A 1,093,008-nucleotide genomic window follows, 5' to 3' on the forward strand; every position below is an offset into this window, starting at 1 on the left:
TCCCTAAATCACCAGGCGGTTGGCCTTTGCAGTACCAAGCAGTTTTGACACTGCACAAGTGTCATCTTTCTACGCTAAAAACATTTGCCACAGGAAAGTTGATCAACACTGCCTTTTATATCACTTTGCATTGTTTTCTGTCACATAAAAACACACACTACTTAATAGTACAATTGGCCTCATTCTGGTGTAAAAAAAAAAGATACTGTGTGTATGTTATCCCTCTTTAATTTTAAACCGATATGTACCTCGTTGAACCAGCCATCTCATTAAAATCACCAAACTCTCAATTAATTAATGAAGGTAGGTGTAGGACAGGTCTCAGCAGGATATTTGTGGCACCACTGTATGAAGTGTAAACCATAATATTCTGCACCAATTACGGAGGAAATGCTTTAAGGGTGAGATCCACTCTAAGGGCCTGATTACGATGACTGTGGGAAGTGTCCCTCCATTGTGTTTTCGGCAGTCTAACTACTGCCTCCTCAGCGGTCTGATCACCCAATTACAATCTAAGCGGTGGCACGGCCTCATGACCTCCGCCACCACTTACAGTTCTGTTGCTGCGGCAGCAATAGCAGAGGTGGCCCATAGAGGGGGACCAACCTTTCCACCAGTCAGCGGAAAGGCAAGAAATAATCTAAATAAATAGATTGAAGGCAATTGTGCTCAAGTGTAATGTAGCTGGTGCTCATGCAGTGCCCTCCAATGCCTTCTGGTCGGGTGTGCGCAATGTTTCACTTGCACAACAGAATGCAAGGAAACAGTGCGCCCAGCTGGCTGGAGGCACCGTAGCATGGCCGGCATTGGCTTCCTGCTCATTTCCAGAGCCAAAGCGTGCTGCGGCCATGACTTCGCCACTCACACTCCGCCAGCCCCATGGGAAACTCATAATATGGTGGTCAGAACGCTGCTGGCTTGGTGACATTTTCTAGATCGCCATCGTAGCGGACTGGCAGTAAAACCGCCAAAGTCATAATCAAGCCCTATGTCTGTGAACCACGTTTTCCAAACATATGCCATCTTTTCCAATGTTTTATCTATGCTGTATAGTACCTGGTGCATTGTCACAGATACGTTTGTATGAGTGTCTGCTGGTTCTTCACCAGCCTTTGATGGGGCATTCGGACTTTGGCAGACCAGGCCAGGCCCTCTTCTAATAGCACACTGGTTGCCATTAACTCGGCTCTGACAGCAACCTTTTACATTGAGCGCATGGAGGCAGTTGACTCTGTTAGGTGTTTGGACAAAATATAGAATTTTAAATATTGAGATACAGAAATATCAGAAAAAAGTGTTACAAAAATATTGAGTTGCAGAAATATTGTTGACAAGAATATTGATTTTTTTAGGTAAGGAATATCGTTTTTAAGAATATATGTGTTGTTAATATCATTATCTATAATAATACAGTTGTAAAATATATTGGGCCTCATTTACAAGAATCTGAGTAATCAGCCCCGATGAATCAGATTTCTTGTGCTGCACCGCGATTCCCTAATGATGCCATGAATGCGCTGTATTTATTATACCGAGCTTCATGGCACATGTTTTTACAGATGCAGACAGAAATTCTGACACATATGTGGCACTGAACTGATGCATTGCTGGACTAGTCTAAAAAAATAATATGTTACTCCAGCAATGCGGGGAAGGCTCCCATAGAGAAAAAATCCCTGTGTCAGTTTAACACCTGCTCGGAGCAGGCGTTAAAATTCTGATGCAGTGAAGCCGCAGAACAACACAGTGAAATGTTGTAAATTTCACTGCGTCAGTCAGTCAGTTTTATAAATGATATATATTTTTTGTATAATTGTTGACAACATTTTTAAATATAGTTAGGCATTGTGTAAACTATTTATGCAACACACACACACACACACACAGCAACAGAATGAAAACATCACCGAAAGACTCCACACGGGTTTAGAAAAATAGAGAATATCTGAGTAAAATGGGACCACAACAACAAAAATCCAAGCAGTAGAAATCAAGATATTAACTTTTAAAGAGCAAACCAAAAGAGGTGCTAGTTCTGAAAGGTTACTTGAGGTTGCACTAGACCGGGGTGAATCCAAAGTTCAGGCCGAGAGCGACAGAGGGCAGGCTGGCTACAGGAATCATGCAGAACCTGATGAAAAAGTACCTTGGATGGAGCAAGAGGAAATGTCGAGGAACAATGCATAGGCGATGCTTTGGTTCCGATCCACGCAGATGGGTGTATGCGTAGGTGTCGTGCCTCACAGTTGGATACATCCCACATCAGCCTCAAACTCCACTGAGAGGTATACAATGCATCATCTTCGAGACGTGCAGGGATGTCCTTGGATCAGTGCTGCATCATCGCAGAACCTCGCAGTCGGGGCCCACGTCGTTGCAATGTGTCAACGTAGGAGGGCACTGCATTGTTTAAGAGTGGCACAACTGCTCAGGTGCATTGATTCTTGCAGAAAAACAGTTGAAAACCCTGCTTTTCAGACCCAGGACTGGATTGACACCTCCTCCCAGGGTAGGACTCACAAATGACAGAGTCCAGCAGCAGGGTCAGAGTTGCAGGCAGTCTTTGATGTCCTTGAGACTTCAGTAGAACAGGGGGCAAGCCACGAAGCTCTCAGAGTCACTCTGGGGAAGATGAGAGGGTCTAGTCATTCATCAACAGGGCAAAGATCCACAAAGTGGCTCTTCAAGGCAGAGAGCAGTCTTTCTCGAAAAGCAGACCAGCAGTGTGGCACTCCTTGTATCACAGCAGTCCTAACTCCTGACATAGTTCTTCCCAGGTCCGGAAGTGTACTGATTTGGTGAGGACAGAGACCCAGTTCCTATTCCCAAATTTGCCTCTAAAGTGAGGATGATTTGAAAGAAGACTCTTTGAAGTGGACAGATGTCCTTTCTTCCCAGCCCTGGCTCCATACTACCAGTAACGGGTAATCAGCTCTTTGTGTAGGGACAGGCACTACCTATTCAAGTGTAAGTGTCAACTCTCCTCCACCATTCCTGTCCACGAAGAGCCATTAGAATGCAGATAAATGCAGATGTGTGCTCAGACACACCTAACCTTCCTGTGTTTGTGGCTGTCTACAGGGAATGCACAAAGTGTAGCTGGCACCCTCCATAGACATGTATTGGAGACAGACTGCAAGGCCCACAGAGCAGTAACACACACTTTCTAAAAGTGGCATTTCTAAAAATAGTAATGTTAAATCGATTTTACCAGTGAAGAAAATTTATCATTACCATTGCAATTATATGAAACATGATGTAGCTACTCATTTCTAATCAGATTCACCTTTGAGAGGATTAGGCCTCACAGTAATGAAACATGACTTGGGGAGTGTTTCACTACCAGGACATGTAAAACATAAAAGTACATTCCCTGCCTTTTACTTACATGGCACCCTGCCCTATGGGCTACCTAGGACCTATGTTAGGGATGAAATAGGTAATAAAAGTGGAGTTTAAGGATTGGCAAGAGGTTTTAAATGCCAAGTCAAAGTAGAAGTGAAACTGAACACACAGGCTCTGCAATGGCAGGCCTGAGACAAGTTTGAAAGGCTACTTGTGTGGGTGGCATAATCAGTAGTGCAGGCCTAGTAGTAGTATTCAATGTACAGGCTCTGGGTATATGATATGTCACTCTACAAGGGACATACAAGTAACTTAAATATGCCAATTGTGTACGTTACTATTTATAGGGGAGACACACATGCATTTTAGCACTGTTCAGTGATGGTAAAATACTCACAGTCCTAAAGACAATAAACATATACCTCAAACATGTGAGGCAAACAAGCAAAAGGTTTGAGGAAAGATCAATCTAAGGCTGATAGGTTTAACACATGTCTCCCCAGCTGAAAGTCTAGAGAGCTACCCAACCTCTTGGGAGTCCTCTTCGCTGAGGATGAAAACCTGAAAGACCATCAGCACTGACGTTTTCTATCCCTGGTCTATGCTCTACCCTGAGGTCCATACCCTGTAGGTCGATGGACCACCTCAACAGTTTGGGATTTTCACCCTCATTTGTATGAGCCACACTGAGGGGTCTGTGGCCAGTCTGTATCAGAAAGTGAGTGCCAAACAGGTATGGCCTCAACTTCTTCAGGGCCCAAACCACAGCAAAAGCTTCTCTTTATACAGCACTTCACCTCTGTTCCTGGGGAAGTAACCTCCATGAGATGAAGGCTACAGGTTACTCCAATCCTTCTTCACGCTCTGTGGCATCTGTCTGAATGATAAACTCCTTTGAAAAGCCAGGGGCCTTCAGCACAGGGGCTGTGCACATGACTTTTCCAGGAAGTCAAATGCTTTGACATGCCTCTGTCCAAACCACATTTCTGGGCTGCTTCTTCAAAGTCAACTCTGTCAAGGGGGCAATAATGATGCCATATCCCTTGCAAAGCTCATGGAGTACCTAATGAAGTCCAAGAATACTCTGACCTCAGCCTGGGTTTTGGGGGATCCCAGGCCATGAAAGTCTCTGTCTTGGCCTGAAAGGGCTGCACCTTATCCCTGCCCACCAGGTGTCCAAGTGCACCACAGACACCTGCCCTATGTGGCACCTACTTGCCTTGATATTCAGGCCTGCCTGTTTCAGAGCCTGAAGCTCTTCCTGGAGGTGAAAAAGTTGGCCCATCCAGCTTCTATTGAAGACAGCTATGTCATCTGGATAGGCAGCTGAGAAGGCCTCAATACCATCAAGTACTTGGTTCACCAACCTCTGGAAGGTGGCAGGGGCATTTTTTAGTCCAAAAAGCATCCCATGAAAGAGGTAATGGCCCTCTGGAGTGGAGAAGGCTGACCTCTCTTTGGAACCGTGTGTTAGGGCGGTCTGCCAGTACCCTGATGTTAGATCAGAGGTACTTAAGCACTGGCAGCCCCTAACTGGTCAATCATCCCACAAGCCCGAGGATTGGATAAGCATCAGTCTTAGGGCCTGATTTAGAACTTGTTGGATGAGTTACTTGATCACTATGGTGACAGATATCCCGTCTGTTGAAATCCAAATCTCATTGGATATAATGGGATTTAAATTTCGGTGGACGGGGCATCCATCATCGCTGTAACAGAGTAATCTGTCTGCCAAGTTCTAAATTAGGCCCTTAGTCACAGAAATGAGCATTCTATAATCCACACAGAACCTCAATTCAGGTGTGGTGCCCGGTAGGGCAGCCATTGGTACCAGAAACACAGGACTGGACCAGGGGCTATTGAAGTGTTCTATCACCCCCAACTCCAGCATTTTAGAACTTCACTCTTAATGCTGGCCCTCAACTTATCCAACAACCTGTAAGACTTTTTTTTTACAGGGAGGTTGGCCGGTGTCCTCAATATGGGTAGACAGGTGGGTAATCCCAGGAGTAAGGGAGAACAGAGAGGCAAACTGTTCTAACACTTGGTGGCAGTTGCTCTGTTGTCCACGAGTTGGAGTAGGGTAAAGGATTACACCTTCCACAGACCCAGCTTTCTCCTTGGAGTCTAAGAGGTCAGGGAGAGGGTAACCCTCTGTCTCCTCTTTTTCAAGGCCCTTTAATGGTGAGCTCAGACCTCTCAAAGTGGAGTTTGAGGCTCTTGATATGGAACACTCGTTGGGGTTGCCTGGAGGTTTTAAGGTCTATCGAGTATGTGTCCTTATCCTTCCTCTCAATCACCTCATAGGGCCTAGTCCAATGGTCCTGGAGGGCCTCAGATTCCACAGGTTCCATAACCCGCATTTTCTGGCGAGGTTGGAATTCCACAGTGATAGACGTTTGGTCATGCCACTCTTTTGTTACAGACTGACTGGCTTCCAAGTTGTCAGAAGCTTGCTTCCACGACTTAGGGCCTGATTTAGAAGTTGGTAGAGGGGAATACTCTGTCACAAACATGACGGCTATCTTGTCCTCCGTATTACGATCCCATTATATCCTATGTGGATCGTAATACAGCGGACGGGATATCTGTCACGTTTGTGATGGAGTATTCCATCCGCCAAGTTCTAAATGAGGCCCTTAGTCATTTGGCTCCTAAAGGCCAGCATGTAGCTCACTACATTCTGGGTAATCATCCAGGGAGCTTGCTCCCATCCTTCCTTGACCAAACTCAAAGGTCCTCTGACAGGGTGCCCATACAGAAGCCCTCTCCCTTTTGTGGTACCTCTCTGTAGGCAAACAACAGGCATGGCAAGAGGATATCCCACTTTTCCTTCAAGGCCTCAGTAAGGCCCCTGATCATTCCTTTGCGGGTCTTGTTGAATCTCTCTACAAGCCCATTGGTTTGAGGGTGATAAAGATTGGAGAACTTGTAAGTTACCGCACACTCCTTCCAAATTGACTGCATGTACACAGACATGAAATTTGTTCCCCTGTCACTTGGGTAAAACTCCCATTCATGGCCTTTACCTGTGCAGGTGCAGTCGTGGTCCTCAGAGGGATCACCTCTGGGTACCTAGTGGCATGATCCACCTACACCAGGCTAAACCTGTGACCTGAGGTAGTCTGGGGATCTGTTTGCCCAACAATGTTGATGCCCACCCGCTCAACGGGTGTGCCAATGACAGACAAGGAAATAAGAGGGTACTTCAACCTCTTCCCTGTCTTACCACTGGCCTGACAGGTAAAAAACGTCCTTCAGAATGTATCGGAGGAAGTTCTGATTTTGGGCTCTATTAGACCTGGCATCCTTTACATAGTTTCCCCTAACTTTTGCTTTCTGACCAACTGTTTTTCTGACTCATTTTTGCTCGCTTTGATGATTCTGCACACTCTGCCACTGCTGCCCAGTGCTAAAGTGCAGGTGCTCTGTACTCTAAAACATGTTAACATGGCTTATCCACATTTAGCAGATTTAATTTACTTGTAAGCCTTTAGTTACATGGACTGTTTGTGCCCAGGGACTATAAATTAAATGCTACTGCTGGGCCATCAACAATGATTGCGCCAACCCAATACAGTAGCCCTTCAAATATGTTTGTGGCCTGCCATTGCAGAACCTGTGTGGGTAGTTGTAAACTGCCATTTTGACCTAGCAAGTACACTCACTTGCCAGGCTCAAACCTTCCTTTTTATTATTAGATATAGGTCACCCCTAAGGTAGGCCCTGGTTAGCCCAAAGGGCATGGTGCAGTGTATTTAAAAAGTTGGATACGTACTTTTAAGTTTAACATGTCCAGGTAGTGAAAAACTGCTATTTGTTTTTCATTACTGCAATGCTTATCTGTCCTATAGGTTAACACGGGAATTGCCTTAAAACACCCTTTAAGTGTAATTTCTTATTGGGGCAGATAGAAAATTGGAGTTGGGTGACTTTGGACTCAAATTTTAAAAACACATATTTTAGTAAAGTTGGTTTCTAAATTGCAGGTCTGAAAATGCCACTTTTAGAAAGTTGGCATTTTCTTACTTTAACCATCCTGTGCCTCTGCCTGTCTCTACATGGCTGGGGTGGATGGCAGCTGGGCTTTGTTCATTCCCTCTAGACAGTCACACACAAAGGAAGCTGGAGTGTGACATCTACATCCTGATGGCCCATCACCAGGCTGGTGGTACAGAGGAGCTGACACACCGGAATAGGACTGTGCCTCTCCTCACACAAAAGGCTGCATACCCCTTGTAAAGTGTCTGGCACCAGGGGAGAAAGGGCAGGGATCTTGTGATCTTCAAAGGCCTCTTTGAAGTCTTCTCCGCTTCAAAGGTGAATTTGGGTATAAGAACTAGACCCCAAACTCCACCAATTCAGTTTACTTTGGGATCCTGAGGAGGCTCTGCCAAGAAGGGGAGCGGTTCTTCCAGGAGGGACTGCCACTTTGCTATTTGCTTTGCTGTGTTGGCCTGCTGATTGCCATGCTGCCAGGAGAGACTGCCACTTTGCAACCTATTCTGCTGTGCTGCCCTGCTGCCTGCTGCCCCTGGTAGTGAGAAAGACTGAAACCTACTCTATAACCTTTGAAATCCCCACTAACTCCAAGGGCTTGTTGGCTTGCCCCTGTTCTTAAAAGTCTCAGGGCCATCAAAGACCTTGTGCCTTCTTTTTATTACTCTGCTGCAGGAGCTGTGCTCGAACACCAGCACTTCCCCAGTGCTCCACTGTGCATAAGGAAGGACTTTGCTGCAAGGATCAAGCACTGCACTTTCAGTGGGGCACCCACTATTTTTTGGTGGAGGTGGGTTGCAATAAAGATCAGCGACACTCGCTGAATAAAATCACTGACTTTGGCCCGAGCTGATGCCACCGAATTGAGGAAAGTCTCCCAGCAGGTCCCTAGCAGTGTCATACCAACCAGGCTTCCCTTGTGATGATCCCTCAGCAGAAGCCCCACTGCATGCCATCGAGGAGACCAGCGTGACTTTGTCGAGCCTAGCTCGACCGCCCAACGATATCCCTGCACAGCCCAAGACCCCACTGCTTGCACCAGGAGAACTGCTCCTGCACCGAGAGGTACTGTGTTCAGGGACAGGAACCTCGCGATCCTCTGTGTTCATCCCACATCCACACAGCGGGCAAGTAATTTTCACCTATATGTTCAGGGGCACCTGTGGCTCTTTTCTCATTTTGGTGCACCCGTAAGCTTGCTCAGTACCGCACACATACCTGTCGATCCCCTGAGGGATTCCTGTCAATCACCCAGGTCTAGCTAGACCAGAACAAATCACCAGTTGTGAGTACTCTTTTAGGACTCTCAGCTGAACACTAAATATATCTGAATAGGACTGAAGGTATTTCTTTCAGCACTGTGATAGTACATGCATACTTGAAAATGCTATAACTTGCAAAGTACTAATTGGATCTTTCTCTTCTTGGTCTCATTATAATCAGATAAATATTTTGTATTTTCTGAACAGGTGTGGAGTCTTTTTTGTGGTGTCTTTCACTGTGTTACTGTGCTTAAGTGTTGCACAAATACTTTGCACATTGCCTCTTAAGTTAAATCTGACTGCTCTGTGCCAAGCTACCAGAGGGTGGACACAGGTTAATTCATGGTGTGTATCTGACTTATCCTGACTAGGATGGTGGTCCCTAATTAGACAGGGTGCATGCCTCTGCCAACTAGAGACCCAATTCCTTACAGGCCAATAAAAGTGGGGTGGCAAGGGTCTTATCTTTGCCCAAGTGTCCTGCCAGGAGAATCTCATGAGCCAGCTCCAGTAGGAAGGCCCTGTAGCATTGGGGGACCATCAGTACCCTTGTTGTCCTATGCTAAGGAGCCTTAGGCTCATTGTAAAGGAGGCTATCCTCCGAGTAGATGTGAAAGCTCCCAGAGACAACACTTGCTGCTTGGCTTCAGCCTGGTGCCACAGCTAGACACTCCCTTTGTGTCCTACACAATTCCTCCTTGGTGGGGTCTCCCTCTACATGCCATCCAGCAAGTGCAGGCAGATCTCCTCAGGTGACTCTGGGGCAGCCACTGCAGGTGCCCCATCTATCTCACTGGGGGTACATTCAGGGGCTGATTTCCCACCTCCCTGTCTTTCTCATTTTTAGCAATGGCTGTGCCATTTTTCCAGGCTCCAGGCTCCAAGCCTTTCTGACTCCCCTCCCGGGCAGCGATGGACCTTTTGATAGCACAGATCCAATCAGGTAACCCCAACATCTCTACTTGGGCCTCCAGCACCACCTCCTTCCAGATAGTGTGCTCAAGATCATTACCCAAAAAACAGTCCACGAGCATGGCAGGGCTCACAGCAACCTTCAGAAGCCCTGAACCCCCCCCCCACTCGAATGGATCAAGGACCACAGGATATTGACCCTCTCTGTTGTCAGGCACCATAACGTGGTGGAATGCACTGGGAATCACCTGCTCTGGGGACACTAGATGACTCCTTACCATAGTCATTTTGGCGCCTGTGTCCCTCAGAGCATCAACACCATGCCCATTGATGGTGACCCATTGTCTTTACTTGGTAATATTTGATGGCACATGGATCTTAGGAACCATCTCACTGTCACACAGGGTACTAGGGTAACCCCATTAAACTCCCCCCATTAATGTGATAGCCCATTAACTGGGACAAACGTAACCCCCTGGGATTTCCCTGCAATGGGAGATAGTGCTCTTTTTGGACACTTGGGATCCCCTTTGTAGTGTCCATACTCATAGCACTTGGGTGTTTTGGGCTGCAGACCTCTGTCAGGGTAGTTTTTCTTCTTGTGCCAAGATTGGGAATGAGAACCAGACCATTTCCCTAGTGACTTGTTTTGGGAGCCTTTAGAGAACTTATTTTTTTATCTTCCCCCTCTTTCTTCTGGTGGGAACCATGACCACCCTTTTGGGAGTCCCACCAGTTGCCTTTTTGGACATTCTGGTGCTGACCGAGATGTCCGCCTCCATTGCAAGCTTTCTGGAGTCAGAAAGCTTACTATCGCCCAGGTGTTGGCGCAGCTCTGTAATACAAAGATAAAGAATGTGCTCCTTCGAAATCAAGTTGTACAGCCCTTCATATCTTCTACTTTGCTGCCTTTCACCCAGCCCTTCAGTGCCTTGCTAGAATAGTTCAAGCAGTCCACTCATCTCTGTGATGCAATCTTGTGAACAGCCCTGAACATTTGTCAGGTGTCAGCCCAAACTTGGTGACTGGTATGGCCTTCATAGCAGTGTAGTGTGTCTGATCCCCCATCTCTAATGTTAGAAGTGTATCCCTTCATGCTGTGGCCATGTACCTCCACAAACTACCACCCCGGAGCTCTTCTGAGACCTTGTGCACTCTCAGAGGCACTTCATAGGCTGCAAAGCTTTTGTTTATATCATCCTCCATCACATAACAGGGCACCATGTCCTTGGGTATCCTAACTCTTGACTCACCAGTGGACACAGCAGTTATGCTGCCACCATTTACATTGCTGGATCCGACTTGCAAGGCTCTTATGTCCATCTCTATCAAACTAGGCTCAAGGGCCAATTTATTTTCCTCAAGAGTCAGTTTCATCATTGTAAGCTCCACTTTAAATGTTCTTTCCTTCCTCCTGTCTGCCAGCTCATCTGGGAACAGGTTCCTGGAGGAGACACTGCTCTCTGGCCTGGGAGCACTCCTGCTCCTGGCAATCTGTTGGCCCTTTTCAAAGGCAGTTCCAGAGCCACCTCAGGCTCCAGATTCAGGTCCTTTTCCTCCTCTAGAATTTCCTGCTCTTCCTCTGGGATTGCATCCCCTGCAACCTGGGCCTCCGCCTAGGTCATCAAAGCCTTCTATAGTTCACCTTCCTGGTGAAAACCCTTGTAACACTTGAAAGTCCTTGCAGAAATCCTTCAGCTGTTGTACAGTGTAAGACTCTAATCGGGACAGCTCAAACCCAATTCCTGCAGGTGTGGGTGCTGCTTCTCCAGAGTGACACATAATTTAGCAGAAAAATCAAAAGCCATTCAGGGAGAATTGAAAACAATTCAAAATGTTCTTAATGTAGATTTTTAGTGATCACTGAGTTACTGGATGGTACTATAGAAACACAAGTCCTAGCCTAACCACTGATCACCAGTGTTAGAACTGGGGTTTCTGGTTGTAAGAGTATGTACCCTGTACACGCAGGAACTACAACTTCTAGTCAGGGTAAGCTTCATACACACTTTAAGGTAACCTGTGCTCACCCTCTGGCAGCTTGGCACAGAGCAGTCAGGCAGAGGCAATGTGTAAAGTATTTGTGCAACACACACACAGACATTAACACAATGTAAACACCGCAAAAATACTCCGCACAGAAATAGAAAAAAAGAGAATACTTATCTGGGTAAAATGGGGCAAAAACAACAAAAAAACAATCAGTAGAATTCGAGATATGAATTTTTAAAGATTAAACCAAAAATAGTGCTTAGAAGTCAATAGTGCTAAAAGGTTGCTTTAGGTCACGCTAGGCCAGGGTAAATCTAAATTTCAGGAAGATCACAATGGAGGGCAGGCCAGCTGCAGGACTCATGTAGAGCCTGCTGAGAAAGTACCCTGGATGGAGCACGCATCAACTTTGAGGAACAATGTGATGGTGTTGTGTTGGTAGATGCATTGATAAGGAGCCTTGTAGCCGGGTCCAGTGTCAGCGTCAAACTGAGATGTATGCAATGTGTTGTCATCAAGCCACGCAGCAAGGTCCTCAGTTTGGCGCTGCATCATCGTCAAACCTCACAGTCTGGTCAGCATTGTCATCGAGTTCGGCAATGTGTCGGAGTCAGAGGGCACTGCATCAGTTCCGAGAGGTGCAACAGTTTGGATGCGTTAATTCTTGCAGAAAAACAGCTGCAAACTTCATGTTCAAGGCCCAGAACTGGATTGACACCTCAGGCAAGGGTAGGACTCATAGATGGCAGAGTCCAGCAGCTGGAACAGGGTTGCAGGCATTCTTTGAAGTCCCGCAGACTGCAGGACAACAGGGATCAAACTAGCAAGCCCTTGGAGTCACTCTGGGTCAGATGAGAGGGTCCAGCCCTTCCTTACCAGGGCAAAGATCAGCAGGCAACAGAGTGTCTCATCAAGGCAGAGAGCAGTCCTTCTTGTAAAGCAGTCCAGCAGCATGGCACTCCTTGTAGCACAGCAGTCCTTAATTCTGTCAGAGTTCTTCCCATGTCCAACTGTGTATTGATTTGGTGTGGTCAGAGACCCATTTCTGACAGCCAAATGTGCCTTTGAAGTGGGGGTGACTGCCTTCAAAGAAGGGTGTTTGAGATGCACAGTTGGTACTTTCTTCTTAGTCGTAAGTCCATACTACCTGCAGGGAGTAATCAGCTCTTTGTGTGGGGACATGCACTCCCTATTCAACTGTAAGTGGCAGCTCCCCTCTAACCTTCCTGCCCAGAAAGAGCCATCAGAATGCAGATGAATGCAGATGAGTGCTCAGACACACCTAACCTTCCTATGTTTGTGGCTGTCTAGAGGCAATGTACAAAGTGTAGCTGTCACTCTCAAAAGACGTGTATCAGAGACAAGTTGCAAGACACAGAGCAGTAAGAGCAGTGAATGCCCACTTTCTATAAGTGGCATTTTAAAAATAGTAATGTTAAATCCAACTTTACCAGTAAGGAGGATTTTTCATTACCATTCCATAAAATGAAACATGATGTAACTAATCTTTTCTGATCAGGAATTACAGCCTAAACGTATATTCAGGAATTCCCAATGCTGGCCTTTGAGAGGAGTAGGCCTCACAGTAGTGAAAAATGACTTTGGGAGTTTTTCACTACCAGGACATGCAAAACTTTAAAGTACATGTCCTGTCATTCCCTTACATAGTACATTGCACTATGGGCTACCCTAGCCCTACTTTAGTGGTGATGTATATGTAATAAAGGGGGGGGTACGGAATGGCAAGTGGTTTTAAATGCCAAGTCAAAGTTGCATGAAACTGCACACACAGGCTCTGCAATGGAAGCCCCGAGACAGGTTTGAAAGGGTACTTTTGTGGGTGGCACAATCAGTGCTGCAGGCCCACTAATAGCATTCAATTTACAGGTCCTGGGTATGCGTATACCACTTTACAAGATACTTACAAGTAAATTAAACATATCAATTGAGTGTACAACACTTTTACCATGTTTAGGTGAGAAACACATGCACTTTAGTACTGGTCACCAGTGATAAAGTGCTCAGAGTCCTAAAGCCAAAAAAAATACATCAAAAATATGAGGCAAATAGACAAAATTATGTAAATTGTGTATTTTTTAAGTTGTATATTAGGTCCAGGTTTTTGGGTTTGTAGGGGTATATGGTGGGTAGTTAATTAATTAATAAATAATTATTAATTAATGAATGCATTAATATTGATTATTTTATTGATTGTTATCCACCTGGCCACCTTGTCTCCTCTGTTGCGTGTTCCTGGTATCTATTTCCCGTGTCTGTATCTGTTGTTTTTTCTTTTCGTATCACTGTATTTGCACTCTGTTCCCCATTGCCCGTGTCTTTATCTGTTGTTTTGTCTGTTCGTATCACTGTATTTGCACTCTGTTCCTTATTTTCAGCATTTTGCTTATAACTGTATTTGTTACTTGTCCATATCTGTATCTATTACTTTTTGCAATTACCTGTATGTTGTTCCTCATTTGGCTCATAGCAGATTCAAGTCTGCATTTTTGTCTGCTGCCTCCCCACTCCCACCTTGCTCTCTCGTCTCCCTGCTAGCCCCTCTCAGGGCTACTTATGGAGGCTGCTGCATGGCTACATGCAGTGGGGGCACTTCTGGTGCACCAAAGGCAAGCCCGTTTACACCTGGACCGCACCCAGCACCAGGAACCCTGGCTCACCATCCATCTGCCAATACTTCAGAGCAGAACTCATCTCACTCAACAACCGACCACCCAACAGGATTTGCTGCTTCACCACGTACCACACCCAGCCTTTTCAGCTGCTGTCAGTGCCAGTTCTCCTGCTCCACCAATCTAACAGTGCACCCCACCAAACAACCACCTCCGTTTACGACGTTCTCTCAACAACTTCACTGCATACTACTGAACACCCACTCCCTTGGCAGACACACCATCAAGATGTGGGACACCATCACCATCCTTGCACGTGACCTCATCTTCCTCCCAAAAACCTGGCTTAGCACCACCTCAGCCTCCAACATCACTGCAGTCTTACCTGATGTCTACAAGATCGTCCACCGCGACCACACCAACAAGCTCGGAGGCGGCATCATCATAATCCATAAAGAATCAATCCACTGCTCAACAACGGAAATGACGCACACGCCAATCATGTAGCACATCAACTTGCAACATCAACATTACTACCACCATCAAAGACTCTCTCACCTTCAGACCCCCGACCTTGCATTGGCTTTTGCAACACCATCCCCAAAATCATCACCCCAAAAGCCGTCTACACAGAACAAAACATCTTCCTCAGAGAACTAAAGCAGGGTGCTACTCACTGAAGCTGCTCTCCACCCAAACTTGGAAACTAATTACCTAGAGTTCTCTCTTCTGTTTTGCATATATATATATTCCCTTAAAAAAAACAAAGGTTACAGGGACATTATAGTTAGGCTCACATGTTACACATACGTAACCATAGAAATTCAACAGTTATAGTTATAGTTCTTTCAAGTAACTATAACTCGTGCCCTAAGGTAGATATAACTCACCCCCTCGCCATGCACAGTTTTTTCAACAAAGATTTTACTGCAAATATGACATTGATGTTACCAATGATGTTATGAAAGATGGCATGAGAGCCGTAATGTGTGGGGTAATTAGTAGTGCAATGCAAGGGCACGAGTTATAGCTACATTTGGGCATGAGTTATAGTTACTTCAGGTAACTCTAACTATAACTGATGAATTTCTATGGTTTTGTATGTTTAAAATGTGAGCCTAACTATAACGTCCCGGTAACCTTTGTGGTTTTTTTCATTGAATTTCTATGTTTTTTTAAAATTCTATTTCCTAACTATAAAGATCCTGTAACCTTTATTTTTTTCAGTGAATTTCTATGTTTTTTTAAACATATAGGGGGTCATTCTGACCCCGGCGGGCGGCGGGAGCCGCCCGCCTGGAGGGAACTGCCGAATGACCGCACCACGGTCAAAAGACCGTGGCAGCCATTCTGGCTTTCCCGCTGGGCCGGCGGGCGACCGCCAGAAGGCCGCCCGCCGGCCCAGCGGGAAACCCCCCTCAACAATGAAGCCGGCTCCGAATGGAGCCGGCGGAGTTGTAGGGGTGTGACGGGTGCAGTGGCACCCGTCGCGATTTTCAGTGTCTGCAAAGCAGACACTGAAAATCTTTATGGGGCCCTGTTAGGGGGCCCCTGCACTGCCCATGCCAGTGGCATGGGCAGTGCAGGGGCCCCCAGGGGCCCCACGACACCCGTTCCCGCCATCCTGTTCCTGGCAATAAAAACCGCCAGGAACAGGATGGCGGGAAGGGGGTCGGAATCCCCATGGCGGCGCTGCAGGCAGCGCCGCCATGGAGGATTCCCTGGGCCAGGGGTTAACCGTCGGGAAACCGCCGGTTGCCCTTTCTGACCGCAGCTTTACCGCCGCGGTCAGAATGGCCCAGGAAGCACCGCCAGCCTGTTGGCGGTGCTTCTGCGGTCCCATGACCGCCAGGGTCGGAATGACCCCCATAGTAATTTTTATTTTTATACGTCAATCCAACCATTGCCACAGTCAGCTAGCCTCTGGCCAGGCCCAGAGACTATCCTTCTACGAGCACCCAAGCTTGCACCTTTCATGGCCTTCACCCGTGCGCAGTGGAGGTAGCCCTCAGGACCTGGCCTGCAGCCAGACCCTCCGGCCAACACCCCCTAACCACCAAAACCCAAGATGTGCACAGCCCTTTGGCTGTGCATGACAGGAGTTGGCTGCAGCTTCTCTTGGTGTGAGAATAGGTGTGAGAGGGTGTATCTGGGGGTGAAAGTGGCTGTCAGAGTGTCTGTCTTGGTGTGAGATTTCATACATCAGAGTGTGAAAGTGAACGTAATGTTGCGATGAATTCGCGAATAAGAAAAGCATTTTTTTAAAACATTCACTGATTCATTCATACACTAATTCATTCTGTCATAGATGCACTCAGAGACTCATGTGCTCACTAACACACCCACTCAGATACTCATGCACCCACTCAGACCCACGTATAGACTCATACACCCACTTTCAGATGGACTCAGACACTCAAGCACCCGCTCAGAGATCCACTCACAGAGAGAGGCCCTGTGGCCAACACCTGCCGTGCACGGCCGAAGGCCATGCACAGTGTGGGTTTGGGTGGTTATGAGGATTGGCTGTAGGCCCTACAGGCAAACCTAGCCATGCACGGCCACAGCTGGTGTGCAGCAGTGGTTGGATTAATGTATAATAGGTAAAATTACTTTACGTTAAACATAGAAATTCACTGGAAAAACAAAGATTACAGGGACATTATAGTTAAGAAGTAGAATTTAAAAACATAGAAATTCACTGAAAAAAACAAACGTTACAGGGACGTTATATTTAAGTTCTGAATTTATTCGTACAAAACCATAGAAATTTACCAGTTATAGTTAAAGTTATTTCAAGTAACTATAACTCGCGCCCTCGCCATGTACAGCTTTCCTATCAATAATTTTATAGCAAATATTGTAGTGATAATATCAATGATGCCATAGACGTGTCATCAATAGTTTAGTATGTAGAGTAATTATCTGTGAATGTCTAAGGCGCAAGTTATAGTTACCTTAGAGCGTCAGTTATAGTTACTTGAAATAACTTTAAGAATAACTGCTGAATTTCTGTGGTTTAGTATGAGTAAATTCAGAATCTAACTACAACATCTCTGTAACCTATGTTTTTTTGCAGTGAATTTCTATGTTTTTTTAATTCCATTTCCTAACTATAATGTCCCTGTAACCTTTGCTTTTTTCCTGAGAAATTCTATGTTTTTTTTAATGTAAAGTAATTTTACTTACTGTACGTTAATCCAGCCACCACCGAGCATGGCCTTCGGTAGTGCACGGCTAGGGTTGGCAGCAGAACCTGGCCTGTGGTCAGGCCCTGTAGCCAATCCTTATAACTACCCAACTCCACACTGTGCATGGCCTTTGGCCTTGCACGGCAGGAGTTGCCCACAAGGCCTGGCCTTCAGCCAGGCTCTGCAGCCAAGCCTTTATAACCACCCAACCCCGTGCCACACCTTCAGGCATGTGCAGCTGGGGTTGGCCACAGGTCTTGCAGCCAAGCCATATAGCCACCCAACCCTGCCCTGTGCACGGCCTTTGCCCATGTGTGGTAGGGGTTGGCCACATGGCCTGCAACCATCCCCTATAAACACCCAACCTCGTGCCAGGCACGCCCTTTGGTTATGCACAGCAGGTGTTGGCCACAGGCCCTGTCTCGGTGAGTGGATCTGTGAGTGGGTTTATGAGTGTCCGAGTGGGTCTTAATGTGGGTGCATGAGTGTCTGAGTGGGGGCGTGAGTGGGCTCATGAGTCTCTGAGTGCATCTGTGACTGAATGAATTAGTGTATAAATGAGTCTGTGAATTTTTTTTTCTATGTTTTGGCTTATTTGCAAATTTGTTGCGACTGATATTTGCGTACCTGCTGCGACCACTATTTGTGAATCGTCAGGACTGTACACGGGGACCATGCTGAGTGTCGCTACACCTTTGCGTCTAAGAAGTGTTGTATAAAAATGTTTTAAACCCATATTTGACCCTCAAACACTGCTATATCACACTCCTGGGGTCAGGGTACCTCAACCCTGACCCCTTTTGCCACTTTTCATTTAGTTTTGCGGCCCTGGGGACTGTTTCCCGGGACCTTACAATGACTGCCACAACTTTCTGGTCAGGTTGCGGCTAGACAATTGCAGCATTTCTGAAGGACGTGCATTTGTGAATATGCCGTGATCCTTGCAAAATCATCACAAAGGCTCTGCAGCCCTAGATATACAAATTTATTATCACTTTAATATCTCAAAAACTTTGAAGGAATTTACACCAAATAACGAAAAGAGTAATCTGCGTACCGAAAGCTACCTTTATGCCAAATTTAGTGTAATTCCGTTCAGCAGTTTGAGCTGTAGTTTTATTCAAAACCCCTAAAGGAATTACATTGGAAAAAGGCATGTTTTTTTACCCCCACTTTTCTCGGCCCCCACCTTACGGATCACCCCAAAACTTCCCTTGCGCAATGAAAATCACAACACACTTTTTAAAAAAATTTAGTGAAAATTCGTCAAACAACGCCAAAAATATAGGCAAGTCAAAAAACGCCTTTTCTGTGGAAACATGGTCGTAACTATAACTACCTACTGGCAACCACCAGTACAATATGGTTTCCATGCAGGAATAGGCACGGTGGAGCAGGGCCTGAACTTAAGTATCATAATCGGAAAGTACACAAGGACTAGAGAGAGTAATTTGTATTTGGCCTTTATAGACTTATCCTCAGCATTTGATTGCGTACTACACGAGAAGCTATGGGATATCTTAAGCAGAATGGGGGTAGAATCATCAATAACTCAGTTCATACGGGATCTGTACACAGGATGTAAAGCAAGAGTAAGGTATGGGATAAAAGGGGAATGCACTAGGCCTTTTAGTATATATAGATGAGTTCGCCAAGGCTGCATACTTGCCCCGCTTTTGTTCGCACTATACATAAACAATTTAGAATCTGAACTGACAAGTAGATGCAAAGATCTCCCCCAAATAGGCAACTGTGCTGTCCCGGTGCTACTCTACGCAGATGATGCAGTTCTTATGGCTAGGACACCACTAGCCCTCCAAAAACTTTTAACTACCTGCATAACTTTTATGACAGACTTGGGTCTTACCGTTAATTGTTCCGAAACTTTCATAATGAACTGTGGTAGAAAACAGGTTAAGATTAAAAACATCATTATTAACGGGGGAAGGTCGACACAGCTCGAACATTTTCATATCTGGGCATAATGTTTGATAAAAAGGGTTCCTGGGCACATTGTATGAAAACGAAAAAAGATCAGATCACCAAGACAACTGCGGCTCTGAAAATCTTCTCAAAAAAGTTAGGGGGGATTACCCCACTGAACATGGTAAAAATCTACAGAGCCAAGTGCACCCCGGCCGCTTTGTATGGATCATGTATTTGGGGTTACATTAATTGTAAATCGATCCAGACGGTGGAAAATTATTTCCTCAGACATCTGCTAATGGTACCAAATGGCACATCATCGTACATAACCCACGCGGAGCTAGGGGTCTCATTTTTATCTGATCTGATAAAAATACAACCATTGTTATTATGGCACAAAGTGTGGTCCTGGGAGTATACTGGATTAAACAAAACAATTTAACTGATTGCATTGCCTCAACATACTCGTTAAAAGTTCCTTGGCTGAGATATATTCTGACCTTTTTCGAAGACATGGGCAGTAAAGAATATTATACAAACACGGAATCACTGGAAAAAATAACAAGGAAAGAACTAAAGGCATTAACACTGAAGCATCTAGAAGAACGTCGCTGGGAAGTAGAATAAAAAAAGCCCAGTGTAATGTCTAACCAATTAATTCGGTCTGTGGAGGGCATGCAGCCCGATCTGGCAAATGTGGTAAACTCTCGGAACCGTTTTGTTCTTACAAGATTAAGGTTAGACACCTTCCGCCGTTTAGTAACTTTGCCGACCATAAATGACTGGAGCACAACCTTAAGGGCATGCCCCTGTGACGCAATGGCATCCCAAACTACGATTCACGTGGTTTTATTTTGCAAATTTTATACAAAACAGAGAAAGCGTTTTTTAGTTCCTCTCTTAAGATCGCTTAACTTGCGTCAGTGACGTAGTGCGTATATTAGCATACAGGTCTTACCCTCTATTTAAATGTGTGGAATCTTGGCAAATTTTTTATGTTCTGTATTAATTGCAAGAAGGTCTATGGGGGCATTGGTGCAAATTTAATAAGGTCATTTATCCATCCGTGAACAGACAATTGATTGTATGCATTTTATTTCTACTATTTATATTTTATTATATTTATATTATTTTATCTATTTACTGTGTTATTACATGTAGATGTGTTTTTTTATGACACTTTTATGACTTGCTGAAAGTCGAATAAAGTTTTTTGTACTGTACTGTACTGTATATATATACATATATATATTTAAAGATAAAGTGAGGGAGAGATATACGGTAAAATATATATTTTAATAGTAGTGGTGTAATGTATGTATGTATATGTAAATTTACACACACATATGCATTTATGTGTCTATGTTTATATAGGTATATATTTCTATTTAGTATTAAATATGACTTAAATGCATTCAATATATATATTTTAATACTTTTATATATTAAAATATTTAAGATGTTCTATTTTAAACTCTACATATTGAAAATTATATTTATGTATTTTTAAGGATATTAGTGTGAAACAATATTTTTTAAATAGTTTTATACTTACCCTTTTAAGTTTAGGGAAGCAATATTTGTGTCATCAATAGTTTTGACACCATATTTGTGAGTCACAATAGTATTGTAATCAACATTATGTCAGTGATCCCTGTGTTGCTTGCCATAACTGATGAATGTCGATTGCTGTTGGGTTAGTAGCAATGACATATTGTTTTTTGGAGCTACACTGAAGGAGCACAATAGAGCCCTCACAGAAGTATGTGAATTACTCAGCGATGCAGGCTGTACTTTAAACAAGTGTGAGTTCAATAAAACAAAATTGAAATTCTTTGGCCATATATTTTCTGATGGGGGCAAGATGCCTGAACCTGCAAAAGTACAAGCTTCAACCAATCCCACAAGATGTTTCAATGGTACTTTTCTTGGAACGGCCAGGTACTGTTCATGATACATAAAGGACTTTACCAATGTCAATGCTCCACTACGAGTGTTAATCAAGAAAAATATTTATTTTAAGTGGTCAAGAGAATGTGAAAAAAGTTTCAAGAGAAACAAACATGCAATAGAAAATGATACAGAAATGGTATACTTCGGTTCAAAGCTCCATACCAAGATTGTAGTTGATGCAAGTCATACTGCGCTAGGCACTATTGCCCATATTTATACCTTTTGCCGCAAAACTGCATTTGCACAAAAAGTATGGAGCCGGCGCTCAGGTTGGGCTGGAGTCAGAAAAAATTACGTCAGCCAGGTGGAGGTGGAGGTGGAAGTGGAGGTGGTGGTACGGGTAAAGGAGATTTTGCCTAAAAAATGACACTAGGCTGGTTAGAGGCAAAAAAAATGCTGTTAACCAACCTAGCGTAATTTCCTGATGCAAAACCATCCATACCTTAGCAAAGACAGGAGTCATGCCTCCCTGCCCAATGGCCATGCCCAGGGGACCTCTGTTCTGACCCAGTTGTTAAAAAGCGGAGCAACTCCTGCTGGGCACCATCTTTTAAGGCCCGCCTTCTCCTGTGCGTCATTTTGACGCCAGAGGATAAATAAGGCGAACATGCCTTAGAGTCATTTTTTGCATGGGAACGCCTACCTTGCATGTCATTAGCGCAAGGTAGGTTTTCACGTCCAAAAAATGACTCAAACTCCATAACTTTGGCGCTTTAAAACAAGAAATTACGCAAATCCAGTGCAAACAGAGTATAAATATGGGCCTTAATTTGTTTTTTAAATACTTCCCTATACTTACCCTACTTACCTGGGATGGTGTCCCCATTCTCTGGTTTCCCTCTAGTGTGGGTGGGGGTGTTCCTGAGGCTTGGGGTGGGCACCTGTGAATTATTACATGCTGTTTCACCATGGAAATAGGTTCACAAGTCCCCTAATGCCTGGTCTGACCCAGGCATTAAATAATGATGCAAAGCAAACTTTGCACCATTATTGAGCCCCTTCTCCCTCCCGTGTGTCATTTTAGCATGGGGGATAAATATGGGGCTATGGGATTAGCATAATTTTTTAGCTGGGAACGCCTACCTTGCATCTCATTGACGCAAGGAAGGTGCACGCATCCAAAAATTGATGCTAACTCCAATATTTCTATGCTAGACATGTCTAGCATCAAAATATAAATATGGAGTTAAGTTTGCGCTGAATTTACATAAAAAAATGACACAAATTCAGCACAAATATAGTATAAATATGCCCTTACATTTGCGCAGAATAGTAGAAGCCCAAATGCAAGAGAACATATTGTGGCATATGCTAGTAGAAGTTAACTCGAACAGAACATGCTTACTCACAGCCTGAAAAGGAAAATGTAGCTGTATTATGGGCTTATGAATATTTTTATGTATTCCTGTATGGAAAGCATTTTACACTGGCAATCCTCGCTGACTGTCTTCAGGAATCCAAAAGGCCAAGATACCTCCTTGATTTGAACAATGGGGGCTCTGATTGCAAGCGTATCATTAAACAATCATGCATCAACTAAGAAAAGTTCAAAATCCTGCTGACTACTTTTCAAGAGCGCTCATTCAAGATTATGGCACTCCACCTAACATGGCTGGGTCTTTCATCAATTTTATTGTCAAGTGAAGTACACCAGCTGCTGTGTAATTAGCCCAGATTGTCACTGCTACGAGTCATGATAGTGACCTGCTAAAGTTAAAAGACATAATTACACATCAGTCATGGAACAAACATGATCAACCTCTCATTAATAATGGCAAACATCAAAAGTACAAGAATGTCAAGAATAAGTTATCCATAACTCAGGAAGGAGTTATTCTGTGAGGATCAACGATCCTGAATCCATAGTGTCGATGACAAAAGGTGGTAGACGTGGCTCACAAAGGATATTGTGGTATTGTTGTCAAAGAGAGCTCTTCAAGACTGAGTTTGATTTCCATACCTAGATGAAAGAGTTGAAAAAAAACTTAAGGCCTGTCACATATGCAATTGCTTGCCAACCAAAGTCACTTAACATAAGCTAAACATGTCAGAACTCTCCAAGCATGCCTGAGAGAAAGTAGCCATCCATTTCTTAGGCCCACTTGACAATGGACAACATTTAATGGTGATAATAAATGAACATTGACATATTCCATTGGTCAACAATCTCTCATTCACAGCAAATGAACTAGTAATCAAACAACTTGATGGTATATTTGCAACATGGGATTTGCCAGCCATTGTGAAGTCTGACATTGGGCCACCCTTTAATAGCAAATGTCAGCATCATGGCAGTGCGCGCTCTACGGGCGACTAGAATGCAAAAACCTAGTCATTTCAAGCTAACATAATTTATGCATTGTGCTGATATGATGTTGTTTAACCTTTTGCATTGCAGAGTTTAATCTTGAAGACTTATGTTCAACATTCATATAAATACTGTTCTCATGTAATGTACTGCTGCAGGCTTTCAGACTGTGTCAGGGTGTGGTCCCTTTCCAGAGCCTTCTAGAAGTTTTCCATGCAGCATGCCTGGGTGTGGTTTGTGGGCTGGGCCAGGACTCTATATAAGGGAGCCAGCCCAGCTCCACGTGCTCACTATTCAGAGGTCCCGGATCAGAGCAGCAGCAACTTCCTGAGCTCCTGTTCCGGGGGCCTACTTTGATCTTCCAGGCCTCGCTCTTTTTTCACTTCATTTGGTGATCCTAGATCAGGGCAGTAAGACGGAGGTCGGGCTGGGCCCCCGACTCCGTTATCGAAGACGCTCGAGTTCTTGGGCCTAATCTTTGCATGATTAATGATTTGAGTCTTGTGCATGTACGCTTGGACGTTTAATGGCATTTGCATGTGGATACTCGAATCGGCAAGACGCGCAATTCTTTTCTCTGTCTTAATTCATGTTATTCATTGTGCGCTACCATTCCTTGGCAGTTTCATGGTGGCATTTGAATCGGCAAGACGCGCGATTCTTTTCTCGTGCTTAATTCATGTTATTCATTGTGCGCTACCATTCCTTGGCAGTTTCATGGTGGCATTCAAATCGGCAAGACGCGCGATTTTTTTCTCATGCTTAATTCATGTTATTCATTGTGCGCTACCATTCCTTGGCAGTTTCATGGTGGCATACGAATCGTCAAGACGCGCGATTCGTTTTCGTGTACTTTAACCCTTGAAATTCATTGTGCGCTACCATTCCTTGGCAATTACATGGTGGCATTCGAATCGGCAAGACGCGCAATTCTTTTCTAGTGCTTAATTCATGTTATTCATTGTGCGCTACCATTCCTTGGCAGTTACATGGTGGCCTACGAATCGGCAAGACGCACGATTCGTTTTCTTGTAATTTAACCCTTGATATTCATTGTGCTCTACCATTCCTAGGCAGTTACATGGTGGCATTCGAATCGACAAGACGCGCGATTCTTTCCTCGTGCTTAATTCATGTTATTCATTGTGCGTTACCATTCCTTGGCACTTATATGGTGGTACTTGAATCGGCAAGAAGCGCAATTCTTTCCCTGTGTGTAATTCATGTTATTCATTGTGCGCTATCATTTCCTGACATTCGTTTGGTAAACTTCGAATCAGCAAGCCACGCGATTCCTTTTCTGTGTTAAAAAAAAAATCACGGTGTTTATTATGTGCTACCATTTTTAAGGCATTTACTTGGTGGCTTTCGAGTTGGCAAGTCGTGTGATTTATTTCCCAAGTCTAATTTGTGTTATTCATGGTGCACAAATCATTCAATGGTATTTTCTCCCTATGTGAAAATCTGCAATGTGCGCAATTCATGTTCCGGCAATTTGAGGGAACAAAAAGCCAGAGTTTCAAGTTGTAATGTGTGTTCCTAACATGTCTCTCAAAACCTGATTCATATGATGCTTTAGAAATCATTCAGATTGTTTCCTGTTCCTCAGGCAAAGAATGGTACTTGAATTTGAAAGTTGCATTTAACTTTTCTTGATTCCCTCACAGGTAGCCAGTCATCTTGAAGCCTAGTCATTTTAATTCTATGCTTAGGTTGTCCATGCTGTTAGTATGACAATGTTTAGAGTTATAGTCTAGTATTGGTTTATATGATAGAATCGTGTATTGTTGTGCTTTAACCTTTTTGCTTCCTACAGGTCTCCTTCCCAGCTGTTCCCTTCCTAATCCCCTTTTCCCCACTTGGACTCTCTTAGACTCTGTGACAATTCTAATCAGAGTATTGGAGCTGTCTTGTGGTGGAAGTGTTGGTAACGTGCAGAGATCCCGAGGATCTGGTGACTCTGACATCAAAGAATTTAAGAATTTCTGGAGCATCTGAACGTGAAAAAGAGCAAAAGGTCACACTCTCAGAGACCAATAGACTTGTTGACCATTTTATGGGTACGCTAAAGGAAGTAGTGCAGTGTGAAACTCTCAAGAAGCTCAGTTTAAAAACAGTGCTGAACTCTACTCTACAAGCTTATTGTTCGGCACCCCACTCAACCACAGGTGAAAGTCCTGCAATTTTGATATTCAGGAAGCAAGGCAACCAAGATACCCCAGTGGACCACAGAAAGAGATACTTAAGAAAACTTGATTTGTACAAGGGACTTACTTCTACAATACGAAATGAAAATGTATGCAGACAAGAGACAATGGCGGTCATTCCAACTTTGGCGGGCGGCAGGCGCTAACCAAGTTAGCGCCCGCCGGCCCAGCGGGAATGAGGCCGCAACACAGAAGCCGGCTCCGAATGGAGCCGGCGGTGTTGCGGCCGTGCGACGGGTGTAGTTGCACCCATCGTAGTTGCACCCATCGTGCTTTTCACTGTCTGCTGGGCAGACAGTGAAAAGCTGGCCGGGGCCCTGTTAGGGGACCCCTGCACTGCACATGCCAGAAAAACCGCCTGCATGAAAACCGCCAGAAACAGGCTGGCGCTAAGGGGGTCAGAATCCCCAGGGCAGCGCTGCTTGCAGCGTTGCCCTGGCGGATTCGCCCAGCCGGGGCAAAAACGGCGGGAAACCGCTGGCCCCGGTTTTCCAACCGCGGCTTTACCGCCGCTGTCAGAATGGGCTTGGAAGCACCGCCAGCCTGTTGGCGGTGCTTCCGTCACTCTGCGCCAGAATGACCCCCAATATATGAAAGATCTCTCATTCCGAAAAGGAGATTTGGTGATCGCTCAACAACTACGGAAACTAAAATCTGATGGTCCTTATGATGCTGAACCTTTTCAAGTAGCGTCTACCGAAGAACACATGCTGACTGCCTGCTGACTAGGAAAGTCCCTTACCGGAGGCTTTTCTCACTTCAGGCCTGTGTTTCATCGGTCTTCAACTCAAGATGGTGAAAGAAAGACTGATTGTAAAACTCAATGACTGTTGTTGATTTTTATGTCAAGACAGGAGGCTAGCATTATGCATAACCTTTTATTTACTTCTTCTGAGCAGCAAACCATTAAAAGTATCCAATAGAACATTAACAACATCACAATGAAAAAACAGAATGTTCCAATCCATATGAACTGTGTGTCCTCCATTTTCTTCCTCTTTTGTTTGCTGCTTCTCAGCAAATAAGTATATGCGCATTGAGGTTATATTTGTTTATGTTAGTGTTACAGTATGTGATAACTTTTTTTTGTTATTACCCAGTTTATGTGTAGATCTGTTTTAGGAGGTATTTATATTTTTAATAATTTAGTTTAAAAAAAAGAAGCAAAATTTGATGTTTTGGTTAGGTTGTTTTGACGTTTAGACTTTGTTAGAAACTAATTTTATTCAGCACTGTAGCGCTACAGTGTGAGGCAGGTATTGCTGTTTAAAAGATCGACCGCTTAGAGGAATGAACTTTCTTGTTTGTTTCCTCGGTTGTGGTCGAATATAGGTCAGAGCATTTCATTTCCTGTTTAAACAAAGTGAAGCTCTGTCAGATTAGCACATTATTATGTCTGTAGACGCGTTGTCACTTCAACGCGTCTATTTTGGTTTAGGCGCGCTTTCATGTCAGCATGCCTGTTTGGAAATGAACGCGCTGTTGTGCAGTGAGTCCGTTGTAATTGAGACGCGCTGACAGATCAGCGCGGACATGTTGTGTTGAACGCGCGAGCAGGGCAGCGCGTCAATTTGTTTTGAAAGGCAGGTTTTTCCCTTGTGTTTAAAGGGAGTTGGGCATGCTAGTAAGCAATTCAGCTTATTTCTAAGGCTGATTGCAGTTGTTTAGGCATTTCCATGGTAACGAATCACCGTTGGTGCTTCATTTTGACGGAAATGTTGTTTTTGGCTGGGTTTGTTTAAATTTGATCAGGAAATATTGTACTATTAAAAGAATTAGTATATAGATTTATATATTTTTTGGAACTATGTCTGAGGTTAATATGGACAAGAAAGGTTCACAAGAGGATTTGATTCGAAAGATTGTTTCTGAGGAAGTTAAAGCAGTGGTCCAGGAGTCTGTGAAGCAAGCCTTGGGCAGGAGGAAAGGTTTTGATGATTTATTCCTTATCGGTGGATGGGGACCATTTTAGAGGCCCGGGAGGTAAATGTTTAAGTAAAAGAAGGCATTTAATGGAAGTTCATGATAATCTTGGAGTCCAGAGCGGCTCAAAAAAGAAAGGTACCCTAAGCGGTGCAATGGAGAGTCAGCTTGACGCTGAAAAATAATATTTTAGTGGAGAATTAGAAAATTAAGATGATGACGAATATGATTTAGATCTGGAGTATAAGAATGAACTTGAGGATGAATTGGGAAATAATTTTAGAACAAGGAATAGTGAGGATTTATTAGATCCATTAGGGGAAATGTTGTTTGAGCCTAAGGATATTAGGCATCCTCGAGGAAAAGAGTGGTGGCCGATGGAACATGTTACAAGTTACATAAAAAATAGGCTTCAGAAACCTCTAGAGAAGGATGAGAGGAATGTAATGAGGGCTGAGTGTTCTAGGCCCGTGACTGATGAAAAGGTCTGTTTGACTCCTAATTTGGATCCAGAAATGATAACTTATTTATTTAAGTTAGGTAGAGATCCAAGAAAGGGTTTGGAGAAGTCCTTGAAACAGGTTCAGGACAAATTACTTGATGTTTTGGGCTCTTTTGGTAGGATTTCTGACACAGTGGAGGATGCTTACTTAAAAGGAAAGAAATTGGATGTGCACCTGCTATGGTGCTGGTGTCAAAGAGCAATTTGTTTTCTTGGAAATGCAAATGCAGGGCTTTTGACGGTGAGAAGGAAAACACTTTTGACATGTATAAACCCCAAATTATGTGATTTAGCTAGCAAGGAATCTTCTGAGGAGGCTCATGGTCTTTTATTTGGGGACGGCATGGTGAAAGCTTTGTCAAAATATGTATGCACATTTACTAGTCTTGATAAAGCTAATTTTTCAATGAAGAGAGTTTTCTCAAATAATAATTTATATGGGAGGGCTGGTAGGAGAGGGCAGCTACCAGCCGAGCAAATTTTAGAGCCAAATATCATGGATCAGGTTTCTTCAGAGGGAACCTTGGAGGTTCGCAATTTTACCCCCAGAAAGGGAGGGGACGTGTACGATCTTCAAGAGCGAGAAGTGGAAACATGTGCAAAATCAGGGTGACTATGAAGACTATTTCTACTTCTATCCCTATTGGGGTAGGAGGAAGGTTGAAGTATTTCAAAGAAAATTGTGAATTAATGACTCAGGATATGTGGGTATTGCAGACGTTTCAGGGCTGTGTAATAGAGTTCGATCAAGACCTGGTGCAGGAGATAGAGCCAATAGAAGTAATGTTTCAGAAGGATTTGAAGAGATAGTTCATAAGGAGATAAGTCAGATAAGTCAGATGTTGGCAAAGAATGTGATTGTGAAATTGAAAGAACAAGAGAAGGGATTCATAAGCACTTTGTTTTTGGTGGAAAAGAAAGACAAGGGTTGGAGACCGGTGATCAACCTGAGGAAATTGAATCAGTTTGTGACTTACAATCATTTCAAGATGGAGGGAATTCATCTTTTACGAGACCTTTTACAAGAGCAGGATTGGATGGTGAAATTGGATCTCAAGGATGCGTACTTTACAGTTCTGATAGCACAATGCAGTCAGTGGTTTTTGCAGTTCAGGTGGGAGTTATATCAGTTTCAAAGCTTACCTTTTGGTCTAGCTTCGGCGCCTTGGTGTTTCAGGAAAGTATTGAGACCAGTGGTTGGCTTTCTCAGAGAAGGAAGTGTGAGAAGGATAATTTATTTGGACGATATCTTGATTTTGAATCAGGAAATAGGGCTCTTGAAGGAGCATTTCTGTCTAGTAAAGGATTTATTGGAAAATCTAGTTTTGTTTTTTATAAACCTGGAGAAATCTGTGTTGATCCCTATGAGAAGAATATAATTTTGGGGGTTCAGAGTGAATACAGATTTATGTCACCTAGAGTTGCCGCCAGTAAGGAAGGTGAAGAAAATAAAACAATAATTTCAGTCTTTGGTGAGGAAGCAAGAATTGAGAGATTTAGCTTGTGTGATTGGGCTTCTGTCTTCATCCATTAAGGCGATTTTTCCAGGACCATTACATTACAGGGCTTTGCAGTGCTTAAAGATGTTAGGTTTAAGGAAAGGTTTGTGGTATGGAGATCGGGTACCTGTCTCTCAAGAGGCAAGAGAGGAGTTGATTTGGAGGAAAGAAGATTTGGACACATGGAATGGTTGAGCGATTTTTGGCATAAAACCAGATTTTGGATTAGAAACAGATGCGAGCAAGTTTGCTTGAGGCACTCATTGTCTGGGATTGGAAACAGGTGGAATGTGGACTCTTTTGGAAAAAGAGAAACATATAAATTGTTTGGAGTTACAGGCAGGAGTGTTTGCTTTGCAAAGTTTCAGGAACGTCCTGAAAGGAAAAACTGTACTTTTGAAGATGGACAATGTTACTGCGGTGACATACATAAACAAATTGGGAGGAGCACATTCGAGAAATCTGGCAGAGCTGGCGTAGGAATTGTGGGGTTTTTGTCCAGAGCACAAAGTAAGTTTAAAAGTGGAGTTTTGGCCAGGTGTTCAAAATGTGATAGCAGATTGGAATTCACTTCAGATGAGGGACTTCAGCTATTGGAAATTAAAAGTGGATTTATTCAAGGAAATAAATCTTGTTATGGGTCTTTTGGAGGTAGATCTTTTTGCTTCCAGGATAACCTTCCAGTTGCAAAGATATGTCAGTTGAAGACAAAACCCGGGTGCCATGGCAGTGGATGCGTTTATGCAGGATTGTAGCAGGATGAAGGGTTATGCTTTTTCTCCTTTTTCAATGATACAGAGGAATTTGTTGCAGGTGAGGCATCAGCGATGTCGGTTAGTCCTAGTAACTCCTTTTTGGACAACGCAGCTTTGGTTCCCAATGGTAATGGAAATGGGCGTAGATTATCCAATCTTACTAAGGTGTTGCAAGGGTCTCTTGTCAGGGGCAGATGGCGGAGACCATCCTCTAGTGGTGCCAGGTTCTCTGAACCTTCTAGTTTGGAGGATTTCAGGGATTCAGGAGTATTCACAAGCCTTTCGGAATCAGCTGCAGGATTATTGGATGAGTCATGGGCTCCAGGAACAAAAAAGAGATATAGAAGTATTTGGAAAGTCTGGTCTCGTTGGTGCTGACAAAGGAATTTGGATCCCGTGGAGGCGGATGAAGTTCAAGTAGCAAATTATTTAGCAGATCTATTTGACAAGGGTATATCTTACAGAACAGTTAATTGTTACAGATCTGCTATTGCTGCAGGTCATGTTCTTATTCAGAGAGTTTCCATTGGTAGGAGTTCATTGATTTGCAGTTATGAATGGAATTCGACTGAAACGTCCACCTACTTCAAAATATCATGTACTTTAGAATGTCAGCTTGGTCCTTGATTTATTCCAAAGGTGGCCAACAAATCAATATTTGGGAGACAGAGAACTTTCTTGGAAGATGGCAACTTTACGTTGTCTAATATCTTTTACAAGGGTTTCAGATGTAAGGGCTTTGGAAGTTACTCATAGATTTTATCAACCAACTGGAGTGTTGTTTGAAGTGTGTAAATGTACGAAGACAATGTCTGGTACGATATTTTATCAATTTTTTGATGAATATCCAAACATTTGTGTAGCCAGTTGTTTGAAAGAGTATAAATCAAGAATGTTGGAAAGAAGAGGAGCAAGAATTGAGCAACTCTTAATTTCTTATGTAAGAGCTTTTAAAGACGTGTCTAACACTACTATTGCAAGATGGGTGAAAGGTGCAATGGAGGAGGCTGGTGTGGATATTTCAAAATTCACAGCACATTCAGCAAGAGTAGCTATGGCAAGTAAGGTTTGTATGTTGGGAGGAAATCTGGATCTTATCTTGAAGGCTGCAGATTGGTCTTCAACTGAAACATTTAGGAAATTCTATTTCAAAAATATAGTTCATGTTTCAAAATGTGTGGTGCTTAACTTTAAACAGGCATAATGCTAGCCTCCTGTCTTGACATAAAATGGCGATTCTTAGAGGTTTACTGTTCAAAGAATCAAGCTTTTATTAAAGACAAGGAGGCTAGCATTATCCCACCCTCCCTTCCTGAGGAGTGGTGAAAGGGTGAATTTCGGTGTATTTTATGTTGTTTACTTAAAAAACAAAACAAAAGGAGATACGGAAAGGAGAGGAGAGAAAGAGAGGATTATTTAGAAGAAATGTATGAATTTATTTGTTCGTGTATTGTTTTTGCAGACTCATAAGACAGGATCATTTCAATTGAGGAAGATTCTGGAGGTGAAGAAGATTTCAAACAAAAGAGGAAGAAAATGGAGGACACAGTTTATATGGATCTGAACATTCTGTTTTTTCATTGTGATGTTGTTAAGGTTCTAGTGGATACTTTTAATGGTTTGCTGCTCAGAGGAAGTAAATAAAAAGTTATGCATAATGCTAGCCTCCTTGTCTTTAATAAAATCACGATTCTTTGAACAGTAATCCTCTAAGAATTGCCATTCCTTACCACCATTGGCAGTTTCTGATGTTGAAGACAAATGTTTACAGTTTACAGTAACCAGATCAGGTGGCTAGATCAAAGAGCCAAGAATATTAATTGAAGAGACATAGTTGTACATGTTTCTGTATATATAGATTTCGTGTCTGTCTAATGATTTTCTAAAAGTTTGCCATTTTCCATTTAACAGATGGGGAGATGTAGTATCTTCCATGACTTAGAACTGCAACTTTATGGCTCCTAAAGACTCTTTATCAACCATGTGACCTAATCATTAGAATAAAATGCATGAGCGCTTACTTTCAAATGGTGGCATTCACAGGTACATGCAGAGGAATAAAGACTGTGATTTACAGCTCCGTGTGTGGCCTATTCATTCAGCAGCTACCAGGCTGGGGAAGACACTACAGAACATTTTATACTTTTTTCACCATTGTTTGTCTCATTTCAGCTGTTCTGTTAACAGTGTATGAAACAACTTGACATCTTTGCCTTGCAAAGATCTATTTTTCACAGTTTCCCAAAGTCTTGAATGGATATAACTTGACAGTTCCCAGTAATTTAAATGGAGTTTAAAAGGCTTTGCTTGGTTTATGTAGCATTCTGAGCAACTATGGGCTGAGGCTGTTGGATGCCAGAGGGCTTCTACTTTTTTGCAAAGTTTATTCTTTTTTATATATATACATATTATGCAAATTCAACCAGATAGAACAGGAGCTCTTTACACGAGCACCAGTAACATTAACAAGGACCTTTTTTGTTTTCTTGGCACAAAGATATTAAGTGGCCTGTGAGAATCACAGGTTGTTGAGCTCATGCCAGGGTGCCATGTTGCCACATCTGAAGCTCTGGTCATCACACCGTATCCTTTCCCTATCTGTCTACTCCTTGCACATCAGCTACCTTCTGCAGCACTCCCAGGCTAGTTGCTTCGGGCAGGTTGGACAAAATGAGGAAGGAGTGGTTCTTGTTTAAAAATGTTTGCAAGTACTGCTTCTGGTTCCCAGTTACAAGCCTAAACTGTGTGCACCAGGCGAGTTGCCATCAAAGCGGGAAGATCCTAGGCACGGCTATAAGTGCTTGTTTTTTCCAGGATGTTGTGCTTAAGTTTAGTTGAATTGCATCCAAGTGTTTATGACGGGGCACAATTGAGTTGTGGCTGAAGGCAGTGCAGGTGTCTCTCAGTGCCTGTCAGTGGGGCAAAAAGGTGCTTACAATTTGTGGTCATTGAATCCTTGGTCTCTCTGCAAAGCACACATAGCAATAGTCATGTATGCCATTTGCAGTTGTGATTCTATTCAAATGTGTGGGTAGGGAGGCACTCTTTGGGAATTTTAGTGTATATGTTTAAGCTATGCCCTTAATTACATAGTCCACACCCTTTTCTGGGAACCACACTTGTTTCATCCCACTTGAAACCCTGCCTTCAGGCTTGAAAGCAAGGTGCACCCATTGTTGTGGTGACATCACCTGTGTAACATTGCCTCATTCACATCTGAAACCAATATAAAACGCATTTTGAGATTGTTTTTCGATTGCCCTAAAGCAGGGGAGTCCAGCATAAGCTCCTGTTGTGCAGAGAAAGGCCAAGATGGGCAGCTTCGCTCTGGGGTACTGGGCCCCATACCTCAGTGCAATAAACCACACCCACACTTTGTGATAGTGTGGGTGAAAGACCAGGTGCGGTCACCACCCATTTATTTTATAGCCTCTGGCCATGCCTGGCCAGAGGATGTACATGTTGAATAGACAGGGTATCTCTCTATCGCAGGTGGTCCCTGGTGGCTCACTAGATTCCTTCCCTACTCAGTGTCAAAGTTCATCCTTCAACATGGCATGCAAAGTCTTTGAGCCGTTGGCTTGGTAGGTGATCTGGACGGAGGTCATACTGCTGATGACGTGAGCAGTCTCTATGTTTTGGGTGTCTTGGGTGATGTTGTTTGTCTCCTCTTGGGTAGTTCGTTCTGGTGTGAGGTTGGCTAGAGATTACTTGCAGGTTATTCTTCCATTGTGGGAGGTGTCGACGGCAGTATTCAATCCTTCCGTGTCGAGCTCTGGTGATTCAGGAAAATTGATGTTCCAGAACCATGAGTTATTCCTGGTTGCTTGTTCACTTCCCTTTTGGGTGGTGACCATGGTGCCCATCTCACTGAGCACTGTCCATGGCCCTGGCTCAAAAGGTGTCAGAAATTTCCACCCATGTCTCGGGTTCTTGGTGATCACTTTGGGTCAGATTTTTTACAAAAATGTACGCTAGTTCTGAGCTTTGCAGGGTTAGAATCAAAAATGTTGATGCTAATCCTGCAAAGCCCATTGAGGCCCATTATGAATAATGGTGTGCCTTCTTTTAATGCCTGCTCTGACCGAAAATGACGCAAAGAAATCTCTTAGATTTGTTTATGCAATTTTTACAACCCCCCAATGAGGGAACGCCCCCTTTGCATACAATGATGTAGCGCAAAGTGTTATAAAGTGGCGCAAGGCATGCATTGCATCACTTTGAAAATCATGAGCAGAGTTTTTGGCCATCTAATGACACATTAGTGTATAAGAAATTACGCTAGTGTTCCATTAGATCCCGCAAGGGGCTCCTAAATCTGCCCCTTTGTCTCCTGGATTGACATGCTGTGTTGTTGTTCACCTTTTCAGGCTTACGTATGCATTGTTTTGTGCAGGTCAGGCTTGGGTGCCATCAAGATAAGAAGGTGCTGGTGACCAGCCTGGTTGGACCGGGATTATGTCTCTTCTGGGTCTGTTTAGCAGCAGCGACCAGGGCAGGCACTGTGTGGTGCAGTGGGGTGTTCCTCGGTAATCCCATAGGAATTGTTGGAGCCTGGTTTCGGGATCGGACTTCTCTACTGTGGTGATCCAGAGTGCTTTGTTAGGGGTACACATGAAGGGCTCCACTACTCTGTTCACCTACAGCCACTGGGGTGTGATGCAGCGGTGTCATATCCCTAGATGTTTCAGTAGGTGTCTGAATTTCGATCCCTGGAAGGGTTGTCCATTATCTGTCTTGATTTCCTCTGGGAGGTCAAAGAGTGTGAAAACTTTCTCCAGTATCAGTACTACATTGGCAAAAACTGTGGAGTCTACCACTTCAACATTCTGGCACTTTGAGTAGCCGTCTACTAGGACAACTGTGGTCCTTCCATCTGGAAAGCTCCCAAAAGTCTAGGCTTACTTTCTACCAGGGTGTGATGCAGGGCTCCTCCATTATGATGGATGCCAGGACTTCGTGGAAGCTGGTGAGTTGGCACGCAGGGCATTGTAGTACTAGTTCATCCACTTTGGCTTCAAGGTGTGGAAACCACACTTTCTCCCTGAGATGTTCCTTCATTTTGGCTTGTGCCCTGACGCCCTCCATCAGCTGTAATGTGGTCACTTGATGCTGGACACTTTCAGGGATTACCAGCCTGTTTCCTCGCAGTATGCAGCCTTCTTGTGTAGCACTGAGTTTGTCACATACTCTCCAGAGTTTGGTAAGTCTCTCTTTGTTGTGTCCCAGCCAGTCATTTGCATTATTTAGGAAACCCTGCCATGAGCTGTTTTGTATGGTATCTTTTATAATCACTGTGTCTTCATTAGTGGTCTCCTTGATTTCGCACAGGTTGCGTGCTGTTTGGCAGCCTCCTTTTGTCACTATTTGGACACATTCTTCTGTAGCTTCAATATTGTCTGTGTTTCTCTCTTCTGATTGGAGTGATGGCATGATAGAAAATCAGTCTGGTTCTGGGGCTGGGACAGTAGTCTACTTCCATGCACTAGTGCTGTACGTGGATGGCCCAGCATTTGATGTGTGGTAGGGGGTGAGGTGCAGTGCCTCAAAATAAGGGGTTGAGTCATTGGTGATCAATAAATACTCCCAGAAAGTTAAAGTTGAAAATGCACACATGCCCTTTTGATGGTGAGGGCCTCTCTCTTGATTTGGGCATGTAGGCCCTCATTACAACCCTGGTGGTCGGTGATAAAGCGGCGGTAATACCGCCAACAAGCCGGGAGTAAAAAAAATGGAATTATGACCATGGCTGAAACCGCCAACACAACCAGCCACTTTAACACACCGACCACCAAGGCGGCAGCAACAAGCACCGCAGCGGTAACCGCCAACAGCCAGGCGGAAGACAAGGTTCCGCCCACTGTATTACAAGAGGCCTATCTGCCACCTTTTTCGGGCGGTACCAATGACAACAAAAGCACAGTGGAAACAGAACACAGAAGTCAAAGGACTCACCTCTGGAGACTCAGGGAACAACCATGACGCCAGGGAGCCAGAACTGCAGATCTTCTTCATGCTGATCTACCTCCTCCTACACCAGGAATACCAACAGCGGCGACACCACCACAGTGAGTACTGCTGCCTCGCACACAGGTGACGGGGAGGAGAAAGAGACTGACACACACGCAACATGCAACACCCCCACCCACACCCCCAACACCATACACACAAACAGATGCAGTAACATTACATATTCACTCCCTACCCCTCAGTAATAATGCAAGAACAAAAGGAAGTGATTTAAATGAGTGTAATAAAATGCAAATCCAGAAAAACGTCCTCTAAATTCAAAACAGTTTTAACAGATATACAAATGGAGGGACACTGCCCAGTCCATAATGTCCGTGGGCCACAGGGCCTCATCACATTGACCAAGGACCCATCTTACTCCTGCATCAACACGGAGAGAACACTGCTTGGGCATCAGGTCGAAAATACACAGGCACCTCAGGGGGACGGGGAATGAGGGGGCACCTCCGCTGGAAGATGGTACAACACCACTTGTCCTGGAGAGGGCAACAGGCCCACTGCTTAGTCCTGGGGAGTACAAGGCCACAGTCCCTCTAGTGGGTGGTTTGCCCACTGCTTGGTCCTGGGGAGTGCAAAGCCACAGTCTCTCTAGTGAGTGGTTTGCCCACTGCTTGGTCCTGGGGAGTGCAAAGCCACAGTCTCTCTAGTGGGTCGTTTGCCCACTGGTTCTGGAGGGGGACTTGTGCTCAGTGTGCTTCATCCTAGCAAGGATGCGGGGAGTGGATGCCTTCTTCCACTGGGTCTGGAGGGGGCCTTGTGCCTAGTGTGCTTCATCATGGCAAGGATGGGGTAAGTGGATGTCTTCTTCCACTGGTTCTGGAGGGGGCCTTGTGCCGTGTGATGCAGAACTTTGGGAGTGTAAGGTCACAGTCTCTCTCCTGAGTGTCACACCCACAGGATTTGCAGGTGCCAGGACGCACTCCAGTCCATGGAGGCAGGACTACATACTGCCCGTCAGCGGTGACGGCTGCTCAGTGGTGGCAGTGGTGGGGCTGATGTCGGGGATGCCAGTGGTGGGGGGAGGCTCCTGCCTGTCCCCTGCAGCCTCAGATGGCTGCCCACTGGGGCTGCTGGCGGTGCTAGCAGTGGTGGGGGGAGGCTCCTGCCCGTCCCTTGCAGCCTCAGACGGCTGCCCACTGGGGCTGCTGCTGCTGGCAGTGGTGCTGGTGGCAGTGCAGGTGGCGGTGCTGATGGTGGTGCAGGTGGTGGTGCTGATGGCAGTGCAGGTGGCAGTGCTGGCAGTGGTGCTGGTGTCGTTGCTGCCAGTGGTGGGGGGAGGTTCTAGCCCTTCCAAAAAAAGTCTCCGACAGATGAAGCGCCATGGTTGGTTTTGTGGGCTCTGATTCTGTCACAGCATCAGGCCCCCTGTCCCTCCTGCCTGCAGGGGCAGGCCCTTTGCCCTTGCCCTTGCTGTGTGGTGGTGCCTCCTTGCCCTTGCTCTTGCCATGTGGTGGTGCTTCCTTGCCCTTGTCGTGTGGTGGTGCCTCCTTGCCCTTGACGTCTTGTGGTACCTCCTTGCCCTTGCTGACTGGTGGTGCCTCTTTGACCTTCCTCTTGGCGGCTGGTGCAGGCACACTGCCAGTGCTGATGGGTGTCTCCTTGGAGCCTCTCACACCTGCAGTAGCTGCCGAAACTACAGTGGCCGTGGACTGGGGGGCTGAGGTGCTAGCCTGGGTTCTGCCCACCCTGGCCCGATGTGAAGGACGGGTGGGGGAGGGGGAGGGAAGAGGCCAACGGTGGAGAGGAAAAGCTTCTTAGGTACACTGGGGCGAGAAGAGGGCAAAGGTTTGGGAGTGGAGGAAGAGGGAGTGGTTGTGGAGGTGTCTGGCTGCTTTGTTTGGGTGAAGGTGCATGGGCTGGATGCTGTTGTGAGGTGGATGGCTGTTGGGTGTCTGAGTGCTTGGGTTTGTGTACTTTGGGAGGAGGGGGTACAGACACAGTGGGAGAGGACACAGGGGACGTGTGCATGGATGTGGGGGTGGTGCATGGATGGGTGGGTGTAGTGATAGGTGTGATGGTGATGGAGCCAGTGGTGTGGATGTGGTGCATACAGGTGTGAGTGGAGACGCTACTGGGAGGGAGGTGGACGATTAGGAGGAGGGGGACAAAGTGGAGGCAGTGGATGTTGTTATGTCAGCATCTGGATGGTGTTTGTGTGAGTGCCTGTGGGATGATGTGTGGTGCTTGTGTTTGCCTGAGCCACTCCTGTATGTTGTCTTGGGTGCATGCTGGTCTGAATGTGTGTTTGGGATAGGTTGGGGTTCAGGGGCATGGGACTGGGCAGAGGAAGTTGAAGGGGGAAGGCTAGAGACAGGAACAATGGCTGCCATCAGGGAGGAGGCCAGAGTCTGGAATGATCTCTGTTGGGCCGTCACACCAGAGTGAATGGCCTCCAGTAATGCATTTGTATGTTGTAAATGCCCTGCCAGGCCCTGGATGGCATTCACTATGGTTGACTGCTCAACAGAGATGGGTCGCAGGAGGTCAATAGCAAGGCAGCAGGGCTAACTGGAGCAGGGCCTGAGGTGCCTGGGGCGAAGGAGATGCCCACCCTCCTGGGTGAGCGGGCACAGGAAACTCACTGAGGAGCTGCTGGGAGGGCAGTGCTGATACAGTGGGCGGCGGCTGTACCTGTAGTTGGGGTGGCCACAGAGCTGTCTGGCTCCACTAGGGAGCTTCCATTGGAGGAGGTATCACTTTCAGAACTGTCCCCTCCTTTCTCCGCAGTGGTGCTCCCCTCTCCCTCCGTCCCACTGGTGGCCTCACCGTCGGTGGATTAGGCCTTGTGGGCCCTGTGGGATGCAGCTCCCTCTGTCACCGGTGCCTCTGCTCCTCGGCCAGATGATGCTAATGCACAGACGGACAGGGTGACAAAATAAAAAAAGGGAGGAAGAGACAGAGGATACACTTGGTCAATGGCAGCAACAACACCACCGTTGGCGTACACAACACACAGGGGACAGCCCTACGCACTAGGCATGCACTACCAGTCACAATGCTAGTCACCAAGCCATGGACAGTAATACCTAACGCCAGTTGCAGCATACCTGAGACCCACAGAGCCCTTCCCAGTAGTGGATGCCCACTAGCTTGTTTGGAGGTGGAGTTCATCAGCCCCTGCCCAACATGGAACCTACCCTGCAAATCCGGCATGGCCTAGGGGCACCAACAGGCACACATCCCACACCCAGAGACCACCCCACCACGTGCAAGTAGTATATTGGGAAAAGTACTCAACGCTTGTAGCTGCTATGATGCCCTCAAGCGTCCATCCAGCTTCGGGTAGGCCAAATCCAGTATGCAGAACATCAGGGGGAGTCAAGGTTTGACGGGCACCCCTTCCTCGTTGGGAAGCCATCCCCATCTGGGCCTCTGCCGTCTTCCTTGCCCAGTGTCTCAGGTCCTCCCACCGTTTGCGACAGTGGGTGCTCCGCCTGCCGTAGACCCCCAGGGTCCGCACGTCCTTGGCGATGGCATGCCATATACCCTTTTTCTGATGGGCGCTTACCTGCAGAGAAATAAACACAGAAAAAGGTATCAGTTATACCGTCCGGCCTGTTACACTTATGTCCCACCATAGCCCTCCCATCCCCTTACGCACAGACAGACATTGCCCACCATACATGCAGCACGCCTAAACCACCCCCCCTTACACAAGGCCCTCACATATAGCACTCCATGCATTCATGCCCCATGCATTGTGCTCACAGTGTACTCACCTGTTGGTCTAGAGGCCCATACAGCATTCAGTATTGGGGTAGGACCCCATCCCTAGTCTCTCCAACTCTGCAGCAGTGAAGGCAGGGGCCCTTTCCCCAGTGACACGAGCCATGGTCAGTTCCAGACACAGGTCACAGCAGCACTTGCAGGGTAGGTCCTCACCTATTGAAGGTCAGGTAGCAACTGAGTGAACAGATACAAAATGGCAGTCACGTCTGCGGAGGTGCTTACCGTCACCGCCGGCGTACATCACCATTGGCTACTGTAACCCATATGGCCCAATGTTAACCAATGAGGAGTTGCATGGCGGTTCTCGACTGCCTCCCACAACGGCGCACAACGGCAGCGGCATTTCCTCATTCCCACCTGTCCATTCATACAGGACAGGCGGCTACCATTTCAGGGGGGGGCAGGCCATGGCACCTAACTGCGTCACAGCACATATAGGCACATTTTGGGGCTACACATCAACATACTGTTTCTGTCACAACGTGCAATGCACTGTACATTTAGGAAATGTTGAAAACTGATGCTCATCATTTTGCCCCCTAGATTACAACAAATGCAGATGAATAGGAGATGGAGGCATCCCCCCGTGTACAGGCCCCTGGTGGACTTGGAAACAATGGAGGACAGGCACATTATCCTCACCTAAAGACTTGATAGGGCCACAATCCAAGAGCTGTGTGCCCAATTGGAGCCAGACCTGATCTCAGCTATCCGTCACCCCACTGGGATTCCCCCTCTTGTGCAAGCCATGCGCAGCTACATCGTTTTCCCCCAGGTGGAGGATTTGGTCACAGTGAAAGCTGATTTCTATGCAATGGGACATATCCCCAACATAATTGGGGCAATAGATGGTACACAGATTGTCTTTGTCCTCCCCTCCCGCAGAAATGAACAGGTTTTCAGAAATCAAAAGAGCTTTCACTCTATGAATGCTCAGATAGTGTGCCTGGCGGACCAGTACATCTCCCATGTGAATGCAAACTATCCTGGATCTGTGCATTATGCCTTTATCCTGAGGAATAGCAGCATCCCATATGTGATGGCTCAACTCCAGAGGCACCGGGTGTGGCTAATAGGTGAGCTCATGGTCCCCACCCAGTGGATGTTGGTATATTGGTGTGGGGTTGGCCCTAAGGGTTAGTGTTTGTCTAACTGATATCCTTCGATATTTGCAGGTGATTCTGGTTACCCCAACCTCTCATGGCCACTGAGCCCAGTGAGGAATGCCAGGACAAGGACAGAGGAATGTTACAATGAGGCACATGGGGGAACAAGAAGAATTATTTAGCAAACCGTTGGCCTCCTGAAGGCCAGGTTTCGGTGCCTCCATCTAACAGGTGGTTCCCTGTGCTACTCACCCAAGAAGGTGTGCCAGATCATCGTGGCATGCTGTATGTTGCATAACCTTGCCTTGAGAAGCCGGGTGCCTTTTCTGCAGGAGGATGAGGCTGATCCCCAGGTATTGTCCCTCCTGCAGCTGCTGGGTCTCCTGCAACTTGGACAGTATCTGGCCCATCGTCTCCTAGGAATGGTGGTATGCTCCCAGGATGTTGGTGAGTGCCACATGGAGAGTCGGTTCCCTGGGCCTGTCCTCTCAGCTTCCCTGTTGTCCTGTGCCTCTGTACCCTGAACCGTGTGCCTACTGCCACTGACCCCAGGTCCCTGAGCGACCTGTGTTTGTGGGGTTGCACGGGGTCCCTGTAGTGGTGGACACACTGCTGATTCATGTGTCCTGGGGACAGAGGTATCGGCCTGCTGGGTGGGTGCTGTGCTGGTTTTTCCTGAGGGAGGAGGCTCTGTGGTGGTATGGGACTGTGCCTGGGTAACCGACTATCCGGAGGTCCCTGATGGGCCAGGTAGTTCATGCAGATCCAGACGAGCAGAGCTGCTGTGATCACTGTGGGCCTCTTCTGTGGGGGGACTGGATGTTGCTGGCACCTCGTCTCCGGTGACGTTGGGTGTGGGACCTGTGGAGATGTAAATGCAGTGATATTGTTTCTGCGTGTGACATGTTGTGCATGGGTGTGTTGCCCTCTATGGTTGTGATTGCCCCGTCAGCTTTGCCTTGTGTGAGTGGTTATTTTGTGGGCTAGGTGATTCGTTCTAATGTGCATGCTTTAGGAAGGGTGTCCATGCAGGGCTGTGAGTGATGTCCATGCATTGGTGGTGCATACAGGGCTTGGTATTGGAATGGGTGTGGTGTGATGGTGGGGTGTATGTGAGGTGGTGGGGTTATAGGAGTGAGGGTAGGGGTGGGGGTTTGTGATGGCATGCAGGTAGGGGGGTGATAGTAACAGAGATTTGACTTACCAGAGTCCAGTCCTCCTGCTACTCCTGCTCAGGATGCATGATTGTAGGAAAGTACCATCTTGCCTGGCATGTTACCCCCATTTTTACTTGTGTGTCAGTTTATTTTTGCCTGTCTCACTGGGATCCTGCTAGCCAGGACCCCAGTGCTCATAGTTTGCGGCCTGAATATGTTCCCTGTGTGGTGCCTAACTGTGTCACTGAGGCTCTGCAAATCAGAACCTCAGTGCTTATGCTCTCTCCACCTTTAAAATTGTCACTGCAGGCTAGTGACCATTTTCTCCAATTCTAATTGGCACACTGGAACACCCTTATAATTCCCTACTATATTGTACCTTGGTACCCAGGGTATTGGGATCCAGGAGATCTCTATGGGCTGCAGCATTTCTTTTGCCACCCAAAGGGAGCATAGACAATTCTTACACAGGACTGCCACTGCAGCCTGAGGGAAATAATGTCCACGTTATTTCACAGCCATTTTACACTGCACTTAAGTAACTTATAAGTCACCTATATGTCTAACCCTCACTTAGTGAAGGTTAGGTGCAAAGTTACTAAGTGTGAGGGCACCCTGGCACTAGCCAAGGTGCCCCCACATAGTTCAGGGCAATTTTCCCGGACTTTGTGAGTGCGGGGACACCATTACACGCCTGCACTACATATAGGTCAATACCTCTATGTAGCTCCACAATGGTAACTCCGAATATGGCCATGTAACATATCTAAGATCATGAAATTGTCCCCCCAGCCAAATATGGTATTGGGGTGCCAATCCCATGCATCCCTGGGGCTCCAGCATGGACCCCGGGTACTGCCAAACCAGCTCTCTGGGGTTTTCACTGCAGCTACCCCTGCTGCCAACCACAGACAGGCTTCTGCCCTCCTGGGATCGGGCCAGCACAGTCCCAGGAAGGCAGAACAAAGAATTTCCTCTGAGAGAGGGGGTTACACCCTCTCCCTTTGGAAATAGGTGTTAAGGCTGGGGAGGAGTAGCCTCCCCCAGCCTCTGGAAATGCTTTGAAGGGCACAGATTGTGCCCTCCTTGCATAAGTCAGTCTACACCCGTTCAGGCATCCCCCGGCCCCTGCTCTGGCGTGCAACTGGACAAAGGAAAGGGGAGTGACCACTCCCCTGTCAATCACCGCCCTAGGGGTGGTGCCCAGAGCTCCTCCAGTGTGTCCCAGACCTCTGCCATCTTGAATGCAGAGGTGTGAGGGCACAATGGAGGCCTCTGGGTGGCCAGTGCCAGCAGGTGACATCAGAGACCCCTCCTGATAGATGCTTACCTGACTAGGTGGCCAATCCTCCTCTGAGTGCTATTTAGGGTCTCTCCTGTGGACTTCTCATCAGATAACGAATGCAAGAGCTCACCAGAGTTCCTCTGCATCTCCCTCTTCAACTTCTGCCAAGGATCGACCGCTGACTGCTCCAGGACGCCTGCAAAACTGCAACAAAGTAGCAAGAAGACTACCAGCGACATTGTAGCGCCTAATCCTGCAAACTTTCCCAACTGTCTCCTGGTGGTGCATGCTCTGGGGGCTGTCTGCCTTCACCCTACACTGGAAGCCGAGAAGAAATCTCCTGTGGGTCGACGGAATCTTCCCCCTGCTAACGCAGGCACCAAACTTCTGCTTCACCGCTCCTCGGGGTCCCCTCTCATCTTGAGGAGCGTGGTCTCTGGAACACAGGATCTGGATCCAAGTGACCCCGACAGTCCAGTGGTCCATCTGTCCAAATTTGGTGGAGGTAAGTCCTTGCCTCCCACGCTAGACAATAATCACGTGTACTGCGTGAACTGCAGCTGCTAGGGCTTCTGTGCACTTTTGCAAGGAATCCTTTGTGCACAGCACAGCCCAGGTCCCCAGCACTCTGTCCTGCATTGCTCAACTCGCTGAGTTGACCACCGACTTCGTGGGACCCTCCTTTGTAGTGTTGAGACGACTGCTGTGCTCATTTTTCTCGAACCCATGTTCAAGTGCTTCTGCAGGTGCTGCCTGCTTCTGCATGGGCTGTCTGTGTTGCTGAGCGCCCCCTCTGTCTCCTCCTCCAAGGGGCGACCTCCTGGTCCTTCCTGGGCCCAGGCAGCACACATTTTCTTCAACCATGACCTTTGCAGCTAGCAAGGTTTGTTTGCAATCTTTCTGCATGCAAGCACTCTGTATCCTCCAGCAAAGGAGAAGTTCCTAGCATCTTCCGTTGTTGCTGAATCTTCAGCTTCTTCCACCCGGAGGCAGCCATTTTGCACCTTCATCCGGGGTTTAGTGGGCTCCTGCCCCACCGGACACTTTCATGAGTCTTGGACTTGGCCCCCTTCCTTTGCAGGTCCTCAGGTCCAGGAACCCATCTTCAGTGCATTGCAGTCTGTTGTGGCCTTTGCAGAATCTCCTATCACGATTTGAGTGTGTTTCTGGGGAAGTGGGGTAACTTTACTCCTACTTTTCAGGGTCTTGGGGTGGGGTATTTTGGACACACTTTGTGTTTTCCTACACTCCCAGCGACCCTCTACACACTACACTAGGCCTGGGGACCCTAAGTGGTTCGCATTCCACTTTCTTAGTATATGGTTTGTGTTGCCCCTAGGGCTATTGCATCCTATTGTATTCTACAGTGTTTGTACTACTTTTCTAACTGTTTACTTACCTGATTTTGGTTTATGTACATATTTTGTGTATTTTACTTCCCTCCTAAGGGAGTATATCCTCTGATATATTTTTGGCACATTGTCATTAAAATAAAGTACCTTTATTTTTAGTAACTCTGAGTATTGCGATTCTTATGATATAGTGCTATATGATATAAGTGTTATAGTAGGAGCTTTGGATGTCTCTTGGTTCAGCCTAAGTTGCTCTGCTATAGCTACCTCTATCAGCCTAAGCTGCTAGAACACTACTAATCTACTAATAAGGGATAACTGGACCTGGCACAAGGTGTAAGTACCACAAGGTACCCACTATAAGCCAGGCCAGACTCCTACAATGATTACCAAGACTTGTTCCTACCATGTTGTTAGTTGTGGGGGAGGAGGTGGGGGTCCACCGCCAGTCCTCTGTACTGCTATCTGGTGTCTTGCTGCAATGGAACGCACCTTCCCCCGTAGGTCGTTCCACCTCTTCCTGATGTCATCCCTTGTTCTTGGGTGCTGTCCCACGGCATTGACCCTGTCCACGATTCTCCCCATAGCTCCATCTTCCTAGCGACCTTTGGGCTGGCAGACTTGTGTGTGTGTCTGTATAGTGACGGATTGCTATGTGTGGGTCATAATATGGGTAGCGGTATACCACCATGGACGCGGTATGTTGGCAGCAGTCGGCATAGCGGTAAGCTGGACTTACCGGCAATGTCATAATGAGGGCCATAGTGTTTTGGTTTGCGCAAGTCCTTTTCTGGCGAAGGCCAGTGGTACCCACCTTTTGTGTTCTACTTATTGGGTGAATACGGTTCCAAGGCCTACATAGCTTGCATCCACTAGTAAGTGTGTGTTTTTCTTTAGATCGAATTAGACTATCGTTTGGCTGAACAGAGCTGTCTTTACCACTTCAAAAGCTTCCTCTTCCTTCTGGCCCCATGACCAGTGGGCGCTGACTTTGGTGAGGGCTCTTCGAGGCTCGGCAATTGTTGCGAGGTTGAGTATAAATCTGCTGAAGTATGTGGCCATCCTCAGGAAACTTTGTAACTTGGATGCCGTGGTTGGTGCTTGAGCTTGTTTACTTGCAGGGGTCAACTTGTACTCCTTCTTGGTTGAAGACGTATCCAAAGAACTGAACTGATGTTTGGAAACATTAGCATTTTTCTTTGTGAAGGGTAACGTCATGTTCCCACAGTCACTTGAGGATGGCTTGGAGAAGTTTGTGGTGGTCTTTGACATTTGAAGACTAGATTAGAATGTAATCACTCACATTCCTAACTCCCTAGAGCCCAGACACAGTCTCTCGTATGGCATCTTAAAATATTTCCACTGCTGAAGAAATGCCAAAGTTTAGCCTTTTGTATCTACGCAGCCTAAGGTGCATGGAGAATGTTGAGCTATATCTGCTCCCTTGGGTGAGGAACAGCTGGTAGTATCCGGTGTTCAGGTCTAATTCTGAGAACCATCTTGACCCATTTAGATCTGCAATAATGTTGTCCAATGTGGGCATGATGTGCCTCTCTCATTTTATCACCTGATTCAGAAGGTGCATGTTGATACATAGCCATATCCTTCTGGGCAGTTTTGGCTTCTCTGTGATTGCCATGAGGGATACCCATGGAGTTGGTCCGGATAGTTTTTCTATCACTTATTGGCTCTTGAGTTTGCCAAGTTCCTACTCTACTAGTGGCCATAGGTGGAATGGTACACACAGATGGAGTAGGGGGATGGGCTTCACTGATTTGTCAGCTTGATCAGGGGAGTTTATAGGCACCCTAATGTGCTGAACAGTTCAGAGAATTGGTTTAGCATTTCATCAACCTGAAACACCTTCGCATTCTTTGTGAACAACACCATCCCTAGGTTTTCTGCAGAGTGACTTCCTTGGAGTGTGTCAGCCTCTTTCAGTGGCAGTGGGGATAAGCTTCCATACATGAAGAGATTGGTGGTAGATGGCACTCACACTGATCTGGGATGGAGGCACTGGTACTGTTGGATGCCAATTACGTTGGTTGATGCACCAGTGTCTATGAGGGCCTTGATTTCTGACCACATGCATGTGGGTTGGGGTCATTTATGCCGTTTGAGGTCATTGGTGAATGAGATAAGAAACACTTCTTCGTCTTCTGGTGATGAGTCCTCTGAGCGGTATCTGTGTCCTTGCTGGTGCCTGGCAGGTCTTTGTGGCTCTGATTCATCTGGAGACAGTTGTTTATGGCTCTGGTGGGGGTTTGTCCTCCTCCGGCCCCTCTACCTCTGAATCTTCCTCGGCATAGCGTAGCAAAGTGCTTCAACTTGCTGCAGTTGGAGCAGGTGCATACTTGGGCAAGGCAGTCATTTGGAGCATATTCTTCTCAGCTGCAGTAGTTGCAGGAGGGTCCCCTTTGTGTGGGGGCTGGCGTTCTGGGCTTCCCTTCTTTCCCTCCTGTGTGTATTGCTTAAGCTCATTCCATTTTTATGATTGGTGCCTTTTCGGGGTTCTGCATAATTGCAATGTCCATTTCGGTAGCTCTTGCAGCTGAGAGGTCATGGGACCAAGCCGTAATGAGTATGTCATCCAGGCTGATATTTGATTGTCTCGGGATGAGGCCTCTGAGTGTTTTGTTGCAGCACCCCGGGGTCATCTGGGCTCTTATTTCCTTTGGTTGGTCATCAACAATGCATGTACTGGTTAATTATCGCAGTCGTGCATAGACCATGCTATGGATTCTCCCTCTCGCTGGCAGGCTTGTCAGAATTTAAAACACTCAAAATCCAGGTTTAACTGTGGGTCAAAGTGTATATTAAGCGCCCTTACGGCTGCATCATAGTCGTCTGCCGTGCCAGTATTGTGTGGATGTTCAAACAGTTAGAGGATTACATATCCTGCATAGTGGAGTAACAGCGAGCGTTTTACCACTCCATCATTTTAACTTTTTCACAGGTGGCTATGAAATAATTGTTCAGTCTCCCTACCCATGTCTACCAACGAGGCGATGCTGTTGCAGGATCCATTAGCCTGCTGAATGTCTGCAGTACACCCACTAGTGCATGTTGCAGTGGAAATTGTCTTTGTGGCTGTGCCTGTGGTAAGGCTGTGTTTGCACCATCAGCCTTGACTGGGCATGGAGTGGGGTCTGTGAGGTATCTTGTGTCCACTTCACAGTGTAAACTCTCTGTGACTTTGAGGCAGTTCTGGTGGGTGAGGGCTCACTTGCCCTCCCCTCTTGGCTTGATTCACAAGCAAAGTCTTATTTTAATATTCTGTGGTTGTTTTGTCATTGAAGGATGCAGACATTGGGCAGAACATCTGTGGCAGAGCATGCTGTCCCCTCAATGAGGATTTGTGACTTTCTCCTCTCTTTTGTTCTTTTTTGTATTAGGGCCACTGTGAAAAGGGGGGCTGAGCAGATATAGCCTCAGACGTTCCGGGAGCCAGGTGCACTGGAAGGCTCACCCTGAGGCTGGTAGCCAGGCAGTAGGTGGGGCACGTCATCAATCCACAGAGGCATCTGTGTTCAGCAGGCAGGAGTGCAGCGAACCACTCCGAGCAGGACAGCATGCTGGTCGCAGGCCGGGGTGAGTAGTGCCAGTACTAGAGCAAAACGCTTGATGCAGGTGCAGCAGCTAGTATGAGGCCGCAGGGCCAAGAGGCAGCATAGTGACAGGGGAGGGTCTTCTGGGTGAGCAGGTCATCACTGCCCCAATGGGGGCTTGTTGGAACAGACAAGGCATTGCAGCTGGTACAGACAAGCTTGCGGAAGGGAATCCCCATCGCCAGTGTTGTGCAGAGAAAGGCTAAGATGGGGGCTTTGTTCTGTGGTACTAGGCCTCGCACCTGAGTGCAGTAAACCACACACACACACACACACATTGTACTGGTGTGGGTGAAATACCATGTGGGGTCTCTTCCCATTTATTATATAGCCTCTGGCCACGCCTGGCCAGAGGATGTACATGTTGCGCACAAGCACGGGTGGTCCCAGCTGACTCACTACAGGTCTGGCCCAACTGAAATTTGGACATCCTCCTAGAAGACTTAAGAATACATTAACTCTAAATGGAACTCAGTTTTGTAGTCTGTACTGAACCTGACAATAAGCTATGGATCTGGCCTGCTTGTGTGTACACAACACACGACTGAACTAAAGAGATACTGATGACCAAGTATTGGATATGGCCCTTCTTAGCAGATGTTTCTAAAACTTATTGCTTTTTTCCTCCTGGTTTTTTGCTGAGTCTTTGCTTGAGCTTAGGGCTCTGGGCACTTCCTCCCTGTACTGCAGTGAGAAAGTGCATGCGCCCTTCCTACACATGCCAGGAGGGGGCACTTACGTGATTGGTTTAGGTGCTGTACCTAAGAGTGCCCTGTAAAAAGGTACACCACATACCCGGGGGTACAGATCTCGCTAGTGGTGGGGTGCAACACAGAGTGTGCCCACCACCAGAATAGGCTGTCAAACATGAATTAGGCCCACCACTGCAGGCCTGTACTTAGGTTGGCATTACTCACTCCTTAGCCAACCATGAGTGGGCCTTCCACTAACCCTCCAGTGCCCCCTGAAGGGTGAAGGTGGTAGATGGAAGTCTGGGCAGGTACACATGGGTGTTCCATTCCCTGGTAGTGAATAAACTCCACATGGGTTTTCTCTACCTAGGTGATCAGCTTTTCTGGTAGGTTTGTCTGATTCTCTTTTAGTGGCCTTAGGGCTCTGGGCACTTTCCCACTGTAATTACAGTGTGAAAGTGTGTGTGCCCCTCCTACACATGTTAGGAAGTGGCACTTACCTCTGTGTGCACATTGGCACCAAGGGTGTTTCTAAACATGTGCTAAGCCTCCCATTGCAAGCCTGGGTGTGCACGTTTGCACCATGGTGTTTTAAACATGTCCAGCCTGCCATTGCAGGCCTGTGTGAGCGCCATTGCACATTTGCTCAGGTAAGGCTTTCTAAATTCCCAGCCAACCTTGAGGAGATCTTCCACTGTCAACAGGGCACCCCTAGGCTAAGTCCTTAAGGAGTGAATTGAGTGGTAGGTGAAAGGCAGGACAGGTACACAGTGTTCACTGACCACGTAGTAAAGAATACCCATGAGTGTTTTCCCTAACTGTCAAGGTTGCTCTTCCCATGAGGCTAACATGGGGGACTGATTAAAATCATCCAAACTGCAAAAGTGGATTGCATTGGTGCAGCCTCATAATGGTTCTTATCATTGAATTTGCAATGACAGACTCCTTCTTATGGTAAAGGTAGTTTTTGTCATTACAGTCTTAAACATACGACTTCTGGAAAGTGGGCATTTCTCTGCTATAAAATGAATTGTGCGCCTTTCTACTTGGCTCTGATCCACACTGGAGGCTGGAGAGGCACATCTGTGCATTCCCCAGCCAAGAGCCATAAACACTGGGCATGCAACTGGAACGACAGACCTCAGCCATTTGAGTGCTTGGTTGGATAAATTGGAGGGGGAGGTTTTGACAATTGGCCTCTGGAAGCCAGATCTTGGCCCCACTAAAGACTAATGCGGTCATTCTGACTGCGGCGGGCGGCAGTCGCCGCCCGCCATGCAGTTACCACCGAATGACCGCCCCGCGGCCCAGCGGGAAAGCCCCTGCAACGAGGAAGCCGGCTCCGAATGGAGCCGGCGGAGTTGCAGGGGTGCAACGGGTGCAGTGGCACCCGTTGCGATTTTCACTGTCTGCAAAGCAGACAGTGAAAATCTGTATGGGGCCCTGTTAGGGGGCCCCTGCACTGCCCATGCCAGTGGCATGGGCAGTGCAGGGGCCCCCAGGGGCCCCACGACACCCGTTCCCGCCATCCTGGTTCTGGCGGTGAAAACCGCCAGAAACAGGCTGGCGGGAAGGGGGTCGGAATCCCCATGGCGGCGCTGCAAGCAGCGCCGCCATGGAGGATTCCCTGGGCCAGGGGAAAACCGGCGGGAAACCGCCGGTTCCCCTTTTCTGACCGCGGCTATACCGCCGCGGTCAGAATGGCCCAGGAAGCACCGCCAGCCTGTTGGCGGTGCTTCCGTCATCCGCGACCCTGGCGGTTTTGTACCGCCAGGGTCGGAATGACCCCCTAAGATCTGCATTCCAATGCCCCATGGCAGACAGGACTGAAATTAAAGGGAGGCATCTGTGGTTCAAAGGGAGGACCTCTGAACCACCCCCAGCTTCAAAGGCACACTACAGTATGCCTACTGGTGCTATACTGCAGCAGGGCAGAGATACACTTGTGGGGACGTGGGACGGGAGAACCTGGTCCACACAGTGCACACTTGCCAGAGGAATCTGTTGTGCACAAGAAGGATTACTGCCACTGGAAGGGATCACACACACTTCCTGAATAGTGGCTGGCCTGGGCGACTACCTGTTGCTGTTTGGCACCCTGAAGTGTCCTTGTTGGCTTGCCCCCTGTTCTCTTGTGGAGGTCTCAGGGCCATCAAAGACCTTCCGCGTGGGACCCTCACTGACTACTTGTGACACCTGGAGAGCAGTGCCCTCATAAGTGCCCACATTATCTGCTAAATCCCAACTCGTAGCGCGATGTAAGCATGGAACTAAGAAATGTGCCTGGAGACCGGATTGCCTGGTGCAGAGCCCCAAGAGCATGGCCCGCATTTAAGGAGTGTGATCCCGCATCATGGAGCCTCAAAATGCATTAGCATCTTGTTTATGGTAAGTGGATTCACCGGCTGTGGGACCCCACGTGACATGCTTCGTTGAGTGTGCTGCATCTCTCTCATGTAACACGCTGACTGCATGCTCAATGCGTGAGGTGTCCAGTTCACAGGATGCGACCCTAGGAGGTAAGGATGTACCTGTAGTAGTGCCTCATTCTACCTTGTGCGGCCCATATCAACCTGCACAGGCGGTTGTGCCTCAATTCCAGGGAGGCACGGAATTTATAACTCTTCATTGTGTGTGACTGGAACTGTCTTGTGCGACCCGGATCAACGAGCACCAGGCGTTGTGCTGGATTGCCTGGGTGCAACTCTGATCAACGTGTACCTGACGGGATGCCTCTCTCTTCCAAGAGACTTCCCTGCTACATTCCTCTTCATTATTAGTTCCTTTTGCGCCCACCTTGCAATGAACTATCTGCCCTCTCCTCACCTGGGCTCAACAACATAGTGTTGTCAGGTAGTATTGTCCAGACAACACCTGTGTGGTGAGATTAATTGACTGGGCTGAAGGAATGCTTTCCATGCAAATTAAAGCGGGTCTAGAGACTGCACAACATCCTCCCCTGTACTTTGCAGAACTGGGCTGATGCCAAAAGGCATGTTACAGAATCTTTGGGTTGAACAAACTATTACCCTCAGCTGTTCTGCTCCACCTCCTGGAGTGGACATTTCAAGAGTTGGCCAAACCCCCCATTTTACAACTGCCTCCTAATCAATCCTGCTACCTACCCATCACCTTCTCCCCTGGGATCCTGACTAAGTGTGACTCCAGCTGTGATCGGCCTAGTAAAAGGGGGAGGGTGATTTCTCTCCAATCAATGGATGTGGGGTAGTCGGGGTGGTTGGAGGGTGGAGGAGGGCTTGGGCCATGGGTTCTTCTTTGTGCTATCAATTGACCTGCTGGATATCAGTTGTACCGCATTACGGTGCTGCGTGCATGTGTGTACAAGTGTGTTCCATACGAGCGTACCTGATATTCGAAGCACTGCATACCGGTGCTGAATGAGTGCGTGTGTGTGGGAGTGACTGCCTGAGGACTGCCTGTTAGTGATTACTTCAGACGGCGGTGTTTCTTTAAACATAGATTTTTGCCAACAGAATACTACGTTTGACATTGGTTTTACCCATGCAGCCTTGGCCCACGGTGCTACTTAAAAGTGTTGTCATTATCTGTGTGTACACATTTTCAATATCGGTGTGATCTGGGGTGCACCCTAAACTGTGCAGTATTGTATTACAATAATTGCCAGAGAAGGCCTAGATTTACACACTGCTTAAGGGTGCTAGAGGGGTAACGTAGGATCTCTCCCCATTGTACATAATACTGATGTCATTTTAAACCGGTTTTGGGTGTAGTACTGCTAGTAATATTTCTGAGTGTGATATCTGCCCAGAAGTTCATGATGTGCATACTGTGTTAGTTAATGTGTGTGTTGAATAAAATCTTTATTTACATGCCACACATGTGAAGTCTCTTTTGTGATGCACATTTTATTTATTTTCGGAGTGCTGTGCCAATGCTTTACACATTGCCTCTGTGATAAGAGTAAATGCTCAATGCCAAGCTACTCAAGGGTGAGTGCAGGTTATGCAGTGAGTGTAATCACCCACCCCTGACGAAAGTGGTAGGGTCTGCCTTGCTGAGGCACCGCCACAGCCACCCAGAACGGGCTGCTTCCAACACCAAGTGATGTAAACAAGAAGCACATGTTAACCACAAACCCCGATGGAGGATCATTCACCAACAGCCAATCCATCAAGGGATTCCATCGAACTAGCGTTTACCCTCCACACACCATGCCCCCTGTGATTATCCCCTAGGAAGTACCCTCACTTCAGCTGCATGTTTCTTTGTAGATGTTTGGCTTGTCCACTTTAAAGTTTCATAGAAAAAGTGCAACAAATTATTTACAAAGGACTGCATCATGTAGCAAGCCGCACCTATCACTGTTGGAAAATGAAATACAAATAATGGTGCAGGGGACCAAAGGGTCAGTCGTTTTCACCCCCTGATTAGAGTATAAAATCTCTCTCACACTTATAATCAAGTAAATGCCCAAGCACCCGTTCCAAAGAAAAAATGTTCACACTCAAAATTCAAATTATTCACAGAACGAACCCGTGAGTCATCAATGTTATCTCAATTTTCCATGTTAGAAAAAAAAGTCCAAATTTCACTGCAAAGAAAACAATGTCTTCAAAGAAATCTTTCACTTTTTAGGAAAATTCTTTATTCCTTGTTTTTGTTTTCCTTGTAAAACTCAGATTCTTCAACTGGTAGCCAACGTGTTTTGTCCCTATAAAAGACTTTCAGAGCTTCTCGGAAATGACTCCTTGATGCGATACAGTCTCAGCATCAGTGTCCTGTGAGCTATATTACAAACTGGAATTCAGCTCCCCAGTGTATCGTTTGTGAACCTTCTATTTCATGCATCATCCTTCAGTAAGGGTCTGAAACAAGTAATAACGATTTTTCATAAAAAGTGAAAGCTTCCTTTGAGGACATTGTTTACTTTGCAGTGTAATTTGAACTGTTTTTTCTAACATGTAAAATTGAGATAACATTGATGTCCCACGGGTTCCTTCTGTGAATAATTTGAATTCTGAGTGTGAACGTTTTTTCTCTGCAAAGGGGGCTTGGGCATTTACTTGATTAGCATAGGAAAAGCGACCTGCTAGTTGTTCACTGGTCTGCAACATTTTAATTGCCATGAAATTATAATATTCTGTGATTTTTTTTAGGGTCGAGCACATGCAAGCGCTCTGGCCCCTTTTTTAATCTCTCTCTGTGGGCTTTTAACCACGCCCACTGCACACGAATGAGTTTGGTTGGTTTGCGGCCTTGCCTTTTAAAATTCACTTAATTTCATTAGTGGAAGGCATGTATACGTCATGCCTTTTCCGGTGTTTAGCCCTCCTCAAGTGCACCAACCAACTACTGAAAACATACGAGACTCAGGGCCTGATTCCGACCCTGGCGGTAAAAACCGCCAGGGCCGTGGTCCGCGGGAGCACCCTCAACAGGCTGGCGGTGCTCCTTTGGGCATTCTGACCGCGGCGGTACAGCCGCGGCCAGAAACGGAAAGTCGGCGGTGTACCGCCGACTTTCCGCTGCCCAGGGGAATCCTCCATGGCGGCGCAGCTTGCTGCGCCGCCATGGGGATTCTGACCCCCATACCGCCATCCTGTTCCTGGCGGTTTCGGCCGCCACGAACAGGATGGTGGTATGGGGTGTCGTGGGGCACCTGGGGGCCCCTGCAGTGCCCATGCCAATGGTATGGGCACTGCAGGGGCCCCCGTAAGAGAGCCCCACTTTGAATTTCAGTGTCTGCTTAGCAGACACTGAAATTCGCGACGGGTGCTACTGCACCCGTCGCACCCCTTCCACTCCGCCGGCTCCATTCGGAGCCGGCTTCCTCGTGGAAGGGTGTTTCCCGCTGGGCTGGCGGGCGGCCTTTTGGCGGTCACCCGCCAGCCCAGCGGGAAACCCAGAATAACCGCGGCGGTCTTTTGACTGCACAGCGGTATTCTGGCGGTTCCTGTTTGGCTGGCGGCGCCCGCCGCCAGCCAAACTCGGAATCACACCCTTATTTCGTAGGCAGCAAGATCTCGGGCAGTTTTCGAGCGCTTTGAATGACATCGACCCTGTTATATGGATATTTGCATTTTTGACGATAGTACGTTTGACTGCGAGCAAACTTCTGTTTTACTTTTTATTTTCAATTTATGTGGCAAGAAATGTCCAGTTAGAAATATATAGCGCAAACTGCTCTTACTCGAGCAAACGCAAGACCCATTGCATTGCAAATGCTTGTTTTTCATGCATTTGATGACTGCCTTGCTGATTTACCTTTTCATGCCTTTTGCATTTGTAATTTGTATTCCCTATTGTGCAAACGTTTCTTTTGTCCCACTATTTTCCAATTCTGTGCATGAAAGGCTATACCACAGGAAGTGTTTATGAAAGACAAAAAAAATGCTGTGTTCCAAGGTTCCACTGCTTTTTTAAATGGCATTTTTTAGCTGCCAGTTCATTTTTGAAAATAGGAGGAGAACACCGCTTATGCAAGAAAAAGAGCTTTAGATGTGCTAAATCATTAAAAAAATATCCATAATCTTTCGCATCTGGGAAATGTCTCAGCATCAGAGGTGACGGTTTGAATGGCAATGCAGTCCTGTAAGATGTAATGCCACTTAGGTCATATATCGTGCATTTGTATTTCAGCTGCATTACCGTGATACCGCAGCAGAATCCATATCCGTGCCTTCACATACATCACTAAGGTAAGTCATTCTCATGGCAAACTATGCTCAGTGGGATTCGAAATATATTTCCAATTCAAATGTAAACGGTGTCATTTTATCTGGAAACTGCAATTTGCTCACCCTATTACTGCTATTTCATTTCACTGCTTTTTTGCAGCATGGAATATGTGCCACACGAGATGTTCTCTTATGCTATGGCAAAGGTTTCTAAACTTTTTTGGGATATCGTTTGAAAATAAATTAAAAATATAGGCAACAGGTAGCCATTACCAGCCATGTATTTGTATATTTCCTGAAAGAACAGTTGTCAGCAAGGACAAGAAACGAAATAAGCTATTTTAACAAAAAGAAATTCTCTTAAAGGTTCAGGGAACAATTATTACTCAATGCATCCCGATCATAAACATTTGCTATGCTTTCAATGAGAAATTACATCATACTCTCATTCACTTATTACATTTCCTCATTCCGAACATATTAAAATATAGGCCAAAATTTTCGGAACTGCAAAGAATTAATGTTTGTTGGGGTTGCTGTCTCTTACCACCTTTATAAATGAATGAGTGAATGAATGAATGAGTGAAGATTTGTGAAGCTCAAACGGATGCCCAAAGACTTCATTGCACTATGAATTTCAAGAAACTAACAATAGCAAACTAAGAGCTTAATTTTAAGGTTAATGGATCATTCTCCATCCATCAAGTTTAGAAATGGCCGCCAGACCAGTGGTTATCTCTGTACCTAGACAGGAACGCAGCCACGATGGTACACTTCAAGCTGCAAAACGTCTGGTGGGTGGCAACCGTTGGGTTTGATGGCTCCCCGCCAAACCTTTAACATTTTTTTATATTTCAAAATCGAACACGGTATGTGGGAGTTTATTTGTTTGAAAAATAAAAAATCTAGGGCCGTATTTATACTTTTTGACGCTAAACTGCGCTAACGCAGTTTAGCGTCAAAAAGTTTAGCGCCGGCTAACGCCATTCTGAAGCGCCGTATTTATTGAATGGCGTTAGCCGGCGCTAGCAGACCGGCGCTGCCTGGTGTGCGTGGAAAAAAACCACGTACACCAGGCAGCGCCGGCGTTGGGGAAAATGGCGTTAGGGCGTCTTAAAAATGGTGCAAGTCAGGTTGACGCTAAAAAATCGCCTCCACCCGATTTGCGCCATTTTTAACGACGCCCAGACGCCATTTACATGACTCCTGTCTTAGTAAAGACAGGAGTCATGCCCCCTTGCCCAATGGCCATGCCCAGGGGACTTATGTCCCCTGGGCATGGTCATTGGGCATTGTGGCATGTAGGGGGGCACAAATCAGGCCCCCCTATGCCAAAAAAAAAATATAAAAAAAAAACAAATTTATACTTACCTGAACTTACCTGAATGTCCCTGGGGTGGGTCCCTCCATCCTTGGGTGTCCTCCTGGGGTGGGCAAGGGTGGCAGGGGGGTCCCTGGGGGCATGGGAGGGCAGCTGTGGGCTCATTTTGAGCCCACAGGTCCCTTAACGCCTGCCCTGACCCAGGCGTTAAAAAGAGGCGCAAATGCGGGTTTTTTTGACCCGACCACTCCTGGGCGTGATTTTTGCCCGGGAGTATAAATACGACGCATTTGCGTCGCAGTCATTTTTTTGGACGGGAACGCCTACCTTGCATCTCATTAACGCAAGGAAGGCGTTCACGCAAAAAAATGACGCTCTTTACTCATACTTTGGCGCTAGACGCGTCTAACGCCAAAGTATAAATATGGCGTTAGTTTTGCGCCGAATTTGCGTCGAAAAAAACAACGCAAATTTGGCGCAAACAGAGTATAAATATGCCCCCTAATGATCCCAACAACTTGAGTGTTTCGTTCTAGTGTGTGGAGATCATTATTGGGTTTATTCTTTCGCTCAGTGCCGTATTTCTCCTGGCAGTGATAGACAAAAGCAGAAGAACACAACACCGTCCACCCTATATAGAGCAGCCAGCATGATGCCCTTCCTTTGACAGCCCCTACTTAAACAGGACATTGAAGGAAGCTTTATGTTCATGGAACCCGCCAAGGCAGACTGAGAGTTTGGTGGACAGGAAAAGTATGTTCTGTGCCAAAACTCAAAATTAGGGGTATACATACACTTGATGGATTGAATATTTGAATTCATCTCAGCCACTGGTAAATACTCAGGCTGCATCCCAGTCTATCGCATTTTTGCATTTCACCTGAGTTTGGATACAGCCATATGCAAATCAGTCTTGACAATGCTCCAATTGGAACAGTCCAGCCCAAACTTCTGGCAATGTCCTCCCTGAAGTAGAACACAAGCATCCTAAGACCATTGCACTCTTATTAGAGCTCATCAGTTGGGAGTAGCTTAGTTCCAGTAGCACAGACTGCACAACATGCAGTTCTGGGCATGCCCATCCCACTCAGGGCATTGCGCCAAAGAATACAAAAAAGTGATGGATGAAATGCTCAAATTAATCTCAGCCACAGGAAATTACTTGGGTTGCCTCCCAGGTCACCATTATTTTGCACATCAGACTATTTTAGCTTTTATCTAGCTGTATGGAAATTAGTTTTGACTATGCTCCAGAATGAATATTTTAGACCAAATTGCCAGGCCAGGTCCTCCATGACTAGAACACAAGCAACCCAAGATTGTTTTCACCCTTACTAAGTTTCGTCAGTCGGGTATAATATAGTTCCAGTGGCACAGTGTGCACAGGATTCACGCCTGGGCATATCCTTCCCAATTAGTGTTGCACTGAAGTATACAAAAAAGTGATGAAAAGAATGCTTGAAATAATCTCAGCCAGTGGTAGTGATGTGCGCACATCTCAGTCCATTGTTAGTTTGCACAACGTGCTGCCTCAGTTTAGATACATCCATAAGCAAATCATTCTTGGCCTTGCTCTAATTGTAATAGTCCAATTTGAGACCTTTGAGGTGTAGAAAATTTAGAAGTGCAGTTTGAGAATGGAAATGGTCTTGATCCTTTGTGGGTGAGTGCTTGTATTAGTATGTCTTTCCCTAAACCCCTACTTACCCCCCCATTTGTAGTTAGTATTTCCAATTTTTCAGCCTCTCCCCGATTCCTCCCCCATTTACTACTTAGTAGTAATCTTATATAGGTGGAGATATCCCTACAGCAAAGATAGGAGAACTAGGGGTGGAGATTGCCACCCATAAGTTTGATAAAGCATATTATATTACTACTTCACATGCTTCAAAATGCAGTCTGTCAACTGGGCCCTCTGGGTTACTTTGAATAAGGCCTCTCAATGAAGCAAGGAACAGCGCAAATGTCAGAAATGGTGAAGTCATGCATTGCCAGCATTAGTTGTCTCTCTGATGAACCTCATGATAAAATCCTGGTAAGAGCAGGGGTGTTTTGAAGGCACTTTCCAAATGAATTGATTCAAAGATTCCCATATGCAGAACAGAAAGACTCCGGGGGTGTTAAATCACACACACAAAAAAAGCCATCTTCAGTTACAAGAGACATGAGCAAGATGCACTAAGCCCAATCAGGGTGCACTAGATACCAATAAAATCCAGGATTGAATGCAAACGATGTGCCTGGTTTATCGCACTGTCTGGGGTTCAAGGACAGATTGTTGAGACAAAAGTAAAACATAAATACATTTGATTGGATGAGGGAGCTTTTTGTCCTGTCCATTTCAGGTCTGCAAAATTCTGAGTGTTGATTCTGCTGAGGAGACTTAACGGAGGCAGCAGTATGTTTGCGTGGATCCGTGTTCATTCATGAGACAGCAAGTGTCTGTTCCTCAAGCTCAGCACAGAAAGTGATGCCTTCTCCTACGCCATTCTCTCTCTATTGTCCTCTACTCGGTCATGGCCAAACTGCATCTGCTCCATGGACCAAAAGGAGCACTAGCCTGGGAGGGCAGTGAGTGCAATGCAGGTGCATGGACATTGTTAGACCTGTCAACCTTAGGGTGTTCTTCCCCCAAACTTTTCCCCTCTCCTCCTCCATTTTGATGAACTTATTTACACCCAATTGACATATTTAATTCACTTGTAAGTGCTCTGTAGAATGGTAAACCATATACCCAGGGCCTGTAAATTAAATGTTACCAGTTGACCTGCAAAAATTATTGTGCCACCCACTTAAGTAGAACAATAAAACGTGTTCCAGGTCTGACGCTCCAGTCTGAATGTAGTTCTAAACTGCCATGTCGACTTGGTATTTAAAACCCTTGCCATGTCTTAAACTCCATTTTTGTTTAAAATAAGTCACTCCTAAGGTAGGCCTTACGTAGCCCATAGGGCAGGATGCTGTGTAATTAAAAGGTTGGGCATGTACATTAAGGTTTTACTTGTCCTGGTAGTGGAAAACTTCTAAATTATTTTTTCACTACTGTGAGGCCTACCCCTTCCAGACTACTGTGCTGCTGAAAGGACTGCCAATCTGCTGGACTGCTGACTTGCTGCTACATTGCTAAATTGATGCCTTTCTGCCCTGCTGCCCTCTTGCCTGGGGAAGAAAGACTGGACTTGCAACTTGACCCCAGGACCACCAGAGTTATTTCAAAGGGCTATTTTGATGGCCTCCTGATCTGAGCCTCATGGACACAAAAGGTGCAATTTACCTTAGACCCACACCTGCATCCAGCCTGAGTGAGTCCTGACCCTCCAAGTGGTGTCTCACCAGTCCTGGACCCTTGGAAGTGGTGCTGAAGGTGACCAAATAACCAAAACCCCAAAATGGCGACTTGAAAATGTTTTGGCTAAAAACTGTTCAGTAAACCAGCAGGAAGCCTGGTCCATGCTTCTCACCTATCCACCCAAGGAGCATTGCCAGTCGGATTGACTTCATGGCTTCTCCTATTATGTTCTTCTCCACAGCAGCTAATCCGTTTCAGCTGTACTTCACCAAAGAGGCATCTGGTATCATGGAACTGGCTTTGGCTACAGCCCTCTGCCTCATCCCGCTGCAGATTTCGAAAGACGAAAACACCTCTTGTGATTGTTTTTGTGCAGGAAGGTCTGCCTTCCTGCACAAAAAACAATCATCCCCACAGCACAGGCATCCTTGCACCATGGTGCAAGGGTGCCTGCATTGGCGCTAGGCAGCAATTCGTCCACCAGCACGGGGGAGAGGACAAAAATGCGCCATATCCTGTAGATACAGTGCATTTCTGGCCTTTCCCGGTGGCGCAGGGAGGTGCAGCAAGGCCCTCACTGCACCGCCCTGTGCCACGGGCCTCGTACATGAGGGTCTAAGTCCGAATGTAGAAATGTTTACTGAGGCTTTTAACCTATGGCTATTCAACAATGATGCTCCATGCTCAGACATTTCCTTCAGCCTTGCTCCGCTGAACTTTATTTTCTCAGAACATTTTTCTCAGAAGTTTTTCTCAATCCAAAGATAAGCACTGATTGGGCTCAATCCACTTCGTGTATCCGAACCAAGCTCCATCACGGTCAGCCATATTTTTCAACTGTGGCCTGGTCTGGCAAAACTAGATGTCCACAGTCGGAGCTTTCATCTTGTAGCCTCTAGTTTTTTACTATACACTTTTAAAATTTATTGCTCAGTTTCTACTTATTTGAGTTAGTAATTTTGATGTCAAATAATTTATTACAATTTACTCTGTTTTTCTAAATTGTTTTCAGATTTTTCATGTGTCCTGTTTTCATTTCTTTACTGTTTGTGTGCTGCACAAATACTTTACACATTGCCTCTAGGTTAGCCTGACTGCTTTTTCTGCCAAGCTACCCACATTTAAACACATGTCAGTTTAGTGGCTTTTTGTGATTCAACCTGTAAGTGATTGTGGCTGCTGCTTGACCACAGTTCACACTCCAGTCAACCAACAACCCAATTTTTCACAGACATGTCAAAGGATGTCAAACAATTGATTTGCCTTGTGGTTAAGTATGACATTCTCCAGAAGAAGAAAGTTTGGTTAGCAGTTAATGTGCCCTTCCGAGATAGTCATCTTTAGTGTTTGTTGTCTGAAATTCCAAATCCAAGGTGGTGCCAATGTCTTTTCCTGTGATGTAATGTCTGTCTAAACCATATATAAAGAAACCTTGCCTTGAGATGGATGCATCACAAAACATTAGTTCCGCTATCTTGCATTGCATTCTTTGTCCATTTTGAATTCTTATGCCCCTGGGTTTTTCTCTGCTTTTCTGCTTCTGTATTCCTTATTGTGGTGGCTTGTTCTCAAGATCTTATGCCATGCTCTTTCTTCAGTCTGAATTAGGGTTGTGTTGTTGCCTTACTTTTCATCCCTTGAATCTACTATTATCTGCAATCAAAAATCACCACTATTGCCAAGAGGTTTGTTTGCCATTGTCATTCTTTCTTCCTAACTGAGACTCTCTGTAGGAGACACTTGTCAGCTTTCACATATATAGTAAGTGCAGGGTAGCACTGAGGTTACTGTGAGATGGCGCCCTGGTACATTTACCTTGTCTTGACTGAACCTGTGAATTTTGCATAGTCAAGAACAACAGTGGCAAAGTCTCCACCATTAAGCACCCAAACTGTGCACACTGCTGACCTCTGCAAAGCAACACCCTGGCACTTAAGAAGTTCAGAGAAGTGTGCCTCAGTACTATTGTATCATATACAGGTAGGCCAAGCTATGGATCGTGATACTCATGCTTTAGAACCCCTTCGTAGTCCACAGTCTCAATATCAAGTTCAAGGTATATGGGCTTCATTTTAGGTGTGCCGTGCCCATAGTCTCTGTTAGACCTGGCATCCTTGGCGTGGTCTCCCCTGACTTTTTTCCCTTTTGACTTCCTGTTTGCTGACTTCTTTTTGGCTGGCTTTATGATGCTGGGCACTTTATCCATGTTAACCAGTTCTAAAGTGCATGTGCCTCTGCTTAAAACATGGTAACATTGGCTTATCCACAATTGGCATATTTAATTTACTTATAAATCCCTAGTAAAGTGCACTACTTGTGCCCAGGACCCATAAATTAAATGCTACTATTTGGCCAGTAGAACTAATTGTGCCACCCACTCCAGTAGCCCTTTAAATATGACTCAGGCCTGCCACTACAGAGGCTGTGTTTGCAGTTTTAAACTGCCAGGTCGAACTGGAAAGTTAACCCACTTCCCAGGTCCAAACCTTACTTTTTAATACATATAAATCACACCTAAAGTAGGAATTGACAACCCCAAAGGCAGGGTGCAGTGTATTCAAATATTGGACACATACTTTTTAGTTTTACATGTTCAGGTAGTAAACAACTCTCACCTTTGTTTTTCTCTACTGCAAGACTGATCTCTCCCATAGATTGACATTGGGATTCCCTTGTTACCTTTTATATTCAAACAATTCCAATTGGGAAGAGATGGGACTCCCAAGTTTGCTGTCTTTTGAATCACAGTTTAAAGTCAAAACCTTTGGTGAAGTCGGATTTCACATTGTAATTCTGAAAAACCCAATTTTAGAAAGTTTCATTTTCTCATTTTAACCATCTAGTGCCTGTTTCTGAATACATGTCTGGGTGGGTGACAGCTGGACCCTCCAGACAGCAACACATAAAAGTAGCTGACATGTGATTGAGTGGCCAGCTGCATGTTGATGGGCCATCTTGGGCAGGATGGGAGGGAGGAGCTAACACTTACACCTGAATGAGCTGTGTCCTGATCCCACACACATGGCTGCATAACCCCTTGTGGTGAATATGGAACAGGACATGAAGGGCAGAGACTCAGTGCACTTCAGCCTATTTTTTAAGCCCCCCCCCCACTTCAAAGGCACCACTGAACTGGACTACCGACCCCACCAAATAAGTACACTTCTGGGCTTGAGAAAGAAGGACTGTTGTGCTGCTGAGGGGAATGTCACTCTACTGAGCTTTGCTGGACTTTTCAGAACTGCTGCTCTGCTGTGTCTGCCCTGATGCCTGCTGCCCTTTCTGCCTGGGAGTGAGAATCTCTGCATCCAAAAAGTGATTCCCAGGGCTGGCCTCCTGTTTTGAATTCTCAGGGACATCTTGCACTTCATCCTGCAACAGCAGCTGGACTTTGCTTGCTACAAGCCTTGCCCTGCCAAGTGGTGCCAACCCAACCCTGGGCGCTTGCAAGTATGTCCAAAAGGACTGCAACTGTGAAATCCACGCATCGCTGTCAATGTGCCGATTGCACCTGGTGCATCTACATTTTAAATTGGTGCATCGCTGCTGCAGCTGAGGTCAAAGATATCACATCTCTGGCTGTGCGGCTCATCAACGGCTCATCACCTACATCACTAAGAAACCATCAATGACACATCTTGGATTGCGTGGCTCGGAACTATTGCATTGGCTACATCCAGCTGGATCGACAGCAACGCATTGCCTCCCTGGGGGGCTTCTGGGGGTAGCAGTGCCCCTTCCCATTCCCTACCGGGCGACCTCCTTGCCAGACAAGGTAAGTCAGGTGTCTGACAGGGGAGGGAAAGTGTTGTGTGTGTGTTTCTGAGTGTGTGAGTGCATGTGTGAATGCGTCTGTGTGCGTTGTGATGTTTGCATTGTATGCGTGTGAGTGAATGCGTGTACGAATGGTGAAGTGAGTGCGTGTCTGCATGTCAGCGTGAAAGAATGTGTGTGAGCATGTCTGTAAGTATGTGTGTATGAATGCATGTATGGCAGTGTTATTGAATGGGTATATGCATGGTGCATGTGGGTGTCTGTGTGCGTGTATGTGAGGAGGTGGGTGAGGGGCACTGTGACTGTAGTGGAAATGGAGGGAGGTGGGTGATATGTGCATGTTTAGCTGTGGGGGACGGGGGCAGTTGTGTGGTGTGTGAGTGTCCACAGGTGTGTGCGTGTATGGGGGTGGGGGGTGAGTGGGCCAGAGGGGGTGGGGGTGTTAGTTTGTGTATCGGGTGGGAGGGGTGTGTGTGTAACAGAGGGGATGGTGGGGTGAATTTGAATGTCAGGGGGTGGGGGGTTAGTCTCTGTACGGGGATGGAGGGGAGTTTGGATTGAGGAGGGTGGCGAATGTCAGGTGAGTGTTTAGTGGGTGGGGGAGCCAGCTACCGGTGATAGGGAAGGAGTCACCAGCTATCACCAATAGGGCCTACTGCCATGGTTTTTGGGGCATTACTACGGAAACCATGGCGGTAGGCTGGCACATAATACCAGGGGCGGTACTCTGTGGGCTGCTGGGCTGAAGGTAGACTTCTCCGGCCCGGTGGCTCATATCGCCATGGTAGTATGAGTGGTAAATTGGCAGGTTGGCTGCAGCCAACCCGCCAATCTTATAATGTGGTGGTATGCATTGCCAGCCTGTTGGCAGTAATACCACCACATTACCCTGGCGGTCAAAAGACCCCCAGGGACATAATGAGTGCCTTAATGTTTTTCTTTTAAGTTGTTGGAGGTCTGCTGCACTCCCTGCTGCACCAGCACAACATTAACAAAATGCTTGATTATGCCTCTGCCACTTTTATGGGCACACCAAGGATTTTAAAAAAAAATAACTAAAAAGCCCCCACTGGGCATTATGGGGTGCTCCATTCAGGAGCAGCTCATTTATAATTCTTTTTTTTTAACTATTCTTATTTTGTGAGTGTCTGGTGTCCAGCGTACATCCACATCTGTAATTTTCATTGGGCATAGTGGGGGGGAGTCCCAGGGACCCTGCAGCTCAGCTGGCTCCCTGCAAGCGGCCCCATAGGCTGTGCATGAGCTGGCAAAATAATCAGCAACATCAACATTAATTTTAGCTCAGGCTGTCTTGCTGCCCACCTGGGGCACCCAGCTGCATTTTATTTCTTTTTAGACTGTGTTTAGAGCCCCAGGGTTCCCACATCCCTGCTGGCTTTCTGCAAATGCAGGAGTTGTTTAATCATTTTTTTTTTTTTTAAATAGTGGGTTGCTCCTTTGTCCGCCCAGGGCAACCCACAACACATCACAGGTTGAGGGTTGTTGGGGGGAGGTCCTTGGCCCTTGAAGCCCTGCCGGCTCCACTGCCTGCACCAAAGCCAGCATTGCTTCCAATCTAGAAAGCAGAGACATGGAAGTCTGAGCACATAAACCTTCCCGGCTCTCACTGGCAGGGAAACCACAGTGTCCAAGGGTTTAGGGTCACCAGGTACCATACAAGCACCAACTCTGGGGGGCCATACAGTAGCTCAGGGAGGGGGGTGTGCATGCCCCTCTCCCCCTTTAAGTTTAAGATGCGGCCTCAAGACTTAAAGTAATATGAAACTAGCATACGTGAATCCAACCACCACCGTGCACAGCCTTTGGCCTTCCACGGTGAGGGTTGACCGCAGGGTCTGGCCTGCAGCCAGGCCAAGTGGTAAGCCCCCTGCATGCAGCCAATCACACGCAGAACACAGTCTTTGGCCATGGCACTACAGGGATTTGGTGTGTGAGTGGGTGTATTTTTTTTTCATTGTGCTTCGGATCTGTAGATCCATTTCACAGTTACACTAGGCGCAACAGTGGATCCACAAATCCTTGTGTAGGCCAAAAAAGAATTTAGGGAGAATTTCTTGCCCAGGATCCCTCCATCTGTTCTAAGGGGTTAGGGTACCTGTATCCTGACACAGTTTACCAGGCACACATCCAACCAGTAAATCATTTAGTTAACTCTACAGTCCAGATATTTAATTAATCAACAGTATTTCCACCTCTTTTCGAATACTTTATTAGTCCATATGCATCTTCACTTGGCAATTGCTGCATCCACTGATATTCCATTCAAGTTCCAATGAAATGTGTTACATAGTTCAGCAGATAAATCCAGTGTAACTGTTTGAATAATTTCTCAGATCAAGCCAGCCAACGCGTGTTTCGTCAGGGATATTGTCCCTATGACTTTATCAGGGCTGTAGTAGTGTATGACACATAAATTAGATGAGTTCAGTTCAATACCATTGTTAAAACAACTATATATAAATGGGTGATCATTTCATAACAATTCAGTCGAACTACCTTATATTAGTGAAACAATTCTATTCCCAATAATGTGCATAAAGTGACCAAGTGCTCAAAGAAAAAAGGGGACTAAAGATATCCATGCAAGTCCTATTGGTCCCAACTGAGTGCTAGCACGTGCACAAACCACTGTGTTCAACACTAATAATAGCATTATCACTGACCGTAATAGTAGAAATATCCTTTCAAATGTAATCTCTATAATTGATGTTAATGTAATAATTACAATACATCATTTCCACAGTCCATGATAATGTGTTACAGTTCATCTGTCCAAATATCAGAACAACATCATGAAAGTACAACCTGTGAAGACATGCCCTTGTCTTCTCTGAGCCCCACACCACAATCACTAGTTGCATAAACGTTAAAATATATAACCTCCCAACCAAAGTTATAGAGACATAATCGCTCCTTCCATAAGTTAGACTATCGATATGGTCACGTAAATAGACACTATAATGGTTCTCTCACTGAGGATTAGTTTGCCTTAACAAGTGACTCGTGCTTTAAGAGACACGGTAAATCCATTAACATACTCAAAATCGTTTCTCAACCAGCGCACACCCTTTTGTACCTGTATCCTGACCCCTTATGTTATTTTTCAGTTTTGTCCCCCCCCTCACTCCAGGCATACCGAGAAACAAAATGGTGGCCGTAACTTTTCTGTCAGTTTGCAGCTAGCCACTTTGGCACTCATTATGACATTGGCAGTAAATCTCACTTATCACCATGCCGACTGCCGCCAACGTAACACCGCTGCGGCAGTTAACCGCCTAGCATATTATGACACACACATGCCAATCCGTCACCATACAGCCACAACACACAAGTCCGCCAGCACAAAGGTCAGTGATAAACTGGCGGTAAACAAACCCACACCGTTACGCCAACAGAACTACGCCCACATCATTATGACCCACGAATCACTGAGGTGGACATTCAATGGCTGTAGACCATTGGTGGTACATACCGTTGTGCTCAAAATACACACACTCAAACAAAACTACACCACATTGGACAATTCAAACTTTACACACCTGACACCCATACACACGCCACACTCACACACCCACACCACTATAAACCACACACCCACAATACCAACATCCCTTTACAACTAGAGAGAATAACCACCAGAGAGACATACAGCAAGAGCACCCACACAACCAGAGCCACATAACATTATCACCTATACACCATCCACGCACCTTACATCACACACCTCAACACATCACCCCACACAGCCTCACCCACACCACTCACACCCATGGCACCACAACGACACCCCAGGTTCTCAGAGGAGGAGCTAAGGGTCATAGTAAAGGATATCATCTGGGTAGAGCCACAGCTATTTGGATCACAGGTGCAGCAGACATCCTTTGATAGGAAGATGGAGCTATGGCAGAGAATCGTGGACAGGGTCAATGCCAAGGGACAGCACCCCAGAGCAAGGGATGCCATCAGAAAGAGGTGGAACGACCTATGGGGGAAGGTGCATTCCGTGGCAGCAAGACACCAACTAGCTGTACAGAGGACTGGCAGTGGACCCCCACCTCCTCCCCCACAACTAACAACATGGGAGGAGCAAGTCTTGGCAATCATGCATCCTGAGGGCCTGGCAGGATTAGGGGGAGGACTGGACTCTGCTAAGTCAAATCTCTATTACTATCACCCCCCTTACCTGCATGCCATCACAAACCCCCACCCTCACTCCCATCACTTCACCACCTCCCACATACCCCACCATCACAACCCACTCATCCCAATACCAAGCCCTGCATGCAACACTAATGCATAGACACCCCTCACAGACCTGCATGGACACCTATCACCACTGCATGCACACTGGAGAGAATCACCTAGCCCACCAAATAGCAACTCACACAAAGGCAAATCAGCCCAGGGCAACAACAACCATAGAGGGCAACACACCCATGCGCAATATGTTACATGCAGAAACTATAACAATGCATTCACATCCCCACAGGTATCCCAGCCAATGTCACCGTAGAAGAGGTGCCAGCAACATCCAGTCTCCTACCAGAAGAGGCCCACAGTGATTACAGCAGCTCTGCTCGCCTGGATCTGGATGACCAACCTGGCCCATCTGGGATCCCCTGACAGTCACACACCACCACAGAGCCTCCCCCCTCAGGAAACACCACCACAGCACCCACCCAGCGGGCCCATACCTCTGTCCCCAGGACACGTGAATCAGCAGTGTTTCAACCTCTACAGGGACCCCAGGCCACCCCACAAACACAGGACGATCAGGGACCTGGGGTCAGGGTCAGTGGCAGTGGGCACACGGTTCAGGTGACAGAGGCACAGGACAACAGGAAAGCTGGGAGGACTGCTGTGCGACAGAGGGAGGACAGGCCCAGTGAACCGACTCTCCAGGAGGCACTCACCGTGATCCTGGGAGCATACCAACATTCCCAGGATGCGCTGGGCCAGATACTGGACAAGTTGCAGGAGAACATGCGGCTGCAGGATGGACAATACCTGGGGATCAGGGAGGACTTGAAGGACATCAGCACCACCCTGGTTTCCATTGCAGGGGTGGTGGTAGACATGGCCAACAGTAGGAGGGAGGCAGTGGCACACCACTGGGCCCCTGACAAAAGCCAAACCAATGAACAGCCCTCCACCTCCGCTACAGCTAGTGGACAGGAGGCCCCGCCACAGGACCAACAGGCCACCAGCAACTCTCCCCCTGCAGAAGGAGAACCACCCCGCATATGTTCCCTGCAATCCAGGCAGAAGCCAGAGACTATTGCCAAGACCCCCGCCAGGCAATAAGACTCTCCTGATTGTCACCCTTGTGTCCCACTCTGTCACCCTGTCCACCTTGAACTGCCATTGCTCCCCTTCCTATGCCCCCTTGGACAATGCACCTGTGATACAAATAGACAGGACTCTATCCTGGACTTTCCTCCATCATCAGCCCAGCCCATTCCACTACCCCCTCTACTAGCACTTAAATAAACACCATTTGAAAAAATACAAGTATGGAGTATGTCAAATGATTTAAGTATGTATTCGCTTAACAAGGTTTAAACATTGCAATTCAACTGTACAGTAATGTATACATAAGAAAGACCTGTAGTTGGCTGCAGTCAACTCACCAGAAGCGATAGTGGGGCACAAATATCTGCAAATAGAGATGCCAAAGGGTACAGTGAGTGGCAATAGAAGTGGGAAAAACAGCCTGCCAGTGACAATGTGAAAAACAAAACTGTCAGTTAAATGTGAATTTACACTGTCTTACCTGTGTGACATTGGAAGTATTGACTAATTATTGCACTTCTGTTGTCCTCATCCTCATCCTCTGCTTCCTCATCTTCACTGTCCACAGGGTCCACTGCTGCCACACGGCCATCTCCAGCCTCCTCCTCCTGCAAAAAAGGCACCTGGTGATGCACGGCACGGTTGTGCAACATAAAGCATGCCACGACGATCTGGCAGACCTTCTTGGGTGAGTAGCACAGGGATCCACCTGTTAGATGGAGGCAACAAAACCTGGCCTTCAGGAGGCCAAAGGTCCTCTCTATAATTCTTCTTGTAAGCCCATGTGACTCATTGTAACGTTCCTCTGCCCTTGTCCTAGGATTCCTCACAGGGGTCAGTAGCCATGAGAGGTTGGGGTAACCAGAGTCACCTGCAAATATTGAGGGACAACTGTTAGCCACACACTATCCTATATGGCCCACACCATACCCATATACTAACATTCACTGGGTGGGAACCAGGGCTCACCTATTAGCCACTCCCTGTGCCTCTGGAGTTGAGCAATCACATTTGGGATGCTGCTACTCCTCAGGATAAATACATCATGCACAGATCCAGGATATTTTGCATTGACGTGGAGATGTACTGGTCCACCAGGCACACCATCTGCACATTCATGGAGTGAATACTCCTTCGATTTATGAACACCTGGCCATTTCGCCGGGGGGGACAAATGCAATATGAGTTCCATCAATAGCCCCAATAATGTTGGGGATATGTCCCATTGCATAGAAATCAGCTTTCACTGTGGCCAAATCCTCCACTTCGGGGAACACGATGTAGCTGCACATGTGTTTAATCAGGGACAGACAACACTCTGGTCAGCACTATTGAGAACAGTGGCTGAGACATTCCTGCTGCCAAGCCCACTGTCACTTGGAAGGAGCCAGTTGCCAGGAAATGGAGCACTGATAGCACTTTCACAAGAGGTGAGATCCCGGTGGGGTGACGGATAGAAGAGATTAGGTCAGGCTCCAAGTGGGCACACAGCTCTGTGATTGTGGCCCTGTCCAGTCTACAAATGAGGATAATGTGCCTGTCCTCCATTATTGCCAAGTCCACCAGGGGTTTGTACACGGGGAGATGTCTCTATCTGCTATTGATCCGCAACAGTTGCAATCTAGGGGGTAAAATGTTGAGCAGCTAGTCATTATCTCTTAATTCCAACCACTACAGTTCAATGCATGTTGTGATTGTAACGTTATTTTGTTGGAGATGTCCAAATAGTGCATTTGTGTACTGTGACACAGTTAGGATCCATGGTCTGCCCCCTCCTGAAATGGCGTCTGCCTGTCCTGTATGGAGGTACAGGTGACTATGAGGTAATTCCGCTGACGTTGTGCGCTGTTGTGGGAGGCGGTCAAAAACCGATGTGCAATTGCTCATTGGTTAACATTGGAACCTATGGGGTAAAGTGGCCAATGGTGATGTACGCCATGGACGTCACCGCCATTTTCTATCTGTTCACTCACTTGCTACCTGACCTTCAACAGTAGAGTACATACACTGCATGTGCTGCTGTGACCTGTGTCTGGAGCTCCCCTCGTCCTCCGTCTCGCTGGTGCCCTCACCATTGGTAGATTTGGCATCCTGGGTCCTGTGAGATGCAGCTCCCTCCATCGCCGGTGCCTCTGCTCCTCCGCCAGATGATGCTAATTCACATAAGGACAGGGTGATAAAACAAAAAGGGAGGGGGGACACAAAGGATACACTTGGTCAATGGAGGCAACAACACCGCCGTTGACGTACACAACACACTCACACACAGGGAACAGCCCTACGCACTAGGAAATGCACTACCAGTCACAATACTAGTCACCAGGCCATGGATAGGGACACCTAACACCAATTGTAGCATACCTGAGACCCATAGACCCCTGCCCAGTAGTGGATGCCTACTAGCTTGGTTGAAGTTCTTCACATCAGAACCCTTCCCAACATGGGACCAACCCTGCTATACCAGGCCTGGCCTAAGGGCACCCACAGGGCCCACACACCCCACCTGGATCCCACCCCACCATGCAAAAGTTGTATATTGGGGTATTGTACTCACCCCCTGGGGTTGGTTCGACGGGCACCCCTTCCTCATTGAGAGGCCCTCCCCAGCTGGTCCTCCACGGTCTTCTGTGCCCAGCGTCTCAGGTCCTCCCACCGTTTCCAACAGTAGGTGCTCCATCTGCCATAGACACCCAGGGTCTGCACGTCCTTGGCAATGGCTCGCCAAATACCCTTCTTTTGATGGGTGCTGAGCTGCAGGGAAATGGACACAGGGAAAGGTATTAGTCCGACCATCCTGCCTGTTACACTCATGGCCCACCATGCCCCTTCCCATTTCCAGTAGCACAGACATGGCCCACCATACATGCTGCATGCTGCCCAGAGCCCATCCACCACCCACCCCCTACATGAGGCTTTCACACACAGCACTCCATGCATCGTGTCCACAGTGTACTCACCTGTTGGTCTGGAGACCCATACAGCATTCGGTACTGGGGTAGGACCCCATCCACCAGTCGCTCCAACCCCACCAAGTTGAAGGCAGGAGCCCTTTCCCCAGTCACAGCAGACACCTCTGTGCCCACCCCATCTACAGATACAGCTGCCACCCCATACCATTACCACCCTCCCAGCTGCCCCTCAGCGTGTTTCCCGCAGGAGGATGGGCATCTCCTTCGTCCCAGGCACCTCAGGCCCTGCACCAGTTAGCCCTGTTGTCTTCAGTGAGGAGTCTATTGACCTCCTGCGATCCATCTCTGTTGCGCAGCCAACCATTGTGACTGCCATCCAGGGGCTGGCAGCCCAAATGCTACAGACAAATGCATTCCTGGAGGGCATTCACACTGGCATGGAGGCCAACATAGATCATTCCAGGCTCTGGTCTCCTCTCTGATGGCAGCCATTTTCACTGTTTCTAGCCTCCCCCTTCCAACTTCCTCTACCCAGTCCCATTCCCCTCAACCCTAACCTATCCCAAGCACACAATCAGATGAGCATGCACCCAGGACAACACACAAGAGTGGACATGGCAAACACAAGCACTACACTTGATCCCACAGGCACTTACACAAACACCATCCAGAATCAGACATACCAAAATCCACTGCCTCCACTGCGGCCCCCTCAATCTCCTTGTCCATCTCCCTCCCAGTTGCGTCTCCACTCACACCTGCATGCACTACATCCTCATCCCTACCCCCATCACCAGCACACCTAACAGCACACACCCCTCACTGGCAGTCACCACCCCTGTGTCCTCTCCCACTGTGTCTGTGCCCCCTCCTCTGAAAGTACACAAACGCAAGCACTCAGACACCCAACAGCCATCCACCTCACAACAGCATCCAGCCCATGCACCGGCACCCAAACACAGCAGACAGACACCTCCTACCACCTCTCTCGCTTCCTCCACTCCCAAACCATCTCCCTCTTCCCACCCCAATGTCCCTAAGAAGCTTTTCCTCTCCACCATTGACCTCTTCCCTACCCCTCCCCCGCCCCCTCACGTCAGGCCAGGGCGGTCAAAATCCTGGCAAGCACCTCAGCCACCCAGTCCACGGACACAGTTGTATCCACAGCTACTCCAGGTGGGAGAGGATCCCGGGCACCAGCCAGCCACCTTGAAAGGGTGCCTGCACCAAGTGCTGCAAGGAAGGGCAAGGAGGCACCACCAGCTGCTGCAAGGAAGGGCAAGGAGGCACCACCAGCTGCTGAAAGGAAGGGCAAGGAGGCACCCCCAGCTGCTAAACAGAAGGGCAAGGAGGCACCCCAGCCGCTAAACGGAAGGGCAAAGAGGCACCCCTCAGCTGCTGAACGGAAGGGCAAGGAGCAATCCCCAGCTGCTGAAGGTAAGGGCAAGGGGCCTGCACCAGCAGGCAGAAAGGACAAGAGGCCTGGTACTAGTACTCCGTCGGAGCCCCCACCACCAACCATGGTGGTTTAGCTGTCCAAGGCTGCATGGGGAGGGCTGGAGCCTCCCCCCACCACTGCCAGCACTGCCACCAGCACGCCACCTGCACCGCCGCCAGCAGCAGCAGTCCCAGTGGGCAGCCGTCCGAGGCTGCAGGAGAAGGGCTGGAGCCTCCCACCACCACTGCCAGCACCGCTACCAGCACCGCCACCTGCACCAGCAGCAGCAGCCCCAGTGGGCAGCCGTCTGAGGCTGGAGGGGAAGAGCTGGAGCCTCCCCCCACCAATGCCATCACCAGCACCGCCACCTGCACCACTACCAGCAGCGCCAGCCCCACTTGGCAGCCGTCCGAGGCTGCAGGGGAAGGGCTGGAGCTTTCCCCTACCACTGCCAGCACCAGCAGCAGCAGCCCCAGTGGGCAGCTGTCCGAGGCTGCGGAGAAGGGCTGGAGCCTCCCCCAATACGGCCAGCACCACCACCACCAGCCCCAGTGAGCAGCCGTCCAAGGCTGCCGGGGAAGGGCTGGAGCCTCCCCCACCACTGCCAGCTCCACCATTAGCAGAACCACTGCCATCACTGAGCAGCTGTCACCACCGGCAGACAGTGTGTAGTCCTGTGGCCATGGGCTGTTGTGCGGCCTGGCCCCAGCACATCCTGTGGGTCTGACACCGAGGTGAGAGACTGTGACCTTGCACTCACCCCATCCTCCACAGGATGAAGCTCACTGGGCACAATGCCCCCTCCAGAACCAGTGGGCAAATCACCCACTTGGGAGACTGTGGCCTTGCACTCCCCAGGACCAAGCAGTGGGCAAATCACCCACTTGAGAGACTGTGGCCTTGCACTCCCCAGGACCAGGCAGTGGGCAAATCACCCACTTGAGAGGCTGTGGCCTTGCACTCCCCAGGACAGAGTGATGGGTATGTTTCCCCCTCCAGGACCAGTGGCATTGTACCATCTTCCGGCTGAGGTGCCCCCCCATTCTCCACCCCCCTGAGGTGCCTGTCTATTTTTGACCTGATGCCCCAGCAGTGTTCTCTCTGTGTTGTTGCAGGAGTAAGGTGCGGCCTTGGACTTTGTAATGTGGCCCTGTGGCCCACGGACATTGAGAACTGGGTAGTGTCCCTACATTTGTAAATATGTATATACTCTTTGATTTAGATGCACGTATTTATACTATTTTATCTTATTACACTCACTTTAATCAATTCCTTTTGTTCTTGCATTATTCCTGAGAGGTACCGGGTGAATATGTAATGTTAGTGCATCTGCTTGTGTGTATGGTGTTGGGGGTGGGGGTGTTGCGTGTTGCGTGTTGCATGTGTGTGTCACTCTCTTTTTCCTCCCCACCTCCCCTATGTGCTAGGCGGCAGTACTCACTGTGGTTGTCTTCGCCGGCGTTGGTGTTCGTGATGGAGCAGAAGGTAGAAGATCATGGGGAACACATGCGACTCGGGCTCCATGGCAGCGTGGTTCTTCCCTGAGTCTCCACAGGTGAGTCCTTTGACTTCTGAGATCTGTTTCCGCCAGGCTTTTGATGTCATTGGTACCACCCCGGAAAAGGTGGCGGATTGGTGTCTCATAATTCAGTGGGCGACACATTGTCTTCCATCTGGCTGTGGGCGGTTACCGCTGTGGTGCCTGTTGATTTCGCCCTGGTGGTCAGTGTGTTAAAGTGGCTGTCTGTCTGAGCGGTTTCCTACGTGGTCATAATTTCATATTTATTGCCGCCGGCGTGTTGGCGGTATTATCGCCGTTTTATCACCAACGCAAGGGTCGTAATGAGGGCCTAAGTGTCTTGCTTTTGGCTTCAGATCCACGGATTCCCCGAAGATGGGTTTGCATAGGATTCACAGCCCTACACATACAATTTTCTTTTTCCTTCGATAACTCTGAAACTACTGAACAGATTTACACAAAATTACAAAAAGCACTCTTTCTGGACAAAGTACTAGGTTTCTGCCTAATTTGGTGTAAGTCTGTTCAGGTGTTCAGGTTGTAGTCGTGTTCAAAATCCGCAGGGTAAATTGCAAAGGGAAAAAAAAAATGTAACCCCCCTTTTTCTTGGCCCCCTCTTGATGAATCACACTGAAACATTCAAGACAGCTGCTGAAGTTTTGAAAATTTTGTGAAGATCTGTCAAACGGTGCCAAAGTTATTAGCAAAACAAAATATACATTTATATACATATATATTCACAGAAAAAACAAAGGTTATAGAGACCTCATAGCTAGGTTCAGATTTTACACACACAAACCCACAGAAATTCTGCATATATAGTAATCTCCAATAACCATAACTCATGCCTTAAGGTAACTATAACTCGCACCCTGCCATGCACATTTTTACAATAATTTCACTGCAAATGTTCCAGTGATATTAATAATGATGTCATAGAAGATGTCATGAGTGATGTAAAATGTAATTAGCATTGCATGGCAAAGGTGTGAGTTATAGTTATCTCGGGACACAAGTTATAGCTACTTGCGATAACTATAACTGCTGAATTTCTATGGTTTTGTGTGTATAAAACTTGAACCTATCTATAACGTCACTGTAACATTTGTTTTTTTTCAGTGAATTTCTAAGTTTTTTTTTATTTGTTTGATAACTATAAAATCCCTTTAAGCTTTGTTTTTTTCAGTGAATTTGATTGTTTTCTAATGCTATTTTCATAATTATGACGTCCCTGTAGCCGGGTGTGTGAGTGGTTGTGTGCAGGTGTAAGTGTGTGTGTGAGTGTGTGGTGTGAGTGTGAGCACATGTGTGACTGGCTGTGTGGGTCTGTGCTGTGAGTAGGTGTGTGAGTGGCTGTGTGGATGTGAGGGTGGTTTTCGGGGTCTGTGAATGGGTTTGTGAGTGCCTGTATGGGTGAGTCAGGGAATGTGTGTGAGTGGTTGTCTGGGTGTGTGAGTGGGCCTGTGAGTGGGTGTGCAAGTGGATTTGTGGTTCTGTGAGTGGTTGTGTTAGTGTATTTATTGGTGTGTGAATGGGTGTGTGGGTGTGTAACTTGTTGTGTGAGTGAGTGTGTAGGTTTGTGAGTACTGTGTGGGTGGGTGAGTAGGTGTGTGAATGGCTTTGTGAGTGGTTTGGTGGGTCTGTGATTGGGTGTGTGAGTGGCTGTATGGGTGTGTGAATGGGTGTGTGAGTAGTAGGTGTGTGGGCCTGTGAGTGGATGTTAGACCTGACAGCCTTAGGGTGGCCACCCTTAACTTTGTGCTTTCCTCCGTCCACTTTTTGACACTGTTGTTGCTGTGTGGTGGTGTGGCTCATATCCCGTTGGCTTATTTAAGTTACTTATAAGTCTATAGTAAAAGTGCACTACATGTGCCCAGGGCTTGTAGATTAAATACTACTAGTGGGCCTGCAGCTCTGATTGTGACCCCCACATAAGTAGCCCCTAACCATGTCTTAGGCCTGCCATTGCAAAGCATGTTTGTGTGTGCAGTTACACTGCCAATTCGACTTGGCATTTAAAAGTACTTGCCAAGCTTTAAACTCCCCTTTTTCGACATATACGTCACCCGTAAGGTAGGCCCTAGGTAACCCATAGGCCACGGTGCCATGTAGGGAAAAGACAGGACATGTGCCTGTGTAGTTTACATGGCCTGGTAGTGTAAAACTCCTCAATTCATTTTACACTGCTGTGAGGCCTGCTCCTTTCATAGGCAAACATTAGGGCCACCCTCATATACTGTTTGAGTGGTAGACTCTGATCTGAAAGGAGTGACAGGGTCATGTTTAGTATGGCCAGAATGGTAATACAAAATCCTGCTGACTGGTGAAGTTGGATTTAATATTACTATTTTAGAAATGCCACTTTTAGAAAGTGAGCACTTTTCTGCACTTAAATCCTTCTGTGCCTTACAATCCACATCTGGCTAAGTTATTTAACAGCTCGCTTGTTAATTTCACTCAGACAACCCCAAACACAGGATGCTCAGTCACACCTGCACACATCTGCATACTGAATGGGTCTTCCTGGGCTGGGAGGGTAGAGGGCCTGACACTTACATTTGAAAGGACAGTGGCCTGTCCTCACACAATGGACAGCCAAACTCCCTACTGGGACCATGGCAGACAGGATGGGACTGAACAGGGACCTTGTGCACTTCTAAACCACTCTTTGAAGTCTTCCCCACTTCAAAGGCACATTTGGGTATTTAAACAGGGCCTTTGACCCTACCAACTCAGACACTTCTGGACCTGAACCTGCAAACTGTCAAGAGGAACTGCCTGGCTGCCCAAAGGACTCACCTGACTGCTTTTCTGCAAAGGATGGCTGCCCTGCTGTTGCCCTGCTGCCTTGCTGCCCTCTGGCTCTGCTGATAAGTGCTCTCCAAGGGCTTGGATTGAGCTTGCCTCCTGTTTTCTGAAGTCTCAGGGCCAAAAAGACTTGATCTCCTTGTGGGGTGAAATTTCGACACACAGCCTGCCAGAAATGACGCACAGCCTGCATGGTGGTGAGAAAATCACTGCATGCTGAACCGGAACGATGCAGCCTGGCTCCCTGAATGGAGATCGATGCAACGCCAGCATTGTGACTAGAACTTCGGCGCACAGCCCACTGGATCCACGCATAGCTGAGCCAGAATGACACAGCCTGACTTTCTGCAAGAAGAATCGACGCAGCGCCTGCCAGGTGACAGAAATTTCCTCACATCGCCCACCAGATCGATGCAGCTCCTGTGACTTCATCATGCATGCCCAGGAGTTCTCCGCATCATCCCTGGGGCATCCAAATACCCCGCAACCCAAAGAGGATCGAAGTCCGCACGTTTGAAATCGACGCAAGGCCCTGGCTGCGTGAAAAATATCAATGCATCGTCTGTGTGCGCCTGGAGAAACTGACCTCCCCATTTTCCACACATCTCCTCCTCTGCAATCCCTTGCGTAAAATTTAGATGGAAACCAGATACTTTGTTCTTGCAAGAGACACTTGTTGCTTTTAAAAACGTAAGACTCCTTTTCACATTTTCTAAAGTGATATTTCAATGTGTACTCAAATCTTGATCGTTTAGACCTTATTTTATCCAGATAAGTATTCTATATTTTACTAAACCTGTGTGGTGTATTTTTGTGGTGCTTATACTGTGTTTTTGCATGATTTATTGCACAAATACTTTACACATTGCCTTCTAAGTTAAGCCTGATTGCTCAGTGCCAAGATACCAGAGGGTGGGCACAGGATAATTTGGAATGTGTGTGACTTACCCTGACTAGCGGGAGGGTCCTTGCTTGCTTGGACAGGAAGTAACCTGACTGCCAACCAAAGACCCCATTTCTAATAGTGGGTGTATGTGTTGTTTTATTAATTGGGATCTGGATCTGCAGATCCACCCAAATTCATCAGGTTCCGGGAGGATCTAGGTTGATCTGAAGATGCTAACGTAATAAAAAAAAAAAAAATTATACAATTTCTTGACCATGAGTGATCCCAATCGTAGACCCCTCCATCAGTCCCATGGGGTCAGAGTACCTCTACCTTTACCGCTTCTAACCAAGTCCCAATGAACAAAATGGCAGCCACAACTTTCCTCTCAGATTGTAGCCTGTCAATCACGGCATTGCTGTTGGCAAGTGAGTTCACATCCGCACATAAATCTTTTTAAATTAATAACTCCAAAACTACTGATCAGATTTACATTTAATTACAAAAAGCACTTTTTCTAGACCAAGATCTAGCTTCCTACCAAATTTGGTTTAATTCCGTTCAGTGGTTTGAACTGTAGTTGTGTCTAAAATCTCTATGGAAAGTTGCATGGGTAAAATGCCTTTGAGACCCCCTTTTTCATGGCCTTCACTTGGCAGATCACCCTGAAACTTTACAGACAGCAGCTGAAGTGACTGACACACTAATTTTGAAATGTTGATGATGATTCGTCTAACAGTGCCAGAGTTATTGCCAGAACAAAAAACTAGTTCCTAACTCTAACTACCTACTGGTGACTGCCAGTAGGTAATGTATGTGCATATATATATATATATATATATAAATATATATATATATACATATAAATATATATATATATTCACTGAAAAAAACTAAGGTTCTGAATTTACTCATACAAAACCATAGAAATTAAGCAGTTATAGTTACCTGACTTAACTAAAACTTACGCTCCCGTAATGCACTGCTTATGACCTCACATATTACATTACTCATGACATGGTCAGTGATATCACTAATGCGTCAGTGTGTGTGTGGGTCTGAGAGAGGAGGCATGAGGGTGTCAGTGGGTCTGTGAGTGGGTGTGTGACAGTCTGAGTGGATGCATGAGTGGGTGTATAACTATCTGAGTGGGTCTGAGTGGGTGTGTGAGAGTCTGACTGGGGCTCTGAGTGAGTGTGTGAGGGTCTGAGTAGGTCTGTGAGTGGGTGCATGAGTGTTTAAGTGGGTCTGTGAGTGGGTGTGTAAGTGTCTGAGTGATCTGTGAGTGGGTGCGTAAGTGTATTGAGTGGATGTGTGAGTGGGAGAATTGATTGAAAGAGAAAGAGAGAGAGAAAGAAAGTGAGAGAGAGAGAGTTTTTTAGGCTTTGATCTCTGATATACTTAGAGTGAGATAGTTCTATCCAATTTAATATAAAAAATGTATATATTTTTTTTTTATGTAATTTTTTTTATTTAAAAAAAATGGTAATGAGTCCAGCTGGACTCAAACCCCCAAAGCTCAGTGTGAAGGTCTGAGACCTTCACACTGAGCTACAGGGGCTTTGTTTTCTGTTATTTTTTTAAATTTAGCCCTTTACTGGAATGCCCTCAAGGGCTTCCCCGCGTCCCTAAATATATATATATGTTTTTTTATTTTTTTATTTTTTTATTTATGAGAAAATGGCCTTACGAGCTACCTGGCACTACAAGGGAAGCCCTAAAGCTTTCCCTGCATTTCCATTGCTTCAGCAAGCCTGGAGCTGACATGACAGTGCTTGCTGAATCATTTAATCTCTGTCCCCTGCATGTGTGGTGCCACTGTCAAACAGCAGAGTGTTTGCTGTTGCTAGGCTGCAGCAAACAGCTATGTCCCAGGGGTTGGCACTCCTGGGACATAGCTGGAGCCAGTCCTGGGGGATGGCGGTCCTCAGGGCCATCCGTGACTCCAAAAGGAAGGCCACCAATGATGACGTGGCCACGTGGGTGGTGATCCCTGGGGTTTGGTGTCTTCATAGAGACCCCCTTTCTTTTTTAGAAGATTTGACCTGGAGATGGTGGTCCCTGGAGCAGCTGAGGCCGTGTGCCCCCGAAAATAAATTGTTTTTTGCCCCCATGCGGTCCCCAGGGCACGGGGTGGCCCCACTCCAAATAAAGTGTAGCTCTGGGAGGCAGTGGTCCCTGGGGTGCGGGCAACCACATGCCACCCTGCATTAATTGAGTTGACAGCCCCAGGGAGGTGGTGGTCTCCAGGGCTATGGGGGAGGCCATTGGGCCTTCCCAACTTACTAAAAAACATTTTTGCCCTGGGGGTGGTGGTCCCCAGGATGCGGGGGCCATGGCCCCTCACTCTTATTCAGACATTGGCCCCAGGGAGTTGGTGGTCCCCAGTGCTTATTAAAGACCAAGGGCCAAGCGAGGGCCCATGCACCCCCCTCCTCTGTGATGCCATTTGGATCTGGCCCACCCGGGGGCAATTAAAAAAGTACCGGAGACCACTGTTGTTTTTTTAAAAAAATCTCAGAAAAATCCGCTGATCCAACTGTTTATTTTTCAGATGTTTTAAAAAAAAAAAAGCTTTTTAGCCCTGGTGGAGTCCCTCAGGGACACCAGCACCCAGGCTAAGGGTGATTCTACCCTGGCCCCTTTTCTTTTTTTTTGTCTCTTTTTCTGGGATTAGGTTGAAGCCAAGTCCCAAGATGGCTGCCAACCACTTCCTTGCTGAAGTGTTGGCAGCCAATCAGATATCAGCAAGGGGACAGTTGGATCCGCGGAGGATGCGCCTCCCTATATATCTATATTTTTTTGCCTTACATTTCTACAAAACCACTGAAAGGATTCCCACCAAATCACAAAAAGTGTGATTTGCGTAACAGAATCTAGCTTCATGCCAAATTTGGTGTAATTCCGTTCAGTGCCCCACCATTCAATGCTTATGACCTCACATATGACATCGCTCATGACATGCTCCATGACATCATGTATATAATAGCAGATGACATCTCAAATGACACAATTGATGCCATCACCCCTGGGCGCCTGCTGTTATTTTTAGGGGGGGTGGCACGTAGACCCTTTTATCGGGCCAATTTCGGCCCTGGGGTCCTGAGGGCCTGATGTCAATTTTAGGGGCAGAGGTATGCAGCCCACTCCTCATGCTGATTTTGGACCCAGGGGCCCCACCCCAGGGGCCTGGCGCATATTGGAGGGAGAGTAGGGCCACAGGCCCCCTCCCCAGCCCAATCTCTGCCCTGGGGACCCAATCCCCAGGCTCTCACGCAGATTGCAGGGAGTGCGGGGCATGCAGTCCTCCGTCCCAGGACGATGTCACCTCAGGGACCCATCCCCGACAATCATTTTGGACCTTGACAGTAACCACCTTGACAGGACTTCCTTTGTAGATACCAAGATCTAAATCTCACAGATATAGTAGATTAGAATGGCAGACGTAATGTCTTCCACCATCTTCATGGACAGGGTACTATCTGTCAAAGTCTAAATCTGGCCCACAATTCTTTCCCAAGGTACCTAACAGATGTTTCAGTTTGAGCCTAAGACTAATGCCATGGTCCTTACACGATTATAGGAAAGGATATTTTCTAACTGATTTTATGATGGCTGCCATTTCATGGGTAGCAGGAATGTTTAAACAAATCTCAGCCACATACTGACAAGGTGGACACAGCTCCTGCAATCTTGCAAGATCATATTATTGCACCATCCTTAGAGGTCAGTAAGTTAGAGAGACGTAGTGGTGCATCTCCATGAGACCCTTCTAGGATGCAAAAGGACATTAGACTGGACAGGAAGACACTGCCATAGCCAGACACATTGACTTAGCAAATAACTTTTTAATTTATTGGGAAATAGCCCATGGCTTCTCTTCCTTTAAGCTGACCTTTTCCTCTTGCCTTTTAATATAAGGCCAGATATATCAATGTTTTTTGCATTCGCAAACGGCGCGAATCGCAAAATTCAGCCGTTTGCGACTGCAAAAATGCCTTTCACAATGTATGAAAGGCATTTGCAGTGCAAATATAAGGAATTGCTAAAATAGAGATTCATTGCAACTGCGACATGAATTTGCGTGTCGCAATATGCATATCGCAAATAGCGACATGATTTGGTGAATCGCTATCTACGTAATGCAAATTGCGACCTAGATTTGCAAATTGCAGATAGCGATCCGCAAATTCATGTCGCTATTTACGATACGCAGATAGCGACACGCAAATTCCGTCTCGCAATGCTATGCATCAAAAAATCGCAAATTACGAATATTCCCAGAATGGCCTTTTGCACATGCAATTTACCACAAATTGAAATCAGGTGGTAACCAGGTGCAACCTATATAAAGAGGCCCAGAATGACTCAGACTCTTTTCCACAATGGCTGCACTCTACGTGATGGCGAGGAGGATGAGGATCCTGGCAGGTTTGAGGAGAGGGAGGAGGAGACAGGAGCGCAGTTTTCGAGTGCATAACCCTTTTTGACCAGACAGAGGAGGAGATATATGAGAAGTACATGTTAAGCTCATCCATGACCTAATAGCTGATCCACAACCCATATTGCAGCGTACCACACACAGGACCAATAGTATACCCACCCATGTGCAGGCATTATGCCCCCTGCACCTATTAGCCTCAGGGAGCTATCAAGGGGTTATGGCATCAGCAGGAGGAGTCTCACAGAGTGCCCTCTCACGAATTTTCAATGCATTTCTCAATGCCATGCTGAGCAAAATTCAACAGCACATAAGATTCCCCTACACCCACAGGAATAACAACAGACAAAAATCGATTTCTACCAGATTGCCCAATTCCCACATTCACATTCCATGAACATACAAGTAATTAGCAATGCCTCCAACACCATAACCAATCTCGTGGCCAGATATCCAAGGAGCACACATGACTCCTACATCTTTTGCCACAGTGGAATTTACACAAGACTACTAGCTGTTGAGTTTGGCGAAGGATATCTACTGGGTAATGTAACAGTTGACAATGCTGCATTGATGTAAGCGTGACGTAAGATATAAATAGTACTCATGTGACTCTCATTTAATTCCAGGAGACAGTGCCTATGCAGTGCGGTCCTTTATACTGATGACCTACCTGAGTCCTGCAACGCCACCTGGGAGGAGGTACAATGCTGCTCACAGGACAACCCGCAGTGTTGTGGAGAGGACCTTCGGACTGCTGAAGAGCCGCTCCAGGTGCATCCACAAGAGTGGTGGTGCACTACAATACAGCCCTGAAACAACCTGCAAAATCGTGGCTTCATCTGCTATGTTGCACAACATTGCAACAAGAAGGGGCATACCTGTGGAACCGTTCGAGCCGGACTCAGATGAGGATGGTGATCCATTACCACCCCTTCACCCAGTAGACATGAGCAGTGCAGCAGATGGCAGACAAAAACGTGCTGACATCACGTGCAACCATTTCCAATGTAAGTAATGACAATATCACGTCTATTTTATGCATTGCTGTAGGTAGCATCTTTATTTCTTTGAATTCAAGTAACATGTGTGAATAGGACATAGCTATGCACTATAGACAAACAGGTGCGAGTAACATTGTCACACTATTAGCATCATAGTATAACTGTATTGCTACATGTTAAGCTAGTCCCTTGTACCCCTCAACATTACTTCCTACGTCCACGCACTCCACTTGAGTGCTCAGTGGCCTCACTGGCACCTCCTGTAGCAGGTTCAAAGACAGTACTGTGTCTGGTACTGCAACACCTAGGATCCATCACAGGGCTGTGAGACTGCTGAGGCTAGAGAGCTCCTCACTATCCCCACCACCCAGTTCGCTGTTTGTAGCACTCTGTTCTGTCTGCATTGCATCCAGAACACTGGTGCTTTGCACCAAGAACTGTGCAACGTCCTGACTGCCATGTGCCACCTCCACCTGTTTGCCCACAGCACATCGTGATATCAAGGCCGTTGAGCTAGTGAGCCGATTGACCGATCTGCAGAAGCCATCTAACCTGCCCATAAATTGGTGATAGCGCCTATGGTGGCTGACACACTCCTGCTGAATCTCAGTGCAGAGTTCCCTCATGGCGTTTGTCATCTCCTTTGTGTTTGCTGCTGCTGTTTGCTGCCCCTCATGCATCTTGCACATGTTTTCATTCAGAGACTCCAACTGCTTGTGCATTGATCCCATGTTTTCATTGAGTGCATCCAACTGCTTGTGCAGTACTCCCATATTGTCATTGTGAGACAACTGCCTGTGCATTGGCCTCATGTGTTTGTATTGCAGGCCCTGCACTTTCAGCATGGAAGCTTCTAGGCCGCCAAAGAGTGTTGGGCCCTCTCCTTCATCAGTGCACTGTCTGCCTGCATTGTGACTCCTCCTGAGGGGAGTGGACTGACGCTGGGGCAGGGACTGCTGTCTTCCTGTGAATCTAGCCACTGGGGGTTGTGTGGGTACTTCATCCGGCATTTCATCTGAGTCCAGGTGATACTCTGGGAGAGGTAACACTCTTGCCCTGCGTCTAGTTGATGCAAAAATGAAGGACACACTAGTGTTTGAGTCGGACTGTGGCTGTGTTTCGCTATCCCGCACATTTCCACCTTCTGCTGCGGCAGGGCCCGGGACATCTAAAAGGACAATGTGCAGCATGTCATTTTTGAATATTTCACAAAATGTTGCATAATAGTTATAAATGTACACTAACATCGCATCACTGTAAGTCGTTTGTGTTGTTGCTCTATGTAGCTGAACACTAACTTGCTATTTATGTGGTATTTGCACTTTAAGGGTGTGGACTACCACTCCCATAAGGCATTGTTGTGTTGTATGTAAGATGTGCCATGGACTACTTATCACACTGCATTGAGATAATAGCTATTTCCTAGGGTGCATTTGTACATGCACATATGGGGATACACATCATTACTGCCCTTACCTTTGCTGGTGCTGGGTGTCCCTGAGGTGTCAATGTCAGTGACAACACTGACAGCTTCAGGAAGCAGTGTGGACTCCACCATGTCTTCCATTGGTGTAGACGGTGTCTGGGTGGGTGGTCCTCCTCCGGTGTGCCTTGCCTCCTTTAGCCTGCTGGCTACCCTTTCTTTGGCACAGGAACGCAAGTCGTACCATTGCTTGCGTATCTCCTCAACAGAGAGCTGGGCAAAACCCACTGCATATATTTTGGTCAGGAGAGCACTGGTAAAACACTAGGTGAGCCTAAAAGCCCCAATGGTCACCAGATAGCTAAGAGATGTAGCTGAGTGGCAGAAGGAGTCAGAATGAAATTTATGAGAGAGGCCACCATCATAGTACTCCTAGAACGGGGGAAGGGCTCTCATGACTGGAGGTTCTACAGACCATTATCTACACCTAATACAAATATTAAAATGCTTAGAAAGATACTAGCAACGAGATTGAACTGTGTAATCAATAGGCTAGTTCATGATGACTAAAACAGTTTCATACCAGGCAGTTAAACAACCTTGAACAACTGGTGCCTTGATAGTGTGGTGAAGGAAATGGCAGATGAAGGACAAGAGATGACTCTGGTGTCACTAAATACAGAAAAACCATTCAACACCATGGAATGGCATTACCTGTTTGCTACCCTTAGGGAAATTCATTTTGAGTGCACTACATAAAAATGGCTGAACAACTATAGAATAAGCTGCTGGCAAGAGGCCACATGAATGATATGGTATGCAGCAAGGGTGCCCATTGTCACCCCTGCTGTCTGCAATCACAACAAGGTCCAAGATACTAGAGGTCCTGAATTTATGGTGTACATTAACTAGGGCTCAAAGATTTCCCCAGGTTGAGTGTCCAATTGTGAGGAGATGCAAAACAGGAACATGGATAGAGGCACATGAACATGGATAGATTACAGGGGCCCTGACATGTATGCTGCTCATATAACACCCCTGTCCCTTCTCATCAGACTAAGCAGTATAAGTATTGTAATCATCACTGGACTTCCAGGGAAATGTTTTTGGTTATTGTTATGTATTTTCCCTTTATTCTGATACCAAAGCGAGAAAGAAGGAAATGTGAAATGGATGTAAATTTAATGTATATGCAAGCATTAATACCCTGTGAAATTAAACAGTTTGTATGTATAATAGTAAAAACTTTTAATAAAAAAGGGAAGTAAAATTGAGTCTAATACATAGGCCTATATAACACTGGATTTTCTGTCTACAGAATTTTAAAATTGTCTCAATGAAGGAATGGACTGAAAGAGAATGATATTATTCTGATAGGACTTAATTAAATATTTTACCACATTACATCATTAAGTGTGCACTTTATCGAGAGAATGCAATATATTCCAACAGACCCCAGGACGCAAACTGTTAACATGCAAACTTACTGCCATATTCATGCCCCCGAAGGCAATGGCACCAATACACATGACACACTGAGATACATCTGATAGGGTTTGTGGTGTATTTCTGACTCCATATATAAACTTTAGGGATATGCATTTAACATTAATCTTTGACTACAAAGATAATAGTCCTTGTTAACACATGCAGGAACACACCACTAACTGGGCATACAATCATCAATACTAATGTGAGTGTCCCCAAGTCATAGTTCTTGAGCTAAAAGGTACCAATGGTTGCCTTTTGTAGCTAGAAAACAATTTATACACACAATAAACAAATAACTTTATTGGACTCATTGTTTCACAAGGCCATCCCTTTCATCTAGGAAATATCAACTGTAACCTGGCCCTACTTTAAATTTGGTGACACTCTCTGTGGTTTGGTTCTTAGCACCAGATGCTTATCTGATGTTCAGGTCCTGCTATTGTCATCATGTCTTCCTGTTGCACCTTGGAATGCTTGTTTGCTGATCCTAGCCCACTGATCATAATTTCAAGGTCACTGCACACACTGAAGGACAATGAAAGTGCCTCCATCCAGTGCAAGATATGCCTACTCTCAGAAATCCTGATAATGTTGCATGAGCATTTGGCGAGATCTTGTGGGATGTCAATGAGCTGGCCACCTTTGGTGATGCACTATTTAGACCATTTCTAGGCTGTAGCTAACTAATTGGGTTCTTGACTGCCATTAGAAGAGGAAATTCCCGCTGGAGCTCCTGTTGCCATCTCTTGTTTTTGGCCACAGGGTAATGAACCCTTTTGTTACCATGAGGTTTAGACGTGAATGCAACACCCTGGACTCAAGTGACTTAGGGCCATTTGTACAAACACATTTTCCATGGACACAGAATGGGTAAAGCACTAAGATACATCTGGCCCTTAGTCCCTTTCTGTGAATATCTTGTTGTATGCATTCTACTGGATTATTCAATTTTTATGTAAAAGATTAGTGCACTAATGAAAATACGAAACGGGCATGCAATTAAGAACAAAACTATGAGTACTTCCATGGTGTTGCTGCAATTAAGTCTGTGAAGAATGGCAAGAATCTATTGTTAGTCAGTTTATTGACTCATTTCAAGAAAGTAGACTTCCACCTGGAACAATCGAAAAAAGGCATGCTAAGTTGTGGCTCTAGCAATATTTTTGTGGCCAATTACGGTGTTTTGGATGTTGGTGGTAAGAAAAACAGAACTCTATTATTACTGTTCTCGACTTGGGTTAATCTGTAGTCTGACACATTATTGTGCGCTTATCAACACTGCATATTGTATTCTATTGTGCTATACTCTTGAGTTAGCAAGTGTTTACATTTTAAGGAGGCTTATAAGTATCCACCTACCAATCCGATAATCACATCACAGACATTCTGACATTCAGGATTCATGTGCAGAGTAGAAGACATTAAACATTCTCTCCCTCTCTTCCAGTTACACTTCTCCCTGCTTCATCTTTTGTGTTGGTCGCATCCATTTTCGCCCGGCAGCAGTGGTGGGGCAAGGGGCTAGTGTCTCAGAATCAGATCAGTGACTTTGACAATTCTAAGAATAGTGATTAATACCAGTATTTCCCCATTTGAAAACAGGATACATTTTCTTTTACTTCAAGAGAAAAGATTAGATCAAGACTAGTATATTTATTGATAATGATGTGCCCTGTTGACAATAGCCCTTAATTAAACATTGGCAGAAGTAGGCAGAAACCTTAGCCTACCAGGGCTCTACCCTCTCCCTCCCGGACATAGTTACATGGCCAATCCCCTGGCTGCATTCCTTACCTCTCTCCCATTAGGTGCTTGTCAGTAGCCTGTCTTCACGCTGGCTCAGGGAATTCTCATGATCCTTGCAGGAATGTATGTCGGAACAACGCATGCTGGAACAACGCATGCCTCAACAACAAGGTCGGAACAACGACCGCGTTGTTACCACTAATGCCTTTACCACAAATGCCTTAACAATGATTTTTCGTTGTAAAGGTATTCCTGGTAAAGGCATTAGTGATAGGCATGCATGGTTCCAGCATGCGTCCCCCCTTGCCCCCCAACCCTAAAAATTACCGCAACCCCCCACCCCCACCCCTAAAACCACGCCAACCCCCCACCCTTGCCCCTAAAATTACCCCAACCCCCCACCTCGTCCCTAAAATTACTGCGACCCCCGCCCTGCCCCTAAAACAACCCCAACCCCCACCCCATCCCTGAAACCTAAAGTACCCCAACCCCCACCCCTTAAACCTAAAACCACCCGCCCCCAAAAGCTACCCTGAGCCCCCCACTCCACTCCTAAAACCTAAACCCCCCCAACTCCCCACCCCGCCCTTAAAATTACCTGACCCCCCAACCCACCCCTAAAACCTAAAACCACCCCAACCCCCACCCCTAAAACCCGACCCCCACTCCATCCCTAAAACCTAAACTACCCAACTCCCATCCCTAAAACCTAAAACCACCCCAACACCCCGCCCCTAAAACTACCCCGTGCCCCCCACCCTGCCCCTAAAACCTAAAACCCCCCAACTCCCCCACCCTGCCCCTAAAAGTACCTGACCCCCAACCCACCCCTAAAACCTAAAACCACCCCAACCCCCACCCCTAAAATTACCACAACTCCTCACCCCGCCCCCTAAAACCTAAAACCACCCCAATCCCCACCCCTAAAACCTAAACCACCCCAATCCCCCACCCCACCCCTAAAAACCTAAACCACCCCGACCCCCTACCCCTAAAACTAAAAATACCCCTTCCCTCCCTCCCCCACCCCTAAACCTAAACCACCCCGACACCCCCTCCCCTAAAGCTAAAAAGCCCGACCCCCCCACCCCTGCCCCTAAAACTAAAAATAGCCTGACCCCCGCCCCTAAAACTAAAAACCCCCACCCAACCCCTAAAACTAAAAATACCCCAACCCCCACCCCTGCCCCTAAAACTAAAACCCCAACCCCACACCCACTCCTAAAACTAAAAATACCCTGACCCCCCACCCCACCCCTAAAACTAAAACCCCACCCTCACCCCACTTACCTGACTCATTGCGTCGTCCCCCTCAGCCGACTCTCGTGTTCTGTGCCTTAACCACGCATGTGCGTTGCTCAGCACCTGCGTGGTTACGGCACAAAACAACAAAGTCATGGCTAACGAAATCGTTGTTCCGCTTTCGTTGTCCACGACTTCGTTGTTACGGAGTCGGCGTTCAGAGCGTTTCCTCCTTCCAGGGATATATGGGTGGCTACTGCCAATCCTAAGCAGGCAGCCCCATGACGACCCCATTCTCACACTCCCTCCAAGCCATGTGACAATTGAGCACCATGTACCACACCTAATTCTTACATGCTGGTGTTTGGCATGCTGATGGCAGATATATAGGCGGTAACACTGTCATTGTAATTGCCAGCTGGAAGCCAACAGTCGGAAACTTTATGGGCGGGGCCATTCACTTCCACTGCCATGGTTAAATGGTTAAGAAATATAATGACAGCAATATCTACCTAGTCCATCCACAGGGCACAAGTGCAAGTAAACCTCTTTATGCAAATTGATGCTTTGAGTTGTCAGATAGTCTTCGAACCATAAACACAGTTTTGAGGAACTTCGATTTCTGTTCTACGGTATTTGCAAGGAAGTTCATGATCACTAAAGACATACTCTAGGATCTGTAATTAGTAGATACACAGTGAGTATTTACTTAAAAAGAAAATACACCTTTCAATTTTGACTCACCGTGGCCTGATTTTTTCAGTAGCACAGGTGTGTACAACTTAAACTTTTTCCAAGTAACAGGAACATGAAAGAGTGAAGGGCCAGTAAACTAGAAAAAATATAAAAATAGTCTCATCGATACCAATGCAATTTCATGATGTGTAAGGCCCCTCGCTTCCATTAGGAAAACAAAATGCATGATTCACCACGGTTAACCCCCTGTCCTTTTTACACCTGCCGAGTACAATGTACTTGTGTGTTTCATCAGAGTGCCGAAAGCCCTATGAATAATTAGAATTCATGTATGTAATTTAGGTTATGCGTGAAAATTGAAATAGTAATTGGATTTCCTGTTTTTCTTCCACACGTACATATTTTAACCCAATAAAGCTACTGCATTAATTTAACAAGCATTTACAATGCAACGGGACTCGCGTTTGCTCATGTTAGAGCTGATAGCGTTGTAAGCTCCTAACCCGACTTTTCACCTATCGGCAAAAGTGCATTTAAGTACGTAACCCAAAAAAGTGCAATCAACTATGTAAAGCGCTCGACTTCTGCCAAGCGAAATCGCGCTAGTAAATTAGAGAAAAAGTAGTCCACGAGCCGGACAGAAAACAGCGAGCCTTGCATGTTTTCTGTACTTGGTCGATGCGCTCGAGGAGGGCTAGCCACCGGAAAAGGCTTGACGTATGCATGCCTTCGACTAATGAAAGCAAGCAGATTTTAATAGGTAAGCCCACGAACCAATGAAAAACACAGACGTAAGGTCAACAGGGCTCTGAGCCCTTTTCTAAACCCTAAAGCGTCTTGCTGCGATACGCATGCGCAAGTGCATGCAACGCAGGCTCCACCCTAAAAAGAGTACATTTAAACACCTTACAGTTTATTATACCTTCTTGTCCTGTTGAATGCTTTTAAAATGACTAGTAGTCATGGAGCAGTACACACATCTTAAATTGATGACGTGTTTTTTAGTTCTAATAAGGGGAAGGACATACCAAGGCAATATGACATATTTTTAATTTAGCTGAAGCACATTCGCTCTGTTTAGCTCGGGTCCAAACCTTGCACTTAGCATTTACCTGGGACTTGTTCAGACATTGTTTATTCTGCACTTCCATCACATAGGCACTTTGACATGCTGTACATTTCGTTCATGTTTCAGTAGACAGATAGCATCACTGCTCCCCTTTCCTAACCAGCTGAACTTGATATATAAACACAACCAAGTAGAGTGTAGATGCCCCCATTAGCTTCCCAGTTCACTGGCACCCACAATTAGAAAATTGAGGTCGTGAGTGACAAAAGGAGATGCAACACATTTCTGAAAAAATTGAGACACCCCTCCCACCCCCACCGGACCATTGGAATTGTCACAGGGGGTGGTGTGCAATTTATTCCACCAGATAGAATCCAATATTCCAGGAACCAGAATTCATTGGGTGCAGTAAATACAACCTATTATAAATGTTCCTCCCTTACTATTGCGAATTACATCCAGGCATTGGTAGTTTTTAGACCAAAATGCGCAAGTCTCTCTATTAACTAGCCCTTTAGCACCAATTATATTTTGGGAAGTTTGGCCTGCTAAAATTTAGTGGGGTGAAGCTCCAGGTGTGCAGGCTTTTTTCACACCGTAATAGTTTGGCATGGTAAACTCTGAATCTATTCTAATTGTGCTCCCCACAGAAACAGTGGTTGGTGCAGGGATCACTAAATAGCGAGGCCCTCACAGTTGAGGTCCCAAATACCAGACAAAACTACGTTAACTTCTTCACCAAAATGTGAAAGACCTACAAGGTGTATTCCCCCAACATTAGATTTCATAATAAAAGCAGATGAAAAAATCCTTCTGATATGATTAGTTCCTTTCTGCCTAGAAGGGATTGCCTTCACAAAACGGCTTGGAGAGTGATGTGCTGATTTTTGCGGACAAGTACACTGTAGTGAAGTGGAATCCAACCAAGTCAATCCTCAGGTTTCATTGCTTTTGAACATCTGTTTTTGACATTCTGTGGTTTGACACTGCCAAATGGAGCCTCACTCACTGTAAAGCTACATGTAAATTGTGTTTAAGCTACAACCTGCAGTCTCCACATTTTAATATAAGGGCAGTGGCCTGTGGAAAGCTTGGGCAAGGAGCTCTGAGTGGGCTATACATAACACACATGAACATACGTGGCCACTTGTAGGGTAAGCAAGGAAAACATGTCTCGTTCATCCTCTCATCCGTGCGGAGGTAGCTCTGTGGTAGATGATGCGCAGTCTAAATTGTGTGTGGTCTGAAGCAAATTGATCCTAGGGCCTTATAATTAATTCAGACACAGACAGGCAATTCAGCCTTCTTTTATTTGAAACGGTATTAAATTAGATCAGTGTTACTTAAAGTACACCCAGGCGCATGCAGCCCTCCTGACCTTTTCATGCGGCCCCTGGACAACAACTGCTGTATGCTGGACTCAGCAACATTAGAAAGATGCTAAATGAACAGGCAAACATTTATTTAAAGGTCAATTATCGTTAAAAAAGCATGTAACTTAAGTGACCTGCATTGCCTAACTTTAGAAACATCTCCATTTTTAAAGACCTTTTGGAGCAAAAGTGTAAAAGTATAATAAGTCTCTTAAAAAATTCAAAAAGTGTATTTTATTGACATGTATAACTGTTTCACCTTAGTACACCAGATAATTTCAGAGTATGGAGAAGTATTTTTTAAAAGTGATAAACATGAATTTAGAAACATTCATTCTCTCCACCCCACCCCACCCTGACAACGATGCCAATAGTGAACTAATAGTAAAGTTAATTGTCTTGTGCACTCTTTGGGTGGCCCGGGTTCCTATTATGCCTGACGACATTAAAGTTTATGAAATCAAAAACAGGAAAATATTTTTTCCCAGCCCACATCCTGAAGTTGGGTATTTTGATGTCCTCCTATGTGTGATAATAGAGAAAAAGAAGGGACAGTGAAATAAAACAATTGCCTAGGATCACACATTTTGGTTCAGTGGAGATGCTGGGATTCATAAAATGTTTTCTGGTATTACATTGTGCAGTTCAACCACTAGATGTACTTGCTCTGTTTCCCTTAAACACACTAAATCTATACTACCAAGCACGACTGTCACCCTGCTGGCATCAATGTGGCCCCTGGTCACATCAGAGGCCAAACTTTTGTTTGGCCCATGATAAAATGTTTATGAGTACCCATGAATTACATCCACTGTTATAAAGACAAAGAGCTAGTATAGAAGACAAACATAAGGCCTTGTGTATATATACTGGTAAAAGTGCAGCTTGTCAAATCTCAGAGAAGACTACATGCTACAGGTTAGACGACCAGCAAATTGCTGGCATGAATCAGTAAAGAAGACACATTGGTTTCTGAAATTGGAGATGATGAAGGGACATAACCAAGGGTAACAGAGACATTGCAAGCTGGTTTCCACCTAATGCAATACATAGGGTGCCTTATAATTGGATACAGATTCAAACGTTTGAATGTTCTACCACTTCAGCGCATTATGTCACACCTTGGCAGTGGTCCAGAATCAATTGTGTAAAGGGGCAGTGGAACAGTAATACTTAGTGGTTGGCGCTCTCTGTATATTTACTCAAGGAGCCATATTATTTGGGATTTGGGGGGATGTGGAGATTTCTAAGAATAAAGAGACACACAAAACATAACACAGCTGTAAATCCACAAGTGTATCCTGCTTTTAATGCAGAAATAGCAAACATGACTGCAAATAATCAATCGAGAACGGTTATTGCAAATGACCAGAGTTCATGCAAGAAAGGGGTCTGATAGTGCCTAATGCTAAAATACATAAACAATTAGAACAGTTCATATATGGTTTCTCTCAATAAAATAATACAGAACCTAATCACATGACAGAAACTTGCTAACAAAAAGTGAAATAATCTTCCTCTGGAGGTAGAGCAAAGCATCCTTGGGGAGAATATAGCACTCATAAATGCAATACTGAGCTCATTACTCTCTCATTTGCTGCTTCCAGTTACCAACGCTTGAAACAAGGATAGGCTTTGCAGAAATGTGCATGGGTACTACTCAGTATAAACTGGTTTCTGAGCATACTAGTGCTATGAAGTCCAGTAAGCAAAATTGAGGCTAAAGGGCACTTCAGTAAGAAATGGCATCCATATTTTATTATAAAATATATTGTTACAAACTGTGACATGCAGATCTATATGAAACAATATCGCTGTAGTACATTGGAAACAAATATGTTTTAACAGTTATGTAGCCTTGGTGGTTGCCAGAGGATACGTGCAAAAATAGAGAAGCGCCTCGAGGCCATCGATTCAAGGCTAGAAGAGAAATGTAGATTAACACATTGAAGCAGAAAGACTTTCTTACGAAAGTTGAGGGTGTTCCAAGAATTTCAGAAATGTATGGCATTCAGGGTATTGAAATGCTGATCTGTCTTAAAACTGCACTGTGTTTAATATGATTTATTTAATAAGGCCTGCACCTTCTCCAGGCACCAATAATGTTTCTGCATTATGATGCTCTTGGTTAAGGGATGTGTTAACATGATTTACACTTCAGGAGATGGTGACAATGTTTGACCGTATAGTTGGGTTTTTTGATATGGGTTTAAACACACAACATCTAATGAAACAAATTATTACAAAATATTCAATTATAGCTTTTGATTGACTCATAGCAAAAGGATGATGGACTCTGCCTGAAATGAATCATACACCAATGTGTGCTTCATGTTTTTCTAATTCTCTCTCTGACGATATCACACTTTGAGCTATCTGGCTAAGTACGTTTAATTACTGTGTCCACCAGTTGGCGAGTCAATGGTCCCATTGAGCATATTTCAAGGAATATTACATTCCGCTTCTGGAAAAAGGAGGGTAGGGTTAAGATTTCCAAGGGCTGTAGTATGATAGGGCAAGACATGCCCCAAGTTTAGATAGGGGGAGTGGGCAGACTTATTTCTCCATTTCCAGTAGAAGCCTCCTTTGAAGTCTGGAGAGAGAAGGAAATAGCTGCCTGAGTGCAGACAGACAGCTGAGGTGCTCTTTTTTGGAAGATTCACCATCTTAAACCAAATGCTGAAAGGCAGGCATTGTGGCTTCTGAAGGATCATTGAAATAAGGATCAGCTCTGCTGTTGACCCATGTTGGGAGCATTTCGGGGTGCACCCACTACTGAATTCTATTCCTGGACTCTCATGAACTCTTACCTACAGGGTGAGTGAAGCCACCTCATTCTCCTCAGAGCTACAGGGGAGTGGGCCTGCTGTATTGTCCCGATGTAAGGGACACTGGGGACTCTTCTTGTGAATGAACCTTTAGTAGGGCCTTGTATTAATGGGCCCTGGATGTTGTGCACAGTAACCAAGCAGGGTCTGAAGGACTGGGTGAAGGGTATACAGGCACTGAGTTTGGTTGGCAGTGGAAGGGCTGTGGGGTGCTGCTGTAGAGCTGATAGGCCCTGGGAGAGGCGTTCAACAGGGCTGTGCACGGCGGCAGGCACAGAGCATTTACAGTGACGTTGCTGCTGCCGAAAGGAGGAAGAGGTGCTGCAGAGGTTGTGGATGAAAAAAATCCTCTAAAGTGTGGCACTGGGGGGGGGGGGTAGGAGCAGTGCTTGCCCACACCGTGGCAAGTTGTCTTTCTTTCTGACGCAAGCACAAGGCTCCTGATTACTATTTCTGGTGGCTCATGGATATATTCCAGAGCATAATGCTCCAAACCCCAACAAAATCCGCCCACACCCATCAAGGGATCACATTACTGCTTCATGAAACAACTACTTATACAAAGGTTTGTAAGCCCTCCACTGTGTGCCTTGAGGCAAGAAAGGGTCCATAGAAAGCCATTACAACTTTGTGAATTAGGCCTTGGAAGTAAAAAATCCCCCAAACTTCCAAGTGCAATACACCATTTCAAAATTCTGGCCTTTAGAAGAGGGCTGCCATCTGAAAATTGTCAGCATGACAACTTGCTTCTGACTTCTCCATGGAAGAGGGCTGTCTTTACATGAATTTCAGTGCAGCGTCTTGCTCAGAAGGGTACTGCCTGGACAAAGGCGTCCACGAGAGGCACTGACACCTTGTCTTACCCTTATACCCAACTTTGTGCTTTTGGGCAGCTGTCAGGAGAACTCAGAGTCAACCACGTGCTCACTCGTCCTAGCAAGGAGGGAGCCGGGGTCATGTGGGTCTGTGTAGTAGAAGGAGACAGCTTTGAAAGGCCGACAGTGCTGCTTGTCCCAGTAAGGAGAGAACAGCTGCGCAGCACTGAATGAAGTGTGCTGAGTGGGAAATAGAGTTGAGTGTCCTTAGAGTTGCAGAAGCACTCCTCGAGAGCTAAAACCCTGCACCAGGGCTGCTTTGTTGGTTCTTAAAGGAAAGAGAGTAAACTATAGCATTTCCCCTTCAATTGCTAGGCAACTGTATAAAAGACTTGCATCATGAGCTGGAGCTCACATGATGTACCATATTAATATTAAGGAGAATTTTTGTATGACAGGGGTTGCATCGCTCTTGCACAATGCAACGTGGTGCATGCATGATGTAAGCCAAAAATGTGATTTATCAACCCACACAAGGTCACCTTGTGTGGCTCTGAGTGGCTTGATAAATCTGGAGTAATGCAACACAGCGCAAATTGCTGAATTGCGTTACTATGCCACAGGGAGGTGTTCCCACGCAGCACCCATGGATTATGAAGCATTCCCAGATTTACCAGAAGTGGTAGACCTGGGAATACCCCAAAATACTGCACCTTCCCAGGTGTGGCGTAACGAGGAGGAATATCTTTATTTCTCCTCATTATTGCCTCCTTCTATGTGTGCATTCTGCAGCACACATATAGGGAAATGCCTCGGGGGATTGTTTTTGTGCAGGACAGTGCCTCTTCCTTCACAAAAATAAGCCTCCCTACAATGCACGTACCCTTGCATCGTGGTGCAAGGGTGTCTGCATTGGTGATAGGCAGACAAAATGATGCCAGCGCAGGGACAGAGGCAGGAATGTGCCATATTCTTTTAAATATGGTGCATTCCTGTACCTTCCTGTCACGCAGCACAGCAAGGTGACTTTCTTTGCTGCATTGTGCTGCATGGCATGACTTTGCCATAAATATGGCCCTTAGTTTGACCAAATTTTATTTGGTCCCCCTATCGAGAGACATTATGGGGGTCATTCTGAGCTTGCGGGAACCGCCAGAATACCGCTGCGCGGTCAAAAGACCGCCGCGGTTATTCTGAGTTTCCCGCTGGGCTGGCGGGCGACCGCCAGAAGGCCGCCCGCCAGCCCAGCGGGAAACCCCCTTCCATGAGGATGCCGGCTCCGAATGGAGCCGGCGGAGTGGAAGGGGTGCGACGGGTGCAGTTGCACCAGTCGCGATTTTCAGTGTCTGCTTGGCAGACACTGAAAATCTTGGTGGGGCCCTGTTAGGGGGCCCCTGCAGTGCCAGGGGCCTCGCGACACCCGTTACCGCCAGCCAGGTTCTGGCGGTCGAAACCGCCAGAGCCAGGCTGGCGGTAAGGGGGTCGGAATCCCCATGGCGGCGCTGCTTGCGCCATGGAGGATTCCCTTGGGCAGCGGGAAACCGGCAGGACACCGCCGGTTTCCCGTATCTGACCGCGGCTGTACCGCCGCGGTCAGAATGCCCATGGGAGCACCGCCAGCCTGTTGGCAGTGCTCCCGCGGTCGTTGGCCCTGGCAGTCCATGACCGCCAGGGTCAGAATGACCCTCTATGTTATATATATATATATTTTTAATTCTGAATCATTAGATGTTTGGGTTAGTTGAGGAAGACTGACTGGATGGAGATTTACCTCTCTAGACAGAGCATTCCTGATCTTGGTGTAAAAGCAAGGGGATTTAATGGTAATGTTTATGAATTGCTGCTGGATAGTTATAGTTAGGATTACTTTTCCATAAAGTAGGTGTTTTTGGTTTTCTAATAACTTTCGCGCCAATTGACAAAACTTCATGAAACTTTACAAAAATAGAGCAATTTAACTTTAGCTGCTTCCTTGAAATTTTTAGGGTGATCTGTCAAGCGAGGGAAGAGAAAAAAATAGGGGTCCCAAGACCCAAAATCCGAATGCATTTTTCCTGCATTTTCTGTAGACTTTCTTTAGGCAGGACCACACCAAAAAATGAATGGAATTACCCCAAATTTGGCAGGAAGCTAGAGCTTGTTCCGCAGATTGTTGTTTTTGTGATTTGGTGTAAATCTGTTCAGCAGTTTTTGAGAAATTAAGGTTTAACAATATTTCTATATCTGGAATGTTGGGTCCACAAGAGGCTCGAAGCAGCACCAATTTAAAAATAGAACATTTTGATTGACCCACAGAGGTTTTTTCCCTTGGGCCAATTTGTACCTGCAGGAGTCAGACTCCAGAGGGAGCGAGTGCATTGATTTGCTGCCAATCCCCTATCCTGAAGTTACATAAAAAATGATACAAGGAAACAGGGTAGGGATACACTGCTTCTCATAGGCCCTGTGATGGATGACCAAGAGCAATCCACCCCTGAACCAAAATGGGGAAAAAACAGCAATTTTCCCACAATGCCACAGGACTCCAGCGGTAAATTGCGGCTTGTGGCTACATTCTTTAATAAAGGAGAGGGGGTGCCCTCCCTTTCCGAGATGTTTTAGCACCAGGGACCCAATACCCCTGGGCCCAATTTACTTATTTAGAGAAGGGGGAGCAGGCCCCGCTCCTTGAGCCATATTCTTCATGGGGACCCCATCCCCCGGGGCTCAGTGTATTTATAAGGGGAGGGGGACGCGCACCCTTTCCTGAGCCATATTCAGCCACCAGGCCGCATCCCCCGAGCTAAAAGTATTTTTTAAGGGGAGGGACCAGAACCTTTTAAAGGCTCTGGGGACCATGTCTCCACAGCTGTGACTTTATAAAAAAAGAGAGGAGGCTGTGTGGCCTTCCTCTCTGAGTCTTCATTGGCCCCGGGGACCCTATTCCCGGGGTTGACTTACTTGCTGTGCCCTAGGTAGCCCACCCCTGGGACACAGTAGTTTCCCTGCCTGCACCGGTATTGGCAGGGAAACGTGTTTGCTTCCATTTGGCAAGAGCATTTTTAAACTTCCTGCCAAATGGGAGCAAACACAAATTCTGTTCCCAGCAGGTGGGACATATAAAAATGCTACTGCTAGCTGAGAGCAGACTTGTATTCTGTTTCCCTGCTCACACTGATGCTGGAAGGGAAAAAGAACAGCAGATGGCCCCCTTCCCTTTAAAGAAATACGATCCTGGGGGGTGGGTTCCAAAGGGCTTGATGAGACTCGGGGAGGGGACCCTACAGTCCCCCTCCCTTTTAAAAAAAACGCCCAGTGAATGGAATCCCTGGGCCTAATGACGTTTGAGATGGCTCTGGGTAGTGGGGGCCAAGGGCCTGAGAAGGAAATGCACAATGAGGGTCACCTCTTGTGAAAAAGAGAATTTAAATAGACAATTCACATGGAAAAATAATTTCATATATCAGTCCATATCACACCAAAATGGTCCTAGAGTCAACCAATAGAGTCAATCGATGAGTCCAAAGTTTATTCAGAATGTGATTTCACATTAGACAGTCTGAAATCCAAAGAAATTTGTACTTCCAGCCAACACGTGTTTCGTCTTGGGAAATGTTTACATCCCTTGCGACTTCTTCAGGGCTAGAAATCATAAACAAAAATGAACGAGTTAAGACCAATATGCTCAACCGTCAAATTCATAATAAGTGTGTGTCAAAGCCCAAAGGGAGGTGAAATTTAAATAATAAAACCACCTAAACTAGGTGAGAGGAAAGTAAGTTAAAGCCCACACCTACTAAAAGATATTCAATAAAACACCCGTAACCAATAAGTAAACAAAAGCCTACAGCATGCTCTACATGAGTGATAAACCATCCTCAGTAAAAGCCTAACAAATAATCACATGCAACCCATAGTGCATCAAAGTATCCAAAATCTAAATATTTTTATATAAAAATACCTTATTTGTCCACCACTATTCATAAACAACCGGTAATGAAAGTTTACCCGAATCCAAATGTGCTTCACAACGTATATAATATCCCAATGGAAATTCCGATCTACTGTCAAGAAAATAGAGAATAAATACATCTCAAAGAGCTAACATTTTACAAATATATAAATAGTAAGTGGGCATATATATGCCCTACCAGGCATGAACAATAACCCATAAAAGATTTTAAGAGATTCTAATACTGCAACTATAAAGTGATTCGTTTTACTCCAACACCAGCAGTATAGGTTACAACCTATGTCACGCAGAATATCGACTTAGTGTAGTCTAACAATAACATAATAGTCAAAACCCAAACAAAATCCTTCAATCAAACTCACCCCGATATTCAAGGTCCTCACATCAATATTATAGAAAGCGGTGTCTCCGAGTAAGGACGCCTAGCGAGTGCGCTGATCGCGCGCACATGAACCCGGAAGTAAATATACTTCCGGGTTCCCTGATCACGTCCAAGGGCATCAACATAAAGAACGGACAGCAAATGAGCCCAGAACTGTAATGAACCGGGTATCACATAGTTAGCCCGTTACTACAATAAGAAATATACGCTCTGTGGATGAAACGTATACCATTCAAAAGCAAAATGTAACCAAGGAAATATTAATAAGCTCATCCTAGTAAATCTACATAATACACTGCTGCAAATGAAATAAGATAAATGAAATTACCACTCCTATAACAAGCCATTAGACGTTATAAAGAGAACACAATAACCCCTCAGATTATCAAAGTTTTATGGGTGAAACACCTGATTCAGTACAAAATCAGGAAACAATCTATAACTGCAATAGCGCTATAAATACTAATAGGTGAATCTAAGCTAATATCAACCCAAGATCCCAATATGCGTAACATAAAGGGATATTAACCAAGATGAATAAACATGAATACAAATGAAGCCCCCATGTTTAATTAAAAACTATGACGTTTGAGAATTTTGGCTGTTAACTCGTGAGTGCAAATGTATCATAACACATTAAACAGTAATAAACTAAAACACAACGTTTTCATACACATATGCAATTATAACAGTATCAGTGTAAACATGCTATACACCACAGAGAGCCATAACTTAGTCCCCCCCAAAAAATTCCAAATCTCTATCGGAATTCAATCCTGACTCCACGGCTCTTAATCTCCAGATCCATAATGCTTCTTGTCTGCGTAAACGTAGTTCCCTATTACCCCCTCTAGGGTCCCGGGGGACATGCTCAAGCCCAAAGAATTCAAAACTTGTCTGGGTTGGTTGTGCATCGCAAGATACCATATGTGCCACTAAGGGATATCTCATATCAACATTCTTGAGTACCCGAACATGTTCTCCTATTCTAATTCTGAGTGGTCGTATAGTACTTCCAACATAAATTCTAGTACATTTGCAGCGTATTATATATACAACAAAATTAGAATTACAATCCCTAGTGGAACAGATTACAAATGATTTACCATCATGAGAGAATTCCTGCATCTTATGACATGCCCAGCGACAGACTCCACAGAAACCACATTTGAAAAAACCCGCCCCTCTTTGAGATAACCAAGTTTTGTTGGGGGAGATGGTGGTGAAGCTCGGACTCAATATATTTCTAAGAGTTCTGCCTTTACGAAATGATGTGACTACTCCTCCAGCCACCACATCCTTTAATGATTCTTCCTGCATTAGTAAATTCCAGTGTTTGTTCATGTATTTCTTCAAGATCAAGGAAGCATCATTGTAATCTGTTATAAACCTTACCAAGTTAGATGCCTCCTTGGTCTCTTTATGCACTTTGAGTTTCAAAGTTTCATTTCTATCCAAATGCTTAGCTTTGTATCGTGCTTTTAAAAAAATCTTATTAGAGTAACCACGTGCTGAAAACCTCCTTTCCATGTCATTCATTTGGGCACCAAATTAATCATCTATGCTACAATTACGTCGTGCCCTCATAAATTCTCCAAAGGGAATTGATGCCACCTGATGTCTGGGGTGAGCACTTTTGGCATGCAGAATAGAATTGCAGGCAGTCGCCTTACGAAAAAGTCTACTATGAATTTTATCCTCAGAAATAAAAAGTTCTACATCCAAAAATTCAATCTTGACAGCACTAAATTGATAGGTGAATCTGATATTCATATAGTTAGAGTTTATAAAACTACAAAATTCAATAAGTTTCTCCTCACCTCCTGTCCAAATCATTAAACAGTCGTCTATATAGCGAACCCAAAACAATATATATGTTTGCCATGCAACGGCACCAGGGCCCCAAATCCATGTGTGTTCAAACCATCCCATGAACAAGTTCGCATAGGATGGAGAGAATTTGGAGCCCATTGCTACACCTTGTTTTTGTCGAAACCACATATTGTTGAACATAAAGAAGTTATTAGTAGTAATCATATTGATCATATCCAATAGCATCTTAGTATGATCCCACAGGTTTGCTGATCTTTTATTTAGAAAATATTTTAAGGCTTCTAAGCCTAGGTCATGATTGATACAAGTGTACAGAGATACCACGTCTAAAGTTACCAAAAGCATGTTACTATCCCACTCCACATCACTCAAAATGCTAAGAATATGCGTGGTGTCTCTAATAAAGGAAGGAAGATTATGAACTAGTGGTTGCAAGAAACAGTCCACAAATTCTGAAAGCCTTTCAGTGGGACCAAGTATACCCGAAACAATGGGTCTCCCCGGTGGTAAAGGCAAACCTTTATGTATTTTAGGTAAGGTATATAAACATGGATGTCGAGGATGGTGCACCTTCAAATACAAATATTCCTCTTTGTTAAGTAACCCCTGTTGTTGCCACACCACTAATTTATTATTGATCATAAGTGCAAGGTTTGAGATGGGATTGTGTGAAATCTTCTCATAACAAGACAAATCATTTAGTTGTGACAAAATCTCATTGTCATAGTCCACCCTATCCATGATAACCACATTTCCACCCTTATCTGCTTGTCTGATAATAATGTCTTTATTAAGTTTAAGTTCTTGTAATGCAGCTAGTTCCTCTGTATTCAAATTAGTTGAAGATTGTCGATATTTGTTCTTAGCTAAATAGTTGTCATAATCTTTACATACCAAGTCAAAAAACTTGTCTAAAGAGTTGGAGCCTAGAGATCTCGGAGTCTACCTAGATTTCCTTTTTAAACCACTAGATACACTTCTGTTCGAGATCACATCTAGATCATTTAAAATTCTAGCAGTAATGTCAGGATCTTCGTCTCATTCAGCTAGAGATAATAAGATTGCTGTGTCATGAACATCCTCAATAGATAAAGTGCTCAAGGAAGAACCAGTAGCCTCAGAAATCGTACCATTGAAGGAATTAGGTTGAAAATATTTTTTGAGTTTGAGTTTGAGTTTGCGTACAAACTTAAACAAATCAATTTTAGATCTGAAGGGATCACCAAAGTTGCTAGGACAGTAACTGAGACCTTTAGATAAAAGACTTTTCATTCCTTTCGTTAAAACCATACTTGACAAATTCACTATATTGATTGATGATACATCCTCAGAGTTCACACTTTCCTGTCTCGAGATCTCGTTTTGACTCCCTCCACCTCTTTTGTTGCATTTACCCGTTCCTCTCCCGCCCCTCCTAGTTTTTTTGTATATGCCATCCCTCTGTTTTGAGCATTTCTGCCCCGTCTCATCCTCATTAGTTCTAATAAAAAATGGTTGCCTCTTGAGGTCTCTTGAGCAGAAGTGCTAGCTCCATCTTCCACTTCACTGTCACTCGTTAACGAGGTACTGACGGATGTTGAGTCAGAAAATTTCAAAAGCCCTGAACCACTGGGGAGACCACCAGTAAGAAAAAGGTGATCATATTTATTAGAAAAAGTAAAAATTCTACCAGTCAAGTAATCTTTCTCGTCCCGCTTAAGTTTACGTGCTTTCCTCTGCATAATTTCCTCTTGATATTTAAGTAATACTTCCTCCAAGATTTTGTAATTCTTCTCAGTGGCTTCTCTAAGGTTTAAACTTTCAATTTCCTTTTCTAAAATACCAATCTCAGTTTGTAATTGGCTAACTTTTCTCTCAGAATTAATGATCAAAATGTCCATAAGTTTCATAGAACTAACAGTTAGCTCCTTGTCCCATAGTGCTAGTAGATCATCATCCAAGTCGTCGTAAGTAGGAAAGATCTGAGATCTCAAGCCTCGGGGATACGGTTACGTTTTTTATATTGTTTTAACGTTGTCCCATCCCACCATTTAGATAATTCATTTTTCTTCATCCTCTCAAGTCTTATAAATTTATTCCTCAGGCCTTCCTTTTGTAAGTTACCACCAGAAATACTGTGAAAGGTACCTCCCTTTGCTAAACTATCAAATAATTCTTCTGCTATTTTGCTCCTATCCATAGTAAGGTAATAAAATTATTCTAGGGTCGCACCCAACCAGCCTCCTCACAATAAACAAAAATAATAGAGCGGGGTGTAAAATGAGGAGATGTGGCGCTCAGGATGCCAAACTACCCTATGTATATGACGGGGAACCTCACAAGGGAAACACCCTACCCTTAGAGGTGAAACAACCTCAAAACTAAGAAAATGCACAATGAGGGTCCCCTCTTGTGAAAAAGAGAATTTAAATAGACAATTCACATGGAAAAATAATTTCATATATCAGTCCATATCACACCAAACTGGTCCTAGAGTCAACCAATAGAGTCAATCGATGAGTCCAAAGTTTATTCAGAATGTGATTTCACATTAGACAGTCTGAAATCCAAAGAAATTTGTACTTCCAGCCAACACGTGTTTCGTCTTGGGAAATGTTTACATCCCTTGCGACTTCTTCAGGGCTAGAAATCATAAACAAAAATGAACGAGTTAAGACCAATATGCTCAACCGTCAAATTCGTAATAAGTGTGTGTCAAAGCCCAAAGGGAGGTGAAATTTAAATAATAAAACCACCTAAACTAGGTGAGAGGAAAGTAAGTTAAAGCCCACACCTACTAAAAGATATTCAATAAAACACCCATAACCAATAAGTAAACAAAAGCCTACAGCATGCTCTACATGAGTGATAAACCATCCTCAGTAAAAGCCTAACAAATAATCACATGCAACCCATAGTGCATCAAAGTATCCAAAATCCAAATATTTTTATATAAAAATACCTTATTTGTCCACCACTATTCAGAAACAACCGGTAATGAAAGTTTACCCAAATCCAAATGTGCTTCACAACGTATATAATATCCCAATGGAAATTCCGATCTACTGTCAAGAAAATAGAGAATAAATACATCTCAAAGAGCTAACATTTTACAAATATATAAATAGTAAGTGGGCATATATATGCCCTACCAGGCATGAACAATAACCCATAAAAGATTTTAAGAGATTCTAATACTGCAACTATAAAGTGATTCGTTTTACTCCAACACAGGTATAGGTTACAACCTATGGGGGGCTCTGGGTAGTGGGGGCCAAGGGCCTGAGAAGGCTTGGGAATGGAGCCTGTGCAGCCCACTCCCCTTTACAATAAGGTACGGTCCAGGGAGGGGGGCTTTGTGGCCCCCTCCCCTTTTTAATTATATTTGGGACCAGGGGATGAGGCACCCAGGGCCTTCTAGAGTTCGGGGAGGAAGGCCATGTGCCCCCCACCACATTTTTTAAATTGTATTTAGCCCCAGTGGATGGGTCCCCTGGGCCTACTGGGGTTCAGGGGGAGGGGCTGCAAGCCCCTGTCCCCTTTGATTTTGGCCCCAGGGGTTATACCACAGGGCCCAAGAAGGCTCAGGGAGCCCTACTCCCCGTTTTTATAGTATTTCGCCCCAGTGAATAGGTCCCCTATTAAGGTTCCGGGAGGGTGACTGCATGCCCTCCTCCCCTTTTCAATTGTTTAATTGTATTTGGCCCCAGTGGATAGGGTGCCCGGAGCCCTTTAAGGCTTGGGCAGGGAGCCACATGGCCCTTTCTCCTTCTTATTGGAACTGACCCTGGGGATGGGGTCCCTTAGGCCAAAGACGGGTTGGGGCAGGGACTGCATGCCCCTCCTCAGTATATATATGTTTTGCCCCAAGGGATGGGGTCCCCGGGGCCCCAAGGCCAACCCTATGCTGCAGACGCCAAAGGTTATGTAGAGTGTGGGGTTAGCAGCCTACTGGGATTTTGCCCATTGGGCCTGGTGGCAGGCCAAGCCATGTGGCCAACACCCCACTGCACACACCCAAAGGTTGCGCACAGCATGGGGTTGGCTGCCTCCGGGGAGTTGGAAGCAGGGTATGACTGAAAGGCAGACCCTGTGGCTAACCCCACGTTTCACAGTACCAAAGGCAGTATGTGGAATGGGATTTGCTGCTTCCAGGTGGCTGCATGCAGGGAGTTGGATGCAGGGCTTGGCTGCAAGCCAGGCCCTGCAGCTAACCCCCTTCAGCATGCGATGAAAGGCCATGCATAGCATAGTTATAACTACCTGTGGTGGGGTTGGCTGACTCCAAATGGGTTGGCCACGGCCAGTCTCTGTTTCAGACCATCCCCTACCAGGATTGGCTTTACATATGGTAATAAAATATTACTTTAGTCAACAGTCCTGCAATGTAAATGAAAAAAACATAAGGGGGCAGGGTAGGGTTACCCTGTTCCCCCAGCACTGGTGAGGGGGTACAAAAGGGAACCTTCCTGAGCCCAAAAATGTTTTAGAAAAGCAGGGTCCTAGTGAAAAAAAAGAAATTGGACAGCCACCATTGTATATAAACTAATTGGGGCTGGAGTTGTGAGTGTGGCACCACTCCCTGAGATTGTTTGTGCCCCGGGGACTCCACCCCTAGAGCTGTGGTCTCCCTCCCTGACTCCGCTACATAATGAGGAGGAGGGTACTTGGCCCCTCCCAGCACCTTAAATGGCTGTGGTACTCCATTCCCTGGGGCTGAACTAAACTTTATAGGAAGGCCCCCAGGCCCCCGTCCCTAAGCTTGATATGGCCCTGGGTACCTCATCCACAGGACCATCTCACAGACTGCATCCCAGGGAGCCCACACTCGGGGCACAGAAGTTTGCCTCATACAGGACTGCAGGCAGGGAAATATATGTTTGCTTTCTCCTGAATGGAACATTTTTAAATCTCCCACCGGATGGAAGGAAACATGCTTTCCCTGCCCACCAGGTGGGAGCCAATGTCTGCTTCCCTGCTCACAGTCCTGCGGGCAGGAAAACACAGATTACTTCCACCTGGTGGGAGAAAGCAGAAAGAGCTTCTTCTACTGGTGAAAGCAATGCTAGCTATTGCAATATAGGGGGAGCTGGCTGGGGCCATGGAGGCACTGGGACTTCCCCATAATCCCCAACTTGCTTCTTGGTGGAGCCTCAGGGGGGCACAGGGGCACTCACCTACAAACAACACAGGCCTTAGGGAATGGGCTCCCCAGGGCAGCAATAGGCTATGAGAGTGACTGTTGCACTGCCCCTAAAACTAAAAAACGGCCTTGGGAGATTGTATTCCTGGGACAACTAGTGGCTTGGGGAGGAGGGCCACATGCACCCTGCCCGAAAATAAATGTTTTTGGCCCCACAAATTGTGTCCCAGGGGCCCCTTATGGCTTGATGGGGGTGGCACTGGCCCCTTCCTCATAATTACTGTATGGCCCAGGGAATCTGGCCCCTGAAGCTCATCGGGTCTCTGGGAGAGGGGCCATGCACACCTCACCTTATAACAGATTTTTTGGCACCTGGGGATGGGCACCTAGGGATGGGCCAATAGTGGCTTGGGGAGGGGACCATGTGATTGTGATGCTACTTTACCTTTGGGTGTTTCAGTGAATTTCTAGGATTTTTTTTAACGTAAAGTAGTATTTTGTTACCAAACATGAAGCCAACCCCGTGCAGCCTTTGCCTACCCAGAGGCAGCCTACCTCACGCTGCTTATTGCCATTAGCCAACCCACCCAGAGGTAGTCAACTCCACGGATTTGGTTGTTCACGGAATGGGGTTGGCTGCAAAGCCTGCCTTGCAGCCAGGCCCTATGTCCAACCCCTGTAGGAAGCCAACATTGCATCACACATTGCCTTTGCCCTGTGCAGAGTAACATTGGCTTTCAAGCTGCATGGGCCCCACTCCCAGGGGCCTTTAAGGGCAGGAGTGCACACGCCCCCCTCCCTGAATCAATAGTGGCCCCGGGGACCGGGCCACACAGCCCCCTCCCCAAGTCAATATTGGACCTGGGGAACCAATCCCCCAGGTCCAAAACATATATATAAAGGGGAGGGGGTGCATAGCCCTTCCTCAAGCCTTAATCGGCCCCAAGGACCCCATCCCCCAGGGCTAAATTCCAATAAAAAAGGTAAGGAAGGCCACATGACCCCCCCGCCTCCATAAGTCTAATTTTAACCCAGGGACCCCATCCACAAGGCCTCTTTAAATTAGAGGTGTGTGCCCTGGCACCCACCTGGAGCGCCTACCAAGCACCATGTTGGGGACTGCGGGGGGAGCCTCAGTGCCCCCTCAGCCCCAGCTGGCTTCCCACATAGCGCGGGAGCTGGCATTGCTCCAGCGTGGAGGAAGCAGCTGTTTTTTGCATGTTTCCTCTAGACAGAAGCAATATCTGTTCAGTTTCCTTGTCCGTAGAAAACTGTTCCTACCCGGCAAGCGCATTTTTAAATCTCCCAAATGAGTGGGCGCAGACCTGCTTTTCCTGCCTGCACTGCTGAAGGTAGGGAAGGCATGTTTGCTCTTGTCTGATGGGAGATTTTCAAAAGCTCCTCCCAGGCGGGAGTAAACGTACGTTTCCCAGCCCACCCATTTTGAATTTGATATTTTTGCTTTAAGAAATATTGCTAAATGCAGAATTACTCTTCTCATTTAATTATGCTTAATCTGGTAGAATTTAAGGTAGCTACATTCCACTTAATTATTTCAGTTACACCCACTCTAATTATAGGTATATAAACATTTCTAGTTAAAATATCATCATTTGATTCAGAGTTTAATGGTTGACACCCTAAATTTGAAGCAGCTTATACATATTTTTCACATATGGCATGGGAGTACTCTCAGAAAGTCACATTTTAAGGTATGCTAGAGGTTAGTTAGGATGAATGCAAAATAAAGCAGTTAACCAGTTTATTACGACTATTGTAGAAAGGATATAATAAATTATTAATACAGGGCAGATGTCTCACAGTGGACTTTGGGGGATATTTAGAAATTGGCATATTTAGAGTGAATGCATGACATAAAATCAATTAGAATGGACTCAGTGGTTAGAGTTTGGCAGATGTCCTGAATCCACAAAGTTCCAAATAACCACTAAACTTAGGGCCTGATTTCTGGTGGGTTACTCCATTACAACAAGGACAAATATTGCATCTACCGAAATCTAAATCCCCAAAGGACATAATGGGATATCAGTTTTGGTGGACGGGATATTCCAGTTCGAGTTACCAGTCTGCCAATTTCTAAACCAGAGCCTTAGTTACCAAATAAACAACTAAATTGGATTATGAACAGGCCTCCTTCATGTATTTGTTTTGCACACAATCAAATTTTTGGCACATACAATATCCGCTAACAATATAGGCTGACATTCAGCATTGCCATGTTGAACCCTTGAGCATTAAACAATGATGATGCATTCTTAGAAATGGTTGGCATAATCTATTGTCCATAATTTATTTTTTAATAGCAAAAGAGTCTTTTTTTAATAGATTACTTCTGAAGTTCTAGTGACAATTTGATTAACGGGATATTTTAATGATTCTATAGAGAGTTTTTTGTACATTTCTCCAAACGGTACAGTATGTTTTTTTGTGCATATTCAAATAAAGTGTAACAAAAAGAACTGGAAGCTGGTGGATTGTGTCAGTCATTTTAATGCCATACAGTCAAAAAATAACGCTGAAAGCAGAAACAACTGGAACTGAAAATAATTTCCATGTGCCATATCAAAATGTACAAAATCCTTTTAAAAATAAAAATACATTTTCATGTATAATATACATTAGAAATACACATGAATCAAGGTATAAAAATAAATATTCAATAATATAACTACAGTGCAATTTACATAATTATTTTAAAAATTCATGCTATAAACTTTTATCATTTAGATTCTTTTTGTGGGGTAGTGATCCTCAGACTTCTGAAAGTGTTCTTAATCTTTGGCTTTTTGGATCCTACAAAATAAAAAATCAGTTTGTGAATGGCATTGTTCTATGAAAAACATGCTCAGCAACCATATAAAAAAATCCGCTTGTGAAATCGTTAATGTTTCAAAATACCAATTATAATGTACACTTAAACTAGAATTCAATATGTTTATAGAAGTATGTCACATCAATAGTCCACTTCAAAATTTCATAAACAGAAACAGTCTGACTAAATTTATGAGAAAATTTCACAGAACTGCTAATACTTTTACTGGAATTGTCCTGCTTTCAATTGAAACTTCATGTAGAGTAGTAGTTTCTCATTGGAAGCATCTTTTCCAAGACTAATAGGTAGTTGCACTTACCATGGTTATAGAATTGTTTGTCGTAATGCAAAAGTCACAAAGTTTTAAGAGTTGTCTACCATCTTGAGTCATTAAGGATAATTTTGGGATATTGATACTACAAAATATGCCTGCTTGGATACCAAGCTTATTAAACTACAGGGCCGCTTTACAGGATTTCCCACCCACACCTCTGAAATCACTAAGTGAGGCACAGAGATTGTAGTGATTTAGGGCATCTGTAAACAAAATTAGTTGCTGTTAAGGAATTTAGCGAGGGCCCCCACATCTCCTGAAACGTATGCCACATTTGTAGTAGCCCCTAAGACAGTTTTTCCATTGCAAACAGTGTCCATAGTCTCCCTGCCCATTCTGACATGGAGGGTATCTAGTTAGTATTCCACTTCAGGGCAAACAATTGTTAGAACACTAGAGACATATTCATTATTAAACACCAGTCGTTCAGTGACAAGCTTTTGACTTCAGGCGGTCTTACACTGAGAATCAGCGTTACCAAGTCAAGGTGGAATGGGTATCCAACCACCTCCCTGATGTGGCTATGAATGTCTTAACAGAAGAACTGGAGTCTTGGGCATGCCCATCACATTGGAGTCTTGGGCATGCCCATCACACTGGAGTCTTTGGCATGCCCGTCTAGCTGCACACTCTCCAACATAGTTCATCTTGCTGTGCCATACATATGTTGCAGCTTCACAGGTATCACATACCAGCCCATCATTATTTTGTACATGGTTTCACGGTTCTGGGCACTTCTACACAGCAAGATAATATCTCCCCATAGCTTCTCCCACTGGAACATCGAGATCTAACTCACCAGGACCATTTGCCAATGTGTCATGTACGGCTACTCTCTGACACGACCCACCCTCAATAATATAGCATAAACATTGAAGATAAGACCATTTGATCCGCTATATGCGGCAAACAGCTTCTCTCATGCCACAAGACACCTAAGAACCACTGCTTTGGTGGTGGGGTGGAAAGCCCAGTGCCTCAACTGAAAATAGTGGATCCAGTCAGTTTCCTGAAGGTGGTTCTCCTGTTTGCACTGGAGGAAAGGCTTGATATCCCCCCTTAAAAAAGTCCCTAGGCATCCTACAACCTCCGTCTTCCCAATGGATAAAATCACTTTTGTTGAGACCCACGATGAAGTCCCAGTTGCCCAGCAGGGGAGCATGATGGGGAGGGGAATGTTGTAAGGGTCACAGCCCTCATGAGTTAGTCCCACATCCACACTACTGACTTCAGGAGCTCAGAGTAGTAGCAGAATGGTGGCCTTGCATATTTGTTTAGCCATGGTATGCACCACGGTGCCCGGTTCATCACTGCCGCATCCTTGTAGATCCAGTGATGTTCCGTCTCACATAGGGACCGTTCAAAGAATAATCGTAGATGGGCTGCCTGATAATATTTAGTGGTATCCAGCAGCCATACCGGGCTCCTGAGAAGCATCTATTGCTGGACCCTACTTTAGACCTGCACCAGTTTCCCAATCCATATGAAAGCATCTATTTCTGTTTGAAGGCCCCACATGGTATCTGCTGGATCACCACCGATAGAGCCTGAAAAATATACAGTAAGCATGTTGGATGTTTTGCTTGACAACCGCTACTCTACCCAGCTGTGAGAGGAGGGTCCCCTTCCATTTACGCAGATCGCATGAAATCGCATGTATAAGTCTAAGGTAATTTGCTATAAAGGCTAGGAGGTGTGAAGATGCAATGTAGATTCCTAGGTATTTAACTTTCTTCTCTGCCCAGCATAGAGGTATGGCCTTCAGAATCACCAATTTGGAGGCTGCAGGGATTCCTATACTAAGCATTTCTAACTGATTAACCTTGAAGCCAGACACAGCTTCCAGGGCCTCCACTGCCTAGGGAATGGATTGTTCGGGGTCCGTAAAGGTCAACAGGGCATTGTCTGCAAACAAGTGAATCTTATGGTGGTCGGCCCCCAAAGGGCACATCCCTGATATCCCAGTGTCGGTGTATCATAGCAGCTAGGATCTCCATGGAGAGAGCAAAAAGTATAGTTAAAAGGGGGAGCCCTGTCATGTGCCCCTCTTCAGGGAAAGCATGGCAGTACACAAGTCATTCACATGGATAGATGCATTGGGGTCCTTGTAATAAGCTGCTATCCAGGGTTGCATGTTCACCCCTAGTCCAAGCGCTTAGTGCACCTGGAAGAGGTACACCCAGTTGTCCCTGTCAAAGGCCTTTTCTGTGTCCAACGACTGGATCGCAATAGGATTTTTTAGATTATTGGCCTTTTCAATCAGGTGCAGTACCTGTTGGCAGCCTTTCTCTGGGAAACAAATTGCAACTTGTCTGGATGAACCAGGAACAGGAGATGCAGCCGTAGCCTATTTGCTAAGACCCTCGTAAACATTTTCAGATCAGTTCAAGAGTGCTATGGGTCTGTAGGATTCGCACTTGAGTGTAAATTTACCCTCCTTGTAGATTGAGGTGATCTGCGTCTGCTGCATCGAGGGCGTAACAATCCCTGTTTGAAGAAAGGAACTGAGGAGTGTTGTCAATCTCTGGGTCACCTCTGATGAAAAATATTTATAAAAATGATTTGTGAGTTGGTATAGCCCCAGAGTTTCATCACAATGTAGATCTTATATCACTTTCAGGACCTCTTTGGGTGAGACTAATTTTTCCAAGTCTTCTGAGTTGCCCAGCATCAATCTAGGAAAGAAGGCGTCTTGCAGTAACACCTGCACTTTCTCCAAGTGCTGAGGCTCTTTAGTATTTGGAAAAAGGCTCTACATCTCCCAGCCCTGTCCTCTCAAGTTAGCCCCCAATCTCCTCACATGGCGTAATAACACCCGCCAATCAGCAGTGTCATGGATGCCTTGCCAGCAGGGCTCCCGTCCTATTGACTCATTCATAAATGACTGCCTCAGGTAAATGAAAGAACATTTCTACTGACTAATTGGAGTGAAAACGCAGATCCTGATGTGAGAGAGTAACAGCATGGCAAGCTTCATTTCCAGCTGGTTCAGACGCAGCAAACTCCCACACTTTGAGTCACTTTACACAGTGCAAGAAACTTGGTATTCAATCAGACTATTCTGTAAGATGGATGCTTAACTAATGTACATGGGCTCTGAAAAGAGAGGTTACTGACAAACTACAATCTCTACAAAATCAGTCTACCAGACAGAGCCTACAGTCAATCCTGAAAGCACTCCACTCGGTCCCACCCTACTAAATAATCATATTTCAACTTGCTGCACCACCCTCGAACACTGGCTTCTAATTGAAATCCAGCTTCCCATTATACTGTGAGGCAGGTATGTTCACCCATCTTACCTCATCCATCAAAAAATCTTAGAGCAACAGAAACTAACAGACTGATCACTGAAAGTCCTTTGTCCCACACTGTGGAATTCTTTGGGCCCTAACATGAGAGCAGATCTAAACCACTTGTGTTTCAGAAACCTGTAGAAGACTGAACCCTTCAGGCTGTAATTCAACTGAAATGTGAAAAGACAAGAGCAAAGGCTGAAAAATGCTAAGTAGACACAAATTTACCATCTATTTGGATCATTAGTAAACTTTTCATCATCTCTCCTACAGCTTGGCGTGAGCCTTAGTGCTCTGTAAATATCACAAGGCAACATGTGGCTCTCTAAAAACAACTAAAATAAATAAGTTCTTTATATTTGTGTTACATCCCATCTACTGAAAAAGAGGTGACTTGCTAAATGCATCAATATCTTCACAGCAAAATAAGACACAGTATTGTTTTTATCTGGTTTCTGGCCTGGCCTGGCCAAGTCCTATAAACTCCTTTCACTTGCCAACGGAATAACTGCTGGGCCGCTCCCGATTCTTGGACAGATTTAATTAAGAAATACTCTTGCTTAGAAGTGATAACCTACTACGAAGGAAGTGCATATAACATTTAATACCACCCTTTTGCTACTGATCCTTCTGTCTAGTTTCCCGGATCATCAAAGCAGTCACCCTCTCCCTTTTATTGTGCAATGTTTACTCTCATCCATGTACATGAAAGTTATTTTCACGCATTTAACAGTCATGTTTACAACACACATATCTACTTGTATTTAGACCATTGAGCTGGGAATCATTCAAACTTTTCTGTATATTAGTGGCTGACACTCAAGCCATTTGGAAGTGGCTGTCTCTATAACTGAACGATACGTCTCATGTCATAATTGAAGCATACAATAAAAGGAGAGAGAGAAATGGTTCCATAAGTTTTAGCTGCCAAGAGTGTGTTGGTGTACTACCCTCGTCTACTATGTTAGAATCTTTAATTTTCTTTCCGATGGGTACCTGCCTTTTAAGTCCGATTCTTATCAAGCATCAAAAACGCACCGTTTTTAAACTAATAGCAAAATTATATAACCCTTAATTTGAAGGTATTAGAATGATAACCCAGAGCTATATAATTTTGTTAAGTAGTCTGAAAATGTAGGATGTGTGAAATAAAAAGGAACCACCCACCATAGCAGGGGAAAGCAATAGGGTAATTAGCAACTACATCAACATACACTATCTCGTCCTAAACAAGTACTGGCTGCTCAAGACCCAGACTGCTGTGGTGGGAGAAGCGGCCAGCAACTATAAATTCTCGGACAATCCGGAAAAGCTCAAACTACACATCCCCTCAAGAAACATCATACCTGAAACCCAAACCAAAGTGGATACCATCCCGGAAAGAATAACACAGGAGGATTCTAATTCCAAGCAAGAGTTCTGAGAGTTTCGAAAATGCTACTACTAGTTCTCAATGCTAGACCGAACTACACCCAACAGAGAAAAACAATACAAATCTAAAATTAATAATAGAACGAAAATTATGGCATAAGCAAGTACCAACGTAACCAAAGTTGTAAGCATGCACATTCAAATACGAGTAACTGGGATTAATGAACTCCACTTCCTCATTTTCCCGAACTATTGGCATGTTACAAAGTAGGTAGAACCTGTCCGTGCAAGAGAACCGTGAGTGTAATAGCCTACCCGTGAATGCAATACCCTACCCGTGAATGCAATAGCCTACCCGTGAATGCAATAGCCTACCTGTGAATGCAATAGCCTACCTGTGAACGCAATAGCCTACCTGTGAGTGCAATAGCCTACCTGTGAGTGCAATAGCCTACCTGTGAGTGCAATAGCCTACCTGTGAGCGCAATAGCCTACCTGTGAGTGCAATAGCCTACCTGTGAGTGCCATAGCCTACCTGTGAGTGCCATAGCCTACCTGTGAGTGCAATAGCCTACCTGTGAGCGCAATAGCCTACCTGTGAGTGCAATAGCCTACCTGTGAGTGCCATGGCCTACCTGTGAACGCAATAGCCTACCTGTGAACGCAATAGCCTACCTGTGAGTGCAATAACCTACCTGTGAGTGCCATGGCCTACCTGTGTGTGCAATAGCCTACCTGTGAATGCATTAGCCTGCCTGTGAACACAATAGCCTACCTGTGAGTGCCATGGCCTACCAGTGAGTGCCATGGCCTACCAGTGAGTGCCATGGCCTACCTGTGAGTGCCATGGCCTACCTGTGAGTGCAATAGCCTACCTGTGAGTGCCATAGCCTACCTGTGAGTGCCATAGCCTACCTGTGAGTGCCATAGCCTACCTGTGAGTGCCATAGCCTACCTGCGAGTGCAATAGCCTACCTGAAGAAGTTCATCGGAAAATACGTTCGTGCTTTCCAGAAAAATTAACTCTAGGCTACTAAAAATATATATATATATCTTACACTATCTATTCATTCCTTGATACCTTGCTTTACTTTTGGTTCCTAACCACTCTCTAACTGCCTTGCAGCAAACTGCGCTGGGTAGGATCTATTAGTAATCAAAGTAAATACATGAACTATATCAAAATCCTTGAAGAACTGATTGCCTGAAGGGGAGTAGATCTGGGAAGATGCTGGCCTCAACAATTTACTTCAATGACCAAAAAAACTGCCCAAATGAAACTGTTTCCAAAGACTGGAACTAGAATGTGTGCAAAATAGGGCGCCAGAGAATGAAGCCTGTGCCAGAATGATTTTATTTCCCGTTTATGGAAAGTGCTTAAAGATGAAAGTTAAAAATTGTAAGTCTGCCCAGTGTGCGTAAAGGTTGCCAGCCGCGCTCTTTTGAAATCCGGTTTAAGATTGCCTCATTTCCCAAACCCACAGTGGAGTGAGTTAGTCCATTTAATATTGTCGGTGAAGGACTAATTGAACCCCTGGGTGCAGTGGCATACAGCCAGCTTCCACAGTCCTGTCTTTGAAAGTTACAGCAGTTGACTCACAAAAAGTAAGTACCGAGAGAACTGGGAATCTTTGAGGTTTTTATGCTTGAAAATTAGATCAGGAAGTTCAGACAGCTGTTAAAACAATACCCCTAGAGCTACTAACAGCACAAATAGATAGTATAACTCTTTTATAATAAAGTTAGGAGTTTTTTACAGTTAATAAGGCATCAAATGGAACGGAGAGCTTAAAATTTAGAGAATCACATCTGTCAGTATGGACTTAGTTTAGGGAATGAATGCTATAAAACACACGGCCTTGCAAATTACGTAATGTATTAAATAACTGACAAATATGAAGTATACATTAGCTTCACTCCGTACGTAAGGCCCATGCCCAGAGCAGGAAGTCCTTTCAAAACGTTGCCATTTAGTGATATTAGCCTATGGGGCTTCCGTGCTTAATTTGAAAAAAACAATTTAAGTACCAGGGACATTCTCAGAAGGCCACTGCAGCTTATACCACCCTTTGCCCCTGCCAACTCTGCCAATGCCAGTACCAATACAGCCATCACGCTCCTGTAAGAGTGACAATTCAGGTATTATAAATGTTTAATTAATAAGGAATTTTTCAACTCTCTGTTGTTGTACTCATCTCACAATTAGACAAACAGTGCCACCATGTGGTGGACTGTCATGAGTGTCGGTGGTAAGAATAAGTGGCAGCACCACGCACGGCCAACCACCGGCTCAAATTAAGTATAGTGCGGCTTCTTATCCCTTGCTACTTTACTGAGGTAGGTGAAGAAACTAAAGCTTCCTCCCGATCAGTTCTTTTCTTCAAGAAATGAGCGGAGAGTAAGCATATTCTTAACTGTGTATATTTAGCTACTGAACTGCTTTAACAAAAGACTGTTTGTGTTCTCTCTTCTCTGTTCCAGAGAACTACTCAAAATGAACTACAGTGGAAAGCCCATAGAGCAGCGGTTCCCAACCTATGGTCCGCAGCACCCCAGGTGTTTGGGACACATTCCCAGGGGTTCCACAGGCCTGGGCTAGCAGGAAGGCACTTCTCCAGCTGGGGCCTCTGGACAGAAACTTGCATGTTTTTATATTTATTACTTCCTTACTACCACAGTTTTAAAAGCATTGCAGAGTTCTTTGTGTTTTAAGAAGCTTTCAGTCAAAAATAAAAGCCTCAGAATAACTCTGGTGATTAATGTACATCCTGGAGAGAGAAGGGAGTTCTGTCTAGTGGGAGATTTGACTCATCTAAGGTAGCGCAGACGGTTAATATGCCTCCTGCAAAGAACATGTATCATGCAAAGAACAGTATTTTATGTGAATAGCACAGTGCGTTACTGCTTTTGTTACTGTGCAGTTCATAAGTTACAATCATAACCTAGCACAGCGAGCTATGTACTGCCATCAAAGAGCTGCATGCAAACTGCAGGGTACAAATTAGAAAGTCATTTTATTCCCAGTCTTTCATTTTCCTTATGTTGCTAAAAAATGGTTTACTTGCGTAGAAGTACAGTCTTATTATTAAAGTCAATGCTAACCACTGTGTTATGTTCTGAATCCTGAGTTTGCCCTTCTCCAGACCAAGCACTCTTAGAAAGTGCCTACCAGTGTGGATGACATGAATTCTACTACACCTTGTGGTCTCCAGTAAAGTGCTCACTCTACACCTGTATGAGAGGTGCTAGAAAACAAACGAATTACATGTGACAGAGAGGCTTGGGAGGGATGAGAGGCCCTTATGGTTTTACTTCCTTTCCCCACCACATATTTAGGTGAAAAGCTTTCTCAGATCTTATGTACCTAAAAAATAAAAACAGAAATCACTTGGGAAATGGAGAACCTGACCTGAGGATTTAGCTTTCCTAAATAAAACCAAACATTGAAAAGTTAGTCACCGGGATGCAGCACCAACCTTCCCAATAATATTTTTCGTTTTTTGCAGATGTTTTCAATATAAAATAATTATATCTTTAGTATTCGAGTAATTGTTTGGTGTGTACTTGTTTGTGCATTTTTTGCGAATTACTGTTCTGTTTGAAATTTAAATCATACAAATTGTTTTGGGATCCCTGGCTTTGCAGTAGTGATTCAGTGGTGGTCCTCAGGAGTCAAAAGGTTGGGAAACATTGACATAGAGAGTGCTTTTTCCAATCAGCAACTTCAGTCAGGAGACAGAGGACAGTGTGCACTCACACCTTGCCCTAATATCTACGAAGTGTTCAAAGGAAAGGTGCTGTAGCAGTTTAATTGGAAAAAACAGCAAGTGTAGGGGCAGGGCGTGGCTATCAATATTTCAGCAGGTGCAGTGGCACCCAGGCTCAGGGATGTGAAGGATCCTGTGCACCACAATTTTGGATATCTTTCAGTTCCCTAACTGGGCCTAGGGGCCTATTTTCTGTGCTTGAATTAGGGTCGATAGCACCATTGGTACTACACTGAAATGCAATCAATACATGTAAAATACATTTATGAACCTTTATTACAAACAGATTAGTACTTTCTGCCATATTTCTTTCACATAAAACACTTTTACTACAATTCATTGACCTGCTCTGAATGGGCTCTTGTGTAGTTATGGCTAAACCAGAACTCCTTTCTTGCCAATATTAGCTCTTACACAACGATTACATTTAGGAGAGCGTGATAATATAGAAAGGGATTTGGCAAAGAAGAAGCCGAAAGAGGAAAAAATACTGTAAGAAACAGTTCCAAAATATGATGGAATATGTTGTGCGAACAGTTTTGCTTTTCAAATATTTAAACTTAAAGCATGGTTTTCAAACAGTCGTGTAGACATTCCACATTTTGCCAAATGTTTATCTACATTGTGAGAATGTGGCCCTCGACAATTTTTTTAAAGCAAACACTTTGACTCTAAAACAGTTTTATTTTTAAATATTTTATATTGTTCGCCTCACTTCTATTTGTCACATGACTAATTTGTGCCCCTTTCCGCCAGTCAGAGTGTGATCTTTAGTTACAAAGATGTTCAATATAGAAGCTTACCTTTTGTACACACTCTGTTACAATCTTTCAAAGAAACAAAGTTATTAGAATTTCCTCCACATCCTGTGTAAACAAACTCTTCACAGGCTTTACTTTCTGAGTTGTAGTGAAACCGAGTAATTGAGGCGGAGCAAGATCCCTCCTCCTTTGGGCTGTGGCAAAAGGAGGGAGAATCTGAAAAAGAAATAGTACCTGCGTAAACTAAAGGCACCATTGGTTAAGATAAATGAATGAATGTCAATGAAGCGCTGCACGGTTAAAGGTTATGCTTGGCGTTGAACTCCTTTGCTGTGCTTTCAGATGCTTTGAGGCACACTTGTAGCATTGCACATGATCATTCATTCACTCTACCGCTCCCGGCTCACCCCGAATCTCAGTTTACTACTATGATCTCCCAAACAACCCTACTATATTCTCCCTCACTTATCTCACCTTTAACTCATCCAAAACCCCTTCTGCTACTATGATCTCCACAACCCCTTTCTACAGACTATTCCTGCCTCCATCTCTCCTTTACTCATCCCAACCTTCATCCTGTTACTATAAACTCCCAATTCACACTTCTGGTTTCTTCTCCCCTCTATCCCTCCATTATTCTATTCAAACCTAACTAACAAACATATCTTTCTGTTCAAAACAACTCATAGCAATACTGCTATTGTACTCATATTTCCCTATACTAATCCACCACTAATCCTTTTGGGTTCTGGAGTAGCATGCTACTCGAAAAGCACTTAGACACCTTGTTAGGGGTAGTATGCACTATATAAATACAATTACAAATCTGTGCCCTGATGCAGGTAGAGGCTTTGTGCAATGCAATGAATTGTGCTGCAAGCAGCCTCAAGATTTCTACAATAGATGAGGCGCACAAAGGGCAGCGTGCCGTGAAATGCACTCTGCTCCAATTATTATTAATGAGGCAGGCATAAAGTGCTCAGCGATTCCAGGGAAGGTCACCTGCACATGCGCACAGCTGTGAGCACTGCAGAGAGCGCAAAATACACCCTTATGCCCACCCTGCCCTTGAAATGTGCACTGTTAATTGCAATGACAATCGTGAATTTGCGTTTTACATTCACAATGTGAGCTATGCTGATTTAAAGAATGCAAAGTGCTTTCATGAATGTGGCACTCTTATCTGGTTCGTTTCCTGGGTGAGTAAGCAACGCAAGAACTGTGCAAGTATACCATTTGTCAAAGAGGAAAGCATGCGTCTTCCTCCAAAAGTCTCTCTAGGGCATATTCTTAAGTCGTGGAGCAGTGCCTTCGGCTATTCATTAATTTATACGTTCGTTCTCTAAGAGAAACCCCATAAAAAAAGAAAGGTTTTGTAATTTGTGTGTCAAGATTCTTGCAAACCCCTCCTCCTTCCCAAGTTACCATTTCTAGATTTTTTTTAGGGTGTGGCCATGAAAAGTAGTATGGCTAAAAGTTTCAACCATGACAAGTAATATGAAGCATGTCATATGTGAGCAAGCACACCACACTCTATTAAAAATCACTTGGCAAGAGCCTCTTCAGTACCCGCAAACACCGTTTACATTGCTTCATTAATCTTTCTATTGTGTTCCCGAATGAGTTATGCTGTTATGCACGAATAGCTGTTATTTTCTTCAAGGCTGAAATGTCATGAAGACATAGGCAAGGGCATGTTGTACTTACTTCCTTTTATTCACAAGTGTATATTATTTCTGGTTCCCATTGTTTGCCCTTCCTTGTAAGCAACTGCAAAACTCATTACATTTTCCATGACCGATATAACTGGCGTATGGGAAAACAAATATAACATTAGGATATCTTAGTGAACTCCCACCCAAGTATAAAAACAAAAGAGTGCGCCTTGGCCTCCACCCTTTGCTGAGTGCCCGCTGCCAGGCCTTTCTTCCGTACTTTTTATGGCTGGGAAAAGATACTCATTCTTAGAAGTCAGCAGTAGTTCGACACTGTGTTGAGCCCTCGACGACATCTTCCAGTGGGCTACAATATTGGGAAAGAACAACACAGGTTGCCCTCCAACTATGTAGACGATACAATCTGTCCAACATGATGGAACCTGGTGCCACACATGGATCATTCACTGCCCTGGTTAGTGTCTCTCTGAAATGGGTTTTGTGTCAGCCTCTCAAAAAGTTAAAAATTTTACCTACTCCAGATAACTTACCAAGGCTAGGCCACAAGCTAATAGAAAATTATGCACCAATCACAAACCTCTCATTGATACCCAAAGAGAAGATATGAGACTTTTAATAGAAAAGGGACAACACTTTCAAATTCTGTGACTTTAAGTCTAGGCACCCATACATAGGTGAGCAGATGTGTCTTTGATAGATAGATAGATAGATAGATAGATAGATAGATAGATAGATAGATAGATAGATAGATAGATAGATATGTGATGCGTCAATGTTCGTAAAATGTTTGTACAGTCTTTAAAGAAGGCATCTGATAGAAGAATGGTTCAAAAAAGTAACTTCTAGTACTTTGACCCTGACAAAAAATCTGTGTGTCGTTTTAAACAAGCACCGCACTTTGGAAAAACAGGTCGATGTGTTTGCAAAGTCATGCAACATCTAATCCGCAGCCCTGAAAATCATTCCTTAGCTTAGTTTCATAGAAAAGTAGGAGTTTTAGAAGTAGGGGCACTATTCAATAGCCAGCAAGACAACTCTAACTCAGTACAGGTCACTGACATTTTAGAAAGACATGCTATCTGCTCCCACAAAGCCTTCACAATCTCACACTGGAGGACCACAGCAACTTCAAGGTGATAGCCCACATTAATTACGTGTGTTTGCATTTATGTACTTGCTGTGAGCATCTTCACAAAAATTATGCACAACTCTTACAAAAGGTGGTGCATGCAAGAGAAAGGATGGAGGTTGCAAAAGCCTTAATGTTGGGAAGTAGGAGTTCTAAGACTCGCTGGTCTCCCACTCAAAACCAAGACACTGTTGAGAAATAAACTGTTGAATACAGTATAAGAATTTATGTCAGTTAGGCATGACATTGGTTTATTCTTGGGAAGGGCTTGGACTGTGGAACGGCAAACCCATGTGTGTATATTGCAGGGGAACCCGGAGTAGTAAAGGATGATGAGTTAAAGATGTGAGGCTGCAACAGTGCCTAGAGGATGAAAGATTTGCTGAAGTGGGAGAGAGGCGAGGCAGTGAAAACATTCTGTGAACCATCATGAACAAATGCCCATATATCAATGTTTTAGGCAGAATTAGCTAATAAACTAAATAAAAAATAGGTTAATGCTCATAGAGCTTGGCAGAGGCGCCTAAAGGCGATCCTATTTTTGGGTAGAGATACATTTTTTTGTAGGGCCAAACCATTGCTTCAGAACTCACTAGCACTAGAATTTAGATCTCAAACAAATATGTGTGTGTTGCCAAACTCAAACTCCATAGGTTCAAATCCCACCTCACCTTTTAATAGTCTCATAAGCAAGCCAGCAAAGCACTGAGAGGTAGTGTCATCTGCAATACTGTTTTAAATCCTAACCCAATAAATAGTACAAGCTAATTTCCTGAGTTTTTTAGAGAAATTCAAGAGTGTGGAAAATGCCCGGGTGGCGTCCTTGCACTAAAGGAAGGGGAAAGGACGCTAAACAGACCTCAGGAACCGGCGCCCTTTGGACAAACAGGAAGGTTTTAGGGTTTTTCCATAATACAGAATGACCAGATATGGGTTACAAGGAAGAGGGAGAAAATGTCAGCGCTTGGAAGCAAAGTGGAAGAAAGAGAGACCACAAAGGCAACCCCAGTCTACACCGCTCCTTTTATTACACATAAAGTGGGAAAAAAACAAAATTTCCTTTCAAAAGCAAGCTAGAATGAATGTTTGGGGGATGGGTGTGCATGCTTACCTTCAACAAAGAGGTTCACAGGCTGGAAAGGAAGCAGTGCAGTGTGACGGAGCTGGATCCTGATAATTTTAGGAGAATTGTCAGTCTATCGCTTGCCTCTGGTTTGGAGAGGCCAGAGGTAGATCACCACTGAATGTTCTGTGGTGGATAGGAAGAGGATGAAGCTATATTTTATATGTGAGCAATCTTTCTAAATGACATCCTGGGGGGGCACCCTATAGCGATTTCCGCAAGCTCCCTTATGACAGTAATACTCAAAGTATGGCCTGGCTGCAGCATGCAGCCCTCCTGACCTTCACATGCTGCCCCTTGCAGAACGACTGCACTAGGCTGCTCGATCGAGCAGTAACATGCAGAAGTATGTTAAATAAATGGCAAACATTTATTTAAACTAAATGAATTACAAGTGAAGAAACAAATAAGGTGTTCTGCACCACTTAACTTCAGGAACGCAATCATGTTTTTTAAGACATTTTATAACAAACATGGAAAAATAACATAAAGCCACTTCAAAATTTAAAAAGTGCATTTCATTAACATGCATATGTTTCACCTAAGTATAGCAGATGATATTGGTGCATTCAGAAGTACTTTTAAAAATAATCGTTTTGAAAAAATTATTTTAGAAACATCCATGCCCTCACCCATCCAGACAGCAATGCTAATAGTGAAGTAAGAGGCAAGTCAGTTGTCACATAGAACCTTATGGGTGATCTGGGTCGGTATTATACATGTTCAGCAATATAATTTATTAAATCAAACACAAGAGAAGGTTTTGCACAGACATACATATCCTGAACTCATGTATTTCAATGCGCTCTTATATGTCGTAATGTACAACAGGTAGCAAAGCGAAATTAGAAAATTGTCTAAGATCGCACAATTTGGTGAAGTGGTGAAGCCAGGATTGATCCTAGGTTTTTTCATTTCACATTGTGCAATTCTATTTCATTCCAATTAAATAATTGTTACTTATTTTTTACACTTAATTCTCTCAAGCTAGCGATAGCGCTAACCTAAATCCCACCCCTCAAAAAGCCCTACTCCCACCATCCTGACATCCATGCTGTCCTCGGGCATACCACAGACCACCCTTTGTGGCTCCTGAGAAAAATGTTGTCTAGTAGCCCATAGGACAACATTTGTAGAAAACACCTTATATGTGTGCAATTGGGATTCACTCCATTCTAGGGCTATCCATTCAGACATGTGATTCTTCTTTGACTGTAGTGTTCGGCACATCAGTCATTCCTCTCAGTTTAGCTCAGTCTGCTTTCATATGAGGGGCATGTCATCATTGCACAAGGCCCTACTCTATTCATAGGACAGTGTGCCATGGGCATATGGATCAACCTCAAACACAGAAATCATCAAGTACAGTAAGTATCGCAGCCTCAGCACTCCAGGGGTACATTCACATATTGGTCACCTTTTACACCCCTTATGTGCGTTGCTGAGGTGTGCAATAAAAGACCACGACAAGTTGTCTTCCTCTAGTCCAAGATCTCTCTCCTGGTCAAGCAGCCTAACAAAATCAGTTTCCTTCTGTATGAAAGACTGTGAACAAGGCCTAACCTGTTTAGGGGCACTTTCTATGGAAACAGGGATTGGATATGATCAGCTGGGACAAGAAAGAGCCTGTTCTGGAGGCGAACTGAGTCAGAAAGAGGATGTTGCTCATGCCTTATTGTCTCTCCTCCAAAAAGCAAAGAGAAAACTCCTCCTACTTTCTAACCTGCGTCATGTGTAACCTGCACAAACAAACACACACCCAGACACACATTTATGCCTATCTAACCTGAGGCACTCTGAAACAGCAAAAAGCTAGAACTGCCCAGTGATGTTGGGAAATCTTACAAACAGGTGGCAATAGTAGGAAAGTTGGGAGAGCATTCTGCATGATGCCTTGAAACAGGAGTACTGCTGCTTAAATGTCAAAGTTTTAGTTTTATTTTAACCGACCCCATTGTTACAGAGTATACGTGAGATTTCGAAACTCCCTGTCTTTTAAGGTTACAACCACGGTTTGAATCGAAATATGGAATGGCTTTGCAATTAGACTGCTCGATCTAGTGGAAACACGTGCACTCTGATCTGGTACTAAGGAAGGCTCACTTCCGGTGCAGTCCTGTCTTCTGAACCCAAGACACTTTCCGTGTGAAATAGTCTCAGTTCTCATTTGTGTACCTCATTATTGCTACTGGAATGGCCCCGAAGGGCAGCTCCCTAAACGTCAAAGACATGCAGGTTCGTGCACATGTGGACGTGAAGAATTCTGTGTGCAGGAGTACGTTTCCGAGGTGCTCCCTAGTAACACAGCAGACAGTCACAGCATTCTACATTTACGTTAATGGTAAACACAGAAAACCCTCACTGAAATCCTTACTTCTTTTAGGAGCACAGTAGTCCATGCAGGAGGCCTCATCATTGAAGTTGTTGTCGTTTCCATAACATCCACCGTACACGAATCCCTCACATTTCTGTGATTTGAGGTTATAGAAAAATCGTTTGAAATAGCCTCGGCAAGGGCCTTCGTCAGCTTCCAACCGGCAAATTTTTGGAACTTCTACAGAGAACAAAACATATAAAATATATTAAATGGCCCAGGTAGGTGTTCATATAAAAAGGGCTGATTCTTCTTAAAAAAAACACTTTCAAATACTTTTAAAATTGTATATTTCTTTAGCATAGACGCTTAAATACCTGCGAATTAACAATATTGTTAATGATATAATTGAATAATTCTCAACATCTGAAAAAAACCTTGAAAGGTGGTAAAGGACTGCAGCCAAAGTTACATTGTGAACTTGTGTTTGGGTTCCAGACTACTGCAGTTCAGCCGTGGGTGTATGGACTCGATGAGGATCCTACAGGAACACATATTTTTGTTTTTAAAAGTTCCCCATAGAATAGGATGCTAAAAAGAATTTGATTGCTTTGAACTGAGCATTATTGTCTTAGCGCGTGAACAATATGTTCCACAAGCTGCCACGGTCTTGCCCTGTCGCAAGATACATTGTCCCCATTTCTTCCACACTCCTCGATTGCAGCGGACTTTACTGACTTTGTTCCCTCCTGGCGCTTCCATCTCAATTTATATTTCATCTTTCTTTGCCTCTCTTCTTCAATCTGCCTCTCTCCTTCCCTCGTTTATCTCTCTACTGCCTGGACACACATACATCCTGCGCCTTACTCTGCATCTCTCTTCTGGCAGGCTCCTCCGCTTCCAGATTCGAGGTAAGACACAACATCTTCTGCAACCGTTTGGGAGACAGCCAGTTGGCCTTGGTTGCTGTTTCTTTCTGTCCTTCCTGAGCTAACCAATTTCCTACAGAAATGTTAATATGCAATATGGCTGCAAGATTCCACAAACATTGGTGCTCAACTCAGACAAGCGATCTGCTATAAAAACAATGCAACATTATGTACAGCAAAAATTCACACGGAGACATGGATTTTAAGGACAGTAAGTAGGAACTGTAGATCCATGTTTGAAACATTTTTGTCTAACAAAACTTAGAATTCGCTAACTCAGCAGCTTCCTGATCAGTAGAATGCAAGTCGCAAAGAAATAAAAATGAACAGCAAATGGGAAAAGTCTTTACAATTCATGAGTGACACTTGACAACTCATTAAAATGTAAAAGGTGCAGAGGGCATTAAAAGGATGCAAATCACCTACTTCCAAGTTGTAATGCGGTATATCAAAACCTTGCAACCGTAATTTCAAGCAATGCTGGTATCCATTCGAATAGTGTAATGTACAAGATAGCTTCCACCCCGTGAATGTGAGTTGATGTCCTTTGTATGAGTTTGGGGGGTGGCAGAGTCGGGTGGAGGGGGCCTGGGGTTTCAGAGTTTCAAGTCAGGGGACTGCTGCATTCTCTCTTTATTGCATTGCCATAATTCCTATTTTATGTAGGGTTTTTTTATTTACAACTGCAGCCCTTCTCCCATTAATGGAAAGGGCCTGCTACTATATTCTGCAAATGCAAGGATGTCGATCTATAGTTTATCACATCATTCCATCCCAGAGTTCGCTTACGTTAAAAAAAGAGTAGTAAACGAAATCCTTGCCTAATTTATAATAATGGGTCCAGAATTCTGAGAATCCCACTATATGCCATTTTTGCACTATAAAGAATTTGTACATCAGTCACAGCATAAAACTAATCTGGGGTCACGTTGCAGATGTTTCGCACAAATTGCACTTGTGAAGTCACCCGAGATGCCACTCGGGCCTGAACATCTTTGATCATACCAAGAAACTCTACAACACTACATGAATTTATTGATGGACAAAATGTGCCCTCCAAATGGTTATGCCAGTGTTTCTCAAACTGGGGGTCGGTCACAAGTGGATTTCTGGTGGGTCACCAAACTCCAGGCCATAAAGAAAGATGCCTTTAAATTCTGTATTTATTGTGTCACATTAACCACACTTCAAAGACATAGGTCAAATATCAGGCTAGGCTTCTGCTGCTTTTTTTTAACATAGTAGCTGGTGTTCGTGAACTCTTGCAGACACAGGGAAAAAATAAAGTGAGTTATGTGATAATCCTGCTGGGGTACATGAAGTTTAAAAGGAAAGCTGCAGGGTGTCACTTTTCCTGATACACAACAAAACGTAGATACCTGTAAATGAGCTGTAATATTCAGCAGTTAGGAAAACAAAATGAAGCATATTTTTCTGTAATTCTGAAGTCTGATGGAAATAAAGATTACAGCAAGATCAGACCAAATCAAGATCATCAAATCAAATCAAATCATTAACATTTATAAAGCGCGCTACTCACCCGTGCGGGTCTCAAGGCGCTAGGGGGGAAAGGGGGGGTTATCGCTGCTCGAACAGCCAAGTCTTTAGGAGTCTCCGGAAAGCGGAGTGGTCCTGGGTGGTCCTGAGGCTGGTGGGGAGGGAGTTCCAGGTCTTGGCCGCCAGGAAGGAGAAAGATCTCCCACCCGCCGTGGAGCGGCGGGTGCGAGGGACGGCAGCAAGTGCGAGGCCAGCGGAGCGGAGGGGGCGGGTGGGGACGTAGAAGCTGAGGCGTCTGTTGAGGTATTCCGGTCCCTTGTTGTGGAGGGCTTTGTGTGCGTGGGTGAGAAGACGGAAGGTGATCCTTTTGCTGACTGGGAGCCAATGCAGGTGTCTCAGGTGTGCAGAGATGTGGCTGTTGCGGGGTACGTCGAGGATGAGGCGGGCCGAGGCGTTTTGGATGCGTTGCAGGCGGTTTTGGAGTTTGGCTGTGGTCCCGGCGTAGAGGGTGTTGCCGTAGTCCAGGCGGCTCGTGACGAGGGCGTGGGTCACGGTTTTTCTGGTGTCGGCGGGGATCCAGCGGAAGATCTTACGGAGCATGCGGAGAGTGAGGAAGCAGGCGGAGGACACGGCGTTGACTTGCTTGGTCATGGTGAGAAGAGGGTCCAAGATGAAGCCGAGGTTGCGGGCGTGGTCTGCGGGGGTCGGTGCGGTGCCGAGGGCCGTGGGCCACCAGGAGTCGTCCCAGGCGGACGGGGTGTTGCCGAGGATGAGGACTTCCGTTTTTTCAGAGTTCAGCTTTAGGCGGCTGAGCCTCATCCAATCTGCGACGTCCTTCATACCCTCTTGTAGGTTGGTCTTGGCGCTGGCGGGGTCCTTGGTGAGGGAGAGTACAAGTTGGGTGTCGTCGGCGTAGGAGGTGATGATGATGTCGTGCTTGCGTACGATGTCGGCGAGGGGGCTCATGTAGACATTGAAGAGTGTCGGGCTGAGCGATGAGCCTTGAGGTACGCCGCAGATGATCTTGGTGGGTTCTGAGCGAAACGGAGGGAGGTAAACTCTTTGGGAGCGGTTAGCGAGGAAGGAGGCGATCCAGTCCAGGGCCTGGCCTTGGATCCCGGTGGAGCGTAGGCGGGTGATTAGGGTGCGGTGACAGACGGTGTCAAAGGCAGCCGAGAGGTCGAGGAGAATGAGGGCGACTGTTTCACCGTTGTCCATCAGGGTTCTGATGTCGTCTGTGACTGAGATGAGGGCGGTTTCCGTGCTGTGGTTGGTTCGGAATCCGGTTTGTGAAGGGTCGAGCAGGTTGTTGTCTTCCAGGAAGGTGGTCAGCTGTTTGTTGACGGTCTTTTCTATTACCTTGGCTGGGAAAGATAGAAGAGAGATGGGGCGGAAGTTTTTCAGGTCGCTTGGGTCAGCCGTAGGTTTCTTTAGTAGGGCGTTGACTTCAGCGTGCTTCCAGCATTCGGGGAAGGTAGCAGAAGAAAAAGAAGAGTTGATGACGGTCTGGAGGCGCGGGGCGATGATGTCGTCGGCTTTGTTAAAGATGAAGTGCGGGCAGGGGTCCGAAGGGGCGCCGGAGTGGATAGAGTTCATGATGGATATGGTTTCTTCCGTGTTGATGTGGGTCCAGTTGTTGAGGGTGATGTCCGGGGAAGCGGGTTCAGTGGTGTATGGTTGGGTCTGGTGTCCGAAGCTGTCGTGGAGGTCGCTGATCTTGCGATGGAAGAAAGTGGCGAGGGATTCGCACAAATCCTGTGAGGGCGTGACGGCGTTGGCGCTGGCGCTGGGGTTGGAGAACTCTTTGACGATGCTGAAGAGTTCTCTGCTGTTGTGGCTGTTTTTGTCTAGTCTGTCGGTGAAAAAGTTCCTTTTGGCAGTGCGGATCAGGTGGTGGTGTTCGCGTGTAGCGTTCTTGAGGGCGGTCATGTTGTCAGCGGTGTGGTCCTTGCGCCAGGCCTTCTCAAGGGCACGACAAGTTTTCTTTGATTCTTTGAGGGTGTCAGAGAACCAGAGAGGTTTTTTGGTGTTGGTCTGTCGATGCGTGCGTTTGAGGGGAGCAAGGTTGTCAGCGCAGTTGGAGATCCAGTTTGTGAGGTTGAGAGCTGCGTCGTTGGGGTCGGTGGTGAGGGTGGGTTGGTTGGCGGCGAGAGCGGAGAAGAGTTGCTCTTCAGGGATCTTGTTCCACTGTCGATGAGGGATGGGTTGAGTGCGGTGGTGGGAGGTCTCGCGTCGGAATGTGAAGTGGACGCAGCTGTGGTCGGTCCAGTGTAGGGCAGAGGTGTGGCTGAAGAAGACGTGTTTGCTGGCGGAGAAGATAGGGTCGAGCGTGTGTCCGGCGATGTGGGTGGCGGTGTTCACCAGTTGTTTGAGGCCGAGGTGGTCGAGCAGGGTGGTGGTGTTGGGGTCGTTGTTTTGTTCCAGATGGAAGTTGAGGTCGCCTAGGAGGATGTAGTCCGGTTAGGCGAGGGCGTGCGGGGAGATGAAGTCGGCGATGGCGTCGCTGAAAGAGGCGCGAGGTCCGGGAGGACGGTAGACGAGGGATCCTCTGAGGGTGGTCCTTGGGTCGGTGCGAATCTGAAAATGCAGGTGTTCAGCGGCGAGGGGGGGGTCTTCGGTGGAGGTGGTGACGCTGATGGAGTCTTTGAAGATGATGGCGACACCTCCTCCTACTTGGTTGGTGCGGTCTTTTCTGGAGATCTTGTAGCCTTCGGGGATGGCGGTAGCGATGTCTGGAGCAGAGGAGGCGTTCATCCATGTCTCCGTGATGAAGGCGACGTCCGGGGCTGTGGAGTCCAGGAGGTCCCAAAGTTCAACGGCGTGCTTGTGGACGGAACGAGCGTTGATCAGGATGCACTTGAGGTGGTTGATGGCGCGTGGGCTTGTGGTCGTGGTAGTTGCGTGGTGGAAGATGCGTTTGCAGGAGTTGCAGGCGAAGGGTCCATGGGTGCGTTTGGGGTGAGCTAGGAAGCAGGTTTTGGAGCGCCCTGGGTTGAGGGCGTGGAGGGTGGTGGGGTCGTAGCGGATCAGCGGGGCTTGGGGGAGCTGGGGACCAGGGGTCGTGGCGCTGGGCGCGGGCCAGGCGCGGACGGGCGCAGACGGGCTTGCCTCTGGCGCGCCTCCGGCGCGCCAGCGGCGTGCCCGCTGTGCGCGCCCGCTGCGCTATCGCGCAGCGGCCGCCATAAGAGGTAGGAGGGGGGGGAGGGGTCAGCTGGGGGCGAATGGGAGCTGGGGGGCGGGGGCGTGCAGGAGGTCGCGGCGGGAAAGCGCGAGGGAGGGGGGGGGACAGGTAGAGTGAGAGGAGCTGGGGGAGGGGGTTTAGGGTGGAGGAGGGTGAGTGTTAGGAAGTTTGGAGATTAGGGAGAGAGATAGGAGTAGGGTTGTGAAGATAGGGGAGGGGGGGTTGTAGAGGTGGGTGAGGGAGAGAGGTAGAGTGAGAGGATAGGGAGATAGGTAGTAGAGGGGGTGGCGGGAGGGGGGGAGAGATAGAGAAATAGATAGAGAAAATAGATAGAGAAGTCGATAGATAGGGAAATAGATAGATAGACAGATAGGTAGGTAGGAGGAGGTGGAGAGTGGGGGAGTTAGATAGTGAGATAGGGAGCTAGAGAGATAGGAAGATAGGAGGAGTGAGGGAGGTAGATAGCGAACGGGTTAGCTAGGGGTGAGAGAGGGGGAGGCGAGTGAGGGAGGGGGATGAGGAAGGAGCAGGAGGGCAGGCTCGGGGGAAGAAGACGGAGGAGGTAGAAGAGCCGAAGACAGGAGAATAGAAGACAGAAGAACAGAAGACAGAAGAACAGAAGACCGGAAGAGCAGAAGACAGAAGAACAGAAGAACAGAAGATCGGAAGAGCAGAAGAACAGAGAAGAACAGAGAAGAACAGAGAAGAACACAGAAGAACCGAGAAGAAGAACACAGAAGCACCGAGAAGAACAGAGAAGAAGAACACAGAAGACCGGAAGAACACAGAAGAACAGAAGAGAAGAACAGAAGAACACAGAAGAAGATTGCAGAGGGGGAGCGAGGAGGAAGAGACAGAGAGGAGGAAAAGAAGCAGGAGCAGGAGAGAAGGTGAGTGGCGCGGGGCAGGGCGAGGGGCTGGGAGGAGGGGGGTACTTACAGTTAGGTGGGTCTCAGGAACACAGGAACTCGGGAACTTGGAGGAGCTGCAGCGGCAGGGGGAGCGACCTACCCTTGGGTCAAGGGTCGCTACCACTGTCGCGCAGCGGCCGCCATAAGAGGTAGGAGGGGGGGGGAGGGGTCAGCTGGGGGCGAATGGGAGCTGGGGGGCGGGGGCGTGCAGGAGGTCGCGGCGGGAAAGCGCGAGGGAGGGGGGGGGACAGGTAGAGTGAGAGGAGCTGGGGGAGGGGGTTTAGGGTGGAGGAGGGTGAGTGTTAGGAGGTTTGGAGATTAGGGAGAGAGATAGGAGTAGGGTTGTGAAGATAGGGGAGGGGGGGTTGTAGAGGTGGGTGAGGGAGAGAGGTAGAGTGAGAGGATAGGGAGATAGGTAGTAGAGGGGGTGGCGGGAGGGGGGAGAGATAGAGAAATAGATAGAGAAAATAGATAGAGAAGTCGATAGATAGGGAAATAGATAGATAGACAGATAGGTAGGTAGGAGGAGGTGGAGAGTGGGGGAGTTAGATAGTGAGATAGGGAGCTAGAGAGGTAGGAAGATAGGAGGAGTGAGGGAGGTAGATAGCGAACGGGTTAGCTAGGGGTGAGAGAGGGGGAGGCGAGTGAGGGAGGGGGATGAGGAAGGAGCAGGAGGGCAGGCTCGGGGGAAGAAGACGGAGGAGGTAGAAGAGCCGAAGACAGGAGAATAGAAGACAGAAGAACAGAAGACAGAAGAACAGAAGACCGGAAGAGCAGAAGACAGAAGAACAGAAGAACAGAAGATCGGAAGAGCAGAAGAACAGAGAAGAACAGAGAAGAACACAGAAGAACACAGAAGAACCGAGAAGAAGAACACAGAAGCACCGAGAAGAACAGAGAAGAAGAACACAGAAGACCGGAAGAACACAGAAGAACAGAAGGGAAGAACAGAAGAACACAGAAGAAGATTGCAGAGGGGGAGCGAGGAGGAAGAGACAGAGAGGAGGAAAAGAAGCAGGAGCAGGAGAGAAGGTGAGTGGCGCGGGGCAGGGCGAGGGGCTGGGAGGAGGGGGGTACTTACAGTTAGGTGGGTCTCAGGAACACAGGAACTCGGGAACTTGGAGGAGCTGCAGCGGCAGGGGGAGCGACCTACCCTTGGGTCAAGGGTCGCTACCACTGTCGCGCAGCGGCCGCCATAAGAGGTAGGAGGGGGGGGGAGGGGTCAGCTGGGGGCGAATGGGAGCTGGGGGGCGGGGGCGTGCAGGAGGTCGCGGCGGGAAAGCGCGAGGGAGGGGGGGGGACAGGTAGAGTGAGAGGAGCTGGGGGAGGGGGTTTAGGGTGGAGGAGGGTGAGTGTTAGGAGGTTTGGAGATTAGGGAGAGAGATAGGAGTAGGGTTGTGAAGATAGGGGAGGGGGGGTTGTAGAGGTGGGTGAGGGAGAGAGGTAGAGTGAGAGGATAGGGAGATAGGTAGTAGAGGGGGTGGCGGGAGGGGGGGAGAGATAGAGAAATAGATAGAGAAAATAGATAGAGAAGTCGATAGATAGGGAAATAGATAGATAGACAGATAGGTAGGTAGGAGGAGGTGGAGAGTGGGGGAGTTAGGTAGTGAGATAGGGAGCTAGAGAGATAGGAAGATAGGAGGAGTGAGGGAGGTAGATAGCGAACGGGTTAGCTAGGGGTGAGAGAGGGGGAGGCGAGTGAGGGAGGGGGATGAGGAAGGAGCAGGAGGGCAGGCTCGGGGGAAGAAGACGGAGGAGGTAGAAGAGCCGAAGACAGGAGAATAGAAGACAGAAGAACAGAAGACAGAAGAACAGAAGACCGGAAGAGCAGAAGACAGAAGAACAGAAGATCGGAAGAGCAGAAGAACAGAGAAGAACAGAGAAGAACACAGAAGAACACAGAAGAACCGAGAAGAAGAACACAGAAGCACCGAGAAGAACAGAGAAGAAGAACACAGAAGACCGGAAGAACACAGAAGAACAGAAGGGAAGAACAGAAGAACAGAAGAGAAGAACACAGAAGAAGATTGCAGAGGGGGAGCGAGGAGGAAGAGACAGAGAGGAGGAAAAGAAGCAGGAGCAGGAGAGAAGGTGAGTGACGCGGGGCAGGGCGAGGGGCTGGGAGGAGGGGGGTACTTACAGTTAGGTGGGTCTCAGGAACACAGGAACTTGGAGGAGCTGCAGCGGCAGGGGGAGCGACCTACCCTTTACACTTTACTTGGTGATGTACAATTAATAAATATCCACTGCAACCTGATTTCCACACAATATCATTTGTGTGCAACATAGTTTATCTATAAAAGTGTATACCTGTACAAATTTAGTGACCATTCCAATGAAAAATGTGGTCAGCAAATGTGTTACCACACAATGCTTTACTACATTAAAAATCGCCACCTCACTCATGTCCATAAAAGCTAGGTGGTTCGCTAAAGTTTGTGGTACTAAAAGTGGATCTGGTTCTAAATAATTTTGGAACTACTGGTTCATGACATAAGCAAAGTATAAATTGTGTGCACACAAAGAATACTATAGATAAGTAAAAAGGCACGTCAACACAGTTCAAGCAAAGTGTACCTGTGTGTGGTGGTTCGAAAACCTCTACAGGGCTCTAGCCACCTCAGTTATTCAGTTAGGCATAATATTTGCTGGTACATTGTAGCTTTTAGAGTAAATATTACCCATGTGGTGTACATGTGCACATCAGCACATTTCATCTCGCTCGCTTAGTCTCCTGATTCAAACCCATAACAATGTTATGTCCTTCTGCAAGTCAAAGGTGCCACCCAGTTTAGGGGAAAAATACTTCTCTTTACCCAATTTACACATTCTTGCATCACTAACAGTGACCAACAACAGTCATCTAGAATGGTGTTTTGTAGGACAATGTCAAGTTGGGTTTTGAGCTTTTTTGTGACATCATTCACTGGATGATTCATTCAAAGCATGGGTTACAAAAAAAGAACTACCCATGGATTAGAGAAATGCATTTTCAGTTTTTTAACCTGCTTAAGGGTCTCCTAACAGGACCGAGAATCACTTTTCTGATTCCCTAAATAAGTATTTAATTCCAACTTCATAAATTAAGGAAGAAAATCTTACTTCAACAGCCTGTATGGAACCCTGGCATTAAGTTAATTTTGCGGAATGTAAACAATATCCATGATAAGATGTGTTTTCATTGCAGTGAACTAGAGGAAATTCGTCTTCATCATCATCAGCAATGAACTTCTCCAATTTGAATGAAAATGCCTTTCTGCTACCTGATGCATGCACATTCTAGGCGCTGTGCCCCTCCGCACAGCATTTAACACCACAGGCCTTTTAGAGAATAAATGTATTTACTCGGTGGAGACTTGCAGTAGATCACAACTTAATGGCATTCAGTGTTAGTTATTACCCTTTTAGCCATTACTGCAATTCTGGCAGCAGCCTGCATTTACTAATAAAAACAAGCACGTGCTTCCCCGGTAATCTACCAGTGGTCCACTCCGAACTCCTCACAGAATACGGACTTTGCTTCCTAATAATTTTGTCTCAGATAATCGGACTGCGGTTGTGTTTCAAAATTAGGGCAAGCAAAGACTCATGCACCGACAGGCTATATATAGTTCCTGTTAATGGGTATTAGCATAGCGCAACGTAGGACATTTACTAGGCCTCTTGGCACTTTATTAATGGAGGATGTGAGGCCTCTTTCCCATACTTCAACAGCACAAAGTGCAGAGAGCTGGGTGGTTCCCAGGAGCACGGGCACGCCCAGTTGGGCGTGACGTACACAGCGTGAGCAACCGCCGATGAGGAGGATGAGTCAGAGGGCATCTCTGTGCCAGAGTGGTTACTTTCCTCAATGGCAAATCGACTGCACTTAGTGCCACGATGGATTATGCTTAATCTGTGTGCAGAGGTCAATTTAATGTTCTATTTGCAGTGCAATTTCATGTCCCTTGGTCACAGGGAAAGGCAAGTGTCCATTGTCTATAGCTTTAAAAGCATTGCTTCCAAACGTACATTTTTCAGAGAGAATTCGACGAATTAGTCAATGCTTACTTAAAAACCTCTAAATTACTTGATTAGAAAGGCTACGACCAATATAAAAAGTATGGGTACAGTTCACAAACCCATTTTCAGGCATAAAAATTACATCTGAAAAAGTTTACATTTAGGCTTTCAGTAAATGAGAGAATGATTCTGGGCATGGCATATATGTTTTTACTACTGCGGAATTTTACTCTCATAACTGCATACCCTCTCCTGGCCCCTTGTGGATCCGAATTGGGTACACCAAAGTGTGTTTTGACTTGAAAATGTGCAAATGAACACAAACCTGTAAGTTTGTAGGCACTAATTATCTCCAGTCTGAGCCGTTCCTACCCTAAAACTGGTCAGTGTTTTACACCAGCCAACGGGCTGGAGTAACTCCCTCACAAAGAATGAATGAGAAAAGAATCACCCCTGATTGTCCAGAGGATGTACATGAAAGAGTTTCCCCAGGCGGATTTTGCATCAGCCAAACTGGCAGGAGCTCTTTGAAGCTCCCCACCGAACTGCCCTGGACAGCTGGGTGGGGACAAACCACAGGCCTCCAGGGCCTGAAAGAGCCTCTAGCCAGACCGTTTCATCCAATCCCGGAGCTGCTCTCATGCTGGTTAACAGCATGAGAGCAGTGTCTGGATTGCTTAAGGAAGTTATCTCTTCCACTCATGCCGGTCGGAGCCACAGACTGTGAAGGACACAGAGGTCGCAGCTCGGGTAAGTGCATTTATTTTATTTTTAATGTTAATATAATGCAAGCAAGCATTTCTATTTTGCATGCTTGCTTTATGTATGTGTTTTGGGATTCTGTGGGGCACTTCGCTCGCTCCACCACTTTCACATTTTACCAGCCACCACTGCTTTTATGGCCACCTTTCTTTTCTTCACATCACTCTACAAATTAAGTTTCTATGAAGAAGCTTTGTTCCATTTACCATCCCTTTCCTGACTCCTTTTATAAACTACAGCATTCAAACTATGGAAGGACATTTCCCCAAGCCAGTTGTTAAATGCCTACAACTTGTGTATTATGTATCTTTTCCTCTCTAGATTCCTTCTATACCTTTAACTTAATTGTGTAAAGCACTCTGCTTACCTAGTGGTTCCATCTAGGCTGGGAAGTAATTTTAATTATGCTAGAGTAATCAGAGTAATTTTCATAATTCTGTGTTACTCTTTGACACATATTTATTGATTACGTGATTACGCCTGCTTACGTAATTAGGAGTAACTTGGGGAAAAAACCCTACCGCAAGAGCACATTCAGCAAGTGAGAGCGGCTACTCGGGCTGCTGTATATCTTCTGTAGCATTTTGTGATAAAAAAGTAGTGCTAAATTCCATGGGTATGTAAGGGTAAAATCGTACCCCAGCCCACAAAGAGCGAAGCTTTTACTTGCGCTCATTATTCATTTTCATTTGGATTTAGAGCTATTTCTTAGAACAAAAACCATCATCACGTCGATTTTGGATGCGAGGGGGCATTTTTGTTCTAAGAATATAATGCTAAATGCAGAATTACTATTCTTGTGTAGTTTCACTTAATTTATCTGATTTGATTCATGTAATTCCACATGATGATGCTACACAGAATTTCTCGTTACATCCACCCCTAGTTCTGGCTTGTGCTATATAAGATTGCAAATAAATACATTCTGCATTCAGGAAATGGGAGTAGTTAGGATATGTCAAATGGCATTCCACGCAGTAGGTTGAAAAGCCGCACTTGGCATACTGATTTCTGCGTTTACTGCTGAAAATGCTTATGAAACAGAGAAGCAACACTGCATCTATTTGTAAGAGTTCAACTATGGGTGCAGATTTACTATTTTTCGTTGTGAATCAGGGCCTTTCGGCCACAGGATAAAGTGATTCCTATTGAGGCCTTGTTCAGCCTAACTTCAGAGTCTGGTTCTCTTCTAGTTCTATGATGGTCCTCAGTGGCCTTTGTATAGATAGCCACAAAGCAACCAAGGCATAGATGGTTCCTAACAACTCTGGGGGAAAAAAGCAAAAGATGCAATAAAAAAAAAGGTACAGATATCATTGTTTTGTGCCTCTGCACTCTTCTGATGTAGTCTGTTTCCCCTCTCTTTGAGGTATCTTCTCAATTCAAAAGAACAAAATTGTGCCAATATAAATAATGTGTAAGTCAAGAGAACCGATATCCAGAAAAAGGGATGTTACATTATTCAGTGCCAAGGGGTTGGGAATCACACACATTTTTCTATGCTTCTCCGAAAAGGCTTATTTTCAGCAGATGTCATCTAAATTTGAATTGATATCTCTGAGAAAACATCCTCGTACTCTTCCAGATTAAGACCTGCGTTGGAAACTAGTAAAGCGCTTCCTGGCCTCAGTGACGTTCTAGTGCTATATAAGGTTACAAGAAAATTGTAACTTACTCTTGATCATCCAGCAAGACTTTTCGCAGTCCTCAAGCGTCTCAAAATTGTTCTCATTCCCATCGCAACCGCCGAAGGTGAACTCTTCACAGCTCTGAGTGTGTCTATTATAAAAGTAGTGAGGAAGTAGCGCTCTGCAGGGCCCCTCGTCCGGCGGTAGGAGGCACGTCGCTCTGTTGTCTGGAAATAAAGTCATATGTCAGAGGTCTCGAAGAGTGGATGTTACAATCAGTGACAGTGAGACATTCTGAAGGTGGTCAAACCTCTCTCAACAACGGACCTATCGTCCGGATGCAGAACCCAAATCTCGACTAAACAAATATATCTGAAATTGGACACAAGCGTTAGCGACGAGGGATGTCCGTTAAGCTGGTTAAAATAACATACCTTTGTGGGTTTCTATAATGTAACGTTAAATTCTATTTGAAAGCTAGTCCAAAACTGGGGGACACCTCAGGCAGCTGAGAGGTTGCTATTGTCAAAAGTGGTAATCTGCTGAGGACACTCGTCCTCTTATTCTTCTGAGGTCAATAAATATTTACAGCGCTTAGAAGCCGCAAATGTGAGGCAGGAAAAGTTAATTAGCACGATGATGACGATTGTACATTTTTTTAAATATAAGCCCGGCACGGAGTTTTATCTTCACTCCCGGAGGTTCCCATAGTCTCTCTGACAAAAAAAAAGTCATAAGGGTGTGCTTTCTTACGCTGAGATTCGTAGAAACGACAGTGTTTTAGAACACATCGTAGTAACATTTCTAGTATCAAACGTGTGAACTACAATGCAGCAGCCTTAGTCAATTACTGGACCATGCATAACTCAAAAAGAAACTTCAGTGTGTTATAAAAAAAGATCTGAAGTTGCCTCAAAGAAAGCAGGGATATTACTTAGTACTAATTGTTACGTGATCTTTTGTTTCCCAAAAAGTGCATTTTTCAGTCCGGTAAAAACTCCGTTCTACCAAGCAGGACTAAGGGCGTACACGGGGGTCCTGTGTGAGTACAGCACTGGGAGGGAATATCAGGGCACGAATAACTCACTACTATGTCCCTCAAGGGCCACTGGCTGAAGCTTGGCAATAGTAACTCGAAAATAACAGTTGTCAGCTCTCCGTCCTTAATGGAAGTCTCCCCTTGTTTTTCAGGCCAGTTATTATTCACCCAGATTTGTCTGACATAGACAAGCTCACTCACAGCAGGCCAAGAAGCTAGTAAGACATCTCTCTGCTCAGTGAGGCTAGCCACAAAAACTGACTTCAGATATCGTCAAAATTGCACATATTTAGATTGTATTTTAGTTTAATTGTATTTATAATTTGAATTATATTTGGCGCTTAAAAGGCTTCGATGCGTATTTTGTTTGTATATGTTGTATATCTGCACATATCATAGGCAGATTGGTTTGTAATGCGCTGTGCTCATCGTTCTAAAACCATTGAGCTTGTGAACCAGCATACAATTATTTATTAGTACTCTTTTGCCACTACGCCATGCTTTGCTCCGAACTCTGAAGCGAGCCAATGAGAGTCTCTTAAAGTTTTGCATCTTACCCTTCACCGGTGTCCCGGACGCAGACAGCCAGAGGAGCAGGAGGCTGATGCCCACAGGAGCCCATGTCGCGCACATCTTCGAGCCGTCAGGGGGTGCTGGCTGTGGTAGGCTTGGGGTCCGCACACAAACCTCTCGGTCTGCCCGCTCCCGTGTCCCGCTCTTTTATCAAGGGAAAGGGTCAGGGAGAGCCCCGGCCGCGCCTTCCATTGCTGCGCCGCGGCCCGCCCAGTGTACGCAATGTGTGGGAGGGCGGCCCGTGACTCACTCTCACTTCTTGGCACTGCTGGCTCCCACTGAGTGAGCTGGAGGAATTTCTGCAGAAATTAACAGCAAGGGGGTACTACGTGAGCACGTTCCTCTCCCAAACAGGCCACGCCTGCAAAGAGCCCACAGTGCCCGTGCTGGGCACTGGTCGCTCCGTGACGCCTGGTTATTAGCGTTGTGATACACCTGGGGTAAGTCGGGAAGTACCCGAGAAGGGGAATGGTACGACCGGGCACGGGGCTGCTGGAAAAGCATAACAAAGTGATGGAAAAACCTGCGCGATACAAGTTAGCAAACCATCAGAAAATCCTGAAAACACCGGATTTCTAAATGTTCCATTACCTCCTCATCTGTCTTCCTCGTCCCAGTATTTACTAATGACTTACTCACTAGGGGTGTGAAGGCATCTTTGGTGCAGCAGGGACAGTGGCACTGTGGCCGAGGGGTTAGAGGGGTTTACTATACCCAGTTATGACAGTCTAAATTTAGGCAGAAGGCGATTTGAAGACCCTCTTCCTTGCTTGATCAGGCCTCGTAACAACTCACTACTTCACTGTCACACAGTGGCGTAACGAAAATGGAGGGGGCCGGGTGCTGCCAAGAACATGGAAAAGGGCACCCTCCGGACTCACTCAGGCCAGGTGCTGTGCTGGATTCGGGGACTCCCGCCCCGCGGGTGCTGAGGGGGCCTTTGTTACGCCACTGCTGTCACATTAACTACTGAGCTAACTAAATTCTCTTCCCTTATTTCACATTGATAGTTTTTCGAAGGCATGTACTGAAGGGTAAAATATATCTGAATTGCTTTCTATCAAGCTGTTCGTTTTCTCCATAGTCACAGGGACCCCCAAGATCTACTGTAGGTTTCCGCCACATACCTTTGAAAGGTCACCTAAGGGGTTTCATTTGGTTGACTAGACAGCTACTACTTGATGTGCATGGCTGGTAAAGTGTGCGTTTGTGTAGTGGTCTGTATAGGACACAGTTTAGTATACAGAATGAAGATCGGAGAGATGTGCCAGACATGTTTTAATGGACTACTTACTGTTTTTACCTATGGCATAAAAGGTAAACATCTATCAAAGAGGGCAGTATTTGTGTATACTTAACATCTTCAAGTAATAAGCCTTGATAAAACAATTTAATTCTTCATGGAAGAAGGATAGTCGCTGTAGTCACACATTCGTCAAGGGTATTAACTAATTTGTGCACCTAATGAGATAGTTCTATCAACAGCCAGTTGGTATAACAGAGTGTGCTGGTGTGTGTGTGAAGCTAGATTTGAGAGGGCAAAAAATGAGCAGGGGTGGCTGGTAGCCTTAAAAAGTGGTGGGGTGAGCAAAATGCCCTATTGCTTCCTATAAACCTACATTAAACAACTCCTCCCTCCAAAAGTCAAAAACAACCATCCCCTACCTCCAAAATCCCAAATAAAAACAACTACCAACGTAATCACTACACTTACATGCATTACACATTCCTAATAAATAAAATAAAATTGAACTTTTCAACGAGCTCCACATACTCCTTGGTGTTCCTCTGCAGTCTGATGCACTAAGGATGATCCCTTAATTAATCTAGACACTGCTGTCATGCTGCTAACCAGCATGAGAGAATCACCTGGATTGGATGGAGCGGGTTGGCTGAGTGCTTCTTCAGGCCCTAGAGGCCTCTACTTGTTCTCCAACGAGCTGTCTAAGACAGGTGGGTGGAGAGCTTCAAAGTGCTCATGTCACTTTGGTCAGCGCAAGACAACCAGCCAAAGTGATATGCGCAATTTGGAGCGTACAGTCAAGCCACTGCTCAGTCCTCTGCTGCAGATGAGGGCACATCCCCATTTCTCCTTGTTCAGGAGCAAGCTAGCAGCTGCAGTGCTTCATGGTGAAAAAAATGGCAATGAAATAATTTCATTGCCATTTTATTTTTCATGGTTAATGTGGCTCACAGTGGGCAGTGAGATGATGCTCCCCTGCCCTAATAGAGTAATCACAGCTGAAAATGAAGGTTGGGGAAGTGAGTGCAACCAGTGCGTAATTCAGGGGGCCTTAAACTAGTTTCTGGAAGCAAGAGGGCTGCTGAATAAGGGTGGAGGCTCTGGTGAAGAGGGGCACTAAAAAAACAATCTGGCAGCTTGGTTCTGTATGCATTGCTACAGATGCAGCTGATTTTTGCCATGACCAAGGTAAAGTTGGTTGCCGTAATCCAACCTAGATACGATGAGGGCAGTAACAACTGCCTGGTATCCTTCCTGATAAAGAAGTGGGGTAGTTTTTCATAACTTACGTAGATGACAATTGCAGTTAGATGACAATACAGACAAATAAGAAGATATACTCAATTTAATGTCTAATTTGACAACCAAGCTTTTCACCATGGAAGAAGTGACAGCAACTGAAATGAGTTGTGTGGTCCATAAAATGGAGTTAAGAGAGATGAGTGTCACCTAACACCAAAATGTCCTTCTTTTCAGAGTTCAGTTTCAGCCACTTTTGGAACATCTTATCTTAATGAGACAGTTTTGAAGTTCACAAACAGCTTGAGGGGCCATTTAGATGAAACAGCAGCTGCCCAACTTCAGCCCAAAAGATCGAATCAGGGAAGCCAGTGCTTGGACATAAACAGTGAACAAGGCAGGGGAAAGGGCAGAGTCCTGTGGGACCCTGTATTAAATAGTGTATACTTTGAAAGCGCAGTTGCCAAAAACAATCTTTTTGTACAGTAAACCAGGAAAGCACTTGCATACTTTTGGCAGTGACTATATGTTTTTTATAGGGTTGTATGGTCAACAGTGTCAGTTGCCACTGATAGAGCAAGCAGCATCAGGGTGTTGAAACAGCCGAAATCTGCCCTTCTTGTGGGATTGCTGCAACAACTACAACGCTAGCTCTGTTCCGTGACCAGGGCAGAACCCTGATTGAGCATCACCACAAAAGCATGCCCGGCCCTTGCGTACACGCATGGAAGGAGTAATAAGAAATACTACTCCGTTGGACAGACTGTTTGCTACTATACTTTAGGATAATCAGCAGCGGTTTCTATGCCGTTTTGGATTTAAGGTCTCTTAATTGATTTGGAGTATTAGATTTTGGTACTTGTTGTTAAAGCCCTGATGAAGTCATTTGCAATAATTTTCGCATGACGAAACACATGTTGGCTGTTGATTCTTGGATATTTTTGTGTACCTCACCTTTAAATAAACAAGAAGAAGACTCTATTCAAGCTGTTAGCTGTGGACTTTTGTGCATTGGGAAGTTCTTGTGATAAGAAGACGATTGGATCTACTACTATTGAACATTTACATATTGATTTGCATGAGTGCCTCGGATACTTTAAACATCACCACAAAAGCAGTTACCTTCCACTTAGTGTGGCTACTTGGTGCTATGGAATTTCATCTAAAACTAGAATTATTGTAATGGGTCTATGGTTGCACAAGAATCTAGTAAAGATTTTACTAGGACCTCTTTCTGATCTGTTGGAACTAGAGCAGTAGATACAGAGATGTTATTGAGAGTGGTAAGGGGAATATTTACTGCAAGGACAAGCACATGGAGGGCCTTAAGATGCATACGATCAAGGGGGGACTCAGAACTATAGCGTGTAATGGCCATTAGAAATTTGGTCAGAGGACACAGGATCCAACTGCTTCCAGTTTGTGATAACAGATATGGGAGGTGTCAGGACTTCCTTCATAGAAACCAAGTGAATGCGATATTGTTCCAGATGCTCTACATTTTTTTGGTGTAGGAAATGGGATAGTTGTTCACAGAACTCTTGGGAGGGACTAACAGATATTGAGGGAAGAAGTGTCAATTGGTTCCTCAGTAATTTTATGGACCTTCTTTTGTTTGCTATTAGACTGTTGGATTCTGTTGAAGTGAAATGAGGTGTGATCTTTTTTTATGCAAATTAAGCTGTATTTTAAATTGAATGCATAGCTCCAGATCATAGTTTTGATTCCATGCTTGCTAGGCCACTTCCCGTTTAAGGCAGTTTCATGGTTTGGAGTGTGGGAAAGTAGTGCCTTTCTGATATAGTACCCTCACTTTTTGCATGGTCTTAATAGTTTAGACTGTGGCACACTGGGATCCTGCTAACCAGGGCCCCAGTGTCAGTGTTTTCTCCCCTAAATTTAGTTGGTAAGAAACTTTTGCACCCCACAATTGACATACTGGTGCACCCATGTAAGACCCAAATCAAGTATATGGTATTTAGGTATCCAGGGCATTGGTACACCAGGGGTCCCCCGTGGGCTGCAACATGTTTTGTGCCACCCATGGGGTACCGTGCAAACTGTGAATACAGGACTGCCATTGCAGCCTGTGTGAAATGGTGCATGCACCTTTTCACCCCAGATATAAGGTTTGCCTTATATCATGGTCACTGTACTCTGACCCTAAAAGTCACCCCTATGGTAGGCCCTTCATCCCAGGGGCAGGCTGCTTGGTTCTCAATGTTAAGGCACCCCTACATGAGCTGAGGTGCCCCTACAAACCACAGACTCCATTTTCTGGGCTTTGTAAGTGCGGTGCAGCCATCTTAATGTATGTAGTGGACACTGGTCAATATGAGATGTCCAACTACATAATGGCTTCACTGAACCTAGGCATGTTTGGTATCAAACATGTTGGAATCAAGCAACTACACTGATTCCAGTGCAAGTTGCATGATACCATGTACTCTTGGGTTCCATAGGGGATCTCCCATGTGTGCCTGTACTGCGTTGCAGGGTCTGCATGCCAGCCCGTGCTGCTGCCGACCCCAGACACTGTTCTGCCCTCCTGCTGCTGAGCCTAACTCGGGCAGGGGAAAGCAGAACAAAGGATTTCCTGTAGCGGAGAGGTGTGACCAACTCTCCCTTAGAAATAGGCGTCACTGGGCTGGGGCCTCTGAGCACCACCAGAATGCTTTGAAGGGCACATTTGGTGACCTCCATGCATAAACTGGCTTACTCCAGTGCAAAACCCCCCAGCTTCTGACCTGGAGCAAAACCACACAAAGGACAGGGTAGTGACCACCCCTCTATCCAGCTCCTCGCCTAGGGAGGTGCACAGAGCTCTGACAGGTGGCCAGTTGATTCTGCCATCTTGAAAATAAGATGAGCAGAGGCCCCTGGGAGCCTGACTGGTTAGTCAAGCTGGGGGACATCCCTGACCCCCATCTGCCCGATAGGTGGGTCACTGCAGAAAGTGTCCAACCCCCTTCCTGGGTTACTTAAGGGCTCCCCTAAGGGTTGGACCGTAGATTCATCTGCAATACTTCAAGAGCCATCTGCAAGTCTCCTCTGCAAGACACTTCTGCACCCAAGACATCGGAACCTCTGCTGAACTTCACTGGGACTGAGAGCAAGACTGGAGCCAGTAGGAGGCTCCTACTGCAACTTTGTTTCCAAGTTCTGCAAGACTTCTGCAAACTCCAGGGTCACAAGGACTCTGCCTGCACCGAGGACAGCAAGAAGGAATCTCCCTTGGAGGGAAGGTGTCAATCCCCTGCATCCTCAGGAACCTCAGCGTAGACGACTAGTTTGTGGATCCTGCCGTCCCACGGACTCTTCAAGGCTCTACAACACAGGTGGTGGTTCTGTGGCTCTCCAGAGGTCTGACCTGTCTTCTTTGCAATTGAGAAGACTGCGGTCGTTCACTGAAACTGCTTGGCTGGAACCCCTAGGCACTAAGGCCCTCATTCTGACCTTGGCGGGCGGCGGAGGCCGCCCGCCAAAGTCCCGCCGTCAGGTTACCGTTCCGCGGTCGAAAGACCGCGGCGGTAATTCTGACTTTCCCGCTGGGCTGGCGGGCGGTCGCCTTCAGACCGCCAGCCAGCCCAGCGGGAAAGAGGCTTCCACGATGAAGCCGGCTCGGAATCGAGCCGGCGGAGTGGAAGCTGTGCGACGGGTGCAGTTGCACCCGTCGCGTATTTCACTGTCTGCGCAGCAGACAGTGAAATACATGTAGGGGCCCTCTTACGGGGGCCCCTGCAATGCCCATGCCAGTGGCATGGGCACTGCAGGGGCCCCCAGGGGCTCCGCGACCCCCCCTACCGCCATCCGGATCTCGGCGGTCCGACCGCCGGGATCTGGATGGCGGTAGGGGGGGTCGGAATCCCCGCGGCGGTGCAGCAAGCTGCGCCGCCGCGGAGGATTCAATGGGGCCGCGGTACACTGGCGGGACCCCGCCAGTGGTGCCGGTCCGACCGCGGCTTTACCGCCGCGGTCGGAATCCCCATTGGAGCACCGCCGGCCTGTCGGCGGTGCTCCCGCGGTCCTCCACCCTGGCGGTCAAAGACCGCCAGGGTCAGAATGACCACCTATGTCTGTTTGTCATTGCCAAGGCTTGCTGGCTCTTCAATCCAAACACCTCATACCTCCAGCACTCTCCAGTTCCAAGAACAATGTCCTCTCTGCAACTCCTATGATGTGGGCATTCCTTTTTGCTCTGCTGCCAAGTCCACTCTGCGACTCCTTGTGCCTGCTGGCTTTTCTGCTTGCTGAATGCTGGCCTTGACCTACCTGCAAGGGTTGGGTCACCTGGACCTTGCAGGTTATCACAAATCCTGCAATCTTCGTGCATCGCTTCCCTTCATTTGCCAAGACTTGTTGGTGGTCCTGCTGATCCCTCTGCAATCCGACAACCGACATGAGACAGTTTGTAGATGACTCCTGGGGTCTTACTGCATTACCTGGACTCTACAGCTGCAATTCTTTGTCCACGGTCTAACAGGAAAGCATCTTCTGGAATGGTGGGCATTGCCCTCCTGTACCACCTGGGCACCTCTGGGTGGTCTGAGCTCTGTCCCCTCTTTCCTTAGGTCTGCTTCTTCAGGAATCCATGCCTGGGTGCCACCAAGCTGGTCCACGGGGCACAACAGCAACTGGACAACCAAGGTCAATAGACTTTAACAGGAGGTTCTGACACAACTTCACCCCTATGCACCTGAGGTCCCTTTTGTAGGTACTCCAATGTTCTGGGTATCCACGTGCGGGGGCCATATCCAACCTCCCTTGTCCCAGTTGGTATCCTCAGGGTCCTCTGAGAAGGGTCCTAAATCCTCAAAACTCCAACTATGACTTTCCTACGTTAGCCTATGGACACCTAACCCGGAGTTACACCTCTGCACACGGGCATCAGGGAATCCTATTTACTTACCTTGGGTGTTCCTATGCTTCCCCAGTCCTAAGGGTGCTTGTTTGGTAGTTTTGGTTGGGAGTAATTCTCGTATTCCATTTACTTAGTATATGGTTTGCCCCCCATAGTTGCTCATGTTGTTATATGCCTGTACCTATCTTTTCTAAGTATATTTTTGGAAGATCCTATCCTAGGAGATATACCAAAGTTAGTTCTAGTGTGTGTTACAATAAATATAGATTATTTTTCTAACACTGGTGTGCTTCTTTACCATGCGAACATCACTGACTGACCTACGTGGTATTTGCAACAGCTTTACACCCTCCTGGATAAGCTAGACCTTAGCTGCTTTCCACAGCTACCCCTTTAGAGCTCTGGTTATCTAGAGTGTCTTACACTATCACTAAATGTTGCTTGGACTCAGTACAGGGTGCCTCACCTATAGGTATACACCATATACTGAGCCAGCCTCCTACACAGAGCACCAGATGCAATGTGAGATTTTGTCACAATCCCTTTCAGTGTTTTAAGGGTGATGTTGTCTAGCATGAAGGCAATCCAGTTGCAGAAGGCGGTGAATCATTCACAACACCAGAAGCTGAAATTACGTTCGCTAGAAATGAGGACTTGTGACCTTTTTTCTATTATGGACAACATTTTTGTTACTTAGGAAGTTGTGGGTAAAATTAGTGAAGATGAGGCAGTAAATGTAATCAGGGTGTGGAAATGCTGCGTGACTGCGATAATTTGACCTAATCTCTAGGGGCAAAAAGTAGGTTAGGGTGTAACCTGCTCTATGTACAGGTTCATGAATCAAGTGAGAAAAGCTGTAATTGGACAAGTAATCTACCCGGTCTGAGAATGTTTTGTTTTTTTGATTGTTAAGACAGAAGTTAAAATCTGCAGTTTTATGGGTAATTTATCCATTGTAGTGAAATCTGTTCTTAAATTCTTCAGTAAATTGTGATTTGCATTCATGGGGGAAATAAGCAAGAATAAAGCTAGCAAGGATGTTATTGATGTACAAAGGGAGATAGTAATGATCTCTGTACAACTGATAATGTGTTTTTTAGTGTTGTTAAATGTGACGTGCTACACGACTATAATTTCAACTACTCTTCCATGCTCTTGGTCCAGGTGCTCACCCAGCAGCAATCATGTGGGATCGCATCAATAATAACAGTGTGTGACCATTCTTTTAGCCAGGTCTTGGTTAGATACGGAATGTCTAAATTGTGCTCAGAGATTAAAGGCCAGATGTAGCAAGGCTTTTGCGCCTCGCAAACAGCAAAAATCGCTGTTTGCAAGGCACAAAAGCCACATCGTGATGCCTATTCCCATTTTGCGAGTCGGTAACCTGGTTACCGACTCACAAAATGGGAATGCGAGTCGCAAATAGGAAGGGGATTTCCCCTTCCTATTTGCGAGTCGCATCGCAATGCAGAATTGCTTTGTGACCGCGAACGCAGTCGCAAAGCAATTCGCAGTTACCACCAGTGTCACATTGGTGGTAACCCATTCGCAAAAGGGAAGGGGTCCCCAGGGGACCCCTTCCCCTTTGTGAATGGCCCTGAAAAAATGAAACTGAAACGTTTCATTTTTTCGTTAGTAATGCATCTCGTTTTCCTTTAAGGAAAACGGGCTGCATTACAAAAAAAAAAAAAAACAGCTTTATTTAAAAGCAGTCACAGACATGGTGGTCTGCTGTCTCCAGCAGGCCACCATCCCTGTGAGTGCTGCGACTAGCAAGGGGGTCGCAAATTGCGACCCACCTCATCTTGCGACTCGCAGATGGTGTCAGGGACACCATCCTGCATCCAGCTTTGCGACTCGCAATTTGCGAGTCGCAAAACCGGAATTTTCTAAATCTGGCCCTTTGTCCTGTATCTCAATAGACTGCCTCAACAGGGAGAAAGAATTAATCAGCCCCTAAGGTGGAGGCAGTGAGCAATGTTACCATGTTAAGAGTGTGGTTGGTATGAGGTTGATACATCTTTAAACCTTTTATTATGCCTACCATGGGGTTTGAAGCTGAGCATGCAGCATGCTCAAAGTACAGAGACATTCAAAAGAACATTTGCAGTCAATGGGGCTTTTGTATATAGATTTGTGGTGTAGGCACCAGGATTCCAATCTCCTGGTCAGATGGACTCAGATTAGCTTTCTTTCAGCGCAGATGCTCATTAGATCAAGTTACATAGCCATAAAAGAAGGCTTACATACATCTGGCAGCATGGTTTGGCAGGGAAGAGACAGTCTTTGCTACCACTTACATAGCTGAGATGAAAACGATAAAACCTGGGGAAGGAGCAGAAGGAAATTAACAACAAGTTAGAATGTAAATGGAATAAAAGAGCTTGCAAATGCTTGTCAAGTTGGAAGCCAGGCAGCTCCTGCAGTAGAAAAAAATAAAGGAGCTACATGAGAGATAAGAAAATTATCATAATAGTGTCAAAAAAATAAATATATACAAAGTTGTGATTCAGACAACGTTGATTCTACTGACATTGTCCTGCCTGATTTCATTCCCCATAGTGAATGTGGGTGATTACAATAGGATGCAGGACTGGGGAAATGTGAGCTTGTGACGTTATAGCCTGTAAGGATCAGTGCTATCAGTCCTAAAGTTCCTTTCCTTGGTAGACGTTTTTAAGGCCTTCAGGTTATCAAACAATGTAGTGAGGATGTCAAGTCTAATAGGCAAGAATTGAATTATGCTCCTCTTGTTTTCAAAACAGGGTGATGTATAGCTCACATTCATAGTTATGTTAACCAATGACAGTAATTGTCATTATTGATTCAGTTGTTTGAGGCTAAGAAGAAAAAGTAGAATGTAATTAGTCCAAAATATGTTTTAGTGCACACACACACAGACAGCAAGGGGGTGGCACAAGGGTGGTGAGGTTACCAAAGGGAACTACTTAAATCCTGATATGGCCAACCACAATGTGCCAGAGTTTTAAGCAAAGTCCACACAGGCAATGGCAGTTTGTAAAAAATGCCAACAGTAAATGGACAAAAAGCCTACTCTAATGTATGCATATGAGTGTTAGTAACATTAGGTCTCTGGCACACAGCTATAGCTTTTAGTAGGTTTTAGAAATGGGGTCTTTGGTTGTCAGTCAGGTTTGCCCTGTCCAAGCAAGGACCCTCACTCTAGTCAGGGCAAAGGAAAAACACACCTGGTTAACTCCCACTCACCCCATTGGTAGCTTGGCACGAGCAGGCAGGCTTAACTCAGAAGCAATGTGTAAAGTATTTGTACCAACACACACAGTAATACAGTGATAACACTACAAAATGGACACCACACCAGTTTAGAAAAATAGGCAATATTTATCTAAATCGAACAAGACCAAAATGACAAAAATCCAACATCCACAAGTTAAAATATGAATTTTCAAAAGAATAAGAGTCTTACTCCATAGAAAACAATGGAAACATTGATTTTTCACAACGTATCTGGTTAGCATAAAAAATAAAGCCGCAAGGGTGAGCGTGCATCAGATAAGGCAGAGATGCATCAATTTCTTCCTCGCAAGGGAGGCCGTGCGTTGTTTCTGCTTCGGTCGGGTAGGCAATGCCTTGTTTTTCTCCCTCACAAGAGAGTGATGCGTCGATTTTCAAATGGGGCCCCTCAGATCTGCGCAGAGTCAGGTTGACTTTGATGCCCAGGGATGATGCATGGAAAATTCTGTTTCACGGTGTTAGAAAAACACGCTGCGTGGCGTTTGCTTCGTTATCAGCAGCCGCAAGCGGGTGTTGCACATCGTTTCTCCAGCCACAATGCGTCGATCTCCAAGCTGCGATGCAGGTGGAGTGTCAATTTTAGCAGCGAAGCCAGCGGCGTGTCATTTATCAGCTGCGTTTGCGGATGGTGCATCAACAATGTTCCCGCACGGTGTTCTGTGCGTGGCTTTTCAACTCTTGTCTGTCAACTTCCCCTTTCAAGTGCCTAGGGACTGGATAGGGCACCACTTGGCAGGGCAGGAGTCTCAGCACAGAGTCCAGGTGCTGTCAGAGGAAGTCCTGCCAAAACAAGAGGCAAGTTCAATTCAAGCCCTTGGAGATTTTTCACAAGCAGGAATATACCACAAAGTCTAGTCCCCTTCCACAGTCAGAAGCAGCAACTGCAGGATAGCCCAACAAAGCACAGTCACAAGCAGGGGCAGCATTCCTCCTCAGCTCCTCATTTCTTCTCTTTGTCAGAGGTTCCTCTTGGTTGCAGAAGGGATCTAATTTTCAGGGGTTTTGGGTCCAATACTTATACTCCTTTCTGCCTTTGAAGTAGCCCCACTTCAAAGAAAAGTCTCTGTTGTTCGCAAGATCCTGCCTTGCCCAGGTCAGGCCCTAAACAAACACCAGGGGGTTGGAGACTGCATTGTGAGAGGGCAGGCACAGCCCATTCAGGTGTAAGTGACTACTCCTCCCTCCACTCTAGCACAGATGGCATATCAGGATATGCAGGCTACACCCCATCATCTTTTGTCTCACTGTCTAGAGGGGATTCACAAACAGCTCAACTGTCAAACTCCCACAGACAGGGAATCCACAAACAGGCAGAGTCACAGAATGCTAAAAGAAAGAAAATGTCTAATTCCTAAAAGTAGCATTTTCAAACTAATAATCTTAAAACCAACTTCACTAAAAGATGTATTTTTAAATTGTGGGTTCAGAGACCCCAAAGTCCATATTTCTATCTGCCCTCGAAGGGAATCTGCACATTAATAATAATATTTAAAGGCAGCCCACATGGTAACCTATGAGAGAGATAGGCCTTGCAACAGTGAAGAGTGAAATTAGCAGTATTTCACTGTAAGGACATGTAACACACATCAGTACATGTCCCTCCTTTAACATACACTACACCCTGCCCATGGGGCTACCTAGTGCCTAGCTTAGGGGTGCCTTACGTGTATAAAAGGGAAGGTTTAGGCCTAGCAAGTGGGTACACTTGCCAAGTCAAATTGGCAGTTTAAAACTTCACACACAGACACTGCAGTGGCAGGTCTGAGCCATGGTTACAGGGCTACTAAGGTGGGTGGCACAACCAGTGCTGCAGGCCCACTAGTAGCATTTGATTTACAGGTCCTGGGCACCTCTAGTGCACTTTACTAGGGACTTACTAGGAAATCAGATATGCCAATTACAAATACATTTTACATAGGGGCAGTTGCATTTTAGCACTGATTAGCAGTGGTAAAGTGCCCATAGTATCAAAAACAGCAAAGACAAAGTCCAGCACACATGGACAACCTAGGAAGCAGAGGCAAAAAGTTAGGGGAGACCACGCCAAGGATGCCAAGCCTAACAGTAGGTGAAACCTAAAAAGAACAGGTCAGCTTCAATGGCACCCAGTCTGAGATTATGGTGTCTGTCACTGCTTAAAGTTTCATGGCTCAGTGTTTATAGTATTTGAGCTTCCCTTTGGCTTAGTAAGGTGGAAATAGAATCTCTGAGATGTTGTTACATGCACTTGTGGTATAAAACACAATTTTCTTCAGGTTTAATGTCCATAAAACGTTTAAATGAAAAATATGTGCACCTGCTTTGTCCAATATACAGCCCAGAAGGGGCAATGTGGCCTCTATTTGCATTTTAAGTGGTTCATCTTTGGAGAAGGTTTATTTTTTTTAAAATACATAAGCAATTAGCCTAAGAAAGTCAATCTCTGCAACTTGCTAACACTTGCTTCCAAAGCTTTGGTTGGGGCTCTAAAAGGAGAGCAAACGAAATGGGGAAGTGCCTCGACACACCAGGGCATGACCTGGGGCCCCTGAGGGTTGGGCCACCCCCTGCTTGCAACTAAATGGCCTGCAGGGTAAGGGGGGGAGGATGCGACGAATACCAGGATGTCCGTCAAGAACATTAGGCCAACGTCTTTGCTGGCAGTGCGCCTAGATGATGTCATCTCTGCTCCCGCCGCCACAACAATCGTAACTATTTAGTCTGCAACTGTCTTTGCTGCCTCCTTTATTTGTGTGGCTTCATGATGGCAGGAGCGCTGACTCTGGCAAAACTTCAGCGGTGCAGCAGAGTTGGTTTCTTTCAGTGTTCCTTGTCATTCTTTCCAGTGGCTTGGTGGCCAACAAGCAGCTCTGCGGGTCGGCACCTGTGCCTCTCACTGCAATATCTAGGAGTCTGGCGGCACAGCACTCTCCAGCACGGAGGCTCTGGGGGTTGATTTCCTTTGAGCCCATTTCACTTACTGTCCCCATAATCATTGAAGCCTCGTTCTTACTCCCTCCTTGACTTCTAATTTAAAGTGGCCTTTTTTCTTTATCGTGCACCGCATCTGCACGGTTATTGCCCCACAGCCAGGGACAGTGATCTGGATTAACTCCCCAGGTGTGGTGGTGTGCACATTACAGGGTCATCTTATGTTAATGTTCTATTTCCTAGTGAACTCAGTAGAGATTAGCCCAAATTTCTTTTCAACCCTCGGGTTGCATTGTTAATGAGTTACAAAATCGGTCCAGTGGTTAACCTCTCAGACTTGGACCCTGGTGGGTGATCTGGTGTTGGAGGTGCGGCCCTCCTGGGGAGCAGACAAGGTTACAAGGAGTGGGGACCATCCCTCAAGGATGCAGGTGGGAGTCACCTGTGTGGTTCTCCAAGGGATAAGGTTGACTGGACCTTAGTGCTGGAAGACTGATTAGGGGGAGATCTACTAAGTTCCACACTTTTTTATGTAACCTCAATGAGCTAACTTACTGTGCTTCTTTATTATGCCTGAATTTCTGCACATCATTTAAAATGTCTTGTCATGTTGATATTCTGAAAAGCGAATTTGGATGACCTTATTTTGAACTGAGTTATGAATGTAACTGTAAACATCTCATTTAAAAAAAATCTTTAGTGTCTGTAATAAACATGGCCCTCTTACCTAAAGACAAATACATTTTCTGTCATTGACTCATTGAGTGTGGGGAGGGGGCACGGCCTGCAGTGGGGAGCTCAGAGTCGTATGGGGAAGCTCCCCAACTTACCAGAGGTGACATTAGGGCCTTGGGCCCGAGGGTCAGAACCCCGTTCCCCGCTCGCAACTCACTGGCCTGGGGGATGGGAGGTGGGAAGGATGTGATGAATACCAGGATGTCTGGCAAGAACGGAAGGCTGACGTCTTTGCTGACAGTGCACGTAAATGACATAATTTCCGCTCCTGTACCGCAATAGTCCCAATTATTTAGTCTATGACCAGCTTTGCTGCCTCTTTTTTTTGTGAGACTTCGCAAAGGAGGGAGCAGAAACTCCGGCAACAGCCATCAACCCATTCCCCCTTTCTTTGTACTATATTTCGTCTCCTGGGTATGTTGTGAAGCACGGAAGTGAACTCCAAGGATCACCCTATACCAGCAAGAAGAGTCTTTCAGCTAGTTTCCTAGACCAGCACTGTGGGGGCAGTGATCTGAATCCCGAGGAGTAATGTCTACACTGGCTGGGGGGGAAGGTTACACAGATGATTGTGGGCATGCCCCTGGTATCACTCTAGGACCCCTTGGGGAAGTCTGATGTTGGAGGGCGGCCCCCTGGGCTGCCGACAAGGTTACCAGGATTGGGGACTGTCCCTCAAGGATCCAAGTGGAAGTCACCTGTGTGTTTTTCCAAGGGTGAAGGTTGACTGGACCTTAGTGCTGGAAGGCTGATTAAGGGGACATCTACTATGTCCCACCCCATTTTATATAACCTCAATGAACTGCCTTACTGTGCTTGGGTTAAAGATGTCTTCTTTGTTATGTCAGAATTTCCGTACATTGTTTAAAATGTCTTGTCATGTTGATATTTTGAAAAGCGAATTCGGATGACCTTCTTTGATCTGAGTTATGAATGTAAAGAAAAAAATGTAATTTTCTGACATTTTTAGGTCTGTTATTAACATGACCCTCAAGAACCCTAAGACAAATCTGTTGTCCTTGACTCATTAGGTGTGGGCAGTGCCCATCAGTAGAGGACTCCGGGTCCTATTTAGAATCACCCAGCACAGTTGGTAATTGAAGCCCGATTAGGTGTTTAAGGCATTCACTATAGCCCACTTCACCACTTAGCATACCCTATGGAGAAACACAGACTCCCCCCAACGAGAGACCCCCAACTCATTCCCGATGCTCTCTTCAGTCTGCAATTTCATCTTTTCAGTCTGCCTTGTCTGGATAAAATGTTAGGAAAATGATAGTGTGTGCCTAGGGAAAAGGCCAATGACACTGCATTAAAAAAAGTGAATTTCTAAGTGTAAAAACTGTGCTACTGGAAGAAATGACAGGCAGCAACATGGATTTGATTCAGGGCACTGTGTCTCTTGGCATTTAATAACAGTTAAGTTAATGGTATTTATCTATGCAATAGTTAAGGAATAAAACCCTGCAAATTTTCAAACCTATTCCACACAGAGTTGGCATGCAGTTGTTTGCAGCATGAGTATAACCTATTAAACTGTTTTCAGGATCAGAATTTGTGACTAGTTAGTTGCACAATAGCCTCCACAATAGTTGCATGAACTAACTGAGCTGTCTCACTAGAATCTGAACCTGTGCCCAGTAGGTTACAGACATTACTAACTAGCAGGCACATTAACATTTCTTGTAACCTTCATGACTGTGATAAAAAATTGCATGTAAAAAATACAAATGCACTAGCATTCATTAACAAGCCAATGCAGGTGCCTGGAGGCTCAGTGGGCTAGGTCACAGATGGAAGGCTCGTAGGAAGACACACTCACTCTGAGTCTCAGGACATTTCGGTGACACACTGGTGACACACTGGTGCCTGGAAGTGGAGATATAGCCAACTTCTTACATAGCACTTTTGTTCTTTATTGCAGTGTCCTTTCTGAAATACCCCTAAAGAAAACGTATGCCTTTTTGAACATTTACAGACATGTGCAGATGATAAATGCTCTATTTGGCTTTATTATTTAAAGACGATTTCTAGCCTATAACCCCTCAATTCCCCCTAGGGCAAGTTGTGCTCCCTTGGATCTCCCACATGGTAACAAAACCTCAGCCATCATGATCCCTACTTAAACATATTAAACAAACCTACTGTAGGCTATTGATGTTGGCAAGCAGATTCAATATTGGATAGCCACATTATCCAGCAATAAAGTATACCTCAGTACAGAGAGAACATGCAAGAGTAAGATGTCATATTAGGTGGTATTACATGTTGAATACAAAATCAACTTTGGTGCAAAATCAGCAGGAATGTGGAAACATGTGAAAGAGCACCAATCACATTTATTAGGAAAACACATCTAGAGACAAAATCAAACTTATGTGCAAAATCATCCTTCCTGCTGCATCAGCAGGACCATGAAAACACGCTTAGGAGCAAACATGTATTCAGGCACAAAATCACAAGAGGAAAACCACTTTTAATTAAAAGTCAGTAGGAGTGTAGAATCATAATGGGATGCAACAACACTAACGGCCTGAATACAAAGGTACACTTACACATTTGTGAAAGTTTACACTTTTTCAATATTCACAAAACTGCATTTTAATAGTAAGTTTACTAGTGCAGAGACTCCACAATCAGGACGGAAATCTCTGCACATAACAAGATAGGCCTGTCTTGGAATTAGAGTTAGAATTGTAATTTTAACCCTCTCACCTGCAAATATCTGGACTTTACCCAACATATGTTGAATAGAATAGCAAATCTGACTCCACCAATAGATACACTTTTTTCAGTGTTTTTGGCATTGGAGATAGAATAGAAAAATTGACCACCAAAATATATCCACTTTCCCAATTGTATAAAAGGGCCTCTTTTTGACATGGTGAACCCCACTTTTTGCCTAGTACATGATGCAGTTTTGACTGAAAGTGCACTGAGTTCCTGCTAATGAGGTCCCCAGTGCCAGATCACTTTCCTTAATACTGTACAATTGTTCACCAATAAGCAATACCTTTGCCCCCGTAATGCCCTAGTAAATGGTACCCCTGGTACCTAGGGCATAGGTACCAAGGAGGGTCCCCAAGTGCTGCAGCACATATTGTGCCAACCTCAGGGACCCCTCACCTAGCACATGCAGACTGCCATTGTAGGTTGCGTGTTTTGGTGCAACTAAAAGTGAAAGCACGACCTGGCAAACAGCCTGTGTGTCATGTCCCCTAACACTACATGAAATATATGTAAGTCACCCCTACAGCAAGCCTTACAGCCCTATGTCAAGGTGCATTATATTACTTGTGAGGGCATATGTGCAAGAGCAGATATGCCTCTGCTATGTTTTAGTCGATTCTTAGACATAGTGAGGGAACAGGGAAGCCATTTTGAATAAATGTTCTGGACACTGGTCAATATGATGGCCTTACTGAAAATAGGGATGCTTGTTATCAAACATTTCATATTAATAGACCCTCACTGATGCCAGTGATAGATTTATTAATACATTCACCTAGTGTGCAGACTGTCTGGTTTTAGCCAGCCTGCCACCACCAAACAAGAGTCTGCCCCCTAAGGTGAGAGCATTTGCTCTTGGGCAGTCAGCAACAAAGCCTGCTCTGGGAGTGGTTTTACACCCCCCCCCCCACCCAACAGGATGACCTCCACATCTGCATTTCAAAGAAGCCCACCTTCCTTGATATGCAGATCTGGCTTCCTTCACAGGAGAGATGCTGACCCTCCTGCTCCAGGGCCCAGTTGGCACCTGACAGGTGGGAAATTCAGTATTCATGGAGGTGTGTCCACCCCTCAGGTCAGTCCCACCCCTAAGGTGAGCTGCCTGATGTGGACACCACATTTTAGAATCTGGCATGTTATTGTTGGCAGATCTAGGAACTCTGGGACAGAGGTATGCCCACTTCCCACAGGAAGTGGCCATATAGGAGGTGTAGTGACATCTGTGGTAAGTAGCTTATTGGCTACTACCCTACATTTTCTGGAAAACCCTAAATTCAGTATTTAGGGGAGCCATGGCACCAGGAAATCAGATACTTGCCAACCTAAGAAGAAGAAGGACACCCCAGAACTGCAAAAGCAGAAGAAGCACCTAACCTGGACCCAGCCCTGATGGCCTGTCTCCTGCTCTTGTCTATCTGCACCTAAGACGTCTTGTCCTGCAGCTGTTGTGCCTCAAAGAGCCTGGAGGACTTTCTGCCTTCAATAAAGACCCAGAGACCCCTGTGGAGTCTTTGTTTTTCCTCCATAGAATAACATTGCAGCATCCAAAAATTGCACTGTTGACTTTTCAAAACTGTAAAGAATTTTCTTGCAAAAAGTACTTACCTGATCGTATTGATTCTGGTACCTAAACTTATATAAAGATACTTGTCGTTTTTGTAACTTGGTGTGGATCTCCTTCTTGAGTCGTGTGTCTCATTTATTTGCAGATGTCTAACACTCCTCTCTGATGAGCCTAAGGCTGCTCGACCATACTACAATCTAGAAGAGCACCTTGGGATTGCTAGAGGAAGCCCCTGCCCATCAGTAAGGGAACCCCTGGATCTCATTTTGATATATCATATAAAGAGCCAGCTTCTACACCAATGTTTGTTGGATTTAAGAATATTAAATCTGACTTCTCCCAATGTATGCACTTTGCTCTGAGTGTGTGCAAGATTGGATTGGAGTTATAATAGCAAATATGACCCATTCAATATATCTACTTTTCTCAATGTTTGATGGATTGAAGTTAGAATAGTAAATCTGCACACCTTCAATATGTGTTCCATCCCCAATGTTTGCGATACTGGAGTTTGATTGATAAGTAAAATCCAGCATCTCCCAATGTATACCCTTTCCCTAATGTTTGTGGGTCTTTAATTAGTATAATGAATGTGACTTCTACCCCCTAGAAAAAGTAAATTTCACAAATGTCTTTTGGATTGGAAATAATATATTAACTTAGCAGCCTTTATTTTTTTATACTTTTTATGTTTTTGTTCTATTTAAAATTATTAAATTACTATATACATGTTTCTTATTTTCCAAAATAGATGTACAGTATATTTATATTAGAAGAAATAAAATATATAATAATTTGTAATGGTTTAATAGATTATTAATATTTTTTGTATTCATGAATTTAAATTTTAAATAGGTGCATTTATTTTGAAATAAAATATTTTTGCATTATGTTAATTGCTTTGGAAACATTAAAATGTAGCTGTATGTATGTTTTGTTTACAAATGAGTATTTCATCTTAACAAATGTGCAAAGCTACTGACAAATGTAATATTAATTCTATTGTACTTAAATGTAAAATGTATTTGAAAATATGTCAAAAATATGTAAATTTATGTTTTAATTATTAATTTTTAAAATATAGGTTTATTTGAATTGGTATAGATTGCTCACTTAGAAAATGAAATATTTGTTAGTAAATATGAAGTATGTTTATAAAAAAATAAACCAGGACATTAACTTGATATTTTATTACATGTGATTTCTAGTTCCATTTTTTCAATATTTTTGTCAGTTTATTTTTGTAATGAATATTATGTTTAGAGCTTTTGTATTTTAGATGTACTATTAGTACTCTATGTTTTTTGTACTCAATATTGTTGTATTTACCATATTTTTGCTGTCAATATTTTTGGACTTGGTATTTTTGTTTTATATCTTGTAAGCATTTTATAATGATATATTCTTCATTGATATTTTTGACAAAATATTTTTGTGTCTCAATTTTGGAGTAGATATTCTGACATACATCCCTTTCAAACATGAGTCTTAAAATCAACTAGATACATTTGTCCTTTACTATTATTTTGGGGAAACATTTCATACTGAACACGTCCAAAAGGAAATCATTTGCTGACCCTGTGGTCGCACTCTCTACACATTTTTCTTCAGGCCATTTAAAATTAAAGTGGTTGGGCGTGGCCTGACAAAACATGACCCAAGTCCTTCCTACGGCCATTAACTACCACTGGGGAATCTCCCCCGCCTACCTGGCAACCCATAGACCCCTGGAAGGTGGCAGAGACTGTGGGTAAAAGCAGCTGGGTGATGCAGGTGTGCCACAGGCCATGTTGTTGCTGGAGGATTGGTCGGAGATCCTGTCACCACCGCAACAGTGCTTGCATTGGCGCAACACCACCACAATCCTGTGCCAATTCAAGGCTGTGACGCTGCTGCTCTCTGTGAGATGCCGAATCTCTGCAGGGGTCTGGGGCCTGAAGTTGATGGAGCCCCACTCGCGAGCCTGTCTGTGGCTGAAGGCCTCCGATGGGGCCCATGCTTTGTCATGGTAGCACCCGTGTCGCGACCAGACTATGCCTGCTGCAGAGAGCCCCTGGAGGGGCTCGACATCTCCCTTGGACAGCCAGAGGGGTCAGCTGGCTCCTTGGAGGAGGTTCAGTGAGTGGATCAGCTTCGCATGTGCCACCCCTCCCCCCTGCTTCCATAGAGGACTCTGCGTCATGGACTAGCACCTGGAGCCAGCGCTGAGGACTGCCTTCTGAGGGGGTCTGCGGGGACTGCCTAGGGAGGTGGACTGGCCCCTCCCCACAGCAGCCTAACTGCATTTTCCTTCCCCCCTTCCCGGACCCTCCGACAGGGCTGGCCGGGCTGGTGGGGCCCTGCTGCTGCATTTGCAACCTACCTGTCAACAGACATTACACTAACATAAAGACCTCACTTACAGGAGGAGTGGGCTGGGGTAAACCCCTGCTTGCACTCAGGAGGCCCCCTGGGGACTTGTGACCCACATCCGGAGTTAGCAGGCGGTTGCTGGAGCCGCACTGACCTTGTCATCATAACCGGGAGCCGAGTTGGTGATCCTCCCCATGTGGTGTGGTGTGGTGTGGTGTGGCGTGAGGGTGGCCCAACTGCAGGTGGCATGAGACAGTGAATTTGGCCTGCATTGGACAGTCCTAGCTTGCTGAGGTGAATGAGTTAGGGAAGTTAGTTCTACTGAGTCCTACACTCCACTTATCGACCCTGTGACAATCACCTGCTGATCAGAACTTTTTTGCTACAACCCCAGGCCCCAGGCCTTTTGCCGCCTTGGAAAGACACGACCTGCATATCTGCAGCTGGCCTAAGGGACCTCCATTCTGCTAACGGGCGCTCTGATATGCCTCGGGGCAAATCTGCCAGCGTGACGCCTAGCACTGTGACTAAAGATATCCCCTTCACTTCCCTGTGGCAGAAGCCGTAGAAACCAACCATGGACTCTTTAACTGAAACAACGGCAGTGCCTCCGGCGCCTTCTTCTTCAGCCCCCATCATGGAGGCTTGCATGGACACGTACCTCAGCGAACTATGAGCTGAGATTGGCTCCCTTGAATCTGACTTCAAATCCTGCATCCATGAGGGTCAATATTATGAAGCAGACCTTGGACTCGCGGCTGGAGTACCTGGATGCCCTTGGTCGCAGGTTCTCCACCTTGGAAGACCAGCAAATCAATCTCCAATCGAAACACGAAAATATAGAAAACCGAAGTCGGAGGAACAATACCCGTATCCAGGGCATTCCCAAGGGACTGGAAGGTCCAGATATCGTATCTTTCATAGATGACTTATTGCATGCTATCCGGGGTGATCCTGATACCTCGCCTCCCATGTTAGACAGGGCCCACTGAGTTGCAGGCAAGTTGGGGTGCCCAGACTTTCCGCCAGACATCCTCACAGGAGTACACTTTTACACTGAAAAAGAGCCCATTCTGCAGGCCTCACAAAAGAAGGCAGACCTAGTATATCAGGGTCACACAGTTCAGCTGTTCCAGGACCTGGCACCCTCCACCCTGTGCTTAGCAGGGACATCCGTCCAGTTACAGACTCCTCAAACTCATCATTTAATACCAATGGGGGCCACCCAATTGCCCTTATCTTCATGTGGGAGGGCAAGCAAAAAATCCTTCAATCGCTGCAAGAATCCTAATACTTCCTGAACATTCAGCCTGCTTCTGGGGAGGATGTCCTTCCCCACCTGGTACTCCGGGCCTGGTCTACTGTGCCCTTCGAACACTTCCAGGCGGGACAGGGATCACCAGACACATGAAGCCAAGAAAGATATTATTCAGCATTTACAGAACCTGGACACCTCTCCAACACCCTCAACTTTGATGGCGGATCCTTGATGAACCAGTACGCCTTGCCACATGGTTGAGCAGATGTTCGCCACAGTCGGCACCTCACTCATCACTGGTACTTACCACAGACATTTGCACATGGACATCCACAACTACAGCCCAACATTTCATGCCCGCCTTCTGCACCACTTGAATCCTGAATGGACGAGGGCAACGTCTGGACCCTTGGGCTGCCCCTCAACTGTTGAGAGTATGAACACAGACATTGCCAGCTTGAACTTGTGCTCTTCCTCAGACCTCAGCCATTCAGGACCTTGGGGGTCCGAAGAGCTCCAAACTCACAACTGCTGTTAGCCTGCTGTTCAAATCCAGATCTATGGGGAGTGACTTCCCCTGAATGGCTGGCACTGGTATGCACCATCCCCATACACTCCTGGATTTACTGTTTAGACCCAGTTGGCATAATGTTACTGTTTTACTCACTGTCACGTAGGTCACAGTCAATTCCACTTAGGCCACAGATCACCCAGATCATACTTCCCCTCCCTCCTCCCAGCGGCCAATCTGACTTACCCAGGCACTCCCTTTGACTCATGTTCGGGTCTTGGCCCACACATGTTGCGCAGCGTTGCCTCCCCCTTTTTCCCTTACCCACGATAGGTGTCTCACTTCCATGGGTCACCACACTTCAATCTTTGACTTCCCCCCATGACTGCTACGACTGGGGTTAAATACCTCACACTCAACATGCGAGGGCTCAACCACCCAACAAACATAAGCAGATCTGGCAGAATCTCTTCCAGCAAGATGCAGATGCAATTTGTGTACAGGTGACACACCTCCTTCTGCAAGACACCCCATGAATAGTGCACCCTAAGTACCCCATTCAGCTCTGGGCCTCTGCAACCTCCAAAACAGCAAGAGTTGCGATCTTCCGCAAAGCCTCCTTCTGCACCAAACCCACAAGGGGGGTGCGTGATGAAGAAGGATGCTTCATCAAACTTATGATTCAACGTGGGTCCGACCACTCACACTTCTCAATGCATATGCTCCCAACCAGGCACAAGACACCTTTCTGCGATCCTTGCTAAGGGAGCAACTGTCTAAAGAGGAGGGAGACATAATCTTGGGAGAGGAATTCAATCCAATCTGGAACCCATCACTGGATCGGAGCGTGGCCACCTATCAGGGAACGGGTGGCGTGTCGGCAGCCCTCAATAGGGACATAACAGACCTGGGTTTATTAGATGCATGGCCCAGTGATGAGAGACTTTTGATTCTTTTGCTACGTTCATCAATCATATTCACACATAGACTACTTCTTTCTCACACACTCGCTATTACACACGCTGGACTCTGCTCTCATTTCAGATATCTTGATCTCTGACCATGCCCAAGTGGAATTAACCTGGAATACTTGGGTGCGTGGGTCGACTCCCCTCCTACTTTGGCGCATGCACTTGTCCCAGCTTAGGGATCCAGTTGATGTTGAGGTGATTCGCACTGCAACCTACAACCTACTTTGACCTTAATATATACACAGAAATCTCAGCACACATACTCTGGGATGGGTTCAAGGTTACCATCAAAGGTGAGATCACCTCCATCTCTATTGCCAGGATGAGAGAGGTCAGGCTGGTCAAGACGGGCCTCACCGTGAGATCAAAGACCTAGAACGCCAGGACCACACTACTGCATTCCGGTGTACTAAACATGAACCAGCCCTCCTGTGGGCCCAATTGCACTTGCCCTACACTAACAAAGTGAAATATGCTCACCTCACGCTCAAATAGAGGTATCACAGGAGAAGTAATAAAGTAGGGTCTCTCCTGGTGCCCAAGCTTCGGAAAAAGCGGGCCATAGCTCACATCCCAGTGATCTAGACAACCCCCGGAACTAGGGCTTCCATGGATACAGCTAAATAGCAGGCCTTCCACGATTTCTACCAGGCCCTATTCATGAGTGAGGATGCCCCCTCAGATGCTCTTAATTCCTATTTGAGGAAGCTCCACTGGGACACACTTGAAGCTTCCCATATTGCCTTGTTGAAAGCTCCCATATCCTTGGATGAGCTCCAGAAGACCCTGAATAGCTTCCCCCTGGGTAAGACCGGCAGGCTAGATGGCCTGTTGGTAACCTTCTATCGCAGGTTTTCCCCACAATTACAAGACCAGCTACTGGCCTTTTTTAATCCTTCCACAGCTGCCTCAGGACTCACTCCCACTATATCCGAGGCATAGATCTCATTAATCCCGAAACCGGGCTAGGACCCATCACTTTACCGCCCTATAGCTCTTTTGAATATCAATGCAAAATAATATACTAAAATACTAGCTATTAGGCTAGAGCCCTTCCTCTTGAGCCTTATTGATGCAGACCAGGTTGGCTTCATCCTCAATAGACAGGGCACGGACAATATTCGCCAACTGGCCCACCTAATAGGGAAAGCCAATCACCACACCATCCCAGCCTGCCTTTTCTCGCTTGATGAGGAGAAGATGTTTGATAGGGTTAGTTGGCCCGTCTTAAAGGCCGCACTTCAGAAGATTGGATTGGGGCCAGTGATGAATGACAGGATCATGGCCTCCTATACCACATCAAGCAATAAAAATCCATGTTAATGGAGAACTGTCTCAAGGCAATCAGCTACAGAGGGGTAAGAGATAGGGTTGCCCTCTCTTATTCGCCTTGGCAGTGGAGCCCCTGGAGATCAAAATTCGGCACACAGAGGATATAGTGGGGATACCCTTCGGTGGATGTGCTCACAAGGTCACTCTATTTGCTGACAACCTTATGCTAATGGCTCAGCCAGAGACTTCCCTTTCAGCACATGTTTTTGCACTCCAATACTTCAAAACAATCTTTGGCTTCAGGATCAACCTGGCAAAATCACACGCCTATCCCCCAAGCAGACTTTCATACTGTTCAGTCCCTTTTCAATGGGACCCCAGATCTAACCAGTATCTAGGCCTCTACCTCACTTCAACCTTAAACATTTGGACGATGGCTAACTGACCCGAATACTGTAGGTCCACCTTGGAGGACCTGCATCGATGGAAACCTCTAAAGGTTTCCTGTTTGTGGCGCTTAATCATAGTCAAGATGTCCCTCTTGCCAAAACTACTATATCTCTTTCAATGCCTACCTATGCCAATCCTCCATGATGAGATCCTACATCGCCAATGAGACATTTGCACCTTCATATGGGATGGAAAGTTTCCTCGCTTCTTCATTATGGCGTAGATGCACCCTTGAGATCATGAAGGGTTGGGCAGGCCAACCTCCTCAAATATTACTGGGCGGCACACCTTTATTTTATTTCAGAATGGGTTGTGCGTGAAAGTGATAAACACTGCTACACATGGACCGCAGGTGGCTTGTCATCCCATTTGGGACTTAGCGTGGCTCCCAGACATGCGAGACCCTGAAGCTCCTACCTCACCATCCCCACACAATTCTTCCTAGAAATCTTGGAGAAAGTTGCGGTAAAACGAGGGCTTACCTCCTTTCCTTCACCCAACACCCTGTTAGCACTCAATCCATATTTTCCTCTGACGCTGCAGCCCCACTCTGTTAGCCACTGGAGAGAGGGGGAATGCTGTACCATCCAGGATGTTTTTGAGGGGGAATCCTTTAAGACATACAAACAATGTCACCAGGAGTTCTGCCTCCCTGAGTCCACCAGACTACAATATTATTAACGTCACTATTGGACTCTCTCTCCCTCTAATGTGCAAGAAGCAACCCGCACACTGATTGTCTTTGAAACCTTGATAAGATCATTCAAGGGGCCCCACATACTCATATTATGTACATATTAGGTCCTCCAACATTCCCCTCCTATCCAAATACACCCCTCCCAATCCCAATGACAAACTGATATCAGAGTCGAACTGCCCCGAAACAATGGGAGCACTTTTAGTACGATATAATGCGGATCATGAAAAGGATACCCCAATGGGAATTAGCATACAAGGTTATGACACAATGGTACCTCACGTCTACCCGACTACACACAATTTTTCCATCAAGTTCCCCTTTATGTTGGCGTTGTTTTTCAGCAGCTGGAGACATTTTGCCAGGCATCACCACCTTCTGGAAAGAAAGTCTTAGCCCTATTAAGGGGACGATAGGTTATCTGATTCCAGGATCCTACGAAGCCATGCTACTTGGTATTCAACCCCATTCCTTGCAGGCTATGACTCATGCAGAGTGACACTTGATCTCACATATGTTGGGAGCGGCCAAACAGCTCATTGCACTACACTGGAAACAACCAATGCTCCCTCCCCCCATTACCACATTGTTCACACGTATGTGGCAAGTCCTTGCTATGAAATTCTTGACTTGCAAAATAACTTGTACAAAGGGGAAGTTTTCCTGTATTTGACAACATCTTATACAATATTTTTCCTGTTTACAATTTATTTGCTTCACACCATCAAGACTTAAAGCCCTCCAGCTTTTTGACTGACCCTTGCCTCCTGGTTGAGGCCCTTGTCAGCCAACCCTCCCCTTACTCACCCAATCTCCTTTTCCCCATCTCTTTGAAACGTGAGATCCCAATGGATAAATATCTCTTGCTTACTATGACTTCCTCACTCATGGTGCACGTTTTCTTAATTCTTTAGTTATGTTCCTTCCTCCTAAGGTACTGTTGCTGGGAGGGTACATTATTACTGATATTTTGATACTCTTGTTCAAAGCCAAGGCTACCTGGTCTCCATATTGTAAAATGTAATATGCATCCCCATTTCAATGGCTGTGGAAATTCCTATCCAAATACTATACTACACCACTGTAGCGTTGTCATCTGTACGGCATTAAGGCGATTGTTGTCTTTTCTCTTCAAAATGTAATAAAGAGTAGGTTTGCAAAAAAAAAAACATAGGCCCTCATTACAACCTCGGCGGTCTTCTCAGAAGACCGCCGAGGCAGCGGGCACCAGAATACCGCCAGTGCTGGTGGTATTTCTGGCTCCCTATTTCGACTTTTCTGCTAGGCCATTGGACGGTAACAGTGTTGGCTGGCCCAGCGGAAAAGTCACATCAACATTGCTGCCGGCTCATAATAGAGCCGGCGGCAATGCTGATATGCAGCGGGTGAAGTAGCACCTGTCGCGTATTTCACTGCCCAAAATTCGGGCAGTGAAATGCGCAAAGGGGCTATGCCTGGGGGCCCCTACACTGCCCATGTCAAGTGCATGGGCAGTGCAGGGGCCCCTAGGGGCACCCCAAGAGCCCCTTACCGCCAGCTTTTCCATGGCAGTCTTTACCAGGCTGGCGGTCGGGGGCTTGCACCGCTGCCCTGAGGATTATAGTGGAGGGGCCGGCAGTATGGCCGTGGCTATTATGCCACGGTCATAATAGCTGGTGGAACATCGCCAGCCTGTTGGCGGTGTTACCGCCAGCTTACCGCCGGTCGCCAGGGTCGTAATACGGCCCATAGTGATTGAGGACTAAAGTCAAATGCCATTGTGTTGGGGAATTACTGAATGGACCAGCAATGTTGAACAACAGTTTCTCCCATGCATATTGTGGCCACTGTACACAACGTACTTGCAAGGACCTGTCTCTCAGGCTCCTGTAACTTGAGAAACAAATATCACATGGTCTAACCTAATTATCACCTTGCCAATCTATCCCTGGTCACTACAAAAATTTGGCAAAAGTTTCATAACAGCTGACATGCCCATATGCCCTTGGTGCTCACGTTTGAGAATGAATTAATGCCATCTAGAGGGTACAAATTTGTCATGTGTAATTTGTCTCACTAAGAGGTTGCTCACTCCAATGGAATCGTGATAGAAACGGTGAAAGGATTACAGATAGCCCTCTAACCTCCACCCTAAATGACATAAGTAAGTAAGCTCATCAAACATCTTGATGAACATACCGTAGTACTCTTCAATGTCCAGCAAATTATGACAGCTTGTTTTTAGGTTAACACTCATGATCATTTTTTGTGGCATCCATAAGCAAGTCTATTAGAACAATGTCCTTTTCAGAAATTATGTGACCTAAATGCTCTACTTTGGATTGAAATAGCATGTACTTCACAGCAGTGAGAAAACAACAAATCACTGAGCAAACCCCTGTATAAAGTTAACTATAGTTGGTGCCCACATACTTTGCAAAAAGGAAAATGTAATCTGAAATATTAAACCCTTCAAATCTTGAAATATGTGGAACACTGACCTTTGGAATAGTGAGACAGCATAAGCAAGCTTATAAATTACAGGGGAAAACGTGAAAAGGAGTGATTAAAGCTGTCAAGGATCTGGATTTTGGAGTTAGCTCAATTTGGTTTTAAGCTATTTCAGGTCAACGGATGAGAATATTATAGTCACCACCAGCTTTGAAATCTGAATAGTGAAGGTCTACAACTGAATTTATTTTCTCTCCCACAGCCTCTCCTCACTCAGTCTTCCAACCTTCATTCTCTTTTTCTCTCCTCCTCTCTTCCTTTCCTCCTCTGCCTGTAACCTGGACATCATCTTGAATTCTAGTTTTTTGTTTTCTATGTACAATTCTACTGTTCCTTGTCCTCCGACCATCAACTTTACAACTTTCATAGGATTAGCCTTTTCTTTACATATCAAGCCAGCAAAAACGTATTCTTTAATTCTGATCTTTCAGCATACTACGTGAAAATCAATCTTGTACTCTGCCTTTCAACCCCTTTTCAAGCTTTCTTCTACTATTCATATTTCTCTAAGATCTCTTTGGGTACTATTCTCTTACCACCTAGGCTCCACGTTCTGTGTGTTTACATGTGTTCATGGTCTATATCCGTCCTATCACTCTTCCAATGTCTAAAACTAATCCCCTCTCTCATTCTCGGTGAAAACTTTGGCAACCATTAGTTCTTGTGTTTTTATTGTTTTTACTGCTGTTTCTGCACTTTACTTAACAAGTGTGATTCATCAGGAACTAACCCTGTGGTTTATCTTTGACATTATAATGTACATTTTAAATGATATATATTCCTTTTAAAGCCTGTTTATAATTGTTGCCATTTCCTTTATAGTTTTTTTTTTTTATTGATGAATGCTATTACTCAGTGATGGAAATGTTGGGTCATATTCAAATTTAAATCTTTCCAAAATACTAGCTTTTTTCAAGCCTCTTTTGTGAGTTGACATTGTTCGACTACCCAAGTTGTTGGGTGACAGGGTTTGGTCCATATTTTTCTCTCAGTGACCTAACAATATCAAGTTGCTTATAACAGAATGTTGTACTTACTTTGCACAGCTTTTGCATGATCTCTTTCATGGAAGAAACATTGATGATTTCTGAAAGTATAAGAGATTAGTGTATGGGCCTGTCTTCGTGGTTTTAATAGGTTGTTTAGTAGTTTCTCAGTCATTCATTTTCTTAGAGATGGCTCTAGCAAATCAAATCTCCAATGGTCGTTTAATGGTGGTACTAGATGGAATCAAAACATTTCAAAATAGTGACAGTCAAATCTTAAAGAAGACTTTCGGCCTCTTGAGCTCAAAGATCATTCAGGCTCTAAGGCTAGAGCCTGGAACCTATTCTTGGGACTATCTTTCAACAAGAGGCACAAATAACCTTTTGCTTAATACCTTCAAACCATTTAGGTCTAAACTTTCCAGTATTATTTTTAGCAACCTGGAGTCTTATTAAAGTACATTTTTTAAAGATCTTGGAGTTAGGGTCTAAAATATTCTTTGGTTTGTCTATTTCACCATTTAGACACGAGTAGAAAAAAAATATGTGTAGAGCAAATCATCTATGGATCATTCCTGGGCCTTCTGTGGGTCACCTGATAGTGTTCCATATTTGTCACAATTTTCACATCCCACGTTTTGTGATGCAGTTTTAAGGTTCACAATTGAGACAATTATATGTTGGCTTCTGAAAATATTTATGGAATACATTAGACTGACTGATGGTAGCAATCCTTCACCTTACATTCATCTTTATAGCAAGTCATTAGATTGGTTCAAGTTAAAGATACGTCATGAATACCTTTATCCATTTTTTTAAATGTGCGTTTACCTCCCAGGTACAAATTGTAGTAGTGTTAAGCCAAACTGCAAATTTGGATGTGGAATTGCTTTTACTAAATTGGTAGGTAATTTATAAAATTACAAGTGAGTTAAATTTAGGACTATATGCAATGTGCTGTTTGAAACAGTTTTTATGGCTTCACTGGTGAATCTACACATAAATAAATAATTATGCAGTACTCATATTACACTGAGCAGCAAGAGGGTGATGAGTAATAAAATCTGTACCTGCAGGGGAGTGGAGCCTATGCCAGGATGAAGATTAGGGATGGGAAGGTCATGATGTTAGCGTAGGAAGCATTGGTTCTACTATCGCTTGTCAGTACTGTAAAGATGAAAGCCGACAATCCGGCGGCATGAGGATGTTTAGTCATAGGCATGAAATTCACCTCTCAGGGCTGGCATCATACTAAGAAGTGCTACAACGACCACAAACTGAATTTCTTGATCTCCAATTTTTGATCAGTCAGCATTAAGGTTGTTCTTCCCCAAACATTTTGCTTTCACCACTCCTATTATTGCTGAATTGTCTTTATGTTAGCTCAGGACTCTGTGCACTTTAACACTGCTAAGCAGTGCTAAAGTGCTTCTGCTCCCTACTTTAAGTATGGTAAAATTGTGTTACACCTGGGGCCCTACTACAGATAGGGTGCACTTTTCCAGTTTGTGCAACTGTACACCTTTAAGTAGGTGCGCCAGGTGCAAATCGTGAAAGTGCGCCCAAACATGTAGAATGCACTGCCCTCAGAGCAGCTATTAACTTGCACTTTCTCTAGGGCAGTACATTCAAGAGAAACACTAAACAGCTGTTTAAAAGCTGCTCTGTGTTTCTCTGTGCAGGCGGCAACCCGTCTGCACTTTTAGGAGGGATTAGAGATCCCCTTGCAGACGGGTGCAGTGACTGACTGCACTTGCCTGCAAGAGGATGCCCTGGAGGGGTCCATGGGACAACCTTTCATCCCTCCAGAGGGCTGCCTTTAGGAGGTGCACTGAAAGTGCCCCACCTTTTTACGGGGCATTTTCAGTGTGCCTCCTAAAGGCATGTCCGCCTTTGCGCCTACATTGGTAATATGGCATGGGGACAAAGGCAAAATAATTCCCTCATTTGCATTGGGACACACCCCATGCAAACTAGAGAACACCCTCTAATGATAGTGTTGTCACTACATGTGCACAATGGCTATCTGTTTTACACAAGTGGCAGCCCAAGCGTTTGCAGCTCCTTCAGTAATACCGAAGTGCCCCGAGTGCGCACAAAGCAGACTCAAACACCTGTTGTGCTCGCAGGGCACTTCTGTAATATGGCCCCAGATTGGCACATTCAATTGACTTTATGCGTCTCTGGTAGAGTGGTATTGCACATACCCTGGGCCTGCAAATTAAATGCTACTAGTGGACCTGCAGCACTTATTTTGACACCCACTTAAGTAGCCCCTTAAAACATGTTTCAGGCCTGCTATTATAACTTGAATGCACTTTCAACCTGCATATTCAACTTGGCAGTATAGCCCCTTGCCAAGCCTTAAACTGCCCCGTTATTGCATATACGTCACCCCTAAGGTAGGCCCTATATATCTCACAGAGCACGGTGCATTGTAACTCAAAGACTGGACATGTATTTTTAAGTTTTACATGTCCTGGTAGTGAAAAAACTCTTGAATTCATTTTTCAATACTGTGAGACCTACCTCTCCCATAGGATAACATTGCATTGCCTTTTTTCATTTAATCAATAAGTGCTAACTTTTGATTGGAAGCAGAAAAGCATTTTCGGTGTCCGAGAAATTCTAATTAAAAATCCTATGTAATGGCAAAGATGCATTTTAATTTACAAGTTTGGAAATACCACTTTTAGAAAGTTGCATTTTCCTGCCCTAAGCTACTTGGTGCCTGCAGCCTATCCTGGGCCACATGACTGGATGTAGTTGGCAAATTAACTTTGTTTATTCCTCCTAGACGGCCATAGAATAGAGAGATTAGGTGCGCCTGGATGGTTTACCAGCTGGCAGGTTTGGGAGCAGAGCTGGGCTCTGCCTTCACACAAAGGACTTGTTACCCCTTTGGTTGTTGGGTGAAGAGGGGCTGACCCCTTTTCAAGCAACAACCACAATCCCTGTCAGGGTGAAACACAAATTTACTAAGTTAACCTGTGTTCCCCCTCTGATAGCTTAGGACAGAACATTTAGGCTTAACTTAAAAAGCAATATGTAAAGTATTTGTGTAACACTTAAAACAGTGAAAAGGATTGGAGCGTTGTGGAGCAGCTAAGATGGCCGCTCGATAGGAACGCTCCCGAGCTGCCGAGGACGTTTTTATATTGGAGGGAGACGTTTTTGACAGCTAGCTGCTTTTTTCCCCCAGAATTGGATGTTGGAACAAGCAGGGAGCAGTATGGTGAGTTTTTTCTCTCTTAAAACTTTGGTGTTTTACAGAGTTTAATCTTTTTAACCTACTGCTCCCTTTCTGACAGGAATGCGGCCGCCATTTTGAAAGGATTTTTTTTTTTTATTCCTAAAAAATATTTTCTTTTTTTGTCTTTTGGCTACTTGAATTAATGTGGAGATCTTAATACTTTTTGGACACTCTTGGATGCCACTCTTGAAGCTGTTATAGTCATTTTATTCTGGATTTTCTTCTAAAATGTTTAACATTTGTCCTCTGGGGTGACTTAATTGGAGTTACAGGAACATTAACTAAACTATTGTACTAAATATATACTGTGTGGCTGAAATGGAAGCCCCTCATACTTCCAAATTATCTGTATCCTCTGTCTCTAACTATAATGGTCGTAAAGACTCCGGGGGCCACAAAAGAGTTAAAAAAGACCCATCCTCTCCAACTAAGTCTCCATTGCCCCTCACATTGGATGACATTATGGATGAGCTCAAGCTAATAAAGCCTTTTGTTATGGAGACGAATATTGCGCTACAGCGAATTGAGGAGAAATGGTCACGTCTGGATTCTAGACTTTCTGAGGTGGAACAGAGGATTAGTGACATACAAGATACTACTACTAAAGTCGATACCTTTACTAAGGAAGTCGCACTACTTAAAAAACAGACAGAAGATTTGGAAAATCGCAATCAGCGGAATAATCTTCGCATTTATGGCATTCCGCAAGGTTCAGAAGGCCAAGATTTGATAACATTCTTGCAAACTCATATTCCAAAGATTATTGGTCCCTCTTTTCCATCAAAACCGAGATGAATTATCGCTTACTTCCTACAGTACTCAGATTTAATGACTATTTTGACTGCCGCCAAACAACGTAAACAACTGTTGTGGTCGGGCCAAAAGATTTTCTTTAGCCAGGATGTGGCCACGGCGACCGCCAAGCGAAGGAAGGAATTTCTGGATCTCTGACCAGCCTTAAGATCTATGAATGCTAGATTTGGCCTAATTCACCCTTGCTTTTTTAGGGTCACCTTCAAGGACAGAACAACTACTTTTGAAAATCCCTATGATCTTAAACAGTTTATATATACTCACAAAGGGGAGGCAACGGAACTCAGCAAGACTTGATCGGTTAATGCGAAATTCTTCAATTATTTATTTCTTCTTTACAGATATTGGAACCATTGAAATCTCAGGTTGAGAAAGTCTCCTTTCCGATTGTGTCTTATTCCTGTATATCTCGACATCATAGTGTTCTTTCCCTTGTTGGTAAGTCACGTCGTCAGTTGTTCATATTGTAATGTATTTATTTTGTTTTCTTGTCTCTCCTCTCTCTTGTTATACAATCATTGTAGTTCCTCAGGGTACTGTTGCTGATTGGCCTCTATTTCTTTTCTTGCTCCTCCCTTTCTCCCATGCAAAGTATTTTTTTTTCTCTTTAAGACAATTATGACTGAAGTTTCTTGGCTTCTTGTCATCTTTTCTTTCTTTTATCAATGGGGTGCTTTTGCTATCCTTTTCTTTTTCTCTCTTTCTGTTTTTTTCTCTTTCTACTTTTCTTTCTACTTTTATTATTTCCTACATCCTACAATGCAAGATTGGCATCAACACGCAGTCTTATTTAGATATATGTTCATATGTTTCCTTTCCACCTTCTTCTATGATTCACATGTTGTTTGTCTCTTAGGTTTCGGTAAGGCTTTGTTGTCTAAATGTCTTCTACTAGTTAAATGACCAGTCTTCGAATCATCTTATGGAATGTTAAAGGTTTACGTAATCCGGTTAAGAAACAAAGAGTGCTCCAGCATCTCTCTAAATTGAATTGTCAAGTTGCTCTTGTACAAGAGACCCATCTTAAAGAGCAGGATTTTAAAAGTTTGAATAGAAATTGGGTTGGACATGTTTTTGGCTCCTCTGCAGCTCATAATAAGAATGGGGTAATAATACTGTTTCATAGATCTTTACAAGTACAAGTTGTAGAGGAGACTAAAGATGATATAGGAAGATGGATTTTATTGACAGTTAAGATTTATGGTTTGCTGTTTTCCATTTGCAATGTTTATGGTGCAACTGGAGTAGAGCCTCAATTTTGGGTGAATTTTTCTTCTTTATTATTATCTTGCAACTCTGAAAATCTTGTGGGAGGAGGTGATTGCAATCAACTTATGGATCCTTTTATAGATCGTCGCTCCCAAACTCGTTATATCCCTAATAAAATGCAAAAAACATTTTATCAAGCTATCTCCTCCAGAGGTCTACGTGATGTATGGAGAATTGCTCACCCAGATGTACTAGAATTCACGTTTTATTCTCCAGTACATCACTCATATTCTAGAATAGATTATATATGTGCTACACAAAATGTTATACAAACAATTTCACATGCTAATATTGGGTCTATTCTCTTATCAGATCACACCTCAGTAATAATTGATATGAGCCTTCCAGGAAATTCCTCCTTTTCTAATCGCTGGAGGTTTAATAACACCCTATTGCAAGATCATTTATTTATTGAACAATTTACAATGTTTTCAAAATAATTTTTTATGCACAATTTACCTTCAGAAACTCAGATGAATTTTATATGGGATGCATTTAAAGCTACTGCTCGAGGCTTTATTATAGATTATGTTGCCATTAAAAAGAAAGAAAAATCTAAAGTTTCCTCTCAACTGCTCACACAAATAAAATGTCTTGAGCATGAATATTTCTGATCTAACAAACCAGACACCTTATCCAGGTTAATTGATGCTAAACTACAATACAATAAGCATTCCTTGGAAAGTGCATGTGGAACTCTACTCAAAATAAATTCCAAATTTTACGGGGGGAAAAATAAAGCGGGTAAACTATTGGCAAATTATTTAAAGATCAAAATACAAAAGTCTAAAATTACTGTTATCACAGACACATTTGGAAATAGACACACTAAAGATTCAGAAATCCTAGAATGCTTTACTGAATACTATGCCACATTATATACTCCCGAAAATACTCCTAATATGACTGAAGTGGATGCCTTCTTCCACTCTATTCCTTCGAAATAAAAAGTAGATTTGTCACCATTAGACTCTGACCTATCTGAAGCAGAAATTAAAAATGCCATTACCAAGCTTCCTAAAGATAAGACTCCTGGCCCAGATGGCTTTTCAACAGAATTTTAGTCAACCTTTGCATCTATTTTAGTTCCTAAGCTATTAACACCTATACAATATTTCATATCAAAAGATCAAGCAAAGGGCACCTTTTCTGAAGCTATGTTGTGTTTGATTCCTAAAAAAGATAAGGATTTATCCAAATGTGGTAATTACAGACCTATATCCCTTATTAATGTTGATTGTAAAATCTTTGCAAAAGTCCTAGCCTTACGGATTAATCATTTTATCCCAGACCTAATAGACATTCATCAGTCAGGTTTTGTTAAGGGGCGATACATATCAGATAATTCTAGAACTTTTCTCAATATTATCCATCTTGCCTCTAAGTCCAGGGATCCTATAGCTGCCATAACTCTAGATGCTGAAAAAGCCTTTGATCGAGTTTGTTGGGATTTTATGTTTGGAGCATTAAAATGGCATGGTTTTAGTCCTCATATTATTAAAATAAAATTATTAGACTTTTATACTCTTCACCCTCTACATCAATTTTAGTCAATGGTAAACAATCTCATTACTTCCCTCTACACAGAGGTACTGGACAAGATTATCCTCTATCACCTCTGTTATTTATATTAGCCCTTGAGCCCCTTCTAGAGAAAATACGTAGATCATCTGATTTTTATGGTTTTAAGCACAAAGATACTGAGATTAAATTCACATTTTATGCTGATATTTTACTTTTTATCTCTAATCCTCACAAGACAATTTCGGAATTTTTTAAATTATTACAAGAATACTCAAGTGTCTCAGGTTATAAGCTTAATGTAGATAAATCAGAGGTTTTGCCATTAAATGCTTACTGTCTACTAGACATGTTTAAAGATACTGGATTTAAGTGTAACTCTAAGCATATCAAATGCCTGGGCATATCCTATTCCAACTCTCTTAAAGACACTATTCAAACTAATCTCAAAGAGGTAGAGTCAAGGATTGTGAAATTACTTGATAGATGGTATCCTCTTTATTTAACTTGGTGGGGACGACTGGCCACGAATAAAATGATGTTGTTGCCCATTTAAATTTTTTATTTATCTATGCTTCCCGTTAAACTTCCTTCTAGTTTTTTAAAAATTATAAATGCATTATTTATGAAATTTATATGGAACAAACGTAAATCTCGTATATCTCTAGTCAAATTGCAGGAACCTAGAGACAATGGAGGTGTACATTTTCCATGCCTTAGAAGATAACACTCTGCATTTGTTTTAAAGTTTTAAAACAAATATGGTTGTCCCTCTCTCCCACTTTTCATAAAGGGACCTCTCTATGGAGTCAATTGGAACACTCACACATTACACCATTTACATTTAGAGATGCAGTTCGGCTTTCAAAACCCCCTAAATCTCTTTTCTCTATGATAATAACTCAGTCTATTTCTATTGCCAGGCCATTACTTCTTTCCTCTCACTCTTCATATGAGAACCTTATGCAAACTCCTATATGGCACAATAATGATATTAAATTTCATAATAGAACTTTGGTATGGAAAGGGTGGATGCACAAAGGCATTATAACTTTAGATCAGTTAATTCTAGATAATGCTGTACTTGAATTTCAAGATATTCAACGGATATGTCATATCTCCACTTATTACTCTGTGAAATATCAAACTCTCTATGCTATCCTCTATAACTTATTGTCTCAATCTTTGGAGGCTCCCTCTTCTACACAGCCTAATTCCCAACCTTATAATTTTTCCTCACAAGTCCTGGCGTCTTTTATATACAGAACCCTTACACATACCACTCTTGTGAGACCAAAATCTAAAATAGAATTAGCATGGGAGCAGGATTTCAATCAAAGCATTCCTATATCTACATGGAAAATAATATGGTCAAAACTCCATACAACATCCCGTTCAGCATCTGCAACCCAAACATTATTTTATTTTTACAATAGGTTGTACTATTCTCCTGTAGACCTTTCTAAATTTAAACCTACTACAGATAGCAAGTGTTGGTCGTGTTCTAAAGAAAACAGTCATTATATGCACATGTTTTTTGAGTGCCCTGCAGTTCATACTTTTTGGGAACAAGTTTGGGATAAAGTTAATCAGATTTTCTCCATCAATGTACCTTTCAATGTATTACATGTTTTTTGGGGTAGTACTTCATCTATTTGGTATTCCCAACCACTGCTTGGTAAATTGGCTGATTTGCTCATTGCTGGTGCACTGCAAATTAAAACTTCTAATTGGAAAGATACTACAAAAATATCTGTGGTAACTTGGTGGAATCTGATCTGTTATAATCACAGAATGTATCGAGCAAATGCTAATACTACTCAACTGTTAATTAAAAGGGACATGCTTTGGTTTCCTCTCACCTCTTTCCTTTCGCAACACAAGACTTTACATACTACTGTTAATACTTAATGGTTGCTTTATTGTAACGATGTGATTTTTAACTTGCATTGCTTTACTTTTTCTTTCTTTCCTTTTTCTCTTCTCTTTCTTTCTTTACTAAAACATAACAAAAAATGCTATTATTCTACGGTACAATATTACAGTCTGGTTGTGTATACAAATTGTTTCTTATAGATATAATTATCTTTATGATTATGATTAATCCTTTTTTTTTTATTGTTTTTTCTTCTGGTTGCAAATATATTTATTCTACTGTACAAGTGTATGCTAACGTATTCAATAAAGCATTATTAAACTAAAAAAAACAGTGAAAAAACCACACACATATAATCCACATCAAGTGAAAAAATAGACATTCATGTATTGAACAAAACAAGACTGAAAGAACAAAAATCCAATCAGTAGAAGTTGAGATATGAATTTTCAAAAAGTATCTGCAATTGTAGTGCTTAGAAACTGAAAGTACCCACCGGGGTGATCTGATCGCGCTAGACCAGGGTAAATCCAAAGTTCAGGCTGACCGCAATGGAGCGTGGGCTGGCTACAGGGACCAGCCGTGTCCCACTAAAACAGTATCTTATGTGGAGGGTTATGTGACGTTACGGTTCAAATGCGAGGAGCAGAGGAGACGATGCGAAGAAGATGCATCGATTCTGATCCATGCCGTCAGGGGCGGTATCATCATCGAGCTGCACAGTCACTGATTCTCTAGCAGTGGTGCGGCGTCAAACTCCCATTGCGAAGGTAATGCATCATCGTTGAGCTGCAGAGCCAGGCAATGAGAAGGTAAGGAGCTGAGGCCGGAGGCAATACTCCGGTTCTGAGTCATGCAGTTGAAATTGTGAAGCCTTTATCCTCAGCAGCAACCATGATGTGCCGGGAGGTGACACAGCATTTTCGATGATCACAATGGTGGTCATGCATTGATGTTGAGAGTTGCAACACAGGAAAACCCACTTCCAAGGGCCCAGGACAGGATTGGCACCACTTGGCAGAGCAGGATTCACAGGTGGCAGAGCCCAGGAGCTGTTAAAGATGCAGGCAGCCTTTGATGCTCCTGAGACTGCAGAACAAGAGGCAAGCCCTTGGAGTCAATTGGTTCTGGGGATGTTGAGAATCAGGTCCAGCCCTTTTCACTCCCAGGCAAAGAGGCAGCAGGGCAGGCACAGCAAAGCAGGAGTCTAGCAGAGTCCAACAGAGTTCCAGCAGAGAGTAAGTCCCTTCAGCACAGCAGTCCTTCCTCCTGGCAGAGTATCCTCAGGTCCAGAGGTGTACTTATTTCATAGGGTCAGACGGATACTTCTTATACCCAGTAGTGCCTTTGAAGTGGGGGTGGCTTCAGAGAGGGGCTTTGAAGTGCACACAAGTCCTCTCTTTTCTGCCCTGGCTCCAGACATACTACAGGGTCTTTTTGTGGGGACATACATGAGGTCTTTTTGTGGGGACATACACATCCCTATTCAGATGCAAGTATCAGATCCTCCCTCCCATCTATCTCAGGAAGACCAATCAGCCTGGTGATGGGCCATCAAAATGTAAATAGCACACCTCAGCTTCCTTTGTGTGTGACTGTCTAGAGGGAATGCACAAATTCCTGCTGTCACCCAACCCAGATGTGTATTGGAGGCAGGCAGCAGGCACACAGGGCTTAAGAGCAGAAAAATGCAAACTTTCTAAAAGTGGCATTTTTAAAGTTAAAGTTGACATCATAAATCCAAAGTTACCATTGAAGCGGATTTACTATTACAACTTCATAGGTTCCAAACATGACTGCCTTACTCCTTCTCAATCGGGAATTATACTTAATAAATGTATTAAGGAATCCCCAGTGCCATCCTATGAGAGGGGTAGGCCTCACAATAGTGAGAAACAAATTTGGGAGTTTTTCATTACCACAACATGTAAAACAAAACAGTATGGTGGTCATTCTGACCCTGGCGGTCTTTGACCGCCAGGGCGGAGGACCGCGGGAGCACCGCCGACAGGCCGGCGGTGCTCCAATGGGGATTCCGACCGCGGCGGTAAAGCCGCGGTCGGACCGGCACCACTGGCGGGGTCCCGCCAGTGTACCGCCGCCCCATTGAATCCTCCGCGGCGGCGCAGCTTGCTGCACCGCCGCGGGGATTCCGACCCCCCCTACCGCCATCCAGATCCCGGCGGTCGGACCGCCGAGATCCGGATGGCGGTAGGGGGGGTCGCGGGGCCCCTGGGGGCCCCTGCAGTGCCCATGCCACTGGCATGGGCATTGCAGGGGCCCCCGTAAGAGGGCCCCTACATGTATTTCACTGTCTGCTGCGCAGACAGTGAAATACGCGACGGGTGCAACTGCACCCGTCGCACAGCTTCCACTCCGCCGGCTCGATTCCGAGCCGGCTTCATCGTGGAAGCCTCTTTCCCGCTGGGCTGGCTGGCGGTCTGAAGGCGACCGCCCGCCAGCCCAGCGGGAAAGTCAGAATTACCGCCGCGGTCTTTCGACCGCGGAACGGTAACCTGACGGTGGGACTTTGGCGGGCGGCCTCCGCCGCCCGCCAAGGTCAGAATGAGGGCCTATATGTCCTGCCTTTTACTTACACTGCAACATGCCCTATGGGCTACTTAGGTCCTAACTTAGGGGTACCTTATGTGTAGTAAAAGGGGAGTTTAAGGCTTGGCAAGGGGTTTTAAATGCCAAGTCAACATTGCAGTAGAATTGCACATGCAGGCTCTGCAGTGGCAAGCCTGAGACATGTTTAAAGGGCTACTTAAGTAGGTGGCACAATCAGTGCTGCAGGCCCAGTAGTGGCATTTAATTTACAGGCGGTGGATGCATATAGTACACTTTACTAGGGAAATGTAAGTAAATTAAATATGTCAATTGTGAATATAGAAATGTTTCCATATTTTAGGGGAGTGAGCACATGCACTTCAGTGCTGGTTAGCTGTTGCAAAGTACCCAGAGTCCCATGTCCAACACAAACAGATCAGCAAAAGTGAGGCAAGGTATGAAAAATTTGGGGGGGAGACAGCCCTAAGGCTGTCAGGTTTAACTTTGCCCAAAGCCCACATGCCTTTCTAATACTTCCAAGTCTAGGCAGTCTGTCACCATCAAATAGACAAAGAGTGGAGGCTCTGAGGGACACATGATCCGGTATGACTATTGTCAGGTATCATCTGGTATCCTTAGATCAAGTGACATCCAATACATTCCACATGGTTGTAGTAGCAGACAACCGGTAGAGCCACTACCATGTGGTTCTGATTCCATTTGATTGGAGGGAGGATCTCAGTTTTTTCAAAAGTAGCCGAGAGCCCTACCATGCCTGTGAACTGTTTGATAAGGAAAGACCTGGAACACAATGCCTGGAAGGAAATGGAGCTGAGGTTCCACCTGGAAAACTGAGTTGGTCTGTGCAACCACCAGGTTCCTGGCTGCCCTGGCGGGTAGTCAAATAGGTGTGGATCCTGGAGGAATGGCCCAACCAGCTGCCAAGAAAGGAAGGACAAGGGGCATCACAAGACATCCCCTGAATGTCCCACAGTACAGGTGAAGGGGGTGCCTGAGGAGCTGCCCCAGAGCCTACTGGGGAAGACATTGTCTCCCTTAGTGACTTGCTTGAGTTTGCTGGATGGCAAACAGAAGGTGGGCCCACCGGGGAGGAATTCTATAAGGCACAGCTAGAGTGCCCAACCCTTGAGTGCATGAGGTGTCATGCTGAACCCCAGTTACTAAGTTACACCTCTAGAAATCACCTCATATATTAGGAGAATGTCTTCTTGCATAGTAAGCCTAAGGCACCTGTGCATGAGGCAACACATGTATTGGTGGTCCCCTAATGCTACAGAGCCCTCCAACTGGGCCTGGCCCATCAAAGTGCCATGGCAGGACATCTGGTGCAGGACAACACCTTTGCCAGGCTTGTCTCCCACTTTTATTGGCCCTGGATGAGAATATCCTCAGATACTTTCTGTAGGACCTGTCTCACCTGCCAGGCTAGTGGGAAAACAGGGAAAAAGCTGAAGACTCAGTTTAATCTCTTACCTGCTATTGGCACCCTCTTTAAAGTGGTATGCATTGACAATGTAGGACACTTGGACCACAAAACAGTCTTAGGTAACAGGTTTCTCCTGGTCGTAGTGGATAATGCCACTAGGTACCCAGAGGCCATCCCTCTGAAGACTGTGACTGCACCTGCAGTGGCTAGGGCCCTCATGGGGATTTTAAATCGAGTGTGGTTCCCCAAGAAAATGGTGTCTGACATGTGTATCAACTTCATGCCTGCATACATTAAGTCAGCGTGGAAGGAGCATGGGCTAACCTACATGTTGTCCACAATCTACCATCCACAAACCAATGGGCTCATTGAAAGGTTCAACAAGAGCCTAAAAGGTATGATTATGGGTCTATCTGAGTCCATAAGGCAGAAGTGGGACAACTTTTTGCTATGCCTACATTTTGTTTACAGGGAAGTGCTACAGAAGGGAGTTTGGTTTATCTCATTTGAACTTCTGTATGGTCACCCCGTTAAGGGACCTCTCAGTCTGGTCAAAGAAGGGTGGGAAAAGGTGCACAATAAACCACCCCAGGGTTTGGTTAGCTACATGCTGACCCTCAGAAATCAGGTGACCGAGTTCTGGAAGAAGGGTTCTGAGAACTTGGAGGCAAGCCAAGAGGTAATAAAACAGTGGTATGACCAGACAGCCTCTCTGGTCAAATTTCGGCCTGGTCAGAAGGTGTGGGTAGTAGAGTCAGTGGAGCTCAGGGCCCTCAAAGACTGTCGGACTGGGCCCTATGAGGTGATTGTGAGGAAGGGGGAGGTCACTACCTGGTGGACTGCAAGATCCACTGAAACCCCTTAAGGCTACCCCATATCAATCACCTCAAATTCCACTATGAAAGGTCTGAAGTCACCATGTTGTGGTGACAGATGTTGGAGAGGAAGGGGACAGTAAACCTCTCCCTAAACTTCTGTCATCCAAAGAGAAAGATGGGTCAGTGGAAGGTGTCAAAACACTTCCCTACTCTGACCACAGAACAGCAGAGGGACTGTCACCAGCTATTGAGACAGTCTGCTTCATTGTTTTCTAACACTTCTGGGCTTACATTTGTGTACCCATGAAACTGAGGACAGCCTGTCCAAAACAACATATACAGCCTGTCAGGAAAAGTGTTGGATAGCTTCAAAGAAGTCTCTAAGATGCTAACTAACTGAGGGAGCTAAAAGGTCAGCTTTCTCTACCCCAGAGTGCCACTTTCAGTATAAAGAAATGCCCTTTGGATTGAAGAATGCCCCTGCCACCTTCCAGAGGCTGGTGAACAAGGTCTTGGCTGGGATGGAGGCCTTTAATGCTGCTTACCTGGATGACATAGCTATCTTCATGAGCAGCTGGTAGGACCACTTAGTTCACCTACAAGACATGCTTCAGGCCTGCATCAGGCAAGCTTGCAATCAAGGCCAACAAGTGCCAGATAGGGCAGGGGGCTGTGGTGTACTTGGGAAAACTTGTGGGTGGGATAAGGTGCAGCCCCTACAGGCCAAAACAGAGACCATCCTGGACAAGGAGCCCCCTCAAAACCCAGACAGAAATGAGGTCCTTTCTTGGTCTCACTAGTTACTACAGGAGGTTTGTCAAGGGATATGGCACCATTGCTGTCCCCTTGAATGAGCTGACTTCCAAGAAGCAGTTCAAGAAAGTGATCTGGTTAGAGGCCTGTGAGAAAGCCTTTGACACCCTCAAACAGGCCATGTGTACAGCACCTGTGCTCAAGGCCCCTGGCTCTTCCCAGGAATTCATTGTACAAAAATATGCCTGGTAGCACGACATAGGAGCAGTCCTATCACTGTTAAATGGCGAGGGGCTACTAGACCAACCTGCACCTTTATCTCTAACAGGCTACTTCACTCTGAACTAAGGTAGAGTGCTATTGAAAGGGAAGCCTTTGATGTGGTCTGGGCACTGACAAAGCTGAGACCATACCTGTTTGTGTCTCATTTCAGAGTTCAGACAGCCTGAAGGCCATTCAGATGGTTCATGCAGATGAGGGGTGAGAATCCAAAATTGTTGAGGTGGTCCATCTCCCTGCAGGGAACAAACTTCATGGTGGAACACTGTCCTGGCTCAGACCACTCCAGTGATGATGGTCTGTCCAGGTTCTTTAATCTTAGTGATGAGAACTCCCATGAGGTGGGTAGTTCACCTCACTATCAGCTGGGGGACATATGTTAGACCTGTCAGCCTTAGGGTGGTCATTCCCCAAACTTTTTGTCCATCACCCCTCCTAGTCTTACTAAGTTTGTTTTTATTAGCCATAGGACTCTGTGCACTTTATCACTGCAACCAGTGCTAAAGGGCTTGTGTTCTCTCCTTTAAACATGGAAAAACTGGCTTACACCTGATTGCATGTTTAATTTACTGATGGGTCCCTTGTAGAGTGGTATACCATGTACCCAGGGCCTGTAAATTAGGTGCTTTTAGTGGGTCTGTAGCAGGTATTGTGCCACCCACTTAAGTAGCTCCTGAAAAAAGGTATCAGGCCTAACACCGTAGCCTAGATGCAGTTTTAATCTGAGAATTTGACTTGGCAATATAACCCCTTAAGGCAGGCCCTGAGTAGCCCATAGGGCAGGGTGCACTGTAATTCAAAGGTTGGACATGTATTTTTAAGTTTTACATGTCCTGGTAGTGAACAATTCCTAAATTTGTTTTCCCTATCCTGAGGCCTACCTGTCACATAGGAAAACATTGGGTTGCCTTATTACATTTAATACATGCCAACTTTTTATTAGGAACAAGTAAGCATTTCATGTTCAATATCTGAGAAATTGTAATTAAATATCCTCTTTATTGGTAAAGTCAAGATTTTAAGTTACAATTTTTAAAATGCCACATTTGGAAAGTTGGCATTTTCTTGCTGAAACTATTTGGTGCCTGCAGCCTATCTGACTGAGTGTGGTTGGCAGTTAGCTTTGTTTATTCGTCCCAGACAGCCACACAGTAGAGTGATTAGGTGTGCCTGGAATAGGCATCAACTGGCAGGATGGGGGGACAAAGCTGGGCACAGTGCCACTTGTAACTGAATAGGCTATGCTCTGCCTAAACACAACGCACTTGTCACCCCTGCATTGTTTACGCAACCAGCTTGGAGCCAGGGCAGGGGGGCAGAAAACCTAGAGCACCTCAAAAGGGATTCTCTAGAAACAGCTCCTACTTCTAAGAAGGCACCATGTATAAAAAGGGGCCTCTCAGATCCACTCTTGTGTGCATTTTTTAAACCTGTGGAAGTACTCTCAGGGTTGCCTGCTATTGTGGCCTCCTATGTATGCCACAAGACCTCTTTGCTGCACTTGGAAGGACTACTACTTGGCTGCCCTTAGCCTTCCTGGGACTCTCAGAGGCTTACCTTGCTGCTTCAATGCTGTTTCATCAACTGCACCCAGGGCTACTAGAGTGACACTTGGGCTAGTTTGCTGGCCTCCTGCCGAGAGCCTCACAGACAGAAAAGGTTCCTTTCATCTTGAACCCACACTTGGATCTAGCCTGAGTGAGTCCTGACCCCCCAGGTGGTACCCCTCCAGTTGTGGACCCTTGGTGGTGGTGCTATATATGCCCAGTTGGCAAAAACCCAAATTTTGGCAAAAAACTGCTCCTAGAACCGAGGGAAGATCAGGACCAACCTGCTCATCTATCTGCCTATGGTGCATTACTAGTCGGCCTGCTTCACGGCAGCTCCTGCTACGTTCTTCTCTGCAGCTGCAAACCCTGTTCTGCGCTCCTTCCCCAAAGGGATATTCGGCCTTCTGGAACTCTAATCAGCTCCAGCTTCATCTGACTGGAGATTTTCGACTTTCAAAAAATTGTTGAAGTCCGAACTTAGATATCCACATAGCTACTTTGTCCAGCAGCTTTTTGATGATGACGCTTCCTCCTCAGACACTGCCTGCAGCCTCGCCGCCCTGAACTCTAGCTTGTCATCAAATTCTTTACAGAATTTCTTCTAAGTCCAAAGATGAGTGCTGAAGGGTCCCAATCCACTTTTATGTCTGACCCGTGCTCCATCAGGGTTAGCCATATTCCTAGCTTTGACCCGGTCTCATCCGACTAAATGTTTACAGTTGGCACATCGATCTTTTAGGGGCTAGTTTTTAACCTTAATCTTTAAAAAATCATAGAACATGTACTAATGATTGCATTTATGTAGTTTTTGTGTCAATTTATAAAAATTTACTCTAGTTTTCTAACTTGGTTGAGATTTTTCTTATGTTGTTATTTCTTTATTTCTGTTTGTGTGCTGCATAAATACTTTACACATTGCCCCTAAGTTATGCCTGACTGCTTTTGTGCCAAGCTTCCTGAGGTTTGAGCACAGGTTAATTTAGTGAATGTTTTGGTTCACCCTGACATGAATCGCAGCTGTTGTTTGAATGGGTGTCACCCTCAACCAACAACCGAATTTCTCAATCCCAACATTCAAACATTCTAAGTATGCTAACCTTCCTAAATTACAACATTTGTAATGCAACACTAGAGAGTGGAAAAGAAGGAAGAAGAGGAAGGCGAAAGGAACAACCAAGGAAGAGGAGGCAAACAGTAAATGAATCAGAAAGACTTAGGGCTGCTAGATGTGTCCAATATATTTACGTCTGTGAAAACTAAATGATCACTATCACCGGAACATTATTGTCACACTGGCTCTCATTTTCAATTTAGGGGTTACTGAGTTTGAATCCACAACATGTGACAACTGTCGGCCTAATCAGTTTCTGGACAGCTAGTAGCTTCTCACCTATGCCCAAGAGCAGGGGTGAACTGTGGCAGCCGGGCACATGACATTGTGACCTCTCAGGGAAATTGAGGTTGATCAGATCTTATCGCTTTCTCCCAGATACATTTGTCTCACACACAAACAGAAGCAGAAAATGGTTAAATAAGTTTTATTGAATCAACTGTGTTCTAGATAAAAAGACATGGACTGCAATAACTAGGATGATAAAATATAGTAAAAACAGAATTGTGACAAGACAAGTGAAACACAAGACAAGTCCTACCATACTGTCACTATGTGAGATGTATGATGCCTACCTATGCCACTAATGTTCTATGCAAGAGTACAGCAGGATAAGTCCAAAACCGCCCTTCAGGACCCCCTGGGAAGACATCCTCCCCCATATCTGAGTATGGCAGTAGTGAAGAAGCCTATTGTCTGTTGAGACACCTTCCCCATATAGGCCAGGGAACCAACAGTCTCAGCAAGCCGCTGTGGCAAAGTCAAACAGCATGCAGTCATCTGACTGTAACCTCCCTCATACAGTGAGGCAGAGAGATGTTCTAAAATAAAACAGCTGGTGTTCTGAGAAAAGCGTCCCCATGTAAAAATACGCATGTTTCTGTGAAATGCTGGAGATGTGATGTACCACTTTGTGCCGGCAACCCTATCTTGTTGCAGCCTTGAACAAAGCACAGAGTGAAAGAATTTTGTGCTAAGAAATGTAAATGCATTCCTAGGTGATACAACAGCAAGATACAGGAAATTAAAACATCACCACAAATGTGATGGTTTGTAAAAGAACAAAATTAAATGTAGCTAGGTTAAAGGGCACAAGCAGCATGACTAGTTGCTAAACTAACATGCCCAGAAACACAACTAAAATGACTTGACTACATTATCAAAAACTAAAACGCAAAAGCAATACAGTGCAATTGCTGTAAATGACTGTGGGGGTCATTCTGACCCTGGCGGTAGACTACCACCAGGCCAACGACCGCGGATGCACCGCCAACAGGCTGGCGGTGCATCCATGGGCATTCTGACTGCGGCGGTAACGGAAAACCGGCGGTGTCCCGCCGGTTTCCCGCTGCCCTGTGGAATCCTCCATGGCGGCGCTGCAGGCAGCGCCGCCATGGGGATTCCGACCCCCGTACCGCCAGCCTGGCTCTGGCGGTTCTGACCGCCAGAATCTGGATGGCGGTAACGGGTGTCGCGGGGCCCCTGGTGGCCCCTGCAGTGCCACTGGCATGGGCACTGCAGGGGCCCCCTAACAGGGCCCCACCAAGATTTTCAGTGTCTGCCAAGCAGACACTGAAAATCGCAACGGGTGCAACTGCACCCGTCGCACCCCTTCCACTCCGCCGGCTCCATTCGGAGCCGGCATCCTCATGGAAGGGGGTTTCCCGCTGGGCTGGCGGGCGGCCTTCTGGCGGTCGCCCGCCAGCCCAGCGGGAAAATCAGAATTACCGCGGCGGTCTTTTGACCGCGCAGCGGTATTCTGATGGCGGTACTTGGCCGCCCGCCAAAGTCAGAATGACCCCCTGTGTCTCATACAATGTTTGCAAACACGTAACATTTGAAAATGGAGGAGTGCAATCCTCCAGTAAAAACTTGGTTACTTTGTCACAACTTGGCAAATCTTAAAGCTTATGTCCTACTGATAGCAGATGCCAAAAACTGGCTGAAAAACATACCGTAATAGAGTGCTAAAATGACAATACTATCCGGGATCACTGCCTACACTTAGCCCCTCGGGTGCCTCAGACATAACGGTTACATCCTGGGCAACACCACTCGGGTGCCCAGGATATAACCATAACGTCCAAGTAGGGGCCCTTGGGGGATGCGCTAGGCTGGGCTTCCCCTTCCACTCCTCCTACCCCCTGTGGCGCCTCATGACATCAGGGCGCAATCGCGTACTGACCTCATAAGAAGCCTACCCCTCAGCGCTGGAAGCTCAGCTTTCAGCGTGGATTAGAGGAGAAATGCAAAAGCATTTCTCCTCCGATCACGTGGAGGGGCTGAGAGAGGCATCAAAGGAAAGCCCTTTCCTTTCCTTTGATGTCTCTCTCTGCATTTCTGCTGCTCGATCGCAATGCGATCAGGCACCAGAAATGCCATTAGACACCAGGGAATTTTTTTAATGTTTTTTATTAGTGCATAGGGGGATCGGCCCCTTGGGCAAGGGCTGCTCCCCAGAGGGGAGCAATTAACTTTTACGCCATTTCTGTCGGCCTATTATAATTAGGCTGATCTGCCCCCAGGGGGGCAGAAACCCCTAGACACCAGGCATATATATATATATTTTTTTACTTTCTTTTTTTTATATATGGGGAGCGACCCCTTAGGCAAGGGTCGCTCCCCTGGGGGGCAAATTGTATTTAGGCCATTTGGGTGCAGATCGGCCTATTTTTATTAGGCCATACCCCCACCCCAAATAAATGGGGCCAAAGTTGTTCTGCCCACCAGTGGGCAGATGGGCCAACTACCCCCAATCCACACCTGGGGGGGCAGAAAGTCTACTAGATGCCAGGGAATTGGAGAAAAAAAATGGGGAGGTGGTGGCTATCAACCAGTATGGGCCTGGTTATGCCCCCACCCCAACTGAAGGGGGTAACAGTCTTTCAGCTCTCCCCACACACACTAAAACATCTTATCCCACAGCAAGCAAGAGGACATTTGATTATTTTGGGTTTGGGCCATGAGAGCTTGGCTCACTCAAAATCGTCCCACTTGGAATGGTGAAGGCTGCACTTTTTGGACTTTGGTATGGTGCCATGTAGAAAAATCCACAAGACCAAGACACATCTGAAAACTAAACATCTGGGTGATTCCAGGGTGGTGTGCTTCACATGCACCCCACACCATTTTCTTACCCACAATGCCCTGCAAACCTCCAACTTTGCTGGAAATCACACATTTTTCCCACATTTTTGTGATGGAACCTTCCAGAATCTGCAGCAATCCACAAAATTCCTACCACTCAGCATTGTCTCATCTATACCGATAAAAATTCTGCCCCACTTGTCAGCCTAAAAATGTTTTTTTGAATCTTCCCTTTTGGACCCGCTTTAGTTCCCCCTCAATTTCGACATGTTTTTGGCTCTTCCCTGTCACAGGCACTCGGCCCACCTACACAAGTGAGGTATAATTTTTACCGGGAGACTGAGGGGAACATTGGGTGGTAGGAAATTTGTCCCGGTTCTGTGATCCCACACAGAAATGTGGGAAAATGTGATTTTTTAGCTACATTTGAGGTTTGCTGAGGATTCTAGGTAAGAAAACATTGGGGGATCCACACAAGTCACACCTCCCTGGATTCCCTTGGGTGTCTAGTTTTCAGAAACGTTTGAGTTTGGTAGTTTTCCCTATATGGCTGCTGAGCCCAGGACCAAAAATGCAGGTCCCCGCAAAAACAGGTAGTTTATTATTTGATCATTTTGATGTGTCCACATAGGGCCTCATTACAACCTCTGCGGTCTTACTAAAAGACCGCCGAGGCTGCGGGAGCCAGAATACCGCCATTGCCGGCGGTATTCCTGGCTCCCTATTATGACTTCTCCGCTGGGCCAGCAGACGGTAACAGTGTTACCGTCCGCTGGCCCAGCGGAAAAGTCACATCAACATTGCTGCCGGCTCGTAATAGAGCCGGCGGCAATGCTGATGTGCAGCGGGTGCAATAGCACCCGTCGCGCATTTCACTGCCCAAAATTCGGGCAGTGAAATGCGCGATGGGGCTATGCCTGGGGGCCCCTGCACTGCCCATGCCAAGTGCACCCCAAGTCCCCTTACCGCCAGCCTTTCCATGGCGGTGTTTACCGCCACGGACAGGCTGGCGGTCGGGGACTCATAATCCCCAGGGCAGCGGTGTTTGCACCGCTGCCCTGGGGATTATGACTGCCAGGCGGAAGCCTGGCGGGATGTTGGAGGGGCCGGCGGTATGTCCGTGGCTATTGCGCCATGGTCATAATAGCTGGCGGAACACCGCCAGCCTGTTGGCGGTGTTACCGCCAGCTTACCGCCGGCCGCCAGGGTCGTAATGACCCTCATAGTCTTTTGGGGCATTTCCTTTCACTGGAACTAGGCCTACCCACACAAGTGAGGTACCATTTTTGGGTGGAAGGAAATTTGTGGCTCCTCTCAAATTCCAAAACTTTCTGTCACCGAAATGTGAGGCAAAAGTGTTTTGGGGCCAAATCTTGAGGTTTGCAAAGGATTCTGGGTAACAGAACCTGGTGAGAGCCCCACAAGTCACCCCTTCTTGGATTCCCCTAGGTGTCTAGTTTTAAAAAATGCACGGGTTTGGTAGGTTTTACTAGGTGCCGGCTGAGCTAGAAGCCAAAATCCACAGATAAGCACTTTCCAAAAAAACACGTCAGTTTTTTGGAGGAAAGTGTGATGTGTCCATGTTGCGTTTCCTGTCATGGGCATTAGGCCTACCCATGCAAGTGAGGTACCATTTTTATCGGGAGACTTGGGAGAACACAGAATAGTAGAATAAGTGTTATTGCCCCTTGTGTTTCTCTACATTTTGTCCTTCTAAATGTAAGAGAGTGTGTAAAAAAGACGTCTATTTGAGAAATGCCCCGTAATTCACCTGCTAGTATGGGGACCCCAGAATTCAGAGATGTGCAAATAACCACTGCTTCTCAACACCTTATCTTGTGCCCATTTTAGAAATATAAAGGTTTTCTTGCTACCTATTTTTTACTCTTTATATTTCACCAAATGAATTACTGTATACCCGGTATAGAATGAAAACCCATTGCAAGGTGCAGCTCATTTATTGGCTCTGGGTACCTTGAGTTCTTGATGAACCTACAGGCCCTATATATCCCCACAACCAGAAGAGTCCAGCAGATGTAATGGTATATTGCTTTGAAAAATCTGACATCGGAGTAAAAAGTTACAGGGTAAAACGTGAAGAAAATGGTTGTTTTTTTACCTGAATTTCAATATTTTTTTTATTCAGCTGTTATTTCCTGTAGGAAAACCTTGCAGGATCTACACAAATAACCCCTTGTTGAATTCAGAATTTTGTCTACTTTTCAGAAACGTTTAGCTTTCTGGGATCCAGTATTGGTTTCACACCCATTTCTGTCACTAACTGGAAAGAGGCTAAAAGCACACAAAAATAGTAAAAATAGTGTATGTCTCAGTAAAATGCCAAAATTGTATTGAAAAATGTGGTTTTATGATTTAAGTCTGCATGTTCCTGAAAGCTGGGAAGCTGTTGACTTTAGCACTGCAAACCCTTTGTTGATGCTGTTTTCAGGGAAAAAAACACAAGCTTTCTTCTGCAGCCCTTTTTTCCAATTAAAAAAAACAACAACATTTTTGCTGTATTTTGGCTAATTTCTTGGTCTCCTTCAGTGGAACCCACAAACTCTGGGTACCTCTAGAATTCCTAGGATGTTGGAAAAAAAGGACGCAAATTTGGCGTGGGTAGCTTATGTGAACAAAAAGTTATGAGGACTTAAGCGCGAACTGCCCCAAATAGCCAAAAAAGGTTTGGCTCCTGAGGGGGAAAAGGCCTGGAAGCGAAGGGGTTAAAACTGATTTTTGTCAACATTCACAAAGGGGAAAAGGTCCCTTTGTGAGTGGTTTACCACTATCTTTCAGTAGTCTGTAAAATTGTATTTTTGCGAACTGATTTCAGTTGCAAAACATGAATAGGTTCTATTGTGAATCGCATGTGGAAGGGATGCCCAAGCATGCCCCTTCCAAATATCAATTTGGTATATAGTCGCAAACCAGAATTGCTTTTTAGTAACAATTTAATGAATCGCAAATTGGAATTGGTACATACAAAAAGACCATTATGCAGTTGCAAATTGTCCTATTTTGTGAATCTGACCCTTTGCGTATGGAAAAATACTTAGTACATCTCTTAACACGTTCTTGTACGGAAGCCTCTCCTTGCAATAACTATTGGATGCTTACTACCTACCTATTATTGAGAGCAATGCCAATCCCGTACGGAATGTATATGTATATCTAACTCTGACTTGTTTAGTGACAATACTGTGTATTTTACGCATCCTATTGTTTACTACCTTCACCGGTGTAAACCACTCTGTCACCCTGTGGTTTTGTCCGCACTATACGAAACCAATAAATAAATAAATCTGTAGGTGTTTATCTTTACAGGCCTCGCGTAATTCTACTTTTACAAAAGGAACAGACCTGTACATAGCTCTAGTGAATCTGACATTGTCTTGTTGTAAACTCGTTGGTCCATTTCGTTGTTTTTCATCCAGCTTCGCCTGCTTTCTTCTTCATCTTCCTAGCCCATTTTACGAGATGTCGGTTGCAATGTTTTTTGTGTTAATGCTGGTCTTTAATTGTGTTTTTAACTTTTGTGTTTTGAAGCTGCCCTCGTTCGATTGACTCCAGTAAGTATATAACAAATTATCCCATATATTCCGATACGCCCCATACAATCTGTGACAACTGAGTTTTTTAAACACGACCTTTCACAGAAGCCCCACGTTATGCTTAAATCCCTTAAATTAAGTAATATATTGTGTATGGATGCAGGTAGCAAAACTACTAACGCATGTGAAATATTATCCCACAAAGGCATTATTTATTTTCTAATGCCATTAAATATATTTGTATAATAATACCAGATAGAAGCAAGCGCACGTCTCTGTTTCCTTCACGAACAGTTGTTCAAGCCTACTACAGATACTGCAACTATTTAGCGTCGTAGGGTGTTTTTGTTTGCACTCAGCTCTTATTTGTATGGGACAATTAAGAACTTAAAATCAAGGACATCACATACATGCGTCTCTTCAGTGTTAAAACCAGATTAGCTATGTCTGATATTAATTGGATGAATCGTCAAAATGCTTTGACCTCAATTACACTGGCATCAATTGGAGCATCAGGTGTCACAGAAAGCTGAAAGTATAGATGCAGAAAAATAGTTTCACCAAAAGTGCAAACTGTAATGCATATGCCACTTTATGGTTTTGTTTCTGTAGATAAAATAGAAATACATTTTGTAAAGCAGGATCCTTGAGTAGTGGATCTAATCAGATTAGGCCAGATTAGAAGGATTACTTTAAAACACAGTGAGCGGCTATTGTTAGAGGAGCTTTGGGAGGTAGGCGAGGCTGCTCTTGGTGAAGAAGTTTGCCACTTCAGGGAATCCGGACTCCGGGCCACTCAACCGACAGTAAGTCCATGTCCTTGGAGAAGTTAATGGAGGGTCTCTTCATATTTTATCTAAGGCATGTCCGGTATCCGCAAAACTTCATCGGCATACGGTGTCCCTTTTTTTCCCCACCAGAGAATGCCGGTGATCAACATAGATGATCTTACAGACAAGGATAAACTAAAAATGGAGGTGGAGCAGCTCAAGAAGGAGGTGAAGTTGGAGAGAGAGTTGGTAAGTGGCTCCCAGTAAGGCGAAAGATTTTAGGGAGCATTTCTAGGGGCGATAAGCTCTATCACATGTTGCACCAGTTTTCCCGCGATGCATGACGGCAGGTGCAGTTCAGTCCACTCACAATTCAGTAACCTACAATTCATTTTTAAGTTGAGGCAGTAAACCTAAATATTGTCATTTTCACAAACTGTTTTTAGTTTACAGCCATTAACGAAATAAATATGCTTGTGCAGAAAACTGATTATGAGTTTTGGTTAAAGGGTAGGGGAATCAGTCAATACACCAAATGTAGAAATAGGAGGAATAATGCTACACGTTTTACCAGAAAAAGTGTTTGCCTTTCCTAAAGACGGTGCTGTGAATGCAGGCGTTTGGAAATGCAAGTCTGGGGTGGAGGACGTTTGAGAATTGGCTCTGAACAGAAGGATGTCTTATGTGAAGAAGTGACTAGAGGAAAGCTGGGCTATGCAGCCGTTTTTGTCTTTAGTTAGTGCCTCTCCTCCCCGCCTAAACAAATAATTGTAGGACAGATGCTAATATGGTCAGCGTTACGAGAAGCACTTTTTCATCAGACATTGTATCCTGGATTGTAATTATAGATCTGTATCTGTGATGAATACTCTCTCTTCGTTGCAATGCTGGTCTTTCAAATTTCACGGTGATCTGCAGACTGTGTCACGGACTTTGAATACCAGAGTATCTGCAAGCCCGGGTGTGGGGAAAAATAGGAAGCTATTTACACAGCTTCCTCACTCAATACAACTATTATCATATAATATCTACCGCAGAGCACGTTTGAAACAGCGGCTTGGCAAACTGAAAAACGAGGTTTTAATGGGAAGCAGGCTTTCTCAATGAACCCATCCTACTCTGGAGGAATGGGCTTTAAAGCGAGAAGTGTTGTTGAAAAAACATATTTGTAAATAAAGTGGCACCTCTCTGAAACTCTGAAGACCACATTATAGCGTCTACCAGCACACAGACACAACTATTTTATTATAGATTAGTATTGATGTAGCACGAATTTAGCTAGAAAGCAACAGAACACTTTATATTACATGGGGTTAGAAAACAATCTACAAGATCGTGTACATGAAGTGAGGAATACATAAACACATTTCACACATTACATTTCTCACTTTTAGGCACAATGAGATTAAGTGATGTGCCCTAAATCACACAATGCGAGCAAAGCCAAGGCCGGGATTCAAACCTAGTGCCCCAGGTTCTCAGGTCAGCAGCTGTAACCTTTTGAGGACTGATTCACAGAGGTAAACTTTGACTTTTGTGTGTTTACTATTTTTGTGGTAGTCACAAACAACAAAAAGTATTTTTATGACTGTAGTGTCTCAAAGTCAGGGTGGAGAACTCCACACATAAAGAGACAGGACAGGCCTACCTTTCTATGTACAAAGGGACATATTTAAGGGGATTTGGCATAGGGCAGTGCAGCAAGTTATCCTATGCCAAGGTGAAAGGGCAGGAATGCACCGTATTTATGCAATACAGTGCATTCCTGTCCTTTCCCCTTGCACTGGCCCAGTTTCGACAGCCGGACACCAATGCAGGCAGGCACACTTGCACCATGGTGTAAGGGTGCCTTCATTGCATGCAGGATTTTTTTTGAGCAGGAAGGGACGCCTTCTTGCACATAAACAATCCTGAGAGGCATTTTCCTCTTTCCGTGTGTGCTGCATACTGCACCACACACGGAAAGAGGGAAAAACTAGGAGAAATAAAAATATTTCTCCTCGTTACGCCTCACCTCGGGAGGCGTACAATTTTGGCTCCTCCCCAGGTTTACATGATTTTGTAAATCTGGGACAGCATCAAAATCAATGGGTGTTGCATGGGAAAACCTGCTGCAACGTCCATGGAACGCTTCCCTGGCACAGAGCAATGCAACTCAACAACTTGTGCCGCCTTGCTTTAATCCATATCTATGAAGCCATGCAAAGCCACGCAAAGTAGCTTTGTGTTGCCTCATAAATATGATTAGGAAGTCTGCACTACCAGAGCAACAAAAAAAGTGGCACTCTAACAACGTATGGGACTCATAAATATGCCCCAGAGTCTCCGCAACAAGTGCAGTGTCTCTGCAGCCGTAAAATTACTATTATTAAAATTTAACTTGCAGTTTGTGAATACCAAAAAATTGTAAACTTTACAAAAATGTAAATTTACCTTTGTGAATCAGGTGCTAAATCTACTACATGTTTCTATTAAGTTATTACAATTTGAGAAACAGTGAAATAACTGGATATGCCCAGAATCACAGAGTGCGGAGCCAAGTGCTGAATCTAGGATGAGTTAGCTACCACTAGAATACATCTCCTAGTCGAAAGTTCTACTTATTTAGTACCCTAAGGCTCCTATACTTCCATCCAGTGAGCACCATGTTTACATTTCATCAGTACGCTTCAATAGGATGTGCTGCTGATCAATGCCTTTCAAACAGTTTCCAAATTCTAAAAGCAAAAAGGGACTTTAAGTCTAGATGCAACCCAAAAGACTTCTTTAAAAATCTTTCCTAAGTGCTGTGGTGTTGCATTACTGGTACATTTGAAAGTCCTATTTACTTCTAAACAAATAATTAATTATAATTGCAACTTGTTAAGAGCGGTGAGTACATTTGGACTAAATGAACAAACGAGAGTGGATGCTGTTCTAAAGCTCCCAAGACTTAATGAGCTACATCTAGGCACTTTTCCAGCTCCCTCACAAAGAAAGTGGACATCATGTATCCTGTTTCTTAGAAATGAGCTAAACAGCTGTTTTGTTTGCTATGTGCGTGCAAATGAAAACAAGCATTTGCAATGCAATAGTTCCCGCATTTGTGAGAGTTAGAGGTATTCTGTTGTGATTGACAATGTTTTTTACCTATATGTTTTGGTTTGGAGTGTAGTGGATGTATGCCACAGCAACCCTCCCAGGCCTGTCACTGCAGGAAAGAGGACACAACAAGGCCACTGTGTTTTTGCCTCATTCTTACAGACTGGCTGTGATGCCATAGACATGCAACCCTTTTTTGTGTGGTTACCTAAACCTTTATAGCACCAAACAAGCCACAAAGAGGCACCTTTGTGGCAAGTAACCCAGAGAATGAGGGGGTCAAAAGAGTTTGGAGCAAAGAAAAGAGGGCAGTCATATATTTCTGTGTGTTAAGCATTTAAATGAATTTGTCTTCAACATTTGCAATACCAGCCTAACTTTTAAAAATATTGACTGTATACAAAGAGAATAACAGAAGAGGCAGCTTAACTGCAAATTAATTATAGCGATTTCTTAAGAATGTCACCTGTTTTCCAGAGCTATGAAATGGCACACCTGTATTTCCAAGCACTATATCAATAAAATGAGTTATTCCCAGACTTCCCCAACACACACCAGACAAAGAACCCTAGAGGAAAGGGTGTGGCGTAAGGGCCAGAGCTGCCGACTGTGGAGCTGGGGAACACTTTTTGAGCCTCGACGCCAGCTCAGCATCCTGTGAAAATCACCTAATCTCTCCTTGCTATCAAATGTGTTCTTGTGTAATGTAACCAGTGCTCATTCAAGGTGCTGTAATACCTTTGTATTGAGTTTGCCCTAACTGAACTCTGTTTGAAGAGGCCCAATTAACATCCAAATGCTAGATGTTCTTTGCTATCAAGCTTGATGCCGTGAAGTGCTTGGGCCTGGTCTCATGGCTCCTTTTCCACCATTTTGTAGACAACACCTTTCGCCATCTTCTTGCCTAGAACTAACCCAAGTGCTTGGTTGGTGACCCTTCGAAGGTTATCAAGAGCATGTGCTATCGCCTAGTGTTAAACTCTACTCAAGTCAGCTGGTTAATGCACCCACTCCAGAGGTTGATGGAAATTAATTATAGCAATTTTGTTAAGCATGGCACCGGCTTTGTAGTGCTATGTAATGGCAGAACCTGTATTACCAAGCTCTATAAAAATATAGTTATTCCCAGACTGCCCTAACATGCATCAGACAAAGAGCCCTAAGGGAGAGGATGTGGCGTAAGGACCAGAGCTGCCGAACTTGGTGCTGGAGAACACGGTTTGAGTCTCAGCGCTGGCTCAACATCCTGTGACTCTGGGCAAATCACCAAATCTCCCCTTGCTACCAAAAATGACTGTGTTTTTGTTTAATGTAACTGGTGCTCATGTAAAGCACTGCAATATCTTTGTATCGAGTTCATGATAAGTGAACTCTATTTGAATAGGCCCAATTTACATTCAAAGGTTAAATGTTTTTTATATCAGGCTTGATGCTGTGAAGTGCTTGGGTCTGGAGCCATGACTTTTCCACCATTTTGTAGACAACACCTTTCGCCATCTTCTTGCCTAGAACTAACCTATGTGCTTGGTTGGTGACCCTCCGAAGGTTATCAAGACCATGTGCTATCGCCTAGTGTTAAACTCTACTCAAGACAGCTGGTTAATGCACCCACTCCAGAGGTCTTGACAGAACGAGAATGTCACTGATTACAATCCAAACATAGCTTTTCCACCTCTTCATCTCTGCATGGTTAAAGCAAATGAATTATAGCGATTTTGTTAAGAATGACACCAGCTTTGCAGTGCTTTGAAATGGCAGAACCTGTATTACCAAGCTCTATATAAAAAATGAGTTATTCCCAGACTTCCCCAACATGCATCAGAGAAAGAAGCCTAAGGGAGAGGATGAGGGTAAGGGCCAGAGCTGGCTATTTTGGAAATGGAGAACACGGTTTGAGTCTCAGCGCTGCCTCAACACCTTGTGATTCTGTGCAAATCACCTAATCTCCCTTTGTGTTCTTGTGCAATGTAACCGGTGCTCATGTAAAGCATGCTAATAGCTTTGTATCGAGTTTGTGCTAACTGAACTCTATTTAAAGAGGCCCAATTTAGAACCAAAGGCTAGATGTTTTTGCTATCAAACTTGAGGCTGTGAGGTGCTTGGGCCTGGAGCCATGACTCCTTTTCCACCGTTTTGTAGACAAAACCTCTCGCCATCTTCTTGCCTAGAGCTAACCTATGTGCTTGGTTGGGGACCCTCCAGAGGTTATCAAGATCATGTGATATTGCCAAATGTTAAGCCCTACTCAAAGCAGTTGGGTAAAGAACCCACTGCAGAGGTCTTGACAGAACGAGAATGTCGCAGATTATAATACTGACAAGCTTTTTCACTTCTTCATCTCTGAAAGGTTGCTGCAAATGAATTATAGCGATTTTGTTAAGAATGGCTCCAGCTTTACAGTGCTATGAAATGGCAGAAGCTGTATTACTAAGCTCTATATAAAAAAAACGAGAAATTCCCAGACTGCCCCAACATGCATCAGACAAAGAACCCTAAAGGAGAGGATATGTGTAAGGGTCAGATCTGCCAATTTTGGAACTGGAGAACACGGTTTAAGTCTTGGCACTGCCTCCACATCCTGTGATTCTGTGCAAATCACCTAATCTCCCCTTGCTACAAAAAATAAATATGTTCTTGTGTAATGTAACTGGTGCTCATGTAAAGCACTGTAATATCTTTGTATCTAGTTCACGCTAACTGAACTCTATTTGAAGAGGCCCAATTTACATCCAAATGCTAGCTGTTTGAGGCTGTGAAGTGCTTGGGTCTGGAGTCATGACTCCTTTTCCACCATTTTGTAGACAACACCTTTCGCAATCTTCTTGCCTAGAAATAACCTATGTGCTTGGTTGGTGACCCTCCAGAAGTTATCAAGAGCATGTGCTATTGCCTAGTGTTAAGCTCCACTCAAGTCAGTTGGTTAATACACCCACTGCAGAGGTCTTGACAGAACCAGAATGTCACAGATTATAATCCTGACCTCTTCATCTCTGCAAAATTGATGCAAAGGAATTGCAACGATTTTGTTAAGAATGGTGCCAGGTTTGCAGCACATTACCAAGCACTATATAAAAAAACAGGTTATTCCCAGACTATCCCAACACACACCAGACAAAGAACTCTAGGGGAGAGGATGTGATGTAAGGGCCAGAGCTGCCGACTTTGGAGCTGGGGAACATGGTTCGAGTCTTGGTGCTGACTCAATATCCTATGATTCTGGGCAAATCACTTAATCTCCCTTTGCAACCAAAAATGAACCTGTTATTGTGTAATGTAACCGGTGCTCATGTAAAGCACTCTTAATACCTTTGTACTGAGTTTGTGCTATATAAAACTGCAAAAAATATAAATAAATAAAGCGCTCCAATATCTTTGTGTTGATTTCGTGCTACATAAAACTGCAACAAAAAAAGAAATAAAAAAGTTTGCAAAGAAACAGCAAGATACCCCAAACCAGGGAAGATGAAGACACAACATACCATGAGCGAAGCGGCGAAGCAAAAGAAAAAACAGTGCCCCACCCTAGGGTACCTGGCTGATCATGCGATAATCTATTTAACAGGGTCAGTCTCCAAGGTGGAAACAAAACAGCCTCAAGGCGTGACAAACAAAAACATTTACCAACAATATCAAGGGATTTTTGAAAGACAGGCCCAGGAGCAATGAAAGTGATGGGTGTGGTAAAAGCCCACAGAATAGATTACAACATGTCGAGAAGAGCGGCGCTTGCATACTGCTATACTCAGCCTAAAAAGCATGGCCTAAATTTAATCCTAACAAAGTGGACTTCCAAATTCTGTCAGAATTGTTTGACCTCTCTCATATTGTGAAATCATTTGCATAACACATTGTTTTTTTAATCTAATTAGTAATATTGCTGATACTTCAAACTCAGGCTTATATTTATACTTTTACATGCAAAACTGTGTTAGCAGCGTTTTGCATGTAAAAGTATAGCGCCAGCTAGTGCCATTCCTGGACGCCAGCCGGATGCCATATTTATGGAATGGCGCTATCCAGCGCTAATGCCCTGTTAGTGTCCTTGTAAAGGATGCTAACCGGGTGGGGGAGGTGTAGGGGAAACCAGAGCCTGTGCGCTGAATGATGGTGCTACACTGTTTAGAGGAAAGAAAATGTCTCTAAGCAATGTACCATTTCCTGGTGCACAATCCACATGGATCTGGCTCCTTTCTTAGTAAAGACAGGAGCCATGCTCACCACCCCAATGTCCCCTGGGCATAGCCATTGGGGCCAGCGCAATGCAGGGGGCCCCAAGTCAGGGCCCCCAAGAGAGAAAAAATAAAAATGTTAAAAACTTACCGGGAATTACCTGGGATGGGTCCCCCATCCTGTGGTGCCCCTCTGGTGTGGGTGAGGGTGTCCCTGGGGCCAGGGAAGGACACCTGTGGGCTCTTTCCTTGGTCTCTGACCATGGAAAAAGGAAAAAGGCCCACAGGCCCCGTAAAGCCTGCCCGACCTAGGGGTTAAATAATGGCACAAAGCAAGCTCAGTGCCATTATTTAAGGCCCCCATCCCCATGCTAGATTTTAGCACAGGGGATAAATATGGTGCTACGGCCATATCGTCATTTTCTGCATGGGAACGCCTACCTTGCATCTCATTGACGCAAGGTAGGTTTCCACGTCCATAACTTTGGTGCTAGACATGTCTTGCGCCAAAAAATATATATAAGGAGTTAGGTCTGCGCTGAATTAGCGTAAAAAAAAATATGCTAATTCAGTGCAAACCTAGCGTAAATATTGGCTTTAATTGCCTGTAAGGCACTATGCTGCACTATAAAAAACTAATACATTAAAGCTTGTAAACAGAGCAATACAACAACATATCAGCACACTTGCACAGTCCAGTTTGGAGTTTCTGGAAGTTCCTACATTGCTTTTGTGATGCATTTGACCAGCAAAAGACAGAGTTTCCTCAAGCTGTCGCAAACAAAAAAAGCTGAGCAATCCACTTTTCTAATCTAAGGCTTGACCCTTTGAGAACCAGCACCACTGTCTTGGCTCCATACTTCATCAATTTGGGTCTATTTAGGCTGCCACCTCTCCCACTCTTGATTATGGAAAAGGAAGTCACCTCCTGGGCCTTTTAAGTGCAGATACTCCCATGTGTCTAATACATACGATTGAAATTGAAGTCTCAGAGGGGCTCATTAACAAGGCCTTTGCACACCCGTGGCATCATTTTGTTTATGCAGTGGTGGAGCTAAGCAGTGCTTTACACTGCTCCAGATTTAAAAACTGATGCATTGGACCCAATGCATCAGTTTGGAAATCCTTGGATCAAATTATACCTGCACCAGGTATAATGTATGCAAGGTAGGCATTCCCGGCCAAAAAGCTACGCAAAACTGACTCAGTGAAATTGACAACATTTCACTGCGTCATTCTGCGACTTCACTGGTCAAAATTTGAACGCTTGCTCAGAGCAGGCATTAAAAAGAGACAGGGCTTTTGTCTAAGGGAGCGATCCTTGCATTGCTGGAGTAGCATCATTTTTTTTACGCTAGTGTAGCAGTGCATCAGTTTAGTGCCACAGATACATCAGAATTTCTGTCGCATCTGTGAAAACGTGCTCCATGGAACTCTGTATTGTAAATAAATCATTGGACAGCACAAAATCTGAAGCATCAGGGCCGATATGTCAGTTTCTTGTAAATGAGGCACCTAGATCTTACAAGTGAACACAGTGACTTAAAGAAACATTAAACAAAAGTAACACACCAGTGATCTCTGAAGCAGATGCCCACTTTCAACCCTAACGTCAGATGAATAAAACTCATCAGGTTTTAGACCCTGAGTTAGGCTAGTTAGAAACTAATTAAACCACAATTAAAATGCAAATCTAAAATTACTTTTTGGAATTTAAAAATCCATATTTAGGCATGGCCTTTCTAATTTACTCCACTCATTTTCTCAAAAAATGTTACATTAATTGTGAAGAAATAATAAATCTGCATAACACAGTCCCACGTATTAAATGCCTGCTCTCAAATATGAAGAACACATTTACATTGGCTAGTTATGAACTAGATTTGGTCCATCCGCCTGCTTTACAGACAACGTTATACAATTCTAATTCGATTTTATATTTGGTTAACATTTTGCTAAAACGTAAAACCTGAAAATAAAATATATCCCCTAAAAGCAGCGAAAAACAAAAGTTGCAATACAATAGGGTCCATATATTCAAAGCATTTATAAGGAGTGAAACCTAGTAGTTTGGCTTAAGTAATGTTTGACAACAGATTTACCTTGTAGATAAACAGTCTTTCAACAAAACCTTTCTTTCCTGCAGATTAGGAAATGTACAGCAGAAAATAAATGTATTTCCCTAAAAAAAAAACACACCCTAGAGCGTTTTACTAGAACCATGGCAATTAAGTGTGCAACAAAGTACCTATTTTACCCGAGGGCACTACAGCCTTCATTAATGACCGGCCCTGTTGGTGAGGATGGGATGAACACAAACATTGCCTCTCCCCTTTCAAAAAACAATTGCTGCATATACAGCAGGAGCAAACCGTTCCGTCCCAGAAATAGGCAATAAGGGTAAACCGTGGGTCAATGGGAATGCCAACATTTTAGATTGTATAAAACTGGTGTCCAAAGTAGGCGCAGGAAGGCCAGATTCAAGCAAGAGCTACATAGCTGCATAAAATAATTTTTCACATAACGAATTTAAATGGCACCTATGAACATAATGTTTATCTGAAAATGTGACACAGACTGTACCCACTGTGAAAGTTTTCAAACATTTTTGTCCTGTCTCGTGGTCAATTTATTATTTTTTGGTTGTCATTAGGCATATTATCATATAGTTTGATTAACCAAAAATGTTTATTTTTGCCCCTTATCCAGGTATCTAAAATGTGTGAAGAAATAAAGACATACATTGAGGGGCAATCCGGAGAAGATCCCCTGGTGAAAGGCATTCCCGAAGACAAGAACCCCTTTAAAGAGAAAGGAGGATGTATCATTGCATAGATAACTTCCTGGACTGGTACCTGCTTCATCTTGATTTAAATAGATAACCCCCAGATCCGACAGCTTCTATAAATCCCCAACGTGGATCTCTCAAGGCCTAAGTCGAACATAAGCGAAATCGTAATGAGGAATCCTGAAGCTCTTACACAATCTACAATACTATGTAACAACATCTTACCTACTGAAGCTCACTATTGAAGATTACACGTTTTCCTGATGAACAAGCCTTTTATCTTAGCATTCGAACACATACTTTAGCTCTTTATGCTATCCTTCAAAGTCTTTTAATAAAACAAGTCTGTAAAACCTCGCTTGTTATCACTTCACAAACAGAAATATTAACCGTTGTTGTGGTTGTGTCACACATCCAGGGCCAGTCTTTGGCATGGCTGATATGGGTAGTATCTCAAAAGTTAAACAGTGCTCCCAACCTTTCAAGGTCCAGGAGTGATTAACTCACTCAGATTAGGTTTCCGCAGTGACCAGAACTACAAGAGTTTCCATGCTAAGGAAATTAGACCTGATTGCCGCACATGAACCTGGGAAACATAAGAGTTTTTAGTATTGTAACAAAGGGCCACTTAGTTGAGTTCGACAAAGAAAACAAGCCAGTTAAGTGTGAAACAGTACCAACTATAACTGGGACACAACAGCCCTCATAATGGTTCATTAATAATTATGGGCTCTTGGAATCCTTGCTAGTCACCTAATGTCAAGAATTGGTGTTTATGAACAGAACTCTGATGTGCATCTAAAAATATTACTTGGTGTGGAATAGCATTCTAGTTCCATGAGTAGCCCCTCACACCCAACTCACACACACATAACTAGATGTTTGTAACAATTGGATGATGAACATACTGGCCTGTAATAACCTAAATCAGTGGTTCTCAAACTTTTTAGACCCAGTGCCTAATTTTTAGAACAACAAACTTCCACTAACCACCTAGCTGTAATGCATATGAGGGAGGAGATTTTTTAATTTAACTATAGCATTGTGTGATAGCATGTTGTCATTTACAGACACCACATTTTCCATTAAAATGACCACTATATTTTCACAGACATTTAGGGCCTGATTACAACTTTGGAGGACGGTGTTAATCCGTCCCAAATGTGACGGATATACCACCTACCGTATTACGAGTCCGTTATATCCTATGGAACTCGTAATACGTTAGGTGGTATATCCGTCACATTTGGGAAGGAGTAACACCGTCCTCCAAAGTTGTAATCAGGCCCTTAGTTTTACTGATAAAACTATATCACACCCAGATTATAATGTGTGGAAATCAGATTCTATTGAATATTTATCATTTGTGCATCACAACATAAAGTGTCTTGATTTGTGCTGATCATATTACAATCTTTGTTTCCATCACAGTTCAGAATTACAAAAAAGTGCCTCATTGTTGCTTTCCTAACTGCTGAATTTATACAGTTCATTTACAATTATTTACATTTTTGTGTGCTACACAAATTACATCCTCCAGCCTTTCCTTTCACACTCTCACCCCAGCAAAATTGTCACATAATTCACTATATTTTTCTTTCTCTGACTGCAAAGTAAAAGAGACTCTGTAAACACCAATCCACATGTTAAAAAATGAGGCCGTAATTTGTCAGAAGATATAGGCTGACATTTAACCTATTTCTTTGAGGTCCAGCAAATGTGACAATATAAATACAGAATTTAAATGCATCTTTCATTATTGTTTAGACTTTAAGGACCATCAAATATAGGTTTGTGTTGATACCCACCCACAGTTAGGAAACACTGGCCAAAATCATTACATTACCATTGTTAGAAATGGGGTCTTTGGTTGGCAGTCAGGTTACTCCCTGTTCAAGCAAGGACCCTCACTCTAGTCAGGGCAGAGGAGAGCTTTGCACGAATAGACAGGCTTAACTCAGAAGTGATGTGTAAAGTATTTGTACCAACACACACAGTAATACAGTAAAAACACTACAAAATGGACACCACACCAGTTTAGAAAAATAGGCAATATTTCTCTAAATCAAACAAGACCAAAATGACAAAAGTCCAACATACACAAGTCAAGATATGAACTTTCAAAAGAATAAGAGTCTTACTTCATAGAAAATAGAAATGTTGATTTTACACAAAGTACCTGGTTTGTGTCAAAAATAAAGCTGCAAGGGCGAGCGTGCTTTGGAAAAGCCAGCAATGCGTTGATTCCTTACTCGCAAGTGAGGCAGTGCGTTGTTTCTTCTCCGTTCGGGTCGGCAGTGCATCGTTTTCCTCCCTTGGAAAGAGTGATGCATCGATTTCCAGACGGGGCACCTCGGATCTGCGCAGGGTCGGAATGCCTTTGACGCCCAGTGATGATACGTGAGAAAATCCGGTCGCACAGTGTTTGAAAACCACGCTGCGTGGGGTTTGTGTCGTTATCAGCAGCCACAAGCGAGTGTTGCGTGTTGTTTCTCCAGCCACAATGTGTTGATCACCCAGCCACGATGCAGGTGGAGCGTTGATTTCAGCGGCAAAGCCGGTGATGCATTGTGTATCAGCCGCGTTGCAGATGGTGCATTGAAAATTTCCCTGCACGGCATTCTGTCCATGGATTTCAAAGACATCAAACTTCAGTTTCTATCTGCTCCCAAAGAGAATCTGAACTTTAAAGTTATTTAAAGACAACCCCCTTGTTAACCTATGAGAGAGATAGGCCTTTCAACAGTGAAAAACAAATTTAGTAGTATTTCACTGGTAGGACACATATAAATCATCAGTGCATGTCCCACCTTTAACATACACTGCATTCTGCCCATGGGGCTACCTAGGGCCTACCTTAGGGGTGCCTTACATGTATAAAAAGGGAAGGTTTGAGCCTGGCAAGTGGGCACACTTGTCAGGTCACACTGGCAGTGCAAGACGGCACAAACAGACACTGCAAAGGCAGGTCTCAGACATTTTTACAGGGCTACTCATGTGGGTGGCACAACCAGTGCTGCAGGCCAACTAGTAACATTTGATTCACAGGCCCTGGGCACCTCTAGTGCCCTTTACTAGTAAATCAAATATGTCAATCATGGATCGCTGTTATGATGTTGAGGGTGAGGGGAAAACATAAAGTCCCCCTTGTCTTTCATAATACACTGGACACATACACAGCAGGAGCAAATATTTCCGTTCAGCAATAACCATTGGTTATGCTTCTTTCTAGCACCATAAAACAAACCCATGTGGTGCTGGTGAGCACACCAGAAAACATGGATCCTCTCTTTAACCATCAAAACTGTATGACTTCAGAAACATTAAAAGATAACTGGTAGGACTTCCTCTTTTAAGATGGCTGTTCTCCATGGATTGTTTGTAATACATTTGTTTTGAGGGAGATTGAAGCAAATCTAGATATGCAATGAATGGCAGTGCTTGACTCAGATTAGGAAGTATGGGACAGACAACTACCACAGATACTCCAATCTGGAGCAGTTAAATGTTTTCTTCTATGTACTGATCTCATCTGAGGAGTCAGAAGAATGGAAACGGCATGTTGTAGGCATAACTTCCAAATGACAAATCAGGATCTCATGTATCATTATATGATGACCAGAACCCTTTCGCTAAATGCTGAAAAGTTTCTGATACCACAAGCAAGGTGGTAATGTATTGGCAAAAAGGGATGCCTTAGCCTCTATGAATGTGAAAAAGTTGTATCAAAATAAACTTTTCAAAAAAGAAAAACATTTTTTAAATGTGTCAGGAAAACAGACTACTTTAAAAAAAAAAGGCAAACAGATGCATTCAAAAAAAGCTTTCTTTATTTAAAAGCAGTCAGAGACATGGTGGTCTGCTGATCCCACCAGGCCACCAGGCGTATGGGCTCTAATCAGAGTGTGTTGCAGTTTGTGATCTACATCGTGAATATTAATGAGGTAGGTCAGAATGTGACCCATTGCACATCTGAATTTTCCGAGGTGATCTATTTGTACATAAGTGAGTTAGGTTTGGAAGCACTAACTTAACATTTGAACATTTGACCTTGTTGGTTTTTTAATATCAGATTCAAAAAAATGCTGGTGTTAACTTTTGCAACCCTTTCAGAGTTGCACATGAGATTGCATTTCTCCTATACCTGAACAGCAGCTAGATCCGTGGATCGTCTTATTTTAAAAGCTTAAAAGTAGTCATTTGGTAATGTAATTGTATTCTTAGCTTATCGCACAATATATTATTTTTGATGAGTTTGAGTAAAATGTTCATTATATGCTCCTCTCTAACCCAGAATGCTGAGTTCAGAAAATCCGAGGGCAGCCCAAGATTGCACGAAATCCTGGTGTTGAAACAAAATATGTTCACATGCCATGCAGACTCTGGAAGGTTCTATTAACAAAATAACTTGAGTAGCCTATTAGTCACGGGTCCATCCAGCCAGAGTGCTTCTCAGAAAGCTGGAATCTAGTATGGTCAGTAAACAAAGGCAAGGAAGACCCTATAGTATCTCATGAACAGTTCTGCAACAGAGAACAAGTGATACATTCAAAGGGATCATAAAAGTGTCAGAAGACTGGGATCATAAGAAAGGAAGAAGGCAACCTTCGATTTGTGAAAAGAATATAAACATTTCAGCTGAGCAAGTTAATCAACACTTTCTGGTTCCAGAGCCAAAATGTGAAATAGAAGCTCAAAAATGTCAGAGGTGGGCATTTGCTTTAGGGATGTATTAGCACAAGTAGAAAAAAGAACATAGCTGAAGAAAGTTACGATTACAATCATGAAAGAAAAATTATTTCACACTGGGTTTCTACGGTAAGGCAAACCTTGAGTTCAGGAAATGCTGAAATGTCCTTTGTAGGTAGACTGAATTGAATTCTAACCACTTTAGGAAGGTTTATTGTCACCATCTGATTATCAGGATTCCAAGCCCCGAAGTGACATATCCTGCAGTTCAGGGTGGTCACAAGCTGTCTCTGGTTTTCTGAAATATTAAGTGCAGCATAGTTTCACTTCAAGGAGGTTTGTGGGCACTACTCATTCAGGACTATTAGCCAAACCATGGAGACCTGCTTGGGTTCAGAGAAAGTAATCTCTAAACCTATTGGGTAGATCAGGTGGGAGTCTATTTATTTTGGGGGATCTGTGGTCCAAACAACTTTAGGGGATTTTAAGAAAATCAGGGAGACTCCTTAAATAGCAGTACTATCTAGATTACGGTTTATTATTTTTGGAAGATTCAGTTTTAGCTATTTTACCGCCAGAAGCGGTAGGAGCAGCGGCTAACCTTTGAGTTCCTTCATTTAAGATAGGCTCGAGGATATGTGGGTAAGGTGAATCATTTAAGACGAAACTGATGCGACTGTATTCAATAAATACCTACTTGATATAGCATGGTGAGTGGTGTCAGATAAGGTGAAGGACGTGGCTGGAGCTTCCAAATGAAATCTTCAAGGGCACAGTTGTGCAAAAGGCTTTGTTTGCATGTATCCAATGATTCCTGCTTAATTCGAGGAACTTAGTAAGACAGGTCAGCGAGTAACAGGCTGGTTGTAGAAATATGTTAATCACAAATTTCAACCCTGCAGTTGGGAAAAATGGGTCTGGCTAATGCGGCAATTAAAACATCTGTTATGAACAAAGCTACGAAGCAAAACAGCTATGGGTGTAAGTGCTATTTAAAATATCAGTTATCGTTATAGTAGATTGTGCTCCGAGCTATTATTCAAACTCTACATTAAAGCAAAACAGCGTTAACGAAGGTTTTAAAAGTGCATAAAAGTGCTGCACCAAAGAACATTATTGTTGCTGACAGGAAAGTGAGTTATCTTTTATCACTTGGTCACGTGGTACGCAAATGCCATTAGTTTATATAATGGCCTAATACATAATGCTGATACTGTGAGCACATGTGGCAAAGCAGATGAGGGTTTAATGACTGAAGACAAAACACTTGCGAAATTCTTAGATATTATTTTACCTGGTACCCTGATAAATGAGGCCAATTACATTTCCTTTACACGAAAATAAAGTATTCACGGTATTGCCTGTTGATATTTTTATATCACATGCCAGAGGCAGGAAACAGTAACTATTATGTGTCATCATTGGCTGCAGGAGTAAATGTCTACATAAGTAGCCAGTTCGCTGAGCACGTACACCCTACTATTCATTGCATATCTTATAATATCCACAAATGCGTAATTGTGTTGGATAAATATTCATCTATATGTAAACGTGTATAGTTTTGAAGAATCAGTAGAAGTAGATTCACACGATTGTGTGTCTATATCAAATCTGTGAAGCACTTTGGTTAGGCTTTGTATGACATTTTAATGTAAATATTTTGTTATCATCATTCTCATTAATCAGTAGAATTGTCCATTACAGAAATTGACTGCTGTCCTGTGGATTATATTCTTGTAAAAATAGTCAAATATCTTCATGCATTCCAAAAATTAATCTGACCCTATTGTTCTAGCCCTTAAATCGCAGTAAAATAGTGATGAACTGGAAGGTGACGAATGCACCGTCCACCCTCTCCTGGAAACTCGACCTCCGGGATTGGCCAATGATCAAACATGAGGTCACCAGACGCTTGTGCCTCAGGGGAGCACCCGTGGATCACTGGTTGAGACACCATACTGTTGGCTCTGGAGGTCGGCTCTGACCTCAGTCCTCCACAGACGAGGGTACTGATCACACCGCCTGCCTGACACAGTAGGGGTAACATCACCAGGGTACCCAACATCAGTATGACCCCACAGCACCATTCACTTCATCTACCCCCACATTGAAGGGGTAATCCCTCATGACTCTGACTGGGGAGCATACAGACCTTCCCCCTCTCCCTCAGTAGGCTTGAAACTGCCTATTAGATATAAGAAAGGTGGGATGTGACACTGTTGAGATTTGCTGTTGTGTCCCACTTACTCTGTTTATGTGCCTCCCTCTAAGATTCATATGTATTTTTGTAGTTTTTTTGCCCCCTTTATTGAATTTGCCATGTAAAACCTTCAGTAAGACATGTAACACTTTACAAACACTCAAGTAAATGACAATGGGTCCAAAATTACAATTTGACCACGATGGTCCTTTGATTCAGAGATCGACATTCCTTCTCAAACTTCACGCAAAGACAGGGCTAGCATGTGGAAATGAGTGATCCAATCCAGCCTCTCAAATTCAGAGCAGGGTTAAAGGTCAGAGACCAATCAATGAGGTTGAATTTCTATAAAATATCCAGAGTTGGGGGAGAAGTCAGTAATCTCTTTAACTTCTTGGCAGCTAAGGATGAGGTGGACGTGTACTCAGCATCTCCTCTGGGGTGCTGAGGATTTATCTAGTACATCCTCGCATTCACCCTCAGGGTAAGCAATGCTGCTCTCCCCTTGGTGCTCCCACAGATATCCTCACTGAGGATGGCAGCAAAAGTGCTTCTGCTGCCACCTGAACCCTCCCTTGGAGCAATCAAGATGTCAGTGTGCCATTTGGCTTTCAGCACATCTCAGAGCAGGACCTTACTTGGTAAGATCCACTTCATGAGGAGGAATCAGAGGAGCACATACACAATGGGGGAAAGGTAAGTTTTTTTGTTCATTCCTGTGCTGGGCCTGGGGTGGGACCTCAGTTCTGCAGCAAGAATCCCCATTGGACCATCAGGGTACTTGTGTTGCTGGCAGAATAGCCCCCTTGCAAGAGTCACTCACCTGATAGGACAACTATTTATTTTGGGGTTTTGCCCCTTTGGGGACAGATAGCCCATTGTTTTGATGCTATCTTGCCCTCGGGGCCTGAAAACCCACCAGACACCAGGGACTTATTTCTATGTGTGGGAAGAGCAGCCACAGGGCCAAGGGCCACTCCCTCCAGGGGCAGCAATTTAATTTTGGTTTCCCCTGTAGATTGCCCATTTTTTGGGGCAATCTGCCCGCAAAGGGGAAAGGGGGTAAACTCACTATACACCGTAAAATGTTTTGCTTTGGGTGGAATGCCCCTGGATAAGGCTCACTGTCCCTGTAGTGGCAACTATTTATTTTCTGGGTTCTGCTTCCCAGGGGAAGATCAGCCATTTTTTAAGTCTATGTGTCCCCAGGGAGGCAGAACACCCACTAGACACCAAGGATTTATTTGTTTGCATCAGGGGATCACCCCTGGCTAAGGGTCACTCCCCCCCGAAGGAGCACATATTTCTTTTCCATTTACACCACACCCCAGTTGCAAACCAGCTGTTTTTGAGACCAATCTGCCTGCAATCTGCCTGCCCAGGAGACTACTAGACCACCAGGGGCTGTATTATACAAAGTGCTCCAGGAGCGCAATGGGTGGTTGCACCTAATTTGCATGCCCCCGGTGCACTTTGGCATTACAGAAAGGGCCACAGACACTTTTGCGGCCCACATCTGTAATACAGATTGTGCTGGCACACATATAGTGCTAGTGCTATTATCAGAGGGTGTTCCCTCATTTACAAGTGCCACCTTCAACTGACAAGGAGAGGATGGTGTGTAGCCATTTTAGCTATAGCTCCATGCACGTTCTTTTAGCCCATTAGGCCAGCCACTGTGCACTTTAACCTAGATATATTTTATCAGCTTCATTTATTACTTGAACAGTAGCCACTTTTGCTGTCTTGTTTTAATTTCTTACTATCTAGCTGTTTTCACCTAGGCCAGTACTGTGTTCTCAAACAAGACATTCTTGCTCACTTTGTGCTTTGTTCAAGGCTGTAGTGACATACGTTGCCGGTGAACGTGGTAAATGTTTTGTCTTTGGTATTCATAGAATAACGCACATCCTGATGTAGGGATATTTTCCCAGAACATCAGCTGTTTTATTATAAAAACACTTCCTCGTCCCTTACAAGTTAGAGGGAGATTCCAGCCAGAGGACCACGACTGTATGCTGATTGCTGAACGCTTTGCTACAGCTGCTTATGCAAACTTCAGGCCTTTGCTCAGGTATGGGGGATGAGGTCTTCCCAGGGGAACCTGAAGGGCAGATTTGGAGTTTAACATGCTGTGCTCTTTTACGGCCTAGGTAGGAATTAGTCCATTGACTCTAGTGACAACATGGTAGCGTTATGTCTATGCTTCACTCTCCTTGTCACAATTCTAATCTTGTCATGCTGTATCGTCCTGGTTTTTGCAATACATGCTTTGCTATCTAAGATGCAGTCTCTTCATTAAAACCTTATTGAAACATATACTGCCTCTGTTTGTCATTGTGTATGTGAGACTAATGTAACTGAGAGAAAACGGATGAGACCTGAGTCACCACGATTTCCCTTAGAAATCGACTATGTCATGCTCGTCTGCCTAATCATCCCTGCTCTTGGGTAGAGATGAGGCACTTCTAGTTAGCCGGAGCAAAACCCGGATTCGGCGACAGGTGTCACCTGTAGTAGGTTAGACTCAATCTCCCACGCTGCAGGTGATTCTGCCACTCAAATCCAGAACTCTCATTAGAATAATGAGAGCCTACTTGACAGGTGCAAAGGCAAAGGAGCCAGCAGGAGGCACCACAAAAAGGTGGCACATTGTCAGCGATGGCAGCTCTCTGGAGTGGGGAAGGGTTTTCTATGGACCCCCTAGATATCTCATTGCAGTGCATTCACTCACAGCACCAGCCTGCAAGGGGGCTCTCTCACCCCTTTTAACAGTGCAGGTGGGTTGCTGTCTGCACAGTGAAACACATGGCAGATTCTTTAAAGCCGCTTCGTATTTCACTTGAATGCACTGCCCCCAGGAGGCAGCGCATTCCTTCTAATATAGCACATTCTCCTTGTTTGATTAGGAAGCACCTTTTGAAAGATGTGCACGGCACAAACAAAGAAAATGTGCCACATTGCATGATATAGCACCAGATTGTTTTTCACGGGCAAGAGGAGCAGTCTTTGGCAAGGGTTTTCTCTCCATTCTAATAATGTTTAGGGGCATGGTTTCCATCTCCACTAGATCACCAGACAGGTGTTGAGAATGCTAGTGGGTCACTAGGGATTGGTATGTGCATTATGTTTCGCTGCTGCCTCTTAATGCTGAATTTATTATCTGCTTATTTTTGGAGTGTAGTCGTTTTGAAGGGGAGCCCAAGAATACAGCTTCCGTAATGCAAAGGAAGCAATGTAAGCAACGTAAAGTAGGTGGATAACCTTTGACCAAGGACAGAGGCTTGAGGCAGGAAATATGTAAACCAAGCTTAGCAACTCAGAGCAGCACTGTTGTTTTTCAAAAAAGTGAAAGGAAGCATTTGGTTTCTTTGAAGTTTCCTGGCACATTTTGAACTTCCTTTCCATTGCGAGAGATACTTATCTGTCTCTCTCATTCTTTCTGTGGCTAGGTGTGTGGAGCAAATGGTTTTACTTTGTATTGTATGTCTCGGGTTTACTTTGTTCTGATTTTGTCACAGTAGCCTTCGGTAGGTTGCATTTGTTTTCCTCTGATGCCTTTGTGGATTTTAGGCAATGTGCTTGTTGATCAAGCTTGTCTCTATTTTTGGGTTCCCTGTCCCGTCTGTTTTCTGCAAATGTGTGCTTTTCTAAGGTATGCTTTATTGTTCAGAAATTGGTTGTGAAATATTTTTTTTCACAACCTTTTGCTTCGAAACATTCTCCTTTTCTGCCCCATCATTTGCATTTGTTTCAGAATTTAGGGGCCTGATTTAGAGTTTGGCAATTAGTTTACTCTGTCACAAACACGACGGTTATCCTGTTTGCCGTCTTACGATCTCCATTGGCTATTTTAGGGATCGTAAAGCAGACAGTGCACATCCTGATAGTGCTGGGCAGGGTGCTCCCCTGTGGTCCATGTCACCGGCTTTCCACCAGCCTTTTCATGGCGGGATCCCTGCCATTGAAAGGCTGTTGGAAGGTGGGGTTGTAATCAGCCAGGCAGCGCTGAGTTCAGTGGCGCCAGGGCTGATTACAAGCTTGACCGCTGTCATTCCGTCAGGATCTTAAGGCAGGCCCACCCACCAAATTTGTAATTTGGCAGTCGGACTGCCACTGCTGCAGAGGCCCGACCCCCACCATGAGTTTGGCAGTCTCATGACCACCAAACTCTTAATGAGGCACGTTGTTTTATTGTGTTTCAAAATTCATGTGTGGTTTTTTGCAAGACCTATATGTAATTGTTTGTGGGTAATGTTATTTTTTTCTTTTCTAGTGGGATTTCTTTGGTGTCTGCTGTGTCTGTGTAGGGGAGGTGCATTTGGTTCTCATGCTAGCTATCTGTGAGAAGTAGATTGTTCATTGGGTAGTTTTTATTGGTAGTTTCTTTCCAGACCTTGATATTTCAGTTGTTGTATTAAACGTCTGAAACAGTTCATTGACTTCTAATTTCATGCAGTGTTCTCTGTTGTTAGTTGTTTTTTGACATTTCTTTAAACAGTGAGAATTATGGTTGCCTGCAGGTTGACCACTCAGCGGGTTGTTGGTTTGCTTTTTAAATCTGCCTGTGAACATGGCTCTGAGACTGATTTTGCATCTGAAGCAAATGGACAAATACAAGATTCAGGCAACAGATGATGAATCCACTACGAGGGCAGATGACTTAGCTCATTTGCAGTAGGACATAGAAAGGCCTGATGTCTAGAATGAGCAAGCTGGATTGCAGCTAGAGGCAGAGGGTGAAACCTGGTTGCTCCTATCATAATGCAACCTGTTTTGCCTGCTTTTTGTGATGTCACTGGACGTAGAGTAAATATGGAAGCAATAGAGAGAACTTTCAACTCTTCATTGGATGTGTTTTGGGAGATATTTTAAGGCAGACCATCTTATATGAAGAACAGTTTTGATTGACAACAGTGCCACACTTAAGCCCAATGTAAGAGCTATGCATCGGCTCAAACAAATCTCTGTGAAATGAAGCAGTTCTGGAGTTTAACTTTTTTGATGAGATTACTTAGTTACCCATCATTCTCTTTATATTGGTATAATAACCCATTGTTGGCAACTTCTATTCTTCCAGTGACCATGAGCATATTTTCTTTGGCAGCAGATGCTGCATTTTCCTGGAAAATGCTATCACGTCCCCTCAAGATCACCCTGATTTTGACTGTCTCTTCAACACTCTCCAGATCCTTGACCATTTAGTAGATCATTTCTCAGAGATGTACGTTCCAGGTTAAAATATAGCTGGTAATGGTCAAGGGTCATATGGTTGTTAGACAGTATATACCCAGCAAGACAGTATGTCATACCTTAAGTTGTAGATGCTGTGTGAAAGTGCCACTGCATATGTGTATAGGTTTGTGGACTACACTGGTAAGGATTTTTCAATTCATCACGCCCCTCACACCCCCACCCAATTGTCTTTCCACTTTTTGAATGAGGACAAATTTGTCTGGGAACTTGCCAGAAAACGTTTTTGCAAAGGTCAACATGTATATGTTGACAATTTCTACATGGGCGTTCTAAATGTTTAATGAATTGTTCTAAGTGGGCACTGTAGCATGTGGCACAATCCGCTCTAACTCAAAAAGTTACCCCAAGTAGGTTGAATGTAAGGAACTTCAAAGAGGGCAGAGCAGTGCCATGTGAAGGAATAAACAACCTTCTTTGAAATTCTGAGACATTCTCATTCATGATTAAAGCACTTCACTGATAACTGTTTGGGGTCAAGCACCAGAAGTGCATACACCAGTGTGCATTTTAGGCTACACCAAGACCATGGTGGTGCAGAAAAATCAGACCAAAGGCTGGAGTCTTCCACTGCTGCTCAAATGTCATACATCTGTTACAAGATGTTGGCTGTGCATTTGTTTCATTGTCACCCTTCAATGCTTTTGTTGCTTTTAAAGAACCTTCTCCCAATACAAATATGTCTTTTGTACAGTTTCAGCAGTCTGTAATAGGCAGTTGTTTGCAGCCTATTGTTGTTCATAAAGAACCCTCTTTACAAACCAAGATGTATTTTGTATAGTTGCAGCACTCTGTAATAGGCAGCTGTTTTGCAGTGGAGTACACAGCAGTTCGAATAATCTGAGTAGTTGAGGATGTAGCTAGATTGAAAGATCTCCACACCTCTGTGCAACAAAGAAAACAATTTGCAAAATGACCACTGAATCCCATAATAGGATGGGTAACCACAAGTTCAATGGTGCACAATTAACTACTATTCCCATACTCAGTATCTTGTGAACATTTCATAAATACATAGGTTTGCTTCATAGCCATGTTTCTTTCATTATATTTTGCCATACAAAGTGCTCTATGGTCAGAACACAATTAAAATCCATTGTAAGCTGCAGCTTAGTTGTTGGCTATTGGTACAACACGTTTTTTTGAGAAACAAGAGATGAACATATTGTCATAAATTATTATTTTTCCCCTGCTGCTGAATTCAGAATTGTATCTAGTTTTTAGAAATGTATAGATTTCTGTGATCCCCTCTGATTTCATATCTGTTTCCACCAGAAACTGCAAGTGGTTTAAAATCACAAAAATGTAGAAAAATGGTTTACCTCTTCAAAAAATGCAAAAACTGTGGTAAAAATGTTTTTGATACAACTCTGCTTGTTCCTGAAGGCTGGGAAGATGATGATCCTAGCACACAAACCTTTTGTCGCAGTTTTTATAAATATAAAATGTACATTTTCTTGCACAGCAATTTTTCTCAATTGTCCCCCAAAACACATTTTACTATATTTTGGCTTAACCCTTGGGTCCCTTTAGAATCTCCAAGATGTGAAAAAAGGAAGTAAATTTGGCCTGGATACCTTATGTGGAAATTCTTTTAGGAAGGCTTAAGCGTGAAATGTCCAGAATGTCATAAAAGGGGTTAACAATCTAGGGAGTAAAGGCTTAGTGGCCAAGTGGGTACAAGAGAGCTACTTATTGGAACCTTTAAGTTTTCTTCTAGACTTGGGGAGTGAGAGATAGTATTTGCTCATGCTCAGAGGTTTTTAACGATGTTATTATTTTTTATGAACAAGAAATTTTAGAACACATAGGCTGGATATCATATTAAGAGCAATATCTCATACAACAAACCCCTTCACAAACTCATATGCCTCAACCAATGTCACGAGCTGTGTCACCATCAGGAGACTGAAAGGGTCAACATTCCAATGAAGGATGGTAAAGGCTAATGGAGGTTCAACCTGGAGAATTGGTTGAACTTTGAGAATTGGTTTAAAGATGCTGTGAGAAACAGAGGTGCTTGGATAACAAAATTCTGGCCCATCTGCTGCTGCTGCACTTGCGATAATTTATTGAATTCACTGCAAACTGCATATGCAGAACCATTCCAAGAGCAGGGCGAGCGTGAGGGTTGCCACCTCTGCTTAAAACTAAATCCTGGGTGTAAATCCTGCAGAAATAATTATGACAGGCCTCCTTTTATGTGGGATAGAGAAAATATTAGATATGTGCATGTCAAAACAAACTAGCATTGGCAAAACCAATAGATCTGGCATGTCTTAGCATAGTAAGGCTAGGCCTTTGCCAGTTCTTATTTCTAAGGTGGGTTCACAGCAGCAACAGGAGGAGGTCTGCTAGGTGCCTTGACCTAATGATCAGGCTGGGGGAGAATTAGGAGTTCCACACAGAGGAAAGAAAAAAGGAGCCCATTGGTGCTTTGAATCTGTAGCCCAGCAGGAAGAAGAGGCGGGTGCACATCAGCAACAGGAGTAAGCATTTCCAGTGCTCTAAATAGGTGATAAGCTGTCCAGTTGGAGGAGTAGAGGGCCAAAGCTAGCAACAGAAGGGGACCCTCCCAGAGCTCTGAATAAATAAGGAGCTGCTTCATTGATGGTGGCCGTGGTTGCAGCTTTTGTGGGTAATATTGCGGCTTCTTTTTTGTTGCTGCTGTGGTTCCTGCACTGACACTGTTTTCATCCCTACTGTCATAGCAGTTGTGGTCCTTGCTGTTATTGCAACTGTTGTCCCTGTTGTGGTGGCAACTATTATTAGTGTTGTTGCCTCTGGCAGCTGTGGTCACTACTCTGGTCCCTGCTAGAATTGGAGCTTTGGTTCCTCCTGTGATTCCCGCCGTTGAGATAGCTTGGGCTGGTGCTGAGGTTCCTACAATGTTTGCAGCTGTTGTTGCTACTGTCAAGGCAAAAAACTCTGACTCAGATTCCCTATCGTTCATGTTTTTGTTCATCACATGAGCTGCAGCAGTCAGCTTAATCAAACCACCAACGCAGTTTATGGTGAGACCTGATAAGAGTGCCTCTTCCTCAAAGAGAACTCAAACAACAAATGGTCAGCTCCCGTAAAGAGGCTAACTAACATTTCAAAGCTCCTCTCTGTATACTCATTTTTTCAAAATGTTTGGTTTATGATTACAAATAACAGTAGCAGTCTGATAAGACCATAATGTCACCACTACATGCATCACATAACAGTGCACAATATATACTGTACAACATACTATGCAACATTCAGCATACACAAAGGGACTTTTTCTTCGTCAGACATTCGCTCTTTAATGGCATTTCTCAGATAGTTACATTTTTTCAGCAGTTTGAAGTACTGTTCAGAAAAAGTAGTCTCTTTAATTTCCCCTTCATTTGTATAGTAACATGATGTGTTTCATGTATTGCAGGTCTTTCCTCCTCCTGCAAATCGGCCCTTACCCTTCCTGACTGCCTGGCATGCCCCATCAGGGTATCTGATGGGGCCCCTCCTACTGCCACCTTGCTGTTTCCACGATATGGACAACAGTAGAGACCACAGTTGTAACTGCAGCCACCACAGGATGGCCAACAGCAGCCGCAGATGTTACCACAGCAGCTAAATCAGCTGCTGCAGCTGTCACTTCCTCAGTAGCCTCAATAGATGCCACAACAACAGCTATACCAGCAGCAAAAACAGTTGAAAGCACAGCATAGTCCAGAGTGGTGACCATAGCTGCAGAATATCAGAGGCCATAAAACTGATCATGGCTGTAGTCATAGCAGCTATCAAAGCTTCCACCTCAGCAGCAACAGCAGTAGCATCAATAGTTTCTACTACAGAAGGGGCCAGCTCAGGTACCACAAGAGCCACGATAGTAAGCAAAATAACTGCAAGCACAATAGCAATAACAGTTAAACACTAGTTGCATGCACTAGTTGCAAGCACATCAGAGATACAGTGTTGCAGCAGTGAGAGAAACCGTCCATGACGGGGCAAGAGCAGCAACCACAGATGTAACCATAGAAAAGATCACAGCTGGCACCATTGCAGGTACAACAGCAGTAAAAACAGCTTATTACACAATAAGAATCAAAGCAACAAATCCAGTTGTCAGCACAGTAGGGCCCACAGCAGCAACAACACCAGCTACAACAGCAGCGGCCACGGCAGCAACCACAACTGCAGAATCACAGCAGCAACCATATTTGCCACTACGGTAGGAACACAGTATCAACAAAAATTCTCTCTGTCAGGGACTGGACGCTGAGAAAGTCTGTTGAGTTTCCTGCATAGCTGCCCGAGGAAAAGGCAACTTCTTCCAGTAGCCGCTGTGCCGTCCTGAATAGTATATGTGAAAGGCATTAAGGCTCCTCTTCAGAGACGCCCAATTAGGAGAAAAAGAACACAAAGGGTAAAAGACCCCCTTGAAAATCTTGTAGCTCTAGCTCTCTAATGGATATGAATATAAATCTTGAAGAGGCACCAAACTCCCCCTGACACCAGGGAAGATAAAAGAATCAGGTAAAATATACATGCAGAAGTAGCATCCAGTAGAAGTTTCAATTGCTAAAAGCAAAAAAATCGGGGACAAAAATCATAGTAAAGGTTTAAAGAATGCAACAAAAATCAGAGAATGAATGCTTTGTGACATGTTCTCCCCTCATGACTGCCTCCTTTATATATGATTCAAACAACAACTGAATTTTTAGAAAAATACTCCATTTCATCTGGAATTGGAATTTTTCTAATGTTTCCACATCCTTTCCTGGAACTCATGAGATTCATTTGGTAATGAAGAAGCTTGACATCATTCATGCCACACTCAATTCTGACCTGCCATTACCTCTTATGCCTAGTGCTCCAAGCGGCTCCCAGGACACCCCTTCAGGTGGCCACGATTAGAAGGATGCCAGTGACTCCAGGTGACCAGCATGTCCGCTGAAGCCTTGAGAACAGCATTCAGAAACACTCCTTCGGACAGCGTGTGGAGCTCTAGTCCTCCTCTAAATGCACGAAGACGTGTAAGCTCTTGCTACTGCTCTCCACACTGCTCTCAGTTCAGACATATGCACAGATGTAGCAGTCACCATAGCAGCTACCACAATGTTACACCACCCAGTGCCATTGCAGCAACAGCTGCAAGCACGGCAGGAATCAGCAATAATAACTTTAACGACATTAGGGACTAGAGCACTGACCACAAACGTCACATAGCACATAGCAGTGGCCGCAGTGATAATTACTGCAGGAATCAATCACAGGTATGATAAACATGAACAACAACCTTAAACAAAGTTTCTATCACAGCATAGACAACAACAGCAACAACACGTCACTGCCGCTGTGAGCGCAGCCACCACCACCACTCAGCTTCTACCACAGGACAGGTTAGAACAGCAACAAGAGCCTCTACAGCTGCAATTGCAACCACCAACACACAGGCGCAACAATATTTGCAAGCAAGATGGGGCCACATTAATGATAAGAGCTTCAACCACAGGTGTAACAAGAGCAGAGGTCACGGTAGGGATCTAAGCTGTCACGAGGGCCACAGCAGCAAGAACATTTGGATCCCATTGTAGAAACCACAATTGCCTTCACAGAAGGGACAACAGCTGCCAGAATATCGGAGACAACATAAGCTGTCACCACTGTGTCACTTGAATAGCAGAGAACACAACGATACTGTGGCAGCTGCCAGCAAGGAGGACATTTGCAACCCTTTAATAGAAAGCTAACAAATAGGTGAAATGCGTGAATTCATCTCAGCTAGTGGTAATTACACTGGGCTGGATTCGAGTCCATACGTGTTCCTTCAGTCTGTCATCTCAAACAGGGACTATGTGGAAATCAGCCTTGGTCCTCATCTGTTAGGAGAAGCCCAGCGCTGCATGATTAATCGGGTCTCTAACAAAACTGTTTTGGCCTTATTTTTCCTTGCAATTGAGGTACAGCTTGAGTTCTAATCGTCAGTGAGAGCAAGACCCATGTTTGGGCATATCCTCCCTCGCACTTATGGAGCCTTATTGAGGAAACCAAACAGGCACGTTAACAAAGGCATGCCAAAATGGACACAAGATTATTTAGCTCTGGCCTTGTGTGCCTTTTATGCCTGTGTCCTGTGTTTTATTTTCTTAGCTTGTAGTACCATGCAGCAGGTTACATTGCACAGTCTGCATGCACTTATGCATATCTGCGTTTATATAAATGAGGACATTAAATCCAGACCTAAGGGGTATATTAGTGGTTGTTTGGCAAAACAAGGCACAGCCACGCACTTTCGGTTATGGTTTTTAACTGTTTCAACAGTTTTGAAGGTTTGTAGAAATGTTAACATCAGTTATGATTACTATGATTCCAAAGCTCAGTAGTACTTATTTTATTTATCCAAGAGGAACAAAAGGCTAAGCTGGCTACACCAAAACTTAAACCTGGAACTCAGTTTCCCCAGTGTACAAATATGCCTCTATCTACGCTCCTATGTCTGTGCCCTGTTTTCCAGCTAGCTTGCAGTACCATGCAGGAGGTTACATGACACAAATAGTCTATTTGCATGTGTGCGTCTATATTTACATCCCAGCACATTACATCAAGACCCACGGGCTTTTTCAATACTTGTTAACAAAAGTAGGGACAAAGTCACACTTTCACTCGTGTTGTACACATCAGTTGTTTCTACAGTTTTACACAAATCATTTGTCCTCATTTTGATCACTCCAGAGGAACAAATTACTGAGTTAGCTACACAAGACTTGAATCTGTGACCTTCATGTTTACCACAGTTTACCACAGGATGAACAGTAGCTACTGAGCTAGCTTCCTGGCTGTTTCTTCGTGATAAATGTACGAGACATCAACACCAACAGCGGAGTAAAGAGAAGCACACAAGGGAGACATCTGGAAAACATATGCACTCTGATGGAGTGCTTAACCTAAAAGAAAAAACAGTAGTTGACTAAAAGTGAGCAGTGGAAAGACATAAGACAGCCAAGTAAGAGCATCGTACAGAGGCAGTGCTCCAGGGGAGGGACAGGCACAAGATGGAACAAGAAGGACAAGGAAAGCCATTCAGTAAGAAGGAAGAAAATGAGAGTGAAAAGAAACCCAACTAATGGTAAGAAATGGGTATGTTTTTTAAGGATACAGTAAGTTTTGGGTAAGCCCACAATAGGTCTTTCACAACCAGATAGCTTGAAAGGATGCCTGGTATAAAAGGCATGAAGAAAAAGGGCCTTGTTTAAGATGTGCAGTTGATGATGTATATACGGTAAATGAAGTAATTGCTGTGTATTATTAGAGCAAAAGACATCCAACCAGTCAATAAGGTCCCACAAAAATCTCACCAGGGCTGCCCAGAGTCTAGGTGATAAGGAATGAAGGACATCTACAATATTCCTAGTAAACAACAACATAGCAGAAATAAATATATTCTAATGGCTGTGATTATCTCCGCATGAAGAAATATTTTTAAAGGAAAAAAAGGCAGTTGTCCAGTTTTCATTCACAACTATAAAGAAAACAATATTATTAATAAAACTAATGAGAGTGGCCTGTCCGGACAATCTACTGACCATTATAATTAAAACAAATGTAGACTGGTGTACTAGGATGTATTACTTAGTGTTCCAAATAATACTGAAAACAGGATTTTCCCCCGAAAGTTGGAAGGGTGCTATTATAAAACCTATCTCTAAAAAAGGTGATGCGAGTTGAGGATGGCCGACATACAGTCATACCACAGAGCTGCAAACCTTGCAGTGATTGATTTTTGATGTAACTCTCTATGTTTGCTGCCAAGAAATGAACTATAGGTGCAGTGCATTTTTTTCATTACTTATATGAAAGCCGGTTACTACCCTCACATCCGCTTGCGATAAGGAGGGAAGGGAAGGGGATTGATGCTCTGGGGGTTGATCCTTAGGACCTTGGTTGGCACAAGCAAGGGACTTTGCTTTGGGTAGGCACCATGTTCAGAGAGTTTGCAGCTCTTGAGGGTTTAAGGAGATGGGATTTCATCAGTCTCTATACCTTGGAGGATGTGATGACCAGGACCTATATGGTGTTTTTGACCAACTGCAGGCATCCTTTAACTTAAATAAACATACATTTTTCTGCTGTATTCACACATTGCTCTTCTTGATGAGGTGCTGGATCTCAACCCCTTATAAACCAGATTGCTGATGGACAAAGTTGGTTGTAAACAAATATTGTTGATTTATCATGCCATAATCAATACCTCACCTAACACTTTTGATTCTTTGCAGGAGGCCTTGGAGAGGGACTTCAAGGAACTACTGAATGAGGACTGGCAGACTTTTTCGAGAGGGAACAGATCTCTCTCTTTGTTGGGCTTCTATGAGTGTGAAGCGTCATGCTGAACACTTCCTATTTCTCTGAACTATCACTAGAGTTTGATCTTATGTTGACACGTTCTTGTGCCCCTTTAGAAATTCTCTTTAGAGAATCTTGGTCCTGACCTATGCTTAGATTTGAAAAGGAAAGTTTCTTTATGGAATACCTTATTGCAACAATCTGTTTTCTTTGCATTGTGATTGTTACTATTTTGTATATCATTTTATCACGGCTTAACTTACTAGCAAATTTTGGTCTTCAAACCATATTGTTATACCTTTTGAATTAATTCCTGACTTGCATATATACTGGCTGGATTAATGTTATAAAAAATCTTTATGTTTGAATTTATTGATTCCTGGTCTTCATTGTCACATTATTTTGGTTTCACAAAATTGGAAATGTATTTCTGATGCTAGCTCCCTTACAGTGTTCCAAATTGTCTAACAAATATCTATCTGACAAATGGGGAAATATATTTGATGATCATACTAAGAGATTGAGGTTCAGATGTCCGTGCCCCATCACTATCAATAAATATAATAAACACAAACCTACAAGTAGTGGTATCTCAGACTGAACTTTGACTATTAACTAAACTTATACCAAGGAAATTGATTTGAGGTACTTGAGTTGTAAAGCATCAACTCAGTTCTTGGCAAAACAGTAAGGTGTTTTCAAGCACTGCTGCGTTATCCAATGTAGCTGTGAGATGAGAAGGGCTAAAGTTTAGAATGAGGATGAATCCATGTTTCTTGTGCTCTCCAGTGTAGGATTCAATTCTAGTTACCAATAGTATCTGCCTATGCAGTTAATTGATTTTATTGATTTCAATGAACATGTATTTATATATGTTGTATGTATTGTATTATTTTAAAGACTATACTCTAAATAAACATATTCTTGACAGACCGTGTGACAATCAGCATAGCAGAGTGTTTGAAAGTATCTATTTGAAAATGAGGTTGGATGACAAAACCTTTGAATTACATTAATAATCTTGCAAATGATCTGATGTGATTATGAAATGATTCATTTATTAATTAGGCCACCCAACTTCTCCTTGATGTTATACACCTCAGCAATCTTTAGTGCTGTGACTCTGGGTTGGTCATCAAACTGCCCTGTCTCATTCAAGAACAAACAATCCCATTTCATATCAGAAATACGTTAGGAGATAGGCAGTGCACTGGCTATTACAGATCTAATGTAAAGGGAAGTATACTGTAAAGCTGAAGAGCTCTCCTTAGATGAAATAGTTCTGCACCCTGGATGCAATGATTTAGTCTGATTCATTTTTTGAAAACATATTTTTTGTAGACTTTGCTTGGTTTTAAACTGTACCCCTCACATAATTAGATAAAAGCAACTTAACTCTTGGGTTATATGAAGCACTTTAACCACTTAGCTGCCTGGCCTACCCCCAAGTGCTGAGCTCTTTTTTGGCTATTTGGAGTAGTTGGCACTTAGGGTTCCATAACTTTTTTCCAGATCAGGTGTCCACACAAAGGGCCTGATTCTGACCCTGGCGGCCGGTGACCGCCAGGGTCACCGGCCACGGGAGCACCGCCGACAGGCTGGCGGTGCTCCGAAGGGCATTCTGACCGCGGCGGTTCAGCCGCGGTCAGAAAGGGTAAACCGGCGGTCACCCACCGGTTTACCGCTGCCCTTCTGAATCCTCCATGGCGGCGGAGCGCGCTCCGCCGCCATGGGGATTCAGACACCCCCTACCGCCATCCTGTTCATGGCGGGAAACCCGCCATGAACAGGATGGCGGTAGGGGGTGCCGCGGGGCCCCTGGGGGCCCCTGCAGTGCCCATGCCAATGGCATGGGCACTGCAGGGGCCCCCGTAAGAGGGCCCCGCAAAGTATTTCAGTGTCTGCTATGCAGACACTGAAATACGCGACGGGTGCCACTGCACCCGTCGCACCTTCCCACTACGCCGGCTCAATTCTGAGCCGGCGTCCTCGTGGGAAGGTTGATTTGCCCTGGGCTGGCGGGCGGCCTTTTGGCGGCCGCCCGCCAGTCCAGGGCAAATCTCAGAATCACCGCAGCGGTCTTTCGACCGCGGTGCGGTGTTCTGACGGGGTTACTTTGGCGGGCGGCCTCCGCCGCCCGCCAAAGTAAGAATGACCCCCAAAATGTGTTAATGTTTTTTCAACATCCTGGAGATTCTAAAGGTACCCAGGGTTTGTGGATTCCCCTGGAGGGGACTGAGAAAATAGACAAAATATAGCAACATTTTTAGTTTTATTTTTTTTAAATAGGGAAAAAGTCCTCTAGATAAAGGTGTTTTTTTTGTTTCCCTAAAAATGACATCCACAAATGGTTTACTGTACTAAAGTTGCCATCATCCCATTATCAGGAACATGCCAAGCTGAATCAAAAAATCTAATTTTGTGTCACAGTTTTGGCATTTTTCTAAGAGGTAGCCATTTTTTGTGCTCTCACCCTACTTCCAGTTTGTGGAGGAAACCAGTGTGAAAACCATAGGTGACCCAAAAAAGCTATGGATTTCTGAATTGTACACAAAATTCTTAAATTCAGTAAGGGGTCATACGTGAAGATCCCTCAAGGCTTCCCCAAAGAAAATAACTGTTAAAATAAATATGGGGGATTTATGGGTTTGTAGGTTCTTCAAAAACCCAAGGTACCCAGAGCCCACAACAGAGCCACGCCATACAATGGCTTTTCATTAAGTGCAGAGTATAGACCAATTCTTATAGCAAAATAGGCAGAGTGAAAATGGGCATCAAGGAAACTTATGTATTTCTGAAATGGGCAAACGATATGGAGTTTAGGAGCAGTGGTTATTTCTACATCTCTGAATTTGGAGGTACCCTTACTAGCATAGGATTTGGAGGGAGTTTTTCAAACTGTCATTTTTCTTATACACTTACTTACATTTGAAAGGCACAAATTCAGCGAAATCCAATTATTCTACTATTCTATGCTTCCACAAGTCTTCCAGTGAAAACAATACCTCACTTGTGAGAGTAGGCCTAGTGCCCGCAACAGAAAACGACCCAAAATGCAACATGGACACTCTGTCAGAGTACCTTGATTCAATTTCTTCAGGAGCAGAAGATTAATCCTCAGTCCCAATCCAGACTACTTGCAACAAAATAGAATCTCCATTTTGAACACCCTGGAGGGGGAAAGGGGAATGGGATTTAGAGAGACTGCCTCAGAGATGGTGTTTCTTCAAATACACAGTCTGCCGCTCACTTCTTATTTTAACTCGATAACAGTACCTGCAAAATCACAATTACAATTACTAGGGACACACTGTTTAACTACATCTTCCTTTAACATTTACTAATGATTAATTTCACTGACAAATATATCACACTCTCTTACCCTGAGTTCCCTGAGGAATTTGCCTCTCTCTTTCTCTATTACTGTTGGATGTTGAATTAATAGGAATTAATAGTAAATGAGTTTCTTAGAAGTAGTTCTCCGTTTTTATGTGAAGATTAGCTTACTTCTCAACCTTCGTGCTGATATATATTTTGAGTTTGTTTGTCTGCACGTTCTTAAATAGTTTATAAAATCATCAAATTGGATGTTGATAATATCTTTATATTCTTTGAATGTTCACAAGAGTAAATTCCAGCCGGAGACTCTTTTATATGCGGCGAAAACTTTCTGTCACATCATTTGCTTCTAAACAATTAAATATTATCTGTGGTTAACTCGAATAGTCTGTAAAATGCATGCAAAGCCAAGTTGGTCTCGGAAAACATTTACCTCACAACAAGCGCTCTCTCAACACATCTGGATTCCTGTCAGGTCACAGTTGAAGTGCGAAGCTCTCTAGTGGCGTTCAAGTATCATAGCAATGAAACTGAGTGCAACACTAGAACGTCAAATTAACATTCATACTTCTCGCCCGCCATTTTGGATTCAAGTTTGAGCGTTCTTGACACACATTGCATTTTTCTACTGAAAACAGGCCCTCTTTTCCCAATGTGGGTAGCTTTAGATTTTGGACCCTAGCTCAGTCGGCACCTAGGGAAACCAAGCCAACCTGTACATTTGTTTTAATTAGACCTAAAGGCATCCAGGATGGGCTGACTTGCATGGCTCTCAACATGTGTTTTACCCAGAATTCCTTGAAACTTTGACTAAAAAAAACATTTTCCTCACATTTCTGTGATGGGAAGTTCTGTAATCTGCAGGGAACCACAAACCTTCGCCTACCCGGCATTCCAAAACGCAACATGTACGCATCACGTTTTCCCACCAAAAACAATCCCTCTTTTGTCCAATGTGGGTAGTTCAAGATTTTGGACCCTACCTCAGCCAGCTTCTAGGGAAACTTAGACAACCAGTACATTTTTGAAAACTAGACACATAGGGGTACATAAGGTGGGCTGACTTGCATGGATCTCACAAAAGTTTTTTACCCAGAATCCCTTGCAAATCTCAAACTTTGACTAAAAACACATTTTCCTCACATTTCTGTGATGGGAGGTTCTGGAATCTAAATCGGACCTCACTTGTGGGTGTAGGACCAGTGACAGGAAATGGCCCAGAATGCAACATGGATGCATCACATTTTGCAGCCAAAAACTGACCCTTTTTTTCCAAAGTGGGTAGCTCTAGATGTTGGACCCTAGATCAGCAGGCACCTAGGGAAACCAAGCCAACCTGTACAAGTTTGAAAACTAGACAACTATGGGTATCCAGGGTGGGCTGGCTTGCATGGCTCTCACCATATTTCTTGCACACAGAATCCCTTGCAAATCTCAGACTTTGACTACAAAAACACATTTCCTCATATTTCTGTGATGGAAAGTTCTGGAATCTGTGGAGAGCCAGAAACTTCCTTCTACCCAGCATTTCCTCATGTCTCCTGGTAAAATTGGTACCTCACTTGTTTGGGTACACCTACTTCCTGTGACAGAAAATGTCCTAAAAAGCAGCATGGACCCAGAGCATTTCTCAACCGAAAACTGACCCTATTTTTCCAATGTGGGTAGCTCTAGTTATTGGACTCTAGCTCAGCAGGCATCTAGGGAAACCAAGCCAACCTGTACAAGTTTGAAAACAAGACACCTAGGGGTATCCAGGGTGGGCTGACATGCATGGCTTTTACCACATTTTCTCACCCAGGATCCTTTGCAAAATTCAAACTTTGACTATAAAAACACATTTTCCTCATATTCCTGTGATAGAAAGTTCTGGAATCTGTGGGGAGCCACAAACCTTCATCCACCTGGCACTTCCCCAAGTCCCCTAATAAAAACCGTACCTCACTTGTGGGGTAGGTCTAGTGCTGGTGACAGGAAATGGCCCAAAACACAACAGGGACGCATTGCATTTTTCTACCGTAAAATGACCCTTTTTTTTCAAAGTGGGAAGCTGTGAATGTTTGACTAGGGAAACCTAGCCACCCTGTAAATTTTTTTAAACTAGACACATAGTGGTATTCAGGGTGGGCTGACTTGTGTGGCTCTCACCACATTTTTCGACCCAGAATCCCTTGCAAACTTCAAACCTTGACTAAAAAAATAAATTTTCCTCACATTTCTGTGATTGAAAGTTCAGGAATCTGCGAAGAGCCACAAACATCATTCTATCCGGCATTCCGCCAAGTTTTTCAATAAAAATGGTAGTTCACTTGTGTGGGTAAGCCTAGTGCCTGCAACAGGAAATGGCCCAAAACGCAACATGGATGCATCACATTTTTCCACCGAAAAGTGACCCTTTTTTTCCAATGTGGGAAGCTTTAGATATTTGGACCCTAGCTTAGCCAGTACCTGGGGAACCCTAGCCAACTTGTAAATTGTTGAAAACTAGAAACCTAGGAGTGTCCAGGGAGGGCTGACTTGCCTGGCTCTCACCATATTTCTTTTACCAAGAATCCCTTGCAGACTCCAATCTTTGCCTAAAAAAAACACATTTTATTGACCTTTCTGTGATAGAAAGCTCTGGAATCTGCAGGATGTAACGTACTTCCTTCCACACTACTTTCTTCCAAGTCTCCAGATAAAAATGGTACCTCACGTGTGTGGGTAGGCCTAGTGCCTGCCACGGGAAACTGTCCAACATGGACGCAGCACATTTTTCCACCAAAAACTGACTCTATTTTTCGGTGTGTGGGTAACTCTACATTTTGGATCCCAGGGGAACCTAGCCAACCTGTACGTTTTTGAAAACTAGATACCTAGGAGACCCCAGGATGGCACGACTCACATACATCCCTTTAGGTCTGGATTTTGGTTGGTTGGAATTTTTTGTGGATTCCAGCAGATTCCAGAAATTTCCATCATAGAAATGTAGCAAAAATGTGCGAGTTCAGGCAAAGTTTGAGGTTTGTAGGGGATTGTGAGTAAGAAAACATCATCGGATTCACACAAGGCACACCATCCTGGAATCCCCTCGTTGTTTACTTTTAAAAAATGTCTGTGGTTGGTAGACTTCAAAGGGTGGCAGCCAAGAATTGCCCCAAATTCCACAACTGCCCCTATTGCTTTAGGGCCTTTTGTGTCAAGGTCTCTTGGTCCACCCATACAAGTAAGTACCATTTTTATCAGGAGACTTGGGAAAATGCTGTGCGGTAGGAAATTTGTGGGTCCCCATAAATTCCAGAGGATTTCCTCAAGGAAACATGAGGAAATGTGTGTTTTTAGTCATCATTTGAAGTTTGCAGTGCCTTGTGCATAAGACTATTGTGTGGGGTGCCTGTGAAGCATACCACCCTTGACTCCCCCAGTTGTCTAGTTTTATGAACTGTCTGGGTCTGGTAGGTTTTAGCAGATGGCAGCCTACCCAAGCCCAAAAAGTTCAGTGATTCACCATTGCAATTGGGACAAGATTAAAAGTTAGCTAAGCTCTCCTTGCCCTTATGCGAAAACAACACCCAAAAGGGTCAGATGTTCTCTTGCTTGCCATTGGGATGAGATGTTTTAGTCCACAGGGGGAGCAGAAAGACTGTTGCCCCCTTCAGTTGGCATGGTGGCCAAAACCATACCCATGGTGCTGGGCAGCCCCCACCCCTCTATTTTATTTTGAATTTCCTGATGTCTAGTGGGCTGTCTGCTCCTCCAGGATCAGGTTAAATACCCCATTTGCCCCCCAGAGGGGAGTCAGAGTGTTCCCCATTTAGTTGGGGTGGGGCATGTCCATGGTGGACAGACCCCATCCAACTGTTTTTTAAAGAAATTATTCCCTGGATTCTACGGGGGAGCAGATCACAGTAATTACCCTTCCGGCCCCTAAGGGAGATTCTTCCATTTCCAATGGTACCTCCCTATTAGAATCAGTACTTGGGGGGCTGGGATAGCCCGCAGAGCACTGATTCAGTTAAACTAAAATGAGCCAATCAGCTTTTTTTACTTTCAGTTTTTCTACAATGACATCAGTAAACAAAAATAATGAGCTGACTGACTCCCTCTGATGCCAAGCACCATAGGGGTCTTTAAAACCCTCACTAGTATTGGCCAACAGCCATCAGATGCACCAAGGAGCCTGTGCATGTGTTGGTCATTGGCCGACACGCACACTTAACAGGGTAATAATTCATACAAGGCAACAATTCTTCCTTTGTGGGTCTGTCTATTGCTTCACACTTGGGCAACATGACGTGTTTAATACACCTCTTGGGTCAAAAAGGATTTGTGCATGAGATACAGAGGCTCTGGAACAATGTAAGTCTTTTAAGACTGCTGATGGCATCAGGGGCCATTTTACACAAGTGCTCTGGATCGCAACAGGCATTTGCACCCACTTTGAGCGCCTCCAAGGGTACTTTGGTATTACAGAAGGGGCTGCAAATGCTTGGGCGGGCCCTTCTCTCATACAGATAGCGCTGGTGCACATATAGCTCCACCGCTATCAAAATTAAAGGATGTTCCCTCATTTGCATGGCGGAGTGGCGGCAAGCAAATGAGGCAATCACTTTCCCCCTGCGCCCACGCTCTATTACCGACGTGGGCGCAGTGGCAAACATGCCTTTAGAAGGCACACTGGAAGTGTACCACAAAAAGTTGGCACTTTCAGTGCACCTTCCAAATGCAGCCTTCTAAGGGGGTGAAGGGGGCCCAATGGTCACTACTCACTGCACCTGCCTGCAATGGGATCTCTAATTCATTTTAAAAATGCAGGGTGTTGCCACCTGCACAGAGAAACATGGATCAACTTTTAAACAGCGGATCCATATTGCTCTTGAATGCACTGCCCTGGGGCAGCAGGAGTTTGCAGTTGCCCCGAGGGAACCACATTCTTCCTGATAGGCTGCACTTTCCATGTTTGCACCTGGCGCTCCTACGTTAAAATGCTCTGTGGCGCAAGCATGGAAAGTGGCCCTATCTGTAATACGGACCTGGGACTGACTCAAAGTTGACTGCAAATATAGTTTCTCCACTACACAGATGGGTTTGTTGTGTGTGCCTCTTATTAAGCCATTCCTGGGTTGGCGCTTCGTTGTAAATGTTCTGCTCAAGTTTGTGAGACACAATGCCAGGCTCATCTACTCTGACTTTGAATTCCTCAGGCACATTAGCATTAGAGTTATGCTGCAAGGGGTTGTGGAAGCAGAGAGGCTAGTTGGGACACTTTAATCTGTGGCCTGTCTAGGTGTTCAGTAGAAAGCCTACAGAGCTTTCCAATTGGAAGCCCAGTGGATCACCCTTTGTATGTTGGTTCCTTTTAATCTACTGGTTGCAAGTCTCAGTCAAGTGGTCATGGGGGGTTTGCCTAAGGATGTCTGACTACACCAGCAACGACTGGAGGCGAGCTCATCAGTACTGTAATAACCAAATGTTGGAGAAGTCTCTGATCATAGAAAAAGAAGATCATGGACTTCAGTTGAGGAGTGACAGATGTCAGATGTTTTTTGCTTGGCACACCTTCCAGATGTCTTTAGGTGTTTAGAGTTATTTGTTATATTGCAGAAACTGAATTAGCTGTTTTCTTTAGCAAAGATCAAAGTGCATGCTGGAGGACGGGACAAATTGGTACAGCTGCCTGACCAAAAGAGAAACGTTGAGAATGTCCTTTACTTATTATTAATCAATAATATTAATCAATATTGTGCACCTATCCCTCAGATGCGGACAACTGGCTAAGGAAAATGCCACCTCTTTGTATAGGTGTGGTGGAGACTTGGGAAAAATGTAAAGATCTGCTGATAATGAACATTTCTAGTCATTATTTAGAGGGATGTTTTTTGGGGAAAAAGGTTGGTCTTATTACCGTAAAATATGTTTGCACCAAGAGGGTTGTGTGTATCCTCTGGGACTTTAATGGTAAAAACAGTATACCTTATATCCATATCTATTCCTTTAAATCTAATTCTATGTGTTAAATGATGAAGGAAAGAGACAATCCTAATATTTTCACACTGCTTGTCAGCAAATGTTTAGAGACCCATTTCCAATTGTTTCTTTCATTTACTTATGCAGTTTTATATAGCGTAAACATGTCCCAAGGATGGTATAACAGAAAATATATCCGATCATACTGTGATAGAAGCAATATAAGTGTAAGATATGCCTATTGGTCAAATGAAAGGCAATAATCTGGCTGCATTGACCCTTTACTAGAACATTTGTTGTTAGTTGGTCGATTATTTTGTTGTAATTGAGAAGTCTTTGGGAATTTCTGAGCATCTTAAGTTTGTAACTGGGAGAGCGATCACAGTGTGTCCAATTGATATGATCTCCCTTCAGTCTTACACATGCAGCATTAGGTAAAAGCTGTGAAGGCCATTGGCAGAGGGAACTCTTAAAATTAGTTTTACTGGTGCATCATGCAAAGATGTTTACTCATGAACCACCACTGGGGACTATAAAGACCTTTTAAAAAAACTCTAAGAGATAAATAATAATCATTGGTTCCTAAGTAGCACCTCAACTCCATATCAGTTCAAATATATTGGTGTGACCAAGAAACTAGATATTTAGCGTTGAGGGTTCTTAATTGCTTCAGAGTGGTAAATTTGTTTCATGCAAGTGAAAATTGTTCTAACCAAACAGAAGAGTTTTAGGTGAGCACCTTCACTAGTGAACAGGTTACGTGTGATCACTTGCACTATAATCTCTTTTTTCTGAGTCTGCAAGTCTTTCTCTCATAGCACCTCAAAAGGGAGAGGGATTGGTGAACACCGAGCCCATGAACATGATCTCAGACAGTAATTCTTTTAAGTTTTAAAGAATAAGTTTATTTTGGAAATTGGTATGTAGAATAAAATGCATAAGAAGTAATACAGTTGGTGGCTAAGAGGCAAATAAATGAAGGGAAGAAAAGAAGGGGACGTGCATAAATTATGTGCTTGGGTGTCTGATTATAACAAAAGATAATAATAAATTGTATAGCAAATGGTATATAATACACAAAATAGGAAATCAGGGAGCTTGAAGGACTTCTTGAGCGTAGAGTTACGTGTCAAATGGCAATTTTTCCGAGTTGTCAAGGAATTGTGTAATGTGTGTCCAAAGGGTTTTCCGCTTTAAAACCAGTGATATAGGGTGCTTACAAGCAGTGTCCAATCGATGTTTGTAGAAGACGGAATACCACCACGCTTTAAATGACAATTGCGAGAAATCCTTCCAGTGTCAAGTTGTTTGCTGAAAGGCAATTGCTAGAAATAAGTCCAGTATTTTCAAATCAAATGAGACATCTGCACATGCATAAGATATACTAGCCATTAGTGACACATTAGTGACAGATCGGGAATATTGGAATGAAATATAGTATTGATTTAATCCCAAACTTGTGTCCAAAAAATGAAAATGAATGGGCATGTGAATAGCAAATGTTTCATATCAGCTTGTTGAAAAGGACAAATCCAGCAAGTAACCAGAATATCTGGGTTAATAATATTGCGTAGGAGACTGGGTGTCAGAAAAAGCCTACTATAAATGAAAAATAGTTTTTGCATTGTATTTTCTGCTCCAGATGATTTCCTAATTTTAGTCCAAGTGCATTTCCAGGTTGATGTGAAAAAGGTAGCAGAAAGGTCTGTTTCCCAAGCTAGCACAATATTAGATTTAGGTGTGTCTGGAACAATGTATTGGATGTGGGAGTAAATAGTAGAAGCTTTTGGGTTTGTGTGTAAAATGATAACGAGATTATTGATAGGTGTTGGATTAGATGGAGAAATATGTTTAAAACTAGGATATGCTGAGAAATGACGTTTTGTAGAGATGTAAATTTAGTTTGGAAGGTTAAAGAGGGTATGAGATTGTGAAAAATATATTAGGGAATATTTATTGAACATTTGGCTGACCCAAAATAGCTCCTTGGAACTCCAGGTTTTCTAATAAACAGGTTGGTTATTTATTTGTATATGCTTATTATGCCAAATGGTAGAGTTCATAATGGGACGTGATTGAAGCTAACAATTTACATGTATTCCTAAAGATAGGATTAGAACATTTCTGAGGTTTTCGCATGAAGGTTAAATATTCAAGAAATGAAAAAGGTGATAAGAACTTGTGTTCCAAGTCTACTCATAATGGAGTATATGGTAGAAAATATGTGACTCAATGTGTAGATTGTCTTAACAAGAATGCTTTATGGTATTTGGAGAAATCTGGAAAATGTACTCTACCCTCTGTTCCATAGAAAAGAGGATAATGTTGAATACATTTTCCTGTAAGATTTACGAGGAATATTTATAGGAATGTTAGTGATGGTGAAGCGAATAATTGGAACTAACATCATCATAATGGTATCAGGTCTACCCCACCAAGATAAATGTAGAGGATGCTATCTGCTTGTCAATGAAGTGACTTTAAGAACACAAGTAGCGATGTTTGTAGAAATAGAAGTAGTGAGAGATTGGGTAAATTGCAGTCTAGATCAGTGGTTCCCCACCTTTTGACTCTTGAGGACCCCCACTAAATCACTACTGGAACCCAGGGACCCCCAGCAGTTTGTACAATTTAAATTTCATACACTAAACGGTAATTTGCAAAAATACACAAACAAGTACACACCAAATAAATACTCACATTACTAAAGATATAATTATTTGTTATTGAAAAATTGAATCGAAAAAAATCAAATCAAATAGACAAATGTTACTGGGAAGGTTGGCGCAGCATCTGGGTGACTAATTTTTCAATGTTTGGTTTTATTTAGGGAAACGGAATCCTCAGGTCAGATTCTACATTTCCCAAGCAATTTCTGTTTTTATTTCTTAGGTACATAAGATCTGAGAAAGCTTTTGCACATAAATATGTTGTGGGGGAAGGAAGTACAACCATAAGGGCCTCTCATCTCTTCATAGCCTCTCTGTCACATGTAATTCATTTATTAAATAGCACTTCTCATACCAGTGTAGGTGTGCAGGAGCACTTTATAGGGGACTACAAGGTGTAGGATTCATATGTCATCTATACTGGTAGGCCTTTTCTAAGAGTGCTTGTCCTGGAGAAGTACAAACTCAGGATTCAGAACATAACAGTGGTTAGCGTTGACTTAATAATAATATATTTTTATGAATGCAAACTTTTTTTTAGCAGCTCAAGGATAATAAAAGACTTGTAAAAAAAACATAACTTCCTAATTTGTTTCACCCAGTTTGCATGCAGCTCTTTGATAGAAGTTCATAGCTCACAGTGCTAGATTACGATTGTTACTTCTGAACTGCACAGCAACAAAATATCTCTGTGACAAATGCAGGAACCCACTGTGCTATGCAGACAAAATACTGTTGTTTGCATGATACTCGTTCATTGCAGCAGGCATATTAATCATCTGTGTTACCTTAGATGAGTCACAGCTGCCACTAGTCTGCCACAACTACTACCTGTCTCCACCAGGGATATTAATCACCAATTATCTTGGCTCTTTTATTTTTTGCCGAAAAGCTGCTGGATGTACAAGGAACTATGCAGTGGTTTTAAATTTGCTGCACAAATTAAGTAATAAATATAAAAACACGCAGCAAGAGGCCCCAGCTGAAGAAGTGCCTTCCTGCCGGCCCAGGTCTGCAGATCCCCAGTGAATGTGTCATATAAAGTTGGAAGAGGAGAAGTCATGTTGAAAAGTGAATTTGTTGAGGGGTAAAACTTCACTTTTGTCATGAATTAAGTTATAGCTAGATACTAAGGCACAAGAGGAATCCTCCGATGAAAAGGCGGGAAGTAAAGATTAAGGATTTAAGATAAATGATAAAACGTCATCAGCATATGCTGCTAATTTGAAGTCTTTGGCATAATATGTGAATCCATGTATATTTGCATTTTGCCTAGTGCTAAAAAAGAAATTTTCAAGTGCCAGGTTAAAAAGAAACAGAGAGAGGGGACCTTGTTGAACATCCCTACCAAGAGAGAAATACACGGAGGTCAACCCATTAGCACATGTGGTTTCTTGAGCAGAAGTGTAAAAGAGGGAAATTAAAGTAATACATTTTGGGCCAAATCCAAACCAAGTGAGGGTGTGAAAGAGGAACTTCCAATTTACGTGATTGAAAGTCTTCTTGGCATCTAAGGCATTAGCAGAAATAGATTCGGACATACCTGCAGATTTGTAGATAATATCAAAGTATAAGAGTGTGTTATCTGACAAGTATCTGCCCTTAACAAAACCTGATACTTCCTTACTCAAAAGTTGAGGGAGAGAAGGTTCTAATCCAGAGGCTAATGCTTTTGCAGAGATCTTATAATCTAAGGTAAAAAGTGAGATGGGTTTATAGTTCTTGCAATGCATCTTTACCATCCTTCAAGATGAGACAGATGAGTGAATCTAAAGAAGAGCCAGAAGAGTTGAGAGATTCAGTAAAGGAGTGAATAAGGGTATATAATTTTGGAAGAAGTAATTTGGAGAAGCATTGTAAAATGTAGCTGTAAATCTGTCAGGTCCAGGCGCTTTGTCCTTTTTGAGGGAAAGAAGTGCTTGATGAAGATCTCAATGTGTGATATCTGTTTCTAGAGATTAAAGGTCTATTTGGGAATAATCTGTTTTTTTATTAGAGAACAGGTATTTTAATATATCAGAATCTGAGGGCATATGTTTTGGTGAATACAGTTTAGTATAACATTTTAAACCGATATCTGAATATTTATGATGTACTATGTCAGACTAGTCTATGATCAATTCAATAAGGAGTTTGTTTTGCTTCACTTTATGGTCATTTGCCAATATCTTCCCAGATTTGTTGTTACCTCCGTAAAATTTGGCAATGGATTTGAGGAGGTAAGAGGATGCATTTTGGGATGAAACCTTATTGAATTGAAGCATTGCATTAATAAGTAATTGTAGTGAGTGCCGTGTGCAAGATGTTTAATAGGAGTGTTCAAGATGTTTAATTTTGTCAAGTATTTGTTTGGATTGTACCTGAGGGAGTTTCTTTTTCATAGATACATAATTGATAACAAAATCTCAAGCTGTGGTTTTGAACGCGTTCCAAATTGTGTGAAAAGGTAAGGTATACATATGGTTGAGGAGAAAATATTTGTAAAAGAAAGAAATAAAAGGAGAGGTAAATGTCACGTCTAATAATAAAGAGTTGGTCTCCATCTTTTGGTTGAGATATGTTTGGGTAGAAGATCAAGAGATACAGAAACTGTAGTATGGTCAGCAACTAAGATGCAGCCAATGTCTGCCTAATGTAATGATTGAGTGAGAGGATGAGAAGTGAAGATATTATCTATTTGAGATTGTGTGTACAGGAGGGAAATATGTGTATTCTCTTAAGGTGGGATTGCATAGACGCCAAGCGTCTGTTAGATAGCGCTGCTGAATAGTTTGTACAAATGTTTTTTGCGATTTATTTAGAATATAAGGCAACAAAGAATGTCTATTGAGGGAGGGATTAAGAAAATGGTTACACTCCCCTGCTAAAACAAGAATGTCATCAGGATATTGCAAGAGTTTCTGAGAAATGAAAGAGCAAAACTTGCAATCTGGAGCAATAGGACCATAGACATTAAAGAGTATAATTGGAACCTTTTCAATACATAGTTTAAGCAATAGCCATCTCCTCCCATCTTCGGTTTCCTGAGACACCATTTGAATATGCAAAGATTTATAGCATAAAATCATAACACCATGTTTTTTCCCATTTCCCGGTGAGAAAAATACATTGCCCACTCATCCTTTGCAAAGTTTCACAGATTCACTTTCTGTGAGGTGCGACTCCCGCAAGAAAGTTATATGAGCATTGAGCTTTGAAAAGGGTTCAACTCTTTGTCATTTGATCTGGGAGTTGAAACCTCAGATGTTTCAAGCTACCATTGTCAAGAGAATTGAGAACAAGCAAAATTAAAAATATAATCAGACACAATTTATAGTAGTGTCAAAAAGAACCAGACAATTAATGGGAGAAATAACATAATGAAATGGAAGTGATACAGCCATAAGTCTAGAATGATATAGAGGAGAAAGAGGGAAAAAAAAGAGATAAGGGAATGAAAAGAAGGAATGAAGACAGAGTATTAGGAGAAAGGAGATACAAATAGAGGACAAGAAATATAACAATGAAGGATAACATACCTGCAAATACTTTAAGGAGGGTGTGGGGTTGGGTGATGAAGACTGCACGTCTGGACTCCAAGGAGAAAGTAAGGCTCAAGGACAGCGATACAACAAGAATAGTGGACGAGGACATGTAAAAATTGGAAAACAACTGCTGTAATGAGAGAGAACATCAAGATTAATAATTTGAAGTAACAAGCGAAAAAAACAGCAACAGTGACACATATCCTATCTTGTTTGTGTGTGAAGCAAATAAGAAGTAAAATAAAAAGATCATTTTGACAAGTGAGCCATTATGAAAGTATCCATGCTCTCCATTGTACATGCTGCAAGGGAAGGCTGAAGATGAGTGGGATCGTTGTAAGTTGATGTCTCATTATTGTATGTAACTTTAAACAAATAAGGATGGAAAAGTCCAAAATGCGATCCCATAGACCTGAGTGTTGGTCCCATGTTTAAGAAGTCTCTTTGACGATCCTCAGTGCTCTTAGCATAATCCTGTTAGAAGAAAATGTTATGTCCAGACCAGGAGATACACTTCAGTTGTTTGGCGGCAGATATGACCTGCATTAGTTTGGTGTACTCCAAGAAATACTAGATAAATCCTCTTGGTTTCTTGGAATTAGAAGAAACCAAAGTGAGGTTACCTAACCTGTGAGCTCTTTGAATGTTAAGAGGTGGACTGGCTGGTATTTTCAGTACCTGAGGTAAAAACGTTTTAAAGAATGTCAAAGGGTTTGACCCTTTTGAGCCTTCAGGAAGACCATAAATATGTAGGTTATTCTTCCTATTTCGATTTTCAAGTTCTTCATCTTGTTTCTATGGAACAGATATCTACATTTGTAAAACTTCACTTTGAGAGAATTTTCATTGAAGTTTGTAATTTGTTGCTCCATATATGACCACCTGTCACTAAGATTTTACAGTTCGACTTTTTTTTTCTTCCATAAAGGGGCTTAGAGTTAATAACTCCTCCAGCAGTAAGTCTAAAGAAGCATTAGGAAGGTGGGTCTTTTTTAAAGCCTTTTAGTTGCCGCCCTGAAATAATTAGATTGCATAGCACCAGACAGAGCAGCTGAGGAAGGGGGTAAAGAATTGGAGATTTTATGCAGAGGAGTCCTCCATTTTTAGATAAGTCGATGCAAAAGGGTGTTTGAAAACTTTTTCCTTTGCGCGACTGGGACATTTTTAAAGTTACTTATTCTTTTCATAAACTGGAAACCATCCACCAATTAATGACATAAAAGGTGTATATTAAATATACTAGGAACATATGGGCTTACAAAAGGGTAGACACGCAATGTAATAATTGATTTACCTGAGTAGGACAAATAAGATTTCCCATATCCTGACTGGAAAGTGTCAGTTGTTTAAATCAAATTAAATGTATTTCATGGGAAGCAATAACTGTCTCCATCCACTAGGTGTCAGAGCTGCTCTCTGCAAAAAAAGCAGAAATGAGCAGAAGCACCGCACACATCAAATTAGCTAATTTACATTAAATGCGCTTCATTGTATTCATGAAATGGTGGCTGTGTGTGTGAGGAAGGTATGCACCTCGCTAAATTAAGTTAAAGTGTGTCTCCCAAAGCTAAGGAATAACGTCAGTTAGAGGAGGTGAGGTTCACATTTTGTTAAGTTGCTATTTCGAGTGTCTCCGCCATGGGAATCTACCTCTGCATCGCCTCCCAATAAGCCATCCCCTGAAGCATCACCAAAGCGCCGCCATCTTGTCTAAGCATCAAGCCACTCCCTCAAACTCAGACAGTAATGGCAATCAACTTTCCCAGACAGTATTGTATCAGTTAATCCCTGATAAAAAGACGGCATAGTAGAGTCAGCCAACAATATCCATCAATGGCCCCTGAGAATGTATACATCTGTGATCTTTGGCAAGGTGTGCATCAATAGACTGAAATACTTGGTGGCCAAAGCAGGATATGTATGCATGACTCTCGGCAGGAAATGTGTATCAACAGCCGAGAGAAATGTGAGGACATATACGTAATGTGAAACAGGTTAATTCAACAGGTTTCAAGCAAGCCCAGTGCATCTGTACAGAATGGTCCAATGCATTTTTTATTGTTTTGAGGGGTGATTAAAGCCAGGCCAGTCATTGTGTGTGTCACACACACCATAGCGACACTCTGCAGTTATGTCTATGAAAGCAGAACATCATGTTTGCAGGAACTGGCTTTCCTTTTTTAAACCATTACCACATATACTATTAGAGTTAGTTCAACTGAAGTCAAAATGACAGCATTTTTAGTGTCGAGCCTGCGAGAGAATGCATTACCGCATGTACCTCACTTGCTAGCCACTATTGTTAACAATAAGGGCTTGGAGCACGCCTGTTGTTTACCATTTGTTGGCTTGCCTGGGACTCTTCTTTACAACCTCATAATCCGTCACTGCAGGCCTAGCATAATTTCCATTCCTCTCTGGAGCAGGGATCAAGCACTGATTGATTCAACTTAATCAGTGCTACGTCTGCAGCTCCCTATGTGATTAAAGTACTATTTTTTTAAAAACTTTTAGTGCAATGCAAACAGAAGGCGTGTGACTGGCAAAAAAATGCCCAGCAGGACAAACAAAATTACAAAGATTTATTTTCTATAGTTAACTTTCTTTTATTTTGCCAAGTCTTCTTTCCTCACTTTGCACTCATGTTTTCTTCTGTTTTTGCGTGTGGGCACTGTTCTCAAACGATGAGGATTATCTTGTACTAAATATTGCAAAGCGATATTGTTTCTTTCTAATGTGTAATTTCTAAAAATGATGCCTCAACACATAATCATGCAGTATTCCCCAATCCACCCTACTCCAATCCTCAATGCGCACAACTCAATCCAATTCACCCCAGACAAATACAATCCACCCCACTTCAATTCAAACCACTCACCCAGACCCAACCCACTCCAATCCACCATAATCCAATCCTCCCAACACATCTAACTTCATTCTGACCCACTCTAATTCACCCCACTCCAATCCAAAACAATCTGCCTCACTCCAATCCAAAACAATCTACCCCACTATAATCTTCAGATCTCCAATATGCCCCACTCCAAAACAATCTGCCCCATTCCAATCTACCCCACTTCAAAACAATCTCCCCAATCCAGAACAAAACGTCCCCAATCCAAGCCAAAGCAATCCCCACTCCAATCTACAAAATCTGCCCTACTCCAAAGTAAAACAATCAATCCCACTCCAATCTGCCCCAAACTGCCTTATTACAATCTGCCCCACCCCAATGCAAAACAAATTGCCCTGCTCAAATCTGGCTCACTCCAATCCAAATAAATCTGCCGCACTGCAATCCAAAACAATCTGCCCCACTCCAATTCAACACAACTCCAACCAAACCCACGCCAATCTGCCCCACTCCAATCTAAAACAGTCTGCCCCACTTCAATCTAGTCCAAGCCAATCCAAAATAAGCTCCCCACTCCAATCCGCCCCACTCCAATCTGCCCCACTCCAATCCAAAACAATCTTTGCCACTCCAATCCACTCTAAACCAATCCAACACAATCTGTCCCACTCCAATCTGCCATATTCCAATTTGCCCTACTTCAATCAAAACAATCTGCCCCACTCGAATCTGCCAACCTCAAATCTTGCCCACTCCAATTCAAAACTATCTCCCTCACTCCAAGAAAAAGCCATCTGCCCCCCTCCAATCCACTCCACTCCAATCTTCCCCACTCCAATACAAAACAATCTGTCCCACTTCAATCTGCCCCACTCTAAGCCAAAACAATCTGTACCACTCCAATCCACTCCACTCCACTCCAATCTGTCCCACTCCAATCCAATCTACCTCAACACACATTAATCCAATCCATCCCAATCTACCTCACTTCAATCCAATCCACCTCACCCCACTCCCTCCTCAATCTACCCCACTCTAATCCAATTCACTGCAATCCACCTCACACCACTCAAATCCAAAAGAATCTGCTTCACTCCAATCTTCCCCACACCAATCTGCCCCACTTCAATACAAAACAGTATGACCCACTCCATTTCAAACAACTGCCCCACTCCAATCCAAAACAATCCACCCCACTCCATTCTGCCCTACTCCAATCCAAAGCAATCCATCCACACAAATCCGCCCCACTCAAATCCACCCTACGTCAATCAAATCTACCACACCCCAATCCAATCAGCACCACTCTAATCCAATCCACCCCACTCCAATCCAATCTACCCACACCAATCCAATCCAGCAAATCCACACCAGCCCAATCCAGTTCACCCTAACCCAATCTAATCCACCCCAGTACACTCTATGTTGATCCAATTCACCCCACTCAATCCAATCCATCTCACTCCAATCCCTCACTGCAATCCAATCTACTCAACTTCAATCCACTCCATCCCACACTGATCTAGTCCATCCCACTCCATTTCACCTCACTCCATTCCACCTCACTCTATGCCACCTTGCTCCATTCCACCCCCTCCAGTCCACCCTGCTCAATTCCAGTCCTCCCCACTCAATCCATTTCACCCCCACTCCAACCCACCACACCACAATGCAATCGATCCCACTCTAATCCACTCAACTACACCAGAATCCAATCCAACCCACCCCACTCCAATCCACCCACACCAGTCCACCCTACCCGAATCGATCCACCTCATCAATTTGCAATCCACATCACTCCAATCTAATCCCTCCCACCCAGTCCACCCCACTCCTCTCCACTCCACTGCAGACCAAGCCACCCCACTATACTACAATCCACCCCATTGTACTCCAAACTAAGACACCCCACCTGGTTCTGTCCACCCTACTTAATCCAATCCATCAGGACCAACCCACTACAATCCACCCCAGTCTATATCACCCCACTACAGTCCACCCCACTGCAGTCCAATTCACCCACTCCAGGTCAATCCACACCACTATAATTCAATCCAATCACTGCCTCAAGTCCAGTCTAATCAATCCCACTCCACTTTAATTCACCCCATTCCAAACCATCCTACTCTAATCCAATCCATCCCATCCCAGTCCAATCTCTTCAATCCAATCCACCCACACCAAACCTATCCAATCCACCCCACTCAATCCACTCCAATCAAATTCACCTCATCCCATTTCAATCCACCCCATTCCAATCCAATCCACCCCATCCAGTCCACCCACTCCAATCCACCCTACCAAGTCCAACCCAATGTACACCAATCCAAACCATCCCAATCTACTCCAATCCAATCCAACCCACTACCACAATCCACTCCACTCTATCCCACCCCAATCCAATCCACGCTACATCACTCCACACTACAACACTCCATGCTATGACATTCCACGCTATTACACTCCACTCTATGACACTGCACTCTATGGCACTGCACTCTACCACACTTTCTGCCAACAAACCACTGAATTCTACTCCCCTCTACTCAACTTTATGACACTCTAATCCAACAAATCCAGTCTACAACACTCTACTTCCCCCAGGTCGCTCTAGGACACTCAATGCCACTAACTTTTAGCCATGCTGAACAGCAGCCATACTGATGTACAACATGGCAAAAACACATTGCCAAAGTCGATAGTTCTTTTAAAGGCAAGAGCTTTTGGCTTTGCCAATGCTTGTTTGTACTGCTTTCATGCATCTAGCTGGAAGCTGGATCTGTAAGTGTGTTTTGAGCAGCACAAGCAATCATCAAAACTGTAAAGGGGTGTTCACAACGACCCATTGTTGTTTACGTTACTGTCATGATTTTCTGGAAGTATCTGGCAGAAATGGATGATTTGACTGTAATCATAACTGCATGTGGTGGAAAACTGGACAGTGGAAGATTTCGGTACCCTTCCACTTAGATAGCTGACATCCCCCATATCATTCATTGTCTGTTTTCTAACCAGGGTCCAGGGCAACAACCTTGCCTTGCACCAGAACAAATGAGGGAGCCCCCAGCTGCAGACACTTTGAGGGAAATCCCAACTTTTGCCCCCTGGACCACTAGTTCTAAGACTGGCTCTGCATGCTAAACGCAGCAGCACTCGCCAATTTCTGAAAGTGACCTGCCAGGTGGTGTCCCACAGCTTGCTAAAAAAATCCCAACAAGGACATATAACCACACCACAGAATTGTAGGCTTCCCAGTACTATGCTATACCAATACCACCTGATGCATTCATCAGAACCTGCGCCTTTCAGCTCCTGTGGTTATTCTGCTACCTCTTCTTTGCTGCAGGGCTACGGGACAGAGGCAAGGCTACTCATCATGGTTGGTGAGAGAATGTGCTGCCACTTTGGATAAGGTGTGCACCAGCCCCAAGCCGGTATGGCGTCCATTCGTGCAGGTGATCCAGGAAAACAATACCAATGTTCAAAGCAGCAAGCACTTAATATCAGGCCCTTAAACAAAAACAGATTCAAATGAAGAACTAAAGGGAAAACGGTGATACAAAGTTATTGTTGCTGAATGCAACACATCACGTCCAGCAGAGCAGCTGGGGCCTCTGCCAGGAAGACAGACAAAACATGATGTCGTCTGGGGTGGTTATCTTCATATGTTTCTCCAAACGAATGAAGGGGAAGGTAAATAATTTTCGGTAGATCTGGAAATATGGAAACGAATGCCTGCCCTGAAAGGCAGACCCTCTTCTTCCAGTAGTAACTATAACCAGGAAGGGGAGGAGATGGGAATGGCCTTTTGGGTCAAAGATACGTTGCATTCTTGAGCCTGTCACTTCGGTTCTGTCATAACAGATATGAGCTATGTAAACATATGGGAGCTGGAAACAATGACGTCTGTAAAAGTGAATTTTAAGAGGGGCAGACACGAGTGCACAGATAAAAGTGGTGGGGCCACCAACAAAGGTTTTATATGTGTGTGTGTGTGTGTGTCTGTGTGTCTGTATTTTTTTCAGCTGTTATTTCAAGTACCTGTAACTGGTGCCCTAAGGTAACAATATCTTGGACCCTCACCATGCACAGTTTTCTCATCAATAATTTTACTGCAAATGTTACAGTGATATTGTCAATGATGTCATAGAAGATGTCATCAGTGATGTAATATCTGGGTTAACTAGCAGTGCATGGTGCGGGAGCGAGTTATAGTTACCTTAGGGCACGAGTTATAGTTATATGAAATAACTCAGATGAATTTCTCTGGTAATCTGCATGTAAAATCTGAACCTAACTATAATGCCCCTGTAACCTATGTTTTTTTAATTGAATGTCTAAGGTTTTTTTAATCCTATTTCCTAACTATCACATCCCTGTAACCTTTGTTTTTTTCAGTGAATTTCTAGGTTTTTTTAAATGTTAAGTAAAATGTGCATCACAATGCACGTTGGGGGGGGGGTTGGACGCAGGGCCTGGCCTGGCATTGAGCTGCCCCCACCCACGCTTGCTGCGCCAGCGCCACCTCCTTGCCATCCATTGCCCAAGTCCATGCCCCTGCTCCCTTATTACAGCCCTCCGTGGCTGTTGTTCTGCTACTGCCCTTCCCACCTGCCCATGAACAGTTAGCTTGCTGGCCCATCCACCTCCCCCTAAGCTCTATGCACCAGATCCCTCCCTCCTGTCCTGCATGGTCCGATGTGCTGTCATTGCCCTGCATTTAGCTTGATGTCTCTGCCTACTCCTCCTACCCTCTAGTGTCCATTATATGCCCCATCATTGCCCTCAGGCTTAGCATCTATTTTTAGCTTGCTGCCCCTACCCTCCTTCCCCTTGACCTCCGATGTCTGTGTGCTTGCCCCTGCTCCTTCCTTTTTGCTCACTATGTTCCATGAACCTCCTACTGCCCCTCCTATCTACTCTGAGTGGTCTGTTAAACTGCCACTTCCCCTCTCACCTGTCTAGTATGGTAAGATGAATGCTGCCTGTCCCTGCCACCTCCACCCTGCCTGTTCGATTTCCATGCCCTTATCCCCTCCCTCCGGCCTCCATGGTCCATTTTGCTGCCACTTCCTTCCCCCCCCCTCCCCCCAAGCTCTGTTGTACTGTAACTGCTCCTCCTACCTACCCCACATGGTCTGTTGTGAAACTCCTTCACTTCAGAAGCTGGGCTGACCTTGCACAAAGAAAAGTGTGAGTTCCTAAAAAATAATATCAAATTCTTTGGCTACATATTTTCTGACAAAGGGCTTTGCACTGACACCCACAAGACTGAAGACATCAACAAGACATCAGCATCTATAACTGCCATGGATGACAGGAGCTTGTTGAGTATGATCAATTACTGTGGTTACTTAATTCTCAACCTGACCACCACGTTAAAATCCCTTTGTAACTTCACAAAATCAATAACTGCATTGCTCTCCCACCACAAACATGAGATGGCCTTCAATGTTGTGAAGGCAAGTATTGTAAATAACATAAAGATGCACTATTTTGACACCCAAGCTAAGGCCAAACTGATCATGGATACTAATCCTGCTTGGCTGAATCAGTTCCTCTTCAAGAACATCAGAAGGAACACTGAAAGCTAATTGCATTTGCAAGCACAGCCCTAACTGCCACTGAGAAGAGTTATTCTCAAATAGAATATGAAGCCCTGGTAAGCAGATGGTGCTTTGAACCACTTCCACCTATACCTTTTCAGGAGAACCTTCACCGTTCTAAGGGACTACAAAAAGTTAGTACCACTTTTTAATGGAACATCATAATTTCCCCTGATACAAATTGAGAAGTGGGCTATACAACTTCAGTAGTGCAGCTAGGAAGTCAAGTCTAAGCCAAGATCAGACAACCCACCCAATATCCTGCGTCGACACCCAGTGATCATGTGATGGGGGCCTGAGAGGCTTCAAAGGGAAGGAAAGGAATTTCCTTCCCTTTGAAGTCTCTCAGAGCATTTCAAAAGCCGTATTGTTAAGCAATCCGGCTTTTGAAATGCCCACTAGACACCAGGGATGTATTTTTCAAGGGAAACTGGCATGAGGGAAGCGACCCCTTGGGCAAGGGTCGCTCCCTAGTGGGGGCAATATTTTTCAAGGCCTTTTCTGCTCCCTATTTTTAGGCTGATCTGCCCTCGGGGGGGCAGAATCCACTAGGTGCCAGGATCATTTTTCATTTTTTTTGTGTGTTTCTTTTGGTTGGGGAGCGACCCCCTAGGCAAGGGTCGCTCTCTAGGGGGCAAATTATATTTAGGCCATTTATGCCCCCCTTGGGTGCAGATTGATCTTTTTTTATGAGGCCAGTATGCCCCCAAGGGGGGCAGAAACCACTAGACACCAGGGAGTTTTTTTTACGCCAAATTCACGGAAGGGGAGCGACCCTTTAGGCAAACCACTAGACACCAGGGAGTTTTTTTTTTTTTACACCAAATTCACGAAAGGGGAGCGACCCCTTAGGCAATTGTTATTAGGCGCCAGGGCTATTATTATTTTTTTTGTTGTCTTTTTAGAGATGGGGAGCGACCCCTTAGGCAAGGGTCGCTCCCCTGGGTAGCAAATTGTATTTAGACCATTTCTGCCCCCCTTGGGGACAGATCGGCCGATTTTTGTTAGGTCAATCTGTCAAGGGGGGCAGAAACCACTAGGCACTGGGGATCTTTTTCTTTGCGCTAATGTCACGCAAAGGGAGCGACCCCTTAGGCAAGGGCCGCTCCCCGGGTGGGTGGAGGGTGCGGGGGGCCTATTGTTACTAGGCAGATCTGCCCCCAGGGGGCAGAAGCCTCTAGGCGCCAGGGATAAAAACATTTTTTTTGTTTTTTTTTTTGTGTTTTTGTTTTGTTTTTTAGAGGTGGGGAGCGACCCCTTAGGCAAGGGTCGCTCCCTAGGGGCGAGGGGCAAATTTATTTTAGGCCTTTTCTGCCCCACCTGTGGGCAGATCGGCCTATTGTTATTAGGCCGATCTGCGCCCAGGTGTGGCAGAAACCTCTAGGCGCCAGGGATAAATTTTTTTTTTATTTTTTTGTTTTGTTTTTTAGAGTTGGGGAGCGACCCCTTAGTCAAGTGTCGCTCCCCTGGGGGGTACATTGTATTTAGACTATTTCTGCCCCCCTTGGGGCCAGATTGGCTGATTTTTGTTAGGTCAATCTGCCCCCAAGAGGGACAGAAACCACTAGGCACCAGGGATGTGTGTGTGTGTGTGTATGCATGTGTTTTCTTTAGGGGGCTGCCCCTTGGGTAAGGGTGGCTCCCCATGGGGGCACATTACTGTTGCCCATATCTGTCCCCCATTGGGGGCAGATGGGCCTATTTCTGGAAGGCCCCTCTGCCCCCAAGGGGGGGGCAGAAAGCCCACCAGAGGCCAGGGAAGTTTTTTTTCAAAAATAAGAGGGTGGGGGTATGGCCATACCCCCACCCCAAATAAATGGGGCCAAAGTTGTTCTACCCACCAGTGGGCAGATGGGTCAATTACACCTGATCCACACCCCGGGGGGCAGAAGTCTAATAGATGCCAGGGAATTTAAAAAAAACAAAAAATATTGGGGTGGTGGTTACCAACCAGAATGGGCCTGGTTACGCCCCCACCTCAACTGTAGGGGGTAACAGTCTTTCAGCTCTCCCCCACACTCTAAAACATCTTATCCAACAGCAAGCAAAGCAAGAAGACATTTGATTATTTTGGGTTCTAGTTTTACATTTGGGCCATGAGAGCTTGGCTTACTCTCAAAATCGACCTACTTGGAATGGTGAGGGCTGCACTTTATGGACTTTGGGACGCTGCCATCTAGAAAAATCCACAAGACCTAGACACATCTGAAAACTAAACTTCTGGGTGATTCCTGGGTAGTGTGTTTCACATGCACCCCACACAATTTTTGTACCCACAATCCCCTGCAAACCTCCAACTTTGCTGGAAATCACACATTTTTCCCATGTTTTTGTGATGGAACCTTCTGAAATCTGCAAGAATTCACAAAATTCCTACCACCTAGCATTGTCTCATCTATACCGATAAAAATTCTGCTGCACTTGTCAGCCTAATTTTTTTTTTTTGCAAACTGCCCTTTTGGACTCCTTTTGGTTCCCCTTCAATAGCGACATGTTTTTGGCTCTTCCCTTTCACAAGCACTTGGCCCACCTAACACAAATGAGGTATCATTTTTACCGGGAGACTGAGGGGAACATTGGGTGGTATAAAATGTGTCCCAGTGCGGTGATCCCACACAGAAATGTGGGAAAAATGTGATTGTTTAGCTAAATTTGAGGTTTGCTGAGGATTCTGGGTAAGAAAACATTAGTGGATCCACGCAAGTCATGCCTCACTGGACTCCCTCGGGTGTCTAGTTTTCAGAAATGTCTGGGTTTGGTAGGTTTCCCTAGAAGGCTGCTGACCCTAGGACCAAAAACGCAGGTGCCCCCCACAAAAACAGGTAGTTTTGTATTTGATAATTTTGATGTGTCCAGATAGTGTTTTGGGGATTTCCTTTCGCTGGAAGTAGGCCCACCCACAAAAGTGAGGTACCATTTTTATCGGGAGACTTGGAGGAACTCTGGGTGGAAGGAAATTTGTGGCTGCTCTCTGATTCCAGAACTTTCTGTCACCGAAATTTTGAGGTTTGCAAAGGATTCTGGGTAACAGAACCTGGTCAGAGCCATCTTGGATTCCCCTAGGTGTCTAGTTTTCAAAACTGCACAGGTTTGCTAGGTTTCCCTAGGTGCCGGCTGAGCTAGAGGCCAAAATCCACAGCTAGGTGCTTTGCAAAAAACAGCTCTGTTTTCTTTGTGAAGATGTGATGTGTCCATATTGTGTTTTGTTTTCTTTTCCTGTCGCGGGCGCTAGGCCTACCCCCACAGGTGAGGTACCATTTTCATTGGGAGGCATAGGGGAACGCTGGGTGGAAAGAAATTTGTGGCTCCTCTCCGATTCCAGAACTTTCTGTTACCGAAATCGGCAGATATGGGGGAATACAGAATAGCAAAACAAGTGTTATTGCCCCTTGTCTTTTTCCACATTTTTTCCTTCAAATGTAAGACAGTGTGTAAAAAAGACGTCTATTTGAGAAATGCCCTGTAATTCACGTGCTTGTATGGGCACCCCGGAATTCAGAGATGTGCAAATAACCACTGCTTTTCAACACCTTATCTTGTGGCCATTTTGGAAATACTAAGGTTTTCTTGATACCTATTTTTCATTTTTTATATTTCAGCAAATTAATTGCTGTATACCCGGTATAGAATGAAAACCCATGCAAGGTGCAGCTCATTTATTGGCTCTGGGTACCTAGGGTTCTTGATGAACCTGGAAGCCCTATATATCCCCGCAACCAGAAGATTCCGGCTGACGTAACGGTATATTGCTTTCAAAAATCTGACATCGCAGGAAAAAGTTACAGAGTAAAACGTGGAGAAAAATATCTGTTTTTTTCACCTCAATTTCAATATTCTTTTATTTCAGCTGTTATTTTCTGTAGGAAACACTTGTAGGATCTACACAAATGGCCCCTTGCTGAATTCAGAATTGTGTCTACTTTTCAGAAATGTTTAGCTTTCTGGGATCCAGCATTGGTTTCTTACCAATTTCTGTCACTAACTGGAAGGAGGCTGAAAGCACAAAAAATAGTAAAAATGGGGTATGTCCCAGTAAAATGTCAAAAATGTGTTGAAAAATTGGGTTTTCTAATTCAAGTCTGCCTGTTCCTGAAAGCTAAGAAGATGGTGATTTTACCACCGCAAACCCTTTGTTGATGCCATTTTCAGGGGAAAAACCACAAGCCTTCGTCTGCAGCCCTTTTTTCCCATTTATTTGAAAAAAAAGAATTTTTTGCTGTATTTTGGCTTATTTCTTGGTCTCCTTCAGGGGAACTCACAAAGTCTGGGTACCTCTAGAATCCCTAGGATATTGGAAAAAATGGACAAAAATTTGGCGTGGGTAGCTTATGTGAACAAAACGTAATGAGGGCCTAAGCACGAACTGCCCCAAATAGCCAAAAAAAGGTTCAGCACAGGAGGGGAAAAGGCCTGGCAGCGAAGGGGTTAAGTAGGTGCTTCAGTGTTTTTTAATTGCTCAACTGAATATCCCTTAAAGTACATCCAGGTGCTGTCCTGCAACTGTGTTGTTCAGAAAATGTCATAGAGACACCATCACAACAGTCCCATGGAGGATACCACTCAAGACTGACTATGAATGCAGTAAAGAAAGGCAGGGAGACAAAAATGACAGTGCAACTAGAAGACATCAAGCTGTAGATCCTGATATGCACATTGAAGGTCACATACTGGTTAAACACTGGCCTATCAGTAGCACATTTCGTCTACCATATGAACAAACTCCATAGGAGGTTATTGACACAAAAGGAACAATGGTCTCTACTAAGAGAAGAAGAGAGACTGTCACTGGTCAAACACTGGCCTTCCAGTAGACAATTTCGTCTAACATAAGAACAAATTCCATGGGAGTTTATTGACACAAAAAGGAACAATGGTCTCTGCCAAGAGAAGAAGAACGACTGTTGCTCACAATGTGTCAATGTAAGACCTGTCAGCCTTAAGGTGGTCTTCGCCTAAATGTTTTGCCTTCTCCCCTACTGTGTTGCTGAATTTGTTTTTGTTTGCCCTAGGACTCTTTACCATTGCCAACCAGTGCTAAATTGTTTGTACTCCCTCCCTAAAACATGGTAAGTTCGTCTTACGCCTGATCAGTATCTTTCATTTAAGTATAAGTCCCTTGTAAAGTGGTATACCATATATCGAGGGTTAGTAAAATAAATGCTAATATTCGGCCTGCAACACTTACTATGCCACCCAGTTAAGTACCCCCTTAAAGCATGTCTCAGGCCTGCCACTGCATACTGTATGCAGTGTTAAACTACCAATTCGACTTGGCAACATAAATCGCTTGCCAGGCCTAAAACTCCTTTTTTAGTACATATAGGTCTATCCTAGGGTAGGCCCTAAGGGTGCATTGTATTTAAAAAGTTAGACATGCACTTTTAAGTTTTACATGTCTTGGTATTGAGGCCTACCTCTCCATCAGAATAACACTGGGTTCTCTTAATACATTTAATGAGGGGTGCATTTAGTTTGGGAACAGGTACAAATGCCATGCATGGTACCTAAGGAACTGTAATTTAAAATGCTATTTAAGGGTAAAGCCATATTTTAAGTAAGTTGCCATTTTCTTGTTTTCACCATTTGGTGCCTGCAGTCTTTTTCCTGGTTTACATTACTAGGTGTAATTGTCAGTTGGCAGTGGGCCTTTGTGTATTCCTCTGAGACAGCCACACAATAGTGGGGTTGGGTGTTGGCAGGATGGGCCATTCAAGCAGGAGGAGCATAGGAGCTGTGCTCAGCCCTACTTGCACTTCAAAGACCCTGCCTCAGCTCACACACAAAGGACTTCACACGCACCTATTGAGCCCCCATATAGATTGGGATCAGGGCAGGGAGAGAGGACATTCCAGACACTACTGTGGGGGGAAACTCTAGAAGTTTCTTCCACTTCAAAACTAGTATCAGGTACGAAATAGCACCCTCTGACCCATTCTTCAGTTCACTGTTGACTTGTGGATAGATTCTCAGAGGACTGCCCTGCTGACTGTGTCCTTCAGAGGGCTGCCCTGCTGCCTGAAGCCTGCTGTGTGCCCTCAGTGGACTGTCCTGATGTCTGAGGCCTGCGTTCCAGCTTGAACTTCCAAAGGGCTAGCTGGCTGACCTCCTGATCAAAGCCTCAGGGACAAAAAAGGCTCCAGCCAACTTGATCCTGCTCCTGGACCCAGCCTGAGTGAGCCCTGACCCACCAAGTGGTGCCCCTTTAGTTTTGGACCCTTAGAAGTAGTGCTAAAGGCACCCAGATAGCCCAAATCCAAAACTTGGGGTACAGAATATTTTCTGAAAAAAAGTGCTCTGAGAACCGAAAGAACGGGCCTTAGCTACATGCCTATTTCCCCAAGTCCATTCCCGGAGGGCTGACTTTGCTGCATCTTCTTCTCTGCAGCAGCAAATCATCTTCAGCTGCTCCTTGCAGAAGATGTATCCAGCCTTGTGGAACCCTTGTGGGCTACAGCCTGCAGCTTTGTCCTGCTGGAGATTTTCTACTTCCATATGAGAGACTAAGGGCCTAATTTAGAGTTTGGCAGAGGGGTTATTCCATTACAAACGTGACAGATATCCTGTTCACCATATTATGATTACCATAGGATATAATGGAAACATAATACGGCGGACGGGATATCGTTCACATGTGTGACAGAGTAACCTCATCTGCCAAACTCTAAATCAGGCCCTAAGTCTGGAAGTAGAAATCTTCAACCCAGTTTTGTCCAATGGACCCTGACGACTACGCCTCCTCCTCTGATCCTTCTGGCTGTCTTGCCCGCTGAGCTTTACCTTCTCAGACATTTTCTTTAAAAATTAATCTAAGTCCAAGTAAAGGGAGAGCGGGCAAATCCACTTTATGTATCCAAACCGTGCTCCATCACAGTCATCCATAACCGTCTTTTGCGACTTGATGTCCCTGGTTGGCACTTTGATCTTTTAGATGCTATTTTTCATATTTTTCATATATCACTAATTTTGGTGTCAAGCAATTTCTTACAATTACTTCTGTTGTGTTTTTACTTTATTACTGTTTAAGGGCTGCATAAAAACATTGCCTTCAAGTTAACCCAGACTGCTTTTGTGCCAAGCTAACAGAGGGTTAAGCACATGTTAATTTAGTTACTTTTTATGGTTCACCTTGACAAGGATTGTGGCTGATACTTAAGTATGATTTCACCTCTCAACCAACAACACAATTTATCATAGATACTATTTTCAAAAATACTATCAATGAAAAAAACAGACTCTTCCCAAGGAGAAAGAGGAGGAAATTACAGCGAAGAACCTACAACAATAGAAAGGCCAGGATATGCTACCAACAACAGGGTGGCCAACTTCTAAAGGCCATGTAATCTGTGCACCCAGACGTCCACCAAAGTTGAAATACTTTTTTTTTTTAAACTGTTTCTATTCGGGTTTTCATATGCAAACAGTAACAGCATTACATGACGATAGTGAAGTACAGAAACTGTGTGTGACCACAGGTCAAGTAGTAATAAAACAAAATTGGAACACACAAGGTAATCTATGGGGGGGCAGCTGCCGAAATCTCAATGTGGAGGCAGATAGGTTTATGAATGCTAGACAGCTGCATGCTGATGTGTTGACCCGTCTAACTGAGGTATTCAGGGTTGTGAACCAGGTGGGATTGAGTCCGTGAATAATGCTGGGGTCATTTGGAGCAAAGCTCCTGTCATTCCAGAGGTAGGGCACAGGTATGGTTGAGAGCTAGGCAGACATGCAGGCACCCCAGTGTTGAACAGCTGGGTAGTGGTTTGGGGCCACCAATGGTGCAGACCAATGCAGACAGGGACCAAGGAGATCCGGTCAGGCTCACGGGGTAGATCGTTGCTGTTGGATGTGTTTTCCGAAGTGGTGAAGCAGAGCATCCCAGGCTGTGGATATGGGGAGGTGCCATACTTCCTCATAGGATAGGGCCTCCCCTCTCAGCCCTCCTCCAGTTTTGCATCACCCCATGCCATGCAGCCACTGACAGGGCATATGCGGCTCACCACTGCAATGTGAGAGGGGTGTCGTGAGCCCACCCAGAAGTCCGAGCACGTGCCTCACCACAACCTCCATCAGCCCAATCCCAGGACTTCCTAGGACCGATGAAGAAGACTGATTTGCCATCTGTGAGGACTTTGAGGCGTGCTGGGAACAGCAGGAAATATTGGATGCCCAGTTGTCACAGCCACTTTTTCACCACCAAGAAGATGGCTCATTAATGTTGCACAACCTGAGTGTAGTCTGGAAATAACATTATGATCTTACCCAGAAGTTTCAGAGGTCCAGTTAGCCTGGTAGCCTTCAGGATGGTGTCCTGATCTTTAAAGTGCAAACGCTTGACCAGAATCAATCAATCAGTGTTTGTAAAGTGCAGCTACTCACCCGTTAGGGTCTCAAGGTACTGAGGGGGGAGTGTAACGTGTACGGTGAGGTGGATTAAAAAAGCCATGTCTTCAGTTCCTTTTGTGAAGCTGGGGAGGGAGGTGGTTTTTCTGATGTGGTTGGGTGGGGCGTTCCCGGCGGTGGCTGCACAGTAGGAGAAGGAGCATCCTCCTGTTCTGGTTTTCCTGATGCGGGTTACTTCTGTGAGAGAGAGCTGGGCTGAGCGAGGACTCTGTGGGGTACATGGAAGTTGAGTGCTGGTTCATTAGGCTGGTCCGGTGCTGTGGAAGGCTTTGTGTGCATGGGTGAGGATCTTGAAAGTGATTCTTTTCTCTATGGGGAGCCAGTGCAATGTACGTAGGTGTTGCAAGATTTGGCAGTGTCGTGGTAGGTCAAGGATCAGTCTGGCGGTGGTGTTCTGGATATTTTGCAATTTGCGGGTGAGTTTTTTTATTGATTCCTGCATACAGTGTGTTGCAGTAGTCCAGTCTGCTGGTGATGAGGGCGTGTGTGACAGTCTTTCTATGTTCGAGGGGGATCCATTTGAAGGTCTTGCATAGGAGGCGGAGGGTGTGAAAGCAGGTGGAGGTGACTGAGTTGATTTGATGGTTCATGCTGAGGTCGGGGTCCAGGACGATTCTGAGGTTGCAGGCTTGGCTGGGGGGTGGGCAGATTTCGGAGTCGCTCCATGCATTGGGGTGAGGGCCCATGATGAGTACTTCTGTCCTGTTTGTGTTCAGTTGAAGGCAGCTGTCTCTCATCCAGTTGGCAACTGCTTTCATACCTTCGTGGAAGTTGTGTCTGGCCGTCTCGGGTTCATTAGAGAGGGAGAGAATGAGTTGGGTGTCATCAGCGTAGGAGATGATGTTTATTCCGTAGCTTCTGACGAGGGTGGCTAGCAGGGCCATGTAGACGTTGAACAGCGTGGGGCTTAGGGAGGATCTCTGGGGCACTCTGCAGGTGGTGGGTGTGGGATCTGTGAGGAAGAGGGCGAGTCTCACTCATTGCATTCTGCCGGAGAGAAAGGATTGGATCCAGCCGAGTGCCTTGACTCTGATGCCGGCTTCGTTGAGTCTTCTTATCAGGGTGTGATGGGAGAGTGTGTCGAAAGCTGCCGAGAGGTCAAGTAGGATGAGTGCCACCGTCTCTCCCTTTTCCAGTAGCGAGCAGATGTTGTCTGTTGCGGCCAGGAGGGCTGTTTCAGTGCTGTGGGTTGACCCGAATCCGGATTGAGAGATGTCGAGGATGTTGCGGTCTTCTTAAAAGGTGGTGAGTTGGCTCTTGACTGCTTTTTCAATGACTTTCGCAGGAAATGGAAGTAGAGAAATGGGGCTGAAGATTTTGAGGTCGGTGGGGTCTGCCAAGGGTTTCCTGAGGAGGGGGTTGATCTTGGCGTGTTTCCAGTCATCGGGGAAGGTGGCGGCAGCTAGTGAGCAGTTGATGGTGAGGCAGAGCTTGGGGGCAATGGTGTCTGCAGCTCTGTTGAAGATGTGATGGGGGCATGGGTCCGTGGGGCACTGGAGTGTATGGACTTCATTGTTTTCAGCATATCTTCGGTGGAGTGGGGTGTCCAGGTGGAGATTGTAGGTTTGTTGGTGTCAGGGTTTGGAAGGGGGGGTTCTGCGCATGGGTTGTCCTTGCTGAAACTGTTGTACATGGACTTGATTTTGTGGTGGAAGTAGGTGTTGAGTCTGTTACATAGGTCATGTGAGGGTGGGATATCCGTTGTTTCACTGTTGAGTTGGGCAAACTCTTTGATGATGCTGAAGAGTTCCTAGCTGTTGTGTGCTTGTGAGGAGATCCTGTCTTGGATAGCCTTCTTTCTGGTGTTTCTGATGAGTTGGTGGTGTGCGGTGGTGGCAGTTCTGAAGTTGCTGTGGGCTTCTGGGGATTTGGTGTTTCTCCAGATTTTCTCAAAGCGGTGACAAGTGTGTCTTGATTCCCAGAGTTCGGGGTGAACCAGCTGGCTCTTTTTGCGTGGGTGTTTTTCTTTTTGAGGGGGGCTATGGTGTTGGCACAGTTGGTGATCCATTTGTGGAAGGTGTGTGCTGCGGTGTTTGGGTGTCGTTGAGTGCGATGGTGGGGGCGGCGGTGGCGAGGTCAGCATTGAGCTGATCGTTGGTTATTCTTGTCCAGTTTCTATGCGATGGCTGGAGTTGGGGTCTGGTGATGGTGGGTGTGTTGAAGGTGAAGTGGATGCATCAGTGATCTGTCCATGGGAGTTCTGTGGTGTGGCTGAAGGTAGCGCAGGTTCCTGTAGTGAAGATGGGATCAAGGGTGTGTCCTGCTGAGTGTGTTGGCTCTGTCACAATCTGTCTGAGTCCTATGTTGTGGAGGTTGTCTAGGAGGGATGCAGTGTTGGGGTCTTGTAGATTCTCAAGGTGGAAGTTGAGGTCTCCCACCAGGGTGTAGTTGGTGGCTGTGATGGCTTGTGCGGAGATGCAGTCTGTGATGGAGTTGGCGAAAGGTGTGCAAGGTCTGGGGGCGGTAGATGATGGCTCCCCTGATGGTGGATGTTGGGCTGTTGTGTAGCTTGAAGTGGAGGTGTTCCATCAAGTTTGTGGCTTCTTTGGAGTCTTCGGATTGTGTATTCAGGTGGAGGTTGGACCTGTAGACAATGGTGATTCCCTCTCCCCAGGGCAGGTGGGGTGGTCTTTCCCGGCGATCCTGTATCCCTGGGAGATGCCGATGTCTTGGCCTGAGGTGTTGTTGGTCCAGGTCTCGGTGAGGAATGCGACGTCTGGGTTGGTGCTGTTGAGGTGGTCCCAGATCTTGGTGGCATGTTTATGGAGGGAGGGGACATTGAGGAGGATGCACTTCAGGGGTTTCGGGTTCGGAGAGTTGTTGCAGGTGGGTTGTGCTGGGTCTGGGGTCTTGGTGGTATAGCAGGTTTGACAGCAGCGGTGGCAGCTGAAGGCACCGTGTGTGTTGACTGGAGAGCTTGCTTGCAGTTGTTGTTGAGTCCTAGATTGAGTGTGATGTGTTTTGCTGCTGTGTAGAGGCGGTGGGTGGCAGGACAAGGGGTCCTGGTGCTGGTCGCGGACGGGTGAAAACAGGATTGCCTTAGGTGCAGCCACACAGTGGCTGCCATTATGTAGGTAGGTGGGAGGAGATGACAGCTGGGAGCAGAAAATGGCACAAAAAAAGGGTGCGACCCACGGGGGCAGCAGCGCTGGGGATAAACCGCAAGAGAGTGGAGCGGGCGGGCCGCATGGGCAGCAGCGGCAGGGGAGTGAGAGAGGGGGAGAGTGAAGAGAGGAAGAGCGGAGTGAGGGGAGAAAAACGAGGAAGGGAGAATAAACACAGAAAGCGAAAGACACAAAAGGAACAGCACACAAAGAGGAAAAAGAGGCAAAAGAGGAAAAAAGAGAAAAGAGGCAGAGGGCAGCATTGGGTGTGACAGGGCCTTCAGGAAAGGCTGGCAGGCAGTCACCCTTTGGGCCCTTTCTAAAGAGAAGAATGGTATAGGTTTGGATGGAGGGATTAAGGATTTGAACCAATTCTCTAAGATTGCCAATTCATCGTGGCCTTCGATCCCCTATGGCAGGCTCAGGATGAATATATTGCTCCAACAAGGCACCATAGGACATCCTCCTCTCTTCCCTTAATAAGCTGCCCTCGATCTTGGATACCATGCTGCTTATCTGTAGATTGTGGCCGCAGTGCAGCCAGTGCTTTCCATCAGCAACCCTGCCTCTGAGCTTACAGTGGTTGTTGCAGAGGAACCCCAGCTCTGTCACCAAAGAGCCAAGTTTTTTTTCCAGAGGCTTTTTACAGCCGCTAGGGCCTTGTCCAGTTTATCATCCATGGAAGCCAAAGGGCGCAGAGAGCCCAGTGACAAAGAGGTGTCTGGCACTAATATAGGTGGATCAGTTGCCCTGGGCACCACTGTTGGTGTGGTCGATCTCAAGTGGCCAATCGCAGGGACCCAGGTGTTGGGAGGAAAGTCACAGGCTGTGAATGGAGGGGAAACTGTTTGGTCAAGTTTGGAAGCCAGGATTGAAACCAGATTTCCTAAATAGGCATTAGACATTGTGCAATTCTGATCCTGGATGGGTATTGCATCATTTCCCTCTTTGCCCTGATGACAATTTTATTAGTGACCCTAGAGTTGAGCCATTTGTCTTGTGCCACCTATACAACTCCTTTATTGCTGTTATAGAAAAGCAGCATTACTGTCAAGTAAACAATTTATGAGGGAAGGTTTTGTGCAGTGTGCACCCTCAACTGAATTATTCCAACGTGCTTTCAAATGTGATCACAGAAGAGGATGCTGACGAGGGCATGTAGTGCAAGTGGATTCAAAATCCTTTGTGATTTAATAGGTTGATGAACAGTATTGGAAACACCCCTCTTTATAAAGCAGGTACACATTGGGCAGAAACAGTGCAAGCTTCCTAACTTCTGAGGACAGGTACAGTTACAGTAGCATCAGCACAAGCCTTTCTCGTCACAGGACAGGTTCCATAAGGGCAGCAGCAGTATGAGCTTTACTCTCTCAAAGAACCGGGGCACTATAGCAACAGGAAGACATGCTTCCCTCTCTCACAGAAGGCAATACATTCAATCTTCTGTTTCCCGCAGAACAGATCAAGCAGGTCAGACTAGTAACAGCATTCACTGGTTCCTGAATATTTATAGTTAAGGCACAAGTGACATGTAGGTTGAAGGTTGCTCTCTGGAGTGGGTGCTTTGTTACTGCGGCGAATATATAGATGGATGAGTTAGTGAATATATGGGTTCTGGCACCATTCTTGCTTAGGTGATATCCCAAGTCAGCCTCCTGAAAGACCAGTTGTTTGGCTTTGGTGGAGCATTTTGTATGGTCTAATTGTGAGGTTGATGATCCTTGGGTCAATGCTAATGGCTTAACTAGGGAATTAGGTAACAATCATTCAACATTTAATTTACAGTGTAACCAATTTGGCCACACAATGAAAACCCAAATTGGGAATTAAGTTAAAGGGATTTAATACAAATTAACACTCAAGTTAATGTAAACAAATCTCAGAATTATGCTGTAAAGATACAAGATACCCATAGGGTAGCCAAATCCTATGGAGAAATTTAGATGAGTTAACATAAGATAAACCAATAGTTCAGTGACAGCAATAAAATATAAAAGATCAGCAATAGTATCTGGTGCTCGGAAAACAAAAGATGGTTGATTCTCTTACACATTAGTGCAAGTAAACATCATCTAATCAGGTTAAATTGTGGGACAATAGGAAGTTTTCTAAATAGTCTAGGCTGTATAAAAATTGAAATCTAACTAAAATACATAAGGACAAAAGGTGAGAAGTAAAAATAGGACAAAAAGGATTTGGAAGAATGGAGGGGAAGGTGTCAGCATTTCAGAAACTTGGTCAAGAGTCTTCATAGAGTGTCAAATGTAAGCCAACTGTCAAATTATGTGTTCCGTAATGTGGAAATGCCAGTGCACCCTCTTCCTCTGTCATCTTGTGCCATTATTCAAGTCAAAGACATATTTGAAGACCTATGTTTGACACCATATAATGACCTGGTGTACCTTTGGGCGGAGACTCCACTCTCTCTCTAACTGGTATGAATGCATGTCCCTTCACCACACGTTGCAATGTTTTAAGCACTAAATGTTTCGATCAAGTTTCAAGTTTTCACAATTATCTTTTTGTTTACAATCAGAAAGTAACTCTTCACACACAATTCTCTGTTCGCCGTTCAAAACCAATACCAGCGTGACTTTTGTGACATAGTCCACCAAAACTAGCTCAGCTTTGCACCAACCGACCTATACCAGCGTGGCACAATTTCTCTCGCACTCTCACACTCAAATCTAAGTGCAAAAACAATGCAAGTGATTTTTCAACAACAACTTTGTCTGCTCCTCTAAAAATGTATGTGGTAATCAATCATTTTAAAAATGGTTTGGGGCTCCACTTACCAACCTACTCTCACTTCTCGAATGAACCTCAACCAGCGGATCTCCCTCGGATTGATACAGTTCCTCCCTGTGCACTTAAGATTCACAATACCAACCTCTCACAATCACACAAAAGAAAGCCCTCTTGCTGGCGGTACTGTCGATATCTCAAGAACAGCACCGCTTAACCAGCAGACAAGAACAATAACAAGTGTCTCCTACACATTCATCAGTCCCAGGATTTTAGACCACCATGGACCCGATAAATAACTTCAACTTCTTTGCAATAAGTGCCACATTCACACAACTTCAATTTTCTCTGCACAACACATCAAAAGCAATGCAATCTAAGCATGAGAAATGCAACGAGCAACCCTATTAATACTCAGGCATCTGCTGAGTTGTAACAGCACTGGAACTCCATTAATCCTCCAAATGAGTCATGGGCTTAGAATTTTGGGCTGGGTTTGGATAATTTCATAATGGGATAGATTAATTTCCTATATCTCTCTCCCAGAGGACCAAAAAGTCCTCTGTTACCAGCTTTGATGGAGCATTTTGTATACTCTAATTCTGAGGTCGATGATCTTTTGATCCGTGCTAAGGGGTTAACTAAAGAATTCTGTAACAATCAATCAACAGTTAATTTACAGTGTAACCCATTTGGCCACACAATTAAAAAACAAATTGGAAATAAAGTTAAAGGGTCTTATTATAGCTTAACATTCAAGTTAATGTGAACAAATCTCAGAAATATGCTCCAAAGATACAAGATAACCATGGGGTACCAAATCTTTTAGAAAAGTTAACATATGACAAAACAATAGTTCAGTGACAGCAATGCAAAATATCAGCAATAGTATCTGGTGCTCGGAAAACAAACGAAAGTCGATTCTCTTATACATTAGTGCAACCTAAAATCATCTAACCAAGTTAAATTTTGTTTAACTAGGAAACCTTCCAAAGAGTCTAGGCTATGCAGAAAGATTTAAATCTAACTAAAAGACATAAGGACAAAAGGTGAGAGGTAAAAATAGGACAAAAGGGATTTGGAAAAATGAAAAGGAAGGTGACTGCATTTCAGAAGCTTGGACAGGAGGGTTCTTAGAGAGTCAAGTATAAGTCTAAGTCACACTCAGCAAAACATGGGGCCAAGGGGTTAGTCAGAGGTCTGAACCTCTCAAAATCCTTGGAAAAGTCTGTGCTATCAATTAGTGAAAGCCCTAGTTAATACCACAAAATTAAATCAGGTAATACCTTCTTGATCACACCATCACAAGCTCCATTGTATTCTCCTGTCCCCCCGTGTAACTTGCAACTTCACTCTGCACTTCCAGAGCATTCCTGAGAACGTTGCTGTCCTTGGTCTCAAGTACACTGTATGCAAAATCCATGAATAAGGGACAGTCATCTCATATTCAGTTCTTTATGCTCCTTCTCATCAGAATTCTTCTCTCAGGCTCTATGTGTAAAACAATAGCATTTCTATTTCAAAACTATCATTTCATGAGAACGCACCTGCAACAAAACATCACGTTAGCAGAAATGGAAACCAGTTTCTCACATTAAAGAAATTGTGGCCTAGTAAAGCTAAGAATAATATACACTAATGAACATTTAATTCATGTTATACTGTGCACATATTTTTTCTACATTCATATAAAGTTGATATACACGCTTCTATTTTAAACTTCAGGCTACAGTTAATATAAACAAATTAAATTGTTAATACATGTACTTGAATGTAATGGAGAACTACATTTCTTAACATTAACCAAAAACATTAGTGCACAAGTTACATAAGTTGTTATTGTTTCTAGTGCAAATACGCTCCAATAACATGAGGATGGTTTTAAGATTATATCCAATGATTATTTTTCATTTAATAAAGTTAAGGCACACACATACTTTCCTAATCCTTTGGTGAATGCATTCTGTTATGGGATTCTAATGCATCACTTTACATTAGTAAAATATTATTTCACGTTATCCTCTATATAATAGTCACATAGAGATTAACATTGTGACGTCAGGGGTGGCAGCAAATCTACACTGCTTCGGTCTCCCCTCTGATGGCGAATCAAGCCATCACATCAATCTGTAATCTCTTATCAGAGGGACAAATGAAAATCTCAGATGTTGATACAAGAAAGATCTTCTGGATTGCTCTTAATTCTTCATGTCACTATAATATACTTATTTGTCTATTCTCAAGCTCTATCTCAGCTTTTCTCCCTTTTACTCCTTTCTTCACCTGCACTCTCTTGTATCCCTTGTAAAGTCCAAATATGATCACCCCCACAAAGAATGATTATCAACAAAAGTCTCAAAATGCTTCCAACAATTCTGCTACCTACACTTCTAAACCACTTGCCAACACCTGTTGCTTCTATATTATGGGTTAAGAATTTGCATAGAAATTAGACTAATAAAGAAAATAATGTGCGACTTAGAAAACGTGCCCTCTTGAGTGGCAACTATTCAGTGGCCGCCATGAAATACGTTATGCTTTTAGAGAATGTATATTAATCATTATTCAAAGTGTACATGTAGAGAAATTATAGCAAAATGTTAAATTAATGATTTGAGGTTAGGTATTTGCTTATTAAACGTAGGTCTTAAGTTAGTGAGCTTTAGGCCTAGTTTGCACAGCCTTATGTTAAACTGCAATGTCTGAATGAATCGTGGGATTGTATGTCCAGAAGATTTAATACATTTATTGTTCACATTGGGTTGACCAAATGTTTAGCAGATGTCTTTAACTTTGTCATGAGAACTGCTTGTTAGAATGTCCTGTATTAGCAATTGTTACTTTGTAAAGTTTGATGCGTGAGACGGCGATGTTCTCAGGAACCAACAATGGATGCACTGACTGGAGTACGGACTATTACAAAATTGTTTCCTGACAAGCCTGACTATGGGAACAGGAGAAGAGCAGTCAATCATCGACATGTGAAAGACTTTTTAGTTATATTTGGGGTTTAACTTCTATTGGATTAACTGTGAACGTATGGTTTTCTGACCAATTACAATGTGGGACTTTATTAGGAGATTTTAACTTAGTCCGACTACACAGAGGGGCAAGAGGTCTTTCTATTTTGATTTTCTCTGTAGAGGTTCTGTCTGAGGAACTGAACAGTTCCTGCTATCTTTATTTGTAACTTTGACTTTATAGCTTAATTGTTAATGGTGGCTGTTGACCGCTTAGAGATTGCTTTTAAATGGTTCAGATTGCTTAGAGCCCCCCCATGTCTGAGCCATTTCCTTTCATTGCCTTTTGCTGAAAATGACCAGACAGATGTCCAACTGACGAAGAAAATCACAGCTTGCCAATCCATATTGAGGAGAGGTATAACAAAATGCTATTGTCTTGGTTGTAGATTTTTGATCTTTGTTTCTAAGTACCAACTGCTATTTGTTAGAGCGATAGTTAGATGTTTTTACAAATTAACTTTGACTAAATTGTTTTGCATAAAGCCCAAACATGCTATTCTAATCAGAAGGTTAGTTAGGGAGACACAGAGAATGTTAACAAATTGCTATTAACAAAGAGTTGATGTTCTTCATTTGCTGGATCTAGGTTTATGCCATTTCTAATGCGCAGTTATTCTCGTTATTGATTTGAACTGTGACTCTCGAATTGTTAGTTATAAATGCTCTAGCTAAATTGAGATTCTTTAGAAAATGTGGTCAACCGGTGTTGTTTATGTATGTTTACCACTTGGTTTTGAGGCTAATTTATGTGATATTAACATTGTTAATCTAGGGAAATAAACCTTTTAACTTTTACTAAAGGTGTGGTTATTCATGGGCGAATAGGTCATGGTGCGTGAAGATTATTGAGCCCTGAGATATATTTGCTGACGTTTATTGATCATGATGCTGTATTTGCAGTGAACTAAGGACTTATGGTGGAATCACTCTAAGTGCAGTCAAAAGGTCGATCAACTTAATAACGTGTCCTCTTATAAATTAACTAGAAAAGGCCAAATAAGGACTGACGCTCTAACAGAAACGGTTGGTCTCCTTAAGGTCTCCTTAAGTTGGTCTCCTTAAGGCCATCATAAGGTTCTTTTTTTCTCCTTAGAATTGGTAAAGAAGTTGGATGGTTTGTCCCCGTAAGAGGCCATCATAAGGACCTTTTCCTTAGAAATAGGTAAAGGAGTAGAATGGGTAGTCACCTTAAGAGATCAAAATGATTCACAGATTTGGTAGAGAAGTTGGTAAAGGTTATGATTTTCAGAATCGATGATACAAAGTGGAAAGAAAATGTCTGCCTAAGAACCTAACATAACTTTCCCGGAACCTTGGGGTTTGCCAATGGTTGTTTGAGGATGTTCTCAGCGTTCTAGTGACAGTGTGAATGAAATAGGTTTTGCGCTTGAACAGCTTAAGCAAATCGCAGGTGAACTGTTTGAGAGTGTTTAAGGAGTTTGAGTACTCCAAATGAAGTTGTTTAAGGAGTTTGCTTACTTCAAAGTGTGAGAGTAGGGAAGTCGTCAATCTTCACATGTGTGTGGCGCTTTGTGCTCAAACATTTCCCAGGTTGTTGTTGGTATACGGACCCTGCGTGGTCTAAGACTCCGGAGTATTGAATAAGTGTATGATGCACTTGGTTTATATTGTAATTTGTTCATTTAACAGGTCAATCGGGCGTGGTTGACAAACACAGAGTGCATGTTAAAGTGAGTGATAGGTCTTTGACGGAGATTTGGTGAGTCCTATGTGCATCACGAGGATCCAATGATCAGTTAAGAGTGAAATTTGCTGGTGGAATTTTGCTTGCGAGTCACAGAAACTGAGATATAACGAGTATCTTGTAGTGCGAAATACCAGTGAGAAATCAATAAGGTTTCTGAAGTGATTATGTTACCTACCTGTAGTAAACAGACAAATTTGTGCATTGGTTTTACTGAGTGCTCGAATATTTGCATTTAGCTTGTGCGAATCTGAGTTTAGGAGGACAAACCGAAGGACTTTGTCAGCCACTGTACATGTGAGTGTGACGTCATTGGAGCCAAGCTGGGATAGGTTGGTTAGTGGTGTAGTGAATCCTGGTTTGTTTTAATGGGAAACAGGAATTAGCTTAGCCTTTGGCTTGCAGACTCGTTCCCCTGTCACCTAGTGACTTTTACCATACTTCATTTGTTCTGTTTTAACGCATTTATTTAATTATATCTTTTAAGATGGCTGCCTTGTTTTAGTTAAGGCCTATGTTTTAGTTTCATGTTATCAGTGTCACCACGCTAAGGCGTCAATATCAAGCGACAAAGATAAACAAACTGCTTTCGAGGTAATTGTTTACATAAATTACCGTCCCAAGCATGTCTTGTCATCTATTGTTTGGGAACAGACCTACATCAGGGGTCCAAGCAGATCTGCATAAATGCACCTCATTTAGAAAGATAGTTAGAGGGATTATAACCAGATGCTATTGCTGCTATCGATGCTGCACGTCGTCTTGACGCTGACCCAGTCTTAGTGTCCCTACGGAGCCTGAGCTAGAGTCCTCATTCATAGGTAATGAGGGTTGGGAGACTCTTCTCATGGACATGACATTGGGAGATTAGGTTTAACATACCTAGGTCTCTTTTAAATTAGAGATTAGGTACATGACATTGGGGCATTAGGACATGTTTCATATCTCATGTATGTCCATGTCATTGCAAGATGGTGGGGGTCTTTGTATTAATGATTCTTGAGTTTACCATTCTGTTTCCTGCACTGTTCATTATCCTAATCATTGCAGCCCATGCAATTTATTGTAGATTATAGTTTTGTTAAATAAAAACCTATTAAAAACTTGACTTCATCTCTTGTTTAGCCTGTGTTTGATTGAGACATGTTGTTCCTGTAAGAAAGGGGTAATCTCTGTTTAGCTATGAGATGTCACACTCTTGAGTCCATGTGTATAGGCTGCCACAAATCACCTTTTGCTGTTTGGGTTTTGGTGAGGTGCTGTTTGTGAGCCGGGAAGTTTGGGACGACAGTTGCGACTTGTTGTAGGATTGGCATAGTCGCCAACAAACATAAGTACTGTCATCCTTAAACCAACAGTCTTGCCTAGAGCAAGAGTCAAACTACGACATTGCGCCACCAACGATGGCATTTAGGCACTAATTTACGGATACCATGACTATCACTGTCTCACATACTACAGGTACCCTAAGTACCATTATACTGAGACGTCCGTGGTCTTGGGGGAAGTTCCTCCTTAGCTGAACAGGGACCTCCTAATTAGGCTGTAGATTGTTCGAGCTCAAACTTATAAAAGGACCTTTTCTACCCACTTGATGTTCCATCTCTCATACCTATTATACAATATGGCTAACGCCTTGGACATTCCTGAGAATGCTAGACAACCATTAACATTACACCTAGTAGCGCATAACTTAACAGAAGAGGGTCACATTTATAGCAGAAGCTAGTGAAGCTGATCAAGCTTATCAAACAAACATTTTATTCCTGGGTTCACATCCCAGTATCATGAAATACCTCTCACTTATCAGGAGCATCAGAACTGGTTTGAAGGCGCCCTACCACATGTAATACAACCCGTGAGATTAGGTCCCTTAGGCAATGACGGACAAACGTGGCCTATGTTTGCCTCATACTGTTGCATCACGGGGACCCGCGGCACCGCCTGGTTGGGTCGCGGCGGGGTTGTGGTCCATTTACGGGCCACGGGGCTCACCACGTCCCTTTCTTCCGGCCTCGTGCCGTCCTCTTTGATGCAGCGGGGACGGGAGCCAAGACTTGGGCTTCAGTTCTCGCCGCGCGTTTTGCACGGTGCATAGATTATTATTGAAAGCCCTCTGCCCCCCCCCCTCGGCCTTCTACTCACCTCATATTCACTCCTTGGTTTTCTCCTTCTTTTCTTCTTTGAGAAACCATTTTTTCCTGTTTCTCCCAGCATACCTTTCTCTTCTCTGGTTCCCTGCATGCAGCTGCTTCCTTTCTCACTATGGTGTTTTTTCCTATCTAGTCCTATTACCCCTTCCCAATACAAGATGGCCGTTTTTCATCTTCCTGTTTGTCACTTCCTGTCTAGGGGTATATAAGGGCATTGAATTCTCTTCTCTTTGCATTGCAACACTTCTCTGGTGGTGGTCACTCTCCAGCTGGTCTTCTTTTTGGAATTCAGTTTTGGCTCCTGTTTTTTCCTGTTCTTCCTGCATTTTTTTCCTGCATCAAAATTCTGATTTTTCCTTATGTCCTCCTTTTTCTTCCAGCGAGTTCCTGTTTGGAGGTTTTTTCCCTACAGGGTTTTTCCTCTGGGACTCCTTCTGGAGGGCACAGACTGTAGTGGCGTTTTACTGTCAACAGCACCGTGGCTACCAGAAGGGGTCGCCCTTACCCCGGCCAGAGCCGGACCTGCAAGAATCGAGGCCGCACACCATCTCTTTCTGGCCTGGACGATAAGCCAAGGACAAAACCTGACACATACATATCTCACCCAGGTATACAAAACATGCAGGCAGCAGACCTGTGAAATTTATACATTGAGCTAGTAACATGCAGATTACTTGTTCAGTTCGTAATGTGAACTCTGAACACTACACCAGTGCGTCCAGCACCACCAGCACCTGCTGGATACCAATTCTCTGCTGGGATTAATTCACAGAGAGTACATACTATCATGGGTAAAGTACCCACAGACCGAGAGAAAATCCCATTCTGGATAGCCCAGAAAACAAATCAACTGAAAGCTGTGTTTCCCCATACGGGACCACAGGAGAAACACAATGTGCTTGCCCTTCGGGATGGTTCCCTTGGTGGATGACTGCGCCACATGGGGTACAGTCTTCGCTGCAATTTGTACTGCCACACATGGAATGCCGACACTTGCCAATTTACCAGAAGTGTTGAAACAAATTCAGAATGAGCATGGGGCTGCACCAGCCCTAGATTTTTGGGGGCATAAGTTCGACACAGTCTCCTCAATTATACTCAGTAACACTAAAGGGGAAGCAGTAGCACTGGCTATACGTCAATGTCTCCGAGAGATTCCACATTTGGACCAGAAGAAACAGCTTCCGAAAATTATTTCTGACAACTATACCAGTACAGGACGTGATAGTTTGGGAGCCAAGCCGAAGAAACTCGAACTACAGAGTACCACCCCTAAGGAGGGTACTAAACAAGCACAGGAGGGTTCTAAAAAGCACTGATATAAACAAAAACAATTTAAAGATAGCCGAGATCAGAGAACTGATTCTCCACATCTGGAGAACTCTGACAGGAGATGTACTCTCAGAAATAGAGAAAATATAAAAGCTCCTGACAGATATACTAATTCACGTCCCTCTTGTTCCTTTCACAACGGATGGGCGTAGCGAGAGAGGGGGCTGTCCTGATCGACGTCCTGAATACGTCAAGCAGAAGAAAAATTCACCACAGTCTTCAGACAAAAAAGAAGATAATTCTCTGCAACAAAACCACAGTTTTAAAAGAAAAAGGTGAACATTGCTACAGAACAAGACGTGGGCAGTTACCCTGTTAGACAGCGCAGCAGAGGTCATAGTATGTCGCCAGAGTCTGAAAGATCATCTGTGTGCAACAGCAACTAGCTATTTCATTGCAGTTGAGACTGCGGACGGCCGCGTTCTCCCACCCAACAGGGTTTATGATTTAAATATCTAAATTGAGGGAGACATGGAGCGCACCATTGGTGTGATATTCTGGGATGAATTTAGTTGTGATAAAGGGTCTGGCCACGAAAGCCTGTCCTTAAGCTCCCACATGGGGAAGATGTCATTTTGCCTTCTTTCTCTGATCTTGTTCCAGAGGCGGTAAAACAAGCCTATGCTGTCAATTGGGCTTTAGCGCAGGCACCTGCGTTGTACTGCAATCATGTAGGTTGGGACAAGGACACTCCTGGTAATGTAATATCCATCAGGTCTACACCCCAGCCACAATATTCTGTTAAACATGAAGCGAAAGCTCCAGTGAGGGAGAGCCTCACTCAGCTCAGGGAGTAATTGAGCCCTGTGTCTCTGCAATGAATAACCTGTTATTCTAAGTTGCAAAGCCAGACCATTCCTATAGAACAGTCTTAGACTAAAGACACTTAAACAGTCATACACGTACATACGCTATACAAAATTCACATTGCACAGCACTAATTAACAATATAGTGCATAAAAAATACAAAACAACCCTGGATATTTCCAACGGTTTCTTCTACCAGATCTTAGCACATGAAAGTCTGGACCTCAGTGCATTCTCATTTGGCTCACAAAAACGCTTTTGTCCTTTGCCCCAAGGCTACAAGAACAGCATAGAGCTGTACTCAGCCCGTGTAGCATCAATACTGCATGATATTGATTCTGAGGCATTGTCTTATGTGGATGACATCTAAGTCACAGATGACGACCTCAACATTCATCTTGCCAGGGTCGATCGGATCATTTTAGGATTCACAGCCCTTGGCTACACATTTAATTTTAGGAAAACTAAAATAGCCTGTCTCAGTGTATTGTTCCTGGGATACGAGCTATCAAACAAAGACAAGAGCTTGGCCCTGCACTGTCACGATTCACCCTGGGCTTACCATCGATATTGGAGAGGGATGGTGAGCGGCCCCGGTTCCTGCAAGTCCTGCTCTGGCCGAGGTAGGGGCGACCCCTTCCGGTAGCCACGGTGCTGTTGACAATAGTAAGCCACTACAGTCCATGTCCCTTGACCCGGACCGCGGCTTCCCCTGCGGCCCGCTCGCGGTTTCCCCCGTGGGTCAGCTGGGTTGCGCCGCAGCGGCTCGTGGCGCAACAGTAGGTTCCCCCCCGAGGCCCCAGGTTTGTGAGGAAAAAGACGGAAAAAACGACGGATCAAAAGAGGGGCATGAACCGAAGGTGCATCTTCCCAGGAGCATTCACTCATAGGGTAGCCCTTCCAATGAATGAGGTATTGGAGACGACCACGGAATACCCAAGAGTCACAGATTTCCTGAACCTCGTATTCAGGCACGTTATCAATCAACAGAGGAGGAGGACAGGTGAATTGTCTGTGAAAAGGATCAGGGATGTAAGGTTTGAGTTGTGAGACATGGAATACAGGATGTATTTTCCAAGTCAGAGGCAGGCGAAGACGAACAGACACAGGGTTGATTTTTTGAAGAATCAGGAATGGACCATAATATCGAGGTTTAAATTTATTTTGGGTTAGTCGGAGAGGTAAGAATTAAGAGGAAAGCCAGACCTTATCGTGGACCTGATAACGCGGGGCCTCACAACGTTTCTTATCAGCCATCCTTTCCATGCGTGTTTTAGTGGCTACAAGATTTGAATGTATGACACATTGGATACCCTGTAGTTGTCGGACATATGAGTTAATGGCAGGAAGATTGGAAGTTTCTTCCAGAGGAATAGGAAAGGCCCTTGGATGGAATCCATAAGAACAATAGAAAGGGGAAACTTTCGAGGCACTGTGTACTGAGTTGTTGTAGGAGAATTCTGCAAGTGGTAAATACGTAGACCAATTACTCTGCGTAGCATTACAGAAGCTACGTAACTATTGTTCGAGGCCTTGATTCAGCCGTTCTGTCTGTCCATTCGTTTGAGGATGGAAACCTGACGATAAGGCCACCTCTATTCCTAGTGTCTTACAGAATTGATATATTGAGGACCCCGATCTGAGATAATGACTTGTGGTAGGCCATGAAGCCGAAAGATCTCCTGGATAAAGATTTGGCTTAGTTCCTTAGCCGTAGGTAGTTTTCTTAATGCCGTGAAATGTGCCATCTTTGTGAAGGAATCAATGGTTACCATTATTACTCGATATCCAACCGAAGAGGGCAAAGAGCACATAAAATCAGTGGATATAGGGGGTCATTCTCCGCCGCCCGCCAAAGCCCCGCCGTCAGAATACCGCTGCGTGGTCAAAAGACAGCCGCGGTAATTCTGAGTTTCCCGCTGGGCTGGTGGGCGACCGCCAGAAGGCCGCCCGCCAGCCCAGCGGGAAACCCCCTTCCATGAGGATGCCGGCTCCGAATGGATCCGGCGGAGTGGAAGGGGTGCGACGGGTGCAGTTGCACCCGTCGCGATTTTCAGTGTCTGCTTGGCAGAAACTGAAAATCTTGGTGGGGCCCTGTTAGGGGGCCCCACGACACCCGTTACCGCCAGCCAGGTTCTGGCGGTCAAAACCGCCAGAACCAGGCTGGCGGTAAGGGGGTCGGAATCCCCATGGCGGCGCTGCCTGCAGCGCCGCCATGAAGGATTCCCTAGGGCAGCGGGACACCGCCGGTTTCCCGTTTCTGACCGCGGCTGTACCGCCGCGGTCAGAATGCCCATGGATGCACCGCCAGCCTGTTGGCGGTGCATCCGCGGTCCCCGGCCCTGGCGGTAGTCAACCGCCAGGGTCGGAATGACCCCCATAGTGTGCCATGGACCTGGTGGAACAGATAACGGACGGAGTAATCCTACTGGTTTAGTGCGAGGTGTCTTGGCTTGTGCACATATGGGACAGGAAGACACATAGGGGGTCATTCTGACCTCGGCGGTAAAAGGCGCTTATCGCCGGTCAGAAGGCCGCCACAACACCGCCACGGTAAATCGCCACGGTCATTCTGACCCTCAAGAGGCAAACCGCCAAAAACCCGACATCCACAAAAGTCCGCCACACCAACGGCCAGCGTTAAACTGGCGAAGACCAAACCTCCACCGTCACGCCAACAGAAATACGCCCATGCCATTATGACCCACGAATCCATGCGGCGGTCTTTCAACCGCGGTATTCCATTGGCGGTACCCACCGCCGCGCTCAATATACACATACAGCTCCAAAACACAGCCACATTGGACAATTTGAAATACACACACCTGAGACACATACACACAACACTCCCACACACCCATTTAACTATAAAACACACACCCACATCACCCACAAACCCCTACGACCACAAATCAGAGACGAAGCCCAGAGAGAGACAGCACAGAATAGAGAACACCATCACACAGAGGCACACTACACCATCACCCACACAACAACCACGCACAAAACACCACACACCACTACACTCACCACACTCATCACCGCAAACACCACCCCACACCTCATCCACACCACCCCATGGCACCCCCAAGACACCCCAGGTTCTCAGACGCAGAACTCAGGGTCATGGTGGAGGAAATAGTTCGGGTAGAGCCCCAGCTCTTCAGGACACAGGTGCAGCACACCACTATTGCCAGGAAGATGGAGCTATGGCAAAGAATAGTGGACAGGGTCAACGCTGTGGGACAGCATCCACGAAATCGGGACGACATCAGGAAGCGGTGGAACGACCTACGGGGGAAGGTGCGTTCCATGGTATCCAGGCACAACATCGCGGTGCAGCGGATTGGCAGCGGACCCCCACCTCCTGCCCCAGAATTTACAACATGGGAGGAGCAGGTCTTGAACATCCTGCATCCTGAGGGCCTCGCAGGAGTAGGCGGAGGAATGAACTCTGGTAAGTCTCATCTTCACTACTTCATCCCCCCCACCCCACCAGCATGCCAACTCATACCCCCACCCTCCCCCCCACCACCATCACACATCCTCATTGCTAATGTCTCACCATCACAACCCACCCATCCCAACACCAAACCCTGCATGCCACCACAAACCATCGACAGCCATCACCTAAGCATGCCCACTGCACATACCCATCTCCCCCACAAACCGCCGTCACAACAGCCCCCACAAAGGAATGCCAGCACTGGGGTACACGGGCACCCACCCATTGCACGCTATGGCACACACAGAAGCAATAACCATACTCTTATACCCCTGCAGGACCCGAACGCCACCACACCGCCCAGGGGGGTCCAGAAATGTCCATCCCACCCCCAGAAGAGGCCCCCAGTGATGACAGAAGCTCTGTCTCCCTGGACCCAGATGACCAGCCCGGCCCATCGGGGACCTCGGGACAGTCGGTTCCCCTCAGACAGCCACAGGCTACAGCAGACCTACCCCCCTCTGGGAACACCAGCACAGCACCCACCCAGCGGGTCCATGCCTCTGTCTCCAGGACACGTCAATCAGCGGTGTGTCCACCACTACAGGGCACCCAGGTTAACCCACCACCCCAACAACAACAGGGACCTGGGGGCAATGGTAGTGGGCACACGGTCCAGGGGACAGAGGCCCAGGGAAACAGGGGAACTGGGAGGGCTGCTGTGCGACAGGGGGGGGGACAGGCCCAGGGAACCCACTCTCCACGAGGCCCTCACCTCCATCATGGGAGCATACCACCACTCCCAGGAGACGATGGCGACGGTCCTGGCCAGGTTCCAGGAGATCCAGGTACTGCAGGAGGAACAGTTTATGGGGTTCAGGGAAGAACTGAGAAACATTAGTTCCGCAATGGGCACCATCGTTGTGGCTCTCAACCAGATTGTCACCACATTGCGGGACCATGTGGCACCACAAAGGGCCCCTGTCACTAGCATGGACCAGGAACAGGCTACCACCTCCGCCGGTGCTAGTGGACAGAAGGCCCTGACACAGGAACAACCGGCCACCAGAACCACGCCTCCTGCAGAAGAAGAACCACACCGCAAGCGGGGCCTGAGATCTAGGAAGAAGACAGAGTAGGATGCCAAGACCCCCGCCAGGAAAGGATACCCCCTGATGTCATCCCACTGTCCCACATTGTCACCCTGTCCAACCTTAAACTGCCCCTGCTCCACCTTCCACAGGCATATGGACAATGCACCTGTGAGACTGAGAATCTGGACTCTGCCATGGACATTCCTCCACCATCACCCATCACCGATTTTCAACCATGTCCCAAAATTGAGCACTTTAATAAACACACTTATAGCACACAAATAATCTGGAGTCTGCCTGTATTTTTGAAAATATGTATTAGACATAAACGTGCCAAAATGACCAGTTACATTGTGATGACAACATACCACTGTCACACAGCTGTAGTCCATGGGCAAACAAAGCAGAGGTCACGCAGTGGGGCCCACATCTCTGAAATTGGAAGGGAAAGTCACAACTCTGTTAGCATACACTGGGTGAAAAGGACAGACAGTAGAGAGGCAGGAGACTGTAAGTAAATGTAAAATGCCGGTGTTGATTCTTACCTGTGTGTTATTGAAAATACTGCTGTATCACTGTGTCCCTGTTGTCTGTGTCGTCCTCTTCGTCTTCCTCCTCTTCACTCTCCGCAGGCTCCACAGCTGCTACAACACCACCATCTGGACCATCCTCCTGCAGAAAAGGCACCTGGCGGCGCAAAGCCAGGTTGTGAAGTATACAGCAGGCCACGATGATCTGGCACACCTTCTTTGGTGAGTACATTAGGGATCCACCTGTCATATGCAGGCACCTAAACCTGGCCTTCAGGAGGCCGAAGGTCCGCTTGATCACCCTCCTAGTACCCCCATGTGCCTCATTGTACCGTTCCTCTGCCCTTGTCCTGGGATTCCTCACTGGGGTCAGTAACCACGACAGGTTGGGGTAACCTGAGTCACCAATTAGCCACACACGGTGTCTCTGTAGTTGTTTCATCACATAAGGGATGCTGCTATTTCGCATGATGTACGCGTCATGCACTGACCCAGGGAACTTGGTATTTACATGGGAGATGTACTGGTCAGCCAAACAGACCACCTGGACATTCATGGAATGATAACTTTTTCTGTTCCTGTACACCTGTTCACTTTCTCTGGGGGGTACCAAAGCCACATGTGTCCCATCAATGGCACCAATGATGTTGGGAATATGTCCAAGGGCATAGAAATCACCCTTCACTGTAGGCAAATCCCCCACCTCAGGGAAAACGATGTATCTCCGCATGTGTTTGAGCAGGGCAGACAACACTCTGGACAACACCTTTGAAAACATAGGCTGAGACATCCCTGATGAAATGGCCACTGTTGTTTGAAATGACCCACTTGCCAAAAAATGGAGTACTGACAGCACCTGCACTAGAGGGGGGATCCCTGTGGGTTGGCGGATGGGTGACATCAGGTCTGGCTCCAGCTGGGCACACAGTTCCTGTATAGTGGCTCGTCAAGCCTGTATGTCAGAATGACATGTCGTTCCTCCATTGTCGACAGGTCCACCAGCGGTCTGCACACGGGAACATTCCTCCATCTCCTCGCAAGTCCCAGCGGACGGTGCCTAGGAAGGACAACAGCAAGCACAGAGTCAATCAACCCATAGGTACGTTCCCACAGCTTGCACAGTACACGATTCTCTATGCATTGAATGGCTTGTATGAGTGTCGATGCAAGACCTAGGCATGTGTGACGCAGTAGAAATTAAGCCATGTGGGCCCTTGAAATGGCGGCTGCCTGACCTGTGAAGTGCGACAATGGGATGTGAGGTCAATGCGCTGGCGTGGCACACCGTGGCGGTAGGCGGTCGAAGACCGCGGCACAAAGCCGCATTGGTTAACATTGAACCCTATGCGTTTCAGGAGCCAATGACAAAGTGCGCCGGCGGTCGCGGTACGCACCGCCGCGGTACGCACCGCCGCGGACGTGACTGCCATTTTCTATCTGCTTAATCACTCGAGACCTGATCATCCACAGGAGAGGACCTATACTGCAAGTGCTGCTGTGACCTCGGTCTGGAAGATACAATGGCTGCTGCGACTGGGGAAAGGGCCCCTGCCTTCACTTCTGAAGAATTGGAGAAACTCGTGGATGGGGTCCTCCCCCAGTATGCGCTACTCTACGGTCCTCCAGACCAACAGGTAAGTACACTGGGAGCATGCTTTGGGGGCAATGCCTGTGTTGAGTTGGGTGGATGAAAGATGGTGGGGAGGGGAGCGATTGAGGCATGCATCAAACGACGGATGAGAGCATGTGCCACATGGCAAGGGTGGGGATGGGGGGCCACTCACATCGAGCATGCAGAAAATTATGACAATGTTATTTTTCCCCCTGTACATGTGACATAGGTCAGCGCCCATCAGAAAATCGACATTTGGCGTGCCATCGCCAAGGACGTCCGGACCCTGGGGGTCCACAACAGACGGGGCACCCACTGCCGCAAGAGGTGGGAGGACATCCGCTGCGGGAGCAGGAAGACCGCGGAGGCTCTGCTGGGGATGGCCTCCCAACGTAGGAGGGGTGCCACTCGTCAATTGACCCCCCTGATGTCTCGGATCCTGGCGGTGGCCTACCCAGATTTGGATGGGCGCGTGAGGACATCACAGCAGACACAAGGGGATGAGTACCAGCACATTCTGCTATCTTAGCGCGCAGTGGAGGTGTCTGGGTGGGGGAGGAGGGCTGTGGGTATCCCTAGGCCAGGGCGATTTCTGCAGGCTAGGCCCCTCCGTAAGGCATGGCCCTGTGCCCCCGCCCCCCACCTCTGTAGGGTGCCAAGTACAGCTATCCATGGCCCTGTGTCACCTATGTGTGCAGTTGTCGTCCATAGGCTTGTTGGCCAAGTCCCAAGGATTGAGTAGTGTACCCCAAGTGCGCGGCGTAGTGCAGGGGGCTTCTGTGTCTCTCCTCTCCGCCAACTGTGTTGCCAATGCATGCACTCAACATGTCTTTATTTCCCCCCCCCCTTTTTTGCTGCTCTTCCTGTTCATGTGTGCATTAGCATCATCAGGCGGAGGAGAAGTGGCATCGGAGCACGAGGGAGCTGCATCTCACATGGCCCTGGAGGGCCATGCAACCGTCTCGGAGTTCACCAGTGAGACGGAGGGCGAGGGGAGCTCCACAACGGGGACACGTGGAGACATCAGCGACACAGACACGTCCTCGGAAGGGAGCTCCCTTGTGGTGGCGGCAACATCCGTGCCCACCGCAACAACAGGTACAGCTGCCACCCAGCGCACCAGCTCCGCCCTCCAAGCAGCCCCTCAGCGTTTGCACCGTGCCCGCTCGCACACGAAGGCTGGCATCTTCTTCGCCCCAGGCACCTCAGGCCCTGCCCCAGTTACCCCTGCTGCCCTCAGTGAGGAGGTCATTGACCTCCTCCGGACGCTCATTGTTGGGCAGTCTACCCTTTTGAATGCCATCCAGGGGGTAGAAAGGGAGGTGCACCGGAGCAATGCATACCTGGAGGGCATTCATTCGGGTCAGGCTGCCCATCAGCGATCGTTCAACGCTCTGGCCTCAGCACTGACGGCAGCCATTATCCCTGTCTCCTGCCTCCCTCATCCAACTTCCTCCACCCAGTCCCACTCCCCTGTTCCTCTGCCTATCCCAGACACACCTACAGACCAGCCTGCACACACCTCAACACCCAAGGGCAGCTCATCCAGACATAAGCACCACACATCACACAAGCATTCACACAAGCAACAGCCACATGCAGACATACCAACAGCCACTGACTCCTCTGTGTCCCCCTCCTCCTCGTCTCCCTCCTCCCTCCCTGTGACGTCTCCACTCACACTTGCATGCACAACATCATCAGCCACTACGTCCATCACCAGCACACCCACCAGAACACTCCGCACACGTGCAGTCACCACCCCCACTGCCATTTACACGTCCCCTGTGTCCTCTCCCAGTGTGTCTGTCACCCCCTCTTCCAAGCCACACAAACGCAGGCAGCCACCCACCCAACAGCCATCCACCTCACGACAGCCTCTGTCACAAGCACCTGCACCCAAAGACACCACACTTGACTCTCCTACAACCACATCCTCTTCCTCCATTCCCATACCCACTGCACCTACCCTTCCCACTGCTCCTAAAAAGTTTTTCCTGTCCAAAATTAACCTCTTTCCATCACCTGACCCACCCCCTCCATCTCGTAAGAGTCCAATCAGCACCTCAGCCACCACAACCCCTGGACCTACACGGACCATAGTACAAGGATATTGGAGTCCACCACCTTCAAGGGCAGCTACATCGGCCAGCAGTAAAGGGACAGCCAGCCCACCCCCTGGGAAAAAAACCAAGAAATGCAAGGCCCGGTGCGAGGCACTACCCTGGCACCGTCAGGAAGTGGGGTGCCACTTGGCACATCTACAAAGGGAGGCAAGGGCCACAGAGAATCACGGAAGGATGGCAAGGGCAGCACGGCCGACAAGTCCGGCAGCAGGCGAGCTGCCCAGGAGGGCCCCACCAGCCCCATTCCGGGTGTGAAGGAGGACACCCACGGGCCCGGGACTCCAGCACAGGAGGGCCCCGCAAGCGAGAAGTCGGATGGCGAGTGAACTCCATATATTGGCCGGATATGGTGCCATGGAGACACATGTCAAGAACCGCTGAACAGGGCCCTTCAAGACAAGCACCGCTGAACAGGGCCCTTCAAGACAAGCACCGCTGAACTGGGCCCTTCAAGACAAGCACCGCTGAACAGGGCCCTTCAAGACAAGCACCGCTGAACAGGGCACTGCCGTCTCAAGAACCGCTGAACAGGGCCCTTCAAGACAAGCACCGCTGAACAGGGCCCTTCAAGACAAGCACCGCTGAACAGGGCACCGCCGTCTCAAGAACCGCTGAACAGGGCCCTTCAAGACAAGCACCGCTCCGCTGGGCCCTTCATCTCTGCACCGCTCCGCTGGGCACCGCCGTCTCAAGCACCGCTCCGCTGGGCCCTTCATCTCTGCACCACTCCGCTGGGCCCTTCATCTCAAGCACCGCTCCGCTGGGCACCGCCGTCTCAAGCACCGCTCCGCTGGGCCCTTCATCGCTGCACCGCTCCGCTGGGCACCGCCGTCTCAAGCACCTCTCCGCTGGGCCCTTCATCTCTGCACCGCTCCGCTGGGCCCTTCATCTCAAGCACCGCTCCGCTGGGCACCGCCGTCTCAAGCACCGCTCCGCTGGGCCCTTCATCTCTGCACCGCTCCGCTGGGCCCTTCATCTCTGCACCGCTCCGCTGGGACCTTCATCTCAAGCACCGCTCCGCTGGGCCCTTCATCTCTGCACCGCTCTGCTGGGCTCTTCATCTCTGCACTGCTCCGCTGGGCCCTTCATCTCTGCACCGCTCCGTTGGGCACCGCCGTCTCAAGCACCGCTCCGCTGGGCCCTTCATCTCTGCACCGCTCCGCTGGGCCCTTCATCTCTGCACCGCTCCGCTGGGCACCGCCGTCTCAAGCACCGCTCCGCTGGGCCCTTCATCTCTGCACCGCTCCGCTGGGCCCTTCATCTCTGCACCGCTCCGCTGGGCCCTTCATCTCAAGCACCGCTCCGCTGGGCACCGCCGTCTCAAGCACCGCTCCGCTGGTCCCTTCATCTCTGCACCGCTCCGCTGGGCCCTTCATCTCTGCACCGCTCTGCTGGGCCCTTCATCTCTGCACCGCTCCGCTGGGCCCTTCATCTCAAGCATCGCTCCGCTGGGCACTTCATCTCTGCACCGCTCCGCTGGGCCCTTCATCTCTGCACCGCTCTGCTGGGCCCTTCATCTCAAGCACCGCTCCGCTGGGCCCTTCATCTCTGCACCACTCCGCTGGGCCCTTCATCTCAAGCACCGCTCCGCTGGGCACCGCCGTCTCAAGCACCGCTCCGCTGGGCCCTTCAAGTCAAGCACCGCTGGCCCATTGGCAGAAGGGGCAGGCCCGGATCTGTGTCGGGCAGGGCTGCACGATGCACTCTGGGCACCATGCCTCCTCCAGTACCAGTGGAGTCTGTAATCCACTTGAGAGACTGTGGCTTTGCACTCCCCAGGATGTAACAGTGGGCAAGCCACCCACTGTAGAGACTTGTGAGACTGTGGCTTTGCACTCCCCAGGATGGCACAGTGGGCAAGCCACCCACTGTAGAGACTTGTGAGACTGTGGCTTTGCACTCCCCAGGATGGCACAGTGGGCAAGCCACCCACTGTAGAGACTTGTGAGACTGTGGCTTTGCACTCCCCAGGATGGGAGAATGGCCATGGAGGCCCCTCGTGGATCTGGCGTCGTGGACTCATGTGGCTGAGGTGCCTCCCCTTCCCTTCCCCCTGAGGTGCCTGTAGTTTTTCTATCTGATGCCCCTGCAGTGTTCTCTCCAATGGATTCGGGTGTCCTGTGTGGCCTTTGCCCATGTGTTGAGGCCCATTGGCCCACGTACAATGACTGAAACCCAATTTGGACAGGACAATTTACATATGTGTATATAGTTATAGATGTTGGAAATAATTTTTTACTTAGCCTTACAATATATTTGAATTTCATGATCATTTTATTTTGTCTTGGCATTCTTCCGGGGGCTTTGGGGGGGTGTCACTCTGAGTTGTTGCTCTGCATTGATGTGTAGGTAGTTGTGGGTGAGGGTGGGTGTGTCGCGTATGTGTGTGCCAGTAATCTTTTCTCCTCCCCCCTCCCCTGTGTCGTAGGTGCAGTACTCACCGTTGTCTTCTGCGCCGGCGTTCGTGCTCCTGGTAGAGGAGCAGGTAGACAATAGCTGGTAGGATGTGTAGTTCTGGTTCCATGCTGTCCAGATTCCTCGTGGAGTGTGTAGAGGTGAGCGTTTTCCCGTTCGTAGTCTGTTTCCGCCGTGTTTTTATCGGCGGGGCTCCCGCCCCGGAAAAGGTGGCGGATTGGTGAGTTGTGATAGGGTGGGCGGTACATTGTCTCCCGCCTGTCTGTTGGCGGTCACTGCCGTGCTGTTTGTTTGTCCTGCCGTGGCGGTCGGAGTGTTAAAGTGGCGGTCTGTGTTGGCGGTTTCCGCCAGGGTCAGAATTCAATTTTTTTTACCGCCTGCCTGTTGGCGGGTTGGCCGCCGCTTTAACACCGACCGCCAGGGTTGGAATGACCCCCATAGTCCTCAGTATCTGCCTTGATTGTGGGCCACCAGAAAGAGCGAAGCAGGAGATCTTGGGTAGTCTTCATTCCGCGATGACCTGCGATGGGGGAGTCGTGGCACAGACGTAGGGCTTCTGTCTGGACTATCTTAGTAGGTAGAAACAGGGCTTTGTTGTAATAATAGTATTCCTGGGCTTTATGAAGCTGCGGTCGTAAATTGTTCATTTCCGTTGTTTCAAGGTTGGAATATTCAGACTTAACTTTGTCTAGGAATGTCTGTACTAGGCCAATGATCTTCTTATTTTCAAATAGGTTTTGTACAGGAGAATCGCTACACTCAGGGTAACAACGGGACAGGGCATCTGCCAAGATATTCTGAGAACCAGGGATATACGTAATGTAAAAATCATATTGACTAAAAAAGAAAGCCCATCGAGCCTGCCGGCTATTTTGGCACTGAAAGTTTCTCAAGCATTGTAAATTCCAGTGATCTGTCCATGCCTCAAAGGGTTCTTTCGATCCCATAAGAAAGTGCCTCCATTCCGTGCAAGCTGTCTTCAAGGCGAGTAATTCTCGTTCTAACACCGAATAGTTCCGTTCTGAGTCGTATAATATGTGTGAAAGATAGAATACAGGATGCTCTGACCCATCATCATCTTGTTTTTGTAGCAAGGCAGCCCCTATTGCTGTTTCTGAGGCGTCTGCGACAACGATGAACTGTTTGGTGGTGTCTGGATGCCGTAGAATGGGTGCTTGAATAAAGGCCTTTTTTAGTTCTTGAAAGGCACATTCGGCGTCTTGGGTCCAACAAAAACCTTTCCTTAGATTGTCTTTCTTAAGGGTTTGTGTAATATAACTGGTTCTCTGGGCAAAGTCAGCTATAAACTGTCGATAGAAATTGGCCAATCCCAAAAAAACACTGAGTTTCTTTGATGGAAGAGGGGGACGGCCAATCCAGAATGGCTTGAATCTTATCTGAATCCATGGCAACACCTACTTGGTTAATGCAATATCCCAAGTATTTAACCTCAATTTGGTCAAATTCGCATTTTTCTGGCTTGCAGAATAGATGATGTTGTCTAAGTCTTTCTAATACTTGGAGTTCATGTTTAGTGTGTTGTTCTGGGTGGACAGAGAATATTAGAATGTCGTCCAGATAAACGACCACAGTTTGGTGTAGAAGATCAGAAAAAATAGCGTCCATGAATCTTTGAAAGATGGAGGGAGCATTAGTTAGTCCAAAAGGCATCACCCGGTATTCATAATGGCCAAAAGGTGTTCTGAAGGCGGTCTTCCATTCATCACCTTCCTTTATCCTTAAAAGATGGTATGCTCCTCTAAGATCTAACTTGGTGAATTTCTTTGCCCCTCTGACGGCTTCTAAGATGTCCTTAATAAGAGGCAGAGGTTATCGATCCCTAGTAGTAATTTTATTTAATCCTCTAAAGTCTATGCAAGGACGCAAGTCTTTCGTCTTTTTTGGTACGAAAAAGAGAGGAGCCCCTGCAGGTGAGGAGGAAGGGGCAATCAAACCACTTTGTACATTTTCCTCTAGATATTCCTTGAGGATCTTCTTCTCAGGCTCTGTTAGAGTACATTCGCCCAAAAGGAACCACAGCATCTGGTTCCAAAGGAATGGCGCAATTGTATTCTCTATGAGGTGGCAGTTCTGGTCTTTCTGGTTTCTGGAATACATTGGCATATTCTAGATAATGTCTGGGTACTCCTTGTAGAACGTTAATGGAGCATCCCACCTTAGGTGGTGTAAGTAAGAGACTCTTCGGTGACCAATAGTTTCCTGCTAAATAACAGTGGTGTTGGCAAAAGTGGGAGGAAAGAGAAATGGTTCTAGTTTCCCAATTAATGTAGGGATTAAGCTGAGTTAGCCATGGAATCCCCAGGATCATTACGTGATGCGGTGAGGATATTAAATCGAAGGAAATGTTTTCTTGATGTTTCCCGAACTGTAGACATAAGGTAGGAGTGGTATACTGGACAGGTCCTGAGGCCAAGAGTGAACCATCCACCGTGTGGACTTGTTCTGGTACTTCCTTAGGTATTTGCAGAATCTGTCTTTCCCTGGCCCAGGTCTCGTCTAGGTAGATACCACTGGCTCCACAATCCAGCAAGGCCAGTGCTCTTTCTTCACGGCCGTCTGTTAAGTTTAGGGTAACAGGTAAGAGGAAAAGAGCAGTTCCTTCTTCCCTTGAGGAACAGATGTAAGGTATCTCAAAATATCCCGTCCTCACCCTTCTCACATAGGACGGGAGTTGGCGTTTCCCAAGGGCTTGGCTGAACGGACGGGACAGGTACGAAGTAGATGACCAGCAGCACCACAATAAAGGCAAAGTCCTTTTCTTCGCCTGTTTTCCCGCTCACTAGATGATAATGGCCCTCGTGCCATGTCAATTTGCATAGGCTCTTCATCAGTAGCTTCAAAAAAAGGAGGGGATGGGAGGATTTATGGTCCAGTGTATATCCTCAAAAGAACTTGATAATAAAATATGATACACTGTTCCAAAAGAATAGGGAGAGGAAGTAAAGGAGTCCTGATCATCAGGAGCAAGAGTCCTCACACACCGTACTTGGTGTCATGCTTCATCATCGGACAGCTCCTCGTCAGACCGGCGCTGCAATGTCTGACGGGCTCCCCCCTAAAAAGGGGGGGCTCTTTGCCGGAGATCTTTTGTTTTTGCCGATGATGCCGCGGAGCCAAGTATGGGTCCGTGGGGAAGGAAAGTACAGGAATAAAGGATAAGATTGGCTCAGGACCCTCACTAAGTGATTTATTCTTTGATGTTGGGAAATGGCCAAGATTAAAAGAATGGCAAGGGAGTGAAAATTGAGATAATGCTCAGACACTCACACAAGAAAATTCAAAGCAGGAAGTCGGTAATTATCCGAAATTCCTTAATATGTGGTCGACATGTTTCGCGTCTTGATATGGTCTCAGCAGGATCCTACGACGCTTCTTCAGGACCTATTAAATAATTGGACTTCTTCAATCGAAACCCAAGTGAAAAAAAGAAAAAATTATATGTAGACTCCTGCAATCTATCGTTTACAGTCAAAACGTAGTCAGTCACTTACTAGGATAGAACAAGACTGGCTTTTTCCTATCAGTCACCCATCTCCACTAGAGAAAGGGCTTCATGGGATCACGTAGGCCTGATGCCCAATACACAAACAATCATCTCCACTAGAGAAAGGGCTTCATGGGATCACGTAGGCCTGATGCCCAATACACAAACAATTTGTGTGCGTATCGGTGTCAGGCGCAGCACCTACCCTCAGGCTCCGTTCCCGAATGAGTGTGAGTGTCTGAGCATTATCTCAATTTTCACTCCCTTGCCATTCTTTTAATCTTGGCCATTTCCCAACATCAAAGAATAAATCACTTAGTGAGGGTCCTGAGCCAATCTTATCCTTTATTCCTGTACTTTCCTTCCCCACGGACCCATACTTGGCTCCGCGGCATCATCGGCAAAAACAAAAGATCTCCGGCAAAGAGCCCCCCCTTTTTAGGGGGGAGCCCGTCAGACATTGCAGCGCCGGTCTGACGAGGAGCTGTCCGATGATGAAGCATGACACCAAGTACGGTGTGTGAGGACTCTTGCTCCTGATGATCAGGACTCCTTTACTTCCTCTTCATCAGTAGCACCTTTAGGTTCAGAACGAGTCTCCTCGGAACGATGAGGAAGGGTGCAGGACATCGTCGAGTGTGATGGTATACGACTCCTCTTCTTCTCCACCCTTCACTCATTTAAACGATATTCTATTGCTAGGGTCTGATCCATTAAACCCTTGAGATTCTCCACTCTGGCGGAGTGCACTAGTTCGTCCTTAATGTCATCCCTGAGACCCCTGTGAAACAGGGTCACCAAAGTATGCTCCACCCAGGAAGTTTCAGCTGCCAACTGTCTGAATCGTGTGATGTATTGTAAGACGTCCTGATTTCCTTGTTGAATATCGCATAGAGCTTCCTCTGCTGAAGACTCCAGTCCAGGACGCTCAAACATTTGTTTAAAGGCAGCGACAAAGCTTGAATAATTAGACAGGCTAGGGTCGTTGCCTGTTACCAAAGGGGTTGCCCATGACAAGACTGGTCCAGATAGAGCGCTGATCAAATACCCAACCTTGGTCTTGTCTTGCATGAACTGTGAAGGACGGAATGCGAAGTAGACTGTCAGGGCATCCTGGAACTCTTGCAATTTGTTAGGGTCCCCAGAGAAGCGAGGTGTGGTTGCGGAGACAGTAGGAACATCGGCGGCTCTAGAGGCTAAGGCTTGTCGGAAGGCCGTATTTTCGGTAAGTAGCTGTTGGAGTTCTTGGGCCTGTTGTTGGATCGTCAGGAGCAAGGTTTGACTTGTTGGTTCTGTACTCATCACGGGATTCTCCATGGTTCCGGACAGCGACTGGAGTTTTGGGCGTTGCAATCTGTCACGATTCACCCTGAGCTTACCGTCGATACTGGAGAGGGATGGTGAGCGGCCCCGGTTCCTGCAAGTCCTGCTCTGGCCAAGGTAGGGGCAACCCCTTCCGGTAGCCACGGTGCTGTTGACAATAGTAAGCCACTACAGTCCGTGCCCTCCAGAAGGAGTCCCAGAGGAAAAACCCCAAGGGGGAAAAAACCTCCAACAGGAACTCCCTGAAACAGATGGAGGACACAAGGATTAGAACTCAAGATCCTGGAAATCTGGAAGACTGAAGACAAAACAAGAACGACTGGCGTCTCAAAAGAAAAACAGCCGGAGCGTGACCACCACAGCTGAAGTGTTGCAACGCAATGAGAAGAAGAAAAGGTTCCCCTTATTTACCCCTAGACAGGAAGTGATAAACAGGAAGAAGTAACACCACCATCTTGGTTTGGGAAGAAACCATAACTAAAGATAGAAAACATGCCCCTGTGTAAGAGGAACAAATGCATGCAGGGAAGAAGGGAAGTGCACAGCATGCTGGGAAGGAGAAAGCATGCTTTAAAAACTAGGCATGTGTACTGAGGAAGGTCTCAAAGCGTGTGGCAGGTGAGTGGTGCTATGGAGGGGGGCCCAGGCACCCTTAACAAGATTAACCTCGCACGCCGAGCGCAGCGAGGACCGCAACCCAATTCTGGGTCTCTGGCCCTGCCGCGCTCTAATTACAGCGCGCGGCCGGAGAAAAGGGCCGCCGCGGGTGCCGTGACCCTTGACCTGGATCGTGGCTTCCCCCGCGGACCGCTCGTGGGCTGCCGCGGTTTCCCCCGCTGGTCGGCTGGGTTGCACCGCAGCGGCTCGCGGCGCAACATGCACTTTCTAGAAAAATGTGCTCAACTTCACCCACCAAACACACTCAAGAAACTACAGTCTTTACTTGGTTTCATTAACTTTGGCAGAACTTACATTACTGACTATGCACAACGGATCAAGCCACTCTATGACTTAATATGCCATGATTGTTCTAGCAGACACTGGACAGTTGAACACACATGCATCCTTAGGGAACTGCAGCAGGACATGCTAGAAGCAAAACACTTCCACACCCATGACAACAAAACACATTTGGTCATCAGAATAATTGCTGGTGACATTAGGTTCACTTATGTCACCTTTAACAAGTGCCCATAGCATATAAATGACATTTATATTCCAATGCAGATCAACGTTTTGCACCTACTGAAAAAAATCTAGGTGCAGTTCAGATGGCTGTCATTAAGGAAAGTCCACTTGCCCAAGGGAAACACATCATTGTCGTTACCCCGGTGCCAGCCTTAGAGGCTGTCATGAAAGTAAGTGTTCCTAAAGCTAAAGCATTACATCCATGCTGGATCTAGTGGGCAACCTCCCTGACTGCCACCGATGTTGGCTACATCTTTGATCCAAAACTTCAGACACAAGAATTTCTCACCCCGCTCCTCTAGATATATTGCCACTTGACAGATACCATACTGTCATTTCTACTGATGGTTGAGCACAACCAGCTGTAGGTACCAAATATCAATATTCAGCCGCTTGCGCAGCTGTGAGAGGAGTGATGATGGATGGAGCGTTCCACCCTCACAATACCTACAACCAGACCTTAGGGGACCGCACAGCTCAGCTGGCTGAACTCAAAGCCTTTATATTAGCGCTAGAACACACAGAGCCAGGATTGTTGACTTTAATTGTCTGTGACTCATACTACTACGTCCAGTCCTACAATGATTAGCTCAATCAATGGAAGCTGAACGGGTTTAGAGATTCCAAAGGTAACATTAAAAAAACACAGAACTCTGTGGGGGAGGGTTGCTGATCTTAAGGATAAGCTACCTTGTGTCCATGTAGTGCATACACTGGGCCTCCAACGTGTAAGAGTACACGTTATCTGCAACACTTTGGCTGATGAAGCGGCCAAATCTGCAGTAGCTACGGCTTCTGTGGCTGCAGTGACTCATTCTCAGACGAGATTGGACAATGAAATTCTGACTGCAGTGAAAGCTTCAGCTGAAGGCAAGTCTCTTCCAAAAGCATATCCTACAAAATATTTTTACCACATCAGTGCACAGAATGTTGCTTATGCAACACTTCCTGGGGTTGGAGATCGAGCGACCCCCAACCAAGACCAGAGATTAGATCTAATAAAAGCAGCACATGAGGGTGTCGCTTTTGCTCATGCTGGTATCTTGGCCACAGTAACACTCTTACAGAAAAGCTTCTGGTGCCCAGGTCTATACAAACAGACAAAACAATACGTCCTTTGTTGCGACATCTGCCAGCAGATAAAGGGCTCCAACATTAAACGCCCACCGCAGACATCCCTCTTAGTGTCCAGCAGGCCACTACAATGTGTGTTCCTGGACCATGGAGGTCCACTCCAACCTCATGGTGCATACAAATACATCTTAGTCGCTGTAGATTCTTGTTCTAGATTCCTCTGGGTATGGCCTCAGCGGTCGGCTGGCACTCAAACTGTTATAAAAGACTTGCTGATCTTTATCGGTACGTATGCAGTTGCAGCATTCCATTCAGACCAGGGCCCTGCCTTTGCCTCCAATGCATTCAGGGACACCATGGGGACGATGGGTGTTGAACTCCATTACTCCTCACCATACCATCCAGAGGGAAATTCGGTTGTGGAGAGGAGGAATCCTGATCTAAAGCAGTCCTTAACAGCTAGACGATTATATTCTGGCCGCAGTTGGCCTCATCACGTATATGGAATCCAGAGAGCACTGAATAATCTGCCAAGACGTTCTTTGGGGGGATGCACTCCCTATGAGATTCTCTTTGGGATAACTATGTATGTCCCAGATCTTGATGGCCCTGGTTTGGTGGCAGTGGCACAACTTTTAACATAAATGAACATCTCACTGTTTTACAGGAGCTTCAGCAATTTTGTGATGATAAATCATCTGGCAGTGCTGCCACCTTAGGAATAAGGGATTTACCAACAACTTCCACTGACTGGATTCCCAAAGTCAGGGATCTGGTTTGTGAGAAGATCGCTGTGAAGAAGGAATTTGGTCCATTCTACAGAGCACCGGTCCCAGTCCTGGTAATACAAGGTACCAGAACTGTCATCTTACCACCGCTGCCCGGTTCCAAAGCAAACAGATTCATTTCCATTGATGACATCAAACTTCACCATATGGCCGATCCTGCACATTAGACCTAGAGGACCATTGGGTAGTTCCCAATCCCATCTCACTACCCAACAGGATATACCTCTACAACATTACTTCTGACTACACAGGTATGCCCAACAATACTACAAATACCTCCTGGACCGTGGGGAGGGTGGAAAATGAGCTCTTGCTGATTCCAGTTACCACTTCAACAACAGCACCTGTCCAAGATCTGGCTGTTTTCTACACCAACACTACACAGACTGACGACACCGTCTACTATGAGCGTCCACATGAAGTGGATCCATCCACCGGTAATGCACCTGCTCCTGCGTTTGCAGAAACTGCATCTGGTTACTTCATTGATATTGATGACTTTTCTTTAGACTCATCCACTCCTGTGATTGACAATGTTTCAAAGACACATAAGCTGTACCTATGGCTTAAAAATAACTATTTATTCACCCATGGAACTATTTATGGCTCTGCTTGACATTTTTTGCATTGTTTCTATGGATTGGTTTTGAGACTGTTTTCTTTTTACATATAAATGGTCATTACCTTCCTGAACGCTCCTCTGTTGAGTCTGTGGATGAAGTCTTTACTTCATATCATTCCTCACATAAGGTGCAAAGAGACTTGTTTCTTGTGAGCATTTCAGCTGTACCTATTCCTGATGGGATTGTGTGGGACAATGTTCAATTTGATATATGTGGGCCTATTGAGGGCATTTAAATCCCATATGTCTTCAAAATTTCTATGACTGATGTAATTACACCTGGTATTGTATCTGATGATTGTGATGTCCAGACAGTTGATTCTATGTTAACTGAAATGAAGGACTATTCTGTGTTTGAAAGTATTGATGTATATACAAATACAATGAATTATGGGTAAATGTTCTGCTATAATAACTTGGGACATTACTACCTGCACCATGCCACTAGACATAGATCAACACTTAACTACACACAGTGGGAACACTGTTCAACACCACCTGTGGGGAGTCCAAAACGTTATTCAGATAAATGTACTTACTTTTCTGGGCATGACACAAATCATCCAGAGTCATGTTAATTCAAACTACCTCCTTCACAAAATAGGAAGATTCCTTTGTTTCCCGTCTTGCAGGTTGAAGGTTACAAATACTGGAAGAACACTATTGATTTAAAGAGTTAATGTGGAACACAAGATTGGCAAATGCAGGGTAGGGAAGCTTTATTTAGAGTGTGCCTAATTCCTGTGCAAATTATCTTTTTAAATGATACCATTCCGCACACTTTGTGTCTGGGGTTAGCAAAAATAAAAGAAATGAACTCGCCCAGTATCCTCACACTGGCAAAGTTTAATAATTGGCAATAATTCCTGAATATTACCAAGTAAGAACTAGATGCAAAGGTTCAGGCAGGTACCTATAACTCTTCACTTTCCAGTTCCGACGGGTGGTTAATTTGGCCAATAGACACAAATGGGTGTCAGGCACATTTTGTGAATTCCTCAAGGGGTTTCAAGATTAGCCGGCCAGACCCTCGCTTTGTCTCGGGTCAACACACGGGTATAGTTATAACATACAGGGGGTCATTCCGACCTCGGCGGTAAAAGTCACTTACCGCCGGCCAGAAGGCCGCCATAACACCGCCGCGGCCGCGGTAAACCGCCACGGTCATTCTGACCCGCAACAGGCAAACCGCCAAAAACCCGACATCCACAATATTCCGCCACACCAAAGGTCAGCAGGAAACTGGCGATGACCAAACCTCCACCGTCACGCCAACAGAAATACTCCCATGCCATTCCGACCCACAAATCTCCGCAGCGGTCTTTCAACCGCGGTATTCCATTGGCGGTACACACCGCCGTGCTCAAAATACACACACCTTTACAAAACACATCCACATTGGATAATTCAAAATACACACACCTGAGACACATACACACACCTCTCCCACACACCCAATCCAGTATAAAACACACACCCACATCACCCACAAACCCCTACGACCACAATTGCGAGTGAAGGACAGAGAGAGAGAGCACAGCATAGAGTACACCATCACACAGAGGCAAATCACAACATCACCCACACACTTTCCACGCACAAAACACCATACACCACCACACTCACCACACTCTACAACACATACACCACCCCTCACCTCATCCACACCACCCCGTGGCACCCCAAAGACACCCCAGGTTCTCTGACGCAGAACTCAGGGTCATGGTGGAGGAAATAGTACGTGTAGAGCCCCAGCTCTTCGGGGCACAGGTGCAGCACACCACCATTGCCAGGAAGATGGAGCTATGGAGCAGAATAGTGGACAGGGTCAACGCTGTGGGACAGCATCCACGCAATCGGGACGACATCAGGAAGCGGTGGAACGACCTACGGGGGAAGGTGCGTTCCATGGTATCAAGGCACAACATTGCGGTGCAGAAGACTGGCGGCGGACCCCCTCCTACTCCCCCAGAATTCACAGCATGGGAGGAGCAGGTCTTGAACATCCTGCATCCTGAGGGCCTCGCAGGAGTAGGCGGAAGAATGGACTCTGGTAAGGCAAATCTTCACTACTTCATTCCCCCCACCCCACCTGCATGCCAAATCATACCCCCACCCTCACCCCCACCCCCATCACACCAACTCCTTGCTAATGGCTCACCATCACAACCCACCCATCCCAAAACCCAGCCCTCCATGCCTCCCCAAAGCATGGACACCCATCCCCAAAGCATGCCCACTGCACACACCCATCACCCCCACAAGCCACCGCCACAAAAGCCCCCACAAGGGAATGCCAGCACTGGGAGACACGGCCACCCACCCATTACACGAAATGCCACACACAGAAGCAATAACCATACTCTTATACCCCTGCAGGACCCGAACGCCACCACACCGCCACGGAGGGTCCAGAGATGTCCATCCCACCCCCAGAAGAGGCCCCCAGTGATGACAGCAGCTCTGTCTCCCTGGACCCTGATGACCAGCCCGGCCCATCGGGGACCTCGGGACAGTCGGTTCCCCACAGACAGCCACAGGCTACACCAGACCTAACCCCCTCTGGGAACACCAGCACAGCTCCCATCCAGCGGGCCCATGCCTCTGTCTCCAGGACACGTCAATCAGCGGTGTGTCCACCACTACAGGGCACCCAGGTTGACCCACCACCCCAACAACAACAGGGACCTGGGGGCAGTGGTAGTGGGCACACCGTCCAGGGGACAGAGGCCCAGGGAAACAGGGGAACTGGGAGGGCTGCTGTGCGACAGGGGGGGGACAGGCCCAGGGAACCGACTCTCCAAGAGGCCCTCATCTCCATCATGGGAGCATACCACCGCTCTCAGGAGACGATGGCTACGGTACTGGCCAGGTTCCAGGAGATCCAGGTCATGCAGGAGGAACAGTACATGGGGTTCAGAGAGGAACTGAGGAACATTAGTTCCGCAATGGGGACCATCGTCGTGGCCCTAACCCAGATAGTCACCACATTGCGGGACCATGTGGCACCACAAAGGGCCCCTGTCAATAGCCTGGACCAGGAACAGCCTACCACCTCCGCCGGCGCTAGTGGACAGGAGGCCCCCACACAATGACGGGCCACCAGAACCCCACCTCCTGCAGAAGAAGAACCACCCCGCAATCGGAACCTGAGATCTCACAAGAAGACAGAGTAGGATTGCAAGACCCCGCCAGCAAACGATACCCCCTGATGTCATCCCACTGTCCCACACTGTCACCCTGTCCAACCTTGAACTGCCCCTGCTCCATCCTTCAACAGGCATATGGACAATGCACCTGTGCGACTGAGAACTGGACTCTGCCATGGACATTACTCCACCATCACCCATCCCCGTTTTACAATCATGTTCCATAAATTTAGCACTTGAATTAAATCACTTTTTGCACTAAAAAAATCTGGAGTCTGCTTGTAATTTGAACAAATGTATCAGACATAACGGTGCCAAAATGTTCAGTTACATTGTGATGACAACATACCACTGTCACACAGCTGTAGTACATGGGCAAACAAAGCAGAGGTCATGCAGTGGGGCCCACAGCTCTGAAAACGGAAGGGAAAGTCACAACTCAGTTCACAGGAACTGGGGGGGAACTCAGACAGTAGAGAGGCAGGAGACTTTAAGTAAATGTAAAATGGCGTGGTTGATTCGTACCTGTGTGCTACTGAAAATACTGTTGTATCACTGTGTCCCTGTTGTCTGTGTCGTCCCCGTCGTCTTCCTCCTCTTCACTCTCCACAGGCTCCACAGCTGCTACAACACCACCATCTGGACCATCCTCCTGCAGGAAAGGCACCTGGCGGCGCAAAGCCAGGTTGTGAAGCATACAGCAGGCCACGATGATATGGCACACCTTCTTTGGTGAGTACATTAGGAATCCCCCGGTCATATGCAGGCACCTAAACCTGGCCTTCAGGAGGCCGAAGGTTCTTTCTATAATCCTCCTAGTTCGCCCATGGGCCTCATTGTAGCATTCCTCTTCCCTTGTCCTGGGATTCCTCACTGGGGTAAGTAGCCACGACAGGTTGGGGTAACCAGAGTCACCTATTAGCCACACACGGTGTCTCTGTAGCTGTTCCATCACATAAGGGATGCTGCTATTTCGCATGATGTACCCGTCATGCACTGACCCAGGGAACTTGGCATTTACATGGGAGATGTACTGGTCAGCCAAACAGACCACCTGGACATTCATAGAATGATAACTTTTTCTGTTCCTGTACACCTGCTCACTGCCACTGGGGGGAACCAAGGCCACATGTGTCCCATCAATGGCCCCAATGATGTTGGGGATATGTCCAAGGGCATAGAAATCACCCTTCACTGTAGCCAAATCGGCCACCTCAGGGAAAACAATGTAGCTCTGCATGTGTTTCATCAGGGCAGACAACACTCTGGACAACACCTTAGAAAACATAGGCTGAGACATCCCTGATGATATGGCCACTGTTGTTTAGAATGATCCACTTGCCAAAAAATGGAGTACTGACAGAACCTGCACCAGAGGGGGAATCCCAGTGGGTTGGCGAATGGGGGACATCAGGTCTGGCTCCAGCTGGGCACACAGTTCATGTATAGTGGCTCGGTCAAGTCTGTATGTCAGTATGACATGTCGTTCTTCCATTGTCGACAGGTCCACCAGCGGTCTGTACACGGGAAGATTCCTCCATCTCCTCGCAAGTCCCAGCGGACGGTGCCTAGGAAGGACAACATGGACCACAGAGTCAAGCAACCCACAGGTACGTAACCACAGCTTGCACAGTACACGATTCGCTATGCATTGAATGGCTTGTATGAGTGGCAATACAAGGCCTAGGCCTGTGTGACGCAGTCGAAATTCAGCCATGTGGGCCCTTGAAATGGCGGCTGCCTGACCTGTGAAGTGTGACAATGGGAAGTGAGGTCAATGCGCTGGTGTGGCACACCGTGGCGGTAGGCGGTCGAAGACCGCGGCGCAAAGCAGCATTGGTTAACATAGAACCATATGGGTCTCAGGAGCCAATGACGATGTGCGCCGGCGGTCGCGGTACGCACCGCCGCGGTAAGCACCGCCGCGGGCGTGACCGCCATTTTCTAACTGCTTAATCACTCGAGACCTGATCATCCACAGGAGAGGACCTATACTGCAAGTGCTGCTGTGAACTCGGTCTGGAAGAGACAATGGCTGCTGCGACTGGGGAAAGGGCCCCTGCCTTCACATCTGAGGAATTGGATAAACTCGTTGATGGGGTCCTCCCCCAGTATGCGCTACTCCACGGTGCTCCAGACCAACAGGTAAGTACACTGGGAGCACGTAGTATGGGCTATGCCTGTGTTGAATGGGGTGGATGTAAGATGGTGGGGAGGGGAGAGTATGAGGATAGCAACGCACGACAGATGAGAGCATGTGCCACATGGCAAGGTTGGGGAGGGGGGGCCACTCACATCGACCATGCAGAAAAGTGATGATATTTCTTTTTCCACCCTGTCCATGTCACATAGGTCAGCGCCCATCAGAAGATCGACATTTGGCGTGCCATCGCCAAGGATGTCCGGGCCCTGCGGGTCCACAACAGACGGGGCACCCACTGCCGCAAGAGGTGGGAGGACATCCGCCGCAGGAGCAGAAAGACCGCCGAGGCTCTGCTGGGGATGGCCTCCCAACATAGGAGGGGTGCCAGTCGTCAATTGACCCCCTTGATGTCCCAGATTCTGGCGGTGGCCTACCCCGATTTGGATGGGCGCGTGAGGACATCACAGCAGACACAAGGGGGTGAGTATCAGCACATTCTGCTATATTAGCGCACAGTGGAGGCGTCTGGGTGGGGGAGGAGGGCTGTGGCTATCTCTAGGCCAGGGCGGTTTCTGTAGGCTAGGCCCCTCCGTTAGACATGGCCCTGTGCCCCCGCCCCCCACCTCTGTAGGGTGCTAAGTACAGCTATCCATGGCCCGGGCTCACCTATGTGTGCATTTGTCGTCCATAGACTTATAGGCCAAGTCACAATAATTGAGTAGTGTACCCCGAGTGCGCGGCGTAGTGCAGGGGGCTTCTGTGTCTGTCCTCTCCGCCAACTGTGCCGCCAATGCATGCACTCAACATGTCTTTCTTTCTTCTCTCCCCCCCTTATTTTTGGGTTTTCCTGCTCATGTGTGCATTAGCATCATCAGGCGGAGGAGAAGTGGCATCGGCGCACAAGGGAGCTGCATCTCACATGGGCCCGGAGGGCCCTGCAACCGACTCGGACTTAACCAGTGAGACGGAGGGCGACGGGGGCTCCACAACGGGGACCCGTGGAGACGTCAGCGACACCGACACGTCCTCGGAAGGGAGCTCCCTTGTGGTGGCGGCACCATCCGTGCCCACCGCAAAAACAGGTACAGCCGCCACCCAGCGCACCAGCTCCGCCCTCCCAGCAGCCCCTCAGCTTTCGCCCCGTCCCCGCTCGGCCAGGAAGCCGGCCATCTCCTTCGCCCCTGGCACCTCAGGTCCTGCCCCAGTTACCCCTGCTGCTCTCAGTGAGGAGGTCATTGACCTCCTCCGGACGCTCATTGTTGGGCAGTCTACCCTTTTGAATGCCATCCAGGGGGTGGAAAGGGAGGTGCATCGGAGCAATGCATACCTGGCGGGCATTCATTCGGGTCAGGCTGCCCATCAGCGATCGTTCAACGCTCTGGCCTCAGCACTGACGGCAGCAATTGTCCCTGTGTCTAGCCTCCCCCCTCCAACTTCCTCAACCCGGTCCCACTCCCCTGTTCCTCTGCCTATCCCAGACACACCTACAGACCAGCCTGCACACACATCAACACCCGAGGGCAGCTCATTCAGACATAAGCACCACAGATCACACAAGCATTCACCCAAGCAACATCCACATGCAGACACAGCAACACCCACTGCCTCCACTGTGTCCCCCTCCTCCTCGTCTCCCTCCTCCCACCCTGTGACGTCTCCACTCACACCTGCATGCACACCACCATCAGCCAGTACGTCCATCACCACCACACCCACCAGAACAGTCCGCACACGTGCAGTCACCACCCCCACTACCATTTACACGTCCCCTGTGTCCTCTCTCAGTGTGTCTGTCACCCCCTCTTCCAAACCACACAAACGCAGGCAGCCACCCACCCAACAGCCATCCACCTCACGACAGCCTCCGTCACAAGCACCTGCACCCAAAGACAGCACACTTGACTCTCCTACAACCACATCCTCTTCCTCCACTCCCATACCCACTACAACTACCCGTCCCTGTCTTTCTAAATTGATTTTCCTTTCCAACCTTGACCTATTTCCAACAACTGACCCACCCCCTCCCGCCCCGGAAAAGGTGGCGGATTGGTGGGTCGTGATAGGATGGGCGGTACATTGTCTGCCACCTGTCTGTTGGCGGTGACCACCGCGCTGTTTGTTTGCCCTGCCGTGGCGGGTAGGAGTGTTAAAGTGGCGGGCTGTGTTGGCGGTTCCCGCCAGGGTCTGAATTCCATTTTTTTGACTGCCTGCCTGTTGGCGGGTTGGCCGCCGCTTTAACACCAACCGCCAGGGTCGGAATGACCCCCACAGTGTGGGTAAACTGTATCAACAATGGATACAGACTAACATGTTAGCTGCAGTTAAGGGACATCTTAACTCCCTTTCTGAGGATATAGACTTGCGAGGACTTTTTGTTAGGTCCTAGAAAGCTGCACTCTAAAAGATTAATCTATGCCATATATAATGAGATCTGGAAGCTTTCCCAGATAGAAGCTGCTGCGCGTTTAAGGCAAATAGACAAGGAAAACCTAGAAATGGCTTTAGCTGTTGTCGATAACGACATGAACACTCTGTTCAACAGAATTTATTCCCTGACAAACACAGTATTGTCTGCGATTGATATCATTCAGATGGACATGTCCCTTTTATATCATGGGCAAAGTCAGCTGCATTCCATCTTGCAGTTAGGTTGGACTTTACGGACTTTGAAAAATGGCCAAATTCCATGGAAATACATTAATGGTAGTGAATTGTTCACTGCTTTCAATTTATCCAAGGAACAGCAGACAATGGGTAAAAGGGAAGTGAGTTTCATCATGCTTCACGTAGAGAAGTTAGAAAAGTTGCCTTTCACAGTTGCAGAGTCCTTCAACAGTACGGCTCCTAAATGGCATTATTAATCTGTCTATTTCCACTTTTTGTTTTTCAAAATGCCTGAAACATCTTGGCGTGGACAGGTACGAGCGACTAGGAGATAGCTATATTAAAGAAGACTGGGGGTTGTCCTTTGAATACAAATGCCTGAACAGCAAAACAGAGGTCTTTCTTAGCGGAAGCGAATGTGAGACTACTGTTAGCCATTCAATGATCTGTAAGCAGGTGTCCTTTCTCAGCCTTTCCAATGCGGGGGTTGCCTGTTTTCAGGAGGGTACTCCTGTCCCTTTGATTCGACCAGCATTTCATGTACTTTCAAATAGAAGTTATGTGGTGTTGAGCGACCAAAGCTGTTGCGGTATGCGACCATGAATTGCCTATGCAATTTGAGTCTCTAAGATCATTACGTGTTATGGACAATTTTTATCACCCCCCCCACATGAGAGATAAAAGTATCAGAAATGTGGCCTCACATTGATACTGCTAATGTAAATTATGACAAGCTGAGCAGACTAAAGGCGCTACTGTTCTAAAAACAAGTCACGTTGAAATCAGCTAGAGAGACGTATGCTCTCCAGATTGCGAGATCATCAGCCGAGATACAATCCCTATTAAATACCAACTTCCACAAGCAATTTGGAGAGCTGGTATCCAGAATTTTCAACGCCTCGAGCACTACTGCGATTATCCATTTCTTAAAGGCTGTTGGGTCTGATTTGTGTCCATCTTCCAGACTGTCTTCGGAATCATTCCATCGGCCATCCATTCACTCTTTTCCAGTGTGTTTGGCAGTTTTCCTATAATTTTGGCATTGATAGGTGGAATACTGCTGCTATTTCTTCTGATTCGCAGTGGTTGTGCCTTTCCAGCTACACAAAGCAATGGAGCCACTGCCACCAGCTCGACTGTGCTGTGAAGGCATGATTCAGGTCTTTAATGTTCCGTTGCTGGAGGAATTGGAGCATGATTGGTCATTGCCATTCTGACCACTCCTATGGCGTGCAACCAGTATTTCACTGCATATGGTGCCTCTTTGAACACTTGCCTATGATGTGTCTTGCTGTTACGCCAGTGCCTCCTGTGGACCAGGCACCGCTGATGTCCCCAATGAGGGTTCATTCACAGTCGTGCCCCTTGAGACTATGGCTGATTCGGAGGCCACTTACAAGCTGCCCTTGGTGAACAATCTGGCTCTTTTTGGCATTTTGGAGAGTGCCACGCCTGCAGGGGGACCTGCACAAGAGACTACTATGCACTTCTGCTCCGTGGATCCGTCTGCCTATCCTGTGATTGATCTAACATCTGACGATGTGGCCTCTTTCTTGAGGTCCTTTCCATTCGATTCCATTCAAGATCATGACTACTGTTAAAATGATTTGATGATTGGCTTACAATACCAAGCTCAAAGCTTTCATTTATTGCCCTTACTTTAGCCTGCTGTGCTTGTCATGGTCGACATTATGGCCCTCATTATGACATTGGCGGTAAATGGTGCTTACCGCTGTGGTGACAGCCGCCAACATACGGTTGCAGAGGTGAACATCCATTCACCATATTATGACACACACACCAAACCGAGAGAATACTGACACAAATACATATACGCCAGTCCAAAGGTAAGTGGTAAAGTGTCGATACTACCACCCATACCGTCACGCCAACAAAACAACACCCTCCATATTATGACCCACGAATCACCACGGCGGACCTTCAACAGCAGTAAACCATTGGCGGTACACACTTGTGCAGTCAGAATGGCTACCCAAATACAAAACAACACAACATTGACCAGTACAAAAAACACACACCTGACACTGGTACACACACCACACCCACCAACAGCACTATAAAACACACATCCACATTACCCACAACCCTTTATGAACACGAAAAATAGCAAAGAGATAGTCACACAAATCACAGCAACAACTACACACACACCACTAACACCCAGCCATCTGTCACGCACCCCACACCCCATCACATTACTCAACACCCACTGCACAACACACCACACAACACCCATGTCCCCACAAAGGCCCCCCTGTTTCACTGATGAGGAGTTGCGGGTCATGGTGGAGGAAATAGTCAGGGTAGAGCAACGGCTGTTTGGAGCACAGGTACAGCAAATATCCATTGCAAGGAAGATGGAGCTATGGCAGAGAATCTTGGAAAGGGTGAATGGCATGGGACAGCATCCAAGAACAAGGGACAACATCAGGAAGAGGTGGAACGATGTATGGGGAGGGATGTTCCATGGCAGCAAGGCACCAGCTCGTTATCCAGAGGACTGGCAGTGGACACCCCCCTCATCCCGCACAGCTGACAGCATGGGAGGAGCAAGTCTTGGCAATACTGCATCCTGAGGGACTCAGAATTGCTGGAGGACTGGACATTGGTGAGTCCATATTTACTACCTATCACCCCCCATACCTGCATGCCATCTTGCCCCCTCACCCTGACTCCCATCACTTCACTCCATTCCACACAGTGCACCTACACATTTGACTAACCCCAATGCCAAGCCCTGCATGCCATACCAATGCATGTATAGCCCTCTCAGCCCTGCATGTACACCCACCGCCAATGCATGCACAGCATGGAGAACTAATAATCCGAAAATACATCACCATACACAAACAAAGGTGGCAGGGCAACAGCAACAAGATAGGGGAAGCTAGGGATGTAGAATATGTCACAAACATGAAGCATATTACAACATTTACATCCCCAGAGGTGCCCAGCCAATCCCAGCAGCAAGGAGGTGCCACAACTATCCAGTCCCCCAACAGAAGATGCCCCCAGTGATGACAGTAACTCTGGATTTCTGGATCTGGATAAACTACCTGGCCCATCAGGGACCACTGGTCAGTCAGCCACCCAGCCCACTCCCAGTCCACCACAGAGCCTCCCCCCCTCAGTATCCGAAACCACAACACCCAACCAACATCCCCATCAGCAGTGTGCCCACCTGTACAGGGACCCCAGTCCACAGCTCACAGCTAGGACAATCAGGGTACTGGGTTCAGTGGCAGTAGGCACACCGTTCAGTTGACCGAGGCACAGGGGGTCAGGGACACTCGGAGGACAGCTGTGCGCCAGGGGGAGGACCGACCCAGGGGACTGACTGTCCAGGAGGCACTCACTAATAACCTGGGGGCTTACCAACAATCCCAGGACAAGATAGGCCAGATTCTTAACAACGTGCAGGAGAACCAGTGGCTGCAGGGGGTACACCATCAGGAGATCAGGAAAGATTTGCAGGCCCTCAACACCACCATGGTCTCCATAGCAGGAGTGCTGGCTGATATGGCCAACATCATGAGGGAATATACAGCACACCAGCGGGCCCCTTCTACTAGCCAGTCAACTGAACAGCCCATCACATCTGCTGCAGCTAGTGGACAGGAGGCCCTGCCACAGGACCCACAGGCCACCAGCACCCCTCCCCCTGTAAAAGGTGAACCACCCCGCAAACGTTCCCTGCGACCCAGACAGATGCCAGAGACACTTGCCAAGACCAAGACCACTGCCAGGAAATGAGACCCTCCTGAATGTCCTCCTTGTGTCCTTTTCCACATTGAACTGCCACTGCTCGCCTTCCTAGGGCTCCTTGGACATAGGACCTGAGCTACAAACAGACTGGACCAATACCCTGGAAGTACCTCTACCATCAACCCATTCCATTGCACTATTCCTTCTATAAATTTCACTACAATAAACACCCTTGAACACAACTTGAGTGATAGTGCTTAATGTGATGAAAATGTGCAATTATGTTAACAGTTACATCCTGTGCAATTGACCTGTACTTTGTGATAGCCTACAAATAATGACCTGTAGCAGTTTATAGTCATCACATCAGTACACAGTTGTAATAACACCAACATCTGCAAATGTGAAGGCATAGGTGTCAGTTGATATGCAAAGGAAGTGACTGCCAACCTGCTACAGCCACACTGAAAACATAACTAGTTGGCGGAATGGTCAGTTCCACTGTCATACCTGTGTGTCATTGGAAGTACTGCCGTATTACTGATGTTCCTCATCCTCACTGTCCTCAGTGTCCACTGCTGCCACAGGGGCATTTCCAATCTCCTCCTGCAGATAAGGCACATGTCGTCTGAGGGCCAGGTTGTGCAACATGCAGCATACTACATCGATCTGGCAGAACTTCTCAGGGGAGTAGCACAGGGATCCACCTGTCAGATGGAGGCATCACAACCTGGCCTTCAGGAGACCGAAGGTACGTTCTATTATCTGCCTAGTTCGTCCATGTGCATCATTATACCGATTCTCAGCCCCTGTCAGGAGCCACAACAGGCTTGGGTAGCCAGAATCACCTGCAAGAATTGAGGGACAAACATTAGCCTTACACAATGGTATGTGGGATGACTCCTGAAGGCATACACTGACATATATTGGGTGGGCACTCAGGCTCACCTCTTAGCCATACCCTGTGCCTCTATAATTGTACCATCACATTTGGGATGCTGCTATTCCTCAGGACGAAGGCATCATGCACCGACCCAGGATACTTGGCAGTGACGTGGGAGATGTACTGGTCCATCAGGCACACCATTTGCACATTGAGTGAGTGGAAACTCTTCCGATTCCTGAACACCTGTTCATTGTGCCGGGGGGGCAAATCCAATGTGTGTTCCGTCAATCGCGTCAATAATATTAGGAATATGTCCCATTGCATAGAATTCAGCCTTCGCACTGGCCAAATCTTCCTCTTGGGAGAAAGCTATGTAGCTGCACATGTGTTTGAGCAAGGCAGATAAAACCCTTGCCAGCACTATTGAGAACATTGGCTGTGACATTCCTGCTGCAAAGCCCACTGTCATTTGGAAAGAAACAGTTGCCAGGAAATGGAGCACTGGAGAGCTTGCACAAGAGGGGGGATCCCAGTGGGATGACGGAGAGCTTATATCAGATCCGGCTCTGTGATTGTGTCCCTGTCCATTCTATAGTTCAGTATTATGTGCCTGTCCACCAGTGTAGCAAAGTCCACAAGGGGTCTGTACTCGCGGTCTTGCCTCCTCCTCCTATTCCTGTGCAGTAGTAGGTATCTAAGGGACACAAGAGTGAGAAGGGTGTCACAAACTGAACAATGGAACCACCACCTCAGTGTAACTGAGCATGTATGTAATCGGACAATGTGAATGGCAATGTATGTACAATTTATAGCAATGATGCAGGTTTCAATTTCTGATTGTTGTCCACCACCATAAAATGGAGACCACCTGTCATGTAATTATGGACAGGTGGAAGTGATGTAACTCCATTGGCGTTGGGCGTCATGGCGGACGGAGGTCTTGCACTGCTGTGCTATTTCTCATTGGCTATAATGGGGCTCTAGTACAGTGTCCAATAGGGATCACGGTGTACACCGTGGCGGATGTGACCACCATTTTTTGTTTATAACCTTACACATCTTGACCTCTTCCCTCCTCCTTCACCCCGTCCAGCCCGTAAGAGCAGGGTCTCAACGACCCAGCACAGCACCTCAGCCCAAAAGTCTGCCACTGCTCCCATCAAATCATCAGCTGCTGGCACAAAGGGTCCCCAGAGTGTGACGGCTGCAGCTCCTACTGTGAGCACACCTCTGCCTCAGAAAGGGAGGACTATGGTAGTGAAAACCAAGGTACAGGAGACAGGGACAGTGGAGGCACCTCCTAGTCCTGGAGGCAAGGACACAAGTGGCATGCCAAAGGCCAAAGGGACCCGTCACAAGAGGGGACACATGGATCCCCCTCCACCACCAAACATTGCCAAGGATCCCAGCCCTCCACCAAAGAAAGGAAAGGTTCCCACTCCACCACCTAAGAAATGGAAGGTTCCCACTCCACCACCAAAGAAAGGGAAGGTTTCCACTCCACCACCAAAGAAAGAGAAGGTTCCTACTCCACCACCAAAGGGAGGCAAGAGGCCTCCTCCACCAGCAGAGGTACAGCAGCCCTCACCTCCAGCAGAGGCACAGCACAGCCTTTACCTCCAGCAGAGGGCATGTAGGCCACCCGCCAGGGACTGTTGTGCAAGGAGCCCCCTCCAGAACCAGTGGGCATGTTCCCCACTTCAGAGACCGTGGACATACACTCCCCACCAGAGACAATTGGGTAAGGAGCCCCTTCCAGAACCAGTGGGCATGTTCCCCACGTCAGAGACTGTGGCCATACACTCCCCACCAGAGACAATTGGGCAAGGAGCCTCCTCCAGAACCAGTGGGCATGTTCCCCACTTCAGTTGAGGTGCCCTCCCACCCCCCGTCCCTGAGGTGCCTGCCCATTTCCAACATGATGCCCCTGCACAGTGGATACCGGATTGTGTCAGGAGTCAAGTTGGGCCTTGGACTGTTCCCTGTGGCCATGTGGCCCTTTTGTACTTTGGACTGACCATTGGCCCATTCTGGACATTGACGCTTGCATTTGCTTTTGAATAGACAATATGGTGGCTGCTGGCCTTATTTTAATTTAACGTGGGTCCTGTGACATTGGTTTTACTCTGCAGCTGGTTGTGTGTATGGTGTGTGTGTGAATTGTGTGTGTTACTCTCCTTTTCCTCCCTCCCTCCCTTGTGTGCTAGGTGGCTGTACTCACCATCATTGTCTTCATCGCCATTGGTGTTCCAGGAGAGCCATGGAATAAAAGAGCATCAGGAAGACTTGAAGTTCCTGTTCCATGGTGGTGGCAGTCTTCTCTGTGACCCTGAAGGTGAGCCTTTTGTTTTCTGTAATGTGTTTCTGCCAGGCTTTTGATGGCGTTGGTACTGCCCCGGAAATCCTGGTGGTTTGCTATGTCATATTATGGCAGGCCATAACTTGGCTTTCGCCTGCCTGTTGATGGTTACCGCCGTGGTCAGTGGTGTTAACGCCCTGGTGGTTGGTGTGGTACATTGGTTGTCTATGGGAAGTAACACCGCCATGGTCATAATTTGGCGGCATTTACTAACAGCCTGTTGGCGGTATTTCCACCATTTTGACACTCTCCACCAATGTCATAATGACCACCTACACCTCTTTGTATGTTTTTTAGCTAATGATTTTTACCAATTTTTAAATGTGTTTTTTATCTAGTTTTTATGCTTTAGGCTTTTAGTCCAGAGCATTTTTTAGCACTGGATTCATTCACCTTTGGTGGCATCACCCCTATGGCATCATACTTGTTACGGCAATGGGGAGGGTGTAGTCAATCCTAGGAGTTAGCTTAGCCTTTGGCTTGCAGACTCGTGCCCCCGTAACCAAGTGACTTTTACCCTACTGAGCTTGCTCTGTTTTAGCACATTTATTTAATTATATATTTTAAGGTGGCTGCCTTGTTTTTGTTAAGGCCTATGTTTTAGTTTCATATTATCAGTGCCACCGCGCTAAGGCACCAATATCAAGCGACAAAGATAAACAAACTGTAGGTGTTCACATTAGGTACTTTCCCTCTTCACGCTTCGAGGGAATTGTTTACATAAATTACCATCCCAAGCATGTCTTGCTATCCGTTGTTTGGGAACAGACCTACCTCAGGACCAGGCAGATCTGTATACATGCACCTCATTTACACAGATAGTCAGAGGGATTCCGACCAGATGCCATTGCTGCTATCGATGCTGCACGTCGCCTGGACGCTGACCCAGTCTTCGTGTCCCTATGGACTCTGAGCTAGAGACCTCATTCCAAGGTAATGAGGGTTGGGAGGCTCTTCTCATGGACATGACATTGACAGATTAGGTTTAACATACCTAGCTTTCTTGTGGGTTAGAGATTAGGCACATGACATTAGGGTACTAGGACATATTTCATATCTCATGTCATTTCATGTCTTTGCAAGATGGTGGGGGGCCTTTGTATTAATGACTCTTGTCGTTACCATTCTGCTTCTTGCTCTGTTCATTATCCCAATCATTGCAGCCCATGCAACTTATCGTAGATTGCAGTTTTTATTGAAAACTTTACTGCATCTCTTTTTTTGCCTGTGTTTTATTGAGACAATTTGTTCCTGTGAGAAAGGGGTAATCTCCGTTTAACCATGACATTCCCTGAGATGTCACACTCCTGAGTCCATGCGTTTAGGCTGCCACATATTACCTTTTACTGTTTGGGTTTTTGGTGAGGTGCTGCTTGTGAGTCAGGAGGATTGGGACGGCAAGTTGCAACTTGTTGTAGGATTGGCATAGTCACCAACAAACATAAGTACTGTCATCCTTAAACCAGCAGTCTTGCCTACAGCAAGAGTCAAACTACGACAGTGAGAAGGGTCCCAAATGGATTGGTGGATAACTGTGAAGCATCATTGGTCGAGAAAGTGGTCGAAAAGGATTTGGGATTGAAAGTCACTTCCTGATTTGATTGAAAGCAGTGTACATTACTGAAAATGACATTTTTTAAAGCGTTGAAGAGTGCCCTAAGAGGAGACACGTTTATTCCAACTAGAACTGGAGAAACTACATCGCCAGAAGGTACACCCGCCTATATTGTATTCGAAGAACAAAGTGCTGCGTGATGTCTTTGGCTGAAACAATAGTGCAAAGAAACAGAGAGAGATGGGAGCTTAGCATTCACTGCTCCTGCAACATTCAATCCGAGGATTTTGGAGAATTTGAGAAGAGTACTGTATGATTTGAAACCTCCCCCGAGACCCACACAGTTTGAAGCATTAGCTGTTTGGGAACTAGTACCTAGGCAGCAACAGCAACTGAAGTTTGAGAGGAGAATGAGGAAAGCTGGGAAGGCTTTAGCTAAGGCAAAATGGGAGAGTGATCAGAAACTTTGGAGAACTGAGACTTTACAGGAAATTAAGCTGTTTCCTGCAATTATACAAGAGAATGGGACAAGGCTAAAAAGACTACTAGGGAGAGGGATTCCTAACCTTCTGACGACAGAGAGCAGAGATAGACAGAGTCTAGAAAGTCTTTGACTTGCGATGAAGACTCAGATAACAATGAGTTCATTTTGCAATAACTGAGAAATCGTCCCCCACCATATGCAGCACTTGAGAAAGGCTCAAGTACCAGTGTATACCCTATAGCTCCGATACCGACGGAATCTACACGGAGCCGGATACAGGTTAGCCATAGTTTTCCGAACACTTCTGCAATTCAAAGACCTATGCCACAGATTGACTTACCGAGAATTTATCCAGATATGCCATTTGTAGGGACTGCAACAAACTTAGTAGTGCCAATAGGACAAGTTTATCAGAAGCCAACTTTGATTCAGATAGATTCCACACTGAATTTGATGCACCCAATGCAAGCACAGACAATCCCAAGATACACCAGCAAAACAGGATCATAGACAGAGATGTCCGCATTGATAAGTCAGAATACAGGAGCAATGTACCCAAGAGAGTCAAATGCCAGATCCAGTCCAGATGCAGTGTCCAGTCATACCATTGTTTGCCCAGGGAAATAACAGTGAGTAGAAAATCCTAAATCCGAGCGTATAAGGGGAGAGATTTAATGAAAATGCAATAATGATGATTCCCATGAGACCGACATTCGATGGAACAGGTCCGTTAATTGGTTTGGGCTCTTTCAGGACTCCTCCAAATAGTCAGGGGAGACTCGAGACATGTTCCAATCCAACCTTGGTGACACCAGAGACCCCAAGCCTAACAGGACACCAAATGTCAGGTTCAAGTAACAATAACATTTTATTGCAAGGTTAGACGGCTCAGCAATTAACTCAATGGTTAGAGAAGCTAAGTAGCACCCAAGATGATTCCAGTGGAGGAAGTGCCCTGAATTTGGCCAGGCTTAAACTAGATGCAGGAGACTTGATTGAAGGGGCGATGAGGCTAGACAGAATTGACTCATACCGAGAAGATGAGCTAAGTTACTTGGGCAATTTGATTTACCAACAAAGCAGGAATAGTACATCAGAAATTAGCAGACTTCGCAGAGAAACATGGTATAGAAATTGAGAAAACAAAGCATCTAAAGAGGAGATACAGGTTAGAGTCTGACTCAAAGGACTTTGAGAACATGAGAATAACGGCAATTAAAATTCACCTTAGAGAAATGGTTCAGAGCATTCAAACATGGGGAGCATTAGATAAGTGGGAAGGCAGATGGGTGAAGAAAAGAGGAAAAGGGATTCTGGAAATCTTACTGCAAGTGTGCAGCAGGTTGAAGACCCATTGAAAATATTACCAAATAAATTAATTTCAGGAGGAAATTTTGTTCATGTCCCGTGGAGAAGAACTGACATACTGTCTATATGAATGATTATCCCAGGTTGAGAGAGAAGCCAGTGGAATGGTACCAGCAAACAGATAGGTTTGTGAAACTCGCAAAATGCCTGTGGGAAGATTTGAACACCCTGATAGAAATAGTTGTTCCAGCAGACTTATGGGTCGAGTGTAAAAGGAGTGTAGATTGGGCAACAAGAGAACCTCAGAGAGATCCAGGAACAGGTGCACCCTCTCCTGACATAATTAAATATTACTGTAAGGTGTTTGAATTTTTTAAAACAATAATTTCGCCCAAGAATATTGACTGGAGAGAATAAACAGGACAGCTCAGGAGGTAAAGGAGTCAATACATTCGTACTATGTGAGACTTTTGCAGGCATTCAAACATTAGAGTGGGACAGAAGCAATTGAGCCGAAAGACATGATTCATTTTGTGTTCAGATTTGTTGAAGGACTGAGACCTGAAATTAGCCAGATGATTAAGAGTCATTTGATTTCTTGGCAAGCAAAGCCAATAGATGAAGTATTGCAGTATGCAAAGTACTGTGGTGACGAGATTGAGTTGAAGCAGAGAAAGTTGAAGGAGAAGGGAATGGTGATGCAGATTAAAGCGGCACAAACAGGAATGCAGGGACGTTTTCCACAGCAGCAGCACCAAGGAAACATGTGGTTGCAGAACAAGGCCAAAGGTAGAGGTCGTGGTGGAATTGGGAACGTGAACCGTGATCCAGATTTGAGTACAGTTGTTGTTCAGAATGATGAGCAAGGAATGAAGAGATTGTTACTGTGTCCCGTTTGTGGAGGCCTCGGACATTGGAAATGGGAGTGTCCGAGATTAGGTCAGGAAGGTGTTGTTCAGAAAATGAACAAAATCAATTCTTTCCCAAATATGACAGGACCAAGAATTAGAAATCAAAATCCGAATTTCCAAAGTAATGTGAACCCAATGCAAAATTTTCAGTCCATGCAACAAGTGCAAATGCCACGTTTGCAGATGCCCCAATCGCAGCAAATGCAATCTCAAGTGCAAATGGCATCTAGGCAACAAATTAAAGTACCTCAAGCCCAATGGAACAGCAGCAGGTGATGCTTCGTCAGCAGGTCACAGATCAAAGGTTTAACCAGAGTAATAACAGAGTACACCAATTCCCACTACACAGTGAGGATGAAGCGAATGATGATTGGGTGAGTGAGAGTTTGGATGAGGAGAAATGCGAGTTAGAAGCTTCATTAGAAGTAGATCAGAAAGGTCCATATCTGAAGGGGAAAGTGATGGGTCACAAGGTCTCATTTTTAGTTGGCACGGGAGCTACATGCTCTACTGTGAGAACTTCAGAAGTTCCAAACTTGCCACTTTCAGGGAAGACAGTGCAGATTGTGGGAGTTGCCAATCAGTATTTAACTAATCCAATCACAGAGCCATTTCAGGTTAAAATTGGAAACTTTAAAGGGTTACACAAATTTGTAGTTTGCGACTCAAGTCCGGTATCTTTACTGGGGAGAGATTTGCTATGCAAAACAAGATGTTCAATTATTTGCTCGAACAATGGGTTTGCCATCAGACAAACAGTGATGATTAAGATGACTTGCCTGCAGAAAAAGATTGTGGCACAGTGATTGAGGAGTACCCCTTTGTCAGTTTCTTTCCAGTCTTCATAGTGAGAGATCTTCCTTCTGACTTACAAGGAACAGATAAAGTGAAGGTGTGGGATTTTACAGGAAAAGACATTGGTCTAATAAAAGGAGTTGAGCCAATTAAGGTCCCAGTCAAGCTAAATGCGATTTGTCCCCCAATACCATATGACCCAGGACACAATTGAAGGGATTGTTCCTATAATTGCAGAATTTGTAAACCAAGGTGTTCTAAAATAAGTGCTGAGCAGCCCATGTAATTCACCGATAAGGTGATTGCGAAAGCCATGTGGGAAATTTCGGATTGTTCAGGATTTGAAGAAAGTGAATGATACTGCGATTAAGTGTTGTCCTCTAGTGCGAAATCCAGCAGTGATATTGCTTTAGATCCCATGCAATGTTGAATGGTTCACTGTAATGGACCTGTCACAAGCATTCTTTTCTATACCTCTTAATGAGGATAGTCAATTTCTTTTCTGTTTTAAATTTGTGGATCAAGTTTATTGTTGGTGCAGAATTCCTCAAGGATTTTCAGAGTCACCGTCTTTTTTTAACCAGATCCTGAAAAAGAATCTGGAGTCATTGGGAATGCCTGTCCATTCAACGTTGGTCCAGTACAATTATGATTTATCGGTTGCATCAAAGACAAAACAAGCATGTAAGTATGATACTACTGCCTTCCTGAATCACTTAAGGAAGAATGGACATAAAAGCCCTCACTACGAGGCTGGCGGTCATCAGACTGCCAGCCTTGCCATGGTGGTCTTACCACCGCAGACCTGGCGGTAAAGACTGCCTCCACAACGCCGCCTGTCCCGCCGATGCATTGGCACAGATGTGGCTGATGGTGTGCACCTCCAACCCGGCAGAAGGCCTCAGCCTGATGGCCAGATTACAAGACTACAGAGTGCCAGACTTTCCGTGGCGGTCACCCCTGCCATGAAAACCCTGGCGGTCACACACCCGGCAACAGGAATCCCCATTCCTGTCACTGGCACACGCACCCACACACGTCCACACACATGCACACACACACTCCCACCCATCCACACACTTACAAACACCCCCACCACTTCAGGCATGCATGCATTCACATACACACCCCTTAGCATATGCATTCATCCACACAGACACTCCCACTCACTCGCATACATGCAGAGACACACCCCCATTCACTCGCATACATGCGGATACACACTCCCATTCACAGGCAGACATGCAGACACACCCCCCCATTCACGAGTACATACATGCACACTAACATGCACATTCAATCACATACACGCACGCATTCACCACCCCCCTCTGCAGACACACACTCGCACTACATCCCCCTCCACATACATGCACACATGCACCCACACACAGACACTCCCCTCCTCCCCCTTTTGGACGACCACTTACCCTCTCCGTCGAGGAGGTTGTCTGGGAAGGGATGGGTCCAGGCAGTCTTGTACCGCCAGCACCACCACGCAGGACTCTGCCAAGCTGAATTACAGCTTGTAATACGGCAGGGGGAGTCTTGCTGCCGTGGTGGTGCTGGTGATACAACTACCTCTTTGGAGTCAGACTTCCACTCAGAAATGGGCAAAGTCTTCCAAAACGACCGCCGAAGTCATAATGAGGCCCAAAGTGTCCCTAAGGAAATTACAGTACTGTCAGACAGAAGTAAAATACTTGGGACACAAAATTGAGAAAGGAGCTAGAAGGATTTCCAGAGAGGGTTACAGCCATATTGCCAATTAATCCCCCAGCTACAGAGAGAGATGTCAGAATGTTTCTATGAAAGGTGAGCTACTGTGCCAGTGGATTCCCAACTTTTCAATAATTTCAAAGCCACAGCAGAAATTGACACACAAAGAAGTTACTGATCCCTTAGTGTTAGATCATGCCTGTATGAAAGCCTTTACTGAATTGAGAGAGTTTGTGCACAGCCCCATCTTTGGGAATGCCTGACTACACAAAACCTTTCATGCTGTTTTGTCATGAGCATGATGCATGTTCTTTGTCGGTTCTGACACAAGTCCAAGGTGGTGTAAACCGCCCAGTAGCATATTTTTCAGCTACTTTGGACCCAGTTGCAGCAGCTTTATGAACTGTTGCCACAGTTGGATTGAGCCTCACTCAGAGTGAGAGCATTATGATGGGACATTCTTTAACCGTTATGGTGCCTCACTCCATGGAAGTTTTGCTCACCAGAACCAAGACACACGTGACGAATGCCAGGCTGACGCATTTTGAGACTGTCATCCTGTCCTTTGGATGATGAAGAAGAGTTGTTGAGAGTACCAACAACTTTCAGACCAACCCCAGAATTAGAGAAGGGAGCAGGAGAATCAGAGACTGAATCTGAGCAAACTGAAAGTGGTTGAAACACTCCTGTGAGAGATGAAGTGGAAGACATACAAGAGAGTGACAGTGAACCAACCTCAACTGAGGTAGCAGGAGAGTCTAGTTAGAGGAGGGCTCTCCCAGAAGCAGACATATCAAGAGAAAATCCTGCAGGACAGAGAGAAGTTACATGTCCAATACTGAAAAGAGCATTAATAAAGGGTCCACTGAAAGGTGATAGGTGGCCAAAATCGCAACCAAAGACGAAAGGAGAAATTACTGTTACAACCATAGAGGAAGAAGTAGACACAACAAGAAAAGAAGTTTTGAGTGATGGAGAGTTAAATGGAGATCGAAGATTGAAAAGAAAGAGAATTGCAAATAGAAGGTATGCAGGTCCTGAATGTGGATATGCAAAGACAAGTGAATGGCAGAGTGGATTTGTGTCTTTTTTGTTTTGATCAAGAAATTCCAGGTCAATATTTTGGTATCTAAAGAAGATCAATGAATTGAACTTTTGTAAAGTTGTGGACCTGAGAAAAGAAAAAGAGACAATTGAAAGTAACTGGTTGAGACTTGTGAAATAGCCTGATTTGACAAGCTGCTAAACCGATTTTGACAAGCTACCTATTTTTTGACAAAAAGGGTCCTGGAAGAAAGACTGAAAGCTGTAAGTAACTGCTAAAGAAGATTGAATATTTTTTGTTTTATTTTTGCTGCATAGCTATAATTTTTCTCTTCTACTTTCTGATTCTTCACAGATCATGAGTAAACAAAATCAGCAGGTTAGGAACAATAGGTGCTGTAACTATATAGGTATTGGTATGGCGATTGTGTGCATGATAGGGTGTTTGATCTTGATTGTATGACTTTTCTTGATAAGATTGTGGCCAACCATACCTCTGCTTTAGAGACAACTAGTAAACTTATAGAATCAGAGAGGTTTAGGTTAGATGAGAAGTATTTGCACGGAGACCAAGGAGATCTTGCATGAGTATGTTGAAACGATTAATGCGAGAGAATGTTATGTGTGGACGAAGATTCCTTCATCAGTGGAGGAAGGAGTTACTTACCATAGTTTGCCTCTTACTACGGAATAAGTTGTAGTCTTTTACTAACAGTATTCTACAACGAGGAATACATTCAATATTTCTACTCAAATCATGACTTAGGGCCTGATTACGACTTCAGCGGAGGGGATTACTCTGTCCCAAATGTGACGAATATCCTGCCCGCCACATTACAAGTTCCATAGGACATAATGGACTCATAATTCGGCGGGCGGGATATCCGTCACATTTGGGACAGAGTAATCCCCTCCGCCGAAGTCGTAATCAGGCCCTTAGTGTTTTCAGTTATTCCTATAATTAGGTACCTGAGTAGAGTAGCTAAGGAAAATAACAGAGTTAGTGAAAGGATTCTTTGAACCTACATTGACATTTGGCACGGCTGACACGTACATGTTTGCTGACACCTATAGAAAATAGTTTTTTAGATCAGACTGATGATAGGAGAAGGGCACTAAAGGAGAAGTTACAGAAAGGCTTAGAGAAAAGGACATTTAGGAATGATCATAAATTTAGTGAAATAAAGATGCAAGGAAAATTAGCTTTAGATGCACAACATATAGGGAAACTTTGTGTATATAGGCCTAAATCTAGAACTGATACGTTGTTTGTGGGAACGAGTGAATGTAGACATGTGCTTCTGTTTTCAGAGTAAATGGACTTTTATGTTAAATGGACAAGACCCAGCAATTCCAGGAGTTTATTACATCTGTGGACCAAATGCGTATTACCATCTTCCAAGAGGATGGTAGGGCACATGTTACTTGGGAATAGTATTCCCAAAGATTTTTCAACTTGAGAACCTGAACAAAGTACCTAAAATGACTGAATAACATCATGATTAGGGCTCCCGGTTTTATGGACTTTTTTTCTTTTTTTTACATTTCCATCTGTATTTATCCATATTTCTTTTTTGGCCATTTTAGCAGTATTTATCCATATTTATTTTGTGTTGTGCGAATAAATGAAGGTGTAAAATGGTATCTTTGCACACTTATTTAGCTAATAAACGCATGCTTATACTTTGACAAATGTTTTGTTTTAGTAAATTAAGCAGACAATTTAACATAACAATCTACCCGCAGGTAAATATTAGCATTATACTACAAATGCATGTTGATATATTGCAATGTAAGGAAATCTCATCTTGTTTTTAACTCTCCATGCTATCTATCTGCCCAGCAGTTTTCTTGGAACTGATCAAAACAGAATGGAAAGACACTCAAAAGAAACAGAGTTTTCTGTATTTTTCAATTTTTAAAAATAAATACGGACATGAAACAATTTGTTTTCTCTCTGTACTTATCAGTCAAAATTAGTAAAAAATGGAACATAGGGAGCGTTAATCATGATAGACAAAACCGAGAATCGTATTCTGGCATAGTGGGAGATATATTTGGAGCAATGATTCCTTCTGTGGGAGTTATTCTAAATTCAGTGAAAATTCGGGAGTTGTCTACTATTGTGGATAACATGCTGCCAAAATTTTCAGGAGCCATGATCCTAATGGATACAGAAATGGCTGCGGTAAGATCTATGACTTTTCAGAACAGCCTTGCGTTAGACATCCTTCTAGCAAAGGAAGGTGGAGTTTGTAGATTGCTGAACTCGCAACATGGTGGCACGTTTACACAAAATAATAGTAAAGAAATTTGAAGCTTAATTAACAATATAACTAATGAAAATTGTTTGGTTGGCAGTCAGTTTACCCCCTGTCCAAGCAAGGACCCTCACTCTAGTCAGGGTAAATCACACACAATCCAAATTATCCTGTGCCCACCCTCTGGTAGCTAGGCACTGAGCAGTCAGGCTTAACTTAGAAGGCAATGTGTAAAGTATTTGTGCAATAAATCATGAAATAACACAGTAGAGCACCACAAAAATACACCACGCAGTGTTTAGAAAAAGATATATTAATAAGTCAAAACGATCAAGATTTAATAAGTATACATTGAAATATCACTGTAAAAATGATATAAAGGCGGTCATTACAACATTGGCGGTAAAAGCCGCTTACCGCCGTGCAGAAGACTGCCAACACACCGCCGCGGCCGCGGAATTCCGCCACAGCTATTATGACCCACATCTCGGAATCCGCCAAAATTCAGACACCCACACAAGTCTGCCACACCAAAGGTCAGTGATAAACTGGCGAAAACAAAACCTCCACCGTCACGCCAACAGAAATACACCCACACTATTATGACACACGAATCCACGCGGCGGTCTTTCAACCGCGGTATTCCATTGGCGGTACACACCGCCGCACTCAAAATACACACACTCCTACAAAACACAGCCACATTGGAAAATTCAAAATATACACACACCTGAGACACATATACACACCACTCCCACACACCCATTACAATATAAAACACACACCCACATCACCCACAAACCCCTACGACCAAAAATACAGAAAGAAGGCCAGAGAGCGACCCCACCAGCAAGTACAACAGCATCCACAGGCACATAACACCATCACCCACACAACTTCCACGCACCTCACACAGCACACCACTACATATCACCACACACTCCACCCCACACATCACCTACACCATCCCATGGCACCGCAAAGACACCCCAGGTTCTCGGAGGAGGAGCTCAGGGTCATGGTGGAGAAAATCGTCCGGGTAGAGCCACAGCTATTCGGATCACAGGTGCAGCACACCTCAATTGCAAGGAAGATGGAGCTATGGCGAAGAATAGTCGACAGGGTCAACGCAGTGGGACAGCACCCAAGAAATCGGGAGGACATCAGGAAAAAGTGGAACGACCTACGGGGGAAGGTGCGTTCCGTGGTCTCAAGACACCACCTGGCGGTTCAGCGGACCCCCACCTCCTCCCCCACAACTAACAACATGGGAGGAGCAGGTCTTGGCGATTCTGCATCCTGAGGGCCTCGCAGGAGTAGGTGGAGGAATGGACTCTGGTAAGTCAAAGTTTTACTAATATATCCCCCACCCTACCTGCATGCTATCACATACCCCACCCTCACCCTCACCCCCATCACACCAACTCCTCACAAATGTCCCAATATCACAAACCACCCATCCCAACACCAAGCCCTGCATGCAACAACAAAGCATGGACACCCATCACTAAAGCATGCACACTGCACATAGCCATACACCCCCCTAAACCATCATCACACAAGCTCCCACACAGGAATGCCAGCACTGGGGTACACGGTCACCCACCCATTGCATACCATGCCACACACAGATGCAATAATCATGCCTTTCCACCCCTGCAGGACCCCAACCCAACATCACCACACATGAGGCTCCAGACATGTCCACTCCACCTCAGAAGAGGCCCACAGTGATGACAGCACCTCTGTCCAACTGGATCTAGATGACCAGCCCTGACTATCGGGGACCTCTGGACAGTCGGTTCCCCTCACCCAGTCACAGGCCACCACAGACCTTCCCCCCTCTGGAAACACCAGCACAGCACCCACCTAGCGGGCCCATACCTCCGTCCCCAGGACACGTCAATCAGCTGTGTGTCCACCACTACAGGGAACCCAGGATAACCCTCCACCCCAACAACAACAGGGACCTAGGGGCAGTGGCAGTGGGCACAAGGTCCAGGAGACGGAGGCCCAGGAACATAGGGGAACTGGGAGGGCTGCCGTGCGACAGGGGGCGGACAGGCCAAGGGAACCCACTCTCCACGAGGCCCTCTCCTCCATCATGGGAGCATACCACCACTTCCAGGAGACAATGGCAACGGTACTGGCCAAGTTCCAGGAGACCCAGCGCATGCAGGAGGAACAGTATTTGGGCTTCAGGGAGGAACTCAGAACCATCAGCTCCACCCTGGGCACCATCGTAGGGGTGCTGAAGGAAGTACTCAACACCAGGAGGGACACTGTGGTACAACAAGGGGCCCCTGACACTAGAATGGACGATGAACTGCCCACCACCTCTGCCAGCGCTAGTGGACAGGACGCCCCGCCACAGGACCACCACACCAGCACCCCACCCCCTGCAGTTGGAGAACCACCCCGCAAACGGTCCCTGAGATCCAGGAACAATACAGAGAACGATGCCAAGACCCCCGCCAAGAAATGAGACCACCCTGATTGTCATCCTACTGTCCCACTTTGTCACCCTGTCCATAATTAAACTGCCCCAGCTCCACTTCCTATGCCCATATGGGCAATGCACCTGTGAGACTAATAGACTGGACTCTAACATGGACACTCCTCTGTCATCACCCCTCACCAATTAACTTCCCCCTCCAATATTTTGCATTGAAATAAACACACCTAAAGCACAAAATGACCTGGAGTCTGTCTGTGATTTCGAAATAGTGTATTAGCAATTACAGTGACAAAATGTGTTTCAAATAGTAATGTCAACATACCTATGTCACACAGCTCTAGTCCATGAGGAATGTAAGCAGATGACACACAGTGGGACCCACTTCTGTGAAACCGTAAGGGAAAGTGACAACTCAGTGACCATACACTGGGTGAAAACTACAGACAGGACAGAGGTAGTAGTGTAAAAGTACATGTAGTAGGCAGGATTGTAATCTCACCTGTGTGTCACTGGAAATATTGCTGGATCACTGAGTCCCTGTTCTGCATGTCTTCTTCCTCTGCTTCATCCTCATCACTGTCCACAGGCTCCACAGCTGCCACAACACCCCCATCTGGACCATCCTCCTGCAGAAAAGGCACCTGTCGTCGCAAAGCCAAGTTGTGAATCATACAGCAGGCCACGATGATCTGGCACACCTTCTTTGGTGAGTAGAATAGGGATCCACCTGTCATGTGGAGGCACCTGAACCTCGCCTTTAGGAGGCCGAAGGTCCGCTCGATCACCCTCCTAGTTCGCACATGGGCCTCATTGTAGCGTTCCTCTGCCCTGGTCCTGGGATTCCTCACTGGGGTCAGTAGCCATGACAGGTTGGGGTACCCAGAGTCACCTGCAAATGGCGAGGGACAACTGTTAGACACACGCTAACCTGTAGGGAAAACACCAGACAACCATTTCCACTGTCTTGCTTCCAGAGGCTCAGCTAATAGCCACACACGGTGCCTCTGGAGTTGACCCATCACATAAGGGATGCTGCTATTCCGCATGATGTAGGCATCATGCACTGAGCCAGGGAACATGGCATTCACATGGGAGATGTACTGGTCGGCCAAAGATACCATCTGTACATTCATGGAATGATAACTCTTCCGGTTTCTGTAAACCTGTTCACTCACGTGGGGGGGTACCAAAGCCACATGTGTCCCATCAATGGCACCTATGATGTTGGGGATATGTCCCAGGGCATAGAAATCACCTTTCACTGTAGGCAAATGCTCCACCTCAGGGAAAACGATGTAGCTCCGCATTTGTTTCAGAAGGGCAGACAACACTCTGGACAACACGTTGGAAAACATAGGCTGGGACATCCCTGATGCCATGGCCACTGTTGTTTAAAATGACCCACTTGCAAGGAAATGGAGAACTGACAGCACCTGCACTTAAGGGGGGATTCCTGTGGGATGGCGGATTGCTGACATCAGGTCTGGCTCCAACTGGGTACACAGTTCCCAGATTGTTGCACGGTCAAACCTGTAGGTGATTATCAAATGTCGCTCCTCCATTGTCGACAGGTCCACCAACGGTCGGTACACCGGAGGATGCCGCCATCTCCTCATATGTCCCAGCGGACGGTGCCTATGAAGGACAACAGCGACCACAGAGTCAAACAACTCAGAGGTATGTACCCACAGTTTACCGAGAACACCAATCATACACAAAAGGTGGCCTGTATGTGTGTTGAGGCTAGGCCTAGGTATGTGTGACGCAGTTGAAAATGAGGCCATGTGGGCACCTGAAATGGCGGCTGTCTGACCTCTAAATTGGGACAATGGGATGTGAGGTAACTGCGCTGGCGTTGTACACCGTCGCAGTAGGCGGTCGGAGACCGCGGCGCAATGCTGCATTGGTTCACATTGGACCCTATGGGTCCCAGGAGCCAACGGCGATGTACGCCGGCGGTGATGGTATGCACCGCCGCGGACGTGACCGCCATTTTCTATCACTTCAATCACTCGATACCTGATCTTTGACAGGAGAGGACCTACACTGCAAGGGCTGCTGTGACCTCAGTCTGGAAGAGACAATGGCTCGTGCGTCTGGGGAAAGGGCCCCTGCCTTCACATCGGAGGAGTTGGAGAAACTTGTTGATGGGATCCTCCCCCAGGACACGCTACTCTACGGTCCTCCAGACCAACAGGTAAGTACACAGGGAGCATGATGTATGGGCTATGCCTGTGTGGAGATGGCTGGATGTTAGAAGGAAGGGGGCTGAGTGCTGCATGCATGTAAGACGGTGAGTGCATATGCCACATGGCAAGGGTGGGATGGGGGTCACTCACTTTGACGGTGCAGTTGGTAATGACTTCTCTTCTTCCCCTGTACATTTCAGGTAGGTCAGCGCCCACCAGAAGAAAGACATTTGGCAGGCCATCGCCAAGGACGTCCGGACCCTGGGGATCTACCACAGACGGAGCACCCACTGCCAGAAAAGATGGGAGGACCTTCGCCGCTGGAGCAAGAAGATGGCGGAGGCTCAGCTGGGGATGGCCTCCCAACGTGGGAGGGGTGCCCATCGAACGATGACCCCCCTGATGTTCAGTATCCTGGCGGTGGCCTACCCGGAGTTGGATGGGCGCTTGAGGGCATCACAGCAGACACAAGGGGGTGAGTACACTCTCATTCAGCTGACATTGCGCGCAGTGGAGTTGTCTGGGTGGGGGAGGAGGGCTGTGGGTTTCCCTAGGCCAGAGCGAGTTCCGTAGGCTAGGCCCCTCCGTAAGGCATGGCCCTGTGGCCCCACACCCCAACTCTGTAGAGTGCCAAGTACAGCTATTCATGCCCCTGTGTCATCTATGTGTGCAGATGTCGTCCATAGCCTTGTAGGCCATTTCCCAGGAATTGCACTGTAGAGCCCAAGTGCGCGGTGTAGTGCAGGGGGTTTCTGTGTCTGTCTTGTCCGCCAACGGTAGCGGTAATCCATGCACTCAACATGTCTTTATTCTGTTCCCACCCTCCCCTTTTTGTGGTTTCCCTGTTCTTGTGTGCATTAGCATCATCAGGTGGAGGAGCAGTGGCACCGGAGCACGAGGGAGCTGCATCCCATGGAGGGCCACACTGCGGACTCTGAATTCACCAGTGGGATTGGAGGGCGAGGGGAGCTCCACGGCGGGGACAGGAGCAGACACCAGCGACACAGACTCGTCCTCCGATGGGAGCTCCCTTGTGGTGTCGGCAACTTCTGTGCCCCCGCATCTACAGGTACAGCCGCCAATCCCCCTATTAGCACCGCCCTCCCAGCAGCCCCTCAGCATTCGCCCCATGCCCGCTCACCCAGGAGGGTGGGCATCACCTTCGCCCCAGGCACCTCAGGCCCTGCCCCAGTCAGACCTGCTGCCCTCAGTGAGGAGGCCATTGACCTCCTCAGGTCACTCACTGTTGGGCAGTTCACCATTTTGAATGCCATCCAGGGTGTAGAAAGGCAGTTGCAACAAACTAATGCATTCCTGGAGGGCATTCATTCTGGTCAGGCGGCCCTTCACCGAGCCTTTCAAACTCTGGCCTCAGCACTGATGGCAGCCATTGTCCCCGTGTCTAGCCTCCCCCCTCCAACTTCCTCCACCCAGACCCAATCCCCTGTACCTCTGCCTATCCCAAGCACACTATCAGACCAGCCTGCACACACCTCACCACACAAGGGAAGCTCAGGCAAACATAAGCACCACACATCCCACAGGCACTCACGCAAGCATCACACACATGCAGACACACCAACATCCACTGCCTCCACTGTGTCCCCCTCCTCCTCATCTCCCTCCTCCCTCCCATTCTCATCTACACACACACCTGCATGCACTACCACTTCAGCCAATACGTCCCTCACCAGCACAGCCACCAGCACACCCCGCTCACGTGCAGTCACCACCCCCACTACCATTCACACGTCCCTGGTGTCCTCTCCCAGTGTGTCTGTGACGCCCCCTCCCAAGATACACAAACGCAGCCACACACCTACCCAACAGCCATCCACCTCACAACAGCCTCCAGCGCATGCACCTGCACCCAAAGTCACCAAACGTACACCTCCTACTACCACCACCTCTTCCTCCACTCCCAAACCCCCTCCAGCTACCCGTCCCAGTGTGTCCAAAAAACCTTTCATGTCCAGCCTTGACCTTTTTCCCACACCTCCCCCACCCCGTCCATCTCATAGATCCTGAACTAGCCCCTCAGCCACAACATCTCCGGGACCAGTGGTGCCTGTAGTCACAGGTATGTGGAGTGCACCGGCCACCAGGACAGCCAGTGTGGCACGGAGCCACAGCACAGCCAGTCCCCCCCCCTGTGAAGCATCAGAAGTTGGCCAGTGCCCGGCGGGAGAGGGGGAAGACTCCAGCCACCAAAGCCGCTCCCAGGGGTCCCAGTGGGAGTGTGGACTCAGCTGTGACACCTCCCAAGGTGGGAAAGGGCCACAAGAAACCCGGCAAGTCTGGGAAGAGCAGCAGGGCGGAGAAGACCGCCATCATCCCCGCTGCCCAAGAGGGCCCCGCCAGCCCCATCCCATCTGCCCAGGAGGCCACCGCCAGCCCCAGCCCAGCTGCCCAGGAGGCCACTACAAGCCCCAGCCCAGCTGCCCAGGAGGCCACCGCCAGCCCCATCCCAGCTGCCCAGGAGGGCCCCGCCAGCCCATCTGCCCAGGAGGCCACCGCCAGCCCCATCCCAGCTGCCCAGGAGGGCCCCGCCAGCCCCAGCCCAACTGCCCAGGAGGCCACCGCCAGCCACAGCCCAGTTGGGCCATGAAGGACCGCCAGCACAAGCCCCGTTGGACCATGAAGGACCGCCAGCACAAGCCCCGTTGGGCCATGAAGGACCGCTGAACAGGGCACCGCCAACTCAAGCACCGCTGAACAGGGCACTGCCAAATCAAGCACCGCTGAACAGGGCACCGCCAACTCAAGCACCACTGAACAGGGCACCGCCAACTCAAGCATCGCTGAACAGGGCACCGCCAACTCATGCACCGCTGAACAGGGCACCACCAACTCGAGCACTGCTGAACAGGGCACCGCCAACTCAAGCACCACTGAACAGTGCACCGCCAACTCATGCACCGCTGAATAGGGCACCGCCAACTCAAGCACCGCTAGCCCATGAGCGGCAGGGGCACTGACCCAACTGGGACCGTCACGGGGTGAGTGATGCACTCTGGGCACCAGTCCCCCTCCAGAACCAGTGGAGACATGCATCCACTCCGTCTGTCCTTCACAGGATGAAGGACTCTGGGCACCAGTCCCCCTCCAGAACCAGTGGAGACATGCATTCACTCCCTCTGTCCTTCACAGGATGAAGCACTCTGGGCACCAGTCCCCCTCCAGAACCAGTGGAGACATCCATCCACTCCCTCTGTCCTTCACAGGATGAAGCACTCTGGGCACCAGTCCCCCTCCAGAACCAGTGGAGACATGCATCCACTCCCTCTGTTCTTCACAGGATGAAGCACTCTGGGCACCAGTCCCCCTCCAGAACCAGTGGAGACTGTTCTCCACTTAAGAGACTGTGGGGGGTCATTCTGACCCTGGCGGTAATTACCGCCATGGCGGAGGTCGGCGGTAGCACCGCCAACAGGCTGGCGGTGCACCGCTGGGCATTCTGACCGTGGCGGTTCAGCCGCGGCCAGAAACGGAAAGTCGGCGGTGTACCGCCGACTTCCCGCTGCCCTTGAGAATCCTCCATGGCGCTCCGCCGCCATGGGGATTCTGACACCCCCTACCGCCATCCTGTTCCTGGCGGGTCTCCCGCCAGGAACAGGATGGCGGTAGGGGGTGCCGCGGGGCCCCTGGGGGCCCCTGCAGTGCCCATGCCAGTGGCATGGGCACTGCAGGGGCCCCCGTAAGAGGGCCCCACGAAGAATTTCAGTGTCTGCTTTGCAGACACTGAAATTCGTGACGGGTGCAACTGCACCCGTCGCACCTTCCCACTCCGCCGGCTCCATTCTGAGCCGGCGTCCTCGTGGGAAGGGTGTTTCCCGCTGGGCTGGCGGGCGGACTTTCGGCGGTCGCCCGCCAGCCCAGTGGGAAAGCCAGAATGACCGCCGCGGTCTTTCGGCGGGAACCGCTTGGCGGGTGGCGACCGCCGTCCGCCGCGGTCAGAATCACCCCCTGTGTGTAGCAATCACCAGGAAATCCAGTTCAGGTTCTTCATGTTTTATTCCAGAGTTAAACAGTAAAGCAAACTATATAACCCCCAGCAATAGATCAAGCCTACTCCTTCTCACAGTTCCTCTCTCCTTCTCCCACACTCCAGAATCCCAGCACCCCAAGATTCCTCTCACACAACATTCCAACATTCAGAGGCATGATCCTACACATCTCCCCCCTTATAAACCACATTGGTTACAACTTAATTATGATTACAAAACATAACTAAAACTAAAACAAATAAATAAATAAATAAATAATTGAAATTGATTGAGAAGATAAATAAGTTAACATATAATACATTCCTAACAACGACAACATATGAAATTTTCTCCCCCTTTTTTTTTTTCCTTTATCCATTTGGATGTCAGTAGAAACCGTATGTTTCCTTGGTAGTCTTAGTCACTGCCTTCTTTTAATTATGCACAAGTTACCTGTACTCCACTCTCTCCCATCTTCCAACTTCACTACTGAATTCTTTACAGAAATTACTTTTTGTGGTGCATAAAATTTGCTGTCACCTTTTCTTACAATTCCCACCTTCTTGACCGCCACAAGATCCCCACATTTCACTTCAGTAAACCTAACCCTTTTCCTTTTATCATAATCCACCTTGTTCTTGTTTTGAAAATGCATGACCCTCGCTTGCAACTTCTCCTGGTCAACACTTACCAGCTTTTTCTCACTAATCCACCAAGGAAATTCCTTAGTACCTGGCTCTCTCCTTCTAAGGGCAACAAAGGGTGACACACCCGTCACAGAATGTGTTGTTATTCTATGCGCCCACAACATTTTGAACAGCTCATGTCTCCAATTCAATCCATTTGCCAGGAACAATTGAATATTTTCCATAATAATTCTGTTCACCCTTTCTACCAGGCCATTAGCCTGAGGCCGGAATAATGCAACTCGTTCATGTTTTATCCTCAATTCATTTAAAAACTTGGTCATGGCAGCTGAAACTAATTGCACACCATTGTCCGTGACCAAAACTTTCGGAACCCCTTCTTCCAGAAACGATTCCCTAAGGAATTCAATTACCTTGTCCGTCGTAATTTGTTCAGTACATCTAATGCGGAACCATTTACTATAATAATCCACTAATACCATTACAAAGCGACTACCTTTTCCTAGCCTCTCTATTGGCCCTACAAGATCAAAAGCAGGCTTCTCCCACGGTGCCTTCGGAAATTGCACTTGACCTAAAGGAGGTTCCCTCACTGCTTTTGACTTGTCGCTGTTCCTACAAGCCTGACACTCTTCCACCACTCTTTCCACATCACTGTCCATCCCAGGCCACCAGTAAGATTGCCGCAACCTCCTTTTAGTTGCACTTTTACCCAAATGTCCTTCGTGGACAATAGCTACCAATCTTCTCCTCAATCTCAATGGTGGAATTACTCTGTTCCTTCTCCAAATTTTTTCTCCCTGTATACTCAGCTCATCCTTCACCACCAAATTTTTTTTCAGATCATCCTCCATTTCGACAAAATTTTGATCAAGCACGAGCTTCCTCAATTTACTGTATTCCAAGTCATCTTTTACAGCTTCATTCCACTCTTCCTTACTTATCGCAAGTTCTCCATCAACCAAAGATGCCTCTAACTGCACGTCACACATCTCATCATTCCCATTCCCACTACTCTCTATAGGCAATCGTGAGAGACAATCCGCAATAAAAAAAAATTCTCCCTTCACATTTTCCACTGTGAAATTAAATTCAATAACAGATAATAACCACCTGGAGATTCGGGGAGTCAAGCCACCTTCCAATCCTCGACCACATTTAAAAATCTGCAACAAGGGTTTGTGGTCTGTTCTCAGTATGAAGGTTAGCCCCCACAAATAGTACCTGAAATGGTTTATACCCCAACAGCAAGCCAATGCCTCTTTCTCTATGGCAGAATAAGTACGTTCTGCCCCTTGCAATCTGCGTGAGGCAAAGCCAACAATTCTTTCATCACCGTCCCTCCTTTGAATAAGTACTGCCCCTAATCCCACACTACTTGCATCAGTAAGAAGGATTGTTTTCTTCGTAATATCAAAGTGACCTAGAGTTGGAGCCTCCGCAATGGATACCTTTATCTGTTCAAACGCCCTCACACAGTCCTCATTCCATTCAAACATTACTCCTTTTTTTAGTAAAATCCTCATGGGTTCCACAAGTTCTGCAAAATTACATACAAATTTCGAGCAATACTCTGCTAACCCTAAGAATGACTTTTACTGATCCTTACTGGTAGGGCACGGGGCATCTCTAATTGCCTCCACTATACTCTTCTTTGGTCTAATACCTTCACTTGAAACCTCATGTCCTAAATAATTCACAGACTCCTTCCTTAATTGGCACTTCTCTTTCTTAACCGTCAAGCCATGATCTTCTATCCTTTTCAATACTGTTACTAGTAACTCATCATGATGTTCATATGAATTCCCTATCACAATTATGTCATCTTGGAAGCATAGGACATTCTCTAAATTCCTGAAAATGTTTTGCATTATTCGCTGGAAAACAGCAGAAGCTGACGCCAAACCGAAAGGCATCCTGCAATATCTATATGCTCCAAGAGGTGTTACAAAGGAAGTGAGTGGTCTAGATTGAGGATGTAAATTGACTTGGTGGTATGCAGCAGACATGTCTAGTACACTGAATACTTTCCCACTCATCATACTTAACATTTTGTTAATATTCGGTAGAGGTTGTCTATCTACCCAAATGTTCTTATTAAGATCTCTTAGATCAATGCATAATCTAACCTTATTACCATCCTTAGGTGCGAGAACTATTGGTGCCAACCATTCGGAAGATTCAAAAGGCTCTATAATTTTCAGTTGAAGAAGCTTATCTAATACATGTCGTAATGGTTCACGCATTAAACATTTAACTGGTCTCACCTTGTGTACTATCGGAATTGCATTGCCTTTTAAAACAATGCGATGTGTAAATCCCTTAAGCTTCCCAAGTCTATCAGTAAAAACTTTCGAAAACCTATACATTAGATTTTCAGTCCACTGTTCACTAGGAACCACTTCATCTATACCAGCTGCTTGATCCATCACCATGACCGGAGTTGCAGCGTTTGGATCGAGCACAATATTCAAATCTTTCTGGTGTCTCCACCCTAGAAGATCTGACCCTTCATTCGTAATATAAACTTTACCATGAACTCCATTACCTTCAAACACGATATCCATCCATACCATACCTATAATTTCTATCCTACTTCCTCCATAACCGACTGCTTTTACATCAGTATTCAATAAATTAGCAATTTTTCCTTTTAGAGTAACCTCGAAAGTTTTCCTTGCGATCAATGTAAGTAGACTACCTGAATCTACCAATACTTTCACTACTACCGAATCCATGAGTACATGACAATGTGGTTTTTCTAATTTATAAGAGCTTTCATTCTTCCATTTTCCCATACGTTTAGGTCTTACCCCCAATTGGTTGATTTCAACAATTTCATGGATGGGTAATACAATCTCTTGCTGGTCGTAATCCAAATCATCTATGGATTTCACACTGTTAGATATTTTGCCTTTAGACCTGCAAACCTTAGCTAGATGTCCCTTCCTTCCACAGGATCTACATACCAAACTCCGTGCAGTACACTTAGGATTAGATGCAATGTGACCTAAACATCCACATCTAAAACATATAACATTAAAATTCTTTTTCTCACTCATTTTCCTTTCCTCATTTCCCGCAGTCCATTCTTGTTTTTTCACTTTTACCTCTTTCACTTCTATCATTGACTTCTCATCAATATCTCTTATTTGTCCACTTGACTTCTCTATTTCTTTCATCCAGGTAGCTGTATGTTCCATACTTCTTGCAACTTGTATGCTTTCCTCCAATGTAGGATCCATTGATAATAGTTTCTCTTTCACCTTCTTGTTATTTGTGCAACGTACAATCTGGTCACGAATCAAAGAATCAGATAAGTCACGAAAATCACATGTAACAGCTAATCCTTTTAAGGTTGCAACAAATGACATAATATCTTCATCCTGGCCTTGAACACGGGAGAAGAATTTATGACGCTCAAATACAATGTTTAATTTTGGAGTAAAATGTTTCTCTAACATTAATAATGACATTTCATATACATTAATAGGATGACCATCTCCAGTACCCACTGGTATTTCAGGAAGGTCATCATAAACTCTTCTCCCTTCTGCACCAAGATGATGAAGTAATATCGCCTGTTTCCTCAAAGGGGTATACCTATCTCCAGCAATTGCTAATAAGTACGTGGAAAACATATTCCTCCACCGTTTCCATGATATCGTCGGTTCACCAGGTATTGGTAGGAAACATGGTGGTGAAGACATATTTTGTTCAGCCATACTGTAAGAAAGAGAAAATAACAAACTACAATAATATATTAAAATAAAAAATTAAAGTAATAAATTAAAGTAACAATTCAAAATAACAATCTAAAATAACAATTAAATATATGCTTGCTGTAGATTTCCTTCTGTGTTTGTATGTAACTAATAGCCTTTCTTCTTCTTTCCTTTTTTTTTTTTTTTCTATTCTGTGTTGTAGTCCTTCCTTAGTTTCCACTATAACTCCTGTACTCGACAACGAAGTCATATGAAGGAAAAAATAAATGCTAAGGAGTGGAAAAGGTGTGGCATAGTTCATTTGTTCGGTAAGTACACGCACTGTTCATGCGTTTGGTGTGTACACACACCCAGCTGCTCAGTGCGCGCTGCTGGTTCCGCGTGTAGAGTACACGCGCATCAAGCTGCCAAGACGTCGGACGCTGCGCTCCAGAGAGGCAGCTCGAGACGTGTTGTTTGTTCGGGTCCGTTGTGCGCGGAGACTTGAAAATAATCAAGTCTGCGCGCTATAACCATTAACGAATTTTGAGAAGCCGCCCTTTTAGATTTAGGGTTAAAAATGCTCCTGAAACACACCGCAATCCGTGTGTATAAATTCCACTAAGAAAGTCCTTGTCAATGAGTATCTTTGAATAGTTCCAGATTTCTACACCCAAGTGCTAAAAATAAAACTTACTTGGAGGATGGCTTGCCGACTTCATTAATTGCTTAAGTCCATGTATCTTTTCTTCTTCTTTGTTCAAAATTATTTTTGTCTTCATTAGAAGTATTTACTGTATCCAGGGGTTGGGGGTTATGAGTTATTTCTGCCCCCTGCGCAGATTAACCCTCGTCGCCAGTTTATGTAGCAATCACCAGGAAATCCAGTTCAGGTTCTTCATGTTTTATTCCAGAGTTAAACAGTACAGCAAACTATATAACCCCCAGCAATAGATCAAGCCTCCTCCTTCTCACAGTTCCTCTCTCCTTCTCCCACACTCCAGAATCCCAGCACCCCAAGATTCCTCTCACACAACATTCCAACATTCAGAGGCATGATCCTACACTGTGGCTTTGCACTCCCCAGGATATGGCAGTGGGCACACCACCCACTGTAGAGACTTGAGAGACTGTGGCTTTGCACTCCCCAGGATGGAACAGTGGGAAAACCACCCATTGTAGAGACTTGAGAGACTGTGGCTTTGCACTCCCGAGATACAGCAGTGGGCATGGAGCCGCCTCGTGGATCTGGCGTCGTGCACTCATCCGGCTGAGGTGCCCCCCCTTCACTTCCCCCTGAGGTGCCTGTTGTATTTCTATCTGATGCCCTTGCAGTGTTCTCTCTGTTTTGATCTGGTATCGAGTGTGGGCCTCGCCCATGCATTTTGGGTCCAGTAGTCCATGGACTATAAATGGTGCAATACCTGAACTTGTATTATTGGTGTATATATTTGTTAATAGTGTATATATATATTGTAATACTGTATTTTAATAGATTACAATGGTTACAATCATTTCCTTTGGTCTTTGCATTCTTCCGGGGGGCTTGGGAGGTGTAACTATGATGTATAGATATGTATTAGTGTGTGTGTTGTAGTGGGTGAGGACGGGGTGTTGCGTGTGTGTGTCCCTGTTTTTCCCCTCCCCTCCCCTATGTCATAGGTGCCGTACTCACCGTGCTCTTCGCCGCCGGCGTTCGTGCTCCTGGTAGAGGAGCAGGAAGACTATCGCAGGTAGGATTTGGAGTTCCGGGTCCATGATGTCCTCGTGGAGTGTGTAGAGGTGAGCGTTTTCCCTTCGAAATTCCTCTTTCCGCCATGTTTTTATCCGCGGTGAATCCACCCCGGAAAAGGTGGCGGATTGGCCTGTCATGATACTGTGGGCGGTACATTGTCTCCCGTCTGTCTGTTGACGGTGACCGCTGCGCTGTTTGTTTGTACCGCCGTGGCGGTCGGAGTGTTAAAGTGGCTGTCTTTGTTGGTGGTTTCCGCCACGGTCGTGATTCCAATTTTTTTCCCGCCGGCCTGTTGGCGGTCTTACCGCCGATTTAACACCGACCGCCAGGGTTGTAATGACCACCAAAGTGTCTTCAGTCTTTCAAACAGAAACAAGTGTCTCTTGCAAGCACTAAGTACCTGGTTTGCGTTCAAATTCTCCTCAAGGGACCGCAGAGGAGGAGATGAGTGGAAAATGGGGAGGTGTGTGTTGATTTTTCCGGCACACACAGACGATGCGTCGTTGAGTTTTCACCCAGGGCAGGCTTTGCGTCGATTTCTGGCGCGTAGACTGGGTCCCTCTTTGGGTGGTGGGGTTTTCGGACGCCCCGGGCCTGAGGCATCAAAATCCTGGGTGTGCAGGATGAAGTCACAGGGGCTGCGTAAATCCGGTGGGCGCTGCATTAATTCCTCTCAGGAAGTCAGGCTGCATCATTCTGGCTCGGCTTTGCGTCGATCCAGTGGACGTGCATTGAATTTCTGGTTGCAACGCTGGCGCTGCATCGATCTTCTCCTTGTGAAGTCGGGCTGTGTTGTTCCAATTCGGCGTGCAGTGATTTTCTCACTGCGATGCAGGCTGTGCATCGTTTCTTGCAGGCTGTGATTCGATTTTCGCCGCACAAGGAGTTCTTTTGCAGGAATTAAGGGGGTCATTACAACATTGGCGGTAAAAGGCGCTTACCGCCGTGCCGAAGACCGCCAATACACCGCCGCCGCGGCGGGAGACCGCCACAGCTATTATGACACACATCATGGAATCCGCCGAAATTCAGACACCCACACAAGTCCGCCACACCAAAGGTCAGCGATAAATATGCGGAAACAAATCCTCCACCTTCACGCCAACAGAAACACGCCCATGCTATTACGACCCACGAATTCACGCGGCGGTCAACCGCGGTATTCCATTGGCGGTACACACCGCCACGCTCAAAATACACACACATCTCCAAAACACCGCCACATTGGACAATTACAAATACACACACCTGATACACATACAAACACCACTCCCACACATCCAATACAATATAAAACACACACTCACATCACCCACAAACCCCTACGACCACAAATTATAGACGAAGGCCAGAGAGAGACAGCACAGAATAGATAACACCATCACACAGAGGCACACTACACCATCACCCACACAACATCCACGCACAAAACACCACATACCACTACACCCACCACACTCATCAACACATACACCATACCAAACATCACACACACCACCCCATGTCACGCCAAAGACACCCCCCCTTCTCCGAGGATGGAGCTCAGGGTCATGGTGGAGGAAATCATCAGGGTAGAGCCACAGCTATTTGGCGCACAGGTACAGTACACATCCATAGCCAGGAAGATGGAGCTATGGCAAAGAATAGTCGACAGGGTCAACGCTGTGGGACTGCACCCAAGAAATAGGGAGGACATCAGGAAGAGCTGTAACGACCTACGGGGAAGGTGCGTTCAACGGTATCCAAGCACCACATCGCGGTACAGCAGACTGGCGGCGGACCCCCACCTCCTCCCCCACAACTAACAACATGGGAGGAGCAAGTCTTGTCCATCTTGCATCCTGAGGGCATCGGAGGAGTCGTCGGAGGAACGGACACTGGTAAGTCTAATCTTCACTATCATATCCCCCACCCTACCTGCATGCTATCACACACCCCAACCCTCACACACTCCCCTATCACTACAACTCCTCACTAATGTACCCATAACACCAACCACCCATCCCAACCCCAAGACCTGCATGACACAACTAAGCATGAACACCCATCACTAAAGCATGCCCACTGCACAGACCCACAACACCCCCCAACCATCACCATACAAGCCCCCACACAGGAATGCCTGCACTGGGGTACACGCACACCCATCCATAGCACACCATGAAACACACACATGCAATAATCATGTTCTCATACGCCTGCAGGAACCCGAAGGACCGTCACCACACCAGAGGGTCCAGACAACACCACTCCACCCCCAGAAGAGGCCCATAGTGACGACAGCAGGTCTGCCCTACTGGATCTTGATGACCAGCCCGGACCATCGTGGGCCTCAGGACAGTCGGTTCCCCTTGCCCAGCCACAGCCCAACACCGAACTGCCACCCTCTGGGAACACCAGCACAGCACCCACCCAGCGGACCCATACCTCCCTACCCAGGACAGGTCAATCAGCGGTGTGTCCACCACTACAGGGCACCCAGGCCAACCCACCACCCCAACAACAACAGAGACCCTGGGGGCAGTGGTAGTGGGCACACGGTCCAGGGGACAGAGGCACAGGAACACAGGGGAACTGGGAGGGCTAATGTGCGACAGAGGGAGGACAGGCCAAGGGAACCCACTCTCCACGAGGCCCTATCCTCCATCATGGGAGCATACCACCACTCCCAGGAGACGATGGCAACGGTCCTGGACAAGTTGCAGCAGACCCTGCGCCTGTAGGAGGAGCAGTATTTGGGGTTCAGGGAGGAGCTCAGGACCATCGGCTCCGCCCTGGGCACCATCGTAGGGGTGCTGAGGGACACCGTGGCACTCCAAGGGGTCCCTGACACTAGCCAGGATGACAAACTGCCCACCACCTCCGCCGGCGCTAGTGGACAGGAGGCCCGGCCACAGGACCACCACACCAGCACCCCACCCCCTGCAGACGGACAACCACCACGCAAGCGGGCCCTGAGATCCAGGAACAGGACACAGCAAGATGGCAAGACCCCCGCCAGGAAATAAGACTACCTTGATTGTCCCCCCACTGTCCCACTTTGTTACCCTGTCCAGATTGGAACTGCCCCAGCTCCACTTCCAATGGCCAGATGTGCAATGTACCTGTGAGACTAATAGACTGGACTCTGCCATGGACATTATTCCACCATAACCTCTCCCCATTTCACAACCCCCCTACATTTTTATGCACTTCAATAAACACCCTTGAAACCTCAATAATATTGGAGTCAGTCAATGATTGTGAACTTTGTATTGTCAATTACAGTGTTAAAAAAGGTTAGCCATTGGAAGGTCAACATACCTATGTCACACATCACAAGCCTTTCAAGGGTGCAAGCTGTTGACACGTAGGTCAACACATTAGTGAAACTGAAATGGAAGGGACAACTCAGTTAACAAATAGGGAGTGAAATGTAGGTACAGGATAGAGGTAGACGTGTGAGATGTAATATAATGTGAAACATGAAATTTGACTCACCTGTGTCTCATTGAAAATATTGCTGTATGACTGACTCCCTGTTGTCGTTTTCATCTTCATCAGCTTCATCCTCATCACTGTCCACAGGCTTCCCAGGCTCCCCCGCTGCAACAACACCGTCATCTGGATCATTCTCCTGCAGAAAAGGCACCTGGCGTCCCAATGCCAAGTTATGGAGCATGGAGCAAGCGATGATGATGTCGCACACCTTCTTCGGTGAGTACAATAGGGACCCACCTGTCATATGGAGGCACCTGAACCTGGCCTTCAGGAGGCCGAAGGTCCGCTCGATTACCCTCCTAGTCCGCCCATGGGCCTCATTGTAGCGTTCCTCTGCCCTGGTCCTGGGATTCCTCACTGGGGTCAGTAGCCAGGACAGGTTGGGGTAACCAGAGTCCCCCAATAGCCATACACGGTGCCTCTGGAGTTCACCCATCATATCAGGGATGCTGCTATTCCGCAGGATGTAGGCATCATGCACTGAGCCAGGGAACATTGCATTTACCTGCGAGATGTACTGGTCTGCCAAACAGACCATCTGGACATTCATCGAATGATAACTCTTCCGGTTCCTGTACACCTGTTCATTCCTGCGGGGGGGGCCAGAGCTACATGGGTCCCATCAATGGCACCTATGACGTTGGGGATATGTCCAAGGGCATAGAAGTCACCTTTCACTGTAGGCAAATCCGCCACCTCAGGGAAAATGATGTATCTCCTTACGTGTTTCAGCAGGGCAGCCAACACTCTGGACAAGACGTTGGAAAACATAGGCTGGGACATCCCTGATGCCATGGCCACTGTTGTCTGAAAAGACCCACTTGCTAAGAAATGGAGCACTGACAGCACCTGCACGTCAGGGGGTATTCCAGTCGGATGGCGGATTGGTGACATCAGGTCAGACTCCAACTGGGTACATAGTTCCCGGATTGTGGCACGGTCAAACCGGTAGGTCACGATGACATGTCGCTCTTCCATTGTCAACAGGTCCACCAGCGGTCAGTACAGCGGCGGATTCCGCCATCTTCCAATATGTCCCAACTGACGGTGCCTGAGAAGGACAACAGCGAAAAAACTGTCAGCATTCCTCCAGGTATGTACCCACAGTCATACACAAGACTACACCAGACAATTAACCCATCCGGGAAAGGTTTTGAGTGTAGGCCTCGGTATGTGTGACGCAGTAGTAAATTAAGCCATGTGGGACCCTGAAATGGCGGCTGCCTGACCTCTAAAATGGGACAATGGAATTGTGGGGTAACTGCGTTGGCATTGCACACCGTTGCGGTAGGCGGTCGTAGAGCGCGGCGCAATGCTGCATTGGTTAACATTGGACCCTATGGGTCCCAGGAGCCAATGAACAGGTGCGCTGGCGGTGATGATGCGCACCGCCGCGGACGTCACCACCATTTTCTATCTGTTCAATCACTAGATACCTGATCTTCGACAGGAGAGGACCTACACTGCTAGTGCTGCTGTGACCTCGGTCTGGAAGCGACGACGGCTGCTGCATCTGGGGAAAGGGCCCCTGCCTTCACTGCACAGGAGTTGGAGAAACTTGTGGATGGGGTCCTCCCCCAGTACACGCTACTCTACGGTCCTCCAGACCAACAGGTTAGTACACAGGGAGCACGTTGTATGGGCTAGGCCTGGGTGGAGAGGGCTGGGTGGATGAGGGAAGGGGGCAGAGTACATAGAACAGTCATGCATGGGGATGAATGGGCCAGAGGGATAGAGTTGGGAGGGGGCCAATTACAACGACGGTGCAGTAGGTAATGACTGTTCCTCTTTCCTTGTGCATGTCATGTAGGTCAGCGCCCACCAGAAGAGGGACATTTGGCATGCCATCGCTAAGGAGGTCCGGACCCTGGGGGCCCACCAGAGACGGGGCACCCACTGCCGTAAGAGATGGGAGGGCATTCGCCGCTGCAGCAAGAAGACGGCGGAGGCTCAGCTGGGGATGGCCTCCCAACGTGGGAGGGGTGCCTGTCGCACCATGACCCCCCTGATGTTCCGGATCCTGGCGGTGGCCTACCCGGAGTTGGATGGGCGCTTAAGGACATCACAGCAGACACAAGGGGGTGAGTTCAACCTCATGCAATGGACTTTGCGTGCTGTGGAGCTGTCTGGGTGGGGGTGGTGGGCTGTGGGTGTCCCTAGGCCAGGGCGAGTTAGGTAGGCAAGGCCCCTCCGTTATGTAGGCCATGTGGCACTATACCCCAGCTAAAAAAAAAGGCAAATTGATGTATAGTTGCCCCATTGCCATGTAGGCCATTTCCCAGGAATTGCATGTGCAGAGGGCAGGAGCACGGCGTAATGCAGGGGGCTGCTGCGTTTGTCTTGTCCGCCAACGGTAGCGGTATGCCATGCACTAAAACTCTCTTTCTTCTGTCTCCACCCTTTTTCTGCTCTCCCTGTCCTTCTGTACATCAGCATCATCAGGCGGAGGTACAGTGGCACCGGAGCACGAGGGAGGTGCATCCCACATGGCCATGGAGGGCCACACCACAGACTCTGATTTCACCAGTGGGACGGAGGGCGAGGGGAGCTTCACGTCGGCCACAGGATCACCAAACAGCGATACGGACTCGTCCTCCGATGGCAACTCCCCTGTGGTGGCGGCACCATCTGTGCGCCCCACTTCTACAGGTACAGCCGCCACCTCCCCTACCAGCACCGCCCTCCCAGCAGCCCCTCAGCGTTCGCCCCGTGCCCGCTCACCCAGGAGGGTGGGCATCACCTTCGCCCCAGGCACCTCAGGCCCTGCCCCTGTCACCCCTGCTGCCCTCAGTGAGGAGGCCATTGACGTCCTCAGGTCACTCACTGTTGGCCAGTCTACCATTGTGAATGCCATCCAGGGTGTAGAACGAGAGTTGAAACAAGGTAATGCATTCCTGGAAGGCATTCATTCTGGTCAGGCTGTCCTTCAGCGAACCCTGCAATCTCTGGCCTCAGCACTGATGGCAGCCATTGTCCCTGTGTCCAGCCTCCCCCCTCCAACTTCCTCCACCCAGACCCAATCCCCTGTACCCCAGCCCATCCCAAGCACACCTACAGACCAGCATGCACACAAGTCAACACCCAAAAGTAGCTCATGCAAACATAGGCACCACACTCACCACAAGCACTCACACAAGCATCAGACCCATACAGACACAGCAACATCCACTGTCTCCACTGTGTCACCCTCCCCCTCTTCTCCCTCCTCCCTCCCAGTCTCGTCTACCACACACCTGCATGCACCACATCTACAGGCACTAGGACTCGCACCATGACACCCAGCACCACAAGCCGCTCACCTGCACTCACCACCTCCACTGCAATATACACGTCCCCTGTGTCCTCTCCCAGTGTGTCTGTGATGCCCCCTCCCAAAGTACACAAACGCTGGCAATCACTCACCCAACATCCATCCACCTCACGACAGCCTCCAGTACCTGCACCTGCACCCAAAACACCTAAAGTGACACCTCCTACAACCACCTCCTCTTCCTCCACTCCCAGAGCCCCTCCAACTACCCATCCCAGTGTACGTCAGAAACTGTCCCTATGTCAAATTGACCTTTTTGCCCCCACACCCCCTCCAATTCATCAGTCCCGTCGTAGCGCCTCAGCCAAAATGCCTCCAGTACCAGTGGTGCGTATTCCAGGTTTTTGGAGTGCCCTGTCCACCAGGGCAGGCAGTAGGACCCGGAGCCAAGGCACTGTCAGCCCACCCCCTGTGAAGGCTCCAAAATTGGAGATTGGACGACGGGACCGTGTCAAGACTCCTGGTCATCTGTAACTCAAAAGAAGGTGAGGAAGGTCCCGAGGAAGTCTCCCCAACCTGTTGTGAGTGTCACGGCGGAGAAGTGCGCCATCATTTCCGGCGGTCCAGACACAACCAACAGCACCCTCGTTACTGGTCAGGAGACCACCGCCAGAGTCATAGCCCAGGAGGGCTCAAGTATCGTTACTGGTCAGGAGACCACCGCCAGAGTCATAGCCCAGGAGGGCTCAAGTATCGTTACTGGTCAGGAGACCACCGCCAGAGTCATAGCCCCGGAGGGCTCAAGTATCGTTACTGGTCAGGAGACCACCGCCAGAGTCATAGCCCCGGAGGGCTCAAGTATCGTTACTGGTCAGGAGACTACCGCCAGAGTCATAGCCCCGGAGGGCTCAAGTATCGTTACTGGTCAGGAGACCACCGCCAGAGTCATAGCCCAGGAGGGCTCAAGTATCGTTACTGGTCAGGAGACCACCTCCAGAGTCATAGCCCAGGAGGGCTCAAATATCGTTACTGGTCAGGAGACCACCGCAACCGCCGTAGTCACAGCCCAGGAGGGTCCAGAATCTCACAGCCCCGCTGGGCAATCATGGAACGTCATGCCACACACCAATGTCAGTATCTGAACCGCCATCTTAGGCTACCGCTGAACAGTCCATAGGCAGCCATGGCAAAGCACCGCTGAACAGTCCATAGGCAGCCATGGCAAAGCACCGCTGAACAAGGCCAAGACCGCCATGGTGAAGACCGCTGAACAGGGCAAAGACCGCCATGGCAAAGCACCGCTGAACAGTCCATAGGCAGCCATGGCAAAGCACCGCTGAACAGTCCATAGGCAGCCATGGCAAAGCACCACTGAACAAGGCCAAGACCGCCATGGTGAAGACCGCTGAACAGGGCAAAGACCGCCATGGCAAAGCACCGCTGAACAGTCCATAGGCAGCCATGGCAAAGCACCGCTGAACAGTCCATAGGCAGCCATGGCAAAGCACCGCTGAACAAGGCCAAGACCGCCATGGTGAAGACCGCTGAACAGGGCAAAGACCGCCATGGTAAAGCACCGCTGAACAGTCCATAGGCAGCCATGGCAAAGCACTGCTGAACAAGCCCAAGACCGCCATGGTCAAGAACGCTGAACAGGGCAAAGACCGTGTGGGTATGAATAGTCCGGCACATCAGGCATCGTTCTCCCATGTGCAGCTGGGACAGTGACAGGACAGGTACTTCCACGGGGAGCCTCATCCAGTCTGGGCACCAGTCCCCCTCCAGAACCAGTGGAGACCTGCATCTACCTGAGAGACTGTGGCTTTGCACTCCCCAGGATGGCACAGTGGGCAACCCACCCACTGTAGAGACTTGAGAGACTGTGGCTTTGCACTCCCCAGGATGGCACAGTGGGCAACCCACCCACTGTAGAGACTTGAGAGACTGTGGCTTTGCACTCCCCAGGATGGCACAGTGTGCAAACCACCCACTGTAGTGACTTGAGAGACTGTGGCTTTGCACTCCCCAGGATGGCACAGTTGGCAACCCACCCACTGTAGAGACTTGAGAGACTGTGGCTTTGCACTCCCCAGGATGGCACAGTGGGCAACCCACCCACTGTAGAGACTTGAGAGACTGTGGCTTTGCACTCCCCAGGATGGCACAGTGGGCAAGCCACCCACTTTAGAGACTTGAGAGACTGTGGCTTTGCACTCCCCAGGATGGCACAGTGGGCAAACCACCCACTGTAGTGACTTGAGAGACTGTGGCTTTGCACTCCCCAGGATGGCACAGTGGGCAACCAACCCACTGTAGAGACTTGAGAGACTGTGGATTTGCCCTCCCCAGGATACATCAATGGGCATGGAGCCCCGTAGTGGATCTGGCTTCGCATTCATGTGGCTGAGGTGCCCCCCCTTCCCTTCCCCCTGAGGTGCCTGTAGTGTTTCTATCTGATGCCCCGGCAGTGTTCTCTCGGATTTTGGTCAGGTATCTATTGTGGGCGTCACCCATGCATTTTTGGACTGTTGGTGCACGGACATTGTTGTGTACATATCTGCACTACTTCTTGTTTTGTATATTTATTTTAGACAGATTTCGTGATATATATCCGTATATTTTTGAATGAGTTGTATATTGGCTAAATACAAAGTTTGGGCGCTATTCGCTTTGTCATTGCATTCTTCCGGGGGGATTATGGGTTGTTACTCTGATTTTTGTGACTGCATTGGTGTGTATGTTGTAATATGCGAGGGTGGGGGTGTTTGGTGGGTGTCCCCGTAACTTTTGCCTCCCCCCTCCCCCTTGTCGTAGGTGCAGTACTCACCGGTATGTTCTGCGCCTACGTCGCTGTTGGTCGTAGATGAGCAGGAATGCAAGGGCAGGTAAGATTTGTAGTTCCGGGTCCATGGAGTCCTCGTGGGATGTGTTGAGGTGAGCGTTTTCCCATAGCAAAAGCTGTTTCCGCCGTGTTTTTATCCACGGTGAATCCGCCCCGGAAAAGGTGGCGGATTGGTGTGTTGTGATAGTGTGGGCGGTACATTGTCTTCCGCCTGTCTGTTGGCGGTGACCGCCGGGCTGTTTGTCTGTACCGCCCTGGCGGGTGATGTGTTAAAGTGGCTGTCTTTGTTGGCGGTTTCCGCCATGGTCGTAATTCCATTTTTTTGTCCGCCGGCCTGTTTGCGGTATTACCGCAGCTTTAACACCGTCCGCCAGGGTTGTAATGACCCCCAATGTCTTTTGTGGTCCTGAGACTTCAGGGAACAGGAGGCAAGCTCTATCCAAGCCCTTGGAAGGCACTTCTCAGCATAGCTAGAGAGCAGCAAGGCAGCCGGGCCACAGCAAGGCAGCAGTCCTTCTCAGAAAGCAGTCCAGGTGAGTCCTTTGGGCAGCCAGGCAGATTTTCTTGGCAGGTTCTAGTTCAGGGATTCTTCTCCAGTGGTATCCTGTCAAGAAATGTCGGAGTTGGTAGGCTTAGAGACCCTGCTTAAATACCCAAATGTGCCAAGTGGGGGAGACTTCAAGAGTGGCTTAAAAGTGCACAAGGTCCCCTTTCAGTTCCATACTGTCTGCCAGGTTCCCAGTAGGGGGTGTGGCAGTCCTTTGTGTGAGGGCAGGCTACTGTCCTTTGACATGTAAGTGTCAGGCCTCCCACCCTCCTAGCCTAGGAAGATCCATTCAATATGCAGATGTATGCAAGTGTGACTGAGCATCCTGTGTTTGGGGTTGTTTGAGTGAATGTACAAGGGAGCTGTCAACTAAACCTAGCCAGACGTGGATTGTAAGGCACAGAAGGATTTAAGTGCAGAGAAATGCTCACTTTCTAAAAGTGGCATTTCTAAAATAGTAATATTAAATTTAACTTCACCAGTCAGCAGGATTTTGTATTACCATTCTGGCCATACTAAATATGACATTGGTACGCCTTTAAGATCAGGAGCTACCACTCAAACAGTATATGAGGGTAGCCCTAATATTAGCCTATGAAAGGAGCAGGCCTCACAGCAGTGTAAAATGAATTTAGGAGTTTTACACTACCAGGACGTGTAAACTACACAGGTACATGTCCTGCCTTTTGTCTACACAGCACCCTGCTCTATGGGTTACCTAGGGCCTACCTTAGGGGTGACTTATATGTAGAAAAAGGGGAGATTTAGGCTTGGCAAGTACTTTTAAATACCAAGTCGAATTGGCAGTGAAACTTCACACACAGGCCTCGCAATGGCAGCCCTGAGACAAGGTTAAGGAGCTACTTAAGTGGGTGGCACAATCAGTGCTGCAGGCCCACTAGTAGCATTTAATCTACAGGCCCTGGGAACATATAGTGCACTTTACTAGGGGCTTATAAGTAAATTAAATAAGCCAATTGTGTATTAACCAATGTCCCCATGTTTTAAGGGAGAAAGCATATGCACTTTAGCACTGGTTAGCAGTGGTAAAGTGCGTAGAGTCCTAAAAACAGTGTCCAAAAAGTGGAGGGAGGCAGGCAAAAAGTTAGGGGTGACCACCCTAAGGCTGCCATGTCCAACATGTGTCTGCCCCAGCTGAAAGTGGGGAGAGATACCCAATCTCCTGGGAGCTCTCATCGCTAAGGCAGAAGTATCTGAGAAACCATCAGCGTTGCCATGGTCGATCCCCGGGAGATGCTCCACCGTAAAGCTCATCCTCTGTAGGGAAATGGACCACCTCAAGAGTTTAGGATTCCCGCCCCTCATCTGCATGAGCCATCTGAGGGGCCTGTGGTCTGTCTGAACCCAATAGTGAGTCCCAAACAGGCATGGTCTCAGCTTCTTCAGTGCCCTGACCACAGCAAATGCTTCTCTCTCAATAGCACTCTACCTCTGTTCCCGTGGTAATAGTCTTCTGCTAATAAAGACTACTGGTTGGTCTAGGCCCTTCTCATTTAGCTCTGCTAGAACAATCCCTATGCCATGCTCTGAAGCCTCTGTCTCCACAATAAATTCCTTGGAGTAGTCAGGGGTCTTGAGCACGGGGGCCGTGCACATGGCTTCCTTCACGGAGTCAAAGGCTTTCTGACAAGCATTTGTCCAATTCACCAACCTAAATTGCTTTTTGGAAGTAAGTTCTGTCAAGGGTGACACAATGGTTCCATAGCCCTTGACAAATCTACGGTAATATCCTATGAGGCCTAAGAAGGCTCTTACCTCTGTTTATGTTCTATGTGGTTGCCAGGCCTTGATAGATTCAATCTTGGCCTGGAAGGGCTGCACCTTGCCATCACCTTCTAAGTGTCCCAAGTACACCACAGAACCCTGCCCAATCTGGCACTTACTGGCCTTGATGGTCAGGCCTCCCTGTTGCAGAGCCTGAAACACCTCCTTGAGGAGGAGCAGGTGTTCCTCCCAGCTGGAACTATAGACAGCTATGTCATCTGGGTAGGCTGCGCAGAAGGCATCCTTGCCAGCTAGGACCCCGTTAACTAACTGTTGGAAGGTAGCATGGGCATTTTTCAATCCAAAGGGCATTACTCTGAACTGGTAATGGCCCTCAGGAGTGAAGAAAGCGGATCTCTCTTGAGCCCCTTTAGTCAAGGTGATCTGCCAGTACCCTGATGTGAGGTCAAAGGTACTAAAGAACTTGGCAGCGCCAAGCCTGTCTACGAGCTCATCACCGCTGGGGATGGGGTGAGCATCTGTCTTTGTGACAGAGTTGAGGCCCCGGTAGTCCATGCAAAACCTAAGTTCTGGCTTGGCACCGGGAGCAGCAACTTTGGGACTCAACACCACTGGGCTGGACCAGGGACTTCTGGATTTCTCTATCACCCCAAGAGCCAACATCTTGGAAACTTCATCCATGATCCTGGACCTCACTTTGTCTGACACCTTGCAAATTTTATTCTTTACAGGTGGACTGTCACCAGTGTCCGTGACATGGATACAAAAGTGTGTGAGTCCAGGAGTGAGGGAGAACAGGGAAGATAACTGCTCCAACAACTCGTAGCAGTCTCCCCTCTGATCTAGGGCCAGGGAGTCAAAGAGATTGACTTCCTCCACTGACCCATCACTTTCTTTGGCAGAGAGGAGGTCGGGGAGAGGCTCACTCTCCTCTTCCATGACCTCATCTATCACAAGGAGCATGCTGACCTCAGACCTCTCAAAATGAGGCTTTAGTCGGTTCTGGTGGAGAACCCTTAGGGGGTGTCTAGGGGTCTTGAGGTCCACTAGGTAAGTGGCCTCCCCCTTCCACTCCTTGATTTCAAATGGGCCAGTCCAGCGGTCCTGGAGAGCTCTAGGCTCTACTGGCTCCATTACCCAAACTTTGTCGCCAGGTGAGAATTCAACCAGAGCGGCCTTCCGGTCTTACTACTCCTTCATCATTTCTTGACCGGCTTTGAGGTTTCTGTTGGCCTATTTCCAGAAGCACAGTGTCTGGTTGCGGAGGGCCAGCATGTAACTGAAAACATGCTGGGGAGGTTTCTTGGGAGCTTTCTCCCATCCATCCTTTACTATGCTTAGTGGTCCCCTGACAGGGTGACCATACAGAAGTTCAAAGGGGCTGAACCCCACCCCTTTCTGAGGCACCTCCCTATAAGCAAAGAGAAGGGATGGCAAGAGGACGTCCCACTTACGCCTCATGGCTTCAGGCAGGCCAGTGATCATGCCTTTTAGGGTCTTGTTGAATATCTCAACAAGCCCATTGGATTGAGGATGGTAAGGGGTGGTAATCCATTAGGTTACCCCACACTCATCCCACATGGACTTCATGTACGCTGACATGAAGTTTGTGCCTCTGTCAGACACAACCTCCTTTGGGAACCCCACATGGGTGAATATTCCCATCAGAGCTCTGGTCACCACTGGTGCAGTCACTGTCCTTAAAGGGATTGCATGTGGGTAGCGGGTGGCATGGTCCACAAAAACCAGGATAAACCTGTTGCCTAGGGTGGTTTTGGAGTCCAAGGGACCAATGATGTTGATGTCCACCCTTTCAAAGGGGGTGCCAATGACGGGAGTGGGATCAGTGGGGCCTTAAGCCTTTTCCCTGTGTTCCCACTAGCCTGGCAGGTGGGGCACGCCTACAGAAGCTATCTGAGGCTACACGCATTCTAGGCCAATGGAAGTGGGTGACAAGCCTAGCAAAGGTCTTGTCTTGGCCCAAATGTCCTGCCAGGGGAATATCGTGTGTCAGGCCCAGTAGGAAGGCCCGGTAACACTGGGGGACCACCAGCACAGGTGCTGCCCCAGCGGCCGGTACCTTAGGCTCACTGTATAGGAGATCATTCTCCCAGTGTACGTGGTGATCACCAGAGGCTTCACTTGCTGCTTGGGCTGAGGCCTGCTGCCTCAGACCCTCAAGAGTGGGGCACTCATTCTGTGCTTTGCAGAATTCCTCCCTGGTTGCCCCACCCTCTACTTGCCAGCCAGCAAATTCAGGCAGGTTACCCAGGTCGGCAATATCCTCCCAAGTTGGCTTTGGGGCCACCTATTCTGGGACCCCGTCCACCAATGTTGGAATATCTGAGGCGTATTACCCGCAACCCTTGCCCTTCTTCTGTACAGGTGTCTGGGCCATTGTTCCAGGCTCCAGACGCCCTTGACTCCCTTCCCGGGCAGCCATGGACCTTGTAGTCATGCAGACCCACTCAGGCAAAGCTAACATCTCCAGGTGGGATCTGAGCTCTACCTCCTTCCAGGCAGTATGCTCAAGATCACTGCCTGACAGACAATCTACGGTCATGGCAGGTCTCACAGGTACCTTTAGAGTACCAGAGACCCCCCCACACTCAAAGGGAGCCAGAGCCACCAGTAGGTGACTCTCACGATTGTCAGCGACTATGACCTGGTGGAATGTATTAGGGATGATTTGCTCTGCTGACACCAGCTGACCCTTGATAGTAGTCATACTGGCTCCTGTGTCACACATAGCCTCCACCCTTTGCCCATCAATGGTGACCCACTGCCTATACTTGGAAGTATTTGCAGGCATGTGGGCTTTTGGCACCATTTCCTTATCTCTCAGGGAGACTAGAGACACCTCTATCTGCTCCCCAAAGCTAACTGGGACTGTCTCCCCTCCAAGCGCTACACTAGCCAACCCGGGTGTCTGCCCTCCAGTGGGGGGCTGTGCCCTCTTGGGACACTGGGAGTCACCCTTAGAGTGTCCATGCTTGAAGCACACTAAGCATTTGGGGATAAGTTTCCCTTGCTTTTTATCAAAGTATCCTGGCTTTTTTTCAAATGCAGGTTGGGACTGGGTACCATCACCCCCCTGAGAATTATTTTGGGGACCTTTGGAGAACTCCTTATTTTTAAGTTTTCCACCAATCCATTTAGTGCCTTATTGGAGAAATCAAAACAGTCTCCCCAAGTTTGTGTTGAGAGATTTGTTCTGTCCCTGAACCTCTGACAGTATTTCTCAGGAGTCAGCCCAAACTTGGCAAGTAAAGCGGCTTTCAAGAGTGCATATACATTTTGATCTTTTGGATCTAGAGTAAGAAGTGTGGCCCTCCCCACTACTGGTACATAAAACCACATGGCCTCTCCCCATGGCTCCTCAGAGACCCCATCAGCCCTTAGTGCAACTTCATAAGCAGCCGACCACTTATCAATGTCACCTCCCACCACATAACTTGGCACTACACTTTTGGGTACACAAACCTTCTTTTACCCAACAGGTCCTGCATGTATGCTGCCACCCTTCACTGCTGGACTCAGACTGTCTCGCCTTAAGATCCAGCTCTTTGAGACTCAGTTCATGAGCCAACAAAAGTTTCTTTTCAGCCAAGGCTCTCTCAGCTGCAGCCTCAGCTCTCTCAGCCTCAATTTGCTTGGCTGCTCTATCAGCTTCAGCCTGTTTGGCTTCTCTCTCTGCCCTCCTCTCCTCCTGTTAAGCTTCAATTTTTAACCTTGCCATTTGTAATTGGAATTCTCTCTCCTCCCTCCTTTTCTCTGCAGTCAGGCCATGGCTAGAGACACTGCTCCCTGGTTTGGCAGGGGGCACAATCACAGTGGTAACACCCTCCACTACTGGCAAAAAATCCTCTGAGGGGCCATCCTCTGGACCCTCGTTTTCAACATTCTCATCAAAATGGGCTTCTGCCCAGGCCCTCAGCACCTTTTGGAATTCCTCCTTTCTGGAGGCACCCTGGGTAGGCACTCCCATATCCTTGCAGAACCCCTTCAGCTGTTTAACCGTACATGTCTCCAGCATGGCTAGGTCAAAATCTTCAGCACTTGCTTGAGACCCAGCCAGAGACATGTTGAATGAGAATTTCAGTTAAAAATGTCAGGCAGAAATTTTTTTGCAGAAAAAGATAAAAAATCAAGTTGACCTTCAACTGTGGGTAGGTAGTGAACACTTAGCTATTGTATGTCACTGCACAAATACAAGTCCTAGCCTCATCGCTAATCACCAATATTAGAAAGGGGATCTTTGGTTGGTAGTCAGGTTACCCCCTGTCCAAGCAAGGACCTTCACTCTAGTCAGTGTAAGTCACACACAATCCAAATTCTCCTGTGTCCACCCTCTGGTAGCTTGGCACTGAGCAGTCAGGCTTAACTTAGAAGGCAATGTGTAAAGTATTTGTGCAATAAATCATGCAATAACACAGTAGAACACCACAAAAATACACCACGCAGTGTTTATAAAAATATATAATATTTATCTGGTAAGATGCAGGTCAAAACTCAATAAGTATACGTTGAAATATCACTGTAAAAATGATATAAAGTGTCTTTAGTCTTTTAAAAAGCAACAAGTGTCTCTAGCAAGCACAAAGTGCCTGGTTTTCGTTCAAATTCTCCGCAAGGGAGCAGAGGAGGAGATGCGTGGACAACCGGGAGGTGTGCGATGATTTCTCCGGCCGCACACAGACGATGCGTTGTTTATTTTCCACACAGGGAAGGCTTTGCGTTGATTTCCAGCGTTTAGACTGGGATCCTCTTCGTGTTGTGGGGTTTTCGGACGCCCAGGGGACGATGCGTTGAAATTCAGCACTTTTAGGACGAAGTCACAGGAGCTGTGTCGATCCGGTGGGCGATGTGTGGAAATTTCTACCGCAAAGCAGGCGCTGAATCGATTCCTCTCAGGAAGTCGGGCTGCATTGTTCTGGCTCGGCTTTGCGTCGATCCAGTGGGCCGTGTGTCAAATTTCCAGTAGCAACGCTGACGCTGCGTCGTTCTTCTCCTTGCAAAGTCGGAGTGCATTGTTCCGGTTTGCTGTGCGGTGATTTTCTCACCGCGATGCAGGCTGTGCATCATTTCTTGCAGGCTGTGCATCGATTTCCGCTGCACAAGGAGTTCTTTTGCAGGAATTAAGTCTTTTTGGTCCTGAGACTTCAGGGAACAAGAGGCAAGCTCTATCCAAGCCCTTGGAAAGCACTTCTCAGCACAGCCAGAGAGCAGCAAGGCAGCCGGGCAACAGCAAGGCAGGAGACCTTCTCAGAAAGCAATCCAGGTGAGTCCTTTGGGCAGCCAGGCAGTTCTTCTTGGCAGGTTGCAGGTTCTGGTTCAGGGATTCTTCTCCAGTGGTATTTTGTCCAGAAGTGTCTGAGTTGGTAGGGTCAGAGACCCTGCTTAAATACCCAAATGTGCCTTTGAAGTGGGGGAGACTTCAAGAGTGGCCTAGAAGTACACAAGGTCCCCTTCCAGTTCCATCCTGTCTGCCATTGTCCCAGTAGGGGGTGTGGTAGTCCTTTGTGTGAGGACAGGCTACTGTCCTTTGACATGTAAGTGTTAGGCACTCCACCCTCCCAGCCCAGGAAAACCCATTCAATATGCAGATGTATGGAAGTGTGACTGAGCATCCTGTGTTTGGGTTGTCTGAGTGAATGCACAAGGGAGCTGTCAACTAAACCTAGCCAGACGTGGATAGTAAGGCACAGAAGGATTTAAGTGCAGAGAAATGCTCACTTTCTAAAAGTGGCATTTCTAAAATAGTAATATTGAATTCAACTTCACCAGTCAGCAGGATTTTGTATTACCATTCTGGCCATACTAAATACGACCTTGTTACTCCTTTCAGATCAGAAGCTACCACTCAAACAGTATATGAGGATAACCCTACTGTTAGCCTATGAAAGGGTAGGCCTCACAGCACTGTAAAACGAATGTAGGAGGTTTACACTACCAGGACATGTAAACTACACAGGTACATGTCCTGCCTTTTGTCTACACAGCACCCTGCCCTATGAGTTACCTAGGGCCTACCCTAGGGGTGACTTATATGTAGAAAAAGGAGAGTTTTAGGCTTGGCAAGTACTTTTAAATGCTACGTCGAATTGACAGTGAAACTGCACACACAGGCCTTGCAATGGCAGGCCTGAGACAAGGTTAAGGGGCTGCTTAAATGGGTGGCACAATCAGTGCTGCCGGCCCACTAGTAGCATGTAATCTACAGGCCCTGGGCACATATAGTGCACTATACTAGGGACTTATAAGTAAATTAAATAAGCAAATTGGGTATTAACCAATGTCACCATGTTTTAAGGGAGAGAGCATATGCACTTTAGCACCGGTTAGCAGTGGTAAAGTGCGCAGTCCTAAAACCAGCAAAAACATTGTCCAAAAAGTGGAGGGAGGCAGGCAAAAAGTTAGGGGTGCTCACCCTAAGGCTGTCAGGTCTAACAAAATTAAAATGGAAAGATTCTTTAGGGAAAATTTGAAAAGGGTTAGGAGAAATAAAAATTATAGGGAGAGCAAATTTTAGGTGAACAAAAATTTGTATGGAGTGACGAAAAGTATGATGACATATTTAGTCATTAGAGGAGGGAATGTGAATGATTAATTTATTACTAATTATTTTTATATATTATGGGTTAACAATTTGCATAGAAATTAGACTAATAGAGAAAATAATGTGCTACTTGGAAAATTTGCCCACTTGAGTGGCCGTCATGAAATACGTACTGCTTTTAGAGAATGCATAATAATCATTATTCAAAGTGTATGTGTAGAGAAATTATAGTAAAATGTTACATTAATGATTTTAGTTTATGTATTTGCTTATTAATTGTAGGCCTTAAGTTAGCGAGGTTTGGGCCTAGTTTGCACAGCCTTTTGTTAAACTGCAAAGTCTGAATACATTGTGGGAATGTGAGTCCAGAAGATTTAATACAGTTATTGTTCACACTAGGTTGACCAAAGATTTAGCACATGCCTTTAACTTTCTCATGAGACTGCTTGCTATAATGTCCTGTATTAGCATTTGTTACTTTGTAAAGTTTGATGCATGAGACGGCGATGTTCCCAGGACAACAATGGATACACTGACTGGAGTACAAAATTGTTACCTGACGATGGGAACAGGAGAAGAGGAGCCAATCATCAACATGTGAAAGACTGTTTAGTTATATCTTAGATTTGGGGTTCAATTTCAATTGGCTTAACTGTGAACGTATGACTTTCTGACCATTTACAATGTGGGAAGTTATTTTGAAGATTTTAACTTAGCCCGACTACCCAGAGGGGCAGGAGGCCTTTTCTATTTTGATTTTCCCCGTAGAGGTTCTGTCTGAGGAACTGAACAGTTCCTGATGTCTTTATTTATAACTTTGACTTTATAGCTTATTTGTTAATGGTGGATGCTGACCCCTTAGAGATTGTTATTAAATGGTTCAGATTGCTTAGAGCCCCCGTGTCTGAGCCATTCTCTTTCATTGCCTTTTGCTGAAGATGACCAGATGGATGTCCAACTGGTGAAGAAAATCGCAGCTTGGCGATCCATATTGAGGAGAGGTATAACAAAATGCTATTGTCTTGGTTGTAGATTTTTGATCTTTGTTTCTAAGTACCAACCGCTATTTGTTAGAGCCATAGTTTTTTTTTTAAACTCTGTTTTATTAAATTTTGTAGAAGGAACAACAGATGAAACAAAACACAGTGCAGTGCATATCAGTGTGAAACATCATAGTATGTACATCACCCCAGAGTCAAAGAAGAGGCGTGAAATATACAACAAACTAAGCAAAGCCAAGCAGTACAACATTGGATACCCCCAACCTCCCTTGCCAAGAATTTGCTGAGTAACCAATTCCTCATAATACCATAAACACAACAACATCATTATACCACAGTTGGTTGTCACATCTTCCGAGCCACAGAACAACCCAAGCATCAGCCCTCATCTTCAGTGCTGCAATCAGAACTGGACTCCTCCGATCCCACAAAGCGCTCCGATAATGTCCCCCAAGCCATTATGGCCTTCATTACAACCCTGGCCGTCGGTAATAAAGCAGCGGTAACACCGCCAACAGCCCAGCGGAAAAAAAAATTGAATCACGACCATGGCGGAAACCACCAACATAGACAGCCACTTTAACACTCCGACCGCCACGGCGGTAGAAACAAACACAGCAGCGGTAACCGCTGACAGGCGGAGGACAAAGTACCACCCACACTATTACAAGAGGCCTATCCGTCACCTTTTCTGGGGTGGTACCAACGCTATCAAAAGCACAGCGGAAACAGGAATTGGAACGGAAACCACTCACCTCTCAACACCCAACGAGGAACCAGGACACCATGGAGCCCGAACTACAGGTCCTGCCCATGCTGGTCTTCCTTCTCTTGTATCAGGAGCAGGAAAGACGCCGTCGATGACCACGGTGAGTAATGCACCTACAACACAGGGAAGGGTGGGAGGGAAAAGAAAGTGACACACACAAGAAACACGCAATACCTCCACCCTCACCCACAATACCATACACACAAATACATGCAGCAACAGTATATATACACCCCTTCACCCCCTGGAAGAATGCAAGGACAAAAGGAAATATTGTAACAATTCCTATCAATAAAAATCAGATAGTGCAATTTCAAAAATCAGTATATACAAATATGTACACCAACTACACAAATCCAGATATTAATCAAACATCGTCCGTGGATCAGTGTCCCAAAATGCATGGGCGAAGCCCACCAAAGATACCTGACTCGAAACAGAGAGAACACTGCAGGAGCATCAGATCGAAACGAAATAGGCACCTCAGAGGGAGGGGGGCACCTCAGCCGGATGAACGCACAACGCCACTGCTCCACGACGGGGCTCCATGCCCACTGCTGTACCCTGGGGAGTGCAAAGCCACAGTCTCACAAGTCCTTCCAGTGGGTGGTTTGCCCACTGCTGTATCCTGGGGAGTGCAAAGCCACAGTCTCACAAGTCTTTCAAGTGGGTGGTTTGCCCACTGCTGTCTCCTGGGGAGTGCAAAGCCACAGTCTCACAAGTCTTTCCAGTGGGTGGTTTGCCCACTGCTCTATTCTGGGGAGTGCAAAGCCACAGTCTCACAAGTCTTTCCAGTGGTTGGTTTGCCCACTACTCTATCCTGGGGAGTACAAAGCCACAGTCTTACAAGTCTTTCAAGTGGGTGGTTTGCCCACTGCTCCATCATAGGGAGTGCAAAGCCACAGTCTCACAAGTGGATGTCAGTCTCCAGTGGTTCTGGAGGGGGCTTGGTGCCCAGAGTGCTTCATCCTGCGAAAGACTGAGGAAGTGGATGTATCTCTCCACTGGTTCTGGAGGGGACTTAGTGCCCAGAGTGCTTCATCCTGCCAAGGACTGAGGAAGTGGATTTATCTCTCCACTGGTTCTGGAGGGGGCTTGATGCCCAGTGTGCTTCACATGCAGTGTGGCAGGTCCCATTCCCTCACATGGGTGTGTGTGCCATGGGATTGCCTGGGAACAGGTAGCATGATACGCCATGGAGGCAGAGACACACTCTACCCTGCTGCGACTTCGCCTGCCACCTGCAGGTACAAACAGTGCTGAGAGTCATGCCTCATGGACGGTGGGCAGGGTCCAGGACGTCTCCTGCAGCGTCAGACGGCTACGCACTGGGGATGATTGCCATGTCAGCTGTAGTGGCACTGTCTGAGCACGTCGCGGGGCTGGTGGCGGTGGTGGCGGTGGTTGCGGCGGTGTCTGTGGCAGAGGTGCTGGTGGTGGTGCATGTGTCTGCACCTGTTAAGGGACACTCGGATGGATGCCCACTGTGGATTTTGCTGGGGACTGTTCCTGAGGGAGCAGACGTGCAGGTGGCGGTGCTGATGGCGGTGCAGGTGGCGGTGCAGGTGGCAGTGTCCACCGCCGTACAGGTTGGTGTAGTGGTTGACAGAAGGGGTGACTCTGGTCCCTCAGTCGAAGCCACCGTGCCCTGTCCTGACCTGCTCTTCGGCTTGTGTCCCTTCCCCACCTTTGATGTTGCTGCTGGTGTCTTGCCACTGTCCCCTTTTGGTTTGGAGGAGCCCTTGCTTGCTGGTAGGTGTGGCTTCTCCCTCCGGCATGTGGGCACGTTCTTCACCTTGGCAGGTGGCGGAATGGCCTGCTCCTTGGCCTCACTAGGTGGCACACTGGCAGTCCTGATGGGTGCCGCCTGCGTTGAGATCGGAGTTGCTGGGACCACTGTGCTTGGGGATTTGGTGGCTGAGGTGCTGGGCTGGGACCTGGACAGCCTGGCCCTAGGGGAAGGACGGGGTGGTGTAGGGAAGAGGTCAATGTTAGCCAGGAAAAGTTTCTTAGACACACTGGAAGATGGAGGTGGTTTGGGAGTGGAGGAAGACGTAGTGGTTGTAGGAGGTGTACGTTTGCTGAATTTGGGTGAAGGTGCATGGGCCGGAGGCTGTTGTGAGGTGGATGGCTGTTGGGTGAGTGTGTGCCTGTGTTTGTGTACTTTGGGAGGAGGGCTCACAGGCACACTGGGAGAGGACACAGGGGATGTGTGAATGGTAGTGGGGGTGGTGAGTGCACGTGAGTGGTGTGTGGTGATGGGCGTACTGGTGATGGAGGTAGTGGCTGAGGATGTAGCGCATGCAGGTGTGAGTGGAGACGAGACAGGAAGGGAGGAGGAGGACGTGGAGTAGGGGGACACAGTGGAGGCAGTGGATGTTGCTGTGTCTACATGGGGATAGTGCTTGTGTGAGTGCCTGTGGGATGTGTGGTGCTTATGTTTGCCATGTCCACTCTTGTGTGTTGATGAGTGTGCATGCTGATCTGATGGTGTGCTTGGGATAGGCTGAGGTACAGGGGATTGGGTCTGGGTGGAGGAAGTTGGAGGGGGGAGGATGGACACAGGGACAATGGCTGCCATCAGTGCTGAGGCCAGAGCCTGAAATGCTCTCTGTTGGGCCGACTGCCCAGAATGAATGCCCTTCAGGTATGCATTTGTTTGCTGCAAATGCCTCTCAACACTCTGGATGGCATTCAAAATGGTAGATTGCCCAACAGTGAGGGATCTCAGGAGGTCAATAGCCTCCTCACTGAGGCCAGCAGAGCTGACTGGGGCAGGGCCTGAGGTGCCTGGGGCGAAGGAGATGCCCACCCTCCTGGGTGAGTGGGCACGGGACACGCGCTGAGGTGTTGCTGGGAGGGCGTGCTGGTGGAGGGTGGTGGCTGTACCTGTTGATGCGGTGGGCGCAGAGGTGCCCGCCACTGCAAGGGAGCTCCCATCAGAGGAGGAGTCGCTGTCGCTGGTGTATGCTCCTGTCCCCGTCATGGAGCTCCCCTCGCCCCCCGTCCCACTGGTGCCTTCAGACTCCGTTACTTCACCCTCCAGAGCCATGTGGGATGCAGCTCCCTTCTACTCCTTCGCCAGATCAGATGATGCTAATGCACGCAAGAACAGGGTGACAAAACAAAAAGGGGGAGAAAGACAGAAGATACACATGGTCAGTACATGCAACACCACTACCGTTGGCTGACACAACACACAGGGAGTAGCCCTGTGCACTAAGCCATGCACTAACAGTGCGGGGGAAAAGCACATGCTCAAGGGGGACTCTGTCTAGACCCATTTCATGCACAGCTGGCACCCATGGGAGCCTGACTAGGTGTAGAGGAAAAATACCACCTTTGGGGTTGAACTGGGAATGAGGCTGCAAAACAATGGATCTACCTTTGCGCGTTTGCCCTTGCCTAGGGGAACCCACAGGCCACCACCCCCACCCACACACCTCGTGAAGCACGCAGAGTCAGCTGAATGAGAGTGTACTCACTCCCTTGTGGCTGCTGTGATGCCCTCAAGCGCCCATCCAACTCCGGATATGCCACCGCCAGGATCCGGTACATCAGGGGGGTCATGGTGCGACGGGCACCCCTTCCACGTTGGGAGGCCATCCCCAGCTGGGCCTCCGCCGTCCTCTTGCTCCAGCGGCGCAAGTCCTCCCATCTTTTCCCGCAGTGGGTGCTCCGTCTATGGTAGACCCCCAGGGTCTGCAGTTCCTTGGCGATGGCATGCCAAATCCCCTTCTTCTGGTGGGCGCTGACCTAGAGGAAAAGTGAAGTAAGAATGGATGTTACTATCCCGTACAGTTCTTCTCACGCATTGCCTAAAAACCTCCCACCCTGGCCCAAACATAGATACACACACACTATCCTCACATGCTGGCCTTTCCCCCTCCCCTCCCTCTTCCATCCACAACACTCCATACAATCATGTGCCATTCACCATGCTCACAGTGTACTCACCTGTTTTTCTGGAGGACCGTACAGTTGCGTGTACTGGGGGAGGACCCCATCCACTAGTTTCTCCAACTCCTCCGTGAAGGCAGAGGCCATTTCCCCAGACACTATAGCCATCGTTGCTTCCAGACACAGGTCACAGCAGCACTTGCAGTGTAGGTCCTCTCCTGTTGAAGGTCAGGTATCAAGTGAGTGAACAGTTAGAAAATGGCGGCCACGTCCGCGGCGGTGCGAACCATCACCGCCGGCGTACATCGTCATTGGCTCCTGAAACCCATAGGGCCCAATGTTAACCAATGCTGAATTGTGCCGCGGTCTTCGACCGCCTACCGCAATGGTGTACAACGCCAGCGCAGTTACCTCATTTCCACTTGTCCCACCTTACAGGTCAGGCAGCCGCCATTTCAGGGGGCCACATGGCAGGCCAAATAACTGGGTCACACCTTTGTAGAAATTGTAACGCTTTTGCAAAAAAACATTGTGATACCTAAGTGTTGTATGACCCTCTGCTCACCGTTCTCCTCCATAGGGCATGTCCGCTGTGGCAGGTGATGAGATGGCGACATCCTCCGGTGTACACACCCCTGGTGGACCTGTTGACAATGGAAGAGAGACACATAATTATCACTTACAGACTTGATCGTGGAACAATCCAGGAAATGTGTGCCCAGTTGAAGCCAGACCTGATTTCAGCTATCCGCCATCCCACAGGAATACCCCCTCTAGTGCAGGTCCTGTCTGTACTCCATTTCCTGGCCAGTGAGTCTTTTCAAACAACAGTGGCCATGGCTACAAGGATGTCCTAGCCAGTGTTCTCTAAAGTGTTGTCCAGAGTGTTGTCTTCCATGCTGAAACACATGCGCAGCTACATTGTTTTCCCTCAAGTGGAGGATTTGCCCACAGTGAAAGGTGACTTCTATGCCCTGGGACATATCCCCAACATCATTGGTGCCATTGATGATACACATGTGGCATTTGTGTCCCCCCCGCAGGAATGAACAGGTGTACTGAAACCGGAAAAGCTACCATTTGATGAATGTGCAGATGGTGTGTTTGGCAGACCATTAAATCTCCCATGTAAATGCCAAGTATCCTGGCTCAGTGCATGACGCTTACATTTTGAGGAATAGCAGCATCCCTTATGTGATGGGTCAACTCCAGAGGCACCGTGTGTGGCTAATAGGTGAGCCTAAGTCCCCACACAGTTTCATTTGGTGTCTGGGTATGGGAGATTCCCTAATGTTTGGAGTATGTCTAACAGTTGTCCCTCGATATTTGCAGGTGACTCTGATTACCCCAACCTGTCATGGCTACTGACCCCAGTGAGGAATCCCAGGACAAGGGTAGAGGAATGCTACAAAGAGGCACATGGGCGAACTAGGAGGATAATAGAGCGCACCTTCGGCCTCTAGAAGGCCAGATTCCAGTGCCTCCATCTGACAGGTGGATCCCTATACTACTCATCGAAGAAGGTGTGCCAGGTCATCGTGGCCTGCTGTATGTTGCACAACCTGGCTTTGCGACGCCAGGTGCCTTTTCTGCCGGAGGATGGGCCTGATGGTGGTCTTGTAGCAGCTGTGCAGCCTCTCGACAGTGAGGAAGAGGAGGCAGAAGAAGAAGATGTAGACAACTGAAACAACATCATCATGCAATACTTCCAATACTTCCAGTGAGACACAGGTAAGAAGATGGAACTGCTTCCCACATCTCATACTATTGTAGGACCTAGCATAAGTCTGCCTTTTTCACTCTGTGTATGGACCCTGACTTGTCACTTTGGCTTTCCATTTCACAGATCTGGGTCGCAATTTGTGCTCTCTGCTATGTTTACTCCTGGCCTACAGCTGTGTAACATTGGTATGTGAACAAGTACATTGACAATGCTATATTGCCGAAATTTAGCAATTACACATTTGTGAAAGAACAGACTGACTCCAGATTGTTTTGTGATTCAAGGGTGTTTATTTCTGTGCAAATAAGTGGCGGTGGGTGTGAAATGGGCTGGGCTGATGGTGGAGGAATGTCCATGGCAGAGTCCAGTCTCTTGGTCTCACAGGTGCATTGTCCAATGGGGCATAGGAAGTGGAGCTATGGCAGTTTAAGGTGGACAGGGTGAAAAAGTGGGACAGAAGGGTGACATTCAGGAGGGTCTTATTTCCTTGTGGGGGTCTTGGCAATGTTCTCTGTCTTGTTCCTGGATCTCAGGGACCGTTTGTGGGGTGGTTCACCTTCTGCGGAGGTGGGGTGCTGGTGGGCTGTTGTTCCTGTTGCGGTGCCTCCTGTCCACTAGCGCCGGCAGAGGGAGGGCTGTTCATCGTCCAGGCTAGTGTCAGGCGCCCGTTTGTGTGCCACTGTGTCCCTCATGGTGTGTTGACAAGGTCTGCCAGCACCCCTGCAATGGTGACCAGTGTGGTGTTAATGGACTTCAAGTCCTCCCTGATCCCCAGGTAGTGTTCCTCCTGCAGCCGCTGGGTCTCCTGAAACTTGGCCAGTACTGTGCCCATGGTCTCCTGGGAATGGTGGTATGCTCCCATGATGTTGGGGAGTGCCTCGTGGAGTGTCGGTCCCTGGGCCTGTCTTCCCCTGTCGCACAGCAGTCCTCCCAGCTTCCCTGTTCTCCTGTGCCTCTGTCTCCTGAACCGTGTGCCCACTGCCACTGACCCCAGGTCCCTGATTGTCTTGGGTTGGTGGGTTTGCCTGGGGTCCCTGTAGTGGTGGACACACTGCTGATTGACGTGTCCTGAGGACAGAGGGATGGGCCCGCTGGGTGGGTGCTGTGGCGGTGTTTCCTGAGGGGGGAGGCTCTGTGGTGGTTTGGGACTGAGTCAGGGGAACTGACTGTCCCGAGGTCGCTGATGGGCCGGGCTGGTCATCTTGATCCAGGAGTGCAGAGCTGCTGTCATCACTGTTGGCCTCTTCTGTGGGGGGACTGGATATGTCTGGCACCTCCTGTCCAGTGACGTTGGGTAGGGGTCCTGTTGGGGTGTAGATGCATAGTTTTAGTATCTGTGTGCCATCTTGTCCATTGGGTGAGGTACCCTCTACTCCTGTGCTTGCGACATTGTGTTAGCCCTTTTGTGATAGTTGGTTTGGGGTCTGTGTGGGTTTCTGTACTGGACATGCTTTGGTGATGGTGGTCCATGCATAGGTGTTGCATGCATGGCCTTGGTATTGATATGTGTGGGTTGTGATAGTGGGACCTATGGAGATGATGGTGTGATGGGGGTGAGGGTAAGAGTGGGAGTATGTGATGGCATGCAGGTGGAGTGGGGGTGTTGAAGTAGTTAAGATATGACTTACCAGAGTCCAGTCCTCCTGAAACTCCTGCGAGGCCCTCAGGATGCATTATTGCCAAGACTTGCTCCTCCCATGTTGTTAGTTGTGGGGGAGAAGGTGGGGGTGCACCACCAGTCCTCTGTACAGCAATCTGGTGTCTGGATACCACGGAACATACCTCCCCCCGTAGGTCGATTCACCTCTTTCTGATGCCATCCCGTGTTCCTGGATGCTTCCCACTGCGTTGACCCTGTCGACAATTCTCCGCCATAGCTCCATCTTCCTTGCAATGGATGTCTGCTGCACCTGTGATCCGAATAGCTGTGGCTCTACCCGGATGATTTCCTCCACCATGACCCTAAGCTCCTCCTCAGAAAACCTGGGGTGTCTTTGAGGTACCATGGTGTGGTGTGGGTGATGTGTGAGGTGCTGTTTGTTGTGATGTGTGGGGGGATGTGTTGGTGTGTGTTGTTTGAGGTGCGCGGATGTTGTATAAGTGATGGTGTTGTGTGTCTGTAGATGCTGGTGTTGTGTTAGCTAATCTCTCTCTCTGGCCTTCTTCCAAATTTTTGGTTGTAAGGGTTTGTGGGTAATGTGGGTGTGTGCTTTATATTGGATTGGGTGTGTGGGTGTGGTGTGTGTATGTGTATCAGGTCTGTGTATTTAGAATTGTCCAATGTGGTTGTGTTTTGTAAGTGTGTGTGTATTGAGCGCGGCGGTGTGCACCGCCAATGGATTACCGCGGTTGTAAGACAGCAGCGTTGATTCATGGGTTATGATAGTGTGGGCGTATTCTTGTTGGCCTGACAGTGTAGGTTTTGGTATCGCCAGTTTATCACTGACCTTTTGTGTGGCAGACTTGTGTGGGTATCTGTATTGTGGCGGATTACGAGCTGTGGTCGTAATTCCTGTAGTGGATTTCCGCCGCTGCAACGGTATGTTGGCGGTCTTTAGCACGGCTGAAAGTGGGATTTACCACCAGGGTTGTAATGAGGGCCTATATCTCTTAGGGCAACCTCCTCCCTACGTGTCATTCTCATATTCTGCTCTTCAGCAGCTCCCCACTCCAGTACATCTCGGTTCCAGAAAGGAATAGTCGGACACCGAACAATCATCCAGCCTATAGCCACTCTGCGTCTAGCCAATACCAATGCAAGCTGTGCGAGTCTATGTGGGATACGCTTGCCTTTTGATCTACGCATCACAAGACAGATCAGTGGTGTCGCCTCGAGCCCCAATCCCGTAACCCTATCTGTTATCCGGACCACCTCCCGCCAGAAGTGTTGCACCTCCCTACAGGACCAAGCCATGTGTAGAAAGGTCGCACCTATCGCCCCACATCTAGGACACCCAACCACCTTTGTCTGGTCAATCTTATTAAGACGGGCAGGCGTGAGATACACACAGTGAACAAAGTTAAAATGTAAGAGCTTAAATCTGTTATTACAGGAGACCGTGCGCACCAGCGATAGAGCCACATCCCATTCTGCATCCTCCAATGGGTGCTCCAGTTCTCAATCTCATGCCCTGCGCGCCATACACTCCAAACCTGGCTGATCCCCCCGGAGCGCTTTATAAAACCGGGTAATCAAGTGAGATTCCTCCCCCCAGTTTATCAATCCGTTCAACACCTGTGATGCAGGAGGAGCCATCGGAAATCCAGACCAAATCTCTCGAGCCATGCACTCCATCTTGGTGTCCTGGAGAAACTGCCCCGGGCCCAGTCCAAACATATCTCGCACCTCCTGAAAAGAGATAAACTCCCCACTGGGATATAAATCACCCGCTAACAAGCAACCTCACGCTCTCCAAGGAGCCATTGACATTACAGTATCCATATTCCTAAAAGGGGCTAAATCCCAGACCTTCAACTCCCTGTCAAATGGAGCATGGCGAATCACTTTCTTGACTGCCTGTTCCCAGATCCATGGAGTTGTTCTAACCAGGTAAGAGACAGCAGCCTCCGTCATCAAAACATGCACCAAATCCTCTCCTCCCATTATACCCGATAAAATTCGTTTCTCCCAGTTATCAGATGGAGACATCCACTTTGCAGCATGTTGAAGGTGTGCTGCATAATAATAGTGCCTGATATTCGGAATAGCCAACCCTCCGTCCACCATCTCCCTCTGTAGTGTGGACAAAGCCACTTTACTACGACGCCCAGCCCAGACCAATGAGATCAACAAACTGTCCAGCCATTTGAATAGCGGAGCCGTCAACGGAAATAAAGAGTTCTGCACAAGATAGAGGCACCACGGCAAAAACACCATCTTGGCTACCGCCGCCCTCCCCAGGACCGAAAGAGGCAGCCTATTCCAAAACAAAACAGAATGGTCCTGCCCGGTCACCACTCGGTCAAAATTATGCTTCAAATGCTCCTCCACTGTGTGAGTGACCCAGATGCCCAGGTATCTAAAACTTTCGATCTCCCACCAGAGCCCCACCCTAGGCAAATCCTCCAATGCAGCATCACTTAAGGACCCCAAGGGAAACAGAAGCGACTTCCTCCTGTTTACTCGAAGCCCAGACATAACCACAAATTCTTCCAGTAATCGCAACATCAGAGGCACCGAAACTCCCGGCTCCCGTAGATAAAACAACGCATTATCAGCATACAGAAAGACAGTGTGAGTGACCAATCCCACCTGCACGCCCCAAGGCGCCAGTTCCGCACGAAGCCAAACCGCCAGTGGCTCCACCGCCAAGGCAAAAAGAAGCAGGGAGAGAGGGTAGCCCTGCCTGGTACCCCTCCCAATCATCCAGGAGTCATAGAGCTCCCCGCCCACCTGGACACCTGCAGTGGGTGCAGTATACAGTAAACGAACCCAAGAGCAGAAATAAGGGCCAAATCCCATTCCTCGCAGCACTGCCAGTAAGTAGCCCCACTCAAACGTGTCAAATGCCTTCTCTAGGTCCAACAACACCAGCGCTCAGACTTCCTCAACACCCATAGTTTCATGCAGGACATGTGTTAAACGACGTAAATTATGAGTCGTGCTATGTCCAGGTATGAAACCACATTGATCTTCATGCACCAATCCCGGAATCATTCCAAGAAGCCGAGTAGCCAGTATTTTACATAGAATCTTTATATCGCTATTCAGCATGGTAAGCAGGCGATAAGAAGAAGGGTCACAAAGGTCCCCGCCTGGCTCAAGCATTAGACCGACGACGCCCTGACGCATGGTTTCTAGGAGTATACTCTGCACCCGAGCCTCCTCAAACACCTCCAACAACTTCTGTCTCAGCAGAGAGGAAAACGTTTGGTACAACTCAATCGGGAATCTATCCCCCCCGGAGATTTAGCCTTCAAGAGCACTTCCACAGCCACCGTCACTTCCTCCCCTGTTATCTCGTCATCTAGACTCTCCATATGTTCCGATTCCAGCCGCGGAAAATACATCCGGCGCAGAAACCCTTCTAAGTCAGAATCCGAAACCGGTATGCCAGAGCAGGACACGCTCCGCAAGTGCTCCACCAACACTCAAAAGATGTCCCTCCGGTTAGTGACCTGTACACCATCAGCGTCTCTGATGCGCAAAATGGGAGGAGATTCAACCTCCCACTTGAGGATCCACGCTAGTAATTTACCAGACTTATCACCCTCCGTATGAAGGCGCTGTCTATATGATCTGAGTGTGACCTTATCTAATGTCTCCTAGAAGCTACTAACCTTCTTATACAATCTGAGCAGCTCTGGATCTGTCTCTTCAGTTAATTCTACACAATGTTGCATTTCCTCCAGCTCCTGTTCCATCTGCTTGCGTACACCACAGACCGTGCCTATACAGACCCCTCTCAACTCAGCCTTTAGGGCCTCCCATTCCACTCCCCGGGAGTCTGTCACCCCCCAATTGTGATCCATATAATCTTCAAGGGCCATAGCTATTTTCTCCCGGCAGCATGCATCCATCAGAAAATTTGTAGGCATGCGCCAACTGTGTCTCACCTCCTTATAAGATCCCCATTGCATTTGCAGCAACACTGGTGCATGATCAGATAAAAAGCTCGCTAGATGCATGACATCCCCCACCTGTGAACGAGTGAAACAACGCAAAAGGAAAGTGTCCAGACGACTATATGGATTATGCGTCTTAGAGTGACAAGTGTACTCCCTGCTCGCCATATGTTGTTCCCTCCATCTATCCCAAAGCCCCAAATTGTGCATGACCTCTGTGAGAAACCTCACCATGAAAGTCTCCTGCCCATATTAGAGGGTCTCCAAAACCCTCCCCCAGGATCTCAGGAATATTATCAAAGAACACTCGGTCATCCACATTAGGCACATAGGTATTGAGAACAGTAAGAGGCAACCCGTCAAGCGTGCCCTGCACCAGTATATATCTCCCATCTACATCCGCTTCACTGTAGGTATGCACAAATGGGACACCCGGCGCGATCCAGACCATCTCACGCCTGGCATAGGAGGAGTAGGACGATGAGAACACCTGCCCCTGCTACTTTTTAGCCAATTTCTGTGACTCCTCCTCCGTCAAATGCGTCTCCTGGAGACAGGCTATATGAAACTTATGCCGCCATAGAAAAGAGTGCACCCTGTAATGCATAGTATATGTTTTCAACCCCTTGACATTCCAGTGAGTTAATCTGTCTCCCCATGTAAATGGTGCAACAACCCCATCCCTTGTACTGCTCCTCCCCCTCCTCCCTCCAGAATAGAGAAAGCAGTGGAAGTCCACACACCATGTTCCACACTAATCCACACACTGCTGATACAACCAACAACCACATGCAAAAATGCACTGACTAACAAACCCCTACCCCCAGAACCCACCCCGGATAAACAGTAAAAAAGCAACCTCAAAACATACTGTAGATCCATGTGTACGTATGCTGCCAGGACAACAGCCTAACCCCAAAACCCACCTCCGTACCACAACAATGGAAGTGAACACCCCATTCCCGTTAACAGAGGTCAATGTGCCCAGGAATCTTATCAGTTATAGGCAAAGAAAAGAAAATCCCCCCCCTCATCTCATTAATCAGCTCTGTGCAATACCCCCTGATATCCATGCACCTCACAGTGCCTGAGACCCCAGACCGCCCAGAGCGTGCCCTCCAGACACAAGCCCAAACCTCCCTGGGCTACCTTTGAGACAGCACTAACAAGGAGCAAACAGCATCAAGTATCAACAAAAACCGATTCCATTTGTGCGTCCAATGGCTCAGTACTCACATCAGTTATCTCAGGCACCACAACAGCCATCGTACCATCCTGTTGAATTTCGACTCTGCCACCGGAACCAACAGCTCCCTGAGCAGAGATCTGAGTTTGGCTCTCCCCACGCTTCCTCCAGTCCATATCATTCACACCAGAAGCACAAGCAGCCCCCCTGGTGGGCCTCACAGAGCGTCCCGTGCCTCCTTTGTCCTAGATCTCCAACCATCTCCAGACCTCCTCAGGATGTTCAAAAAAGTGCGTCTTGCCCCCAGAAAGCACCTTCAGCCGCGCCGGGTATAGCAACATATATCTGATATTCGTGGCCTGCAGCTTCACCTTCACCTCCAGAAATGCTTTCCTGGAGGTCTGGGCTTTATTTGTGTAGTTAGGGTAGCTAGAGATCTTGGTATTTTCGAAGACAGCCCTATCAGTCTCTTGGGCAGCCCGCAGGATACTGTCCCTATCTTTATAATTTAAGAGACACGCAACGATGGCCCTCGGAGGCGCCCCAGGCCTAGGAGGGGCGACCAAAGCCCTGTGCACTCGCTCCACCACAAACACCCTAGACAGACCCTCAGGCTTCAGCACATCCGTGATCCATCGATCCACAAAGCCCTCTGTCCAGGAACCCTCTGCCCGCTCCGGAAACCCCAGGAGGCGCGCGTTGTTCCTACGGGATCTGCCCTCCAAGTCCTCCAGCCTAGCCTCCAACATCCCGACTGTGGACCTGTGCCATCTGCTTGCGTAGAGTGACCATCAAAAGGAGGGTGATAATGAGTGAAATAGGCGCTCCAAATTTCCCAATCTAGGAACTAAATACAACTTGATTACGGTGCTCTGCACTGGGGTCTCACCCCCTGTTCACCCCTACAAGGTTAAACTACTTAACCAACACAACATAAAATGTGAAGGCACACGTAAATACAATCATAAATCTAACAATCTACAGTCTCTTATGAAAGTGTCTCATTAATATATTTTCAAATCAAAATAATAGCTAAGATTACAGTCTCTAGAATTTCACAGTAAAATTCGGATCCTGTCTCCAATTGAAATCAGCATTCCAACTATTTAGTTCATAGTTCCAGTTGTTTTTCAATCCATCATAATTACATGAGTTCCAATTTTATAGAGATTTTGCAAAGTCATCCATGTAATTTTGTATCAAAATTCACAAACAGTTCCTCCTTTGCTTGTTTATGTGTCCTTCTCTCTTACTTGTCCATATGTCCGTCAACACGTGTTTCATCCGGGGAGTACCCCTGGACTTCTTCAGGACCTCCCAAAGTATTATGCTCAAGTATACAATAACCTAAATTAAACTAAACAATATATCCCATATTAGAATATTATCATTACAAAGTATCAGCATACAATAGTGGGAAATATACATTTCTCATAATGAAAATTCTCCCTTTAATTCGACCGTAATTTAAAGTAACTCAACTGCTTGCGTAGAGTGGTTACTTCCGCCTGTAGGTCCACAATAGACCCCTCCGCCACCTTGACCGTATCAGAAACCTTACAAAGGTCCGTCCGAAGAAGGTTCACCTCCACAGCCACAGCCTCGATCTTCCCCTCGAGGACCACATGGGAGCCCTGTATTGTAGCCAGTAGCTCAGCCTGAGAAGGCTCCTCCGCCGGGGCGGGCGCTTCCCGAACCCCCTCAGGGCACCCCATACAAGTCTGGCGCTGCTGCACCGGGCGGGCGTGGTATATTGCTCTATAGTATTCCCTTGCGAGGTGTTGGACTGCTGATGCCTCCCCATCTCACCGACCAGTCAATAACAGTAGATGCAGTTCCACAGTACCTTATTCCAAGGACGGCAATAATATACAATACAGGGCCACACTCCTAATCAGGGCAGCACAGGTGTCAGGTCCCCAAGATCCCAGAGCAAATAACCATATAGCCACAGCACACAGGGCTTCCCAGGTCCAGGGGCTCTGCAGGCCCAGCAGAGGCGGCTCACAGCAAGGCGGTCACCCCACACTCCGAAGGGTTCCACAGACAGGGCCGAAAATGCACCCCTCCAGGCAGCTCCCCAGCAGGACATCTCAGCCCTCCTCACCAGGGCTGCAGTCCAATCCACCAGAGAGCGCCCATGCCACGTTATAAAACTGCCAGGCAATCACCCCCTCAGCGCCTCCAAATGCCACCCATACAACGCCGATCCGGGCCCCAGCACGATCAAGGCCCTGAGCCAGAGGAACCTCCCCGGCTCCACAGGAGGTCCGTGCACGACAGGCTGCCGCCCGCGATAAGCGGGAAATGGTGTCCACCCAGAAAAAGAGATACAAATGCGGGCCCCCTATCAACATCTGGGGGAGGCCCAGGGCAGAAAGTCCACCAAAAGTGGGGCGCTGTGTGGGCCCTCCCGCGCCCCATCCCGCCTCGGTACTCGTGGCCCAGTACGGGCCCACCAAAAGCACGGTGTCCGGGGGGAGCCACAAAATGCCACCAAAAAGGAGCCGCTGCCCTCTAGGCACCGAACCGTGGCAGCGGAGGGACTCCAAATCCCCCGAGCACCACAGGACCATTTGCAGGATCGGCCGGGACAGCAGAGCTCACTCGGAGCGTGTCCCGTCGGCCATCTTGCCAGGCCCAGCATTCTTTTAAAGCCATAGTTAGATGTTTTTCCAAATTAACTTTGACTAAATTGTTTTGCATGAAGCCCAAACATGCTATTCTAATCAGAAGGTTAGTTAGGGAGACCCAGAGAATGTTAACAAATTGCTATTAACAAAGAGTTGATGTTGTTCATTTGCGGAATCTAGATGTATGCCATTTCTATTGCGCAGTTATTCTTGTTATTGATTTGTACTGTGACTCTTGAATGATTAGTTATGAATGCTCTAGCTAAATTGAGATTCTTTAGAAGATTTGGTCAACCGGTGTTGTTTATGTATGTTTATCACTTGGTTTTGAGACTAATTTACATGATATTGGCATTAATCTTGGTAAATAAACCTTTTAACTTTTACTAAAGGGGTGGTTATTTATGGCCGAATAGGTCATGGTGCATGAAGATTATTGAGTCCTGAGACATATTTGCTGATGTTTATTGATCATGATGTTGTATTTGCAGTGAACTAAGGACTTATGGTGGAATCACTCTAAGTGTAGTCACAAGGTTCATCAACCTAATAACGTGTCCCCTTATAAATTAACTAGAAAAGGCCAAATAAGGACTGACACACTAAGAATAGCATGTTCCATACCACCCCTTGAATGATTAGGCAAAATGCAGATCCAGCATTTTGCACGTGATGCATTTGCATTAATTTTGGATGTGATGATCCATTTCGGTCCAAATAATGAATCTATAAAAACAGAAGGGCTGCAATCGACACCAGCTTGCTTTCTGGTAGTTTGTTACCGTGCAATACCTTTGCCATGCATGCAACATAATTATGCAACATGGTGTAATTTCAGGCATTTTGCACAGCAACATTTTAGAAATTATGCCACGTAGCTGAAATTTCTCCTAGGCCTACTAGCATTGGTGCAGACTAAAATCATTAATTTTAATAAACCAAAGACAAAAAGCCAAAGACATTTAGGGCTAAGAGCCCTTTTTATGACATGTGTTTCAGTCCGTAAGTACATCTAAAGGAACAGGATATAGGACAAATCATACTAAGAGAACATCATTGTGCACTTCATGCGTGACATGTGTTGTAGTGTTCCTCTCTTTGCTTCTACAGAGAGATGTAGTGAAATACCCGTGGTTAGAGTGGGAGGGATCTTTTGGGAAGGACATTCCCAAGCTTTTTATATTTCACAACAAACAGTTCCCATACCTTTTGCAATAAACAACACCCCCTGAACAGTTAATGCCAATCTTGCTGCACCTCTGAATGTATTATTCTTAATAGGCAGGGTGTTAGCAGCTGAGTTCTGAAGTGCTTCCTTTCTAATGAAAGAAGGTTTGCCCTTGCACTAACTACAGTGTCATTTGTGAGTGTCTAAAAATATATATTTTAGAGTTCTTCTTTTACTTTATCCAGGGAATGTTTTGCACAATTTGCTGCAGTCTGCTTTACATTGTGCATATCACAATATACAAAGAAAGACTTTTCAATGGTTTCTGTTAGCTCTGATTACACACACAAACACCCGCAACGCTTTCATTAACCATCATCAGAGCATTGCAACGTAAAAGTGCGTTTGCCAATTAGCTTAGCTTACATTCATTTTTTCATTTAAGGTGTGTGTGGTATATTTTATGTGCAAGTAAAGGTGACAGACCAATAAAGCGCTTTCCTCATTTATTGTTCAGTTTGACCCCGGGTACACGCAAAAATAAGGCTAGGTTCTGTTACTTGCCATGAAAGAACGGTAAATTATGCCATAAAAAACACAGATACATAGCCCCTAAACATTTTATTTAAAGGCAATGCTGTTAGTCTGTTAATGTTAAAAAAAGAGTCTCACCCCAGGCCTGCAAATTTCAGTGGGAACACAGGAGGGAAAGATGCTTCTCGAGCACAAATGCACTTCAAGGGAAGTGCGGGAAGCAGGATGCTGGAACAGGCTATGTCTGTCATGAAAAATAAATCTTCTGATCCCAAGCTTTCTTGTTTGAATGCCTCTATACCAACTTCAACTGTTGACTCACTCAGACACCCCTCAGAGCGAACATGTGCTGTTTCACTTACTTGCTCATCCCCAACAGCTTGACTAACCTGCTCCCTTCATCTCACTGTAACCGGCCCTTCCAAGACAAGTGCTATTGTATCATCAAGAGAACACAGAACTCTACTAGTGTGTGCTGCACAGTTGGGAAGACCTCCACACTTCACAGCAGTTGTAGTGACCAATTTCATTTGGAAAAGCCCTTTGGACAGTGGCTCCAAGCGTGACTTGCACACATGCGTCTTCAACAAAACCCTGTCGCTGGGACTGAGGTGATGGCGGTGCTTTTGCTGCAGCTGAGTTACAACCTCGCTAACCTGATGAGACACAGAATGAACCACATTAACCAGTCTTTTGCAGTAATCAAGAACCATGTAATCTGTAATGTCCGCAAGTGCATTTGCAGGCACAGCTGGTAATCTCATGGTCCGCTGCATAATGATTTCATGAAGGGGCAGTCCTGTCTTCCTTTCTGACGTACTGCAAAGATTCATTAACACAAGAGGCAATGCATCAGGCCTTTTCAATAAAGTGGAAGCACATACTTTAGCCAGTCTGGATTTCAGCGTTCCATTGACTTGTCCAAAAAGAGCAGAAGCCTCTGGTCTGTAACTGCAATGTAGTCTCTGCTCCACTTTCAATGCTGCACATAGACATTTCAGAACATCATTATTGAGGTGAGTTCCTCCGTCTGACTGCAGAGAAGTCGGGAACCCAGAACATGGAATGAGTTCTTTTAACAACAACTTTGCTACTGTAAGACTGTTATTTCTCCTAGTCAGGTAAGCTTCAACCCAATGACAGAAAATGCACACAATAACCAAGATGTATCTCAGTCTAGTGCACACAGGTAGTTCGATGAAGTCTAACGGCATCCTGTTGAAAGTTCCTCCTGATCTCCGTATTTGACTCAGTGTTACTGCGATTAATTTGCCCACATCCATCTGTTAACATGGAACACATCTGTAACACAAAGCTTCTGCCATCAGCCCAAACCTAGGATTGATCCATGTTTGTTGAAACAATCTCACCACTGCATCACGTTCCACATGAGACGGACTGTGATAATGTCTCACTGTAGGTGGGAACAAACTACTGGGCATCACAATTCTTCCAATACTTGAAACCCAACATCATTCTCATCTATTTTTACACATCATGCTTTGATCCACCCTTGTTGTTCTTCTTCTGAAAGTTATTCCTGTAACCTCTTAACATCCTACCATGTAACTGCTGCAAATAGCAGTTTGTAATTTGTCTCATCTGTTCCTTTATTCAGATATTCACCATTAAAATCACAAGCATTTAAAGCACAATATCTGGCCAGTTTGTCTGCATAATTATTTCCCTTCAATCACATAATCAGCTTCTTTACAGTGAACTGAACACTTTACAACTGCAATTGGGACTAGTAGTTGTAATGCCTTCAACAAACCATGAACCTTCTCTGCATTTCTCATGGGAGAGCCAGAAGAGGTCATAAAACCCTGCTGTGACCATAACTGTCCAAACTCATGAACAACACCAAGCCATACTGACTATTGGTGAAAAGGGTCACCTTCTGCTGGTGTGAAACACAGCATGCTCTTGTAAGGGCAATCAATTCAGCCCGTTGTGTGGATAAGACTCTGTGAAACAAGAATGCTTCAACCACACCTGAGACCATACAGAATGCGTAGGCAGTTCTCAGGTTTCCTTCATGGTCTCCCAAGCAGGAGCCATCAACAAAACTTACATAATATGATTCAGAAAGTGGCATATCTTGTATGTCAGGTCTCGGCTTGGAGCACAGTTCAGTGACATCTAGACAGTCATGCTCAATGTCATCATCAGTATTTTCCTCATTTACAGGTATGGGTAACAGATTTGAAGGATTCAAAGTTGTACATTTTTTTAAATTCTCATTAGGAGTTGCCAGTATAGTCTGCTCATAGCATGTTAACCTACTGCTTGTAAGGTACTGAGTTTTGGTGCATGTCAGCAAAATCTGTACAGAATGAGAAACAAATACATTCAAAGAATGGCCCATGACAATGCTTTCCCATGGTTCAATGCCGACACCTACAGCTGCAACTGCTTTAAGACAGCCGGGCAACGCAGAAGCCACTGTGTCAAGTGTGGCTGAAAAATAGGCAACTGGCCTATGAGTGTTTCTGTGTAACTGTGTTAGCACTGAGAGAGTGCATCCCTCCCTCTCACTGCAGTTCAAAAGTAAAACATTTGCTGTGAACAGGCATTCCCAGTGCCAGGGAACAACAGATATTTTCTCTCAGCTCTGAGAAGGCACACATGCAGGTTTCATCCAATGGTAGTAGATCAGACACATCCTTGTGTGTAAGCCTCTGTAAAGGCTTGACCAAAAGGGAATAGTTGGGAATTAAGTGGCGAGGGTAGCCTACCATTCCCAAGAACATCCTTGCTTATTTCTGAGTTGTTGATGGATTAATTTTAAGAATTTCTGAAATTCTCTTGTGACACCTTCATTGTGCCTTTCTCAATGTGATGCAAAAGGTATAGGACTTCTTCTTACAAGACTGCAATTTGGTTGGAGATATGTTATGTCCATTTGCAGCTAAGTGGTTCAACAGGGCAAATGTGTCTCATCTGCAAGCTTCTCATGTGTTTGACACCACCAATAAGTCATAAATGTATTGGACGAGGACTGAATGATAGGGCATCTCTAGAGACACTAAATTATTTTTCAGAATCTGATTGAAGATGGATGGACTCTCAATATATCCTTGTGGGACACAGCACTATGCCAAAATATGTCTGCCAAGAGTAATTGACTTTTCCCATGCAATGGTATGGGGAAGAATGTTTGGCAAAGGTTGATCACAGTGAACCACTCAGCCTCACATGGAATATGAAACAAAATCACAGCTGAACTGGTACCACAGGACAACAAGGAACCCCTATTTCATTGATCTTTCACAAATCCTGGACAATGCAGTATTTTCTGCTGGCCTTCTGCAGTCCCATGATGGGTGATTTACAGGGATTCCCCATAATCTCTTTTAGAATTCCTTGCTCAATTATGGAGTGAATCACTGGAGTAATCCCTGCAATAGTTTTAGGGGTCAAATTGCATTGTGGGATTCTAGGATATCCATCATTTGCTTTACAGTCAACTGTACAATTGCATCAGCCGGCTTACTCTGCCAACAAATTAAATGCTGCTGAATCAATGAATTAACTTCAGGTTTCAATCCTTGCACAATTCTGAACACAAAACGTCCCAATCTTTTGCCTCATTAGTCTCTGTACCACTATTCTGTTTGATTGCCTGCACTAATTTCTCATAATAGGAATGTATTTACTCGTTTAATTCTTGGGTCATCCTGTCAATCTTGGCCCAATCAATATCTTTAGGCGACACCTTTAATTTCAAAAAGGAAATCACCGGATTATAATTTTCCATTGCTAGTGGAGATGGAGCCTTCCTCTCTGGATGCCTCATGGGTTCATTGTCAGGCCAATCAAAAGACACTTTGCATTCACCCCACAAGTTACTCGGAGCAACGATGTAAAACTAGGTATTTAAATCTTCCCATAAAACATTTGAAAGTTTCATAAATCGTTGAACCTGTCTCTACCATTCCACAGGCTTTTCTCTAAATTTTGGGAAATCATTTGTGAATCACACAATATCACTTCGATTTCAGGGTTCATGAACATAACCTCCATCTGCATCTTCTCTCATAGGAAAAATTTGGACCCCTTCCTCATTTTCATCAGCTCCACCCAGAGGCAGATCTAACCTTAATTTCCTGTCGACTCCTTCTTCTCTACCCATCTTACTTCCCATTTGTCTAGTTAACGCCATCTCTGAATATAGCCAATGAGTTCCCTAATCTGCAATTTCATTCCTGGAGGTCTCATGTTTTTCAAGTCTGGCTCACTGAATCTCAAACGATAACTTCTCTGTAATTCTTTGGATTATTCAAATCAACTTCATATCTCCAGGCTAATTCAGTTAGTCTCTCATGAGCTTGTCCTGCATGTCCCATGATATCCTTAGATACAAATAACAATTTGTCTTCTTGGTAAGTGTCTCGTTGGGCTGTGTCAAGAGTTCATAGTGTAATTTCATTCAGTTCCAATTTTAATTTAGTCAAGTCTAAAGCCCTTTCTTTCTCTGGTGTTTGAAATGTCCTCCAATTGAATCCTGAACTTCCAGCTTCTATTGGAACGTCAATACTTTTAAGCCAGGGGTAAGTCTCAGGTATTTGGATTTCTTCTGCATGACTCCATCCCGTGTTGCCGGAACAACCCAAGAAACACTGCACCACCCGGACCAGTGGAAAGCACTGTGATTAGGTGACTGCGCTGTGCTTTCGCCGGCAGTGGCAGTTATGACTTTATGATCACGAGGGACCGAGCGAGGTCTCCAATTTTCAAACCACTCTGTGGACTTGTGGACCATTGTTGTGACCCGATCTAACATGTCAGGAATCCAATCACCAAGCCCCAATGGGACCACTGTGAACCCAAGAAACGTTCTATAAATACTTTAATAAGAGCGTGCAGGCACTCCAGTGTGTCCTGATTACATACATGTTTTGAATACCTATGTCTGGACAAAATATTTATTAGATTATTGTTGTTTTGGTCTCATTTAACTCAGATACTCTTTATTTTTCTAAACTAATGTGGAATCTTTTTGTGGTATCTTTCACTGTGTTACTGTTATTAAGTACTTTACACATTGCTTCTTAAGATAAACCTGACTTCTCTGTACTAAGCTACCAGAGGGTGTGCACAGGTTAATTTAAGGTGTGTATCTGACTTACCCTGACTAGGATTGTGGTCCCTACAAGGTGCATACCTCTGTCAAACAGAGACCCAAGTTCTAACAGTTTTCATTTCCCATTGTCTCAGTTGCCCTTCTGTCTCTATCGTGTTATAAGGTGGTAGGCGATTAAACAATAACTCACTTATGAAATCATCATCTAGATCACTATTGCTGTCCTCATCCCTATTCTCAATGGGTTTTACCTCTTTCTCTTTCTTTCCCTTTGGTTTAGTGTTTCCCTCTTTTCAAGATATTAAGGCTGGATATAATCTAACTCCCTTAATTACGTCTGCTGTCCAAGCTTTCTGTTGATTATACCATCTAGTATCTGCACAAGTACGCAGAACTTTCCTGACCTTTCCCTCATATTTCTCTTTCTGTCTCTGATGAGACATGTGTTCCCATGCAAAAGGTGCTTCAAAGTGTGCAGGTCTAGGAGGTGTTTTTGTTGTATACAGCATTTGTCTAAAATTTTCAATAACTCTCATATTATGTGCTTCATAACGTGGAAATGCCAGTGCACCCTCTCTCTCTGTCATCTTGTGCCACTGTTCAAGTCAAAGGCATGTGTGAAGTCCTAAGTTTGACACCATGTAATGACCTGGTGTACCTTTTGGAGGAGACCCCACTCCTTCTCTAACTGGTATGAATGCATCCCCCTTCACCAAACTGTGCAATGCTTTAAGCATTTAATTTTTCAATGAAGTCTCAAGTTTTCACAATTAACTTTTCGTTTACAATCAGGAAGTAACTCTTCACCCACAATCCTCTGTTCAGCGTTCACAACCAATACCAGGGTGACTTTTGTGACGTAGTCCACCAAAACTAGTGCAGCTTCGCCCCAACCGACCTATACCAGCGTGGCACAATGTGAAATCAATCTCACTCCTTGCAGCCGCTCACCCTCCTTTACAATGTCTCTCGCAGTCACTCTCTCACTCAAATCTAAGTGCGAAAACAGTGATTTTTCAACAACAACTTTGCTCCTATAAAAATGTTTGTGATAATCAATCACTTCAAAAATGGTTCGGGGCTACACTTACCAACCTACTATCAGTTCTTGACTGAACCTCGACCAGCGGATCTCACTCGGATTGATACAGTTCATCCCTGTGCACTTGAAATTCACTATACCAACCTCTCACAATCACACAAAAGAAAGCCCCCTTACTGGCAGTACTGTCAACATCTCATGAACAGCACCGCTTAAACAGCAGACAAGAACAATAAGAAATGTCTTCTACACTTTCATCTACCCCAAGATTTTAGGCCACGATGGACCAGATAACCATTTCAACTTCTTTGCAAAAAGTGCCACATTCTCACAATGTCAGTTTTCTCTGCACAACACATGAAAAGCAATGCAATCTAAGCTTAAGCAATGCAACGAGCAACCCTATTAATACTCAGACATCCGCTGAGTTGTAACAACACTGGAAGTCCATTAATCCTCCAAATGAGTCATGGGCTTAGACGTTTGGGCTGGGTTTGGTAAATTTTATAATGGGAGAAGTTAGTTTTATATTGGGACACATTAATTTCCTATCTCTTTCCCTCCATGAGGACCAATCTGTCCAGCTCAGCTGCTCATCTTTGATGGAGCATTTTGTATGCTCTAATGCTGAGGACGATGATCTTTGGATCTGTGCTAAGGGGTTAACTAAGGAATTAGGTAACAAGCAATCAACATTTAATTTACAGTGTTACCAATTTGGCCACACAATGAAAAAGCAAATTGGAAATAAAGTTAAAGGGCCTTATTATAGCTTAACACTCAAGTTAATGTGAACAAATCTCGAAAATATGCTGCAAAGATACAAGATAACTATAGGGAACCAGGACTTTTAGACAAGTTAACATAAGACAAACCAATAGTTCAGTAACAGCAAAACAAAATATCAGCAATAGTATCCGGTACTGGGAAAACAAATGACGGTCGATTCTCTTACACAAAAGTGAAAGCTAAAATCATCTAACCAAGTTAAATTTTGTGTAACTAAAGAACCTTCCAAAGAGTCTAGGCTATGCAGAAAAATGTTAATCTAACTAAAAGACATAAGGACAAAAGGTGAGAAGTAAAAATAGGACAAAAGGGATTTGGAAAAATGAAAAGGAAGGTGACTGCATTTCAGAAGCTTGGTCAAGAGTGTTTTTAGAGAGTCAAGTATAAGCCCAAGCCACACTCAGCAAAGCATGGGGGACAAGGGGAAAGTCAGGGGTCTAAACCTCTCAAAATCCTTGGAAAAGTCTGTGCAATCAATTAGTGAAAGCCCTAGTAATTACCACAAAATTCAACCGTGTAACACCTTCTTCATCACACCAGCAGAAGCTCCATTGTATTCTCCTGTCCCACCGTGTAAGTTGCAACATCACCCTGCACTTCCAGAGCAGGCCTGAGAACGTTGCTGTCCTTGGTCTCCAGTAAATCATTTGCAAAATCCATGAATAAGAGACAGTCATCTCATATTCAGTTCTTCATGCTCCTTTTTATCAGAATTCTTCACTCAGACTCTCTATGTGTAAAACAATAGCACATCTATTTCAAAACTACCATTTCATGAGAACGCACCTGCAACGAAACATCATGTTAGCAGAAATAGAAAACAGTTTCTCATGTTAAAGAAATTCAGGCCTAGTAAAGTCAAGCTAAGAATATTAAACACTAATGCACATTTAATTAATGTTATACGGTGCACATATTCTACATTCATATAATGTTGATTACCCTTTCCCGTTTTAAACTTCAGGTTACAGTTAATATAAACAAATTAAATTGTTAATATACATACTTTAATGTGAAGGAGAACTACATTTCTCAACGTTAACCAAAAACATTAGAGCACAAATTACATAAATTGTTTTAGTTTCTAGTACAAAGACACTCCAATAACATAAGGATGGTGTTAAGATTATACTCATGAATATTTTCAATTTAATAAAGTTAAGGCGCAGAATACATGATTTCCTAACTCTATCACTCTACAATAGTAAAAAATGTATTTATGTTATCCTTTATATAATAGTCACATATAGTCAACATTGTGAAGTCAGGGGTGACAGCAAAGCTACACTTGGTCCATGTTGTTTCTTTGGTGTTCCAAGTATTAAGAAGTAAACTTCGCCTAGTAGGGTGTAGTTATTTTGAGCAGCCTCATGCTTTAATAACTACGGCCTAAACAGACAGACAAGTGGCAACTTCTAAGAAAATGTTTGGCGTACATGCACACCAAGCACTGTGATTTTCCAGTCTCTGTGCCGCACCTTTTCAAAGTATTGAGGACCGCCAGTAGTGCACCTTGCATGAGGTAAGTGGGAAGGCACGCTAGTGTCGACATGGAAACTTAACTGAGCAAATAAATGGGGGCTAGTGAAGTGACTGCACCCAACGACACAGGACTGTAAGTGTGCAATTTCTTTATTGTAGTACAACCTTACAGGAAACAGGGTACCATGCTCCTACCGCACCGAGCTCCACAACCGCCTGCCGTCGAACTTCGGTGTGCTCAGAACTTGGAATCCCTTTATGTCATTACAATTACATAAGCACCACAAAAACTAGCTACGCAGGTGACCGGAAAATCCTATTTTTTAGGGTCGAACCTGCGTTGCATGCGCTCGCGCATGCGTATCGCAGCGAGACGCTTTTGTATTTAGAAAAGGGCTCGGAGCCCTGTCAACCTCACGTCAGTGTTTTTTATTGGTTTGTGGGCTTGCCTAATAAAATCTGCTTGCTTTCATTAGTCGAAGGCAAGCATAGGTCATGCCTTTTCCGGTGGATAGCCCTCCTCTAGCGCAGTGACCAAGTACAGAAAACATGCGAGGCGTGCTGTTTTCCATCGGGCTCGTGGACTTCTTTTTCTCTAATTTAGGAGAGCGATCTCGCTTGGCAGAAGTCGAGCGCTTTACATAGGTAATTTCACTTTTTCGGGTTGTGTACACAAATGCACTTTTGCCCGATAGGTGAAAAGTCGGGTTAGTAGTTTACAACGCGATCATCTCTAACATGAGCAAACGCGAGACCCGTTGCATTGTAAATGCTTGTTTCTTCTTCCTTTCTCTGCTTCTCCTTGTATTTAGTTTACCTCATTTGAATTTGTCCATGTATTATTCCATTATTTGTTTTTCCCTTTCTCGGTAATTGCCTTAATGGCTCTGTTCTTAGGGGCGAGCGCAAAGCGCTCTATCCCATTTCTAATCTCTCTTTAGGGAGATTTTAACTCCACTTTCATTAGCTTGTGGGCTTTGCTTTTAAAATCTGCTTGTTTCAATTCGTGAAAGACATGCATACATCATGCCTTTTCCGGTGTTTAGCCCTCCTGGAGAGCACCGGTAAACTACTGGAAACATATGAGGCTCCGTTTTCGTATGGTTTCCGGACTACTTTTTCTCTTTATTTCGCAGAGCTATCCCGCTTTGTTTTACACAGCACGATTTTTTTTCTCCATTTAATATGGCAAGAAAAGTCCGGTTAGGTGTTTACAACGCTAATAGCTCTAACTCGACGTAATGCGAGAACCTTTGCATTGCAAATGCTTGTTTTTCGTGCATTTTATGTTTTGTTTCTCTGTATTGGTTTCTCCTTTCTTCTTCCACGTATTAAAACGTAGCAACTGGCAAGATGGAGGTTATTTACCAGCCTCTGTGGACAACAGTGCTTGTAGTTAAAGAATTAAGCAGCAGGACATACAAACTCAAAATGTTCAGCACCTTAGAGAGACTTTAGCTCGGGGACTAGGAAGTACAGCCGTGTTTAAGCTGCCGGCAGCAGCCAATAGGAAACAGCCTGCTATCACCCAATCCGCTTCCCCCAGCATGCAAATCCAGCCGAAAGCCTCAGAGGTCGTGGGGGCGAGAAAGCAGCTGTCTACGCACGCGCACGGGTCTCACAAAACTACAGAAAGTAGAGTGCAGCATGAGTTGGAGGTGTTTGGTGGAGTTCGGCGCTGTGCCCACTCGGCTGCTGTGCTGGCAGTTGTCCCAGTGCAGGCATGTGTCGGGTCAAGCCTCTGTCTCAGGAAACCGAGCTGTGTCCAGCACAGATCACAGCATATACAGCCAAGAGCACTACGCCTTGAGAGATTCTCTCAGAAAGGTATCATGTTCCATCTGAATTCTGCACGGATGTGTATTACTAGGCTTTGGTATTAAGAGTGATGTTTGCTGCTTTAGCGCTGCAAGTCAAAGAAACGTACGTTGGCCCGGTTGGGCGTCTATCGGAGTTCGAAATCTGTCACCGGCTCATCCTGCCAATCATCAGTAGCCCCCTGCACATGGTGTATGGGTTTCCTATGCACAGTACGTTTAATGAAAATCTAGAAGTACTGGCACTCATTTCCACTTGTGCTTAGATGTGCAGCAACACAGCAGGGGGAGGTGCTCCTTACTGCACACAGCAGGGGCCGATGGGCGCTAGATGTCAGTTACACTGGTTGGGAAAAAATGCAGGGTTTCAAGTAACTGTTGCTCGTGCACTTCAAACAGCAGGTGTAAAGAAAGGGTTTAGGGCAATCTAGAGGCATTTGTCTGACAGATGATCAAATGCAGGGACTAAGATAAACAGCTAGTTAAGTAAACCACTGCTGGAAAATAAACACGTGGTATGTTAGAGAACAAACAATGTATTGGTATTTTAAAGTATCTCTCTATTTGTAATTACTTTGCTGTGGCTGAAGCTTATTCTTGCAACCTTCAAGGGCCTAAAAAAATTACTCTTAATGTGTCGAGGTATACGTTTGAGTAGTTTATTCGGTCTCAGGCCTTCCGTTGCATCGTGGCCATTGTCTTGTTTATTTCATTATTAAACCAGTAATGCAAGTACCACAATGCAAAGAAAATCCGGGCTAAATGGTCTACTCACGTATAAACGTAGAAAAAATAAGAACTTTTAAACATAGTTGATTACATTACATATTTTGTGAAATGTGTGTGTAAACCTTTCTGCACTTCTTTGACGGACTTAATAGAGAGTCTGTCTCTGTTTTCTAGTCGTTGGCCACACTTTTTAGAAACCAGGTTATCGCCAGGTACACTGGAATAATGCTGCATATTTTCTTCGGTTTCCCTTGTGGTGGAAAGGCATTGACACGTTCAGTGCATACTCTTGGTAGTCCATACAAGCCAGAGACCCAGTCCTGGGTCGATCACTTGTCGTATAGAGACTTCAAATGCCAGGCCTGACAAGTCCCCAAAAGCATGTTAGGCTTCATGCATCTAACTATGGCTCTATCAAAACAGTGCGATTGGTACCTAAAAAGAAAAAGCAAACATACATTGCAAGTCAAATTCAGAATTCATATACCTCTCCTCAATTTGGATCAGCATGCTAAGATAGTCTTCGTCAGTAGGACATTAGTTCAGTCAGCAAGGCATCAGTATTCAGCACCAAAGTTCAGAAAACGCAAAGACTTTAAGCAATAAAGTTAAGCATGTCTCTTGTCAAGATGCTCAAAAAAAGTAATGACCTTTCGGCCAGCAAGAAATTGAGCAAATGTCTCTCTTCCCTTGGTGCAGTCAGGCTAAGTTAGATTTCCTAAAACTACTTCCCAAGTCCCTATTGGTCAAGGGATCTCATGTTCACACTTTGTCCAATAAAACTAAAACATCAAATCGATAACTTCTACAAGTACTCTGTTCACATGTCGCTGATAGGTTTCTCCTGTAATGTCCTCATCATCCCGCTCATCAGGTAACAATATTGTTGCAACTTACACTCCAGTCAGTGTCTCCATTGTTCTCCTCCTGAGGAAGTCAGTCTTACACATATTACGCTCATACTGTTACATTTAGCAAGAACAGCATCTTCTAGCAATCTGTTCTCATGAGAAAGACCTTTAGCTATGAGCACATTTAGACAGTACAGTGGAAAATCACAGTTTAACTCTCTAAGTCAGCCATTTAATTAATCGGTTTAGAAATACAGCTTGGGATGAGGCCGTGCAACTAGGCCAAGACCTCCGCTAAGTCAAGGCCTTCATTTAATAAAGCTAATACATAATGCATAACCCTTGATATGACATATTACTACATTAATCAAACATATGCTCTATATTTCATATTAGTAATCCATTGATAAGTATACTTCGTGAACATTAGCGGCCACTCGTCGTGATCACATTTTCCAATATGTGCATTATTTTTCTACCTGTGCTAGCAGTGGCTGGACACTGCCACTCTCAGGATGAGGACAGGAATGGATAGGGTGCTGGCAGTGGCTTTAGAAAGCACTTCGGACGCGGTTCAAGCACAGCTTCATCTGATCAGCTGTGCAAGGTCTGTGAGGTGAAATGCTTTCGACAATTTAAGGTAATGCCGGGGACATTACCGAAAAGGGGATCTTCTAACACGAGATGCGTAGCACTTGGCAGGGCTGTTTCTGCACTCTTGTTTTATTTGTATTTGCAAGAGTTTAATGTTTCCATCATGTTTGCTAATGGATTGTATTTTTTTTTTCGCACAATCATATCGCAGGGAGGTTATGAAAGACTTCTTTATTTCACTAGAGCACAGATGACACGTTCAGTACTAGCTGTGGTAGAAGTTCAGGCGGAGTGTGAGGCAATTCTGCCCATTGCTTCTGCCCTGTGCGCCATATTCTGTGTTGCTGTTATAGCCACCTGTGCACAGCGTGCACTGCTACTGTGTACAGCACGAGGCACTACAGGAGTGGTCGACTTTCCATGTTGCATGAATTCAGGATACACACGGATAAGATTAATAATCAAAAATCATTCGGCGTGTGGTACTAGCGGAAATGGAAGAATTTTGCTGTGGTGTTTTTCAAAGTTGTTTTCTATTTGTGCGTAAAGCCAGTATTTCGAAACATTACAAATGTGCAATGTAACGACCCGGAGAAGTATACGAGGTTGAATTAAGTTTTTTTCATTTGCAGTCTTCGATGGGTCAACACCTAGTGGGTGTGCGATATAGTTTTTTATTTTTGGATTTAATGACACTTGTTTTTCATAATAATGATGTTTGGTTGTGAGGATTTTCACATAACCTTTTGCTAGATCAAAAACAGGAAGGCAAAGTATAATTAGGATATCCATTTAATGTCATTACATAACCGTAGACAGCCATGATTTTGTTAGTCCGTGGACTGTGCAGCCACAGCAGTGGAAATACATGTTTCATATACTGTGCGTTGGCACAACGATCGATAATAGACCTAGACAGGCTGGCAGGATCTGTTGCTGGCACAGTGCCAGACCTGCGGGAAAGAGTGGCGCCATAGGCAGCCAGGGTCAGATGCTTAGACGTCACAATGTTATTTTGTGCCAAGCATGCTTCGTAAATAAATGACTGGCATTCATTGTACACTTTGAGAAAAAAATATTTTATGCGTTCTGTGGGACTGGAGTGTGAAAAGCGAAACCTCTACTGCTGCGATTTGGCATAGCCAGTCTTTCACCTGTAGGGTACCAGTCAAGATTGCCACTTTTTGTTATGTCTGTCTTTTGACCATCATTGGGGGTGTCGTCTTTGTGGGGTCGTGCCAATTCTTTACCCATCATGTCTTCTGCAAATTGATCACCTTTTTCCCTGGACCCGACAGTCTGCAAGTCTGTCGTTGAGCAGCTGTGACTATGACTAGAGCCCTCATGATTCTCTTCTCACTCGCTTAAACTCCAGGTCCACTCTATCTTAACCTGCAAGTCCCACCTTTCATCTCTCCCTTTCTCCACATTACTCTCCCAAACTCTTGATATGCATTTTATGTTGTTTGTCTCTCCTTTGCTCCCTCTGTCTTCTCTGCTTTCTTATTCGCCTTCTGTTTGCTTTCTCTGCCCCCTCTGTCAGTCTCTCTCGCACTGTCTCTCTGCAACTCTTTCCTAACTCTTGCTCTCTTTTTTTGCTCTCTCTTCTCCCTTCCCACTACCTATCTGCATACTTCTTTGTCTTGGTGGTAAATAATGGAAGGAAAGTAATACACCTGTACACATTTCTGTAACTCTTACGGTTTAAATATAAAACACCTGCTACCTTGTGAATTCGGTAGGAATATCAAGTAAATAGGTCTAAACGTTCCCCAGTGCTTGAAATGGGCCTGTACTCGTCGCTTTTGTAGTACCACCAGTCACACAAAATATTTCCTTTCTCAAACCAGTCATGACACTTTAATGGAGTTTCAGTAACTTATCTTGCACAACTGCTGACCAAGCTACAACTTGCAACAAAAAACAGTTTATTATTAATCACATAGGTGAAACCTATTGCATTTACCAATGCTTGTTACATAGGTTAACACTGCCTGGACATAGGTGTTTAATTAATTATTACCTGTTTAAAACTCAGATACAGCAATAAACACTGGGAAGTGGACCAGTCATCCTTTGTAAAGGCCCTTCCACTTCACAGCAATACGTATCATCTTGTTTTTAGTAAACTTTTGATCCCTTTGAGCTAGAAACAATTTTTTTTTGTTAAGAACTACAGATTATGCAGCAGTTGATGGCTTATGCAGCAAATGCAACTAACTTGTCATTATGTGGAAAACGCCACAGCCACTAAATTGTATAACTCCATTGGCCCTGGTTATTGCTTAATGCTTGTCTGAAACATATCAAGAAAGTATTTATGGAAACTCATGATGTCCATTGTTTTAAAGGGTGTATGTAGGACAACTGTTTTAGCCATTGTGAATAGTATTGCAATGAGAAAAAATTGTTCTATGCTTTGGAGTACCTCACTGATCTACTTAGAATATTCATGGGCATTGGTGGCATGGTTTAAGTGGTACCACATTGAACTTGCCTTTTAAAAATGAACATACAAATGTAATTGTATGTGTAATGCATTCTGCTGTTCTTATTTTTACATGACCTGCAAGCATACAATTGTACCGCTCGTTGGTGAGGTCAACCAGTTGTATGATGGAACCACATAGGCAACTACCACTCATGCCTTTACAACGTGGTCTCTACAATGCATGCGTCACTACCACATATGCATTTACAACAAAAGTTTTTACCACGCATATGCCTTTACATTTGCATGCCTTTACCACAAACATTTCCATGTAAAGGTGTTAGAAATGGGGTCTTTGGTTGGCAGTCAGGTTACCCCCTGTCCAAGCAAGGACCTCACTCTAGTCAGGGTAAAAGAGAATCACCCTCAGATGACCCCTGCTTACCCCCTTGGTAGCTTGGCATGAGCAGTAAGCTTAACTTCAGAGTGCTAGGTGTAAAGTATGTGTACCATTACACACAGTAACTTCATGAGAACACCCAAAAATGCCACAACACAGGTTTAGAAAAATAGAGAATATTTATCTAAACAAAACAAGACCACAAAAATCCACAACACATATGTCAAGTTATCGATTAAAAAGCAAAAATAGTCTTCATGTAGTTTTAAACACACACTAACACTATTAACGTGAAAATGTACCTTGGGTATGTCAAAAAGCACTTGCAATGCGTCAATTTCACTCACGAGTGAGACCTTGCGTCATTTCTTCTCTCAGGAGAGCGATAAGTCGATCCGGTCAGCACTCTCGGGTCTGGGCAGGCCGTGCCGTGTTTTTACACACCCAGCGGTGTTTGCGTCGGAAATCCAGCTGCATGATGATCCGAAAACCAGGCAGCGCGGGTTGCAATCTCACCAGCCTCTGTCGGTAATGCTGCGCGTTGTTTCCCCAGCTCTGTGCGTCGATTCTTCAGCCGCGTTACAGGCAAGCGTCGATTTTTTTCCAGCCAGCAGTGCATCGATTTCCCAGACGCAGAATGGAGTTGCGTCAATCTTTTCCCCGCACGGCGTTCTGTGCGTGGATTTCTTCCTCTTAGGCTGCCAGCTTCTCCTTTTAGGGTTCCAGGAACTGGATGGGCACCACAGGGCAGAGTCAGAGTGTCTCCAGAGACTCCAGGTGCTGGCAGAGAGAAGTCTTTTCTGTCCCTGAGACTTCAAACAACAGGAGGCAAGCTCTAAATCAAGCCCTTGGATATCTTCACAAGATGGAAGGCACACAAAGTCCAGTCTTTGCCCTCTTACTCTGGCAGAAGCAGCAACTGCAGGATAGCTCCACAAAGCACCGTCACAGGCAGGGCAGCTCTTCCTCCTCAGCTCTTCAGCTCTTCTCCAGGCAAAGGTTCCTCTTGGTTTCCAGAAGTGTTCTAAAGTGTGTGGTTTTGGGTGCCCTTCTTATACCCATTTTCTCCTTTAAAGTAGGCCTACTTCAAAGTAAAGTCTCTTTTGAATTTGAAATCCTGCCTTGGCCAGGCCCCAGACACTCACCAGGGGGTTGGAGACTGCACTGTGTGAGGGCAGGCACAGCCCTTTCAGGTGTGAGTGACCACTCCTCTCCTCCCTCCTAGCACAGATGGCTCATCAGGAAATGTAGACTACACCCCAGCTCCCTTTGTGTCCCTGTCTAGTGTGAGGTGCAACCAGCCCAACTGTGAAACTGACCCAGACAGGGAATCCACAACTGGGCAGAAGCACAGAAATGGTATAAGCAAGAAAATGCTCACTTTCTAAAAGTGGAATTTTCAAACACACAATCTTAAAATCAACTTTACTAAAAGATGTATTTTTAAATTGTGAGCTCAGAGACCCCAAACTCCACATGTCCATCTGCTACCAAAGGGAATCTACACTTTAATCCTATTTAAAGGTAGCCCCTATGTTAACCTATGAGAGGGACAGGCCTTGCAACAGTGAACAACACATTTAGCAACATTTCACTGTCCGGACATATAAAACACATTACTATATGCCCTACCTTAACCATACACTGCACCCTGCCCTTGTGGCTACCTAGGGCCTACCTTAGGGGTGCCTTACATGTAAGAAAAGGGAAGGTTTAGGGCTGGAAAGTGGGTACACTTGCCTTGTCGAATTTACAGTTAAAAACTGCACACACAGATACTGCAGTGGCAGGTCTGAGACATGATTACACAGCTACTTATGGGGGTGACACAACCAGTGCTGCAGGCCCACTAGTAACATTTGGTTTACAGGCCCTGGCACATCTAGTGCACTTTACTAGGGACTTACTAGTAAATCAAATATGCCAATCATGGATAAGCCAATTACATACACATTTTGTAAAGAGGCACTTGCACTTTAGCACTGGTTAGCAGTGGTAAAGGGCCCAGAGTACAAGAACAGCAAAATCATAGTCCAGGACACATCAACAACCTGGGAAACAGAGGCAAAAAGTTAAGGCAGACCACGCCAAGGATGAAAAGTCTAACAAAAGGCATGGTTGGTAGAGGCATATGCATGGTAAAAAGTAAGGTGGTAAAGCATAACCCATATATATATATATATATGCCTTGTGCCCTAAAAACTCTGCCCGCCCTAAACCTTAAAAATGCCCTTACCACCCTAAAACTCAAACTCACCCTAAAGCCTAAACACCCCTTGCCACCATAAACCCATACTCACCCTAAAACCTAAAAATGCCCTTACCACCCAAAAACCAATACTCACCCTAAAACCGCCCAAAAACCCATACCAACCCTGAAACCACTCTTATCGCCCAAAAACCCATACCGACTCTAAAATCTAAAAATGTCCTTACTACCCAAAAAACCATTTCCACCCTAAAAATGCCCTTACCACTGAAAACCCACACCCATCCTAAAGACCCCTTATCATCCAACAACCCATACCCACCCTAATCCCTGAAAACTCTATACAAACACTTAATACCTGTACTTACTTTTAAACCTTTACCACACATATACCTTTACCATTCATGCCTTCAGAACAGAATTTGTTGTAAAGATTTGTGCTAAATGAATATGTGTGGTAAAGGCATGCGTGGTAATGGTCATGCGTGGTAATGACCACGTTGTAATGGCCGTTTCCCACATCAACCCTTTGTTTCTGAATGTTAAATAACTTGATTCTTGAAGTACAACAAAAAAAACAGATAGCCACACACATATTAGGAATGTGTTAGATTAATGTTACTCACTTGTGTGTATTTATATGCATTCCGTTCAGAATTATACAAGATGCAAAACTGGCTTTTAGTGCTACATTTTAATGCATAGGATTGAAATGTAAAATGCATCCTAACTTCCATGTTGAACACAAGAAGGCATTTCATGCTAAAAACTATAACAAAACAACAGAAGTGCCATGCACAACAGCCACTCATGTCCTCGTCGTCCTCCTTTTTTCCCTTGGACCTGTACTATAATTTTGCAGCGTGCCACCATGCATAATGGTGTAATTTGGGGAATATCGCATAATAAGCGTTAACACAAAATTGTGATCTCCCAGCATAACAGGCATTTTGCCTGGACCCAATATAAAACTTTAAAAAATGTTAATGCCTTTTTATATTCACAAATTTTCTATTGATCCTGTCATTTTTTGTTATTGTTGAAGGGTACATAAGTTCACGACCTTCTATGTGTAATTTCCTTAAATATCGCCTGGAGCTCAGTCTGCCTTAAAAAAAACAAAAAAAACAGCATGGCAACGAAGTTCCCAACACTAACCAATTTACTCTCATTTTCAAACATCTGCTTAGATGCAAATGCAGAATGTGTACTTTTACGAAATTAGGAGAGTAACAGATGCATTAACACACGCACAACATGTTTGCAAACTCAACATAGACAACACACATTTTGGGAGTGCTTGTGGGAGGACAAGAGGTTACTGACTGATGTTGAGAAGACTGATGGATCATTAGTCTAATGAAACAAGAGGCTTCTACTCCTCGAGTATTTGACACACATTTTCAATGCTAATGTGTAGCTTAGTGTTGCAGAAAAAAAGTTGTTTGCGAGAAGCCTCTCTTGTGACAGATTTACCTTGTTCGTAAATGAAAGTTCAAAAATATGACAGAGACAGAGCCGTCACTCAAAGTCTCAGTACAAGGCATAAGAGTTATTGTGGGTGCCGCTAAGACTTTGACCTGGTGCCAATACATTGTCTCAAGCTCTTTTCATTGTCACTTACAAAATAAAGGATTCCTAATGATGGGAATAAATATCTGGCAGCGTAAAAGCAACGAAATATTAATCTAAAATTTTGAAAAAAGTAATTAAAAACAGGCTCTCAGTAGCACATCACCAGATTTCAAGTGTCTATGGGCCGTCTCTCTAGGTAGGAGGCAATGTGTTGAGCTACGGCCCATTCACCTCTACTTATTTTGACGTTCAGTACAGTCCTCTGCTTCCCTTGCTCCTCATTAACATTTTTTCGATCCTTTCCTCAAGTTGATTAGATCTCAAAGTTGCTCATTTCTGTCTTGTGGAAATGACATACGGATGTGCCTGCGTTTCTGCGCCCTCCAAGAGTATTTTTCTTTAGTTTCTGACTCGCTAGATGTGGTAGCGTCCTGGAGCAGTGCCACTGGATTCAAATTCCATAGTACTAAGATGGAGTTCCCATCACTAGGTACCTGTCAACTTTAATGTGGAGTGGAGTAGATCCCGCCCACCTCACATGCTGTTAGGAGCTCTGATTTACAATGCTGACAAAGTATGTAATTTGGGACTGAAATGGGATGCCCGAGAGAGCTTTGATGCTCACTTTGGATCACTAGTCCTTGCTGCTTTTTCACAATTTATATCTGGTGTAAGGTGATTGGAATATTGTTTGCCTAAACCAAGAGAAGTCACTTAACAAGATTGAAGTCTATACCTTAGGTCTTTTGTACCATATGTACTGTTGTGTTGGGCTTGAGAGCCCAGCTACATTCACACCTCTAATTATTTCATTTACGACATTTGGCATTTCAAACAAACACAAGCAATGACTGGGAAAGAATAGCATTGTTGACCTGGACGCAGCCTAGATATTTGTGATGGAACGGACTTGGTCACTCTGGTTACTTTCAAGTGGAGGTTCGTGGCAGGCTCACCTTCTCTAGTGCAAGGCTTGGCATGCTGTGATAAAGGTAGCAGAACACACTAGAATTCTTCTGAAGCGGACTGTGCTGAACCAGTTAGAGAAAGGAACTGAAGGCGTACTAGTTCGCCTTAAATATGCTTTGTTCAGTCTTACATTTTAGGACTTAAGAGTCCATGGGAAGGAACAGGTCTATCAAGGCTCAGATGATGTGTGACAGTGAATTGTAACCTTTTAGCTTTTGGTTTTGGTCACCTACCAATGCTAGTTCATCTTTTTAAAATGCTTGTATGACCCACTGATGCTACAGAACCAGCTTGGGGCCACAGAGGAAGACCACCTTAAGAGGCCCCCGTCCCTTTTACTTGCAATAAGAAGACTTCTGTTACCTATCAGGGTATCACTGGGAGGACTTGTTTCTCAGCCTTGCTTGAACTTGAGCCAGTTTGCTCATTTGGAACAGAGGGAAATTTGGACTGACATCTTTCAGCAGAATTACTCACTGGAGGGGGTCTGCTGACAAGGCCTATGTGCTCCAAAGCTAAAACACTCAGTGACCCAGTGGGAGATTCTGGTTACAGAAATCCTGAACTATATGGTCTGAATGCAGACTATATGGTCTGAATGCAGAAAAACAGTTCTGAAGAACCACATTGAAATATGAGTTTGGTAGAATGGTCATATCTCAATTTAAACATACCCCAGCTTCGAACCACAAGGTGTAATTTCATGTAAGCAATCAAGCCTTCAGTGTGGCATCAAGCCAACCGTATTCCGCTGTGAAGCAGTATAGTTGGTAAATTGTCAGATTTGTCCACCATTAGTGATCTTAGCTCCATAGAATCTTCTTCCGAATTCCAAAACAGAACTTTCAACAAGTGCACACCGTTTTCTTTGTTTGTTACATGCAGTTATGGTGCTTAAGCTATGAAGCACTATCTGGCCCAAGAGTGATCCCTGGCTCCTCATGTCTGACCCAAATAACCCAACCTTTGTGGTAGTCAATCATTAAAGGTGAGCTGGGGACACCGTATGCCCGGCCCCACAAGTGGGCCCACAGGGTTATGAGAGGTGCTGCTGCTTTGAAAGAGTCCCTGCTGCTGATTGGTAACAGGCTGCAGGTAGGATGAGTGACTGGTGAATAAGGGCGCCCGAGGGTCCATGATACCTTTAGCACCAACTCGGTGTGGTGAAGTATGTTTATTCTTTTTGTTACCCAGAGATGAGATGCATTAGATTTACCACACTAGCAGGCTGTGAGAGTGGGAGATGCCTGTATCACCCTATATGCCGCTGGATGTGCAGGGGCCAAGTAAGGATTCTAGACAAGCCCCACAACTGGGCAGGATTTTCTGTTTAGAGAGGTTCAGTGGCCAATACCTCTACAGTGTGGTAGGGAGGCTGAAGAGATATGATCGTATTACAGTTCCATTAGGTTTAAGTTTTATGTAGGTTGATCTCACTGTGATAGTCAAGGATGAGTTTCAGGTAGTCTTGTCAGGCCTACCTGAGTACTCAAGCCACAGCACCAATTGAGCGGGAACAAGGGAATGGTTTTAAGTCCAGCACTAATGAGACTTTGTGTGAACAATGCTCAAAAGATGGAACCGTTTTTTGGGGCCAGTTCCCTATGTTTAGTAATCCCTTTAGGGACAGAAGACTACATTAATTAGAGACCATTGCCAGAAAACCAACAGCCTGAGAAACACTGCAAGGGCCAAGTCTTGTGAACAACGTAATGACAAATTAAAATACATTAAAATAGTTGAATACTGTTCTTTTGAAGGATGGGCAGAAAAATGAAGTTTGCACCCAAGGTCTTCAAGATATAGACCCTACTATATCTTGCCTGAAAAGTCAAAAGTTAATGTGTTTTGCCACAGCTTAAGAAACAGATGGAATACTGTACACCTCACTGGTGCATGCAGCAGAGCACTTGACAAGCTACAGAATGACCCCGTGAGCTGTATCAGTAGTGACTTTGTGGATGTGTGAGAAGAGAAAGAGCAGGCAATTTAAAACAATACCTACTTGTGGTAAATGAGTTTAGCTTACCAGCGTGGCCCCATAAACAAATGTTTACTCTGTAAAAGTTGGATGGTATTTATTTATGCTGCAGCGTTTTCATCGCTCTCAGGAGTCAATACTCATTGAGTGCAGTGAATCTTTGGACCTAGCTAAGAGTGTGGTAGAACCATGTAACAAAATTTCAGTACAAACCAATTACTTTGCACAGTATGACCCATGTGACCATACAGGGAAAACTCCAGTCAATAATAAGGTTGAGGAATTCTATTACAAACTCAAACTTAGTCATCTAGACAATTTTCAAGATAAAGTGATACATATATAATATCACCAAGGCAACAAAATAGATTAGAACAACGTAACATCAGAGGAACTAGGCTTTTAATAAAGATAACACAAAACATCAACAAATGGATATAATTAATAGAAAACAAGCGTTGCTTAGTTTTAACAAGCATCTAGGCAATTCAACTCATCAAAGTTCAGCTTGGCTAGGCTTAGGCAAACCCTGCAGTTTAGCCAATTAAGGGGAAACACGTGGGGCAAAACACATGGGCAAAAGTCAAAAAGTGGCTAAAAGAACTTGGAAAAGGTAATCTCAGGCCGCAAATTACTAACTAAAGCCAGACAAAAGACAGATACAAAGGGGAAAGTGTCAGCATGAGAGAAGCTCGGTCAAGAGTATTTTTTTCCTTTGGGCTAGGGAGAATACATTTTGAAGGGTCAGGGGCAGAGAGGAAGGTACCTCTCTAAGAGATTCAGCATTAAGGATACAGGGATCTGGAAAATCTTACCCAAATCCAACTGGCCATCAATAACTTTAAAGTTCATACAGCAATCTCATTTGTGAGGGGAACACTTCATAAGATGTTGACAGGACATCATCCAATGGCAATTGATCACACGATTCAAACTTGAAACAGTTCAATACTTTAACAAGTCTGTCATGGGAACAGCATCCATCCATGTAGCTCCACACAAGATTGAAAGAAATGTTCCACATCCAAGGTCAAATTTGCAAACTATCTATGTATAAAACAATCAGCATCTACTAGCAAACTAGACTTCTCCTAGAAACGAAGTTTGAAAGAAATGTACAGGTTTACTGAATGATATAACATTTTTCTTCACAGTCACAAAATATAGGGCCTAGCAGACCTCGCTTAGGCTAATATAAGCGAGTTAAAATAGCACATTAATGCATTCAAATAAAACACATTTTAATACTCAAGCTATGAATTCTGCATTAATAATTGTTGGAAAATGGCCCTCTGGGGCTCATCCTGTACTTTTTGCCTTCCTCCTTCTCTTTTTGTGACCTCGATTTTGTTGGCTTTAGGACTCTGGGCACTTTACCACTGCTAACCAGTGCTAAAGTGTGCGTGCTCTCTCCCTAAAACATGGTAACACTGGCTCATACTCAATTTGCATATTTAATTTACCTGTAAGTCCCTAGTAAAGTGCACTACATGTGCCCAGGGCCCATAAAGTAAATGCTACTAGTAAGCCCGCAGCACTGATTGTGCCACTCATATAAGTAGCCCCATAACCATATCTCAAGCCTACTTTTGCAAAGCCTGGGTGTGCAGTTTCATTGCTACTTTGCCTTGACATTTAAAACTACTTGTTAAGCCTTAAACTACCCTTTTATCATACATATATCACCCCTAAGTTAGGCCCTAGGTAGCCCATAGGAAAGGGTGCTATGTAAGTAAAAGGAAGGACACGTACTTGTACGTTTTACATGTCCTGGTAGTGGAAAAACACCCAGAATTGTTTTTCACTATTGTGAAGCTTGCTCCTCTTGTAGGCCAGCATTGGAAATTCCTTTATACACTTCTAAGTGGTAATTTCTTATCTGAAAGGAGTAGCATTGCAATGTTTGGTATGATTGAAATGGTAATGAGAATTCCTGCTTACTGGTGAAGTTGGATTTAACATTACTATTTTAGAAATGCCACTTTTAGAAAGTATCTCACTTAAGAATGCTCCTAGAGGAATTATTTAGATATAGTATGCGTACATATGATCCAGTCTTCAGTTAATGAATAAGACAACTCTGTACTGTTAAATTTCCAATATATTACTCAATAGGATTCAGGAAGTTAAAAAAAAAAAAATGTACAACAATACCAATGAATGTCCATCTCATAAACAACAACACTGTATATAACCCCTCTAGATCATATGATTGAATCCCAACTGCAGATCCAGAAAGGGGTTATAACCCTCCTCATGACATAGTTCTGCACAATAATTGCCCCTTTTTCAGTCTCAGTTCAAGCAGTATCATGGACTTTCAATTCAGCTTGTCAGATGAGAAGGTAATTTCAACCTTTCGGCCTGTAGTGGCAGTCAGAGGTCTGTCAGGCCATCATCAAGACTCAGTGTTGTTAAATCATACCTTCATATAAGAAAAAGAAATTAAAAAACAGTATGTGCAGTCTAATAAATCAAACTATGTGTACCGCCTGTTGAACCCCCCCAAAAAACACCATAACATAGGTGTGGATATTCGTATAAGCCACCACCAATATGGCAAGGAAAGTTAAAAACATATCAAATGTACACCATAAACTACACTGTCAGGCTCCCAAACAGAATATCTATATTCTGCTACTTAGAACAGGTTGCAAAAATAGGCTCCATGGCAACACACCAAGGAACTTCAACCTACAAGCACAAGTAAACAAATCAACAAAGATTAGAATTGCTTAACTGTCATACAACATAAACTCTAGAAAAACTCTGCCTACATTGCAGCATACTCATGCCTTTTTAAATATGGGACCGCTAGCGTCTGTCTCCATCCACAACCGCACAACACGTGCGAGTCAGAATCAAACATTCCTGGCCTTCCCGGTGAGTTTAAATAAGGAAGTGAAAGGTCATGTGACCATTCCAGTGACTATGGCAGCCATCTTAAACTGGTAAAAATGCCTAACTAATACCCGGAGTTTGGAAACTGTTGTAATTATGATAAGTATACCCTCTGGCTGACAGTCTGTTTTACAACCACTTCCAGAATATGTTGTGTTTTTTTTTTTTTCTTTTCATCAAACCGTTTGTACCCCTAACCAAGTCATACACAAGAGATTGTCTGTCATCACTCAAATAGAAGGGGCTCCTTTTAATCCTGAGGTTGACATACTGGGTACAATTGATATAGAAAACCTGCACACTAATACACTAATATTCCACAAGGTGAGGCACTTGAGGTAATTACCACCATTCATGACACTGTAGACCAAGACCTCATAGGGTCCCCACTGATTTTTATCACAAGTTGTGCTCAGATTTGCATTGGAGCGCAGTTACTTCCTATTCAATTATGAGTTCTTTGCACAAATCAAGGGAGTAGAGAGGGGAGATATTTTTGCTCCTGATATTGCAAATCTATATGTGGCCACTTTTGAAGAGTATACCATCTATAAGGAGGATAATCCATATTGCAGTTACATCACAAAATGGCTCTGGCATATAGATGACATCTTCTTTATTTGGCATGGTCCAATAAGTTGCTTACTACAGTTTCACATACTGATTAATAATAAAAATACCAGCTTGACATTTACCCTGAAGTATGTTACCCATTCCATTAATTTTTTAGATTTAACATTTTCAGTTGATGAGGGTGAGCTGTATATAGGCTTATATATTAAACCCACTGCCAGAAATACTCTTCTGAGATACAATAGCCATCATTCCAGAAATTTAAGGGACAAATTACCGTTTGGGCAATTCTTAAGAATTTAACGTAATTGCATCAAGAAAGATTATTTTTTTGGAAGCCAAGACTATAATGTCAAAATTTATCAAAAGAGGCTATCCATGTAGACTGGTTAAAAGATCCCTGAAACATGCCTGGTAGTACGATCAACAAGCCTTACTCCAGGTCAAAGAGAAAGCTGTTCACTCTCTTATGACTTGTGTTACAACTTTTGGTTCAAAGTCAAATGTAAGTAAAAAGATTATTTAAAAGAATTGCATTTTTTTTTGCCTCCCTTGATATTCCACTTGAGAAACCATTATTTGCCTTCAGAAGGGGACAAACTTGAGAGACAATCTAGTGAGGGCCTACATTGAACCAGAACCATGCACACTGACTAACATCTGGGGGCTAACACCAAGGGTTGGACATTACAGTGCATGTGCTTCCCCTAACATTGTAAAAACATGTTGTCTAAATGAGAGAACTTGGTAACTGAAACATTCTTCTAATAGTGGCTCTAATTTTTTTTATTTATTGTATTCAATGCCCATGTTCTTTGTTTTACATTGATTAAAACAACTCAGGAGGTCAGAAAACTGATTATTGAACATCAGTCACAAATACAGTGTAATATTGTGAATGATCCTATGGTTGAACATTTCAATCTTATGAAACATGCCCCAATGATATGCACTGGTTTGTACTTGATGTTCTAAAGCCCTTGAAAAGACATGTAAATGTGGACCGCCTGTTGACCATTAAAGAGAACAGATGGATTTGGCTTGCAGATAAAGTTAAAAAGGGTCTGAATCAACAGGTGGAATGGCAAATACTGGCAACGTTGTAGATAGACTATCTTGAAGGAACAGTTAATGTGATGTATTCCCCATAGATAATTATGGATCTTAACCGCCTTTCATGGTTCTGTGTCTGCAATTGTGGACACTGAATCGATTCAAGCACCAGGAAGGCCAACAATGTTTGATTCTGACTCGCATGTGTTGAGCGGTTGTGGATGGAGACAAATGCTAGCAGTCACGTATTTAAAGGATACGAGTATGCTGCAATGGAGACAGAGTTTTTCTAGTGTTTGGTATATGACAGTTAAGCAATTCTAATTTTTTAATTTATGTGGATTTGTTTACTTGGGCTTGTAGGTTGAAGTCCCCTGGGGTGTTGCTACAGAGCCTATTTTTGCAACCTATTGTACGTAACAGAATATAGCTATTCAGTTTGGCAGCCTGACACTGTGTAGTTTATGGTGCACGTTTGATATGTTTTAAAAATATTTTTTGAACTTTCCTTTTCATATAGGTGGTGGCTTATACTAGCATCCACACCTGTGTTGTGGTGTTTTTTTTTTGGGTTCAACAGACGGCACATATGGTGTTATTTAATAGATTCACATACTGTTTTTAATTACTTATTCTTATGTGTAGATATGATTTAACAACACTGAGCCCTGATGATGTTCTGACGGACCTCTGACTGCCACTACAGGCTGAAACACCAACATTACCTTCTCATTTGACAAGCTGAATTGAAAGTCCATGATATTGTTTGAACAGGGACTGAAAACCGGAAATTAATGTGCAGAACTATGTCATGAGGAGGGTTATAACCCCTTCCTGGATCTGCAGTTGGGATTGACTCTTATGATCTAGAGGGGTTATATACAGTGTTGTTTATCAGTTGGATATTCATTGGTATTGTAAATTTTTTGAACTTCCTGAATCCTGTTGAGCAATATATTGGTTTTTAACAGTGTGGAGTTGTCTTATTCATTAATTGAAGACTGGATCATACGTACGCATACTAAATCAAAATAATTCCTCTAGGAGCATTTTTAAGTGAGACATTGTCTGTACCCAGTTCCTAGGGGAATACTTCCCCCCTCCCCCCACCAAGTTTGTTCACTTTTAGAAAGTAGGCATTTCTTTGTGCCTTACAGCCTGTCTCCAATCCACCTCTTGTCTGTGTGGGTTCACAGCTGCCTTTGTGCATTCCACTCGGACAGCCACAGTCATAGGGGAGACTGCTTCATCTGCATACTGATGGGTCTTCCTGGGCAGCAAGGGTGGAAGGGCTCTCACTTACACTTCAAAGACTAGTAGCCTGATCTCACAAAGGGCTGAACCCGCCCCCTACCCACAAAAGATCTCCTGGAAGACAGGGATGGGTTGAAAGGGGAACTGGTGCACTTCAGAACCACTCTTTGAAGTCTCCTCCACTTCAAACGGACATTTGGGTATGTATACTGGTTCTGTGACACCCCCCTCAAATCAGACACTTCTGGACATGCTGCCCAAAGGATTCCTCTGGATTGCTTTTCTATAAGGACTGCTCTCCTGCTTGTTGCTCTGCTGCTTCCTGACTCTGCTGGAAGGACTTTGCCTTCCCCCACAAGTGATCTCCAAGGGCTTGGATGGAGCTTGCCTCCTCTTAAGTCTCAGGGCCATCAAATACTTCACCACAGGGAGAAAATCCATTAAGTCGGAAAACCAACGCAATGCCTGCAGAATCGATACAGGACCTGTCTTTCACCCAAATAATCTCGGCAGTGCCTCCCAAATCGATGCAGTGCCTGCTTCATCAACGCAGCACGTTTTTGATTTTCCACGCATTGTCCCTGAGCGTCAAAATATCCCCGCATTGCAGTAAGGAGCCAAGGCTGTGCATGCGGAAATCAATGCATCACCTTGCCCGCAAGGAAAGAATCTGCATCGCCTTTGCTGCGCTGAAACAGTCAATGCAAATCTTTACTTTATGATGCATAACCTCCTCTGTGTCGTTATTTTTTACGCAACCCATATCAAGTGATATCTTGATTTGTGCAATTTTGGTCTTATTTTACTCAGATGAATAATATATTTATATATGGTGTGGAATACCTTTTGTGGAATTTTCACTGTGTTATTGTGTGAGTTATTGATTACAAAGATATTTACAGATTGCCTATTAAGTTAAGCCTGCCTGCTCTGTGCCAAGCTACCAGAGGGTGAGCACAGGATAATTTAGATTGTGTTGTGACTTACCCTGACTAGGAAACATTGGTGATCAGCGGTAAGGATGTGACTCGTGTTTGTGCAGGTCCATACAATAGTTACGCGGACACTACCTATCCACATATAAAATACCATTTCATTTTTTTTTTTTTTTTTTTTTTGCTTCATCTGCAATTTTCCGGCTTTGCATTTTTAATACATCCTTAACATCATGTCTCTGACTGGTTCTTCAAGTCGAGCCATGAAGTTTGAAATGTCTAAGCTGGAGGAGTACACAGTTAACAAGTTGAGGAGCTTTTGCAAAGGGAGACCTACCAGAGGAGCCACCAAGAAGGTGGAGTTTGGTGCTGAGGGACTGCGCAGAGTCCCTCTCCCAAGAGGATGATGAGTTGGGGGAGCATGTAAATGGCTCTCCCAAGGAGCTGCCTGCAGTAGTTGAGGGGGACACCCCTGGAATTGTGCTCCCAGTGCAGGCAGGAAGAAGTGACTCTAATTTTGGCCTGACCCCACAGGAGAGAGGAGAGCGAATTCCAGTTGCAGTTGGCAAATTAAAAATGGAAGCCAAGGAGATGAAGGCTGAGGCTGAAAGAGCCTTCTCTGAAAAGAAGTTTTTTTGTTTGTTCAGAAGTGAGTCTAAAAGAGCTGGAACTCAGGGCCAGGCAGGCGGATTCCATCAGTAATGGTGGCAGCATACATACAGTACTTGATTGCGGAAAGAAGGTTTGTATACCCAAGGATATGGTGCACAACTATGTGGTGGGAGATGACATTGATAAGTGTTTTTCTGCTTATAAAGTTGCACTGAGGGTACATGGGGTTTCTGAAGAGCACTGCGGGTGGGTTTCTGAAGAGCACTGCGGGGCAGGTCTGTGGAAACACGTGCAAATACTTGGGAGGGACACACTTCTAAAGTTGGGGACCAGACCAAGTACACTCCCATGAAAGCCATTTTGATTGTCAAATTTGGACTGACCCCTGAGAAGTATCGTCAGGGATTCAGACACAATCACAAGCTCCCCAGCCAATCCTGGGTAGATTTTAATTGATAAGTCCAGTAAGTCACTAAATGGCTGGGTAAGGGCAGCAAAGTTCAAGATTATGTTGGGTTGTACAATGTAATCATGAGAGAGAGCACATGCGCAGTATCTGTTTTACAGAGCTGCACACGCACCTAGTTGACAGTAAGCGGACTGATTCCTGGAAGCTTGCTGCAAAGGCAGACCTCTGGGCTAACACCAGAGTGTCCAAAAAGGTACCTGGGAGTGACCCCAAGAAGGGTGGCTCAGGTTTCCACCCCCCCCCCACCCCCCCCAAGGGGGTGAGGGGGAGGTTACAGGTGGCCCAGACAAGTTCCAGAGTAAGAGGGGAGGAAAGGGTTCCCATGCCTCATCTGAGAAACAGGGTGGTGGTTCTAGTGTGTGGCACCCCATTTTCAGCCCCCTGCGTTGAGTGTTCCCAGCTAGGATACAAGCATGAGAACTTTGCCCAAAGAAACCACCCACTGGTGGGTCCTCTACAGGGGTGGCCAATGTGGTCTTGGTGGCAGGTAGTCCTCAGTGGCAGGTCATAGATCATGCCATAATTTCCCTCAGTTGGGAGATAGACTCAGAGGGTGAGCTGGTGATCCCTGAGGATTGGAGTGGTCACTTTCACCAGGTGGAAGTGAATGGGGTTCCAGTCACTGCTCTGAGGGACACCGGGGCTAGTCATACCATGATGGTGAAGAGACTAGTTTCCCCAGAGCAGTACACTGGCCAGGTGTGTAGGGTGACTCCAGCCATGGGGAGTATTTTTTTCTGCCCTATGACCTTGGTATCCCTGGATTGAGGCATGGAGATGACCCAAAAGAGGTTCATAGTTGGTCCCCAGATGCTCATAGACTGCATTCTGGGGAATGAGTTACCCCCGGTGGCAGGAGATCTGGAAAGGGTAGCCCTTGAGGGCACTCTGACAGTTGAGTTGTCCAGAAGTATTGCTCCCCAGAGGAGGGTACGGGAGCCCAGAATTAGGGGAAAGGTGAGGGAGGAATAGTCCAGGCCCCCTGTTTAGCTCAAGGGTACAGACCCTAGGTTGGGAGACCAGTTGCAGGATACCACCCCTGAATTGGTTGGGGGTAGAGTGGAGAAAAAGAGGGCAAGTCACCTGGGACTACTGTCCCCCACTCTGAGAAACATCAGATGTCAGAGAACCCTTCATTGCCTGGGGTCTGGCTCTTAACACTGACAGCTGGCAATGACCTCTGTTGGTTGCTGTTCTTATGGACAGAGTTTTCCCTGGGTTGGGGACAGAAGTCAGACCCAAGGGGTAAAATGGGCCATATCATGTTGATGGCTATGGTGGTACTCTCTGCCAGCTGGGATGCATCTGTGAGCAAATTAAGGTTAGGTGCTTCACAGATGGAGATCCACAGATGAGGAGAAGGGTTCCCAATGGGTCAGTTCGGTGGCCATGGAGAGGGTAGGCACAGGGTTCCAACTAAGGGCTGAAAGGGATGGATCTGGCCAGTGCCCCAGCAGTGGTGGGTCATTGTCCATGTTCTATCACCCTAAGCAGGAAAGTCCATCAATGTAATGATTAGTTTACCCTGGCTTTAGGCTGGAGGGGGTTGTGTTAGAAAATGGCTGTCTCCGAAGGGTCATCCCAAACTTTTTGCAGTCCTCCACTTTTTTGGGCCTCATGTTTGTTGGCTTTAGGTCTCTGGGCACTTCACCGCTGCTAACCGTTGCAAAAGTGCATGTGCTCTCTCCCTCAAACATTTTAACATTGGCTCTTACCTAATTGGCATATTTAATTTACTTTAAAGTCCCTAGTAAAGTGCACTCGGATTGTGCCACCCACATACGTAGCCCCTTAACCCTGTCGTAGGCCTGCCATTGCAAGACCTGTGTGTGTAGTTTCCCTGCCACTTTGACTTGGCTTTTAAACCTACTTGCCAAGCTTTAAACGCCCTTTTTATAAGATATGTTGCCCCTAAAGTAGGCCCTAGGTAGCCCGTAGGGCAGGGTGCTAAGTAAGGATATGTACTTGTAGGTTTTTTACATGTCCTTGTAGTTAAGAACACACAAAGCTATTTTCCACTATTGTGAAGCCTGCTCCTTTTTAAAAGTCAACTTGAAAATTCCCTTATATACTTTTAAGTGGTAGTTTCTGATCTAAAAGAAGTAGCATTGTCGTGTTCGGTATGGTTGGAATGGTAGTGAGAAATACTGCTTACTGGTGAGTCAAGTTTACATTACTATTTTAGAAATGGCACTTTTAGAAAGTAGGCATTCCTTTGCACTTAATGCTCTCTGTGCCCTACAGCCTGTCTCCAATCCACCTATGGTGTGTGCTGGTTGATAGCTCCCATTGTGCATTCCACCCAGACAGCCAGAATCACAGGACATTCAGCTGCATCTGCATTCATCTACATACTGATGGGCCTTCCTGGGTAGGAAGAGTGCAGGGGCTCTCAGTTACACTTTAAAGGCTAGAGGCCTGACCTCACACAAAGGACCAATTTTCCACACATTGTCCTGGGGCGTCAAAGTATCCTTGCGTCACAGTAGTGAGCCAAGGCTGCGCACCCAGAAATCGATGCATCACCTTGCCCGGTAGGAAAGAATGGACAAATCGCCGCCGCCGTGCCGAACAAATCGGCTTATCTTTTTCCAACACATCACCTCTTCTGCTGCCCTAAGCATCGTTATTTTTTAAGCATCTGAGGGAGTTTGTGCTCCCTGCATCGCAGTAAGGAACTAAGGCTGTGTAAGTGGAAATCAATGCATCACCTTGCCTGCAAGGAAAGAATATGCATCACCTTTGCTATGCCGAAAGAATTAACGCATTGCTTTACTTTCTGCTGCGTCACCTCCTCTGCGTTTATTTTATGCATCCCGCATACATTGAGCTAAAAAGATGCACCCCATGATTCTCATGGATTAAGAGTTACCTACGCTTCTCAAAAAGTGATATTTTGACTTGTACATGTTAGATTCTTGTAATTTTGGTCTTATTTTATTCAGTTAATTATCTATTTTCCTAAACTGGTGTTGAGTACTTTTTGTGGTGTTTTCACTGTGTTACTGTATGAGTTATTGCACAAATACTTTACCCATTGACTTTTAAGTTAAGCCTGCCTGCTCTGTGCAAAGCTACCAGAGGGTGAGCACACAATAAATTAGGTTTTGTTGTGATTTACTCTGACTAGGATTGTGGTCACTAGTTGGTAGAGCCATGCACCCTGTCCAAGTAAAGACCCAATTTCTAACAATAATTTTTCATTATTATTCATGTTACAATGACTTTTAAACAAAATAACTTTGTCAATACACTTCTGTTAGTATGATGCAGAATTCCATTTCTCTATTTTTGCACACATATTTAAAACACACATCTTTTAGAAATTCTGTATATTTTTAATGCAGACTATTAGTTGAGTCTACATAATATCAATTAAATCCTTCAAACATGTAACTTAATCTTAAAACCACAGTGGTTTAGACGTCTATTCTAGAGTGAATGCACACTAACACAAATTCTCAGTGCATCACTTTACAACAAACTATTAGTACTTTGATCAACATAGTGCATAAACCGTTACGTATGGAGATGATCCCTGTGACCTAAGGGACATCACTAAGATTTTAGTTTCTATTCATATATTACATCTGTGTTTATGCCAATCTTGCAAAAGGAAAAACAGGACGAGTATAATTACTTCCACTGTGGTATATTCACGAGATCAAACTCAGTTTCTCGTTTTCGAATATATTTGAACATGGTCAGTTACTGCTACAAACTCGCGAGGGAGCGAAACATAAACACAGTAACAGGTTCTGTTGTGTAAACTGGTTTCGGTAGCATTTTGTTTTCTGAAGCACTTACAAAGTAAGGAAACAAATGCTGATGTAGTCCCCCATGGTGCTCTTTAACTATATCCTGCGCTTACCTACATAAGACTGAGATTACACAACAGTTGAACGTGAGGCCTCAAGCCAGACATCGGCTGAATTACTTCCCGGCTGGCGAATGATGGATTTCAAGAACACTTGCTATCATTCACTGCACGATTATAACTTTTGCCCAGCATGTTTTTCAGGATTTCCTGTGCTGAATTCCTCCTTCAAATTGTAGGCCTTTCATAACTGTCCCTAGACATGTATCCTTCCTTTTCCTTCAATTTCCTAACACTTTCTGGTGATATTTTACTATCACGATAGGTCTGCTTTTGATTTTCACAAGGCTGTCACCAACACATTTGTGGATTAGCCTGTATCAGACTTGGCTTAATGTGGTTGTCTGTTCCATAGCTGGGTTCGTGGAGTAAGGCAGACCATGCATTTGCAAGAGGTGCACCTTGTGCAATTGTTCGCTAAGACGAGTAGCCTGCTCCATGCCTTAGTGTGGTTGCCTCTGTCATGACTGTCTTTGCGAAATTAGTGGACTGGAATGCCTCTTGGAGCAGTTTCCAGTGGTTGGTAGTAATTCAGGCACTCCACCCTGTGCTGTCCGAATATTTGATAGCATCTCTCTTTACAGTAGATGACCCAGGACGGGGTTGTGAAGACTGAAGCACTGTTAGCCTGAATAAAATAACACCACTAATGTTGAGAGAATGCTACAGTTGCTGAGCTGAGCATACTGTATATGGAATATTCTTGTTGCTGCTATCACAATTAATTAATGGCTTCACACACTTTCTTTAAAACAAAAATACTATTCATTAGGCAAGCCGCACCAATGGTAGACACAAGGGTCGGAATTTGCAACTCTGTCAATCCCTTGAAACATCCTGCCACAGTTTTCATAACAAGTAGTTCACAGTAGCTTAAAATGCAAAGAAAGAGCACACAAACGTCCCCATTAAGCTAAGGGAGGAAAGGAGGAAGACTGCAGCCACAAGTAGAATCCAGCGGAGCTTTACCAGTTGAGAGACCCTTCAATCCCCTTACTTCATTCTCCAGCATAGGATCATTCTTCGTGAGCCATACCATCTTTTTACTTAAAACTAAACCCATCACACCTGGGCCACTTTTAAGAATCTTAATCAAATTGCCATACACGTCCGCCTCAAATTGTCAAGTATCGTAACTCCAGCCTCATTACATATTTCACCACACAGTTCTTAAGGCCATTTCTACCAAGCTACACTAGCTCGCCAGTCTACCCTTTCAGTTACTATAGCGTCACTTCACAACCTCCAGCCCTGTCATTCCACCAGAAAAGCCCTGTGGACTCATTTTTCCTCCTTTGCAGGAATCAAATGCGCAAGCAGGTCGACGGACCTTTGGACCCAGAAAGATGTGTGGTGAAACATCAACAGTATTTCAACACTACCACAACAATTTAGACACCATAACCAATATGGCCACAGAAGGAAAACTTCAATCGGGGATAAAGTTAAAAGATTTTTCACAAGCTCAAAATCATGTAGACTGTGCAAAACCAAGTTATGAAGATACATAATCACCAAGGGTTGCCCAAGGTGATGAAATGAATTCAGGCAAACTAACATTTAATAAAATTAAACATTCAAGAGGAATAATACGTAAAGTCAATAAGAATATCTGTGATACAGATATTACACAATGCTTTGAATTTACAATCATTAGTCAATTCAAATTTCAGTGTCAATAACCTTGGCTGGGCACAGGTTTACCCTACAGCTAACCATTTTAGGGAAATGCATGTGTGGGGAGGAACACAAGCAGGCAAAATACAAAAAGGGCAAAATAATTTGGAAAGAGATAAACTTGAACTGCAGGTCACTAAGTTTGGCAAAAGGTTAGTAAAAAGAGAAAGCGTCGACATATCAGAAGATCAGGCATGAGTCTTCTGAAAGAGCAAAATTAAAAGGTCACTAAGTCTAAAAAGGCATTTCAGGGGTAAGGGATAATGCAAGAGAGGAAAATACCACTCCAGGGAATACAGCATTCAGGGAATCTTCATCAGCAAAATATCAGGATCAGCAAGGCCTTTGCTAGAATCAGAAGCTCTCTGCAAGCTCCGAGGACTCCTTAAGACTTCTCCAGACTGAACAAGCCTGAGACTGAAACAAGGCTAATCAAAGTTGAAATGTCCATTGGTGTATCAATTCACATGGAACATTCTGATTTGTCAAAGCTGTTAGTTCATGTTATGTTGAAAAGACATTATCCAGTTATAATTCATCACCAGACTCCAGGTTGCAACAGTTCGACAATTTTCCAAGTCTGTCATGAGAACATCTCCTTTCTGTGCAACTCCAAACGGATTTGAAACAAATGTATACGATGTCAGTTCATGTTCCTGCATCATAATGTTTCCAAGGACAAATGGGTACGACTCACCTTGTCTAAACAAAGAAAGGGACTTTCTCATCTCATGGGAACGAATTCTGAAAGAAGAATTTATGTTACATAAAAATATAATTAAATACTTTAGCATGACTGTAAAATGCAAGTTCTGTCGGCCACAATTATGGAAACACAAGAAAAAAATAAAAGATGCATTTCATAAATGTATTTTAGTATGACACATATAACAAGCAAACTTATAAATTCATCATTAATGATTTTTTTCATTAGTATGAGTAAAACATACCATTTAAAAGTAAAAGCTTCGTTATTGTATTCCATTAAGCATAACTGAGAACTGCATTTCTCTAACTTGTACATAATTTCAATCATTAATCTTTCATAAATAGCAAGAAATTCAATATTGTCTCTATATGTACTGTTAGTTTTGAGTCTAAATTACATTTTATCCACCATTTTAACCTTCTAGCATGTGATTTAATTCAAAAGGCACTGAAGTCAAACTTTAAAATACAGGAAATTGCACATTTAAAATGTGTGTCAGTGCAGCTTTCTACGTTAGTTTTTTTTTTTCAAAACGAAAACTCGTCGCATTCTGCTGACTTTTGTGACACAAGGGACAACATTAAAATGTACACTCTATCAGCCCCCATCTTTCCATGACCAATAGCCTCAGCAGTGGCCTCTTTATCTGGGGAAGTCAGCTTGTAGGGTTCTCATTTGCATCCTCTCAGGTCTGGCCATTTCTGACTCATCTAGGGAATCCTCTGAGGTCTTCTTGTGACCCCTCTTTCAGTTGGAGTGTGGGTCATGATTAATTCCTCCTTTTTTTTTTTTGTCCTCTTAATGGCCAAGGATCTTTTTTCTTGCAAAGATAGCCTGGTCCCCAGTGTAGCAGCTTCTGTAACAGCATGTAGGTCCCCTGGATGCTAAAGGAAGATGTCAGATAACTCCAAGTCCCAGAATTCCACAGGTTTGACGTTGTGTGCTTCTTCCAAGGGAGCTGTTGAGTACAGCGTGTTTATCCCTCTTTGGTCATGGCGTCATAACCTCTGATCTGGGCAATCTCTGCTTCTTGCTTCTCATTCCACCCATTTGCATCCTTGAGGCACTAGAAATGGAGAACAAAATGTTCATGCTAGGTTTGCCATGTAATAAGTTGGCTATTCAAACTTCCAACCTCTGCAGCACTATTGTCACTACTCAGAAAGGCCTCTGATCACAGGATCTCCAATACCTCCATGCTGCCACAGCAGTTACTGCCAGATGGCGTGCTCTAAGCTATGATCTTTGACCGTGCTGGGGAATGGGGTGAGTGCCTCTGTTTTAACCCTGAAAAGGTGGCTCTCTGTATGGTTCAGCAGCCATTTGCATGCCCATCGCTTCTACTTCTAAATGTCATCCCTGTGGAAAGAGATGCCCAGGAGTGCTCGAGCAGGCTGAGAAAGACACAAGCTCATCTGGAGCTCCAACAGAGTGCAACCTTCTTAGGCCCTGGCTTGTACCAACACATAACACGTTTTTCACCCAGCTGTCTTCATATTTAATTGAACTGAGCTATGCAAAAACGTTAGTAGTGAATTAAAACTCACAACAACAAATTAAAATATCGCCAGTTAACTGGATGCAGGGAATCTTGCATACAAAAGACTTTGTTAGAATAAAAATGGCTTTCTGTACAACAAAAGCAGACCTATGTGTTTTATTTAAAAAATATATATATAGTTAGGATGTGCAACTTGATTATTGTATCATATACTTCCTCAAAGTATTCCATATTTGTAATAGCTCGTCTCCCCTCAATTGGTTTCAGTACATGGCAGGTGAGAACTCAACTCCGTACTATTGCAAGGTTACCAGATGACTCCATGTCACACAATCATCTAAAGTGGAACCAGTGTTACACTTTTGGAGTTGTATTAGGTTGCTAAAGAAATACCCCGAAAAGAAACCCAACGTTGTTAGTGATAGGACACCATCTGGAATTGTTCACTCTGGGATTTAGTATGCAAGAGTTTGACACTCTGTATAGTGGCTCTTAAGTGTCTAGCATTGTGGAATTGCGTAGGTGCAAAGCTGGTACTGTGGGTTGAACTGTGCAAGAGCCTGACACTAAGATTAGCCTTGTAGGAACTTGGTTTGGGTTGACATAGGGAGGATAAAGTAGGAAAGAGTCTGACCTTTTAATTTGGGATGTGGCAGCCCTCCAAGTTAAATATGGTGAAAAACGCTCCTCTAAGACAGGATGATTTGTGGATTACTAGGAGAGCCTGTATTGAGCTTGTCTAGTCTTGGTATATTGCATAGACAGAAAGTGGGATGTTTGGGCAGGAAAACTTACCTCTAAAAGAATAAATGTACAGTAGGCATCAGCAGTGCACACTCCTCGTACACACAGCATGGACAATGACATTGCAGCTTCCTGCTTTATTGTAAGTGGAACAAAATATTCCAAGGACAATGGCTGTGCAAGATTTCCTCTAATAGAAAAGATATGATACCAATGGAGCAAGCAGCTCTCACATACATTCATTAGTTTCATCCTGGGTAACAGCTGTAAAAGCAAACCTTATGCACACAATAGAGATGCAGGATGAGTTGCAGCAGAATAATCAAATATTACATACTCTCAATAAGTCAAGCATGTGTTGCAGCTAAACAGATCCACCCGAGACCAGTTCTGGAAGCATCCCTGAAATAGTACAGACACAGTGCAGTTGTACACTTTTTGATCTCATGATGATATCACATGGTTAACCACTTGTCTCAAGCTTAGCTAGATAACGCCTTCTTAGTTGCTGGGGCAGAACTAGGGAAAGATAAGGATTGGAAACTAAAGCGTGTAAGCTGGCCTTTTAAAGTTCTTAACTTTCTGTTTGGATACTATAGATACAGCAGGGATGGCAGTGGTGGCGGATAAATGTTCAGACTGGGGGCGCTGACCATTTGTTTCAGTGTACTCCGCTTACAGATCTTTGAAACATACTGTTACTGAATGAGCATGTGCATTATATATGATTAGAAGTGGATAATCTGAGAGTATGTGAGATCTCCCACAAACACCTTTGAATCATGAGCTCCAGAGGTGCATTTTGAATCATAAATTCCAAAATATAAGGACAATATTAAGTGTATTTGTGGTAGAGTTGTGCTTGATCTTTTAAAGTGGGCACATTGTGTACTGAAATTGCACCGTTGTGCAAGTAATTCACCAGACAAACATTAGACAGCTATAGCCTACTTGCTTCTCACAAATTATAACGATTTCCATCAAAGCCAGATTTTACTTTGAATTCGGATATGTCATAATTTTCAACAGTGCCCAGAGCTAGTATTAAAAAAACACTCAATCCTCTGCATTCCCATATGTTGTGATGAGCTGTAACACTGTATGCACTATGTGACTGTTAGGCCTGGCAGCCTTGGTGTGTTTTTCTCTAACATTTTGTTGCCCGATCTCTTGTTTTTCTCACTTCATCTTTGCTGACTGTTAGGATTCTGGGGACTTTACCACTGCTGACCAGTGCTAAAGTGCAGGTGCTCTGTACTCTAAACATGAAAACATTCACTTATCCACAATTGGCATAATTTATTTCCTTGTAAGTCCCTAGTAAAGTGCATCACATATGCCCAGGGCCCATAAATTAAATACCACTAGTCGGCCTGCAGCACCGATTGTGCCACCCACTACAGTAGCCATTCAAACATGGCTCAGACCTCCACTGCAGAGCCTGTGTGTGCAGTTTTAAACTGCCCCTTCGTCCTTTTTATTACATATGTCACGCATACGTTCGGCCCTGATTAGCCGCAAGGGCAGGGTGCAATGTATTTAAAACGTTGAACATGTACTTTTCAGTTTAACATGTCCAGGTAGTGATTAGCTGCTAAATTAATTTCTCTCTACTGCAAGGCCTATCTCTCCCACACTTTAACCTTGGGGTTACCTTGAAGCATCCTTTAAATGTAACTTTCAATTGGTAAAAAAAAGTCTGGAAATGCCACTTCAAGAAACTTGACGTGTTCCTACATCAACCATTGTGTGCCCCTGCCTGTCTCTGAATACACATCTGGGGTAGATGACAACTGGGCTTTGTGCATTTCCTTGACAGTCACACACAAAGGGCCCCTGGGTGTGACATTTGCATACTGATGACTCACTACTAGGCTGATCTGTCTTCCTGGGCTAGACGGGTGGGAGCAGCTCCTCCCACCCGTCTAGCCCACTTAAATCTGAGTAGGGCTGGGCGTCTCCTCACTCAAAGGGCTGCATACCCCTCTTCGAGTGTCTGGCGCCAGGGAATGAAGGTCCGTGACACTGTGATCTTCAAAGTTCTTTTTAAAGTGTCCCCCCACCTCAAAGCCACATTTGGGTATAAGAACTGGACCCCAAACCCCACAAAATCAGAACTCGACTGGAACAATGGACATTCTGCCAGGACAATGGAGTGCTGTACTGCCAGGACGGACTGCCTACTGCTTGCTGTGTGCTGTGCTGTAGGAAGGACTGCCACTTTGCTACTTGCTTTGCTGTTTTAGTCTGCTGCTCCCTTGTTGGAGTGAAAAGGATTCTGAAACCAAGATTCTCCAGGGGCTTGTTTGCGTTTCTCCCATTCCCTGTAGGGTTGGGCTGTAAAAGACTTCTTTTGCAACAAGCAGACTACCGTGCCTGCTCTTTCTGTGAGATCAGGGTGTGCACAGCTGTTTTGGTTTCATCAAATGCATCTGCCTTTATGGTGCTCTGATTGGGCAGTCGTGTCTGCCATTGCTGTGTGACAATTGTGTGTGGCAGTGCCCTTCCATCCGACACCACTGCCTTTCCGGCGCACTGCTGGAGCATGATGTCTCACCTGTAAGACATAGGGCAACTCAACCCTGCCTGTGATACCGACAGGAGTAGACCCAACCCTGCACGGTTACCGGTGAGGAGAGACCGCCGCATGTGCTCTGCTGTATTCCCGGAGGGGACTGCAATGCTTACCCCGGCAAGGCTGCAGGAGCCTTTCTACATAATGTACTGAAGGGTTAGATTCAAGGACCTAGAGGGCCCGGATGCAAGTTTGTCAACCACAGACTATGGAAGCATTTCTGAATTGTCGATTCCCTTTTGAGCCCTAGTGCGACTGTAGACCTCAGAATAGAGTTCAAGGGCTCCCATAACAGTACAGCTGCTGCACTTTAAAAGGATAGATGTGTTTCTTTCCGTTATAATCTTGCCTACTTCACGATAAAATGTAAACCTGCATATCTCTAGATCTATTTATTAGGTTTTTGTTGCTTTGATCTGATTGTACTAAGATAAATATTCTATATTTTTCAAAACTGGTGTGGAGTGTTTTTGTGGTGTCTTTCACTCTTACTGTAATCAAGTGTTGCACAAATACTTTACACATTGCCTCCTAAGTTAAGCCTGGCTGCTCTGACTCAAATTACCAGAGGTTAACCACAGGTTAATTTAGGGTGTGTATCTGACTTGCTCGGCCTAGGTGCGCGGTCCCTATTTGGATAGGGTGCTTACCTTTGGCAACTAGAGACCCAGTTCCTAACATTGGTGATCAGTGGTACCTTAATGTAATTTGGTATCCACTACTTTCCACATCTAAACCAATTTGAATTAATTCTCTTATGGCATATTTTGTTTCCTACTCTCTTCGATTGGCTTTTTCTATTTTTCATATTTCCCTGATGAGCATTTTTGCTTTTTATTCTAAATCATGCATCTGCAAAACTGGAGTTAGAGTTGTCCAAATTGGAGAAGTGCACAATGCAACAACTCAGATTTTTACAAGGAGTTTCAGGTTACCACTACAGGCTTTACCAAGAAGGTGGAGCTGCAGAAGGCACTGAGGGCCTGGCTGGAATCAAGGGATGTAACACATGAGACCCTAGAGAAGGAGAATGAGAAGGAGGATGTAGAGATGGAGTATAACGAACTGGACTAGGATTAATTGGAAAATCTGGTACTGCATATAGAGGGGACAACCAGATGGCTAGAAGAGATGGTCCGTTCAAGTTGTGGAGACATATCCCTAATGAGGGAAGGGACACTCTACTCGCTCTAGAAGGGGGGTGACACAGGATAAGGTATCCGGCCCCACCCCTCTCCACCCTACATGAAGGAGGACCTAATGAAAAAGTTTGGTTTGACCCCAGAGATATATAGACAGATTTTTGTGGATTATTTTTGTGATGCACTGGATGGTTGGCAGTGAGGTAAAAGATTACCAGGGGCTGTACAATTTTTCAACAGAGCACCTGTGCAGTCTTTGCTAACATCTTGTTGATAGTAAGCTCCCTGACCTCAGAGAGCTTGATAAGTAAGTGGATTACTAAGTACCTGGGTCCCCAAGAACGCACCAGGGTAGGGGGGAATCACACCAAGGGTGGGACCCAGAAGAATGGGTGGACAAAAAGAGTAAGAGGTTCTCCAAAGGGCCCCAAACTAGTTCTGCGGGACAGGGTTCCCTTTCCCGTCTGAGGAAAAAGTGGTTCCCTGGGAACAAGTCTTCAGGAAAGGCTCAAGTGAAGTGCTAAGAGTGTCAGCAAGAAGGACACTAAGTGAGATGCTACATGTCCCAAGTGGGCACAACCCCCACTGCCATGGGGTTAACTTGTGTAGCGTTTGGGGAGGAGATGTCCCTAGATAGTGCTGGGGAGAGAGTACAGTTAACTCTAGTGTCCCTGGCTGATGGAGGGATGCTACTGAGAACCCACATGCCTGACAGCACTGAAAAGTGCAGGCAGTGGTTGTCTATCAATGGGCAGAGGGAGGGGGACTTTGAGAGACAAATGAGCCAGCATGACAACCGTCAAGTGTCACCTTGTATCTTCAGAGCAGGTAGTCCCCAACACGTTCCAAACATTTGTTGCTGCTGACAGCCGTCAGATTACTCAGTGGCTGTGGTTCCCTTTTAGTTGTGGTCCTTAGGTCTGCTGAAGGTAGGTGTGAGTCCATCCATGGCTGTGGATTTTCTGCTTGGCAACAACCTGGAACACACCATCTGGAAAAAGGTGGAGCATAGATCTTACCTGGAGCTGATGGGGGTTACCTTAGTGAGTGTGCCTGACCACACAGCCCAGGACAGCTTGAGAGGGTGGTCAGAGGACCTGGGGCCTAGAACAATGACCCAGGGTCCTGTCAAAAAAGGGGAAGGGGCACTAGAAACCTGCTCCTGAGATTGCCAAACTGATGGGGAGGCCCACTACCTACAGGGGCAGACATAGCTGAACTGGGGAACCTGCCTGAGGTGTCCAGCTGGCAGCAGGAAGGGGTTCCACCATGGAGGAGTTCTGCAAGATGCAGAGAGAGTGCCCTACTCTTGTGGGTCTTCAGCAGCAGGATTAGGTCCAGGCAGCTGGTGACACCCCTGGCAAGCACCTGATTTACTGGGGGATTGGTCTCTCGTATAGTTAGCCTAAGGATCCTGAGCCTAGTACAACACGTATTGGTGGTCACCCACTGCTACAGATCCTTCCTACTGGGTCTGGCTCATGATGGTTCACTGATGGGTCATTTGGGGCAGGACAAGACTTTTGACAGACTTGTCACCCTCTTCTATTGGCCTCAAATGAGGCAGGCCTCTGCTGCATACTGTAGGTCCAGTCAGACCTGCAAGGTGAGTGGCAAGCCAGTGGGGAAAGTGCAAGGCCCCCTCACCCCCTTACAACCTATACCTGTCATTAGAACTTCTTTTGAGTGGGTTGGTATCAACATGGTCAGTAACCTGGATCCAAAGACAGCCCTGGGCAACAGATATTCTGGTCTTGGTGGACTATTGTGTGCGGCAGTGCCTTTCCATCCGACACCGCCACCTTTGCGGTGCCCTGCTGGAGTGTGCCATGTTGCCTACAAGACATTTGGTAACTCAACACTGCCTGCGATGCTGACAGGTTGAGAACCAAGCCTGCGCAGTACCCAGCAAGGAGAGACTGCCATACCTGCTCTGCTCTTCTACCTGGGAAGTACTGTGCAACGCTTATGCCCAGAAGGCTGCAGGAGCTGCTCTACATAACCTACTGAAGCTTTGGGCTCACCGGCCTAGAGGGCCCAGTCGTAAGTTTGTCCACCATGGAGTGTGGAAGCATTTCCGAATTGTCAATTTCCTGTTGAGCCCTTGCATGACCGTAGACCTCAGAATAGAAGCACAAGTTCTCTTATAGCAGTACGATTTTCAAACCTGCATCACTTTAAAAGGATATATATGATTCCTCCCTGTTACGATGTTTCCTACTTTATGATAAAACGTGCTACCTTTAAACTTGCATATATCTAGATCTATTTATTGCATTTTTGTCTTTTGGTCTCATTTTACGAAGATAAATATTGAATATTTTTCTAAGCTGGTATGGAGCCTTTTTTTGGTGTCTTTCACTGTGTTACTCTAATCAAGTGTTGCACACATACTTTACACATTGCCTCCTGAGTTAATCCCGACTTCTCTGTGCCAAGCTACCGGAGGATGCTCACAGGTTATTTTACATTGTGTACCTGACTTGCCCTGACTAGATTTGTGGTCCCTACTTGGACAGAGTGCATGCCTCTGCCAGATAGAGACCCATTTTCTAACAGTGACATGTATTGCTGTTATGATATCTATCCGAAACATTACACTACAGCAGAAGTAATCAATCACACAGATAATGTCGGTAGCAAAATAGTTACATATTAAACAGTGTTAAGGTTAAAAGAAACAACCTAGAGAATTCGGACCAAAAAAATACATTTCTTTCGGAGATACTTTACGTCCAGTAGATCTAGTAGTTTAACTTAGTGCCATGAAATGAAAAAATACCTCTCAGAATTTTGAGGCCAGATCATGGCAACATATTATTGATCCACAGATTTGACGCAGGGTATTGTACACAAGCTTACTACCCGAACGTCAAAGGACTATTTTAATTACAGCACATGTAATGCTGAATCTCAGCAGTTAATCCTTGCTACCTGAAAGCACGTGTTTTTAAAACTTGATCCTTGACTGTTGTGAGAAATTTCTGTTTGTTTTACATATATTGAGCCAGACTATAGCCAGTCTGTGCATGGATATTATATAGCGTTTGATTGTTCTTTTTTGCTAAAATATTATACTATTACATTAGTCACTAGTACTCAGCCATGCTCATAGCTCAGTGGAAACGAATGGTAATCTCTCAGAGCTCCGTGTCTGGCAATAAGAGTCACTAAAACCTCTTAAATACCCCATAGTCAATCAGATTCTTACCCCTCTTAAAACTTACACTCGTACGCAGCCTCTGTCCTGATTGATATATAATCCCACTCAAAGGTCTTCATTAAACCTAGACTTACTCATTGTTATTTTCTAAATAACTAGTATTCCACTGAGTTTTCTTTTAATGAAAGCCAGTCATTGGTTGATCGAGCTATTTGTGTGTGAGGCACACTTTTAACTAAAAAACGTATTGCTTGTTGGAACAGATTTTATAGGTTGACACAACTTCCCTAGCTGAATTGGGGTGGAAAGAACCATTAGTAACAGGACAGTAAGCTTTTACTGCCTTCTTAAAGTAAGTTGTCTCAAACTGCGGTGCTGGTGGGCCGAGAGCTCATTCCGAATGTTTGGTTCAAGGGATCTAAATGGTCGTTCACTGTAATGCTCCAGTTTAATGCACTGGTCCCAGTTTAATGCACTGGAGCGCTCTCTGTACTTAAAATGGAGAGTTCATGCATGTGTATAGCATGCAAAACACTCCGCTAGGGGGCTGCTCTCCCACAGAAAGATAGAGGATTTGTGACAAGACAAAGATCCTTTAACAAGGCCTTCTGCTCAATAGCCAGTCAATGCATGTGTCCAGGTGCACTGAAAATGCAGGTAGGGAAGAATTTGCTCAGCATAAGCAGACAAACCACGATACACACTTATGACAATCACTCCTGACTGCCACACAGGGTAGCAAAACATTAACAGTCTGCTTCTGTGGGAGGTAAGAAAAAGTACATAAGGTAAACAGACCATGAACGCAGGAAAAGAGCAAAACTGTCAGTACATTGATTAATAGCTTCTGATGCAGATGAACTCCCAAGGGTTTGACTTTCTGAACTAGAAGCTTGCTGTCTGTTTCTCAACCATCATTAGATAAGGCATTGCACACATGAGATCAGGGGCCTGTTTGTTGGAACACCTGAATATCTGTGTCATCAGTCTAAGACAACAACAAAACACCCAGAATTCAGTACCTGCTTACTTATAAGAATAGTATTAACGTTGAAGAATATAGGTAATAAGAAGGGACCCTGTGAAACACTGCACTGTGCCTTGGTCCTCTAAGGATCAAACACTGAAATGGACAAGACTGTGAATGATTTTTAAAGAAAGGATGAGCCACTTTGACACTGTCTGCAATCCCATTTTCAACCAGTCACTGTATCCAGATAGTATTGTTCAAGGTGCTGAGGCACCAAAGGGTGATTCCTGCCAGGTCTACCTCATCCGAAAAAGACATACATAGCCATGAAAAAACAATCTCCGGTCCCCTAGTAGGGTAAAATTTGAGTTGCCAAAAGTCTAGACCATGATAACCTTCACTAAGGCCTGGACTTGAGGCTGCCAGCTGCTGACTGAGAGACACTCGGTAGAACTGAGCAGAATTTGTACCATCTGCTGCCAATATGTTATAATAATCTCATGTTCACAAAACCTTTGCCGGCAGAGCCATCATGTACAGGGAGTGCAGAATTATTAGGCAAGTTGTATTTTTGAGGATTAATTTTATTATTGAACAACAACCATGTTCTCAATGAACCCAAAAAACTCATTAATATCAAAGCTGAATATTTTTGGAAGTAGTTTTTAGTTTGTTTTTAGTTTTAGCTATGTTAGGGGGATATCTGTGTGCGCAGGTGACTATTACTGTGCATAATTATTAGGCAACTTAACAAAAAAAAATATATACCCATTTCAATTATTTATTATTACCAGTGAAACCAATATAACATCTCAACATTCACAAATATACATTTCTGACATTCAAAAACAAAACAAAAACAAATCAGTGACCAATATAGCCACCTTTCTTTGCAAGGACACTCAAAAGCCTGCCATCCATGGATTCTGTCAGTGTTTTGATCTGTTCACCATCAACATTGCGTGCAGCAGCAACCACAGCCTCCCAGACACTGTTCAGAGAGGTGTACTGTTTTCCCTCCTTGTAAATCTCACATTTGATGATGGACCACAGGTTCTCAATGGGGTTCAGATCAGGTGAACAAGGAGGCCATGTCATTAGATTTCCTTCTTTTATACCCTTTCTTGCCAGCCACGCTGTGGAGTACTTGGACGCGTGTGATGGAGCATTGTCCTGCATGAAAATCATGTTTTTCTTGAAGGATGCAGACTTCTTCCTGTACCACTGCTTGAAGAAGGTGTCTTCCAGGAACTGGCAGTAGGACTGGGAGTTGAGCTTGACTCCATCCTCAACCCGAAAAGGCCCCACAAGCTCATCTTTGATGATACCAGCCCAAACCAGTACTCCACCTCCACCTTGCTGGCGTCTGAGTCGGACTGGAGCTCTCTGCCCTTTACCAATCCAGCCACGGGCCCATCCATCTGGCCCATCAAGACTCACTCTCATTTCATCAGTCCATAAAACCTTAGAAAAATCAGTCTTGAGATATTTCTTGGCCCAGTCTTGACGTTTCAGCTTGTGTGTCTTGTTCAGTGGTGGTCGTCTTTCAGCCTTTCTTACCTTGGCCATGTCTCTGAGTATTGCACACCTTGTGCTTTTGGGCACTCCAGTGATGTTGCAGCTCTGAAATATGGCCAAACTGGTGGCAAGTGGCATCGTGGCAGCTGCACGCTTGACTTTTCTCAGTTCATGGGCAGTTATTTTGCGCCTTGGTTTTTCCACACGCTTCTTGCGACCCTGTTGACTATTTTGAATGAAACGCTTGATTGTTCGATGATCACGCTTCAGAAGCTTTGCAATTTTAAGAGTGCTGCATCCCTCTGCAAGATATCTCACTATTTTTGACTTTTCTGAGCCTGTCAAGTCCTTCTTTTGACCCATTTTGCCAAAGGAAAGGAAGTTGCCTAATAATTATGCACACCTGATATAGGGTGTTGATGTCATTAGACCACACCCCTTCTCATTACAGAGATGCACATCACCTAATATGCTTAATTGGTAGTAGGCTTTCGAGCCTATACAGCTTGGAGTAAGACAACATGCATAAAGAGGATGATGTGGTCAAAATACTCATTTGCCTAATAATTCTGCACTCCCTGTAATAGAACCCTTAAAAAATAAACAGCTTGATATGTGGGTGGCCATTGGCTGGGAAGTTTACAGCTAACCTTTTGTCATTTTGTTCACATCTGAAGGGTTTAAGCTGAGTGTTACTTATTGCATTCCAATATACAATGTTTTTTTTGGGTGTGTGTGTGTGTGTGCATGTATAATATTTTTAAGCTGTTGTATTTTCCCGCCCTGCGCTTCCCTTCCTCTACAGTAATACAGATGCTCAGTGTTGGAAATGGGGTCTCTAGATGGCAGAGGTATACACCCTTGTCCCTTGTCCAAGTAGGGACCACAATCCTAGTCAGGGTAAGCCACCCACAATCCAAGTTATCCTGTGCCCACCCTCTGGTAGCTTGGCACTGAGCAGTCAGGCTTAACTTAGAAAGCAATGTGTAAAGTATTTGTGCAATAAATCATACAGTAACACAGTGAAAATGCTACAAAAATACACCACAGAGGTTTAGAAAACAATATAAGATATTTATCTGGTTAAATTAAGGTCAAAACAATAAAGATTCAATAAGCAAAAGTTGAAATATCACTTTTGCAAGATTAAAAAGAGTCTTAAATCTTAAAAATCAACCGTTGTCTCTTCTTTGCACAAAGTACCTGGTTTGCGTCACAATTACCACGCTTGGAGACCACGGAGGAGGAGAAGCGTTGGAAAAATAAGGGGTGCCTCAGATTTTCTGACTCACACAGATGATACGTTGTTTCTTTCAACGCTGCAAGGGGCTTTGCGTCGATTTCTGGCGCCTAGTCTTGGTTCCTCACTGCAATGCTGGGATCTTTTGATACCCAGGGATGATGCGAGGAAAATCCTGGGCCTACAAGACGTTCCAGGCGTTGCGTCGATCCTGTAGGCGATGCGTAGAATTTTCTGTTGCACAGCACGCAACGCATCGATTCTTCACTCAGGAAGTCTGGCTGCGTCGTTTTGGCTTGGCTGTGCGTTGATCCGGTATGGCTGTGCCTCGGATTTCCAGTCGCAACAGTAGCTGTGTTGATCTTCGCTTGGGAAATCTGCTGCATTGTTCTGGGTCGGCTGTGTGGCGAATTTCTCATCTCAGGGCAGGCTGTGCATCATGTCTGGCAGAGTGTTTCCTTGAAGAGTTGAAGTATTTTTGGCCCTGAGATTCCAGAAAACAGGAGGCAAGCTCAGTCGAAGCCCTTGGAGAGCACTTAGTCAGAGGGCAGCAGGGCAGCAGTCCTTCACAGCAAAGCAGTCCAGATGAGTCCTTTGGGCAGCCAGGCAGTTCCTCTTGAGAGGTTGCAGGTTCAGGTCTGATTTGGTGGGGTCAGGGACCCAGTTTGTTTATATACCCAAAAAAACCTTTGAAGTGGGGGAAACTTCAAAGAGTGGTTTTGAAATGCACAAGGTCCCCTTTCAGTACAGGTTTGTCTGCAAGGATCCCAGTAGGGGGGTTGGCAGTCCACTGTGTGAGGGCAGGCCACTAGCCTTTGAAATGTAAGTGTCAGGACCTCCACCCACCCAACCCAGGAAGACCCATTCAGCATGATGATGAGTGCAGGTGTGACTGAGTATCCTGTATTTGTGGCTGTCTGGGTGCAATGCACAAGGGAGCTGTCAATCAGCCCAGCCCAGATGTGGATTAGAGACAGGCTGTAAGGCACAGATGGATTTTAAGTGCAGAGAAATGCTCACTTTCTGAAAGTGGTATTTCTAAAATAGTAATATAAAATCCAACCTCACCAATAAGCAGGATTTTCTATTACCATTCTGGCCATATTACATATGACCTGGTTACCGCTTTCTGATCCGAATCTCTGACTCAGCCAGTATATGAGGGTCGTCCTAATGTTATCCTATGAAAGGAGCAGGCCCCACAATAGTGGAAAATCAATTTAGGATTTTTCCACTACCAGGACATATAAACAATGTAAGTACATGTCCTGCCTTTTAACTACATAGCACCCTGCCCTATGGGTTACCTAGGGCCTACCTTAGGGGTGGCATATGTAGAAAAAGGGGAGTTTAGAGCTTGGGAAGTAATTTTAAATGTCAAGTCGAAGTGGCAGTGAAACTACATACAAATGCCTTGCAATGGCAGGCCTGAGACAAGGTTAAGGGGCTACTTATGTGGTTGTCACAACCAGTGCTGCAGGCCCACTAGTAGCATTAAATGTACAGGCCCTGGGGACATGTAGTTCACTTTACTAGGGACTTACAAGTAGATCAAACATGCCAATTGGGTAGGAACCAATGTTACCATGTTTGTAGGGAGAGAGCATATGCCCCTTAACACTGGTTAGCCGTGGTAAAGTGCGCAGAGTCCTAAAACCAGCAAAAACAGATTCAGAAAAGTGGAGGGAGGGAGGCAAAAAGTTGGGGAATGACCACCCTAAGGCTGTCAGGTCTAACACTCAGCCACTTGAATGAAGTCTTTATTTTCTTACTATCTAGCACCCTCATCTCCCATATAATGCTGTGTGTTTCCTAACTCTTATCTCCCTAAGCTTACCAGGCCTGCATTCAGTATGCAATCCTTTGGTAATAATGTCTCTATTTTACCTTTTTTGAAGTGGAGGCTATTTCAAACGCTACATCCAATCCGTAAGTTCTCACACCTGAATCCATTTGAGGCTTCCCCACCAGACAATCCAAGCATTGGCAAAGCCAATGTGTCCTGCTTTTTATATCTGACTTCCTTGCTACTGGCATTGTCAATGATGATTGCATTGATAAGACAACATAAAATACCGCAGAAGTATTCAAAACACCATATTCGTGCATGCACCACCTTTATAAATATTTTACAATTCTATGGTTGTCAGTGCATTTAGAAGCAATGCAGCGGTCTGTTGGAATGTGAACATTTGTGGAAACATCTTTTAAGATGACCTCTTGGGTGTGTTCTCACAAGGCTAGTCCTAATTGAATAGTTTCTGTTATAATTCACAAAAATATTTCCAGAATGGCCACCCATGCATGGGTAGCCATTAGGGTGACCACCTGAGTGATCCTGAACTTTTCACCTGAATTGTACGGATTTCAGCTGTTATTCTTATTTGTTTAAAGGAAGCACAATATGATTTAAAACCCCAGAACGTACAAGGCCAGGACTGAAATGGTGTCTGTAGTTACCTGGAGGCAGGTGGTCTCCCTAGTAAGCATGCATGTGCACATGTGACAATCTTGGAATGTTTTTTTGTAAAATTATTTAAGAAACCATCTAAAGATGTTAACCTGGAACACCTGCATGCAGTCAGACAAGTGACAATTTTGGAATTTTTTTTTTTATAGTATAACATAAATAATTAAAAAATGGCATCCCATGGTTCTGCACTCATCTACCCAGATGGGTGGCATCTTGGAATGGTGTCCAAGATAACTGCTGCTAGCAGTGCCAGCAGGTGTGGTGCACTGCAAATGGCAGCAAGGGCAACAGTAAGTGGGGAAACTTGTGAGCCCTCACAAAAGTAAAAGAATGAATTAAACATTTTTTTTAAAAGGAGGATTTTTAAATTATAAATCATATCTAGTCCCACCAGCCATGGAGTGGAAGAAACTTTTTTTTAATGCTTAATGTGCCCATTGCGCACTGGAAAAATGGCATCCCTCACAAATGAGGTTGGCAGTGGGTGTAGTGGCCTGACCTGTTTACCCATATTGTATTCTGTGATGTCCAGATGCAGAGTCAGTGATCGCTTCACAGATCAGTTGATGAAAACCATAGAACAAGCAATCAATCAGGATTTATAAAGTGCAGATAATCACTCGATAGTTTGCAGGTCACTGAGGCTTATTCGAGCAGCCAGGTCTTGAGGGCCATTCAGAATTCCGGAAGTGAGGTGATTGTCCAAAGGTGCGTGTGGAGTCTGTTCCAGGTTTTTGCTGCAACATGAGAGAATGGGCGTCTCCACTTCTGCTTCCTGTAGATGTGGGGAGTATGAACTAGTGAAAGGGAGGCTGAGCGTAGTCTTCTCGAAGGTTAGCTGAAGTTCAGGTGGTGGTTCTAACGTATGTGGGTTCTTGGTTCTGTAGAGCCTTGTGTGTGAGAGCCAGCAGATTGAATTGGCATTTTTTCTGTACGGAGAGCCAGTGGAGTTGCTTGAGGGGAGGTTTGGTGTGGGTTCGTCGGGGAAGGCCGTAGATGAGTCTGGCTGCTGCGTTGTGTGTGTGGTCTGAAGTCTCTGTAGGAGGTGAGCAGCGAGCCTACGTAGAGGGCGTTGCCATAGTCCAGTCAGATGGACTACAGCAACTCCCTCGGATGGATAAAAGCCCCTATGTATGTATGTGTGTGTGTGTGTGTGTGTGTGTGTATCTCAATTATATTTTAAACAAAAATAGTCCTACAACTTCATCAAAGATCAGACCCAGCATGCTTTGGGAAGCAAAACTGGCTTGGATTTGCCAATGCTAATGGTTGCCGCTTTTGGCTTTGTCATTGCAGAATGCGTTCAAAATTCTCTAATTCTGTCTGATCTTATAGTAGCAACAGTAGTCCATCTTAGAATCTTGAAAGCGTATTTCTTATACTGTTAAGTAGGCTGCCACATTGCGTAATGCAACATAGTGTAATAATGAGACTCAGTGGACATCTTGATGCGTATAGTAAATGTTTTTATATTTTTAAAAATACCACTGCAATGTGTGAGTGATGCAGTGCATCACTATCTTCAAAATCTAGAATAGATGTTCCTATTTTGAAGATGGCAGCTGGTGGCCATCTTAAAAGTATAAGAAATATATTTTCAAGATATCCAATCCCCACATATGGTTTTCCCTATACAGACATATTTTAAAAACATTTGTCATTGGGAATCCCAATAGCAGCTGTCGGCATGGCGTTGGAGAGGAGCAACGAGCTGTGGGCAAGGAACGAGGGCAGAAGAGGGTGCAGAGAGACACAGAAAAATGCTGCGAGACACTATGCACACCACCCACAAAATCAGCAGCATCATCCATGACATCACCAAGCTTATCAACCAACATCTGCCACAGCAGAGGAGTGAAACACATGTTAGTATTTGGATGGAGGGTGGGAAGAGTAGGATGTGGTGAGAAGTTTGAGAAAGTGATGCCCAACAAAATTATTACAAAGTTTGCCTTCCGGTCGTAGGTATGGAATGGTGTGGTGGAGTGTGACACATCTAAGTTCTCTGAGGGAGTCTGAGAAGACCGTGGGCACGAATCGGGGAGCGAGGGAAAGAGTACACTGTAAGTGCGGTAAGTGCATGAGCAGGGGAAGGCTCAGGACAGGCCCTCCTTTGCAGTGCTAATTACTCACTTAGCTACTGAGCCTCCGACCTCCCACATGTGCTGAGCCCTTTTTTGGCTATTTGGGGTAGTTCACGCTGAGGACTCCATAATGTTTTTTCCACATAAGCTATCCATGCCAAATTAGCGTTTTTTTTTTTTTTTTCTCTCAACATCCTAGGGATTATAAAGATACCCAGGGTGTGTGGATCCCCCTGGTGGGAACTGATAAATTAGCCAAAATTTAGCTAAAATTTGTTTTTTGGGGGAAAATGAGAAAAAGTGCTGCAGAAGGAAGCATCTGTTGTCTTTTCCCCTGCAAATTGCATCAACGAAGGGTTTGTAGTGCTAAAATCACCATCTTCCTAGCTTTCTGGAACAGGCAGACTAGAATCAGAAAAACAAAATTTTCAACATAGCCCATTTTTTCTATTTTTTGTGCTTTCAACCTCCTTCCAGTTAGTGACAGAAATGGATGTGGAACCAATGGTGGATCCTGGAAAGGTATACGTTTCTGAAAAGTAGACAAAATTCTGAATTCGGCAAGGGGTCATTTGTATAGCTCATTCAAGGTTTTCCTGTAGGAAATAACAGTTGAAATAAGAAAATAATTAAATTGACTTTAAAAAAACAGCCATTCTGTCTACATCTTTCATCTGTAACTTTTTCTAGCTGTGGCAGATTTTCAAAAGCAATATACCGTTACATCCACTGGACCCTTCTGATTGTGGGGATATATAGAAGCTTGTAGGTTCACAAAGAACCCAAGATACCCAGAGCCAAAAAATGAGCTGCACCTTGCAATGGGTTTTCTTGGGGTATAGGGTACAGAGCAATTCATTTGGTAAAATAAATAGAGTGAAAAGTAGGTATTGTGGAAACCTATTTCCAAAATGGGAACAAGATATGGAGTTTAGAAGCAGTGGTTATTTGCACATATCTGAACTTGGAAGTCTCCACACTAGCATGAGAATTAAAGGGCATTTCTCAAAATGACTTCTTCCGTACGCACTGTCTTACATTTGGAAAGTTCAAATGCAGAGAAAGACAATTGGTAATAACATTTATTCTGCGTTTCCCCAAGTCTCCCAATAAAAATTCTACCTCACTTGTGTGGGTAGGCCTAGTGCCCGCAACAGAAAACGACCCAAAACCCAATGTGGACACATCACATTTTCCACTGAAACTGACATGTGTTTTGCAAACTGCCTAGCTGTGTATTTAGGGCTGTAGCTAAGCCAGTACTTAGGGAAACCTAGCAAACCTGAACATTTTTTAAAACTAGACACCACGATGGGGTGACTTGTGGGGCTCTTACTAGGTTCTGTCACCCAGAATCCTTTGCAAACCTGATAATTGGTCTAAGAAACACTTTTTCCTCACATTTCGGTGATGGAAAGCTTTGGAATCTGAGGGGAGACACAAAAAATACCCAGTATTCCCCAAAGTCTGCAGATTAAAAAGGTTCCTTACTTCCGTGGGTAGGCCTAGTACCCACGACAGGGGACGGCCCAAAACAAAATGTGGACACATCACATTTTCACACTGAAAACGTATGTGTTTTTTGCAAAGTGCCCAGCTGTGGATTTTGGGCTCTAGCTCAGTCACCACCTAGGTAAACTTAACAAACCTTTACATTTTAAAAACTAGACACCCAGGGGATTCCAGGATGGGGTTACTTGTGGGGCTTTTACCAGGTTCTGTTACCCAGAATCCTTTACAAACCTCACCTAAAAAACACATTTTCCTCACATTTTGGTGCTGCAAAGGTCTGCAGTGTGAGGGAAGCCACAAACTTCCTTCCACCCAGCATTACCTCAGGTCCCCTGGTTAAAAATAGCACCTCACTTGTGTGGGTAGACCTAGTGCCCACTACAGGAAAACATTATTGCCCAAATGTATTGTTGCAACAATGATAATAAGGGTGAGTGTACTAATTAGTCCTGGAATCAGGAACCACGTAGGGAAACTTATCAAACCTAAACATTTCAGAAAAGTAGACATCGAGGGGAATCCAGGGAGGTATCACCTGTGTGAATGTCCCAAAGTTTGTTTACCCAGAATACCCTACAAAGGTAAAACATTGAATAAAAACACTATTTTTCCTTGCATTTCTGTGACTTAAACTACAGCAATATGCAGGGATCCACAAACTGGTTACACCCAGCGGTCCCCAACATGTCCTGATAAAAATGCTACCCCACTGATGCGCCTGGGCCTAGTGCCAGTGGCAGAAAGGGATAACACTAGGGTCAATAATAGTACTAGCATGAGGGCTAATATTGACCCTGGGGTGATCCAGGTGGCAGGAAAGTTTTGGCTGCCTGCAGATTCCAGGACTTTCCCTCACAGAAATGCAAGGAAATGTGTTTTTTAGACAAAGTTTGTGGTTTTCAGGGGATTCTGGGTGAAGAAAAGCTGGTGAGAAACATGCAAGTCCTGCACCCTTTGACTCCCCTGGTACTAGTATGTTAAAGGTAATCCACCACTTACACTGGTTGGCTTTAGCACCTCCAGAAATTCTGGTTTCAAAGCATAAACACTTATCAAAGTATCCAATATTGAAGCCAAGCCTTCTGAGGGTGAACCATAAAGCCTATTCACAGCACCAACCGCTTTATGGCCCATTCACACGCCGTTCACGCACAACACTTTCATACCGCCGGCCACGGGCCCAATCCAACTGATCATTGCACTCACATCAATTTACGAAATAAGTTTGACTACATTTTATCACCTGTCAATTAACCGCCTCCTTCCTGAACATTACTGAAAGCATGTGTAAGGAACCTTTACTAATGGCTCCCATGACAGCCACATAAGGGTCAGTAAGACATTCCTTTCATGTGCTTTTATTTCAATCACTGTGCTTAATCCAACTCTTTCTAGTTTGTGAATGCAAGCGGGGGTGTCTGAAGATGCCAGGTGAGACCCATTCATCAAACTGAGTGAGCATATCTGTCTTTGGAACGAAGGCAGACATGCTGGGGAATTTTTGCAAAGCTCCTAAAAAGAAAATTATAAACTATGAAGAAGGGCAGTGTCTGGCACACAGGGTAGTCCATGAGAACATAGGATATGTCCCATCCACCGTTATGTGCAGTGACTCTAATGCACTTATCACACAGCAAATCGAACATCCAAGTTCTGACGGACAATAAACAAGGCAAGCAGGTCAAACACTGACCCATACGTGTCACAGTAATTCAGTGTGAGCGTGGCACCAGTGGGTTTGAATCCATAGGTGTAGATGATGTGTATCTGTACTACGGTTACTGTCTGCCTTCGACCTATGCAATATCCTTGGGAAAGCAACACCGACCATAAGCTTTTCTTACCCGTTCATGTCTCTGTCCTCATCAGAGCCCTGACTAAACCTGTATAATTGCCAAGTGAACCTATACTAATGCCTTCCATCCCAAGCTACTTGAAGTTCAAGAAAACAAGTCTTCCATTTGTGATCAGCGCACTTAATGTGCCAAATCCTTCCAGTTTTTGGATGCAAGTTGGGGGTGTCCGAGTATGCTTTGTGAGGTCAATTCCTCAAACAGTGTGAGCATATCTACCTTTGAAACTAAGGTAGATATCATGGTGAGTACTTCCTAAGATCTCTAAAGTAAAAAGCCAAACTGCTAACCAGTGGAACTCATTCACCAATACTTTTACCTCTACTTCTACTTTTGCTTTGAAAGTGAAGCTACAAATTGAGTTTGCACATGTTCTAACAAGTAGAAATGTTGGTGAAAATGTCCCAGTGGACACTTATTTGACCTTTTACACTTATTCTGGTTCTCGTTGGCAAACAGCGTAGTCCTTGTGTAGCATACATAAGGTCCCTAACAAGCACTTAAAAATTCAGTCACGCCTTTAACATTTTGCTACACATGGTACTCCGTGACAATGTGGCATATGTTCTGTCCACTAGTATCTGCAGTGTGAGGACTATAATGCACATTAATCATCAAACAGAACACCTACTATGTTCTGACAGCAAATTAAGGTGTCGAGCAGACTATAAGGAAGTCCATGATTTCCTATAGTAGATGAACTAAATATCTGTGGCTGCTTGCCTGAAATAGTAGTGGCTCATGGACGTTGGGTATCCATGCCCAGCCATTCAAAAGTTTACCCAATGGCAGCTCCACCTCAGTCAACTTCCCAAAGTTTTTGCTTTAGCATGATAAACCATAAAGAAAGTAGGAAAACGCAGCCCTAGCTGAGATGGGCTCTGGGGACAGTAAACATGACTCTGCTGTGTCTTTACCTGCTTCGAGCACAATTTACATCGACGGCATGATCTATCCTTTTTGGGTATTTTAGGAATGCGATCAGCAAAGTGTCGCTCCTGCATTCTTGCCACATCCTCCAGAACATATGAAGTGGAGGCTGCTGCTTCTGTAGCAGTGAGGCTTTCAATCTCAGACAACTGAAAGTCAAGGAAAGATATGAGTCTTCCTATGGTTGTCTGATGATAAAAATCATGCGCATTATATGTTGCCATCTGGATCAGGTGGATCAACAGTTTCTTGTACCAAGTGCGAGTTTTCCGACTTGCATTGTATGGTTGAAGAACCTTGTTGCCCTTGTCCACTCCGCCCATTTACTTCCTGTAATCAAGTATGCAGGTGGGCTTGTGGACTTCGGCTATCTGACCCCAAACCATGATGGGGGAAGTGCTCTTGTGAATTGGAGTGAGCACGTACACATCACATCCTATCTGGGAACGTGACTGCAAGCAGTTAATTGGAATGCAAACCAGTACTCTGGGATTTCAGGAGCTTCTTGCAAAAAAGCTTCTGCCTGAATCCTTTGCAGTGACAACAAACTGTACCACAGTGTTGTGCCCAGGTTCGGCGCACGCTGCTGTGTGCCGAACCTGAGCTGCCGCGGTCGCGTCTGCGGGGGGTTCGCGCGGCACTCACGACGGTTGGGGTCGGACGGAGGCGAAGCTGCCGGGCAGATGCGACTGCGGCGCTCGTAATACGTTTTGGATACTGAAATAAAAGAAACAGAAAACTCTCACCTTGGTGTCTCCTGAGCTAAATACAACATTAATTTTGTGGCGACAAGCTGGTTTCGGACTACGAGGTTAATGTGAGGAGATTCACACCATATACCTGTTCACTGTCAGCGGGGGGGGGGGGACGTCCTCCACAGCAATTTTCAGAAGAAAACAGGCGTGTACTGGGCATGTTCTTCAGGAGGTTGGTGATTCTGCAAGTTATGTTGGGGATATAGAACGCATACTTACTTGAGCTTGAAATGGCCTTTTCAGACGCCACCTTGGAAGTACTTCTTGCATGAATATTTACTAAAATACATCACCAGTTGTATTTTGTTGCTACGTTGTGTACAGCACATTGACTTTGTACGTCACGTCTAGTCTTAAGTGATGCAGTCAGTCAGTCCCCCACCACCGTTCTTGGAAACTCCTGGTGCTCCTCCTATTCCATGGAGACAGTGGTTTGACAGCTTTGAAACCTACCTGGGTGCCATAGGAGCCTCTCGTTTTCGCCCAGAAAGAAAGAAATGTTTGCTTTTACATTCATTGGGATATGAAGGGAGAGAGATTTTCAAACACTTACCTGAGCTACCGAAATTGGATGAAGAAGAACTGGATGAATATTTGATGACTACCAAAAAGTTGTCCACAGGATTTGATGTTTTACCTAGTTTAGTAGTCTTGCGGCACAAATTCTTCAAGCGTCAGCAATGTCAAAGCGAGAATGTTGATGCATATGTCAGTGCTCTAAGACCACTGGCTTCCAAGTGTGAATTTCGGGATTTTCAAGATCAACTTATAAGGGACCAGTTCATTGGTCAGTGTTCAAATAAACATATTCAGCAGAAATTACTCACCATGGGAAATCCAACGTTGGATGAAGCTATCAAAGTAGCCAAAAGCGTAGAGCTTGCCCAGATCTCATTGATGGAAGTTTCTTCCAGCTCTACTGTGAAGGACTCGGATCCTCTTCATGTCAGTGTTGTTGCAAAAAGGGGTGCAGCAAAGAATGCTGATATGAAGAAAAGTGACAATCCTTTTTTTAGATCTTCGAATATCTGTTTTAGATGTGGAAACATGCCTCATTTTAAAGATGGCAAGCCTTGTCCTGCAAAGAGTCTTACGTGTAGAAAATGTGGTAAAACTGGTCACTTTGCTAGAGTCTGTCAATCCTCTAGTAATAAGCAAGCTAATGTCACGTGCATAGTGGAGGACGGGGAAGAAAATAGAAAGAAAATAGAGAAGAATCTTTTGTAAAAGCCTTCCAGGACATGATTGTTGTGGTCACAGATAAAGTATTAGGTGTCAAGGAACATAACCAATGCATAGATCCCATGGTGGATATTTGGGTTGGGGATAAAATGCTTCGGTTATTGGTCGATTCTGGTGCTCGCATTACAATGATTTCATCAGAACTGTTCCATAATACTTGGGGTGACCGAAAGTGATTCCCTTCCGATAGATCTCCGGTCTTGTGTGAAGGCAGGAAAATTGAGTTAGAAGGGTACATAGAAGACAGTTTGGAGTTCAAGGGTCGGAAGATTTTTGGTAAAATCTGTGTGGCATGTAAGGGTTTGAATATTTTGGGGTGGTATCATCAGGGTCTGTTTGGCATGGTGCTGAAACCTGGAACTAAAGAGCAAGTTTTAGTGGTGGAGAGTGCAGATTCCAAGACACCGTTTGAGGATGAGTTTCCTGGTATTTTTGCCCAGGGCTTGGGGAAGATTACAGGATTCAAACATAGAATAAAGGTTAAGGATAGGGCCATTCCTGTAAGACATAAAGTCAGGTCAGTACCGTTTAGTTTGAGAGAAGATCTTAAATCTGAATTGAACAAGCTTCAACAGAATGGTGTAATTGAGCCAATTGAGTCCAGTTTGTGGCTTTCTCTTTTGGTTGTTGCCTGTAAACGCAATGGAGACCTGCGTTTATGTGTTGATCTCAGGAGTCTCAATAAGGAAATATGGGTAGACTCGTTTCCTTTACCCAAGATCAGTGATCTACATGATGGGCTCAGGGGTTCAGTATGGTTTTCAAAGATCTGGCGTCTGCATATCACCAGGTTGAACTGGAAGAGGATTTGCGCCATTACACTGCTTTCAATTCTCCGTTTGGCACTTTCCAGTTTTGCAGGATGCCTTTTGGGTTGGCTTCCGCTGCATCAGCTTTCCAACGTATCATGCACAAAACTTTGGGGGAAATCCAAGGTATTTTAATCTTTCAGGATGATGTGTTGATTCACACAAGGGGTTTAGGAGATCACAATGAAAAAATTAGATCAGTATTTAACATTTTTCAGTCCTTTGGTGTCTGTGTAAAGAAGGAAAAATGTGAATTGTATTAAAAAAAAAAATCGAATTTTTGGGCCATTGTGTGTCTGGGGAAGGTATTTCACCTCGTCCGGGGTTAGTAAAGGCGATTGTAGATTCCCCTAATCCTAAAGATAAAGATGAGTTACGATCTTTTGTTGGTATGTGTGAATACTACTCAAAGTTAATTTCCAACTATGCTAGCAAAATGAAAGTTTTGTCCAATATGCTCAAAAGCAAAGTTCCGTTTAAATGGGACAGTGAATGTCAAACCATTTTCGAAAGGATGAAGCGAGAGTTGGTGGATGCCAGACCACTGTGTCCTTACGACCCTAGCCAACTGTGTACCATTACGGTGGATGCTAGTAGGTATGGGTTGGGTGCTGTGTTGTCGCAAGGTCTAGGAGAGGAGGAGAAGGTCATTAGTTATGCTTCTAGAGTCTTACGTGATCCTGAACTGAATTATTCAGTGATTGAAAAAGAGTTGCTAGCATGCTATTGGGCTAGTGAAAAATTTAGGAGTTATGTTTGGGGCAGAAAATATGTAATTCAAACAGATCATAAACCGTTGGTTTACATCTTAAATGGGGATAAAATTAACTATACGACCCTTCGTATAGCACGCCTCACCGCAAAATTGTTGCAGTATGACTTTCAGGTCAAGTATATTCCGGGGAAAGATAATTTCACAGCAGATTTTCTATCTCGTCTACCTATAAATGAGGAAAGTAAACTTGATTGGGAGGATGATGTGGAAGATTGTTTCATAGCTGCAATTGATGCTGATAAATCCAAGGTGTGCACAGAGACTGTGTGGAGGGAGGCTGAAAGCAGTGATGAGGTGTTGTCCATTGTTAAGCAGCATATAATCAATGGCTGGCCTAAAGAAAGAAATGTGAATCCTGAGGTTCAGCCATATGTCAAGGGGGGAGATGAGTTGTCAATTGAAAAAAATCGTATCATTTTGAGGAATGATAAATGTGTTCCCCCGTGTGAGATTCGTACAAGGTTGGTGGACCATGCTCATGAGGGTCATCTTGGTGCCACTATGACTAAGAGACGTATTAGAGCACACTTTTGATGGCCTTCTATGGACAAGGATGTAGAAAGAGTGGTTGGTAGGTGTGTGGTGTGTAATGGTGCAGAAAAAGGGTTGAAGATTGCAAAACCTCCATTACAACCCATTTCGTTACCGGACAAGGCTTGGGTCAAAGTTGGGGTCGATATGGTTGGACCTTTATATTTTCTCCCCAGCCAGATGCGTTATGCTTTTGTTTTAATGGATTATTTCAGTAAGTGGCCAGAAGTGCGTTTTTTTGCAAAGCCTATGGCTGGTAGCGCTATTCAGTTTCTCAAAGAGATCTTTTGGAGGGAAGGTTTTCCGGAAACCTTGATTTCGGATAATGGTGTGCAGTTTGTGAGTTATGACATGGAAATGTTTCTGAAAGAATCTGGTGTGAAACATTTGAAAAGTTCTCTATACCATCCTCAAACGAATGGTTTAGTAGAGAGAATGAATAGGGTGATTGTGGAGTGTATCAAATGGGCCAAAGCGAGTAAGCTGGATGTGGAAGAAGCAGTCAATTCGATGTTGTGGTTCTATCGCACCACTCCACATTCTGTGACCAAAAATTTCTCCTTTTGAACTGCTTAAAGGAAGACGTAGCACCTCAAGACTGTTTCCAGCGTGGTTAGCCAGAGCAGTCTCTGGTAAGGTTCCTCTGTGAACAAGGACGGGGTGTGGGGTGAAGTAAAAAAAAAATCAAGAAAAGGTAAAAGCTAGGTATGACCTGCAGAATTCTACAAGAAAACTCTCTTTCCAACCTGGAGATCTGGTGCGCGTCAAGTTACAGACATTTGTGAGGAAAGGTGAAACCTGCTATGGTTCTCCTATGAGGGTGAAGAAAGTATGTGGTAATGCCATCATGGTTGAGGGGGGTCAATGGTGGAATATGGGGAAGATTGTTAAGGTTAAGGATGTCCGTCACCGTGGTGAGGAAGGATGTGACTCCTCTGGGTCAGAGGGTATTCATCGGGAACGCAAGGTGTTAGACAATCATTTGTTAGAACCCGGCACCTTGAGGAGGTCTGTCCGTGAGAAACGGGTACCGATCAAACTCAGGGAATATCACAGTATTCATCAAGTATGTGTTAAGTTTTTTTTTTTTTTTATCTCATGGACACACTGATGTAATTGTTAAATGTTAAGTTAAGCATAGGTTATCCAATGCTGTTATGTTTTTGTTCTTATTTTTGTAAGTGATCTTTTGTTAAAAAAAAAAAAAAAAAAAAGAGATATGTTGTGCCCAGGTTCGGCGCGCGCTGCTGCGTGCCGAACCCGAGCTGCCTCGGTCGCGTCTGCGGGGGGCTCGCGCAGCACACACAACGGTTGGGGTCGAACGGAGACGAAGCTGCCGGGCAGACGCGACTGCGGCGCTCGTAATACGTTTTGGATACTGAAATAAAAGAAACAGAAAACTCTCACCTTGGTGTCTCCTGAGCTAAATACAACACACAGGCCACAGTGCCAGCATCGAATAGCTCACTGAACAGCTCTACTCTTGTATAGAAATTGTCCACATAAAGTTTATTACCTTTGTGAAGGAGTGGCTGGATTAGCTCCCATACAGTCTTTCCTGTGACCCCTAATGTCGGAGAGCAACCCACAGGGTTTAGCGTGGAGTCCTTCCTTGAATATACCCTCAAGCTGTACACATAGCCAGTAGACCTCTCGCACAGAATGTACGGCTTGATGCCATAGTAACACAGTGAGCTCTTTTGCTCGCAGTGTGTTGCCTGAAAAGCTGCCGCCCTTTGTACAGGATCAAGGCCTCATCGACTACTATATTCTTTCCAGGAGTATAGATCTATGGAAACCTGGCAGACAAATGTTCCACGACAGGCCGAATTTTGAAGAATCTGTCATGGTCTGGATGGTCTCGAGGCAATGCAGCTGAATAGTCACTGAAATGCAGCATGCGCTGCAACAGCAGAAAAAGATCTCTGCTCATGTATTGTGCAAATAAGGGGGTTACCAGAACCGTGCAAGTTGTCCAGTGGGACTTCAAGGTGGTTTTTTTTCAATAACCCCATTTTGAGCATAAGGCCCAAAAATAACTTTAACTCTTCCATTGAAATAGGAGTCCGTTGGTGTGCCCTAGAACGAGGCTTTAGAGGGCCTCCGTGCTTCCTCAGAAATTGTTAGTCCTGCAGATTGGTTTGCTGCTTCATTTGCTGAAAGAAGTCAACATCTGAAAAGAGATGGATGTAGTCAAGTTGGCCGTCTCGACTTTACATCCAGCATCACCAGTAAAAGGTGGAATCTGGGGATAAACTAAGTTAGGAGGCTGCCAAGAGAGCACTCTGTCTCGCATGCCGCTGCATGCACTGCTTCCTGGGTTGGACTAACCCGCTGTTTTCCTGCTGCACAGACTGTGCTTGTAAAGGGACTGTATGACTGGTCCTCATCTCCCTCAGCATCACTGGAAGAGGACTCCGCCGAGTGAAAAATCACTCCCAGATTCTGCTCCATTGTCCTTTCCCTCAAATTTTGTCTCAGTCTCTGATGCTGCCTCAGAGCTGAGTTAGGGCTTGAGCAGCAGTCATCCAACAAGACACTGTCTCTGCCACTGGCTAAAATGTCCCTCTAGCACAGCCTTCATAGAAGGCATACATAAACATAAAATTGTTGGTGTGTGTGAGAGAGATGTGGGCAACAGTAAATGTCAGTCACCTTCGCTTCTTCCCTCAACCTGCAGGTTCTATAAAGACACTCAAAAAACAAAAAAGACACACTATTACTTCACCTTGTCACATACCCATCATGACAGCCTTTAGCCCTGGTGGCGTCCAGTGAGACAGTCATTTTTTGCGCTCCCGCCCTATGACCTCCTCCTTGTATTTTATCATTACCACCCAGCAAAATGGCCCCTCACCTCTCCATCGCCTCTTTCTTACATAACTTTGATTTATTTGTTTAAAAGCACTGGTAAGGGCTGGCAATCCACATAAAATACAGATCTGCTCTTTGCAGCAGACATGCTTAACCCTCTGTGCAAAATGCTAATCTCTCTAGCAGGAAAATGACCACAAGTTATCTTGATGTTTTCATTGCTTCACAAAAGTTTTTATTTTGTTAATTTTTTGTGTGTGTATATATCTTTAAAACTAGCGCGCTCTCTCTATATCACTTTTTTTTTTATATATGTGTGGTTTCCCTGAGGGCCACAATAGGCCTCCAGGGAAACCGCACATGTAATAAAATTAAAAAAATAAAATAAAATAATATATATATATATATATATATATATATATATACACACAAACACACACACAGTCTTTGTCTGTGTGTATGCAATATATATAATGTGTGTCTATATATACCGTATTGCACCCCCAGGGAAAGCAAACATCTAGAAAAAAAAAATGCCCCTGCAGGAGGTCCGCCTGTGTATCAGAGGGCCGACTCCCCGGACAATTTCACATTTCTTTCTTTCTTTTTTTTTTTTTTTTTTTACATTTCGTTATCGTCTGTGGGTGTGATCGCGCCCCAGGAGGAAAAAAAATAAATATACAACAATAAATATGCCCTGGGTTTGGGGGGTTGGGGGGTCGGCCCTGTACCACGTTGGCCTATTCCACCCCTGCATATGCTTTTTGGCCTGTATTTGTTTTATTATTTGTAATTAATACTTCCCCGGGGTGGATGCACCCTCCGGGAGGCAAAAAATTATATTAAAAAAAATATGCCCTCGGTGGTGGTCCGGCCCGTTACCAAGCGTCCCCTTGCATATTTCTGGTGGCCTAGTTGGATTCCTGATCATGGATCGTGGTGCACCATGATTCATGATCAGGAACCTATTTGTTGCCAGCATCGCTGGATAAGGGAGACTCTCCCCTTTGAAGCAATGCCTACCACAAACATGCGGGGCATTCAAAACACCCCAACGGATGCAGGAACACGACTTTCCTGCTGGGGTTTTGTGACGTCACAGATGGGTGGGAGGGGGCTGGGGGCCACGAGGAAGCTATTCCACATCTCCTGAAGTCTTATTTTTTTCATTTTTTTTTTTTAAATCCTCCTATGCTTTGCACCATAGAATTTTTTTTAAAGCCCTCCATGGTGTCGGTCAGTGGTAGTGACTCGCACCAGGGAATGTGTGCGTGTGAAGGAAGTTGCCCATCACACGCTCTAAAAGGGTTAAGAAATGAATAGTTAAACATTTCAGTGATGTTGACACTGAACGAATACACCTTGTCCAGTCAAAAGTGTGGATAATGAAGTGCTCTAAGGGCGAGATAAACAAGAATAGGGAGACAAGTAATTCAGTCAATATCAGGGAGATGGGACAGATTAAAAAAAGCTATTCAGTCATGAGCTGGGGGCTATCCTAAAGTCTGTTCCATGAAGCGCTGTATGCATTGCTGTTTAGAAAGTCCGAAAAAAAGAGTGTTTGCTATCAAGTAGGACCTGCTTGTACATGAAATTGCAAGTCAAACTTATATGCTTTGCTAGTGCTTGTTTATGCTTCGTTTTTCAGTGAATTTTTTGGTTGTTCTGAAATGTATTTTTTTGGTGAGGGGAAAAAGTTATAATCTCAAATTATAATTAAAGAGGCCTGCTGTGTTATTTGTATTAATTGGAGTTTCACGTGGCTAAGTCAGTTAATTATGTTTCTCTATTCCACATTGAGTACGCTGGTGCCAGGTGGCTCACAGCAAGACGAGACGAGGAGGAGAGAGGAGGTGCTGCGGTCAACTTGTGTGCCCGCGGTTTGTGTGGCCGCAGTGGTGCTGCAGCATCCCGGAGAAGCGGGAGCCGGTCCGGGCCCTGATTAAGAAGTACGGTCCGGGAGCTCGTATTGCTCCTCTCAGCCTTCTCACTGCCGTCGCCGGCCTCAGCCCACAGGTGCTGGCAGTTACGGCGGGGGGTTTACCCAGCTCAGCCTCTCCGCTCCTGCCGCCACCACTTCTGTGACTCTGCAGCAGCCCTCGTACGTGTCGCTTGCCTGAGTCAGCCGCCTGACTGCAGTTGGTTCCAGTTGCACTAGCATCCCCACCAGAAGTCAGGGCCCTGGGGGTTGCCGAGGATTGTGATCCTAGTGAGGCATGTAAGGACTACTTTGAGCATTGCTCTGAGCACTTAGAGGGAGAGGAGGTGGCAGACAACAGGCAACAGACGACGGGAGATAAAAGCAAGTAAGCAATTAAACTAAAAGCAAAGTAAGTTGTGTGAGAGCGACAGCGATAGCAAGGAGGGGAGAAGGAGCAAGACATTATAGGAAATAGTCACCTCTCTATAAAATAAAACTGTTGAATTGATTTTAAAGCAGTGAGAACCTAACAAAGAAGTTTAACAAAGAACTCGCAGGTAGCTAAGGAGAGGTTACATTCCCCTAAAATGTTTGGAACAAGTGGAAAATCAAAGAGGGTCAAGGAGGCGTTAGCTCACACAACAAAATTTCTATGCATTAAGCAGGAACCTGAACAGGAGCTAGAGCAGGATCCTGGAACTATATAGCTAACCCCAGTGAAACCTGCAAGACAAGTAGAGGCTGCAGTAGGGGGCTCCAATTCAGAAGCCTAGGCGATGAAAGTGACCTAGTGGAGAAGAAGCCTGGGATGTCCAATCTGGAACTTTTTTTGCCAACTTGTGCTGACTCCGATGACACTGAGGATAAGGTGTCCATTGGGAGGCTAGGCCAGGGCATGACCAGCGATACTGGGTGTGCAACATTGAACGGAGAGAATTTGAGGGGAGCCATACAACTACACCGAGTAAGAAACAGAACACATTGATGCATCTAGAACCAGTTGGGAATAAGAAGACCAGAAAAATCAAGCAAATATCACTTAATCAGAGATCAAAGACTCCTCTACCCCTTACAGATAAACACACCGGCTGGGCAAATGCAAAAGCAAACACTATAACTAACTACTACAACTATCTTAATTCAATCACTGAATGGTCGCAGACGCAATATTGCATGACTAGTGCCGCCCCAGTGCAATCACTGGGGGAAATGGTGACCCTAAGGTGATTGGGGGTTGAACTGGAGCAATTAGAAGCCTGGCAGGTGAAAATACTTCCACTGCAATCATTCCACCCAATGCATAATTCCTCAAAGGGCGGTGAATCTGAAACAATCAAGCCATTAGAGCAGGATTAATCCCCAGGAGAGCAAACCAAGAGCCATGAACAACACAGGAATTATTCCTGGGTCCAACCATGATCACAAAAACCCAGGAATTCCCTACAAACAACTTTAACAGAAAGTGTCCAACTGGAGGCAGTAGTTAATCAGAATACAAATATGAAGGAAACTGAAATAGGACAACCATCAATTAAGCAGTTCTGTATTCCCTCAGCGCCACAGTCCTTTTTCATAGGCCAAGTAGGAAAAAACAATTCCACACTATGTAGAAATGATATTAGCTCATTTAGTTTGGAGCTCTCCTCACTCAACAACTTTGCATTTGGAAACCGAGAACCCCAATTAGATAGTATAACCTAGGTTTTTGGATGGCAACATAATAAATGGCTCCTGGGTTAAGGAAGATAAGCAACTGGAAAGGCAAACAATCAATATTCAAAGTGAGCAAAGCAAGGAGAACTGAAACAACTTCCCATTGGATCAACCCATTCTTAGCATTATGAAAATCATATGCACAACATTGGGCTCATTTGCAAGTGCGATCATTGCCCAGTCTCTTACACTTGACAATCAACTTGAGCTAACCAGTCAATTTACAGCTACAATAAAGACCATAGACTACAGGATGGCCCTGGTAGAGTGTGCTCTAAGGGAAAATCTGCAGCAACAGTCCGTTGCCGATACTGCAGATAGGCAAACATGTGGTCCACTGCTGGAGAAATTACAGGAAGTCCCGAATGTAATTAACAATATAATTGAAGACTGTAAACTTAGCCTTAAAAACTTACCCACGTATAACCCTGAGCCCACCTAAATAGCGCCAAGATCGCCAACGGACAGAATAGGCCCACTAATCCTAGGAAGAGCAGGCTGCCCAGACGTCAGTGGTTGCATAGAAGAGATAGAGGGGAAAGAGCGGAATCTCTGCATCAGTAATTGAAGCTCCAAGTGTAGTAGAAAAGAAGGATCAGAATAAAAGGTCCCAACCAAAAGGGAAATAGAAAAGTAAGTGGAAAATGCTACACAAAACCTGATGTGCCAGTCAATACCAGTGGGGCAAATTAAAAAAGAAAACTGTACAACCCGTTCAACAACAGAATGTAGATCAAAATACCATGATAGAGATCCCAAGAAAAACAACGGAGAAAGACAACAACTTCATAAATAAAAATCCAGGTTTGCTGTGTGATAAAAGCTGCAGCTATCACTCATATAAATTATATACCCACTGGATACAGGGGAAGTCAAGCATCTATCCTAGGCATCAGAAACCAAAAAAAGGTTGGAAATAGATCTAGCAATGAATCATGGGACAAATGAGGCAAGTGAGGACTCTGCTAATGGAATGTACAAACAGAGTCCAGAGACCTCATCAAAACCAAAGCTAAGCTCTAACAAAGACATGCATCCCGTGGTCAGGAAAATAGAACATTTAGCCCAAGTACACCATCTGAATGTAGTGGATAATCATAATGGAAATTGTAAACAAAAGTTAAACACCAATATTGAGGGTACACCGCAAGTAAATAGTAAAAGAAAAATTAGGACGCTGAAGTGTACCTAAGGCCGCAGAAAGCGAACTAAGTACTAAAATAACCACCTATGTGCAAATTAATGACAATCTAATATCTCCGGCTCCCGCACCCCCGACAAAAATAAAATATTGTCATCAGGCCTGGCCAGAAGAACACAGTAGCCAGGTGGGGTATGACAGTGCCTCACCCACACTACCATGGCCCGCACTCGACTGGGAAAATAAAGCAAAAATTGAATTCTGGCCCTTAAGAAATCAAACACGTGAAGTATATAAGAACACTGAGATACATCATGGAAGGAGAATAGAACAGGAAAGACTAGCATCCATACAACCTGTAGCTAATGCTAACAGCAAAGAGAAAGATGAAAATCAACACCAAAGAGAACTGTTACAGAAAGGTTGCAAGCATATTGAGACCCATTCTGAAAGAAACAAAGATCACGAAGATATGATTGTGTTTACCCCTGAGTACTCCTCAAGAGGGAGCCAAGATATTCTAAACAGGAGCAAAATGTTATATCTTGTTAACACTTTGCCAGGCCTGCGTAATGTAACGACTAAAGATTTGCTTTCAGTAAGATTCATACAAAGAAAAGGGTCAAATAGCGGGTAATCGTCTGAAGCAGTCTGGACCTCATCATGGATAGTAAATCAGATCCTAAATCAATCTAGTCTGATAAAGACCTGGGGAATAACAATTGAAAGTCCAGAAAAGGAAATATATGCATCACTATTTCTTGAAAAAGCTCAAATACAAAATGTACAAAGCAAGTATGAGCCTAAAGATAACTTTGGCTCGATATTGCAGGGAGCAATTAGCTCCAAACAACAATTGACTGAATGAATAAACTTGAGCAACATGAGGTTCCGTCTGTTAGTCAATACCCCAAGAAACATCTCTGGTATGATCTTACAGCCACAGATGTACGAAGAGCAGCCATACAGAAGCTTGTAGCAAAAATGGATCGCTCAAATATTAAAGATGAAATTAGATCACCACTAAAAAATCTTAAATTTGAATATTGCAGGCCTAAAAGCCAAAACAGAGGATAAGGATTGGATAGAAGTTATCAAACAACAAGATATCCGCTGCATCAAGGAAGGTTGGTCTACCAATGCCATCGACTTAGATGGGTTTTCCACTTTCTATCTACCCGCAATTAAACAAAATAAAGGTAGAACCAATAGGGGGCTTGACTATCTGGATTAGAACTTCACTTCTGGGAAAACTCTGTAGCAACCCGCACCGTATTAAGCAAGGATATCAATACACTAGTAGTGAAACACGAGGTGTGGTCACTTGAAATAGTGAATGTGTACTTCCCACCTATCAGTTGGGTTCAAATTAAGCCAGGAGTGCGGCTGCTTAAGGAGCCCATCCTAAACAAATGATCTAGAGACCAGTGGGACTCTATGATTGGTTACATGAATGGTTTCTCTTTTCAGTTTTGTAACATCTTCCTACTAATATGTGGTGACTTTGACACCAAACCCCATCGTTTCCTTGGGGATGAACAAGTATTAGAAGAATGCAACGCTTGGAATATTCTGATCCTCCCCATCAAATGTTGCCAAGATTCAAAGAAAGGAGAATTAATCTTTGAAGCCCTAATAGAAGGAGGGATTCACATTTTAAATGGAAGAACTAAATCAGACAAAGCATTGAAATCCACCTTCTGAGTTGGAAAAAGGCAAAGTATTACTGACTATATTGCAATAAACATTGAAGCCTGGCATTACATCATAGATATGTGAAGTAGGGGACAGGATTGAGAGTGACCATGACCCTCTGTTAATGGAGATGGTTCACCCCCACATTAGCTCCTGGAAACCTGTTCCTCCATATAAAGAAAACTGCCCAACAATAGCCCTGAGACCAAACAGGAAAAACATTGTAAGGACAGACCTGGTTGAACCTTATACGGGTGCCCCCAGTTATACCTGGATGTCATCACTCTCCATGTTCCTAGATCTGCCAGGTAATGAGGTCTCTCCCCTCCTGCAAAAATTCAATAATCTTCTAGCACAAACATAGAAGGAAAGAACTAAGAATCTCAAAAACATCCCAACGGAGACTGAGGTGGGTTTGATGACAAGTGCTTAAAATTAAAAAAGGCACTATCACGAGCATTAAAGAACAGGCATTTGAGTAACTTTAATGAGTAACAGTTCTTTGATTGCAGGCAACAATATAAGAAATTACTGAGACACAAAAAGAAGCCTTTTCCACATAAGCTCTGGTAAGATCTCTTTCATGCAATCTCTGCTGGAAATTCAAAAACAAATTGGGAAATAATTAGGTGGGGAAGTGAAGGACCTCCAAAAAACTTAGAATTGAACATCAGTCCACAACTCTGGGTAAAACAGTTCACTGCTCTGTACCAAGAGGAGGATAAGATCGCACCTGGAAGTATCAATAATCCAATAGGCCACAACCAAGTGTTGGATGGTAGCGACTGTAACTCAAGCAAGATAACGCCACCTCCTGAGAATCGCCTGGTAGCAACTAAGTGGCCCAAGGTGCCCGAACATGAAACAACTGAGGAATCAGTTCCTAATAATTCTCCCCGCACAGATCTCATACAAACAACCTGTGCTATACCCTGTGCTATGGAATTAGTGCTTGAATTCAGTGAGAAAGAAATTGTGCAAGCCATCCTCGTCCAAAAACCAGACAAGGCTGCAGGTCCAGATAGAATTCCTTTAGACGTCTATCGTAATCAACTATCCTTATAGTTACCAGCTTTAACTCGCCTGTATATAATAGCATTTGTTTTTTCGAGGAAATCCCGCCCTCATGGAGAAAATCAATAATTGTTCCAATTCACAAAAAGGGGCCACAGGACATGATGTGTAATTACAGGCCAATCTCATTGCTTGACGGTGTTGGAAACATTTTCGCCAAATTGATCCAGTCTCGCCTAGACCAGAGGATAGAGGAAGGAGATCTACTATTGTTTCCTCAAGCTGGTTTTAGGAGGGGCCAAAGTACAATAGATCAACTCTTCAAGCTGAACATGATTTGCTCCAAATATGTCTCCCTAAAGGATTCCCTGCTGTATTTGGTATTTGTCAACCTTCGAACAGCATTTGATAGTGTGGATTGACAAATATTATGGCAACTACTGTTGGAAATGGGAATTCCAGGAAAGATCCTAAGGTTGCTTATCTCATTACACACAGGAAACCCAGCCAGGGCCAAATGCAGCTCGAGAAAAGACTATACAGCAGAGATTCCAATCCAGCGAGGTGTCAAACAAGGGTGTGTTTTGGCCCCAACCCTATTTAATTGCTATATAAATTAATTGGGCCAAAAACGGAGGAATCTAAATTTGGATGTGCTGACGTTAGCTTATGAAAGCATACCTATTTTGCTCTTTGGAGACGATGCTGTGCTATTGGCAAGAACGGAGCTAGCAATACATCATATTCTAAAAGGCTTCAAATCATTCTGTGCATAGAGGAATTTGACGACTAACGAAGGAAAAACAAAGTTTATGATTCTCAACCAAAAACAGAAGATGTGAGCTACCTTTATGGCTAACAAAAAGTCTTTGGACCAAGTGGAGACCTATGATTACTTGGGCTTCCGGGTGGATGATAAATTGACTTGGAATCCGCAAGTTTATAAAAGCAACATCTCCCTGGCCCAACAAGCAGGTGCTATACTCAAATTTGCGAAAGCCTCAGGGAATCACTTGGTGAGCTCTGCACTGCTTGCGTACAAAATGAAAGCGAGGACTGCTGCACTTTATGGTGCGCAGATCTGGGGATTCAAAAAGACCCCTCTAACACAAGTAACTGAAAATAAATTCATACAACTACCTTGTCTAGGTAGTGGCACACCTATGAAAGCGATAAGAATAGACCTACAAATGAGAAACAATTGAGGATTATATAGCATTGGCTCCTATAATAAACTGGATTCGCATTTGGACCAAGGAGGAACTTAAATCATATAAAGCTGTAATGATTGATATCATGAATCTATAAAATCATTGGAAATTGCCCTGGTTCAGTCATGTTTCAACTACCTTGGCTGCAATAGGCTTAGAAGATTTCTGGTTCCACCCAGAAAAAAATCAGAAAGCTCACCCTTGTCGCTATTAAAAAGGCATATTTGGACCACAAGATACAGAATATTTGTGACTCACCTAGTCCTTTATTAAAGCGTTATATTTTATTTAATCAAGAATTTAAACCAGCTGCCTTTATGGATAGCATTTATCCGGAGGAAAAAAGATCTCTTTATTTTAAATTTCACATGTGTACGCTACCGGTGATTTCAGTGACTAATAAGTGGCAGCCTCTTCCCTTGGGGAGATCTGATTGCTGCTCCTGCCTCTATGGTGGTCAAGAAACATTACTTCACTTCCTTTTAATATGTCACTTTATGCTTCAACTTCGAAAACTGTACTTACGACCACTTTTTAAAAAGTATGGTGTTAGGAAATGTAAAGAAGCTGAAGTGTCGTGTACGCGTTCAGGTGAAAAGCACATTGTGATGATTGTTTCAACATATGTCTTGGAGGCATGGAAATTAAGATTGTCAATGCACTCACAGCTTTCAGTATACCAATAACTGTTTAGTGAGGTTCTATAGGTGCCTATTGTTTGGAAATGGTGTAGGACAGGGCATGATAGGGAAAGTATTGTGGGACGTTATTAAGTTGGAGGGTCGTATCAAACGGTCCTATATGATTAGTTCCAGGATAACTTCATCTAACTTAAGCTTTATCATGCCTCTATTGAGTTGATTAGTGTGTTATGTAAATAAATAACAGTGTGACTGTTTAGCCACTGTCGCAAAGCGCTTACATGATCATATTGGGTACTCTTGGCTTTGTGCGGTGGTGTACGCGATTTAATTGATTGTTAATCATAGCTTTTATTGACAAGTTTGCATTTTAATATGTGATTTTTAACATTTTGGGTGATGTCTGTAATTGTAAGCATAAAATTGTTATGGCCGGATAGGCTGACAACAACAACAATAAATGGTATAAATGGCAAAACAGTGATGCCACTACTGCCTCCAGCAAAGTAAGAAGCATTTGCAAAGCAAACTGTCTTCTATTTGCTTGAGCTCGAGCAAATATCATTGTAAACTCCTAACCGGACTTTTCTTGCCACATAAATTGAAAATGAAAATAACACGGTTTCACATAACTAACTTGACTTTTCTTGCCATATAGACTGATAAGTAAAAGTTTCACATAAGCGAGCTGGCGGCCGCCATCAGTGCAAAGCAGACACACAAACGTAAATAACAGTCGTAGTGAGACCTATCGGCAGAAGTGCAATTAACTTTGTAACAGGGTCGATGCCATGCAAAGCACTTGTCTTCTGCCAAGCGAGATCTTGCTGCGAAAAAAGAGAAAAAAGTCGTCCACAAACCGGACAGAAAACAGCGAACCTTGTGTGTTTTTAGTACTTGGTTGCTGCGCTCGAGGAGGGCTAACCACCGGAAAAGGCATGACGCATGCATGCCTTCCACTAATGAAAGCAAGCAGATTTTAAAACACAAGCCCATGAACCAATGAAAGACACTGATGTGACATGGGCGTGTTTAAAGCCATTAGAGAGATACCAACACGGAATGGAGCGCTTTGCGCTCGCCTGTAAAAAGTATGTTTCTCTATTGTAAAAGATAGGGTGCTCTTTTGTACCTGAAAACTCCACTTTTTTGTTATACAAACATTGCTGCCTTCTTTGTTAAGCCTATTAGTGGCCTTGTTATTTCTTCGGAGACATCCGACTGAATAACTTTTGCACGCTGAGATTTTTACACTTAATTTGTAAAGTAATTTCTGTAACGCTTTTCATTTCTTGGTTATTGTTATTGCTGTTGCAGTAATGTTTTTAGATTCAACTGTGAACCCACCCTTTCCCCATATACCTTTTATGTGAAGAATGTAGTTGTTTTTTCAGATTTCTTACTCCACATGTTGTATATATTCAAGAATCCGATGAACCTGCCACATTGTATTTGTTGCAAGTAATGGAGTAATACCTGCAGTTTGGTTTTCGTTTTCCCTTTGTATTCTGATCTGTCTGGTCACTTTGGGAGTGCTCAACTCGCTCCAGCACAAGTGTTACCTGTCAGTGTTCCAAATAGACAGAGGGAAAGCAGAGAGACACTTTGAATGTAGCTTTCCTTGTTTTTGTACAAACTCCTGACAGTTGTGTATATGCTTATGGAGCTTCTACACTTACAGGATAACATACAAACAACATACCTTGTCTATTAATATTAGTTTTGAGAAATATGTGAATATTATTTATAGACAAAAATAGGATTGAAGTCAATCTCGTTGTACATTTCTTTGAATTGAATGAATGGACTGCTATTTTCATTTGATACAGTTGTGTTTTTGGGGCCTGATTATTATTATAATAATGCCGTTTTTTATTTGTAAGTGCAATTTATGTCTTATATCATATATTATGTATTATATTACTTGGGATTCCAAGATCTTGATCCAAAAAATCATGAACTTTGTCTTACACCACCAGGTAAATCTATGCTCCATATGGTCTACAGTGATTAGGTGTAGTACAGATGGAGAAAAGTATTGCCTATGCATGTGTTTTGAGGCATGCCAAAGGAAATATGCTTTAAACTTTCGTTTTAGTAGGTGCTTGTGGTTTAGCAGATGTGGGACAGTGCCTCTGTGTCCTGGTAAGGAAAAAACAAAATTATGATAATTCTGCAAAACTACATTTGTTAATTTTCTCTCGGGGGTCTCTAATTTATATATGGGAATTGCCTCCTTTGCACACTGAAAGTCATCAAGAAAACTGAGTCAGTTTAGTGATTTGCTCTGAAACATGCTGTGATCTGCTGATCATGAATATGAATCCTGTAAGAAATTGGGTTAGAGGTTGACAGTATTGTGGGCCCTTGTAAAAGCAGCAGTGACAGTCCTTGTCGGGGTAGGGCATAAGCAAACCCTAAATTAACCTGTGCTCAACCCCTTTGTAGCTTGGCACAGAGCAATAAGGCTTAAATTGGAGGCAATGTGTAAACCATTTGTGTGACACTTAACCCAGTAACAATATCACCCCAAAAATGATTCCCTCTCCATATTAGAAAAACGGAGCAAAATGTAATAAATGAAACCAGACCAAAATGACAAAAATCAAATCAGCTGAACCATAGATATACATTTTTAAAGAATAAAGGCCCTCATTACAACTCTGGTGGTCGGTGTTCAAGCGGCAGTAATACCGCCAACAGGCCGGCGGTAAAAACAAAAATGGGATCACGACCAACAACATCAAAAGCACGGTGGAAACAGTACACCGAAGGGGAACCACTCACCTTTCGACACTCCTCAAAGAATCAGGATGCCATGGAGCCCGAACTTCAGGTCCTCCCCATGTTGTTGTATCTACTAAGACACCAGGAAGTAGAAAGAAGGCGGCAGGGATGACGACGGTGAGTACTGCACCTAGCACAAGGGGGGAGGAAAAAGAGAGTTACACACACACACACACGTGGCATGCAACACCCCCACCCTCACCCACAACACCATACACACTAACACATCCAACAACATTACAGATAAACCCCGTCACCCCCTGGAAGAACGCAGGGACAAAAGGAAATGAGTTTAACCAGTGATACATTAGAACATTCAGATATAGCAATAGAATTTAATCTAATCAGTAGATACAAATATTTACATCATTTACAGAAGGCGGTAACTGTCCCATGTAAAGTCCGTGGACCAGTGGTCCCAAAAAAAATGGGCGAAGCCCACACATGACACCTGCCTCAAAACGGAGAGAACCCCGCAGAGGCATCAGGTCGAAAAAACACAGGCACCTCAGGGGGAAAGGGTGGAGGGGGCACCTCATTCGGAAGATGGTACAACGCCACTGCTCCTGGAGGGGGCTACATGCCCACTGCTTGGTCCTCGGGAGTGCAAGGCCACAGTCTCTCAAGTGGATGCTCTGCCCACTGCTTGGTCCTGGGGAGTGCAAGGCCACAGTCTCTCAAGTGGGTGGTTTGCCCACTGCTTGGTCCTGAGTAGTGCAAAGCCACAGTGTCTCTAGTGGATGGCTTCTTCCACTGGTTCTGGAGGGGGGGGTTGTGCCCAGTCTGCTTCATCCTGCCAATGATTGGGGGAGTGGATGCCTTTCTCCACTGGTTCTGGAGGGGGCTTTGTGCCCAGTCTGCATCATCCTGCCAAGAATAGGGGAGTGGATGCCTTTCTCCACTGGTTCTAGAAGGGGCTTTGTGCCCAGTCTGCTTCATCCTGCCAAGGATTGGGGGAGTGGATGCCTTTCTCCACTGGTTCTGGAGGGGACTTTGTGCCCAGTGATGCTGCACCAGTGGTGTGGCAGTTCATTCTCTCACCTGGGTGTCTGCGGACTGAGATGTTCATGGAACAGGTAGTATATCACTCCATGGAGGCAGAGCCACACTCCATCCTGCGTCAACTTATGCTGCAAACTGCTGGTAGTGCCAGTGCTAATGGTGGTGCCTCATGTGGTGTGTCCAGGACGTCACCTGAAGCCTCGGACGGCTGCCCACTGGGGATGCTGCTGCTGTCTGATGTAGTGGCACCGGCTGGGCACGTGGTGGTGCAGATGGTGGTACAGATGGTGGTGCAGGCGGCGGTGGCTGCGGCGGAGATGCTGCTGGTGCTGGCTGCAGTGCAGGTGTCTGTAGTGGTGGAGGGAGACACCAGACCGTTTCCGGCAGCCTCGGAAGGCTGATCACTGGGGAGGATGCTGCTGACTGACGACGTGGCAGCGGTAGTGCAGGTGACAGTTGTTGCGGCGGTGGTGACCATGATACAGGTTGCTGGCATGTCTGGGGAAATGGTTGTCACCAGCCCTTCACCAGGAGGCTTCGTTCCTTGAGGTGACTTGGCCTTGCTCTTACGTCCCTTCCCCACCTTGGTAGTCGCTGCTGGGACCTTGGCACTGTCTTCTTTGTATTTGGATGAGGCCCTACTGAGCGAGTGTTGCGACTTTTCCCTGCTGCATGCCGGCCCCTTCTTGATCTTGGCAGGTGGCGGAATCGGGTGGTCTTTCACATCTGTAGGTGGCACACTGACAGCTCTGACGGGTGCCCCCTTCGATCCACTCTGACTTGCAGGGACGACAGTGGATGCAGATTTGGTGGCTGAGGTGCTGGGCAGGGATCTAGACATTCTGGCCCTAGGGGAAGGATGGGGGGTGGGAGGGGGAGGGAAAAGGATGATGTTAGCTAGGAAAGTTTTTTTGGACACACTGGGACGGGAAGATGAAGGGTTATGGGAGTGGAGGAAGAGGTAGTGGTTGTAGCAGGTGTACGTCTGCTGAGTTTGGGTGAAGGTGCATGGGCTGGAGGCTATTGTGAGGTGGATGGCTGTTGAGCGGGTGTGTGCCTGCCTTTGTCTACTTTGGGAGGAGGGCTCACAGACCCACTGGAAGAGGACACAGGACCTGTGTATGGTTGTAGGGTGGTGATTGCTCATGAGCGGTGTGTTGTGATGGGCGTGCTGGTGATGGAGGCAGTGGCTGATGATGTAGTGCATGCAGGTGTGAGTGGAGACGATACTGGGAGGGAGGTGGAGGACGAGGAGGAGAGGGACACAGTAGAGGAAGTGGATGTTGGTATGTATGCATGGGTATGGTGCTTGTGTGAGTGCCTGTGTGATGATGTGTGGTGCTTATGTTTTCCTGAGCCACTTCTGTGTTGATGTGTGTGCATGCTGGTCTGAAGGAGTGCTTGGGATAGGCTGAGGTAGAGGGGATTGGGTCTGGGTAGTGGAAGTTGGAGGGGGTAGGCTGGACACCGGGACAATGGCTGCCATCAGTGCCGAGGCCAGAGCCTGAAATGCACTCTGTAGGGCTGCCATGCCAGAATGAATGCCCTCAAGGTATGCATTTGTTTGTTGCAAATGCCTCTCGACACCCTGGATGGCATTCAGAATGGTTGACTGCCCAACAGTGAGGGATCTCAGGAGGTCAATAGCCTCCTCACTGAGGGCAGCAGGGCTGACTGGGGCAGGGTCTGAGGTGCCTGGGGCGAAGGAGATACCCACCCTCCTGGGTGAGCGGGCACGGGAAACATGCTGAGGGACTGCTCGGAGGACAGAGCTGGTAGGGGGGGTGGCGGCTGTACCGGTTGTTGGGGTGGACAGATAGGTGTCTGCCACTGCCAGGGAGCTTCCATCAGAGGAGTCGCCGCTGTCACTGCTGTCTCCTCCTGTCCCTGTAGTTGAGTTCCCCTCACCCTCTGTCCCACTGGTGCCATCACCCTCTGTGGATTCACCCTCATGGGCCATATGGGATGCAGCTCCCTCCGTCGCCGGTGCATCTGCTCCTCCGCCAGATGATGCTAATGCACACAAGGACAGGGTGACAAAACAAAAAGGAGGGGGGGAGACAGAGGACACACATGGTCAATGTCAGCAACACCACTACCGTTGGCGGATACAACACACACTGAGCTGCCCTATGCACTAGGCCATGCCCAACCATTTACAAAGAGTTACCAGCCCATGGGGTACAATGCCCACCGCCAGCATCTGCTCACCTGACACCCACAGGACCCTGCCCAGTAGTAGTTGCCCACTTGTACCATTGGGGTAGGGGTGCTTCAGAGCCTGCAAACAAGGGACCTACCGTGGCATGACCTCCCTGGCCTAGGGGCGCCCACAGCCCACATCCCCCACCCAGCTAGTCCCTAAAGCACGCAAAGTCAGCTTTCTGAAACTGTACTCACCCCCTTGTGGCTGCTGTGATGCCCTCAGGCGCCCATCCAACTCCTGATAGGCCACCGCCAGGATGCGGAACATCAGGGGGGTCATGGTGCGACGGGCACCCCTTCCATGTTGGGAGGCCAGCCCCAGCTGGGGCTCCGCTGTCTTCTTGGTCCAGCGGCGCAGGTCCTCCCATCTTTTGCAGCAGCGGGTGCTCCGTCTGTAATAGACCCCCAGGGTCCACACCTGCTTGGGGATGGCACAGCAAATACCCTTTTTCTGGTGGGCGCTGACCTGCAGGGAAAAGACAACAGAAAAGGGAATTATTCACCCGCCCGGACAATCATACCCATTGCACACCAGTTCCCAGCCATGCCCTGACGCACATACACTGACCACCTCACATGCAGCACTCAGGCCACCACCCAACATGTGGCTCACATCCACACCACTCCAAACAGGCATTGCCCATGCATCATGCTCAGAGTGTACTCACCTGTTTGTCTGGAGGACCGTAGAGTAGCGTGTACTGGGGGAGGACCCCATCCACCAGTACCTCCAACTCCTCCACAGTGAAGGCAGCGGCCCTTTCCCCAGTCACATGAGCCATTGTCGCTTCCAGACTCAGGTAACAGCTGCACTTGCAGTGTAGGTCTTTTCCTGTTGATGGTCAGATATCAAGTGAGTGAATAGGTAGAAAATGGTGGGACGTCCGTGGCGGTGCATACCGTCACCGCCGGCGTACATCGCCATTGGCTCCTAGGACCCATAGGGCCCAATGATAACCAATGCGGAGTTGTGCGATGGTCTTCGACCGCCTACCGCGACACTGCACAATGCCGGCGCAGTTACCTCATTTCCCCTTGTCCCTCCTCACAAGTCAGGCAGCCGCCATTTCAGGGGGGGCACATGGCATGGCAGCTAACTGCGTCACAGCACATATTGGCACATATACGGACTCACGCTTTAACCCACAGCTTCTGTAACATTAATTCGGACACAGTTGTGCATTCTATGTGGAAATATGACCTTCTGCTCACCATTCTCCATAGGCTACAACCGCTGAGGCAGATGATGAGATGGCGGCATCATCCGGTGTACAGACCTCTGGTGGACCTCTCGACGATGGAGGACAGACACATTATAATCACATACAGACTTGATCGTGCCACAATCCAAGAACTGTGTGCCCAATTGGAGCCGGACCTGATGTCAGCTATCCGTCAGCCCACAGGAATACCCCTCCAGTGCAGGTCCTGTCAGTGCTCCATTTCCTGGCAAGTGGCTCCTTCCAAACTACAGTGGCCATGGCATCAGGGATGTCTCAGCCAATGTTCTCAAACGTGTTGAGCAGGGTGTTGTCTGCCCTGCTGAAACATATGCGCAGTTATATCGTGTTCCCCCAGGTGGAGGATTTAGCCACAGTGAAAGCTGACGTCTGTGCCCTGGGACATATCCCCAACATCATTGGTGCCATTGATGGTATACATGTGGCATTTTTCCCCCCTCGCAGAAATTAACAGGTGTACAGAATTAGAAAAAGCTACCATTCGATGAATGTGCAAATGGTGTGTTTGGCGGATCAGTACATCTCCCATGTGAATGCCAAGTATCCTGGCTCTGTGCATGATGTCTATATCTTGTGCAATAGCAGTATCCCTTATGTGATGGGCCAACTCCAGCATCGGGTGTGGCTAATAGGTGAGCCCAAGGTCCCCACACAGCATGTGTAGGTGTCTGAGTATGGGGTTGTCCCTATGGGTTAGTGTGTGTCTCACTATTGTCCCGCGATATTTGCAGGTGACTCTAGTTACCCGAACCTCTCATGGCTACTGACCCCAGTGAGGAATCCCAGGACAAGGGCAGAGTAGCGTTACAATGAGGCACATGGGTGAACTAGGCGGATCATTGAGAGGACATTCGGCGTCCTGAAAGCCAGATTTTGGTGGCTCCATCTGACAGGTGGCTTCCTGTACTACTCACCAAAGAAGGTGTGCCAGATCATCGTGGCATGCTGTATGTTGCACAACCTGGCATTGAGATGCCAGGTGCCTTTTCTGCTGGAGTATGAGCCTGGTGATGGTTTTGTGGCAGCGGTTGAGCCTGTGGACAGTGAGGAAGAGGAGGCAGAGGAAGAAGATGTTGATAACAGAACAAACATTATCCTGCAGTACTTTCAGTGACACACAGGTAAGACACTGTAACTCCTCCTCACATTTCAGAATACTGTAGGACATTGTACAAGTCAGTCTCTTACCCTCTGTCTATGGACACTGACTGTTCCCTTTGGATTCCCTTTTTTCAGATCTGTGTACCTCATTTTGGCTTCTGCTATGTATACTGCTGCCCAACAACAGTGGTATGAGTAAATGAACATATATGTTGCAATGCTTTGCTAATGTTGTAGTAATACATTTGTGGATTATCAGACTGACTCTAGATTGATATTTGTTTCAAGGGTGTTAATTTAGGTGCCAATAAGAATAGGGGTATGTGCAAGGGGCTGGGGTGATGGTGGAGGAAGGTCAATGGTAGAGTCCAGTCTCTTTGTATCACAGATGCATTGTCCAAGGAGGCATAGGAAGTGGAGCTATGGCAGTTCAAGGTGGACAGGATAACAGAGTGGGACAGTAGGGTGACCATCAAGAGGGTCCTATTTCCTGGCGGGGGTCTTGGCAATTTTCTCTGTCTTCTGCCTGGATCGCAAGGACCGTTTGCAGGGTGGTTCTCCTTCTGTAGGGGGTGAGGTGCTGGTGGCCTGATGTTCGTGTGGCGGGGCCTCCTGTCCACCCACGCCGGCAGAGGTGAAAGTCTGTTCCTTGGTTTGGCTACTGTCAGGGGGCCTTTGTTGAGCCACTGCCTCCCTCATGGTCTTGCCCATATCAGCCAGCACCCCGGCTATGGTGACCAGGATGGTGTAGATTTTGGTGAGGTCCTCACTGATCCCCATGTACTGTCCCTCCTGCAGCCTCTGGGTCTCCTGCAACTTGGCCAGTACTGTGCCTATGGTCTCCTGGGAATAATGGTATGCTCCCATGATGTTGGAGAGTGCCTCGTGGAGGGTCGGTTCCCTGGGCCTGTCCTCCCCCTGTCGCACAGCACTCCTCCCAGCTTCCCTGTTGTCCTGTGCCTCTGTCTCCTGAACCATGTGCCCACTTCCACTGACCCCAGGTCCCTGATCGTCCTTTGTGGGGTTGCCTGGGGTCCCTGTAGTGGTGGACACACTGCTGATTGACATGTCCTGGGGACAGTGGCATGGGCCCGCTGGGTGGGTGTTGTGCTGGTGTTTCTTGAGGGGGGAGACTCTGTGGTGGGTTGGGGCTGTGGCAGGGTAACAGACTGTCCAGAGGTCCCTGATGGGCCAGGTTGGTCATCAGGATCCAGGCGTGCATAGCTGCTGTCATCACTGTGGGCCTCTTCTGTGGGGGGGACTGGATGTAGCTGGCACCTCCTGTCCGGTGACGTTGGGTAGGGGTCCTGTTGGGATGCAAATGCATTGTTATTGTATCTGTGTGTGCCCTCTTGTGCAGTGGGTGTGTTTCCCTTATAGAATTGTGCTTTCCCTGTCGCCTTGCACTGGTGTGTATGATGATTTTGTGGGCTGGGTGAGTCTCTCTACTGGGAATTGTGTGATGATGGGTGTCCATGCAGGTCTGTGATGGGGGTCCATGCATTGGTGTTGCATGCAGGGCTTGGTATTGGGATGGGTGGGTTGTGATAGTGGGGTATATGTGAGGTGTTGGAGTGATGGGGAAAGGGTGGGGGTATGTGATGGCATGCAGGTTGGGGAGTGATAGTAGCAAAGATTTGATTTACCAGAGTCAAGTCCTCCTGCTACTCCTGTGAGGCCCTCAGGATGCATGATTGGCAAGACTTGCTCCTCCCATGTTGTTGGTTGTAGGGAGGAAGTGGGGGGTCCACCAGCCGTCCTCTGTACAGCAATCTGGCGTCTTGATACCACGGAACGCACCTTGCCCCGTAGGTTGTTTCACCTCTTCCTGATATCACCCCTGGTTCTTGGATGCTGTCCCACAGCCATTACCCTGTTGACGACTCTCCGCCATAGCTCCATCTTCCTAGCAATAGATGTCTGCTGCACCTGTGATCCGGATAGCTGTGGCTCTACCCGGATGATTTCCTCCACCATGACCCTTAGCTCCTCCTCAGAAAACCTGGGGTGTCTTTGAGGTGCTATGATGTAGTGTGAGTGATATGTATGGGGTGATGTGTTGTGATATTTTATGTGATGTGCATGGATGGTGTGTGAGTGATAGTGTTCTGTGCCTCTGAGTGTATGTGTGCTCTTTGATTGTCTCTCTGTGCTTGTTCTATTTTTTTAGTTGTAAGGGGTTGTGGGTAATGTGGGTGTGTGTTTTATAGTGTTGTTGGTGTGGTGTATGAATGTGTGTCAGGTGTGTGCAGTTTGAATTGTCCAATGTGGTGGTGTATTGTAAGTGAGTGGGCATTTTGAGCGCAGCGGTGTGTACCGCCAATGGTTTACTGCGGTTAAAAGACCGCTGCGTTGATTCATGGGTCGTGATACAGTGGGCATGTTCCTTTTGGCGTAACAGTGTGGGTTTTGCTATCGCCAGTTTATCACTGACCTTTGGTGTGGTGGACTTCTGTGGGTGTCTGTATAGTGGCGGTATTCTCTGTGTGGGTCATAATACCCGTGGCGGATTACCGCCGCGGTCTCTGTATGTTGGCGGACGTCAGCACAGCGATAGGCGGCATTTACCGCCAAAGTTGTAATGAGGGCCACAGTGTAAAATAGTGCCTAAGAGCTTAACCCCTTGACAACCAAGGACATAACTGTTACGTCATTGGGTGCGGCGCTGAGGTGCCAAGGATGTAACTGTTACGTCCTGGTACCGGCTCATGGGTGCCGCCTCCCCCAACCCCCCCATGAACGTCACCTCAGCGAGATGGAAGGGGGATTTCTTCCCCTTCTACCCCCGCCCCCTGTGCCCCGTGGCATCTGATGACATCAGCGCTCAATCACGCGCTGACCTCATCAGAGGCCTGCCCCTCTGCCCTGGAAGCTGATCTTCCAGCGCAGATCGGAAGAGAAATGCTTTTGCATTTCTCCTCCGATCACTGGAGGGGCCGAGAAAGGCATGAAAGGAGAGACAAGGCCTTTCCTCTCCTTTCATGTCTCAGTATTTCTGTTGCCCGATCGCGATGCGATCGTGCAGCAGAAATGCCTACTAGCCAGAAGGGATTTTTTGTTGTTGTTGTAATTGTCAAGAGGGGAGTGGTCCCTTGGGCAAGGGCGGCTCCCCAGGGGGCCAAATTATTTTTAGGATATTTCTCCCACCCTATGGGCAGATTGGCCTAATATAATTAGGGCGATCTGGCCCCCGGGGGTGGGGGGGGCAGAAACACCCTAGAAGACACCAGGTATACATTTATTTTTTCTATATTTTTATTTTTTATATGTGGGGAGCAAAATTATTTTAGGCCATTTCTGCCCCCCTTGGGGGCAGATCGGCCTATTTTTGTTGGGCCGATCTGTCCCCAAGGGGGGGGCTGAAACCAGGGATTTTTTTTATTTTGTAAATATTATTCAATGAGGGGAGCGGCCCCTTGGGCAAGGGCCACTCCCTGGGTGGGGGGGGAGGGGTATATTTTTACATCTTTACTGCCTCCCGGGGGCAGATCTTCCCCCATGGGGGGGGGGGGGAGGGGGGAGAAACCCCTAGACACCAGGGATATATTTTTATTTATGTTTACTTTTGTTTTTTATATATGGGGAGGGACCTTTTGACAAGGGTCACTCCCCTGGCGTGGCAAATTGTTTTTAGGCCATTTCTGCTACACTTTGGGGGCAGATGGTCCTATTTTCAGAAGGCCCATCTGCCACCAAGGAAGGCAGAAAGCCCACCAGGGAAGATTTTTTTGTTCTTCTTCAAAATAAGAGGGTGGGCGTATGGCCATACCCTACCCCAAATAAATGGGTCCAAAGTTGTTCTGCCCACCAGTGGGCAGATGGGGCAATTACCCCCTATCCACAGCCCGCGGGCAGAAAGTCTATTAGATGCCAGGGAATTTAAAAAAAAAAAAAAAAATAGTGGGGTGGTGGCTACCAACCAGTATGGGCCTGCTTATACCCCCACCCCAATTGAAGGGGGTAACAGTCTTTCACCTCTCCCTCTGCACACTAAAACATCTTATCCCACAGCAAGCAAGAGGACATTTGAATATTTTGGGTTTTGGTTTTACATTTGGGCCTCGAGAGCTTGGCTAACTCTCAAAATTGTCTCACTTGGAATGGTGAGGGCTGCACTTTTTGGACTTTGGGACGCTACCATGTAGAAAAATCCACAAGACATTGACACATCTGAAAACTAAACGTCTGGGTGAGTCCAGGGTGGTGTGCTTCACATGCACCCCACACCATTCTCTTACCCACAATGCCCTGCACACCTCAAACTTTGCTGGAAATCACATTTTTGTGATGGAACTATCTGGAATCTGCAGGAATCCACAAAATTCCTATCACCCAGCATTGTCTCATCTATACCGAAACAAATTCTGCTGCACTTGTCAGCCTAAAAATGTTTTTTTTTCAAACTGCCCTTTTGGACCTGATTTGGTTCCCCCTCAATTTCAGCATGTTTTTAGCTCTTACCTGTCACAGGCACTTGGCCCACCTACACAAGTGAGGTATCATTTTTACCGGGAGACTGAGGAGAACTTTGGTTGGTAGGAAAAACAAGTAGTTTTGTATTTGATAATTTTGATGTGTCCAGATAGTGTTTTGGGGCATTTCATTTTGTGGGGTGTCTCCTCTCAGATTCCAGAACGTTCTGTCACTGAAATGTGAGGAAAAGGTTTTTTTGTTTTATTTTGGCCCAAATTTTGAGGTTTGCAAAGGGAGTAACAGAACCTGGCGGGAGCCCCACAAGTCACTCCATCTTGGATTCCCCTAGGTGTCTAGTTTTAAAAAATGCGCAGGTTTGCTAGGTTTCCCTAGGTGCCGGCTGATCTAGATGTCGAAATCTACAGCTAGGCACTTTGCAAAAAACACTTCAGATTTCAATATAGAAATGGATGTGTCCATGTTGCGTTTCCTGTCGCGAGCATTAGGCCTACCCACGCAAGTGAGGTACCATTTTCATCGGGAGACTTGGGGGAACAAATAGCAAAACAAGTGTTATTGCCCCTTGTATTTTTCTACATATTTTCCTTCGATATGTAAGACAGTGTGAAAAAAAGACGTCTATCTGAGAAATGCCCTGTAATTCCCATGCTAGTATGGGCACCCCGGAATTCAGAGATGTGGAAATAACCACTGCTTCTCATCACCTTATCTTGTGCCCATTTTGGAAATACAAAGGTTTTCTTGATACCTATTTTTCACTCTTTATAGTTTAGCAAATTAATTGCTGTATACCCGGTATAGAATGAAAACCCATTGCAAGGTGCAACTCATTTATTGGCTCTGGGTACCTAGGGTTCTTGATGAACCTATAAGCCCTATATATCCCCGCAACCAGACGAGTTGAGTAGATGTAACGGTATATTGCTTTAAAAAATCTAACCTTGCAGGAAACAGTTACAGAGTAAAACGTGGAGAAAAATGGCTGTTTTTTGTACCTCAATTTCAAAATTTGTTTATTTGAGCTGTTATTTTCAGTAGGAAAACCTTCTAGGATCTACACAAACTTCCCCTTGCTGTATTCAGAATTGTCTACTTTTCAGAAATGTTCAGATTTCTGGAATCCAGCATTGGTTTCACACCCATTTCTGTCACTAACTGGAAGGAGGCTGAAAGCACAAACAATAATAACAATGGGGTATGTCCTAGTAAAATGCCAAAGGTTTGTTGAAAAATTGAGCTTTCTGATTCAAGTCTCCCTGTTCCTGAAAGCTGGGAAGCTGGTGATTTTAGCACCTCCAATCCTTTGTTGATTTTATTTTCAGGGAAAAAACCACAAGCCTTCTTCCGCAGCCCTTTTTCTCCAGTTATTTTTTTTTTTTTGTAAATGACATTTTTGCTGTATTTTGGCTATTTTTTGGTCTCCTTCAGGGGAACCCACAAAGTCTGGGTATCTCTAGAATCCCTAGGATGTTGAAAAAAGGATGCAAATTTGGCGTGGGTAGCTTATGTGGACAAAAAGTTATGAGGGCCTAAATGCGAACTGCACAAACAGCCAAAAAAGGCTTAACACCTGAGGGGTAAAAAGGCCTGGCAGCGAAGGAGTTAAAACGCCAACGACCGATATCTGGTCGCACTGTACTGTGTAAAAGTCAAAAGTTCAGGCCAACCGAGATGAAGCACTGGCCAGATGCAGTCCCAGGTTTGTCCCTCTGAAGTGTAACCTTCTCAAGTTGTTTTAAAGGTCCTGCTTGTGCTGGAGAGGGAACTGAGGAACAAAAAGAGCATTGTGGGAATCTATTAGTGTGGTGCGAAGAGCAGGCCAGATATCATGGATGAGCAGGCTGGAGCTTTGCATTGGTGATTCTTTGTGAGCGGTCGATGCTGCAGTGTGAAAAGATGGGCTAGTGGTGCTTGGCGCTGATTTTCAATGCGAGCAGTGAAGTCTTGGTGCAACCAGACCCGTTCGCAGTTGTGAATATGCCAAGAGCTTGATTTAAGCTTGTTGAGCCACAATAAGGGTCCAGGACCTGAGAGGCACCACTTGAGCACCAGGAACTCGCTGCAGCTGGGTCCAGGCACTGGTTGGGAAGCCTTTTCTGTCCCTGCGGCTCAGATCAGGAGGCCAGCAAACTAGCCGTTGGAGTCACTCTGGGGTCGTGGGTTCAAGATGAAGGTGCAGGTCCAGGCCCAGCAAGAGGGCAGCAGGTCAGCACAGCAGGTCAGCAGTTTCTTTAGAGCAGCAGTCCAGCAGAGTAGCAATCCTTCTAGCATCACAGCAGTTATTCATCCTGGCAGAGTATCCACAGGCAAAGTGTACTAAAGTGGTGATGTCTGAGGTCCAATATTTATACCCAGTTGTGCTTGCAAAGTGGGGGGAAGGAGGGACTTATACGGGTTTCCCTTTGAAGTCTCATGGCGTCATGCCACCCCTGCCCTGGCTGCTGACTAACTATGGTGGTTTGCAGCCCTTTGTGTAGAGTCGGGACAGATTATTCAAGTTTAAGTGGGTGTGTGCCCAGCTCCTCACTCCCTCCTAAGCTCCCTATTGTATGTGGCTGTTGAGGAAGAGCACACAAAGCTCAACTGTCACCTACACCCAGTCATGTGACCAGAGTCGGATAACAGATACCAAATGGCTAAGGCAGGAAATGCCAACTTCATAATAGTGGCATTTTCGAATCTGTCATTTAAAATCCAGCTTCACTGTAACTTTGGATGTTAAATTCCAATGCTCGAGACACCAAACATAACCTGGTTACTGACTCCCATTTGGACATTTCTCGTTAAAATGTAATAAGGTAACTCCAGTGTTATCCTGTGGGAGAGGGAGGCCATACAGTAGTGAAAACTGAGTTGGAGTTTGTCACTACCAGGACATGTAAACTTAAAAGTACATGCCTTACTTTTTTTTTTATTCCTCTGGGCAGTCTAGAGGCTACCCTGGGGGTAAGTTTTATGTATCTTAAAAAGAAGATTTTGGCATGAGGTTTATTTTGCCAGGTCGAAATAGCAGTTTAAACTGAACACACAGGCTGCAATGGCAGGCATGATACATTTTGAAAGGGATTCTTAAGGGGCTGACACAATCAGTGCTGCAGGCCCACTAGTAGCATTTACAGGCCCTGGGCCCAGGCAGTACCACTTTACCAGGGACTCAAAAGTAAATTATGTATGCCAATAGGGGATAAGCAGATATTACTGTGTTTTAAGGAGTGAGCACATGCAATTCAACACTTGTTAGCAGAGTGTCATAAAGCCAGCAAAAATGAGATAAGAGAAAATGGATGAGAAAGTCAAAAAGGTCGAGGGAAGAAAACCCTAAGGCTGAGAGGTCTAACAAATCCCCTTTAGTCCTGCTCAGCCTCCCTTCCTTCTGAAGTGGGTAAGTGAATACCATTATTTTGGGTTATAATAACTATTGTTACTTACAGCACTTTGGTCTAGCAGAATTATGGTATGAAATACTAACTGTTATTACCCTAAGGTCAACATAACTGTGCAAAGTACTTTATGAATGGGGTGCATTCTTGTTATCTCCTTATTGTACATCAACTTGTGTACTTTGCAGCAGAGTGGCACACATCATGCAGATTACGTATAAAACTAATTTTCTAGAACAGGTACACAAACAATACTGGTCACCCTTCATTTCTCCAGTATTACAGGAGGCTCACCTGTGGGTACCTGTGTAAAAACTTGCTGAGTACCAGAAAACATGATGCTGTCATTTAGGTCTGTATCACCTGGTAACCATTACCTCGTCTTGCCTTCTCTGTATATGGAATGAATACTGAGGCTTAGCAGGTGTCCATATGTTCACCTTAGAGAAAAGACAGTTATAACTACCCTTGGCAGCAAGAGTCATACTTAAACCTTGCTGTCTAGGCCTTGCATAGGAAAAGCTCAACATAATTTGCTGATCTGTCTCCAGATCTGAACCAGGACCTGAGGAGCAAATACATGCTTCTGGTTGGAACACCCAAATCCACCACTCACTCAGCTCGGGTGCTGCTGCTTCTGCCTCAGCCTTCTAGGAAAACAAGGAAACAAACGCTGAATACTCAAGTGCAATTGCACACACCTCCCATTTCGTGTCCTGAGTGGGAGCTGTGCAAAGCTCCCCTCAGCCCCATCAGTATATTGATCCTGTACCCTTTAAAGCAACCATGGGAGCTTGTGACAACATAATCATTTGTGACCGAATCATCATTTTCTGTGCACAAAACTAAAGGCTAGGCCATTTAATAATATACAACAATTATAGTGTAGATGTCCTGAGAAATAGTGGTAGTTTTAGATAAATTATATGAAATTGAGGCAAATGGTAAACCATATGTAGCAGAAGAGAGTAATTATGTAAATGTTAATGTAAGCTGACCTACATATACTTATGTAGTAGAGGATGTATGAGGGGAAAAAGGTGCTGCATATTCATGGGGGAAAACGCTATGGTCATACTGGCATATTTTTAGTGAGTACTGAGGTGCCTGTAGCAGTAGCGACGTAGAGATGAACAGGCATAAATGTTAAAGGGTAGAGTTAGTGTATGATGCAGTAAGGTTTTGGTACACACATTTCCTTGGGGATGATGTGATGAGCTCTCGTTACTCTTGTTACCTGATAACATGAGTTGCTCCTCCAGTCCAGGATTTCTTTGCTTTCCTGTATTTTTAGTCCTGTTTGTTTTATAATCTTCAGAATTTAGAACTACTAATTTACAAAGAAACAAAAGAAATGCATTATGAAGCAATGTATCAAACACCGACTATTAGCAGATCATAGACAGCAAAACTTAGTTTGGATGAGATACCCACGCAGGGAACCAGACATTTGTAGAACTCAGGATGTGCCAGCAGATGCAAGTGTGTAATATTAGTGGACTGTGAGGTTGTTAATCTTTTCATTTCACGAATCATAATAGAAGGGTCTTATTAATGTGAATGTTCATGACAGTACTATTAACTTTCTGTGCACATAGGAGTCAAATATTTATGCCTACACGTTTGTTCTTGAATTATGGTCCCTCAAATAGGAGCTAGAAGTCAGACCTTGGAGCAGATCGGAGGCTATTTTACAAACATTTCAGATAAATAGTTCTTCCCGTAATCATAACATATTTTATCTTCTATTTAGGTAAAAAAAAAAATACAATATGCATTTGTTAACGCGTCCCTTTATGACAAAATTATTTCACATTAGGACTCGTTTTAGATCAATGAATCTTTTGACCCTGTTGAGAGACACCTTAGGACGAGATAGCTAATCAACATGTCAATCAATACATCAATAATGTCATCAATATTTACCACAATAACACATTTCACTTTAGTCAAAGACATTAATCAACTCGAGACGCCACCATGACCTTGCAGTCATGAATAACCACACCAGTTTAGTAAAATTTTATGAGTTTTATTCGCTATTGATTACAATTCTAAAAGCAGGTGTGTCAATCTCATAAGCAAAGCACTCAATATCATTGTCATAATTTGGCAACTCGAATAAGACTTAACCAAAGCAAGGAATGCAATCATTAGAGCATGACACAGCGTCAACATAGATCAACTTTAGCAGAGTGTCATTACCGCGTCAGTTCAACAAAGCATAGATTCAGTCATTTGTCTATTTGCGTCAGTTTAGTGAACCCCTGTCCTAACCACTGATTAGCATTGGCATGTTGGGCTTCATGCCAAACAATTTAGAACACCAATTTGGAAAACATCTAGCTATGGTCTCTGTCAAAAGTAAGCAGTTGGTACCTAGAAAGGAAAAGCAAACAGACAAATCACAATTTCATTGTCATAGTTACCCTCCAAGGTTTAGGTCAGCACCCAGGTTTAGTCTTCGTCTTCAGGACATCAGTTGATTCGCCATCAGTCAGAGACTCAGCTCACGGGGAAAATTGGACACTTCCCTCATAAGGAGGTAAAGTGTAAATGGGCAATCTAAGGAAGAGGATGGTTTAAGTAAACCAATAAGTCACTAAACAAAGTGACAATGTTTCTGGATCAAATTGATAGCATTTCCCTAACCAAATCTCTCCTGGTCTCCTGCTCCCTAATTATCTAAATCACTTCCTGGTGACAGGGGTTTTTATCCCTTTTTCGTTGTACATTCCACTAAAACTTGATTGGCCAAATATTACACCCCACTATCTTTAGCCAATTAAAAGAACGGATTATGTCATTAATCTTTCACCCACATTAGTTCTCAGACAGTTTATTGGTCCATATGATTGACGTCTTCAGAGGTAGCACGTCCGGTGTGATTTCATCCTTCTGTAATTTTCTTTGCACATCTTCGGTCAGTAGCTCCATTGTCTGTACCGGTTTGAATGACCTTGTACATTATACTAATCTACACTGTTGCATTTTAACTATTACATTTCTACAAGCAATATGAATTTCATGAGAACGGATCTACTATGGTTACATTCAGCTTCTAGTTTGAAGGAAAAACAAGAGTTCATGTCCTTTTGCGAGTCAGCACACTGCACGTTTAGAAAAACACATTTAATATGAGAGCCAGGCAGCTAGGCTTCGACTCATGCTAACTAAGGCCTACAAGATTTATTTAGCAAAACTCTAATAACATAATCATTAATAATTAGTACAAAACCATTCTTTAACAGAACATTAGTCATTTTTATTAGTCTCTGTATACGTTTGCGGCCACTAGTCTCTGTATACGTTTGCGGCCACTCCCCGTGGTCACATTTCAAGTGCACGTTTAACAAAATATACTAATACAATTTCTATGCGGCATTATCACACATTAGTTCATAAACATTTCATGTTAATATAGATTATATAAACTACGCTCTCTCACATTTTGATGCTGGTAACCAGCATAGTTGTTAGATTTAGTCTTTTACTTGATTGAATTTCGTTCGATTGTCATGCAGCGTTTTGTCATTTCTAGCTTTTTGATGCTTCTCCTTTAGAGTAAAAAACATGTTTGTTATATTCATATATCAATTAAAAACAAAGTTAAAGTACAGTTATGAGTCTAGCCTTTATTGGTGTTATGTACTTAATGGTGTTGTGCTTTTATGTGGTATTAATTGATGTAAATGTTGTGAGGTCATATTCTTTGCATGAGCAGACCTTTGACACATCTACTTGCTCAAAGTCTTCCGCAAGTCAGAATTTTGTCAGGAACAGCTATTTTAGGGACTACCTTCCATCTCTGGTGAGCTGGATTGAGCTGGCAAAGAGCAGAGGTTCTATTCATTTAGAAAGTGAATGAGCATATAAAAATGCTTTTAAATCTTGTTTTTATCTTGGTACATTTTCTGTGGATTAAAAGACAGAGCTCAAATGTCAGTGTATGCCTTCTTACAAATTGCTGCCCTCTTAATGCTGAAGATTGGTGTTTTCTTTCTCTGACTGCTACATTAGAGGATTTTGTCAAGTGGACGGTTTGAGCACCATGCTGCGGTACAGGGAGTGTGGAATGAAACATTTGTAGGATGGTGTTTTGTTTTCTATCAGATAACATATAAATAGGTTGTAGGACTGCTGTTTGTCCACTTTAGGATTGTAGTTATGAAAGCATTTTTTGTAATTCTGAAGTGTGATGGAAACGAAATTTTTTATAGAATCAAAACAAATGAGAACACTTTACTTGGTGATGTGACAAAAGAAACATATTTTCTGAAATACAATATCCACAGATTATTGTTTTTACACTATATAGTCTTATGCATGCATTTAATTGGGAATGTTCATGGCCATTTCAGTGGGAAATATGATATCTGTAAATGACTGTTGACTATCACATCATGCTATGGTAACATATTTAATAAAAGTGAGTTTTTTTTAAACATAAATCGAGAAACAGCTTGCCCTGCCCTGATGACAATAGAATTAGTGAATTATTCAGACAAGTCAGGGGTCATTTGTACTCCTTATGTGGGCTGGACTCTTATTATACATGAAGCAAAAGTTTAGTTTATTAAATCAAACTAGTGTTTTGTACAGCAGACACGCTGAACTCGCTTATTTGAAGGGGCTCTCGTGATAAAGAGAAAAATATTTCCTTAGGTTACCACAATTTGAGACCAGTTGACATGGGTCAAGTGTGGTAAAGTTGGGTTGAGTATGTTATTCAAGTCACTAGACTGGCAAGTATGATAACTTTTTAATTATTGTTTGAGGCCTGATTGGTGTGCCAGTTGAGAATCCTATGCATTGTGCAGTTTTTGGATTGCAGAGTTTTTTTTCAGTTTGAATTCATAACCATGACTGTTAACTGTATTTTCACGTGAATATAAATATTAAAGATGTAGATGTGGTCAGGATGCAGTGACTCATGATGTTGGACTCTCCATGTTATGACCTACAACCATATCCTTAATTGTACAGTATGGCTGGTGCAGAGACACACACAGTGGAGTCTTGCTCAATTCCCCGCTGTTGGCTGACAGAATTGAATCGCTTTGCTCAGGGATCAGGTAAGGTTACCCGGATGATCCCTGACCCCCTAAACTTCTAAGGTTGGCTGCTGACCTTATTTCTCTATCGTGTCATGTTAGACATCAAGGTTTCCCCCCCTCCTGGAAAGGGGCGATTGTGATCCCTCTTAAAAAGAAACCAGGGGGTGACCCTAATGATCTAAAGAATCTTCTCCCTATTTTGTTATTGCCTACTCCGGTTAAAAGTTTACAAAAATACCTTAATATCGAACTGGCCCACTTTCTTCAGGAAAATGGATGCTTAGACCCCTCCCAGTACGTTTTTGAAAATTACACAGCACAGAACGGGCCCTTATTGCCACCTCGGACTCTATCTGCCGGCTGGTTGACTGCGGGAGCCATTTTGCTGCTATTAGACCTATTCACAGCATTCAATACCAGGCAGGGGGTCAGAGATGATGGACTGGGCATTTTACATTCTTTTCTGAGTGGGAGATCTACCATCGTGAGCTGTGGGCACTTAAGAGCCTCTCCGTTTCAACTTCCATGTGGTGTCACACAGGGATTTTCCCTCAGCCCTACCCAGTTTATTCTGTATGTGGCATAGCTAGCGATATTGGTCCGCTCCTTTGGTTTTCAGGTCTCATACACAGACGACACTCAGCTTATTATCCAGATCAATAAAAACTGGGAAGAGGTTGCAGATAGGTTCTATATTTTCTTGAATGAGGTAAACAAGTGAATGAGCCATAACTGGCTGAAAATAAACAGGGAGAAAACTGAGATCATATGTTTTTGGCTCAAACTGCTCATTTTGGAGTACGCGCTGGTGGCCACAGTCTTGCGGAGACCTGCCATCTCCATTACCCTTTGCCAAAAATGTTGGTTTTTTGTTTTACAGCTCCTTGTCTTTTTACTTACAGGTCAATCAAACCATTAAAATCTGTTTCTGAATGATCAAAGCCCTTCAGAAAATGTTACCCTTCCTACCCAAGGATCTCTGGACTGGCTATGGTTATGTTCAAACTTGACCACTATAATGCCTTACTGTTGAATGTTATTCAAGGCTCCCTTCATAAGATGCAACTCATTCAGAACACTGTAGCTCTTCTAGCGCTGGATCTCCTTCAGATAGCATCTGCAAGTGAGAGCCTCAGGCAGCTGCACTGGCTGCCCATAGGGAAGTGTATTTCCTTTAAAGCTCTGTCTCACTTATAAGGCTTTACATTCCTAGGGCTCCAAGCATCTTTGTTCCACTTTAAGGTGGTATACGCCCAGCCACCGTTTAAGATCAGCCCGCTTTCACCTGGCCATGGTCCCCTGCTGCATGAAATATAATGGGGCGACAAGGCTTTTTTGGTTACGACTGTCAAGTTGTGGAATACTCTTCCGCATTGGAATTGGAAGCTTTCCTGCCATTCCGGGAACAGCTTAAAATCCTGCCTTTTTGGCCCTATAATTTGCCCCAGTTTTTGCTGTTTGGCTATTTTTTCACTCTTAATGCACATATATTTGCTTCTCTATCTGACAGCGCTTCGATGCTACGGCCAGAATGCGCCTCATAAATAAATACATAATACGTACCCTATCCTTCTTAGGTCTACAGGTGGTTTCTCTGTCCTAGTAATTCCAATGTACATTGTTGGCCTTTAACCACACCTTTTGACAGATTTTATTCAGGGGATTCTGTTTATGTTGCTGCTCAAACTTTGTTAGGTTTTTGATACTTTGCACATGCATTTGAGCCAGGCGACCTTTTGAATGAAGGTCCTTCCTTATTAGTGCTTTAAGAGCATCCCACACCAATATTTTGTCCATCTGCCTTTGCCAGGGCCAGATATTCTGTAACTTTTCCTTGGGTCCCAGACAGAACCACAGTGTTTCAAAAGAGGGAGTTGTTTAATGGCAGAGGTCCCCCTGTGTTATCACCTTACAATGGAAGGGATCTGTAGGAACACAAGATACCGGCCCATGATCTAAGAGTTAAAGGGAGTTGATCCATACCTGCTAGGGTGTGTTTAGGTTTCTTGTCCAGTAGGACCAGATAATTCCAGGCGTACGTGAGGTGCGGTGCAGGGAAGTGGACCGTATTAAAGTCTTCCCCAACCACCAAAGGGCCCTCAGCAAAATCCATTATAATCTGCAGAGTGTCCCTCAAGAATTTCTGTGGCCCAGAGTTTGGCCATAAATGGAAGTCGGGCTAATAAGGTGACCTGCTCAAAGGCCATTGCCAACCACCCATCTACCATTTCTATTAGATTTTTAAACATGCTCGGTGAAGAAGGTAATGTTATTGAGGAAGATTGCTATGCCAGCATTTTTAACTTGGGAGAATGCATGGTATTGAAGCAGGAATAGGATTTATGTCTAGTTGTATTTCCCACAAAGTTAGGTATCTTGGACTAGGCCGATGTTAGTATCTGCTGACTTAAGTTCTCTCAGGGTATGCGATAATCGTCAACCATGTAGATTAGTGATCGTTGTGTGGCATTTGTGGGAAAACAGGCTGCAGGCAGTGCTTCATAAGATCCGGGAGGTTTCCCATATTAATGAGTGGCTCTGGTGATCTCTATTCCCCCACCTCCTAAAAAAAAAAAAAAAATAACTATAATGCCCTACATGTGAACAGTGGGTGGGGTAACTCATCAAACAACTCTCAATAGAAAAATCATAGTTCTAGAGTAGGTGCCAATGGTCACCCCCACATAAGGGCATAGGAAAGAGGGTGTTCTGCTGTGAAAACAAATGACAAAGCTGTATTTTAGCCAGTACTGGGTTTAATTCAGCATTGTGAGATAGGGGCCAGCACTTGTTCATGTCACCCTCTTAGTGACCATCCTGCTTCCTAATGTTGCTTATTTGTCAGAGGTGTTGCAAGAGTTGGGCCTTTCTGGTTTAAATTTATGTAGAGCTTGGTTTTCATCTTACAGAGTGCTTTGTCAGTGTCTGCTATTGTGACCTCCAAATCTAGGGTGCGGCCAGAGGCTTGTCTCCTGCTTCCTCCAAGCAGTGGCTAGGATCTGAAACGCCCCTCTAAATAAACCTGTGCTGCACGTACAGCCATCACAGAAAAAAACAATGCAGAAAGGGTGGGTTCTTCTGTATTTTGTCATGAGAGACAAGAAAATCTATGATAGGTATGAAGGCCTTTGGTTTACTAGTGTGGTTCCTGAAATGTAGTAGAATAAGAGCAGTTGAGTGCTGTTGAATGAGGATTCCCCCCCCAATAAATCTGCTGTTCCTTGCTCATGATGTCTCTTTGTATAGCGGTATATGCAGGCTAGAACATCTGATGTTGCTTCCCAGCCCTATAGAGGGATGTAGCAAAGTGGGCTCTGTTAGTCCACCAAGACTTTTCAATTTTTGATCACCCGGTTTTTGGACCTTTACTGTGGGTGAGTCTCCCTACAAGAGTCTCACCCATGCTAATTTCCTTGTAATGAAATGCTGAATTTGGGTGGACCTTGTAGTATTAATGGGTCTTCATAGATAGGTCAGTAGGGTTTACTGGATTATCTGTATTGTCGCTTTATTATGCTCATAGGTGACATTTGCCTTAAAGTGCTGTTTTGCTATATGTAAGCTTATATATTCTAGTGACCTTTCACACTGGGGTGAAACATGTACACCAAGTTTGAATATATAGGTCATGATAACCTACATTTACATCTGATGGGTCGTCCACAATTGTGATTATTTTTGGCTCTGCTCAGGATCAGATTTCTTTATGGCAAGAAAAAATCTCACTGTTGCCAGCTAGGGTTAGATTGAAGGTGCTTGGAGGAGCTCTGTGCATAGACAACTTAATGGTGCCATTGTGGATTATGCCAAAATGTTGTGCAAGAGGATTGGGACAGGGGTGGAAGGATGATATGGCATCCAAGGATTGGATGGGATACCTGGCATCTAGAACTCTCCACTCACATTAATACACCCCTGTGCAAGGGAGAGTGTGAGTAAGCCCCTAGACCTGGACTGCAATGGCAGCAACACAATCAACAACTGGAAGCTACCTGACAACTTAATGGACAATGGAACCGGTCTGCAGCTGACCCAAGAACTAGATGGGTATCCAGGGCCAGTGGCGCTGGCCCCTTTTTCTCCCTGAAGACCAGTTGGAGTAAGACAAGTAGCTAGGAGAGGAGAATCCTTGTGCAAAAAGCCAGTGAAAACAGCTTCCTGCAAAATGCCCCTTTTAGGTCCAAGAGGCCTACTGAAAATGTCAAAGATCTTCACAATCATCTCAAGACATTCACTGTTAAAATAATTTGACCTTTTTGACCCTCCGCAGGTCTCCGAAGTCAAGGAACGGCTGTAGCCTACAGACTTCCTCCTGGATCACGAGTGGAAGTGAGGAAAAAATGCCGGCTCCCATGCTGCCACAGTACAATGTTGATCTAGGGGGAGCTGGCAGGGAAACGTTGGAGTGGGCTTCCCGCACTGTGCCTACTGAAACACCCATCTTTAAAACAAAGAAAAACTGAAGAAAGACAGCCCAGGAAAGCGCACCTTGAGGCCACACACATTAAAGAAACAAGCAAGGAAACCTGCTACTATAACATGTACGACTCCTGGCCTGGAAGCGTCTCATAATGCCCACCAGACCTTAATTAACATATAATTTTCTTCCTTTTGTTGCCTCTCGGAGGAGCAGGGACACCACCAATGCAAATTTTATGTGCTTTGGTGGCTGCAGGGAGTGCAGCGGCCCCTCAGGATTAACTTTGGGCAGAGGAGAGTGGGGTGGAGGGGGAATAACCCTAGGTCTCCCAGGTCATACAATGCTTGACCTGGGAAAACTTTCTACATTATTTCAAGCATTAACGGCTGGAGCTATTGCACTACAGATTGGGAGTACAAACGCCAGTGGTTGAACCGGTGGCTATTGCTATTTTCTCTGTGACCTAAAGGGATAAAAGAAAGACTTAAACGCAGCATGTTGCTTTTTAATGCTTTATTTAAAATACATTTTGGGCATAGATTTTTGATAAAATTGCAGTGCTTTTGTTGACTATAATGATTGCGTTTAAGCATGCTTACTGATTTCAGTGATATGATGGTGACTTTTAGTATGTGGTATTTGTTATATTTTAATGTGGTGCTCCTTTGATAAACCAGTAGAATTGCCTTCTACATCGATGTGGTGACCCATGCTTTATTTCCGATGACACCCCCCTAATAGTGTGATGTTCTGTCTGGTATGGGTGGAAGGTTATTAAGGTTATGAGTGGTCATGCCCTACTAGGGGTAAAATTTTATTTCAAAATCTCACCAAAGGATCTCCCTTATGTATATATTTGTGAACTGATTTGTAGTATTTAGTAGTGGGCTTGTTGCTCGAATGAGACTTTACCTTAAAAGACAAAAGGCGTCTGGCAAAGCAGGAACTGGTTTGTTTAATTAAACATTACAGCCGGGAGAGCAGTTACAGAACCAGGTCTGAGGACTGTCTCTCATAGTACATGGAATTGATGCAGGTTTTTTTTTCACATTTTCTCTGGTTGCAATGGAGTCATAAAATGCGAACATTTGTCACGGAGTCACAAATACAATTCTATATAGGGAAAGCAAATGGGCCTCAACTTGGCGTCGTCACAATGTAGGCCAGCGAGTGCGTGTCAAGATGTCTGGCCTGAGGGACGAGTGGTCACTGGAGTGCTGTGTGTTCTGAGTCCTGATTGGCTAAGAGTTGCTAACTATGTGTGGCATATGACTTTATGATGTTTTGGGATTGTCTGCATCCCTCTGGCCATGTGTGCTTAATTGGGGCCAGTCTTAGGGGACTGTTGTAGTGTTGCTACTTATCGATGGGATCTGTTGTAAGTTTAGATGTTTGTGAGTTTGGCTGTCGGCTGTTACCCTCTGTGACCTGTCAGTCATTAACCTTCAGGCCTGGGTCTCAGAGCCTGGCTGACCACGTACCTACGTGGGGTTGATGGACATTTCATGAAGGGGGAATTTAACAGCGGTGATGCGACTTTGTTCGTGTATGAAAATTTATTGCTCGTGTATAAGGCTGTCTTGTTGTGCACTTCATTATTCATCAGTCCAATATCTACATTACACCCTCTAGTTGAAATGTCAACTACGCATCAAGAACGCAAGTCATGACAGTCACAGTGTAAGCACTTTGTTTCCCACCTCCCTTGCTACTTGTACTCTACCCAATTTGGGGCCTATGTTTTTACAGTAAGAAACTCCCAATTGTAGGAAACCATACATAAACAGTATCATGACGAAAATGGGCAACAGTGATGTGCACAAACTGGTCAGTCACCGGGGTAGTCAGGAGAACCAGTTGTGGACCACTCCTGCTCAGGGACACCGCCCGCCTCACACATCTCTTCAGTCGGTCCAATGCTTGAATGGCAAGTGCCAAAGTTCCATTGTCCACATCGTTGCCATGTATGAAAGTACAGTAGGATGCACTGATCTTGGCACACATCTAATCCTCCTTTGCAGTCACCTGGTCCAAAACATGCCGATGTCGCATCACCATAATGCGGATGCCTCTTAGTTCTTCTTTGATGGCTTTAAGGCCAATCTCAGTACTGTTCATCATTATGAGCATCTCCCACTATGTTATCTGCAAACAGTGGGCATTTGCTTTTCTCTGCAATTTGAAGAAGGGCATAGACCCTCCTGCCGATACTTGGGCATCAGTAAAAAGTCTAAACTCCTTAGGAATGTCCTTGTACTGAGCACAACTAAAATAATCAGCAGCTCTTCTCCTTCGAGCTTGATGCAACAGTATTACGCTCTTCCGCAGTGGGTGTTTGTACAATTCAGAGAGCTATTGTCCGGGGATGACCAGGGCTGGGGTGTGTATGTTGATGAGAGAGCAGAGGCCACACCACCTAGGGATGAGCTGGGTGTAAGTGAACTCGCCGCACTGCCAGTAGGTGTCCATCAGTGTGGTGGTGCCCCATTGCAAGTCCAGAATGTGCAGTATTGTGCCACAATTCTCGTTCATGCCAAGCGGAATGGTTCCTTTGCCTCTGAGACATGAGGAATACAGTGTGAGCTTATGTTAAATTAGGGATTTCCCTTCCCTCCCATCAACCTGTACCTCGGTATCCCAGATCTCCTGACATGGGGTATCTATACTGTTATTTAACTCCTCCCAATCAGACACATTTTCCTTCATGTCATTGACGTGGATGGCCCTGTGCTGAGACTCCATGTCTGGGGTCCACTTTTTGTTAACCAGACAGCCCGAGACATGCTAAGAGCTACTCTGGGACCACATATGGAAGCAGGAGCAGATGTGTTTGTGCACTTCTTAGGTGATTTAGCTACCTCCAAGAATTTGTTTTCTCCTAAAACTCCTCAGGCGAAACGGTGTCCTCCCCTACAGCTACCTTCCTGTGCATCATATCTAGCTCAGTTTGGATATCGCTGGGCTCGGTGAGAAGGTACAGTGCTGTAGAATTGGTCTCATCATGGCTCCCCTAGGGCTAGGTGACATACTAAGCGGCCTCAACAGAATTACCAGGCCACCTGGGGAAGTATTATAGATTAGTATAACAGGGAGCTATTGGAAAAGCCAGGCTTTAAGGATATTTGTGAACCTAAGTTCATCTTCCAAGCATTTTATCTCCAGGGGTAAGGCATTCCAGAGTTTGGGTGCAAGATAGGTAAATGATCTACCGCCCCATCTAGCTTTTTGAATGCTTGGGATGTTCAGGAGATGCCCCTGTGCAGATCTCAGGGTTCTAGAAGGAAGGTATGATAATAATAGCCCTCTCAACATAATGGAGCCTTTTGAGTTGAGAACTTTGTGTGCTAGGATATTATTTTCAACTTAATTCTTGCTTCAAAGGGCAACCAATGCAAAGTTTTCAAGGGCTCTTTTGCTGAATCTAATCTGGGAATTTTTGATAGTGTTCTTGCCTCCGCATTCTCCACTACCTGTAGTTTGTTTAGTAACATATTTTGGCGAACTGAAGTATAAGGAGTTGCCAGAGTCCAAACGGGATATCACTAGGGCTTGAATCACTGTCCATCTGGAGTGTTCCAGGATAAGCTCCAAGATTTTGCAGATTGTCCTTATTAAGCCGAAGCAAGTGGAGGCTACTTTAGTTGTCCGTGAGTCCATAATAAGAGCATTGTCTAGCCACATTCCTAGATTTTTTTATAGGAGCGTTAGGAATGGGAGGATTCCCCAAACAACCTGGCCAGCTTAACCCCAAGGAACATTACTCCTGTTTTATCACCATTTAGTTTTAGGCAGCAATTAGCCATCTATTTAGTGACTTTTTCTAGGCATGGGGCTAATCGCTGCTGTTCAAGGTTCTGTCCCCTTGTTAGGGACACTATTAGTTGGGTGTCATTTGCATACGATATTATGGATAAACCATGCTCCAATATGATATTTGCCAGAGATCTCAGATAGATGTTAATAAAAAGTACGGCTGAGGGACGAGCCCTGTCATACCCTACACTTGGAGATCATAATATCTGAAAGGCAAGAATTTTCCATGACTTGGAAGGTTTGGTCCTTTACAAAAGAAAGCATCCAATTCAATGCTGTATCTTGAACTCTTATCCACGGTGTCAAAAGCTGCACTTAGGTCAAATAGAATGATTGCTGCAGCGCCTCCCTGATCTAGAATTCATTTGAGTTACTCTGTAACCACTAGCAGTACCGACTCTGTGCTATGCTGTGCCCTGAATCCCATTTGCAAGGGATAGAGGTGCTGGTTATCTTCAAGATAGATAGACAAAATCTACAAAATACTCCTACCCAATGGGGCTCTACACTATTAGTTTGGGTTTGCATTGTAGCCCTAATTCTACACAGTTACAATGGAGAAGGCATTTTGCTTTTTCAGGGACTACTTCTTGGGATAAGTACAATCTGTCTGCACTTTCTGCATGTAGTATCAGCCAACAGACATAACATGACCCGGCTGATGTGTTAGAGCATATGATGGTCATGTGCTGATACCATGTGTTGTGTAAAAAAAAGCGCTGTGTAGTGCGTGTAGGATGATAGTGTTGGGTGCCGTATAATTGAAGGTGATGTGAGTAAGGTCCCTGCACAAGAGTGACAATTCTTAAATAGACTCCATTAGATCAGGCTGTTCATTGGAAATGCATGCACACGGTAGCACCCCTAACAACCAGAGAATGTATAAATGCATAAAAACACATAACGTAGATATTATTGTAGTTCTTGAGGTGGTTTCAGCTGAGATGTCTTGTGATTTTTCTCAATGACAGGAGTAAATGGTTTGAAAAGAGTTCAGAAAGGTCTTTGGAGAAAAGTGTGGTATGGGATCCTGTTGGGGATATGGATGTGAAAAAGTCCTTGGGATGTGTTGTGGCTCTTGATCCTGGTGGATGCAAGAGTTATTATTTTTATTTTTTTTTGACTAATCTGTCTCTTGATCCTGCTAGGGATTCTGGTGCAGCCGCTGAGCAGGTAATGGTCCATTGTAGAGGTGGTGCACTTAATAATGGCTCGCCTGCAGACCTGTTAGGCAAGAGCTATGTTTTTTGGGTATAAAAGAAAAAAAACATTGCAAATAAGTATGTCGGCAATTAATCCTTCAGAATTTCTGTGTTTTCCATGAATTTTGGTGAGTCACTGAAGGGTGGTCCCCATCATTCAGGAAACCTGGCTCTGGGAGAAATAGGTTATTTTTTCTAAACATTTCATTTTTTAACATTGTCGGGTCCCTACTCACCTGCCCTCTTCCCCCCCCCCCCCCCCCCCCAAAAAAAACTCCTTAACGAAGTATATGTTTGAAGGGTATGCTTTATGGGTGATTCTCATGTATATAGGTAGTTTTTAACTGGTGTGTGCATGGTGGTGTCATCGGCGTGGGTGGTGTTTCTCACCTACACGTGCGCTGGGGTGGGTGGTGTAAAAAAGGTGTCTTGCACTGAAATTTGGTTAGCCATCACAACATGGTCCCGAGGTCACGTGTGTGCCCCTCTGGTCCAAGCAGGTGGTGCTACATGACCCTCACAGGTTGCGCTAGGTGTCCTAACTATCCCCTTTTTCTCAAGACGGACTTTGGGCTTCTTCGATTAGCTTTGAGGCGTTTCATCAGACCACTGAATTTTATTGTCACGTAGTGAAGGCGGCGGTGTGTGGTTCCGTGGCCCCCCTGGTCTCTGATTTGAGAAGCACGGTATTGGGGTCGTTGTTCCTTTCGAACAGTACGAGGTACTGTGTCAAGACCTACTGCTAGACCTGTTGCGGGGGTGATGTTGGGCCTGGTTCTTCGACTGATGACATGCACTGGTCCAGCTACCTGTTCCCTGCTGCAGTGGACTCATTCCCATGCGGCGGAGTATAATGTACGGTTATGTTTCCCTGGGACCGATTCTATGGATGGGAGTTCTGCGAGGTTGGTCCTCGGCTGATTGACTTCTGTACATGGTGTGCCCTTAGCTGGCATCTGTCAGTCATGTGGTTTACTGTTAAAAAGACTACCCGAATTCCACCATGGGATGTAGATCAAACGACACCAGTTATGAAGGGTACTCCATCACAGGACCCACAAGGGTTCGAAAATGGCTACAGTGATGGATGGGAACCAGGGTGGTTGGCAGCAGCCAAACTCCATACAATGCTACTATTGCCATAGAGTAATGGGAAATGTATATACACACACAAGGGGTTTACCAAATCTAATCTGGTGAGGAAGGATATAGACACGTTGATTCCTGGATCTAATGAGCTCCGCGTTATTCACAGATGCATCAAAATAAGCATTTAACAAACCAATGCATAAAGAAATGCATTCCTAGGAAAAAGAACAATTGTTCACAGCAGCCTACAAGTTGGCGACAAAATAGCGAGCCTTACTTTGGCATTAAACAGCAATTTGTGTGAATCAACAGTATCTTTATTTATTCAGTAAACATTGACACAAACACAACATTTAAGACAAACACAGTCACATTGGTCTACCCGCATCATAATATCAAAACACCACAATTTCAGCTGGCAGGGGAGATGCTGACTAGGCCCCAAAAAAGCAGGGGAACAGGCCGCCTGCAATACCTTAGCCCTGCCCACTTGAGTGCACATTGTCCTGTGATCAAAGGAGGTTCTGCTCTGCGCAAGTCTAGGGGAGCCTGATAATCATGTATATACCAGCTCCAGGTAATTAAATGCAACCATTTATGCGGCAAAAGAAAGGACTTACTTCAATGACCATAAACCCTTCTTGGCAAAACACAAGCTATGCCTAATCTCCTGGATCCCAGTCGTTCTAGTACCCTAACATCTGAATTCCCCTTATGTCACAGCCAGGGGTCCTGCGTACCATCTGAGTCATACCAGCGGTCCAAGTGTAGCACACCTCACTTTTTTCAAATACCACCAGTGTTAAGAAAACAGTGGCACAGAGAAAACCAGGATAACCTAATAAGATTGAGATATGGGCCCTATATCACACCCAGAGCCTATGTGTACCGACTTCATCACGCCCAGTGTTCCAGGCAAAAGCATCTCTCAAAACAGAGAGCTAGCCCTAAGTCACACCCAAAGCCTTATGCATACCGGCTGTGTTACGCCCAGCAGTTCATGCGATCACCCTTCCCGACAATCAAGAAAGTGACTTCGCGGAGTATGCTTTTCCTAGTTTGCCACACGCCAAATGTTAGGACTAGGGCTCTGATGTAGTTGCTTACCCTTGTGACGGCAGCTTCAGGACAGACCTCCACTCTGTGGATTCATCAGAGCTTTCGATCAATAGCAGCGTCTGCTTACTTGTGAATTTATCTTAAAAAAACTAAAGACAAAAGCCGTCTGGCAAAAGAGAAAATGGTATGTTTAATGAAACATTACGGCCGGCAGAGCAGTTACAGAACCGAGATCTGAGGTCTGTCTCTCATAGTACATTGAATTGATGAGTTTCATACACTGCTCTAGGTGCAATAAAGTCATAAAATGTGAATATGTTCCACACAGTCATGGATACAATTCTGGATAGGGAAAGTATATGGGCCTTGACCTAGTGTTAACACAATGTGGGCCAGTGAGTACGTGTCCAGGTTTCCGCCCTGAGAAGTGTGTGGTCATTTTATGTGCTGTGTGTGCTGTATCCTGATTGGATAAGTGTACCTAGCTATGTGTGGCATCTGATTTTATGGTGTTTTGGGAATGCATGCATCCCTCCGGCCGTGTGTGCTTTATTGGTGCCAATTTCCAGGGACCATTGTAGTGTTCCGGCCTACCTGTGGGATCTGTTGTAAATTTTCATGTTTGTGTGTTTGGTTGTCATCTACGTGTTAACCCACCTGTGACCTGTCAGCCATTAACCTTTAGACCTTGGTCTCAGAGCCTGCCTGACCACGTATCTACATGGGGTTAATGAAGGGTTCACAATGGGGTAATCTAACAGCGGTGAAGCAACTTCGGCTATGAAAATGTATCCCTCGTGCATAAGAATGCCTTGTCGTCATGTGCATCGTTATTAATCAGTCCATTATCAACACACTGACTGAACAATCATTTGCTGAGTTTTTTGTTGCAAACCAGGTGATGGAGTATACTAGCCCACACTACTGCCCCAGAGTAAGCCTTAGACTTATCTGCTTCGCCACCCTGCGACAGTCAAGTGCTACAATGATGTGCTTGGTTACTAATAAAGAGACAATTGTGGACATATTACATGTGCAGGCCTCTCATCCTGTATGTGTAATAACACACTTTACTTCAAGGTGTAGAACTCTACAGGGTCTGCCCACTGAGATAGTCTCTCAAGGATGGCACCACCAAGCCCCAAAATAATTGTTGGCAGTTTGTCATTAAATATACTAATAGGTAGCTCCCCTTATATGAAAGTACTTTCAACAAGACCTGCTTTCAAGGACCTCACGTTTTTCTTGCAGAAGGATGTGTTGATCTTAAAATTGGGATAATCTGTTGTTGTAGGGTTTCACGTCACTCTGTTTATCGATGGAAGTCTCTGTCTGGGCTGCCTTTCACTTCTAGGTCACCATGTCACCATTGTCTCTCTGGATTGCGCGCAAATCATGTTTGAGAGCCACCTTGACCTCCTTAAAATCCTCTCTGACTGCCTGAAAAACTTGAAGGAGCAGGTCTCTAGTACCAGGTTTTATGCTCTCCCTAAGTTTCGTTGAGTTTCTTGGATGCTGTGGGGGATTGTTAATCTTCCTTTGGCTTGTGTTGGGAGGTCGGATGGAGAAAGGTTTTATGTTGTAGTCTTTTTTGCTGTGGCCTCCCGCCATGTCTCTTCACATGTTTAGAGGCTTAACAGTGGAAAAGAGCACCACGTTTCGAGGCAGCATTAGCTATGTAAAATGGCCCAGGGGTATCTGAGTGTTGTGATACCCACTTAGGTTTGTGAGCAGTAGGTTGGTTGCTGCCTCTTTTGAGTCAACCCTTTGCAGATTAGGTCTCAGGGTATAGGAGCCGCAGGCCGTGGAGGTTTAGTTCAGGGCCCATCCCCTTTACCCCAGAGTTTAGTCTCCAGGAGCTCCGCCACTGGCATCCATCAGGGCAGTTGTATTTACCTGAGTAAGGATTCCGGCCCCCTCCCCCCAAAAAATGACTGTAAGGTTTCAGCACTACATGTCAATTCTGCAACCCCAGGACTGGGGCAGCCTCAGCAGGTGTATCTGCATAGGTGCCACAGGACAAGGCCCCAACTGCCTGTTAAAGTGGTAAAGATGTCCGGGTGAGTGCGAGGTTCTCTCTTAAGTTGCCTCTCCTGGAATGATGAGGGTTCGTGAGGGGGGGGGGGGCTGGGAGAGAGGGGGGGTGAGGTATATAGTGGAGACCTAATGGGGTTTGTAAAGTGAATCTAATGTAAGGGTTGGAACTCCAATATTAAGTTGTATGTTATTGTTAAGACCATGAATGCCCTGAGTTAGAGAGATCAGTGAAATTGGATGTTACATTTAATCTATGTGGCAAAGGGCAAGTGTGGTTGCTGTGCAAAACTACCTAAGAGTGAGTAGGTGGACAAACAATACACAGAGGAATTCTCAGAAAATATTTCACCCACAGCGTCAAGTTCATACAGAGGGCGGACCCAATAAGCCAAAAGCTGAGGAGTACCCACAGGTGTGATAAGGGTAGATTTTAAGGAAATGTTAGACTTTTTGGTCAAAGAAGAAATTATAGAAGATGTGGTACCCTCTCAGTGGTGTCTCCCATAGTACTAGCCAGGAAGACTGATAAAAATGTGAGACTTTATGTAGAGTTGAGTACACTTGCTGGCAAAATTGTAAAAGACACTTTTTGCAAAACATGAGTGAACTTGTGTCTTGCTTGGAACATGTTGAACTGTTTTCTATGGTGGAACTACCATCCGTATATCCTTAGATTGTTCTGTTCCCAGAATTTGAGCCACACACAGCCTTCTTCAATCCTCAAGGGCTGGTCCATTTTAAAACAAATGACGTTCAGGTTAGCCTTCAACACCTCTTTATTCAAAAGGGCAGTGTTTCACTTCTTCAAGTATTTGAGGCATTTTAAGTGGTTTCCGGACGATATTTTTTTCTGTTTCTTTTTCAAGGAATGGGAATGAGCATGTGAAACATAATAAAGAAATTTGCATTAGGCTGTGTGAATACTGACTGGCTATTTTGGGCACATCGTGCCAGGAAGTGCTGTGGTACCAAAATCAATAGTTGAGTCACACCAAAAGGCATCTATACTAGATTTTTGAATAAAAACTCTTGTTTGTATGGGATTATTAAAACAAATGTATGAATAGTTTTGCTGAAAATTTCGAACCAAGAAATTCATAATGTGGGTTGGTTGAACAGCAAAAGGTGTTTCAAAGGATACAATATGATATTTTCTCTCACGGTGAAGTTTTTTTGTATGGGAAAGAGTTGTGTGACTGTTCATGTGTGTATCTATGGGATTAGGGGCTGTACTATCCAAACGTGAGTAAAAAAAGAGTCTAATTGTGTGTTTGCCTCACATACTTTGTTGCAGAAAAGAAAATATGCAGTCATAGAGAAAGAGCTGCTGGCTAGTGTGTGGGCAGTTGGCAACTTCAGGAATTATCTTTGGGTTGTCAGTTTTTACTAAGTTCAGATCACAAGCTGCTTGTTGATATTTTATCTTGTGGCACGGAATAGAATTCAATGGCATGTCGAGACCGTTTGTGGTCCAGGCTGCAGAGTATGTTCCCTGAAAGGAGAACATTTTGAATGAAACCTACTATTTAGAATTCCATGTAGTTCAGGGCAATGTGGATGAAATGGAGAGTGCAATGACTTAAAGCTAGTGGACACCATTGCAGTGGCTATTTCTGAACCATTATTGGCATTAGTGCTTATAAATGGGTTTAGGTGGACAGCAGTGATGTGCCCAAGGAGGCATAGAATTGGGTCATGCAGGAGCGGCAAGTTTGTAAGCCTTTTTTTCCAGATGCTATGTTATTTATGATGGCTGTAGGCCACTGGTAGCTGTATATGAGACCAGGTACTCATAATTGCCCAGAAGGAGCATCCTCTGTTGTCCTCCATGAAAATGCTGTTGTGGTACGGATTTTTGGTAGTTGGGTTTAGATTCTTTGGCAGGTAGGACGCAAGGATGCATATAATGGAGGAGCAGTGAGAGGATGTCAACAAGTAGATTGGTGCCCTTAACTCCTGTGGTTTGACTAAGTCAACCTTGGCAAAATTGGATTTTGAAATGTCTTGACCTTTAAGCAAATTACCTTATTATTTCAGGTTTTCTTTAGTAATGGTAGTTTATCATTCAAAGTGTCCAGCGATTGAATTTGATACCCACATCAGCCCTGAAGTTGTCACTAAATTCTTTAAACAAGCTTTTGCCAGAGTTCGGTACCCCAAACTTCTTGTGAATGACCGTAGCAGTCAGTTGAAATCACATGGGATGAAGGAGTTTTTTCAGGAGTGCGGCATTAGGCACATTACCCCTGTCTTGTATGAGCACTCAGACCAGTGGGCATGTGGAACTGTTTAATTATGTGATTAAGGATTACATTGTTTGGGCTTTCTCCAGTGGGCTGAATTGGAAGTTGTGGTTATATTCCATCACACCACAGAGCACTAAAGATAAGAGCATATTTATGTTGCTCGAGTTAGGGATCATGCTTTCAGAACGTGCCAGTGGTGGTTCAAGAAGACAAGAAGAAGTCTGGTGCTGGGGAAGTGACTCATCATTTAAGGCTCATTGTATCAGATTATTTGATGGGGCAGAAAAGGTGCTGAAATGTAGGCATGATTTTGAGAGGAGTGTCGGTCTTCCCAGTTTCAGAGATGGCGAGCTGGTTAAAAAACTGTGACCTAGCTCTTTTACAAAAACACGTTCAAAATAGGACAAACCAATGAAAATCATGAAAGTTAACCCTTGCAGTGTTGTGACCCAAGATGCGTGAGTGTGAAATGTTAAATGTGTGGTGAAGTGCAAGGGTCATCTGCATTTCTACTGTAATGCACATTTTTAAGGTTTTGTGATGAGTTCTCTGACTTTTCAAGTAGCTTTGGATAGCATTTGCTTGGTCCATGGAAGCACTGGTGAGGATTGTGTTCTAGGCAGTTGAGAAGTGTGGTATTTTGTTGTGTTCAATGACACTGTTGCTGTCAGTGTCAAGCTAGAAGGAAGGTAAAAAAAATCTGCAATTGAGGCTCAGAGATTTTGCATGTTTGTCGTATTGTTCTCTTCCTTTTAAATTGTCATGGTATATTTGATTAGTTTTCATCTCTACTTATTTTTTGTTAAGGGAAAGGTGTGTTTCATCCGTCAATTGTTCTGCTTCTATTACCTCTCCGTCCTTCTAATCTTTTCTTGCTCATCTGTTTTTACCATCTTTATACAACTATGTAATTTTATGCTGTACACTGCATTGTATAATCTATGTAAACGTTTAGTGTTATGCTGTCACCTCTCCGTTGCAATGTGCAGGTGTGGGAAGATTTTACCTTTCTCCTTAGATCTAATTTCTTGGTAAAATTTAGCATCTGAGGAACATATAGCAAAGAAACAAAGAAGAAGCAAAGTAACTGATCACATTTCTTGATATGATGGCTATCATACCATATAGTGGTTTTAGACGTAGACTCTATAGTGAACCCAATGCTCGTGGTTAGTATCTTTATACATCCAAAACAAGCATTGGCAATTGTAATAGGTTGGTGTTGGCTGCAAGCGTTTTTGGCTTTGGCAATGCCTGTCTTGTGTTATCATGGATTTTGCAAAACTATTTTTGGGGAAGCTGCAAGACGCTTGTGAATCTAAAATAAAAGAAAAATATCTTTGGGTCTCGAAAACCACACATCGAGATAGTAGTCCTTGGTAGTGACCAATTTTATGTGGATTTGCTCCATGTGAAAAGACACAATGCTGTCACTGACAGTGAAGTTTGCCAGTGGCTGGATTGGGCTGATCCAGTGCCCCATGCTGTGTGTTGCAATGGGAATGACCTAATACCCTACCCATGGAAGAATAGGGCTGGCTGAAATCCCCTGTGAGCAAGTATATCACACACATAATTAGTGGGTGTATTAGTATATGCCATTTCAAAGCGATATTGTCTGCACCTTGTATGAAACAGCGCCATGTCTGAAAATTATTATGTGAATAAGACAGGATCTCAGATAAGAAACTCATTAAATTTGCTTCATACTAATAGAGGAGCTTGCCTTTCAGACTTACTTGTTGATACTTAAGTAGATAAGAGATGGCTATATTGTGCTTGAATTTTCTTGCCGTGCATTTTAAGAGAGCAAGAATATATTTGCATGTGGGTATTGCACACTATGAAGATATGATCTGAAGATACTGTCCACATACTTTGTTGAACTGAGCAGAATATTTAGTTTTGACCACAATTACCGGGCATTCGTTCCATTAGGTCGCAGCTTTCTGGAAGATAGTGTTAACGCGTACCTTTATGATAATTTATTACACATCAGGACTCTTTTCCGGCCAATGAATCTTTTGACCCAGTTGAGAGAACACCTTAAGACGAGATAACTAATCAATATGTTAATCAATAAGTCTATAATGTTATCAATATTTATCACAACAATACATTTCACTTTAGTCAAAGTCATTAATCAATTCAAAGCTACTACCATGACTTTGCAGTCATGAATAACCACACCAGTTTAGTAGAATTTTATGAGTTTATTCCCTATTGGTTACAATTCTAAAAGCAGATGTGTTAATCTCAAAACCAAGAAACATAATAGCATAGTTACAATATGGCAACTTTGATAAGATTTCATTAAGGCGAGAATCACAAACATCAAAACATAACACGGCGTAAACATAGATCAATTTAGCAGAGTGTCAATAACATGTCAGTTCAACAAAGCATAGATTCGGTTGTTCGTCTATTTGTGTCAGTTTAGTGAACACCTGTCCTAACCGCTAATTAGCATTGGCATGTTGGGCTTCATGCAAAACAATTTAAAACACCAACTTGGAAAACATCTAACTATGGTCTCTGTCAAAAAGTAAGCAGTTGGTACCTAGAAAGGAAAAACAAACAGACAAATCACAAATGCATTGTCATAATTACCCTCCAAAGTTTTGGTCAGCGCACAGGGTCAGTCTTCGTCTTCAGGGCGTCAGTCAAATCGCCATCAGTCAGAACTCAACTCCGGGGCAAAATGGGGGCACTTCCCTCATAAGGAGGTAAAGTGTAAATGGGCAATCTAAGGACGAGGATGGTTCTAAGCAAACCAATAAGTCACCAAACAGAGTGACAAAGTTTCTGGATAAAATCAATAGCATTCCCTAACCCACCTAAATGACTCCCTGTGTCATGGGTTTTTATCCCTTTTTCGTTGTACATTCCCCCAAAATTCTATTGGACCTTTGCTATACCCCACTATCTTCACCCTATTGGAAAACAGATTGTCATTATTCTTTCACCCCATATTATTTTACAAGCTTCTCATTGGTCCTCATGTTCGATGTCTTCAGAGGTAGTACGTCCGGTATGATTTCATCTTTCTGTAATTCTTTGCACATCTTTTGGTCAGTAGCCCCATTGTCTTCACCGGTTTGAACAACCTTGTACATTACATTAATCTACACTGTTGCATTTTGTTTTAATAATTTCTACAAGCAATGTGAATTTTGTGTGAACGGATCTGCTGTGGTTACATTCAGCTTCTAGTTTGAAGAAAACAAGAGGTCATGTCCTTTTGTGAGTCAGCACACTGCAAGATAGGAGAAATACATTTAATATGAGAGCCAAGCAGCTAAGCTTCGGTTCATGCTAACTTAAGGCCTACAAGGATTTCAGCACAAATTCAATAACACAATTATTAATAATTAGTATAAAACTTATTCAGTATATTAATTTATAAACATTTTAGTCATCATTATTAGTCCACGTATACATTTGGTGGCCAATCCCCGTGGTCACATTTCAAGTGCACGTTTAAGCAAAATTCACTACATCTGTTTCTATACATTATCACACATTAATTCATAAACATTGCATGTTAATATAGATTATATAAGCTACGCTCTCTCAATAGTCTTCAGTGTATGGGCAGACTTGTTACATTTCTGAAACATGGTAATAAAAAGCGTATAGAACGCTAAGAGGCCTGTCGTTTTGTAACTTTTTTTATAATCTGCTCTAAGGTCACTAAACAACTTTTAAGGTTCTGCATTATTAGGGGCAGCTGGCGAATGATTTTAATGTTGGTTAAATTGTTGTATAGATGTATAGTATTCTAGTTGGCATTTCATAACATGTTGCAGCAAAAAGAAACCCCATCATCTTTGTTTTAAGTTCGAGACTCGAGGAAAAATCGTTCCCGAATCTTCTGCTAACCTTTAAACCTTATCTTGATTCAGTTGCTCCAAAGCCAAGCAGTTTGGGGATATTTATTCATGCATTGTTTGTCTTTGATAGACACTCGTGTCTTCATGTGTTTTTTAAAGAACTGATGTTTTTAATTAGCTGACAATCACTCCACTTTAGCCCATCAAGCACAGTCTCTTTAAGTACTAATTAATTTATTTGTTACTTGGAAAATCGCCCGCAAATAACCACACTTAGTTTCTCTTTCTTTTTCATAATGTGTTTGAAGTCTTGTCTATAAACACCAGCTTTTCATCTTCCCCTAGTTCTAATGAGCCCTTCCAGCCATTCATTTATTTTGCATACTACTTAATGCCTTCACTATGTGTTAAGTAGAACAGAAAACCAAACTTCTGCATGAATTTTTATGGCTTAATCAGTGAGGATTTATTTTCATTGCATCTTAAGTTTTCGGAATGCACACGTCTATTTTCTAGATTTCACGACGACTTAAATATTTTTAAGCCAAAAAACGAATGTAAAAGCCAATACAGAAATATCACATCTGTTGCAGTGGTGTAAAGTTAGCCAGTGTATCTACTTATGAAAATCAATAATAATGCAATTTGCACCTTGGAGTAAAACGGAAAATATGAGAGCCCTATGTAAAAATAGTCAATACTCAATCAAGCATTAGAATCTCATACCACCACATTCCACTAATATGACGGTATCTGGGGCACCAGTGATAATATAGTTATTAAGTCCCAGGGTCTACTGGAGTTTATTAGAGGAAATAAACTGTAACCAGGCACTGAGGCATGAAGAATTCTAATGAAGGTAGTTAATGGTTGCTCCAATATTAAATTAGATCATATAGTGTTTCCCTTTTAGTTTCGGTTTTGTTAATTGGATGTGTGAATGCATATACTCATCCCGAAGGGATATCCTTCCACCGTCTATTGTGATCATGGAGCGGGATAGAAACCCAGAAAGTATACAGGACTGGAAGAGTCTTATCTTAAGAGCTTTCCTGAATGGGAGAAGCTTAAGTAGTAGAATATTCTGGTGCATGGCTTGAAGATAGGTAAACTACCACCTCTTCTGCTCTGGCTCGATGAATTCAATGTGAGGTGACCAGGGCATGATAAGCTGATATCAATGCCCTCATATGCAGATATTGAATAATTGTTTCTTAGGTAGACTGGGCGGGGTTCATGGAAGGCCTGATGAGCATGACAGAGCAGCTTAAGAACTGTCCACTTAACAGCAGTCAATGTAGTGATTTTAATGCTGCGACAGTCTGTGATCTTGTTAGGTATGTTGCAGTTCAGCCAGGCAGTCTGGCTGCTGCATTCTCAGTGATTTGCAGGCATGAATGGAAAATGTTCCATTCCTACTTTCAATGTGTTTCCATAGTTCAGGCAACTGATAATGAGTGCCTGGACAATGCCACAACGACAATTCATTGGCAGCCTGCTGAAAATCCTATATTAAAGTTGAGGGGTAGAATAGCATTTTCCACGTACCACTGCATCCTGGTATTTCATTGACAATTGTTTGTCTATGATAATGCCTAGCTTCCTGGCAGAGCTCGTAGTTGAAGCAGGACAGAGAAAAAGGGGCCATCATTAGTTGGACAAAATGGAATCTGATTTCCCAAATAGAATCACCTCTGTCTTATCGCTAGTCAGCTTCAGACAATGATTCCGCTTCCAGATTGACACCTTTTGAAGACATTCCACGAGATCATGTCTCATTGCTTTCACATTTACATAATTGAAACAAATGCTGTACGTCATCTATGTGTGAGAGAATGGCAAAGCCTATGGCTCGAACTATAGCTTCCAAAGGTGCCATGTATATATTAAACCTGCTGGTATTAAAGATGACCTTTATGGAACACCACAGGTAGGAGGAGCGGGATCAGATCTGAAAGGGTGAAGGTGAATAGATTGCATGCACTCCCCCAAAAAAGACTGGAATCATTTGAGAACTTTTATCATAAAGCCCAATCTAGTGCAGCTGTTCTAACGGTGTGTGATGTCACACTGCCTCAAAGGCTGTTAAAAAGTCTCTTTCAGTAAGATCCTAATATAGCCTTAGAACCCGCCATAGCGGGCTCTACTGGCTATTAAAGGCCCGCTCCCGCGTTAAATGCCCTCGCCTTCGGCTCGGGCATTTAATAGCCGGTAGAGCCCGCTATGCCGGGTTCTAAGGCTATTAGAACATTCTGCCACTCACGGCAGAATGTTCTATTAAAAAAAAAAAAATTGCTCATGGAGCCCTAGGGGATTAAAATCCCCTCGGGCTCCGTGAGGCTTTGTTCACAGCTGTTGCTGTGAACAAAGTGAACATTGGAATGTTGGCGCTGCGGGCTTTTACCGGTCAGTAAAAGCCCGCAGCACTCTATTGTTTTCAATGGAGCTGCCAACGTTTGAATGTTCTAATATTGACTTTTACTGCCAAAAGAGCAGTTTCAGTACTGCAGTTTGCTCGAAACCCTACTTGAGTGACATTCTGCAAATGATTCTCCTCCAACTACTGTGAAAGATGGAGGTTTATAAGATGTCAAAAAACTTTGGCCAGGTAAGGTAATAAAGTGATAGAGCAATAGTATGACAGGTCCATAAGATTGGCCTAGTTTTTATTTTTGTTTTTGTTTTAATTAAAGGAAGTACAAGGACGTTTTTCAATGTATGCAGCAATGTAGCCGTTTCAAGGGACATATTAAGCGAACCAGTCATCTCATCATTGATCTGTTCTCACCCATTCCTACCATGCCACCGTGGATGTAGGTAATGTGTAAGCTTCCATTGCAACTGTCATTCATGTGTTGGCAAGTTGGAGTATGCGTAGTTTGACAGAAACCCATCTTAGATGGTAGTTGTATGCAATGGAGGAAGATCATGGCTGAATGCAGAGAGCACAACCTGAAGAAGGTTCTCAATTTAAAAGCTATATTTTTCCTGTTGGCTTTTTGGTATTCTTTCACCCATCTTCCAAGCCACTGTGAATCGTTGCTGCAACTCACTTCTACTTTTCTCTGTATTTCCTTTTTTCTTTCTCTGAATTTCACAAACCTAACACTTAATTTGCTTTCCCCTAAGCCAATGTGACACCTACCCCAAATGTATTCCTTCCTTTTGGATTCCTCTGATTAACCTTATTCATTGTTGATATTTTACTCTACTTAGCAGTCTTTTATGAAGTCCACTGTTCTCCTCATTTTCAAGAAGCCTGCTCTCTGTCCTTGCATTCCTGCACATTATGAGGCAAACTTCTTTTTTTTTTTTTTTTCCTCTTCCTCCTAAGCTGCTTGAATGCGTTGAGTAAGTCAGCTCTAACATTGACTCAATTTTCACATTTCTCCTGCAAGTTTGCTTTCCACCTACAGTAATGACCTTTTCTCAGTCACTGTTTGGTCTTCGTGCTAACTCCTCCTTAATTTGGATATGTTTCGACCTCTCTGCTGCTTTCGATAAAGTTGACCACTGTATTCTACTTTCAGCTGTCTTTTATCTCTGGCTTGAACATCTCTCCTTTATTTATCATGGGATCTAACTGTGCATACTTGTTTTCATGGTCTGATCTCAACACCTCTTCTCTCTATCTTCAATTTGGTGCCCCTCAAAGTTACTTTCTCTGCTGCTTCTTAAATACACACAATCCTTTGGTCTTAGGAGCTTAGTTCTTGTTATGTCCACGTCTGTGGGTATGCCTAGGAGGACTTATCTCCGGTCTGCTGGAAGGGTTTCATCCAGTTTCATCCAGTATCTTACCTAATTCCTCCACTACTTCTCTCCAGTATGTTTGTATGATAGGGCACTCCCAAAGTGTGTGTAAATAGGTTTCTTTATATTTTGCACAGTGCTGGCATTGGGGAGGAGGGATTCTACTCTTCCACATTTGTGTAGGCGATCCCGGTCGTGGCAAACCCTATGAAAGATTTTAAACTGAATGAGTCTCAGCCTTGATTTGTTGTCCACCTCCCTCAGGTGCATCAATGTCTACTCCCAGTCCGTATCATCTAGTTCTTTCACCTCACTGCCCCATCCGTCTCTCAATTTCTTTAAGGAGTCAAGCAGATTATTATTAATTGGTGTGTTGATCCAGGATATCGCCTTTGTCTTCAGCTTCCTGTGTAGTAGTCGACCTTCAAGTGGTGCATATTAAGGGATGTCAGTCGTGTTTCTTCTTTCCGCTGCCGAAGCATGTTTGAGTTGTGCATATTTGAAGTATTGTTTGGCATTAGGCTGGTAATCTTGCAGAAAGGAGCTGAAATGCACCAGGTCCCGTCTTTCAAGAGATCACCTAACTTGTATAGTCCAGTCAGGTCCCATTCTCCAAATGCTTGTAATTTTCCCATTTCTTTCAGTCTCGACCCATGCCCTAAGCGTGTTTCCTAGGCTATCATGTTGTCCCAGCCCATGCATTTCGCTGCCTTTGTCCAGGCATCTGTCGTCACCCCCCCCCCCCCCACCTCCCCCCACCCATGTTGATAAATGTATGTAGTGTGATGATCTCCGGCATGTCCTGAGTCATTAATTATTATTAAGTGTGACGCTCAGTAGTACGTCCTTGACATCTGGGAGAGCAATGCCACTGTTAAATTGACCTCTTTGTAGCGTCCTCAATGCCACCCTGGGTGGCCCCTAATCCAAAGTAAATTCGGGGCCTTGCCATCTATTTTTGTAAAAAATCTCATCTGAGATCTTATGATACATGTTTTGGAGAATATTTAACAGTTTTGGTAGGTTAATCATTTTAAACATGGCTGCCCTTCCTAACCGCGTTAAGGGCAGTGCCCTTCAGGGGTCTACATCTCCCCGGACGTCCGCCACTATTCTCCGGAGATTCTGATCTAGTCCACGTTCCCTACCTGATGTCAAATATATCCCCAGGTAATTTAATCCTTCTCTGTCTCTATGCAGTCTCTCTGGTATATCCACCATGTCTAGTTCCCCTCCACTGGGTATAAGCTTGACTTGTCCCAATTTATGGTGTATCCTGCATGATTGCCATGTTGCTCAAAGATCTGGAATATCATCAGCAATGTCTTTTGTGGTCGGGTGACATATACAGTAGGGTGTCAACTGCATAAATTGAGATCTTATTTTCCTCCCTGTGATCGCCTCTATGTGAAAGCCTATCATGCCATGGTGGGCCTGTACTACGCCAGCTAGCAGTTTCAGTGAGAGAACAAACAGGAGGGGTGACCTAGAGAAGTCTTGCCTTTTACTCCTCTCAGTGAGGAACTCTGCTGACAAAATCAAATTTACCCTCACAACTGCCATTGGGTTCCTATATAGCAATGCTATTCAAGCCTGAGACGTGGGTCTGAAGCCAAATCTCTTCAGGACCTGTGTCAAAAGGGCCAGTGTACCACATCAAAAGCCTTTCCAGCGTGTAGTGGAGGAATATATGTGGGTCCCTTATTGTTTGGGCCCTTGCCAGCCAGTTGTGGAGCCTTCAACCATTGAATCTGGTTGATATCATTGGCAGAAAACCCAACTGGTCCTTGTGTATTAGTTGGAATAGGCCTGCGATCAGCCATGTGGCTAAGATCGTCACCACGATCTTAGTTTATATGTTGAGGAGTGAGGTCAGGCAATATGACCGGCACTGCGTAGTAGGCTTTCCGGGTTTATACAGTACCACTATTGTGGCCCGGCGAAGGTCTGATGGTAGATGTCCCTCAATTCTTGCCTCAGGATACAGTTTAGGTTGGTGGGGTCCTAGGACATTGGCGTTTCTTTTATAGAATTCCCTTGGTATTCCATTAGGTTTGGGTACCTTGCCCGATTTTAGCTTGGCTATTGTGGCCAGTTTGTCTGGCAATGTAATTTCTGCCTCTAGGGTTACTCAGTCTTCTGTTGCAAGAGTCAGTATGTTAACTCTGGCTAAATATACTTTTATTTGTTGAGCCCCTGCCAGGTGTCTCACCCTATAGCGGTCCTCCTAATACCGAGCAAACTCGTCAGCTATTCCCTGATCTGTGTCCTATGATTCGGTTTCTACCCGATATGTTGTGAACCCAGTGTGCCTCGACATCTTTCAGTTTAAACCAGGCCAGTAGCTTGCCAGACTTGTCTCCTCTAGTGTACAGGTGGTGCTTTATCACTAAGATCTGGTTTAGTGTTATGTTCTGAGCTAGCATTTGGTACTCTTTCTGGAGGATAGCTATCCTAAAGTGGGTGAAAGGGTCTCATCCTGTCCAGGGGTGTGGAATTTATTAAAATATCTACTTGTCCAGTGGACAGGTTGCTTCTCAAATCTACTTGTCCTGTAAAAAGATCTACTTGTCCCTTTGGTGCCATGTAGTGTGGCGACAAATTATGGCAGCAATCTCATTATGTAAGTGCTCTGATAATAGCCTCTCTGATTATGCCAGGGCTACTACCATAGTAGGGCTTGAATAATTGCAGTTTCAATCCCTACTGTAGCAATTTCCTTATTTTGCCACCTTTCTGCAGATCTACATACTGGGGCTGGAGGAAGCAGTAAGCAATAGTTCTAGGGCTGGAATGCCTTTGAGTCTGCAAACCTACTAACCTGCATGTTTTAAAGATTTTTACCAGCTTCTCTCTAATATTTTCCCATAATAAGAAAGGTTGGACATTTACTCCTGACAATGGCAGAATTAGAACTTCTTCCAGGGTTGGGAAGAAAGTGGCTGGAGGGAAAATGAACTTGCAAATGCTCAATAGATTTTTACATGAGCAAATCTACACATCGTATTTACCCATGCTAAAATACAGTTCACAAATATTTTATAGGGGTATGACATATACCATGGGTGCACTTTTGTGACTTTCTTTAAGAATTTGGGGCCACATGTAGGTAGGTTCAGATTTGCGACCTGCAAATTGCGAGTCGCAAATCCGAATGTAGGATGGTGTCCCTGACACCATCTGTGATTCGCAAGGGCTTCGCAAATGCCCATCTCATGAATAATCATGAGGTGGGTCGCAATTTGCGACCCCCTCGCGAATGGCGGCCCTCACAGGGATGGGGGCCTGCTGCAGACAGCAGACCACCATGTCTGTGACTGCTTTTCAATAAAGCAGTTTTTTTTTTTTGTATTGAAGCCAGTTTTCCTCAAAGGAAAACGATATGCATAACAAAAATGAAAAATGACAAATGAAACGTTTTTGTTTCATTTTTTCAGAGCAGGCAGTGGTCCACAGGACCACTGCCTGCTCTGCAAAAATGTTTACAGTGACATTCACAATGGGGAAGGGGTCCCATGGGGATCCCTTCCCTTTTGCGAAAGTGTTAGCACCCATTTGAAATGGGTGCAAACTGCGATTGGTTTGCGCCCGCGGTCACAAAACAATCCTACATTGCACTGCGAGTCGCAATTAGGAAGGGAACACCCCTTACTAATTGCGAATCGCAAACCCGTTTTGCGATTCTGTAACCAGGTTACCGAATCGCAAAACTGGGTTTGTGCATCGCAATGTGCTTTTTGCATGTCGTAAACAGCGAAAGTCGCTGTTTGCGACATGCAAAAAGCTACCTACATGTGGGTCTTGGTCCCTAATTAGGTCTGGTGTTAACAAAGACATTTTGTTTTTATTAAACTTCTATTTCTGTCTCTTTCGGCCGGCTTTACTGTGAGTGATCACATTCTGCTCTTCCACAAGGAGCATATTGCCACACAAAGTAGTTTTGTTCAGTGTCAGGAACTACAGTGGCAATCAGTGACGTAACGAAACTGGAGGGTGCCCCTTTGTAAAGAACATGGATGAGCCCCCTCTCCAGACTCACTCAGGGCAGGTGCTGTGCTGAAGGGGCCCCCTGGAGGGCGGCTGCTGGGCCTTTGTTATGCCGCTGGTGTGCTTTTAGAGTTCAAAACTTTTTTTTGGGGGGGGGGGGTTTGCCAGTGTTTGTTACAATGTTGAGGACCTGGTAGCTCCCACAACAATAAAGTGTTACAAAAGCCATGTCAAAACAAGACACGCATTGATGAAACTAAAAGACTTATAAAAATATGTCAGATCAGTTGGCTTTGTCAATGTTTGTTTATTTTCATGCTTCCCATAATCGTGTTGAAAATGGTTACACTGATTTTCCATTAGAAATATTTTTGGGAAATACTAGCATGCATCAACACATTTTACTAAATGACACTTCATTTGCATATAATCAGAGAGCATTCTGGGAGCATTATACTTAGCCTCATAGCCTAAACTTTTCAAACATGTGTATACACGTTTTTTTTTTTTGTACTGGAACCAACGTTAGTAGTGAAGTGTGACCTTAAAGCATTTATTTACAGCACTCACCCTAATAATGAAGGCTTTCAAATAATGAACCATAAATACAAGTTCGAACAGCATTGTCTTTTGGAAACACATTACCTCAAATGCAGAGAGGTCCACTCTCTGTAATCAGGCAGCCAAAGGGCTTGTGCTGCAGGGGGTTGGGCCTACTTGTCCCAAGGACAAAGTAAACATAAAAACTTGTTGCCCTTGACCCCAAACAAGATGTCCCGGGCGTCGGGCGATAGGAATTCCACATCCCTGCTGTCCCTGGGGCCTCTCTTAGCTGCACTAAGCGTCATTCTTTGGACTCTTTTTCCGTGTGTTCCTTCTTACATTTCTGTGCTATGATATTCTGTGCTTTTTCTCAAAATACCGTCTTGAAGGCCTCCGATAGTGTGATTGCTGACTCCTTTTGTTCCGTAAAGTGTACTTCTGTGTCTTTTCTAGGCTTCCACGATACTGTCTTGTCGCTTAGCTCCCAGACATTCAGCCTCCATCCCGTTCTCTTTTGACGTGTATATTTTCGCATGGTGAGCCAAAGTGGTGAGTGGGGAGATAGGTCCTTGACCAGATACTTAGCCCTGGCTATTTTTTCCCACCTCCCCTGCCGGGGCAAAGATATAGGCCCTCATTATGAACACAGCGTTAAAGACCACACCGCCGCCGGTGGCGGTAAAAACCGCCAGCAGAGGAGCGGTCCGGACCGCCAAATAATGAACCAACTGAAACACAGGCATCTTGAAAACCACCCACCGCCAGCAGAGGAGTGCCGACAACGATGGCAGAGCCCACCCACAGGCCGACGGAAAGGCCCAACCCACCCATCAAATAATGAGCCACTAGACCACCGTCATTTCCGGGGCGGGAACCACCGCCACACAAAGCCAGGCGGAAACAAACCAAATGTAATGAAACACTCACCGGAGGCTAACACAACACACCGAAGCAGACATGGATAGAGAGCTGCAGATCATGCCAGCCCTTCTCCTTGCCGTATACCTCCACGACCGAGACCGCCGACAAAGACGACAACGGTAAGTACTGCAACCTACGAAACAAGGGAAGAAAGCGCACAGTTACATACCCACTCCGCAACGCACCCACAACCCTTCACAGCAGCACAAGCCATACACCCCACAGCAAGAGGGACTTACCCGACAGAAGGCAAATCCAACCTGTCCAAAGTACATACATGTGCCCCACACCCACAAACAATGAAACGAGAGACCAGGGATCCAGAGTGTGCCGCCAAAACATAGGCCACACATTAACTTTTAATTCAGCTCTCTGAGCAAACGATTTGTAAATAAGGCCAATGGCCAGTCCATAGTGCTAGAAGTCCCAAGGGCCACAATGGCCCCAACCTGACTCCCACAAGTGGTATTGTACTCCACCTCATAGGGGCAACAATGGGGCATCCAGGCACCTCAGGGAGCAGGGGCAGGGTGTGGTGGGGGTTGGGATTTACGACAGGGTGGGGGCTTGTATTTGCGGTCAGAAGGTGGAGGGGGTTTGGCCTTGGAAGGTGGGGGAGTGTGCTTGGACCGGGTGGAGCCAGATGGAATAGGCTCAGCATGGGGCTTCTTCCTCTCTGGGGAAGGGGCACAGGAATGTCAAGGGCGGGCTGTGACGTGGAACGATTGGAAAGGACAAGGAAGTGTGCACGTTTAGGGACGAGACGGGGTGGGCCAGTGGGTTGGAATAGGTCAGAATGGGAGAGGTGCAATTGGGTTGGGCCTGGAGGAAGGTGTGGGAGTGGAGGTAGAGGGTGTGGTCTTAGGTGGTGTAGGTGTGCGTGTTGTGGGTTCAGGTGACTGGACCGTATGCTGAGGTGTGAGGGGTGGGTGTTGTGGTGCATTTGGGTGTTTTTGAAGGAGGGGGAGTGGACACAGTGGGACAAGACAGGCTGCCAGTGTGAATGGATGTTGTCTGGGTGTCTGCAAGTCTGTTGAGTGTTCTGCATGTGTCAACTAAAGTAGTTGTGGTGAGTGCAGGTATGGTGCCTGGGGTGCATGTATGGATGTGTGCTATTGTGGTGACTGCAGGAATGGGCTCAGCAACAGTGAATGAAGGTGCAGTACCTGGAGGTGTGTATGTAGAGGGAACAGACAGGGAGGTGGAACAAGTGGGCACACTGGGGGAAGTGGATGTTGCTGTGTGTGCATGTGTATGTTGGCTGTGTGAATTCTTGTGGTGGGAGGTGTGGTGCTTGTGTTTTGAAGTGTGCTTCTTGTGTGTTGAGGTTTGTGCCTGCGTGTCAGAATGTGTGGTTTGGATGGGTGAAGGGAGTGGGGTGCTGGAAGGGGTAGAGGAAGTTGGAGGGGGGACGGGATGACCAGGTACACTGGCTGCCGTCAAAGAGGAGGCCGGAGCCTGAAAAGATCTCTGTAGGCCAGACACGGCACTGTGAATGCCATCCAGATAGGCATTGGTCTGCTGCATCTCTGATGCTAGCCCTTGGATGGCATTAACAATGGTTGTCTGCCCTACAGAGATGGTTCTCAGGAGGTCAATAGCCTCCTCCGTGAGGGCAGCAGGGCTGACTGGGGCAGGGGAAGAGGTGCCTGTGGCGAAGGAGACACCCACCCTTCTGGGTGAGCGGGCACGGGCAACTCGGTGGGGAGCAAATGGTGAGGGCAACGATGGTATGGGGGGGGGTGGAAGATGACACAGTAGGTGTGGGCCCACTAGGGTCCGCCACCACCAGGGAGCCCCCATCGGAGGAGGTATCGGAGTCACTACCTCCAGTGTTTGTTGCCTCCCACGTAGTACTCCCCTCACCCTCCAACCCACTGGTCCCCTTGGCATCGGACGACTCTGCCTCCGAGGATCCGTGGACCGCTGCATCCCCAATCGCCGGTGCCTCAGCTCCCTCGCCAGATGATGCTGATGTACACAGACAACACAAGAGAACAGGGATGGGGAGACAAAAGCACAGACATTTGCAAATAGCTGAATGGAGTGAACATAGTGGTTCATACGTACATCCATCTAGAAGACCCTCCAACAGGCAGCACCTACAGCTATACCTATGGCTATGCCCCTGACTAGTGCCCAGAACCCTGCTGTACAGCCATTCCCCAAACAACTTAAGGACCCGACGTGTAGGAGACCTGACCAAAACACCCCTACTCCCAACGGGGGCCATAATGTAGATGGGCATCTGTCAGAGTCCCTGCAACTAAGCATTATAAACCCAAATGCACCCACAGACATCCATCAAGGGTCAAATATATGGTATGTGTACTCACCCCCTTGTGACTGCTGTGTAGCCTTCAAGCGCCCATCCAGGTCTGGGTATGCCACCGCCAGGATGCATTGTATAAGGGGGGGGTCAGTGCCCGACGGGCACCCCTTCCCCGTTGGGAGGACTTCCCCAGCTGGGCCTTGCAGATTTTTCACCCCGCGCCGCAGGTCCTCCCACCTCTTCCTGCTGTGGGTGCTCCGCTGGTTGTAGACCCCCAGGGTCCGCACCTCCTTGGCGATGCATGGCAAAGTGCCCTTTTCTGGTGGGCGCTTACCTAAAAGGGACACACGTAAATGTAACACAGAGGTCAGGCACTGGCCAAACATATACAGCTGGCTATACGTCCTCTATGGGATGGACAGTACAAACAGACTATCAGCACATACACACCCAGAATGTCTGGAACCCTGGCCCATCCAGGGTCATAGGTGCACTCATGTATGCTGCCAACACCTACCATTACACACATCCATAGCCCACAATCCTCCTACTCACCTGTACCTCTTGCTGTTGGTAGAGCTTGGCGTACAGGGGCAGGACCCTGTCCACGGGCCTCTCCAATTCCTCTTGGGTGAAGGCCGGGGCCCTTTCCCCTGCAACACGTGCCACTTCCATGACCAGAGGCAGGACACAGCAGTACACTAAGTGGAGTACCTGCTTGCACAAGATCAGGGAGTCAAGTGAAGTTGGGGTGACAAGTTTGTGTACGAACCGCAGCGGTGTGAACCGTCACCGCCGGCGGCGATCATGATACGCTAGGATTCCCCATTGACATCCAGGTTAACCAATGAATTTGCACACGCCGGTAAACACCGCCTTACGCTGTTACGTCAACCACTAGCGGTATGAGGTAACTTCCACAACAACAGTTTTGGATTACATGGAGCAGACATTTTGGCAAAAACTACACATTTATAAAACTCCCATCTTCACAATGCAGGCCCTGCTGTTCCCCAAACACACATAGGCATGTGACAATTAATATTACCTCACCTGACAAGCCATGATCTATCATTGTGGGTAAGTTGATGTCCTACACATTATGCATTTGTCGCGACAATCAAGCCAGCAGTGCTCAATGACTGACAATGTGTGCCCATGTATGTGTGTTCCTCACATGTGTTTCCAACTCCTCCTAGGTACAGACCCTTGTGGCGAGGAAGGGCACCATCGGTGTACAGACCACTTGTGGATTTGCGGACCATGGTGGAGTGTAACATTATCAATTACAGACTCACCTGTGCAGCTTTAGTTGAACTTTTTGCATTACTGGATCCTGCGCTGACTCCGGCAAATCGTAATCAGCATGCCATCTCTACTGAAGTGCGGGTGCTTTCTGCACTCCATTTCCTGGCCACAGGCTCATTTCAAGTGACAGTGGGCATGGGTGCAGGTTTTTCACAGCCAATGTTTAGCATTATACTGACAAGATTCCTGAATACATTTGTACGACACCTGCAGTCCTATGTGAGGTTTCCCCAAAGTACTGACCTCCTTGCCATCAAGTCGGACTTCTATGCCTTTGCCAATATACCCCACGTGATAGGTGCCATCAATGGCACCCACATACCTAAATTCCCCCCAAGAATAAGTGAACAGGTGTACAGAAACCAGAAGAACTTTCATTCCATGAACATTCAATTGGTGTGTACTGCAGACCAGTACCTCACACATGTGAATGCCATGTTCCCTGGTTCAGGCCATGATTCATTTGTGCTGAGGAACTGTAGTGTGCCACAGAAGATGGAACAACTACAAGAGGACAGAGGGTGGATCATAGGTAGGTGTTTGTCACTTATTGCCACCCTGCAGACAGTCAGCCTGTCTGCCTCTGAGGCTTGTCATTTTAAGTTGTGTTGTTAACCTTTTTCTAGGTGATTCTGGCTATCCCAACTTGTGTTGACTCCTTACACCAGTGAGGAATCCTGGAACAGATGCAGAGAGGAATTACAATGAAGCCCATGGACGTACTTGGAGGGTGATAGAGCACACAGTAGGTCTCCTGAAGGCTAGATTTTGTTGTCTACATAAATCTGGCGGTTCTCTGGCCTATGGGCCTGAAAAGGTGTGTAAAATAGTGGTGGCCTGCTGCATGCTGCACAACGTGGCTGTGAGAAATTCTATCCCCCTCTTGCAGGAGGAAGGTGCTGTATATCCAGACCAGCTTCCTCAGAGAGGAGGCAAGAGTGATGGTGATGATGAGGAAGGGGAAGATGAAAATCCCAGGACCCAACTGATACAACTCTACTTCCAGTAACTATGTGGGACAATTGGATGAGATTGGTGTCTGTGTGTCAGTGTGCCTTGTCATCTATGGGGAGGGAGGGCTGAAATATACTAATTGCCACTGTGTCCAGGTCTGCATAGGACAGAATACAATTTAGTGTATTTTTTCTAAACATATTTAGGAAAAACAACATGTAAGGCGAGTGGTGCATTTCATGCTACACAGGTACAAATAAAGGAGTTATCAACCAGTTGCATCCATACTTCACTTTGTTCACACATAATGACAGGGGACATTGTAACAGGAGTGATATGTGTTTTATTTAGTGCAGGGATAAAATCGTGCACAGTACAGTGATGGCATTGGGTCAATGGTGGTTATCCAAAATGGCAACATGGTGGCAGCATTGTTGTAAGTATTGGTAGGTCCATCAATGCTTACATGAGTTTTTAATTATTGTTAGCACTGTTTGGTGGTTGATTGGGTGGAATAGTTGGTGGACAGTTTTTTGCAGAGTCACTTCTTAGGGGGGGCCTTGTTCTTGGCAGGTGTTCCTGTCCCATATCTTGGCCTGAGGGTCTGTTTGGGCACCTGTTGTTGGGCTGTAGGGAATGAGATGGATGTCCCCTGTGTTTCCTCAGATGGTAGTACATGTGAAGTTGCTGCTGATGCTCTTATTGTCCGATCTGTCTCCTGTGCTGTAGTGGGTGCTTCCTGTTCTGTGTGGGCCTCAGGCTGTGTTTGGACCAGCTGCTGTAGCACACCTGCTATGCTGGCCATTGTGCAGTTTCCACTGCTCCATGGCCTCTTGTTTGTGTGCTTTCTGGGCCAATCTGTCCTGGGTATGGTGGTAGGCTCCCAGGACCTCAGAAATCACATTTTGGGCTGCAGCATCTATCCTGTGGCCTCCCCCCTGGGCCAGTGATGCCCTCCCAATTGGCCTAGCTCCCTGTGCCTGTGCCCCCTGCACAGGTCTGGTGTTACCACTTGTACTGGGGCCATCATTTTCCTGTCTGTTGGTAGGGGGTGACTATGGCCTCTGTACCTGTGTTCCACCAGTCTGTGGCCTAGATACACAGGTTTGGCAACGGTTGCCCTGGGCTGATGTTCTTGCCTCTGTGCTTGGGGTGTCAGTGGTATCCTGGGTGGGGCTGCTGGATGGTGACAGTCCAGGACTGTGTGAGGGGCCAGCCTGCTAATCAGTGTCCAGGGATCCATCCCCAGTGTCCTGTGAGGTGCCTCTGTCTCCCTGGGGGGCACTGCCACTCCTTGTCCTGTCCGTCAGGGTGGCATGGGTGGTGGTGCCTGTTGGGGGAAATGGACATGTCTGTTACATTTGCATGGTCGGGTGGGGGGCAGGCTCCTGGGCGGGTTTGTGCAGCTTACACACTTTGGGGCCATGAAGGATGCTTTAGTGGGGTTAGCATTGCTTTTAACTTAGGATATGGAGGTGCATTGTGGGTGTTATAGGCCATTGTGTTTCCCTGCAGGGGTGGGTGGCTGTGCACAGGGGGAGGGATGTGGGCCTGTTAGTGGGTTTGTGGACATGCAGGGGTAGTGGATTCAGTGCCTGTGGGCTGGGTGGGGTAGTGGTCCTGGTGGGTGTTGGAGGGGTGGGGTGGTGTATGCATTACAGGTGTGATGGATATGGGGTAGATGTAGACTACTTACCCAAGTCCATTCCTCCATTGAGTCCAGTGAGGCCCTCAGGGTGCAGGATAGCCAGTACCTTTTCCTCCCAGTCAGTGTAGTCGGGTGGTGTTGGTGGAGGTCCTCCCCCAGTCTTCCGGACTGTAATGTGGTGCCTGGATGCCATGGCCCTGACCTTCCCCCACAGGTCGTTCCATCTCTTGCGGATGTCATCCCTGGTGCGTGGATGGTGTCCCACTGCATTGACCCTGTGGACAATCGTCTGCCATAGCTCCATCTTCCTGGTGATGGGTGTGTGCTGCACCTGAGCCCCGAATATTTGTGGCTCGACCTTCAGTATCTCGTCCACCATGGTCCTTAGGTCCCTTTCTGTGAAGCGTGGGTGTTTGGGGGGTGCCATGGTGAGTGTCGTGAATGGTGTCTGGTGTGGATGTCGGTGAGGGTGCTATTCTGAGGTTGGGTGTAAGTATTGTGGATTGTGGCATTCGGTGTCTGCTTCTGGTGATCTCTGTCTTTGTTGGCCTACTTTTGTTGCAAAGGATTGTGGGGTGTGTCTGTGAGTGTTTTATGGTGTTGTGGATGTGTGTCAGGTGTGTGGGTTTCTAACGTATCCAATGTGTGCACTTCTTACTGTTGGGTCCACTTGCCGCCCGTGGTGGTCTGCACCGCCAATGGTCGTTTGCCTTCCACTGACCGCCAAGGTGATTTGTGCATCATTATTTGGAGGGCGGGATGTAGCTGTGCTCGGCAGTGGCGGGGTGTGAGATCCAGCATTTCCACCGACAAGGTCCTGGCGGAGACTGGTGGACTGGTGATTTTTGTTGGAATCATGTTTTTGGTTCATTATATGGCGGGTTTCTGTTCACCGCCAATGGCGGTCTTCTGTTCACCGTCGCCACGGCAGTCGGCGGTGTTCACCGCCGTGTTCATATGACCGCCTTAGTCTAATCTGGAACCCAGCATCCTCTGTCTCCTGGATGGTACCTATGCCATGAATCTGAGACACATAGGGTATTCATGAAGTGTATCAAAGGTGTCTCTCTTGGGAAAGTCAGGGCTGGCTTGAATGGTCCATTTCCTGGTCCATTACATTATTAAAGTCCACCCCCGCCCCCATTAAATGTATGGGGAAATCCGCCTCAAAAATGATCTCAGCTATCTTATCTTGGGTTTACTTTTTTCAGATGCAGGGGCACATGTACACTGATTAGAGTGATACCTCTCCTACCCTGTACTGCAGCATATGTGCCATTGGGATCAATCCATGACTTTTGGATCTGGAATGGGGGAGATTTCCTAACTAGTATTGCCACCTCCCAAGGTCCATTGTTAAATCCATTGTGTGCTAACACGGTGTATGCCCCTCTCTTTAAGAGTAGGCGGGTCTCCTGAACAGGATCACATCTGGCTTGAGCTGTCTCATATATGTGGCTACCAGTCCACGCTTGACCTTATTCCCCAGTCCCTTCACATTCCAGGCCATTATGAAGTATCCTTGTCTCTTTTGTGCCTCAGTCCCTATCTGTTTGTCTTGACATTATCAGACTGACCTCCCTGATGCATTTCCTCTCTGTTTGTTCATGTGTTTTTCACATCATAAACTCAACCACATTATTCTCCAAAGACAACAACTGAACTCCAATAACTCTCCCCCTCCACCCCTAGTTCTCGCATCCCTACCTGTCAACTGGACATCTACGTTGCATCTAGTGCCTGAGAGGTCTGTATTCCTCCCACCCCCATGTTCATGCTTTTTGTTCTCAAATTAAACCATAAACTGAATCAGTCACTTTTCTCTGCAACCCATGCGCTCTCTCTGTCCCTCCCCTGCACCAAGGCAGAGTAAGATCTTCAATCATTCACACTGTTAACCACTCAGTTCAAACTCCCGTCTTTACCTCAACTGTTCCTATCTGTAACAATACATTCAAGTCCTAAGGTTCTTATAGAATTGAAAGAAGCCTAGCGGGACTCTCTCCCACTGGATAGTTCTGCTTTTTGTGTGGCTCCCTCATGGGCCATAATCTTCTTGCTTCTCCTCCCTCTACTGCATTCGGCACCCTTGCCCCCACCCCCTCACGTTTCAAGTTGTTCAAAGTCTTCCTGATCAGTGTCCCTCTGGTCAATGTTCAGTTTTCCTTTCTCAACTCTGTGGTTCATCACTTCCTCCTTAGTCTCTTCACAATGTGTCCCTTCCTCTCCATCTGTTTGGGATTTCTGGCTTCCTTGTGATCTAGACTCTTTCTCTGAGGCTGAAGAGCTACCTCTGGCTGTTCTGTTGCTATGTCATCGCCCCAGTGCAACGCCTCTGTCTCATCTGGAGCATTTACGTTTCTTGCTTGTGGCCCAGAGTTTGGGTCTGGCCCCCAGTCTTTCTCCATATGCGGCTGTTCCTTGTTCTGCAGTGGCTTAAGCTCCAGTCTCTCTTCAAGCCATCTTCATGTGTACACTGGTATGATAAAGGAGTGGGATTTACCCCTGTAGATTACTTTCAGTTAAACAGGGAAAAACAGCATTTAATACAGTCTGAGTTCCCGAAGTTTTACTTTCACGGCGTCAAATGTTCGCCTTTGTTTTTTAACTTCCCAAGAGTAATCAGGGAATAAATTTATAGTGGATTATTCAAATTTGATGTCTCCTAGCCACCTCGCCTCTCTGAGGATCATGTCTCTGCCTTGCAAATTCAGTAGTCTGGCAATGATGACTCGTAGGAGGCTTGCTGGCATTGTTCTGGCTCCCAGTGCCCTGTGAGCATTCTTGATCACAAAGTAGGTAGAGAAGCCATCCTCTTTAAAGTTGGATTGAAGCCATTGTCCCAGGACGTTCACCTTGTTGGATTTCTCTAATTCTTTTGGAAAGCCCATGAGTCTAAGGTTGTTTAGTCTTGCCGGGTTTTCTGCATCGTTCACCCTCCAGAATAGGTCTTTAGTCACTGCTTTTAGTCCCTTAACATCTTGCCCCATGCCCTGCAACACATCTTCTAGTTCGGAACTCTTCTCTCTGCTGCTGTTACTCGATCAACCACATTACGAAGATCTTGCCTTGACAGCGACACTTCTGACCGTACTTCTCCAATCTATGCCTTTAGCTCCACTTTAGACAGCTGGATTGCATTGAGGAGTGCTGCGTTGTCTGGCATTGTGGGTGATATTTCAGACTCTGGCATATTCTCCACCATTTTGGTATATGTATTTTCTGTTGGCGGGCAGTTTTAGGACTTTGTCTCTTTCCATCTTGAGAAGACCGTTGCTTCTTTGTCTTCTCCCTATGTGTCAGCTTCTGCCGTCTTCAGGCCTAGTGCCGTGTACGGATTGGCCTGCACCTTCATTGTTCTGGCCTGTAGTAGTTCCCAAGGGGATGTTCTGGGGTTTAGGATTACAACCAGGCCCGTTCGTGGGCACTCCACCTCCCATCTTAGACCTTCTCACAGACTGTAAAAACAGTGTTCTGATGTAAAGGTAGCCCGCCGGGTCTGTATCTTTACAAGGCTGTTCCTCACTTCACGGGCCTATCAGTACAAAGTCCCTGACCGCCTTTAGGATCTCAGCTACTGGAGCAGTGAACGATCTCCCCAGGTGGGGCTCCGTGTTCCACACTTCTTTACTTCCATTCTTTATTGCTTAAGCCCGTGCCCGTTCCCTCTTTATCTGGGGTAAGTTGAGAGGGGTTTAGGCTCTGAGACACACCGCTGTTCAGTCAATACGATCAGCGTATTGTCTCTTGCTGCCTGCCACCAGTCATACCACCGGTTGTCCAATAGCACTGTTCCCTGACCTGGGGCCCTTGGTGACTATTGCTGGGTGTATTTTGCTTCCCCACCTCAGGTTCTAGTATTCCGCTCCTCTCCACTGTTTGCTGCCATGTGTTGTGCAGTTTGGACTGGCGGATTATCCACCCTCTGCTTCCTGGGTTTTTCTTTCACACGTAGTCAATCGCCTGATCTCTGGCCTCCTTCCCTCGGTGTCTGTCAGTCGTCTCCTCTCTCGCTTCTGACCCACTGTATGTGGGTCCCTTTGAAAGATCAATCCACGGGGATTTTTGGGGGGTCCCTTTCAGGGCCCAGGTATGTCGGTGTGTTGCCGGGATGCTTCCCTGCTGGGTTGCTACCTCCTTCTCTCCTTTCTCGGTGGCCGGAATGGCCGCCATTTACTCTGACTCTTCACTACACCTTATATTCAGCGTCGCTGCAGCCGGGCTCACCTCCAAGTCCCACTGATTCACTAAGGTGTCAGGGAAGCACCTGGGGTTACAGGGTTGAGGTGATTTTGAGGGTCCGATGCGTCTTGGCGGTGCCAGATTACTTCAGGATAACGTTAGGCACTGACGGAGCTACAGGGCTGCATGTCCACTCCGCCATCTTGCTAGCCACACTTCCCCCAAAATGAGGTTTTCTTAGTGTTTGGTATATCACTGGTGCCATGTGCCCTAATGCAAGCATGGGAAATAGTTCCCTTTTCCCATGATCTGCCTTAAAAAAATTAATTTTGGGTGCAGAGGTCCCCACTTGGGCCCCTTATCTCTGCACCGTTTACAGCTTCACCCCTGTTTCAGCCATTGATAAGGGGGGTGGGGCTGGGGGTGGGGGGGGGGTATTTTTCCTTGACACCATAGCTTTCATTTTACAAGAAAAATGCTTATTAACCTGTAACTGATTTCTGAAATCCTGTATAAAAAAAAAAAAAAACACTGGTTGCGTAGGCTACGGAAACAAGGGGTAGACTTAAATGATCAAAGCTTCCTTATAAGTTGAATGTAGTCTCTTAATAAGTGTTCTTTAAACTCTTTACAGGCAATTAATATATTTTGAATAGCATGACATGTAGTCCATGCCGCTCATAAATGAAAGGCACAGTGTAAATTGTAAAAAAACTAAGTTTAATGTGCAGCGATGCGAGAAGAGCTACAGAAAAGCTTTTTTTTTTTTATTTATTTTACTTTTTTATAACTGTTAATGACCTATTCCTTTAAGTAAATAAAGCTTACCTCGAAAGTGTACCAGTACTGTAAGATCCATACAGCAAGTTCCTTTTAAATTACTACACCGGAAGGTTTGTTTTCTTACTTGGATTCCTGGGTGTTGAGTAGAACTAGACCCAAACTTTAGGCGGGCTAAGAGTTAAACACTGGAGGTGGAGTCAATTCACAGTCTGCCTCAAATATACTTGTTGGTAATGGATTACTGCTGTGATACAATGCATAGGAGAAATTGTTATGGACAGTATGCGACCAATACCACATTTTAAATCTCACTGAGCGAGTAATCTGGGGCTAATCATAACAAGACTGAACAACCTTTACTGGAAGTATAGGATTCTCCTTCAAGGAATTTTTCAAGAACCAATCGTAAATGTTGTACTTTAATTGCGTGATTCTAATTATAATTTCTTGGAGCATTACAGCCCAATACTACATTGCAAAAAACACTGGGCCAGTTGCACTGATCTCAACTCAATGGGCTGGCAAATTACTTTTTAAAGATATTTGGGTTTTCTCCTCTTCCAACCTTAGACCCAACTCTCTCCTAATTGATCTCATCTCCTCCAGCCCCTTGCCTTCTGTTGCTGGTTATGCCCCTCATACATCCACCTCAAAACTCTTGCTCTCTCCCCACCCCATAACATTTTCTGGCTAGTTGTGCCACACTTGCATGCATCCCTCCCACTTCACCTCCTCTTAAATGTTCATACGTTTTAATTCTTAGACCCATCACTTGCATCCATGCACTACTCCCCAATTTGCATCTCTTCCCTAACCTACCTTTTCTACTGGGTTTTACCCATTTTACATACACCTCTACAGTCCCCTTTCTCTCTCTCTCTGTCCCTTTTAGGTCCTCATTGTCATCTGCTGTCCTTTTAGCTCTCCATACTTCTCATCTCAACCCCCCTCCTTTTTTTAAATCTTTTTTACATCAACCTCTCCTGTCCCTGATCTATTATACACATATTGTTTCTCCATTAGCCTGTTGTATTCTGCATCTGGTTCTGTCCTCTAACATCTACCTCTTTCTTTCCACTTTCAATTTCTCCCCATCGTTGTACATTCTTTGGCGGGGTCTGCCCCTCTAAAGTCCATCTCCCTGCTTCCCCTCTCTGCCCCAGCCTGTTACCTTACGTTATCTTGCTTTTCCTGTCCCTTTTTATATCCACCACTACCTTCCATGCTCAACTTACTTCTTATCATACCTGCTACTCTCTAACCTTCTGGCATTGGTACTGCCCATCTTACAAGCATCTCTCCTTTTCCCCCAGCCTTTTCCCTTTTCTTGTTTGTCCTCCCCTCTCAAATCTACCTCTATCCTCTACTGTTTCCTCCACCCGCTCTCATCCTCCCTCTAAGCTTCCCTTCTTACATCCACATCTCTCCTTAATCACACTCTTACCTTCTCTCACACGTTTGCAATGATAATGGTTAACTATTCCAGCTCGTATTCTAGTAACATTCCAGGGGGAAAAAAGCAACTAGAACATACTCTGTTTAATTTTGGAATAGAAAGTTAACTGAGAATCAGAATTGTTTCTCAGATCCTTTTCTGAATGATTAGGAACAAGAAGGGAAGCTAAATCAAATGACCAAAGATTAGAGGTCTGATGTCCAGAAAATCAGCAAAAAACAGTAATTTCAGTTTTATCCTTAAAATTGCTTGATAAGGCAGACACGAAAGTTAGAGTGGGCATACATTGGAGATTGACTAATACACAAAACAAATTGTGTATCATCAGCACACACCATTATGTTGAAGCCTAAAGAAACAATATGCCTAGCTTAAGAGGCGACATAAACATCAATTAAACAAGATGAAAATTAGATTGCTAAGGAAGCAAATTGACAGCCTGAGACCAGTGCCAGCCATTGGAGAGCTTTGCCAAACATCACAGTAGGTGCGGCCTAATGACTGCCTACTCCATGAATTACCTACGAGCAAGTAGGAGGGCGTGAGCCGCAGTGTTGAGCGCCCCTGGCAGGTCTTTGAGGACTAGGGCGATAAGGCCTCCTTCCTCCACCACCATCTCAGTGTTATCTGCAACTGAGAACAAAGTGGATTCGGTGCCATGGAAAGTGCTAAAGCCAGACTCTCACCGTTATGTCAACCAAGAGAGGCAATGGCAATCATAATAGGAGCTCTTTACCTTTCTTATCATAAGAGTGTTGCAAAATACCTTTCTGATTATTCCTGGATAAGGATGATTTAAGTGCTCTTATAGTTGCTGTATCTTGCAGATGTAGTGATTAGGCAGAGAAAGGGTCACAGAGTAACCAGCTAGAAAAGGGAAAAAAATAACCTATAAGCTTTCTGGAGATGTTAGGCTAGAATTGAATTACCAACCTGCAGCCCTTCCACTCACCATGGCACCTCACTGGATGGTGAGTAGGAGTGAAAGCCTTTCAGCCCGATGATGGTTTGTTGCCTACTGATAGCATCTGGGTACTGCTAGGTTGATAGGATCACAAAGTCCTATGAAGCCACACAAAGCAATTGCATTGCTGACTTCCCTTTGAAGGGAGGTTGTATACAAAAACGTTTGCATCTCTCAAGACCCTTCACACCTCCACTCATACTTAGCTGCAATGCATAAGAAATATGCCGAGATTAGACCTTTATGAAATGCTGAAGCACTGCTTCTGGAACCCCCTACTTGTAAAAAGAAATGCTTTATGCTACAATCCGTTTCAGGAAGTGCTACCAGAGTCTGGGACTAATAACCACCAGGCTAATGCAGCACTACCTCAGTGACAGTCTTTAAATCCGAACTGAAAGCTCTCCTGTTCGAAAGCCATTGCAGTTACTTGCTTGTACAAACCTCTCGGGCTTAACCCTCCATTTAGCCAGGTCCAGATCACTCCTCTATCTCAATATTGTGTGATATTCTCATAGCCTTGTCCCTTTTGATATCTTGTGCTGTACATTTATGAATGGTGTAACTCTTGATGCATATGTATTGGTCCATTTTCTGTGGTAAAAGGCTCTTAACAACTCCGTGGGATGTCTGTGCTGTATAAAACTGCATAAATAAATAACAAATAAAACTCAACTGCCCTACTCCGGGTCTGTAGGTAATTCATGGAGGAGGCATTCATTAGGCCGTGGCTGATGTGATACTTGGCGGCCATCCCAGAATGGAGCCTAGTAAACGGTTATACATACACCACAAACGTAAAAAAAAACAAACAAAAAAAAAACGTTGTAAACGTATAATAAATATTACAGAATTGAAGCAGTTTAACTTCAAATGTAAAAGAAAAAGTGTAAATACATTTAAATACCATTACATTTTACACAGATTAAGCATTTTTACAGTTTGCTAATTAGTAAGCGATTTAGACGTCCTATGAATTTGATGCCTCATTAGTGTCACGAAAGACTGACAAAAAGTCAGGGCTACGTGAGTCATGCAATTGTATGGCTGTGACTTTTTTTTTGCATAATAATGCATTTGCTGCATAATCCATCAACTGCTGCATAATCTACTGAATTTATCCTCCAAAAGTGGTTGTTTCTAGCTAAAACAGTTCAAGAGTTAGTATAAAAAAACAAGAAAGCAGCGACACATGCTGCCGCACAGTGGGAGGCTGTTTGCAAAGGTTGACTGGTCACCTTTCTACTGCTTATTGCTATATTTGGGTGATAAACTGCTACTAATGAGGTGCAACTAATGCCCAGACAGAGTTTGCAAATGTAACAAGCATTGGCAAAGCCAATAGGTTGTGCCTTTGTGGTTTTTAACTATGCTGCACTACATCCCCAATGTGGTGCACCTTGCAGTGGTTAAAAACAACAAAAGCCTTTGCCAGGGCTGCCTGAGTCATGTAGCCATGTGTGCCACACATGTGCGCACTTTCAAAATGATGCAGGTGTTTTTAGGTTGTGCCTAGACAGCGTGCATGTGCTGTCTGGAAGCTTTGTTGCATGGAGTATAGGCATTTGCTCCCGCCTGCCTGCCACTTCCAATAGGTTAAAGGCAGTGTCCCTCTTGCTGAGCTGCCTCCTAAGTTGTTTGGTAGCCGATATGTTGCTTCCTGTAGTTGGCTGAGGAGCCCCGGCCAAGTACAGTTTACTTACAGCTGGAATGTTTTTTTGTTGTTTGGACAGACTATTTTTCTTTGTTTCCTGTCTCTCGTGTTCGTCAGTTAGCACTTGTGTTTACACGTGTGGTTCCTTTTCCGCGTTTGCCTATCACTTGGTCCTTACTGTACATAATCAATAATTACAAGTAGTTGTGTTGTACCTGTGCTTGTACTTTTTTGTTGCTTTATATCACATAAAATCAACCTTGGAATGAATCCTCAACAGCGGCTCTCCCGGCACAGTGGGAGAGCCAATATTACAATATTCTCTGGACTCGGGGAAGCTCACCCCATAATACTTTGCAGGCATTAATTTTACAACATATTTGAGCCCATAATTCAGCCTGTGGTGGTCTAGGGCTATGGGACCACTACCAATACATTCAGAACGTTTACTCTTTCTGATCAGGCCATCTTATGGGACACACTAGGTGAGAGAAGGCCCAAAAATCATAACCTCTTCCACAATTTAATGCATATTTAAATCCTCTTTTAGCTAAAACTTTTGTTTTTACAGCTGAGAGGAGTTTGTGTTATAAGGGCCTTCTGACAGCCCTGCTGGGCCTGTAAATGTGTAATGCGCTATGCTCTTGAAGGGCTGAAGGATGATAATAGCTCCAAGGCACTACTAACTTGGTTGGCTCGACAGAGACATCTAGCCACCACCAGTGGTATTGCACCTTCTGCTAATGCAGTTTATATCTGATAGAGGTTTAATGTATGCATGGAATCTCCCCCTTTGATGCTTTACAGGCATTACTTTTCTAATAGATATTTAGCCATAACTCCGCCTGTGATGGCCCTAGGGCAAGGGGACCACCCCCAAAACATTCAGAACAATGTGCTCTTTCTGTTCGGGCAATCTTATGGGTCACACTAGGTGAGAGGGGACCCAAAAATCATACCATCTTCTACCATTCAAGGCATATTTAAATTCTCTTCTAGCTAACACTTTTGTTTTTACAGCTGAGAGGAGTTTGTGTTATAAGGACCTTGTTGTAATTGTATTTTGACAGCCCTGCATGGCCTGCACTTTGCTTTCTATGGACTGAAGGATGATAATTTCTCCAAGGCACTACTAACTCAGTTGGCTTGACAGCTACATGAAGCCACCACCAGTAATACTGCACCTTCTGTGGTTGACTCTCCAGGGACTTCTAGCCATAACCAGTGGTACTGCACCTTCTGCTGTTGACTCTGCAGGGACATCGAGCCATGACCAGTGATACTGCACCTTCTGCTATTGACTCTATAGGGACATCTAGTAACAACCTAAGGCACTGCACCCTTGTGCCACTAACTCCACAGTTAAATTATATTTAAAAGGCCTGCAAATGTGTAATACACTATGCCCTCAAGGGGCTGATTATATGATTACACTGCAATATTCTTAATCATTCTTTTTTGTGTGATTATGCCCTCTAGGGGCTGAATATGTTTACATGACCATGTTTCTTCCAAATGCTATTTTTACTGTGGTGCTCTGCAAGGGCTGTTCAAGCCATTACAGTCTAATGCCAATTGTATGAAGGAATGCACATACACAGATTATTTCTGATAAAGGTTTAATGTGCTGCATGTCTAAATATTTATAAGGTCACAAATTTGAGGTTGTCATTATCATTTACAATGCAACAGCTATAACTCTTGCTAATGCGAGACCTATTGCATTGCAAATGCTTTTTTTCCTTTGTAATTAACAATCAGAGGTGGATCCATAACTAAAAAAAAATTAAACATTTCTTGAAGCCTTCTTTATTTATTTATTTATTTTAAGCTATGGGGGCTGGGGAGCAAGAGGGGGGTGTGAGTGGGGTGAAACAACATGAAGGGCACATGGGGGGGGGGGGGGGGAGTGGGAAGAAGTACATAGGCAGGCGCAACAGGTAGGGGACCAGTTACAGAACAACCCGAGGGGGTAGACGTACAAGGCACTGTCAATACCATTATTAACAGACATCTGAATAGACTTTGATGTCAATGTGAAATAAAGCATGACACCATAACATGAGAATGGATCAGCTAGACCCATACAATCACAGGCAATGTAAGTTGAGAGGAACAAACATGTCATCCATTTCAGCTATTTTTCTAAAAGCTTAGAAAGCAAAACTCTAGTGCAAGCACAGTTCTGTACAGAACCGATCCGAATAGGAATTTAAGCCCACTTTAAATATCATTTTGCAATGTTGTACATATTGCTGTCAGTCCACATATGATGAAAACTGGAGAAAAAATACAAAAGGTGTACAACATACATATGGGACTGGAGTTCCTTTCAAAGTTCAAGGTATTTAGGTATAACTTGCTGACAAATCACAGATGCATTCGAGGCCTTGATGGTGCACCATTGTGAAACAGCATCACGATACAGGCATCCCCTATTTAATGCGATTCAAACATACAGGCTGCCAAGTAATTCTTAAAATATGATGGACTCATTTTTTGGGCACAAAACTTTCAAACATGAAAATCTCATTTCTTAAGGATATTAAACATGTCTGATTGCAGGGCTGGTTCTACCACTTTTGGGTCCCTGGGCAGAAAGGGAATGTCTGAGGCCCCTTTAATTTGCATACAGCGTGAAATCACAGGAAGTGACACCACAGGAAGTGGCATCAATTTCCTGTTGTTAAAGCGCCTTCACAAGAAGCAGCTTTCTATCAGTAAAATAAAAACTTAAACATTAACAATAATAAAATAAGTAGATGCATTTTAAATTTCTGTCAAGTGGAAATATATTATATTAGTCACACTGGATGGAAAGGTTTTGGCCAAGGTCTGTCCAAATAGTATATTTTTGATCGTATTTGAACAGTTTGTTTCCCGACTGCATTAGGTAGGTATGCATGTATGCGTGCAGTAATTATATAGCGCATACCTAGTCAAAAGGCTGTAAAATGCTGCACAAGGTCAAGGACACAGTCAACTTGTGAGAGGAGGAGTAGATAGTTTGTCGACTATATCTGCATCATGATGTCGTTTTTTTTGGGTTTTTTTAAGAGTTGTGTAATCATTGTTTCTAAACTGGAGCTGGGTTTGGGCTGTCCAGGTAGATATGGGGATATCTTTGCAAATACTTGGTGCATAGATGGGAATGAACTCTTGCTTGTTTATTTTCTTCTTCTTCCATCTGAAGATGTTCTTGCTTCAGGTTTGTGGAGAGACACTGTTAATGGCAAGATTGTCATCCAAGTAGGCAGGGGTGCCAGTCATGTGTATTTGGTACTTCTGCAGTCAAAACCTAGCCAAAATGCAGCTGAGCACTCTACAGTGTCAATAACGAGCATGAAGTCAAGGAGGGATTGGAAAGGTAGCTGGTTTGTGGAATGTTAATGCATTGTGATGGCACTTTTGATGATGCAACTGAGTTTCAACATGATGCGGGCTAGCAGGGAGAACCTATGTAATTCTATCAAGGTTAAGTGATGTGATCACATTTATTCATTCCCCAGTGAGGTGTGCTGTAGCATGTGTAATGCCCTTAATGGAGACTAGTATGGTAAATGGCTTCCCAGATACCCAGAACAATATAGGATAGGTGCAAAAAAAATATGAAAGCAAATAAAACTGTTGAAAATAGCTTGACTTTTATTAAAGGCATCAGCTAAGACACTGTAAAACACCAGAAACTACCAGAATACAGTCATATGTAAGATAAAGGGATTTATCATCATACACCATGAGACACTAACACAGCACCCCTATCAATGGCCTTTGAAGCTTTTAAATGTTCAGGTACCAATTATTAATACACTTACATGGTTTCCAGAGTCCATTTCCTTTTGTTAATTAGTATGATGTAGACTTAGGTTTGAGGTAAATCCCCTTTCACTTGCATTTGATGATTTCTCCCAATTTTGTATAACACCTGGAATGCACATGTTCAAATGCAATTGAATAATGCTCCAAGCCCGGGTGACTTACTGATCCATTATGTATGGCCTCACAGAGCTGGGCTATGGTTTGAGGGCCCATGAGAGGGAGGCCAGGCCTCTAGTGTTGCATCTGGTCTGTTTTTTTACCTCTGGCAGTATTTTCATGTCTAAACCAGAGCAAAAGAATTAAAACGCTCAACAGAACTTCTTGGGATATAACAATGTAGAACAAAAAAGTCTTGCCTCATCCTCCTTGCAGGACCTCTGTTTATCTCACGAGGCACTAGCCTCTGGTCAGAAAAAGCATTTATTATGATGCAAGTTAACAGAGACCAGCACCATGCCTATTAAAACATTGCATTGATTTTAGTGAAAAGAAATAGTGCCAGTGAGTCATTTTATAATGGGCCTTTCATTTATTTTGCTATTTCACATGTGGACTGGGATGTTGGGATATTACAAATGGTTTGCAGACAGGAAAGTAACTGGAAAAATTATTACTTGAACTTCAGAAGTGATCAAAGGCAAACCAAAATCCTACTTTTCTTGCATCTCAGTGCTTGACCAGGACTGTGAAGTTCAAGGGAGAAAGGCCCCCTAAGTCTCTCACCCATGGTCCAGCACCACAAAGCCAGGGCATGGCCCTTCGTCGACTCTTGCAGCACTTGACTAGGTCTGTGAGGCTCAAGGGAGCGACAGCTCTTGCCCATCATGGTCCAGAGTTACAAGGCAGCACTGGACCTCACAGCACTGGACCATTCCCAGTAGTTCATGATGACAACAATCAATCCTCACTTTGAAAATTCAAGAACAGCTTCCACCCTCACCCGTGTATCCTAAGGGCTCCCTCCACAGTACAGAAGCCAACTTTTCATTTTTATATATCAGGACACTTACTGTGTTTGTGGTTTTACATAGAAGATGTTTATGTGGAGGTTGCCAAAACTCACCAAATTCATTTTGGAGTTTTTATCCAACTATACAATCTCTTAAATTATACACCTATTCTCTTTAACAGGTCAAGCATGTGAAAGTTATGTGTCTTGAAACAAACAGTCCTGTGTTGCAATCCTAGTTCTCCTACTTGACCAAATTGTATGATCTTGGGCAAATCATGTCCGTTGGCCTTTTCTTCCTTATCTGTCTTTATCACATGGGCTGACAGGCAATTATCTTAAAGATTTTAGGGTGGGGACTGTTCATTCAGGGCAGCTTCATTCTCACTTTTCTCCCCTTTTAGTACCCCCAAAGGTAAACATTTTAATAAAGTGGCCTGTGTAGGCCACTTCCTGTAATAAGTCCTTCTTTCAAATTAATATGTTCACAAATGCTCCCACCTACCCCCCCTTGGCACAGTGGTGGTTGCCAGAGTCAGTTTTGGGGCATCAAACTAGGCTGAGTTGCTCCAGGCTTTCCAGAAAACGCTGTGGTTTCATCCCCTATTTATTAGCTTGCATGTGTGCATCAGTCCCTTGGCAAGCAAAAAAAAGTTGGAGATTTGGTATGGAGCTTGCTATAGGATGCAGAACAAACATCTAAAATGAAGAACAGTCCTGCACCCAGCCTCTCTTCTTTAGTATGCCACAGAGCACTGAACTATGTCTGTTAGGTCCTGGGGAAAGGCGGGCTTTCCTTGAACTCGAAACACTGGACCGTGGCTGTGAGGCCCAGGAAGGATTGGTGTAGCAATGGTACCATAAGCCATAGTGAAGCAAGGTAAATGGGCCTCTGTCTATCCCCAGATCTCCTGGCTGGACGTAACATGCATCCATAATTTAGGTAAATTGGACCCATATCACCCTTGGGCTCGAGTGTCATTGTACCTGCTGCACTTTTGTTAGCTACATCTCTGTGAGAGGCTAATTTACCAGGTCTCATTTCCATGGTGCTGTGATGTAGCACCACCCCTGTAGGCCTCGCAGCAGAGGACCATGGCTCTGAGACCCTGGAGAATAGAACCTGTGGTGTATCAATGGTGCAGTGATCCCTGGTGCAAGCAAGATTAATTGTTCCTCCCCACTACCTTTGGGCACTGACTTCATAGTAAAATGCAGCCATAATGTGGGTGCATGGGATCCATAACCTCACAAGGCACTGGTCCCACTGCACTTGCTACACTGTTGATAGCTATGCCCTTCAAAGGGGCCTCTACCCCCGGGCATTGCAACCATGGACCCGTGCTCTAAGCCCCAGGGCAACAGGCTCCCTCCCACGGCCCTCTCAGCACTGCACCATGGCTGCAAGGCCTAGGGCAAATGTGCCTCCCTTGGCTTCGTAGTTCTGGATCATGGCATAGCTATGTAGCCATGATGCATGAAAATGATGCTGGGCAGTAAAACACAGCCATAATTTTGGTTACATTGGCTTCCTAACATCCATGAGCTCTGGTGCCACAGTACCTGATTCACTACTGGTAGCTACACTCTTGAGAGCTCTGATGACCCCCTCCCCCGCCCCCAAATGGGCCACCCAGCCGTGGTCCAATGTAGCTAAGCTCAGGGGCGGGTGCTCTAACCTTGAGTGTCTAACTATAGCTGAAACTCTCCAGGGCCTCACAGCTCTGGTACATGGTTATGAGGCCCATGAAAGGGGGTGAGTAGCAAGGCAATTGTGCCATGGACCGTGGTGAAATTTAAAATTATCTCCTGACACTCATCCACTGGCTGCACAGTAAAGTAAAGCCATAACTTTGGAACATTGGACACTTAGTAACCATGGGCCCCCATGCCACTGGACCTAATCCACTACTGATGGCTGTACCCCTGACATGGACCCATGCACAGAGCTATACTATAGAGCTGAAGCATTTCAGTTGGGCCCATGGTTCATGGCCATGTGAGCCCCCACCCCGCTCCTGGGCCTCTCATTTATAGTGTAGTGGTGAGAGTATAAAGGAAGGGAGCTTTGCAGCACTGAACCATGGCTATGATGCCTGAGGGGAAACAACCCGAACAACTAGGTCTAAACCACTACTTGCCTGAACCACTACTGCTAAACAACTAAAATGTCTCTACAACTAAGTACTGAACAACTACTGTCTAAACAACAATTGTGCCTGAATAACAATTGCCTGAACAACTAATTTTAAGGTAAGGTTTTCTTTTTAGTTTTTATGGTTTATTAGTTGTTTAGAATATATATATATATATATATATATATATATATATATATATATATATATATATATATATTAGTTATTCAGGCAATTGTTATTCAGGCACAATTGTTGTTTAGACAGTAGTTGTTCAGTACTTAGTTGTAGAGACTTTTTAGTTGTTTAGCAGTAGTGGTTTAAGCTATAGTTGTTTAGGACCTAGTTGTTCTGTCACATATTCATGCCTGAGGAGACGGGGACCCTTCCCAAGGCCATGCAATGCTACACCATGGCTATAAGGCGTAAGACTCGGGCCTCAACTTCCCTAGGACAGTCCTCGATTTTCACCTGCTGCTCAGGAGTCCGATGTTCAGCAAACACAGGTGCAACAGAGAGACCAGCAGTATCCTGCCTTCCCGGCTCCGGGAGCGAATTTACGGAGTAGGCAGCTTCTTTTCCCCACAGTGATCAGGAAGGCAGAGAACTTACTGGAACTTATATTGCCTGCTGCAGAAGTTAAGACGAACATTTTAACAGAGGTCCTGCATCCTTCTTCGGCTTCTGCAGACCATTTGCTTCCATTCAACGAGGCTCTTACGGAGCCCATATTAGAACTTTGGAGGAAGCCTGTATCGTTGCTTGCTGTGACTAGAGCTGTGGCAAGGAGATACAGAGTGGCGCCTGGTGTTTGGGGGTATTTATCACAACATCCTACCCCTGAGAGTTTGGTGGTTCAGGCCTCTTGCTCTACACGGTCTGCTCCAGGCTCCTTCCCTGTGATTCCAGCAGACAGGGAATCCAAGTGGATGGTGCAGTCCGCAAAGAAGACTTTCTCATCTTGCAGCATGGCTCTCAGGGCTGCAAACGCTACCTGTGTGCTGGGTAGATATGTCCACGCCCTCATGGACTCCAGAAAGTCTATGGTTTCTGACCTGCCGCAGGATGTACAGAGACCATTTGGGGAACTCCTGTCTGATGCACAAACTGCAGCAAAACAAATAATCCAGTCTGGCCTGGACTCTACGGACTCGGTGGCCAGAGCAATAGGTACATCTATTGCTACCAGGAGGCACGCTTGGTTGAGGTCCACTGGGTTTTCTTCAGATGTACAGACCACCTTGTTGGATTTGCCCTTTGATGGGGAAAAACAGTTTGGAGATAAAGCGGACTCTGTCCCAGAGCGCTTTAAAGATAGCTGGGCAACAGCGAAGTCTTTAGGATTGCAGGCCTCCTCTGCTACCCCTTTTAGGTCATTTCAGAGGTTCAGGGGGTTTGAACGTGGGGCAGTTTATCTAGGGAGACCCCATTTCTCAGTCCAACGGCCTACCAGCCTCCCATATCGGTCCTTTAGAGGGCGGGGGAGGGTTAGGACAAGAGGGGCCACCCAGCAGCACCCTACGTCATCCTCTTCCTCTGGAGGACAACAGCAAGGGAAGCAGCCCTAGTTTTCTCCCCTTTATTGACCATACTTCTCCTGTAGGGGGAAGATTACGTGTTTTTCTCCACCAGTGGGAGTTAGTTACATCAGACTCATGGGTTCTAAATATTGTGAGAAAAGGATATGCTCTCCCTTTTCAGGAGTTTCCTCCTCCCATCCCTCCCCGTTCCTCGTTTTGTTCAGAAGACCATCTCCTGTTGTTACAGCAGGAAGGTCAGACCCTATTGTCAAAAGGTGCAGTGGAGTTGGTTCCAGAGCAGGAATGGGGTCAGGGTTGTTATTCAAGATACTTCCTGATCCCCAAGAAGGACGGACGTTTGAGACCGATCCTAGACCTGAGGATTTTGAATTGGTTCCTCAAACAAGAGAAATTCAAGATGCTGACTCTAGCGCAGGTACTTCTGGCGTTGAACAAAGAGGATTGGATGGTGTCTGTCGACTTGCAGGATGCGTACTTTCATATCCCTATACTCAAGTCGCACAGGAAGTATCTCTGGCTTGTGGTGGGGTCGCAACACTACCAGTTTGTGGTCCTTCCGTTTGGTCTTACTTCAGCACCTCGAGTTTTCACAAAGGTGATGGCAGTGGTGGCAGCAAGTCTCAGAAGGGAGAGGGTATTCCCTTACCTGGACAATTGGTTGATCAAAGCCAAGTCTCCAAGAGATTGTGTTGTGTCACTTGCGGATGACAACTCAGTTGTTGTTCAGGCTGGGTTTTTCGATAAATGTACCCAAATCTCACCTGGAGCACTCTCAACGCCTCCTGTTCATAGGGGCAGTACTGGATACAACATTGAATCGGGCCTATCCTCTGCTTCAGCGGATCCAGGATATTCAGGCGTTGTTTCCAATGTTTCAAAATGGAGCGGTTGTTCCAGGCCTCAAGGTCTTACGCCTGCTCGACCTGTTCGCTTCTTGCATTTTGTTGGTCACTCATGCACGTTGGCACATGAGGGCTCTCTGATGGTACCTCCGCAGGCAGTGGTTTGAACACAAAGAGGCTCTTGAGGAGTCGATAACTATCTCCAGAGACGCTGCAGCGGATTTACGATGGTGGGCTGTGGACAGCAACCTTTCGTAAGTAAGGCTGTTTTCACTGCCGCCGCCGGTGGCCACGGTCATGACGGATGCTTCCACTCTAGGGAGGGGAGCTCATCTGAGGGACCTGGAGATCAAGGGTCGTTGGTCTCCAGTGGAACAGACTTTTCATATCAATCTGTTGGAATTGCGGGCGATACATCTGGCTCTCAAGGCCTTCCTCCCGTCTCTTCGCGGTCAGTCAGTTCAGGTCCTGATGAACAGCACTACAGCGATGTGGTATATAAACAAGCAGGGAGGAGTAGGGTCGTATCTTTTCTGCAGAGAAGCTCTTCGTCTCTGGTCCTGGCTTCAGGACTATCGGATTTGCTTGATAGCAAATCATCTGGCCGGGGTGCTCAACGTTCATGCAGACTCTGTCAGCATCTTTCGGCCGATCACGAGTGGCGTCTCCGTCCGGATCTGGTCCTGCAAATTTTTTCAGATGTGGGGGTTTTCCGGTGATAGATCTGTTTGCCACTCAGGAGAAGGGGCACTGCCTGTCATTCTGCAGCCTCCAGTATCCGGTGCAAGGAGCTTTGGGGGATGCGTTTCAGATCTCTTGGTGCAACCAATTGCTTTACGCGTTTCCCCCCATACCCTTGATTCCTCGGGTTCTGAGGAAGATTCGCCAAGATCGGGCTCAGGTTACTTTTAATAGACCCGGATTGGCCAAGAAGGGTGTGGTACACGGACCTTCTCCAACTATCGCTGTGCCCTTCGCTCTGTCTACCTCTCAGGGCAGACCTCCTCCTGCAGTCGAAGGGGCAGGTTCTACAACCCCACCTCCAGAGCCTGCGCCTTCATGCCTGGAGATTAAACGGGGCAAGCTGAGTTCCTTTTCTCTCCCACCAGATGTAGTGGATGTCATTTTATCGGCCAGGCGACACTCCACTAAGTCAGTTTGTGCTGGCAGTCGGGCAAAATTTGTGGCTTGGTGTGGAGAAAAGCAAATTGATCCTTTGAAGGCCCGCCTTTCTGATATTGTATTATTTGCTTTGGACTTAGCAAAGAAGGGTTGTGCCGTGGCTACGGGTAAGAGTTATTTAGCTGCTCTGACAGCCTTTCTTTGCCTCCCGGATCAGCCCTCATTGTTTAGTTCACCTATTGTGGTTAGGTTTCTTAAGGGTTTACTTAATAAGTTTCCTCCCACTCCTCATGTGCCTTAGTGGGACCTAAATCTTTTTTTAACCTTTTTATGGGGTCACCTTTTGAGCCCATGCACTCTTTCCCGTTAATGTCTTTAATGCTTAAAACTGTTTTTCTCGTTGCCATAACCTCGGCTAGGCGGGTTTGTGAGCTTAAGGCTCTTTCTGTTAAACCCCCCTTTACCTTGTTTTTCCCAGATTAAGTGGTGTTGAAGATCAGGGCGGCATTCCTGCCAAAAGTTGTCTCTCCTTTTCATATAGGGCAGACTATTACCCTTCCATCTTTCTACCCTTCTCCTCACCCCTCAAAGGAGGAAGAAAGGCTTCACCGCTTGGACCCTAAGAGGGCGCTTAGTTTTTTACATTGAAAGGACGAAGGACTTTTGCCTGGAAGATCAGCTGTTTGTGGGGTATATTGGACAGAGGAAGGGCAGAGCAGTCCATAAAAGAACAGTATCCAGGTGGGTTATCCTTTGTATCAAGATCTGCTACTCGTTTGCGAAAAAGGTTCCCCCTGAGGGTATCAGATCCCACTCCACCAGGGCTAAGTCTGCTACTTCGGCCCTGGCAAGGGGGGTTCCGGTGGTGGATATTTGCAAGGCAGCAACTTGGGCGTCCCTCTATACCTTCGCAAAGCATTACTGCTTGGACTCTGAGGTTCGGAGGGACAGCCATTTTGCACGATTTTTGTTGCAGGATTTCTTGGTGTAATAATGCAGGCACCCACCTCCGAGTGCGGTACTGCTTTGGGACTCTATTCATAAGGTGAGGAATCCACAGGTAGTTGTATCCATTAGAAGAACAAGTTACTTACCTTCGGTAACGCTTTTTCTGGTGGATACAGTAGCTACCTGTAGGTTCCTCATAGTCCCACCCACCTCCCCGTTGCCTGTCTGATTGCACTAGGACATGTGGTTGTATAGATGTATGTATATATTGATATGTTTCCTGTATATATAAATGATGGTTTTGATTATATTGCATCATGAAGGTTTTATGTATATATCTATTTATTGGAGTTATTGTGGAGTCGGTTCTGACCTGTTCGCCTCAAAGGCATGTAAAAAATGGGTGAAACTGACATCAGCACACCGGCGAGGACCTCTTATTGGCACGGTGACATCAGACGGAGTCGCGTGGAGCCATGCAAGTGTGACGTCCTTGTCGACGTGGAGAGCTGGGAAGAAGATTTTCTGTTGGATGCTGGCGCAAGGGTGAATTCATAAGGTGAGGAATCCAAAGGTAGCTATTGTATCCACCAGAAAAAGCATTACCGAAGGTAAGTAACTTGTTCGTTTGGTATCAAACATCTCGTATTAATAAACCCTCATTCTATCCAGTGACGGATTTATTGATACAGACATTTAGAGGGCACCTAAGTTCCCCCTGAAAACCTACCTTTACTGCTAGTGTGTTAACTGACTTACCTAAACCAGTACCGCCACCCTACACAGATTTCTGGCCCCCTGTGATGAAAGCCTGCGCTCTTGGAGACCAGGAAATAAAACCCTGCTCTGGCCGGGAGTGTTATCACTTCTTCAAGGCAGGGTGGACATTCCAAGGAGGGAAGCTTCAGAGGACTAGCTGTCTTTGTGGTGTGATTTAGGTCTCTCCAGATGGCCGAGATGACCCCACTTTTTGGCGGCAAGACAGGAGGGAAAATTAGTAAGATTAGGAGGTGTGCCTACATTAAGCCAGTCCCACCCCTAAAGTGGACCAGTTGATGTGGACACCACTATTCAAATTTCCCCATTTAGTTTTGGACGGAATTAGTATTCTAGTGTCAGGGTAATGCCCACTTCCCAACGGAATGGGTCATATAGAGGCTGTAGTCACCATAAAGGTGAGCAACCCATTGGTTGCTACCTGGCACGCCCTGTAACGCCCCTAAATTGAGTATTTAAGTTGCTCCCTGGAATCCAAGAACTCCGATTCAACAGATCAAGAGAAAGACAAATAAGAGCCACTGCCATGCAAGAATAGCAGAAGAGCTGTGGATATTTTGGTACGAAACCCTGCCAGCCCACACCTCTCAACAGTCGCAACTCATCCTGCAAGCTGAAGAACTACCAAAGCCTTGGGTAGCTTGCCAGCACTTCACAACCACCACCATTCTCCCTTGGAGTAGATGAGCTACTTCCCTGCAGTACGTAGACACTGAAAAGCAGAGTCCAGTCCACCGCCTTGTAGCCCTCTGCCCCTGACTGCCGCCAGATGACAAGGAATAGGTACCTGGGCGCTGAAGGACTAGGACTGTCCCCAATCCCACCAAGTGTGATGACAGCAGGACCCACCGGAGCCATGCAGCATCATTCCCGGGGTACCGGATGCCCTGCACCAAGCACCAACAGTGAAGGTCCAGTCACATTCTCGCTGCACCAGGACCAAGCAGCCGTTGAGGGACGCCAGTATCACTGAGACCCACTCAGTGAGTGGCCCAGCTGCCCTGATTTTTGCCCCTGCCAGCTGGTTGTCCCTGACCACAAGGAGCACTTTTGAGCACAGTGCCTAGCCGCCCTACCCACTGTGCATCTGAGCTGCCTGGAACTGATCCCGGAGAACTGGTGGGACCCTTGCGACCCAAGCCCCCGGTTGGGAGCCTTCTGACTTGTCCTCAAGTCCCCCCCATGCAGCCCGATTTTAGGTGGCCCCCTTCTTCGTAGCGCACCCAGCTAGATCCACACCAGAAACCTGCTCCCAGTGGAATACGGGGAGCTTCCAATGAACTGCTGGTTCTGCTTTGGACCCTGGGCCCTTACATCTCTAAATCCAGAAGGTGAATCCCCAGAGCGACCGTACTTATCTTTTTGCATTATTGACTTTTCACTCCTTAGGATTGCATTGTACATAAAGGCGCACAGGTTTGAACCCGTTACTTACCTGTTACTTTTAAACACGAAAACAGTACTTACTCTTTTGCAAAGTTCTTTGTTTTAAAATATATATATAAAGAAGTGTTATTTTTCTAAATTGGTTTCGGATTTGTTTTCTGAGTGTGTGTCTTATTTATTGCCTGTGCGTACAACAAATGCTTACCACTACTCTCTCATACACTTAACTGCTCACCCACACTACGCCAAAAGAGGGTGTCATTGTTATCTGCTTTTGCCTCTGTCAACCAATTAGGGATCGACTAGACCCTCTGCACAGTTTACTTCTTTTTAGTGCACGATATAGAGAGCAAGTGTCCTACACATTGCTTGAAGAATTATCACCAAAGGACTGTGCTTCTCCATGTATTGTAGAATGACATGTCTCCCAATGTTATCATTTAAGCTGTCACATTTCAAGATCACATGCAAATTTGACCTGTGTCTTATGTGCTATTTGGAGTCATGTTTGAGTGTAATTCCTGCCTTTCTCTATCTAATGAATTGTGTTGGGCTTCATAAAACAGGAAAACAGTTTACCATTGCCAACCACCTCTCTAACCCCCCTCACCCCCCCCCCCCCCCAATCCCCTCTACACTTCCAACCCCCTGGAAGCATTGGTTGCCCCGTAACTACAAGTCTTAATACAGATGGACATAAGCAAGTCCTTCTTATGATCTCCTTAAAAGGTGCCTTCTATTCAGACCCATGAATTATAAAAGGTGTAAAAGTATGGTTTGTGCACCCTCAAATTATGGCCGCTCTATTCCATCCTTTACTAAGTGCTATAGTTGACTAACAGTATTTTGTCTGAGCAAATTTCTGTTGGCAGTGGGTCTGCCGCTATAGTGCAAGATTGCAATCGCATTTAAGGCTCTACGCATTTAAGGCTGTAGGATTTTATGAACATGTGCAGACATCCTTAGAATGCAGTACGATCTGTTATTGCATAGAGAGGTAAAATAACTTTATGGCAATTATGTATGGGCAACTGTAGATGGTTCTGTTTGTATTAGCAGGGATTCCTGCTGCATTTTAAGCAAGGTTGACCCGTTGTTTTAAGTGGGGCCCATATGTGCCTAGCTGTAATGGGGCGGTGGAGGGGGCAGTTGTGCCATGTTTTGAAATTTTCTATGAGTTGTGAGTTTATTTTGTAAATTCAATTATTTTTTAATTTTTTAATTTAATCTTTTGTATAATTGGCTGTTAAATGGGACCTATATTCGTCTAGCTTCATGGATCAGCCGATTTTTGGTAGACTGTGTGTGGGGGGGGTTCTATTTATTATGATTATAGATTTATACACGTTGCAAGTTTTCTTTTCTTGTAAATCTAAAGTGTTTTAATGAATTACACTCTGTATGGATTTTGTGTTACTGCTTGATGGTCTGTGACGAAAATGAAGGATTATACTACTACTACTACTACTACTAACGGCCATAGTTTGTCATGGTAGATTTCATCACATTAATAGTGCCCACCACAGTGACATCTCCAGCCGTGAGACCAAGTGCTACAAATAAATGTGGAGAGCATTATGGTATGCTTTCTCCACATGCCAGTCCATGATCAGAAACATCTTTGTGACTCAGTCCTAACAAACTACCTCCTTCTCACATGTCTGAAAGGAGTTAAAGATTTACCTTGCTAAGCAATAATTTGTTCCTCTGGAAAACAAACTACTGTTCCACAGTGCTAGAAATTATATACAAAACAATTGCGGCATAAGCAATACGTATTTAGATATTGAAAAGAGAGTCCATCACAAGCAGCGAAAAATTGCATGCAGGTGAATCATGCCCAAGAACTTTCAATGCACTCCCGTAGTATCAGATGAATGATACAAAAATCCATATCCCCGAAGTTCTTCAAATACTCATGCAATGACCAGCAAGTAATCATGTTGAGAGTATACAGGTAATTGTCAACAAGGTATCTCGTGTATTAGACAAAGAGGAAAGTTCCGTTGTGCATGTTACAAACATTAGCGTGAAGCGTTGCTTTTGGAGTTTGTCACTAATGTTGCTGTTGTTAGTTAAAATTACCTTTAATTGGCATGCGTGGTAATAAAGAAAGGTCACTACCAAAACACACCTTAAAGAATAATGTGGCCGCTACAGCGTCATCATCTTTTGAAGTGTGTTTCATACCTAGAGCGTTCAGCTTTTCAGTTTAATGTGTCAGAAGGTCATGAGTGCATTTTTTCTTTTTGCATTCTGATACGTGTATACATACCTGTGCGTATAAAGAAATAAAATGGACAAGTAGTAGAAGAATATCTAGTAAAAACCTAGACTGGATAATCTACACATTCTTGGAACTGCGAGCTCTGCATTTTTCCTGTTTTATGCTCATCCTAGGCCAGTGTTTGTGAGCAAGGGTTCGGAAGTCCAGAAAGTTTTGGCTGAGTAAAAGGCGTAATGCGAATAAGTCAATGTATGACAACTACGGTACACAATAACGCTGATATCCTGGTGTACATTTATGCATATGCCATTTCTAAATTTAATGTTGGTCCTTATTCTGAAGATATGCTGTTTTTATTAAATAGACATTATTTTTTCTCTCATTTTAACAGAACTATACTTTAATCAACATGTAATTGAGTAACATTTTTTAAATATTTTTTTAAACATCAGATTATTGACAAGGAGATTAATCCTTTCGTTGAGGAATGGGAAGAACAGGGACAGTTCCCAGCACACACTTTATTTAAAATCCTTGGAAAGGCTGGTTTCCTTGGAGTCAGCAAGCCAACAGGTAGGAAAATCTATATTCTTAATGTGTTTAACCAATTCTGTAACACTGCATTTGAACACAAACTGATATTTCTTTGGCGTGGGGTTCGTAGTGTGTGAGGATACTGATTTAGGACGATAAGATAGACTATTGTTGACTTCACATGCCTGATTTCATTCTGCTTTAAATCTGATTTTAAGATCTTAAAGTGTTTACTAATTGATTATTTTGGCATCTGGTCTAAAGTTATTTGCAAAGAAACATCTTCGGATCACCTAAGTTAATAATCAAAAATATAATCTTTCTTTGGTCTGTACACCCCGCTGTGCATTTGAAAAATATCCTTTTATGACCTTTATAGCTACCAAATATAAGATGGTTATCTTTGTGTGAAATTAGCTGACCCACATAAGAAACTGAGTTATTAATTGCAAAGGATGTTGATCAACCTTCCTTGGAAACCAAGCACTAGTTAATACTGGTCATTAATTTTCAAATAAACACATAATGGCAAGTCGAAATACCTATGATGATACCCTTCTAGCAGTTCACATCCCTAGCAACCTCTGAACCCTGTAACCACAATACCCCACGCACATAGTAGACACACTGCAATGGGCTGTAGTTATCATAAGTTGAGAGGCCTACTGGGTTTGTTAGTCTGTAACAGTAGTATTGAAAATGAAAAAGTCACAATGAACCAATTGTAACACTATTAAAATCAGTAGGAAGGGAGCCTTCGTAAATTGACTCTCATTAGATCATGTAATGACTGTTAACTTTGAGATTGCCAGTAAAGCATATCTGATAGAGACTTCTAGTTGCAGATTCCTTAACTGTGAATGTCCATCAGGCGTCAGACTGGATCTAGAAAATATTGTGTATAAAAGTGTTACTTCGTGTGCTAACTTCAGTTATTTTCTTTCCACACCAGCTAGCGCTGATCTGAAGAGAGCTACCCCTCAGTCTTTTTTTGACTGTTTTTTTTTAGGGTTTGTCAGAGATTGTTGATAGTTTTCTATGCCTGGTGCATTGAGGATGTCATTGAGGAAGACTGTGTTTAAGCCCTGCAGTTCCTGTCATCAGATGATGTCTGTGACAGATCCGCACCTCATGTGTCTTTGGTGCCTGGCGCGCGACCACGACCCAAAGTTGAGCTCAGTGTTGGGTCATGCATTCGAAGGCATGGAGGAAGCGGTCCCTGAAGGTGATGGTGGCCCAATGCTCGACCCTCAAGTCGAGAACCCGGTTGAGAGGAAGGTGCTGGGATGAGTCGCTGAGTCCTCCATCATTGTCGTCCCACTTCAAGTCCTCAGGGTGATTCGGTAAGTCAAGGTACAAGAAGAAGTCTAAGAAGTTGAGGCGTTCTTCGACTTCTCGATGGATGACAAGATGAGGGAGTGTCGACGTCCTAGGCCTCGCACTGCAGAGCTTCTGCCTGAGCTGAGTCCACGCCTCCCCGACTTTCTGGGTGCAACCCCTGCGCAACTCAAGGACTTTTATGAGGCCACGTACCTCATTTTTGGGAAGTCTGACGCGGCTAGAGTACCTTCGGGCCTCAGAGTTGGAAGGGGCCCCTTTGGATTCTGCACCGGCAGCTTCAGCCTCAGCGCTGAGGGGCACCCATTGATCCAGTCCTGAACTGAATCCTGACTGACTTCGGTTGTACCACCGCGACTTTCCCTAATGATGGTCCTCACGCAGTAGCTCCAATCCACACCCACGAGCGGCGCCATCGCCATTCTCATTGCCTACTACAACATGGAACTGGATGGGTGTCACAGAACGCTGGCAGGAGCTTTGCTTCCTGTTTTGTTCCCTGATCCCCTTTCTTATGGGTTAGGTTATGGTGAGGAATGGGAGAAGTCGCTGGACACTTTAGAATATCAGCTTCAAGGGCCTATGGAGTGGCATACAGACTTTGGTGAGGCCAGCGGAGTGGATACTTCTCCAGATACTGGTATGCGTTTTCCCTCTAGCGTGGCTATGGAGGAGGGAGCGTTCTGTTCCATAGTGGTGAGAAGGGCAGCTGAGGTCTTGGACCTTGGGTTGCCTTCGGAGGCTGTCAGGACTAACCTCCTGACGGAGGTTCTTAAACCTGGAGCTTCCTCCTTCGACCACATTATTCCTTTTAAAGAAGCCCCCCAGAATGTCCTACTGGGTACCTAGTCCAAACCCAGCACATGGGCTCCTGTGAACAGGACTATCGCCCGCTGCCATCGCCCTGCTCCAGGGGACCAAAGCTTTCTGTTGGGACTCGCACTCACACATGCATGCTTCTTGCTGCACCCTCACAAAATAAATCAGCATGTATGAAGATCGATGAAACATGTCATGAATGTGTTTACAGCACAGCACTTTCCTGTAACTTATGAGGAACACTACATAGCATGTTTGTTTATATTGATAAAAGCAAGTGTTGTTCCATTTGTGAACTGTGTGCCAAGTAATTTATGGAGACGTCAAATTCCTTCATTTGAATCATCAGAAGTGTTTGATGACTCATCTCCAGCATGTCTGATGACTCATCACCAGTCTATAAATAGAACTGTACAAATCAAAAATTGCACACACGCTTCCAAAAAGAGGGTTTCTTTTAGACCAATAGGTTCTGCATACCAAGAAAGATAAAAAAAATGTTTTAAAGCACGAGCACTCACTCACCTACCGGTGACATGCTTCATCATAGGGCTATGCTCCTCGTCAGGCTGGCGCTGCAATGCCTGACGGGCCCCACGTGGGGGCTCTTTGCCGGAGATCTTTTTAGAGGAGAATGCACAACCAGTCAAAAACAAAAATTCGAGGATTGGTATAGTAATGGTTAAAAATGCCTAGAGGTAAGATATGATCATATATTTAATTCAATGCTAGTACCTCTGACAAGATTAAAAACAATAAATAGGGATATAGTAAAATAATGTCTACACTCCCCATAAAAAGAAGAATTTCCAATTACAGCTACTAACTCTCACATTGGGGAGTAGTAAGAACGAAAAAAGTAAACACAGGGTCCCCTGTGTTACTCTACATCACAGGTCAACATGTTTCTCGCTGATTTATAGTCAATAAATGATCTTATGCGATTCGTCAGGACCTTAAAGACGTACCTAATCCTTTAAACACTTGGACATCCCATATTAGAGAGAACAAAGCCCTAAAAAATTAAATGTAGGGCCTCATCAGGGAAAGCATCTAGTTGAAGCAATCCACTGTGGTTTTTTAGTGAATCCGACCATGCCGGACGACCTACTTTCATCAATGCTCCCCGGAACTATGTTTTTGATTTGTACTGTATTGGGAGCTTCACACACGGGACCAGGAGTCTTTCCTCCGAATATCCCACTTTGGCCCCTCCTCTTGTTGTTTTTTTATATAAATAGAACTGCCCAGGTGTTTCCTGTGCTCGGCTTAGAGTCTTTCTTCGCTCGCAGGTGTTCCCGGTTCAGATGGAGTTTCCGTGATTCTTTCTGGTGTCGTCATTTCAGTGCGAGGCTTCATTGAAGTTTCCCTCTCTGGAGTGGATTACTTTCGCAGCGGCTGGAGAATTTATGAACAGTATTCCATCTCCCTCAAATAGTCAAACATTCCAGGAGACTTTGGTCCATGAGTAAACCCCTCTAATTCCCCTGTTTTCAACCTTCTCGAGGTTAGTGATCTTTTGGTGCATTATGAAAAACATTTGTCGAGCTGAGAAAGCTATGAAACAAGACTATTTTCCAAAGACTGTTCGAGAAGTATTTTTAAAGGCAGCATTGAAGTTAAGTGTTGTGAACACCTGAAAGCATTGCTCGACATATTTATGCAAAATTAGAAGTTTATTCTGATTATTTTTGGAGCAAGTCTGTTGTGTGAAAACGAATAACAAAAGACAAATTCATAAGTTTGATTTTATAATGATTTTGTTGTGAGTTACAAACGCTTGTTTAATAGTTGAGCATTCAAGTGCTAATTGTGATTTTGCTGAAGGGCTCAGTGATTGCTCAGTCGAATGATAATTATTGTTATGTTGCTAAAAGACTTTGTGATATTTGTAGTTCTGTTGTTTTTGATTTGTTTTTGGTCTTAGAACTTTCTGCACCAAACCCTGAGGCAACTTTCTTCGAACAACAGTGATGCTCCTTTGTAAACCAGTGTTTTGGTTTCTCTTCCCTTCCCAAATCCCTGTTCCCTATCCCTTTCCCTCAGAGACTATGTGCTTGTTCCCTGTTCAGTTCAGATACAGTAGAATAGTTTTTTGGGGTGAGGGTTTTATTCTCTTCGCTCCCGCGGAACCTGGAATTCAGTTGAGTGGACTTGGTCTTTTCAGAAAGCCAAGCCCACAAAAATTAAGTCCGCCCAAGCAGAGATGTCTCAGACAGGGGTCAACATGGAGGATCTGGCGCGGGCTCTCACGCAGGTTCAGGCTAAGGTAGCGCAATTGAGGGAAGAAAATTACTCTCTTAGAGAACAACTTGAGAAATACAAGATTAGAGGGTAACCACGGTTAGGTGCAATTCCTAGAACAGGCAAACCCTTCCTCAAACCGCCCAATTTTTGTTCCTAATAAACCTACTACACCTGAAGAAGCAACACCTTTGAAACTCACTGTAGTGACCCTCTACACCAGTTCCATTGGCTCCGCCAGAAAGATTCACTGGTGATCGTAGTAAATTTGATATATTCATGAACCAATGTCACTTGCAGTTTTTGTGCAGGCCCACAGCTTTTCCAGATGATGCAGCAAAAGTTGCTTTTGTCCTTTAGTACCTTGCAGGGAATGCTGCTAATTGGTCTATCCCCTTAGTCCAAACGATGACACTTTATTTTTATTTATTTTGTTTGTATAATTTCACAGAGTTTCAAGCTCAAATGAAGAAACATTTTCTCAACACACCTTTATGCAATCCAGTGATACTGAGTTACTGAATTTGAAACAAGGGAATGAGGACCTCTTAACATACGTAACCACTTTCAATAGATTAGTATCAGAAACCCATTGGTCGGAGAGTAAAAGAACCTCATTATTTTATTGGGGACTCCGAGATGAGTTGAAAGACGTTTTGTTTTGGATATTAGAACCACCCGAAGAAGGGGTACTGCTCAGAAAATTCTCCACATCCAGTCTGTCACCTGAGGGAAATTCACAGGTGAGGAATTTGCATTTAGATATTGTCTTTACCAGATAAAGCGTTACCAAAGGTAAGCAAATTGTTATTCACTTTTCCATAAAATGTCTTTATGAGTCTTTCTTCTGCCATTGACTTATTGCAGGCCAGCATACAGGAAAATGTAGTGGTTGCTTCTATTGGGAGTGCTTCTCTCCTAACAGCCCCACAGATACCCTTTTTGACATTGGTGCTAGCTGCCTTTTCTGGCGCACCACCAGTGATCATATGCAAATTTGTGAGTGCCCCAAAGCTTTCTGAAGCATCCTTTTCTCCAGAGCCACAAGGATTTACTGGGCAATTCCTTGCCTCACAGCTTTTTCCCTTTAGTTTACTTTTTGTTAATTCCAGCCACACTTCGCAGCAATCTTTTTTTTATTTTGATTGTGGCCTCGTGCTGCATGTTTTTTTTACTATAGAGGCAAGTATCTGTACCCCTAGTATTGGCACCCAAAATTGCCTGATTTGGGTGCTCTGTGGGAACCTAAACCCACATGACCCTGTCCAGATCACCCTCAACACTGTCTTGTCCTGGCACCAAATTTCACTTTTCTCATTCATGATGAGTGCAGGCATGTTCCCCATGAATGAACAGCGCCTCCCCGTCCCTGCAGACCTGGGCATGGAGAGCAGTAGGTGACAGTCAGGTGCTGCCATGGCTTGGGATACTCTTGGAGTGAATGCCTTAAGAGCATAAGCGTGCTCAATAAACTGTCTCAGTCCTTGAAGAGATGGGCACTCTCGAACATATGAATTCCACCAAGCGTGGTGAGCTCACTTCTTTTTTTTTTTTTTTTTCTTCAGTTGTGGGTGTTGGTCCCTCAGAACTTTGGCCACCTGGGAGCAAAAGTCTCATTGGGGAGGAGCCTCTATGCATGTCTTCCCTCCTTTTCTACTTGGCTTTCCCTGACACCCTGGGCCGTTGGCCCTCCATCAGCAATGCATACCCCTCAAATCAGAATGTCCTCCATACCTTCAGGGCCCATAGCCTCTGTGGCCACTTTAAGGACACCCATGTGATAGCAGAATTTAAGGTACTGATGTCTGTTGAGGGTTATCCCTTTGTGAGCCCAGTCCTCAGAAGTTCCATGGGAACCTTTCTCCTCCTGGGTCCCTCAGGAGGTCCATACTTCCACTGTCCGTCTTAAAGTTTACGGGAGCAACCCCACTGGTCCTGAAGAGGTGAATCCACTAAGTCCCACCCAGGCGAAGTCTAGGATGATCTAGCACCATAAAAGCAGGTATGGTCTTCTTAAGGGCCTGCAAAATCATCCTCTCGCTTCTCTCTTTTGTCTCCTGTGCAGATTTTTGTAAGTGGGGATGGAAAGTTCCAAAAGGTAGATACTTCTTTCTAGTCCTATAGTATGAACACATCATCACTCCAACCCTCCTGCACAGCATCTTAATACATTTCACAAATAGTGGCTTGAGGTGGTCTGTTGAAAGCCCTCACTGAAAACCTAAAACCATTCCCCTAACTGCCACAGCTACCTGGTCTCTTTCCTCAAACTTCAACTCTTGTGGATGGCTCCAGGGGTCTGGCTGCCTTCCTTGGCTCATCTTTGCATAAGTCCTCCCAAACCTGGTGCAGTGTGAAAAGGTCATCAACACATTACAATTCTGCCTTAACCCCTGCCTGTACCAGGCCTAATTCTTTTGAATGGCCCTCATGTTTAGGGAATACTTGAAATCCTCTGACTGTTCTGCAGTAAATTAACTTGACCCAGCAGGGGAATTTGGAACCTGGATTCTAATTGGACTGGTGGCTGAGAGTTATAAAAAGCGTACCATAGCAGAAGTCGTGCAGGTATGAAGGAACCCATATCATATTTGCCTTTGTGATCCTTGTTTATCCTAAGATTGGTACATCACACTGATCTCCAGGCGTGACTGTGGTGAGTCTGTACTTGAGTGCAGATTTCGCCCATAATGTATAGTACAAAAAGTGCATGCTATTTTCATTGAAGCACTTCAGACCTACATTATGACTGCCCACTCGCATTATAAGTCCTACGCCAAGGCAGCGCCGCTCCCTTACAAGTCTCTTCTATGTCAGGCTACCAGCAGACAGTAGTCCAAGTTGCTCATGTGTGTGCCTACCTGTGTGCACGTGTTATTATGCAGCCAACCCAGAGCTTCTTACCCCAACTGTGAGGCAGCAGATCCTGTTTTTAGAGGCAGACACTGGCGACTAGCATTCTCGGTCTTCTTTATCAGAGTTTACAGTGAGTGAGACTCATTCACTGTGAGAGTCAAACACCAGGTAGGCCAAAAGCAAATAATCCAGTAGGTTAAGAGGATTGGGACCCATTTTCCTACAGCCAACTATAGAAACTAACTTTGCAAGATGCTTTATATTTAATTGCGATACACCACATCAGAAACATCTTTAGTACACTATTAGTTGTTTGACATATTTGCTCGGAAGGTGTATGTTCATGTTTTTGTTAACACTCAATTAAGGTTAGGTGCTTGAGCGGTTGCCCCTTTATGATAGTTGTCATGTTGAAATCATAACAATTAGTCCAGCTAGCAAACTGGTTTTTCAGTCTGTTTTCTCTGTGTTATAAATATTACATAACTGAAAAAGCTATGTATACATACACATATCTACATATATGTATAGGGACTGCTCCACTCTTTAAAAAAGGATGATATCTGAATTACTTTTAAAAAAAGTGGTATCCTCGATATTCAAGGATTTGGTCAACTACTCCCTTGGCAACATTTATAGGCCAAAGAGAAAATAGCACATGATATGAAATCTCTAGAGAATCAAGTGTGGCAATCTGGGCAAGATTCAGAGAAATTCTTCTTGTGATACTCCTCATGATTTGTTTGGAAGCATCTCCACAACTGTGTCAGCGATGAGGGTTTGTGTTATCGGGATCATTTACACAAACACTGTAGACTTGCCCCAGATAAAGATATTTTGGTGTTTCTAATATTTTAATAAGGATTATAAGCATAGTGAAAGAATCCAGTCTGTGCTTACGGGTGTCTCAGGAAACACGATTTGACATATCGAAAACTGTTTGCTAATGTTGGGATGATGTTAGCCTGTATGCATTTTGATAGAGAGTGGGGAACTGATTCTGTGCCTAAGATAGAAACATGGTATGTCAATAAAGCCTGGTATATTAGAGCAGAAAGTCTAATCTGTGCTGATAAAGGTTGACTCATAAACCTTAAAGCTAGGTATTTGCTCCTCTAATGTACATGTATAGGTATTCCTTTACATGATATATTAATGGATGATCTTTTTCAGGGAATGGAGGTAGTAGATCATTGTTTCAATTAATTCACCTTACGAAATGTTATCCTACAAAAGTGATACTGTTCCGCTCAATGGGATATACGTTTCAAACCTGAAAAAGTTATTTTCTTAATGTTTTTCCGTGTAATGTTTTTTTTTTTAAATTAGAAGCCATCTATTATGAAAATAAAATCAATAAAAATAACAACGATTTCTTAGACCTGTTTATGGTATAATATTTAAAATATCTGGAAAGAACCATAATAGCTGTTCAAATGTCTTATGTAATAGCAAAAGCACTGTAAACAACTACATATAAAAACAAAGCTGACTTTTTCGTATTAAACATTTCTCCACAAAAGATATCAAATAAAGATAGAAATTAATGAAAAGTTAAAGTGATTAACTAATACAAACACAATCTCACAGAAAGAAATAAGAAAAAAAACACTGATATATAGAATACAATTCTAAATTTACGATTGGTAAAACATACAATGCATATTTTTTTAGATAATAAAACAATTACAGCTTGTAAAAAAGATTTGCTAGACTATAGTCCAACTTGCAATATTGTTTCTCTTAGGCATTATTCAGTAATATATGTTTATTGCATGCCACTATTTAAAATAAAACGATTATTAGTGGCGAATCAATGAAAAACCATTGTTGGCAACCATAAGTCCAAAATTTAAATAAATGTGTGACCCTTTCTTAAAGAAATAACAAAGTGCACACACGTTATGTTATGAGTATTTGTATAACGTGCTGTCACTCGTGAAGGTATTCTTGTACTTTGCCGGTGTGCGAGGCTAGCCACAAGCATTGTTACTTACTGGAACAGACATGCCTTTACCTTCTTGCAGAATTGAAGAGAGGAGGGTGCTCTCATTTGGAGTGAAAACTCATACCATATTTTAGATGCAATGTATGAGAAGGCTTGACTTCTGGAACCACTAGTAAGAGTAAGGCTGATGTGATGGCATGTTGGAGGCAGGTCTGGCTGCTATGTTCTGGATGGTTTGTACTTTTCCTGAGTGGCTTTGTGGTCAGTATGTAGAGGAAGTTACCTTTGTCCAACTTGTTGGTGATAAGGGTTTAGGTGAAGGTTTTCTGGTACTCTTCGCTATCCACCTGTAGATGTTTCTCTTCTCCTGGGTGTTGAAACAGGTCATGGTAACTGTGTTGACATGGGCTGCCATGTCCAGATTGTTTTCAGTGATGATCCTGAGTTGGGGTTTGGGGGGTAGGAGTGTGTCCAAGGTTTGTTGTCCACCAGGTGGTGTTCCACAGCATCTTTTCTGAATATTACCACCTCTTTCTTGTCTTTGTTCAACTTGAGACAATTGGACTTCATCCAGGTGGCCATCTCTGTCATACAATTAGTGAAGTTGTTCCTTGTACTGAGGGATTTTTCTGAGAGGGACAGTATCAATTGCATGTAGTCAGTGTAGGACAGGATGTTAGTGTTGTGTGAATGGATGAAGTTGGCCAGCAGGGTTATTGAGAGATGAAGAGGGTGAGGCTCAGGTAAGAGCCTTGAGGTCCTCCACAAGCGTATTCATGCTCTGCTGAAGAGTAAAGTGCCAGGTAAATTGTTAGGTGTTCTTCTGGTTAGGAAGGTGCAGATCCATTGTAGGGTGGGCCCTTGAATTCCAGTCTTGTGCAAGAGTCTGATTAAGATAGGGTAGGAAACTGTGTTGAAGGCTGCAGAGTAATCCAGTAGGATGAGGGTCACAGTTTCTTCTCTGTCTGGGATCCCCTGAATGTCATTGGTTACTGTGATGAGGACTGTCTTTGTGCTGTTTGGGTCTGAAGCATAACACCGTGGAATGGAGCTAGTGTTTGACAAGGTGTGCCTAAGCAGTTGTGTAGATTTGCGCCTTCTAGAAATTCACAGGAATTTTTGGATCCTAGAATGAATACTGCTAGCAATATATCGTAAATTCCATTTATGTAGTGAAGATATATATGAGTATATCTGTTCTTGCGACAATTTTCTCAGTGATTGCAAATTCACTTTCGCCACACAGACTTTTTTCTTCCCTTGAAAATGTTTTATTCCTGCAATTGTCAAGTAAATTGTCCTACCTTTTGTAATGTGAGAAAGGACTGAGGAGTTGGTGGATACCCATAAATATGTGTTTGTGGCTGTGTACAGACTTGCAGGGCATGCTAATCCTGGAACTACCTCTTCCCACTTTTTTCCAGCCATTATATGTAGGTTTGCTGGAAAGTGACGAAGTAAGTATCTTACTAAAATCCAACCTTGATCGAATATGAGCCATGGCATAATAGGAGAGACCATTAGAGTGCAGATATAATGGGAGCGTTGCCATAACTTGTCATCTCACTGACCTTTGCCAAAAGTGGCAAGTTCTTTTTTTTTTTTTTTTTTTTTTTTTTTTTTTTTTTCCAGAGCAAGTAGGTTTCTGAAGCATCCTGTCCCTCTAATGGGAGAACCGTCTTGGTGTTTACACTTGATTGATTGTCCCCCCACAACAGTAATAGCCTTTTCCCTTCTCCTGCCCAGGTCAGATCACCGGCTTTCCCCCGATATGCTCCCAAGAAGAGGCAAAACCTTCTAGTGGTCGCAGTGTGGAAGTGCTCTGGGGGCATGGCTTGACGAGATGAAAGTAGATGTGCTCGGGCCATGTTCTGATCCTGGCAACACGATCCTGCAGTATCGTGATGCGACCGGTGGGTCTGAATAACAGGGTTGCCGCCGGGGCGATGCCTGAGACATGGGGAGTTGCTGGCTGACTCTGCAAGGGACCCCCATGAACAGCTGCCGCAGTAGGAGGAACGTCAGAGGTGGGGGCGGCCTGGCCTGACTCTGGGATGGTGTGACCTGACCCGCATTGACATGGAGCTGAATGGCGGGATTCTGAGGGCAGAAACTGCCTGTAGACTGGCTGTTTGGGCAGAGGAAAAGCATCCCCGGATGGGCGGGCTGCAGCGACCCTGAATAACTACTGAGGGTGACCATCCCGTATGCAGGTGGTACGTGAGGTTTTGAGGCCTAGCGGCTGCAGCGTTGGGTTGAGGCTCCAAGTAAGAGCGGGCCGTGGACACCTTTTCCTGGGACATGAGTGGGAACCCAGGTGAGTAGTGAGGGAGGAGACCTTCAGAGTGGACCCCTAAGTGAGCAGGGGCCTTCGGTTGCCATTCGGAGGGAGCTCTGAGAGGAGCTGCCACCCTGGGCCGGGTGCTGGCGGTGGACGCCGCAGCTGCTAGTCGGCCTGAAGTCGCCACATGGTGTGAGACGGACCCGGGTCTGAGACAGCATGCCAAATACAAGTGTCTGATGGGTGGGCCACCTCAGAGACCCTGGGGGCCCCCCCGAGCAAAGTGGTGATCATTGGAAAAGGCCCTAGTGGTGGCGAGGGCTATAAGTGAAGTTGAGTAGGTCGAACGTGGAGTGCTGATGCTTCGGCTCCTTGAGTGCCCCCACGACTAGTGACAAGACCCATAGGCCTCAGTTGGGGGAAGTGCCAGCCCAGCGTGACCGGCACCAGTGGAGAAAACACCAAGGAGTGGGACACACTAAAACACTCTGGGCCTAAATTACTGTGGTGAAAACGGGATTAAAATGGGTTCTAGGGGTGCAAAGATCAAATGGGAGTAGGGGTCTAGTGGGGATCTAGACTTAACTTGAAGCATCATATTTTCAACTTTAACAGTTGGATTAATATTTTGGAACTTTGAGTATATGGAGGCATGCCATCTTGCCATAAGGATGTTTTAAATTAAGTTTCAAATTTGATATGTTACCCTTATGTTAGCTGGTATAAAAACTATATTTTTTCAACATGTTTGCTCAGAAAACGCACCTTTTCAGCTTACAGAGACCTAGAGATGATGCACTTGACATAGTACTAATTTTTGCATGATACATTTTAGCAATTATTAAAACCCTTGCAACAGCCTGCATAAAGTGATATAACAAGTGTTTACTTTTCTGAGAACCTGCCAGTGATCTTGCTAGAGCACCTCAGAAAGTGCGAACTTCAATGATCTGTTCCTTGAGCAGTTAAATGTTCTGTGCCTTGTATTTCAAAAATATAATGAAAATCCCTCACTCCCTTCAGTAATACTATAGTTTATTGTTAATGAATGGTATTTCCATACCTCTTTGAACATACTTGCAACACGAAAAGCACTGCCGGTCAAGCTTCTTGGGTTAACCAGTATTGGCAAAGCATATAGGTCTCACGTATTTGAGGTACTGACTTTCTCATTGTTTTTAGCCATGTTGTACTGCTGCGTGGCTACTGTGCAGCATGACAAAAGGTTAAATTAAAGTGATGTTCTGTGGCCACATTTTTTTACCGGCGAGTGCAAAGCGCTTCCTCCCGTGTTGTAATCTCTCTTTGGGCTTCAAACCACGCCCATGTCACGTCAGTGTCTTTCATTGGTTCATGAGCTTGCCTTTTGAAATCTGCTTGCTTTCATAAGTGAAAGGCATGCACATAGGTCATGCCTTTTCCAGTGGTTAGCCCTCCTCAAGTCAAAGGGCGGTGGTAGCGACACCAGGGGAGGGGGATGCGAGGGGCAACACTGACAACAGTGGGTGCAAGGGGCAACACAGACAATGGAAGGAGGGTCCTGGTGGGGACAGCACGGGCTAGAGAATGAGGGTGAGTGGAAGGGGCAACATGAACTAGAGCAGATTTTGAGGAGCAAAAACCTGGACAGGTCAGACATAAAATAAGGACTAAAGACTTTACACTCACTTTTATATCTGGCATGTCCCTTTTTTTGCGTAGCTTTGTGAGTGTGTGCATATTCGTGTGTGTGTGTGTGTGTGTGTGTGTGTGTGTGTTCATACACACACACACACACACACACACACACACACACACATATACACTTACAAGACTACACATATAAAATTAGCTATGGCTTGATCCTCCCCTTGATCCAGACCCTTGCAGTAACAGATACATTTCTTTAATTATTACATACTTTGTAGGCGTCTGTTAAAGGAGAGCATACCTTTAACTTATACTTCCCTAGATAATCCGACCTTTGTCCCATAAACTGGGTCATTTATGTAATGATATGACCTTTGTCCCAAAAACCGGGACATTTGTTTAAAATTCAGAGAAGTATTGGGACACAGGGACAGTCCTCTAAAAACCGGGACTGTCCGGGGAAATCCGGGACGTCTGGTCACCAATTGAAGGATAGCAAGTGCGGGTTTAATACGACGGTCAGCAGAGGGTTGCCGGAAGAAGAAACAAAGGGTGGAGAAATGCATGAGGGAGAAAGCTGAAAAAACGCTCTCTTGTAGAGTGCTTAAACACAAAGAAAAAAAAAAGTAGCTCGCAAAAATGAGAAATGGGAGGACACAAAACACCATTCATGCTCCAGGTGAGAGACAAAAACACAAAGAGGATGGAAGACTACGCCAGCAACCAAAAAGAAGCAAGCAAATAAGTGACAGTAAATCCAAGCAATCGGTAGTCGATGGGCAGCACACTGTTAAACAAATTTAAAAAATCGTCTAGCAAGAAACAGTGCGTGTGCTGTTTTAGCTGAGACCTAAAAGTCAGTTTGGTCGGCTTTTTCACGAGAACAGAACGAGGTTTAATTGATTGGGAAATGTGAGGAATTTAAACTTTATTACTAATAAATAGCATTTTTTTTTTTTAATTAAATGCACAAGGTCGTTGTGTAAAAGTTGCCGGCGCCTCATTTATTTTACTCGTGTGTTATAGTATCAGCAGTGGACATGCCCAGAGGGTTCACAGTATCGATGCTGTGTACTGTTAACTGTATTCTCTGCCTGATGCGTCCAGCGTTAGTAATATCCTGTGTGCTTGCAACTTGCAGAATAAAACTGGTGTTCGGTAGAAATTAGGCACTGGAGTATTTGACATCACAAACTATGAGCGGCTCTTCATTATTTAGTTCACTGAAATGTTAAACCTGGATTGTTTGACAAATCCAATTAGCGTAGATCGACCAGCTGTCCCATGCTTACAAAACGCTGACTGAGCAAGACAAACGCATAGGGTCTTTAAAGGGCATAGGAGGTTTCTGCGACCTGAGGTGAGATTTTAAAAGCTGCAATTTGTGTCAAAACAAATTAACAAAGAGCTAACTGGCCAACATTCTTTGTTTACTGCTTTTGAGAATCCAGAGACAGTTTGCATAACTTCGCTTTTCCCTTCCATTTTCAGAGATGTAAGCATCGTCACCTATCACATAAATAACTCTCGAATCGGGATTGAAGTTTGAGAAAGTTGTGAAACGGTTGCCTACGTTTGTTTTTTACTGTCAAAGGATGGAATTAGAATTTGATGTTGATATTTCAATAGAACAGATTTCTTTCATTGTTTACATGTTTGCAATTTAAAACAAATTTTTATGTTACCAATAATATTTTATGTATTCCTGGTTGATATTTATCAATGTCTGGTTTACCGAACAGCTTGAAGGCTTTACCCCGTTCTGCGCCTGCAGTGGCCAGCTAAAAGCCTTAATTGTTCCATGAACTGGCGTTGCATCGGTTTAGTCCTACTAGTGTGCAGTGTATTTGCACTTGAAGAGAATTCATATTCCGTTCGATGATTGTACAAGGCGTTAAGCCTTTCGCTGACGATGGTGTAACAAGATTAGATGTCTGCGTTGGCTTTAACCTTACGCCTAAGGCCATGTGAAAGCATTTGTGCATGGCACATGCTATAGGTATGTTGAAAGTGTGGGCATTGTGGCAGAGGGTGTCATCAGGGTAGTGGTAGACCCCAAGCCAGTGCTTTCCTCCCAGGTATGACTAGGTATGCATAGAGAGATAGAGAGATAGACAGATAGAGAGATAGATAGGTATGGGTGGGCGAAATGATTGCTGGGTGGATACAGGGGTTGGTGGCCACGGGTGAGAGGATAGACAGGTGGTCATGTGGGTGGACTGATGAATGTGCAGGTGGATGTATGGGTGGGCAGGACAAAGTACAGATTGTTCTGTGGTAGTGATGTTAGTTATGTCCCATATTTAAACAACTATGCTGCTCATATCTCTGAGGCAGAACTGTATTACGTTAGAGAAGTATGTATGGCAGCAATGAGGAAATATCAAAGCAAGTAGCAAAAGAATGATGAAAAGAGTTGAACTTTGTAGGAAGTTGGCTCTATATGCACTATTTCAAAGTAAGGAATAGTATGCACAGAGTCCAAGGATTCCCCTTAGAGGTAAGATAGTGGCAAAAAGAGATAATTCTAATGCTCTATTTTGTGGTAGTGTGGTCGAGCAGTAGGCTTATCAGAGGGTAGTGTTAAGCATTTGTTGTACACACACAGGCCATAAATGAGGAACACACACTCAGAGACAATTCCAGGCCAAAAGGTTTTTGTATAGAAAAATATATTTTCTTAGTTTATTTTAAGAACCACAGGTTCAAGACTTACATGTAATACTTCAAATGAAAGGTATTTCAGGTAGGTACTTTAGAAACTTTGAATTCGCAAAATAGCATATACAGTTTTCACATAAATGACATATAGCTATTTTAAAACTAGACAGTGCAATTTTCAACAGTTCCTGGGGGAGTAAGAATTTGTTAGTTTTTGCAGGTAGGTAAACCACCTACGGGGTTCAAGTTTGGGTCCAAGGTAGCCCACCGTTGGGGGTTCAGAGCAACCCCAAAGTTACCACACCAGCAGCTCGGGGCCGGTCAGGTGCAGAGGTCAAAGTGGTGCCCAAAACGCAAAGGCTTCAATGGAGAAGGGGGTGCCCCGGTTCCAGTCTGCCAGCAGGTAAGTACCCGCGTCTTCGGAGGGCAGACCAGGGGGGGTTTTGTAGGGCACCGGGGGGGACACAAGTCCACACAGAAAGTACACCCTCAGCGGCACGGGGGTGGCCGGGTGCAGTGTGCAAACAAGCGTCGGGTTTTCAATAGAAAGCAATGGGAGACCAAGGGGTCTCTTCAGCGATGCAGGCAAGGGGGGGGCTCCTCAGGGTAGCCACCACCTGGACAAGGGAGAGGGCCACCTGGGGGTCGCTCCTGCACTGGAGGTCGGATCCTTCAGGTCCTGGGGGCTGCGGATGCAGTGCCTTTACCAGGTGTCGGGTCTTTGAAGCAGGCAGTCGCGGTCAGGGGGAGCCTCGGGATTCCCTCTGCAGGCGTCGCTGTGGGGCTCAGGGTTGTCAACTCTGGCTACTCACGGTCTCGCAGTCACCGGGGAGTCCTCCCTGAAGTGATTGTTCTCCACAAGTCGAGCCGGGGGCGTCGGGTGCAGAGTGGCAAGTCTCACGCTTCCGGGAGGAAACGCGTGTTGTTTCAAAGTTGCTTCTTTGTTGCAAAGTTGCAGTCTTTGGTGAACAGAGCCGCTGTCCTCAGGAGTTCTTGGTCCTTCTAGATGCAGGGCAGTCCTCTGAGGCTTCAGAGGTCGCTGGTCCCTGTGGAAAGCGTCGCTGGAGCAGTGTCTTTAGAAGTGGGTAAACAGGCCAGTAGAGCTGGGGCCAAAGCAGTTGGTGTCTCCGTCTTCTCTGCAGGGTTTTTCAGCTTATCAGTCCTCTTCTTCTTAGGTTGCAGGAATCTGAGTTCCTAGGTTCTGGGGAGCCCCTAAATACTCGATTTAGGGGTGTGTTTAGGTCTGGGGGGTTAGTAGCCAATGGCTACTAGCCCTGAGGGTGGCTACACCCTCTTTGTGCCTCCTCCCTGAGGGGAGGGGGGCACATACCTAATCCTATTGGGGGAATCCTCCATCTGCAAGATGGAGGATTTCTAAAAGTTAGTCACCTCAGCCCAGGACACCTTAGGGGCTGTCCTGACTGGCCAGTGACTCCTCCTTGTTTTTCTCATTATCTCCTCCGGCCTTGCCGCCAAAAGTGGGTCCGTGGCCGGAGGGGGCGGGTAACTCCACTAGCTGGAGTGCCCTGGGGTGCTGTAACAAAGGGGGTGAGCCTTTGAGGCTCATCGCCAGGTGTTACAGTTCTTGCGGGGGGAGGTGATAAGCATCTCCACCCAGTACAGGCTTTGTTACTAGCCACAGAGTGACAAAGGCACTCTCCCCATGTGGCCAGCAACATGTCTGGTGTGTGGCAGGCTGCTAAAACCAGTCAGCCTACACGGGTAGTCGGATAAGGTTACAGAGGGCACCTCTATGGTGCCCTCTGGGGTGTATGTTACAACAAAATGTATACTGGCATCAGTGTGCATTTATTGTGCTGAGAAGTTTGATACCAAACTTCACAGTTTTCAGTGTCGCCATTATGGTGCTGTGGAGTTCGTGCATGACAGACTCCCAGACCATATACTCTTATGGCTACCCTGCACTTACAATGTCTAAGGTTTTGCTTAGACCCTGTAGGGGCATAGTGCTCATGCACTTATGTCCTCACCTATGCTATAGTGCACCCTGCCTTAGGGCTGTAAGGCCTGCTAGAGGGGTGACTTATCTATACTTCATAGGCAGTGTGGGGTTGGCATGACACCCTGAGGGGAGTGCCATGATGACTTAGTCTTTTTATCCCCACTAGCACACACAAGCTGGCAAGCAGTGTGTCTGTGCTGAGTGAGGGGTCCCCAGGCTGGCATAAGACATGCTGCAGCCCTTAGAGACCTTCCCTGGCATCAGGGCCCTTGGTACCAGGGGTACCAGTTACAAGGGACTTACCTGGATGCCAGGGTGTGCCAATTGTGGAAACAAAAGTACAGGTTAGGGAAAGAACACTGGTGCTGGGGCCTGGTTAGCAGGCCTCAGCACACTTTCAAATCAAAACTTAGCATCAGCAAAGGCAAAAAGTCAGGGGGTAACCATGCCAAGGAGGCATTTCCTTACACAACCCACCCCCCCCAAACGAAAGAGGATAAGACTAACCTTTCCCAAGAGGGTCTTCATTTTCTAAGTGGAAGAACCTGGAAATGCCATCTGCATTGGCATGGGCAGTCCCAGGTCTGTGTTCCCCTATAAAGTCCATTCCCTGTAGGGAGATGGACCACCTCCACAGTTTTGGATTTTCACCTTTCATTTGCATCAGCCATCTGAGAGGTCTGTGGTCAGTTTGAACTACAAAGTGAGTACCAAAGAGGTATGGTCTCAGCTTCTTCAGGGACCAAACCACAGCAAAGGCCTCCCTCTCAATGGCCCTCCAACGCTGCTCCCTGGGGAGTAACCTCCTGCTAATGAAAGCAACAGGCTGGTCAAGGCCATCATCATTTGTTTGGGACAAAACTGCCCCTATCCCATGTTCAGAGGCATCTGTCTGCACAATGAACTGCTTGGAGTAATCTGGAGCTTTAAGAACTGGTGCTGTGCACATTGCTTGTTTCAGGGTGTCAAAGGCCTGTTGGCATTCTACAGTCCAGTTTACCTTCTTGGGCATTTTCTTGGAGGTAAGTTCTGTGAGGGCTGTCACTATGGATCCATATCCCTTCACAAACCTCCTGTAGTACCCAGTCAAGCCAAGGAATGCCCTGACTTTAGTCTGGGTTTTTGGAGCTGCCCAGTCCAGAATCGTCTGGATCTTAGGCTGGAGTGGCTGAACTTGGCCTCCACCTACAAGGTGACCCAAGTAAACCACAGTTCCATGCCCTATCTGGCATTTAGATGCCTTGATAGAGAGGCCTGCTGATTGCAGAGCCTTCAAAACCTTCTTCAGGTGGACCAGGTGATCCTGCCAGTTGGAGCTAAAGACAGCAATATCGTCAAGATAAGCTGCACTAAAGGACTCCAAGCCAGCAAGGACTTGATTCACCAACCTTTGGAAGGTGGCAGGGGCATTCTTTAAACCAAAGGGCATAACAGTAAACTGATAATGCCCATCAGGTGTGGAGAATGCTGTCTTTTCTTTTGCTCCTGGTGCCATTTTGATTTGCCAGTACCCTGCTGTCAAGTCAAAGGTACTTAAGTATTTGGCAGCACCTAGTTTGTCTATCAGTTCATCTGCCCTTGGAATGGGATGGGCATCTGTCTTGGTGACAGAATTAAGTCCTCTGTAGTCCACACAAAACCTCATCTCTCTCTTCCCATCTTTGGTGTGAGGTTTGGGGACTAAGACCACTGGGCTAGCCCAGGGGCTGTCAGAGTGCTCAATGACTCCCAATTCCAGCATCTTGTGGACTTCCACCTTGATGCTTTCCTTAACTTGGTCAGACTGTCTGAATATTTTGTTTTTGACAGGCATGCTGTCTCCTGTGTCCACATCATGGGTACACAGGTGGGTCTGACCAGGGGTTAGGGAAAAGAGCTCAGCAAACTGTTGCAGGATCTACACAGTCAGATTGCTGTTGGCCTGAGAGGGTGTCTGAATAGATCACTCCATCAACTGAACCATCTTTAGGGTCTGTGGAGAGGAGATCAGGGAGAGGTTCACTCTCCGCTTCCTGGTCCTCATCTGTTACCATCAACAGATTCACATCTGCCCTATCATGGAAGAGCTTGAGGCGGTTCACATGGATCACCCTTTTGGGGGTCCTGCTAGTGCCTAGGTCTACCAGGTAGGTGACCTGACTCTTCTTTTCTAGCACTGGGTAAGGGCCACTCCATCTGTCCTGAAGTGCCCTGGGAGCCACAGGTTCCAAAACCCAGACTTTCTGCCCTGGCTGAAATTCAACCATAGCAGGCTTTTGGTCATACCAAAACTTCTGGAGCTGTTGGCTGGCCTCAAGGTTTTTGCTTGCCTTTTCCATGTACTCTGCCATCCTTGAACGTAGGCCCAGTACATAGTCCACTATATATTGCTTAGGCTCATGAAGAGGTCTCTCCCAGCCTTCTTTCACAAGAGCTAGTGGTCCTCTTACAGGGTGGCCAAACAGAAGTTCAAAGGGGGAAAACCCTACTCCCTTCTGAGGCACCTCTCTGTAAGCGAAAAGCAGACATGGCAAGAGGACATCCCATCTCCTTTTGAGTTTTTCAGGGAGCCCCATGATCATTTCAATGTCTTGTTGAATCTCTCAACAAGGCCATTGGTTTGTGGGTGGTATGGTGTGGTGAATTTGTAAGTCACCACACTCATTCCACATGTGTTTCAGGTATGCTGACATAAAGTTGGTACCTCTGCCAGACACCACCTCCTTAGGAAAACCCACTCTGGTAAAAATACTAATGAGTGCTTTGGCTACTGCAGGGGCAGTAGTCGACCTAAGGGGAATTGCTTTAGGGTTATCTAGTAGCATGATCCACTACTACTAGTATGTACAGGTTCCCGGAGGCTGTGGGAGGTTCAAGTGGACCCATTATGTCCACACCCACTCTTTCAAAGGGGACCCCCACCACTGGAAGTGGAATGAGGGGGGCCTTTGGGTGTCCACCTGTCTTACCACTGGCTTGACAGGTGGCACAGGAGACACAAAACTCCTTGACCTTCTGGGACATGTTGGGCCAATACAAGTGGTTGACTAGTCTCTCCCACGTCTTGGTCTGTCCCAAATGCCCAGCAAGAGGAATATCGTGGGCTAAGGTCAGAATGAACTCCCTAAACTCCTGAGACACTACCACTCTCCTAGTGGCACCATGTTTGGGATCTCTTGCCTCAGTGTAAAGGAGTCCATCTTCCCAATAGACCCTATGTGTTGCTGTTTTCTTTCCATTGGACTCTTCAGCAGCTTGCTGCCTAAGGCCTTCAAGGGAGGGACAAGTTTCTTGCCCCTTACACAACTGCTCCCTTGAGGGTCCCCCTGGGCCTAGGAGCTCAACCTGATAAGGTTCTAACTCCATAGGCTCAGTCCCATCAGAGGGCAGAACTTCTTCCTGAGAAGAGAGGTTCTCTTTTTCTTGTTGTGTTGCAACTTGTTCCCCAGTTGTCTTTCCTTTTCTCTTGGTGGGTTGGGCCCTTTTTCCAGGCTCCAACACCACTTTTTCACCCTGAGCCTTGCACTGTGCCCTTGTCTTGACACACACCAGCTCAGGGATACCCAGCATGGCTGCATGGGTTTTCAGTTCTACCTCAGCCCATGCTGAGGACTCCAGGTCATTTCCAAGCAAACAGTCTACAGGGATATTTGAGGAGACCACCACCTGTTTCAGGCCATTGACCCCTCCCCACTCTAAAGTTACCATAGCCATGGGATGTACTTTAGTCTGATTGTCAGCGTTGGTGACTGGATACGTTTGTCCAGCCAGGTATTGACCAGAGGAAACTAGTTTCTCTGTCACCATGGTGACACTGGTACCTGTATCCCTCAGGTCTTCTACACTTGTCCCATTAATTAAGAGCTGCTGCCTGTATTTTTGCATGTTAGGGGGCCAGGCAGCCAGTGTGGCTAAATCCACCCCAACCTCAGAGACTAATGTAGCTTTCTGTGTGACACCTGATTTGCTCTGGGCACACTGTTGATCCCACTTGGAGACTAGCCATTCCAGTGTTAGCTGGAGTAGAGTTAGAAGTGGAACCTTTCTTGGGACAGGCCTTGTCTCCAGTTTGGTGTCCAGGCTGATTACAGCTACGACACAAGGCCTTTTTGGCATCAAAGGTTTTACCCTTGTACCCAAAATTGGATTGTGAAGAGGCTCTGGGCCCACCCTCCCGTGCAGGTTTTTGGGGGCCTGTAGAAGACTCTTTACTATTTTTCCCTTTTGATGTCTCAACACTCTTCCCCTGGGGAGGCTTTGTGACCCCTTTCTTTTGGTCACCCCCCTGTGGAAGTCTTGGTCACCCTAGTCTTGACCCAATGGTCCTCCTTCTTTCCCAATTCTTGGGGAGAAATTGGTCCTAGGTCTACCAGATGCTGATGCAGTTTATCATTTGAACAATTACTTAACAGGTGTTCTTTCACAAATAAATTGTACAGCCCATCATAATCATTTACACCACTGCCTTGAATCCAACCATCCTTTGTTTTTACTGAGTAGTCAACAAAATCAACCCAGGTCTGGCTCGAGGATTTTTGAGCCCCCCTAAATCTAATTCTATACTCCTCAGTGGAGAGTCCAAAGCCCTCAATCAGGGTAGCCTTCATGAGGTCATAGGATTCTGCATCTTTTCCAGAGAGTGTGAGGAGTCTACCCCCCTACACTTTCCAGTGAACATTTCCCAAAGGAGAGCACCCCAGTGAGATCTGTTTACTTTTCTGGTTGCACAAGCCCTCTCAAAAGCTGTGAACCACTTGGTGATATCATCACCATCTTCATATTTAGTTACAATCCCTTTGGGGATTTTTAGCATGTCAGGAGAATCTCTGACCCTATTTATGTTGCTACCACCATGGATGGGACCAAAGCCCATCTCTTGTCTTTCCCTTTCTATGGCTAGGAGCTGGCTCTCTAAAGCCAATCTTTTGGCCATCCTGGCTAGCAGGAGGTCATCTTCACTGAGGCTATCCTCAGTGACTCCCGAGGTCCTGGACCCTCCTGTGAGGGAAGCAGCATCTCTGACTATCACATTTGGAGTCAGGACTTGAGGAGCCCTGATCTCCCTAACTAGGACTGGAGGTGGGACTTACTCCACATCACTAGTTTCATCCTCTAGGAGGTCATCCTCAGAGGGGTTGTCTTTGTCAAACTCTGCCAACAGTTCCTGGAGCTGTAGTTTGGTAGGGTTTAAACCAGCTTTAATATTTTTTAATTTGTAGAGAGACCTTAACTCCCTCATCCTAAGATGGAGGTAAGGGGTGAGGTCGAGTTCCATCACATTCTCTTCTGCATTAGACATTATGTTTCTAAAAGTTGGAATACTTTTTAAGAATCTAAAACTATCTCTAGAACTTAATTCAAGCTTTTACAAAACTTTTAAACTCTAAAAGAAATGCTAACAGGGACTAACACAAGGCCCTAGCAGGACTTTTAAAAATTTAGAAAAATAGCCCAAATTTCAAAAATCAGTTTCTAATGACAATTTTGGGAATTTAGTCGTGTGATCAGGTATTGGCTGAGTAGTCCAGCAAATGCAAAGTCTTGTAACCCACCTCTGATCCACCAATGTACCAATGTAGAAAGTTGGCTCTGGATGCACTATTTCAAAGTAAGGAATAGTATGCACAGAGTCCAAAGGTTCCCCTTAGAGGTAAGATAGTGACAAAAATAGATAATTCTAATGCTCTATTTTGTGGTAGTGTGGTCGAGCAGTAGGCTTATCAGAGGGTAGTGTTAAGCATTTGTTGTACACACACAGGCCATAAATGAGGAACACACACTCGGAGACAATTCCAGGCCAATAGGTTTTTGTATAGAAAAATATATTTTCTTAGTTTATTTTAAGAACCACAGGTTCAAGACTTACATGCAATACTTCAAATGAAAGGTATTTCAGGTAGGTACTTTAGGAACTTTGAATTCGCAAAATAGCATATACAGTTTTCACATAAATGACATATAGCTATTTTAAAACTAGACACTTAGTGCAATTTTCAACAGTTCCTGGGGGGAGTAAGAGTTTGTTAGTTTTTGCAGGTAAGTAAACCACCTACGGGGTTCAAGTTTGGGTCCAAGGTAGCCCACCGTTGGGGGTTCAGAGCAACCCCAAAGTTACCACACCAGCAGCTCAGGGCCGGTCAGGTGCAGAGGTCAAAGTGGTGCCCAAAACGCATAGGCTTCAATAGAGAAGGGGGTGCCCCGGTTCCAGTCTGCCAGCAGGTAAGTACCCGCGTCTTAAGAGGGCAGACCAGGGGGGTTGTGTAGGGCACCGGGGGGGGGGGACACAAATCCACACAGAAAGTACACCCTCAGCGGCACGGGGGCGGCCGGGTGCAGTGTGCAAACAAGCGTCGGGTTTTCAATAGAAAGCAATGGGAGACCAAGGGGTCTCTTCAGCGATGCAGGCAGGCAAGGGGGGGAGGGCTCCTTGGGGTAGCCACCACCTGGGCAAGGGAGAGGGCCACCTGGGGGTCGCTCCTGCACTGGAGGTCGGATCCTTCAGGTCCTGGGGGCTGCGGATGCAGTGCCTTTACCAGGTGTCCGGTCTTTGAAGCAGGCAGTCGTGGTCAGGGGGAGCCTCGGGATTCCCTCTGAAGGCGTTGCTGTGGGGGCTCAGGGGGGTCAACTCTGGCTACTCACGGTCTCTCAGTCGTCGGGGAGTCCTCCCTGAAGTGATTTTTCTCCACAAGTCGAGCCGGGGGCGTCGGGAGCAGAGTGCCAAGTCTCACGCTTCCGGCGGGAAACGCGTGTTGTTTCAAAGTTGCTTCTTTGTTGCAAAGTTGCAGTCTTTGGTGAACAGAGCCGCTGTCCTTGGGAGTTCTTGGTCCTTCTAGATGCAGGGCAGTCCTCTGAGGCTTCAGAGGTCGCTGGGCCCTGTGGAAAGCGTAGCTGGAGCAGTGTCTTTAGAAGTGGGGAAACAGGCCGGTAGAGCTGGGGCCAAAGCAGTTGGTGTCTCCGTCTTCTCTGCAGGGCTTTTCAGCTTAGCAGTACTCTTCTTCTTAGGTTGCAGGAATCTGAGTTCCTAGGTTCTGGGGAGCCCCTAAATACTCGATTTAGGGGTGTGTTTAGGTCTGGGGGGTTAGTAGCCAATGGCTACTAGCCCTGAGGGTGGCTACACCCTCTTTGTGCCTCCTCCCTGAGGGGAGGGGGGCACATCCCTGATCCTATTGGGGGAATCCTCCATCTGCAAGATGGAGGATTTCTAAAAGTTAGTCACCTCAGCTCAGGACACCTTAGGGGCTGTCCTGACTGGCCAGTGACTCCTCCTTGTTTTTCTCATTATCTCCTCCGGCCTTGCCGCCAAAAGTGGGGCCATGGCCAGAGGGGGCGGGCAACTCCACTAGCTGGAGTGCCCTGGGGTGCTGTAACAAAGGGGGTGAGCCTTTGAGGCTCACCGCCAGGTGTTACAGTTCCTGCGGGGGGAGGTGATAAGCATCTCCACCCAGTACAGGCTTTGTTACTAGCCACAGAGTGACAAAGGCACTCTCCCCATGTGGCCAGCAACATGTCTGGTGTGTGGCAGGCTGCTAAAACCAGTCAGCCTACACGGGTAGGCGGTTAAGGTTTCAGGGGGCACCTCTAAGGTGCCCTCTCGGGCGTATGTTACAACGAAATGTATACTGGCATCAGTGTGCATTTATTGTGCTGAGAAGTTTGATACCAAACTTTACAGTTTTCAGTGTAGCCATTATGGTGCTGTGGAGTTCGTGCATGACAGACTCCCAGACCATATACTCTTATGGCTACCCTGCACTTACAATGTCTAAGGTTTTGCTTAGACACTGTAGGGGCATAGTGCTCATGCCCTTATGCCCTCACCTATGCTATAGTGCACCCTGCCTTAGGGCTGTAAGGCCTGCTAGATGGGTGACTTAGCTATACTTCATAGGCAGTGTGGGGTTGGCATGGCACCCTGAGGGGAGTGCCATGTCGACTTAGTCTTTTTATCCCCACTAGCACACACAAGCTGGCAAGCAGTGTGTCTGTGCTTAGTGAGGGGTCCCCAGGGTGGCATAAGACATGTGGCAGCCCTTAGAGGCCTTCCCTGGCATCAGGGCCCTTGGTACCAGGGGTACCAGTTACAAGGGACGTACCTGGATGCCAGGGTGTGCCAATTGTGGAAACAAAAGTACAGGTTAGGGAAAGAACAGTGGTGCTGGGGCCTGGTTAGCAGGCCTCAGCACACTTTCAAATCAAAACTTAGCATCAGCAAAGGCAAAAAGTCAGGGGGTAACCATGCCAAGGAGGCATTTCCTTACAAACTTGCATTTTATTGACGTTGGCCATTAAAATGGAACCTACTACAAACCGGATGCTTAAATATGACACACACCATTACGTTTCTCAACCATGGAAAAATAAGACTGAGTCAGCCCATTCACTATACAGCCAGTTAACCATCCAGTACGCCCATGCCTCTGCACACGTCCCTAAGCAAATACCTTCACTAACACCCCTACACACACGTAACCTTCACTATTCTCCCTTCTTGCTCCGGAGAACCGCTACACAACTAGTACCCTGTTTCTATATTTCTTCCTGTGACTGTGGCGTGGCATGCCTACTTTCTTGTGTGATATATTTTAAGATCAGTGGTGAGTCTCTTGTTTGAATCTGAAGTGATCTGTGAGCATCACCAATATGATGGTAGCTGGAAGATTCCCTATTGAAAATATAATTTGGGCGAAGATTAAGAGCTCTATCTTTCACATTAATTTGGATCGAGTTTATTGGCAACTGGTTACATTCGCCTGTGATGATGATGATGAATAATGTTTGAAGGTGTAGATATAGGTTGAGGGCCTCTTCCAGGAAGAAGGTATTGTAGCCCGGTGTTTTGTGAATCACTGCCCCTACTAGGAAGAAGCATTATTTGGCCAGCAAACCACTATGGTGTCAAATGTGATGCTTCTGGTAACAGAAAGCTTTGTGCCGGTTATAGTTTTGTGGCAAATTCTTGATATTTTATTGATAAGTGCAATTCATTTGTTTGGATGTCAAGCCTCATTCCATCCTTCATCCTCATTTCCATGAGATTTACGAACAGCAGCACATTTCGGATCTATTGACCTTGCCAATGCAATCCACTTCACCAGAAGAGAGAAAAAGGCACAATGTCTGACTTGCCTTTCCACATATATAGTAGACCTGTTGCTTTTGTTAATGTTTGTTAGAAATGCTGTAAATGTATTCTTTTAATTAAAAAGGATATATATGCTGCCACTTAATTGGCAGTGTGTAAGCAGAACAATAAACAACACATTGCCAATAGTATGTGCAAGAATATAGTGTTTTTCCTAAGCTCTGTGTTGCCTGCCCCATCCACTCACGTATTACAGTTCTTCCATGCAGGCACTGTTTCACCAATCTGACAGTTTTCTGTTGCACATCTGACTTTATGAATTTCTCTAACAGAACAATTTTATACCACCATTCCTCACTTTACAGGTAAAACTATACAGATGGCAATAACTGAACAATCCTCCCTCATACAACATACATATGACAGTGACAGCAGTAATGCAAGCCTCCATTGTCCCACAAAACAAGTACACCATAGGGAGAAGCAATGCACGCTTCTCATACAAGAATGTCAAAAGCAGCAGCTTAAAAAGCGTTCATCTCAAAATAGGTAGCGAATGGAAAGTAGCCTTGCAACAATCCTTCGTGCAAAACATGGTACCCGGGGAAATAGCTGAAAAGCCTCATTCAGACCAAAGCTGGGAAGCGTAAGTAGCAGTTGGTCAGAGCTTCCAATGCTACCAGGTGTACCCACATTATGTATTATGGCTTCAGCCAGTCCAGGCATTTTTGATAATCCATGCAGTTTCAAGTTTCTTTAACATTCATTGAGGGGGTGGATCTGTTGCTATTCAGAGAAGCCTACAAGACAGATAGTTGAATAAAACATACATTCTAATAGAACACTCCGAAAAGAACAGAAGGAGCCAATCATAGAGGTGTTAACGAAGCTATGCTCCACAAGAGGGACAAAGGTATGCTGGACTGGCTAAAGTAAATAGTCAGTGACTAGAAAGCAGGCAGCTGTCAGTAAAAAGAACAAAGCTGTGGGTGAAATGCATTCCAATTAAAGTTCATAGCATGGCCACAATAGTCCTCTGGTCTGGTAGTCCTCGACCTAAAAAGCAACCCTGCCAAAGATGGCTGTAGGGTATGCATGCACAGTTTTATGAAGTTAAGACTGTGACTTCCAGATACTTTTGATTTAAGACAACCAGAAAGCAGAAGGAAAGGTACATGTACATGTGCTGTACACTGGTCATTAAGAGTTCCCCAGCTACATGAAGGCTTAGCCGACAATAGGGATGTTTGGTATCAAACATCTCATATTGATTAACTCTCACTGAATCAATTGATGAATTTATTAATACAAGCACTCAGATGGCTCCTAAGGGCTGCCCCCTTGAAATCAACCAACTCCTAGAAAGGGCACTGACTGGTCAAAACCAGTGCAGCCACTTTAGACAAGAGTTTTGCTTCCCTGAGATGAGAGCCAGTGCTTTTGAGTGCTCAGAACGAAGGCCTAAGGTGTGACCTCCCCTCCCAGACAGGATGGACATTCCAGGATGGGGAGCTTCAAAGGCTGTGCTGCCTTTGAAATGCGACCCAGGCCTCTCCAAATAGGTCCTGACCCCACATTTGGCGACAGGACTGGCGGGAAAATTAAGTAAATTAGGAGGTGTGCCCACTTCATGCCAGTCCCACTCCTAGCGTGTACAAGCTGGACACTGCTTGTTAAGTTCCTCCATCTTGCATGGAAGAAATTAGGCCTGTAGGGTTAGGGCTATGCCACTTCCCAAAGGAAGTGGTCATAGGAGGGGAGTAGTCACCCTAATGGTGAGTATCCTATTGGCTTTCACATGGCACTCCCTGTAACACCTTCCTAAATTCAATATTTAGGTGGCACCCCTGATCCCTAGAAACAGATTCCTGTTGACCTTAGAAGAGCCTGGCACCACAAAAGTCGCCTAGCAGAGAAGACTGAAGACACCAATGGACTTGACCCCAGCCCTACTGGTCTGTCTGCAGCCTTCAAAGAACCTGCACCAGAAAACAACTGTCCTGCAGCCCAGCGACCTCCAAAGGCTTGGGAGGGCTGCCTGCCTTCAATAAGGAACAATAACTCCAGTGGACCTGTCCAAAAGAAACCTCTCCAAAGAAAAAAAAGTCTGCCAGAGGAACCACGAAACTGCCGCCTGTAACCACCTCAGCATTTCTTCCATGCAAGATGGAGGAATTTAAAAAGTAGTGTCCACTTCAGCTTGTCCACCCTAGGGGTGGGACTGACATGAAGTGGGCACACCTCCTAATTTACTTAATTTTCCCGCCAGTCCTGCTGCCAAAAGTGGGGTCAGGAAATGGGTGTTGGCCTTCTCCACCATTTGGAGAGGACTGGGTCGCATTTCTAAGGAGGCATGGCCTTTGAAGCTCCCCACCCTGGAATGTCCATCCTGCGTGGGAGAGGAGGTCACACCTTAGGCCTTTGATTTGAGCCCTTAAGAGCATTGGCTCTCATTTCAGTGGGGGGTCAATCTCTTGTCTAAAGTGGCTGCACTAGTTCTCATTAGTCAGTGCCCTCTCTAGGAGTTGGTTGATTTTAAGGGGACACCTCTAAAGTGCCCTCCTGAGTGTTCGTATTAATAAATTAATCACTGGATTCAGTGAGAGTTAATTAATGCGAGATGTTTGATACCCAAACATTTCTATTGTCGGTGAAGCCTTCATGTAGCTGGGTAACTCGTAATGACCAGTGTCTTGCACATGTACTTAAAATGGCAGCACTGTTCATTCACTAAGTCTGCGAATCGACAAAGACATAGCAGGGGCATATCTGCTCATGCAGTTATGCCCTCACATGTAATATAATGTACCCTGCCTTTAGGGCTGGAAGCCTGCCAGAGGGGTGACTTGCATATATTGCGTGCAGGTGAAAGGGCACACAGGCTGTGTACCATGTTGTGTGTTCATTTTGGTACTGCACCAAGACATGCAGCCTGCAAAAGCAGCAGTGTGCTCTAGGTGAGAGGGTCCCGGAGGGTGGTACAATCTGTGCTGCAGACCTCAGGGGCCTTTTAGTACCCCATGCCCTAGGCACCAGAGTTATAATTTACTAGGTACTTACTATGGCAACTAAAGGTTTGCCAATTGGGTAAAATGACTGTGCAGTTTAAGAAAGAGATCTGGCACTAGGGACCTGTTTGGCAGGGATTCAGTGCATTTTCAGTCGAAATTGCACCAGAAACCAGGCAAAAATTGTGTGTGGGGGAGTGGAGGGCGATGTCAAAAGAGGCAGTTTCCTACAGTGCATGTTTGAAATATGGTGGACGTTGTGCCTACCCATGTTGAGCATCACGTTTACTATGGCAGACATTGCGCCTAACTGTGTTTATTAAATGCTAAATTAATTTATAGTAATTTTTAAAAAAGAATGAATCATTAGAATTAATATTATGATTAGAAAATAATTTTGAGTTATGTGGATTAATGTGAGTTCTTAAAGTAACAATGTACAGAAAAATAAATGGACTTCTCAGTCATACTTAATCTGATGCGATAAAGATTGCAATTAATATTGAACATGCTTTACATAATTTATGATATATTAATGTAAAATGTAATACGTTTTCACATTTTGCATGTTTTATTAATGATTATAACAATACAGTTTATTTTTGTATTAGCACAACTAGACCAAAAATATCATACCCGCAGCAGTAATGAAAAAGCGAAAAAAGCAAAATCATTTCTTCACCTTTAACTGAATTTTTTCCATTAGGTTGTTTCACATGTTTAGTAAAGAGTTCTGTTGCATTGTGTGTAAGCCTTTTTGTAGTAATTGGGAATTGTTGCAACACTAGATCTGGAAAGTAAAGCAGGGCAATTGGTTAACTGTTCGCTCCCATATGAAAAGAGGAAAATGTCATGAGCCCTGGGAAGATTTTGGAATGTATCAGCTAATGTACAGAGTTGGTAGTAACTGCTGGTGTCGTACGGAAGGAAAGATGACTTCACACCTACCCTGAGAATATTTGGAGATAGTGCAAACCTGTTGGGCATTCTAAGTTTCATTGGACATTTGTCATTTTACGACATATGGTGCTACATAGTGAATCTATCAAATTACAATGGAAATGTCTAGTTATGCAGACTTTTGGAACTTTTAGGCTGTTCCCTTGCTCGCCTTCTCACTTGTTGCATCTATTTTTAAGTCCTTTATGTATTTCTAAATTGCCCATTGAATTTAATTGTTTCCTTGCCCCAGGCCCATTCTTGATATGCAGCTCATATCAGCCTTTTCCTGATGATGTTCTTGATGTACTTTGCCAGATTTTACATATTCTGCTGTGGTCTCTGATTCGGTCATTGTTTGCTGGGAGAGGTATAAAAATAGCAATTTTATTTCCCCCTTTGCCTTATTTTAATTACTTTAGCCTGCTGACACCTGTTTTCTTTTTATTTTATTAGTTAGCCTAATCTAAACCAAGATGATTTATTTTTGTCTCCTTTTCTTTTTTCTTTTTGCCCCCCATGTGTTAGTTCGATCCCACACATGCTTGTCCTAATTTGCGATAGAAGTAGGGAATAACCATCCTTTTAAGGTTGATTAATTGATTTCTAAAACCATCTTTCTAATGATGATTCATTGAATTTTAAAACCACCCTCTGATATTTGATGTATGAACTGTTGTTAATAATCCATCCTCTTAAATTGAAATGTGGAGTTTGGATAACCCTCCTCATAAAATGTATACCTTTGAATTTGATTATTGACCGATGTCTCTATCTAATGGTTTAAAGTCCGTTTCTGTTGGACAAATATTATCATTGTTTGTTTGTGTAATTTTGTTTCGAATGGTTAATGGTATTGATGTTGAGTAGATTAAACTTGTTTTGCAGATTTGGTCAGCCTATGGTTTACATTCATCTTTATAACTTAGTTTTATGCACCATTTACATGACTTTGGCTTTATGGTTGTAATAAAGCTTTGGAACTTTTCATTGATTAGAGTTTTGTTTAAATGGGCATATTGGTTATGGTATTTAAATTTGTTGTATTGGTTGGGAGTTGATTGAATGTGTTTTTTAGCACACTTCACTGGGTCCAAAGGTCCCATCGAACTCACATGTTAGCGCTTTCTAAACCTGACCCAGAGGAGAAAACGTGCTCGCAAACTGAAAGGGATGCCGATTGAAGTCCCACCAGTAAGATTGTCTTCACGACAAGAAAGAAGTGGTCACCTGTTTGTAAATTCTAGGAGAATAATACAAAACCAGATATGTTTCTCTTTGTGTAGCTTAAGTTCTTCCATATTTGACTTACTCCCTGGGTTTGTCTGGACTAATGTTCAGCTATTTCGAAAATCTGATTTTATGACTTTGTTCTGCCTGCACTGATTTTGCCCAGTTTATAGCAAGGTCATGTGTTGTACTCTGTACTGGTAAAGTGGAGACTTCACCCACAGCTTTTGTTAGAGGAAGAGAGCGGTCACGTCCTGACATGTATGGATGTTTATAATCTGGTTTATGCCCAGGGAGTTCATATGTTGCAGTAATTGTTATGCTGCTTGATTCTCTCTTTTTCTGCGCACGGTTTGAAGTCATACGGTATCAAAATTGTCATTCTCGTGGTTTGCAAATGTAGGGCAAATCTTAGTATTTCCTCTTCATGCAGAAAGGAAGCGCTGTGTTGCAATACACTATTACATCCAATTAGGTATACACTATTACATCCAATTAGGTATTGTGGTTCGTTAATCAATGCTTGCAAATTAATTAAAAAGATAAATTTGCTATGTTTCAGATCTTGCGGTATTTATGCATCGCTGACTCTACGACTTGTGATACTCCACCTGCTCTGTTTTTATAGTTGACCTTGCTGCTTCGTGGGATTCAGTTGAGAACTATGCTTCTGCCAAATCAACAAGGTGGCATTTATGATAACCATGAATATTATAAATTCCAAAGTTAATTATGTTCTGAAATGTTGTGAATTAGCTCCACCTTCACAATCGTGGCCTTTCACCTCTCCACAATTGAGTACGGGCTATTTTTGGTTTTTAGGTTAATCTAGTAGGTAACTCCTTTGAGATGCAGTGGGAATTTAATGCTGTGGATAGCCTGCACAGTAGAGTGCATTTTTGAGAGGTTCGCTTCCAAAACCTCGCTATCTGAACAATTACCTGATTAGTTCTGATATAGTGACACTACTGATCCGGGTATTATCTAAGACTGGAAGGTGAATTGGTTAATGAGAAAAAGAAGGGGATCTTTGGTAATGAGTCACACGTGGCTGTCTTTCTGGTGCTTGAGTTGATAGCTGACCAAAGAGCAGACTGCTCTGAATGAACCAAAGCATGCACAGAGATTCTCAGCAAATTGCATGTTCTGGATAGGAAAACGACACTGATCGTGCAGCTCGTAAAATCCCTCTGTTGCTAGTTTAATAGTGCTGTAAATAACAGGAGTTACTGCTACCCAAGGTAATTGTAGTTAATTTACCCCCTCCCCTCAATGGATGAAAGGCTGCATTGGATGTCTTTGGATATTTGCATGTGACCTGCAGATCATTCCTGATGTCTGCAGTGGAAGTTTTCCCGCTGAGCTGCAATGCTGTATATTTAACTTATCATCTGGACCCCAATGAGCTTGTACTGTTTTTTTTTTCTTTTTTCAATGCACATAATTCTGAACAAATAGATTTTATTTATGTTGATCTACGCGGATTTCAAATCGAAGTATGTGATCAGAAAACTGGAGGCCCAGAGAAGAGTTAAGTAAACAATAGTGGCCACCCTTAACTCGGCCTCTAAGTTTGGAACTTGAACATCCGGGTTGCATTGATAGGCTAATGACAACGCAAACTATTCAACAGAAAAAAACACTGCTGATGTTCACATTTGTAACCTAGAATGGCTCGAAGTATTCAGCGAAATAAACGAGGGGCAAGGTAAAACTGTGTTAGAGATGGGAAAGGTTTTGTTAAATCAAATTACTCCTAAAGCAGTTTTTATAAGAGCCTTCCGTTAATGTGCTAGTTTAGTACTCTGTTGTTAACAGAAATTCTAACAGGTCAGTGGTTCGTTGGTATGTCAGCAGACGGTGGTGTTTTCTCTAAAAACGGAAACATCTGGTCCAGTGGAAATGTTCAACCTTCCAAAGCCTTACTTCCTATAAAAACATGCTGCAGGATTTTTGAACAATGACTTTTGTAGAGGCTGTATGGATATGGGTTGGACTGCATTCAAGAAAAGTTATTTTCTAAAAGTGACTAATGCTCATGGTTAGTTTACATTTTCTTGATGCCAAATTGCATCACCTCTGAAGAAGAATGGCCTCCTTATTTGTTTGGGTTTGTTGTTTTGGTAATCTTTTAAAATATCCTCACTGATGGCACAATACATACAGCCATGTACACATAAAAGTTGAATTACATTTACAGACTTCACAGAATTAAATTAACCTTGGGGTATTCTCAAAGTTATTAGATGTAAAGTTTGTTTCACACAAAATATAATCTGAAAGATCTTCATTATGAGTGTCCTGTATCTTTCCCACTAACATCGGCCATGAGGGCCGGAGTTATGGGGGATTACAAGTGGGAATCTGTTTTTACAGATCAGATTTCCTAGGAATTCTTCCTTTCTGTCTGGATTTTCACACAGAGGAGCTGAGATCCTTGTTGTAAATGTAAGCAGATCTGCGGCTTCTACTGGTCTCATAATTCCCATGGAACGAAAAGTCCCCCACCAGAATAAAAAACACACAACAGTTTTAATGAGAGCCTGAATGTCAGAAAATGTACTCAACAGGGTGAGAAGCAAACGTTCACGCATGGGGATATCCTGGGAAAGTACATAAAATCTACCACAAATCCTGAAGTTGTGGCTTGTCACAAACATTGCCATGTCCTTTCATGAACATGGTCAGAGATGTGCGCCACTCTGGAAGGAGTAAAATGCATGTGCAGGGTGGTAACAGAACTTGAGCACCTGGTGGTTGTTAGGAGCAAGCAGATTCTGGGAAGGAAAAATGTTTTCCCTGTGTAGTTCTTGTTGTGAAAGGATACTCTCAATAATACCATTGATGTTATGAAATATTGAGACTATGAAAAGCTTCTAGTCAACTGTCATATCTGTTGGATCGCGTCACCAGTGAGATCAGTGATGCCATTTAACATGTCATAAGTGATGTTTATGGCATCATAAGCCACGCATAATGGGATTGCAAGTTGTAGTTAAGTCAATAAAGTATAACTAGTGAATCGTTTTTTTTTTTTTTTTTTAAACATTCGTTTTTTTATTCTTATAGCACCTAACTAGAACTTCACTTTATGCTTAATTCTTCTGTTCCACTGAGACTGTGGTTTTGTTTTGTTTTCTTTTTCTAACTAGCGACTTTTTCCCTGGAGAAAAAAAAAAAACTTGAGTCCATTCTGCCTTCCTCACGCCCCCCTCACCCTTTCTCTTCTAAGTATTGTCCACAGGACAATGGACCAAAAGGAAGCAAATCATCTCTGGCGGTCCTGGGAAGGTCTAGATCCCAAAAGCATGCTCACAACACGAGTTTGCCAACAAGACAAATGCAGGTTATCAGGAGAACAACATGGTGTACAGCAGGAGTTATTGCATGTTGTGCTCATTTATAACTGTTACTGGCGATTTTCAGTGGTTTTGTCAATTAAGTCATTCTGTGCTTTAGCAGCACTGAAAATTTAATTCCTGTGTCTGGAGCATGTCTTTGTTTTTCAAAATCTGTTCAACCTATCAAACAAATAGGAGCACACAAAAAGGCAGAGAAATGTGCAACGTTGCACAACCACAAAGGCACATAGTTGAAGACACAATCCATATACCCAAGACTTATCCTTAAACACACAGTGCCCCCACCTGCAATATAACCTTGTAAAGATCTAACAAAATCTGAACTTTCTTGCTGGTTGTTCAAGAAAGCTACTCTGGCCTTGCAAGTAAGAAGACAGGAAATATGTATTTTTAAATATTTTATTCTATAACCCACAGCCAGCAGCACCATGGTGCCCAGAACCGCTGAAGCTTGAGAGAAAAGCAGCAACATTAGGATCAGTGAAATAGATATGGACGGAAAGTGTTTTGAAATGTCAACATGTGTGTCAAAACTCTGAATGTGCCTATAGCAGGGGCACCATAGACCTGTGACAAAAAAGAACAGCTCGGTACCAAAAGACCCAACATCCTACAGTAGAGTAAGGCCAGTGTAGAACTGAAACTAGAGCCGGTCAAAAGTTTCCACAGCAAGGGACCATGTGATGTGTTGTAATGCTATCGTTTTCTTAGAATGTCAGAATTTAAATTCCAACATGCCACAAATAATTCAAATTGTTGCAAATGGAGGTAGGGTATTTTAAATGCATCATTCCATCACATGCTTAACAAGATATAATGTCGAATTTCCATCAGATTGAAAAAAAATCAATTTCTGTCCAGTAGTTTATCATTATGATCCCAGGCTACCATTCTTTTTATTGCTGCTATATACCCCGCCTTAAGCTCAGGGTGGAAGTTGATGCAAGCCTCCACTGACCTCAAATTGAATTAATACCTAGGGAGCAGAGGCTGACTCCCGGAGTCTGGTGCAGAGTGGGATGCATCTCAATGCCTCTCATTAGTTTCATCTTGTTTATGAACAGTGTGGTTTCCAGGTTATTGTCAGCTGACGGCAGGCATGCAAATGTTAACCACACTTGTGAATATATAAAGAACACTCATTCTACATAGCCTGCTGGTAACAAACTCTTTTGTCTGCCGGCGTTGTAAAATATATAAATTCACAAAAAGCCGTAGGTTGACCCCCATCTATTATATACTGCACCTTTGCTAAAAGATACAAGCCTCTGTGGGGACACATGGAAAATAAGCTTTGAATGATGAAGATGTGAATATTAAAGTGGATGAACGTTCTGAATCTCCCTGTTAAGCAGCTAAATATATGTTATCAAAACTCAATTTTATTTTGGAAATGAAGCTGTTTTATCTGAATACTAGTCAGAGGGGGAGAGAGAAGAGCTGAAACGAAGAGTGGTAGGAAGAGGAAGGGATCCTGGCCTACAACCAAGGAAGACAAAAGCAAGAGAAAGACATCAGGAGCAGTAATGAAAGATAAAGAAAACATACTAAACAACATTTTCTCAACAGAGTTAATAACGTTACAGAAAAAGGTATTTAACTTTGGGCTTCCACTTTGTCCTAAAGTGGGTATGACCTATATAAATGTGATGATAGTCCTGTATTTATTTGTCAGAAAATGTTTTGACCTTTATCCACAGAAGAATGTAATCTGCCTCTATTTGGAAATCCTAACAAGCCACATGGGAAGAGGGGGTAGTATGCCCCTGTAGTCACCCATTCTTCAAGGGTAGCATGCTGCTTATTAGCTATTCCGAATGCCCGCTTTCCAACCGGCTCCTCCCATGTGGTTTGTTCTGATTCCTAAGTAGGAAATCAAGATCTAACGGCTGCTGAAAGGCGAGTAAATACTCACCTTGCATGCAAGTTAGTGCTGCGCGCTCTCTATCGAGTGGAGTAATTGTGTACTTGGGGCATTTTGTGGATGACGTCCTGATGAAAACTCTGGACCCAAGTGGCCTTAGTGTAGGTGCTGATGTTTTGTTAGGGCCACAGGACCATAATATCCTTACCCCCGATTGATACGTTTTACCCATACCCAAACAGCTGTTGATAAAGGGAAACCAAGGTTTCAGGGATCACTTTGAATTTTCTGATCATATCTTCAGATGGAAACGAGTTGCTCCGGGAAGACGAGGAATACTAAAACTTATGAACAAGCCATCCCATAACTCTGGCAGTTTACTTTCTTACAAAAGTACATACGGATATATAGAAGGTTCCTGGATGTCTTCTTGTTTTCCTGTGTCAGAAAACATACTGCCCTGTCTAAGGGATATCTCAGATTATCTTCTGAAGATCGTTAGTATCCCTTGGTAAAATACTCTTTGGATGTCAACTCTAGCTGTTATCTCTTTATTTTTTTCGGTTGTACGTGACAAGGGAATCCAATCATGTGAATATTTTCTCCAAGCAATATGCTTGAGTTATTTGAGCCAAACATACATTGAAATTATAAACATGTGCTTCAGGCACAATGTGTTTATCTTCAGTGGATGCCATTTTTTGTAGAAGGAAAGAAATGCCAGGGGCATGTCTGTTTTTTTTTTTTTTTTTTTTTATATATATTTTTTTATTTAAGTTTTCAACACTTTTGCGTGTTTTTAAAATTGTTAGATTTCTCAGGATTACTTTTCTTTGCAGTTGAATAGCTCAAAGACTGAAACGATCAGCGTGAGAGGTTGGGAGGTATTTAAGGAAGTGAACTGACAGTCCCCCACAGCCACTCATCGACTTTTTGGAAAATTGCTCAAAATGACAGGCAGAGTTAATAAATATGTAAGTACTGCTTAATTCAAACATTACTGTGCCCACCCTATAGAGGCAGTGGTTTTAGCCTTTTATTTCATGTGACAAAACCACGACCATTTAGCCACTTGTAGATCAGAAAAAGTAATGTGCTGATCAAAGGGGCATTCAGCAAATGTTGCAGTGGCGATTGCAGTCCTTTATATGTTGGGTTGCCTAAGTCTCTCACTTAGAAAATAGGAGTAAAAACCATATATGTTTGACTTACTTTGGGTCTTAAGAAATGCGACCATATCGTAGAGATTTATGCTAATCATTAATGGCTGTCTGTTCGAGCAAGAGTCTGCGTTACACCTGCCACCCTGGTTTTTAGCACGTGGCTACACACCACTTCTAACTGTGTGTTGGCAGTGCTAATGACATTAGTATAGGGCCTTGACATATTGCCGACGGTTCGATGGGCCACTGACTTTTAATTATTTTGTTGGTGATGTGGAGGGATAATGTAGATAAACTAGAATCAGTTCTCCAACGAGATCTTTCTCAACCGCAGCCATCTGCAAAATAATTAATTAATTAATTAAATAAATAAATAAATAATACAAAACACACACACACTTACACACACACACACACACACACACACACACACACACTTACTCTCAGAATCAAGGTGACTCCACAGACTGCAATGTGTTGACAGAACTAAATAGGACAGTGGAACCAATGACATTGGTGCCATCCTTCCCCTGCTCAGAGGGAAACCATTATCCGCCTCTCTATTAAGGAATGATGTTGGTCAAGAACATTGCATCAGCACCCTCTCTGTCTCCTTCAGGAATTAGCTCACTCAGAATCAGCTACCCACCTAACCTATCCAAAAACTGAGCAAAAAAACATCAAACACAGTATTCTTGGAATCAACCCTGAAACTTTCATATCCAACTCCTATTTTTGCTCCTCAAAAAAGGCCATTAAGACCTAGCTGATCTTCTACGTGGGACCCACAGCAAAAATAGCGAAATGTGCTTTACTCATTCATAGCAGTCAAAGCAACACAGAACATCCCCTATGGTCTCAAACTAACAATATCTCCCTCACCCTCAGCGAAAACTACCATCTCAGCCTACAAAAATGGCAACATTCTTATTGAAGCTGAGGACAGTGACCTATAAGCTTATGACTCACTATTCAGTGACCTAAAAAGGCAAGTAGTAGCCCCAGCAAAAACCTAATAATCATTCAACTTTTACTCCAAAACCGAACCATTATCTTAAATCTACTAACCCTGAGCAATGAACTACACCCAATGATAATCATATCCCTACAGTTTACTCAACCCCACAGAGAACCCAAATAGACCCTCCAACTAACAGCTTTCTCGGGACGAGGAGCAACTGCTTGACAACAGGTATTGAGCTCGGGCCCATGAAACCTCATTCATCCCCTAATTATTACCAAAAACACACTAACTCCAGACAAAGAACTATGCCCAACAACATGTATAGCCCTGCAGTCTACGCAGCCAAGGGGAGACCCCTTCTAGACCCTCCTACAAACAACTCAGTTAGTCAGAACAGCAGCTACTTGAAACAGAAAGGGAACTAGTGACCAACAAACACCCAAGGATAAAGAGCAGGTAATAGCAATAAACATGCAGGCAGGTCATGAACACTCACAAGCAGGCACACTAAATGATAATGTTATTTGTCCGTGCCAATCACAGAAATTCCATGTGTACCAAAATGACAACTGGCAACTACTCAAAGAATACATAGAAGGTCAACTCACTCCTACTCTTCTCAGAGAAGAGATACACACCCACTAACAAGTACACCAACTCCCCTGCTAGCAGAAAACACATCTATCACAGCAGACTCCCTGAGACAGAAAACTTCACTGGCCAAGACGAACGAACAGTCATCTGACAGAAGAAGAGGTAAACCGTCTGCTAATATACCGTTCTAGGTGCACAGAAAATTTCACTTGACACTACATCCAACATCCTGACCATCAAGACGTCCTGCCTCAGAAACCGAAGGCACAACCCCCCACAAGTCAATCACAACAACCAGATCTCAGTTGCAAGGAACACAATGGCCAACACAGTAGCTAACAAAACAGTAACAAACCTGAAATTAATGCTGAACAATTGCAGATCAGCTGCAAAACATGCAACAGATATAGCAGATGTGATTTTAGCCCATGATGTGGACATGCTCTTCCTGGCTGAAACCTGGCTCAACCCAGCAGCAGCCCCATTACTGGGCCTTCTCATTACACTAGACTTTTCCATCCTACGTCTAGATCCATCATTGTTTAAACTATTGGGAGCTGAAATCAAGCTTGAAAAGAAACTGCTACCAAAATTGCTCCTTGTGTACCATCCACCAGGTAACAACACATTCTTCCTGGAGCAACTTATTAAAGCAGTCACAGTCAATGCCTCCTAGCTGTCTAATACAATATTGTTTGGTGACTTCAAGCTTCACTGGAACAATTACAAAGATCCCACAGTGGCTGCACTCTGTAACCTGCTCCGAGACCTCAACATGAGTCAAGCATGCAATGGACCAGCACACAACAAAGGTGCCATGATGGACCTCATTGTCAGACCGGACTGAATAAAGATTCTAGAACTCACCTGAACAGACTGGTTAGATCACCATCAAATTATTTTCCAAATATCTGCACAAGAAACAAAAATCAAGGGACTAATGAGAATAAAAAAACATGGATGATGGATTACAAAAATGTAAACAGAACTGATGGGTCTTTGCCAAACTGCCCTGGAAGCTCGGGTGGAGCAAGCATTGGTTAAAGAACTGATGCAGTTCTACAGCAGAAAGATGAATGATAGTTCAGAAGTCTGCCCCATTATGCCTAAAATGGCAGAAAAATACACCTCTTCTACCATGGTTGATCCAATACATAAACAGTGAAAAAGAAAACGTAGACATCTGGAACGACTTTGGAGGAAGGCCCCTAACACCTCGAACAGTTGAGAAGGCAAAGAATCTCATGCAAAAAGGCTATCCTGAATGCCAAAACAACTGCGATCACATTATGAACTTGACAGAGCCAAGAACAGGTGCAGAAAACTATTTGAGATAGTAAAACAACAATCAGGAAAACCTGCAGAGCCCACTTTCGAAACCAACTCCAAAGACACCTGTAACGCTTTCCCCATGTTCTTTAAAGATAAAATTGCAGTCATATGCAACTGTATTCCCTTCCAAACAGTACACAACCTAGTGAATCCATCGACCTCACTCTTACAGCACACAGCAAGAATTCTGACCAATACACCCCAACCATACCGAATAAAAAGTGAACTTTTTGGAACAGTTCCTGATCTCTCTGAGGACGAAATACAGAAAACCGTCAGTCAATGAAACATACCACACACTTAGATGATCCCATTCCCTCACACCTACTGAAAGATATCCTTCATTCTGTCATTCTGAAGTATCCCCACTTCTAAAAATAAAATAACTAAATCAATTTGGAAAAAAAAAAAACTTGGATCTGACCAGAAACACTTGAATAACTTCCAATCGGTATCCAGACTGTCTTCCTGACTAACTTGGTACAGAAATCTGCCCACAGTCAGCTATGCGAACACATTAAGAATGTCAACCTACTATAAAAGCACCAATCAGGCTTCTGGCCTGGACACAACGCAGATGTCACCATTCTGAACATCACTAGACCAAAATTAATCCTGTTTCCTAATACTTCTAGATCAGCGGTGTTCATCACAGGCAGCCACAAACACCTCAGAGAAACTCTGGAATTGAGAGTGCGTCTGTCAGGAGTAGTCCTTAACTGGTTTATCTCATTGTTAGAAAACTGAAAACAAATAGTCAAAATAGGCACCGCTCTATCTGATGTAGCAGCCATCAACAGGGCCGTTCCACAAGGATCTCCAATCTCGCCAACGCTCTTCAACCTCTACAAGGAACCACTCATTGAAATTCTTCAGCAGTCAAAAATCTCATGCCACTCGTATGCTGATGATAGTCAGCTCTTTATCAGACTATCCTCTCAAGAGGATATCCAGAGACTGTATGAAGTCCTGGCAACAACACAGGACTGGCTGGCACACAAGCAGCTAAAACTAAACCCACTGAAAACTGAATTCAGTCTTTTTCCCCCACCCTGTAAAGCCCAACAACCACTACCATGGTCTCTTAATATCAAATCGTTAAACTGCAGTCCAACGATATGTAAATCCGTAAAAACACTAGGCATCACACTAGATTTAAATCTAAACATGCAAGGTCACAAACAAGATGCCACCAGAGGCCCCTTATAAGAAATTTAAAACCCTTCATACTGCCAGACCTAAAACCAGCAGTTCAATCTCTAGTGCTTTGAAGACTGGACTATGGGAAGATCACACCCATAGGTCTACCTAAAGCCATCCTAACTCCAAAGAAAGTGGCAATCAGTGCAGAAGCAACACTTTTAAAAGGCACACGTCGCTACGATCACGTCTTTCCATCACTCAGATCTCAACTGGCTCCCAGTTAAAGCCGGGATCTAACTGAAGGTGGCTTTCAAAATACATCAAGCCCTTCACAAGTCTGGCCCTAAATACACAGCTAATGGATCAAGCTGTCAGGAGGCGGAGGGGATTCTAGAAGTGCTAAATCCCTCATACTTGAACCAGATTTAAAAAAAAGAAAGCCCATGGTTGTATGTTTGCTGCATTTGCCCCAAAAATGTGGGACTCTCTACCACCTTCAACAAGAGCAATTACCTCACTCAAGGTTTTCAAGGAAGTCAAAGCTGCACTACTGGAAAGACATGTTGCATAAACGAACGATTTGGAAGCATTTATCTCCCAGTATTTGATACTGCATCCTATTATGTTATCCCTTCCTGGTCGAGTTTCATGTAAATCTTAGCCTAAATTGTTCTTACTACAATGCAGCCCTCAGCAGCTGTCTTTCAGCATAGTGATCTCATACCATGATGGTCATGTTCGCACTTTATAAAACACAATAAATTAATAAGTAGGTCCTAGCGTAATTTTCTGCTTCACAATTTCAATGGACTGCAATAATGGCTCTGCCCTGTGTGTATTGCAGGCATGCATTCCTTTTCAGCTTATGTGGCACTTGGCAGTGCAAGGCAGGCTAAATTTGTTGACAGTTTTTACCAGATTTCATGGGTCCCAGAGATGCTAATCCTATTCAGAAACATTAGAGACATACTATTTAAGAAAGAAGTGAAGTGTCTTCTGATAGAGTGCAATGCTCAGTGCATTTTCTAGTTGTTGTAGTTTTTAGTTCCTATTTGAATAAAGCTATCTTGTTCAATCATGATGCATAACCTTCTACAGCAAAGATATACTGTACTGGACTACACGCATTGATCAGCTGTATTTCACAGAGTTGTGGTTCCTTGTCTGAAAGAAAAACAATACAAATAAATTACAACAAACACTTGTTCACAGAGTTGAATGGGCTTGTTTGGTAATCTGACACCCAGTCTCATTGGAGTGCTTGTTCTGCAATAACATCTGGAAATCACTCTGTGGAGGAGCGTCCATTAGATTCATAAAATATGATTATACGTTTATGCACCAAAGCCTATGTAGTAATGCATAAAGAAACGGTACTCGCCTGCTCCACTTAGCACTTTATTTATAGCTAAAGAAAGGCTTCACAACATCATGTAAAAGGTATTCGGTTTTTCTACAATGTAAACTGCATAATCACTTCAGGGTCATTGGGCATGTGATCATAGATCGCTTCGAGGAGCGTTGCCCTTTTACCCTCACTTCCGTCTGGTTGTGACACAGGCCAAATGCGCTGCAGTCTCCTGGGTAGTTATCGCCATTTCGCCTTCATATAGGTGTTTAATCATTAATCACGTTAGCACATAATGCCTCTGTTTTTATAGCACCAAAAAACACCCTCAGGAATGTATGCTGACAGAAAGCCACAACAATCTGCTTTAAGCATCAGACCGTCAGTGCTTTTATTTCATGAACTCGTTTTCAGAGAGCGACCTTATTCTAAATGTCATCACTTTCCGCTGCTTGTTTTTTTTTCCTAAACAAGAAAAATGCTCCTGTCTTCAGGCTGTTCATTGATTTTTCACTGCTCGTCTCATCAGTATGGTGAACTCTGGCCCATGCCTTTTCCCCCTTTTCTTTTACATTTAGTTGTTCAGGCATAACTATTTTTGTAAAGGATTTTCTTTTCGCAGTTGATAAAAGCTACCATACCCCTTTGAAATTATTTTGAAAAATGTAAAATGTTCCAGTCAATACCTTTACACAAGAATAAAAACGAATAGCAGCACAACTGTAAGCATACGAGTGCATTTTATTTTATTTTTTTATAACGAGTTTGAACAAGAAAAAACATGTTTTGTTGGCTTCGGCTGTAGCATGTAGCATGTGAATCTGAATACCCAAACTCACTGTTTGGCTTTTTTTTTTTCTTAAAAAAAAAAAAAAGGCAAGTAAACCTGTACCCAAATTTGTGAACTCTTTTGCGCCTGAATACTTTACATTGTTGTTCCATTGAAACTGTTGCTACATTACAAGACACAGCTTTTTAAGCAGTCAATGTAGAACAAAGCTAATTACGAGCCGGCAGCAACCTCTAACAACTATTTGCAATGCAATAGGCCTCGTTGTAAAAGCATAATTGGACTTTTCTTGCCACATAAATTAGTCAATCCTGCCTCATAATGTGATCATTTCCTGCCACATAATTCCAGTGGCCCTGTTTATAACCCCGGTGCTATACTTCTCTAGATTTCTTATCTCCAACATATGACTTCAAGGACATGGACCTTTAAAATATTATGACGTCTTACGAACAGCGTACTTGCTTTTAAAAGATGCAGTGAATTGCTCCATTGGGCCACTAAATTACAATATTTTAACACAGCTAGCAGCATCATAGCACCTAGAAAGGACAACTGGGAGACTGCAACTTGTATGTTCACAAGGTACAACTCGGAAGCGGCCGTCTGCAACAGAGTGCTGCAACTTAAATGACAAAATAAAGGTGCCAAAGAGAGTTCCGGGAAGGCAAGTCAAAGAGCATTTTGGAAGATTAAATCTCATTACTACTCCTACTCTCCTTTGAGTATGCCTTTAGTCTCAGATGAGTAAATTACCAAATTTACATTTACGTATATAGCCAGAGTTGTGTCTCATACTCCTTGGCCATTTGTCCACTGCACGCACTTCTCTCTAAAAACATATAGCGTAGTACGTTTTGGGCAGATATTAACAAGCCCCTCTTTCAGAGCCAAAACACTCGGTGTTCCGCTTAGCGGCACAGGGTTATAATACAGCTTGCCACCCAATAAGGACGATTAGGAAAGGGGGCAACTGCTCGTAATAAGGATATGTCTATGTTTGGTTTGTATATATTGTTACCATGCAGCAAGATGGTGGTTTGCATATTGCTTGTTTACCAGTATTACCAACCCTATCAAAATGCTTTTTCACAAAAATGCTGTATTGCATACACGTGGGTATTGCACTTTACAAAGTCCACTTTAAAACTGGTTTGTTAAAATGGTCAAAGTAAATTTCAAATCTGTGATAAGTGAGACGCCATTTTATTTTAAATTTACAGAACACCGATCGTACCGAAAGAAAAGGTAACCTACTACGTGTTAAATCTATAAGGCCACTCAGTTTTGCAATGTGCAAATAAGAAACATGTACATTAAACAACCTTAAATGCTCTTTACCGGACTGAACCTCGACATGTTTATAGTACTGAAATAATCTGCCACACGCTCTCAGTGGCTGTCCGTAAACCCCACACTGGCATCCAGAGCTTCCTATAACTACACACGCTAGGCCCAGTGAAAAACACCACAGTGCTCTGCCGCCACTAGTTTTGGCATCTTTTTTTCATTAATTGCTCATACACCAATGGGCCAGCAGTGCCAGCAATCTGGTAATGGAGCTTAGGCTCAGGTCTACCATCTTTTGCATGCAGGCAATAATACTGGTCATGTGGCAACTCTGGGCCCAACCAGGAAGTGAGGCTTTACTTACCACTGCTTCCACAACTAGTGTGAAACAGCACATTGCAGTGACTACAATTTGGCGCATGCCTTGTTTCAAGGGTTGCCTTAATCAAGCCGCATGCGCAGCACCACTCCAGCTGATGCAACCCACACTAAAGCGGAAGGGGCAGACAAATAAACAAGGACTTGGGGGGGGGTGGGGTTATAACAGAAAAAGGTGAAAGTTGTGAAATAGAAGAACCAACTGAATGGACAAAAAGAACAGACTGAATCTGCAGTAGTGGCGGGGTAGTAAATCTGTCTTCTCAATGGAACTTGGAGCCCTCTGACCGAAAGGCAACCTGCTTGCTTCAGTGGAAAGCTTTGTTTCAAGGCGGAGCGGCGGCACCTAGTGATGAGTGTCAGTTCCACCCACAATGCACCTCGTCCCTCCTTGACAGACTTCCTCCGCTGCTGCGCCATCTTCCTTCTTTGCACTGGCCCAGCAGCTGTCAGACACAGAAGGGGGTGCTGTCTATCTTATTGGCTGAGAAGCTGCCTGCTATGTTATGAGGAGGGGCCAGCTAAGTCATTCACGGTGATGGAACTCGGCTCAGACACAGTCATTTAAGCAACCTGCCCAGTTACAAAAAACACACACAATAGAAAGAAAAGGGAAGCTTCACCGAGCACGAACAGGAAACCAAGAAAAAAAAATCCCCCAAAGAACAGATAAACACAACAAAGTGTAATTATACATTAGTTAGTCTCTGCTCTGAAAGAGAAAAAGGAGGGACAAAGAAGCCTGACAGACTACTAGCAAGCAAGGATTTTTAAATGACACTGAAACGAAAAAATGAAATGGCTTTGGACCCAAAGAAGTATACTAAAGAATACAAGAGGTTGTATGCTAACATTGACCTAAAAATGTGCAACCAATTACGAGCACCAAAAGATGACAGGGCGTTTCCCTTTGGGAATCCTCTTACTCAGTCTATGGTGGTGGTGGTGGCTATCTTGATGCTGAAGCTTTGTGCTCTCTTAAAGGCCAAGTAGATTAAATGCTTGAAATGCCTTAAAAGAGGGCTAGCAAGAGGCTTCTTGTGGTAGAGGGCAGAAGATGGTTGTTATATTTCACAGAGAAGTCAGTATAAGGTATAGCCGTGAATGCTCTTGTTTATGAACAAAGATAATTATTTTTGTCTATATAGTGTCAGTACGTGGACGTATTAGTACAGCCAATAAAGTGAAAAGCATGGCCGAACTTTTGTACTGAAGAGTGTGGAACTCTGCTGACATGGACTGTTAATGTGACAGAAGGTGGATTGCATTGTGGACTTGGGTGTGTGTCTGTCTCAATTGGAAATGCAGTAATAAAGCTAGTAGAATTGGATTTGTGGTAGTGAAGAAAGAAAGACCAACATAGCTTACACCTTCTGAGTAACTTTAATAAAAAACTTACTTCTCAAAAACAAAACTGACAGATTTCTTTGACATCTAGAATGTGAAGTGACATAGATTGTGCATGTGCACTGCAAAGGTACTAATATAGTTACTTGCTGGCATGGCTTCCTAGAAGGAGAAAACGTCCAAATAAATCTGCTTTGTAAAGAAGAAAGATTTATTTTGCTGAGCTTCTTCTGCCGGTAGATGCTATTGGGTTTTAATTGCTGTGGCTTCTTCTAAGGATTGGTGGGCATTTGCTGCAGCTATCATGACTAGTGGAGACTCACTTCAGTGTTTGTAATTGTTTGACAGTTGACAGTCAACCAAATAGTTTACATCCAAGGCAATTAGTTTTCAGGAAACTCACTGAAACATTTAATTATTGTAGCACGTTCTATGTGACGGTGTAGTGTTAATAACTGAATGTTGTTGTTGTTGTTTATGCAGGCATACGTCTTTAATAGCAAGGATCTGGATCTTAACACCCATGAGCAATATCCTTACCAGATTGGCACAGGAACCTCTTTGGGATTCTCCTTTTAATAACAGTATTTATTCGTACGTTAAGATCTCAGGGTGCAGAATACTTTTAAAAAAGCATACAAATACACATCATATTTAGGTAGTACATCCATAAGTTTATCTCTGAAAGATAAACTCATACCAGTATAGAAAGATATTTTGACTTAAAATGGTGATTTTAGATTTGATATCCCTGGCCAGGTTTAATGAGCTGTTGTTTTTAGAGACCACGCTATGTGCTCTCCCCAGTTTGATGAACAAAGAATTGTTCTCAATCACCACTCAGAATTTTGCTTCCACAAAGACTTTAATGTATCCCCCTTTACCTACCTCTTCCCGTAGGCCTTTTTACCTAGTTGTTCTTTCTTTTTTCATTTGCTTTTGAGGTATCAATGGAGTGGTCTGCAGCCCAAATAACTGCAACTTGGTCTTCAGTTAAACTTGAGTTCATTCAGTCTTCAATTTTGTTTCCTGTTTCAATGGCCCAGTTGCACACAGAGTAGCCACCATATGGAGGGGGTGGATGAGGAAAAAGATCCTGATGGATATTACGAATGCCCTGCGGGAGGACTTCGTTGATTTCTGTTTGCACCTCCACTTTTGTGGTGTAGAAAGTACAAGTAATTCTTTATTATTTTTTGAGTTTTCTTTAAATGTTTCTTAGCATGTTTCATCTTCATTGTGGATCACAGAGATGAGCCAAGATGTTTTGTGTATTTAGGTTAAACAGCGCCTTCACCAGTTTTGACAGGAGTATTTCTGGTTGTCACTATTCTCAACGGGGTTCCCCTCAGAAGTGCCATGACATGAGCCCATCTTGAGGAGCTATGTCATGCTGTGATCAATCACCCTTTAGCCTAAGCTTCAAGGATGTATTTTGGAAGCTGGTATGAGGCACATGCTCTGCTCAGCAGGATCCAGCCAGGGGATTGGTCACTCCACCAGTTTCCTTGCGCCTATCTTGTTGTGTGGATCCAACACATATGAATTCAAATAGTGCGGGTATCAGTTCTCTTGAGGAACCACCTCAGCAGACTTCACAGCATTCTATGTGGGTCTGACATCCTGCTCCACAGCCTCTGTGGATTGGCCTGTATCTATGGAACTCTGGAGACTCCAGAATTCCAAAGCAGCCTCTCTGAGGGAATCTAGAATGCAACAACAGTTGAGACCCAGGCAGATGCTGAGGTGCAAGCAATAAACTTAAGCATAAGCTTCCGAAGTGTGGTGGCGCATTATTGAACATAGATCTACATTTTACAGTAGGCTAGATGGAAGATTAGGCTAGTCACTTGTTTCCTGAGCTCTCCCCACTTTTAGTAATTTGATCTCCAGTGAAAGGTGCAGCCATCTAAACCCCTGTGTTCACTGAGCAGTTGAACTTACAGTTCCACTACAGGTGGACAGTGTGGCTCACTCTTTCCAAGCAATTACAGATGTTCTGCATCCATGGGTACTGCATGTGCCTAGTTCTAGCATTTGCTCCAGACTGCACCCTTCACAGATTCTCACAGTCCAGAGTCCTCCCCAAGTACGTCACACCCATCATAAGTTCCTGGATAGATGTAGGAAGACAGCAGTCCGCCAAACTTTGCCAAAAAGTGCTAAGGCGCAAATCATGTGCCAAATGTGAAAAAGAAACACACACCTTGCCATAATTAATTACCTTTCTCATCTGAATTATTTTGTGTAACAAAAAACAGTTCTCCTTACAGCCCTGTCACACCCCCACACTCCTTTTGGCTTGACCTGTAATTACAAAAGAAAAACTCTTGTTGTTAAAAGATTAATATATATAAAGTTGAAATTGTCAACTGAAACCCCGAAATTAGAAGAAATAATTTTTTAACTAGGCATTTACAAATAGAACTTCGACTGCATTCAGAGACTTCTGAGAATTGAAGAGTTCACTGAGACTAATAAAAGAAAATGTTACTACCAGAACAACAATTCATCCAATGTCTTTTCTGTGCATCACCATTCCCAACCAAGGATTCAACACCTGTGAGGCTAAATAGGCATAGCACCACCACAAACCACATATGGTCTTCACTTGAGTTAAATGCTCAGTGTTGATGGGGCACAAATTGAAATGCCACATCTATCTTCTTCAAACTAAACAATTATTGTGCCTATCTAGGTTGTGTTCTCATGCTAACGTATGCCTTTCTTTTAAAAATGGAAAAACCTTGGCAAGATGTTGAGCCAGCACAAATGTGCTTCAATCTAAGCTGGTCAGACGTTTTATAATGAGGTCCCAGTGCACATAATGTGATTACTATTGATATTGTCACAAAAAGGGTGTCTGAGGAGAGCTACCACACAGTTGTTTGAAGCGGCAGGTAGCACAGCCTGACTTACAGTAATCTGTTGTATCCCAACTAATTTGGTCTTCTTACACCGATGTCCATTCCTGCAAAGGAACCTCGAATTTGAAAAAGTCAACCTTCTCATGAAGAAAATGGGCCTATCATTGATTCCCCCAGTAGATCTACCTCATCTGTTTTTAATCAGATTTTTATTAGTCAGAATTGCCCCAAGAACATCCTGGAGATTTTGAAAACCATCAAGCCCACCATCTTTCCTCCACCCTAGTGGAGCGCTGCCTAGCTAAGGTTTTCAACAGGTTTGCAGAACTGGTGACCTTGAATCTCACTTTAATAATCAGTTAATCTTTGAAAAGGGCATTGTTTCATTTGACCGTGAGCCGTGCACGATCTTGCCACATATCACTCAACAGGCAGGAGCAGCCCATGTCCAATCTTCTGTGTGTCACCAGCATAATTGAAAATGGAATTGCAGAATATGGTACTGAACCAAGAACACCACCCTATTAGACATGTGCCAAACAGGATTTCAGCCATAACGTGGAACTGATTCAGCCCTATTAAACAGTGAAGTATACTTTATAGACTCTCTAAATAACATATAGCCTACCACCTTGCTTGACTTGTCAACAGCTTTCAACAAAGTCAATCACAACGTGCATCTTGGTCACTCAGTAGTTAATTCTGCTTCTTTGACATGTAGCCCAAGAATGGCTCATCTTCCTTATATCAACTGACCCCTAAAAATATAATTAGACTTCCAATCTTACCCTTTCAGTTGTTGACCGACATAGTTTCTCGGGGCTTATCACTTTCCGATAAATATTCATTTAAATCTGCTTATAGACTTTATCAGCACTTCAACCACAACCTCCAGATTAATTTAGGCAGCTCTCAAAATATCAGTCATCCTAGTTGTATTAGCTCGGGTTCCTTCAACAGATACCGTTTATTCTCCAATTCGATCACCCCTTGCCTAGCTGCAGTCAGGGCTGGATGACCTGCAACAATTAGTCTTTGAAAGAGGCAAAGACACAACCATTCTCTTAGCCATTCCTCGATCGCTTCCTTCATAGCAGCCTGGTTTGCTAAAAAAATTGGTCAACCACTGCAGTGTCATGTCAGTTTGTCCTCCAATATCACTGTGCCCGTCCCGGCCATTCTTGGTGCCTCTTTCATTTGGGCTTTATTTCTATCTAAACTTGGTTACTCTAAAGCCTTCCTAATGAGGCTTTCATCAATTTGTGAACAAAAGCTTCATCAAATTTAAAATAAAACAACTGAATTAATGAACAGTCTTAGACTTTTTGAACATGTCAAAACAGCTGTTTAGTGGTGAATAATGTTTTCCAGGGGATGCTCGCGTCGAAGACAACCCACTCTGTTTAAGCCACTGCCCCCTCCATGGCTCCACATCTGCGTATCTACAGGATAGCGTCTCCACATACACACCTACATGTAATTTGTTATTGGTACCAATTCTTGTATGCCTCTGAAAAGATATTAGTCAATCCATGGTGGACGACATGCACAAGTTTGCAGGCCGGTTGCATGCCTGGATCGTTATGCATAATTACACCAATCTAGTGCCAGTACAGTATTTATCCTCAATGTTCCCAGCGCACTTGACACTGCAGTTGCTTACCATGCAAGTTGGCTCCTTGCCATCTCTAGTGGACTAACCAACATGAAAGAATGGGGGTGGGACGTTATGCAGGCTATGCAATGCCAGAACAGAGGGTATGGTCCATCTGATAGCATCTGTCTGGCTCTAAGAAAAGTTAATCGACAACTGTTAAAAACTGTTTTTGTTATGAGTCGGTTGGCAGCTATGAAAGTGTTTGACCCATCTGAACCGCAGATAATTTGTAGACTGGCGACATTTTTAAGTCTGCATGCAAAATATCAAACTGGCTGCACATGATTTTTCTAGCCCCCTCTTTTAGATTCCTTAGGGCTTTACAGTGCTGTTAATGTCTATCACGGAAGCTCGGTATGAACTCAACAACATTAAATTTTAAAGTATTTTAGTATATTATGAAGACTTAATGATCTCCTCTGCATAAATTACACCATTTTAGAGAAGCCATGAGAATTCCAACTGTACAGCTTTATAGCGTCAATGGATGTGAGTCAGGCATTAAGCATTGATGCTGTATGCAGAGCTAGGTGGTTCCATCATAATTATGCACTTTGAAAGGTTCACGTATTTCTGCTCTTCCTTTACTGGCACTTCGTTTTTCGAAAGGCCTAAATCTGGTGGCATGTTAAAATTATTATATACTTATAATAGTGTTAACAGATTTACACAAACTACAATGAAGAGAGTTTATGCATCCCTGTTTCCCCTCTGTTTGCACCTTATATTCTAATGAACTCAAATCTTATAGCACTTTAAAGGGACTTGGTGTTTACAATAGTTTTAACGGTTTTACGTAAAGTGGTAAGTAGATGTGTGTTAAGTATGTATCTTGAATGAGACTATGCATTATGTATTCTGGTTGCTTCCCCGTCTTTTGCCAAGATTTTAATTAATCATGCAAATAAAGACTTACTACTTCTAGTGATATTAGTCAATTAGTCACTCAAATCCATTTATAAAGTGCTCTGCTGCTTTGGCAGAAGTGCCCCGGCAGGCAAAGCAGTGACTGTAAACATACCAGGTCACCAGGGACTAACCGTGGGCAAAGATTCTCAGTGCAAGCACCTCTGCTATAGAAGTCAATGCTGCTTTGCCTGAGATGTGAACCTTACCTGGTGCACTTCCAAAAGCTGGTTGTTAAACAACTTCCCCAAAGCCCCGCAGTTGAAGCAGCCCCTTAGCAACAACAAATAAGGGTTTACATGCCCCCTGTTCAAACTAGGCCGCTGTGTACTTGGTGCAGTAGAAAGAAGGCATTGCCAGCATCCCTGACTATAAACAGGTAGATTAAGGGTCTTGCAATATAAGCAACCCACCAAATCGGGGACTTCCAGTAAGGTGTCTCCATCTGACCCCATTTAGTCGGTAAAATGTCATGATCCTTAGTATGCATTTACCTACTTGAGTTGGTCTTGCACTTTGGTGCGACTCTCTGAGCTGCCTGTATATACTTGCCTTAAAAAGCATGAGAGCCTGGTAGCATCACAGAGGGCAGCACTGGCTTGAAACAGGCTTTGTGTCTCAGATGTATATGTTTCGAGAGACACCCGAGTTAAGCCAAGGCTGACTACATTGCATGAGGCCACAGGACTCTCACAGAACCTGCAGGTGGCTGCCTTCCTGAACCCAAGATCCACATTTTCTGCAGCTTGACATTGTTGCCAGCGTTTTGTAATTTTGTAAATACACTGAGTGGAGTTATCTTGAACTTCGAAATCTTTGGATTATTATCAAGTGGTTCACGGAAATAATCTCCAACGCCTATTATGGACGTTTATTTTGGACATTCATTAATCTGCACTTGATAGATCCTTCAGCAGTCCTTTGAATCGTTATACCATAAGGTCAACAATTGGTATATGTAATGTATATTCATGATTTTGTGTGATTTTCTATAATACAAATATTTGTGAGAATTTGTGACATATTATGAATCATGTCTGTATATATGTTAGTAGTTTGATTTTCTGTGATATTTGTCTGTGATTCTTTAGATCAAGTCATTTTGTTTTCGTTTTTGGTAGTTGAGTAGTTGTCTATTGTTTTGTGTGTTTATATTTTTTGTATTATATTTGTTAGTAGTATTATTGCGTAGGGAATTGATGCTGTTTATTTTTTTATATTTAGAAAGTGCATTATTAAAGATTTTGTTTTTGGTATTTAAACAATGATGGTTTTTCTTCAAGAGCTACAGCAGTGATCTATGATTGATATTGTGAATTATGTAGGAGAGATATTAGTTATTTTCTTGATTTAGGTGGAAATAGTCACACTGGAGCGAGAAGTGACATACTGTGAATCCACCAATTGAAGCACCAATACAAAACATGCTGAGGGCCAGAATCAGCTCACCCAGGCAATACAGTCTTATCAGCAGGAGACCCAAGAAGATCAGCAGAACTTACATTAAGACATTCAGGTGTAAGGAGTGCAACAGGCGGCCGCCCTCAGGAAAAAAAAAACAGAGGCATTATACCAATTAACTCTTGCATTGCTAGGAATGTTATTTGGCTGAAGAACCGATGGTCTTACTATGTTGCAGCCCTGTCCTCGGGGAATTGCAAGGATCTTCTTGTGCCTCTAATCCTGGCAGAACCAGCACCTATGGGGAGATCAAAAGCCGCACTGGAAGGCTCAGAGTAATTGAAGATTACTACAGACAATAATTCCGTACTTGTAGGTTGTGTGTGAATGAAACCCCCGTCACTTAATCTACAGGACAAATAATCCTGCAGATGAATAGCTTTTTACTGCAAATACAGCAAAAGAGGCTAAGAGAGATAAAATAGTCATGGAGCAGTTCCTAGAGGCATTACCTCTGGTGATGCAACTGTGGGTGAAGCAACATCCATATCCACTCTTGGAGGGGTTAAATATCTTGCCTCCTCTTATCTGGAAGCCTTGTTAACAAGGAAGTAGGAATGGTTGCATACTTGTGACCTGTGGACTGCCCTTTGCCCGTTCCAACTTCTAAAACCCATCCTAGAGAAGAATTGGGGACTCAATTCTGTCCACATTTTGGAGAAACAATATCTTAAGCTATTATATAAGTGGGTATTATTCCATCACTAGATCCTAAATGCTTTGACTGTTGGGAATAGGGAAGCATTGCATGACTGTTCCCTTGGAAAAACAGGTCCCAATGAGTGAACGTCATTGTGGTGGGTATTAATTATAGTGAAGTAACTTCCTTTCCATGTCTATTTTTCTAAGTTTTTACTGTGGATAGGTTATGTACCAAGGTGTGTTTATGATAGCGACTGTAGACAGGCAGTAATCAGCCCAGAATTGGACAAAACTGCCCCCCTGCAAAGAACATGGAGGGGCCCGACCACCCTCCAGACTCACTCAGGGCGTGTGCTTTGCTGAGGGGTCCCCCTGGAGGGGGGCTGCTGGGCCTTTACCACGCCACTGGTGGCAATATGTGCTTTTTAAGACTAAACATTTTTTTTCTCTTCTTGCCACTGTTTGCTACAATGGTGAGAGCCTGGCAGCTCCCACAACAAGTGTTACAAAAACCATGTCAAAACAAGACACGCATTGATGAAACCAGAAGACTCACAAAAAATGTCAGATCGGTTGGCTTTGCCAGTGCTTGATTATTTTCATGCTTCCCATAATCTTGCTAAAAATGGTTACACTGATTTTCCATTAGGAATATTTTTTGGAAATACTAGCATGCATCAACACATTTTACTAAATGACGCTTCAAAGAAATGGCACCTAAAAGCTCATAGTAGCGAAACGTTTTTCTTTCCTACTTCTGAACATTTTATTTTGAAAGCAAAGAATCATGACTCTTGCTTAGAAGCTTCTGCTAACATTTGCATCTAATCAGAGTGCATTCTGGGAGCATTACACATAGTCTCATATTTCAAACATGTGCACTTTTTTTTCTTTCTGGAACCACTGTCGGTAGTAGTAGTAGTAGTAGTGCAGTGTGACCTTAAAACGTTTTACAGCGCTCACCCTAATAATGAAGACTTTTTATTAATGAACCATAAATACAAATTCAAACAACATTAAAAGATGGACACACATTACCTCAACTGCAGACAGATCCCTTCTCTGCAAACTGGCAGGCAAAGCGTTTGTGCTGCCTGTCCCAAGGACACAATAAACGTGTAAACTTGTTGCCATTGACCCCAAAAAATATGTCCAATAAGCAAAGGAATTCCATATCCCTGATTTTCTAATAGCTTCTATGATTGGCTCCCAATTTGTTTCTAATTAGTCAAAAGTTAATTTCATAGTATACCATGTTATTTTCAAAAGCCTGTATGCGGTTTGTGAGCTATACCTTCATCTGGAGAACCATGACATCAAAACTCATTCTAGATATTTGTTTACTTATCTGGGCCAATATTACTGATAGGGTGCACTGTCCTTGTTTGCACCATGGTGCACTATTAAACATGTGCACAGGGTGCAAACAGGGGCAGCGCGACCTACTAAAAAGAATGGCCTGCCCCCATAGCAGTCCCAGACTCGCACTGCCACTAGGGCAGCGTATACAGTGAAATACAGAGAGGCTGCTTTCAAAAACGTTGCATGTTTCTCTGTGCAGGTGACAAACCACGTGCACTTTGAAGAGGGATTAGACACCCTTCTGCATGCGGGTGCAATCAGTGACTGCACCCACCTGCAGGGGATGTCTGGGAAGTCTGTGGGATGCCTTTTTCACCTCTGATAGGACTGCCCTCAGAGGCCTCACTGACATTATGCCACCTTTTTGTGGCACCCCTGCTAAGGGCATGTTTGCTTCTGCTCTCACGTCCATAAAACAACATGGGTGCATGGGTCTCATTTACATGGGCCATTCCCCCATGCATGAGGGAACACCCTCTTAAGATAGTGCTGGTGCTGCATGTGTGCCAGTGCTATAAATATTACAGAAAGGCTGTAAAACCATAGAGCCCAGGGGAGTAACAAACGGATGCACACATCAGATATACTCCCCAGGCAGTATCTGCAATAAATCCCCTGTTGTTTTACCCAATTTGGCTTTGTGCTGCGTATTCAGAATACCAAATTCATGTGTACTGTCTGTGTAAAAAAAGAGGAGGCAATGCACATTCACGACCCAGTGTTGTGCTTAAACTACATCTGTTATTGAAATCAACTAGTATAGAAAAACATTGAAACACTTAAGTAAACTTTTAGCAGTAATTCCTCACAGTAGTTATGAGAAAATGGCAAAAGAAAGAAGTAACTAAAGTGGTCGTAGGCATCTGTTTTAACAGTTAGTTTTCTGACCCTCTACCTAAACTCCACACTTGTAATGAGTCTGATAGCTCAACTCTAAATGCTGCAGATGTAAACAGAAAAACAGTACAGTACTGTTAGGCTGCGAAAAATTTTAAGAGCTGCCTACATAATTGGTTCTTAGCCTGTGGTCTGCAGACCACTGGGGGTCCAAGAACCTTAATCAGAAGTAAAATGTGAAGGAATTTTAAATTGGAGGCTAAAAATTAAATCAATATCCTCAGACTGATATGTGGGAGCAGTTCAAGTGTATCAAACAGAGTTTAGTATGGACGATGAGTGGCCTAAGTTGAATTTAGAAAAGCTCCAACCTTGCTATGAAAAGTAACATTTTCATTTTTTTGTGTTTGTTTGTAAATATTTCATTATTTGTGTAATTGTTTGATGAATGCTTATTTTGTATTTTTCTTTTTATTGTTTTGCAGTTCAAATCAGTACTTACATCCGGGTCCCCAGCTTCCAGTAATTACACATTGGGTGCCCCAAACATTTCCAGTAATGACTCATTGGGGGTCGCTGGGTTCCAGCAAGATTAAGTGTGGGGTGGGGGGCACAGAGGTCAAAAGGTTAAGAAGTATTGGCCTAGACCATCTACCCCTTAACTGCTATGCCTCTATCCCCTCCCTAGTGCTCAGCCCTTATTTGGCTGTTTGGGGTAATTCACACTTGGGGCCCCATAACAAATGGAAGAATGGTGGGTGATAGGAATTATGTTGATTCCTCCTGATTCCGGGACTTTTCCTGTTGTGGACACTAGGCCCACTCATACAAGGATGGTAGTGTTTTTATCGGAACAAGTGTGTGGATGTTGGACAGTAAGAAGTGTGTGGCTCCCTGTGTATTTCCGAAGTTTCCATCACTGAAATGCAATGTGTGATTTTAGGCATAGTTTGAGGTATGCAGAGCACTATGGGTAAGTAAATGTCATGGAATCCATCCTGGGCTCCCATCAATGTCTAGTTTTCCAAAATATCTAGGTCTAGTAGTTTTCTCCAATTAGTGGCCTATCCAAGCCCAAAAAGAACATCCAACAATATTCCTGTCCAGGTGGCTTAGAAAGACCGAAACGTTTGAGTGGGGTAAGGGAATATCCTGTGCCTTACAAATGCTGCCACTGCAGTGTGTGCCAGTTCTGCACTGAGTCCAAAACTTTTCCTCATGGCAATACTGCAGTACCGTTAAGAAACTTCTCAAATTACAGTACTTGTAATGTGATTTACAGCATAAAGTGCCTGTGTGGCAAGCTTTATATTGGACAGACTACACAAAAGAGCAGAATCCTTATTTTTCCACACTTCAGCTGTTTATAACCATGCCTTTTTGTTATTTTCCATGCTGTCAGTTATTCAGATTCCTTCCACACAGTTTTATTTTTTTGTTTTGTTTTTGCATGATACATTTGTTTCTCTGTTATTGTTATTAACTCTGTTATACATGCATCTGCGTATAGGTAACTTAACATATATATTCCTTTTGGTGCTGCCCTTTTCGTAGGACCTTTCATGCTGTCTGTTTCTTATAGTGTACTTTGGTTTTCTTTGCTACTAAATATCACCCCTTTCTATAGTCATTGCTGGCCCACCCTCTCATTTGACGATGAAGTTCGCTGTTATTTCCAGGCCCCCTCTCTATGTCTGTTTTTTGGGTTTGTGGAGCGTGACCACTTGTAGCATGTCCAGGCCTGCACGTCATCCTTCTACTAAGCTGACAACCCGCTACAAGCTTGATAAGTGGTCTGCTGCGTACACCACACGTTTTTGCTAGCTAGAAACAGTGCCTCCCATGTGGTACTCAGTTGGAGACTTGCTTGTCATGGTGATTTTCCACACGCATTACCCAATCATCCTTTTGTCCCATGCACTAAGGCCACTAAGGGCCTCAATAGCCAGGTTGGGCCTTGTATAATTTATTACAATTTACTTGGCTTAGTTTTGGTTCTATTTAGATTATTGGATACTTCATTATTGCAGATAATCCCGAGTTGGTGATCATTCCTTCCATATCCTGGGACGTATTGTGATTCCTACCTGACAATTAGTCCCCTTTGCATTACAGGATACCCCCAATTGAGGTATATGTTATTTTATTTTCTGTCCTCATGCCCAGGGAGGACCTGGCCTGGTAGTTCAGGCTAGCCTGTTCCCATGGGGAGCAGGGTCAAGACAGATTTGCGTATGGCTGGGGCCAAATTGGAAAGACCTGGGTAGGCAAAAAACAATGGATTTAGGCCCAGATCTCTGTACTAGGGGTGAATGTTTGACATTGTTCAACATTCCGTCCATCGCTTGTTCTTTTTGCATTTGTCACCCTAAATGGGGAGGGTATGCCCAGATGTGGGTCCCTTGCTCCCCATGCCACTGGAGTCAAGCTGGCCTGGTTGATGAGGGGTGATACCCATACACCGGATCTAGGATGCTAGTTTACGGTCCAGGGAGGACCTGGCCTGGCAATTTGCGCTGGACTGTTTCCATGGGGTGCAGGGTCAAGACTGTAAAGGCATGGGTAGCAAAAAAAACAATAGATTTAGGCCCAGATCTTTGTACTGGGGGTGAATATTTGACATTGTTCAGCATTCCGTCCATCACTTGTTCTTTTTGCATTTATTTATAGATTTGGCCCCTGCAAATTTTCCAAAGGAACTGTATCCTGATACTTGGTGTGTAAATAGCCTACAATTTCTGTGATTGAACCTAACACTTAAATTGTTTTCTGTGTTTGCGTTCTTTTCTAATTATGGTTGTCTATCGTTTTCTCTTTTTTTGATTCTTTTCCTTCTTGTTTCTGGCTCAAGTAAGTTGTGAGTCTGGGTGATGTTCCCCATACCCCTGTAAGAGATCAAAACTTCGACTAGCACTACGCACCCTATTTTCACAACTGTACATTGATGAAATGGGCTGTGTTTATCTTTTTTGTTACACATTCCTGTTAGCTGATGTCACACGTGTATCACGTTTACATGAGCACCAAGCATGATTCTCACCACCCACCAACTACGTTGTCACTGATGTTTTTAATCAAAACTATAAAAATAGTAAGTCACCATTTGGTACCTTTGAAAGTAATACTGTTAGTATTGACCGGTGGACCAGTGTTTCAATGTATTTTGCTCATCCAGGGTCCCAGACAGCTCGGATTCCCTTGTTATTATTTATAACACAACATATTAATACTTGATAAAGGTGTGTACTGATACAGGTGCAATAGCCTGGTAGCTGTCCAACCTCTTAACGCCAAAGGGGCAGCCTTTGTTGTATGCCTTGCCTTATATCGGCTTTTGAGCCCCCCACAGTTTACTTTTAATTTTACACTCACTATCATTTACAAATATTTAAAAGTGAAAAATATTGTTTACAAGGAACATAACCTAAAAGTCCCAGACTCTCTGGAGAGCTGAAAAGCTTTGAATGCCACAGTGAACAGGATGGTTTAGATATAACTAATCCTCTGTGTCAGCTGCAGGTGGGATCGTTGGACTCATTGATTGAGAACCCCAGGAATGACCGAAGGATGAAAGTTGTAAGTGGGGCACAACAGACTGAGTTAAGCCTGCTTTCAGCAAGCATTCAAGGTGCAGGAATATATTTATTCCTGACCTGCGCAGATGGACTGCAACCACCGCCAGCACCTTCATAAACACCAAAGGTGCTAAGTTGAGGCCGAAGGGTAGGACTGTAAACTGAAAGTGTTCCAGCCCCCATCACGAATCAAAGAAGACCCCCCTGGGGCTGCAGGGATAGTATATGAAAGGATGTGTCATGTATGTCAAATGACACCATCCAGTCTTCTGAATCCAAGGCGAAAAGAACCTGGGCCAGAGTGACCATTTTGAACTAGTTCTTCCGAAGGAGCAGGATTCAAAAATGTAGTATTTGTGTTGGCCCCTCTTTTTTTTTTTTTTTAAACCAAACCGTATTGGTAGTAACAATTTCTGCTCTTGGTCTGAATAGAGTAAACTTCCTGGGCAAGAACAAAGGCATGATGTGCTGAAGTCTGAAAAAACGTAGGTGAACATGAGGGGATTTGCTGTAAAGGGAAGACTTTACCGTGCATAACAACGTGCAGCACCAACTAATCTGAGGTATTGCACACCAGCCAGGATGATATACTAATTCTGCCCTATACTGTCTGTGCTTGACCATGTGAGAGGAATCAAAACAGCCTAGCAACAGTTATGACCTGTGTTGGGTAGGATGACAGCAGTCACTAGTGGCCATGGTCGCTGCTACCACTTCGCAATTCGGTGATGCAAAATAGCTGTGAATGGGTATTGCAGGGGTTGAAAGGGTCATCACAGGCAACAAGCTAGACAGGAAGCTATCTTCTAAGTTTCCAGTATTGCTGATGCAATTGACAGGTATGTGGTGACAAACCCAAATAACGGGGCAAAGCACAGCAATCATTAAAGCACTCCAACACAGCATTTGCTTTTTCACCCAAGAGCCTGGAGCCCTCAAATGGAATGCCCATAAGAGATGCTTGCATGCCTGTTTAGCAACCTGTGGTGCCCATCAAGGCATGATGCCTAGTAACTACACTGGTGCCCATGGAGCAGCCCACACAGTTTGCTGAGTGTAGGCTGCCCTTTAAGACGTTTGTAGATGCATCCTGTCCATCTTGGATTTTCAGGGCAAAGGCATTCCTGAATTCGTTGGGGATTACTGGCAGGGTTCAGCCATATCCCAAATAGTTTGTGTGCGGCAGATGCACATACCCAGGCAGATGGTGTTCAGGGACCTCCGAGTCAAAGCACACAAATGAGGTAACTGACATAAGCACGGAGGTGCCTATATACAGCTCCATGCCATCACTTCTGGAGCAGTGTGAGGTCACTGTGGCGCTTGATGGCACCACCTATTGGTGCATACAAGCAAATGCTCTGAAAAGCTCTAGATCTACCCTGGAGTTTGTGAAAATTCAAAAAGTGAGGTATCTGCGGCTTGTGGCCTCCATCAGCCTTTTTAATGATGATCAAGTTTGAAAATGACTCTTGATTTGCATGCCAACATCGGCACCAGGCATGTGAGGCCCTGAAATGGATTAGAAGCCCCTTCAGACTGTGTGCATAGTATTTCTTTCGTTCATGCCATTCCACTGACTGCTCGTCAGTCACATGCCAATGTTTCATAAATGCTAATGCAATTTGAGAGTATGAATAAAAATATATTAAAAAAATTGGAGCATCAACCAGATATCAGGAACCGGCCAGAACTGGTATGTGAGACTAGCAGATAAGTTCCTGAGGACCCCAAAAAGAGTGCCCCAAAGCAAAGTAGCAAGCAAGAATAGGATTAAATGACGGCCATGAAATTCTGTTACCACCAGCCTACTGTGTTATTGGGGGTAGCCAAAGTTCCTTGGCTCATATTAAAAAGCAACATTTGGGATCGTTTACACTTTTTTCCCCCACAATTGCACCAACAGGTTTCCATAAAGGCTCATGTTAAAAGTTTGCAGCTGTGCACATCTTGACTGGACAAACACCCTTCTTGAACTTCATCAGTACTAATCCACACTTACAGCTACAACCCTTCACCAAAGACTCCTGCAATCTGGTCTGCACTCGTTGCTTGAATTTATCACTGTCAGCAATCTGGATTAGAGGGTCCCATGGCAGTTAGAATGGACCGGCCTCAATGATAACAACTGGGGTCTTTTGTTGCTGGTGTCATCAGGAGCCCCCAAACTGGGACCCAAGTACCACCTTTAGCTGTTAACCTTTCAGGGTAAAGATGAACAGCAGCCCAGGCGAGGTGCTATGAGATGGAGACTAAGAAATCAACAACACAGTAAACAACACTGAATAAATCACCAACCACCCAGTGTTTATACTGTCAAATAATGAATAAGTGCTGTATTACGCACAAAAATCAAATTACTTTCTTGAGTGTGTAGATTTCTCATTCCAGCTCACATAACTGAGGGCTAACTGTACCATGTTCTTCTACTTAAACAATCGTTCCATGTATTGCCTGGTTAGTGAGGTTAGAGAGGTTAAGGATTAACTTGCTACCATGCTTATTGTACCTATTTCAGGCTCTGCTGTTGTGGACCTGAAGGAAAACTTGGTGCGCCGATATTCATATAGCAAAATGCATCTGAGGAGGTATTAGGAGACTGAGGTTACCCACAAATTATTACGGAGTCCAAAGGGCAATTAGCCATGCTGGACCTGTGTGGATACCAGGCCACTCAGTTGAGAATAGTGGCAGAATAAGTCAAGAAGGAATAGGATAAATGGAAGATGAACATGGGGCATGTTCGTACTAGGACTAACACCGTGATGCACAAAAGGGAAGGGAACATTGAGGGATGTATCTATATGTGAAAGGGAGGTGACCCCGGTGGCAGCGCAGTTCCCTCACTCCGCAATTGTTGCCTAAACTAGTTTACTTCCAAGTTAATTTTCTCTACTGTAGAAATGTATTTTTTTCCGTTTGGAGAGAAAATGGGAAACAGAACAAATGCAGCCTTCTGCCTAGTGAGGCACTGAGATCCAACAGGAAATGTGCTTTTTTGAAGCTATCTGTTTTGTTGCTTACCTCGGCCCTTTATAAAGCTGTTTTTGTAAGAAGAAAATATTTTGTTTAATAAGAATAAAATGCCCGCCTCCTCTTCAGCTTGAGAGGAAGCTGAAAGTATTTGCATTTGTTTCTATACCGAATTAGCACAGAATTTATTCCAGTAGCTATTTTGTATCAAGTAAGAACTTGATAAATAGGTGTTTGTGTATGCTTGTAAAATAATGCTTATTTCTTCTGATGTAGCTGGACTGCTTACTGACTCAAGCTGAATCAGCATCGCCGAGTTTTCTTAGTAATCAATAAGTCTGAGAAGTTGGACAAGAACATTAGTTTTATGTGAAGTGGTATAATTGTCTGGAATTGTGAATGCATCGCATATGAATTCATCATTATTGGCACAGAATGTCTGTAGGAATTAACAGTAGGTTATTTCGGTTGAAGACTGTCCGACTACTGCCTTAACTAGCTAATTTCATTACATTTTGCAAGGTTTCTGCTGGAATTAATTATCAATTTTCAGCAAGGAAGCCTAATAGTAGTATTTTAGCAGATGTGCCTTGTTAGGAAGCCTCAGAGATCGGGGAGGGAGCTCATCAGAAAAAAAAAAAAGTTAAAAGTATTGCAAAATAGGTTTCATTTAAATAATATTTAGGCTTGTAGAGTCTATTCTGAGGTCACAATTCAGTGACCGCTTTAGCTGTGTATATATTGCAGAATACTTATCGATAAATACTTACTGCTGTTTGTGTTTTTTTCAGTTGGTTCATAATTTTTGTATTGCATTTTAAGTTGCACCTTTAAATCTAAGAAGCGTTAATTTCATAAATGCTGAAATCTTGTGGCTTGTAGCTATTTTAAAAGTAATTAAATAGTTATGTATGTTTTAATATAACCTCAGTGCATTTTGTCACTTGTCTAACCTTCCTTCCTGAGGGCAGTAACGATTGCTTTTCTTTACCTTCTATAACACAGACAAGCAATTACCTACCAGTTATAAATGTATGTGTTCTACTCATACTTGCTTAAATTACTTTTCAAAATACCATTATATATATCCTTGAGCCTTTCATTTTCTTCTGTCGGGTACTGCCGTTTAACCTTTTGAGTAATTTTATTCAAATCCTGGGTACTGTCTACGAAACCCTCAATACTACACAATATTTTAATAATTTTTGTCCCTGTGGGACTTTGTTTCTCTAACAATAACAGTAGAAAAACATGGTGTGACTTACTAAGTTGTTCAAAAATTATTTTACTTCACACTAAATGCACCAGATATGAAACCCCCTAGACGATCACCAATGAAGAGAGTACCTATAAACACATCAGTAATCATTTATATGTATGTATATGGTATTTCTTTAGTGCAAACCTAGCCAGAAGGCGACAGAGAGTAACATTTAATAAATAACGTGGCACCAAAACTACAAAATGTAATTAGTAGAACTGAGGATATGAATTTTTGAAATTTCAATTAATAATAGTGTCAACAAGCAGAACGTGCCACCCACTGGTATCTGGTCGAACCTGACTGGGTCAATGTCAGAAGTTGAGGCCGCCTGCAGTGGCTTGCCGGTCAAATAAAGGGACCAGGTTTGTCTTGGTAGAAAGTTTATCTTGTGACTTAGAAACTTTTATGGGGAGAAGGTGGTCATCTACAAGCCGTAGGCAGGGCAAGCTAGATCCGAAGAGGGGCTTGATGACAGCGGGCTACTGAAGAGAGAGGTACTGGTGAAATCATTTGCGGAGATGGGAACACTCTGAACAGGTGAAGTCTGTGCACAGGAAGGCCTTGATGTTGATCAGATTCACCTGGGAGTCTGTCTTGCGAAGCGCTCTAAGTTCAGACTTAGAAACTTTGTTGGAAGTCAGATTTCCTTCAGTGAGCCAAAAAGGCCTGTTGAGGCTGACCAGCAAAAAGAAGTTGGTGGCTGCAGCTTCAGAGGTGACCCCCATCTCAAACTGTTTTCCAGGTCGAAAGTTGTTAAAAAGTTTCTAAGTCCCACTTCTTGTTGTTTGGCAAGAGGAGAAGTACACTCAAACACTAGTCATGGGTCCATGATCTGAGTGCACTACTTGGAGATTAAACTGGTCAGCATGGCAGTTGCATAGAGAGAGATGCCCTGGAAGCTTGTTGTGTCCCTGTGGCTCAAACAGAGGACAAACAAACTATCCTGTTGTGGGTTAATTTTTAGAGCCTTGCTTGGGAACACTTATTTTAGCTTAAGCCTGCAATCTGTGTCCTTTTAGTTACATGCTCCATTTCATTTATTTTTTTTAATTAATTTTAGCATTACTGGCTTTTAGTGGTGCTGTTTTATTTTTCTAACTAGCTGCTATTCGGCGAAAGTGTTGTTGTTGCTTTCCTTGCACAACATTTCACCATGTATCTCTGCCCAAGGCTGCTCAGGGTTATACATGATAATCTGTCTAGTATTGCAGCCACAAGTGTGCGCAGACAGTCCGACACTTAGTCACATGATCACGTCAGGCCTGTTTCTCAGAGCACCAACACGTTTTATTATAAAACATCACACAGGCCAAGAAAGGAGAGGTCATTCCATCCAAAGGATCCATCCTGTGCTGTATGCCATTTCATTGCCACGTTGCGGACCTCAGCCCTGTCTCTACTGCTAACCGAGGAGACAGCGGGCAGACCCCTGCTTTTTAGGTACGGGTGTTCCTTCCATAGAGTATGTACGGGTAGAGGAATGGGCTATCACTAACAGGCTCTCTCATAGACGCTAGGAAGTGGGGTTAGGAATTTGTAGGCACATGTTTATTCCAATATGCTGGAGTTGCCTATTTTCTTTTCACTCATGGTAACAATCCTGATTGTGCTATGTTTCCTCTTTCTAATAATCGCAGGTCATTTATAATATCATAGATTGCAGTCCTTTTAATAAATGCATTGAAAACTGTCCTGCATCTCTTTGTCTGCCTATCAGTGTGTGAGACCTGTGCTAACAAGAGAAAGAGGCGAGTTCTTCCAACCACAACTTCCCTGGAAATCATTCAGTGTCATGCGTCAGGCTGCCACAAATGACCTTTCCTTCTGGGTTTGGGTGAGGTGCTACTAGCTAGCGGAAAGGGTTAGGCTGACAGTTACCAGATAGTGTGGGATTGACTTCTACATGCAATGATGCAGCCACCCGAAACAAGCAGTCCTGTCCTCTAGACAAGAGACCTACTACAATCCTAGGAGTCACTTCTGGGGTTCTGGGTTCAAAGCAAGCAGGTCCAGTCTTCCTTCAGGTACTTAAGACAGTACGGTAGTCCTTCTTCAGATTCTTCACATCCATTAGTGTTCTCAGGCGAGGTCTGTATGCTCCACTTTTATGCCCAGTGTCAGCCTGTAGAATGAGGACAATCGTTTTTCCACTCCCTAAATCGGTTCTTGTCAGTTTGTGCCCTCTCCCTGAATTTGAAGCCACACTGAGTAGAGAGACAAAGGGGAGCCAGGCCATAGATATGAGCTTCATCTGTCATTGACATGTTAGGCATTCTTTGAAAGGACTGGGCACAGCCGCCAGACCATCCTTTAAAGGGAGGAGACCCCCTCCACTCACTCGGAGCCCTTTGTCCACTGTCTGGAAGCAGTACACATCTCACCACAGGGAGCCATCAGGGGTCATGTGACCGCTAGACACTGGCAAGAAAGCCTTTTGGTTTTAGACAGAAAAATAGCAACTGTCTAAAAGAGTAATTTCCAAATAGTAATATAAGATCAGAGTTTACCAGCACATTGGTTTTTAAACTACCATTAAAATGATCCCTTGAATCATTTAATCTAACTAGTCCTGACCTGAATTTAGCACTTAGCCCTAGGAGAGCCAGCCTTGCTTCAGTGACAAACAACTTGGGAGGTTTTTCTCTGTCAGGGCAAGTAAATTATTAAATTCACATGTCCTACTTTTATATACCATGCATCCTGCCCTATGGACTTTTAAGGCCTACATAGGGGGTGACCTGTAAGTATTAAAAGGGAAGGTTTTAGGTCTTTATTATGCCAGGTGAAAACAACAGTTTGTAAAACTACATGCCCAGATCACAGTGACAGGTCTGGAGATCTGCAGTACAGGGATTCTGCAGTGGGTGGCACAGTGAGAGGAGAAAGTCCATTAGAAGTATTTAATTTACAGGCTCTGGGTAAGCTAGTACTACATACTAGGGACTTGCAAGTAAATTAAATGTGCCAATTAGGTGTATGCAAATTTCACTGTGCTTAAACAGGAGAGGACAAGCACTTTACTACTGGTTAGCAGAGGTAAAGTGCACAGAGTTGTAAAGCCAACACAAATAGGGCTCAGTAAAAAGGCTGAAACAATTGGGTGACCCCGCATAAAGGGCAAGTTTCCAACACAGGGATTTAATGAAAATGTAACTATACACTGAATTTGAACACAGTTAGTGACATATATAATATCACCAACAGTTTGTAAAACACAAGTCATTTCGGCTCAGACATAGAGTTCCCTTATTGAATGCTATATTTCATCCAGATCTACTTTTGTAGCAGCATGTTTTTAAACACATTATGCTCCTTATTTGTGTATTTTTCTATATTTGACATTTTATTTTGCTGATGTTGTGTTAAGATTCCTGAAAATGTATTACAACAGTGGGTTTTTAGTTCTGATATTCTTCTTGTGTTCTTATCGTCTTATTTTTATTATCTGTTCTATTTTTCCTCCAGATAAGTCTGCATGAGTGCTTTAATCAACATATCCAATTAGTTGTTTCACAAATGGCGTATTCCTTTCATTTATTTTCCACTGCATGGGTGAATGATGTATTCTCAACAAATTATGCTGGTGCCCTGAATTAAATCCAAGCATGGATGTTTCCTTTGGTTGATTGTTGTTCAATGTGTCTACAGTGGGTTTTTTAAAAATTTTGTTTAACCTTTTCAATATCACTTTACTGATGGTATGAAAATATGGTGTTCTGGCAAAGACCTTGAAAGTCGGGTTCTACTTGCACATGTTTCATTGTTCATTGATTTATTTTTCTAATGTTTCTCAAGGACTTTGAAAATTTAGAGACAGCATTAATGGGTGCTTTTTTATATTTAATGTCTATTATTAAATCCTGTCTAATGTTAAGCCTGATACATTAAACCCTTTGCTGCCAGACCTTTTCCCCCTCAGGTGCCAGGCCTTTTTTCAGCTACTTGGGGCTGTTCGCACTTAGGTCCTCATAACTTTTTGTCCACATAAGCTACCCAAACCAAATTTGCGTCCTTTTTTCCAACATCCTATGGATTCTAGAGGTAACCAGAGTTTGTGGGTTCCCCTGGAGAAGACCAAGAAATTAGCCAAAATACAGCGTTTTTTTTTCTGTTTTTTTTTAATGGGAAAAAAGGGCTGCAGACAAAGGCTTATGGTTTTTCCCCTGAAAATGGCATCAACAAAGGGTTTGCTGTGCTACAATCACCATCTTTCCAGCTTTCAGGAACAGGCAGACTTGAATCAGAAAATCACATTTTTCAACACAATTTTGGCATTTTACTGGGGCATGCTCCATTTTTACTATTTTTTGTACTTTTAGCCTCCTTCCAGTTAGTGACAGAAATGGGTGTGCAACCAATGCTGGATCCTGGACAGGTAAACATGTCTGAAAACTAGACAACATTCTGAATTCAGCAAGGGGTCATTTGTGTAGATCCTACAAGGTTTTCCTACAGAAAATAACAGCTGAAATTAAAAGAAATATTGAAATTGAGGTGAAAAAATAAATTTTTCTCTATGTTTTACTCTAACTTTTTCCTGCGATGTCAGATTTTCAAAAGTAATGTACCCTCAAGTCTGCTGGATTCTTCTGGTTGTGGGGATATATTGGGCTTGTAGGTTCATCAAGAACCCTAGGTACCCAGAGCCAATAAAGGAGCTGCACCTTGCAATGGGTTTTCATTGTATACCTGGTATACAGCAATTCATTTGGTGAAATATAAAGAGTGAAGAATAGGTATCAAGGAAACCAAAATGGACACAAGGTAAGGTGTTTAGAAGCGTCGGTTATTTGCACATCTCTGAATTCTGGGGTGCCCATACTAGCTTGTGAATTACAGGGCCTTTCTCAAATAGAAGTATTTTTTTACACGCTGTCTTACATTTTGAAGGAAAAAATGTAGAGAAAGATAAGTGGCAATAACACTTGTTCTGCTATTCTGTGTTCCCCCAAGTCTCCTGATAAAAATGGTACCTCACTTGCATGGTTAGGCCTAATGCCCACAACAGAAAACATAACATGGACGCCTCACATTTTTACATTGAAATTGTGTTTTTGGAAAGTGCCTAGCTGTGGATTTTGGCTTCTAGCTCAGCCGGTACCTAGGAAAACCTACCAAACCTGTCCATTTTTTGAAAACCAGACACCTAGGGGAATCAAAGACTGAGTGACTTGTGGGGGTCTCACCAGGTTCTGTTACCCGGAATCCTTTGCAAACCTAAAAATGTGGCAAAACAAAACACTTTTTCCTCACATTTCAGTGATAGAAAGTTCTGGAATCTGAGAGGAGCCACAAATTGCCTTCCACCCAGCATTCCCCCAAGTCTCCCAATACTAATGTTACCGCACTTGTGTGGGTAGGCCTAGTGCCTGCGAAAGGAAATGCCCCAAAACACTATGTGGACATATCAAAATTATCAAATAGAAAACTACCTGTTTTTGCAAGGGGTAGGGGGGCACCTGCGTTTTTGGTCCTGGGCTCAACAGCCATATAGGGAAACCTCCCAAACATTTCTGAAAACTAGACACCCGAGGGAGTCCAGGGAGGTGTGACTTGCATGGATTCCTCAGTGTTTTCTTACCCAGAACCCTGAGCAAACCTCAAAGTTAGCTAAAAAAAATAAATCACATTTTTGTGTGAGAGATCACTGCACCTGAGCAAATTTCCTACCACCCAATGTTCCTCTCAGCCTCCCGGTAAAAATGATACCTCATTTGTGTAGGTGGGCCAAGTGTCTGTAACAGGGAAGAGCCAAAAACATGTAAAAAATTAGGGGGAACCAAAGCAGGTCCAAAAGGGCAGTTTGAAAAAAAATATGTTTTTAGGCTGACAAGTGGGGCAGAATTTTTATCAGTATAGATGTGACCATGCTGGGTGGTAGTATTTGGTGGATTCCTGCAGATTCCGGAAGGTTCCATCACAAAAATGTGTGACTTCCAGCAAAGTTGGAGGTTCACCACCCTGGACTCACCCAGATGTTTAGTTTTTAGATGTGTCTAGGTCTCGTAGATTTTTCTACATGGTAGCATCCCAAAGTCCGAAAAGTGGGACAATTTTGAGAATTAGACAAGCTCTCATGGCCCAAATGTAAAACCAAAACCCAAAATAATCAAATGTCCTCTTGCTTGCCATAGGATAAAATGTTTTAATGTGCTGAGGGAGCGCTGAAAGACTGTTACCCCCTTCAGTTGGGGTGGGGGCATAACCATTTCTATACTGGTTGGTAGCCACCACCACCCTACAATTTTCTTTTAATTCCCTGGCATCTAGTAGGCTTTCTTCCCCTCTCCCCCCCCCCCCCCCCCCCCCCCCCACCCTGGGAGTGGATCGGGGGTAATTGCCCCATCTGCCCACCGGTGGGCAGAACAACTTTGTCCCCATTTATCTGGGGGTGGGGTGGGATGGCCATACCATCACCTTCTCTTTTTTTTTCTTTTTAATTCTTTCCTTGTGTCTGGTGGGTGGGATGTAATGGTTACATCCCTGGCGCCTTAGCGCCGCGCCACCGGACGTAACCATTACGTCCTTGGCGACCAGGGGGTTAATGTGCTTCATTTATCACTTTTTGTAGATCTCCTTTCTTGCAAAATATTTCATGCCCTTTTTTTCATAGGCTTGCTTTTCTTTGTAAGTATCCTCTTCTGTTGTTAACCTTTGTAACCTTAGAAACTGGGAGTATGGAAGAAGTTTGAGGGTTGCTGGATGAATACTCTGATATTGTAACAAACTGTTCCTTTATTGTGCACTGCAGGTGAATACAATTTGTTGATTTCTAGGAGTACACAGAAAGAATATCTTGCTATAATGTGGCTGAATTTAACGTGGTGGTTTTGTAACATGTAATTCAATGTTTATCTTCAGTAGTGTTCCTTCATTTCCCTGCCAGAGGATAATTATTTTCAGTAAACCTGATGGGAATGATTAATCCATTTTCCCACCAGATGGTTCATAGTATTACTTCTGACTACCTGTGTATAATGTTCTTAAGGTGCAGTATAGAGGTCTGGGTGTCCTTTACCCTGTTCAGAAGCTTACATTGGAAATGAAGACCTTCAGTAGTTTGTTTGTGAATTTAACCTGAAGTCCCATCATTTCAGAAATAGCTCATCTTTGTGAGCGAATCAAAGAGAGGAACTTTGCATTCATATGGTAACAACAATCTATCAATAGTTCAGAAGCCTCTGGTAGTAGGTTCTCCAGATGATTTGGGTATGCAAATCACAGCTACTTGAGATAATTAACATAACATCCCTGGCCTTCTCTGTCTTAAATGTAATTTGATATTCTTCAGGTATCGTAGGTGGTCAGCGTTGGAAGCAACAAATGTACCGCCATCTTTCTTAGCAAATTTCAAATCAACATTTTTCTGATATGTTAGTTGTTGAATTATTTTATATATGTCACTTAGATAGACGTATTGCAATTACTGTGGGCAGTTGTGCGGTCTAAAGGCTCTGGGTTTAGTGTCCCGTTAGCAATCTGCTTCTAATTATATTATTCTCCTCCAGAAGCCCACAGCCGACCCAAATTAACTGAGCAATTTCTTACCCATCACCATGCTCCAGCGAGAGTGATTAAGAAGGCTATCAAGGCCAGCAACTCACAACCCACCTGGAACTTCACCGTCTTCTAGACATCTCAATCAGCATTTAGAAAGAACCACAGCACCTAAACCGCACTCATCGCAACCACTGACGACAATCAAATTATCTTGGATCAAGGAGAAACAGCAGCCCTCATCCTTCTCAACCTGTCCACGGTCTTCCGTAACACCCGCATCAGAAGACTTGTATGCGGAGATTGGCATACAAAGATCCAATCTCAAGTGAATCTGTTCCTTCCCCACAGGAACAACCCTAAGGGTGAGGCTCCCACCTTTTACATTAGAGACCAAGAAACTGAATTAGAAAGCTTCAGCCCTGCTCTTTTCTGCATATACATGACACTGCTCGCCCACATTATCTGATCACAACACATCACTGTCATCGTCTACTTGGATGACCCCCAACTTGTCCTCTCCCTGATGGATAAGACTACCACCACCAGAAACAGCTTGACCACCTGTGTGACCATGCCATGGTAGCAGACTGGTTGCGACCCAGCTGCCGAAGCTCATCCCTGATACGGCAGAGGTACTGGTTTACAGTAACAAGACCTCCCCATAGGACTCCAGCTGGTGGCCGTCGGTGCTAGGACCAACACCCACAGACCACAAGCAAAACCTAGTGATCACTCATAACAACTAGTTCAGTATGACATCTCAAGTCAATGCAGTGTGCACCTCATGGTTCCACATCCTACGCATGCTTCGAAAGATCTTCATGTTTGCCTCAGAACACCAAACGGACCATCACCCAAGAACTTTTCACCAGCAGGCTGGAATGCGACAGCATACTCCTCGCCGGAATCTCTAAACAACTCCTACACAGACTCCAAATCATCTAGAGCACTGTTGCAACACTCGTACTCGACCTCCTATGTTGCACCCACATCACACCACTATTCCAGAAGATTCACTGTCTTCCCCATTCTCAAGCGCAGCCAATTCACAGGACCAGAATACCTGAACACTCGCATAAGCTTTTACCAATCCAACAGACACCTATGCTCTGCCTCACTCACTCGCACAATCTCCCTGCATTCACGAAAGCAAAACTGGAGGTCGTTCATTCTCCTTCATGACACCCAAGACACGGAACAACCTCCCTTTACACATCAGAGCCTCCTTCTCACTTGTTGAGTTCCGCAAGTAGCTGAGGACCTGCTTCTTCTTGTAGGAACCTTGGGGACCACACCTTTACTCACCTGTCCAGGAGCCTGGATCCCCTCTTGTGTGATTAGCTCACTGCACAAATCAACGTAACATATTCTAAAAACCGAGGCATGTTTCTAGTGCAAAGGTCCCATCCAACAAGTTTATTGACCGGTGTTTTAGGCATTTGGGTACACTCAAATTGGTGCTCTTTTTAATGTTGGTAACTACCAGCCCCATCAGTGGGCCACAATGGTGCTAAAGGTTGGTAGTTGCTAAGTATAGTAGTGGATTTCTTAAAGGTGACTGCCTGCTTGCCCCTATTTACTAAATTTGCACAGTATATAATCCCTTGACCCTATCTTTCTTGCAGTCAAATGTGGAGTGTGCCTACTTGTGCTTGAGGCACTTTTGATAGTTGTAGGTCGCTGCATATGTTAGGTAGAGATAACTGGCTCACCCCCTGATGGCAACTGAGTTTCGGCAGGTTAAGCTGTGACCAATACTGAGAGCAACACTTGGATGAAGAATGTGGCCTTGAGTCATAGCATGGGGAACATCCCTCATAGAAAGACTTGGGCTCCCTGCCAATCCCCCACATAGAGCAAAACCTGCCTTCCTGGAATATACAAAAGGAAGGGTGCCAGTTTCTCCTCGCTTGTCCCAAATGTGGCCGGGGATTTACTCTGCTCTTACCTCCTGGGGTGGGATTTGGTCCTCATTATAACACTTATTGCATCATCAACACAATACTTTCTCACCTGTACTGTAGAGTGTGATGCCTTGTTATTTACACATATTTAATGCCTTTTAGGTATAAACATAAAGGGCCTGCTGTGATATGTTTGTACATATTGGTGTACTAGTGTGTCAACTAAAACACTGCTTTCTCACAGAAAAGTATAAACACAGATTGCACACAACCAAAATATCTGCTTGCTGTGGCAACTTGTTCAGCAGCAAGCCACTAAGTGACCAAGTGCAGTAACTGGTTACTGGGTGCTCTCACCTACCAAAGGGGTACTATGCATCACCCAGTAATGGGCTACCATTCCACACTTAGAAGGAAAACACCCTAACCATGTACAAAGACTAGCCCAGTTTATTCTATTAGAGGTGAAAGACTATGTACACACAGGATAGCGCTTCCCCTTCTCAAGGATATTTTCCGTAGCTAAGGCAGCAACCCAGTCACCAGAGCTTTGGAGGCTATAGGGCAATGGTTGGTTCTGTCTCTGAGAACAAATGTAGGCTAGGATTCTCACTAACAAAGTGTTTTAGATTTTTGTTTTTTAAATGTGATTTTTTTGTTCATCTGCTCGTATCCATATTTTTACACTAGTTTCATGTGTAGTGTAACCCCGATAATATAAGGTCCTGTTGTAAGCATACTGTTTTGAAAGATATGAAATTGGATAAGCTCCTTGTATTCCATGTAAGTGATCTGGCAGGTCAGAATTCGCTCTTCAAAATGTATGTATCTCACTTGAATGGGTGTGAGACCCACATCTGCTTTTCCTTGCTCCACAGAAACCTTGCTCTACCCAAAACTGCCAGGGTATGCAAATCTGACTAGGTGCATGCCCACAAATAGGGTGGATTAAAAAAACACTAGGATTCCATATAAGCTGACCCCTCCAGTTTATCAAGTATTGATATATTAACGCCAGGAACTCTATATACCAGACTAGAGGAAGGTGGGGACCAAAGGTAGAATCCATGGCTCTCTCTTTTTCTTGGGAAAGGACTATAGCCTTGCTGCTGAGAGGAAACTCCGCTGGTGCTGAAAGGCACAGGAGGCATGAAAAACAGCCAGTTCAGCCAGCCAGAGGTAGATTTCAGCATGAGTACCTTACCATGAGATCTCAAAATGCAGCTTGCTGACACCGTGAACTGCTCACCACAACCTGCATGCTGCCCCCAGCCAACGTGTTTCATGTTCAGCATTGCCCAGTAATTGTAAGAGGCCCTTGTGCCTGTACTCTGCATTTCAGCATCTTCACCAGCTGCATGCTGATCTTTGCCAGCTCCCGATGATTGTGAGGGATCAGTGTGCCCGCAAGGCCTTTATCTGTTCCCTACATCACTTCTTCTAGTGACTGATGACTGTGTGTGCGTGTATGTCTCTCCTCATAAACCACATCCTTTCCTCAAGTGACCGACAAGCATATGTAGGCTGTGCGGCCCAACTTTAGTACACTGCAAATTTTCTTAGTTACTGCCAGCCATGCGTGGTCTCAGTGCTGCTACCTTTGTGCACAGTTTGGTCAGAACCTTAAGTAACTCTAGAGCTTAACAGTTTGCCTGTGCATTGCACTGAAAGCACTTATATAAATCCCTTCTCTATATTTATTTTGAGCCTTATTGATATCATACACTGAAGGAGCAATACAGCAGTGTTCCATTTTTTATCAAAAAGGATCATGCATGAGAAATACTTTAATTGGTGCAGAATTGTAGTTTAGTTCTGCTTCTCCCAGATTGGATGTGCTATCATCTGTGAAGAATATGGTGCATTACAATACACATAGGGCCTCATTACAACATTGGCGGTATTGACCATCTACCGCCGCGGCGACGGCCACCAACATACTGCCGCCGTGGCTACCAGCCGTCTACGTGTATCATGACTACTAACGGTGTTCCACCAGAATGCCGGCGGAACACCGCCGACGGTCATGGCGGCGGACGGTGGTAAGGCGGCACTGTTGACAGCAGCACCGCCACGCCAGCAAAACACAGCCGACCGTATCATGAGCAATGATACGGCCTGGCGGTGTTTTGCTGGCGGGCGCTGCTGCTGACAGCAGCGCCGCAGACCGTCTCCAGCTGGAGGACCCCTGAAAGCAGGTAAGTCTGGTTCTCTGACCGGAGAGGGGGGTGTGGGGTGTTGTGGGTGTGTGTGTGTGTATGTTTTGGTATGCGTGCATGGGGTGTGAGTCGCATTGGATGCATGCGTGAATGAGTGATTGTGAGTATTGTGTGTTGTGAATACATGTGTGTGACAAGCTATGTTGGTGTGTGGGTATGTATGTGCATGCGTGGGCGGTGGTGGGTATGCGTGTGTGTATATGGGAGCGCGTGTGGGTGTGTATGTGCAGGGGGCAGGAGAGGGAGGGGAAGGGTGGGGGAAGACTCGGCGGAGGGGGGCGGGTGAGACCCCTATCAGTGCCAGGGAAGGGATTCCACCATGGTTTTCGTGGCAGCAAGTTTGGCATGAAAACCATGGCACTAGGCCGGGTCGTAATCCCAAGGGTGGGATTGTGATGGCCCCCTCCAGCCCAGCCGCCGATACCATCCTGGCAGTCGGTGTGTTAAAGTTGCGGTCTTGGATGGCGAAAACTCCCAGGGTTCAAATCCCTAACACCGACCGCCAGGGTTGTAATGAGGGCCATAGTATCTTCAAAGACTGATATAGACATTCAAACGTACAATGAAAAAATCTTGCATTTGATATAATAATAAACAGAAAATACATTCAATAGTATATAGAATCTGCTCAGCCAGTGATTGTGTTCAGCATGTGATACTTGCTTTGAGCAGGTTGCAGGTGCTGAATCTGCCGAGACTGGAACCATTATCAGCCCGATTTGTTCAGTCTCTGGTTTGCAGCTCTAAGCCGGCATGATTCAAATCTATCACTGCTGGATGATCGTCGGAGGCTTGTGTGCCTGGATTGTAGCTTCACCAGTCACCAGTGTGCCTGCATCCTGCATCATTACATCTTCACCTGCTCTCAGTGATTGTGAGAGAGGTCTGTGTGCATCACCCCTGGATCACAGCATCATTTTTTCAAGCCAATAATGACTGTTTGTGATTAGTGTGCTGCAACTGTGCATGCTGCGTGTACCCCCAGTCTCCATGTACCCCATCATTTCATCAAGCAACAGTTGATTGTTTATAGCCTGTGTACTCCTCAAGGACCAAGGATAGTCTGGTATTGAACTAGAACAACTGAAAATAATTGAAGGCGGGCGCTTCACTTTGCAATTGTTTGGGGACGATCTCTGTTAAAGTAAATCTTGTTGATGGGGATACGTTTGGAACCACTTCAGTTGCATGTAACTTAGGCACTAAGAAAATACTGTGAATGCCGCAAAATTATTAAAGTTACTAGGCATATTTCTTCATTAATTATACATTTCGGTTAACTTTGTATTATCTTTCACAGAAGTAGTATCACCTTTTGGACAGTCCTATTTATTGTAAGTAGTGCTACAGCTTGATCTAGATATTTTACAATTTTAAGCCTGGCAGACACAACTTGCACGTAAATGTATGGGTTAAAATAATTTCAGCAAACTTGGAGTAGTGCCTGGATTCTGCATTTCCATGGACTGAGGTAATCCTTAATGCCAGGTTGCTTAAGTCTCCTTTAGTTGTGCAGGTTCAAGTGAATTGGATGGCAACTGTTGCAGCTATTTTCTATTGTGACATTGTTCACCTTACTGGTGACAATTTATTTTGAGAGTTGGTTTGACTGGCATTGACTTATGAAATGGTGGAACACCCTTCTTTCTTTATTATTAGTTGTACAGCTTTACTGAACATCCCACACCATTCCAATTGAATTTGAGCTGTTTTGTTTGGGGGGAAAGTTAAAACTGGGAGTTTTTGTAAAGTAGTCTGAAACTTTATTTACTCTTACTTAAAAGACTTGCATTCTTCATATGTTTATTTTTCATCCTTTAATTTATGTTATCTGTATTTATAAAGCACACTACAATCCGCAAGGGTATGCTGGTGCTGAGCAGGTGTGTGTGTGCCTAGCCCTGCCTAGAGTAGATTGATTAATTGAAAAGCAGGTCTTCATTTTTTTTGCTGAATTTAAGATGAGAGGAAGAGGCTCTGATGGGGCGTGGTAGGTCATACCATGCTTTAAGAGCAATGTAACACTCCTGATGTGGTTTATTTAATGCGTGAGGTGTGTGCGAATAGGAGTCCTGCAGAGTGGGGGTGTCTGATTGGTTGGTGGAAGGAGCTGTGACTCCAAATTTGAGAAAGGATAGTTGGTATGTTTGATTCACAACTGGCTATTGGTGCATGCTTTTCCACAACGTGCTAGTGCTGATGCCTTTCCAGAATACAGCTTACGGCTCTGCCATTGTTGGGCATACTTAACCAGTATTAATGAAACACATCTGGTCCATTTCTCTCACCCCAGGGGGAATGATGCATCTTACGGTACCTCAGATTTCAGAAATACAATTATTCCATGGGATGGTTTCTGGAACGTAACACTATAGAGACCGAAACATTGCCACCGTTCCACTGTTATTCTGTAATTTACTTATGTGATACTATTAATTGTGTTTGACCAATCACTTTGTGTTTCACCACTGCGCATATTAGTTGCTCAATGTTCACCAGTAGCACATTATATTTTTTGTTCAGTTTAGCTGCCTTTTGGCTTTGACATGGCGTTAGCCATTACATTTTGTATTCAGGTTGGTGGAAGGAGCTGTGACTCCAAATTTGAGAAAGGATAGTTGGTATGTTTGATTCACAACCGGCTATTGGTGCATGCTTTTCCACAACGTGCTAGTGCTGATGCCTTTCCAGAATACAGCTTACTGCTCTGCCATTGTTGGGCATACTTAACCAGTATTAATGAAACACATCTGGTCCATTTCTCTCACCCCAGGGGGAATGATGCATCTTACGGTACCTCAGATTTCAGAAATACAATTAGTCCATGGGATGGTTTCTGGAACTTAACACTATAGAGACCGAAACATTGCCACCGTTCCACTGTTATTCTGTAATTTACTTATGTGATACTATTAATTGTGTTTGACCAATGACTTTGTGTTTCACCACTGCGCATATTAGTTGCTCAATGTTCACCAGTAGCACATTATATTTTTTGTTCAGTTTAGCTGCCTATTGGCTTTGACATGGCGTTAGCCATTACATTTTGTATTCAGTTTAGCTGCCTATTGGCTTTGACATGGCATTAGCCATTACATTCTGTATTCAGTTTAGCTGCCTATTGGCTTTGACATGGCATTAGACATTACATTTGCTATTTAGGTTAGCTGCCTATTGGCTTTAACGTGGGGTTAGACATTGCAGTTGAGACATTGCAGATGAGTTGTGTTTTTCCAAGCTGTGTTTTTCCATAAGATGGACCAAGCTGTTTTCTTCACACCAGACCTTAGCTGATAAGAGCACGTAGATTTTGTGTTTACCTCACAATCCAGTCTGAGAGCTCGGGGGCTTAGGAGAATTGGCCACTCTCCAAGGTTCTTCGGCTCTCACACTGAGTTTGCTTTTAAGATGACTCTGGGCTACAGTGGGGTAGATTGAATCTGCTTTGACTTCATACAGGAGCTAGACGTCAGTTGCCTGTCTCCCGTTTGGATAGAAAATCTCTCTTTCTCGTAGTTGACCAGAGTCTTCAACTTGCAGACCCCAGAAAGATGACGCTGAATATAGGCCCTACAGCCTTGCCCATACGGTGATGAATTTTGACTTTTATGCTTTGCTCTGAAGTTATGCTATGATATAATCACCTATATTTGCTGTGTACATTGCAACTGAGAAGTACTTTGATATATTTTGCTTTCATTGCTGCAACTACTTTTGAACGTGTGCTTCCAATCTACTAATTTCGTCTCTCAGGAACCTCTTGGTGGGGAATTAATAACAATAAATGTCTTCTTTAAACTCAGAAGTGCATTCCAGAGAGATTCTGTAAGCTCGGTTATGAGATACGAGGGAAAGCAGAACAACATATTAGAGCAAATTCCACAGCTCAAGGATATGTTCATCTGATTGTTTTTTTGAGAGTGGATTTTACGTACAGTGGTCTGAGGCACGATTAGTGGTACAACATGGACAAACTACACACTGAACGTGTGTGATTGCTTTTGCTCTGCACCTCTACCAGTGTATGATATTCTGTAATATACATACATTTAATGCAATAGCGTTGTTTGTACACCTGTTTTTCATTCATTCGTTTAATTAATTTTGCTGCCCATGATTGTTTTTGTTTATTCAGTTCAATTGATTAGTGTATTTGCTTTAATACAGTTAAACACTTGATTGCATTTAATTAATATGATTTGATTCAATGCGTCAGATGCCTAAGTAGCTGGGCTAAGTATATACTGTTTTACAAAATACCCCCTTGTTGGTCACTGACTTTAGTTGATTCTGTTTCCCAAGCTCACAAAGGGTTATTGGGTTAACCTTCTTTTGTAACACTATTTAGGTATGTGGCACCTAAGTTGTGTAGTGCCTTGAATGTGTGTGTGAAGAGTTTAAAATGAGTGTGTGTGTGTGTGTGTGTGTATATATATATATATATATATATATATATATATATATATATATATATATATATATATATATATAGAGAGAGAGAGAGAGAGTCAGTGGAGCTCCCTGAGGTGTGGTGTGATATGAGTTCTGTTTGAGAGGTTGATGATGAATCTGGCTCCTGAATTCTGGATGGTTTGTAGTCTTCTTGTGAGTTGCTTGCTGATCCCTGTGTAGAGGATGTTTCCATACTCCAACTTGCTGGTGAGTGGTATGTAAATGATTGTTTCTTCCAGTGTTGCTTGAAGATCTTCTTCAGAATCTTCAGGGTATTGAATCAGGATACAGTTACTTGAATGGTCATATCCAATGTGCTATCAATGATGTGCCAAGGTTCCTGGTACTGGGTTTGGGTCAAGGTTTGGCTGTCTACCATTTGGAGCCCCATGGGGAGTTGTTCTTTCCAAAGATCACTACTTCTGTTGTGTTGGTGTTGAGGTTGAGATATTTGCCCTTCATCCAGTTAGCAACTTCAGTAATGCAAGGTGGAATCTTGTTTTTTATTTTGGGTGCTCTGGTCCAAGAGGGATAGTATGAGTTGCGTTTTGTAAGCATAGAAGAGGATGTTGATGTGAGCGCGGATGATGCTGATCAGAGGGATCATGTATGCACTGAAGAGAGTGGGGCTGAGTGATGAGCCTTTAGGCTTCTGCATTGTCATGGGCACCCAATTTACAGAGTCTGATGTTTTACACAACCTCCCAGGGGGTCGGTCTCTTTGGGTACGTTTGTGGGGATGAAAAAAGATGGTTCCCAAAGCGTTGAGGGCATAGGAGAGCTACAAGTGTTACAATGTAATAAAATGTTAATGAAAAAACATAATTTAAGACTGTTGGTAAAAGAAAACAAGGTTGTCAATTCACTTCTAAATAGACTTTGAAAACACATTGCAGTCTATCTGGAACAAACCAAAGGTTATGGAACAAGCCAGAAGGTTCTGGAGCAAGCTAGTCAATAGACTTTAATAGCAAATGGCAATCCATCTGGAACAAGCCAGAATGTTCTGGAACAAACTGGAGGTTTCTGGAAATCGCCATGTGATGGTGGGAGCCATCTTTGATTTCAGGAGGGTATATGTACCTCTCCCATGGACCTCATCCTCTGCTAGGCCATCAAAGTTCCAGTGAAGACATCACCTTTGTTTCTCCGGCTGACCTGCACAACCAGGAAATCTTCGCCCTCTGTGAACCTTGAGCTTCCCAGAGAGAGTTCTCGACGATCTGCAAAACATAAGAGACAAGAGAAAGATAAGTACATTCAATGTTTATCTCTTTCATGCAAGCATGCAAGTCAGGAACCTGAGACAAAGAAATCCCGATTGAGCCATCAGTAAAAGAACTTGGTGAACACAAATGCAAGGTACTTGAATATTTACAAGATACTTAATTATCATTTTGTGAATCACGTAATGTGTGCTAACCATAGAGAGCCATGAAGGAAACCACGCAGCGTGTGTGAAATCCAGAGACTAGTTGAAGTCTAGTGAAGAAGAGAAAGAACTAATGTTTTAAATGATTCTCAAGCGAATTAACAGGCACTTGCACACTGAGAGGTAGATGACAGACTAGCGTGAAGTGTAATACAAGGAAGCTGTCAAACAATCAGCAGTCAGCTGTTTCCTTATGTTGTCCCATTCCTCTTGGTGTTCCTCCAGAATAAGTGCTCTGTACAACTTGCTTGGTTGATCTGCTTGGTCCTGCTGGACCGCTTTTCACAGGTTAGTCACTCTGTTCAGTAATTTAGTGTTTGCAGGGTTCCGAGGAGTAAGGTACCAGGCCGACAGCTTGTGTCTATCTTTCAGAAGAAGCAGTTCCAGTGGTGTGCAGGCACATGGATTGTACAGTCTTGTGCAGGCTCCTGATAAGGGTGAGGTGTGTGACCATGTCAAAAGCTGCAGAGAGGTCCATGTAATGAGATCTGCTGTGTTTCCTCTGTCAAGTATCATGCAGATAACTGTGGCGGGTATGAGTGGTTCTTCTGTAGCGTGGTTGGACCTGAATTGGGGCAGGCATAGCATCAAGGTGGTTCCTGAGTTTGCATCAGTTGAATGAGTTCTCTAGGACCGTGGCTAGGTATGGTAGGAGGGAAATGGGTCTGCAGTTGGAAAGTGTGACTGGGTAAGCAGTGGCATTTTTCCAGGTGTCCATGAATGTGACTGAGTTGATGGAGGTGGTAAAGGTAGCTGTTAGTGCTTTACTGATCGGTAGGAACCTTTGGTGAAGGGTTCTTGAGGGCATGGATCATATGGGCCCATGGATGGTTTTCATGGTAAAGGCTATTTCAACAGTGATGATGGCAGGCCACGAGGTTGGTGTTCGTTCTTCAGTCACAAAGGGAAGTTAAGTTGTGACAGTGATGGTCAGTTTGAGGGTTGAAGTTGGCATATATAGAGGTGATTTTGAATTCCAAGAACTTGTTGCAAAGGTCTTGTGAGTAGATGGTGTTGCTGGAGGCGCTGCCATATCTTTGATGATCATGGTTTCCTTACTGCTGTCTGTGCCCGTATCTATTTATTTTGCAAGAGCTGTACACTTTGTATTCCGTATCTGCTGGTGGTAGCGTATGAGGGTAGATTTGATTATGTCCCTACCCATGGTGTCTTGAGTTAATCTCCATTTGTGCTCCAGTTCCTTACAAGGATGTTTCAGTAGCCTGAGTTTCTGTATCAACTGGCCTGAGGTCAGGGTCTTGACATTGGGTTGAGGAGCACAAGGCTGTCAGTGCATACAGTGATCAAGTCCTTGATGGCTTTCAACGAGTTGCTGGTGTGCTCACAGCACTCCAACACTGTATTTTAAGGCCTGTGATACTGTTTGCTACTCCTGTGCTCTTGGTTGTACCTAGTCTATCTTGTGTATTATGTGACTGTCCTAGCTAGAGGAAGGAGTGTGAAGTCACTGCCATATCAGTGAAAATAGTTAGGGGAACCTAACCGCATGTGTGGACCTGCCTCATTTCAAAACCTTCACCCCTGTGTCTTGCTTGACCGTTCCTCTTGCTATATTTAAGAGCAGCTGAGCAGTGGCATACAGTCTTCAAGACTAAACTTCCTGAAACGTTTATTTTTCTTTGCTCAAGGCCTGAGATTGCGCATTTATGCTACCTTGGCACACTATGACACTTTCACAAAGGATAACAAGACTTCTGTGTCTTTAAGTGTGGTATGTAAGCCAGCTATAAAGAAAAAAACTGATAATTTGGTCAAGAAATGAACTTGCTCTCCTTCAACCCAAGATGCTTGCTCCAGCATCAGTGTTCAAAACTCTGGGGACACTGGTGATACCAGTGCCTTCAAAGTTTGTAAATGAGATCTAAAGGTAGCTGTAGTGATGCTGATACTTAAGAAACCAGCTTTTCTAGTGCTAGTTAATGGCCCATGGATTCTAAGCACTGATCGGAGAAATCAAGGAGGATATGATTGTGAATCGCTATGGAATTCCTAGAACTTCATCATATTTTGGACAGCAGTCATCATGGGTTCGGAGCAATGTCTGTCTCTGTGAGTATCAGAGAAGAGCTTCTCTGTGCAAAGGATTCAGGCCTGCACTCCAAATTTAATTGAACTTGTGGAATGTTTGATATGCTGTACTATGGCCTTCCATTGGATTTGATGTTATTTTATTCATTGTAAAGCGTGGCATATGACATGGACTGCTTGACACTCATGGACATAAACCACCCATTCAGGAAAATCACTTAAAAAATCTGTAAAATCAGACTAATTCTGGCACTTACATAAGGCAAGACCATAATATCTTTCTAATTGGCAATGGGAGCTAACCCAAGTTTCCATCTTAACAAATGGAGTGATCAACCGCTTTACCGTTCCTGTTTTATTCTAGATAGGTCTAGTAACAGCTGCTCCAATTGACAAGATTGTACAGAAGTATGTAAATAAGGTCTGTGATGAAGTCAGAAGGATCATGGTTATAGAACACTTTATGTACTATACTTAAACATTTGAACCAAACCCCCTGCTACAATGACACCCAGTGCTTATTTCTATCTATCTAGTTGCATCTCTTCCAGTGACAAATTAGCTGGATCTCCATGTTTTGCACATGGTATGCCTTTGCAATGCATATGTCGGAAGCCCCAGTTAAAGTCTACTAAAAAAGTCTAACTTGAATAAGATACAATATGTCATCACAGTAGAATTGGACTCCCTTGGGAGACCTGGTAATGCCATTCTCAGAAGATGATTATCAGAAAAGCAGATGCTAAGATCTTGATGGACATTCATGGAGAAAGTATGATCTAAAATAACACCACAGAATTTAACACTGGATAAAGTTGTATGTGCCACTCCTAAGCTATACCATTGTTAACACTCTGGAGTGTCCCTGTCTTAAGCTTTAGATGGGCATGTAGTATCTAATACTGAATGGCCTTCAAGCAGCTGTGAAGATTGAAAAGACATCCCTGGCACTCACTATTGATCGCAAAGTTAGCTTTATGGCATCTGTGTATGATAAATTGATGGATGAATTGCATAATGCATCTTCCATGTCCAGTCTGTTCCATACTTCCATATGCTTGTAACCTGCTTTTGTGTGGCGCACCTGATTCAGGTGAAACTGAACCAAATAATGGAAAGACTGGGAAGTTGGGCAGGACTGTAAGACAGCAGAGTCTGGGCTCTGCTCACTCTCAACAAATTGTAGGATAGAGGTCTGCTCTAGGGCATCTGTTGTGCACATTACTGCAAGGCCCCTCCTCCTCATCACCCCCAGATTAACTATTCACTAAAGACAACTAGTCATTTGCTGTCTGATCATACGTACTCAGATGACACGCAAGCGTGTAGGTTAAGAAGTGGAATTCATATCGCCATCATTAACTGTCTGCTGCATATTCAAAGCTAGATGTTATAGAGTATACTGTCCCTGAATGGGGCCAAAGCGGAGAAGCTTTTGGTAGGCTTTGGTATCTGGTATTGGGGATGACTCCTACATCCTCGGCAATAAAGCAGATCTCTGTCTGGCTGGACCATGGTTTATCCATAAAGAAATGTTCAGGAACATGTACATTTCAGGTGATGCTGGCATTTTGAGTATTCTCAGCCAATGCCCCACAGACTACAGGTACACTACCCAGTAGAACTGACTGTTGTTTCTTGTTTTCCAGCTACCAAGTCGAAGTTAACTTGGGACTACGGAGGATTCAGAATTGTGCTGTAATAATTATTCGTACACAAAACTTAGTGTACACCGCAGTATGACTGCTTTGGTTACTGGTATTGTCCAGATCCGATTAAAGGTCTCACTCTGGCCAACAAAGTGGTCAACATGAAAGGTCAAGGTTATGGTAGAAAAAACTTCCTGATTTATATAGCCAGCAGGTAGCCTCGGATCTGGAGCCGCACCAGCCTTGCTGGTTCTATTTGAGAAGAAAGCTTGCAATAACTGTTGTTGAAGTGCTCAGGAGTCACGTCATAGGAACACTCTGTCAGCAGCCATGAGACATCTAGGATCATTGGGCCTTTCATAGGGCACTAAAGACTCACTCACATAGATCATGTTCCAGTCGAGCACAGAGGCTTGGTGCTCTGATCAGATCCTTCTATCCCTGCTTCTCCTTAGTAAAGCTTCTAGGTTTTTTGCCCACATGCTCTGAGTCAGCTGAAGTGATTTATGCTCATACATGTTTCAAATTAAACATATATGCCATGTTCAATCTTCATGGAAATAAAAATACCTTCAGGAACCCTTTTTTGGGTGGTAGTAGCCACTGACTGCCGTTATCAATTGTGTCTCCATCACATTCCATGTTGTCAACAGACATCTGGACCTTTGTGGTCACAAGTGCTAAAGACACTGGATGTCTCAATGGTGGATTATTTCCGTACATCTTTAAAGGCTGGTAGCATATAATGTATATTTCAACACTGGATTTGTCTCGTTGTTTGCCATCATATATCAAGACCGCTCTTACCCAAGACGTATTGTGACAAAATCACAGAAATGGTTAGTACTGCGGAAAGTACATCAAAAAGCCGCCCTGCCAAAACCACGAAAACAAGCATTTGCAATGCAGTGGGTCTCGCATTTGCTCGAGTTAGAGCTATTAGCGTTGTAAACTCCTAACCGGACTTTTCTTGCCACATAAATTGAAAATGAAAAGTAATACATTTTCACATGAGCGAGCCGATTCAAGGCGCCGCGGTATCTGCGTGAAGGAGCACACAAAAGGAAAAAGAAGTTCGCTCGCAGTTAAACGTATCGGCAAAAGTACAGTTAGCCATGTATCAGGAACGATGACCAAGGCGTTAACTAAAAAGTTTTAAAGAGCAAGCCCATGAACGAGTGATAGTGATGGGCTTGCGGTGAGCGTGGTTAACCCCTTCTGTGCCGCGGACGTAATGGTTACGTCCTGCGGCACAGTGCTCCTGTGCCGAGGACGTAACCATTACGTCCTCGGTCCGGAGCTCCTCCCTGGGGTTCCCTCCCACCCCCCCCAAAGGCAGGGATGGAAGGGGAAGCCAAATCGTGAGGTTTGCAAAGGATTCTGGGTAACAGAACCTGGTCAGAGCCCCACAAGTCACCCCATCTTAGATTCCCCTAGGTGTCTAGTTTTCAAAAATGCACAGGTTTGCTAGGTTTCCCCACGTGCAGGCTGAGCTAGAAGCCAAAATCCACAGCTAGGCACTTTGTAAAAAAACAGGTCTGTTTTCTTTCTGAAAATGTGATGTGTCCATTTTGTGTTTCTTGTCGCGGGCGCTAGGCCTACCCATGCAAGTGAGGTACCATTGTTATCGGGAGACTTGGGGGAACACAGAATAGCAAAGCAAGTGTTATTACCCCTTGTCTTTCTCTACATTTTTTCCTTACAAATGTAAGACAGTGTGTAAAAAAGACGTCTATTTGAGAAATGCCCTGTAATTCACATGCCAGTATGGGGACCTCAGAATTCAGAGATGTGCAAATAACCACTGCTTCTCAACACCTTATCTTGTGGCCATTTTGGAAATACAAAGGTTTTCTTGATACCTATTTTTCACTTTTTATATTTCAGTAAATGAATTGCTGTATTCCCTGTATAGAATGAAAACCCATTGCAAGGTGCAGCTCATTTATTGGCTTTGGGAACCAAGGGTTCTTGATGAACCTACAAGCCCTATATATCCCCGCAACCAGAATAGTCCAGCTGACGTAACGGTATGTTGCTTTAAAAAATCTGACATCGCAGGAAAAAGTTAGAGTAAAACGTGGAGAAAAATTGCTGTTTTTTATCACCTCAATTTCAATATTTTTTTATTTCAGCTGTTATTTTCTGTAGGAAACCCTTGTAGGATCTACACACATTACCCCTTGCTGAACTCAGAATTTTGTCTAGGTTTCAGAAATGTTTAGCTTTCTGGGATCCAGCATTGGTTTCACACCCATTTCGGACACTAACTGGAAGGAGGCTGAAAGCACAAAAATTAGTAAAAATGGGGTATGTCCCAGTAAAATGCCAAAATTGTGTCGAAAAATGGGGTTTTGTGATTCAAGTCTCCCTGTTCCTGAAAGCTAGGAAGATGGTGATTTTAGCACCGCAAACCCTTTGTTGATGCCATTTTCAGGGGAAAAACCACAAGCCTTCTTCTGCAACCGTTTTTTCCAATTGTTTTGAAAAAAAACAATATTTTCGCTGTATTTTGGCTGATTTCTTGGTCTCCTTCAGAGGAACCCACAAAGTCTGGGTACCTCTAGAATCCCTAGGATTTGGGGAAAAAAGGACGCAAATTTGGGGTGGGTAGCTTATGTGGAGAAAACGTTATGAGGGCCTAAGCGTGAATTGGCCCAAATAGCCAAAAAAAGGCACGGCACAGGAGGGGAAAAGGCCTGGCAGCGAAGGGGTTAAAAGCCTATATACATACCAACATGCCGGAAAAGCAGCACTTGCGCACTATGCTCAACCTAAAAAAAATAAAATAGCTATTTCCATCCTCCCATGTACAAAAACCAGGATGTATCCAGAGTTGCGTTTTCAGCTAATTTACTAAAACAAGTTATTTACCTATGTTTGACGGTGTCTGGAAACAAAATCAGAAAACGTGGAATTATCAACAAGAACACATGAAACAGTAAAAGAAGAATAAGTGCCACATAGTAGCCTTGTGCCAGAAACAATTAATTTGTGCCATTAGGTTTATTAGCAAGAGAACCTGAGTGTAGGTATCCATGCCCTTGTGTGCTAAATATGTATTTTTAAGCAGTACGACCATGTACGTCAGCTATGGTGTAGCATATAGTTACCCTAAGAAAATTATACGATATGAACTTTTAAATATCTTTTGGCCTCCCTTCTGCTTAAATGCCTGTTCACAGCCCCGCGGATGGTGCTTTAATAGGTAGATACAGTATTCTAGTTAACTAGCCCCATTCCACAAACCATGAATATTTTCTCAAAACTGAAAATCTGAATTTTCATTGACCCGGTTCACCTATGCTAATCCTTTGCTTTCTTTGTTTTGTCATTTTTTTGTAAAACTTTGTTTGTGAAGCGAGCTGCAGGGCCCTCAAAAATGTTTAAAAAAAAGAAAAACTGGCTAATAACACAAATTATTGTTTGGTCTCTAGAACCACACTTTGCCATAGTAGTCCCTATGCTCCATTTGAAAGGACAGCATGCCATCACTCAGTCGGTTGCTGGCCCATTGCCCCATGCTGTAAGATGTAGTGGGCTGAAGACAAATGTGTATGACACAATAACAGGTCAGTGGATGAAGAGGACTCACAGAAAGCATACCTAGAAACAAGGACCGACCAGTTGAAAACAGGCACATAGATAATCCTCGGAATTTCATCAGTGTTGTTTGGCAAACATGTTTTGCACCGTTGTAATTTCTCTATTATTGTATTTGACATTTTTCCAACTTTTGGGAAAAGGTTCAGCAACAGTGATGAAATAAATTACGGAATACAGTAGAGATATACGAAATCTACAATAGACATACGTGCTAGAATATTCCCATGCTCATGTTCTATAAGATGCTTTGCTTTTTTGATCCCAATTAAATAAAAAGCTTTTCAGTAGAGGTATCTTAAAGCTGTATGAATTTCTCCAATGGGGGAATCTTAATTTCCCAGGGAATCATTAACATCATTAATGTCTAGGCCAGTGGTTCCCAATCTTCTGTGGACCCCCACTTTATCATTACTGGAACCCAGGGACCTCCACTGAATTATTATTGGAATACAGGAATCCCCCACCTCCACTGAGTTATTAATGGAAGGACCCCGGTCCCTAAACATTGCTGATGATCTGAACTACAAAAAAATACAGCAACAAGCATTCTATCAAACACGTACATTTTAATTTTAAAAGGAAGGTTGGAACTTTTCTAAATTCAATTGAAGACATGCATAGTTCATACTATATTATGTTTGATGCACCTACACTGCTCCCGTGAATCAATCTGAGGATACTGATTTAATTTTTAGCCTCCAATTTCAAATTCCTTGATATTTTGAGTATGTTTACAAATCTTCCCTTGTACATCAAGCACTTTATTTATATACAGTTTATTAATCTTTTAATATGAGTGATTTTTCTAAGCAGTCATTGACCCCTTGAGGAGGCTTCACGGACCCCGATGGGTCCCTGGACCACAGGTTGGGAACCACTGGTCTAGACCATCAATATACAGCTATTGCACAGTGTTAATCCCATAGGACACATTAGGATGTAGTATGTTTAATTTTGCCAAGATACAAGAATGTTGTAGAAAGACGTAATTGGCAAATAGTAAACACAGTGGAATACAGATTATTACATGTGACCATCCAGTGAAAGGGAAATTAGCGGTTAGGAGAAGATTGGAATAGAGGTGCTTAAGGAAGGTGTTGAATTGCTTCTAGATAATGGATATTATTAATTTCATACAAACCCACCTGTGAAAACTACACCCCCAGCTGACCACAGCCAAAGGTGACGTGATAATCTCGCCATTCAGTGCAAAGTTACTAAAAATATATTGGAGAAATAAGATCTCAAAATTAATGGAAGGGGATCAAATGAGGCTAGTAATAAGGCTAGTAATAACTGTTCAGTCTTGCTTATCTCTTCCAGTTGATCAATTTCTGGTTCCATTCACCTGGCCACTTCACTTAGACATTACCCAACTGTTCTGGAAGTTAAAACATCCATAGTAATCTGACATCAGTGCACTTTCTTCCTTTGCATTATTGTTTGCTTTGTAGTTGGCTACTTAATTGTCTTGCTAGTTTGACTCCTTTTTGGATCTGGGTTTTGACAGATCAGCTGTCAAACATACACAGTGCTGACAATATATGTGGAGTGGGCTATCAGTCCTCTATTTTCGACAGTTGGCTTTCCTCGACCAGCCTTTTTCAGACATTGGCTTGAAACTTTGCAGTTATGCCTAGGCTCAGCCCGGTGGATTATCCATCTCTCACCTATTTCTATTAAGTGTTCATAAGTATCCTTCCGCATCTGCTTCCAATACTTGCCTTGAACTGCATGGGGGACCTCTTTACAGCTACAACTCTGTCTGCTTCTGCTGGTTCCCTCCCGTGTCTAGCTGTTTTCCTTTTCTGTTCTTGCGGCTACTTAGTGAGCACTTGGGTGGTTTCCTCTGACCATAGAACCTACCATGAATCTTTCTTCAGTAAATCTACCAAAATATACCTTTTTTTCCGGTGGGACAAGACTTCTTTAAGTGCTTTTGACTTCCAAATACGTAGACATATTTTTCAGAGGCTTTTCTATTGCTCATTAGCTTGACCACCCTTCCAGTTCACATTTTATTAGCAGTTTTTTTTTTTTTACAAAAACCTAGCCAAAGGGCTTGAGCGTTCTTTTCAACAGACCCAGACTTAGACATGTCCTCCCTTTTTAAAGACTGGGAGACTTAGTGGTTTTCCCAGAATCACAGGATGTTGTTCCCCATGTTCTAAAGTTGGTAGCCCTAGAAACTAGGTCACATCTCTGCCCATTGTTAGGCCCAATAGTAAATTCTAGTTGGCTGGATGTTTGTATTTGATGCTTGAGTGATGTATCTAGTAATACGTTTGTATTAATTTGGAATTCTGCTAGATTGAACATGTTTATCTAAGAATAATGTTATATTTTTCCAGGCTCCCAAACATTAACAAGGGGCTGCCATCAGTTAGATTGGCTCATATGTTGGCAAATTAGCTCTCCATTTTACACTGTGGCCCGTATTTATACTCCGTTTGCGCCGAATTTGCGTCGTTTTTTTCGACGCAAATTCGGCGCAAAACTAACGCCATATTTATACTTTGGCGTTAGACGCGTCTAGCGCCAAAGTATGGGCAAATAGCGTCATTTTTTTGCGTGAACGCCTTCCTTGCGTTAATGAGATGCAAGGAAGGCGTTCCCGTCTAAAAAAAATGACGGCGACGCAAATGCGTCGTATTTATGCTCCCGGGCAAAAATCACGCCCGGGAGGTGGCGGGTCAAAAAACCCCGCATTTGCGCCACTATTTAACGCCTGGGTCAGGGTAGGCGTTAAGGGGCCTGTGGGCTCAAAATGAGCCCACAGGTGCCCTCCCCTGCCCCCAGGGACCCCCCCTGCCACCCCTGCCCACCCCAGGAGGACACCCAAGGATGGAGGGACCCACCCCAGGGACATTCAGGTAAGTTCAGGTAAGTATAATTTTTTACATTTTTTATTTTTTTTTGGGTGGCATGGGGGGCCTTATTTGTGCCCCCCTACATGCCACTATGCCCAATGACCATGCCCAGGGGACAGAAGTCCCCTGGGCATGGCCATTGGGCAAGGGGGCATGACTCCTGTCTTTACTAAGACAGGAGTCATTTAAATGGCGTCTGGGCGTCGAAAATAATGGCGCAAATCGGGTTGAGGCGATTTTTTTGCCTCAACCTGACTTGCCCCATTTTAAGACGCCCTAACGCCATTTTCCCCCTACGCCGGCGCTGCCTGGTCTACGTGGTTTTTTTCCACGCACACCAGGCAGCGCCGGTCTGCTAGCGCCGGCTAACGCCATTCCATAAATACGGCGCCCGCATGGCGCTTCAGAATGGCGTTAGACGGCGCAAAATATTTTGACGCTAAACTGCGTTAGCGCAGTTTAGCGTCAAAAAGTATAAATATGGGCCTGTATGTTTTTACTTTCTCTTCCACCACTGCCATACCATTGAGATCCTCACTTTGTTTTTTGTCGTGCAGACATGTTGTTGAAGTAAGCTTGAAGGGCTTTCCTCAGACTCCGCAAAAGTAAGGTATGCAATCACATAGAAAGAACAACCACCTAAAAAGAATAAAAACCCTAGGAGAAGGGAAGTTGTGATGCAGCTGACGATTAATGGAACAACATGAAGGATGAAGCCATCAACCATTTTGTATGAAAAAAGAATGGTGTTAGACAGATCTTGGGTAACCTTAGGAATGTGGAGCCGATTTCAGTAAAGAATGGTCTTAAGAAGACTGCAGGGTTGCGTATGAGGGAGTAAGCTCTTCTCAAAGAAAGAAAACAGTTGGTATTTGAGACTGTAGACAAAAATTGATTGATTCATTGTGATGCTTGAATAGTACATAGTTGCATATAGGTGCCCTAAAACTCAGTTTCAGCAATAGTATGGCTGTTTATTAGGCACAGAGGTGAGCACTGAGTGCTTTATAGAAACACATATGGGTTGAGTTCAAGACAGGCTCGTCTATTAAATAGCTGATAGATGTGAGAAAAAAAGAATGGCCACTTAGATTGGTATGCTTAAAACATGGATCCTTTGTCAAAACCAAAGTGGCAGATTTAAGGTTTCAAGGAGGAATTTAAAGATAATCTACTTTCATATATTTGCCCACAATTTTTTATAATGTGTGCACCAGGTCTCTAAGGTGGTAGAGCACTGTACATCATTGAAAACAGTAAGATAATAAAACAGTTACAAATTGCCCATATATATTAGGCCTAGTCAATATTAATACATAGCAGAGGATGAAATGCAAACTTGTAAAAGATTTGTGGGACAAATGCAGAAAATGTAATTAAAGAATGGTAGTTGCGAAATGGGAAAATTTGAAGCACCCAAAGCAATGATGATTGGGTCAACAAAAACAAAAATGAGTGGGAGTCTTAATGTACCTTTCACATAATTAGGGTAATGTCAGTATTCATCTTTGAATTATTATATTACCTTACATTTATTTTATATAATAGATTGGCAGCTTTCTTTCTAGCGAGTTGCTCTTGAAAAGGCTTCTTTGAGGATCTTTTGCGTTAAGGTTTTTCTGGTTACCAGGTGTAATCATATTTGTGTTCTATAAAGTGTGTGTGTGTGCCATCAGAGGTATCGATTTTCTTTGCCAATCAATTAGGAGTGTTAAAAAGAAGAATCTTGTAGTTATAATAGTGATCTTAAGTGCTCATCTTTGCTACAGTCACTGCAGATCTGTAAGCCCTGGGGAGTTATTTACATTTGGCAGGCTCCATCTACCAATTTTGCAGAGGCGTGAAAAATGTTCGTAGTGGTACATATCTGATTTTGCTGAGGCCAACTAAGAGTTCATTTCTGTAGTAAATTCCGATCAAAATCATGTCAGGATTACTAGTTTTAGGTCTTTTCTGGGTATGAAAGTTTTAGTTTAATTTATCATCCGCTTTTGATGATGTACTCTTTTCACAGTGTTTATGACATCATTGTCTAGGTGTAGGCTACTATCAAGGACAAAGCCCAATGATATGTCTTTTTTAATCAAACTAGGGGAGCTTCCTAGGGACCTATAGGATACAAGCCAGTTTTGTTTCAGCACTAGGTTGTCCATTTCCAATTTCGTCTGTAGGATGTGAAGATGCATAACATGATCTATGATGCCAAAAGCCACAGAGGGATCTAGAAGAACCAGTTGACAAGACTTGCTGCAGTCTAGGATAATTAGGCATACCCCTCTGCTGGAACGGTGGCCGGTCCATACATTGACCTCACTAGAAACCCGATTGGAGGTCTCCTATTAGGTAATTTTTGCAAAGTAGGTATTCTATTGATTGGCCATTCTGTTTTCAAGGATTTTGGCTAGATAGCTAGATATGGAATACCAGTGATGGGTCTATAGTTGTTTGGATGTGCTTGCGTGGATTGGTGTTAGCAGCCATCTCGGAGAGTAAGATACTGAGTATTGTTTCAAAATTCTACCATTTGGCGTTTGACTTTAGTCCGACTTATGCTGGTGTTGATTTTTTGTTTTTTTTTGCTCTGTTGCATCTTATTAGTTGTTTTCAATCGAATTAATAATTTGGCATGTTAGAGCAGTTTTCTTTAGATGCTCGTCATTTTTTTATGGAGTTTGTATTGCCTGGTCTGAGCATATTAAAGAGTTGTGCTCTGTTTTCAGTTTGGCCACACTGGGCTGGAATAAGCAATATTCACTTTGTAAATGCTTTTAATGATGATCTTCCTTTTTTGAGGGTCCCAAGAACATTTGGGAGGGTTTGGGCAATTTTTCTGAAATCATGTGGCTTCCATTTCTCCTATTTACTTTGTTCCTCACAAAGCCAATACTTGGAACTCCTGGGGTGTAGGGAAGTGGGTTATTAGTAGAGGGAGCTATATACCTTCAGCTAGTAACAATACCAGAATCACAAATAAGGTCCAGTCAAGTCGTAGGAAATTAATCCATGCTCAACCCTTGGTAGCGTGGCAGCAAGTCGTCAGACTTAACTTTGAAGACAGGGAGGTGTAAAACATTTAATATCAGCAAAGCAGTAAGTAAGTAAAAGACACAAACCCAGCACCAATTTATGAAAATAGAGAATATTTATATCAATAAAATGTAAGGAATCTGAGATATTAATTAAAAAAAATTACATTTAAAATGTGCAATCTAGAGCCAAAAAGCATAAAGCACCAACTGCTGCTATCTGGTTGCGCTGGACCGGAGCAAAGTCAAAGTTTTATGCTGACCGCAGTGGAGTGCGGGTCAAATACGTTCAGCAGTAGGTCCCGGTCAATTTTACCTTTACACTTAGTCACTTTTTTGGAGCTTTTCTTCTTGACGTCAAGCGATCAGGTCCTTGAATCCGGAGTTCACTTTGAAGCTGGCAGCTTGCATGAGAACAGTGCGTCAGTAGATTGCTGGAGGCATTTATCCTCTGTGTCTACAAAAGGTAGCCCCGGAGCCTTCAGTGGGGCAAATCAGCACATTCAGGCTGACTCACAATTCGACGGCAGCTTGACTCGGTTAAGCCAGTATTCTTCTAGAGCTTTTTTTAAAATAAATTGACAAAAGTTTCCAAACTTTCAGATCTACTTCTGCAAGGTTCCTTGAGTGTCCAAAAGGGTCCACAGCACCAGCCAATGGTTCAGAAGCTCTACTTTACCTCTTGGTGGCCTGGGACACCAACACCCACAATCGACCTGGTCAGTCCAGGAAAATCCAGGTGAAGCTGGTCAGCTGGAGTTGTCCTCTTAGTGGATGTTGCCGGTGGCTTCTTCCAGCACTTTTCTGCCTGTTGTTACTGACGGAGTTGTTCACTGTTTTGCTAACTTTGACAGGAAAGCAGGAAGTGCAAGTGCGAGGAGGAGCCAGACGCAAGTAGCCGTCGGGAGCCCAAACCAGGCAGGAGTCGCGGTGCCTAGGGACCGCATTAAGAGGCAGGCAAGCGGCAGCTAGTGGTGGCGGCCTGTTGAGAGAACGTGGAGGAGTGGAGTTGGCACCCGACCCCTGGGCAATAGGTGAGAAGGCACAGTGAAGAGGCGGATGAGGAGGAATGTGAGGAGCTGAGGTATGTTCTTCCGCCGTCTGCCTCATCAGCCTCATTTGCGCAGCTCATTCCCTCCACCCTCAGGCTGCTTTATCTCTGCTCCCAGACGCCACTGACAGGGGACTCTGGGCGAGTGTGGCAGCTTTAGTCAGTTTCTGTATGCGCGTGCTCCACGACCCTGCAGAAGCTGCTAGGTTAGCACTGAGTGCGGCTTGCAGGGAGCTTGGCGTGCCCCCCTCGCTCTGCGTTTCTGACTCATCCCTGCCACACTAACTAACCAAGGGCAGTCTAGCACTGTCACACCTGACATCTGTCAGTTCGCCCGTTCGCTCTGGCCGTTCACTCAGGCTACTCCCCACAGCCCTTTGCTGCTAAGAGACTTACCATATACTGCAGTTCGAACTCAGCAGGAAAAATTCAATAGAAAATGTATCTCTAATGCTTCAAAGGAAAAAAGCATCAACTAAGCACCAAACCTCATATCTTAAATTTAAAACTTTATTAGTTAAAATTCTGTGTTTTGGCAATCTAGGTGGCGGACAGCTCAGGCCGCACTTGTCAGAGGTGTGAAAGGAGGAGGGGAGTTGAGATCTGATAAGAACAGGGCAAGAAGCGCAGTAAGTCTAGACAAGACCAGAGCAAGAAACCACAGTAAGCCTATGGAAGCTGGTGCTGTTGAAGAAAAGTCCATTAGCCCAGTTACTTACAAATCCAGCTCCTTACCGCCTATCAGCATTGTACTCAGTCAAAATAAGGTTGAGAAGGTCTCGGCAGCAGAGCACCAAGCGGAAGAAGCCCAACATCAGTGCAGTACCTCTGGTGAATGTCCACGCTCCAGGCATTCAGGGGACCATAGCTGGGCAGCCAAAAATTACTACAAAATTCCAATTGTTAAAAGACGCTGGGGCAACTATTTATTCGGCAATTCCGGTAGCCGGATTAAATATCAATCTAAACAAGCTCAATAAGACTGCCCCACAAGTATGTTTCAGAAGTTCCCGTCACAAGATAGGCTTCAGACAGACCAAGAAGCGAAAGCCAGGGCATAATTTGCTGACTTAACACAAGAGGAGTGGAACGAGGTTTTGGCATCCTACGCATCGGAAAAGGACAATGAGAGTACAATAACTGTTCTAACTGCAGCCAGCATGGGCACAGGTGACCTATGACATTCTCCTAGGCGCCCCTCTCCCAGCATCATCAACACATCCTCTGATCAGTCTGAAAGTGTTGCCTGGTCAGCAATGCTGGAAACCATTCAATAGACTGCTGACGCCCTATCATATCACTCTGTAAAAATGGATGTTCAAATTGAGGTGCTGAACACTGTAGCAGCCCACATGTCCTGAACTGACCTGAGAATTGTAGGACTAAATAATCTAATCAAGAGATCTCAAGAGGATACTTTGGAACTCATCCTAAGATGCACCTGTTTGCCATTACTGGAAAAAGCTAAGCTCTCTACCCAAGGTATAGGGGGAGATGCTAGAGGACTTAAAAGCCAATAATTACCACCTGCAAAAAAGGAACCAAAACAGGGATAAGAAAATGGAGCTCTGTATGTAAAGCCCATGGACAGCAAGCAAAGATGCAGTCTCTTGGGTGTATTTGATGCAAAAAAAAAAAAAAAGAGCCAAATCAGGGAGAAGGAAATGGGGCTCCGCCCGACAGGTCCATGGGAATTGAGCAAGGTGATATTATCTTGGGTGGACCCTCCACCGCCAGTTGGTCTAGCCTGGGTGATGCTTCCTCTCCAGCAAGGAAAACTCCAGTAGCATATCGGCTGACAGCCAAAGTACAACTAACACAAAGGCCATCTGTAAAAGGAATGAGCCGGTGCCAAGTCAGCTGTCAAAAAAGGGTAATGACAGTTTCACTTCTACAACAGGCAATAAAACTCAACCTAAAAGGAGTCAAAAACGGAAATCACGCAATAATAACTAACCTAAAACAACGTGGTTGCAGTCCAATGCCATCTTCGACACAGCTTGGTTCAAGAGCAAGCAATCCCTGCAAGGAACCACACTCCATAGAAGCCCTAGCAGAGTCCATGGATCAGCTTGCGGACCATGCTCTGACAATTCACTCAACCAACTTCTTTCAATCTGGCTCACCTATAAACGAGAGTTGCCTTCTGGACCCAAACTGTAATCAGAGAAGGTTAGTGGCTACCTTAAGCCGGAATCAAGGCATTTCTGTCACAGTTTTTAGAGAGCAAGGAATCCCAGAGAATCAAACTGCCGTCATGGAAGGCCAATGCTGAAAGCCCCGCCACAACCCAAGCGATGCCACATAACTTCAGTCTGAGAGCTCTGCAATTACTAAGCCCTCATGCCCAAGTGGCCCCATTAGTTTTAGATTACAGACAATTTGAAAGGGAGTCCGCCTCTAGACAGAGTAACTTCAACTTCAATAAGACCGACTTCGCTCTCACCCTGCGCAGGGAGGTAATGGCAAGCAGTCCAACCAAGCTTGTAAAAAAAATAAAACTGACGACAACATCGAACAGCACAACTCTGACGCACTTCTTGGCATTATCCATAAGAGGCAGGTCAACAGCAGTGCTACGAACAACTTAAATATTAGTCTGGCACGTGTAACTGTTTCACTCGAAATATTGCTTAGGAACGAAGACACCCTAAACTGTTGGAACATACCTATATTGCTAAGGTAGATCCCCGGCCTAACTGAAGTTTCAGCAGCCAAGATCGAGTCAGTATAATTCATTGACTTAGCGCCTGGGCAAGGCTGTGAATCAACCAGAGTCACCTGGAGTTCTTCTAAAAAAGCCCTGGCAGTTTTTATTGAAAGTAAACAATTTAAGGCCTGGGGGCTCATCTTGGAGGCCTACTTGGACCCTGGCTATCCATACCCGCTGAAGCTATACAAGGGTACATAGGTCTAGAAACCACAGCCTCCAACTGAGCCCTCTGTACTTAGGGGCGCTAAAGGGGCTCTAACGTACCCACCTATTGCTTTTGGTCAGAATCTGTTTTCTGCTTCAACAGTCCAGCAGGGGGATGACCACCTGAGAGGCAATTGTGGGTGGATCACCAAAACAATCAACCAGTGGAAACAAACAAAGTGAACCTCTGGCTTGGAAAGACAATCACCCCAGAAGCTGCCTATTTGTGGGATCTGTTCATGGAATATACACAGGACTGAAAGGCAAGCTCGGCGACCCTGATACATTAAACTATCTTAAAAGCTTCACAGTGCTAGTTCTGCAGGAAACATGGGCACTAGAACCAATTTCAAAGGCCTTAAAGGTTAGTCACAATGTGCTAACCACTGAACATGATAAGTTCCTAGCACTGCACATAACTTTTTACAGTCAGGGGAAAGGAGGTCGGAATCATTCTAACCAACATCTACGTGCCACCAAGGCAGAATGAACAAGAGGAGTTGTCAAAAAAACTAGTGGAACACATCCTCAACTGGGAAGAGCAAACCAGAACATGCCAGTCATAATAACAGGGGACTTCAGAGTGAACCTACCGGGTCAGTCTGACAGTAATGAAGTCATCGAGACCCAGGAACAACAGTGGGTCTATTCCCAAACAATTTTGAATCAATTTAGAGAGGAAGGACTCTCTAGCCTTAACCCTGCTGGGGATGACAGAGCACTTAGGACTAAGGGTCCTGAACAGCCACTTCATTGTGGACATTCCACCCTCACTTTCATTCCATTCAACAAATGGAGACTCATTAAGTGATTACACACTGGTCTCCCTGCCTCTCCCACAGATGATCCTCCCCTTTAAAATGGGGCTTAGATCCAAAAGCGACCACCTCCCATAGGAAGTGGAACCCAACATTGCCCCCGCAGTGAAAAAGCACACAGTGGAACCGGCTGTATCCACAAGCACATGCCATCTAAAAAGGATCAAATGGACCTCTGATGCGATCAGTTTTGTGGCCTAGGAGGGGGATCACCACTTGCAAAACTCCCTTCAAGCCATAGGCTCAGCCAAAGATCAATGGAAAGCATTATTTTAACTTTCACGGATCAGTTTGCTAAAAAAGTCAGCCCACTCAGGGGGTACCTTGACACCACCCCCTGCTTAACTAAAAATTGTTCATCACGGAGCGTCCAAGAAAACTAAAGAAGGTGGTCAATCTAGTGCTTTGACTAGACCGCCACCCTCCAACCAACAAAAGCAATGTTGCCAATTTGAGGTCAACAAAAAAGGATCTCAAGCAAGGAATAAGGGCCATCAGGAGGCAAAACCACACTTCATTCTGGACAAAACCAATCTAGGACGTGAAGCATAACAGCACGAGCATGTTCTGGAAAACAATAAATGCCCTAATTTTTTTTTTTTTAAATCAACATTATGACAGAATCATGCATATTAGAGGAAGATTGTGTTACCTTCCTAAAAGCCCATTTTAACTCACACAACAGTGTACAACTAACTTCCCACAGCCAATGCCCAGCTGTGCCAGAACACAACTTGGAGCCGAACCACCAAATGAAGTTGGAGGCTGGCAGTATTTGTAACATCACCACCAACAGATAAAAAATTGGGCGAAGCACGGTTCCAGGCCCAAATGGCATCCCACAGGTCATCTACGGGACTGACCCATCAAAATGGACCGAAGTTATGGTGCCACTTTTTAACTAGGCTCTTGCAGGTGATCTAATTTCATACTTATGAAAAAGGATCGCTAATCGCCCCTGTCCATAAAGGAGGGAAGAAATTTGACTGAGGGAACTATTGGCTGAAAGACATTGAGGCAAAGAACTATGGCCCTGATTATGACCTTGGCGGACGGCGGAGGCCGTCCGCCAAGGTACCGCCGCCAAATGACCGCACCGCGGTCAGAAGACCGCGGCGGCCATTCAGACATTTCCTCTGGGCCGGCGGGCGCTCTCCAAAAGAGCGCCCGCCGGGCCAGAGGAAATGCCCCTGCAACGAGGACGCCGGCTCAGAATTGAGCCGGCGTAGTTGCAGGGGTGCGACGGGTGCAGTTGCACCCGTCGCGTATTTCAGTGTCTGCTTTGCAGACACTGAAATACTTTGCGGGGCCCTCTTACGGGGGCCCCTGCAGTGCCCATGCCATGGGCACTGCAGGGGCCCCCAGGGGCCCCGTGGCACCCCCTACCGCCATCCTGTTCCTGGCGGGAGACCCGCCAGGAACAGGATGGCGGTAGGGGGTGTCAGAATCCCCTTGGCTGCGGAGCGCGCTCCGCAGCCATGGAGGATTCTGTAGGGCAGTGGTAAACCGGCGGGAGACCGCTGGTTTACCCTTTCTGACCGCGGCTGAACCGCCGCGGTCAGAATGCCCTCGGGAGCACCGCCAGCCTGTTGGCGGTGCTCCCGTGGTCGGTGACCCTGGCGGTCACCGGCCGCCAGGGTCAGAATGACCCCCTATGTTGGGGTCCTTCTTGAACAACTCTGCGATTGGGCCACCGGTAATTCTATAATCCCTCCCAAGGGCGATTCAAATGACAGGAGACCTCAAACAAGGATGGGTCCTGGCATTAACCTTATCTTTTTGGCCGACCTTCCCACAGCTCTGCCCTCCAACTCGAATGCTCCTAAACTGGGGTTGATTCAGATGTCAAATTTTCTCTACGCAGATGATATTGCACTCCTTAGTTAAACCAAGGTTGGCATACGACGACTACTGGATGTGACCCAAACTTATTCTTTGGCAAATAACCTGCATATAAATTACAAAAAGTCTAAAATAATGATTCTCCGTGGGAGATCGCTTAAAGGAAAAGCTACCTGGAGAATAGCTGGGAGCAAAATAAAAGGAACTGCAAGCTACAAGTACCTTGGTATTACTCTTGACAATAATGGCTCCTTTCGACTACACAAGGATGAAATCAAGAAGAAAGGGATTACTTTGGCCACAGGGCTGCAATTCCCTTCAGATAAATTGAACAAGTACTCTCTCAGCCCGCTGCTAGAAATAGCCAGCGCAAAAGTGTTTCTAACTCTGGCCTATGACAGTGTGGCTCTCCAGGGAAGAGACTCCAAGGAAGGTACTGGAAGCAACCATAGTATGCATAAACAGGTACAGCTTCACGCTCCCCTGATCCACCCCACCTGCTCAAATCAGGCTGGAGTTTGGGTTAACTAAGCAGACTCATGCTAGGCGTGCAGCTTTCATCAACTTCTGCAACAAACTGAAAAATGCGGCTGACAATACCATAAACCACCATTAATGGCAGGAGATGACGAGAAGTCACATTCACTAGCTCGAGATTATCTTGATGGCTTAATTGATCAATTAGGTCTGGGGAACTTATGGTTGTCAGCAGTAAATCACAACACCTGCAAAATAACAGTCAAAAAAGTCATAAAACTAACCACCTCCCTAGAGGCTAAGTCATCTCTTAAGAAACACTCTCATGCTTGGCTAAAAATAAACAGCTATAAGACCCTGCATCCACAACTGTACTTGGGGGAAGTCTTAAACTATAGATTAAAGAGTAAACACCTGATTTACCTGCTTGGGGTCTCTACTGGTATTGACACACAAAAGCCCCTGGCTGAGTCCCGAAAATGCCGGTCCCTACAACCTATGTGGGCTTGCTTCTGAAACTTTGATCCACATGTTTAGCGTTTGCAACACTACCATGGCCCTGTGCAGAAAATGGTTGCGCCCACTTTGGAATTGACTTGGTGTGTGTTCCTGCAGGCAAGCTATCCTGTGTTGCCTTAATTCAGTGCAGCAGAGAACAATCTCATGGACTGTGAAGTACCTATCTGGAGTTGAGTGGGCCCTGACATGTAATTTGCATAAACCCCCCCTTGATTTAAACGCAGGCCAATTTGCTTACTGTCTTTGGCCAAATTTGTAGCACTAATATTTTTAACAAGTCACATGTTTTAAATGTGTAAGGTCTCCCCCACATTCTAACTTGTATTTTTTATATTTTGTGAGAAGCCCCTAGTGCATTTTGGAACAGTATCCGACACTGGCATAAAACTTCCTCGGTGTTCAAATGCTGGTCCATCTGCCCACAGACTGAAGCCAAAACTGCTGTACACAATCTTTTTAGTAAGTCAAGTGTTTTAAATGTGCATATCCTCTTCGCACGTTAACCTGACATTTACTTAGTAGTTTTTTGTTTTTTTAATGGGATTTTGAAATGATTTTAGGTAATCAAACAATAAAGTTTTTTTTACATTTATTATTACTCAGGGAGTCCACTCCCTATCCTTGAAGACGAGCAAGGTTATTTTTGTGTGGAGCCTTTAAAGTGTAGCAGGTGCAGTTATCTGTTGTGCAGTCCAAGGGTCAGCCCTACTTCTTTAGATGATTCAGGCAGGTATCTGAGGGTCTCCTGCAGATCTTCCATGTTTATTCCACATTTTGGGCTGGCAAGAGGGGTGACATCCCAGCCAATGGGTTCAAGTTACTACCCTCTGTGATAACTCCTTCTTGGGAAGTGTGGCATATGTTTGAGTCAGAATGCACAATTCCTCAAAAATCAAAATGGAGAAATTCTCTCCTTGGAGTGTAGGTCTGACTAACCCAACCCACAAGTGTGGCTAAATTTCCTCTCTACACTCCCCTTCCAGCCCCTCAGGCCGGGGATCAAGGAAGTGGGGATTGACTTTGGTACTGTGACATCTGTGCTTCTACATTTGAAGTTCATTTTATCTCCCCAGCCCCCTTCCTGTCCTGGCTTCTCTAGGACACTCATCTCCTCCCACCAGATGGCTGTATTGTTTCAGCCCCAGGCTTCTGCACGCCTACTCAGGGAGCAACTTGGCTCAGACTGTAAAAGAACTGACCAATCAGAAGTGACTGCTACAGGGCTGCTTTAGGTTATTTCAGGATAGAGAGTTCTAAAACTACTTTCTTGTAATAGCTATAATACATCTGACATTGACAAGTTGTTGGATTTATTGTAACTATTATTTTGTAACTTTGAATCAATTTGCTAGCTAACTCCAATCAGCAGTAAGACATTCTTAAAGTTTAATAAAGCCTTTCCTTGTTAGCCAATGGAGTTAGCAGCACTACATAGGGGAAAAAATGACTTTGGCAGTTTTTTCCTGCCAGGGCATATGAAACATTTTTTATATTGTCTCTGCCTTTTATAACAATGCACCCTACCCGTGGGGTACCTAGGGCAGACCTTAGGAGTGACTTTTATAAAAAAAAAAAGGTAGTTTTGGACTTTAGAAGTACTTTTAATTCCAGTAGTGGAATTTGGACACAGTTTTATTTTGAAAACCAGCCTGCAAGGCAGGTCTGGCTTTCAAATTACACTAGGCACCACATCAGTTTCCACGTAAGTGCACTAAGTCCAATGGGATCTCTAAACCTACATGCCCTACTGTGAGAAATTGTATCTCTAGTTGGCAGAGGTAAGCACCCTGTCCAAGTAGGGACCACAGTCCTAGTGAGGGTAAGTCAGCTACACATGGTAAATTAACCTGTGCTCACCCTCTGGTATTTGGCACAGAGCAGCCAGGCCTAATTTAAGAGGCAATGTGTAAAGTATTAGTGCAACACTTGAATTACAGTTACACAGTGAAAACACTACAAAAAGACTCCACACGGTTTAAAAAAATAGAGAATATTTATCTGAGAAAAACAAGACCATAGCGACAATCCAATAAGTAGAAGTCCAGATATTAATTTTTAAAGAGTAAATGTCAAATCAGTGCTCATAAGTCACTAGCGGTCAAAACGTTACCTGAGGTCATGAGAGGCTCTTTCAAATCCAAAGTTCAGGATTATCGCAATGAAGGGTAGGTCTTTGTCAGTCTCCGTGGAATACAAGTAATGTGTCTTCAACCTGCGCAGATCGTTGTCGAGCTATGCAGCCTGAGAATCCGCTGTCAGCAACAGTTGCTGGCTCATCATTGAGGAGCGATGTGCTGATTTTTCTTTTTTCTTTTTTTTTTCCTCACGCAGTCGAGGCGATGCACTGTTTTTTTTCAGAACCCACTTCTGAGGCCCAGGACTGGAGAGGGGCACCTTGGCCAAGGGAAGGACTCACAGACGACCAGCAGAGTGGCAGGCAGACTTTGATGTCCCTGAGACTGCAGAAGAACAGGGGGCAACCCAACAAGCCCTTGAAGAATCGTGGTTTCAAGGATGTAGAGAGCAGGTCCAATCCCTCTCACTCCAGGCAAGAGGCAGCAGGCCAACAGAGCAAAGCCAGCAGCAAAATGGCAGTCCATCCTACAGCACAGCACACAGCAAGCAGCTGGCCAACACAGCAAAGCAGTTATCTGAATGTCAGTCCCTACTGGCAGCACAGCAGTCCTTTTTCTTGGCAGAATGTCCCTTGTTCCGGTAGAGTTCTGATTTGGTGGGGTTTGGGGTCCAGTAATGTGCTTTTGAAGTGGCAGTGTCTTCAAAGAGGCCTTTGAAGATTGCAAGTTTCCTGCCCTTCGTTCCCTGGCTCCAGACACTCTATAGGGGGGGGTATGCAGGTCTTTGTGTCAGGAGAGCCACACCCCTTTTCAGGTGTGTCAGATCCTCCCTCCCACGTAGCCCAGGAAGACCCATCAGCCTGGTGATGGGCCATCAGGATGCACGTCACACCCCAGCTCCCTTTGTGTGTGACTGTTTAGAGAGAATGCACAAAGCCCAGCTGTTAAACTTAAAAGTTAAACTTGTTAAACTTAAAAGTACATGTCTAAGATTTTAAATACACTGCGCCCTGCCCTTGGGGGCTAACCAGGGCCTACCCATATGTAATAAAAAGGATGGTTTGGGCCTGGCAAATGGTTGCATTTGTCAAGTTGAAATGGCAGCTTGAAACTGCCCACACAGACCTGCAGTGGCAGGCCTGAGACATGTTTACAGGGCTTTTGTATCAAGTGGCACAATTAGTGCTGTGGACCCACTAGTAGCATTTACCTTATAAGCCCTGAGTACATATAGTGCACTTTACTAGGGACTTAAAAGTAAACTAAGTACGTAAATTGTGGATAAGTCAATTTTACCATGTTTAGAGTACAGAGCACCAGCACTTTACCACTGGTCAGCAGTGGTAAAATGCAAAGAATCTAAAGCCTGCAAACATTAGGTCAGAAACACAGGTCACCAGAAGGCAAAAAGTCAGTGGAAACCATGCCAAGGATGCCAAATCTAACATCTACCATGTAGTAGGAACTTACAGGTAGGTTGTCTTGGCCAATTAGAATTACTCTGATTACCATATACCTTTTCAAAACAGCACACTTTGCCCTGGGCCTGGTTAGCAGAGCCCAGGGCACTTTCAGGTCAATAGCCACCATTATCATTCAAAAAACAGGAGTGACCAGGGCAAAAAGGATGAATTTCCTATATAGTGCATTTTTTTGGGCCAGAGCTTTTACGCAACATTATCAGCTTGAACTCAACCTGTATGGAACAATAGTATACAAAGCCCAGTTTAACATTGTATACAAGATCAAATTCTCTGCCTTTTTTCTGATATTCAGTGCTCAAAGTGATAAAGGATCAGAAAAATGAAGAAAGTGGGTCACTAGAGAGCGAAGTAAAAAACACAGCATTATAGCAGTAGCAAAAAATATATATAAATATTGTATAGGGAGCCTGCTCAGACTTGGTTATTTTTTGCACTACTTGTTGGGTTTCTTTGGACCCCATTTTTTACCTGACTGATTAATCGTGGGAGTATGGGTGGCATTTGATGCAGTGCTTAGTGCTGCTTCCTCCGTTTTTGATTTTCAAACTGGTGTGTGAACAATTTTGGAAGGTTTAAAGCCAAGCTTTTTTTGGTTTAACTCCTTTTAACCTTTTACGTGGTAGGGTTAAGAAATGGGTGAAGATACACATTTTTAAAAAATTGTTTAGGAAGTCACAGATTTTATTACAGTAAATAGTGAGTTCATTGTAGGTAAGTAATTGATCTAGAATTGTAATATACCTATAGTCCATGGAAGAAGGCAGTTTGTTAACATTCAAGAGACATCGTGAGAGAGTCAAGCCAGGTGCCTGACCAGAGATATCGAAACTGAGAAGATAAACTGGTCCTGCTGTACGGATGGCCAGATGTGCCATTCAGAGATTTTTAATAACCATTCTCTATGTAAAGGGAACATGGGCAAGTGAACTTGTAGATGTCACGTTTACAAAGTCCAAGAAGTAGCTGAACAGCAGCATTTTGAATGGCTTGCAGATTGTTCATAATATAGTCAGTGATAACTAAAGAGTATTTCTATAGTTAACCTGTTAACATATGGTGGCTTGGGTAAGAAGCCGACAAGCGTACAGAAAGCAAAGAATCTTGTAGGGATTTCTTAGCAGATGTAACACGTAGAGGATACTTTATCCATCTCGGAGACAAAAGAATGAAGTACAAAAAATGTTTTCTAGTTTGAAACTAGAATAGGTAAAGAGCCCAATTGATTAAGTCCACCTTCATGTGGTCCAGACATAGGGGGGGCACAACATACCGAGAACTCTGTTTTGTCAGATTTCAGTTTCATAGTGTTGGCTGCCATCGAGTCTGGTACTGATGCCATGCCAGGACTGAAGAGTCAGGCATTTGAAGTGCTTTTCAGCTGAATGAGGAGCTGTGTCATCTTCATGTGCATAAAATGAGATCCTAGAGGACATAAGAGCAAAAAGCAGAAAAAGGCCAAATAAGATTGGGCTGTGTAAAGAGTCGTGAGACATTTTCAGTGATGTGGATGGATGAAAATATGTGGAAAGACACAAATTATATATATGATGTACATCACAGAATTGTGGACAACATATGGATGTTGTCTACATCCATATGGACTACATAGTGTGTGACACTGTTTCCCCTAGTGCCAAACAGATGTAATTAAGAGCTGCAGTAAAGGCTTCCTCTGTGCAGTGGCTAGATGCCTACTTGTGAGTGATCGAGCATAGGTCACTACTCCAGAAAGCTGAAGAGCTGCTGATACTTCAATATTCTTGGCTGCCTGAAAAAGAGAAGGGACAATAATATTTCAATTGTGATGGAGATGATTTAAGAAGATTGTAACAGAGAACATGAAAAGACTTAGAAGTATTGACAGTGTCAGTGACTTTCAGTGAACAGGGGTAGTGTCAAGCGAGAAGCTAGAATTAATGGTATGTAAGCATAAAGAGACCTTAAATGAAAGTATTACGAGATCAGGCGGAATATTACACATGTCAAATTGAATAATTAAAAGAGGATCTTTGATAACGGGTGGCATTGAAAAAAGGTCTCTAATGTCTTCAATTTTCACGAAGATGTTAGGTGAATTAATATGGAGTTCCAGGGAATATGGAATGGTGTATATTCAGCAAGTTGAGTAGCAAAGTTCTTTATGTGCTTCGCTTAGAAGATGCTTTCTTGTCACTATTTCCTGCGCAAGTGCCGTTTTGAAACTAGCTACAGCTAAGTGATTAAGTTTTTAAGTGCTGTACTCTAGTATAGTGTGTGGCACTGGTGTTCTATCATGATTGACTGCAAATGTCAAGATTAATTCCAGCAAATGGTTAGATATAGTTCAGTGGGTTCAGTAGGGGAATGTTAAATTAATTTGCAGGGTCTCTTGGCAGTCCATCGCCTCATCCCAAATATTTGTTTCCTATAAGGATTATATTAGGAATAGTGGCTGCCAAAGAAGCTACTAGGTTGGTGAGATTTTTGAGTATGAGAGAAACAGCACCACATAGAAAGTAAGGGGATGTTGACCTTGGAAAGGGCTGAAGAGAAATGGCAGTAATTTCCACAAAGTCAAAGCTAGGACAGGACACACTGGCCCATATTAAGAGGCTGGCGGTCTTAAGACTGCCAGCCTCACGATGGCGGTCGGACTGCCGCAGACTGGGCAGTCCGACCACCATATTATGACCCTGGGTAATCCGCCACGGTCATACCGCCGACACCACCAGGCTGCAGCCAGCCTGCAGCCTGGCGGTCCCGGCGGTTGTAATCCGCCAGCCTTTCCATGGCGGTAAACACTGCCATGGAAAGGCTGGCGGAATAGGGGAATCGGGGGGGTCCCTGAGGGCCTCTGCACTGCCCATGCACTTGGCATGGGCAGTGCAAGGGCCCCCATGTACAGCCCCATCGTGCATTTCACTGTCTGAATTACGGGTAGTGAAATGTGCAATGGGTGCTGCTGCCCCAACGCACCTCAACATTGCCACCGGCTCAATTACGAGCCAGCTTCAATGTTGTGGTGAGTTTTCCACTGGGCCAGCTGGGGGAAACGCTGTTTTCGTCTGTTGGCACAGCGGAAAACTACTAATAGAGCAGCAATCATACTGCCAGCACTGGCGTGTATGATGGCTCCTGCGGCTTCGGCGTTCTTTGAAAAAGTCGTAATGAGGGCCTGTGTTTTGAAAGATACATTGAGCAATTGGACACCACAGTTTGGTACATTCCCATCACCACATTATTTGCAGTTGTGAGATTGTAGATTACATGTCTTTACAGCCAGCGATGAGATGCTTGTAGTGGCTAAGGAACACTGAATTGGAGCTTTTATGAATAAATGTCTTTAAATGACTCAAAACCTTTTTAAAGATGAATGCCGCTAAATGGCAAGTGTATAAGCTTATTAACAGACTAAGGAGACCATGAAAAATAATATGCTAATAATACACTTACAGCTTGGTTCTTTCCTTGTTTAGCCAATTGTGTCCTTGCCACCGAGTCGTTGGATCAAAATCTGCTTCTATATCTGTTATAACAGAGCTTTGTGCTGCTACCTTTCACTCTTCCAAGAGTATATGCAGCACAACCCCATCCCTCAACTGCTCCATATTTTCAGCTGAATAGTGTGATAGGGAACTCTTGTCACTTTCAGAAAATTCTTTAATAAGGGTCCGGCCCCACTTCTGTTTGAACTTTTTTTCTACCTTTTGGTGCTGTTTTTTTCCTTCATCCTTTCCACTTTCATCTCGTAGTTGCTTATATCTTCAGATTTAATCAGTTAGTGTTATACTATCAGCCAGTTGCGCATACCCTTTGCGTCTTGTTTCCTATAAATAGTCATTCAGTCTGTGTCAGTGCACAGTCTAGCTCAGTTGGTATGAAATCCCTCCGAAGGCATATAGTCTGCATGCAAAGTAAAAGTGGAACCTTGCATTGAATACCATCACAAAGAACAAAGATATACTAGGGAGAAAATAACCCCACCACTTTCTCTGCTGGTCAAAGGAGCAAGAGGTGGCATGCATCTCTCTATTAAAACGACAACAGCCATACCTGATAATGACTAGCTTATCCGGATTCACTCCCCTGGAGATTCTTCCTTGGATGTTCACCCCTTTTGGGGTTGTGCACTCTGTGGCAGAGTGGATGCATTTGAGCCTTTCAACAAGGAGTTTCTAGATCAGACGTTACCCCTCAGGTTTAATGTCAGGTCTTGCTTGTATATGGTCATAAATTATCTTTCTTAGATGCTCTGAGCACACAATTTAAGATTAGTATGTCCAGCTTAAAGTCCTACTTTGGCTACCACCTACTTTCATGCAGCTTCTGCCTCCTATGGTACAGCTCACTAATCCTATGGTCCAGTCCAAGGCACCCAGTTCTTGTTAGTGTTAATGTTAAGTGAATTTATAAAACGCCCAGCACCGGGGGTGTCTAGGCGCTGAGCTGCGAAACCAGAAAAAGACTTAGCCACATTAAAGGTTGGAAAGCCATGTCTTTAAGGCGTTCCGAAAAGTCATAGGATTTGGTAATTCTTTAATTTCAATAGGTTCTTTCTCAGAAGATACTGCTTGTCTGGATCCAGCTTCAGGATCCAGCAGCTCAGGCTGGGTCAACAGAGGTGGATGATTCCCATGTGACTCAATATCCTAGGCCAGTTGTTGCAAAAGAGATTACATTGAAGTGTAGTGCACTGCAATGAAGGTCAGATCCATGCTTTGTCTCTTTCCAAAGTTCAACCAGTGCACCTCTGTTGTTGTGTTACCTGTAACTTCCCCCTCTGTGTTGTGGTGTCCGGCCTCTGTGAAGTTCCTTGTTTTTTTCCATACTCTACTTTTTCCAAATACCTGAGTAGTGCATTATAACTCTCTGTTAGACATAGCAAAAGGTCTTTGATCATTTCCACTAATAATATTCACAGTTGACGATCCTCATTGGCACCCTACACTCTGAAATTAAATTGAACATCACTTACAATAAAATTTTGGGTTTTCTCCCTTATGTTGTAAATATCTATCTTGATATTTTGAATGTTATTTATACTGATACACACAACACAGACTAAAATAGTTGCATGAAGGATAATTTTAAATATACACTAGGGAGGCTACTTTCTGTGTGAGCAAAGTATTTCATTCTACATCTCCACCAGGGAAAGTAAAGAAATATAAAGTTAATAATTTGGAAATCTATGTGTTGATAATTCTAGTACAAATATAACTTTAGAAAAATGTACTTGAGGCTTCCTGAGCCAGAGCCTATTTCAAACCAGCCCTGCCTCTCAACAAACCCCCTGGTCTGCATTATACATCCTTGGCTGACACAATAACCTGCTCCTGAGATCAAGAAGAATGGAAAGTGTTAATGTTATCTACTGGCCACTCGGCAAGGATTATACATCTGTGAGTGGTGCTGGGCTTCTGGCAGAATAAAGAACAGCATTAACTTATTCTTTTCCATAAAAGATACCAGATAGAGCTTCACCTAGCCTTCCCCAGTACCCTGCTAACCAGCCTGACTTCAGTAACAGTGGGCGAAACAACATACGTGGACCCTGGCAACTGGGAAGAGAGCTCATCTAATTATGGGAGTAGGTAGGGAGTGGAAACAAGCCCTGCCTATCTTTTGGTAGAAGAGTTCTGTCATTTTAGAACGGGGGCCCTAGGTAATCAGGGGTGTGGAATCCCTATAGCCAGATTCCCAGGACATAGCGTTTAAGGTCAAGGACACGTTTTCATGTTTATTTTGTCTTTGGGACAAGTAGATCCAACCCCCTAGAGTAAAAACCCTGTGGTTGCCAGTTTACAGGGAGGGGAACTGCCTGCAGTTGAGATAATATTTGTGTCTGTATGTTAATGCTGCTTGAACTTGTATTTATGTGTACATTAATGCAAAGCCTTTATTATTAGGGTGAGCAACCTAAATTAACGCCAGAAGGTCAAACTGCAATACTGACAGTGATTCCAGTAAAAAAAAAAAATGGATGTACATGTTTGAAAAGTTTAATATTACAAGGCAACGTATAATGCTCCCAAAATGCCCTCTGATTAGATGTAAATGTTTGCAGGACCTTGTAAGAAAGATTGATGATTCTTGGCTTTCAAAATGAAATGTTAAACAAAAAGGGCAAGTAGAAAAAAGTTTGCTAAATTACTATGGATTTTAGGTACTATTTCTTTGAAGCATTATTTAGCATTATTTAGCAAAATGTGGTGATGAATGCTAGTGTTGCCAACAATATTCATTGTTCACTATTTTCAACAAGCTTACGGATAACATGAAAATAAACCAGCACTGGCAAAGCGAACTGATCCGACATTGGAGGTCAGTTTTTTGTTTTGTTTTGTCAATGCGTTTCTTGTTTTGACATGGTTTTTGTAAAACTTTATTTCTGTGGGAGCTGCCAGGCCCTCAATTGTGTAAAAAAAAATGTTTGGTCTCAAAAACCACACATAGCCACAGTAGTTCCTGGCACTGAACAAAACTACTTTGTGTGCCAATATGCTCCTGCTAGCACTCACAGTAAAGCCAGCTGATAGTTGGTTAGAAAGAGAAATAGAATTTTATTGAAAACAAAATGTCTTTAACACCAGACCTAAACGGGGGCCCAGTTCTTAAAGGAAGTCACAAAAGTACACCCATGGTGGACGTCTTTGCATTAATGTCCTTCATGAATTCCCAAGATTTTACAGAAGTAAACCAAGAAATCGTACTTTTAGTAAATATTTGTGAACTGTATTTTAGCAGGAGCAAATGTGTGTGTGTAGACTTTCCCTTCACCCACTTTTTTCCCCAACCCTGGAAGAACTTCTACTTCTGTCCTTCTCAGGAGTACATTTCCAACCTTTCTCAGTGCAGTGTGAGAGCTGGTGAAAAACCTTAAACCATCATGCATCTTGGTAGGTTTGCACAGACTCGAAAGCATTCCAGCCCTTGAATTATTGCTTACTACTTCCTCCATCACCATTATGTAGATCTGCGGAAAGGTGGCAAGATAAGGATATTGCTATGGAAGGGCTTGACATTGCTAGTATTCAAGTCCTACTATAGTATTTGCCCTGGCATAATCAGAGAGGCTATTACATAAAGAGGTTACTCCCATAATTTGTCACCGCACTACATGGCACCAAAGGGACAAGATGATGATTTTTTTTTTTTTAGGACAAGTATATTTATGAAGCAACCTGTCCCATGGACAACTAGGTATTTTATTAAATCCCCTGGTAATTTTACAATAAGGTGAAGAGAAAGTGCTGCAACAGGATTAGAGGCAAATGGTGAGAAAGTAGCCAGAACTGGGAAACGAAAATGTTTCAATACCTGCTGCTGCACAGTATAAGACTGGTAGATCACCACCACCATCTTCATGGACCTGGGAAGACTACAGCTGAAGTAAAAAGCCATGCTTGTTGTAAGACGAGTCAACTACCCCTCACTTCTGCTGACACAGAGGGACTGGAACTGCTCTCCAAGGGTGAAGTGATTGGACACCTGTTTGCTTGATTTCAGGGACACAAAATGGAGGATGACTCCAAGTCCACAGAGGAGTAGACCCTGCAGGAGAACTAGCTGGAGAAAGACCTGGTGCCTAGACGTCTGCCTTGAGGGCGTTGGAGCTGAAGCACTGACAAGAAGGAACTTTGCTAGCTGCTGCTGAAGAAAAATGAGACTTGTAATTTTGTTCTGCCTCTGAAGGTACAATCCTTGACTGGATGACATGCCACGTCTGTCCGACCTCCGCTCGATCTCATTGGCCTAAAATCATTCTAAGGTCCCGGTAAATCACAGATTTTTTTTCAATGGCTCTTTAATTTTTCAAGGCATTCTTTCCCTTAAACTTTAAACATTCATATCTCCGGCTCCTTTATCCATTTTTTTGAACTTTTTATTGTGTTTTTGTTTGTGGAACTAAACATTACACAGCATTTGCCAAACCCCTCCCTCATGCCTCCGTGTCCCCCCCCACACTTGCCAGCCCAGGCGTGGGGGGCCGCAGCTCCCTTCTACTGATGTCTGTTATGTGCACTCTCTGTTGTGACCCCTTGGGTTGTCTGTGGGGTGTTGAAAACCGTAACGCATCCACCACTGTCCCCACCCTTATATAATTTGTGTCATCTCTGTGTATTTTTGCTTATTACATTTTTCTCTATTTTTCTAAATTGGTATGCGAATTTAGTTATGTTGTTTCCCTGACTTTTTTAATATTGCTTAACACACACGTCAGGCCATTTTGACTGCTGCTTTTGCAGTATCTACAGGGTTAAGCAGACATTCTGGGTTTTGGCCTTCCCATAGTGTGCTTCTTTAGTTGGTAGAAGCCACTGCCTTTCAAATAAATTACCCAGTTTCTGGTTGCCAGCATCTGACTACAGTGGCAAATAAATGACGTGTATAAATGAACCACGTGAAACATTGTCAGGATATTGTCTGATTAAATATTTTCGGAAGACTAGAGAAAACAGAGTGTTATTAGTGCATAACAAAGAAAACGAGGACTGAATCTTGACATATAGGGTTTTTCCGTTCTTCACCATAAAACAAGTACATGGTTTGCTTATTAAGTAGTCTGTAATTCTGAAGGCGGACTTTAGGACGTAAAAAACGCTTTGATATGCAATAACACAAATAGGTCAAAAGTCACCAGACATAACTTGATGAAAGACATCAAGGTTTTATTTTCTAATAACACTAACCAGCCCCGCTGTGATCTTGTTGATTTCGTTAATCGGCTAGATTAGTAAAGGAAATGTTTTTCATTGTTGTTTTGATGATATTGACACTGTATAATATTAAATTATAAATGTTAATTAATCTTTGATAGCGCGGTACTAAGGTTTGTTGCATTTTGGCCTGATTATTTCACCCACATAGACAGAAAACAGATATTCGCATTTCCACAGAATTACTTTAGTGCAAAACCGACTGCTCCTGCCAAGACCACAGGGACTACATTTCCATTGCACTTGTGTTTTTTTTACCGTTACTGGTGGTATGTCATGACAGTAGCTGTCCAAAGACTCAGCACAGGCTTGCTTAAATCCCTCATCAATAAACACTAATGCGGAATAGATAACTCAAGGCACATCTTGTGCCCTGGGTAATCACGCATTATGCCACCGTATATGCTCAAAAATAAATGACTGATTTTCTAAAAATAATAAGGCAACATTTTTTTAACATCTTTACGTTACTGAGAATGTGGCAAGACATTAATTCATTTGCCGTAGATTTACCTCTGTCAATCAAACGTCTACTTATCTCTTCCAAACTTTGTAAGATCTGGAAAATAAAAAGGAAAAAAGAACTACATTGTCAGTTAAAGATGAGGGCAGAGCGTGCTGAGGAGGGAAGGGACAGATTTTGAGATTTGTAGCTGTCTTGTGTGTTGTGAGCGGGGATGTGTATCAAGTTTCTTAGTGTATGTGTGTAAGTATAAAAGCGTTTGAAACTTTGATAGTTATGCATGCTTGTGAACTGGGCGGTGATGATCGAATGTGGGGGAAAGGCTTTTATGTTGAGGAAACCGTAATTAAAGCATTATTTTGTCACTAAGTAAAATCGATACTGTAGATACATTTTTTTCTGGAAGTAATTGATTAATCAGTAAAGAGAAATTTGTTTATTTTCAGAAAACATAGTTGGCTCAGTAGAAATATTAGCTCCTAGGTTTTCAGGAAGTAATAGTCAATTTATTAGCACAGGTTTTAAAGTGCATTGTGGCACTCTTAATGCCCAATCTACAGGTTGCAGGAAGTGGGGTATCCTTGAATCTCTTGCAACTTGTTGTGTTGGCTATGCCAATCCTCGAGTTACCTTTGTCCTGAACATTGAATTTGACTGTATTGTAATTACCTTAATACAGTACTAAGTATGGCAAGGAGCATGTTACTCGGGAACCCAAGGTTAATAGTTCATCTATTAATTGTTAGTTATTGGGATTAAACTTGTTCTCTCAAGAAATTATTCAACGCATTTACTCTGTTGGGGGTATTGTCATTCTTGGGAGTTCATACAAAAGGTATATGTGATGAGTAGATGGAGTGAGGTATTGTTTGATTGCAAAAAAGGATACATTGAAGAATTTGTGATTTGTGAGTTGAGATATGGCCAGAAATATAATAGACTGTAAAGCAGATAGGCATGCACAGCGTAGATAGCGCTCTGGGACAGTAAGGCATGAAGAGTATGGAGGGTAAGGAGAAAATCATTCAATAGGAAGGAGAGATAACAATGGATAGATTTCAATCAAGGTTAGTTGTCAGAGGGTTCCAGTAGTGTGAAGTATTTTTAAGGTAGTGTGCAATCGGTAGAAACTGGAGAAGGAAAGTTGATTGTTATAGGTGGATAGGTGCCATATGTTGTCACATTTTGTGTTCTGTTTGGTTGGTGAGTTTATCCTTTGATAGGTTACATTTATAGTGAATATTGTTTCCATAATTTACCACTTTGTACTTGGGTCGTTTTAATGTGGTATATTCGGATAGGGGGTCATTTAAGTTTGTCAGCAAAGATTTGGAGAAGTGGCCCATTTCTGTGATTTCATCCTTCATTTTGTTATGTATTTGTTTAATACAGACATGTCAGTGGGTATGTTTGTAGGGGGAATCTGAATCTTCCCTGATATTCTTAGGAGGTTGTTTGAAACAGGATTGTGCTGCTTTGGTTCTCCCCAGATCTCGGAGGGCCCTTCAGGTCATCTGTTTGTAGGCATAGAGGCCAGAGTTTGTGACTGAACTCGTTTTTGTGAGAAAAGACCATATACCTTCTCTGATGCATCATGTTGAAAATAACCAGGTCTTAACCGTCCTTCTGAACCCCAGGTGACTCTCTTGCTTTTTTTTATTTTTTTTATTTTTTTTTAAATCGGGAGTTCCATAGTTTGACAGCTTGAATGGAGTAGGTAGCATCACCAGTAGTTTCCTTTCTGTAGCATATTTTGGTATTCTCACCATGCTGTTCGCATTTTTCCTAGCATCTTCTTTTACAGTTGTTTTTCCTGTTTGCTGTCCACATTTATTGGTTATCAATGGTCTTGAAGACTTGTTTATATCACTGTTGAGAAAAATATATGATTAGTTGTTCTCTGAGGTCTAGTTGCCATAAAACATAAAATATATTTCAGCATATATGTACAACTCCTTAAGAATAATAAGCACAGACAAACCACAGTCATTGTCGCGTTCAGTGATTTCCGCACTTCGTATACAAATCTTATGGTCCAATGTACTAAAGTTATTTGCTTTCACAAACCTTGTGGTTTGCTAAATCCATTTACATTTTAATATTTACTAAACACATTTTCAATTTGCAAAAGGCATTCTGAACTGCAGAGGTGTTTTATGCCTCATTCCGAATCTCCAATAGGAATGGGCAGGAAAGAGTGCCCTATAGAGATTCCATATGAGATGTGTGCGTGGTAACCACTGAAATTTTACCCAATCCTCAGATGAAGCGATAGCAGATTTGCTAAGGCGTAGATGTCTGCCATTCTCTGAGAATCTGTCTGTGGTCTTGGTGTGGAAGAAGCCAGTGGTCCAAGAGACAGCTGCCTGCTCCCCCCGATTTCTTCGCAAATGGGAAACTTATGTTTTTAAAGTGTCACCACATTCTTGAAGGAACACTGGCTACTTAAAAAAAATATATAACTTTTGGTAATGTAAAAATTCAAACGCTGAGTTATTGGTTTACTGTACCTTGCAGGCCAATATACCTATGTTTGTAGCCAGTCACTGAATCACAAATAGCGACCTTCCTGATATTAGTAAGGCAGGCGTTTGTGCAACTTGAGATTTTTTCCACGTGACCTATGTAGGTCGCAAAAAGCCATTATGCAAACTGTGACCACTGTTTGAGGCCTGTCTCTTTGTACATCAAGACTTTAGCCTTTATAATACTACAAATATAAAGGTAGTCATTTTAGAGCAAATAAAGTCCATTATTTTTAATATATTGCGTTAAAACAACTTCTTGAATACATTGCACCGCCAGTTAAATGCAAGCTTCTGACTAAATTTCTTAAGGGTCTTCTTCTTTATATTTAAGACTCTATAAAATTAACCGTTTCCTCACTTGTTCATTCTACACTGTTCTCTTATTAAAGCTTAATATTAAGAAGTTATTAATTCCCCACAGGTGCATATTTCCGACTTTATGTTTAGTTGTACCAAGATGCAGATAACTCATAATTTGCTTTAATTTTTTACTTTTTGCTCTTTTAGCTATACTTATATATCAATTTATAGTTTTCTATAATGCCATGTATACTTTAATAACTGGTAGTACAGCATTGAGTTGTAATCTGCTTTTGTGCTGTTACATCATAAACAACTACACAGAGTGGTTTAAAATCATTCAGTAGTAATATTATGTAACCAGAATTCTGAAATTCCACGTTTTCTGTATTCATCTACTGCAGGAGGTTAATTTTAATATTTTTTTCGATTAGAATATGGTGGAATGGGCCTGGACTTTACCTACTCTACAGCAGTGGCAGAGGAACTAGGAAATATTCGCTGTGGAGGTGTGCCCATGGCTATTGGAGTCCAGTCTGATATGGCAACACCAGCCCTTGCAAGGTAACTTTTTCATACTCCTTTTGCTTGTTTTACCTGTGGTTTGACACAAACATACTACATTCCTTGAAAATTCCAACAAACCAAGAATGATAAAGGGGGTCATTATGGGTTCTGCGGATGGTTTTCACCGAACGTCCGACAGGGAGGTTTCTGCCACACAGGCTTTCTTCCTGCCGGACCAATTAAGAGTTTCCCGCTAACCTGAGTTTCTGCCCACTGGCCTAGAGGGAAACAGTCTACAGCTTCGTCTCTAGCTCGTAATCGAGCCGGCAGCAATGCTGTAGCGAGCATGGTGCACCAGCACCCTTGCAATGTTCAGTGTCTGCTAAGCAGACAGTGAACATTGCGATGGTGCTGGCCAGGGGGCCCTCTGTTCCTATTCTCCCCTGGCCTATTCATGACGGTGGTACCGACATGAACCCGTTGCCGGAGAAGGGGGTCGTAATCTCCACGGTAGTGCTGCCCTGGCAGATTAGGACCGCCAGTACTGCAGAGCTGGGGTCTAGTGACCGCCAGACTCGTAATGTGGCCCAAAGTGTCTGACAGTCACTGAAATTGCATCACTTTAGTGCTTCCAACAGCTTATCTAGGCTGTATTTGGAATTCAATTTGTTTCTTGCTTTGAGATTTATTTCAAATCAGAGTGATGCTTGCCTACGACTGTCACTTTAAAGTATGTGCATATTATATCATGGTATAGACTCAGGACAAAGCCAACAAAACCTCTCATCACGAATTTCACACACTTTTCACAGGTACTGATCTGTTGAATAGTCTTACATCAAAGCAAACATACAAAGAGGCAATGTCTGCATAGAAATTACTATATATATATATATATATATATATATATATATATATATATATATAAAACCTAGTGGCAGTCACCACTAGGTAGTTGCAGTTAGGACCTAGTTTCTATACAAAAAGCATTTTTTTACTTGCCTATATCTTTTGGACTGCTTGACACATCTTTACAAAACTTTCCAAAACAGTTTGCCAGTAATGTCAGCTGCTGTCTGGAAATGTTTTGGGGTGATCCGTCCTGAGGGCTGAGAAAATGTTTTCCATAGGGATTTTAAACAGTGATAATGCTGAAACTATCGGCAGACAGGTACGTGCTGGTCCAGAAAGCAACCTTGCTTTGTTTTGCTGTAAATCAGTTCAGTAGTGTTAGAGAAACTAAATTAAATATAAATGTGTATATCTGGTGACGCAAAGGATTGCACAACCCTTCCCGATCTCATGCTGTGGTCCGATTGGCTGCCAACACTTCAGCAAGAAAGTCATTGAAGTGTTGGCAGCCATCTTGGGACTCGGCTGAAGCGGAGTCCCAGAAAAAAAGAATAACAAATACAAAAGGGGCTAGGGTATGAACTCCCGGACCCCTTAGCTCTGGTTCTGGAGTCTCAAAGGAGCACCCCCACCCCTGGGCTGAAAAGCATGTTTTTAAAATAGAAAATTTCTCCGTGATTCGCAGTGGATCTGGCAAAAAAAAAAAAAAAGAAGTCCACTTCATCTTTCAAGCCCTCGGGTGTGCCAAGTCCTGGGGGCAATATATATTTGTAACAGATGGGCTGTCTCCCTTCCCCTCCCAGATGTGCATATAGGGAACAGAGATGTAAGCTTTGCTTAAACAGCCAGGGAGCTGCTACTTAAAACAGCTCCTTCCTTGCTGGAAACAAAAAAGGGCTGCAAGGGATGCCTTGAGGCTCCGCCGTGGTCCCAGATAGCCCATAAAGGGAATAGAATAAAATACATAAAAAAAAAAATAGTCAGGGACCAGAAGGGAGACCTTGAGGCTCCCCGTGGTCCCAGATACCCCATAATGGGATTTCTCAAGTATGAAGGTCACAGACCTTCACACTGAGCGTTGAGGGTTTGAATTCAGGTGTATCCCTGGTCGTTTTCCTCATTTAATTATTTTTTTGGGAAGTGCAAATGTTTATGGCTCACACTGGAAGGTGATCTTACTTTTTTCAAATGACAAATACATTTTTCTATTCAAATTCTGCAGAAATATTTTATTCTAAGTATATCATACATCAAATCCTAAAAGAAACTCTCTATCTCTCTCGTTCTCACTCTTCTCTCTTTCAATCTTTCTCCCACTCACATACCCACTCAGACACTTACACACCCACTCGCAGACCCACCAGACACTCACGCACCCACTCAGACTCTCGTACACCCACTCACAGCCCCAGTCAGGCCCTCACGCACCCACTGACACCCTCATGCACACACTCACGGACCCGCTCACACACCCACTAAAACACTGATGTACGCACTCTGGTGCGAGTTATAGTTACCTTAGGGTTTGAGTTATAATTACTTGAGGTAACTAGAACTGGTGAATTTCTATGGTTTCGTATGTTTAAAATGTGAGCCTTACTATAACGTTCCTGTAACCTTTGTTTTTTTTAAGTGAATATATGTGTGTATATATATATATAACGTGCCATCTTCTAAAACTATTACATCAATGATCAGCAGCAAAAGCAATCCTTGTAAAACTATTCCCCATATCTATGGCATTACATCAGAAGAAATACTGCTTGTTGTAAATGCAGATGGTGACATCAGCATGATTGGTGTTGTATATTATTGCTGGTTGCATGGCCTAAACCTACCTGGTAAATAGTACTGCTCAGCATTACCGACGAGGGTCAAATTTACCAAAAGTAGAACTTTGTCATACTCTAGTTAATGGATTCAAAGATTGGTAATTGGGTTAAACTCCCAATCCTGATGCAGAAAATTATCCTCTCATAAATATAGTGGAACTCCCTCTTTTCTATAAATGCCCTATTATTAATTAATGGTAGAGGGACTACTTCTGTGCTCCAAGTACAAAGCTTCTGGTCTAATGGAGAGAGGGGAAACTACAGCTCAAGAGGACCATGGGGTTCGTTGGCAGAATTGGCAGCATCCTGTTGGCAGAATAACCCTAGTCTGATGATGGTGGCAGAGATGTAGGTTCCCAAATGATTTTTCCTTCAAAGAAGAAATCCTAAGTAAAATTGGATGAGTACTTCATATTTTCATCTCAGATCACTCAGTTTAATACTTAAACCATAAGTGATTATTGATGCAAAATGTGTTTAAGTACTACAAGCTTTGATGAATTTTGACATATCTGCACAAAGAAGACTAGTCAAGCTATCAACATAAAATAATGCTATAAAAATATTTTGGGTGAAACTTGGACTTACCAAATGACTCCTAAAAATATGTCTTTTTCCAATGTACTAGTTCTGTAAACACTTAAAACAAACCGTTATAAAGACTACTTGTCTGTGTGCCCCAAAGCAGTTCAAACTGAAACACGTTCGCTGTTTGGCTGTGTGAAGAATGTTTTAAGCTAGAATATTGAATAAAGAATGAACAAAGTATTATGAATATTGCAATAGATTTTTTTTTACTTTGGACTGATTAAATTCATGCAGAACGTTTGTCTAAGTGTGCAATACTCCTGGATTGACTGTAAAGGGAGATAATTCTATAAATAGCTGTGGGCAATGCTTTTAGCCGGCTTTGCACCTACCAGAAAGGATACAAAGGGGTAATTTTGAGTTTGACAGGCGGAAAAGCCTTCCCCCTAAACTCCTGCGGTCAGGTTGCCACCAGTGCTGCCGCCTTTCCGCAGGCCCCATTACAAGTTCCATTCTGGATCAGCGGGTGGAAATGGTTTTTCCACCCGCTGGCCCGGTGGTAGCTTCCCACTGCATTGACACTAGCTCATAATGGAGCCTGCAGCAATGTTGCGTTCCGTAGGGTGCAGCAGCACCCGCACGCTTTTCACTGTCTGCAAAGCTGTCCTATCATGGCAGAAGTCTGTAACCCCTGTCAGGACTGCCATGAAGTTGCAGGCCATCTCCTGATGCCTTTGGACATTTACCTGTGTCTGAACGCTTGTATGCCAGGAGTGGGCCACTGAGAATGTAGGGGCGCCGCCCATTACCACTGAGAATGTTGTGACAGTCATCCTTTGCAACTGAAACTACTGGGGTCATCGCCCGTGTCTGTGATGCCAGTATGCGTGGAGGGGGCCACCGAGACTGTTAAGCCATCACCCCGATGATCTGCTCTGTTTGGGACTGTTGCCCATGACCCCCCAGATGCCAGAAGGGGGTCATTAGGAGCATGGGGACCATCACCTGTGTCGAATAATTCCCTGTGACTTGCAGAGGGGCTGAGGAGCAAGAACAGAAACGACCCTACAGCATTGACGTTGCTTCACCACCTTACTGGTGAAAACTGTGAAAGAGCTGGTCCACCTGGAAGACGTCACGACTAGCAACTGCCTCAGCAAACCTACCCTTCCAACTGACAGAGGTGTGGTGCGAGATGCTCGTTGTTTGGGCGCAGGGGAGATTCTTCAGGATGTGGTTAGTAAGACTGAAGCAAGGACATTGACCATTTTGAGACTTGGATGGGCTTGACAGTGCACTGCCTGCGGAGCGAATCTTTCAAGGCCAAAGTCAGACTTTGATATGCATCGCTAGTGCAGGTTGCACCTGGGGCTGCCTCTCGAAATTTGTTAAGAATACAGTGCTTAAAGTAGAGGAAAAGGGAGTTGGACAAGGTTAGAGGGGGAGTACCCACTTTTAACACAGCCCTGTTCACTGCCTGATTGCTAGCCTGATCGTCTACTGTTTGGTTTATTTCATGTGGTGTTTTCTTGTATACTAAATACTACTTTATTAAGCAAATTAAGTATTTGAGTTAACAGTCAATTTATAGGGGCCACTTTGGGCATGTTCCGTTATGAGCTTACACATACCTTGTGCCTACCTCCCTCAGTAGACTAGCCTTAGACAGCTCGACCTGCCCCATCATTGAGTCAAATGCTGAAGTGATAGTACTTGGCCCAGTTTCTCAGACCTAGGGACAACTGGAGCAAAATGTCACTCAACCCCCACGGTTGGACCCAGTAACCCCTGCTTGCCTGTGGCCCTCTGAAAGGCGTTCTGACGTGTCCCTGACAAATTACTTGACTTTATTCTACATAAACTTGTATTACTCAATCATGTCAAAGAAATATTGCTTTGTAGATCAACTTGTATATGTTGACACTAACGTGAAAAACGCTCCAGTGACCTAAGAAAAAATGACAACCATAAGAATACGGAATAATAGAAAATGCAAGTTTAATTATTTGAATTAGCTAGGGAACAATAGAGGCAGCACAGAAAAATGTTTGACATATGTAAAACGGCAAAAATGAGCAGTGATATTTAAAATGTTGATAGGCCCCCCTTTCAAGTTCTGAATTGTAAGATTACGAGTACATCGTCACTGATCTGCGCTGTTATGATTATATTGGATTAATGATTGCAGTTTAGGAAAGGTGTGCTAGAATATGTAAAGGCTCGGTTGGGGTTTAGCTTGCATTCCAAATAGTATGGTCTGCTGCTAGCCGCCAGTGTGTTTGCATTTTTGCCACTGTTGTGCGTGAGTAGAAATGATAAAATAGGGAAGCTGAACATACGCCAGGCTCCAATTACCAAAACATTGTGGTGATGTTGGTTTAGGGTATAAAGCAATATTGCACGGGAATCCTTAGTTCAAGATTGCATTTAAAACCGGTGTGCGCAAGGGAAATAAGCTTAAGTTTGCAGTGTCTTGGAATGAAAAATATAAAAGCTTAAAGTGAGTGGCATAACGCGTGGATAAATGAGGTAGTAAGGATAATTATAGTAGGGTCTAATAAAAACTAACTTGTTTGAAACAAACAGTCGTGTGTATGTTGAGTTGCACTAATTTACAACTGCTTTCCCAGAGGACACAAACATTAATAATCGTCTCGCCGATACTGACAAACTAGCCTCAAGCTTTGGGTTAGAAAGTAGACATCCTGGTGGTACTGTGTGACCTCTCTTCTGCCAGTGTGCCAAACAAGGTACATAACCCTCTTGGCGGAATTGTAACGATACGTTGTACCTCAAGAAAAGCCTAAGATTTGTTCATATTACCTGTATTATTTTCATTTGTATTGTTTCTATTATTGCTGTTATTGCTATTATTATTATTGCAATTATTATACAGACGTTATCGTTAGAATAATATTGGTTTCAGAAAGGTAAAGTGAGTTCGTATGATTATTATTTACAGATATATTCTTTTATATTAATATCACAGAGTTTACTACATGCAGTTTTTAAAATGGCACAATGCAATGAAAATATTTGGGATGCATCTAAAAGTCCCAATTTTGTTTTGGGCATTATTCTGTAATATTTAGTGCATTACGCTTTTTCAAGAGTTTTTAAATCATACAGGTGAATTTTGGACAGAAAAACAAAATAAATTACATTTTCACTGTATGAACATATTCAAAAATTATTACCCTGCATCTAAAGATGGTTTGGCTACTAATATTAATATCAAATTATAGCAAAGCAGCAAGTTAGGATTGCATGTCAGTAAAGCTGACTATAACTGAGGTTTTAAAACACTGATAGAAGTGTTAAGTAAATTCACTCTTGGAGCTTACTAGGATACTCACGGAAACGCGTTTGTCAGTTCTTAAAAAGTTGAATGTATACTGAAGAAAGGTGTACGTTTCCAGACCAAACCACAGCTTGCTCTAGTTTGTGAGCATCCATCTCAGCAGGAAGCATTCCTAACATCCATCTCAACAGCGAGTTGTGAAATTACCACATTTGCCATTACCATCTCGACTACAGTGATATCACTGGCCTCCCACCAAAAACCATCAATAAAGAGCCAGAAAAGTGAAACAATTTGCCGTCAACCATCTAAACAGGAAGTGACATCACTGCATTTCCCAGCACCATCTCAGCAGGAAGTGACATCACTGCGTTCTTGCCAAAACTATTGTGAAAAAGAAGAAGCTAGCAAAGTGAGTCTCATTTCAGTCGAGAGAAATTAATATCACTACATTACCCAGCATCTCTTTCGACAGGAAGTGAGTTGGTTTCCTCCCATTTGGAATATCTTGGCTCCTTCCCTACTTTGCGCCATCCACGCCTTCCCAATGACTCTCTCTCCCAGATGAGGACAGATTCAGGCAAATAATCTGCTGCTTGAGCCTGTAAGGCTTCTGGCTAGACCCCTGCACAGCTGCAACCTCACAAAGCACCTACATGGTAAGACTATATCAGAACCTCAAGCAGCCCATCGTCACAAACACTCACTGCATCTTCACAACACGCAAACCCAGTTTCAAACCCATCCCTCAAAACGTCACACACCCTCACACTCCCAAACTCATGCTTAACACATGTAGTGCAGTATTGCCCACTCTAGTCATTGGGGCCCTCATAAACTATTAGAACTTCAGCGCCTTCCTTGATATAGAAACATGGCTTATTCCACATCCTTATTACATCTCTGTCAAGAGTCATATCAAGATCTTACCAAAGATTGCATGCATTCACAAAATTAAGGAGTGCTCATCGCTATGCAGACTGTTAGAAATGGGGTCTTTGGTTGGCAGTCAGGTTACCCCCTGTCCAAGCAAGGACCCTCATTCTAGTCAGGGTAAAGGAGAATCACCATCAGCTAACCCCTGCTTATCCCCTTGGTAGCTTGGCACAAGCAGTAGGCTTAACTTCAGAGTGCTAGGTGTAAAGTATCTGTACCAACACACACATTAACTTAATGTAATCACTACAAAATGACACAACACAGGTTTAGAAAAATAGAGAATATTTATCTAAACAAAACAACACAGATCCACACTACGCAAGTCAAGTTATCAATTAAAAAGCAAAAAGAGTCTTCATGTAGTTTTAAACACACACTAACACTGTTAGCATGAAAATGTATCTTGGGTGCGTCAAAAATAACCCGGCACGGGCGAGTGTGCGTCAAAAAGGGCTTGCGATGCGCCGATTTCACTCACGAGCGAGACCTTGCGTTGTTTCTCCTTTCGTCGGGTCAGAGCGCGTCGTTTCTTCTCTCCGCAGGGGAGCGATGCGTCGACCCGGTCAGCACTCTTGGGTCGGGGCAGGCCTTGCGTTGTTTTTACACGCCCAGTGGAGTTTGCGTTGGAATTCCAGCTGCACGATGATCCGAAAACCACGCAGCGCGGGTTGCGATCTCACCAGCCTCCGTCAGCAATGCTGCGCGTCGATTTTCCAGCCGCAGATCCGAGTTTCCTCGATCTTTTCCCCGCACGGCGTTCTTTGCGTGGATTTCTTCCTCTCAATCTGCCAGCTTCTCCTTTCAGGGTCCCAGGAACTGGATGGGCACCACTTGGCAGAGTAGGAGTCTTTCCAGAAACTCCAGGTGCTGGCAGAGAGAAGTCTTTGCTGTCACTGAGACTTCAAACAGGAGGCAAGCGCTAAATCAAGCCCTTGGAGATCTTTACAAGATGGAAGGGACACAAAGTCCAGTCTTTGACATCTTACTCTAGTAGAAGCAGCAACTGCAGGATAGCTCCACAAAGCACAGTCACAGGCATGGCAGCTCTTCTGCTCTTCTCCAGGCAGAGGTTCCTCTTGGTTTCCAGAAGTGTTCTAAAGTATCTGGTTTTGGGTGGCCTTCTTATACACAATTTCTCCTTTGAAGTAGGCCTACTTTAAAGCAAAGTCTCTCTTGAATGTGAAGTCCTGCCTTGCTCAGGCTAGGCCCCAGACACTCACCAGGGGGTTGGAGCTTGCATTGTGTGAGGGCAGGCACAGCCCTTTCAGGTGTGGGTGACCACTCCTCCCCTCCCTCTTAGCACAGATGTCTCATCAGGAAAAGCAGACTACACCTCAGCTCCCTTTGTGTCTTTGTCTAGTGTGAGGTGCAACCAGCCCGGCTGTCAAACCGACCCAGACAGGGAATCCACAAACAGGTAGAGACACAGAAATGATATAAGCAAGGAAATACCCACTTTCTAAAAGTGGCATTTTCACACACACTATCTTAAAATCAACTTTACTAAAAGATGTATTTTTAAATTGTGAACTGAGAGACCCCAAACTCCACATGTCCATCCGCTCCCAAAGGGAATCTACACTTCAATCATATTTAAAGGTAGCCCCATGTTAACCTATGAGAGGGACAGGCTTTGCAACAGTGAAAAACAAATTTAGCAATATGTCACTGTCAGGACATAAAAAACACATTACTATATGTCCTACCTTAACCATACATTGCACCCTGCCCTTGGGGCTACGTAGGGCCTACCTTAGGGGTGTCTGACATGTAAGAAAAGGGAAGGTTTAGGCCTGGCAAGTGGGTACACCTCCCAAGTCGAATTTACAGTTAAAACTGCACACACAGACACTGCAGTGGCAGGTCTGAGGCATGATTACAGAGCTACTTAGGAGGGTGGCACAACCAGCGCTGAAGGCCCACTAGTAGCATTTGATTTACAGGCCCTGGGCACCTCTAGTACACTGTACTAGGGACCTACTAATAAATCAAATATGCCAATCATGGACAAGCCAGTTACATACACATTTTGTAAAGGAGCACTTGCACTTTAGCACTGGTTAGCAGTGGTAAAGTGCCCAGAGTAACAAAAACAGCAGAATCAGAGTCCTGCACACATCAACAACCTGGGAAACAGAGGCAAAAAGTTATTGGAGACCACACCAAGGATGAAAAGTCTAACACAGACCATTCAGTCAACATACACTGGAAAGACAACAATCTTGGATAGGAGTAAATTTAAGTGTAGCCTAACTCATTCCTCCTAAAACATGATGTTTGTCATAGACACGAAGAATTCCCTATCTGATAACCTACTTCTCATCGATGCTTTCATGCCCAGGCAGCTGCCCTCCTGTGTTGACCCTCTGCGCAGGTCATGAAACACACTCTTAGAGTCCCTAGAAAAGATGACCCTGCAGAAGAAACATGAAGGAAGACTTCTCACAATGCACTGTGTGCAAAAATCTTAATTGTGCTGCTTTCTGTCCAGGGGAGTGAAGTTCTTCTGAAACGCTGCTGCCTCCAATAAATGTACTGTACAGCTGTATCATCAGCTTTATTTCTGGATAACCATATGATTACCCACACTCCAATTAAAACATCCAAGTATAAGCTAAATTCCTCAACACTTAGAAATGCCAAAGATTCACCAACAAGTATTTCATATGAAAGACAGGAAGTACAGTGGAACAAAAGCAAAATCATTAATGACTTTGGGCTACTGAAGTCCCTGCAGTCAGCATGCCGAAAACTCATCAGAGGCCAGATGTCATCAAAATCTGTGTTCGTAAAGGTTTGTTAAGAATAACTGAAGTCACGAAATGTACATTTCATAAAATAGTACAAATGACAATACATAATCAAAATTGTAGTTAAAAATACGTATTCAACAAAATACAGGAATTTGCTGTGCAAGGTAAATGGCAACATCTGAACCATTGTTTACATTTTCCTGTTATAACTTCTCCACAATGTGATAAAGTATCTTATACCCCAGGGACTAATAAGTTACCTTTTCATAGAACAATATTTAAAAGTACAAAGTGAGAAATATAGTTACACAATCACTTTCATAAGTATCTCGTTGTCTCCTAGAGAACACGTACCAAGATACTGCATGCAGTTTATGTACAGCAGTTCTGTTCACAAAATGCTATAGCTTTTTGTAGTCTGTATACCCTTCTGTCGGGAAAGATCAACTTAAGCCAGCAATGTATAGCAGAGGAGTAATGAAGTTAACATATAAAGAAATATATATCTGTTTCTACAAAGCCTTAAAATTGAGCAGTAAAAAGTAGTTGCCACTAAATTGTATCTTTCTCTAAGGCTTGATGATTATAAAATCTCCAACTAAAATTAAAAAAACAGAATCTTCGTAGCCTGGATTTCCTTAACATCCAAATAGATTTCTAGAATCTACGTGATTGTTTTACTCAGTGACAAGAGGGCTTACATTACAATTTGTCAGATTCAGATGGTGAGAGGGAGAAAATGAGGTTTTTACTTGATCTCCACTTGATGTCTACTAGTGGTCATATCACGGTTGATTCAAGGTATCTTAACATATCTGAATTAAGGAAGGTCTGCCAGATTAAGCCAAAATCTCTCTTAGAGCCAACCTATATCTGCAAGGAGTGGGAGAAGAACAGGTTCTAAGGCAAAAATATAACTGGTCGAAAGCGGGCTAATGAGATGGTCATCTTGGCTGAGCTTGGTGTCTAAAAGCTTGTGAAGGTTTCCTGGGGTGAACATGTGAACCATTGGAAGAAGCCATTCTCATTTTTCTCTGATACTGTCAAATTGGAATTAATCCATATTTTCACAAAACTGCAGAATCGTGACTTTTTCTTTAGAAGACATAGCTAGGATAGAAATGTTTATAGCGCCAACATTGTGAAGCAATATGCTGGAACTTCTTTTAACCTGGGGATCCCATCTGCTATTGTTTGCAGAGGCATGCCTCCTCGGATCGGAATTCTGTTTCCAGTCAACAGCATTAATGTCCATTAATATGTAAAAAACACAACTCGACAGGAAAGTTTCCTCTGCTCTGTTCATCCAGAGCTTCACATGTTCTCCACCTCCCCAAATCAGAATGTTTAGCATCAACTCTAAAACCCAACTCCACCAAAACTGAACTAGAGCTACTCACCCAGAGGAAGCAATAACTAGTCCAAACCTGGCTGATTGACATGAAACTGAACTGATTTAATACCCAGCTTTCTGTCAACACCAAGCTACATTATTTCACCCATGACACATTTTGTGCTTGAGGAGCATCCTGCCACTGAAAACATGGCACCTTGGTGACGGCTCAATAGGGAAACAGCCTTAACAACGAGGCTCGAGTCACGTTGTGCCTTTACAACTCAGCCTGAACCACGAATGCATCTTTACAACGCATTCCTTTACCCCTCAAGTCATTACAACGACTTGCCTTAGGGAAAGTGTTGTTGGACTGATGTTGGACTTTAAGTCCAACACTTTCCCTACTGTGGTGCTGACTCGAGTTGGAATAGTAAACTATACTATTCCAAAGTCCAGCGCTTTCCTCAACGCAAGTCGTTGTAATGACTTGCGTGGTAAAAGAATGCGTTGCAGCAACGCATTCGTGGTTTGGGCCGCCTTCTTAAGGCAGGCGTGCTAAAGACCTGCGTTGTTCTGACACACAACCGGCTCAACATACTAAAAGTAAAACTGTTCCTTCGTGAAAGCAACTTAAGAACTGCCATTAAAGCCCTTGTTCTTTTGCATCTGAATAGTGGCAACGTTTTGCTCCATGTTTTCCCAGACTTCAAACTGGCTCCTCTTAAGAGCAGGCTACCTGCTCCAGCATGATTCATTAAGGGCCTGAAGAAAGATTACTATTTCACCCCTTACACTGAAAGAACTTTAGCTCCACTTGCGTGCCCATTATCAATTCAACGCCAGTGATATCATCTGCAAACCCTATCTCAAAGATAATGCTTACACTTTCCAGTGGCTCACCTGGACACCAATAGAATAAGAAAGTGCAAGAATGGTGATACGCCAGACAATATATAGAGAGAATTTAGATTACATTAAAGATACAGCGGCTAGTGTTATGCATTATTCTGTTTAATGCCACTCCTACAGCAGCTCCTTTAAGGAATACACATTAACATAATCATTCCAGAAATTAGAATTAAACACACTATCAGTCTATAGCCTAGAATCTTTTCCCTGTGTTAAATCTGCTCCTCAACAATCCATTCTTCCTCTACGTCAAAATCTTCTCCTGGATGCTGCTTCCTTTGTAGCTTCTATATTACTGTTCTTCTGTAATCAAAATAAACACAATTTTTCCTTTTTCTTTTTTAATGGTATCAAAATTAATTTTCTAAAATGTCTTTAATACACACCCACAGGGGGAGGAGAGAGGGCTAATTCTAGCCGCCCTATCTTTAATGAAATCTCTATTCTCTCTACATATTGCTTGGAGAATCGCCATTTTGTCGTGAGGTTATTGTAACGTTCATGTAGGCACATATATTTTAGCTTGGGTCTCAGGCATGTGCCCTCTCACCTAGTCACTTTTCATTTTATTCCTCTTATTATTTTAGCAAGGCTTCATTTTAGTGGCAATGTTTTATTATTTTTATCAGTTGCCCTTCCATGCAGTATTTATTCATTTTTTTGCACAACATTTTCATTCTGTGCTCACTCCAAGGCTGCAGAGGTTAGCTTACTGGGTATTGCCAGTCCAGAGAGCAGTGTCTACCCTACACAGAAAAATGTGTTGTCACATCAGGGCAGCTCTCAGATTTTTTTTAAAACAGCATGCTGCCCCCACCACCTTAGAGGGGACATTCCAGACAGCCTGATATCTCATGTTGCACATTGTTGCAGTTTCTGCTGAAACGCCACGCTTCCTCTTCGTCTACGTGGGAAAACTCCCAGCAGGCTAACAGAATTCTCTTCCTCTGAACACAGGTATGGGGATTGGGCTTCCTTCCAGGGGCTAGGTGGATGGATTAGCTCTCATGTAGAAACTTAGTAGTGCAGGTAGGGATATTAGACACACTATTGTGACAATATGGTAGGACTCTTCCTTTGTTTCACTTTCCTAGTGCTGTAATATTGTTGTGTTTCATTATCCTCATAATAGCAATTCATGCCTTTTTGCATAGAACGCAGTTGCTTCTATAAAACCTTTTGAACCAAATGCTGCTTCTGTTTGTCTTTGCATGTATGAGACTTGTATAACTGAGAGAAAGGGGTACAGTCTGTTTTACCACAACTCCCCTGCAGAGTCTTGGAGTGACATAAGATAGACTACCACAAATCACTTTTACCTCTGGTGCTGGTGAGGTGCTGCTAACTAGCCAGAAGAGTTAGGCCGACAGCTGTCACACGGTGTGGGATCAGAATCGGTCCCCATTGCTCTGTGGTGCTGCCACCCAAAATTCATATTATTATACTCTTCATTATCCCCAAACCAACACTTCCCTACCTATAGATCTTCCATCCTTCAAAGCATGTCCTTCTGCATCAACTGATATCTAACAATTAATTGCCCTGTATTTCAATCCTTTCTGAAACTGAAAGATTTTCACTTACACCACTTTCACCTCCATGGGAGCTAAATTCCGTACCATGCACCAACTAACCCATACTTTTCATATTTTTCTTTACCTGTGCTTTTTCCAGGTGCCCATGATTCCTTGAAGAGCTGCAGCTTCTCTCGAAAAGCCTTCATATTCTCCTTGTACCCTCCAAAGAAGGTTGAGCACTCCACTCATCCCTAAAGGATGTATCTGCCCTTCTCTCTGAAACGTCCTCCCTTTACCACTAAAACTAAAGGACTCCAACACCACTGAAAACATGTCAAGTCCTGAAAGGAGTCACAAGACCTGAATGACATTTCTTTTCTGCCTCACTTTTAACAGATCTTTCTGTAACAATTCAAATGGCGGAAAAGCATTAGGTTATTTTCCAGCCACTTCTGTTGAAAAGCATGCAATGCTAATGCTCCCGCATCTAGAAACACATTCCAATAATCCTTAGTCTGTGCTGTCAATCTGCTTGCAAAAAAAGAAAACAGTTTCAAAGGACCCCATACTATATTTTCCTGAAATACTTCTGATCCAGCTTGAAGTTGCTGTAATCTCTTAAAATCTTTGAATTCCAAACTGCTACATATTTCTTTCCCTGGTAAATACTCTGGTGTCAACCATACCTTTTGTTCTTAAAAAAAAAAAAAAAAACAAGTTTACTCCTTTTCTAAATATGCCAAGTGTTTGGACCTTATTCCTCCTAAAAACTTTATGTAAGAAACCACCAAAATATTGTCAATCTGCAAAAGCATTATTCCTCCTTTCAAACCGCTGCTGAAGTTTCTTAATACATAAAGCCCTGCTTTCAACGCCGAACAATTTATATGAATGCTCTTTTCCAAACCTGACCAGCATCCACCAGATTTCCTACTGCCTAGACATGGTCCTCAGTCTTGCAATCTTCCGTCTGTCTCTATGACAAAATCTGGTGCACAACAAAAACAATGCTTTGCCATTAACACCAAATTTTGTAGGTAGCATTCCAACTCCGTCAAACTTATCCTGTCTCACCAAGATAATCCTTTTTTCGAAGCATATCCTTTAGTCCCTGCAGCATCTGATAATGCAACGGACCTGGAAAAATGGCCTGAAAATAAGATGACAAAAGGCCAGTCATTCTTCATAATCTCTTAATGTCAAACCTCTTTCCCCAAATATTTATTATCTCCCTTTTAATTAAAGTTACCTTCTTCACTGGTAACAACTTTGCCTGAGCCATGTCTATGTGAAAATCAAGAAATTCCATCACCTTTGATTCTAATACTATATAATTCTGTTTATTAGAAACCCAAAACTCTCTAAAATATTCCTTATCAGCTGTTTTCCAGCAATCCCTTGCTCTGAGACATCAAATAATATTGGCCAAATAAGTTACCAAATAAATTCCGCTGTTTTTCAGACAAGCCACCACCAGATGTGATTCCTTATCATCAGCTGTTTTTTTCCAGCAGCTCCTTGCACTGAGACATCTAAAGAATATTGTCCAAATAAATTGTGAAACAAATTCCTCTCTTCCTCAGATAAGAGCATGTGGGATGCTGTGCGCCTTGGTTAAAAAATATTTTTGCCACCACTAGTTCCCAAAAGCAAGACCTGTCGCTTTGTCATTGTTTGTTACTGGTTTGTGGGGTGAGGGAGAGTAGCGGGGGTAGTTCTATCCTTGTTGTACATTTAAATTAGGTCTCCAGGTTGCAGTAATTCAAATCCAATACGTTAATTTCTTTGTGCACTTTTTTCGGTTTTACATAGTGCAAACTCTTCCTGAAAGCACATTACACATGGACACACTCATTTTGTTAGATATTGGGAGGTTAAGTGATTTCTCCAGTATCACAGGTTGTGGACCTGAGACTTGTATAAGAATCATATATTCATGTTATGTGCATTAAGCTCAAGAATGGTTTCTGTAGCAGGCATGGCCTGACCATCGACCAAGATGGCTGTATTGTTGTGAAGCTCCTGAGACACTTCCTACATTTAAATGAATTCCGCCTCCATCCTCTGCTCCAACCTGCATCCTGAGCACCACTGACCCTCTTGCTGGCAACTGGGTGCCTGCCTGAGCAGCACTAAGGCGTGTCGGCTTTTCCAACCTGCCGCCATGGCCTGATGTAGTCCTCAGAGACCCGCGGCGACAGGGGCTGCGGGCAAGCCTGAGGACGGGGCTGCGGCACAGTCTGCGGCTTTTCTCAGTGTCTCCTGCGCTGCCATGTGGTAAGGGCGTCGCCTTGGGTTTTTGGCCTCCCTGTCTGCCCGTACGCCTGGAGCGGGGACTGATGTGGGGCATTGGGCCTGTGTTGTCCAGGCATCACGCTGACTGTGTGGGCCTCTGTGGGTTTGCAGCGGGTCGTGGCTTTGAGCCTGCTGAACCTCCCTGGCGCTTTGTGTTGCGCCCTCACAGTGGGTGACCTTCTTAGCCTGACCGGACTGCGGGCAGCGGCCTGAGACTGGACCCCTGGGGCCCCCGCAGCGAGAGGTGTGCTGGTGAGAACTCACAAGTATAATCACATTGAAGCCCTGTTGCAGTTTCAGTGAATTACTTTATTTCTATACCTTGATTCCATTCCTGTTGTCCAGAAAGCTCGACGCAAATGTGCCGATGTTTAAAAACTTGTTTCAATGGGCTGACCTGCGCTATAACATACTGTACCCTACACGTTTGAGTAATTAACTGAACAGTATCATATCTTCAGTACGCTAGATGATACCACACTTTTTGTTGCAAACAACATAAATTGGATCAGTCTGCGTCAGGATGCTGCTTTCCAAGAGATTTTGCGATCTGCCCACCGACTGTGTCGCATGGCGCCTTGCCAGTGAGAGACATCGAGCCATGTATGTAGGTGGTCTTTAACTATTGTCTCAGCTATTCCCCGGGGTGCTAAATGGTCCATACTGATTGATATCTGCTGATCCCCCTGAAATACGTTTTGGTGATTTCTTACTATTACAGGCGGATAATTACTGAATAATGTTCATTAACTATCCTCACACAAGGCAACTGAGTGTTCCCTTTACGGAGCGTTGCTACCTCTCCAAGGTGTATATTATGTTATGTTTTTTTTTTTTCTTTCTGTTCTTGTGGGATTTGGGGACTTCACTGGAAATGTTCCTCTATGGTGTGGGAGGGGTGATGGGTGTTGTTTATATTGTTCTGGATACGGTTTTATCTCCTTCCTGTTATTTCAATCACACAACACTGCATAACAGTTAATCGCTCAGTTTCTACTGCTACATCACCATACCTATGACACACCATGCCATGCCATGCCATGGGCAACTCTGCTCATGACATATCTTGTGCTAGGTGGATCATGAGGGGGCTGAACAATCCTAGGAAGGGTAAACAGGACCTTAACTATTCGCACAAGCATGCCTTTAAGCTTGCTTTTTTTTTTACATGAAACTTCCTTGTTGCCCTACATGCCCTGCACTTTTGCTTCACAGTGGGTGGGGGGGGAACCCTTATTTTTCTCATTAAAGCTCCTATTCTAGGGGAGTGTGCATACTTATACATAAAAGTCTACTTTTCATGTGCCACAAATCAGCTTACGCAAAGGGTCGCTATTTAATTGTTTGAGTCTTCTGGCTGGCGTTCCTCTCCTCCTTTTTAACGTTTACACACCCAACACAGACTCCCCCCACAGTCTGATCACTCCCCTGTGATAGCCACTCTATGTATTCTTCCCCAGTCCCCTCCGCTTCCCTCGTGGCATTTTTCCGCAAATGCACTACACAATGCAGTTTTCTGCAAAATCTGTGATGCTATATCCAAGTATTTTGCCCTCAGTGTGGGTACTGGTCAAAAGCACATCACACTCTGAGATGCTTTGAAGGCCTTCATCAGAGGGGTGTGCATCGCCAGACACTCCGAGGTGCTCCATCTATCAGGGGAGACCTTGCTCGAATTGAGAGTAAGTTACAAGCATTGGATCAATAAGCTATATCAGTTCCAAAACTTCTCTTTCTGCCGTGAAAAGTCTCCTTGTTGCAGGACTTTATGGAGGCTGCCGATTGGGAGGTGCTGTACCTCAGGAAGTATGCCACAACACAGTGTTACGGGGAGGGAGAGCGTCCGAGCTGTACACTTGCACGCCTGCTACGCCCATCTAATCAATCCTCTTATGTAACCACTCTCCAGATGCACAATGGGGAGATGGCCGCAGACACTCCTGTTTAGCTATCTACGTTCACAGTGTATTATCGATCCTTATATATGACGCGCACTTCCACTACAGAGACTGAACATTTGGATTATTTGGCTGAGGTTGCAATGGAGTGGCTCAACACTGGCCAGCAGCAATTTCTGGCTTACCCCATCAACGCCGAGGAGGTGTCCCAGGCTATAGATTCGCTCTGCAGTGCTAAGGCTTCCAGGGTCTGAGGGCTTTACGGGTGCTTCCCACAAGGCGTATAAAGATTTTTTTAAATTCCTCACCTACTTGAGGTCTATGCAGAGTCCCACTCTGACAAGGTATCCTCCTCCTGGGAAGCCCCCCCAACATTGCATTTCATAGCACCTGTTGTCACTACTCAGTCATGACAATAAGATCCTTGCCAAAGTCCTCACCACACATCTGTCCTTATTAATGGAAAGCGTAATAGCCCCCATGTAATCAGGTTTCGTTCCCCGCTTATCTATTTCAACTAACTTGCACACGATGTTTGCCTTCCTTAATCAGATATCTCCAGCTGCCATCCTGCTAAATTCCAAAAAGGCTTTTGACTCCCTTGACTGGCCTTTTTTTCATGCCGTGTTGTACAAATTAGGTATACCACAGGGTTTCCGAGATCTCACAGCACTAGTATACAAGTCCTCCTCGTCCCGGATCGGGTTAATGGGGCGCTTTTGGACACATTTCCAATAACCAGCGGCACTTGCCAAGGATGCACACTCACACCCCCACCCCCCCCCTTTTTTTTTTCATCCTTTGCATGGCTCCTCTAGTGCGCCATTTCCATTGGGAACTTCAATTTTGTCATGGCCCACTGCTTGCTTCCCTCTATATACATGACGCTCTGCTATTTTTTTCGTGACCCAGTTACAAATCTGAAAATTACTAAAAATGAACTGGAACAAGTCATAAATATTCACTCCTACCAACGACACTGCCAATGCTCCTATCCTTTAATCTGAAGAGATGATTCCACTAAATACCTCGGTATACACCTCAATAGGAGTAGCACAGAAGTAGTTTGACGCGACTACAGTCCGGCAACTATAGTCATAAATTGTTACACTTAAATTCTTACACTGAGCGTACACCACCCCACACACTTTCTAAGACTAGATACTACACAGTCCTACCAATGTCCAAAGTGCAGGGCCGAGCATGCCGATTTTTTACACTTGTCCTGCCCTGTTATCTCTGCAAATTGGGATACCATTTATTCTGTATTGTCCTGCATGATCGACCATGCAATCACCCCGATCCCTTTGAGGCTCTGTTGGGGGTATGTAAAGCCATTGCCAACAGCTACTCAGCGCTTCACTGCTATAAAACTGTTGCTGACTAATCGCTGTATTGCCCAGCACTAGGGCAGTGGTGTCCGCCCCAGGGAGGCAATCTGGATGTGGAATCGCACCTATTGCGACACCACCAGTGAACTGTATGCCTCTCTGCAACCTCTGACTTTAAACCAAAAGCATATATAATGACCTCTAAAGACGTTACTCCAAGCTCAGACACACAACCCTCCTTCAGTGAATAAGAGACACTATGTCAGACTGCAGCCGTTCTCCACCCACTAGTGGCCCTTAAAGCCCTACGTTAGACACTAAATTTTGTAGTACACCCCGGCTTCTCACTGTAGTACATTTGGCTTGGTCTACTGTATCTGATTGACTTGTCGTGCTCATGCACATATTGTTTTAATATTCATGCTTGCTGTGATGTTTTAACTCAAAATAAAGATTAAAAAAAAAAAAAGAATTGTTTCTGTACTCATACTGTGTTAATGTGCCTGCTAGGAAAAAGCAGTATTATTCTATTAAAATCATATTTGATGGGTATTTTTCAGTTACATTTTTATTAGGTATTAGGCTGTGTCCTGTTTTCTTTTTTTCCTTTTAATTTTTGACAAATGCTATATGCAGTCTCATTTGCTTGCAATAGATTGTGTTTTATAATTAACTTTTACATCAGATTGTCAAAACCAGACCTGTTGGCTTTCCCAATACTTGATCACTTAGGGCCTGATTATGAGTTCAGGAGAGGGTTTTACCCATCCGCCAAACCTCCGATGGGGAAGTTGTTGCCATTGTGGCTGCCTACCCGCCAGGCCCATTATGAGTTTCTTCCCACCGACCTAGGGGGAAACACCCTACAGCATTGTCTCCCGCTAATATTGGAGCCGGCAGCAGTGCTGTAGGATGCAGGGTGCACCAGCACCCGTTCACTGCCTGCCTTTTCATGGTGATGTTACCGCCATGAAATCTCTGGCGGAGAATGAAGTCATAATCCCCAGGGCAGTGGTGCCCTGGCGCATTAGGACCACCAGACGGCCAGGACGACTCATTCTTGCGGTGCTGGTAGTCCGATCGCAGCACAACTGCCGCAGTCATAATATGGCGCTCGGACCGCCGCATTGGTGACGGTACAGCTGTCATCCGTGAACCTGGCACTCCTGACACTGCCAGGTTCGTGATGAGGCCTATAGTGTCTGTAATTTAGGTACAGTTTTTCACGTGATATATATTTATTTATTCGTGACACAACATTTCTACAAGGTTGCCCTATAGTGCCAAACCCAGCAGTGATCATGTTTCAAGTTCCGTGTGATGCAAAATGGTTCACGGTTGTGGACTTGTCTCAAGCATTCTTTTCTGTGCCTCTTCATGAGGACAGCCAATTTCTATTCAGTTTCAAATTCCTGGACAAGGTGTACAGTTGGTGCAGAATTCCTCTAGGGTTTTCTGAATCACCTTCCATCTTCAATCAGATATTGAAGAAGGACTTGGAGTCATAAGAACTGCCTTTCAGTTCGACTCTAGCGCAGTACATTCATGATTTGCTGATTGCGTCCTGAACAAAAGATGACTGTAGGTATGACACAATTGCCTTATTGAATCACTTGGGAAAGAACGGACATAAAGTGGCTCCATAGAAGCTGCAGTACTGTCAGAAGGAGGTGAAATACTTAGGGCACTTGATTGAGAAAGGGTCCAGAAGAATATCAAAAAGGTTGACAGCCATACTGCAGATGAACCCCCCCCACAACCAAGAGGGATGTCAGGAAGTTTTTGGGAATGATGGGCTACTGTCGCCAGAGGATACCCAACTTTTCGATTATCTCTAAACCATTGATAAAGTTGACAGGCAAGGAAACTAAGGATGACCCGTATACCATAATTCTGTCCGAGGAAGAGCTTGAGTCATTCATGGAATTGAGAGAGTGCATGTGTAGGGCATAAGCCTTAGGTATGCCTGATTACACAAAACCTTTTCTGCTGTTCTGTCATGAACGTGATGCTTGTTCTTTGTCTGTCTTAACACAGGTCCATGGAGGTGCAAACCGCCCTGTAGCATATTTTTCAGCTGCCTTGGATCCAGTCGCAGCAGCCTTACCGGGTTGTTTGCGCGCAGTTGGTCAGAGCCTCACACAGTGTGAAGGCATAGTGATGGTACATCCCTTAACAGTAATGGTTCCACATTCAGTTGAAATTCTGTTGACTCGAACTAAAACCCAGCACATGACAAATGCCCGACATACCCGATATGAGACAATTATTTTGGGGTCACCTAATGTCTCCTTAAAGAGATGTACTGTATTGAACCCGGCAACTCTACTTCCTGTTGAAAACACTGAGATTAATAATGCAGAGGAAGTGGAGCATGACTGTCTTGAGGTAACAGAACTATGTACCAAACCCAGACCTGACATTAAAGATACGCAGTTAAAAGAAAATTACTGCATTATGTTTGTTGATGGATCCTGTTTGAGAGACTCAGTCGGAATACTGAGAGACGGTTATGCTGTGTGTACAATCTACCGGTATTATAGAGGCCTCCTGGCTCGAAAGAGTGTATTCCGCACAAGTGGCAGAATTAATTGCCCTTACTAAAGCATGCCACGCAGCTGAAAATCTAAAAGTCACTATACGGACAGCAGATACGGATTTGGCATTGTACATGATTTTGGCCAGTTGTGGTCACAGAGGGGTTTCATGACCTCTTCTGTTTCTCCAGTTAAAAATGGCGAACAGATTAAGGATTTGTTGCATGCGATTCAGTTACCTCTTGAAATTGCCTTGGTGAAATGCAATGCTCATGTTAAGTCACAAGACTTTGTGTCCATGGGAAACGGCTATGCAGATCAAGTTGCAAGGTTTTGCGCATTGAACTGTATATCGTTCAAGGATCAGTGGGAATTGTTACCGCAAACTGAAAATGAAACATGTTTGAACTTTGCATTAAGAGTGGTTGACACATTAGATGAGCTTAAATCACTGCAGGGCCGTGCTAGCAGAGAAGAAAAACGTTCGTGGCAGAGAATGCAATGCATACAAAGAGCTGATGACTTGTGGGTCTCAGAGGAGGGGAAGTTGGTTTTGCCAAACAGCCTTTTGTCACAGTTTGCCAGGCTTTATCATGGACAGGCACATCTTGGGAGAGATGCAATGATCAGATTGTTCAAAATTGACTGGTTCAATCCAAAATTTAGACAAGCCTCAGAGGTTACCTGTCACAGGTGCATCATCTGTCAACAGATGAATGCAGGAAAAGGGACTGTGGTGACCTTGAGCCACATAGGGAGAGCTGGAGATCCGTTTAGCAAGATGCAAATGGATTTCATTCAAATGCCAATGTGTGGAGGCTTGAAGTACGTGTTGGTGATTGTGTATGTTTTCAGTCACTGGATTGAAGCATATCCTACACGTAGGAATGACAGTCTCACAGTCGCAAAGCTGTTACTTAGAGAGCTAATACCAAGGTTCGGATTTCCGGTCTCTTTAGAATCAGATAGGGGCAGACACTTTGACAATGAGGTGATTAAGCTCTAGTGTGCTGCATTGGACATTGAACTGAAGCTGCATTGTAGCTACCGCCCAAAGCATCAGGACTAGTAGAACAGATGAATGGCAAAAATGTGTGCAGCTACCTATATGAAGTGGCCAGATGCATTGCCTTTAGTGCTGATGTCAATGAGAAATACACCTGATAAGAAGACAGGACTATCTCCCCACAAGATATTTATGGGCAGAGCTATGAGGTTGCCCACAGTACCTACAAATGCTCTTGTGAATATCACGGATGATATGGTGTTGGACTACTGCAAAGGTTTGGCTGATGTGGTCCGCTCTTTTTCCCACCAGGTGGAGGCCAACACATTGCCACCGATCAGTGATCCAGGTCACACCCTGGAAACCGGTGACTGGCTGGTTGTCAAGAAGCACGTGAGGAAGTCATGTTTGGAGCCACGCTGGAAGGGGCCATATCAAGTAATACTGACAACGACCACTGCTGTGAAATGTGCAGGCATTCCAAACTGGATACATGGCAGTCACACAAAGAAGGAGACATGTCTGACTGATGAGGAACTTGAAGTTTCCAACTCAGCATTTCCAGAGAAGGAAGTCTCAGGGCCGGAGAACAGTCAAAGGGGAACTGAGACTGCAGGAGAGCCCACTGAGAGGTGACGATGAGCCTATCTCAGTAGAGGCAGCAGGAGAACTAAGTCAAGGAGAGGTTCTCCCAGAAGTAGACAGATACGGGTTAGAGCTTGAACCTGTTACAGACCCAGAGGAAGAAGGGGAAATAGTAGAGGGAGGTCAAAGCACACCGGCATCTCCCGAGCCAGTTGCAGGTCCATCAAGAGAAAACACCATAGCACAAGAGGTGGGTGCTGTTCAGTGTCCTGAAAGGCCAAGCAAGAAGACGCATAAGGGTGATAACTTATCAAAGAAACAAACCGCAAGAGAAAAGGTTGTACCAGGCGAAACAATAGTGGAAGAATTCGATACAACCAGAATAGAGGATCTAAGTGAAGGAGAATTGCAAAGTGAACGCAGACTGAAAAGAAAGAGAGTCGCAAATAGAAGGTACGCAGGTCCTGAATGGGCATATGCAACAACATCTGAATGGCAACAATAATTCTTAGCGTTCTGTTTTGATCGAGAAGTACCAAGCCAATACTACGGTACCTGAAATCACTTTGAGGAAGAAACTGTGTTGAAATTGAAATTGAAAGCTGAAAAGCTGAGAAAAGAGACTTATAAATTACCGGATGTGACACTGATAACCTGAATTGACTTTGAAAAACCGATTATGACAAGCTGCTAAACCTGATTTGACAAAAGGGTCCTGGGGTGAGTGAAACACTGTTAATACACGCCGAGTGAAAGAGAGACTTTACATCAAGAAGGAAAGAAAAAAGAGAGCTTTTAAATCGTCCTCAAGTTGATTGTTTGTTTTGAGTTATTCTGCTATCTGATTCTTTACAGATCATGGCTTACACTAGAGGTAGTAGTAAAAAGGGTAAAGTGTGTGGTTGGTTAAGTGTTATCTTAGGTATTGTGTGTGCGATAATAGTTGTAGGTGTGATTGTGGGAATGCCGTGGTTGGATAAGAAAGCGACTAACAATGCTTCAAAACCTGAGTCTGCAACACTAACACCGTGGGAAAAGTTCGAGCAAGATACAAGACACTTGCATGAGGGAACTAATTCAAAGGAGGAACTTTCTACTAATGTCTTCTATTGCTTGCTGAATGAGTATGTTGATACAATGGATGCGAGAAACTGTTATGTGTGTACAAAGATTCCTTCATCAGTACAGGAGGGGGTCACCTATCATAGTCTGCCTTTAACCTACGGGATAAGCTGTAGTCTGCTACTAACAAGATTCTATGACCAGGAGCATGTGCAGTACTTTTATTCTAATTTAGATGTGGTGTTTTCTTTTGTGCCTGTGATTGAGTTTCTGAACAAATTAGCTAAGGAGCATAGTATAAAATTAGTTCGTGGTTTCTTGAACCGACACTGATATTTGGGACAGCTTATGCGCACCGCAAGAATCTGACCTGCTTATTAACACCTGTAGAGAAAAGCTTTTTAGATCACACTGATGATAGACGCAAAGCATTGAAAGAGAGACTAGAAAAGGGACTAGAAAAACGCACATGCATATGATTATGCTTACACTGCAATAAAGACGCAGGGCAAATTAGCTATGAATGCATTATATGTAGGAAGGCTTTGTATATATAGGCCAAAATCTGATCATGACACTTTATTTGTGGGAACGAGTGAATGCAGGCATGTGTTTTTGTTTCAGAGTAAATGGACATTCATGTTAAATGGACAGGATCCAGCGATCCCTGTGATCTATTATATTTGTGGGCTTAATGCTTACTACCATCTCCCTAAGGGATGGTATGGGACATGTTATTTGGGGATAGTTTTTCCAAAGATTTACCAGATTGATGACTTAAAACAAATACCTAAAATGTCTGAATTATAACTTGCTAGACAAAAACGACATATTTGGAGCCATAATTCCTTCAGTAGGGGTTATTTTAAACTCCATAAAGATTCGAAAGTTGTCTACTATTGTGGATAACATGCTGACAAATTTTACAGGGGCTATACTCCTGATGGATACTGAACTGCAGAAAGAGCTATGACTCTTCAAAATCGACTTGTTTTAGACATTCTTTTAGCAAAGAGCGGCAGAGTCTGTAAGGTGCTCAACGAGTGTCATTGCTGCTCATTTATTCCAGATGATAGTAAGAAGATTAAAGGTATGCTTACTAACCTAACTAGAGATAGTGCAGATTTGAAGGAACTGAAGGAACCTGGAGTGTGGGAGAAAGTTGGAAAATGAATTGCCAGAGTAGGGAGCTGGTTTAGCAATATTTGGAATGGGGTTCTTGCAAAAATAATAGGGGGTCTATTAATTGTTCTGATCAGTTTATTAGGTTTATGGGGAGCATGCAAAATTAATGACAGAATTAAAAGAAATTGGACAAAAGAAACGAAGAAAATGAAAGGGAGAAAATGTTTAATGAAATTTGGGAGAGTTCACACAAAGGTCAAGATGTTGAAATGCGTATTATGCGCAAAGTGAAAAATTTAAAGTGAACGGTTAAAAGGGAAAGGTTTGTGTGATGACGATCGTCATCAGAGGAGGGACTGAGAGACTGCAGTTTATATAATCCATATTAAAATGAAATAATTATGAATTAATGTGTGAATAGAAACTGTAGTAATGTATTTTTACTTAAACTTGCATTTGAAATGTGACCATGGGGAGTGGCCGCCAATGCATGCATGGACTAATAAAATGACTAATGTCTATGAATTATTGTGATTGAATAGTTTTATTCTAATTATTAATGATTATGATATTAAAGTTTTGTTATTAAACCTTGTAGGCCTTAAGTTAGCATGAGCCGAAGCTTAGTTGCCTGGCTCTCGTATTAAATGTATTTTTCCTAACTTGCAGTGTGCTGACTCGCAAAAGGATATGACCCCTTGTTTTCTTCAAACTAGAAGCCAAATGTAACCATAGTAGATCCGTTCTCATGAAATTCATATTGCTTGAAGAAATATTATAGTTAAAATGCTACAGTGTAGATTAGTATAATGTACAAGGTCGTTCAAACCGGTACAAACAATGGAGCTACAGAGCAAAAGATGTGCAAAGAATTACAGAAGGAGGAAATCATACAGGACGTGCTACCTCCGAAGAGATCAATCATATGGACCAATAAAATATCTGTGAACTAATGTGGGGTGAAAGATTAATGACATAACCTGTTTCCTAATTGGCTAAAGATAGTGGGGTATAACATTTGACCAATTAAGTTTTAGGGGAATGTACAATGAAAAAGGGATAAAAACCCATGACATGGGGAGCCATTTAGAGTTGTTAGGGAGATGCTGTCGATTCGATCCAGAAACTTTGTCACTCTGTTTGGTGACTTATTGCTTTTACTTAAACCATCCTTTTCCTTAGATTGCCCATTTTACACTTTACCTCCTTATGAGGGAAGTGCCCCCGTTTTCCTTGGGAGCTGAGCTTTGATTGATGGCGAGCCGACTGATGTCCTGAAGACGAAGACTGAACCTGAGTGCTGACCTAAACCTTGGAGGGTAACTATGACAATGAAATTGTGATTTGACTGTTTGCTTTTCCTTTCTAGGTACCAACTGCTTACTTTTGACAGGGACCTTAGATGTTTTCCAAATTGGTGTTCTAAATTGTTTTGCATGAAGCCCAACATGCTAATGCTAATCAGTGGTTAGGATAAGGGTTCACTGAACTGACGCAAATAGACAAATGACTGAATCTATGCTTTGTTGAATGAATGCGTTAATGACACTCTGCTAAAGTTTACCTATGCTCACGCTGTGTTGTGTTCTAATAATTGTGTTCCTTGCTTTGATGAAGTCTTATTCGAGTTGCCAAATTATGATAATGTTATTGAGTGTTTTGGTTTTGAGATTAGCACACATGCTTTTAGAATTATAATCAATAGGGAATAAACTTCATAAAATTCTACTAAACTGGTGTGGTATTCATGACTGCAAGGTCATGGTAGCGTCTTGAGTTGATTAATGTCTTTGACTAAAGTGAAATACATTGTTGTGATAAATATTGATGAAGTTATTGACTTATTGATTGACATATTGATTAGCTAGCTCGTCCTAAGGTGTCTCTCAACTGGGTCAAAAGATTATTTGGCCTAAAACGAGTCCTAATGTGTAATAAATTATTATAGAGGGACACGTTAGCATTATCAATCAGCTTTACTTTTTCCAACCACTAGTGCTTCATAGTCTTCTCTCCTGCTTATTAACTTATGTCTAATTATGCTGTTTTTGTCAAGATTTCCAATGCATCATCATTGAATTGTGTGATATTTGCTTTAGTTTATGTTGTTTGTAATTGCTGGACTTTCTTTTACATATCTAGATGCAGTTATGTATTATGCTGTCACCACCTCCTGTCTCGTGGAATTTAGAATGTAATGCTTTGAAGCTGGCTGGGAGATGAGAGCAGGACTGGCTAGCTAAGTGGATGGGGTTTCCTTGTTATACTGAATAAAACTTTGGAGTCTCAATTTCCTGGATGTGGAGCTTTTTATTCTTCTTTGACTTCACCCTGGGGATGAGGGTGGGATACCAAACACAAGAAGAATACTGGAAGTCACAGGAAATTGCTTTTTTTTTTCTTCAAAAAAATCTCTCATTTTGTGTTGCTGTCTCATTTCTACTTTTCACTTTCACTTCTTTTCAAGGATTCTTAAAGGAAACTTCAAAACAAAGTTTAAAGTTCTATATTTTGCATGCTGACAAGAAAACCTTATTCCAAAGTACTTTTGAACTTTAATCTTAAATGTTTTACTTGGAATATAGTATGCACTTTGACACTGGGATTCATAGACATACTGCTGCCGTCTATTGACTTAGTCTGCTCATAGTATTCTTTGATGCTGTATGAATTTATCCTGATGGTTCAAACCTGTTTGGGCTCTGTTTTTTTTTTCCCCACCAAAGTCTAATTTCTGAAGCGGTGTTTTACATTTAATGTCTGCCTTACACTTTTCGCTGCACGCACCCCTTGCATTGTTGCTACCTGTTCTGCTTGTGGCCTTTTAAAGGACTCATCAGTCAGCTTGTGCATTAACAAACAACATTCATCCTGGTCCCACTGGGAGCCTTGCTCATGGTGGCCATTCTTCTCAAGCGTGGTTCCTGTCTTGGGTTCGGCTTTCTGTAGATGTCTTCTACTTGTTTACGCATGATGTCTCCTTGGCAACTCAGTGTTCAGAAGTTAGGCTTGTGCTGGTTGCTATGTGATTCTCTGGTGTCTGAGGAAGTTTGAGCGAGCAGCATTGATGGCATTACGCATGACGTCTCGTAGGCAACCCAGCGTTGGGAGTTTGGCTCACGCTGGTTGCTATGTGATACTGTGGAGTCTAAAAGTTCAAGTGAGCAGCATTGATGGCATTTTGTAGGAGCTTTTAGTGAGTTTAACCACATATTTCTTCAGCCATCACAGCGTTGGAAGCTTGGCTCGTGCGGTTTAAGCGGCACAGTGACATCCAGGAAGATTCAATTGAGCGATATTAGTACTTTGCTAGAAGCTCGGCTAGCATTATTCACAGCGCTCGCATTATTTTTCTTTATTCAAATTTCTATATTTTCAAATGTTTACTATTGCAAAGATCAGCTGTTTACTGTGTTGGGACCAATGACCAAAACTCTTGCAGGAACTACGTGTAATTTAAAACATTTTGCATGATCAGCGTGAATTGTGTTTACCGTGAGAATTTTATTTACTCCTTTCTTTTTCCTTGTGTTGAAAGTTTAATATTTCTGTCTCTATCTTCTTCTCTTTTTTATCCTTTCTTTCTCTTCTTTGTTCTTCTTCTTCTGTTCGTGCATGACTACCATGCAAAATATACCTCTATCACCATTTTTTTTTACCCTCTCCAGGTGAACCAAATTTGTCTTGGACGAAATGGAAGAAAGTTTCTCTCAATTATTTGAAAGTGTGTGGTTTTAATTTATCACCAGAAAGAAAATTGGCATTGCTTAGGAACTGAAGGGCAAGATGTATTTGAGAATCTCCCAGAACCTATCAGTTATGAGGAGGGTGATGGGTGAAATTTACACAACGAGTTCGATAGGGCGTTAAACTGTCTAGGTGATCACTATTTGCCTAAGGTTTTCATAATAAGCAAGATTTTACTTTGGCAGGAGGAAACAAGTTGATGATGAATCTGTTGAAGATTTCATCATAGCCTTATGCATATTAGCTTCCTCCTGCAACTTTTGGGACAATGCTGAATAAAAGATCAGGGACCAATTCATGTTGCAGAGAAGAACTGTGGGTCAAAAGTGATCCTACTTTAAATGAAGTTGTCATGATTGCTAAACAGGATAAACATTTTTGACATGTATAAAAGAGTTGCAGAAACAAAACGTTCCACAGCTACTGTACAAGCTGTTAACACCACACATAAGAAAATTCCAGATGATAAAAATATGTTACAGATGTGAAAGTGCTGGTCACTAGGCTAATTCTAAAGAATGCCCTGCAATCAAAGTGACTTGGAAGACATGCCCAAAGAAAGGGCACTTTGCCAAATGCTGCAGATCTAAAAAGATGTTAAAAGTTAACGAATTAGAAGTGAAAGATGAGTAAGTTGTTCTACAGATAGTGAATGATGTGAGCGGTCTTACAGATGCTAGGTGTGACTGTCCTACAGATTTTGTGGATCTTAATGGGATTAAAATTCAAATGATGGTGGATTCAGGAGTGAAGTTGATGCTAATCTCACATTCAGATTTCGATGAACATTTTAGTGGGAAATTTATATTTGAGAATCCCTTATAGTTATGGTGGAAAGCCTATTGAGCTCATTGGGTATTTATGCGCCAAAATAGCATTCCAATGGAACTGCATGCAGGGAAAAGTATATCTTCTTGTCAAAGTGGACACTGTTTTGAGCTGGCCACATTAAGTAATAATACACATTTACTTAAATCCCAATGCTTTGCCTCAAGTGCAAGTCAGGAAGGTTAATCTGGAAATGATAGATTCTGTGAGCCACAAATGTAATTTTTCATAAGGATTTACAGCGGTGGTTTCTGAAAAAATTGGATTTGTCAAAGGGTACGTAGATTGTGTTAAACATAAAAAAGATGCTGTGCCTGTTTTATGCAAGATGAGGAGAATTCCTATTCATTTACAAGATGCAGTCAAATGTAAGCTTGATTGTCTGTGTGCAGATGGGGTTATTGAGGCTGTGGAAGTCTCGGAATGGATATCCCCTATTGTTGTGGCTATAAAACGTTCTGGGGAATTAGGACAACTAAATAAGAAAATAGTAGAAGATAAGTTCCCTCTTCCTAACATCACAGAGATGATGAGTATTCTAGACAAAGCAAAGTTTTTCACAACTTTGGACTTAACGTTTGCTTACCATCAGGTGTGTTTAAGCCCAAATTCAAAAGATTAGACTGCCTTTATAATGCCTTTTGGAGTTTTTGGGTTCAGTAGAATGCCTTTTGGGCTCTGCTCTGTCATTTTTTCAAAGACTCATAACTAACATACTTGGAAGGATGACAGGAGTGATGTTTTTTCAAGATTATGTTCTCATATTTAGTGAAACTTTAGATGTGCTTGTGAAAAGAATCGGAGAGGTCTTGCACACATTTTGAAAGACAAAGGTATTACTCTTAGATTGAACAAATGCAGGTTATGTCCTAAGGAACTCAAGTATTTGGGACATCTGGTGAAGGGGTGAATCCCAAGCAGGAACTATTTAGGACTATTGCGGAATTGCCCTCACCTGAGAAAAAGGAGGATGTTCAGGCTTTCTTAGGTATGGCTGAATTTAACAATAGGTTTGTAGAGAGCTTTGCAAGCACACATGTGCAATCAGAGAGCACTTAAGGAAAGGTGCTCAGTTTGGTTAGTCAGAAGAATGTCAGAGGGAGTTTGAAGATATAAAGACTGTCTTAGTCACACACAGCAGTTGAAAAGTGTTTTGTGCCAGGATGACCTTGCTCCATTCTTTCTGATGCCAGTTGTGAAAGGGTTTGGGAGCAGTTCTTAAACAGGTGAATTCTGAGATTCTAACAATTGCTTTATGTTCCAGGGCTCCCAAAAGGGCAGAGCTTAAGTATTCTGCCATAGAACGAGAAGCCCTTGCAGTGTTTTGGGCGCTGAATAGATTTAGAAAATTTCTATGGGGAACAAATGTTGTGGTCAGAACTGATCATAAACCCCTACAAGAAGTGTTTGCTCTGAAGGGTCTGGATTGTATACCATCCCGCATCACTAAATGGATAGTGGGTGCTGCAAGATTTCGATTTCAAAGTGGAGTACATACCATGTGTTGCAAATAAGACAGTGGATTGTTTGTCCAGATTGGTGAAGGACACAATCGGAGTGAAGATCCTGAGGAGACATGGTGGTATAATGAAGAATGCAAAGTGCATGGTCACAGGGGGTTGTGTTTATGAAGATGAGTGGTTAGATGAAATTCTAGAAGATGAACTATTGAATAATGTACGTGACATCTTAAAGAAAAGTGTGGATTGGCCAAAGGGTCAGATGGATGGATATGAAAAGGTCAGGATTAATTCTGTGACCAAGATGTTGGACATGAGAGGGTCCATATTGGTGGTACTATCTTAATTAAGGAGATGTTTGCTGGAATTCGGTCATGAAGGTCACCAAGTCATATGCAAAATTAAGGAACGTCTAAGGGTGAAGTATTTGTGGCCTGGTATGGATCTGCAGGTTAGTGAGGGAAGACTGCTTGGAATTTAAATGCAGTGACAAAGCTCAAGTGATCAGAATAATGCCCCTGATCTGTAGAAACTTGCCCGTAGAAGTCTGGGAAGAGATTGCATTAGACGTCCTAGGTCCCATTCATAGCAAAGGGGAAAATGGTAGGTATGTATTGGTGCTGATGGACATGCTTTCTAGATAGCCTGTGGCGAAAGTAGTGTGTGACATCTCCACAAACATGGTATGCAAGTTTCTTGATAACGTGCTTTTTTTGGAGGGTTCACCTATGTGTATACTGACAGACAATGGGGTTCAATTTACCTCTGAGATTCAGTCATTTAAAAAAAAAAAAGACAGGTATTTCACACAAGAAGCGTTCCTTGTTTCATCATGGGACAAATGGAATGACTTAGAAATTTAATCGCACTTTGAAAGAATTGATTTGAATATCCAGGTCTCAAGGTAGGGTTTGGAGTTTGGATCTGGTGTTGAGGGTTATGGATTACAGATTTACTCCCTATTCTATTATTGGTTTAACCCAGTTCCAAATGTTTTGTAAACAGAAGCCAAACATCATATTGTGTCCTCCTTGGGTAAGATTTTGTGGAGAGAAACTAACTACTGTAAAAGAAGAGAAAGAAAAAAGTAAAATGAGGGAACTGAAATCTCGCGAGAAAAGAAAGATCAACTATGACATTTGTATAAGGGTCAAGGATGTCATCTTTGGATGAGGTGATAGAGTTAAGGTAAAATTACCCAGGAGCAAGAATCAGTGGAGTTGTCATTTTGGTAAAACTTAAAGTTATCAGTTTGTTTAAAGGAGCAGCAAAGTTGGATAATGGACACATTTGGACTTTCAGTAGGCTGTCTAAATGTGATGCGGCGTAATCATATTATTTCTTTGACACTTTTAACATATTCTGATTCTTAAGACTTGTATAGTACTATAGCATATTTAGAATACTGTTTTACTTATACAGTGTTATAGGGGGAGTGGCGTGATATTTGCTTTACTTTGTTGTTAGTAATTGCATGGCTTTCTTTTTTTATATATACATATCTTGATGTTGTTATGCATTATGTAAGATAGTTGTTTTGGCTACATCCTGTCTCTTGGAATTTAGAATAATTGCTTTGAAGCTGGCTGAGAGATGAGAGCAGGACTGGCTAGCTGAGTTGATGGAGTTTCCTTGTTATACTGAATAAACCTTGGGGTCTCAATTTCCTGGATGTGGATCTTTTTATTCTTCTTGGACTTCTTCATTGTTATCAACCAGCTTTAATTTTCTAACCACTAGTGCTTCATATTCTTCTTTCCTGCTTATTATAATATTATGTCGAATTACGTTGTTTCTTTCAAGATCTCTGATGCATCATTATTTAATAGCTTTATCTTACTATGCTTTTACCTTTGTTAGCATTTATTATTTGACACAATATCAGTGTTGTAAGTGTGAGAAGGTTGTGCATTCAGCAAAATATTAAATTACAGTTTATTTCCCGTTTATTTTCTTATGATTTCCGTCCTTATACCTTCATGCTCAGACTGCAGTACTTTTGGTTTTGTCTTTGCAAAAATCTCCATCTATGCTTCTTCTGTACATCTGCCTGTTATCGGATCCACACAGAGATCCTTGAGCTGGTCCATTAGTGAGTTGACTTTAGCATTTTATTTCTGATTTCTACCTTAGGAAGTAATTGTAAATGCAATTCACAAGTGTGAACGGGGAGTAGAGTTGAAACCGAGTATACCTGGTAGCCATTGCAGAAGGTATTTTATTCAGCCATTTCCATAACTGTTTTCAACTTCAGTAGGTACCAGAGAGTTCAGGCTCAGGCCCTTTAGCGATCTCTAAGCTGTCTGCATTATTAAGGGGTGAGGTGGCTGTTGCTTCATTAATTTTCAGGTCTTTGTCGAGTTTGGTACTATGCAGGGTGACCTCTCATGCCAAAATGATGTTCTGGCAAAGAAAAATCAAGCAATTCAATTAAATCTTTTACTTCCTTTACTCCCCATGGTCACTTCCCATCCGTAACTACTTTGAACACTCTGGCAGGGTCCCTTTTCTTCGCCTCTGTGATAGTGTTGATAAATCTTTAACTGCGTTTTTTAAAACATCTATTCCTTGTATGAAAGACACCTTGGCAGTGGCTCTGCTTCATCTCCCATAGATTTACCTTAATTCCCCTCCAACCTGCACTGTGGCACAGTTCAATTACTGTGGCCAGCATTGGGGTTATTAGACACCCATATGCCTTTTTGCTTGCTGAGGAATACGGAGCGATTCCACACCATAACTCTGCAATGGTGCTGTTGGAGATCAGAAGGCCTGCTCCATCAAACCTATTCCCAGTGAGCTGTTAATATTGTTTGTGTCTAGTTGCTGACTCCATGAACTTCACATCTGGCTAGATAATGTGGAAAGGGAACCTTGAAAGTCTGAAGAATATTAGCTTTAGGAAATCATGTATGTAGGCTGGAGTTGCTGCTTTGCCTCTCTAGCAAAACTTTGAATTTACCTATAAAAATGTAGAAATCTTTTATACCTGCATAACTTCACATATGTACTCTCCACATCTGTCAGTTCAGTTTCTATGGCAATATTCAAATGTTGGTATTATGGGTATTAATTGGCCAAGATCCCGGTGGCATCAGAAGTGCCATCATGCACCCTTTGACCCTTAATGACATCACTGGATTGATAATTGTTCCACTCTGTTTCATCAGCCTGCATTTTCTGCTGAGAGGCCAGTGAAACTGTAAGAGATGGAAATTACAGAGAGTAAATAGGATTTAAGGGCCCTAATAATTTTCTGTTTCTGGCACTGCCTTTATGACCCCTGTGATCAAGAATGGTGCCAGAGTTACAAAGGAGAAAGGCAGGGGGAGCCCCAGTTACGTCTAATTTAAGGCCAGAGCTTTATATCCAATGGCTTGTATATGTGCTGCATAACTCTTCCACTGTCCCGTGAAGGAATCGGACCCGGATTCATTACTTAGGTAATTAGATTTTGTAAATTGCGTATCCCCATTTAAGTAGCAAGGGCTTTATATCAGGGTGGTAAAGGTCCCTGTTACGTCTTAAAGCACAGTTTATTTTGTAAATCGTGTCAACCTTTAGTTATTCCGTTTTATTCCAACAGCATTTCAACAGTATGTGCTAGTCCAAATTAGATATTTTGTAAGTTCTTATGTAATGCTAATAATATATCAGTCGATTCATAAGTTTATTTCCCAAATGTCATAAATGCAAGGTGAGAGTGACATTTTTTTTCCTCTAAGAGGGTTTCCAACAGAATTTTCATTTTCACTGTAAATGTGTAGATGATTTTGGAGGTCCTGTGATGGCCTCTGTGACTTTATTCAGGATCCACTCAGCCTGTGGCTGCTTGCCAACATACTTCACTTCCATGAAGTATCCCTGCTTGATTTCAAGGAGCTTTGTTCATTTTAAGTGGCCCAACACTAAACTTGCGGTAAATTGAAACATACTATTAGTGGAAGACCTTGCTTGCTTTTTATATTTAGCTATATGTTACTTCAATCTCCAGCAGGTTCAAATAGTTAAGCCTTGCTTAACAGCTCCTTTACCAAGGGACAGACAATTTAATTTGTTCTTCATCTTTTCCAAAACTTCCTTCTTTAATTTTTTCCTGCCATATGGTTTCTTATAGTTCTATTATTCAGTCCCAAGTGTTTATCACTTTTGTTTTCATTACACTTTAAAAGCAAGCCTGTTTTAGAAGGTTGTTTGATTTTTATTTGACAGATAAAACGTTGTAATGCTTTAATGTCATTTGTAAAATTGATCATTTATATTCCTTTTCTGTGCTTTTCTGTGCCTGTTTAATCTCAAACTATTTACCCTTTCCTTTTATATAATTTCAATAAAATTCAGTTAAATGTTTATATTTGAATTGTTTTATGTAGTTTGAAAAAGTTGTATTCTTTCACTAACAGTTGAAAAATAATCACAGTTGCAGAATTTTCACAGTGGTTAATACCATCGGCAAATCTCACTAACCATGCTTACTTTCTAATTCATTTTCTTGTGGTATTTCAGTACATATTGGTATTACTGCACATTCTCCAACACACATTGTCTCTATAGAATGTGTTACTAAGTGACCTTCATTTTACAATGAAGACCCATATTCTAGTACAGAAGACCTTGCAAATGTGAATACGTTTAATGCAAATTATATTAAGTGTTTATTTTTTCCCAAGACATTTTATAAAAATATACTCTAAAATGCACTACTGTAAAACCATTCATAGAATTCATACATATACATCTCCTAAAATCCTTCCTTTATTACATAATGTGCTAAAAGGCATATTACTTAACATTGTTCAAACACCTTTGTTACAACTGTAAAACCTTCTTTCTATTAACATTGTATCATCAAGGTACTAAAATTCATTATTTTGTAATGTGCTCAGTGAATAAAACTGATGTATTTAATACATAATTTGCCAAAATGGCAAATTACAAAGCATTGTTTCCAACTCCTTCATTACAACATTTTTTACTGTTAACATTTTATCAGTAAAATATTGGAATTCATTATTGCGTAAAGTGTTCAGTGGAATAAAACTGATGAATTATTTGCTCATACAGTTTAAAATTCTCTTTTTGAATAAGCAAGACTTAATTTGTGAGGGCTCAGGTTTTTTTTTCCTCTCATCATCCAAACATTATTGACAATCTAACACGTGTGTTACAGAGTATTTCATTTTCAAATTGCAGGGACAACATTCGTAGTTATCCAGCACCATCATTTTGAAACCAAGTATCCTCCATACAAGGTCTATCCCGATCTGGAACTGTAGAATAATGTTACTTAATCGTTTGTCCAGGAGTTGGACAAAGTAAGGATAGGACACAGTCACTCATAGGCCATATTCTACGCTGTGGCTAACATAATTTTTTGAAGTGAGATACCGTTTATCACTGGTTGGAAAGTAGATTTTAACTTTTTGCTGGAGGGCTTTCTTTAGCTAGTTCCCTGTCATTTTATCATCAGCATCAGTTGCATCGAGTGCCATACCAATTTTCCTCACTTTTGACATTAATTCTAAAGGGAATTTATTTTCAGATTGTATTATATCTTGCAATACCACTATGATAGTTTGTCCCTGGTAGCATCTCATCTGAGGCTCTGGACAAAGCGTAGGGCCCGCGCTCTAACATTCGCAGTCCGAGATTCAAGATTTAACTCCTGCCTCATTGCCTGCATCATTGCATTTTTGGGGAGCAGTAACATTGTCTTCAAATAGACTATCTCTTAGTCCCAGATTAACCGTTGATCTAGACCCAACAATTCAGCCCCATAGAAGGCCTATGATACCAGCTTCCCCAGTGGCCTTCCTAAACGGGTCAACGGATAAGGTGCTGTACCTCATATCAAATCATCTCAGAGCATTTGCTGTCCTTAGAACACTTTTCATGTTTGTAAAATGAGGTTCCAAGCAAAGATAATTCTCAAATATTTGTTCTAAGGGTTATGAATTAGGGAACCACAAGCATTTCTTTGGCCTTTTTGAGGAAATCACGGTCTTGATTTATCAACGTTGACTACGAAGTAGATTGCCACATAATAGTCATTTAGATCTTATAACTTCCTTTTCAACCAAGTAGATGTCTAACACATTACTGCTAAATCTTTAGCACACATAGGGCAATGAGTATGCTCCCATCCAATCCTGGATGAAAAGGAGATAACTGGCCTACGGCTTTGGGGAGGTCAGAGATAAATAAAGACCAAAGGTGCCAGGACAAAACCTTGTCTTAGCCCTTTATTCACTGGGATTTTAACTCTTGAATTTACCCACCCATCTAAGTCGACCTGTAGTCAGTTATCTTCATGAAATGTCTGAATCATGGTCAGCAGGTCCTTAGGGATATTACATCTTTCTAGTTTTTGCCATTCGATTCTGTGATCCAGCTTATCGAATGGGGCTTTGAAGTAAGCACAGTCTGCCAGTTGTGTTTATCGCCATGTTGGCAACACCCATATGTAAAACAGTGATCTGCTGTGGAGTACTTAGCTCTAAACCCTCCTTGTGGAATGCCTTGAGGGATTTGTGGAGAGTCTGAGCAGAGATTTGTAATACCACATACAATGAAGAGATTAAACAATAGTCTCCTGGGTCATTTCTGGGCTCCGTTTTACATATATGTTTGATCATTGGCACCATGCCATGAAGCAGGGATGCGCCAGTACTGGTCACCAATTTAAAAAAGGGACTCAGTAAAGTTGCCCACTATAACCGGTTTGATTTGTAGAGGACAGATGGGAGTTGATCTGGATCACCTGCTTTGAGGATTTTAAATTTATTTCCACAATTATCCCAGTCTTCTGCAATTGCAGTGTAGTAGAGTCGACTGCTTGATAGTTATGGTCGTCATTTTTCCCCTCGTAATTTGGTTCCATATAAAGCTCGGAAATTAGCTTTACCCAATTTGCAGCTAAAACCTAAACCTCTAATTTTAATGCTGATATTACATGCACCTTATTAGCCAGATGCCCAAAAAGCTGATCATTACCCATACTGATTGCACTATGCATCTTGCTCAAATTTTGATCACAAACTGTCCTTTTTTTGGGGGGGGGGGGAGAGCAAAGTGCTTTATATTTTTTCTTAGAATTTCTAAAAGCCCCTGTGTGTGACTGTGTCCTCTTGTTTGATGAATGTTCTTGGTTGATAACTAGCAGGTTACCTATATATATATATATATATATATATATATATATATATATATATATATATAATATATATATATATATATATATAAATATATATATATATATATATAAAATATTTTGCTGAAAGTGTTACTATTTTTTTTTTTTTGCTCAAAGGAGATTTTTCAAGTCACGAGACTCCTCTCGGTGATAATGCGCATGGGCATCGAGTCCTTTGTTAGATTGTTTTCTTTCTGCCGTTGGGTTCGGAAGTCTTCCCTCTTGCTCTGGTAGATCTCGATTCGGTACTATCTGAACTTTTCTATTCTTTATCTAAACGTCAGTATTGTTTTTCAATCGCGCTAACTATATTCAATCTGATTGTATCGTTTGGATCGATTAAACGCCCTTCTCTGGCCTACTTCGACACTGGCTGATGGATCGGACTATGTTTTGCTTTTGCCCTTGGTGCCAAGTCAGGTTCCTATACACCGACCAACACTCGGTGTGCAACCTCTGCCTCTCTCCCAATCACAAGGAGGAAACCTGTGAGGCATGTCAATCCTTCCGGTCTAAGAAAACTGTGCAGGATCGAAGAGCGCATCGGTTAGAGATGGCATCCAAGTCGCCGGAACAAACGCCCAACATTTTTGGAGAGGATCAAGCGCAGACTGCAGTTTCCATTGCAGATTATGATTCCGTCTGAGACTCTGATGGGGACAGACAATTGCCAGCAGCGCAGTACATGAGTACTCCAGCCCCTTCCCATCACCAAAAACCATCCAAAAATGCATCACAAATGGCCTTGGGTCCACCACAGATTCCCGGCCATGGTTGGACATGAAAGATACATCTTGATGAACAACCCTCGGGTTCGGCCCCAAAAAAGGCCAAGATGCATTTGGCGTATACCGAACAGCAACCAACACCTGTTTCAGGATTGACTCGAAGAGTGGAGGCTTCTACCTCGGAGCCGAAACATCCAACATCCGTTTTGGAGCTAAAAAAGCTACCATCTATTTCGGAGCTGACATTCTCGGCCCGATTAAAGCACTCAGTCTCCAAACTTTCGAAGCTAAAACCTGTGGGGAAGAAATATGCTCTAACTGCAGAAGAATCTTCAGAGATAACACCCATACTTGAAGTGATGGATGACAAACAGCGCAAAATCCAAATCCATGAAGATACTGGAAGGATTATTGCTCTTCCTCCTTCTGCAACTGAGAGGAAATTATTTTTCCAAGAAACTTTAGAAGCTGGGCCTTCACCTTCGAAAATATTCAAGCACAAGGAGAAACCAAAGGCAGTACACCAGCTTTCACTGCCACACTCTCCTTTGCTTCCCACTTCTCCACCACCTAATACTCCAACACCATCATCTACACATTTTTCTCCGCAATCCCCTGTTTCTTCACATGGGGATGCGGTGGGTGACACTCCTTACAATGTAGACCCTTGGGATTTGTATGACCCAGACCCTATTCCATCTAATGACCCTGATTTATACCCCACTAGGCCATCACCACCTGAAGACACCACTGCCTACAATCAGGTCTTTGAAAGGGCAGCTGCATATCACACTGTGCAGTTCCAGTCAGATCCCATAGAGGATGATTTTTTTATTTAACACATTATCTTCTAAGCACAAGGAGTATCAATGCATGGCAATGCTCCCAGGCATGCTTAAGCATGAAGAGAACATTTTTAAAGAACCGGTGAAGGCTAGGGTACTTGCACCAAAGGTGGACAAAAAAATACAAGGCTGCACCATCAGATCCACTCTTTATTTCACAACAATTGCCATCTGACTCTATTGTTGTTAGTGCAGCACGAACAAGTTCAAATAGTCCACCGGGGATGCTCCTCCCCCAGATAAAGAAGGTTGCAACTCAAGCTGCAAATCACTGGAGAATTGCCAACTCCCAGGCTCTTTTAGCCAGCTATGATAGAGCCCATTGGGATGAAATGGAGGAGTTCCTTCAATATCTCCCACCAGAATACCAAAAAAGAGCACAGCAAATAGTTACTGAGGGACAAGCTATCTCCTGCAACCAAATTAGATCTGCCCTAGATGCAGCAGACACCGCAGCCAGCAGTATTAACACTAGTGTTATCAGAAGGCATGCATGGTTGTGAACTTCAGGATTCAAACCTGAGATACAGCAGGCTGTACTCAATATGCCTTTTAACAAACAGCAATTATTTGGACCAGAAGTGGATACCACCATAGAAAAATTAAAAAAAGACTCTGAAACAGCTAAGGCTATGAGTGCCCTTTATGTAACACCTGCTCAGGTTACGTTTCGTAGGCCCCAGTTCAGAGCTGGTTTTAAACCATCAACAGCAGGACCCTCTACGTCTTAACAAAAGCAGGGACAACAATATTACACCAGAGGGTCTTTCAGAGGATCCTACAAGGTGCACTTCTTTAGAGGTAGAGGTAAATCCACCGCCACAAGGGGTGCCTCCACCTCATCCAAACAGTGACTTTCTACGCATCCCCACACATTATACATCTCCTGTGGGAGGAAGACTGAAAAATGTCTACCAACAATGGCACAACATTACATCAGATCAATGGGTGCTGTGTCAATTATCCAGAATGGTTATTGCCTAGAACTCATCTCTACTCCACCAAACATTCCCCCTCTCTCGCATAGGGTTTCTCTAGAACACCTCGACTTGTTAAAACAGGAAGTACAATCACTTCTACTCAAAGGTACAATAGAGATAGTACCTATACCTCAACAAGGGACAGGAGTATATTCTCTATACTTCCTTATACCAAAAAAGGATGGTACTTTCAGACCAATCCTCGATCTCAGATCCCTCAGTCAGTACATTCTCTGAGAGCATTTCCTTATGGTCACTCTTCAGGATGTCATTCCCCTATTACAAAAACAGGACTGCATGACAGCATTAGATCTAAAAGATGCTTACATCCATATTCCCATACATCCAGCTCATCGCAAATACCTAAGTTTTGCCATAGCAGGCAAGCACTACCAATTCAAAGTGCTACCCTTTGGAGTAACAACAGCAGCAAGGGTATTCACCAAATGCCTAGCAGTAGTTGCAGCATACCTTCGAAGGCAACATATACATGTCTTTCCCTATCTGGACGACTGGCTCATAAAAGCCAACACCTTTCAAACCTGTCAACAACACACACAATACACAATTGATACCCTACACAGTCTGCGGTTCACAATTAGTTTCCAAAAATCCCATCTCCAACCAGCCCAAATAAAACCGTATCTGGGAGCAATTCTGAATACTCAGTCAGCATTAGCATACCCAAACCCACAAAGAATTCAAGATTTCCACAATCTCATAGCTCATATCTCAACTACAATACAATCAAACTTACACAGTAAGGTTTATCATGAAACTGTTGGGAATGATGCTATTGTGCATAGCAATATTACCCAATGCACATCTTAACTATGAGACCCCTACAACAGTGTCTTTTGCAACAATGGTCTCAGGTACAACTTCACGATCTAGTGTTGTTGGACCGCCAAACTTACAACTCTCTGCAGTGGTGGAATTACACCAACTTATCAAAAGGGTGACCATTTCAGGACCCTGTGCCACAGACCATACTCACTGTCAACATCAGGACAGTGCGTGCTCTACGGGCGACATAATGCAAGAAACCAGCTCTTATGAAATATAATAATTCATGCATTGTATGTGAATACAGTATGTTAACCTTTTGCATTGCAGAGATTCATGATGAAACATCATTAATGCTGTTTGCAATGTATTGCTCATTTTCAAGGCTTTGCTGCAGTAGTACAGGGTGTGGTTAGGGTGTGGTCCCTATTCTAAGCCCTTCTAGAAATCCTCCCTGCAGCCCTTCCTGGGCGTGGCACATGGGTGGGCCCTGGGTCTATTTAAGGGACCCAGCCTAGCTCCACGTTCTCACTATTCAGAGGTCCTGGTGCAGAGCAGCAACATTTTCCCAAGCTCCTGTGCCGATGGCCTGCCCAGGATTTCCAGGCCCTGTCTTCATTTCCTTGGTGATCCTCAAGCAGGGCAATAAGGGGGAGGTCGGGTTAGGCCCCCGACTCCGTTTTCAGAAGTACTCGAGTTTTGGGCCTTTTGGTTACATCGCGTGTGCGATGGTTTTCTTGGCATTTAAATCCTGCAGTTCGGATCGGCAGTGTGCGCGATCGTATTTTGGCATTTAATCCTTGATAGTTGAATCGGCAGCAGTGTGCATGATTTATTCTTGCCATTTAACTTTTACAGTTCAGATCGACAGTGTGCTCGGTCGTATTTTGCCATTTAATCCGTGATGGTTGAATCAGCAGAAGTGTGCACAATTCATTCTTGGCATCTAACTTTCACAGTTCGGATCAGCAGTGTGCGCGATTCATTATTGGCAATTAAAACTTGTAACTCAGATCGGCAGTGTGTGCTATCGTATTTTGACATTTAGATCCTGATGGTTGAATCAATGACAGAGTATGAAAGTCATTCTTGGCATTTAACCCTTGTGTTTCAGATCGGTGGAAAGCGCAATCATTTCTAGTCATTGAAATCTTGATGCACAGTTTTGATATTTAAAGTGTATAATAATTCTTAAGCAATTGAATCTTGAAGATCTAGACAAAATGTATTCTTACAGTATTATTCATGGGCTTATCACAGTTTATTCTAAAAAACCAATGTGTTCATTGATTACTGTTATAGTGTGCCTTTGCAGTATCATTCATGAGCCTAACCCAGTTTATTCCTATAAACTAATGTGTTTATTGATCACTTCACAGTTATTAAGTAGTTTCTTTACAAAGAATAACTTGAGTCAGTTCAGGGTTCAGATCCTCAGATTGTATTCTAAAGAAACTCTCTTATTAAAGCTTGCATAATCCTTATTCATTTTCCAGGTACTCAGAGCTAATAAGGTTATGATGTATGAAGGCTCTTCATCATTCAAGTTAGCCGTCCACAGCTATCCTGAACAAAGCTTATGAAAGTCAATGTGTATAATCGGATTATTGTGTTCTTAACTTTTCCTTCCACAGGTCTCCTTCCCCGCTGTTCCCAACCTATAACCCCTTCCCCCACTTGGCCATTTTTTAACTCTGTGCCATAACGGCTAGTAGAGTTTGGAGCTGCCAAGAGGTGGACATATTGGGAACAGGCGCAAATCCCAAGGATCCGGACTCCATGATACTCACCACCGATGCATCAATGACAGGTTGGGGAGCCCATCTCAACAGTCTTACTATACAGGGAGAAACAGCAGGGACACACTCCTCTCAATTGTCCCTTCTAGCACAGACAATTTGGAAATGAACAATTCACAATCACATTCAGATACTAGCAGAGTATATCCCAGGGATACACAACCTACTAACATACCTCTTAAGCAGGACGCAGCAACAAATACACGAATGGGAGAATCACCCACAAGTGATTTAAAAGTACTTTCGCATATGGGGAACACCAGACATAGACCTCTTCGCAACAAGCGAAAACGCAAAATGCCCAAACTTCGCATCTAGGTACCCACACCCTCAATCCAGGAGCAATGCTCTATGGATCAATTGGTCAGAGATATTTGCTTACGCTTTTCCCCCCTCTCCCACTAATTCCATTTCTGGTCAACAAGATCCCTCACACCTCCCTCACTATGATACTCATAGCTCCCACCTGTGCACGTCAGCACAGGTACACAACACTGTTGGATCTGTCTGTAGTACCACATCCCAAGCTTCCAAACAGGCCAGACCTGTTAACTCAGAAAAAAGGTCAAATCATGCATCCCAATTCCAGTGTGCTCAGCCTGGTGATGTGCCTCTTGAGGTCATAGAATTTGTAAATCTACAGCTTCCAACAGAATGTATGAACATTCTAAAAGAAGCATGCAAACCTACAACCAGGCAGTGCTATGCAGCTAAATGGAAACGTTTTGTATACTACTGTCAATCTCAAACAGTGATCCACTTAAACTTTCAGTACAGGATATTGTTTATTTGCTTCACTTACAGAAAGCACATTTAGCATACTCATCTATTAAAATTCATATAATAGCAATATCAGCTTACCTCCAAAACCAACATCATACTTCTCTGTTTAGAATGCCTGTTATAAAAGCTTTTATGGAAGGCCTTAAAAGAGTTATTCAACCTAGAGTTCCACCAGCTCCTACCTGGAATCTTAACATCGTGCTCCCAAGACTTATGGGTCCACCGTTTGAGCCCATGCATTCTTGAGCTCTCAAGTTTCTTTCGTGGAAGGTTGCTTTTCTAGTGGCAATTACTTCCTTAAGCAGAGTTAGTGAATTCCAAGAATCCACTTTAGAAGAACCCTTCTTCCAAGTTCACAAGAATAAAATAGTACTTAGGACAAACCCAAAATTCCTATCCAAAGTAGTTTCACCATTTCACATGAATCAGTCAGTGGAATTGCCAATCTTCTTTCCACAACCAGATCCAGTTGCCGAAAGAGCTCTTCACACTCTTGATGTCAAAAGAGTTCCCATGTATTATATAGACAGGGCAAAAGATTTCAGAAAATATAAGCAACTTTTTGTAGCATTCCAGTAACCTCATAAGGACAATCTTGTTTCAAAAAAGGGATTAGCTAGATGAATAGTAAAGTGTATTCAAACTTGCTATCTTAAAGCTAAAATACAGCTGTTAGTAACTCCTAAAGCACATTCTACTAGAAAAAAAGGGCTTCAATAGCATTCTTAGAAAATATACCAGTGGCAGACATATGCAAAGCAGCCACATGGTCCACACCACACACATTTACTAAACACCACTGTGTAGATGTGTTATCTCGCCCACAGGCACATGTTTGTCAAACAGGGCTCGAAACACTATTTCAAGCTACTCCAACTCCTACAGGCTAGCCACCGCTTTCTTTAGAAAGGGAGACTGCTTTTCAGTCTATGCAAAGCATGTGTATATGCAGCTACACATGCCATTGAACGGAAAGTGTCACTTACCCAGTAGACATCTGTTAATGGCATGTAGTGCTGCAGACTCACATGCGCCCTCCCTCCTCCCCGGACGCATGTAGCGATTGTGGTACTTTCTTTATGTAAATATGTATATACTTTGCATGGACATCTTCTTTTCTTAATATATATATATATATATATATTATTTAACCTCTAATATCTCAAAAACTACTGATAGATTTACACCAAATCACAAAAAGTGTGCTTTTGGGACCAAGATCTAGCTTTCTGCCAAATTTGGTGTAATTCAATTCAGCGGTTCGGGCTGCAGTTGTGTTCAGAATTTTGAAAAATCCCATTGACAGAAGGGGGAAAAAGTGTTTAGGGATCCCCTCCCCCACCGTTGTCTCGGACCCCACTTGACGGATCACCTGACACTTTCAACAAAGCAGCTGAACTGACCAAAGTATATGTTTTGAAAATTTTGTGAAGATTCATCAAGCGGCGCCAAAGTTATTGGCAAAAAAAATAAATGCTCAGTCTATGGGACAAAATGGTCCTAACTATAACTACCTATTGGCGACCGCCACTAAGTAATATATATATATATTTTATTGAACTAAAGCACTATCTAGTTGTTATCTAGTTATTATATTCAGCATTTCTGGTAGGAATTCTTTCTTTTCTCCCACTATTTCCTCTTACAGTTAAATTACCACTGTTTTACTCTTTCTCAACCACTGAATTTGTTACCAGCTACTCTTTCTGTATGCAGCCTTGTACTACTTTATCACCAACAATCGTTTCTTGCTCTCTGTTGTTGGTCAAATATTTATACTGTTCAAAGTAAGATCTCTCTCAACTCATGTTATCATAAGCTGCGTTAACAATTGATATATTATTACAAAATATATTGGGTTATTTTTTTCAATTTCAGGTTTGGCTCCAATGAATTGAAACGCCAGTTCCTTGCTCCCACTATCGCTGGAGACGTCGTAGCTTGTTTGGGCGTCAGTGAAGCTGGCGCAGGTTCCGATGTGTCAAGTGAGTGGACTGGCTGATTTCCATTTATTATAAATCCTTTGGCCTTCGGGTTATAATCTTTATTGCAAGCTGTTTCCAGGAGTCTACAAAAAATGTTGATTAATACTGCTTTATTTTGAAAATAACTCGCTGTACAAAGATCTTTCTTTTAACTTGAGTGTGGTTTATTTGTTGTGTAGAAAATCCAATAAATAGGTAAAAAGTATGTATGTAATATTTCTGTACTAAGGACCTAGTCCAAAGACAGTGTTCTGCCAGGTCCAATACCAGGATAGAGTCAACGGGTAATAGGAGAGATAGCTGGGTTATAGATGGTTACTGCATTGTGATGTAGTGTTCTTCAAAGAAATGAGTCCTCAACTCTTTCCTAAGGAGCAGCGTTGGGGTGATCCTGATGTTGATAGATACAGGAATGTTGTTCTAGGTACTAGGCACATAGATAGAAAAGTATTTAAGTGCCAAAGCCATACCCAGTATCCAGGGCTGGCCTTTAGCGTTGTCGAGCTGGGCCCATGCCTGGCGCAGGAGCAGCCTGCAGAATCCTCCTCCATCATGGCTCTAAAGAAAAGTGTAGTAAGTGCAATTCTAAAGTCTGTCTGTCTTCTTTCTGGACCCTATTCCCCGCACCCCCTCCCCCCCGATCCCATTTTTCCAACACACTGACATTTAACAAAGACAAGTGGAAAGGAGGCACTAAATGTTGCTTTGCTAAGGGCACTATCTGAGCAAAGGTCAGCTCTGGCGCTATCCCGCAAAACCAAGTTGTGCCCCCGAACCACATGAATGTTTAAATATTTTACGTTAAACGTATGCACTTCCGGTCAGACAGGCAATCCAACAATCAGTGTTCAAGCAGCCTCTGAGGCGCTGGGTGGGTACCCTGCGAGTCAACCGTGCCATCCTCGTATGCACGTATTTGGCCAAATTGGAAATTCATTAAAAAAAATAAATGACATTTTAAGTTGCAGATGCATCCAGTCTGTGCTCTGGTTAAAGATCATTTGGAATGCGAAGCTCAAACACAGAAATTTGGGGCCTTCATGGAACAAGTTTATTTCTATTATTTATATGTAAGGTGTGCAACACAAACGAAATTGCTTTTAGCTGATGGTAGGAACAGGAGCCCTATATAATACCACAAATGCAGTTGAATTGAAAAATTTACTGAGAAAGAGAAGGAAAAAAGAGAGAAATTACTTTAAAAAGGCTTTTACTTCATTTCAGGTAGTGATCTAATGTGTGAAGGAAGTGCATTCCAACATTTTCATTACATAAATGAAAATCGCTGGTCCCATTTGTGTAGAAATTTGAATTTTGAAATCTGGAGGAGGAACTGGATACGATGCCTGGCAAAAGTTGGGTTGGGGACCTCAATCTTTTCAAGAATGTCTATCTGATACATATCACATGCAGGCATTTAAAAGTCAGAGGAGTTTAATATTCACTCTCTTTGCTAGAGGAAGCCGACGAGACGGATGGATTACCAGGAAAATGTGATTCAACCTGTTGATCCCCAGGGTCTTACGGAATCCAGCATTTAGAACATATTTGAGGGAAATGAGTTTAATGGCGGACGTTGTGCAAAAATAAGCAGTTATATAATCTAGTTAATCATTATCGAATCAACCACCCTTACTGATGTGGGCATCGTCAGTGGACAGAAGCACTTTATTTCCAATTGTAAAAGACAATAAATGAGCGCCTGACCTACTGCCTAAATGTGGGCACCAAACTGTAACATCATAGATAATTGCCACGTTTCAGATGTTTTCTGCATGAAAGATTGTGTATCCAAATAGCAAAAACACTTTTGGAAAAATCGCACTACCTCCCAAGCTGTTTTTATACCACGCCTGCGAGAATGTGACTCATTTCAGGATAATAAGCGTCCTGTCAGCTTCGTATTTGTGTTTTGTACAGTTACAGGCTGAAAGCAGGTACATTTGCTCCAAAGTGTGCTACCAGCATACATCAAATGCCCACAAAATCTTCAGTGTCATACACTTGCAGAGCACTCCTGCAATGACAATAGTTCTAAACCACATTATTTATAAATATACAGCAATCTAAAAGCTAAATGCGATTCCAGCCCTGTAATATGGAACTATTGCATTGGTACTGTGTACCCCTCATGAGAGTTTTTGGTTTCGCTGGACAGTCACGTGATATTTAACTGTCCAGATTAGCTGGGTTTCTTAACAGGAACTAAACAGACCATTTCTCGAGAATGTCATGTTGTTTGCAGGTATTTTTATCCCTTCATGACTTAAACTGCTGTAATTAGGAACAAAAGTATAAAGAGTTAGCAGGAATCTTCCATCTAAGATATGATAATGGTAGCTCGGCAAGTTGCTCGTTCTTTCTCTTGACATCATTATTCAGTATTTCCCTACAGCAATGTAAACGCCAAATACTATCTGATGCCTGACTATGAGATGTGGGGTTAAGGGAATTCATAAATGTCACATTTCTAGCTGCTCTTTCACATTATTTTTCACTAAGAAATCCAGTGGTTTCCATAATACAGCAGATTGGCGAAAATTGCATGCTAATCGCTCTTATTGAAGGTGTAGTTATGTGACGTTTTACCAAAGGATTCTTGATATTCCTGTTTTCCTGCCACTATTGCATGTGGGTGAGGTCTTAGCAGAAGGAAGGTTCATAGATGGATTTTGGTTAACCAAGAAAGATCTCATTTAGAAACGTTTGATATCAACTTTTCTCTGCGCTGCTATTTCTAGATTTAGATAACTGATGGTGGTTCACCAATATTACATTATGTTCACTCTTAAACCTCAGGCCACACCCATTTATCTGGGTGATTATAGCGTCAGCACCCTTTGTGATACGCACGAAAAATATTCATGTAAACATCTGAGCTGCAAATGTGACATCTACATAGGAATAAAACTATAGTGCGTTGCACTTTAAATTTATTATCACCGTTGATTAATATGCTGATAAAAGTGGTTTGAGAGAGGACCCCCACACTCAGCCAGTAAGTATGAAGAATTTTAACTTCTGAGTTGAATGCATTACTTCACTTCAATAGGTTTAGTTGGTCACTTTTGCCACTAGTGATTTGTAATTGGCACACTTAAATTTGTTTTAATAACTTGCCTGCAGGTATCACATCGCCAACATAATATATTTTTATGTGCACACTTACAACGTGGTTGGAAAATGTTTAGCATCTGTACTTTTGACATCAGATGTGAGTAATCTAGACATTAGTATGGCAGACGATGCCAAATCTGGCTTCTGAATTAGTTTCAGAATCTTATCCCACAGAGGACATCTTTTAACCGCAGCCCTACATACACAAAAGAAGCATTTTTATGGTGGGTGTCCAGTTACATTGATAAGGTAACGGCATCTATAATATCCGGGGTCAGTCATGCAGCTCATTTGGTGTCTAGTTAACCGGATTAAATAATCTCATTACATTTACAGGTGACACTATTAATTTGATACAAATACACCCGTGTAACAGAAGTGAGACCTTTACAGAACTTGTGATCTGGTAATCACATGCATTAGTCTGAGGGATTTTCACTCAATATATTAAATCTGAAAGTTCAGATAGAATGTATATAGCCTTTATGAAACCATATATTCTCGAGTCAAGGGAAAACAATGGAGATTAAGCTTGTGTTCCAGGGGAGTTAAGATATGGGTTGACAGACTGTAAGACAAATAAGAAGGGAGTGTATTGTGAATCCTCACAAAACATAAATGCATACATAAATGTGCTGTGAGAAATGCGGTTATTAATGTGGGAGGGGCACTCCTACTAACTCAATAAAGACACTTAGGTTAAAACACATTTCTGAGATTATCTCTACATAACCTCTGTGAGCTTTGGCACAAGGAGCAGGCAGTTCACAGAAAAGTGTATGTGCTATGTTAAAGCAGTCTTAACAGTTCCTAACTAAAGAACACAACACAATAAAAATCCCAAACTAATTTTAAGAGATAATATTAGATGCAATTTCAGACCAACCGCTTTGGAGCAGAGGTCAGATGTGCCAAGCAAGTTTCCTGGTCAAAGGTTTTACCTTCAGACTTGGGGCCCGAGTACGATCTTAGCGGGTGGGATACTCTGTCACAAACGTGACCAATATGACAGGTTCCTTTATATGCTATGGAACTTGTAATTCAGCAGACGTGTTATCCGTCACTTTTGTGATGGTGTATCCCATCCGCCAAGATCTTAATCAGGTCCTTTGACTCCAGCTACTGAGAAACCTTCTTGTGGTCAGTATTACAGCCCCTATCTCCTCAAAAGAGGCTTCTAGGCACTAGGGCTCTCTACAGGCAGGTCTCCTGCAGAATCAAATAGTCCTTAGACAGCTGGGCCCTCTCGAAGTCAGAGATCCTTCTGGTTTTTGTATGCCTGATGCAGGTAAGCAGAAGATTAATCACTTGACTCTTGGAGAGCAATTCGGTTCCTGGGTGCCAGTAGTATTCATGTGTCCTTGAGACCTTGTGGGAGTCCTCAACTTCCAGCAAGACTCAGAAGTCAGAATCTTTCTACCAATAGAGCCTTCTTTCCAGGTGCAAGGATGTTCCGAGCAGGTGGTGGCTGAGGTTTCAGATGTGCCCAGTTCACTGTGTAGTGACTGTTGAAAATCTACCACCATGTCCTATTTTCTCACACTTAACCCCAGCCCCCCTCCTTCATTTTGAGCACTTCTTCTTTGTCATACTGGAATGTTAGCTAGGATCCCAAGCTTAAACATGGCATTACCCAGCTGCCAGCAGCTAGGCCTATCTTCAGCTTCTTGGCACTCCCCTACCCAACTTGATGAAAACTGCCTTTCTTTCCTTTTGTTGCTGGGGACTGACTCTCTAGAATGGTACTAGGCATCAATAGGGGAAGCCATCCCTGGCATGTTCAAGGCAAAAGAGATAGTACAAAAGTTTGCATTGTGGTCGGCCAATAATTCCTGTCCACTCCCTGCTAAGTGGTCAACAGTTAAGATCCTTTGTCTTTTCCTGGGTCCAGAGGCAAGCTGTTCTCATCTGTGGCAGAGTTGTTACCAGTTCGAGCAAAGTATGTGTGTTCCTGTTCTGGCAGTGTGAAGAGTGGTAGAACTGGTTTAAGCCTGTTAGTTCTCAGGCAGCCTGAAGTACATTTTTACAAAGCTACTTTTCTGCTTATGAAAATCTGCCTATGTAGGGAGGAGCCTAGCAAGATCTACTGAGTGCAATAGTTTTTGTCATTATTTCACTGTGAGGGTACACTAACCCTAATATGTAGCATGTCTATTTATTTAAATTAGCATCCTGGTGTGTGGTGTCAGGATGCACAGTTTAGGGGTGACTTATGAATATATAGAAATAGGATTTTCCTGCATAGCAAAGTTATTTGCCCCCTCCATGTGTCATTATAGTGACTTTAAACCACATCCCAGCCAGAACACTATGGTGTTCCTGGCAGACATATATTTTGTGATATATATATATATATATATATATATATATATATATATATATATAGGGATGGTTTGAGTACACACAGCCCTCTTATGGCATTTAACTTTCCCTGTGATAGGTACACTTAAGGCACCATGTACAATGGACTTATTGAGAAGTAAAGTAGGTCAACTTAACTACTGTTTAAAATTGGTAAGGTGCATAGAGTCCTAAAGGCAGCAAATATAGGGTCCAGAAAAAAGGTTGAAAATGTTTTGGTAACCATGTTACCATTCAGAAGAGATCGATGTGCAACTGGGGCAAGACACAAAGTTTATCTGTTAAAGTAGATAAATACAAATTTAGCACATAAGCAACCAAAGAGAAACAAAGAGAGTATTGGAAACTTTTCTGCCACATCATAGTAAAATACATAGAAAGGATGTCCTTTCTCAGTGAGTGTCATAATAAGCCATAAGAGGATGTTCTATAACCTTCCCGTAACCCAAGGTGAAGGGGTTCTCAAGGTACTAGTAAATAAAAGTTGCTCACTCTAGTGATACTGTATGGATAGGCTTTAGTTTCGATTCTTCAATACAAACCCATTCACCTCTCCAGCTATCCTTTTGATTGATACGTAACCTATTTCTTCAGTGAGAGGATGTATTTGTGCTGTGTTTTCCTTACCTTTCCTTGATTATGTCAAAACATTATTTAGAGTCTGAGAAAAGTGTGGGGGATTGTCTGGAGGTACCTAAGCTTGGGGTAGGTGTGGACTAGAATAAGTAGGAATTTCTGATAGGCTACAGGAAACACCAATGTGGTTTAACTGGTGGGAGCTGCCCGACTTGCTGTGGTGGGTGCTGTCTGCCCTGTCAAGATCTGGGTGCATCCAGGTAGTTTTCTGCACAAGCCACAGTCTATATATTTTTCCCATGATATGAGACTCCGAGTAACTACACTCCATTGAAGGGCATGTCGGACTCTGGAGAGCACAAAGCAAGTGTTGCAGAGCAAGAAAGCAATGCTAGAGAAAATAATGATTAGGAATGTGATCCTATGTGAACCGACTCGCATGTTTCTAAAGGTGGCTATGTAAAAGATTTTGCACCATGTGCTTCTGGACCCTAATAGCCATTGTTTTTTTTTCTTGCTCATAGTCCCCTTTTGTCTTTCTGTACATGTTCTGAAATTGTTGTAAGATTACAACTAATAAAAAAACGAATTCTGAGTCTAGAGATTGTTGCTATGTGTCCTAATGTCAGGGCAACAGTAGTGAATGATTATTGTGAGGCTGTTGCCTTTAGAATACACATTCATCCTGTTCTTAATTACTGCATCATTTAAAAATCATTCCTATACTTGCTTGACTGGAAAAGACCTAGTCCTGAAGTGAACTCTTGGCTTGTCCACAAGACGTTGGACCGCCCTCGACAGATAGGAGAAAGTGCATCTTCTGGGTACAGGGCTATCTGCAAGATAGAGAATTCTGGAAGACTGGCGAGGAGAGTGCCTTTCTTTAATTGGCTTCTTTACTCTTGGCATACAAGGGCTATTTAGAGGGACTATACCAGGGCAGGCCCAGGGCAAACCAAAAAAGGTAGGTGTCCTTTCTAAACCGACCCTGCCACAAGGATCTACACATCCCTCCAAAAACAAATGAGCTTTTCTTGACGAAAGGCAGTGTAAGTTTAGGGATTTCTATGATGTCAGTGATGTTGGTATGATCACTGTGCTATTAATGTTGTTGAGAGATAGGTTCCTTGGTTTTGTAGCACAACTCTGTTTTATATATATATATATTGTAGTAGGGCATCACAGTTGGAGAGGCAGTGTACATACACTGTACAGTTTATTGGAGGGATGTGTAGTTCCTTGTGGCAGATAGAGTTGCATATATGCCAGTCCATGATATAGGCATGGTTTCTTGAAAATTAAGCATGTATGGAACTCCTACCACCAGGCTCGAAATAACCATTTCTTTGGATGAGCAACTCGTATCCTTCTGTCATTCACCAGTAACAGTGTTGCCTTAAGGTTATCGACAAAACACTATTTGCTCTTGCTTTTTGAAAATCTCTCCCCCCCACTCGGGGTGGGGTATTTTACTCACCTGCCATAGACCTGGTTGAAAGCCCTTGGCTTCCCCACAAGTGGGAAAAGCTTGTTCAGCGCACCTTACTACGTTATGACCTACTTACCATAGTACATTTGTTCCCAATGGCCATGTCCTGACACATGCAGACAATACCCTCTCCCATGATGCCTCCTACATGAATCATTTTATCCTTCGCCGTCTACATAACACTTTGCCTCTTGTATCTCCACCTACCCCCTGGCCCCAGATGATTCCCGCCTTTAATGCTTGTCATCTCTGATATGGATGAAACTCGACTAGTATCTCAACTATATCGCAACTGCCTGGCTATGAAACTGGAGACTTCTAAGTGAGTCAGGAAAGCCTGGGGGACACACTTGGGTTATCCTCTCTCCCTGACAAAGTTTGATCCTACTGCTGTTCAAACAAAACTTATGTCTGTCAACCACAAGCCTAAACCTCTACATTATACATAGCACCTGCAGGTATTGCACGCTTCAACCCCACATGCTTGTCCAGCTGTCACAAGTGTCAGGCCCTAGATGCTACCTTCACACATTTAACCTGGACGTGTCCTCCTACAGGACGATACTAGATTACTATCTTTTGAACACTCTCTATTATGATAGACACTGTGGTTTCACCAGATGCCATGGTGGCACTGTTAGGAATATCATGGGTGTATCCTAAGCCCATTGGCAGATTGACCTCTCTCGCACTTCTTGCCAAGCGAGAACTGACATTACATTGGGGTAGTAGAAACTGTCTCACTAACGCTACTTGGCTTAAACACATGACCCAGTGCAACAAAAATAGCAAAGAATATGCACAATTGCAACCTCACACCTCAAGGCCCAAGGATGTCTGGCAACCACTGCGAGATTACTTACTTCCCTTAAAACCAGCTGACTTAGATTGAATATTGGTATTCCCCATGTCACTCATACCCATCCTTAGATTCATGAAACCCCAACAACACTTCATGGACAGTCCATACCACATTTACCTTCTGCAATAATCTTATGTTCGTAACCAGAATATGCTTCTTGTCTCTTGCCATTTTATTTTTTTTGCAATTGAAGTGCCATGTGTCCTGTCGCTACCAATGTACTTTTGTGCAATGCATTTATTCTTTTTTGGGAGCTTTTTTGTTAAAGAATACAATAAACAAAGTAAAAAAAAAAAGATTCTCAACATATTATCATCTTGAATTAGCAACTCTCATTTCAGAAGAGTATTGAACAGTCCAGTGAAACCATGCGGTTTTCAGTTGCTAACCATAATGGATGCTACCTTCAGTAATATTCAGACAGTAATTTAGATGTTGAGACTAGTCGAACCAATCAAATAGAGTACTTGAACACTCTTTATTTTTTTAATAAACTCTTCATTGAATTTTCCCAAACGCATAGTGGAGCACTCACACATTGCAATTATAACATACAGCTGTAGGCATATCAGCAGTACAAATCAGTATTTCGATCGCGCACATCCTATAGGCAAAAAGTGGCAGAGTCACCATGTCCATAATCCCAATTCCCTTCCGTCCCAACCCCCTGGTGCCATTGCTTCTGTGATCTTCTAACCAAATGTATGTTCCGTACCTCCTCCCGACTTTTCCATATCTTATAGTGCTTCTTGGGGCATCCTCCTGCCTTATACATGGGTTGTTCCAGCCCCATGCAAAAGTTCATACCCTTAGCTCATCCCTCTACTGAATAGGCTGCCACATCCTTCCAGGCATTCGCAATATTCCTTTTGGAAATTATGACGCCTAACCATAGAAGCGCCCTTTGGTGTAGTGTTCCCCAAGTTCAATTGTGACATGTAGGATGCTCGAACTCAATACTTCCTCCAACCTCCCGGGACTCCCCTAAACACCCCCCACCCCCAAAGCCCCTCTCCCGCCAAAAAGAGAGGGAGGGCAGAGCAATGCCAAAACATGTGTGCCAAGTTCTCAGGAGGACTCCCACTTCTCAAGCATCCACCATCTGAGATGAAACCCATACGATGGAGCTGAGCTCTGGTATAATATATGTGGTGTAGTTTTAACAGGATGTGTGTAAATTGTGAGGCTTTAATTGCCTCCCTTGGTGCCTCCAATGTCTCTGTCCAGTCATCATTCTCAAACTCTCCTAGTTCCCTCTCCCAGGTCGTCACCACCATTGGGTCCGGCATGTTCCTTAACAGCATTTTGTACGTCTGAGATAATTTGTTTTTTAATGTTTGACAGGAGGAGCTTAGCCTTCAATGGTAAAAGCCCTGGGATTTCCAGTGCCGCCCGGAGCCCTGGCGCTAGTGCATGGTGAAGTTGCAAATATTTTAAAAACTGCTTACGTTGGAGAGCGTACTCCCCCTGCAGCTCCTGATAGGATTTCAATATACTGTTATTCCAAAAACACCCCCTCCGCAACCCCTCCCCCCACCAAAGTCGAAATCCCTGTAGTATCCCAGGCTGCAAAACCCTGCAGAGCTGCAACCTGCGGAAGGCAGGTTCCCTGCAAGAGTGGAGTTTCTAGCATTAGCCTGTCCATCCACCCAGTGGCTTTCTTCGCTGCCACCCACGCCTCCGATACCACCCAAATCACCAGGGGCAGGCCCGCTTGTGTAGCACCACCATACAGCAAATGTGGCAGGCCCTGCAGTACCATAACCCTCACTTCAATGGTGTAAGCCGGGTCTGTGAACCCCCCTCCCCAAGCCAGCAATCATTGACAATGAGAATACTTGAACACTCTTAATGCCTTTCCTATTTTTATTTGCTGTTTGTTTAGTTCCACATGCTCTTAATGTACTTTGCACTGTTCTGTTTCTCGGAACTATATCTTCTTTTACACGACTAAGATAATAGATAGTCATCCCAAATTGAGAGCTGTGTTTCTTCTTATGAATTTTAGAAAAAAAATGCAGTTGTAAATGTGGCCGTTTTCTATGCGCTTAAATCCTTAGCTGCTTGAGGTGTTTTCCCACCCCACTTCTTAGCCTTTTTTATTGTTTGAGGTTCTTTGTGCTTAGGCCTTGATAATTGTTTCCCACAAACGATACACAGACCAAATTTGCATACCTTTTCCCCCACATCTTGAGGATATGAAAGGTAATGAGGATAAAGGGGGGGGGGGTGTGGAACTGAACAAGAAAGTCTATTTTTTCCCTAAAAATGGCATTACCATCTTGTTGTCTTCTTTGAAAAAGCAGAGCTATAAAAGAAAACCTATTGTTTAACCCTTTTTCCATTTTGTTTTTAATCCTAGTCATTTTTTCCTATTTTTGTAGCATCAGCCTACTTGCAGTTTGTGGTGGAAATGGATGTGAAGCTCATGGGTGAACCCAGATAGCTATACATTTCTGCAAACTCAACAAAATGTTGAATCAGCAAGGGGTGATTTGTGTAAATTGCTAATTGCCTTCTCACCAAAAAAAAAATAAATAAATAAATTAGGTTTACTTGGTTGTCCAGAAAAACCCGACACCCAGAGGCAACAACAGAACTGCAGGTTATAATGATTTCGTGGAATTCAGAGGGTAAAGTCTAATAAATGAAAAAGGAGTATGAAGGAAACCTATGTATTTGTCAAATGTACACTAGATACTAAGTTTGACTAGGAGCCATTTGCATGCCTCTGAATATATGGTTCCCCAGGCTATCAGTATGACTGAGGGCATTTTGCAGTGTGTGCTTTCTTACACAATGACTTACATGTGGGAGCCCATAACTGAGAGAAATACATTTGGTATTAACACGTGGTTTACTATTCTGTGTTCCCATGCTTCCCCTAATAAAAATGGTACCCCACATGTGTGGTTGGGCCTAGCACTTGTGAAAGGAAAGACCCCATAGTGCAACTCGGAGACATCACATTTTTGGCACGGAAATGACCCTTTGTTGGGTAGCTGTGAAGTTTTGGCCTGATCTCAGCTGCTTCCCAGGGAGACCTGCAATATTCAGACAGTTTTGAAAATTAGACAGCCATTTTAGTCCAGAGTGTTGTGGCTTGCGTGTAAAGCCAATCCAACTAGGTAGTAGATTTTGTAAATACAAACAGCGGAGGCATAAGAACAGTGGCTGACTCATTCCAAATCCTAAAACCAAACCAAGAGGGAGCACAGGCCAGGTGAGAAGACCTTGACCACCTGATTGTAGGTTAACTGTTGATTAATAAGAACTGAGGAAGTGAGAGATAGTTTGGTGCTAGATTTTTTGAAAATAATTAATGGGTAATAAAATTAAAATGAACAGGTGTAAAAAACAAAGATAATGCTTAGTGTGACCTCATTTGTTGTGACCTAATAAGATACGAGCAGAACAATTAATATGTGCAATTGAAAGAAAATAATTTTGTTAAAGACTTAAACAACACTTATAAACCAGATATGATAAACCAGTGTTTAGTAGCTTCCTTGCAGAGAATGAAAGAAAAGAGCATTTCGATTGTACATGTTGAGAGTGTGCAGCTGATATCAACAAGTGTCAGACACAGGGAGGTTTGCTTTTAAAACAAAAAAGTAATACATTTATGTACTCAAGTGTAAGAACAGAACATGGAAAGATACAAAGAGGAGGAATACATTATTCACTTATAGGGAAAATGTCATCTCAATTTTAAGAGGTGAAACTGTGACTGTGGGAACCCATCCAAGAAACAATGGTAGAGAAACAAGTAGAACGTATGATTATAACTATACATTTCCACAAAATAAAATTAAATGTGCGTCTCATCAGCATAACAATGTGCATGAAATTCAATGAAGAAAAACAAAGCAGGAGAGTGCAAAGAGTGAAAAATATTGCATCAGGCACTGAAACCTGAAAAACACCATAAATGCGTATTCTACCCAGGCTTGTACATTTAGTAGTTGGTGAAAGGTAATTTAACTATGCATTGCTTTCTTAAAGCTGTTCATTTGAAAATACAGATTCAATTCCAATCGTATGGCATATATTTTCATATATTTTGACTCTGGCACTTTGTGTTGTGTCCTTCTTTCCTTTTGAATTATCAGAGTATGTGAATGATTTAAAGATTGAGGTGAAAATTCCAGCATCAATGTATTCTTTAGCAACATTTTTAAAGATCCTTTTCGTGGTAATGAATTTACAGAATCAGTTTTATTAACTGTAATGTCTTCGACCAATTCATGATATTGTTTTAGGGTTATTTTGTGGATTTTTTAAAGCCCAGCAATGTGTCTTGCAGTTCTTTAGAAGACTTTCTTTCTTTCTAAAGTTGTTTGAAGAAATGAGCACACTCATCACTGAGCATCCTTTCTTGTCAGATTGTCATAAAATATACATCTTCCATTAATGTTTTTCTAATGTGTCCCTTCAACAGGTGGAGTATGAATGGTGCAAATCATGCTCTTTGATTAGACTTTAAATCCAGGGTTAACTGTTTCCAGGGAGCTGCAGAGAATGTGGGTTTTTTATGAGAATATCTTTAATTACACTGGTGTCTGTTTTCCTTATTCTTCAGGAAATTGGTTATCCTTTCGCTTATTAACTTTTTTAAAATGTAATTTTGTTTTAGAGGGTGTAATCTTCTTGGAAAATATTTAGTTTTATCTGGGACAAACATATATTGATTGGTTAGCGGTCTGTGTTATGTTTGTTTCCAGTCTTGATTAAGTAAGGCTCTGCTATCAGATAATTGTTATCAGGGAACAGGGGGGTGTAGTTAGTTGCAGTTGATTTACAAATCCCCAGATGTCGACTAGATCTTAAGCAACTGTTGCTCTTCATGTAGTGTCAGATATAAAGAAAGCAATATCTAGCCAGTTGATAGTGAAACGCAGTATTAGTTTTAACTCCCACTGTTACATTATCGATCCAAACATGTGTATCTTTTGCTGCTTTTAGAAGCACTCCATCTACTCCTCAAGCTCCCTGTGTGGAACATAACTCTAAGTATTAACCTGTACCTCAAGATTTAGGATATTTCCATTGTACAACTTTTTCGTAAGAGGTTTAGTATAGAGTTTGTTTTTTATGAAATAAACTAATCCACTTGAATCTAGCGGCAAACCAGCTGTGGCTCTCGAGTCTGCATTGGTCTCTCCTTAATGTCTGCACTTCAGAGATTTAAATATTTATCTGTTTTAAGAACAGTTGACACATTCGTGTGTTCTCTAGATTTCACTCTCTAGACCTTGTTTTTCCAGGAAGTGATTCTCAACATATGACTAATCTTTTAGTAAATTTATCTCGAAATGATTAGAGCTGTGTGCTAGATAAATAAATAATGTATCCCAGATCTGAGTCTATTTCCATTAAGGGTTGAATTATGACAAACCCTAAATTAAATACCACAAGTAGGTTACACTTGCACAATACTTTCGAGAGTGTTATTCAGATGAAATACTTGTGTAAGCTCTGAATTAAATAAACGGTTACACAGAGAATGGGTGAAAGTGAGGAAATGTATTTGACCTAAATGCTAAAATAGACCAGTAAATGCAGTTCCTGAATTAGCAGTTTGGTCAATATTACCTTTTCTTAAGTAATGCACTAACTGAGCTCAAACGGATGTTGTTGAAGTCCATGGAATGACCTTACGTTCTGGAATGCACATTTTCCCAAAACAACCAAGAAAAGATTCTCTGAACTATTTTAGACCTTCGAACTGTGAATACCTTTCCGTGGAAGCACAAATTCAAAATCCTTGGCTGTGCACCCTGTCTAATGTAGTATGCTCATTTTCATATACCAGTACTGTAGTTCCAAAGATGTTACCGGTAGCTCATGTTAAGCCATGAGCATTTTCAGTTTGTTGTGATTCCAAACAGGTTTACCACTAACCTTCACAAAAATTATGGCAGTGGGGGGTTTGTGGCCAGCATGAGCATGGAGTGGGACGCATCTCATGGGAGCTCCGACCCTCGGGAATGTTTTCAGGCACCATCCAATGGATTGGAGACGAAGTGAAACCCGCGATGGCCTGGTGATCAAAGTTTTACCATACGAGTTGCTTTCCAGCGGTGATCCCACTCTGACGCTTAAATTCTGGTGTTTCACCGTGGGGGCCTCCTGAAAAAAAGGGCCTGAGCCCATCACAAAGGGTATGCCAACTACCAGACGCTGCCTTGGGGCACAGGAACACACCCCTAAGTGGCTGCGGACTGCAGATTACTGTTGCGCAGTCCCAGGGGCCCCGGATGCCGGGGGAGCTTTACTGGGATCTTCCGTGGTCTGGAGTACAGCACCGGTCATGTAAGTCGGGAGTGGCGGTGAACAGGGACCGTTGAAGAAGTGAACGGCGAGCCTGGGGGACTGACTGTGGGTCTGAGGTGTGGCCGCTGCTAGAGGGGGGCCGTCCTCTCATCTGAAACCCTACTGCGATGCCACCTGAACTGTGGTGATCATCCACTGTGGCCTGGTCCGCTTGAAACTGTTGCCCTGAGTGCTCCTTTCTGGGAGGCTGGGCACCATTGTGGCACAGTTCTGAAACTGTGGGGGCTGCGCCTAAATTCACCCCTTGAAACCGCCTTTCTCCCGCAGATAACTAGCCCCCTACAACACACCAGCTGACCTCACAGCAATTTTATCAAGTCCTTCTGTGAAACAGAGATGAGCACCGTCGCCTGAACAGAACATGGCGGTGACACTAAGCAGGGCCTGAAGCGGGGGTGAAACTTGACATTTATGAAGACTGTGCTGACACTGATACCCCAAGTGCAAAAGTGGGGGAAAGAAACATTATCAGATCCTTACTTCTTGGATTCCACCTGGGAACCCTTCTTCCACTTACCCTGCAAACCTGTAGGACTGTAATGTTTTGTTGGGCCCGCATCTGGTTCTGAAAGGCCTCTTGAAAGCACACACACCCTGGGGACACCAGCACTTCCCTCTTAAGTGTACACAGTAGATCTGGGAGGAGGCCTGGTGGGGAGACCCTTTTGGGGTGCCATCAGCTATTGGAGGCCGGCCGCCGCCATATGCTTCAGACAACACAACTGGAGGTTTGTGGACTTGCAGGGTGCATTGAGAGGCCTGGCATTACTGGTCACCACCAACACTGCCTGGGAGCTATTGTGCCACCTGCATACCTGTGCCCACTACATGCTGTTACTTAAGCACCTCTTGCGACAAACTATTCCCCATCTACCGGCACTTTGGGCTGACCCAAGCCTCTGTTGGAACAGCTTCCATCAGCTCTCACTACTTCTCTATGCCCTTGCTGGCACTACCAGCCATAATGAGCATTTGCGGTCCCCCCTCCGATTCTCTAACGCAGTGCCATGCTTTGGGTCTTCAGTTGATCACCAAAAGGGGGCTAGTACTCCATATCACCACTGAAGGAGGGGGAGAATCTTTAATCTCAGGGAGAGAACTTGGCACGACCCGCAGTTCACTGATTTTGCCATGCCACGTAATAAACCCACTAAGGAAACCACCATTACCTCATTGTGGGCCAAATCTCCTGGCAAGACAATGGATCAGAAGGGCCAACACCACCAGCAGTTAGTGCTGTAGCCCCCCCCCCCCCGCCTCTATCACACAGGACTACATGAATCACTTCCTGCAAGAAATATGCACTAAAATTAACTCACTCAAAACTGATCATAAGGCATACATCCGGGATATCCAAAAAGAAGTTTCTGAAATCGGAGAGCAGGTAGATGACGCGAGGTCAGAGAACCAGGAAATGATATGGAGACAGATGATGGCTTTGGAAGAACAACATATCGACCTCCAACTCAACAGGAAGATTTAAAAAACCAAAGCTCCCAAAACAATGTTCGCATACAGGGATTTCCCAGTGGGGCGGAAAGCAATGATAAAGTAGCCTTCACTGCCACCATCGTACAAACCGTCAGAGGGGATCCGAATCACCCACCACTGGCCCGTCAAAGGGTGCATCGAGTAGCAACAGCCCCTGGCTGTCCCAATGCAGCTCTAGATATCCTAATTGGAATCCACTTCTTCATGGAGAAGGAAGCTATCCTCTAAGCAGCATGCCTAAAGAGCGACGAGAGTAAACCAGGGCCATAAGATTCAATTATATCATGATCTCTCAGCTACCTCTCTGAAGCAAAGAAAGGAATTCAAACCAGTCAAAGGCAAACTGCCCACAATGAACATTAGATACCATTGGGGCACCCATTTGCCTTGATGTTTGAACAGGAGGGCAGACAACGTGTATTATGTTCTCTGCCCGAGGTAAGGCAGCTGCTGGGTCTCCCTGCATCCGACAACTAAGAGACCGATCCCCTGCATGATGGCTCACCCGACGATACTCTGAAACCCGCCTGGACCACGGTTGGATGCACCCGCCCTGATAAGGCTTTGGCAACAACCTCATCCGAGGAAACAGAGGGACATTATTCAGCACCTCCACAACATGGATAAACCCCTCTTGCTGGCCCCATCCCCCGCTGGATCCACTTGCAGTGACTGATATATTTGCTTAACCCTATGATTTAATCAGAGGCCACTCCCCTTGGCAGTGATGCCAACCCCCGGGGGGATAACGGGGCACCCCATGGCCTGTTGGAGGATGCAACGGCAATCATACTTACCAATACTGGCCTGGCTCCTGTGTCACTCTCACTGGGAGGGTGACTCCTCTGTTGAGAGGCAGGTGCTACAACAATGCTCTCTGCAGACATTCAAGTTTGGCCCGGTTGGCCTATGATTGTTTTTTGTTATGTCTTAACCCTGTTATCTTTTAGATCCACCTTTGATGTTATGGGACCTGAGGGCTGCAAACACAGACTAGCAACACCACTGATAAATGTGCACAGGGATGGGTGACCCTTTACCTTGACACCAATGGGAAACTACACTAGGAATCTGACCTTCCTACACACACATTGAGCCTACAGGGGGGTCTGAAACTAATTTTCTTTCATGTCCGGGACCTTAAGTATCCAAATAAACGAAAGTAGGTTTGGGGATACATTATGCACCATACCCCTGATGGCATCTTCCTTCAAGAAACGCACCTATGTGGGGTAGACAGACATTGGTTGTCCCATCCATAGTAGCCCATAAGACACTGTGCTTATACTGACTCTAAGGCACTGGGTGTGGGAGTATACTATGTAAACCTCGATTTGGTTCGCTCATTTGTAATTGGAGGGGTGGTACGTGACACACCACCTGCAGGGTGGCAGGAGGCGTCATACTCTGCTTAATCTCTATGCCCTCAACTCTGCACAGGATGCATTCCTCTGCCGCATACTAAAGAACTAACTGGAGGGTACTGAGGGAGACATCATAGTGGACTGTGATCTGAATTTGGTGTGGGACTCTGCCTTGAATAGACTCACTACCACACATCAGGGTTCAGGGCCATGTCCGCGCAACTAAAGCAAGATATATTAGACTGAGGCCTCATAGATGCTTGGCATTGTCAGCACCCAGGCACCGGGGATTACTCTTTTTATTCCCACGTCCATGCCACATACTCTCGAATTGACTATGTTTGTATTGCACACTCTCCACCAGACCCTTGACACAACTGCGATATCAGACATCTCTAGCTCTGATCATGCTCTTGTTGAGGCGATGTGGCTCCCCACCAACAGGATATCAAGCGACATAGCGCAATGGCATATACCTCCTAGGCTGCTCCTGTAGACTTGCACTTGTATCCTCAGAAATGGAATTCATGTTGGATTCCCCAGCCCTGTGATGCTCAATGATAAGTGAGGCCTGTTGTTGAAAAGTTCATAACTCTGATGACCCATATTGACTGTTATTCTCTTTGTCTGCTTGGAACGCTGTCATGATGCAAGGCTTGCCAAGAAGACAGCACTGTGATGTACTTTTGCTAGCTTGAGCAATATATTAAGACATGTATCTTCCTGTGTAGGTATTGTGTATAGGGAGTGGAAAGTCCTGTGATCACCATGTAGTGCACATAGGCCAATAGTTTGTAATCAATGTAACTGCTTTTGTCTATCTGACATTATGTACTAAAGTTATGAAACTATAACTGGAATTTTAGCTGCAGTGTTTGAGAAATTGATCAGGTGGTGGATAATAATTGGACAAAATATGAAACGCCTGGTTGCGCCTTTGTGGTTTGGGAGGATAAAAGATTGTGTGTAAGTTCCGCAGATTAGACTCTTGACTTGGCTCTGCCAGAAGTCCATAAGGGTATCACCGACTATTTCACTCACAATATGGAACAGGCAGTACCTTAGCACACACTATGGGACGGCTTCAAAGCCATCAATCGCGGTGTGATCTCCATGATTGCTATTGCACGAAGTCGTGAGGTGCGGATAATGGACCTCAATCTGACGTCTGAAATGAAAACCTTTGAGCAGCAGGTGAATTCCACATGCTGTCAAACGGAAACTGGCTATTCTGTGGGGTCAGCTGCGATCCCACAGGACAAAGAGAGCTGAGCGTTCCTTTCTTGTCCTTAAACAGCGCTATTACGAGGGGGGGGGACAAAGTATGCACGCTGCAGGCTCGTAGATTACGCCAACAGCAAACCAAGGCGCACATTGCTAAAATCAAGAGATCAGATGGTTCCTAGGCGATCGCAGAACATGACACACAGGTTAAATTTGTGCCCATTATCAAGCACTTTTGTAGCTGCAGTGAGACCCCACAGGCAGAGATTGATGCTTACCTGCGAACCTGTGACTGGGCTCCAGTGCTGCTCTTCTCACAGGGAAGAGCTAGAGTCACCCATCACTATACATGGGATCTGCCTTGCAATAAGCATGCTCCCGCTAGGCAAGGCACACAGACCGAATGGCCTACTGGTCAGCTTCTAATGTTTTTTTTCTCCCTGAGTTGAAAAACTACTTACTCAAACTATATAACTCTTTCACTGATGATACGGGCCTCACTCCATCAGTGACGAGAGCTGAATTCTCCCTCATCCCCAAACTGGGTAAAGACCCAGCCCTCTTCTCCTCCTACTGCCCCATCGCCCTGTTGAACACCAACGCGAAGATCTACACTAAAATATTTGCATCCAGGCTTGACCGCTATTTACCATGCCCTACAGACCCGGACCAAGTGGGATTTATACATAACAGATCGAATAAAAATATTCATAGGGTGGCCCATGATTGAGAAGGCTCACTGTTACAACATCCCAACATGCCTCCTCTTGTTAGATGCAGAGAAGGCATTTGACAGAATAGATTGGACCTTTCTCCATCCTATCTTAGCTAAAATAAGTGGCTCCCCCCATGATATCTAAAATAATGGCATCTTATGTATCCCCTGTGGCCTCTTTCCAGGTTAATGGACGGCTCACTGACTCCATCAGCATTAGCCGCGGTACCAGGGAGGGCTGCACCTTGTCACCTCCTTATTTGACCTGCCGGTAGAGCCACTGGCCGTCACAGTTCACAACACCAGACAGATCGAGCGTATACCCTTCGGAGGCCAAAACCACAAAATCAGCCTGTTTGCTGATGACTTGCTCTTAACTTTGGCCCAACCACTCACCTCTATCCCGGTGGTGGTTTCCTGTCTTGATGCTTTTGCAACCGTTTCAGGCTTTAAGGTAAATCTATCCAAGTCAAGCATCCTGAACTTTACAATCCAAAAGTCCGATGTCCCCACCTTACAAACCTTGATGCCCTTCTGTTTGGTTCCTGACACCATCAAATACCTGGATCTCAACCTCAGGCCCGCATTAGAAACCTGGTTGAGTGCGAACTGGCCGGTACTCCAGCGGGCACTTTTAGAAGGCCTATGAAAATGGAGACCTCTCCACATCTTGTGGTTGGGACGAATGAATGTGATAAAAATTAATATCCTCCAGCGAGTTCTTTACCCATTTCAATCCCTCCCCACGCGGATTCCACAGGATGACATAGTGCGGCAGCAGCTAGACCTCCAAGCCTTTATTTGGAATGGCAAAAGCCCTTGCCTTTCTAACACTGTCTTCATGCAGCCCCATGATAGGGGCGGTCTGGGATGTCCCAGCCTCTTGGTATGCTATTTGGCAGCTCACGTGTGCTATATTGTGGCGTGAACTGCAAGAACGAGTGAAAGCCATTGGTTTTTTATGTATAAGGCTGTGGTGTGCCGTCCCTTGTGGAACCTGGGTTCCACACCACGCTAGACCACACCTTGCCAACTTCTCCATATCCAGTCCTGGATGTATGAGACAGGCTGACCTAAGCAAAAGCCTTAATACCTTTCCTTTGCCAAATACACAAATAGCCTGTAACCCCGCCTTTACCCTAGCACTTTCTCACCACGCCTGTACCACCTGGACGAACAAAGATTGCTGGACACTGCAAGATCTTTTCCAGGGGAATAGCATGAAGATATTTGACCAGTGCAAAATAGAATGTCACTTGCATGAAACGTCCCACCTACAGTACCTCAACTGGGCTCTACACCCCTCTATCTATTCTGAAGTGATCAGCCCATACAGTCCCTTTGAGGCACTTGTCAGAGCCTACAATGACTCACAGGGACTTATTTCAAACACATACCACACACTTCAACATTCCACACCCCTTTACACACACACCTGTATCAGCAACATTGGGAGACTACACTTACAGGGGATATACTACCTAATCAGTGGTTGAAGCTTTGGCAAGATAAACCAAACATTTACTGCATTCTTTTCCTCAGGGAAACCACATACAAACTCATGTATCAGTGGTACTATACGCCTTCTCGCTTGTCTGCTATATACACTAGCGCTACCGAACTCTACTGGCGCTGTGGCTTAGAACGTTAGGACTTCATATATGGTGGTCCTGTACATTGATCACCACATTTTGGAAAGAAGTATTAAGCCATATAAGAGCCACAGTGGTATACCCGCTCCCGGCCACATACCATACAGTAATTTGTGGGTTATGACCCATGCACTTGAAAGCAATGTCCAATGCTGAATGGACCCTTACCAGTTACATGATGCATACAGCCGGGCAGCTAATAGCAATAACCTGGAAGCAAAAATCTGCCCCCTCCAATGCCCAGTGGTTTACTCGCCTGTGGCATGTGAAAGCTATGGAGCGGATCTCTCATAATTTGGCCTCCACAAATATTCAATTTTGAGTAACTTGACAACCACTTACTTGCTTCAGTCCACCAAATCTACGAGTGCTACAGCTATTTCTCGGACACTGACCGCAAGCCTCCTGCCCCTAGCATAATCATGTGCTCCCTGACAAAACATGGTCGTCCCCACCCAACTCTAGGGCATCGCAAACTTGATTACTAGCAGCCCCATGTCCTCACTTTTGGACCTGATTAGTGGATTGTTAAAGTTGTTTACTTGCAGTAGATGTATACACCCTGCCCCCAAATAGACTTTCCTTACTCTCCTCTCTCCCTCATCCTTCCCCTGAAAGGCTGGGTTGACATATTAACTGTTTAATGAGTTATACAGTGCTCTTGTATTTGTCTATGATTAAGCCAATTGATGTATGCATGTTTCTTTTCTTACTCTGTGCCAAAACTATAGCACACCCGTGGTATGGTGCTGATTTGCCTCAGCATATAGCTATGTCTCTAAATGTTACAATTAAAACAGAGATTACAGACATAAAAAATGATGGCAGTGGTTGCAGCCCATCTTGCGGGGTTGGGAATATCAGTCTTCCACTACATCACCAACTGGCTGTTGATGGTGGGCTTGCCACAGTCAGTCGTAGACTACCTCCAGAAAATGGTGAACATCCTATCATTGCTCGGTTTCACTTTCAATGAGCCAAAGCCGCAACTGACTTCTTCTCAGAAACTTCCATTCATTGGAGCGGTCTTGTCTGGGCCTTCCCTTTGCCACACCAAGTCCAGGACATTCAGGCTAGGATGCTGATATTTCAGCCAGGGTCCTGGATCATGGTGGGAGCAGCTCTGAGATTTCTCTGCCTCTTAGTCTCCTGCATTTTCCTTGTCAGGTACGTCAGTTGGCATATGCGGGTTCTGCACTGAGATCTGAGGTTTCCATGGGCCTATCATATGAAATTATGATGGATGTTATCCAAAGTTTGGAGGCGACTGCTCAAAATATGCATGGTGGCTTCTAGATTTAAATCACTCCAGTGGCAAGCCTCTCTCCCTTACCCATCCAGAACTGAGAGTGATGACAGTCTTGGGGGTGCCTGTGTTCTGTTTCAGGGAGGACCTGAACTTTCAGTTTAGGCTGGGCTGTTCTGTTGGAGCAGGGTCAAGACTGATTTGCACATGACTTGGTCCAAACTGAGGTGATTTGGTGGGGCAAAAAATTATGGACTGAAGTGCGTCCCCAAGCGATTGCCAGTGGCTGAGATTAATTCAAGCGTTCCTTCTTTCATCTTGTTGTAGTTGCTGCCTTAATTGCGACAGTATGCCCAGATGTGGGTCCCATGCTCACTACACCACTGTAGAAAAGCTACATCTGACTGACTGAAGAGTCCTAACCAGGACAGAAGTGGTTGTGGGTTGCTTGTAACTAATTCAAGCATTCCATCCGTCACCCTGTGGTTCTTGCAGCCCCTTTTATATAGGGAGGACAATCACCCTGACTGTGTTCTGTATACCCCTTCACCCCTCGAAAGAGGAGATGTTCCATTGGTTGGACCCCAAAACGGCTTTAAGCTTTTTCATTGATCATGCCAGTGGATACCCTGTGGATAGATAGCTTTTTGTTGGGCTCTCCACAGTGAAGAAAGGGTACACTGTGCAGAAGAGTGCAATGATGAGATGGATAGTCCTCTGCATCAAGATATGCTATGCACTGGCTAAGAAGCAGCAAATGAAAAGAATGAGAGTCCATTCCTCCAGGTCTAAGTCTGCTACGACTGCATTAGCTTGCACTGTCTGTCCTTGACATCAGTCTGGCTGCAACGTGGGTGTTGGTGCATATACTCACAAAGCACCACTGCCTTAACGACTATGAAGGATGTTTTACTTGCTCGCTCTTGCAGAGTATTTTCGTCTGAGTCGACTCCACAGACCCTCCACCTGGAAAAGTGCTGCTTTGGTATTTTGCCAAGGTGAGGAATCGGTGGCAGAAACCTCCATCAGAACAACCAGTTACTTAGTATTCTTAATCCTGTTTCTGGTGAATACTCTAACAGCAGATTCCTCACTGACCTCCAGTCTCCCCATTTTGTGGAGTGGTGTTTTTTTAACATCTAAAAAGTCCCAAGTTAGCAATCAGCACACTGACACCAGCAACTGTTTTATGCTGTGTGAGAGGGCACATATAGGGAACAGACAGGAAACTGACCTCAGCATGCAGAGATAGTGCTTGTAAGTGGGTCCACCATGTCACTTTCAGGGTGGTATGGAGCCAGTGCAGAACTGCATAAGGCCTCCGACCGGTGCGCATGGGCATTGCTGAACATTTTTCCGGACCCAGCCTTGCCTCTGGAGGATACTCTAAAGGTGAGGAATCTGCAGTTAGACAAAGTATTCATCAGAAAGAGTGTTACTGAAGGGGAGTAACTTGTTCTAAGGGGGTATCATAATGTGTCACCATGGGGGAAGTGTGCCGCTGTTATTGATGGCACCTCAGTTCTCATTGTAATGGTAACATTTATTGCTGCGGGTGGTTTGAATTAGGAAATTGTAGAAAAATCATATGTGACCAGTGTGGTCCTTTTTTATCCCGTCCTTGTTTGGCTGGTGTTAATTAGACAATCTGTGATGAATTTGTGACCCTGGATTGTTCCCCTGAAGCTGTTTGAGAAAATTACATAGTGGCAGAAAAGTGGTTTTCAAGACTTGTAATCGTTCCTTGGACAGCTGGTTGGATTGAGGGACAGCCAGCTGGCAAGGTCCTTATGATGCCTCTCAACAGTCTCTTACGATGTGCAAGTGGATGATCTGAGAACCTGGTAATGTGAGACTTTGGAGTTCTCTTTGCCGCCAGGCACATACCAGACTTGAAATCAAGGTAGGACTGTTAGTTTGTTCTATTTGTTAGTGAACAGCCTACTTTTGGTCAAAACACAGAATCTTTTAATTAAACTGTTTCTGGGTGTTACAGGGGTATTGTACTTTATTAGTTAATGTGATGTAGTTCAGCTGTAGAATTTATGTATGTCATAAGTAGGATTCTGGAATGTGTATTCGTACTGGCATAGTTTGAATGTTATAGTGCTGGCAAGCAGTCGTTGATCCTGTACTGGAATAAACATCTTATTAGGCAATCATAAGAAGCATCCTGCATATTTCTTCATGAACAGCTACAACATGATTTTGGCAACAAGGATGGGATGCAAACCTAAGCATGCAAAGCGCAATGGATTAGACCTGTGCCACTATGTCAGGAAATATCAAAAGAATTTGATAGACAGTATTTATGAACAAGGTATTATTACACCAGTAGAGTCTTCTGAATGGATTTCTGTGGTATTTATTGCTCGGAAAACATTGGGATATATGTTTGTGTTGAGCTTTGAGCACTTAACTGTAACATAGTAGTTGACTGCCATCCATTGCCAAGGATGCATGATATGCTGGCACATTTAGGATGTAGGAGATATTTTTTTACTTTAGTCCTACGGTCAGCATATCACCAGATTTGCTTTGACTAAAGAATCTCAACCTTTAACTGCATTTATAACACCGTATTGGGGCATACATGTACCTGTGGATGCCATTTGGCCTGGCATTCGCAGCAAGCGCTTTTCCAAAGAATTATGGATGAAATGTTCTGTGTAGTGTGTCGTATTCAAGCTTGCCAGGATGATATCCTTATTCATACTGAGAATTTGGAACAGCACTATAAACTATCAGAAATTGTATAGAGAAAATTGGAGAAGCATGGGTTTACCTTTAACAGAGAGAAATGTAACATTTGAACTAATCAGGTTGATTACCTCGGACATAGCATTTCATGCAGAGGTATAAAACGTAAGTTATCTTTTGTAAAAGCTATAATCGAAGCATCCGTGCCAAAATGCAAAGATTCACTCAGGTCATTTCTTGGTTTAAGTGAGTACTATTCTAGGTTTGTTTCGGGGTTCTGCTTTGGTTTGTTTCGGGGTTCTGCTTTGGTTGTGCAGCCATTAAGGGCTCTGTTGAAGAAGAATGCCAAGTTTTCAAGGTCTGATTAGGAACATCTAGCTTTTAACAAGATAAAAGATTTGATTGTGAATGTTCCTGCTATTAAGCTGTTCACACATGGAGAGCAAGGTGTTATAACAGTGGATGCCAGTTTTTTGGTTCTTGGTCCGGTATTGAGTCAGTTTGTGGATGGCCAAGAATGTACTGTCACTTTTGCATCCAGAATGTTAAATGCAGCTGAAACGTATAGCACCATAGAGACACTTGCTTGTTCGTGGGCAGTGGAAAATTTAGGATGTACATTTAGAGCACTAGATTCGACTTGTACACTGATCACAGGTCTTTGATTTACATGTTGGTTGATGGTTGCTCCAATAAAGCTTCTTCTAGGTTGATTAGGTTATTGTCAAACTTGCAGGAGTTTCATTTAGATATAAAATATGTTCCCCGGAGGCAAGAAAATAAAAGCGCATTCTCTTACAACTGCCTGTGAATGATGATGAGGACAAGCTAAGCATTATGAGGAGGATGAATGAGTAATGACCGTTTTAGATGCAACTGAGCATTTTAAAATTGCAGCGGAGGAGTGGAAAGAAAATTGTGCAAATGATGAGTGTCTTTGCAAAGTCAAGGAATATCTTATTTTTGCTTAGCCTTGTGACAGAAGTATGAGTGTAGCATTGAAGTAATTTGCCCAAGTTGCATCAGAATTATCAGTAGTTAATGACATAGTTATAAGCAGGAGGTTTTTGTGCCACCTGTAGGACTATTTCAAAGATTATCTCTATTGCCCACCAAGGGCTTTTGGGAGTTATACCGAAGAATATAAAGTAACATTATTGGTGGCCTGGCATAGATAATCTAGTTAAGATATACATCGATAAGTGCACAGAGTGCTTATGCTTGGATAAGCATTGGAAAGTAAATGCCATCCCTTTATGTCCAAGTGAATGGTCTAATGGAGCTTGGGAGAAAATAGTCATTGATTGTGCAGGACCATTTAACATTTTGAGGAAACAAAAGAGATATTTCATTGTAGCAATTTACTATAGCCTTAGAACCTGCCGTAGCGGGCTCTACCGGCTATTAAAGGCCCGCTCCCCGCGTTAAATGCCAGAGCCGAAGGCGAGGGCATTTAACAAGGGAGAGGGACTTTAATAGCCGGTAGAGCCCGCTACGGCGGGTTCTAAGGCTATTAGAACATTCTGCCACACAGGGCAGAATGTTCTATTAAAAAAAAAATGTTCACGGAGCCCGAGGGGATTAACATCCCCTCGGGCTCCGTGAGGCTTTGTTCACAGCTGCTGCTGTGAACACAGCGAACATTGGAATGTTTGCGCTGCAGGCTTTTACCGGCCAGTAAAAGTCCGCAGCACTCCATTGTTTTCAATGGAGCCCCCAGCATTCCAATGTTCTAATATTTCTTCAAATGGTAGTATTTTGTATTTGTCAAAATGGCTGATACTAATACTGCCATCACGTTTTTGGAGTGGTGGTTTCAAGTGGAGGGGCCTTCTGAGGAGATTGCTATGGATACTAGCTCAAATTTTGTGTCTGATGAAATGGTATTGTTTTTAAAAAAACCTTCTGTCAGACACATTATGGTGCCACTGTATAGTCATTCATCTAATGGGCTTGTTGAGAGGACCAGCCATACGCTGAAATTAAGTATGCAAACAGTGCTTGCTATAAGTTGGAGTTGTCTCGTTATCTACAACAGAAAGTGTGGAGTTACAATATCACCTCTCATAGTACCAAAAGTGTCACGACTTTTGTTCTTTTAAGGGCAAGAAAAACGTTTTTTAACATCAATCCTGTCTGGCTTGGGGAAAAGGTTGGCCACCGTAACACCGAGTTGGATTTGAATATCATTTGTGTGAGAAACAAACAGAAGAGTAGAACGGAACATTTTGACAACAGTAAGCATGCAAAAGAACTGGAAGTGAAGCCTGGAGACTGGGTTGTTGATTAGAAAACCCATGAGAGTGCACAAAGGGTAATCAAAGTTTTCTGTGCCTACTAAAGTTGAGAGAGTGTCTAGACGGATTGTTCTGCTTGAAAACAAGGGATGGTGGAAGGAGAATGCTCTGGTTAAGATTCCTAGCAATCAAGCAGATATCATCAAAAGTAAACTGTGGAGCAGGAGTGTTGGAAATGCTGATGCTAATAAAGCAGGCTGGTGTCATCTGGCTGTTCTTTCAGACAAAGTTTGCACTAGACAGGATGAGGTGGCTCGTGCGGCTCCAGATGAGGGAGGGGAATGCCGCCCTGGATAGTGCTGAGGGTCATAATGGCGGCAACCTTAATAGAAGTTGCAGAATTAGAACTACTCCTGACAGATTCAAGGATTATGTTAGCTACTGAATTTTTATTTAATTACTTTTTTGTTTGTTTTTACAAAAGGGAAAATTATGTTATATATGGGTATTGTAGTTTATTATTTAAAGTTCTGTAGTTCGTTGTAGAATTTATGTACGTCACATAGTATATCATAAGTAGTATTCTGAAATGTATATTATTACTGGCACAGTTTAGTAGTTACATTGCTGGTGAGCGGCTTTGGGTCCTGTATTAGAATAAAAAAAAAATGGGGAAATAATAAGAAGCTTCCTGTATATTTCCTGTATATTTCTTCATGAATATCTGTACCACTGGGCTTTAGTATGACTCATGCATTGTTACTATATATTAAAGGGGATCTATGTGTTACAGTAACAAGGAGTTTTGAATATCAATTGACACAATTCAACAATAACATGGAGATTGCTGCTTTTTATGCTTTTTTTATGCTGTACTATAGATCTCATCAAATAGACTAAAAATGTAGATTAAATTACCTGCCTTATTTCTAACAATTTTGCAAAGGTAAATTAATTTACAAGTTTAGGTTCAATTTAAAAAAAATAAAGGGTCTCATTTGGAGGTCCCTAATTAACTCTTTGCAGAGAGACTGGAGCCAGAAATGAATCTCCCTATACGATAACTGGGATGACAGGGTTAGCGCTCCTGTATAGTACTTTAAGCAAATGGGAGTGGGGGCACAACAGATTGCTGTGCAGGAGTAGCGAGGGGGCTGAAGTGGGTTGGATGCCAACTCCTAGCATCCCCAGTGAAAACGCATTGAATAAGCTGGATATTTGGAAAAGGGCTTTCTCACAAGCAACCCTACATAAACAGAAAAAAAACACTTGACCTGTGTCTCATTAACTTTATCTGTGGTCTAGCATGAAACAATATTCCTTTCTACTTTGATGCTTAAAGAAAAAACAACAACTTTTTATTGATCACTTCATGACTCTTTAATTATCTGAATGCATATATTTCACCACAAGATTAAATATGATACAGTACTGTGGCAGATGCCTAATGCAATACACTTCTAAAATATAGTACAATTCATAACATTTTGTAGGTCATCAAAGAAAGTAAAAATTAACCCCTTTGTCCCTCACAACACTCACTAAAAAATTGATACTTTCAGACTCATACTCGACATCACATACAAAAATAGGTGCTCCCGGAATTGTGACATTATCTAAAATCTTTTTAATGCAGATTTCTTTTAATCTCTTATTTCAGCACTTTTGGTTAACGTCCAGTGGGTCTTAAAAAAATAAATAAATAAAAAAGTCTGCACCTTTATGCATATATTTTATTATGCTGCCACGTTCTTCAGGACCAAAATTCTATGGTCTGTACATCAAACCTGGGGGCTTGAGGCCACGTATTCTCAAACCATAGATATTGGGAGCCCATAGATGAGAATGTAAGGAATTACTAATACGTATTAGTGTCTCAAAGTATTGAAGCTGTACTACTAAAGCCCTTTCTAAGTTTCATGCAGTAGTATTTGTGATAGGGAATAGCCAAAAAGATCCACACCCAAAAAGATGCTTATTTAATGCTTGTTCATGCAAGTTATTTTGTCTTCCCATATGTTTATCACACATCAAGTCCACCTGTAATGCAACCATCTTTATGTTTCACATGCTCTTATAATAATCAGTGTATATGGCATATTGGCTCAAAAGGTATCCTCCCTGGAACGGATCCACCTAGAGCAACACCTTAAGAGGTTAACAGTGTGCACTAGACCTGTTTGATTAATACGATAATAATTTAATTTTAAATGATTGTAAAATGATATAGTTACTCATTAAACATAGTCATCCCTGAACCTTACAACCTCCTTACCAATCCCTAAAAACTACCCATCTCTGAACTCGAAAAACATTTTACCATTCCAAAAAAAAATACCATCCCTGAACCCTAAATACCTATCACCCCTAAATACTACCCATCTCCAAACATTAAACTATTACCATCCCTAAAAATGACTCTTCCCTGAACTATAGGGGGCGTGGCATGCCAGCACCGAAGATGGCCGTACTTTAACATCTCTCCGGACGCCGCAAGGGGAAATCCCCTGAAAATCCATCTTTAATCCTGTCGGGAGGAGGTCAAATGAGCGAGATGGGCTAAGTAGAACTGTAAATCGGCCCTAGATTGCAAGGCATGGTGGAGAGATCATGGCTTTGCTGACCCAGTGTCGGCCCTGAGAAGCGGGGCAGCCTTCCAGCCGGGAGGATCGCAGAGTCCGGATTCCAGCCTGGGCTTCTGGTGGTGAGAGGGGCGGCACACTGTTGGGCTGCGAGGAGGCTCGGAAAGAGGGGAGGGGAGAGGTAAAGGCCCCCGGGGCCAAGCATGCAGGGAAAGCGACCGGGGCCCAGAGAGGTGACGGGCCCGGCCGCAAGTGAGAACTCCTGCCTCAGCACAGATATTTCTCCCCCTTGAATATCCTGAATCGAGACGCATAGGCCCCAAGAGAGTAAAGAACGGGTGCGGCACCAGGGGCAGAAAGCGGGACAGGCTTCCCCACTGGGTGGCAAAAAAAAAAACAAAGACGAAGCGAGACCTCAGTGTCCCAGGGCGCCAGGAGACAACGGGCTGGAACATAACTGGCGCCCTAATGCAACAGACTGGAGACGAACCGAGGGTCCAGAGGCAGTAAAGACGGGGGACAGGCATGGGGAGCCACAAGGAAGATGCTGAGGAGACCTGCGACTGCACACGCATCTGGTGGTTCTCTTGGGCTTTCCCACTCCCCACCCCCAGCGAAAAGTGGTGAGGGCCCAGGACGTAGGCAGCACCTGGGACCTGGTCCCGGATCAACAGCACCCTGAACAAAGACAATGGTCAGGGGCCGAGGCTCACGGCCCCAGCAATCGCATACATCACCAAATACACAATCCCACGCATTGCAACATTAGAGATGGCCCCTGGGCCCGAGCCTCCTGACTCGGAACACCCACCACAGTTGGAACCCACGCTAAGATGGCCATTCAAAACATAAAGACACCCTAGAGCCGAAAGTACACAGTGACTCTAGAAGTAAACCTCATCAGGACAGATCATAAAAAAGTCATGGAGAAAGTTACTGTGGCGGAACCTCAGATCGTGGACATGCAGTCAGTTACGAAACGCCTAGAGGACCAAGTGCAAAAGCTCACAAAGCAAGCCGTGGTCCTCGCCATCCGCCTCGAGGATCAGGAGGGAAGAGCGAGACTGAACAGCATTCACATAGTAGGAGTTCCCGTGGGGGTCAAGGGCCACAGCTTCGATTTGTTTGTGGAGGACTTAATTACAAATAAGCTGCAGCCAAAGAGACTTTAAAAATTCTTTTAGGTGGAAAGAGCGCATAGAGCACCAATTCCCAGGCCACCCCGGGGGCTCCCCCAAAAACAATCATAGCATGTGTGTTCAATTGCAGGGAATGAGACGCAATTTTTTAAGCAGCTCGCACACATGATGAAATTCACATTGAAAATGTAACAATACGCATATTCCTGGACTTCACTCTACAAGTACAAAAACAACGGAAATGCTTTGATGAAGTCGAAGTCAAGCTGCCCTGCACGTAAAAGAGCTGAAATACATGATGATGCTCCCAGCGAAATAAAAGGTAATAGCGGAAGATAAGATATGGCTATTTAACACACCGAGGAAGCATGGAACTGGCTCGAAGGCAGGACAGTGAAAGGGAGGAAACAAGGGACAAGCAGAGTCTCGCCAAACAGGTGGCAGAGTCATGACAGCCTCCGAATGCCATCCGAGGATAGTTGCTCAAGCAAACTCCACAAGGTCACAGAAACATGAAAATGGATCAGACCTCGAAGACACTTGGTTGGATGCGACAAACATTGAGACAAGATTAATGCCATAAATTAAATTCCTGATGGACAGTAAGATTTTGGCGGACATTAGACTATGATAAAATCAGGTATCCGAACACCATGGCGCGATGGACGTGACACACCCACATAATTTTGTACTGTTAGGGCGACAGGCTCTCTGCGAATTGGGAAGGTGGGTGGTTAAAAACTCACACAGCAGGGTGGGGGGGATGTCAGCAGGGAACTTGAACAGTTCTTAGTTGAATGTTATAATTTGTTGATGGCTCAGACACCATATGGATAGACAAGGTGACGCAGGGCATGGCGTAACATCAGACCATGACCCATCTCCAAAAGGGTAGGAGGGGCTCTACTCAGTCCGGGCCCGGTATGACCGCACACTCTTCACATATGACGGCGAGATGTAGCCTGCAAATTTGGTCCTGGAATGTGAATGGTCTCGGAAACAAGATAAAAAGAACATTAATCCTCCAATATCTTAAGAAACACTCCCCAGACTTGGTACTACTCCAGGAAACACATCTCTGGGGCACTGTATGTAAAGCACTAGATACATTTGGGTACAAACGAATAGCACATGCAGGGTACACAAGTGGCTCTAGAGAAGTGGGGATATTGGCTAAAAAGTCGACCCCCCTTGGTGACTCAGAGCACATGGCATAATACCCTAGGGAGATATGTGTTGTTGACCGGCATAGGGGGGTGGAGAGTTTATAAATGTAGGATCAGTGTACGTTTCCCCACTTGCATTCAGCAATATTCCCCGACTTGAGCGTGACCCTGCTAAACCTCCCCCATGGGACCTTGATCTTGAAGGGAGATATGAATGCCATTATGGACCGGGCATTGGACAGACTCTCAGGGGCCGTGGTGGGGGAAGACCCGAGGGTGCTGAGCACGTTTGTAGATGCCATGGGATTGGTGGACATTTGGCGGGCACACAACACTCCTATCTGAGGATACACCTACATCTCACTACCACACAATAGCTACTCTCACATAGACTACCTGTTTTCAGGCCGCAGGGATGTTCATAAATTCCATACTTTAAAGAAAACATGGGTTCTGCGTCCTCCGCTAGCATTGTATGGGAAGCATTCAAAGCGGTTATGAAGGGGCAAGCACAGGCCCTAATGTGGAGGAAAAGGAAAGAACTGATGTTACAATGCCAAGAGCTGGAGCGAGAAATACTACTGTTGAAAACGAGAGCGCAGGCGAACTGGGACAGCATGCTTGGGCACTTAATGCCCCTAAAACAGAAGCTACTAAGACACCTGATGGAGGGGGGGGCCGCAGCAGCGCACTGGCAGTGCTGTGCTGCCTATATGATGTGGATGATAAGGCCGGCAAATTATTGGTGTGGCTAGAGAGAAGAGACCGAGAGAGGTCATGGGTACTAGAAATTGAAGACGTGGAAGGGATACTCTAGCGAGACAGTTTATCCATCGGCAACATATTTGCTAAATACTATGAGGAACTGTAGAAATCAGCCACCCAAATGGGGAGAGACTGAATGTCTGGAGCTCCTGAGTGATATCCAACTAAGTAAACTGGGGGAAGGATCTCGAGAGGCCGTGGAATGCAATTTAACGGTGGAGGAGATAACACAGGCAATGCAGGGCCTACAATCTGGGAAAGCAATGGGCCCAAACGGGATCCCCATAGAAATGTACAAACCCATGGCCTCCTTGGTGGCACCGCATTTGTGGGCTATGTTTCAAACAGCACTACAGGAAAGGATCCTCCAAAATGTCCAACGCATGGCTACCACAGTGGTGATACATAAGAAAGGGAAACCACAAAACATATGCAACTTGTGCAGACCAATCTTCCTTTTGAATGTGGAAACCAAGATTTTGGCAAAGGTGTTGGCAAATATGCTTCAGAAAGCAACAACATCCCTGATTCATCCTGACCAATCTGGCTTTATTGCCAGGAGAGGAACGCAACTCAACCTTAGGGGTGTTACATATGACAAACGCCCCACGCTCCATGGCGGCTGTCCTTATGGCGCTTGATGCTGCAATGGCCTTTGACAGCATTGAATGGCCCTATCTCTTTGCCACACTCAAGACTCTGGGATTTGGACCAAAGTTAGCAGCTGGGTGCGCCTTCCATACAGGAAGCCACTAGCACGAGTAAGGGTGAACGGAACGATCTCCCGGGTAATTGCCTTGCATAGGGGGCACGACAGGGCTGCCCCCTCTCACTCATGGTATTCGCTCTCGCATTGCAGCCTCTGGCGGCCTGGGTCCACCAGGACCCCCTGATATGGGGGGATACTGGGATTTGGGGGCCGGGAGTAGCGCATTTGCGCTCTACGCTGACAACTCCTTGTTGTACGTTACAAGACCCACCAGGTCAGTGGATAGAGTGTTGCACATCTTTCAGATATTTGGTGATTATTCTGGTTATCGCATTAACTGGTCCAAATCAGTACTTTTTCTTCTGAAAGAGGGTTTGCTACACTTGCTGGTGCCTAAAAAGATCTCTGTGATGCAAGATTGTTTAAAGTACCTAGGAATGCATATTACTAGAGACCCTCAGACATTTTTGAACATGAATCTCATCACGCAGATAGAGCGGCTCAAAGCTGATGTCTCGCATTGGAGATCCCTGCCACTGTCATTGATGGGCAAAGCAGCCCTATTCAAAGTGATGTCCTTTCCCTGCCTAATATATGTACTACAAAATACGCCATACCAGATTCTACGGGCACTGTTCCAACAAGTAGACTGGGAACTACGACTGATTTTATGGGATGGGGGAACCCCACGCATAGCATTGAACAAGCTACGAAGGGGGGTCTTTGAGGGAGGGCTAACGTTCCCAGACACCCAGAAGTACTACTGGGCCTCACAAGCTGGCAGTGATAAACGAATGGGTGTTTGCGGACAGAGAAGAGTCCGCATATCAGGTAGGTAGATCCCAAATGGCAGGAGAAACTATTTGACAGTGCTATATAGGCACGGAGCTGAACAAACACTCCCGGGACACACGCGGACAGTTGTGAGGACTTGGAGGGAGGCCACAGGGGGCCTAGGGTCTAGAGGCATCCTAACAGATCAGACCCCACTCTGGGAGAGCAACCTTCTATGAGAGGTGGGTTAGCTGGTGGGCTTCAGTAAGTGGGAGCTACTAGGCATTGAAAGATTGGGCAACATCTGGAGAGGCCGGGCATATATCCCCTTTGCCACCCTAGAGGAGGAATATGGCATGGCAAAAACAGAATACTACAAGTACTTACAGGTTGGTCATGCCCTGAAATGCCGCATTAGAGAATGGTAGCAACTGGCAACCACTGCGCCCCTAGAAGACAGGCTCCTCACAGAGCATATGTCAGAAAAAGCTATCTCACTCACATATAAGACACTTTTAAACAATGCCCCAGACTCAATGGGTTCCCTTAGAGCAGCATGGGGTAGAGATCTAGGAGAATTAACAGAAGAGGAATGGCAGGAAGCACTGCAGAGCCCAAAGGAAATATCAATAAGGGCCAGATTCAGACTAGTACAATTGAAGATCCTACATAGGGCATATTGCTCCAAAATGCTTCTTCACAAAATCCACAGGGTAGACACGCCTGAGTCCCTTCGGGGGTTGTGGATAGGCGGGCACCTTTTTTCATGTCTTGTGGGCTTGCCCGGTGGTCCAGGTCTTCTGGGCAGCGGTCACAGCACGAGTTACACAGACACTTGGGAGTTCAGGGCCAGATATCTGAGAAATGGATCCTATTGCACAATACAGAAGGTAGGCAAATACCCAGATATGCCAGGATATGGACAATGTTGGCATATGGAGTGGCTAAGTGAAATATGGCAAGACTATGGGGACACCTAGCCCCGCCAACACTGCAGCAGTGGGAATCTGACCTGGACTGCTGTCAAGAGGCAGAAAAGGTTGTATACCAAAGTTGGGGTTGCCCAAGGAAATGGGGTAAAATGCGGGGACTGTGGACTGAGGCCAGGCACCACATGAGGCCAGAATCACCACATAAGAGACTGAGCGGGGCATCAGAGACAGACACTGACTACAGGGCGTAAAAGCGCCCAAAGTTGGGAGGGTTGAAATGTGATGGTTGTACAAGCTATCAGCTATGCCATGCGGGAACTGTTGGGGCAATGAAACTGTACTGTATCTGAGCGGTGTTCAATAAAAAGAGTTTAAAAAAAAAAAAAATCCCTGAACTCTAAAATCTCCTTATCACTTCTAAGTTCTACCTGTCCCTGAACCAGTAAAATCTCCTTACCTACAAAAAAATCCTGTTTCTCTCATTTTTTTTAACAAATGAAACACAAACATTAATTAAAATATATGTAAACCAATTTTAAGTATAAGCATTTTTAATTTATATTTTATCAAAAGGACGAATAATATTTTAAAATTAATTTTACTATATTTTTAGGTTAATCTATTTCCATTTTCTACTACTTTAATTTTTTTAGAAATACAGTTACTTAAGCTCATACATTAGGACTGAAACACAGGTCAGACCGCCACCTCACCCAGTCATCAGCCAACTTACATGCAAACACATCTCCAACAAGTCAAAACACACTTACTGACAGCCAACAGCCACTTATACCACCACTACACATATACTGCCTACCAATGTGAGTGGTTGTTTAACCATCTATCTTGCTCCTACCTTGATGACCTACCTTCTACCTAAATTGGCCCCTTTGAAAACACTGCTAGCTTAAGCTTTAACTTACTGTTCATGCCTTATTGAGAGCCATAATACTGTGCAGGTGCCATTTATACCTTTACAAATGCCTCTCTTTGTCAGCCTGCTTAGGCGTTGTTAAACTTGTCTTTCATGTGCCTTTAGTGCACTGACAGTGGAAATTCCAACTTATTCCAGTGTGTGGCAGTAAGTTGGAGGTATATGAAAATGCCTTAGTTGTCTCATATATGAGGCTCAACATAACTACATTTGAAAACTGTGGTAAATATGCAGAGGCAGGGCTCTTAAGTTCCTTAAAGATCACTTCTAGAAAGAATAAGGGCCTTAAGGTTTGGCAGACAGGCTACTCCTTCAAAACATGGCATATGTTTGGCCACCATTATGTGCAGTGCATTGACTGTACTCCATATGCTCTGCATATACTATGTTCTGACAAAGGCTTAAGGTAGCAAACAAGCCACAAGTATGAACAACATGATTAGTGGTGGGTGCAGTGATATGTGGATCACCCCCTGCTTTGAACATATTCCCTATACCTACATGAGATCACTACGAAAACAAGACTGGCCTAAGGTTTGACCACCTCTTCATATCCGTCTCATTCAGAGCCCTGACTTATACCTTGTGCTTGTCAGAGGAATCTTTCTTAACAGTTCCCCATGACAGCCTGCTTAGGCTAAGAAGGATTTCATTCTAATTTAGTGCACCTACTTCACTAAATCCAATTCCTCCCAGTGAGTGGAAGTAAGGTGGGTGTGCCTAATGATTTTTTGCTGATCTATTCCTCAGCATGAGCATAACTACATTTGAAAACTGGTGTAAATATGAAGGGACACATTCTCCAAAAAGCCCTATAGAGTACTTTTAGAACGGTGGCAAATAGCCTTAAGGAAGACAATTGTTCATCTATTAACTTGAGTCAGTAAAGACTAAGGGCCAGATGTAGGTAGGTATCATTTTGTGACTTGCAATTTGCGAGTCATAGCGACTCGCAAATTGCAACTCGCAAAACCAAATGCAGAAAGGTGTCTCAGACACCTTCTGCGACTCGCTATGGGGTCGCAAAGACCCACCACATGAATATTAATGAGGTGGGTCGCAATTTGCGACCCCATAGCGAGTCCATGCACTCACAGGGATGGTGGCCTGCTGGAGACAGCAGACCTCTATGTCTGTGACTGCTTTTTTAATAAAGCAGTTTTTTTTTTTCATTTTGCAGCCCGTTTTCCTTAAAGGAAAACGAGCTGCAAAACGAAAAACTTCCAAAACCATTTGGTTTCGGTTTTTTCAACATTCACAAAGGGGAAGGGGTCCCATGGGGACCCCTTCCCTTTTGCGAATGAGTTACCACCCACTTCAAGTGGATGGTAACTGCGAGTTGGTTTGCGACCACATTTGCGGTCACAAAGCAACTCAGCATGGCGATGTGGTCGCAAATAGGAAGGGAACACCCCTTCCTATTTGCGAGTCGCAGCCTCAAATTGCGAGTCAGTACTGACTCGCAATTTGAGGTTGTGCATCGCGTTTGGCCTTTTGCACGTCGCAAACTGCGTTTTTCGCAGTTTGCTACGTGCAAAAGGCTACCTACATCTGGCCCATAGTGACTAAAATCTAATTTAGGACAAAATAAGTCTTCGATTACAGTACTTATTTCCCTATTAGATGAAACAATTTGAAAAACTGCCCAGCTAATCAGGTAATGGCCCATGGAAGTTATGTAGCTACTATCAGCCTTTTGAGGCTGCTGATAAATCATACTCTGCTCCACTTCAGTTTCCCAGAACATTTGTGTGGTACATAGTGAAGCAAGTTGGAAAACATAAGCCAGGCTGAGACTAGCAGTGGGGACAGTCATATCTACTCTTCTGCCTCTTTCCTTTCTGAGCGCAAACTCTGTGTTGGCGACTCTTTAGCCCTGTTGTAGGAATGCAATCCCAAATTTCCGATCATGTAGTCTTGCATTGTCCTCCACAACAGATGAAGTATAGGCTAAAGCTTCTACAGCAGTAAGACTTTCTATAACCGCTAACTGACAGTCAAGGAGAGATACTAGTCATCCTCTGGTGATCTGCCATAGACAACGTACACACTGTATGTTGTCAGCTGGATCATGTGAGTAGCCTACTTATACCAGGTACAAGGTTTATGATTCACATTATATGGCGAAATGAATTGGTCATTTTTATCTGCTCTACCGATGTACGTGTTGTAATTGACTTAGGTGTGCTTATGGACTTATGGCAACTGAGCCCAAACCATGAAGAGACTGGTGTTTTTTGTGATGTGTAGTGAGGACATATGCTTTCTGCCTATCAGAGAGAGACTTGTACAGCAAGCAGTTTGTTGCAGTGCAACACACTTCTCTAGCCTTTTTGGAGCTTCATACAAAGATGTTTCTGAGGGAAATCCTTTGCTGTGTTTTTAAATTGCACCACAGCTCACAATGCCAACATTGCACTGTACACTGAACAGCTGGACTCTTGTACAGTAGTACTCCTTATAAAAATGATAACCTTTATTAAGCAGTGATTGTGCAAGCTCCCGTACAAGCTTCTAACTAATTCGTAACCTGGAAGGGCAATCTGCAGCTTTTATTTTGGAGTCTTTACTGTATATACTCTCAGGCTATATACGTAACTAGTGGATCTCTTATACAACATGTACGTCTTGATACCATAATGAGCTCTTTTTCTTTGTATGTTCTGCCTGAACAGCAGCTTCCCTTTGTATACGATCAAGTACTCAGCAACTGCTATGGTCTTCCCAGGAATGTAAATCTCTAGAAACGTGGCCAGTACATGTTCCATGACAGGTGCAATTTTGATCATCCTGTCATGGTGTTGTTGCTCCTGGAGCAGTGATTGATAATATCACTGAAATGCAGCATACATTGTAGAATCAAATGCCTGTCTCTGCTTATGGCTGGTGCAAAGCTGGTTGTTGCCCAAAGTGTATGAACAGATCAGGAGGAATGTACAATTGGTTTGTGCACCATGTTGAAGAAAAGGTGTGGAAATGTTTTTAACTCCCCTAGTAAAGGTGGCACCTACTGGTCTGCCTTAGATATGCTTCCATAAAAACAGTTCAGCACGTAAATTAGGTTGGCCTAAGGTTTCCCCAAGGAAGTCATTATCTGGAAAAAGTAGTAGTCAATACACAAATCTGCAGCATTGACTCTACATAAATCACCTGCAGTGAAAGTTAGGAGTTTGTGGCTGACATAAATTGGGGGTCCTCCAAGTGAACACTTGCGGTGCTCAGAGCGATACCTGCCTACTGTCTCACAGCTGCACAGATTGTGCTTGTGAAGGGACATCAGAACTGCCCTGGGCATGTTCTTCATAACCACTGGAACACAATTCCTCATCAGATGAAACTCCGACTTGAAAAATCATTTCCAGATTTAGCTCTATGGTACTTTCACTCAGATGCTGCCTCCGTATCAGAACTTGCCTCGGAGCTCTCCTCCATTATTTGAATTCGGACCCGGGCAGCATTAATACACTTAGACAACATGTTAGTCAACTGTCCAAAAATTGACTTCCTACATACTATGACCTAGGTAGAATGTGTGATATGGGCTAATGGTTAGAATGCAGTTCTGTACAAGCAACAGTGTAGTAATGACAGATGGGCCGTAAACAGGAAAATAATATAGTTTTCTGTCTCCTTGATGCCATACAAAGAATTTCTTCCAACAAGCTAAAAGAGGAAAAAAAACATACTTCAGTTTGCCACGGACACAAACGCAATAAGACCTAATGTTCCTGACATTGAAAATAATTAATTTGTGGGAGGAAGTGCCCCTTGTGAAAGCAGAATGTGGGTAATTCACTATACATTTAAGTTTGCGCAAGACTTGCCCCAGAGCTTTCACCCACCACAGCATAGGACAGTGTATTAGCCCACTTTAGCTATTGATCAATTAGTGTCCCATTCACATCTTAGTTCCTGATAAAACAGCATACATCGTGAGTAATGGGTGAGCCTAATTCAGCCATTTATCAGTTATTCACCCATTCACATTTTGCATCGACCCACCACAGGGCAATGTGTCAGCCCACTTCAGTCATTAATTAATTATTGTGCTTTTCACATTTTACTACCAACCCCAAAGCATACACCAGGGGGCCAGGGATGAGACCTCTTCAACTCCGATTCTGCACTGTACTATTCATATTTTATTCCCATCTTCCACAGCATCCTTTACATTGGATGCAAAGGCGAATGGGTATGTCCCAGTCTCAGAGTTTTTTTGGGCTGAAAATATTTTACGTTCAATCTTTTGGATTCAGGCTCTCTGGGTATCCTTACCACCATTTCCAAGGGTCCAGGACTGGAGGAGCACCACTTGGAAAGTCGGGACTCACTCAGGTTGGCTTCAGGTGTGCGGGTTTAAGATAATACAAGCCTTATCTGCCCTTTAGGCTCTGAGTCAAGCAGAAAAGCAGGTATCAAGCAGCAAGGCAGTCCTCTTGGTGCAGCAAGGCAGTCCTCTTGGTGCAGCAAGGCAGTCCTCTGAGGTGCTCAGCAGGCCACAGGCAGCAGGGCAGTCTACTGCTAGTCCTTACGTCGGTCCAGAAGTGTGCTGAAGAGCTGGGTTGAAGCCCTATTTTTATACCTGGGCCAATTTTTAGGTAGAAGAAACTTCTGGAGTTTTCCCACCACTGAGGTGTCTTGAATTTCCTGCCTCGTTGTCAGGGTCCCATTCTGTCTGTAGTCATAATAGGCTAGTGTTAAGATATTAGTGTGTGAGCTAAAACAGTGTCTTTAAAGTGTAAGTCAGGCTGTGCACAGCTCCATCCCCCATCCTGCCTTGGATGGCCATCCTGAAAATACCCAGTCGCTCTATTGTGTGACTGTCTAGGAGGAATGCACAAAGGCCAGCTGCCAACTTCACCTAATCATGTGACACAGGAGCAGGCTGCAGGTGCCAACTGGCAAGGACAAACAAATGGCACATCTCTAAAAGTAAACAATTGTGACTTCAAATCCAACTTTACCATTAAAGAGGATTTTAAATTCCAATTCCTTAGGCACCTAACATGACATTTCTGTCTGCTCCCAAACAACAGTTACCATTTACTACATGTAACACAGTAACCCAATGTTATCTTATGGGATAGGTAAGCCTCACAGCAGTGACAAATAAATCTGTGAGTTTTTCTGTACCAGGACATGTAATACTTAAAAGTGCATGTTCATCTTTTAATGACAATATACCCTGTCCTATAGGCTGCCTAGGGCCTACCTCAGGGGTGCCTTATATGTAATAAAAAGGGAGTTTTAGACTTGGTGAGGGGATTATTTTGCCAAGTTGAGTTGGCAGTTGCAAATACATACAGGCTGAAATGGCAGACCTGAGACATGTTTTAAGGGGCTACTTAAGTGGGTGATAAAATGAGTGCTGCAAGCCCACTGGTAGCATTGTGTTGCCAAATGAGTTGCACTGTTAATTGAATTTTATTGATGTATATGCTAACTCCCCTCACTTCTCATTCAGACTTAAAGGTCCATTGGAGGTCCAATAAGAAGAGAGAGTGAAAAGGCAAAAGGAAGTTGGGCCCAGAAAACTCTCCCATCAGATGCATACTCAGTTTGGTCCCCTACTTCTAGTGTTAGAAAGGTGTCCTTTTCCACTGTGGGCATGTGCTTTTTTAAGCTTTCTTTCCAGTCCCCCTTTGGGACCCTGTGCATTCTAAGGGCTACCTCAACTGCAGAAAACAATTTATCTATGGTATCTCACACCACATAGCTGGGCACCATGTCTTGCAGTATATGGACTCTCACCTCTCCATTTGACACTGAGGGTATGCTGCCACCATTGTTGCTGGACTCCACTAGCTTGGTTCTGAGGTCTAGCTCTCTCAGACTTATCTCATTGGCCATTCTCCTTTCTCTTTTCGTCCATGGACATATTTTCTTCAAGGGCCTAGGCAGCTGCCTCCTCATTGGCCCTTCTCTCTTCTAGGGCTAATTTATTTTCCTCAAAGGTCTTGTTAGCAGCAGCCCCTTCCTTGGCTGCCTCCAATTTTATTTAGCCAGCTGCAGCTTGAACTCCCTTTGAGCCTTTCTGTTCTCCATCTCCTCTGGGGACAGACCGCTGGAAGGCACAACACGCTCTGCCCTGGTAGGCGGCTCCTCATCTGTGGCCAAGTGTTTCTCCTCCTCTTCAGGGTGCTGCAGTCCATGACCTATGCCCAGGTCATCTTCTTGCTCCTTCATACCCACCCCTTCTCCTCTGCTGTTGTTTGCAACTGATGGGCCTTCTGGAGCTCTTACTTGGAGCTCCTTTATGCTGGAACCCTCCACTCCTTGCACAGTCTCTGAGGTCACCTGCAGTGTAGCTCTCCAGATTGCTGAGCTCAAACTCCATACTCTATACTTTAATGTAGAATCACAGATGCAGACCGTCAAGTAGAATGGGTATGACTTTGGAAAAAGCAAAAATGGCAATTTAGGAAGAATTTAAAAAGAGTTTGAATCTGATATCAAAATATTTGTCAAATTTTAGTGTTTCACTGTATGCTACTGCACAAACACAAGTACTGTATCCCAGTACTGATAAATCAATGTGAGTAATTGGGTTGTTGGATGAGGGTGGTGAAACCCTATTCAAGCAACAGCCGAAATGACTGTTAGGGTGAACCATAAAAAAAACCACTAAATTAAGCTGAGCTTAACCCTCTGGTAGCTTTCCCTAAAAGCAATGAGGCATAGCTTGGAGGCAACGTGTAAAGTATTTATACAGCATTTCAAACAGTAATAAGATGGAAACACAACACAAGAAAAACCCTGCCATAATTTAGAAAAATTAAATTTATTTTAATAATTTGTTGACCCCAGAATGATAAAAAAACAATCAAAAGAACCGGAGTTATGGATAACTTAAACTTTAATGTTTAAAGTGTAAAATAGCACCTAAAACACCATAGCTCCAACCGCGAACATCTAGTTATGCCAAACTGCAACAAGTAATAAGTTATGGCTGACTATAATTGAATGCGCCAAGTGGATTGGGCCTGGTGTCCACTTAGCTTTGGATTTTGAAGAACAGACAAATGTCTAAGAAGGTAAAGTTCAACGGGGCAGGGCAGCCAGCGGTGTCTGAGGAGGGGGTGTTGTTGTCGGGGAGCAGCTGGACAAAGTTGTGGTGAAGATTTCTACTTCCAACTTATGTTTTTATGAAAGACGAAAATCTCTAGTGGAAAGAAACTGCAGGCTGTTGTCGAACAGGGCTTCAGAAGGTCAGATACCCCTTCTGCGAGGAGCTGCTGAACAGGATTTACTGCTGCTGCAAAGAACGCTGCCGCAAGTTCAGGCCAACTGTAATGATGCATCATTGGCGGATCGAAGAGCTGGTAGGTCCCAGTCTCTTGTTGGTTCTCAGAGTACTTTTTAGCAGAAAAGTTTTCCAAGTTTCGGTTCTGAGTTATATGGGTACTTTCTGCACCACCAACAAGGGTTCAGGACTGGAGGGGCACCACTTGGAGAGTCAGAACTCATTCAGGTTGGGTCTTGGTGTGGGTTCAAGATTGTTTGAGCCTTTTTTTGTCCCTGCAGCTCTGATCTGGAGGCCAGCCAACTAGCCTTAGAGTCACTCTGGAAGTCTTGGGTTCAACCAGGAAAGCAGGCCTCAATCAGCAGGCCAGTCCGCTGAGGGCACAGGGCAGGCTTCAGTCAGCAGGGCAATCCTCGGAGAGCCCTTCTGCAGGTCAAGAAGCGAACTGAAGACTAGGTCTATTTTTATATGTGGGGCTCACTTTGAAGTGAAAGAAACTGCTAGAGTTTTGCCCTCAACAGAGGTGTCTGGAATTTCCTGGCCCTCTACCATTGTCCCAGTGTGTCTGCAGTTACACTAGGCTAATTCAAAGTTTTTTGTGTGCTGGTTGAGGCAGTGTCTTTTAAGTGTAAGTAGTGCAATGCACAGCTTCCCCCCGTCTTGCCCCAGATGGAACATCCTGCCAGCATCTAACCCCTCTATTTTGTGTCTGCCTGGAAGGAATACACAAAGGTGAACTGCCAACTACACCTTGTCTTGTGACACAGGCTGCTGGCACCAAATATTAGGACAGGAAAATACCAACTTTCTGAAAGTGGCATTTTTAGAATTGTGAGTTAAAATTTGACTCTGCCATTAAAGAAGATTTTAAATTGCAATTCATTGGACACCAAACATGAGATTTCTACCAGCTCCCAAACAAAAGGTATCACTTATTAGATGGAATAAGGTAACCCAATGTTATCCTATGGGAGAGTTAGGTCTCACAGTAGTGAAAAAACAAATTTGCGTTTTTTTCACTACCTTAACATGTAAAACATAAACAATGCATGTCCACCTGTCTAATTACAGGGCACCCTAACCTTCCGGCTCTACGGCCTACCTTGGGGTGACATAATTGTAATAAAAAGGGAGTTTTAGGGATAGCAAGGGTATTACATTTGGCAGTTTAAAATGGCATACAGTCTGCGGTTTCAGACCATAGACGTGTTCTAGGGCGCTACTTGAAGTGAGTGACACAATAGGTTCTTCAGGACCACTAGCAGCATTTAGTTTACTAGCTCTGATTATATGGTATAACACTTTACTAGGGACTTAAAAATAAGCTAAATATGCCAATCAAGTGTAAGCTAATATTACCATGTTTTAGGGAGTGTGCAAAAGTACTTTAAGGCTGGTTAGCAATGGTAAAGTACACATAGTCCTAAAACCAATAAAACCAAATCCAGCAAAACAGGATGGGAGAAGGCAAATGGTTTGGAGGGAATACCACTTTAAGGTTGTCAGGTCTAACAGTAGGGAAAACCATGCATACGGTCTTTGGCTGACATGCTGTTTTTCTTATCCATGACCCTGTCCCAACTCCCCTCTTCTTAGTCTAGGTTTGCGCTGGTAATCAACCGTGCATTTGCATCCTCAACAGGGATTGTGAAAATGTCCCTACCCAAGCCAGGTCAAGGACAACTGAACCTCACATGGAATTCTATGAGGGGGAAGAGGGGTTTCTACTTGCCAAAATGAGAGTACAAATGAATTCCTAAACACCTATGCCATCGTTCCTTACTGACTTGTGTGAGCCCATTAAAACCCAACAAGTAGGATGTTTGGACGTTTAATGGGTTGCATCTCTTCATCTCTGAAACTCTGGCAGGGGCTCTCCATGGCTAAGGTGCTTCATTTACTTCTGCCTCTGACGCCTCTCAACAGCACTCCAGCCAGTGGCTAGGTTAAGTTCTCAAATTATCCAGCTATTAGGGTAGCACATCATCTTATTGGTAAGCCCATATGTGAATGCAAGACATATATACCCCAAGCCTTACAGCATGGGTGGCTGCTTTCTTAAGCAGCTTCTAGATCTCCCAATTGCCAAAGAAAATGTGTTGTTTAAATTGCCCTACACACACTTCAGTATCAATACAAATACCTTCTCTCCATATGACTGCCAAGACAAGTTGTCCAATCATATATCAAGTTACTTTCTGCATCTTGCACATTAACAACCAGTTATTTTAATCCGACCAATTATATGTTTGATTCTGAGGTAAGCAGGCTAATCATGCAACTAGTCATGTCAAGATTCTATTCGAACGATAGCTCATTCTTCCTGTAAGACAGCAGATTTCTGCCCACAGGATCCATTGCAAGATACTGACGCCAGACTGGTGGGGTTTAGTGGAATCTAACTACTTGCACTGTGTGTGTGGGAATGCTAGTTGAGGGCCACTCAACTGATGCTCTGATTTCTGACAACTAGTTTTTAAGAAATGTCAGTGGATTTCTGAATGCATCTACGGGTTGCATAGGGTTATTTGCAGCCTAGCTTGGGAACTCTTTGTCTACTAAATACCTGTGAAGATCAGTTGATGATCTATGAGAGCTAGGTGAGGTAGTGTGAGAACCAACTTGAAACAAGGTATGAAGACCTGAGTAGGTCAAAAGGTGTGCACTATCTGTGTACCATACAGTATGTGAACAAGGGTTCAGTTAGAGAGCCCACAGCTCACAGCCCTCTTGCACTGAAAAGTAAGACCAAGCCCCAAATGACATAAAGCCAATTACAGGGCCTAACTTGCACACTAATATTGTCAACATCAGCATAAGGCCTGCAGTGCCGCTATTACCATACAATAGTTCCAATGTAGATTAGCTTCTGGGGTTAGAATATGTTTATATTCATGTGAGTGTGTGTGTGAGGAGTGTGTGTGTTGGGGGGGGGGGGAGAGTGTATGTGCGCATACATATGGAAGTGCATCTTGGGCCACTGATGTCAACTGTGCTCTGTCACGCATGTGAACTATAACATTACAAGTGTTGCCATACTGTGGACGCCCTTGGCATGATTATGCCTAACAGTAGCAGAAGTCTGTCCCTGACACAAAGGTGGTAATTTACTGGCATACTATGGACATCTTTGGCCTGTAGGTGCCCACTTCTGGCATAATGCTGACAAACTGTGCCATTTTGTGGCCCACCTTGACATCGTTGAGCTATTCCCTTGCATAATGCTGGCCTTGAAGTATTATATATATATTTTTAGGATGATGCCAACCCTGGCATATTTGTGTCCACATAATTGTGTGGCATGATGTGGAGACGTTGACATACGTATGCTCATGCCTCGCCTCATAGTGGAAATATCTTAAATATTGTTGGCAGCTGTAGCGTGACTTGAAAAAAAAAAGTGTGTGAAGCAAAGTCAATCTGTATGGTACTTGGTGAAAATGACAAGCTCTTTTTTAAGAGCCAAAAAGATTATTGGTAAAAATTGAAATAGATATTTTCTGACACATATGTAGATATTTATTGAAACTGGCTAGCTGATGTGTGGGGGCAAAGTGGTTTCATTTCATAATACTTTTACATTTGATAATCGACTAATAAATAATTTGGGTTTAAAAAAGTTTTCCTTGCTGTCAGAGCTCACTTGGTGCTATGACTGGTTTTATGCTTAGTCACATACCATCATGTGCACTGATAAAGCTGTTGATGCCATTATTACTACACCTGTCTTAGACCAGCACCAAGAAGACTGGTGTAACCATCATCTGTTTGGACCGGTTTGGTCTTTTTAACCTAAGCTGTAGTGCCACTGTATAAGCCTTTAAGGCAATATATCTGTGTTTTTCTGTCCTGTCATTGTGTAATAATACGATAGCTAATTTACTTGGCAATGCCAGTATGAGGCAAGCATTAGCAAAGCCAATCTGGCTTACATCTACAATGCAGGTGCCAAGCTATTGGCTTTGCCTGCGTTTGCTTGTAAATAATTTGTAAAAATAGTAAAAGGAAGACGTTTCAAAATACTTGTGTAAAAACATGCATTGAATTAGATGTTTCTTTTATTATTGACTTTTTTTTTGTCAAATAACTCCCACAGCAAACGCTGAAGAAAATTTAAAGAGAATGATGAAATGTCAGAAATTAAAGAGAAATGACAGTTTACTTTCTACAGGCCTCGGAGCTGCAGCAAATGCTCCACCCTTTTGGTGGTTTGCAGCAGTACAGGGTGCATATTTATGTGCCTTCAGGAGAAGAAACATCTTCATTCTATTAATGCCAAGTACGTCTTCTGTGTTACTTGCCACATGCCTCAGCTCATTTGTAAACGCACAATAACAAATACATTTTGGCACAGGTTTGATTAAATAGCTCTCTTTGTTTGGCTGATTTTGTTCTAAGCTCTGCGTTCCACAAGTTGCATGAAAACTCAGGCCTTGGTACACTTTGGCAGCATGCATGGCACTAGAGGAGTGCTGGGCTGCAGTATTCACTCAGCTGTCAGACATGCAGCAAGTAAACAGGAAATTTAATGGCAGAGAAGCAGCTCATGGGGGTGGGGGGAGCCAGATTGCACATGCAATCCAATTGAATTCTCAAAGAACAAGCATTTGCAATGCAATGGGTCTTGCATTCGCTCGAGTTAGAGCTATTGGCGTTGTGTAGTCCTAACCTGACTTTTCTTGCCACATAAACTAAAAATGAAAATTAAAACAGTTTCACATCAGTGAGCCGACGGCGCCATGAGGGTGAAGCAGAATACAAAAGGAAACAGAAGTTTACTCATAGTGAAACATATCGGCAAAAGTGCAATTCTCCCTGTAACCAGGTCAATGTCATGCAAAGCGCTCAACTACTGCCCAGCGAGATCGCGCTGCCTACGAAATAAAGAGAAAAAGTAGCCCAGAAACCATACGGAAAACATGGAGCTCCGTATGTTTTCAGTAGTTGGCCAGTGCACTCAAGGAGGGCTAAACACCGGAAAAGGCATGACGTATGCATGCCTTTCGCTAACGAAATCAAGCGAATTTTGAAAGGCACGCCCACAAACCAACCAAAGTGATGGGTGTGGTTACAAGCCCATAGAGAGATTACAACAGGGACAGAGCACTTTGTGTGCTCGACCCTAAAAATGAAAAACAGTTACATGAATGATAGCAGGAAGAATGCAAGTCATGCATAGAAAAGGATGGTAAAGAAGATTTGCTCCAGGAGAGGGGCAAATAGAAGAAGAAAAAGCAAGCAAATAAGACTTATAAGCAAGCCAGCATCGATAAGCAACGGTCTCACCAAAGTAAACTTGAAGTATTAATATTGTTCACAATAGTTATTTGATAATAGAAAGCTGTAGGTTAGACCTGAAAGGAAGTAAAATATAGATGTGAATAAAAATTGTGTTTGTAATGCCCATTACACTTTAACCAGTATTTAGCGAATCTGTGCTGTATTTGAGGATTTCCTGGCGAGGGGAGCAAGCAGCCCTCACGTAGAATCAGATGTGTATGCCAAACTAAGAAAGGATTGAAACGGCTTTTCTGCCAGCGTATGTTGCAACTATGCTGTACATATGTAGTTTGTGAATTTATTGGTCAGGGTTCCTTGCTTCACAGGGCTCCTCAGACTTGTCTTCTCCCGTCCTTTGTTGAAGTATGTCTTCCATAATTTGTAAAACACTTATACAATGTGTTCTTGCAAGTTTCAAACTTCCCCAATTTACAAAAATGGGACACTTTTTGGCAGTCTAATTCACTAATGGGAGGGCCACATTTATTTTTATGGCAAGCCTATTTTCTGTCTGACCCTCGAAATGGAACACTTGCCCACTTTCATCCGCGTTAGCGAGCGCCGGTTTAAAATAGCGGTACTGAATGGGAAATAAACGTCCCAAAAAAGAGAAAGTTACTCGCTACGAAGGGGCGTAATAAATAACTTAATTGGGAATAAAAGGGCAACGACCTTCGTCAACGTTCAGGGGACTATGATTTTGCAAGGCAGGTCATGCATCAACAAAGGTCAGTTTCATGAGAAAATAACATTAAGTTTCCGTGGAAGCAAAAAAGTTCCAGTAAGTGGTTTATTTCGAAGCGGAGAAAGTACATTGGCTTAAAATCACTGCTGGGAATTCCCTTCTGGGGATGCAGTGCACATCCTACCATGTCTGATTATTGCAAAAGATCAACGTGACTGACTGTGGTGCGTTATGGAGGAGTGGTTTCTGTCATATTGCACATCAGTTAGGAAGGCTTAGAGATTAATCCCTAACATTTCTCTTAGCTTTAACGACAAAAAGTACATTTTCTTTGAGCTTGATGGTGCTTTTTCTCATTAATGTCAATTTCAAGTGCTTCTGATGGAGAGATATTAATCTCCTAAGGGATTTGGTGCTGTTCAGCTGGAACTGATCAATAATTTATGATCAAGCTGTAAAACACATTAATTAGGCGTTACAATAACAATGAGACAAACATGAAAAGGATACTGCGAGGGTTTATTAAATGTTCAAATCATGGACTTCATCTAGGGGTTGACAGGGTTCGCAGGTGCTACCCCTGGGTTGGCCTTTGCAGCTCCGGGCAATGGCTTTGCGACTCCTGGCCTCAGAGGTGGCAAATTCACTGCCAAGTACACTGTGGCAGATCGCTCTAATGGACGTTAGTTGAGCACCACTCTTTATTTTCTGGCAATTTTCTATCACACTAATAGTGAATAATAATATATTATTCACTCTTAGTGCAATAAAAATGGAGCACAATTAGCTGAAATATGCCCTTCCGTGCATCTGAGGTTAAAAAAAAAGTACTTTTAAATATATGTTGTGTGTATGCTTGCGGGTTAGTCTGTTTATGTGAGAGTGTATGGAAGTGAATTTGTGTGTACGTGTAAAGTATGTGTGCGAGAGCAAATGTGAAGTTCAAAGGGCGTGTGATGTCACTTCCGCTACCCCTGACATTTCAGTGAATTGACGTCCTTGGTTCAAATCATTACAAAAGGCGATATGGTTAAAGTCATTTAAATCAAGAGATAGCATGAAACCCAAATAAAAAATTTAGGCAGTAATCAGAACCAGGTTTAGTTCAGTTCTAATAAATAAATCAGTCATGGATCGAAGGTCAGAACAACATGATCCTGCCTCTTAAGATCCAAGGCGAATTAGCTGAACACCCTCAAAAAGAGGCTTCTTTTACAACACTTTTACAATGAAAGTCCTACATTCAGTAAATTGAGCAGGAGTCGTGCGTTTGAATCAGTCATATTGGAGGAAGAACAATACAGTTTCGGAGCTTACATTCTCAACATTATCCCACAGATTTGCATAATGCACTTCCCATCCCTATTGTCCGTCAGACACCTAAATTATTAATACAAGTCTTGGTACTTAGTACACAGTGACAAGTTCCCATGAACAATCACACGAAGGTCCAGGTTAACACGACCTGGGAAAAGATTCACTCCCTGTAACAGCCTGCTATAGGGCTGAAGGAAAGAAGCACTAGTCTGGGAAAGTAAAATTACATGACAAAACCTTGTTTACAAAGTTGCATGTGCATGAATCGTCTGTGTGCAGTGTGAGGCAGAGACAAAAAGATGATCCACATACTGAAAAGTTGTCTGTAAGCAGCACCAACCATGATGTACAAGAGCCAATGTTAGCATAAGCTCAGTTTCTTAAACATAATGTTTTTTTCCAACTGTTAATCATGTTGTGCTAATTACTGTTGTGTATTTAATTAAAACTTTCAATCTAAAGCACCCTGAATGCTGCAACAAACACTTCCAGGTCGTTGACCCACGCTCCAAAGTATAACCTTTCACCTGTACCCACTGCCACTTCAGCTGCCACAGCACACACACCGGTCCCACCTTAAACACACCACAGACACCACCTGAACAAAACCATCAAGTCGCATGTGCCCTACTCAACACAAATTCCCTATGCAAACGCACCACTGAGATTTGGGGCCCGTTTCTCCTCCATCACACCTGACATCCTCTTCCTGACTGAGACGTGGCTCAACCCACTTTTGCACTGGACATCACCACTGCGATACCTGAAGGATACAAGATCACCAAGCCTGGACGAGTGATCGCCATCACACACAAAGAACCCATCCAATGCACCATCACAAACTACGACATCACCACAGCCACGAAACCCCTCAACATCAGACTCCAAACAGACAGAAAAAACCTCCATTGTTGGGTAACCCTTGCCTACCATCCTCCAGGACTACGTCCAGCCTTCTGCAGCTTCATTGCCTCCCTCCCCATAGATTCCAACAATTACATTTTCCTTGGTGACCTAAACTTCCATCTCAATGACCACAATGACTTAAAAACTGCCAACCTCTTCAACAGCATGATCAACATTGGACTCACCCAACTCATCCATGACCCCATGCCCACCGCAGGCCACTTGCTAGACCCCATTGTCACCTCCAGCGACTGCATCAGGTACAGACACACCTCAAAAATCACCTGGAACGAACACTCCATCATCCACTTCAACATCACCAGATCACGGACCTCCACCCCTGGTTTGCCCAACGCCCCCTACCATAGCTGGCTGAAAGTCTTGAAGGACCCCTAAATCAATGCCTTCAACACCACCCTTCCCCTCTCCTCAGACACCTAGACCAGAACGTCAGCTACTTCAACAATTGGATCACCAGCTGCGCGAACGGTATCACTCCTTTTGGCAACAACACCCACAGAAGGACCACGAAGCAGGCTAGCCGGTACACTGAAGACCTCAGAACTGCTAAATGACACTTTAAACAACTGGAAAGGAGATTGCGCACCAGCAAGGATACTACCAACAAGACTGTCTTCAAGACAGCCCTCAACCTCTACCATAGACAGTTGAGAGAATAGAAGAAAAAGGCGTTGGCTTTGAATCAAGCTCCAATAACAGCAGAGAACTCTTAAACATCGTCGAAGAATTCTCCAACCCCTCATCTGCATCAAATAACGCTACCCCCACAGGAACTCTGCGACAACCTTGCAAACTTCTTTCACGACAGGCTCGCAAACATCTACAGAAACTTTAAATGCCAGTCCAAGGCCACTGACATCTTCAAGCAGTACACTGACCCTTCTACCACCACAGACATTCAACTAACCGAATGGAGCCAGCTCACCCCGCTGGACACAGCCTCCATCGTGAACTCAGTCCACTCAAGGGCCCTAACTGACCCATGCCCTCACCACATATTCAACTTAGGCTAAGCCAGAATCGGCCACATGCTGAGCACCTTGTTCAGCACCTCAGTTTGCCATGGCCACCGTCCCCGAAGACTGGAAACACGCAGCAATCAATGCCCTACTAAGGAAGCCATGGGCAGGCCCCAGCAAACTCAACAACTAGAAACTGATCTCCCTGCTCCCGTTCCCAAGTATTAGGAAAAGCTATCAAACAGCAACTCTCCTCACATCTGGGATGAAGCCTCCTACTAAACTCCTCCCAATCCAGATTCTCCAGCAACCACAGCACCAAGACAGCCCTCATTGCGGCTATCGATGGCATCCGAGCTCTACTCGACCGAGGAGAGACTGCGGCTCTGATCCTCCTAGACCTTTTGGCAGCCTTCAATAGGTCTTCCACCACACACACATCACAAGGCTCCACAGCATAGGCATCCAAGCAGTGGCTCTCAGATCGATGGCCTCTTTTCATGATGGAAGAAAAGAAAAAGTCTGCCTTCCCCTCTTCACCTCTGAAATCAAGGAAATCCTCTTCGGAGTACCCAAAGATCCTACCTCAGCCACACCCTCTTCAACACTTCTATTTCACCTCTGGCCAGCACCGTCAAAACCCACAGATTCAACACCATATCCTAATCCGAGGATGCAACTCATCTTCTCCCTCTCCAAGAATGCCACCAACACAAGACCAACTTACCCAACTGCGTAACAGACATTGTCTACTGGATGAAGGACAACTTACTGAAGCTCAACATGGACACGACAGAGGTACTGATCTTCAGTAACAAAAGCTCCCCATGGGAGGCATTCTGGTGACCCTCAGAACTCCGACCTATTCCTACCCCCTACTGACCACGCTAGGATCCTAGGCATCATTCTGTACAACAAGCTAGCCATGACGACTTAGGTCAATTCCATCTCCTCCGCCTTCTTCATTCTCTGTCTGCTTCATACGATATTCAAATGGCTACCCCAAAGCTCAAGACGCATCATCGCCTAGGCTCTCATCTCCAGTCGACTGGACTACTGAAACACTCAGTACGCAGGAATCACAGCCCACATCCTCTAAAGACTACTGACCATACAGAACTCTGCAACTAAACTTGTCCTGTATCTTCCTAGAGGACCCAACATCACCTCCTACTTCAGGGTACTCAACTGTCTCTCTGTACAGAAAAGATGCCAGTTCAGGCTCCCGACCCACACATATAAGGCCCTACACAAGTGTGGACCTGCCTACTTGAACCACCGTCTGAACTTCAGTCAGCCCACCAGACACCTCCACTTCCCTTTCTCTAACCCTCAACCTCCCGCGTTGGAAGTAGCAGATGCGGATGTTGCTCCATCTTCTACCTAGCAGTGAGGACTTTGAACAAACTACCCTGTCATCTCTGAACTTCCCCATCTCTTCCAGAGTTCCAAAAGTCCCTGAAGACCTGGCTATTCTGCTGATCAATTGAACCCTGCCAGATCCTGGATACCCTCACAAGTGACAGGAAACGCTCTACAAAATTACTGAGTGATTGATTGAAGCACACAGCTGCTTCTTAAGAAGCATGGATTTTGAATATCTAATTGTCATTTTAATGTGAAAAACAGGCAGTGAATTGGCAGACTTTTTTTTTTTTACTGCAGTTCCAGCCCACACCACACACTTTACTACAGCAAAGTACATTAATACATGAGCTATGCATATATACTAAACCCCTCCAAAATATTGAATTAACTGGGTATTAAAGGGGATATTACACTCATCACTGGAAAAAATAAAAAGCCTGCATGGTTCTATGATTTCTACCATGGGTCATTCAGTGCTCAAAAATATGTTGTGTGCAGCTTTCATTTTGAACAGACTGCTATTAAGACAGCACAGGCTTACAACAAATGATTATCACACAGGGCTCGAAACATCCACTCGACCACTGACATTGGTGAGTCTTACTTGATCATGTGAGTCTTATTTGATCAGGTGACCGATTTTAATACCTACGCCTCCCTTCTGGCAGTTGACACTGAACAGGTGTTCTGTTCAGTTATAAAGTGGAAGGGCAATAAAAGATGCCTTTAAATCTTGTTCTTATGTCACATTTGCTCTGTATTCACAAACATAGGTCAAAAGTCAGTTTTTCTTACAATTTATTTTCCTTCTGACTGCAGAGTTCCCGACTTTGTAAGGTATACTGTGTGACCTGCTACTTAAAATGTAAAATAAAAGAATATAGGGTATCAGGTTTTTCCTAACACACAACATTTAAATGACTAAGTGTGATGCTATTGATAATGTTTGACCAATGACTTTGTGTTTCACCACTGCGCATATTAGTTGCTCAATGTTCACCAGTAGCACATTATATGTTTTGTTTAGTTTAGCCGCCTATTGGCTTTGACATTGCATTAGCCATTACATTCTGTATTCTGCCTATTGGCTTTGACATGCTGTATTCAGTCTAGCTGCCTATTGGCTTTGACATGCTATTAGATATTACATTCTGTATCCAGCTTAGCAGCCTATTGGCTTTGACATGATATTATACATCACATTTTGTATTCAGTTCAGCTGCCTGTTGGCTTTGACATGATATTAGACATTGCATTTTGTATTCAGCTCAGCTGCCTATTGGCTTTGACATGATATTAGACCTTACATTTTGTATTCAGCTCAGCTGCCTATTAGCTTTGACATGACATTAGACATTGCATTTGATATTTAGGTTAGCTGCCTATTGCCTTTAACGTGGAGTTAGACATTGCAGTTGAGAATCCAAGCTGTATTTTTCCAAGCTGTGTTTTTTCCACAAGATGAACCAAACTGTTTTTCTCACACCACACTAGACCTGATAAGAGAGGGTACATTTGGTGTTGTTCCTTTCGGCTCAGGCTTGGGAGGAGGAGCAGTCTAGGAGATCTGGCCAGTCTCCAAAGGCTTGCGTAGTTTTCCCGAGTCTGAGAGGAGGGGGCACGCTTTTGTAACAGATGACACAGGCTTCAGAGAATTAGATTCGATTCTGCCTGACTTCGGACTGGAACTTGGCGCCAGTTGCCAGTCTCCCGTGTGGGTAGATAATCTCTTTCTCGCAGTTGACCGGAGTCATCAACTTGCAGACCCCAGAAAGATGAAGCTGTAAACAGTTTCTCACACGGTGAAGTATTTGTTTTGCTTTGCATTCAATATCTTATCAATATCTTATATATATATAACCTGCTGTGTACATTGCAAATATATTTTGTTTTCATTGAACGTGTGCTTGAATAATTCGTCTCTCACGAACTTGTGGGTGGGGAAGAATTAACAACAATAAAAGTCTTCTTTGAACCCAGAAGTGCATTCTTGATATGTTCTGTAAGCTCTGATTACGAGATAAGAAGGAAAGCAGAACACTGTCAACTGTGCAAACATTTCAAAATATATTTCAGTCCTTGTGAAAGCCCCTTGTTTGTATTTCTATGTGATGAAAAAATATTTTAATAGGAGGAAAAAAAATCTGAATAATTTACATGTTGATGTGCAAAGGATGTGTTTTCTGGAACCCAATTTTCACAGATTGTTAATTCACTATATTGTTTTATCAGTAAAGCTGCAAGTTAATGGAGAGGTTTTAGGACATTTCTTGAAAAGTTACTGTGTGTAGATGACAATATTTTACCACTTCATGGTTTGGTAATATATTTATTAAAATTGAGTGTTTAAACAAACTGAGAGACACTTATGCCTTGATGGCAATGTTGTTAGTAAACTAAAAGAAGTCCTAGGTTATGTGGGCTAGACCACATGGGTATGTGGGGTAGATTCTTGTGATGCATGCAGCAAACTTTAGTCTACTTAATCAAACAAAAGAGTTTTTTTGTACTGCAGAAATGCTGAGCTCACATATTTGAAGGTGCAATCATATGTGAGAATGAAGAAAACTGCGAATCTTTAAACTATTTAACTAGGACCACACAATTTGAGACCCGTTTACGGGTCAAGTACATTACAGTTGGGTGAAGTGAATTATTTAAGTTACTTGAACTGCAGTTCTAGTAACATCTTTATGTTTTTTTGAGCCCTGACACACTTTTTTTTATATCTCTGGGGCCCTGGGCAAGCATACTTACTGATAAGACCCAGACCTGTGGAATCACCAGCAAATCCAATGCTTATATACCCTCCCAACATAGATATAATATCACCCACACTACTTACCTCACATCTACACTAAGTGAATCAGAATCTTCTGCTGTTGAAATGGCAGAACCATTTGGAAATGTCTTGACACTGTTTTTGTTTTTGTTTTAACTCTGACAGTTTGGGGGTGGCTGGATTACAGGGACAGAAGCCAGTGAGACAGTGACAATCTTTTGGGTGGTAGGTCTACTGGGCTACAAGCATAATTCCCCAACCTCTGTCTGGGCCATACCCCTCATAGAGTGAGGGCATCAGAAGAGGTGGACTGGCTGTGCATTGTATGTGTTTTTCCAGTTGGGTGCACTCCAAAGCTCGGAGATCCCTATGCCAATTTGACTTGGTTCATGATAAACCTACTGAAAACCACCCAGGGGAATCGGTTATGACACTGAATGATACCAGTAAAGGTGTCTGCTGCTGGGCATCTCTTATGTTTGTGTGTGGAGACGTATGCTCAGGATTGTGGGTCTTGCTGCTGTCCCACTGGTTCACACAATTTGGGCCTTAGGAGTGAGGAATTGACAATATCTATGCCTCTTAAAATTTCAGCTAACCTCTTGTAATTCAAAACTCAGTTTTAGTTTTTCTCATGTTGCAGCGATGGGCAACTTGTATGTTAAGTTGTGGGGTAGTTCAGCGCACAGCACATGAAGAAGTGAGTTAAGGGTCAAATGGCTTTGTTTGTGTTGTTGGGTTTCTTACTGGTCAGGACTTACTACAAAGGCAAATGGTTACAGACGCAGACCACATAATGTCTTAGATTCTTACAGGGTACATGTTGAAGTTTAAATATAATTTGAAAAATAGACAGAAGGTCTTTATGTGGTATATTAATGGACTGAACAGTACAATAAAGAGGAAGATTGTGACCCAGATGCTGTGCAGGCAAAAATAGTAATGTTGTAAGACAGTGGTTCCCAACATTCTGACTTCTGTGGACCCCCCACTTCAACATTACTATAACCCAGGGACCCCTACTGAATCATTATTGGAATCCGGGGACCCCCACATTGAGTCATTACTGAAAGCTGGGGACCTAATTTGCTAATATTATTAAATTTCCTAAGCAGTCGCAGACCCTCTGACAATGCTTCGCGAACCCCCAGGGGTCCCCGGACCACAGGTTGGGAACCAATGTTGTAAGAGATCTCCGTGGTTGGATCAGATGTGATTTCATATTTAGATATAAAGTGCTTCTGTGTTCAGTGCTTGATATACCTATGATTCTTTTGGGCTAGCTGTTGTACTTAAAAATCAAGCCTATTTTCAGTACACCCGGCATGGACTGGCACTTTTGGATGTTTTGCTGTGTCTACAGGCTCTATCTTCGACTTTCTTAATGACAAACAAAATTAGGTAGACACTTAGGCCTTACCAGCTTGGACTGGTCCAGTGATTTTCTGATTCCCTTTTTCATATCCTTCCCAAATGCTGCCACTAGGACTCAAACTAAAATACATTATTTGGAAGGCTGATACTATCCACTTAGAGATACATTGTGAATCCTCTCACCCTCTCCCCATGAAAATCTTGCAATACGTTAAATCCTCAAAGTTGCTTTTATCCAGCCACAGTTTAAAAAGACACCTGTTAGAGTCCAGGTTTTTTTATTTGAATTCTGCAACTTGTAGCTGTGTTTATCCCATGATTAAACAGATCTTCAAGTTCCAGAATTCAAAGTAAAAACCCTGAATGGAGCAGCACCTCACACATGGACCTGGAAAACTTGACAGCTATTGAGCCACCAAATCTTCCCTGTGGCTTACCAATCTTGAACATAAATGAAGGAGAGAAACAAGTCTTCCATTCTGCCAGTGAATGCAGTATGTCTTAACCACAGACCTCAAACTGTTAAAATGACCATCTCAAACTGATAACTCATCTCTTTCTTGTCCTAATGCTTCAATAAGCACTGCATTTATCTCATTTATGTCTGAGAAGATTAACAAAACTAGTAAGGAACTTGACATCTCTGATACCATTCTTTCGCTCTCCCATCTCTAAATATGTTCCTCTGTCCATGATCTTGGATAAAGAACCCTCATTATATTCTGATGACCCTACCATCGACAAAGATATTTTTACATTTTCTCCTTCATTGTTTGGCACTCACCAGTATCTCTCTGAAATGATATTGTACATAATTCTGGAAAATTGCATACAAACCCCAACTTTAAAATAACAAACTTTGATCCTTCTAATGTTATGTACTAGTGCCCCATCTTTTCTTGGTCAAGTTAATGTGAAATGTCTCCTCCCAAATTATGAAACATATCAAGAAAATAACCTTCTTGGCATGTATCACTCTTCTTTCCTGAAAGGTCATGGTCTTGAATCTGTAACATTAATGGTGATCACCAACTTCCTCCTCACCTTTGATGAAGGCTAACCCTATTCTCTCATTTGACTTAACCGCAGCTCTCAGCACTGTAAAATGCACTATAAAATGTCAAACTGTTCTGGACCCTCTTAAAAATAGGATGAGCTTTAACGGAACCATGTTAGAATATTTTGGGGCATATGTAAGGAACGTAACACTGCACCTAGTGCAGCGCAACTTTCCTTGCGCCCCTTAGCATTACCCCCCCTACTGCCACCATGTGTGCGTCTTATCTAAGATACAGTGCACCATGACACAGGGTAGGGGGCAGTAGCATCAATTTTATTGATGCAGTTGATGTACTCTGCAAGAGTAGCGCCAAAATATTGGCACTACTCCTGCAGAGTACATAGGGGCCCATTATAAATAATGGAAGCCCTCTTTTAACGCCTGCTCTGAGCAGGCATTAAAAGTGCTGTAAAAAAAGATGCAAGGATCTCTATTAGATTCCCTTTCACCATTTTGTCGCCCCCCCTAACGGGGGAATGCCCCTTTTGCATACATTATGCCTGGTGCAGGCATAATGTAAAGCAAAGGCTTACAAAGTGGCGCAATATATGCATTGCGTCACTTTGTAAATATGGCTCAAGGATTTAGGCCTTATTGGGCCACATTAACGTCAAAAACAATGATACTAATGTGGCACAAGGTGGCGCTAGGGGCTTATAAATATGCCCCTTAGTTTCTTGTCCATGAGTGCTCACAAGTAGAGTATTGGTAACTCGTTTTCTGATCCCATTCCTATCCCCTGTGGTGCATCTCCTTTTGCTCTTGCTACCTTTCCTATTCAGTCTCTAGGTTGGATAATTTGTGAATTGTCTAAATATATGTAAATTTCCTTTAATTAATATATTGACAACATTATTGCTAACATCAATTGGACTCAACTGAAATTATCTCCAAAGTGAAATCTTAATTGTATTGTATTCACTGGGGAACGGAGCAAAAGCCCCTAAAATGCACTGCTTTAAATTCTTGATTTAATCTCCTTCTTTTCCATTCTTAGCTAACCACCAGTTTATTCTTACTTGAATCCTTAAACTCGGCTAATCTCACTTCCCAATGGTGTCTCACTGTCAAATCCATCAAAGGTCACTTCCAAACCGTGGCCAAGTCTGCCAGATTCGATCTTTATAGATTACAAAATGTAAAACATATTATCTCCCTTACTGATTTGAAACTTGATGTTGAGGCCACATTAATCTTGCAGCATGGTTATGGGTTTGCGTTCCCTACCACCCTCACCCCACAAAAAGTACAGGTTTATGCTTTATGAGCTGTTCTTCATGGTGCTGCCAGGTGGCTCTTAACATCTGGAAACAAGACCAGGTCACCCCTGCACTTACCTACATCCATTGATGGTTACTATTTGAGGCACACTGTCCCACATACAAAGCTTTGAATATCCAAACTCACAGTTATTGGCCCCACAAGCTGTCTATATCTGGAGTTCCGATGCTCCAGTATTTCTCCTATATGGTCCACACTCCTATTTGTCACTTGGTCTTGAAGGTGCACTATAGCTTCTATTAAGTTATGATGCCTTTATTCACCTAGTTTACCTACTGCATTTGTATATCTCCTTTACTTTTCTTTTTAAATTTGTATTAATAATTCTTATATTTATGCATTTTTCTGTGGATAAAGCCTTGCATAACTGATTTTCTACCAAGTGGCCAGAATTACTACAAATAAATTGTTTACTTGCCCTCAACTATTCAGGTATAATCCACAATGTTATTTTCAGTGTAATGAGGAGTAATTACTGTTCCGAAATCCGAGAGAAACAATTGACCTTTTATGTAGTTGTTTTGTTTTGCTCGGGGGTATGGCTTTCCTAGAGCCTGGTGTCAAGGACAAATAGATCCACCCCCTGCAGCACAAACCCTTTGACTGCCAGTCTGCTGTACAACATTATGGATCTGGGAAGGGCATTGTTGGCAGTAAAGGTAATACTTGTGTCTATATTTTAATGCTCCTTGAACTTGTATTTATGGGTCATTAATGCAAAGCCTTTATTATTAGTGTGACGGCTTTAAGGAAATCGTGTAAGCTGGGACTTACACTACTGATAGTGGTTACAGTATAAAAATGCTTAAACACTTTTGCAATGCTATGTATAATGCTCCCATAATGTTCTCTGATTAGATGCATATATTTTCAGAAGCTTGGAAGCAAGATTGAGGATTCTTTGCTTTCAAAATAAAATATTAACACAAATTGCAACTTGAAAAAAATGTTTTGCTAAAATCCTGTGAAATTTTAGGCACCATTTCTTTGAAGCCTCATTTAGTAAACTTTGGTGATGCATGATAGTATTCCTAAAAAAACAAAAACACTCATAATGGAAAATCAGTGTATCTGGTTTCAACAAAAATATGGGAAACATGAAAATAAACAAGAATTAATTAAGCCAGTAGGTCTGACATTGGTGGTCAGCACTTTGGTTTTATCAATGCATGTCTTGTTTTGAGATAGTTTTTGTAAAACGTTATTGTTGTGGGAGTTGCTGGTCCCTCACCATTATAAAAAACAGTGGCAAAAAGCAAAAATATTTTTGATCTCCAAAGCACACATTGCCACAGCAGTCCCTGGCACTGAACAAAAACTATTTTGTGTGCTGATATGCTACTAGTGAAAGAGCAGAATGATGTCACTCACAGTGAAACAATGGTACATGTCCTTTCATTAGTGCAGATTTACAGCTTTCATGAATTGACAAGAATTTACAGAAGTAGACCAGGAAATCATATTCTTGGAAAATATTTCCCAACTGCCTAATAGTAGAGTGAATATGTATGTGTAGATTTGCACATGCGAAAATCTGTCGAGGATTTACAAGTTCAGTTCCCCTTCAACCACTTTTTCCCAACCTAGGAAGAAGTTTTACTTCTGCCCTTGTCAGGAATAAATTGCCAGGCTTCCTCAGCATGGCAAAAGATCAGAGAATAGCTGGTGAAAATCTCTAAAACATGCCAGGTAGTGCGTTTGCACTGGCTCAAAAGGGCATTCCAACCTCTAAAGTATTGCTTACTGCTACCTCAAGCCCCAGTATGTAAATCTGCGGGAAGGTGGAAAAATAAGGAAATTGCTAGTTTTCAAACCTTACTATAGTATGAGCCTTGACATATTATCAGATCTCCTATAAAATGAGATTGCTGTCATAACATTCACACCACTGATAACATAATTATCAATACTTTCATAACAATTCACCTTTAATAGGCATTCAGTTTAAGATGCAACAGAGGCAGATAACATCAATCTCAAAATTGTATACATATATGTATGATCTAAAGCATCTTAAACCTACTGCCATCACTTTACTCTTCCCTTTGTGAAATGCCCATCCTCAACGTGTTTACAATGATCATAAATTCAGCAGTTTGGTCTTTCGTCTTAATATGTTAGGACGGTGGAATTCCCAGCACTACACACACCATAGAAAATGTATTGCAAAGTATGCCTTTTTCCCACGCTCCTAATTCAGTCTGCAACTTATGGTCGAACTGTTGGCATAAATCCTGGTCATGTTTGAGATGTTTTTAATTCACTAGAAATATCCGTCCCTATATTTTGTTAATTACTAAAAACTAGCAATGGCAAAGCTAATATGTCTGGCTTGTAACCTTAAAAGCATGCCCCACCTACTGCCTTTGACAACGCTCAGCAGCAGAGAGACACAAGGATTCTCTGGGAAAAAACTGGGAGACAAATCAATTAATGTTTGAACGAGGGAGCAGTCAACTTATTGTGGTAAGTTGGATATACCTATTTTATAGATTTGTTTGAATTTCTATCACCTGTCAGACATCCTAGATTGCTTCACATCACGTCCTGTTGTTTTTCTTGCGATTGTGCATAGAGGATGAGGCATACGGCAGTTTTACTTACTCATGTATGGACGAAGTGACCCATGCCTTTGCAGATATGTGTACACAGATCTTTAAGCCTCCTGTGGCACTTAATTATTCAGACTATAATGGCAACACAAGAGCCAATGGAGTTTGGTATGAACTAGTGTATTAGCTGTAATATTCAATTTTTGATTGATAGTTGTACTTTTGCCCTCGAGTCGCACCTTGCTGCATTGACAGTTTCTCCCCTATAAAGACTATTTTTAGATAAGGGATAAGGAACCCCTTGCTGTACATTATAAGAATTTTGCAAGTCACCAAGGAGTTTCATATCCATAAGGAGGAACAGGGAAAAAGGCTGAGTTCCTTTATAAGGTTATTGAACTCCAAGGTGACCTGGAGTATCCTTATCAAGTATGCTGTGTGGTACATTATCCCCTATAATACATGGTCATACCATTGCCTTTCCCTCAAAGCACTTAAAATGTTGGTGAGTAGCTCTTTCATCTGAAAGAACTTGCATGTTTGCAAACATGAAGTATAAAAATAAAACCTTTAACGCAAAATTAAAACTATCAAAAAACCTGTTATTTTTTGCAAACAGATATTAGAAAGAGTTCAATCGGAATGTGTAGAAATGTGCAGAAAGATTCTAGATTTTCTCTAACTATCCAAGGAGTCGAAAAAATAAACACATTCTCGCTGATTGCCTTTAAAATCAAATCAAGCATTGGCAAAGCCAGTAGATTTCGCCTTTGCGACTTCTATTGGTTTTGTCATTTAAAAAAAACAGTTTTATATAGCACTATTCAGCCTGAAGGTGTTAAATGCTTTACATGAGTACCAGTTACATTACACAAGAACACATTAATTGTTGGTAGGCTTGGGGAGATTAAGTGATTTGCCCAGAATCACAGAAGATGGAGCTGATGCTGACACTCTAACCTGGATCCCCATTTCTAAAGTCCATAGCTAAGGCCGTTACTACCACATCCTCTCCCTAATGTTAAGATAGACCTGATACATCATGGCTTAACTTTCCTTTTTTTTTTTTATTTTTTTTTTTAAAGTGCTATGACGCGGCTAGCGTTGACCACGTCATAGGGCTTTTTTTTTTTTTTTTTTTTTAACTTTAAGCTACAGCAGCACGGCTCTCAGCCAGGTAATGTGAGGTGTCTGTCAGATTTTACAAGGAAGTTTTCCATTCACACAGACAACCTCCTCCCCCCTCACACACACAGACACACATATATACACACACACACACACAAACACCCACCCACACTCACTCTCCTCTGCTTTTTAAAGTTTGAGCGCACAAGCGCTCTGGCCCCTTGTGTAATCTCTTAGTGGGCTTTTAACAACACCCATCAGTTTGGTTGGGTCGTGGGCTTTAGTAAAAGGCATACATAGGTCATGCCTGTTCCAGTCTTTAGCTCTCCTTGAGAGCACTGGTAAACTGCTGAAAACATAGGAGGCTCTGTGTTCTCCGTATGGTTTCTGGACTATTTTTTATTTTTATTTCTTATGCTGTGCGATCTCGCTGGGCAGTAGTCCAGCACTTTGCATGATATTGACCCTGTTACATGGATAATTGCACTTTTGCCAGTTCCATGGACAAATGCACTTTTGCCGATATGTTTGACTGCAAGCGAACTTCTATTTCCTTTTGTCTCTTTCACGGTCAAGGGGGCCGTCAGCTCACTTATGTAAAACTGTTTTACTTTTCATTTTCAGGTTAAGTGGCAATAAAAGTCCGGTTAGGAGTTTACAACGCTAATAGCTCTTAACTCGAGCAAATGCGAGACCCATTGCATTGCAAATGCTTGTTTTTAATGTCTTAAAAAATGTTGGTTATTGTACAAAATATTGTCTTTTCTCTCACTTACTAACCCGACCAATATGCATTCCCCTCTCTTTTCCACTGTCCCTTTAGCACTTCTCGTACGCCCTGCTTTGTCGTACTCACCCCTTTCCCCCCCCCCATACAAAATCGAGTTTTACACTGATAGACAAAAGAGTGAAAGCTTGACTGAAGGTATCTAACTGAGCAGGGATCCCTTAAAGTAATACATAATTACTGGACATTTTAAATGGTTCTCTCCTTCAGGCACAAAGGAGAAATCTGGAATCACAGTTTCTGGCCAGTAAAATTACAGTCTGAATGTACTGCATAGGTTTTTACAACTCTGTTAACCTACAAATTAGATGTATTTTTAAAGTAAGATCTTTCAGTTGATTTCACTCTGCTGTAATGCATAACAAATGATTTTGAAGTGCTATTGTAATACTCAGTTCACAATGCAGACATTCCATTAAAATTAAAAGATACTAAAAAAGTAATTTAGCTTCGCTTAATCGCAGCGAAAGCATTTGCAATAAATACTCTCTAAAACAGTGCAATGACTTTGGCAAACTGTTCTGGCATAACTCTGCCACAATAATTATCTGGTTTCTTGGAGACCGCTTCACTGTTTTATTGCCGATTTAAGAAGTTTGAATTCTGAGACCATTATTAGTCTGAAATTACAAGTCATGTTTAAACATTACATATAATCGCTTTCCAAAGCTATGCGACTGTCCCTATACCGCTACCGTAAGATTGCTCTTGCATTATCTACCTGGTCGTCTCCTTCCATCCAGTCAAGTCATGCAATTCTTTCAGTGCTTTTATTCCCGACTGTTCTCCTTATTTCAGTTATTGTCCTACGTCGGTACCATGTATACTAGCTAACCTAATATCAACTTCTGCTTTATTAGTTGATATACATGACCTTGTTAAAACTCTTGTACAATGTATGCTCTAAATATTCCTGAAAATGGTTTAGTCAGGATCGGTTTTAGTGTTTTTTGGGCTCCGGGAAGAAAAGGAATGAGCGAGGTCCTTCTAATTTGCAGATGATATGAGGTTACAGCAAGTGACATAAGTTGATTGTTAATTCTCTGGCATCACTGAAGCGACTTTGCAAGAAACAAAGGGCCATATGTACGAAAGCTTTTTCCCATAGACACAGAATGGGTAAAATCCTTTGGTACATCTGACCCAAAGTCCCTGGTGCGGGTATCAGTACAATGCCTAAAAGTATAAATAATAACGCTGAAAAAATAAGTACATTTATTTTAAAGCTCTGTCAGTCTTTAATACCTAACATTAGTCACATTAGGTGTAAATGCTAAACCCTCTTTTCTCCTAAACTGATATAATACCTCAAGTGTTTACTAAACGTGCGCAGATCAAAATTTCAAGCTATATTTTAAGATAATACTCGATTAAGAAGTGAAAGATGAAATATGCAGCAAATATTTTTTTTTTCAAGCCAGACAAAATCAAACAAACACAGGAAAATGGTAAATACTAAAGGCATCACTCGTTTCTCATTAAAATTAAGCAACTGGATCTGCTGAGATAAAGCAGAGTTCTAATACATGTACCTTTTTTAATTGAAAGTATTATAAAGCACAGATCCGATTTGGGAGGAGGGTAACCACATGCAGTACTAACAAGGCTGATAGAGACTTCTGACTGCAGATTCCTCACCTTGTATATTTTCCCCAGGTGACAGGCTGGATCCGGAATCTTTAATAACAACTCCCTTGCATGTCAGTGGCATTGTGTAGCTCAGCATCTGTTCCCGATCTGACGTTGGGGCCACTATAAACCCACCACCTCCACGCGCTGACATCAGTTCCTTTCTTTGTGCGACTGCTGACTGTGATCTGGAGCTAGCTGTCTTCTCTCTGACAGACCTTTTTCTCAGGAAAACTTGTTTTTTTTTCCTCAACAATTCCTTGCAGTGTGCATACATCAGTGTCATGATTGTCAATGGAGGATGTCAGTGACAGACACACACAGCGCTACGCTCGACACAGTCCTGTTTGTGCTGTGCAAAAATGAACCTAGACGTAGTTAAGTACTGTGCCACCAAACTCACTATCGCTGAGCTCCGAAGGAAGTTGAGGAAACGGTCCTAGACCTGGTTGAGATTGCATTTACACTCCCGGACTAGTCCCAAGACAGTTCCACCTCTAGGTCCAGGAGCTCAGATAAATCAAAGAAACGCCAACTAAATTAGAAGTCGGAGCATGGTTCTCTGTGGTTCCTTTGCTCCCATTGATGGGAGTCACATGACACTCCAGGTACTTCCAGGCCTTGGTGCCCCTATATGGACCGAACTAAACAAGCGCTTCTGCTCAACCTTGTTACTTCTCAGCGGACAATCACGGCAGACCAGATATATCGTCTAAAGGAGACATCTATAATGATCTTCAGTACCCTCCACGGATCAATCTGGAGTGCCGTTGGGCCCTAAGGACTTAAGGTTGGCAACCTGTCAGAGGCTAGTCAGCTGATCCTTCCCGACACCTACCATGCCACTCAAACGCTATTTGAGGTCAGACCAGCCCTTTAGCATACCCCCCCTGGCTTCAGTCACACTGCAACATCCTATCCCTTCCCCAGAGCAGAGACAGATGCCACGGGCTAGACCTTGACGTCAATGACGCTGGGCCCAGATCTGATCATTCTGTCTGGTTCGGAAGCTCCACTCCCCACTATCAACCCCTGCCTTTTTATTTCTTGGATGAGGATCAGCAGTTTTATGATCAAGATGCTGAAGAGGGAAACATTTTATGATGAGAGCAATATATTGGAAGACCTACAAGATGTCAGTGGATTAGATGCCTCCCCTGACACAGACTTAAACTCTTCTAACACTATGGTCATTGAAGAATCCTCAAGAGCCTTTGACCTACTTATGCAAGCAGTGAGGACCAACTTCTTAAAGAAGGTCTTACCCCAGCAGCTACCACTCAGGAATTCTGATTCCTTTCAGTGACGCCTTGTTAATTGTACTTGTGGGCACCTGGACGAAACCAGGATCTTGTTCACCAGTTAACAGACAAGTAGCAAGATGACACAGATCTGTTCCTGGGGACCCAGGCTTCCTTACTGAACACCCCACCCCGCTTTCCCCCAAACTCCTCCAAACAGCTTATCCCAACTCATAGAGAATTTAGCAAAACACGTTTTTTTTTCCAGTGCCCTGTGACTCATCAGCACCTCATGCCTTCTCGGACGTTATTCACACAGCTTGTAGGACAGAGTGGCAGATTTTTTTACCGGTCGTCCCCAAGGATGTCAGACACACCTTGAAACATTTTATCTACAAAGGCCAAAAGGGTGCGAAATATACAGTTCGTTCTAGCCTGGTCACGACTGAAAGTCTGGGAAGGGCAGTCGGCACCATCTTGGTGCTTAAGTGCCACTCCTGGTTTTGCTCCACAGGCTTTTCTTCGGACATCTAGCAGCCCCTAATAAACATATCATTCAATGGCTCAAAACTCTTTGGGGTAAAGGCTGATTTCACCCTCGAGAAATTTAGAGAGGGGAAAGCCACAGCTCGCTCTCTGGGCCTAGCTCAGCCAACTTGGCAGCTCCCCCCAACAACAACTCTCCTTTTGAGGGTTTGGCAAGGAACATATACAGAAACAGAGGCGTTCTGGACCCCAGCAACAACAGGCCTCCCAACACTTTTGAGGGCGAAGCGGGAAGTTGGCTGATAAAGTTCATGCCCTTAGAGGCAATGATCTACCCAGACCACACCCCCTCCCCACACAGTAACCGCTGTAAAACCACTTTCATTTCCTCTTGCCAGCACATAATCACCCAGTGGGAGTTGAGATCACGCTTCAACTCCCTGGTTGGAGAAACATTAAATCAGACCAATGGGTGCACCAGATCATACGGCGCAGCCATGTCTTACCCTTTCTGTCCTAGCCACTGGATATGCCGCCTGCGAAATCAACTCCTTCCAGAGAACACTTGTCTATACTGCACAAAACAGTTTAAGCTCTCTTGGCCAAGACAGCAACAGAGAGGGTACTGGCATTAGAGAACAGGACTGGCACTTCTTATTACCATTGTTATCTGGTGCTGAAAAAGGATAGATGCCTTCGTCTCATCCTAGAGCTCTACCCTCTGAACCTCTTCCCCTGGAAGGACACATTTAAAATGCTCACACTTTCCCAATTTCTGTTTGCCCTGGACCCAGGAGACTGGGTGGTGGTGTTGGATTTCCAGGACATCTGTTTCCACATCCTTGTCCTGTAATCTCAGAGGTGCTACCTGCAGTTTTAGGCTGGCTAAAAGCACTTTCAGTTCACAGTGCTCCCCTTTGGCCTAATTAGTGAACCTCGGGTGTACATAAATGTGATGACTGGCTATTGAAGGTGGGCTCGACTGAAACAGTCTTAAATCACCACCACACAACTCCCATCCTCTTAACATCATTGGGTTTCTTCATCAATGTGCAGAGTTTGCTCCTGACTCCTTGACAGCGGCACCACTTATTTGGAGCCATCCTGGATATGTCTCTTTTTTTAGCTATCCCTCATACTCAGTGAGTCCAGGATATTCAGGCTATGATTCCGATGTTTAAACCCTTGACCTGGGTCTCAGTGAGAGCGGCTCTGGGGCTTTTGGGCCTCTTAATTTCCTATATCCTTTTTATGGACCAAGCCAGGTGGCACATGTGGGCCCTGCAGTGGGATCTAAATCGGGCTCAACACCAAGGCAACCTGTTGTACTACTCCCCGGTGTCAAAGGAGACTGCAAATTTTGAAGTGGTGACTACTCAATTGCAATTAGATCAGCTGCAAACCCCTCTCCTTAACGAGCTATCGGTTGTGACAGATGCATCGCTGCAAGGCTAGGGAGGTCACGTTGGAGAGGTGGAGATAAGGAGTCACCAGCGGAAGCTCTCCACCACATCAACGTGCTTCAGGAACAAGCAATTTGCTTGGCTCTAAAGGCATTTCTTCCCATTACTAATGGGATGTGGGTGCAGGTTCCCACAGACAACACAACCCGCATGTGGTATTGCCACAAACAGGACGGTGTGAGGTTGTGGGTTCTATGCCAGGAGGCTTTGCACTGGCTGGACACTCAGCACATCTCAGTGATCGCCCAATACCTGGCAGGATTTTTAAACACCAGGACTGACAAACTCATCGAACATGCCAAGCAGATTACGAATGACAGTTCCACTCAGATGTTGCACAAGACATCTTCCAACAGTGGGGAGAACCCTGATAGAACCTATTCACCACCACAAAGAATGTTTATTGTCCAGACATTTGCTCTTTGGAGTTCCCTGGGAAACAACTTCTGTCTGCATTGGGGATTGGAACACCTGTATGGCTTTCAGCCCTTCCCTCTCCTTTCCAGCATGCTGCAAAAGATCAGGAAAGACCTGGCCACAGTCATACTAGTGGATCCAAAATAGGCAAGTACAAGGCAGTACCTGGAGCTTCTGGCCATTAGCAATTGTCTTCCAATCCGGCTGCCCCTTAGGGAGAATTTTTGTCCCCCCAGCATGACCGAGGCCTGCAACTGAGTCTGCACAACCTGCACCTTCATGCGTGGAAATTGAGCGGCAACAGCGATTTTTCTCCTGAAGTAGTTGGTGTCATTCTGGCAGACAGGTGCCTTTCCAATAAATCAGTATATTCAGGGTGCTGAGAGAAGTTTGTTGCGTGATGTTCACCCTGTCCTGTTGAACACTGTCCAACAAGTATGTAAGACAATGTTCTGTTTTGTCTTTTGTTAGCCCAACAAGGCTTTGTTGTGACCACAGTTGAGGTTGTTTGCCTGCCCTTCCGGCCTTCTTACAGTTTACAGACCTGCCTTTCCTCTTTAAGTTACCTGTTGTGGGTCAGTCCCTTCAAATAAAAGCATCACATGTTGTAATGCCACATTGTGGGACCTTAATTTGGTTCACATTTATGCAAAGTGCACGCCATTCAAACCAATGCTCAGTTGCCCCTTACACCGCTTAATCATCAGTGCAATATTCCTTTTTGCAATCACATCTGATAGACGAGTGAGCAAATTCCAGGCATTGTGTGCCCTACAGCCATACATTACGTTCTTTCCAGACAAACTAGTACTCCGGACAGGGGCAGCATTTCTGCAGATATGGCAGTCCATTACTCTGCTGGCCTTCTGTGTTCCACCTCATCCCTTAAGGAGGAAGAATGGCTTCACCGACTTGGCCCTAAAATGTCTTAGCTTTTACATTGATCGAACCAGAGAATACCAGCTGGATGACCACATGTTTGTTGGCTTCCCTGGAGCCAAAAAGGGAAAAGCAGTACAGAAGAGGACCATCTCATGATGAATTGTCCTATGCATAAATATCTGCTATGGACTGGCTGAAAGCAGCCCCCGGAAGGGTTACCTGCTCAAACCCCCAGAGTAAAGGTTTCTGCTACTGTGCTGGCGTGCCTGGTGTATCATGGATATTTGCCTGGCTGCTATGTGGGTGCCCTGTCACAGTCACACTGGTGAAGTGTGGCTCAGTGGTTAGAGCGGCAGACCCTGATGCAGAGGTCTGGCTCGGGACCAGGGTTCAATTCCCGGCTCGGCGGGTCTTGGGCTCAATTTCCTCAGACCTGATAATTCTTGCCTCGGTGCCAATCTAATCATGGGTTCCACTCTGTAACTGTGGGCAATAGCTTGCTTAATCTCCGCAACGGCCCCAACAGCGCTTGGATGCCTGGCTTCACCTTGGGGGTGCCCAGGAGTGGGCACTTCACAGGGAAAGCCAGGAAGGGTTCCACAGTGGTATGCGTACAGCGCCGAGAAGCCCGACTTACAGGGTAAAAGTGCTCTATACAAGTACGAAGTATACAGCTTTACATTTACCAGGTGCTGCTGTCTGGACAATCAGGTCAGGTGGGATGGGCACTTTGCCTAATCTCTCCTACAGTATTTCCTGGTCTGTCATTCACAGACCCAGAGGTACTGCTTTGGTATCTACTCACAGGATGGGGAATCTGGAGTTAGAAATCTCTATCAGAAGAACAAGTTACTTACCTTTGGTAATTTCTTTTTGATCGAGACTCTATCTGCAAATTCTTTACAGATCCACCCTCTTCCCCATTCTGTGGAATGGAATCGTATAGCCCTTTGATAAGATCAGATATTTGAACTTGACTGAGGTGGTCTCTTGAGGTGATGTGTTGAGTCCAGTGACACTACTGACCTTGGGAAGAAGCTGCAGACATATCAGTTATTTCCTTCTTCTGTGTGATATTTTCATGTTTGAATAGTACTTGTGCATGACATTTCAATGTTGTATGTGTGTCACTTTGAATCAAGTTACATTATGATCAGCCAACTATGTCACGTAGGTAAATGACACCCTTTTTTTTTTTTTTAAACAAAGTTCAGGTTTAGAAAAGGCCAGTTGATTTTCTTGATATAACTCAGGGCAGGAAGGTAGGGGATCAAGTCAGGGTGTTGTCTGAAGATAAGGACTGGAGTAGTGGAGCCAACCAAAGAGATTCAGGTTCACTTTAACAACTCAGTCTGTTGCGTTTAGGTGGACAGTAGAAAAATAGCTTTGACTGTATTGTATGTGATCTCTGGGAGAAGAAAATCTTCCACACTCTTACCCGATCTTATATCTTGGACAGGCATAAACAGGAAACGTAATACATTTCCATTCCATCTATCAGATGGAAAAATTAGCATGCATTTATTTCGACTAATCTTTTAACTACCAGTTGAAAGAACATGTCTTCAGGTGGTGTTTAAGGGCATTGCATATACACTCAACCGGAAGAGAAACACCTGTTAAGAAACAGGAAACAGATCCATTTTTCTTCAGTGTTTGCAGTAGTAAATCTCATAGTGGTAGCACTCAATCACAATGTGATTTGTTTCAGGCACAGGATTTTGTTACAGTAACATAAAATGAGAATTTATAAAGCACACGTTCAACGCTTGGGGCTTTATGTCCTTGAATAACAGACGTCCGATGTTATTCAACCAAGTGACTGATTTTATTGTCCTTGAATGACGAAAGGCTGAGTGCTTATGTGATTTGAGCCTGTGAACACGAGGGAAAGCACTGATTCCTGGGGTGGATGCATTTGCTCAGGGAGTCACCAGATCTTTCTTATTAAGATTTATTGCTAGTGGTCAGGTTGTACCGTTCTGGTAAACGTACCCTTATGGTTGGTAGCTTCAAAGTGGAAAGGGCGTATTTGGAAGTTTGATACAGTCTATCTTAATATTTGGTGCTCCTGTGAAAAATAAAGGCCTGCCTTTGCATAAACGCTATTAGGTATTCATGTTTCCTTTGTAAAAAGGTACACATATCTTTATCGTTTAGATTAATAAAAATCGTAACAGTGTTACTACAAGTTACTAATATAAAAAAAGTTTTCTTTGTAGTTTTTGCATTGTTTACAAGCTTGTATAAAATTGCTTTTTAATCTGTTTATCTTTTGGGGAAACCTTGTAATTTGAACATGAAATTATGATGTGTTCACTTATATAGCCTTAGTCTGGCAAAGCTATGGAACAAATTGGCTTTACCTGGAATGTAGAGATAGTTGCATTCATTTCATGTAAATGAGGTTGTTTGACAGAAATTCGGTTTAAATATTTTCACCTAACAGTGCATATTAGTATATGTGCTGGATGGTGTAACTATAGTGTTATGTATGGCTTTCATTGGAAACCTTTGTCTTTAATAACTGGATCGAAATTCACTTATTCACTGCTGAGGCTCAACAAGAGTGGGAAACAAAAGTTGTTTTCTACTGTCATGCCATGAGACGAAACGCTCGCTTTCCCTTATCCTATAGAGCTAAGCAGAGCCTTTCTCTTGCCTTACTGGACCTAACCAACCCAAGAGAGGTGGGGGAGTGGAGACAGTAAACGTTTGCCTTTATTCAGACCTGTGCTGAAAGATAAGCCATCCTACATTGACGAACAGCTGTCAGAAGGCGCAGTTTAATTAGAGAGTGGGAGGAAAGACGTGGTGGGCAAGAGTGGCATGTGGACAAGTATTTTTTTTATGAGGAGACCGAAAAGGGAGGGTTAAGAGAGTGGTCGGTGCCTTTCTGTTTTTGTGTCTGCAGAGCATATATTAACTTGAAAAAAACTCCAGGTTAGTACATCTGCTGCAGTCAGCAGAGCTTGGAAGCATAGTGCAGTATTTTCCTATTTGTGTTTCTGAGCTCTGCTGTCAGCAAAGAATACACCAACTCAGAGATATTTCCCACCCCCACAACATAGCAGTTTCCCTGCCTGCACTGGCGCAGACAAGGAAACCTGTGTTTGTTCCCGCTTGATGGGAGCATTTTTTTATCTACCACCTGGGGGGAGCAAACACAAAGTCTGCTCCGAGCCGGCAGGAGCTTTAAAAATGTTCCTGCTGGCTGGGAGCACACTTTTGATCTGTTTCTTTTCCAGCACTGAAGCAGACAGGGAAACAGATAAAAATATTGCTTCTGTTGGAGGAAGCAGAATAAATAGCTGCTCCCTGTAGGTGGGAGCAGTGCTGGTTTTCACTCTATGCAGGGGGAGTATGGTGGGTGCCTTGGGTGGGCACCAGGCTACCCACCCTTTATTGGCCAGGCCCCGAGATGGAATCCTGGGGCTGAAATCGTCCAGGGGAGAGGAGCTGTGTGCCCCGGGAATGAGGTTCCTGGGGCTGAAATCGGCCGGGAAGGTTGGTCCCATACTGCCCTCCCCCTAAAAAGAATGCACCCCTGTGGTCATAAATGGCATGGGGAAGGGGCCACAACCGCTGACCAGGCCTTGTGGCCAACCCCCACTGTGCACAGTCAAAGACCGTGCAGAGCGTGGGGTTGGCTGTAGACTCCCTGCTGCACATGGCCACATGCCAGGCACAACAGCGGTTGAATTAATATATGCTAATTAAATATTGTTTACGTTTAAAAAAAAAAACAATATATAGAAATCCACTGAAAAATAACAAAGGTTACAGGGAGAGGTTCAGATTTTATATACACAAAACCATAGAAATTCAGTAGCTATAGTTTTCTCAAGTAACCATAACTCGTGCTCTAAGGTAACTGTAACTCGTGCCCTCGGCATGTGCTGCTAATTATGCCACATATTACATTAGTCATGACATCTTCTATGACATCATTGATAATATCACTGCAGCATTTGAAGTGAAATTATTGATGAGAAAACTGTGCATGGTGGGGAGCATGAGCTACAGTTACCTTAGGGCACGAGTTATAGTTAATTGAGATAACTATAAGTACTGAATTTCTATGGTTTTGTGTGTGTAAAATCAGAACCTAACTATAATGTGTCTGTAACCTATAACATTTGGCTGTTTGGTGAATTTCTAAGGTTTTATTTAAATTCTATGTCCTAACTATAACATCCCTGTAACTTCTGTTGTTTTTTCAGTGAGTGTGTGTGTACACATATATATGCATATATATATATGTTTATATGCACACATAGTGGTGGTCGCTACCGTGTAGTTATTGTTAGGACCTAGTTACTGTAGGAAATTGATACTTTTGGTTTGATAATAACTTTGGTGCCGTTTGACGAATCTTCATGAAACTTTCCAGACAAACAGTTAATACACCTCAGCGCCTGCCTTCAAAGTTTCGTGTTGATCCGCTGAGCAGCGGCAAAGAAAAACGGAAGTCCCAAAATGCTACTTCCACATGCAATTTCCATGGGGATTTTTAGACATCACTATAGCCATAATGGTTGAACAAAGTTGCACCAAGTTTAGCAGAAAGCTAGTTCTTTAGTCAGAAGGTGAGTTTTTTTTTATTTGGTGTTGCGTAGTTTTTGAGAAACATCAAGGTTCAAACTTTATAGATATCTGGATAGTTTGGCTTGCAAGTCTCTTGACGGAGTCCCGCTGTTGCAGCACTTCAAATATTAGAGCGAACTGATAAGCTGAGCGGGGCATTTTTCTCATCTGCCGCCTCATTCCTGCGGAACCTCATGCTCCGATTGGTGGGATGCAACTTTTTTTTTTGTGGTGTCACGATCCTGTGCTACTGTTGGAGGAGCCAGTGTGGCTCCTGTGTCCCCAAGAGCATATCACTGGACAACAGCAAATGGATTGGCTCCCGCAAGAGTCCCGTGGGATCGGAAAACCATTAAAAAAAAAGTCATGGGTGTCTGTGGTGGGCTTGCTGCATACGGGTATGCAAACGCATGCCAAGTGCAGTGGGCGGGTGAGTTCATTGGAGGCTCTGCAATCAGCCTCACAGTGCGCATGGCTGAAGACAATGTTTAGCAGGGAGGATGTTGGTGTAGTTCACGTATCGTAATAAAATCTTACTTTGTTAAAAAAAACATCATAGAAACCACTAAAAAAACAAAGATTAAAGTGAACTTATAGTTCGTTATGGCATTATCTTACTTTACATTAATTAAAGAAAACCTTACTAATTCACATAAAAAAGCAAAGGTCAAAGTGGCGTTCTAGTTAGATGAAAACATCAGTTTAAACATAACATTTCAAACTCAGAAAACCTCTGAAATTCACCAATTATTGTTAACTTAAGTAACTTTAACTCAGGCTCTCACCCTGCACTGCTTATGACTACGCATATTACATCACTCATGATATGTTTTATGTTCCCTTTTAGACTGGTGGAATTAAATGCATTGTATAGGCTTGGAGATAATGTTTTAGGCTCATCATAGACTCCAATACTATTTTTAAGGGTATGGCCCATCCTTTGCTTGTTCATTGACACACTGATTAGGTATTTTTAAATATTTTTGAATTGACTCTTAATGTGGTGCACTTCACATTAAATTGCGGATGTTCTGTTTTTTCGTCCTCACTTTTGCTGTTTGCTCTTGCATGTGGTGGAGAATGATGAAATCCTGTAGGTTTTACAGAGAGCCATGGTCAAGAAGATTGACTGCATGCTTTGTGATATTGTAGTGATCTAGTACCGTAGTCACGTTTTTGATTCCAAATGTGTTTTTCATGTTTTACTAACTTTCAGCACAAAGTAGAGTATACTTCACGGTCTCTATATTTGTGTGATAAACTGTTTTTTCGCCATAGATATTAAAACGTCAGCAGTTAAGAAAGGCGATGACTATGTTATTAACGGTGGGAAAATGTGGATTACTAATGGCTGCCAAGCGGACTGGATGTGCCTCCTGACAAATACCAGTGATGGGCTTCCACACAGGAACAAATCACTCATATGCTTACCAATGAATCTACCAGGTAAAAAGTTTAAATGACTTAAAATATGTGTCCGATACGTTTACTTATTTATGTTGTGAAATTAAAAATAGTTTATAGTGTGTTTACTTTCATTGACCAAGAATAGTCTTTGACCTATGTTTGTCAAGAAACAAATGCTCTGCGATGAAAGTGCCTTCCTTTGGAAGAAACTATTTATTGTATTTGTGCTTGAGTGAAGGATTTACAACACCTTGTGACCAATTTAGATTATTTAGTTACTACACATTGGGAGTGTGTTTGCAAATGGACGAGGCAACATCAGTACTTTTGGGAAGGAGGAGTTCTCGTATGTCTGTGGCTGCATTGCAGATTTAGATGGCCAACGTTTGGGTACTCGAGGGTACAATCGAGGGTACAAAAGGTAGGTTTAAAAAAATGAGGGGCAGATACCATTATTAGCAAATGTGGGTAAGGAGTCTAGGCTCCTCAATCTGTGGTCACATTGCAGTGTATCAATCGGGAATCAATGTTTTTTTAAGAGCATACTAGTTTTCAGGCGTCTTCTGAAGAGAATGTGCATTTGCTGTGGTGTTATTTATTGTTTGACTTCAATCCAAAGCCTTCATACCATAAGCTGCAACACTAATATACCTCCATGTTTTTGATGACTACATTTCAGTTGGCTCAATTCGGTCAATAGCCAGGGAGTGGGAGGGACAAGTCTATGTGTCCGCCTTCCCATATGTCTTTTTCATGACATAGAAGACGTTGAATTTTGCCAGAAATGGACAGTATTTCGAGGTGGGCATTGTGTACACCTGCCTTTTAAGGTGATGTTTAAACTCCTGCAGAATGCTGAATTATACCATACCCTGGAGAGGTTGGCTGAGATAAATTTGACTTATTTCCTGTGGCTTTAAAGGAGTGATTGGATCCTCTGTAGGATAGGCCTTGTGGTTCACTTCCTCTTTTATGGCTACTTAGCAATCAAATTATCTAACATTGTGTAGAGGTCAAAGGGTGTGATGCAATGTTGTCTTCGTATATGGAAAATCTCTCTGATACTTTGTAAAGCAGTGAAGTTTTCTTCGTTCTGACTTAATCACTTTTTTGGAAGTCAAAAATCTCCAGCTGGATACAAGGCTGTAGCTGACGAGAGCTCTATGAGGCCAGATACCTCTTTGGCGAAGGACCACTGAACAGGATTTGCTGCTACAGAGAAGAATGTAGCGGGAGCTGCCACAAAGTCAGGCCAAACTGGTGATGAACCTTCGATAGATAGACAGGCAGGATGGTCATCCTCCTGTGTGTCACAGCAGTTTTTAGCCAAAAATATTCTAAGTCCTACAGTTTTGATTTTTTTCTGCCTGGGAACCTTTAGCACTAGTGCCAAGGGTTCGGGACTGGAGGGGCACAACTTGCTGAAGTTAGGACTTGAGACTCAAGATGGTTGGAGCCTTTTCTATTCCTGATGTTCTGATTAGGAGACCAGCCAACTAACCCTTGCAGTCACTCTGATAGTCCTGGGTTCAGCACTGGAACAGGGCTCAAACAGCAGGGCAGGCTTCTGAGGAATCAGGGCAGACATTAGGCAGCAAAGTACTTCTTCCAGGTGCAGCAAAACAGACATGTAGCGTACACACCTGGCCACAGCAGCAGGCAGTCCTCTGAGAGTCATTTTGCAGGTTCAGAAAGTGAACTGAAGCATGGATCTCAGGGTCCTATTTTTTGTACCTGGTGTCTTAGACGTAGGAGAAGTTTCTAGAGAATTCCATTTGAATTGCTTGAAGATTCCTGCTCCCTCTGCCCTGGCTCCAGGCTGGCTCCATGAACAGTGCAGTGGTGACAAGACCTTTTTGTGAAGGCAGGGCACAACCTATTCAATTACAAGTGGGGTGGAACCCAGCTTCACCATAGCCACCCCCTCCCCCTTTCTAGCAGTGACGGCCAATCCAGGCACACGTAATCCCTCCATTGTGTAGATGTCAGGGAAGAATAAACAAAGTCCAACTGCCAACTACATCCAGTCATGTGACTAAAGAACAAACAGCAAAGAGCTAGGGCAGGCCTAATGCCCACTTTCTAAAAGTGGTGTTTTCAAAATTGTAATGTAAAATATGACTTTACCAATAAAGAGGATTTTTAATTACGATTTCTCAGACACAAACATGAAATCTTCACTGATTCCCAATCAAAAGAAACAAATGTTAGCACTTATTAAATGTAATAAGGCAATTCAGTGTTACCCTATGGTAGAGATAGCGCTCACAGTAGGGGAAAACAAATGTATGGGTTTTCCTTACCAGGTCATGTAAAACCTAACCAAGCTTTTAACTAAAATGCATTCTGCCCTATGGGCTACCTAGGGACTACTGTAGGGGGTGACCTGTATGTAATAAAAGGGGAGTTTAAGGCACAGCAATAGGGTTATTGTACAAATTCAATTAGTAGTTTAAAGCTACATTCAGGCTGCAATGACCAACCTGGGACATGTTTTAAGGGGTTACTTAAGTGGATGGCACAATAAGAGCTACAGGCCCACTAGTAGCATTTAGTTTACCAGCGCTGGTTATATGGTATGCTACTTTACCACGAAATATACATAAATTAAATATTGCAGTCAGGTGTAAGCCAATTTTACTATGTTTCAGGGAGGAAGCACAAGCACTTTAGCACTGGTTAGCATTGGCAAAGAACACAGAGTCCTAAGGCCAACAAAAACAAATTCAGCAAAATTTAGGAGGAGGAATGCAAAACTTTGGGGGTGACCCCCACAGAGAGGGACAATTCCAGTAGTAACGGTATTTGCAGTCTTTTCATTTGGTACATAGGGAGTCCTGCACACAGCACGTTGCTGTAGTCACAATTTGACTAGCCCACTTTCTACCTTTGCATGGTGCTCCTGGGTGATGATGAATGGCAAAGTTATTTTAGTGCTTAATCTGGAAGAAGATAGTTCCTACTGCCGTTCCTACTTCGTTGCTTAGCCAGAGATAGTCATCCTTTATGAATCCTGCATTTCTTACTTTTGCTTTGAAGGAGACTGTTTCTCCAAAGATGTTCTTTTTCCCTTGTAAGTGGATTTATAGTGTCTCCGTAAGAACGGAGAAGATATGAGTGGCGGGGGCCGATGAGGGGTGTGATGCATATTTTGTAAATCAGAGGGAATTAATGGGAGCCCTGTGGTACTACATACGGGACTGGCCTTAGTGTGTCGATCTGTACCCAACCACAAGCCTTAAGGTGAAAATACGTTTTTCTCCCTTCCTGTAGGGTTCCAGCTGGAGTACCAAAAAGTCAGCAACAAGAGCTCTGACATTGTGAAATAGTTTTAGTGCTTAAAATGAAAGGAAAAAAACACATTTTGTTTAGTTTGTATATTGGTTTACAAATGCAGACAGAGTCACTGTTCAGGCAATATATGAATGAGGTTCACTTTCTTCTTTATGTGTGCACATACACAAAGAAGATAGAGGTATTTGCAAATCCTTCTGAAAACTATAGCACCTTCCAGGGAATCTGATACAGAAGATGCTACTATGAGCAAAAAGAGAGAGCTTGCAAAGTTTTTGTAAGAAAGCACCACGCAAACTGAGTTAACAGTCCCTCTTGTTCAAAGAGGGAGAAGCTTGCTAATTAATCCAAAGCCATGTCTTGATGGTGGTTACACATGCACTCTGATGAATGGCTGTCTTGAAATCGGAAAATGGAAGGACAGAGAAAGTAGCAGGTGAGCTATGGGCCGCAGAGAAAGTAACACGAAGAACAAGTGGGTGTTGTCAAAATGTAGATGAAAGCAGCACACAGGTGAGAGAACAGGGAATGCATGTACTCCATGGAGTGCTTAAAGGCAAATAAGAAAGTAGTTCTCTGAATCCTAACAGTGTCGGAAGTAGAAGATACTAGTCAACCAGTCAGAACACTTAGACCTAAAAGCTCCTGGGAGGGACAAAGAAAGGGAAGAAAGCCACTGAATCGAGGAGAAAACCGAGATAGAAAACAAAGCCATCCAGTTGTGCATAGGGGTCTGCCATAAAATCTACTATGTGTTTATTGGGAACAAGATGTCTGACCAACAGACAGCTAAAGCTGGAGCCAAGATCTAAAAATTGGAGCATCATATGTATTGTATTAAATAATATAAACTAGAGTTTATATTCATTTTCTCTGTAGTAGTTATTCGTTCAGGAGTTTGCTGTGTATGAGCCTATGGAAAGGAGTGGCATATCGTATGTGCTGACCTTCTGTTGCATATTGGTATTTTAACACCTCTGGTTTTGGTTTGTCATTGCCACAGAGTTGGGATGAAAAGATCTACTTTTAAATACCAATTGAAAATTCCCCATGTCCCTTGCCCCTTCGAGGTTAACAAAAGGACATGTGGTCAGTGGCAAGTATCATAGAGACTTCCTGGGAAGCCGAGACTTTGAGAACTTGAAAAGGGCAAACTTTGCATTTTTATTGACCACTTGTGCTTGTTAGCTTAATCAATTCAATCAAAATGCAGTGTGGTGTGTAGCACAAGACATCTCAGTGGTCTTTAGAGCAAACGGCATTGGGAGTGGGGGAGGGCACTGCGCTCTTTTTTCCCCCTGCCACACTATACAATCCATGTCTGATATCCAGAGCATCCGTTTCCAAGGAGCACACTTAAGCAGTAGCCACATCAACTTCAGCCAGGTGTCTAATTCTATCACGGACAGATAGCAGGGGACGGCGGGTAAAAGTCATTTCGGTCTCTTTCTCCCGTCCGTTTGAAGAGAAGAATGGAAAAGATATCCAGTAAATACAGTGACTTACAAATCATGATACCACTACTTCACTGAGATAGCCAACATTAGTTTTGTCGCCATAGTGAGATATCAGGGAAAGCATGCTTCTGAATTCACTCAGTTGGGATGTTTTGCAAAGATCTGCTGTAAGTATGGTTAATGTATTGTTTTTTCTCTCGCACTGACATGTTATGTGGACTTGTGGAAAAGAAAGGGTTGCACTTAAACCTTATTAGTTAGTGCAGGAGGAATCGTACCTTGATTTAGGCTTGTATAGTTAGGGCATCCTGCCATGCACTAAAATTAGTTTGAATTGTTCAGGTTTTAACATAGTCAAAAGGCAACAGTTATATTGTTTTTCTTCGGATTCACTTCAATTTCATGTAAAATGCACTATCCCTTTACCTGAGTCTATTAGCTTACTGATTATTTCAAGCACAGGTCAGACGTTCATGGGAAAATAAATATATTAAGATATATAATTTCTGTCTGTTTTCCTGTTTAATCTCCTGTACCTATAAAAAAAAGTCTACCTTGTCTTTAGGGAGGTGATATTTGGAGGCAGTTCACATTTTTCTCAAATGTAACTCAGTTCTTTTAATTTGTTTCCTTTTGGGTAATTAATGTTTACATATGCACTTTGAATTCTTCTTAGAGATGCCCAAGCGTAAAGCTTGAAGGCGTGTTATTCGTAGCTATTTTTAAAGGAGCAATTGGGTTAATGGCTTTTTGCTGCTAATAGAAAATTGGAAACCATGATATGCACTGATAGCAAATATGATATGCGATAGATAATGTGTCAAGAGTTCATCCGTGCTGGCTAGTCTTATTTCAGTTTCTTCAAAATTACTTTCATTTCTAATTATCCTACATTCCAATATAGGATCAGTAGACACGTTAACAGAAAACAGCGGCAATCACAGCGAATAGGGTTGACACAGGTTTTTGAAATTCGAAGTGGACCTCAGCTTTCAAACGCGTCCATTTATGAATGTAAACTCAAGTTTTGTATTCATGAAATGTGAATTTGCACATATAAACTTTATTTTTTTCTCATGTAGTATTACAACACGGTGTGATGTGTATTAATTGAGGACATTTGCTCCAGTGGGAGAATCGGTAGCATTACAGGGTTGAGATCCTTATCTGTGTAGGTAAACAGGCACATTCCAACCCTGGATTTGATCTTAGGTTTACATCTGTTGCCGGCATTATGGAATGCTAACAGGAGTGTTGTAGTAAATGACCCACCCTTCTGTAGTGGTATTTAACATATGCAGCATTACCACCAGAATATCAATGTGTAATGAGACCCTGATCCAAAGACAATATCAAAGCATCAATGGGATTCAAGAATTGGAGGTAAATGTGTGGTCTGCCAAAGTTCTGGTGAAAAAATGTGGAAGAGGTGTTTAGGCCCAGGATCGCCTACTTACCTCTGGTCCTTTGACCAGTCTAGGCCCATTCAGATCTGGTCTTAGTGCCTCGAGGCCCCCCTTGTTCATTCAGCTCACCTCACCTTCCCTCTGCTCCCTAGCCTCTCGAGGCTTCGGTCCTCCATTTCACACACTGTCCTCTTGACTTACCTTTCTCTCTCTCTGCTCTACTGTGTTCTATTGTGCTGATTTCTGACTATTTTCAAACTCTTTGCTGTTTTTGGGCTTTCTGTGCCCTCTGCTTTTTTGTGCTCCTTCTTTGCTATTCCTTGGACTCTCGCGTTTTTGCTCTTTCTCACACTGCATTCTCACATTTGACATCACACTCTTTTTGCCACTTTGTTTCGTCTTTGAACTCTCACCTTTACTTTGCCTCTTTTGTTTCTTTCCTTCTCACCTTTGGCCCCCGGGCTCCCCCCTTCCTGAGCCTTTTCCCTCTGCCCCGCTACTTACCTGCTTTCTTGTGGTGCTTGCTGCTTCCTGTATCTTCTTCCCACCATTTTCTAGCCCCACCCACCTCCCCCTTGAGCTTCTCACCACTCAGGTCCTACTTAATGGTGGCTGCTGCGCAGCAGACACACCGCTGATGTGCCATAGACATACCCGTATGTGCCTGTCCATGCAGAGCGCCACAAACTCTGGCCTGACCGCCACAGCTACACCTCCAACAACCTCCAGACACTCAACCCTAGCTGCCACTACTGCTGCTTCGTGGCCATGCCCAACACAATGGTAGAACATTCCAGCTGTTCACACTGTGACAATACTCCTTCATGCACCACCCCCACACAGGCAGCTACATGCATTATACACCACCACCCCCAGCTCACTTGTAGTCTCCTCAGCACGCCCTCACTCAGTGAATACAGCACCAAGATCTGGGACCTCATTGAAAGTCATGCCCCAGACACCCTCTTTCTCACCCAAACCTGGCTCAAACCATGGGCATCACCTGACATCACAGCCATCCTGAACAGCTACAAGCTAGCGCACCAAGACAGACCTCACAAGCCAGGAGGAGGCCCCACAATCATCCACAAGGACATGATTCACTGTACCTCATCCGCAGGCAGGAATAAAAGGTTCTTGTAACACATGCACTTCAAACATATGAAAATTCCACCTTTAAAGGAACCCTCACATACATAAATCCTCCCCTTCCACCTCAGTCCATGCACCACTTTCTCCAACCAGCTCAAATATCTTTTCTTCTCAATGACCCCATGGACCCCAACTCTGTAGCCCTGCTCAAAATCCTTAACAGCATCGGACATGCCCAGCTAATCCAGGGTTCAGTGCACGACACTCCCTAAACCATATATTCACCTCCAGCAACAAGATCAATTTCAGCCACCCCACCCTACTTATCTGGACAGACCACTCCATCATTCACTTCTTCATCAATACACCTCCAGCCATCACTCCAACTGTACCCAGCACCACCAGATGAAGCAGGAATAAAATAACTGAAGCAGACTAGACCAACATCTTCACAACCAACTAACCTATTTCTACCGACTATCTAAACAACAACATAACAACTTTCAGCAAATGGATATCAGACTGCACCAATGCCCTAGCACCCTTCAAGCACACTAAACATAGGAGAACCAACAAGCAAGCTAGGTAGTACACGAATGACCTCAGAGAGTACAAATGGTACTGCAAACAAATGGAAAGAAAATGGAGAACCAATGCCAGAAATGCATACAAAGCCGCACTCAGACACTACTACCGTAATATCATAGAAACAATAAAAAAGCCCTGGTACTGAGAATAGAAACCATCTCCAACAATTGTAAGAGCATTTCACCTTTGTCAAACAATTCTCCAAACCCGCCGCCGCAACCAACACCATCACACCTTTGCAAGAACTCTGCAGCAACCTCTCCAACTTCTTTCACAACAAAATCACAAATATCTACAGCAACTTGACCCCCCCAGCCCAACCAAGAAAACATAATTGACCAACTACCCACAGACACAAGTGATGACAATCACATAACTGACTGGACACCACTCACCAGTGAGGACACTGTTGCAGTCATTAAATCCATCCATTCAGTATCCCCCCCAACAGACCCGTGCTCTCAGCACATCTATAACTTAGGAGTATACACGATCAGCTCCGCCCTAACATCCAAGCATCCATCATTAACACATCCATCAAATTTGCAGCCTTCCGGGTGAACTGAAAGCACAGAGAAGTCAATGCCCTCCTGAAGAAACCATTTGCTGACTTTGGCAAACTCTGCAACAACCAACTAAACTCACTACGTTTACCTGCCAAAGACATGGAAAAAGTGACCAACAAGCAACTCTCCAGTCACCTAAAACATTACTAACTACTGGACAGCATGCAAACAGGTTTCAGCAGCAAGAGGTCAAAGGCCCCCGCAGCACTCCAGAGAGTAACTGTAAGTAAATAAGTCGACCAATAAAGTTGAGTGGTCATGGGTTCTTTAGTAGTAGTCACGAGCGTCACATCCATAGGATGGTCATTGTTCCATATGCACAGCCAACACATGTTTGGTCACAACATGTGACTTCTTCAAGGCTAAAATTGTGTAAGCATTCTAAGGAATGTCAGAAAGTATCATATCATTGGCGTACTAAGCCCTTATTGTATGCAGGGTCACCCAATGTAAAGTACAGGGAGGACCCAAATGCCTGAGACTTTGGTAAGTCTCTAGCCTCATAAACAGAACAGCGTGAGGAGTACGAGCAAGGACGTCTAACCTTTCTGTAGCAACCACAGTACAGAAATTGTCCTCATTGCGGCCACCAACAGACTAGGACTCATCCGGGACAAAAAACATGCCCTGGCACCTTAGGTAAACAATGTCACCACCTGTTCCTTCATCATCTTATAAATGCTGTGCAAGATGTTTACGCCTCCACGTGCACTGTCACAGAAGTCCTCATCATGAGCAGGCTGGAGTACGGCAAGGCACTTTATGTGGAAATCCCAACCCACCTCACCCAGAGACTCCAGCCCATTCAGAACACTGCTGCCAGACTCAACCTCAACCTCCCTCAACTCACCTCTGAGAGCTCCGCTGGGTCCATATCCTAGAACACTGCCAATTCAAACTGCTCACCTATGCATTCAAGGCCCTCCACAACATTGGGCCTGCCTACCTGAACCATTGCCTGCACCTCTACCGTCCCAGCATCCAACTATGATCTGTATCGCCCCCTTTCTCTCACGTATCCACAGAAGCAGAGCTAGAGGTCACACTTTCTCCTGTGTTGCTGCCGAGCGCCTCCCTCAACATATTAGGACCTCTTCTTCACTACTGAACTTCAGCAGGAAGCTGAAGATCTGACTTTCAACTAACCCAGTGGATCTCCTTAGGATGACCCACATTTATTTTCTGCTGAGGCGCTAGTGGAGGTCTTCTTCTTGCCTCAGGTTTAGAAACCACAAGCGCTCTGGTGATATACCTTACCTTACCCCAGCATTAAAAGTCAATTTATTCTTTGGACTCAGTGAGGAGTGTGGTAGTCAGATTCATTCAATCAGAGATCAGTACCCTAAACCATAAGGAAGTCTGGACACCATGAACAATTTACACACTAAATCATGCTCCAAACTGAATAAAGTTTCATAGATTTATTTCAATTCCAAAATCAGCCTAACATATATGGTGCACAAAACTAAGTTATAAACGTATAGGCTGACCAAAACGTCTAAAAAGATTGTTATCTGAACATTAGTATTGTTAAACACTCCAAAAGAATGACATAAATTAGCAAAACTACAATATGAACATTTATTATTATGGACATATTAGTATTGAACTGCATAAGCAAGTAGGGCAATTAAGACTCAGAGGAAACTCATAATATAAAGATTAAATATATCAGAAGACTTGGAGAGGGACTGGCGGTGACAGAATGAACACCCAAAAAAATCCCTCAGGCTTCGACAGACAGCAGCAAACTCAAAGTTGGAGTAGACTGACTCAAACTTTCAAAAATCTCTCACTAATTAGAAATAACCACAGGTCTTTTGATTGGTCTTCCAGGTGGGTTCATCTTATGCACAAGATTCAGCATCCAATGGTAGCCGCTGTCACCATCAAGTTTGCAACTATTCCGGATTTTCTCCAAGAATTAGCATAGTAATTTCAATGATTTCATACAGTTCTGCCAAAATATTAAATTTTCTAGTTGATTGTTACTTCAGGATTCTTTCTCATAATACACGGGATGGGCTGAACAATTCTCACATGAAAAATTAATAAAGTTTTCTGTCTTGTTCAACAGCTAGAAAAAATATTGTTACTTAGTTAACATTGAAACATGATCTCAGTCTTCAATACTATAGGACATTTAACATCCCATCAGCAACCTAGGAAATCATTCAGGTCAGAGGGAACAGAATAAACAAATAATTTTCCTCTACTGCTGCAATAATGAAACTTGAGGCCTAGTCCAGCTAAGAAGCCTAAATGCATATTAATACAATTAATAGACGTAAATCCTATTGTGCACCTTACGATTTGAAATCAAATATGCAAAGCAAATTATTTAATTGCAAAAAGTATTTACGACATAGTAGAACACTTTTAAACGTGCCTTTATTTTTCTTCACACATGTAACGCACATTAATAAATTCCATTTAAAACAATACAAGTACGATTAATTCAGGTTCATATAATACTCTTAATATGCTTCATCTCTACTGTTTCTTTTAAAGGTAATACTTTCAATGTTAAGTCTAATCAATAATTCACTCAAATAGAAGTGCACTATATCTTTCATGTTAAAACGTGATGTCAAATACGATTGGAGGACACGTTGTTCACCATATTTCAAACATGCACATTTTACATGTCCATGTTAATTTCTATGTTAGGCTTTTAAATGAAGGTTTGTAAGTCACCATATGCTAACTTCTATGCCACTAATGTATTAGTGAATTTTGATCTCTATTATTTTGCTCGCCCTATACACCTGCTCAAGCACCTGCATACCCTCATAGGTGAGAAGTGCGCTCAACAAATTTACACAACGCCACAAAATAATGAATTTGTGAATGCTCCAGTTTATTAAACGGCCTAGTAATTCATTCTAGAAATCCACTTTTCATTTTTTTTTCAAGTAATATAAAATTGAATCTTCAGTTTTCAGTCATTTAATTGATTAGACATGTGTTAGTCAAAAATAAAAAAAATAAAATAAAAATGTAAGCGCTTCATGAGGACATCCCAGTCTATAAAGCAAGAGACCTGCATGGACAAAGTATTACAGAATTTTGAAAATTTTTAGAAAGTCTGTTTGATACTCATAGAGCATAACAGGACCGGCAATCATAATACTTCTTCAGGGAAGATCAAATTGCTGTGGCCGTGTAGCCTGAAAATAGGTGTTTCTGATGGATATTTCTAACCACAGATTTGTCACCTTCAGAATATTACCAGGCACCAGACTGGATCCAGTAGATTTTTCGGCATAGTCCCTAAATGGTGCTAGTTTACATGTTTCAACTCAGCATGAACTCTGCTCTGCCCCGGAAGTGATGGCAAGGGAGCCTTTACAGGCACCACTCAGGCATGTTGATGACTGTTCCTTTCCTTCTGTGCATTTTTAAGCAGATTAAAGTTATCTTCTCTTTTTTTCTCTTCACTTGATGGCCCCTTTTTCTCTCAAAAAACATTTTCCAGAATACAACGATGTAAGAAATTGGATTATTATTATTTGGGGTGTGTGACTGCCCCCAATCATTATTCTTCAACGAATAATCACAACCCTTATGTGGGTCACTAAATGATCCTGAGCTCAACCCCCTGAGAGCTATGGCACAGAGTAGACTAGCTCAGCATAGGGTAATGTGTAAAGTATTTAGCAGTGTGTATGTTTGTAATAAAAATACCTCTGATGGCTATTTCTACTTGCAGATTTCTTATTTATTGAATATCTCTTGGGTCAGACTGAATCTGGAAACTACTCAGTAGCTCCTCACGTTGGTAGGGTTTACTGTTTCCACTCCTGCATCAGAAGTGATGCAGTCATGTCATAATTGAAACCATAAAGCATCCCTTTTGGTACACTGATGTAGGTTCCCTTTTTTCCACTCCATCAACTTAATTCCAGAACTCATTTCTTCTCAAATTCTTTGAGGTTTGTTGAATTGTTGTCAAAATGTTTTTACTTTTTTTGTACAGTACAGGAAGTCACTCCCTTTACCCCATCATTCAGGTTTCTATCCTTGCAGGGACTGTGATGGACAGTTGTCCATCACAGGTCTATACTAAGGGGGTGATTCTAACTTCGGCGGGCGGCGGAGGCCGCCCGCCGAAGTTCCCCCACCAAAATACCGCTCCGCGGTCGAAAGACCGCTGAGGGTATTTTGGGATTTGCCCTGGGCTGGCGGGCGGCCGCCAAAAGGCCGCCCGCCATCCCAGGGCAAATCATCCTTCCCACGAGGACGCCGGCTCAGAATTGAGCCGGCGTAGTGGGAAGGTGCGACGGGTGCAGTGGCACCCGACTCGTATTTCAGTGTCTGCATAGCAGACACTGAAATACTTTGTGGGGCCCCCAGGGGCCCCGCGGCACCCCCTACCGCCATCCTGTTCCTGGCGGGAGTCCCGGCAGGAACAGGATGGCGGTAGGGGGTGTCAGAATCCCCATGGCGGCGGAGTGGAGGATTCTGCAGGGCAGCGGGAAACCGGCGGGAGACCGCCGGTTTCCCGCATCTGACCACGGCCGAACCGCCGCGGTCAGAATGCCCTGCGGGGCACCGCCGGTCTGTCGGCGGTGCTCCCGCCGACCCTGGCCCCGGCGGTCTCAGAATGACCCCCTAAATGTCTGGACCACAACACCAGGGCCTGCAGCTCATGCCGGAACATGGGCCACAAGCCTGTCAATGAGAGGGAGGTGACACTGTTTATGGCCCGGGCTCCGGATAAATATCATACCAAGACGGAGTCGAGACATAGGTTGAGGATCCTGGCCGGAGACACCACCCTCATCAAAGTTCTCCTGACAAAAATACAGGATGAAGCAACTATACATCTCCAAGCGATGCCATTTATCCAAGAGATTAGTTGCGGAGACACTCCCCCTCTACATAGGACTCTTCAGCAGAACCAGAGCTGGTGCAACTACCCACAAAGGATCTGACCACTAGGGTTCTCTTGGACTTTGCACTGATCCCAGACCCGCTACTACTTGCAGGGCCAACACAAAGGCTCCAGACCGTTCACACATACCTGTAATACCTTAGTACAGGTATGAATCCTGCACTGTTCCTTACTGCCATGTTTGATGTCTAGTGCACCTATGGGTCCTATGTGGTATGCCTTCAGGACACTTACAACTTCATATCCTGTGGCACCCTTTGACACATTCCTCCCTTTGCTGCATGTGATGTTGGTCCCTACTCTGGCGCCACGACCAACAGCACGAGTCACCATACTGCAAGCTCTTCAGCTTCTGGACCAGTCCAGCCTTCAGCACACACACTCTATCTGCAAAACAGTTTATCTCACCGCTACCTTCATCCGATCCATCATCTCTGATGGAATCTCCTCCTCGCAGATCAAGGTGAAAAACTCAGACTTCTAGGGGGAGGACAATACTTCTTGAATTTCTTGGACCCATGCAAAGATCCCTTCTCATACACTGATGGCTGGATTCTACAATCGGCGTATATGAATGCAGACCTTGCTTTGCTCAGAGATGCAAGTGGTCTGAACACTTCTCCTGAAATGAAGTTCTGCTTCTTAACTGTTCTACAACTTCTAGAGGTCACCTCCTACCATGCCATAGTAAAGAAAGACGTTGGCTCCTCTGTTGCAATTCATATGTACCCTTTTGAATGCTTTTGCTTTTGTGTCTGTCCAGTGGATCAAATGGGGATGAAAATTTGAATTATGACATGTGGCTGCTTTTATTGCTGTTGTGATGCCTTAGCAAAGCCAGTAGGCCTGGCTTAATGATAATGACACTGTCTTATCTCTTGATGTTGCATAGGTGGGGGTATTGTGATTATAGGTTTCACGACCCATTGGGGTGTAACGTGATTATATGAAGATGTCACCAAAAGTGTTTCTATCTGCCTGATGTGAAGCTTTGTAATTTAAATCATAGTATTTAGTAGTGTGTGTGTTTGTGTGTGTAATAAAAGTACTTTGCTGGACAATTATTATTCAGAGTTGTGTTGCGTACCAGTGGTTTGTGATTACTAGCTCACACCACCTCCCCTGAGTATGTCTTGTACTGCTCTGCTTCACTACCCAGAGAGAGTTCAGTGCTAAAGTGGGGTATGTGGTTCCCAGTAAACAGACATTTGCAAACTAATTGCATGTAAAGAACTCCCATCCTCAGAAAGTAATAACTCAATTTCTTACAAAGGAATATGCCATTATGGTTAGGAATTGAGATTTCTGGTTGGCACAGGTATGCAACTTGTCCAAGCAGGAACCACAATCTCAGTAAGGGTAAGTCATAAACACACCCTAGGTTAACCTGTGCTCACCCTCTGGTAGCTTGGTACGGAGAAGTCAGGATTAACTTAAGAGGCAATGTGTTAAGTATTTGTGCAACACTTAAATAACAGTAACACTGTGAAAACTCCACACAAAAATAATCCACACCAGGTTAGAAATGTAGGGCTTAATTTAATAACTTAAACAAGACCAAATCGACAAAAACCCAGTAAATAGATCTTGAAATTTTAAAGAATAAACAGTGAAATTGCGTTTAGAATAAATATGCTCTTACTTGGGATATATGGTAGTGCCGGACTGGGACAAAGTCAAGGGTTCAGATTGACTGTGATAGAGATCAGTCTGGCTACAGGGACCCAGTGAGACCCGCTGAACAAAAATACCTTGATCCTGGTTCTGCCGATGGAGATGAGGAAAGCTGAAGAGGCGATGCGCCCGTGTCGATCCCTGCAGCAGAGGAGATGCATCGATTTTCCTCACACAGTCAAGGAGATGTTGAATTTTCCCATGCAGCAGCAGAGATGCGGCTATAACTTGGTGTGGTGGTTCTGAAGGCAATGCGAATGAGTTAATCCCCTCAACAGATGAGATGCATTGATTTTCCCCATGCAGTAGAGGAGATGTGTTGAGTTTCTACACGTAGCAGCAGAAATGCCGTTTCCCTGAGGTGCGGCAGTTCCAAAGGCGATGCACCAGTTCTGGCTTTGCAGAGTTAATCTCTGCAATAGAGGTGATGCGCCGGTTTTGATCCAGGCAATGGGGGCAGTGTGCCAGTTCTGTCCCTCGCAACAGCAGCAATGCATCGGTTCTGCTGGAGCAGTACTTTATACCCACATCCATAGGCTCAGGACTGGATTGGCATCACTTGTTAGGGCAAGACTCACAGTTGGTCCAGGTGCTGTAGAAAGTGAGTTGGAAGTCTTTTGTGTCCCTGAGACTTCGGAAGAACAGGAGGCAAGCCAGCAAGCCCTTGAAGTCACTCTGGTTCTGGGTCCAATCCTTCTCATTCAGGCAAGGAGGGCACCAGGCAGAAGGTCAGCCCAGCAAGAAAGCATTTCTTCCAGAGCAGCATTTCAGCAGAGTAGCGGTCCGTGTGGCAGCACAGCAGTCCTTCTTCCTGGCAGAGTATCCACAGGTCCAGAAGTGCACTGAAAGTGTGGTGTCTGCGGTCCAGTATTTATACTTTGGTGCCCTGGTTCTGGAAGGCACTTGTACTCTGTGGCTTTGAAGTGCAAGGACTTCTCTTCCTCTCTTGCTCTGATTTCAAGCTGGCTGGAGTGACAATACAGGGTTGTTGAGCCCTTTGCGTGTGGCCAGGGCACAGCTTATTCAGGTGTAATTTTGAGGCAGTAGCAAATTCAACCCTCCCATCCTGTCCAGGATGGCCCATCGGTCACACCTAAGCCCCCTTTTTGTGGCTGTCTAGATGGAATGCACACGCTCAGTTGTCACCCTACACCAGACTTGTATTGGAGACAGGCTGCAGGCACACCGGGCTAAGAGCAGGAAAATGCCTACTTTCTAAAAGTGGCATTTTCAGAGTTACAATTTAAAATCTGACTTCACCATGAGTTGTGATTTTTAATTGTGATTCCAGAGATACAAAACGTGGGGTCAGTTCTTCCCAATTGGAAATTACACTAATACAAATTTAATAAGGTAATCCCAATGTTATCCTATGGGGGAGATAGCCCTTGCAGTAGTGAAAAAAACTCACTGTACCCTGCCCTTGGGCTGTGCTAAGGCCTACCGTATGGGTGACTTATATGTATTAAAAGGGAAGGTTTGGCACTGGCAAGAGGGTTAACTTTCAGGTTGATATGGCAGTTGAGAACTGTGTACACAGGCTCTGCAATGGTGGGCCTAATACATGTTTGAAGGGCTACTGAAGTGGGTGACACAATCAGTGCTGCAGGCTCACTAGTACCATTTAATTTACAGGCCCTGGACACAGGAAGCACACTTTACTAGGGACTTATATGTAAATTAAATTTGCCAATTGTGGATTAGCCAGTTACCATGTTCTTAGCAGAGAGAACATGCACTTCAGCATTGGTTAGCAGTGGTAAAGTTCCCAGAGTCGTAAAGCCAACAAAAACGACTTCAGCAAAAAGTGGAGGGGAAAGGCAAAACATTTGGGAATGACTTGCAGAAAGGGCCAGGTCCAACAATCACCCAAATTCACAGGCTTTAAATCTTATAGGGATTGTCGCAAACATGTCTATGACGGATCCCTAAGAGGTACGCCTCTAGTTTCTAAGGTCTATTTACAACTCAGTTGCAAGTGTATTCAAATGAATCCAAATTTGAACCAGGAAGGTGAGGCCAAGCTGTATGTTTCAGAGTATCGAAGAAAGTCACTTAAACGCTGCTCCCACTCAAAGCCAAGGACATAGCCCATTCCTGTTGACGGAGCCAGCCCTATGATAGATCTTTGTTGCACTCATAGTCATCAGGTAAGTGAAAATCAAAGAAGAATTGTAGGACCAAGAGAGCCTCGTCCAGCGTTGTCACCCTCGGTCTGAGCAGTTGGAGGGCATGCTTTGTATCTTCTGCACCTTACTGGTTCACTCTGGTGTGCCTTTGGGCCCCACAAATTCATGGTGTCTCCAGCTGGGTTACTGCTAGCAGGTCTGCTCTCTGCACCAGCTGTGCCTCCTGAACCTTCTTTGGGTTTACATCCTACTCTGGAAAAGATTCATCCTTCTGTGCCACAATCCACACCAGCTCCTGCTGCATCACTTCCTGCACCAATGAGGTTGGCACTGGAGTAGGACGTCAAGCCCATAGTTCTGTCCGACTCTAAACCAAATCCATCTTGTCTTCGAATGAAGCCACATATCAGATCCTTTCCTAGACTCTCATCCCTCAATCCTTCTTACTCAACAATACCTTTGCCCGGAGGCCGCCCTGTAGTACTTCAACATTACTTTGGGTTGAACTCTGATCAGAGCCAACCAGCCTGGGAGATGATGGTGAGCATGATGTTTACCCTCAATACAATGACAATTTCTGTATGCACCTACCAGTAGACTCAGTACTTCCCCTGACGCAGGGCTAGTGCCCCTCCCCCAGGTCCTTCTACAGAAGAATTTTGCCTCCTTTGCCATGGTAATTAAAAGGGCAGTTGAAGCCCTAGATTTGTATTTTCCTTCCATTACCATGAGGCCTAATATCCTCATAGAGGTCTTGTTACGCAGACAATCATTTTCTAAACCTCTACTACCATTTAATGAAGCTCTCACTCTTGAGCTGATGTGATTGCCATCATGGGCACTTGGGCAAAATCCTTTTAATGCCCGCTGCCAGACAAACACATGGCATGTCGCCATAGTCCAGCTCTTGGTGACCTGGCCTTTCTTATGCAGCATCCTACTCCAGAAAGCCTGTGATACATGCCTCTATCAGCAGAATCAGTCCTAATTCCTCCCCTACAACCTTGTTCTGAAATCATTCATATTGTATTAGTTACTAGGGATGTAACTGTCATGTATTATGAGTCTCCATGGCTGAAATTTTCGCATCGGTTCCATCAGGGCCAGTTGAGCACAAGCCATTCAGGATGGCCAGGATTCGGCAAAGTAAGTCATCTGGACCAAGAAGACTAATTGGGCAAAGTAGTCAGTACAGGTATGGTGCTGCAGCACTACCCGTGGATGGGATCCACAGGCAAATCAGATGACATGTAGGTGTCACTTATTGATATGCCTTTTGATGGGTGTTACCTCTTTGAACAGAAGACTGACTCCGGCCTCAATTGTGTTAAAGAAAGCAAAGGAATTGTATGCCCCCTCAGCCTTTCTCTCCCCAGAAGGCACTATTCACGCCAATTCTTCCCCTTCCGAGGCATCATAGGGGCTTTACCTTTAGGCAACATTAAGGCTCACTGTCCCAACAGCAGACACCCAGTCCGTTTGAGACTGCAAGACAAAATCTAGAAGGCACTGCCCAGACCAGGATGGGCAACAATCTTCCCAGTCCCCACCACTCCATCCAAACCGCTTAAGTTTCTTCTTAGCGGCTGGGAGGCCGGATCACCCATTTTCTCTGTGGGTGGCAAGCAATAATGTCCCACAGGCGCATCCTGTAGATAGTACAAAGAGTCAAGGCCCTGCTATTACTTTGCATCCCGCTGCCTATGCCACCTACATCAGAGTGGCTTTTGGAGGATCATTTGTCTGATTTACTGCAGGAAGTCCAAGCTCTTATGGAAAAAGGAACAATAGAGTGAGACCTGGCCTCAGAAGTCAGATCTTGGTGTTACTCCCACTATTTCCTAGTGCTGAAGAAAGGTTGAGGCTTTTACCCTATTTTAGACCTTCGTCCTCTTAACTTATTCTTGTGGAAGGACAAATTCATCATGCTTACACTGGCTTCTATCTTCTTCTGGATCCAGAAGATCGGATGGTGGCGTCAAACCTGCATAATGCTTAATTTCATGTTCTTATCCTTATTTCCATGTTTTTGTCCTGTAGACCCACAGATGGTTCAGGATGGACTACCATCATTTTTAGTTTGTTGTGCTCCTTTTTGGCCTGACCAGTGCCTCTGTGTTGCTCACAAAGCTGATGGCAACGGTCACAGTATATCTTCGAAGGTTGGCAGTACCAGCCTTCCCCTACCTCAACATCTGGTTGTGAAAGAAGGGCTTCCCTCAGTACGTCATTGACCACCCCCAGACAATGGCTTTCCTTTTTACATCTCTAGGGTTCACAATCAGTGTGCCAAAGTCAAACTGGACTGTTTTGCAAAAGCTCCCATACATCTGAGTCTTCCTGGTTAAGGTACATTTTCAAGCCCATCTTCCGGAACAAGGGTTCCGGGTATTCAGGCTATGATCCTAATGTTCAGCCTCAGTCCTGGGTGTCAGTGAGTATGGCTCTGAGGCTTCTGGCAGTGGGGCCCCCTACATCTTGCTAGTCAATCATGCCAGGTTGCACATGCATGCTTTGCTGTGTGTTCTGCAGTCTCAGTGGGCCCAGAGCCAAAGGAACCTTTTGGATCGTATACTCGTTTCTGAAGAAACTACAAAACATCTACAGTGGTGGATGCTTAACTGCAGTTGGCCAACGGCAAGTCACTCCCCCTACTCCACCCAGGGCCGATGGTGGTGATGGATGCATCAAGGCTAAGCTGCAAAGGTCACATACGATTTGCTAGCGTGGCATGCCAGAGCCTCCCTACTGTCAGTCAAGCAAAGGCTACTTCAAGTCCTTACCGACAACACAATCACCAAGTGATAGAGCAGCAAGTGGCGGGTGGTATTGGCCCTGTGCAAGAAGGTCCTGTTTCTCTGGAACTTGCTGCATCATCAGTGCATTCCCTGATAGTACACCATCTGACTGGATCTTTAAACTGTAGGGCAGATAAACTCAGCCAGTGACACCTAGCAGATCATGAATGGAACCTATACTCATAAGTGGCACATGGTGCCGTCCAGTAGTGAAAAGAACTCTGGTTCAATCTCTTTGCCACCTTTGAGAAAACTTAAGGCCAGATTTATTAGTCTCACACAACTCGGTGCAGCACCCAAAAATGTGCTAATTGCATGACCGGGAGAGAGCAGGAGAGTTCCATACCTACAGAGATATGGCTCTCTCCTCCACTCTGAGTACGCCTTTGCTTCATAGTGCAAGAGTGTATGCACAAGTCTAACTTAGATTTTGTACAGGAAGAGTTGCAGTACGGAATACTATGCCTAGACATCTTTTGAAAGTTTTTCTACTTTATATGTGTGCTGTGCTGCACATGTGTAAAGTCTGAAAAGAAACTAGAAATATAAATATTTCTCGCCATTTCAAATGGTGTTAATGTTTTACGCAAAACCCTGTCACCGATGTCACCATGTAACAGCCCTTTGATTCTAAGTAATGCAAAGCAACGCTTTGAACTACTTTGCATTACTTTTAGGCAATTTTCAGCTCAAAGCAATTTTTTTGCTGGAAAGCAATTAACAAAAAACATATTGTGCTGAGTTGTGTTTGTGAAGCAAACCGCGCAAAATGTTGGTAATTCTGGCCCTCAGTGTCAAGCATCTCCAGCATTCTGCCTGGAGTGGTGCTTGGGTCTCTGGTATGCTCCCTCTGCTACATCCCCTCATGCTTTAAGTTCTGACGATCATCAAAAACAACCGGTTTCAAGTCATTCTGGTAGTCCAATATTGGGCCAGAATATTGTAGTACTCAGAACTTCTGGACATCAGCATCTGTTCACCAATCAGTCTGCCGCTTCTGTAGAATCTTCTGCCTCAGCGGTGAAGGGTCATGCACCTGGGCTTATGCAGCCTGCACCTCCATGGGTGGAGACTGAGTGGCAGCAGTTGGCTGCTCCTGGAGCAGTGGATGCCATTCTGGCAACCAGGTGTCCTTCCACAAATCCATTTGTGCAGGACCGTGGGACAAGGCTAATGTAACGCTCATCATGCAGATCATTTAAAAGCCAAACTGTAAGGTGGGTTACAGTTCCTCCTATATTTGGCCTATAAGGGACTTGCAGTGGGCACTGTTTTATGTTGCTTGTTAGCCCCTTAGGCCATTTTGCTTTTGCCAGACCAACCATCCTTAATTTAATCACCTTCAAAATGCTTTGTAATGCAACAGTGGGACCTTAATTTGTGCCTTACGTTTCTCATGTGTACTCCCTTTGAATCGTCTGTCAAGCAAAGAAGACGGTTTTCTTCTTTGCAATCACCTCAGCTCATCACTTGAGTGATCTCCAAGCTCAGTCAGTTCAGCCTTTTTTCTTACCTTCTTTTAGGACAAGTGGGTGCGTAAGTTTAGAGCAGATTTTCTCACAAAGGTTGTGACCTCTTTTCACATCAAGACAGTCCATCAGTCTCCGAATGTTCTTCATTCCACCTCACCCCTCAAAAAGGAGAGACTTCATCAGTTGGACCGCAAAAAGACACTCAGGTGGTCATTACAACCCTGGCGGATGGTGTTAAAGCAGCGGTAATACCAACAGGCCGGCGGTAGAAAAATTGGAATTACGACTGTGGCAGAAACGGCCAACAGAGACAGCTACTTTAACACACTTACCGCCACGGCGGTACAAACAAACAGCACGGCAGTCACCGCCAACAGACAGGCGGAGGACAAAGTACCACCCACAGTATCACAACCTACCAATCCGCCACCTTTTCCGGGGCGGATTCACCGCGTACAAAAACACGGCGGAAACAGGACTTTGAAGAGAAAACGCTCACCTCTACACACCCCACAAGGAACCAGGACGCCATGGAACCAGAGCTGGAGATCCTGCCAGCCCTTATCTTCTTGCTCCTCTACCAGGAGCACGAACGCCGGCGGCGAAGACCACGGTGAGTACTGCACCTACAACACGGGGGGAAACAGGGACACACACACGCAACACCCTCACCCACCACAACACACACACTAATACATCATGATACATTACAGTTACACCCCGCAAACTCCCCCCCACCCCCAAAACCCCCCCGGAAGAATGCAAAGACCAAAGAAAATGAGTGCAACCATTGTAATATATTAAAATCCAGTACACAAAAATATACATATATACACTATAAACAAAATGTACACCAAGAATAGTAGTCCAGGTAGTGCTCCATTGAAGTCCGTGGAAAACTGGGCCCACATGGTATGGACAAGGCCCACACTCAATCCCCGAACATGATGGAGAGAACACTGCAGGGGCATCAGATAGAAATAAAACAGGCACCTCAGGGGGAGGGAAAGGGGGGGCACCTCATCCGGTTGAGTGCACAGCACCAAATCCACGAGGGGGCTACATGCCCACTGTTCAATCCTGGGGAGTGCAAAGCCACAGTCTCTCAAGTCTCTATAGTGGGTGGTTTGCCCACTGCTGCATCCTGGGGAGTGCAAAGCCACAGTCTCTCAAGTCTCTACAGTGGGTGGTTTGCCCACTGCTGCATCCTGGGGAGTGCAAAGCCACAGTCTCTCAAGTGGATGCCTTTCTCCACTGGTTCTGGAGGGGGCTTTGTGCCCAGAGTGCTTCATCCTGCCAAGGACAGAGGTAGTGGATGTGATACTCCACTGGTTCTGGAGGGGGCTTTGTGCCCAGAGTGCTTCATCCTGCCAAGGACAGAGGTAGTGGATGTGATACTCCACTGGTTCTGGAGGGGGGCTTTGTGCCCAGAGTGCTTCATCCAGCCAAGCACAGAGGTAGTGGATGCCTTTCTCCACTGGTTCTGGAGGGGGCTTTGTGCCCAGAGTGCTTCATCCTGCTCGTGACAGACTCAGTAGCGTCAGTGCCCTTGGCGCTCATGGGCCAGCGGTGCTTGTTGCGGCGGTGCCCTGTTCAGCGGTGCTTGTGGCGGCGGTGCCCTGTTCAGCGGTGCTTGTTGCGGCAGGGTCCTTTGCAGTGACTCAGCTGCTGGCGGTCCTGTCTGGCCCAGTGGGGCTGGTGGTCCTGTCTGGCCCAGCAGGGCTGGTGCTGCCGGTCCTTCATGGCCCAGTGGGGCTGGTGCTGGCGGTGGCCTCCTGGGCAGCATGCCTGGTGCTGGCGGTGGCCTCCTGGGCAGCATGCCTGGTGCTGGCGGTGGCCTCCTGGGCAGCATGGCTGGTGCTGGCGGTGGCCTCCTGGGCAGCGTGCCTGGTGCTGGCGGTGGCCTCCTGGGCAGCGTGCCTGGTGCTGGCGGTGGCCTCCTGGGCAGCAGGCCTGGTGCTGGCGGTGGCCTCCTGGGCAGCAGGCCTGGTGCTGGCGGTGGCCTCCTGGGCAGCAGGCCTGGTGCTGGCGGTGGCCTCCTGGGCAGCAGGGCTGGTGCTGGGGGTGGCCTCCTGGGCAGCGGTGCTGGCGGTGGCCTCCTGGGCATCGGGGATGATGGCGGTGGCCTCCGCCGTGCTGCCCTTCCCAGACTTGCTGACTTTCTTGTGGCCCTTCCCCACCTTGGAAGGTGTTGCAGCTGACTCCACACTCCCACCTGTACCCTTGGGAGCGGCTTTGGTGGCTGGAGTCTCCCCCCTCTTCCGCCGGGCACTGGCCAACTTTTGATGCTTGACAGGTGGGGGACTGTCCGTGCTGTGGCTCGGTGCCAAACTGGCTGCCCTGGTGGCCGGTGCACTCCAGATTCCGGTGACTACAGGCACCACTGGTCCCCGGAGATGTTGTGGCTGAGGTGCTAAGTTGGGACCTGGAGAGTCGGGCCATAGGAGACGGACGGGGTGGGGGAGGTGTGGGAAAGAGGTCAAGGTTGGACAGGAAAAGTTTTTTGGGAACACTGGGACGGGTACCTGGAGGGGGTTTGGGAGTGGAGGAAGAGGTTGTGGTTGTAGGAGGTGTTAGTTTGGTGACTTTGGGTGAAGGTGCAAGCGCTGGAGGCTGTCGTAAGGTGGATGGCTGTTGGGTCGGTGTGTGCTTGCGTTTGTGTATTTTGGGAGGTGGCGTCACAGACACACTGGAAGAGGACACAGGGGACGTGTGAATGGCAGTGGGGGTGGTGACTGCACGTGAGCGGGGTGTGGTGGTGGGTGTGCTGGTGATGGAAGTAGTGGCTGTAGATGTAGTGCATGCAGGTGTGAGTGTAGAGGAGACTGGGAGGGAGGAGGGAGACGAGGAGGAGGGGGACACAGTGGAGGGCAGTGGATGCTGGTATGTCTGCATGTGTATGATGCTTGCGTAAGTCCCTGTGGGATGTGTGGTGCTTATGTTTGCCTGAGCTTCCCGTGTTTGTTGAGGTGTGTGCATGCTGGTCTGAAGGTGTGCTTGGGATAGGTTAAGGTAGAAGGGATTGGGTCTGGGTGGAGGAAGTTGGAGGGGGGAGGCTAGAGACAGGGACAATGGCTGCCATCAGTGCTGAGGTCGGAGTCTGAAAAGCTCGCTGAAGGGCCGCCTGACCAGAATGAATGCCCACCAGGAATGCATTTGTTTGTTGCAACTGCCTTTCTACACCCTGGATGGCATTCAAAATGGTAGACTGCCCAACAGTGAGGGACCTGAGGAGGCCTCCTCACTGAGGGCAGCAGGGGTGACTGGGGCAGGGCCTGAGGTGCCTGGGGCGAAGGTGATGCCCACCCTCCTGGGTGAGCGGGCACAGGGCAAAGTCTGAGGGGCTCCTGGGAGGGCGGTGCTGGTAGTGGGGGTGACAGCTGTACCTGTAGATGCGGGGGGCACAGATGTTTCCGCCACCACATGGGAGCTCCCATCAGAGGACGAGTCTGTGTCACTGGTGTCAGCTCCTGTCCCCGCCGTGGAGCTCCCCTCACCCTCCGTCCCACTGGTGAACTCCGAGTCCATAGTGTCGCCCTCTAGGGCCATGTGGGATACAGCTCCCTCCTGCTCCGGTGCCACTGCTCCTCCGCCTGATGATGCTAATGCACACAAGAACAGGGAGACCACAAAAAGGAGGTGCATTGCATTACTGCTACCGTTGGCGGACACAACAGACATAGAAGCCCCCTGCACTACGCCGCGCACTTGGGCTCCACTGTTTAATCCCTGGGACATGGCCTACAAGGCTATGGACGACAACTGCACACATGGATGACACAGGAGCCTGACTAGGTGTACTTGGCACTGTACACAGGTGGGGAGGGGTGCCACAGGGTCTGCCAGAACAATGGGACCTAACTGGCACACTCGCCCTGGCCTAGGGAAACCCACAGCTCACCTCCCCCACCCAGACACCTCCACTGCGCGCAAAATCAGCAGAATGAGAGTATACTCACCCCCTTGTGGCTGCTGTGATGACCAAAGCGCCCATCCAACTCCAGGTACGCCACCGCCAGGATCCTGAACATCAGGGGGGTCATGGTGCGACGGGCACTCCTCCCACGTTGGGAGGCCATCCCAAGCTGGGCCTCCGTGTCTTCTTGCTCCAGTAGCGAGTGTCCTCCCATCTCTTACGGCAGTGGGTGCTCTGTCTGTGGTAGACCCCTAGGGTCCGGACGTCCTTGGCGATGGCACGCCAAATATATTTTTTCTGGTAGGTGCTGACCTAAATGAATTGTACAGGGGGGAAAGAAAAGTTATTACCAAAAGCACCGTCATAGTCATTGGCCCCCATCCCTACCCTTGCCTTGATGCACATGCACTCACCGTCGTGTCATGCACGCCTCAGTCTACCCCCCAACCCCATCTTTCATCCACCCCACTCCACTCAGGCATAACCCATACAGCATGCTCCCAGTGTATTTACCTGTTTGTCTGGAGGACCGTAGAGTAGCTTGTACTGAGGGAGGACCCCATCCACGAGTTTCTCCAACTCCTCCGATGTGAAGGCAGGGGCCTTTTCCCCAGACGCACAAGCCATTGTCTCTTCCAGACCGAGGTCACAGCAGCTCTTGCAGTGGAGGTCCTCTCCTGTTGAAGATCAGGTATTGAGTGATTGAACAGATAGAAAATGGCTGTCACGTCCGCGGCGGTGCGTACCGTCACCGCCGGCGTGCATCGTCATTGGCTCCTGGGACCCATAGGGCCCAATGTTAACCAATGCAGTGTTGCGCCGCGGTCTTCGACCGCCTACCACGACAGTGTACAACGCCAGCGCAGTTACCTCACATCCCATTGTCCCACTTTACAGGTCAGGCAGCTGCCATTTCAGGGGCCCACATGGCTTAATTTTTAACTGCGTCACACATACCTAGGCCTTGCCTCAACACTCATACAGGCCAATTTTCGGATTATGATTAGTGTTCTGTGTAAGCTGTGGGTACGTACCTCTGAGTTGGTTGACTATGTGCTCGCTGTTGTCCTTCATAGGCACCGTCCGCTGGGACATGTGAGGAGATGGCGGCATCCTCCGGTGTACAGACCGCTGGTGGACCTGTCGACAATGGAGGAAAGACATGTGATCATCACCTACAGGCTTGACCGTGCCACAATCCAGGAACTGTGTGCCCAGCTGGAGCCAGACCTAATGGCAGCTATCCCCCCTCAAGTGCAGGTGCTGTCAGTACTCCATTTCCTTGCAAGTGGGTCATTTCAAACAACAGTTGCCATAGCATCAGGGATGTCCCAGCCTATGTTTTCCAACGTGTTGTCCAGAGTGTTGTCTGCCCTTCTGAAACACATGCGGAGCTACATCGTTTTCCCTCAGGTGGAGGATTTGCCTACAGTGAAAGGAGACATCTATGCCCTGGGACATATCCCCTACATCATAGGTGCCATTGATGGGACCCATGTGGCTTTGGTACCCTACCGCAGGAGTGAACAGGTGTACAGAAACAGGAAGAGTTATCATTCCATGAATGTGCAGATGGTGTGTGTGGCAGACCAGTACATCTCCCATGTTAATGCCAAGTTCCCTGGCTCAGGGCATGACGCTTGCATCCTGCGGAATAGCAGCATCCCTTATGTGATGGGTCAACTCCAGAGGCACTGTGTGTGCCTATTAGGTGAGCACCTGGAAGCAAGTCAGTGGGACTGGTTGTCTGGGTCTGGGGATAACCCTACAGGTTAGTGTGTGTATAACAGTTGTCCCTCGCCATTTGCAGGTGACTCTGGTTACCCCAACCTGTCATGGCTACTGACCCCAGTGCGGGATTTCAGGATAAGGGAAGAGGAATGCTACAATGAGGCACATGGGCGAACTCGGCGGATAATAGAGCAGACATTCGGCCTCCTGAAGGCCAGGTTCAGGTGCCTCCATGTGACGGGCGGATCCCTATTCTACTCACCAAAGAAGGTGTGCCAGATCATCGTGGCCTGCTGTATGCTTCACAACTTGGCTTTGCGACGACAGGTACCTTTTCTGCAGGAGGATGGTCCAGATGGTGGTGGTGTTGCAGCTGTGGAGCCTGTGGACAGTGAAGACGAGGAAGCCGAAGAAGAGGACATGGACAACAGGAACTTTGTGATCCTGTAATATTTCCAGTGAGACACAGGTAAGAATACAAACCTGCCTACTACATGTACTTCAACACTACTACCTCTCTACTGTCTGTTGTTTTCACCCAGTGTATGGTCACTGAGTTGTCACTTTACCTTACGATTTCACAGATGTGTGTCCCACAGTGTGATATCTGCTTTGTTTCCTCATAGACTAGAGCTGTGTGACATAGGTATGTTGACATTACAATTGAAAGAGCATTTTGCCACTGTAATTGCTAATACACTATTTCGAAATCGCAGACTGACTCCAGATTGTTTTGTGCTTCAAGGGTGTTTATTTAAGTGCTCAATATTGGAGGGGGTTGTAAAATGGTGAGGGGTGATTGTGGAGGAATGTCCATGGCAGAGTCCAGTCTATTAGTCTCACAGTTGCATTGCCCAAATGGGCATAAGATGTGGAGCTGGGTCAGTTTGAGGCTGGACAGGGTGATAAAGTGGGACAGAAGGATGACATTCAGGGTGGTCTCATTTCTTGACGGGGTCTTGGCATTGTTCTCTGTCTTTGTCCTGGATCTCAGGGACCGTTTGCGGGGTGGTTCTCCCTCTGCAGGGGGTGGGGTGCTGGTGTGGTGGTCCTGTGGTGGTGCCTCCTGTTCACTAGCGCCGGCTGAGGTGGTGGGCAGTTCATCGTCAAGGCTAGTATGAGGGTGCCCTTGTTGTGCCACAGTGTCCCTCCTGGTGTTGAGTACTTCCTTCAGCACCCCTACGATGGTGCCCAGGGTGGAATTGATGGCTCTGAGTTCCTCCCTGAAGCCCAAATACTGTTCCTCCTGCAGGCGCTGGGTCTCCTGAAACTTGGCCAGTACCGTTGCCATCGTCTCCTGGAAGTGGTGGTAGGCTCCCATGATGGAGGAGAGGGCCTCGTGGAGAGTGGGTTCCCTTGGCCTGTCCTCCCCCTGTCGCACAGCAGCCCTCCCAGTTCCCCTGTGTTCCTGGGCCTCCGTCCCCTGGACCGTGTGCCCACTACCACTGCCCCCAGGTCCCTGTTGTTGTTGGGGTGGTGGGTTAGCCTGGGTTCCCTGTAGTGTTGGACACACTGCTGATTGACGTGTCCTGGGGACAGAGGTATGGGCCGGCCCGCTGGGTGGGTGCTGTGCTGGTGTTTCCAGAGGGGGGAAGCTCTGTAGTGGCCTGTGACTGTGTCAGGGGAACCGACTGTCCCGAGCTCCCCGATGGGCCGGGCTGGTCATCTAGATCCAGTTGGACAGAGCTGCTGTCATCACTGTGGGCCTCTTCTGTTGGTAGTGTAGACATGTGTGGACCCTCCTGTCCGGTGACGTTGGGTAGGGGTCCTGCAGGGGTATTAAAGGATGTTTATTACATCTGTGTGTGCCATGGTGTGCAATAGGTGGGTGACCGTATACCCCAATGCTTGCATTCCTTTGTAGGACCTTGTGTGATGGTGGTTTTACGGGGGGTGTATGGGTATGTCCAGTGGCCATGCTTTGGTGATGGGTGTCCATGCTTTGTTGTTGCATGCAGGGCTTGGTGTTGGGATGGGTGGGTTGTGATAGTGGGACATTTGTGAGGAGTAGGAGTGATGGTGTGAGGGTGAGGGTATGTGATGGCATGTAGGTACGTGGGGGATGTAATAGTAAAGCTTTGACTTACCAGAGTCCATTCCTCCATCTACTCCCGCGAGGCCCTCAGGATGCAGAATCGCCAAGACCTGCTCCTAGTTGTGGGGAAGGAGGTGGGGGTCTGCTGCCACTCCGCTGAACTGCAAGGTGGTGTCTTGAGACCATGGAACGCACCTTCCCTGTAGGTCGTTCCGCCTCTTCCTGATGTCATCCCGACTACTTGGGTGCTGTCCCACTGCGTTAACCCTGTCCACTATTCTTCGCCATAGCTCCATCTTCCTAGCTATGGAGGTGTGCTGCACTTGTGATCTGAATAGCTGTGGCTCTGCCCGAACGATTTCCTCCACCATGACCCTGAGCTCCTCCTCAGAGAACCTGGGGTGTCTTTGCCATGCCATGGGGTGGTGTGGGTGATGTGTGGGGTGGTGTGTGTAGCGATAAGTGGGGTAATATTTAGTGGTGTGTTGTGTGAGGTGTGTGGAAGTTATCTGGGTGATGGTATTGTGTGCCTGTGGATGCTTGGTAGTTGTTTGTGGTGTCTCTCTCTGGCCTTCTCTCGGTAATTGTGGTCGTAGGGAGTTGTGGGTGTGTGTTTTATATTGTAATGGGTGTGTGGGAGTGGTATGTGTATCAGGTGTGTGTGTTTCGAATTGTCCAATGTGGTGGTGTTTTGGAGATGTACGTGGATTTGTGTGTCGTGATAGTGTGGGTGTATTTCTGTTGGCATGACAGTGGAGGTTTTGTTTTCGCCAGTTTGTCACTGACCTTTGGTGTGGCGGGCTTGTGTGGGTGTCTGCATTTTGGCAGATTCTGAGCTGTGGGTCATAATAGCTGTGGTGGAATTCCGTGGCTGCGGCGGTGTGTTGGCGGTCTTCTGCACGGCGGTAAGTGGCTTTTACCGCCAATGTTGTAATGGGGGCCCCAGTTTTTATATTGATCATACCAAGGACAATTGGGTTGACAATCAGCTCTTTGTGGGGTTCTCTGGGGCAAAGAAAGGCAAATTGGTGTAGATGTGGACTTTGTCCAGGTGAATAATCCTTTGTATTAAAATCTACTGCACAATGGCAAAGACACAGCTTGTGATGGATTTGAGGCCCATTCCGACAAGGCTAAGGCTACTGCCTATGTGTTAATGGATGCCTGCTAGGCAGCAACATCCAGAAAATAATACTGCTTTGGTAGCCAAGTCAACAAGAAAGGGTCATCTTGGATGTTTGGTCCTGCAAAACATATTGTTTTGAGTCATCCCAAAGAGAGATCTATTCTAAAAGTTAGGAATCTGAGGTTAGAAGTATCTACCAGAAGAAAAAGTTATTTACCTTCATTAGCACTCTTTCTGGTAGATAGTTTATCTTACCTCAAATTCCTCATAGCCCCCGACCTCCCTTTGTGTGGAATGTACTTATTTTCCATCTAATTTGAATATATACACACTAGCACAATTGATTACTGTTGGGCTTGTGTCTGAAGGCACAGATGATGTCCAGATAGAAACTTAACATTATTGTGCCTGGGTAGTGCCTATTTACGGTTCCCATTGTCACTTAGAGAGGAGCAGTCCTGATGCAGAACCACAGCATGCAGTGGTTATGCTGAAAAATCTTCCAGATCCAGTCTTGGGCCTGGGGATATTTTGAATGTGAGGAATCTACGGTTAGATCGAGTATTCCCCAGAAGGAGCATTATCGAAGCTAAGTAACTTATTTTTTAGAATTGGGTGCACTATTCATGAATGTGTCTGCATATTAGGAAGTTCCACACTGATCCTTGGAAACAGAACAGCATTTGGTTGCCAGCAAACACAGTTCAGGAGGGAGTCATTGTTGGGCTTTAGTTAAATACAAAGGAGTTTTCATAGTACAATATAATTTTGGATGCACCTACTGAGACAACTGGTCCCACAAGGGAAAGTGATTAGGGAATGTGTAACTATATTTTGAGAATTTTATGATTATCAAGATATATTTCCAAAAAGTGCATGAAACATACGACTGTTCCACATGGAATTCTCAGAACAATGCAATCAAGTTGGATTGAAACGTGTTTTTTTAATACATTTTCAATGTGCTATATTTGGCTGAGTTCTCAGAGTTCATGTATTTTATGGCAGCTCTTCAATTCTACTTTTGAAGCAGTAATAGGTTTTGTTGCAGCGTCTTTTTTCATTTTATTTTTTATAAGTACATGTTCATCAAAACTAAATTTAAACCTTGGCTATTTGCCCCAAAAGGAAGTGATGTTTGACTCTTGATTGTTTTTCTATTTATAACCTGTTAGGATGATGGTAGCAGAAAAAAGTGGGATGGTCTTGTGAATGTTAGTTGATAGTGTCATCCTCTAATAACCTTCAGTAATGTGGGCTGCTAGATGGAATAACATTCATCATGTGACATCTGGGGAAAATCCACCCTTTGATGACCTCATGCCCCTTCCAGCAGACATCCTGAACCAGTGCTGTGTTAAAGTCTGCTATGTTGCTGGGAATACATGTTCCTTCCTGAGGCCGCTGTGATGCATAGAATTCACATCCTTCAAAGAGTGACCCATTGTGGATAGTTTTTATCCCCTCCTTGAGACCACCATAAAATTGAGGAGACTTCAACCTTCTCTGACTTGGCATTTCTATGGGAGTCCTATCTTTTTCCCATCAATGTGCCGCCACCCCCTCTAACCCCCCAAGCTTATGTGTTATAGACAGTGCTTAATTTGTAAATGGAAAAGTGCCGGTGCTCAGAGCTCTCCTCTGAAACACGCGACTGCTGCAGTTAAATGTGTGAACACGGAATACTGAGGCAGCGTAATCCTGAACCCATCTTGGGCCTCTTTAATCCATTTAAAGCCACTCCCAGCGCTTCAGCTCCTCGTGCAGCGTTATGCTTTCTCCCATTGTGACGCTTTTTGGTTTTTCTCTTCCTCCGTCTTTCCCATGTGTGTCTTTTGCTCGCAGCAAATGCTTGAGGCAGAAGACTAAGCCCCGGCCCTCAAAAATAAGTGCTGCTGCTCAGCACCGGAAACAACAAGCACAAATTAAGCACTTGTCATAGATGGTAAAAGGTGACATTTAATTTTTTTTTCATAGAATTTTAAATGTTGTGAATCTTTTGGGTCCATATTGACTCTTATATCAGTAAATTAAAAGAAATCTTTTACAAATGTGAGCCTGGTCTGTAGTTTAAATGTTTGATTTTCATAATACTCAAACACAGCAGAAATACAGACTTGATATAAACAGCATTGTTGAGTAACTCCCACAGTACTTAGAGGAATTCCAGTGGGGAAAATCCCAAGTTATCACTTACTTTAAGTATTTACTCTCCAGTTTGTGATCCTGTAGAGGTTAGAATTAGGTTTAAAGTTTGAATTAGGACAACAGTTAAACTTGGGGTTTAAGATAATGGTTAGGAATAGTTCCAGTATTAGGTTATCGTTTGATTTATGATTAGGTTTACAGTGAGGTTCAGTTTTAGTGTTAGGCTTAGTGTTAAGTTTAAGCTTAGCGAAAGGCATAGGGCTGGGGATAAGCGTATGGTGAGTGTAAGGGTTCAAATGTATAACACATTATTGAGGAGCAGTACAAGACACAATAGTAACAAAACAGATTGAGTTTGGATGAAACAGAGCTGCTTTCAACTTAATGGAGAAAAGACCTGTTTGGCAAGGCCACCAAGGTCTGGTATTGTAAATGGTGGCCTAAAGAACTGGACCGTCCTCATTATCCTAAAAAGATTGCAAAATATCTTGCGGGTCAAAAATATCAGTATGGCTAATCAAGTTGCGTCAGTCAGTAGTACCTGTTTTGGAGTTTTGTATGCTTGGGACTGTCATCTCCTGGCTTCCTCTGTACTGCAGGAAGACTATTCTATTTATTAGAACGATCTAACTCGATTATGGTAATGCTTTTTTGCTTGCAGTCCGTCTGGCTTGCAAGTGGTTCAGAACACAGTTGCCAGGCTGCTTTGTCACATACTCCCAGGACTTCTGCATGCCCAGTGTTGAGGTCCCTTCATTTGCTACCTGTTAGGAAGCACTTAATATTCAAGGTGCTCTGCCATGCCCGTAGAGCTATGTATAGCAGGGGTCCTGTTAACTTGCATAAGATCAGGGTGTCCTAGTCAGCTAGGAAACTTAGATCCTCCAAAATGGCTTTGGACACCTCCACTGTATACATACCATTCAATGCGGCGTACACTCTTTTTCCTGTCTTGCACCTCATCGCTGGAACAAGTTGCCTTTTGACAGCCATACCTGTCCTCATTTTACCACTTTTAAAAAGTTGAATAAAACCGGGCTATTTTAGCAAGTGGTTATCGTTCTTGTTCACTTGTGGTAGGCCATTTGTGGCTTCTGAACACTGCGACCAGGATACTCCATGTGAAGTAAGTTGTGTACTCAGTAAGTGCCTACAACATAAATTAACCCAAGGGAAGCTCAAGCTTACCCAGTTATGATAATATTAGCCATCTCTGAGTAGAATCGAAGGATGGGAACACAGTTGGTTGCCTCCCACTGCCTTCTTCCCCATACTGGAAAAAGGCAAGAGGGGGAAGGAGGATGAAAAGGAAAAAGGGAATGACTTAACAGTAACACATAACCCATAACTCAAAACAACCATACCCGAGACTAATTACAAAGCTAAAACATCAAGCATGGCTATACAGTTCAACAACCTTGTATCACTGGACCACAATACAGTTGTCCTCTTTGTAGTTTGGGCTCTGCTGCTCATGACCAAGCATGATTTAATCATGCATCTGTGTTCTAGGTTGATGTGTTGTCACTTGAGGAGGAGCAGCAGAAGGTACCAGCCGTGTTTCACTAGGGCTGAAATAAATCTATATTTTTCAGATATTCAACATGTACGAGAGGTCGGTACAAAATAGGCAATGAGTTGCATAGCCTCTATAAGGATTAAAGAATATATTGGAGATGAAAACAAAGTGAATGAGAGAGAAGACCATTGAAAGCGGCCGCTTCCGACACCTCTGCGGTGTCCCAAACCTAAGGTTAATTGTTGAAGCCATTCCCTTCCACAATTTAAATGTCACTATGAACTGAATTTGTGTGTGAGGATATTGATTGAAAAGGTGAATAAACATATATGAGTTTGGGGATTGTCTCACTGCTGGAAATGTACCTTACTGTTGCTAAGCACAAGCAGCAGCACAAGCAGCAGTTTGAACTGACGCACACTCCGTAAACTCTGAGCTTGATTGGCTGGAGCTTTTGAACTGCGCACCCTGCCCAAGACTTCAGCACAGAATATCGGGTGTATCGACACTTGATCTGAAGTCCCCTCATTGTGGTTGGAGAAGTTCTCACAACCACTTGTGCACAATCAGTATTGCGCAGAGCAAGAGGTGTTCAAATAAATTAATATAAAGGTTTAACTTATTTGTTAAGCTTAAAGATTTCAACAATGCACAGTACTGCGTACTTTGTTAATATTTTTCACTTTGTGAACTCATTAAAAAGTATCATTATATTGATACATTCTTTGTAATTTTCACTTGGTGTGGAGTACAATGAGTTTTACTTAAGGAATAAACCTTAAGCCACTACAGGCATTCGTAGTATCAGGTGATGGCCCTTCCATTGAGTGGAGGAATAAAAGAAATATATATATTAAATATATGTAGAATTTGGTGATGCACAAGTGAACAAATGCCACCTGAAAGGAAAAGGAAGATATTATTACCTTGCTTAGGACATTCTGGTTTAAAAGCTATTCCAGAGGACGGAGAGGAAGCCAATACAAAACGGTCAAAGGAAAGTTTTAATAATGCGTTAGAGGATCTAGATGCATATTTTCACCAACTGTGTGTTGCAATCAATTGCTTCTGGTTCTTTCAAAGGAATCAAGGAAAAATGAAGGAATACATTATTACATAGCAGCACACTCAAAACAAGCATTGCCTGTAGGTCTGGTTTATGAATGCGGTGTTAGGACTCATTTAAAAATCCATGTATGTTAATGACTGTCCTCCCATCTGTGCTGCTGCCAGAGAAAAACAACATAAATTGTCTAAAACACTTTAATAGCATTACATTGTCTTGTGTGTGCTGCTGGCAATTCAGGTTCAGGCTGGATAAATAAACAAAATGATCACAGATTTCTGGAGGGCAAGCACTTTGTAGAACCACACATCTTCAGCTCAGTAAAAACAAGTACTTCGGGGTCCCAACTTTGAGGGCAGAGCCAACCTCTCTCTAGTGATGCTCATATAATTGTCTGGTAACATCTGTGCTGTCAATCCAGACCATACATACTAGCATTAGCATGTTGCTTTGGTAATCCTTATAATGAATGTATGGGATATCAAATTATTATGTAACGTAATGACAGAAATATTCCTGATCATCTGTGGGTGAGTATAGAATCTCCACTAAAGGACACCATTGCTATTGTTTGAAAGGAAGAATTGAGTGAATAGGTGTACTTAAGTATTTGTGATTGGAAAAGAATATGATGTGGTGGAAAAAATAAAGGAAAACAAAACACGGGATATGGCAATGAGAAAGACAATAAGAAGGGGAAAAGAAAACTAATATGAATGGTGGATATAAGAAAAAAAACAAATAAGAATATACACCAGCGTTAAGTGTTGTAGCTAGGACCACCTTGCCTACAATAAGAATTGTGCTGTCATCTGTCAGGTTGTGGAATGGTTGGACATTTTTTGCGAGTGTGCAGAAGAGGAATTGATGGGAATAGGTTCGGAGTAATTGGAAGGTTAAAATTGTAACTGCGAAGAGGAGGACTTCAAAGTTAATAAGGAAGCGGTTGTGTGTGAAGCATCAATGCTTCTCATTGGTCAGGGCTTCCTGCTGCTTCCACTTTGTTTGGCTCTTCTTGTCATCTGGTCGTCCATGAGCTTGGACCGAGTACAATTTTCTGTCTCTGCGGCCAGTAGAGGTACTTTTTTTTTTGTTTTCATCCCCACAGAAGTCTGTTCCCAGTCCCAACTGGGTAAATGTTTTGTTTCCTAGCATGATGAAATGCTAATCTCCGTATTCGGAAATATTGTAACACATATGTATCGATGTTAAATACATTGCCTTTCTTGATAATGCAAAATTATGACGTTCTGCTAATGCAACTTTCTTCTATTTTCGCGCTGTTTCAGAGTGATGCAAAGAATAGCGTTTTTCAATACACTTACCATTGTTTTGTAGCATAAACATTTTCAGAAACTGTCGTAATCCATGTAATGTGTGGTAAGCTTAGAAGAGGGATTGCACTGTCAAAATAAAACAGTGGAAAGCCTGTTTTCGGTCATCTAGAACTATAAAGCATGGATGTTCTGTGATGGTTCACAAAACTATCTCTGCGCCTACTTGCAAACATATATCAATATCAATTTCACCCAAAAATGAAGGCACAGACTGAAGCTGTTCGTATGAAGCCACACACAGGGCACACTTATTGGAAGTTATACCAAGAAAAGGCCTGCACTAATAAAATAACCCAATGTCGACACCGAGCTAAACTCGGGGCAGAGTTTTTAGACAGCTCAACAGTCATGGATAGTTTTCTCCCTCTTTTCAGAACCTCACGGCCTACAAATACCTGGGCTCAAAAAATTGTGCATAAAGGCCCTTTTAGAAAAGACTTCTGCAAAATTAGTTCAGTATACAGCCCGAGAAATTAAAGCTTTAAAAATCCGAGCGGGAACGGAAACCCCTGGATTTAAAACAATCCCTATGCACTGCCTGTTTAATCTTTGTAACTGGCCTTATTTGCTTGGTCAGCGCAAACTCAATGCGAAAGTACTGGAGCCCTTCCCATGAGCACCAGTTACATTACACAAGGACATATTTTTTTGTTTTTTGTTTTTCAGGCCCAGGAAGATTTAAGTGATTTGCCCAGAATCAAAGGATGTCAAGCCGAGTCTCGAACCTGGATTCCATAGTTCCACAGGCGGCAGTTCTGGCCGTAACACCGCATCCTCCTTAAAGAACATTAGCAAAGTCAAATAGCTTGTGCCTAGGTATTTGACTTTGTTAATGTGTTTTTTAAGATGTTGCACACGAGCACGAGCTGCTGTGTAACTTGACTTAAAGTAAACAATGCTGGCCATGCCATAGCTCTTTTTGTGTCCTCATTTGTGAGGGCTAAAGGAGCTCATCCTTGGTAAAAGCGGAGGAATAACCCCCCCCCCCCCCCCCCATCGAGACGGCACCAAGGCATCCACAGTAACAGGGGGCCGTCACTCCACCACCATAGCTCTCAAGCCATAAATATCCAAACCTAACAACATATGACCCCGGCCTCTCGGCCCACACTTTCATAGGATTGTACTGTAATAATTCATAATCATTGGAGACATCTATCTAAGATTCAACTCATAGCAAACCCCTAGCCCGCAATTATAAATTGTACCAAGTCTCCCACGCCGCCCGTCGCTTAGATCTCTTCACTATAAGACCACTCTGCTTTAAATGATTAAGCCTGGCAACAGACCTCACCCATTCTTGAATTGGCAGTGGGGAAGAGAGCACCCACTCTATGCATATTTCACAGCAAGCAAGTAAGACCAATAAAAAAACAGTAACAATTTCTTATGGATTTTATGGGAGTGCCCCCCAACCTCCAAGACATAGAATATTATCAAAAAAAGGCTTGCCTTGGCTTCTAGGCCCACCACTTCTAAAAGCACATTACTAACATTATGCCAGTACTGCTGGAGCATGGGACACTGCCAGAACATATGGACATCCACCTCTTCCTCATCGCACTTAGGGCACTTCTGCCCCTGCCACTTCCCCACAAGTGCCAGCTTCTTCAGTGTACAGTAGGTCCTATGTATTGTAAACAAATGTTTTTTCCTTAAGTGGATTTGACTGAAACCCATAGCATAGACATCAATACTTGCCAAAGGGTGGCGACATCCAGTGACAGCAGGTCCCTTCTCCAGATACCTGAAGGTAAGTCAAAAGTCTCCTCTCTGGCCACCAATAACATCAAGTACCATTTAGCAACTTCCTTCCGCTGAGGTAGTCTTTCAAGTAACTTCTTCCCATGCACAGTTTCCTTTCCCATTATTGGGCAAACACCTTGCCCAGTTCGCTAGCTGGTAATACTTGAACCTAGATATGGGCCCTTCCATGTTTTCAGAGAGGGATGACCAGGGAAGCAGAACATTATCTTATAAAATTTGAGCCCATTTATTAACTACTTCTTCCTCTAGGGAATTTGCGTTGCATACTGAAGACATTCAGGGGTGCTAGGCGGGTCCCAAATTGGGGCACGGTTACTATAGTAAGGTATTCCTAATGATCGCCTAACCTGGTAGCAAAGTTTACAGGCAACCTCCAGGATCTTAAGCTTAATCTTTGTAAAATATTTTGAGAGCCCAAATTTATACAAAAAATAATCCCCTTCCCTGGGCAAACGCTTTGCATGACTCTAAAAAGTGTGGGGGGGGGGGGGGTAAAGGCAGAATTGTCACAGAGTAACCCTCTTACATTATTTATTTGAAAAGCCACACACTACTTGTAAAGTTCAGGTCTTGCAATGCCTCTTTGTTCTCTCTTTCTGCATAATTTCTTCTATGAAATCCTGACTCTGCCCGAGGACCAAACAAAGCTACTCAGCTCCCCCTGTAACTTCTTGAACCAGGCTAATTTAAAGTGCAGAGAAATTGCATTAAATATGAAGATAAACTTTGGGAGAATTGACATTTTCAGGATGTTTGATTTACCTATAAAGGAGAGTGGGAGGCCACTCCACCCTTTTAGCAGTTTCCTAGTCATTGTCACTAATTTGTTAAAGTTGACCTGAGCAATTTTATTCAAATCAGCTATCACTTGTACCCCTAAATACCTTATCTCCTGTTTAATCGGGGGGCTGCTATAATGGGTATTCCACTGCATAATCTCAGTTTTTTGCTGATTAACACTGTTACCGGATACCTTTCCAAAGTCGTCCAACGTACTCTGAATCATTGGGAGTGAACTGGCCAGGTTCTTTGTGTAGATCATTAAATCATCAGCATAGAGTGCCACCTTCTTCATCAATCCCTTAAACTCAAAGTGGATAATGCCCATGCGGACCTAATCTTTTTAACCAGGGGTTCAATGTATAAGTTAAAAAGAAGGGGGGAAAGCATACAGCTCTGACAAGTCCCTCTTTCAATCTTAATCTGCTGGGAGAGATTACTGTTTGCCAGTATCCTAGCCACTGGATTCTTACATATAGACCTAATAGCTCTGGAAAGAAAACCCTGTCCAAGTTATGTAGCTCAGCTCAGCCACACTCCGCAAAAAGGGCAACTAACCCGATTGAATGCATTGGCCGCTTCGAAGGGAAGCACTGCCAGAGGAAGATTGTCCTTAACTGCCAAAACTATAGCACCCAGCAGATCGTGTGTCAAACAAAGCAGTTGTCTCCCTTCAAGGAAACCTTTTTGATCTTCATGTATTAATTTACTCATGATATTCTCAAGCCATTTACCTAAAATCTGAGTGTAAATCTTAGTCTGTTTTTATTAGAGAGATAGTTAGGGTCCTTATTAAGTTTTAAAATTAAACTAATAATAGCGTCATCCCAAGGGCTTGGGATATCTAGCCTTTTGATAAAAACGGTGTTTAATACCTCAACCAAAAGTGGTGCCATCTCTTCTTGCAGTAGGATAAATAGCTCATTTGGCAGACTATCACGGTTAGATGCCTTCCCTCTCTTTAACCTTTTAATCACTTCGAACACTTCATTTATGGTAACCCTTTGTTATTATTATTTTTTTGCTTTCTCTCAGGCTCATTCACCTGACATACTGCATAGGCAGTTGTCTAAGCTTAGCCCGGTTTTCTAAATCACTTACTCAGAGTTAAAATACATTGATAATGTTTCTGCTGGATATTTCTAAGCACAGATTCCTCACCTTTGAAATATTCCCCAGGTGTCACACTGGATCTGGAATTTTTCAAGCAGTACCTCAGGGTGCTGGTAGATGATGTTGTGCTGTTCAATGGCAGAATTATGTTTCTCTGGTAATGACACACAATGCTGCATATAAGCAGGAGTTGCGCACTCGAATGTCAGTTTCTTCTTTTCTGCACCAGCAGAAACAGATCCAGAGCTACCCCTTATCTCTGTAGAGACTGTTAACAATAAAATTAATAGCTTGTTGTAACAAGTATGTCTCGCTCCCAAACCCAATCTTCTTCAGAGCATATTCAGAGTCATGTCCCAATGCAACCTGAATTGCATTGGGCAGCTTTGCAGCCAATAGAAGAATTCTGCAAAGCCATGCCTGTATTTTTGACAGCACTCTACCAGCTCCTTCTGGCATCCAATTGGGTCCCATGAAACTGCAAGGACCTCCAACTGGGAGCCATCAGCAGGCCTTCCCTTGGCCCAAGTTGGACCCTCCGAACCAGCAATGTACTGATTTGAGTTCTAACGCCAAGGCCTGTACCGTTCCCTAGAGCACTGACATTGATTCAATTGATGCCGGAGGATGACACTCCTGGCCAATGCTGTGCCCTGGTCCTTCCAGGCCCCAGCCTTACCGCAACTCATGAGATTCTGACATGTTGCCTCTAACCCCTGGTCAGACACAGGTTCCTCACAAATGTTTTGGAACAGAGTCAGATATTAACCAATATGATGACAGCAAATTGGTGCTATAATACTTTGAAGACAATTGGTATGAAGATGTACGAGATGCCAGTGGCCTGGACACTCCCTCAGACACTGTATTGATCTCCCCTCCTGGGTCTGCCACTGCCACTGAGAAAAGTACTTTCTTTGCTGTGGTCATGTGTTTGGCAGCTTTAAGACCTCCAGCTACCAATCATAGAAGCGAAACAAATATTTTTACTGAGGTCATTTAGCCAGGCCAGAAGCACATGGAAACCTCTGCTTCCTTTTAACGAGGTCCTAACAAACACTCTACTGAGAGCATGGGCAAAGCCATGATCTGAGCCTCCTGTCATTTGGCAAACAGCCTGGCGCCATTTTCCTACTCTAGAGAACTTGATCTTTCAAACCCAGCATCCGACACCTGAAAGCTTAGTGGTGCAGACACCACTAGGATGAACCCAAGTTAATTTGCCATTACTCCACAGGACCCTGGGTCCAAGCACATTGAGACCTTTGGCAAGCGCATGTTGTTTTCATTAGGCAGCCTTACCCTTCACTTGGTTAATGCAAGCTGTCTGCTTGGCCATTATTTCATTGTTTATTTTTTAGACTAAGTGGCCAGATTTTACCTGCTGTCCCTGAAGGCATCCGACCTCTCACACAGACCATTCAAGATGATCGTTACGCAGCAAAATTTGCCATAAGATGCAAACTTGACACACTAGGGCAGTAGGCACTAGTGTAAGGTCTACAGGCTTCTCTGGAGATGTTCAGTCCTCCCTAATGGACATGCCGTTTGACAGCCCTCGCCTATTCAGCATACTCAACCCTTGAGCCATTCAAATATAGCTGGGCCACAGCACCCTCCTTGAGACTGTCTGCCAGTGTGAGACCAGTTCATCCGCATTTTCATCCCTTCCATGCCTCTAGTAGGGCATACGAATACTATCTGCATAACCCAACACAATAAAGCTAGCAGGCTTCCCAGCCTTTCCATGGTTGAGGCCAAGGATTCCACAGACAATGTGACCAGTGGGCAACCCAGATGCCAATCCCCCGCCCCAAGGTTGTCACAGCCACAAAACCACTTTAAATCAGTCAGTATTTGTATAGCTTGGCTTGTCACCCAAGAGGGTATCCAGGTGCTTTGCTGCTGGTTTCAGTCAAAGAGCTAGGCCTTAAGTCCCTTCCTGAAGTGGGCCAGTGAGGGTGAGGTGTGGAGGTGGGGAGTGTTCCAGAATTTGGCAGTGAGGTGTGACAAGGATAGTCCTCAGGACCAGCAGAAGTGTGGTATTTGTACGAGGACGAGGTGTGCGAAACTGACTTTCCTGGAAGGTTGGAGGAACAATATGCGGGGGTTCATGTAGGAGGGTCCTTGGCAAACTATGAAGGTGTGGGTTAGGAGCTGTAATTGCCATCTTTTCTTGACCCGGAGTCAGTGGAGGTTCTTCAGGTGCTGAGTGATGTTGGTACCCTTGGGCAGGTTGGGGACCAGTCTGGCAGCTGTGTTCTGAATCATCTGGAGTCTTTTCATAAGTTTTGTGGTGGTGCCAGAATGCACTGCCGTAGTCTAGCCGGCTGGTGATGGTGGCCTGCGCCACTGTTTTTCTGGTATTGATGGTGAGCCACCAGAAGATTTTGTGGAGCGTGTGGAAGCAGGCTGAGGAGACAACATTGACCTGATGTTTCATGGAGGATTCGCTGCCCAGGATAATGCCGAGGTTACAGGTGTAGTCTTTCGGAGTGGGGGTGAGACAGAGTTCCGATGGCCACCAGAAGTCGTTCCAAAGGGCATTTTGTCATCCGAAGATCAATATTTCAGTTTTGTCCATGTTGAGCGTAATGCAGTTTTTCTTCATCCAGGTTGAGACATTCTTCATACAGGTATGGAAGTTTGTCTTTGAGGTGGAGTCGGCTGAGAGCGAGAGGATTTGCTGGGTATTGTGAGCGTGTGATTTGATCTTGAGGTTGTGTGGTCTGACGGTGTCTGCAAGAGGTGTCATGTAGATGTTAAAGAGGGTTAGACTGAGGGACGAGCTTTGGGTGCACGTCAGATGGTGTGCTTGGGTAGTGAGGTGAAGGGAGGGAGGCTGACTCTCTAGGTGTGCCCCGTGAGGAAGGATGTCATCCCCCTGAGCGCATTGTCAGTGATAACAATCTTGCGTAGTCGATTTAGGAGTGTGTGGTGTGAGACGGACGGTGTTGAAGGCTGCAGAGAGGTCGAGCAGGATCAGGGCGGCTGATTCTACTGTTGAGTAGGGTGCAGATGTAGTCTGTTGTGGTGACCAGAGCTGTCTCTGTGCTGTGGTTGGCTCTAAACCCATATTGTGAGGGGCCTAGTAGATTGTTTCTCTCCAGGAGTTTGGTGAGTTGGAAGCTGATGGCCTTTTCCAGGACTTTGGTGGGGAACGGGAGGAGTGAGATAAGACGGTAGCTCTGGAGCTCGCTCGGGTCTGCTGAGAGCTTCTTGAGTAGGGGGCCTCACTTCTGTATGTCTCCATGCATTGGGAAAGATGGCTGTTGTTATGGTGGCATTGAGCATGGCAGTAAGGTGGTGGGCGATCTGGTCTCTTCTGAGGTTGAAAAGTCAATGAGGGCATGGATGGGTGAATCCTCCCGAGTGGATGGAGTTCATTAAAGTGGTTGTGTTGGGTGTGCCGAGTTGATCACATGCAAGGAGCTGGTGGTCAGCGGTCGCTGTCGATGGGATATTGTGGAGGACGGTGGGTTGGGGATCTAAGTTTCTGTATATGGTTGCTATCTTGTAAAAGTGGTCAGCAGTGATGTCCCAGAACTACTGTGATGAGGGGATTGAGTTTTCAGTGACTGACGGCTGGGTGAAGTATCTGACGATGTTGAAAAGTTCCTTGGTTTGGTTGGCGCTGGTTTTGATCCAGTGTGTCAAGGCCTTCTATTTTTCAGTTTTGAGCTGGTGGGTGTAGTCATTGAGGGCTGACTTACAAATGTCAGAGACAGTCACCAAGTTGGAGGCAGGATCCAGCATTCTCCCAGGGAAGGTAAGCAAACACTGCATACAATTGGATCCTGCAAATTGTCCGTCTGGGCTAAATCTCCACCTTACGCACCTTCCACAGACTTATTGACAGCTGGCAGAGGACCACCTCTTCATCTGGCAGCAGGAAGTGCAGGCCCTCTTGGCCAAAGGGACTATGGAGAGGGTCAGAGCTCAGAAATAGGAACTGAGTGTTACTCCTGTGACTTCCTTGTGCCAAAGAAGTACAGAGGCCTTCATCCTAGATTTTACCTGCTGTCCCTGAAGGCATCCGACCTCTCACACAGACCATTCAAGATGATCGTTATGCAGCAAAATTCGCCATAAGATGCAAACTTGACATACTAGGGCAGTAGGCACTAGTGTGAGGTCTACAGGCTTCTCTGGAGATGTTCAGTCCTCCCTAATGAACATGCCGTTTGACAGCCCTCGCCTATTCAGCATACTCAACCCTTGAGCCACTCAAATATAGCTGGGCCACAGCACCCTCCTTGAGACTGTCTGCCAGGGTGAGACCAGTTCATCCGCATTTTCATCCCTTCCATGGCTCTAGTAGGGCATACAAATACTATCAGCATAACCCAACACAATAAAGCTAGCAGGCTTCCCAGCCTTTTCTTGGTTGAGGCCAAGGATTCCACAGACACTGTGACCAGTGGGCAACGCAGATGCCAATCCCCCACCCCAAGGTTGCCACAGCCACAAAACCGCTTTCAATCAGTCAGTATTTGTATAGCTTGGCTTGTTAGGTGTAGGGGAAGCAAAGGATATACATCTAAAATAAACAATGGGAAACCAGAAAACCTGGAATTAATCCCGGCGTACCCACTTTTCCATATTGTGTGATCCTAGGCAATTGTTTAGTGTCACTTTCCCTCCTTTTTCTGCATTATCACATTTAAGATGATCTCGAAATACATGATTCATGGTGTGCGCTGCACAAAACCTGCTCTATGTTTGATTTAATAAACATTAATGTTGTTTATGTATGATAGGAACCCAGGCCACCCATAAATTGCACAAACCAAGTGACTTGCCTCTTTAATTTCCTATTGGTGGTGTTCTCAGGGTAAGGGAAATAATTAATGTTTCCAAATTTATGTTTGAAAACTATAACTTTAAAAGGAATACATCTCAATGCACTGATAAAATAAATTGTACTAAGGCGAAAAGGTTCTGCGTGTTAACTAAATACACTTAATTTTGAAGAGACTGTCTTAGTTTTACACTTATGCTGCAAGATGTCTTTAAACATGAAGGCGTTTCTAAAGTTAAGTGCAGGAATCCCGAGTTACTTCCTTTCTTTATCACCAATTAAGTTTGAAATAAAGGATTGTGTGCATTTAATATTTTTGTTAGTACGGAGTCGAGCAAACAGATGCCCAGTGCTCCTGTTGCCGCAGGGGCCGCCTGTAAATGTCAGAGGGGCTGCATGAGGCCCCCGGGCCGTACTTTGAGTATCCCTGCTCTAGACGAAAGATGATTCCTGATCTGATTCGACCTATACTGGTGATGTTTATATTCGAAGGGGCTTATTTAGTTGAGGTAGAGAATAATATTTAGGAAGCTTAGTTCTAGGAGCTCACATTGTTGAACCATGTACAAACTATACTGCATGGCATAGTTACAATCATGCACAAGTGCCAGAAATGTACCAGAGTATGTCAGAAACCCACTTTGGAACGCATGTGTTTATTTAATGACAGCTGGAAGTCAAATGTCATCCTAATGCTTTGCAGCGTATTTATTGGCTTGTTAGAAGAGACCCTATGAGTGCCCACTCTGTCCAAAACATCTCATCTCGACATGGTATCACACAAAATCAGTCATACTGTTAAAAGAACACCAACTGCCTTTTTTCACATTATTGTTAGTGTTTCTTAGTGATTACCCTTGACTTCAAGTACTACATTTGCCACAGATGAACATTTAAACTTATGAAAAACATTGCAACCAAGGTCGTCAGCCACTTGAGTAAAAGGGAACAGTTGTACAAGTTGCACTTTTGAGTCACATGCCTTATGGTATGTATCTCTACAAATTACAAATATTAACCATCTAGGTTACCTAATTATGTGCTTGGTAGACAAATCTTTATTGGGATGGAAATGTCCCTGCATGGTAAACTGATGTGTGCACCTCTGCCCTTAGTAACCCAACTGCATATGAAACTGATATCTTGATTTTATTTGTCCCCAGCACACACAGAATCCTGCATGTACACTGAGACCTTGGCCCAAAATTCACCACAGAGCCTGGCTCTCAGATCAAAGGGGTAGCCAAAAGCATACCCTTTAGCGGACCCAAGACTGTAGAGTCTGTGTCTTTTTAGGCATGTCCTGCAAGTATTGGTGCCAGGCTCCTATATTTGAACCCATAGTATTAAACGGGCCTTTTTTACTTTTCAAAGTGAGTGAGAAGCCTATAGGCTGGGGGCATGGCTAATATGCCATGGAAATTCGTCGGACAACAAACCCTTTGATCCGTGAATTTACATGATGTGATATTGAAATCCCGAACTCAAATATAAAAACATTTTTTAGCCAAGTTCCTCTATAAACTTAGTTGAAAAATCTTTAAGTGCCTGATTTAGATCCTGGCGGATGGATTACTGGTTTCCCGTCCACCATATTACAATTCCCGTTGGCCATAATGGGATCGTAATACGGCAGATGGGATAACCGACAAGTTTGTGACGGAGCATGCTTTTCTGTCCGGATGTAAATTAGGCCCTAAGTTACTCCACAACCTCTATGTGCTTGTCATCAAAACTGTTATTATAATAATAATAATAAAAATGTATCAATAAAAACTCCCAATCACTGGGACATACAAAGTGCAGCATTTGATACCACGAAGTGCTCTTAACAAAATCCACCTTTACACTAATTATCGTCACTGAAATAAACACAGCCAACCCTTATTTCCCTGTCCCTGCTGGGGACTGTTATGCTAGGTTCCAGAATGATTTAAACCAATCAACTGCTAAATTTTCAATCATCCACGTTTCCTGACAGCACGCTATATTGTAGTCTAAAATAAAATGTAACCTGTCTGTATTAGATAACTTTGATTTTTCCTCAGCAATATTCCAAGGTACAATTGTGATGCCCCTGGAATCACCTTTCCCATCCCCCTCCCCCCACCCCCAACCCCCCCTCCCTTTGTATCAGTGACAAGCAGGCAGGTTGCTTGTGTTCTGGCTGAGGGAGGACTTGTTTTGGCACTTTGGGCTAGACCGTTCCCATTGGAGCAGGCTCAAGACTGGTTTCCACATAGCTGGGTCCAATCTGATGTGCCATGCTGTGCAAAATAATAATGGATTGGAATGCAGCCCGAGTAATTACCAGTGGCTCAGATTAAATCAAAATGGTTCATGAGCAGTACCACTCTGTGCCAGTAGGTGGGGTTAATCGGCTCCATGTGCGTCATCGGCATCTACACCTAGGCGCACAGACATTAGCTCTTTTCTTTCCGCGCCAGCCAGCGATGATTAGGAAAACAGCTACTCATCAGTCACTTTTTGACTGGATTTTTTAGATATAATGTGTCTAGAGTCTTGGTCTGTTTATGTGACTTGTCACATCGGAAGACATGATTCAAGCCCTGCGGAAACTGGGTGAAGTCAGTGGACTGTATACTACTCCAGCTACCGGTCTGCTTTCTGCCCCCACCATGGACATGGAGGAGGGAGCCTCCTATGCAAGGGTGGTGCGGAGGGTGGCTGAAGTCTTTGACCTTCATCTGCCCTTGGTGGCAGTCAAAACTAACATCTTGACAGAGGTGTTAAACTTGGAGTTTCCTCATTCGAACCCCTACTTCCATTTAGTGACACCCTCACTGACATTCTTTTGGGTACCTGGTCCAAACCCAACACCAGGGCTCCTGTGAATACGATGATCGCCTGCTGCCACCACCCCGCCCCAAAGAACCAAAACCTCCTCACCCAACACCCTACCCTGGAGAGCTTGGTGGTCTAAGCCTCCACATCCCAAAGCACGTTCCTTACCGCACCCCCGGATAAGGAATCCAAGAGGCTGGACTCTTTGGGGAAGAAGTTGTTTATTTCTGCCAACCTTACATTGCTGTCTGTGAACACCGCATGCCTTTTGGGACACTCTGTGGGGCATGGTTGCAGAAGTGTTGCCACAGGTCCTGAAGGAGAACCGGGCCAGGCTCTTGCAGATGGGAGAGATGAAGCAAAGTTTGCAATACGTTGTGGACTCGATTCAACTGCCTCGCTGGGGATAGCGGTTTCATAGACGGTGGCCCTTAGGTGCCACACCTGGTTGATGATGACTTGCTATTCTGGGGATGTCCAAGCTTCCCTTCGATGGCACTTGTCTCTTTGGTGACCCAGCATATTCGGCGCTCGAGCCCTTGAAGGACTCCTTTCCTACGGCCATATCCTTGGGCATCTCTTTGGCCCTGCGTCATCCACAATCTGCCTTTTCCTCCTTTTGTAGCTATGGAGGGGACATCCAGCTGTGCCAATTCCCTCCCGGCCACCCTTCTGCCGATGCCAGCGGTCTGCTCAGTCCCCTGCCACCCTAGCAGCTGCAGCCTGCAAGCCTTCCTAATATGCCCCTTTACCATCAGAACATGGCCTGGCAGATCGAGCTGGACTGTTCCCGTGTGGCATATGGCTGGGTCCAATCTGGGGTGGTGTGGTGAGCAAAAGAACTGATGGATTAAACCCAGATCTGTGACTGGGGGTGAATGTTTTAATGGTTCCACATTACATCCAACGATTGTGTTTGTTTGCTTTTACCATCATGGACATCCAGTTGGAGGCAGGATTCGCCATCACCTTCCCACACCTGCAGTCCATAACATCAGACAGATGGGTCTTGCAGATTGTCTGAAGGGGCTATTCACTCCCCTTCAAGACTACCCATCCACCATCTCAAGACCGGCTGACGGAGGATCATTTGTCCCTTCTCTTTGAAAAAGTCATAGCTCTCTTGACCAAGGAACCCGTAGGGAGGGTTCCGGTGCCAGAAGTAGGCGGTGTTTGTTATTCTCGCTACTTTCTTATTACCATAAAGGACAAGGGCTTTCATCCTATTCTAGATATCCGAGCACTCAACTTCTTCTCCAAGAAGGAGAACTTAAGAATGCTTATTTTGGCTCAGGTCTTGCCTGCCCCGGACCCAGGAAACTGGATGGTAGCATTGTGATTGCAAGGATGCCTTTTTCACATTCCCGTCCTGCCTGCCCACTGGAGCTATCTGTGGTTTATGGTGGGCCATGAGCATTTTCAGTTCACTGTGCTCCCCTTTGGCCTTACCAGCGCCCATCAGGTGTTCACTAAGGTGATGGCGGTGGTTGCAGCCATCTGTGGAGATCAAGGGTGCCAGTCTTCCCATATCTTGATGACTGTCTGTTGAAGGCGGGTTCGCCCCAGGCTGTCGTCTCCAACCTTCAGACTATGGCGGACCTTCTGCACTCACTGGAGTTCACTATAAACGTCCTGAAATCGCATCTGACTCCCTCTCAGATGTTCCCTTTCATCAAAGCTGTTCTGGACATAGTGCAGTTTCAGGCATATCCTCCTGAACAGCGTGTTCAGGACATTCAAGCTATCATGTTTAAGCCTCTATCTTGGGTTTCGATGCAACTGACTCTGAGGCTGCTGGAACTCGTGGCCTTCTGCATCCCACTAGTTCCAGAGGGTGCAGCATCAGGGGAATCTCTTCGACGTGGTCCAGATCTCGGAGGGAACGGCATAAGATCTGCAGTGGTGAATAAAGAGCTGTGTTTGGGTCAGAGGCAGGCCCCTCTCCCTTCTCCAGCCAGATCTGACAGTAGTGACAGATGCATTGATCCTGGAATGGGATTGCTATCTGGGAGAGGGGGAGATCAGAGGACTCTGGTCTCGGCGGAATCCGGACTTCACTTCAGTTTGCTGGAGCTCAGAGCGATCCAACTGGCATTGAAAGCCTTTTTACCATCCATCTAGAGAAGGCTTCTACAGGTGTTCACGGATAACACAACTGTCATGTGGTACTGCAATAAACAGGGTGTGGTTGTGGTCATTTGTCCAGAGACCCTACACATCTGAACCTGGCTAGAAAAGCAGGGCATATCCCTGGTGGTTCAAAACTTGATTAGCTTTCTCAACACCAGGGCAGATGAACTCAGTCGTCAATGCCTAGCGGATCATGAATGTTATCTCAACCCGGAGGTAGCACAAAGTCCCTTGCTGCAGTGGGGAAGAGCCTTGGTTAGATCTGTTCACCTCTGCTGAGAAAACACGTCAGCAGTTTTGTGTGTTGGAGTTTTCTAGGAGGCTCTTGCTCTGAGTCGCCTTTCATCTTGAGTGGAACAGAGGCTTCCTGTACGCTTTTCCAGCCATACCACTCCTGCCCAGAGTTCTCAAGAAGATCATGGATGACTGGGCCCAAGTCATTTGTGTGGCTACGGACTGGGCATGGTAAGTCTGGTATCCCGAAATACTGAGCATGGCCATCAAACCACCTCCGATCAGGCTGCCCTTTTGAAAGGATCTTCAATCACAGCAGCAGGGAAGTGTTCTTCACCCAAACCTGTCCTCTCTCCACCTACTTGCGTGGAGATTGAACAGCGGCAGTGGACAGCTTTTGACCTTCTTCCCAAAGTCTGTAACATTATCTTGGCGTCAGGTGTCCCTGCACCAAGATGGTATACACCGGCCTTTGGAAGACATTTGTGGCGTGTTGTGCAAAGAAACATGTTGATCTTCTTTCTGCTGCCTTTCGGAAGTCTTCTTCTGTATTCTTTTCCTTGCCTATTAGGGCTCTGGGCACTATTAAGGGCTATCTGTCCGCTCTTTCTGCTTTTTTGTGGTTTCCTGACCAACCATCCTTGTTTAGATCCCCTATTTTACATAGATTTTTAAAGATTCTTGTTTATCTTTACCCTGCTTCGCCCTTTGTCATGCCTTAGTGGGATCACAATTTGGTCTTAATATTCTTAACTGTGCTCCTTTCGAGCCTCTCCACAATTGACCCTTCTGGCCTCTTACATTGAAAACAGCCTTCCTTGTTGCAACTAAATCTTCCCGCAGAGTGAGTGAGCTGCAGGCCTTATCATCTAAGCCACCTTACCTTTCTGTGCACCCTGACAAACTGGTGTTTTGCACAAGGGCCTCCTTTCTACCAAAAGTTGTCACCCCGTTTCATGTAGGCCAGTCAATTATACTGCCTATATTTTTTCGCTCAGTTACAACCCTCTAAAGTGGAGGAAAGTCTCCATGGTCTGGATCCAAAAAGAGCATTGTCATTGTACCTTGACCGCACATGAGAGTTTCGGATGGATGACCAACTCTTCATGGGGTATGTTAGTGTGAAAAAAAGGTCCAGAAGCAGACCATTTCTAACTCCAGAATCTAGTTCAATGCGGTCCCTTTAGCCACAAAACCTGCAGAGACATAAGTCTGGTACAACAAATCTGAGCTTTCAGCAACCAGACAGTGGATACACACAAACTGTTTTGCCATTTTGTTTCCCTCCTTGGAAGTGTGCCCCCAAATGTCATATGGAAACCCAGCAGACCTACCAGTCAGGCTGTGAAACTATAATGTCAAAAAACCCATTGTGATTGGGACTTGACTGTCTCTGTAGACAAGAGAAGGGCACTACTCAAGTGTCTGCTAACATTCTGTGTGAGGGGAGTTCTCTTTGAAGTGCAGCGTAAGTGTCATAAGAAAAGCATCCGCAGATCTGCCAAAGATGATGGGACATCCGATTAGCACGTGACACTTTAATGTCAAAGAGGACCTCCCCATTGCATTTTAGGTCAGGCTTACAAGTGCTTTTTTGCCTATTCAGTTCAACCTATTGGTTTCCTCGTGGGAGCTTGTTAACGGCTATTTAAATTCTAATTATTGCTCGGCTGACATGGGTGAACAAAATACACATTTTGCTACTAGGGACTTTAGGTAGGGCAAAAGTAACTTTCTAAAAGTTCCTTTTTCTGAAATATTTAGGGAAAGAATCTGACTTTGCCATTGACTTAGATTTTTAATAACTACTAAAGTGTTAAATAAATGGTCTAGCTAGTCCCATTCCGGAGATATATCCCAGGGTTTTCCTATTGGACAGCCAGCCTTGCTACATGAAAATAGCTTTGAGGTGCTATTCACTGTAAGGGCAGGTTTAAATGTAAAAATTTACATGTCCTATTTTGGAATATGATGCACCCTGCCTTTGTAGACAATAAGTCCAACCTAGATGTGACTTACAAATATTCAAAAGGGAGGTTTAGGAAAAGGGTTTACTTTGACAGGTCTAATTTGCAGTTTTCAAACTTCACAACTGGGCTACTGTGGTAGACCTGGAGATGGGTTTTACAGTGCTACTGCAGTGGATGTCACAATGAGTGATGCAGCCCACTGGTAGCACTTGCCATCCTGGGTGCTCTTGGTACCATATAATAGGAACTTAAAGCCAAACTAAAAAGAAATCCAGTGTATACCAATTTTGCCATGTTGAAAGTTGACGCACAAGCACCCTACCACTGATTTGCAGTGGTTAAGTGCACTGAGTTCTATAGCAAGCAGTAATAGTTTTCAGCAAAACAATGCAGGGTGACAGTGAAGAAAGGGCACATTTCCAACACTGAACTCTAATTTTTCTTTGTGGGAATGAAGCTTGCAGTGTTGCTACCTATGAGGACACGCAACTCCCCTGTGTGACCATAAAGATTGGTGACTATCCTGTCATTAAACAAAAGCAAAAACAGTTCGGAGTGACTGGTTTGAAGATCTAAGTGGGTGGGGCCACAGACCTCAGGGGATGAAGCAAAGGGTATAAAAGGAGGGAGCAGGCTGCAAGAAAAGGAGCGAAAGGTGCAGGAGCTTGTAAACGTTATTATCACGTAGAACAAGTAGAGCACAGTTGGTAGCAGTATGTGCTTCTTCCACTCACCCACAGATAGAGCAAGTAAGACAAGGGTATGAACAGTAAGGCTTTCATTGCACACAGAGCAGCTACCACTTGTGCATCCGCAGTGCAAGATTCCTTTTCATACAACAAACAGGTACCATATGATAGGATGCTGGTAGTACCAATTCAGTCATCCCACACATAGACAGTCACCTTAGGGCATCAAGTCCAGTCCTCTTTAGCACACACAGATTAAGTATAGTGAAGGTAGCAGAGGTGTAATGTTCCTGACACACCAGATAAATGTGACACATGCAGGCGCAATGCAAACTGGATTACCAAGTGCAATAAAAGTGCAGCAACCCCATGTTCACATACAAAGAAAATTGGTATAGTACAGGCAGCAACAATGCAGGTCTCCTTCATTAACAATCAATGCTGCCACACAATCCTGTTTTATCTAAAAGGACTGACACCTCAACACATGGCATGTTTTGCAAAATTTATATTAAATGCTGAACGCCTCCTTATGCATTGGACTTCCTTATTTTCGTCAAGTGCATCACTGTATGATAAACTTGCAGTGCACTTAAGTCTGACACAGACTTTCTGTTTTGCTGCTAGGCTCCTAGGAAAGCTTAACAAAACAAAGAGTCGAAGGTACAAGGCATAATTTTGAGCCCTCCTAGGGATCCGAGGTGATTTATTTTCGCTCCCGCTTTCTGGCCCCCCTGATAACACCCATTGTAGAATTCGTTACGCCCTGCCATTACTGCCCTGCTGTCTTTTAAACTTACCTTTGGGTCTTTTCATATATTTTCCTTTTTTTTTTTTTACCGTGTCTTTGGAACCTTTGTCTTTTTAGTCTTGTGGTGTTCAGGGCATTTTTCCAAATTGTCTGTGCTCTATTTTTAACTTCCTTTTGCTGATTGCAATGGTTTTTATTAATCGTGCAAATAAAAAAAAAATAAAAAACCCTAATCACTGCATGGATAACATAATTACAAAAAACACACAAATGCGTCGCATGGATCTGCAGTGGTGGAGATACACATTCACACACACCACATTCCCACTGCCTCCCTGGGGTATCAAGATCAGATTTTTACACAGGAATGAAAGCAACCAGTTATATTTTTTATATAGGTTAATGTAGGACAGAATACTGATTAAAATGGGAAATAAAAAGCGTAAAAGAAGTAAAAAGACTAATCTGAATACAGATGCATTAATGAATAATAATAAAATACAAGTACTAAATATTAAGACAAGCGTATGCATCAAGTATGATGGAGCATGTCAGACCATTTGAAGTTATCCTTATATAATTTCCCAAGAAACAATACGTAAATGCATGTGTAAAATCAGCATCTCAATAAAATGACTGCTTGTGTTCTTAAACATCAGAAATAACATCTATACACCTTCGTACATTAATCAAAGTACATGCAAATAATTAGGATGACACAGGTGAAAATTGTATTAAAATAGCCATTACCGAGCAGTAAACAGAAGCCTCAATCAAATGAAGATAGGTCTGTGTGGGAGACTGGGCGTAAACAAACCGTGCAGAGAGAACAGGGAAGCCTCTATAAGCAAAGGATATAAAAACAGAGCATGTCCCTTTTAAAACAAATGGTATCATTCAGTATGTTAAAAGCTCTACTACTAATACTACTCATTCAGTAAGTTTATAACTCTAGCTACTTTACGAGCTGCAGATGGCACAGCATGGAAAGGAGGTGCAGTGAGCTCATTAAGGGTTAAAGTTGTGAGCGAATTGCGGAACTGAGTGCACTTGATTAAAGTGCAATCAATCAAATAATTTCTTAAGCACACTACTCACCCGTTAGGGTCTCAAGGCACTGTGGGGGTGGAAGAAGGGGGGGTTGCCGGTTACTGCTCTAAAAGCCATGTTTTAAGGTGCTTTCTGAAGTGCATATCATCTATAGGGATCAGTGTACATTAGGTGGAATCCTGGATCTTCTAACACTTGTGCCCTTGCAGCCCTGTCTCTGCCATGTTCGTTCTATTACAGATGGCAGTGTGGAGCAGAGCAAGGAATAAGAGTGCAGGAACAGCTTAGAGCTGGAGATGCTGCGCTGCAAAGCAACCTTTTACCCTAAGTAGAAGGCTAACGCGTACCCTACTGCCCTTCGTGGAAGCCCAGCATCCCAGTGCCTGATTGTTCTCTTGTGGAGTCTAGAGGTTTGCAAGTGCTGCCTTTATATGTCTGGAGTGTGCGTGAAATCCTCAGCTGATGCGCACTATCACAAGCCTTAGGCATATCCCGGCCCTGTGTCAGCACAGGGCACTAGGACCACATGCGCAACAGGAGTACTTGTGGTTATTGGGCACCACTTCCAGTCATTAGGGACCGAGGCGGGGTTCTGGTGAGAGCTGGACACTTCCATCTAGCCCTGGGTCGAGGCAAGACATGCCCGAGGTCTCCCTGCATAATAAAGAGAATAAAGAAGCTGCGCACACATTTGTCTCCCATGTTGTCCTTTGGTGTGGGGGGGCAACACATGAGGACACGACAACTGGTGACGAAGGTGAGAAGCCTGCTCACCCCACTTCACTGGGTGCCTCTCCAGTCGGCTTGTGCAACCTCAATTCCCGCACCCTGCTTTCTCCGTGCTGACATCCCCCATTAGTCACCTAATCTATTCTGCTGCCTCTCCAAACAATCTCCAGGCTGCGCATCACCCACAAACACTGCAGTAAACACTTTTGAGGCCCTAATTACGACAAATAGTTTGTGCCATTTTGTCCCTCCCATGTCGATCTCAGGACTACGCAAGATCTTGTGGTAGCATGACATCATCGGTGGCCATCTTAGTCAGGCGCCAGGAACCAATAGGCTGCAGTCCTGGTGGCCATTTTAAAGTCAGGCATTGTAAGGAAATGGCTCCCTATTGCAGTTAGCCCCCCACTTTTTGCCTGATACTGATGCTGACTTGACTGAGAAGTATGCTGGGACCCTGTTACCAGGCCCCAGCACCAGTGTTCTTTTAACGAAAATGTACCATTGTTTCCCCAATTGGCACACCCCTGGCACACCAATAAGCCCCTTGTAAAAGGTACCAGTGGTACCAAGGGCCCTGTGACCAGGGAGGGTCCCTAAGGGCTGCAGCATATGTTGTGCCACTGTAAGGGACCCCTCACCTAACACATGCACACTGCCATTTCAGATTGTGTGTGTTGGTGGGGAGAAAAAGGCAGTCAACATGGCAATCCCCCTCAGTATGCCATGCACACAAAATGCTGCTGTGTGTGCATAGGTAAGTCACCCCTCTAGCAGGCCTTACAGGCGTAAGGCAGGGTGCACTATAACACGGGTGAGGGCATAGCTGCATGAGCAATATGCCCCTACAGTATCTAAGTCTATTCTTAGCCATTGTAAGTACAGTGTGGCCATATTAAGTATATGGTCTGGGAGTTTGTCAGAAACGAACTCCACAGCTCCATAATGGCTACACTGAATACTGGGAAGTTTGGTATCAAACTTCTCAGAATAATAAACCCACACTGATGCCAGTGTTTGATTTATAAAACAATGCACACAGAGGGCATCTTAGATATGCCCCCTTTATTTTACCCAATCCTTCAGTGCAGGACTGACTGGTCTGTGCCAGCCTGCTGCTGAGAGACGAGTTTCTGACCCCTGGGGTGAGAGCCTTTGTGCTCTAAGGACAGAAACAAAAGCCTGCTTGGGTGGAGGTGCTTAACACCTCCCCCCTGCAGGAACTGTAACACCTAGCAGTGAGCCTCAAAGGCTCAGGCTTCGTGTTGGAGATGCCCGCCCCCTGGCCACACCCCCCACTTTTGGCGGCAAATCCAGGGGAGATAATGAGAAAAACAAAGAGGAGTCACCCACCAGTCAGAACAGCCCCTAAGGTGCCCTGAGCTGAGGTTACCCCTGCCTTTAGAAATCCTCCATCTTGGTTTTGGAGGATTCCCCCAATAGGAATAGGGATGTGTCCCCCTCCCCTCAGGGAGGAGGCACAAAGAGGGTGTAGCCACCCTCAACGACAGTAGCCATTGGCTGCTGCCCTCCCAGACCTAAACACACCACTAAATTCAGTATTTAGGGGCTCCCTAGATCCCAGGAAATCAGATTCCTGAAACCTTAATAAGAAGGACTGCTGACCTGAAGCCCTGCAGAGAAGACTGAGACGGCAACTGCCTTGGCACCAGCCCTTGGCCTGTCTCCCAACTTCGAAGAAAACTGCAACAGCGACACATCCAACATGGACCAGCGACCTCTGAAGCCTCAGAGGGCTGCCCTGCACCCAAGGACCAAGAAACTCCTGTGAACAACGGCCCTGTTAAAAAACCTGCAACTTCTTTGCAACAAAGAAGCAACTTTAAAGTCGTCATGTTTTCCGCCGGAAGCGTGAGACTTCCCACTCTGCACCCTATGCCCCCGGCTCGACCTGCAGGAAACCATCACCTCAGGGAGGACTTCCCGGCGACTGCGAGCCCGTGAGTAACCAAAGACGACCCCCCTGAGCCCTCACAGCGACGCCTGCAGAGAGAATCGAGAGGCTCCCCCTGACCGCGAGGGACCAACACTGCACCTGCAGCCCCCAGGACCTGAAGGAACCGAACTCCAGTGCAGGAGAGACCCCCAGGCGACCCTCTGTCTAGCCCAGGTGGTGGCTGCCCCAAGGAGCCCCCCCTGTGCCTGCCTGCATCGGTGAAGTGACCCCCGGGTCCCTCCATTACTTCCTATACAAAACCCGACGCCTGTTTGCACACTGCACCCGGCCGCCCCTGTGCCACTGAGGGTGTACTTTCTGTGCCTTCTTGTGTCCCCCCCCGGTGCCCTACAACCCCCCCCCCCCCCCCCCGGTCTGCTCCCGAGGACGCTGCTATTTACCTGCTGGCAGACTGGAACCGGGCACCCCTGTTCTCCGTAGAAGCCTACGTGTTTTGGGCACCTCTTTGACCTCTGCACCTGACCGGCCCTGAGCTGCTGGTGTGGTAACTTTGGGGTTGCCCTGAACCCCCAACGGTGGGCTGCCTATGCCCCAACTTTGAGACTTGTAAGTGTTTTACTTACCTTCAAAACTAACCTTTACTTACCTCCCCCAGGAACTGTTGATTTTTGCACTGTGTCCACTCTTGAAATAGCTTTTTGCCATTTTTACAAAGACTGTACATGATATTGTGTTCATTCAAAGTTCCTAAAGTAGCTAAGTGAAGTACCTTACATTTAAAGTGTTTGATGTAAATCTTGAACCTGTGGTTCTTAAAATAAACCAAGAAAATATATTTTTCAATATAAAAACCTATTGGCCTAGAGCATGTCTTTGGGTGTGTGTTCCTCATTTATTGCCTGTGTGTGTATAACAAATGCTTAACACTACCGTCTGATAAGCCTACTGCTCGACCACACAACCACAAAATAGAACATTACAATCATCTATTTTTGCCTCTATCTTACCTCTAAGGGGAACCCTTGGACTCTGTGCACACTATTTCTTACTTTGAAATAGTATATACAGAGTCAACTTCCTATAGGAATTACTGATGAATGCAATGAGGGGACAATTCCTAGTGCAATTTTCAGGCACCCCTTACCGTTTGACCTCTCTGATTCTCAAACGAAAGATGCCCGCTGGGAAAAAATGGATCAGGTGGTTTGAATGCTACCTGAGTGCTACTTGCAAAAACCACACGGATGAACAGGCGAGGGACCTGTTCCTAAACTTGGTAGGGGATGACATTGAAGACCTACTCATGACGTTCCCACCTGAGTCCAGCACTACCTACAGGGGCTTAATAAAATGCCTCACAGACTGCTTTGACCCACAGCGAAATGTCGACTTTGAACGATACACATTCCACACGGTATATCAACAACCTGACGAATCACTTCATGATTTTGCAGCCGGAGAGCACAAACTAGTCACCTACTGCAAATTTGACAAACTGAACACTGAGGCAGGCACCTGGCTGCACATCGAGGGATCCCACTCTGCATTCCACACAAAAATACTGAAGGAAACGTACGCGCTGGACAAAATATTAATCATGGCAAGGTGAGAGGCCAGGGCTACAGCGCATGCCATACAGATGGAAAATGGGAGAGTATGCACGATGGAACAAGCTCACCACATGGCCGACAGCTACAAAAGACATGACAAACCACCGCCACCCCTGAAAGAAAAACAGGAACGGACATGCTATCGCTGTGGCCTAGAATACTTGCATGCCGGTTCCTGCTCCGCCATGGTACACAAATGCCAGAAAAGCAACTGCGACAACCACTTTGCAAGCATCTGTATGGTCGGACACATCAAGACAGAGAGAGGGTGACCTGCCAGGTCACTAATGACTTTGAGTCATTAAGCACGACTCATGGAAGCATGCAAACACAGCTGTTCCACCCACTCAGATGCCACCAATGCATGGGCAGACAATGAGCGTCTATATGTCATGATGGATGCCCCAGTTCAAGAACATGTTCACTTAGTGGACAAACAGCAAATAAAAAGAACGCATTGGTGAATCTGCAGGTCGGGAGTCACACAACACGTTTTGACAGTGGCGCCACATGCAGCATCATGTGCACGTTGAAGTATTTTTAAAAAATGACATGCAAGCCCCTGCTAGTGCCTTTCACTGTTGATGTTTTTACATGGGGTGAAAAACATCATTGGTAAACATGGGAAGATTCACAGAGACGCTCACGTATAATGACTCATCTGTGCGAGAAGAGGAACATGTCCTACGGGGAGATGTTACAGCACTATGTCTGCTCAGCAATGTCACTGCACAGGTGATGGGCCTCCTAGCCATGACATACCACATGGCCGAGCGGCACTACATCCAACGAGACCACTGTGATCCTCAAAGGCCTTGGAAGGCTGAAGGACACACAAGTCACCCTTCACATCAATGAAGCAATCAAGCCAATGGCTCAAAATCACCGCAGAGTCCCTGTCCACTTACAGCCATAGGTAGAGGAAGAACTAAAGAATCTGCTAGCACAGGACATCATCTAGCCTGCGGCAGGACCAACCCCATGGTTGTCCCCCATCATGACTATACCAAAGAAGAACACGCAGAAAATACGAATCTGCATTGACATGTGGCTACCAAACACAACCATCAAAAGAGAACGACTCCCGGGCACTCCCCCAAATGACATGATTGTCTCACTGGGGTCTCTATATTCTCCAAGCTCGGCCTATTCAAGGGCTATCACCAACTGGAATTAGACCCACTGTCCTGTTACATCACCACATTTTCCACTCACCTAGGGCTATTTCTTTACAAACGGCTAAGCTTTGGGGCATCATCAGCAGCAGTAATATTTCAGGAGATGGTGAAACCAGCAATTTGGCCTGTACAGAACTGTCTAAATTACAGCAATGACATCCTGGTATTTGGTCGCACAGATGATGAACATGACTCGGCACTGCGTGAGGTATGCAAGCAATTGGAAATGGCTGGCCTGGCACTGAAAGAAGACAAGTGTGAACTGGGGGAAAAAGGAACTTGTTTTCTTTGGCCACATCATTTCCCAGAAAAGGATGCAGCTGGATCCCAGCAAGGTAGAAAGACTCTTCAAAACACAACCTCCAGTGGATATAGCAGACGTGAGGTCATTTCGCATTCTAGCGAGCTCTTGTGCTCATTACATCAAACACTTTGCCACAGTGAGCACCCTGCTTCGTGAGCTGACCAAACAAGCACTGCCCTTCCGCTGGACCTCGAACTCTGACAAGGTGTTCAAGGAAATGTAGTTAATTAGGAAAGTATTCAGTGAGTATAAAGGCGCTACCAATCCCTGATTCCAGCTGGCTCAGAAGGTGCACTAGTCAGGGTGAATACTTCCAAAAGACCCCATCTACCAGCAATTCATACTGGTAAGTCATATATTTCCTAATTCTACCAGGCACTCAACCCACCAGAAAGAACATTCAGTAAAACTAAATGTAATGTGAATATTATTACAACAGTAGTTCCACCTATGTTGAAGTTGTATGTTGGTCCATATACATGTTCAGATTGGCACCACTGTGTCCACAATGAGTTGATATGTAGTCCAATAGATTGTATTCCGTAATTCACTAAATCAATTCCACGATAGACATCACATTGAATTTCCATCAATAGAATTTCCTGACATCTCTCAAAGCCAGCCCGCCGACCCTGCTTAGCTTCCGAGATCGGGCGCATTCAGGGTGGTATGGCCGTAGGTTCCTGACATCTCTCAAAGCCAGCCCGCCGACCCTGCTTAGCTTCCGAGATCGGGCACATTCAGGGTGGTATGGCCGTAGGTGTTCAAGGACATTAGGAAGGCCATTACCACGTTAGACCACCTCGCATATTTTAATGCGTCCCTATGTCTGAGCTCACCGTAAACTCCAGTCCAGAGGGGTTAGGAGCCATTCTTGCACAACACAAGCCCAAAAGAGTCTCACCAAGTCAAGTGGAACGGGCCTACTCCCAACCAAGGAACTGGCTCAGGAGACGATGGTGGACATCACCTTACAAAAAGTCAAAACACTCATGCGACATCAGAGGTGGAGACATGCGACGACCACCAGTCCCATAGATGAAGGTGCCAGGGATGAAGAAATACTTGCATTCAAACTGATACAGGAGGAAGTATGAGAAACAGAGCAAAGAATACTGCTACGAGGCACCAGGGTAGTCATACCGAAGACGCTACGGAAACGGAAGGTCACCCTGGCCCATGAGTCTCACAGAGGCATGGTGGCAACAAAATAAATGCTGAGAGAGACAGTATGGTTTCCAGGACTTGATCATTTGGTAGAAGACATGGTCACAAACAGCCTCATTCTTTGAATCCACTTGCTCAACATTGTGAGAAGACCCTTTCTTCTGTAATCACCCTCATATTGTTTTCTGGCTTTTCAAAACTGATTAATGGGACACTGTTGGCCACTCCTCAGTGTGTGTGCTGTATCAACTTTAAAGGAACCAGGGTGAGGCCTCCCCATTCATAGTTAGTTAGGTTTAAAGGGAGACTGGGGAAAGTGAAGCATTTGTTCCCAGGGCCAGCTATACCCAGCTTGGCAATCACCCAGTGGGAGGGGGAGCCGGTCTCAAAAACAGTTTTCTGTGGTTCAGGAGGAGCATGCTGCTAATTCCCATAGACACATCCCTAGCTGGGATACCAGCCACCTCCATGTGCGGAAGGGGTCTGAATAGTCCACTGTGAGAAGTTTTAGTAGGGCAAACCACGTGCTGCAATAGTGGGAAGGTTCGCTTAGGGAACTTTTTTCTCATAGTTTAGGAAGTGTGCAAGTGTCAACCCCACCCACTGTCTAGTGGTGCCTACAAAAGTGGCCCATCAGAACACCTTCTGTACCTATGAAAGAACACAGGAAGACTCGACCTCAGGGGATGGACCCTTCTCCCTTGTGCCCAAGACTGAAGTGGACTCGAAGATTCAGTTGGCAGGCCTCCTGTATAGCTACAGAGAAACAACAAGCTGCAAAGTGACTTTTCCTCGAGAGACCAGCTGCAACTAGATCTGACTGTGCAATGCTGGTGACCTCTACATGAGAGAGACCTCGCCACTAAGTGCTGTCCCTGAGGTCCTGGTAGCCTGAACATATGAACAGTTGTAACATTGCTGGGCCTTGCAGCAAAGGTTTCTGATTTCAAGAGGACTTCATTGGATACGGCTTCCAGGTTTACCCGCTAAACGATTTTCAGCTCCAAAAAATAGACTACCTCTGAAGGTATAAGCCTTGATCGAGCAAAGGCATGAAATTAATTTGATTGATGAAAGGTCTTCAGCAAGTATGAAATTGGAATTTTCTTTTTACAGCTTTTCCCAACAAAACCAGTGGCTTCAGCGAGATCTCATCAAATGACTGTTTCACTTTGAGAGGACTGTGCCAGATATAGCCTTCCATCTTGCCCCCTGAAGGAATTTGAATTCCGTTTCAGAGACTAAGAGAGAAGGTGAAATGTTAAAACTGAGACTCCAGTCTTCACTCCATCGCGATCAGCCTGAAAGTGTGCCTAAGTTTCAGTCAGCTGTAAACAGTGATCTCTAATTGGCTTTTTACTTTTTCTGGATGCTTTTTGCTCTGAAACATAAAAAACATGTCCCCGGTTTCCCTTAGTCAATGTAATAATTTTTTGATCATTTTTCTTATTCAAATATTTTTTATGTTTAGCGAAGCCTTTCTGTTATGTGCCATAGCTACCAGAGGTTGATCCCACGTTTATGTATTGAACTTATATGTTGGACATGACAAAGTTTTGAACTTATTACTTTGGAAGGACTTGCATCCTTCTCACCTAATAATCCATATCCTTTCTAACTTGATCTTGTATTCTGGATGGACCTACAACAAGTTTGAGTTACATTAGAATCCACCTATGAATCCAGTGGTACAGATGCACTCTTTGTGCCTCATCCTGTTTGCCCTTCTTGAGTTGGAGTAAAAAAAATAAAAACTCATAGAGGAGATAATTATGCAGGATGTGGTCTGGGAGAGTTGATACCAACATGGCAGAGACCTGGTTGACACAGAAAATCGCATGGGATACGCTGCACATTGCTCTGAGGAGAAGGAGCAAGTGACTGAACGAACTGCAAGCAGGAGACACAGTTGACCGGCCAAACCTGCTTGTCTCAAAGCAGGTCAGCAGTGCTGTGTGCTGCGGTTAAGTAGGGTGCACAGAGTGGACTACCCCCACTTGCAGCTCTGCCACCGGACTGAAAACAACCAGTGGTTGGCAGTTGAACTCAGGCACCTGACCCATCCAGCAGCCCTTTCTGAGCCCGTATGGCTCCTGGCTCACGCCCATGCTGTTGGCCGAGTGTGTGGCTGTGCCAGCTGGACAGCTCCTTGGTGGAGCTGCCTACAGTCTAGGGCACGAAGGAGCAGCATTGTGGCCTTTAATTGGAGTTGGGCCCCCATTAGTAGCAGCAGCGGAGCATAGCTGCTGTCAACAAGTTAATTAGAGAGTCCGTAAAGCTACCACCATGGGCAGTGGTAAGTGAGGTGATATGTTAGGGTGGTTGCCTAGGGCACTAAGTATGGTCTAGCCCGGTCTCATGGAAGCAGCCTCGCTAGGTTGGGGTGCGGCTGGTGTCTGCCTCCCATACCCTCAAACCACTCTCCCCTTTCACAGGATTTCCAGCACTGATCTTCGCTCAACTTTTTATACATGTCTCTAAAATTTTAAACAGATTCTACAAGGGAACTTTCTTGATTTAAGAATAAGGTGCGGAAGCACTTATTTCGATCCTTTGCCCCTTCAACTTCAGCTTGCACTCATCTGCTAAACCTTGCACTCCCCCATTGGCTTGAGAAGCCTTAATCGCTATAGTCCCAGTATTACTTTTTGGCCCCATTGCTTTTAACATCGATTTTAGGTGCACCAGGGTACTGGAATATAAGGCCACCATCATCTACAGCTATGATATTTGTACTTTAGACATCTTTTTGACATCTGTGTAATACTTGGACCTTCTGGAGCTGTTTGTCTGAGAAATTGAAGGAATGTAAGTAGGGAAGTGGTGGCTTAGTTACCACTGCTTTGTGGTTGGACCCTGTGACTGCGGAGGCAGCCCTGCTAGGTCTGGGTGCGGTGTGCTTCCCAGGTGAGCTCTCCCCCTTCCTTCCTTCCTCTGCTTTATCTATCCTCACTCCTTCATTTTGTAGATGTCTGGCCAGCAACATTTACAATTGTAACATACACAAGCCAATCGTCTACAGTAGCCAATTATGATTATGCCTGCCCATTAGCCTAAGGTTATTCGACAGGTCTACAAGAGCCAGGAACCTAGGCATTAAGAAAACTACATTGATCAATTGAAAATTTTTATTCCTCTCCATATTGGGCGAAGGCAGCGATCAGTTAACCATACTCGGAGGGGAAAATCGGTCTTTCAAATATGATCATTTTTTTAGAAATCGTACCATTGTGATGAAGCAGCAAGAAACTATTTAAACAATTAAGAGAAATAAGAAAAAGTCAGCACATATTGGCGCACCAGAAGAGTTGACATCAATACCGGAATTTTGTCCTTTTTTTTTTTTTTTTAGCTCCTATGAGGTCAGGAAACAGTAATACAACTAAAGGAGGTAATGCATCGAGGGATATTAGACCAAAGTGGTATCCCTTTACTCGCCACAGTATATTTAATACCTAAAGCTGCAGAGAGTACAGAAATATATAGCTCTGCCTCCATTACTGAGATAAGTAATCAGCTGTTAACTTTAGAAGCTGTACCTGCTCAAGTCTCACCAACGGACTTCACAGTTCATTAGTTACGATCTATATCAGAAATGCCTTTTCTTGAAAACAGAGCTTGTGGAAGGCAGCGGCTGCCGCGCTATATTATATTCTGCACTTGAATTACAAGTACAACTAACGTCATCTTGGGCGTTAACAGAAGGAAACAAAAATGCTCTTGTTGCTTCTTTGAAAGGTTGAATAATTTGGAACACTAACAAAGTACCGAAGCTAAACGTACAAGTTACTTACTTTCGGTAACAAAATATCTGGTAGAGACATATTCTAGTTGTGCTAACACAGTGGATGCAGCAGTGGCCCTGTTAGAATGAGCCCGCAAGCCGTCAGAAGGTTGCTTTTTTGCCAAAGCGTAGCACATTTTGATGCAAGGAAGCACCCATCGAGAGATGGTACGGTTCTGCACCGCCTTCCCTTTCTTCGCACCCACATAGCCAACAAAGAGTTGATCGTCCACCCGGAAGTCTTCAGTACAATTGAGATAGAACGCCAATGCTCTTTTTGGGTCCAGATGGAGGAGTCTCTCCTCCTCATGGGAAGGATATGGGGATGCGTAGAAGGTAGGCAAAGTGATGGACTGGCCTACATGAAACGGTGTAACCACCTTAGGAAGGAAGGAAGCCCTAGTGTGTAACACCACTTTCTCAGGGTGCACGGACTAGTATGGAGGCTTTGAAGAAGGGGCCTGAAGCTCACTCCCCCCTGCGAGCAGAGGTGATGGCGATGAGAAAGACAGTTTTGAATGTGAGGAGCCGTAAGGGACAATTATGCATAGACTCATAGGTGGTACACACAAAGTAAGTAAGCACAAGATTAAGATCCCACTGAGGCATGATGAAGAGAGTGGGAGGACATAAGTGGGTGAGCCTGTTTAAGAACCTACTCACAAGAGGAGATTTAAAGAGAAGAAAGGCGGAAATGGCAGACAGATACCCCTTAAGGGTGCCCAATGCAGAGCCCAAAGAATGAATAGAAGAACCTCTGAAAGAGGGGCAGATAGGGGGTCAACAGATGTGTTGGTGCACCATGCCACAAATTTATTCCAGCGACAGGCATATACAGTTTTAGTATATGGACGCCTGGCTGCCAAGTTAACATTGCAGACTTCGGGTGGAAAGGCAAATGCCGTCAACTGTTGCCGCTCAATCTCCACGCATGAAGGCGGAGGTTGGACAGGTTCGGGCGGAGGACCGTCCCCTGCTGCTGCGACAGAAGATCCGCCTGAAGAGGCAGTCCGAGTGGAGGATCGATGGACATGCTCAGTAGCTCTGGATACCACACTCTCTGAGCCCAGACCGGAGCCACCAAGATAACTTGGGCCCGGTCGCTCTTGATTTTCTTGAGAACTCTGAGCAGAAGAGGGATATGCGGGAAGGCGTAAAGGAGGCCGGAGTTCCACTTGAGACAAAAAGCGTCTGCAACCGAGTGCCGCCTTGCAAACTCCAACGCGCAAAATAGCTGACATTGCGCGTTCTCTGCGGAGACGAACAGATCTAACCAATGCTCTCCCCACTTGAGAAAGAGACCTTGTGCCACCTCCGGATGGAGATGCCATTCGTGATCGACAGTACGTTGGCGGCTGAGTTCGTCTGCTCTGGCGTTGAGAGAGCCCGCCAGGTGTTGAACCATCATGGTAATGCTCTGATGTTCCAGCCATGTCCAGAGGCGTAGGGCCTCCTGACAAGGGGTCCAGGACCCTACCCCGCCTTGTTTGTTGGAGTACCACATGGCGGTAGTGTTGTCTGTGAACACCTGCACTACTTTCCCTGTGAAAGAGGGAAGGAATGCTTTTAACGCAAGTCTGATCGCTCGGAGCTCCAGCAACTTTATGTTGAGTCCCAACTCTGCCGAAAAAGGGTCAGAATCCAACCTCGTGCGCATGGGGCCCACCGAAACCAATGGCCTCGTCGGCTGATGCCGCTCCGACTCAGTCGTCTGGAATGAGAATCTGGTAGACGCCAGGAGCGTCGCTAAACGACCCGGCACCGGGGAGGGTCTCGACTGTGACCGACGTCGTGCGGATCTGCGCACGGATCCGAAGGCAACCTCGGTGGCCAGGGCCGAAGCCGCTGGAGCGGAACCCGAAGGCCCCTAAGCCAAGCCCCTTGGCCCCGATGGCGCTGTATCGGGGTCGGCACACCCAAAGATGAGGCGCATGGCCTCGTAGAACTCCTTGAGTTGGGCGGGGGTCGCTCTGGCTCCGGGAAACTCTGGGAAGCGCGGAATCGACCCAGACTCCGAGGACGGAGGCCTAGTTCGTGGACGCTCGTCCCGCGTCGCGTCTGCCGAGCGACGGGGTTAAGTCGGAGAGCGATGGGACTTATTCGACTTCTTTTTCTTACCTTGACGCAAAGATTTAGAAGAAGACTGGGTGGTGATGGCTCTGCGACCGATCTCAAGACCTTCCTGTCAAGCGAGATCGGGATCTACGCGAAGTCGAGTGCTGGGCCGGCATTAACTTTAGGGACCGCTCCCTCAAAGCCTTCGGATACATTGCCCGGCACTCTGAGCATGACTTCGGGTCGTGGTCGCGCTCGAGGCAGCACAGGCAAATACAATGAGGGTCTGTCACTGACATCATGCAGTGGCAGTCCTCGCATGGCTTGAACCCGGTCTTCAGGGACATCCTCGATGCACCAAAGGTCGCACCAAAAAAGTTCGACAAAACAGTTGAATTCGGCTAAAAAATAGCAGAGGGTAGCTCTCTCTCGGATCAGCGTGTGACGTGGAAAGAAAAGAACTGACGTCACTGCGCAAGGGCGGCGTCTATGTTCTACTCCCGACGTCATCACGGCGACCACAATGCCTATGACGTCACCTACCGACGAGCAAGGGTATTGCTCGAAGAAAAAATCTCTGGATCCAGTCTGACGCCTGGGGGAAAATTCTAAGGTAAGGAATCTGCAACTAGAAGTCTCTATCAGATACAGAAGTCTGTTTACAGTGGTCCTACAGCCTATTTGAAGAAAGTAATCCTGTCTTGATCTACGAAAAGATAATCATGGCAGCTGTTAATAAAATTCTGAGGAAGAGTGCAATTTGTAATGACTTTGTATGTCCAAAAAAGAATTTAAAGGAAGTGGAACTTGCTCTAAAACTGAATAAACATGTTAGTTTACATTTTCTTGCCCCTTAGCCAGCTAGGGACAAAGAGATTCAAGCTCTGCGAAGGGATTGGAGAAAAATGTAATGGATAAGAACTGGGTTGATTTAAAGTTAGCAGCCCAAAAAAGAGCAGTAAAACCTTTTGGCAGCTTATTTCTAAACTTTTGGGCAGTAGAAAGAAACCAACTGCTATCCCAGTTCCACAGAATTAAAGGATTAATTATTTTGCTGTCCTGTATATGGCTAATTCTTCTATGACGAGTGGGGAGATTCTCTTCAAGTCTACCTCTTAGCTTGATCAACCTACTATTACTCCTACGGTGAAGCAGTTAGAGACATACGTAAGACGAGCAAAATTTACAGCAGCGATAGGACCTGACATAATCCCCATAATTGTTCTGCTGGGTAACCCAGAAGGTTGGAATAGACTTCTCACTCCCTTGTTTTCGTACTGTTATGCAACATGACTTATTTTTAGTTCTTAGACCAGAATTGTAGTAGTCCCTCTGCATAAAACAGACTGCCGCCTAACACTGTGTAACTATCGTCAAATTGCATTACTTGATGCAACAGGGAAAATTTTCGCATCAAGTGTCTTGGACCATCTCAAGGACTGGGCATACATGAAGGGCATCATACCACTAGTTCAATCAGGTTTTAGACTCAAGCACTCTGTGACTCACAACATTGCTATTGTGCAAACTATTACTGATAAGTATGTGATGGCTAAATCTCAGGTTGTATGCTGTATGTTTGTGAACTTTTCTACAGCCTTTGATAGGGTTGATAAACCTACCCTCTGGAAGAAACTAGTTGGACAGGGGATTCCTAGTGATCTACCAAGACTTATTGTTGGCCTTCATAGATCCACCTGGTGCAGAGTCCTAATGGGGAGAGACAAAGGGTTGACTCCAAAAAATGTTATCTCAAAATGGTCTAAAGCAGGGATGCATGTTTGCCCCACTCTTGTTCTCTTTATATTCAGGTGATCTCCCTGACTGCTTAAATAGCTTTAACAACTTTCCACCTAAAATTGCCCTTTATAATATATATATGTTTTAATATATACACATGTAGTGTTTTTTTTTTTTTTTTACCTTACTCTCATTGGCCGCATGCATAATCTGGACATGCTCTCTGAATCTCTGAATGTGCAGAGGAATACTTTTTGAAAATAAGCATTACCAAAACCAAGGTGGTACATTTTAGAGAGAAGAGACGGTACTGTCCCTTTGACTGAAAGCCAGGTTGTAGGTCGGTGGAGGTGGCCTCAATTTAAACATATTTAGAAGAGGAATTTTCCCAAACTCTAGAAAGCACTATGCACTTTACTTTTTAGGGGGCAATGCCTCTGTGCATTTAGGCCCTTTAAAAGATTATAGAATTCTTCAGGGAAAATACATTTTCAATTTATTTTAGATATTTATTAGACAAAGATACCTCCTATTCTTTCTTATGCACTTGAATACATTTCAATAAGTAGATGGTACATTTCAAATGTATTCGAAGGGAGGTTCCTTCCGAAGATAGTATCACTGATCCAAGCAATCCCAGTCCAGGCATTACTCTTAGAGTTTTCCTTTCCTAGTTTCTATTCTATATTCCGTGCTAATGTTATTAGATGGGCATATAATCTTTGTCATGCACCTAAAGGTACTTTGAGAGCTCTTTTGAAGAACGAAACTTTCAAGGATGAAATAGATGTGCATACCTTTAATATTAATCTGGAAACTGCTGTAACACACTTTCAATGTTCTATTGACCACTGCAAATGTGGACTCCAGCACAGTTAAAATGATTCTTAAAAAATGCGACAGCCAGATTGAGCTATTCACAGGACCTCACATATTGTGCCAAGTTTGAAACCTACAAATCTTATTTTAGCCTTTCTTTTAAGATGACCCAAGGATATTTGAAGCTTATGTTGTACAATTGTACTAGGTGATCTATAATTGTTACAACTGGGTATCTTGCCATTAAATAATATTGCAAAGCACTGGTCTGGCAAAAGAGTTGTTGAGAATATGTAATTTATGTAAAGGTGGAACCCAAGATATTAAGCATGTACTGTCTGTCCCTGTAAAAAAGTATTAGAAGTAAGGAAGCTTTTTAAAACCTATATGTTTTAAATATAGTGTTTAAAGCTGATGATTTGATTGATTTACCAAAATCACCTGCAACTGAATTTGTATGCCACAATTTGCACACATTTTTTAAATCATGTTTATCAATGTATTATCACCTTATTTATACAGAAACTGTTGTCTTGTGTTTTAAACGATTTTCTTATATGCTTGCATATATTGTTGATGTCTGAAGAGTTCTAAATCAATAAACATTTGGTTTGGAAGAGACTACTGTAATGGGGTAGAGGAGGCATGAGGATAGGACAGATGTAATTGGAATGGAGTAGCCTTGGTAAGTGAGCACCAGCATGAAGGCAAAGATAGACATGAGGATATTAACAACATTTCATTTGTTTCCTCTCCTTTCTTTCCTTTGAATGACCGTTCCGTAACTTCCAGCCTCTTTGGGACTCCTCTCTTAAAGAATAACCTACTCTAAGTTGCATGTCTGTCTGCCTTAATATGTATTATTGCATTTCTGCAAATGACCAATGCCTCATTAAAAAACTCCCCTCTTTAAAATCATGTCCCATGACCATAACAATACTTCATTTCCTCTAGCCTACCTAGTAACCCCACAAGCCATGTGCAAGAATTTACTCATCACTATGATCATAACTAATTCCTGCAATCTATAACAAGACTGTGGGGTAAATCCTAGAGCAGGGCATGACTGTGGGCTGTATGCAGGGAGGGCTGTATGAGGTCAAATACCTTCTTATTGAGGTCTCACTGAACTGGATTTGCTACAATAGAGAACAGAGTTCTGGAGTTCCTCCTTTGCAGTTACCCTTGGGTAGGGGCACCTCTGGCCTGGCCCAGGTACTAGAGGAGGGCTCAATTATCCCAGGGACAACCGTTTGGAAACCTGTACTTGGATGTTAACCCTTAATGCGTTTTTTGACAAGTAAACTGTCACAGTGTCAATGTTATGGACTCACCACTGGGCCTTACTGCAGGTGTCTGTGAGAGCACTTCAGTAAACTGGCCCAACAATTGTGTCTCTGCTGCTGCTCTGTCAGTGTAGGGGAGAGCAGTACTCCTTTAACAGAACCATCCTTAGTATTGTGGGATAGATCAACTGGAAGAGATTCACTTTTCTCTCTCTTCCCTCAGTGACCCTCATCATGTTCATGTTGGGCCAGTCTGAGTGGGACTTCAAATGGCTCACATGAATCACCCTGTGGGAGTGTTTAGGGGTATCAAGGTCCACCAAGTATGTAACCTCCTGCGTCTTCTCGAGCACCATGTAGAGCCCAATCTTATTTATTCCTGAAGGGCTCTGGGAGCCAAGTGTTTGTCAAGCAGCACTTTTTTGTTCGGGTTAGTATTCCATCAATGTTGCTTTTTCTTAATCCCAGGATCTGGTCCTGGCTGGCCTCCAGGTTTTTGTTGGTCATTTTCATACCTAGTGGCATTATCTACCACCGCCAAGATTAACCTGTTCCAGGAGGTGGTCTTGGGTCTAGGGCTTCAACTGTGTCAACCCCAACCCTCTCAAAAGGTGCCCCACCCCCCCATGGGTAGTGGGATCAGGAGAGGCTGGAGTTGCCTTCCTGTCTTTACACTGGCTTGCAAGGTGGTGCAGGAGTGACAGAACGTATTCACCTTTTCAAACATCTGGATCAGTAGAAGTGCTTGATCAGCTTAACTCAGGTTGTGGTCTGCACCAAATGCCCAGCCAAGGGCCAGTCTGCTTGGAATCCATTAGGTGCTAGTATAACTGAATGACAGTTACTCAAGATGTGTTACTTCATGCTCTGATTATATAGCCCATCATAAGTAGTGACTGTATTGTCTTTCATCCAGCTCTTCAGTGCTTTTACTGAGGCATCTACAGTATCAACCCAGGATTGTTGTGATTGTGTGTCCCGGAACTCCTTGGGTGTAAGCCCAACCTTCTGCTCAAGGACATCCTTCATGTGAGTGTTTGGGATAGCTACTCCCTTTTCTGGAGTCAGGAGTGTACTTGTCCCCAGTGTAGGTACTGTATCCCACAGTAAGGCACTCCTGGCTGTTGGCCAACCCTGTGCATTTTCAGTGCCCATTTGTAGGAGGCAAACCATATGGCCCTTACATCCCTCACCATAAAACTAGGCATAATAAAAAAAGGTATGACCACCCAACCCCCAGAGACACATCTCCATTGCTGCCACTGTGTTCCTTGGACCATAGGAGAACTAGGCTGGCCACCTCCTCTGCTTTTTGCAGAAGAAGCATTGCATGGGCAATAATCACTGGCAAAGCCAATAGGTCACAAAGGCAAGACCTACAGGCTTTGCCATTTCTTTTTTTCAACCCCCTAACCCTTTTCAGTACAGGAGACCCCCTTTTCCCTTTCAACCTGAGGCAGTTCAAGGTCGGCATTACCCATTCAAGAACAATTGTTTTTTAAACTAAGTCCAGGAACTGCAAAAAATTAAATAAATAAAAAATAAAATAAAAAACACCTTAAGTAAATCCTGCCCAGTTCAACCTATGTTTACAAAAAAAGGGTCATTTATGATGACTAGTTAAGTAACTAGATTAATCAGCCAATCAGGTGGTGGTAACATTAATCTGCAAACAGTTAGTGTACCATCTTAAGACAATGGGCGAACACGCATGATGCATTCTTTGAATTTAGGTACAAAATTAAATACCTCCTATACCTGAAATCCATAGGCCACTGCCTCTGTGTGTCACGTTCAGAATATTTTGTCCCAGCCTAATAGCTAATCTTGCAGATGGGGTCCGGAATTAATGGTGCAAGAGCTCTATCACCTTCCTTCCTGACACACTCATCACACCAGGGTCAGGCACCCAGGCACTTTAAATGCACTAATGCGCAGTTGCCTGGCAGCCTCAGCCAAGTTGAATGGGTTGAAGACCACACAGCTCTGAGCAGTGCTTAATTTGTAAATAAAAACGTGCCGGTGCTCAAAGCTTTCTTCGGAAACATGCAGCTGCTCCTGTTGAATGTGCGAACAAGCAACACTGAGGCAGCGTAATGCCAAAGCCATCTCTGGCCTCTTTAATCCATTTACAGCCACTCCCTGCCCCTTCAGCTCGCTCTTGCAGCTTTCTGCTTTCTCCCATTGTGACGCTTTTTTATTTTTCTCTTCCTCCGTCTTTCCCATATGTGTGTTTTGCTCACAGTAAATGCTTGAGGCAGAAAAATAAGTGCAGACCCTCAAAAATAAGTGCCTGTGCTCCGCACCAGAAACAAGCACAAATTATGCAGTAGTTCTGAGGGTGTGCCCTCATCAGACTTGCAAAACTCTAGTTTTAAGCCCAGGGATGACTGTCTATTAATGGCACCAGTCACAGATTGGCGTCGGGTCAGCAGCTGCCAGTGACCTCCTTCCTGTCTGTGAAGAGTTTGGGAAGGTGGTCCTCTCACTGGTTGACCCATGAGAACCGCGGTTACTGAGAGGAGGTGGTATCTTTCGTATAGCCTTACCTCATGAAGCTGCCAGCAATCTCCAAAACCTTTTCCCTTCCCGCTGTCACCGCCGCAGTCCAGTAAGTGTTTGTTGAATGTTGGGGTGCGTGTGTTTCTGTATGGATGGATGTGCGTGTGCTGTGAACGGGTGTGTGTGCACGTGTATGTGCTTGTGAACAGTGGGTATTTGTGCATGAGCTTGTGAGCGAGTGTGCACGCGGATTCGAGTCTGTGTGTCCGCTTGTAAGTGGGTGGGTGAATGTGCAGGTGTGTGCCCGCACCACTGCTCTTCCGCATTAATCGTATTTTATTTTTCTAACTCAAATGAAGGATACCGCAAACGAACGAACTGTTTTGTAAACTCTTTTTACTAGTATTTCGCAGCCAGGTGACGAATCTTGTTGAAAACACACATTATTGTGTTTATGGGTACATTTTGATGGAATAAGGTGATAGGTGTCAATATTACACACCCACTATTTTTTCCAGTTATAGTTCATATTTGGTAAATTTTATGGCACATGTGAGTGATGAATTCCGAGTTCTGCGTGGTTAGAATGGCATAGTTGGCTACGATCTCAAACTTCCCTACTGTGAGTTTGAATGAGTAGAGAGGCCTGTAGGCGACCCCTATCAAATGACTTAGTAACCCTTGATGCAAGTGAGGATCTTCTTGTTGAACTAGCTTTTTTCAACAATTCCTGTTTTGAAAAAGTCACAGTACTGTTGATAGCAATGTGAAAATCACGTATAAGTATACATTTCTACTATGTTTCAGCGTTTTCTGGGAATTGGTTCCACACGACACCATAAGCAGTAGGTACCATTCTAATTAACGTGACGGTGAATAAAGAATCAAATCGTTGGCGAAAACATATCAAAAAGTGCTACCACTTAAACGGTTCAGTGAGAAACAGTGGAGTTTTAAAATGTGCTTATTTTCTGTTATTTGGCTGATGTTTAATTATGAACGTTGTGCTTTTTTTCTGTCACAGGTATTCACATTGCTAAGAAAATAGACAAGATGGGTTTGAGATCATCAGACACGGCTCAGATCTTCTTTGACAACGTCAGGGTTCCCTGCAATTACGTTATTGGGGAAGAAGGCATGGGCTTCACTTACCAGATGTTGCAATTCCAAGAGGAGCGTATGTGGGGTGCTGCTAGCGGTAAGGCATCTACCCATTCTATTACTACATAGCACTATGCTCAAAGAGCCACTTGAATTTATTTCCTGCTATAAACTGATTCACAGCCCCCTTGTCCATTCCGTGAATAAGTGATCGATTGAAATTTAATTAAAATGCAAAGATGGTATGTATGTAGAGTATACAACAACTCAGTGATACTAACAGCTCTCATTACTTGATTGACGAACTTCTGGAATGACATTTAGAGTAATAGTTATTTTACGAGGAAATAAGATTGCAATGTGGAAAGAAAGGCAATGCGGTACTTCTAATCCTACATATTTTCAGAATCTTGAAAATGCCTCTTAATGCTTCTGTTAATTTTTAACGTAGAAATCAGGTCATATTTTTTCATTGATAATTATGCTGATTCATTTGTGCTTTAAGGAAAAAGGTAAATTATGCAGTATATGAAAGATTACGTTAATTTTTAATTTTATAATTTTCAAGTTAAACCAAACAAGTGATGTGAGAAATATGATTATTATGGCCTGTGGACCGAGAAGCGCATTACCCCTGTGGGGGCTTTCAGTAGCCTAATAGTCTGGCTGCTGAGCTCATGGTTTTTTAACGTATGTGCTCATTGCTATTTTGTTAGCTGCATTTTAATTAAATAACTGCCATGTAGCCTGCGTGGCATGCAGCAGCCAACCATGCTTGAGAGACCAGCGCACACACTTCACAAACCACTACTGGGTCCGTATTGTGGTATTACTTGCTTAAACACTTCAGTAGCTAATCAGATTGGTTGCAGTACAGCTCTCTAATGCCTTAATAATGGTAGGTAGCGGTGTCCCTGTTTGAGCATCGGGGCGCATTTAACATGATTTAATGGGTTCAGACCAGAGCAGTGCCTCCATGTTGCAGATAATGGGTTGCCCCTTGGGTAGACACAAATTCGCAGCTGGGTAAAGTGCATTAGCCAAAGGTGGAGTGGCAATTGGAAGCTAGCACAAGCGGCACTTGTTCTTCACTTTAAAGTGACCATACTTGTCTGTAGGGTGATTACTGCAGGGGTTCATAGGATCCTCTTCTCCACCCTGCAGGGATCGCTCTGACTGCTGGCTGCCTCTCTGTGCACAGTCAGTGCGAGTCCTGACTGCCTCTTTACCCCTGGTCCCATGTCCATAATAGAGTAAATGCGCAGAGGCAAAGTGTTTCGCTCATTTGATGGTGCTGCATGTGCGCCAGTGATATCCGTCTTACATAAGGGGACGTGAAACTGTCTGCATACATCAAGGTATCAAGGTGAAAGTCCACCTTGGAGCAGTTAATTAAAATAAAAATATGTCCAAATGTAGCCTTTGGACTCTCCTCAATATATATATATATATATATATTTATTTTTAAACGCCAAGCTGGAAAGGGCAAGTCTTTCGCTATTTGTACAGCAAAATATTTAAGCGTAGGATTGGCACAGTGCCATCCTTGCCGAGCGGTAAAATGACAAAAGCCTTTCACCACTCCAGGCACAGCCTTACAGATTTGGATTGGTATATTTCCATTCCAGCCAGCCTGAAGTGAGCAAAAGTAACCCCTGACACGTGTTTTGCTATTATAGCTCATCAGAGAGGTTTAGCTTTGTCAAGACACAAGGGAGCACCCATCATAAGTCAAAACAGAACCCTTTCAGGGTTAGAGTGATGCATAAATTATGCAATAAAGAAAAGAGAACACTGGGTAGCTCCCATGTCCGGGTGAAGAGCAGCTCCAGTAAGAAGCACCCTGCAGTATCAGCAACAATTTAGATTTGCTCACCTCAAATGTTTGTTTTTCTAGCAATGATTTTAAGAATAGGGTTAGCACAGCGCCATCCACACCGAGCTAGAAAGGGACAAAGTCTTTTGCAATTAGTACAGCCAAATCTTTAGGCACGCGATTGGCACATTACCATCCTTGCCGAGCTGTAAAATTACAAATGCCTTTCACCACTCCAGGCATAGTATTACAGCTTTGGATTGGTATAATACCATCCAAGCCAACCTGGAATGAGCAAAAGCAACCCGACACATGTTTCACTATCATTGTAGCTCATCAGAGAGGTTTCACTTTGTCCAGATAAAAAGAGCATCCAGTATAATAAAAAAAAAACCTTTCAGGGTTAGAGTGTGCATACATTATGTAAAAAGGAAGACAGCACTCTGGTTAGCTCCCAAGTTTAGGTGGAGAACTATAATAGCAAAACATGCATCAGGGGTTGCTTTTGCTCATTCCAGGTTGGCTTGGATGGTATTCTACAAATCCAAAGCTGTGATACTGTGCCTGGAGAGGTGAACAGCTTTGGTCGATGTACAGCTCAGCAAGGATGGCACTGCACCAATCCTATGCTTGAAGATTTTCCTGTACAAATGGCAAAAGACGTAGTCCCTTTCTAGCTTGTTGTGGATGGCACTGTGCTAATCCTGTGCTTAAAACATTTCCTAGAAAACAGACATTTAAGTTCAGCAAATCTAGAGTGTCGCTGGTGGTGCAGGGTGCTCTTTACTGAAGCTGCTCTTCACCTAAACTTTGGAACTACCCAGAGTTCTCACTTCTTTTGTGCATAATGTATGCATCACTGTAACCCTAAAAGGGTTTTGTTTTGATAGATACATGTGTGTGGGTGTAGGGGAGAGCAACAAGGGACATGTGGTGTGGAGTAACTCAGTGCTGCTGAGAAGCAATAGGGTTAGCATGTAGGGGAGAAATTTTGAGTTTTTATAAAGTCAGATTGTTAACAGTAGGATAAAAAATGCAATAGCTGTGGGCTGGAGTGATCTAAACAGGGGATGGGAGCTGAGGGAAGTAGCAGCACACAAGGGAAAGATCAGAAATATACTTGTACTCTCATGAAGTGCTTAATGAAAACAATAAACAGTAGTTCCCTGAGTGCAATCAGTGAAAGAGTACAATTAATCTAATCAAAACATAGCAAAGAAGAAAAGCTCCAGAGGCAAAACAAAGAATAGAGAAGCAAGCATTAAAATAAGAAGCAGTGAAATGAGATTGTCAAGAAAGTAATCCAATGAACAGGGAGGGACTGACCCGCCACCCTCTGTATACATAGTTCAAGTTTTCGAAACAAATGATTTGCAAGGCCCTGGAAGGCATCATAGAGGAGGGGAGAGTATGGCCTTTGTGACTGACAGGCGTTCATAACACTGTTCAAAGTGCTGCAGGCCGATCTAAAATTTGCTGCACTTCAACCTTTCAAAAAACATTGAGTTACGCAAGTATAAAACACTGTTAAGTAAACAGTGGCAAGTGACTGTGTACTAAAGCACAAACCCTGTAAGATAAGTCCTGGTGTGATGTTTTTTAAAATTTTAAATTACTGCTCCCAAATTAAAAAAAATATCTATGCCCAAGGGTAGCAACATTAGAAACTTGTGCCTATGAAAGCTAATTATACTGATATCTGTGGGGGGGGGCTCTAAGGTGTGGGAGAAAAGTCTATTGAGGATAGGGCTGGGGAGCTAGGACCTCTCCGGTTCATGGGATGGCATGATACTGTAACGAAACATCCTATAAAACCCTGCACAAGGGGAGTAATGTTGGAATGATACTTCCTTTAGATTTGTAGTAGCTACTGTCCTTTTTTCTGGTCTTCATACAAAAGAAATACCTGCGGCAGAAAGTGGGCTGATCGAGTCCTTCTGGTGTGTGGCTGTCATGGCTCACATGTCAGTGAAGTGCACACTCCTGTTTCACAGGTTTATCATGCTGTTCAGCAACTTTCACCTGTGGACTTGGTGAAAGGGGGATGTTGTTGAGGGTGTACCTGGGCTCACAGGCGCACCGACTATGATAAGGATGGAGAGTAAGCCAAAAGGGGACGAGTCTGAGAAAATAATTCCTCTAGCTGAAGATGGTGGTCTCTGCAGACTAGCTTGGGCACACTTTAATTGTTAACTGAGGGCTGATCCAATCATTCTGTGATACTTGCCAGGTTAATTGCTTGTTCACTAATAATTTTGGCACTGATTGAAAAACCAATACGAAATTTGTCAGTCTGCTGCCATGGTACGACCAGTACTAGTATCTCAAGTTTCATGAAGACCCATCAAGAGGGGGATCATTTTTTTAAAAGCTCTGTTTGGCTAAGATTGGTGTCATTTGATAGACCTGAATGAAACCTTAAGGATCCATAGCTTTGTTTTAGGTGCTAGCGGTCTTCAAAATGTAGGGAAAGATTGTGAATCTATGCCAAACTTGTGAGCAATAGAAAAACTTTTTTATCTCCACTGTTGAACTTTGCCTTAGACCCGGCCAGGCGCCTAGAGGCTACTGTGTCTAACTGAAGATTGTGTGTCAGATCGGTTGGGTGGGACTTTGGTCTCGGTGCACTAAGTATCCACAGGCCAGGTGCTGCATTTGGAGCCTGGGTGTGGCTGGTCAGGACCCAAACATCCCTGTGCCCAGGGTGTGCAGTGCACACCTGAAGCCCATTAGCAGCTTGTTTGGGTGGATTGGCGGCTAGCTGTAGGATGCACATAACTTATCTTATAGACTTTTAGCCACAGATTCCTTACCTTAAAATATTCTCAAATGTCAAACTGGATTCGGAGACTTTTCGAGCAGTACCTCTCTGCGCCGGTAGGTGGCATCTCACAAGTGGCAAATGACATGCCCGGTACCTATATAGGCACCAACCAGTGCACTGACATCAATTATTTTCTTTCCACGCCAGTCAGCGAAGATCTTAAGAGAGCTACCTCCAGTCACTTTTGACAGACCTTGTTTTGACATTTTGTCAAAGCTCTTTTTCAATACTTCGTCTCACAGTGTGTCTCTCAAGAAACCAGTAGGGTTTAAGCCCTGGGGCTTCTGTCACAGACAGATGTCTGTGGCAGACTTCCATCAAGTATGTCTTTGGTGTTTGAAAACAGACCATGACTCCTAGAATTGAGAGGAATGCTCCACCATTAATCCGAAGATGCAAAGGGAGCGCTCCTTTAAGCTCTTTGTTGTCCGACGCCAGTCATGTCTATTGTCAAGATGGGGCCACTCACCTGAAAAGCAGGATGTCTGCAGGGGCAGTGGTATACCCCCGACCTCCTGGAACACCTCTCGGCACTTCCTGGTGGACACAGAAACCCCGGCAGGTGTCCTAAAAGGAAAAGGGGAGTGGAAGAGAAAGAGACAAAACACCGCCACTTCTTGCCGGTCCAGCCAGGCACCCTCTATCTTCAGGGAGCAGGTCGTTGTTGACAGAGCGATAGTAGAGATAGTGCACTCAGCTTCCTTGAAACTGAATCCCTCTTTCTGATATGGGCACAGGAGCGGTAGAACAACACCGGGGTGCTCCAGCACTTTTCTTTGATAATAATGACTGTTGGCACAATTACTAACACTGCATTACCAAAAACCCAAACTGAGTACCATAACAATAACTACTGCATCACTAGGGCTGGCTTCACAGAGATTCACTGTTGCACACTACAATTAGAACTGTGGTTGCACTTCTCATGCACAAGAAAGACAAATAAGGGCATTAATTATATCACATATAACTTTCCTGCATGCATAGGGTTAAACAAAAAGGAACAAAAACAATCCAAGAAATACAAATGTTCACTTTGGGTTTAAACTGTTAGGGTGGCACAGTTTTGTTTGGTTTCAATGTGTGTGTGAAAAACCCTTCAAAAGCAAAGCCCTCAAACCTTAAACACAGGCATGAATGACACAATTTAAATCCAAGATTTATGCTGTTAGAGAAAGAAAAGTCACATAAATGCTCTTTTAAAATTGCACTGTCACGTTTTGTAGTCCTTGAGTCAAGCAGATTTCCTGAAGCACATTTAGGCATGTAACTACAATAATAATGCAGAATGTTCAGAAATGCATTTGACTCATCAAGAAAAGCACTCTGCCAAAATCCGAGGTCTGAAATACACCAGCTGTTCTAGGAAAGCGCAGCACTCAAAGAACAAACTCCCTGGAGAATACTAGTCACTTAGCTGCAGTCTTTTCCGGAGTGCTGGAGGAATGCCAAGAAGAGAGTTGCCTCAAAAGTCCTGAATACGAGGATGACAGCAGGGGCTGGACTGCCAAATAAGATGCTGAGATCAGGAAGCAAAACAAAGCCAAGCAGGGAGGCATGCTTCACTCTGCTATTTATAGCCAATCAGGAAAGCAGTTGAGTTTCCACATGTTGACACCCAATTAGAAGCACATGTCTACACCTGCTCACATTAGCAAACAAGCATGGACAAAACCAATTGTGTAACACAGCACATTATGTTTACTTAGAAACATTAAGGTTTAACCAAGAACATAGATATGATTTAACCCTAATCCCTGGGGATGCTGACAGATAACTCGGGAGGCACCTTGGGGATTCCTGACAACTATGATGCTTCAGGTCCCAGTCACGCAAAAGTTTCTAGGCTCATTGCAGGTTCGTTCCAGGCACTCGTCTTCGAAGTGGTCGGGTAAGTTCCACAAAAATCAACGAAGTCGAAGGGCTGTTCTCCTTCACCGCTTCCCTTCAAGTCATTGGTTGAGGCATTGAAACAATGTTACTTAAGCCCCCACTCCCACGTGGAGCCTGCCTCCTCTGGGTTTTCATTCCTCCCTGAGTTTCCTGGAGCTGGAGCAACTCCCGCCCAACTCTGAGTTTTATGAGGCCTTGCATCTCATGTTTAGGCAGGCTAACCCCTTCAGAGCACCTTCAGGCCCCATGGGTTCGGCAGATGCCCCCAGTGGATTCCTGCCGGTCCGCCCTCAGCGCTAGGCAGACCCCTTGGATCTGGTGTTAGCTCCAGAATGGCACCTACTGTGACTGTCCGCAGAACCCATTCCAGCAACGTTGTTCCTGCTGCTGCTGACACCCCACAGTGGCCATGACTCGTCATACATGACCCAGTATGGAGCTGGGTCGGCTACACCGACTCCGGCACCAGCTGGAACTAGACCATCCATATCGTAGCCAGTGACTCCTTTCTTTGGCAGGCTTGAAGAGAAGTGTGATTGGTGGGATCTCAGGATCCATATGACTACAATCCCCTTGACGAGACACTGGTATGAGGAACTGGCAGATGGCAGTTCTCTGAACACATCACTAGACAGTGGACTTGTTTCTCCTTCTAGTGTGACTACAGAGGAAGGGGCCTCTTTTTCTATGGTGGTGCACCAGGTGGCTGAGATCCTGGACATTCAGCTGCTCTCAGTGTCAGTCAAAGCAAATGGTTTAACAAAAGAGCTTCATCCGGGGATACCATCAGAATTCCTTCTTTCTTTTAATGAAGCCCTCAGTGTTGTCCTGCTCTAGACCTGGATCAATCCCTGAATAGGGAGCCTGAGCACAGGACCATTGCACGCCTCCATTGTCCCACTTCTCGCCTCCATTGTCCCACTCCCAGGGACCCAGCTTTCCTCAGTCAATACTCGCTACCGTAAGACTGGTTGTCCAGGCCTCCATCTCCAAGGTTAACGTGTTCCCTACCACTCCACTGGATTGGAAATGCAGGGGGCTGGATACCTTTGGCAAGAGGATATTCGCTTACACCAGCAAAGCACTGTGATCAGTGAACACTCTATGCCTTTTGGGCTGACACACCTACACAGTTTGGGATTTGGCTGCGTATGTGCTGGCCATGGTCTTGTAAGAGGCCCAAGCCATACTGTCACAGGCTATTTCAGATGGAAGAGATGCGCAAAGTTCACTATTGGTTTTCGACTGGACACAACAGACTCACTAGGCAAAGCGATTACATCATCAGTGGCACTCAGTCACCACACCTGGTTGAGGCCCACTGGCTTTTCAGGGAATATCTAGGGATCCCTCATGGACATGCCCTTCAATATCACTCCCCTCTTTGGCTGTAAGGCAGGTTTAGCACTGCAGTGCTTTAAGGACAGCCTACCGAATGACAGGTCCTTGGGCCTCCCCATGGCAACCCACCCTGCCAGCACCTTCCTGCCTTTCTCCCCTTCCGTGGCTACAGAAAGGTCTACCAGCCACGTCCATTCCCAGACAGCCACCAAGGCAACAGGTCCCCCAGTCCTTTCATAGTCATAGTTCCCATACGTTCCGTGGGACAACCAACTAGAGGTTGACCCAGTCCACCAGCCCCTGCAACCTTCATGCCCAGCTGCAGCCTCCAAACCCTCTCAGTTTGCCCTCGTACCATCAGATCAACCCATTTGGTGTCAGGATTCTCTGTCACCTGCCCCACTGAAAGTCCATAACATCAGACACATGGGTACTTCAGGTCGTTCAGCAGGATTACTTCATTCCAGTTCTGGAAACTCCCCCACCCATGCTACACTCTTACAATTGGCTGACGAAGGACCACCTCTCCTTGCTATGTCAGTGTAAGAAATTGTGTTGTTGGCTGACTGAGTTGTGAGCCCTGGCCAAGCAGCAGCCTCCATTCTTTTCGGGTAAGGTACAAGCAACCCAAAATAAACCTGTGCTTAACCTCCTGGTAGTTTGGCACAGAGAAGTCAGGCTTAACTTAGAGGCAGTGTGTACATTATTTGTGCAACACGTCAAACAGTAACACAGTGAAAATACACCACAAAAGGAGGCCACAACAACGTTGGAAAGAAGAAAGAGAAGAATTTAATAACTGGATTTTTGTTGTTCTGGTCTTGTTTTAGTTATTGGAACTGGAAATATTGAATTTTAAAGTTTTTAAGGAAAATATTGCCAAAAGGTTTAAAGGGCAACTCTGGGTATCTGGTTGTGCCAGACCGGGACAGAGTCAAAAGTTCAGGTTGGCTGAAATGGTGTGCAGGCCAGCTACAGGGACCCAGTTAGGTTTGCTGAACAAAAGTTCCTTCGATCCGGGTTTGTCGAGCGTTGCTTAGATCTTCGCCGAAGATACGTTGTACATGCCGAGTCAATGCACTAGTTCCGAGATGCGGTGAGACTGTTGTGCGAAGTCCTGGTGTGACAACATTGAGGATCCTGTGGACTGGGCTTGCAATACAAAGTCCGGTGTCAGGGATGCGCTGTGCAGTTTGGGTGATGCGTTGGCGATGTGGGCTGCTCCAGTGATGCAAGTCTTTGCGACGGGTCTAATCCACGCAGTAGCAGCGATGCGTTGGTTCATGTTGTGCAGCAGAGGAGAGGCATCAGTTCTACTGAATTCACAAGCTGGCAGAGCACCCTATCCCAATTTCAAGTGTCTAGGACTGAGGTTGCACCACTTGGCAGGGCAGGCTCACAGATGGTAGAGTGTAGGTGCAGATACAAGGTTGTTGGAAGCATGTTAAATCCCAGAGGCTTCAGATCAGGAGGTCAACCAACTAGCCCGCTGAGTCACTCTAGGTTCTGGGTTAAAGAAATAAAGGTCCAGTTCTTCTCACACAGGCAAGAGGGCAGTAGGTCAGCACAGCAAAGTAGGAGTCCAGCAGCGTGACAGTCCTTCAGTGGTACAGCAGTCCTTCTTCCTGGCAGATTATCCACAGGTTCAGAAGTGTATGGAAGTGTTGGTGACAGGTCCATCTTTTATGCCCTTGTGCCCTGGTTCTGGAAGGTGCGAGAAGCGTCTTGTCAGTCGCTTTGAAGTGCAATGAACTCCCTGCCTTTCCTGCCCTGTCTTGAACTTGCTGGAGTGACAATGCAGTGTTGTTAGGCCCTTTGTGTGTGGACAAGACACACCCTATTCAGGTGTAAGTGAAGCTGTGTTAGCTCCTCCCTCCCATCCTGCCTGTGATGGCCCATCAAGTCACACCTAAGCTCCAATAGTGTGTGCCTGTCTAGGAGGGATACACAAAGCCCACCTGCCAACTACACCTGTTCATGTGACCAGTGACAGACTTCAGGCACCAAGGCCCTCATGTTGGTGGTGTCACCACCACCAACAGGCTGGCGGTATGTACCACCACATTATGAGTGTGGCTGGTTGGCAACTGCCAACCCACCACCTCTCCACTCATTCCACCATGGCACTATGAACCTTCAGGCCGGAGATGTACATCTCCAACCCGGCAGTCGACATAACACCGCCAGCGGCATTAGGAACCGGCCTACCTCCATGGTTTTCGCGGCAGTAGCAAAGCCACGAAAACCATGGCGGTAGGGAATCCTTTCCCTGTCACTGGTAGATATACCCCCCGCAGCAAGCACCTAATCCTCCTACCGACCCGATCCAAACACTAACCCCCATCCATTCACGTACACCCCCACCTCCCATGCACGCACTCGTAGACACACTCACAACACCCATTCATGCACACGCAGACACGCACCCACCACACAACTTACCCAACCCCAACAGCCATACATGCATACAGCCACACACACACCACCCCCACCCCCCTACAGTCACATCGCCCCATACCCTCCTCCCCGCATACATGCACACACATGCCCCACGCATACACCCATTCACCTACCCTTTCATACACTCATTCACTCACACTCATCCATACACACATTCACTCATACATACTCACGCATTCAGGCATGCATTCACACAGACATGCAGACATGAACTCACTTCAACGTTAATACATGCCTTCACTCATGCACATACAACCATACATACACCACAACACTCACATTCACACATGTGCATACACACATTCATACACACAAGCAGGCACCACACACAACACCCTCCACCCTCCCGCCCCCCTCCCCAGTCAGACACCCGCCTTACCTTGTCCGGCGAGGAGGTTGTTCGGCAGGGAAGGGACGTTGCTACCACCAGCACCGCCAGCAAAACACCGCCAGACTGTATTAATAGCCATGATACGGCTGGCAACATTCTACTGGCAGGGCGGTGCTGGTTATAGCAGCGCCAGAACACCACCGACCGCCAGCCTGGATACTGCCTGATTTCCGCTCAAAGTGTGGCGGAAATCTGGCAGTATCCATAATATAGGGACAGATGTTCGCCTCCGCGGCGGTATGTTGCCAGCCGTCACCGCGGTGGTAGGCGGCAAATACCGCCGAAGTCATAATGACTGCCCAAATGTCTAAGGCAAGAAAATGCCATCTTTCTAAAAGTGGTATTTTCAGTATTGCAATTAAACATCCAACTTCACCATAAGTTGAGATTTTAAATTGTGAATTCAGAGCCACCATGCTTGAAGTAGTTAGCTCTTCCCATTTAGAAATTAAACTTATAAAATGTAAAACGAGAACCTTAATGTTACCCTGTGGGAGAGACAGGCATTGCAGTAGAAAAAACGAATTTAGTTTTTCACCACAAGGACATGTAAAACTTAAATGTACATTTCCTTCATTTTAAATACATTGCAGCTTGCCCTCTGGGCTGTCCAAGGCCTACACTAGGGGTGATGTATATGTACTAAAAAGAAAGGGTTGGGCCTGGTAAGGTATTTATTTTGCCAGGTTGAAATGACAGTTTAACCTGTACACAGGCTCTGCAATGGCAGGCCTGAGACATGATTAAAGAGCTACTTAATTGGACACAACCATTGCTGCAGGCCCACTAGTAGCATTTAATTTACAGGCCCTGGGTACACATAGTGCCACTTTACTATGGACTTATAAGTAAATCAGTAAATTAAATATGTCAACTGGGGATAAACCAGTATTGCCGCGTTTAATGGAGAAAGCACTTTAGTACTTTAGCAGTAGTAAAGTATGCAGAGCCTTAATACTGGCAAAAACAAAGTCTGAAAAATTGGAGAAGGAAGACAAAAAGTTTGGGTAAGACCACGTTAAGGCTAACAAGTCTAGCAGTCAAAACGTATAGGCTCATTTGGCCAAATGAGCCCTCAAGAGGGTGCTGACATCAGAAATAGGTAGTTTAGTGGCTGATATGTTGGTCTTGGGACGTCTGGGAGAGTTGGAGATCCGAGTCTTCTGATCGCCAGTCAGAGTCTCAGCTCAACATCAACTTGCTGGAGTTGAGAGTGATACAACTGGCATTGAATCCCTTTCTGTATTGTGTCAAGGGAAGGCTGGGTCAGGTGTTCATGAACAATATAACTGCTATGTGGTACTGCAACCTTCATGGCAGGGTGGGATTGTGTACCCTGTGTCAAGAGGCACTGCGTCTCTGGGTTTGTCTGGAATGTCAGGGCATTTTCCTGGTGGTTCAACATCTGGTGGGCTCTGAACACCACAGCAGGTGAATAGGCTAGCTGAATACAAAAAAGTGAAGGATGGAATGCTTGAATTAATCTCAGTCACTGGATATTACTCCTGCTGCATCCTAATTCTTCATTATTTTGCACACCATGTCACCTCAGTTTGGATGCTGCAATATGCAAATTAGTCTTGATCCTGCTCCAGTCAGAACAGTACAGCCCAAATATGCCAAGCCAGGTCCTTCTTGAACTGGAATACAAGCAACCCAGGACCGATTTCGCTTAAGTTATGGGATCATGAGCCGGGTACTGCATGATCCAGCGACAGTGTACACAGGACTTATGTCTGGGCATACCTCTCCTTTTAGGGTGGCACAGTATAGAATGCAAAAAAGTGATGGATATAAAGCTTGAATAAATCTCAGCCACTGGTAATTTCTCGGACCACATCCCAATGCTCTGTTATTTTGCCCACCATAGCACCTCATTTTGAACCCAACTATATGCAAATAGCTTTAACCCTACTCCATTCAGAACAGTCTAGCCTGAACTGCTGAGTCTGGCCCTTCCTTAACCAGAACACAAGCAACCTAGCCAATCACAAATTGTGGCTCCTTCATCTGGAGGTGGTGCAACGCCAGCACCCTCACTGATCACGAATTGCGGCTCCATCTGGATGTGGTGCAGTGTCTTTTTAGAGACTGGGGAGACCTTTAGTTATATCTATTCGCCACGGCTGAGAATAAAAAATGTTCCCACCTCTGCCTTCTGGGGTTTCTAAGGTGACTCTCGCTCTGAGATGCTTTTGTCTTGAGTGGGGCTCAGGCCTTCGGTGCACCTTTCTGCTAATACCACTCCTGCCCAGAGTTTTCAAGGTGATCTGGAATAACTAGGTTCAAATAATTCTTGTGGCTCTGGATTGGGCATGGAGAGTATGGTATCCCAAACTCCTGAGCATGAGCATAGTCCCTCAGATCATGCTGCCTCTTTGAGAGGGTCACCTGTCGCAACAGCAGGACAGGATCCTGCACCCAAACCTGTGCACACTTCGCCTTCCTGCTTGGAGATTGAGCAGTGGCAGTTAAATTTGACCTTCCTCTGGAAGTCTGTGATGTCATTCTGGCAACCAGGCATCCCACAAGATGATATACACCTTCTGTTGGGACAAATGTGTGGCTTGGTGTGCTTCCAAATATGAAATCCCTCCCCTCCCCCTTCATCCTTGTCTTAGGTCTTATTATTTGTTCACTCACTGGCCCGGCAAGACTGTTGTGGGCACTGTTAAAGGTCATCTTTCAGCCTTATAGGCTTTTTTGCGATTGCCAAGTACATGTTGTGACTCGGTTTTTAAAGGACTCCAACACATTTTCCCTCCAAAACCTTTTGTCATGCCCCAGTGGAACCTAAATCTGGTTATAACCATTCTAATGTGTGGGCCCTTTGGACACCGCTGCGGACCCGAACAATGTAACCTACCAGCGTGCAGATGTACTGCTCGAGAAATTTCAGGATTTAGTCTGACACCTGGGAAATATTGTAAGGTAAGGAATCTGTGGCTAGATAGTCTCTTAACAGATAAGGTGTTACAGACGGTAAGTAACTTGTTCATTTGTGTGAGATGGGTTTGACTGTAACATAGATCATAAAAAATGGATAAGCTCACGACCTCACCCATGATACCAAAGATTGGTAATTTCTAGACTGAAAATTGTAGAAATGTGTCTTCTGTTGAGTGTTTAACGGCAAATATACACGGATATTGATATATCTCTCCATAAATATCAGAATAGCTCAAGCTATTTAGAAAGGAACCTAAGACACCACTTCAGAAAACATTACTTCTCTTCACAGTAGGAACAATCCACTGCATGCTTTTCTTCAGCTTCATGAGTAAACATGAATTGTACTGTTCTGAGCTCCGCTGTTCTCTATCTAGGGTTGGGCTTCACAACTACAAGTCCATATATGCATACATAGGTACAAGGGTTAGATCTGAGCAGTGAGATCAAATCTTTAAACAAAGCTTGTGAGCAAGGGACAGGTTTTCTGCTATGAAGTGATTGCATCTTGGGACCTGTCAAGCAGCAAATGGCGATTTCTCCTTTTAGACTGTGCTATGGTATTAACGTACAATTTACCCGTGCACTGTGGCAATACATGTAAATAGAGTCTAATTCGTATACCTGTTGTAATAACACGTTTCTTTGGCCACATTTATTTTTACTGGCACGACAGGAGTATTTTCTAAATGTACTTTTTTTCCTTTTGATTCCTCGGCTTCATACATGATGATTTATTTTTAAGATGGAAGCAGCAAAGCTTCTACACGTTTCTTGTGGAATGTAGAGATTTGTATATAAATATGATGTTGCAGTGAGAAGCCTGCAAGTGTCTATTGTATGTGTGCCTGTTAGTCTGCTGAGCCATGCTGCATGAGGAAGATGATCATAAGGCATCGACCATTAAATAAGAATACTATCCACATAGCAGTCCTGTGTAGCTCATTAGAGGTGTGATCTCATGCATATGTTTTACTTGTAACACTCTGGAGTCAGTTTGATGCAGTCAGTTTTCCTTCTAAACGTCTGGGGGATTTGCAGTACATATGGAGAAGATATCCTAGGAGCCCGAGTTCCACGATCTAAATCTAGATAATGCATAGAATTCACCTTTACCCGGGTGCGCCGGCGCTGACTGGACCAGGGTGTCGCCTCACCATGAATCTGCTGCCCCGAACTTGTCATTTTCTTACCTTGACCTCTCCGTATTCTTTATTGGAAAGCCAAAATTCAATGGAAATTATTCTTGCACTAAACCAATTGACAAAAGAGTCTTTTAGTTCTGACTTCAGTTATCTTTGTTGAACAATGCTGGCTTTTATCTCTGTTGTTTCAGAAGCGTTTGGGTTTGTGATGGATCAATATTATTCTTTTGTAGGAACACAATCGTTTTTGCAGCATGACCTCTTTTCAACACTCTCCTGAATGATGTAAATAACCGCACACGTTTATGCCTGATAAAATAGAGCTGCGAAAAAATCGGATGACTTGTGCGCAACCCCTACCGTATCCACTTTATTCCAGTGCCTCGGAAGCAAGAATGTAATAATTGTGGTACCCCTTTGTTTGTTATTTTAGTTGGCAATTTCCTAATGTGACGAATCTAAAAAAAATAGTCCTCTCCTATTAATCTTGGACGTACTTGTCTGGGCTCTGTTCAGCTGCTGGGTCCTGGTATAACGATGCTAAATGCATTGTCGCTTCAGAGCTAGAGTTGTGTCTCCCAAATACTGTGAGGCTTCGGCAACTTATTCATGATACACGCATCCAATACTGATATCCACTAGCTGTCAATACAGCTTATTTTCTAGTCGAGAGTTTTGAGTAGGAGCTAATATACTAACTCTTAAATATTATTGAAACTCGCATCATTCTGGAAGAGTTACTTGCACTTTCATTTCAATAAAATGAAAGTTTTGTCCCCATGAGACTTTAGAGAATAACTTTAGTTCCTGATGTATAAAGATAGGACGGATGGCTTGATTCATGTATGTCCGTCTGTAGTCTTCAACGATGTGGTTCCTGCTTAGACACTGACTCTGGCTCCCTCTTTTCTTCCCCTGCACGAAAGCAGGCCTTGACCGAAAACGGGCACACAGTACTCAAAGCCACCAGACATCTTATTAGGTATACTGCTTTGATCTTGTTTTTAGGGTCAAGCCTACGAGTGCCTGCCCTTGTGCATGCGTCTCGTATGCAAGACGCTGTTGTGCTTAGTAAAGGGATTAGAGAGCCCGTCAGTCGCTCACCGTTTGTTGGTTTGCATGGGACTCTTCTTTACAGCCTCGTAATTCGTCAGTGCACGCCTGGCATCACTTCTGTTTCGGTGTGTGGAGCATGGATCATGCACTAATGGATGCAACTTAGTGCCCGTCCGCTGCTCCCGACATGATTGAGGTACTACTTGTTGTTTTTAACTTCGAGCACCCCACAAACAGAAGGCTTGTTTGAATAGTTAACAACACTGTTCGCTGTGCTTTCCCCAGCCCGCCTCTGTCTAAAGGAGATCTCACTCAGGAGCTCTTGCGGCCTTGGGCTGTCGTAGCTCTTGGCAGTCACGTGGGTCACATGAGGACTTGACTGAGGGTGTGTCATACCTGCCTAGCCTTTGAAAATCCACAGTGTGAATCCTGTGTGTAGTGAAAAAACGAGTAATGGAGTAATTAGTCATGGAGTAATGAGTAATGGATACATGAAGCGACTTATTTATCGCAAAAATCGTTTCGATGCGCTATCATTCATCTATACTTTTAGATAGCATCAACCACCACCACACTCAAACACACGTTATCCGCCCTGTTATAGAATAGTGAAGGAGGAGAAAGGAATATGCAAAATGGATGTGCTCCATCACCCTCATTAGTTTTGGAGACCAGCCAAAGACTGGTAGATGTGTACAATAGCATACCAAAGATACCATGGGCCCTGGTGCAAGCAAGTAAACAACTTGTTTGATTGATGGTGGGGTACTAAAATACAGCAATTCTCAGTGTTAAATGGGCTATTCAGGGGTCTGAGCCCCTGTTCTACTGTACCCGCTGCACCATTACTAGCTACACCACTGGACTTTAATTGCCAGCTTCCCAGTTTTGGACTGTCTCAGGGACTGCCTTGTACACATACACCTTGCCTTACCTCTGCTCTGTACCTCTGTCATCTGCCTTTCAATCACATTCGTGCTCTATTTACTTTTAGTGTCATCTTTACCCAGTGGCCCATGGACTATGTGCCAATACTTCCAGCCATGGACCTCTTCTGTGTAAGTATCCTACCAGCATTATTGGTGCATCCTGGACTACGTAGTAAAGACACGACTAAATTGCACTTTATTTTGGCAAAAACATATATGTATTAATTGCGTTGTTTAAAGTGCGTTTTTGATCATTTGATGCAGGTTTCAGTCAAGGTCAGCACTTTTTCTGTCTGCCCCTTCCAAATCAAGTATGTTTTCCATGCAACAATGCTTCACTTGGTAAATTTGTGTATTGGGGCAGCAACATTAACCACCTCAGTCTTTGACTCCTAAGTCTTCCTTTGGAGCCAGGTCACCAAATTGTTAGGGTTCCCATTGGACCCAGATCACATATTTTAATGCTTAGGGCTTCTTTGGAGCCAGGTCAATTAATACCCATTGTTAGGGTTCCCATTTAACCCAAATCACTTTATTGTTAGAGTTATTGCTCCAGTTGGATCTATGTCATCTGACAGCTACAGCTTTTCCTCCTGGTTAAACAGGACTCCTCGGGCATCCAGGACTCTTAGGGCATCCAGCACTTCCAACAGGTAAGTGTTGCCTGTTTGGGCCTGAAAACAGGTTAGTGCTAAAAACCGTGTCCACCCCAGCGTATCCGATAAACAGCCATTCACCACTACAGGGAATCCCTGCTTCTTGGATGTTGGGGATTAGCACACCTGGAAACAAAACCCCATATACAACAACAGGTTGAGGTTTGCTGTTACTGTCTCTAGGGGATAGTAAACAATGACTGTACTACCTCCTACATCAGCATAAGATGAAGTGCAGTACATCTAGTCTTGCAGATGGTCCTCCATTCTCACTCTGGTATAATCTGTGTCACCATATGATTCCTTAGAGCACTTCACTGTCTGATGTCTTGTTTTCAACGGGACAGGCATATAATGTATGAAAGGTCCTTGCAGACAATCAGAGGACACAGATATAGGCTATACCAGCACACTTAACTAACCATTCAATATTAACCAGACTGGTCTTAAAGACCGCAGAGATCTGCCACACATTGCTGGTCACTGGAAAATGTAATACAGGAGCACCCACCTGGTACTAAATAGTTACATACCCTGAGCACCAACATCCTCCTGTCATGACAAAAGATGTTTATAACACAGTGCACCTTAGCAAATCTCCTTAATGTCTCATAACAGCAGTCATATGAAGGAGGACTTGAATGCAGTCTTTCCACACATATCTCTGATTCGCTTTTCTTCCACATAGCTGTTATCTCTGTTAGATTCATAAAATCAAAGTGATTGACCTTCAGTCACAACCTGTGTAGGAAATGGGTTGGAGACCATAGAAGAAAAATACCAACACAATAAAGGGAACTGCAGAGCTAATTGGTGCTGCTAGCATACCATAAACTACAAAACAAATCTGTTCTCACACTTCCTCATCCATTGCACCATCAAGTGCTGCATCCCATAATATGGTAACTACCCCTTGGTGGTCATTGCACATGGTATCGAAATCTTCCTACATATGTTGAGTATTAAGACCGCTCTCCCCTCAATCAGACATGCTACTTACTTCGTGCAGAATGATACCCATGTGGCCAAGTACTTTAGCACCCACTTGGGGTTGTAAGCGCTTTATAAATGATACAGTACAATACAGTACTACCTGCCTTGCCAGACAAGACTACCATACTCGAGTCTCTATGAAACATTTTTTTACTGTGTACGCAAAGGGACTCTTGAACTGAATCTTTGTACTCCCAGCTTTCATGAGAACCTTCAGAATGATGCACTGATATTGCTAGCGTGCCCAATGCATTTGCACTAAGTACCACATCCCTATCGTTGTCTGGTGTTCATAACCATAAACAGTGAAAACCTGGTCGCAAATGCCAATTATTGCTTTGAATGGAACGTGTTATTTTTATGCTGCCTTAACCATAATGAAGTACATTCTCACCACTCCATACTCAGACCCAAGTTCACAAATAATGAACTCTACTTGGTGAGAATGTTCATCTCAATTTGCACAGGTCCGAAACATAATCTTTTATGTATTCCTTTATAGGTTTTTTCTACGCTCGACAACAATAAAATTTAGTTGATAAATCTTTTTTCCTTTGTCTTCTATTTCATTCTTGTGGTTAAGAGACTCAACAGTACTTTTCCAATGGATGCATCTTCCCACAGATTCCTCGCCTTATTCACACTCCTTCCAGGCTTCAGACTGTTCTAGGAAACTATTTTCCTAGAAATTACAACTATTTCTAACAGGTGGTGCCATGTGGCTTGATTCCTGGATGTGGCGACTCCAGAGTATATTAGGTGTCTGGCAGCAGTTTCTGTTTTTCCATGCCTCTTCATCTCCGAATCTATCTCTCAGTGTCTATCATCATCCACTGAACAATTCTGGAATAGTCTATAGTTGTTTCTTTTAATTGGAGCATGTTTCTTCCATGTTCTTTTCAGGCAATATCAGTTGTTTTTGATTGTAAATGGAACATTTAAAAAAATGTAGTTAAAGAAACCGATATCTAGGTCCATTCAGTTAAATTGTTCCATTGATACTTGACCCAATGATTAATCAAACCTATTCTTTCTATATATTCCTTCTTTCCCGTCTTCTTCTCCCTGCCTCTCTCTCACTCCCTATTTCTCACTCTTTTTAATTCTTCTTGTTACTACTAGATCACATCTCACTCATTCCCTCTCTGTAGCTTTCTCTCTGGCTTTCTCTTTTTCTCCAGTAAACTCCCTCTCTTGCATTTCTCTTGCTCATTGCTTCCCTTGTCTCTCTCACTCTCTGTTGTCTCTATCTGTGACTACGTTGTTCTATCTTTGCTTCTCTCTCCTCTTTTTCTTCCGCTCTGTCTTCCTCTGTTTGTCTTTCCCTTTCAATATATTTTCCTCCCCCTCACACAATGTTATTTCTTTCGTACGCCTCTTCTCCTCTCAATTCTTCACCATCTCTTTTTGTCACTCTCTCCTTCCCTCTCTGGCCGTATTTCTCCCAGCATGTTATCTCGTTCTGTCTCTTCTACTTTGACCAATTCTTCCTATTCTCTCTGTCTCGTTTCATTTCTATAAACCTCTCTGATTCTCCCGCTCTCACCATGCTTTTCTGTGGCTCTTTTCCCTCTTGTCTGCTTTCTGCTCTCTCCCACGCTCTTAGCCAGTCAGTAAATTGCATTCTCTCCTTGGTCTTTAGGACCTTTAAGTGATTGTCGGATGCATGTCGAAAGCTTTTTTGTGTCCACAAAGAGTCTGATTCACAAAGAGCCAAAGGGCCTTTTCTTGTATAGAAAACTAATTGCGATTTAGTAATATGTTACCGAATCACAATTTAGGTACGTGACCAAATACCAATTTAGTATTTAGTAAGGGTGTGTTTGGAGCGTCCCTTCCAAATACCAAATCATCCATATAATGAAGAAATCACATGCTGAGCCACTTGAGACCTTGGGACAGAGCCACCCACATAAAGATTACATTGACAAGTGACAGGTCGTCGCCCATGTTCATGCGCACAGAACCTAGTATGGACTTTGAGGCACTAGCTGCAACCTCATGACATAGGCGCCTGTCTCATAGTGCCAATCAAAACATTTGAGCCACGGGAACTCGATCAGGACTGACCATGTCCAGCCTACCTTTGGTGCGCAAAAGCACTAGTTTACTTAGCAAAATCTTGACCACATCATTGTTCCAGCTAAAGGAGATCAGTGTCTAACAATTCTTTAAAGAAGCACCTTGAATTATACAAAGGGCATAGCACGAAAGACAAATTAAAGCTTCAGGAGCAGAATTATCTTCGATAAGGATATCTTACTGATCAGTGACAATGGGAATTTATTCCAGACATCCATCGATTTTTGAGAGCTTCTGTGCAAACTCAGCATTTCTGTCATTTTCTGTCATAAAGGTCTCCAACATCAGAGCTCCCTTTCATGCAGTGATAACAATATGGTCAAGTGGACACCTTATTGGTCACTGCTGCTCATAGTCTTCAGTCACACTGAGGCAATACACTGGGTACTAATTTCTCACACTTAACCCAAAGAAGAGCATCTCAAATTACTCAACCATCTCACTTTCTCTGGAAATGCTATAGCCAGTTTTTATGTGAGTAAATCAGCACTTTATCAACATAATGCTATGACTTTTTTGGACCCCACAGAACATTATGTGATTGAAATATGGGCCTAGCAGTACATACAAGCGGGTCTGCCACCAGTGCATATGTCAGTCGATTAAGGGAGCAACCATGACCAGTGTCCAGCATATATTTATCACAGTGGAAATAATCATATTGGTCTCCACTAGGGCCACCAAGGAAGTAGAGTATAATTTTACCCATTTGAGACATAGCATTCCCAAACCAAACTGTCCATTCCCAGTTATGTATGTCTGCAACTGGTGCATCAAATGCCTTCTAAATTCCCAGACTGATAATGCTTGAGGGAGGGCTATCTTGAGCGGTGCATCTAACAAAATATTAACGCCTGAGATTGGCCAATGTATCCCCTCGCGGTATAAAAACGGATTGTTCATGGTTTACAAGTCTAGTACAGGGGGGTCAGGAGAGCTGTAAGCACCTTTGCTAAGATTTTAGCATTGACATTCAGTGAAAGGGTTTATCTTAACCAAAATCATCAGGACCCTTCACTGGCTTGGGCGGAAGCGCTATCATTACCTAGCGCATTACATCTGGTAAATTGTCAGACAATAGCACTTCTTCAAAAATCAGCAGTAGTTTGGGGGCATATTACATAGTGCAGTGTTCGTGGAATTATGTCAGGAGATCATCTGCACTGGGAAACTTCACCCTACCCATGGACGTAAGGGCCATCGCAACTTCTGCCTGTGTCGATGGAGTCTCTGTCTTTTGCCTGTCAGCATTTGTGGGTCCGAGATCCTCTGCAGATTATTTAAAATTAAACCGTTCATTCCTGTACCTTAATCTGTTTCTGGCAATTGGAGGTTTAAACTCCTACTCAGATTTAGATTAAATTGCATCATTTATCAATTTATATGCTGGTGCTGTGTGTCATACCATATCAGCACTCCACCACGCAGTGAAATACATCATCATACAATATAAACCAAGTTCACCTGGAAACCCTTACACATTGTAGATGTCCAACTTGTGTATGAAGGGAGTGGACTTTGACTTTTATGTTTCTGGGGATGGCAGGTGTTGCTTCTCATTTTTGGCAGTAATCCCGAGCCATGCCCCCTCCTAGACCTCTGTATCTTTTCCCTCATTTACATAACATAATTAAAATGTTTACAAGGTTGTCAGGTCTGTATTGCTGTACCTTGCTTCGAGGTAGCAGAATGGCTGCAAGCCTTTTTCTTAACAAGTAGAGCTATAACTGCGGCATGTGTTCAGTTTTAACATTGTCTGAAAGACCCATGTATACATGAGGTTTAGTTATTGAGTACTTTGCAGTTTCCTCATTTCAATATGGATTCATATATGTGCTGATTATGAACAGTCTGGGTTCTGTTCTTTAAGGCAGCAACAGCAGAAACCTAGCACCACCATAGTGTGGTGTTCTAGTGCCTTCCGCTGCACTTTGGTGTCCCACCCCTTTGACTTTACTGACCTTTAAAGTGAGGAGAGAATTTGGAGCCATGATGGAGTTTAGAGGTCATATGACGGATCCAAAATCATATCTCTTAAGATTACTGTAAAAAATCGTCTTTTGCACGGTGTACCCCACAGATATTTTGCATTGACTGTTTTTGACGGCTATAGAACTCTTTGCACTTTAAACTTGCAAAACAGTGTGTAGTGCCTAGCTCCCTTTTTCAACATGAGATAATTGGCATACTCCTAATTGGCATATTTGACTTGCCTATAATTCCCTAGTATATGGTACAAAGTGTACCCAGGTCCTGTAAGTTAAAGGTCACTATTGAACCGCTGCACCCATTGTGCCATCCAGTACAGTGACAGTCCAAACATGACTGTAGGCCTACCATTTGTATCCTGGCTGTTGCAAATTTCAAAATAACCAGTTTTGACTGGTCAAAACCTTCCTTTTGAAAATTTTGAAATTGCCCATAAGTAGGCCTTATTGCCCATAAGGCAGTGCACATGGTACATAAAAGTAGGACATGTAAAGGTTTTAATGTTAAACATGCCCTTACAGAAAAAAGCCCCAAAAGCTATTTTCACTGTATGGCTGTTCATTATGAAAATAGTGGATTACATTTAAGAAGCATAACTTCAGTTAGGCAACAGCTAGAAATATGACTTAAAGGCTCTTTTTAATAGTTTTCAGAATCCAAATTAATGGTAAAATCAAATTTTTAATAGTTGTTGAGGAAAAGGTACTTTTAGAAAATTAACCTTATAGCCACTAGATCCCCATTTGCATGCGCTCCAACTGTCACCTGGCAGCTGATGAAGTGTGAAAGCTGCTGCCAGAGCAGCGCAAAAGCATTGGATATGGGGAGCCGTTGTTGTTTCCTTGACAAACTAGACAGTGGGCAGTGCGCAGGAATGTGATTAACTTCAAAGAGGTCTACCCTTTACTGGCAAATGTTAGCTGACATCTGGGCAGGCCCTCCCTTTGTCACCCAGACATGAAGGCACCAGTCCCAGTAGAAAAGGCGATGCCCTCAGAACTGTCCACAGAGTAAGGGTTGCTCATTTCCATGGCCATAACTCTGGATTTAGCACATAAGCTCTGCGCAGAGAATGAGATGTTCTAACATCATGTTTATAGGAAGGGAGGGGCACTGTGGCATTGTTTGCATTAGAGCACAAAGGAAGTGCTGCAAAAGTGGGTAGGGTTACCTACACTATTGGTTATAGTGGGACCAGCAGTCATCCACACTGACAGACGTGCCAGGGATAATTGTGGCACCCACTTTGTCCTCCTCAGAACACTACTGGACCTGTGGAAGTTAAGTAGAGGTCTGTACGTGCTGGCTGACACCTGAGAAAAGCCCTAAAGATTTGGCCTGCTCTCCCTCTTGTGTGGAGATAAACAAGTGCTCTTTCAAGGGTCATAAGGCTGGCCTCCTGTTAAGGCTACACAAGTCTTTTCCTGCAACTACCCAGCAGGCCAGTTTCATCTGGACCTGCACTGGAACCTGCTGGTGGCTTCTGCTGGTGGAGTCCTGAACTCCAAGTGGTGGTCCTGAGGTTCTGTAAACCTAGGCTTTGTCAAAGTGTACTCCTCCTCACAATTCCTAAAACCTGGGAATTAGAAACCTTTTGACTCCAAAGACCTATGGAAGACCAGGACCGACTTTGCAAGCAGATTCAACGAAGGTGTGTTGCTGCTAGGCTGAAGATTCATGTTGCTGCCACTTGGAGCTAGTCAGCAGGAACAAATCCAATTCAGCTGTCCCTCTTCAGCTACATTGTGACTGAGTCCCAATGTAGAAATTGACACGAGGCAAAGGCGCCAAAAGTATCTAGCCAGCAAGGAACCTACATTGGGCTCAAAAGTACAATTTCTTCCACTCTGACCATTCCCGCCAAAAGTCAACTGCCTCACTGATACCTTGTTCGCCAGTTATCCGGCAACATGGACCACTCTTAGGTCACAGTCTGCTGCCGTGGCCTTGAAAGGTGTTTTGACTTAAATTTTCAGAGTCTTTAAGTCTGAAGTAAAACATCTGCCCTTGTTGAACCTGGTTTCTGTATCCAACCCGTGCTCCAACACGGTTGCCCTCAACTCATGCCTAGGTACCGGTCAAGCTTAACCAGAGGACTTCAGTTGACACGTAAAGCAGTGCTTTTTTTAAACCTTAAATTGTAAAAATTCATATATCCAGTTTTCCTTATTGGATTTTTGTTTGGACTAAATTTATTTAAATGTATTCTCTTTTATATAAATTGGTTGGGAGTTTTCTGTGTTGTGATTGTGATTTAACTGTCTGCTGTGTGCTATAGCTGCCGGGGGATTGAGCTCTGGTTAATTTAGTTAGATTTGAGTAATTCATCCTAATATGGATTGTGATTATTACTTAACCCCCAATCGCTTACAGGTAGCTAGGTAGTTGTTGATTAGCAGCCAGAGATGCAGTGCAAGATAGTAAATAATGATTCCTATTAAAAAGCTTACATTTCGTTGTTTACATTATGAGAATGACTTGTAAGGAAAAAACAGTAGGAATGGTTTACGTTACAAAGTTTAAACATAATTGGCTACAGTTGGGGAATATGTGCCTGACTATTCAGAATGAGCTGTAAGCTGATACCTGGACATCCCATCTAGGGGCAGATGGCAAATCAAGGTATACACAGCCTGATGAAGCTGGACGTTGATCAGTTGATTACCAATTGGCTGCTGCACATAATACAGTGCATCACGGTGGCTAGCATCTTCAAGTTAGTATAACAACTGAAAAGCATACATTAAATCTTGAAAACTATGTTTTAAAGTGTATAATCAAATAAAACGTGTGGGGGGCGTGGCTTGAAAGCCAACATGGTGGACGTCTATTAGTGGAGCTCCACTATGCTATCCATTTATCCTGCACAAAGCAGCTGCACTACAGGAAGTTTTGGCCCAACAACAGCATGGGGGGATGCTGAGACTTTGTACTGTTGTGCGCCTGCTCCTGTTTCTTCCACGGTGCCCACAGGTGGGCGAGATGTCCTACGGCAGCGCAGCCTAAGGAACAAAATGGCACGCTGAGGACCAGGTCGGACGAAAGCATGATGGTGACTGACCTGCGGCTAGGTGCCTGACCGGAGTGCAGCGGGACACGCCAGTGGTGGAGAGAAGTGGTGGCGCCGCGGAGGTCTGTTGAGGTGTAGTCAGCGCAGATTATCCCAAACAGGATAGGCGGCGCTCACTGGGGGTGAGTGCTGTGAAGCATCGGAGTGCACTGGGACTATGGTGGGCCCCCTGCTGTGGTGACCCGAGACCTAGGAGGCGGTTGCAGCTGCTGCCTGGCCTGCCACAACAGCGTCCAGGAGACGAAGCTGCGGTGTGGGCGTTGGATGGGCAGAACCTGGTTGGCATTGCTGAGTGCTGCTGGAGCTCCGTAGGCCCATTCCAGAAACAGCATGGTGTTGCCTGAGCGCGGGAATATGGCACCAGACACCACAATGCAACAACCGGTCAGCCCCTGCTGAGCGAGAACCATTAATAGAAACTGCGTGAGTTGGACCCCCATGAACCCTGCTAAACACATACTACTGAACCTGAGACACTAGGCATTGGGAGATGCTTTAGCTGTTTATTTTTGGGGGTATTGCACCCTTCATCCTCCAAACTCTCAACCGACCCTGCTGTTACTGGAACACCGACTTCAGAGTCAATCGCTACAGTGGACAGACACAGAGAACTCTCATTACCTCCCAGACAACTCGTGCTGTTGGTCATGGGCTGCCAGCATACTCGGGGACTGCCGCCTGTTCCTCACCACCAGGGGTCGCGTTGACAGTCACCATGAGTGGGGCGGAGTGGCCCAGCGCATTAGAGGACAAATTGGACGCTGAGCTGCTGGCTATTGACAATACACGGACCTCCTTAGAGTCCAAAATAGACACGATTTCCTCAGATTTGAGCCTACTACATGCAGATCATAGAAAGCTGGCGGAAAAGGAAACATTGGTGGAATGAGGTGCACAGGCATTACCCTTCAGAACACATAGCCCGGAAACTTCCCTGAAGGAATTAACAGACAGAGTAAGAATGTTGGAGCAGCGTGCGGAGGATGTGGAGAGTAGATCCTGCAGAGATAATGTTCGGCTGGTGGGCCTGCTGGATAACGTCAAGGGGTGCGATCCCATGCAGTATATTGAGGGCTGGCTTCGGGCTACGCTCTCCATGGGTGCACTTTCCTACTTTTTGCCCATTGAGCGAGCACACAGAGGGCCAGCCAGGAGACCCACGGTGGGTGCTAACCCGTGACGATGGTGTGGGTGAGGTTTCTTCACTACCTTGACAGAGACATAGTGTTAAGAGACACGCTCGATGACAGAGGTGCGGATGGATAGCGCCAAAGTGATGTTCTTTCCTGACTACACGACTGCTGTACAGAGGTAGCACAATAGTTTTGTGGCAATAAAACGGTGCCTTCATGAAATGGGATTCACTTACTCTCTCCTCTTCCCAGCTAAACTCCGTGTGGTGGCTACTGACAGTACACACTTTTTTTACTACCCCTGATCAGGCATGGCGCTGGATTGAGAACCCCGATAATTGTGCTGCTCAATTGCCGCAACCAAAATTACCAGACAACTGTAATGTACGAAGGCACCGCAGGGGGGCAACGCAGGATGAAGACAGGAGCAGAGGAGAGCCTTCTCACAGTCCCTGACAGAGAATACAGGAACGGCGCAGTGTATTGCAGTGGGCAGCCGCCCTTTCGAACACTGGGCGTTGATCTAGCCCGGACAGTCCGTGCTCCCACTCCTCAGATGGAGAAAGTTCTGCTGTCACTTGGCCTTGTATGCAGAGCTCGCATAATCCTCCGAACATCACCCCGCAGACATCAGACAGTATTCTTTAAACTCAACTGTTATACTATTTAGGACCTCTCTCCTGTACAATTACAACTGTTAATGTATAATGCTCCCTCTGTGATCGTGCACGCTAGACTACCTGCAAGGTGGCATACATTTGACTCCCCCCTATTACTGTATCTAGTAGGCCCTCAACTTGTCGTCCCTACTGTAAGGATACCTTTCTCTTGATTTAGTTGATATCACCTGGTTTGAGCGGCCACAGGTTTTAGTGTGCTGCCCTTTTGGTATTCGCTATGTTATTGTTACAGTATATTGATCGTTGTTACCTGCCCATTTCCCTATTCAACGCTAGGCAATACATGAAGTTACTTCCAATACATCGCTCTGCTTCCTCACACACACCATTGCCACGATCATCTGTGTGGCAAATATGCGCAGCATCTCCGTTTGTTAGTCCTATGCATGATGGCACACATTAATGTAGTGATATGGAATACATGTGGCATGCACACTCCTGTGTGCAGATACGCTGTATACTCCTACTTAAAGGATCACAATACCCATATATCCATGTTACAAGAGTCTCACTTAACAAGTTCAGAGGTAGACACGCTTAGAAGAAAATGGCGCGGCCGTTCGTGTACTCCCCGAATTATCCATCCTATGCACGGGGAGTGCTGATATAGGGCCGGCCGGGAGTCCCATTCCAACTGTTGAAGCAGGTCGCATATACTGATGGCCGATACGTGTTGCCCGACGTCGGCTGAGCGGTCGTCTAGTCCTCCTTGGTAACATATGTTCCCAATGTAGATCAGGCTGTTTTCCTAAACTCACTCAGTTGATTACTGGCACACTGGAGTGATGTCCCCTGGCTGATTGGAGGAGATTTTAACTGCATGTTGGATACATATCTAGATAGGTCCTTCCCACCATTAACACACACCACTGCAATATCCAATGCCTGCTGTCTTGTAACCTGGCTACATCACTGGCAACTAACGGACATTTGGCGTTATTATAATACCTATGCCAGAGTATACTCCTACTCGGCCCGCATGGTTTACATGTCCGACTCAACAGGTTACTCTACACAGGCACCCTGATTCCAACGGTCGTAAGGACTGATTACTTGGGCCCTACTCATTCTGATCACAATACCCAATACCTTCACCTAGAATGGGGTGGAACTGCTCGGCCTTTTGTCCCCACCTGGAGAATGCAGCCTGCAACGTAAGAGAACTCAGCGTTCCAAGACTCGACTGGCCAGCAGATTACTAGTTACTTTGAGCTTAACGCAGGCACAGCATCATCCCGTTCGGTGGAGAGGGATGCGTTCAAGGCTACACTGCGAGGCCCCTGTGTAGGGTTTGATATCGGTGTGCGCAAGCAATTGGATCCAGAGGTGTCCACGGTGGAACGGCAGCTATTGCAGCATGACTCAGAAGCAGTCCAGAACCCCATTGCCTTATCTCAATTGCAAGCTGTGCGTAAAACCCATTCAGAGCTCCTTGAGCGATTGTGATGCCTAAATTATGCGGCACACTGTCCATACGCATGCACGGGCGGATAGAGCTGGTGCTGTGCTTGCACAATTAATACGTCGGGAGACTTCCCCTCGTTCGGTGTTACCTGTTCGGACACTGGCCGGCTATTTTTTGTGCACACAGAACTCGATCCAAGTAGCATTTCACACTCATTATGAATCTCTATATAGCTCTGTCTCTCCTCCCTCTCTAAAAGACATTGATCTGTTCCTTGCAGGAATATCACTTCCCCTGGTCACAACCAAGCAGTGCTTGGAACTGGATGACCCCCCCCCACCCCCCCCCCTCTATTATCCAAGATACGGGAAGCCATCCAGTCTCTTGCAAATGGAAAGGCGCCTGGCCCAGATGGGCTACCGGCTGAGTTTTACAAGGCATACGCAGCCCAACTAGCACCTCAACTGCTTGCTTTATATGAGGAGTCCTTGGAACTGGCGTGCTTACCTCCTATGTTACGAAAGGCCATGTTAATCTCCCTCCTTAAGCTACATAAGAAACCTACTAATCTACACTCCTACAGACCATTGGCGCTGTTGAACACAGATTATAAATATTGGCCAAAGTGGTTGCAATGCTCTTGGCCCCCCTGGTGCCCTCACTGGTCCATGAGGATCAGAATGGCTTTGTACCAGGTCGCACAACGTCTCTTAATCCACGCAGCATACTACGGTATGCCCCCCAACGCTGGCCATGAGCAGGCTTCCTGGTGATTGACCTGGAAAAGGCGTTTGACTCGTTGTAATGGCCTTACCTTTTTGCAGTCCTACCAAAATATGGCTTTGGCCCTCATTTTATACACTTGGTAAAATTGTTGTATACATGCCCGTTGGCCCATAATAGAACAGGGCGCCTTATATTATCCCCCATTCGTGTTATGAGGGGCACGCTGCAAGGATGTCCTTTGTCTCCCCTCCTTTTTGCGCTGGCGGTGGAGCCGCAGGCGGTGGCACTCAGTAGGGCGGGACGCGACTGGGGGATACCGCTGGGGGATGGGAACCATACGGTCTCTCTATATGCGGATGGCCTTCTAGTATATATTAGAGATCTTGCAATTTTTCCTAGGGACATAATGCCCTTACTCAACACACATGCAAGGGTCTCCGGCATGCGAGTTAACTGGGCCAAGACCTGTATTTTCCCGTTATCGGCAACTATTTCTGATTCAAACCTCACATCTATACCCACTGATATGGCGTGGCAGTCTACCACGTTTAGGTACCTAGGCGTACAGGTATATCACACAGAGTTAGATCTGTTCGACGGGAACCTAACGTGTGCTATATCGGGCCTATGTTGCCAGATGGCGTTCTTGAAAACATTGCCGCTGATAGTCATGGGCAGGGTGGCCCTTGTTAAAATGATAGTGCTACCTCGACTATTATATTATTTTGTGAATATGTCCTTATACATTCCAGCTTAATTCTTTCGATCCATGGAGCGGGATATACGTAGTTTGATTTGGAATTCTTCCCGCTGCAGAGTGGCCCTCTCTAAACTTTATTGCCTGCTGAATCAGGGGGTTTGTTACTGCCGAGTCTAGAACATTACTGTTTAGCTGCGCAGCTACAGTGGGTGGCTTGTTGGCTTTCTTTGAGGCAATTGGAGGACATAGTCTCTGACCTTCTGGCATGGTCACAGAGTAAATTGCTACACCTATTTCATCCCTGTGCTAAATCCACATCACCTGCGCCCGTATTGTTGAACCTAGCATATCACGGTTTCCGAAGATGCTGTTTCCTCATGGGGGACATTGGGCCCTATGCACCAGCCATACCGATATTGGGGACACCATGTAGCACAGGTAGCATGTCAGCCTCAGAACTGGCAGTTTGGCACGCAGTGGAAATATATACCCTGGGGGACCTTTACACAGATGGCACTCTCAATACTCATGGTACACTAATGGAGACCACTGGATTACATTCAGGTACCTTTATGCTCTTCAATTCCCTCAAGCATACCCTACAACATGCATGGGGTGACATCCCGCTGGAGCCCTATGTGCTCTACACGATACAGTACCTACATGTATTTGGGGGAGGGAGACATTTAATATGCTGGATAGAAGACTCTCTGCATCTCCATACATTTGGCCCACTTGTGGCCCTCCGAGGGAGATGGGAGGGAGATATGGGGGAACCCCTCACAGATAGAGTGGGCAACCCTACTGGAAACCCCCATAAATGTCCCTCGCAATTTGCGTTTTCAACTCATTCAGTAATATATCACTCAAAGAGCCTACCTTACCCCTGACAAGATCAACAGATATTTTAACCGTCTAGACGCCACCTGTCAGCAATGTCGGTGCTTGGGAGCGGACTTTCTACACCTTATGTGGTCATGCCACACTTTGAGTCACTATTGGTCTTCAATACATATACGCCTCATGCACTGTGTAGACCGACCCTTATTATTGACATGGGAGGTATGCATTCTGTTTTTTTTCCTAGGGGTAAAAAGTTGAAGGCGACATCCCACTTTTTGGATCTGGGATTCTTAGTGGCCAAACGCCTTATAACCCGTAAATGGCAGTCCTCCCAACCCCCGACATATGAAGCATGGGCACATTCACTGTCTGTCTGGGCGAGAGCGGAGTGCACAGCTGTGCTGGGACTGCGCAAGTACCCCTCGTGGCACAGTGGGAGCTAATGTTAACAGACCTCTGCGTGCCGCTGACACCTGCGCCTGCTCCACTCTGATTCCCTTGTTGTAAGCGATAGAGATTCAAAGCAGCCTGTGCCCAATTCAACGTTGCATGACTATATACATGACAATAGCAGACCAACACGCCCTTCATATGTTGGGACACTGAGCCAGTTACGAGCTGCATAGAATAGATGTGTAGGGACAGTTTACTGTGCTCAGGTGAGCAGTATCACTGTTTTGCTAAATCTGCAGTGTAAGGACTTAGACTTGTGCCAGCGTCCTCCCCCCATAAATTTGCTGTTTTGAATTGACATTGATTGCCAACATGAATCTCTCATGTACTATTATTCTGCAATATGTCAAGTTGAAGTATAAATGCAATAAGGAAATATTAGAAGAAAAGAAAACAAATAAAACGTGTTGGCATTTCAGAGGACCATCTCAAAATACAAATGCCACCTCACCAGGAGTGTTGTGTAGAGTGAAAAAAGACAAATGCATGAATATAGTACTACAGAAACCTTTTAATCCACACATGATACTTGCTAGACCTCTCCCTCTGGGCTACTAAATAATCCAGAGCGATGGGGGGAGAGGGATATTCCTGAAGATGAGAATCTAACCTCAGTAGAAAATGAGGACTACAGGCACATTTATTTCAATCACTTTACAGCCTGATGCTCATCTAGACCAAATTCTTTCTTTAATCTTCCACAGGCTTGACAGAAACCAGGCACTAGCTGAGATAATTAATTTACCTCTGTTTCTGTTATTGGCTCAATTTTGCCCCAAATAGTGGTTAATCTAGGCAACTTTCTTTGTCTCACACATGGTGAGGCACATCTTTCACTGAAATATGACCTCTTCTGGTTAGACCACAGTTTAAAAAAAAACAAAACTGCTGCTTTTGTAGCGTTTGAGATACAAAGAGATCCGACCTTTCCTTGCTGAAACTCATATGGTGTCCCTGTCCTAAACTGAAGCAAATCATTCTAGATAGTGTTGCACACATCACCCTAAGCAGATACAAGAGTCAATCTGCTTTCTTTACAGTACAGCAAAAGCCTTTGACTTTGGAGCTCTTTCTGACTGAGAAAACCATGGCCTATATAGAAACTGCCAAACAGTGGTTCAGTGAAAAGCTGTCAAATAGAAGAGAACTGACCTGAACTTAGTGGCTCTAAGACTGAGATATGCGGGACCTGCTGTTGTGATAGACATGCAAGGTGAGGTGTCTGTAAATAGGCACTGGATACAGGTTGAGTATGTTTATTCCACAATACAGGCACTATCCACAGCTCTCTCCAACACCAACAGGGTCCCAGCACCAACTGTTCCCCCAACGTGCCACAAACCATCCATAAACATCCAACGTACCTTCTGCACCACACATTCCAACACTTAACCCAAGATACCACACATCTCCATCCCTTACAAATACACAAAATAACTTGATAAACAAATGTAAGACTATGCTCAATGTGTCCCAGTATGTGTACATACCACTCCTTAATTTTTTGTGGAAGCATCCGATTACGGCTCACATTACTCCTTTGTTCAGTTTTTCTTTTCTTCATTTCTTGTGTTTAATGCTTCTTCTTGCTTCAAATGTTCTTCCTTTTGTAGTATTGAACTTTTCCCCGATCTTCCTTCAACATTGTAATCACTATTAATATTCCAGATACGTCCATCTTCCTTTTTTTACTACATTACCAAATATCTTGATTAATTTCATGGGACAACTGTATATTGAAAACATCTCATGTGTAACAGGAGCTTTACCCTTAATGTCTTCCCACCTTTACGAACACCATTTTAGCAGCCTGGGTGCAGATCACAGCGAGACCCGCCTTTGGAATTCCCACCAAGCGTAAATTGGAGCGCCTGGCGCGATTTTCTTAATCATCCATTTTATCTTGAATGCAAGCATCTTCCTTTATAATCTTATCAATTTTGTAGTATTCACACATTCCCATAACACTCTTAATCTTCTTGTACTCGTCGCAGCAGGTTTTCCACAGAAAGGGAACATTTTGTCCTTTTATTCAAGAACTGGTTTGGTGTCAAAGTGACGAGTACAGTGCTGACACTTAAGCCTTACTACGGTGCGGGCAAAAGACACTTGCTGGGACTATGCAGCCAGATTCTGCACTCCAGCGGCGGCCGAGCTGCTGACTGAAGCGCTGGAGACTACTGTGGGGTTGTGTTTTCCAGAGGTTACTTGTGTGCCGGCAAGAATGCTGACAATTACTTGACCCTGAGACAGAGGAACGACAGAAGAGTTAATTGCTGCTGGCTTGTTAAACAAGTTCTGTACAGTAACAACACAGGTGTAACTGCAAAAATTACGGATACTTCCATCGGACATAGCAAGGTGATACTGAGGTACTGCGGACGTCTTGCAACTGATACACTGAACCTGCACACATGAAGAGGTAACCATTTGAACTCTGTAGGCGGTTAGATAGTTTACAGGAGAGGTCATCTCAGTCTTGCCCAGGCTCTTTGCTCACTCAATCATCTCAGGAGAGGACCTCAGCGACTTGCACAAGGTGTAATCTTTGCAGACGTCTGCTTCTAAGCCGTCACGTGGAACTGCAGAACTTTTTCGACTGCTTTGCTATCTATAGCATATGACATTGCCTATAGCCCATGTAACAACAACACCCACAATTTTCACAGCAGTTCATAGTCCAGTTGTTTGCTGAGCGGAACTTTGAAAAAACAAACGTCGCTGCACAGTGTGTGTGCAGACTTCATATCGAATAACTGCGTTTTGCTGGCACATGCTGCACTCAGTTGTGCTCCAGATAGTGGGATGATGATACACATAGCGTGCGGTTGCTGTGTTTTAGGTGTATATCCTGGAAAGAATTGATGTGTGATTAGTTAAATCACATGGTGCATGTTGCCATGCCTCTGAAACCTGCCTCCTTCGGTTGAAGACACGGCTCTAAACAAAGTAGCTTCCTTCCATAGCCGTAGATCACAAAAGATGATGGAGGGCCTAACCTTTTATCCTCCTTTGCCAGTCATATGGAATGGTTTGCAAGACTCTGGAGTGATTTTTTAATATTTGCCCCCAGACTTCCAAATATTCTGTTTCTTTGGTTTTACCTAGGTTATATATATACCAAAGATACACAAATCATTCTTCTGGAACCTGCTTCCCCCTCTCCAACTCTGACGTCATGAAAGACCTGCCTTGATTAAGGTTTCCAGTTGACTCCATGTCACCATGGACCCATTGCTGATAGTCAGGATTTTCTTTTGTAGCTGTGTTAGTACACTTGGATCAATTGTAGTGAACCGGAAATACAACCCCGCACAAAATACATTATTTTGATAAAAGTAATTTTGGCTTGATGAATCCTTGACGACATGGAGTCATCTATTAACATTAACCTCCATGTGTGTGTTTGGCGATTGGATTTGAACAAGTTAAAGACTAACCCCATCTCTCCTGTGCAAAAGAAATGCTTCAGTGGAATTACTAGACTTTGAGGTTACTAAAGTATTTTCAACCATATTTTTGTTGTTTTCCTTTTCAAAGATCGTCAGTCCACTGCAAAGCCTGCCTTAGAAGGCGCACAAAATATCTGATTTCCAAATTCAGAATCCTCCTAAAGAAAGTCTTGCAGAAGCCAGTATCCTCTGCATCTAAAAGTACATAAACGTTTCTAAATGAGGGAGAACGTTCTCTTTTCTCTTAGAAATTAATTGCAACTCTGTCCCAGAAAGTACATCACAAATGAGGGAAGGCATAAGACCAGCCACTTCCCACAACAGATCACATAAGTTCTATCACTCTGACCACCGCACCTCCACCCTGCCGCTCTATGTCCTTCCTGTTTGTTCCTGATTCTATTTTCATGTATTCTGTGTGTTTTCACTCTGAGTTTTGGACATGTTTTATATTTGCTGATAAAACTATTATGATGAGCAAACATTTTAAGCTATGGCTTTACCGTCGTTTCTTTGAACATGAAAGATTAATGTTTGATTTCACAACGTGGTGTGCCTTCTCATTAGTGCTTTGGCTTTTTTTTTTTTTTAGTTCTGAAGTCGTTTGAAAATGTGATTGAGGAAACAATTGAATATACTCGGCAGAGAAAAATCTACAACCAGCCAGTGCTGCACAATCAAGTAGTGCATTTTCGCTTAGCAGAATTGCTGACAGAGGTGGAACTTCTGCGCTCTCTGCTCTATCGTGCTGTTGGTAAGTACCCAGACTGTTGGCGAACTCCAGCCATTATAACTCTGTCTTGAACTTGCTGGGTGGATGTTGGAGCTCTCCAGCCAATCGGAATGACTAGGAAGTGGGTACCAGCTGGGAATACCTGTTTCTTTGCACTCTAGCCTAGCCTGTGGAGAGCCCTTCTGACATCCCCTCTCCCTTCTCTGTTGTTTTCACTAACTGATTGACAGTGCTGAAGGGGCCTCCCTCACCTGGTCCCTGCGACGGATGTCAGAACTGAGACCTGAGTAAAGCAGAGGAATGCAGAAGGTGGACACAGTACTGCTTTGTGCTTCTGTGGCCTCAGGCAGAAGCAGCAGAGTCCAGTCCCTCCTTCCTCCTCTGATGTATGCTGTCACTGAAGTATAGCCGACACATAGGGCCATCTTTCAGTGACCTTAGTCCCCGTGGAGAGGCTGGGGAATGTATCGGGGGCTTCCGGGTACTCTAAACCACTAGGGATAAACATAGCTCCTCCTTACCTCTTTCTGTCATAACTCCAGCAGCCACATAATGATAGAGTAGGAGGTGTGCATCCAGATCTCCGTATTTCTTGCTCAGGAAGTCATTCTGTAATTGGGGTACAACAGGAGGAAGTTTGAAGCCAGTTATACGCTCGTCAGAGGGACGAGAAGGTGTCACGAGTTTGTTCAGGCAAAATTAGTTCCCAGTAGAGCGGACTCTCCTGTGCCCGAAATTGCCGTTCACTGTCATTAGTAGCCATCGCCTTTGGCTCGGTACCCGCAAGTACCTAAATGTCACAACAATGTACTCCATTAGCCACTGTTACTGTAATAGGTGCACTTAATTGTCATATTTCCCATGCAAGTCGATGTACCTCCTCCTACGCCCATCCGTCTTTAACGTTTTGTGATGGGTTATTGATTGGGTGTCTGCAAACCTTATCAACTGTCTTTGTGAATTCTGAAGTATCCTGATATAGTAGTATGTCCAGTGTTAAAACAGGCATGGAAAGAGCCAGGCTTTGTGGAGGTAAATACATCTTATTACAAATGATGTACCCTGGTACCTGGCTTTTTCAATGTTATAATTATTGAATTAACCAAAATCTGTGTTTTATTTTTTAGATTTGTATGTTAAAGGCAACGATGTGACAAAGCTTGCTTCCATGGCGAAGTTAAAAGCTGGTCGACTAGCACGCGAGATAACAGACAGTTGTCTCCAGTTCTGGGGAGGAATGGGCTTTACTAATGAAGTGCTAGTCAGTCGGCTTTACAGGTGAGCTTATTACAACATTATATTCATCATGGTATTTTGAGTTCCTGTAGATGGGATGTCTGTGGAATAATTCTTGGCTGGCATTTTGCATGTCTAAATACATCTTAAATCTGACTAGTTTATTGGCTAGCTTGTATTTATAATGGTCACTTCTCAACATATATTCCTCACCTTTCGGGTATTCCCAGGCACCAGACTGGATCTGGGGATTTTTCTTCATAAGTGCTCCCTTAGTTCTGGTATGTGGCACCATATGGCTTCACACTGTTCCAGGAAGAAGATGGACCAGAGCTTCATACAAGCACTGCCACCCCTGCATGCTGAAATCAGTACCTTTTTGTGTCCCCTTCAATGTGGATCCGCAACACCAGCCTCAATTTTGTCAGTTTCTTTGGCAACACCAAACTTTGTTTCAAGAAAGTATGCCACAGATGATGTCTCCCTGCAAACAAAAGGATTTAAGCCATGATGCAACTGCAGAAACTGATGTCAATCATGAATCTGTGCGGTGTGCCTATGGTGCTTGGACTCTGGCCATGACTTGTGCATCCTCTTGCACCTGAAGGCAGTTGGGTACCAGGAGGCAAAGCTTTACATTATGCAACATAAGATAGAGTGGCACTGGAAACCAAGGCCCGCTTCAAGTTGCAGGGCGGTTTCAATAGTGGTCTTGACATTAGTCCTGGCTGATTTCCTATTCCCGCTCAAAGTTTTCCAATAAGTCAAAGTCAGAAACGTGGCATAAATGCAAGAAAGTCAAAAGGGACCTGTCCCGATCCCACCACCCAAAGCCTGGCAAGAGGTTGCAAGGGTGTCACTTAAAGGGCCTGATGTCTTCTGACTCTGAGCCGATCCCACATTTACTCCCTACGTGCCCCTGTGCTGTTGTCAATCATGTGGAAATCGTGGTCTTCTTAGAGGCCATGCTACAAATTTTATATAGGCAACAGACTTCCTTTGGTGCACCTTTGGCCCCATGGAACCACAGCGGTCCCCGTTTGAACCTTCACATACAGACCTTCCCCTGATGTTTACTGCCCCTTCGGAATCTGGTCCTGGGCTTATTAAAACCTGTCCAGGATTTTGTTGCTGCCCCAGGCTTCACACCTGTTCCTTCAAAGCCAGCGCTGGATCCACTTGCGACACCAGTTTCTGACCCTGATCTGATGTGTGACCGTGCCAGACCTATACCGACCTTCAGCCTTGTCCTCTGCCTAGACTCCAGTACCATCAAGTGATAGAGGCCCTCTTTGGCTCCTTCTTTGATGTTGTCAAGAGCACACTCTGTGTCCCCACATTATAGGATAACAATGAGTTAGATGACCCTGTCACCCCATCCCCAAAACTCTGATGATAGGAAAACTTGCAAGATGCCAGTGAGTAGATATCTCACCAGAGACTGAGCTGACCTCACCACCTATTCCATCAAAAGATAAAGTGCCTCTTTTGCTGTGATATTGCGAAGAACAGCAATCGTGCTAGATTTGCAAATGCCTACTTTGTAACCCAAAGGCAGTTTGAAATTCTTCAACCATGTGCAACTTCAACTGAGCCACAAACATCTAACAAAGCCCTCACGGAACTCTCATGGCTACTTGGTTTAAGTGATTTTCAGTTTCTCTGGTCAGACCTCCTGTGGTTGGACAGCACAGACCAGCTCCCGATAATCCTGATTTTTTTGATGAAGCATCCAACACCTAAAAGCCTTGCGGTGCTGTTGTCTGCTTGTAAAGTCATTCCAAATACTCTTCCTTTGCGCACTCCAGAAAGGGAGTTGGGATCTACCATATCTTTGGGCAAACAAACATATTTTCCACATCTAGCCTGGCTTACGCTGTAGGATCCCTATGTGTGTCTGGACAGGTACACTCATGCCTTATCGGACATGGCAGTTCGGGGTGGGCTGTTCCCATGGGTAACAGGGTCAGGACTGATTTGCATATGGCTGGGTCCAAACTGGGGTGGCATGGTGAGCAAAGGAATTGATAGATTAAACCCGGATCTGTGACAGTGTATGAATGTTTGATTAGTTCTGCATTCCATCCATAATTTGTGTTTGTTTTCTTCTGTCACCCTAAGTGCGCCAGGTATGCCCAGATATGGGTCCTGGGCTCACGATGCCACTGGATTCAAGCTAGCCTGGCTGATGAAGAGTGATACCCTGAAACCGGTCCCAGGACGCCTGTTTCCGGTCGAGGGAGGACCTGGCCTGGCAGTTCAGGCTGGAATGTTTCCATGGGGAACAGGGTCAAGACTGATTTGTATATGGCTGGGTCCAAACTGGGGTGGAATGGTGAGCAAAAGAATTGATGGATTAAACCCAGATCTGTGACTGGGGGTGAATGTTTGATTAGTTCAGCATTCCATCCTTTATTTGTTTTTTTTTTTGTTATTGGACATGGCCAGCTAGATTTTGCCAGCCGTTCTACAGAGTGCAAGACAAACTATTTCCTCCCTGGCTGAAGACCCATCATGTCAGACCATTGGATCTAAGAAATTGTTCAAAAGAGTTAGGGCCTGCGTTTCTTTTTGTCCCTAGCTCCTATTCTTCTAACCCAAAGCACTTTTCAGCAGACCACGCTCCTATCTAGATAAGATCTCCTGCCAGCCAGTGGTGCTGTAAAGTGGGAGCAAGACTTGAAAAGGGGTAAGGGGTGCTATTCGTGCTACTTCCTCATCCTGATGAAGGACAAATCCCTCAGGCCAATGCTGAACTTCCGGGTATTGAGTACATTTTTGAAGGACATATTCACTATGTTCATTCTGGCCCTGATACTCTGTTGTGGATCTCAGGGACTGAATGGTGTCACTGAGAACATATTTTTTTATTCCCTGCCTTCAGTTAGGTGTTACCTTTTGTTAACAGTAGTGTAAGAAAATTTTCAGTTTGTCGTCTTCAGAAATTATGGCAATGGTCGAGAATGCATATATTTCTGTAACTTGATAATTTGTTGCTGAAGGCTCTCTGCAGTCAGTCATAGACAACCCCCGGACAACTGTAGGCTCTAAATCACCTTGGGGTTTTCCATTGATGAGCATAATTCCCACCTGAGCCCTGCACAGAGGATTCTCATCGTAGGGTCTATCATGGACACAGTAGCATCTAATGCCTTTTCTACACTGGAGGAAATTCAGTACATTCAAGATATCATTCCCATGTTTTGGCCTCATTTCTGGGCCCTGGCGTGAGGATGGTACTGAGACTTCATAGGCTCCTGGCATCGTGCATCCTCCTTATCTCAAACGCCATATGACATATGTTGCCCAACAATGGATCCTAAGGAGCCATCACCATGGTTGCCTCTCCTACATTGTCCAGATTTCACCAGAGAAGAACCTCATGTGGTGTCAGACAAGCATAAACTTAACATGTAAATGCCACTCTTCCTCCCCCCATTAATCCCCGAGTCAACACATTTGTAACAGACATGTCGAGCAGTCCTCTGGGGGTGTGGCAAGCAGAGGTGCTGGTCTCTAGCAGAGAGCCAGCCTCACATCGATATTTTGGATCTTCAGGTGATCCATTTCGTACTGACTATCAAGGGAAAGGCTGGTACACATTCTAACAGAGAACACAACCACTAAGAGGTACTGTTACAAGTAGGACAGGGTGAGATCCTGAAACCTGTGCAAGGAGGCTGTACATCTCTGGACCAGCTGGACATGCAGAATATCTTTTTGGTAGCCAACCATGTAGCAGAGTCCCTCAGCACCAAAGTAGACGAGGTGAGCAAATGTCAGCTAGTGGGCTCCAAGCGGCATCTCCATTCTGAGGTGACATATGGCATCTTCAGTCAGTGGACTGTACCCTGGGTAGATCTGTATGCCACAACTAAGCACATGGCGAGTGTCAAAACGTCTGCACACTGGAGGCTTCTCCAAAAAGGTAATTGGGAAACATATTCCACCTCTGGTGGGGCACGTTTCTCCTGTACACGTTCCCACCAATGCCTGTCCTTGAGTTCTGAGGAAAGGCAGGGCAGATAAGGCCCAAGTCATCTTAATAGCCTTGGACTTGGGCAGGATAGTATGGTATCCTGACCTCAAGAGCATGACCATTTACACTTTGATCTGGCTACCTCTTCAGGAGGATCTGTCTTACCAACTGGGCAGAGTCCTCTACCTGAATTTCCACAACCTGCACCTCAGTGCATGGAGATTCAGCAGTGGCCACTAATTATTTTGCCTTATCACACCTTAAGTGGTAGATGTCTTTCTTGTAGCCAGATGCCTGTCCACAATGTTCCTCTTTACCGAGTACTGAGAGAAGTTTGTGGCGTACTGTGTAGTACAGCATCCTGACTCTCTGCAGGCCAAACTCTCCAGTGTATTGCTGTTTGTTTTTGTTGACCCAGCACAGCCTTGTGTAGGGCATAATAAAAGGCTACTTGTCTGCACTTTTGACATTTTATGCTTGCCTGACCAATCCTTTTTATTTAGATCACCATTTGTGATGTTTCCTGAAGGTCTCGCGGTCAAAACAGTCTTTCTTCTCATCCTCACTTTGGTGTGCAGAGTAAACAAACTGCAGGAACTGCCCTGCAGACTGGCTGCCTTCCCAACAAAGATGGAATCACTTCCATGTTGCTTAAATGATAAACTTGCTGACATGTTTCACTCTGCTATATCTCTTGAAAGTGGTTCTGCACACTTGTTCCTAAGAGAGTTTTGAGATTGTACATTCACCTTACAAGAAACCACCATGTAAATTATCAGCTGTTTGTGGGGTTCACTTGGAAAAAAAGACAAGGCGTTGCAAAAGAGGACTCTACCCAGGTGGGTAGTACTCTACCTAAAAATCATCTGCTGTACAGTGATGAAGAAGGGACACCCTGAAGGCCTGTAGGCTCGTTCAACTAAGGCCTAGGATGGCATTGGCTAAGGGAGTGTTGTTTCTGGATGTCAGTCAGGGTGCTAAGTGGGCCTCAGTTCACACATTCACAAACCACTACTGCCTTGACAGACAGATCTGACTGGAGGTCCATTTTGTGTTCCTGGTCTCAAGTCTTTCTAATCGACGTCCATTCTTCAGTGTACTAATGTACATCATAACAAGGTCCCATGTTAGATGTTGCACACTGTCACTTGCAGTTTGTTTGAGGTGTTCCGCATCTGATAGCACTAAAGAAGAAAGATTAAAAGGCTGACGTCATTGTGCAGAGATGGTAATTTCATGTGACTCCAGTCTATCAGTTCTAGGGCGGTGTGACCTTGTGGCAGAGCCATATGATGCCACCTACCGTTGTATAAAGAGCATTGCTGAAATAATCTCTGGACCCAGTCTGGTGCCTGGGAATAGTCAAAAAGTATGGAAACCACAGTTAGAATTTCCATCGGAAAGAGCTCTGCTAAAGGTAACAAACTTGTTCTTTTTGACCATGAGAGCACAGCATTGCCTTTTTAGGTTATGATTAATAACTTGTGTTGCTGTTTCCGCCACAAATAGTTTTTTCGAGTCAATGACGACCGCTGTATATTGTACACTGTGGTTTCAACGCTCCCAGACTTGTGAAGGGCAATAGAGCCTACTTTTAGAGGAGAGAACAAGCTATTTGAAATCATGAAATCAGTGTAGTCAATGAAAGTTTGAGAGTACTTCCAATCCCAAACACTGCAACTTGTCAGTATGTTCAATAGTGCCTCTATCTCAGTTATATGGCCCAAGAAACGTTACTCAGAGTTTTATTACTGGCTCGAGGTTTCACATACATGAGGCGGTGTACATTGTTCAAAATCTTTACTAATAGTAAACTGGCCTCTTGATAGACAAGTCTTGCAAACACTGCCTTGCTACCTACAAGGGGGGGGGGGGAAGCATTAAACCCAATGTGGGTGGAGCCAAACAATCACATCCTGTTCTAACCTTACCCTTCACTCTCTATAGTCAGACGTACACATTTGCCCTGCAGTTGGGTTTGCACTTCCTCCTTGGGACTCCGTTAGATTCTTCCCTCCCAAGGGGATTCTTCAGTTGTCAAAATTCACCTCACCTTATATTTGCAGAATGCTTAGCAGTGAGGAATCATACAGTTTGTATGAGTTGTTGCGGGGTTTCGCACCGCGGTCCTTGAGCAGGTGGATCAATTGCTCAAAACTCCCTTGCAGGGAGTGTGCTTCTGTTGCCTGGACATGTGCTGAGTGTAACTAAAGCCCTTCCCCTAGTTTCCCCTAGCCCAGTGGTTCCCAACCTGTGGTCCGGGGACCCCTGGGGGTCCGCGACTTCTTAGAAAATTAAATAATGTTAACAGATTAGGTCCCAAGTTTACAGTAATGTCTCAGTGGGGGGGTCCCTGAATTCCAATAATGATTCAGTGGGGGTCCCCGGGTTACAATGATGATAAAGTGGGGGTCCACAGAAGTCAAAAGGTTGGGAACCACTTCCCTAGCCCAAATCCTCTTTCACACACAGGTTGGTAACTCTGTGGCAAAATAAACTACATTTCCCACTTATTGCTTCCTAAGAAGTGAGTTTACCTGGGTTTTAGTAAGTGCCTTATTCTACCTCCGTCACTAGCCTTCACAAAAAAGATGAGGTAAGGCCGTAATGCCCAAAGGAATCTGCCCCCTAGTGGTTCAGGACAGACTAGTTCCAACCTCTCTAGTGAATGAATCCAAAGGGTACTGTTCATTTGTTTTGCAAAATTTCACCCCAAGCTAGGATCCTCCGGCAGGACCACTTCATACATCGATTCTCACCCCCCTCTCATCCATACTTTAACAGAGCTAAAGCCTAATGCATAGACGCATCTTGTCTGACTATCTCGTCGACATAAAGGGCAGTAAGCCCAATAGAGCCGGGGAAAGGGGAAGGTATGAGAGTGCTCAAGTGAGGGAGACATAAGGGCTGAACTGTGGAACCAATTTAGTCTCCTGGTCTACTTTGCTATGTTCTTAGTGGTGTTTTATGAGAAATCACACTAGTCGACAGAAAAACTGTACAGAAGATCAGCGGTGGCTCCTCCTCTAAGGCAGAGGAGCGACGAAGGGTATTGTTCATTTGTGTTGCATAACTTCACCCCAAGTTAGGATTCTCTGGCAGGACCACTTCATAGGTTGATTTCCCCCTCCCCCCCCATATCGATACTATAAAAGAGCTAAAACTTAATACATAGATGCATCTTGTCTGACTATCTTGTCAACATAAAGGGCAGTAAGCTCAATAGAGCAGTGAAAATGTGAAGGGAGACAAAAGGGCTGAACTGTGGAGCCAATTTAGTCTCCTGATCTGCTTTGTCGTGTTTTTAGTGGTGTATTAGGAGAAATCACACTAGTCAACGGAAAGACTGTACAGAAAATCTGTGGTGGCTCAACATCCCCCCAGCCCCCTATCCCCCCACCCCCACGAGCAGCAGAAGCTGCATACCTTTTACAGCAAAAAAAAGATAATAAACGTTGTTTATTGTCCTTTCATTGTGAAAGGGGCGGGCCATGTTGGATGATGGGGTTAAGGGGAGTGCACTGTGCACTCCACTACCCTCAGTGTGCATGCATGTTTGGCCTGCCGTCTCTGGCCAGCCAAACACACATGCGCATTCCAGCCAGGCACTCTGTTGCCAGGCTGGCGAAAGCAAGCACAGGCTCCCAGGCATTCCTAACATTGCTCTGAGCAGCGTCAGGATTTGCCACAAGGCAGGCTGGGAGCCTGTGCCTGCTGAGGAGATGGAGGAGCGGCGGCACAGAGGTACGTTTATATTTTTTTATTTTATTTCCAAATTTAATGTTTTTGTTCCCTGCACACAGCCCCACCCCTTCAAAGCGCAAAGCCGCGACTTCAGAAAATGAATGAACACAGAAGTTGTGTACCTGTATTGGGGTGCTGTCTCATCTCTCTTCAAAGTGAAAGGTCCTTTTCATGGTCTTTTGCGACATCCAAGGACTTGGACTCCCTGTATCATACAGATTACTCAGGTAGACACACTAAACATGTATCACACAAACAATGTAACTATACTTTTTCATGCCACATGTAGCCTTGGACCCCCGAAGTTGCTTTTTAGCGTGGAGCCAAGTCTTTCTTCCTTAGCAGAACATTCTGTCATGCTTTGCAAGTGAAGCAGTACTCTTTCCTTTTCAAGCACCATCATGCATACTGGAGAAGTGTGGCTCAATGGTTAGAGCGGCAGACCCTGAAGCAGAGATCTGGCTCAAGACCAGGGTTCAAGTCCCGCTTCGGCAGGTCTTGGGCTCAATTCCCCTTGACCAGATAATTCTCGCCTCGGTGCCTAATCTAATTCATGGGTCCCACTCTGCAACTCTGGGCAATAGCTTGCTTAATCTCCACAACGGCCCCAACAGCGCTTGGATGCCTGGCTTCACCCTGGGGGTGCTCAGGAGTGGGCACCTCACAGGGAAAAGCCAGGAGGGGTTCCATAGCGGTATGAGTACAGCGCCTTGAGACCCTAACGGGTGAGTAGTGCGCTATACAAGTGCTAATTTACATTTTTACATGCATTCCTTTATGCATGTGAGTTGGTTTGCTTTTTTGGTTTTTTAATACCAGCTTTCCATCTTCATCTTTAAATTTACAAATAATATCGTCAACGAAGATGTGCATTTCAAATAAAATTGCTCAGGTAAGTACATGCACATTCTTCCTCAACTGAAAATGTTTTTTTTGTTTTTGTTTTTTGGTACCGAAATAGGGTGGGTGCTGCCACTTAGAAGCTCAATGGGAGGTGACAAGGCACAGCATACAAAACACAGCGTGCTTCATACTAGCAGAACAACTCTTGCATCCACTGTGCTTGCTCATCTCCCTCTCCTCAGTCCACAAGTCTCTTGGATGGCTGGGTGGATCATGGGTTCAGATTGGTGCTGAAGGGCAAAATACGCAAGGCAGTGCTTTTCTGGGTACTGCAGGGGGAGAATACCTAGCAGCCCAAATGTGTACAAGGTTACTTCCTTAGATCGTCGGATCGTGATAGAATCTCCTCAGTGACAACATGCAACACCCAAAGAAACTTCTGGAACTTTTGTGTTTTAAGTACTTACAGGCACACCAAAGCAGGTGCCTGGCCGATCTGATACCAGCACACCCTGTTTCCCAGCAGCCTCAGTACACGCACACTGTGTACAGCAACACCTGGCTAACCTACTCTGATCTGGCGCTGATGCAGCCTACATTTGCAACATGGGACCTGGCCTCCAGTCTCTCCACATTTATCAATGCGGATGACGCCCCTCTACTACATGTAGAATTAAAGATGTGTAGGTATCCAAAGAGGGATTTCAAGTGACATTAAAAACAACAAGAGTGAAATTTGGGGTTCTGTTTTGCATCCGGCACTTCTCAGAATCAAGCAGGTACTCTGATACAGAGTACCTGCACTTATATTTTTTCCATTTCAAGCACTGATAGCTGCAGATAAATGGATTTTGAATCCAGTATTTATGCTAAGCCATTGGGAAGGACTACACATGAAGTAGGTCTGTAGTCACAGCGCCATGCTGCACAGAATATTGTACGTGAAAAGAGATGGGTATCGCAACTAGGAGAAAAACCCAAAAAGGGGAAAGACATCCTTTGAGGCAATCAATGCAGTTCTTGTTGGAGATGTAGAATACATTTGTGAAATTAGCAAGGCGCCCAACTCTTCCTGACATCAGAAGGCTGAAAAGAGGCCGGCAACATACAGAGCCATAAATCCACAAAGACGTGTTCCAAACTGGTTGGTAAACGACAATAAAAGAAGATAATAAGCAAGGCAAATGGAATTGGGCGAATCCAATCTGCTGTGAAAAAGCAGTGATAAAAATGCTTAGCAAGAGTGTTGGCGAATCAACGAACAATTGTACAGCAAATCATCTTACTCTTTCAAGCTCTGCCTTTTTTATTTTAGCTCATAAACAGAAACTGACTTCATAGATACAGAATCTGCTACATCTTGGATTGGGAAATCCCAATAATTACTAAAGGAGCTACCACTATCTTTGGTCAGAAACTTTTATGTTCAAGCTCTTGGCTGAGAACTCGGTGTCTAGGATTCTATAAATAAGAAGCCAGAAAATCGGGATTCCGTGCACCATGCAGATTTCTGAAGGACGCCGTCTGTACTCCGCACAGTCCACTACCCATAACAGACTCCCCTGGATCCAGGGAGGTGTGGAGGAGCAGACGGGACTCGGACAATTGAAAGGCCATGTTATCAACATCAAATGTGCCAACATTTTAGAAGGGGAAAGTGGGAGATTTAAGATCTAAATTGAGAGAATGTCTGCCTCCATTGGCTTCTGATGAAGGAGAGGGATTTTCAGACGGGAGACAGCCAAAAATAAAGCCATTTTTGGCTTTAAAAATCGGGAGTCTCCCGTCTGAATCCGATCTGTTGGCATGTATGCGACTTGGCGCAGCGTCTAGCAGTGGGTTGAACAGTAGTGTGTCTGACGTGTTTTCCCCTTCCAAATCTCCATTAAGTCCTTTAAACTCTGATCTTTCGCTTGGGCACCAGCGTGACAGTCATACATAACACTATATTATGTTGGATTATTGTTTTTACATTTTAAAAGCTTGCCCTTCGGATATATCGGACACATTTTAGGGAAAGAATGACAAATACGTTTTGGCATATTTCAGTTTAAGAAAAACATTAGTAATGTTTATCATTGGGTGAGCTCAGACTATTTCTCAAAACGCAATCATCACTGCTCATGCACCTTTCACTTCCTTATGCAGTCAGATTTCTTTTCGTTGGTGACCGCAGTACGCGCACTTCAGTTACCTTAACTTTCCCCGTTACTCACATTATCCTAGTAACGGTTTACGTCACCGTGGCACTTGAAGCATGTGCGTGTGTTTCAACAGAGGCCTTCGTGGACATTCCAGCAGTGAGGAAGATTTTGCAGCGTAAGCCCTTACATAGTTTCCAAGCAACGGCTGTTGCTCGTCTTAGTTCTCTCTGTGATTTCCGCAGCTGGCGTCCTTTGCGCGACACGGTTATTTTCCGTTTCAACCTGTTTTCATATTACGGCTTTTAGGACGTCCAATTTTCAAAATATGTCCACATTGTACAATATACAAGTTTTTACAAAAAAGATTATTTGGGTAGATGGGATGTACGTTGCTTGTACTGCAACCCCAAATTCTCAGAACTGGTGATTTTCGTTTAGGAAACGCGGCTACTACGGTTTAGCATTGTCCAGTCACCTTAATTGTTTTTTTGTGTCATTTGTTAGTGTCTGTCTGTGCTCCGCAGAAATGCCTCCCATGGTTTACCAAGAATGTTTAAGCAGTTGGTGTGCTTTTCACACGCAGCACCTTGTTCGTTCCTTGCATGGTTGTCCGCATATAACCCCTTCGCTGCCAGGCCTTTTCCCCCTCAGGTGCCAAGCCTTTTTTTGGCTATTTGGGGCAGATCGCGCTTAGGCCCTCATAACTTTTTGTCCACATAAGTTACCCACGCCAAATTTGCGTCCTTTTTTTCCAACATCCTAGGGATTCTAGAGGTACCCAGACTTTGTGGGTTGCCTTGAAGGAGACCAAGAAATTAGCCAAAATGCAGGGAAATTGTCTTTAAAAAAATAAAATGGAAAAAAGGGCTGCAGATGAAGGCTTGTGGTTTTTCCCTGAAAATGGCATCAACAAAGGGTTTTCAGTGCTAAAATAACCATCTTCCCAGCTTTCAGGAACAGGCAGACTTGAATCAGAAAACCCAATTTTTCAATACAATTTTGGCATTTTAGTGGGACATACCCCATTATTACTATTTTTTGTGCTTTCAGCCTCCTTCCAGTTAGTGACAGAAATGGATGTGAAACCAATGCTGGATCCCAGACAGACAGCTAAACATTTCTGAAAAGTTAACAAAATTCTGAATTTAGCAAGGGGTAATTTGTGTAGATCCTACAAGTGTTTCCTACAGAAAATAACAGCTGAAATTAAAAAAAAAATGAAATTGAGGTAAAAAAACAGCCATTTTTCTCCACATTTTACTCTGTAACTTTTTCCTGCGATGTCAGATTTTTGAAAGCAATATACCGTTACGTCTGCTTGGACTCTTCTGGTTGCGGGGATATATAGGGCTTGTAGGTTCATCAAGAACCCTAGGTACCCAGAGCCAATAAATGAGCTGCACGTTCCAGTGAGTTTTCATTCTATACCGGGTATACAGCAATTAATTTGCTGAAATATAAAGAGTGAAAAATAGGTATCAAGGAAACCTTTGTATTTCCAAAATGGGCACAAGGTAAGGTGTTGAGAAGCTATGGTTATTTGCACATCTCTGAATTCCAGGGTGCCCATACTAGCATGTGAATTACAGGACATTTCTCAAATAGACGTCTTTTTTTTACACACTGTCTTACATTTGGAAGGAAAAAATGTAGAGAAAGACAAGGGACAATAACTCTGGTTTTGCTATTCTGTGTTCCCCCAGGTCTCCCGATAAAAATGGTACCCACTTGCGTGGGTAGGCCTAATGCTTTCAACAGGAGACACAACATGGACACATCACATTTATTTTTTGCAAAGTGCCTAGCTGTAGATTTTGGCCTCTAGCTCAGCCGGCACCTAGGAAAACCTACCAAACCTGCACATTTTTGAAAACTAGACAACTAGGGGAATCCAAGATGGCGTGACTTTTGGGGCTCCCACCAGGTTCTGTTACCCAGAATCCTTTGCAAACCTCATAATTTGGCCAAAAAACACTTTTCCCTCTCATTTCAGTGACAGAAAGTTCTGGAATCTGAGAGCAGCCACAAATTTCCTTCCACCCAGCGTTCTCCCAAGTCTCCCAATAAAAATGGTACCTCACTTTTGTTGGTAGGCCTGTTGCACGCGCCAGGAAATGCCCCAAAACACTATGTGGACACATCACATTTTCCCAAAGAAAACTGAGCTGTTTTTTGCAAACTGCCAAGCTGTGGATTTGGCTTCTAGCTCAACCGGCACCTAGGGAAACCTACCACACCTGTGCTTTTTTGAAAACTAGACACTTACGGGAATCCACTTGTGTGGATCCCCCAATGTTTTCTTACCCAGAATCATCAGCAAACCTCAAATGTAGCTAAAAAATCAAATTTTCCCCACATCACTGCACCAAGACAAATTTCCTACCACCCAACGTTCCCCTCAGTCTCCCAGTAAAAATGATACCTCACTTGTGTAGGTGGGCCAAGTGCCTGTGACAGGGAAGAGCCAAAAGCATGTCGAAATTGAGGGGGAATCAAAGGGCATCCAAAAGGCAGTTTGAAAAAAAAAAATTTAGGCTGACAAGTGCAGCAGAATTTGTATTGGTATAAATGAGATCATGTTGAGTGGTAGGAATTTTGTGGATTCCTGCAGATTTCGGAAGGTTCCATCACAAAAATGTGTTATTTCCAACAAAGGTGGAGGTTTGCAGGGCATTGTGGGTAAGAAAATGGTGCCGGGTGCATGTGAAGCACACCACCCTGAAATCAACCAGATGTTTAGTTTTCAGATGTGTCTAGGTCTTGTGGATTTTTCTACATGGCAGCGTCCCAAAGTCAAAAAAGTGCAGCCCTCGCCAGTCCAAGTGGGACAATTTTGAGAGTTACCAAGCTCTCATGGCCCAAATGTAAAACCAAAACCCCAAATAATCAAATGTCCTCTTGCTTGCCATGCGATAAGATGTTTTAGTGTGCAGGGGGAGAGCTGAAAGACTGTTACCCCCTTCAGTTGGGGTGGGGGCATAACCTGGCCCATACTGGTTGGTAGCCACCACCCCACTATTTTTTTTTTTTTATTCCATGGCATCTAGTGGACTTTCTAACCCGGGGTGTGCATCAAGGGTAATTGCCCTATCTGCCCACTGATGGGCAGAACAAGTTTTGCCCCATTTATTTGGGGTGGGGGTGTGGCCATACCCCCATCCAATATTTTGGGAAAAAAAATCTTCTCTGGTGGGCTTTCTGCCCCCCTTGGGGACAGATGGGCCTTCCAAAAATAGGCCGGTCTGCCCCCAAGGGGCGGCAGATATGGTCAACAGTAACGTGTGCCCATGGGGAGCGATCCTTGCCCAAGGGGCTGCCACCCCCAAACAAAACACACACACCAATCCCTGGTGTCTAGTGGTTTCTGCCCCCTCGGGGCAGAAATGGCCTAAATACAGTTTGCTTCACCCCCCATCAACAAAAAAAAAATTCCTGGTGTCTAGTGGGCATTTCTGCTGCACGATCGCATAGCTTGCAGACATGAAAGGAAAGGCCTCCTGAGCGGACAAGAAATGCCCTTGCATTTCTCTTCTGCATTGCGCTGGAAGCATGTTTCCAGCATGATGGGAGGTGACCTCCGATCGCGTGCTGATGTCATCAGACGTCACTGGGGGTGGGGGGGTCGGGGCGGAAGGGGAAGCGATTACCCTTCCAGCCCTGACCTGGGGGGTCGCTTCCCCCGAGGACCGGTACACGGACGTAATGGTTACGTCCGTGGTGCCTGAGAGGCGCAGCCACGGACGTAACCATTACGTCCGTGGCGTACAAGGAGTTAAGAAGTTACTATCAGGCTAACACATGGGTATTGCATAGGTATCATCAATGTCCTTTCTCTCACCTTGGGTGCTCTATGTGCTTCCTACCTATCTTTTGCAGAATACATTTGAAATAACGTCATGTTCTATAGTCGCATTTTCAGGAATATGTGACTTAAAGGATGGAAGGTGTCCTCAAGTTAAAGTTTATTTTAAGATATATTGGTGTGGTGTAGTGTTGAGATGGGATATGAATTCAACTTGGCATGCGTTTAACACATTTTACTGAAACAAATCACACCTTCCTGGTAAATAGCAAGCAGTCGGTCTTTGTAGAAAGCTTACATTGGTGAAATATTTAATAACAACTGGATACTTACTTCAAATGTCTAATATTTTTAAGAGGATTATATCTGGATCAGTGGTTTCCAACTCGTGGTCCGGAGCCGCTCTTGGGGTCCGTGACTGCTTAGAAAATTATATCAACAGATTAGGTACCCAGTTTTTAGTAATGACTCATTGGGGGCTCCCCGGATTTCAGTAAGGATTCAGTGGGGATCCTAGGGTTCCAGTAATGATAAAGTGGGGTCCACAGAAGTCAAAAGGTTGGAAAGGTTGGGAATAATTGTTACTGATCTAGAGTGTCTGGTGCAGTGGGACATGGCAGTGTTATGTGAGCTCCAGCAATAGTGGTTGTTTGACTTGAATGCATGCCGCTACAGCCTGAGAGGTTTCTTTGGGATCAGTTTGATAGCAAAATTCAAGCGCTTCCGTACAGCTCCTGATGTTTTCTTTGACCACAGGTGGGTCTCCTTGCGTGCAATGTTTGCCCACACAGGAGCATAAAGTGCACAATTGTTTCAGATCTGCCAAGACTGCAGTACCACTTATGTTATGTGCACCTGCTTGTTCCAAGCTGTGACAAATGAAAGAAATTGGAAAGTTCCTAGTCTGAATTTAGTGTACATGGATATTTTAATTTTGGAAACAATGTGTACAAGGGGTGAATTATGAGATAACTGGATCAACAGGGCTCCTCATTTCAATGAGTCGCACCTCCTCACGAATGCCCAGATTTGATTCTTTATCACAGTCCTATTTACAGGGTTGGTTCATAGGTCCTGGCAGTCAGTTTCAATAAGCATTTTAGCAACATGTCTGATTCATAGGATTTATTCCTGCGTAAATCATGCAGAGCTTTCATATAGTCTGAAAGGTTTGGTTTCGTCCAGAGGCGTGCCCAGTATAGTACAGGCTGGAGGGCGAAATGGTCCTCCATTTTATGAACTCCTTAAACTACTATTGGAGCCAACATACGGGAGCTCTGGCCAAGGTTGAGTAGAGGTGGAAAGAAATTATTTTTAGTAATTTGAATAGTTGATGTACTTTTATAACTCCCAAATCCCCGCCGTTTATAAGCATACAGATCTGGCTTTTGTTTTTTTAAGCAATATTAACAGGGCTGACAGATGTCTCTGTATTTGTTTATAAAGTGTATAACTCCTCTGGCATGTCAGCTTAAAGTAATATTGCTTTTGGAGAGAATGTTCCACCCAGTTGAGCTTCGCATCAGGCCCTATCCCTAGGTAATCGACTATGTGAAACTCAGTATCTTTGTTGTCAGTTTTAAAAGATGCTTTTAGTTTAGACCTTTGCTTGAGAATCATTCATTTTATCTTTTGAGTGTTAATTGCCAAGTTTTCTTTCTGTTCTCCGAATAACTCAAAGCCTTTTAGGAGGTGATGCGTAGCAATTACAGTACAAACCATTAATTTGGAGTCATCCGCAAATAAAAGAATAGGAACTGGAACGTCTCCTAGTTTCAGAAAGTCTAGGTTTAATGCCAAGAGCGTGCTACCCACATTGTTTTAGATATGAGTTAAACAATGCGGGTGCCAAGACAATTCCTTGCCTGACACTGGTACTGATTCCAAAGGCCTGTGTGTGTTTCCCTTTAGGGCCGTATTTCGTCCTAGATGAGTTGTTGCTATGTACTATGACCAGGATGTTCAAAAGTTTTCCCAGGATGTCCTGTTACTTAAGAGAGTTCATAAGGTTGGTCCATCCATGCGGGCAAAAGCAGTTTTTAAGGCAATAAAGAACTTATACGTTTTTTTTTTTTTTTTTTAACAACTCATATTTACCGCAGACTAAGTACAGACGCATGCCTTGATCATTGCATGATGATCTACCCTTCACCCAGACATGTTTCAAGCACTGATAGCATTAGTTTCCCAAAGATTTTACCCACTCCAGCTAGAAGGGAAATTGCACGGTGATTAGTTTGGTCACCTAGGCCCTTTCTTTTGGCTGGGAACAATAAGGACAGTCCTCCATGAAGCAGGTATATCCTTGTATAGCCAGATGGAATTAAAACTGATGTCAGGACCAAACACCACTGGGCTTGGTTATTTGGGAATACCTCTGAGGGAGAACATTACCCGGGCTGGCAGGTTTCATTGGTTCTTGACTCTGATCGCCTCCTAGACCTCTTGCTCGTCATATTCATGGTGCCAAGGCTCTGAGAGAATTGCCTCGGCTGTAGACAATAGATGATGATTCACCTTCTCTGAAATATCTCCGGAGGAATAGTCCTTGAAAATGGCAATTGATTCAGACTGTGGAAGGCCTATGTTTGTAAGGGGCTGTTATAGTGGGTAGAATTGATGGATCCATGCCACCACCTCGGAGTTTGAATCCAGGATGTTGGGAGAGCCCCCATCTTACCAACCCCCAGATTTTTTTTCGATTTATTTTTTTTGAAGTATTTTGCTTGGTTACAGGCCTGGAGTCTATTCAAGTTTTAGATCTAAATTGGCCGTTCTCGAATTCGATCAGTTGTGTATAAATCCTTTTTAGTTGCAAGAAGCACATTTTGCCATCTGGGATCAAGTCTGTTCTTCATTGCGCAAACAAGGGCTCTTTTGTACAGTTAGCATTCTTTGTCGAACCATTCCTAATAGTTTAGTATGTTATTGCAAGCATTATTTGTATCATGCCATAAATGGTCTGCTACAGCCAGAATGCTTTCGAATTGACAAGCCTTTGCAACTTCTTTGGAACCAGTACTGCTTGCTATCGAAGAAATGAGGTCATTTCTCTTTCTGAGTGCAAGTGTGTAGGAAAGTACCATCTTACCCCCATTTTTACTTGTGTGTCAGTTTGTTTTTGCCTTTCTCACTGGGATCCTGCTAGTCAGGACCCCAGTGGTCATAGTTTGTGGCCTGAATGTGTTCCCTGTGTGGTGCCTAACTGTGTCACTGAGGCTCTGCTAACTAGACCCTCAGTGCTTATGCTCTCTCTGCTTTTAAAATTGTCACTGTAGGCAAGTGACTATTTTTACCAATTCTGATTGGCACACTGGAACACCCTTATAATTCCCTACTATATGGTACCTAGATACCCAGGGTATTGGGGTTCCAGGAGATCCCTATGGGTTGCAGCATTTATTTTGCCACCCATAGGGTGCTCAGACAATTCTTACACAGGACTGCAACTGCAGCCTGAGTGAAACAACATCCACGTTATTTCACAGCCATTTTACACTGCACTTAAGTACCTTATAAGTCATCTATATGTCTAACCCTCACCTGGTGAAGGTTAGGTGCAAAGTTGCTAAGTGTGAGGGCACCCTGGCACTAGCCAAGGTGCCCCCACATTGTTCAGGGCAATTTCCCCAGACTTTGTGAGTGCTGGGACACCATTACACGCGTGCACTACATATAGGTCAATACCTATATGTGGCTCACAATGGTAACTCCAAATATGGCCATGTAACATGTTTAAGATCATGGAATTGTCCCCCTATGCCAAATCCGGTATGTGGGGCCAATCCCATGCATTCCCGGGGCTCTAGCATGGACCCCAGGAACTGCCAAACTAGCTCTCTGGGGTTTTCACTGCAGCTACCACTGCTGCCAACTCACAGACAGGCTTCTGCCCTCATGGGGCCTGGGCAGCTCAGTCCCAGGAAGGCAGAACAAAGGATTCCCTCTGAGAGAGGGTGTTACACCCTCTCTTTGGAAATAGGTGTTAAGGGCCTGCGAGGAGTAGCCTCTCCTGGCCTCTGGGAATGCTTTGAAAGGCACAGATGGTGCCCTCTTTGCATAAACCAGTCTACACCGGCTCAGGGATCCCCCAGCCCCTGCTCTGGCGTGAAACTGGACAAGGTAAAAGGGGAGTGACCACTCCTCTGTCCATCACCACCCCAGGGGTGGTGCCCAGAGCTCCTCCAGTGTGTCCCAAACCTCTGCCATCTTGAATGCAGAGGTGTGAGGGCACAATGGAGGCCTCTGAGTGGCCAGTGCCAGCAGGTGACGTTAGAGACCCCTCCTGATAGGTGCTTACCTGGTTAGGTGACCAATCCTCCTCTGAGGGCTATTTAGGGTCTCTCCTGTGGGTTTCTCTTCAGATAACAAATACAAGAGCTCACCAGAGTTCCTCTGCATCTCGCTCTTTGACGTCTGCCATGGATTGACCGCTGACTGCTCCAGGACGCCGGCAAAACCGCAACAAAGTAGCAAGACGACTACCAGCAACATTGTAGCACCTAATCCTGCCATTTTTCTCGACTGTTTCCTGGTGGTGCATGCTCTGAGGGCTGTCTGCCTTCACTCTGCACGGGAAGCCAAAAAGAAATCTCCCGTGGGTTGACGGAATCTTTCCCCTGCTAACGCAGGCACCAAACTTCTGCTTCAGGATCATGGTCCCTGGAACACAGGAGCTGGATCCAAATGACCCCAATAGTCCAGTGGTCCTTCTGTCCAAATTTGGTGAAGGTAAGTCCTTGCCTCCCCACGCCAGATAGTAATCCTGTGTACTGCGTGAACTCTGTGCACTTTTGCCAGGAATCCTTTGTGCACAGCATAGCCCAGGTCCCCAGCACTCCGTCCTGCTTTGCTCAACTCGCTGAGTTGACCACCGGCTTCGTGGGACCCTCCTTTGTAGTGTTGAGACGACCGCCGTGTTCAGTTTTCTTGAACGCCTGTTCAAGTACTTCTGCAGGTGCTGTCTGCTTCTGCGTGGGCTCTCTGTGTTGCTGAGCGCCACCTCTGTCTCCTCCTCCAATGGGCGACTCCCTGGTCCTTCCTGGGCTCGGTCAGCACCCATTTTCTTCAACCGTGACCTTTGCAGCTAGCAAGGCTTGTTTGCGGTCTTTCTGCATGGAAACAACTCTGCATCCTCCAGCATGCCGTGGGACATCTTCTGTGCAAAGCAAAAGTTCCTGGCGTCTTCCGTTGTTGCGAAATCTTCAGCTTCTTCCACCCGGAGGCTGCCATTTTGCACCTTCATCCAGGGTTTAGTGGGCCCCTGCCCCTCCCCCCCCCTCCCCCTTCCTCACCCCCAGTCCCCCAGACACCTTCGTGACTCTTGGACTTGGTCCTCTTCCTTTACAGGTCCTCAGGTCCAGGAATCCGTCTTCAGTGCTTTGCAGTCAGTTGTTGTCTTTGCAGAATCTCCTATCACGACTTTAGTGTGTTTCTGGGGAAGTAGGGTAACTTTACTCCTATTTTTCAGGGTCTTGGGGTGGGGTATCTTGGACACCCCTAGTGTTTTCTTACATTCCCAGTGACCCTCTACACACTACACTAGGCCTGGAGTCCCTAAAGTGGTTTGCATTCCACTTTCTTAGTATATGGTTTGTGTTGCCCCTAGGCCTATTGCATCCTATTGTATTCTACAGTGTTTGCACTCCTTTTCTAACTGTTTACTTACCTGATTTTGGTTTGCGTGTATATTTTGGGTATTTTACTTACCTCCTGAGAGAGTATATCCTCTGAGATATTTTTGGCACATTGGCACTAAAATAAAGTACCTTTATTTTTAGTAACTCTGAGTATTTTGATTCTTATGATATAGTGCTATATGATAGAAGTGGTGTAGTAGGAGCTTAGTATGTCTCCTAGTTCAGCTGAAGCTGCTCTGCTATAGCTACGTCTATCAGCCTAAGCTGCTAGAACACTACTAATCTACTAATAAGGGATAACTGGACCTGGCACAAGGTGTAAGTACCATCAGGTACCCACTATAAGCCAGGCCAGCCTCCTAGATTTTGCTGCATGAATCGCCAGGAACTTTTCTTCCTATTAGGGTTAAGGATGACATTGCATGATGGAGATAGGCCACCGCTTTCCCGCCCACTCAAACCTACTAATGTGTGGAAAACAACAGTAGGAGTGGGTCAGGATCACATTCCAACATTGCTTTCACTGACATTTTGGAAACCAGATGCTAGGCCTCTCATTTCAGTATGATGTAATCAGTTGTACTTTCTCAGTTCCCTGCTCTAATGGTGCTACGCGCATGCCTTGGGTTTCCAAGAAGTTTCTCTCGAGTGCTAAGGATTGATAGTTTCCTGCGCTGTGTCCCATTGGAGATATATATTCTATGTGTCCAGCATCCTCTTTAACTTAGTTAGCTTTAGATATACAGCATTGTTGCTTGTTGTGGAGGAGGCAATTGCAGTATTGTTCGAAAACTTAGTAGATACCAAGGAGGACACCTTTAGGTCTTCCTTTTGGCTGTTTTTGGGCACAGTTGTTGCAAGTAATAAAGCGATATCCTTTGTTGCCCACATTTCCTGGAAACAGCAGATGTCATGTTGTTGTATGAGATGAGGCAAGTCCTTGTCCTCCAGATTTTTACAAAGGCTTATGATGTTCCAACTTAGATTCAGAGATTTATCTTGTTTAGATTTGGCAAAGTCCTTGGGGAAATGGCTAAATACTAGGGGTTACAACTAGAGGTCCCCTGGTTCGATGGCAAGGGCTCCTATGTCTAGTGATCGAAGACCTTAGCGAGTTAACTTACACATGCCTGTGGAGGGAGAAGGACTTTTTGCCTTGATTTCAAACTGATTGTATGTTCAAATTGAAATCTGATTCTAGAAAGATTTTTTTTGTTTGGGAGCTTCATCAAAGGGCCACATGCAGCTTTGGGGGGCTTTTTAAGGTGAAACACTGGGTTGCCATGATCTGTGAGGTGTTGCTCCAGTATGATAGTTAGGTAAGGCTCTAGTCTGGCTTCCGTCAGCACTGTTCTCCATGTTGCTAGGTGGTTAGTGAAGCTCAACATTTGGAGTGTGAATTGTTTACGGTGCCAAGAGGTCAGTGTATCTTCTTCCATATTTGGTGTGTTTGAAGGCATGAAGTTGACACAGCACAGATCACTTGAAAATGTAAAATGAAGACCAGGAAGTGTTCTAATTATTTTGAGTAAGTTACTTCTATTGAGGAAGTCTTGAATACCTCTAGATTAGTATGTGGGTGTGAAGAACAGAGTGAATTCCTCAGGCTCTGGGACCAGACAATGTTGCAGAACTTTAGTTAACTGGCTTCCCCTATCAGTCGTTGGGGCAGATTTATATGTCAGGTTCTCAATATTTTGGTGTTATCTATTCGTATTAGTCGTTAGGTCAAATTCAGAAAGCTGCATTGGTCTTTGATTTGTTGCTGCTTCATTGAGAATTGTAGGAAGAGCTTTGTTCCAAGGATTGTCTAGGTGTTGAGATGATTCATGCAAGTTGCTTGGAGGACGATTAGCTGCGAGTATAGTGACTTTTGACAATACAAGGTTGTGTTGAATTACACGACTACCAAAAATCAGCCGACTGGGGTTGCTCCTAACTCTTCAGGGGCAATTGTCTTCTTGTTTGTATTGGGATATGCTCTGGATCATAGTGAACACTCTGTTTTTGTTCAGTATAGTGGTGGAAATGCTGCTCTTCCTTTGTTCCCGGGAAACCTACAACTACCTGGGTTTTTATGGCTTGATTTAAGTAGATTTGATGCCTGATCATTAGAGTGATAATCTGATTGCATACTGCCTGTAATAGTATTGGTTTTGCTTGTGGGAGTGGGATTTGTGGTAGAAAGTTTTCTAGGGCTGGTTGGTTGTCTTTTCATGTGTGTGTGAAGGATACATGTTTTGTTGCACCTGACAGCAGAACTGTCATTAATAATGGTATTACTTCTGTGAGAGTTTAACTGAATCAGACTAACCTTGACACTAGCCTCATATTCTTCATGAGTAATAATTTATTGGTTGGTGATGACATTGGTATCAGTAAGCCGACTCTGGTCAGCTTCAATTTGGGCTGATGGATATTGGGAGTCAATTGGCCTAGTAGTACTCCCAACTGTGGCCCTGTCACTGAAATTCTGCAGTTTCAAATCTTGTTTTCATTTTATGTTTCCAATGCATCGTGGTATGTCTCAAAATGTATTTTGGCTCTTCCTTTTCTGGGTAAGTGCTTTTTATTGAGGTCAGTGGGACTTCACATCTCTCCTCGGTTACTCTGCTGCTAGGTGGGCTGTGAGTCGGTTAGATCCAGCGTGAGACAGTGCAACTTGCTCCAAGTGGAGCAGCCCTTCCATTTTTAGTTGATTTTTGCAATCAGCAGTTATTGTTTTTATAGCACTTGGCACTTCATTTAATCTTTCTTGGGCGGTTGTGAAGGTGCATTTCTTAGGCCTAGAGTAGTTTTTTAAGTACACTTTACTGCTGCTTTGATGGGATACATCCTGGTGTCAGTGCTACTAATGGCAGTGGCTGATTCATGTAAGGCTAAAACTTTAAAACTTGATCATCCAGTTTTGCTGACTGGCTGTTGTATCAAAATGTCTGCACATTTCCTTTATATTTTCGAGTATCGCTTGTTCCGGTGGAGTTTCTTGTGCTGGTGGAGCCTTCAATGGATTTTTGAGAGCATGTTTCTCTGGGAACAGATTTGTACAGATGGGACTTGTCACTGAAATGTCATGGCTATCAATGGATATCTGAAAGTTTGTGCTTTGTATTTGACTCATATCCATACCCTTTTTATTTCTCATTATTCAGAGGGATGGAATATGATTGCGGAAGTCAAGTCCTCTTTAAGCAAATTGTCATGGGTGCTCGTTGGAGACTGCAGATGGTTTCTTGCTGTAGAGGAAGGCTTTGGTAGCTTATGAATAGGTGCAATGGTAAAGATATAGGCGTCTTGACAGGTTGCGTCTGGCTTCCTGAATTAAGGGGAAGAACAACAAGGACGGAGGTGATGTTTGTTGAAAAATAATTTTTAATAGGACTAACAGTGCTATCAGTGATTGTAATTGGCTGATGAGGGGGCATAAAAGCTGCAGCTTTTCTGCTGGTTATTTGATGAGCTCTAACAATTGTTGCGCATTTGTTAACATCTGTTACTATGTCACTTGAAAAAAGGTTCTTTGTGGGTTTGTTTATTGGCTGCAGCTTTGAGGTGGGATGTCAACACTTTAAAAAGGAAGACTTCTCAATTCCTTTCGGTCGCCGAAGACTTTCTTTTGGGAAAATTCAGGACATGAGATAGTGAAGTTGAAGAAGGGCTTAGTCTTGAGTGACTAGCCTCAGACAACATGTCAATGGAGAGTTCAAAGACCCTATGCAGGTTTAAGGCCTCCTCATTAGGGTTGATTAGGGAAGTTGCTAAGTTGTAGTTTATAATAATCATATGCTCCAAGGTCCAGCGCTCCTTCCTTGTGAGGCAGTAGTCATATTATACAGATAGTGAGTAGACCACTAATGAGGTTTGGACCTACTGTACTTCAATATCATAAACTTGTGAGCAGTCAATAAGTGAGTCTATTCATAAGAATAAAAACGGTATGGATTCCTTTCTTGATTTTGCCAAGTTTACTTTTTATTGTCTTTTTCCATTTGTCCATCAATAAACTTGTTCCACAAAAAGTAAGATGGGCAGCCAACACGTGTTTTACCCCCTATTTCGCTTGTTAGTCTGGGGCTTTCTCAAGGCTGAAAAAGCAAACAACATAACATGATGATGAATAGTAGTAATTAGGACTACGAATCAATGTGTCCATCACCACAAGTGAAGAGAAGGAAATGAAAGGTGGGAAACACCATTAGTTTAAAAAACGTGTGTATTCCAGTATATATCTATATTCTTATTATTGATTCTCCATTTGCAAAAAAAAAGAGGTGATCTCAAGATCTGGCATGATCCTCTCATGTTGAGATATTGGTGAAAGTCTAAAGATGTTAGATCGTGCCGGAAAGACCACTAGTTCTCGATATATATGTAGTAAGCCTGTACACCTCAATCGGGTAGCAAGACGAAATAGAAGCAGCCAAGAAATGTCTGGACACGCGGTCTGTACATTACCTAGAAAGAAACCTAATGATTATTGAAATGCTGACTTTTGGTCTGCAAAAACACCTTTTTCATATGCAGAGGTGATTTTTATCTCCAGCAGCAAGGTACTGCAGTGGGGGCTCATTTTGCCCCACCTAATGCCTGTCTCCTTATGGGGGATGTTGAGAAACATTGGTTATGGAACGACCACTTTGAACACCTTTCAAGAAATATAATCTTCTGGGGACGATATATTGATGGCATCTGCTTATCTGGCAAGGCCTCAGAGACACATCTCAGACAGTTTATCAATAGTCTCTAAATGGAACAATAATGACCTATACAATCTCCAAACAGGAAATGTAATTTCTAGATCTTATACTTTTTGTATATCAGGATTACCTACATACTAAGTTTCACATGAAATGCACTGCAGCAAATTGTATTCTCCATGCTTCCAGTTGCCATCTGCACAACAAGATTATTAATATTCCAGCTGGGAAATCAGACAAGCAAGAAGAAATTGCTGCAGACAAGAAGACTAAGACCTGAGGGCAACAGAAAGCACAGAACGTCTGAGCCAAAGAGGATATGACCCCACCAGTTTGGCCAAGACCCAAGAACATTTCTCAACTGTTAAACAGAATACTATTGTGCATAACACAAAGATCACAGAGGCTAAGCCAGCCGTTCGATTCATCACCATATTCAGCAATGGTCATCATTATATTCGCAAGATATTACGTAAACATTGATCACTTCTTATGAGTAACCCCACTATAAAGAATGACATCAAAACCTTCCCACAGCTAAGTTTCAAATGAGCACCAAATTTAAGAAAGAGATTATTAGACTTGGCATCCTTGGTGTGGTCTCCCCTAACTTTGTGCCTCTGTTTCCCAGGTTGCTGATGTGTGCTTGACTCTGTTTTTGCTGTTTTTGTTACTCTGGGCACTTTACCACTGCTATCCAGTGCTAAAATGCAAGTGCTCCTATCTAAAATGTGCATTTAATTGGCTTTCCATGATTGGCATATGTTATTTACTGGTAAGTCCCTAGTACAGTACACTAGAGGTGCCCAGGGCCTGTAAATCAAATGCTACTAGTGGGCCTGCAGCACTGGTTGTTCCACACACATGAGTAACTCTGTAAACATGGCTCTGACCTGCCACTGCATTGTCTGTGTGTGCAGTTTTAAACTGCCAATTCGACTTGGCAAGTGTACCCACTTGCCACTCCTAAACCTACCCTTTTTACACATGTACGGCACCCCTAAGATAGGCCCTAAGCAGCCCCAGGGGCTGGGTGCAGTGTAAGTAAAAGGTGGGACATGTACTTGTGTGTTTTTCATGTCCTGACAGTGAAATACTGCCAAATTTGGTTTTCACTGTGCAAGGCCTATCTCTCTCATAGGTTAACCTGAGGGCTGCCTTTAAATATGATTAGAGTGTAGATTCCCTTTGGGAGCCAATAGACATGTGGAGTTTGGGGTCTCTGAGCTCACATTTTAAAACATATATTTTAGTAAAGTTGGTTTTTAGATTGTGTGTTTGAAAATGCCACTTTTAGAAAGTAGGCATTTTCTTGCTTAAACAATTCAGTGACTCTGTGAGTTTTGCGGATTCCCTGTCTGGGTCAGTTTGACAGTTGGGCTGCTTGCACCTCTCCCTAGACAGTGACACAAAGGGGGCTGGGGTGTAGCCCACATATTCTGATGAGCCATCTGTGCTAGAGGGGAAGGGAGGAGTAGGCATTCACACCTAGCTGGGCTGTGCCTGCCCTCTCACAATGCAGTCTCCAACCTCCTGGTGTGTGGCTGGGGCCTGGCATGGACAAGAAAGGATCTCACAGACATTTGTGACTTTATTTTGAAGTAGGCCTACTTCAAAGGCAGAAAGGGGCAAAAGAGCACCCCAAGACCCAGAAATCAGATTACTTCAAGGATTCAAGAGGAACCTCTGCCTGGAGAAGAGCTGAGGAGAAGTGATTCCCTGCCTGTGACTGTGCTCTGTGGAGCTATACTGCAATTGCTGCTTCTGCTTGTGTAAGAGGACAGAGACTGGACTTTGTTGCATTCCAGCTTGAGAAGTGACTCCAAGGGCTTGGAGTAGAGCTTTGCCTCCTGTTTAGAAGCCTCAGGGACAGCAAAGGCTTCAACAACCAGACCTGAGTCTACTTGCTGTGGACTCTAGCTTGTCAGAGGGTGCCATTCAAGTTCCTCCACCCGTGAAAATGAATTCCTGGTGAAAAAACAGTCTACCGACGCCGTGCAACTTCGATGAGGACACCACTGCCTGGAACCGCGACGCCACTTGCCCCGAGGCCGTGGACCTTGCTGAAGTGCGAATCCGATGACCCCGTGAGCTGACGCTGCTACCCTGGAGTTGCGACGCCATCTGCCTGGAGGCTGTGGACTTCGTAAAAGCCTGACGACACTGTAGGCCTCGTGTCGCTGCAATTGCTGATCCTGCCCGACTTCACTGGCAGCGGAGTGTCATAAGTCCAACGTCTGTGACGATCCAACGCTATCGCAGCACCTGTGGCTCTGTGACGTCTTCGTGACCCCATGAGGTCGCTCCGAAGTATCATAACTCCGCCGGACTTCATATCTGCTGGAACCAAAGGACCAACTTTGCAGCATGCCGCCGCCTCGACTCCACCGCCCTGGAGAGAATACCCGACGCCGCAGTCCTTCTGCCCGTGGCACTGGAGCCGACATTGAATCAGACCCAGCAAAGCCGTTCTGCCCGACTTCATGCACCGGCCTGTTTTCTACTTGTTCTAAAGGTACTGTACCTTGGGGCCATTGGCGACGCATTTTAGGGAACGACTTCGTTACGACGCCGTAGTTTGCCCACTTGCAGTGTTTTTACCTCAAATCACCGTTTTCTTGCTTTTAAGTGCTAAATTCGTATCTTTAACTGTATATTGTGGATTTTTATCGTATTTGGTCTTGTTTATTTAGATAAAATATTTAATATTTCTCTAAACCTGTGTTGTCATTTTGTAGTGGTTCATTGTATTACTATGTGTGTTTGTACAAATACCTAACACAGTGTCTCTGAAGCTAAGCCTGCCTACTCGTGCCAAGCTACCGAGGGGTGAGTGGGGGGTTAACTCAGTGTGATTCTCCTTTACCTTGACTAGAATGAGGGTCCTTGCTTGGACAGGGGGTAACCTGACTGCCAACCAAATACTCCATTTCTAACAGATATTATGTCCCTTCTTCCAAAAAAATAAAGAATAACATATTTTCTACAGCAACCTTCAGGTTTTTACACCTGCAGAAATTGTTCAGTATGTAAACTGGGCACATCAAAAATCAAATCTCTAATAGTAAATGACACATTCATGACTGTGTTAATTGTGCAAGTACAAACATTTTTGCTATCTCATTGCCTGACCATGTAACCATTGTTACATTGGAAGTACCACTAGACCATTAAAAATGCTAATTTAGGAGCATGTTCGCAATATTCATAAAAATTACCAGAAACTGTCTCTGGTTTAGCACTATGACATGCACCATCCGCATCAACGTACATTCTTCTTCTGTGGCCTTGTTAAATTTAAATGCCACCCCCAAGGGGGGATCTGTAACTCAAACTACGCCAACAGGAGAGTGCCTTCATCATTCTATTTGACACAGTGCATAGAGGACTTAACAAAGATGCTGAATGGCACTACCGGCCTAATTATAGGCTGTTTATAAGACGTGGTGGTACCCCATAAGGCCTTAGTACCACACACCCGGAAGCTCAGCCCTCTTCATCTTGTTAAAGCAAATATACAAGAGGACTGAACAAAGTTGCTAAACGACTTAAAGGGAATATCTCCATGAGACCCAAAGACACTGGACAATAATTATCTTTAACTACTTATGATGTACTTACTTAATGAGACATTGTTTGTACCGATATAATATAAATAACATAACTGTATAACATATAATTCTTTGATCCATATAGTTGCCTAAAGAAGGATCTATATCCATCATTGTTCCCTAACTCAAGTTTTACTATCCACTGCCATGGTATAGTTTTCAGAATCTTCCCACATATGGACTCTTCTGACTCCCAGAACATCGATGTGCTAACCATGTAGACAGGCGCTGCACACTATCTTTTATACTAGTAATATAATTAGGTGACTTTCCTCTGAAAATAAGCTTTTCCCCTCTTTTCCGCACTTCTTGTTCAGTATATAATACTTTTCGTATTTAATTTGCCTAATGAAAAACCTATTTCAAGATGGTGGCCGGCCATAGATGTTACATCCTGGCCTTTACTGTGCCACCAAACCTGACAAGGTTTTTTGGCAACTAGGCACTTCTAGAGCCCACTGTGTTACGCTTTCTTTGGATTCATTAGGAGATTTGGTACATCTATCTATTCAGGCCAAAATCTCTTCCTTGATTGTACTAATTATCAGGATACCGCCTCTAGGAATACCCGGGCCGTGACTATAACACACCCCGCAGAATATAATACCGGATCCGTCCTTAGAGGTGATAAGTATACTGTTACTGAGATCCTTGCAGATGTAGTCGAAATGATTCTCTTGCAGACATGATATATACAACATCCAAAATAACAAATTTCTTTCATCATTCTTATCTCTCATTTCCAAACCATTCTAACGCGAGACACCCGCCCCAAGATGGCAGGGGTTCTCGCGTGTGGTTGTTTTGCTTTACTGCTGACTGAGACAAAATACACACTGAGAGGAGTTGAAAAAATTCTCTGGAATGTACCTCCTAATCTGAAGAAGACATTTATTATATATTTTTGCAAGGCTTGTGATGGAAGGCCTATATAGCCAAAAGTGTACTTTTAAAATGTGCAACAATGAAGTAAGACCATGTACAAAGAATCTTCAATCCATAAACAGCAAATATATACATGCAAGGATACAAACACCTATATTGATATACGTATATATCAATATATATATTCATACACAATGCAAAGCAAATAATTAATAAAAATACATCACCGTAGGGCATGTCTGGTGCTTCATCTTTCTCCTGTCAGCAAGTCGTTGACCCCGGTTCGACCCGGAACAAGAAAGAGAGATCTCTACCCTCACCTACGTCTCTTATATATTTTAAACAAACAAGGAAGAAGCTTTTGTGGAAAAATCACTCCCGCTGCACTAGAAGTATTAAAAAATGCTGGCTATTTTAGGTAAGCTTTGAAACAAACACGGCGGAACTTGGCCAAAATCTCAATGCCTGTCCATTCGATAAAAGCACAAAACTCTGTGTTCCCATGGTATGTTTTGAGAGGGTGATGTTTTCTTTTCTAAACGCAATTGAATGCATTTTCCAACGTCACAAGAATTGCAGGACATGTAGTAACACACATCACCGGTAGTAATGTTGTATGTAATTATCTGAGTGATATTGTCCCACTTCTCATCAGTTGTTTCCTGTCAGTCCCTGCAATACTCATAGGGACTGATGTGGGTTTCTACGTCTTGTTTTTGCACATCTTTATCCTGGTTAGTGGCATTGAAAATTTCTAACAAGATGCTTGTTGGTGTTGGCATGGCGATCAAACATGTTGCCAAAACATCCACAGTGCTTTTCATGGCGCCCATGCAGAAGTCTGATCTGTTGAGCACGGTCTGCGCCAAATGAATCCGAATGTTGTCATTCAGATGCAGTAAAGGTGTTGCGCGACGTGGTCGATCAATCAAGTTGAGGTGGTGTTAAGTCTTTCCTGACCCCAAACACACATGTTCAAAAGGAGACCACATGGCACACTCACGGCAAAAACAAGCTGTAGTATGATCTGTAAAAGAAACAAGTATGATCATTCTCGCAAATAACATTTATCAGCTGGAATATTTTCCCATTTTTCCTTTCCTGCTTTTATGATTAGCAGGGCATTATTCGGGACCCTTTGCTATAATTTCTGCAGGTTCTGGAGGGCCATTTGGGGATTCCACCCACACTTTAGCACCAGGGTTTTGTCAGTTGAGTCAAAACTTCCCTCCCCACGTACAGTAAGAAGGGCTGGGGCAGTCCCCTTTCTCACCAATCTTCCATACATTGAAATTATGACAAGTTGGGCAATTCTGTCTCCGATTTGTATGAATAAATCAGCTTCTCCACTATTTAACAGAATAGTTTTGATTTCTCCTTGGTAATTTGCATCAATCACTCCTTCTAAAATCTGAATACCTTTGAGGGCCAACCCAGATCTGGGAGCAATCACTCTGAAATGCTCCGGGGGAATCTAGACTCTAACACCTGTTTCACACAGTGCTATGTCTCGTGGTTGTAGTCTGTAAGCTTGTAAAACATGTAAGTCAAGATCTGCAGATTCTGGTGTGGCTCTCTAAGGAGCTAAGGCTCCAGGTTTTATTTCCCAGTACATGATGGTATTGGTGGCCACATGTGGTTGTATTTACAAAGCTGGAGTTAACAGTTACATCAGCGGGCTTTCACCATTTGTTAATGGTCTGTTATTCAGAATCTGGAGGGCTTCATTTAAATGCTCTCTCCAGTTTTTCAAAGTTCGATCAGATAATGTTCGCAATTGAGCTTTCAGTAAGCCATTCATTCTCTCAATCAGTCCTGAGGCCTGTGGATAATAAGGAATATGATATATCCACTCAATATTGTGCTGAGAACAGTAGTCCTGCACCAATTTGCCTTTGAGGTGTGACCCATTGTCACTCTGGACCTGGAGTGGTACTCCATAGTATAGCATTAACAAATCTAAAGTTCTGATAGTAATGTGCTGAGTAGAATGTTTGCAAGGGACAGCAGTCAGGTACCCAGAGTAAGTGTCTACTATGGTGCAGGCGTATTGACACCCTCGACTAATCGGTAGTGGTCCAATGTAATCAATTTGCCGTATCTGTCCTGGTAATTTTCCTCTCCCCTGTTGACCATTGACTGCTTGTGGGACAGATCTCTGTTGTGTTTGCTAACAAATAGGACATTGCAAAATCACAGTTTTTATCAAATCTAGGGGAATGTGCATCCCTCTAAACTCTGTCCACCTGTAAGTGGCTTTTTCTCCCAGGTGTCCACATTTTTGGTGCACCCGTTTAGCCTTCCCCACCAAGTCAGAATCCTGTGTTGCCATTTCTGCCTCTGAAAGTTTGGCTTTGTTGTCTGCAAGGGAATTGACTCAGCGTTCTAGTGAGTCAATGAGACAATGTGCATCCACATGATATATTGTGACGTTACTATGTTCTAATATTTCCCAAATATCCTGCCACAACTCTTTGCCCCACACCTCCTTTGAGTGTATAAATGAGTTATGAGCATGCCATGTGGGAAGCAAAGTGGCTAACCCATTGGCAGTGGACTAAGAATCAGTGTAAATATGACAAGTCCCAGGCTGCTTTTGCTTTAGGGCCTGGCATACAGCGTACAACTCTGCATATTGGCAACTTTTTCCTTCTGTGATGGTCAACAACATTTTGGTAACTGGATTGTATGACACTGCTTTCTAATGTCTTTTGGTACACATGTATTTGGATGAACCATCAGTAAACCATACATGCTTTCTATCCTCAGGGGACAAGGATTCAAATGGTGCACCCCATCTTACTGGTGACTCTTTTACCTGTGGTACCTCCTGCACCCGCTCCTCATCCTGTGCAGGGGATTGGGACACCAGTTCATGTAGGGCTGTAGTGCCTGCCGGTCCTACTCGAGTCCCGTCTTGTATTTACCATTTCTAGCGTATGATACTTGCCTCTTGTGCATGTCCTATACAGTGAGATTTGGGTGAACTCATCACCCACTGCATGATTGGTATTTCAGGTCTCAGAATTGCATTATGACCTAGTGGTATTTGTTCAGTATCCACTAGAGCCCAATACCAGGCCAAAAGCTGTTTTTCAAACGGAGTATAGCGCTCCCCAGAGTAGGTAGTTTTCTAGTCCAAACCCTAGGGGCACCCTCACCCCTCCCTGTTTCTGCCACATACTCCAATTTGCATATTGTCCCTGAACAGTTACATGTAACACAATGTCTCCCTCCTGAACTGGCCACAAGTCTAAAGCCTGTTGAATTGCTTCCTTTCCCAAATCAAAAGCACACTGCTGCTCTTCACCCCATCCAAACTCATGTTTCTTCCTTGTCACTTTGTGCAGAGGGGCCATGATCTAACTCAAATGAGGGATGTGCTGTCTCCAAAAACCAAACAATCTAATAAATCTCTGTGTCTCTTGCTTAGTGAAGGATGTGGCAAACTCAAGAATATTTTGCTTTGCTTGCGGTAACACCTCTCTGTCCCTGATTCCACTGAATGCTTAGAAACTTCACATTTTGAGATGGTCCTTGTGTCTTATCTGTGTTAATCATCCACCCCTTACTCTGCAAGAGTTCCTCCACTCTCTCGAACTGAATCTGCACCTGTTCTTCTGTCTCTCCCTGAATCATCACATCATCAATGTAGTGGGTCAGTTGCACACCTGGAATGACAGATACCTCATCAAGCTGCTCTGCCACCAGCCGGTGACAGATAGTGGGACTATGTATGTACCCTTGAGACAAAGATAACATTTTAAATTGTCTTCCGCAGTGGGAGAAGGAAAATTGCTCTTGACATTCTGGTGCTTAGGGTATAGAGAAGAACACGTTGGCAATGTTGATGGTGGCATACCATGCCCCTGTATGTTTCTGTATTTGTTCAATCAAAGTGATGATGTCTGGGACTGCGGCTGTAAAAGGGGGTGTATATTTATTCAGCTCGCGGTAATCAACTGTCATTCTGTACCACCCGTCAGGTCGTTTAACCGGCCAGAGGAGATTGTTCCATTCAGTAGTAGTTGGAGCTATTACACCAGCATCAATCATGTCTTTTATGGTTTCACTTATTTCATCATGTCCTCCAGGAATGCAGTACTGTTTCAAATGTATTTAAGTTGCCAGGGACACCTTCACTGGGGTAATTTTTAAACGCCCCACTTTCATGGCTGCCACTGAAATGTATATTTTTGTTCCAAACTGATGATAACCATCATCCAGATACAAAGTCATTCCTTTCAAGATGTCAATTCCCAGTATGTATTCCAAAAGAAGCTCAGTCAGCACGGTATATTCTCTTTTTGCTAATCTCCCTATTTTCATTTGTACTGTGGTTTGTATAGCGGGGGTCTGCCTTCCCCCCGCAACCCTGTGATGGTGTAATGCGGTCCGTTAAACTTCCTACCCTTTCCATAAATCAAAGAGGCCTCTGCTCCGGTGTCAACTAAGGCTCAAACTTTTTGCACATTTTTGTGTTTCCAATGCATTTCTAAATCAACATGAGGTCTGTTATCTAGATGAGCCCAACTCTGTACCGGAGCTTGGCCAGTTTCCTGGTCTGATTTAAACCTGTCAACTTTTGTCCAAGTGAGGTCTGGATATATGCTTTCATATTTGCGAGCAGGCTCGCCCCCGTCTCTGTTCTCAAAAGTTAACCAGTCACTGTCCAGGTTTTCCTCTCTCTCTCGTGAGGAAACGTTTCTCTCCCTTTCTTTTCCTTACCCTGATAACTGTGACCGGCTCTGCGTTTCACGCTTGTTATCTTGCTTGTTTACCTTTCTGCTGCCTTCCTTTCGATCCAGACCTCTTTTACGGTACATTTCCCACAGGCTTTTGGTATCTATTCCATCAATCTGTTCTTTCTTGACACCATCTTTTAGTACAGCCGTAAACATGTCTTTCCTGGGCACTCTGTTGTTATCTGTGCGATCCTCAGACCTTTAAGATCTCTCGGGTTTATCCCAAACTCCTAATTCCCCTAACTCTCTGACCGCCTCTAGTACATCTTTCAAAGCCTGCCCTGTCTGATTGATTAATAAAGTCATATTTACTTGCTTATAGGCAGGTGGAGCAAGGCAAATTATTTTGTTTCTTATTGGCACAGTAAGCGGTCCATCTAACAAATGGCGTGCATTGCCCAAGAAAATGACAGATTTCATTGCCTCCTCTTTAATTCTTTGCATTGCATCTCGTAAGGTATACCAGGATTTTTCATTGGGAGGCCACTCTGAATCAGTGGGGCACTTCAGATTACATCCATCAACAACTAATTGTAACAAAGTGATCTGGTGTTGTCCTTGAAAACCCCAGAACTGTTCCTGTATTACTGGGTCAGAACTTAGAGTTCAGAACTTGCAAGAGTCCCCAATATCTAACATAACACCAGAAGCGCCGGTTTCAAACAACCTCACGACCCAAGCAAGTAGGGACTTCCCTGTTCTCCGTTTAAAGCGATCCATAAAGTCATTTACTTCTTGCTGAGTGTAATCTTCTAGAGCATGTAGTGCAACTCCTGCTGTATCTTGTGGTGTGTGCTACAAGTTTTGTCTAAATAGTGGCTGTGCACGCTCTACATTTTGCAAAAGTCCCCCTGTTCCCCACCCTTTTTACTCTCCTCATCACTAGAGTGTGACAGATCACTGCTGGTCCAAATGCTACTATCCCAAGACAAATCTGGGCACCAGTCCAAGCCAGCATTACCAATGGCTAAATTAACCTTTTTCTGATTTATCTTTCCTCTATGTTTACGATATTTGTTTTGAGCTACTTTGTTTGCAGCACGTTCTGCAATGGTTTGATATGTGTCTGCTTTATCTTGCAATAATTTATTCTGACAAGACAACCTGTTAACACTATTCTTTGAATCCACAAGCTGATTTTCCAATTGTCATTCACCCCTTCTAACTGTTTACATTTTTCATGCATTTTTCGGTAGGCAGACAAAAAGTATCCACCCTATCTGCCAAGAACCTGAAAGATCATTCCCTTCAACCTGTACTATTCTTAAGCAAGACAAAACATCTGCTGGTTCTGCTTCATTCAAACATTCATCCCAACTTTCTGATGAACCAGCCAAATTTTAAAATTCATTAGCTTATGCATCATAGAGTGCCTGGTACCATCCGGAATTTAAAAAACTCTCTGTTCACACAAACTTTTAGAAGCAGATGTTTTAGTCTTCCTGCTAAACATATTTTCACTTTGAAATGTACACTTTCAACCTATAAACCCTTCCCACTTCTGACCTACGCCAAAATGTTTTGCTTTACTGCTGACTGAGCCAAAATACATACACTGAGAGGAGTCGAAAAGATTCTCTGGAATGCATCTCGTAATCTGAAGAAGACATTTATTATATATTTTTGCATGGTTCGTGAAGGAAGGCCTATATAGCCAAAAGTGTATTTTTAAAATGTGCAACAATGAAGTAAGATGATGTACAAAGGATCTTCGTTGACCCTGGTTTGACTGCAACGAGAAAGCGAGACCTCGACCCTCACGCGAAATATATCCGGCATTTGATGTCTAAATCCTGATTTAGGTCTCTGAATCTCCCACTGTCGACCCAGGTCTCTCATATATTTTAAACAAACGAGGAAGGAGGTTTCTGGAAAAACCCTCCTGCTGTGCAAGAAGTATTTAAAAATGCTGGCTATTTTAGGTAAGCTTTGAAAAAACACGTCAGAACTTGGCCAAAATCCCAAGGTGTCTTTCCCAAAACTAAACCGTTCCCTGCTGTACCATAAACATCAGTCTAGTACATCCATATCTTGCTAACTGACTCCTCCAGGTTATGCCCTAGCCCTTCGGTGAGAAAAGAACATGCAGAATAGAAAACATGTTGCATAACATGTTTTGTATGGAAAACTACTCACACCTTTAACGTGGTAGTGAAGCTAAGGCTAAGCTGAATACAAAATGGAGTCTGTAACTGGTGAGCTGAATTCAAAATGCAGTCTAACTGGTGAGCTGAATACAAAATGGAGTCTGTAACTGGTGACCACTAATGTGACGGTGAACAGCTAAGCCAAGTGCAAAGTGGTGAGACACTAAGTCAGTGGTCAAAACACAAATAACACTACAGTGGTACAGAACATGAAAATGGACTTGAATATATCTATAAAAAGGCGCCTGTGTAGCACACCAGTAATTCACCTGGGAATCCACTTCAGCCATGCAGATATCGGGACTTAGCCCTGGACAAGGTGGAGTGCATAAGCCATAATAACTCTTAATATCTAACGTTCCCACTTAGTTGTCTTAATTTCAGGCCACTCATACTCATTGACCGCATTTAAGACCTGATTTAGTTTTGTGCTCCCAGGATCTAGTTATGCAACCAACCTCACTTTGAATGTGTAGCTTTGGCCAAAGGACTATATACCTGGTACACCTCTTGTTTGCCACGTGTCCTAGAAATATAATTGCCTATTTGCCTTTCAAATTTAATATGTTGAACTGGCCTCGGCTGTTACTATTTATTAAGATCTAGAATTCATTGCACACGGGAAAGCCCTGCTGGCTCTTTATTTTTCAGATATCGCCAATTAAGCCATCATGTGGACCATGGAGCCCCCTTTATCAATGCCCTGCACTTAATCCATCCTGAACCACACCAATACATTCATGATGCACCATTAATTCAAGGGCTTATTTCTCTAGTTATATAGTGTGTTGTTTTTTAGGCTAAAATATCTACCTATAACTAGTAGAGCATATTCAATTACTGTAATTATTGTCATGGTCTTTTAGACCTGTGATGTGCAAGAATATGTTTGGCACCTATATTTAATTTTGTCTTTGAATACACCCCGTCTTTACACAAAAAGCAATATTTGATTTACTTTATTTTGCTGATAGTTATTCCTCAGACTCTCTGAATTTATTTGAGGCCTTAATGTTATTGTATTACTTGACTCACCTAATAAGTATATGCTGAACTACCCCAGGAATCAAATCCCGCACAAATATGTATGGTTTGAATTATACCTTGGGTTTAAGTGTGCATTGGCTGAGGTTATTGGCCAGCATAGTACTTGATTAATTTAGGTTTACAGGTATCTTTACTCAGATGACCCTCATGTGAATATGACTAATAATACTTTGGGATAGAATGTGTTGATCAAGCATGTAATCTAGTGTAGCACATGATTTATTCTGGCATACATTAATCTTTTGCTTAGATGTATCCGACCTAGATATGACTGCCTTTGTAATAAATTGACCTGTAATTGGATTTTGATGCGAGCAATATGGAATTATATATATAGTTAGTATTAACAGTTTCTTAACTAAAAGGTATTCCTTGCCTTACCTTGCACCTACTCTAATACCAATAATCACTTTTCCAGAGTGCACGTCTCTGTAGTCAAATGGGTAAAAGGATGTTTTTCCTCTCCTTGTCTTTTTTTCATCTTTTACTAACTTTGAATATTGGCTGAGACCATCTGACACTCCCTTGCCATTCACACAATATTGAGAACTGGTAGCCTTGCCAGCACTATCTAACATCTTTAAACTTTAACCGATGTTGCAGCATCATCTTTTTTTCAAATGGTGAATCAGTAATCAGAATATAGATGTAGATTGGAAAACACACTTAAGTTACAACTTTCGTTCTTGAAACTACGGATGTTTCCCACCCTTCATTTTCCTTCTCTTTACTTAGTGATGGACACATTCATTTATGGCCCTACTATTCACAATCATTTTGTCATTTGATTTTTGCAGCCTTGAGAACGCCCCTGGTTAACAAGCTAAATAGGGGGCAAAACATATGTCGGCTGCCTTTCATACATTTTGTGGAAAAACTTTTATTTATGGACAAATGGAAAAAAACAGATTGACTATAAAAAGTAAACTTACCAAAAAAGGAATCCATACCTTTTTTATTCCTATGGGTAGACTCACTTTTGCTAGCTTTAGGATTCTGTGTACTTTACCACTGCTAACCAGTGCTAAAGTGCAGGTGCTTTGCAGTCTGACCATGGTGATATTGACTTATCCACAATTGGCATTCTTTTTTTTTTTATAACGAATTTTTATTGATTTTGCAATAAAATAAAGTAATACAAAACAAACAATACAATTTTATATACTAAAAATAAAGTAACAAGGCGCCAATGGGCACCAAACAGTGGTCATCTCCAAAGCCCCAGACAGCACCTTGAGTAGATAGACGGTACATGTCAATACCAACGTGCCACGTATGTGTCTCATTTCCTTCCAAAGGAGTTGGTGGAGTGTGTAAGGGTTCTTCTTTCCACTGTGTCGGTCCGCATCCCCGGGGGTTAAAATGTCATTCCGTCCCACTTCCCCCAGATCTTGTTATACTTACTCGGACACCCTCTAACCTCATATACGAGCTTTTCACATTGGGCACACCAGTCCATTCCCCTCCTCCATTTGGTCAGGGCCGGAGCCATAGTGGCTTTCCAGTCCGCCGTGATGTCTCTTTTGGCCACTAGGCATGCCACCCCCAGCCAGGTACGTTCTGCTCTACGTAGTCCCGATTCTCCCATAACCCCTAATAGGGATGTCAATGGTGTCAGCGCCACGTCTACTTGCAGAATCAACGAGACCTCACGCGAGATCATCTTCCAATATGTACTGATAACCGAGCATGACCACACCATATGGAAAAAATCAGCTTTAGGGCTCATACAGCGGGGACAATCAGCCGTAGGCCGGAGTCCTGCTCTGTGCAATCTGGAGGGTGCAAGGTAAGCAGTATGAAGATAATATGTCTGTACTAGTCGGAGACGTGTCGTCATAGTCAGGGAGTGGGGAGCTGCCAAAGCTTCAGTCCAGTCCTCCTCTTCAAGAGGGCCCACCCATCCCTCCCATTTCTGACGAAGTTCCTCCAGGGAGCAGGCCGTAGTAGAGATTAATGTGCGATACACCTGGGAGACACCTCCCCTGCCCAGATTCCCCATCAGAGCCCTCCTCTCCATAGGACTGCTTACGGGTATGCTATTCCCTGGCTGGACCTGCGTCAGAAGGGCATGTCGTACTTGGAGGTACTTGTGGAACTGTGTCTTAGTTAGTGCAAAGATTTCTTGGAGATCCTCAAAGGAACGCATGCTCGTGCCCTCCCATACATCACCCAGAGTAGAGATGCCTATAATATCCCATTTCTGGAATCCCTCAAGACCCACAACTTCGCCCAAGCAGGTCCCCTGCCACAGTGGGGTCTGCTGAGTAAGGCGTCCCCACCATCCCGAGATCTTTTGAGCCGTCCGCCATCCCTGCAGCACCACCCCTGTCACCCCAGGGGTCTCACGAGTGATCTTACCACCATATAGGGCGTCAAAGATCTTGGGGTAGGTCAATGTCTGGAGTTCCAGACGGTACGCCGGATCTGTCCAACCCCCCCCAACCAGTCGTTGATCACTAGTAGTTGCGTCGCCAGGTGGTAGTAATGGACATTAGACATTCCCAAGCCCCCTTCATTAACATCTCTCTGACAGGTTTTAAGCGCTAGCCGGGGACGGGTACCACTCCATAGAAATTGGCGTGCTAGCGAGTCCATGTCTCTAAACCATTTCATGGGGATAGGGTTAGGATAGTTTTGAAGGAGGTAGAGAAGTCTGGGAAGGGCCATCATCTTATAGAGTGCGATTCTTCCCAGCAAATTAAGAGGAAGGTCCTTCCAACGTTGAAGATCGTCTTTGATTCTTCTGGTTAAAGGTGTACATTGAGCTCCCATGCTAATTCAGGGAGCATTGCGACATGCACCCCCAGGTATTTAAAGCTATTTCTTCGCACTGGAATACTTTGTTGCCAGTCCATACAATCTCTAGATTGATGGAGCGGAACCAACAGGGATTTTTGGGGGTTTAGGGCGAGACCCGATGCCTCCGAGAAGACATCCAGAATTTGCATGATACGGGGACCGCTCCTGGCCGGATTGGCTATGTATAATAGGACATCGTCCGCATAAAGTGCCACACGGTCTTCTGGACACACTGGCCAAGACCAGCCTTCCATCAGAGGATCCTCTCGAAATAACTTCGCCAGGGGTTCTATTATTAATGCAAAGAGTAAGGGGGATAGTGGACATCCTTGTCGGGTACCACGCCCGATCGGGAACACCCCTGAGACCACTCCGTTTACTTGGACCTGAGCCGTCGGATTAGAGTAGAGCAGTCCCACAAGACCTCGGAACTTGGGTCCAAGGCCGTTTTTTATAAGTACTTGTTCAAGATAGGACCAGTCCACTGTATCAAAGGCCTTCTCGAAATCAAGTAGGAGCAGCGCTAGAGGGGTGTGTGACAGGATTTTACGGTGTGCTAAGGCTAAATGTAGACGCCTAATACAGTGCCTGGTGCTCCGCGTAGGCATGAAGCCGCATTGGTCAGGGTGCACCAAGACGGGCATTGCCTCTTTTAATCTATTGGCAAGGATCAAGGCTAGCACCTTGATCTCAGTGTTGAGGAGGGAGATAGGCCGATAAGCCGAGCAATTTGGCGATGGGGGCTGGGTCTTCAGGATTACTACTATTGTAGCAAGGTCAATCCCTGAGGGGAAGTGACCTTTCTGCTCGGCTTCTCTATACATCTCAAGTAAGTGTGGGGCCAGAATGTCACATTTCTTGTACAGTTCCGCAGGAAACCCATCCGGACCTGGTGTCTTGCTTGAAGCCAGACTGGCAATCGCACCCGTTACTTCCGCTAGGTCAAGTGCTTCGTCCAGCCTGTCCCTAGTCGCCTGAGACACTCTGGCGAGTGTTATGTCGTTCAGGAGGGGGGAAGCTTTTTCAACCGCAGGCCGGGGGTGTTCTGCGTATAGGCATGCATAATAGGAAGCAAAACTCTGTGCAATCTCGATGGGTGTCTTGTGAAGGGTACCTGTGTTATCTCTAATTTCGGGAATGATTCTGTTAGCTAGGGGTCGAGTGGCCAACCAGTGTAAGAGCTTCCCATTTTTGTCCCCCCAGCCATAAATTCGGGCGGACGATGCCCTCCACATATGCTTCGCTGACTCAAGTGTTAGGTGTTTAATTTCCTCTCGGACCCTGGTGAGCTGCCTCAATGTGGAGATTTCGGATAAGACTGCTTGCTGGCGTTCCAGTTTTAACGCTACCTCTTCTAACTCGGACACACGTGACTCACGAATGCGCTCACGTGCTCGCAAGAGGCACTTAGCCTGCCCTCTCAAGGTAGCCTTGTAGGCAGCCCATAGCGTGCCTGACGACTGGACTGTTCCCACATTCAGTTCAAAGTACTGCGTGAGACGATCTCTAATCTCGAGGACACAATCTTCATCTTGCAAGAGCCAAGCATTTAGGCGCCACAATGGGCGCTTGGTGAGGTCTACTCCGCCCAGTCGGACTCGCACCGGTGCGTGATCCGACACCCCACGGGACAGTATCTCTGCTCCCGTGACACCGGAGAAGTCCATGGCCGGCATAAATATTAGATCAATTCTAGAGTGTGTCTGATGGGCAGCAGACGTGTGCGTATATTGACGCTCCATAGGGTGCCAAGTTCTCCACACTTCACATAGGCCTAGGCTGTCTGCCCAACTCTTAAGGCCTGTGGCTCGGGCCGATCTGCCCGCTGTGACATCTCCTGACACATCTAATCTAGGGTCTAGAACCGCATTAAAGTCTCCTCCTACTATTGTGATTCCTTGGGGGAGTCCCGCCACCACATGTCGAAGTGAACATAAGAAGGTGTCAAATCCCGCTGGGGGGGCATATACGCATACAAGATTCAATGTCACGCCACGAAGTAGTCCTGAGACTACTATGAATCTGCCTTGTGGATCGGATCTCGTAGATGTTACCACCATGGGCAGTGAGCGATGAAGCAGGATACCTACCCCTCTTGATCCCCTAGAGAAGCCTGCGTGATAGACCCTATCAAATCCCCCTCGGGCCAACATAGGGCATTTAGTTCCCATGAGGTGTGTTTCCTGCAATAGGGCTACCAATGGGGAATATCTACGGAGAGTGTTAATTACTGCAGATCTCTTGATCTTATCTAGCAGCCCGTTCACATTCCAAGAAATGATTTGTGTCAATGTGGACCAGACGTGGGTTGCGTAGGAGTCTTACAGCTTTGGATGCCAGTCAGTGGGCTAAGGAATGACCAATTAAAACTTAATAACGCAATACTCAAAATACATCTATCTAACCCTAACTTAACCTTCCTCCCCCAAAACCGCCCCCACCCCATACTCCCACCCAGGAAGCATCTGTCGCCCTAACCGTCAACCAAAACAAGACAGCCATAAGGACTGCCATAGGAGTGGAGTGATGGACCCCTCCATTAAGACGGATCATTTACAATTATTCACTAGAAGTCAAGCCATATTTTACAGTACTTGAGGGAAGCCTGTATCCCCGCCGTAGCCCATCACGGGTTTCTTCAAGGTGGACCAGACTCTCCAAACTTCCCCATTCGCTCCATTCGGGGCTCCATGGAACACGTCAGCCAAGCGCTGGGGATTGACTCAGACGGCCCTCCTCCTCGGCCTGCGCCTGAATCTGTCCCGTCGGAGACTCAACGGGCAACCCTCCCATTTGTGGGCCAGCCTCTCCCACCGCCTCTCCGTTCACAGAAGTGTCCAAGTGCCCTCGTCTTCCTCTTCGAGACCTAGTACGTTTACGACCCCGCCAGGGCCCACCAGCGGGGGGGGATCCACCCGGAAGGGCTCCCCTCTTCGCGCCGCCGGGCCCCTCCGAGCCCCAACGCCCTCCTCAGTCAGCCAGTCCCATGCCTCTTCCGGGGAATCGAAGAAGTACGCCTTGTCTGCCATTATAACTTTGAGTCTCGCAGGAAAAAGGAGCATGTACGAAAGCTGCATCGCCCTAAGTTTTTGTTTCACTTGCTCATATGAGCGGCGGCGGACCTGGACCTCCCGGGTATAGTCTGGAAATACTAAGATTTTGTAGTTGTCCCACTGAAGATTTTCAGAGCGCCTCGCCTCTTTGAGGATATTGTCACGATCTCTAAAGTTGAGGATTCGGGCAATCATCGGCCGTTTTGGACCGCCCGGAGGGGGGCGAGGACCAAGGGCCCTGTGCGCACGTTCCACTGCAAACCAAGGTGAAAGAGATTGGTCTGGCATCCAGCTTTTGATCCATTGCTCTAAAAATTCTGTGGCTTTATCCTCTTCCGCGCCTTCCGGGAGTCCTACAAAACGTAGGTTGTTTCGTCTCGATCGATTTTCCGCATCTTCTGCCCGGCTATGTAATTCTGCTGTTCGAGTTTGTAACTGGGCCACCTTGGTTCTAAGGTCAGCTAGTTCGTCTTCGTTGCAAGAGACTCTGCCCTCCACGTTAGTGATCCGATTTGCCGCATTTCTGAGGTCCTGCCTGATAAGGCCCATCTCCTCACGCACCTCTCCGATTTTAGTCTCTACAGCTGATTGCGAAGACTGGATTGCCAGGAGGATGGCATTCACTCCGTCTGGTGTTGGGTCCCCCGCGGCTGTCTCTCCGCCCCCTCTCGGACCTGTTGGCGTTGCAAATTGATCAATCTTTGGTTGAGAGGGTGGAGGATGTTTACTTGCTCTGTCTTTCCCCATGTTATCTCGGAGGGAGGGGGTGGAGAACCCAGATCGAATTATGCAGCTCTTCCGTCCAAATTCAGCACCCTAAGCGCATCTACAGGGAAGACACAGCGGTCGGGCCCCAACAGGGTGTGCCAGCGAAATATGTCAAGGACCTTTGAATTCGTTGGCTTCCACTCAGTCATGTGTAGCTGGATTGCCCCGTGGCCGGTTTCTTCTCCTATCAGACAGTTTTGGAAAGACGGGAAGTCGTGGGGCTCGATGACCATCCGCGAGCCCCAGCGCGTCGCAATTAAATTCCCATCTCCGAGGTTATTGGCGTGCTTTATCAAAATTGCGGCTGTGGAATAGGGGCAAGCCTTTGGGGAGTCTCTTTAAAATTAAGGATTGTGAATCGCAGGGCACAGCCTTAATGTTCAGGCCCGCTGCGCCCTACTGAGTTCCCATTACGCTGCTTACTTATGGGGAGGGGGGCCCCGATCTCTCTTCTCCCCTCCTCCTCTCCTCTCTGGCGTGAGGGGCAACTGCGCTCCTGCGCAGGCGGACCAGGGGGGGCCGCGGGCGTCCACTTCACCCCGGTCGCCCAGGATCAGCGGCCGTGCCGCACAGTCACGTCCCCTTAGCCGCACAGCTCACCTCCTCCACGTCGTCCTCGCTACTCTCCCCTCGCATAGGCAGGGTATCACAAGCCGGCCTGTGGGCTCCGGACTGCAGAATCCGGTCCAGACGCCCTCCGTAGGACACTCCGCGCGGTCTTCTTAGCGGGCAAGCCCCTGTCCAGGGGCCCGACCACGTCCACTCGAGTCAGGCAGGGGAGCCCCTCTCCCGGGGCTCACTCTCTCCGGGCCTCTCGCCGGGCCCACGGGTCCAGCACCTCATAGTCCGGCCCTCCGAGGACCAACGGAGAACGCCGGCTTCGTCGCTCTCCCGTCCCCCGGGGGCACCAGGTTTCAGCTCGCCCCAGGCACTCCAGCCCCGCACACGGCACCCGCGCCGGAGGAGGCCCCGTCAGCGGGCGGGCTCCAACGCCGAGGCGCATCCCGGCGCCGTCAGCCCGGCCGCCATCTTAGGAGACCCACCGACCCGGTCTCATCCAGCCCTCACAGCTCTCACGGCTCGGACTGAGCCAGCGCTAGCGCCGGAGGCCTCCCCGAGGTCCAGGAGCTCACAGGGGCGGCCAGGGCAGCATGGTAGACCTCTCGATGGCGGCTTCTGAGGGCGGATGACGGAGGGGTCCAGAGCACTCTCAGAGTGCGACCGCCATCTTGACGCCCGAAGCCACGCCCCCAATTGGCATTCTTAATGTACTTTGAGTCCCTAATAAAGTGCACTGTATGTGCCCAGGGCCTGTAAATTGAAGGCTACTAGTGGAACTTCTGCACTGATTGTGACACCCACTACAGTAGCCCTTTAAACATGTCCCAGGCCTGCCACTGCAGTGTTTGTGTGTGCAGTGTTTACTGCCATTTCGACCTGGCAAGTGCACCCAAATGCCAGGCCCAAACCTTCCATTTTATTAGATGTATATCACCTCTACGGTAGGTCCTCGCTAGCCCCAAGGGCAGGGTGCAGTGTATTTAAAACATTAGACATGTATTTTTAAGTTTAACATGTCCTGGTAGTGAAAAACTATTTCATTCCTTTTTCACTTCTGCAAGGCCTATCTCTCCCATAGATAAGCATTAGTCTTTCCACAACTACACTTACTTTTCTCCCAAACATGTTCTGTAACACTTTCATGGCATACACATCATCAGACTCTTGCTCCATATCACAATTATCCTCTTCTCCTTCAACTCTCAATACCAAGCAATGTTTTTGAAACCTTTCGGCCCTCCACACTTGAACTGTGTTTCAACAGAGCTGGCTTCCATTTCAGAATAAACACATCACCTACTAAGACTTCCAGATAGGTTTTAAATGCTTCTCGCCAACCTTCCCATGACATTATAGTGTCACCTGAACTAGCCAGGAATATCGGTGGTGCAGGAACAGACCATGTTTAACTACAGAATCTGAAATGTGCTTACAAAATTTCAAATTCTTCTTATAATGCAACTACACTCAAGCTCAAACTACATCTACCATACACACATGAATACAAAGCAAAACAATAAATAAACAACCAAAATAAAAAATGTAGTCACCGAGGGCATGCAGTTTGTCAAGATTCTAGATTAGCAATTAGCATCTCTTCCATTGACCATGCAAATTTCTAAATCCAACATTTACAATTTTAGAAATTGTGTTTGGGGCTCTGAAGTTGAATTAAGGACTGATCATGAGACTTTAAGTTATCTACAACAAAAGGTGTAGGAAAGGCAATGCCAGGCATAGCTAAGTGGTTGTCCAGGCTGCACAAATACACATTTTACCATGAACTGTGTTCCTGCTGTAAGAATATTAAATGCTGACTGTTTATCACATTTACCATTGCAATATGATGGAGGAGAAGTTGAGGATGATTGGTTGGTTGAAGATGTAAAACAAGCCAGTTTGAAAGCAATATCAGAGCAAGAATAAAAAAACTGAAGTGGAAAGAGCTGAGACAGTCAGAAGAGAACCGGATTATTATTTATGGGTTGGACTGCATTTTTTAACATAATTAGCACAATATCAAATCATAAATATGTTTGGTTAGAGATTTCGTACATGAATGGCATTCTTAGGAGGGGAGACAGATTGTTGGTACCGTCTGGTTTATGGGCAAAAGTACTATATGTCTTACATGAGGGTCATGAGGGGAGGTTGTCTTCCGTGTAACGCAAATTACGACTAGACTCTTGGTGATCAGAGTTATATCGTGAGCATTAAATATTGGGTCGCTAGTTGGCAGAAGTGTGTACCCTGTCCAAGTAGGGCCCACAATCCTAGTCAGGGTAAGTCAGATACACAACCTAAATTAACTTGTGCTCACCTTCTGGTAGCTTGGCACAGATCAGTCAGGCTTAAGTTACAAGGCAATGTGTAAGGTATTTGTGCAACACTTAAATCACAATAACACAGTGAAAACGCCACAAAAAGACTCAACACCAGAATATTGTTAGCAGTAAAACAAGACCAAAACAACAGAAATCCTATAAGTAGAATGATTTGTTCAACAACGCTACACAATCCAGTCAGCTTCAAGGAAAAATGTCTGGAGCTACCAGTACAAGATAGCAGCCGTCGAAATGTTGGTGAGCCTAAAACAAAATGGCATGTAAATAGCCCACTTTCCATTTCCACAAATACACCCAGTGTGAAGTAGGCATTCAGTCAGCTTTGGGGTAGGAGCAAAAGAGGCAGAACTCTACAGTGTGTTCACGTGAATGGATATGCACCAGCCTAGTACGTTTAATTGAGCCTGGGAAATTCACTTCCCTAATTGCACCATGTTAGTATCACACCCACTGTGGTAAACACACTGCAGTCCCTACAGGAGCCTCTTCCTCATGTGGCCCAGGCGACAGTCACAATCACATTGCTCAAAGTAAGCACAGAGACGCCCTGTTACTGCAGTTCCTCATGCACCGCAGCAAACAGAATCCCCACACCATGTTGGCGCAAGATCATACCACTTGGATCCTGCGACCTGATCAGCACACCAAATTTCAATATAAGTCACGGCCAATGGTGTGCCGAAATCATAACTGAGCACTCACTAACCCCATGCCAGCAGATAATCTTCCTACTTTCCAGACTTCAATCCACAAAACAGTGTCCAATTTCATAAGTTGTGTCACACAATGTGGGTGTCTCCAATAATCAGCAGATTGGGTGGGTCCTAGTAGTTGTTGATGTATCCCCATCCTCATAGCCATTAAAACATTCCGCTTCCTTTAATTGTTGAAAGCAGTATAATAAATACATTTATTGGTATGAAAGAACACAACAGTCACAAGGTCAGCCCAGTAGCAACTGCCACTTAAATTCTCCTCACCACATTCTAATCATATTCTGCATTCCATTGCGTGCTGCTTACAACATGAATACTGAAAAACAGTACATGCTTGGTTGAGGTTTAAAAGCAGAAAGCTGTAGCTTCTGGTATTCCAAAAATTGTCCTGGTATGCCAAGAAGGCACCATCAGAATTAGACAACCTGAGGGTGAGGCCTGCTTTATACCATAGATGATAGAATAACAACGCTGGAGCACTTTTCAGCATCTTCAATGACTTAAGATGTCTTAAGTTCTTGGTACCACTGAGCCCTTTTATTTCCTTGCTCAGCGAGTCACTGACAAATTGCTAGGCTTGGGTCGCAAGTTGCACCAATGCTGCCTTCGTGGGCACCCTGCTGACACCCCAACTCAAGTCCTACGTTCACCTCCAAGCGCCACCCTCCTTTCCAGATGAGGAATGCTTTCACTCTGTCTGCTTCACCCACTTCTGTCTGCTTTATGCTCAGCCAAGTCAGCAACAGTCAGCCTAAGCCTTTCAAGTATTAAAAAAAGAAAATCATCAGCAACATTAAATTATATTGTGTGTTGCTAAGTAACCTGCTCTATATGAGGAGACAAGACTGCACCTCGTAAATACAGCTGCAGTGTGATTTTGACCAAATATGGTATTTCCTACCCATTTCAAGTTTTGCACCTCAAAATGAGGTATAACTTGATAACATACTTTTCCCATGTTCCAAGCTGCAAATCTCAGTATATCACTCTGTTTTCTTCATCAGATTCTTCCTAGTTTTACCTGATAACATTTGAGCTGGGAAGAAGGGCAGTATTTTCTCACAAGTTGGAATCATGATGGAGAAGTAAGTTTTTGAACAGTAATGCATAATTGACATTTTCGTCATGTTTGTTTCCAACTGCTCTATTGGACCTTGCGCTACTCTCCCCACCGCTCGCTCCCCCAGTAAACTGGAAACCCTCAATAAGGTTATTTGCTTGTGGATTTTCACAGCCCTATGTCGTTAGTGAGTTGACTGCAAAAACGTGATGGATGGAACATTTGAATTAATTAGTCACTCTCAGCTACTTGCAAACGCCCAGGGCAGCATTCTAGCCCTTTTTTTTGTTTTGTTGTTGCTCTAAGCAAAGGCCCGCCTTTTGCAAATCAGTGTAAACCCGCATCTAATTGGTGTCGTCTCCACCCCTGAACTGCCAGGCAAGGTCCTTTCCAGAAGAGACCACAAGCAAGTCCAGACAGGTTTCGCCCTACTTGGTGCTAATCAGTAGGTTGTAACTTGAGTCCTGTGGCCCAGTGAGCACAGGACCCACGTCTGTGCATACCTGTAGCACTGTAACAAAAACAAGGTGATGGATGAAATGCTTGAATAAATCTCAGCCACTGGAACCAAGCTGCACTTAACTGATAAGCCCCAACTAAGGTGAAACTGGTCCTGAGTTGCTTGTGTTCCAGTAAGGGCTGGACAGTTCCTGCTGGACCAGGGTCAAGACAGATTTGCATATGGCTAGCCAATCTGAGGTAGTTTTGTAAGGAGAAAAACGGAAGACTAGGATGCAGCCCTGAGTAATTTCCAGTGGCTGAAATTAATTCAAGCATCCCACCCATCACTTTAGTGTGCTTCAGTGCAACACCCTAAGGACGACTGGTATGCTGATATGTGGGACCCCTGCTCACTGGAACTGTTGCGTATGTTACAATGTTGGCGTAACTCTACAAGGCGTCCCCTCCCACCCATGGGTGATACCAGTGAACGTAGATCAGTACTCCAGCATAGAGTGTGAAGGATAAGTCATTGTAGCCCTGTAAGACATTATTCAATGTGTAATTGACATCGAAGTATTGCGTGCTACCAATCCCATGAAGGGAACGAGCCACCATGGAAACGGCAACAAACTCATTTAATCATTCACAGTATCACACACACTGTACTAAGGAGAATGAAATGCTTTTGTAAAAAGTATTTATTACTACCGAAAGAATCTGTTTCTTAGTACACCTAAACAACTACGCAGAATATCATAAAAACAGCCAGGAGACACATTATAAGTAATAAGAATAAAATGTGCATTTCCCGCATTGCTAAAGCGTCAATACAATATTATCTAAAAAGTTACATCCTATTGCCTATTTTCATGCACTATACACTGAAAACATTAAAGGCAAATAAACTTGCATTCTAGAGTTTCTTAAGGAGAAGGATGCACTACATACTGTGTTGATAACAAAGGCTGTTGTTATCGACGAAGGTGTGAAGACAGTGATTCCCACGAAGGGCGAACACCTGCTTCGGTAGCAGTCAATTGGTCTTCCTCCGAACTTAAGGCTTCAGGCAAGAAGTGTGAAGTGCACTGACGGTAATTGAGATCATCTTTCAGAATCTGGGGTGATAATCTGGGCGAAGGACCTCTCTACCAAGTGGACGAATGACAGTCCTTATATCCTAAATCTTCAACAGAGTTTGGAATGTACGTTGTAGGTTATGGATATCACAGTTAATGCTTCTGGAGGGGGCATGGCTTTGACTGCTCAGCAGATGGTGGCTCAACTTTGCTGCTCCCGGGCATTGCAAAAGAAAATCCGTGTGGTCTGCAACTGACCTCACATGACTGGACAGTCAGATTTGGACATCGGAAGACTGCGGCCACAGGAGCAACCTAGTTTCACGGGCATCTTACTGATATTTTATTAAAAGTTTGCTGACATCTGCGTGGTGATTAAATGCGGACTCCAAAATTTCTGCCGATCCCAGGCGCAGCCAGGCAATCCCGATGGGACGCATCCAGAAACTTAATACCAAGTAAGCTTCAAGATGTAAACTCTGCTTTTCCTGTGAACCAAATATCATCACCCTTCTTGGAGCCTATTTTCAGCCCGCTTTGAGTGAGTCTAAATGTGGTTGCTTCATTGAGAATCTCAAGAGCCTCCTTTCTTGTTGCCTGACCCTAAGATGGCAGCAGGCCATGTGGCTCTTCTCAGTGCGCTCTCCAGTAACCCTGAATCCTGCTCAGTTCTGCCCATGTGATTACCTTCAGCATTCCCTGGCCTTGGTCTGGAATATCTATTGTTCACAATGATGATATAAAAGAATACTGCTGTGTGATTTTTTTTTCTTATCTGAAGCTCGCTACCACAAGCGCTGATTGCTTATACTGTTTACTGAACTGTGTCCAATGATTGCTACATGATTTGCTGTTTCAACAGTGTTTATCAAGGCCATATTTTTGGTACTTGTCAGCTACAACCCTTTCAGTGAGATAAGTTATCTAAACTTTTCCTCCCCAACTAAATCATGGAAGAAAAATAATTTAAGACAAGCCATAATCACTCCAAGGCGGATCCTCTGCTTCCTGACTCGCCAATCAAAGTAAAAAGCAGACATACACAATACCAGGGAGATGATCCTTGAAAAAACTTGCTGATGTACATGATCTGGCTAAATCCACTAAAGTTAGTACTGATATAGTGCAACAGGAACTACAGGGAGTGCAGAATTATTAGGCAAATGAGTATTTTGACCACATCATCCTCTTTATGCATGTTGTCTTACTCCAAGCTGTATAGGCTCGAAAGCCTACTACCAATTAAGCATATTAGGTGATGTGCATCTCTGTAATGAGAAGGGGTGTGGTCTAATGACATCAACACCCTATATCAGGTGTGCATAATTATTAGGAAACTTCCTTTCCTTTGGCAAAATGGGTCAAAAGAAGGACTTGACAGGCTCAGAAAAGTCAAAAATAGTGAGATATCTTGCAGAGGGATGCAGCACTCTTAAAATTGCAAAGCTTCTGAAGCGTGATCATCGAACAATCAAGCGTTTCATTCAAAATAGTCAACAGGGTCGCAAGAAGCGTGTGGAAAAACCAAGGCGCAAAATAACTGCTCATGAACTGAGAAAAGTCAAGCGTGCAGCTGCCACGATGCCACTTGCCACCAGTTTAGCCATATTTCAGAGCTGCAACATCACTGGAGTGCCCAAAAGCACAAGGTGTGCAATACTCAGAGACATGGCCAAGGTAAGAAAGGCTGAAAGACGACCACCACTGAACAAGACACACAAGCTGAAACGTCAAGACTGGGCCAAGAAATATCTCAAGACTGATTTTTCTAAGGTTTTATGGACTGATGAAATGAGAGTGAGTCTTGATGGGCCAGATGGATGGGCCCGTGGCTGGATTGGTAAAGGGCAGAGAGCTCCAGTCCGACTCAGACGCCAGCAAGGTGGAGGTGGAGTACTGGTTTGGGCTGGTATCATCAAAGATGAGCTTGTGGGGCCTTTTCGGGTTGAGGATGGAGTCAAGCTCAATTCCCAGTCCTACTGCCAGTTCCTGGAAGACACCTTCTTCAAGCAGTGGTACAGGAAGAAGTCTGCATCCTTCAAGAAAAACATGATTTTCATGCAGGACAATGCTCCATCACACGCGTCCAAGTACTCCACAGCGTGGCTGGCAAGAAAGGGTATAAAAGAAGGAAATTTAATGACATGGCCTCCTTGTTCACCTGATCTGAACCCCATTGAGAACCTGTGGTCCATCATCAAATGTGAGATTTACAAGGAGGGAAAACAGTACACCTCTCTGAACAGTGTCTGGGAGGCTGTGGTTGCTGTTGCACGCAATGTTGATGGTGAACAGATCAAAACACTGACAGAATCCATGGATGGCAGGCTTTTGAGTGTCCTTGCAAAGAAAGGTGGCTATATTGGTCACTGATTTGTTTTTGTTTTGTTTTTGAATGTCAGAAATGTATATTTGTGAATGTTGAGATGTTATATTGGTTTCACTGGTAATAATAAATAATTGAAATGGGTATATATTTGTTTTTGTTAAGTTGCCTAATAATTATGCACAGTGATAGTTACCTGCACACACAGATATCCCCCTAACATAGCTAAAACTAAAAACAAACTAAAAACTACTTCCAAAAATATTCAGCTTTGATATTAATGAGTTTTTTGGGTTCATTGAGAACATGGTTGTTGTTCAATAATAAAATGAATCCTCAAAAATACAACTTGCCTAATAATTCTGCACTCCCTGTATGTGCTATCAGATCTGACATTAGCATGATAAATGTCAAAATGTCAGCCGCATAGACAAGAATTAGTGCCCTAGCAGATAACTCTGCTATCTCTAACAAGAACATCCAGAAATTACAACTAATACTCTACAAAAAGACGTAGGAGGATAGAAATCGTAGGAGAACCTGCATATATTTGGTATACCCAAAGGATCACAGGACTCTTCGGAATCCTGCATTGCGTTCCTGGTAAAATGGATTCGGCAAATGACTGGTTTAAATTTCATGAAAGATTGCAAACTGCAAAGAGCACATTGCTTGCCCACGTTCAAATCCATCGGCAGGAACATTACATGTCAGATTGTTTGCCGACCTTTACGCTATCAACATGCAGAGCTAATCCTTAACCACATGCACAAAATCAACCATGTCATGCGGAAAGACCCAAAAATCTTTATCTCACAGGACTACTCCAAAGCAATGGTCGAAAATACAACGTTTTTTCTTCAACTCGGACTTAAAAGCTCGAATCTTCAGTTCTCCTTCATTGGCTTAGTGAAATTAAGAGTCTTTACGGATGGGAAACCTCACATCTTCACTGACTTCGGGACTTGCTGTCTTTTCTTGATGAAAGAGATGGTATTCTAATGGACCCTCATCAAACATCCTCTTCCAACTCGAAACCGTGATCCTTGCTCAACATCTTGTCCATTGTGACAGATTTATTATTAAGCCGTTTGCTTTTCTAATTAATGCAGCAAAACATTTGTGATACTCCCTACAACCTTTGAACTCTCTACTGATTCAGAAAAATCTGGTTTTCCTTTGTTTTCTATCTTATGTAAAGTTTCAGCTGAGGTTGCTCAATATTCTACATACACATTTTTAATGGCTCTTATTAAATGGCAAGGTTACGAATTGCAAGAGCATAAATGGAAATAGAAAATCTGAAATTTTTTGGGGGGGCTCCATCACCCTATGGTACTTGCTCAAAATGTATGGATCGTTATTCCATATTAAACTTGTGTTCTCATAATTACCTGTTGACTTTATTTAAGCATGTGTTCTATGGGTATCAACCATAGGTCACAAAATAGATCATGCAGATATTGAACCATAACCTGATCCCTATGGTCTGTGCCTTTCAAGGTTCATCTTAATTGCAGGCTACTGGTTACTTATTCTTGATTGACATTTGCATTCTGCATCAGCTGGGTCTCACCCTGCTTTCATCTCGCTCACATTCAATGTTTCGAGTGGGTGGGGGAGGGAGTTGTGGGAGAGGTTGTATTTATAGGTTTCTTTTAATTTTCTATATTTGTATCATGTTATTTATTTATTTTTTATTTTTTATTGATTACTGATGCACGGTATGGCTTGACTTTTCAAATTTCCTGGTGAGAAATCATCTCCTTAGACGGTTAAAAGGAGGTAATTTTGCATCATTTTTGTCCCAACTGCTGGCTGTTGGGGACCTCTTTGTCACCCTTTGTACTCAAAGATCGTTATGATTGCCCTTGTCCTAGTTCCACTTTCAGTCCTCCGATCATCTACCCTTTAACTATATACATACTTCCATAACATGTCTAATAATCCCTTTGATGTAAACCTAAAGGTAGTTTTCCTAAATGTTAGGGTCTCCACCACCCAATTAAACATAAGAAAATTGAAAATTACCTTTTTAAACTCAAAGTATATGTAATTCTACTACAGGAAACTTAAGGTTGCCGACAAAGAAATGTGAGCCCATCATGTAAAATATGGAGGTTCAATGATGAATCAGTCAGAGATGCTTCCTCCACAGCCATTGTTGAATGAACCATACTAAACTATGTGAAAGTAAATATATCCTCCAACACATCTCTCTTTACTCATTGGGATGCACTTAAGGCTACTGTTGGAGGTTCTCTAATTTAACTAAATAAAAACTAAACAAAGCCCACAAAAAGAATCTCATGGAACTTGAGACAGAGATTAACTCCTTGGAAGCTGCCCACATCAATAATTTAGACACCCACAATCTCTCTCTCCTCCCCAATAAAAAAAAACATGAATACAACAAAATTCTCAGTGAAAGGGCAGGTGCTTGGATTAATAAATATAAAAACATTCAACTGTGTGAAACTAACAAGGCAGATAAGATCTTAGTGTCTTACTTGAAACACAAACAGAATCATAAAGGGATTACCTCTCTCAAAGGTAAAAAGAATGTAACGCATACGAACCCCCAAATTATCGTAGATATTCTTAGAGACTTCTACAAATGACTTTTTGAAGATAATTCAATCACACCTGCATGGAAATGTAGGGAACACCTCAATAATATGCATTTGCCCACTATCTCGGACCTCGAACAAGAAACTCTCAGTGCCCTAATGACTTCTGTGGCAATAACTGTGGCTATTAAACCTCAAAGTACTAGGACCTTATGGCTTTACTGCCACCTTTTATAAAACATTAGCCACCGTTCTCAATCCCACACTTCTTGATCTCTCCCACCACTTTTCAGAAACAGGTGTCATTGCAGGGACAGCTAGTGAAGCGACTATTGTTGTGATTCCAAAGGATGGGAAAGATCCGACCGTGGCGAAAAACTACAGACCAATTTCACTGATTAACCTAGACACCAAAATATAGGCCGAAATCCTCTGCAAAAGACTTGAGCCACGCTTGATTGGTCACACAAAGGTGGGATTCATAAGAAATCGACTATCTAACGACAGCACACCCCTCCTATGTCATGTTATTGAAAGAGCAAAATCAACAAAGTCTGATACGGTCACAATAGCCCTTGATGGTGAAAAATCAGTTGTCAGGGCCTCTTGGTAATTTCTCCATGAAATCCTTCAGATATTCAACCTGAGTGCAACCTTCAATAAGATGATCATAGCCTTTTACAGTGACCCCTCTGCCAAAGTTAGAACTGGTGGTTTATTACCCTCCTCCCTCAACTCAGAAAGAGGTGCCAGACAGGGCTGCCCCTATCTCCTCTTTATTTATTCTGATGTTTGCACCCTTAGTACATAGCATCCGGTCTAACAACTTCATTTTAGTAGTCTCCTTCAGTAACGCCAGAGTAAAAGTGGCTGCATACACCAACGATATTCTGATCATGACAGTTGATCAATATTCCGTAGTGGTAGGCTATAAGCTCAACAGGAATAAATCTGAAGTTAAAGTTTTGAACAATCTTTGCACTAGTGACCTATTAAACTCCTCAGGACTGTCATGGCAGCCTCATTTCATTAAGTATTTAGACCTTGAATCTGGCTCGGACCTGATAGAAATGCTCCTCCACAACGAAAACTTAACATTAAAGAAGATAAAGAATCTCTTTGATGGCTAAAATCCCAAATTCCTCACTTGGTGGGGCCATATAGAGACCATTGAGATGATGGATACCCAATAGTTTGCTTTATCATAAATATGATACCCTTAATGTTATCTGATGAATTTCATCAAAAGCTGGACAAACTGTTAACGACATTTATTTGGCAGAACAAATGCCCCAGAATCTCCATCAAGAAATTAGGAATACCCACGAAATTAGGAGGTGTCAACTTGGCCGATTTTAAAAACTACCAAACTGCATTCTAAGCCTGACAAGGCTCTTTTTGGTTCTCCCTCCTTCATACTACACTCCCACCTGGCTGTCAATGGAGAAAGACATACTAGGTGATTTACACCCCATAACGATCCTTTCAATCAAAACAAAATCTCCCTTACCAGCCAAATATATACCTACTAATACCAAAAGAACACTACTAAGAATTGATACTGCTAGAGATTCCCATTGCTTGCTCCTATATGATCCTGCTGTGAAATGACCCTAAAATTAAGATTCATGGTGCACCTATATTTTGGCATCCTCCAACAGCATTTAATTCCTACATCACCCATGGTCACAAAACTCCCCTCTCTCTTTTCGAGAAGTGCAACAACAATATAACCTTTTAGTCATAGACTTTTATGATTTCTTAAAACTCAAGGTTTGCTTAACTAAAACTAAACTTAACAATGTGGAGCCCCCGCTCCTCAAAACCATACACTTCTTTAATAAAGCTGGTCACCAATCTTCTAAATTTTACAATCTTTTAAAACATAAATCTACTCCTTTGAACTCAAAACTATTGATGAAATGAGATACTCCTGGAGCTATCTCTCCGAATGACTGGGAACTAATTTAGAAATCCATAGTTTCTCATAACATTTCCCCCTCTCTATCCCAACCAAAATTCTGGCTCCTGCATAGGACATTCTGGACCTTTTCCTGATTACACTAATTCTCCCTTATAGAAAAAACAACTTGTTGGAACTGTAAAAAAGCGACCAGGGAACTTTCACATGTCCTTTTTTACTGTAGCGCTGTCTCTCACTAATGGAACTGCATATTTGACTTTATATGTAATCTAGTTTAAATACACTTGAAACTAGACTTTCTTTCCCTCATTCAAGGCTTCTGTGACCTCCAGCTCAAATCATGACAGCCTCTTGGTTGATAAACTGTTGACTGCAGCTTGTAAGTCTGTTCTGAAGAACTGGAAAAATACTGCTGCTACTTCCTTTCGGTCCTGGCAAAACTGGGTCTCACATCTATGGGGTGCTGACAAAATAACTCTCCAGTACTCCCCTTGGAGACCACAGATTAGATCCGTTTGGAAATCACTCGACAGGTATTTTGCCACTAGCCAACCACCATGAACCACCTCATATACAATGACATGGTCTCATAATATCTACTTATCTTGTATACTTACCGTGTATGTCTCCATAATATCGCCTTTCTAGATTATGTATATTGCCTCATTGATCCATAGGTTGGTCATACCTACAATGTACCCCATCTGATTTGCAATATATTTTTGTTTTTATTCCTTATTTAAGGCTTATTTGATGTATTTATGTTTTCATTTACTAAACTAAATACCCTTTGAACAGGTGAATGCAAAATGTGCCAGTTTATCTCACCATGTATCCTGTTCACTGCATTTCATGTTTTTCATCCTTCTATTGTTTCTTTGCATAAAACCCAATTTTGAACTCAAAAAAAGTAAATGCTTCTGATGTTGTCTTTAGGGTCATAGAGAGGAAAAGGACATCAATTCAGACTACACTCCTTTGATAAAATATACGTATTGTTTGTTATGTATCCTTGACATAAGGAGGAATCAACATTTGACCTAGACGAATGTCGCCTTAGAGTCTATGGGGGTTATTCTAACTTTGGAGGAGTGTTAATCCGTCCCAAAAGTGACGGTAAAGTGACGGATATACCACCAGCCGTATTACGAGTTCCATAGGATATAATGGACTCGTAATACGGCTGGTGGTAAATCCGTCACTTTTCCGTCACTTTTGGGACGGATTAACACCTCCTCCAAAGTTAGAATAACCCCCTATATCTGTTACTGATCAAAGAGCTGGCCAATATCATGTTTCTTAGAAAAGATACGGTCTGGTGACAGTGATGTTAACATGCAGACATAAAAATGATTCTGTAGAAACAATAAACATGGTGATGTCCACAAACAAAGATGGAGTCTGACCTTAAAGGCAGATCACGGGACTTCATGTCAGAACTAAGCTGCACGTGACTAACAAGCCCCAATTAGGGCAAAACCAGTATTGGGTTGCTAGTGTACTAGTTTAGAGAGGTCCTGGCTTGTTGGAGCAGGATCAAAAGTGATTTGCATATGGCTGGGACTAATATGAGGGGTGTTGTGGGTTAAAAAAAAAACAAAAACAAAAACGATGGACTCGGATGTAGCTCTGAGAAATTTCCAGTGGCGGAGATTAATTCAAGCGCCTTACCCATCACTTATTTATTTATATTCTTTAGTGAGTTGAAGTCACTTGCCCGCACCCCACCTTCAAAATAATTCATACACCATTGATTCCTTAAGTTGGTACAATCATACCTTTTGAATAAAAGTTACCATAAAGAAGGGAAACTAATGACAGGGTAATAGTACCAATTGTATTCTTTTGTGACGATCAGCTACGATTGTCACTGCAAGTATTGCTTTACTTCAGGCTTTCTCTTTTTGGATAAAAACTTTATTGCAGGAAGGACTCGAGACTAAGAGTGTAAACTGAGTGCAGTCATGGGCACCCTACGACGTTACTTGACGCCTATAAATTACGTTTTAGAGATTTTTGGAAGAACTATTTGAAATAGTTTGGATACCTTCATATTGCTGCATTTACAAATAAAAATAAATTGTATTTCTTTAAAACGTTTAACCAACAGTTGAAGCAAAATAGTCGATATACTCATTCTTGGAATGCCTTTAAACCCTTGAGCAGTTGCAAGGTTTATTTCACACGATGTCATTCACATGACAGTTCTGGTAATGGAAATTGCATTTGAAACCACTATTTTACAAGTGCAGTGCTGTTGTAGAACAGTGCAGCCTAAGGAAGACTGACGTTTCTGAATTTAACTATGGGGAAAAAAATCTCTTGCTGTTACAGTTGAAAGGTTCTGCCATTAACCGGCAATTCTTTCTTATACAAGTCATGCACGTAAATTATATCTACGTGAAATGCAAAAGTCACTTCAGAACAGCAAACCACTGTTTCTGGAACGTGATCGTCATCAGATCAGATGTATTAACAAGAAACTATTTTTCAAACACTGCACCGCGCACTGAAGCATAATAATTGTAAAGGGATTGTAAATGTGCAGAAGCAGATGCCATTGTTAATGCTGTTTCCTATCTAGCAACATCAAATATTTAGAAAACAGATGAAAGCATAATAAAGGCAAGCTGTTCAAAGTTTGGTACAATAAAATCCTGTTACATCAATGTGGATGTTAAAGACCGTGGGCCAGTATGACAACATATTTTTGACTGGTGCTATTTGTTCTTATGTTTTGTGGATTTGTATGGTGCAGCTTATCACCAGTATGGATATCTGGGTGCTGGAGCGTGGGCCCAACGGAGCTCCTTCTTGAACAGCCAGGTCTTCAGCTTCCTGCCAAAGTTGAGTAATGGTGTGGCAGTTCTGATGTGTTGAGATGGTTCATTCCAGTTTTTGGCAGCGATGAAGGAGAAGGCCTGCCCTCTTGTCATGCTTCTGCGAATACAGGGGATTTGTGCAAGGGAGAGTGAAGTTGAACGTAGTTGTCTGGAGGTTTGGTAGTGTAGGAGTCGTCATTGAAGTAAGTTGCCCCTGTGTTGTGGAGGGCTTTGTAGGCGTGGATGAGAAGCTTGAAATTGCAGGGCTTCTGGATGGGTAGCCAGTGTAGTTCAGGTGAGGTAAGGAGTGTTGTAGGCGCCTCTCAGGAAGTCTAGGATTAATCTAGTGGCTGATTTTTTCGGATGCTCTACATTCTTTGCGTGAGTTCGTTGGGGATGCCGACGTAGAGCGCGTTGCCATAGTCAAGTCTGCTGGTGATGAGGGCCTGGATGACTGTGCGTCTTGTGTGCATGGAGCGCCATTTCAAAATCTTATGAAGCATTCTGAGGATATGGCACCAGGATGTGACCACAGTGTAAATTTGTTTCTTCATCACAAGTTTTTCATCAAGGACAGTGGCGGCCCGTCCTTTAGGGCGGAGGGGCCACGCCCCCCCACGAAGAGTGTCTGTCAGGCTGAACAAAGGTCAGCCTGACAGACACTCTTCATGCTCAGGTCAGGCAGCCAGGAGCAGACATGCGTGATTTGCGCAGACTCCTGGCTGCCTGAGCTGAACTTTGCTGGGCTGAGGAGATCACAGCTCCTACGGGCGTGACCTCCTCGGCCCAGCAAAGGTGCTTCGAGGCCCTCCCCTGGGTGATGGGGAAATCGTCACCAATTGACACTCTCCCTGGGTGCTTCAGTTTAAGCCCTGAAGCGCCCAGGGCGAGTGTCAATCAGTGACACTTCGTCAAAGAGTGGGGTGGGGTCAGCAGTCTCACTGACCCCATCCCACTCTGCGACGAGGCTGGGACTGCTACCTTCCCTCATTGGCTGACCTCAGGTCAGCCGATGAGGGAAGGCAGCAGTCCCAACCCTCCTGGGACCTGGAGGCTAAAGGTAAGTGTGTGTGTGTGTGTATGTATGTGTGTTATGTTTTACATTGAATGTTTGGTGCACGCGTGCATGTTTGAGTGTTATGAGTATTGTTAATGGATGTGCGTGTGTGTGTGAAAGAATGAATGTGTGTGATCTTGTAAAATGAATGTTTGGTGCGTGCGTGCATGTTTGAATGGAATGAGTGTTGTTAATGGATGAGCGTGCATGCGTGCGTGTCTGTGTGTGAAAGAATGAGTCTGTGTGTGTGTGTGTGTGTGCCCCGCCCGCCCCCCTCCCAAAGTTGCCAGCCGCCACTGATCAAGGATGATGCTGAGGTTTCTGGCGTGATCTGTGGGGGTCGGACTTGGGAACCAGGTCAAGTGGTCATCAGGATCTCTTATTTCCTGTCCTCAATGGTAAAATAATTAATTGCTTCCTGCAAAAATCTCTTGCCACAATATTATGAAAAATGGATTCTGAAGGTGGCACTGTTTAACAAGAACTTTTGCACGTTTGTTGTGTTGCATTTAGCTGTGCTGATGATGTGTTCCGTTCTTTGTGGTGTTTTGTTTTATTGATGAATTATTGCCATGTGGTGTTGTGTTGCACTGCAATTTTTTTTTTTTTTTCTATTTTGTTGTGATTGTGCCGTTATGTTAAATTGTGTTTGCTTTGTGTGTGTTATTGTGCTATGTTCTGTTTGTTTTAGGTACGTTAATCAGTGTTGCTAGGTTTCCTGCCAAATTCATCACATGCTCTGTGACAAACAACCATTTACCACTATCTAAGGTGGTAAACTAGTGCTGCTCTAGCTCTGCAACTACTCAAGACACCAGTCAGCCCAAAACTGTGACAGACCAAGTGTTAACTGAACGCTGCTAGTGGCCGCTTTATGTGATACAGCCAAGGATCTCCTCCATGTGTAACCTCAGCAGCAATATAATGGCAAACAGTAGTTACACTGGCACCGCCGCACTCCCTAAGACTGCCATAAAGTATGGGATATTGACAACCTACAATAATTTGACATTTGTATTAAATTTATACTACAATTGATGAACAGTTTGAAGATATTTAGAGGAGAGTAAGGTGATTCAGGAAAGTGTAGGCCATATTCATAACTTCCGTGTTTTCACTTTGCCTGTGTGTCCACTTTAACTAACACTCAGAGTGGGTTGAGGAAGTATTTGTGATCAAATCACTGAACAGATTTCATATATTTACCCCTCGGTTGGAAATTGCCTTAAAACAGCCTCTTCTCTTATTTAGTGCTCATGAAGGTCACTAACTATTTCCATTTTCCAACACAGTAGCACTCGAAACATTTATTAACTTAGAATGCGAAAGGTTAGGAGTGAAATGCCGCAAGCCTGGGCAGTTTGCCCTTGTGCAGGGCTGTACATTGTAAACATGAGCAGACTGAGTGTCCAGAATTTAACGAGCGATGCTTTGAGGAAGCAGCTGCAGCACAGATTTAACATAAAACGCAACTTTAGAAACCGGTTAGTTTTTAGAGGTTAATTAGGAAGAATGTGTTCACTTGAAGTGAAGCGGCAATAAGTTGGCAGCTGACCGCCCAGGGCCTTCAGCCTTCAATGTAACTGGACTAGAGTGTGTTAGCACAGTGAAACCAGTCTGTCCATTGGAAAAGTGGTGCCATAACGGACAGAATGCATAAGTGCTTTTGGCAAAAAAAGGCAGACTGACAATGTGTCAGTTACACAAAACACAGCCTCTTGACTATTGTATCTAATAACGGTACGGCACACACCTCCCTGCCCCTGCTACACACTACACCCCATCATCAATGCTTGCTGACTTAAATAGGGACCGCCTGCTGTACTGCATAGTATCACAGTGGCCCTGTTACAGGTGGTACCTTCAGCCAGTTCTGATTTGTATCCAACCGGACAAGGTATTGAATTTTGCTTTTCAAATTAGTTTATTTATACAAAGTCTTGTTTGTCTTTCTTAACAGTCACTGTTATTCCAGTGCGTGATCATGGTCAGATTGAGGGTGGAAGGCAGTAGAATTTGTGTGAAGCTGCTTTTGAGCTGGGATTTGGTTAATGCTTACTAATGGAGCGCTGCTGATCTCTCGATGCTCTGCCCACAGGACCAGGTTGTATCTCAGAGGTAAGCCAGTGCAGGACTGCTTTAGAACCATCTGATATCAGTACCTGGAACTGTATATACACCTACACACACACGACAATGTCTCTATTAGTCCGTTCTGCAGAAAGATCTACTGCAGTTCCATCTGAATCTAGCAGCCCTTCTGGGGAACTGGACCTGGTGTCTCTTCACTGACCAAGCTTCCGCATGTCACCACCTCCACTGCTTGGATTGTTCCACAGATGATCCATGCCTGTTCCTCAGTGACCATATGTTAAGCTGTCTTCTCCACGCAGACTGGCCCAATCGATTGGCAATATGTAATTAGTGTTCTGTCACCTTCTGTTTTAATCCATAACCTCGTGAATGCTGTATCAGTTACTATGATCAGTCTAGCTGAGAAAAGCAGCATATGTTTCAAACTGAGCCTCAGAGAATGTGCTGTACATCCAGGAACAAGTTCCCTAGCTGCAAAACTGTAGAGGTGAAGTCTATGAACAAACCTTGTATTTCTCCACCATGTGTAGTAGTTATATTTTCTTGGTAGTTAGGGCAAATTGTCCTGTCCAAATAATTAAGTAAGCGATCGATATCAGGGTGGTGGGGATGCAGCAAGGTTAGGGGGCACCCGAGGATTCAGTAAAGCCTGTTGACAAGGTCTTGAGTGGAACTTGGCTTGGCACCCAGTCCTCCAAATACAGCTTCTTTCTGGGTTCTTTAATCCTTTCTCTCGTTCCTGGAGGTCTGCTACCTGCATCAAAAGTTATTTCACTGCAGACTGTGTAGACTCCAGTTCTGTTATTCTCTATGACAATTTAGCATGGTCGCCCCTGAGCAGTCCCAGGCAGAATGTTATTCAGTTTGTCGCTTGTATGAGACTGGCCCCTTCAGTTGTGTTCTGCGAGCTAGAAGCTTGTGCTTTCCTGTGTTATGGAATTTCCTGTTTACTAGCTTTTTAAGTTAAGTGTTTTACTGACCTGTCACAGCAAGGGCATTACAGTAGAGGCATCACAGCAGTCTTCTCCAGTTTCCCCATCTCACTGTGTGCCTTGTTGGTAACACACTTATATCAGCTTTTAGATTCAGGAACACCTTACTGTCAGCTCCCTTGGTCTGAATCAGCCATTTAGCTCGGTATAACTGTCTGGAATCCTTTCTATTGAACTTCTAGTTGTGTTTTGCACAAGATGCAGGCTATGGGTAACTACAACAGAGACAAGATGTGACATAATTCAGTCAGGGCCATGGGAGCTGGAACATTGCCTAGTCTACACACATACTACAATTTGTTTCTCCTGTGTCATGTGCTTCAGCAGGGGACACTTGACAGCTTTGTGCCTGCTGGAGAAGCACTGTGCTGTGTTGATGGTGGGCTGGGACCTGCTCAGCAGGCTGAGTTATCTACAAGATCAGACCAGGTAGCAGTGAAGCCTGGTTAGCAGCACATGCATGTTTCACGTATAACTGGCAGCCCCAAGAGAAAGTTCAGAAAAATTGAAGCATTTACATGGAGCTGTAGCCAAAATGCATTCACAACAAGTGATGGACGGAATGCTGAACATTGTCAAACACTCACCCCCAGTCATAGATCTGGGTTTAATCCATCGTTCTTTTGCTTACCATGCCACCCCAGTTTGGACCCAGCCATATGCAAATCAGTCTTGACCCTGTTCCTCATGGGAACAGTCCAGCCCGAACTGCCAAGCCAGGTCCTCACTGGACCGGAAACAAGCATCCTGGGACCGGTTTCGGGGTTTCACCCCTCATCAGCCAGGCTAGCTTGAATCCAGTGGCATGGGAAGCACGGGACCCACGTCTGGGCATACCCTTCCCACTTAAGGCGACAAAGCAAAAACAACAAGTGATGGACGGAATGCTGAACATTGTCAAACACTCACCCCCAGTCATAGATCTGGGTTTAATCCATCGTTCTTTTGCTTACCATGCCACCCCAGTTTGGACCCAGCCATATGCAAATCAGTCTTGGCCCTGTTCCTCATGGGAACAGTCCAGCCCGAACTGCCAAGCCAGGTCCTCACTGGACCGGAAACAAGCATCCTGGGACCGGTTTCGGGGTTTCACCCCTCATCAGCCAGGCTAGCTTGAATCCAGTGGCATGGGAAGCACGGGACCCACGTCTGGGCATACCCTTCCCACTTAAGGCGACAAAGCAAAAACAACAAGTGATGGACGGAATGCTGAACATTGTCAAACACTCACCCCCAGTCATAGATCTGGGTTTAATCCATCGTTCTTTTGCTTACCATGCCACCCTAGTTTGGACCCAGCCATATGCAAATCAGTCTTGACCCTGTTCCTCATGGGAACAGTCCAGCCCGAACTGCCAAGCCAGGTCCTCACTGGTAGCTCAGTATCCTGTGATTCATAAGCAATAGCAATCAATGTCTTAAGCCATATACTTAAAGTCCGGGGAGAAGTTTTTTGACCATGATGAAAAACACCAAAATGTATGTACTGAATTTCACATTGTCTACAATTCTGTGTTGTGGAGATATAAATCTTCACATGAAAAGAACTAACAAATCTCCAACAATACACCCTCTTACTGGTGTTGTAAATTGAAGATAGCATCAAAATAACCTTATATAATGGAACATAATATCCTATTTCTTTTGTGTATTTAAAATGTACATACATATTCTACAAAATGATTGAAGCATTGATACATGTAGATTGCAATTCCTCCCCCAGAACCCTTAAGAAAAATCCATTTCACACTCAACCTGAATATGTACCACTCATACTTGGCATATCATACTCTAACTCTAAAACATTAAAACACACTTGGAATCAGTCTTGTACAGCACCCTATGAACTTATGTGAGCCCCTCCTCAAAAGTACAGTATATTAATAAAACAACACATGAAGCATATGATATATACATGAACCATATCATTGAATTTACATCACTGATAGTACGATTGTTCCTGTATAAAATCACTTGAATGATAACATCTGCATCAATTGTACATGATAGAAGGAAAACATAAGTACAACAAAAACGTTTTCTGGTTTCTGTACGGCTGTGGTGCAGGTGCCGGCACACGCATTGGTGTCAGGTGGTCAGCCGACCACACACCACCTTCAGGTCACAAAGAGATGTGTCAGACATTGTAATGCTATCTATATTTATTTAACCATTGATTCTATCTTGTCCACTGACTTCATATTGTGCTTAGCTTAGCTTTAAATGCTGCCACATTGGTGGTGCAGGTATTTTTCCACGTACAGCTTGCTTTCTACATTGAATGTGTTTTCGCTCTCTCACCAGAGAAGGGAACATATCCTGGGGGATGCGGAGGTGATAAGAGTATACTAGTATGAGAATGTTTATAGCAGATAAAGGTACGGCTCTGTCTTGGGAATGCACATTGAGATCTGGCCAGTTCATGTGTGTGTTTTCAACACAGACCAAGTACAGCAGCGCTTAAATTTCACAACATACTCTGGGGGAGGGGGAAGGTTACCAGAATCTTCCTCTTGGTTTTTTTGTAAGGTAATAAGGTGGGGAAGCTTGGCACTAAGGCGGAAGGAACTCACTTTTGAGGGTGGATGCACTGCTAAAAAAAATAATTGAGTCCCATTGGGGAAGGTTTCTCCTGTCTCAGCTGACGTTAGCGAGGGCAAGGGTAATCCCCATGGTGATGCATTTTCAATTCTTCATTATCAATCTTTGCTGTGTACATGCATACATATATATTCACTGCATGCATATTAATTGTTGATGTATAACACTTTTTCTGCCTATTATTCAACTACTGTGATTATTTTATTATCTGCACTTGTTTTGCTACATTCAATTTAAATGCTCATGTTAATATTTTTGTATGCCCTCGTTTGAGACCTGGGAAATGCCTTAATAAGTTCCTTACTCAGACCAAGAGTGCTGCATTCTTTGCATTCTTTAGCCTTGTTCTCTCTTAGTTTTAAGCTGAGCAGAACAGACATAAAATAAAACCCCAAGGAGAGGGGACAACCCAGATAATTCTCTGTAGACTGCATGAAAGAAGACATAGGTGGTCATTATGACCTTGGCAGTCAGGTTACTGCCATGCTGGCGATGGTGGTAGTACAGTCACCAGGCAGGTGGTAATGACCATGGCGGTCAACCCTCCCAGGCAACCAATGTACCACACCAACTGCCAGAGCAGTATGACCACTGAAAACGGCAGTAGCCACCTACAGGCAGGTGGAAGACAAGGATCCGCCCACTATATTATGACATAGCACACCACCAGAATTCCCAAGGCGGTAGCAACGACGCCAAAAACATGGCAGAAACACCTCATATAAAAGGAGACACTCACCTCCAGGGACACAGAGGAGTCCGCGGCCACCATGGAACCTGAACTGCAAGTCTTCCTGATGCTGTACCACTCCATGGCCGTCCTGGAGCACCAGCGCCAACGAAGATGACGACGGTGAGTACAGCCACCTAGCACACAAAGGAGGGAGGAAGGGAGGGGAGAATGACACACACACACACACACACACACACACACACACAATGCACACACACCCAGAACCAGCTGCAGTGTAAATCAACGGTAACAGTACCCAGGAGCAAAGAAAGCTAGGACACATACCTCTGTTCATACCACTGTAATCATGTTGGATGAATATTCGAAATCCCAAAACATACACAACTACATATATACATGCAGGCCCAAAGGGCAGTCCAAAGTCTCTATTACCCACAGGGCAAAGTCCAAGCCTCAACTTGACTCCTGACAACATCAGGACTCCACTCTTCAGGGGCATCATGTTGGAAATGGGCAGGCACCTCAGTGGGTGGAGGTGGGGGGGGGGGATCTCATTGGAGGGGGCTTCTTGCCGCCTGGCTCTGGAGGGGGCTTCTTGCCGCCTGGCTCTGGAGGGGGCTCCTTGCCTACTGGTTCTGGAGGGGGCTCCTTGCCTACTGGTTCTGGAGGGGGCTTCTTGCCCACTGGTTCTGGAGGGGGCTCCTTGCCCACTGGTTCTGGAGGGGGCTCCTTGCCCACTGGTTCTGGAGGGGGCTCCTTGCCCACTGGTGATGGAGGGAGCTCCTTGGCCTCTTGTTCAGTATGAGCCTCCTTGGGCTCAGTTTTGTGAGGGGCCTCCTTGGCCTCGGGTTTGGGATGGGGCTCCTTGGGCTCAGTCTTGTAAGGGGCCTCCTTGGGCTCAGTCTTGTAAGGGGCCTCCTTGGGCTCAGTCTTGTAAGGGGCCTCCTTGACCTCTGGTTCGGGATGGGGCTCCTTGGACTCCGTTTTGTGAGGGTCCTCCTTGGCCTTTGTCTTGGGAGGGGGTCTCCTTGGCCTTTGTCTTGGGAGGGGGTCTCCTTGGCCTTTGTCTTGGGATGGGTCTCCGGTTTTGGAAGTGGCTCCATGGTCTTAGTTGTCTGTTTGGGAGGGGGTGGCACTTTAGCTCTCTGTTTTGTGGGCGGAGGAGTGTCCTTGGGGCGGCGTGCTGGCGTCACACTCGTGCCCCTTAGTGGCAGCTGGAGACTTTGGGGGTGGAACAGTGTCAGAATGGGTTCTTGAGGTACTGGGCTGGGGTGGTGGGACCTTCCTCTTAGGCAGGACAGGGAGTAGGGGGAAGGAAGAGGTCAAGGCGGGCAAGGAAAAGCTTCTTAAGACAAATGGGTTGGGATGAGGGAGGAGGGAAGGGAGAGCAGGCAGAGGCAGTGGTTGTAGGAGGAGGAGGTGTGCTGGACTTGGGTGCAGGTGCATGGACATTGTGCGTGTTTGAGGTGGATCGCTGTTGGGGGTCTGAGTGGGAGAGTTTGTGTGTCTTTGGAGTGGGGCAGACGGGGGAGGACAAACAGGACGTTTGGATGGATGTTGTGGTGGTGTCTGCAAGTGAGGTGGTTGTGCTACATGATGTGATAGTGGTGGTGGTGACTGCACATGTGTGTGGGGTGCATGGGTGCGGGTCTGCTGTTGTGACTGTGGGCAAGGCTGTACAGGTGGCAGGTTCAGGGAGTGTTGATGCAGTGCATGCAGGTGTGAGTGCGGATGTGACTGTAAGGAAGGAGGAGGAGAGGGAGACAGTGGACGCAGTGGATAATGTGTGTGCATCTGTGTATTTTGGCTGTGTGCGTGCTTGTGGACTAAAGTGTGCTGACTGTGTTTGTCTGTGCGAGTCTTGTGTGATGTTTTGTGTGCATGCTTGTCTGAATGTGTGCTTGGGATGGGTTGGGGGTTAGGAGACTGGGACTGGGAAGTGGTAGTCGGCGGGGGGACAAAGAAACAGGGACACTGGCTGCCGTCAGAGAGGAGGCCAGAGCCTGAAATGATCTCTGTAGGGCTGCCAAGCTACAGTGAATCCCCTCCAGGAATGCATTGCATTGCTGCATCTGGGATGCCAGGCCCTGGGTGGCATTTACTATTGTTGACTGCCCTACAAAGATGGATCTCATGAGATCAATAGCCTCCTCACTGAGGGCAGCAGGGCTGACTGGTGCAGGGCCTGCAGTGCCTGGGGCGAAGGAGATGCCCACTGTCCTGGGTGAGTGGGCACGGGCAACTCAGTGGGGGGCTACTGAGAGGGTGGTGCTGGTACGGGGGTGGTGGTAGAACCTGTAGCTGGGATGGTGCCAGACGCGTCCGTCACCATCAGGGAGCTCCCATCGGAGGAGGAATCAGCGTCAGTGGTATCAGCTCCTGACCCCGCTGTGGTGCTTCCCTCGCCCTCCGTCCCACTGGTCCCCTTGGCGTCCATGGACTCTGCCTCCTGGGTCCCGTGGGCTGCAGCTCCCTCACTCGCCGGTGCCTCTGCTCCCTCGCCAGATGATGCTAATGCACACATGGACAGGATGACAAAAGTAGAGAGAGGGGGGAGGAAGAAAGGGAGCACAGGGTCAATCGCAGCACCACCAGCACAGATGGCATATACATTACTGTCACACTGAGACTGAGAATGGGCAGTGTGAACCACACTGGCATACCATTGGCTAAGTACCACAGCAGGTAGGAGCCAAACACTGCCAGCTACACACCACCTGGGACCAACTAATCCCTGTCTGACATGGAAAGCCAGCTACCGAACTATCATAAACATGCATTTCAACCTAGAAACCTAAGCTGGACCATGCCATGCAGCAATGTCTAAGCTGGAATATTGGGACATCCACTTACTAGTACCCTGCATCCAAATCCCATGCCAGGCAACAAAGATGGTTGTCAAACACACTGTACTCACCCCGTTGTTGCTGCTGTGATGCCCTCAAGCGCCCATCCAGCTCTGGGTAGGCCACTGCCAGTATGCAGGCCATGAGGGGGGTCAGGTTCCGACAGACAGCCCTCCCTCGTTGGGAAGCCGTCCCCAGGTGGCCCTCCGTGGTCTTCCGGGCCCACCATCTCTGCTCCTCCCACCCTTCCTGCAGTGGGTACTCGCCTGCTATAGACCTCCAGTGTCTGCATGTCCTTGGCAATGACATGCTCCAACCCCTTCTTCTGATGGGTGCTGACCTGCAGAGGAAACACAAACAGTGGGACACCATGAACCAGACAATCCAGTCTGTCATACATATGGCCTACAAACTGCATTAGCCCCCACCCCTCCCAATCAGGCACACATGTGACCCTTACCCCTGCATTCACACTGCCACCAGCCATACCCCCCCCAAATGACACACTCCCAGCACACACAGACATCTCCATGCAGCCATGTCGCATGCATCGTACCCATGGTGTACTCACCTGTTGGAGGCCAATGCAACTGCCCATACAGGGGTAGGTCCCCATCCACAAGCCTCTCCAACATGAAGGCTGGGGCCCTTTCCCCTGATGCGCATGCCATGGCAGGTTTCAGAAACAAGTCACAGCAGCAGATGCCCTGGAGATGTCTTCCTGTGGAAAGTCAGGAATCAAGTGAAGTGGTAGAAATAAAATGGCGGTCACGCCATTTTCTAATGCTGGTACACATGTACAGATTGGTAAGTGCGTCATTGTAGTCAAATATACTCACCTAGACAATTCCAGTGTCCAACATACAAGCATGCTCTGTGTACACTGCTGTAGAGTGTTCTTGGTTCCTGTTGTCACTCCCTTCTTACTTTTTGGGTCCCTTAGGTACCAACCACTGCGGAGGAATAGGAGGAGGAGGCAAGCATCCGTGTACTGACCCCTTGTGGACTTGGCTGCACTGGAGGACAGGCACATCATGCTCACCTATCATCTGGACAGGGCCACAATCACAGAACTGTGTGCAGAGTTAGAGCCTGATCTGCTACCTGCTATCCATTGCACCGCAGTAATACCCCCTGTTGTGCAGGTAATCTCAGTGCTCCATTTTCTGGCAACTGGCTCTTTCCAGGTGACAGTGGGCTTGACTGCAGGAATGTCACAGCCAGTGTTCTCTATTGTGCTTGCAAAAGGTTTTAGCAGCCTTGCTCAAACACATGTGCAGCTACATCGCATTCCCCCAGGTGGATGATTAACCTACCCTGAAGGCTGAATTCTATCCATGACATATACCTCATGTTATTGGGGCCATTGACAGGACCCATATTGCCTTAGTCCAGTGGGACGCACCTTCCCCCGTAGGTCGTTCCGCCTCTTCCTAATGTCCCTTGTGCCTGATGTAGTCCCACCGCGTTCACCCTGTCCACGAGCCTCCGCCACAGCTCCATCTTCCTGGCAATGGATAGCTGCTGGCCTGTATTCCAAACAGCTGTGGCTCTACCCTGACTGCTTCCTCAACCATGACCCGCAACTCCTCATCGGTGAAAAGGGGGCGCCTTTGTGGGGGACATGGGTGTTGTGTGGTGTATGTACATTGTGCAGAGGGTGATGTGTGATGTGGTGGGATGTGTGTGCTGGATGAATTGGTAGTTGTGATATGTGTGTGCAGTTCTCTTTTGGATTAGCGTCGCAAAGTGTAGCTTTCTTGTCGTGTTAGCAAAGGATTGTGGGTGATGTGAGTGTGTTTTATAGTGCTGTTGGTGGGTGTGTGTATTTTTGTCAGGTGTGGGTTTTTTGTTCTGGCCAATGTTGTCTTGTTTTGTATTTGGGTGGCCATATCCGCCTTGATGGTGTGCACCACTAATGGTTTACCGTTGTTGAATGTCTGCTGTGGTAGTTTGTGGGTCATTATTTGGAGGGCTTAGCAATGGTGACAAAACGGTATGGGTGGTAGTTCCGAAAGTTTATCATGTTCAGTAGGCCTGGCGGATTTGTGGTTGTGGCTGTTTTATCTCGGTTTTGTGTGTATGTGTCATAATCTGGCGGCCGGATGTTCGCCTCCGTGGCAGTATGCTGGCAGCAGTCACTGTGGCGGTATTCGGAATTTACTGCCAATGTCATAATGAGGGCCATAGTCTGTCCAACTCACTCACACAATGGCAAATAAGAAACAAGAGACCCAAATCAGGTGTGTAATGTGATTCTCTGGGATAAAACTAGTAGTCTCATTCTTCTTTTACTCTACAGACAGATATGGGTAGGTTGAGATGTTACAATCGGCGCTGGTCAGGATCCAGTTCTGGATCCTTGGGGACCCATCGCCACCAAAGCTTCCAGCACACAACTCGATGGGGTTCCCTCCGACCCCGTGGGTTTCAAAGTCCCACCAACTGGGTCAGACTGCCCAAAAAAGAGGTGCATGGCCTCATAGAACTCTTTAAGTTGGGCAAGGGTCTCTCTGGCTCCTGTAAAATTGGTACGGCACTGTGCCGGCCCAGGCTCCGAAGAGCAAGGCCTAGAATGTCAACACTCTCTTGTTGCGTCTGCCGATGGACGCGGAGAAGTCAAAGACAGCTTCAACTTCTTGCTCTTCTTCTTGTCCTCGACTTACCCAATCGTCCAAGGGTTTGGAGGGGACAAAGACCTTCCCCTCAACGTGCACGGAGTCGCATACCAGGCCACCATCACCTTTAAGCACTGCTCCTGCAAAGCCTTTGGATGCCTGGCTGGGCAATCGGAGCCTAACCTTGGGCCATGGTCACTCTCCAAACACCACAGACAGACAAGTTGCAGCCCCATCACCAACATCAACCAGTAACCTGCTCCGCAGGGCTTGCAATCTGTTTTACATGGCAACATCCTCAACATGCCAGGAGGTAAACCTAAAAAATGGTCATTCAAAAAATGACTGAGGGGTAGCTCTTCTCTCAGATCAGCACTGGCTGGCACGGAAAAAAAAAAGAATTGATGTTGGCGAGCCTATATAACGACAGCAACGTCATTTCCAGCGTGGATGACGCCCATGACAGACATGGATCTGATCAACAACATCTGCCGGCGAGCAGGTTTATTGCTCACGAAAAATCTTTCAGATGCAGTCTGACACCTGGGGAGAATTCAAAGATAAGGAATCTGTAGCTATAGTCTCTACCAGATAAGGCGTTACCGAAGGTAACAAACTTGTTTGTCATGACATTGTCTATAACGTAATTGATATCACTGCAACATAATTGATATCACTGCAACATTTGCAATAAAATTATAGATGATAAAACTGTGCATGGTGGGGACAGTGGTTATTATTACCTTAGGGCACAAGTTATAATTTCTTGAGATAACTATCACTGCTGAATTTAGCATGGTTTTGTGTGTTTAAACATTGAACCTAACAGGAACATCCTGTAACCTTGCATTTTTTTTTTGTGAATTTTTAAGTTTTTAAAAAAATAAATTTTTCATAACTATACGTCGCTGTAATCTTTTTGTCAGTGAGAATATATAGGAATATAGATAACTAGTTAGAAAGATGTATAGGTAGATAGTCATATGTTCATATATGCCTGGAATCCTCTGTCTCCGAGAGGCTTTGCCACCCAGAGTTCATCTTTAAATAAACATTCTTAAACTCCATAGGTCCCGCAATGTCCGAAGAGCAGACACAAAAACAGGAAGTATGAGGGGTTTTAGCCTCACTTATTACCATATAGGCAGGGAAGTGGAGGGGGATGTTGGTTCTCTTTAGTTTCTATTGGGCCAGCTAGGTCATGTGGTGCCTGGGTAGAGGTTAGACACCTCATATAGTAAGTAGTGGAATGAGAAATGGGTTGAAGAGGTAATGGAGTGTGTGTTTTTTCCATTGTTAAAGAAAACAGGAGTGGTTTAAATTCACAGGTAAGTTTGTCCATGAGTCATTCGTGGCTACTCTGAAAATAGGATGAAGAGAAATTAGATGGATGGAGGTGGATTGAGCTCTGTCCGAGATGGGTCCACAAGAACACAAAATAACCCCTTTAATGTGGTGATTCCCACATTCCTCATACTTTGTAACAACTACTGGGTAAGAGAAGGAAGAGTCAGGCTTCAGTAGAGCATCTTTACATGAATAACACTCGCCATCTAGAAATCCCCAGACAGTGAAAACAAATTTTCCTTCACTCGTGCACAATCCTACCACATTCATTCCCAAGGCTAGTGGTCGGGGAAGCCGTAGACAACACAACACATCATGCATAACTGTATACAAAAGAGATACTCAATACAATTATAGTATACTAATTAGCATAAGTAAAATTTGTCTAGGCAGATACAAATGCAGAATATGAAATAGTGGCCTGTAGTTGTGGTTATGAATAACATTTCATACATTTTCCACAAGGTGTAGCTCCTTTTCTTTTTCCTGGGAGGAAAAGAAAGGTGCCTTGACTGGGTCAATAAATGCAGTGCAAAACATTAGAAAATACTGAAAATGAAAAATATTTTTGGACATATAGATTGGTTGCAGTAGTTTCCAAGGGCAGCTCACAGACTTGGAACATAATTCTTGCCACAACGTTTAGTGAACAAACCACAGGAGGCTGAATGGCAGATGATTTTGGAGAGTGGGATAGCGCACTCCTATTTCAAAGAGTGTTTACTGAATTTTGCATTAACATAAATCAAAGAAAGAATATAAGGCAGATAACACGAAGGAAGTGGGTTGTACATGGATAATCTGATAAAACCAACATATAACCTGAGAGATAAAAAGAATACATAAGGGAAAATTAGCATATATAGAAAGAAAATGCCAATGGCTGTAGTAGATCAGTAAAGTTGATGTATAACAATGTGAGCAATACAAATAGTTATAATATAACATGGTACAAAAAAAGGCAAAGAGAAAAATGTTCCATTTGAAATATGTGCAGACACTATATCCAACAATCTTTGCAGTAAAACATAATTGTAAAGGGAACAATTAACAGTACTATATAAACACAAGCTATAGATATAATAACTCATCATTTTAGTGTGTCACAGGAACATGGTATCAAGAAATATGAGAACAAGCTATATTGAGGTTATTAGTGGGCGCTTGCAAGTGTTTAATTGACCATTTATGGTATAATTAGGATGATGCGCTAGGGAGGAAGTTAGGGAGGTTTATTGTTAGCAATAAAGTTGTCAAGTGTCCCCCATGGGGCTCTATGTTGTGATTTCCAATGGGAATGTTGTAGGGCGATGCTGTCAGCTCCTCTTATTTGTGTAGTCCAGTTCAGCCAGGACTTAAATGTGGTGGCTGTAGTATTTTTCAAATTAGTGAGGATGGATCTGCAAACTGCCATTAACAGAATATCCATGAGTAGGGCAGCGTTAGGAGAGGATAAGTGAGGATCAAGAAATTAAATAATCATAGTATTAAACCCACGTTTAAGTGGAAAGCCAAATAGTGATGCGAGAAATGTAATACGTTGTCCCACAAAAGTGTTTTAAGTCCTAAACGTTTTATGAAATTCCAACAGTTAGGATCATCTCTAAAGCCAACTTTATGTAGTCTAGAGGGGGCCCAAAAAATTCTATGCTAGAGCCAGAACTTGGTTTGAGATAGAGCTGGTATAATTGTATGTGAAACAATTAACTTCCAAATCAGATTCCAACTCTCTTGGGATATGGAGGTGTCTTGGTTCCATTTTTTCTGAGTATCATGATTCAGGTCTGTAAAAGATGATTGAAAACGTTTATAGTATTTTGATACCTGATGCCTTTGTCTGTTAGTAATGGATATCAGATTAGGAAGGAGGGGTCTATGTAGGGGTGGGTTTGCCTTGGCTATATAAGACTCAAGTTTGAGGAAAACATAAAAGTCCATGTTATCTAAAATGAATAGAGTTTGTAATTCCCTGTAAGGAAATGCCTCTTTGGCATGGTTACCCCCTGACTTTGCCTTTTGCTGATGCCAAGTTACGATTGAAAGTGTGCTGGGACCCTGCTAACCAGGCCCCAGCACCAGTGTTCTTTCCTTAAACTGTACCTTTGCTTCCACAATTGGCACAGCTCTGGCACTCAGATAAGTCCCTTGTAAATGGTACCCCAGGTACCAAGGGCCCTGATGCCAGGGAAGGTCTCTAAGGGCTGCAGCATGTCTTAAGTCACCCTGGGGACCCCTCACTCAGCACATGCACACTGCCACACAGCTTGTGTGTGCTGGTGGGGAGAAAATGACTAAGTCGACATGGCACTCCCCTCGGAGTGCAATGTCAACCTCCCACTGCCTGTAGCATAGGTAAGTCACACCTCTAGCAGGCATCACAGCCCTAAGGCAAGGTGCACTATACCACAGGTGAGGGCATATGTGCATGAGCACTATGCCCCTACAGTGTCTAAGCAAAACCTTTGACATTGTAAGTGCAGGGTAGCCATAAGAGTATATGGTACGGGAGTTTGTCAAAAACGAACTCCACAGTTCCATAATGGCTACACTGAAAACTGGGAAGTTTAGTATCAAACTTCTCAGCACAATAAATGCACACTGATGCCAGTGAGGAATGTATTGTAAAATGCACCCAGAGGACATCTTAGAGATGCCCCCTGAATACCAATCCGACTTCTAGTGTGGGGCTGACCAGTTTCTGCCAGCCTGCCACAACCAGACGAGTTGCTGGACACATGGGGAGAGTGCCTTTGTCACTCTGTGGCCAGGAACAAAGCCTGTACTGGGTGGAGGTGCTTCTCACCTCCCCATGCAGGAACTGTAACACCTGGCGGTGAGCCTCAAAGGCTCACCCCCTTTGTTACAGCGCGACAGGGCATCTCAGCTAGTGGAGATGCCCGCCCCTCCGGCCAGTGCCCCCACTTTTGGGGGCAAGGCTGGAGGAGATAATTAGAAAAACAAGGAGTCACCACCCACCAGTCAGGACAGCCCCTAAGGTGCCCTTAGCTGAGGTGACCCCTGCCTTTAGAAATCTGCCATCTTAGTTTTGGAGGATTCCCCCAATAGGATTAGGGATGTGCCCCCCCTCCCCTCAGGGAGGAGGTACAAAGAGGGTGTAGCCACCCTCCAGGACAGTAGCCATTGGCTACTGCTCTCCTGGACCTAAACACACCCCTCTATTTAGTATTTAGGGGCACCCAAGAACTCAGGAAATCAGATTCCTGCAACCTGAACCAAGAACTGCTGACCTGCAAGCCCTGCAGAGACGACGGAAGACGACAACTGCTTTGGCCCCAGTCCTACCGGCCTGTCTCCTGACCTGCAAAACTGCAACAGCGACGCATCCAACAGGGATCAGCAGCCTCTGGAACCTCAGAGGACTGCCCTGAACCTAAGGACCAAGAAACTCCTGTGAGCAGCGGCTCTGTGCAACAAACAGCAACAATATTGCAACTTTTCTGCAACTTTCAAAGACCTCACTCTTCCCTCCGGAAGCGTGAGACTTCACCCTCTGCACCTGATGCCCCGGGCTGGAGATCCAGAGAACCAACTCCACAGGGAGGACTCTCAGGCCACCTCATGAGTAGCCCGAGACGGCCCCCCCCTGAACCCTCCACAGTGACGCATGCAGAGAGAATCCAGAGGCTCCCCCTGACCGCAACTTCCTGTAACAAGGGACCCAACGCCTGGACCAAGCACTGCACCCGGAGCCCCCAGGATCAGAAGGAACCGAACCTCAGTGCAGGAGTGACCACCAGGTGACCCTCTGCCTAGCCCAGGTGGTGGCTGGCCTGAGAAGCCTCCCCGTGCCATGCCTGCACAGGTAGAGTGACCCCCGGGTCCCTCCATTGAATCCAATACAAAACCCGACGTCTGCTTTGCACACTGAACCCGGCCCCCCTGTGCTGCTGAGGGAGTGTTTTGTGTGCTTACTTGTGTGTCCCCCCAGTGCTCTACAAAACATCCCTGGTCTGCCCCCGAGGACACGGGTACTTACCTGCTGGCTGACTGGAACCGGAGCACCCCTGTTCTCCATAGGTGCTTATGTGTTTTGGGCACCTCTTTGACCTCTGCACCTGACCGGCCCTGAGCTGCTGGTGTGGTAACTTTGGGGTTGCCTTGAAACCCCAATGGTGGGCTACCTATGCCCAGGAACTGAGACTTGTAAGTGTCTGTCTTACCTCACAATCTAACCAATACTTAACTCCCCCAGGAACGGTTGATTTTTGCACTGTCTACTTTTAAAATAGCTTATTGCCATTTTAACAAAAACTGTATATGTTATTGCTCTAATTCAGAGTTCCTAACTTAACTGTGTGGAGTACCTTGCATTTTATGTATTTACTTAAAATCTTGAACTTGTGGTTCTAAAAATAAATTAAGAAAATATATTTTTCTATATAAAAACCTATTGGCCTGGAGTTAAGTCTTTGAGTGTGCGTTCCTCATTTATTGCCTGTGTGTACAACAAATGCTTAACACTACCCTCTGATAAGCCTACTGCTCGACCACACTGCCACAAAATAGAGCATTAGAATTATCTAATTTTGCAACTATCTTACCTCTAAGGGGAACCCTTGGACTCTGTGCACACTATCTCTTACTTTGATATAGTATATACAGAGCCAACTTCCTACATTCCCTAAAAGAAAGTGAGTGAGTTTTTTTTAGCTTAATTGTGATAGAAAATGAATCCCTTGACCATGATTTCCAATCAAGTGGAGTGCTTTCATCTTGAATAGTGTGTTATTCCAAGGAGAAACTAAGAGTGTTTTATCAGGATATCTAGTTTTGCATCCAAATGTTACGAGGCTTTTTTGGTGTTTTGGGAGATTTGTCTGGCTGTAAAGGAGGGTTTAAGTTTGGTAGTGAGGTTGGGTGCGAATCATTTAAAATTGCTCTCTCTATTAGGGGCCATGTTGGGATGTAGTTCAGTGAATGGTGGACCACATAGAGCCCTGTTTGGCCAAGAAGGCTGCTTGGTGGAATCTAAAGTGTGGAAGCTTACTCATCCTAGGCAGATTGGGAGTCAGTTGTTCTGGTTAAAATTCTGGTGCGTGTATTTAGCCAGATGAAGGAACAAATATCAATTTTCAATGGAATTCATCAGAGAGAGAAAGTGGAATCATGGACAGCAAGTAATTTACTATTGATATAATAATCATTTTTATGGTCTCAACGCACCCCCACCATGTAATAAACTTAGGGTTTCTTGCTTTTAAAAAGCTTTTGGACTCTCTGTAAAGTCATCTTCTCACTGTGCTGTAAGGAGTCTATTAGGTCTGAACCAAATTCAATCCCAAAATATTTTAGATAGCCAGTTTGCCACAATGATCCTGAATCGCCTATAACTTCTTTAGAGCAAACATTTTTAAGTCCTTTCACTTCTGATTTGTTCCCTATTAAGACTATAAACTGCCACATCTGAGTAAGTTACAATGTATTATTAAGGGCTTCAATAGATGGGTGAACATTTTCTATCACAATCAAAATATCATCTGTAATTTGCAGCAACTTTAAATATAAGGTTGTTATACTTATAACCATCTATGGGATTGTTCCACTGGATATTGTAGAAGAAGGGTTCTAATGCTAGAATTAATAAAGAGGGAAAGAGGGGACTTCCCTGTCTAGTGACCTTTTCTAATTTGAATGATGACGAGAGCAGGCCTCCAGATCTCACGCTAGCACTAGAACTGCTGTACAAAGCCATGGTCATTTTAATAAAGTTGTCTGGGGGGCGTGGACTGACCGCCAATGAAAATGGCCGCTTGCTGAAGTTGCTGAGTGCACCGGAGGCCTGTGACTCCCTTGGAGGGACCCACGGGACCGGAGGAGGGTAGTCTGCATACTGCTCCTACCCCCGTGGTGGGGCAGGAGTCACCTTGGACCCTGCACAATGTGCAGCCCCTCTCCCACGGTCCAGGAGGGACAGGACAACTGCCGGACTGTCTCTGGGCCTAAAGCCCTGAACGAAGCCGCGGACTCAATTACGAGCATGAGCCTGGGCGCCTGCATTGAATAGATGATTCAACAAGGAGGGGGGAGGACCCCCCATCTGTGAGTGGAGCAGTGGTGGGGTCTTCCTTCCCCTACCTCCTCCCCCCCACCCAATCACAGACCGCCAAAAGATAGCTGCACATCGCAGTGGGCCCTTACGCTGTGCCTGGGGACCTACCGAGCCACCGTCCTCGACTGCAATTGCCCCGCCCCCTGAGGAGAGCAAGTACACACGAAGCCCTGAGCCGGGATGAGTTGTGGGCACTGAGCGGAGGAGGGGTCCTAGGTTTGACCTGGCTGCACCACCTGCGGTAGTGAGCACCACCTTACAACAACTGCCAGGCACGCAGGGCGACTCTGAGATCGGGACCTGGAGGAGTTCCCCCTCCCTACTGTTGCCACTGCGAGACTCAGATCTGCTTTAGTTGAGGACTGCCTGTCTCACCTGGTGAGAGTCCCCCTGACTGAGGGGTCCTGCCCCGGTGCACTGCGACCCTGCTTTCCTCTCTCCAGTTACTGATCCAACATATAGCGGCCTAAGGGTACCTGCCTCTACGGGCCCTGGCTCGGGGCACGATGACTGGTTCGGCAGCCTGAATCAGTGGCCGTGAGCTCCTGTGGGCCCTATTTCACCACAAGACCTTTTGCTTGCACACCTTGACCTGAGTCACTGGAATGGGCCCCGCCGCTTTAACTCTCACCTCGGTGGTACCCAGAGTCTCATACTCTCACACGAGGAAGGACATCCTTCTTCCCCCTGCAGCGATACCACGCAAAGTTCATGCCTTGGGGACAAGTCATCTGGCAAACCAGCCCAGCAGCTACTCTTCTCAGAGGCCCTTACACACCATCGGACCACACAGACGACCCCCACACCCCCGCTGTCTGATCTGCTGGAATCCATGTCAACACCCAAAATGGCTATCTCCATAGAACGCATTCTCCAGGAAATCACCGTGGTCGGCAGGAGGTTGGAGGGCATGAACACCAAGATCTCGGACCTCGCAGTGGGGTCCAGATCCATCCGTCACAACATTGTCAGCTTCCAGGACAGGGTGTCGAGCATGGACCACCGCCTTTCCCTTATGGAAGACAAGCTCAATTCCACATCCAACAGAGACCAAGAATTACAGTGTCTCAGGGACAAACTCACATACCTTGAGGACTGGGATCACTGAGACAATGTCTGCTTCTTCAGGATACCGGAACGGGCGGAGGGCATGGATGTCGAAGCCTTCCTCATCAACACCATCCCCACCTTCACAGGCATGAAATTTTCTCCACCGTTGGAACTACAAAGGGTACACTGACTAGGCCCTATGCGTGGGGATCAGGAAGCTAAACCTTGCCCCATCTTCGCCTGCTTTCTCTGCCATGACCTGGTCTGACAAATACTGTCCGCCGCCCGAGCTCATAGGCCCTACATGTATGAGGGTCATGAGTTGAGAAAGGCCCCTGATTTCTCCCGGGACACCAATGACAAACAGAGAGCGTTCTTGGCGATGCATCCTCAACTTTGTCACTTGGACATCAAATTCGGCCTGTTTGAGCCTGCACGCATGTGGATAACAAAAGACGGCAAGTCTGAAGACTTTCTTGACCCTCAAGCCTTACGCCAATTTCTAGACAGTTAGCTTCTACGACCCATGGACTCATCACCCAATGTGGCCTCGACCACTCCATGTCTGCAGGAGGCATCCTCTCATCCTCGCCACCATGCAGCGGGACGAGGTCCTACTGGACTCCAGTCTCCCAAGAGAGGCCGACCTAAAACCACCCTTCTCGTTCACATGAGGGCTGCGAAACGACTCTCCAAGAGGTGGCGGACCTCACCCATGACCATGACAGAGACATCTAGGTCCCCGCTGAAGCCCACGCCAACAGGGGACTTATGCCCTCCCCACCAGACCTCGATTGCGTGACGACAGAGACATCCAGGTTGAGTCTCCCCATTCCACGTCTCTCTGGCCCGGATAAGTATTCAGGATCATGTAACCCAACAATTGGTGCAACAGCCCAGAGCACCTGAGATTGTGGCTCTCTATTGCCCTCAGCAAACTTTGTCTCATGTATACTGTTCTTGTTATTGTTTCTGTTGGTTATGACAGGTTCACAAAGTAAGACATTTGATACCTACTACTACACCCACTATGGGGTGGTGTTTGTTACTTGTTACCCGCTGTGGCACCATCACCATGGCTGCTACTGCCACACTCTAGCACCTTTTCGCCCTCTTCGCCTATGCGAGACCTGCCTCCATCGGGGTTCAATTGGGGTGGGGTGGATCACTAAACGGCCGCTTTATGGGTCACAGCCACAGACTGAACCTGGAGGCTCCGCCTCCATCCCCAAATACTCCAGCCCCCCCCTACCCTTTGTATTCTGGAACTATTCTGTCCGCCCGGGGTATCCCTGCTTAAAGCATCCCACAACGTGCTTTGGACCCATGCTGTGGTGACGGGGTCTTTCCACCCGCTTGCCCCCCCTCCCCGCCTCCACTCCCCTATCCAACACTGTCCCTAACCCATATTGCATGGAGTAAATAATCCTGAATGCCCGACGACCCCCTGTGCCCCGTCACATATCTCTTCCAAGCTGCGATGAGGCACACTGGCCATCCCCCTCTCGCCCCAGGGGTGGTGCCCTGCAAACACTCTACCACCCTGCCAGGGACTCATCTGGGCCACTAAATGAGACCAGTCCCCTAAGTATATCGCCCGTGACCTGCTCCCACTCCCCCCTCCCCTTTACCGAACATTACTCTCTCTGCACTCGTCCACAACCAGGAACAGCCACCTGCAGCTTCCCTAACATACTTTTATGGTATGGCTTATAATGTAACATCTCCCCCTGAAACCCCCCTTTTTTACAACGTGGAGGGTCTCTGGTGCATGGTCCATTCGAGTCTAGGTCCGCAGTTCTTAGTTTCTGAACAGCGTCGGAATCTTTCCCTTTACATGGGACTACCTGCATGACATCACGTCCCCTTGTCCTCTCCCACCCACCCACCCCCCACCTGTACCCCCCTTTTTTCCCAGTGCTCTTTTACTCTGTCCCTTACCCTGCAAACTACGTACTATATAGCTGCCATACTAGAGAGTGTCCATCTTGCCCTTCGCTGTTACCTACATTAGCCTCTCCCCTTAAGGATCAAGGGCTCCCATCCCGAATCCGATCTCCACATTCCTTTACGGTCGAACTCTCCCAGCCCTCGCATGCCAAAGACTCTTATTGGGGCCTACACTCCCGCCACTGACTGCTCGTCTCTTTGAACGGATGTCACAGTCTAACTCCACCAGTTTCCCCACCAACTTGACAGCCATTTCATGGAATGTCCACGGCCTCACTCACTATATCAAGAGGAAGAAAGTACTGGCTTATCTGCAGTTACAAAGAGCTGACATTGCCCTACTGCAACAGATGCACCTCTCCCAACTTGAGTCTGATAAACTGCGCCATGACTGGGTGGGTCGATCAATCCACAGCTGCTGCCCATCCGCCTCCACATTTGGCCCAACTCGGAAATGTGGTGTTGGCATTCTCATTAGAAAGACGTTAACCATCACTGTCCTGAAAATGTGGTCCGATCCCCAGGGACGCTGCGTCTTAGCCAAAGTCAAGGTAGCAGTTAGGGTCCTATGTTTTGGCTCGATCTACAACTCTACTTGGAACAAGCCTTTCCCTCAATTTCCTCCTCATGGAAATAGGTGCTTCACATTACCTCCTGGGTGGGGATTGGAATCTTGCTATCGATCCAGTCCTCGATTGCATGGGCCCCTTAGATCATTTCAACCAGGCAGACCGAGCCCTCTTACATGACATGCCAGCTGACCATGGCCTAACTTATTCATGGCGCGAAGCCCATCCATGGGACAGGTAATACTCCTTCATCTCCAAGTCCAGGATTGATTACTTCCTGATACCTCATAAGATAGCAGCGTTACTTGGCGATTCCCCTCTTTTACCTGCTGCGCTCTCAGACCATTCTCCTGTTCTTCTCGCCTTGAACCTGGGTCTTACCTTCCCGGGACGCAAACTATGACAACGTAATTTTTCCTGCTATTGCATCCCCCAAAGCAAAACCCAAATACGGTCCTACGTCTCCACATATCTTGCAAACAATAAAGGTTTTGTCACCTCTCCTAGAATGTTATGGGCAGCAGCGAAAGCGACCCTCTGGGGCCAACTGATGAGGGATGTGGCCCTCGCTATGCCAGACAGCCCTCCCACCAAAAAGACCTGGAAGTGCAGATGGTAAACTACACGCGTACATACACAGCTGGCCCATCCCCGCTTAACCGCCAACACCTGGAACAGGCCAAGATGGACCTTAACACCCTTTACACATCCAAGGCTGAACACTCTCTTCAGAGGATGAGAGAGCCGCCTCCTGGCAGCACAGTTGTGCCAACAGGAAGCAGCACTTGCCATACCGGCAATACAAAATGCCACCGGCAATATTAGCACCCGTCCCTAGGATATTGTCTGCAAAATCGCAGACTTTTACTGGGCTCTTTACACTCCTGAAACAGCGGAAGATACCGAATGCCTTACCACATTCTCAACGCACCTCAGCTTGCCCACACTTACAGAGGAAGGCAGAGATCTCTTACAGGGCGAGATTAGCAAGGAGGAAATCGCGCTGGCAATTACCGAACTTTCATACCACAAAGCACCAGGCGAAGACGGATTCCCAGCAGAATTCTATTAATGGGCAGGTGCGGATGTCGTGGATACTCTGTATGAGGCCTTCTCGGAAGCAACTTCGGCTGGCACCCTTAGACCTATCTCCAACAGAGCTACTACAGCGGTACTACCCAAACAGGGCAGGAACCCCTTAGAATGTGGCAGTTACAGGCCCATCTCCCTTTTGAACGGAGATATTAAAATCCTGGCTGGAGTCCTTGCTTAACAGTCTGCAGAAGGTCATCCCTTCCCTTGTTCACCATTCTCAGGCTGGGTTTGTGCCTGGTTGCTCTTCCAGGAATCATCTACGTACTCTGGCCCACATGCTGTAGACTGCTAAGGACCTACCTGTTGAAGCCTCTCGCCCTCTCACTAGATGCAGAAAAGGCGTTCGACAGAATAGAGTGGTGGTACCTCTTCTGAGTGTTACATCACTTTGGGTTGGGTGATGATTTCATTGATAAGGTGCGTTGGCTCTATAAATCCCCTACGGCGCAAGTGAATTGTGGGGGCTTTGTGTCTGAACCTTTTCCCGTTTAGTGAGGCAACCAACAAGGATGCCCTCTCTCCCCACTTCTGTTCCTCCTTTCCATGGAACTGCTGGCAGCTGCCATCCGACAGGACCCAGACATCCCGGGTGTTCCTGTGCCATGGGGCACCTCCAAGATATACTTATACGCTGACAACACGCTCTCGACACGGACCCTCACCGCTCTCTCCTGAAGCTCCAGGGCCTTCTCTCTGACTTTGCAATGCTATCAGGATATAAGATAAAGTGGGACAAAAGCAAGTCATTACTCCTATCAAGCCCTACTACCAAGGCGCAGTTGCGGCCTTCCCTGTCCGCTGGGCACCGTCCCAACTCAAATACTGGGCCTAGACTGCGTTATTGCTGACAACCTGAACACACTGATTGAAAGCGCCCAAAGAGATTTTGCTAAATAATCACACCTCGGTCTTTCCCTTTGGGGAAGGGTACAAGCAGTACAGATTTTGACGGTGCCCCGTTTCACTTATGTCCTAGGGATGTTACCCCTCCTTATCCCACTTTCCACACTGCGCGCCATTGATCGTAGTATACGCTCCTTTATCTGGGGAACGGCAAAACCCCGTCCATCTGGCGCTAAGCTACTGGCCCATTGCTCCTGCGGAGGAGTTGGCCTTCCCTCTGTGGAACACTACGCGTTGTCCCTCCATTTATTGCAACTCAGTTACTTGATGCCGGAGGCAGTAGATACACCTCAATGGGTTAGAATAGAATGCGAGCTTCTAAGCACCCCGCATGGATTGGACTTGCGATATGGTACCGGGGAGGCCAGAACCAGGGCCACACATCCGGTGGGGTACAAGCCATGATGAATTCCTGGCAACGCTCTCATCACCTACTTGGAGTAGACACACACCTTCACGAATGCGCACCACTCTGGGGCAACGCCCTGCTTCGCATAGCAGGTCAGACACTAAACTGGAGGAAATGGCAATAAGTAGGCATTACAAACCTGGGACAGATCGTCACCGCTGGGTCCTTCAAATCTTTTGCTGCTCTGGAAGCAGAATATAACCTCCCCCCTCGTCAAACATGGAAACATACACAATTACAATAAATGCTTGGGATCCCCATCTGTGGTCCCTCCCGCCTTTCCCAGTGCTCTCGTACCTGCGACTGTGGGGCAAATGCCATGGGGTGATGTCAGGATTGCACACACTCTTGATACGTCATCTCTTTTCCCTCTCCCTCTTAAACACGCTCTGCCTCTCCTGGCAATCAAAACTTCAAACAGAATTCGACCCGAAGGAATGGGCGGAACTCATAGAGGCACTCGATTGTGGCGCTCAGGAGGTACGCATTAAATTTTGCCTGTTCAGAGCTTTACATGATTGGTACTGGACTTTAGTAAAGCTGAAGGCGGCAGGACTCTTACCCCATGCCCAGTGCTGACGCTGTCCTGCCTCCCATTGCGACCTGATACATGTCATCTGCGACTGTCTTTCAATAGCACCTTATTGGGAGCTGGTGGGCAGTACCCTCCAAAAGATACTACCTCTCCAGGTCCGATTTTCACTCTCCCTTATCTTTTGTGACAGGAAACATCTCTACGCTGACCTGCCCGCAGGCCTGCTTACTGCATATTGCACTCACTACGGTGAAGCTTTGCATCTTGCACCACTGGCGCTCTCTGACTCCCCCCTACCCATGAGGAATGGCTTAGGACGATGTACCAGACAGCGACATTTGAACGTACCATCTATCCCTTACAAGAAAACCTAGATACCTTCCTAATTACTTGAGAACCATTTCTACACCGCTCAGGGACTGAGCAGGACTGCATACTGATACCTTGTGGCCCTTACCCCTGCCCCCATAGGCTCGCTGCCCGCCTGACCTGATCACCACCCCTGCTACCACTGCACACAACCCACTAGCCGGGCCCCCTTCCTACCCTCTACCACCCTGCCCGCCTCCTCTCCCCCTGTTACCCCACTTATCCTCCCTTTCCTTCCAGGCCCAGTCATATTGGTCCCTCAGATCCCTTTTCATTTGTTACTGCGGAAGTGCCATGAGGTCCCCAATTGCGCCACTCATCCCCGCCCCAATATCATCTTGCACAGGACACTACTGATGAGCCTCGGACCACTGAAGCGTGGCGCACCCTACACATACACTCTCCATGTTCACATAAGTAGAATAGGGAGCCTCAGCCATCTCTTCTCTGAGGCCAAGATGCCAACTGGTCTCACACACCCCTTCCCCCCACTGTAATGGGAAACATATCCCGTATTCCGAATGCTACATATGCCAACTAGTGCGTGCGCTCACGCCCCTGATTGGGCAGCCCTCTACTATATCCTGTTGAACCCAAAGAGTCCGCCTCCCCATTCCTGTCAAAAGTCACCAAGACCATCTGCGGAGTCCCTCAGGGATCCTCACACAGCCCCACCCTCTTCAATGTCTACATGGCACCACTCGCCAACATCGTCCGATCCAACGGCCTCAACATCGTCTTCTACACGGATGACACTCTGCTCGTCCTCTCTCTCTCAAAGGACCCCGCAACCGCCAAGACCAACCTCCACACCGGACTTCACGCCATCTCCAACTAGATGGAGGCAAGCCGCCTCAAACTGAACTCAGAGAAGATCGAGATCATCATCTTCGGCTCCAACAGATCAGCATGGGATGACTCCTGGTGGCCTGCCGCTATGGGATCTTCCCCAACGCCCACCACCCACGCACGCAACTTCGGCTTCATGCTGGACTCATCGTTCTCTATGACCCAGCAAGTAAACGCCATCTCATCCTCATGTTTTAGCACCCTTTGCATGTTTCGCAAGACCTTCAGATGGATCCCCGTTGAAACCAGAAGAATGGTCACCCACGCCCTCATTAGCAGCAGCCTGGACTACGGCAATGCTCTCTATGCAAGAACAAAGGCCAGGCTCTGGAGAAAACTTAAGCGCATCCAGAACGCCTGAGCACGACTCATCCTCAACCTCCCTCGCCATGAACACATCTCAGCCCACCTCAGAGACCTCCACTGGCTCCCGGTCAACAAAAGGATCATCTTCAAACTCCTGATCCACGCTCACAAGGCTCTCCACGATGCCAGACCTGCCTACCTCAACGAGTGTCTCAACTTCCACATCCCAGCTCTGCTCCGCCAACCTCACCCTTGTGACCGTCCTTGCATCCACCGGACCATAACTGGCGGCAGATCCTTCTCCCACCTTGCCGCCAAAACCTGGAACTCCCTCCCCATCAACCTAAGTCTGACCCAGGACCTCCTGACCTTCAGGAAGCGCCTCAAGACCTGGCTCTTCGAGCAGTAGCACCCCCGCGCCTTGAGACCCTACCGGGTGTGTAGTGCGCTTAACAAATTACTGATTGATTGATTGGACGTGGATATATACCTATCACACAAGATGTACCATGGTGCTGCCAGATTCTGAGCCTTGACTACGAATGTATTTAAGCATGTGTGCACTCATAATGGGTGCCTTCTACCCTAATGTTACGTGGTGTACCTTTTGACATATACTCAAAAAAAACTCCGAAAAAATAAAGTTGTCTCCAAGATTGAATTTAGATAGTTTCCCTGAGAAATACCCATGAGAACTTCTCAAATGCCTTTTCGGAATCTAATGTGACGGCCACCGTTTCAGAGTATGATGCTTTTGTCCTCTCCACTACGTGGCATAATAGCCTGGTGTTATCATTTGGCATTCGACCTTTCATGAAACCAACTTCACATGTACGTATCATTTTAGGTAATAATGGTTCTCAGTGTTTGGATAGGATTTGGGCATATATTTTAGCATCTAAGTTGATCAGAGAGGTTGGTCTATATTTTTTTTATGCAACATCCTTAGGCCTTCATCTCTGTAAAGATATGAAACGTGCAGGCTCTTTCTTGTGCAGGATTCAGAACTAAAAAATAAGTGGATAGAAATGCACCCAGTACTTACAAGGAGAGATAAAGTTGACCTCTAGTTAAATTTTGGTATGTTAAACCTACCAGTATTTAGCATATAAAAATACACAGTAATTACTGGAATGTGCAAATTTTGGTGCAGCTGGTACCAAAAACTGCATGTTGCTCCCCAAAAATGAGGAGTAAGTACTGTTATGGCACCCCATAAATTCCTATGCCTATTGAGTTGGGTTTTATTAGGTGAAATGAATATTGCAACAAACACCCCGCCATTTGCAAATAAGGTTCTGAGAGACTAAAACACCTAAATGAAGCCTTGCAACACACAATTGAATCAAGACGTTAAGGTATTTTTTGCAATTGATAGTGTCGCACCCTTCAGCTTAAAGAAGATAACATATGTACATGTCTATGCTTCAGCATGGGTGGACCTGTTTACTCCATGTAAACGAAATGGCTCGCAAGCTTCCGAGGACAGTGGAAGACTCTGAATATAGTTATATGTGAACTGTATAAATAAAGGTGATATTATTTGGCACTTTTTTCTCCAGCAGTCTTCAGTGCAGTTTTTGTCACTGGTATGTTTTTCATTCTTAGAAAAAGTGCTTTCAAAGTACCCGCCTTCTAAAATGGGGGCAAACCCAACTATCTACTACCCTATCTCCTTTATCAGTTTGGCATTTAACTTTATGGTAAGTTGTCTTTGGCATGTTGGGACAAGGGAAGACCACGTTATTTTGGATCTGGAGTGGCCACTGTTGAACTGTTATATGTTTGCTGCCTGATTTCAATACAGACGATGCTTCAGAGACAAAGGATGCCATAGCATTCATGCACCTGCAGACAGCCTTTGAATGGACTGGCTTTTAGTATAAAAGTGAACCCACACTGATTATTTTTTTATGGTAAAGCCCCGGAAAGTATTTTTCTAACCTATGTGTTAGTAGAGTTTTATGCGTGTGTGTGTATATAGATATATAGATAGAGTGTATTTGCATTCACATTTCTATTTTCCCTTTTTTTACTTTTAGTTTTTATCATATCTCTAGCCACTATGAAAAGTATTGAACTTTAATTATTTCTTAATTTACTTTAAATTATATTGCTTTACTTTCCCTTATTATTGTATGTCTGTATTATTTAATATATATGTACAGTATACATGTTACAACACCATTTAAAAAATGTTAATACCTACCTAAGATGTAATGTCCTGTGGGATATACTGAGTTCTGCTAGAATTGTAGTAGAACGAGGCTGCAGTATAGTGGGGAGCACCAATTTTTGAGGTTTCACAACTGTGCTCTAAGCTCCTTTGTTCTTTGGATCGTATGATATGCCCAGTTCAGATGCATTTAAACTGGCCTGATTTTTATATTTGACTAATGTACACACCATTCCGTGGAATTCACTAAACTATTCCACATCAAATATAATTTGGATTTACTGGGTACTGGCTACGCGCAGTAGTATCCTATAAGAAACTTCTCAATTACTAACTAATATCAAGCAATATCTTGAATATAAGGTATTTTTCGACATTCTCTGTCAATAGCAGGATTCTGTTCGCATCATTTAGTTCAGAAAAACGTCTTTAAAGCCATCAGATGAAGAAATCCAAGGACCGTTTCCATCGGTTTAAACTGCTAGCTGGGACATGTATTCAGGATCTATTGTATTTACAGTACTTGATGTTTGAATGTACATAGTACTGAAGAGTATACAAGTGCTGGATTGTAGGTTTCCTGATTTGGTTTGGCCATATCAAACAAAATCAGACTTGGAGTTGAATATCTGGGATACTTCTTTCTGTCCTACAAGATACTAGATGCTGGTTGGCTCCCTGTAGAGCTGTATAGCCTGGGCGGCGTTTAGCACAGACAATCCTGAAAAACATCTATTCCAACTGCAGCCCCTGCTCAGCCACCAAGCTGTTTATTCACGGACTTTCTTCCTTCAGCAGGAAAACAGCCCTCTTTTACAGGTAGCTTGTTATTCTGTACCAGAATGGCACTTACCTATGAAGAGATGTCTAGTGCAGAGCATATGTGTTCTAGAAGGATGAAGGAAACGTTGAGAAGAGCATAGCTCACCACCTGGGCTAGTGTGGGACTGCCCTAACTGTTACAAGCAGCCTTGTCGTAATGCTTCTTGTGGGGACCCACAGAGCATACGAGCGAGTATGTGGAATTTTGTGGGGCGAGGGCTCGGGATTACTGTGCTGGCTATATATGCAAGGGCAGTTAATAGACTGCCATGACGTGGCACTTTTAATAGAGTGCCACATGGAAACTGGGATGGCAAAATAATGTAACGTTATAAGTGAAAAGACCAGTGCAGTCGTCCTTTATATACTGTGGTAAATATGATTACTACCATGACGGTATTTACATGCAAGAGGAAATGTGTAAAGTGGCATGGCAATAGCACCTTATATACTGGGGCTAGATGTCGACAGGCTGGACAATTTCACAAACTGGAACCAACGTAAAACATTCATAGCAATGTATACTTTTCTTACTTACGCAATGTCTGCTTGAAAGGCTGGTTTGTATATCAGCGCTAACAGTAGTGAATATGTTTACACCTGAAGTGACTGAGACAAAACGCCCTAAAAAATACTCGGGGGTGGGTGTTGAAAAATAATGTTATTTGACATATGTCACACATTTGATATTTCTTTAAATATGTTACAATTGTAATAAATGTTGTTTCCACTTTTACATTGAGTTTGTCCCAGAAGAGCCTTTCTGAGTTGTAAAAAAATCCCTGAACACAGCAGGGAGAGATGCCACATCAGTTGGTTTAATATAGCCTTAGAACCCGCCGTAGCGGGCTCTACCGGCTATTAAAGGCCTGCTCCCGAGTTAAATGCCCGAGCCGAAGGCGAGAGCATTTAACAAGGGAAAGGGCCTTTAATAGCCGGTAGAGCCCGCTACGGCGGGTTCTAAGGCTATTAGAACATTCTGCCACTCAGGGCAGAATGTTCTCTTAAAAAAAACAAATTGCTCACGGAGCCCGAGGGGATTAGAATCCCCTCGGGCTCCGTGAGGCTTTGTTCACAGCTGCTGCTGTGAACAAAGCCCATTGGAATGTTGGCGCTGCGGGCTTTTACCGGCCAGTAAAAGCCCGCAGCACTCCATTGTTTTCAATGGAGCTGCCAACTTCCAATGTTCTAATCAACATTGATCTGTTTACAAAGACAAACAAAAAAATTGTACGTTTGTTTCCACTGGATTACTCCCGTATTAGGGGCAAATTTCCAACACTTACTGGTTTTTGCAAAGGATCTCTAATACTGAACGCATAAATTATATGCAACCAAATATTTCACTCTAGACAAAAAAAAAAAATTCTGGGGGAGAAATCGTGTACTCTGCTTCCATTAAATTTGGATGTACGCCTACACTCGAAACACACTACTTTTGATTGGAGTAAATTTGTCTATTCATTGTAGGAAACTATCTGTAAAAGATATGTCACTTTCTAGAAAATTAAGCAGTGTAGGTGTTAATGTACTTTTAATGGCAGGCCTACCCAGCAGTGCCAACAAACCTGCCCGTAAGCCTACATTTGCAAATAAAAATCAACTTGTACTGGCAGTTCTGCTACCATAAATGCAATTTGCGATTATAATTTTCCACCAGGGCCAGTCCTCGAAATTTGTTGGGTCTCAGTGGCACCCAGCATTTTTTAAGGTTCTCTTTACAATGTCCCAAAAAATCAAATGGGTAATTGACCTGCAAGCTAGACCACCGCCTGACTCACAAAAACCTGTGTGTGTGTGTGTTTGTCTGAGTGCTTTAGAAATGTTTCTAATAATGGAATATTGTTAGAACTAAAAAAAATGTGCTATCATCATATAGTTTTATATTTCTGTACTCATTTCTTTCCTCTTTTTCGTTCTTGCAGAGACCTAAGAATACTATCGATAGGAGCTGGAGCGGATGAAGTTATGCTTTCGATTATTTGCAAATATATGGATACCCTTCCAAAGAATAAATAATGATGTTTTGAAGTCATATGTTCAATGTGAAAATGTGTCCTATAAGGACAGCCTATTAGAGTACAGATCATGTAATAAATAAATGAAATCAGACACCAATTTTAAAAAATAGATCTTATTTTATGTACTTTAGACACCAAAACGAGAAAAATCCACCAGAGAGTCTTCCTGAGACATCACTCCGTTCACAAACATGGTAAGGTGATTGTGGCCATAGGGGTCGATGTTCTACAAAGTCCAGCCAAAAAACAGTTGCCACTAGTCTCCGGTTACAGTGAAACAGTGGTTCCTTTTAACTGAGGCTAGTGACCCTCTTTGGCAACCAAACTGCACTCTGATGACTTTGACGGGTATAGGAGAGACTGGAGCAACTTATGAATATCAGGCCTGGTCTCCTGGGCTGCACGTGGTGTCAGCAGCAGTCAACAAGTGGGACACCTAACTCACCAAAGCAGGCTTCTTCAGCTTTTGTGGCTCTGTAGCTGTAACAGGAAGTCAATCAACTTACTCTTTGAGTTGCTTCTTTTGTATAGGACTCAGGCATGACGTACTTGAGCGGGGCACCCCAGGCACAGTCCTGTCTTTGCTAGCCCAAGGATCAGCAGGTGCAGCCTCTATTTGCCAGGTCCAGAGAACAGCAGGGTAGTCATATGGTCCTGTCTCCAGTGCAGACGTGATCTGGGGTCTGGGTGCCATGGGATCCACTCCTGTGCACACTGCTTGCTCTCTGGAGATGTGGTGACTACTAGGCAGTGAGATACCATGCCCCTCCCATGTGATAATGCCTTCCTGCAAAGTGTGGCATCTCGCTATCCCAGAGTGCAATATTTTGCCCTATTCAAAGCTAGCAGAATCCCCTCTGAGTGTGAAGCTTGGTAGCCCATCCTTGAGGCTACACATCCACGAGAAAACTGGTTTGGCAGTTGTTTCCCTCTTTGTCCCCAAAGCCAACGTTTCTACTACAACAAAAGAGCAGCCTTCCTCATGTGTATTCACCATTTCCCCCTTCAAAGACAGCTTCCCCTTTAAAGCCCGCCTTTTGGTGTCATCCCCTATTTGGCCTTTGTGCCAGAGACTGGAAACACCTCTTTGAACAGCAGGGCCTTTGTGTTCCTTCCTGGGAGTCATTCACAGATCTCCCCAGGGCGGCAGTTGGATGTCAGGTGGCCTGCAAATGTAAACCGTAACTGGAAAGCCTGGGCAACAGAGTGGCAAGTTTCTAAATTGCTGTTTACTTAAAAGTTGCATTAAATTTTACTTGAGCTTCAGGTCGGGTTTAATGTAACAATTCTTTTGATATCTTGAAGTACCAATGTTAGTAGGACCATTGAGATGTTTGCTCAGCTGAGTTGTCAGCATGTAACCCTGTACTCGCCAATGGGGCAACTAGCCTTTCTACAGCAAAAAGACAATTTAACAACAGATGTCTTACTTTTTAAATATACAGCACCCTGCCTAAGGGGTCAGAACGCCTATCTTAGGGGTAACATAGATAGATAGATAGATAGATAGATAGATAGATAGATAGATAGATAGATAGATAGATAGATAGACTGGTTATTGTCATTAGTTTAAATGGCAAAGTTGAGTTAGTTAGAAGACTGCTTTGCCAGCCAGTAATGGCAGGCTGGTGTCTTGATTCACTTTGTAACACTGGTGGTGGCGCTATAATTGCTGCAGTCCGAGAGGAACACTTTAACCTAAAGGCCCTGTATACCCCTTGTAAGGAAATGCCTCCTTGGCATGGTTACCCCCTGACTTTTTGCCTTTGCTGATGCTATGTTTTGAATTGAAAGTGTGCTGAGGTCTGCTAACCAGGCCCCAGCACCAGTGTTCTTTCCCTAACCTGTACTTTTGATTCCACAATTGGCACACCCTGGCATCCAGATAAGTCCCTTGTAACTGGTACCTCTGGTACCAAGGGCCCTGATGCCAGGGAAGGTCTCTGAGGGCTGCAGCATGTATTATGCCACCCTAGAGACCCCTCACTCAGCACAGACACACTGCTTACCAGCTTGTGTGTGCTAGTGAGAACAAAATGAGTAAGTCGACATGGCACTCCCCTCAGGGTGCCATGCCAGCCTCTCACTGCCTATGCAGTATAGGTAAGACACCCCTCTAGCAGGCCTTACAGCCCTAAGGCAGGGTGCACTATACCATAGGTGAGGGTACCAGTGCATGAGCACTGTGCCCCTACAGTGTCTAAGCAAAACCTTAGACATTGTAAGTGCAGGGTAGCCATAAGAGTATATGGTCTGGGAGTCTGTTTTACACGAACTCCACAGCACCATAATGGCTACACTGAAAACTGGGAAGTTTGGTATCAAACTTCTCAGCACAATAAATGCACACTGATGCCAGTGTACATTTTATTGTAAAATACACCACAGAGGGCACCTTAGAGGTGCCCCCTGGAACTTAACCGACTATCTGTGTAGGCTGACTGGTTCCAGCAGCCTGCCACACTAGAGACATGTTGCTGGCCCCATGGGGAGAGTGCCTTTGTCACTCTGAGGCCAGTAACAAAGCCTGCACTGGGTGGAGATGCTAACACCTCCCCCAGGCAGGAGCTGTAACACCTGGCGGTGAGCCTCAAAGGCTCACCCCTTTGTCACAGCACCGCAGGACACTCCAGCTAGTGGAGTTGCCCGCCCCCTCCGGCCCCGGCCCCCACTTTTGGCGGCAAGGCCGGAGAAAATAATGAGAATAACAAGGAGGAGTCACTGGCCAGTCAGGACAGCCCCTAAGGTGTCCTGAGCTGAGGTGACTCTAACTTTTAGAAATCCTCCATCTTGCAGATGGAGGATTCCCCCAATAGGATTAGGGATGTGACCCCCTCCCCTTGGGAGGAGGCACAAAGAGGGTGTACCCACCCTCAGGGCTAGTAGCCATTGGCTACTAACCCCCCAGACCTAAACACGCCCTTAAATTTAGTATTTAAGGGCTTCCCTGAACCTAAGATTTGAGATTCCTGCAACTACAAGAAGAAGGACTGCCGAGCTGACAAACCCCTGCAGAGGAAGACCAGAAGACACCAACTGCCTTGGCCCCAGACTTACCGGCCTGTCTCCTGCCTTCCAAAGAAACCTGCTCAAGCGACGCTTTCCAAGGGACCAGCGACCTCTGAATCCTCTGAGGACTGCCCTGCTTCGAAAAAGACAAGAAACTCCCAAGGACATCGGCCCTGCTCCAAAAGAACTGCAACTCTGTTACAAGGAGCAGATTTAAAGACCCCTGCAACTCCCCGCAAGAAGCGTGAGACTTGCAACACTGCACCCGGCGACCCCGACTCGACTGGTGGAGAACAACCAACTCAGGGAGGACCCTCCGGCGACTCTACGACTGTGAGTAACCAAAGTTGTCCCCCCTGAGCCCCCACAGCGACGCCTGCAGAGGGAATCCCCAGGCTCCCCCTGACCGCGACTGTCTGAACTCCATTTCCCGACGGCTGGAAAAGACCCTGCACCCGCAGCCCCCAGCCCCTAAGGAAACGGAACTTCTTTGCAGGAGTGACCCCCAGGAGGCCCTCTCCCTTGCCCAGGTGGTGGCTACCCCGAGGAGCCCCCCCCCTTGCCTGCCTGCATCGCTGAAGAGACCCCTTGGTCTCCCATTGAAACCTGAAGGAAACCCGACGCGTGTTTGCACACTGCACCCGGCCGCCCCCGCGCTGCTGAGGGTGTACTTTCTGTGCTACTTTGTGTCCCCCCCGGTGCCCTACAAAACCCCCCTGGTCTGCCCTCCGAAGACGCGGGTACTTACCTGCTGGCAGACTGGAACCGGGGCACCCCCTTCTCTCCATTATAGCCTATGTGTTTTGGGCACCTCTTTGACCTTTGCACCTGACCGGCCCTGAGCTGCTGGTGTGATAACTTTGGGGTTGCTCTGAACCCCCAACGGTGGGCTACCTTGGACCTAAAACTGAAACCTGTAAGTGCCTTACTTACCTGTTGAAACTAACAATAACTTACCTCCCCCAGGAACTGTGAAAATTGCACGAAGTGTCCACTTTTAAAACAGCTTATTGTGTTTTATGTAAAAAGTATACATGCTAAAGTAATGATTCAAAGTTCCTAGAGTACTTACCTGCAATACCTTTCAAAAGAGCTATTACATGTAAAATTTGAACCTGTGGTTCTTAAAATAAACTAAGAAAAGATATTTGTCTATAACAAAACCTATTAGCTGGATTTGTCTCTGAGTGTGTGTACCTCATTTATTGTCTATGTGTATGTACAACAAATGCTTAACACTACTCCTTGGATAAGCCTACTGCTCGACCACACTACCACAAAAATAGAGCATTAGTATTATCTCTTTTTACCACTATTTTACCTCTAAGGGGAACCCTTGGACTCTGTGCATGCTATTCCTTACTTTGAAGTAGCACATACAGAGCCAACTTCCTACATTGGTGGATCAGCGGTGGGGTACAAGACTTTGCATTTGCTGGACTACTCAGCCAATACCTGATCACACGACAAATTCCAAAATTGTCATTAGAAATTGATTTTTGCAATTTGAAAAGTTTTCTAAATTCTTTAAAGTCCTGCTAGGGCCTTGTGTTAGTCCCTGTTAGCATTGCTTTTAGAGTTTAAAAGTTTGTAAAAGTTTGAATTAGATTCTAGAACTAGTTTTAGATTCTTAAAAGCATTCCAACTTTTAGAAGAATAATGTCTAATACAGAGATGAATGTGGTGGAACTCGACACCACACCTTACCTCCATCTCCAGATGAAAGAGCTAAGGTCACTCTGTAACATAAGAAAAATAACAATGGGCTCCAGACCTACCAAAGTACAGCTCCAGGAGCTGTTGGCAGAGTATGATAGAGCCAACCCCTCTGTGGATAACACAGAGGAGGATGATAGTGAACTGGAGGAAGAATCCCCTCCACCAGTCCTATCTTGGGAGAACAGGGCTTCTCAAGCCTTGACTCCAAAAATAATAGTCAGAGATGCTGGCTCCCTCACTGGAGGGTCTAGCCTCTCTGAAATCACTGAGGACAACTCCAGTGAAGAGGACATCCAGTTAGCCAGGATGGCCAAAAGATTGGCTTTGGAAAAACAGATCCTAGCCATAGAAAGGGAAAGACAAGAGATGGGCCTAGGACCCATCAATGGTGGCAGCAACATAAATAGGGTCAGAGATTCTCCTGACATGTTGAAAATCCCCAAAGGGATTGTAACAAAATATGAAGATGGTGATGACATCACCAAATGGTTCACAGCTTTTGAGAGGGCTTGTGAAACCAGAAAAGTGAACAAATCTCACTGGGGTGCTCTCCTTTGGGAAATGTTCACAGGAAAGTGTAGGGATAGACTCCTCACACTCTCTAAAAAAGATGCAGAATCTTATGACCTCATGAAGGGTACCCTGATTGAGGGCTTTGGATTCTCCACTGAGGAGTATAGGATTAGATTCAGGGGGGCTCAAAAATCCTCGAGCCAGACCTGGGTTGACTTTGTAGACTACTCAGTAAAAACACTAGATGGTTGGATTCAAGGCAATGGTGTAAATGATTATGATGGGCTGTACAATTTATTTGTGAAAGAACACCTATTAAGTAATTGTTTCAATGATAAACTGCATCAGCATCTGGTGGACCTACAACCAATTTCTCCCCAAGAATTGGGAAAGAAGGCGGACCATTGGGTCAAGACTAGGGTGTCCAAAACTTCCACAGGGGGTGACCAAAAGAAAGGGGTCACAAAACCTCCCCAGGGGAAAGGTGGTGAGACAGCCAAAAACAAAGATAGTAAAGAGTCTTCTACAGGCCCCCAAAAACCTGCACAGGAGGGTGGGCCCAGAGCCTCTTCACAAAACAATTCTGGGTACAAGGGTAAAAACTTTGATCCCAAAAAGGCCTGGTGTCGTAACTGTAGTCAGTCTGGACACCAAACTGGAGACCAGGCCTGTCCCAAGAAAGATACCACTTCTAACTCCCATCCAGCTAAAGCTGGAATGGCCAGTCTCCAAGTGGGATCAACAGTGTGCCCAGAGCAAATCAGGTGTCACACTGAAGCTACATTAGTCTCTGAGGGTGGGTTGGATTTAGCCACACTGGCTGCCTGGCCCCCTAACATGCAAAAATACAAGCAGCAGCTCTTAATTAATGGGACAAGTGTAGAGGGCCTGAGGGATACAGGGGCCAGTGTCACCATGGTGACAGAGAAACTGGTTTCCCCTGGCCAATACCTGGCTGGACAAACTTATCCAGTCACCAACGCTGACAATCAGACTAAAGTACATCCCATGGCTATGGTAACTTTAGAGTGGGGAGGGGTCAAAGGCCTGAAACAGGTGGTGGTCTCCTCAAATATCCCAGTAGACTGTTTGCTTGGAAATGACCTGGAGTCCTCAGCATGGGCTGAGGTAGAACTGAAAACCCATGCAGCCATGCTGGGTATCCCTGAACTGGTGTGTGTCAAGACTAGGGCACAGTGCAAGGCACAGGGTGAAAAAGTAGAGCTGGAGTCTGGAAAAATGGCCCAGCCTACCAAGAGAAAAGGAAAGTCAGCTGGGAAACCAGCTGCAACACAACACCAAAAAGAGAACCTCTCTTCTCAGGAAGAAGTTCTGCCCTCTGAGGGAACTGAGCCTATGGAGCTGGAACCTTATCAGGTTGAGCTCTTGGGCCCAGGGGGACCCTCAAGGGAAGAGTTGTGTAAGGGACAAGAAACCTGTCCCTCTCTTGAAGGCCTTAGGCAGCAAGCTGCTGAAGAGTCCAAAGGCAAGAAAAATGGAACACATAGGGTCTATTGGGAAGATGGACTCCTGTACACTGAGGCAAGAGATCCCAAACCTGGTGCCACTAGGAGAGTGGTAGTGCCTCAGGGTTTCAGAGAGTTTATTCTGACCTTAGCCCATGATATTCCCCTTGCTGGGCATTTGGGACAAACCAAGACGTGGGAGAGGTTAGTCAACCACTTCTACTGGCCCAATATGTCCCAGAAGGTTAAGGAGTTTTGCCTCTCCTGCCCCACCTGTCAATCCAGTGGTAAGACAGGTGGGCATCCAAAGGCCCCCCTCATTCCACTTCCAGTGGTGGGGGTCCCCTTTGAAAGAGTGGGTGTGGACATAGTTGGTCCACTAGAACCTCCCACAGCCTCAGGAAATATGTACATCCTAGTAGTAGTGGATCATGCTACTAGGTATCCTGAAGCTATTCCCCTTAGGTCGACTACTGCCCCTGCAGTAGCCAAGGCCCTCATTGGTATCTTTACCAGAGTGGGTTTCCCTAAGGAGGTGGTGTCTGACAGAGGTACCAACTTCATGTCAGCATACCTAAAACACATGTGGAATGAGTGTGGAGTGACTTACAAATTCACTACACCATATCATCCACAAACTAATGGCCTTGTTGAGAGATTCAACAAGACATTAAAGGGCATGATCATGGGGCTCCCAGAAAAACTCAAAAGGAGATGGGATGTCCTCCTGCCATGTCTGCTTTTCGCTTACAGGGAGGTGCCTCAGAAGGGAGTAGGATTCTCACCCTTTGAACTTCTGTTTGGCCACCCTGTAAGGGGACCACTTGCTCTTGTTAAAGAAGGCTGGGAGAGACCTCTTCATGAGCCTAAACAAGACATAGTGGACTATGTACTTGGCCTTCGCTCAAGGATGGCAGAGTACATGGAAAAGGCAAGTAAAAACCTTGAGGCCAGCCAACAACTCCAGAAGTTGTGGTATGACCAAAAGGCTGCACTGGTTGAATTTCAACCAGGGCAGAAAGTCTGGGTTCTGGAGCCTGTGGCTCCCAGGGCACTTCAGGACAAATGGAGTGGCCCTTACCCAGTACTAGAGAGGAAGAGTCAGGTCACCTACCTGGTGGACCTGGGCACAAGCAGGAGCCCCAAGAGGGTGATCCATGTGAACCGCCTTAAGCTCTTCCATGACAGGGCTGATGTAAATCTGTTGATGGTGACAGATGAGGACCAGGAAGCTGAGAGTGAACCTCTCCCTGATCTCCTCTCATCAGACCCTAAAGATGGCTCAGTAGATGGAGTGATCTACTCAGACACCCTCTCTAGCCAACAGCAGTCTGACTGTAGGAAGGTCCTGCAGCAGTTTGCTGAACTCTTTTCCCTAACCCCTGGTCAGACACACCTGTGTACCCATGATGTGGACACAGGAGACAGCATGCCTGTCAAAAACAAAATATTTAGACAGTCTGACCAAGTTAAGGAAAGCATCAAGGTGGAAGTCCACAAGATGCTGGAATTGGGAGTAATTGAGTACTCTGATAGCCCCTGGGCTAGCCCAGTGGTCTTAGTCCCCAAACCTCACACCAAAGAAGGAAAGAGAGAGATGAGGTTTTGTGTGGACTACAGAGGTCTCAACTCTGTCACCAAGACAGATGCTCATCCCATTCCTAGAGCTGATGAGCTCATAGACAAATTAGGGGCTGCCAAATTCTTAAGTACCTTTGACTTAACAGCAGAGTACTGGCAAATCAAAATGGCCCCTGGAGCAAAAGAAAAAACAGCATTCTCCACACCTGATGGGCATTATCAGTTCACTGTTATGCCCTTTGGTTTAAAGAATGCCCCTGCCACCTTCCAAAGGTTGGTGAATCAAGTCCTTGCTGGGTTGGAATCCTTTAGTGCAGCTTATCTTGATGATATTGCTGTCTTCAGCTCCACCTGGCAGGATCACCTGGTCCACCTGAAGAAGGTTTTGAAGGCTCTGCAATCTGCAGGCCTCTCTATCAAGGCATCCAAATGCCAGATAGGGCAGGGAACTGTGGTTTACTTGGGACACCTTGTAGGTGGAGGCCAAGTTCAGCCACTCCAACCCAAGATCCAGACTATTCTGGACTGGGTAGCTCCAAAAACCCAGACTCAAGTCAGGGCATTCCTTGGCTTGACTGGGTACTATAGGAGGTTTGTGAAGGGATATGGATCCATTGTGACAGCCCTCACAGAACTCACCTCCAAGAAAATGCCCAAGAAAGTAAACTGGACTGTAGAATGCCAACAGGCCTTTGACACCCTGAAGCAAGCTATGTGCACAGCACCAGTTCTAAAAGCTCCAGATTACTCCAAGCAATTCATTGTGCAAACAGATGCCTCTGAACATGGGATAGGGGCAGTTTTGTCCCAAACAAATGATGATGGCCTTGACCAGCCTGTTGCTTTCATTAGCAGGAGGTTACTCCCCAGGGAGCAGCGTTGGAGTGCCATTGAGAGGGAGGCCTTTGCTGTGGTTTGGTCCCTGAAGAAGTTGAGACCATACCTCTTTGGTACTCACTTCCTAGTTCAGACTGACCACAGACCTCTCAGATGGCTGATGCAAATGAAAGGTGAAAATCCAAAACTGTTGAGGTGGTCCATCTCCCTACAGGGAATGGACTTTATAGTGGAACACAGACCTGGGACTGCCCATGCCAATGCAGATGGCCTTTCCAGGTTCTTCCACTTAGAAAATGAAGACTCTCTTGGGAAAGGTTAGTCTCATCCTCTTTCGTTTGGGGGGGGGTTGTGTAAGGAAATGCCTCCTTGGCATGGTTACCCCCTGACTTTTTGCCTTTGCTGATGCTATGTTTTGAATTGAAAGTGTGCTGAGGTCTGCTAACCAGGCCCCAGCACCAGTGTTCTTTCCCTAACCTGTACTTTTGATTCCACAATTGGCACACCCTGGCATCCAGATAAGTCCCTTGTAACTGGTACCTCTGGTACCAAGGGCCCTGATGCCAGGGAAGGTCTCTGAGGGCTGCAACATGTATTATGCCACCCTAGAGACCCCTCACTCAGCACAGACACACTGCTTACCAGCTTGTGTGTGCTAGTGAGAACAAAATGAGTAAGTCGACATGGCACTCCCCTCAGGGTGCCATGCCAGCCTCTCACTGCCTATGCAGTATAGGTAAGACACCCCTCTAGCAGGCCTTACAGGCCTAAGGCAGGGTGCACTATACCATAGGTGAGGGTACCAGTGCATGAGCACTGTGCCCCTACAGTGTCTAAGCAAAACCTTAGACATTGTAAGTGCAGGGTAGCCATAAGAGTATATGGTCTGGGAGTCTGTTTTACACGAACTCCACAGCAACATAATGGCTACACTGAAAACTGGGAAGTTTGGTATCAAACTTCTCAGCACAATAAATGCACACTGGTGCCAGTGTAAATTTTATTGTAAAATACACCACAGAGGGCACCTTAGAGGTGCCCCCTGGAACTTAACCGACTATCTGTGTAGGCTGACTGGTTCCAGCAGCCTGCCACACTAGAGACATGTTGCTGGCCCCATGGGGAGAGTGCCTTTGTCACTCTGAGGCCAGTAACAAAGCCTGCACTGGGTGGAGATGCTAACACCTCCCCCAGGCAGGAGCTGTAACACCTGGCGGTGAGCCTCAAAGGCTCACCCCTTTGTCACAGCACCGCAGGACACTCCAGCTAGTGGAGTTGCCCGCCCCCTCCGGCCCCGGCCCCCACTTTTGGCGGCAAGGCCGGAGAAAATAATGAGAATAACAAGGAGGAGTCACTGGCCAGTCAGGACAGCCCCTAAGGTGTCCTGAGCTGAGGTGACTCTAACTTTTAGAAATCCTCCATCTTGCAGATGGAGGATTCCCCCAATAGGATTAGGGATGTGACCCCCTCCCCTTGGGAGGAGGCACAAAGAGGGTGTACCCACCCTCAGGGCTAGTAGCCATTGGCTACTAACCCCCCAGACCTAAACACGCCCTTAAATTTAGTATTTAAGGGTTTCCCTGAACCTAAGATTTGAGATTCCTGCAACTACAAGAAGAAGGACTGCCGAGCTGACAAACCCCTGCAGAGGAAGACCAGAAGACACCAACTGCCTTGGCCCCAGACTTACCGGCCTGTCTCCTGCCTTCCAAAGAAACCTGCTCCAGCGACGCTTTCCAAGGGACCAGCGACCTCTGAATCCTCCGAGGACTGCCCTGCTTCGAAAAAGACAAGAAACTCCTGAGGACAGCGGCCCTGCTCCAAAAGAACTGCAACTCTGTTACAAGGAGCAGATTTAAAGACCCCTGCAACTCCCCGCAAAAAGCGTGAGACTTGCAACACTGCACCCGGCGACCCCGACTCGACTGGTGGAGAACAACCAACTCAGGGAGGACCCTCCGGCGACTCTACGACTGTGAGTAACCAAAGTTGTCCCCCCTGAGCCCCCACAGCGACGCCTGCAGAGGGAATCCCCAGGCTCCCCCTGACCGCGACTGTCTGAACTCCATTTCCCGACGGCTGGAAAAGACCCTGCACCCGCAGCCCCCAGCCCCTAAAGAAACGGAACTTCTGTGCAGGAGTGACCCCCAGGAGGCCCTCTCCCTTGCCCAGGTGGTGGCTACCCCGAGGAGCCCCCCCCCTTGCCTGCCTGCATCGCTGAAGAGACCCCTTGGTCTCCCATTGAAACCCGAAGGAAACCCGACGCGTGTTTGCACACTGCACCCGGCCGCCCCCGCGCTGCTGAGGGTGTACTTTCTGTGCTACTTTGTGTCCCCCCCGGTGCCCTACAAAACCCCCCTGGTCTGCCCTCCGAAGACGCGGGTACTTACCTGCTGGCAGACTGGAACCGGGGCACCCCCTTCTCTCCATTATAGCCTATGTGTTTTGGGCACCTCTTTGACCTTTGCACCTGACCGGCCCTGAGCTGCTGGTGTGATAACTTTGGGGTTGCTCTGAACCCCCAACGGTGGGCTACCTTGGACCTAAAACTGAAACCTGTAAGTGCCTTACTTACCTGTTGAAACTAACAATAACTTACCTCCCCCAGGAACTGTGAAAATTGCACTAAGTGTCCACTTTTAAAACAGCTTATTGTGTTTTATGTAAAAAGTATACATGCTAAAGTAATGATTCAAAGTTCCTAGAGTACTTACCTGCAATACCTTTCAAAAGAGCTATTACATGTAAAATTTGAACCTGTGGTTCTTAAAATAAACTAAGAAAAGATATTTTTCTATAACAAAACCTATTGGCTGGATTTGTCTCTGAGTGTGTGTACCTCATTTATTGTCTATGTGTATGTACAACAAATGCTTAACACTACTCCTTGGATAAGCCTACTGCTCGACCACACTACCACAAAAATAGAGCATTAGTATTATCTCTTTTTACCACTATTTTACCTCTAAGGGGAACCCTTGGACTCTGTGCATGCTATTCCTTACTTTGAAGTAGCACATACAGAGCCAACTTCCTACACCCCTTGTACCGTATACTATTAAGATAATGTATGCCAGTTGTGGTTCAGCAAATTTAACAAGGGCCAGAGAACATGTGGGAAGCAGGTCGAGCCACTGCATGCATCACAACAGGGACATAATTACAGTTACACAACTAAACTCTAAAGTTTCCATCCACAGTTCCCCCTGCCGCTGCCACCCTGCAGAGGATGCCAGGTTCAGACAGCCCTCCCCAGGATGAAGGCCCCACTGGATGTCTGGATGGGGATGACTTGCCTGGGCAATCTGGGTAGGGGGGGGGGGGGGAGGAGGGCACTGGACAGTCCACCAACAGCAGACCCACCCTGGACACACCAGACGTCCTCACCCATGTGGGACACCACATCCAGCCCCTGAACCCGAAATCTGTGCCCCAGGGACCTCACAATCAGAAGTATGTCCCATAGTACAGGGGCCAGAGTCAAGGGCACACACCCCAGACAATGAAGGCCCAGCTGCTACTGGGAGTGGGCACACTGTGCAAGGGACACAGGCACAGGGGGCCAGGGGTAGTGGGAGGGGAACTGTGGTCCAAGGCTCGGGCAGCAACACCAACTGACTGCCCAGGAGACCCTCAACCAAGTCCTGGGTGTATACCAGCAGACCCAGGACACAGTGCCCCAGATTCTCGCTACCGTGCAGGAGACCTAGAGGCTGCAGAGGGAATACCACCAGTAGGCCATGCTCAAGGACCTGACCACCATCATGCGTGAGTTCACCACCCACCAGCAGGCCCCTTCCACTGGCCACATCCCATCAGAGCCCTCCCCGACAGCGGCAGCCAGTGGTATGGAGACCCCGCCACAGGACCCACAGGACTCTAGCACCCCTACCCCTGTAGCTGAGGAACCCCCACGCAAGCAAGGATGTCCAACTAGACATCCAACCGGTCATGATGCCAAGACCACGACCACCACCAGGAAGTGACCCTCTCCTGAACATTCTCCCTTGTGTCTGACAGAGACACCCTGTCCACTCTTATGTCTCAGTTTTCCCATGACCAGCATACTGGACCTGGACTACCCACAGCTGGCCTCACCACTCTGATGATCTCAGCTGCCATGACCCCACTCATCACCCCTTGCACTTGTCCCTCCCAAATAAACACCATTGAGCAGTTACTGCCTACGTCTTTATTTCTCATTAGTGTGAATGGAACTGCCAAAAGATTTGCAACTGGCAACCCATCCCCTAGCACATGCATGGGAGGGTGATAGAGGGAGGAGGAAAAATGCAGGGAGCTTGATCGTGGAGCAGCCAGTGGCTGGAGATATGTGTCAAGGGAGGCAACAGGTCAGGCAGGGACCAGAGTACACCACTACAATGTCCTGAAAGTAGAGCAAGACAGGGACAACAATCACTGTAGGAGTCACAGATGTCAAGTCGACACAAATGCACTGTAGGAACAGATATCAAAGGAGGATATGGCAGTCAAGTCCACAACCATATGACCTGTACCAACACACAGAAACAACACATACCAACCCAATGGTACCACCCTCAGAGTACCCAGTGCCAGACCTGACCCCATACCCATGGCCACCAACAATGAAGCACTACCACCCAATGTTGCCTCCCAGCATAGATGCTGCACAGATGCAACAACCCTGTGTGGCACACACATAGCACTTGAACTGGCAGCTCAGGGAACATTGTACATACACGTTGATGGCACTAATGCACCAGCACAACAGCTCCCTGACTATAGCCCTGGCCTGTACACTGCGACTACCCAAGTCATGGGCACATGTGAACCCCTCCCCCCCCCCCCAACCCAGCCAGAGCTGAAACCAATACCGCCAGTGGTCACAGACAGAAGGTAGCAGGGACAAGGCAGACAGTCATAGAGGACACATACCAGACAGTTGACACACACCTGCAGCTCAGTCTGAGTACTGTCGAATCAGCTCTGCCCTGGTGTCAGCTGCATCCTCATCTTCATCACACCCCATGTCTCCTTCATCAGCCACTGGTACATCTACCCCCTCTGCATCCAGCAATGGGATGTGACGACCTCAGGGCCAGATTGTGCAGCATGCAGCAGGCCACAATGATCTGGCACACCTTCTGTGGGGTGTAGAGCAGGGCTCCTCCGGAGATATGCAGACACCGGAATCTGGCCTTCAGCAGGCCGAAGTACCTCTGTGACCCGTCTGGTACGACTGTGGGCCTCATTGTAACGGTCCTCTGCATCTGTAGTTGGATGCCTCACGGGTGTCAGGAGCCAGGGCAGGTTGGGATAGCCAGAATCACCGAGGTGCACAGAGGTAAGAGACCTGTCAATACCGAGAGGGCTATAGGGCAGGGACACGAGTGCAGCCAGATAAGGGGCACAAATATGCAGGGGTACATACAGATGAGCCAGGCATGGTCCCTCGTAATTGGTGCCATCATGTGTGGGACGCTGCTGTTCCACAGGATGAAGGAATCGTGCACAGAGCCTGGGAACCTGGCCGTCAACTGGGAGGTGTATTGGACCACGAGACACACTACCTGCATGTTAACCAAATGAACGTTTTTGCGGTTCTTATAGACCTGTTCACTCCTTCTGGGTGGCACCAGGCCAATGTGGGTGCCATCAATGGCCCCAATGACATGAGGGACATGTGCCACTCCATAGGACACAGCTTTGACAGTGGGTAATTCTGCATGCTGGGGGAACCGGATGTAGCTGCCCAGCTGTTTGGGCAGAGCACAGAGTACATTCCTCAGGACATTGCTAAACATGGGCTGCGACATCCCTGCTGCCAGGCACCACTGTGACCTGGAAGGAGCCTCTGGCAAGCTAGTGGAGGACTGACAACACCTGCACTGTGGGAGGGATGGCATTGGGTTATCAAATGGCAGGTAACACATCCGGCTCCAACCAGGCCACCAGTTCCATGATGGTCTCACGGTTCAAGCGATAGGTCTGGATGACATGACGCTCCTCCAGAGTGGCAAGGTTGACTAGGGGCCTGTACACCGGTGCATTCCTCATCCTTACATTGCACCTGGGAACAGGAGAGTGGGTATTATGTTGTGCACCATAAACTGTAAGGACGGTGTTGATGTGGCCACAGGTCACCAAATGTCACCCATGACGTCCTAGCATTTCACCCATTTTACATGGACATGTAAAATGGCAGCCACCTGTCCTGCATGCATGGGACAGGTGGAAGTGAGCTCCTCCCACCAGCGTAACCCGTTATGGCTGCAGGTGATCGATGGTGATGTCCGCGGCAGCCTGTGACCGCCATTTCATATGCTCATACTCACTTGACTCCTGAACCTCATGCACTGAAGACCTCCACTGCGTGTGCTGTGGTGTTCTGAATCTGGTAGCCAAGATATCACATCCTGCAGGAGGCAGGGCCCCAGCCTTCACCCAGGAAGAGTTGGAGTGGCTCTTGGAAGGGGTCCTGCCCCTGTATGGACAAGTTATATAAGGCACTAGAGCAGCAGGTGAGCCCAATGTCCTTGTTCTGTATGTGAGTTGTTGGGGATGAGGGCCTTGGTGCGTGGCAGTGTGTCTGGAGCATGGACATGGGTGAGGGGCCTAAGGCTACGTTGGGTGACAACACGTGGGTGTGGAAGTGTGATGTGTGTGCTGTCCCTGGGATGCCACTCTACATGACTGTGTCCTTCTGTCTGTGTCTCCCATGCAAGTCACCGCCCATCAAAAGAAGGGAATTTGGTGTGCCATCGCCAAGCCAGTGCGGACCCTGGGGGTCCATGCCTGGTGGGGCACCCACTGCAGAAAGCGGTGGTGTAGGAGGCTGGCCTGGCTCATAGTGGGTACCTTGTGGTACTTACACCCTGTGCCAGGTCCAGTTATCCCTTATTAGTAGAATAGATGTGTTTCTAGCAGCTGAGGCTGATAGAAGGTAGCTATGCAAAGCAGCTTAGGCTGAACTAGGAGACATGCAAAACTCCTACTATACCACTTATATAATATAGCAGAATATCATAAGAAAACACAATACTCAGTTTTACTAAAAATAAAGGTACTTTATTTTAGTGACAATATACCAAAGGTATCTCAGAGAATACCCTCACTAGGAGGTAAGTAATATACACAAGTTATATGTACACAAACCCAAAACAGGTAAAGTAACAGTAGGAAAAGTAGTGCAAACAATGTAGAATCACAATAGGATGCAATAGGTGAACGTAGGTCTAGGGGCAACACAAACCATATACTCCAAAAGTGGAATGCGAATCACGAATGGACCCCAGACCTATGGGAGATTGTAGAGGGTCGCTGGGACTGTGAGAAAACAGTAAGGGTGTCCAAAATACCCCTCCCCAAGACCCTAGAAAGTAGGAGTAAAGTTGCCCTACTACCCCAGAAAGACACAATAGTTGTGATAGGGGGATTCTGCAAGAACCACAAGCACCAGCAAAACACTGAAGACGGATTCCTGGACCTGAGGACCTGAAAAGGAAGGGGACCAAGCCCAAGAGTTGTGATAGTGTCCAGGGTGGGCAGGACCCCAAGAAACCCCGGATGAAGGTGCTAAAGGGCTGCCTCCGGATGGAAGAAGCCGAAGAATCTGCAACCACGAAAAGGGCTAGGAACTTTTCCTTTGGATGGAAGATGTCCCACGGCGTGCTGGATGTTGCAGAAGTGTTTCCACGCAGAAATACTGCAAACAAGCCTTGCTAGTTGCAAGGGTCGTGGTAGAGGTTTTTGGGTGCTACTGGGGAACAGGAAGGACCAGGATGTTGCCCCTTGGAGGAGGAGACAGGGGAGCACTCAGCAACTCAGAGAGCCCCTGCAGAAGCAGGCAGCACCCGCAGAAGTACCGGAGCAGGCACTTAGATCTGTGAACTCAGAGTCACAAAAGGAGGGTCCCACGATGTCGGAGTCCAACTCAGCTGGTTGAGTACTGCAGGACGGAGTGCTGGGGACCCAGGCTAGGTTGTGCACAAAGGAATCCTTGGAGAAGTGCACAGAAGCCGGAGCAGCTGCAAATCACGCAGTACACAGGTTTGCTGTCTGGCGTGGGGAGGCAAGGACTTACCTCCACCAAATTTGGACAGAAGAGCCACTGGACTGTGGGAGACACTTGGACCCAGCTCCTATGTTCCAGGGACCACGCTCGTCAGGATGAGAGGGGACCCAGAAGACCGGTAATGCAGTCTTTTGGTGCCTGCGTTAGTGGAGGAAGATTCCGTCGACCCACAGGAAATTTCTTCTTGGCTTCCAGAGCAGAGTGAAGGCAGACAGCCCTCAGAGCATGCACCACCAGGAAACAGCCGAGAAAGCCAACCGGATGAGGCGCTACAATGTTGCTGGTAGTCGTCTTGCTACTTTGTTGCGGTTTTGCAGGCGTCCTGGAGCAGTCAGCAGTCGATCCTTGGCAGAAGTCGGAGAGGGAAGTGCAGAGGAACTCTGGTGAGCTCTTGCATTCGTTATCTGAGGAATAGCCCAGAGGAGATTCCCTAAATAGCCAGAAAAGAAGGTTTGGCTACCAAGAAAGGAGGTTTGGCTACCAAGAGAAGGGGTCTCTGACGTCACCTGCTGGCACTGGTCACTCAGAGCAGTCCAGTGTGCCCCCAACACCTCTGAATCCAAGATGGCAGAGGTCTGGGACACACTGGAGGAGCTCTGGGCACCTTCCCTGGGAGGTACTGGTCAGGGGAGTGGTCACTCCCCTTTCCTTTGTCCAGTTTCGCGATAGAGCAGGGCTTGGGGATCCCTGAACCGGTGTAGACTGGCTTATGCAGAGATGGGCACCATCTGTGCCCATCAAAGCATTTCCAGACGCTGGGGGAGGCTACTCCTCCCCAGCCCTTCACACCTATTTCCACAGGGAGAGGTTGAAACACCCTCTCTCAGAGGAAATCCTTTGTTCTGCCTACCTGGGCCGGGGCTGCCCAGACCCCAGGAGGGCAGAATCCTGTCTGAGGGGTTGGCAGCAGCAGCAGCTGCAGTGGAAACCCCGGAAAGGCATTTTGGCAGTACCCGGGTTCTCTGCTGGAGACCCGGGGGATCTTGGAATTGTCACCCCAATACCAGAATGGTATTGGGTTGACAATTCCATGATCTTAGACATGTTACATGGCCATGTTCGGAGTTACCATGGTGACGCTACACATAGGTAGTGACCTATGTGCAGTGCACACGTGTAATGGTGTCCCCGCACTCAAAGTTCGGGGAATTTGCCCTGAATGATGTGGGGGCACCTTGGCTAGTGCCAGGGTGCCCACACACTAAGTAACTTGGCACCTAACCTTCACCAAGTGAGGGTTAGACATATAGGTGACTTATAAGTTACTTATGTGCAGTGAAAAATGGCTGTGAAATAACGTGGATGTTATTTCACTCAGGCTGCAGTGGCAGGCCTGTGTAAGAATTGTCCGAGCTCCCTATGGGTGGCAAAATAAATGCTGCAGCCCATAGGGATCTCCTGGAACCCCAATACCCTGGGTACCTAAGTACCATATACAAGGGAATTATATGGGTGTACCATTGTGCCAATGAGAATTGGTAAAATTAGTCACTAGCCTGCAGTGACAAATTTAGAAAGCAGAGAGAGCATAAACACTGAGGTTCGGGTTAGCAGAGCCTCAGTGATACAGTTAGGCACCACACAGGGAACACATATAGGGTATTCACTATAAGCACTGGGGTCCTGCCTAGCAGGATCCGAGTGACACAAGGGCAAAAACAAACATACATACAGTGAAAATGGGGGTAACATGCCAGGCAAGATGGTACTTTCCTACAGGTGGGAGGACCTGAGATGCTAGGAAGACCGTGGAGGCCCAGCTGGGGACGTCCTCCCAACGAGGGAGGGGTGCCCGTCGGACCCTGAAACCCCTAATGGCCCGCATATTGGCGATGGCCTACCCTGAGGTGGATAGGCACTTGAGGGCAGCACAACAGCGACACTGGGGTAAGTACCCACTCTCATTGCTACATGTGTTGTCATAGAGGCTCTGGGTGGGCACCGTTGGGTAGCTGTGGAGTAGGTGCTTTGTACAATGATGTCCACTATGGGTAGTGTCCATCTGTGCAGGATTGGCATCACAAATGTGGGTAATGCCAAATAGTCAGTGGTAGCGGGGCAGCTACCCCCAGTGTTGACAGTGTGGCCGCCTACTAGATAGACGTGTTTGCCAGCTCATGGCAACAGGATGATTGGACCTGGGGTGTCAGGCCATTGTGAATAGTCCTTGCCAAGCACTGTGCCAAGGGTGGATCCCTGGACCTCAGCCAGCTGGCAGGCACTGCATGTGTATCTGGGTAGGGTGCGCCACATGGTCACAGTGGTAATTGACAGTAGCCAAGTAGGCCTGCCAACTAGCCATAAAGGATTCTTTTGGGTGTGTAGTCCATCACATGCTTGTCAAAGGCCATGGGTAGTAGGCAGGTACTGAATAGGTGTGGCGGGTATGCTACTCCTCATGTAGATGTTTGCATCTGACAGACCATCGGCGGTTGACATGTGCATTGTTGTGGTTTTCCCCCATGGTGTTCGCTAGCTGTAGGATGGGCAGGGGTGGGAATAGTATATCATGGCATGGCATCAAGTGCTGATGTTCTACCCTGTGATACTCTTGTGCTGGCATTGACTGATTGCATGCGGTCTCTCTCTCTCTCTCTCTCTCTCTCTCTCTCTCTCTCTCTCTCTCTCTCTCTCTCTCTCTCTCTCCCTCTCCCCCTCTCCCTTTCCCCCTCTCCCTCTCCCTCTCCCTCCTATTCTCCCTCCCTGTCTGCCCTTCTCTGTGTGCATCAGCATCATCTGGCGAATGGAGAAGCTGCAGCCCACGGGACCCAGGAGGCTGACACCAGTGGAGCCGAGGGGACCAGTGGGACGGAGGGTGAGGGGAGTGCCCATGGGGGAGACAGAATCGACCACACCATCTTCAGATTCCTCCTCTGATGGCGGCTCCCTGGCGGTGGTGGACCCATCTGGGACCACCCCAGCACCATCCTTGTCCACCACCCCCCTTACCAGCACCGCACTCCCTGTAGCTCCCCACCCAGTTGCCCATGCCCGCTCATCCAGGAGGGTGGGCATCTCCTTCACCGCAGGCACCTCTACCCCTGTCCCAGACAGCCCTGCTGCCCTCAGTGAGGAGGCTAATGACCTCTTGCGGTCCATCTCTGTGGGGCAGTCAACTATTGTGAATGCCATCCAGAGGCTGGCATCCCAGATGCAACAGAGCAATGCGTGCCTGGAAGGCATTCACAGTGCCTTGTCTGGCCTACAGAGATCATTTCAGCCTCTGGACTCCTCCTTGACGGCAGCCAGTGTCCCTTCTTCTTCCGTCCCCCCTCCAGTTACCTGTTCCCATACCCACATCCCTCTTCCCATGCCCATCCAAGACACACCTACTGACCACATGCATCCACATCAACAGACACGGTACGCAAGGACAGACATAAGCACCACAAACACCACTACTGCCATGCACCCACACAACAGACACATCACAACATACACATCCTGCACCAACTCCCCACCACCTCCCCACACTCAGTATACCACTCACCCCTGCAGTCAGCACCACATCAGTCACTGTTCCTGTCACATATGCCCTCACTGCCACCATCACCACATTATCTGACCCCCATTCATGCACCCTAGACATCACAACTGTCAACACACCCACATGCAGCATATCCACCCTACCTTCAGACACCACCCCAACATACTACTCACATGTCCCCGCTGCAATCTCCCTACATCTCCTCCCCCTCCTCTCCATACATCTAAATGCCCGCACTAACCCACCCAACAGTCCACCAGTACAAACATTCCATCCACCCACGCACCTGCACCCACGGCACCTCCACATACACACCTCACAACCATACCCACTCCCTCCACTTCCAAACTTCCTTACCCTGACTTCCCTTGTGTCCCCAAAAAACGTTTCCTCAAAGAGTTTTCTCTGTTCTCCACCACTATCCTAGTCCCTGTTCCCCCTCAGCCCCCAACTACCCTTCCAAGGCCCCTGTCTTCTGCCTGTCAGTCCACCACTGCCCCTCGCCATGCCCCTCCACCACCTGACACTTCCCCCTGTCACGTCCACTGCTCCTCCTGCCAATCCCAAGCCCGCTCCCTCCAGTTCCAAGGCCAAGCCCACTCCCTCCAGTACCAAAGAACCCCCCTCCAAGCCCAAAGCCCCCCAACCCCACCCCTGAGGTGCCTGCATACCCCATTGCTGCCCCTGCCCTGTGGAGGACTGTATTTTGCAGTCAGGAGTCAAGTTTCAGCGTCACCTTGTGCCCAGTGTACTGTGTGTGTTGTGTAGCCATTTTAGCTATAGCTCCATGCACGTCATGTTATCACACTACGCCGGGCCGCTGTGCACTCTAAGCTAGATATATTTTATTCAGCTTTATTTTATTGTTAAAATAGCCACTTTTACTGTCTTGTTTTATTTTCTGTTTACCTAACTGTTTTTGCCTAGGCCAGCACTCTGTTCTCAAACAAGACATTCTTGCTCACTCTGTGCTTCGTCCAAGGCTACAGCACGGTACATTGCCGGTGAACGTGGTAGAAGTTTAGTCTCCAGCATTCGTAGAAAACACACATCCTTACATAGGGACATTTTTTTAGAACATCAGCTGTGTTGTTATAAAAACACTTCCTTGTCCCTTACACATTAGAGGGAGATTCCAGCCAGAGAACCACGACTGTATGCTGATTGCCGAATGCTTCGCTACAGACGCTAACGCAGACCACAGGCCTTTGCTCAGGTACAGGGGATGATGTCTTCCCAGGGGAACCTGAAGGGCAGAATTAGAGCTTAACATGCTGTGCTTTATCATAGCCCAGGTAGGAGTTAGTCTATTGACAATAGTGGCAATATGATAGCGTTATTTCTATGCTTCACTCTCCTCATCACAATTTTAATACTGTCATGCTGTGTCGTCCTGGTTATTGCAGCTCACGCTTTGCTATCTAAGATGCAGTCATTTTATTACATTTATTATTGAAACATATACTGCCTCTGTTTGTCATTTATATATGAGACTAAGGTAACTGAGAGAAACGGGTGAGACCTGAGTGACCACGGATTCCTTGAGAAACCAATTATGTCATGAGCTCAGCTGCCCAGTCATCCCTGCTCTTGGGTAGGGATGAGGCACTGCTAGTTGGCCGGAGCAAAACCCGTGTTGGAGCGATAGGTGTCACCTGCAGTGGGTCAGACTCAGTCTCCCACACCGCTAGCGATTCTGCCGCTCAAAATCCAGTACTCTCATTAGAATAATGAGAGCCTACGCAACAGGTGCACTGTGGGAGTTTTGGACTGGCCCTTGGGCCTGTGTGTTCATTGTTTTATTCAGAATTTTAACTTTTATAATATGTAAGCGGCACAACACTGTTGGTGTCGATGCTACCTATGTAGTCCTGGCTTTCCTTCCACATGTATGTCTGGTGGTTGTGGGTATTGGCGTGTATGTGTGTGTGTATGTGTGTTGGTACGGGTGTTTGTGTGTGTGTGCGCGTTTCTTCCTGTGTCGTGTGTGTGTTCTAACATCGTTCCCTCCAGTGTGTGCTAGGCTGGTGTACTTACGGTTGGTATCTTGGTCACCATCGCCGGTCCGGGAGTTGCATGGTGAGGTAGAGCATTGGGAGGAGTTCCAATTCGCGTGCCATGGCGCCTACGGATGTGCCTGTGTCCCTGAAGGTGGGTGTTCCCTCTTATATTGTTAGTTTATGCCAGGCTTTTGGTGGCGGTGGACCCACCCCGGAAATCCTGGCGGTGTGCAACCTCGCAATGTGGTTGTGGGATACTGCCTGGCCGCCGGCCTGGAGATGGCTGCTGCCAGCCGCACCAGCCCCTCTGCTGTCGTGGGCCGAACAGTAACTTGGCTGTGTTCTGCAGGTGCCTTCCCAGAACTTGTGATATGGTGGTCTTCACCAATGGGCCCGTGGCAGTCGGCTGAGCGCCATACACATGAGGGCTATAGTCTTAGTTTTAGCACCGTTAATCATCAAATCTCTCTCCTTATAGTAATTCACAAATTTCTCAGCTAATCTATACATAGCATTTTTAGTAAGAGAGAGCAGAAGAGCATCCTCTGCATAAGGTAGAATAGGAACCTTCTTGTTACATAACTTAGGGATGCCAAGATTACTTTTGGCTACGCAATCTTCAATGTCATTGATAAACAAGCTAAGGAGCTAGGAGGCAACTATGGCGAATGCCTTTAGAAATGTAAAAGCTGTAGCTACATTCATTCAGTTGGCCATAGCGAATTTGTTTGCTTGTTCTTGTATGCAAATCTTTAACTTCTTGTTGCTGGCTATTTCCAACCATCAACATATATTGGCTTGGTTATATTCATGTCCTTTGTCAATAGCAGACTCACTGACAACTGACCTCAGAATTAACAGGACTGGAATGGGGACATAAGTGAGTGTATAGTTAGTAATTTTGACAGATCAGCCAGGTGAAAATCAGACTTGGCAGTGCTCATTTAACAGCACTCCATCTGCTTGAATAGTGATATGCTACCCTCTGAACTTCTCACAGTGCACACGGGTAAATATCATGACTGCCAAGGGTCAGTGTTCATGGGAACACTTGCCTCAGCCAACTCCCCTTCCTCTTTCTTGGCACATTATTTACATTGTGTCTCTCTGTAATAGTTACAAAATGCTCATAAACACTTCAGCCTATATTTTTGCATTTGTGTTATGCATTGTGTGCGCTTTGCAGGTTTGTGATACTTATATACACCATACCTTACTGTCTTTCCCTTCTACTTCAAACTCTACTACTTTATGCTGCGTTTCTCCATCCTTAATCTGTTTTTACTTCTACTCAATGGGTACCTCTATAATCGCAGATTCATTACTTTTAGAATGTCCCCCAAGTGCCAGACTGGATATGGAGAATTTTACAGCAATGCTCTTATGCACCGGTAGGTCGCGCAGTGTGACTTTGTAATTACTCCGTACTACCTCAGAGGTGATGGAGCAGGGCTGCATATATGCACCAGCCCTGCACGCTGGCATCACTTTCTTTATTTCCATGGTGTACGATGCAAATCTGGAGCGCCTCTTCCAACTTTGTCAGTTTTCCTGTGACTCCAAATAGTGTGCCATGGATGATGTCTCCTCCAAAAACAAAAGGATTCAGGCTGTGTTGTAACTTCAGGTAGCAGGTGTCAGTCACAGGCCTGCATGATATGTGTCTTTGATGCTTGGACTCCAGTCGTTATTCAGTTGTGCAATAAATGTGCCTTCATGAACCCAACAGCAATGCAGGAGACAAAACTCTACATTGCCAAATGTAAGAGGAGGTGGCAGTTGAAATATAAGTCCTTCTCCAAGTTTCGGTTCCACTCATGACCTTGTTAAAGAGGCCAGCCCCACATCAAGTCCTGCCCATGCTCCAGATCTTCTGGATGAAATTGAAATGCACCATAAGCTCAAGAAATCTAAGTATCACTCAACCCCACCACTTGAAAACTGGCAAAAAGGCACATGGGTGGCAATTGAAAGATCATACCTCACAAGAATCTTCTGTTCCCAAAGCCAATGTTGACCCTTCAGCAAATAGCCTTCAAGAAGGCCAGGTTGCAGCTCTACCTGACACCTCTGGCACTTCCTGGAGCATATTTAGGTTCCACAGAGATGCAAGAGTCTCTAGTTGGAGTTCTGCTGGCAGGCTATTCCTTGGCACCGACTGATGCTGGTTCAGGCTTCCACCATGGTCTCTGGGCCCACACCAGTCCTTTCTATGCTAGCTCTGCTACAAACTCCACCAGAATTAATCCCAGAACCAACTCTGATGCCATCTCAGATCAGAGCCATCATCATCTCGCTCCAGGTTTATGTTGCACTACGATATTATAAAAGAACAGCTGGTCAATGTGACAGGCATTCCCTCCATCAATGGTGTGCCTCAATATAACACATTTACAGATTAGCATAGGAGGGTGAGAACGTGTTCCCATCGCCATGCCTTGTGTTTGACTATAGCACCTCTGGTCATGTAAAAATTCATTATATCAAACTGATAATATCTAGGATCCTTTTAGTATGATTGAAAGGCGTAGCTGTATATCTGGCCAAAGAATGTTGTGCAGTTGGCACTTATCTTTAGGAATACATGTGGATAATTAATTGATATTCAAGGCTACTAGCATCATCTCCTTATTCCATATTACATCTGAGATTTTATTGATTAGTCACCTGTATCTTCTATGTACAAAGGTAAGTTTACCACAAATTGTTGCAAGAAATGATCTATGTACGCCGATATCTCTTCAGTTGGTGAACCAACACCTGAAATGATTAGTCTACCAGGAGGGAATGTAGCTGTCTTGTGAATTTCCGGAAGAATGTATATGAAAGGACTGATAAGTAAAGGTTGATTGAGATATCTATATTATAAATCCGAAATCAAGCTTAAGTCTCTGCATCTCAGTAGAAACCTAGTAATGTGTGGTGTAATCTAATCTATGGGATTTTTTTAGTTCCATGTAGGCAATATGTCATTCAGTTGTCGCTCTGTCTCTATGTCATCCTGTTTGTTCATGAAACAATGTTACCACACTTATCCACTTCCTTGATAATGATACCAGAAGCTGACATTAAGAATTTCAAAGAGATATGTTCCTCTGATGAAAAGTTGTCTTTGAAATGGAATGAACATTTTGACTGTCTTCTAACTTGTATAGAGTTTAAGTCACATGTTTATAGAAAACAAATCAATATTGGAGGATTGAAATTAGACTTGGGTTTAAGGCCACTGTCAATGGTCAGATCTGAATATATGTCCAAATCTGAAAGTACTGTCTTAAGAGTTGTAACTTGTGTATTTTCAAATGAGAGATTTGCGTGAGCAGGTATAATATCCTGTATTGTGATTTCACAAGGAATGGCATAAGATATTGGGAATAGATTAAAAGATTTGTCCAGAAAAGGTCTTTTCAATTTCGGTTCATGAATGATGCTGACATTTATTTGAAGGACAAAAATGCAGACCCTTATTCAGGAACGAACATTCAGTGCTTGTTAGATTACAATCTTGTGGAATGACAATTGTGATTTAAGACATAGTTGAAGTATTTGCAGATGACTGCGACACCATTGTGTCACAAATAAATTTATTTGGGGCTTAGTCGATTGTCTCTTTGTGTCTGATCTGGTTATCGCTCCATCTGTTCTTTATTGACCATCTTTTGAGACCATGTCTGGTGGGTTTTTGTTTCAAGCTGTTTTCTCATAATTTTGTTGCCTATTCTGAAACATTCCATTTCTACTAAAAAAGTAGAAAGTGTTTTGTTTTGAAAAGAAGTGGATGAATTATCCTCCACATTGTCACTGACTGTACTTGAAATATCTGATTCACTGATTGACAGAGTACACATTAGTGTAGTATCTTGCTGAAGTATTCTAGCAACACTGGGGATACTATCATATTTTCTGGCATCTGTGAATATCCTGCCACATTTGTAGTCATTCTAATCCCATATTTTTCTTGTGTTTTTTTTATCCTTAAAATAAGCTTGGTAAGCATCAAGAATATCCTTAAGGATCCTATCATTTTTGGCACAAGCGTCAGGTAGATTCAAGGCCTTATTTTCCTCCTCAATGTGGGCTATTTCCACAAGGATTTTGAGTTATTTTCTCTCTGCAAGACTTAAGTTATCCATTGTGCCATATGAAGTAGTATGTAACAACTCCTTCCATTCAGTCAGTAGTTATTTGTCTAAATCTGCAATTGATGGAAAAATATGTATCCTCAGGCCCCTTGGTACTCGTTTATGTAAAATATGTTTTTTCATTGTAACTGCATCCCACCAATAGGAGAATTCCTGTTTTCTTAATCTTTTAAGTTTAATGTATTTTTGTCTGAGACCCTCTATACAAGAGGCTTGCTTAGGTGTCCAGGAATTATTAATACTGTCAAGAGTGAATCCGATAATAGTTGCTACCACTGTCTCCTAAGTTACTCATATTTATGGGGCATAAAGTGTGTTTTAAACAAAATACAGATTTGTACTTGAAAGCCCTTAATCGGAGGGCAGTTTTCCACAGAATACGACAACTTTAGATATGTAACAGTGGTTGAACTGACAGCGCATCCTAGAACAATTTATATGCTGAGTAAAACCGTAAAAGAAATGTACTTGATAGCACAAATTGTATGGCGAAGGGTGCAACACAGATTGCACCATTGCTGCCCATTAGATGTGCACGGACAGTGTAAAAAGCCACCCTCAATGAAGATTTATGAGAGATCCGGACCACACCTCCAAGTGAAATCCTTGGGTTTGGTACCAAGAATTACAAATATATGGGGCTGGGAAGTATATTTAATGATTAATTGAAGTGCATAGATACAATCAGTACAGGTAAACTTGTTGACTAAATTTAATCCAACAATAGAAGACTTCAAATGAAGACAATCGGAAAATCCCCCCCCAAAAAAGAAAATATATTCACATGTTTCAGGTTATGCAAACGTTGGGAGGGTATGTAGTAGTAAAGGCAGTTATAGAAAGAATTGTGGACAACAAACGACTTATTGGATTTAAGGAGACATAAGGTGTGTAATCACACTTCAAGTTAATATACTGAGCCCCCGAAATTATTATACAGCTTGAGAGTTATATTGGTACTATGGAGTATGAAAACCCAAATTCGAAACATCAGCAAGTATATTGTATCAAAAGGGCACAAAACATATGCTTCATGGGTAGGCCTTTTTCCAGCAGTGTTTAAGTAGTGATGAACAAAATCCAAAGACATTCAAAAAGGTGACCAGTAGCCATACCCAGTAAATTACATACATCAAGTCTAAGGCACAACATGACCAAACAAGTTGTGGTAATACACATGGTATAGACAATACTTTTAAACATCATATTAAAAGAAAAGGAATATAATGGGCAAAAGATACAGATAGTGCTGGAGTAAGATGAAACAACTTGTCCCACTGGAACAATAACATACTTTTACCATGCTAAGAAATAGTGCGTTACTCTACCATGGTTGAGGCCTGGAGCAGTGTAGAATTTCCTGCCACTCTTGACGTCACAATCAAGACCAATAGGTACACATTTAGCATTTTAAACTGTGTTTTAACCTCTAATTAATGTAAAGTGGTGTACTCGGTCAATAATAAAGAGCATTCACTGTAGTGTTAGGAAAATCATTTATTGTGAGCATTAACCTCATTAAATGAAATATAATAATTGAGTATAACCTTATAACTATTCTCATTATTTGAATGTATTTGCATTTAAAGCAATAACTTATGTAATGTGGCACTAATGTTTAAAGATTAACGTTTAAAATGTTACTTCAGTAACATATTTATATTCACGTATTGGTAAAGTCTGCATTGATATTACCTGTATCATGCAATCCTGATTGAGAGAATGCCATTCCCTTTCTTATTAACATAGAATTTAATATGTGCACAGTATAATCTGAAATCACATGCGTATTAGCTTGACTATGCCTGAATTTCCTAAACCTGAGAAACGTTTATTTTTTGTTTTTGCTAACATGTCATTTTCGTTGCAGGTGGATTCACATGAATTGTTAGTTTGGAAATAGATGTGCTATTGTTTTACTAATAGTCAGAGAAAAGGCCGTGAATGTGGAAGAATAGGAGCTTGAAAGTGAAATGGCTGTCCCTTATTCATACATCTCACACATGATGTCCAGATGAACAAGGACAGTGGACTGTTGTGGGAGCTTCAGGTGATGTTGCAAGTTACGCTGTGGGACAGGAGAATACAGTGGAGCTTGTAGTGGCGTGATCAGGAAGGCATTACCTGATCGAATTATGTACTATTAACTAGGGCGTTCACTAATTGATTGTAGGCCACTTTGCCCTGGACTTTGAGAGGTACAGACCTCTGACTTTTACCCATTTTGCCCCCCATGCTTTGCTGAGTGTGGCTTGGGCTTACACTTAACTTTCACTAACAAGACGTCTGTCTGAGCTTCTGAAATGATAATACCTTCCTCTTCATTTTTCCAAATCCTTTTTGTCTTAGTTTTACTCCTTACTTTTTGTCCTTTTGTTTTCTAGTTGGACATTTCTTTCCCAGTAGATTAGGCTTTTAAGAGAATCACCCTAGCTGCCCTTAGTTCAACTTAGGTAGAAAAGGCATGATAGGACATTTTCTTCGCAGCTGGAGGTCTATCACATCACATCACATCATACAAATGGGTCTTGCAAATCATTCAAAGGGGCAATGCCCAGTCTTTCATTTCCTCCCGCCCCGCTTTTCTCTAGAGCAGCTCCCAGCAGACCATGCCATTATCTTGCTGCAAGAAGTCAGCCTTCAGCTGGCCAAGGGTGCCACTGACCAAACGATGGACTCAAAGAGAGGAAAGGAGTGCTATTCACCGTACTTCCTCTTGTTGAAGGAGGAAGGTCTCAGGCTATATTGGACCTATGCTCACTGAATATCTTTTTGAGGGAAAAGAAATTAATAATCCTCACTCTGTCTCAGAAGATTTCTTCTCAGGGCTCAAGAGACTAGATGGTTGCTCTTGGACTTGCAGGATGCATTGTTTCATATAATCATCTTGCAGTTACATTGGCGTTATCTGCAGTTCACGGGGGAGGGTCGGAAGTCTTCCAATGTGCAATGCTGCCCTTTAGCCTTACCTCAGCACCTTAGGTATTCATGAAAATGATGGCTGTGGTCACCGCCCCTCTTTGGCGGTTGGGGATATATATTTTCTCGTGCCTTAACAACTGCTGCTGAAGGCAGGCTCACCATAGTCAGTCACAGACCACCTCCATTCAACTGCCAAACTCTTGATTACCTTTGGGTTTTCAATCATCGTGTCAATGTCTCACCTGAGCCCTTAAGAGAGGATTCACTTCGTAGGGGCTATCCTAGACACGGTGATGTTCAAGTCCTTTCTGTTGCTGCAGCAAGCTTGAGACCTTCCGGGATATGGTCCATAAATTTTGGCTCAGTCCTGGGTTTCGGTGAGGACTGTTCTGAGGCCTCTTGGACTTCTAACCTTGTGCAGCCTCCTCATCCTGAACACCAGATGCATATGCGGGGCCATACAGTGGAACCTAAGGTTTCGGTTGGCTCAGCATCACATCTACCTCACCAACTCCATCCAGATCTCATAAGAGACTGCTCAGGACCTTCTTTGGTGGCAGACAAGTGCCAACCTGCGGCTGGCCACTCTCCCTTCCCAACCTAGACTTCCCATTGGTATGTATGCATCAATGCTGAGTTTGGGGGAGGGGGAGGGGCACCGTAGGGAATATGGAGATCTGAGTCCTCTGGTATCCTGTGGAGAGTTGACTATACATCAGTCTTTTGCAGCTATCGGCAATCTGTCTTGCCGCCATCCATCGAGGGATGCTGGTCAAGATCATCATGGACAATACAACAGCCATATGGTATTGAAGCTAGCAGGGCGGGTTTGGGTCCTGGATCTTGTGCAAGGAGGCCCTATGTATGTCTCTAGAGGTGGTTGCCCTATCAGAACATGCTTCTGATAGCCAACCATTTGGCGGAATCTCTGAATGCCAGTGCAAACAAGCTGAGCAGGATTCAGCTGGCAGATCACAAGTGGCATTTCCACCCACAGGTTTCAAGGGCATCTTTAATCAGTGGGGAATTTGATGGTTAGATCTGTTCACCACTGTAGAAAGCGCAGTTGTTCAAACTACTGCGCACTTGAGTTTCCTTCAGAAAAGTCACTGGGAGGCATATTCCGACTACAAAGGGAAACTGGTCTCCTGTTTGTATTCCCACTGCTACCAAACCTGCTTTGAGTTTTGAAGAAAATCAAACAGTAACAAGCCTAAGTTATCTTAATTGCCTAGGGCTCACCAGTGTGAGCGCATCTGTCATTATTTGGTCTTTGATAATTCATTTATAAGGGGACGTGTTACAGGTTCGATAGACCTTTTGACTCCGCTAAGAGTGATCTACCATGGACACAGGTTTTACTTATGACCTAGCCAGCAACAATACAATTTCTTTAACAAATCATTATCAGAAATCTTGAGCCAGTAAACTTTACACACCATGGCCATTGTGGCCATGAATAACCACACCTTTGGTAAAGGTAAATGTATTTCCCTAGATTAACAATGCTAATATCACATAAAGTAGTCTTAAAACAAAATGATAAACCTACATGAACAACACAGGCTGACCAAAGCGGCGGAAAACTCTTAATCTAACCAAAGCATTTATCATTAAACATTCAAGAGTTCCCGTACAAATTTATAACAACAATAACTGAACAGAAGAAATGGCATACATCTAGACCCGACAGGTGAATAAAATCAATCCTTAGTTAATAACATTTGTTTGAACATGGACACACTAACTAACCCTCTTATTCGAAGAGCATGTTTGGGCTTCATGCAAAAAAAAAGGAAATTAGACAAAAGTTAATTTGGAAAACATCTAATTAGGGCTCTAACAATATGGCGGTTGGTACCTAATGAAAAGTACGATAATCTATAACAAAGACAATTGCATTTTGCCATACCTTTCCTGAATGGATCAGCAAGCTGTAACTTTTTTGTAAGTTGGGCATCCGTCTGGTCAGCGATGGCAGGGGAAAGTGAGGGGGGTTGGCTCAGCCCCGATTGGTCTCTAAGTTAACTGAACCAACTTAGAAAGGGCATCAAACGAAGGAAACAGCATCAACAATCAATATTAGCAGTAATTATGCGATGAGGCTAAGGGCTAGGAAGAAAGGGCATCTGGAACTGCGCTCCTCCTGGTAAGTGCAGTCAGGATAAGTCAAATTTACAAAGGCAATTTCTCAACCCGTAATTGGTCAGAACGTCAGGTGTTCACAGCAGAACCAATAAACATAAATTCTTAAATCTATGATATAGTTAGACAGTCTTTCACATGTCGATGATTGGCTCCTCTTCTCCCGTTCCCATCAACAGTTTTCATCAGGTAACATTTTATTTCCAATTATAACTCCAGTCACTGAAGCCATTGTTGCGTCCTGGGAACCTTAATTTTTCACGCACCAAAGATACAAATGTATCTGTAGCTGGTACATCGCATTACAGCAGACAGTTCTCACAAAGTTTAAGACATCAACTAGTTTAATGTTGCAACATTACAAATCTATTTGGTCAGCACTGTATGAACAAAGAACAAGTATGAATTCTGATGAGACAGAAAACATTTACGAACATTTATTTATGCCATGAAGCTTAACATGAGGCCTGGTTAACTAGGCCCATAATTTCACAATTACTCTATGCCTAGTATATTTAAGCGGATACATCTCATTAACACATTGATATAGTTCAATAGTATATTTAGTTCTTTATGTGCGTATTATTTCTAAACAGTTAATATTACTTCTTTAATAATATCGTACAAGTTATGATTGCCACCAAGGTGGGCACATTTTCCAAAACACTTGATTTCTCTATATTAGCACAATTCATGTCAATTCTTAGTTACTAATCAATGCAGATTTATTATTAATTAATTCAGCTTTCACAAGAGCATGGTGCCCAAAGCTCTTTGGCATGAGTATTTGCCCTCCTTTTTGGGTACCACTTTGGGAGGACTTTCTGTCTCCGGAACAGGGGGGAGTTCTGGACATGAGTCTCCACAAACTACCTTGCAAAACATGGAGATTATGCAGCAGCAGTTAAATATGTTTCATCTGCCATCTGTAGTAGTCAGTGTCATCCTTGCAGCCAGACGCCCTTTGACAAGCGGGCCCATCTTTGGTTGGTGCTGGGAGAAATTGGTTGCCTGGTATGGTGCACGTCTGCTTGAGTGCTCCACGTCTGAGGGATCAGGAGGCGAAAGATTAAGAAACTGATATCAGCGTGCAGGAGTCACACTTAAGTATGACTCCACTCAGTTACTTCTGTGATGGGTCATAGTCATTGTGGAGCTACCCAGCCACACCTACCAGTGAGCAGAAGCATTGCTGCAAAATTTGTCGGATCCAGTCTGGCACGTGGGGATATTCTAAAAGTGAGGAATCGGCAGTTAGATACAGTATTCTCCACAAAGAGTATTAGCAATGGTAAGTAATTTGTTAGTTTTAGCTTTACCTTTTGGGTCCCTCCTTATCCTGTATTCTTTCCTGAGGTGTCCTGTGTTTCACAGATTCCTGGCCCCTCACCTCTCCTGTTATACCTTCATCTTGTTTCCTTCCATCATCCCTTTGCCCTCCTTTTCTAGGTATTTATCCCATGTTTTACACCAATCAAATATATTGTGTGCCATTCTCTTCCCTTGTCAGGGCTCTCTCCTCCCCGTGGTCCCCACCCTTTATCTTTCCCTTCAGTCTTCCCACCAGCACCCTTGGTACTCACATTGCAGTGACTCCTCTCTCCTGGAAGCTCCAACAGTCTAATCTCTCCTAGAGCCCATGCTATCCCCTGAGTATGTCCAGCGTTGCATGGCCACTCTATTCTTGGACCCCACGCCGTGCTTGCTCTCATCTTTCCACTCTCAAATTGCACCCATTTAGAACTTTCTCAATGCACTGTGAGGCACTATGGGTGCTGGGCCTGCCTACATGTCACGTTTCCAGGTCCCCTTACTCCAGTATCGTAATGCTGAAGTTTCTTCCTTCCCTTTATTTATTTATTTATTTATTTCCCTTCCATTGCTGCTACTCCATGAGAATTTATTTTAATTATAAATTTTGATTGGTATTTAAAAGTTGTTAAAAATACATTTAGGCTTCAAAATTGATTCAAAACTAGCCAGTTATTACCTGCTTAAATGCATTACCATGCAGCCTCTGGCTTTCAAAAGAATAACAAAATGGGATTGCCCTAAAATCAGGAAGCGGAACAATGGCTGGCCACTCCAGTCGCTAAGCCTGTTTGAAGAACGGACTAGTATGGAAACTATTTTAGAACTGACCAAGCTTTACTGAGGTCTCATCTTCCCTTTTTTGCGACGTGAGATTAATAAAAAACTTGGGAAATTCCATGGCAAATCTGCAAAATGGCTCGATAGGAGCCCGAGAGAAAAAAATGTATTCTAAACAGGAAATTGAGACTATTGCTGAGGCCCCAACTGGAGCAGTCTGCAATACCATAGATGTCATGTCTTTAGCATATTTCGAAGATTTGCTCAGATAATGTTTTACATCTGCTCCACACTCCAGGCTGAAAGGAGGAAGTATTGACGAAAGTGCTGAATGGGAACGGAATATACAGCATTACAAGGACGCGACACTGCAGTCCCTAGGTGGCAAAACTCTTTGAACAGGTAGTAAAGCGAATACAGAACGTTAATAATGAACTGCTTTTCATAAACTTTAACAATCCGGAACTGTGAGGATTGGTGACTGCGTTGGCTCCTACTAGTAGTGCTACTATCCTTATGTTTTAATTAATTATTTTATCGTTACTTGTTTCATCGTTTGCTAAAGGCTGGGTATGTCGTGATTAACAGTATTATATCTTTTGCCTTGCAGGGCCGGCGTCCCCATGCCTTAACTGCTTTTTGTGTGCATAGACCCTGTGATATTTCAATCATGCTTTAGTAATTATAGAGTACATCCGGCTTACCTACCCTATGAAGGAATGTTTACATGGGGGAATACTGTTGTGCCAGGAAACACCAATCTAAGCACCGACGCATTATTGGAACGCCGAACCACGTCATCAGTGTCCCCAAGTGTATTATACACTCATTGAACAAGTAGCGCTTTCCAGACGACTCTCTCATCATTACCCATCATGAGTCCCTTCAAAGCTGAATTAGATTCCCCGTTTCCTTTCGAGATTTGAATCCGCTTGAATGGACAGCATCCCGTTTTGCTAAAAAGCCTTACATAACGGACAGCATCCAAAGACTGGCAAGCCTTAAAAGCGCACGTACTTTCCCAGCATCTATGCTATTGGTTGTATGGATCCTGTAAACAGGAAATGGTTACCATTACTGAAGATAATATATGTTGGAAATGCGATCAGATCAATACAAATTAAATTGACCTGTGCCAAACTTACCCTCAGAGAAAACCTTGGCGTGAAGAAGTTACGTTACACTTCTGTCTATGCACTTCCCTGTTACTAAATATGAATACTGTACACTTCTACATCGTGAACAAATGACTGTTAAGGGCTCCCAAGTTTCCTAAATCAGTGGATTTACGAGATTTCTGAATTAGCAAACTGTGATTAAATTTCCTTCACTAATCTGAAGTAAAAACCATACTATAAAGCAGTGGGTGACAAGAACCGGACATAAAGCAACTACTGGGGAACTGTCGATGCACTTATCAGACTAAAGTTACAGTTGCACTCACGATTCTATACTGGTAGAGGTGCTTTAGCGCTCCGTCCATTGTCTGTCCCTTCCTCTGCAGCAAACAGTCTCTATCTTTATAATCGTCGACTTCAAACACACTCAGTCGCCGATTATGAAGAACTGGCACCAGAACTCAACCGTAATAGCTTATTACAGTCGAGTTCTGACATCACAATTCCTACTGCTAGAGATAGCAACTGAAGTGAACAGCAAGTCAGGTCACTCGGCATAATTAAAGCAGCTATTTAAAGCAAGGAAAACCAAACATTGCTTTTCTTTCTTCTGCTGTGTTTAACTTGTCAGTGGCAAGTAGATAGTAGATATGTATGGCAACATGTTTATTTTTTGCACTCCTTGGGAAATTATAGAAAAGTTAGACTACTTCTACACGTTTGTGCAGCATCTTTTTTTTTATTTTATTTTTTAGACTTAATTCTATTCAACTGCTTTCTAATATATTTTTCAACAACTAGCTAACACGTTTTTTGTGTGTGTTTTTGCAAACGTGCTCTTTCCCTCAAATGAAAGACCTATGCAACAAGGATTTAAGTAGGTGGTGGGAACAGAGGTGGTGTGAGCATGTATTATAATTACTAAGGTACTCCTGGCCGTATATCATAACGATATTGCAAGTCATCTCTGTGTACCGTAACCATATAAAGGAACTCAGCTGTCAGCCTTGTTACTCTTTAAGACCATGGAACTCCTCAGTAACTTGCAATATTTTAAGATATGGGAATTTTATCCTGTATTTTATTATTGGTTTATCTACCCTTCCCCTTACTTCCCTAAATTCTCAAACTCTCCCCTGCATCCTTATGCCCAAATCCATCTGTCACTTTATTATTTTTCCTGATACTATTCCCTCCTGACACATTAATATTAGATCAACCTTCTCCTGGACCTCAGGGGAATAACTACCCTCACCATCTGTAAGATACATTTCAAACATCTCTTCTGGTGACTCTAAGGGTAGCCTGTCTGCACTGGAAACTAGGGAAGGTGGACTGAATATCTGCTGCCAGAGCTGGAATAACATTTTACAAGTTATAGTCATTGTAAGATTTCAGTTTCAACGGTCAAAGCACTGTAAATACTGATCTCTTTTCTGGTGAGCTGCCGCACAAGAGTTCTGCCACCATATGTTGCAAAATTCCTAGACAATATCTGCTTGATCACTGAGCCAAAGGATAGAACGTGCATGGACCCCCTTGGACAGAGAAGACCTGAAAGACCTAAGTAAGCCAAGACCAGAAAATAATGTTTGCACCTCCTGTAAATAAACAGAAAATTACTCACAGGAGGTAGCCACAAAACCTCCCCCAAAACACATACCAAAGAATAGAATGCTCACAACACCACAGTTTCCTTCACAGCCCCACTTCCAGGTGTCATGTTAATCCAAGATGGTTGTCATTTTACTTCTGTTCAAAAGAGAAATATGTGGCCAGAACAGAAGTGACCGGATGCTAGGGCCCAAAGGTACCATGGTGGGCACTGCTGTTCTGCAGCAAAGGAGGCAATAATATCTTTCCTCCAAGAAGTGCAGAGGGAGATGACATTAAAAAGCAATGCATGCAGAACAGCAGTCATCCAGCAGAGAGGGCACTGGAGGCAGGTGATAGTAGGTTCTAGGAGATTTAATCTACAGAGCAGTAGTTCATTGCGAAGCCCGGAAAATACAATGACCAGATATAAGAAAAGAGACTGCACAGCATCATTTGCACACCCACTGAGGCCTTTGAAGTACGGACCTCACACTGTAAGGTTTTCTAAGAGAAAAGTAACAAAGAACAACATTAGTGCATGCCTGCTGTCTTCCCCCCCCCCCCCCGAGAAGTAGACGCATTCCAGAAACAAGCACCCACACAAGCCATCTGCATCAGCAGTGACAAAGTAAATATAGTACTTCCTGCAGGAGGATGACCCACTTATACTCATCCCATTGAGGAAAGGGAGCTATACTAAAAACAAAAAGGAGGTGGCTTTCACCAGTGGTGGGGAATCCTTCTAGATAAGGATTCGGATGAGAAAAATAGTAATAGTGAAGGTTGTTTCTGCAGGCCTTAAACATGGTGTCGTATTTCATGTCACAAATCACACTAAAAAAGTTGCAAATAATTACATGTATGATGCATTGTAGTACAAGTGTTTATTGACAATTTAGATGTTCATATCTTTTCAAATATTATGTTATAATGTTTTATAAAGCGCTACCTAATAAGGGTTTCCTGGTGCTAAAATAAAATAGTATTTTGCTCACTTCGTACTGGGCATTTCAAACGGAGTGCTTTTAAAAGCCTTTCTGGAGGTGAGATATGACTTTATCCACGAAGAGTATTGCAAGCTCAAGTAGCAAGATAACTGAAAGTGTGGCCTCCATAACTGACAGGATTGAAGCGAGGAATTCTCGATATTGTCAGACGAGGACTGAGGGCAGCAAGCCAGAATATACTCCTGCACTCTATTGTGGTGATACAAAGGGCATGTGTTCTCAAATGCCTGGGAACAAAAAGCCTAGGGCTTGAAACTGAAATCTTTTATCCACATGTGGGGAATTAACCGCTTTCGGTGGACAGAGACATGCCTGTTTTGGTAGCCTGAAAATGAGTAGTACTGCTAAATTCTGTAATACTTGCAACATCTTATTCGTGGTCCTGTTTACTTCAAAGTACAGATTGCTGCAAACATCTAAATCCTTGGTAGGATAATATTCTGTATTGCCACCTTCCTCCCTTTCAAAGAAAGAAAAGGTAAACTTTTTTTCAACAGCCTAAAATGAAACAGACACGTGGATATTGCCTTGTTTATTTGATTTTAAAATGAAAGTTTATCATCCAGGTAAACCACCAGGTCCTTGGTTGCTGTTTTTGGGATGGGATTAGGGTACACATAAGAGGGCCTTCATGTGTATGACCAAATCTGTTTGTCTGGTCCCAAGACCCTAACCTCCATCTTGTCTGATTTGAAATTAAGTGCTTTTTCTCTTATCTAGTTGGCTGTCTCCTGCATGCAGATTTTGAAAGTAAAACAATTTATGTTATTAGCCACGCCCAGGCAGATAACCACCTGGGTATTATTTGCATACCTCATAAGGTGAAACCCAAATTAATTAATTCATTTTGTCAACTGAGTTACATAAATATTAAAAAAAAGTGCAGGGTTGAAAGATGAGCTCTGTAATACTCCTGATTTAACTGTGAATTCTTCAAGTAGTGTGGGGCCCATTTTAACTTTCAGTTGATGAGCAGAATGATAGGAAGCTGTCCTTTGCAGAACCAGGCCCGCATTACCAGTTTCCCTCGATTTTGTTACTATAATGATGCAAGAGATGGTGTTGAAAGCTTTTGATGGATCCAGAAAAATGTAAGCTGCTCAGACCTCTGTACCCAAGCACATCTAAGTTTATCCACTACATTATCCAGCACCAATTCCTTGAAGGTTCTAGGTTAAAAACCCTGATTGTACTGGGCCTTTACTGACTAAGAGTTTATAAAATTCATATTTGTTTTGTTTACAAAATATTCAAACCTTTTCACTGGAACTGGCAATAATGGCACAGGGTGAAAAATTGCTAGGATGTCTGTCTCTGCCATGGGCGTCTTCAAAATTGGAGTAACTATGGTGAGTTTCCAGTTCTGCGGTACAACTTCTGCCCTTAAAAGCATATCACACAATGGAAGCGCTCTATTTATTCAAAATGACACACAGAGTTATTGCAGCACAAGGTTCTAAAAGAGAACTGGCCATTCACTTCTAGCGGAAGAGTGTTAAGAGAAATGTTTATTCTCCATTGTCTGTGATGGCTTAATGTCAAACTCTGCACATATCTTACTATTGTTCTGTAAAAGAAAGCTGCTATTTTATTGCTCATTTCAAGGGAGTCAATGATAGCTATGGATCTACAGCCTGGAAGTATAAGTAGATGAACAGTTCTAAATTAATTGTTGGACAGGTTGTCAGTCCTTAAAATGTGGTAAGAGAATATGCTTTTGTTGTCTGACCTATTTTCTATAAAATGTAAGAGCCACTGCATACTTATCTCTCTCCTTATTTGTATAATACTTCTGTCCTTCTCATTCCAACTTTTTACACCCTTTCTATACCTATAGGAGTTCCTCAGAAAAAACAAAAAGGGGCAAGCTTCTAAGTTTCAGGATGTCTCACATGGGCCACTTCATTTAAGGTGGCAACAAATCAACTCTTAAAAACAGAATATGTCTTCCATTTTGTCCCCTTCAAAAGGGAAAGCAGATTCAGTCTTCTCTAACGCCTTGGTTAAATTCTCTTGAGACTTTGTGCCAGGCCTGCAAATTCTCTAGGTTAAGTGGAGCTCCTTCCTTAGACTAAAATTAATGAAAAATGTAATGTGAACGAATGTTGCAAGTGTATTGCTCATTTCAAGGGGGTCCACAATATCTATAGATCTACAGGTAGGATTTATAGATAGGTGACGAGTTCTGATTACGTTATTGGATAGATTGTCAGTCCTTATATTCTGGGTAGGGAATATGTTTTCTTTGGCTAACTTGTTTTCGATAAAATATAAGAACCACTACATACTTCTCTCTGCCCTTATTTGTATAATTCTTCAGTCAGTCTGTTTCCAACGTTTTGTACCCTTTGTTTATCTATAGGAGTTCCTCAGAAAAACCAAGGGGCGAGCTTTCGGAGATTCAGGATGTCTCACATGGGAACCTGTATTTAAGATGGCAACAATTCAACTCTTAAAATAAGAATACTTCTCTTTCGTCCCTTTCCTAGGGGAAAGCAGATTCACTCTCCTCTAAAGCCTTGGTTAAATTATCTTGAGACTTTGTGCCAGGCCTGCAAAATCTCTAGGTTGAGGAGAGCGCTTCCTTAGATCGGGCTTAATATATCAATTCAACACAAACTAAATAGTGATAATGATACAAGTACCTGTTTAATATCCTGAATAATCTTAAGTGTGAATACAATTTTGTCCAGATTGTGCCCTTTTTTTGCATGTAGCACAGCACAGTGAGCCAGTCGGCACAACCCTAGGGCACCACTATTTTCTAAAAAGAATCCTGCCTCTCTGCAGTGCGCAGGGGGGAGTGAGGATGTGGTGATTCCGATCTCTTTAACATCATTAACTAAAGATAAGAAAGGTTCATCCTAACTTAACTGAGCACAGATATATCTTGCCACGAAGAGGAGCACCCAATGCCACCTGATTTTGCAGAACTCTGTATTATATTTGGTGGCTGAAATTCCAACATTAGATATGGGAATGGTAGCACTTCTGCTGGAATTGCCTTCATTCCCCAAGTGTTCCTCTAGTTGGGCAGACAATCAATTTGGTGTAAAAACACCTGTTGCTAGAATAGTGAACCCTATAGCTGGCAGATTTTCTGCTACCAATGAGGTGGAGGATCTACATCAACCACATTTGCAGATATGAAAACAGCCAGGAGCCTTTAGCAAGGGTCCTAAGTGTGTCCATTGCTGCATGAGCATTCTTGGTACTTAAGACCTCATTTAATGAGTTCTGGTAAATATAGGAATATGATATTGCAATTTGACAACCCATAACATAAAAAATCTAAAGAGCATTTAAAACAATAGAAAGTAAGGACAGAAAATGAATATATCCCTCTTAACACTGTGCAAATTGCACATATATCTTGAAAGAAGACAGATTTTATTCTTATAGTGGCAAAATACTTTTAAGAAACGTTGCACGTGATATAGTGCAAACTGCATTTATGCAATAAAATGTTTGTGCAGACTATGATGTGGGTATGACAGAAAGATATGAAAATTAAGATTAAAAGAACACTCGCTGATTCAGCATCTGTTTGAATAACTTAAAATAATCCATCACTAGAAACCTAGTGGAAGAACATAACTTCAATCAAATTTGATTTTTCACCCTACAAATTATGCAGCAACCTTTGAGGGAAAGGTAATTAACTAAATATCATTATATGATCTAATTTGAGATGGTTCGAAACCTTGTACTTGATTTGCCCACCAGGCCTTAATAGAGATCCGAATATGATGTGTTTTATATCTTCTGAAATATTTCAGATAGTTCAAATATGAACAGAATTTCAATTGAACAGAATTTATTTGCCGCAAAGAGTATAGTGGTCAAATGGTAAATTTAGATATTTATGGAAATAACAGACACAATATTTTTGATGCTATATCGCTTTACCAGAACTGCTATGTCATCCCTCAAATATGTTTCTTTATTACCTCTATTTACTAAAAGATGACTTGTCCAGGACAGCAAAATACAAAATAACTTACCACTTAGGAGCTACCACTGCCTTTTTGGATAAGACTGTTGAGAATATCTTACTATATAATTTGTACGGGTTATCAATTGTCATTAGGCTAGTCCCATTCAAGTGAGATATGTGTTTTCATAACTTCTGTTGACAGACAGAGGAATGCCTTAGAGGTTGTAGAAGACAGAAAAAATTTGCATCAAAGAACTACTTTTATTTAGTCAAATGGATCACTGGTAGTCACAATAAGTATAGGACATAGGGGGTCATTCTGACCCCGGCCGGCGGCGGAAGCCGGCGGCCTGGCTGGAACCGCCAGAATACCACTGCACGGTCAAAAGACCGCTGCGGGTATTCTGGGTTTCCGGCTGGGCTGGCGGGCGACCGCCAGAAGGCCGCCCGCCATCCCAGCGGGAAACACCCTTCCATGAGGATGCCGGCTCCGAATGGAGCCGGCGGAGTGGAAGGGGTGCGACGGGTGAAGTTGCACCCGTCGCGATTTTCAGTGTCTGCATGGCAGACACTGAAAATCTTTGTGGGGCCCTGTTACGGGGGCCCCTGCAGTGCCCATGCCATTCGCATGGGCACTGCAGGGGCCCCACGACACCCCATACCGCCATTCTGTTCCTGGCGGCCAAAACCGCCAGGAACAGGATGGCGGTATGGGAGTCTGAATCCCCATGGCGGCGCAGCAAGCTGCGCCGCCATGGAGGATTCCCCAGGGCAGCGGGAAACCGGCGGTACACCGCCGGTTTTCCGTTTCTGACCGCGGCTGTACAGCCGCGGTCAGAATGCCCATGGGAGCACCGCCAGCCTGTTGGCGTTGCTCCCGCGGTCGTTGGCCCTGGCGGATTTTACCGCCAGGGTCAGAATGACCCCCATAATGTTATGTCATTACATGTGTGGTACCCCAGTTCCATTCGGTAGAGCCACCAATAGAAATGTTGATTTATTTGGTAGGTTTGCTCTAATTCCTAGTAAAGAGGACCTAACTGGACTGGATGTGAAGAGAACAGAGTTTGAATTTCTCTCTGAAAACAGGTGAGTGATTATAGCAACAGAGGAAGAATAACAAATACAGATTATGGCTGTATTTCCCAAACACGAATGTTAATGTCTTTGGGTTACTTCTATATTAGGAAGGTAGCTTTCAGATGATGGTTTCCAAAATCAAAATTGAGTTTGGTTGTGCATGTGATTTAACTTAATGGAGTAAAACAATGTTCATACAAAATGGATTCAAGTATATACAATTAAACAAATATTATGAACATTAAGAGGACACTGACTATAATATATGCAAAATGGAAATATTGGAATTCAACTTGTGGTGAATGTTTTCACAAACAGAATGCAGATCGTATAGTAGTGAAAAATACACCACTGTACATTTCTTTCTGTCAAGATTGGGGCATGATCCCTCATCGCAGAGTACCTAATTCATGCCTATCTATATTTTTGATATGAGAGTCACTTCTTTTGGGGTGCAGGATATTTTACGTCTGTGGTAATACCGCATCAGTATTGTCGGGTGTTTGCCTTAGATAAGTTTGTTGGGGTAATACCATTTTCATTTTTTTGGAGTGTTTAATTTGCACTGGAGGGACACTGCAACATGTCAGGGAAAGACAAAGCGGATAACTGGGGATGAACTTGGAGGTTTCATCTGGTTGGTCTGACACTGCCTCCCTAACATGGTGGCCGTGGGTGGCTGTGTGATAATGGGCTACCGGACAGAGGCATGGAAGTTGCGCTGGGCCAAGGTGCTGTACGAGCTGACACGCATCTTCTCTGTGCAGCGCACTGACCACAAGCTGAAGCACCAGTGGGAAGACCTCATCTCCTGTGAACGGGATCTCCTAGACCACCTGGTGATTCTGGTTGGCGGAACTGTTGGTAATTACCCCTTAAACGTAGCTACAGCCTTGTTTGCATGAGTATGACAGTAGGACATAAGGATTACTTCAGCGTGTCATGACAAAGGTGACAACAGCAAGTTGTGTGTCTCAGCCAACCTGCCAGTCATGGCTCGTGGGGCAAATTTATACATTTACATTTTAAAATAAAAATTAAAATACAATTTTAAAAAACGTACCTCCTCTGTCGCATGCTTCTCTCTCCTGCGTTGTCGCTGCATGAACACACAGGGTCCCAGCGATAATTGAACATGGTCAATAAGTAGGAAAAAATCTACAAATTAAATTCCTTCAAAAAAGGGGGTTATTAATACTCCCTTGGTAGTAAAATTAAATTTCAGCATTTATTCATTCATTGTCAAGATAGAACGAGAAATCAATACAGACAAATCTTTTAAATGAAACACAACACACAAATACAAACGTATATGTTAAAAAATGTCACCAAATTATGTCACAAAAATATAATGTGCAACATTGCTCTCCTACATTAGTAAACACTGTGGTTATATCATCCCCTAAAACCATAATCCACATATAAGCGATGGTTGTCCACTAGACAGTGGCATCTGATACTTTACAACCTATTTCTTTTCAACTCATCATTAGATGTGTAGTACATCTCTTAAAGGTTCAATGAATCTTTTTTACAACCTCGCAGTCTACCACAAAATGTCGACGCATTTTGGCCCTTTCATATTTGAGCCTCATCAGGACCAATGGAGACAACAATGCCTAAAAAAAATAGATAATGAAAGATATTGATTATCACAAGCTGCTAAAAACTAGTTGTATTACCTCCACATAGTTAGTGCTGCTTTAAAAATAAATAATATTAACTTTAAAAGAGGTATATGATGTGACACCCCAATGTGCGTTGTCCACAAAAAACGTGTCTACTCAGTGTCAGGATACTACTCATGCAATGGTGCTAAAAAAATAGCAAGACAGTGTAATTTATCCATACATTGTGTATATCACTTACTTAGATATAATAGGTGCTCAAGCAGCATCAGGATTGGCTGGCAGGGCGCTCCCAGGCAGACTGGGAGCCTGTGTAGGGACTGCAGAGAGCCTTGTGCGCATGTGTGTCTGGCCGGCCCGAGCCAGCCAGCCAAACATACATGCGCAGTGAGGGGGAGTGCTGTGCACTCCCGCTCAGTGCACGTCACCCTCGTGGCCCCACCTCTTTCAAAGAAAAGGATAATACTCATACTTTATTATCCTTTTCTTTGAAAGGTTTTGCCGCTGCTGCTTGTGGGGAGGGGGGTCGATTCTCCTCCATCCTTATGGAGGAGCCGCCCCTGCAACCTGCATTCATGAGAGGCCAGCAATGGACCGGGTGCTGACAATTAGCACATTCCTCTCCTTGTACCTTGTGTATTGCATTAACATGTTGAAGTGCAGAAAACTAAACACACAAGTGTAATGATACAAGAGTTCATGTTTCCCAGGCACAACTGTCCATGTCCATCATGTGGAAATTTGCAATGTAATGTTCAAGTGATGACAAACATGACACTGGAGTATAGGTAGTCATGGATTTGCAGAGTGACACAACAAGGGTCCAAATGTAAGAAGGGCTTAGCAGCTCCTACTGCAAAATTAACGTCAGATTTTTTAAGGCAATGTGGCTGATGGAGGCAAGTATTGCTGCACCATATGTCAAAAGTTGTGCAATGCAAGCATTGTGGCACTTTTAAACCCTGGTGCCACATAATGCCTGCACTAGCCATGATGTATGCAAGGAGTGTGTTCCGGCGGTACGGGGCACACAAAAATCTAGCTGTAAAATGTACTAGATTCTACTGTGCCTTTTTTGGAGTTAAACTGAATGTGTGCCTAAGGCAGGCTGGTAACATGACACTCCCATTGTTTTCAATGTGCCTAAATTCATTTAGCAGGCTTGGCACCTTCATGTATGGTGCCAAGCATGCAAAGTGTCACAATAATGTCATAGTTTACACCACTAGTGTCCTAACACGCGCCATGGTGCACCATAAGTCACATGGTGCACCATATGTCACATATGGCACACACATGGTGGAGTTTGGTGGTAGTAGGGGTCTGCAGAAAAAGTAGAGCATCTGAGTTGATGCTCAATTTTCACATAGATTTTCAACAGTCGTAAGCTTCAGACAATTCCATACCTGTTTGTGTATTTGTGGGTTAACAATGTCTGTCTAATTACATGTAATAGATGCCAGTTGGTGATTCCTAAACCTAAGTAAACTAGGCCAATCAGCAAAAAAGTGGAATGTATAACAGTTGTCCATGCCTTTCTTTGTTCAACATTTACAAAGCTATGTTTTCCTATCATGTCTTGCAGGTGGACCTGCACCCTACACCATTGGAGAGGTTTCACAATTTGAAGACCCCAAAACAGCCAGTATGTGTTACCTTGTATGTCAAATGTGTAAAGCAACGGTTGTTTGTGAGGTAGTATGTTTGCGCAATGCCATATTAAAATCACGTGTCAATTAAGAAACCATAATCTATCCTTGGGTATTGACAGTGTGTCTGATTTCATGTTGAGGATGTGTAATACAACAAAATGATGCACTGATGCCAACGTGTGGATATGGTAGAATTAATGACCATGTGAAGAGCTCTCCAAGGGGTTTATCAATGCGACAGTTGCACCACCAGTGCTTCACTTCTCTTCAGAAATGAAGTGATGCAGCGGCCACACAAGGAGCAATTTTGAGAAGGACCACAGTTAGTTGATTCCACTGAGATTTCAGCTATTGCTCTGATGAGTGTGGTACATGTCTACGGATTGAATCAAATATATGTGTGCAGAGGTACCTACATGATCTACCCATCGTGATGAGTGTGAGTGAGCATGGTCACATCATGTGTGTCTGAGATGTACATGGTGAGTGTTTATCCGGTACTTAGGAGATGTAACAAGCTTGTGCACTGATAGTGTGCAATATTGGTTAGCCTTTATCCCTGCAACATGCAAAATATATCACAGATGCTTGGGAGGCAGATTGGTATAGGCTTTTACTTGACATTGTTTAATGAGGTCTGGTGGACAGCATGTAAGATCTGAGGATGCTGTTTACATTGCATGCTTGTTCTCTCTCTGCCCAACACAGTTTTTGATGACATGATCCCATCATGTTTTAGCAGCCTCAATGACTCCAGTACAGAAGCGTGTGTTTGAGAAAAGGGCGGAGAGATACTGGCACATCTGTGAGGTTCATCAAAGGTACCACAGGATGGCATGGCAATACAAATGTGAAAAAGCATCGGGGTCATGGCAGGCATTTCCTCATGAAGGACCGGCCAAACAGCCTGCAACAAGAACACCAACAAGTGGAACCTCAACACTGAAGGTTAGGGGTGGGTCTGCAGGTTCTGCCCCCTGAATATCAACACCCCCTACCTCAACACCATCCCACCCACAGCCAAGACCAGCTTTCACTGCCACAAATTGCGAGGATGAAATGAGGAAGGACATTACCGAAATTCTGTTGAGGTCGACCAAATTGGAGAAGGTGAACAAAAGGAATTACAAACTCTTAAAGTACATTAAAAGAAGATGAAGAGGCACTGACTTTGGACCCTTTCCCTGTACCTTCCCTAGTTTGAATTGTAAATAGTTTTATTGGGTTTTAAATTGGTAGGCATAGCTAAGGTAGCATTGAGTAGGTTAATTTTAGGACATAGTTGTTATAGTTAGGGGGTGGGATTTAGGACTTTATGTTTTTGGGGGGTATGTATTGGGGTATATGTTAAAGGCAATAGGTTTAGTTAGTCTATGTTTATCTTTAGTAATTTAGTAGTTTATTGTCTCTTAAGGGGAGCGGGGGCAATGTTTATTGTGTGTCGTTACATGTATAGGATAAGTTAGGATAAGATTAGTTAGCTGTAGGGATAAGTTAAGAATAGTTAGTATAGGTTAGGTAGTGAACATTAGTGTGTAGTTTAGTTTTTTGATAGGTAGAATTTTTTTATATTAATAAATCATGTTAGTTTCCTACAATATAGTGTCCATGATGATTAACTGTCTGGGTGTTATCATGCCTGCACTGGTCACATGCCTTTGGGTGTGCATTCAGTGTTGATTTGCTTGTTTGACTATGTGTATCCCCTATGGCCAAGTACTTTCCTGATTGGCTGCGGTGTGACATCACCTACTCAAAACAGTATTCAGCGCTGTTCCCGACACTCTGATTGTGCATGGATACAAATTCTAATCAGACGCCCTCTATTGTTTTTGGTAAGTAATGTAACATTCATTGTTCAAAGGTTTAGAACATTGCAGTCCACCTCATTTGGGAACTAGATGCGGCATACTTACTACTGCCCCTCACAGTCTTACATATGCCTATTTTATTTGTCACATCAATGTTGTACTGGTACAATCATCAGAGATATTTCCAGATCTGTGTGTTCTTAAGTAAACATGCCATATGTATGTTTGAGTCTATGTGTGTCTATGTCTGACAGAAAGCCACATGTCCTTTTGTTCAGTACTCATCATCACAGCTTCACACAATGCATACATTTGAAACAGTTAATGGATCACTGAAAAATAAGCAGAATATGTGAATATAGTAATGTATTTACATGTGCAAGTTTTGTTTCTGATAATGTACAATGCACAGTACATTGGCCCCATGAGAGATCCCAAGCCACTGAATGTCTAGTCAGAGACCAAGGGGGAGGGACATGTCATGAGATGTGTAGGAGAGGTGTGCATCAGTAAAAAGATGTCACAATTGACAATAGGTAGGAACTGAGACTATGGCAGTCATGCATAATAAGTCAGTGGTAGAGTGATGAGGGCACACTGCCAGCTGTTACTACACTGGAATGATCTTAAGCACAGAACTTAAGAGATGCTGTCCATGTGGCACAGACTAGCTACCGGGTGGTTTTTCGGGTGAATGATGTTCCTTCCACATCTTCATTCTCTGATATGTATGGTGCCTCCTTTGCCATGGATGGTGCTGGTGTTAATGTTGAGTGGGGCACACATACATCAGGGGATAGAAATATGGAATCAAAGACCGTGGCAGCTGCCATTTGTGGGAAAGTAAAAGGCATCACTGCAGCAAGGAAGAACTGCTGGTTTCTCGACACAGCAGCTACATCACAGTGGTAGGCAGACATGTTTTCAAGGAGAATTGGCAAGATTGCATTGCATGGCCTTCAGGACATTTTGAATAACCCCCAGCCTTTTGTCAATCATGCTGCTGCTACTTTGGGAGGGCAGTTGTTCCAGCCTCTGCCTCAGGACAGCAGCTATGTCGGCCAGGGACTGCTGGAGTCCACGTAGCAGAGAATGGGTGATGGCAGATGAGTTGTCCTTATTCAGACTGAGTCATCTCTACTCCCTCTATGCTGCTCCCCATAGTCTCCATCCTCCGCTGCACCTGCCGAGCCAACTCCCGCTGGACTCCTACCAAAATGTCTTCTGAAAGTTAATGTCTGGGTCCTCAGAGTCCAGGGCTTTAACTGTACTGGGCGGTGCTGCGTGTTGGTTGTGTGGTGGCTATTGTGGAGACCCTGCAACACTGTGTGTTCTCCCTGTGACTAGAGATGGTGTCTAGGAGGAACCAAGGACATCCTGGAGAGTGTCAGCATTGATGGTGAGCAGCTGGTCACCCAAATCATCAGAGAAATCCAGGACAGGCAGCTCTGAAGGACGTATGGCATCTTCCTCTGCAGCGGGATAGTGAAATGTAAATCTTGGACTGTAATGGTTGACATGAGTCATCGTTTACTTGCTATTGGTGGCTTAGTCACATGGTACTGACCCACAAATCAAGGCACACATTTATGGACCCGTGGTGGCACAATGTGCCACCTGCACATCATTTCTATGGAGTCACTATTGGCACAATATGCCAGTCCACATTTCCCAGTGTGTTCCACCCACCTTGAATGACTTATCATGGTCTTCTGCTTATGAACCCCTTTCATTGATTTGACTGTGTTACATATGCATTCCATGGGGGTTGTAAGGGATTTGTGCACACACTACAACTGGAGATGTACACAATATTTTGCATTTGATTTTACAGATATTTGAGTAAGTAACTGACTCCTCTTCCACCTTATGTGTGTTGTTAGAGTGATGGAAGGGTGTGAGCTGTCCATAGGCATCCTCCTAGCCACGTTCAGTCATATGTTTAGCATCCTGAACCACCCACTGTGGGATTCAACCACCTTGTGTGTATGTGTGCAAACAGGAATTTGTCCCTTCCTGCAGAACAACACTCTTCCATGCATCACAGGTTTTCTTGTAGAATAGCGGCAAGGATGCCTGCATTTCAGGTGTTTCGGAGTGTTGTTTTGCTGGAAGGTAGACCTTCCTATTTGCACACGTACACACAAGGTGGTTCATCATTACGATGTGTGGTGCAGGATGTTGAACACATGACTCAAAGCAGCTAGGAGAATGCTTGTGGAAAGCCCAGCCACTTCCATCACTCTGACAACACACATAGGGCGGCATGAGAACCTGACACCTTTTGGTGCTTGTTGATGTGTGGATGCATCATGCTGGGACACCACATCAGGGGTGGCATTGTAGTAGTGGTACTAAGGACTGACATTGTTGTAGTTCTAATGTTGACTACTTTCAATGTGTGTTGCAATCAACATCAATCATTGTAAGTGTCAGACAGCATTCCTGTTAGTAGAATTTGCAGGATGTGTACCTTCATGCACATATGCATTTGGACCGGCAAAAAGGGCACCCCTACACCATGCAGGTTGTGTAGCAATTTTGACATTGTCTGTCATTTCTTTTCCCATAACCAAGGTTAATAGAGGGATACATTGACTATCTGTGACAACTACACATCCCTGCACATTTGTGATGATGCTGCACAACAAGATGAGCTGTTGGACTGCGTCTTTCATCATAAATGGGTAAATATGTGCTACAGTACCCAGACACAGACATTATAGTGCTTGACAAATGCATATTTTGTAACCTGACACTCCAGTAGTGGAGAGTAGTTGCTCATTCTTACCATGCCCAGCTAATGCACCTTGCATTCCTTATCCTGGTCTAATTCTCATGTGCCCCACACCTGACACTGCATGTAGTTGGCATTCCATGTGTATAGTTGGGATCTTCCCATGGAACACGTGACCCACTCAGCTTCTGATGCCTTCAAAAATATGCACATCTTACTTTGGTTCAGCGTAGTCCAAGAACTCAAGGGTGGGGTAGGAGTGATGAGTGGGTTTGTGACAAGTTTCTATTGCGAAAGAATTTAGTTGTGCATTGTGTGTTGCATTGCGCATCACGCATTTGGTAAACGTTCTATGTATATGGGGCACTGATCCCAAACTACCATTGTCATTGCAGACCCCTTGCCCCAGCCAACAACACCATGGAAGCACCTTAATTACATTACTGGTCACCACGGTGGACATTTCCACACTAGCCTCATGTGTTTTTGCACTATTGTGCTGCTTTACTGCACTGGCACCATAAATTATGGCACTAGTGCAGCAAAGCAAAGGAAGGTCAATTGCTTACAGTGCTTGTGTCACTTTAACATCTGCCTTTGGCAGGCCTCACAGATCAGGTTAACAGATGGCACAGTGCATTTGTTATGGATTGTCTGCCCCATTTGTTCTTCCCTCCCTGCGTAAGAATTTTCCCTTGCACACATTATATTTGGCACAAGCATATTGTGGTGCAAGGATGTACAAAGTGGATCTATGCATGCATTGTGTGACTTTGTTAATGTAGCACAAGGTGAATGGGCAGCTTGAGTCCACATTGGCATTTATCAATATGATGATAATGTTGCAGCAAGGGCTTGTAAATGTAGGCCGCTAGTGGGGCATCAACTATCCCGACTAAACAGGCAATTTTTATTTCCAAGTGAATTTGATTTAGTAAATATTAAAATAGTGTTTTCTTTATTCATGTAGATTTTCCCAAACGAGACTAAGCAGTTATTATATTTTATTCTGAACTTTTCTGACAGGTACACCTACATCCCCTTATAGTAAAAATGGCTATTGGGGGCTAGTCACTATAGGTACATTTCTACACTATAGTCTTGCATATACCATATTTAAATAATATACCATAGCTTGTGGGCTACAAGGCCTACTTGGGGTGAATTATTTAATATTTAAAAGTAGGGCTCCTTATTTTGACAGATTCACCGGCAAGTTCAAATGCTGCAGCAGTCAGTCTACACAAGTACACAGGTTTCAAGGTGAGACTAGTGCTTTGCGCTGGTTCATGCTCCTGCCTGACGCTTGGCACCAACGTCGACACTAGACACTGCAGATGGAACTGCTGTTGCTGAAGCAGTCAGGCTCCAAAAGTGGATATGGCCCCACCGCTGCCCTGACTTTTTGACGGGAGTGAAGGCAGTTTGAAGACCTTGAGAGTTATTATTGTTGACTCTGTGTGGGAAGTGCTGTTAAGCACCCTTGCAGCACATGTTTGGAGAGTATCTCATGCTCCAGAGATGTCCCAGCATCCTACAATCTCCCGGAGAGCGAGAGGTAATTGGCCTCATACAACCTCTGTTACCCTCCTCGCAGCCTCTCAACCCAGGAGTTCTGAGGCAGGCATGCACGTGGGGTGGTGAAGGGGAGGTGGGTTTTGGGTGCTGTTTTAGGGGGCGGTGTGTTATTTGTCTCTCTTGTCATACCTTGGATTTGATATTGTGGGGTTGGACACTGTCAGTTGTCTCCCTTGCCCCCTCAATAAAAAACCTCATGTATAAACATTTCAAACATAAACAAGCATTTTTAATGCAATAGGTCTCACATTTGATAGAGTTAGAGCTATTAGCATTGTAAATTCATACCTGGACTTTTCCTGTCACATAAATTGGTCAACCCTGCCTCATAATTTCATCTTTTCCTGCAATATAACTAAAGCTCTTCCATTTACCTTCTTCCTCTATCTGAAGCAAAAAATGAAAGTGTTGCCATTTAGCAGCGTAATTTAAATCGGCCGAGCTAATTCCAATAGAATACCACTTTCACCACCCTCCCATAAGAGTTGCTGGCTGGCTAACACAATTCCCCCAATTAAGACACAGGGCAGCCACAGAGGAGAAACAACTAGAAGGGTCACCCAAACATATCAAGAGTGTTCAAACAGTCAGTGTAATAAGGATGTTAAGCTGACCTGAATTCTGGTTATAATTGTAATAAGGAGAGATTATTGAATTATATACAATTATCATATAAGCCTTTATCCGAAATACACATTTGGTATTAGACCATAATGCTCAAAACAGCCCCTAGAGGGTACTATAACAAAAATATATTTTGTAAGAAACTTGGTCATGTAACCATATTCTTAGCCCCTGGAGGGGAAAACCCCAAGACAAAAACAGGAGAAAGTAATGCAGTGTAACCACATACTTAGCCCATTGATCGCATTTTTAGGACTAGCAGGCCTACTGTAATGATATTACAAACAAGGCTTTTAAAACAAAACTTCCCCCAGCTGTAAAACAAAAGTTGTAGCTATGATCAAGCTTAAAAGACACTGAATGGTGAGAGCGGTTATTATTTTGGGGTCCCCACTAACCTAGTGGGGGGACCCAGAGATGATGTAGAAAGCATTTTGAAGGTGCTCCCATTGTCCTAGGACAACCACAGGCTGAGTTATGAGCAAAAATGTTTTGTAAAAGTATATAGTATGTTGACCTCAATGCCCAGAACAGCCCCTAGGGAACACCACAATAAAAAAAACATTTGGAATAAACATGGCCATGTAACCATACAGTCAACCACATGAAAAAAGAATGTGAGAAAGCAATGCAGTGTAACCATATATTTAGCCCCTAGAGGATGCATTGCAAAACACATTGTCAAGGCTAACAGGACTATTGCAATGATATTATAAACAAGACCCATAAAACACCACTTTTCCCAGCTGTAAAACAAAAGCTCAGGCCATGAGAAAGCTTAAAATGATAATTAATGGTGGTAGGGGTTATTATTTTGGAGTCCCCACTAACATGTAGACAGAAAGAGCACATTGTGGTCAATGTTTTGAAGGTGGTCCCATTGTCCTAGGACCACCACAGGCTCAGTTATGAGCAAAAATGTTTTGTAAAATTAATGCCCTGCAAAGGATTATGGGACAAGTGTCCGAGCCACAAATATTTTAATATACTGATATAACTGTAATGCTTAGAACAGCGCCTAGAGGACTCCGCAATGAAAATAGAATTTGTAAGAAACATGGTCATGTGACTATATAGTTAGCCCCTAGAGGGCATAACCGCATAAAAAGAAAATGGCAATAAATAATACAACATAACCATATATTTACAGGGAGTGCAGAATTATTAGGCAAGTTGTATTTTTGAGGATTAATTTTATTATTGAACAACAACCATGTTCTCAATGAACCCAAAAAACTCATTAATATCAAAGCTGAATATTTTTGGAAGTAGTTTTTAGTTTGTTTTTAGTTTTAGCTATGTTAGGGGGATATCTGTGTGTGCAGGTGACTATTACTGTGCATAATTATTAGGCAACTTAACAAAAAAAAATATATACCCATTTCAATTATTTATTATTACCAGTGAAACCAATATAACATCTCAACATTCACAAATATACATTTCTGACATTCAAAAACAATACAAAAACAAATCAGTGACCAATATAGCCACCTTTCTTTGCAAGGACACTCAAAAGCCTGCCATCCATGGATTCTGTCAGTGTTTTGATCTGTTCACCATCAACATTGCGTGCAGCAGCAACCACAGCCTCCCAGACACTGTTCAGAGAGGTGTACTGTTTTCCCTCCTTGTAAATCTCACATTTGATGATGGACCACAGGTTCTCAATGGGGTTCAGATCAGGTGAACAAGGAGGCCATGTCATTAGATTTCCTTCTTTTATACCCTTTCTTGCCAGCCACGCTGTGGAGTACTTGGACGCGTGTGATGGAGCATTGTCCTGCATGAAAATCATGTTTTTCTTGAAGGATGCAGACTTCTTCCTGTACCACTGCTTGAACAAGGTGTCTTCCAGGAACTGGCAGTAGGACTGGGAGTTGAGCTTGACTCCATCCTCAACCCGAAAAGGCCCCACAAGCTCATCTTTGATGATACCAGCCCAAACCAGTACTCCACCTCCACCTTGCTGGCGTCTGAGTCGGACTGGAGCTCGCTGCCCTTTACCAATCCAGCCACGGGCCCATCCATCTGGCCCATCAAGACTCACTCTCATTTCATCAGTCCATAAAACCTTAGAAAAATCAGTCTTGAGATATTTCTTGGCCCAGTCTTGACGTTTCAGCTTGTGTGTCTTGTTCAGTGGTGGTCGTCTTTCAGCCTTTCTTACCTTGGCCATGTCTCTGAGTATTGCACACCTTGTGCTTTTGGGCACTCCAGTGATGTTGCAGCTCTGAAATATGGCCAAACTGGTGGCAAGTGGCATCGTGGCAGCTGCACGCTTGACTTTTCTCAGTTCATGGGCAGTTATTTTGCGCCTTGGTTTTTCCACACGCTTCTTGCGACCCTGTTGACTATTTTGAATGAAACACTTGATTGTTCGATGATCACGCTTCAGAAGCTTTGCAATTTTAAGAGTGCTGCATCCCTCTGCAAGATATCTCACTATTTTTGACTTTTCTGAGCCTGTCAAGTCCTTCTTTTGACCCATTTTGCCAAAGGAAAGGAAGTTGCCTAATAATTATGCACACCTGATATAGGGTGTTGATGTCATTAGACCACACCCCTTCTCATTACAGAGATGCACATCACCTAATATGCTTAATTGGTAGTAGGCTTTCGAGCCTATACAGCTTGGAGTAAGACAACATGCATAAAGAGGATGATGTGGTCAAAATACTCATTTGCCTAATAATTCTGCACTCCCTGTAGCGCCTAGAGAACATAGTGCATTACATATATTCAGGGGTAGCAGGCCTATAACAATGATATTACAACCAAGCCCCTTAAAGCGTAAGCTATTCCCCGCTGTAAAACAAACATTCCAGCTATGAAAGAACTTAAATGGACACAAAAGGAGCGAGTGGTTATTATTTTGGGATCCCAACTAACATAGTGTGGGGACCCAAAGATAATGTAGACAGAAATAACACATTGTTGTGAACCTGTGGTGATGGTCCCATTGTCCTAGGACCACCGCAGGCTGAGTTATGAGCAAAAATGTTTTTTAAAAGTAATGCCCTGCAAAGCGATATGGGTTGAGATTTCCAGAGCGCAGTGAATATTGTAGTATCGGCTCTCCTGCTGTGCCGGAAGAGCCGCTTTCACTTGGAGGATTTCTGTTTTACGTAAAGCATTCACCGATTTCAAGTGTTTTAAGGGGAGAGCAACAAGAAATGACTCTGATTTGGTAACTGTGAACAATGTGACCAGTGCCCCAATGCCGTCGATCAAGTTTACGCTATTGTGCCTGTTCATGCTGTGAGCGCCATGGCCGCCATGCAGCACAAAGGGGAGAGACAAAAGAATAATCCATGTAAGAGGGGCAGTATGCAAGGCGTGACAAAAAATAGCCTCAAGGCGGGACAAATCTAAAGCATTTACCAATTACATCAAGTGATTTTTGAAAGGCAAGTCCACAAAAGAGTGAAAGTGATGGGCGTGGTTAAAAGCCCACAAAACTTACAGCAGATCAAAGCCAAAAAGGAAGGAGACATGAAGGACTAGCAAGCAGACTACAGCTGGTAGCAAGTGAGGACAGGAGTTTGCAAGTGGGGAGGGAAATATGTCCATATCAACGCCCAAACATGGAGATTGATCCTATCGGTGATCATTGTGTAATTATATCTATGGATCTAGAACAGTTGTTCCCAACATGTGGTCTGGGGGCCCCTGGAGGTCCGCAAAGCCTCATCAGGGGGCCCACAACTGCGTTGTCAATTATATAAGATTAACAAATTAGGTCCCCAGCTTTCAGTAATGACTCACTGAGGGGTACCCAGATTCCAGTAATGATAAAGTGGGGGTCCACAGAAGTCAAAAGGTTGGGAACCACTGATCTAGAAGACCGCTTACTTTGAGATGCTGTTTATTGAACCACAGCTCTCATCACATCTGCAGTTGCCAAAAGCAATTTTAAAGTCTAGCAAGTGTTGGAGGTGAAGATGCTATCTTGAGACAGATATGATAAATAAAATAAAAGTAGTAAGATCTAATAAGGCAACAAGCGGAAGTATGATGAGTCACAGGACCTCTTTAAATGCTATGGTCAAAACATCATCCTCAATGCTAGATATATTACTGTTCATGTAAGAAGCTCTACAGGGAGTGGTTGAAACCATAGTCTTAAATAATGTATGCTGACACTTGTTAGGCTGCTTGAGTCAATATCTAGTAGAGAGGTACAGAAAAGAGGAGCAGAGGTGTCTCCAAACGAAGTTAAGTCAGGAAAAGAGGGAGAGGTTTACATCTGCTAGCTAGAAGGTGTTGCGAGTGGTCCTATGGTAAGAAAACATTTATTTTTTTTAAAAGTAGATGATCAGTAAAATCAGGAGAGAAGACCACCACAAAGAAAGAAATAGATTACAAGGAGGAAAAGGGGAAGAAATAAGGAACTTAGATCACACAAAGGTATGACAAAGGTAAAGAGGATGGAAATAAAAGAAGTTAGGATAGTAACTGTAGACGTGAGGAAGATGCAAGAGAAGTCACTTCCGGTGCATAGTAGCAGGAAATCCCGAAAGAGGGTTAACATAGAGGCAGGGAAAAGAAGTCTGCCTGTATCGAGAATTCAAAAGGGAAAGTGAATATAGTAAGTCATGAAGAAACCCCCTCCATGCTCCTTAACTCCCCCCCTCCCCCCCCCTTCCCCTCCCCCCCCCACGGTACAAAGTAGTTATAAGAAGGATCATGGCCCCTAGACATGATGGTGAATGTAAAAAATGTATTCAAATGGTATAAGATCAGACAAGATTTTAAAGAAACAAGGCAATAGGGAACCAGGGGTTAGACAAAAATGATTGTATTTTTGAGGATAGTATGAGAAGGGGGATAAAAGGTAAAATGATAAAAACCTACATAGAGAATCCCTTTTGCAAGTTTTTAAACATTGTGTAACCCTTAACTTCAAAAGATCAGAAACATAGGCCCATATTTATACTTTTTTAGTGCCGCATGTGTCATTTTTTTACGCAAAAGCGGTGCAAACTTGCAAAATACAATTGTATTTTGTAAGTTTGTGCCGTTTTTGCGTCAAAAAGTGGTGCAAATGTGGCACTAAAAAAAGTATAAATATGGGCCATAGAATTTATAAGTGACTGGCTGGGAAGGGAGGTAATTGAAATCAGTTTCTTTTCACCTTTAGTGAAAGGATTGGTGGTGGAAGTGGAGCAGGATTTGAATAGTAATAGAATAAGGATAGTTGAACATGAAGAAATAGAAACCCTAAGGAGGACGGAGTTATTAAAGAACAATGCTGTCATACCCATAAAGCACATTTCTGCAACTTGGGCTAAAAAAGAAAAGGGAACTGGTACTCACAGTATTTAAGTTTGATGACGTGCATCTTGTCAGGTAATTTTTTTTAGCGCTTTGAGTATAGAGGCTGTTATTTCATCTTCACTAAGTGGAATTTACTAGGATGAAAGTACCCTGCATATGTTAAGGGTTTTATGTTAGACTGTTCATGGTCTGAAGAGGTTAATGAACTTTGGACATATGAACAAACTTAAACAAGATTATAATGTGTTATGTTTACAAGAAATGAATGTGTGTGGGGACCCAGCCAATTTTCTCACATTTGATGAATTTGTTCCTGTATATTCGTCAGCCTCCTCAAATGCTCAGGGGCGAGCATTGGGTTTTGGTGTGTTTGGCTTCAACAAATACTGCAAAGTATGTTTGTTCTTTAGAAGCCAAATGTGAATGGTTCCAAATGACTGGGGTGAAATCATTCTAGAATTCAGCCCAGTTGGAATCCATTGTACTGGTAAATGTTTTTGTCCCTGGAGGATAGGAAGTATGATGATATTCAGCTATCTGGACTAGAAGAAGACCTGTGTATGCTATTAATTCAAGCCTTGCAAAGTTTTGTTATGCTTATGGGTGCTTGTGGATGCTTATTGCTGGGAATCTCAATAGATGCCCACGGAGGGAGAAAACAGTGTTTCACCATGTATTTCCAATCACATCCTCTTACTAAGCTTGAGTGCAGCCCCCACTCCTCCTTCATGTTTCAGGAAATCTTCCTTGCTCCTCCCCCTTCAATACTGGCATAGGTCTACTTGCTCCTACAGGCAACAATGCATTCTCCTCTGCTCCTTACCTTACTCCTACCCCTCCTCCTTGGGTCTCTTTATTCATTTTGTTAGAAGGTGAATCTCGCCAGGCACTTCAGCAAACTGCTTCCACCGTTTAGGAATTTGAGCATAAGTGAGCCAGAAAAGCTGAATCTTTCCTCCTTCTTTCCCCCCAATGACCCATTTACAGAGTGTCACACCTGATCAAAATGTTCCCAAATCCAAATTGGTTTGAGATATCCCGAAGATAACTTGGGCTTCAGTTAATCAAACAGGATCGCATTTGAATTTCTTTTTTCAAACACTGACTTGCTTACAAATCTGTCTAAAAAGCTGACCAACTGTACTTTTATGCTCAACATCTGCAACTGTTATGAATATGACCCGCCAGAGTCACTTCTGTGATTAACTGTTCCGTGTAGCACATAATGCAGATGAGCAATTGTGACCACTGTCCTTTGAGAATACTATCACCTGTACATGAAATTGAACTTTAACATCCTCAAAAGTTAAGGCTTCCACATAAGTGTATCCAACTTTAACTCAGGAATGGGTCAGTCAATCTCATTTATTCTCATAAATACAGTCCTCAGATCTCCTCACCCTACTCAGTCACCCAAGAAGGCTTAACTCAACTACATTATTCAACTTCCCATTGAAAGTTGTTTACAACTGTCTCCGAAATGGCTTATCCTCATTGCTGTGCCTTCTGAAGAATCAGCTGCTAAGCACGGGTCGGAGGGAGAGGATACAATTGCCAGTTTTGACCTACGTATCTTTGTCTTACCCAAAACATGGCTGAGTGATACATCACAAAATATTCTATTTTGGGATGTGATCATCGCAGTAAGACTTGAGGATGAGTTGCAATGATGCCTAAGAACTCTATTTGTTGCAGATTGGTACCCTCTGATCAGTATTCCTCATTCCAGTCGTTGCTCCTGGAAGTCTCTTCACCAAATATTCCTGCAATCAGATTAAATGTTATGTACCACATTCCTGGAAGAATATATGGAGCATGTTATAATTATCCCAGATTCTAACATTTGTCTTGGTTACTTTAATCTTGACTGGGGTGCTTCTAATGACACAGGTTGCTGTGAATTTGATCCTATGGGGCAATGATCTGCAATACTATAATAAACCAACCCATATAAAAGGGTCTATAGTTGCTCTTATTATCTCAAAGAATACTCTATACTGAAGATCCCTTTTCTGTGGTTTGGCTTGACCATTTATTGATTCCATTCTGTTTATGCTTTACTTACTGCAAAGAATTTTCTCCAGTAGAAAAAGCAGTACAGTTTGGTGACATAAAAAACACTGACATCAACTTACTGGCTATTACGGCCTGAAATACCCTTCTGCTTCTATTGATAATCAATATCTCGATTTTATGAATGACCTGCTGGATAAATTTGCTCCTCTTAGACATAAAAAGAAGGGACCAAAATCTCCTGCAGTATCGTCCTTAAAACTATATTCTTGGATAGAAAATCACTGAGAACGTTGGAGAATAAATTAAAACAATGCCCCTCATCCTCTGAACTGATTAAGCTTGGGAAACTAGATGTAATGACAAGTAGGACATTTATGAGGCAAAGTCTAACACATCAAGGGGCATATTTAAGAAAAGTGGTGCTTCTCTCAGTGCAGCCCCACTTTCCTTGCGCCCCTCTAACGCCACCATGTGTGTGCCGTATTTAACATACAACGCACCATGGTGATAGTAACTAGTGTCAACATTTTTGATTGTAGTTTGGCGCCTTGCCAGACTAGTGTCAAATGTTGACACTAATCCTGCAAAGCACCTAGAGGCCCATTGAAAACAATGGGAGCCTCATTTTAATGCCTGCTCTGTGCAGGCATTGCAAATACCGTAGAAAATGGCGCAAATAAATCTCTTTGCTTTCTTTGCACCATTTTTTTCAGCCACTCTAACGGGGGAATGCCCCCCTTGCATACATTCTTCCTTGGTGCAGGCAAAATGTGGCACAGGGGGTTCCACAGCGCAGCGATTTTGGCCTCGTTGGGCCACATTAGCATAAATAAAATGATGCTAAAGTGCCGCAAGGAGGCACTAGCGGCTCTTAAATATGCCCCTAAATCTCTACTTGACACATTATCTCTTCTCAACAATTCCAGTACCTAATCAAAACTCCTCTTTGAAGCTGGAAGGCTATCAAACTAACCTAGCCAGCCTTCATCATAAACAACCCTGATTCTAAAAGTTAAGATTTTGTATAAATGTTTGATGGGAAAATGAAATCCATTGAACACTCGTTACAACCAACTTCTAAGCTTCAGGTTGATCTCAGAGTAAATTACAAAGTGCAGAATACCTAGTCGAATTTTTCAGAAATATTGGAAGATGACTTATTAGGATTGTCGCTTTAGCCACTTTTCGGATGTGGCTCCCCGTTATATATTCCCAGGGATTTGTCGAGGCAGATTTTACCTTACTGTACCATTTTAGTTCAAAGTTCTTCGGCACAAGGTGTGTGCCCTTATTGTCTAAAATGTATCCAAGTGTCACCACTTCTGATGAAAGTGTTGGTGTCTGCAAGCGATTTCAGTAACTTCTGACGGGTATCTGGACTTCCCTTTCTAAACAATGTGATTGGAAGTTAAGACTCCCTCCGTCATTTCTTGTATAACAGACTCCCCGATGACTTACAATTTGCTTTCAGTCAAGGATATATCCATTAAACTGCTCTTTTATATGTCATTGGTGATGCTCTCTGCTTCCTCGACTCTTCTCCACTTAGCTGCTAGCTTTGACAGTCAATCACACCAGGGTCAATCCTGTCAGCTTGCAACAGGGTGTCCCTCAAAGGACCATATTATCTTTTACATTGTTTAATCTCCTTGGAACCACAGGGGGTGTCATCCTCAGAAATGGGATCCTGTTTCATGAATGTCCTGAAGATACACAGATTTACTTTCAGATCCCATTTCATAATGATATTGCATCCTTTTCTACAAACATATCATGTAAAGATGGACGAGTTCCTGTTTACATGCAACTCAGTCCTCAAAAACGGAAGCTCTTGCTTGATTTTTCTCCCGAACATGTTTGCTTTCCCTTCCTCCTCATTATTGCGCTATTTTTTTTATAAATGCCCATTTTTTTCCACTAACCATTCTTTTTGTGCCTGTCTATCTTAAATTGCTTTTCCCCCCTCTATCCTTCCTCTTTTACTGATGCTCTTATAGACTGAGCCAGCTTTCACCCTACCTATTCATTGTCTCCTTCTGTATCTGTTTCTCCAATTTGTAATTAGGGTACCTTAGACTAATGTTTTGCCAGGGTACCTATCCACTGTTCTGGTACTGGTCTCTACTACAATTTTAATGACCTTGATTTCACTGACAGTTTTCTATTGCACCTGCACATTAAAGTTGTTTAACTATTTTATGTTTGTAATGATTTAATTTTTATTTGAATATCTCCTTTTAAGTGCATCTGTTTTTTAATAATATTTTCTTATACACTGTAATGTTAATGTCATTTTGTAAGAAGCTCATAGGCCACGTGTGCAAAATCAAAGTGCATAAATAATAAATATAGAGAATTATAGATTGGTAAATGAGTGTAATCAAATAGACAATAAAGAAACTTGAGTTGTCCATGATGTCATTCAGAGCACTAAGTAGAAACATATCCCCCCGTAATTCACATTTTACCAATATGTAATTTTATGTTGCATATTGCCCCGTCCCTCGCAAATCATCTGCCCCTGTTTACAACATACACACTGGGGCATTTACTCGTTCAGAGTAGGTCTGCAGATACCCGTGCAGACAGGGGGAGAAGGTGGTTGGCGCTGGCATAGCACTGTATGTTTTCCTATCTGCCTTGGGAGACTAGGCAAATGGGGAGAGACTACCAGCGGCTGCCATGCTTGAGTCTCTGGGGACCTGTAAGACCTGTAAGAGGTGGCGAAACAGAAGGGAAGTCAGCAGCACTTCTCTGGGTGATGTCACAACAGTGGTTTTCTGCTTTAATTAACCACTGATGTGACATCACTGCAGTGAATAAATGGATTATGATCCAGTTCATGATAAAGGCTTCCAAGAGAAGCCATCTAAAATAAGCAAATGATGCACGACTGAGTGTGTGGATGGATGAAGGGGTAATTGAGTCCATGAATTTAAGAATTGTCATTCAACAGCAAAGTCCAAGGGTAAGCTAGAATCTTCAAGCAATGGCATGTTATCAAATGCAATAAACCAAGACTAGGTCCACAGCTGAAACACAGCAGACACAATTTGAAGATTAAAAGAAAAGTCCTATTAGAACTATACAAGAGCTGGCAAAGACATGCTGTCTGTTGGAAACTATGCAGAACACAGGAAAAGGTGATTTTGGAGTTCAGGGATTTGAACAAGTAAGACCCATCATTTGCCTGTTTTTCGGGGGCTTTGCTGATACATTCTAGAAGCTGTAATGCTTTGAAAAAAGCACAGCTATTACCACACTATCAATAATGTTTGTGAGAAGTAACGCAGTCCAGTGAAGACTTCTCATAACGATACACAAATACATGCACAAAAAAAACTACAGCAAAGCATACAAAGAATTGCTTCGGTAAAACTGATCATAAATCCATTCTGTTTTTGCAAACCAACCTATGTACTTATAGGTCGGGTTGCAAAAACCTGATTTGTAGTGTGTCGCAATTCAACCTACCTTATGAATATTAATGAAGTAGGTTGCAAATTGTGACCTACTATGAATCGCATCCACCACAGGGACGTTGGTCTGTTTAGGTAAGCAGACCACCATGTATGAGATTGCCTTTAAATATGGCTTTTTTTTTTTTTAATGCAACCAGCTTTTCCTAAAGGAAAATGGGCTGCTAAAAAAAATAAAAATTAAAAGTTTAAGTAACATTTTTTTAAGCATAGACAGTTGTTCATGGGACCCTTGTCAACTCTTGAAAAATGTGTTTTCAACATTCACAAAGGGGACAGGGTCCCTTGGGAACCTCTTCCCATTTGTAAATGGGTTACCACTACATTTCTGCAGTCAGCAATATATTAATGTTTTGCGACCAGATTTCGATCGCAAAACATTAATACATCCCATATCAAATCAGTATTTAGACGGGATGGCCTAAACAAGCCCATTCCAATTACTAGTTGATATTTCGTTGCAAACACAAATTGAGATTTGGTAATGTGTTATTGAATCAGAATTTTGGTTTCGTACATGCCAAAAAGCCTTTTTGTGGTTGCATGCGGCCCAATGATGTGAATCTGACCTTTTCCGACTGCAAAAAGGCTTCGTACATTTGGCCCCTGGTTTTCAGTGCCTTGCAGCAGAAACCCCTCATCCAGGAATCGAGAAATGCACTGGATTATGATCAACAGCACTCGAGTGGCCGAGACACCATCCAGAAACGCGTTAGTGAAATGTAGCTGATAAAACAACTGAGCTGTAACTAGCACCATGCGTCGCCGCTTGGCAAAAAGTCACCCAATAGAATGTGTGATAAGGAACTACAAAAAAAAAAAAAAACACACACACTTTAGAGCAGCCTGGATGATCTCTTGCCAAACCGTCAACTAGTGCCACCTGGGGTTTTATTCAACTCGCAAGCCTAAACCATCACAAACTTAAAGACATGACAAATATGATTGTAGGCTGCCTATGGGCATATGCTGCCGAAAAAAAAAAATGCACCCTCAGACCAGGAGCGCTGGAGTTCGCATTATCAAACTCACCTAGATAGTAGCAGGATTGTGGAAAAAGAGGCTCTTATGCCAACCTCTCCCAAACAGAAGTACTCCGCCAGCCGCTATGGATCTAAGGAGTGGGTGTCACACATGCCTCTCCTAAATGAAAGACCGGTGGTGCTGAGCAACTCTTCCACTGCCTAAGCTGACCACAGCACTCTTATTGCATCACCATACCAACATGGCAGCTCTTTCCTTCCTTGCTCCTCAACCTTGCTGCAGTCCTGTCCTGTGGAATACAGGAACGATAAATATGTGGTTTAATACTTCACTATCGCATTCATTTTAGCATAGGGACCGCCATTTGCATTAACCCTGTAACTTTGTGTGTTGAACATGCAAGACAATGCAGCTACCGTTGTCCATGTGTGTCTAGATTACACATTGGCGTCCGGGGAAAGGCGATTCCACAGGTACCGAGCACGTTAAACCGCTCGAATATGCCTCCGATCGAAAGACCCTCAATAGCAGTGCTTGCGATTCCTTACGACTGGGCAGGTAGGTATGGTTAATAAATGCATGTGCTCCAAGCCTCATGTGGCTTTAAGCATCCGTTATGAAGTAAAATAAAACATTTTGATCGAAAGTGTTAGCAAAAGAAAAATACCCCAAATGCAAGTACTGGCCTGACAAAAATTCAGGAGCAGAGGTAAGAACCTTCCGAGTGAGGCATTGCCGGATGTCGCTGGACCAATATCTCTGTGTTGTCAACACTAGTAAGAGGAAGATGCCCACGTGAAAAGCGATGCACCACTCTGTCCTGCGCCCCTCCTTGCACCACAATACATCTCCTCCCAGGGCACCGATGCCAATGCTGCCTGCCAGTAAGAGCGAAAGTGAAAGAATAACAGAAGTATCTTCTCTTCAAGCATTCTCACAGCCTGCGTTCATGGCATGATGGAATTTCTGTTTTTGGGCTTACATTATTTATGCACATAGACTTTCGGAACTGCTAGATGAGGTTTAGATTTATGTTGGACGAAGTGATAGGCGACAACCCAGGTCTTGGTCGTGTGCAATGAACTAGATGAAATTTATTTGGCTGTAGTGCCCAGGGTTTCAGCCTTCTGTGTCATATAAAAGGCAAGTTCCATGTACGCCCAGTGGATCGGTCCTTGCCAGGTTTTGAAGATAACCATACCAAATGCAGCACAAAGAATGTAACTGGATATCACTTAAATAGCATTTTCCATGAAAATCCGGCATGCATACGGCACGGTCCTATTTTGGACCGCCCCACCCTGCATGTATCTACAGCTGGCAAGAGGCCACAAAGGCACAAGAATAATGTTAGTCGTGAATATCTCACATCACATACTGATTTGAGTTGGTGTTAAAATCTGCGTGTGACCTGGAGGCCGCGGATCTGATTTGACCTTTCATCATTCCAGAGTCACTGCTCTGATAGTTATTTATAACAAAATGGACAGAAAGTATCACTGCAGTGGCATAAGGAAAACCCCCTGCAAAGTACCTGTAGGAGGGCCCCTCCCCATGGACCCAGCCAGCGGCCTGCCGCCTGTGCACGAGGGTAGATGGGATGGGGTGGGGGTTGGGGACTCACACTGCAGGGGCACCCGGGTTCTTTGTTACCCCCACTGTATGTCTGCTATAAACAATGAAGTACTATTAACTAGAGGGAGGGCAGTTTGGGTCCCGAGGCAAAGCCAGGGAACTCTACCCCACAGGACAGTAACTACCTGGGAGGGACCTCACCCTTGGATAATATTACAATTTTAAATCGCACCTTTAAATTAGAGTTGAAGTTCACGATTTTTTTTTTTTAGATGTTGTCTTCGCGGTACTACTTCAGCATACCTGTTGGCCTTTTTTTTTTTTTTCTTTTGCGGTACAGCTCTACCGGTTTTTGTCCAACTGGAATGCACTTTACTGAATGCCTCGTTTTGAGGGTCTCAAAAAGGAAAACAGGAGGTTGATAACAGCTTTTAGTCACAATGTTGTTTGTTCTATCACACTAATTATACGAATCACGGTGCATTATAAGGGAAATTTTACCCTTTGAAAAAAATGCAGATCCTCTCCTCTAATTTAATTAACCATGTTTAAAAGAAAACAGTTTTCTGGAACAAGCTTCTGTGGGAAGCTATAAATTCACAAATATCTTCCTGGGCCATGAAAGAAAAAAATTTGACATGCTGAGTAAAACATGTACTTCCAGTAGTGTTCAGTGTTCTACTGCATATTCACTACAGAGTTCTAATGAACAAGCAGAGTGCAAACATTGTATATTTATGGCAAATGTGAGGCACACCTGAACACCATGTTATCAGAATCATAATTGCAGAACTGAAATAATTTTCTGTAGGGCAGTCTGAAGTAAATTCATATTGCGGTGTTAATGTCAATATGAAACTGTCTGATTAAGAAAAATGTGAGGGGAGTTTGGCCTATTAATCATTTGAAATGTAAAATACTTAAAAGGGGCTAAACATAGTTAAAGTGATTCCTCCTTAAGGCCATCATCCTTTTTGCATACCTGTTTAGTTATACTAACATCTTCACCTAATACTAGTCTAAATTTAAAAAATGTATTATTTTGGTAGAAATCGAAGGTTTCTTTTAATCTTCTAAATGTGACTAGATATGCTTTGAGGTGCAGGAAGCGTTGACAGACATAGCTCAAATTTAAAATCAATAGGTATGTGTTCCGGTCGGAATCGTGGAAGGAATTGCTGTTTAGACATTTATTTTTTCATTCTCTGTTTTACCACTTCCTCTGATCAGTACTTGTGTCTCCCTCCATGAATGAGAGCTGGCTTCAAAACGTTTTTTATTGCGAGTTAAATATAAAGAAATTATAAAACATTACATCTAGTCGAAAAATGTGCATTTCTATATGCCTAATAAACTGCTACATTTCAAGATAAACATAAAATAATTAACGTTATAATCGGATCTAACAACGAGGGTACTATTTAAAAACCCAGGTGAAACTGTCATAGACTACCCAGGTATCATAGACTAAAAACACTTTACAGATACAATGCCAAGAGGTGAAAAGAAATGTTTTCAGTACTCATTTATTTCAGGAACTTGTAGCAGCAGGGATAAAGGATAAAATAGAAATAAAGTCATTCATCTTTCTGTATCGGAATGCTCATGATTCCAAAACTGTGTCCTCTAGCAGAAAGTCTCTTCATGCAGACACATTTTATATGCTAGTTGAGGATTCCAGTTAATGTTTTTACTTTTTATTATTATCAAAACTCGTTGATCGTCATATGATGTGGTTAAGAGAAGATGAAGTCAAATATAGTCCAATACTGTAATTATGTTTTTCTCAGGTTCTGGCCATGAATCTCCTGGGGTAGATATCAACTGGCTAGGAAACATTATGATAGTGTACAGCTGTCTGATTATAATTATTTTTGCAAATCCAAATTGCTGTCGCTGCAGAGTAGATTGGGATGCTCTGACAATGCTGACTTGAGTTTAAGACCTGCATACTTGTGGGTTTGCACCTAATCAAGTCACCTATGCAAGCCTAATCGTCGTTACCGACTTCTAGGACCTTTGAGGCATTCCAGTGCTATAGTAAGCGTTTTACATGCATCAACCATTACAAAGTGTTGAACATTGTCAGACTCGGCCCTTTGTGCATGGTCTCTCCACCCCCCACCCAGAATTTTGCCATCTGTTGCTGAACTGGTATTTGGCATTAAGACACCTTATCCTTGCTAACCACTGGTAAAGTGCTTGGGCACTCTCTTTCAAGCATTGTGAAATTAGCATACATGTAATTGGCACATTTATTTACTTTTGAGAGCCTAGTAAACAGTACTACGTATACCCATGGCCGCTAAATAAAATGCCACTAGTGGGCTTGCATCACTCCTTGTGCCACCCACTAAGTTAGACTTTTAAAACATGTCCCAGGCCTGCCATTGCAGCCTGTGGTCCAGTTTTAAACTACAATTTTGACCTGGCAAAATACAACTTTTATAATAAAAAATATAACTGGCAACTCATTAGTTGAAATCAATGCACATTCTGATTGTGTAAGAAGAAGCTTATGGGTGCTCAAACATTGAAACACATCGTTGCCCTGATGTGTGGAACCGGGTTTTTGAATAAACCCGTTCTAATGATACACAAACAAACCAATGGGGCACACCAAACAGAACAGTATCTCTATTTAAGAGATGATCTAATATTTTGAAAAGACCAAATGACGTATCATGATCAATATCCCTAAAAATGCTTTCATCAGGCTGATGGCTATTCATTTGTTGTTTCTATGTTTTGTATATATATATGTATATGTTTTTGTATATAAGAAGAATTATTCTCTGTGTATTAAAATTTATATCTGTATGGACATATAATTTTTTTGGTTAGTTGTATATCTATATACAGTATTTTTTGGTCTGAATTATGATCGTTTATTTCATTTAAGGAAGAAAGAGAATCAAATAAGCATTTTTAGGGATATTGATCATGATACGTCATTTGGTCTTTTCAAAATATTAGATTATCTCTTAAATAGAGATACTGTTCTGTTTGGTGTGCCCCATTGGTTTGTTTGTGTAAAATACAACTTTTGCCAGGTCTAATCCTTCCTTTGCAATACTTATAAGTCATCCCTAAGGTAGGCCTTGTTGTGCAGGATGGACTGCATTTAAAAGGTAGGGCATGCATGTTTACGTTTTCCATGTTGTAGCAGCTGAAAAGCTCCTAAAATCGGTTTTCACTGCTACAAGGCCTATCTCATTGACTAACAGTGGGCTACCTTTATATACAATGGGATAACTTTAGATTAGAAGCAAATAAAGATAAACTGTTTACACTCAAATGAATTGTAATGTAAACCATCTTTAAAGGTAAAGTCAAATTTAAAGTCACAATTCTGAAAATGCTACTTTCAGAAAGTTGGCATGTTCTCCTAACCATTTGTGCCTTCTACCGGTGTCCTGGGGCACATGACTGAATGGCTCTGCTGTTGGGGGTGATAACATCCATTTTATATTTTCTAGCTAATTTGCTTTATTCCACTTTACCCTGTTTTACTATATGAGACTATTTTCTCATCAAACATGTTTAGTAGTTAGTTGGGCACAGCTGGGTTCATAGAAATGTCACTTGGGTTTAGTGCTAAAGAAATGTTCCAACTGCAGAATGTTTCCTTTACAGTTCAAAGACTATGAAAGTGTATTTTATCATTTTGCTTTGCTTTTTTTAATGAAGTTTTCCTGATTCAAGGACTTGTTTATGAGATGGATGGATTGCAGCTGTTCCTGTAAAATTCAGTCTTAGGTATTTTAAAATACTTTTTTCAACTGTCAAGGTAGGTGAGAAGAATTTTTTCTTGTGTGTTCAGAGTTGCTGATTGAAGAAGGAAAGTGATAAACGGTAGGAAACAATAAGTGGAAATATTGTCTAAACTGCCCTGTTACCACTGCATGGTTTCAAGTATGTTTGTACTTTAAGATAATTTTTCCCTTTATTCATCACTTTCTTATGATTTCTATGTGCCTGAAAGGTATAAAAGCTGAGCAGTCTGTAAATCAGATCAGATTCTCTGATGGATGTTCAGAGATCCGTGTTGCAGCAGAACCTAATAAAGATGTCGAAGCCCTTGTATGACTGGCTTCTCCTTTGATGCAAGACTTCTTCATTCTAAGCAGCTTTGACAACTTGTGGCCTGTATGGGGATGAACAGGGGTCACTCCAGTTGGTTTATAGAACCACAGTTGAGGGAACATCGTGGGCCCCTACACATCACAAAGTGTGCCTTTCATGGGCAGGACTGCTTTCCGGAGATTCAACATTTGTTGGGGACCTGTTGTACGATTGATGCTTCATCCCAGAGAAGAGTTGAGAGGCCAGTCATGGAATAAGGGTGGTCAACGGGACAAAAGGAAGTTTGAGGTACTAATAAACAACAAGGAATTGATTTCCCTAAGAAAGTTGGTTCTTACTCAGATCGGGAGGTTGGATCCTTTATGTTAGGATATTTTACCTTCCCATGGTTTATTAGAGTTTTGTTTTCAGGGTGCCCAAAGATAACCCTTAATAAGGGGGTTTGGCTTTTAGCAAATGTAATCAGTTAGATCAGTGTCAACCCTCAGGACCCAAAGGGTCTCCACCACATTAAATAATGACAATGATTTCAATATCAACAGTATTATTTTTAAATCATTGGCATTCATCTGCTAAAGATAACATCCAGTTACAATCTCCCTTGGAGGGAACATTTGCCTTAGCTAAACTGCAGTATTTGACACATTGCATGCTGAAAAAAGACAGAAAAAAAGATTACCTCAGCTTGATTGCTTGAATGAATGGGGGACTTATGGGCGGCAATTAAAATGTTTCAAACAAGTTCACAGTGCAGTATACTGTGAAGCCGAATTGCAACACTTGCGACAAAATACATTTATACAGAAAAAGAAACAATGGTGGCACGAGGATGTTATAGGAGAACGCAAAGCTTTTGTGGGCAGATTTCAGCCGCTCAGGTGGAAGGGGGATGGGCGGGGCAGAGGAAGTTATTAAGAGAAACTAAGAGAGGAACTAGTGCCCTACACACCACGTACAGTAAGTGATCAAAGGGTAGAAGGAAGTGACAAGACTGGGGAAAGTGAAGGCAGGCCCGGCTGCACTTTCCGTTCACATTTGCAACCAGTTAGTCAACAAGTTATTGAGATACTTCAGAGTAGTAATCCAGCAGAAATAGAGGTACTCACAGAAAAAACGAATAAATAAAATTGCTTTTGAATGCAACGATCAGTTGTGGGAATTCAATACATGATTGAGTTCTATGGAACAAAAATATTCTTCACTGATGACATTGTCTAAGAAAGACCACTTGACTAAGGAAGTGGAATATCTGATTAAGCCCACAGATAAGTTGCAATTATCCCTGGAAGCAGCAAAATTATTCACGAAACAGGTTTTAGGGCTTAAGGGGGTCTGGATGGACAGAAGGACAATGAAGCAAACCCTAGACAAAACTAAGGAGGCTGACTAGATGAGTCAAAGCTATATGACCACACTTACCTTTGTCCCTCCAAGGAGAGGAGTTACTGCTTCTCTGGAACATGGGGGCATGGTAAGAGAGTCCCCCATTGGGCCTTGGATTCCCTATGAGTGAAGTTTCTGGGGAAGGCTTTAAGGATTTTCCATATGTCTACACTCTCTGGATAAAAATTGATTTATACACTTTCACAAACGATTTTCCTAAATTGAGAGGAGACTCATAAATATGGTACACTAGGGTGGAACAGGTGTTGAAATTAGGTGATCTTATTTGGATAGATCTAGAAACTATGTTTTCCATTATCGTTCCATATGATCTCTTGGTTTGGCCAAAGACACCCAAGAGAAAAGTAGGTGGGTGCTTGAAGGAATGGGTTTTAGAATTTCCAGGAAAGGTGCTGGAACGCCTTCTCAACATGGTCCCAAGGAAAAGAACAGACTGGCCTACTGGTAGCTTAGGTACAACAGGGGAAAGTAGAAACTGTGCACACTTACTATCAGTGAATTATATCAATCAATCAATCAATCAATCATTGAATTTATAAACGCGCTCTACGTACTCGTGAGGGTTTCAAGGCGCTGGGGGGGAGGAAAGGGGGGGGGGAGCTGCTGTTACTGATCGAAGAGCCAGGACTTGAGGAGTCTTTTCAAGGTGAGTAGGTCTTGGGTCTGTCGCAGGTTGGTAGGGAGGGTGTTCCAGGTCTTGGCAGCGAGGTATGAGAAGGATCTGCCGCCGGAGGTCTTTCGTTAGATGTGGGGAACGACGGCGAGGTTTGCGGAGCGGAGTTGACGGGTGGGGGTGTAGAAGCTGAGTCTGTTGTTCAGGTAGGCTGGTCCGGTGTCGTGGAGTGCTTTGTGAGTGTGGGTAAGAAGCTTGAAAGTGATCCTCTTGTCCATGGGGAGCCAGTGAAGGTTTCTCAGGTGGTGGGAGATGTGGCTGCGGCGGTGTACGTCGAGGATCAGCCGGGTGGAGGCGTTTTGGATGCGTTGGAGGCGTCATAGGTCTTTTGCTGGGATGCCTGTGTAGAGTGCGCTGCCGTAGTCTAGCCTGCTGCTGACGAGGGCCTGTGTCACCGTTCTTCTTGTTTCTGTCGGGATCCACTTGTAGATCCTACGGAGCATGCGGAGTGTGTTGTAGCAGGAGGAGGAAACTGCGTTGACCTGTTTAGACATGGTGAGGGAGGAGTCGAGGACGAAGCCCAGGTTGCATGCGTGGTTGGTCGGTGGGGTTCCTAGTGGGGTAGGCCACCAGGAGCCGTCCCAGGCGGAGGGGGTGGGTCCGAGGATGAGGACCTCCATCTTGTCCGAATTCAGTTTCAGACGGCTGCTTCTCATCCATTCGGCAATGGATTTCATTCCCTTGTGGAGGTTGGTTTTGGCAGTGCGCGGGTCCTTGGTGAGGGAGAGGGTGAGCTGGGTGTAGTCGGCGTAGGAGAGAATGTTGAGGTTGTGTTGTCGGGCCACTTGTGCGAGGGGGCCATGTAGATGTCGAACAGCGTTGGGCTCAGGGATGAGCCTTGGGGGGATGCTGCAGATGATGTCGGTGGCTTGGGAGCGGAAGGGGGGGGCGGACTCTCTGGGTTCTGTCAGAGAGGAATGAGATGATCCAGTCGAGGGCTTTTCCTTGAATTCCGGTTTCGTGGAGGCGTGTTTTCAGGGTGCGGTGGCAGACTGTGTCGAAGGCGGCAGAAAGGTCCAGGAGGATGAGAGCTGATGTTTTGCCGTTGTCCATTTGGTGCCTGATGTCGTCTGTGGTGGCGAGAAGGGCGGTCTCAGTGCTGTGGTTTCGTCTGAAGCCGGGGACTGGGAGGTGTCCAGGATGTCGTTATCTTCGAGGTGGCTGGTTGGTTGTGTGTTGACGATTTTTTCAATGACCTTCGCTGGGAAAGGGAGTAGGGAGATCGGTCGGAAATTCTTGAGGTCGTTGGGGTCTGCTTTGGGCTTCTTGAGGAGGGCGCGGATTTCGGCGTGCTTCCAACTTTCCGGGAATGTCGCTGTTTCGAAGGAGATGTTGATGATCTTCCGTAGTTGGGGGCCGATGGAAGAGTCGGCTCTGTTGTTTACGTGGTGGGGGCAAGGGTCTGACGCAGATCCTGAGTGGATGGAGTTCATGATCTTGCGTGTCTCTGTGTCGTTGACGTTGGTCCAGTAGGTCAGGCGGTTTGCACAGGTGGAGCTTTCGGGGGTGAGTCTGGCATGGGTGTGGCGTTGAAGCTGTTGTGGATGTCGGTGATCTTCTGGTGGAAAAAGGTGGACAGCGCGTCGCAGAGTTCTTGGGATGGTGGGATGTCGTTGACGTTGGCGCTGGGGTTGGAGAGTTCTTTCACGATGCTGAAGAGATCTTTGCTGCCATGTGCGTTGTTGTCAGGCGGTCTTTGAAGTGGGATCGTTTGGCTTGTCTGATGAGTTGGTGATGCCTGCAGGTGGCGTCCTTGTGGGCTGTCAAGTGTGCGTTCGAGGAGCCATTCCTTTTTTAGTTTCCGGCAGTTGCGCTTGGAGTTTAGGAGCTCGTCGTGAACCAGGTGGCTTTTCTTCTGGCTTGGTTGTCAGTGGGTTTCTTGAGTGGCGCGAGGTTGTTGGTGCAATCGTTGATCCACAGTGTGAGGTTGTGGGCGGTGGTGTCTGGGTCGGAGGGTGGTTTCTGGGCGAGGGTGTTGGTAAGCTGGTCTTCGATAACTTTGCTCCAGCATCGGCGGGGTGGTTGTTGGGTGCGGTGGTGCTCGGTATGTTTCTTGTAAGTGAAGTGGATACAGTGGTGGTCGGTTCAGTGGAGTTTGGTGGTTTGGTTGAAGGTGACGTGGGCGCTTGAGGAGACGATGGGATCAAGCGTGTGGCCGGCGATGTGGGTGGGTGTGTTGACGAGTTGTCTGAGGCCGTGGTTGGTGAGGTTGTCGATCAGAGTTGTGGAATTGGTGTCGTTGTTGTTCTCCAGGTGGAAATTTAGGTCCCCGAAGAGGATGTAGTCCGTTGAGGTGAGTGTGTGGGTGCTGGTGAGGTCAGCGATGGATTCGCTGAATGGTCCTCGTGGTCCGGGAGGTCTGTAGATGACTGTTCCTCTGAAAGTGGTGTTGGGGTCGGTGTGGATACGGAAGTGCAGGTGTTCGGCGGTCTTGAGGGTGTCGTCCGTGTGGGTGTAGACTTTGAGGGTGGCTTTGTGGGCGATGGCTATTCCCCCTCCGATTCTGTTGGTGCAATCCCTTCGGATGATCTTGTAACCGTCCGGGATGGCTATTGCGATATTGGGCGCCTGAGGAGTCGTTCAACCAGGTTTCGGTCAGGAAGGCTACGTCTGGGGCGGTGGAGTCGAGCAGGTCCCAGAGCTCGATGGCGTGCTTGCGTGCGGAGCGGGTGTTGAGGAGTATGCAGTGGAGGTGGTTTGTTCCGGTCTTTGTAGGTTTCCTTGTTCTGTCGCAGGTGAATTTGCAGGCACGGCAGGAGATAAAGGATTTTAAACCCCCTGGGTTGGACATAGATGAACCAGGTTCTACCTCTGCGAATGCTTTTTTACAGGGTTAGTTACCCCCTGATTAAGAAACACTTACAGACTTGTATTCCCTTCTGGGCAGTGGAATCCTTAGATAAAATATTAGCTAATACCCCATATTGTTCTGATTTCTAACAACAGGGAGACCAGCAAAGAAAAACAATGAAAGGACACTAAGACTAAATTAATGGTCTAACCGTTACAGCAGTACAATAATAACAGGGGACAGGGTAGGGGATTTCATTGGAACATGCAGTGTCAAATAGGAGGATGCTTCTGCAGACAGGGAAGGGGCAGGGGCCACAATCAGACCAGGAATGCTGCATTTGTGGTTCTAATGATCACTGGAAGAACAAGTATCCCATAACCCCAATAATTACCAAAAATGACAAAACCCTGATAGATAGATCACCCCAACTCTTTCCCTGCTACCCATTCAGGGCGTTCCCAAGGTGCAGTGAACAGAAACTATTTTGATCAACAACTGCAACAGACCCCACATCAAATGAATGCCTGAGGGACTTATAGTGATTATTTCGAAGAATAGGGTTGCTCTGGAGAGGAAACAGGAGTGTTGGCATCCAAATAGTAAGTGGACCAAAAAGGTCTCTGCGAACTGGAAAACATAAATCGTCACAATGTTAAGTTTCTCAAAGACACTGGTGCCACTAACTCCACAGTATCAATTCATACAGTTGCACCATGCCTCTCTCTGGATGGAAAATTCTTCTGCGGGGACTTCAGATGTTCTCATCATGAATCCTGTGAGTCAACCAGCAACAGTTACCAGTGACCCCATTACAGACAAGCACTGTTTTGTTGTTTCTGCCAAAAGTACCTTTAATTTATTGGGTCTTGACTAGTTGAAAAAGATTGATGATGTCATAAAAATGTACATCCGACAGTGTTTTCTTTGACTAAAGTGATGTGTATCATTTCATATCTCAAATGTGTAAATGTCATATAGAAATTGATTCTGACATTTTGGATTGTTTAACTCATATTGTATGCAACAAAAATATCATGTGATGTATGGGCACTAAACAAATCTGATGTGGGAAGAGAGTTAAACATATTCATGTTGTTTTGAAAGATAATGCTGTTCTATTCCGGGTTCCACACCATCATATTTCATGAGAATGGGAGATGGTATCACAGAAAATATTCTCAGCTCTGGTGAAAGAGAGAATTCTGGTACAAACAAAGGGGATTGTATGTGATTCTCCGATCCTCCCAGCGAATAAACAAAGTAAACCTGAAGAATGGTATTTGGTACAAGATCTACACAAAATTAACAAGATAGTATAACCGAGGTTCTGATGTAGTACCAAACCCCACTACCATTCTCTATCTCCCTATATCCTGACAGTCAACATGTGTTCTCCTTCATATTACAAGGCCATTCATTTCCAATGACACATGCTTCTCAGTGGGGAACTATATATATATATATATGTATGAAAAATGTAACTTACCTAGTGTACATCTGTTTGTGGCATGTCGTGCTGCAGATTCACATGCTATGCATAGCTCTTCTGACATCTAGTGTTGGGCTCGGAGTGTTACAAGTTGTTTTTCTTCGAAGAAGTCTTTTCAGAGTCACAGGATCGAGTGATTCCTCCTCTCGGTTTCAGTGCGCATGGGCATTGACTCCATTGTTACTGTTCTACCGCAAAAAGTAAAGGAAGGAGTGATAAAGTATATAAGCGAAAAAAAGAGATGTAAATGTATATACATATATACAAATGTAAAACTTAAACAACTACAGGCTTCCGTGGAGGAGGGAGGGTGCATGTGAATCTGCAGCACTCCATGCCACGAACAGATGTACACTGGGTAAGTGATATTTTCTGTTCGATGGCATGTGTAGCTGCAGATACACATGCTATGCTTAGACTAGAAAGCAGTTAGTTCTCCCAAAAAGCGGTGGCTAGCTTGTAGGAGTTGAAGTTGTTTGAAATAATGTCCTTAAGACAGCTTGGACTAAAGCGGCTTGTTGCTGTGAGAAGACATCAACACAGTAGTGTTTTGTAAATGTATGGGGAGTTGACCATGTGGCTGCTTTATATATCTCAACCATTGGTATGTTCCCTAAAAATGCCATTGATGCACCCTTCTTTCTTGTAGAATGTGCTTTAGGAGTGATCAAAAGGTGTCTTTTTGGTTTTATGTAGCATGTTTGTATGCATCTAACAATCCATCTTGCTAAACCTTGTTTTGATATAGGATTGTCTTTATGTGCTTCTTGGAAAGCAACGAAAAGCTGTTTTGTTTTTCTAAAATATTTAGTTCTACCTATATAGTACATGAGAGCTCTTTTGAGATCTAGGGTGTGAAGAGCTCTTTCTGCCACAGAGCCTGGCTGTGGAAAGAAGACTGGTAATTCCACTGTTTGGTTGATGTGAAAATGAGATACTACTTTTGGTAGACATTTTGGATTTGTTCGAAGTACAACTTTGTTTGTGTACTTGGAAAAAAGGTTCCTCAAGAGTGAACGCTTGTATCTCACTAACTCTTCTTAAAGAGGTAATAGCTAAAAGGAAGGTGACTTTCCATGTTAGAAAATGTATTCAACAAGAGTGCATGGGTTCAAAAGGTGGTCCCATGAGTCTGGTAAGTACTATATTTAAATTCCACGATGGAACAGGTGGTGTTGTCGGTAGAATAATGCGTTTTAATCCTTCCATGAAAGCTTTAATCACAGGAACTCTGAATAGAGAAGTGTGATGAATATTATGTAAGTATGCACATATTGCAGTTAGGTGTATTTTGATGGATGAAAAAGCCATATTTGATTTTTGCAAATGAATTAAATAGCATACAATATGTTGTATAAATGCTGTAAGTGTATCAATGTTTTTAGATTGTCAATAGAAAAAAATATTTGTCATTTGTTTGTGTAGCATTGTCTAATAGTAGGTTTAAGTGCTTGTTTAATTACTTCCATACATTCTGGTGGAAGCTTTAGTTAACCAAATTCTGTGACTTCAGGAGCCAAATCGCTAGATTGAGTGTGTTAGAAATGGGGTTTTTGGTTGGCAGTTAGGTTGCCCTCTGTCCAAGCAAGAACCCTCACTCTAGTCAGGGTAAGTCACACACAATCCAAAATCAGCCTGTGCTCACCCTCCGGTAGCTTGGCACGAGCAGTCAGGCTTAACTTAGAAGGCAATGTGTAAAGCATTTGTGCAATAAATCATACAACACCATAGTATAACACCACAAAAATACACCACACAGTGTTTAGAAAAATATAGAATATTTATCTGGATAATTGTAGGTCAAAACGATCAACGTTGCAATACGAATTTGTAAAGATATCACTGAAAAGTGATATTAAGAGTCTTTAAGTCTTTAACAAGCAATAAAGTGTCTTTCCAGCACAGAGTACCTGGTTTCTGGTGGGAAATCTCCTCAGAGGGCCACAGGAGAAGAGATGCGTGGAAAAAGGGGTGGGTGCGTCGTTTTCCGCTCAGCACACACAGACTTGCGTCGTTCTTTTCCACGCGGGGAAGTCGGGCGTCGTTTTCCGGCGCGCAGACAGTCTCTTTTTGTGGATCGCGGGGATTACCAGATGTCCCGGGTCTGTGCGTGGATTCTCCTGCTTATTTTCCGGCTGCGCGTCGTTCTGCGGGGCTGCGCGTCGAAGTTTCGATCTCACGGTAGGCGTCGCGTCGATTTCTCCTTGGAAGTCGGGCATCGTTTTCCTTGCGAGGCCGTGCGTCGAAATTTTGGTCTCACGGCAGGCGTCGCGTCGATTTCTCCTTGGAAGTCGGGCGGCGTTGTCCTTGCGAGGCCGTGCGTCAAAGTTTCGCACTCACGGTAGGCGTCGCGTCGATTTCTCCTTGGAAGTCGGGCGGCTTTGTCCTTGCGAGGTTGTGCGTCGAAGTCTCGATCGTCCCGAGGGTGTCGCGTTGATCAGCGTCGGTGTGCGCCGTTTTTCTCGCCGCGAAACAAGCTGTGCGTCGAAATTTTCGGCGCACGGAGCGTCCACGTGAAAGGAAGAAGTCTTTTTGGTCCTGAGACTTCAAGGAACAGGAGGCAAGCTCTATCCAAGCCCTTGGAGAGCACTTTCACAGCCAGACAAGAGTTCAGCAAGGCAGCAGGGCAACAGCAAGACAGCAGTCCTTTGGAGAAAGCAGACAGGTGAGTCCTTTGAGCAGCCAGGCAGTTCTTCTTGGCAGGATGTAGTTTCTGGTTCAGGTTTCTTCTCCAGCAAGTGTCTGATGAGGTAGGGCAGAGGCCCTGTTTTATACTAAGTTGTGCCTTTGAAGTGGGGGTGACTTCAAAGAGTCTCTAAGAAATGCACCAAGTTCCCTTTCAGTTCAATCCTGTCTGCCAGAGTCCCAGTAGGGGGTGTGGCAGTCCTTTGTGTGAGGGCAGGCCCTCCACCCTCCCAGCCCAGGAAGACCCATTCAAAATGCAGATGTATGCAAGTGAGGCTGAGTACCCTGTGTTTGGGGTGTGTCTGAGTGAATGCACAAGGAGCTGTCAACTAAACCTAGCCAGACGTGGATTGAAGGGCACAACAAGTTTTTAGTGCAAAGAAATGCTTACTTTCTAAAAGTGGCATTTCTAGAATAGTAATATTAAATCCGACTTCACCAGTCAGCAGGATTTTATATTACCATTCTGGCCATACCAAATATGACCTTCCTGCTCCTTTCAGATCAGCAGCTGCCACTTCAACAGTGTATGAGGGCAGCCCCAATGTTAGCCTATGAAGGGAGCAGGCCTCACAGTAGTGTAAAAACGAATTTAGGAGTTTTACACTACCAGGACATATAACTACACAGGTACATGTCCTGCCTTTTACCTACACAGCACCCTGCTCTAGGGGTTACCTAGGGCACACATTAGGGATGACTTATATGTAGAAAAAGGGGAGTTCTAGGCTTGGCAAGTACTTTTAAATGCCAAGTCGAAGTGGCAGTGAAACTGCACACACAGGCCTTGCAATGGCAGGCCTGAGACAAGGTTAAGGGGCTACTGAGGTGGGTGGCACAACCAGTGCTGCAGGCCCACTAGTAGCATTTAATCTACAGGCCCTAGGCACATGTAGTGCACTCTAATAGGGACTTACAGGTAGATTAAATAGTCAATCATGGATAAACCAATCAATAGTACAATTTACACAGAGAGCATATGCACTTTAGCACTGGTTAGCAGTGGTAAAGTGCTCAGAGGTCAAAAGCCAACAACAGCAGGTCAGAAAAAATAGGAGGAAGGAGGCAAAAAGTTTGGGGATGTCCCTGTCAAAAAGCCAGGTCCAACATGACCCCCCACCAGCCTAAAGCCAGGGGAGAACAATCACTATCCTGATGTACTTCCCTGTTTGAGGCGACAGAACAAGGACCCAGGCCCACAACAGCAGGGGCATGCTCCAGTTCTTCGCCTTCCTGACTCCAATTGGATCCCTCTGTCCATACTCTCAGGGCCCACTAAGCCCATCCATGGGGAACCTTTCTCCTTTCCTGCGGATCCCATCTGTGCAGCACCTAACCTTACTTTGCTCACAGATGTATCCCAGGAGCAGGATAGTACCCCCATGACCAACATAGTGGTGTTGCCCACTCTACCCCTGGGGTGTGACACTTGTCCCCTCCCCAGGGATAACTCTGTCCACCCGGACAGCAAGCCACAGTGATTACTGACAGCTGCCAGGGATGAGAGCCAGGCCCCAGGCCTCTCAAAGCTCTCCAACCACTGTGGCTGTGGAGAGTGGGGGGCGGTAGCCCCAGGTGCTGGGCACCCTTTAACCACTCTCCCTTCCACCAGGTCAGGGATGACAGCCTGAACCTGGTCCTCCCCTCTGGGGCTTTGTACCCTCCTTCCTGGAGCGGTACCCCCAGAGTCCAACATGGCCAGGGGGCTTACAGAAGTCGCCCTGTACCATTCCTCCACCAGTGCAGGGCTGTTAACCTGCCACTGGCCCTCCAACCTGGGGTCTGTACCTTCAGGTGGGACTAGGGCCCGGGGTGAGGCTTCCCTCCCCCTGCCCTCCCTTCTGGGGTCCAGCACCCTCCAACTAGGAGTGGCCTCCTCAGAAGACAACATGGTAGGGGCACTGTTATCAGTAGCCCCTCCCTCCAGGTCCAGGGGGACACCCTGAACCTGGTCTTCCAGCCCAGGGTCTGTACCCTCAGACTGGATCACCGCCTGGCAAACCAGGACTTCCTGGGGGGCACGCCTACCCCCCACCAGGTCAGAGTTTAACCTCTGCACCTGCCCATTCAACTCAGAGTCACCACCCTGAAGTTGAACAATTGCCTGGCACGCCAGGACTTCCTGGAGGGCACACTGACCCTCCACCAGGTCAGAGTTTAACCTCTGCACCTGACCATTCAACTCAGAGTCACCACCCTGAAGTTGAACAATTGCCTGGCACACCAGGACTTCCTGGAGGGCACACTGACCCTCCACCAGGTCAGAGTTTAACCTCTGCACCTGACCATTCAACTCAGAGTCACCACCCTGAAGTTGAACAGTTGCCTGGCGCACCAGGACTTTCTGGGAGGCACACCTACCTCCCACCAGGTCAGAGTTTAACCTCTGAGCCTGGTTCCCCAACCCAGGGTCGCCACCCTGAGGTTGGGCAATTGCCTGGCACGCCAGGACTTTCTGGGGGGCACACCTACCCCCCACCAGGTCAGAGTTTAACCTCTGAACCTGGTCATCCAACCCAGAGTCAACACCCTGAGGTTGGACAATTGCCTGGCACAGCAGGGCTTCTTGGGAGGCACACCTACCTCCCACCAGGTCAGAGTTTAACCTCTGAACCTGGGTATCCAACCCAGAGTCAGCACTCTGAGGTTGAACAATTGCCTGGCACGCCAGGACTTTCTGGAGGGCACACTGACCCTCCACCAGGTCAGAGTTTAACCTCTGAACTGGGCCATTCAACTCAGAGTTACCACCCTGAAGTAGAACAATCGCCTGGCACGCCAGGACTTCCTGGAGGGCACACTGACCCTCCACTAGGTCAGAGTTTAACCTCTGAACCTGGTTCTCCAACCTAGGGTCACCATCCTGAGGTTGGACAACTGCCTGGTACACCAGGGCTTTCTGGGGGGCACACCTACCCCCCACCAGGCCAGAGGTTAACCTCTGAACCTGGATATCCAACCCAGAGTCACCACCCTGAGGTTGAACCATTGCCTGGCAGGCCAGGACTTTCAGGGAGGCACACCTACCTCCCACCAGGTCAGAGTTTAACCTCTGAGCCTGGTTCTCCAACCCAGGGTCACCACCCTGAGGTTGAACCATTGCCTGGTATACCAGGACTTTCTGGGGGGCACACCTACCCCCCACCAGGTCAGAGTTTGACCTCTGAACCGGGTTAGCCAACCCAGAGTCACCACCCTGAGGTTGGGCAATTGCCTGGCACCCCAGGACTTTCTGGGAGGCACACCTACCTCCCACCAGGTCAGAGTTTAACCTCTGAACCTGGCCATCCAACCCAGAGTCGACACCCTGAGGTTGGACAACTGCCTGGCACACCAGGACTTTCTGGGGGGCACACCTACCCCCCACCAGGTCAGAGTTTGACCTCTTCACCTGGTAAGCCAACCCAGAGTCACCACCCTGAGGTTGAGCCATTGCCTGGCATTCCAGGACTTTCTGGGGGGCACATCTACCCCCCACCAGGTCAAAGTTTGACCTCTGAACCTGGGTATCCAACCCAGAGTCACCACCCTGAGGTTGAACAATTGCCTGGCACGCCAGGACTTTCTGGGGGGCACACCTACCCCCCACCAGGTCAGAGTTTAACCTCTGAACCTGGCCATCCAACCCAGAGTCGACACCCTGAGGTTGAACAACTGCCTGGCACGCCAGGACTTTCTGGGGGGCACTCTCACCCCCCACAAGGGACACGCCGTCCCCAAGGGCCACACAAGAGTCTGGTTGGCGCAGGTCTCCCGACCTCTGCCCATCCGGCAGAGTCTGGGTTTCCCCCAAACCAGAAACGGTCTCACCTGGGTCATTCCTGGGGGGCTCTGCTCTCAGAGCGGACCCCTGACTTTCAAGATCCTCCACTGGGGTCTGCCACCCCCTCTCAACCCTATGTCTGGACTTCTGCACCCCCTCACTAGGAGTGGTACTGCCAGACACCAGAACTGTTGGGATGCTGTCTACAGTCATCCCCCCAAGTTCTTCTGACACTGCGGGGCTTCCCTCAAAAGGTGGCCCTACGGTACAGGTTAGGCTCTGAGACCTACCTGGGACACTACAATCCTCTCCCACCTCACTTGGTCGGGAACCACCTAGACCACTCCCTTCAGGAGCACCCCCAAATGCCTCTTCAGACTCTCTGGTACTCACCCAAAAGTCTGCCTCCACTGTAAGTTCCCTTGGGTCAGAGAACTCACACTCCACCTGGTGTTGGCGTAGCTCTGGAAAATAAGGACTAGACATATGCTCTCCAGCAATTACATCACTCTGCCCTTCACATGTATTAACCACAGTACCCTTCACCCAACCACCTAGTAACTCAACCTTGGAAAAGCACTCTACTTCACCCTCCTGAGACTGGTGAGACAGTATCTGTCTGTCCCTGACCCTCAACCCAAACTCTTCTGGGATGTCTCTACACTCTATATCCAGGACGTCCACCAGGGGGGAACCCTTTTCTCTGTCACTCTCTGCTAGAGTCAGTAAAGTGTCCCTCCCCCCAGTAGGAATATGACTCCCTGTGCCAGTTCCCCAATCCTTCTCAGGGACCCTGTGCATAACGGGAACTACCTCATACCCTTGAACCGCCTGGGGTGTGTCAACTCTCTTCTTCAAGTTGGGTACCACATCTCTGGGCTTGTGCCCTTCTTCAGCAGTACTAGATGCAAGATTTTTGCTGCCACCATCTGAACTGGACTCAGCCCTTCCGGCCTCCAGTTTCAGCTCTTTACAGCTCAGCTCTTGAGCTGCAATCTTTTCTTCTTCCAGGGCTAAGAGACTTGCTGCCTCAGCCCTTTCAATAAACTCATCTAGCTCTTCCATCCACCGTGCTTGAGCCATGAGCCATTCTTTTTTCACTGGGTCTCTTTCCTCATCTGAGTCGTCCTCCTCCTCCTCTGAGGGGTACTTAGTCATTTGGTTTCTTGCTGCCTCTCTCTCTGCCCATCTGTCTTCCTCCCAGACTATGTAGGCACGTAGCATCTCTGCTTTAGTAGATCTCTTTGCTACAGGAAGGCCACATTCTCTGCAAAGCTTCCTTAGGTCAGCCTTAGTGAGGTGGTCAGTAGGCAAAAAGAATAAGTAGGTAAGCGATCCCATTCTGATAGGATCTTACCAGCAAAAACCAAAATCCAAAGTCCAAAATATCAATAGTATATCCAGGAGGACATCAGAGACCAAAAGTCAAAAAAGAGATACAAAATCAAGTTGACCTTCAACTGTGGGTAGGTAGTGAAATACTTAGCTACTGTATGTCACTGCACAAACACAAGTCCTATCCTCACCGCTGATCACCAATGTTAGAAATGGGGTTTTTGGTTGGCAGTTAGGTTGCCCTCTGTCCAAGCAAGAACCCTCACTCTAGTCAGGGTAAGTCACACACAATCCAAAATCAGCCTGTGCTCACCCTCCGGTAGCTTGGCACGAGCAGTCAGGCTTAACTTAGAAGGCAATGTGTAAAGCATTTGTGCAATAAATCATACAACACCATAGTATAACACCACAAAAATACACCACACAGTGTTTAGAAAAATATAGAATATTTATCTGGATAATTGTAGGTCAAAACGATCAACGTTGCAATACGAATTTGTAAAGATATCACTGAAAAGTGATATTAAGAGTCTTTAAGTCTTTAACAAGCAATAAAGTGTCTTTCCAGCACAGAGTACCTGGTTTCTGGTGGGAAATCTCCTCAGAGGGCCACAGGAGAAGAGATGCGTGGAAAAAGGGGTGGGTGCGTCGTTTTCCGCTCAGCACACACAGACTTGCGTCGTTCTTTTCCACGCGGGGAAGTCGGGCGTCGTTTTCCGGCGCGCAGACAGTCTCTTTTTGTGGATCGCGGGGATTACCAGATGTCCCGGGTCTGTGCGTGGATTCTCCTGCTTATTTTCCGGCTGCGCGTCGTTCTGCGGGGCTGCGCGTCGAAGTTTCGATCTCACGGTAGGCGTCGCGTCGATTTCTCCTTGGAAGTCGGGCGTCGTTTTCCTTGCGAGGCCGTGCGTCGAAATTTTGGTCTCACGGCAGGCGTCGCGTCGATTTCTCCTTGGAAGTCGGGCGGCGTTGTCCTTGCGAGGCCGTGCGTCAAAGTTTCGCACTCACGGTAGGCGTCGCGTCGATTTCTCCTTGGAAGTCGGGCGGCTTTGTCCTTGCGAGGTTGTGCGTCGAAGTCTCGATCGTCCCGAGGGTGTCGCGTTGATCAGCGTCGGTGTGCGCCGTTTTTCTCGCCGCGAAACAAGCTGTGCGTCGAAATTTTCGGCGCACGGAGCGTCCACGTGAAAGGAAGAAGTCTTTTTGGTCCTGAGACTTCAAGGAACAGGAGGCAAGCTCTATCCAAGCCCTTGGAGAGCACTTTCACAGCCAGACAAGAGTTCAGCAAGGCAGCAGGGCAACAGCAAGACAGCAGTCCTTTGGAGAAAGCAGACAGGTGAGTCCTTTGAGCAGCCAGGCAGTTCTTCTTGGCAGGATGTAGTTTCTGGTTCAGGTTTCTTCTCCAGCAAGTGTCTGATGAGGTAGGGCAGAGGCCCTGTTTTATACTAAGTTGTGCCTTTGAAGTGGGGGTGACTTCAAAGAGTCTCTAAGAAATGCACCAAGTTCCCTTTCAGTTCAATCCTGTCTGCCAGAGTCCCAGTAGGGGGTGTGGCAGTCCTTTGTGTGAGGGCAGGCCCTCCACCCTCCCAGCCCAGGAAGACCCATTCAAAATGCAGATGTATGCAAGTGAGGCTGAGTACCCTGTGTTTGGGGTGTGTCTGAGTGAATGCACAAGGAGCTGTCAACTAAACCTAGCCAGACGTGGATTGAAGGGCACAACAAGTTTTTAGTGCAAAGAAATGCTTACTTTCTAAAAGTGGCATTTCTAGAATAGTAATATTAAATCCGACTTCACCAGTCAGCAGGATTTTATATTACCATTCTGGCCATACCAAATATGACCTTCCTGCTCCTTTCAGATCAGCAGCTGCCACTTCAACAGTGTATGAGGGCAGCCCCAATGTTAGCCTATGAAGGGAGCAGGCCTCACAGTAGTGTAAAAACGAATTTAGGAGTTTTACACTACCAGGACATATAACTACACAGGTACACGTCCTGCCTTTTACCTACACAGCACCCTGCTCTAGGGGTTACCTAGGGCACACATTAGGGATGACTTATATGTAGAAAAAGGGGAGTTCTAGGCTTGGCAAGTACTTTTAAATGCCAAGTCGAAGTGGCAGTGAAACTGCACACACAGGCCTTGCAATGGCAGGCCTGAGACAAGGTTAAGGGGCTACTGAGGTGGGTGGCACAACCAGTGCTGCAGGCCCACTAGTAGCATTTAATCTACAGGCCCTAGGCACATGTAGTGCACTCTAATAGGGACTTACAGGTAGATTAAATAGTCAATCATGGATAAACCAATCAATAGTACAATTTACACAGAGAGCATATGCACTTTAGCACTGGTTAGCAGTGGTAAAGTGCTCAGAGGTCAAAAGCCAACAACAGCAGGTCAGAAAAAATAGGAGGAAGGAGGCAAAAAGTTTGGGGATGTCCCTGTCAAAAAGCCAGGTCCAACAGAGTGCATTGGGGTTTGGATGCCTGATTTGACCTTTGATCTGTGTTAACAGATCTGGTCTGTTTGGGAGTTTGGAATGTGGTACTACAGACAGATCTAGAAGTGTTGTGTACCAATGCTGGCGTGCCCATGTTGGTGCTATGAGTATCATGGTGAGTGGCGTTTGATGTAGTTTGCTGACCAGAAAGGGAAGGAGTGGGAGAGGGGGGAAAAGCGTAAGCAAATATCCCTGACTATATGATCCATAGAGGATTGCCCTTGGATAGGGGATGTGGGTGTCTGGATGCGAAGTTTGGGCATTTTGCGTTTTTGCTTGTTGCGAATAGATCTATGTCTGGTGTTCCCCACTTTCGAAAGTACTTGGGAGTGAATCTCCCATTCATGTGATTGTTGGTGATTTCTACTTAGAAGATCTGCCAGCTGATTGTCTATCCATGGAATATATTGTGCTAGTAAATTAATGTGATTGTGAATTGCCAATTTCCAAATTGTTTGGCCTAGAAGGGACAGTTGAGATGAATGTGTCCCACCTGTATGTTGAGGTAATACATGGTTGTCCTGTTGTCTGTTCTTATGAGAACATTCTTCTGTTTGAGAAGAGGTTGAAACGCTTTTAGGGCAAGAAACACAGCTAATAATTCTAAGTGGTTTATGTGTAGCTGTTTCTGTTTGACATCCCATTGCCATTGAATGGTCTGATTGTTGAGGTGAGCTCCCCAAACCGATCATTGATGCGTCTGTTGTGAGTATGGTCTGAGGCATAGGGTCTTGAAATGACGACCCCATCATTAGGTTGCAGCCAGACGGCAGACAATGTACTGCCCACCCTATCACGACTCACCAATCCGCCACCTTTTCCGGGGCTCTTCTTCCAGGATCACGAACGTCGCCGCAGACGACAACGGTGAGTACTGCACCTACGACACAGGGGAGGGGGGAGGAGGAAAGGTTACGGGCACACACATACGCCACACACCCACCCCCACCCCCACCGAAATACCTACACACCAATGCAGATTAAAAAGTCAGAGTGACACCCCCAAACCCCCAAAACAAAAATGCAAAGACAAAAGGCAATGATTGTAAAAATATAACTATATTATAGCAATAATTAAGTATAGCGAACTTAGCAATATATAAAGAATTATTACACATCTAGAACTATATATATACAAGTAGCAAAAGTCCGGCACAGTTTTGCAAAGTTCAAATGTCCGTGGGCCAATGTGCAGCAACACATGGGCAAAGGCCACACACGAGATCGAGTCCATTGGAGAGTCCACTGGTCATGGAGGAGGCATGGTGGGCAGAGTGCCTCGTGAAGCCCTGCCAGACACAGAACCGGGCCTGCCAATGGGCCACCGGTGCTTGACAGGAGGGCCCAGCGGAGCGGTGCTTGAGATGAGGGCCCAGCGGAGCGGTGCTTGAGATGAGGGCCCAGCGGAGCGGTGCTTGAGATGAGGGCCCAGCGGAGCGGTGCTTGACAGGAGGGCCCAGCGGAGCGGTGCTTGACAGGAGGGCCCAGCGGAGCGGTGCTTGACAGGAGGGCCCAGCGGAGCGGTGCTTGACAGGAGGGCCCAGCGGAGCGGTGCTTGACAGGAGGGCCCAGCGGAGCGGTGCTTGACAGGAGGGCCCAGCGGAGCGGTGCTTGACAGGAGGGCCCAGCGGAGCGGTGCTTGACAGGAGGGCCCTGTTCAGCGGTGCTTGACAGGAGGGCCCTGTTCAGCGGTGCCTGTCTTGGCGGGGCCCTGTTCAGCGGTGCTCCTCACGGCGGGCCCTGTTCAGCGGTGCTCCTCACGGCGGGGCCCTGTTCAGCGGTGCTCCTCACGGCGGGGCCCTGTTCAGCGGTGCTCCTCACGGCGGGGCCCTGTTCAGCGGTGCTCCTCACGGCGGGGCCCTGTTCAGCGGTGCCTCTCACGGCGGGGCCCTGTTCAGCGGTGCCTCTCACGGCGGGGCCCTGTTCAGCGGTGCCTCTCACGGCGGGGCCCTGTTCAGCGGTGCTTCTCACGGCGGGGCCCTGTTCAGCGGTGCTTCTCACGGCGGGGCCCTGTTCAGCGGTGCCTCTCACGGCGGGGCCCTGTTCAGCGGTGCTTCTCACGGCGGGGCCCTGTTCAGCGGTGCTCCTCACGGCGGGGCCCTGTTCAGCGGTGCTCCTCACGGCGGGGCCCTGTTCAGCGGTGCTCCTCACGGCGGGGCCCTGTTCAGCGGTGCTCCTCACGGCGGGCCCTGTTCAGCGGTGCTCCTCACGGCGGGGCCCTGTTCAGCGGTGCTCCTCACGGCGGGGCCCTGTTCAGCGGTGCCTGTCTTGTGTTTCGAGTGAACCACACCTGGCCAATACTTCCCGCTCAGTCAGCATCGGACCTTTCCGTTGCGGGCCCTCCTGTGATGGAGTCCTGTGGCCCTGGGTCTCCTCCGATACCCCCGGAATGGGGCTGGTGGGGCCCTCATGGCCAGGTCGGCTGCTCCCTGCCTTTTGCGCTTTGCTGCCCTTGCCCTCCTTGGCAGACTCTCCGTGGCCCTTGGCTCCCTTACCCGATGTGGCAGGTGACGGTGCAAGGCTACCCTCCTTGGGGGCAGGCGTATCAGGCCTGTCGTGCCTGCCCTTCAGTTTTTTGCTCCTCTTCCCAGGGGGGGGAGGGGGGGGGCTGGCTGTGCCTTTGCTGCTGGCCGATGTCCCAGCCCAAGGAAAGGGCGGACTCCAAAAACCAGGCACGACGTTCTTGGGAGTTGCTGGGCTGGTGGTGGCTGAGGTGTTTTTGGAACTCTTACGAGATGGAGGGGGTGGGTCAGGTGAGGAAAAGAGGTCCACTTTAGAGAGGAATAGTTTTTTAGGAGCAATGGGAAGGGTAGCTGGAGTGGGTATGGGAGTGGAGGAAGAGGATGTGGTTGTAGGAGAGTCAAGTCTGGTGTCTTTGGGTGCAGGTGCTTGGGCTGGAGGCTGACGTGAGGTGGATGGCTGTTGGTTGGGTGCCTGCCTGCGTTTGTGTGGGTTGGAAGCGGGGGTGACAGACACACTGGGAGAGGACACAGGGGACGTGTACATGGCAGTGGGGGTGGTGACTGCACGTGTGCGGACTGGTCTGGAGGGTGTGCTGGTGATGGGTGTACTGGCTGATGGTGGTGTGCATGCAGGTGTGAGTGTAGACGTCACAGGGAGGGAGGAGGGAGACGAGGAGGTGGGGGACACAGAGGAGGTAGTGGCTGTTGGCATGTCTGCATCTGTATGTTGCTTGTGTGAATGCTTGTGTGTTCTGTGGTGCTTATGTCTGGATGAGCTTCCCTTGGGTGTTGAGGTGTGTGCAGGCTGGTCTGTAGGTGTGGATGGGATAGGCAGAGGAACAGGGGAGTGGGACTGGGTGGAGGGAGTTAGAAGAGGGAGGCTGGAGACAGGGACAATCGCTGCCGTCAGTGCTGAGGCCAGAGCGTTGAACGATCGCTGATGGGCAGCCTGACCCAAATGAAGGCCCTCCAGGTATGCATTGCTTTGATGCACCTCCCTCTCCACACCCTGGATGGCATTCAAAAGGGTAGACTGCCCAACAATGATGGTCCTCAGGAGGTCAATGACCTCCTCACTGAGGGCAGCAGGGGTGACTGGGGCAGGGCCTGAGGTGCCTGGTCCGAAGGAGATGCCCACCTTCCTGGGTGAGCGGGCATGGGGCAAACGCTGAGGGGCTGCTGGGAGGGCGGAGCTGGGGCGCTGGGTGGCGGCTGTACCTGTAGTATCGGTGGGCACGGATGTTGCCGCCACCACAAGGGAGCTCCCATCCGAGGACGTGTCGGTGTCACTGACGTCTGCACGGGTCCCCGTGGTGGAGCCCCCCTCGCCCTCCGTCTCACTGGTCATGTCGGAGTCCGTTGCATGGCCCTCCGGGGCCATGCGAGATGCAGCTGATGCCACTTCTCCTCCGCCTGATGATGCTAATGCACACATTCACAGAAAAACAAAGAAAATGGGGGGAGGTGGAGAAATAAAGACAAGTTGAGTGCATGCATTGGGGACACCGTTGGCGGAGAGGACAGACACAGAAGCCCCCTGCACTACGCTGCGCACTTGGGGTACACTACTCATTCACTGGGACATGCCCTACAAGCCTATGGGCGACAACTGCCCACACAGAATACACAGGTCCATGAATAGCGTTACTAGGCACCCTACAGAGGTGGGGGGCAGGGGCACAGGACCATACCTCACGGAGGGGCCTAGCCTACAGAAATCGCCCTGGCCTAGGGATACCCACAGCCCTCCTCCCCCACCCAGGCACCTCCACTGCGCGCAAATATAGCTGAATGTGCTGGTACTCACCCCCTTGTGTCTGCTGTGATGTCCTCAAGCGCCCATCTAAATCGGAGTAGGCCACCGCCAGGATCCGGGACATCAGGGGGGTCAAGGTACGACTGGCACCCCTCCTAGGTTGGGAGGCCATCCCCAGCAGAGCCTGGGCGGTCTTCCTGCTCCCGCGGCGGATGTCCTCCCACCTCTTGCGGCAGTGGGTGCCCCGTCTGTTGTGGACCCCCAGGGCCCGGACGTCCTTGGCGATGGCACGCCAAATATCGATCTTCTGATGGGCGCTGACCTATGTGACATGTACAGGGGGGGAAAAGAAACATCATCACTTTTCTGCATGCTCGATGTGAGTGGCCCCCCCTCCCCAAACTTGCCATGTGGCACATGCTCTCATCTGTCGTGCCATGCATTCGTAATTTGCTCCCCTCCCCTCCATCGTACATCCACCCCACTCATCACAGGCATTGCCCACTATGCATTGGCCCCCGTGTACTCACCTGTTGGTCTGGAGGACCGTAGAGTAGCGCATACTGGGGGAGGACCCCGTCCACGAGCTTCTCCAACTCTTTGGAACTGAAGGCGGGGGCCCTTTCCCCAGTCGCAGCAGCCATTGTCACTTCCAGACCGAGGTCACAGCAGCACTTGCAGTATAGGTCCTCTCCTGTGGATGCTCAGGTCTCGTGTGGTTAAGCAGAGAGAAAATGGCGGTCACGCCCGCGGCGGTGCGTACCGCGACCGCCGGCGCACATAGTCATTGGCTCCTGAAACCCATAGGATTCAATGTTAACCAATGCTGCTTTGCGCCGCGGTCTTCGACCGCCTACCGCCACGGCGTGCCATGCCAGCGCAATGACCTCACTTCACATTGTCACACTTCACAGGTCAGGCAGCCGCCATTTCAAGGGCCCACATGGCTTAATTCCTACTGCGTCACAAATGGCTAGGCCTTGCATCGACACTCATACAAGCCATTCAATACAGAGAGATTTGTGTACTGTGCAGGCTGTGGGAACTTACCTGTGGGTTGATTGACTCTGTGCTCCATGTTGTCCTTCCTAGGCACCGTCCGCTGGGACTTGCGAGAAGACGGAGGAATGTTCCTGTGTACAGACCGCTGGTGGACCTGTCGACAATGGAAGAACGACATGTCATACTCACCTGCAGACTCAACAGTGCCACTATACAGGAACTGTGTGCCCAGCTGGAGCCAGACCTGATGTCACCCATCCGCCAACCCACAGGGATTCCGCCTCTAGTGCAGGTGCTGTCAGTGCTCCATTTTTTAGCTAGTGGATCATTTCAAACTACAGTGGCCATTTCATCTGGGATGTCTCAGCCTATGTTTTCAAGGGTATTGTCCAGAGTGTTGTCTGCCTTGATGAAATACATGCGGAGCTACATCATTTTCCCTGAGGTGGGTGACTTGCCTACAGTGAAGGGTGATTTCTATGCCCTTGGACACATTCCCAATATCATTGGTGCCATTGATGGTACCCATGTGGCTTTGGTCCCCCCAAAAGACAATGAACAGGTGTACAGGAACCGAAAAAGTTATCATTCGATGAATGTCCAGGTGGTCTGTTTGGCTGACCAGTACATCTCCCATTTAAATGCCAAGTTCCCAGGGTCAGTGCATGACGCGTACGTCATGCGAAATAGCAGCATCCCTTATGTGATGGAACAGCTACAGAGACAGCGTGTGTGGCTAATTGGTGACTCTGGTTACCCCAACCTGCCTTGGCTATTGACCCCAGTGAGGAATCCCAGGACAAGGGCAGAGGAACGGTACAATGAGGCCCATGGGCGTACTAGGAGGGTGATCGAGCGGACCTTCGGCCCCCTGAAGGCCAGGTTTAGGTGCCTGCATATGACAGGTGGATCCCTAATGTACTCACCAAAGAAGGTGTGTCATATCATCGTGGCCTGCTGCATGCTTCACAACCTGGCTTTGCGACGCCAGATGCCTTTCCTGCAGGAGGATGGTCCAGATGGTGGTGTTGTGGCCGCTGTGGAGCCTGCGGAGAGTGAAGAGGAGGAAGACTAAGAGGACGACACAGACAACAGGGACAGAGTGATACTGCAGTATTTCCAGTAACACACAGGTAAGAATCTACTCCTGCATTTTATTATATCTGTAACAGTACTGGCTCTCTACTGTCTGACCTTTCACCCCAATGTATGGTAACTTAGTTGTGAATTTGCCTTCCTATTTCAGTCATCTGGTCCCCACGGAGTGCCCTCTGGTTTCTTTCCCCATGGACTACCGCTGTGTGACACTGGTATGTTGTCATCACAATGTAATAGGACATTTTTGGTTGGTTATATCGAATACATTTGGTTAAAAAAATATAAATAGCAGACTCCAGATGGTTTTTGTGCAATAATTGTGTTTATTGAAGTGCAGAAATTGGTGCATAGTTCAATAAGGGTGATGGGTGATGGTGGAGGCATGTCCATGGCAGAGTCCAGACTCTCGTTCGCACAGGTGCATTGTCCATATGCCTGTGGAAGGTGGAGCAGGGGCAGTTCAAGGGGGACAGGGTGAACAAGTGGGACAGTGGGATGACATCCGGGGGGATCCGTGCATGGCGGGGGTCTTGACATCCTACTCTGTCTTCTTCCTAGGTCTCAGGCCTTTCTTGCGGGGTGGTTCATGTTCTGCAGGGGGTGGGGTCCGGGTGGCCCGTTGCTGTTGTGTCGGGGCCTCCTGACCACTAGCGCCGGCGGAGGTGGTGGGCTGTTCTTCCTCCATGCTAGTGGCAGGGGCCCTTTGGGGGGCCACATGGTCCCGCAATATGGTGACAATCTGGTTGAGTGCCACCACGATTGTACCCATTGCGGAACTGATGCTGCGCAGTTCTTCCCGGAACCCCATGTACTGGCCCTCCTGCATGGCCTGGATCTCCTGGAACCTGGCCAGGACCGTCGCCATCGTCTCTTGGGAGTGGTGGTACGCTCCCATGAGGGTGGTGAGGGCCTCTTGGACAGTGGGTTCCCTAGGCCTGTCCTCCCTCTGTCGCACAGCAGCCCTCCCAGTTCCCCTTTGTTCCTGGGCCTCTGTCCCCTGGACGGTGTGCCCACTACCACTGCCCCCAGGTCCCTGTTGTTGTTGGGGTGGTGGGTTGCCCTGGGTGCCCTGTAGTGGTAGACACACCGCTGCTTGACCTGTCCTGGAGACAGAGGCATGGGCCCGCTGGGTGGGTGCTGTGCTGGGGTTTCCAGAGGGGGGTAGGTCTGCTGTGGCCTGTGGCTGCCTGAGGGGAACCGACTGTCTAGAGGTCCCCGATGGTCTGGGCTGGTCATCAGGTTCTAGGTCGACAGAGCTGCTGTCATCACTGGGGGCCTGTTCTGGGGGTGGGATGGACATTTCTGGACCCTTCGGGCCGGTGTGTTGGCGTTCGGGCCCTGCAGGGGTAAAAGAGTATGGTTATTGCTTCTGTGTGTGCCATGGGGTGCGATTTGTGGGTGCCCTTGTCCCCCAGTGCTGGCATTCCCTTGTGGGAGGAGTTGTGAGGGTGGTTTGGGGGGGGGGGGATGGGTATGTGCAGTGGTCATGCTTAGGTGATGGGTGTCCATGGTTTGTGTTGGCATTCAGGGGTTGGTGTTGGTTTGGGTGGGTTGTGCTGGTGAGACATTAGCAAGGAGGATATGTGCTGGGGGGTTGGGGGTGAGGGTGGGGGTGTGGGTTGGCATGCTGGTGGTTGGGGGGGGGTGAAGTAGTTGAGATTAGACTTACCAGAGTCCATTCCTCTGCCTACTCCAGCGAGGCCCTCAGGATGCAGGATTTTCAAGACCTCTTGCTCCCATGCTGTGAATTCGGGTGGAGTGGGTGGGGGTCCGCCGCCAGTTTTCTGCACAGCGATGTTGTGTCTTGACACCATCGTCCGCACCTTCCCCCGTAGGTCGTTCCATCGCTTTCGGATGTCTTCCCGATTTCTGGGATGCTGTCCCACAGCGTTGACCGTCGACGATCCTTTGCCATAGCTCCGCCTTCCTGGCTATTGTGGTGTGCTGCACCTGTGTGCCGAAGAGCTGGGGCTCTACCCTAATTATTTCCTCCACCATGACCCTGAGTTCTTGGTCCGAGAACCTGGGGTGTCTTTGGGGTGCCATGGGGTGGTGTGGATGAGGTGTGGGTGGTGTTTGTGGTGATGAGTGTAGTGGTGTGTGGTGTTTTGTGCGTAGATGTAGTGTGGGGGATGATGTTGGGTTCCTGTGTGTGTTGTGGTTTGCGTTCCCTGTGCTCTCTCTCTCTGTATTGCGCCTTGTCTCTGAATTTCGATTTGTGGGGGTTTGTGGGTGATGTGGGTGTGTGTTTTTTATCGTCTTGATTGTGTGGGAGTGGTGTTTGTATGTGTATCAGGTGTGTGTATTTGTAATTGTCCAATGTGACAGTGTTTTGTAGATGTGTGTGTATTTTGAGTGCAGCGGTGTGTACCACCAATGGGATACCGCGGTTGAAAGACCGCCGCGTGGATTCGTGGGTCGTAATGGCATGGGCGTATTTCTGTTGGCGTGACGGTGGAGGTTTGGTCATCTCCAGTTTATCGCTGACCGCTGATGTGGCGGCCTGCAGTCGAGGTCGGGTTTTTGGCGGTTTGGCAGTTGTGGGTCAGAATGACCCTGGCGGGTTACCGCGGCAGTGTTCTGGCGGTCTTCTGACCGGCGGTAACTGCCTTTTACCGCCAGGGTCAGAATGACCCCCTAGATCTTGAAGTTGACCGTGTGCCTGTAACGATAGTTGTGAGAGGCACTGTTGTAAGGGCCTCATGTTTAGTCTTGAATGTGGGACTATAGCTATGCAAGATGCCTAGAATCTTCATGATAAATCTCACAGTGTATTGTTGATTTGGCTGTATGAGTGGTATGAGATTTTGGAAAGCTTGTATCCTTTGTATATATGGATAAGCTAGGGCGTGTTGAGTATTTAGGATAGCACCTAGGTAAGGTTGTACCTGTGCTGGTTGAATATGTGACTTTTGGTAATTTAGAGTGAACCCTAGGGTGTGCAAGGTTTCTATCACGTAATGAGTGTGTTGTTGGCATTGTGTAAAATTGCTTGATTTTATTAGCCAATCATCTAGATATGGAAAGACATGGATGTGTTGTCTTCTTAAGTAGGCTGCTACTACTGCTAGACATTTTGTGAACACTCTTGGAGCTGTTGTTATGCCAAACGCCAACACCTGGAACTGGTAGTGCTTTCCTGCTATGACAAACCTGAGGTATGTTTTGTGAGTTGTGGATGGATGGGTATGTGGAAATACACATCTTTGAGGTCTAAAGCAGTCACGTTATCTTGTTTTTGTAGTAGTGGAATAACATCTTGTAGAGTTACCATGTGAAAATGTTCTGACAGGATGTATAGATTCAGGGGCCTGAGGGTGCCGTCTTTTTTGGGAATGAGGAAGTATAGTGAGTATACTCCTGTTCCTTGTTGAGATTGTGGAACCAATTCTATTGCTTGTTTTAATAGTAGCGATTGTACCTCTTGATTTAACAGAATGGTGGGTTCTGGGTACGTGTGATATTGTGGTGGAATGTTTGGAGCGGTGGAGATTAATTCTAGGCAATAACCATTGCGGATAATTGATAATACCCAATTGTCTGTGGTAATATTTTGTCAATGAGAGTGGAATTGCTGTAGTCTTCCCCCCACAGGAGATGTGTGGAGTTGAAGGAAGGGAGGTCAAGGAAGTCACTGTTTAGGTTGTGTTATGGTCTGCTTCGAGGTTTTGAATTTAGCTCTATTCCTGAAATATTGTCCTCTATAGGATCTTCTAAACCCACCTCTTTGATATTGAGTTTGTTGTCCCTGCTTTGTTTGGAAGGTGGAAGCATCTAAGAATTGTGGCTTAAAGCCTCCTCTAAACTATGGTCTGCGAAAGGAGCCTCTAAATGGGGTGGTATATAAAGCACCCATTGCTTTCGCAGTATCTGAGTCCTTCCTCAGTTTCTCAATAGTGGTTACTACTTCTGGGCCAAAGAGCTGCTTCTTGTCAAAAGGCATATTAAGTACTGCCTGTTGAATTTCTGGTTTAAACCCAGAGGAGTGTAGCCATGCATGTCTTCTAATTGTGATGGCAGTATTTACATTCCTATCAGCAGCATCGAGGGCAGATCTTATTTGATTATTGCTAATAGCTTGTCCCTCTTCCACTTGTTGCGCTCTTTTTTGATGCTCCTTTGGGAGATGCTGTATAAGATCTTGCATTTCGTCCCAATGGGCCCTATAATACCTGGCTAGAAGTGCCTGAGAATTTGCAATTCTCCGCTGATTTGCTGCTTGTGTGGCAACTCTTTTCCCAGCTACATCAAATTTTCTACTACGCGGTGCGTCTCCTGATGACTGGCTGTTTGCCCTTTTCCTTGCGCACTGACTACTACTGAGTCTGGAGGGACCTGATGAGTGATGTAATCTGGGTCAGTAGGGGGAGGCTTATACTTTTTATAAATTCTAGGGGTAATGATCCTAGCTTTGACAGGTTCATTAAAAATGTGGTCTGCATGTTTAACCATTCCGGGAGACATTGGTATCTGGAATGAGTAGAAGACAGTGTATTAAATAAAAAGTCTTCTTCTAATGGCTCAGAATGCATGGCTACTCTATGATAGGCTGCTGCCCTAGATATTACTTGGGTGTATGCAGTCATGTCTTCTGGAGGAGAAGGTTTTGATGGATAAATGTCTGGATCATCATCCGGGATGGGATCAGGGTCATAGAGGCCCCATGGGTCTGCTGTATCTCCATGTGAATATAAAGAATGTGTTGGAGAAGGCAGTGGTGGTGGACTATTCTGAGGTGAGAAAGAGAGCTGTGGAGATTGAGGAGGAGAAGTATGGAGAGGTAGTGGCTTCTCCTATTGTTTTTGCACCTTTGCTGGTGGTTGCAGAGTCTAATTCCTCTTGGAAAGCCAGCTTTCTTTTGGTTTTTAAAGGAGGTGCAGTGATGATTCTTCCTGTCTCCTTATGAATATGGCTTCTGGACTGTCTCTCATCCATAACCTGTAATATTGGTTCAATCTCAGTGTAGGAGGCTGGCCTGGCTTATAGTGGGTACCTTGTGGTACTTACACCTTATGCCAGGTCCAGTTATCCCTTATTAGTAGAATAGAGGTGTTCTAGCAGCTTAGGCTGACAGAGGTAGCTATAGCAGAGCAGCTTAGGATGAACTAAGAGACATGCAAAGCTCCTACTATACCACTTATATTATATAGCACTATATCATAAGAAAACACAATACTCAGAGTTACTAAAAATAAAAAGGTACTTTATTTTAGTGACAATATGCCAAAAGTATCTCAGAGGATATACTCCCTTAGGAGGTAAGTAATACCCACAAATTATATGCACACAAACCAAAAACAGGTAAGTAACAGTTAGAAAAGTAGTGCAAACAATGTAGAATCACAATAGAATGCAATAAGGAGAAACAGGCCTAGGGGCAACACAAACCATATACTCCAAAAGTGGAATGTGAACCACAAATGGACCCCAGGCCTAGTGTAGTGTGTAGAGGGTCGCTGGGAGTGTAAGAAAACACTAAGGGTGTCCAAGATACCCCACCCCCAAGACCCTGAAAAGTAGGAGTAAAGTTACCCTACTACCCCAGAAAGACAGTAAAGTCGAGATAGGAGATTCTGCAAGGACAACAACTGACTGCAAAACACTGAAGACGGGTTCCTGGACCTGAGGACCTGTAAAGGAAGGGGACCAAGTCCAAGAGTCACGCAAGTGTCCGGGGGGGCAGGAGCCCACTAAACCCCGGATGAAGGTGCAAAAGGGCTGCCTCCGGGTGGAAGAAGCCGAAGATTCCACAACAACGGAAGGTGTCAGGAACTTCTCCTTTGGTTAGAAGATGTCCCACGGTGTGCTGGAGGATGCAGAGTTGTTTCCACGCAGAAAGACCGCAAACAAGCCTTGCTAGCTGCAAGAGTCACGTTGAGGATTTTGGGTGCTGCTAGGGCCCAGGAAGGACAAGGAGGTCGCCCCTTGGAGGAGGAGACAGAGGGGGTGCTCAGCAAGACGGAGAGCCCACGAAGAAGCAGGCAGCACCCGCAGAAGCACCTGAACAGGCACTTAGAAGATCTGAGGACAGCGGTCGAATCAGAGTCACAAAGGAGGGTCCCACGACATCGGAGTCCAACTCAGCGAGTTGGGCAATGCAGGACGGAGTGCTGGGGACCTGGGCTAGGCTGTGCATGAAAGAAGTCTTGCAAAAGTGCACAGAAGACCAAGCAGCTGCAAATCACACAGTACACAGTATTACTGTCTGGCGTGGGGAGGCAAGGACTTACCTCCACCAAATTTGGACAGAAGGGCCACTGGACTGTCGAACACACTTGCACCCAGATCCTGTGTTCCAGGGACCACGCTCGTCAGGATGAGAGGGGACCCAGAGGACCGGTGATGCAGAAGTTTGGTGCCTGCGTTAGCAGAGGGGAAGATTCCGTCGACCCACTGGAGATTTCTTCTTGGCTTCCAGTGCAGGGTGAAGGCAGACAACCCTCAGAGCATGCACCACCAGGAAACAGTCGAGAAAGACGGCAGAATGAGGCGCTACAATGTTGCTGGTAGTCTTCTTGCTACTTTGTTGCAGTTATGCAGGTGTCCTGGAGCAGTCAGCGGTCGATCCTTGGCAGAAGTCGAAGAGGGAAGTGCAGAGGAACTCTGGTGAGCTCTTGCATTCGTTATCTGATGAGATGCCCACAGGAGAGACCCTAAATAGCCCACAGAGGAGGATTGGCTACTGAGAAAGGTAAGCACCTATCAGGAGGGGTCTCTGACGTCACCTGCTGGCACTGGCCACTCAGAGCTGTCCATTGTGCCCTCACACCTCTGCATCCAAGATGGCAGAGGTCTGGGACACACTGGAGGAGCTGGTCAGTGGAGTGGTCACTCCCCTTTCCTTTGTCCAGTTTCGCGCCAGAGCAGGGCTGGGGGGATCCCTGAACCGGTGTAGACTGGCTTATGCAGAGAGGGCACCATCTGTGCCCTTCAAAGCATTTCCAGAGGCCAGGAGAGGCTACTCCTCCCAGGCCCTTCACACTTATTTCCAAAGGCAGAGGTTGTAACACCCTCTCTCTCAGAGGAAATCCTTTGTTCTGCCTTCCTGGGACCAGGCTGCCCAGGCCCCAGGGGGTCAGAAACCTGTCTGAGGGGTTGGCAGCAGCAGTAGCTGCAGTGGAGACCCCGGAAAGTTAGTTTGGCAGTACCCGGGCTCTGTCTTGAAAAAATAGTCGGATGTCTCGGCTCCGAAGCAGACTGCCGAATTTTCGACTCCGAGGAATGGGGTCTTTTACTGGAGTCTGAAGTGGGCTTTTAATGGATTTGCTCGACTCTGAGGTGGATGGAGGAGTGACCTTTTTCAACGCCGACCCCGAAGGACGGTCACCAGCAGTCTTTTTTCGGGCTGAACCATGGCCTTCCGGCAGTGGTGTTCCCAAGGCCTTTGAATGTTTTTTCTGCAGGGGTGTAGGGGGCAGACGTTCTCACATGCTGGCCAGCTGTGATGGGTCTGTCGTCTTCTGATTCCTGTTCGGAGTCTGTGTCTCGGATGGAGACTGCTGTCTGCGCCTGCTCTTCCTCCATGACGTTGAGATGTTCGCTGCTTTTTGACACCATTTCAAGGCTTTGGGCTCTGTGATCTCTCAGGGTCTTCTTTGATCGAAATGATCGACAGGCCTCACAATCTTCCTCCCGATGGTCTGGAGAAAGGCACAAATTACAAACCAAGTGTTGGTCTGTATAGGGGTACTTCGCGTGGCACCAAGGGAAGAATCGGAATGGAGTCCGAACCATCAGGCTTTCCACACGGTAGGCCCGAACAGGCCCGTGTTGGGTGCACGCGCCCCAAAGGGCAAAATGAAGGTTCTGACAGTACTATCAGTTCAATGCTAAAAGGGAAACGCGATTGAAACAATACCGACGAATAAGATGGTTTTCTGAGGTTTTCCGAATTGCAAACTCGGAGCGAGAGGAAACAAATCCGAACCTGACCGCAGAAAGAAAACAATCGAACAGTGGAGTCGATGCCCATGCGCACTGAAACCGAAAGGAGGAGTCACTCGATCCCGTGACTCCGAAAAGACTTCTTCGAAGAAAAACTTGTAACACTCCGAGCCCAAAAATATACTTTGGAACCAGGTGTAGCACAGATACAATAGGTAGATCATAGCAGCTGACACAAAAAAAAAGTGTACAAAGGCCACCATAAACTTGTTTAATTTTTTTGCATCACACGGACACAAGGGATCATCTCAGAAATTGCAATTTCATAGAAAACAGGTATCCTATTCAGGGTACCTAATTTCTAAAGGGGAGAAGAGAATTTCACCTGAATTTGTGTTACAATGCAAAAACCTATTTCCACAACCAGCAGTATATTAATTTCTGGGAATGGCAGGTTATTGCAGACAGTGGATACACTCATTCTCAAAAGGACAAAAGGATTTTACCAACCCTGTCCATGGATGCAGACACACCAGGCTAGTTTTAAATCAGTAAGAGAGCTCTTTATGGATGCGCTCTTGCAGTACTTACCCAGAAACATAGAGGGCTGAGAAGACCCTGTGTGTATTTGTTTGCCATACTAGATTCCATAGCAAGAGCACTCCCTAGATGCCTGAGAGCAGCAGTCTCTGTACAACAGAGTGAAAGCCTAGTTTTAGGGAATGGATTGAATGTATATTTTCCCCATTACACTGACACACTTAAATGAAACCCGTAGACAGCATTTTATTAATGCCATATTGACTAGGTATGAACTAACCCTACTGTCTCCTGAAATATTGCTTCACACCATTGTGTTTCTTTGAAACCAGTCACATTAATGGCTATCTGTGGAAGAACAAATGATAGAATTGCAATTTGTTAACAAAGCAGCAGTCTAAAGGTAGAACATGTCAGACAAAGCCTATACTCAAAGAGATGGGTCATGTTTCAGATTGCCAACAGGAGATACTAGAATGGCTTATGATATAACTACCCTGTACACTGTAGTGGAAAAAAGATGTATATCACACTTGTCAGCACAGGTAGCTGAAATAATAGCCCTAACACAAGCATATAAATTGAATGTAGATTTGACAGTGAACATCTACAATGACAGCTAGTATGCCTTTTGGGTTGTGCATGATTTTGATAGACTAAGGGGGGGATTTTTAACGTCTGGTGTTGCATAAATACTTCACACATTGTCTCCAAGTTAGGCATGACGTCTTTATTCCAAGCTACCACAGAGTTAGGCATGGTTTAATTTAGTGACTTTTGTGTTACACCCTGACAAGGATTGTGGTTGTTGCCTGAGTGGGGCTTTCACCACCCTCAACCAGTACTACAATTTCTTACAAACCAGTTACAGGAGTCATGTAAACTGTTTGCCCTCAGAAATGTGTGTACTGTCTGCTCTAGAGTCTATAGACACTACTTTGTTGCTGTAAACACAATTTCTCTACTGCACAGTGTTTGTTTGGTACATAAGGATTTCAAATTTATTTGACCAAATCTTAGGTAAGGAACAAAAGTATGTGTGCATTGATGAATGTTTTTGTAAACTCCATATTCTGATGTGTTCTTTTTATTTGGGTTTCCAACTGTGTTCAGAGATCTTTTAAGGGGAAGTCCACCTTCCAAGGGCCCCGCTGATAAAGTGATAGCTACAGTAAGAGGACTCCTTTATTCTTTTGCTCTATTATTAACCTCTCTGAATTTGACCCTGTCAGCATTCTGTATCCTGATATACTGTGTCTTTCTATCTAGCTTTATGTCAACTATATGTTGCTCTTTCGACTCTTAACATACATTGCTTACCTCTCTTTACCCCATTCTCTATTTTACCTCCCTCTAAATTACTTTTTCTTCCCTCTGTCTATCTTGCCTCTTTTTTACCTCTCCTGGCTCAACCCAGAGACTAACCCACTCTCTTGCATTGTGAGACTTCAAGGAGAGCAGGGCATCCTGCTGGGCACAGGCACCTCAGTGCAGACTGACCTGTGCATTCTATGTAAGTCCTATTTAGTGCTAGCTGATGGAGAGAGGAGTATGCAGAACAGAGTGAGAAATTGACACTGTAGTTAAGGGTATTGCCACCAAATAGGAGTTGGGCAGAACTGTGTTTTTTGGAGAAAGTATAATAAACATGCCTTAGCACTTTTATATACAGTGTACCTCTGTTTCTGCAAGGTTAAGACATAATGGAATCGAGACGGCTTGAATTAGCAGTATATGGGCAAAATATTTAACATTTGGCTGAGCAGAGGGCCCCAGAATATGCTTTGACTGGAGCCCCAAAAATCCTTAAGATGTGCATGACTGCATGCATGGTAGTCTGCAGCTTTATCCATTAACACCACCTTCAAATGGTCTGTGATAGTACACATTGGCTGTGCAAGGGGGAAGTATATGTTTTTCACAGCTCCATATTCTGAAGCCTTTGTTCAAGGGAGCCAGCAATATCTGACATAAATATTGTTTGCATGTTAGGCTGCTGCTTTGTTAGTTGAAACATTCCTTTTGAAGTTGTGTTTGAGACAACAACTTTGCAAAATGAAGATAAAAAGTTGTCACTTTGATTCAGAGTAATTTCGAGTGATTTATGGGAGATATTCCCAACTATCCCTATCCTTCCCGCGCACAGCTCCAGTCTACTATTTTAAATTGTTGTATTTATGGTTCATACAGCGGCAAAATTGGAACACTTTTTTCTCATCATTTAAAGACAGCTGTAGCATAGGTGCAGACATCACAAAATTGTTTGAGGGAGTGCCAATGCACATACGCATTGGCAAAGCCAATTAGTTGGAATTCATCTTTTAAAGGCCAGACACATTGGCTTTAACAATGCTTGTTTTGGGATTATGTACAGTGTTCTAGGATGTTCCAATAAGAAAGTATGCTTTTTAACTTGAGAATCTAAGGGAGTATCAAAATAAGCAAAACTCTTTATTGGTTTATACATTTTACAAGTTCAAATATATGTAGCTTTACGTGATTAAAGTAGTAACAAGGCCAAGAGAGGGTGTTAGTTCACATCACAAAATTGGCAGTTGACAATACAAGAGAATATTCATAACAAGGTCCACTTTAGATTTCTTCAGAAATCGAGAACTAAGAAATAGAATTAAGGTCATCTTAATACTGGAATAATAACTTAAGAGCAAACAAAAGAAATGAAAATGAATGGCAGGCACATGCAGTGGTGGTATATGCTGTAGCGGAAAAATCAGATTGGATCAAGTTATTTTTTTCAAAGTTGGAAGGTTGTTCACGTGTAGGTAAGGGACAAGAAATATTAATTTAAAAACAAAAGGCCCAGTATTCAAAAACACTGGTATGCACAAGTTCAACTTGCATGTCAAACGGCCTGATGCAGGAGTGTAAGTTTATATTTTGTATTCACAGAATGTTAATTTGCACCGTGTAATATTACACCAGAATGGAGTAAACCTGCCACCCAGGGCAGGAGTGCGGGTTCCAAGAGGGTGAATGTCCCGGGAGGTGTGTGCATGCATATCCACGAGGTTGTGAGTCTAAGGACTTTCAGAAATATTTTCTTGAGCCATTCTCACTCTAGAAAAGGCCAGCGATGTACTCATACCAAGGATAAGATCAAGTACAAGATGAGAAGCTGTGAAAAACCCATGAAGATGGCAGGGGCGTACACCAAGGTGTTTCTACACAGTGAAAATGTTTCCTTATAGAAAATAGGAAATTAAAAGAGTCAGTACATGTAGACGTGCGAGAACAGAATTCGCAGAGTATTTCAGTACATCTGCAGCTTCCCAGGAGGTCTCCTATAGACATTCACAAAGTTTAATTCAAAAGCCAGAAATAATCTACGAGAGTACATTTAAACAATTTAACACTAACGAATTCTAATGATTTACAATTATCTTGTAAGCATTACATCAAGGCGAAACTGCAGATTATACATTCGGGTTTACTTCAGAATCATCACAATCAATAATGAAACAAGACTTTAACAATTACATAAAAATGTTCACTTTCTCAATGTGTGGAAAATCGGTTAGTGAACAGACATCAACAAGGCTAGATGCAAAGCAACTTTGGCAAATGAGTACAAATGAAAAATAAATAAAAGAAATATATTTTCAAATGTTATACTCTTAATGGAAGCCCGACATGCATTCCCATCTATTAGAATTATGAAAAAAGTTCTTGCTCAAAACCTGCATGCATTCTTTGACATTCCACAAAAAAATCCTGTATTGTTTAATCAGAAAATAAAAATTAAATACGAAACGGATAGAGCTGGCAATTGTTTATACTAAACCTGTAAATTTGACCTGAGAAACATGTTTTTTCCTGAGTAAAACTTTCAAAGTATTGTAATTTTAAATACATATCGGGAGTACGTTTGAAATCAAAATGTTTTTTTTCTTCTGGAAAATGGATCAGTGTGCCTATCTACTTTCACTGTATGAATAGCCTCATAATCGTATATGTCAGCTCAGGTAAACCCAGAATACTAGCAAAAGCATTTTGAACCAGTAAGATCATAAACCAGACCTTGTATCGCCTGACATTTAACATGTAATATTTAGGATTGTTAAGACTCACAAATATAGCCAATGTTCACCACAGCACGTTTTGATGCACTAGTAACCAAAAATTGTAACTTGAACAACTTTAACCTACTGTGATTTAGCACAACGTGAGGCAAAGAAACAAACCATGGTCTGAAATAATCATATTATAACCTTGGTAACCAAGATGGAAGGGTATGTCTAAAATTACAAATCCATACTAGAAATATAGGAAATAAATACGAAAACCTACGATAATTATTCTGGGATGAAGAAGCCAAATTGTATATGTCACAACATATAAATACAAACCACAGAGAAGTGGAAGAGTCAATGTACTTTAGAAGTTAGTTGAGCAGGTACATTCCTCTGTTAAAAGACAGGGAAGATATCAACCTATTATAGTTTATGTCGCCTGGAAAGAGCATATCGACAGTGGTGTCATGCTACAAGTTCCAAAGAAAGGCAAAGGGTGTCCAACACCAATAACCAAAATGGTTCTCGACAATGGTGGCAAAGAAAGATATAGCAGTAATAATATCCGTTTACCACAACTAGGTGTTAGGAAAGAAGCAACTCAGTAGAATTTCCGAACGTTATGTATTTGAAGTCAAAGGAAGCAATCTCTGGATGCAATTTACAAGTGACAGGAAGAGTGTAAATCAGATCAAAGTAGATGGAAGACAAAGGCAGGTACACACACAATATCAGATTTCTAAAAGACGACAGGGAAACATCCTATAGAAATCCCCCATGGGAAACACTTCTTAATAAGGTTAGCACTACAAAGCCAAGATATTTTGACATAAGAAGAACATCACAAATGAAATCTACTCCACAGAGAATTTATAGTATGAGAACGGAGAAGACTGCAGCCAAGGTTACTAAATTAGCTTAAAATAACAAAAATGTAAATAAAAGAGCCTGATTTCCAATGGAAACATAGGATAAAATAATAAGATGAAAATGATTTGTAAGAGACAGAAACAGCCAGTAAAATATTTAAAAAAGGGTAAACGGTCAAGTCTTGTGTTCAGGTACAAGACTTTAACAATTACAATACAAGGTTAAACAACTATATGAACGTAACGAAGAAAATTAAACAAGTTAGGCTAATCTATTTGGAAGCTGCATTTAACTACTACCTTCTAAACTATCTGTTGAAATACGACAACATGACACACATTAGCCTAGTAAATATGTAATAAAAATAACAAACGAAAAATGATTGAGAAAGTAATCTCTCAATGTATTCTATGAAATGACGTCATGACCCACATTCAGCTCTTAAATATGCAATCAAATGAATGTAAGGCACTGGCATAGAAACTTGTTGAGAAACAGTGTAACTCCTAGAAGGCATTAACATATACCATGAAGTCTGGCCAGATAACCTAAAGTCCTCAAAAACAAAAACGATTACAGTTGCTCGTAAGAGTGAAGGTTTTCCAGAACTCTTTGGTGTTCTAGAGACTAAGGGCCTGATTATGAACTTGGCGGACCGGGTTACTCTGTAACAAACGTGACAGAAATTCCATCCGCCATATTACAATCCTATTTTATCCTATGGTGATCGTAACACAGCGGACTGAATATCGGTCACCTTTGAGACTGAGTATTCCATCCGTCAGGTTCGTAATCCCACCCTAAATGATGACATATTAACACAATTTAAAAAAATGTAAAGTAAGCAACAGTGGAAATTACAGTCCACCAAGAAGGATGTCAGTAAGTGCTTTAAATAGGACCAAACAATAACCAAGAAGCAGATGTGTTTGTGAATGATACAGAATGCTGTCAGAAATTAAATTTAGCGCCACATAAAATGCAGAAGTGCAGAAATCACAGAAAACTGGAATGGTACGTGGACTACAATATTTAACTTAACTAAGTGCAAAGTTATGCACCTAGACATACAATCCAAGATACAAATAAGACACAGCCAATAGATGGATGGATACTTTGGTTACATCCAGTGATACAAATAGTTTCTTCTACGTCATAACATTATGAATTAAAACCAACCAAAGTGAGCACACAATATAAGCCAGTATCAAAGGAAAAGTGCAGCATTAGGTTGCGGGGAGTACCCGTAAATAATAATTTAGCATTTTAGTATATTAGTAAGACTTCCTTTGGAATAGGGTTTCAACCTCTCTTGCCTATGCAATTACAAAATATATAGGCCCTCATGACATTGGAGGTAAAAACCGCCTACTGCCGCGGCCACTGCTGCCAAAAGACCATCGCCACGGCTACCAGTCGTCCGCCATATTATGACCATAGCCGGAATTCCACCAGAAGGATGGCAGAATTCCGTCTGCGGTCATGGCGGCGGATGGCAGCAAGGTGGCGCTGCTGCCAGCAGCAGTGCCACTCTGGTAGACTGCTGCAGACGTATCATGACCCATGATATGGCCTGGCGGTGTTCTGCTGGCGGACGCTGCTGCTGGCAGCAGCACCTCGTCCCCTGCCAGAGCACCCCCTGAAATCAGGTAAGTTGGGTGCTCCGACAGGGGAGGGGGGTGTTGGGTGTGTGTGGGGGGTGTGTATGTTTGTGTGTGCGTGAATGCGGGTGTGCGTTGCATTGCGGTATGTGTGTGCATGTGTGGACATGCACGTATTGTGTGAATGCGTGTGTGCTTGTATGCATGTCAGTGTGTTTGGATGTATGCATGAGTGGGTGCATGTGGGTATGAATGTGTGTATGAATGGGTGTGTATGAATGGGTGTGTGATGGTGCGTGAAGGTGTGTGTATGTTTGGGGGCGGGGTCTGGAGAGGGAGGGGGTAGGAGTGAGTCTCGGAAGGGGGACGGGGGGTGGGAAAGACCACTATCAGTGACAGGGAAGCAATTCCCTGTCACTGATAGTGACTGCTGCCATGGTTTTCATGGCGGTAAGGATGCCACAAAAACCATGGCGGTAGGCGGGGGTCATAATCCCGCGGGCGGGCTAGTGACAGCTACCTGGCTGGAGACGGAAGTCTCCAGCCCGGCGGCTGTTAGCGCCGTGGCGGACGGAGTGGTACATAGGTGGTTTGCCTTGAGCCAAACCACCGATATCATATTGTGGGGAAAAGTAGTGCCAGCCTGTTGGCAGTACTTTTCTCCATAATCTCGCCGTCCGCCAGGGTCATAATGAGGGCCATAGTATGGTGACAACATTAAATAAGGAGTGTTGGTCTTTGCATATGTATAAGCCTAAAATAACTTTTATAGGCTAAAGTCGGAGCTCTACAAATGAGTAAATGCATTACATTATTAGTCGTTTTCTAATGTAAGGAAATTCATCAATATGGCTCCTCTCTGTTTCACATTTCAATGCATGTGTAGACACCCATGAAAACCTAGGACTGTCATCAATGTTTTTGTTACTGTGCCTGATGTCGATTTCAGCAACAACATTAATGCTCTAACAATGAGCTTGTGAGAACCAACAGCTTCATATGTGGAACTTTCTTTTTTTTAATGTAACTGTATTATTTAAATGCAATGTGAGGTTTTACTAAATGGCAGAACAAAGAACGCCAGTTTACCTTTAAAATATAAAAGAAGTGAGGTGGCCGTATTTGTGTTTGGTCAAAAAGACATGTATTTAACACCTCACTTTACACAGCTTGTTAGATCAAGTTTAAGTCTGAAGCAAGCCTGAGTCATTTTTTTACAGCTATATTTAAAAGTGAATAGTCTTCAAATTATATTAAAAAAATAAAAAAGCACAATAGACTCTTATACAAGTTAGGGTTTTATAATCATAAATATTATGGGAGTTCTTGCAGTGCATATTACAACATTTTGTAAACAACGTTTCAACTTTCAAACCTTTAGAGAACAATATGTGCAAAAGCAGCAATAACTTATGCAAATAAATGCGATGTATTTAGCAACTCTTCATGATAATTTGCCACCTGCCTGTTATTTCTAGTGCGAGTTTCAAGTTAAATCTAATATGCATGACTGTTTTGCGTGATTTCGGAAATGAAAATTGATCATGCATGGCTAATGAATAGCCTTTCCTATACATTTCACTTGATAGTTTAAACAACAGTTTGGTGGACACATAGCTGAAATCAGTTTATAGCAACAATGCTTTTCTTTCCGCACTTTGTGGAAGTAGTCACTGACCCATCACAAAATGACATGATTACTTATGGGTATTATTCAGTACTTCGATTCTCAGCTTCCTTTTCACAGTATTTACCAGTGATGTTGGGTTTCAGGTCATTCACATAATCCTCCCACATCGCCAGTAAGTAATTACGACTGCCATCTGGTCTGCCTCCGTGTCCCCACCTCTTTCCTGTGAGATCATACCGAATAGCAGGAACTTCACAAACATCCCTACCGCTCTTGTTAGAGCTATACTCAATGCTGCTGCCAGATTTGCAACAGAAGCAAAAAGTCAGACCACATTACATCTCCATAAACAGTTTATTATCTCTCCCTATAAGTGAGGGTCCGCTTCAAGAACACATGAATAACCCACAAAACTACCCACAATGGGCTTACCATCTTACTAGAGCGACAAACTCACAGATGGAAAACGTAATCCAAGAGAAGTAATTATTCTAATTCTCAAAAATTCCTAAATTCAAAAAAGGGAACAAATGAAGCAGGCCTTTTTATACACCCAAGACTATGGAACCCTATCCCTGAACCGATCTGGGTAAAACTGAATCTACTGGCTATTTATAAAAAGTTAAAAGCACACCAATACACGTAAAGAGACAGCAAGGCACAAACAGCGGTTCAAGATACTCATGGAAAGGTTACATTCGCTCACCAAAGGACCAAGTTTGGTAAAGACCACCACAGAAGAGCAAAAAGCAGAACTGTGTTCCAAATAAGTAAAGCCATGTGGACATTCAAACAGTGCAATAAATATTGAGCAGCAGAAGCAGGATTGAGATAGTGCATAGGCATCACTAAATCATGAGTACGATGGAGCACAGAGCAAACCTAAAAATGAAAAGAAGCAACAGGATGCAAGATCACTTTTTTAATGGGGAAAAAAATGCAGCCAACACGTCCAAAAAGATAGGAAAAAGGGGGGGGGGGGTGTCCAAAGGAGGCCCCTGCATAGTCCACAAAAACCAAGGACAAATCCCTAGATGGAAATGGAGAGTATATGAACTACACATGATTCGAAACACTATGCAAAGGGCAAGGATGCAAGGGCTATGGAAAAAACAAACCAGAAATTGAAGGAAAAAAAAAAAGGCTCGAATTGCCATCCACTGAACCCAGAGAGGGAACATGGCCAGACTGACTAGAAATCTCTCCTTCGAAAGCTTCCACAGTGGATCTCAATTCCATGGGAGCAAATTAGGTGCTGAAGCCTGATCTGCTCAATTTCCAAACCTGGAGTCAAAGATGTTGAATGGCCTGGACTGAGAAAAGAGACAGGCAAACATATGAGAGGCACATTGGTAAAACTCAAAGGAGGGAAATGCTAGTTTGAGGAGAAATGGATATCTAGGTGCCAAGGCCATCCTGGAGCCATCAGAACCACATCTGCCTACTCCAAGTAAAATGTCATGAATACCAGAGACGTAAGTGGAATGCATGGAAATGTGTAGACAAGCCCCCTTGGCTAAGGAAGAGAGAGGGCATCCCTCCCCACCAATGCCTGAGCACAAGGAGATAATATGCAGCAATAAAGAAGGGCACCCGTTGGTGAGGCAAGCAGGTCCATCGGAGCACATCTTCTACTCAATAATAATTAGAAATATTTTGGTGAAGACCAGTGTGGACTAAAGACTGGTGACATAGCTGGTCAGCAAGCCTATTCTCCATTCCACAAGCCTCCTGATCCAGAGAGACCTAATCCTCAACCACACCACAGTAGTTTGTGTAAGCCATGAACAATTAGCTGTGTATCCTCACAAGTACTGTCTGACCACCTAATTGCAAAGAAGAGAACTGAAGGTACTGTACAACTGGACTCAACTCTCCAGTGTCTCTGAAGGGGACAATCAACCTTGGGTTGAAAGGACCTTGAGAGATACCCTCCCCATGACAGACATCTGACATCAGCACTAGAGGGCCAGGGGGAAAAAAAAAGAAACCCACTCAAAAGATGGTCCTTGCACAATCACCAAGTGAGGGACTCCAAAGGAACATCTGTGGTCTCCAGACCTGTAGTCCTGGAGATCCTTCCATCTGGAAGTCATTCTTCAGGGACTTCAGATGGAAGAGAGCCAAAGGAACAACAAGTCATAGCTGTTAGGACCTGAAGGCACAACCAGTCTCGCTCAGACACCTGGCCCTTTCGACACTAGATCAGACAGGAACAGAATCACCCAATTCTTGGGCAGAACACACTGTCGGGTAGGCTCTCATTATTCTAATGAGACTACTGGATTTTGTGCAGCAAAATCGTCCACGGTGTGGGAGACTGAGTCTGACCCACTGTGGGTGACACCTGTCACTCTAAATCCGGGTTTTGCTCCAGCTAACTAGCAGTGCCTCATCTCTCCCGAAAGGTAGAGATGATTGGGCAGCCGGGCGTATGACATATCATACTTCTCAGGGAAGTCGTGGTCACTCAGGTCGCATCCGGTTCTCTCACTCACAATTCAGGTATCATATATAAATAACAAGGAAAGCAGTATAGGTTTTAAAGACTGGTTTAATAAAACAACTGCATTTTAGATAGCAAAGCGTGAGCTGCAATAACCAGAAGGACACAACATGACAATATTAAAATGGTGACAATGAGAGCGAAGCATAAGAATAACACTATCATATTGCTTCTAGAATCGATGCACTATTTTCTATCTGAATCATAATTTGAGCACAGCATGTTAAGCTCTTATCCTGCCTTTCAGGTTCCCCCGGGAAGACACCGACCCTCATACCTGAGCAAAGGCCTGTAGTCTGCATTAGCATCTGCAGCAAAGCATTCAGCAATCAGCAGACAGTCGTGGTTCCTTGGCTGGAATCTCCCTCTTGACGTGTAATGGGACTAGGAAGTGTATTTATAATAACACAGCTAATGTTCTAAGAAAATTTCCCTACGTAAGGATGTGTATTTTCTATCAGTGTTGGAGACTAAACTTCTACCACGTTCACCGGCAATGTACCAAACTGTAGCCTTGACTGAAGTACAGAGTGATCAAGAATGTCTTGTTTGAGAACACAGTGCTGGGCTAAGCAAAACAGTTAGATAGAAGAAATTAAAACAAGTCCGTAAAACTGGATATTGTAAAAATAACAATGCAAAGCCGAATAAAATATATCTAGATCAAAGTGCACAGCGGCCTAGTGTATTAAACTAACGTGCATGGAGCAATAACTAAAATGGCTACACACCAACACTAGCCAAATCCGTGCAGAACTGGGATCCAACAAATGTCAAATTCTATAAAGAGACACAATAGGAATTTGTTAAGGTGACCAGCAACCCACAATTCTGCAGCATTAGCACAACAAATCACCGTCCTCTAAAGCCTTTGAAAAATAGACAGAAATCAATCACTTATCTAAATAGAAAAACACCTCAACACCTGCGAAATGCAAAAAGGCAGCCATGGGAGCCAGTACTTTACTTTAGCAAAAAATAAATAAATACAGGGGTCAAAACATGAGCCATCACCTCACAAAAAGTTGAAGACCGGTATTACGGTAAGATTGTCTAGCGAAAAATCCCTGGAAGCCTTGATAACTGGAATGAATACGCAGGTCAAACAAAGCATCTGTGAAATCCAGGGCCACCAGGAATTCCCCAAGATGAATAAAGAGCAGAATGGACTGTGACACAGACAACCTGAAACCCAAATTTGACCCAAAATCTCACTTTGGCTTGCCTGCCAAAAACAGGTCATGCTTCTCCTGGCCCAACAGAACCAAGAGGAACACACTGCAATCCAACAAAAACCGAACACCTATCAAAAGCATTTCTTGCTTCAACTAAAACACGGGCATGCAGAGGTCGGGCGAAAACATTATCAAAGACACATTCTGAATTCCAGACAGACCCACAACTCCACCACTTGTACAACCTACTGTCCCACAACTGACTTTCACCAACATCCCATAAAGTGCAACAACCTGCTCCACAACCCCGAAAGCACCAAAGGACCAGGGTAGGTCACCATAAGTCCCATGAAAGGGATATCACAACTGCTTTAACAGTTGCTAAGGCCATGGACAGAAGAGTGGGGTTGGGGAAAAAAACATCTTCTGGGAGGGCCCTGTCAAAAAAGCAAGATACTTATGATCTTCCAAAGATTTCTTGATCAAAGTCTGAAACAGATGAGAACAAAAAAAAAAAAAAAAACAACACAGCAAGGCAAGGAAAGTGATGGAGCAAGAAGCAAAGTACACAGCTCAAGGTGGTGGTGGCTGCCTCCAAAGAATGCAGCTACTGAGGTAGCTAAAGCAGCACACACAATATCAAGGATCACATCTGATAATCGGACAGAAATCTACTCTTCCTCCATCAAAGCGAAGAGGGGAACTTGACCTTCACCATTCTGCAGACCCCTCAAAAAGCCTGACATAGACCACCCACAAGCAAGGCAAAATAAAGAGAATGAGCAGATTTTAGGCAACATAACAGAGGGAATGTTAGAATCAAAGCACTTCAATTGCTATATTTTTTGCCAAAAACATGTGCAAACACATGATTTTCCATATCCTATTACTTTCTCATGTTTTTAACAATCACACAAACTGACTGTGAAGCAGGCGCAGAATATCAGAGCATTAAAAAAAAGTAATTCAACAATCAACAACTTCAGGACGCTTGAACCTCAGGTGCCCTGAAAGGTGTTGCATAAGGGTGGCAATTCAGAGCCCTGAACATAGCATCCCCTGGGCTTATCCTCCTCTAAGATCCTTGCAATCCAGACTAAGTAGCTCCTGTACAGGCATCATACTAACCATTGTCCCACCAATAATTACCTTGTGCTTGCCCGTAGCCAAGTAAATGGAAACAGCAGGCACACCAACATTTTACACGTAGCTCCTCAACATATCTCCACTGTGAGAAATTAGATTAGCTTGAGTGGTTGGTAGTCCATACAAGTAATAAATAATGTCACTATTCTTGTTAGGTCCAGTAAGGATTTCATTAATTTAAAACAGAGCTAAACCCCTGGTAGGTGTGCCACAGAGTAGGCATTTAGAAGAACCAAAACAGATCAAAAGTTAAAAAAACAAAAACAATACAAATCCCCCTCCAAATCATAAAATTAAAGAATAATTCAATTAACAAAATGTCAACAAAAACTACCACACTCAAAGACGTTTTAAATAAAAATAGTACAAAAACATTAATGGCTATTAGACCTGACAGCCTTATGGTGGTCATCCCTCAACTTTTTGCCTGCCTCCCTCCACTTTCCTGACACAGATTTTGCTGGCTTTAGGACTCTGCACACTTTACCACTGCTAACGTGCATGTGCTTTCTCTCTTAAATATGGTAACATTGGTTCATACCCAATTGGCATATTATTTATTTTTCTTTTAAGTCCCTAGTAAAGTGCACTACATGTGCCTAGGGCCTGTAAATTGAATGCTCCTTGTGGGCCTGCAGCACTGATTGTACCACTCACATAAGTAGCCCATTAACCATATCTCGGGCCTGCCGTTGCAAGGCCTATAAGTGCAGTTATCTGCCACTTCGACTTGGCATTTAAAAGTACCTGCCAAGCCTTAGACGTCCTTTTCACTACTTATGTCACCCCTAAGGTAGACCCTAGGTAACCCATAGGGCAGAGTGCCATGTAGATAAAAGGCAGTACTTCCGCGTTTAATATGTCCTGGTAATGAAAAACTCATAAATTCATTTTCCACTACTGTGAGGGCTGTCTCTTTTTATTTCCTTTTATTTCCATGTATCCCCTCCTCTGCGGTCTCCCTGCATCGTTATTTTTGACGCATCCCAGCTACTGTGTGTAACAGAGAAAGAACTGTTAATTTCTAAAGATTGAGACTCTATTAAACCTTTTAAAAGTGATATTTCAACTTGTGCTTATTGTACTTTTGTCATTTTTGGCCTCAGTTTATTCAGATACATTTTTGGGGTGTCTTCACTGTGTTACTGTATGATGTATTGAAGAAATACTTTATACATTGCCTTCTAAGATAAACCTTACTGCTCAGTGGCAAGCTACCAGACAGTCTTCTAGAGACGCAATTTCTAACAATTGCCAACTGGAACCTTGGAACAAGCCGATGCTGACAGCGATGGACTGCAGGTCAATAAAGAAACCACATTTGTGCCAGTCGGAAGTTTTACCTTCAGACTTAATGTTTGATTTAGACTGAGTTTATGTACGAGTAGACTCTCTGTCAAAGAGAAAGAAGTGTAGACATCAGAGACTACATCATCTCTGCTGCCGACATGCACCTCTGACAGACCAACAGAGTAATGACTATCAGAGGTTTTCACTGTACTGCGGTAAGGGGCAGCAAAAACTGCAAAATTACCCCCGTGCCCTGGAAGAAAACTCCCATTATAAGGGGACCATTACGGTTTCCATTTTCAAAAACAAAATCCTGTTTTTGAAAATAAAATAAAAGTTGAATGTTTGACATACAGCACCATCATGTTGAAGGAGATGTCTGTCAAACTTTCAACGCATTTTCAGAAAACGCTGTGATGGTGGTTCCTGCAGATGCAAGAGATGTCCGCTGGGACACAGGACCTTTCTAAATTTGACAGGTGGAGTACCCTCGCCATAGCATAAATAAAAGTACCACAGCAATGGTACATACTCAGACCGCCAAACTCTACATTGGTCACTTAGTCTCTGACATGGATGTCAAAACTTTGCACCAAGGCAAGGAATCAGGCTGTGGCCGAGAAGGGTACCACAAGGATGGATAGCCGTTGGAGAAGGTCTCTGTGAAGCTGTTGACATTTAGCCGAAAAGCTCAGAGCAGGAGAACTTAAAAATTTGCACCCAAGTAAGGTCTCCTGCCAGCCAGATACTTTTGGCACCTTCGCCATGAGAAGATTTCTACTCTATGTAATTTATTCACTTTTTTGAAACTCAGATTTCTCCAGTGCTGCAAACTGTAGCTGAACAGAGCTTTACGTGTCCAAATACCTTCTCTGTGTTGTCCCATGAAATGCGTTTGCTGCTCTGGAAAAGCTCAGAGTGGAATGATCTGAATCTTTAGCTCAGTGGCAATGCACCTTCATCAGATTGAGTTTGCAGGTTTCTCCCAGTCCTCCAGAGGTCTCTAGTGCAAAAGGTTTCCAGGACTCCTGGCCCGTACCTAAACAATAGGGAAAAAGTTCCCAGGGATAACTCTATGCATGTTTGCATCAGTTCTTCTGTGCCCTACTGCAAACAATCCCACAGGGCCCCTTCTCTAGCTTAATCCAACATAGCAGGACATTCGCTCCCCAGTGCAGAGTTTCTGCGCCTATCCTGAAGGATGTGGTCAGTAAAAATCAGTTCTGTGGGCAGCGCCTCTTCCACTGGGATTGGTGCCTAGCTGACAAGAGGGACAAAAGGAGGAGACAGGAACAGGTGGTAGTTACATCTGCCCGGGATAGGGTAGGTCTCTTTGAAGTTACTTACATTCCTAGTGCAGCCCAGATGGTCAACCTGCTAGAGTAACAAATACCTCCCCACACCCAATGCCTATGTCTTCGCTCTCTCTTGGAACAAGTTCATACATCATCAAGTGGCCTATTCAGCTCCAGGGTGACAGTTGGAAGCTCATGCAATTAGACTTCTAGAGGTTTTAGGCAGGGAAGAGGTTAGTACTTTTTCCAAAATATTTATTACAAATACAACTTTACTAGCGCATTAAACTTGTAATAAATATTTTTAAAAGTCCAAGAATGAACTTTGTAGTGGTTTCCTTGGGTGAGATAACATTATCAAGGTTAATATTGTATCCCAAATGCCTTGCTATGAAACAGCTAATCCTGCTGTAGTGAAAATTGTTTTTAGGACCACATCACTGTAAGAACATGTTCAACATTAACCTTTTGCATGTCCTACTTTTAAATACCACGCACCCTGCCTTAAGGGCATTAAAACCTGCTTGGGGGAGGGTGCTAATATTTAAAAGGGAAGACTTAGGCCTGTCAAAAGGGGTTAACTTAACAGGTTGAATTGTTATTGTTTGAAAATGCACAGACAGGCTATGGGGTACGCCTGCAGTCATGTTTGGCCTATCACTGTACTGGGTGGTACATTGGGTGCTGCAGTCCACTAGTGGCATTTAACTAACAGGCATTAGGTACACTTTGACCATCTACAAGAGACTTACAGGTAAGTTAAATATGTCAACTAGGAGTATAGTCAATTTCAACAGGTCATATGGCATGGGGCCTGGTTAACAACAAGCCAGTGCACAGTGTTTATATATCAGCAACACCATTCCATTAAAAAGGGGATGATCTTGCAAGAGGCATTTACCTACATTCACATTGTGGACCACTTTCCACTTTTATTTAATATCGTTGGGTCAATTCAAGCAAGCAATAAAACTGCAAGTTCTTAAAAATAACAATCTGTAGGACTGGTGTTTTTTTTTTTTTTAAACCATGGCATCCTCATGTCTCAGCACTCAACTCCTATGTGTTGTGTGATCAGGATACTTATAGCCATGACATGGCTGGGCAAAAACCACTTGCAAGGCCAAAAGATACTGACATTGTAAACATGGATACTCCGTAACAAGAGGCTGCAGCAGGTGATGCCCCTCTGCAAGGATTCAAACACCATCAGCTCCCACCATTCTCCACTGGATTTCAGTGGACGTAGGGTACTGAAAGTGCCAGAAAGGGGAGAGGTCACTAAACTGAATCCCCACCAGCAGGGAACCTGCTAAACACTCCATGTGAGATGAAACATAACACCACCCATGTATCAGACACAAAGTCCACAAGATGAGCAAAGAAAAATACACAAAACAATGAAAGCACACTTACCTGAAGAGGGGATCATATCAAACCTATCTCCAAAGAAGATTGGCAAAAAACACAAAGGGGCACATTTATCAAGGTTTTGTGTCACCCTTGTACCACGCAAGAGGGCACAAGGGCAACACAAAACCTAAGTAAGATTTAATAAGCCATGCAAGACCACCTTGCATGGTTTGGTAAATCTAGAGTAAAGCAAGGTTGCACAAATCGTTGCCTTGTGTTACTCTGCGGCAGAGAGGTATTCCATGGGTATCACGTGGGTGTTCCCAGTCATCCACTCATTGATTTTGGGGCACTCACATATTTACCATTAGTTGTAGACCTGGAAATGAATCAAAATACTATGCCCCCAAGGTGAGGTGTAACAAGGAGAACTATCTTTATTTCTCCTTGTTTTATCCTTTTTCTACCTGTGCTGCATTCTGCAGCACACATAGAAACAGTACAATACCTATCTGGATTGCTTTTGTGGAGGAAGTTGCCCCTTCCTGCACAGAAGCAATCCTGCCTACAGCGCATGCAACATGACACAAGGGTGGCTGTGTTGGCACTAGGCAGCCAAGTGCACCAGTGCTAGGAAAGGACTGGAATGCACCATATGTTAAATATAGCACATTCCTGCCCATTACCCTTCATACAGCACATTTGCTGCGTAA

General features: G+C 44.8%; 3 protein-coding genes across 5 annotated transcripts; 2 read left to right on the forward strand and 1 right to left on the reverse strand.

Annotated features, from left to right (window-relative positions):
• Positions 1-111,191: 111,191 nt before the first annotated feature.
• Positions 111,192-142,063, reverse strand: TFPI2 (tissue factor pathway inhibitor 2). Its single transcript, XM_069211665.1, has 5 exons — positions 141,807-142,063; positions 140,258-140,437; positions 127,361-127,540; positions 121,101-121,274; positions 111,192-111,510 (listed from the first exon to the last, which is right to left on the reverse strand). Exons 1-5 carry the CDS (start codon positions 141,880-141,882, stop codon positions 111,437-111,439), a joined length of 684 nt encoding a protein of 227 aa, XP_069067766.1. The 5' UTR covers positions 141,883-142,063; the 3' UTR covers positions 111,192-111,436.
• A 59-nt stretch (positions 142,064-142,122) lies between these two features.
• GNGT1 (G protein subunit gamma transducin 1) lies at positions 142,123-206,406 on the forward strand. Of its 3 annotated transcripts, XM_069211669.1 has the most exons (4): positions 142,123-142,262; positions 175,775-175,871; positions 196,166-196,264; positions 205,975-206,406. In XM_069211669.1, the coding sequence occupies exons 3-4, from the start codon at positions 196,169-196,171 to the stop codon at positions 206,098-206,100; spliced, it is 222 nt and encodes a 73-aa protein (XP_069067770.1). In that variant the 5' UTR covers positions 142,123-142,262; positions 175,775-175,871; positions 196,166-196,168; the 3' UTR covers positions 206,101-206,406. The 3 variants fall into 3 exon arrangements, with proteins under 3 accessions (XP_069067770.1, XP_069067769.1, XP_069067768.1); XM_069211668.1 differs by lacking the exons at positions 142,123-142,262; positions 175,775-175,871 and adding an exon at positions 195,893-196,051; XM_069211667.1 differs by lacking the exons at positions 142,123-142,262; positions 175,775-175,871 and having other exon boundaries at positions 196,094-196,264.
• Positions 206,407-379,961: 173,555 nt separating this feature from the next.
• LOC138262018 (probable acyl-CoA dehydrogenase 6) lies at positions 379,962-973,956 on the forward strand. The gene is made up of 9 exons (XM_069211670.1): positions 379,962-380,232; positions 525,518-525,638; positions 645,010-645,139; positions 691,915-692,021; positions 769,119-769,286; positions 843,705-843,878; positions 879,360-879,521; positions 880,628-880,778; positions 973,764-973,956. Exons 1-9 carry the CDS (start codon positions 380,053-380,055, stop codon positions 973,855-973,857), a joined length of 1,287 nt encoding a protein of 428 aa, XP_069067771.1. The 5' UTR covers positions 379,962-380,052; the 3' UTR covers positions 973,858-973,956.
• The last annotated feature ends 119,052 nt before the right edge of the window (positions 973,957-1,093,008 follow it).

This window comes from Pleurodeles waltl, chromosome 10 (assembly GCF_031143425.1).
Source record: "Pleurodeles waltl isolate 20211129_DDA chromosome 10, aPleWal1.hap1.20221129, whole genome shotgun sequence".
In the NCBI taxonomy this organism is placed as follows: Eukaryota; Metazoa; Chordata; class Amphibia; order Caudata; family Salamandridae; genus Pleurodeles; species Pleurodeles waltl.

Excerpts from the sequence above, each read along its gene's own strand:
- TFPI2 (XM_069211665.1), bottom strand. The coding sequence starts at position 141,882 with ATGTGCGCGACATGGGCTCCTGTGGGCATCAGCCTCCTGCTCCTCTGG. Across the intron at positions 140,438-141,806 it reads GTCCGGGACACCGGTGAAGG|ACAACAGAGCGACGTGCCTC; the intron begins GTAAGATGCAAA and ends CTTTATTTCCAG. Across the intron at positions 121,275-127,360 it reads CTACTGTGCTCCTAAAAGAA|ATTCTCCCTCCTTTTGCCAC; the intron begins GTAAGGATTTCA and ends TTTCTTTTTCAG.
- GNGT1 (XM_069211667.1), top strand. The coding sequence starts at position 196,109 with ATGTCCGGTATCCGCAAAACTTCATCGGCATACGGTGTCCCTTTTTTT. Across the intron at positions 196,265-205,974 it reads TGAAGTTGGAGAGAGAGTTG|GTATCTAAAATGTGTGAAGA; the intron begins GTAAGTGGCTCC and ends CCCCTTATCCAG.
- LOC138262018 (XM_069211670.1), top strand. The coding sequence starts at position 380,053 with ATGAGTTGGAGGTGTTTGGTGGAGTTCGGCGCTGTGCCCACTCGGCTG. Across the intron at positions 380,233-525,517 it reads TGAGAGATTCTCTCAGAAAG|ATTATTGACAAGGAGATTAA; the intron begins GTATCATGTTCC and ends TTTAAACATCAG. Across the intron at positions 645,140-691,914 it reads GCAACACCAGCCCTTGCAAG|GTTTGGCTCCAATGAATTGA; the intron begins GTAACTTTTTCA and ends TTTCAATTTCAG.